The sequence below is a fragment of the Ambystoma mexicanum genome, chromosome 4p (assembly GCF_040938575.1).
Source record: "Ambystoma mexicanum isolate Mex_15411 chromosome 4p, UKY_AmexF1_1, whole genome shotgun sequence".
In the NCBI taxonomy this organism is placed as follows: Eukaryota; Metazoa; Chordata; class Amphibia; order Caudata; family Ambystomatidae; genus Ambystoma; species Ambystoma mexicanum.
The window spans coordinates 254,201,080-255,065,218 of NC_090927.1; the positions used below are offsets into that span (position 1 = coordinate 254,201,080).

Sequence of the window (864,139 nt, forward strand, 5' to 3'; positions counted from 1 at the left end):
CCCTATTTATACAGGTCCCGGTCAGTGTGCCGAAGTTGGCCAACACCTCCAACACATATGGCAAATTCGCCTCCGGGTTACTCAGGTATAGCAACATATCATCTGCGTACATTGACACATTGTGCCTCACCCCATCTATTTCTATGCCAGCATCACTGTATTCCTGTCTCAGAAAAGCCGCAATTGGTTCTGCAATTATATATAGCATCAGGGGCAGCAGGCATCCCTTTTTGTAGTTCCCATTTATCAGAAATCATGACACCCGTCTTAACCGTAGACATTGGTTGAGTATATATAAGTTTCACCCATTTGAACTATTTAACCATGGTGGCATATAACCAGTCCCAGTGGACTGAATCAAACGCCTTAGAAGCGTCCAGCAATGCTACGGCACACTGCTTAGACCTGTCTCTCATACAATGGATGACATGATGCATTCTTCTCAGATTTCCGGATATACTTCTCTCCGGGATGTATCCAGTCTGATCGTGATGGACCAGGGTTGATATTACTTTCCTGAGTCTATTTGCCCGAAGTGCAGTAAGGATCTTACCATCTTGGTTAAGTAGAGACAACGGTCTTTAAGAACTCAGGTCCGTGTCTATCTTATTTGGTTTGAGGAGCAGGATTATCACCGCCTCTCTCGCAACTCTTTCAATGTTTGCCATGTAGAAGGTCAGCAAAGAAGCACACATCCTGGCACTATTGAAAGGCAACGTTTTGAAATAGCTTAAGCCAAAATAATTGACTGTTGGGTGTGTTGTCAGAGACAATGGCAGTAACATTGTGCATGCAATAGCATATGGTCCAAAAGGTTTGCAAAGCAGGGTATGCATTAAAAGTTACCATATGTTATTGCATGCACAAGTAACACTGTGCATGCAATAACATAAGGTAACGTTTGATGCATACCCTGTTTCGCAAACTGTTTGAACTGTGCAGTACAAGACGTCCCGTCAGAAGTGACAGAGTTTGCCAAAATAATAGTCATTTGTCACTGAATTTGTGGCCATTTCAGCCATTCCCTCAAAATCCAGAAGAGGCTGAGATTATTGCAAACTGGGAATGGCCTTCTTTAGTTCAGCTTCACACAGGAGATTTACATCAATAGAATGTAACCTACATATTCTTGTATATGATGCAACAGAAAGGTGAAGCAGAGACATCCATGTTCTTGACTCGCAGCTGTGGAGATCCATCTCTTCAATTTTTGTGCCCCTTTCCCCTCCATTTCAAAAGCAGGGTTGGCCCTGCAACCCTGTTGCCTCCCAGTCCCTCTCCCCCCAGGCCAAGTAATCTACTCTCCTCCCTCCCCACACCCATCCCGCACTCCCTTTTCCGACAATTCCTTTTGGAAAATTCCTGACAGCTGTCCTGATGGCATCCATGGCTGCTGCTGATGCTACTGCTGTCTCAGCACCACCCCCAACCCCTCCACCACCACCACCTCCCCAAGGGCCTGCAGAGGGGAACAGTCGTGAGGATGCAGAGGAGGATGAAGAGGATGACGAGGATGAGGTAGTGGAAGTCCCTACTACTAGCACTCACCATGAGTCTTGGGTGTGAAGGTTGTTTGCCACTCTTGATGGAGTACCAAAGGCTTGTGCAAACAAGGTTCACCACACTCAGTGCCAGTTGGTGATGAGTCGCGGCAAACCAGGTTTGTACAGCTATGGTACTACCTCAATGAAGCGACACCTAAGGTCATTCCACGGTGGGGCTATTCGTAAGGTTGTACCTTGCGATAGACGTATTAGGTTGAGTTCCTCTGCAACATCCTCTGGTTCTGCTCCTGCCACAACAAGAGGCACTCATGTGGGGCAGCACATCCCAACAGCTACCTCGCGGGCCATACGTGATACTGTAGATCCTTACCTTTCCAAGGTCACAGTATTGTGTATGTACTGCGACGCAGTACTCTGCAGGGAGGAGTCCCTTTGAAGTGCTTTCGAGGCTGTGGTCAGGGAGCATGAGAAGGACTGCCACCTACCTGATTAAGGCCCACCCTACATCTTCCTCTCTCCACCTGCCCTTTCTTATCCCTGTGGTTAGTGCCCCTTCCTTAGCCTACCTTCCCTTCCTTTCCTTATGTGTCATGTCTGAAAACCCCCAAAAAATACAAAACAACAAAAACCAAAAAAGGCTCTTTTCAGAGCCGCCTTTCACAGTTCCAAAATAGAAGTGCCAATGAAATGCTGTAGGGCCCTATCAAAACCATTGCACTCTTCTCCGGGAGGAAGTGGTGACTCTGAAAAGAGCCTTTTTGGCGTGTTTTTTTGTGTTTCGCAAACTTCAAATGGTCAGCACCCACTGGAAAAAGGATTGCTATAATTCCAAAAAGGATCGCAATGCACTTTGTATATTTCGCCGAAAAATCTGATAGCCAGCATAAGTAAGATGTACTCCATCTCTGCGAAAAATGTGTGTACTACGAAACATAATATTTTCATTGTGAGAAGAGGACATGCCAACATCTCTCAAAAAGGCACAAACAGCCTTGTTGACATGGCACCTCACTTTCTCCATTTGTGGACCAAATAAATGAAGAAGAATGCAGCCACATTTGTCTCTGCGCAATATGAGAAAAAATTACTCAGGACTTTGGAAACATATCCATGACTTTCCCAAGTCCTTCTTTCATTGCAAATTGCAAAGAGATTCCAGAGACATGTCCTAAACTGTTCCCTCCACAATGAATAATAATAATGTCTGCATGACGCTGTCTCACCAAAGTAGCACAAACAGGTACCAAATCCAGCCACTTCATTCCACGCACTCCATGCCAGTAAACTTCCACATGATGGAATCCAAGAGGTGCAGCCACTCCACAGCGATCTCCATGCACTTTCAACCAATTTATCCATGAGTCTCCCAAAATCCAGACAATATGCCTTCTGAAAGACACAGCCATAGCTATCTGCTCTGCTCTCAGGAAAAAGTCTTTCTGACAAAGTCTCTCCTTACACATCACACCCAGTAATCCTTATTGACCAATCCCTTGCCCTGCTAAGACTCATTTGCATGCCTCTCAGCCTCAAAATCCCCATATGTAATACGCGCTGTCTGCGGACAACCGCAGTGTCTGCGGACAAGCGGTTGTCCGCGGACCAATCGTAAAATCTGAGAGTGGGGAATGAACATTTTAATTGTGTGGCCCGTTTCCCCTTTGAGGATGGCTCTGAAAAAAGCTGTTTTTTCTGTGTTCTCTTAAAGATGCTTCAGAAACACCTTTTATTTTGTACATTCTTTTGTTTTTTTTTCCTTATTGTCCTCGAAATATCTTCACATGACCTTCTCCAAAGCAATCCTTATGTTCCAAAACAGCATGGCATTTCCCATAAAAGATAAAGACATGCCATCTTATTTAAAGTAAACAACATTACCAGAATCAATGTTGTCATTATTGCAAAAGAACATGCCAGCTCTAATCATAAAAGCGAACATGCCTTGATTAATTCAACACCTAGCAGCATTTTTCTGACAGAAAACAGAACTATTGTCCCATACTGCCCTAGGTACCAAAGCAGAAAAAGATAACCTTGGCATTTTTAAGTACTTTCATGACTGCCTGAACCAGGTTTTGCAGATCTTGCAACAAAGTAGGGGCACTGACATAGCCCAAATGCAAAGCACCACAGTGCAGGACAACTACATGTGGAATATTAAACCTAGCAAACTGCTAGCATTGCCTGCAAATTAAAACCAGGCATAGTGCACCACACCACCTCCTCTCCTTTTATGTCAAAATTGTTAGCCACATTCCTAGATTTAGCATAATGCTCCAAACCATTCACAAACATATCTCCAACCACCAACACCCTGACTTTCTCCACCTCTTCCATCTTCGCTACACACAGCCTCTCTCAATACAAAGCAGAACCTCAACACCTGATAGGCTAATCCCCAAAATACACTCCCATTTCATGCTCAGAAACCCCGGATGTGGCACACCTGGTCCGCGAACAGCTGCGGTGTCTGCGTAGCGTGTAACACTGGGGCAGCCCTTCTACCCTTTCCACTTCACTCTCTGCACCATTCCCTCATTGGCTACTGCTAAGCAGTCACACAACCATCCACCAATCACATCCAGGAACTCTACATCTAACTCCGTCATCACAGTTCAGCACTTTGGATGTACTGTTGATCACCCTGAGTACAATTGGGCTGTGATTGCAAAGCACGTACAGCAACAACTACTGTGAAACTCTCCAAGATTTCTGCTTGCAGATTCATCCACATCCACATGAATGAACACAAACTACAGGTATGAATATATTCTGTACAGTACATGTACAGCTCTTGCATAAATGCATGTAAACGGGGTAACTGCCACTTACCCTGTATAACCTGTAAAAAAAAGCTTACTGTCATTCCTCCCATCTGCTATGATCAAGTGTCGCTTGCAAAGCTATCTGCTCTCCAAATTTTTATTTACCAATTTTACTAACTGTAATGTGCAAACTGTTATGCTCTTCATTCATTCTGTCATTTGTGTAACCACTTCTGCCTATTTATCCACATTTCAACTATAATAGCATTTAATGCATTATAATGCATAGGATGTACATACAGTTTCATTTCTATATAATCTGGATATTTTACACAATCTATCATTTGAACTTCCTTTAGAAATGATTGTAATAGTAATCAGACACAACACACACAGCTGTCTAACAAAGTGTTATTTCATGTTAAAAGATGTGGGAAATAACAGTATAATTGTTGAAGAAGGCTTTATAGTGTGTTATACAATGACACGCAGCCAGGATGAGTACATGCATCTTTATTCATGCGCACAGATGGCCAATATCATTTGAAAGGCTCCCAGCTGAAACAACACCACTGCCTCTACAACTGTTAGTCCAATCCAGACAACTATCTCATTCCAGCTGGTTCCCCATTCCATTCTAAAATTTACCACAGCATTCAACTATACACAGGTGCAGTCATGTCTATCACATCATGTACAACTATGTACAAAAAGTGCAGTAAACCACCACATACAACATCTGCCCCATTCCCTTCAGTCTACAACGCAAGCACCACACCCTTCATTGCAACCCTTACTTTATTTCAGACTCTCCCATCTCCAAGCACCACAGGATTATCCAGTAGTTTGCTAATCACCTGCAGTCTGGTAAACTTGCTTTGTCCCATTGCCACTTTTCCAGGTTATCTTATTTGAACCTTCTCCCCTACAACTATCCTGGAGGGTAATAAGCTGCTGAACCCATCAAATCCTTCTGCTTTATTTCCCACACCTTCACAAATGCATAAATTGCATGCTTTTCCCCCACAGTTCCTGCCATTTACCCTGTATAAATAGCAAGAAAAGCATACAGTTATTTCTCCTATCTCCTAACATCCAATAACACTGCCTTAAAAAGTCAAGTGTGCTCTGTGTACTTACTATTGTAATCATTTCTAAAGCACGTTCAATTGACAGATTCTAAGTCATATATACAGAATGCACATAGACAAAGGAAAGTGCATCTACATGCTATGCACAGTTATCAGAAAGCACTAGGTCTGCAAAAACAAAATCATGTCCACATTAACAAGAGTGCCATTAACACACATATTTACTAACTTCTTTCTTTCAAAATTGCAGTGAAGACCACTCTCCTGAAAACCAGCAGCATCTGAAGTACGAACCAGAACTCAGAAGAAACCTACTCTCTCCACCCAAAGTGCAATACTGCCATAATGTTCTAACTGTTACTCAAACACTGTAGAATTCTAATATTGTAGAACAAACAAGTGTATTAACCCTGCAGCATTATATTCAGTATTACTGCTTGCCCCTCAGCAGCTGCATACTTTGTATTGCCATCTGAACACCAGTATAGTAACACACAAATACGAGAATAGACTTCCCAACCAGAAGTAACAGCCCATTTCACAATCCCACAGCTCTACATGCATAACATCATACTCAGACACTCATGCACAAAGCACACATACACTGCACAACATCCTGACCCACACTTTCTTTTTTCTCCAACAGACCCCAAAGAATGCCAACCAAAAAGCAACTCTGTAGAAAGCAACGCAGAAGTAGACAAAATCAAAATAAAAGTGTCCAAAGTAAGCATCAACCTCTAGCAGAATTTGAACAAAAAGTTCAAGCAAAACAGCTAATACCGTCAGTAAGCGAAAGAAAAACAGCTTCCAGTAAAGAAACATTGCCTCCTCTTTCAAAATGTAAAACGAAACAGAAAGTGATTAACAAGACTGCAGCTATAACTAGTGCTAACAATGCACCTATAAATCTCAATGTAGCAGCAAGTAAGCATACCAGAAAAATTATTTTACATCAAATGTTCCGCCATAGAGTCCTTCAGAACCTTATAAAAATAGGAGAGAAATCACTCACAAACCTTAAAACCTATCGTAGAAAATTAATCCTAGAAGCTCTCATAGACAGTGCAATCCTTCTAAAAAGGAAATTATTTATTTTAGTTTTAAACAGAATGAAACCACTAACAAAACGAAGTACTACACTACAAAAAAGAATTCTCAATAAACGGAATATCAACAAACATAACTTCGCAAAAATCTGTGGAGGAGAATGGACTCACACCACCAGCACAGATCCATATTTCAGTGAAGAAGCATAAAAAACGAAAGCAAATAAACCCAATTGCCATACATAGCGTTGGATGAGGGTATGAAAAATGGAAGAATACCATATGGAACAAGAAACACTGCTAACAAAAATATCCCCAGAAAACTTAGCATCAACTCTACATTCCACTGAACCAATGCATCCAGTATACAAATGGCCGTGCACATCAATGTGTAACATAGCCAAAAAGTCTTTCAGATATTTACACCAGTTCTAGATCCTGCTACAGAATCCAATATTTTAGACCATTATACAATTCACGCATTACACTCTAAAGACACAATAGATGATGAACTGGAACTGTACCAAATGCGACAAGCCAAAGGATCTCCAATCAGCATATGGAAAAAAAGTATAGAAGCACATGCTTTTCCTCTACTCTTTCCTACTGCAAAAGGAGGAAGGTACGATGATAGACCCACATAAATAACAGCATCAGAATACTTCTCTTTACATATGTATTCTGAAGAACCCAGATTTAGACAAAACTTGGAATACATATTCCACCTTCTCTTTGAAAGTGAAATAGCAAATATATGCTACGGATCTGCGCACACATTGAAATCAGGTACCAATTTTCAAAATATGTCAGCTACGCAATTACTATTAAAAAGTGCAAGAAAAAGATGAGGTTTTACAGTCAAGCATTACAAATCTTTTAGCAAACATGCGTGGTTCAAAAGAATACTGGTTCCAACGCCACAGAGATGTACGCTGTATGATAAGAAACCTTGGCCCACCCACTTCGTTTGTGACATTTAGTTGTACAGAACATGCATGGGAAGAGTTACACAATTTCCTACATATAGCAAACAAAAGCAAAACAAATATAGATATAAAAAACACCAGGATAACTCTGCTCTCTAGATCTTGTAAATGTATCAGATATTTCCATCATAGCTTCATTGCTATGCTACACTTCATTTGTAATAAAACTGTTTGTCCTCTCAGAGAAGTGCAACACTTCTTTTGGAGAAAAGAATACCCAGCCAGAGGAGCAGCGCACATCCACATGCTTTTGTGGATTAAAGATGCTCCTAAATTTGGTCAGGACATTGATGCCACTGTTTTGCAGTTCATCCAAAAATATGTCACAATTTCAAAGACACAAATGTGGGAAGTATTGTCCTTGAAAATATAAAAACAAAGGGAAATACTACACCAAATGCTGCTTTGGTTTACCTAGACCAGTTTCACAACAGGTCAAGTAAACAACTTCATGTCTTCAGTTAGAAATATTGTCAAAGGTAAATTACCTAAGAACACATATTACATAAAAAGAACAGAAGGATCAAAATACATCAATGATTACAATGCAATCATTTCCCTCCTATGGAATGCAAATATAGATGTGCAGTACATTGCAGACAATTCCACTGCAGTTGCACGCCATGTCAGAGCCTACTTAACTAAAGCAGAAAAAAAAGAGCTTCAGGACCTCTGGGATGACATATCATCTGACAAAACACTATTACAGAAATTATACAGCTTAGACATAGAAATGATCTCCCATAGATAGAGAACGTGGTTGCTATGAAGCTGCAGACTGTTTAACCGGCACTGCCTTGTATGGAAAATCTGAAAATATAGTATGACTAAGCCATGGTCCTGCTAAATCTAGAAAAAGAGTTCTGAAATCATATGAAGACATAGAAACAATAGTCAAAAATGATCCCAACAGCCAAGACATTTTGAAAAACAATGTACTAAACACATACTAGCCAAACCGGAGTACCACTATGGAAACCATGTGTCTATACCACATAGCCCAAAACTTCACATACAAAAATAATATTAAACCAAATGAGAAGAAAGGTAGATACAAAGTGGAAAATTGTGAAGCCAGCTTAGTGAAACTTACCCAATAAAGGTTAATTAATCATATCAAATTGTCATTAAAAACTCCTCAACATAAAGAACTGTATTACATGTTCCTGCTACAACTTTTTAAACCAATGAGAAAAGAAAAGGATTCACTAGATACCTATGACTCCTATAACAACGCTTTCAAATCAAATGAAAGCACTATAACAGATGTAAACTTTACACAGTACAAAACAATGTTGCACAATGAACAGCAACAAGAAGAACTTCAGGCGCAATTAGATGTGGACACTCCTGACAGTAGTCAACCTTCTGTAACAGGAAGCCAAGAATCACTTGGACAGCCACTAATAGCAAATGAGGCATAATTAGCCATGACAGAAGTAGAAAACACCATGTGTCAGTATGAACAATCTACAGAAGACATTGGCCTACTAAGATCACAACTAAACAATGAGCAGCGTAGCATTTTCCAAGAAATAACTAAACAAATTGAACATGGTGTGCAGCATTAAAGTAAAAATTGTACCTGCCAAGACTACAAACCCATATTGCTATATGTGAGTGGTCAAGCTGGTTCAGGCAAAAAGTTCTTAATCAAAATCATCAGCAAGTTCCTCCAACTATTGACAAACAACAAACCTTCAGCTGTTGTAACTGCCCCCACAGGTCTAGCTGCCTAAAACATGGGCAGTGTCTCTTTACACTGATTACTACTCCTTCCAGTAGAACACCAAAACAAATGAGACTATTATAAACTTTCTCCAGAAGCAATGGAACTAGGCAGAGTTTTCACACAAGTGAAAATGCTGCTAATAGATGAGGTAAGCATGGTTTCCAATCTAATGTTAGCCGTCATTCCCCTCAGATTACAAGAGGTCCTGAAAACAGACTATGAAGAACTCTTTGGAGGAAAACATATTATAGTTTTCAGAGATCTTCTTCAATTAACACCAGTTAAAGTGAGGATAACAAGGGGGGGTACTGGGAGACTCTCTGCCAGACATGAGTCCTGGTTACAAGAGCCTTACCCAGCGTCTTTAGCTCACTATCTTTCACATAGAAGAAATATCCCAAACATATCAGTCTTTGTCCTGCCCTGGGGCAGTCCAGCACCGAAATGCTAGGCAATTCTCCTCTGAACAAGAGTACCAACAGCAACCCCAGACACGTGTTTTGGTCTGGTTGAACCTCATCAGTAGGGTGTAGCTGTGTGTCTCTAAGAATAGTGAGCAAGGGGTCCACGTCTGGATTCCCCTAGTAACTTAGGGTGAGACCCAAAGTTACTTGAAATATGCAGATAACAAGGGGGTACTGGGAGATTCTCTGCCAGACATGGGTCCTGGTTACAAGAGCCTTACCCAGAGTCTTTAGCTCACTATCTTTCACAGAGAAGAAATATCCCAAACATATCAGTCTTTGTACTGCCCTGGGGCAGTCCAGCACCGAAATGCTAGGCAATTCTCCTCTGAACAAGAGTACCAACAGCAACCCCAGACACGTGTTTTGGTCTGGTTGAACCTCATCAGTAGGGTGTAGCTGTGTGTCTCTAAGAATAGTGAGCAAGGGGTCCACGTCTGGATTCCCCTAGTAACTTAGGGTGAGACCCAAAGTTACTTGAAATATGCAGATAACTAGGGGGGTACTGAGAGACTCTCTGCCAGACATGAGTCCTGGTTTATTGTTAAAACCTTAGGGCACAAACTATGCTGTAAAACTCTTGGCAGCATAGGAAATGTCAACCTTTGGCAACATTTCCACTACAGAGAATTAAATGAAAAAATGTGTCAGTCTGCAGACCTCACATACACCAACATTTAGAGTTGGTGTACTATCTCAAGAAGCACAATCTATATTGAAAACCATGCACATCCATGCACTCTATGGCCAAAACTCATGTGCCACTGATGTCATGGAACAATTAGCACACACACATGTACATTGTATGTCCTTGATACCAACTCTTGCAAGCTGTTCAAAATTTAATGAAACAATGTTAAAAAAAGAAATGCAACCAATTCTTCAAATTTGCTCCACAGACAAACTGGACGTACATGGTATGACACTACCCATGTGTCAACAAACCACAACAAGACTAAATACCTTAGAAAACTCTATCTCTAACACAGCTGGTTTGGAGAAAATATTAAAATTGTCTTCAAACTGTAGAGTAATGCTTAAATGTAACCTTGATGTGGACCAAGGACTAGTTAATGGAGCACTTGGTACAGTTGTTGGCTTTCAAACATACCCACGTGACAACAACATTCAGTTTGTCAATATTCTCTTTGACAAACTATCAGAAGTTAAAAGGATAGGACCCTCAACAGCCCGCTTCCTTCATTTCAAAGACATGTATGTACGCACAGAACAACTTTCTCTAACCCTAGCATACGCATATCACAAGGTTTTACCCTAGATAAAGCATTGATAGATATTGGTAGCACAGTGTTTAAAGAAGGCTTGAGCTATGTAGCACTATCACGCTTATGTACACTTGACAGACTATTTCTAATCAACTTTGATGCAAGTAAAGTAAATGCTGATATTCCTTGCATTCTAGAATACAATAGACTGCGTTCACTCTACAACCCCCACCTAAAGACCTATCCTGATCCCAAAAAGCAAAACGTTGTAAAAGAAAACTACTTCACTCTCAAATTATGCAGGATCTCACAGCAATTCCTCCAAAGAAATTAAAAGAAGCCACTACTTCATTAACAACCACAACCAAAGAAGAATGTACTGCACAAAGTCAACTACCTCTTCAAAGAAACAACGTGCACTCCGAACAAATGACTTGGTCACAGAACTGTTAGGTCCATTCAAATTTTCAAATACAACGGTTGTAAATTGCTACACAAATGTAGCAATCAATATTCTATTCCAGTTGCCACCAATTATTGACAACATTTACCTACGCTGGACAGACCAATTGTATTTGCAAATGATAGCCCTTCATAGAAATGCAACCAACAATCCTGATAACACTTACAGTGTTTCTGGAATAAGGCCGGAATGGTCAAATTCACTATCAACACACAAGAAGATCCACAAGAATTGATAATGTTCTTACTACAAGTACTAGAAAACAAAGACATACCTATAAATTAAATCTTCCATATTTCATACATGTCGAAATATACATGCACTCTTTGCAGCCATGTCGCACAAGAAGAAGTTCCTTATGAACGCTTCGTATATGTATCCATACAGAACTGTGACACCATTCCATTTCAGCAACTTGTACAAAATGCAAACCATAGCAGATTATGTACTACCTGCAATTCAGATAATCGCTCCACCTTACAAATACAGACACATAGTAAATACGTAATTGTAATGCTTTTACTTTTCAATGCAGATGGTACGATGGTACCAAAAACAACTGCAAGCTGAATGGATTCACACATGGTCAAGTATCACTTGGTAAGAAAACCTTCACAACAATAGGTATAATCTACCAAGCAGGAGCCACAACCAATACAGGTCACTAGACTGCATATATAAAAAAGAATTGTGGCTGGTTCGAATGAAATGATACTACCATTACTCTAAAACAGAGATTACCGGCAAATCTTGTAAACGCTTACTTAATATACTTAAAACCAACATTTAATACTTAATCTGTGTATGAACATAAACAAAACTTCTACTTCAAAATTATACACAGTTAGAATACGCCAACAGGTATCTAACCGCCCCAAGATTCTTCAACAAGCAAACAGATAAATGAATACCACTAAAATGAAACAAGAAATAAACAGTTAGAATACGTCAACAGGCATCTAACTGCCCCAAGATTCTGCAACAAGCAAAGAGATAAATGAATACCACTAAAATGAAACAAGAAGTAAACAGTGGAATACGCCATTAGGTATCTAACTGCCCCGAGATTCTGCAACAAGCAAACAGATAAATGAATACCACTAAAATGATATAAGACATAAACAGTTAGAATACACCAACAGGTATCTAACTGGCCCATAAATCTGCAACAAACCAACTGATAGATGAATACCACTAAAATAGAAAAAGAAATAAACAAATAGAACACACCAACTGCTATCTAATTCCAACAATACTACCACCACTTCCAATCAAACACTGTACACCTATTCAATTCCTCCAGCTGAAATCAGTGAAAGAAATATATTGTACCACACCGTAGAAAGTTTTTTTTTTAATCCAGCATGGATTTTTCCCACAGACCCAATGATTTAATGAACAAAACCAGGAACTGAGCAAATTCACAGTACACTGCTTTGAACTATATTACTTCTAAAGTACTAACTATGAGGTTAGACAAAAATGTCTACTATGCAATGCAATGGAACGCTTGCTGCAGCGATATGTGTGTGATTTGCAGGTTGCTGGTTTGAATCCCGGCAACTCTTGTTGCAGGTGGAGCTGACTGTCGGAAGTGGCTGCAGACCTTACGCTCGTCAATCGCGTAATTTCCTGTAGTGACGGTTTGACGGTCACGTGTGTGCTGGTTGCTGGGTCCGCTACTCGAAATGCTCGAGCTCGCAGCGGACAGCGGACCAAAGGAGCTGCGAGTGGCGCGAGTGGCGCGCTGCAAGCTGTGTGACTCCTTAGAGTCGGATTACTGGAGCTGTGTGACTGTCCCTCGTGCACCTGTTCGATCCTCCTGGATCCTGTTCGACCCTGGGGCCGGAAGACTGCCTGCTACTACCCCTGCTACTACCCCTGCCTCGTCTGCCACACTTGAAGACAGGAGGCTGGGGCTGCTGCTCTCCACCGCCTAAGGTCTTATCCATACGGGCCAAACACTATCAACTTGAAAAGGAGGTGGTGGCAGTGGCTGTGCGGTGGCTGTGCGGCGTAGACAGGTATCGGGTTGGGGAGTGATTCCTTGCCCAAGGCGGGTGGTGTTATCAGACAGCGCTTGGGGAAACTAACTTGTCGGTTTCTGATACTAAGCAGGCTGTGTCTAAGGTGGCCTTTGTGAAGGCGTCTGATTTTGCTACATACTGCGCACTGTGCGAGTATGTGGACAATTGGAGTATAACCCGATTGTTTACATATTAAGTACAGCGTGCGGCTGAGTTCCCCATTATTTGTAAACCAGCTGATTGGTGGGGTCTGTTGGTGGTACCTTTGACCCACACAGCTGTGAGCTGAGCTTCCGCTACTTTGTTCTATCCTTCACCCTACTGTGGGTGTATAGCTGAGAAGTCTCTGAGTGTGTGGGCATTAATTGCAGGATATAGTCAATCCAAGAGCGTGAGTGTGAGCGCGCCACTCTCTGAAGCTGCCAAGTTGTGGGGACTGTGGGCAGTGCCTTTGACCCACACAGGAGTGTGAGCGTGCCATTGGATTTTTGTGGGGGGGACCTGGAACCCAACCCGTGCGGTGATCTATTCTCAGCCTGGGGTGTTTATTGCTAGTTCCCTGTTGAGCCCACCTCGGTCGCACCTGCACTGTATGCATAATGCGCAGATGTACTGAATGAATACGTGACTCCAATAACAGGGGAACTCACCATACTTACCCGGAGACTGTGGGCTTCAGCCTCTGAGCCGGATTTGGCAGCCCCCTGGATTACTGGACAAGGGGAGAGTAAAGATCAAGGAGGTAATCTGTCTCTGCTTGTCAGTGTAACATCGGGGGAATTATTCCTCCTCCCAATTTGTAGTCCCCTTGTATAACACTAGTGGAGACTAATTGACATCCCTGGGACTCTGAAAATCTAGTGATCCGCTACATAGCTATGCAGCGGGTAAAAGAGCCACCTATTCGATTTACAATCTACGTAAATCTAAGTGCCCCCCTACTAAGGAAATTAAAGAATGCCTGAAAAAAGGGGGTAAGACCAATAAGAATGCCAAACTCTCCCTACCAGTGACGCAAGGGGCCATCACTGAGTATTTTCAGAAGAATCTTTCCCCTCCCATCAATTCAACAGCAATTGAGGAAATGGTAACATCAAATCCTAAGGGGAATAACTCTTTAAACACCTCCAACTTCGATGATATTGACAACAATTCCCTCCTGGAACTATGTTTATCAATACAGAGAGGAATGCGGGCTCCAACTCCATTAAGACCCACAAGTAATATAATGACCTCCAAAGATATCAGCATGACCAAGGCCTAGGGGAGTTAGACACTGTGGGAAGGAGTGAACGTCTGTCTGCCTCGCCTAATTTAGCAATGGCGTCGATGGAGGATGAACCTGACAACGAGATAGAAGCCAACATTGATGAGCACTCTAGCTCTTCCAAGATAATTGAGCTGCAATCTTCTGTGGCGGCTTTACAATTCGCCATCAAGATACTCTTACAGATGTCTGGACGCATCTTGGCTAATACGAATGCCATTACCATAGCGCTAGATCAGAAAGATCTACCACGAGAAGAGGCAGAGATTAATCTATCGGAGGCATTATGTATAGGTAACGAGACTAATGATCAAGAAGTGGCGATGGAGGAAAATGAAGATCTGGAGGTATTTGACAATAATAATATACCTGAGTTACCCCAAGATGAAGTGGACGAACTGGAGCGGGAGTACAGTCCCCGGTTTCCCCTCACTCGTAAACAACGCAGATTGGCAAAAAAGGCACAGAAGAACAAAGTAGCTGCATTGGAAGTTCAGCACCCTCCAACTAGCCCTAAACTAGCGGGTGAGTCACGATCAAAAAAAGCTAGAAAGAGAATGGTAAGAGCCGCCCAAATGGCCGCTAGGACTAAGGGCCCCTTGACAGATTGGCTGATAGCCGAGGAAAAGACAATTGTAGTGGATGACAATGAAGCTCCCGTGACATATGAAGAACCTGAACTTGAATCCAGTATACAAACACAGGTGGAATACGTACCTGAGATACAGGTGTCAAAAGATCCCGATGAACCAATAGTAATGGACCAGAAAAAAGTTGGGGACGAGATAACTAACCAGCGTATATGTTTCATTAAGAACTTATACCCAAGTGGCAAAAACCCCTGGTTAGCACGTTCGGAGTTGTTAGCAAGATTTTATCATATACCTCAATTGCGTGTGTTAAAATCGGAGGATTTTTTGTTTATTGAACCACTGGGATGTCCGAATCCCAATGTATCAGCTATACACTGTATTTTTCCGACCACGGCACAATTGATCAGGAAATATAAACAAGAGTTGATAGTAGTGGACATTGAGATTGACGTGGACCCCCTGGAGAAGGATCCTACACAGGAACCCGAGGTTTTTACACCAGTAACTGTGGTAGACACTGTGTCTAAAATAAAGGGAGGGGAAAACCCGGCTCTGATGGAAATACAGCAAGTTCTGAAGTCCCTACTAGAAGCAATCCCGCAATTGATTAAGAACCATTGATGTTTATCATTACTCTCCTGGAATTGCAGAGGTTTTTCTCACCTGCTGAGGTCGGAGGGCTCTGCACATATGATAGCCCAATATAGCTGTATTTGTCTACAAGAGACGTGGTCTCTTGACCCGCTATTACTTGACGGCTTTGTGATACATCAAGCGCCCGCTAAACGGGGTAGTAAGGGGCGTCCCTTTGGAGGGCTATTAATCGGGATTGTGAATTCAATTGTGTCTCGCAAACTACAGTGTAAAGCTGAGGATCAGCTATTGGCAGTTGAGTTTGAATTAAATGGGGAGAGAGGCCTGGAAAGGTACTTATTAATTAACTTATATAATCCACCAGGAGACTTGGTGTGTGACTCTCTGCAGGTGGCGATACAGGATTTGTTATCCGACTGGTGGCTAAAAGTAGGAAATGTTGCCTTGATGATTATGGGGGATTTCAATTGCCATATGTCTGATGAATCTCACATATCTTCAAATCCAGACCTCAACACAAGATGCAAAATGATCCATGGAAAGAGAGATGTTGAGGGTCTGGGTTGGCTCAAACTATTTGGAGCTTGGGACATGGTCATGATTAATGGCAGAACTTTGGGTGATCGACCAGGGAAACACACCTGGTCTAATGGAACTGCTATTAGCACACTAGATTATATATTTATGTGCCCCGAGCTTCAGACAAGAGTAATTGATATGGTTGTGAGGCAAAATGAATGGAGTGACCATGCGTCACTGCAGTGCTCATTTAGTATCCCTTTATGCCCTCTGTTGACTTTGAACACGGGCACTATCCAAACAAACGTGGCAGGATCCAGAATTGTGTGGTCAGAGAAAAATATCAATTCGGCTACGGAGTCACTTAAAACCATTGCAACTCTGGGCTACCACGTTTTTGAACATATGACTATAAATGAAATTGAGGATTGGATATCCAGATTCACTCGTAAACATGCTTTGGCTAAGAAGGGATATATGCTAAAAACAGGGGGAGTAACGCCCTATTTTAACAGAGAAATTAGGGATGCCAAGAGAGATCTAAGAGCGGCCATTCGGAGTATAAAACGGTGGAATGCATATGGAGCCGGGTACCGCGAGAAGTTAAGAAAAATCAAAAATTGGTATAGAACAGTGGTTAAAAATATCAAGGCCTGCGAGGAAAACACTAGGTATCAAAAATGAGTGCAAACTATTTGCACTAGAAATTCTCGTGGTATCTGGTCTCTCCTTAATGAAAATAGAGAGAAGGTTAAGGGCCCCCTTATCAACCCAATAAGCAAGAAGACGTGGGAAAAATTTCTATTGGACCGAAATACAGGTGATATAGAAACTTCAAATAAAGATGGGGTAGAGGTGCCCTTTCCTTCGCCCATAGATGTTTCCCCAGAGGCAATATTGGAAACAATAATTAGCCTTAAATCATCCAGAGCCCCTGGACCCAACGGTTTGGCGAATGTAGTGATTAAGAGCCATCCCCTGTTTTGGGCTGATTTACTCTCTCTGCTTTTCAATAAAATTCTAGAGCAAGGAATAATCCCCCGCTCCTGGCAAACAGCCATTCTTATCCCTGTGTTCAAAAAAGGTAACCGTATGGAGCCTAATAACTATAGATTATTATCCATGTTAGATATTTCTGGTAAATTGTTTGCTGCACAGTTACTCAGTGAATTGCAACAATGGGTTGACAAGGCCAAAATACTCAGTAGATTCCAATGCGGTTTCAGACGAGAGTTTTCCACCTTCCATAATCTACTTGTCATGGAACTACTTCGTACACGGGCACTCAGTAAGGGGCAGCCCCCGTTGTACGCTCTGTTTATTGACTTCCAGGCTGCATTCGATTCCATCCCGCGAATGAGATTATGGGTTAAACTTGAGAAATTGGGATGTCCACCTAACCTATTATACTATCTAAAATTACTCCATCATAACACAACGGCATGCCTTAGATTGGACCAGGAAGGTAACTCAACACGTAATGTGATACAAGATAGTGGGGTTAAGCAGGGATGTGTTACGCCACCTTTAGTATACAATCTCTATGTATACGATATCCCTGCAGCCCTGGCTGAAGCGAACAACTGCCCCCCAAAAGTGGGTGAGGTGTACTGTATGGTACTAGCGTATGCGGATGATCTTGTGATCTTTGATAATACCATAAGGGGTTTGAGGCGTTCTGCTACCGCTTTGTGGGATTATGCCAGAATAAATGGACTGAAGATCAACCTAGACAAAACGAAGGTACTAAGATTCATGAGTAAAAAAGCAACTAGGGTGAATCTAATGGTACATGGAAGTATCATACCTTATGCCCCATCCTACCGCTATCTTGGAGTGGATATTGAGCCCCTAGGTGATTACTCATTGTGTAGACAGGGGCGTTCCATGAGAGCTATGCAAGTCACCTCGCTCATCGCCTCATTTACAAAAAAACAGGGTGGTTTAACCTCTGGGGAACGCGTCAGCTCTATATACAAGTAATGGCACCGATGATTATATTTGGGCTAGACTCACTACATACAATGGACCTAGGATGGTTACAAGTGTTGGAGGGTAAGTTTTGGAGACGGATCCTCGGGTTACACCAGGGGATACCGATGGCCTTGATCAGATTAGAACTGGGACTACCCTCCCTTAAAGCCATGGTCTTGAAGAAAAGAGCTGGTTTGCATCTCAAGATGGCTGATGATCCGATCAATCCCCTCCTATCGGTGATCCATCAGGAGGTGACCAAAAAATATACTACGTCACCCCTTTATAAAGATATGATAACATTCCTAATCGACATTGGATGGACACATAGAAGGGTTAACACCTCCAAGGAAATCCTATATGCCCTAGGTAAAAAAGTGGATTTATGGGATTGGCTTGAGAATTATAAGCACATGAGTAACCTCACGTCGTATCAGTTTATTAAATATCGTTTGTTTAACTTTATGAAGCCGCAAACCTATCTATCCCTCTGTCCCTCTAGTAAACTTAGACATTTCATTCTCTTATTCAGATATTAGCAATTTCCAACCCTGTACAACAGAGGGCCTTGGGAAAAAATCCCGTCCGACAAACGTATATGTTGCCTGTGTAAATCCTCTGATCACTTAGAGACAGCTCGACATCTACTTACGGAATGTCAGACATTGAGAGCTACAATCATTCGTCATTTGGGTGATTTTGTACATGATCATGCTATGATACCTGAAAGGTCTTTTTGGCTATATTGCATCAATACCAGCAATATGCATTTATTTATCGCCCTTTATAACATTTGGCAACAAGCTGAGCGGGAGTTGAAGTGTGGATTAGTACTATCCTAAAATGGAGGAAAGGTAAGGGGGTGTACGATGAATCCACTTAGAGACTGAAATGAGTGAGCTAGATAGCCCATATGCAAAGGCCTTAATTAGATCCTGGTGATAGAATGTCAATGTTTAATCCTTAGTTAGGATATTTAGTTTTTATATGACTTTTCCTTTTTTTTTTTTTTAATACAAGTGTGCATATAGCTTAATTGAGTATAATGTTTTCATATGCGATTTGTAATATGTAAAAATTATATGTGTAAAGTCTGAATTTCTTTCATACTGTATCACATTAAAGAATTTATTTATTTAATGCAATACTCATTGTAAACTACCTAGCATGTGTTTTTTTCTTTTATCAGAGTGATTGAAAAAAATGTCTCCTCCAATTACCCATGTCATGAAAAAACTGCATACAACCACAAAAAGTCAAGCAGTAAGTATATAATGATTGGACTCACAAACACCACAGTATAACACACCCATTCAAGCAAACACCTGACCATAGACCACAATCCAAAATATTTACTTCCATGGGTATCTTATGCTGCAGTGATTGTTGCCAAACACTACAATCTTGACTGCATGGCCAGGCCAGAACTCAACATACAGCCTCAACAAAGGAAACAGTAAGTATATAATAATTAGACTCACAAACACCGCAACATAACACACTCATAGAAACAAACACCTACCAAATGACCACAAACCAAAAACATAACACATCCACCTCAAAACCTATCCACTTTAATTAACATTCTAAAATAATAATTACAACCAATGCACAAACTCTTCAATAGATACCCTCTTCACCCAATGCTCTACTAACCACCCAAAACCAACATCATAGTAAAGTGAAATAGCCAGTAGTGCGCCCAGTGTTTGGCTGGTCCGTGGACAACCCCGGTGACCAAGGACACCGCAAACACATCACAGCCTTCTCCCACCTAAACAAATACGTCATTTGACCCATCTCTTACTCCCCCAACCTCTCCAAGCACTCCTACACATCAAAACACTCCCCAAAATTGGATTCACACTCACTTCCACGCCGCAGATCCAATATGGCGGGCGCATCGAAAGAATGTGACGCACCTCACGCTTCACCCCAACCAATCAGCGGACACGTGACATGTCCGCGGACATGACGCAAGCTGATTATCCAATCGGTGTCCTGTCCGCGGAGCGAACAGGGAAGTGTGTCCGCGGAGCGGACATAGATAGCACTAATTTTTTGAGACCCACTTTTTGGTTGTTTAAAAAAAAAACTACGGACGGATTTTCACCAAATTAACAAAAGCATGCTTTCAGGACCAAGCCGCTGCTCCTGCCGCAAATTCGGTGAGAATCCGTTCAGCGGTTTGGGCTGTAGGCGTGCGCTAAAAACTTTCTCCATTCAGTCTATGAGAAAAAAAGTTATATTGGAACACCCCCCTATAACTTTGTCCCCCCTTGACCAAACCTCACCACACTTTGCAACTCAATTCAGAGTGGGCCATATCCTTGTTTACAAAGTTTGGTGAGTATTCGTCCAGGGGGAGCAAAGTTATAAGCCACACAAAAAGTGCTCTTCATATGGGTTTAACAACTTAACCATAATTACATAGCCACTGCCGCAGGCCATGAAATGCATACACCACTGCCCCTCATCCAAAGTCCTACTTACCTCTCTTCCAGCTGCCTTGGAGTTCCCCTCTTCCTCTTTGCACACTGCGCAGTGAACGCATGCACAGTTCCCGACAGCCCACCTTTCGATGAAGCATCCTGTCAGTGAATTCTTTTTGTAGATTTTGACCAGTTTGGTCAGCAATAAATACACAATCATCAGCGATGATTCAGATTGAAACCATCAGGCAGGAAAAAGGGATTAAGAGGATTTTGAAGTTCAGGGTCGGGCAATGGCATTCACCAGCACTTAGAAAAGAATGCCAGCCCAACATAGACATAGTTGTCTTTGAAAAGTTCATCTTGCCATATTGTAAAACCTGTATTGCAGATTGTGTTGTCTACTTTTTCAGAGTCTAACATGGAAAGATAGACCTAATATGGGAAATATGGCAACATAAATGACATGAACCCTGGACTTTATTGCTTGACAAGCAGAGAAGCCACTTAAAGCTACCTAGGAAGCAGAGAAGCCACTTAAAGCTACCTAGGAAAGGAACAGGAGGAATGCCCTTTTCTTTAAACCCCAAACAGAATAGCCCCAATGGCACCAGCACACCCAGCATTGTCACCAAACTCCCAGGACAATGGAACTCATCAGTTGTACCAATGTCTCCTATATCTGTTACCACTGAGCCCAGCAGCACAATTGTAAATCGGTATTCTTCTACTGAAGATTCCCAAATACATCCCAAAGCAGAGAACAATATTTGCAAATGCTTAAACAAGAAACAGCCAATAAAACAATTGTTTGTATCAAGAACAAGTACCTGTTCGCTATCCCCTGCCTACAGCATGTTTGCTGGAACCTTTTGGATTCTACTGCAGTCCTGCACACAGCGCCCGACCTACCCGATCACCACCAGCCCACCAAGGTACCCCGCGCACGAACTCTTGCAACATTGCCACAGTATTAAGACTGGCAGCCACTGTCCCCGTGGTTAACAAAATGCTCATGTAAATGCCAGTGTTGGCTCAGTGGTAGATTGCTTGCCACCACTGTATGTCTGCTCAACCATTATACTATCTATTAAAGCACGCCACTCTCCTATCCCCGTCTGCTTATTTCTGCCTGCTAAACCATCCCATAGTATCATAAGAGATCCTTATTGACTGCCTGCCTATGTTCTGCTACCCTCGACTAGCACGCCTGTTATGAGCTATCCTGCACCTGTATTGCCTGCTCTCTACTTGTAATTGACTACGCAACTTGTTAGGTACATGCACGGACCCGTTGCTCACTGCTTCCTCTCCCGTTGTGATCACTATAATTCAAGATGTTGTTATATCATTTTTAACCTATTGCTTCTATCGTAATTGTGATTGTGTTCCTTCAGTAGAGCCGATTGCTTTACTTCAATCTTAAGGCTACTCATGGTGCTGCCTTACCTTGTCACCGTGGGTTCCCACTGCATTTCAGCCATCTGCCCCTAGCTTGACTGTAGATACTACCTATGTGCATTTTTTAATCAACCTGCCTCATCCCAAAACTAGTTATATTCTATCATGCCAATACAGCACTGCTAATGTGAGACCAGGCAAATGTGTAACTTCGAATATAGGTGCTACCCTGTATACCTTACATAGCTGCTTTATTTTCAAACTTAGGAGTTACCCACTGCATTTTAGCACCACCTTGTGAACCTTGCACTGCATTCCATTGCTTTGGCCTGTGACACCACCCTGTGAATTTTATTCTTTATTGCGGGTTATGGTTACTTGCTCTGCATTACCTGTGAACCCCTAACTGCAACGCATGCCCACTCGCCAGTACTGACTGATTGCCTATTATTGCCAGACTGACCCCTGCATTGTTCATCTACCATGTGCGCGCATACCTAGTAACTGTTAACTCGCGTCTTACTCTCCCGCTACTATGCATAGCCAAAGTGCAGTATACACCTCCCTTCAACTTGCATTCTGCCTGTTAATCAATCGCATAGCACATCTAGACTCAGCATTATCTTGCCTGAACACCCCCATAGCTGCACTATCACAGAACTACAAGCACATCTTCCTGTCATCCATCTGTGCATCACATCAACTACCTAACACAGACCTTCCTGAGCACGCACAAAACATCAGTAGCACCCGTGACAACGCACACCAACAATTCCATTTCTACTCAACCATGGACGCCCTACTGGCTACCCCTACCTTAACAATCCAACGCTCTGGCTACAACACTTCACCAGGAAACCCACACCTAACCAACCATGTGCTACATCAGTGAGAAACCTTAGACTATGGTCCAGACTATCACACATCGCCTACCATCGCTCTGTCAGTACCCAGTCTACCAAACCACCTATCATCAAGCTGACAGCTGCCTCCACCCCCTCCTTGGACTCATCCTCGCTTGACTCTACCCTTCATTCACATATCTTACCACCCTCAACAAGTATCAAAGCAGCACTGATCAACTCTAGGTCTCTCACTGCCCATGCCCTTGAAATGGCTGATCTTATCACCACTCATGACTTGGACCTTATAGCAATCACCGAAACCTAGCTCCATGCGGCCTCAGGACCTTTGCTTTCCCTTGCAAGCCTTGAAGGCTACACCATCATCAGAAGCGACCGCAACACTGCTCCAACTAAAGGAGGAGGTATAGCCATTATTTACAAAACAGTTATAAACCTCCGTCTTTCCACTCCTGGCCAATTCAAATCAGCAGAATCTCTCACAGCTAAGCTCGCCACCTCCCCCAAACAGACTATTACTGTACACATTATTTACAGACCTCCTGGCCCCATATCTACCTTTACTGAGGATCTCGCCCATATACTGTCTGAAAACACCAAGACTACTTCTCAAGTCATCGTATTAGGCAATTTCAATTTAGGCCTCCTCGACCTTAATGACGCGCCTGCCCATGATGTCAATAGCTTACTACTCAATCTAGGCTTCACACAACGTGTTACCGCACCTACTCACTCTAAGGGCAGAATCCTAGATTAGATTGCTGACCTTAATTGCAAAGCTAAGGTCAACTCCAACCTACCATGTGCTTGGACGGCCCATCATGTTACCACCTTCAGCATCCCCACTAAAGCTATCCATTCCACCCCTAACATAGCACATGCCACACTCACTAGGAATAAGCGCAACATAACTTGCGCCAAACTTATCCCACTCATCCTCCCTGCCCTCAATGATCTTGCCTCAGTAGGCTCTGACCCTACTGTCTTGGTAGACTCTTACAATCAGACCATGCTAAAAGCATTAGATCTCATCGCTCCAGCCAAACTACGCAAACCCAAACCCCGGGCTCACCATAATTCCTGGTTCACGCCTCAGTTGAGAACCTTACTTAAGGAAAAAAGGACCCTTGAAACTCGCTGGGGAGAAGCCACCCGACTGAATCTAATAAAATGAGCATGGCATTAGCGACGCTAAACTATAAAGAAGCCATACTGTCTGCGAAAAAAGAGACATATAATAAACGTATTGAACTTGCCCAATCTAACACCAAGAAGCTCTTCAAAATCCTAAAGGAATTGGAATCCCCCGCTCCTGTTCCAGACACCTGCTCCAAAGACAGCACTTGGTGCACTAACATCCAAGAGGCTCTCCTGGGCAAAATTACCATGCCCCAAATCAAAATGAATCAGAAAAAAACAGCCTGCGCTCACTCATATCACAGCTTGCTCCTCAGGTTAACCACAAACCTAATACTGCATCCGTGCAACCATTCTGCTTCTCACCCCTCTCCACCTCTGAAGTTGAACACATCATCAACAGCCTTAAGCCATATAATTGTCAGGGAGACTCCTGCTCTGCCACTATTATCAGGGAGGCCTCACACAACATGGCGCCTTTCATCACCACACTCATAAACTCCTCCTTCAGAACGGGGATCGTCCCGGACAACCTCAAGGATGCCTGGGTCATTCCTCTTCTGAAAAAACCAACCTTGGACGCTAACATTCCCACTAATTATAGGCCAATCACCAATGTGTTTTTCCTCTTAAAAATTCTTGATAGAGCGGCATATCTGCAAATCCAAGATTATCTCGAAACTAACAACCTCCTGGGTCTAAGGCAATCGGGCTTCCGCCCTCGCCACGGCACAGAAACTGCACTGCTAGACTTAAAAACACAAATAGCAGACTTAAAAGACAAGGGAAAATTGTCTCTCTTACTCGTATTAGACCTTTCTGCAGCATTTGACCTAGTGAACCATCAAATCCTCTGTCACCACCTCAAAACTGCAGCCAACTTCTCTGAGAAAGCTACAGCCTGGATCACCTCCTTCCTGGACAACAGATCCATGAGGGTCTTCTCCCCCACCGCCACTGCAGAACCCTCCCCTGTCACATGTGGAGTCCCCCAAGGCTCATGTGTGTCCCCGACACTTTACAATGTCTTCACAAAACCATTATTTGACATACTGGACCACATGGGCGTCACGTACACTAATTATGCTGACGACACCCAAATTCTTATTCCCATTACAGGTGATTACAAAACTGACTCCTTAGCTATCAACACCATTTATCAAGTTATCCAGGCCTGGATGGCACAGCATGAATTGTGCCTAAACAACGAGAAAACTGAGCTCCTCATCCTAGGCTCACCCCATAAACTCAGTAAACTTGACTCCTCATTCAAATCCTTTACCATCGATGGTAATTGCATCAAAGTGACCAAGGACCCTAAGACATTAGGCATGTACCTTGATTCCACCCTATCCTTAACTAGACAAACCAATGCAGTCTCCTCAGCTGCATCTTACACTTGTAAGCTCATTAAAAGCTGCCGCCCCTTTCTGTCACCAGCCAACTGTACTACCCTAGCCAGGACCTTGGTCCTATCCAAAATGGACTAATGCAATGCCCTCTACTTAGGTACCAACCAATGCAATATCAGAAAACTCCAAATTATCCAAAATAATGCTATTAGAGCGGCCCTCAACCTCCCTAGGACTTCACACATCTCAGAACACAGGCGTAACCTCCGTTGGCTCTCAGTTACCCAAAGAATCTCCTTTAAAGCTCTGACACTTACAAAAGCATCGCAAACCAAGCCACTAGCTACCTCTCCAATAGGTTCACAACTCATTCAGCTGCGAGACCCCTCAGAAGCACACACGCTAATTGCCTTGTCATCCCACGCTTCAACCTCCAAAAATCTGGCGTCGCAGCTTCCCAGTCCTTGCAGCTAAGCTGTGGAACACTCTACTTAACCCACTCAGAGCAGAACCTTTGTACCTTGCCTTCAAGCGTAAGGCCAAAGTTTGGCTGTCCACCCTCGACTAGGCCTGACCTTGAATGGATCCTTCAGCTCAGTATCTTAGGCCGCTCTCGCATCATATCTTGACCTTATATTTTGCTCAGATTGTGTATCCTGTACACCCTCCTGTATGTAACTTGTACATTCTGTATATTTTCTCAAGGTAATTATTGTGTCTGTAACCATGTATATTTTGTATATTTTTAAGTTAAATATTGTGTATGTATCCTGCCTGTAACTAAAAAAATGCGCCCGGTTGCCCTCGGGCCTTGTGCGCTATACAAATAAACAAAATACAAATACAAATATACCATATATGCCTCTACTGTACTGGGAGTGCAACATGGAGCAGTGCCCAACACTAGCCAGGTTTGCAATCATATCATAATTATAAATATTTTATAACACGCTTAATACCAGAGATTGGTTTCTAAGCGTGGGAACAGGATTTAAGCCTGTGTTGTGCTGTCTTGCTTCCGAGATAAACACGTTGCCCCTGAGCTACCCCTGCCCCCTCACTATACCTAGTATGACCTGCAGCCAGTGCAAACTCTGAACTTTTTTTAGTGCTCTGATGTGTGGTCGGAGACAAAAGGACAAGTGTGTCAGCCAAAAATGTAGGAATCCTGAAAACGATGAAGATAAATCTGCACGTCCTATCCCACATAGACAATAGTCAAGGGTTTTGATCAATCGCATCTGTTCGACTTTGATCATGTTCCTGTTACTGCTGACTCATCTGATGACTATGCAGATAATGGCACCATTACACATAGTGCTGCTTATGTCTGCTTCAGCACTCTGCACCACAACGCTGGGTATGCCAATCATGGTAGACATGATGAAGCCCAGGTGTGTGAGTTAATTGTTTCTTCCCATATATCATAGTTGTTACATGTAGATCCTTTATTTAGGAATACTTTGATTTGTGCATCATAATGTAGAGCTTAATCCGGACCCGAGACATCATTCAGCACAACAAGAGAAGGCAAGCTGCTTGAGGCTAAGTATATGTCTTCCTTCAAAAGTTGCATTGCCTTCAACTAGACATAAAATGTTCAACGTTAATAATATTAGGCAAGAATTGGTGCAGTCATAGTGTGATAGGCTACACAACACTTATCTGCTTGATATTAGGTAACCCACCTTTTGGTATAGGTCTGTACTACACAAGTTGGTAGAGTGACTGAGCAGCCAGGCCTATCTCAAGAGGGGTAAATGTGAGCTGTAGAGGTATACAATCGAAATTTGTAAATACAATTAGGCAAGTAACACTTAGACTCAAGGTTTCAGTTATAAATAGTTATTTATTTATTTATTTCACTTCAGTTTTAAATAAGCATTCTTTAAAAAGGCAAAAGGACGTAACAATACAAATAAACTTAGGAAATTACTTTTCAGAATCAAACAGGCAGGAGAATAAGCTTTGGGTATGCTTCATACACTTCTCATACACCCGGAGCAAACTTCAAACATAAGGATAGTATTTGCATTTATATATTACACTGTTATACTTTGCAGATACACAGTTGTAGAAAGGAAGGTTTAAGGGAAGCAAACAGGTTACAACAGATTCTCAGTAAATGTGATGACCATCAGTGTTGATGCCCTCAATTCTGTGTATTTTGCAATTTTGTATGTTTTTGAATCTTATGTGAATGACCAAAGTTGACACGACCATACACGAAAAACATGTCGAACATATTAAACAGTCTGTAAAAATGTATTATTTTTCTTTTTAAAGGTTTGTAATAAACTAACAAAAATTTAAACATTTTAAAAAAATAAAAAAATGACACTAAATCCTCCAATGAAGTCTATGGAAGCCTTTTCCAGCAGTACTGGTACACAACAAGCTACCACCTATGAGGCACACGAAATATCAAAGTCAGTGGATTTTAGAAGAGGGCCTTTAGGGAGCCAGAACAGTCAATGTCATTTGGAACACAGTTTATGGATCTGATGCTCTTGTTAGATCAAAGTCTTGCACAAAGTTAGAGAGTTCAGAAAGATCTCTAGTAGGGCCACAAGCTGATAAACCTGTGAGAAGGGAGTGGAAGCCAACTCGAAAAAAGGTTCGCAATGCAATTCCCAAGTGAGAAGAACATGACTAATGGCAATAAGGAAAGTACCCCAAGCCCAAACAGTACCTCTGGTTAGAAGAAGGGTGGTCCAGCTGGATTCTGTCCTGCTACAGCAGTGCAGACCCTGGTTCCTGAGCCTCAGTCGTGGGGACAAGAGGGAGGACGTCTGGAGGGCTCCTGCGGCAGTACTTGGGAGGTTGTTGGGGTTACATGTCTTTAGATCTGAAATATTTTATATTGAATGAACATATCTCAAAGATTTTCTTTGTTTTCGTGTTCTTGTCGCGCCCTGATGCTTGCGAGCTTCGGCGCGTTATAAATACATAAATAAAATAAAATTAAAATAAAATTTTATATAGCAAAGTGAATGCACTTTTTTGAGGGGTGGGGTCCGCCCAAACTCCTGTTTCCAACCACTAAAAACCACCCGACCATTTCCCAAAAATATTTAACTCTTTACTGCACCCCTAAATGCATTCACTATAAACATTTTCAATATAAAATATTCAATATATGTTCTTTCAATACAAAATATTTCAATACAAACACTGTATACCGGTCGTCGGCAGCTATGGGTCCTTTTCAGTTCAGCGGCACTTTGCGGTTTCAGCGCTTAGCAAACAGCACTGATGCCGAGCTCAGACACCAGTTGGACTCTCTTCACTCCCTCGGGCCTGCACTCTGGTGAGGAGACTCTGGATCTGGAGGTCCTGCTTCTGGAGGGTCCGTACGAGTCTCCTGGAGCTCCTAGCTGGAGCTTCTAGCCGGAATCGTTCTGCAACAGACATTGCACTCGACTACGGACACTCGACCCCAGACATTGGGCTCTCTCAGGAACGGAGAAGCACAACAAGTCGGGGAAGGTGGTCCGTCCAGAGCTTCTCTGTCAAGGTGAAAAAGGAGTTCAGCACAGCAGCAGGGCTTCACTGGGCAATTCAAAGGTCCCGGAGGTTGCAGCAAGCTTCATTCACAGTTTGCTCGTCATGTGTTTCTCCAAGTGGTCGACTCTGCATGTAGTCCCAAAACACTCATCTTTTAAGCAGGATTCTCCCACAGGCTGTCAATCACACAGCAGGGTGGCTGTACTAAAAAGAACAGCCAGCCAGCCAATCAGGACTATATAGCATTCAGGCATTCCTAGACACAAAGGACAGGGGAGTTTCGGGACCCTTCATCACATCCTGTCCTTCCAGACACACTGGAGACAGGGGCTGGATTCAGGGCTGAACCCTGCCAAAAGTAAGACAAACAAAGGGCTCAAACCTGTCTCAACGCACAGAGTAACACCAAAGAAAGACCTCACAAACAGAAAATGGTGAAAAAAGAAGACAGGGGCCATTTTGACAAAATGGTCACCCATGGGTGCTGTACTGCAGCTCAGGGTTCAGCCTGTGGTAGAAAAGCACAATGGTAGGAAAAAGTAAACCACTGTCACGAGTCATTTACAGTTGTGGGGGTAACAAAAAAATGTTCCATGAGAAAGTAGGATGAGGTGCTACTAAGTAACCCCCCAGCATTGCACATAAGATTGTGTGTGCTGAACTGACAAAGAGAAAAGGTAAGTAAAGTCAATTTCCCTTTACTCTTCTTGGGAACTGTAGTTCACCCAAGAAATATGTTGTCTTTATGATAGGGTATAATATAGTTTAGAACTCACAGTTAGTTTAGAGTGTTCACAGTTTAGAGTGTTTAGACTGCAGAGTGTTTAGAACACTTGGTAAAAGGCAATCTGGTAAATACTGTTACCAGACACGGTAAATGAACACACAGTACAATTACACCTTTATCAAATTGCATGTGGTAACAATCTTTAGCATATAGTAACAGTCTGACATCGTACCCAAATAATTGTAAATGCAGTTCTGCATCCGGTAATATTGATACCAGAACTGGATATTCTACATGTATAGAAAAGAACATGCCTCTGGGCAACCATTACAGGAAGGCAATCCACGGCAAATCTTAGCCCGTGTACACTGTCGGGACTGAATGAGCGGCAGACATGATTCTGGGGGCCCTCCAAGGAGGAAGAGAGGCGACAGTGGGCAGAAGAAGCCCTTTTTGGTGATAACCACCCCTGCCAAATGTGCAATATTTTGAGAATATGTGTGTAACAAAGTTCATGCTTTGTCTGTACATCCCCATACAACGAGGTATGTCAAGAAGAGGTGGGTGACCTTAAGTGGGAGGTCTACGCCATCATCTCAGGCAGCTAGCGAGAGTGCCTATCAACTGAGGGGTGAGGGGCTGGGTCAGACCCACCTTTACCACCACAGAAGGCAAAAGCACCCACTGTGGTGAACATCATTGGAATCAGTGGATCCAGTGACACATAGGTTGTGGCAGCCATACACAATATGTGTTACCACAATTACATGTATACATGCATATATAAAGGGCATGGAACTTTGCTAATCTACATAAAAATGTCTGCTATTCCACCATACCTGCTTGTAGCCTATATGAAAATAAGAATGCAAGTAAGTCTGCTCACCCTATCTGTATCACATATGCAAATTACACTCCCACATGCAGACTGCCTGGCAGGTATGCAAGTACAGTAGATGGCCAGGCTAGGCTAGCTAAGCACATACATGTATTTATCACAGACACACCCTTTAGCAGAGTATCTGACCACATGCCCCTTATATGTTTCTGATGGGGCACTTTTTTCAGTGACCGCTCACAACTACTCTCTGAATAATGAAGCCACTAAATCCTGCCTTGTGATCTTGCCTTGTGATCTTGCCTTGCTGTACATCTCATGATGGAAGAATGGCTGGTGCTTCTTCTTCATCATCATCCTCGTCATTGGGTTGTGAAATGATGACATTCTGAGGCAATGGCACATTATGCCATGAACACAGATTGTGGAGGATGCAGCATGCCATTACAATATGGCCAACCTTGTTGTGAGCATATATCACTGATCCACCAGTCCTCTGTAGAAAAAAAAACCCTCTCTTTCAGTACGCCGAAGGACCGCTTTATGATGTGTGCCACGTTATAGCGCCTCTCTGCACACCTCTATCCAGCATGATCTGAAAGACGTGGGTGGGCAGGGGAGTTGCTAGGTCTGAAAAAGACCCGGGGCTAAGCTGATGTTGGAACTGTTGGGACTGGGGGCTAGCTAGTCTTTTGGCTGTAGCTCCTGAGATTCTATCCGGGGCTACAACCAAAAGATCAGGGGCTATAGCCCCCTTAGCCCCCCCCCCAGCAACGCCCCTGTGGGTGGGACATTACTCAATGCATGCATTTTCTTTGTAAAACCCACCACACATAAGATGACTGGTCCATGGAGCATGGGTGTGGGAGGGTGGAGATGATAGGGTTGTAGATTTGTGGATGTGCATGGCGGCTTTAGGCCTTCTATGGACACACCACCTCTTTGGAGTAGGACATGGCACCTGTGTTGTGCTTACCTAAGAGTCATGTTCTTTTTCCCCTATGTGTGGCTATGACCACAGAGAGGGTAATGTTGCGCAGTGCCACCACGTCATATGTAGAGCCAAGAAATCTTTCATAGCAGTGTGTAATGGTGATGCTGGCATATTTATTTATTTATTTTTACATTTATGTCAGCGCACAAAGCCCGGAGGCATCTAGGCCCTAGCTAAAGAAAGTGCATGTTCACATATGGTCATTACAGGTAGGTACAATTTAGGCACAGCCCAAGGCTGGGTGGGTCAGAATATGTGATGGCAGTCAAGTACAGTTCAGGGCTGGGTGGGTAGAATTAAGTAGTTACAGTAAAGTACATTCAGGGTCACATTAGGTTGTTGCAGGAAGGCAAAATACCAGGTACAGCACAAGGCTGGGTAGGTCACATTAGGTTGTTGAAGGAAGGTACAATTCAGGTACAGCGCAAGGCTGGGTGGGTAACATTAGGTTGTTGAAGGAAGGTACAATTCAGGTACAGCGCAAGGCTGGGTAGGTCACATTAGATTGTTGCAGGAAGGCATAACATGCCATTTGCACATTCATTCTGCTGCTTCCTGTTCATGTACACTTGCTCTGTCTCATCGCGGCACAAATGGGACATGTGTGCAGTCCGTGACACCAACAATATTTGGAAATTGGGTGGCATTATAGAGGCATCCTTTCATGGTATGTATATCCCCTCCAGTTATTAGTAGGGAAATGCATTTGTGTGGAATGCATGATAGATCAGCCAACACCTAAATCCCACGGCTTCAGCTGTTACTCCTATGCTGATGACACTCAAATCCTCGTCCAGCCGGGCATAGCGTCACAGCTTAGCGGCTGCCTGTTAGCCGTGGGGGAGTGGATGGGTGACAATTGGCTAAAGCTGAATGGAGACAAGACAGGGTTCTTGGTGGTGTACCCCCTTACATTCCCAACTCTGCTTCTTCCTCTTCTGTCTCAATTTGGTCTCTGACTTTCTGGCCCACTGAGTTGGGCCGTTGCCCCACACAAGTTTCCGAGGTAAAAAACCTGGGCGTGGTATTTTCAGCCTCCCTATCTATGGCCGCTCAGGTTGGGGCCATCTGTAGGGCTGGGTTTTTTCAACTCAAAGTGCTGCGTAAAGTCTTGCCGTTTCTTCCCACCCGTCTTAGGCCTGTCCTAACAGCTGCTTTAATTATGAGTCAACTGGATTATTGCAATTCCCTTTTTTTGGCCCAACCTTTGTACTTACTTCATCGTCTGCAGCTCCTTCGGGACTACGCAGCACGCATTTGCACAGGCACGCCCTACGGTGTTCACATTTCACCTGTTCTCCGTTCACTAGATTAGCTTCCCGTTCTCCAACTGGTTGAATTTAAGTCATTACTAGTTATCGTCCACCCTGTCTTTCATGGCCTAGGAGCGGAATCTCTGCAGGACAAGTTTCGACCTTATGTTCCTTCTCGGGCATTGCGCTCTAAGGACACTTGTCTTCTCTGGATCCCCCGTTATCAATATGAGCTGGTTGGTGGCTGCTCCTTTTCAGCAGCAGCCGCTAAACCGCTAAGCTGTGGAACTCCTTGCCCTCATCACTTTGTGCAACTAATGATCTTCTTGCTTTCCGTCGCCTGTTGAAAACATTTTCTTTTTTTTTTAAATGATGTAAACTGGCCCTAATCCCTGGACTACCCTCAGCGCCAATATGCTACGCCGTACGTGCGCTTTACAAATGCTATTAACATTAACCCAAGTCAGCCTTTCTGCAAACGTGGGCTGTTCCATGTCATGCACCATGTACTGAAGCTGCCTCTCGCAAGACGACTGAGTACGGCCACTCATTTCAATAGAGGGGAGATGGCAGTTTGTATGACATTTATCTGTCAAAGTCATTCATGGAGTACATGCATTATTGATGCTCTGTCGAGCCTATAGGTTCTCAGGATTAGTGTTTCTGTTAACCCCATGCAGGCATTCTGCTTCCTCCTCTGTGTATGTTAGCTCATCTGCTGCCTGATTGCTGCATTCCTCCGGGCATCAAGTAGTAGGTACAGATCCCCTAGGCATGTTGGCAGTGCCACAATGGTTCGAATGTTGCTATTTTTATAGGGAGTGTTCTAGTGAAGACTTCTCATTTAAGGGGGGCTGATGAGATGCACCTGTGATTGATTTTGCAACACCTACCCTTCATTTCCACTTGCTTTTATTTAATTTATGTAATTTCTTATGGTATTTCATGTGTTATTTTCACCAGTAATGGCAGTTAGAATTATATGGAAAATAACGGATCCGATATTGGCAGCACCCTGCATTTCGGTATTGTGCTGGTGTTTTAAGAAATGCTCATCGCCTCTGTTATTTTCAGATGCTTTGTGTCAGCTATTTTCATATGCAGTGACTGACTCATACCTGTATGGTGTGATATTTGATGATACCGCATGTAAACCCGACAGATCCCTCCATTACCGCCAGACTTGTGTTGGGAAGGGGGTAAACCCGACAGATCCCTCCCCTATTTGCTTTAAGGTATGGAGAGCCCCATTGAAAGAGCTATGATGGACCAGGGGGAGGGGAAATCTTAAGAGTGCCCACATGATCATAACATGATATCCGATTTAGATATTGAGACGTAGTGCATGCATGCATGCGAACAAACGTTTTTTTGTAAGCCTTAATCAGAGCATAGGGCCTTCAAGGCCACGTAGCATTCATTGTGTTCGATTTGTAATGCGAAGTACAGGAAGGAATACATTATAGTCCAAACTTTGGGTGTGAATGGTGCACTAGGGAATGAATGAAGGATGTGTGGGTTAGCCTGACCTCAAGACTCCCGCTGTGCCACTCGCCGAGCCTTCCAGGTGCACTGTAAAATGATAGAGTAGCATTGATTTACAACTCTAATTAATTGCCAATCTGACTTTGGTTCCCTGGAGATGATGAGCCCAGCAGACCCCACGTGATGGAAGACGGACGGACTGGGCTGGGACCAATGACCTAGCATGCCCTATGGAGCACGCTGGCCGTGTATAGGGTCTGATCAACCAGCCACGCGGGTTTTCACTGTATGTGTTTACGTCATCTATGATGATTTTTCTCCTTGTAAAATTTTGCTTGTACCTCTTTTTGGCAGAACATTCCATAGCAGCAGAGTTCTTTGCTGACACTTTGTACAATAAATACTTGTTATCCTTGCAAGAGTTTCTTGGGCCTTTTTCCCTAGAGGGTTGTATTTATTCTAGAGTGAACATTTAGGGGTGTGCCTTCACTTGTAATCAGGCCCTAAGAGTTTAGACAGAGATAAGGGTTTCGTTTTTGGAGTTTAGAGTTAGAGTCTACTTTTTTCAATTTAGAGTTACAGATACATTTTTTGAAATAAGCTACAAGTCATGTGAGATTTAGCAATTTAATTGCTCTCAACTACTGCCCCCTTCTTCTCCCGTTGCCGGGCTGTGCTTCACAGCGACAAGTACCTGCACACCAATGCTTATTAGCAGGTCTGGTTCAAGAGTAATAAATCCAACTGATGAGGTGCCTGTTATGGGAACAATTTGACACAAGTTCTCCTATCAATCCAGGAGATCAACTTTTCACAAAATGTCATGCTTATTGGAAGATGCAATGCCTTCCCACTCCAGCATAAATAGCATGCAATGTGCCACATAGCTTATTAGGCAGGCCACCTCCATCTTGCTGAATTGTGTGCCCCTAGGGGCCCTTTTCCAACAAACACCCATTGACAGTAAACAAGACCAGTGACATTTACCAAGAGAGTGCTGTTGCCAGGCGTAACCCTAGTAATGCATGTTGTGGGTACTATTTGTTGTCAGGATGGTCACTGAGTGATCAATGAATGACCAGACATTGGATTAACTTAAAGTGCTTTTTTCTTGGATTTCCTCGGGGTCCAAATGACAACAGTTCACTCCAGGGATCTTCCCTGGATTGTACTGCCTTCATATTTTGGTGATCCCACAGTCCACTTTTTGCTGGTGCCTTCTGGAACAACAAAATGTCCCACAGCTTAGGGAACACACAACAAACCTCTGCTCCTCTGGCAATCTGTCTTCAGATGGGTGGGCAGGCCAGGTAGAGAAGACAATGAAATGACTGCTTATGTCCCTGCAACCCTTCTTAATTCATTATTGCCCCCCTTTCAGCCCTCTGTAGTCCCCCCAACTTCTAACTTCTTTCTCTTTGCCCCTGTGGGCCCCTCACTTCCTTCTTCACCATTTTAGGCCCTGACTCCCCACTCTGGTCAATTCTCCTCCTTACCTCCTTCAGTCTCCACTTCCCCAATTTACCACCTTCAACCCCTAACTGAGATTTTACCCAGAGATATGATTCCCTGCTCAACTGTGGGGTTAACGTTCTGTGCTGACTTCTAGGAATTTGGTGTTCTGCTCACCTCTAGTGATATGGTGCCCTGCTCAATGGAGTCAGTTTTCTATGTGTGGTGTTGGGACCCATTTACTTGGTCCCAACATAACACATTTGGTGTCACACCATCCCCTCATCCCTTCCCCCCATCCCTGGATACTCCAAACCTTCGCCCACTCCTGATAATAAGGCACCAGGCCCTCAGTTGTTTCTCCTCCATCACCCCCTTGTGAATTTACTACTTCCTCCACCTTTTCTGTAATCCCCTGGGTTGTTGTTAAATCTGAAACTCTTCCTCCACCAATCTGTTAAAATAACCCTCTTCCACAACGGTATCTCCTCCAACCTCTTCTGATCTTACTACTATGTCCTTTACCTTCTTCTCTACGCCTGGTCTTATGTCTCTTGGCACTCCAATACCCAAAAAGGGAGTGTGCTTTTCTATTCTTTTAGTAGGCCTGATGGATTATGGGAGATGATGCTCTGTCACTCGTGTTCCATAGGAAAATCTTGAGTGACCGGTGTGCAGAAATGATCCCTGCGGTTCTATCAACCTTTCCGAGACATGGCTGAGCATTCTCTGTGGTGGTCCCTGTCCCAAATCCCGATTTGCCCTTTTAGGATCCGGTCCGGGTTTTGACCCTGACTCAGTGAGAAATCCTGGAAGAAGAATGTGGGTCTCCTACGCTCTCTCTCATAACGACCTGACTACCTGGGAATGGGGCTCTCCCATGCAGAGCAGTTGCTGTCAAGTATGCTGCGTGACTGTGCTCTGCTATAAGAAGGTGGTAGTGCAGAGGTCACCTGTATGGTTTCAGAGTCACCCCGCTGGGCACCCCTGATTCCTAACACAGGACCTTGTCACGGTGTGAACACAACACCCGCAAATGAGCTATCTTGCATCTTGTGTTTTCTGCTTTGTTCCAGTCCTTCTTCTTGCTTGTCCCAGTTCCTCTTCCTTGTCCTCGTTATTTTCCCTTTTTCTCATTGGGGGGAAAAATGGGGCAAGACACATAGGGCCTCATTACACGGAAGGCGGTATTGATTTAACATTACTGGTAACAGAATACCGTTAACGTTAAATCCCAATGCGGATTACGACCCGGCTCACCGCCATTAGCGGCACCGTTAAGTACGGTGCCACTAATAGCGGGCAGGCCGCGTGCGCGCAACCCTCCATCCCGTAAATCATGCCATGCCGCTATTAGCACAGCATCACAAGGCTGGTGGACATGCCAATAGCGGCATGGTAAAGCCCCCCAAACCCCTTACAGCCATGGTGCTAATACCCGCATCGCGAACCACACGTTAAGTGAACTGAGCAGTGTTCCCACCTGCCACAGGTGGACACAATCAGCACAGGTGGAGGCAATGGAGACTGTGGCAGCTCAAAAGGAGCACACAACACCCCTTCCCACACCCCTTCCCACACCAAGATGGTTCCAATACTGGCAGCATTACATGGCCTGGAGGACCTGATTGCAGCAAAGCTGCTACAACAACAGGCAGCACAAAGGAGACGCAGGAGGAGGAGGAGGAAGAGGGCAAGACAGGCACAGCAAGCACCACCACGGCACTTAATCATACCACAGAGGCACCCATCAATCCCCAGGATCAGAGCCAGTCCATTTAACCTAACCCCTGAGCAGATACACACCCGGTACCGTCTGGACCCGGATACCATCACCAGCATCGTGGACGACATTGTGAGCCTCATAGACATCAGAACTGCCATCCCCCCGCTACTGAAGGTGGTGAGTGTGCTCCACTTCCTGGCCACAGGCACCTACCAGCATACAGTGGGACAGATGCATGGCATCTCACAACCAGTATTCTCCCGCACGCTGAACCAGGTACTCGATGCCCTCCTGAAGCATGCACCTGAACACATAACCATGCCACGGACTGCGCAGGAGATTGCAAACACAAAAGTTGGATTCTATTCACTGGCAGGCATACCAAGTTGCATTGGGGCCATCGACTGTACCCATTTGGAATTGGTGGTACCACATCACAATGAAGTAGTCTACCGAAACAGGAAGCAATTCCACTCCATCAATGTCCAAATGGTGTGTGACGCCAACAAGATAATCACACATTGCTGTGCCCGATTTCCCGGATCAACCCATGATTCCATGGTCCAGCGGAACTCAACTATCCCATGCTACATGGATCGACAAACCGCACAACGTTCGTGGCTACTTGGTGAGTAGCATGGCAAGCACATGGCAGTGTGATTGGGGAGGAGAGATACATACTCCAACTGGGTGTGTTTTGGGGGGGTACATACTCAAAATGGGTGTAGCTTGTCGTCCGCCGGACAAATGCACATACAGATGTACGCCAATGTCCATCTGGGAAGGCCGCAACGTACTTGAGATGAACCTTCATGCAGGTATAAGCTACACAACATAGATAACAATCCAGGTCTAGAAACATTTAACATCCATCCACATACACATTGCACAACATTCCAGGCCACAAAATATTACATTTTACACATGCCATCAAGAGAGCCATCCTGAATTAGTCCACCCCAACATCAAATATGCAATGTGCCCCATAATGCATGCAAATGGATCACCCCTAGCCATAGCATTTCACCACACACCTATACCACCACTGAAGAGATGCCTCTCTGCATGGCAACATCAATGTTGGTATGGCAGTACACCAGCAGCGCAGAACTACATCTGCCTGGCCCCAGGGACACCAGAGACCTCGCCTCCAGCAGGACATGTCAATTACTGCTGGAGGCATTGATGGGGCATGTCCACTTGCAGGGTGTAGCTCCCCCTTGCACATTGCTGTCACACAGACCATCTGCATGTATGCTGTCGATTGTGTACGTGAATCACAATGCAATGCCAATTTGTGTCATTTGAACAGGCCACTCTTGAGGTGAACAGTGACAGGACCCCGTTCCCTCCCCCATACAGGTGATGCGAGCTATCCCCTGAAGAGTTGGCTCCTCACACCTGTACGGAACCCACAGAACAGGCACGAGGAGGAATACAACCGTGCACATACCCGGACCCGCATCATGATCGAGCAGACTTTTGGCCTTTTGAAGTCATGTTTTAGGTGCATTAGCAGGTCTGGTGGCGCTCTCCTATATGGACATGAGAAGGTGTCCAAGATCACCATGGCATGTGTCATGTTGCACAATATGTGTATCAGACGGAATGTGCCACTGCCCCCTGACGTTGAAATAGAAGCACCTGATGAGGATGATGATGGTGATGAGGACGGAGGTGAAGGGGATGCAGGTCTTGCAAGGGGGGATGGGCAGGAGGGACGTGCTGTGAGACAGCATCTGATCAACCAAATATTCTGAGGAATATGTTTTCGTACTGTCACATGGATGTTGTTAGTAATGCACTGGTGTATGTTTGTGAGCACGCAATGGACCCTGTTGCCAATAAAGCACACAGACACAATGAGGATGTCCAGGCCTGTGTTTTGAACATAAACCAGTGTATTGAGTAATGAAAAGGTGCAAAAGTGCAAGTCCCCGAACATCCAAACACCCTTCCCCCACCCCCCACAACACACCCATAACACCCTTCCCCCAGTCCCCACAACACACCCATAACACCCTTCCACCCACCCCCTACGACACCCTTCCTCCCACCCCCCACGACACACCCATAACACCCTTCCCCCCACCCCTCACAACAGTTCCTCATGTGTCTGCCATGTATGCATTTGGCCATGCACGCAGTGGAATTTCCATCAACCCCCTATTTGTCATTGTCTGTGGCAGCATTTTGAGAATGGGCAGACGAGCGCCTGGTGGTGCGTGTGGAGCGCCGGAGGGGACTTGTCTGTCTTGATCCGGAAGATTATGATGGGGCAGACTGTCCTTGTTGCAAGAAGTGGCGGTCCATGGCGTCAGCCATGCGAGATAGGACCTCCCTGAGCCTTGAAATCTCAGTACCATCCTGTCAGTGGAGTGCCTCGCCGTATCTGCAATGTTTTCCCTGAGATGGGCAACCTCCTCAACATGCTGCCCAATCAGCACAGTCAATTCTAGTTGACGCTCCAGGATGGTGGTCAGTTGGAGGGCAGTGTTGGGTGATTGTGCACTGGATGCAGTGCCCTCAGAAGCATCCACTGCAGCTGGTGAAGCCACCATGGGGGACATAATGGCAGGATTGTTCTCTTCAACAGTCACATCAGACCCTGGGGTCTGGAATGGTGCAGGCTCTGGGGTACTAGGGGGGCTTGGGGTGTGCATCCCCATTGGGTCAACTATGGTGTCCTCAGGATCAGACAGGGGGGCAGTGGCAACTGCCTCACCAGCGGAGCTTTCCGCAGCTGATGGTTGGCCCTTGGTGGCTGCTATTGGTGCCTGTGGGATCTCCTCCAGTGGTGTGGCTGCAGTTTGTGGTACAGCTACTGCTGCCCTGACAGTGGCACTTCGTCAGTGTTTCATGGTCATCAGGTGTGACCTTCCCCCCTTGCCCCTGGAAGTTGTGGGGGTGTCCTCCGATTCCTGGGCCCTTGGCCTCTTACCAGTTGCTGGTGCCAGGGATGCATTAGCGGCATCCTCGCCGTCTGTGTGGGAGCCTGTCAGGGACAAGAAGGGGGATGGCATTGGTTGATTTTCAATATACTTAATGCAGTTAACATTAATGATGCAGTTGTGGCCATTGGGACTTAGTAGTTGTGGATGCAGATGATGTGCCAGTTCAGTACCTCATCCATGCATGGTTGTGTTTGGAACTTGTGACTGGTGATGTGCGCATGTGTGTGTGTTTGGGTCTGACACTGACATGGGGAGGGAGGGATGGATGCATGTGTGGATGGGTGTCCATGGATGTGAGGAGTCTGTGCTGACATATGGGTCAAACAGTACATTCACATCGCATTCTGTCATGTGTACACTCACCTGCATCCGAAGTGGTACCCACGCCGACCTCCATGCTGCCTACTCCCTCAATGGATTCAACTGCAATGAGGTTCCCACAGGTCTCCTCCCATTCTTTGAGTCGGATGGGTGAACCAGCTCCTCCTTCACTGGCAATCCAGTGGTTCTCCACAAGGATGCCCCTCACCCGCAGCCTGAGGTCGTCCCACCTTTTCCGGCACTCACGCACTGTGCGGGTGCTGGTGCCAACTGCACTGACTTTTACTGCCACTTGTTCCCAGATGGCTTTCTTCTTCAGTAGTGTGGGCCGCCGCATGTCATTAGCAAAAACGACATCAGCATTCTCAGCCAGGGTCTGTGTAAGCATATTCAATTCCTCAGGAGTGAATTTCTCTTTGCGCTGCCTGTCAGTGCTTTTTTTGAAGGCCTTGGGCATGATGCAGGTGTACAGGATGATTTCCAACTCTGAACAACTCGTAACAGGTCCAGGGGCAGAGGATGGCAATGGATTGTGTTTTTGAAGATGGCCGCCGTGCTATTTCCCGTTCCTGTGCGATGACGCTATTTCCGGTTCCGCAAAATAGCAGTCACCGCTAATAGCGGTGACCGATATTTCCATGCAGCAGGAGGGCGGAGGTGCAATCAGCACATTGGTCAAGGGCGGTAGGTGACTTTATTGGGTCTTTAACGCCATGGCGGTAGGGGGTTTACCGGCATGGCGCTATGCTCGTGTCCGCGAACTCGTAATGGTACGCTATTGCCGCCCTCTTGTGAGGGCGTACACGTTAATAACGCCATGACAGTAAATTCTGTTTTTTACCGCGTACCGTGTAATGAGGCCCATAGTCAAAGCAAAGAAAACACTGGCCATTGCCATAGGACATATCCCATGACCATCAGTCCTGCAATGGGAAAAACCCCCTGGTGTCTAGGCTCGAAACATACTGAAAACATTTAATATGACATTGGTTATATCAACAGAAAACATGTACGTTTAGCCAGTAATAATGTTCACAAATGTGGTTCTCTGCATTTATTATGTTACACTGAATGCACTTCGACAAAACGTTTAATTTGCAGACGGGCTTATGCTTCTCAATTTTTCATCACAACTTTTCTTCTGAGAACTATTTCATGCACATACATGTGTGCATTGTTTTTGTTGTTGCTGCAAACAGCATTTGACAGAAATTTAATTTGCTAAATGAAGGGTGCCAATTGCCAAACAACCTGGCCATTGCCATAGGGGGATCAAAACCAGACAAACTTCGGCGTGTCTCATAGCAGCGAAGTTTGGATCTTGGCAACTCTATGCCAGGAGGGTACAAACTTTGCACACGTATAATTTAAATCTGGCAGTGTTTCCCGCAGGCAGTTCCTTTCAACTATCAAAGGCTATAAATATTCTGGGTGTCAAAACCAGAACTATCTTGCAAATACTGCATGCTTGATTGTTGACACAGGCTGTAACGATAATGATGGGTTATTCATATAGCGCTTTAATCCAAAGCGCTTTACAGGCACATAATTACATACAATATCACCCAACTGAAATTGGTACTCATTTATCGATCCCAGAAGGATGAAAGGCTGAGTTGGCCTTGCCGGGATTCTAACATGTGACCTGCAGATCACGCTCAGATATTAGCAGCGAGCGCTCAGCCTGCTGAGCTTTCTTACCAGCACCCCTTGTTCTCACATCTCACACAGGCACTGCAACTATCCACACACATGATATGACATTTCTTTTGTAACAGTGGTGTTCTTGGTGATGTCATATCCGTATACATGAGTGGTGCATGCTGGAGGTGGAGTTAAATGGCATAGCTCCTTTAACTGTGTCTATGTATGCAGTGCCTTGCATAGGCACATGTGGGCATGAGCCAGGGCCTACTACTGCTGCCTGCACTGTTCAATGGAAAGGGAATACGGCTATTAGGCCATGCTCTAATGGTAGTGCACCTGGGTGTACACGGGGCAGAGGACCAAAGACGAATAATCTGCTCTAACCGATGGTACCCACTCATAAGGGTCTACAATTAATGTTATGCTCTCTGTGCCATGACGCTGGTCTTGTCCCGGAGGATAGCACAGCCGCAACGTGCTCGCCTTGGAAACAAGACAGCACAAAGCTACACAGGTTCGATCCCAGGGTCCGCGCTTAGAAACTTCTGGATATTAAGCACTTTATGAATACGCAACTAAGACATATTCCTGACTAACAGTGCCTTGATGTCCTGGGGTGTGTGAGGCTTTAAAAATGCAAATAAAACAAGGACTGCAGAGCACCCACATGTCTGGCAGTGCCATTTGAACAACAGCCACACACTTTTTGTCTTCCTTCCTGGCAGGCTCCAGTGAAGTGGGGGGTGTGGTAATGCATTGCCAAGGCACAGGTAAGACATAGTTAGCTCAAACATGATTCCGGGCCCTCCGGAGTAGGAACAATCTCAAAACGCGTGTTATTTTGCTCTGTCTATTCAGATAAGACTTCCCTCAAACTCTGAAATGCCTAGGGTGTCACCCTCACTAGCAACATGTGGACCCTTATCTAGATGCTTAACCTCATTTGCATCTCCCTGATGATGCATAACAATGTGAATATACTTCTTAAATCTTCATACATCCCTTTCCAAGCCACAGAGGTGTCAACTGTGCCTGAGCTGCTGCCCCAGTGCAGGAAATCTCTGCGCAAGGTAACCAAGAATGGATCTGTAGCTCACAGGACCTGCCTACTATGGGGGTTATTCTATGCCAGAATGCAATTCACCTCATGTGAAAACGTGCAATGTCATGCTTCTTTAGCAAATTCTTCAGGGCACATCACGGGACTTGAACAACTGGTTTCACAGGAATGGGTTTGTGACTTAAAGACTACCGCATTTTCAACTTTGGAAACGTACATGAGCAAACAAAAATGGATAATAAGAGGACAGGGTCCGCATCTCCATTTCAAGAGGGAACATAGCAAAAGACAGAAAGCGAAACCACTTTTCGAAAAAGGATTTCATTATTTATTTTTATTTATTTATTTATTTATTTATTTATTTGTTTATGGTTTATATAAACCTTTACAAAATAGTTCATCAAAATAGTTCGAACAAATAGAATTACATTTTGAAAAAAATTTTGATACATTATCTTCAAACACAAGTCGAACTATCATTTGAAACATATTATAGTCATGACAATTCAGAACTAATAAAACGTAAATAAACAGAAGAACATTAAGACCAAAATTAAGAACAGTTCGTATCAAGTCAATTTACAAAACGTTAAAAGATTTCATTAGCTTCTAAAACCTAAAACATCGATCGTTGGCTGCTATCGTGTATAGAGAAGAGATATCATTTCTCATACATTTTCTCCATAATGACATTTTTCTCCAAACAATAATCGATTGTAAAGATGGCAGCCCAAATTCGTATCTGATTGCCTGAATAAGCACACCTTTAGGGATGAAGAACAACACACCTTTCCACATATCTCTTTCAAGTTTTTTTGTAAAATCTGAATCTTCAAGCTCATAGAATTCTAAACCATAGGTGAGTTTAGGAATGCCAGAAGTAATATAAAAGCGTTTCAGAGGTATGGCCATGAATCTTCCATATTTGGCATCAATTTTCGACATCTGTCGCTTTATTGTTTCTGCTTTAACCTCGAGGTGTCTTTTGATTATGGCCATCAAGCTATTTGCTGTAAAGTGATATCCTAAATATCTTAGGATTATTTGACTTTTTAAGCGTTTTTCCTCGCAGCACCAGGTTAGGGATGATTGTCTTTTATTCGATTTTCCCATTTTCTTAATAATAGTTTTTGCAGCATTAATTTTTAGATGTAGATCAGCAGTAAATTTCACAAATGCATTAATTAGTTTTTGCAGACCAATTTTTGTGCGATCTAATAACAAAAACAGGCAACATTTTACAAACGAGTCGGAGTCGGAGGAGTCGGAAACGGCTGTGTGTTAATTGAGTCTGTGTCTCACAGTGCGGTTTGACTCGTTGGTCAGTAGGTCCTTTCCTCAAAAATTTGCGACGCGATGCAGTAAGCTGACCGGTGCCGATCGGAGTGAGCTGAGCTAACCTGAGTTGTCCTGAGCCCTCTTGCCCCCTTCAGGCTCGAAAATACGGTGCTAAGCTGGCAGCTAAAAACCACGAGCCGGTGCTGTATAACCCCTGAAGATTGGAAAGAATCGCGGCGTGGGCAGGGGATTTTGCTGTACAGGCTCGGGCTCGGGCATAAGGTCCAGGAGCTGCTGCTCCGATTTCTTCTCACAGGCGGTAAGCATAATAATATGCAGGCGGAAAGCGGAAGACCCCAGTTATCATGGATGTGTAGAGCACAGAGCACATAAGTAAAAAGTGCTCGAGGTGCGCTAGCTCAGGCGCTGGGGGGCCGCCTTAATATTTTTCCTGATATATATGTGGCAGCGTTGTAGTTTTCATCGTGTGTGCTGCAAGCTTTTCAGTCAGAGTTTGCTAAATCATTAAAGAGAACATTTTTCCAGCTTCGGAAGCGGCCACTCGGAGGAGACGTGTAGTGCGACTTGAGTATCACGTGAGGCGCGGCTTGAGGCTGGGTACCTTACTCTGTTAACTCGCCTTGGAAGTGGATACAGGTTGGGCGAGCGAGCCAAGCCGAGTTGTGTGGCTCCGTGGCTCTGTGGCAAGATTGATAGAGAGTGCTTGTGCGCAGTGACTCTGTGCTATTTCTCCTTCTGGCCCCCCTTTCCATCTAAGTGCTGCGGCGTGGCGAGGGGCGGGTGAGGACGGCCGCCGTGAGCCGGAGGAAGAAGAGGCGGTCCCTCGATAGCGGACTTGCTACTGGTAATGCTCACGAGCGGCTCAGTACCTGAGGGACCATTAACTACGTAATTGGATTAATTTAGCCTGTGGGCTCCAGATTAGTGTGGATGGCTCCCTCTAAAAAATCTGCCATATCCAAATACAATCTAAGGAAGAAACATCAGGAACCAGCTATGATGCCCATAATGGAAGAAGCCAAAAATAAGAGGAACAAAGGCAAGAAGGCAATTCCCACAGACCAAGGAAAGATTACAGGATTTTTTCCTTTAAATTTACCAGTCGATGTCAATTCTACAGCCCTTGAGACACCTATGGAACCAGTGATCAACACTTCTAATCTTGGTAGTTCGATTAATTTTGAAGATATCGACAATAATTCCTTATTGGACTTATGCTTAAACATACAGAGGGGCATGACTCCTCTGACAGTAGTCCCCTCGGAGAACACTGATCTTCCTGTGACAGAGAGTCAGACCAAAGTCAGTGATAAAATATTCCAGCAAGCTGGGTCACTGGAGAGACTATCTACATCACCTAACCTAGTCATAGATACATCCTTGGACAGGGAAACAGAGAAGGCCAGCAGGAATTACTCGGACTTGCCAGTAATTGCCGAATTACAAGCTTCTGTGGCATCCCTGCAGTTTGCACTAAAAATATTATTGCAGATGTCGGGACACATATTGGCAAATACAAATTCATTGATGAGTGTCAACGAGCAGAGACGGAATCTGGTTGAAGAGGCAGATGGTAACTTATCCAAAGCCATCTTAATAGCAAATGAATTGCATGAATGCCAACTCCCTGATCCCAATATTGCTATAACAGCAAATATACCATCTACTCGCAAGCAACATAGAGTTGCTAAGCAAGCAACTGGTGGGGTTAGATCAAGCAGCCACGGGTCTCCCACATCAGTGACGGATAAGCCTACTCATCGCTCTAAAAAAGCAAAAAAAAGAGCCGCCCGGGCGAAGAAACGAAGGACTATAGGAAATGGTCGCTTAACGAGTTGGCTGATTGCAGAGAACGTAGAAGTCCCCGACGGGCCAATGGAACTCGAAAATTCAATAACTGAAACCATACCTGATGACGATGTTATCACAGAGAAGGCGCTTAAGACAGCGAGTGAACATAGTAGTCCCCACAATTCAGCTATTATCGATATAGATACTATAAAAGAGAATGATGCAGTATGGGGAAATCGCACTTGCATTATCAAAAATCTATATCAAACTGACAAAAGCGCCTGGCTCTCACGTTCTGAATTCTTGAAGAGACTGTTCTCTGTTCCTCAATTGAGAGTATTGCAATCAGAAGACTTTCAATTTCTTGAGCCCTTGACAGGATCACATCCTAAGGTTTCAGCTCTGCATTGTAAATTCATATCTACTGCCCAACTATTAAGGACATATAAAAAAGAATTGAAAACAGTAGACATTGAGGTTGATGCTGAACTGAAATACAACGAGCCCTGTTGTCCAAAGTCTGAAAATGTTACAGACAGTCTAGCAAACGCCTGTCCCAATTTGCAAATTGGAAAATAGATGGATAAGATCGAGATCCAATCTGTACTGAAATGGTTGACGGAGGCTTTATCTAAGGTTGAATATGACCATTGAAAATTAACGCTGGCATCATGGAATTGCAGTGGTTTTTCCCATCTCTTAAATGAAGCGGGTTCAATTGCCCAATTATTTCGCTATAACTGTATTTGTCTACAAGAAACATTTGCAATGAACCCCTTATTTTTGGATGGGTATAAGGGATACCAGGTTTATGCTAAACGAGGTGTAAGAGGACGGCCCTTTGGGGGGCTATGGATTGGTGTTGCTAATTGGCTAGGGTCAACGAGGATTGATGGGAGGCAAGATGATCAAATGGTGGCCGTCGAGATAGTATATAAAGACAGGAAGCCTATTGCAAAGTATTTGGTTGTGTGTTTATATAATCCACCGGGGGCAGCATGTCGAGAGTCCCTTCAGGAAGCGTTACATGAGCTATTAGCCAGCTGGTCAACCATTGAAGGGAATGTAGATATCTGTGTAGTTGGAGACTTTAATACCCATATGTCGGGGGGAGAATGGAAAATGGCCAACCCAAAGCTGTATGAAAAATGTGTTATGGAACATAATAAAATAGAGGGTGAAGGTCTAGATTGGGAGACCTTTTTTATAACTGGGACTTTGCGATGTTAAACGGCCGCACTAAAGGTGATCATCCTGGCAGACATACATGGAGCAATGGCTCCGTGAGTAGTACCCTGGATTATATTTTTGTTTCATCTAGTATGATGCTCCATGTGGACGATATGATAGTAATTCCAAACAATTGGAGTGACCATGCTATTATGGCATGTTTTTTTGACTTCCATGTAACACATACTCAGTTGAGTTATATAGGTGACCTAAAAGCTAATCATGCCGGGACATGTATTCGATGGTCAGATAAGAATGTGTTACGTGCTGATGAAGCCATACATAAAAACTGCTATCCCAATCTGGAAGAACTTAAGATGATGTCCATTGATGGAGTCGAGAATTGGATCCACCTGTTCTCTGACAAGTATGCTACTACTCCGGTTAGAACTATGATTAGTGAACAGGAAAAATTGCCCACTTACGATAGATTCATCCGTGATGCTAAAAGAACTTTGAGGGCTCAATTAAGAAGTGCTAAGCTCTCTAGCTCAACCTGGAACAATTATAATATTATTTCTAAGAAATTGAAGAACAAATACAGGGCTATTATTAAGGCAAAAAAAGCTCCGACAGAAATAAATCCTGGCAAAGGTTAGTGCAGACTATCTGCGCTCGTAAAACTCGAAGCATATGGGCACTTCTTAATGAAGCCAGAGGGAACAAAACTCGGCAAATAGTTAATCCCATTTCCAGTGATGAATGGACCAGGTTCCTGGAAATTCGTAATCTAGTGCGCAAAAACGTGGAGACAATCCCACTGGGCAATATACCAACTGAGCCCACAATAGATATCTCCTATGATTCCATTCTTACTACAATTAAATTGCTGAAATCTTCCAGGGCACCTGGACCAAACGGGCTGGCTAACGTCGTAATTAACGGTAACCCGGATTTCTGGGCCACTCTAATGTACATTCTGTTCTCGAAGATTCTGAGGGAAGGGAAAGTCCCTTGCTCTTGGCAAACAGCCATCTTAATACCTATATATAAAAAAGGCAATCGAATGGACCCCAACAATTATAGATTACTTTCTATGCTGGATAGCACAAGTAAAATATTCGCCTCTCTCTTACTGAAAAAACTTCAGCTTTGGGTTGAGCGGGCTAATATCCTATGTAAATTCCAATGTGGCTTTAGGCAAGATTATTCTACTTCCCATAATCTTTTGGTTATGGACTATATGCGTACTAGAGCCCTACAAAGTGGACAACCTCCCCTATATGCATTATATATAGATTTTAAAGCAGCATTCGATTCCATTCCCCGAGAAAAACTCTGGCTGAAGCTACAAAAACTCGGTTGCCCAGATGACCTATTATACTATCTTAGACTCTTACATCAGAATACCAAGGTGAAACTAAAATTAGATCACAGAGGCCATATGTCGAATGAAGTTGAACAGAATAGCGGGGTTAAACAGGGATGTGTGACTGCCCCCTTAGTATTTAACTTATACGTACACGACATCCCTGCGACTATTGCCCTGGTAAAGAACTGTCCACCTAGTATTGGCAAAACCCCCTGCCCTGTGCTTGCATATGCTGATGATTTGGTGATCTTTGATCACACAATCAGTGGCCTACGTAGATCAGCCACAGCCCTCTGGGATTACTCTGAACAAAATGGGCTTACTATCAATGTTGAGAAAACACACGTGATGAGATACACAAGTTAGAGATCCGCTCGTGTCTCGCTCCGCATCGATAGTGTCGTAGTCTCTTATGTGCCGGAATACAAATATCTGGGGATAGAATTTGAACCCAGAGGTGACTATTATATATGTAAACGCAACCGAAAAATAAGAGCAGCACAAATTACGGCTCTATTTAAAAATTTTACAACTAAACAGGGTGGTTTTACCTTATGGGGTACTCGGCATCTTTATATACAAGTATTAGCGCCCATGATGATATATGGCCTGGAATCCCTGACTAAGATGGACTTAAACTGGCTACAAATCATCGAGGGAAAGTTTTGGAGAAAGATACTGGGACTTCCGGCATGTATCCCTATGTCTCTGCTAAGACTAGAGCTGGGACTAATATCATTAAAAGCACAGACACTAAGGAAGAGAGCCGGGATTTACCTAAAAATGATGAATGATACGGGCAATGCCCTATTAACGGCATTTGCCCTGAGTAATAATGAAGATTATACCATTAGTGAATTTAAAAAACAAATGGAACAATTGCTCAGTGAAATCTGTTGGAAACAACGTGAAGGGATCTACACGGAGGCAATGCAGGCTTGCATGGGGAGACGGGTAGAGCTTTGGGACTGGCTTGAGAACTACGAACATCTTCGTAAATTAAAAAGGTATTCATTTGTGCAAAACAGGTTATTTACGTTTAAGAAACCACAGAAATATCTGATGATCTGTCCGTCCCATAAGCTCAGAAGGTTTATATTATTACTGAGAATAGAATACCTTCCCACAATGACGACCAAGGGTGTAATAGATAAGATCCCCAGAGAACAACGCTATTGCCGTCTCTGTAAGAACCAGGAAATCCTCGAGACAGCCAAGCATGTCCTCACTGAATGCCAGGATATGAACAATGATATAAAATTTTACTTGGGAAAGTATGTGCACAATTGGGAAACCATAGGGAGCATGTTGTTTTGGAACTACTGTGTTAACACTAATAGTATATGTTTGCTAACCGCATTATACTCTATTTGGCTAAGAGTGGAAGAGAAACTGGACATATCTATATGAGGAAAGTCAGTCTTCGGCTAGACCCGGGTTCTATAGGGAAACGGAGTCTGTTTTAAGGAGGCCAGACCCTTCGATTTAATATGTTATGTTTACTGGATTGGAAAGCACATTACGTGTATCTTAAATTGCTAATAACATAAGAGTCAATGAATGAACTATACTCGAGTATAATCGTACTGTATTGACCTATTTGTAGATTCTCAAAACATTTTTTTATATTGTTTTGGATGATGTTTAATCTTTTTATTGCATTATATTGTATATTTTAGTTTGAATGTTATTAAAATGTATATGTGTAAAGTTTATTATTTAAACTAAAACACATTAAAGATATTATTATTATTATTATTATTATTATTAATAACAAAAAATTGTCGGCATATGCTATCCATTCAATTGGAGTTTCACCTAATTTCGGAGGAACCAGACCCTTACCCGATATGGCGTGAGCGGCTTTAGATACATATAAATTGAATAAAGTGGCCGCTAACTTGCAGCCTTGTCTTAGACCATTAGCGATTGAAATTTCCAAAGAAAGTCGCCCTGCTGAGTTAAGCCTTACCTTGATCTTAGTGTCAGAATATAAATTGTTAATCATCTCTAATAGATGTCTGGGTATCGAAAGATCAGTTAGGATTGACCATAAAATGTGTCTATCTACAAGATCAAATGCTTTAGAAAGGTCCATGGAGGCCACAAAGATCACATAACCAAAGTTCTTAGCTGTTTTGGATTGGAGGCTTTTTAAAATAAGGCCTCCGCAGTCCGTCCCTACGTTCTTTCTGAATCCAATTTGTTTGACATCTATTATGTTATTGGTGGTCGCCCATGCGTCTAGTTCTTCTAGTATAATGGACGTGAAAATTTTGTACTCAGGATCGGAAATTGCAATTGGTCTATAGCTTTCAGGAGCAGATCTAGGCCCGTGTTTAAAGATTGGAATTAATATTGCTAATCTCCATGAATATGGTATAAGGGTAGTTGCTAGGATATTTTTAAACAACATGTGCAGAATATCCCTCCATAGCTGTGGATTAGTTTTTAGGGTTTGGTTAGATAGTTTGTTGGGACCTGGTGCTGCCGATTTCTTAGATTTACTAATAATATTAGTGATATTTTTAGGAGAGATATCCAGTGTCCATGTGGATTTTTTTGTGATGATGGCTGCAGCTGTCAGTATCATCACCATACATTTTTGCAAAGTGAATTTTCCATTTGCGTTCGCTGATCGAAGTCAATAAAATCTTTTTTTGTGAAATCTGAGTCGCATTAATTATCTGCCAAAAGGTAGAGATATCTTTACCCTTAAGTATTGCAAGCATGTTTTCGCCGTCCGTTTGATCTCTAGCAACTCTATTAGCAATTAGCCAGTTCTTGTATTGCTGCTTAATGCTTCTTAATTTCTTTTCTCTTTCCACTCCCTTATCTGTTGTTTTTAGAATGCCTCGTAAGTCTCTTCTTAGCTGTTTTTTACGGTTTAGAATATCAATGTTAAAAGAGTGTCATGATTAGGGGGAATCTTAGTCATTTTTTTTTTACCACATGCAGAAACTATCACTTCACTAATAAAGTTCGAGAAAAATGCAGGTGTCAAATAGTATTGACATTCTTCATGAGTCATATTCTCTTGATTTTTTTGTAGAAGTGATGTAAATCTCTTAGTATTGGAGTATAGCCAGTGTATACGGGTGCCACTATGATTAGCAATCAAACCCGGCTTGTAAAAATCATCGTCTTCATGTTCATTTGTGTGTGTTATGTAGGTCGACAGGAGATTATGATCGCTGGATTTCATTTCAATTACCATTAGATTCGATATATATGCGTCTAAGCCGTAAGAAACACACACATAATCTAGAATTGCACTGCAACCTCTCGCATGCCAAGTATGGGTTTGGTTAGATAATAGTACTAGACCCATCACTTCTGCAAAGTTCAGCCAAATAGCTCCACGCAATTTAGCATTATCATTCAGGACTTTGGATTGCTTTTAGAGTATACATTAAAGAGTCCATTTCCATGATATTTATGTTTCAGTCTGCATTTAAATCACCAGCCATCATAACCAACCCATTGACCTTCACATCACGCCAGGCATCAAGTTTTGTCGTTACTTCAGCTAGTTCTTTGATTAGGTGTGACACATTATACTTCAACGGATTCCAATATATGTTAATAAGACATATGTCAACCTGGGTGCTTCCTACTTTGATTGTACATGTAACTACAAGAAAGAATTTCAGTTCAGACCATATTTCGGCGTTTCTGGCTTCAAGTGTATATTTACATGCGATTAGCAAGCCTCCCATAGGCCTCCCGTTGGGTCCTTTTTTCGCAGTTATTTGCCAGGTTTCATGATCTTCCCAGGTAAACTCCGTTATGGCCCATGTTTCTTGCAAAAAAATCAGCTTATATGATGCTAAAAGATCTGTTACTGCAGAATTATTTAGTAAATGGCCGTGGCCTCTAGAGTTCCAAGAGGCAATAGAGGTTTGAGTGGATGTGCTAAAGAGGTTTTGCCAACGCTTGCAGAGAAGTGATAGCGTCTCTAAGTGCTAAAGTGAGACCTCTCCACTCTTGCTTTACAGTACCAAAGCCTTCTGTGTCTTCTACGTGTGTTTTGGGATATAAATTACTAGTATTACTCCCTACATACTTAGATACTATGGGTATTCCTTGTTTGAGGTCGAAGTGAGAGTATGGATAGATATCAAAACCTTTACATTGCAGGGTTTCAGCTTCTTTCAACAATGTATCTCTGACCAGCGGTGACGGAATTACTAACCGCACATAGTCCAATCTTTGTTTGTGTAAAAAATCTATCAGCACTATGTCCTGCGAGGAAACCAGTGTCAAGGAGGGGATTGTGGCAAATAGAGAGAGAATGTAAGGATGATTCAGAGAAATGTGTTTACCTTCAGGAAACAGAATAGTCATTATTAGGCTAGGTATCTCACACATGGCTGGATTCTTTACCTCTTGGCTGTTTTTTACCCAGTCAACATTTTCCTCTGCTTTTTGTGTTTGCATTCTAGCATCACCATGTACTTTGTTTCCAAGAGAGAAGTGTTTGTTATTATTAAGTTGGTCATCTAGAATTATTTTTACAATCATTGCAATTTCTGCTTGTTTGTCCACACATTAATGCTCCATTTCTTTACAGTTCACATGCGTGCCCTGTGCCGCTTTATCGGACAGGGTATTAAAGCCATGTTCAGCATTTGGCACACGATCATAACACAAGCCTTCAGTCTTTTCTGCTTCACAAATAGGACCATCAGATAAGGGTGGGTGAACTTTATTACCCAGTTCATTAGAGGTATGGGAGATATCAGAATTTTTATTATTATCTTTCGATACAAATTGCATAACCTCTTCCTGAAGAGTGTTACCGGGTGGCAAGAGTTGTTTTAATTGCAAGGTAGTTGGATCACCTGCTGTTTTTACCGGGATCAGTTTGGAATTAGAGTTAGATGTTATTTCCCCAATTTTCATTTTATTTTCGTTACATATGCCTGCAGCATTTGCTTTGAAAATTTCAAATATGTCGACTAGACCAGTTTTTAATGAAGGTAATTGTGACACAATATCCACAATTTCTAATTTATTTTTCATGGTCTCTGAGATTGATTTTTCGGCTTCACTGTAGCCGTCTTGAATTGTAAATTTTACTAAAACTCTTCCATTCTCACATCTAGACACTTCATTGGGTCTGCCTTTCACCATCTCGATATTTGTCTCATTGGTATCCACCAAGTCTTGACATTCTTCATCTATTATGTTTTTAAAGTTGACATCTCTTAAATATTTCCGCGATGTTTTGTTTTGATTTTTCTTTTGATTTTGATTTTTCAATTGCATTTGTTGTTTTTTTTTCTCTTTTTTAGATAATTTTACCTTAGGTGGTAGAGTTATAGGTCTGGGCAATAAGTTTCTTGACTCGTTGTCCAGAGTGGTTTTCGCCACTGATTCAGGTTTAGAGACATTACTTTCAGTCTGTGAATCTTCTATGGTGATTGACTCTATAAATGGTGCTTTCGCTGAGTCGACAGTGTTGTCTATTTCAATAGTTTAGACTCTAGACTTGTCGTTAACATCATTGTTTGGTGTTAATGATATTTTGCAGGTATCCTTATGTATTAACGCATTAAGGTTCAAGGGGACCTGGAGTATAGACATATTTATTTGGGTCAATATTTCGGTATGTTTTCTTAGTTTGCTCAACATTAATCTATTGAAAATTCCCATTAGTGTACATAATTCAGTGTTTTTATAATTATCCATTGTGATCCCCTCAGCAGTCGAATCTTCCCCTTTCTCAGTACCATCAATATTTTCTTGAAGTTCAAATATATCCACATTCGCAGTTTTAAAAATATTAGGGGTGCCGTCAATTGACTGGTTAGCCAAGTCAGGTTCCAACTGAGTTGTTGATATTTCACCCCAAAAGGCTTTCAAGCTGTCCTTCTGTGGGTGAATTACCACGTCTTCGGCGAAAAGGGTTTGTGAGGTTTCAATAGTTTGGCAGACGTTATTTTCAGGTTCTTTGTTTGCCTTGAGCTGATTTGAGCATGCCTGTGCACATAGCAGTAGCCCGTCCTCGTCCTCGCATGGAGGAGGTAGAGGAAGAGCGGCCGCACGTGCAAGGCTGGCCCTCCGGGTTGAGACTGCAGTAAAAAATTCAGCTCGCGGGTCTTTAAACATACTGACAGACTTCATTTTTTTGCATTTCATCTTAGTATCGCTAATATTCCTAATCAACTTTTGTATCCCAGTTTAAGTTATATAGGATGTCAAGGTGTCTCAGTAATAATTCTTACCTCCCTGTGGTATGAATTTTTAGAAGACCAATGCGCTATCCGTGTGAGTGTGTCAGGTACCGCAAAACATATAAGTCGCCTGTGTCGCGCACCGTGCACTGTTCACAGTTAAGCATTTAACAGTAAACAGTGCTTGCTGGTGCTTACTGGTGCTTACTCGGTGCGGGCGCTGGTGCGCTGCAGTATGGGTAATTATAGAGAGAGGGTAGGGGCAGGAAGGGGCGGATCCAATGATGCTTACTGTAAAAGTAAGAACAATGTTTTAGGCATCAACACTTAAAGATGGATAGTAAAAAAAAAAAAAAGTGTCCGTGATATTTAAAGTCTGTGTGAACTACAAAGTCTTACAACAAAGTAAAATGAGGGAACATGCTGCAATTGTGAATGAAACCAACTTAACTGAGCAAATTCTGATATATAGGAATACTTCAACTCACAAGGACATCCCCAACTCTAACATACCGGGTGGGAGGACAGAGTTCCCTTCCTAAGCTAATTAACTCTTTCAAGCCTGCTTACTTCAGATAAAGATCATCCTGCCAACAGGAAAAACAAATCAGACTATGCTTTAAAGTTTAAGTCTTGAGTTTTATTACTTGCCCTGGGAGATGTGTCCTGGCTGTACAGTTATAAAAATATTTCAAATTCAGAGGAATTTGTGTTTCTGCTCAGTCATATCTATTAACAGCATCTCACAGGCCTTCCTGAAGGAAATCATTTAACATTTGACACTACTGCAGGTTTGGAAACTTCTCAAGAGGAGAAAGAATTAACACCATATAACCCGCAAGAATTGCAGTTTATAAAGGCTCTTTTCATCAGCCTGGCCCCGGGCCATAAAGACAATATGAGCTAGGCCTGAATTAACAAGAGCAGATTTACAGTCCTGACTCAATGGAAAATAAATACCATAGTCTTATTCTTTGTATCTAAGCAGAAGAACTGTGATTGTAAATATAAAATGCCCATTCAAATTAACTTTGAATTGTTTATGTTGTCTGTATCTCTGGAACCGGACCTCTTAGAGAACGCATTTACATGTTGAAACCATCATCTGAAAATCCTCTGTGAGATGGACCAAAAACTCTTTTTGTCAAAGTAGTTTTAATATGCAAATTAGGGGAATGTATATGTCCTTGTAACACAACAGTGCACCCCAGTAACTCAATTGTCCTAGCCATTGCAGTGATGAGCCCAGTATATTGAGATGGAAAATAATTTGAATTTAAATGTGGTAGTAAATTAAAGGGAAACATCTATACCTCAGAAATTATTAATGCTATAATGATAAGGGCTGCATCAATTGATTTGTGCCAGAGAGAGGAATCTGGTGAGCAAATTGGTTACATAGGTAGAATTATATATATTTCAGCATGTGATACATTTTAATGCAAGACACCTATGAGATGACAGCATATTAAATGGTAGGGAAACTGGGTGTAGAAGTTACCCCCATTGACTACCCCCTTCAGTAATATGCCCAATGACGACCAAGTCGAAGGTATACTGTAATGTCACTTTGGGAACAGTATCCAATCATATCCATCGACCAATTAGATTGGGGAAAACATACACACCTCAAAAAGGGGGGGGTTCTGTTCTATACAAGGTCAAACACACACACACACACAAATTGGAGGCTGAGACACTGTGAAGAATGCCAAAGCAGGCATTGTGTTGTAGGCTTGCATTTTGAAACTTGCTGCTGTGTGGTGCCACTACATTGAATCTTTTCCGACAGGGTTATTTCTGCAGGTTTGCATTTTGAAGCCTAAAGGGACTCTCTGGTACATATAGCACTCAGTCTCAATGGAACATAGTCTTATACCACTCGGGGCACAGCCACTCACCCAGATACATCTGCAGCAATTCACTACTCGACTTCATAACACTCATCACCTCTGCCATTAGAATGCAGCTGAATCCCACGACAGAACTTCAGTCCAGCTGGGCACATACTCAACCTCCTTTACTCACCTTCTCTCCTGACAGTCCTGGGCCCTTATTATTTGTTAGTACTGAGGGGTGGGAACAGATACATTAATTGTGCATCCTGTGAAGTTAGGGAACATTTCAGAAGTGTATGTACTTGTGGAAAAACATTTTAACATTGATACACTAGGTCCATGGTGCGTACATAGTGAGATCCCCTGACTGCTCTGCTGTGCATTTCGCAAGCACAGAACAGCATAGGACATCTCACTATGTGCACACCTAGACAAATAAAGCAATTAAAGTAACTTCCTGGATACACCATCGAGTAGAATACTGTTGTTAACTTGCTCATGATGAAGGGGAGAGGGTGATTATTTGCTGTCTATTGCTTTTCACTGTTCAACGTGTCCATTGAAAGGGGGAAAGGTACATTTTACACAGTAATTGAATAGAAACATCACTGATGGGAATTTTGCCAACATGTTGCTGAACATACATTTTCTTTTCTATAAGCCATTCACATGCCCCAAGGTCCAATAGTTTGTTAGAATTTAATTGAACCTCTGACCTGTCTATCGAGTAATGGGGGTGGAATTTTGAATAAAGAGGAAGTTGTGAGAAGTGGATAGGAAGGGATATTTTAACTAATGTGTTGTTTTCACAAATGAATGATTCCTCCTGGATTCTCATGCAGCCAATCCATGATGCATGCATGCTCAGGATGAATTAAAAGCATATATACCTATGGTCTCTATTTCCATCTCTGTGGCATTGAAAACTGAATTGACTAGTGTGTTCATTATTTCTTATGATTGGCTGTTTGTGAATAAACAATGTATCTGTTATCTGATTCAATTATTTCTATTTGCTAATAAATAGACCTGTTAATCCCTGTGAGTTTCTTGTCCCAAACGGGGAAGGGGGAGGAGCTATTGGAAATCAATTCTATTCAATTGTGGGCCCCAGATTCTTAAAAGAACTTTAGGTGTGTACAAATAAAAGCAGTTTAAAGGTGAAAATGTATCAATGCTAATAGAAAAATGTCAGAGGAAAAACGTAATGTGTGGGTTGACAAAAAGAAATGTGTATTAGGTTTCACATAAAAAACTCCTGTGACATTTTGAAAAACCACTTTGTGTTCATTAAATAATGTCAGGCCAAGACAAACCGTTTTGCTATGGTGGAAAACGTCACAAGAAAATCTCCCACTCCGAGCCTGGATGATACATCTCCCAACTAATTACCAACTGCAATATAGTGTCCTGCAAGAGGTGTCAAAATTCAGTGGTCTCCAGACCTGCTTGCTCTGAAAGCATTGACTGCAAGAGACGTTCCCCTTGGCTGGTGCATGACTAATATGTGTGAAAATGGGGGCAACAACTTCAAAGAGCAAGCTTCCAACACAAATGAGACTGATAAAAAAAATCTCTGGGTACAGGCTGACCCATTGAAAACAAATGGCCGGAAGGCAGGAGGAGGGCCATTTGTCCCACATGAAGATTAACAATTAATTTAAAAGGACTATCATCATTTAGGCCTTTTTCTCAGCAAACATAAGCGGTACTGATTTCATGTATGTAACATTTTTTATGTAATTTCCAGGCGATTCTGGAGATATAAAATTCATCCACCTGCAAATAATGGAACTTTAATGGCTATCTAAGATGTGTTTCTGGCTGATCTGAACAAGTTCCAAATGTGAGAGTTGGTGAACGGGTGGAGAATAAAATTAGGGATATCGGTAATAACTTACATATTCATAACTGTTATGCTTTTTATGTTAACAGCAGAAAGGTGCCATATGGCCATGCTACATGGTACGGACTTGGCGGTCGGCTTATCTAATTGCCCATGATTAGCTGAATCAGAAAGCATGTTTATTATGGCAGTGGCTAGTAAAATTATGAAGTTGTCATAGATAACTAGTTTTTGCCAAAAAGTTGAAAGGAGAACAAATGGCGATTACAAATGGGAAGTGCTGTATGTTGCTCCAGGCCCCTAAACCAATCCTGACTTGGAGGCTGGGTTTGGGAGGAGAGAGAATGGTAAATGTCCAATCCTGGTGGCAGGAATTATTGCAGGATATTTCCAAAAGATTGTAAAATGGGTGGTTTCCTCTCTGCTTTATAAGGGGGGCTGCACTAGGACACACAAACATGAACAGGAGAGAGACAGATAAAACACAGGCCATCAGGAAGGCTGCTGGAACTTACCACGTGATAGCTGTAAGGAAACACCATAGGAGATTTCTGAGAGTGCATCTGGATGGCACTGTCTATTTCTATGAAGGCCTCAAAGCTGACTGGGTCTAATGGTGAAGAGCAAAAGGCAATCTTTGAGAGTGTAGTGACCAAGACTCCTGCCCTATCGTTCCAGAGTGTCCTGAGATGGAGCTGGCTTTCCTGAACTTGTAAAGAGAGGCTTTCTATGTAAGTAGAACTGAGACCTGGGAAACTAAAAGGTGGGGGAGTCTGATGGCTTTGAATCCTTTGCTTTATAGTGGGGTTGGGGGGGTCAAAACCGTGTATGGCAGAACACTACACAGTGAATTTTGTTAAAATTCGAAATTAACAAAGCTTACTTCCCAGTGTGTGCTGAAAACTATAGCCTATAATTTAATTGGGTAATCCTTTTTGTCCTGCTGACCCCAACTTCTTCAAGGAAGAGGGGTGTCTTTGTTCAACCTTTCCCAACACAGGCCTTTCAATGTAGGAGGAGGGTCTGAAATCCCAAATTCCCCAAATCATTCCAATTTTTCTCTCCGACTTCCCAACATAGACCAAAATAAGTGGTGGGCGTCTGAAAAACAAACTGTTAAATCACCATGTGTTTATTTTTAACCAAAAGTGTGGGTCATAATTGCTGTCTGTATTTGTACCAATCCTGAAATCCTACTGCTAGCCTTTTAATCCCACAGGAAAATCAAACTCGCACCACACATTTATAATTGTTTTAATAGTGATTACTGTAATTATTTCTTGAAGAATTGTGATTGTGTTCTTTTCAACTCACTGTTTATTTATGCTGAGAGACGTTGATTGTGTTGTGCCACGGATAAAGTGGGGTTGGACATTTTCATGCTCATTTCTATTACTTTTATTGAAATAAATACCAATATATTTCCCGTACACCGGCCTGGTTCTTGGCTCATTGTTAGCTCAGGGCACAGAGATACAAGGGGCATGATATGCGTATGAAGTAGAGCTGAAGAAAAGAATCAGTTAAATAGATTGTTACGTGACACCTTGAGTGGGGAGGTAGGGAACTCCCCATATTGATGGTGGTTTCTCAATAAACTGTTACAGTAGAGAGTGAGAGGGTTAGGGTAAGGTGGGTAGTGGTTGGTGAGTATGTGGGGTTGCACAGAGCGGAGGTTGGATGGGTGGGTGATGGTAGTTAGTTTGTCCAAAAAACATGAAGAACAAAGCAGCTTTAGGAGGACTTGTCAAAAAAAGCCCAAAATAGCCCAAACAAAACACAATGAGCATATGTAATGGGGTGGGTCCAGTGGGCGGATGGGGGTAGAGAGAGTGGGAATTAGGGTATGGGTGTAGAGAGAGTGTGCGTTGCGTGGATGGGTGGATGCAGAAAGGTTGCCTCACAAGGACAAAGAAGCAGAGCTGCTGTCAAAAGTTTCTCAAAAATAGCCCACGTGCCTGCACAAATAGCCCAACATGAAATTACTGTGCAGCTGGGAAATGGACAATATTGTTAGGGAACTTCTCACTGGGTAGTATGCAGAGCAGTTTGGAAAAAGAGATTTTAGGAATTCGGCAGTTAACTGCCATGGCATTGCCGGTTGCTATGAAAACCAGATATTCTCACTTCTGAACCCCATTCCCTCTATTTCTCTTCTGTAACACTGGTTTCATCAGTTTTGTGGCACAAGCGCCACAACATTTCTCCAAAAACAAAAATGTCCCTTCTGCCTGTATGCATGGTGCGTGCATCCCACTCTGTGATAAGAATGAGAGCCGCACAAGCTTCTTGTACTTACTTTCTTTTGTCCTTGGCATGTTTGTGGTTTTTGCGAAATAAGTGTCAGCCAGAATTACATTATGTTTTGTAGTTTCTCCGCTCCCCTTTCTCCCTGGAACTGCCTGAGGCGAAGCTCAGACTTTCAATTGATTTCCAGAGAGCCACAGAAATCCACAGGGAACACAGACCATTTTTAGTATCACAACTACGGGTTGCTATAAGGATTAATCATATATTTCATGAAAGGGTTAATTTCTGAAGCGAGAATGAGAGGATAACTTTGCAATCTCTGCAAAGTACGTTTAACGTGCATCGTTTAATTGAGTCCGTCGTAGTAACCTTTTATCACGTAAGCCCCTAGGCAGGCTTGTATTTACATGTAAAAGAGATGTCTGTCTACCCGCACTCCCCCATTCGGTTTCTTTTGAATCAGCCATGTTTTAAATATTTGTTCCCGCAGACCGCCTTCCCCCGAACTGTGGTCTGTCAGGAAATAGGGCAAGTGGGAACTCCTCCTGCATGAGTCTGCAAACCCGGATGAAGTGGCAGATGTCCCGGGGTAAGGAGTCAGAAAGGAGGCGTCAGTGGTGGGAGAAGCGTTTGTGGACGGAGAGGGACGGAGTCACTGGACGCTGGTTTTACAGGAGACGGCAGAGGATGGTGGGGAGTTGGGGAGGGGGTGACGTTGCAGGAATGTCCCCCCACATAACAGAAGGCAGTGGAGGAGTTTTCATCCAGTGCCAAAGCTGTATACGCTGAAGCTCGGTTGGGCAAACATGGTTTGCGGGGAAACAACACGGTTCCCATGTCGTTGACTGATTGCCATATACCCCTTGCCCGAGGATCCTGAAGCACGCCATTTTGCAAGACGTTTACCATATAAATAATCAATAAAACAAATGCCAGTGATTTGTTTGCGATTTTATTCATCGCGGTCCCTGTCAATAGCAGTCACACATGCAATAAGCATTCTATATATACTCATCAAACCCACCCAATAACAAAACATGTTTCTACCAAACTGTACCTCTATCAGTGTGAGGTAGGGTTTCTTCGGGTTCAGAATATGCAGATTTCCGATGAGTGGCAGCGGTCTCGGCCCTGGAGGAAAGTTGCGGTACTTGCTGCTTTTCGTGCCCTTCATGACATGTAATATTGCAACAAGAGACAAGACACTCGTCAAAAGGATGGCGATCGCGAACGCAAGGTCCATGTTTCAGGCGCCGCCTCAGCTCTGTGAGTAGCAGCAGCTCAGGAGTTGCGAAATAGAATCCAGCTCTTGGACACTTGACAGGGGATCGCATGTGGAATCTGGTTTGTCGAAAAAAGGTGTCACTTTGTTTAAATATTAACCCTTACTCACTTTGCTGATGTGTGCTGCACACTCATTTGCTGGCTTTTTCGCTTGTTTATGGAAGATTTCTGGCTTTTTATTTGCCCGCTTCTTCAGACATTGTCCTGGGAAATCCGCAGTTTTGAAGCCGAGAACGGCAGCTTTAGGCTGGGAGCTTGTAACGCGCCTCACAAGCTCCCAGCCTAAAGGCGACAAGCACAGACAAAGCAAATAGTTCTGGCTTTTGCCTCGTGAAAGGTTCATTCACAAGGACACAATTAGGCAGATGTGGACTGTGTCGAGGGGAAAGCAGACAGTGCTGAAAGGGTGTGCCGGGGAATTGGATGAACGAATGCACATTTGAGAATTGACTGAATGAGAGCAAGGGATTTTGATCTAAGGGGTGATTCTGATGGTGGAGGAATGAGCAAGGGCATGTTGCTGGAGGGAGGAAGGAAAGATGTTGAAGATGTAGGAATGGATGACAGTTGTAGGCCATAGGACAGCGTGAACGTGTAGGGACAGATAAATGCACAAGTGAGATATGAATGAATGGATTCCGAAATAAACATGAAGGGGTGGATCATTGTGAGAATGACCATCTGGGCACGGGTGAATGGTTCAGTGTGAGAATGGATGCATAAGTGAATGACTTTGAGGATGGATGAGTACTGGAGAAAGAAATCAGCAGGAGACCACCCAATAGGCAAAGAGAGATCGCATGGATGGGCAAATAGCGAGCAGAAAGAAATGAGAACAGAGGGGGCTGAGAGCGCACACGCCGTGAGAGAATCCACAGAGAGAGTGGTACAAAATAGAAAGAGTAAAGAGAGAGTCACATAGCTAGAGGAAGAGTAAAGGGAGTCACACAGCTAAAGGAAGGGTGAAGAGAGGGTCACATAGATAAATGAAGTGTGAAGAGAGAGTCACATAGCTAAAGAAAGAGTAACGAGAGAGTCACATAGCTAAAGGAAGAGTAAAGAGTCACACAGCTAAACGAAAGTGAAGAGAGAGTCACATAGCTAAAGGAAGAGTTAAGGGAGAGTCCCATAGCTAAAGGAAGAGTAAAGAGAGAGTCACATAGCTAAAGGAAGAGTAAAGAGAGAGTCACATAGCTAAAGGAAGAGTAAAGAGAGAGTCACATAGCTAAAGGAAGAGTAAAGAGAGAGTTACATAGCTAAAGGAAGAGTAAAGAGAGAGTCACATAGCTAAAGGAAGAGTTAAGAGAGAGTCACATAGCTAAAGGAAGAGTAAAGAGAGAGTCACATAGCTAAAGGAAGAGTGAAAAGAGAGTCACACGGCTAAAGGAAGACTAAAGGAGGACAGAAAGAAAAAGATGATTGAAAAGATGGGAAAACATAGGTCAAAACTAAACATTAAATGCTAGGCCCTGCCAAAGGCTCTTGCTAGAAAATAGTGCCACAGACCGTTTTTTTCACAGGCAACCTGTCTTACCTATAAACAATCTGTAGGTGAGTGAGGTCCTGGTGCCACCTGCCAGAATTTTTAAGGGATCAGGGTTGACAGCCCAATTAGCCCATTGGTGTTGTCCACCTGGTGTCTCGTGTTGATGCTCTGTGTTGATGCTTCCATTGAAGGCAATGCTGTTTGGAGGCGTGGAATGAGTTCAAGCAGCAGGAAACTAAACATGTGGGGGTAAGTTAATGGGTCTTCTTGCGACCTCACACTAGGCTACACCCTTCTATGCCCCACTGTTAGGGAGAATTCTCATAAATGGTTGATTTCCCTTACCTACTGAGTCCCTCAGCAGCTTTGCTGGATTTCTAGGATTTATTTTTTTCACCTGGTAAGAGTGTGAGCCTTTTTTCCCTACTCTTACATGTGTTTTCCTATGTGTATTTCTACTTTTTGTGTGATCTTGGGCACTGGAGCCTCACCTACTCCATGGCACCATATTCTTCCATGTGTGTTACACAGCACCTTCAGTGCAGTGACACAGGGTTGTCTTTTAGACTTCCCACTGACTCCATTTTCTGGGGCTGACTACTGTCCCCCAGAAAAGATAAAGTTGCCATTAACTTTATTTAGTCACTTTTAGCACAGACCCAGTACACGCCATCTTCCATGGAGTATTGGAAAGGGTTAATTCTTATCCCTTTTTGTATGTGCCTCTTGGAACATTGTTTCACTCCCTTTACATTAAGACTTGGCTGGTGGCAGTGGTATCTACCCAACTTTTCTACTGTGATTATCTTATATAAACCGGTAATGTTTTAGGCTATTTTATTAGCCTCGAACATAAACCCGCTTGACTAAATACATTTTATTTTGAAACCGGCTGGGTATATTCACCATTTCTTTTTGTTAAAGTCTATCTCGTGTTTTACTCTGCGCGCCAAACCAGCTTTGGTCCCTTTGTTCATCGCCTTTTCACGGGCTTCAACATAGAAGCCCTCCTTTAGGCACCTGAGAGTCTGGGTAGGCAGGATGTGAGAGAGGGGTTTTAGGACCCCTGCCATGGTTTCCCTTAGTAACCCAAGTCACACTCATGTTTGATTGGCTGGGTGACTGTCCTTGCCAGGACAGCCACCCTGCTGTGTGATTGACAGCCAGGCTTTATGAATGGGGGAAAACTGCATAAAAAGCAGGTCTCTGGGACTGGAAGAGCAGAGTCGCCACTGGAACGAAAGAACCAACGAGGAACTGGCAGAAGAGGACCCCTACAACGACTGAACCGCCCGGTGAAGCCCTGCTGTAGGTCTGAATCTTCAGAATTCGACGACAGAGAAGATCCTCCAGGAAACTTCTTCCCTTGAGCTGGTGGGACCAACCAGTTCACCCAAAATGCAAGCCAGGACCCCTCCTCTGGTCGAATTCACCGTACAGAGCTACAGTGGGCCGGATAGCCAGGAAGGTCGGACCCTGCTTGGGTTTTAAGGAGTGCACCTTTTATTTGTTGCTTTGCTCTGCAGCTGGTTTCTTCCCTGGGTAGTGCAGGACCCTCCAGTCTTCCTACTTCTGATCAGTCCGACAGTCGCTTCAGGAACCGTGAGCCTGCAGTAACTACCAGGAACGTCTGCCTCAGCTACAGCACCCTCTCTGTTTTAAGGTACTGTGCAAATCCGGTTGTTCATTTCGTTCAGCTGCGGTGAAAGTGTTTGAAATCTTTCTCCAATCTGAGGGCTTGCCCTTCTCTTCTCTTTGAACTAACTTTTCTACCAGCCAACCTCATCCGGAAACCGTGCCACAAACTTTACCGCAAACTACACTGAACTGTATTATCTTGAGCAAAAGACTTTTGAACCATTGACTTTGGCCCTAAGCCTTTTCTATCTGATTTTATCATTGTAGTCTCTCTTGTTCGCTTGCCCTGGTGTGGATTCATTTCTGTTAACTTCTGTCTGTCCCTCACTTTTAAATTGCTGGAGTGCCATTTGCTCACACTTCATTTTTTAGGCTTAACTTGTCTGGAATTTAAGGGAAGTGGTGTGGTGTATTAAAAGTGTGGCTTTTAGACTGCTTATAATAGTGTAATGTTATACAACTGAAGAGTGAAATAAATGTATATTCTTTTACTTGGAAACCTTGAGTCAGTGTTTGCCTGAATCATGGTAATTGCTGTCCTTTGTGTTACTGTTTGATACTGCTCGCTTACTCTTGAGATAAGTCTGGATGCTCTGCAACTGCTACCACTTTAACTGTGTAGTACAGGCTTGTACCAAAGGTGAAATTGTACTGTCACTTGTAGTCTTAATTGTGTGTGGTGTTCCCAAAGGGTACTGCATATAATTCTGCCTAACACCCACCAGGCACTCACCCATGGTGCCGTCGGTGCCCTGTGGCTACTTTCCTCTGCCGAGTCCACCACCGAACTGACTCAGTCAACTCGGTTTGACTCCAAGTCCTGCAGCCCTGCAGATCTCCCTAAAAAATCTAGCTTTCTAGCTGTACCTTGTTGGGAAGGGGCAGCCCCCTCCTAGATGCTTTAAAGTGAGACGAGAGGCATTTGAGGCACTGTGATAAGCCAGGGGTAGGGGGTAAAGTGAAAGGAGTGCATTCCCGTCCAGCCGTACCCCATGCTAACATAATCAATTCAAGTGTATTCATATGGTGTGGCCCAAGGTGCGGGCGGCATCGCTATTTTGATGTAGACATTAATAATTATAGGTAGAAGAGAAGGCTTACGTGGTGAAGGTGGCATTGCATGCACTAGGCCCAAATCCACTAGGGAACAGAAATCTCCAGTCATGGCCGAGCTCCTATGAGGACAGTTCGCACCCCCACCCACCACACTGTTCATTGTTCTTGAAAGTGTTGCGATGATGTGTCTTTCATCCAAGAGGAATGTGCCCTACAAAGCTGCGATCAGAGGATGTCGCCTGGTGGGCATGGTATCTCACTTTTGCCAAAGCATGACCCGACCCATTCCTGTTTTATAGCCCATATAACTGACTGCACCCTAAGATCCCTGCATTCCATGACACCAAATGCCCTTTGACGATCAACCCCCAAGTAACAAGTCCTGAAATGTTCAAAGAGGATGGACAGGGTGTGTCGTTGAAGCGACAATCGTGTTATTTGTATTGCGAGGTGCTGGGAGGGATACATTATAGTTCAAAACGAGGGAAGAGACCTTGGACCCGGATGGCGCAGAGGGAGTGAGTGAAATGTGTGTATGAAGGTTAGAGTGCCTGGGAACCTCCTCTCTGTCTGTGTTGAAACCTGCCAAGTGAAAAATGTGAGTGATAAACAAGCTGTATCTAGGAGTATAAGTAATTTGTTTTCTGACCTTCGACGTGAGAAGATGAGCCCTGCAGTGCCCATGCGTGGAAGACGGACAGACTGGACTGGGACCAATAAACTGTCATCCCATATTGATAAAGGCAACACCTGTACAGAGTCCAATCAATCAGCCGCGCGGGTTGTCACCATATGTATTGCGTCATGTATGACAATGTTTTACTTTAAATGTTTCTGCTTGTACCTCTTTTTGACAGAACGTTCTTAGCAGCAGAGTTCTTTGCTTTTGCTCTCATCTGCGTATGAGATTAAACTTGTTATACTTACAAGATCAACTTGGGGCTTTCTTCCCTAGCAGGTTGCTTTCTCTCTGGTGTGAGTGTTCAAGGGCTTACTTACAATTGGTGACCCCAACGTGATCCCAGCGGCCCCGTACCTGCAGAAGCTTCCAGGCCGCTTCTCCAGAAGGAGCTGCGCCCACCTACATTGACTGGCCCTGAAAAACACGTATTCTGAGTGGGTTAGCAGGAGCCATTTGGAAAAAGTCCTCTCTGCTCTTTGAAGCGGGGCACAGCTCAGAGGAGCGTGCAGGCTGGTGTTGGACCCCTGTGACGGAGGAGTTCAGGTGAGCACCCACATGTGAGTAGACTCTTGTAAGATATAACAAGTAGGGGACGGATGTATGGTGAGGTGTGAAAGGTGTGAGTACTTGGAGAGTGAGGTCATGATTTAACATGGATGAGGTTAGGGTTATTGCTGGTGAAAATGTGTATTACTAGATGATTGGTTCGGCAAAGTATTATAAGGTAAGGCATTATAAGGTAAGGCAAAGGTAAGGCAGGGATCCCCTCCTCGGAAGGGGAGGGAAGGTGGTACCACGAGGGAGAATAATATTTAAAGGAGGTTTTTGGAAATACAAAGTAGTGGTCTCATAAAAGCAGTAGGCCTGGAACAAGTAGCAGTTGTTAGCGCAGCGCTTTGGTTTAGTTTGTGGTATTAGTGTTTTGTGGGTGAAGAAGCAGGCCCTAGAATCGGCAGTAATTGTATGATTCGCAGTGTGGTGTGGTGCTGCCCATTCTCTTGGAGCAGCGTGTGTGCCTCTGGAAGGGTGAGAGAAAAGGGTTGGGGTTGATTCTCTTGTTTCTTATCACAAGCAAGTGGCAGCGTGCAGGTGCGTTAAAGGGGATTTGCAGGGTTTGTAGCAGATAGACGTCACTAGTATGGGGGGAGGTTCACCAATAGAGCACATGTATAAGGCCCTGCCACTGTATCATGACAGGGTGGAAAAGTATCATAAGCAGTGGATCGTAGAGACAGGAGGAGGGGCGATGCCCTGCCCATGACCAGGGCAGGGCTTGCACAACAAGAGCATTTTGGAACACGTCCTCATTTTTAGTAGCAAAATATAAGGGGAAGCAGCTACAGAAGAGAAAAGAGATTCTTGGTCTTTGGCATACGTTTGAAGATACAGAGGATCAAGGGAATGGTGCGGAGGTGCAGAGACAGACAAGTGAGACATGAGGAAAGGGAGAAGGGGAAGTTGTGGCGCAGATAGGGAGTAGGGGATTATATCCCTTAACACCAAATCCTGCAGAAGGATATACCAGTCCAAGTTGTGGTAGGGCCCCCTTCTGCTGCAGTAGGGTCCCCCACAGTGTGAAAAGTACCACAGGCTACTGGTCCCCCACCCCCATATACCCATCCACCCGAAGTACTGGCATCAACAGACATGTTTGCTAGCAGAACTGGAGATGTTACAGACAACCCCAGCAACAGGGAGGGATATAAGTGTGCTGAGAGAGGGATCAGGAGATTGGAAATCTGGGGAAATATTGCTCAAGATGGATACTGAAGGTACAAGACGTGTAGGTGTTGAGAAAGAAAGGAGCCCGGGTGGATGGGTCATTCTGGGAGAGGCGACTACTGTGTTGGGAGCAAATGTGGAGGAAGGGCATGCTGATAATACCCCCCCCAAGTAGAAGGTATATGGTCAAGAGGTACGATGAGGAACAGGGGTGGCCGGATGGCATTAGTAAAGCGAAGAGGAGTTGTGAAGAAGGGTGTGGGAAGTGGAGCAAAAATGCAGATTCCCCTCATACATAAGGGGGCAGGGAGGACACAGTATGTGCCCTGGCCCTAAATGGATAAGAATACCAGGGGCGAGCAAGTGGATATACGAATTTGAAAAACAAACGGCAGAGGTGCGCCTGGCAATAGGGGATCTTAAGAGTTTATTGATTGCTGTAATCTAGGATCATGTGGAGGCGTATGGTTTAAGGCCTATTACCCAGGAGTAACCTTGGGGGACAATGCGCATGATGGAGCATTGTTTAATGGAGTTACAGCATTGATATGGGACGCACCAACTAGGGCCTTTCTGGACACTCCTGATTTGCAATGTTTGATGCAGTATACCATGGGTGATGATGAAGGCCCAGCTAGATTTATTCTTAAAATGCAGGATAAGTGGAGGGCCATGAGATCAATCAATACCATTCTTCTATTCTATCGTAAAGAGGGGTTTGCCAAAGGAAGTGCATAAGGCATTGAACATAATTGTGGGTATTGAGGCAGAGGGATGGTCGAAAATACAGAGTATAATAGAGCATCATTAAGGAGCGGGAAAGGGAAACAGTGCAAAGGCATCAGGGGGATGAAGCAAAGTTGGTAGAGATAAAATTAGCAAAAGTGACAGTTCAGGTGCCGGTGCCAATGCCAGTACAGGTGGAGGGAACAGAAAGTACACAGCAAATTGCAAGTGTCACTATTGCAGTACTCTGGGCGGAAGGAGGACAAGGACAGTGGGGCAGGGGGCAGCACATACCAAGGCCCACAGTACCAGCAAGAAGGAATGCAGCAAGGAAGAGTGGGATTTCAAGGAGCAAGAGAGGAGGGGTTGGATCCATGGGAGGTGAGTTTGGACAGTCTCAATGTTGGAATTATTTAAGGTGGGGGCATTTCGCAACAGAGTGTAGGTGCAGGTCTGTGGTGGGGTATCATTATGGGCCAGAGCAGCAGGGCCATGGGTCCCAAGGACCACAAGGACTAGGGTTCCAGTAACAGGGTTAAGGGTGCCAGAACCTGGAGTATCCTCAGGGGCAATACCAAACGTATAATCAGCAACCCCAAGCGTAAGATACACAAGTGCGATACCCGGCGCAGCAACAGAAGGGCAGTGTTGCCCTGGTAATCAGGGTGCCAGGTGGGTTGGCTGCTCCCTTTAGGGGAGCAGCAGTAGTAGGATGTAGCCCCTTCTCGTTCTCTGGAACGAGTACATATCCCGATTAGGACAGCGCACAGAGAGCACTCACATGTCCGTTCCTGTCGACGACTATCGAACCTGAAGAGGAACCATTGGTGGGGGGCGAGATAGGCAACAAGCAATACATAGTGTAGAGGTAGAGCCAAGTACCCCAACCCTAAGCTCCTCCCCCATGTTGCCTATATGTTAGGAGCCAGAATGTGAGACACGTGCCATGGCAGTGAGAATACCTATACTGAAGAGAATCCTGGAAGTAAGATTCCCATTGAGAAAGCCATATATATGTATTTGTGACAATATGATGGTCATTTGAATGAAATCCCGGAAGAAGTGTAAAAACTGAGCAAAAGAGAAGATTGGTGACATCATAAAGAACCAAGCTGATGCCCCAGAAGAGATGCAGAGATGAGAGAATATAAACACGCTATAGGCACTCTAAACGAGGAGGTGCCAAAGATGAAAAACATTTCGGGCTCGAGATGACGATGTTCATGGTACAGAAATAATGAAGAAGATATCAAGTCGGTTTACAATTGAACAAATGCAGTAACGCAAGTAGACAAAGTATTCTTAAAGGCTAGCTTTGTAGTGAATAGATTGCAGTGATGTGCCAACGTATATGCATAGGAAACATATGAACCATATATAATTCCACAACGCACTTTAGCATAGCTAGATCCAGTGAAAAGGAAGGTTTTCAGTGTGTCGCAGTTAAAAATCAGAACCATTGAGGTGAACCAAGGAAGGGCTCGACTGGCTCAACACCAAGAAGTCAAGGCCACCATGGGCCTGCATGTTCACACTGTGGTTACAGAATGTGTGAAAAGAACAAGACTCCTGCCTTAGGTGAGGAGTGAGAACATTGAAGACGTCAGAGGTTCATCATTTAATAGTATTTTAGATGCAGAAAGACTCGAAAACATGGTCTATAGTCCCGTGGTCGGATGAAAATAGACACTGGGACGAGCTGTATCGAAACCAAGAAGACAGAGTATGCCTATACACCCTCATATTCTCACGCTCAGAGAACATTTTCAAGGCTTAGTTCAAAGCTTAATTGACTGGCAGACTGCAATGGTGATGATAGAGGAGCAGGCTAATTGGTGGGAAGCTATGGTTATGGCCAGCCCACCAGCACCTGGATGTTAGCCTGCTTGCTGTTTGCATAGTTGAAATATTACAGAGGGGTACAAGGGTGCTAACCAATTATAGAGGGCCGCGTAATAGAGAGCCCTATAGTTTGTATAACCAATGGGATGTCGTGTATTTGATGATGTTCATGGAAACTTGCACTAGAGGAGGGCTTAGTTGCCCCAACTGATGTTAGAGACCCAATTACTTTCCCAACAAGTATGGAACATCTACCTATATGTTCCTGTTAAGCCTATCACCATCCCAAGTAGGTTTTTGTAGTTTGCAACGTAGGTTGACATCAATGATGACACATTTTTTGTATACATGTTTTTTCATGACATGCATTGAGAGTGAAGATCGAGCAAATTCGTTGATGTTTGTTGGAACTCCCTGTTTTAGATAATTGATATTAAAACAGTTACACTTTGCCAACTTCCTGAGTTAGTTTGATTATTGATGTTTGAGTATTTTCTGCATCTCCATCCATCTCAAAGAATTGCTACCTCGTCTTAAAGGGCTGGGTCGGACACCCCAGTTCAATATTTATGGTCGACTCTGGTGCAAGCAAATCATGGAAGGAAACTTTCCACTACCAGGAACATACCTTGACGTGCAGGGATTCTCTGGGGCTATTTCCAAGGTTCCATACACTGAGGATCTGGATGTAAAGGTGGAAGGGAGGGTAGTACGGGTGCCCCTACTATAGTCTGAGAGTTCCCCTGTGATTCTACTGGGTATGGACATGCTCAGTAAATTAAACATGACTATGGGCCTCATTCCAAGGTTGGCGGTAAGGGGTTAACAGCGCCGGTAAGGGTGCTGGTGCCGTTAACCCCTTACCGCCACATTACAAGGTCCTTTAGTGGGTCCCACTAAGGGCGGCTGGTTTTACCAGGCATCCTTAGTGGGAGCCACTAAAGGACCAGGGAGGTAACAACGGTCCTGTTATTAACGGGCCCGTTGTTAGCTCCCTCCCCATTCCCTTTGAGCCCTATGGGGGCTCGAATGGGAATGGGGATGGGTTCCCTGAATGGGGAAATACCAGGTCCTCCAAGGTTGGAATAGCTCGGTAATTCCCCATTCAGGGAACCCAGACCAGGTATGCGGTATGGGGGTAGCCATGGCGCTAATATCACCATGACTACCTCCATACTCGTAATGACCCCCTATATCTTTTACAGATCATGGGGTAGTCAGTTCTACACCTGATATGTGTGCTGTGTGGGTGATGTTTATAATCCACATGAGGGCAAGGGAGGTGGTGGTCCGTGGGATTCCCGTAGACCCTGACATGTTTATTTATGGTATCACAGTGCTTGTGAAGGTGGTGCCCCAGATTGCCAAGCAATGCTGGCGCGTGCCCACTGATTTCATTTTTCGTCCAGCTGGGTCGCCCCAGGTGGTGGCAGGTCCTGCAGGGTTTGTTAGTGTCAGACAGAAGCATTGTCCTATTAGGAATGGATAGGGAAGGGTGTGAGTGATGCACAGTGCTCTGTGTAGACCCAACAGTGCAGCTAAAGGAGGGGACAGATCATGAATTGGTTGAGGATAGCGACAAAGAGGGGGAAAGAATACTGAAGATTTCAATCCCTTGTGACATAATGATACAGTACCGAAGAGTGCAGTGTCCCTTAATGGCAGTAGTAACTCCATCCCCATTTTCTGAAGAAGACTTACGGTACGTGCCCACGCAGTTGTGGACTACAAATCCACATGATGTAGAGGTGTTGAAAGACGTAACACCAGTGCGTATAGTCCTGAAGCCATGTGCAATACTTTCCAGGTTAAGGCAATATCCACTGTCAAGAGAGGTTTGTTTGTTTGTTTGTTTTATTCACTTTTTATGCCCACCAGATCCCTGGGTAGCAAGGCGCAGCAATAAGCAAATGCAAGGCATACATGGTTACAACATATGATAAAATGCAATGTACAATAAACATCTCTAGATCACAGAAAAATACAAAATATACAGAATGTACAATATTCAGGCATGGTATCATGGAATTGCAGATATATACAGTTTAGTTTGCCAGATATGCTGCAAAGGATTAAAATGGGAAGTAGGCGACACAGGTGGGCAACACAAGTCAGCTAAGGGTCAGTGGAGGTGAGGAGTTGAATAACATTTTTTTTTCTGAAGCGAAGGTAAGGCAGATCCACTCTCAGGTCTTGTGGCAGTAAGTTCCAGGTTTTAGCAGCCTTTACAGGGAAACTATTTCCACTGATCGTGGTGAGTCTGAAGTTAGGTATTATCAAGCAGTTAGAATTGACAACTCTGGTCGGTCTGATAGAGGTTCTCCTGTGAAATTTGTCTATCAAGTATCTAGGGGCGGAATTATTGTGGGCTTTATGGGTCAGAGATAGCATCTTTAGTTGTATTTTGTTATCAGTGGACAGCCATTTGTGTTGGCGTCTGATGGAGGAGATGTGGGTTCTTTTATTTATGCCCAATGCTGCTCTCAGGGCGTTATTTTGTAATGTTTGTAGTCTTTGAATTATTGTTTTATTGGCTCTGGAATATAATGCATTACAGTAGTAAATTCTGGAGAGTATTAGAGCTCTGGCCAGGATTAAACAACTGTTATTAGAAAGGAAGGGCTTACCGGCTCTGATCAGCTTGCAGGTGTAGGCCGTGGAGGAGGCTAGGGATTTTACCTGTTTATAAAGTGATAAGGTGGAATCAAGGTAGAATCCAAGGGTTTTTACTTCCTTGGACACTTGGATGATGTTCCCATCTATGTTGAAGGAGGAGAATTCCTGGCCTAAGTTTTTAATATTGGCGTGGGTGCCCAAGATTATTAGCTCAGTCTTATCATCGTTCAGGCAGAGGCCATGAGTGGCCATCCATGCCTGGATGATAAGATATACCTTTTTCACCAATTCCGTGTCCTTCATATGATCCCCAGAAAGTGGGAGGAGGATCTGTGTATCATCTGCATAGTTAGTGTAGGTGATACCTAGATGGTCCAGATCATCGAACAAGGGCTTGGTGAAGATGTTATATAGAGTTGGGGAGACACAAGAGCCTTGGGGGACACCACACGAGATGGGGGTGGGATCTGCAGCTGCTGAGCGAGAGAACACTCTCATAGTTCTTTCGCTCAGGAATGACTCGATCCATTTGATGGCCTCGGGGGAGAAATGGGCAGAATAGTCCAGGTGACTACAGAGGACATTATGATCCACTAAATCAAAGGCTGCTGAGAGGTTCAAAAGTAGCAGGAGTACTGTCCTTCCTTTGTGTCTCAGCTCGTCAATTTGGGATTTCAAGTCAGTTAGGGCAGTTTCCATTCCATGTAAAGGACGGAAGCCTGATTGTCTCTCTCCTAAGAGGTTATGTAGTTCTAGATGCTTTTGTATCTGGTTATAAGCAGCTTTGTCCAGTATCTTAAGAAGAAACTGCACCGTGGTAATAGAGCGGTAATTGGTAGGGATGAGGGGGTCTAGGGTCTGCTTTTTGAGGAGGGGGAGCACCCAGGAATGTTTGAGGTTGGCAGGGATGGTGCCTGAGGCAAAGGAGGCATTAATTAATTTAGTGTTAAAGGGAGATAGTTCTCTGGCAGCATCTTTTATAAGTTGTGCTGGGCAGATGTCACCTTTACAATTGGAAGGTTTAAGCGAGAGGATAATTCTTTCTACTTCCAGTGTAGACATTTTGGTAAAGTGAAAGGCTATGCGCCAGAGGATTATCAGTGTGGGGCATTTTAGGCGGGTCTTTAATTTTCAGTGTTTCTTTTTTTAGCTGAATTTTATTTTGGAGTGTGATATTTTATTTGCTAGGGCCTGCTGTATATGGAAGAATGCATTCGAAAAACGATACAGTGTAAGAGGATTCAATTCAACACTACAGCTAAGTCAACGCCTAGTCTATAATACTGAATGAAAACCCTTATTGATATATCTTTATGTCCAGTTCATGCGTTCTGGATGACTACCCCTATATAACACCCCTCTCTTGGAATCCTCCTGACCCCACTGAGCCAAGAAGTAGTTCTGTTTTGCAAGTTAAAAGGTTTAATTGATAGTTTAAACAATAGGTATATATATCACACTTTAGAATAAATTAATAATTGAATAGCACACTTAATCTGATATGATAAAGATTAACAACAGAGAATCTGGCACTAGCACACTTCTTTATAATCACTAATGAGTGGTTATAGGATGGATAAGATAGCAACAATACTTTTATGGTTTCCAATGGATGCAATGTGGAATGAAATGCAGTACAGAAAATAACTTGATAGGATTTCAGCAAAGACAATGTAATCACTTTCTTGGACAATTCACCCCCCCCTTTTATGCAATGCAAGGAAATGGAAGGAAGGCACACAGTTCTCAGAAATGCAATTAAATGTGATTCAGTTAACCCCAGCAAGCTTAGACTACAGATCGGAGTTTTAAACACAGGCCCAAAATGCTTTAAATGTGCTGGCAATGTAGAAAAAATATGCTAAAATGCTTTTAATTCCCTCTAGGAGGTTCAGGGGGAGTGAAATCAAGTTAATATTAGTCCAGGCTCACTTTAGCAAGGATCTAGGAGTAATTGGTAGGTTAAACGAATTTTTGGCAAATGAAAGCAAGAAGCTTCTGTTTTCACACGTGGAGAAATTTGCAAATCGCGGCAATTTTTCACGATTACGGCAAAACTATAGGGGGTAGGAATGCGGTTCTAGGTCCGTAGGAAAGCCACGATTCTAAGCTTTCTGAGGAAAGTTACTGCAAGTCTCTATCACAAACGGTCGCGGAGATATGAGCGATTAAATAAAGGTCGTTTTTCAAATTTGAAATTTTAAAGTTCAAAAAGACAAGTGCAGCTTGCAACTAGAAAATGACAGGTGACAGCTTTACAAATGACAGGTTACAGTTAGGAGACAGTTCTACTTAGATTAAAATAGATTGAATTATATTATTTTAACTAGGAGATTGGTTCTGCACAGTCTTGCTATGTACTCACACTATATTTTTGAATGAAATGGGCCTCGCCACGGATCTGGTCAGGTTTTAGACTGGACTCTGGTCTCTGCACTTCACAGTGATCTGGGTCAGCTCTCTCTGGTTCTGCTAACAGGTCAGCTCTACTCTGCTGGTCTGGTCTGGGTCTCTGAAGGTTGATGGAGGTAAAGTATGGATTTTCCCGGCAGAGCTTCCAGCTGCAAATGGATTTGAAGCCCTATCTGTCCTGTCTCTCTGCTTTTATGTGTTTTTAAAATGGGTGTGTGTGAGCAGCATCACTAGCCAGCCCCTCTCCACTTATCATTGGCCAAGCTTTCATTTCTCCCCTGATTGGGGGAGCTAAGTTGTGTCAGAGTGATGTCATTTTACAGCCTGCAGAAAGTCCACTCCTCCTGTCAACTTGCACACAAATCTAGATTTGAACCAAATACATATTTCATAGCTACACAGTGGTTTGAAATTACATGCACCCATCACATATCACAGGAGGTATACCCTGTTCCAACTCTGCTCTTCCTGGGGGCTTGCATTCAGAAATGGCAATATTTTGCACTTTTTAACTGGTTTGCAATACCGGACATTACCCCAAAGTTACACACATGTGCGCAAGGAGTATGGACATTAGTTGATGAAGTGTCAGATTTTTCACATGCACACATTTTGAGTAATATCCTCTTTTCCGCTAAAACTCCCCTGAACATACCACCGGTTCTAAAAACCTCTTAAAATGTGGGCAGAAAAATCACAAGAATTATGGTATCATTTATAAAATTTTCACATGTCCGCTCTATGAGTTATTCATCTTTTTAGAGTTATGTTCTGGCCCCAAAGGGGTGTGGTTTTCTTCCAGCACAAGGTTGAATTTCTGGTTTTTCCAGTTCTGCCAAGCCAGCTTGCTCTCACAGGCAGTGCTCCTCCCCTTTGCTTCAGGAGGAAGCTACTTTTACAGCCCCCGTAATAAAACCTTTGCCTGAGTCAGGACAGGGCTTTGTTCAGAGCTCCTGTATTCTGTGGGGGCTCCCCTTAATTCAATTATCAGAGAGATGGCATATCCTTAGTGTGGCCAGCAAAAGGCAGATAGGCCTGGGAACACAGCTGTGACTCAAGTTTCACTCCTGATGGGGGGTAGTTGCCAGGCAGAATTCAGTTCCTTAAGCCAGGTTTCAGATAAAATGTCACTTCTGTTCCCCAGTTTAAGTCAAGACATTTTTTTACATATGCAGCTGGGATGCTGATTCTAAGTTTAAAACTATGACATTTAAACAATTGCAACCTATGTGACACTCAAAGTAGGTCACTCATTTCTTTTTAAACATTTAGATTTTTTAGTGTCTTTCAGTCCAAATTTACTTAAACTGCTGAAATCCACAGCTCAGCCAGTCTTGTTATAAACCTTCAAGTCACTTCAGAATATAACTTTACATTGGATCCACCTCTTAAAATGTCTTTCTTTGGCCTGCTTTGGGTTCATTTATTCAGTTTTCTACAAAATCTGGTGGTTTTAAAACGCCGGCTTTTGGATAGTGGTGAGTACTGGTACTGCACCCCTTTTTGGGATTTAAGAAAATGAATTCCCAACAGTTATGGGTTTGCTTTTGGCAATCAGCATTGCCACTCCCAATGGTTTCAGACTACTGTGTGGGTAGTCCAATGGTGGTTTTAGGCAGCGTCCTTCTGTGCCCATAACATCGGCAAAAATGAGTGGCAGCCTATTCTTCGTGCATTTCCCTGTGCATTTTCTGGGAAGCTCTGGCCATCATGATGTTTTCCATGTCAATACGGCACAGTTTTGAGGTAGGGCTCGGATGCATGGGTAAATACATCCCACAAGCCCCCCTCTTGCGATGGCCATTCTATTTCACGAATGGGACTCGCAAGACCTGGGATGTTTCCTCATCTTCTTCCAATAGATGGCACAGTTCAGCATCTTTTCCTCCATCCGGTCGGATCGATCGGTTCACCTCGCCGGTCCTGATGGGAATATTGGGCGGTACCCCGGGCCCATTGGATCTTCGTTCCCGGTCTCCGGATCGTCCTCCTTGTCCCGTCTCCAGGTTTTCTTTCTCCTAGGACGACAAAGGAAGAGCGGCAATACCTATTCATAGACGTTTTTTCCACCACTGTTGAGATAGTGGGGCAGCATATGCATTTCATCATAACGAAACATTACATTCTTATTTTGAAAAAAAAACAGTATAACTAAGAGACAGTTTCATGCAAATCACAATATTTTAGAGACTAGATGTGGTATGTTTTATGGTTGGAACTGAATTAGTCTGAGACAATACCCGCTAGGATTCCTCCAGTTGTTGCAGAGTGTGCCTGGGATGGCAACACTTCAACTGGTTAATGTGGACCCACTTGTCTTCCCCCGCTGCCAAAGGACCTTTGGGGATGTGGATTTTGTAGGCCACAGGGGAGATCTTGTTGATGATCTCAAAGGGTCCCTTCCATGTAGGCAAAAATTTGCGCTGCTTGGCCTGGTTCCTTTGGAAGTTGTATAGATAGACCCGGTCTCCCACCTGATATTCCTTCCTGGAAGTTTTCAGGTCATAATGGGTCTTCATGCTATCAGCTGATCTTTCTAGATTCCGCTGAGCATAAGCAAAAGCATGTTGAAGGTGTTTCCTTAAATTCTCCACATACTCGTGAGTTGTGGAGGCATTTATCAGTGTCTACTCTTGGGTCCTGTAGAGCAAATGCTGAGGAAGCACCATCTTGCGCCCAGTCATCAACTCAAATGGTGACATTTTGGTTGCAGATGAAGGGGTAGATCTGATGGCCATTAGGACCAGAGGTAATCGGATATCCCAACTTGGCCCAGAATCTGCCACAAACTTCTTCAATATGCTCACAATTGTCCGGTTATATCTCTCTACTGCCCCAGAAGAAGCTGGCCTGTAAGCAATATGTAACTTCCTTTTGACCCCCAGTATCTCCCACATCTTTGTCATTACTTCACTGGTGAAGTGGCTACCTCTGTCTAACTCAATCCTTTGAGGTAGACCAAAACGGGAAAAGATGTGGTTAATCATCAAGGCAGCTGCAGTCTCTGCCTTGCAATGTGGGGCTGGGAGACATTCCACCCACTTGGTAAACAAGCATGTCACAGTCAACATGTACTTATTCCCCCTAGCAGAGCGAATCACGGGGCCTACAAAGTCGATTTGTAAATCTGACCATGGCAGTGTCATCCCCCTCTTTTGGAGAGGCGCACAGTGCGTGAGGGATGATGGCTGAAATTGTGCACACACAAGACACCCCTTCAAATATTGGTCGAGGTCCTGCCCCATGTGTGGCCAGTATGCAACCTCTCTTAATATTTCCAGTGTTGTGTGAAACCCCCTATGACCGGCGGTGGCCGCATCATGGGCGTGACTTAACATCAGGCTTCGGAATGAGGTAGGAACCACCCACTGATCGTGGCCAGCTTTGGATTTCCTTACCAGCAAACCGTCTTGGATTCGGAACATTTTTGGACATTTCATCAACACTCTTAGGTCCTCTTTCCCAATGTAATCGGTATCCGTCAGGGGAAAGTTCTCAGGGTCCTCAATGTGCTGGTAAAATTTACCAATTATTGGATCCCCCTTCTGAGCGGTAATCAAATCAGCATCAGGGGTCTCCTTGCTCCATTGGGCAATTGAAAGGTCGTTGTGAGCATTTGTCTGGGACCTAGTGATAGCAGTGACCTGGATTTCCCCCAACAGGGACTCAATCTCTATTAGATTCCCTTGGATGGCCCCGGTTTTGGCCAGCTGATCAGCTAAGTCATTTCCAGTTTTGTCTGGTCCCTCTACTTTGGAATGACCCTTGATCTTTTTCCAATAGATGGTCATCTCATTCGAGGTGACCAGATCATCAATGTTTTGGATCAACTTCCCATGTTTCAAGGGTTTGTTGTTAGCACATAACATGCCTCTGGTTCTCCAATTAACCAGGTGCTCCACGAACCCGTTCCGCACATAATCCGAATCTGTGATTATGACCAGTTCGTGGAGTTGATGCTGGACAGCAGTGAGGATGGCCTGATGCACAGCCATCAATTCTGCCACCAGACTACTTCGGGGACCAATTTTGTATCCAGCGGAGGGTTCTGGGGACTCATTCACCCATGCATTCCCTACGCCAGCCACCAGTTCTTTCTCCCCGTTGTTGTCAACATGGTAAGAGCATCCATCCACATACACAGTGGGCATTCCCTGACACTTGTCTTCTTCAAAGACTTTGTGTGGGGAATTAAGGTATGCCTCCGTGTTGTCCTTTATTTTTAGACTTTCGTCCTCGAGACAGTTTTCTCTGGCACAATCATGCAAGTCAGCCAGACCTTGCGCGAGGGGACTCTTCTTGTTTTGGCCATATCTGACCTCCACAGGAAAGCCTTGCATTGACAGAATCCAGGAAGTAATTCGGGAATTACTCACATTTCCGGCCCGGATTCTGTCACTTTGGAGATATTGCAGAGGCTGGTGTGGAGTCTCCACTATGATGTGTTCCCCCTGGATAAACGGGCGGTAATTCTTCAATGCCCACACCGTTGCCAGGAGTGCCTTCTCACAATCGTTGAATTTTTCCTCCACAGAGGATAAAGTTTTGCTCGCATAGGAGATTACTTTATTGACCTTGTCATGCTTTTGGTATAATACTGCCGTCAAGCACGTATTAGAGAACCCTGTCTCCAGGAAGAACTCCTTGTTTCTGACAGGGTAAGCTAGGCAAGGCGCTTGTGAGAGGCTTCTCTTGATTTGTCTTACTGCCTCGGCTTGTTCTGGACCCCATTCCCACTTGACCCCCCCCTTCAGGAGATGAATCAGGGGTCTGGTGATCTCTGCGTAGCCCTCAATGAACTTTCTGCTGTAATTAGTCAGTCCAAGGAGGCTCCTTAGTTCCCGCAGAGTTGTGGGGTCTTTCAATTTTTGAAGTGCTTCCACTTTCTTTTCCTGGGGACAGAGACCCTGAGGAGTAATCTCATGCCCCAAGAAATTAACACGGGTTCTGCACCACTGTGCTTTTTGAAAGGAAAGTTTTTCTCCGGCGGCCCTCAACTGTGTCAGAACATAACGGATCTCCGCTATGTGTTCCTCCACAGATGAACTTTTGATGAGGACATCATCTACATAAGCCAGGTTACCCCTCGCACCCAGGTCGGGCATGGCCTTATGTAGGAAAATGTTGAATTCATTGCCGGAGTTGAGGTATCCGAAGGGAGTCCGGGTCCATGTGTATTGCTGGCCCCCAAAGGTAAAAGCCAGTTTGTATTGGTCCTCCCTACTGACAGGCACAGTCCAGTATCCATTGGTCAGGTCTATTGCAGTGAATACCTGTGACCCCTGAATCTGGGCCAGCCCTTGGTCAATGTAGGGCAGAGGCCATCGGGAAGTATGGACTCGTTTGTTGAGCTCCCTGAGGTCAGCACAGAGTCTCCACTGGCCGTTTGGCTTCAATATTCCCAGCACCGGATTATTGAAGGTGCTGTGGACTGGACGGATTATTCCCCTGGACTCAAGGTTCTTAATTATTTCAGTAAGGGACTCCATTGATGCGAGAGGCAAGCGATATTGCTTCACAAACACAGGAGTCATGCCAGGGTCCGTGGGGATTGTTGTTGTGTGGATGTCAGTGCGACCACAGTCATATGAGTCTACCGCAAAGAGATCTTGGAAATCCAAGAAAACTTGTTTCAACTTTTGCTTTTGTTCCAGAGTCACACAGGCGTCAGCTAGGTTGACTCTCTCTTCCACCATCTGCCTGAAGCCTGGAAAGACTTCTGGTTTGGCTATCTCAGCGGCCTCCTCCAGCTGGGTGGAGAAGTCCCTGGTCAGAGTGCTGATTTGGACTGGAGGCTTCAGGTGGGAAAGGCAGCCCTCATGGACCTGGAAAATCACCTCATCCCTCCTGAAGTCACAAGTCACATCTTCCTTACCATAAGGGCAAGAAGTGTGCACCAGGAAGTTCCCCCCATGCCGGGTAAAAATCCTGTCTGGTGTTGTATTGTCATCACTGTCACTGTCAAAGCAGTCCTTGGGGATTGGCCCTAACAGTTCATTTCCAAGATCAATGGAGAAATGTCGGTCATCAACCGCCATTCCAATAATGGTGCCTGCGGCTAGAGTAATACTCTTTAAGTCGCTGTTATCCACCTCTATTGGAATGGTGTCATGTTCTATGTTGACTAATGGTGTTGGGTTTACCCCCGACCCTTGCTGTTGGAGAGAAGCATTTAGATGTATGTAAGCATCAGGGTTTCAACTCTTGTCCCCTTTTAACTTTCACTTCCAGGGAGAATTGTCGGGTCCATTCTGGGATGCTGACTTCCTCTTTGATCTGAATTTCAACTGCATAAGGTAGCAATTGAGCTGACCTAAATGCTTTTTCTGGATCATCAAAGCCCATGGGATTATCCGCTAATCGGGACCAAGCTTTGAAGTTTATTAGGTCCAAACTAATGGCAAAGCGATTGAGAATGTCACTGCCTAAGTAAAAGGCAGCAGTGACGTCTCGCACGACCCAACAATTATGGACTATGCTCTTGTTGCCAATGGAGATTTTGAGCATACACCTGCTTGGCAGGAGATGTTTGGAATTAGGTGCTTCCAGGTCCATTTCCCATTTGTCTATCAGTTTGAATGTGGGAATGTCTGGATCTTTTGGGAGTTGGCGGAACATGGCTTCGCTGATGAAGCTCTTACCGTTGTTCACACACACTCGAGCGAGAACAGAGTCCTTCCCATCATTTAATTGGACAGGGATGAACAACTGCTCTCCAATTTGCTGAATATCAGCCAGGCTCTGAGCTGATTTCACATCTTTCTGGACTATAGGAGTGGGAGTTTCTGATTGTGGATTAGTATAGAATCTCAGAGTGTTTCCTTCCAGCGTGGAGTACCACTTTAGACTGGAAGGAAGGTTGATTTTCAGAAATAGAGAGGACCCCCCATCACCAGTCTGTTGTCCTACTGCTATTACTGTCACGTCTGGAATTTGGCTATTCTGGAAGTGAAATTCTACTTGGTCAGATTTTTGTTCAACCATGTGGCATGTGCCGTTTAAACTAACATGGTTGACACTCTGTTTTAATTTTATTGGTCGGCTAGTCTGGGTCCAGAGGACCTTGTTTACACAATCTATTAGGGGTGACAACCTTCTCAGGAGGTCATTCCCTAGTAAACAAGGGGTGCCCTCTGGAGTCACAACTATGACTGGGTGTTTCAACTTGTGTCGCCCAATTTTAATGTCCAAGTCTGCAGTCCCCTCGACGGGAATTTCCTTCCCGTCAAAGTTCTGCAGTTGTCCAGGAAGTGAGGTGAGAGGAATTTGGTAATTCTCTCCCCTTCCTGCATTCAGTTCGTCAAAGGCCCTTCTGGACAGAAGGGTAGCTTGAGATCCAGTGTCCACCAGTGCCAAAATTGTACCCTGCCCCTGTACTTGTACCGGGGCATAGTATCTTCCCTCCTTCTCAAGGGGGCACAGATAATGTACATTTTTGGACAACTGGTGGGCTAATTTTCTGGTTTTGGACATCGCTAGCGAAGAGATTTGGGCGGAATTCTGTGGAGAGCCTTGGGAATCTGAAAGAAAAAGTTGGCAACTGGAGATCAGAGCCATTGTGGGTTCCCCTGGCTCCGGTTTTAGGCCGCCCCCCCCTTTTTGGAGGCAGTCACCAGGATGGGTTTGAACCAGGGGATTTTCTTGCTGTTGGTTCTGGGATGAGATGGTGGGCGGCGGTAGCTCAGTCTCCACATCTCCCCAGTCTGGATTTGCATCCCTAGGGACCCATTTTTCTTTGGGAGGAGTTCCCCCCTCTCTGAAGGAGAAGATCCTTTTCCCAGGATCCTCTGAGGATCCCTCTCCCTCAAATTGGAATATCTATACCTCCTCCTCAAACTGAGTCTGTTTGGGTCTTTTGTTTCTCCTACCCCCCCTCTGCTCCTTAGGAGGCAGACTTTCAGGGGCAAGAGATTTTGTTTCCGGTTCCTGGGTTTCCAGGGGCTGTTTACAAGTAAGGAAGGAAGCTTCCTCCAAGGCTTTACACCCCCCTTCCCTTTGTGCCTCCTCCCTAGGAACCGGTGAGTTATCGGGGTGCGGCCCCTGTCATTGTTCTGGGGCACCAGGTCCAGAGTTGGGTGCATTCTGCGCCGGCATGCCCATCTGGGGGTTCTGCTGTGCCCTCAGTATTTGACCCAGATCCCGTGCCATATTTTGGACCTGGCGCTCTAACTGGGAAACCCGCTCAGGCTGATACGGGGCCCTGTTTTCTCCCCTGGGCTGATCCCGGGAAGGGTAGCTATCCCTTCTTTGGTAGTACCCCTGGTTGGGGAGATTTGGATACCCCTCCACCCTTGCCCTCCCCTCTCCCGGATTAGGTTGTCTGGGCTCAGGGAATTGGGGAAAGAAGGGTGGATGATTTTGGGGTTGGAAGTTGGGTGGATACCTGGGGAAGAAGTTCTGCCCAGGGTTTGGAGAATTTCTGCCCTCCGGTTGGAAGTTAGGAGGGAAGTTCCCTGGGTTAGGTGCTTGGCTGGATCCCCCCCTTGGGCTGGAGGAGTCCACACATAACCCAGGATGGGTCGATTTCCCTTGTAACGGGGACTTACATAATCAGGAGAGCGAGGGACCCCTTTTGTGGGGCTGCCTCCTTGGCTCCCTGTCTGTGACTGACCCGAGGACCTCCTGGGCCTAGCATTATTAGGTGCAGGTAGGTTTTTAGGCCCCCCCATCTCCAAATCCAAAACGGGGGTGACCTTTACCTCTGCCACCTTGGCAGCAGCAGGGGTGCTGTTGGCTTTGGGGTTTTTCTGGGCATTACTTTTGCTATCTACCGGTTTCTGCACCTCATAGATCCGGGTAGCCTGTTCAATGACCCAGTCTAAAGATCTTTTCTCGTGAAAATCCCTCACGAGCTGGGTCATTATGTATTTGGGCAAGGCATGAAAAAATGTATTAATGAATTCTCTACTGTCTGTGCGCACCCTTCTGGTGGTCTGCGCAAAAGCACGTTTCAGTTCTTGCACAAATTCTTGTGGGGCCTGATCCTCCCCACATTGCAAATTGTAGGCTGCCTTGCGAGCCTCTTGAGGATTTCTGTGAACAGAAAAATGTTTCAAGATGGCCGCCTTATAGGTGGACCATCTTAAATGATTTTGGTCCTCCAGCCCCGCAAAGAAACTGGAGTATTCCGGGGAGAAGGTCCACTTTACATATTGAATACAGCTTTGGCTGTCCTTCAAATGGAAAGTCTCCATCATTTGCTCAAACAACTCTAAGTGCTCCCAAACAGAATACTTAGCGTTCTTATGGTAAGGCGTGATGACGCTCCTGATCGCCTTAATCTGCTTTAAGGGGTCCTTAAGCAAGGCCCTTTTTGCCTTCTTGGCCTTTTTGGTTCGGGTAACCCTTGTCCATTCCTCCTCTGACTCAGAGGCACTGCTCCCAGAGGTTCCTGTCTGCTCTTCCAGGTTTTCCCGGATTCTGCGAGCCTGGGAATGGCTGGCCGAATGTGGGGACCTGGTCTCCTGTGTCCTGCGCAGTTCAGAGGAGTCTTCAGATTTCTCCTTGCTGCCAGGATTTGATGGGTACCCCCCCCACTGACCTAACTGGGCAGAGGTTTTCAGGATGCCCTTAATGGGCCTACTCTCCTGGGGTTCCCCACTGAACTGTACTGTACTTGGGTGCCCATACCCGGATGCCCACCCCTCCATTCCTGAGTGGTACTGGCCTATGAGCCCCATACTTCTGGCTGGATAGTAATCTGCCATCCCTGTGGCCCTGTGCTCACGTGCGCCAGGGGACATGGGGGTGGCAGAGTCCAGGGACTGAGAGGTATGAGGGCCTCTGGTACTAGGGCTCCTGAGGTTATGCTCCGGAGTTTACATTTCCCAGCGAACCTCATCTCTATCCGCCCCTGCTCCCTGTTGCAATGCAAGAGCCTGCATTTGTGCCTTCAGTTCCTCAGTTAAGGCCTTACTAGACTCTATCAGTCTCTCCTGCATCGCTACCTGTTGCTGGAGCCTATCATTGTGCTGGCAGAGAGCCTCATTCTCTCTCTGTGTTTCCTGATTGGTCCTGGAGCACTGGGCCAGTCTTTGCTGCAGGAGGGTTACCTCCTGAGCTGTGTCCCTATTGGCCTGCTCCTTTCTTGCTAGAGCATCCTCCACCCTCCTGGTGTGCTCTAACAAGTTCTGGTGTTCTTTTTGGAGGTCACCCAGTCCCTGGTGGGCCAGGTGATTTTCTTCCATTTTTCTTTTTAAATGGCAGACTTCCTGGCCTAAGGCGTCTCTTTCCTGACTAAGAGCCTGCATTTGTGCCGCCAGGTCGTCCCTCTGCCTTTGAAAGGCACCAGCTTTCTGGCGTTCTTCATCAAACTCTGCCTGGGTATCCAGGTCTTTCGAAATCAGCTTGTTGCTCTCTACCTTCACTCTATCTAGATGACTTTGCAGGGTGGCTACCTGCTCCGTGCATGCCCTGTTAAAGTCTAATTGTTGCTCCAGCTTTTTCTGGCTCTGCAGTAAGGAGTCCAAACTGTCTCGGTGCTCCTTCTGCAGGGCCAGAAATCTAGTTTCCTGGTCAGCCTTTTCCTGTTGCAGTATATCCATGTCCTCTTTTATTTTAATGATATACTGCCTACTGTCATTTTCTGACTCCTGGCTCCTGAGCAGCCTCTGCTCAGAAGAGTCCAGCTCAGATTGGGCCTTCTGTAATGCCAGCAGTTGCCTACTCGCCAGATCTTGGCCTTCAGCACATTTGTCCTGCATGGCTCCCATATGTAAATATAAATATGCCGCTACCCTGGCAATCTTGTTGTGCTCATCCTTGGCCTTAGAGGACATATATAGTTCACTCAGGGCCACATGTAAGGGACCCTGGTCTCTCCATGTATCTGACCCTGTTTCCGTGATTTGGGGTGTGATGGCCTGCAACCAGACTGTTTGGTCCTGGTGAGTCCACTCACCTCTCAAAAATAACTTATGTAAGAAATGCTCTCTGGCTATTTTCATGTCTACTAAGGTCGTCATTCTAGAGATTGGTCTCTGTCCTGACTTACAGAAGTTTGTATTTTATTTTTGCAAAACAGACCTTTTTCTTAGAGCGTTCCTTTGAGAAGTGCTTTACAGCGTAACACAGCGTGTGCTCCGACCGGATATGTGTATCTGGTCAGCTGGCACGCTGTATTAATCAGCACAAGTGATAGATCTAATCCAAACGTCCGGCACGAGCCCCTAATTTGTAAGAGGATTCAATTCAACACTACAGCTAAGTCAACGCCTAGTCTATAATACTGAATGAAAACCCTTATTGATATATCTTTATGTCCAGTTCATGCGTTCTGGATGACTACCCCTATATAACACCCCTCTCTTGGAATCCTCCTGACCCCACTGAGCCAAGAAGTAGTTCTGTTTTGCAAGTTAAAAGGTTCAATTGATAGTTTAAACAATAGGTATATATATCACACTTTAGAATAAATTAATAATTGAATAGCACACTTAATCTGATATGATAAAGATTAACAACAGAGAATCTGGCACTAGCACACTTCTTTATAATCACTAATGAGTGGTTATAGGATGGATAAGATAGCAACAATACTTTTATGGTTTCCAATGGATGCAATGTGGAATGAAATGCAGTACAGAAAATAACTTGATAGGATTTCAGCAAAGACAATGTAATCACTTTCTTGGACAATTCACCCCCCCCCCCTTTATGCAATGCAAGGAAATGGAAGGAAGGCACACAGTTCTCAGAAATGCAATTAAATGTGATTCAGTTAACCCCAGCAAGCTTAGACTACAGATCGGAGTTTTAAACACAGGCCCAAAATGCTTTTAAATGTGCTGGCAATGTAGAAAAAATATGCTAAAATGCTTTTAATTCCCTCTAGGAGGTTCAGGGGGAGTGAAATCAAGTTAATATTAGTCCAGGCTCACTTTAGCAAGGATCTAGGAGTAATTGGTAGGTTAAACGAATTTTTGGCAAATGAAAGCAAGAAGCTTCTGTTTTCACACGTGGAGAAATTTGCAAATCGCGGCAAAATTCGCGAGTGCATTTTTCACGATTACGGCAAAACTATAGGGGGTAGGTCCGTAGGAAAGCCACGATTCTAAGCTTTCTGAGGAAAGTTACTGCAAGTCTCTAGCACAAACGGTCGCGGAGATATGAGCGATTAAATAAAGGTCGTTTTTCAAATTTGAAATTTTAAAGTTCAAAAAGACAAGTGCAGCTTGCAACTAGAAAATGACAGGTGACAGCTTTACAAATGACAGGTTACAGTTAGGAGACAGTTCTACTTAGATTAAAATAGATTGAATTATATTATTTTAACTAGGAGATTGGTTCTGCACAGTCTTGCTATGTACTCACACTATATTTTTGAATGAAATGGGCCTCGCCACGGATCTGGTCAGGTTTTAGACTGGACTCTGGTCTCTGCACTTCACAGTGATCTGGGTCAGCTCTCTCTGGTTCTGCTAACAGGTCAGCTCTACTCTGCTGGTCTGGTCTGGGTCTCTGAAGGTTGATGGAGGTAAAGTATGGATTTTCCCGGCAGAGCTTCCAGCTGCAAATGGATTTGAAGCCCTATCTGTCCTGTCTCTCTGCTTTTATGTGTTTTTAAAATGGGTGTGTGTGAGCAGCATCACTAGCCAGCCCCTCTCCACTTATCATTGGCCAAGCTTTCATTTCTCCCCTGATTGGGGAGCTAAGTTGTGTCAGAGTGATGTCATTTTACAGCCTGCAGAAAGTCCACTCCTCCTGTCAACTTGCACACAAATCTAGATTTGAACCAAATACATATTTCATAGCTACACAGTGGTTTGAAATTACATGCACCCATCACATATCACAGGAGGTATACCCTGTTCCAACTCTGCTCTTCCTGGGGGCTTGCATTCAGAAATGGCAATATTTTGCACTTTTTAACTGGTTTGCAATACCGGACATTACCCCAAAGTTACACACATGTGCGCAAGGAGTATGGACATTAGTTGATGAAGTGTCAGATTTTTCACATGCACACATTTTGAGTAATATCCTCTTTTCCGCTAAAACTCCCCTGAACATACCACCGGTTCTAAAAACCTCTTAAAATGTGGGCAGAAAAATCACAAGAATTATGGTATCATTTATAAAATTTTCACATGTCCGCTCTATGAGTTATTCATCTTTTTAGAGTTATGTTCTGGCCCCAAAGGGGTGTGGTTTTCTTCCAGCACAAGGTTGAATTTCTGGTTTTTCCAGTTCTGCCAAGCCAGCTTGCTCTCACAGGCAGTGCTCCTCCCCTTTGCTTCAGGAGGAAGCTACTTTTACAGCCCCCGTAATAAAACCTTTGCCTGAGTCAGGACAGGGCTTTGTTCAGAGCTCCTGTATTCTGTGGGGGCTCCCCTTAATTCAATTATCAGAGAGATGGCATATCCTTAGTGTGGCCAGCAAAAGGCAGATAGGCCTGGGAACACAGCTGTGACTCAAGTTTCACTCCTGATGGGGGGTAGTTGCCAGGCAGAATTCAGTTCCTTAAGCCAGGTTTCAGATAAAATGTCACTTCTGTTCCCCAGTTTAAGTCAAGACATTTTTTTACATATGCAGCTGGGATGCTGATTCTAAGTTTAAAACTATGACATTTAAACAATTGCAACCTATGTGACACTCAAAGTAGGTCACTCATTTCTTTTTAAACATTTAGATTTTTTAGTGTCTTTCAGTCCAAATTTACTTAAACTGCTGAAATCCACAGCTCAGCCAGTCTTGTTATAAACCTTCAAGTCACTTCAGAATATAACTTTACATTGGATCCACCTCTTAAAATGTCTTTCTTTGGCCTGCTTTGGGTTCATTTATTCAGTTTTCTACAAAATCTGGTGGTTTTAAAACGCCGGCTTTTGGATAGTGGTGAGTACTGGTACTGCACCCCTTTTTGGGATTTAAGAAAATGAATTCCCAACAGTTATGGGTTTGCTTTTGGCAATCAGCATTGCCACTCCCAATGGTTTCAGACTACTGTGTGGGTAGTCCAATGGTGGTTTTAGGCAGCGTCCTTCTGTGCCCATAACATCGGCAAAAATGAGTGGCAGCCTATTCTTCGTGCATTTCCCTGTGCATTTTCTGGGAAGCTCTGGCCATCATGATGTTTTCCATGTCAATACGGCACAGTTTTGAGGTAGGGCTCGGATGCATGGGTAAATACATCCCACAAGCCCCCCTCTTGCGATGGCCATTCTATTTCACGAATGGGACTCGCAAGACCTGGGATGTTTCCTCATCTTCTTCCAATAGATGGCACAGTTCAGCATCTTTTCCTCCATCCGGTCGGATCGATCGGTTCACCTCGCCGGTCCTGATGGGAATATTGGGCGGTACCCCGGGCCCATTGGATCTTCGTTCCCGGTCTCCGGATCGTCCTCCTTGTCCCGTCTCCAGGTTTTCTTTCTCCTAGGACGACAAAGGAAGAGCGGCAATACCTATTCATAGACGTTTTTTCCACCACTGTTGAGATAGTGGGGCAGCATATGCATTTCATCATAACGAAACATTACATTCTTATTTTGAAAAAAAAACAGTATAACTAAGAGACAGTTTCATGCAAATCACAATATTTTAGAGACTAGATGTGGTATGTTTTATGGTTGGAACTGAATTAGTCTGAGACAATACCCGCTAGGATTCCTCCAGTTGTTGCAGAGTGTGCCTGGGATGGCAACACTTCAACTGGTTAATGTGGACCCACTTGTCTTCCCCCGCTGCCAAAGGACCTTTGGGGATGTGGATTTTGTAGGCCACAGGGGAGATCTTGTCGATGATCTCAAAGGGTCCCTTCCATGTAGGCAAAAATTTGCGCTGCTTGGCCTGGTTCCTTTGGAAGTTGTATAGATAGACCCGGTCTCCCACCTGATATTCCTTCCTGGAAGTTTTCAGGTCATAATGGGTCTTCATGCTATCAGCTGATCTTTCTAGATTCCGCTGAGCATAAGCAAAAGCATGTTGAAGGTGTTTCCTTAAATTCTCCACATACTCGTGAGTTGTGGAGGCATTTATCAGTGTCTACTCTTGGGTCCTGTAGAGCAAATGCTGAGGAAGCACCATCTTGCGCCCAGTCATCAACTCAAATGGTGACATTTTGGTTGCAGATGAAGGGGTAGATCTGATGGCCATTAGGACCAGAGGTAATCGGATATCCCAACTTGGCCCAGAATCTGCCACAAACTTCTTCAATATGCTCACAATTGTCCGGTTATATCTCTCTACTGCCCCAGAAGAAGCTGGCCTGTAAGCAATATGTAACTTCCTTTTGACCCCCAGTATCTCCCACATCTTTGTCATTACTTCACTGGTGAAGTGGCTACCTCTGTCTAACTCAATCCTTTGAGGTAGACCAAAACGGGAAAAGATGTGGTTAATCATCAAGGCAGCTGCAGTCTCTGCCTTGCAATGTGGGGCTGGGAGACATTCCACCCACTTGGTAAACAAGCATGTCACAGTCAACATGTACTTATTCCCCCTAGCAGAGCGAATCACGGGGCCTACAAAGTCGATTTGTAAATCTGACCATGGCAGTGTCATCCCCCTCTTTTGGAGAGGCGCACAGTGCGTGAGGGATGATGGCTGAAATTGTGCACACACAAGACACCCCTTCAAATATTGGTCGAGGTCCTGCCCCATGTGTGGCCAGTATGCAACCTCTCTTAAGATTTCCAGTGTTGTGTGAAACCCCCTATGACCGGCGGTGGCCGCATCATGGGCGTGACTTAACATCAGGCTTCGGAATGAGGTAGGAACCACCCACTGATCGTGGCCAGCTTTGGATTTCCTTACCAGCAAACCGTCTTGGATTCGGAACATTTTTGGACATTTCATCAACACTCTTAGGTCCTCTTTCCCAATGTAATCGGTATCCGTCAGGGGAAAGTTCTCAGGGTCCTCAATGTGCTGGTAAAATTTACCAATTATTGGATCCCCCTTCTGAGCGGTAATCAAATCAGCATCAGGGGTCTCCTTGCTCCATTGGGCAATTGAAAGGTCGTTGTGAGCATTTGTCTGGGACCTAGTGATAGCAGTGACCTGGATTTCCCCCAACAGGGACTCAATCTCTATTAGATTCCCTTGGATGGCCCCGGTTTTGGCCAGCTGATCAGCTAAGTCATTTCCAGTTTTGTCTGGTCCCTCTACTTTGGAATGACCCTTGATCTTTTTCCAATAGATGGTCATCTCATTCGAGGTGACCAGATCATCAATGTTTTGGATCAACTTCCCATGTTTCAAGGGTTTGTTGTTAGCACATAACATGCCTCTGGTTCTCCAATTAACCAGGTGCTCCACGAACCCGTTCCGCACATAATCCGAATCTGTGATTATGACCAGTTCGTGGAGTTGATGCTGGACAGCAGTGAGGATGGCCTGATGCACAGCCATCAATTCTGCCACCAGACTACTTCGGGGACCAATTTTGTATCCAGCGGAGGGTTCTGGGGACTCATTCACCCATGCATTCCCTACGCCAGCCACCAGTTCTTTCTCCCCGTTGTTGTCAACATGGTAAGAGCATCCATCCACATACACAGTGGGCATTCCCTGACACTTGTCTTCTTCAAAGACTTTGTGTGGGGAATTAAGGTATGCCTCCGTGTTGTCCTTTATTTTTAGACTTTCGTCCTCGAGACAGTTTTCTCTGGCACAATCATGCAAGTCAGCCAGACCTTGCGCGAGGGGACTCTTCTTGTTTTGGCCATATCTGACCTCCACAGGAAAGCCTTGCATTGACAGAATCCAGGAAGTAATTCGGGAATTACTCACATTTCCGGCCCGGATTCTGTCACTTTGGAGATATTGCAGAGGCTGGTGTGGAGTCTCCACTATGATGTGTTCCCCCTGGATAAACGGGCGGTAATTCTTCAATGCCCACACCGTTGCCAGGAGTGCCTTCTCACAATCGTTGAATTTTTCCTCCACAGAGGATAAAGTTTTGCTCGCATAGGAGATTACTTTATTGACCTTGTCATGCTTTTGGTATAATACTGCCGTCAAGCACGTATTAGAGAACCCTGTCTCCAGGAAGAACTCCTTGTTTCTGACAGGGTAAGCTAGGCAAGGCGCTTGTGAGAGGCTTCTCTTGATTTGTCTTACTGCCTCGGCTTGTTCTGGACCCCATTCCCACTTGACCCCCCCCTTCAGGAGATGAATCAGGGGTCTGGTGATCTCTGCGTAGCCCTCAATGAACTTTCTGCTGTAATTAGTCAGTCCAAGGAGGCTCCTTAGTTCCCGCAGAGTTGTGGGGTCTTTCAATTTTTGAAGTGCTTCCACTTTCTTTTCCTGGGGACAGAGACCCTGAGGAGTAATCTCATGCCCCAAGAAATTAACACAGGTTCTGCACCACTGTGCTTTTTGAAAGGAAAGTTTTTCTCCGGCGGCCCTCAACTGTGTCAGAACATAACGGATCTCCGCTATGTGTTCCTCCACAGATGAACTTTTGATGAGGACATCATCTACATAAGCCAGGTTACCCCTCGCACCCAGGTCGGGCATGGCCTTATGTAGGAAAATGTTGAATTCATTGCCGGAGTTGAGGTATCCGAAGGGAGTCCGGGTCCATGTGTATTGCTGGCCCCCAAAGGTAAAAGCCAGTTTGTATTGGTCCTCCCTACTGACAGGCACAGTCCAGTATCCATTGGTCAGGTCTATTGCAGTGAATACCTGTGACCCCTGAATCTGGGCCAGCCCTTGGTCAATGTAGGGCAGAGGCCATCGGGAAGTATGGACTCGTTTGTTGAGCTCCCTGAGGTCAGCACAGAGTCTCCACTGGCCGTTTGGCTTCAATATTCCCAGCACCGGATTATTGAAGGTGCTGTGGACTGGACGGATTATTCCCCTGGACTCAAGGTTCTTAATTATTTCAGTAAGGGACTCCATTGATGCGAGAGGCAAGCGATATTGCTTCACAAACACAGGAGTCATGCCAGGGTCCGTGGGGATTGTTGTTGTGTGGATGTCAGTGCGACCACAGTCATATGAGTCTACCGCAAAGAGATCTTGGAAATCCAAGAAAACTTGTTTCAACTTTTGCTTTTGTTCCAGAGTCACACAGGCGTCAGCTAGGTTGACTCTCTCTTCCACCATCTGCCTGAAGCCTGGAAAGACTTCTGGTTTGGCTATCTCAGCGGCCTCCTCCAGCTGGGTGGAGAAGTCCCTGGTCAGAGTGCTGATTTGGACTGGAGGCTTCAGGTGGGAAAGGCAGCCCTCATGGACCTGGAAAATCACCTCATCCCTCCTGAAGTCACAAGTCACATCTTCCTTACCATAAGGGCAAGAAGTGTGCACCAGGAAGTTCCCCCCATGCCGGGTAAAAATCCTGTCTGGTGTTGTATTGTCATCACTGTCACTGTCAAAGCAGTCCTTGGGGATTGGCCCTAACAGTTCATTTCCAAGATCAATGGAGAAATGTCGGTCATCAACCGCCATTCCAATAATGGTGCCTGCGGCTAGAGTAATACTCTTTAAGTCGCTGTTATCCACCTCTATTGGAATGGTGTCATGTTCTATGTTGACTAATGGTGTTGGGTTTACCCCCGACCCTTGCTGTTGGAGAGAAGCATTTAGATGTATGTAAGCATCAGGGTTTCAACTCTTGTCCCCTTTTAACTTTCACTTCCAGGGAGAATTGTCGGGTCCATTCTGGGATGCTGACTTCCTCTTTGATCTGAATTTCAACTGCATAAGGTAGCAATTGAGCTGACCTAAATGCTTTTTCTGGATCATCAAAGCCCATGGGATTATCCGCTAATCGGGACCAAGCTTTGAAGTTTATTAGGTCCAAACTAATGGCAAAGCGATTGAGAATGTCACTGCCTAAGTAAAAGGCAGCAGTGACGTCTCGCACGACCCAACAATTATGGACTATGCTCTTGTTGCCAATGGAGATTTTGAGCATACACCTTGCTTGGCAGGAGATGTTTGGATTTAGGTGCTTCCAGGTCCATTTCCCATTTGTCTATCAGTTTGAATGTGGGAATGTCTGGATCTTTTGGGAGTTGGCGGAACATGGCTTCGCTGATGAAGCTCTTACCGTTGTTCACACACACTCGAGCGAGAACAGAGTCCTTCCCATCATTTAATTGGACAGGGATGAACAACTGCTCTCCAATTTGCTGAATATCAGCCAGGCTCTGAGCTGACTTCACATCTTTCTGGACTATAGGAGTGGGAGTTTCTGATTGTGGATTAGTATAGAATCTCAGAGTGTTTCCTTCCAGCGTGGAGTACCACTTTAGACTGGAAGGAAGGTTGATTTTCAGAAATAGAGAGGACCCCCCATCACCAGTCTGTTGTCCTACTGCTATTACTGTCACGTCTGGAATTTGGCTATTCTGGAAGTGAAATTCTACTTGGTCAGATTTTTGTTCAACCATGTGGCATGTGCCGTTTAAACTAACATGGTTGACACTCTGTTTTAATTTTATTGGTCGGCTAGTCTGGGTCCAGAGGACCTTGTTTACACAATCTATTAGGGGTGACAACCTTCTCAGGAGGTCATTCCCTAGTAAACAAGGGGTGCCCTCTGGAGTCACAACTATGACTGGGTGTTTCAACTTGTGTCGCCCAATTTTAATGTCCAAGTCTGCAGTCCCCTCGACGGGAATTTCCTTCCCGTCAAAGTTCTGCAGTTGTCCAGGAAGTGAGGTGAGAGGAATTTGGTAATTCTCTCCCCTTCCTGCATTCAGTTCGTCAAAGGCCCTTCTGGACAGAAGGGTAGCTTGAGATCCAGTGTCCACCAGTGCCAAAATTGTACCCTGCCCCTGTACTTGTACCGGGGCATAGTATCTTCCCTCCTTCTCAAGGGGGCACAGATAATGTACATTTTTGGACAACTGGTGGGCTAATTTTCTGGTTTTGGACATCGCTAGCGAAGAGATTTGGGCGGAATTCTGTGGAGAGCCTTGGGAATCTGAAAGAAAAAGTTGGCAACTGGAGATCAGAGCCATTGTGGGTTCCCCTGGCTCCGGTTTTAGGCCGCCCCCCCCTTTTTGGAGGCAGTCACCAGGATGGGTTTGAACCAGGGGATTTTCTTGCTGTTGGTTCTGGGATGAGATGGTGGGCGGCGGTAGCTCAGTCTCCACATCTCCCCAGTCTGGATTTGCATCCCTAGGGACCCATTTTTCTTTGGGAGGAGTTCCCCCCTCTCTGAAGGAGAAGATCCTTTTCCCAGGATCCTCTGAGGATCCCTCTCCCTCAAATTGGAATATCTATACCTCCTCCTCAAACTGAGTCTGTTTGGGTCTTTTGTTTCTCCTACCCCCCCTCTGCTCCTTAGGAGGCAGACTTTCAGGGGCAAGAGATTTTGTTTCCGGTTCCTGGGTTTCCAGGGGCTGTTTACAAGTAAGGAAGGAAGCTTCCTCCAAGGCTTTACACCCCCCTTCCCTTTGTGCCTCCTCCCTAGGAACCGGTGAGTTATCGGGGTGCGGCCACTGTCATTGTTCTGGGGCACCAGGTCCAGAGTTGGGTGCATTCTGCGCCGGCATGCCCATCTGGGGGTTCTGCTGTGCCCTCAGTATTTGACCCAGATCCCGTGCCATATTTTGGACCTGGCGCTCTAACTGGGAAACCCGCTCAGGCTGATACGGGGCCCTGTTTTCTCCCCTGGGCTGATCCCGGGAAGGGTAGCTATCCCTTCTTTGGTAGTACCCCTGGTTGGGGAGATTTGGATACCCCTCCACCCTTGCCCTCCCCTCTCCCGGATTAGGTTGTCTGGGCTCAGGGAATTGGGGAAAGAAGGGTGGATGATTTTGGGGTTGGAAGTTGGGTGGATACCTGGGGAAGAAGTTCTGCCCAGGGTTTGGAGAATTTCTGCCCTCCGGTTGGAAGTTAGGAGGGAAGTTCCCTGGGTTAGGTGCTTGGCTGGATCCCCCCCCTTGGGCTGGAGGAGTCCACACATAACCCAGGATGGGTCGATTTCCCTTGTAACGGGGACTTACATAATCAGGAGAGCGAGGGACCCCTTTTGTGGGGCTGCCTCCTTGGCTCCCTGTCTGTGACTGACCCGAGGACCTCCTGGGCCTAGCATTATTAGGTGCAGGTAGGTTTTTAGGCCCCCCCATCTCCAAATCCAAAACGGGGGTGACCTTTACCTCTGCCACCTTGGCAGCAGCAGGGGTGCTGTTGGCTTTGGGGTTTTTCTGGGCATTACTTTTGCTATCTACCGGTTTCTGCACCTCATAGATCCGGGTAGCCTGTTCAATGACCCAGTCTAAAGATCTTTTCTCGTGAAAATCCCTCACGAGCTGGGTCATTATGTATTTGGGCAAGGCATGAAAAAATGTATTAATGAATTCTCTACTGTCTGTGCGCACCCTTCTGGTGGTCTGCGCAAAAGCACGTTTCAGTTCTTGCACAAATTCTTGTGGGGCCTGATCCTCCCCACATTGCAAATTGTAGGCTGCCTTGCGAGCCTCTTGAGGATTTCTGTGAACAGAAAAATGTTTCAAGATGGCCGCCTTATAGGTGGACCATCTTAAATGATTTTGGTCCTCCAGCCCCGCAAAGAAACTGGAGTATTCCGGGGAGAAGGTCCACTTTACATATTGAATACAGCTTTGGCTGTCCTTCAAATGGAAAGTCTCCATCATTTGCTCAAACAACTCTAAGTGCTCCCAAACAGAATACTTAGCGTTCTTATGGTAAGGCGTGATGACGCTCCTGATCGCCTTAATCTGCTTTAAGGGGTCCTTAAGCAAGGCCCTTTTTGCCTTATTGGCCTTTTTGGTTCGGGTAACCCTTGTCCATTCCTCCTCTGACTCAGAGGCACTGCTCCCAGAGGTTCCTGTCTGCTCTTCCAGGTTTTCCCGGATTCTGCGAGCCTGGGAATGGCTGGCCGAATGTGGGGACCTGGTCTCCTGTGTCCTGCGCAGTTCAGAGGAGTCTTCAGATTCCTCCTTGCTGCCAGGATTTGATGGGTACCCCCCCCACTGACCTAACTGGGCAGAGGTTTTCAGGATGCCCTTAATGGGCCTACTCTCCTGGGGTTCCCCACTGAACTGTACTGTACTTGGGTGCCCATACCCGGATGCCCACCCCTCCATTCCTGAGTGGTACTGGCCTATGAGCCCCATACTTCTGGCTGGATAGTAATCTGCCATCCCTGTGGCCCTGTGCTCACGTGCGCCAGGGGACATGGGGGTGGCAGAGTCCAGGGACTGAGAGGTATGAGGGCCTCTGGTACTAGGGCTCCTGAGGTTATGCTCCGGAGTTTACATTTCCCAGCGAACCTCATCTCTATCCGCCCCTGCTCCCTGTTGCAATGCAAGAGCCTGCATTTGTGCCTTCAGTTCCTCAGTTAAGGCCTTACTAGACTCTATCAGTCTCTCCTGCATCGCTACCTGTTGCTGGAGCCTATCATTGTGCTGGCAGAGAGCCTCATTCTCTCTCTGTGTTTCCTGATTGGTCCTGGAGCACTGGGCCAGTCTTTGCTGCAGGAGGGTTACCTCCTGAGCTGTGTCCCTATTGGCCTGCTCCTTTCTTGCTAGAGCATCCTCCACCCTCCTGGTGTGCTCTAACAAGTTCTGGTGTTCTTTTTGGAGGTCACCCAGTCCCTGGTGGGCCAGGTGATTTTCTTCCATTTTTCTTTTTAAATGGCAGACTTCCTGGCCTAAGGCGTCTCTTTCCTGACTAAGAGCCTGCATTTGTGCCGCCAGGTCGTCCCTCTGCCTTTGAAAGGCACCAGCTTTCTGGCGTTCTTCATCAAACTCTGCCTGGGTATCCAGGTCTTTCGAAATCAGCTTGTTGCTCTCTACCTTCACTCTATCTAGATGACTTTGCAGGGTGGCTACCTGCTCCGTGCATGCCCTGTTAAAGTCTAATTGTTGCTCCAGCTTTTTCTGGCTCTGCAGTAAGGAGTCCAAACTGTCTCGGTGCTCCTTCTGCAGGGCCAGAAATCTAGTTTCCTGGTCAGCCTTTTCCTGTTGCAGTATATCCATGTCCTCTTTTATTTTAATGATATACTGCCTACTGTCATTTTCTGACTCCTGGCTCCTGAGCAGCCTCTGCTCAGAAGAGTCCAGCTCAGATTGGGCCTTCTGTAATGCCAGCAGTTGCCTACTCGCCAGATCTTGGCCTTCAGCACATTTGTCCTGCATGGCTCCCATATGTAAATATAAATATGCCGCTACCCTGGCAATCTTGTTGTGCTCATCCTTGGCCTTAGAGGACATATATAGTTCACTCAGGGCCACATGTAAGGGACCCTGGTCTCTCCATGTATCTGACCCTGTTTCCGTGATTTGGGGTGTGATGGCCTGCAACCAGACTGTTTGGTCCTGGTGAGTCCACTCACCTCTCAAAAATAACTTATGTAAGAAATGCTCTCTGGCTATTTTCATGTCTACTAAGGTCGTCATTCTAGAGATTGGTCTCTGTCCTGACTTACAGAAGTTTGTATTTTATTTTTGCAAAACAGACCTTTTTCTTAGAGCGTTCCTTTGAGAAGTGCTTTACAGCGTAACACAGCGTGTGCTCCGACCGGATATGTGTATCTGGTCAGCTGGCACGCTGTATTAATCAGCACAAGTGATAGATCTAATCCAAACGTCCGGCACGAGCCCCTAATTTGTAAGAGGATTCAATTCAACACTACAGCTAAGTCAACGCCTAGTCTATAATACTGAATGAAAACCCTTATTGATATATCTTTATGTCCAGTTCATGCGTTCTGGATGACTACCCCTATATAACACCCCTCTCTTGGAATCCTCCTGACCCCACTGAGCCAAGAAGTAGTTCTGTTTTGCAAGTTAAAAGGTTCAATTGATAGTTTAAACAATAGGTATATATATCACACTTTAGAATAAATTAATAATTGAATAGCACACTTAATCTGATATGATAAAGATTAACAACAGAGAATCTGGCACTAGCACACTTCTTTATAATCACTAATGAGTGGTTATAGGATGGATAAGATAGCAACAATACTTTTATGGTTTCCAATGGATGCAATGTGGAATGAAATGCAGTACAGAAAATAACTTGATAGGATTTCAGCAAAGACAATGTAATCACTTTCTTGGACAATTCACCCCCCCCTTTTATGCAATGCAAGGAAATGGAAGGAAGGCACACAGTTCTCAGAAATGCAATTAAATGTGATTCAGTTAACCCCAGCAAGCTTAGACTACAGATCGGAGTTTTAAACACAGGCCCAAAATGCTTTTAAATGTGCTGGCAATGTAGAAAAAATATGCTAAAATGCTTTTAATTCCCTCTAGGAGGTTCAGGGGGAGTGAAATCAAGTTAATATTAGTCCAGGCTCACTTTAGCAAGGATCTAGGAGTAATTGGTAGGTTAAACGAATTTTTGGCAAATGAAAGCAAGAAGCTTCTGTTTTCACACGTGGAGAAATTTGCAAATCGCGGCAAAATTCGCGAGTGCGTTTTTCACGATTACGGCAAAACTATAGGGGCTAGGAATGCGGTTCTAGGTCCGTAGGAAAGCCACGATTCTAAGCTTTCTGAGGAAAGTTACTGCAAGTCTCTAGCACAAACGGTCGCGGAGATATGAGCGATTAAATAAAGGTCGTTTTTCAAATTTGAAATTTTAAAGTTCAAAAAGACAAGTGCAGCTTGCAACTAGAAAATGACAGGTGACAGCTTTACAAATGACAGGTTACAGTTAGGAGACAGTTCTACTTAGATTAAAATAGATTGAATTATATTATTTTAACTAGGAGATTGGTTCTGCACAGTCTTGCTATGTACTCACACTATATTTTTGAATGAAATGGGCCTCGCCACGGATCTGGTCAGGTTTTAGACTGGACTCTGGTCTCTGCACTTCACAGTGATCTGGGTCAGCTCTCTCTGGTTCTGCTAACAGGTCAGCTCTACTCTGCTGGTCTGGTCTGGGTCTCTGAAGGTTGATGGAGGTAAAGTATGGATTTTCCCGGCAGAGCTTCCAGCTGCAAATGGATTTGAAGCCCTATCTGTCCTGTCTCTCTGCTTTTATGTGTTTTTAAAATGGGTGTGTGTGAGCAGCATCACTAGCCAGCCCCTCTCCACTTATCATTGGCCAAGCTTTCATTTCTCCCCTGATTGGGGGAGCTAAGTTGTGTCAGAGTGATGTCATTTTACAGCCTGCAGAAAGTCCACTCCTCCTGTCAACTTGCACACAAATCTAGATTTGAACCAAATACATATTTCATAGCTACACAGTGGTTTGAAATTACATGCACCCATCACATATCACAGGAGGTATACCCTGTTCCAACTCTGCTCTTCCTGGGGGCTTGCATTCAGAAATGGCAATATTTTGCACTTTTTAACTGGTTTGCAATACCGGACATTACCCCAAAGTTACACACATGTGCGCAAGGAGTATGGACATTAGTTGGTGAAGTGTCAGATTTTTCACATGCACACATTTTGAGTAATATCCTCTTTTCCGCTAAAACTCCCCTGAACATACCACCGGTTCTAAAAACCTCTTAAAATGTGGGCAGAAAAATCACAAGAATTATGGTATCATTTATAAAATTTTCACATGCCCGCTCTATGAGTTATTCATCTTTTTAGAGTTATGTTCTGGCCCCAAAGGGGTGTGGTTTTCTTCCAGCACAAGGTTGAATTTCTGGTTTTTCCAGTTCTGCCAAGCCAGCTTGCTCTCACAGGCAGTGCTCCTCCCCTTTGCTTCAGGAGGAAGCTACTTTTACAGCCCCCGTAATAAAACCTTTGCCTGAGTCAGGACAGGGCTTTGTTCAGAGCTCCTGTATTCTGTGGGGGCTCCCCTTAATTCAATTATCAGAGAGATGGCATATCCTTAGTGTGGCCAGCAAAAGGCAGATAGGCCTGGGAACACAGCTGTGACTCAAGTTTCACTCCTGATGGGGGGTAGTTGCCAGGCAGAATTCAGTTCCTTAAGCCAGGTTTCAGATAAAATGTCACTTCTGTTCCCCAGTTTAAGTCAAGACATTTTTTTACATATGCAGCTAGGATGCTGATTCTAAGTTTAAAACTATGACATTTAAACAATTGCAACCTATGTGACACTCAAAGTAGGTCACTCATTTCTTTTTAAACATTTAGATTTTTTAGTGTCTTTCAGTCTAAATTTACTTAAACTGCTGAAATCCACAGCTCAGCCAGTCTTGTTATAAACCTTCAAGTCACTTCAGAATATAACTTTACATTGGATCCACCTCTTAAAATGTCTTTCTTTGGCCTGCTTTGGGTTCATTTATTCAGTTTTCTACAAAATCTGGTGGTTTTAAAACGCCGGCTTTTGGATAGTGGTGAGTACTGGTACTGCACCCCTTTTTGGGATTTAAGAAAATGAATTCCCAACAGTTATGGGTTTGCTTTTGGCAATCAGCATTGCCACTCCCAATGGTTTCAGACTACTGTGTGGGTAGTCCAATGGTGGTTTTAGGCAGCGTCCTTCTGTGCCCATAACATCGGCAAAAATGAGTGGCAGCCTATTCTTCGTGCATTTTCCTGTGCATTTTCTGGGAAGCTCTGGCCATCATGATGTTTTCCATGTCAATACTGCACAGTTTTGAGGTAGGGCTCGGATGCATGGGTAAATACATCCCACAACAGGCACTACTAGATTAGGGGATTATTGTGTCATATACGTCCCTGTGTAATTGCCCGGCAATATATCCAGTTAATAAATCAATGGGGGGTAATTGTAGAATGATCCGGGTCCGGGACTTGCGCCCCGTAAATGATGTGATACAGAAAGACTTTACAGTAGTTACGAATCCTGTGACAATTTTATGTCGCATTCCCAAAGAAGCCACACATTTCACTGTAGTGGATCGATCTGAAAAATGTATTCTTTTTGATTCCACTCCATCATGAGTCAAGGTATCTCACGGCATTCACACAGGACCAGATGCGGTTTGAACATACCAGGTTACCTCAGGGGTACTGCGAGAGCCTGAGTATATTTACCAGAATACTGCATGCTGAATGTGGCAATATTCAGGTGCCCCACACGATTATCCAGTACGTGGACGCTCTGCTAGTGTGTAGTGACAGTGAACAGCATTTTCAAAGAGACTTGGTTGTACTGCTACAATTACTGGCTTGTAAGAGGTACATGGTTGATAAGGCTAAATTGCAATATTGCCAGCAGGAAGTAATCTATTTGGGGCAGTTCATATCTGCAGATGGGAAAAGGATACTACCCGACAGGGCATCGTTAGTATGCACCACCCCCAGACCCACCTCAGCTAAGGAGATGCAGAAGTTTCTGGGCCTGTGGAACTACTACAAGGCCTGCATCCTCGATTACGCAGCATACACAAGCCACTTTTTCAAACCCTGAGGGAAGCACAGAAGACAAAGGACCACAAGGTTTGGTGGGCGGCAGAAATGTTCAGACAATTTGATGATTTAAAAGATAGTCATCAGATCGGGACTCGTACTGGCGACCCTGGACTAGACATGTCATGATCACTGCTTCCAAGGAGCCTGGACCAGCCCAACGTCCTTGGAAGCAGGCCCCTAACCCTAATCCTAGGCACCAGCCGGTCCCCACGGGGACCTTTTGGACCTTGTCCTGGCACCGGTGGCACCAGGCTCATCAGAATCATCGGTCCCGGCACTGGAAGCGCCGGGCTCATAATATGTGTGCAGATGTTTGGGTGGACTTACCTGCAGCAGACCATGCTGCTTACTTACCAGCCACTTAGAAGTCCTCTGTGAACAGGAACTACTTTCTTACCTGGGTGGGGCAGCTCCATTCCCTGGATTCAGCATGGGAAAGCTTCTGGAACTGGAACTCTTTTCTTACCTAGGCGGGGCCGTGGAGGAAGACGCCTCATCACTCCAAGGCTATTTAAACCACACCCGATAGACGAAACGTGCTTCGCGTTATTCTGCATCTGCAGCAGAACGCTCACCGAGTCTGTTCCAGCCTTTCTTCTTTCGATCCTGAATCTGCACGAATCATACTCACCATTCCTGTATCCAGTCGACAGCAGCACCTGCAGAGACAAGAAACAGCAGGTTAGCAAGGCAGTCTTAGCTCGCAGTGCTTACTCACCTGATCCATCGGCTGCGGTCATTTCGGCACGCTGCACTTTCGCATGTGAAGACAAAAGCATTGTCATTACTTACCGGCACTCCGTGAACTCTGGAATTCTTCACGCTGCATCGCCGCCTGCGGAGATCAAAGCAGTGTATTTACTTACGGGCATTCCGCGGACTCCGGCGCTGCAAACAAACTTCTGAAAGACAACAGAAGAGACATTAGACAGGTATTTACTTACGCCCATCGCGCTCTTCGCAATAGAATGCCTGCAAATACTCCGGTGCCTCTTCAGCACGAACTACGCTGCAAGGGAAAAGACAGCTAGAGCGCTTGCATTTACTCACGCATTTCCAGGCGCTTTATTTCATCTTCCTCAAGAGTCCTGCAAGCAAAAGGGGAGAAAAGCATCATACGAAGTCCTGTTCAATGTTAACGTGCCTTGCACCTAAAGACTATAAAGACTAAAAAGGTGTCTGGAAACTCACCGCTCGTGCGATTAACGACGGTAACGGTCCTCTGAGTCCAAGAGGCCTATGTTTCACCAGTGAAGGAACTGGCAACAGCGCCCTGCATCAGACGCAGATGGAGAGCCCAGCATTCACCTATCTAAGGTGAGCACATTGACCTGGGGGCTCTACGGAGAAGCTTGGGAGAGAGAGGAAGAGAGACATTAAACAACCCAGACCATTAACCCCTATATTCTTTCACCTGCAGAAACCTCACCCTACGAGTTCGTCACACAGTGCGAAGAGGTTCGACCCCAGAAGCCCATCGAGTCCTGCACATCACCTTTCGAGTCACAGACACCTTCCTGCCACGACCTGCGCCTCCATGGGAATCAGGTGAGCGTTACAGACACAGGAATTCTATTTGTTTTCACATTCTGATGGTCAGCTTATGACAGCAGAGTTGAGACAGAAGAGCACTATGGGGCATAAGCCATTGGCCTATTACAGTGGCACTCTGGATACAGTGATGCCAGGGTAGTTTTCGTGCGAACAAGCATTAACTGTTGCTGCCTTTGCTATAGAGAACAGCTCTACAATCGTAATGGGGTATTCAGTCACGTTGTACGCAGAACATTTTCTATTTGCCATCTTAGAATGGTCAAAGCCCACCCTGACTACGCAAAGGTCATAATCATATGAGATTATCATCTCAAAACCCCACATGCACATGGTTAGGTGTACAACGGTGAATCCTGCCACCTTTTTAACAGACATGCCTATGACGGAGGACTTGACAGCACACAATTGTGCTACATACGAGGGGGAGGACATTGATACCCCCAAAGCAAGGTATTGTGCATTGACAGAGGGTGAGGTACTTTTCGTTCATGGGTCATCCACAATTGATCAGGAGGATGGACAGAGACAGGCAGGGGCAGCAGTGATATGACTTGAAGGAGGGGAGTAAACAACGGAAGTTATAAAAGGTTGCCTACACACTATTCTGCACAAGCAGCAGAACTCGTGGTGCTTATCGAGGCACTGAGAGCGTCACAAGGGCGCCAGGTCACAATGTAGTCTAGACTCCACATATGTTATAAAAACACTACACGCCAGTCCCTCCTGTTGGAAGAGGATGGGGTTTCGGAGGGCAGACGGGTCCCAGGTGCAACACGCAGCACTATTAGAGATGCTGATAGATGTGTTATCACAGCCATCTGTTGTGGCTGTCATCAAGTGTGCTGCCCATACTCATGGGACAGGTGAAATTTCAAGGGGGAACACAGCTGCTGTTGCAGCAGCCAAAATGGCGGCATGGATCATTACTGGACTTCCTTCCGCCCATACAATATGGTAAGCGCACCACCCTCAACAATTTCTAATGGTTACCAGTGCCCTGGTTTGTAATCAACGGTAATCAATATCTACGAACTGTGAATGTATGAAAATCGACCAGAAATGATGGCCGTGCAAGTACATACCAAACTTTGTCAGTTGCGGTCCTTACGACCTCAGTGCCTAGCAGTGCCATACTGCACCATACCATGGTGTGCACATTGCACCCTGTGAAGCAGAAGACATCCAGATTTACTGCTACCAGTCATGCCATCCGCCTTGCTTACAGTCCTGGCCACCTGCTTGCGCACCGAGCGTATCTAAGATACTAGACTCCTAGGTGCCACTAATGTAGTACTATTACTCTACTGCAAGCACATCCTGATGTCACTACAACCACCTTATCCCTACCTAGAATTTATTTTATGAACATTGTAGTGCAATATGTGAACTTTCCTAGAGCCACTACTGTCCTTATTGCCTGCATGTATAACTATATGCAACCGACTAACCTACCTTATCCCCTATTGTTATGAACCATGAGCTGCTTTGTCCCTAATGTTTACTTTGCCTTACACACTGCTACTGCCTAGCATACCAAGCGTGCCGCATATTGCCTCGTGTATTGAGAAGTTATGAGTCTAATGCTTATACTTACATTTACCAACACATTACACTATATGGCCTGCCTGGAACATCAATATACCAAATACTTTGTTTCAGCTGAACGTGCCTATCGTGCATCTTATTGCCACGTGGACGCCTTCTCCCAGTGTTGTTTTCTACTACATTCTACTTTTGTACTACATTGTCTTTAACACTGTATTTTAACTGATACTGCTTCTCATTGCATCCCGCCCGGCATGCCACCTGCCACTATGGCAGCTCACATTGCCTTGTACTATATTGTTGTCAACATCACATTTAACTTGTGCTGCTTCTTGTATCTGGCCCTACTTGCTGCATCCCACATTGCCTTGGTAATTTACTACCTCTCAACTGTGAACATATTGGAGTGATTAAGTACCAAACCGTTTCAACAATGCATGTTACTTCACTGTTCCATAAATGAGGCATCTATTGACAACTTTCACTAAGATTTCTAGTATCCTACCGTACCAGCTCTGTGTCTATACCCATGTTACTGCACCCCTGACCAACCAAGAGCTCCACGCTCACCTCTGTACCTAAGTGACACTCAATACTATGTACGCCCTGCTCCCGCCCCTAGTGGGCATTCTCATCACGATCAACCAGCTTCTCATCACCACAGGCGGTGCTAGGCCAGTCTAACACATGTGGCCTACCATGGGCATATCATCTAAAGAAATCAAGGCCACACCATTCTTACCCACGCTCAATCTTAGCTTAGTGGACTCAACTATCAAGCCAACTCACTTTCTACCTAAACTAAATCTCACCAGAATACCGTCATTTTAGACCCCCAGAGTGGTGAGATCCATCCTCCAACCACCTCTACTCGGCACCCCCAATGAACCGTGTACCGTGTACTTACCCAGGCATCAGTCTCTACCTGCTACATGTGACAACAACAGCATTTATCCTAATCCTGCACCCCATACTTGCCCGTGCCCAATCTTAAATAGAAACCTCAGAATTGCCACCAGACTTAGCACCAGACTACAGTCAGTGCGGGACACACGTCCCTCCAATCTGCTGCCTAATATCACTACTAACGACATTGGACCTAGTAAAGTCTCTTCCAAAAACTTAACCAACCAGAATAAGCTACCAAACAGAATAAACCAAACCTCTCCATTAACAAAGTCTGTACACAGACCATAAAAGGTGCGCTAATAAACGCTAGATCGCTAGTAGCGCACCCAACAGACATCGCCAATCTTATCACGGCTGACAACCTAGATTTCCTGGCTATCACAGAGTCCTGGCTGTATGCGGCAGCAGGACCATCACTCCTGCTTGCCGTACCAGATAACTATACTATTTTAACGGAGCCGATGCCAGAGCTCAATCCAAACTAGATCTTAGATTAGCCATGTCACTCAAACTCTCATCCTGCAAATTATTGACAGCTAAAATACCAATTGACAACTCCCATACCATAACCATCCAACTAGTATACAGACCCTTGACACCTTTGAGGAAGATCTGATGCTGCTAATGACAGACAATATCAAAATGACCTCTCAAATACTACTACTAGGTGATTACAGTCTTGGACTGAATGACCCAAATGACCACCAAGCACTATCCATTACCAACACCATCAAAGAACAAAGCTTCAACCTACAGGCCTCCCAACCTACCCATAGCAAAGGTAGAAACCTTGACTGTGTAGCCGACCTTAACTGCGACACTAAAATGACATCCGTCACTCCCCAATCTTGGACAGATCATCACCTAGTGTCATTCACAATTTCAATAAATACCCAAAAAACGAAACAAAACTAAACAAAACCCAATAGCACCACCTTACCATATGAGGAATAAACATAACATCACGGTGGATGCCATCCTGCCACTTGTGATCCCTATACTGAACTTCCTTGAGGGAATCAAAGACCCCAACAAGTTAACTGAGACGTACAATTCTTCCATGTCTAACGCTCTCGACACCAGAGCTCCTATCAAACTGTGCAAAAGCAAACCAAAAGCTCACTTGAACTCATGGTTCACCCCAGAATTAAAAGGTTTACGTGCCGTAAAAAGAAAATTAGAATCCGTATGGAAGCACCTTGTTGGGTGACATGACCCACGTTTGGACTATTATACTGCAACACTTGGTGCTGTGGGCTTAGGAAATCCAAGAGGGCGGAAAAGCCCACATTTGTGCCAGAATCCAGGAGAACCGTGCAGTCTTTGCGCACAACAAAATGGTCGCCTGACCTACCACCCACCAGTTTGAGCATGAGGGACCGGAAGTGCCATCGGTAAAAGGTGGTGCCCAAGGAAAAACAGCAGGGCCTTTTGCCTCAAAAAGCGCTTTGAAATCACATTTGTTTCTCTGAAATGCAAGCTAAAAATGCCTATTTTAAACATTGCAAGATATTAAAAAATCTCACTGAACACCAGCAGACATTTGGCAGAATGTATTCTTGTGTGCATACTAAATCTGCAAAGAGAAAGAGCCCAAAACAATGTTTATAACAAAACTGGCTGAGCTGTGGATGTCAGCAGCTCAAGTGAAATTGGACTGAAAGACATTAAAATCTAAATGTTTAAAATAAATGAGTGACCTACTGTTGAGTGTCACATAGTTTGCAACTGTTAAATGTCATAGTTTTGAACTTAGAATCAGCGTTCTAGCTGCATGTGTAAAAATTGTAAGTTTGATTTGGATGAAGAAAAACTGGGAACCAAAGTGACATTTAGCTGAAGCCTGGCTTAAGAGAGTGAATTCTGCCCGGCAACTACCCCCGACAAGAGTTGAAACTTGATCAGCAGCTGTGTTCCCAGGCCTGGCTGCATTCTGCTGCCCCTGCCAAAAGGAGATGACACCTCTCTGATTGAATTAGGGGAGTGGCATCTGGGGACTACATGAAACTAAACAAAGCACTGTCCTTGGCCCAGGCAAATGTTAAATTAGGGGGGTCGTAAATGGATTCCTCTTGGAAGGAAACGGGGAGGGGCACTGCAACTGTGAGCAAGCTGAGCTTGGGGGAAGTGGAAAACCACACCCCTCTGGGCCAGAGCATAATTTTAAAAAGATGGATAATTCATAGTACGGACTTGTCAAAATTATATAATTAATATCATTATTCTTGTGATTTTTCTGTGCACATTTTAAGAGGTGTTAGGACTCTGTGGTATGTTCTTGGGGGTAGTAGTGGAAAATAAGGTATTACTCCAAATGTCTGTATGTTAAAAATCTGACACTTTATCATATGATGGCCATATTCCTTGTGCATGTTTGTGTAAAATCTGGAAAAGTTTAGAGGTCGTTATCTGGATGAAAAGGGCAGAATTCTGTCATAAGTGGACACGACATCTTACAAAGACAGGGATCGGATGGTTTGGGGCTACAGAAAATATGTTAACTGGACATATAATATTAAAAAAATGGTACATAGATGAATATGTATTTGGATCAGAAATAGATTTGTGTGCAATTTGACAAGGGGAGGATCCTCTGACCATAAACCTACCTCATCACTCTGACTCACAACTCAGTTCCCCCAATCAAGGGAGAGAGGAGAACTGGGCCAATGATAAGTTGAGAGGGGCAGGCTCAGTTATGCTACACACACACCCACTTTCTAAAGACATAAAAAGAGCCACTGGAAGCCAGACAGGGACATTCACTTTTACTTTCTTGTGGGACGCTTTGCCGGGAGACTCCAGACTTCAAATCCATCAATCTCCAGAGACCAGAACTTAACTCCAGAACTTGTAGCAGAGAGGCATGAATCCACAAGCTGAATCCTTTTTCAGCAGGCCTCCAAATCATTTGCAAACTATTCAACAGCCGGGCAAGCTGTTTGAATTCTTTGCCAAGAACTTTTGCCAGAACCGGTAGCAGACCCAGAAGGCAGAATTATCCAGAGAGACCAGAGATCCCGAGAGACCAGACCCAGACCAGATCGCCGAGAGCTGACCCAAATCGCTGTGCGCAGAACCAGTACCCAGTGGCGAGAGAACCGTAGCGAATCCTGACCCGATCCGTGACGAAGTCGCATTCCTATCCAAAATATAGTGTGAGTACTCAGCCAGAACTGTGCAAAACCAATCTCTTAGTTTAAAATAATCTAATTCAAACTATTTTAACCTATCTAGAACTACACCATAGCATTGTGTGTCCTTCTGTCACTTTAAAGCTGCAAAACTGCAATCTGTCATTCTGAAACTTTAAAATTTCATTTCTGAAAATCTACCTCCACAAAATCGCCCGTATCTCTTGCACCGTTTGTGATAGAAGCGAGATTTATTTTAAAGCTGAGATTCTAAGCTTTCCAACAAGCTCTAAACAAACTTGCTACTCCTTATACGTCCTCCGTAATTGCGCTCCATGCACGCGACTAAATTGCCGCGATTTGATATTTTGCTTCATTTCAGCCACGTGTAAAAATATTTGTCTTTTGTTTCCTTTGCTGAAATTCATTTGCAACCTGACAATCATTCATAGAGCATTGCTAAAGTGATCCTGAACTATTTTAAAGTAGCTATCACCCACCCTGAATCTCTTATAGGGGATTAAAATCATCTTTAGCATATTTTGCCCTTCTTTGCATACCACCTTTAAAGTACTTTGCCTGTGTTTAAAATCATCCCTGTTTCTCTAAGCTTGCTAGGGGGGGAACTGAATTCGTATTGTACTGTGATTGTATTCCTGAAGACTGTGTGTGTTACTTCCACCTCCTTACATTGCATAGAGGGGGGGTGAATTGCCAAAAGGGGAAAAGTGATTCTATTACCTTTTGCTGAAATCATATCAAGTTTATTCCTGTGTTGCTTCTTTTCCACCTTGCATTTCCTTGTACCATATAAAGCATTCTCAGCTACCTTATCCTCTATACTACTCCTACGTTATTAAACCAGTGTGCTAGTATAACATCATCCATTGTTGATCACTCACTGTCATATGTCTAAGTGTGATATCAAATATTAATTTATTATAAAAGTGTGGTATATATATATATTGTTTAATTATTCAATAAATCTTTTAAATTGCAAAACAAACCTACTTCTTGGCTCAGTGAGGTCAGGGGAATTCAAAGAGAGGGGTGTTATATAAGGGTTTATCATCCAGTGTATAACGTGTCATAAAAATATATAAATAAGGGCTTCCCCTTGAGCAATCCCAGACAAGGCACTGACTTAGTGGGAGTGCTTGATTGGAGTCATTAACAGAGTGGGAGCTCGTAGCCAGGGATTCTGGATTAGATCTACCATTTGTGCAGCTTAAATACAGTGTGCTAACTGACGGGATACATACAACCGGTCGGATCACCACGCTGTGGTACGCTGTAAAGCACTCCTCAAAGGAACGCTCTGAGGAAACGGTCTGTTTTGCAAAATAAAATACAAACATGTAAGTCAGGAAGGAAATCAATCTCCAGAATGACGACCTTGGTAGATATGAAGATAGCTAGGGAGCACCTCTTACATAAACTGTTTGTGAGAGGTGAATGGTCTGAACAGGACTAAAATGTATGGTTGCAGGCGTTCACACAACAGGTCACTACAACTGGGTCAGATATGTGGAGAGATCAGGGTCCCTTACATGTGGCCCTGAGTGAACTATATATGGCCTCTAAGGCCAAGGATGAGCACAACAAGATTGCCAGGGTAGCGGCATATTTATATTTACATATGGGAGCCATACAGGACAAATGTGCTGAAGGCCAAGATCTGGCAAATAAGCAACAGATGGTGTTAGAAAAGGCCCAATCTGACCTGGTCTCTTCTGAGCAGAGGCTGCAGAGGAGCCAGGAGTCAGAAAATGATAGTAGGCAGTATATTATTATATTATAAAATAAAGGAGGATATGGATATCCTGCAACAGGAAAAGGCTTACCAGGATACCAGATTTCTGGCCTAGCAGAAGGAGTACCAAGAAGGTTTGGACTCCCTACTGCAGAGCCAGAAAAGGCTGGAGCAACAACTAGACTTCAATAGGGCATGCGTAGAGCAGGTAGTCACCCTGCAAAGCCACCTAGATAGCGAGAAAGAGGAAAGCAATAAATTGATTTTGAAAGACCTGGATACCCAGGCAGAGTTTGATCAAGAACGCCAGAAAGCTGGTGCCTTTCAAAGGCAGAGGGACGACCTGGCGGCACAGATGCAGGCTCTTAGTCAGGAAAGGGACACCTTAGGCCAGGAAGTCTGCCAATTAAAAGGAAATCACCTGGCTGTCATGATCCCTGCTTCCAAGGGGTCAGGACTTGCCTCACATCCTTGGGAGCAGGCCCATAACCTTGATCCTGGGTACCAGCCAGTCCCTATCGGGACCTTTTGGACCTTGTCCTGGCACCAGTGGCACCAGGCTCATAAAGATGACCGGTCCCGGCGCTGGAAGCGCCGGGCTCATAATGCTTAAGAGTGCTTGGGTGGACCTACCTGCAGCAGACCATGCTGCTTACTTACCAGCTCGATGGTCTTCTGATCCTTCTCTGCCTGGAACTACTTTTCCTGTCTGGGTGGGGCAGGAGCCACTCCCTGGAATCAGAACACAGGAACTCTTTTCTTACCTGGGCGAGGCTGTGGAAGAAGACGCCTAAGCACTACAGAAGGCTATTTAAACCACACCCGATTGATAAAACGTGCTTCGCGTTATTCTGCATCTGCAGCAGGATGCTCACCGTGTCAGCTCCAGTCTTCCTGAGATTCTTCAGCTCCAGTTCCTGTGAAAACGAATTCCTTACCTGCTAGAGATCCGATCCTCAGCTGCACCTGCCAAGACAAAACAACAGGTTAGCAGAATTCAATTCGAGAGCAGTGCTCTTACTTACCAAATACGGCTGCATCTTCCAAAGCCTTCCGCCGCTTTCTTCGGCTCCCCATCGACATCTGCAAAGAAAAGGACTTGATTAAGCATTGCATTCTTGAATTGCTTACCTGCGCTTCGCATGTTCTGAACTTCAAGAAGCGCTGCATGCCGGCATCTGCAAAACAAAGGGAGACATATTAAGGCGCATTCTAAACCACCCATAAACTTTCTACTTACGCGCTCACACGTTCGCCGGCATCCATCTAGCAACGCTCTCTGCATCCACGATCTGCAAGGACAAAAGAGACATTAAGGCGTGCTTTTGAAACAAACAGCAGTCATTTTACTTACGTGCACCGCGCTTCATCTTCTTCGTACATACGCGCTTGCACGATCCTGGGCACTTATTCATCAGCGTCCATTGCGCCTAAACCTGCAGGACAAAGAGAGACATTAGAAAGGGTGACAGCAACCGGTCATCTTTCCTACTCACCTGCTCGCCGCATCATTCCTCTACAATTTCAATCTTGACACCCTGAGACTGAGCAAGGGACTAAATTAAGGGTGCTCCAATAACTATCAAGAAACCGCTCGTGCGGTAAACGGCGGTATCTTCCAGCATCAACCTCTGCAATCAAGAGGATTGTCAGTGAACCAGTGAAGTAACTGGTACTTGCGCCCCTGCAAAGACGCAGGATGGAGAGCCCGGCCTTAATATATCTAAGGTGAGCAAGCCACGCCCTTGGTTCGAATAAGAGGACTGAGGAAGAAGAAGTTCAGTCAATCCAGTTCCTAAATCCTTGCTCTTCCGTCTGCAGACACCTCACTCTACACGTCCGGTACATCGTGAGAAGGGGACCAGCCCTAGGAGAAGGCCGAGATCTACGAGTCACACTAGAAGACACGGCGACAGCTCAGTCCAGCCCAGCGCCTCCGTGGAAATCAGGTGAGCGTTACAGAACGCGAAGCCCACCACAAATCTTCCACCCAGGCGCAATGGACACCTCAGATACTGACCAACTAGCCCAGTTGCTAGGGGAATTAAGAGCAGAAGTACTAGCAGCGCGCCAGGAAACGAACGCCCTAAGGAGGGAGCTAATTGTGTCCAAAGAGCACACATATGATCTTGCTAGACAGTTGTTACAAACGCAGGCGGGGCAAACACCGCTGCCGACCCCAGGGGGGGGTAATATCCCAGCGACCTCCACTAATCCTGTACAAATTAATCTACCTGGAAATGTGCCTTTGGCTCCACCCGAACGCTTCTCAGGCGATCCCAAAAGGTTTGCAGTGTTCATCAATCAATGTCGTCTGCACTTCCTGTGTAGGCCAGCTGCATTTCCCACTGATCAGGCCAAAGTGGCCTTCGTACTTTCATATCTAAGTGGCAGTGCTGCAGACTGGTCAATTCCCCTGGTAACCCAGGATGACCCGATTCTTCGTAATTTTCAGGCCTTCCAGTCCAGTATGGAAAGACTATTTGCCAGACACTCTCAGGGACAGGCCTTAGATAACGAACTCCTCTCTTTACAACAAGGTAATCAGGATCTTCTGGCATATATTGCATCATTTAACAGACTGGTAGTTGAAGCCAGATGGCCCGAGGATAAAAGGATTACTCTGTTTTATAGGGGGTTGCGTGGAGAACTCAAAGATGTCCTGGCCCAAGTAGTAAATCCTCCGCAAGATTGTTCAGAATATATTGACCTGGTGGTTCAACTGGATCACAGGTTACAGAATAGGAAGGCTGATCGCTCCAGATTCGAAGCTCGGGTTTTTTCAAGACCACAGAGTTCCGCCAAAGGAGTCGATACCGTAGAACCCATGCAAATAGGAGTCGTGAAAGGGCCATTAACACAAAAGGAACGAGAAAGAAGAAGACAGCTGCAATTGTGCCTCTATTGTGGGAATTCAGGACATTTTCTTTGAGAATGCCCGGTGAAACCTGCTAAGAAGACCGTGGGAGCTTCAGACAAAAGCATCGAAAAGCCAGAATCGGGAAACGACCTCGCCCGACAAGTGTAGAGGTCCGCTTGCCGAGCGTTAAAACCAGTTCTTTGACCTCGCATTTCATCGTGCCCATGGTCCTAATAAGCCCCGAGAAGCCAGATTGTTTGCATGCCATCAAGGCATACATTGACAGTGGAGCATTCGGCAATTATGTGGATCACGAGATGGCATCCAGGATGAATCTACCTCTCTGTCCTAAAATGGTTAAAGACGTTATTACCACAGTGGATGGTACGGAAATAGCTTCCGGACCAGTTACCCATACCACCGAGGGAGTGACGTTAGTAAGCCAAAATGGACATCGTGAGGAGATCGTGTTTGATGTGATCAAGGCCCCTCAGTTTCAAATTATACTGGGGATCCCTTGGTTAGAAAAACACAATCCTCAAATTGATTGGCGAGCAAAGACGATTCAGTTTCCGGAATGTGCCTCCACTTGTTATCTGAAGTCCGACATTAAGCTGGCAGCAATTACATCCGTGGGTCCCCAACTGCCTCCTGAATATCTAGAGTTCCAAGATGTCTTCCAGAAAGAACAAGCCAACTCCCTACCCCCGCACAGGTCATACGACTGTCAGATAGACCTGGTACCTGGGTCCACTCCTCCAAGTAGTAGGATCTATGCTCTCACCGAACCAGAAAATCTCCACCTTAGGCAGTATTTGGACCAATACCTGGCCAATGGATTCATTCGTCCTTCTAAGTCTCCAGCCTCTTCAGCTCTGTTCTTCGTTCCGAAAAAGGAAGGGGATCTCAGAACATGTATCGATTATCGCGCCCTGAATCAGATCACAGTCAAGAACAGATATCCTTTGCCAATGATCCCTGAACTTCTAGACCAAGTCAAGAATGCTCGCATTTATACGAAGTTGGATCTCAGAGGAGCTTACCACTTGGTCCGAATAAAAGAGGGCGACGAATGGAAGACGGCCTTCCGCACCAAGTATGGATTATTTGAGTATCAAGTAATGCCCTTTGGACTATGTAACGCCCCGGCCGCCTTCCAGTACTTCATGAATGACGTCCTCAGAGAACTAATTGACGTGTGTACAGTTGTCTACATCGACGATATCCTTATATATTCGTCCTCTGAGGCCGATCACCGGAAACACGTCAGGGCAGTTCTTGAGAGGCTTCGCCAACATAAACTCTTTGCCAAGCTTGAGAAGTGCGTTTTCCATGTCACCGAGGTTGAATTTCTGGGATTCATTCTGTCACCAAATGGAGTCCACATGGATTCAAGAAAGGTAGACGCTATCATTAAGTGGCCATCACCAACGTCGGTGAAAGGAGTCCAAAGCATGTTGGGTTTCGCCAATTTCTACCGTAGATTCATTCCAGAATTCTCCCGAATAGTCCAGCCCATTACTGCCCTTCTAAGGAAAAACAAACGCTTTGTGTGGTCTACCGAGGCGGAGCAAGCCTTCCAAGAGTTAAAAGCCAAGTTTATCTCCGCTCCTGTTTTGAGACATCCCCACCCAGAGCTTCCTTACATCGTAGAAACCGATGCCTCCAGTCTTGCGATGGGTGCAGTCCTATCGCAAAGAGATCCAGAAACAAACCAGTTACACCCCGCGGCATTTTGGTCCCGCAAATTCTCGGCTCCTGAAATCAACTACACCATTACCGATAAGGAACTTCTGGCTATTAAGTCCGCCTTCAAGGCCTGGCGACACTATCTTTTGGGTGCCAGACACACAGTCACAGTGATTACAGACCATCGCAACTTACAATACCTAAAGACAGCTAAAGCTCAATCCTCCAAACAACTCCGCTGGGCACTATTTTTTGCCGAGTTTGACTTCGTCATTACCTACCGACCAGGCAACAAGAACGGTAAAGCTGATGCCCTTTCCCGGATGGGAGTGGAAGAGCACATGGTCAATCCTGAGCCCGTACCTATCATTCCCGAACAAAGAATCCTAGGTCTAATCGGCACACAATCCATCGAAGAAGTTGAAGCCAAAGTTAAACAACTTATAACTCCAGCAGACATACAGAATTGGCATCTTCAGGGAAAAGACTTCACGGTGAAGAACGACCTATTGTACTTCCAAGAACGGTTATATCTACCCTGTGCTAGTTTACAGAATCAAGTCATCTCTTGTTATCATGACTCCCTAATGGAGGGACACCCCGGTATGGCCAAGACCTCGGAAAAGATCAAGCGTCACTTCTGGTGGCCGTCTTGGAGAAAGGATATCAGAGACTTTGTAATGTCCTGTGGAGTGTGCGCTCAAAATAAAAGTCAAAAGGAGAAACCAGCAGGCCTCTTACGCCCACTTGACATCCCACCTCGTCCCTGGCATACTCTCTCCATGGATTTCATCACCGACTTACCTTCATGTTCCGGATATAATACGATCTTAGTAATCGTGGACCTATTCTTCAAGATGGCGCACTTCATCCCACTGAAAGGTCTACCGTCAGCAGCAATCCTGGCCCGGGAGTTTCTCGAAAACATCGTTCGGTTGCACGGTTTTCTTTCAGTTTTAATCTCGGATAGAGGAAGTCAATTTGTCTCCCACTTTTGGCAGAGTTGCTGTCGGTTGGCTCAAATTGATGTAAGGCTTTCAACCAGTCACCACCCCCAAACCAACGGACAGACCGAGAGGACCAATCAAACTTTGGAACAGTACTTACGCTGCATGCTGCAACAAACAGAAAGAACTTGGAAGGACATCCTTTGGATAGCCGAGTACGCTTACAATAATTCAGTCCACTCTGGAACCGGAAAAACCCTGTTTTTTCTTTTATATGGTAGCCATCCTCGAACGTCTAATCTGGATCCACCTCAGGATCTAGGGACACCAGCAGTAGACCACCTGCATTCTGCAATCACCCAAGCCTTTAAGGAAGCCACTTCTCATCTGCAAAGGGCTAAGGAACAATACAAGAAAGGAGCAGACCAACATCGGAAGGAGGCCCCTCAATATCAAGTAGGAGATCAAGTCTGGTTATCCACCAAACATTTACCCCTAAAAGGACCGCGCACCTTCAACCCAAGATACCTGGGACCCTACTCAATCACTACCATAATAAACCCAGTGGCAGTCAAGTTGGACTTGCCCCCTCATATGAAAATGCACCCAGTCTTCCATGTCTCGCTACTAAAACCTGTGCAGCCAGAGACCCGATTGACTAAATCTCCAGAACCTATCCTAGTTGATGGAGAACTCGAGTTTGAAATCAAAAACATCTTAGATTCCAAAATCTCCAAATCAAGGCTATACTACCTGATTGACTGGAAAGGTTATGGCCCCCAGGAAAGGTCTTGGGAACCTGCAGAACATGTCCACGCACCTCGTTTAGTCAAGAAGTTTCATCGAACATTTCCTAACAAACCAAGACCCCCGGAGAAGTCAAGCTTGGGAGGGGCCTTGAGGGGGGGTACTGTCATGATCCCTGCTTCCAAGGGGTCAGGACTTGCCTCACATCCTTGGGAGCAGGCCCATAACCTTGATCCTGGGTACCAGCCAGTCCCTATCGGGACCTTTTGGACCTTGTCCTGGCACCAGTGGCACCAGGCTCATAAAGATGACCGGTCCCGGCGCTGGACCATGCTGCTTACTTACCAGCTCGATGGTCTTCTGATCCTTCTCTGCCTGGAACTACTTTTCCTGTCTGGGTGGGGCAGGAGCCACTCCCTGGAATCAGAACACAGGAACTCTTTTCTTACCTGGGCGAGGCTGTGGAAGAAGACGCCTAAGCACTACAGAAGGCTATTTAAACCACACCCGATTGATGAAACGTGCTTCGCGTTATTCTGCATCTGCAGCAGGACGCTCACCGTGTCAGCTCCAGTCTTCCTGAGATTCTTCAGCTCCAGTTCCTGTGAAAACGAATTCCTTACCTGCTAGAGATCCGATCCTCAGCTGCACCTGCCAAGACAAAACAACAGGTTAGCAGAATTCAATTCGAGAGCAGCGCTCTTACTTACCAAATACGGCGGCATCTTCCAAAGCCTTCCGCCGCTTTCTTCGGCTCCCCATCGACATCTGCAAAGAAAAGGACTTGATTAAGCATTGCATTCTTGAATTGCTTACCTGCGCTTCGCACGTTCTGAACTTCAAGAAGCGCTGCATGCCGGCATCTGCAAAACAAAGGGAGACATATTAAGGCGCATTCTAAACCACCCATAAACTTTCTACTTACGCGCTCACACGTTCGCCGGCATCCATCTAGCAACGCTCTCTGCATCCACGATCTGCAAGAACAAAAGAGACATTAAGGCGTGCTTTTGAAACAAACAGCAGTCATTTTACTTACGTGCACCGCGCTTCATCTTCTTTGTACATACGCGCTTGCACGATCCTGGGCACTTATTCATCAGCGTCCATTGCACCTAAACCTGCAGGACAAAGAGAGACATTAGAAAGGGTGACAGCAACCGGTCATCTTTCCTACTCACCTGCTCGCCGCATCATTCCTCTACAATTTCAATCTTGACACCCTGAGACTGAGCAAGGGACTAAATTAAGGGTGCTCCAATAACTATCAAGAAACCGCTCGTGCGGTAAACGGCGGTATCTTCCAGCATCAACCTCTGCAATCAAGAGGATTGTCAGTGAACCAGTGAAGTAACTGGTACTTGCGCCCCTGCAAAGACGCAGGATGGAGAGCCCGGCCTTAATATATCTAAGGTGAGCAAGCCACGCCCTTGGTTCGAATAAGAGGACTGAGGAAGAAGAAGTTCAGTCAATCCAGTTCCTAAATCCTTGTTCTTCTGTCTGCAGACACCTCACTCTACACGTCCGGTACATCGTGAGAATGGGACCAGCCCTAGGAGAAGGCCGAGATCTACGAGTCACACTAGAAGACACGGCGACAGCTCAGTCCAGCCCAGCGCCTCCGTGGAAATCAGGTGAGCGTTACACTGGCCCTCCAGGGGCTGAGTGACCTCCAAAAAGAGCATCAGAACTTGTTAGAGCACACCAGGAGGGTGGAAGATGCTCTGGCAAGAAAGGAGCAGGCCAGTAGGGATGGGACTCAGGAGGTAAGCCTCCTGCAGCAAAGACTGGCCCAGTATTCCAGGACCAGACAGGAGGCACAGAGAGAGAATGAGGCTCTCTGTCAGCACAATGATAGGCTCCAGCAACAGGTAGCCATGCAGGAGAGACTGATAGAGTCTAGTAAGGCCTTAACTGAGGAACTGAAAGCGCAGGCTCTTGCATTGCAACAGGGAGCAGGGGCTGATAGAGATGAAGTTCGCTGGGAAATGGAAACACCTGAGCATAACGTCAGGAGCCCTAGTACCAGAGGCCTTCATCTCTCCCAGTCCTTGGACTCTGCCACCCCCATGTCCCCTGGCGCACATGAACACAGGGCCACAGGGAGGGCAGATTACTATCCGGCCCAAAGTATGGGGTTCATAGGCCAGTACCTCCCAGGAATGGATGGGCGGGCATCCGGGTATGGGCACCCAAACACAGTGCAATTTAGTGGGGAACCCCAGGAAAGTAGACCCACTAAGGGCATCCTAAAAATATCTGGCCATTTTGGTCAGTGGGGAGCGTACCCATCAAATCCTGGCAGCAAGGAGGGATCTGAAGACTCCTCTGAGCGGCCCAGGACACAGGAGACCAGGTCCCCACATTCTGCCAGCCATTCCCAGGCTCGCAGAATCCGGGAGAGCCTGGAAGATCAGACGGGCACCTCTGGAGCAGTGCTTCTGAGTCAGAGGAGGAATGGACCAGGGTTACCCGAACCAAAAAAGCCAATAAGGCAAAAAGGGCCTTGCTTAAGGACCCCTTAAAGCAGATCAAGGAAATAAGGAGTGTCATCACCCCTTATCACAAGAACTCCAAGTATTCTGTTTGGGAACACTTGGAGCTCTTCGAGCAAATTATGGAGACTTTCCATTTGAAGGACAGCAGTAGCTGCATTCAGTAGGTCAAATGGACATTCTCCCCAGAATACTCCAGTTTCTTTGCGGGGCTGGAGGACCAAAATCATTCAAGATGGTCCACATATAGGGCGGCCATCTTGAAACATTTTTCTGTTAATTTTTCTTGGAATCCCCAAGAGGCTCGTAAGGCGGCCTACAATTTGCAATGTGGGGAGGATCAGGCCCCACAAGAATTCATGCACGAATTGAAGCGTGCCTTTGCACAGACCACCAGAAGGGTGCGCACGGACAGCAGAGAATTCATCAACACATTTTTCCATGCACTCCCCAAATACATAATGACCCAGCTCGTGAGAGATTTTCACGAGAAAAGATCTTTAGACTGGGTCTTTGAGCAAGCCACCCGCATCTACGAGGTGCAGAAACCGGTGGAAAATAAGAATCAGCCCAAAAACCCCAAAACCAACAGCACCCTTGCTGCTGCCTGGGTGGCAGAGGTAAAGGTTGCCCCCGTTTAAGATCTGGAGATGGGGGGACCGAAAAACCTGCCTGCACCAAATAATTCACAGCCCAGAAGGCCCTCGGGCCAGTCACAGACAGGGAGTCAAGGAGGTAGTCCCACAAATGGGGTCCCCCGCTCCCCTGACTATGTAAGTCCCCGCTATAAGGGAAACAGACCAATCCTGGGTTATGTGTGGACTCCTCCAGGCCAGGGGGGGGATCCAGCCAAGCACCTGACCCAGGGAACTTCCCTCCTAACTTCCCACAGGAGGGCAGAAATTCCCCAAACACTGGGTAGAACTTTTTTCCCAGGTATCCACCCAATTTCCAACCCCAAAACCATCCATCCTTCTTTCCCCAATTCCCTGAGCCCAGACAACCTAATTTGGGAGAGGGGAGGCCAAGGGTGAAGGGGTACCCAAATCTTCCCAATCCGCGGTACTACCAGAGAAGGGATAGCTGCCCTTCCCGGGATCAGCCCAGGGGAGAAAACAGAACCCTGTATCAACCTGAGTGGGTTTCCCAACTTGAGCGCCAGGTCCAAAATATGGCACGGGATCTGGGTCACATACTGAGGGCTCAACAGAACCCTCAGATGAGCATGCTACCGCAGAATGCCCAAACTCTGGGCCCGGTGCTCCAGAACAATGACGGGGGCAGCACCCCGATAACCCACTGGTTCCCAGGGAGGAGGCACAAGAGGAAGGGGGGTGTCGAGCCTTGAAGAAAGCTGCCTTCCCCACTTGTAAACAGCCCCTGGAAGCCCAGGAACCGGAAACAAAATCTCCTGCCCCTGAAAGTCTGCCTCCCAAGGAGCAGAGGGGGGGTAGGAGAAACAAAGTACCCAAACAGACCCACTTTGTGGAGGAGGTACAGATCTTCCAATTTGAAGGAGAGGGATCCTCAGAGGATCCTGGGAAAAGGATCTTCTCCTTCAGAGATGGGGAACTCCTCCCAAGGAAAAATGGGTCCCAAGGGATTCCAACCCAGACTGGGTAGATGTGGGGATTGAGCTGTCGCTGCCCATCATTCTATCCCAGAACCAAGAAGACCGAAAACCCCTGGTTCAAACCCATCCAGGTGACTGCCTCCAAAAAGGGGGGGGGGCGGCCCAGAACCGGAACCAGGGGAACCCAAAACTGCATCAATAGACTGGGTAGATGTGGGGATTGAGCTGTCGCTGCCCATCATTCTATCCGAGAACCAACAATACCAAAAACCCCTGGTTCAAACCCATCCTGATGACTGCCTTCAAAAAGGGGGGGGGCGGGACAAAACCGGAACCAGGGGAACCCAAAACCATTTCAAGTTGCCAATTTCTTTTTGCAGATTCCCATGACTCTCCACAGAATTCTGCCCAAATCTCTTCTCACGCAATGTCCAAAACCAGAAAATTAGCCCACCAGTTGTCCAAAAATGTGCATTATCTGTGCCCCCTTGAAGAGAAGGAGGGAAGATACTATGCACCGGTACAAGTACAGGGGCATGGTACAATTTTGGCACTGGTGGACACTGGATCCCAAGCTACCCTTCTGTCCAAAAGGGCCTTTGATCAACTAAATGCAGGAAGGGGGGGAGAATCACTGTATTCCTCTCACCTCTCTTCCTGGACAACTCCAGAACTTTGACGGGAAGGAAATTCCCGTCGAGGGGACTGCGGATTTGGACATCAAAATTGGGTGACACAAGGTGAAGCGACCGGTCATAGTTGTGACTCCAGAGGGCACCCCTTGTTTACTAGGGAATGACCTCCTGAGAAGGTTGTCACCCCTAATAGATTGCGTAAACAAGGTCCTCTGGACCCAGACTAGCTGACCAATAAAATTAAAACAGAGTGTCAACCATGTTAATCTAAACGGCACCTGCCACATGGTTGAACAAAAATCTGAGAATTTCACTTCCAGAACAACCAAATTCCAGACGTGACAGTAATAGCAGTAGGACAACAGACTGGTGATGGGGGGTCCTCTCTATTTCTGAAAATCAACCTTCCTTCCCGTTTAAGGTGGCATTCCACCCTGGAGGGAAACATCCTGAAATTCTTTACTTATTCACAATCAGACATTCCCACTCCAATAGACCAGAAAGATGTGAAATCAGCTCAGAGCCTGGCTGATGTTCAGCAAATTGGAGAGCAGTTGTTCATCCAAGTTCAGTTGAATGATGGGAAGGACTCTGTTCTCGCCCGAGTGTGTGTGAACAACGGTAAGAGCTTCATCAGCGAAGCCATGTTCCGCCAACTCCCAAAAGATCCAGCCATTCCCACATTCAAACTGATAGACAAATGGGAAATGGACCTGGAAGCACCCAATTCCAAACATCTCCTGCCAAGCAGGTGTATGCTCAAAATCTCCATTGGCAACAAGAGCATAGTCCATAATTGATGGGTCGTGCGAGACGTCACTGCCGCCTTTTACTTAGGCAGTGACATTCTCAATCGCTTTGCCATTAGTTTGGACCTAATAAACTTCAAAGCTTGGTCCCGATTAGCTGATAATCCCATGGGCTTTGATGATCCAGAAAAAGCATTTAGGTCAGCTCAATTGCTACCTTATGCAGTTGAAATTCAGATTAAGGAGGAAGTCACCATTCCAGAAAGGACCCGACAATTCTCCCTGAAAGTGAATGTTAAAAGATGACAAAAATTGAAAAACCCTGATGCTTATATACATCTAAATGCTTCTCTCCAACAGCAAGGGTTGGGGGTAAACCCAACACTATTAGTCAATATAGAGCATGACACCATTCCAATAGAGGTGGATAACAGCGACTTATAGAGTATCACTCTAGCCGCAGGCACCATTATTGGAATGGCGGTTGTTGAACGACATTTCTCCATTGATCTAGGTAATGAAATGTTAGGACCGATCCGCAAGGACTGTTTTGACAGTGACAGTGATGACAATACAACACCAGACATGATCTTCACCCGGCATGGGGGGAACTTCCTGGTGTACACTTCCTGCCCTTATGATAAGGAGGATGTGACTTGTGACTTCAGAAGGGATGAGGTGATTTTCCAGGTCCATGAGGGCTGCCTTTCCCACCTGAAGCCCCCAGTCCAAATCAGCACTCTGACCAGGGACTTCTCCACCCAGCTGGTGGAGGCCGCGGAGATAGCAAAACCAGAAGTCTTTCCAGGCTTCAGGCAGATGGTGGAAGAGAGAGTCAACTTAGCTGACGCCTGCATGACTCTGGAAAAGAAGCAAAAGTTGAAACAAGTTTTCTTGGATTTCCAAGATCTCTTTGCGGTAGACTCATATGACTGTGGTCGCACCGACATCCACACAACAACAATTCCCACGGACCCTGGCATGACTCCAGGGTTTGTGAAGCAATATCGCTTGCCTCTCGCATCCATAGAGTCCCTTAATGAAATAATTAAGAACCTTGAGTCCCGGGGAATAATCTGTCCAGTACACAGCACCTTCAATAATCCGGTGCTGGGAATATTGAAGCCAAACGGCCAGTGCAGACTCTGCGCTGACCTTAGGGAGCTCAACAAACGGGTCCATACTTCCCGATGGCCTCTTCCCTACATTGACCAAGGGCTGGCCCAGATCCAGGGTTCACAGGTATTCACTGCAATAGACCTGACCAATGGACACTGGACTGTGCCTGTCAGTAGGGAGGACCAATACAAACTGGCTTTTACCTTTGGGGGCCAGCAGTACACATGGACCCGGACTCCCTTCGGATACCTCAACTCCGGCAATGAATTCAACATTTTCCTACACAAGGCCATGCCCGACCTGGGTGCGCGGGGTAACCTGGCTTATGTAGATGATGTCCTCATCAAAAGTTCATCTGTGGAGGAACACATAGCAGAGATCCGTTATGTCCTGACCCAGTTGAGGGCCGCCGGAGCAAAACTTTCCTTCCAAAAAGCACAGTGGTGTAGAACACGTGTTAATTTCTTGGGGCATGAGATTACTCCTCACGGTCTCTATCCCCAAGAAAAGAAAGTGGAAGCACTTCAGAAACTGAAGGATCCCACAACTCTGTGGGAAATAAGGAGCCTCCTTGGACTGACTTATTACAGCAGAAAGTTCATTGAGGGCTACGCAGAGATCACCAGACCCCTGATTCATCTCTTGAAGGGGGGGGTCAAGTGGGAATGGGGTCCAGAACAATCAGAGGCAGTAAGACAACTCAAAAGAAGCCTCTCACAAGCGCCTTGCCTAGATTACCCTGACAGAAACAAGGAGTTCTTCCTGGAGACAGGGTTCTCTAATACGTGCTTGACGGCAGTATTATACCAAAAGCATGACAATGTCAATAAAGTAATCTCCTATGCGAGCAAAACTTTATCCTCTGTGGAGGAAAAATTCAATGATTGTGAGAAGGCACTCCTGGCAACGGTGTGGGCCTTGAAGAATTACCGCCCGTTCATCCAGGGGGAACACATCATAGTGGAGACTCCACTCCAGCCTCTGCAATACCTCCAAAGTGACAGAATCCGGGCCAGAATGTGAGTAATTCCCGAATTACTTCCTGGATTCTGTCAATGCAAGGCTTTCCTGTGGAGGTCAGATATGACCAAAACAAGAAGAGTCCCCTCGCGCAAGGTCTGGCTGACTTGCATGATTGTGCCAGAGAAAACTGTCTCTAGGACGAAAGTCTAAAAATCAAGGACAACATGGAGGCATACCTTAATTCCCCACACAAAGTCTTTGAAGAAGACAAGTGTGAGGAAATGCCCACTGTCTATGTGGATGGATGCTCATACCATGTTGACAACAACGGGGAAAAAGAACTGGTGGCCGGCGTAGGGAATGCATGGGTGAATGAGTCCCCAGAACCCTCCCCTGGGTACAAAATTGGACCCCGAAGTAGTTAGGTAGCAGAGTTGATGGCTGTGCATCAAGCCATCCTCACTGCTGTCCAACATCAACTCCACGAACTGGTCATAATCACGTATTCGGATTATATACGGAACGGGTTCGTGGAGCACCTGGTTAATTGGAAAACCAGAAGCATGTTATGTGCTAATAACAAACCCCTGAAACATGGGAAGTTAATCCAAAATATTGATGATCTGGTCACATCGAATGGGATGACCATCTACTGGAAGAAGATCAAGGGTCATTCCAAAGTAGAGGGACCAGACAAAACTGGAAATGACTTAGCTGATCAGCTGGCCAAAACCGGGGCCATCCAAGAGGATCTAATAGAAACAGAGTCCCTGTTGGGGGAAATCCAGGTCACTGCTATCACTAGGTCCCAGACAAATGCTCACAATGATCTTTCAACTGCACAATCGAGTAAGGAGACCCCTGCTGCTGATTTAATTACAGCTCAGAAGGGGGATCCAATCATTGGTAAGTTTTACCAACCAACACCTTAAGGACCCTGAGAACTTTCCCCTGACGGATACCGATTACATTGGGAAAGAGGACCTTAGAGTGTTGATGAAATGTCCAAAGATGTTCTGAATCCAAGACGGTTTGTTGGTAAGGAAATCCCAAGCTGGCCATGATCAATGGGTGGTTCCTACCTCATTCCAAAGCCTGATGTTAAGTCACGCCCATGATGCGGCCACCGCCGGTCATAGGGGGTTTCACACAACACTGGAAATCTTAAGAGAGGTTGCTTACTGGCCACACATGGGGCAGGACCTCGACCAATACTTGAAGGGGTGTCTTGTGTGTGCACAATTTCAGCCAACATCCCTCACACACCGGGCGCCTCTCCAAAAGAGGGGGATGACACTGCCATGGTCAGATTTGCAAATCGACTTCGTAGGCCCTGTGAGTCGCTCGTATAGAGGAAACAAGTACATGCTGACGGTCACATGCTTGTTTACCAAGTGGGTGGAATGTCTCCCGGCCCCAAACTGCAAGGCAGAAACAGCAGCTGCCCTGATGATTAACCACATCTTTTCCCGTTTTGGTCTACCTCAAAGGATTGAGTCAGACAGAGGTAGCCATTTCACCAGCGAGGTAATGACAAAGATGTGGGAGATACTGGGGGTCAAAAGGAAGCTACATATTGCTTACCTACGAGCTTCTTCTGGGGCAGTAGAACACTATAACCGAACCATTGTGAGCATCTTAAAAATGTTTGTGGCAGATTCTGGGCCAAGTTGGGATATCCGATTACCTCTGGTCCTAATGGCCATCAGATCTACCCCTTCATCTGCAACCAAAATGTCACCATTTGAGTTGATGACTGGACGCAAGATGGTGCTTCCCCAGCATTTGCTCTACAGGACCCAAGAGCAGACGTTGATCAATGCCTCCACAACTCATGAGTATGTGGAGAATTTGAGGAAACACCTACAACATGCTTTTGCCTATGCTCAGCGGAATCTAGAAAGATCAGCTGATAGCATGAAGACCCATTACGATTTGAAAACTTCCAGGAAAGTATATAATGTGGGAGACCGGGTCTATCTATACAATTTCCAAAGAAACCAGGCAAACAGCGAAAATGTTTGCCTACATGGAAGGGACCGTTTGAAATTATAGACAAGATCTCCCCAGTAGCTTATAAGATCCGCATCCTCAAAGGTAGTCTGGTGGAAGGGGAAGACAAGTGGGTACATATAAATCAGCTAAAGTGTTGCCATCTCTGGCACACTCTGCAGCAACTGGAGGAATCCTTTGGAATCCCTCCCAGAGGGGGCTGCTCCAGAGTAATTCAGTTCCAACCCTAAAATGTCCCGCATATAGTCTCTAATATATCATGATTCTGGTATGAAAATGTTTCCTGTTATATCTTGTTTTTTAAAATAAGACCGAAAAATGTATCCGGATGTATAAAATGTATATGTTCCCCACACCATTAATAGTGGTGGAAAAATGTCTAGGAATGTCTATTGCCGCTTTGTTTTATCATCCTAGGAGAGATGAAACCCGGAGACTGACCACGGAAGACGACCTGGAGACCGGGAGCAAAGATCCGAGGGGCCCGGGGTACCGCCCAATATTCCCATCAGGACAGGCGAGGAGAACCGATCGATCCAACCGGATGGAGGAAAAAATGCTGAACTGTGCCATCTGCAGAATTGGAAGAAGATGATGCAGACATACTAGCGCGTGGATCAAAACATCCTTTGCACCCGACTCCCCCTCGACTCGAAATCAAAGCGCAGTCGGGCGGGGGGGCTTGTTGGGTGTCATGACCCACGTTTGGACTATTATGCTGCAACACTTGGTGCTGTGGGCTTAGGAAATCCAAGAGGGCGGAAATGCCCACATTTACGCCAGAATCCTGGAGAACCGCGCAGTCTTTGCGCACAACAAAATGGTTGCCTGACCTGCCATCCACCATTGTGAGCGTGACGTTCCGGAAGCACCATGGGTAAAAGGTGGTGCCCAAGGAAAAACAGCAGGGCCTGTTGGCTCAAAAAGCGCTTTGAAATCACCTTTGTTTCTCTGAAATGCAAGCTAAAAATGCCTATTTTAAACATTGCAAGATATTCAAAAATCTCACTGAACACCAGCAGACATTTGGCAGAATGTATTCTTGTGTGCATACTAAATCTGGAAAGAGAAAGAGCCCAAAACAATGTTTATAACAAAACTGGCTGAGCTGTGGATGTCAGCAGCTCAAGTGAAATTGGACTGAAAGACATTAAAATCTAAAGGTTTAAAATAAATGAGTGACCTACTGTTGAGTGTCACATAGTTTGCAACTGTTAAATGTCATAGTTTTGAACTTAGAATCAGCGTTCTAGCTGCATGTGTAAAAATTGTAAGTTTGATTTGGATGAAGAAAAACTGGGAACCAAAGTGACATTTAGCTGAAGCCTGGCTTAAGAGAGTGAATTCTGCCCGGCAACTACCCCCGACAGGAGTTGAAACTTGATCAGCAGCTGTGTTCAAAGGCCTGGCTGCATTCTGCTGCCCCTGCCAAAAGGAGATGACACCTCTCTGATTGAATTAGGGGAGTGGCACCTGGGGACTACAGGAAACTAAACAAAGCACTGTCCTTGGCCCAGGCAAATGTTAAATTAGGGGGGTCGTAAATGGCTTCCTCTTGGAAGGGAACGGAGAGGGGCACTGCATCTGTGAGCGAGCTGAGCTTGGGGGAAGTGGACAAACCAGAAATTCCACCATGTGCTTTGGAAAACCACACCCCTCTGGGCCAGAGCCTAATTTTAAAAAGATGGATAATTCGTAGTACGGACTTGTCAAAATTATATAATTAATATAATTATTCTTGTGATTTTTCTGTGCACATTTTAAGAGGTGTTAGGACTCTATGGTATGTTCTTGGGGGTAGTAGTGGAAAATAAGGTATTACTCCAAATGTCTGTATGTTAAAAATCTGACACTTTATCATCTGATGCCCATATTCCTTTTGCATGTTTGTGTAAAATCTGGAAAGTTTAGAGGTCGTTATCTGGATGAAAAGGGCAGAATTCTGTCATAAGTGGACACGACATCTTACAAAGACAGGGATCGGATGGTTTGGGGCTACAGAAAATATGTTAACTGGACATATAATATTAGAAAAATGGTACATAGATAAATATGTATTTGGATCAGAAATAGAGTTGTGTGCAATTTGACAAGGGGAGGATCCTCTGACCATAAACCTACCTCATCACTCTGACTCACAACTCAGTTCCCCCAATGAAGGGAGAGAGGAGAACTGGGCCAATGATAAGTTGAGAGGGGCAGGCTCAGTTATGCTACGCACACACCCACTTTCTAAAGACATAAAAAGAGCCACTGGAAGCCAGACAGGGACATTCACTTTCCACTTTCTTGCGGGACGCTTTGCCGGGAGACTCCAGACTTCAAATCCATCAATCTCCAGAGACCAGAACTTAACTCCAGAACTTGTAGCAGAGAGGCCTGAATCCACAAGCTGAATTTTTTTTCAGCAGGCCTCCAAATCATTTGCAAACTATTCAACAGCCGGGCGAGCTGTTTGAATTCTTTGCCAAGAACTTTTGCCAGAACCGGTAGCAGACCCAGAAGGCAGAATTATCCAGAGAGACCAGAGATCATGAGAGACCAGACCCAGACCAGATCGCTGAGAGCTGACCCAAATCGCTGTGCGCAGAACCAGTACCAAGTGGCGAGAGAACCACAGCCAATCCTGACCCGATCCGTGACGAAGTCGCATTCCTGTCCAAAATATAGTGTGAGTACTCAGCCAGAACTGTGCAAAACCAATCTCTTAATTTAAAATAATCTAATTCAAACTATTTTAACCTATCTAGAACTACACCATAGCATTGTGTGTCCTTCTGAGACTTTAAAGCTGCAAAACTGTAATCTGTCATTCTGAAACTTTAAAATTTCATTTCTGAAAATCTACCTCCACAAAATCGTCCGTATCTCTTGCACCGTTTGTGATAGAAGCGAGATTTATTTTAAAGCTGAGCCTCTAAACTTTCCAACAAGCTCTAAACCAACTTGCTACGCCTTATGCTTCCTCCGTAATTGCGCTCGACGCACGCGACTAAATTGCCGGGATTTGACATTTTGCTTCATTTCAGCCACGTGTAAAAATATTTGTCTTTTGTTTCCTTTGCAACCTGACAATCATTCATAGAGCATTGCTAAAGGGATCCTGAACTAATTTAAAGTAGCTATCACCCACCCTGAATCTCTTATAGGGAATTAAAATCATCTTTAGCATATTTTGCCCTTCTTTGCATACCACCTTTAAAGTACTTTGCCTGTGTTTAAAATTATCCCCGTTTCTCTAAGCTTGCTAGGGGGGGAACTGAATTCATATTGTTCTGTGATTGTATTCCTGAAGACTGTGTGTGTTACTTCCACCTCCTTACATTGCATAGAGGGGGGGTGAATTGCCAAAAGGGGAAAAGTGATTCTATTACCTTTTGCTGAAATCATATCAAGTTTATTACTGTGTTGCTTCTTTTCCACCTTGCATTTCCTTGTACCATATAAAGCATTCTCAGCTACCTTATCCTCTATACTACTCCTACGTAATTAAACCAGTGTGCTAGTATAACATCATCCATTGTTGATCACTCACTGTCATATGTCTAAGTGTGATATCAAATATTAATTTATTATAAAAGTGTGGTATATATATTGTTTAATTATTCAATAAATCGTTTAAATTGCAAAACAAACCTACTTCTTGGCTCAGTGCGGTCAGGGGAATTCAAAGAGAGGGGTGTTATATAAGGGTTTATCATCCAGAGTATAAGGTGTCATAAAAATATATAAATAAGGGCTTCCCTTGAGCAATCCCAGACAAGGCACTGACTTAGTGGTACTGCTTGATTGGAGTCATTAACAACCTTCCCTCCACAGAGAGAAAAACTGATCTAATGAATTTATCTGTGAAATATAAGGAAGAAATAATCTGCACAAAACAAGACTCCTATAATTACAGAATAAATCAAGCTAGCTCCAGCACTAAAGAGATATTTGTCATCCTCAAAGAGATGGAGACGCCTATCACCCCCACAGACCCATGTGTCAAGGACAAACTCTGGTGTACCAACATTCAGAATGCTCTTACTAATAAAATAGCCACTCTTCAAGCTAAAATTGAGGAATAATGTCTTAACCTTCAAAAGACAGGTACTCGCCACAATAACCCAAAGCCTACCATCAAACCTCCACAAGACTTAATATTCTCCAAAGTCTCTGTTCTATAGGCACAAAAAATCATAGCCTCCCTGAAACCATCAAATTGCCAAGGCGATAGCTGCCCATCACAAATAATTAAAGATGCTGCTAGAGACCTAGCTCCATTCATCTCTTAATTAATCAATGCATCATTTACAACTGGTATAGTACCCAACAATCTAAAAGAATTGTGCGTTTTACCCCTCCTTAAAAAGCAAACCCTAGATCCCACCATCCCCAAAAACTATAGGCCAATTACCACAGTCCCTTTTTTACTAAAGATACTGGACAGGGTAGCCTATTTACAAATCGAGGAATATCTTGAGACCAACCATCTCTTAGGAGCGCGGCAATCCGGATTTAGGCCCCTACATGGAACCGAAACTGCATTAATTGACCTAAAAGTTCAGATAGACCAATTTAAGGACAACAGGAACATGGCCCTGCTACTACTCTTAGACCTATCGGCGGCCTTTGATCTGGTTGACCATAAAGTATTATGCAATCACCTTGCCTCGGCAGCCCATTTCTCCCAGAATGCCATTACCTGGATACAATTGTTCCTTAACAACAGGACAATGCGGGTCATCTCTCCATCAACAGCAGCAGACCCCACTCCCCTTACATGCCGAGTCCATCAAGGCTCCTGTGTATCACCACTATGTACAACATTTTCACGAAGCCCTTATTCGATGATCTGAACCATCTGGGTGTCACCTACACTAACTATGCAGATGACACCCAGATCCTCCTTCCATTGACAGGTGTTTTTGATGATGATGTATTATTAGTGAATAAAATGTATCTAATCATTCAGGCACGGATGACCACTCAAGGACGTTGCCTGAATGAAGATAAAACTGAACTGAGCTACTGATTGTGGGTTTGTCAGCCAACCTGAAGAAACGAAATACAGACTATGCCTTCGTCAATATGGATGGAAATCAAATTACTGTAGCTAGGTTTCTACCTCGATGCTACATTAAATCTGCACAAACAAGTAAATGCCACAGCCTCGGCTACTGCACATACAGGGAAATTGATCAGGGCCTGTAAACCGCTGCTCTCCGAGGAAAGTTGCATTACCCTTGCCAGAGCACTAATACTGTCCAAGCTGGACTATTGCAACAGACTTCACCTGGGAGCAAGGAAATATGTCACCAATAAATTACAAACCCTGCAAAATAACACCCTGCGATCTGCTCTAAGCATCTCAAGAAGATCTAACATATGCGAAACAAGACAACAGCACAAATGGCTGTCGATCAATGATACCCTTAAAACCCTGTCCCTCACCCATAAGTCTCTGAACCACGCAGTTCCCCCTTACTTAACAGAAAAGTTTAACCTCAGACCCTCAACTAGAGTCACCAGATTATCCAACACTCTCAGCTTGCTAGTAGCTAGATACAAACCTTAAAAACCACCAACTCATTTGTAAGCTACAAAAGGAAGTCTATCAAATGGCTTGTTGAGAAACACTAACCTTAGGCCTCACCGAATTAGCTTGGATCCTCTAACTGACCTTTGGTCCGTATACTGCACTGTACTTAACTGTCAACTGTATGATGTATGTATGTGTAATTCAAAATCAACATCTGTAATATATGCAATTTTGTATGACATCTGTAATATATGTAATTTTTGTTTGACCTCTGTAATACGTGTAACTGTATGACATGACCCTGTATTCCAGTAACATTTTCAAATGCCTAATGCGCCCAGATAGCTCCGGTTTAAGGTGCGCTATAGAAATAATAAAACAAACAAACAAACAGACTAGTCAAATGAAGTATCCACTGAATACTTTGTGACTTTCCCACCGACAGACGTGCGTCCAGTACCTTATACCACACTGCCCATCTCCCAGATAATTGAGCTTCAAGGAGGGGCGACTGAGAGGGAAAAGGAGTTTTGGTTACGGAGAGGATATAAGCAGTCTCCGACAGATCTTTTATGGAGACAAGAGAGCTCCGAGAAGACAGTGATGCCGCAGGAATTACTAGCAGTAGCATTTGAACAATTACACTCCCTGTCTGTCATGATCACCAGTAGAATCCCAGATCACCCCATGCAAGCCATTTTTTTTTTTAATTTTTTTTTTTTTAATTTAAAGTGCATTAGCCACAATTTGACTTTTAACACATTTCATACACAATGCATTAACATAAACAATAAAAACAAACATTTGCAGTTTTTAAATAAAAACATATATCATAATAAGAAAAAGGAAAAGAGTAAAGGAAGATCTAACCAACACATTTTTTCACAGAACGAAAAATCAAGTTGTTACTAGCTTCAATTCCTTTAAAACTCTACCCACTTCAATTGATAAAGCCATCTCATTGCCGGAGGATAGTCTCGCCCAAAAATCATCAGTATTCAAATGAGACTCCTCATGAACAAATCTGCCAAAAGAACTGGCCCTGATGCTCCAAGTCCCGGAACACTTAGAAAGTAAATGCTTAGTAGTCTGAACTTCCATAGTTAAGCATCTATCACATATTGGTGCAATACCCCCTTCTTTATCCCTTTTAGCAAGCAATTCCAGGGTAGGGAGTAAATTTAAACGAAATCTCAAAAAAGCAGATCTAAACCAAAAACTAGGGGACTTCTTAAGATAAGCCGGAAGAAACGATAAACGCTTATCTAACAGTGTCAGGGAGGCTGATCTTTTAGTTCTCCGCATCTTATCAATCGTGTGAATCCAATCAGTTACTTTCAATTTTTCCTTCACTTTTAGAGGATTCTGTAAAAGGGACTCAGCATCAGAATCACAGCCAGACAATAATGCTAAACATGTTAGTTCTAGTCTACACAAAAAAACATTATTTCCTTGTTCCCGCTCTACATCAATTTCCTCAAAAAGTGAGTTCCTAGGGGGATCAAAAATTGACCTATAGAGAGTAAGCCATTTCCAGGCTAGCCATGATCTAAGTGAAGACAAGCCAAGCTCATATTGTAAGGAAACAATCGGAACACAATCGGGGATGCCCAAAGTACGTTTCCAAATCTTTGATTCAATAGCATCCCAGTCTAGTTGGAAGGATAGAGGATTGTAGTCCATGCCATATAGGATTATGGGAACTACCTTCCCGATTTAAAATCTTATAAGGGGGAGGATGGTAAATCTGCCAAACTTAGAGTGGATTTTGTTCATCTGAGCTCCCAATTTGATCAATTTTAAATCAATAGAGGCCATCAAAGTAAGCCTAGATGGGAAGGATCTTAATTCAGCTCCCAGAAAGGTTAATTCGGAGACAACCTCTACCAGGGAGAAGTCTAACTTACAGATCAAAGTGTTCACTATTTTGTTAGGCCTCCTAAATACAAGAATCCTGGATTTTGAGGGATTTATTCTTAATTTATTAGTCCTGGCATAAGATTCTAAAGCAGTTAACAAACGCTGCAACCCCACTTGTGAGTAGTCCAAGACTACTATATCATTGGCGTATGCTAGCCATTTGATTTTTACATTACCGATGGAAGGAGATATTAACCCAATATTCTGTAGCCAAGCCGCTAGATCCGCCATACAAAGGATGAAAAGCAAGGGAGCTAATAAACAACCTTGGCGTACCCCTCTAGTTATCCTGATTGGATCAGAGAGCAAACCGGACCTGCCCAGTCTGACCTGCATATAATTGTTAGAATGCAGCTCTATTAGGATAGAAAGTAATCTAGCAGGAATAACCCAGGAATCCAATTTTCCCCATAATAGATTTCTATCAACCATATCAAATGCCTGGGATAAATCAATCCAGGCTCCAAAGAGAGCAGGGCCCCCCTTGGTGAAAGACTTTGCCACAAGACAACTCAAGACTAACCCATTCAGTGAGGTAGAAAGACCCTTTCTAAAACCAGATTGCTGCTTCGGAATAATTCCCTTTGTTTTCGCCCAAGATTCCAATTCGCCTAGAACAATGCCCGAAAAGATTTTGCAATCGGCGTCTAGGAGAGAAATGGGGCGATAGTTAGAAGCCAGTAGCCTATCACCCTTCTTGTAAATAGGAATAACTATTGAATGAGTCCAAGAGTCAGGGATTCTCCTCTGGACAATAATATTGTCAAAGAGGGCTTTAAGGATCTTTGCCCACATTTCTGGATCCGATTTCAAGATCGAATTACTTAAACCATTCGGACCAGAAGCTCTGGAAGTTGAGGATTTTTTAATTAACAATTCTATATCCAGAACGTTAAACTCAAGAAACCAACTATGGATTACATCCGCAACCGAGCATATCGAGGCGTCAGAACCATAAACCTTAGAAAAATGGTCAATCCAGACCCCCTCTTGAATAATAGAATCTTGTTTCTGATGTTGAGTAACCTCATTCAGATTCACTAAAGTCCAAAAATTTCGAGAATTCCTAAGAGACAGGGCGTAAAGCATTCTCTCAGCCTCCTGTTGAACTACCAGATGATTATGTGCACAAAGCCAATTCCTATAGTTATTTTTCAGCTTTACTAACCCCTCCCCATAGGCCTTCTCACATAGGCCTGATCTCTTTAGGATAGATATCCGAGACCTCAATTCTTTTTTACGAATTATAATTTGCACATTAAAAGTATGTTTATGCAGCTTGTGTGGTTTCTGCGCGGGGGGCTCCACCGACGCCTGTACAGACAAAAAAATTCAAAAAAACACTAGGGATACAGAAATCAGACAGATACTGAGTAGATAAATGGCTCGTCCTAAAACGCAACTCGCTATTTAATAACTGACCTCCTTTTTAGCTCATGATCATATCGAAGAGTTACTGGAGTGCAATCATAAGACAGAGCCATCTTCAGCATAGCATGGTCATCAGGGTTCCCATCTCCAACTATCAAACTATTACAATGTTCAAAGATATTTCTAGAGACAAAGAAATAATCTATCGTGGAGAAAGAGGAACCTCTATGCCAGGAGGGGGAATTAGGAATATCCCCCCTAATATTTCCATTCAACATATATAGATTCCATTCCTGCATACATTTTAACCATATTTTGCCATTAATAGACTTCTGCTTATTGCCTGATCTGGGATCCACAGTGGAAATACATTGGGAGTTAATGTCTCCGGCAATAAGAATTTCATCCGCTGGGTAACGGATAGAGCAATCAAGTAAACCCTCCGAGAGAGCACACAGAAACTCACAAAGTGGAAAAATAACCGGGGTCCAATACAGGTTTGCCACAATCCAACTTGAACATTCATTGGAGTTTCTCAAAGATACTCTCACCATGAGGATCTCCTGGGTGCTATTTGAAACAATCATCGAGGATTTGAACATCTCGTTACTAGAGGCTACCAACAAACCCCCCATCGGTCTGCCCACCCCAGGAGCCAGAGCCAACTGTTGAAAAATTGAGTATCCAACAATACCCACTAGACCAGTTAGCCAAGTTCTTGAAAAAGAATTAGATCGAAAGTTTTAAAAATTTTCGATCTCCTAGGCTCCTCAGAGAAGGATGTGTAGCCTCTAGTGTTCCAAGATAAGACATTGACCTCAGTCGACCCTAAAGCTTCGGATGGGTCATCCCCAACTTAAGAAAGACTTGAGAGATCACTTCAGGTAATATGTCCCACATATTCGTTATAATAATTGGGGAAATATCCTTACTGATTGCCCCCAGACAGTGATCGTGATTGACTATCTGACGGGAGTCAGTGGGAGTAAGTACCGGGCAAGTCCGAGAGATCTTCAGTCCCCTCTGCTCCCATACCACCGCCTCACCCATAATTAAATTCAAACCCAATCTTGATTTCAATTCTATTGCCGCTATATTAGTATCAGTGTCACATGGGAAGCTCACTGCTTCAATATCGTCTAAGTACTTCAAGGCTGGGATTGACTTCATTTCCATAATAATTGCAGAGCGATTTAACGGAGAGTCAAAACGTGAAGATGCAACAAGTCTTGATAGAAAAACTCTCAAATCTAGGTTCTGTTTATACAATTCATCAGGCACCTGGGATGCTGTATCGAAGTTTCCACTTTCCGTCAAAATTCCTTAACCAGCTGGAGCATCAAATCCTAGAGCCCGTGGTTCACCATCAGACAAAAGGGAAGCCAATCTATGAGATGGACGCTTCGTTACATCAGCAGTATTCGCTTGTGGATTTTCAAAGCTAGAAGTGGCCCCCTTGGCACCATGATCTACAACCACCCTCGCTGATTTTTTCAAGAAGATAGGAGCAATTTTAACCAGAGGGTTAGGCAGCAGCTTTTTTTGTTTAGCCATTAGAAAGATCGGTGCAATTTTTTTTGGTTGGTCCACATAGTCAGTTTGACTTCCCATAGTCGATTTACCTATCGTTTCATCCATAAAATGTACTTTTTGGGCTTTTGATTTGGGAATTTTCTTCCCCTTTTTCGAGCAAGGAGTCTTAGCCAAACCCTTTTGAGATTTTTCAAGGGTTTCAGAGCCATCATTTGATTTTCGTGGATGCTGATTAATTCCAGAATTAATCTGTTTTTTCTTTCCTTTCCCCTTTTTGGTTATGGGGGTGATGGCTTCATTGGCTATTAACTTCCTATTTTTTCTCTTTTTTTGGACTTCCCATTTGATTTCTTTTTCTGAGGGACTGGTAAATCCGAGTCCGAAGAAGAGATATCTATTGGAGAACCCTCAATTGGGGCCCCAACTTGAAAGTCACTATCAACCAAAGCAGCCAATCTCAGAAACTCCTCCATCACGGATATCGAGAGGGGAGTAACAACATAAATGGCCTCAGCGTGAGGGGGAATAGAAGGACCCAACGGACCTTCCTGTGTCTGGTTATCACAGCGATCAACTTTTTCTAGTAAGATCATAGACACCTTTTTTAAATCCCCACATAAATCAGTCAAATGGGCCATTTTGCACGATTGATCCTTTACTTCTTTATGGAGCTCAGTCAAAAAGCCTCCCAATGATTCATTAACTGCTGATTTTAAGGCTACCAAGGCAATTTCATTTAATTCCAAATCCTTGTTAATCTCCATTAGTATACCCGTATGCTGATAGACCTCAGTTTTCAAATTTTCCAAAACATTAACCAAAGAAGATAAAACAAAATTTAAAGCTGTTATAGTCGGTGGCACTAGTACTTCAGGGGAATTCTGAACAAAGTCAACCGGCCTCTCATGTTCGAGTAAAGAGGTTGGCAGCTCCTGAAGGATCTCGTTAGAACTTACTTCGACCGGCCTCAAAGTCATTCCAATGTCGGGAGCCAAGGCTGCCGCTTCCAACTCCAGCATGTCCTCATCTCTAGGCTCATTAAAGTCCTCACACCGATGAGTCAAAGAATTCTCTAATTGGACTTGGCCCATCCTAGGGACTAACAAAGGAGGCATAATATTAGTCAAAGGAGGCTCACTTGAAGAGACTAGATGGTTTGAAATCACATTCTTCATGGTGGAGGTCCTCAGGGTGAAGTCAATATCACCCTGGAAAAGCGCACAACTGGGTTGATTTAAAGGCATTGACAGGTCCTCCCTGTGCGATAGAGAATCAGCCAGACCCGAGCCAGCTGGAGCCTGATCATCTGATGGATGAACACTTGGTGGGGGAAGAAAAATACCACCACCTGATTTATAAGGTTTAAAGAAGGATGCCCTCAATCTTGCCTTCTCTTTGCGTGGTGCCTTCTTTCCCAAATCCACCGGAGTAGAATGTAATGGTCTCTGAGCTTCTGAGGAAAGAGACGCACTGCGAAGATCATACATGACCCCCTAATAATTCAAAGCTACGCTTTTGCTGAAAGTAGTGCTTCTTCTAAATTGAGTCAAAAGCCTGAAGCGGGAAAAAAGAGGAGAGGAGCAGCAATGCAACGGACGGCCAGCAGACTCAATCCCTGTCCACTACCTATCTGCTACCTCCCTCCACTCCTACTTTCACCTGGTCATACCCTTGTCACTTATTATAGCCACAAAGGGTAGTAGTGGGTAAACTCGCAACACTTCGCAAAGCGGTTTAGATTAGGGTAGGGTAGGTTAAATAGGGTCAGATAGAAATAGGAGGGGGACGGGCGTAGGGCAGCTTCTTTAAAGATGCCTTTTCAGCCTCTATCAACCTTTATCAGTTATAACAGTTTTGAGGCTGTACCCAATTTCATCCAGTAACACCCCGACCCCCCCACTTTAGCCTAAACCCTTTACCCTTTACTTTTTAGCAGTTAGCAGTTAGCCGACAGCTATCGACGACCCACTGCCACACACTCTTCTCCCCGCAGCACAACTCACTCAGAGCGGGTTTAGCTGGTTCCACGGGCTCTACCCGGAAGAGACCCGTGAGAATCCAACTGGAATTTGCAGGACCGGGAAAGACTGTAGTACCGGCAGCGCTCGAGGGAAGTCCAGGAGCAGTCCAGGAGCAGCCAACACTCGGGGGCTCGGGACTCAACACTCGGCACAAGCAGCAAGCCGGTCGGCCTCAGCTGGGCTCCCGCTCCAGCGATCCGACCGCGATGACGACACCACGACTCCACTTCAGAGGAAAGGACCTAAAGTCAAAAGACGTCAGCCCGTATGCCTGTAAGCCCGTCAAGCCCCGTCAAGCCTGTCAAGCCGCACTGAATGAATGCAGAAAGCGAAACGGATCAGCCGCTTCCGACAACTTGGAAAAGTGTGGGTTTGTACTTTCTGTAGGCAGACATTCATCATGTTCCTCACGCAGCCACAAGACTACTATCCACAAGGCAACGGAGGGCTGGACCCCGTTGCTACGCTCCTGGTGCACACACCGTGGTTGCCATGATATGCATTGAGGCAGCTTTGGACACCCAACATGGCCGCCATAAAGACTGCAAATAATCTTTTGCAGGCACAATCTAGCAAGCATGGGTGTGGTTGCTATATTAACCACACCCCAGGCTTTCCACCTTGCTTTGCGTTACACTGCACTGTGCAGCACAACTCTTAATGCCGGCTCTCAGTTTCAGCTCCGGCCCCCTGCAAAAGGGGGAGACAAGTGTCCAGCGCAACCCCAGCAGCAGGACAGAACATCAGTTCTTGTCCCTCAATCCTCCGAGTCTCTGCAGAAATGGCAAGGCAAGCAGGAAACAGAGACATTGTTCTATCCTCCATGTACCATGTTTGTCCCTTAGCTGCCGTGCTCATGCCTCAGTGCTCTGGGCATCTTCACTGCAAGGGCAAGTACCTGCTACTCCCAGAAGAACAAGGCATTTCTCTATCCCCCTCACTTGCTGCGGTCATCCCTCAGCAACCGTGTTCGTCACTCAGCGCTTCAGCTCCAGACACAGATCCTCTGTGGCATGCTCAGGGACCTGTAAAGAGACACAGAAGGCAATTAAAGGCACAACAAGGCATATGCAATGCACAGCAAGTGACAAGGCATGTACAAGTCAGCGAAAAGGCTTAGAAGCAACCAAGAGTCCACTGAAACACCAAAAGGCAAGACAAAGCACAGCATAGTGAGCAGAAGGAACTAAGGAACTTTCACAGGAGAGACTTTAACACAGATACAGCCGGTCTGGGCAGCGCTAGTGAAGTAACTAGAACAGATGGAATTGGTGAGTCCAGCCCTCCAGGGGTGGGGCTGTTAGCTAGGACTCACCCACAGAAAAACAACTGAAAACATGTTTTGACCCTAGGCATCCTGTATCCCGCAAAATGCTGGCCATTCCAGGTTGCCACATCCAACATACCATTCCCACTCCTGCCACGCTACACCAGTGGTGTCTTATGGTTACACTACATGGAGGTGGGGCAGCGAGTAGTGGGAACAGTTATCAGAGGGTCCAGACGGTCCTGCAGAATCCAAGGTAAGCATTACACTGTCACATAGTTTGAAACAACACATTGCCACAGACATGCAGGATAATTGGTTCACACCAAATATTCAGGGGAGCATCACTGATATGGTCGTCTGCTGCACCAAATGTCAACATTTTAGCACAGGATGACACTATGAACGTTCCGGGGGACGTTGCCCAGCCCTACTGGGCCATTCTCGGAGTTACATATAGACTATGCCGATGTGGGGGAGTGTTGCAATTGATCTAGGTACCTAATTGTGGTGGTCTGTCCCTTCTCAAGGTGGGTGGAAGCAGGGCCATGTGAGCTTCCAGATGCCAAGTGTGCTGCAAGATTTCTAGTGTGGGAAGTTTTCGAGTGGGGTGTGTGCAAGGTTTTGAGGTCAGATAATGGCACACATTTCATCAATGCATTATTCCAACAGCACTACTTGGTATCAAGCATTGGATGTGTTCGATTTATCTCCCACAGGCCAGTGATGTTTTGGAGAGAATAAATGGCCTCCTTAAGAGTAAGTTATCCAAATTGTGCACCACATTAAATAAAAACTGGGTGCACTGTCCACCTCTGGCCCTTTTTAGTCTACAGATGCAAACAAGTAAAGACCATCATCTGTCATCTCACAAGGTGCTCACTGGTTGGCGCATGCATACCCCCATATGTCATGACCCTTACCCCTGGCCCTCACTGGCAAGTCAGCCTTCCAGTTAGGGCCAGGTCAAAGGCCTTAAAACCTCATCCAAGACTCTCTTGGAGTCAGTCCTGGCGCCTTTGGCGCCAGGCTCATAACCATCATGAAGACCAACATTAGAATGGGACTATTTACTTTGGACTATTTAACTTGGGGGGGTTCAGCCAACATGGAGGCACACATATAGCTTAGTTACAAGGAACTGAGCTATGCGGTCTAGTCTTTTGGGTGTGGCAGGCCTGGGACTACTTTACCTGGACTACTTTGGGTGTGGCAAGCCTGGGACTATTTTACCTGGACTATTTTACCTGAGACTATTTAAACTGCACCCAAACAGCAGAACATGCTTTGCGTTATTCTGCTGTGGGCAGCGTAACGCTCACCGTGTCCAGTTCTTTGATGCCAGTTTACCTGAAACCAAGGACCTGCAGAGAGAGAAAGAACACTACAAAACTTACCTGGAACAGTATCCTGTCTTCAATCCATCGCTGACTTCAGTTCCACTCACCTGAAGGTATGAACTCCATCATCCGGCACCGCATACATCCTGGAATACCATAACCTGAAAAGAGGAGAAAGAAAGACAGCATTAGTAAGTGTTTACTCACGTTTCCTCACGAATGAAGAAAGCCACACAATTCTTAACTGGGTAGTGATCTCCTGGTCAGTATCATTGCTGGAACATTAAGGTGCTCGGCGAGGAACATCGCAACCTGCAAGGAGAGAAAAGACACAGGTTAGCAATATAAAAGGTGAAACAGCGCCGCGCATTGCGCATTACTCACAGGACAGCATCGTGCACACCACGCTTTTGCCTACCGGCCCATGCTCATCTTCAAACTGCATGACAACACGAAAATACCTTTCCATACCTAAAAGGAAAGAAGCAAGACATTATTATTTGAACTAAGATGAACATAAGAACTGCATATAAAGGGCCTCATTACGACCCAGGCGGTAAGTTACCGCCTGGGTCGTACCCTACACTACATTTACACCATGGTGGATGGCAGATTTACCGCCCCATTGCAAGGTGAGTGGGGCGGTAAATCCCCATTTCCCATTTTACCCTTCCCCATTCCCATTTTTGCCCCATAGGGCATAATGGGAGTGGGGAAGGCGCTAATTACGCCACCGTAAATTACGGTGGCGTAATTAGCACCATGGTCCCTTAACGCCATGGATTTTAGCGCCTGCAAAAAGCAGGCGTTAATATCACCATGGCGCTAACGGACCTTGTAATCAGGCGTTAAGGGTCGGCGCCGTTTACGGCGCCGTTAACCCCTTAACGCCTGATTCGTAATGAGGCCCAAAGACTGTAAAGCAGCAAACCTACGGAGTCACAGCCGGCCTGGATTTCCAAAGGGGGGCTTGCACCAGTGAAGTAACTTGGTCGCTGCTCGCCCCCATATCTACCCGCCCCTGCCACGAGGAGCAGGACGGAGAATCCACCTTTTACAATATTAAGGTAAGGAGAAGGCCCAAGGGGGAGGAAGGAGTTGAGGCCAATGGAGGTGGGAAAATATAAAGACAATCTGGTATTGAATCCAGCTCTCCTATGTTGCAGACCCATCTTTAACCAGAGGCCTTACCAAGGGACCGGGAGAGGGTTTGAGAGTGCAAATCATACAACCAGGGCTGAGTGGCGTCCCCGTGGATACCAGGTGAGCGTAACACCGTATCCCCTGTGAGAAGGGGTTCTGGTGTGCATAGGACTGCAACGGTTTTAAGAGAGGAATTCAGGGAATATTTGATGACACAAACTCAGGCCATTAAATGTGTCTACTGACAAATTGCACCTCCCAGGATTGCGACTACAGAGACGCCCAATGCTGCACAGACAACAGGGACAGATCATGAGCACATAACGACTGGACCACTGCTGCCGGGGGATTATGTCTACGTTCGCAACTTTGTGCACGGTTGGAACAATCCTCGGTTTCAAGGACCATACAAAGTGGTGTTTTGTACCCCCCTCACAGTTAAAGTCAAGGAGTTCCACCTCTCTAATGTTCATAGGGCACCTCCACAAAGTACAGTGGTGCATCAGTTGTCTTGAGAACAGGGGTAACAGCACTTGCACCCCCAGCAACTTACCAACCTGTATTGAGGAGACAGGGGCGTAGTGTCACATCTGAGTGGCAGGCCAAGGATCAGCTGCTAGCGCTTTACTTTTCTTTTTTTGGGAGCGCTTTTTCTCTTTTTCCTCTCTCTCCCTCTTTCTCTCTCTCTGTTCTTTCTCACTTTCTTCCTTTTTCATCCTTTCGCTCTCTCTCGTTCTCTTTTCTCTCTCTTCCTCTCTCTCTCTCCCTTCTCTTTCTCCCTCTCTTTTCCTCTCTCTCTCATTCTCTTCTCTCTCTCTCTCTCTCATTCCCTTTCCTCTCTCTCTTGCAACCTCTTGTTCCCTCCTGTTTTCTTTTTTCCTTTTGTAAAGTGTACATCGTGTACAATTCTCCCTTTTTCAATGTCTAGTGTGTCTGTGCTTCTATTTCAGGAAAGAAGAAGATGTGCGCAACGAATGCACATAGTTTGTTAAGTAGGGACCTGAGACATATAGACACGAATGAGAGACTGTAGACATATATACATTGTTGTGTGTCAGCCATTGCTGGAGAATTGTGTGTGATATTGTTGATACTACTAGTAGTGCATGTGGGAGGGCATAATAGAGAGAGGTCCTATAAAGGGGCAAATGTAGGATTGTATATTATCCAAATGGAACGATACATATAAATGTTAATAACATGAGTGGAGTTACATATATCAGCACTAATGTGAAAACGAATAATAATAATGGAAATGCATTAACTGACTCCGATACGCAGCTTACCACTGTGAAGGAAGCAAAGAACAAGGTTATTTACAATAAGGAGGGTATTGTCTGCCACTATTGGAAGTTATAATGGCATTTCTCATGGTACTAGTAGAATGAAAAGAGAAGCAAGATGAAAGTATGACACATATCACGGGTTGGGCTTTGATGTGATTGAGGATATTCATCACCCTGAATTCTCTCATTCCTGGTACTCTGATATGAGTGGCATGGGGAGAAATGCTGTAAATGGTAGTTGTTATGTGTGTTTGCTGATTCAGCACTGATAGGGGTTCCCAAGGTGTTAGTTCCACAAGCATTCCCAATTACAGAGGCACAATGCCTGGTTCATCTTGCGCTATGCAGAAAAGAAACATTCCAGGCACACAGTGTGGAATTGCAAATGGTGGTTTCAGATTTTGTAAAATGTTCTGACGACCAAAGAAACATCAAGTTTACCTTTTCTGATGGTGCAGGACAGAAGTATGTCAATAATAACTGGGATGACAGCACACTACCTTGCCTGGTAGAAGGACTAGTGACATATACCAAGGAAAGGACAGCACAAGTGGTCAACTTCTGTGCGCAAATCTGGACAGAACATATCACAAAGTTAACAAGTATTGCAACAATGGAAAAGCTGCTGCAAGTGCACAAGGAAGAAGAGTATAAGCTCTGTTTCCACTTTGTCGGCACAAAAAAACATTGTAATAAAACTCTCTTGATCACAGACATGAAGAAAGGAACGGCAGCACTGATAGACTACTACTGGATCTGTGGTCGACAAGCTTACTTGCACCGCCCAGCTTCATGGAGGGGCTCTTGTTCGCTGGTCACATTGCATTCAGCACTATTGGTAATCCCAGAAGAACACCTGTGGGGGGAGGGCTGCCTACAGAGGGGCCAACAGGTTTCCCCACAGTGCAACCTGAAGATAAGAGTGTGCTGCCCACGCAGGCGCCCCACATCTGGCTAGGGATAGGACAGTTCAAGCAACCACAGAGGATGAAAAGATCGAATTACATTTCTAAAGACTCTTCCACAGTGGTTGCTGACATACCAGATGAATTCAGACTTTTTAGTTCAGCAGAATAATTTTTCAGCTCTTTACTGTTGCCAGGATTGCAGACTGCAGTCAATGCTAAAAGGTTGCAGATTTTGATGTGGGAACTGGTCCAGCTCGCAAACGACACAGAGAATGGGTTCAACGTGATTAAGGTTGAGTTACCAGATTTCTGACAATGGAAAATAGATACGTGCTCGATATATGTTGAAAGCAATGGAGGGCAGGGTTTGCAAAAAATATGGTGATTCCTGTTGCACGTTCCTACCTCCAGCAGACGCATAAAACATCATAATCATTATCCCATTTTATTGCAGCTGTCCATGGTCTGGGTGTTCATATGAAGAAGGAGGTAGGAATCCTGGACAGTGATTGGCTAAATATGTATTTATTTATTTATTGGTCACTTGTTAGGCACTTATACAATTAGCAAAACTGTTTCGAAGCACCCACAGGGCAAACAGGAGAAGGTAGCCAATGAATTACAGCAATGATAAATAATTTAATTAAAAGTACAAACAGATAATGAGAATAAGGGAAGGGGTGACAAACCTACTATGCCTTGTGAGTGTTCTGAAGGTGCACATGTAGAGGGGAGGGGGTGGGGGATCGGTGTTTGAAAGCTCATGGAGAAGTCCTCAGGGTAAGTGCTAAGAGGAGAAGAACGTAAGTGCAACTGCCCATGGGTAGGGTGAACCCAACTAAGTGCAGCAAAGACAGCGGCTGGGATGAGAGATATGGGGGGTCAGGGCCCCAAGGACACATCAGGGTCCTGCACATCTGTCATGCTGCTGTAAGATTAGCAGGGAAGAGAGGAGGAGAAGGAGGAAGTAAAAAATAAAGGTCTTGAGGCTTTTTTGGAACTTAAGGGGGTCATGCTCAAGAAGTAGAGGGAGAGGGAGGCTGTTCCACAGGAGGGAGCCAGCCGAGAAAAGTGATCGCCCACCAGCTCTCTTTTTAGCAAAGCACTTAACATGTAGGGAGTTTGTGCCAGAGGAACGGAGGAGTCTAGAAGGGGAGTATTTGGTCAGGAAGCGTTGAAGATTGAGTGTTTCCCGGTTCCAGATAGCCATGTGGATGAGATGAGGGATTTGAATTTGATCTGTTCTGAGACCGGGAGCCAGTGAAGGCTTTGTAGGGCAGGAGAGATGCGGGCCCTGGGCTTGAGGCCAAGGATAAGTCTTTCTGCCCTATTCGGGGTTAACTGGAGGGGACGCCGGGTGGAGGAAGGAAGATTAAGGAGGAGGCTATGGCAGTAGTCTAGCCTGGAGAGAACCAGAGCATGGGTACCATTGAGTCTCTGAGGGAAGGTGAGGAAGGGTAGAGTCCCTTTGAGAAAGAAGAGCTGAAATTGGGACTTCTTGACAATGTCCTGAATATGAGGGGTGAAGCAAAGGCAGGAGTTGAAAATGGCTCAGAGATTCCTAGCTTCAGTGGAGGGGGTGAGGGTGGCGCCCATGGAGACGGACCAGAGTGCAGGGAAGAAGTATGGTTCAGGGGACCCAATAGAGAGAACCTCAGTTTTGCTGGCATTGAGGCAGAGTTCATTAGCAGTGCACCAGGCCTGGATGGCAGTCAGTGATGAAGGAGGGTGCAAGATCGTCTGTGGGAAGTTTGAAGAAAAGTTGTGTATCGTCAGTGTAGCATTGGACATTGGTGGAGAAGGAGGAAATAAGTCTTGCCAGCAGAGAAAGGTATATGTTAAAAAGCCATGGCGAAAGAATGGAGCCCTGTGGGACACCACAGGTGGCAGAGGAAAAAGGGCAGGAGAAAGGGCTGAGAATGTTTTTTGGAACGGTTTTTTGTAATGTTTTTAGGAAGGAGGTAAGCCAGTTCAGTGCCCTTTTTATGAATATAGAATGGTTCACTGAGTCAAATGCGGAAGAGAGATCAAGAAGGATGAGTACAGCAGGGAAGTTGTAGTCAAGAGATGCAAGCAGTTCTTCACGGGTGTACAGAGAGCAATTTCCGTGCTTCTAGATGCTCGGAATCCAGACTGGTGGTCATGTAGGCTGCCAACAAGTTCGGTATGAGAGTTGAGCTGGGGGAGGGCAAGCTTCTCGAGCAGTTTTCCCAGGAAGGAGGTGATGGAAATGGGGCGGTAGTTGGCTGGACAGGTAGGGTCTGCAGAGGGTTTTTCAATGGAGGGGGCGCACAAGGGAGTGCTTAAGGGAAGATGGAAAAGAACCTGTAGCAAAGGAGTGGTTGCAGAGATCAGCCACAGCAGGGGCGAGAGAGACGATATTTTCCTTGTTGGTTCTGGAGGAGCAAGGGGCAACCTGTTTGGACAAGACCTTCATGGAGTTGACAACTCTGGTGACTTCTTCAGGGGAGACAGGCGTGAAGGAGGAGAAGGAGGAAGGAGGAGGGTGAATGATAGAGAGGGCAGGGGCGAGGGTTGGGTTGGAAGAGTGCGTGACAAGGCTGTTCAGTATGTCCTGGGTCTTGGTTCTTTGAAATTAAAATAAATAAATATTGTATTGCCACCCATCGGCCTGATTCATGGTCCATTGTGACCCGTGTTATTTGTAAAAGGGGGTGTGAGACGGGTTGGGTATCGGCTCAATTCGAATTTGTAGAAAATAAAGAAAAAGCATTCTAACCGTGTGTTACATCTAAGGCTAAGGGCGAAGGTCCTGGTCCGGTGTATGACGCCCGACTGGAATCCTTCACAAATCGGCGGCTCGTCCAGGATGTTGGGATTGTTTATTCACCTATGACAGTTTAACAGAGCAGGCTAACCTTCAAGGTAGTGATACTTTATGTGGTTGGAACACTGTGTTACGCTGTAGAAGCGCCTCCCCAAAACAAAAATCCCAAGTATTAGGCCTGTGTATAAAATTAAAGCTAAATCAACCCCAAACTAGACAAAAAGAAACAGGATACAGATTACCCTTACATAAATAAATTAATAAAGAAAGAACAATTTCCAAAATAACCACAGTAGAATGGGCTTTTTGGAGGCCCAACATACTGACAAGCCCGACGCCCTCAGTCCTATAGAATGGATCCGCCGATTTGCTGCTCCACCCACTCCTTGGAACCCATGCACATTAAAAGACAGAAACCTGAGACTCGGCTCTCGGTTCATAACCCCCAAAACACTCGCCAAAAAACACTCCTTTCATCCCGCACACATTCAAGCAAACTCCGCTCAAACCTTGAACATCACCCAATCAGCCCTCTTGAGTACATCTGAACAACCACTAATCAAGGGCGCCCTTGTCAATGCCCGCTCCCTGGTCGCCCATGCGCTAGATATCGCAGACTTCATCTCTGTCAACAATCTACACTTCCTGGCTATCACGGAAACTTGGCTGCACCAAGCAGCAGGCCCAGCCTTATCCCTCGCCATCCCAGAAGGTTATTCAATACTAAGGAAAGACCGGGACACAGGCAAAGGAGGAGGAGTAGCCTTCATCGCTAAAACATCCCTTGGACTTAGATTAATCCCGCCGCCTAGCTTCCGATCTGCAGAACTTCTGTCAGCTAAGCTCCAACTCTCTGCCACACAAACCATACTATTACACCTCCTTTACAGACCTCCAGGCCCCATCACCACATTTGAGGAAGAGATATCTGACCTCTTGACCACCAACACCAAAACAGGATCTCAAATTATCCTTCTTGGCGACCTCAACCTCGGTCTCGGCGACCCAAACGATACCAATGCACTCTCCCTGGAAAGCACCATCTCCCAACTAGGGTTCAAGCTTAGAATCACAGACCCTACCCACAACAAAGGCAGGACCCTGGACTGGCTAGCGGATCTCAACTGCTCTACGACCATTACAAAAAACGAGCAAACTGCTTGGTCTGACCACCACGCCATCTCCTTCTCCATACAAGGGAATCCACAACCAAACTCTCCAACCCCTACCATCCCCCAAACCCTCACCAGAAACAACCGCAACATTACTTTACAAAACCTCTGCCCACTTATAGACAATATCTGTACCCCTACAAACTACGCCAACCTAGATGCAGAGAAACTCGCTGACCTCTACAACAAAACGTTAGAATCAGCAATAGACACCATCGCCCCACTCAAACTCACCAAAGCCAAACCGGCAGCTCATATGAACAAATGGTTCACACCAGAGCTAAAAATCCTCCGAAACTCCAAACGAGCCGCAGAAGCCACCTGGAGAAAAATGCCCAACCTTTCCAACAAAACTCAACTCTCGATAGCAGCCACCACCTACAAAACTGCTATCCTTAAGGCCAAAAAAGAGACATATGATAACAGAATTGAGAACGCCAAATCCAAAACAAAAGAGCTCTTCAATATCCTTAGGGAACTCGAATCCCCCCCCACTCTGGCTGAAACCTGCGTGAAAGATGCAGACTGGTGTGAGAGGATTCAAAAAGCCCTTGCAGACAAAATCACCATGTTACAATCCAAAATCGAACTGAAAAAGCTCAGCCTATCCAAAAAAACAAACCACCCTCCGCCCACCACCCCCAAAACACCTACTTGCCCCCCCTTCTCCTTCTCACCAGTTTCCACTAAAGAAGTGGAAAGCATCATTAAGGGCCTCAAGCCCTCTAGATGCCAAGGGGACTCATGCCCAGCTCCCATCATCCAAGAAGGCGCCAACACTCTGGCCCCCTTCATAACAGCCCTCATCAATGCATCCTTCAAATCAAGCTCAGTGCCCAGTAGCCTCAAGGAGGCCTGGGTCATGCCACTTCTAAAAAAACCTAATCTAGACCCCAATAACCCAACTAATTACAGGCCAATCACCACCGTTCCCTACATCCTAAAGATCCTAGACAGAGTGGCCTACCTGCAAATACAGAAGCACCTGGAAGACAACAACCTCCTGGGTCTCAGACAATCCGGCTTCAGGCCAAGGCATGGAACAGAGTCAGCCCTACTGGACCTAAAAATCCAGATGGACGAGGCAAAGGACAAGGGTAATCTAGCCATTCTCCTACTGCTAGATCTATCAGCTGCCTTCGACCTCGTCGACCATCAGATCCTCACAGAACATCTGATGACCTCAGCGGCCTTCTCTAACCAGGCGACTGCCTGGATCCAGTCCTTCCTAACCAACCGAACCACCCGAGTCTTCTCCCCAGGGGCATCAGCACTCCCTGTCCCCATCACCTGCGGCGTTCCTCAAGGCTCGTGCGTCTCGCCGACCCTATACAATATCTTCACAAAGCTATTGTTTGACCGCCTAGATAATCTAGGTGTCACTTACACAAACTATGCTGACGATACCCAGGTTCTCATCACCCTATCAGGGTGCTACGACGAGGACTCCACCAAAATCAACAACCTTTATTTAGAGATCCAAGCCTGGATGGCAGAGCACGGCCTATGCCTCAACGATGAGAAAACTGAGCTCCTCATTGTCGGCTCCCAACCCCGGCTAAACAAACTAGACCCCCGTTACGCGTCCTTCAACATAGACGGTAACCTAATCACAGTAGCCAAAGAAATTAAAACCCTTGGGGTTTATCTAGACTCTACTCTCTCGCTCAAAAGACAGGTGAACGCAACTGCCTCTTCAACCGCTTACACCAATAAGCTCATCAACGCCTGCAAACCTTTCCTATCACCTTCTAGCTGCATCACACTAGCCAGAGCGTTAGTGCTCTCAAAAATTGACTACTGCAACACCCTCTTACTTGGCTCATCAGAACACAACCTGAACAAACTACAGGTACTTCAAAATAATGCCATCAGAGCAGCCCTCAGTATCCCACGAAACGCCCACATCTCCAGCTTCAGACAAGATGCTCACTGGCTCCCAGTACGAGACAGAATCTCCCTCAGATCCCTCGTCATCGTCCATAAATGCCGCTCTAACGACGCACCCAAATACCTGGCAGACAAGTTCCACAATCACACCTCAACTAGACCAACTAGAACTCCATACGCACACTGCCTCTCTGTTCCCAAATTCTCCCTAAAAAAAGCAGGCGGCGCCAGCTTCCCGGTCCTAGCTGCCAAACTATGGAATGCTTTGCCACCATACCTTAGAGCAGAACCCTCATTTTGGACTTTTAGAGCCAAAACAAAAACATGGCTTTCCAACAAAAATGCCGTTTAATGCACTTTCTCTCTGCTTGCCTTTGTTGACCACCTGTAACCCGGTCTACTAAGCCGTTGTTGTTTTTTCACAATCTGTACTGTATATTTTTGCCATGCTGTAACTGTTTTTAAGTCTCCGGCGCCCAGCTACCCCAGGGTTCGGTGCGCGGTACAAATAAATAAACTAAACTAAACTAAACTAAACTAGGGAGCACATTCTGCACAAGTTATTTGTCAGAGGGGAATGGTCAGAGCAAGATGAAAAAGTCTGGCTAGAAGAAATGATGCAACAGGTCACCGCCATGGACATGGACATGTGGCAGGACGGTGGCCCATTACATCGAGTTTTGAGCGAATTGTACATGACTCTAAAAATTACAGAGGAGCAGATTAAAATTGTCAGAATCACGGCCTACATGTATCTCCATATGGGAGTGATGCAGACAAAGCATGAAGAAAATACAACTCTTTCGCAAAAGCAATCTGAACTCATAACTAAAATGAAGACTGAACTAAAACTAGTGTAAGAAAAATTGAAAAAGAGCCAAGATTCTGAGGCAGAATCTGGAAATAACATTAAACAGCTAAAAGAGGACTTGGCCCTACAACAGCAAAATAATGCAGACCAAGAGGCCCAATTAAATACCTTAAGAGTGGAGTGTCAAGAAAGGGTTGTCTCTTTGGAACAGTGTCAACTGAAAATAAAAAAACAAGTAAGATACAATAACGCCAGCATAGAGCAAATGGCCACTTTACAGAATCAGATAAAAAAGATTGGAAGAGGAAAACAATTAATTAATTCTGAGATATCTCCACTCTCAATCAGAATTTGATGAAGAGCGCCAGAAATTAGGCGCCATAACACAGCAAAGGGATGACCTGGCTGAACAAAGGGGCACTCTGTATCAGGAGAAAGAGGCCCTATGCCAGGAAACATGCAGTTTAAAAACCAATCTGGAGAGAAGGGAGTCAGACCTTCAGATACTGACTGGCATAAAAGAAGAATGTGATAAATTAATGGGACATAGGAGACAAATGGAACTCGAGTTAGAGCAGGCCACAGAGGCTCTAAATGTGCAGAAAAGGGAGGTTTACCTTCTGCAACAGAAATTGTCTCTTTGTTCCCAAACCTTAAAGGCAGTGCAAAGAGACAATGAGGCCCTCTGTGAGGAGAAAGAGGGGCTGTACCAGCAGGTGACAGCTCAAGAGCGGGTCATAGAGGCCAGTAAAGTCCTGGTAGCTGAGCAAAAGGCTCAGATCTTTGCCTATTATCAAGAGGTAGGGGCTCAGAAGGAAAAACTAGCAAGATTGGAGAAAGAGGGTGCTAGATTTAATACAAACTGGAGGGACCCCGAACAAGTAGAGAGGGACAGGGAAACCCCTGATCATAGTATGATGACCTCAAACCCCTTTAAAACTTTTTACACTGCTGAATTCAGGTCTACTGGTTCACATGAGCCAGAAACCATGAGGTTGGCAGAATTATATAGGCCTAGCATAATGGAGCTTGACAGGTCAGCGCCCCCCAGAAATTGATGGACGGGCGTCCCTGTACAGATACAAAAATATTAAGGCTGATCTCTCTGACAAGAAAGTCTCCTATGAGGAGAAAGTCAGGGAATAAGATCTGCAGAAATACTACCACCAAAGGGACCAGTTGGTTCAATTTGCAGAAAAACAGAATGAAATGAGGCCCAAAAAGAGCATTCTGAAGACCTCGACCCAACTAGGGCAGTGGGGGGGACCCTCTGCCAACCCTGGAAGCAGGAAGGAGTCAGAAGACTACTCTCCTGTGCGCCACAGGGGAGAAGAAACTAGGCCTCACCATTCTGCGAGACCCTACCAAGCTCACAGAATCGGGGAGTGCCTAGAAGATCATGAGGGGTTCTCCAACAGTAGCGCCTCTGAGACTGAGTGCAAGTGGACCCAGGTAAAGCAGCAAATGAAGGCAAATAAACTAAAGAAAGATCTGGTGAAGACCCCATTAGGAGGATCAAGGCCATTAGGAATGTCATCACTCCGTACCACAAAAACGCGAAATACTCTGTCTGGGAACATTTGGAACGCTATGAACAAATGATGGACGCTTTTCACCTTAAAGACAGCCAGAACTGCATAGAGTATGCTAAATGGACGTACTCTCCAGAGTACTCCAGTTTCTTTGCTGGAATGGAAGACCAAAACCATTCAAGATGGTCCACTTACAAGGCAGCCATCTTGAAGCACTTTTCAGCCCACAGAAATCCCCAAGAGGCTTGCAAAGCGGCCTATAATCTGCAGTGCAGGGAAGATCAGGCCCCAGGAGAATTAGTGCAGGAGTTAAAACACGCCTTTGCACAAACCACTGGGAGGGTGCGCACGGATAGCAGAGAGTTTATAACTACCTACTTTCATGCGCTCCCAAAATATATCATGACCCAGCTGGTGATGGATTTCCATGATAAAAGATCTCTGGACTGGGTAATAGAGCAGGCTACCCGCATCCATGAGGTCCAAAAACCTGCAGAAAATAAAAACCAGATAAAAAAACCCAAACCAGCCAACACCCCTGCTGCTGCTAAGGTGGCAGAGGGGAAGGTTGCCCCCATTTTAGACCTAGAAATGGAGGGGCCTAAAAATGTACCTACCCAAAACCAGCAAAATCAGAGGACAAGAAGGACGTCGGGCCAATCAGCAACAGGGGGCAGTCAGGGAGGTAATCCCACCAATGGGGCCACTAACAACCCTGATTATGTAAATCACAGATGCAAGGGCAACCAACCTATCTTGAGGTATGTATGGACTCCCCCAGCCCAAGGAGGGGTCCCATCATGTAAGTACTCCCCCAGGAAACTTCCCTCCTAACTTCCCTCAGGAGGGCAGTAATCCCCCAAATCAAGAGTCTAGTTCCTTTCCCTGGTATCCTCAAAACCCCAACCTACAGGACAACCCTCCTTTCTTTCCCCAGTTTCAGGAGCCCAGACAACCCAATCCGGGAGAGGTGAGGCCAAGGGTGGAGGGTTACCAAAATCCCCAGTACCCAGGGTACTCCGAGAGAAGGGATAGTTACCCTTCCAGTGAACCACCTAGGTTCGAAGAAAGACTGCTTTGACAAAGACAATGACAATGACATCCCACCAGATAGGATCTTCTCCCGGCAAGGGGGGAATTTCCTGGTGTACTATTCCTGCCCTTACGGGGAGGAAGAGTTGACTTGTGAAATCAGGCAGGATGAGGTGATATTCCAGGTCCACAATGGCTGCCTCTCCTACCTGAAACCCTCTGTCTAGGTCAATACTATAACCAGAGACCTCTCCACTCAATTGGAGGAGGCTGCTGAGATAGCAAAACCCGAAGTCTTTCCAGACTTCAGGCAAATGGTTGAAGAGCAGGTCAACCTAGCAGATGCCTGTGAGACTCCGGAGCAAAAGTTGAAACAAGTGTTCTTAGAAGTTCAAGATCTCTTTGCTGTGGACTCGTATGACTCTGGTTGCACCAATATCCATACTACAAAAATTCACATGGCCCCTGGAATGACTTCTGTGCTTGTGAAGCAATGTCACTTGCCTCTCGCATCCATGGAGTCCCTGACAGAAATCATCAAAAAACGTGGGATAATGCGTCCAGTCCACAGCACCTTTAATAATCTGGTGCTGGGGATTTTAAAACCAAATGGCCAATGGAGACTTTGCGCAGACCTTAAGGAGCTAAATAAACAGGTCCACATGTCCCGATGTCCTCTCCCCTACATTGACCAGGGGCTGCCCTAGATCCAGGGGTCAAAAGGTATATACTGCTATTGACCTGACAAATGGGTACTGGACAGTGCCTCTCAGTAGGGAGGACCAATACAAGCTGGCCTTTACCTTTGGGGATAGCAGTACACGTGGACCTGGACTCCTTTGGATACATAAACTCCTGCAATGAATTCAACATCTTCCTACATAAGGCCATGCCGTACTTGGGTGAAAGGGGTAACCTGGCCTATGTGGATGATGTCCTGATAAAAAGCTCAACTGTTGAGTAACACATAGCCAAAATCTCTTATGTTCTGACCCAGTTGAGGTTTGCCGGAGCAAAACTGTCCTTCCAAAAGGCACAGTGGTGCAGGACCCATGTTAACTTCTTGGGACATGAAATAACTTCTGAGGGTCTCTGTCCCCAGGAGAAGAAAGTAAAAGCACTCCTAATACTAAAAGACCCCACAACTCTGCGTGAGCTAAGAAGCCTCCTTGGACTGACCAATTACAGTAGGAAGTTCATTGAGGATTACGCAGAGATCACAGAACCACTGATCCATCTGTTGAAGGGGGGGTCAAGTGGGAGTTGGGTCCAGAACAATCCGTGTGTGCACAATTTCAGCCAACTTCACTCACACAACGAGCTCCCCTCCAGAAGAGGGGGATAACACTGCCTTGGTCAGATTTACAAGTAGATTTCATCGGGCCCGTGATTCCCTCCTCTAGTGGGAACAAGTACATGTTGACAGTAACATGCTTGTTTTCCAAATGGGTGGAATGTCTCCCAGCCCCAAATTGCAAGGCAGAAAAAGCAACTGCCCTGATGATCAACCACATTTTCTCACGTTTTGGCCTACCCCAAAGGATTGAGTCAGACCGAGGTAGTCACTTCACCAGTGAAGTGATGACAAATATGTGGGAGCTACTTGGGGTAAAAAGGAAACTTCACGTTGCATACTGCTGTCCTCTAGTGGGGGAGTTGAGAGGTACAACAAAACCATTGTGAGCATTCTAAAAACGTGTGTGGCAGATTCTGGCCCAAGATGGGACATCTGATTACCGCTTGTCCTGATCGCCATCAGATCTACACCTTCTTCTGCAACCAAGATGCCTCCATTTGAGCTAAAGACTGGGCGAAGGATGGTGCTACCTCAGCATCTACTCTACAGAACACAAGAGCAGACACTGATAAACGCCTCCACAACTCATGCGTATGTTCAGAATCTAAGAAAACACCTTCAACATGCTTTTGAGTACGCTCAGCGGAATCTGGAAAAATCTGCAGAAGGGATAAAGACTCAATATGACTTAAAAACAACTAAAAAAGAATACCTAGTAGGAGACAGGATCTACTTGTACAATTTCCAAAGGAACCAGACCAAGGAGCGGAAATTTCTCCCCAGCTGGTGCGGTCCTTTTGAAATTGTAGATAAAATTTCACCTGTCGCCTATAGAATCTGCATCCCCAAAGAAGAGTTGACAGAAGAGAAATGGGTACATATTAATCAGTTAAAGAGTTATCACCCAAGACATACTTTGCGGCGGATTGAGGTGCCAAGAGAAAGTCAAATAGAGGAGACATCTGGAGAATAAAAACAAGAAGAAGAACCAGAAAGGAACTGGTAGGTATAGGTATAATTATTTAACAGGGAGTATTTTCTTCATTGGCTGCGGTGTCGCTCCATACCACTTAGAAGACCTAAAGGAAAGCTATGGGTGTCGCACCACACTCCAACGAAAGACAACGGGAGGATTGTGGCATACCGCTCCATGATGCAAGAAGGACTCCACCTGATGAACCCCACTTTGCCCTACTGATGAATCCCACTTTGCCCTACTCTCCCTCGACAAGAAGTTTCAGAAGAGTCGGGGGGGTTGTGGGATACATTGACCCACTCAGCAGAATTCCCCTCCATAACCAAGCTGCACTTCAGCAGTTAACAGCAAAATGGCTGCACTGGCTCCTTTGAGCACCACTGCCTCGCATCAAAACTGCGTTTTGCAGCTACAAAATGATGGCTGCACTGTTTTGCCAAGCACTATTGGGCAAGTTGGAACAGGGAGCACCCAGAGAAAGGCTGCCAGTGTGTGTTCTGGTGTGTACTATAGAAGTGGAGTGAAAAAGCAGCGCTGCTTTGCCACTAGCCCAAAGCTTCCCATTGAAAAAGGGAAATATTTTACATTTAAAATGATGCCGCTCTGATGCTCTTTTCATCTGTTCTACATTACTCTGCTTTTATCAGTGAGGCCCTGCCAAGATGCCTCCATTTGAGCTAAAGACTGGGCGAAGGATGGTGCTACCTCAGCATCTGCTCTACAGAACACAAGAGCAGACACTGACATGTTCAGATTGTGCTCCAGCTGGAGAGAGAATTATCCCTGAATAACAGGCTGTGTCAGACCAGATCCAGGAAATCAACAGAAGCTTTACTTTCAGCTGCATGGGAAAACGCTTGACTTTTGGGCTACAGCATGTCAAAAATCGTTGCTTCAAAAGAAACCCTAGCTCTAAGGGCATATGTCAATTTCAGTGCACCTGTGTCTTAAACAGATTGCTGTATAATTGAAACTGACTAGGACTGCAAAATAATGGTGGGGAGCCAGAAGGAACAGAAACCCTTTTGAAATGGTCAGCCCAGCAGACTTCACCATGTGTTACAATGCACTTTTGAAAATAAGGAAAAATGCCTGTTTTAAAGGTGTAATGTTGGAAGAAGGCCCTGTCTTGGCCTAGCAATGTAAAGGGGGTTTTGTTGGGAAACATATATGGGATTTTCTTTTCAACAGGCTTGCTGCTGATCCAGAACAAAATAAAATAAAATAAAGAAATAAAGGCATTGACTATACTGGAGAATTAGCCAAACAGGGTTCTACTATGGCTCAAGGGACAGTTGGGGGCTGGAGGCTTCCCCCAACAGGAGCCACAAGGGATTCGTGGAGACCTACATGTTAACTGTTGCCTTTTGAAACTTTGAATGACCAAGAGAAAGTAATATCACACGCTCGTCAGACTATTTGGGTTTCATCTTGAGAGAATAGATCTGGGACACATACGTGCGACTTTTGGAAGTGACAACCACAAGTCACTCAAACTGGGGAAACTCCAGGGCAGCCCTCAGCTAAACTGACATTTGGTGGCAGCCTGAAGAAATAAATGGTACCCGTGGAGTACAAAGGTCAGCCCATTTTGGCTCAAACGACTAGTCTATTAATAAAACTTTGAGACTTTTATCTCTGCAGTTGGACAACTGAGAGATGCAAAAGTTTCACAATCTAGATGCAATTTTGGTGGCTTTAATTTAAGACGTGGTAGCCTTCACTGGCATATAAGGGACAGAAATGGAAGAGAATTGTATATTCTAAGGAAATTGTATATGGTGCCACTTTGAAATTTAATATTCACATGCCTTATGACAATCTATATACATGTATAAAGTTATAGAATTGTAGGTAAAACAATTTCACTAAAAAGGATGAAAAATTACTAGACGCACGAAACAAGGTCCTACAAACTGGAGAGTTGGACTACCATGCTCTGCGTGAAATATGTAATCTGCTTATGTAATCGGCAAAAATGCCACAACTGTACAAATGTGGGATTTATGTTAAGATTGATTTATGGCAAAAGGGACTGTGGGATGGCTTTGCACCTCATAAAACATAAAACACAACCCCCTAAGCTGAGTCCCCTCTTGGGGGGGAGGACCAGCTTAGTTCTGCCCAACAATAAATTCTGAGATGTCACCCATCTTATAAATTAGAGAGTCTGACACACACTCTAGACACTCTCTCCTGAATTTCCAGCGCCTGCGTATCCAGACATTCCAGATCCACCTTTGCAAAGTTCCAGACCCTACTGCCAGGTCAAAGCATTGCTGACCCTAGAAAAGCTGTGGTACCCTTTGGGAAGGCGCCTGTGACCAGACCGGATTTTTGCCGACTACCTTCTGTCATGGTGCATACTCCCAAACATCAGGAGCCGACGGGCTCATAGTATTCTATCTGGCGGTAAACTGCATGAGACTACATACAGCCCAGCCTAATGGGGCTGAGCTATCCAGCCTACCCTGGGTGTGGCTGAGGGACTACTTTATCTGGGATTACTAGTGCAAGGTGAGGCTGGAGGGACTACTTTACCAGGAACTACTTGCAAGGCTATTTAAAGCACACCCTACAGACAGAATACGCTTCGCATTATTCTGCACTCCTGCAGCGTAACGCTCACCATGTCTGCTCAGCTCCTGTACCCGATCTTCAACATCCACACCTGTCCTGGGATCACGATCCATCGGCAACTGTGAAGAAGGAAAGGAAAAGAACAGGACTTAGGACAGCGATTGAAGCCTTACCTGAAGCAGTCCATCCGAAAGGCCGCACCTTCAGCTGCTCTCCGGATCGTCGCACCTGCAGAAAGGAAGGCATTTTCATGAAGAGCCAATACTCATCCGGAGGCTGCTTTCTTCTAGGATTCAATTGAAGCGGTTCATCCAATCGCCGCTCCGGAGCCGCACCGCACCTCCATTGCAGAAAAAGAAAATAACAGCAGGTTAGTCACGCACAGGAAAGAAACCATTCAAAAGACAATCAGCGCCACGCACTCGCGCTAATACTCACCCGCAGGAAATCTGCTCAGCATCGTAGGAAGAAAGAAATTAAGAACAAAAGTGAGAACTTGGGCAATAAGGACATTAAGCAAACTATACCAAGCATCTATTGGCATAGAAACTTACCTACTGAGTGAAGCTATTCAAGACTCCGCTACAGCCCTGCAGGATCAGTGAAGCAACTTGATCCAGGAAAAAGGCTGAATATACAGCGCCCCTGCTAGAGATTGCAGGACGGAGAGCCCACCATTAAAAAACCCAAGGTGAGGCATAAACAGAGAGGGGCACTAGGAGGTTACGGGAGGTGGGGGCCAAACTCGCTCCTTACGGCTGGCTAATATCTCGTTTCGACATTTTAGGCAAACGCTTCCTGGGAAGTGATAGTGAGGGAGAAGACACGTGCAACGCGAGTGCAGACGCCCTTTGTGCAGATTCGTGCAACGCCCCTGTGGAGACCAGGTGAGCGTGACACATGCTTGCCCACTGTATCCTTGCCATCCAGTGACCAGACTTGCCCAGCTGTTTGCTGCAAGGGGCACCCGCCTTGCTGTGACCAGAACCCTTTGAGTCCAGAACCCGGTTGGCTGTCCCAAATCCCAAAGTGTGGATTGTGAGTATTTCCCCATCCCATAGCCAAACATAGTCTACCCTATCTTGCTACTTTGTCTTTGTCCTATTTTCTAAGTAATCCTATCCATACCCTGGTAACTTGTTTAAGACTGTTCGAATTTTCTGTGCATCCTGTCCTTGAGTTTCCAGCGTTAGTGCCACTTTTCTATTGAGTTCTGTCTTACATAGATCCTTAGTGATATTTTGAATAATTGAAATTAATTCCCACATAGAGTTGAACGTGGGGTGAAAAGGTTAAGTTGCAAATTAACCTTTGAGCGTACCGTGTCTTTCTTTAACAATACAGTCTTGATAATCTAGTTTAACTAAAACTTGCTTTTCTTTCCAAACCGATTTTCTCTTTGTAACTGCTTTATTTGACCAAAAAAATGAATTTCTTCCACCTTGAAAATCTCATCCAATTCTTTAGATAGAGTCACTCTTTCACTCCTATATGGTCCCTGTGATGTGCATCTATTCCCCAGCCTAAAAACTGCATTCCAATTCTATGTATTTCACCCTTTTAAAAAAAAACTTTGACACTTAAAACTAAAAAAGGTGAAAATGCAACTTTACACATGTGATTTTGACTGCACCTGAGTTCTTACTTTCAAATTGCTTGTGAACTGTATGCCTTTTGTGATACATTGCTTTATAGGTGCTGGTGATATTACAGCCCTGATACTGTGATAAAACATATGTAACTCATTATTTAACCACACATATAATTAAATATTTTTCTAAATCCGAGTGTCATTTTAAGTTTAACCAATTGCAAAGGGTTTTGAAATCTTATTTTTTGAGGGAAGGTCGGATTTTGATTATGTTTGCTGCCTCATATCCCTGCCTCCCTGTCGCTTCTTTCTATCCACTCAGAATTTGATTAATTGGGGTTTGAGGAAATATTGCAGGGGGAAACTTAACTTGGGTGCTATCTATCCTAATTGAAAAAGTGCTCCTATTCATTTGTGCTTTGGATATGTTCTTGTAGAAGGTTGCCCAAATGTATTTCAGTGGCTTTCATTGTAATGATCACCCCATCGGTGATTGCTGCCCAATATAAAAATGGTGTGATTTTCTTTGAAATTAAAATAAATAAATAGTGTATTGCCACCCATCGGCCTGATTCTTGGTCCATTGTGACCCAGGGTATTTGTAAAAGGGGGTGTGAGATGGTGTATTGGCTCAATTCGAATTCCTAGAAAATAAAGAAAACACATTCTAACCGCGCGCAACATCTAAGGCTAAGGGCGAACTTCTTGGTCCTGTGTCTTACGCCCGATTGGAGTCCTTCACAGTGCAGCCATCTTGAATAAAGCACTGGCCATCCATACATTGGTGATAATGAGCTAAAAGCCCCAGGAAAGCACACAAGCCACCAGATTAATGTGGATGTGGGCAACAGAATGTAGTAAATTATGATAATACTATTGATGCAGGCATTTAGCCTGAGTTGCGCGCACCGCGGCAAAAACGTTAATTATGCTTTTTTGCAAAGGTCGTTTTTGCTTATTCTTTTTTTGTAAGATGTTCCTTCTTGCTTACTAGCAAGACACATGAAATTAGGGTCCAATTTGGAGAGCCACAGGGCTTACCTTGAGATAGAGGATGAATGAGGATGGTTGATGTTGGAGTGGGTACTGCTGGTTGCATGCTCATCGATGGAGGGGAAATGCGGGACAGGGCGCCACTCAAGGCCTTAGGTGTGGGCCTTTGATGGGGGCCGTCTTCCACCTGCCGGTGCTCCCAATTGGAACAAAAAGGAATGCAGGGAGCCAATGTAGGGGCCAGGCATGCTAAGAGACCCAAACCAGTGTGGCCATCTTGAATAAAGCACTGGCCAGCACACAAGCCACCAGATTAATGCAGATGCCGGCAACAGAATGTTGTAAATAAATATAATAATATTGATGCAGGCATTCAGCCCTGTGCCAAAAACATTAATTATGCTTTTTTCAAAGGTTGTTTTTCATTTTCTTTTTCCGTGAGATGTTCCTTCTTGCTTAGTAGCAAGACGCATGACATTAGGGTCCAATTTGGAGAGCCGCAGGGCTTACCTTAGGATCAAGGATGAATGAAGATTGTTGCAGTGGGAGGGGGGGCTGCTGGTTGCATGCTGACTTATCGATGCAGAGGAAATGAGGAAATATGAATTTTGACTGGGCCCCACCATGGCTAGGAGTAATCGTGAAGATGTTATTGGCCATCATTGTGTTCCTCCTGGTCATTTTCTGCATATGTCAGCTGGTTCTTCAATGCTGTGGCACTGTGGCATCTGATAGCGCAAGAATGATGGTATAAATTGGGGGTTCAAAAGCATCTTGCGAAACAAAAAACATTGAAGTACAAACCGATGTCCCACAGGGTGGCCCAAAGTATGAAATGTGTTCCATCCCGTATGGAGATGAAGTTGATCCTTTATACCACACTGTCATTTCCCCTCCCCCTGATCCAGAAAATTACACAGAGGTTTGGGTGGACCTGATGGGTGAGGTGGTTTGTATTTACATGACTTGTTCACCTGAATAGTATGTGCGTACGGTTGAAGGTTTGTGATCAGTGTGCAGGGCGTGGGTGGCAGTAAAAAGAAATAAGTCATATGTGGATGTAAAAACTGTGGAGTGGGAGAGTAGAAACAATAAAGAATTTGTTACTGTAGAAGTAACGAAATGGGGGAATGTTGGGAAGGGGGCAGCCCCGTACCCCCTAGGTGCTTTAAAGTGAGAAGGGATGCATTTGAGGCATTGTGATAAGCCTGGGATCAGGGGGGGACAGTGAAAGGGGCACTTTCCCATCCAGCAGGACCCCATGCTAACATGATCAATTATAGCATATTCACATGGTGTGGCCCAAGGTGCGAGTGGCATTGCTATTTTTGTGTACAAATTAATAATTGTATGTAGAAGAGAAGATTTGCACGGTAAAGGCGGCATTGCATGCACTAGAAACAAATCCACGAGGCAACAGATATCTCCAGCCATGCCCTAGCTCCCATGAGGACATTTCACACCCCCACCCACCACACTGTTTGTTTGTTGTTCTTCAAAGTGTTGCGAAGATGTGTCTTTCACCTAAAAGGAATGTGCCTGACAAGGCCGCGATCAGAGGCCGGCGCCAGGTATGCATGGTATATCACTTTGCCTAAAGCATGACCCAACTCATTCCTGAGTGACCATGAGTTATAGCCCATATACTGACTGAACCCTAAGATACCCAAATTCCATGACACCAGGTGCCCTTTGACCATCAACCCCCAAGTAACAAGTCCTGAAATGTTCAAAGAGGATGGACAGGGTGTGTCGTTCAAGCGACAATCATGTGATTTGTATTGTGAGGTGCTGGGAGAGATACATTATAGTTCAAAACGAGGGTGCCGACCTTGGAGCCGAATGGCACAGAGGGAGTGGGTGAAATGTGTGTGTGAGGTTAGCGTACCTGGAAACCTCCTGTGTGTCTGTTTTGAAGCCTGCCAAGTGCACAGTGTGAATGATAAACAATCTGTTCAGTAGGAGTATAATTAATTTGCTTTCTGACCTTCGACATGGGACGAAGATGAGCCCTGCAGCGCCCGCGTGGTGGAAGACGGACGGACTGGTCTGGGGCCAATAAACTGTCATCCCATATGGATAAAGGCAGCCCCTATATAGGGTCCATCCAATCAGCCACGCGAGTTGACACTGTATGTATTGCATCACCTATGACAATGTTTTATTTTAAATGTTTCTTCTTGTATCTCTTTTTGGCAGAACGTTCTCGGCAGCAGAGTTCTTTGCTGTTGTTCTCATCTGTGCATGAGATAAAACTTGTTATCCTTATAAGATCGACTTGGGCCTTTCTTCCCTAGTGGTTTGTATTCTCTCTGGTGGGAGCGTTCAGGGGCTCACTTTCAACCTCTAACCCTGAAGAATTTTGCCAATGCCCTACTTCAGATGAAACACTATGCTGATAGCCACTGAAAGGCAATGTGCATCACAGACGCTCTGAGAGCAGTTGTTAGTAGTACAGCCCTCTGAAAAGAAAGGGATGGGCATTCTAGAAAGAGCTATTTGAACGCTAATCCATGCATGCCAGATAGTCAGGTACACAACTATGAAGCAATAATATAAGACTCGCTTTCAATCAAAGAGTATTGTCACGTTTACAAGTTGCAATTTTATATGTAATGATTTTTTTAGATCTTTGGGCCTTCTCTTGTGATTGACATATTAGCTTCAGTAGCGTCCCCCCCCCCCACACACACATCTGATTGGAATCTTGACCTGTGTTTTGGTTTGTGGTTGCACCTCCATAATTGCGCCACTAAATCTGACAGCAGTGGCTGGGAGACATGGCACGTATCCCTTGATGGTGTACAGGCTCCCGTTTTCATTTTACTTTGTAAAAGCGATTTGTGCACTTTTAGGATTTGGTGGTGATGTCATCCCCTGCATCCTGGGGATTTGAAACTTGCATTGCCAGAAATGGAAACGTATTTATAGCCAAAAGGGAACTGACACCATTCAGAATCTATGTTTAGTAGCAGGGAGCACAACTGCACACGAATCAAAATGACATGTGTGTATGAAACCTGCATGAAGTAAATCTTTTCTCTGCAGCATATTTATTTTAGAGAACATATAGCTCAGTTTGTTTCCTGTGGTGATCACATAGTAATGAGATTTGCAGAAATGTCAAGTGCCCCACAGTGTGTGCAGCCCGTCAATTTCTGCATCATTATTTCTGCGGGATATCTATCCTGTCAGACTGGCGCTGTCTCAATAGAACTGAAACAAGCTACAGTGATTCCTCGCTTGAAAAAACCCTCACTGGATCCGTCTGTACCACTAACTACCGGCCTATATCTCTCTTACCTTTCTATATGAAGCTGATCAAACCATTAATCGCACCTCTTCTTTCTTCTTTTCTCGAAACATCTTTGTTTTTTATCCTTTTCAGTCAGGCTTGTGTCAGGTAGTGGGACAGAGAGTATCCTGGCCTCGGTTATGAATGACCTAGCTATGCTGGTTGATCAGTGCGGGGTAGGAGCGCTAAAATTACTAGATCTATCGGTGGCATTTGATACCATTGATCACTGCATCCTCCTCTCCCGCCTCACAGCAGCTGGCCTCTCTGGCCCTGGCCCTGTCCTGGCCTGGTTTTCATCCTTAGGGGCACTGAGAACCATCTGGCTTTCAGGTGTTCTCTAAAGACACTACTTTTCTGATTTCACTCTCCGCTGCGGTCCTCGTGCCAAGATACCTTTGGTGAACGTGCCTCCTATGCATTTCCTTAACGTAACATAACATTACATAACATTATTTACTTCCTAGGACCATTATGAACACATGACTAAAAGTCCCAGAATGCAAAGTGGAAACCAGGAATGAATGTGCCAAGTATCCAACATGGAAAACCTTATTCCAACCTTCTAAGAGCACATTCCCACTTCACCAGTACATTTTCTTGTTTATCTCTAAGTACCTGAATTCTGTTCCTAACATATCACTCTGAACATCGTTTCTCTCAGAAGCGCTGCTTCACCGAAAAAAAGATCCCATACCCATTGCTAAAATTGTTTTGACATGAGTAACGGTTTAATGAGATGTACCGGGGAAAAGGTCCATATAAACACAATTTACAGCAATTTTCTTTTTACATTGTTCTTTATGCCCTCCTTCACAGGTGCTAACAGCTATTTTAACATTACACCCTTTATCAACAAAGTCCGTGAATCTACACAGTGTAATTGTGACCCGACATTACATTGGACCAGTACAAAAGAGGGCCCCTAAATGGCCCTACGGGCATGCAGCAGGAGGTAACATCATGAGAAGGAAAGAGCGAGGCCCAAACGGAAAAGGAGTTGTAATATGCTCCCTATCTCCATCAGCAGCTTCATGGGCCCCAGAAGGTTTATCTAGGGTTAGTTACACACAGGTCGTTCCAAAGGTAAAAGGCAAAAGAGCCTATGTGCCTCTAATTGTGGGCACTTGTAATACATGTGGTCTGATGACAAAAAGTACATTTCTTACCATGAGCCTTTCTGGTAACCGTTGTTGAAGTTCCAGACGGTTTTCTGTGGGGATGTGGGCGGTCAATCTGCCAACCTATAGTCCTCCCGCTCTACCCGGAAAGCCGATAATATTCAGTAGGTGTGGGAAGAACCGCAAGTGCCCCGCGGGGAATACTGTGGAGCAAATGCAAAGCGAAGCGGTTAACGTGCTGTTGTGGGTTACTCCGTACAGCCATGCATCACTATTCAATGGAATTTCTACCTTGTTTTTACTTTATGCTTCCTCCATTATGGGCTTCTGCCGAGATGGCAATTTTTGGCTGCCACAAATATTGGGATGGTGTGTCAGCGTCACCATGTGCTGTCAAATGTTTGAGTCCGTTGTGCGGCGGCTATTGGTCAAAAGTGCTTCACAGCTCTGCGTGACGGCGTACTGGAGTGAACTAGAGGCGAGAGAGAGAGGGAGAGAGAGAGAGACACGGAATGGGAGGCAATGTAAGAGGGGAAGGAGGGAACACAATGTCCATCTCCCCAGTTTTCTCTCCCTTTCTATGCTAACTGTGACCCCGTGGCATTACAAAAAGGTCAGTCGGTAGGACTGGTAACTTAGCAGAAGAGAGTGTGTTGCTCTGTGCGTTCAGGATCCCAACACGACTGGGTCCAGAAGGTAGAGTCACATGACCCGCGAGCCTAGGTGCATATGATGGCGTGTTGTTCCATAGGTGTGCATAGGATGGCGTGTTGTTCCATAGGTGGGGGCGGTCAGCAGTGTCGTCAACGTTAGCCCGTGAGGGAGCGGAGACCACTCCCCCTCAAGGGCCGAAAAAATGTCACACAGTTATACCAACATTGTTGTGCAGCGGTACTTCCGCATAGATTGCCAGAGAGCACCACGGCAAGGGAGTGGCAAAGGACATCCCCTCCCTTTTAGAAAAAGGTGGTATACGAACGAATGTGCCAAAAAGAAGCTGGACCAGCTGAGGTATGTGCTGTAACTTGCACATTCCCTTGCACACTCCCTACCCGTGATCATAAATGCTGCGGGTGTAGTGGCTGGATGGTAAAGTTGGTAAATGAAGGGCTCAGTAGTGAACTGTTCGCGCTCGTGTAGTCCATTTAATACTGCACGTGCAGATTTGCAATCCGTTAAACATGGATCAAATCGATTTTTTCATTAAGGCAGGAGACTGCATTTTTTGTCAAAAAGATTATTTGTTGTTCCTTGCGGAGTAGAGTGTGTTTGCCTCTGTTTGTGTCCATGCTGGGCAACAGCTTATACAGGACCGTCCATTTGAGGTCGTCAGGTGAGTGTAAGATTTCTGCCCAATGGTCCACCATGGGAGCATTGGTGGTTCTGTTTTTCAGGCAGCTTCTGTGTTCCCCGATCCTTAATTTTACTCTTCTATCTGTTTTTCCAATGTAAACCTTAGAGCATGGGCACCAAATGGCATAGATCACCATGGCGGAGTTGCAATTAGTGTGTTTATTCTGTCTCCATGGTGAGGATAAGCCCAGGTCAACCTCCGTGCTTCTGCTGGTGAATTGACGGTATGTGCATTGCCCGCAGGGGAAGTGTCCTGTTACTGGAGGCATTTTCCAAATCTCTGCGATTGTCTTTTGGCTGCATTTTCCTAAGGCTATGTCATTCCGGGTTACTAGGTCTTTGATGTTTTCACTCTGTTTAAAAGCCACTGTAGGCTTAGGTAGTAGTGTCTCACTTTTGTCCAGGATTGTCCAGTTTTTTAAGATGAGTTTTTTAATGCCATTGGACATGTTGCTGTATGTGTTGACAAAAACTAGTTTGTCTTGATCTGCTTTGGAAGTGTTATGTTTCTTATATTCCAAAAGTGCCTTGCAGTGATTATTCTTAGTTCTCTTCAAGGCTTTGTTTGTCACTTCCCTTGGAAATCCTCTTCCTGTCAGTTATCCTGCATCTTTTTGGCACCCTTCACAAAATCCTTCTTATTCGAGCTATTCCGTTTCAGCCTTAAAAAGTGGCCTAATGGAAGATTGTACCTGACGTGTTTAGGATGGAAGCTCTTGTAGTGCAACATAGAGTTTCTAACGGTTGGTTTGTTATAGGGTTTGACTAACAGGGATTTTGAGACAGCATTTACTGAAACTGTACTATCCAAGAAGTTCAGATTGGTGTTGCTGAAATTTGAGGTGAAATCAAGAAATCTGTTCTGAGTGTTAATCCAGGCCAGAAAATCAATGAGCTTGTTTTCTGAGCCATGCCAGACGACAAAAATGTTGTTGCTGTATCTCCGCCATTTCCTTATGTTTTTAAAGAAGGGGTTGTTGCTGTGTAAGATCTTAGTCCGCTCAAATAATTCCATATACAGATTTGCGATACTCAGTGCCAGTGTGGCACCCATTGCAGTCCCTTGGATCTGCTGATAAAAGTCACCATTAAATTGAAAATAACTTTCCTGCAGGCTCATTTCAGCACACCATAAGATAAAGGAGCTAGGTATTTTGCCTACCGTGTGATCAGTCAATAGTTTCACTTCAAGCATTTGTATAGACGCCCTCTGGGGGATGCTGGTCTAGAGTGCCACTTCAACAAGGCCTACCAGAATCTCTAGTTCTGGGTACCGGGTGTAGGGTACCAGTGCTTCCAGTTCCCTTAGGATGGAAAATAGTTCCTTGTTGTTGGAACTTGCATTGGAGATCCTTTCATTGAAAAGGATTTTTTCGGTCAGTAGGATTTCTTTTTTGTAGTTGTTAGCTAAATGTTTAAGTTGTAGTTTGTTTTCTTCAGAAGGTGTGTGTCGCCATTGCAATTCTAATTTTCTAATTTTCTTTTTTGCATTCTCAGTTCTTTTAGGTGAGGGGGGAACCAGGCATTGAGGTGAGCTTGTTGTTTACTTTTTCGTGACTTCAGATGTGCGATAGTGTCTAGGGTTTTATTCATAGGGCCTCATTACACGGATGGCGGAGAACCATGGCGCTATTAGCGCCATGGTTCATGCCGGTAAAATACCGGCACCGCCTTGGTGGAAAGGGGAATTACTGCCCCATTCCAAGGTCGCGGGGCGGTAATTCCCCCTTCCACCATTGCCCTTCCCCATTCCCATTTTTGCCCCATAGGGCATAATGGGAATGGGGAAGGCGCTAATTACGGTACCGCAAATTGCGGTACCGTAATTAGCTCCCTGGGTCCCTTTGCGGGTTGGTTTTTAACGCCTGCAAAAAGCAGGTGTTAAATTCCCCAACCCGCAAAGGGACATCGTAGTAAGGCGGTAAGGATTTACCGGTACCGGTAAACCCTTACCGCCATCCGTGTAATGAGGCCCATAGTGTTAATGTAGCTCTCCACAAGGAGTTCAGGGTCTGAATTGTTAGGGAGAGCATTAATGGTAGGGAGTAGGAGTGGCAAGAGGTTGCCTTTTGTGATGCTTTTTTTAGATCTGGTAGGTAGGGAATGTGCCATGACTTTATCTTTGGTAATCTGTTTGTTTATAGTTAAGGAAAAGTCGATCAGGTAGTGGTCTGTCCATTGTTGAGGGGTCATTACATTAATTATGGTATCGCAGTTCAAAATGGCGACCCAGTCAAGGGTCCTTCCTTTGTCGTGCATTGGGATCAGGATTTTTTGGGTTAGGCCATGTTCAGCTAACATAGTAGCTATGGATTAGGCTGGTTTGTCTTCAGGGTCATTAAATCCTAAATTAAAATCTCCTAATAGTAGGAGTTGTGATGAGTCTTTAGTATTACTAGCTATAAGGCTGGGTAGGTCCTCCTCGTACGTGCCGATGGGACCAGGTGGCCTATATCTTAAATAGCTGGTTAAGGTGTGACAACTGGAGATGGGCAATTTGGCTGTGAGCAGTTCACGTGATTTAAGGGGAGGTTGAGTGAATAGTCTTAAAGCAAGGTTAGTTTTTGCTATAATGGCAAGACCACCTCCTCTGCTGTTAGGTCTGTCCATTCTAATTAGTTGATAATTTTCTGGGATGGCTAGGGAGAGCGCTGGGCCTGCTGCTTCGTGAGCCAGGATTCCGTGACTGCCAGAATGTCTAGGTCATCCGATGATAAGATGTCGGCTATTTCTGTGGCATGTGCCACTAGGGATCTGGCGTTGATCAGTGCTCCAGATATTATGGTTGGAATAGGCGTATTCTGGAGTTTTATAGAAATATGTTTAGGACTAGGGAGTGGCTCATGGTGTGGTGAGGTTGATGTATGCTGGATATTAGAGACCTTGTTACTGAAGGTTCATAAAGGCGGGGCAATCTAGCTCGAAGTCTAGTATTTCTGTCCATGGTGGGGCATGGTATCTGTTTGGAAAGAGACATGATTAGGCCAATTAGTGGTATGGTAAGTCACACCAGAAGCGTCGCCTGGGTCTTACTAGGGCATATAGATTTGACTGGATGAGAGGGGGTAGAAGAACAGGCTAGTTCAGCTTGGGTAAGGTATGTGAGGCAGATTCAAAATAACGTCAGTGGGCGTGGTAGTAGGCCGAATCCGTGCATTCAGGGGGAAGTCTAGTAGGCACTTGGGGGATTGCAGTCGGTATAATAAGCAAGGTAAGGTCAGAGCACTAGGCACAAATAATCAAATTCACATCGGGCAATGGGGTGTGCTTGGGGTGTGCTTGTGAGGCTGGCAGGGCAGATGCTGGTCAAAGAGGCTAGTTCCACAATAAACATTTAGAATGAATAGGCTGGTCCCACAATCAATATGTTAGCAAAAACCTCAGGTGGCTATTCAAAATGGGCTAATAGGCTAATCTCGTGGTAGATATCTATGCAGTTATACATTTAGCAAAAATGTCAAATGACTAAACTAGGAGTGCAGTATGGACCACCAATAGGGCGAGGTGGGCCACATGCAATGTTTTACCAACGCACAGGGTGGCAGGTGGATTGAATACAAGTACAATCCCCACTAGATACCAACATGCTAACACTGCACCACATAGCAAGTGGACAAAGTACAATCCTAAGTAGTTGCAAGATGTTAGTACAGCACAAAATGGCAGGTGAGCTGCTTACAGCATGCAATAACTAGAATACTGAGATGCTAACAAATACCGGAGTGGCATGCTAGCGAAATACAAGAATGACAAGTAGGTTGGATGCAAGATGCTATTCACTAAGTACAGAAAAATGCTGTCGCAGTACAAGCTGGTGAGTGGGGCCAGTGTGCAATGCAGCAGGGTGTGGTATGGCTTGATAATTTAGACCATATGGAGCACCAGTGCATGGAAGCGCGGATAAGGCATCGCCCCCGCCGCTTTAGAAGTTCGGAATATGCGGAGGGGAGGATGTGTAGCAGCAGATAGGAGAACTCGTAGCGCTAAGACCACTGTAGGCCGGAGCAGGCAGCACTAGGTAAGATCGCGGTCTGAGTCCAAGGGTTAGCAAATACAGGCAGACACTTGAGTAGGAGGTGCATCACTGTACTGTGTTGTTTCCTTTGAATGTACATCACCATGGTCTTTGATGCTGTTGCTTTAAGTCACCTTCAGCTGTCCCCCTGGCTCTTGGGGGCTCCCCCGGTACATGCATTTGATGCCCCTTAGTGGCGATTTCAAACATTTCACTGCGATTGCATGTTGGGGGATTTGGGGTTGTGTTGTATTCTGGTACCTGTAGTGTGTTGCGTTTGGTTGTCATGTTGGGTTTGAAATGGCATGGTCAATGACTGATGCATCTCTAATCATGTGCTGCTCCTGTGTGTTATGGCCTGTCATTTGAGGGCTGTGCAGGTGGGTCTTGCATGTACAGGGACCACTCTGGATATGCATTTGTGACATTGTTGCCCCCTACCCCTTTTGCCTGTCACTCATGCTGCAAAGAAGGTGAGATTTTACATGTACTCACCCAACATCCAGGTCCTTTGTCCTCTGTGAGGCTCCATGTATGCTGGCAGTGTGTCCTCTGTGAGGCTCCATGTATGCTGGCGGTGTGCTGTTCCACAGGACTATTGTGTCATTGGTTGATCCTGGGAACCAGGCACAGCAGTGGGTGATAGTGAGGTCGGCATCACAGGTGACCTGGACATTCTGGCAATGAAATTACTTCTAGTTTCTGTAGACCTCATCTAAGGCATGGGGGGCACCAGCTAGACATGCGTGCAGTCCAATGCTGCCATCACATTGAGCATGCCTGCAGTTGTGCAGAAGCAGGCCTTGGTGGCATTCAACTGTGCCCGGGTGATTTGATGTGATGCAGGCCCACAGGAGCGCAGAAGCGCCTCCAGAACCTGCACCAGCACCCTGGAGAAGGCAGGCTGGGAGATGTCATGCAGCTGACTCACACAGTGCTGGAACGTTCCAGTGGCCAGTAAGTGCAGGACCGACACCAGCTTTACCAGCGGTGGTATGGCTGTCCTAATGCCAATCCTGCTGCCAATATCCTCTTGGATGTGGGTGAGGAGGTTGAGCATTGTCTCTCTGTTGAGGTGGTACAGGGTGAGTATTTCCCTGACTGTGAGGGCCCAGGGTGTGGCCCTTGCATGGGGGATAACTGCACGCCTTCCACAGCACCTCCTCGTTGCCACCTGCATCCCCCTCATCTTCCTCCTTCTCTCCATGACCTCCTGTTGTCCCTGCTGGTACTCCAGCACCTAAAGCTATACGTTGGCAAGGAGCAGCTTGAGGTCCATGTAGGCAGTAATTTGTGGCACCATGGTTTTGTTGGGAAGTGTTTTTGGGGAAGGTGCAGCCCTTTTGTACTCTTCCTGTGGGCACTGGTTGCACCTTGGTGGATTGGGTGCACCTGTGGCCTGTGACATTACCTGTCTCCATTTACCGGCTGCTCTGAGGTGTAGGTATCTCCACCTGGGATTTGCCAGTATTACCGGCAGAAATAGGTGATATTAACGGCAAATCCGGACTCGTAGTGTGCCAGTAATACCGTTGTGCCAGTAATACCAGAGCCAGAGTCTGGAACATGTGGTATGCCATTACTGCTATTACCAGCAGTGGTCATTCTGGAGATGGAGATGGAGATTGCTGGACTCCAGCGATGTTGTTACCAGCAACAGTGTTTCCGTCAACTTGTACCTGTCTGGAATGGTAAAAGCACTGGTAAATGGAATTACCGGCACTCTTCCTGTATACCGGCAATCTCGTAATGAGCCACAATGTCTATCACACTGCACACCGGAGGGACTCTACCAATACTAGACACACAAGCACAACATGATTTTACCTGAAACAGGCACAGCACAACATTCTCACACTCATGAATTGCTGGCGTGAGGCATCTCTCCCCACCTGCATGTGTTTTCACTCTTAAAAGAACAGCAGCTCCCATGGTGATCAGTCACTCTGTCTGTGAGTCCCACTCATTGCAAAGTGGGTCTCACACTTTGTCACGCTACTAAACTCTTGGATGGCCTGATTGGTTCCATATTAACAGGACCTTTAGGACAGCAAGCTTTAAGCCACGGGATTCAGTTTAAGAAAGAAAAGTATCCTGGTAGTTGTAGTTCTTCTGGTGCCATGACGACCCAAAAGTCCAAAGGGCAGAATTCAGTGATTTGCTAAATGCAAAGCCAGGGTTAGAAGCATGCAGTATTGTAGCCATTCGGTCACTCTATCCCAAGATTTCACTGGTGCTCTGTGTAAAGACTGGAGGGGGGTATCTGTACTCCTGCCCTCTACAGGTCAGAGTAGAAGTACAGAGCACCTCAGCCAAGATTCTCTATTGAGTAGAGAAGGATGAGCTATCAAGGCTTAAGCTCTCAGGAGGTGATGCGGCTGGTTCTTAAGTACAGTGCAGTCCCCAAACCCCCCACAAAGGAATGTCCACACACTATGTTACGTAATAACACAGCTCTTTATATAAATAAGGTTCAAATCTATGTACACAATCAATAACACACTTTGTGCTTTGGTAACCCTAGTATGGTAAATATGTACAATGTCTATGTGGTACCACAGTTCACTCTTGGCTCCTTTAAAATGCACCAACTGCTGACAGTTTCAATTGCATACAAATCAAACAGTAATGTGTATCAGCATCAGACATATGAAGGAAGACAAGTTAAGTTAAACAATGGCAGAATAGTACCCCCTCTACCCAGAGGCAGCTCTGTGTGAGGATCCCCCGACCTGGGCAACCTGTAAATAAAATGTTTCAACAAGCCCAGTCTATTAATGTTTAAAATAGTCTTGTCTCCTGCCAAAATGTTCTACTATCCCAATGCACCTGCGTTTAGCAGAGTTTCTTCGACAGTTCATCGACGGATCCCTCGTGGGTGAACTCCCTTTAAAACAGGAGCCACAGGCATCGATAGTCCTCGAGGAAATGTGAACAATGCCGTTGAGATAGTAGCTTCGACATTTGCGGTGCTTGTCGACGATCGGTCGTGGACGTCCCGTGAAGGCAAGGCGTGCAGTGCACCTCAAGGACAAGAGTTTGTTGCCACAAAGATGACTCGATGAAGAATGTAGGCCCAGCAGCAGACGTTGTGTGTCAGCTTTGGCGTCGACGATCGGGACTTGACCACAGCTGGTTTTCGGATCTTCGTTGGTCTTGGTGGACTTTGGGTGGTGGGAAACCCACCAGCGGATTCTCCTCGGTTCGTCGATGACCTTGACTTTCTCTGGTGGAACAAAGTGGTCGATGGTGATGGCAAGGGAGTTCACCATTTCAAATGTCTTAGGCAAAGGTGGAGTGTTGCTGCTCCGGTCATCGGCAGTACGGCGTCAAGCTGTCCCCGCTTCTGGGGAAAGATGACTTGACGGGCTTCCAGTGGTCACAGTGGTCCTCCGGACTCTGGTTGTTGATGATGGGCTTTGATATCTGGGGGCTTCACTTCAGGATTCCTGGGGTGAACCCCATCTCCGGATGGCAGCCTTTCGGGACTGACTTACAGAGTGCCTTGGTGAAGATTAGCTGTGGCACGATGCTCCGTCGTAGCTTGGGAAGAGGTCTCCTAGCCAGGTCCTCTCTTGGATCAGTCCTTGACAGGTATGACAGCTTTTCGATTTCGACGAGGGCAAGCAGCAGCAAAACCTTCTTCTTCCAGCTGGGTTTCAAGTTTAAGCATCAAGTTTCGACTTCAGCTTCTGAACAGTTCTGGTAAGTGAGAAGTCCCCAGATATTCTGTTCTGTCTCTCATTCACACTGCTGCGTCAACCTCAGGCAGCCAATCATTCAGGAGGGCATTCATGCAGGCAGGCAGCCAATCAGGCTCTGTCATGATGCCTACCCACAGGCATCCGGACCAAGCCCCTCAGCCCCGGGAGCAGGCATCTAGACATTTAGTAAAACCTCAGCAGCCCCGGCTTGGGGCTATCTGGGTTCAGTCCTGGCGCCTTAGGCGCCAGGCTCATAGTAGGAGTCAGTCCTGGCGCCTAGGGCGCCAGGCTCATAGTCATTACTTACCTCAGGCAGACCATGCTGCAAATGACTCCAAACCAACATGAAGCCTGAAAGGGACTATTTTTCTACAGGGACAATTTTTTACCCGGCGTGGTTCTAGGGACTTCTTACCTGGGACTACTTTTGAGGCTATTTAAACCACACCCGACCAGCAACACACGCTTCGCGTTATTCTGCATCCAGCAGCGTAACACTCACCGTGCCTGCAGCCTGCATCCAGTCTTCTGCCACGCCCGCCTCAAATCCAGAGCTCCTAAAACAAAGAGGAAAGAAAGGGACAAGGTTAGAAAATGAACTTATTTCTATTCCACACCTGATTCTGGATCCATCTTGTCTCCGGACCTGTAAAGAACATCATTTCTGCACGCGCCACACCTCCAGCTGCAGCGCCGCACCATACTCACCAGTCTTCACAGCATCCAAAACAACACGTTTTCCTCGTGCAACATTTACCGGAGAGCGCCGGATAATACAGACTCTTACCTGAGCGCCACCAGCTGCCACAAGAGCATCTTTTCACGAGCCAGCTGCAAGACAAGAAAGGAAGGGGGGAACAAGATTGAACATCGGACATATTGAACTCTATGAACTTAATACTTACTGGTCCTCACCAGGGACCTCAGAGTCAATACTCTCCGGAACTCTCCCGAGCCTTCAAACCAGTGAAGTAACTAGAATCGACACGCCCCTGCAGATCCACGCAGGATGAAGAGCTCCTCTTTCAAGAATATAAGGTAAGATTGCTGTGAGGGCATTTCAGAGGTGATTAGTTGGGGAGGACTGTGGGGGTGCCATCACTTGAATCCACAAGTGGCTAAATCCATCTCTCCACTTGCAGGAGAATATTTCTACGGGTTAAGCAGACAAGATTAGGAGGGCAGATCCAGTCAGTCATCGCTGCACTACGCATCACGTGGGTGGAGACCGCAGCTGTCCGGGTCCGACCGACGCCCCTGTGGGAGCCAGGTGAGCGTAACACAACGCAAAGCCTATCTACAAATCCCCACCCGGGCGTTATGGAAACCTCAGAAACCGACCAACTAGCCCTATTGTTAGGGGAACTTAGGGCAGAAGTGCACTCCGCGCGCCAAGAGACTAATGCCCTCAGGAGAGAACTGATTGTGTCAAAGGAGCGCACTGATGATCTTGCTAGACAATTACTGCAAAACCAAGCTGGGCAAACACCATTACCTGGACTCGGGGGGAATCCAACTCCTGTTTCATCGAGCAATCCTGTGCAAGTGGTTCTACCAGGGAGCATTCCTTTAGCTCCACCCGAACGTTTTGCTGGGGACCCAAAAAAGTTTGCTGTGTTTATGAACCAATGCCGCTTGCACTTTTTATGCAGACCTGGAGCTTTTCCGAATGACCAAACCAAAGTAGCCTTTGTACTATCAATTCTTAGTGGCAGCGCAGCGGATTGGTCAATTCCATTAGTTAATCAGGATGACCCTCTTCTTCAGGATTTTCAAGGTTTTCAATTGAGCATGGAAGGACTATTTGCCAGACATTCACAGGGACAGGCCCTGGATAACGAACTTTTATCATTACGACAAGGTAACCAGGATCTACTAACCTATATCGCCAATTTCAATAGGTTAGTGGTGGAAACCGGATGGCCAGAGGTAAAACGAATTACATTATTTCATCGTGGACGTCGGGGTGAACACAAAGACGTTTTGGCCCAAGTTGTGAACCCACCTCAGGATTGTGCAGAATATATAGACTTAGTGGTCCAGTTTGACCACCGACTTCAGAATAGAAAGGCTGATCGAGCTAAGTTCGAGAATCGGGTATTGGTTAAACCCAATGTTACCCTCAAAGGAACAGATGTATCAGAACCGATGCAGATCGGGGGGTCAAGGGACCCTTAACTCAAAAGGAAAGAGAAAGAAGACGGCAGATGCAATTGTGTCTGTACTGTGGGGCCTCAGGACATATTCTATGGGATTGCCCTATAAAAACATCTAAAAAAAGTAGTCAGAGTTGCTGATAAAAATCAAACAGAGCCTGATTTGGGAAACGACCACGCCCGACAAGCATAGAGGTCCGCTTGGCGAGCTTGAAGAAGGATACTCAGACCTCGCACTTCATCATACCAATGGTCCTTATAGATCCAAGGCAGCCATCATGTATGCATGCAGTGAGGGCATACATTGATAGCGGGGCCATAGCAAACTATGTGGACCACGAGTTGGCTTCTAGGATGAATCTATCTCTCTGCAAAAAGACCACTTCGGATGTCATCACCACAGTCGATGGAACTGAAATTGCCTCTGGGCCTGTAACTCATTCCACCGCAGAGATGACACTATTGGGTCAGGATGGACATCGAGAGACTATTGTGTTTGATTTAATCAAAGCCCCGCAGTTCCAAATAATACTGGGGATACCTTGGTTGGAAACACATAATCCTTGTATTGATTGGCTAGAGAAGAGAATAACCTTCCCGGATTGTGCACATACTTGTTACCCAAAAAAAAACTTGAACCAAGGCCTGGCCACAGTCGCTACTCCAGTCGTGCAGTTACCTCAGGAATATCAAGAATTCCAGGATGTTTTCCAAAAGGAACAGGCAAACACCCTACCACCTCACAGATCATACGATTGTCAAATCGATCGCATACCCGGTGCGCAACCTCCATGTAGTAGGATCTACGCCCTTACCGAACCCGAAAACCTTCACCTACGACAATACTTGGACCAATACCTTGCTAATGGCTTCATTCGTCCATCCAAGTCCCCTGCATCTTCAGCTTTGTTCTTCGTGCCTAAAAAGGAAGGTGACCTCAGAACATGCATAGACTACCGCGCATTAAATCAGATCACGGTTAAGAACCGATACCCATTGCCTCTGATCCCCGAATTACTAGACCAAGTAAAGGACGCTTGCATCTACACTAAATTAGATCTCCGAGGGGCATATCATCTGGTACGTGTAAAGAAAGGCGACGAATGGAAGACTGCTTTTCGCACTAAGTACGGGTTATTCAAATACCAGGTGATGCCCTTTGGGTTGTGCAATGCACCAGCAGCCCTCCAGTATTTTATGAACTATGTCCTTTGTGAACTCGGTGATGTCTGTGTTGTTGTATACATAGACGATATTCTAGTGTACTCCTCTTCAGAATCAGACCATGCGAAGCACGTTTGTGCAGTCCTTGAGAAACTACGCCAGCACAAGTTATTTGCAAAATTGGAAAAATGTGTTTTTCATGCTACGGAAGTTGAATTCCTTGGATTTATCCTGACTCCAAAAGGAGTCCGAATGGACTTTCGAAAGGTGGACGCAATCCTCAAGTGGCCATCACCCAGTTCAGTTAAAGGGGTACAAAGCATGCTCGGATTTGCTAATTTCTACCGCAGATTCTTTCCGGATTTCTCACATGTTGTACACCCTATCACAGCACTTTTGCGAAAAAACAAATGCTTCTTGTGGACCGAAGAAGCTGAAAAGGCCTTCCAAGAGCTGAACGCAAAATTCACGTCTGCACCTGTCTTAAAGCATCCACGCCCTGAACTTCCATACATAGTTGAAACTGATGCATCCAGTTTAGCCATGGGAGCTGTCCTGTCCCAGAAGGATCCTGAAACCGGTCAACTTCACCCAGTAGCATTTTGGTCCAGAAAGTTCTCGGCACCCAAGTTAAACTATGCGGTTACCGATAAAGAATTATTAGCCATTAAATCCGCCTTCAAGGCTTGGCGGCATTATCTTCTCGGTGCTAGGCATACCATTACAGTAATCACCGATCACCGGAACTTGCAGTATTTCAAAACAGCCAAGGCCCAATCGTCGCGTCAACTTCGATGGGCATTGTTCTTTGCCGAGTTCGATTTCGTGATCACTTATCGACCAGGTTGTAAAAATGGCAAGGCAGATGCCTTATCCCGAATAGGGATGGGAGAAGCATATGCGAACCCGGAACCGGTGCCTATAATTTCAGAACAAAGAATTCTTGGCATAACCACTCTACAGACACTAGAGGATATTCAAGTAAAGATCCAACAACTCTTCGATCCAACAGCCCTGCAGGACTGGGTGAAGAAAGGCCCGGACTACTCAGTCATCAATGACCTACCTTATTATCAAGGGCGACTATTTCTACCACACAAGGAACTACAAGAACTAGTCATCTCCAATTATCATGACACCCTGATGGAATGACACCCAGGTATCGCAAAAACTGAAGCTAAAATTAAGAGACAATTCTGGTGGCCCACCTGGCGAAAAGACGTAAAGTCATTTGTAATGTCTTGTGGCATTTGCGCCCAAAACAAAAGTCAGAAGAAAAAACCAGCTGGCCTCTTACAACCTTTGGATATTCCACCTACACCATGGCACACCTTATCGTTAGACTTTATTACAGATCTACCTCCATGTAATGGATTTAACACCATTCTAGTTATTGTGGATCTTTTTTCCAAGATGGCCCACTTTATACCTCTAAAGGGATTACCTTCTGCTTCAATTCTGGCCAAGGAGTTCCTCGAAAACATTGTTCGAATAAACGGATTTCCTTCCGTATTGGTCTCTGACCGAGGTAGTCAATTCATTTTACATTTTTGGAAGAAATGTTGTCAACTGGTGCAAATCGACGTGAGGTTATCAACCATTCACCCCATCCCCAGACCGATGGTCAGACGGAGAGGACCAACCAGTCCCTTGAACAGTACCTACGTTGCATGCTTCGCCAGACCGAAAGTAATTGGAAAGATATTTTATGGATTTCCGAGTGTGCATACAATAACTCTGTACATTCAGGAACCGGACAAAGCCCCTTTTATACCATATATGGACATCACCCTTGAACCTCAGAACTAGATTCGCCTCAGCATTTAGAAATGCCTTCATTTAGTCATTTGCATTCTACTATTACACAAGCCTTGAAAGAGGCAACAGGACATTTGAAACAAGCAAAAGAGAAATATAAGAAAAATGCTGATCAACATAGAAGTGAAACTCCACAATACCAGATTGGGGATCAAGTTTGGCTGGCTACAAAACACATACCTCTGAAGGGAACTCTGACTTTTCACCCTAGATATTTGGGACCTTACACTATTAAGGCCATTATCAACCCGGTAGCCGTCAAATTGGAATTACCTTCTAATATGCACATTCATCCTGTCTTTCATGTTTCACTTTTAAAACCAGTTCAACCAGGAACAAGATTAACCAAACCACCCGACACCATCTTGATAGATGGAGAACCTGAATTCGAGGTAAAAAATATCCTGGACTCCAAGATGGTTAAATCAAAACTTTTTTATTTAATCGATTGGAAGGGCTACGGACCACAAGAAAGGTCATGGGAACCTAGTGACCACGTCCATGCACCTCGGTTGGTGAAAAGATTCCATCGGAACTTCCCAGACAAACCAGGGCCCAGGGGAAGAACAACTTTAGGAGGGGCCTTGGGGGGGGGGTGCTGTCATGATGCCTACCCCAAGGCATCCGGACCAAGCCCATCAGCAGGCATCTAGACATTTAGTAAAACCTCAGAAGCCCCGGCTAGGGGCTATCTGGGTTCAGTCCTGGCGCCTTAGGCGCCAGGTTCATAGTAGGAATCAGTCCTGGCGCCTAAGGCGCCAGGCTCATTGTCATTACTTACCTCAGGCAGACCATGCTGCAAATGACTCCAATCCAACATGAAGCCTGAAAGGGACTATTTTTCTACAGGGACTATTTTTTACTCGGGTGTAGTTCTAGGGACTTCTTACCTGGGACTACTTTTGAGGCTATTTAAACCACACCCGACCAGCAACACACGCTTTGCGTTATTCTGCATCCAGCAGCGTAACACTCACCGTGCCTGCAGCCTGCATCCAGTCTTCTGCCACGCCCGTCTCGAATCCGGAGCTCCTAAAACAAAGAGGAACAGAAAGGGACAAGGTTATAAAACAAACTTATTTCTATTCCACACCTGATCCATCTTGTCTCCGGACCTGTAAAGAACATAATTTCTGCACGCGCCGCACCTCCAGCTGCAGCGCCGCACCATACTCACCAGTCTTCACAGCATCCTTCGGGTCGGCGCTGCCTCCATCATTTCTTCGCCGAACTTCGGTACCTAGGAGACAAAAGAAAACCACAAGGTGAGCCGAGGGAACCAACAAATATAATTCTTACCACCATAGACTTACCTGATTTACCACCGGAGGCATCCTTTTGTGACTCTCCATATTTTCACGTGCCGCATCTGTAAAGAGAGACAAAACAACACGTTTTCCTCGTGCAACATTTACCGGACAGCGCCAGGTAATACAGACTCTTACCTGAGCGCCACCAGCTGCCACAAGAGCATCTTTTCACGAGCCAGCTGCAAGACAAGAAAGGAATGGGGGAACAAGAGTGAACATCGGACATATTGAACTCTATGAACTTAATACTTACTGGTCCTCACCAGGAACCTCAGAGTCAATACTCTCCGGAACTCTCCCGAGCCTTCAAACCAGTGAAGTAACTGGAATCGACCAGCCCCTGCAAATCCACGCAGAATGGAGAGCTCATCTTTCAAGAATATAAGGTGAGATTGCTGTGAGGGCATTTCGGAGGTGATTAGTTGGGGAGGACTGTGGGGGTGCCATCACTTGAATCCACAAGTGGCTAAATCCATCTCTCCACTTGCAGGAGAATATTTCTACAGGTTAAACAGACAAGATTAGGAGGGCAGATCCAGTCAGTCTGCACTACGCATCACGTGGGTGGAGACCGCAAAAGTCCGGGTCCGACCGATGCCCCTGTGGGAGCCAGGTGAGCGTAACAGGCTCACAGTGCATGTATGCCATTCACTTCCATCCAGACACCCATAACAAGGAATGTGGACTGGGGCAAGCACCCAGCCTTTCAGCACACCACACTGCATTCATTTCAGTTTCAGGAAGGGGTGTCTCATTCTTTGTGTCTCACATACACAGATACCAGACACCCATAACATGAAGTGCATATTGGTCACACACTCCATTCACCCAGGTCCCACCCCAAGGGTGTACCCACATCATACAGTAACTGGGAAGGCTCCAGCCAGTCTGGCCTAGACCTCCCCCACAATACCATGCATGGTTCTTCCACCGAACAGCCACTCAGGGGAAAGGACAGAGTCAGGGCTTCCAAGACTTTGGGAAAACAAGGTAACAGGAATAGAAACCAAGAGGCCACAGGTTCCATCTTGTCTCCTAACAAGAATCCCCTGATTTCAATGGCAGGGCGTGTGTGTCCAAAAGTGGAGGATACTCAGAGCACCTGTCAAATTCAGCATGGAGCTGCCATCATCCCATACCTTGCTCTGTGGGCCACACAGAGGTGCCCAAAAACATACACTAGGGGTACAGGATTGTACCCCCACCCATGTGTGCCCTAAGGGTATCCCAGGGGTCTCTGTTTACCACAACCAAAAAGAGGAAAATATGCACTGCCAGGAGTCCCACATGGACTCCTGAGCAGAAAGCCACACAGAACACACATAATAAGGGGGTACAGGACAAGGACATGGATGTCCTGTCCCTCCAATGCATTTCCAGCATCACACTCTTAAATAGCCCCATTTCAGGCCCAAGCAATTCAGCTAGTCCGGGATTTTTAGTGTACATTGCTTAGCATTCGAGAACCAGTAGTTCTGCATTTCACACCTGAACTGAATAATCTCAGCCCTTTAAGAGGAGTAGCAATTACCTTGGAGATGGATGGGGATGCAGATTGTATTCATACATCAATAATCAAAACGACTCAGTTAGTTATCAAAAAGGATAACTGTTTTATTTTCAATAGTCTAAAACAGGGACACAACGAACACCAACGAATTTGCTCGATCCTCTTCCTCAACGAAATTCATATAAAAACAAGTTTATATAGCAAAAACCTGTCATCATTGACATTGACCTGCGTTACTACCAGCGTCAACCTACGTGGCAAACTTCAAAATCTAGTGGCAACTGTGATAGTCTCTAAGTGAACATCTAAATATATGTTCTTTACCAGTATGGGATAGTGAGTGAAAGTGATAGGTTGCTTAACATCAGGTGAGGCAACTAAGCCCTCACCTCAAAATGGCCACTATGAACGTCACTAAATACACGACGTCCCATTGGCTACACAAACTATAGGACCCTTTATTGCGCAGTCCCCTACAATTGCTTGGCACTCTAACCTTCGTCAGAACTTTTCCACCTACGTCTAGCAGCACGCAGATTGGAATTCCAGGTGCTGGTGAGTTTGTCTTAACGCCAGCCAATTAACATATCAATCCATCATCACCTCAGTGGTCTGCTGGCAATTAGGCTTTGAAGCTCGGTCTTGAGTTTGTTCTGTACTGTGGAGAATCAGGAGAATGAAGGCACGCTCTGCCCTCATGCGGAGGCGTTATCATTTTGCTCATCCAACTCCATCCTTCCACGTTACTAAAGACCATGATTTTGAGCTTTTACTGTCTTTAAAATACTATTTTTTAATAAACCTCTGACGTCTTTCTTTGTTCGTGCCTTTGAACAGAAGTTTGTTCTTTCCCACGATTTGTATCCAATGCTAGTTAACTTCATCCTGATAAGACCTTGGCTTCTTGGCTTGGCTTCATGGCTCGTCTAGCCTCGCCTTTCTGAGATTCACTTTTAATTTATGTGTTTTCTTACTGTGACACACTGAAAATTGGGCCTTCTCTCTAAAGTCCAACTCTACTATAACACGTAGTGGAAACATCCATCCTTCACTCTTTATGCATATATGTATATATTGGTGCATGCCACAATCTATTCACTATAAAGCTAACCTCAAGAATACTTCATCTGCATGCATTTCTCTGTACACATGTAAACTGTCTTGATATCTTCATCCATTTTATGGCATAAGCTTTTTCACCTTGATCCCAAGATGTCACTTATCCTTGATACTTTCTTGATGCCTTATTGAATATCTGCATTCTCTAGTCTCTGTATCATTTCTAGACACGTCAGCTCTGCTCTGTATGATGTCATCATTCGTCTTGACCATTCATTTGCTCTGCTTCTTCTGGGATTTCATCCAAACGGCCATCATATTTCCTTGTAAGCAGGTACGGTTTTCTCAATGGGAACATCGCCTCTAGGATTCTCTTAGATATCTGTATTTTCACTGGTACAGCACGATTTTCACATCCAGGCTCCCAACAAATAGGTAATATGGGTGAGGTGGTTGAGGTGAGGGTACTTGGCTCCTCCTCTACACACCGGTGAAAGAAAACGACAAGTGGCATCCGGCGAAGTGATATGAGCTAAAAAGCCAAGACTGGCTAAACATCTCACACCTCACATGAGGAAAGATATAATCTTTTATAAAATCGAGTCCCACTCCCACATGTGTCAATCTGCACAGTTTTGTGAAAAGGTCATGCATTTTCTGTCCACTTAACTTCCAAACTCTACATTTCACCATTGCCTGTATGCTAAGTATTACCCTGCTGCAAGCAGGGTCGGAAATATCTTGGCTGCTAAGGGCACACTTTGAGCCATTTCTGCCTTTTCAGACACCAGCACTTGCGCTTTGGGACTTGGGGTTCTGTTTTTTTTAGTTTGGGCTATTTGGTTTTGCTTGCGACACCTATAAACCCAGTTACCTGAGGGTTTGGTGCGCAGTTCAAATAAAGAAACTAAACTAAACTAAGCTGAAGCTATTGCACTGGAGTACAGATAGGAATGGCATATGAGGAGAAACACAGAGTCTGAAGGTGTTGTTGGTTTTGGTGAATGTATTGCCAAAAACATTGTTACAGAGACGGAGAGAGGGAATGGAGTTTCTGTACTGAGAATATCTGGTTGGCATTTCCCAGGTGCGCAGTGATTTCATAATGGGCTTTTTCTGCTATTTTTCACAGACAGTTTGGCTTTTTTGGGTCTATCTTTGACAGCAATAGTTTTTGTCTGCCTGCGGCTGCCTTTCTACAAACACTCACCCAACCAACGGCCACTCTTACCACCTGCCACCCTCCTCACTACCACTCACTCTACCCCCACACCCTCTACCCCCATTACCTGGGTTGATTGGGTTTTGATTGGCCTATTTTGGACTAATGTTGACAAGTCCTCCTGAGGCTACTTTGTTCCTCAAGTTTATTGTCCCCAAACAACTACCATCACTCACCCACCCCACTCACTCTGATCACACCCATTCACCCACCTCTACCCACTCTACCTCCTGCCTCTCTACACCCACCCATCCTAACCCGACCCTCTCGACCCCAGCCACGATACCCCATGCTCTCTACCCACACCCACCTGCCCTACCCTCACCCACTCTACACCCAACCACCCATCCTTCCCCACCCTCTCAACCCCACCCAAGCTACCCCCACTCTCTCTTCAAAACCACCACTCTCTATACCTGCGCCCACCCAACCACCCTGGCCCCACTCTCTGTACAAAACACCAATCTCTCTACCCCATGTACCCACCCTGCACCCAGTCTCTCTACCCCCACCCACCCTACCGCCACTCTCCCTACCTCCACCCACCCAATCCCCACTCGCTCTAACCCCAACCATACAGCCTACCCACACTCTTTCTACCACCACACACCCGCCCTCCCCACACAACCCCCTAACCCCACTCGCTCTACCCCCAGCCACCCACCCTATCCTGCTCTTTCTACCCTCACCCACCCACCTTACCCCCACTCTGTCTACCTCCGACTCACCCTACCCCCACTCTCTCTACTCCCATCCAGCCACCCTATGTGGGGTACATTTACCCTCTCAGCAGAATTCCCCTCCATCACCAAGCTGCACTTCAGCAGTCACCAGCAGAATGGCTGTGCTGGCTCCTTTGAGCACTATATCCTAGCATCAAAACTGCGTTTTGCAGCTACCAAATGATGGCTCCACTGTTTTTCCAAGCACCTATTGGGCAAGATGGAACAGGGAGCACACCGAGAAAGGCTGTCAGTGTGTTTTCTTAGGTGCACCAAAGAAGAGAATTGAAAAGCAGTGCTGCTTTGCTGATAGCTATAAATGTACCTTTGGAAAAGGAAATATTTTACATTGGAAATGATGGCACCCTGATGCTCTTTTCATCCGTTAAACAACATACAGTTCTGATCCAGTAAGGCCCAACTATGCCCAGCCATATTCCAGTTGTGCTTTAGCAAAGGAAAGCATTTCTCACTGAATGACAGGCTGTGTCAGGCAAGATATGGGAAATCACCAGAAACTTTATTCTCAGCAGTTCAGAAAAACGCTTGATTTTATGCTACAAAATGCCAAAATGAACTCTTCCAAAGAAACCCTAACTCTCTGTGCATATGTCAATTTCAGTGGAGCTGTGCCTTGAACAGAATGCTGTGTAAGAGAAACTGACTAGGGTTGCCAACAACGTTTGGAATCCAGATGGAAGAGAAAACCGAATTTGAAAGGGACATCCCAGCAGAATTCACCACGTGTCAAAATGTGCTTTTGCAAATAAGAAAACTATCTGCTTTAAAAGTGTAATGTTGAATAAGACCCTGTCCTTGCCTAGAAATGTAAGCGGGGTTTGGTTAAAATCTGATATAATGTTTTATTCCAACAGCCTTGCCTTTTGGGCTCAGGAAAACTAAATAAATAAATAAAATGCATTTTTCTGTACTAGGGAACCAGCCAAACAGGTTTTTTATGCCCTGGCTTCAAAGGACATTGCATCCCCCCAAGGGGACCAGCATCTGGAATCTCTGAATGGACCAAGGGGGAAACAATGTCGTACAGACCTGGGAGTTGGAATACCATGCTCTGTATGAAATATATCATCTGCCTATGTAATTTGCAAAAGTGCCACAATTGTAAAAAGGAGCGATTTATGTCATAATTATTTTTTTTGAAAAAATGACTGTGGGATGGCTTTGGGGACCTGCTCTCACCTACACGCACCTTCCGCTGAGCCCGGCACCATTATTCCATCTTCATACCTTTCGGAGCGCAGAATCTTGACCTTGACACCGTAGCACGGCGCGCTCCTCATCTATGAAGACAACTCCTGCAAGGAACACGAAAGACAAGGTTAGACATTTAAAAAACATTCAGTTTAAGGTTATGCTATCATCGCACCACTCGCTCCCCTTTAAACTACCACTTACTTGTCAGATCAATGCAGATTCATTTCTCTTCCATCAGGCCTCATCTCGGGCTCTGAAGCTGCCGCTTAACCGCAACTTCTCCTATTCGAAAGAAAGCAGAAGAAAGACATTATTTAAGGAGCGGAGGACAGTTTTGAAAGCAAGATTGGAACGAACAATACAAAAACTTTAAGAAACAACAGGCAAGAAGCGCCAAGAGAAAGAACAAAGATACTTACCAACACGAAGTGGCATAGTCACAGCTGGACTGGACTACCACGTGCAAGGGGCCAGTGAAGGAACTTGGTCCCGTAGTACAAGCGCCCCGGCCGGAAGAAGCAGGACGGAGAGCTCATCATCAATAATTACCAGGAGCAGTGCTTCCACTTACCGCAGCCCACAGAATACTCGCATGGGGAGAAGCCGGACAGGGGTGATCACATTCCAGGGAGGGCTGCAACTGTGCCCCAACGTCCCCGCAGAGACCAGGTGAGCGTAACAAGTTGGAATACCATGCTCTTAATGAAATATGTCATCTGCCCATGTAATTTGCAAAAGTGACAATTGTAAAAAGGAGCGATTTATGTCATAATTGATTTTTTGCAAAAATGACTGTGGGATGGCTTTGTACCTCATAAAACCGAACCCCATAAACTGAGTCCCCTCCTGGAGGAGGCGACCAACACAGGCTGACCTACCCGGTTCTTAGGAGTAGGTCTAGCTTAGTTCTGCCCAACAATAAATCCTGTGATGTCACCCATCTTTTATAAAGGTGGGAAGCTCACAGAGACAGGACACTCTCTTCTGAATTTACCAGCGCCTGCGCATCCATATATTCCACTACACTTTGCAAGATTGCAGACTCTACTGCCAGGCCAGAGCATAGCTGACCCTATCCAGGCAGGACCATTGATTCAGAAACCCCACTGAAAATCCCAATAACTAGGTGGGAAATGCTGTGGTACCCTTTTGGGAGTATCCTGTGACCAGACCAGCTTTTTACCACACTACCTACATGCCAGCTGTACCCTTGCTATCCAGTAACCAGACAGGCCCAGCTGTTTGCTGTTAGGAGAGCCCGCCGTGCTGTGATCAGAGCCTTTGAGTCCAGAAACCCGGCTGGCTGCCCCAAATTTCAAACTCAAGTGCTGATTGTGAGTATTTCCCCATCCCATAGCCACACATAGCATACCACATCTTGATACCTTGTCTTTGTCCTACTCTATAAGTAATCCAGTCCATACCCTGGTAACTTGTTTAAAACTGTCAGAATTCTCTGTATATCCTGTCCCTGATCTCCAAGTGTTAGCATCATTCTTCTACTCATCTCTGTCTTGCATAGATCCTTAGTCATATTCTGAATAATTTAAGTAATTCCCATATAGAGCTGAACGCGGGGTGAAAAGGTTAACATTGCAAATTAACCTTGGAGCGTACTGTGTCTTTCTTTAACAATTTAGTCTTGATCAACTAGTTTAAGTAAAACTTGCCCTTTCTTTCCAAACTGACTTTCTCTGTTAACTTTGTATATTTTCCCAAAACCGAATCTCCTTCCACATTGATAATCTCATCCAGGTATTCAGCTAGAGTCACTCTTTCACTTCTATATTATCACTGTGAGGTGCATATATCACCCAGCCTAAAAACCGCATTCCGATTCTGTCTATTTTACCCGTTAAAAAAAAAAACGTTTTGACATTTAAAACTGCAAAAAGAGGACAATGCAACTTTTCAACGTGTGATTTTGGCTGCACTGTGTTCTTACTTTCAAGTTGCTTTCTGAACCGTATGCCCTTGGTTGATACCTTGCCTTGTAATTGCTAGTGATATTACATCCCTGATACTGTGATAAATCATATTTACCTCATTTATTCAATCACACGTTTAAATTATTACCAATTCCGAGTGTCATTTCATTAAATTGCAAAGGGTTTTAAAATCTATTTTGCCTCTTAATTTGTGAAGGAAGGTCAGATTTTAATTATGTTTGCTGCCTAGTATCCCTGTTACCTTGTTGCTCATTTCTATCCACTCAGAATTTGATTACTAGGGGTTTGAGGGACCATTGCAGGGGGAGATCTTAACTCAGGTGCTATCTACCCGAACAGTAAAATTGCTCCTAGTCATCTGTGCTTTGGATATGTTATAACAGAAGGTCAAACTAAGTGTATTTCATCATTTATTCTGTAACTATCACCCCTTTGGTGATTGCTGCCAAATATTAAAATTGTGTGATCTCATTTGAATTTTAAAATAAATAAATATTGTATTCCCACCTACCGGCCTGGTTCATGGTCCATAGTGACCCGGGGTATTTGTAAAAGGGGGTGTGGGATGAGTTGGGTGCCAGCTCAATCTGAATTCATAGAAAATAAAGAAAAAGTATTCTAATTGAGCGCTACATCATAGGCTAAGGGCAAGAGTCCTGGTCCGGTGTGTGACGGCCATCATAAAATTATCCTGCATTTTCTTAAGTGCTCTACGGACATTTTAAGCAAACGGAAACCGGCGCTCCTATGCGACACCAGGGTTGTGCGTGCCTCGTCCCGTCAAGCTAAACATTAGAGGAAATGATATGGAAGCGTCATCCATTTTCAATCGGTTGAACTTGGCATGGAATGTGTATCTAATCACGCTCGTCCCAGTACAGGAAAGAAATGTTAAGCATTCCTAGCTCATATTGTCAGCTGGTGATTTAATGAATTTAACGAACTGTGCCACAAGGGTATATTGGTGCAACTAAATAAAATGAGTCGAAAATGAAGGTCTCACGGCAGAGAAGAAACTACTGTTATTACATGCCCTTGGCCCAGAAGGAAAACGCAAGTATAGAGAAATATACTTGCACTAACTGATTTAGAAGCCAGAGATATTGATGCACATGAGTGTGTAATAAGACTACTCAACAATTATTATGCACCAGAGACGAATGTCACCATCAACAGGTTGAATTTTTATACAAGGGCACAAAAGGAAGAAGAAACAGTGGAGGAGTATGTGTCTTCTCTTAAGAAACTGTCCGCACGTGCACATTTGGTGCAGGAATAACAAAAGAGGAATTGATTTGTGATCAAATTACAATATGATATGATATGATATGGCATTTGTAACGCACCTATAGACAAGTCTTTCAAGGCGTGATGAGGCAAGGGAGGGGAAATATAGGGAAGACAGACAGAGACAGCGATCCTACTAGGCCAGGTGCCTTTGAGATTGCACAGGTGCAGGGGAGAGGGGAAGTGGAAAAATGCATGGGGAAGAGGAGGGGGGGCGGTGGATAACAGTAAAATAAATAATAAATAAATGAGGTGCAGCCAGCTGGTGGCAAGTGCATGGGTAAGTGCAGACATCAGGTGTCAAGTGCAAGTAGGGGCTGTAGGGATACAGAACAGTCCCTGACTGCAAGGGATGCCACGGGGGCAGTGCAGGTGTGCAGCTGGGGGGGAGGAGAACTGGGCCCGAGATCAGAGGGTAGTCAGGTAAACCAGTGCAGGTTCAGATTCAGCCAGGAGATCAGCAGGGGAGAGGAGGAGAGAAAGCAGAAGCAAAGAGGAAGGTCTTGAGGTGCTTCCGGAACCGGAGATGGTTCTCCTCAAGTTTCAGAGAGGCAAGGAGGCTGTTCCAGAGGGAGGCCCCAGCAGAGGAAAGAGATCTACCACCAACTTGCTGCTTGGAGAAGCAACTAACCCTGGTGAGTGAGTGAATAGCCCGAGAAGGAACATATTTAGGAAGAGAGAGTTGAAGGTATTGAGGCCCCAGGCCCCAGAAGGCCTTGTGGACAATGCAGAGGGTTTTGAACGTAATCCTCGCCGGTACTGGGAGCAGTGCAGAGATTTCAGTCCTGTAGAGATACAATCCCTGGGCTTCAGGCCAAGGACAAGTCTCGCAGTCCTGTTTTGGATGAGGTGCAGAGGGCGGAGAGTAGAGGCAGGCAGATTTTGAAAGAGGCTGTTGCTGTAGATTACCTTAGAGAGAACCAGAGCTCTTGAGACAGTGAGCTTCTGGGGGAAGGAGAGGAAAGGAAGAATACCTCTGAGTAGGTGCAGCTGGTAGTGTGACTTCTTAGAAACATCAGAAATGTGAGGAGAGAAGGAGAGTGTGGAGTCGAAGATGACCCCGAGGTTTTTAGCTTCACAGGTGGGAGCAGGAAGAGGGCAAAGAGAGGCCGGCCAGAGAATGACAGGAAAGGAGGGAGTAGGCGTGCCGATGAGGAGAATCTCAGTCTTACTGGTATTAAGGCCGAGATAATCATCGGCACATCACTCCTGGATATCAGACAGACAGTCAGAGATGAAAGATGGAGAATAAGTGGCGGAAGGGAGCCTGAAAATCAGTTGAGTATCATCCACATAGCACTGAAAGTCGGGGCAGAGAGCGGCAATGTGCTGGGCAAGAAGTTCCAGGTATTGGTTGAACAGCAGGGAGAGAGGCTAGACCCCTGCGGAACACCACAGGTAGAGATAGAGACAGAGGAGAGGAAGGACCCAAGTTGGACCTGGGAAGGTCGGTCAGAGAGGAAGAAGAACAGCCAAGCCATGGCCTGATCAGTGATAACCAGGTTGAGCATGGCATGGTTGACCGTGTCAAAAGAAGAAGCGAGATCAAGTAGGATGAGGACACAGCGATGTTGGAATCAAGGTTAGATAGCAGGTCTTCACGGATGTTCAGGAGAACAGTTTCCGTGCTTCTGGCAGCTCTGAAGCCAGGAGACAAGCAACAGATTCAGAGTGAGGATTGAGCTGGGAGATGGCCAGCTTTCTGGGATTTTGCCTAGGAAAGGAGCGATGGAGATCGGACGATAGTTAGCTGGGCAGGAAGGGCCGGCAGAGGGTTTTTTTAAGAAGAAGATGCATAAGGAAATTCGTCAGGGGGAGGGGAAGACTCCTGTGGCAAACGAGTGGTTGTAGATATCAGCCAGAGCAGGAGCCAGGTTGTCAATGTGGTCCTTGATGGTTTTGGAGGAACAGGGGTGAACCTGTTTTGATGAGACTTTCATAGATCGAACTTGTCTAAAAACTTTGTCTGAGGAGAACAGGGTAAAGGCAGAGAAGGAGGGAGGAGAGGTGGCCGAAGAAGGGCCAGAGGAAGAGCAGGGAGTAGAGGGAGGAGGGGGAGAGCAAGAGAGAGAGGACAGGATGTCCTAAGCCTTGGAGATGAAATGAGAAGCTAGGGCTGTGCAGAGGGCCTGGAAGGGACAGGAGAGGTAGAGACTGCAGCAGGATTGCCCACCTCCTTTCAGATTTTAAAGAGTTCGGCCGAGTTGTTAGATGCCGCAGAGATGGGGGCTTGAATGTGGGCTCTCTTCTTGATGCAGACGGAGAGCTGGTATTGCATTTGGAGCAGGAGGTAGGCCAGTTTGTCAGAGGATGTACCGGAAGCATGCCATTTCCTCTCAGCCACCCTGCACTTGTGTTTAAGGGTGACCAACATTTGAGTTGTACCAAGAGTTGCACTTGGCTTTGGGCTTCAAGCGGACCCTCATGAAAGGGGCAAGCACATCGAGAGTATCAGACATAGCAGAGTGGAGCATGGAAAGGGCTGTGTCAGAGTGTAAGTCAGCCACAGGTGGCGAGGGGGGCAAAAAAGTGGCAGTGATACAAGATAGGAAACACGCTAAAAGCCCGGCAATACAAGATAGGATATGGATGGTGGGGGACCCATCTTTACAACAAGTGCTGGCGATTGCTAAATGAATAGAATCACTTAAAGATGTTCGAAAGAGTTAAAAGATAAAAAGAAGGAAGAACAGCAATCGAGTGATAGCAAGGATGAAGAAGTAAATGATTAGGCTTGTGTGGCAGTGGTTAAAAAAAATAAAAGAAGTTCACAGTGGGAAAGAAGTGGATGGGCATGGTGAAGTGAGACCCAAGAGCAAAGATCGAGATGATAATGTGCTCAGAGAAAATATAAAAAGTTTCAAGAGAAGCACATATCGATCAGCAGAAATAAGAGTCAGAGATAGATGTTTTAGATGTGGCAGAATAGGACACTATGCATCGTCCAGAATGAAGGGTCGAAAATGCGTTTGACTAGATATTTTGGGAGCAATGTGCAATTTAAGGGTCGCACAGCTGAGATCAAACTGTATGCTGCAAAGAAGGGCGTAAATGTTTTGGGTTGGAAAGATCAGGCCAAATTGAAGATTCGCTTGGACCGATGTGAGAGCGACCCTGTGCTCTATGTGTGTGCCAATCACCAAGAAGAAAATGTGTTTCTGACAAAGTTAGGCTTCCAGAAGGTGTACGCACATAAAATTATCCTCAAATCCAGTGCGATCCCGGTCGTACACAAGAAGGCGAGAGCAGTTCCTTTTGCGTTGATGGACAAATTGAAAGCAGAATTGGACAGGTTGGAAAAGGAAAATGTGATTGAAAGGATAGAATCCCCATTATGGGTGAGTCCCATTGTAGTGCCGGTTAAGAAGAACGGGATTCTTTGAGTCTGTGTGGAATTGAGGTATTTAAATAAGACATCCAAGTGGAGAACTACCTGATGCACATCATTTCAGAAATGTTGAACTGCATCGAAGGGGCGAATGTGTCTACCACATTGGATTTGTCGAATGCCTAAAATCAGATACATTTGACAGAAGATTGTAGAGACTTGACGGCTTGTATTACACTGTTTGACATGTTTCAGTATAAAATAATGCCATTTGGACTTGCCTCAGTGGCTGCCGTGTTCCACAGGGCTATGACTCAAGAGCTCAAAGGGCTCAAGGGAACTTTGGTGTATCAAGATGATATAATTGTGTTTGGGAAAGGAGAAAAGGAGCATGATGAGAGATTGGTGATGGTTTTGTGGAAGTTAGCTGAAAAGGGGTCTAAAGTATAGAGAAGTAAATGTAAATTTAGAGAGAGGGAGGTGGAATATTTAGGGCACATAGTGTGTCGAAATGGATATCGCCCAAAAGTGGATGCTGTAAATGCCATAAGGAGCACTCCAGCCCCCACAAGTAAGGATGGTGTAAGATCATTTCTAGGTCTTTGGGAATACTACAGCAAATGTGTGCGTGATTTTGCGTGCATGATAGAACCGATCCAGAAGTTATTCAAAAGGATTCCAAGTTTGTGTGAGATGAGAGTTGTATGCAAACTTTGAATACGTTAGGACGACATCTGTAGTGCTGTGGAGTTAGGTGGATGTGTGGTCGGCAGAGAGACTAGACTCACGGTGTATGCCAATGTAGTAGGACTGGGAGCAGTGCTGTCTCAGATGGTAAAAAGGATCTATGTGATCCGACCACGGCTGATTTTGCCGCGGCCGGAAAGTTTGCATGAGAAAGGTGCGAACCACCAAATGTTTGCACCTTTCTTATGCGAACACACGTACATACCCACACCCCCACCCACACCCACAAAACACCCATGACATACCCCCCACCCACACCATCAACAGACCCCCACCCACACCCCCAACATAAACAAACCCCACTTACCTTTGTCTTCACGCTGAGTCCCTGCAGCGCCAGTTCCCTTTCACTTCTGTGATCAGGAACTGGCCCCTCAGGGTCCTTTTCTTTATTTTTTCTTTCCCTCGCAACCCCGCTCACTATACTCTAAAGTATAGTGAGACACCTCCCGTTTTAATTTTTTTTTTACTTACTTGCAATGCTACCACCAAAGGTTCGAACATTTGGTGTTTGAACCTTTGGTGGTAGCATTTTTAGAACTTTTTGTTCATGCAACCATTTAGATAAGGTCTTTTTGTAAAATACCTGGTAAAAAGGCAGGAAAAAGTGATTTGCTATGCCTCGAGGGCTGTTACAGATGTGGAAAGTAGCTACTCAGTTAGAGAAAGGGAATTGTTGGCTTGCGTGTGGGGTACAGATTCTTTCCATAAGTATATTTGGGGCAGAAAATGTATGGGGTGCACTGAGCATAAACCTTTAGGATAATTATTGATGGTGAAAGGTCTGTGCAGAGCTACCCAGAGATTAGCAAGGCTGAGTGTGAGTTTGCAAGAGTATGATCTTGCCGTGAGATATGTGCCTGGTGTGAGAAATAGAGTGGCTGATTACCTTTCCAACTTGCCTGTTGATAAAGATGATGAAGAGGAGGACCATGAAGAGGAAGTGGTGGCAGTGGTCAATGAAGTGGTCTCTAGAGATGAATGGTTGGAGGAATTGAAGGGAGATGAGGTACTAGAGAAGGTGAGAGAGTTTACGAAAAATGGTTGGCCACCTAACAATATGCTGGATGAGAGAGTCAAACCATTCTGGGAAGTTAGAGATGAGTGTTCTATGGAAGGTGGAGTACTTGTGAGAGGTGATGAGCTGGTACCACTGGAGAAATGACGTGAGGAGTTGTTGGAGAAGGCTCATCAAGGTCATGCAGGATTTACTATAACCGAGAGGAATTTGAGAGCGAAGTATTGTGGCCAAGCATGGATTTGATGGTACAGAGGTTTGTGAGGAATGGTTGGCCTTGCCAGAATGACGACAAGAGTTATAGGATTCAGAAGGTGGAGAACAGTGTGGTGGTCCAACCAGAGGTTGCGTGGGAACACTTGGGAATTGACATTGTGGGACCATACAATAGGTTGGTTAGAGAAAAGAGATTCTTGGTGGTGATGGTGGACAACTGTTCCGGATGGGTTGAAGGTAAGTGGGTCAGGAGAGATAATAAAGTTCCTTGAACAGGTTTCTAGATGAGAGGGTTATCCAAGAAGGATATAAGTGACAATGGAGCGCAGTTCAGGAGTGCTGTAATTCAGATGTATCTGCTTGAAGTAGGTATTAATTGGACGTTTTCAGCACGTTATCACCCTCAAACAAATGGAAAAGTGGAGAGGTGTAATAGAGTTATGGGGGAGGCAATGGAGCAAGCAGTAAGAAACAAGTGGAATGTGGAGACAGTAATTGAGGTGCAGTTATGGTGTAAAAGGACTTCAGTGAGAAATTATTTGGAGAAATCGCCCTTTGTGATTATGAGGAGCAGGCAGCCGAATACTTTGCTTAATCCTGCATGGGTAAATGTGAAAGGGTGTGTACGTGAAAAATCTACAACTTTGACTGATGTGTGCGAGCCAAATCCTTGCAAGATGAGGTTCAAACTAGGTGAATATGTGAGGATTAAAAAGGATGTGGTACCTGGTAAAGGTGGTTAGAAATATTCTGACCCGGTAAGAGAAGTATACGACAAGTCTGTCAGGGTTGAAGACGGGACTGTGTGGAACATGTGCAGGTTGAGTAAATGGAGGTGGAGTGGCAGAGACTTGACTGTGTACAAGGGTAAGAAAGTTGATGTGTGGATGAGTGAGGGTCAATGACCAGAGTGATAGGTTGCATGAAAGTAACCCATGTGGAGAAAGTTATGTTGATGGTGCGTTCCAGATCTCGTAGACCACCTATTTGGTATAAGGACTATTTCATGGGATGAGGTTTGTTATAGATGAAGTTTGTTCACACTTTCTCTCGCGATAATTGTATTCCTAAGGACAACTGTTGCATTCCATTCTTTGTACATCGTTTTTTTGTTTTTTAACTGTTTGGGAACCCGACATTCTTCGTTCATTCATTGTTGTTCATCTGTGGTGAGGGGGATGAGTTGTGGTTTGTATATTTGTTAAAGTTTCTCGTGATGCCACGAGAGTTTGGAATGTGGAATAGGGAGTGGAAGGTGGAATGTGGGGAGGTGGACAGTTGGGGGAAGGAGCAGAGAATGTGCAGGATGCTCTTTCGGCTCGCTTGATAATAAATAACAGTTTGATCTTACTCGCAAGCTGTGCGCGTAGTGCGCTTAGTGAATCACTTCACTACTGGTGTAATAAAAATGTCTTACCAGGCCTGCCTTCAGCCGCTCGACTTATAAGCACTATGCGTGTCCTCACTGAAGTCCTGTTAAAAACAAGCATTGGCAAAGCCACTGACAGCCTGTTTAAAACAAGCACTGACAAAGCCAACATTATTGGGTTGTGCACAAGTTTTAAGCTTTTGCCAGGCACTGCTACTAGATGCCCAGGTACTCGCAGCCGTTTGCACCTGCTACCAACAAAGCGTAGTTCATACCAGTACGGCAGTGTCTGGTAAGTGCCTTTCCCATGCCTACAGAAAAGCCCAAACTGTTGGCATTGCCAAGGCTTGTTTATTCCTTCTGTCTAGTGTACATTTTTGACATTGCTGATCACATTCATTGTATTGCCACCAGTCACATGTCTTGTGATATCACTTACTGAGATTTCATTGGGTGCATGAAGCACTTCTGCCACCCCTGGCACTGTAGAGTTTGTCATGCACTGGTATCCTGGATAGGTGAGCTATGAAGGCTAAACAAATCAAATGCATTGCAAAATCAATGCAAACATTAAGCAAAATGTAGTCTTATCTGTAGCAAGCTCCTCTTGGGTAATAACTGAGTTCTACAGATCTTAATGAAGTGTACTAAAGCATGTCATGCGAAAAAAAGGAACATTCTATGAAAGCAAAAAAAGTGCACTATTGCCAAAGAACATAAAGTTCCCTAGTTGAAAAACATGGATCTGTGCTAGACCTTATCTCATTTAATGGCACGCCCGGTGCTTTAAGTGGGCCGGGGCCAGCCGGGACGAGCCCTGGCCATCTCCAAAAGGGGGCCCTGCGGGTCCGTCCTACCACGCTGGGTGGGTCATTATCCCCCCACGGCCGCAGCCACAATGGGAGATAAGCTCTGATTGAAACAGGCAGCTGTGACTGACAGTAGTGTCAGCCAGCCACAGCATCTAACTGTGCAACGCTGTGGCTGCTTGGCACTTCTGTCAGTCACAGCAGCCGTCAGAAAAACTGCGGTATCTCCAAACTGTGACTTCCTCTCCTGACCCGCAAGAAGACGAAGTTGCAGTCCCTGTGTTCCCTGTGGGCATAATAATACCTGCGTCCTCAGCGGGTGACCTGTGAACCTGGTGGCCCATGCCCTGCATATTCGATCAAGGAGCCCACGATTGAACAGCCTTGGTTTATTTATTTATTTATTTATTTATTTATTTATGTATGGCTTGTTTGTCGGAAGTATCCGACAAACAATGCATCGATAAATAAACAAACCGGGTCGTGGTCTTTGCCCGCTCTGTACACGACGTGGTTAATTTCTTTATTTATGCAGTGTATGTTGGATACGCGTATCCGACAAACAATGCATAAATACATAAATAATCCATGTCTGTTCAGGGAGCAAAACGAAAAGTGTCGAAAAGAAGCGATAGAAAGAGGGGAACAACGGAGAGAGGAAAGGAAACTGGGAAGGAGAGAAAAGAGCAGATCGATGAAAAAGAGAGATAAGTAGGGAAAAGCTGTGGTAGAGGTGTCTGCAGGTGTACCGGATAAACAATGCATACATAAATAAGCCTGGTCCTGTGCTGAGGGGGAACAGTTCTTGGGTCACATGATGCCTCACGGCCGTAGACCGCCCGGTTTGTTTATTGATGCCGCGTGTGCTGGGTATATTTATCGATTTAGAGTGTAGCAAGCAGACTGTGTTGCACTATGCACTCAGTTCCATAGGCCAGGCCATTTGCACATGTTCGTCTTTAGGCCACGCCCATCACGTTTTAGACCACCCCATTATGCAAGGCACGCCCATGGATGAAGGCCCCTCAATTTCTTACCCCTCTTAAAGCACTGGGCACGTCCCAGTGTAAGCCGAGTGTCTGGTTTCAGAGCGCTCATTTGCATACTATCTGGAAAGAGCGTAGTCGAGCGCTCTGTCCTTTCACGCCGCTTTCCCGGCTTCAGGCGAGAGAGTCATGCCTTTCCTGGACCCTGTTGCCGCGCTCTTGCTTTGCGTTTTGTCTCTGCTTTGTGGGCTCTATATTAACCATGGCCGGAAAAGCAACAAATACAGTAACTTTCCTCCCGGTCCGAGACCACTCCCAATCATCGGGAACCTTCACATCCTGAACCTCAAGAAACCTTATCTGACCCTCAAAGAGGTAAGCACCGCGAGCACGGCTTTGTTTCCTCAGGACAACACGCGCAGAATTTTATTTATAGGCGCCGTGTTGCTTGTGAAGAAATAATTGACACCCGTGGGAGCAGCGAGAGGGGAAGAAGATGGAGCAGACACTGCCTGATACTAATTCTACTCCCAGCCAGCTCTAGGGGGCGATAGAAAGGCATACACAAGGCGCGCGCTCATGTCTGCAGACCATGCACTGATTACTTTTGGTAATCTTCATTACACCTAGGGGGTCATTATAAGTTTGTTGGTGCGGGAAAAGGGTCGGTAAAGTGGCGATAGTTCTGTCACCAGCTCTTTTACTGCACTGCAAAACTTTTGCCGGTGGGGGTCAATGGGAGGTTATTGCTAAAGGCAGGCTTGGGAGATGACGAAATCCGTCTTTTGAAGCTGGCAAACAGCACAAGTGCCCTTTGGACAGGATTTAGGGAGGAGTCCCTGAGAACCAGAGCAGCTTGCTCTACTGCACGCGACGCATGCACATTCCCCTTGCTTTGCCTGAATGCTCCTTGTGTGAGAGTAACACTTGCTTGGTTTTGAGGTGTGCCATCTCTTGACATGAGTGGAATAGTCACCCGTGGTGGAAATGGAAAACATCTGGTGGGGGATCCCACAAGGCCTGGGGTGGAGGCAGAGTTTTGGGGGTGGCCGGTGTCTGAATAGGCGGGGTTTAGAGGGGGCGGAGCTGGCAGGTGATCTCCGATCAAAGGAAATGTCTAAAATAATAGTTTAAAGCAGCACAATTACTTTCACGCTGCTTCTTTTTCAAGCTATATATCAATTCCACTTTAAACCACTTCCATGGCACTGGTGCACCCAAAATATGATGTCATTACTACTTGAAAACCGCTTGGGGTGCCATCATCTGATGAGGTGTGAAGGCAAGCAGCAAGCACTGGGGCAGGGCTTGCAGTCAGGATTAAGGACGGAGCCACACTGAGCCTCGCAAACCCATTTAAGTAAAAGAATTGAAAGGCCCTGCCACTGTACCTGTGTGAAGGATAGCCATAGACACCACCTACCTTGACCCACTGTTGCCATGTCCCGGGCTATTGGGAACATTGGTGCCAGGCAAAAAAGTAGAGGTCAACGGTTGGGGAGTTGACAACCCATGAGGGTATATGGGTCAGGCAGACACTGTTGCATGGGGAAAGTCTCTCATGCCCCTGGACAATCCCAAGGGGCTCAGAGAAGGATCACTGGGGACAAACACAAGGAGCCCGGCTGTTGGCAATTGCTTCCTTGCACTGGTAAGCAAAGTGCCCTGTTCCTACTAACTCCGGTGGAGCCAGTGCTAAGGAGTGAACAGGAGACAATCATAAGGTTGGAATACAACACTGCCTGCAATTACAAAAGCTTTATTTTTTTCTCTTTTTTTACTGCTTGGCTAATACTAGTATTGGCAGAACGTAAAAACACCCAGCAATCAGTGGTCAAAGTGTACGAAAATAAGTAGTGTATCTATGTTCCCTACTGGCCTGCACCGCTCCCCACAAACCCCACCGCCACCCCGCTCCCTCCCACGCACAATACAAACCCCAAAACACATGTGCCTGCTGTTTAGGGAAACGTTCAGTGCAGTGCACTGAAAAGTGCAAGTTTCAACTTCATCCTACACTATTTTAAAATGAAACCGTTCTGGAGCGGTTTCTTTTTAAAATAAAATCATAGGAACCCCGAATGTTGCATTAAAAGCAATGCCCTGTGAAAGCACTGAGCACAAAGAGTAATTTACTCTGTGTGCAGGGTGCTCTCACAGGGCAGATTAGATCTGCCGGGCCCACGAATGTGGGAGGCTGCTCCGAGCAGCCCAGCCCCCACCTTCGGAGGCCCGGCAGTGTAGTCTGCGTGGGTGCAGTGCCTGCTTTGAACGTACTCGTAGTGACGATGCAGGCCAGCCTGTCCAGGTGTCCTGCTGTTGTGCACTCATAGGGGGGCGGAGCCACAAGTGCGCTCATGGCAGCAGTGAGCTGCTCCGCCCCCTACGCCATTCCATTGCAGGAGTTTTTTTTTTCCTCGAAGCCCAGATGGAGAGCATGGGTTTGGTGTTTGGGCGACTGACTAAGGCTGGATCCTGAGATCCGGCTTCACATCTGGTGCCGGATCTTGGATCCGGCGAGAGTCGGCCCAGTGACCAGCACATATAGTCACACTTGCCTTATTTTGCTGGTAGGCTGCGGCAGAGAAGGCGAGTGACACAAGGTCCTGTGGTGGACAGAGAACCAAAAGAGGCCCTGGAAATAATTTTCAAAGTGGTCCCATATAAGACATTTTAGCAAGCCCAACCCTTTTCCTATCAGAAAATGTGGAAGTTCCCACTTAGAAAAGGCCCAGGGTTCAGAGGTCCCTATTGGCCAGTCCACCCCTGGATACAACCATCAGTGTCTTTCATTTCAAATGAGCAGACAAGTCACGTGCCATAGGTTGACAACTGCAAAGGGGAGTGGGAGGAGCTGGAAATCCATTATGATTGCTTTTGGGAGGGGACGCTTGATTGATTGCAATGGCAGGGAGCAGCACAGTTTTGAGAGTCTGTGACACACTGGACAGTGCCTGTCTCTTGAGGTGAGTGGACCATACATGTGCAATTAGATGGCACTTAGGATGAGGAGCAGGAGGAGCCTGGAATATTTGTTGGCTGTTTCTAGGACAGTAACGCTTGCCTGATTTTGGTGGGAGAAAGCAGAAGAAATTGATGGAGGCTGATGACACAGCAGTGAGTGTCCATCTCTTGAAGTGCGGGGATGTGACAGGTGCCATTGTCTGCCACCTGGGAGAAGGAACAGGAGGAGCAGGAAATCCCTTGGGGAGATTGTGGGAGGGTCACGCTCACCTGATTTTGCTAGGAGGGAGCAGCAGAGATTCAGGGAGACAGGGTCCCAGCAGTCAGTGTTCATCTCATGAAGTGAGCGGATGGGACATGGGCCATTGTGTGACACCTGGGTGGAGGAGTGGGATCTCCTGCAATCTCTCAGGCAAGCTTGTGGGGGAATCATACTCGGCTGATTTAGCTGAGACAGAGAAGTAGACATTGGAGGAGGTCGATGACAAAGCAATCCGTGTCAATTTCTTAAAGTGAGTGGAAAAGGCACATGACATCAAGTGACACCTAGGGGAATCCATGATGGCAGCTAGTGGAAGAGTCATGCTTATGTGCCTTTGGTTGGTGGGAGCAGAAGAGGTTCAGGGATGCTGGTGGCACAGTAGTCACTGTCTCTCACTTCAAGTGAGTGGACGAGACACATGCCACCAAGTGGCACCTGGAAGGAAGAGCAGAAGGAGCTTGGGATCCATGTGGGCAGCTTGCCAGAGAGTAATGCTCATGTAACCTTTCTGGAATGAAGCAGCAAAGATTCTCAGGGAGGCAGCTGACACACCAGCCAGTGAGTATATAACACATTTGGAACCACATTTCATAACCCAAAGGAGTGATCGGAAAGAGGAGATAGGCTACTCCAGGTCTTTTACCTTCTGCAGCAGCACCTGCTGTGTGCAGTGTGGTGCCATAATTGCACATGGTCAATTAACTCATATTCTGCACACCCTAGTCATAGGTCAGCCTGTGCAGCCCGGCAATGAACATGTGCTCTTTAGATCAACAAAGAAAGTTGAATATTCAATCCATCCACTGTTTGAGGAGCAGAAGGGAGTGGAGTGCAGATCTTATCGACCGAAGAACAGGGTATAACTGTGCATAGAGTAGTTGGATAGGGGAATGGGAAATAAATCCCAGGTCTCTTTCTCTGCCACCCCCATCCACTGACAAGTTGGATGATGGCCAAAGAAAAGATGATGAGCTATCAGAGTCGAGAAGGGAACAGGCACGGCTGCTGGAAATCAGCGATACTGAGGATGGGGAACAGACTGGCACCACAGATTTAGAGACTGTGGTATTAATAGAAGCTCACACCCACCTGTGTACAGTCTCTTTGAGAAACAGCTTTCCTGTCACAGATCAAAAAGCACATCACGTCAGAGGCGTAGCCAGGATTGTATAACAAGCAGGTTCCTGAATTTGACCTATTTGGGTCTACCCAAGTGACATTAACATCTGTAAATGTCCACACAGCGCTGCTGAGTGGGCATTACATATTGTGGGTGGGCCTTGCCTGCTCACGCCCTACCCTGTCTACGCCTCTGCATCACTTCATTACATGGCATCCAGAATACAAAAAGAGTCAGCATTACCACACCCAGATGAGCTCAGCCTGTCTGCTTCTATCCCACAATGAAAATTAAAAGTAGGGCAGCATTAAAAAAAGCATGAAGAGCAACTGAATGTTGCCAATGGCATACTCTGCCAGAAAACTGTGTGCCGAAAGACAGCAGCAGCCAACATGGCTGCCACATCTCTGCAGGCTCATAGTCACAGACGTGGGAAGAAGTACACAATTCTGAGGTGCATCCCTCTCCACACTGTCAGTCAAGCAGCATATCTCAGCATGTTTGCAGTTACCCCTGAAAATACTGCAGCTGTGCTTACATTTAGGAGTGGAACACCAAGCTGTACCCTCTGTACCCAAGCGTTGCATAGCAGTGAATCCCGATTGCATCAGGCCAGTGAGATGACAGGCAGAGTTTGCTCAATACTAACCTGGCTTTCATTTTGGAAATAGATCTCTCACCTTACAGTTTTGTAGAAAGGCCCTAATCTCCTGTGGCTTATGGAAGAATCTGCTCCCCAATGGAAAGTTCTGGACTGCTATTTCTTCTCTTGAACAGAAGCACCAGAGTTTTACAATGAGGTTATCGCTACAGTGGGAAGGGTATTGTGACCATGGGAAAACATTCACCTTCACAGTGGAAATGTAGACCAGTGGTCAGAGCATTGACTATATGACTCTCACGGAATATTGGGATGCTTTTCCTTCGTCTAACTCCCAAGAGAGGTCCTAGAGTAGTCCAAAGGGGATGCAGGTGTATGCAATTGAGAACCAGGCAACATTCTGCATGCAAGGGTGTCAAAGCAGAAGCTACAGGGGAGTTGACATTTGGAAAAAAAGTGGGGAAGGTGAAGGCACAGTGGCTAAGGGCTTCTAATTTTCATTTGCACTTTGCTGCAGCAGACGATGGATCACATGTCCATGTCACCTTATGAAGCGGCAACACAATATGCACCGCCTGCTTTGCACATGCCCTCCACACCATGATCGCATGCTGTTTCAGCAATTCGCACACTGTGAAATGAATGGTCACTGTGGCCTAGAAGTTCAGCTTCAACTTCAGCCAGGCTTACTACACCAAAAATACAATGTGCTAAATTAAGGTGGACCACAAGTTACCATTGAAAAATATGAAGATCTCAATAACCACTTGCTTTTAACTGTACTTTATACCTGTTGGGCAGGCTGCCTGATAGTGAGCAAAAGAAAACAACCCCTAGAGAGCACTAGCCAACCATTTCTGTCTACATTTTAAATGCATGCTCTTAAGAAAAAACACTTTTTTCTCTGTTCAGTTTTATGTACGTTTAATAAATACATTAATATGAGGCAACATTTTGAAACTTCATATCAATTTGAATAAATAGAAATACAGTGCATATTTTAAACCTAACACACAAGAGAAACACAAACAATGACGTTGCTACAATTGTATACATATATCTATATCCTGAGAGGGTTAGCTCAGGAGCAACATGTTTGGCTTTGAAGCAAGACAACGCAGCGCAACAAAAGTTCAAATCCTGATCCCGTGCTTAGAAACCAATCTCTGGTATTTAGCCCGCGTTATGAAAGAACACATAATTCTATACAGAATGCTTTGAGAGAAGCAGGTCAAGACAAATAGGAGCAAAGCCCCCGTTGTCAAGGTCTATACAAATCCCACAATAGATATCAAATGAACATTATAATTAATTCAGTTTATAAGTGACGGATTTGAAAAATGCATTTGGTCGGGTCTACTTAAGCACTTACATTTTGGCTACAAAGGCCATTTATTTAGGGCTCAGCCCTCCTCAGGACGCTATAGCATATCAGGTAATAAAATCGCAGCAAAAATGTCACCGGTAAAAATAATCGCAGCAAAAATGCTGTGGTTTGACCCGGTAAAGGTGTACCCCATTATACCATTTAAGGGGACCAGGGTCCAGGGGTGGTGGGGGTGTCCCCCGCATCCTTTTCATGATTGTGGCGGCAAAACCACAGCATTTTGTCGCCAAATTTTGTATACACAGCCATTTTTGCCGTGATTTTAAGACATGGAACCCGCTATAGGGCGTATTCACGGGCCCCTGGTATTAGTTGGATGAATGGGGCCTTCTACTAATGTAGGAGAAAGTAGGGGGATTTAGTTCACAGCCATTTGTTTTTAGTACGTGTCATCATCTGTAACAATGTGTGTAAAGTATTTTAATATGCGTATTTGCCCATTGTGGTTCTCCAAACGAATGCACGGACCTGTCTTCAGTAACAATGCATCCTATGTGAGCCCTTCAGTGCCATCATAGATGATTGCAACGCTCACAGCAGAGCTCTAGGCAGAGCATCATTTTTAAAACTGCCAGTGACAGCTGCTGTCTAATGTCTGCTCTGTGCTATGACCATAAAAGGAGGGCCATCACAATGAATCCCTGAGTGGGACATTTCCGACGTTGTACCTGCTTGAACTCCACCTGGCGAACATGCTGAAGGCCCATGCCTTGACAGCTGATGCCAATGAGGCACAGCAGGTGAAGGACCTGCTTTAAAACATGCATGATGATTCATGGGTAGTTGTTATCCCTTATGGTCAGTGGTGCTCTTGTATTACTTGCCGTATGGTTATTTGTTTACCCCTTTTTGCAGCATTTCACAATTTGTATCCAGCAGTAGGGTGGTCTTTACATCTGGATTGGTTACTGGACCTGTACACAATCAATGTAAATGAGACTGTGTCAGGTTCAAAGAGGGTTGTTTTAAAAAAAACAATGTATGCGTTACTATTTGCATTGTACTTTTATTTCAAAGAAGCAACCTCCATGAACTCCATCTGTTGTGTGTATTTCTTCCAACAGTCCCGTAACACTGCGCGACTCCTCAGTGGTACGCGTTGCTTTTCCAGGCCAAGCCTTATAAAGGCTAATGCCCAGCTTTTCAGCCACACATGCATGGTAGCCAGAGAACCAACACTGTAAAACTGGGCTTCCATCTTGGAAGGTATTGCCTACTATATGGATGTATGGCAAACAAGCACCTTTCAACCGTTCTCTATATACTTAGAGATCCGGAGTGCCGCCTCATATGTTTATTTTAGTTTAATCTTGTTTTTGGAGGTTGGGCTATGATTCTAGCATTAAATAAACAAGGTCTTCCAAAGTTTATAATGCCCAATTGCATATTGTAGGGTTTATTACAAATATGTAGCCCTTATTGCCTCCCATGTTAGATTTTGAGTGGAAGTAATAAGGGTTTGTGGGGCACCTACCTCACATTCTAGGCAGCCCCTCTTGTACATCTCTTGCATTCTAAGCTGCAGTGTATGCTTATATCGTCCGAGTGATGTTTATGAGGCGAATAGCACACAAAGACTTGATGTTGCCTTAGTTACTGCTGGGTATCAGCTGATGTCTGTTGTTAAACTGCAGAGACATTCTACAGAATTGTTTATATAGTTGCTAATGTTTGCCAGCTCATTTGTTCATTTAGAACAATTCTATCGGTCTGCAGGTGGTAGATCCTTAATTGCTCTCTTTTAAAGAGAATAGAATGCCCATCACTTCCCCGTCTGGGGGTGATGATCTTCTCTAGGACTGTCCAAGTGAAATCTGAGTGGCCACGTCCTTTTTCTAGAAAGTGTGCTACCATGGGGCGGTCATTTTCTGGGTCCTTATGCAGGACCTGTGTTCCTCAATGGGTGTTTTGATAGGCCCATATATCTTAAACTGCAAGGACACGTAATAATGTAAATCAAGTTGGAACTATTGCGGTTGGTGAGGAATTATTGTTGACATGAGTAATACCAGCTGATGTCGATTGATTTACTTATTTTTGTCTGTGGACACTCTACATATTGTCCACAAGGGGGATTTTCCCCCTTTGGGAATCAGGCACCTCAGACAATGTCTCATTTTAGCGTTTTGTGTATTAAAGATAATTTCAACACACAGCTGCCTCAAACATGCTAGATCCCTACCTGCACTCTATGTTCCCATCCATTGGGTATCAGGCACCTCAGACAATGTCTCATTTTAACGTTTTGTGTATTACAGATAATTTCAACACACAGCCCCCTCAAACATGCTAGATCCCTACCTGCACTGTACGTTCCCATTTGGGATTATCTGAAATAATGACCAAGCGTAGAGGCTTTTTACATTATCTGCCCGGATACAGACCACCACTTGGTGTATGTTATTTGTTTTTCCAGATCACAGGATATCTCACGTTTGAGTAGGTCTCACAATTGCCCGTCCTGATGAAGACTGATATAGTTACTGCATTTCACTTCTGGCACAAGGCCAAAACACAGACGTGTCAACAATTCCATCACCAGACAGTGCTCATCACGCAACACTGTTGATTAAGTTGATTGATTTGGCATCTGTTAAAAAAATAAAAAAACATTTAAATAAATATATACTACGCCTCAGGTAGGGCGAAATGTATTTTAATCAAGATTGGAGTCACTTTTGATGTATTAGTTTGTCTCAATCGTTTTGGTTGTTTTCCTATATAGGGAATGTATGCTTTTCTTTTACCTGTGTCAACTTTTTTTGATTCAATGGCCCTCATTCTAAGGTTGGTGCTAGTCATGGCGCTATTAGTCCATGACTAGCACCAATACCGGTACCGCCACTGACTTGGTGGTGTGGGGACTTACCGGTCCAGTCCGACCTTGTCGGGACCGGTATGTCCCCATTTGAAAAGCCATTCCCCATTCCCATTTCAGCCCCCATAGGGCTCAATGGAAGGGGGAAGGCATCAATAACGGTACTGTAACTTGCGGTACCATTATTGACCCCGGTATCCCTTTGCGGGTCCCGTCCTTAACGCCTGGTAAAACCAGGCATTATGGGAGGGGCCCGTAAAGGGACCTCGGAATAGGGCGCAAAGGGATTACCTGCACCGGTTTCATAACCGGTGCCCGGTATCCCTTTAGTCCAGGTCGTAATGACCCTCAATATGTTTCATTTGTTGTTGGTCAAGATAACAATTACAATAAAATCCGGACTCGCCCTGATCAGTTCTTTGATTTATAGAGGCATGTTTCCACCTGGACTGATCCGGGAATAGCCAGGAGCCCCTTATAGTTTTGGATATTCTATGTAATAGACATTGGTAAGATTAAAACAATGCTTTTTAACGTTTGTTCTTTTGACTACAAAATCTTTGCCATACTTCTTGTCCCTTCCTAACCACACGCTGCAAAACAAAAACCAAACCAATTAGTGGGCTGTCTAAACAACTATTGGCCCCCAACCAAAATGTACTTTTGGTTGGGGAGCACCTATGTTCGTTATGACTGTGTGGATGGTGAGCAAAATGTTCATCTGCCACTCCCTTGCATTCCATGAGAATGCAAATTTGGTGCTAACATGCACACAATGTGCACGATAATGCATGAGTAAGTTGCTTTTACACGCCATGTTTTATGAACCTGGCAATTTACACAAGTCCAGTGCATCATCTTTTCTGAAGCAAAATTCTCATTTAGCCTGGTCATATTTGCCCGGCATAATGTCAGATAATAAAACCAACTTTCGAACCACTTATAAAGTGTGGTGCCATCCGTTGGCTCCTCTGAGTAGACGGCAGCCAAAGGGAGCAGTGAAAGGTTTTATGATCATGCCTGCATTACTAGACAGCAGAGCTTTGCCATAAGTCTTCCACCACCAGCAGGAATTCTGGGAATGCAGCAATAAAGAGCATACTGGTTACACAGCACCAGCTCCCAGTAACTAAGGCCTATCGACAGCACAACGAGAAACCCACTAGGAAATGAAATACATGACACCAGATGTATATTGCATGGGTATTAAAACACAAAAGCCCTAAAAATGACAGAAGAGAGTTGAAGTCTTACCAAGACAATCAGACTCAGCAGCGTCGGAAGTATAGGCGCTGCTGCCGGTTTATAAAGGAGTCAGTAGGAACAGCTTGCAGAGTGACTGCTGCCCGGGCTGGAAGCTGGCTGCTGCTTCTGCAACCAGCTGGGCACAGTGGGAAGCAGAGCACACGTGGTGCGTGTCTCTCCGGAGCTGCGCGCTTCTCCAACGTTTGCTTACAACAGGGGTCTCGGCTGACTTATATCTCGTGCTCATAGTGAAGCAGAGTGGCTAATTGCCACAAGAAAATGTTTCTCCATGCGCCTTTATGCTGCTAGCAGAAGCAGCCCTGGAAGCATCTAGTCCACAGCCAAGGGGATGCCGGCAGCAGAGCCAGGCTGCAAATGGCTGCAGCTTGCCTCGAAAACAGATCACTCAAAGTCAGACTTTAAACATAGTCCTTCAGGAGTTCAAGTGACAAAAAGCATTGGTGCACACACATCCAAATACAACCGGCATTTTGATCCTACTTCGGAGCGCACGCAGGTCCCTGGCCACAGCAGCAGACGTGAGCAAGAAGATCAAGGGCCAATTGGTGCTTCGGTCATTTCATCCCACAGCGTCAGCAAGTTGTCATGCCAACTACATACACTGTTCCCGAACTCCCCTTGTACAGTATCTTCTCATTTACAGTAGCAATGTTTTTGGCGATATTTGTGGCTTATGCCACAAAGCCAGTGGTCGAAGTGGGTGGGAAGGGTTGGGAGCAGAGCTCCTCTACTTTTTTTTAATTAGGTTTTACTGTTCCTATTCTTTTATTTTATAAAGAAACCGTTCCGGAATGGTTTCAGCGTAGGAAGAAATTGAAACTTAAACTTTCAGTGCACTGAACGTTCCCTTAAACAGCCGGTGCATGGGTTTGGGGGTTTGTATTGCATGAAGGAGGGGGCGTGGCAATGGGGGTTTGTGGTGAATGGGTGCAGGCCAGTAGGGAACACAGTTCCACTACTTCTTTTCGAACATTTCGACCACTGCACAAAGCATCAAAAACAACAAGTTCACTATACAGAAGGTGAAACCATTGGCAGGCTGGCAGCTTTTCAAATCATATTCACTGGGTTTAATCTCCGACTTTGTCTCAACCGAGCTTCTGGAATGTGAAAGGTAAACAAACACTCCTCTTCCCTGTCCATTCTTTTGAAAACAAAATAAAAGTCAAACTGTGCACATTCCAATTAGTGATTACATTGTGGTTGCTATTGCCACTGTACTAAACATTCTATTTCCTTAAGCTTTTTTCAAAAACATTGAGGTCGGTAGCAGTGCCACTTTTCAGTATGAGGCCATAGGCTGCACCACAGGGGGTGCGAAGTTAAGGTGGGTTTAGTTGAATTTCAGAGATTTTGTAGCATTGAGTTCTCATCATAACGTCCCTGCAACCAAAGTTGTTTCCTTATTTCAAAGTTATTATCACAATGTATTACTCACCTTAACACTGAAACTATATTTACAATGTATTAATCAACTTAACGTCCCTGCAACTGAAGTCTCTTACTTGAATTTCAGTGTTTGTTATTACATACATAATTGACATGAATAACACGGACAATTGGGCTAATGAAAACGATGTATCATATGTAGAAATGAAAATAAAAAGAAAATGTACAACCACATTCCCCTCAAATAAACCTGCTCTTGAAAAATGTTGTTTGCATATTTACTTAACTTTTTAAACTGTTGATACATAGAAAGTTATAAAGTGTTACAGTAACTGTGTACAAAGACTACACTCAATAGAGCTTAAAATAAATCTTTGCAAGACTACTGCCCATATATATATATATGTAGATGTGTTTTAAAAAAACTGTTTTATAGCCGCGGCTACCAAGGATACAGGCGTGGCTAAAAGTGGCACCGACTGCATGTGTTTCCACATGGCTTACACATGGGATAGCCGCAGATATAATAAAATACGTAAGGATATGTCATTTTTTTTTTAAACACACACTGTATTGAAAGGATCAATTAAAGGTCTTTCATACATATTCACAGTATGTGTTTTTATTGTCTAGTTTTATAACTGTAAAGTTTACCCTGAAAAGGACCGTTTTGGGGTACAAGGAAAAATGAGGTAGGAACTGGGAAGGGAAAAAACTAGGATTCATACATATTACAAAAGGTTAAAAAAAAGAAAAAATTTTCCCCATTTTATATGTTGTACATTTTTGCGTTTTTTCTAAAGAATGGGGTAAAAAAATGGACACTTAAAAATGTACCTAGCTTTGTCAATTGGCTGTATATTCCGAAAGAGCCTTGCCCAAAGCATCTAGGGTGCCACCTCCCACCTCGATCAAGCTGTGACAGGTTTTGCACATCACCACAAAGCTAGAAAGATTGGTGCAGGCAGGATGAACTAAGGTAGGGTGTTAGTTGGTGGAAAATAACTAGTGATCGTATTGGAACTCTGTGGCACAGATGATACATACTGCTGTGCTGATCTTGCTCCAGGGGCTTTTACTTTATGTTTCACGTAAGCCTTCCTATATGATCCGTCCACTTCATACCAACACTGACAAGAAGTTGAATTAACATCGATGTTTCCAAGCTTTGCGGCGGCTTGTGAGGAAGGTCCCCTCTGCAAAACCTTACCACAGAAATACACATGACTTCCTCGATCTCCATTTTGGTATGTTGGTCCTTTACGCAGAACTATTGCCAACTGTCAGGTACGTTTTTTGTGCACATTGCTTCTTCCATGCCGGTAAAGCTGAAGCCACCCACACCACGTCATCATCACTGCTGCTGGTTGTCATTTTAAAATGCAAGACCTTAGAGGAAAAATGAAAACTGTGAAAATACATAATGAAAAAAAGGACTCTGCCTCTTAGGTGCCTGTATTGGGTATGAGGATTTGGGTGTCGTCAGCATAGTGAGTCTAGGTGACACCCAAGTCATCCAGATGGTCAAATAGTGGTTTCGTAAATCTATTGTAGAGTGCAGGGGAAATGCAGGATCCTTGTGGAACTCCACAGGAGACTGGGGCAGGCTCTGCTGCTGCCGTCGGGGTGAAGACCCCCTTGGTTCTACTGGATAGGAAGGATTGTATCCAATGAATAGCTTTGGTTGAGAAGTGGGCCACCAAAGCAAGATGTTTGCAGAGTATATTGTGATTGACCAGGTCAAAGGCAGCTGATAGGTCCAGAGAGAGGAAGAGAGCTAGGTTGCCATTGCCTTTAATCTCATCCATTTGTATTTTTAGATCTACAAAGGCTGATTCAGTGCCATGTCCAGGCCAAAAGCCTGATTGGCGGAGGCCAAGGAGGTTGTTGGATTCTAGGTGGTTTTGAATTTGCAGGTAAGCCGCCCGGTCCAATATTTTAAGTAGGAATGGTATTGTTGTTATGGGGCAATAGTTGGTCGGGATGGTAGCATCTAATGTGGGTTTTGTGAGTAGCAGGAGGACCCACACGCATCTTTGAGGTTAGCTGGGACAGTGCTTGATTCAAAAGAGGCATATATTAGTGATGTGATGAATGGAGTAAGTTCAGCCACAGAGTCCTTAATGAATGAGTTAGGACATATATCCCCTGGACATCCAGATGGTTTGAGGCTCATGATGATTTTTGATACTTCAGGCATGGAAACTGGAGAAAATTCGATTGAGTGTTGGATTTCAGGGGGGTATCTGTAGGCGTCTGGATGTTTGGGTAAGGTGTTAGGTTCCATCTTTTTGCTTACATTTATGATTGTTGTAAGGTGGTTCTGTCCAAGAGGGCTTTTTGAATGTTTATACACCAAGTCATGTCTTTGAGGCAGGATTCTTGTGGTGGCACTGGCGATTCTAATTCACGTACAATAGAGAAGAGCTCTTTAGTTCCAGAATTGGCTTTGATGATTCACTCATTGTAGGTGGCGCTTTAAGTTTGGAGGATATCTTGTTTATTGTTTTTGGAGGCGATAGTAAAGCTCTCTTTGTTGGATTCAGTGGGGTATTTTTTCCAGTTTGTCTCTGAAATTCTTTTGGTGCTGCGCAGGGTTTAAAGGTTAGCGGTGTACCATGTGTTGAGAAGGGCAAGTGGTTTGGCTTTGCGCATCGGACCTGGTGGTCTGTAAATGAGATGGCGGGTCAAGGCGAGGGATGCAGTGAGAGATAGTTTGATGGAGAGTAGTTCACCCGAAGGGAATGACTGATTAGGTATTTCTCTTATTCAGAGTTTGTTTTTGGCGATGAAAGGTACTCCTTTTCCCTTGGGACCTACTCTATCTTTCCTGAAGATAGTGTAGTTTTCAGGGATGGCCAAGGAGAGAACTGGTCCAGCTGCTGCGTGGAGCCAGGTTTCAGTGATTGCTAAGAAGTCTAAGTTGTCTGATATGATGAGGTCAGTGATGTCTAACGCATGTGCTTAGATCGATCTTGGGTTGATGAGTGTGCCCTTAATTGTGGATGTTTCAGGGTTCGCATTCTCTGTAGGGGGCAGATTAAAGTTAGAGTTTAAAGTGTGCGTTGATGTGGGATTCCAGCTGGTAGCATTAGGTATTATGGCTAATGTTCGTGTTTGGACTTGGGAGATGAGTGCATTACAGGTATCATTGGTGTTCGATGTGGTGTCAAGGTGGATGCTGCCAATTGCCTTTGGGCTAGGTATAGTGTAATTAGAGTTGCAATGTGTGAAAAGTAATGGAGTATGACAAGCTTTCCTGGTGTTGTGGTAGTAGGCACTTGATCTGGGATGTGTATTTTTCCATGTGGTCGCTTGTGTTGGAGTAGAGGGCTGTTGCTGGTATATGGCTAGTCGAGACCTTAGTCTGAGATTCCTGGTGCCCAGTGGGCATGGAAGATTGATGTTAGACATGCTTGCAGGGGAGGCAATCTGGTGGTCGGGAGGCTTGCGTTGGCCAGTGCTAGGTGAGTGCTTGGGTTGTTTATTAGCTATGGAGTTTTCATGCTGCGTATCGGGAAGGAAGCATGTGGGCGGGATGGTATGCAACTCTGGGAGGTTGGTAGACATTTTTAGAGTTACAATGTGATTGGGGGAGGGCCTGTCATAGTGTAGGAGGGTGATGGAGTTGATCCTTGGTTTCTGGATATCCATCTCCTGATGAATCTAGGCCAGAGTGCAACTGGCATTCAAAGTGTAGCAGTGCGTGGTGATGATAGCCTGAGATGTGGTAACCAGAAGCAGCGAGTAGGCGCTCTCTACAGTCTAGTTGTCAAATTGTGTCTGACTGTGTATTGTCTGAGGGGTATGACAGGAGATATGCATTACTGACACTTTAGATGTAAGGCAGTTATGGGTGCCAACAAGCAATGCAGTATGGGCAGTTTGAGATACAAAGGCTGTGGATCTAGGTGATGGGCATACAATCAATACATTATTATCCCTTTGTAGTGAGAGATGTGGGGGCAACAGCAGGCAGTACAGTATCGGCAGTTAGAGATACTCAATGGTGGCAATACAGTAATTTAGTACTACAGGCAGTGCAGTATAGGCAGTTTTGAAATGCTCGATGGTGGCATGGTGGCAATACAGTAATACAGGCAGTACAGTATATGCAGTTTGAAAAGCGAGGTGGTGGGTAAGAAATCAATACATTATTTGCACTTTAGATGACCGGACCTTTGGTGCGGCAAGGCACAATATTGTTGCAATTCGTGCTAAACAAGTAGGTCAATACTGGGTGGTGGACAGAGAATCAATACAATATTGGCACTTTCGATATGAGCTACATATGGGCAACAGCATGCAGTATATTTGTAGTTTTGGAAGTACGGAGGCGTAAAGGGCAGCTGGATACAGTGGGGACACTTGCGGTTCAGGTATGGGCAACAAGAGGTGATGCGGCACCTCTTAACTGAGGGGAGTCTCCCACAGGCAGACGGGACAATCCCTGCATCTAGTTTTACAACCAAGGATAACAAAAACTCCAACCCTCGCCTTAACAATATGAACATTGACACTTGACCAGCTGATGGACGTAGGGCTTGTAGTAGCGTTCCCAAAAACCCCAATGCTGTGCTTGAAACCAACATTTATAAAGGAGCCTGTTCTGAAGGTTGCGACCAGCTGGCTGACAAAAACCGTAACCACCATAACCTAAGAGTAGACTGTACTGCCCCCGCATCTTAGCCGGTGGTTTCTTCAAAGGAAAGAGTTACATCAATTACTACTTGGTTGGCCCAACTCTCACACCCCCATATTCAGCCCTCTAGCACAGAGTTGAGTGCATTACACATCATCAAAATCCATTTGGCATCCGAAGGGGCTGACATCTGACATTCTGTTTGCCAATCATAGATTTTTTTAGAGTAAATCTGCCCCAGTGGTGCCCTCTGTGCCCTTAGTCCTGTAGGAACAAGACCCCATGGATGTGGACGTGGGAGAGGCTTCCGACTGCATACTCTTAGAAATACCGAAAACCATAGACCCTGCTGTGATGGTTGGGGATGTAATCCCCGAAAACACTGTCAAGGTGATGCTAGGACACTGGCCCAGGTACTAGGGGCAGGTGTTTGTGAGGCACAGCATTCAGATGACATCGGGGTCGAACTGGGTGCACAAGATCTTCTACAATCTTGCTTTACAAGCTTTACAACTCCTTAGCAACCTTGGTGGGCCATAAAGAGAACCACACTTAATGATCACACAGGGGCAACACTTTCCCGCAGGTGCACGGACAGTCTTGTACACAAGGCAGACAAGGATGAGACTAGTTTCCCCTTGCCATGTGCAGATCAACAAAATACTGTAGAAACCAAATCAGGCGGTAGAACTTAGCCTACGCCCACGCAGGACACCTCACGTCTGAAAGGAATGGGCGTAATAAACACAGAAAGGTACGACTGCAATGAATGATCCAGAGATGTGGACGAAGCAGTAGAGATTATGACATCAAACACAGACCTGGAAGTAAGAACAACAGGCGCTCCAGCCAAGGGAGTGTTGAACGAGCCCACTCTAGATGTTCCGGACCCCTCAAAAAAGGTCAAGACCTTTGACATATTTGCAAAAAAATCTGAAACATCAAGACAGAGCCCTGGGGGAATTGCACTGCAAGTACATAACACTGAGGAGTTAAAAAATACAAGTAAGCCACAAATTAGAGAGGTGGCCCAACAAAATCTAAGAACATGAAAACACCACACAAGCTGAGATCAAATGATAGATGATCCTTCATCAAAAATCTGACACTACCAGCAAAAGCTGTAAATTTGGACAGAACATCCGCCCTGGGGTCGGCAAACAACAGAAATTTGACATTACTAGTAAAAGTTAAACCAGCTACCCTGAACAGGACATTTACCCTGGAGTTGGCAAACAACGGACCAGAGGAAAGGCAAAAAGTATCTTTTCAAGAAAAAACACAGGGGTCACTCATCACAACTATCGACATTGGAGATGACTTGATAGACCTCTCCGTTTACATGATGGGAGATGACGAGGAAAACTATTGCTCTGAAGACACTTATGGTGAACTGGACCTCCAAGAGCTCTGCTCTGGTTGGCAGGGTGACCGAGTAGCAACCGTGGAGGAGGACTTGCTAACTGAAACAGTAACGACAAAGCCAGAAAAGGCTTCAGACAATGTCAATGATTTTAAAGCAACAGACGCAGCAAGGTACCCCCTGTTGTGGGTGTGTATCCTGAACCAGGGACAGTAGAAACAGGGGAGAACATTTTAAGTTAGGAACAGACCCGCCATTTCTAACCTTGGAAGAGAAAAGAATGGCGCAGCAGCAGAGGGAGGCTGTGGTGGCACGTCAAATAACCAACCACAGGCCAGCATAAATCCCTGAACAAGGGCTCTGAGAAACAGCCTGGGGAGTACACAAAGGAGTGGCGAGCTCAGTAAGTCAAGCCAAGTGCTCTGGGGAAAACACTGATACTGTTACTGAGCGAAACACAGCGAATACCGGGGCTCGCACCGTTACTTGCCACCAGCTGAACAGCGAACACTGTACTATGATATGTATAAGTTAATTACCTGTACTATGATATGTCAACCAGGACTAGGCCACCTAAAATAAACCGTAACAGAAAAAACACCAGTGAAAAATCAGAGTCAAACCGGTCAGAGGCTTTGATCACTGATCGGGGGTTTAATGACAGCAGCTGCCCATCTCCTCTATTTAGAACCTTAGAGCAAAGACGGAAGGACAAGTTGAACAAATGCAGATTGTATCATGGCAAATTTAACCAAAATTATGAGAGTGATAGATCGAAGGACACCTCAAGAGACAGCCGCAGAGAAAGATTGGATGAAAGGCCTAATTTGCTCTTGCAACGAATTTTACACATCAATGATGGATTAATCCTGAATAGAGCAAACGTCTTGAGACTTTTCTATCACATTCCAAAATTACAGCTAATCACAACCAAATACCTGAAAATAATTGACCTTCTCAGAGAGAAAAGGCGGGACAAGGTGCTTATTTACTTGTTTTCCAATTCAGTGAAACAACTACTGCTGGATGAAGCACTATCATTACTGCCAATGGGCTTTGACCTACTAAACCCCAAGTTGAAATCAACAATGGGCACCAAAGCAATAATCGCAGACCTGAAACATCTTGTCAACACCCAATGGAAACTTGGAACAGGCCTACGGCACAGTCTGCTTATTTTAACGAACGTCAAGAAACGGGGAACCCACCAGCACGGACATCTAAAATGAAGACAGCTCAACTCGTGATTACAGTGAAGGGACATCAGGAAGCCTGTGAGAGTTATAGCAACAAGGCGAACAGGGGACACATCGAGGCAGAAGACAATTGTAATGGGTTGGCGGCCGCACTCAACATGAACAGCACAAGATCATAACTGCATAACCAGACTGTTCCAAAAGACTTCTCCATGTGCAACTGGAACACAAGAGGATTTATGCACCTATTTGGAAAGAGAGACATAATTTCCGATGCCTACAACTTGAGTTGCTTGCAAGAAATCTGGCTTAGGGAAGCCCCAGTATTAGAAGGCTATACCTGCCATCCAGTCCTGGTGCGCCTCCAATGATTTCTGCCTCAGCGCCTGTAAAACTGAGATCCATCCCATTGGGTCTCCTGCTGCCTACTTCTTCCCTTCACTCTGTCCTTCCTCTTTGGGCTCTCCCCTGGCGCCTTCAACTGAAGCCAGAAACCTTGGAGTCATCTGCTATACCTCTCTTTCCTTCCTCCCTCACACTCAATACATGGCCAAGAAATTCAACTATCAGCTCTTCCCTCTCAAAGAAATTCTACCTTTTCTCAATATCCCTCAGTAGCTCAATGTGATGTAAGCCCTAGTTCTTTCTAGACTTGACTACTGTAATATCCTCCCCCTGTACCTTCCTTCTTCCACTCTACGACCCCTCCAGCTTATCCAGAATAGGGCAGCAAGACTTATCCTTGGCCTTAAGCCCAGGGACTGCATCACTCCTGCTCTGAAAAGTCTTCACTGGCTCACGGTTGCTGTATGGATTAAATTCAAATCCCTCTGTATCATCCACAAGGCTGTCTGGGCCTAGGCACCAAACTATCTTCAGCTTTATCGCTCTAAATACTCTCCCCCTAGACCACTTTGTTCCTCTGGCACCAACTCCTTGTGTGTAAAGCGTTTTGCTAAGCAGTTTTGCTAAGCAGTTTTGCTAAGCAGTGGGCAGGGGGTCGGTCGCTCACTTTCCTCTGCCGGTTCCCTCCTTGAGCAGGATCTTCAGACTTTCCTCTTTTCCTCCTCCTTCCCTCCTTTTCTCCTCTGCTATTCTCACAGTTGCTGAATCAGTATCCTTGGCCCTTATGCATCTTCAGGGCCTTGACCTCCCACACCAATTCGTTCCAGCTTCTGTCTTTCTACAGCACTTGCATCTGCATAACCTCTGCTCTGGAGACTCACACTTACACCTTTCGCGGCACAGGCCGTGTAGCACTCCACATTCTAGCACTTCGTCCATGGCTCACCCATAGGCTCGGACTTCCCAGCACTTACCCCCTCTTCCATCTTCCTTTCTGCACTTGCACGTTCTGAATACACACAAGGCATAGTAGGTTCATCTCTCTCCCTCTTCCCCCTCTGCTCTTAAATATTGTGTTGTAATGTTGTAATGAACTTACCACCCTCCTTCCCTCCCTACCCTGTGAGCGCTTTGAAACAGTATATTGTTATTTTTCTAAGCGCCTAACAAGCCAACAATAGATAAAATACTATCCATTTTAACCCTGCAATTAAAGGCCTGAAAGGAAGACCATCATCAGTTTTGCTAATAGCTGTTAAGCATGAAGCCAATTTAAGAATACTAATGTCAGAAAACCCATACATCCAGGTCCTAATGATGGAAATGGAAAGGTCAGACTCTGACAGGCCAAGAGCACTGATTGTGCTGAATTTGCATTGGAACACAGCGGCACTGGTGTCAGGCCAATTTTCGACAACCATAATGGACGTCATAGACAATCTTGTTGAGCTATGGAATGATCCATTTATAATTCTATGCGGAGATCTCAACATTCACTGCTTCGACCGTTGTTTTTCCCTGATAAGGAACCCATCCATATCGGTGAGCCCAGCCGAAAAAGAGGCCTAGCATGGCAGGAGGAGTTGGCCCTTAGAAACATAGACATCCTGAACGGGAAAACCAGGGGCATTCCTGCTAAAAACACATGGGCGGGAAAGGCAGATCTTTCATTACATTTTCATCTGAAGAAATATGTCCTCGCAGGTGAAGACTTTAGAAATTCTACATACAGGGACGAGCGACCACAACATCTCGAAATTAACCTGCTTGGCTCTAAATAAGCTCCCCTTGCTGACTCACCCAGAAAAAATAAGGGTGTCCTCTGGAAGAAATAGATGGATTATGATATGATATGATATGGCATTTGTAACGCGCCTATACACAAGTGTTTCAAGGCGCGACGAGGCAGGGAGGGGGGAACAAGGGGAAGACAGACAACGATCTTACTAGGCCAGGTGTCATTCAGATCACGCAAGTGCAGGGGTAGGGGGGAAGGGAAAAAGGGCAAGGGGAAGGGGAGGGGGGGAGTGCTGAGCAGGGTAAGTAGAATAAAAATAAATAAATAATTAGGGCCAGCTGGTGGCAAGTGCAAGGTAAGTGCAGACAAGTGCTGGGATGGGGGAGCTGTAGGGATGAAGAGACAGTCCCGCAGTGCAGGGGTTGCCAGGGAGGCAGTGCAAGTGGAGAGTGGCTGGGCCAAGGACCGAGGTCGGTGAGAGTGGCCCAGGTGCAGGTTCAGTGCAGTTTCAGTGAAGAATTTAGCAGGGGAGAGGGAGATAGAAAGCAGAAGCAAAGAGGAAGGTTTTGAGGTGCTTCCAGAACCGATGATGGTTCTCCTCAAGTTTCAGGGAGGCAGAAAGGCTGTTCCAGAGGGAGGCCCCTGCCACAGAGAGAGATCTACCCCCAGCTCGTTGCTTCGAGAAACGGCTGACCCTGAGGGAGTTGGAGACAGATGAGCGAAGGGCTCGGGAAGGAAGATATTTAGGAAGAGAGAGTTGAAGGTATTTAGGCCCCAGAAGGCCTTGTGGACAATGCAGAGGGTTTTGAACTTAATCCTCGCAGCCACTGGGAGCCAGTGTAGAGATTTCAGTCCAGGAGAGATATGGTCCCTGGGCTTGAGGCCAAGGACAAGTCTTGCAGTCCTGTTCTGGATGAGTTGCAGAGGGCGGAGAGTGGAGGCAGGCAGCTTAAGATAGAGGCTGTTACAGTAGTCCAGCTTCGAGAGAACCAGGGCTCTGGAGACCGTGAGCTTCTGGGGGAAGGAGAGGAAGAGAAGAATACCTCTGAGGAGGTGCAGCTGGTAGTGTGACTTCTTGGAGACGTCAGATATATGAGGAGAGAAGGAGAGTGTTGAGTCGAAGATGACCCCGTGGTTTTTTGCCTTGCAAGTAGGAGCAGGAGGCGGGCCAAGAGAGGCTGGCCAGAGCGCTGCAGAGAAGGAGGGAGTGGGTGTGCCGATGAGTAGAATCTCAGTCTTACTGGCATTAAGGCAGAGGTCATTGGCGGCACAACATTCCTGATAGCAGACAGACAGTCGGAGATGAGGGAAGGAGAGGGGGAGGCCGAGGGTAGCCTGAAAATGAGATGGGTATCGTCCGCATAGCACTGACAGTTGGGGCAGAGAGTGGCGATGCAGTGGGCAAGGAGTGCCAGATACTGGTTGAACAGCCAGGGAGAGAGATTAGATCCCTGGGGGACACCACAGGTAGAGAAAAAGATGTCAGAGAGGAAAGACCCCAGTTGGACCTGGGAGGGTCGATTGGAAAGGAAAGAGGTCAGCCACGCCAGAGCCTGAACAGTGATACCCAGGTTATCACGGAGACGGTTGAGCAGTATGACATGGTTGACAGTGTCAAAGGCAGAAGAGAGATCGAGCAGAATGAGAACACACAGAGTGTTGGAGTCGAGGTTCGAGAGCAGGTCCTCACGGATGTTCAGGAGAGCAGTTTCCGTGCTTCTGGCAGCTCTGAAGCCAGATTGATGGTCATGAAGACTACCAACAGATTCAGCATGGAGGTTAAGCTGGGAGATGGACAGTTTCTCCAGGAGCTTGCCCAGGAAGGGAGTGATGGAGATTGGGCGATAGTTAGCCGGGCAGGAGGGGTCGGACGAAGGTTTCTTAAGAAGAGGTTGCACAAGGGAGTGCTTAAGGGGGGATGGGAAGACTCCAGAGGTGAAGGAGTGGTTGCAAAAGTCAGCCAGGGCGGGAGCCAGGGAGTCGATGTGGTCCTTGATAGTTTTGGAGGAGCAGGGGTGAACCTGTTTAGACGAGACTTTTATAGAGGGGAAAGAAAAAACACCATCTTCAGGGCTATGCAAACTCATTCCCAAACTCATTCCCACTGTCTGTGCCGCTATGTATTCATGTAACCCGTATGCTAGATCATACGATAGATGAAGTAACCTGCGGTGTCAGATCAACTTTCTCAGACCGGAGATATTACTGTGTAACTTCAAAATAGGAATGTGAATTAAACATCACCTACAATGTTTACAGTGACCTGGCGAAGTATATGAAAATAACAGTATCTCAGAAAAAGGAAAAGTAAAAGCAACGTTTAAAAGGATTTTAATAACACAAGATTTTTCAAGCTCCATTTTGTGAGCCACCTGAGACCGTCAGAAACGACGAGGTGGTGTCACCTTGTTTACTTTTTGTTTAGTCTTTTTTAATCCTTGTGTCATAGGATTATTTCATTTCTGATAGTTCCAGGCTAAAGATTATTTGATACACAATATTGAAATTTTGTTGCAGCAGAGAGTTAACTCTATATGTGGTGCCCACCTCTTTTCCCTTCATGGACATTACTGAAAAGCCATATTAAAATAATTATAGGTTTGGTCCATATCAATGCTGACTCCTTGGCGAGTACCAAAAATATGCCACTCAACCCAATTGAACTACAGATGGAGGCCAGGATCTAGTTATGATTTAAGTGCATTGTTGCCAGATAAGCCCCATCTGTCACAAACTGAATTACCAGCTGCAGTGTTGCCATTTCGAATGTTAGCAGTGTGATAACCTCCTTTAGATGATGCAGTCTAAGATGGGGTTCCACTCTCCATTCATCTTACAATCCGGGAAGTATCGGGAGTAGATTCCCTTCCATTGTTGGTGCTTTGGTTCTCTTTCAATGATTCCTTACTGCAGCAGATTTAGCTCTTCCTGCTGTACATGCTTTCTCTGGATGTGGTTGGACATTGCAGTGGGTGGTGCTTTAGAAGGTTTTCTGATGAAACGTTGCGTGTCAATGGCTACCACCCACTGGTCAGATGTTATTTTCTGATGTGAATGGGAATATGATGTGATCCCTTATTTTCAAACTCATTGTATGCTCACATTTGGATGATATTTGTTCCACGATGAGTTTACTGATCCCACTCAGAATTGGCAGCCAGGTACTGGGCCTCATAATGAGGTTGGAGGTAGCCTTGCGAATGGGCAATTGCCGGGCTATTCCAGCCCAGCCGGAACCAGTAATTGCCCTTTCGCGGGTGCGGTGCCCGGTACATCCCCATCCACATTGAGCCCCAATGGTTCCGGTGCATTTGACTCCCTGTGCTTGCGGGTGCCACTCTGCCCACCAGGTCAGACCTGGCGGGCTGACAAGCACCCGCGAGCACACCTCTTAGTATGACAGTACGGTAGTAACGGTGCCGGTAGCGCTGCCGGCACCGTTGTTGCCTCACTGCCATACTTATAAAGAGGACCACTGTCTTCCAGTATGCAAAGTGATGTAGCCACCCTTTCACTTAGGCTAGTAGGGCTAGGGCTCAAGTCAAGGGTACACTCGGGTGGACAGAATCCACCCACTTTTTTCAGAGGGTGGACTCAGTCCCGTCCCCCCCAGCTAAAATGAGAAATATTGCATTTATTCTTTGAATTTATGAATTAAATCCGACCTCAGGGATCGTCAGGTTTGCAGGTCGGTCACTTCTACGCTGCACTATATACCCTGAGGAAAAATAGCAAACAACTGAAATTTAAATCTTCCATTTCAGTACTGCAAGTTCCAGGGAAAAAATTTGTATTGGTTCTTGGAGTTTAAAATATGCACACCTTTTCAACGTTTTCATAAACACTACTAGAAGAAAATATCCTCTCTTGGTTTTGTGTGTGTGTGTGTTTGTGTTGATTTTATGAAAGGCAAATGCCATTCTTCCTGTGCTAGTTGGGTGGCTATGCAGAGCCAATTTAAAGAATTTGCATATTTCAACTTGATATGCTAATTCCTGGCGACATCACACCCCATTGTGTTTGTTGATGAGTTCCCCCCACCCCCACTTTTATTATTATGACTTGGCTGCTGAGTAGGGTATATGTTTGTGGTGCCAGACCAACCTGGGGCCAGATTACCATAGGTTAGCGCTCAGCAATGTGTGCTCGTTGACATTAGCGCTTGGTTGTTTTCTCCCAATTAATGATAATGATGTGTTATTTATATAGCGCCTTTATCCAAAGCGCTTTACAGAGCGCATATTTTACATACAATATCACCCAACCGATATTGGTACTCATTTATCGACCTCAGAAGGATGAAAGGCTGAGCTGGCCTTGCCAGGATTCGAACCTGCGACCTGCAGATCACGCTCAGATCGTAGCTGATTCAATTATCAAAGAGGCGCTAAAGCTGGGGGTGATTTTCATAATTCTGTCAAAGTGGGGAGGCCATATCCAGGATACCATATGCAGTGCCTGGGTTTTCGTTATAGAAAAGCTGTTTTTTTTTCTGCATGGAGCAGCAAACTTTAAAATTACAATCGCTTTCCAACGTTTGTAGTGGAAGATGTTAGCAAAACAACCAACCAAAAAGAGAATATAAGCGTCCTAGCAGAAAGCATGTCACCATCTCTATTTTTACACACACACACACACAACACACACACACACACACACACCCTTCACACACACACATCTAGACACATTAGCAGCAAATATTCACCATGCCTCTCTCACGTGTAAATGGTGTGTTCGCTGCTGCCCTTTTGTCAAACCCTCTAATTGTGTGTGCCTGAAAAATGCAGACTTTGCAGTTTCAAAGAAATTTCTTGTTCAGCTAAAGTGTGTGGTATCAGATTACTGATTTACTATTTGTTCATGACACTGCAAGGCTTTCAAGTGCTTTTTTCGTTAAGTTGCCAAGGAACCTGCACCAGCTGTTTCTAATCAGGAATTAGCCTGCTGGATTTAGTGAGCTCTACAAGTTTCACAGTTAGAGGTGAACAGGTCATGCAGCAGTGAAGGAAAGAGCATTTTCTAAGGAGCAGCCTTTCATTGAATTTACTTTAGCAAAACCGCCATTCAGGTCCTTTCAGCAACATCACGCCACCTCATAAACGGCGTAATCTAGCCCTTCAAGGACAGTCTTTGGTAATGGTTAATCCCCCTCACTAACGTGACAGGAGGTTTAGATTCTATTAAAGACAGGAGGCGAGTGTTATGCATAACAATCTTTACATATGAACCACAGCAGCAAAGAAAAAACTTTTGCAAACAAAAAGTTTAAATAACAGAACTAAATAAAGTTCACAGTCAATTAAAGGCGGGGCTCTCCAATCCAACATGGAGGACAGGCCATGCCCTGCAGATGACCAATGAGTAGGGACCCTCCTCTATATATGTCCTTTACTCTAATCCCAACTCCTCTTTCTGCATCTGTCTTGCACCAGATGCCCATCGCAACAATCCAACTGCGTAGCGCAGAGAAAAGGATACAGCGAAACTGGAGGGATCTCAACCTCTCCGCAACTTGAAACTACGACAAAACTCTTCTGGATAGGACCTCTCACACGAACGCTGAAACAATATGGAACAGAACAGAGTGGGTGGGTCGAATAAGAAACAGAAGAAAAGCGTGGGTGGGTGTGAGAATACCCGCCTCCTGTCTTTAATAGAATCTAAACCCCCTGTGACGTTAGTGAGGGGTATTAACCATTCTCTGGCATGACAGGAGGCTTCATATTATGCAAGTTTAAAGCCCTTGCATCGCATTAAACACATGATCAATACACTTGTGATAAAATAAAATGCTTTTAATGATGATTCCTTTGACCAATCAGCTGCTTTGATAATACTCCCCCCCCCCAGACCACCCCCAGGAGAACGTCCTAAATACCATTGGACCTTTAACTGAAGAACCAAAGGCGTAATTAACTCCCTCTTTTCGCATAATTTACTTTATCTGGTCAAAGGGAGGCAAGGGGCCCCTCAATAAGGTTCCCATAAGAAAAGCAGCTGAGAGGTATTAAGAGGCTAAGAGCCTCTGTACTTCAACTCAAAACCTTTTAAACACTCAATAACTCATACATTAAAATCTCTGGAAAACCTGGATAAGAGATGGAGGAAACAAACACTTACACCTCCTGGCAATAAAGAAAGTGACCCGCTAAGGAGAGAACCTTTTATTGTCCACATCTAATGCTGTGATACCAGAAAAAACATCTTAACAGGAACAAAACCCCACATGGATAACTCGGAAAACAGTTGTAGCACAGACAACCTTCATTAGAAAGGACAAAACAGACTAATCCAACACAATATGGAAGAAAAAACCCTAGCTTAGGTGGGACCCTAATGCCAATGTACTTGAATGCCCTGCGCACCAAGGACTGCCTATCCACTGACTTCACTTTTAATGACAACATGTCGTTGAGATAGTGGCAGTTAAATGAATTCATCGACATGTAATGTTGCCCTTTCTAAACAACTCCACCAGTAGTTACCTATCTCTACTGTAAGGGAGAAACAGAACCAAAAATTGAGCCACACACCAACTAACCCAGCGGTTCCGAGCTGAAGTGTACCCTGACTTATCAGAGGTTGCCCCGACGTACTTGATGACACAGATAAAGTCCTGCGCCAAAAAAACCCGGAAGCACCAGTAAGAGATTAAAAGTTCTAATAAATAAGGGAGAGGAGTCCCTGAAGCGTCAGCTTGAAAGCGAAAAACTTGTCAGGACGGAGAGAGGCCAGGGGAGGAGAGGGACTAAACTAGTACTATCCACTGTCAGTAGGGCTGGGAAAAACGTCCTCGAAAAGGCCAACACTAGCCTTGTCAACTGCCTGCGCACCCAAATCAGGACTCTTGCTATCATAGCAAAGTAGAAACACATACGAAAAGGGGGAACCCGACCAATCCAGGAGGAAAGAGTCGGAAGACAGTACACTGGGATCCATACTCTCACTGTAGAGCCGGGGAAACTTAGCATATAAGTGGCGAGGCAAAATAATCACTTAATCAGAACCCAAAGATACAAACTTTTGGCAAAGAGAAAGTCCTGACCAACATCCAGTTGCCCCTGTCCCAGAGATGTCTGGAAAAACCCATACCGTAACGTAGTTATTTACTCCTGGATAATACTCCGCTTTCAAAACAACATCCCAATCCAAACAGAGAAAAACAATTTGGCTTGTTAAATCTGCTAGGACCTTGGAACTGGTCCCCCCCAGAAGATCGATATATCGCACAGCCGAAGCATTGCCCATCCAGAAAATAATACACAAAAATGTCATTGATCCTAGAGAAGGCCCATGACTGCAAGAGAGCACGCTAACAGTTCCAGATGGCTCACGTGCAGTTGTTTAACTCAATTGACTACTCTTTCCTGTGGAAACCTGTCCTATCTTGGCACCCAGCCCAGTCTGGTGGCATCTAAATCCTGAAAGACTTCCGTAGAGGGAACTAAAAAAGTGCCCTGCCAATCTAGGCATCCATGAGCCTGAGCCACTAAAGGAGCTCCAATCTGATCTCGGGGAACAGAACCCTAAGTGCGGGGAAAACAGACTCTTGCGAAGACATTTGGTCTTGGGGTGCTATAATGCCCTATAATGGGGAGGGAAAAGATAACTTAATCGAACTGCTTAAACCCTTCGTACTTATAATAAAACGAAACCCATAACTGTAGAAGGGACACTGCTAACTCCATCCAATTTCAAAGGAACTAAGAACTGCAAACTAAAACAAGTATATATTCCAAGAAGAATTATCCAAATCCCTTGGACCTGAGGAGAAACATCACCATCGTCATTACCCTGGTGAAGTAGCAGTGGTTGATGAAAAAAGGGCCAAACTGAAGGGAAGGACATTGGCAAGTGCGAGCCCCACAGTGGAACTGAAGATAAAACTCCTGATGAGGAGGAAATATTCCAGAGACCCCCCCGGTACTCATCCTTGAGGTCCAACTAGATCAACCAATCCGCCGGGAGAAAAGGAGTAAATGAGCAGAACAAACCCTTCCATTTTGAAGTGATGATAAACTACCAAAAGATGCTAGCACTTGTAAGTTACTGATTGGGCAAAACCCCCACCCCTCAGGTAATGGGACCAGAGCTATCATGCCCAGAGAATGAGAAGGTGAGAAGGACGCTGGTACCACCTTCAAAATGAGGTCACTGACCTCCAGCACTTATCAAAACCTGCTTGCCCTTATTGGACACTAGGGGGAGAGGCAAGGAAAATGGAAAAAGAGAAAAAACCTCTAGCACATAAGACATTACTGAAGGTACCCTAGGTCTAGCAGGACCCCGGCTGGCATGACCCCTCCAATGGAGCCGAAAAAATCCTTTTAGGGTACAACTGTGTTTGTGCTCCTCGAGCAGAGGAGTAATTGTGCGTGCCTCTTGATGTGCCTTGCCGGAGATGGGTAGAGCTCTGGGAGAAACAGCCATAGGAGCGGGCTCTATTCCCATGAGGGGCAAAGCTCTGAACAATCGTAACCTTACCTAGTGGCAATTTGGGATGAAGTCACATGAAAAAGGACTTACGCCATTCTGTAGAAATGTAGGCACCAATGATGCCGAGCAGGTATACCGTTCTCAAATACAGCCCCGCAGGACGTGCACATCAACAGACAATCAGCCAGTTCCAAAAGTCTGGGTGACCGGAACCCACACCTCCAATAACCTGCCTTGACCACTCCTCCAGAACTTATCCACCCCCTTTTTTGTGGCGTGTCCCTTTGTTTGGGACCAAAAGGATACCATGAAGTGGTCGATCCCTGGAAAGATGGTCACCTTATTAAAAAAGAAAGATGAACAATGTATAACCCCCCTCTAGCAACGAGAACCATTGTGTGGAGAAAAAATGGGAGACTTAAGTTTCTCCTGCGCCTCCTTGGAGGCAAATCCCAGTCTTCTGAGTTATCAGAAGAAGAAATAGAGACTGCGGAAGCAGCTATTAGATCCAAGGAGGAACAGAGCAGGATTGTCGGAACTTGTCCAACTCACTTTTCTGACCCTTTACCCTGAGGGGGTGGGGGGCGTAAGGCTGACAGGGGGACGAGGGGAAGGTATTACTAAGGGAAGTGGATGGACTAAGTTGTCCTGTACATGATTGAATACTAATGCGCCTACAGGGAGCGTGCAAAGACATAAGGTTTTGACCAAGCAGTGTCCAATGAGGACTGTCTGTGGTACAAATGGCTGGATAGGCAGGCAGGGCTCTCATATGGGCCTATAACAACCTTCTCCTTTTATTAGAAGGAAATACATTGAAAGTTCCATTATTTACACTCAGTATAACTGCAAACTCAGCAGGTAAGGGTTAAAACTCTTTAACACACGGCTCGTATTCTCGCCGTAACAGAGGAAAGCATACTGCGCAAGTGCACCTCCAAGCTGCTCACCGTAGCAGGGTGTGGCACCAAGCAGCACACAAGGGGGTAACCTTGCACCATAATTCAGATAAAGTCTGAAGCCGAGAAGGCCACAGTACGCCTTTTACAAGGCGAACTAGCGGTGCCAAAACTTCTAAAATATAAGTCAATGTAATTTATAATGCGCTTAATACCCAGAGGTTTCTAAGCGCGGACCCAGGGATCAAACCCATGTGTTCAGTGTCATCTTGCTTCCAAGGGAAGCATGCAGCCGCTGAGCTCTCCTCCCACCATACTGATGGGAAACAACTCCCCCACCCCCTCTGAAGCAAAAGCTTCTGAAAAGCTTGCACTTGGGGCAGGGGGGAGCTACACCGGTCTCACTTGAAACCGGAGGGACCAAGAAACATTATTATAACATATATACATATATCAAAAAATATATACCCAAAGTATATTAAAATATTTCAATATAAAAGAACAATAATATAATATAGAATAATATATAATATAATAAAAATCCCCCCATGCGCGTCAGGTCTGAAGCAAATGCTTCTAACCGGCCTGTGCGCGTTGGGGAAGGAGTGGGCAGAGCCAACCGGCACAAAATAAATATGTAAACAAAAAACAGTTGCACACGTGTCATGGAGCGGGTGGGCTGACCGGCACCACCCACTCCCGAGGCAATGCGAATTACTCGCACACAGGCCCACACGCACAGAGGGCATGGAGTGGGCGGGCTGCCCGGTGCCGTCCAACTGGTCCACATGCATCGCGTCTGAAGCAAAAGCTTCCGTCAGACCCACGCGTTTAGACCTGTAGACATCAGCGCTGCTTAAGCGCATCAAACCCACGCGTGTCGGACCTGAAGCCAAAGCTTCTGACAGGCTCACGCGCGTTGGGTAAACAAACAAAAGGAAAAATACCCTGCTAATATAATAAAGCGGCAGCAGCACGTACCAAGGAAAAACATTTATGAAAGTGAAAACAGTAGTCATTTACTCTAAAACAACACTCTACACAATATAATATAACATTATATAATACAATACACAATGTGCCAACTACTGGCTAGCATGCAAAGCACAGAGGGCATGGAGTGGGCGGGCCGCCCGGTGCCGTCCAACTGGTCCACATGCGTCGGGTCTGAAGCAAAAGCTTCCATCAGAACCACGCATGTAGACCTGTAGACACCAGCGCTGCTTAAGCGCACCAAACCCTTGTGTGTCGGGCCTGAAGCCAAAGCTTCTGACAGGCTCACACGCATTGGGTAAACAAACAAAAGGAAAAAGACTCCGCTAAAAATTAAGCGGCGGCAGCACGTACCAAGGAAAAACATTTATGAAAGTGAAAACAGTAGTCACTTACTGTAAAACAACACTCTACACAATATAATATAACATTATATAATACAATACACAATGTGCCAACTACTGACTAGCATGCATAGCACAACTAGAAGGAGTGACTTAGCTGTGGTGTCAGCAGCACAGAAAGAGGAGTTGGGATTAGAGTAAAGGACATATATAGAAGAGGGTCCCTCCTCATTGGTCATCTGCAGGGCATGACCTGTCCTGCATGTTGGATTGGGAAGCCCCCCTTTCATTGACTGTGAACTTTGTTTAGTTCTGTTATTTAAACGTTTTGTTTGTAAAAGTTTTTTCTTTGCTGCTGTGGTTCAGAAGAAGTAAAGATTGTTATGCATAATATGAAGCCTCCTGTCATGCCATAGAATTGCATTGTGCAATAACCTAGGCTACCAACATAGAGGCAAGGTGAAAAGATTCATCAGGCTGCACATAATTGAATGCACACCGCGCTAACTTACATGGTGCACAGCATGGTCAAAAACCGTGCTATATACAGAGAGCACTAATCTATGATAATTACAGACTGGTGCAACTGCTGGCAGAGGAACACAAAAAGCAACGCTACCCTACAATAATCTAGCGCTTTTTAGTCATGCATTAAGTCCTGAAACAACTGAACCAATTCCTTTATTCATGTGGTCATCTAGCTTAATTCTTAATGTATCCCCTTCTATTTCTTTTGGGTTTCCATGCCTTTGCCTTAAAACTAGACATTTTAACATTTGTTGCCCGAAGATTAGGAACATTGTTTATAGATATGGCTCAGTAGACCTCAAAACTGCTTCAGTTTCCTATAAACAAAAATGATCTTTGCAAAATGAATCGTTAAAGATGAACATTGTTTAAAATTAGAGGAAGAAAACAAATATAAACCAATCTAGTTGTATCGACAGGCACATATAGCCAGATTGAAACCCGAAAGCGATGGATGGAAGGCTTGCAAATAAACTTAAGCAACGACTTGCTCTCCTGTCTGCGCACTTACAGAAGAGGAACGACGATATCTGCACGTGCCCACACACAGTAGCCCACTTTACTGTCCCTAACAACTGATCTCTTTCTGCAGTTGTGCAGATGGGTTAAAAACAATTGTATGGGGGGTTGGCAGAGTATGTCCAGTCATTAGTGTTCAGTTTTAACATGAAGTTACTGAGTAGTGCAAATGAGAGCTCCCCTGAGGCCAGATTACAGAAACCTTTCACCAGTGCAAGTGCAAGTTTGCATGGTATTAGCACAAGGGCAAAGTTTGCTCTGGTGAAAAAACACATAAACATTTTATCTTTTTTCACTATGGGGATTTTTGCTCTGGTGCTTACACAAGGCCAAACTATGCTTGTCATGGTGAAATAGTTTTCTTATATGTCCCAGTGTTTTTAGAAATCCGCCAAACTTTGCCCTAGTGCTAATACTGTGCAACTTTGCACTTGCACTGGTCCAATGTTTCTGTAATCTGGCCTAATGGCTAAAACTGCCATAGTGCAAAAATTATAACTTTTTGAAGCATTATTGCAACAGGGCAAAGTTTGTCCTAGTGCTAATACTATTCTGTATTAGCACTAGGGCAAACTTTGCCCTGATGCAAAAATGCATCAAAAATATATCTTTTTATCACTAGGACAATCTTTGCCCCAGTGCTGATACCATGCAACTTTGCAATTACACCGGTGCAAAGGTTCTGGAATCTGGCCCCCGAACTGAACTTTAGCAATCGAGGCGTTGGTATGATTACTAGGTTAGGCAATCCCGCGCATTCCATTTAAAAGCACGAAGAACTAATAATTACTTAAAAGATGAACATGCTTTCTCTAGGGTATCAACAGCAGGCAGCCAACTGGCATGCGCCATAGGGATCCGTGTGAAGGTGCCGACAAGTTGCAAAAGAAATCCATATTAACCTTTTATTTTAAAGATGTTTTGAATACTTTCATAAGTGAGTAGATATGTAAATCAAAAATTGTCTTTAAACTAAAATGAAAAATGTCACTCAATAACACTCACAGCATATTTTCAATGTGTTAATATGCCAGTAGATACCTTTAGTCTATATTATAGGGTGGCGATAGTCGCACTATAATTAAGGTGAGCCGAAGACACATAGGAACCCCTCAAAATTCTATTGTTAATAACTTTTGATTCGAGTAACGGATTTGTCAGAAATTTCGAAAGTTATTAAAGTCGTAGCTACCCCCCCCCAGACTGCAAAGTTTTGTAAAGATTTGTTAAATATCAAAATATTATTACGTTTTTTCCAAAAGTGCGGCCTACTTCCCATTCATTTTCTGGTAGACAAAAAAGGGCAAATTTTGCAAAAGCACACAGCCCAAACTGCTTGAAGGATTTGGACCAAGTGCAGGGCCAGTCTTTGCATCAGGCAGTGCAGGCAGCTGCCTGAGGTGCCAGGCTCTATGGGGCACCAGTCTGACTTCAACAACACCATTGACATCATTTTAAGGACACTTTAACACAAGCAGGAACAGCCATTTCTTTGCCATGTTCTGGGTGTAGCACAAGCACAGCAATACATAAACATCAAGTATTTCCTTTCCAAAATGACAAGTGTAAAATAACCTAAAATAGCTTCTTTTTAATATTAATACTGTGCAACCAATGTAAACACCATAGAGGAATGGGCGTTCGGAATGTAGTATTACACCACAAGGTAAGATTGGGGTTGCGGACCACAGAAGCAACAATCTATGTTTAGAAGTCCACTGTTTACTATACTGCCTTGTCATCCGTGTTGTCACTGAAATAATGCAATCAACTTGAATATTAGTGACTGTCTGCAGGCTAAAAGGGCCCTGCAGAGAAGTAATATAGCACCGACATGAGCTTATATATTTTGTGGGTCGTCCTCACTTCCTGAGCACTCTGCAATCTGTCACAAAGGTGCCCCCAGGCCAGGCTTCCCCATGTTGCTGGTGTTTTCTAAGAGACTGCACAGGGCACACACTTACACAAAGCTGTCCCCATCATTGTGTTGCACCTGGTCACATACTGAGGCGCATACAGGCACTGGAGAAGCACAATGTCAGACACATATGAGAGGTTGGGGATAGTGGGGACGGGAAAACAGGTACCGGCTATACTGCCCACCCACCGCTGCTTCCCCAACCTCCCACCTCAAGTGAATTAAGTAGAGCCCAAGCAAATACCCCTGATCAGCTTCGGTGATACAGATCTGACACCAGGAATCTTAATCAAAATACATGAAACCCAATTACCCCCTCCCCTTATCTTAGTAAGACATTTCAGACTCCAGCAATCACCCCTCTTCCGTTCATCATGTTTGCTAAGACGAACAGAGCTGTAGAAGAACAGAACACAGACAATAAACTGTGCTGGTGGCTGAGCAGTTAAAAAATGCCTGGCAATTACTAATGTAAAAATATTTATTGTTAGCACATACATTTGTATGCATACGTTTTTAGGCAATTGAAATCGGATGGGTGTTTGTACTTGCATGTCAGGTGAGTGATTGGAAGGGTAGGGGCAGGAGACTGTTTTCATTCTCACAGCACTGCTTAAGTGTGTGTTATCAGACGTGAAGGAGAGAGTTAACTGATTGTAACATTGAAGCTGCACTAGAATATTTGCATTAGAATGTGTAAAGAATTTAGCTGCCCCCACACAAGTAAGCCCCCCATATTGTCTTTAAAGTTAACACCTTTCCCAACATTTTGGGGGGGTGCCAACGATGCTTCCCGTGTGGGGTGCAATCTGGTCTAAGACCGGCCCTGACCAGGTGCAAAACAACTTGGGCACGAAGCGTTGACTCGCACCCAATGCATGGTTTGGGGTTATTTCATGCTGTTGTTATTTTAAAATTTGACAGCAAAGAGGGTGCTCCTTCCCCAAAAATTATAGTTATATTTCCCATGGTGCATTGCAGGATCATGGTTTTCTGAAATGAAATGACCGCCATCTTGTTTTTCTCTCAATGCTGTAGCCGAGTTTATGGGAAAATGAAACACAGTAGAAAGCAATTTGCAGGTCAAAAAACATACAAATTCCATCAGGGTAAAGGTGGGGGGATGGCTAGAAAGCAGTGAGTGAAATTTGGGAGTTGGAGGGGGTCCAAGGACCGACTTTGCAACACAAAGCTTTCTGTAGCCTCGGCTATAGCCGACATCTGAAAGCAAACTGTGTCACAGAAGCAGTGTGTGCTCTGGGGGGCAGGGGAGGTGAGGAGGCCGTTGTTGGGGGAGCTGTTACAGATGAGGGGGACACTTGATGATGGCCTGGGGGGCAGAGAAGCATTTTTACCCCCAGCTGTTTTGCCGATATTCACTCTTTTATCCGCGGTTACAAAGGACTACAGATAACCACAGGTATGTGTAGTTTGGTACCCATGATTACATTTCTTTAAAAGATATTTTTATAACTATGGTGACGTCGGGGGTGAAAAATCACTCGCCATGTGGTCAGTGACTCAATTGCCATCCAGGTCTCCTATTCATTCAATTACCAGAACAGACTCTGTTTAGTTTCAAAGTGAGGACAGAGCCAGCCTCCTCAGGCCATGTTGCCTAATTAATAAGACAAATTCTGGGCAGGACTATTAAAAATCCTTTTGGATAAGGTCTTAGCCAAGGGATTAATCCCTCAATCATGTCAGACTGCCTTTCTGATATCCATATTTAAGAAAAGCAATAGATTGCATGCAAGCTGCTATAGACTGCTGTCTATGCTTGATTGTTTGGGCAAACTATTTGCATCATTTTTGCTCGACTAACTTCAAGCATGGGTGGATAAGAGGGGATTCCTCTGCCGCTTCCAATCAGGGTTCCGGAGCGGATATTCGACTACACACAATCTTATAGTACTAGACACACTCCATACGAGGGCCTGTACCAAGGGCAATCCTCCGTTATACGCACTTTATGCAGTGTTCGATCTCATACCTAGAGAGAAGTTGTGGGCAAAACTTAAGTCAGTGGGTTGTCCCGAGGGATTGCTATACTATCTAAGACTACTGCACCAAAAACCAGTGTATCCCTCAAATTAGATTCCCAAGGAATTATGACAAAACAAATATTACAAAATGGAGGGGTAAAGCAGGGTTGTGTAACTGCACCCCTTCTATACAATCTATTTGTCTATGACTTACCGATTGCGGTGGCATCTGTTCATAACTGCCCTCCAGTGATTGGCTGTGCCCATTGTGCGCTCGTGGCTTATGCCGATGATTTAGTGATCCTGGACCACACATTCAGCGGCCTATTGAGATCTGCAGAAGCACTATGGGTATTTGCAGACAATAATGACTTAATCATCAATCGTGAAAAAACGCAACTGATGGTCTGCACTACTCGGAAGATAGCCCGTCCTAGGCTAATGATTAAAGATATAGAGATTCACTATACTTCCCAGTACAAGTACTTGGGAGTTGAAATAGATGCCAAGGGTGACTATACATCATGCAAACAAGTGTGCGTAATCAGAGCTGCACAGAGTACTGGGGTGCTCGATAGCTCTATAACCAAGTACTTGCATCTACGATAATTTATGGGTTGGAATCTTTAATATCGATGGACCTGGGCTGGTTATAGGTCATAGAGGGCAAATACTGGAGGAATATTTTGGGTCTTCCTGACTGCATCCCTATGGCCATAATCAGATTGGAATTAGGCCTTTTGTCATTTAAGTCAATTGTAATAAAAAAACGGGCAGAACTGTTTATTACAATGGGTAATAGCAAATGGCCTATTAATAGCTATGTATCAGGAAACCCTTAAGGAGGCTACAACCTGTCAGCTAAAAAAGAACATGGAAATGTTATTTGAAGATATATGCTGGTTGCAGAGAGGAGGAAGTGACATCATTAAAATGAAACGTGCGCTTAATTTAGCGCGTGGAGCTGTGGGACTGGCTGGAAAACTATGCCCATTAAAATAGTCTAAAAAGATACCAATCCGGATCTTATATACTGTACACATTTAAGAAGCCGCAGGCGTATCTAAATCTTTGTTCTTCTCCTAGGCTCAGGCGTTTCATCTTTTAAGACTGGACTATCTGCCCGTTTTAGCAGTTTCAGGCACAGTGAGTCATATTCCGTGGGCAGATCGCTGGTGCCGAATATGCGACAACAGAAAAACTATTGAAACTTCCAAACATCTGTTATCAGAATGTCCTAGTATGATTAAGCCTATCTTACAATTTATGGCAGGTTTGTACATAAGCCTGACTCAATAAGTGTTATGGCATTCTGGCTGCAGTGTATGGATACAAGGAACATTAAATTATATATCACTATGTATAATGTTTGGCAGAAGATAGAGGGGATACTGGGAATAACATTATAGAATCTGGTAGATAGTCAACCACTGATCACTGATTGATATGAAGTGTGTGATCCCAAGAGCAACTGTGAAAGAATGCTTTGTACGGAGGATGAGTCAACTAAAGGGATGTATACATATTTTGTGTGGCCAGGACGACATTGCTTACACACATGTATAATATTAATACAGATGTGTTGGTAAGCAGTTGATTTGTTAAGTTGCTAAATATTGTCAATTTGTATAGTTTTATATTTATTTAAATGTTGACTTATGCTGATTGTAAATATTATGTATTTATATTATATGTGAAAAGTTTATATATAAACTATAACACATTAATAAAAATAAATAGAAATAAGCCAAATTTACAAGATCACTTACAGGAATGGGCCTGACCTTTTCTTGCTTTGAAGCTAAGGGTCAGACACGCTTTAAAGCTAAGAAGCTCAGTCCCAGTTACTGCGTGGATGGGCAACCGAATGGGCCTCTGAATTATTTACTTTTTTAAAACTGTGATACTGTCAGTCCCTGAAGGGGTTGCACTCAGAGACAATGTTCTGCCTTTTGCTGAATTGCATTCTGGTATTTGTAGTCTCCCAGTCAATAATACAAAATAAAAAAATAGGTATTTTTACAGCAACAGTGGGTTTCCCATCTCTGCAGTAGCTGGGACAAACCCTGCTTAACTTTAAAATGAAAAAAAAGTCAGCGCCCTAAGGCCATGTTGCCTAATTTGTGGTGCCCCCCCCCCCAGAAGACCACTTAGGGAAATATGTCCTAAGGGGGCTGGATCCTTCCTCGCTTTGAAACTACGCAGGGTCGGTCCTGGTTACTGCATGGATGGCAGACAGTCTGTGGTCCTGAATGCCTTATGTTTTCTTAGTTTTAAATATCTCATAAAACACGGCATCCGCATTTTTAGAAAGCAGAAAACATGAAATATAAAAAAACACATTTATGCTGAACACTGCTATCAGAGAACCCTGGCCTTAAGGCATTCAAGATGCAGCACTTAACCATTGCGCTACAATGATGTTATTGTTTGGATTTTCACAAGTTTCATACCTAGCCTTTTATCATTTAACATATTAAAGTATAGGCTAAGCATGAAATGTATGCCCCATAAAGCACCAAGCCATATATGGCTTAATGGTTAAATGCTGGGCCTCGAGCTCTGGCAGACGAGGGATCAAGGCTGTATTTTTTGTTATTTGTATTTAATTAATTTACTTTAATTAAAATAAAAGCAATGCAAGTCGGCGCTGGTGAGGTTTATTGCAGTGCAGTCCAGTGATCTTACTTAGCATGAGGACATTTAGACATGGCTGTAATGTCAGCCACGTCGAAACATCCCTTGCGCCAAAATAATGACGCCGGAATGGCTTTCGCGCTGAAAAGGGTGCATCGAAATGGGCATTGCAGCTGAAAGCCGATGCCAAATTGGCCCGTGCAAAATGATGGCGCCGTAAGTGGTGTACCACTTGGAGAACGCTGCTTAACCAACTTGTGTTCTCATGGCAAATAATTTGATCTCGCTGCGCATTGCCTAAAAACATTGTGAGTTCTCAAAGTTTTAAATGTCTCATAACACACAGCATCCACATTGTTATTTTTTAAAACCGTGCTACTGTCAGTCCATGAAAGGTTTGCACTCTGAGACAATTGTTTTGCATTTTTCTGAATTGCATTCTGGTATTTGTAGTCTTACAGTCAAGATGGGTGGGAATAATGCCACAATTGTACACTTTTTGCCTAACATAGTTCTATAAGGATTTACATATTTGAGTGACACTATGGTATGAGTACTTGTCAAGTTAGCCTTATAAAGCAGAGTATTGTTGAAAGCCAGACATGGGGGTGAGGAGGGGAAATGATGAGAGGGGAAGTAAGTCATGAGTATTTGCCCACGATGTGGCAAGAGTTTGCAATCATGGACACTGGTACACTTATTTTCCCCTGATTCTGGTTGCCTTTCAGGGCACCAGCAACCACAAGCACTTCTTTCACATTGGGATTTTGTTTTCCAGGGAATATTTCACTAGAAGAATGCTGGGTCGAAAAGGTGAGCACCTTTTATAGTTTGCCAGCATATTTATTGAAGGATCTCCTCTCTCAAGTCATTTTTGTGGAGTTCAATAGTTTTTTTTTTTAAATGTCCAATTCTATTTTGTCTTGCCGGCTTTCTGCTAAGGAGAAGGTCAATTTAACTACATTTGTATATTTCACTTTAAAATATGTGGCCACTTACTGTGCGCTTATTCATGGGTGCCAACTTTTGATTTTTGCTATGGGGGCAAAAGTAGCTGGGCATATGTTATTCTTGCAGCCAATCATTTTTTACCCTTTTCTGTGTTGCTTAAATGCGGCTAGTTGGGGTTGTGCGATGTATCACAAAAGTCACCAAGAGTCCAGCCATAAAACAAGGGGCTTGGAGCACGGGACAGGACATTTAGGCATGGCCAGTTAGGTGCACACCGTTATGGCATGACCGTTTCGCTGCTGGTTCCATTGGGCGTGCCCATTTAGACGCAGCTAGTTGGGGCAGGGCCTGTGGAAAGTGCAACAAATCTACCTTTGGCCTAGCACCGCGTGGGCGACCTTGTTGTCAATCTTAGACAATCTCCTAGTGGGGTGTGGATCACTATGCACCCCCGCTCTTGTATCTCGGGGCCTTTGTGCACTGTGTTACTCCTAGATTACTCCTATCTTACTCCTATGGACACACTTACATAAGACACAAAGAAAACACATGAATCGATTAAACAATAGAAACTCTTTTATTCATACATAGCAATGCATGATGCAAACACTACTATAATGCAAATCTCGAATTTGCACCTTTTATACTTTTGGTGCAAATCTACTAGCAATGCAATAACTATAAGCCTTACAGGCTTCTAATGCAAGCTATCTAATAGCAGCTCCAATCCACACCATTCCTCTCCAATCCACACCATACTTCGCACTCTCTCTCTAAGACAAACACTGTCTGATTACCCCATCTATCATGTCAGCCAAAGCTCTGTGTGAGTGTCTGTTCTAATTTCCCATGCTCATGTCTTATTCAACAATGCTCCCTTTTGCTCTGTCTCTCCTCTCCAGCTAACTCTGCAACCAGCCAGTCAATCAGGGCCAGGTTTATCTCTGCCAGATTTCTGCCAGATCAATCTCATCAGCTCTGGTGCACCCAAACCCGCTTCCTGAAGTGCATCCAATCACTCCCAAACTCCTCTCCAAGTCATCTCTCCTCGCTCAGAGGGTCAGTGTGTCATCTACAAATCCAACTAGCATCTCGAACTACCAACTCCCTCTGTATACCAGAGAGCAGCCACCTCACATCTCATGGCCTCACCTCTCATTATACTGTTCAATGACGTATACATATCCATGGTTACACTCGTTCTCTCCAAGCTAAAATGCCTCTCTTTATGTCTGTCAGCATTTCCAAATGTGAGCAGTGCCTAAAGGTCTGTGATGCATGTACTTGTACTTTTCAATCACTGCGTGTTCTGGTCAATCACTGCGTGTTCTTGTCAATCACTGCGTGTTCTGGTCATCATGACATTTTCTACATATCTATACCATATCTTCTTCTGTCTGTCTGCGGTACAAAACACCATTTTCCCATCTCCTCATATTTCTCCATTCACTTCATTGAAATCCCTCTCTTCTTCTGCATGTCTCTGCCTGCAAAAGCTCTCCCTCCATGGTGCTGCCTGCCCCCACCTTTCTCTGTCTGCGAAGCACAACCCACGCTGATAAGGTCTCCAATGCCTTCTCCACTCGGACAAAAGTCGCGTTATCTGTCTGCCAAGCAAACTTTTTACGCATACTTTGTACACTGTAACTCATAACAACTTCCGCACTCCGCTGCGCTTCTGTGTCTCATTCAGGATGGCTTCATGCTTTCTCTATTCTGGAATGTAGTGCTTACTATCTCTCTCACAAACCCAGGCCCTATATATAATGCCTCAATGCATATTCTAAGTGCACACTCAATGTGTGGTGTCTCTACATACATACATAATACATAACATATCTACATGTGTCTACATGACTCTACAAATATAACATGTGTCTCTACATGGCACTTCAAATATAACAGGCGTCATTCTATAGCAAATACAAATGCATACAAAGTTGCAGAATAATGTGGATAGTCTAATGTCACTACTTCATGTCACTACTAATCAGAATGAATGATGGATAACTGGATCACTAAATGGGTAATGATTCTCTAACAATGGGTAATGATTCTCTAATGATAACAAACCAGGCATCTCCATACAATCAGGGTTCACAATCTCTCCTCTTATCATTATATAATCATTAGTAAAGATTTGTCTAAACATGTCTCAATGTGGCATGCTAAATCATGCAAAATTACAAAGGGAAAAAACATTCTATCTCATAATGCAAAAAAAAAACAAATGCAAGAATTTCACTCTATCAGTGGCAAGCTAAAATTCAAATGCATAGCTGCAAATGTGTCAGAATTCAGAATAGCATATTCAAGTTTCTCATAGCAAAAAGTCAAGTCAGAAGTGTAAAGCCAAAAGTGTCTACAAGCAGATTATTCAAAACGAAAATGCAATGCATAGAATCAATGCATATTTACTGTGGATATCAGGTGCATTCATTTTCAATGTGTCAAGCACAAAATGACAATATCTCTTTCACAGGTGTCAAGGTGTATCAGTGTATTGGTCATGCAGGCCATTTCAGTTACATTTCCAGTCCAAGTTATTTCCAGGTTCTCACTCATGTCAGTCTGTGATCAAATCAGTTGTAGCCAATCAGAATAGTATGTGTGTCCTCACATCTGTGCATAATTCCAATTCAGTACAAATCCAGTTCTAATGCAAATCTCTCAGCCAAGGAATGTCAACAAAGCGAGTGTTCACAAATGGGTCACAAATGTGTTCAACGAGCATGTGTTCAGCAAATATATGTATGGGCATCAAAGCATAGCCCAAAGCAAAAAGTAGTTCCAGTTGCAAACGGAACTCAAATGTGTGTCCTGCAAATGGACAATTTCAGCGACAGATTTCAGAGCCTCACTGCTGCAAGCTCTTCTCACAATAGGTGACAGATCTTTTCTTCAGTGCAATCCCTGCGCACGGCAGCACGTTTCCTTTGTTGATGTCTCAACGTTCCCTATTCCAAAGCTTTCCCTAGTCTATCCTCTTTTGATACCGATGTATCATTCACGTGGCACTCATTCAGAGTGTTGCAAAACAATGCAGATGGCAACTCTCCTTTGGCAATTCCATGCAATTTCACATAGGCCCTTCACATAGGCCAAACTCCAGATTCAAATTTACTTCTTCCTTTCCAGGTCATGCTGTTGCCAGTTGTTGCTGTGCCATGCCAGTATTCCAGTTCATGCCATGCTAGTCCCTGCTCTTCTCATGAGGGACCAGCCAACGTTGGATGCAAGGGTAGATTTCAAAGCACAATGGTGTCAGATCAATGCTCTCTCACACTCCCACAAGAGACAAAGAACTTCACTCCTTCAAACGTGGTTAGCACACATCTTCCTGCTCATTCTCATTTCTCTCCTTCTCCTCAGGCCCAAACGTGTGTCTGGTTCTGGTTCACAAGGTAAGGCATTCCAAGTGAATTATCTTCTTGCTGCAGATTACAAAACAGCCCACAAAACGATTTATCTCCTTTGCCGAACAACTTTCACTCTCTTACTCTCTCAACAGTCAGTCACGATTTTCACTTTCCATGGCTTCAGTTGTCATACCAGGAAATCAGGTAGCAAGCAGGTCTTCGCAGTACCTTCTCAGAGCACAGCCATTGACAAAGCTACACCCTAAGGCCTCAAATCACAGACATTCCCCAGAAGTGCTGCTGCAAAACATAGGTGTCAGTACCAATGTCTCATCACAAGGTCTGGTCAATCTGATCTGGTCAATCTTTCAGTCGTCATGTTGCTGCCAATCATGGTCTGGTCAATTCATGCGATGAAATCTGGTCAGTCATTAAGGCGATCTGCAATGTTTCACGGTCTGCAACTCTCGGTCTGGTCAAGGTGTCTCTCCAGATTTCATGTAAAGAAAAAAAAAGTGCAAATATAAGTTTTCTCATCAGTTTCAGATGTATTCAAAGCCAAAAACAAAACAGCATTCCTCTCTGTATGCTTCAGTCACATAGCTAGTTCTAAATTCCCCATGTCTCTTAAAAGACATCAATGCTAATTTCCACAGTGTCTGCAATATCCGTTCTAGTGTATCAGTGTGCCAGTGCATCTGTCTAACCATGCCTGTCTCTCCATACGCTTAATGCATTACTCCTGCCTCCATCTCTATCTTTCTCAAAAGAAAACAGGACAGCCCACTTCACATAGCCCAAAAAATGCAACTTCAAAAGTTGCACAACTGCATTATTCTCATTCAATTGCACTCCATGTCCTGCAAAAGCATTGCTGTCTGTGTCATTTTCATGTGTTCTAGCCACAGACTCCCCTTCCCCTTTCAACATAATGTATTCACACTGAATCACTAAATGTTGACAAAACAAATCGATTTCATTCAAATGGATACTGCTTCCCCAAATGGATACTGCTTCCCGCATGTGCAATGCAATTCAGATTCAATAAACATTCCTTCCCTTCTCTGCTTACTCCTTCTTCAAAACACTCTACTAATCCCGCGCAATGTTTCTGCATAACGTAAACAACCCTTCTCTCCATGCATTCATTCAAACTGAACATATTCAAGGAATGAAATATCTCAGAACATCCAACATTTGCACAATTCACTCCATTCACGTTCTCCTTCAATGGTATCCCAGTTTCTACGTCAATAGACAAAACAATATTTTCACTCCCTAACGTAGGCAAAGTACTGTTATTACCAATCCTGCCAAAAATGCCAATACAAATGCCATTACTATTAAAATCAAAGATTTTCACCATCTCTTCTCTTTTCACATAACTGCTTCCATGCAAAGGTGTCTCCAATGATACAGTTTCATAATGTAAATCTTCATAGGCAAACCCTCTATGCATTCTGCACGTCTGTCAAAAATGCACTCTCCATTTCCTCTATTTCCTGGCAAACATCTTGTTCAATCTGTTCAATGTGTTGCTCTGCTGTTGCTGCAATCATTGCTGCTCTATCAGTGGAATAAACTGCTGTCTGGGTCACATTATTTCTGTCATTATTCTGAGGTAACTCTTTCTCCCCATGAACAATATACACATTTTCTCCATGAACTTCTTCATGCTTCATCCCTGCCAGGTTTTCTCTAGGAACTCTGTTCCCACCCATAACTGCTGTTGTAAAAGGTTTAAATGGGTAATTCAAAGCTGCTGGGACATTTTCCGAGTTATCAGTTACATGTCTTAGACGATATATTATTGCTCGCAAGTCACTAATATAGTGTGTCATTTCTGTTCTTGCTTCTTCACTCTTCTCTTTCAACTCTTCAATCATTATGGTTGGTGCCGGCGAAACTTCCCAGGCATCAAGCATATGTCTAAGCCTATTTCTTATTGCTTTCCAGTCACTAAAAAATGAGCTCCTTCTGCAGTAGTAATTATTTCAACCCTCTGGATTTCTCTTTAACCAAACCTCACGACACTTAAGTGAGTTTAAAAAAAAACAAGATTCAAGACTTCTCTAAACATGCAGATACAGTCGTCGACTCACCAAAAATGTGCACAAATTCCAACCAATAGGAATCCAAAACAAAGGTCAGATTTCCCCAAAAAGTGTCAGTCTCCACGGAGTTCCAAACAAACAAAATACCACAAGCGTCATCAAGAAAAAACTGTTTCTCTAGCTTGGCCAAATGGATGTACATTCATTCCCAAAAATTGCCAGTCATAAAACACTGCTCTGGATCAATTCCAATTCAAATTCCGGATTCAAAGTCAGTCAGACAATTGCGTTCCCCTTCCTACGGTGAACAAAATTGCGGACAAAGCATGCTCTAATTCATAACATCTCCAAGACAGACAAAATGCATAACATAAAATATCTATTCCCACGAACTAACAGAAAACACAGCTGCACACGATGTTCAAACTTCTACTTCAGCTCTTTGATAAGTGGATCCAAAAAGCCAGCTGCAAAACTCTGCTGACTAAACCCTCTGTTCCATGTTATCAGTCAGCATCAGTGAAGTCCAGCGTTACGGGTGCCATTTTGTGGAAAGTGCAACAAATCTACCTTTGGCCTAGCCCCACGTGGGCGACCATGTTATCAATCTTAGACAATCTCCTGGGGGGGTGTGGATCACTATGCCCCCCCCTGCTCTTGTATCTCAGGGCCTTTGTGCACTGTGTTACTCCTAGATTACTCCTATCTTACTCCTATGGACACACTAACATAAGACACAAAGAAAACACATGAATCGATTAAACAATAGAAACACTTTTATTCATAAATAGCAATGCATGATGCAAACACTACTATAATGCAAATCTCGAATTTGCACATTTTATGCTTTTGGTGAAAATCTACTAGCAATGCAATAACTACAAGCATTAGAGGCTTCTGATGCAAGCAATCTAATAGCAACTCCAATCCACACCATTCCACTCCAATCCACACCATACTTCACACTCTCTCTCTAAGACAAACCCTGTCTGATTACCCCATCTATCATGTCAGCCAAAGCTCTGTGTGTCTGTTCTAATTCCCCATGCATGTGTCTTATTCAGCAATACTCCCCTTTTGCTCTGGGTTGCTCTGTCTCTCCTCTCCAGCTAACTCTGCAACCAGCCAGTCAGTCAGGGCCCGGTTTCTCTCTGCCAGATCCCTGCCAGATCAATCTCATCAGCTCTGCTGCACCCAAAACCGCTTCCCGGAGTACATGCAATAACTCCCAAACGCCTCTCCAAGTCATCTCTCCTTTCCCAGAGTGTCAGTGTGTCATCTACAGCTCCAACTAGCATATCAAACTACCAACTCCCTCGCTATCTCAGAGAGCAGACCAGCAGAGAGCAGCCACCTCAAATCTCATGGCCTCACCTCTCATTATACAGTTCAATGACGTATACATATCCATGGTTACACTTGTTCTCTCTAAGCTAAAATGCCTCTCTTTCTGTCTGTCAGCATTTCTAAATGTGAGCAATGCCTAAAAGTCTATGATGCATGTACTTGTACTTTTCAATCACTGCGTGTTCTGGTCAATCACTGCGTGTTCTGGTCATCATGACAGTTTCTACATATCTATACCATATCTTCTTCTGTCTGTCTGCGGTACAAAACACCATCTTACCATCTCCTCATATTTCTCCATTCACTCCATTGAAATCCCTCTCTTCTTCTGCATGTCTCTGCCTCCAAAAGCTCTCCCTCCATGGTGCTGCCTGCCCCCACCTTTCTCTGTCTCCGAAGCAGAACCCAGGCTGATAAGGTCCCCAATGCCTTCTCCACTCGGACTAGAGTCACGTTATCTGTCTACCAAGCAAACTGTTTACGCATACTTTGTACACTGCAACTCATAACAACTTCCGCACTCTGCCGCACTTCTGTGTCTCATTCAGGATGGCTTCATGCTTTCTCTATTCCTGAATGTAGTGCTTACTCTCTCGCAAACCCAAGCGCTATCTATAATGCCTCAATGAATATTCTAAGTGCACACTCAATGTGTGGTGTCTCTACGTGCATACATAATACATAGCATATCTCTACATGTGTGTACATGTCTCTACAAATATAACATGTGTCTCTACTTGGCACTTCAAATATAACAGGCCTCATTATATAGCAAATACAAATGCTTACAAAGTGGCAGAATAATGTGGATACTCTAATGTAACTACTTCATGTCACTACTAATCAGAATAAATGATGGATAACTGGATCCCTAAATGTGTAATGATTCTGTAATGATGGTTAATGATTCTCTAATGATAACAAACCAGGCTTCTGCATACAATCAGGTTTCACAGGCCCTCTCGGTGCAAGGATGTGTTGGCACCTGAGGTCTCAGTTGGCAATTGCCATGAACCTGCAGGCACTTTGCGTTTTGTAACATGGATTAAATGTGAAAAATATTTATTTACTGCAACATTATACAACAGGACATTACACTGTAGTTGCAGAATTGAACACGTATTTAACATGAAACACATTTATTTACTGCAACATTATAAATTGCATGCAACTATCCCTCACAAACAACTTCACAGCATGTACATACACACACGCTCACATCAAATATATACACATTGCATGCACACCTTCTCAGATGACAGGCACAACCTCACACCACACATTCCCCCTTACACTGCACATATATTCAAAAAGAGGATTACACCTTCTCTGGACAACATTATAAAACAGAAAAAATGAAATAAGACAAATCATATTTATGCTAAAAGCTGCTGTCAGAGAACCCTGGTCTTTAGGAGTTCAAGATGCAAGACTTAACCATTATGCTACGATGAAGTTATTGTATGGATTTTCACAAGTTTCATACCTAGCCTTTTATCATTGAACATATTAAAGTATAGATTAAGTATGAAATGTATGCACCATGAAGCCCAAGCCATTGTGGCCTAGGGGTTAAATGCTGTGCCTTGACCTTTGGCAGACCAGCGTTCAAGGCTCTATGCTTTTTTTTAATTTAACTAATTTAATTTAAGTAAAAGAAAGTCAACGCAAGTGTGAGGTGGCACAATTTGTTGCAGTCCAGTCCTGTTTAGGACGTGGACTAGATGTCATCATAGTGGTCATAGGCTGTGCAACAGGGGCGCACAGTTAAGGTGGCCTTAGCTGAATTTCAGGGCGTTTGTTGCATTAAGTTCTCACCTTAACGTCCCTGCAACTAAAGTTTTTTTCTTGAATATATATGTTATACGGGAGCCTGCAGGATGGATTTGGATGAAAACTTCCAACCAGAAAAATTGTTACAGGCCCCCAACCTGAACATTCTGGGAAATCTGTGAAAGATTAAAAAGTTATGAAGAAAACAAACCAAAAAAAACAATGTTTATACAGGTTTTAACTATAGGGCAGATTACATAGGAAACCATTGTAAATACTATCTGCAAAGCACGATTTTCAGGTGGTCTTTACATTTTTTCTAAAACAAAGGAGGGTAAAAATGAAGAGTAAATGCAATTTTGCATGGTTTAGTCTTCATTTTTGTAGTAGACATAACAGCAAAAAAGTGTTAATGTTGGTAACCTGTATAAGTAATTAAGATATTTAGCAAAATGACACATCTTGGACCTGATTACAGAAACTTTGCACCAGTGCAAGTACAACATTGCACAGTATTAACACTAGGTAGAAACACTGCAACACATTAGAAAACCTTCTGACAGTGCCAAGTGCAGTTTGGCATGTTATAAGCAACAGGGCAAACATTTCCTTTGTGCAAACAAATATACATTTTGAACACATTTTTGCACTAAGGCACATTTTGCCCTAGTGCTGGTATGGGTTGGTATTACCATTAGGGAAAAGCTTGCCCTGGAGCAAAAATGCATTGAAAATGTGTGGTTTTTGCACTGGGGAGATTTTTGCCCTGGGGTTTATAGCAAGCCAAACTGCACCTGCCACGTTGCAAAGGTTTTCTATGTCACATCATTTTTAAAAATAGGGCACATTTTCCCCTATTGCTAATATCGTGCAAACATGCACTTGCACCAGTGCAAAGTTTCTGTAGTCTGGCCCCTGCTAGTTTAACATATATGTTGACAGATTATTCCGAATGCCAATTGACAGATTACCATGACAACAGCTTGCATCGTTGCAGAACAAGTTTGTGTTTTTTCATTCATCAAAAGACTCAATTAATGCAATGCATCATGGGAGATATATACAAGATTATTGGAACTGGGGTTGTGACAAATTGACTCCTTCCCTTCAGGAGTACAGGGATGAGTAGAAGGCCTGCTCAGCCCTCTAACTTCTACAAACCAAGAGCATACCTAATCATAAAGTTAAAACAAGCAACAGTAAGAGATGTACCTCTTTCTCCTTTTGTTTTAACGTGGGCAGAGGGAAAGCTATACCTTCAAGAGGGGTGTGAATGTCCAACAGTAGCAACTAAATATAATCACAACTTAAACCCAACCCTGCAGAAGGAACACAGCATAGGTAAGACAACAATGTGTATCACTTAGTGTGATGAAATTAAGATAAATAAAAAACACAATGGGCCTCATTACGAGGTTGGAGGTAAGGGATTACCGGCACCGGTAAGGGTGCCAGTGCCAGTAATCCCTTATCTCCATATTCCGAGGTCCCTTCGCAGGTCCTGCAATGGGCGCCTGGTTTTACCAGGCGCCCTTAGCGGGAGCCGCTAAGGGACCAGGGAGCTAATAACGGGCCCTCTATTAGCGGGCCCGATATTAGCTCCATCCCCATTCCCATTGAGCCCTATGGGGGCTCGAATGGGAATGGGGAATGGTTCTCGGAATGGGGATTTACCGGGTCCTCCAAGGTTGGAATGACCCGGTAAGTCCCTATTTCGTGAACCCGGACCCGGAATGCAGCAAGGGGACATCCATGGTGCTGATAGCACCATGGCTACCTCCAACCTAGAAACGAGGCCCAATGTTCTTGTAAAGGATATTCTTGAAGAACAAAAGATTTAAAAGTGAACTGACCAGTCCTTAGGGCCCAAAATGGACCCAGAGGGCGAATCAGGCAATAATAACATTGCAGTGCCTTTGTGATTCAGAGAGGAGAACCAGGCTTCTCTGCACTGTGCTGTAGTTTGATTTGCTTAAAAATGCGGAAGGCCTGAGGTCCAACAGCAAGTAAATGCTGAGGTGGGTCAAACTGAAGAAGGCTGCAGGTTGAAGATATGCTCGAGCAATGTGGATCATGGAGCACACCAGGTTTGGTTTGACAGTTGAGGCCCAACAGAGGATGGGCTGATGACCGAATGGCAAGCCAGTCGGTTCCATGCTGGGCTAGAGGAATGTGATTCTGAGAGAACAGCAGGGTCAGTTTGACCGTCAACTGGATTGAAGATGACGAGATGGATGGTTCAAAAAGTGGTTTGAGTGATGCAAGGGCAGCAATGCTTCTTTGTTCATGCAGTGGCAAGTTGGTTTGAATATGTTGAAACTGTGGCTCCAAAGTTGGTGAGTGCCAAAGACAGTTATGGATGGTCCTGTTGGTTCAAAACAGTGTCAAACGAGCCTGAATAACGATTTGCATCGGTCTGAAGGCAAAAGAGGAAGTATCTTGCCTGTCTTGGCTCTCAGGAGTTGTGAGCCACGCCCAACTGTGTGAGTTGTAAAAGTAGTCCTTTCGTCAGGCTCACAAACACAGGGGAGGCTGACAAACACCTTCAGGGGTTCTACACCTTCACCTCCAACATTTCCCTTGTGCAAAATATATACATTTTGAACACATTTTTCAGGGTTTCTTCAGCACACTGATATCCTGGGGAGCAGTGTGGCTGGCAGAGGTGCAAGTCTTGCTCCAGCAGTAGGTCACCCCCAATGTGCCCCGGGGGTTATTAGGGGCCAGTTCAGAGTTGATTCAAAGAAGGACTGGGATACCCCTACCTTTAAAGGCATACAGTCTACTAGTGATTGGCAAAGCCAAACCTTCTTAAGGGCAACAAAATAGGAGCCTAGTAGTTAAAGTGGCATAGATTCCAATACCTTCCGAATTTCATGGGTTTTGTTGCATTAAATGGGCACATTAGCATCTCTTCAAATAACGTTTATTCACTGAATTTTAAGTGTTTTGTTATACCTCCCACTGTGATGACTAAGAGTAAGTTGGTAGTAGTGTGGTACTGTAACAAGGAGGAGGGATGTGGTGGTATTGAGGGACAGTGAAGATGAAGAGGCACATGGTGGTAGTGGGGGACTTTGATGAATAAGAGTGAGGTGGTGGTAGTGGGGGACTGTGACATGGACGAGTGAGTTGGTGTTATTAGGGTACTGTAACAAGGAAGAGTGACATGGTGGTAGTGGAAGACTGTGACAAGGAACAGTGAGGTGGTGGTAGTGGGGTACTGTGATGAGGAAGTGTGAGTTGGTGGCAGTAGAGTACTGTGATGAAGCAGAGTGAGTTGGTGTTAGTGGGCTACTGTGATGAGGAAGAGTGAAATGGAGGTAGTGGGAGACTGATGAGTGAGAAATTGAGTTGGTGCAAGTGGTGTGCTGTGACGAGGAAGAGTGATGTTGTGGTAGTGGGGTACACTGACAAAGAAAAGTCAGGTGCAGGTTGGTGTGGGACTGTGATGACAATGAGTGAGGGGTGGTATTCAGGTAAGATTACTAGTCAGTAATGGGAGAAGGAAGATAGATGAAGGAATTACTAATTAGTTACTCTGCCGAAGAAGACAGAGGTACGATAATGTACATATCTTCCCTGCTGACAACAGAAGTAAATCAAGGTCTTTGTGGTTAAGTCACGCGAAAAGCTTGTCCAATCAAAACAAAGGACAATGTAAACATAACAGAGCTTTCATTGCATCTCGGTGACACACTTGTTTTCATCTAATTAAGCAATTATATAATCTGTTTAAACTTTTTTAACACCAAAAGCACTAGTATGCCCCTATTGTCCCTATCCCACACATTTTAGGTTACTTTAGGAAGCAATCCATGTACAAAATGTTATATTTAAAAATGTTTGCTTCTAAATTAACTTAACATGCTCCTCTTCTCCTAACTAGCAATCACAATGATTGCCACATCTCAACATATTATAGTTTAGAAGTATTTACTCTTTGTTTTAGCCCGTCATGTCTACTCTCAATCTAGGGAAACACTTGGACAGAATTACACTTTCCCTGATCCCCAAACCTTCACAAATCATCCTTTCTTACCATGCACATGGGCTCCCTCGCCTCAGAACTGCCCTTCTTACACCCCTTATATCACTTTAGGGCAGTGTACAATATCAATTTGAGATCTTGACTCTAAAATTGCATAAAGGTGGATTTTCAGAAATCAAAAACCTTGGCACCAGCAGTTGATCACAGGAGCAATAACTAACATTTTCACTACAGGGACATCACGCTCAAAGCCAAATAAAAAAAAAGTTAATGACCAGAGGAGTTTATGCCAAACCAAAGAAGAATTTCCTCAAACTCTTTGTGCCCAACTTGTTACGTATTTGGAGCAAATCCGTCCAACGGTTTGGGTTGTGCGCTTGAGCAAAAATTTTACATTTTCCTTGCGGCAAAGTCAATGGAAAAGTGAAAAACGCACCCTTATTTGACCCATATCTTTTGAGCTGTAGCACAGATTTTCAGTAAGTTTTCCAGTTCTGGGGCTCCGGGACCCAATTTTCAAATGTCAAATGTTGTGCTGATTCCTACAGCTGAAACCTATTATTCATCAAATGTTTGCTTTTCCTATGGATGCTAGGTTTCATTTTAGCTGTCAGTGTATAATATGTATAATATATATATATATGAATAGAGTGTTGATCCAAATGAAAACAATGAGTCGGTACGTTAATTAGGCTAACAAAGTAATTTATTTTGCTAATATGTAAGCTTTCGTGGTATTTCAGCACTTCCGCAGGGAGGGATGGAGTGAAGCCTTTGAAACATTACAGCATTACAGCTTAAATAGCCTATCCGGGAAATACCCTGTTATCTGTGCCTGTCTGTGTACCTGACTTGTAGTTTTACTTAGAATGCAGTAGATGTTGAACCCCCCCACAAACATTGCATTCATGTATTATGCCGTTGGCTAGTGCAAGGCGTACTTAATGTTAAGATGAAGTCTCTATGGTGTTTCAGAAAATGAATTTTTGAAGAGGCTTCCTCTTTGAATCTCTGCTGTAGTTGCTGGTTTCATGAATGCACAAATATCTTTAATTTCAGAATTCATTTCCCCCAAAGGTATCTGATTTGATACATTCTTGAAATCTCCTTTATGAACTCCTTTAGCTCTTATCATGTACGTCAGGGTTTTGTACTATCTTTAGTGTCAGCCATTTGCCAGTGTTCCTTGGGATACTCTCCCACACTTTTCCTTTCAATTGTAGACTATTTCTCTTCTCGAGTTTAAATTTTTCTTAGGTTTCATATGAACCTATTCCAATTATGAGTTTCCCTCTCCTGGGTTCTTCATACGGTATTGTCCCTTTAACTGCCCTGCTCTCTTAACAGGCTTATTCCATCTATTCTTAGGCCCTCATTACAAGTTTAACGGTAACGCGCTGGTGCTACCGGCGGTGTCCGGTCAAAGTTTCGACTCAAAAGGGTCGAATGACAAAAGGGTCGAGTCAATTCGACCGAAAACAAAAGGATCATATTTATAGCAAAGATTAAAATGACAGCATGATCATGACGTTTTATCAGGAAACTCAATGTGTATTTCTAAAACTGACATGTCTGGAAGTGTGTCCAATTACTGTGGGGAATTAGAGAACGAATCTCGGATAACCTATAGATGGTATACAGATTTAACCCCTGGATGTTGGGTTAGAAAGGCCCTGTTAGCCCGGGTGCCAAAATTCCCCATTAAGGGCATATCATCTATAACTATTTACAAAGAAAAAGAGAGTGCGTGTTATCCATTGGCTGTAGCACAACTTCACCTTATGTAGGACAAACCTGTTAACACAGGCGCCTGTTGACAATGACTTACCGGTAATGTGGTTAGCAAACAAGGAGAAGTTAGACAGATGAAGGCACATAGCTATAACAGTGTCACCAGTGATGACTACATGTTTTGATATCCGAACAGTTAATGCATACATTCAGGGGGTAATTCATAGAATTCAGCGCACAAGTGGCGCACGCGGCTGGCGCACAGTGTGCGAGTGCGAATCCCTGCGCCAGCCGCGTGCGCTAAAATCCATTTCCGCGCAGCGTATTCATGGATTCCAGCCACCAAAACCAGCCGTGGCGCACAGTGGCGCAGCGACCCTGCAGCAGCGCCAGTTACGCCGCCAAGAACGCCTCTCGCGCAGGGAAAAGCCATCAATATACCCAATCCAGCGCAAAGGGCTGCGCTAACCCTGTACCAGCACGACAAGCGGGCTACGTGTATCACTGGGGTGCGCGGGAAGTACCTCACGCGATTGGCCCCGTGCGAGCAGGGTATGCGTATTTCAGGGGTGCGCGGGAAGTTCCACACGCGATTTCTGCAGGGTACGCGTATCTCAGGGGTGCGCGGGAAGTGCCACACGCGATTTCAGCAGGATACGTGTATTTCAGGGGTGCGCGGGTATTTCCACACGCGATTGGGCCCGTGCGAGCAGGGTACGCGTATCTCAGGGGTGTGCGGGAAGTGCCACATGCGATTTCAGCAGGGTACGTGTATTTCAGGGGTGCGCGGGAATTTCCACACGCGATTGGGGGTACGCGTATCTCAGGGGTGCGCGGGAAGTGCCACACGCGATTTCAGCAGGGTACGTGTATTTCAGGGGTGCGCGGTAAATTCCACACGTGATTTCATCATGGTACGTGTATTTTGGGGTGCGGGGGAAGTTTCACACGTGACATCAGCAGGGCACGTGTATTTCAGGGGTGCGCGGGAACTTCCACACGCGATCTCATCAGGGTACGTGTATTCCGTGGTTCGGGGGAAGTTTCACACGCGACATCAGCAGGGTACGTGTATTCCAGGGGTGCGCTGGAAGTTCCACACGCGATTCCATCAGGGTACATGTATTCCAGGGGTGCGCGGGAAGTTCCACACGCGATTGGGCCCGTGCAAGCAGGGTACGCGCATTTCAGGGGTGCGCGGGAAGTTCCACACACGATTGGGCCCGTGCGAGCAGGGTACGTGTATTACAGGTGTGCGCGGGGAGCACCACACGTGAATTGCACGTGTGGGTCCTCCCAGGTGTTCCCTCTACACCCTCCATGGCCCCTGCAGGTGGCTCACACCACAGGGGCCTACCCTGCACATGTCCTGCAGGCACACCATCCACCATGGCCATGACCCCCAGCCAACCCACATGTCAACTTGCACTACTGCCCACCAACGCATGTCCCCCTGCACCCCCAGTCACCATGGGCACCCTCCATCAGGCCCCCACCCATGTCTCCCAGCACCCCCAACCCCCAGCAGTGCAGGGGCACCCACCACCAGGCCCCCACCCATGTCTCCCACCACCCCCACACTCCCAGCCACCAGGGGCACCCACCACCAGGCCCCCACCCATGTCTCCCAGCACCCCCAGCCCCCAGCAGTGCAGGGGCAGCCTCCACCAGGCCCCCACCCATGTCCAACTCATGTCTCCCACCACCCCCACCCCCCAGCACTGTGGGGCACCTGCCAGCAGGCCCCCACCCATGTCCAACTCAGGTTCCCCACCATCCTCACCCCCCAGCACTGTGGGGCACCTGCCAGCAGGCCCCCACCCATGTCCAACTCATGTTCCCCACCACCCCCACCCCCCAGCACTGTGGGGCACCTGCCAGCAGGCCCCCACCCATGTCCAACTCATGTTCCCCACCACCCCCACCCCCCAGCACTGTGGGGCACCTGCCAGCAGGCCCCCACCCATGTCCAACTCATGTTCCCCACCACCCAGCAGTGCAGGGGCAGCCTCCACCAGGCCCCCACCCATGTCTCCCAGCACCCCCACCCTCCAGCACTGTGGGGCACCTGCCAGCAGGCCCCCACCCATGTCCAACTCATGTTCCCCACCACCCCCACCCCCCAGCACTGTGGGGCACCTGACAGCAGGCCCCCACCCATGTCCAACTCATGTTCCCCACCACCCCCACCCCCCAGCACTGTGGGGCACCTGCCAGCAGGCCCCCATCCATGTCCAACTCCTGTTCCCCACCACCCCCCAGCACTGTGGGGCACCTGCCAGCAGGCCCCCACCCATATCCAACTCATGTTCCCCACCACCCCCACCCCCCAGCAGTGCAGGGGCACCCACCACCAGGCCCCCACCCACGTCTCCCAGCACCCCCACCCCCCAGCCACCAGGGGCACCCACCAGGGGCACCCACCACCAGGCCCCCACCCATGTCTCCCACCACCCCCACCCCCCCAGTCACCATGGGCAGACTCCACCAGGCCCCCACCCATGTCTCCCAGCACCCCCAGCCACCAGGGGCAGCCTCCACCAGGCCCCCACCCATGTCTCCCAGGACCCACACCCCCCAGCCACCAGGGGTAGCCTCCACCAGGCCCCCACCCATGTCTCCCACAACCCCCACCCCCCCAGTAACCAGGGGCAGCCTCCACCAGGCCCCCACCCATGTCTTCCAGCACCCCCACCCCCCAGCACTGTGGGGCACCCACCACCAGGCCCCCACCCATGTCTCCCACCACCCCCACCCCCCAGCAGTGCAGGGGCACCCACCACCAGGCCCCCACCCATGTCTCCCACCACCCCCACCCCCCAGCAGTGCAGGGGCAGCCTCCACCAGGCCCCCACCCATGTCTCCCACCACCGCCACCCCCCAGCCACCAGGGGCAGCCTCCACCAGGCCCCCACCCATGTCTCCCACCACCCCCACCCCCCCAGCACTGTGGGGCACCCACCACCAGGCCCCCACCCATGTCTCCCAGCACCCCCACCCCCCAGCAGTGCAGGGGCACCCACCACCAGGCCCCGACCCATGTCTCCCACCACCCCCACCCCCCAGTCACCAGGGGCAGCCTCCATCAGGCCCCCACCCATGTCTCCCAGCACTCCCACCCCCCAGCCACCAGGGGCAGCCTCCACCGGGCCCCCACCCATGTCACCCACCACCCCCACCCCCCAGTCACCAGGGGCAGCCTCCACCAGGCCCCCACCCATGTCTCCCAGCACCCCCACCCCCCAGCACTGTGGGGCACCCTCCACCAGGCCCCCACCCATGTCTCCCACCACCCCCACCCCCCAGCAGTACAGGGGCACCCACCACCAGGCCCCCACCTATGTCTCCCACCACCCCCATCCCCCAGGAGGGCAGGGGCAGCCTCCATCAGGCCCCCACCCATGTCTCCCATCACCCCACCCCCCAGCCACTAGGGGCACCCACCAGGGGCACCCACCACCAGGCCCCCACCCATGTCTCCCACCACCCCCACCCCCCAGTCACCAGGGGCAGCCTCCACCAGGCCCCCACCCATGTCTCCCAGCACCCCCAGCCACCAGGGGCAGCCTCCACCAGGCCCCCACCCATGTCTCCCAGGACCCACACCCCCCAGCCACCAGGGGCAGCCTCCACCAGGCCCCCACCCATGTCTCCCACCACCCCCACCCCCCCAGTAACCAGGGGCAGCCTCCACCAGGCCCCCACCCATGTCTTCCAGCACCCCCACCCCCCAGCACTGTGGGGCACCCTCCACCAGGCCCCCACCCATGTCTCCCACCACCCCCACCACCCAGCAGTGCAGGGGCACCCACCACCAGGCCCCCACCCATGTCTCCCACCACCCCCACCCCCCAGCAGTGCAGGGGCAGCCTCCACCAGGCCCCCACCCATGTCTCCCACCACCCCCAGCCACCAGGGGCAGCCTCCACCAGGCCCCCACCCATGTCTCCCACCACCCCCACCCCCCCAGCACTGTGGGGCACCCACCACCAGGCCCCCACCCATGTCTCCCAGCACCCCCACCCCCCAACAGTGCAGGGGCACCCACCACCAGGCCCCGACCCATGTCTCCCACCACCCCCACCCCCCAGTCACCAGGGGCAGCCTCCATCAGGCCCCCACCCATGTCTCCCAGCACTCCCACCCCCCAGCCACCAGGGGCAGCCTCCACCGGGCCCCCACCCATGTCTCCCACCACCCCGACCCCCCAGTCACCAGGGGCAGCCGCCACCCATGTCTCCCAGCACCCCCACCCCCCAGCACTGTGGGGCACCCTCCACCAGGCCCCCACCCATGTCTCCCACCACCCCCACCCCCCAGCAGTGCAGGGGCACCCACCACCAGGCCCCCACCTATGTCTCCCACCACCCCCATCCCCCAGCAGTGCAGGGGCAGCCTCCACCAGGCCCCCACCCATGTCTCCCACCACCCCCACCCCCCAGCCACCAGGGGCAACCTCCACCAGGCCCCCACCCATGTCTCCCACCACCCCCACCCCCCAGTCACCAGGGGCAGCCTCCACCAGGCCCCCACCCATGTCTCTCAGCACCCCCACCCCCCAGCCACCAGGGGCAGCCTCCACCAGGCCCCCACCCATGTCTCCCACCCCCCCACCCCCCCAGCACTGTGGGGCACCCACCACCAGGCCCCCACCCATGTCTCCCAGCACCCCCACCCCCCAGCAGTGCAGGGGCAGCCTCCACCAGGCCCCCACCCATGTCTCCCACCACCCCCACCCCACAGCACTGTGGGGCACCTGCCAGCAGGCCCCCACCCATGTCGAACTCATGTTCCCCACCACCCCCACCACCCAGCACTGTGGGGCACCTGTCAGCAGGCCCCCACCCATGTCCAACTCATGTTCCCCATCACCCCCACCCCCAGCACTGTGGGGCACCTGCCAGCAGGCCCCCACCCATGTCCAACTCTTGTTCCCCACCACCCCCACCCCCCAGCACTGTGGGGCAGCTGCCAGCAGGCCCCGACCCATGTCCAACTCATGTTCCCCACCACGCCCACCCCCCAGCAGTGCAGGGGCACCCACCACCAGGCCCCCACCCATGTCTCCCAGCACCCCCACCCCCCAGCACTGTGGGGCACCTGCCAGCAGGCCCCCACCCATGTCCAACTCATGTTCCCCACCACCTCCACCCCCCAGCACTGTGGGGCACCTGCCAGCAGGCCCCCACCCATGTCCAACTCATGTTCCCCACCACCCCCACCCCCCAGCACTGTGGGGCACCTGCCAGCAGGCCCCCACCCATGTCCAACTCATGTTCCCCACCACCCCCACCCCCCAGCAGTGCAGGGGCACCCACCACCAGGCCCCCACCCATGTCTCCCAGCACCCCCAGCCACCAGGGGCACCCACCACCAGGCCCCCACCCATGTCTCCCACCACCCCCACCCCCCCAGTCACCAGGGGCAGCCTCCACCAGGCCCCCACCCATGTCTCCCAGCACCCCCACCCCCCAGCCACCAGGGGCAGCCTCCACCAGGCCCCCACCCATGTCTCCCAGCACCCACACCCCCCAGCCACCAGGGGCAGCCTCCACCAGGCCACCACCCCCACCCTCCCCAGTCACCAGGGGCAGCCTCCACCAGGCCCCCACCCATGTCTCTCAGCACCCCCACCCCCCAGCACTGTGGGGCACCCTCCACCAGGCCCCCAACCATGTCTCCCACCACCCCCACCCCCCAGCAGTGCAGGGGCACCCACTACCAGGCCCCCACCCATGTCGCCAACCACCACCACCCACCAGCAGTGCAGGGGCAGCCCCCACCAGTCCCCCAGACATGTCTCCCACCACCCCCACCCCCCAGCCACCAGGGGCAGCCTCCACCAGGCCCCCACCCATGTCTCCCACCACCCCCACCCCGCCAGCACTGTGGGGCACCCACCACCAGGCCCCCACCCATGTCTCCCAGCACCCCCACCCCCCAGCAGTGCAGGGGAAGCCTCCACCAGGCCCCCACCCATGTCTCCCACCACCCCCACCCCCCAGCACTGTGGGGCCCCTGCCAGCAGGCCCCCACCCTTGTCCAACTCATGTTCCCCACCACCCCCACCCCCCAGCACTGTGGGGCACCTGTCAGCAGGCCCCCACCCATGTCCAACTCATGTTCCCCACCACCCCCACCCCCCAGCAGTGCAGGGGCACCCACCACCAGGCCCCCACCCATGTCTCCCAGCACCCCCACCCCCCAGCACTGTGGGGCACCTGCCAGCAGGCCCCCACCCATGTCCAACTCATGTTCCCCACCACCCCCACCCCCCAGCACTGTGGGGCACCTGCCAGCAGGCCCCCACCCATGTCCAACTCATGTTCCCCACCACCCCCACCCCCCAGCACTGTGGGGCACCTGCCAGCAGGCCCCCACCCATGTCCAACTCATGTTCCCCACCACCCCCACCCCCCAGCAGTGCAGGGGCACCCACCACCAGGCCCCCACCCATGTCTCCCAGCACCCCCACCCCCCAGCACTGTGGGGCACCTGCCAGCAGGCCCCCACCCATGCCCAACTCATGTTCCCCACCACCCCCACCCCCCAGCACTGTGGGGCACCTGTCAGCAGGCCCCCACCCATGTCCAACTCATGTTCCCCACCACCCCCACCCCCAGCACTGTGGGGCACCTGCCAGCAGGCCCCCACCCATGTCCAACTCATGTTCCCCACCACCCCCACCCCCCAGCACTGTGGGGCAGCTGCCAGCAGGCCCCGACCCATGTCCAACTCATGTTCCCCACCACCCCCACCCCCCAGCAGTGCAGGGGCACCCACCACCAGGCCCCCACCCATGTCTCCCAGCACCCCCACCCCCCAGCACTGTGGGGCACCTGCCAGCAGGCCCCCACCCATGTCCAACTCATGTTCCCCACCACCTCCACCCCCCAGAACTGTGGGGCACCTGCCAGCAGGCCCCCACCCATGTCCAACTCATGTTCCCCACCACCCCCACCCCCCAGCACTGTGGGGCACCTGCCAGCAGGCCCCCACCCATGTCCAACTCATGTTCCCCACCACCCCCACCCCCCAGCAGTGCAGGGGCACCCACCACCAGGCCCCCACCCATGTCTCCCAGCACCCCCACCCCCCAGCCACCAGGGGCACCCACCGCCAGGCCCCTACCCATGTCTCCCACCACCCCCACCCCCTCAGTCACCAGGGGCAGCCTCCACCAGGCCCCCACCCATGTCTCCCAGCACCCCCACCCCCCAGCCACCAGGGGCAGCCTCCACCAGGCCCCCACCCATGTCTCCCAGCACCCACACCCCCCAGCCACCAGGGGCAGCCTCCACCAGGCCCCCACCCATGTCTCCCACCACCCCCACCCTCCCCAGTGACCAGGGGCAGCCTCCACCAGGCCCCCACCCATGTCTCCCAGTACCCCCACCCCCCAGCACTGTGGGGCACCCTCCACCAGGCCCCCACCCATGTCTCCCACCACCCCCACCCCCCAGCAGTGCAGGGGCACCCACTACCAGGCCCCCACCCATGTCTCCCACCACCCCCACCCCCCAGCAGTGCAGGGGCAGCCCCCACCAGGCCCCCACCCATGTCTCCCACCACCCCCACCCCCCAGCCACCAGGGGCAGCCTCCACCAGGCCCCCACCCATGTCTCCCACCACCCCCACCCCGCCAGCACTGTGGGGCACCCACCACCAGGCCCCCACCCATGTCTCCCAGCACCCCCACACCCCAGCAGTGCAGGGGCAGCCTCCACCAGGCCCCCACCCATGTCTCCCAGCACCCCCACCCCCCAGCACTGTGGGGCACCTGCCAGCAGGCCCCCACCCATGTCCAACTCATGTTCCCCACCACCCCCACCCCCCAGCACTGTGGGGCACCTGCCGGCAGGCCCCCACCCATGTCCAACTCATGTTCCCCACCACCCCCACCCCCCAGCACTGTGGGGCACCTGCCAGCAGGCCCCCACCCATGTCCAACTCATGTTCGCCACCACCCCCACCCCCCAGCAGTGCAGGGGCACCCACCACCAGGCCCCCACCCATGTCTCCCAGCACCCCCACCCCCCAGCCACCAGGGGCACCCACCACCAGGCCCCCACCCATGTCTCCCACCACCCCCACCCCCCCAGTCACCAGGGGCAGCCTCCACCAGGCCCCTACCCATGTCTCCCAGCACCCCCACCCCCCAGCCACCAGAGGCAGCCTCCACCAGGCCCCCACCCATGTCTCCCAGCACCCACACCCCCCAGCCACCAGGGGCAGCCTCCACCAGGCCCCCACCCATGTCTCCCACCACCCCCACCCCCCCAGTCACCAGGGGCAGCCTCTACCAGGCCCCCACCCATGTCTCCCAGCACCCCCACCCCCCAGCACTGTGGGGCACCCTCCACCAGGCCACCACCCATGTCTCCCACCACCCCCACCCCCCAGCAGTGCAGGGGCACCCACTACCAGGCCCCCACCCATGTCCCCCACCACCCCACCCCCCAGCAGTGCAGGGGCAGCCCCCATCAGGCCCCCACCCATGTCTCCCACCACCCCCACCCCCCAGCCACCAGGGGCAGCCTCCACCAGGCCCCCACCCATGTCTCCCACCACCCCCCCCCAGCACTGTGGGGCACCCACCACCAGGCCCCCACCCATGTCCAACTCATGTTCCCCACCACCCCCACCCCCCAGCACTGTGGGGCACCTGCCAGCAGGCCCCCACCCATGTCCAACTCATGTTCCCCACCACCCCCACCCCCCAGCAGTGCAGGGGCACCCACCACCAGGCCCCCACCCATGTCTCCCAGCACCCCCACCCCCCAGCACTGTGGGGCACCTGCCAGCAGGCCCCCACCCATGTCCAACCCATGTTCCCCACCACCCCCACCCCCCAGCACTGTGGGGCACCTGCCAGCAGGCCCTCACCCATGTCCAACTCATGTTCCCCACCACCCCCACCCCCCAGTACTGTGGGGCACCTGCCAGCAGGCCCCCACCCATGTCCAACTCATGTTCCCCACCACCCCCACCCCCCAGCAGTGCAGGGGCACCCACCACCAGCCCCCCACCCATGTCTCCCAGCACCCCCACCCCCAAGCCACCAGGGGCACCCACCACCAGGCCCCCACCCATGTCTCCCACCATCCCCACCCCCCCAGTCACCAGGGGCAGCCTCCACCAGGCCCCCACCCATGTCTCCCAGCACCCCACCCCCCAGCCACCAGGGGCAGCCTCCACCAGGCCCCCACCCATGTCTCCCAGCACCCACACCCCCCAGCCACCAGGGGCAGCCTCCACCAGGCCCCCACCCATGTCTCCCACCACCCCCACCCCCCAGCAGTGCAGGGGCACCCACCACCAGGCCCCCACCCATGTCTCCCACCACCCCCACCCCCCAGCAGTGCAGGGGCAGCCTCCACCAGGCCCCCACCCATGTCTCCCACCACCCCCAGCCACCAGGGGCAGCCTCCACCAGGACCCCACCCATGTCTCCCACCACCCCCACCCTCCCAGCACTGTGGGGCACCCACCACCAGGCCCCCACCCATGTCTCCCAGCACCCCCACCCCCCAGCAGTGCAGGGGCACCCACCACCAGGCCCCCACCCATGTCTCCCACCACCCCCACCCCCCCAGTCACCAGGGGCAGCCTCCACCAGGCCCCCACCCATGTCTCCCAGCACCCCCACCCCCCAGCCACCAGGGGCAGCCTCCACCAGGCCCCCACCCATGTCTCCCATCACCCCCACCCCCCAGTCACCAGGGGCAGCCTCCACCAGGCACCCACCCATGTCTCCCAGCACCCCCACCCCCCAGCCCTGTGGGGCACCCGCCACCAGGCCCCCACCCATGTCTCCCAGCACCCCCACCCCCCAGCAGTGCAGGGGCAGCCTCCACCAGGCCCCCACCCATGTCTCCCACCACCCCCACCCCCAGCACTGTGGGGCACCTGCCAGCAGGCCCCCACCCATGTCCAACTCATGTTCCCCACCACCCCCACCCCCCAGCACTGTGGGGCACCTGCCAGCAGGCCCCCGCCCATGTCCAACTCATGTTCCTCACCACCCCCACCCCCCAGCACTGTGGGGTACCTGCCAGCAGGCCCCCACCCATGTCCAACTCATGTTCCCCACCACCCCCACCCCCAGCAGTGCAGGGGCACCCACCACCAGGCCCCCACCCATGTCTCGCAGCACCCCCACCCCCCAGCCACCAGGGGCACCCTCCACCAGGCCCCCACCCATGTCCAACTCATGTTCCCCACCACCCCCACCCCCCAGCACTGTGGGGCACCTGCCAGCAGGCCCCCACCCATGTCCAACTCATGTTCCCCACCACCCCCACCCCCCAGCACTGTGGGGCACCTGTCAGCAGGCCCCCACCCATGTCCAACTCATGTTCCCCACCACCCCCACCCCCCAGCACTGTGGGGCACCTGCCAGCAGGCCCCCACCCATGTCCAACTCATGTTCCCCACCACCCCCACCCCCCAGCAGTGCAGGGGCACCCACCACCAGGCCCCCACCCATGTCTCTCAGCACCCCCACCCCCCAGCCACCAGGGGCACCCACCACCAGGCCCCCACCCATGTCTCCCACCACCCCCACCCCCCCAGTCACCAGGGGCAGCCTCCACCAGGCCCCTACCCATGTCTCCCAGCACCCCCACCCCCCAGCCACCAGAGGCAGCCTCCACCAGGCCCCCACCCATGACTCCCAGTACCCACACCCCCCAGCCACCAGGGGCAGCCTCCACCAGGCCCCCACCCATGTCTCCCACCACCCCCACCCCCCCCAGTCACCAGGAGCAGCCTCCACCAGGCCCCCACCCATGTCTCCCAGCACCCCCACCCCCCAGCACTGTGGGGCACCCTCCACCAGGCCCCCACCCATGTCTCCCACCACCCCCACCCCCCAGCAGTGCAGGGGCACCCACTACCAGGCCCCCACCCATGTCTCCCACCACCCCACCCCCCAGCAGTGCAGGGGCAGCCCCCACCAGGCCCCCACCCATGTCTCCCACCACCCCCAGCCACCAGGGGCAGCCTCCACCAGGCCCCCACCCATGTCTCCCACCACCCCCACCCACCCAGCACCCACCACCAGGCCCCCACCCATGTCCAACTCATGTTCCCCACCACCCCCACCCCCCAGCACTGTGGGGCACCTGCCAGCAGGCCCCCACCCATGTCCAACTCATGTTCCCCACCACCCCCACCCCCCAGCAGTGCAGGGGCACCCACCACCAGGCCCTCACCCATGTCTCCCAGCACCCCCACCCCCCAGCACTGTGGGGCACCTGCCAGCAGGCCCCCACCCATGTCCAACCCATGTTCCCCACCACCCCCACCCCCCAGCACTGTGGGGCACCTGCCAGCAGGCCCTCACCCATGTCCAACTCATGTTCCCCACCACCCCCACCCCCCAGCACTGTGGGGCACCTGCCAGCAGGCCCCCACCCATGTCCAACTCATGTTCCCCACCACTCCCACCCCCCAGCAGTGCAGGGGCACCCACCACCAGCCCCCCACCCATGTCTCCCAGCACCCCCACCCCCAAGCCACCAGGGGCACCCACCACCAGGCCCCCACCCATGTCTCCCACCACCCCCACCCCCCCAGTCACCAGGGGCAGCCTCCACCAGGCCCCCACCCATGTCTCCCAGCACCCCACCCCCCAGACACCAGGGGCAGCCTCCACCAGGCCCCCACCCATGTCTCCCAGCACCCACACCCCCTAGCCACCAGGGGCAGCCTCCACCAGGCCCCCACCCATGTCTCCCACCACCCCAACCCCCAGTCACCAGGGGCACCCTCCACCAGGCCCCCACCCATGTCTCCCGCCACCCCCACCCCCCAGCAGTGCAGGGGCACCCACCACCAGGCCCCCACCCATGTCTCCCACCACCCCCACCCCCCAGCAGTGCAGGGGCAGCCTCCACCAGGCCCCCACCCATGTCTCCCACCACCCCCACCCCCAGCCACCAGGGGCAGCCTCCACCAGGCCCCCACCCATGTCTCCCACCACCCCCACCCTCCCAGCACTGTGGGGCACCCACCACCAGGCCCCCACCAATGTCTCCCAGCACCCCCACCCCCAGCAGTGCAGGGGCACCCACCACCAGGCCCCCACCCATGTCTCCCACCACCCCCACCCCCCCAGTCACCAGGGGCAGCCTCCACCAGGCCCCCACCCATGTCTCCCAGCACCCCAACCCCCCAGCCACCAGGGGCAGCCTCCACCAGGCCCCCACCCATGTCTCCCACCACCCCCACCCCCCCAGTCACCAGGGGCAGCCTCCACCAGGCCCCCACCCATGTCTCCCAGCACCCCCACCCCCCAGCACTGTGGAGCACCTGCCACCAGGCCCCCACCCATGTCTCCCAGCACCCCCACCCCCCAGCAGTGCAGGGGCAGCCTCCACCAGGCCCCCACCCATGTCTCCCACCACCCCCACCCCGAGCACTGTGGGGCACCTGCCAGCAGGCCCCCACCCATGTCCAACTCATGTTCCCCACCACTCCCACCCCCCAGCACTGTGGGGCACCTGCCAGCAGGCCCCCACCCATGTCCAACTCATGTTCCCCACCACCCCCACCCCCCAGCACTGTGGGGCACCTGCCAGCAGGCCCCCACCCATGTCTAACTCATGTTCCCCACCACCCCCACCCCCCAGCAGTGCAGGGGCACCCACCACCAGGCCCCCACCCATGTCTCCCAGCACCCCCACCCCCCAGCCACCAGGGGCACCCTCCACCAGGCCCCCACCCATGTCCAACTCATGTTCCCCACCACCCCCACCCCCCAGCACTGTGGGGCACCTGCCAGCAGGCCCCCACCCATGTCCAACTCATGTTCCCCACCACCCCCACCCCCCGGCACTGTGGGGCACCTGCCAGCAGGCCCCCACCCATGTCCAACTCATGTTCCCCACCACCCCCACCCCCCAGCACTATGGGGCACCCTCCACCAGGCCCCCACCCATGTCTCCCACCACCCCCACTCCCCAGCAGTGCAGGGAGTGGGGACCACCAGGCCCCCACCCATGTCTCCCAGCACCCCCACCCCCCAGCACTGTGGGGCACCTGCCAGCAGGCCCCCACCCATGTCCAACTCATGTTCTCCACCACCCCCATCCCCCAGCACTGTGGGGCACCTGCCAGCAGGCCCCACCCATGTCCAACTAATGTTCCCCACCACCCCCACCCCCCAGCACTGTGGGGCACCTGCCAGCAGGCCCCCACCCATGTCCAACTCATGTTCCCCACCACCCCCATCCCCCAGCACTGTGGGGCACCTGCCAGCAGGCCTCACCCATGTCCAACTCATGTTCCCCACCACCCCCACCCCCCAGCACTGTGGGGCACCCTCCACCAGGCCCCCACCCATGTCTCCCACCACCCCCACTCCCCAGCAGTGCAGGGAGCGGGGACCACCAGGCCCCCACCCATGTCTCCCAGCACCCCCACCCCCCAGCACTGTGGGGCACCTGCCAGCAGGCCCCCACCCATGTCCAACTCATGTTCCCCACCACCCCCATCCCCCAGCACTGTGGGGCACCTGCCAGCAGGCCCCCACCCATGTGCAACTCATGTCTCCCACCACCCCACCCCCCAGCACTGTGGGGCACCTGCCAGCAGGCCCCCACCCATGTCCAACTCATGTTCCCCACCACCCCCACCCCCCAGCACTGTGGGGCACCCTCCACCAGGCCCCCACCCATGTCTCCCACCACCCCCACTCTCCAGCAGTGCAGGGAGCGGGGACCACCAGGCCCCCACCCATGTCTCCCAGCACCCCCACCCCCCAGCACTGTGGGGCACCTGCCAGCAGGCCCCCACCCATGTCCAACTCATGTCTCCCACCACCCCACCCCCCAGCACTGTGGGGCACCTGCCAGCAGGCCCCCACCCATGTCCAACTCATGTTCCCCACCACCCCCACCCCCGAGCACTGTGGGGCACCTGCCAGCAGGCCCCCACCCATGTCCAACTCATGTTCCCCACCACCCCCACCCCCCAGCACTGTGGGGCACCTGCCAGCAGGCCCCCACCCATGTCCAACTCATGTTCCCCACCCCCCCACCCCCCAGCACTGTGGGGCACCTGCCAGCAGGCCCCCACCCATGTGCAACTCATGTTCCCCAGCCAACATGTCATCACAATCTGGATCCCTGGTCCCTAGGGTCAGCCTCCAAATGCAAAACACCCACCCGAGTATTGCATCCACCCACTCATAATTTGCAATTACATCACAGAACACCAATTGCAAGTTCCGAAACAAACACATTTCCCTCACATACACCCAATGGGTGTCAGTGAATCTCAAAACACATATCACGAAATGCATGAAACCAATGAGATACCACACATTGAAGTTCACCAAAAAAAATATGTATTAAAGGAAACATAAATAGAATAAAAAATGAAGAAACAGAAATGTGAATGTACAAAAACTAAAAGAAGCATGTCCGTGAAAAAAAGCAAAACCAAAAATAAAATTCCAAAGTAATGTTGTCCAAAGTCAATGTCCACAAAACAAAATCCAATGGGAAATAAAAAAGAAAGCCATTGCTCCATGGTTAAAAAGTGAAAAAAAAAATACAATCCAACTGTGAACTATGTACATGGGAACAAGCCAGGGTCCATGATCCCAACAAAATAAAGGAAACCTATCTAACTACACTAACTAATAAAATAAACTATATACAAAAATGTGGCCAATGTCCGAAAGGTCCAAATAAAATCAAAACAAAAATGAAACCTAACACTACCTACATAACTATGTACAAGGGCAGCGGGCTAGTTTCACGGCTCACTTGTGGATGTCCCGGGCCAGGGCATCATCGAACTCCTCCTCAATGTCCCAGAGGCGGTCCTCCTCCATGGCCCCGAGGGTCCGCAGGGCCGTCGACGTCTCCACCTCCAAACCCCTGCGGATTGCCTCGAGGCACTCGGCCCGCCTCAGGGCCCTCCGCATGGAGTTCTCTGCCCTGACCATTGTGAGCCGTGCCTCTTCCGCCCGCTGCCGCTCCGCATCTATGGCGTGGCCCAACCGCTGCCACACGGAAGACACTCTCTGTCCTGGGTCCTCCTGCCCTCCGGCCGATGCCTGCCCCTCCGATGTTGAAGGCCCCGAGCCTTCATGGCTCCCACCACGTTGCTGCTGCTGCTGTGCCTCTGCCCGTGCACTGCCTCCTGCTGCCTGCACATCCTCCGCCGGCTGGGGTGCAGTCGTAGATGTGGCCACCCCTGCTGGACGTCCGACTCCCGACTGTGGCAGGCATGCCTCCTTCACCAGCCTGGCCGCACCGTCAGAGGCAGCTCCACAGGGCACACAGGTGACTGATGGGTGGGAAGATGGCACAGAGGACGACTGGCGCGTAGGGGGTCCAGTTGAGGAGGGGGTCGTAGCAAGCCCGATCAGACGGAGGAATCCGGCCTGGGTGACCTGTCCCAGCAGGCTGACGTGGTCAACGAGCCATTCGAGATGACGTGCAGTCTCTTCATGAAAAGATTGCAGGTCACCTCGCATGGCCCGTTGACGCAACGCCACACCAGCCAGGACAGGCTCAACCCGGACCTGGATAGCCACGTCCGCAGGCAGAGGAAGGCCAGTTGACGTGAGCTCATCCCCTGCCTGAAAACGGGTCTGGACGTAGGCATCCCTGCTGGTGCAAGATGATGCAGGGCCAGGATCAGGGACAGGATTGCACACAGGCACCTCCGCGGCGGCCTGTGCTGCCTCCTGTCCCTGGTCCTGCACTGCACCACTAGCACCAGTGGGATCCCCACCTCCAGACCCCGTCTCTGGTGCTTGCACGGCCTCCTCCTCCACCAAACCCCCCACCAACCTGGATGACTCCGTGCCATCTTCCCCTGTTGGGCCCTGTGGGGTCCCAGCTGCCCCTTCTGCTGCCGAGGAGTCCAACTCCAACCTCCGCCTCTTGGACCTCCCGCCGGCAGCTGCGGCCTGGGACGCAGCACCGGACTCCTCACTCCCCGACGAGATCACAACATGGGAGGGGAGCCGGGCCTTGCGTCTCCGGCTGACGGTGGGATCCCCACCGCTGTGCTCCACAGCACCTTCTCCGCCCTCTTCATCAGTTGACGCTGCAGACAGGGAGAAACAAAACACAGGCATCAGGGCACTGTACAATGGACACATACACACATGACAGTTGTACATGAGTGGCATTGGCAAACCTCAGACATGTCATCACAATCCCCAACACACGTCATTACAACTCGCACACATGAGCCATACCACAGCCATATCGCAACTGCCACCACCATCCATACACATACAACAGCATGAGCAGCCAAAGGTGAGCCAGACATCACATGCAACACAGGAAGTGCACCACACATGTACACACACCACCACACTTGCATGCATGTGTACACCTCTGCCAAGTGTCGCAGTGTTCAGACTGGCATCCATGTCACATCTGCCAATCAGGCTTCCACATACCGCTGTCACATGCATCCATGTTGCATCACTGTTGCACCCTTGTCAAATACACACACATGCACATGACCAGGTGCTGATACATGCAGCCAAAAACAACATACATGCGTGACATCACGGACATGTCTACTTACATACACATTCATCCAAACATGTGTGCCCACACAACTGCATTTGGCATGCAAGCCTACACACACAAGCACCATCCATGTCTCACACATTCCAGCCTTCGCATGTGTCAGCCCCACGGCCCTGTACACCCCCACCCATACTCGACCCCATACAAACAGATGTGCAACCTGCACACTACTGAATAATCACCACACGCACTGCTCACAATCAGGATGCATGTACACTCACCGCTCGACTCCAGACGGGTCTGCTTGTCAAGGACCTGGACGTGGAGCGCTGGGGATATGTGTTCCAGGACCCTCATCTGTTCTTCCGACAAGTGGCCCCGGCGCCCCTTGGCATCCGCTGCCTTCAAGAGGCGCCAGGCCTTGTTCAGGGTGCTGGACCTGAAGTCCTCCCAGCGCTTCTTGACATGTTGTAAGTCGCGGACTGCCACCCCCTCCGCGTTGATGGCAGTCACAATGTCAGTCCATATCCGAGTCCGTCCTTCCTTGTCGGCGCGGGAACCTCCGAAGAGGGCATCATACTGCCCCAGGACTTGCTCCACCAGGACACCAACTTCGGTGGCACTGAAACTGGTGCCCCTCTGCCTCTCTGGCCGGGGGTTGTCAGTGGTCCCAGATGGTGTTTGCCCCGACATGACAACCCCAGAGGCAGGAGTGGGTGGGCAACTGGGTCCTGGGGCTGGGCTGTGGAGCGATGGAATCCCAGTCGTGAGTCTTCGGTTCCAGCAGGGGTGGTCACAGCAACAGCACCCCTGGCTGATGTGCAGGCAGCAAATGGCAGGGCACGTGGGCAGCAGGCAGTCAGGCAGCAGAAGATGGCAGGTGGGAGCGTGCTCGGGGATCTGGGGGGCAGTAGTTCGGCCTTCTGGGCAGGAGCGTGGTCTTCCGTGTGCTTACGCGTGGCCAGCTTGATACGGAGTGATTTGGCACGTGAAAAATCTGCACGTCAGCGTGTAATTCGAGGAAAGGCCCTTAGCGCGTAAGCGCGTCTGCACGCATACGCATTTTCATTGGACAGAAGGCCCCTCAAGCGCAAGCGCCCCTGTGACGTGACGCGTACAGACGTGCATGGGCATTTCAGCGCACGTGAAAAACTGCACGTCCGCGTGTAATACGCGGAAAGGGCCCGTGCGCGTAAGCGCGCGTGAAAAACTGCACGTCCGCGTGTAATACGAGGAAAGGGCCCATGCGCGTAAGTGAGGTGATGCGCGCGTGCGTTTCCCTCAGCACGGGTTAAAGGTGAGCGGGCCCAGCAGTTCGCTGTATGTGCCTTTCGTGGAGACCGACGTGTGTTGCTGCTTCCTGTTGTTTCGCGCGCCATCACAACTTCACAGCTATCAAGGACGTATCTCTTCTTTTGGCGGGGGTATTGGCTATGCGTGTTTTTCTACATCGCGCTAGTCTGACGGTGAGTCGCACACACTCTTTTTCCCACTGCGGGTGTCCCTGTGTATCGCACCCATTTTCGATGTCATAGTAGCCTGCGTGTCCCACACGTACGCGTTATTTGTGTTACGGGTGCCACCGCGTACTGCGGGAGGTTGAATCCACGCACGTAGGCTGCAGGGTTGCGTGCACGGTTTTTGTGCAATTTTGGGGTGCCTGAGCGTTGCGTGACCCGTCACCACATCACCGGGGTCACATACAGCCTTGCAGGTGCAAGGGGGCTGTTAACATCTTGCTTCCCACCCCCTTCACCCCAATTGCCCAGGTCAATTGTGGTGTACACCTCCCATTGGCACCACTCCATCTGTGCCAGCACTACTACTTCTGTGCCATGGTTGGGAGGCCACCAAAGGTGAGGGGCGCCTCAGCTGGGCGTACTCCTCGTGGCAGGCGTGGTCGGGGACGTGGCCGTGGTGACCAGGGAGTAGGGGGACTCCAGGGTGTCCAGGGCAGCCACAGAGGGGGAAGAGGCAGGGGTGCGCCACTTGAGCACAATGTTGTGCCATGTGTCGGTGCAGCCATGCCACCACCCCCTGTGGTTCCGGGGGATGCAGCTCCTGCATCTGTCACTGGCACCCATATGACCCGGCAGTCCGTTCCATCGACTGCCACGGGCCCAAGGGTAGTGGTAGCTATAGGTGCAGCTGTGGACACCACCACCCAGGATCAGGGTCTGCCAGCGCAGGCTGCGTTGGCACTTGAAGAGCCCTTGGTAGATCTCCAACAGGCCAGGGGGGAAACCATAGGGGCAGGCCGGGCTGCTCAGACCAAGACATGTGTCCCTGGGGCAGTCATGTCATCTGCTGCCCCGAACAGCCGGGTGTTGGCAAGTGCAGGGGCAGATGCACCCAACAGCACCCCGGGTGTGAGTCTGCCAACCAGGACCGTTGCGGTCAATGACCCTGCCACAGCTGATGTTGCTGAGCAGGGTCCATTAGTGGGCACCCAGCTGCTACTGACACAAGTCAGGCCTTTGGTCATCCCTCCACCTGCCACTCCCTTGGCTCAATCCACCGAACCCACTGGCCATACTGGTCAGGGCGGCATTAGCCAACCAGGGTCTTCGCCACAGTCCAAGAGGAGGAAGGTTGCACCTGCAGCACAGGCTGGGACCCCACACACAGCCACGACCTCCTGCACGTTGAGGAAGAAGCCTTTCTGTAAGCAGGAACTGGACTTCCTCGTGGACTACGTGCGGGGCCACAGCCGTGACATGCTAGTGGGTGCCAATAGGCAGACTACGGCTGCCCAACGTGACACCCACTGGAAGCATGTTGCGGAACATGTCAGTTCATTCGGCCATGAGGTGCGCACGGCGCAGGAGTGCAAAAAGCGTTGGAATGACATCAAGCGCAGCACTAAGGCCAAGCGTGCCTCAAATTACAACTTGACTCTGGTGACTGGCGGTGGGCCTGCACCAGAGGAGGAAGAACTCACTCCGCATGAGGCTCTCGTTGCGGAGTTCATACCACCTGAATTGGTCGAAGGAGTGGGAGAGATGCTGGACTTTGATGCCCAGTCCAGTGAGTGTTGATGCGTGTTTGTTGAGGACGTGTGTGTTTCACTTGTGGGATGTGTTGTGCATGATTGCTGCTACATGTGACGTGTACATGGTTCTGATGTGTAAGTAATGCAATGCTACCGTCATGCATGTCTCCTCTGCCTGCATGCGGGACTCCATGTGGGCATGCTCCCTTGCCCCTCCTCCACCACTCTGCACTCCAGTTCCACCTTTGCACTGGTCTTGCCAATGTGTAGTTTCTTGTTCATGTGTCCTGTGTAGATGCTAACTTCCAGCGTAGAAACTGCCAGACATATGCCGTGTGGTACAGCCTTAGTACTCGATGGAGGGTATCTCACTTGTACTGTGCATGGGTCAGATGTCCCGCAGGGACATGAGTGCCCATTCATGCTCCATGTGCATTGCACGCATGACCCTATGTGTCCTTGACTGGATGATCACTGTAATATGAGTCCTTGGTTACATACATTGCCTGCCATCTCATCGGCCTCCCCATGTCAACTGTGGCTCAGTCCTGCGTTGCACACATGTTTAGGCCCTGACAATCTGTGTGGCTCACAGGCCTCAGCCTGTTCAATGGCCAATGACTCTGTCCAACTCTTGTGTCTTCTTCACACGTGGGCGGCCTCCGGAGTTTCCATCATGTGTCCTGCCCACTGTCCCAGCATCATTTGCAGTGTTGTAATTTGAATCACATTAAGCTGTTGATGCCAGTCAACACTGCCTGTCAATACACAGGTGTATGGTCAGCCTTTTGATACCATGCTAGGCATCCCTGCTTTGGTACTGGGGTGGAGGGGTGCTTGGCTTCTAGACATGGTACACATTGAATGCACAATGCACGTGATGTCTGAATTTGCCATTGCACTGCCTTCACATTTCCTGGCACACACCATGTAGTGCTTGTACATGTAGGTAGTGAGTGGCGTACACATTTTCTGCACTGCATAGACCCACTTCCATGGAAAATGCCACCTTTCAACAGGTCTGATCACAGAAGCTATTCAATGTAGACCCAGCATGCATGCCAGGTCATATGTTGTGTGTCACATGTCTGTCGGATGCCTTTGCTGTCGGTGTGTGTGTGTGTCGTGTGCTTCTGACATGTGTATTGACCTTTTTCTCTCTATTTTTCAGGTGATGACGCAATGGAGGCGGAGGATGGTGTTGTCATGCCAGACACAGGGTTGGTAACACCACATCAACCCGGCACTAGTGGGGGTCGTGGGGTGGTAGGCCACGAAAACCCCCAAGTGCTGCAGTCCATCTTGTCTCTGGATGCCTATGAGTCCAGCCTTGATGACGACTCTGACGTCCATGTTGAGTTGGATGAGCATCAAGTCCATGTGTCAGGGGTGAGTGATTCTGATGTGGACACTCCTCTGTCTGCGACACCTGCACTGAGGGATCAGACAGTCTTGGTTCCTCCGCCCGTGGTGGATCGGGACGCAGGGTCACCCTCCACACCAGTCACTGATGTGCCTGGGACATCGCGTCGACGGGGGCATGTAGTCGTGCAGCCGCAGGCGGTGCCAACACAGCGAGGACCCCCGGTCCTTGGGTCCCGCAGGGGTCAAGCCCGGCAACGCGGTCGCCGCGCGCAACCGCTGTATACTGAGTGGGAGCAAGACATGACTGCCAATTCCGAATGGCAGGGGGCAGCAATGGAGAACATCGCTGAGAGCATGGAGCGTGTGGCCCGATCTGTGCTCCCCCCTGCTAGGCAGGTGCTTCTCCAGCAGCAGGCGGCACGGTCCACGGCCCGCTCGCTCAGGCTGGGCATGGCGGCCTCAGACAGGGCACGCCAGGCTGAAATGTCGTCTCTGCGTCAAGCAATTGCTGCTCACGCAGAGGCGCACATGGATGCCCTGAGGGAGGAGTATGCTTCCCTCAGATCCACTCTGGGTGTCCTTATGATGTCCCAGAGGCAGCAGGCAGAGGAGAGGTTTGCACAGCTTGAGCGTACCATCTCGGCTGAGCTACAGGCTTGCCGGGAGGTGCAGCGGTTGTCCAGCCAGGCCTTGCAGGAGGAACTCTGTGTTAAACGTGCTACCATGCAAGAGGAAGCATGTGTATCACGTGAGGTTCTGCATGCAGACCTACGTCACATCGCCACATAGAACCAGGCTCACCCGTCCGGCAGACTTGCTGCCGACGAGGGGCAAGCTGCGGCTAGGCGTGGCCAGGCTACTGTGCCACATCCTCCTTTCCAGGATGAGCCAGACTCGGACGACCATCTATCTCCCACATAGGTCGTGCTGTGCCCATGGAGGATTTTTTTTTTGGCTCAGCATCATCGCATGTGGATGTTGAGCAGCACCCTGTACCTCCCCCCTCCTGGGTGCCTCCCCTCCCCCCCGGGTCGTATGTGGCCATTTTTGATTTTTCTTTTAGTTTAGTTAGTTAAGTTTCTGTTTGATAGTTAGTTTAAATAGGTAATGTAGGTTTTCCATAGTTAGTGTAATTAGTTAATAGTTGAGTTAGTTTAAAATTGCTAGTCTATTGTGCTTTCATGTGACGGTGCGGTGCTTTGTGGCTTTTGAAGGCATCCACTGTCTGTTCCAGCTGGGCCCTTCATGGTTGTCTTGTGTATGTGTTTGCTGCTTGGGGTCCTTGACTCACATATGCCACTCCTGCCTCCCTTATCCATGGGCCCGCAAGGATGGTTCGGTGTTACAGCATTTTACACAAGGGCTTTGGACTGTCATATCATATCTGTGGCATGTCTGGTGCTGTGTGACTTGTGTTGACACCCCTAGTGGGGATGATTTAGGTGTCATTGTCCACTGTTCAGCTTTTGCTAGATGAGGTGTGTCATGATTAATGTGGACATTGATTGCTATGCATTGTGTAGTATGTTTCATATCTTTCCTGTACATGTGCTTGTTGCAATTCATGCTGTAGATAGTGTTCCACACTTTGGAGGTGAAAGACGGACTGATGGTGTGATTTGTGATGTGACTCTCTGACATGGTCAAGTAATGAGATGCCTGATGAGACACACACAGATGACTTTGAAGCATTAATCATGTGTTTCATGCCCTTTCTGCAGGGGGATGAGCCTCCAGAGCACCTTTGCCAGCAGACATGGCCCATTGGACGACGGTATTCTGGACCCGTTTGTTGGTGCCCACATGCACATGTGTGCACAAGCAGAGGCACAGTGATTGCAGACCCACATCCTAGAACTGCTGACATGTTCCAAGGAACTCCAGGCAAGGTGAGCATCACAGGGGGGCCACGACACAGCAAAGCTTGCACCAGGCGAGTTGCACATGCAGGCTTAGTCACAGCACTGAGGGTGAGCTTAGACGAATATTGCTGTTGAAGCACACAATGCAGCTCAGATGTGTTTGTGGCTGATGGCTGTTGATAGTAGGGTTGTCTGGGACACATGCAGGGTGTCATGATCTCTGCTTCCAAAAGGTCAGGGTTTTCCCAACTCCCTTGGAAGCAGATCCATAACCCAGTTTCCGAGTGCCAACCAGTCCCAATTGGGACCTTTTGGACCCAGTCCTGGCGCCAGTGGCACCAGGCTCATAAATATGCCCAGTCCCAGCACTGGAAGCGCCGGGCTCATAATGCTTGGGTGGACTTACCTGCAGCAGACCATGCTGCTTACTTGCCTGCCAGTTGAGCCTCTGATCCTCTTCTGTTTGGAACTACTTTTCCTGTTGGGTGGGGCTGGAGCCACTCCCTAGATTTAGAACACTGGAACTCTTCTGGAAGGCAGGAACTCTTTTCTTACCAAGAACTCTTTTCTTACTTAGGCGTGGCTGTGGAAGGAGACACCTAAGCACTACAGGAGGCTATTTAAACCACACCCGGTGGATGAATCTTGCTTTGCGTTATTCTGCACCCTCTGCAGCAGGAAGCTCATCGTGTCTTCTGCATCCAGTCCTGGGCCTAAGGAAAAAGGCTTACCATCCTGAATCCAGTCTTCAGCAACACCTATAAAGACAAGAAAGAACAGGTTAGCATTCCGCCATCCGAAAGGCAAAGGCTTACCATCCTGAATCCAGTCTTCAGCAACACCTATAAAGACAAGAAAGAACAGGTTAGCATTCCGGCATCGGAAAGGCAAAGGCTTACCTACTCTTCGTGCGCTCCGGAGGTCTTCATACTGCATTCCGGCATCTGAAAGACAAAAGCTTACCAACTCTTTGCACGCTCCGGAGGCCTTCGGCGCTGCATCCGCATCTGAAAGACAAAACAAGGTGCGTTTAAAGACATTGGGGAACTTTAATACTCACGTGCCATTACTCCTTTCCACATCTAATCCAGTGGGTATTCCGGCACCCTGCAGCCGCTCCGAACTTGTACCTGCAAAATAAAAAGACAGTTAGAGCGCATCGTGAAGCAGGCAACAAGCGCTTACTCACGTGCTTCCAGGCGCTTCTATTCATCACACGGGCTCCATCTTCAACTCACTTCAGCCCGTCATCCGCCATCGCCGGAACCCTGCAAAACAAGAGACATCATTACTAAAGACTTTAAAAAGACATTTGAATGACTCAAAACTTACCGTTCGTGCAGTAAACGACGGACAGCAGTCCTCTGAAGTCAAGAGGCCTGCGCTACCTATCCAGTGAAGAAACTGGCTACAGCACCCTGCCCCGAGGCAGATGGAGAGCTCGGCATTCACTTACCTAAGGTGAGAGCGTTAACCTTTGGGGTCTACAGGAGAGGAGAAGAGGAAAGAGATAGGGACACCCCAATAACCCCAGTTCATTAACCCCATATTTTCTATCTGCAGACATCTTACTCTACACGTCAGGCATACAGTGCACAGAGGTCCAGCCCAAAGAGCCAACCGGGTGCTACACATCACCTTTGAAGATACGGTAGTCGCCCAGTCAAGACCGGCGCCTCTGCGAGAATCAGGTGAGCGTTACACAGGGGCAGTGGCACATACCCTCCGGTACACCAAGGTCCATTGAGGCACTTGTATCAACCATGTAGCCTTCCGAGACATGGAAAGGGGCAGCTCACAGGGACATACAGCAAGGGACATACTCGGGTGCAGTGCATGTCTTTTCCACGTACTTCATGATAAATGCACTGCCAACTTTGTTTCGGTCATGGTGGTACGCAACTTGCTCTGTAGTCATGGCTTGCTATATGGGTCTGTCTGCTTACCCAGGGAACATTGCATGTTGTGTGAATTGTGACACATTGGTGTTCCATTTGCCACGCACCCACCAGCGGCTGATTTACTGCATTGACTGTGTATGACCCGTCACAGGGGTGATGTTATATATGGGTACGAAGCATCGACCACAGATTGTCTGTTTGTAGAGTAGTTTGTTGCTATGGGGCATGTTTGGTGTTGTGTTTTTGTGTAATTGGCACGTACAGGTTGTTGACTGTGGCTCTCTTTGCAGCATTGCAGTGCTCCTGTAACCGGACCTGAGAGTGCGCAGGCAGGAGGCCAGCACTCAAAACCAGAGCTAAGTGTCTTGTTGTTTTTCTTACGAACTGCTCTGCATAGGCTTGCTGGGGAGTGTACTGATGCATGGATGTATGTTTGGTTCAATTTGGTATGTTTTTTTCTCCCTAATCACCCGTGATCCTATGCAATTTTGAAACCTGTACCCTCTACCCGGTGTTCCTGCTTCCCGTGCATATCCAAGCAACGTTCCCTGACCCTCTTTCCCCACTGGGGTTGCGGATGCCTGTGTAAGCCCCGAACTTGCAGGCGCCAAAACCCTAGAGGGGGTGGTTGGTTCGTACCACTCCTGAGCCTGGTCTACAGAAGGCCATGACAATGATGTCCAAGTTTGTTTGGATTGTGTATGTGTTCATGCAGGTTGTACATTTTCGTGCATTCCCTAGTTTCATGTGTCATTCCTCCTCCCCTCTCCTGCCACTCATTCCAGTCATCCAGTGTGTCAACACCTGTCCCGACTGCATATCCCTGAACCTCATTCCCCACCAGGGTCTCAGGGGCCTGTGTGAGGTTGACCTTGCAGGCACCCGGGACATGGTGGGGGTGGTTGTTTCGTGACACTCCCGCGCCTGTACAGGGGACCTGTGACAGTACACATCCATTCATGGTGCATCATCCTATGTCATGTACCACACATGTCTCACATCCTGTCGTGACATTGTTTTGCTGTGCTACCTTGATTGTTGCATCATTGTGGTAGTACTTGGCCTTTGTGAGGTACTGCTACGTCAAGTCATCTACTGGAGGGTTTTCGGGTTCGTTTTTATGCCTTGGATTTTGTGATTTTGGAAATGAGTGTGGATTCTGAGGGTTCAGGCATCTTTTTACACACAAGGTGGGAGATGGTGACGAAGGGTAAAGGTGATCCTGTGGCCAGGTGGAATTGAGGTTTGGAGGCTACATGACCCAGGTGCAGTTGTTCAGTGGGTCATGGTCATTTGTGAGGGAGGGGGGGGTTGTTGTTGATAGTTGCCTTGCCCTGCAGTGTGATGGGAACTCTGACATAGTAATGGTGGTATCCTATGTACATGTTGTGTTCTGCTGATCAATGCCTGTTCATGTGTTGTGTTTTCCTTTCAGGTGCGAGGGGATAGTTGTGGTTTGACATGCTGGGGTGTACACATGGTGGATGTTCACATGTGATGTGTAGGGAACACTGATGGTCACTTGAGTGCACATGCATATGTGGAGTGCATGTCCTTGCAGAACCACACACTGGCACTCTGATGCACTACATGTACTCCCACCCTTGCATAACCACGTGCACACTGTTTGCCTTCTGGTGCCCACTGTGTCCCGGCAGCACATGTTCTGTGACCGATCATGGATCCAGTACATGCCTAATTTGATGTTTGACGTGGTCTGTCACTTAGATGTGATGCTCAGGGTGTGCATCACACACAATGGCTGTTCACTGTGCTGTGCGCTGAGCAGTGTGATGCAGGAGTAGGACACTGCACACATGAGCTGCAGTGTTGATTTTGCAATGCATAATGTGCATGTAGACAGGCATTCATTGTGATGTTACGTCTACGACTGTTGTAATGCATTTGGAAATGACTTATTTTGGGTGGGAGATTTTGTTGGTCTGTCATTTCATCTGATTCCGGGTCAGGCAGCAGTGTCCGATGCCACTGTACATTTAGGACATGGCAATGTGTACCTTATCGTTACTGCGTTTGTGTATGGGTACTGCTTGCCATGTCATGTTGATGTTTGGGAGGGTTTGAGTGACATGACAGTGATGGCCATGGCCTGTTTTGCAGGTGTGTGTGATGCACACCTTGCATGTCCGGGTCATCCGCTTCTCAGAGCAACTAGCTGGGGGTAGATTTCTCTCCGCAGCAGGGCCCTCCCCCTGGAACAGACTTCCGGCCTGACTTGAACTTGAGGGGAACCATCTCCAGTTCTGGAAGCACCTCAAGACCTTCCTCTTTGCTTCTGCTTACTCTCTGCCTCTCCCTTGCAGAATTCTTCACTGGAACTGCACAGAAGCTGCAACTGGGCCACTCTCACCGACCTCAGTCCCTGGCCCAGCCACTCTCCACTTGCACTGCCTCCCTGGCAACCCCTGCACTGCAGTACTGTCTCTCTATCCCTACAGCCCTCCCTTCCCAGCACTTGTCTGCACTTACCTTTGTAGTTGCCACCAGGCGACCTATGTATTATTTTTTTGGGCTACTTCCCCTGTACTGGACTCCCCCCCACCCTTCCCCTTGCACTTTTCCCATTCCCCCTACCCCTGCACTTGCACGATCTCAATGACACCTGGCCTAGTAGTACCGTTCTCTGTGTTCCCTTGTTCCCCCCTCCCTGCCTCATTGCGCCTTGGAATACTTGTGTATGGCCCATATCATGTCATATGTCATATGTGTGCCTTTTGGTCACACAGGATAGCTTGTGTTTAAGTAGCTAGGGATGCAGACGATGTGGCACTTCCATGGCAACTATCTCAGGGTGGTAGGGTTGTGACAGTTGACTGTCTCTTTGTCATCATTGATTGTTACCTGGTATGTGCCAGGCCTTTGTGCACTCCGCAGGGGTGGGAGTTTAGGTGAAAAATGTGGCCACAAGCTGGGTCCGGGCTTCCTCGCCACGTGCCCTGTCCCCTCCCATGGGCAGCACCTGTGCCTGTGGTTGGGGATGTGGGGGCACCACCATGTCCACCGGGACGCCCTGCCGTGTTGCAACATTGTGCAGGACACATGCTGCCACAATGATCCTGCACACTACTGGTGGTGCATAGAGTAGTTGCCCACCAGAGCGGTCAAGGGAGCGGAAACCTGACTTGAGCACTCCGAATGTGTGCTCCACTATGCCCCTGGTTGCAATATGGGCAGCGTTGTATCTTACCTGGGGTGGTGTGGTGGGGTTCCGGATTGGCGTCATCATGTGGTTGCTCAGAGGGTAGGCACTGTCCCCTGGGGAGGTGATAATAGTTGAGATTATTAGGGTTTGGATATTTATCTGTGTGTGACTTGCATGCATGTGCAAGGGCATTTGTACTGACCTAGGAGCCATGTGTCGCCATGCTGCCCAGCTTCCAGGGCCCGGCTCAGGGCGGGCATTCTGTATATGAAACTGTCATAGGTGGAGCCAGGGTAGTTTGCATAGACAGGTGATGATTCCCTTTGCATCACATACCACCTGTACATTGATGGAATGCCAGTGCTTGCGGTTTCGATAGATGTGCTCAATGGCCCTAGGTGGACGTAGGGCCACATGGGTGCAATCTATGGCACCGAACACTTTGGGGAAGTGTGCCACCCTGAAAAAATCCAGGACAACGGCCTGCCTTTCTGCGGGTGTTCTGGGCATGTATATGTGCCTGCGGACTGAGGGGCGCGCTGTCAGGATTGCCAGTACCTGGTGTAGGCAGCGTGACTGCGTGGCCTGTGAGACCCCCCCCACTATGGCAGTGGTCCGCTGAAATGACCCAGTGGCCAAAAAATGCAGGACATTGAGCCGCTTCTCCAAGGGGCTCAATGCTTGGGAGCAAAGGGTGGGGGATGTGAGGTCATCTTCCCACTCCCTGACCAGGTCTAGGATGATATGGGGTGGAAACCTATACCTGCCGTAGACCTGGTCGTCAGGCATCCCAAAAAGGCTTGTCCGTGGTGTGAAAATGCGTGCCCTGGCTATTCTCCTCCTCCTGCGGTGTCCCACGATCAGTGCAGCGACAAATGGGGCATTCATCGTAGCTGTATATACGCGTTTGTTGTTTGCGCGCACTTTTATGCTGTGCGCGGGGACGGCTCCGCCTGCCTTCTTGTGGGCGGACGCGTTGACACCTGTGCACGTCTTTTGCCGTGCGCGTGTTTCCCCGTATTCGGATACGTGGTAAGACTGTAGGTCCGAGTGTCATCGCGTGTGATCGGAGGGGAGTGAGCGTACACGCGATTGGCCTGGGTACGTGTGTTTCGGGGTGCACGGGAAGTTCCACACGCGATTAGCCTGGGTACGTGTGTTCCGGGGTGCCGGGAACTTTCACACGCGATTGGTGGAAATCCACGTGTGTTCTGTCATCACGTGCAATGAGGGAAACACCCGCGCGCGTCACTTCACAGACGCGCTCACGCGCTAAGGGCCTTTGGTCCAATGAAATCGCATATGCGTGCTGCCGTGCATACGCGCTAAGGGCCTTTCCTCGTATTACACGCGGACGTGCAGTTTTCCACGCGCGCTTATGCGCATGGGCCCTTTCCTCGTATTACACGCGGACGTGCAGTTTTTCACGTGCGCTGAAATGCCCATGCACGTCTGTACGAGTCACGTCACAGGGGCGCTTGCGCTTGAGGGGCCTTCTGTCCAATGAAAATGCGTATGCGTGCAGACGCGCTTACGCACTAAGGCCCTTTCCTCCAATTAATCGCTGACGTGCACATTTTTCACGTGCCAAATCACTCCGTATCAAGCTGGCCACGCGTAAGCACACGGAAGACCACGCTCCTGCCCAGAAGGCCAAACTACTGCCCCCCAAAGCCCCGAGCACGCTCCCACCTGCCATCTGCTGCTGCCTGACTGCCTGCTGCCCACGTGCCCTGCCATTTGCTGCCTGCACATCAGCCAGGGGTGCTGTTGCTGTGACCACCCCTGCTGGAACCAAAGACTCCCGACTGGGATTCCATCGCTCCACAGCCCAGCCCCAGGACCCAGTTGCCCACCCACTCCTGCCTCTGGGGTTGTCATGTCGGGGCAAACACCATCTGGGACCACTGACAACCCCCGGCCAGAGAGGCAGAGGGGCACCAGCTTCAGTGCCACCGAAGTTGGTGTCCTGGTGGAGCAAGTCCTGGGGCAGTATGATGCCCTCTTCGGAAGTTCCCGCGCCGACAAGGAAGGACGGACTCGGATCTGGACTGACATTGTGACTGCCATCAACGCGGAGGGGGTGGCAGTCCGCGACTTACAACATGTCAAGAAGCGCTGGGAGGACTTCAGGTCCAGGACCCTGAACAAGGCCCTGCGCCTCTTGAAGGCAGCGGATGCCAAGGGGCGCCGGGGCCACTTGTCGGAAGAACAGATGAGGGTCCTGGAACGCATATCCCCAGCGCTCCACGTCCAGGTCCTTGAGAAGCAGACCCGTCTGGAGTCGAGCGGTGAGTGTACATGCATCCTGATTGTGAGCAGTGCGTGTGGTGATTATTCAGTAGTGTGCAGGTTGCACATCTGTTTGTATGGGGTCGAGTATGGGTGGGGGTGTACAGGGCCATGGGGCTGACACATGCGAGGGCTGGAATGTGTGAGACATGGATGGTGCTTGTGTGTGTAGGCTTGCATGCCAAATGCAGTTGTGTGGGCACACATGTTTGGATGAATGTGTATGTAAGTAGACATGTCCGTGATGTCACGCATGTATGTTGTTTTTGGCTGCATGTATCAGCACTGTGTACATGTGCATGTGTGTGTATTTGACAAGGGTGCAACAGTGATGCAACATGGATGCATGTGACAGCGGTATGTGGAAGCCTGATTGGCAGATGTGACATGGATGCCAGTCTGAACACTGCGACACTTGGCAGAGGTGTACACATGCATGCAAGTGTGGTGGTGTGTGTACATGTGTGGTGCACTTCCTGTGTTGCATGTGATGTCTGGCTCACCTTTGGCTGCTCATGCTGTTGTATGTGTATGGGTGGTGGTGGCAGTTGCGATATGGCTGTGGTATGGCTCATGTGTGCGAGTTGTAATGACATGTGTGTTGGGGATTGTGATGACATGTCTGAGGTTTTCCAATGCCACTCATGTACAACTGTCATGTGTGTATGTGTCCATTGTACAGTGCCCTGATGCCTGTGTTTTGTTTCTCCCTGTCTGCAGCGTCAACTGATGAAGAGGGCGGAGAAGGTGCTGTGGAGCACAGCGGCGAGGAACCCACCGCCAGCCGGAGGCGCAAGGCCCGGCTCCCCTCCCATGTTGTGATCTCGTCGGGGAGTGAGGAGTCCGGTACCGCGTCCCAGGCCGCAGCTGCCGGGGGGAGGTCCAAGAGGCGGAGGTTGGAGTTGGACTCCTCGGCAGCAGAAGGGGCAGCTGGGACCCCACAGGGCCCAACAGGGGAAGATGGCACGGAGTCATCCAGGTTGGTGGGGGGTTTGGTGGAGGAGGAGGCCGTGCAAGCACCAGAGACGGGGTCTGGAGGTGGGGATCCCACTGGTGCTAGTGGTGCAGTGCAGGACCAGAGACAGGAGGCAGCACAGGCCGCCGCGGAGGTGCCTGTGTGCAATCCTGTCCCTGATCCTGTCCCTGCATCATCTTGCACCAACGGGGATGCCTACGTCCAGACCCGTTTTCAGGCAGGGGATGAGCTCACGTCAACTGGCCTTCCTCTGCCTGCGGTCGTGGCTATCCAGGTCCGGGTTGAGCCTGTCCTGGCTGGTGTGGCGTTGCGTCAACGGGCCATGCGAGGTGACCTGCAGTCTTTTCATGAAGAGACTGCACGTCATCTCGAATGGCTCGTTGACCACGTCAGCCTGCTGGGACAGGTCACCCAGGCCGGATTCCTCCGTCTGATGGGGCTTGCTACGACCCCCTCCTCAACTGGACCCCCTACGCGCCAGTCGTCCTCTGTGCCATCTTCCCACCCATCAGTCACCTGGGTGCCCTGTGGAGCTGCCTCTGACGGTGCGGCCAGGCTGGTGGAGGAGGCATCCCTGCCACAGTCGGGAGTCGGACGTCCAGCAGGGGTGGCCACATCTACGACTGCACCCCAGCCGGCGGAGGATGTGCAGGCAGCAGGAGGCAGTACACGGGCAGAGGCACAGCAGCAGCAGCAACGTGGTGGGAGCCATGAAGGCTCGGGGCCTTCAACATCGGAGGGGCAGGCATCGGCCGGAGGGCAGGAGGACCCAGGACAGAGAGTGTCTTCTGTGTGGCAGCGGTTGGGCCACGCCATAGATGCGGAGCGGCAGCGGGCGGAAGAGGCACGGCTCACAATGGTCAGGGCGGAGAACTCCATGCGGAGGGCCCTGAGGCGGGCCGAGTGCCTCGAGGCAATCCGCAGGGGTTTGGAGGTGGAGACGTTGACGGCCCTGCGGACCCTCGGGGCCATGGAGGAGGACCGCCTCCGGGACATTGAGGAGAAGTTCGATGATACCCTGGCCCGGGACATCCACAAGTGAGCCGTGAAACTAGCCCGCTGCCCTTGTACATAGTTATGTAGGTAGTGTTAGGTTTCATTTTTGTTTTGATTTTATTTGGACCTTTCGGACATTGGCCACATTTTTGTATATAGTTTATTTTATTAGTTAGTGTAGTTAGATAGGTTTCCTTTATTTTGTTGGGATCATGGACCCTGGCTTTTTCCCATGTACATAGTTCACAGTTGGATTGTATTTTTTTTTCACTTTTTAACCATGGAGCAATGGCTTTCTTTTTTATTTCCCATTGGATTTTGTTTTGTGGACATTGACTTTGGACAAAATTACTTTGGAATTTTATTTTTGGTTTTGCTTTTTTTCACGGACATGCTTCTTTTAGTTTTTGTACATTCACATTTCTGTTTCTTCATTTTTTATTCTATTTATGTTTCCTTTAATACATATTTTTTTTTTTTTTGGTGAACTTCAATGTGTGATATCTCATTGGTTTCATGCATTTCATGATATGTGTTTTGAGATTCACTGACACCCATTGGGTGTATGTGAGGGAAATGTGTTTGTTTCGGAACTTGCAATTGGTGTTCTGTGATGTAATTGCAAATTTTGAGTGGGTGGATGCAATACTCGGGTGGGTGTTTTGCATTTGGAGGCTGACCATAGGGACCAGGGATCTAGATTGTGATGACATGTTGGCTGGGGAACATGAGTTGCACATGGGTGGGGGCCTGCTGGCAGGTGCCCCACAGTGCTGGGGGGTGGGGGTGGTGGGGAACATGAGTTGGACATGGGTGGGGGCTTGCTGGCAGGTGCCCCACAGTGCTGGGGGGTGGGGGTGGTGGGGAACATGAGTTGGACATGGGTGGGGCCCTGCTGGCAGGTGCCCCACAGTGCTGGGGGTGGGGGTGGTGGGAGACATGAGTTGGACATGGGTGGGGGCCTGCTGGCAGGTGCCCCACAGTGCTGGGGGGTGGGGGTGGTGGGGAACATGAGTTGGACATGGGTGGGGGCCTGCTGGCAGGTGCCCCACAGTGCTGAGGGGTGGGGGTGCTGGGAGACATGGGTGGGGGCCTGGTGGTGGGTGCCCCTGCACTGCTGGGGAGTGGGGGTGGTGGGAGACATGGGTGGGGGCCTGGTGGAGAGTGCCCCACAGAGCTGGGGGGTGGGGGTGGTGGGAAACATGAGTTGGACATGGGTGGGGGCCTGCTGGCAGGTGCCCCACAGTGCTGGGGGTGTCGGTGGTGGGGAACATGAGTTGGACATGGGTGGGGGCCTGCTGGCAGGTGCCCCACAGTGCTGGGGGTGTCGGTGGTGGGGAACATGAGTTGGACATGGGTGGGGGCCTGCTGGCAGGTGCCCCACAGTGCTGGGGGGTGGGGGTGGTGGGAGACATGAGTTGGACATGGGTGGGGGCCTGCTGGCAGGTGCCCCACAGTGCTGGGGGGTGGAGGTGGTGGGGAACATGAGTTGGACATGGGTGGGGCCCTGCTGGCAGGTGCCCCACAGTGCTGGGGGTGGGGGTGGTGGGAGACATGAGTTGGACATGGGTGGGGGCCTGCTGGCAGGTGCCCCACAGTGCTGGGGGTGGGGGTGGTGGGGAACATGAGTTGGACATGGGTGGGGGCCTGCTGGCAGGTGCCCCACAGTGCTGAGGGGTGGGGGTGCTGGGAGACATGGGTGGGGGCCTGGTGGTGGGTGCCCCTGCACTGCTGGGGAGTGGGGGTGGTGGGAGACATGGGTGGGGGCCTGGTGGAGAGTGCCCCACAGAGCTGGGGGGTGGGGGTGGTGGGAAACATGAGTTGGACATGGGTGGGGGCCTGCTGGCAGGTGCCCCACAGTGCTGGGGGTGTCGGTGGTGGGGAACATGAGTTGGACATGGGTGGGGGCCTGCTGGCAGGTGCCCCACAGTGCTGGGGGGTGGGGGTGGTGGGAGACATGAGTTGGACATGGGTGGGGGCCTGCTGGCAGGTGCCCCACAGTGCTGGGGGGTGGAGGTGGTGGGGAACATGAGTTGGACATGGGTGGGGGCCTGCTGGCAGGTGCCCCACAGTGCTGGGGGGTGGGGGTGCTGGGAGACATGGGTGGGGGCCTGGTGGAGGCTGCCCCTGCACTGCTGGGGGGTGGGGGTGGTGGGAGACATGGGTGGGGGCCTGGTGGAGGCTGCCCTTGCACTGCTGGGGGGTGGGGGTGGTGGGAGACATCGGTGGGGGCCTGGTGGAGGCTGCCCCTGGTGGCTGGGGGGTGGGGGTGCTGGGATACATGGGTGGGGGCCTGGTGGAGGCTGCCCCTGGTGACTGGGGGGGGGTGGGGGTGGTGGGAGACATGGGTGGGGGCCTGGTGGAGGCTGCCCCTGGTGGCTGGGGGGTGGGGGTGCTGGGAGACATGGGTGGGGGCCTGGTGGAGGCTGCCCCTGCACTGCTGGGGGGTGTGGGTGCTGGGAGACATGAGTGGAGGCCTGGTGGAGGCTGCCCCTGGTGACTGTGGGGGTGGGGGTGGTGGGAGACATGGGTGGGGGCCTGGTGGAGGCTGCCCCTGGTGACTGGGGGGGTGGGGGTGCTGGGAGACATGGGTGGGGGCCTGGTGGTGGGTGCCCCTGGTGGCTGGGGGGTGGGGGTGCTGGGAGACATGGGTGGGGGCCTGGTGGAGGCTGCCCCTGGTGACTGGGTGGGTGGGGGTGGTGGGAGATTGGGTGGGGGCCTGGTGGAGGCTGCCACTGGTGGCTGGGGGGTGGGGGTGCTGGTAGACATGGGTGGGGGCCTGGTGGAGGCTGCCCCTGGTGGCTGGGGGGTGGGGGTGCTGGGCGACATTGGTGTGGGCCTGCTGGCAGGTGCCCCACAGTGCTGGGGGGTGGGGGTGGTGTGGAACATGAGTTGGACATGGGTGGGGGCCTGCTGGCAGGTGCCCCACAGTGCTGGGGGGTGGGGGTGGTGGGGAACATGAGTTGGACATGGGTGGGGGCCTGCTGGCAGGTGCCCCACAGTGCTGGGGGTGGTGGGGAACATGAGTTGGACATGGGTGGGGGCCTGCTGGCAGGTGCCCCACAGTGCTGCGGGGTGGGGGTGGTGGGGAACATGAGCTGGACATGGGTGGGGGCCTGCTGGCAGGTGCCCCACAGTGCTGGGGGGTGGGGGTTGTGGGAGACATGGGTGGGGGCCTGGTGGAGGCTGCCCCTGCACTGCTGGGGGGTGGGGGTGGTGGGAGACATGGGTGGGGGCCTGGTCGGGGCTGCCCTTGGTGGCTGGGGGGTGGGGATGCTGGGAGACATGGGTGGGGGCCTGGTGGAGGCTGCCCCTGGTGGCTGGGGGGTGGGGGTGCTGGGAGACATGGGTGGGGGCCTGGTGGAGGCTGCCCCTGGTGACTGGGGGGGTGGGGGTGGTGGGAGACATGGGTGGGGGCCTGGTGGAGGCTGCCCCTGGTGACTGGGGGGTGGGGGTGATGGGAGACATGGGTGGGGCCTGGTGGAGGCTGCCCCTGCACTGCTGGGGGGTGGGGGTGGTGGGAGACATGGGTGGGGGCTGCCCCTGGTGGCTGGGGGGTGGGGGTGCTGGGAGACATGGGTGGGGGCCTGGTGGAGGCTGCCCCTGGTGGCTGGGGGGTGGGGGTGCTGGGAGACATGGGTGGGGGCCTGGTGGAGGCTGCCCCTGGTGGCCGGGAGGGTGGGGGTGGTGGGAGACATGGGTGGGGGCCTGGTGGAGGCTGCCCCTGCACTGCTGGGGGGTGTGGGTGCTGGGAGACATGGGTGGGGGCCTGGTGGAGGCTGCCCCTGGTGGCTGGGGGGTGGGGGTGCTGGGAGACATGAGTTGGACATGGGTGGGGGCCTGGTGGAGGCTGCCCCTGCACTGCTGGGGGGTGGGGGTGCTGGGAGACATGGGTGGGGGCCTGGTGGTGGGTGCCCCACAGTGCTGTGGGGGTGGGGGTGGTGGGAGACATGGGTGGGGGCCTTGTGGAGGCTGCCCCTGGTGACTGTGGGGGTGGTGGGAGACATGGGTGGGGGCCTGGTGGAGGCTGCCCCTGGTGGCTGGGGGTGGGGGTGCTGGGAAACATGGGTGGGGGCCTGGTGGAGGCTGCCCCTGGTGGCTGGGGGGTGGGGGTGCTGGGAGACATGGGTGGGGGCCTGGTGGCTATTCTCCTCCTCCTGCGGTGTCCCACGATCAGTGCAGCGACAAATGGGGCATTCATCGTAGCTGTATATACGCGTTTGTTGTTTGCGCGCACTTTTATGCTGTGCGCGGGGACGGCTCCGCCTGCCTTCTTGTGGGCGGACGCGTTGACACCTGTGCACGTCTTTTGCCGTGCGCGTGTTTCCCCGTATTCGGATACGTGGTAAGACTGTAGGACCGAGTGTCATCGCGTGTGATCGGAGGGGAGTGAGCGTACACGCGATTGGCCTGGGTACGTGTGTTTCGGGGTGCACGGGAAGTTCCACACGCGATTAGCCTGGGTACGTGTGTTCCGGGGTGCCGGGAACTTTCACACGCGATTGGTGGAAATCCACGTGTGTTCTGTCATCACGTGCAATGAGGGAAACACCCGCGCGCGTCACTTCACAGACGCGCTCACGCGCTAAGGGCCTTTGGTCCAATGAAATCGCATATGCGTGCTGCCGTGCATACGCGCTAAGGGCCTTTCCTCGTATTACACGCGGACGTGCAGTTTTCCACGCGCGCTTATGCGCATGGGCCCTTTCCTCGTATTACACGCGGACGTGCAGTTTTTCACGTGCGCTGAAATGCCCATGCACGTCTGTACGAGTCACGTCACAGGGGCGCTTGCGCTTGAGGGGCCTTCTGTCCAATGAAAATGCGTATGCGTGCAGACGCGCTTACGCACTAAGGCCCTTTCCTCCAATTAATCGCTGACGTGCACATTTTTCACGTGCCAAATCACTCCGTATCAAGCTGGCCACGCGTAAGCACACGGAAGACCACGCTCCTGCCCAGAAGGCCAAACTACTGCCCCCCAGAGCCCCGAGCACGCTCCCACCTGCCATCTGCTGCTGCCTGACTGCCTGCTGCCCACGTGCCCTGCCATTTGCTGCCTGCACATCAGCCAGGGGTGCTGTTGCTGTGACCACCCCTGCTGGAACCAAAGACTCCCGACTGGGATTCCATCGCTCCACAGCCCAGCCCCAGGACCCAGTTGCCCACCCACTCCTGCCTCTGGGGTTGTCATGTCGGGGCAAACACCATCTGGGACCACTGACAACCCCCGCCCAGAGAGGCAGAGGGGCACCAGCTTCAGTGCCACCGAAGTTGGTGTCCTGGTGGAGCAAGTCCTGGGGCAGTATGATGCCCTCTTCGGAAGTTCCCGCGCCGACAAGGAAGGACGGACTCGGATCTGGACTGACATTGTGACTGCCATCAACGCGGAGGGGGTGGCAGTCCGCGACTTACAACATGTCAAGAAGCGCTGGGAGGACTTCAGGTCCAGGACCCTGAACAAGGCCCTGCGCCTCTTGAAGGCAGCGGATGCCAAGGGGCGCCGGGGCCACTTGTCGGAAGAACAGATGAGGGTCCTGGAACGCATATCCCCAGCGCTCCACGTCCAGGTCCTTGAGAAGCAGACCCGTCTGGAGTCGAGCGGTGAGTGTACATGCATCCTGATTGTGAGCAGTGCGTGTGGTGATTATTCAGTAGTGTGCAGGTTGCACATCTGTTTGTATGGGGTCGAGTATGGGTGGGGGTGTACAGGGCCATGGGGCTGACACATGCGAGGGCTGGAATGTGTGAGACATGGATGGTGCTTGTGTGTGTAGGCTTGCATGCCAAATGCAGTTGTGTGGGCACACATGTTTGGATGAATGTGTATGTAAGTAGACATGTCCGTGATGTCACGCATGTATGTTGTTTTTGGCTGCATGTATCAGCACTGTGTACATGTGCATGTGTGTGTATTTGACAAGGGTGCAACAGTGATGCAACATGGATGCATGTGACAGCGGTATGTGGAAGCCTGATTGGCAGATGTGACATGGATGCCAGTCTGAACACTGCGACACTTGGCAGAGGTGTACACATGCATGCAAGTGTGGTGGTGTGTGTACATGTGTGGTGCACTTCCTGTGTTGCATGTGATGTCTGGCTCACCTTTGGCTGCTCATGCTGTTGTATGTGTATGGGTGGTGGTGGCAGTTGCGATATGGCTGTGGTATGGCTCATGTGTGCGAGTTGTAATGACATGTGTGTTGGGGATTGTGATGACATGTCTGAGGTTTGCCAATGCCACTCATGTACAACTGTCATGTGTGTATGTGTCCATTGTACAGTGCCCTGATGCCTGTGTTTTGTTTCTCCCTGTCTGCAGCGTCAACTGATGAAGAGGGCGGAGAAGGTGCTGTGGAGCACAGCGGCGAGGAACCCACCGCCAGCCGGAGGCGCAAGGCCCGGCTCCCCTCCCATGTTGTGATCTCGTCGGGGAGTGAGGAGTCCGGTGCCGCGTCCCAGGCCGCAGCTGCCGGGGGGAGGTCCAAGAGGCGGAGGTTGGAGTTGGACTCCTCGGCAGCAGAAGGGGCAGCTGGGACCCCACAGGGCCCAACAGGGGAAGATGGCACGGAGTCATCCAGGTTGGTGGGGGGTTTGGTGGAGGAGGAGGCCGTGCAAGCACCAGAGACGGGGTCTGGAGGTGGGGATCCCACTGGTGCTAGTGGTGCAGTGCAGGACCAGAGACAGGAGGCAGCACAGGCCGCCGCGGAGGTGCCTGTGTGCAATCCTGTCCCTGATCCTGTCCCTGCATCATCTTGCACCAACGGGGATGCCTACGTCCAGACCCGTTTTCAGGCAGGGGATGAGCTCACGTCAACTGGCCTTCCTCTGCCTGCGGTCGTGGCTATCCAGGTCCGGGTTGAGCCTGTCCTGGCTGGTGTGGCGTTGCGTCAACGGGCCATGCGAGGTGACCTGCAGTCTTTTCATGAAGAGACTGCACGTCATCTCGAATGGCTCGTTGACCACGTCAGCCTGCTGGGACAGGTCACCCAGGCCGGATTCCTCCGTCTGATGGGGCTTGCTACGACCCCCTCCTCAACTGGACCCCCTACGCGCCAGTCGTCCTCTGTGCCATCTTCCCACCCATCAGTCACCTGGGTGCCCTGTGGAGCTGCCTCTGACGGTGCGGCCAGGCTGGTGGAGGAGGCATCCCTGCCACAGTCGGGAGTCGGACGTCCAGTAGGGGTGGCCACATCTACGACTGCACCCCAGCCGGCGGAGGATGTGCAGGCAGCAGGAGGCAGTACACGGGCAGAGGCACAGCAGCAGCAACGTGGTGGGAGCCATGAAGGCTCGGGGCCTTCAACATCGGAGGGGCAGGCATCGGCCGGAGGGCAGGAGGACCCAGGACAGAGAGTGTCTTCTGTGTGGCAGCGGTTGGGCCACGCCATAGATGCGGAGCGGCAGCGGGCGGAAGAGGCACGGCTCACAATGGTCAGGGCGGAGAACTCCATGCGGAGGGCCCTGAGGCGGGCCGAGTGCCTCGAGGCAATCCGCAGGGGTTTGGAGGTGGAGACGTTGACGGCCCTGCGGACCCTCGGGGCCATGGAGGAGGACCGCCTCCGGGACATTGAGGAGAAGTTCGATGATACCCTGGCCCGGGACATCCACAAGTGAGCCGTGAAACTAGCCCGCTGCCCTTGTACATAGTTATGTAGGTAGTGTTAGGTTTCATTTTTGTTTTGATTTTATTTGGACCTTTCGGACATTGGCCACATTTTTGTATATAGTTTATTTTATTAGTTAGTGTAGTTAGATAGGTTTCCTTTATTTTGTTGGGATCATGGACCCTGGCTTTTTCCCATGTACATAGTTCACAGTTGGATTGTATTTTTTTTTCACTTTTTAACCATGGAGCAATGGCTTTCTTTTTTATTTCCCATTGGATTTTGTTTTGTGGACATTGACTTTGGACAAAATTACTTTGGAATTTTATTTTTGGTTTTGCTTTTTTTCACGGACATGCTTCTTTTAGTTTTTGTACATTCACATTTCTGTTTCTTCATTTTTTATTCTATTTATGTTTCCTTTAATACATATTTTTTTTTTTTTTTGGTGAACTTCAATGTGTGATATCTCATTGGTTTCATGCATTTCATGATATGTGTTTTGAGATTCACTGACACCCATTGGGTGTATGTGAGGGAAATGTGTTTGTTTCGGAACTTGCAATTGGTGTTCTGTGATGTAATTGCAAATTTTGAGTGGGTGGATGCAATACTCGGGTGGGTGTTTTGCATTTGGAGGCTGACCATAGGGACCAGGGATCTAGATTGTGATGACATGTTGGCTGGGGAACATGAGTTGCACATGGGTGGGGGCCTGCTGGCAGGTGCCCCACAGTGCTGGGGGGTGGGGGTGGTGGGGAACATGAGTTGGACATGGGTGGGGGCTTGCTGGCAGGTGCCCCACAGTGCTGGGGGGTGGGGGTGGTGGGGAACATGAGTTGGACATGGGTGGGGCCCTGCTGGCAGGTGCCCCACAGTGCTGGGGGTGGGGGTGGTGGGAGACATGAGTTGGACATGGGTGGGGGCCTGCTGGCAGGTGCCCCACAGTGCTGGGGGGTGGGGGTGGTGGGGAACATGAGTTGGACATGGGTGGGGGCCTGCTGGCAGGTGCCCCACAGTGCTGAGGGGTGGGGGTGCTGGGAGACATGGGTGGGGGCCTGGTGGTGGGTGCCCCTGCACTGCTGGGGAGTGGGGGTGGTGGGAGACATGGGTGGGGGCCTGGTGGAGAGTGCCCCACAGAGCTGGGGGGTGGGGGTGGTGGGAAACATGAGTTGGACATGGGTGGGGGCCTGCTGGCAGGTGCCCCACAGTGCTGGGGGTGTCGGTGGTGGGGAACATGAGTTGGACATGGGTGGGGGCCTGCTGGCAGGTGCCCCACAGTGCTGGGGGTGTCGGTGGTGGGGAACATGAGTTGGACATGGGTGGGGGCCTGCTGGCAGGTGCCCCACAGTGCTGGGGGGTGGGGGTGGTGGGAGACATGAGTTGGACATGGGTGGGGGCCTGCTGGCAGGTGCCCCACAGTGCTGGGGGGTGGAGGTGGTGGGGAACATGAGTTGGACATGGGTGGGGCCCTGCTGGCAGGTGCCCCACAGTGCTGGGGGTGGGGGTGGTGGGAGACATGAGTTGGACATGGGTGGGGGCCTGCTGGCAGGTGCCCCACAGTGCTGGGGGGTGGGGGTGGTGGGGAACATGAGTTGGACATGGGTGGGGGCCTGCTGGCAGGTGCCCCACAGTGCTGAGGGGTGGGGGTGCTGGGAGACATGGGTGGGGGCCTGGTGGTGGGTGCCCCTGCACTGCTGGGGAGTGGGGGTGGTGGGAGACATGGGTGGGGGCCTGGTGGAGAGTGCCCCACAGAGCTGGGGGGTGGGGGTGGTGGGAAACATGAGTTGGACATGGGTGGGGGCCTGCTGGCAGGTGCCCCACAGTGCTGGGGGTGTCGGTGGTGGGGAACATGAGTTGGACATGGGTGGGGGCCTGCTGGCAGGTGCCCCACAGTGCTGGGGGGTGGGGGTGGTGGGAGACATGAGTTGGACATGGGTGGGGGCCTGCTGGCAGGTGCCCCACAGTGCTGGGGGGTGGAGGTGGTGGGGAACATGAGTTGGACATGGGTGGTGGCCTGCTGGCAGGTGCCCCACAGTGCTGGGGGGTGGGGGTGCTGGGAGACATGGGTGGGGGCCTGGTGGAGGCTGCCCCTGCACTGCTGGGGGGTGGGGGTGGTGGGAGACATGGGTGGGGGCCTGGTGGAGGCTGCCCTTGCACTGCTGGGGGGTGGGGGTGGTGGGAGACATCGGTGGGGGCCTGGTGGAGGCTGCCCCTGGTGGCTGGGGGGTGGGGGTGCTGGGATACATGGGTGGGGGCCTGGTGGAGGCTGCCCCTGGTGACTGGGGGGGGGTGGGGGTGGTGGGAGACATGGGTGGGGGCCTGGTGGAGGCTGCCCCTGGTGGCTGGGGGGTGGGGGTGCTGGGAGACATGGGTGGGGGCCTGGTGGAGGCTGCCCCTGCACTGCTGGGGGGTGTGGGTGCTGGGAGACATGAGTGGGGGCCTGGTGGAGGCTGCCCCTGGTGACTGTGGGGGTGGGGGTGGTGGGAGACATGGGTGGGGGCCTGGTGGAGGCTGCCCCTGGTGACTGGGGGGGTGGGGGTGCTGGGAGACATGGGTGGGGGCCTGGTGGTGGGTGCCCCTGGTGGCTGGGGGGTGGGGGTGCTGGGAGACATGGGTGGGGGCCTGGTGGAGGCTGCCCCTGGTGACTGGGTGGGTGGGGGTGGTGGGAGATTGGGTGGGGGCCTGGTGGAGGCTGCCACTGGTGGCTGGGGGGTGGGGGTGCTGGTAGACATGGGTGGGGGCCTGGTGGAGGCTGCCCCTGGTGGCTGGGGGGTGGGGGTGCTGGGCGACATTGGTGTGGGCCTGCTGGCAGGTGCCCCACAGTGCTGGGGGGTGGGGGTGGTGTGGAACATGAGTTGGACATGGGTGGGGGCCTGCTGGCAGGTGCCCCACAGTGCTGGGGGGTGGGGGTGGTGGGGAACATGAGTTGGACATGGGTGGGGGCCTGCTGGCAGGTGCCCCACAGTGCTGGGGGTGGTGGGGAACATGAGTTGGACATGGGTGGGGGCCTGCTGGCAGGTGCCCCACAGTGCTGCGGGGTGGGGGTGGTGGGGAACATGAGCTGGACATGGGTGGGGGCCTGCTGGCAGGTGCCCCACAGTGCTGGGGGGTGGGGGTTGTGGGAGACATGGGTGGGGGCCTGGTGGAGGCTGCCCCTGCACTGCTGGGGGGTGGGGGTGGTGGGAGACATGGGTGGGGGCCTGGTCGGGGCTGCCCTTGGTGGCTGGGGGGTGGGGATGCTGGGAGACATGGGTGGGGGCCTGGTGGAGGCTGCCCCTGGTGGCTGGGGGGTGGGGGTGCTGGGAGACATGGGTGGGGGCCTGGTGGAGGCTGCCCCTGGTGACTGGGGGGGTGGGGGTGGTGGGAGACATGGGTGGGGGCCTGGTGGAGGCTGCCCCTGGTGACTGGGGGGTGGGGGTGATGGGAGACATGGGTGGGGCCTGGTGGAGGCTGCCCCTGCACTGCTGGGGGGTGGGGGTGGTGGGAGACATGGGTGGGGGCTGCCCCTGGTGGCTGGGGGGTGGGGGTGCTGGGAGACATGGGTGGGGGCCTGGTGGAGGCTGCCCCTGGTGGCTGGGGGGTGGGGGTGCTGGGAGACATGGGTGGGGGCCTGGTGGAGGCTGCCCCTGGTGGCCGGGAGGGTGGGGGTGGTGGGAGACATGGGTGGGGGCCTGGTGGAGGCTGCCCCTGCACTGCTGGGGGGTGTGGGTGCTGGGAGACATGGGTGGGGGCCTGGTGGAGGCTGCCCCTGGTGGCTGGGGGGTGGGGGTGCTGGGAGACATGAGTTGGACATGGGTGGGGGCCTGGTGGAGGCTGCCCCTGCACTGCTGGGGGGTGGGGGTGCTGGGAGACATGGGTGGGGGCCTGGTGGTGGGTGCCCCACAGTGCTGTGGGGGTGGGGGTGGTGGGAGACATGGGTGGGGGCCTTGTGGAGGCTGCCCCTGGTGACTGTGGGGGTGGTGGGAGACATGGGTGGGGGCCTGGTGGAGGCTGCCCCTGGTGGCTGGGGGTGGGGGTGCTGGGAAACATGGGTGGGGGCCTGGTGGAGGCTGCCCCTGGTGGCTGGGGGGTGGGGGTGCTGGGAGACATGGGTGGGGGCCTGGTGGAGGCTGCCCCTGCACTGCTGGGGGGTGGGGGTGGTGGGAGACATGGGTGGGGGCCTGGTGGTGGGTGCCCCTGGTGGCTGGGGGTGCAGGGGGACATGCGTTGGTGGGCAGTAGTGCAAGTTGACATGTGGGTTGGCTGGTGGGCATGGCCATGGTGGATGGGGTGCCTGCAGGACATGTGCTGGGTAGGCCCCTGTGGTGTGAGCCACCTGCAGGGGCCGTGGAGGGTGTAGAGGGAACACCTGGGAGGACCCACACGTGCAATTCACGTGTGCTGCTCCCGGCGCACCCCTGTAATACACGTACCCTGATGAGATTGCGTGTGGAACTTCCTGCGCACCCCTGGAATACACGTACCCTGCTGATGTTGCGTGGGATACTTCCCCCGCACCCTGAAATACACGTACCCTGATGAGATCGCGTGTGTGACTTCCCGCAAACCCCCAAAATACACGTACCCCGCTCAATCGCGTGTGTAACTTCCCGTGCACCCCCGAAATACACATACCCCGCTCAATCGCGTGTGTAACTTCCCGCGCGCCCCCGAAATACACGTACCCCGCTCAATCGCGTGTGTAACTTCCCGCGCGCCCCCGAAATACACGTGCCCCGCTCAATCGCGTGTGTAACTTCCCGCGCACCCCTGAAATACACGTACCCCGGTCAATCGCGTGTGTAACTTCCTGCGCGCCCCCGAAATACACGTACCCCGCTCGCACAGGCCCAATTGCTGTATGTTGCCACTTTTGTGATGCACTGGGACTCTACCGCCTGCCTTCGTGTGGCGGACGTGTTTCAGCTTGTGCGTGTCTTTGGCTGTGCGTGGCTTTGCCCTATTCGATTCCATGAATACGTGTGGTTCGAGTGCGTGTGGGCGTTCCGTCTGCTTCCCTGCAGTACATCCCCAGTTACGCCCTTATTTTCGCGCGTTGTTCCCCATTCCGCGCGTTACGCCCCGTGTCCCGCCCACTTTCTGGTGTATGCGCGGAGGTTGTGCGCTTTCACTGTGCGCGTCTCACACGCCTTTCGGTATGTTGCAGTGACTTGTGCGCCATGCACGGGTTTGGCGCACATCCCGAGGTGTACACGCGCAGGGACTTCCATGAATCGCACGCGTGCTCGTGCGCCTGTTTTTTTCCGCTTGCGCCTGCTTGCGCGAAGATTTTCGACGCACGTTTGTTCCATGAATCGGCCCCTCAGTGTTTTGAGTTATGTTTTTTAATTAAAGAAAAGGTTCCATTCTATAAACACATTAAGGCCTTTTTTGACTGAGTCCAAGCGATAGATTCATTTCTGTTCTATTTTCCTGAGTAGTAGATCATGTTTTTACACGTGGCTGAAATTAAGCAAAATGTCAAATCGCGGCAAATTTAGTCACGTGCGTCGAGCGCAATTACGGAGGCACTATAAGGAATAGGAAGTTTGTTAGAAAGTCTAGAATCTTAGCTTTAAGATGACAGTTACAACTCGCTCCTAGCACAAACGGTTCCGGAGATACAGCCGATTTAGTAAAGGTAGTTTTTCGGATTAGAAATTTTAAAGCTCAGAATGACAGATGACAGTTTTCAGTTTTAAAGATGACAGAATGACACGATTTTAGGAGGCAGTTCTAATAGGCTAAAATAGTTTGGATTCGATTATTTTAAAATAAGAGATTGGTTTTGGCACAGTGCTAGCTGGGTACTCACACTAGATTTTGGACAGGAATGCGACTTTGTCACTGATCGGGTCAGGATTGGCTGGACTTCTGCTAGCAGTTATTCACAGCTATCTGGTCTCTGGTTCTCTCTGGTTCCAGATACAGCACTGCTTTCTGGATACTACTACAGGTTCTTGCAAAAGTTCTTGGCAAAGAATTCAAACAGCTCATCCGGCTGTTGAATAGTTTGGTTGGTTTTGAGGCCTGCTGAAGAGGATTCAGCTTGTGGATTCAGGCCTCTCTGCTACAAATTCTGGAGTTAATTTCTGGTCTCAGGAGATTGATGGATTTGAAGTCTGGAACTCTGGATGTGAAGTCTGAAGTCTCCTGGCAAAGCGTCCCGCAAGGAAGTGGAAAGTGAATGTCTCTACCTGGGTTTCAATGTTCCTTTTATGTGTTTTGAAAATGGGTGTGTGCCTGGGCCTAGCTAAGCCTGCCCCTCTCACTTATCATTGGCCAAGATTTCCTCTCTCCCATGATTGGGGGAAAGAAATGGAGTGTCAGAGTGATCCTGTAGGTTTTATGGTCAGAGGAACCTCCCCTTGTCAAATTGCACACAAATCTATTTCTGACCCAAATACATATTTATCTATGTACCATTTTTCTAATATTATATGTCAAGTTAACATATTTTCTCTAGCACCAAACCATCCGATCCCTGTCTTTGTACGATGTTGTGTCCCCTTATGACAGAATTCTCCCCTTTTCATCCAGATAACAACCTCTAAACCTTTCCAGATTTTACACAAATGTGCACCAGGGATATGGGTTTCAGATGATAAAGTGTCAGATTTTTAACATGCATACATTTGGAGTAACAACCCTTTTTTCCGCTACTATCCCCAAGAACATACCAAAGGGTCCTAACACCTCTTAAAATGTGCACAGAAAAATCACAAAAATGATGATGTTATTTATATAATTTTGACAAGTCCGCACTGTGAATTATCCATCTGTTTAAAAGCATGCTCTGGCCCCAAAGGGGTGTGGTTTTCCAAAGCACATGGTGGAATTTCTGGTTTATCCACTTCCCCCAAGCTCAGCTGGCTCTCACAGGCACTGCCCCTCCCAGTTTCTCCCAAGAGGAAGCCACTTTACAGCCCCCCCAATATAACATTTGCCTGAGCCAGTGACGGTGCTTTGTTTAGTTTCCTGTAGTCCCCAGGTGCCACTCCCCTAATTCAATCAGAGAGGTGTCATCTCCTTTTGGCAGGGGCAGCAGAATGCAGCAGGCCTGGGAAGAGTGGCTGAGTAGGTTTCCCTCCTGTCGGGGGTAGTTGCCGGGCAGAATTCACTCTCTTCAGCCCGGCTTCAGCTAAATGTCCCTTTAGTTCCCAGTTTTCTACATTCAAATCCAACTTACAATTTTTGCACATGCAGCTAGAATGCTGATTCTCAGTTCAAAACTATGACATTTAAACAATTGCAACCTATGTGACACTCACAAGTAGGTCACTCATTTATTCTAAACATTTCGATTTTAGTGGCTTTAAACCCAAATTCACTTAAGCTGCTGACATCCCCAGCTATTTTTTATATATATATTAAATAATTACTTTCTTCAAGTCATTTCAGAATATAGTTTTACATTGTATCCACCTCTTAGCAAGTCTTTCCTTGGCCTGGTTTGGGTTCATTTGTTCAGTTTTACACAAAAGTCTGGTGGTTTTAAAACACTGGCTTTCTGATAGTGGTGAGCACCAGTACTGCATCCATTTTTGACATTAAGAAAATTAATTTCCCACAGTTCTGGGTTGCTTTTGGCAATCAGCATTGCCATTCCCAATGGTTTCAGGCTACTGTGTGTGTAGCCCAATGGTAGTTTTAGGCAGTGCCCTCCTGTGCTCACAACATAGGCAAAAATGGGTGGCAGCCTATTCTTCATGTTTTCCCTGTGCACTCTCTGGGGAGTTCCGGCCATCATGATGTTTTCAATGCCAGTAATGCACAGTTTTATGGTAGGGCTTGGATGCATGGATAAAAACATCCCACAGTATCTGGCGAGAGATAAAATAAGGACTTGTAACCAAAGAAGTGATATATTCAAAAATGTATTGCTCTAACATATCGGCACTGTTCTCAGAATCCTTCAATTCCCTTGTGGGAGGAGCCAGGGGAAGATGCATGCACCATCCTGTCACCACCTTGTGGGACGTTAAATGGTGGTCGGACCCTGGCTTGTTGCACAATTCAAACAGTGCCAAAGGCAGACAATGAAGCCAGTGTTTCTTGGTGGTCTGCTGAGTTTTGGCAATGCACTCCTTCAGGAGTCCATTCAAGCATTCACACACCCCATTTGCTTTGCGAGTGGTATGCCCAGGTAAATTTGTGTTTGATGCCTAGCAGGGTTGTGATGTGCTGAAACAGTTCATTGGCAAAGTGAGGGCCGTTGTCAGACCGCAGGACCTCACACACGCCCCATTTTGGGAAGACTTCCCAGACCAGAAATGTGGCTGCCCTAAGGGCATCAGCATGTGAACAGGGCCCAACTTCGATCCACCGTGAGAATGGGCAGACAACCACTATCATGTAGCGGTATCCCTGATAAACTTAGATCATATCCACGTAATCCATGTGGAGATGCAGAAATGGACCTACAAGTCTTTGTATGGCTCCTCTCACAACTCTCAAGGTGTGTCCTGCCGTGAACTGTTGGCAGGTCAAGCAATTGCTGTTGAAATTAGTTACATGCTCATTCAAATTTGGGCAAAACCATGCTTTTCCAATACGTGTATCAGTGACCTCCTTCCATGTGTGTGTCTCTTTGTTGGGCCAGAGCGGGTTCGAGCGGTCGCCCGTAGCCCCGTGTGGCCTGCTGCTGAGGCTGCCTTCCTAGCCCCGTTGGGCTCCAGTAAGCTTCCTTCTTTTTCATTGTTTGGCCTTTGCCTGCGCTCCGTGCGCGATTGTGCTCCCCCCTGCCTCCTCCCTCCTCCTCACTTCCTGGTCCTCCTACCCCTCTCCCTTCCCGCCTCCCTGCCCGCCCACCCCCCCCCTCTGATTGGTTGTCCTCGCAGCCGCTCTGGGACTACGGAACGACCGCTCACCACGCTCGCTTCTTTGTTGGGCCAGAGCGGGTTCGAGCGGTCGCCCGTAGCCCCGTGTGGCCTGCTGCTGAGGCTGCATTTCTAGCCCCGTTGGGCTCCAGTAAGCCTCCTTCTTTTTCATTGTTTGGCCTTTGCCTGCGCTCCGTGTGCGTTTGTGCTGCCCCCTTCCCCCTCCCTCCTCCTCACTTCCTGGTCCTCCTTCCCCTCTCCCTTCCCGCCTCCCTGCCCGCCCACCCCACCCTCTGATTGGTTGTCCTTGCAGCCGCTCTGGGACTACGGAACGACCGCTCACCACGCTTGCTTCTTTGTTGTGCCAGAGTGGTTTCGAGCGATCGCCCTAGCCCTGTGTGGCCTGCTGCTGAGGCTGCATTTCTAGCCCCGTTGGGCTCCAGTAAGCCTCCTTCTTTTTCATTGTTTGGCCTTTGCCTGCGCTCCATGCGCGTTTGTGCTGCCCCCTGCCCCCTCCCTCCTCCTCACTTCCTGGTCCTCCTTCCCCTCTCCCTTCCCGCCCACACCCCCCTCCCCTTCCTCTCCTCCTGCCTTTATCCCACCCCCCCGGGCAGCCCCCCTGCCCGGCAGCCCCCTCGGCTAAGGGCCCCTTAGGCAAAGGGCGGCTCCTACGGCTTCGGCTCCCTGTGTGTCTACAGGTGTCCGCAGGAGACGCCAGGCGCCAGTGTCGCCTTCTATCTCCAGCTTCTGCCGGCCCACCCCCACCTACTCCTGTTCACCTCATGCGCATGGTGCCTTCACCTCACTGTCTTCCACAGCTGTGGCTACTTGGTTTTTTTTTCTCCCCTCGCAGGTTTCTCAAACTTAGGTGGCCTCTCCACTGGGTGTACCTAATACGCATTACTGCTGTTCTCTAGAATGTGGTAAAACTAGAGTTTTTCTCCCCTCGCAGGTTTCTCAAACTTAGGTGGCCTCTCCACTGGGTGTACCTAATACGTATTTACTGTTGTTTTTCTGAAAAGTGGCGCTCTCTATCTCGCCTATCTTCTCTAACTGCTTCTCTATTGACTATCCTGCTCTCCTCACTAAATCTGGTAGGAAAAAGTTTAAAAAGGACATCCTGGTCTCCAACCCAGGCCTCCCTATCGCTGACACCTACACTAGTGCGTGCTCCAAGGAAACTCTTACTGACATCCTCTTTTTTGTGCCTTCGCCTGACCTATGGACCCTTCATATGGTCTCTGTGCTCTCTCCTTTCTCCTCTTCTCCCATTAATGGTGGCACCCGTTGGGATGTCCTCTTGGCCCCCTTCCGCTCCTCTAAGGCCATCATTCATGTCTACGCTAATGGGACCGTCTTGGTCCAAGGCCCTCAGGCCAACCTTCACCTCTTTGATAGACGCTTCCCACGCCTCATCAACTTCCTTTCCTCTCCGGCTGTCCCCCCTCCTCTGTCCTCGTCTACCTTGCCTCTACCCTCCCTCCCTGCCCCCTCTCTTGCTCCTTCTTCACCTCCTTCTTCTACACCTCCGCAGGGCGTACCTCTGATCTGTACCCTTCCCCGGAAGTCCTTCAAGGATGGCAACCTTCTCCACATTGCCACTCTTAGCTCTCGCTCTGCCATCAAACATTCCTCTGATATCTGTCACCTTCTTGAGGAACTGGACCTGGATGTCCTCGGTCTCACTGAGACATGGTTCACGGCCAGCTCTGTCACCAGCTTTGACACTCTCCTACCTGACGGATACAAGATCCTCTCCGTGCCCAGGCCCAACCGTGCAGGGGGGGTGGCCCTAATCTTCCCTGAGTGGATTCCTGCCACTGTCACGCAGACCTACTCCTCTTTTGAGTGTCTTGCCTGCCGACTCTCTCTCTCTCCTAGCCATTCCCTTACAGTGGCTACTATCTATCGGTCACCTGGCCAAATTTCCTCCTTCATCTCTGAGTGGGCTGACCTCTCCTCCTCACTCCTGGCCTCAACCACTCAACTCCTCTTCCTTGGTGACTTCAACATCCACCTGGATGCCTCCTGTGCCCCCTCTGGACTCTTTCGAGTCCTATGCGACTCTCTCTCACTCTCTATTCTCCCATCTGGGCCTACCCATTCTGCAGGGCACACTCTTGATGCTCTGATCTCTTCTGACCTTCCCCTCTCCGTCCCTATCTCCACTCCTCTCTCCTGGAGTGATCACTTTCTCCTATCCTCCCACCTCACCCTCCCTGCCCCACAGGCAAAGCCACTCTCATCACTGCCACCCACCTTCTCGGTCATCCGACCCATGAAGCGCGTGTCAATTGAGGCTTTCGCTGCCACCTTCTCGCCCGCCCCTCCCCTTTGGCTGACTCCCACCCTGACACAGCCCTCTCCATGCTCCACTCTGCTATATCTGATAGTCTTGATATCCTTGCCCCTCTCATGAGAATCCGCCTGAAGCCCAAAGCCAAATGCAACTCCTGGTATGACTCGGACCTCGTCACCCTAAAACGCAAGTGCAGGGTGGCAGAGAGGAAATGGCATGCTTCATGTACATCCTCTGACAAACTGGCCTGCCGCCTGCTCCAAAGGCAATACCGTCTCTCCGTTCTCACCAAGAAGAGAGCCCTTATCCAAGCCCGCATCTCTGCTGCATCTAGCAACTCGGCCGAACTCTTTAAAATCTGCAAGGAGCTTGCCAACCCTGCTGCAGTCTCTACCTCTCCTGTCCCCTCCAAGGCCCTCTGCACTGCACTGGCCTCTCACTTCATCTCTAAAACTCAGGACATCCTGTCCACACTCTCCTCCTATCACATCCCTCCATCTCTTCCTGGCTCTTCCTCTGGCCCTTCTGCAGCCACACCTCCTCCCTCCTTCTCTGCCTTTCCCCTTTTTTCTGCTGACGAAGTTTCCAGACAAGTCCGATCTATGAAAGTCTCATCTAAACAGGTTCACCCCTGCTCCTCCAAAACTATCAAGGACCACATCGACTCCCTGGCTCCTGCCCTGGCTGACTTTTGTAACCACTCCTTCGCCTCTGGAGTCTTCCCATCCCCCCTTAAGCACTCCCTTGTGCACCCTCTTCTTAAGAAACCCTCTTCCGACCCCGCCTGCCCGGGTAACTATCGCCCAATCTCCATCACTCCCTTCCTGGGCAAGCTCCTGGAGAAACTGGCCATCTCCCAGCTCAACCTCCATGCTGAATCTGTTCGTAGTCTTCATGACCATCAATCTGGCTTCAGAGCTGCCAGAAGCACGGAAACTGCTCTCCTGAACATCCGTGAGGACCTGCTCTCGAACCTCGACTCCAACACTCTGTGTGTTCTCATTCTGCTCGATCTCTCTTCTGCCTTTGACACTGTCAACCATGCCATCCTGCTCAACCGTCTCCGTGATAACCTGGGTATCACTGGTCAGGCTCTGGCTTGGCTGACCTCTTTCCTTTCCAATCGACCCTCCCAGGTCCAACTGGGGCCCTTCCTCTCCGACATCTTCTTCTCTACCTGTGGTGTCCCCCAGGGATCTAAGCTCTCTCCCTGGCTTTTCAACCAGTATCTGGCACTCCTTGCCCACCGCATCGCCACTCTCTGCCCCAACTTTCAGTGCTATGCGGACAATACCCAGCTCATTTTCAGGCTACCCTCGGCCTCCTCCTCTCCTTCCCTCATCTCCAACTGTCTGTCTGCTATCCAGGAATGGTGTGCCGCCAATGACCTCTGCCTTAATGCCAGTAAGACTGAGATTCTACTCATCGGCACACCCACTCCCTCCTTCCCTGCAGCGCTCTGGCCAGCCTCTCTTGGCCCGCTTCCTGCTCCTACTTGCAAGGCAAAAAACCTCGGGGTCATCTTCGACTCCACACTCTCCTTCTCTCCTCATATATCTGATGTCCCTAAGAAGTCACACTACCAGCTGCACCTCCTCAGAGGTATTCTTCCCTTCCTCTCCTTCCCCCAGAGGCTCACGGTCTCCAGAGCCCTGGTTCTCTCGAAGCTGGACTACTGTAACAGCCTCTATCTTAATCTGCCTGCCTCCACTCTCCGCCCTCTGCAACTCATCCAGAACAGGACTGCGAGACTTGTCCTTGGCCTCAAGCCCAGGGACCGTATCTCTCCTGGACTGGAATCTCTACACTGGCTCCCTGTGGCCGCGAGGATTAAGTTCAAAACCCTCTGCATTGTCCACAAGGCCTTCTGGGGCCTGGGACCTAAATACCTTCAACTCTCTCTTCCTAAATATCTTCCTTCCCGAGCCCTTCGCTCATCTGTCTCCAACTCCCTCAGGGTCAGCCACTTCTTGAAGCAACGAGGTGGGGGTAGATCTCTCTCTGCGGCAGGGGCCTCCCTCTGGAACAGCCTTCCTGCCTCCCTGAAACTTGAGGAGAACCATCTTCGGTTCCGGAAGCTCCTCAAAACCTTCCTCTTTGCTTCTGCTTTCTCTCTCCCTCTCCCCAGCTAAATTCCTCACTGAATCTGCACTGAACCTGCACCTGGGCCACTCTCACCGACCTCGGTCCTTGGCCCAGCCACTCTGCACTTGCACTGCCTCCCTGGCAACCCCTGCACTGCGGGACTGTCTCTGCATCCATACAGCCCCCCCTCCCAGCACTTGTCTGCACTTACCTTGCACTTGCCACCAGCTGGCCCTATTTATTTATTTTTTATTCTACTTACCCTGTTCAGCACTTCCCCCTCTCCCCTTCCCCTTGCACTTTTTCCTTTCCCCCTACCCCTGCACTTGCGCGATCTGAATGACACCTGGCCTAGTAGGATTGTTGTCTGTCTTCCCCCCTGTTCCCTCCTCCCTGCCTCGTCGCGCCTTGAAACACTTGTGTATAGGCGCGTTACAAATGCCATATCATATCATACCATATCATAGTGCAATCGTGCCAATGCTGTTTTCAACAATGCAAGTGGCATGACCACTTTCCCTGTGTTGTTCTGTCGCCATAGGCTGTCTGTTGGAGACATGGAACATCCTCTTTTACCCATAGCTTCCTCTCCTCCTGTGGTGCAGCTCCCTGAAGTTCCATAATCTGTGTTTCTGGGATTGTGTTGTAACCTTCCCTCATTAGCATGTTCCTCACCCCTCCCTGGGCTTTTGGTCTCTCTTCCAGTTCCTACAGCCTCCCAAAGTATGCTGCATACTTTGCCTCATAGTCTGCTGCTTCGATTCCCCTTAATATAGGCCCTTCTCCTTTTGTGTGCGCCTTGAACATTACCAGTGCCACCTCCAATGGATATGCAATTACTTCAATCAGTGTACCTAGCAAGAGCTCATGCTGTACTGGGTTCCCATCAGCCCTTCTGAACCCCCTCCTGAGCCATCGCACCATTCTTGAATGCGCTGTTGATGTGACATACCCACTGTCAGAATAAATTGCCACGTGCTTCTCTATGCTGCGTTCTAGTGTTTATATAAGAGCCACTAGTTCTGCTGCTTGTGCTGAGTAGTGCGATGGTAACCGTGCACTCACAATCACCTCACTTGTCCCGTCCTCTCTCAATCTTACTACTGCAGTTCCAGTCTGTCTGATCCCATAAGACTGGTCAATAGTTGATGTACCGTCAATGTACAGCACGTACCCCCTTCAAGTGTGTCTTCCTCCAACTTTCGTGTCTCACTGAAGATCTCTATGATCCTTGTGCAGTCATGTGCATAATATTCTGGTTGGAGTATGAAAAGTGCTGGATTTATTGTCCTGCTTCTTACTATCTTCAGTCCTACATTTGATAGTATAACTTCTTACCCTGATGCTCTCTGTTTAGTCAGTGTGCTCTTTAGCTTCTGCAGTATCGCAAAAAGGTTGTGGTCAACTAATGTCCTCTCATCACTGGGTCAAGCTGTCCACTGTAGTAAGCAATTGGCATATGGCTCAGGCTTGTCTTCTGAGTCAGTACCACTTTCATCACTACACCGTCAGTGTGGGAAAACTGTAGTCTGGGGTCCCTAACACTGGAGCTGTACATATTGCTTGCTTCAGCTCCTCAATTGCATCATTCATCTCTGTGGTCCACGTCAGGGTCTTTGTTCCCTTCTGGGCCTCTTTCAGTGCAGTCAGTAGTGGCCATGTTTATGTGCTGTAGTCCAAAACCCATGTTCTGCAATAGTTGCACAACCCCAGGAACTGTTGCATTTCCCTCACTGTCTTGGGCTGGGGTGTGGTGTGTATTGCCTCTGCTCTCTTTGGGGCAATGTGTCGACCGTCTTTAGATATCATCTGTCAATGTAGAGTACCTTCTTCTGACAGTACTGTAATTTGTCCATTTTGTACCCCTTGTCAGCTAACACTGTCAGCATGTGCACTGTAACTCCCCTGCATTGATCTTCTGTCTCGCTGCAGATCAAAATGTCATCTACATACTGTAGAACTGTGCTCTCTGTCTCTATGTTGTGTAGATCCATCTGGATCACTCTGTTAAAGATGGATGGTGACTCGCAGTACCCCTGTGGCAAACGAGTAGGTTTCCACTTCTGGTTGCGGTCCATAAAGCTGGTCAGGTCTTGTGAGTCTGGGTGTAGGGGCACGGAAAACAATGCGTTCTTTAAATCAATAACTGTGAAGCAGGTGGCTTCCGCTGGAATGCCACACAGAATTGTTGCAGGATTTGCTGCTACTGGACACTCTGCTTCTACAATGTGGTTCAGGGGTCTTAAATACTGAATGAAATGCCATGACCCCCCATTGGCCTTGCTCACGCGGTAAACCACTGTGATGCATGGAGATTCTGAAGGCACCAGGGCAAAATTGCTCCTGGTTTCAGTTTGATCTTCACTCCCCTTATACTCTTTATATGTGTATTATATTGAAACATCTCCGGGTCCACTGGGACCCCCCCTCTGTACTGTGTGTCCATAATAGACTTCAACATCTGTTTTACATTCATCATGTGTATGCCTGGTGTTGAGCAAACTATGCCCTTGTCTGTGAATGAGATGGTCATGTTTAGTCTGCTCATGATGTCACATCCCAATATGTTTATGTATTCTCTGAAAGACACAGGAAACCCCACGCTTTGTTATTTCTGTCAGGGAACTCGTGTAAGTATGAGTAAGCTGCAGAACCAAATATAATGAAAGCTTAACAACAGCTCACCTTGGCAATCGATGACTCCAACTGGAAAGAAAAAGCAGCGGTGAAAATTTCCCAGAGACAGCCCTGGCCACTCTACCCAGGGTAAAGTAACCCAGGAGAACGGGCAGGACTCCCAGGGAAACCCTCAATGGGAAGAAAACCCTGGACGAATCCCAGCTCGTGCAGATCAGGATACGATGAAAGATGGACGTCTACGGAATCACACCAGACTCTTTGTCTGCAGGAATGAGAGGAGAAGAGATAGGAATCAGATTAAAGGAGGGTCTGTAGAATGGAAAAGAAAAGAGCTTCGAAGAGATCTCTCTCACCCGAATAAGACTAATGGAAAGTTTGGATCTGGAATCGGACTGCTAAGGACAGCTTCGGGGAAGCCTGGAAGGATAATCGGAGATGAGAATCTGGCCAATCTCAAAGGGAATCCTAGAGAAAGGGTACTTACTCAGATGTGGGTCTGGCAAGTATAGAAGAAAAACAAGATGGGTTGGCGAAGCCGGTTGAAAAAGAAACCAGCGAGCGCAGAGCAGAGGATCTGATGAGAGAAAGCAACAGGGTAAGTAGGAATCGCTAATGGTAGAGAGAAATGTGTGCATGAAGAGGAAGGATACAGAAACGAACTCACGGAGCGTCAAAGACAGAAGCGACGCGAAGCACTGGTCGCTTCGGTTCCGTATAAAGGATCACATGACCGGTCGACCGCACGTCAAGAGAGCGTGCAACTACTAGACCGCTGCCAGCGGGTCGGAAAGATACTCTAGCTTCCATCTTGGAGATGCGCGGAATCAGGGCGCCGCACAAGCGGGTCCGTGCCCATAACGACCACTTGCCGCGATGTGTAACAGTATGCCCTCTCCTCCGGGAGGGCGCCCCTGGTTTGCCCGGATGAAGCAGGAAAAAACGCCGCACAAGTCGTTGTGCATGAACACCAGAAGCTGGCTCCCACGTTCTTTCTGCAGGAGAATAACCTTTCCAGTCAATTAGAAACTGCAATCGACCACGATGGTATCGTGAATCACAAATTGCAGCTACTTCAAATTCAGGACCACTGTCAGTGAGAATCGGAGGAGGTAGGGAATCATGATCGCGATGAAAACGATCCCGCACCACTGGCTTAATTTGAGACAGATGGAAAACCGGGTGAATCCGAGACCAGGAAGTAGGTAAGGCAAGTCGGACAGCAGCCGCTCCAATTTTGGAGAGAACCAGAAAAGGACCGAAATATCTGGGAGATAGCTTAGATGGGACCAAATGACGAGGAAGAAATCTGGAAGCAAGCCAGACCGAATCCCCGATGGTCAGTTCCTTAAATTCTCTACGATGACGATCAGCATACTTCTTTGCTCGATCCTGAGCTTTCTGTAACGACTGCTTGGCCAGTCTCTGCCCCTCATGGATATCTGCAATCAGAGAATCCACCCCCGGACAGTTGGAATCAGAGTGAGAAACACTCGGAGCAAAGGAAGGGTGATAACCATAAGTACAGAAGAAAGGAGTGGACTGGAGAGCAGAATGCCAAGAATTGTTGTATGCAAATTCTGCTAAAGGAAGCAGTTCCACCCAATTATCTTGCGCTGCAGAAATAAAGCACCGTAGGTATCCCTCGAGGGTTTGGTTCAAACGCTCAGTTTGCCCGTTCGTCTGCGGATGATATCCAGAAGAGAGGGCACGTTTGATCCCCAGAATGCGACAGATCTGCTGCCAAAAGAGGGAGATGTATTGAGGACCTCTGTCCGACACTATGGTATCCGGTAGACCATGGCGAGAAAACACTTCAGAGAGAAAAATGTTGGCCATGGAAGGAGCATTTGGTAATCTTCGCAGAGGGGTAAAGTGTGCTAACTTGGTGAAATAATCGATAGTTACCATGATAGTAGTCATATTCGATGATGGTGGTAAGTCAGAAATGAAATCAGTGGAAATGATTTGCCAAGGTCGGTCTGGTATGGGCATTCTAGCTAATAACCCTAATGGTGGTGAACGAGGGGACTTAGCAAGAGCACAGATGTTACAGGCGGCTACATAATCCCGGACATCCGATCTCATGGAAGGCCACCAGAAATGCCGTTGGATAAGTTCCAATGTGGGATATACACCCCTATGTCCTGCAGCTCGTGAGTCATGGCAAATCTTTAACACCTCCAGTTGTAAAGAAGGAACGGGAATCAACACTTGAGTACCATGAAAGTAGTATTCCTTTTCCTTGGAGAGAAGATAAGTAGATGCCAGGTCTTCACAAAGAGTTTTATTAAGAGTGGTGGCAGTTCGTACCTCTTGCAGGAAGTCAGTGAGTACAGCAATAAATCGAGCATTGGGAAACATCTTTTCTGGGCTAAACGATGAAGTTGGAAAATCTCTACGGGATAAAGCATCTGCTCTTAGATTCTGTCTGCCAGGCCAGTAAACAAATTCAATCCGAAAGGGTAAAAAGAAATAAGCCCAACGTGCTTGTCTGCTATTAGTGGTATAAGCATTTTGGAGAACCTTGAGATTTTGATGATCAGTACGCACCAAGACAGGAAAGGGTGAGCCCAACAGCAAATGTCTCCATTCCTCAAAGGCGCGTTTGATAGCCATCAGTTCCTTCTCGAGTACAGAATAATTTATCTCAGCAGGATTAAATGTCTTGGATAAGTATGCCACTGGTCTTTCTTCACCTTGTTCTGATGCCTGTAACAACACAGCTCCCAATGCATTCTGGGAAGCGTCTGTCTCAACAATGAATTGTTTGGATTGGTCAGGGTTGATCAAAACTGTGGAGGAGGTAAACATTTTCTTCAAACTGTCAAAGGCCTCTTGAGCTGAATCATTCCAGACAAATGACACCCCTTTCTTGAGAAGTCGAGTCAAGGGGAGCATGATTTCTGAGAAGGAAGGAATAAATTTACGATAGAAATTGGCGAACCCCAAAAACCTCTGTATGTCCTTTATTCCCGTAGGAACAGGCCAATCCAAAACTGCGGATATCTTTTTGGGGTCCATGGAAATGCCCAGGGAGGATAGAACAAATCCTAGGTAGGTAACTTGTTTCTGATGGAATTCACACTTGGATGCTTTGCAATAGAGATGGTTGGACTGCAGGCGTTCTAATACAATGTTAACATGATGGATATGTTCCTCTTTGTTGTTGGAGTAAACAAGGATATCGTCGAGATAGATGATGGCAAATCGGAACAATATGTCGGCAAATAGATGATCCATGAACCTCTGAAATATCGCAGGTGCATTAACTAAGCCAAATGGCATCACATGATATTCATAATGTCCAAAAGGAGTCCGAAAGGCGGTCTTCCATTCGTCTCCTGGAGCAATACGAATAAGATGGTACGCACCACGAAGGTCCAACTTGGTATACCAAGAAGCCCCTCGAACAGCTTCCACAATATCCGGGATGAGAGGCATGGGATATTTGTCAGTTGTGGTTATCTTGTTGAGTCCCCGATAATCTATACAGGGACGGAGCTCATCAGAGTCTTTTTTGGGAATAAAGAATAATGAAGCTCCTGCAGGAGACACTGACTCAGAAATTAGACCATTCCGTAAATGAGTTTGAAGGTATTCTTTTAATGCCGCTTTTTCCTTTTGCGACAGGACGTACATGCGGCCAAAGGGAATGGGCTGGTCGGGAAGCAGGTTTATGTGACAGTCATCTCTTCGATGAGGAGGGAGATTAGGAAATTCAGGGTTTTCAAACACTGATCGATAATGCTTATGACAGTCAGGAATCTCCAGTTGGCTGATGGAAGATACCGTCGGTTTGAGAGTTTCATCTGCAGGTATGCGAATCCCCACAGATTCTTGAGAAAGACAATGACGGACGCAATATTCTGACCCTAGAAAGAGAGTTCCCGCGGTCCAGTTTATGAAGGGGTTATGCAATCTCAGCCAAGGGAGCCCCAGGATAATTGGATAATGGGCTGTTCTGATTACGTCAAAAACCAGGGTTTCTTTATGGCTAGCTATTTTACAGGTGAGCGGAATGGTTTGGTCCTTAATGGGGCCTGAACTCAGAGGGGTACCATCTACTCCTTGAATAGGAGTAACCAACGTCTTTGGTACCTGAGAGATACCGTGTACTCTTGCCCACTCCACATCCACAAAATTCCCAGCTGCACCGCAGTCTATTAAGGCCGGAATACCAAGGATGACATTTTCTGGTAGTAGGATGGAAAGAGAAACCACCACCATGGCCTGGTTGTTTAGAAAGTTGTCAAGAGACATACTGGTCTGATACGGGGAAGAATGATACTGGGCACTTACCGGTCTTCCCTCAACGGTAAGGCTTTGAAGTTTCCCGACTTGGGAATAGGAGAGCGACGAGGAGGAACTAAGTGACAGTCTTTCAAAACATGATTGGAGGATCCACAGTACATACATAATTTCAAAGATCTTCTCCTATCTCTTTCAGTGACTGAGATTGGTCCTCGAATGGTCCCAACTTGCATGGGTTCTTCAGTAGGAGACAGAGATTTCTGAGGGTTTGTGGAAACATCCCACTGTGGACGTATACCTTTTCCTTTTTTCCTTTCGCATGTCCTTTCATGCATTCGGTAATCAATCTGCATGGTTAATGTAATCATATCTGCTAGATTAGCGGGACGAGGGACTTTAGAGACCTCGTCCTTTAATTCATCTGTGAGACCTCTCCGAAAAAGAGTAAGGAGACCTTCATCTGGCCAGCCTAGTTCAGAGGACAGTTGTTTAAATTGAGTGATATACCAAAGTAATTCCTTGTTTCCTTGCTTTAAATCGAGAAGCCTCTCTTGAGTGGCAACCGAAATCTCCTTTCTTCCAAACATGGATTTGAGACTATTAGTGAAAGCGGAGTAAGAATCGAGTATAACATTGTTGGAGGTGACTAAAGGAGTCGCCCAGGCTAACGCAGGACCAGAGAGGTGGGAAATGACATAGCCTACCTTATCTTTATCTGTAGGGAAGAAGCGAGGTTTAAATGTGAATTGAACGGTACAACTGTCAAGGAATTCTTTTAGTCTATAGGGATCACCGTCATACATAATGGAATGTAAGGACGACGGGGGAGTGTCTGAAAAAGCTCTGGCCACGTGATGTCGTAACTGAGCATTGTCCTGTTTCAAGGATTGTACCTCTAATGACATGGCCTGCATGGCCGTCATTAGCTGCTGCATTTGTTGTTCCATTTGAAATCCCGATTGCCAATATTCTTTTTCGGGCGTCGCTTACTGTTATTTCTGTCAGGGAACTCGTGTAAGTATGAGTAAGCTGCAGAACCAAATATAATGAAAGCTTAACAACAGCTCACCTTGGCAATCGATGACTCCAACTGGAAAGAAAAAGCAGCGGTGAAAATTTCCCAGAGACAGCCCTGGCCACTCTACCCAGGGTAAAGTAACCCAGGAGAACGGGCAGGACTCCCAGGGAAACCCTCAATGGGAAGAAAACCCTGGACGAATCCCAGCTCGTGCAGATCAGGATACGATGAAAGATGGACGTCTACGGAATCACACCAGACTCTTTGTCTGCAGGAATGAGAGGAGAAGAGATAGGAATCAGATTAAAGGAGGGTCTGTAGAATGGAAAAGAAAAGAGCTTCGAAGAGATCTCTCTCACCCGAATAAGACTAATGGAAAGTTTGGATCTGGAATCGGACTGCTAAGGACAGCTTCGGGGAAGCCTGGAAGGATAATCGGAGATGAGAATCTGGCCAATCTCAAAGGGAATCCTAGAGAAAGGGTACTTACTCAGATGTGGGTCTGGCAAGTATAGAAGAAAAACAAGATGGGTTGGCGAAGCCGGTTGAAAAAGAAACCAGCGAGCGCAGAGCAGAGGATCTGATGAGAGAAAGCAACAGGGTAAGTAGGAATCGCTAATGGTAGAGAGAAATGTGTGCATGAAGAGGAAGGATACAGAAACGAACTCACGGAGCGTCAAAGACAGAAGCGACGCGAAGCACTGGTCGCTTCGGTTCCGTATAAAGGATCACATGACCGGTCGACCGCACGTCAAGAGAGCGTGCAACTACTAGACCGCTGCCAGCGGGTCGGAAAGATACTCTAGCTTCCATCTTGGAGATGCGCGGAATCAGGGCGCCGCACAAGCGGGTCCGTGCCCATAACGACCACTTGCCGCGATGTGTAACACGCTTTGGATTGGAGTATTAATTAAGATTTAGATAGCGGAAAGACATCCAAAGGAAACAATTCAAAAATAACGGTATCAAGGATTTTATTAAACCTGATACTAATTTAATATATCAAACAAATCATGATTAAATCTGCACTTGTAATAACAATTTACATAGCAGGAAACAACTTTTATTAAAAAAGACACATCTATATAATAAAAATCATCTTATTCAATCATCCAAGCATACAACCTCATCCATCCATTTAGACAAACCATTCATACTAAACACCAATCAATGTACGACATAAAATCTATAAGAAAATTCATCATAATTAATTCATCTGAAAGATTTATAGAAAGAACATGAAATCAATTTGACGGGCCACAGCAGATGACATCAGTGGCCTAGGCAATTAAGATGGGTCCCAGAGTTTTCTAACCACGACCTCATCTTAGTCCAAACTCGACCGGTTTCGACGTATATACTTTAGTGTAGTGACGTCTTCATCAGGAGTAACAAAAGTATATTCTAACATCAAGAAAGAAAGAAAATCAAAGATAATACATATCAATGTGTGAAGCCCTTGTACTTGGACAAAAAACATATAACATCCATAATAAAAATATCTATAGTGGAACAATAGGTAATAATATACAAGAGCCTGCTACCAACCCGGGAAAAGTTCCAGGATGGACCTGAGGTGTCTGGCAGAAAGTAGTGCTACCCTCTTGTATTGGTGTCTCCGAGAGGCAGATAAGAGCCAGGCCATAGACAGAATCAATGCTACAGATATACAAATGTACACATAAATATCACAAGGTCAATATGTCGATCCTCCACTACAGCGGCCCACGGACAGGACACGAGAGTCACATACTTAAGATAAACCTAAAGAATATTAACTAACCTTCATTCATGCAATGGAAGGCTGTGCGTCTCTTCCTTAAATTGTACGCTGTGTTCACTTATATTAAACAATAGCTTCTCCGTAGAAGTTCCTGCAGATAGCGAAGTGTATGGACGCCAACGTTCTTCTCGAGAATGTCCAAACGCTCGTTCAACCAGCGGTCATAAATTTGAAGGTGACTCCCCGGATCCAGGGTTGGCTGCACCTGATGTTATATGGGCCTAAACACAACACAAGAGTTTGAGTATGTGAGAGACCGGTTGTTCTTACAATTATATTATTGGCTACACCCAAAGTGAATTACTTCCAATTGAAAATAAATTGATGAATTAATACCACAATTGTGACTAAACAAATACGGCTTGCTGAAAAGCTTACTATTTAGAGAATTTCAAAAAGGTAGGGGGGGAGGGGTTGCATTTGAAAATTGCTCAATATTTCCGACTCCAGATTACTTGACTCGGATGGGGTTTAACGGAAAGCCAAGGATGTAGGGCTCCCTTCTCTAAACAATAAAGGCAAGAAGCGATTTGGAAAACCGCCGTGATTCGAAAGGCCCCCACACGACAGAATGTTTACCTTAAGCGAAAGAACTCGCCAGTTCTCACAGTAGCTAGTCACCCGTATCCCAGCTGGGTCCGATTGAAAGTGGCGTGCAACACAGTATCACCGTTTCAAGGGTATTGATATATGCGTGAAAAACATCATGTGATCACGTAATTAACCACGTGACCACAAACTGAACTGGCCTACGTTCTAAATGGCCGTACCCTCTCAGATGAAAGACGCACGTGATTAGGCAGTATACCAGTGTACTACCCGACATATATAAAATGTTATGACAGGTAGTATTTAGTTACTCGAATTCCATGGTTCCATGGTATTAAGGCCCAATGTTAATGTTTTTAGATTAAATATCCACATTTGTTCCTTGTAATCTAAATTTTTTAATAGTTGGGGTTGGTTTTGTGCATATACTTTTTCTATGCAAAACCATTCCATCTGATCAGCCGTATGGCCCTTCTCGACAAAATGGATTACCATTGGGGCATTGAGGTTTCGAGTTCTGATCTTTGAACGATGTTCGTTAATACGGGTACTCACTTCTCTGGTTGTTTTGCCTACATAAAACAACTGGCATGGGCAACGAATGGCATAAATGACATTCTTACTTTTACAAGTGGTAAAGGTACGAAGGGTCCACTTTCTGGTCTGTGAACAGAAAAACATTAACATTGGGCCTTAATACCATGGAACCATGGAATTCGAGTAACTAAATACTACCTGTCATAACATTTTATATATGTCGGGTAGTACACTGGTATACTGCCTAATCACGTGCGTCTTTCATCTGAGAGGGTACGGCCATTTAGAACGTAGGCCAGTTCAGTTTGTGGTCACGTGGTTAATTACGTGATCACATGATGTTTTTCACGCATATATCAATACCCTTGAAACGGTGATACTGTGTTGCACGCCACTTTCAATCGGACCCAGCTGGGATACGGGTGACTAGCTACTGTGAGAACTGGCGAGTTCTTTCGCTTAAGGTAAACATTCTGTCGTGTGGGGGCCTTTCGAATCACGGCGGTTTTCCAAATCGCTTCTTGCCTTTATTGTTTAGAGAAGGGAGCCCTACATCCTTGGCTTTCCGTTAAACCCCATCCGAGTCAAGTAATCTGGAGTCGGAAATATTGAGCAATTTTCAAATGCAACCCCTCCCCCCCTACCTTTTTGAAATTCTCTAAATAGTAAGCTTTTCAGCAAGCCGTATTTGTTTAGTCACAATTGTGGTATTAATTCATCAATTTATTTTCAATTGGAAGTAATTCACTTTGGGTGTAGCCAATAATATAATTGTAAGAACAACCGGTCTCTCACATACTCAAACTCTTGTGTTGTGTTTAGGCCCATATAACATCAGGTGCAGCCAACCCTGGATCCGGGGAGTCACCTTCAAATTTATGACCGCTGGTTGAACGAGCGTTTGGACATTCTCGAGAAGAACGTTGGCGTCCATACACTTCGCTATCTGCAGGAACTTCTACGGAGAAGCTATTGTTTAATATAAGTGAACACAGCGTACAATTTAAGGAAGAGACGCACAGCCTTCCATTGCATGAATGAAGGTTAGTTAATATTCTTTAGGTTTATCTTAAGTATGTGACTCTCGTGTCCTGTCCGTGGGCCGCTGTAGTGGAGGATCGACATATTGACCTTGTGATATTTATGTGTACATTTGTATATCTGTAGCATTGATTCTGTCTATGGCCTGGCTCTTATCTGCCTCTCGGAGACACCAATACAAGAGGGTAGCACTACTTTCTGCCAGACACCTCAGGTCCATCCTGGAACTTTTCCCGGGTTGGTAGCAGGCTCTTGTATATTATTACCTATTGTTCCACTATAGATATTTTTATTATGGATGTTATATGTTTTTTGTCCAAGTACAAGGGCTTCACACATTGATATGTATTATCTTTGATTTTCTTTCTTTCTTGATGTTAGAATATACTTTTGTTACTCCTGATGAAGACGTCACTACACTAAAGTATATACGTCGAAACCGGTCGAGTTTGGACTAAGATGAGGTCGTGGTTAGAAAACTCTGGGACCCATCTTAATTGCCTAGGCCACTGATGTCATCTGCTGTGGCCCGTCAAATTGATTTCATGTTCTTTCTATAAATCTTTCAGATGAATTAATTATGATGAATTTTCTTATAGATTTTATGTCGTACATTGATTGGTGTTTAGTATGAATGGTTTGTCTAAATGGATGGATGAGGTTGTATGCTTGGATGATTGAATAAGATGATTTTTATTATATAGATGTGTCTTTTTTAATAAAAGTTGTTTCCTGCTATGTAAATTGTTATTACAAGTGCAGATTTAATCATGATTTGTTTGATATATTAAATTAGTATCAGGTTTAATAAAATCCTTGATACCGTTATTTTTGAATTGTTTCCTTTGGATGTCTTTCCGCTATCTACATCCCAATATGTTTACAGGTGTTTACAGGTGTCTGTTGAGAGTAAAGTAAAGGTAGTGATAAGTCGTGATCTCCTATAGATCTCCTATAGATAGTGAGATGTTATCAGTAAAAGGAACCACTTCCCAAGCCCCAGAGAATCCTTGAGTGTTCATGGCATCACCTGACAATGCAAATGTCCCTTCCCGGATACATGATCTAGTCACCCCAGCATCAGCAAGAAAGGAAAAAGTGTTGCCACCTATCGCCGCCCCTATGCATGGTTCCTCCGAAGGGTTAGGTGTGATCGACAGGATGGGACACATCAAGTTCCTCTGTGGGATGTCATATTGATGGTACATAGATAATCTGTTCCCTCTGAAGGGGTTGTTCCCCACCATTGTTACTCCTCCCAGTCGCCTATCTAGTACCGTCGCCACTGTGTCGTCATCCCATATTTGTCCTAAGTGTTGCGTGTTCCCCCTGATCTGTGATGCTTGCAAATATTGTGGTAATGGTGCTGCCATTTGTGGTGCCTGTGTCTGCACTTGAGGTTGTTGTGGTGCCTATGCTTGTGCTTGTGCTGGTGGCAGTTGCTGCTATATGCCCTGAATCTGACCCTGTGGTTGTTAGTTTGGTGTATAATAATCGTCATGTTCTCTTTGATAATGCTGCTGATCTTGTCCTCCCTAGTTTTGCTGTATGCCTCTAAATCGGTATGCCTGAGAAATATGCCCTGGTTATCCACAGGCCCAACATTGGTGGCTCCCTCCCTTGTCCTGGCAAACCCCCTGGGAAGTCTCCTAGTCATTGCTGCATCTGCTGTCCGTATCGCCGGAACCCCCTTGATTATGATGCGTTTGTGGCCCAAAGCCACGCCCCTTTGAAATCCTCCCCTTCCTCTGAACTCCTATGGAATCCTCCCTGCCCCATGTATCCTCACCCTGTGGGCGGTACAAACTGCTGTGGTTGCTGAAACTGCTGTTGTACTTGTGCCAGAGCTTGTGGGCTGGGGCTGGTTATAACCGCCCCCTCCATTGCGTATTTTGCTAACTTCTTCTGCACTCATTTGGCATTGTCTGCCTTCCTCTCTTCTGCCTTTTGTCTAACCTTCTCCTGCCATAATCTACAGTGGTGCACTATTTTGAGTTGTATTTCTGGCCATGTCTTTGCTTCCTTCCCCACCAATTTCCTCAAGCTCTTCTGAACTGGCTCTGGTAGTCCCTGCACCAGGATATGATAAAATATTGCTATGGTTTTGTCCGATGGCTCTTGAGTTTCAAGGTGCCAAAGCTCCTGAATGTATTGAACAGGGTCTTCTTCCCTCATCTTGCGTGGCGTTATAGCCCCAATGTCTGACGTGTCTGGGTACTGTGTTCATAATGCTTGCCATAGTGCTGTTCAGCAGTTTGCAAATGGTGCCCCGTCATGTGCTGTGTTCTTTGTCGTCATCCCTGGGAACCCTGCCCTCTTCCACACGTCATCAGCTGCGTCACACAGTATCGATACCAGTAGTCCCTTTATCTCACCCACTGCCAACCTATGACCCACTGTCAGTTTCTCCATCTCATAAATCCATTTCCCTGCACCCCCACTTAGGGATGGTAACCTGCATTTAACATTCTCCTTGTCAGAGTGCTTCTGTAGTTCCATTCTGTGGTCTTGTCTCTCCCCTCACTAATAGAGGCATTTGTGAGTATGCTGCCATTTCCTCGATGTCCGTCGATATATTCTGACTTGTCGAGGCCCTCTCTCATCCTCAATGTCTGCACAGATGTCTACTGGTTCAAATGTGGGCACTCTCTTGCTTTCGTCATAAGCTCTAGACAGTCGTCCCCTCGAGCAAGCTATCACTGTCCCCTCCCTCCCCCATCCTAGGAGATCCCTTAGTCTGTTAACACATGTATTGTGTGTCGTGCACGTGTCGTTCGTCAGTTGTGCCTGTTCTCCTGAATCGGCCCCTCCTCATCTGTGTCTGTCCGTACTGCATTCCCATGAGGCCCACCTCTCTACCCCTGTGGACTGTGATGGGTGCTGCTCCCCTTTCTTGTACCCACTATGTACATCGTCATTGTCTGATCCTGTGTCCATGTTACTAGAAAAGTCATTGACAAAACTCAGTCTCCTCGATGTCACATCTGTGTTAGGTTTTGTGCTGAAATCGATGTCAACCATATTATACCTGTTGCCTCTTGTCCAGGTCCCTATGCCTGCTTCACTGTCTCCTGCCATGCTCCTGCCTCATGAATTTGTGCTATCTGGCTCTTCTCGCCTGTCCTACTCACGTTTATTTCTCTCTCAGTCCAATGCTTCTTTACCACCCTTATTGCTTGTTCGTGTACCACCTTGTGTGCTCACTCACACACCAGCCTATTCACTGTGACTTCCTCTGTTCCCTCTCTGCCAACATGTGTTTTTCTTGCTCTGCTATCTACCTCCACCTTTGCACCTTCTCCAGCTCTCCCTCTCTCTTCTCCCTCATCTCCTGCTCTGCAATCTTGCTTTCCTTAAGATCTCTCTATCCTCTCTTCCTATTCCCTCTCCAACAGTTCCTTCTCTTCTTCCCTTCTTCGCGCCCTGTCTTCCCATTCCAATTTTTCTTCTCTCCTTCTCTCCCTGTCTTCGTGGTCTAACCTCACTTCCCTGTCCTTCTCCCTTCTGTCCCCCTCATCCATCAGTTCTGCCCAGTCTGTCGTATCCCTGTGCCTTTTCAGGTTTCTATTGCATCGGTCGCCCCTTCTGCTTCCCTAGTCGTCTTCCCTTTAAGCTTTAAGAGCACCTGCGCTGTTATCTGCTCGTCCGTGGTTATGCCCCCAAAGTCCCCCTTTGCACATTGTAGCCCTCGTCATTTGTCCCTGCACCACTAGCTGGTTGTCCTGCGCCTTTCGGTTTGTCCTCCTTAGTGCATGGTGGTGGCTTATATGTCAGATTTGAGTACCCTTCTGCTGCCCTTAGTTCCCTTATTGGGTACATTGATCCTTATTCATCGTCTGTGTCATCTGATTCTACGCTTGGAGGGGCAAGGGGAGGTGCAGAAGGGTGCATCCCTGTTAGGGCAAATTCTCCAGAATGGCTAATTTCCCTTACCTACTGAGTCCCTCAGCAGCTTTGCTGGATTTCTAGGAATTATTTTTTTCACCTGGTAAGAACTTTTTTCCCCACTCTTACATGTGTTTTGCTGTGTGTGTTTAACATTTTTGTGTTCATAGACTGTGGAGCTTCACCTACTCCATAGGCATCATCTTTTCAATATGTGTGCAGTGCAGTGACACAGGGTTGTCTTTTTCAGACTTCCCACTTTAAAATCCATTTTCTGAGACTGACTACTGTCTCCCAGAACATGTAAAGTTGCCATTGACTTTATTAGTCTTTTTAAATCCAAAGACCCAGTACAAACTATCTTACATAGAGTTCTGGAAAGGGTTGCTAGTTATCCCTTTTTGTCTTTTCCTCATGGAACATTATTTCGGTCTCTTTTCATCAAGATTTGGCTGGTGGCAAACCCGGTGGACCATATTTACTTTTATTTGGTTCCGCCTGGGTTTATTCGCCATTTCTTTTTGTAAAAGTCTTTCTCATGTTTTACTCTGCACACCAAACCAGGTTTGGTTCCTTTGTTCGCCAAACTTTGGCGGGCTTCTGCACAGAAGCCCTCCTTAGACGCCTGAATGTCTGAGGGGGACAGGATGTGAGGGATGGGTTTGAGACTCCCTGCACAGGGACTCCTTGGAGACCCATGTCGCACTCGGTGTGATTGGCTGTGGTGACTGTCCCGCCGGGACAGCCTCCCTGCTGAGTGATTGACAGCCAGGCTGTGTGAATGGGGGAAAACTGCATAAAAAGCAGGTCTCTGGGACTGAGAAGGCACAGTCGCCTCTGGATCGAGAGAACCGGAGAGAAGCTGATAGAGAAGAGGACCTCTACCATGACTGAACGGTACAACGTCCTTTCATCACGGGATGTTTCTTCGAAAAAACACATCAATTTATTTAGAAAAATGTGGGTGTTGTGGGGGGGACCCCCAAAAATAATTTTACAAAAATCACGGTAAAAAACCCTGAGAAAAAACATCCTGCGATGAAATGACATGGAACCGACTGAACCTCCCGGTGAAGCCCTGCTGCAGGTCCGAATCTCCAAACTTGAACGACAGGGAAGATCTGCAAAGAATCTTCTCCCCTGCGCTGGTGGGACCAACCAGTTTGCCAAACTGCAAGCCAGGCCTCCCTCCTCTGGTCGAATTTGCTGTGCAAAGCTACGGTGAACCGGATAGTCAGGAGGACCGGACCCTGCTTGGGTTTTAAGGAGCGCACCTTTTATTCGTTGCTTTGCTCTGCTGCTGGTTTCTTTCCTGGGCAGTGCAGGACCCTCCTGTATTCCTACTTCATGTCAGTCCGACAGTCGCTTCAGGAACCGTGAGCCTGCAGGACCCGCCAGGAACGTCTGCCTCATCTACAGCCTTCTTCTCCATTTAAGGTACTGTTCAAATCCGTTCGTTCGTTCCGTCCGACCACGGTAAAAGTGCTTGAAATCTTTTGCCAATCCGAGGGCTTGTCCATCTCTATTCTTTAAAGTAACTTTTCGTCCAACCAACTTCGTTCTGACCTCTTGGCAAAGATTTAACTGCAAACTACTCTGAACTGTGTGAGGCTCTGCAAAGACTTTGGTCCAGTGACTTTGGCCCTGGCCTCTTGATTTGGTTTTCTCACATAGTTGCCTTTTCTAGATGGCCCTGCTTACTTACTTGTTGGTGCTGCTCAACTTTTGTCTAACTTTGTCTTTCCCTCCCTTTTAAATTGCTGGAGTGCCATTTTGCTCACACTTCATTTTGAGCTTAACTTGTCCAGAATTCATTGGGTGGTGTGTAGTGTGTTAAGATTGTTATTTTCAACTGCTTGATAATAGTGGAATGTTGTATAACTGATGTGTAAATAAATGCATATTCTTTTACTCAGAAACCTTGAGTCAGTGTTTGTTTGATCCATAGTAATTGCTGTCCTTTGTGTAACTATTGATACTGCTCGCTTTACTCTTGAGATAAGTCTGGCTGCTCAGCCATCGCTACCACTTTACTGTGTAGTACAGGCTTGTACCAAAGATGAATTTGTACTGTCACTTGTAGTCTTAATTGTGTGTGGTGTTCCCAAAGGGTACTGCATATGATTCTGCCTAACAATCCCAGCTTCCATCACCTCAAGCTGGCTTAGCATCCATTGACACCTCGCTGTTTTCCCTTCCCCTTCTTGGAGCACCCTGTATGTGTGTCAATAGCGATTGGGCACGTTTTTGGAGAAACTGCCACAAGGCGGCCATGGTTTCGTTAATTTACCTTCTGTACTTTTGGACCATTCTATGCCGTATGTCCTTGTAAGGGTGTAACGTATTACATAAATGCTGAAGGGGGGTCACTCACCCACTGGTGACCTGATACATTTCAAAACCTTTTTACCTGACCACAAGTTGAGGCTTTCGACAATCCACTGTTCAGGGATAAAACAAGTCACAGTGCATTAATACATTGCAATTCCTAAAAGCCTCTCTAGCCCTGCACCTTACCAGGCGTGCACCGCACACAGCCCCTCCTTCACAAATGCTGCCACCTCAGGCACACCATCACAATCCTGCGCATGCACCTTGCACGCACTGCCACTGGTTCACCTCGTCTGCCAATCCCAAGTTGTCAACACTGGCTCCTCACCTTCCCAAGCTCTCTGTGTCCTATATGCAAAATCTAAGGGTGACGTCACCAAACTATCAACACAACATAGATACATTGATTTCCTTGCGGGTAAAACAATAGCCTGTTACTCCCAAACCCACACAAATCCCTTACAGCTATCTTCCCGCTCGCCAGGCACAGTATACCAAAATTCTCTTGCGATCGAACTGCACCTGTTGCATCGCCTAACCTGTGAAACGCCTCTCTCCCGGAGACTTAACGAGTCAATTCACCTTCTGGAATCTAGGATAGCTCCAGCTACCCCTCACCGGAATACCATCATCTTATGACGCGAGCTAAAACACCCCAACCCACAGGAATACTTTTCTGTCATCCAAGGCTTTAAGACACAAGCCCCAAGTTGTTCACCCGAACGCTTTTACCTCGAAGACCAAATGTGCCCTAAACAGAGAAAATGACTTTTACCTTTGCTCGAGTCCCTATTCACTACAACAGTTCTATGATACTACTGAACAATACTTCATCAGTACCTGACAATACCCAACGCAACCCCCTAACACTCAATACCCTCCCACACACCCACAATTTCTGTCACTCTGGACCAATATTTATGTTTGGTGTTTCACTGACACTGCTCAGCTGTTGGCTCCCCGTCAAGGTGCACGCCTCCCCGTCCTGGTCTGACTAGACAACTCACTGATCTCGGGCGGATTTGTTTCGAAATGGCTCCCGACAACCTTTGAACGGGCATGCGTATTCCCGTTTTTCTCGAAATATGCAAGGGTCCCACAGCCTCTCAGGTTCAGCAGTGAAGGATTCAGCTTAGTGCTGGGTAGGTGCCAGAAACCATCCTCTGCCTACCAACTTGTTGGGGACAAACTCCCAGGTCGGTTTGAGGCCTACTAGGAGTTTGCAGACTCAGAATCTTGGAAGGCCCAGCACCTTCCCCCAAAAGAAACACAGGCCCAGTGAGACAGCAAGTTCAAACTGTGGTTTATTGCAGCTAAAACCAACTGGGATCAGTACAAGGATCTAAGACTCTCCTGGAACGTCTCAGTGATGCCTAGCTTGCAGGCTAGTTTTATGCCATTATGACATCAGAGTGATGATACAATTCAGGCCCTTCTGCAGCAAACCTATTGCACCCCGGGATTGGGCGCTGATTGATAGTGCACCTATATTATTATATATATATTTATATATATATATTCAGTAAAAAAACGTTGTTAAAGGGACGTTATGGTTAAGTTGCGCTACTAAAAACCTATGAAATTCAGTAAAAAAACTTTGTTAAAGTGATGTTATGGTTCCAAGTAAAACCGAAAAACCCCTGAAATTCGCCAGTTATGGTAAGCTAAGCAACCATAACTCGCGCCACCACCGTGCACTGCTAAAACTAACACCCATGACATCAAAGATGACATCACAAATGTCATTGTGTGCGTGTTCAGATGGGGCGCATGTGAGCTTGGATTCATCTTATTTCTGCATGTTTTTCTTCAACGCGTTTTCCTCAACGCGTATGCGTGTTTGAATAAGGTGCACGCCCGGATTCATCTGTTAAGAGCACGCGTGTGAGTTTGAAAAAGATACACTGCTACGTGCTTCCTTCAATGCGTGTGCGCGGCCTTCTCAGCTACGTGTTATCTACAGCACGTGTGCGTGGTCTTCGCAGCTACGTGTTATCTACATCGCGTGTGTGCGGTCTTCGCAGCTACGTGTTTTCTACAACACTTGTGCATGGTCTTTGCAGCTATGTGTTATCTACACCGCGTGTGTCCGGTCTTCGCAGCTACGTGTTTTCTACAGCGCGTCTGCGCGGTCTTCACTGCTATGTGTTTTCCGTTAACTCCTGTGCGTGGTCATCATTTCTGCGTGTTTTCTTCAATGCGTGTCCGTGTTCGAGTTTGAAAAAGAAAGTGTCTGCACATTTTGACTGGCATAGTATATATCAAGAGCAGGTGAAGTAGTTGTGCGTGTGCGATTTACCACGTAAACTCTTCTATGCGTGAGCGTGGTCTGCACCGTTACATGCTTTCTTCGTGTTCAGATGTTTTTTAGTCAACATGTTTTTTTGCTTCTTGCAGCCATATTACATCCCATCCTCATCACCCTTCACCTCCTCAAAGATTTGATAAGTTTGACTCGTGCAATGTTGTGTTTTTTTATATGTTTTACCGCGAAGTCCACGGACACCGGACGCGAATCCAAGATGGCGGATGTCTCCAAAAATCTGATGCACTTCATGCTTCACCCCAGCCAAAATATGTGAGAATGAGACATCGTCTGTCTATTCCACTAACAGCGGTGAGAATATTCGCTTACGGGTGCGACGCGCCATTCCCATTGCAGGGGGTTGCGAAGGTGAAGTTCCAGCATGATGACGCTACTACTGAGGGGAAAGTGTACTTTACGGATATGAACACCGCAATTTTGCTGTGCTGTGAAACAGCTGAAGAGCTAGATTTGGTCATGTTCATGTTTGCTGTCCATACATTGCAGGCATGCACCTAATCATGTGGTGATGCGGGGAGGCGTCACCATGAAATTAAATAGAGGAAGGACTGAGCACACAGGTGCAGTTGGATCCCTCCAATGATCACAGCGCGTGGGCTCAATCATTAGTGGTGGAGCCACTGCTCTGGTGTGTGTGAGTGCTGGTGAGCACAGCATTGATATGTGTGCTGTCCCAACTGACCAAGTCCCAGATCCAGTGATAGGACCCCATAGCATGCAGGAAAAATGGCCCATTGCAACATAAAAGAAATTGGCACCAAAATGAAATTGGAATACACTTTGTGTCTGATTCACAAAAGAACTTTGTGAATCAGGTACAGTGTCTCAAAGAATCATGGAACCCTTGACTCACAGACCTGAATGAAATGCTCCAGCTACAATAAAAGCTCTCTTTAAAGTGCTCCATGGTTCTTTGGTGTTGTATCTGTTGTCACGGGGCCTTGCCCATTCTACCCTGTGCCGGGGTAAGAGCAATAGGTAAGACACAATCTCATTTAGAATTTCCCCTCATAATAGACAAACTACTTGGGTTTAAAAGGCCAAGTAGAATATAGTGTCTTGAATGAGATAAGCAATTAGATTCCTATATTGTATCCTGTGAGGATATATCAGGTTACGTTTAAGTTTAAGTAGAGACTGCAATACTTAAAGCAACGTCTGTAGTGTGTAGCACTTTAACAGTATACCCAAAGCGCTTTTGTGCTCAAATGGTTCCTAGAGGCCTACATTATCATTGTAGTGTTGAAAAACAGCTGCACAGCAAGGAACTTTACAGCAATGTCTCAGACACAAAGAGACATGTGTCTTTGTGTAGGAATTCATTAATTCAATCATTTATGTAACCATTCATCATAGCAAGATGCTTAGCAGCTTGACCGTATAATATCATACATGCATACATGCTTACATTACATAGGTACTGTAGTTGGATTGAAGAGTCCAGTACATTCATTCCTATGAAAACCTATAGTAATAATGAGAACCAGATCCACTCCATTTTTTATTTGGCAAAATAGCATCTTGCTTGGAAGCTAAGAAAAAAACCCTTGTGACGTTGAGGCCGCGAAAATCAGGGCATCTTAGATTGTAATGCTCTTGGAGCTGATGATTCGGCTTGAAGACTATACTAATAATTTGGCAGAAAGCTCAGGGGTGGTACCAGCCAATATCCTAATGAGAATGGGAGGCACTCTCCAACCAGAAACTGAAGGATTCCTCTAAAAGTGGCAACGTTTATGGAAAGGGAGAATTCCAAGTGAGAAAGCATATAAATAGGATGGTTCCATGTGAAAATCTCGCCCCGAAAAAGGCTGTTTTTACAACAAATCATGGCAAAAAGGCTGATGTGAGGTCACTGCAATCCCTGTAATGGATGCGGGGGACACCCCCTCATGTCCAGGACACCCTTGCAACCCCTGCTCCCACTGTGCGGTATAATGGAGACACTTTTACCAGGTCACACCCAGTCCTTTTTGCCGTGATTCCTTTTAAAAACGGCCATATTTTAGCGTCTTTTTTACTGGATACCAATAGGATGCTAGCCCATAGAACAGGGCTACTGCCGATGCCATGCCAGGGATTTAGAGGATGTTTCCTATGAGCCTCACCTTAAGTCTTTAATAAATACAAAAAGTCATGTTTGATTTATGGTTTGAAACACATATAATTTTACTTGATTGAATCTTGTGCAAGTTGGGTCCTGTAGCTTTGTGCTTTGCATTACATGGTTTCAATTAATTAGATGCACAGTGCTGCCTCATTGTAACAGCATCTCGGTTTGTTCTGGAAGTAAAAGGAATATGTTTGAGTACATTTGCACAATATAACTTGATTGTTATGTAGCATCTTGGTTTCCTTTAGAAGTGTAGTACCTTAGAGAACAGATGGAACGGTCTTTAGTATTCACAAAGTGTATTGATGATACCAGTTGGTTTAGTTAAAGAGAAGTGACTTGATTCTCACCTCATGTGATAATCATAACGTTGAAAATGACAAACAAACGTGTTTGACCCTTATCTTTATTTAGCGAGAAGAAACTGAGGGACTTTTGTGATTGTAAATAAAATGCTTATTTTTCATACAAAGTTGGTAGTTCTTGACATGTTATTAGTACTGTGAATATTATGGGAAAAGCTTATCAGAAGCACTGAGTTATTTGTTCTTTTACCTCTCTTCTCTACAAGTCTTTCTTCTTTTTTACCTGTGTGCGCATTAGGAAACGTCCCAAGAATTGAAATTGAAGGGTTGCAGAACCTTTGAGTAAAATATCAGTGTATGTAGGTTGTACAATGTAAATGCTGTGAGGGGGTGAACCCACCTTGAGTCCCACGAATCTAGAATATAATAATTGTGGCAAGAGCACATATCGGTTCTGTACTGGCCTGCGGGAGACATCCCTCTTGTAGTCTGTCCAGTGATCGAAGAAGGATGCTAGGTCTCCTATGAGGTAGCTGAGGGCAGAGTCCTTTCTTAGCCGCGGGGTCGCTAGATCTCCTATCTTGGCTGAGGTGAGGTAGCTGAGGGCAGAGTCCTTACGTAGCCGCTGGGTCGCTAGGTCTCCTATCTTGGCTGAGGTGAGGTAGCTGAGGGCAGAGTCCTTACTGAGCCGCTGGGTCGCTAGATCTCCTATCTTGGCTGAGGTGAGGTAGCTGAGGGCAGAGTCCTTACTTAGCCGATGGGCCGCTAGATCTCCTATCTTGGCTGAGGTGAGGTAGCTGAGGGCAGAGTCCTTAATTAGCCGCTGGGCCGCTAGATCTCCTATCTTGGCTGAGGTGAGGTAGCTGAGGGCAGAGTCCTTACTTAGCCGCTGGGCCGCTAGATCTCCTATCTTGGCTGAGGTGAGGTAGCTGAGGGCAGAGTCCTTTCTTAGCCGCGGGGTCGCTAGATCTCCTATCTTGGCTGAGGTGAGGTAGCTGAGGGCAGAGTCCTTACGTAGCCGCTGGGTCGCTAGGTCTCCTATATTGGCTGAGGTGAGGTAGCTGAGGGCAGAGTCCTTACTTAGCCGCTGGGTCGCTAGGTCTCCTATCTTGGCTGAGGTGAGGTAGCTGAGGGCAGAGTCCTTACTTAGCCGCTGGGTCGCTAGATCTCCTATCTTGGCTGAGGTGAGGTAGCTGAGGGCAGAGTCCTTACTTAGCCGATGGGCCGCTAGATCTCCTATCTTGGCTGAGGTGAGGTAGCTGAGGGCAGAGTCCTTAATTAGCCGCTGGGCCGCTAGATCTCCTATCTTGGCTGAGGTGAGGTAGCTGAGGGCAGAGTCCTTACTTAGCCGCTGGGCCGCTAGATCTCCTATCTTGGCTGAGGTGAGGTAGCTGAGGGCAGAGTCCTTAATTAGCCGCTGGGCCGCTAGATCTCCTATCTTGGCTGAGGTGAGGTAGCTGAGGGCAGAGTCCTTACCTAGCCGCTGGGTCGTTGTGACAAGAGGGGTGACACTGTGTTCTATGAACAAACAAAAAAAGCCAAGACTGTATCAATAAAAGATTACTTATTGGGAGGAGTACTCTGTTCTGCGACCTTGACCGGATCTGTATTCACTGTTTACAGATGTTCATGGCAAATAGAAGGTTAACAGAAGAGTGAAGCATTGATGTAAATGTGTGGGTAACCCGAGGTTTAGATAGCAGAGACTGTTCTTTACTACATTTGAAAATAAATAGATGATTAAATACGTACAATGCAAATCAACTCTAAAGCGGCATAGTGTGCAATCCATGAGGCCGTGCAGATGGCGTTAGAGAGCGGCCTGTGAGAACATGGAAAAGATTTTAGGAAAATGGAGTTAAAGATGGACAAAATCTTGAATGTGGAGGCACCTGAATCATAGGGTACATCTATAAGAATAGATTGTGCACATAATTAAAAAGGCAAATCACAGAATGATTGAAATGTTACTTCAAACCACTATTATACAGGGAAGATGAAATAGATCTTTAAAGAAAATAAGGTCCATGACCAAACAGGGGGTTTATGGAAACCATTTGAGCGCTCATGTCATTTACGTCTGTGTGCATGTGTTTTTTATTAAACATGCAAATAGAGAAAGGGTAATTTCCTTAAATACTCTTTCAATAAACAGCCTCTAGGGATAGGTCTGGCCACATAGCTCTCTACTTAGCATGGCTAATAAACATAGTGTAACCAAAATGGCACCTGTTAAAGTGCACTTTTCGAGCAGTAGCACACACAAACCTGTTGTGACACTGCCAAAAAAGGCTCTCTGGATTCTTTGTCACGATTCACGCGTCGGATGCGGCCAGATCACGGATGCTCTGCTTGGTGAACGTGAGCTCCGAATCGGGTGCGGCTTGACGTGCAGGAGAGGTCCCGCCTAGGACCTTTCCTCTAATCGCGCGAAGGAGAAGGCCCGGCTGTGGAACATGCTTGATGAGCCGAGCTGAGCTGAGAAAACTGCCTCGCGTGAAAGCGGCGAGTGCCGCTACCTTTGGTACGCCGGGGCCTCGTATTGTTTGGGAAGCGTGGGAGACGCAACTTTGAACATCCGCAGCCCGCCTTTCCCTGCCTTGCCCTGCCTGCCTGTTGCTGCTTACTACACACGGGCTCGTGTGCTGCCGTATCCTGAGAAAGTCATTAACTTCTAATCAGGTAATTGGCAGCTGACAACTGCCGGCTGGCAGATTGAGGGTTTAGTAGGCAGGCTGGTTCACGAAGAGGTGGGAATACAGAGGACTGCAGTATGAAAAGGGGGTAGGAGGTTTTTCCTGTCTACCTCTATTCTGAAATTGCCGTATTACCTCCACTGCTTCCATTTGTACCATTAGGTAGCAGAGTACTGTCGACCTTTGAATGAGTGCTCATTATATGTCGGCAACGGAAGCTGCCTCTGCGTAGTACGACAGCAGTCAGTCGTACGGCAGCTCCCTGAGGTGCGGCTTGATGCTAGGTCCTTTCGTTTGATTGCCGGACCTGAATGCGGAACGCGGACGCTAATTGAGCAGCGCTCCAGCTCCAGCGCGCTCGGCTACGGGTTACGGGCAGCCTTATGGTTTCTGGGGGCGTACTGGAGTAGTGGATGCAACACCTATGCCCTCTTTCCACGTGCACAGGGGGTGACGCCGCGGGATCTGAAGAGGACACCAGCGTTCCTTTAAAACATTAAGATATAATTTGACGCTGAATCCGGATGATTAGGGACAATATCTGTTGAATTAAATTATTGCCTCTCTTCTCCCGAAATTTGTCTCAACTATATCTATTGATCTTACATAGTGTCTATACCCTTGAACTGATGGCACCCTCTAAAAAACCTTCCATTTCCAAATACAATCTAAGGGAAAAGAAACAGGAGGTAGCCCTGGGATCTATAATGGAAGAAAATAAAAGTAAGAGAAATAAAGTCAAGAAGGGAATCCCTGTTGATCAGGGAAAGATCACGGGTTTCTTCCCTTTAAATGTGCCAGTGGACATTAATTCCACTGCCCTGGAGACACCTATGGAACCAGTGGTCAACATCTCTAATTTGGGCAGTTCGCTCAACTTTGAAGACATCGACAATAACGCTCTTTTAGATTTGTGTCTGAATATCCAGAGAGGTATGACTCCCCAGACAATAACCCCTCTGGAAAATGGGAACCTCTCAAAGCCTGAGAGCCTAGCTAAAGAAGATGGCAAACTGCCGCCTCATGATGGGTCATCGGTGAGATTATCAGCCTCACCTAATCTAGTTATAGACACATCATTGGCAACTGGCACAGAGAAAACCAACAGTAATTTCCTGTTAGTGCCAGAAATTGCGGAACTACAGGCATCGGTGGCATCTTTACAATTTGCATTAAAAATATTGCACCGGATGTCTGGGCGAATATTGGCAAATACAGATGCTTTGATCAGTGACCAAGAGCATAGACAGAACCTGGCTGAGGAGGCGGAAAATAACTTAACTGAAGCCATCTCAATAGCAAATGAGCTGCATGAGCCACAAACCTTAGCTCCAAGCAAAGAAACATCCGAACATCCAGAGATATTGCCAGAGACACTGCCTCCACGCAAGCAGCGTAAACAACGCAAGAGGGATAAGCTAGCATCCTGCGGAGCTAGAACCAGTAGTCAGGGTGCGTCACCTCCGGAGATGGGGAAACCCATCCATCGCTCAAAAAAAGCAAAAAAAAGAGCTGCTCGGGCAAAGAAACGGAAAGATCTAGGCAACGGCCGTCTAACGAGCTGGTTGATCGCTGGGGATACAGAAGCCCCGGACGGGGTAGACGAACTTGAAAATACAACGAACAAGTCTTTATTTGAGGACGACATCGTTCCAATAAATATCCCAAAAACAGCTAGCAAACATGGAAGTCCACATTGCTCTGTATTTTCAATATCAGATCCTATAAAAGAAAATGATGCCGTTTGGGGCAACCGTACCTGTATTATAAAAAATCTGTATCAATCTGATAAATGCACCTGGCTCTCTCGCTCTGAATTTTTGAAGAGATTGTTTTCTGTCCCTCAATTAAGAGTCTTACAATCTGAGGACTTTCAATTTTTAGAGCCTTTGACTGGTACATATCCCAAGGTATCAGCTTTACATTGTAAATTTATTTCCACTGCTCAATTATTAAGGACCTTTAAAAAAGAATTGACAATGGTGGATATCGAGATAGATGCTGAACTGATGTATAATGAGCCAGGTGGTTCTGAATCGGAAGCTGTGATCGATAGTTCGGCCGTTGCTTGTCTTAATATACCAATTGGAAAGAAGGTGGAGATGTCAGAAGTACAGTCTGTTTTGAGATGGCTGACAGAGGCTCTCCCCAAGGTCTCAGCCGGTCATTGAAAATGATTGCTGGCCTCATGGAACTGCAGGGGCTTTGCCCATCTCCTAAATGAAGATGGACCGATTGCACAACTATCTCATTACAATTGTATCTGTCTTCAAGAGACTTTGGCAATGAATCCTCTATACTTGGATGGTTACAATGGCCATCAGGTATCAGCCAAAAGAGGAGAAAGAGGACGGCCCAATGGAGGGCTATGGATTGGGGTAGCTAATTGGCTTGGTTCTAGAAAGCTGGACGTGAATCAAGATGAACAATTGCTAGCAGTTGAAATAGTATATAAAAATAAGGAGAACTCTGGTAAACTGCTAGTTGTCTGTCTGTACAACCCTCCGGGGGCAGTGTATAGAGAGTCCTTACAGGAAGCATTGCATGAGCTATTAGCCAATTGGCTAACCATTGAAGGGAATGTGGATGTTTGTGTAGTAGGAGATTTTAATACCCATATGTTAGGAGGTGAACAGAGAACGGCCAACCTAAAGATATATCCTAAATGTGCCATGGAACATCAGAAAGTAGAGAGTGAAGGATTAGATTGGGTATATTTTTTTCGCAAATGGGATCTTGAGATGATAAATGGTCGTACCAAAAGTGATCATCCGGGTAGACATACTTGGAGGAATGGAGCAATGGTTAGCATTTTGGACTATATTTTTGTCTCTCCAAGCATGCTTCTATTAGTCGAAGATATGATAGTAATCCCTAATAATTGGAGCGACCATGCAATTTTAGCATGCTCATTTGACAATATAGAAGTTTGTACCCAATTTTGTATGGTAGGGGATTTACAAATTAATCATGCAGGGACCTGCATTCGCTGGTTGGATAGGAATGTATTACTTGCTACAGAATCTCTAAATAAAAACTGCTACCCCAATACAGAAGAATTCACAAAGATGTCTATTGATGATGTAGAGAACTGGATTTACCAGTTCTCGGATAAACATGCTGCAACTTCTACCGGTGGCATGATCAGCGATCAAACGAAATATCCCATTTACGACAGATACATTCGAGATACTAAAAGAACATTAAGAGCTAATCTAAGATGAGCCAAGAAAACTAGTTTAACTTGGGAGATATATACTTTAACATCTAAGAAATTAAGGAATAAATACAGGGCAGACATCAAGGCAAAGAGAAGCCTTGATAGAAATAGGTCTTGGCAAAGGTTGGTGCAGACTATTTGCTCTCGGAAATCCAGTAGTATATGGTCACTCCTTAATGAAGCCAGGGGGAACAAGGCTCGGCAGTTAGCAAACCCAATATCTAGTGCAGAGTGGACCAGGTTTCTGGAAAAGCGTAATGTAGAATCTAAATATGATGAGATGACTGAGATAGGTAAAATTCCAACTGACCCTTCTATAGACATCTCTTATGAATCCATCTTGACTACGATTAAAGCATTGAAATCCTCCAGAGCACCTGGCCCAAATGGACTGGCCAATATTGTAATAAAGAGCAACCCAGAGTTTTGGTCTGTATTAATGAACATTCTGTTCACATAAAGTCTGAGCACAGGAAAAATTCCAAGCTCTTGGCAATCGGCCATTCTAATTACTATATTTAAAAAAGGAAACAGACTGGATCCCAACAACTATATATTACTTTCTATGTTAGACAGTACAAGCAAAATATTTGCCTCACTTTTATTGGGAAAACTCCAGAAATGGGTTGATCAGGCCAATATATTGTGTAAATTCCAATGCGGCTTTAGAACGGGGTATTCCACTACCCACAACCTTTTGGTTGTGGACTATATGCGCAGTAGGGCCCTACAAGGTGGGCAACCTCCCCTCTACGCTCTCTTTGTAGATTTCAAAGCCGCATTCGACTCTATCCCACGAGAAAAACTCTGGACGAAGCTACGAAAATTAGGTTGTCCAGTTGATCTTTTGTATTACCTTAGGCTACTACATCAGAACACTAAGGTGAAATTAAAATTAGACCAGGACGGTCATGTGTCGGAGGAAGTACTACAGAATAGAGGGGTTAAACAGGGATGCGTGACTGCTCCACTTGTTTACAATCTATATGTTCACGACATCCCTTTGAAAATAGCTACTGCAAAAAATTGCCCTCCCAGCATAGGTAAAACCCCTTGTTTGATTCTCGCATATGCGGATGATATAGTTATATTTGATCATACTATCAGTGGATTACGACGTTCGGCAATAGCCCTCTGGGAATATTCTGCACATAATGGGCTCACTATTAATGCGGAGAAGACACAAGTGATGAGATACACAAGTAAAAGATCTTCACGTGTACTACTTCGCATTGATAGTGTTGTAATCTCATATGCCCCGGTATATAAATATCTTGGGATAGAGCTAGAACCCAAAGGCGACTATTCTACATGTAAACGCCACCGAAAAACAAGAGCAGCACAAATTACTGCCCTTTTCAAAAGCTTTACAATTAAACAGGGAGGCTTCACTCTATGGGGAACCCGTCATCTTTATATCCAGGTTTTTTCCCCCATGATAGTTTATGGCCTTGAATCCCTGATTAAAATGGATCTGGATTGGCTACAAATTGTGGAGGGAAAATTTTGGCGAAGGATCCTGGGACTTCCGGCTTGTATACCCATGTCGCTACTAAGATTGGAGTTGGGGCTTATATCGTTAAAAGCGCAGGTATTGAAAAAGAGGATGGTATTTTATTTAAAAATGGTGAACGGCAAGGGTAATGCCCTACTAATGTCATTCTCTTTGAAAAGTAACAATGAGGGTCCCATTAGAGAATTTAAAGATCAAATGGAACAATTACTCAAAGACATCTGTTGGAGACATTGTGAAGGGTTATATACTGAAGCGATGCAATCTCTTATGGGGAGACGGTTAGAGCTGTGGGACTGGCTTGAACATTTTGACCATCTACGCAAGCTAAAAAGATATAGCTTTGTGCAAAATAGATTTTACACATTTAAGAAGCCGCAGACATATCTGTCGCTATGCCCATCCCTTAGGCTCAGGAGATTTATACTGCTACTAAGAATTGAATATCTTCCCATAAAGATGACTACAGGGGTGATAGATAAGCTACCCAAAGATCAACGCTACTGCCGTCTCTGTAAGAATTTGGAACATCTTGAGACAGCTAAGCATGTACTCACGGAATGTTTGGCAATGATAGATGATATAATTACTCATCTGGGAAAGCATGTACATAATATGGAAACCATAGGGGACATGCTTTTCTGGAATCATTGTATCAACACCAACAGCATAAGATTGTTAAAAGCACTTTATTCTATCTGGCTAAGGGTAGAAGTTAAGTTGGGTATATCTATATAATGCTTGTTGGGAGTTGGCCAGGTTGTGCTCCTATATGGAAACTGTGATATTGATAAGTATATCATAATGTAGGTGATTATGCCCATGACTATGAGGCAAAAATGATTAGTACCTCTGGTTTATATGGTTGATGATGAATTATAGAGACAGTGAACGAATTATAACTCTGCATTGTTTGAATTTGAATTTTTTTAATGTATATATATTGTATTGTATTGGAATTTTATTCAATGTATGGTTTTATTGTATAGATTAATATGTGTAAAGTTTATTATTTAAACTATGTCACATTAAAATTATTATTATTATTACTGCCAAAAAATCCATTGTTTGACAACAGAAATTAAATAGGCACGCTCGACGGCAGCATGAGTAATGATTGCATATTAGGGTAAAAGGACATAAATCATATAGTCCAAGGCAGGAATGCATTTTCCAGAAGTGACAAAGTAGGAAAGCCAAACAGAAATGAATAACATTCCACTTCATCCACGGATACTACCATCATGCATCGATGGAATTAGGCATGGATGGCAATACCAGAGCCTGCTTAGAAGTGTCCAGTTATACAAAACCAATCCCATGGGACAAGTGATTGGCATAGCAAAGGCTCAAAACACGGTATTTCTCCACAAATGCCATTAAAGAGAACCACCCTATTATACAGTGTAGTATTCCATTACTTATGTCTAATGGATGTGTCACTACAAAGGGGTCTGCAACCTGCGGCTCTCCACATGTTTTGGACTACAACTACCATGATCCCTCACTATTGTCTATGGTGCATATGGCTGATGGCAGTTGTAGTTAAAAAAAGAAATGGAGAGCCAAAGTTTGCAGAGCTCGGCAATACAGCAACACCTATGAGTCAACATTAATAATCCCTAAATATTTTGACCCTTGGCACATATTTGACAAGGCAAAGTTACTGGTTGCATTTCATTAGCATGGATCAAGTATTATGAGTTACTTTTTGGCAATAGCTTTCATTCTGTAGGCAGAGAGGTGTCAGGATTCATCCCTATTATCTCGCCATGATTTAACTCAGGACTATTTGAAAGTGCTCCAAAGTGTGTACGAACGCTCAATGTTAAAGGAAGTCCATGCCCATGGACTTTCCAGCAAAATACTACATTTACGGCACTGCGGTCCCAAACACACCCCATGCATCAACAAGAAAAGCTCATTCACAAAAGTGAGTGAAGGACATGTCTATTTGCCCCATGCACAGCCACAATCTCTTAACAGAGACGGTAACTATGGTGCCCACTGGAATGCCCCAGCCAATTGCACACGGCAGAAGAATGAGCAGCCACAATTGAGTACTTTGATTATAGAGAATATTGAAAAACACATTGGTACTAAAAGTTGAAGCATGCCACACATAGACTATTCAACACAAATATATTATAGAGCCTTAGAGCACATACAATATTGCAAATAGCTAAACTGTACACCAACAACGTTATTGCACACCAGCCTGCATTGGACTGCTAGGCCATCCCTATACTATGGTTACATTGAAGGTTTCATTATATTATGCCCATTCAACACCCATATGGTAAAGCACCTTAAAAACACAAAATGGTGTAACCAATTGAACGGTGTAACTGTGTGGGCATGCACAAATGTAGACACAAAGTGCACACCAGCCTATATATTGCTGCCATGCGTTAACTATAATAAGGTCACCTTAAAGCAGAGAGCCAGGAGGCCCAATGGATGTCATCATTTAGGCCTGAAATGTGAGTCTTTAGTCAAAAAATCCACTTTTGTTCCAACTTAAAGAGCTGATTAGTCGTGCTATGTTTAGCAAGATCTGGTTTGACAGAGGCTAAAACCATTCAACAGATCTCAGAATCCATATAATGGTTTTCAATGTAGTGCTGTACAAGTGACTCAGTCAAGGTCCCATTCCTAATTCTCTACAGATGTCATTCTGATGTATGCAAATGGACAAGGACAAAGAATCATATATACTGCATTAATGGCATTGCAGTTAGTATGAGTGGGTAATATGCAACGGGTATTATTATACTCTTCTGTACCTCTAAATTGGCAAGCACTACACTGTCTGCATGCGAAATGGCCCATTACCGGGTCCAAAGCTAAAATCCACATGCTCGATATAGTCTGTGCTGGTTGCTATGATTTCATCAATCTAGAATTGGACCACATAATCTTTAATGCTTTTGCCTCTTTTCAAGGTGAATAAAGGTTGCAATAAGGTGCAACCTGTACTACAGATCAAGTTCCAGTGCATTTTAATCTCTTGTTTTACCTGTGTAGTGTGTCTTGAAAAAGTGGTGACACAGACCAGTCTGACATATGGTTCCTTAATAATCCTTGATGACAACAGGGTCTTGTGATCTTGATGATATGCGCACTTGGCTGATAGCTTCAACAACTTGCGGCGATAGCCCTGATGACTTAAGTTGTCAATCAACCCCTACGCCTCAATCTCGTAATCATCCTTATAGGTACAATTTCGCCTCTGCCTCAGAAATTGACCATAAGGTAGATTATCCTGAAGCGCTCAGGGATGCTGAATTCTGTACAATAATTCTGTATTCCTGTCGGTCGGCTTTTGGTAGAGACAGGTGTATAATGTCCCCTCAAGATTTTTGATTAGGATATCTAGAAAGGGGATCTCCACCCCACTACATGCATGCGTGAACTGCAGATTTGCATTGTGAGTGTTCAACCACGCAATGAACTCAGACAAACTTTGCACAGAGCCTGTACAAATCAAAAATATGTCATCAATATACCTCCTCCATAACCGGATAGTGGTCCCCTTTCACTAAATATAGAGATCCTGGATAAAAGAAAATAGTTTTGACATAAAACTATTGTGAGAAGCCTGATGAGGAAACTTGTCAGAACCCCATGTGCAAGCGGACGGTTGTTTATTCTGGTTGTCAAAACTGCCATGGCATCTTCCTATTGGTATATAAAGATGTTATATAGCAGGTCACTAGCAGATCTTGGTCTGTGTTAAAGAATACACCTTCTAATAGTCAAATAGCGTCCATGCTGTCCTTCAAATAAGACTGAGATTCCAACACCAATGGTTGCAAAAACCTGTCAACTATTTGCCACGTGGCTCAAGAACCGAGCCGAGTTTTTATGAATTTTAGGCAATGCTTATACAATTTTCATCTTCACATCACGTAGAGTGAGAAACATGGCCTCCTTTTGTGTGACAAAACCTTCTTCAATCCCCTCCGTACATAACTCTTTAAATGCTTCCATAATGGAATTTGTAGGAGCATCCCTACCAATTGATAATGCTCATGATTAGCAGGTATATCGGCACTGAATTAGGGGAATTTGACATTGTTGACTACAACCAGCCCAACAGATAAGCAGTGCACTAGCCACTTTCACTACCATATACTAGGAAAATGCTCCCACCAAAAGAAATACAATGGGCACATAGGTGCCCACCTTCTGTTTCTACCCACACAGCTCCACCCATATGGTCGAATCAGTGTTACAGCGGAGCAGTGTTGCTGGAAGAATAATAATGCAGTGCCAAATGCAAAGCCTGGCAAAGCGAGATTATATTTGTAAAATAATATACAGAGGCCATCAACCAGCATGAGAACTTGTTTTAAATTGTTCAAATCATCATCTGACACCGACTGTTAAGCTGAGCTCAGTCCTCAAACACACGAATTGTTCAACTCCCTCTCGTCCTCCTTCAAAAGCTTTCTACTATTATTAATACCTGATTTAAAAAGGACCAATAAGGTTAAAATACATATTTTAATTACACATTTTCATGGATTACTAGGTGCACAGAATTAAGGATTACAAAAAGATATGAGTTTTGGAGTCAAAATATAGATTTACTCGACTGAAGAATATCCCTATGGGAATGGGAATTACTTTTCTACTCTAGGAAAATCATCTTTCTCTCAGCTTCCAAACAATTATAGGATTTTAAAATGAGAGTCATTTACTTATCTGCAGCCCAGACTACAGCCTGCTTCTTTAAGGGCGGGAGAATATCTAGCAAAGTCCAGAGTGGTCCATGGATGTCCGTGAGGGAGCAGAGCATGAGTAAAAGGCAACATTTTGCCACTGAAAGAGGTCAACTGTGAATTCCTTATGGATCACCTGTTACTTTCGTCCAAATGTATGAGAAACCTCTGATAAACCTGTTCAGAGGCCAATAACTGCACTTCTACACTTGCAGTGACAACAGCCAGCTTTATCTGTAGGACTCGGATGAAGTGACCACCAAATTGTCATTGAATCAGAGGGCCTGGAAGCAGTTGAATACTAGATGACCACCAGAAGTCACAATGTCAGTGATTACAAAAGAGAAATGTTTCTTCATAGCCCTAAACATCACTTTAAGAAAATATAGACAAAGCCCACATTCTTTTACTCTTGCGTTGTAATCAAGAAAAGGGTGAGCGATCAATGCCTTATTTGGGGCACTAATATGAGCCTGAAATCACCTTTCCACACTGTAGACTGGGAAGACCTCTTTCAGCTGGAGTAGATCTAAACATACTGCTGTCATCCCTGTGAGAAGCCAACCTATGATCACGGTAGCTGCCGGATCAAAACTACGTCGAGGCAACATTTCCACTGGTTAAAGCAAAATTGGCAAATTTCACTCTAACTTTTGCATTCACATTTTCATCCAAAGAACTTCACTACTTGTAAATCCAGAAACATCATCTATGATTTCCTGTCCATGCAACCTTACTTTCATCAGCATGACTACACGTACATCGCCTATTCGAATCGCAGACCATAGATCTAAGAGTCTCATTTTAACCTCTCAAGCTCCATAAGTACAGCACTTCATGGAGCAGAAACCATGGTGAAGATGACATCATATGTTTCATTAGTGACCTTGTGTTTGCTGGTTCAAACAATGTTCAGCTGTATGATTCCAAGGTTACCGTTTTTGAAAACATTGAGCTTCTTCATCACACGCAGTATCACAATGGGTTCACCATGGCATTTAATTGTAAACTAATTCCTAAGCATGTCTCTAATTCTCCCTCTGGCCCTTACTGCATGTAATGGGAGATTCATCAATCCACCCACTATGACACGGTTCCTGTGTTTGATACAGCCAATACAACGAATGGGTCTAGTCTAAACATCATCACCATCCCTTGCGTTTGCAAAGGCCCTTGTCCATTTAAACTCTCATGTCCAGACAACAATGAACTTGCAATTAAGCAGCTATTAATATTTCATTAATATAGCTATCACCGCATACGGTAATGGCCGGCCAACCGAGCCTAGGTCAAAGGTACAGGGCCATTACTGGACTTGTACACCCCATTAAGCAGGGATGATTGCTATTCACACCCCGGGGTTCATCCCGAGTGCGAATAGATTTAATTATGTTTTTTACTACAGGAGATGGGCTTGTGCATATTGTGTGAGCCCAATCTCCTGTAGAAAAACGAGATGGTTGCTGCCACAGCAAATAGAAAAGAGGCATATGGCCTTTTCTATTTCTATGGTGACAGAAGCAGGCGGGAGGAGCCCTGGAACCAGTTCAGAAAGCTCCAGTCCAACAGGTAAGTGGGATGGGGAAAGGTGCTGAATTTCTTGGAGGGTTGGGAAGGAGGGTGGGGCATCAGGACACAACAAGGAGATGCTCCTTGTTGCCTCCTCACAATCAAGATGGCGGCACCCACAAAAGGGCCTCAGGTGGCTGGAAAGCGCGGGTGGTAAACTGTGTGTTCTCGTCTGCATTTCCAACCACCTGATTGGCCAAGCGCTTTTCTCCCTAGTGTGAATGGCATTTATTCACTAAAAGTCATCAGTGATTTCCATTTTAATCCTTTGTATCAACCGCCCAACTGAGCATACGGGAGTCGCATCACCACTGGTATCTCTGCTTGGGTGTCTCTGCAGCTATAGTAAAAACTACACAGTGAGGGCAATTTGGCTGGGAAAGGGTTAGCGCCACACACCACGCAAGCTTCTGTAAGACTAGTATGACTTGGGCAATCATTGCACATTTTCCTTTTCCGATGGTGCTATTAACAAGTATGAAAGAGGCAGCACAAATCATCATAAAAAAAGAAATATGCAGCATGGTGTTTTAATTCTGTAATCATTAAAAAGTGTAACAGTTTGTGGAGAGGCAACATAAAAGCAGCTTTGGATGTAAGGGGCTCGAGCTCACAGAGGTTTGATCTCTGCCGAGACTAAACATATCACAGTACAGCATCCCCTTGGCCACCCATCAGCGGGTCAAGTTCCAGCTGCAAGCCTACATAAGCCTCAGGTCGATATTGCCTACAGTAGTAATGTTTTTGTTCCTTGGGTCGAAAAAAGCAATACAATAAAAATAAAATAGACAAGTGCCTGTTAGGGAGAATTCTCATTTATGGCTAATTTCCCTTACCTAGTGAGTCCCTCGGCAGCTTTGCTGGATTTCTGGGGTTTATTTTTTCCACCTGGTAAGAGTGTGAATCTTTTTCCCACTCTTACAGTGTATTTTTTGTATGTGTTATACTTTTTGTGCTCATGGGCTATGGAGTGTCACCAACTCCATATGCATCATCTTGTCACTTATGTGTCCCACAGCACCTTTAATGCAGTGACACAGGGATGTCTTTTAGACTTCCCTAGTGAACTCCATTTCTGGGGATGACTCTCCTGTTTTTAAGGAGCACCCCTTTTAATCATTGTTGCTTTGCTGCTGCTGGCCTCATCCCTGGGTAGTGCAGATCGCTCCAGACGTCCTCCTTCTTGTCCCCACGACTGAAGCTTCAGGAACCGTGAGTCTGCATGAACTACCAGGAACAACTGCCGTAGCACAAGCTTTCTTCATTTGAATAAGGTACTGTGTCCATTTGGTTGTTCTGTCCGTCCAACCTCGAGGAATTGGGGTGAACCCTTTTCCTTTCCTAAGGCTTACCTTTCTTCCTTCCGTCTTATAACTTTTGCTTTCCTTTGACAATATCCAAGAACTCCTGGCAACATTAATCTTGAACTGTTCTCACTGTGTGATCCTCGACAACAGAGCCCTGCTCCATTTGACAATGGAGCAGGCCTATTGACTTTTATCTGTCTCATAGAACATGTCCTCTGATTCTATTGCTTTGACAAAAGTATTGCCTATGATTTTTATCCACTATTCCCCTGTTTTAATTCTTTGTGCTAAGAGTGTTTGACTATGGTTACATTTCTTCCTGCGGGTATGCTTTTCTTTCGTAAGACCGAGCTGTCATTATTGTCAAAAAGTGATCGCGTATTAACCCACGGTAACGTCTTTGTTTCACAACACCGGTCTGTCAATTCCGATTGTACTTACCTTGAATTAACCTGAACAAGAGGAATTGGTTGTGTGTAGTATATTTAAAGTGTGGTTATATTTAATAGAAGTGAAGTGTTTTGTGAATAGATGGTTTAAAATTTTTTTATATTTTTTAACCAGAAACCTTGAGTCAGTGTTTGCTTGAGTCATAGTAATTGTAGTCCTTTTTGTAATCCCTAGTACTGCTCATTTGCTCTTGAGATAAGTCTGGCTGCTCATCCATCGCTACCACTTTACTATGTAGTACAGGCTTGTAGTCCTAATCATATGTAGTGGTCCCTAAGGGTACTGCATGTGATTCTGCCTAACAGTGCTGTTTAAAAGGCATGGGACAAGGTTGTGTTCGAACCTAGCCCTATCCATTTTTCATAATTTAGCGGCCATTGTTTTAGCAACTCCACAACCAACTATTTACCCTTTAAGCTTCTGTGGTAGCATAGAGGACTGCTAGCATATCCTTATACATCAGCTTATGTTTGCTCAGCCAGAACGTTTGGTTTCCATCTGGCGCCACCACCTGGAGAGAGTGGAGAGGTGCATTAAGTCTCTTTAACGTCCTTTCATTAATTGCAGACACAGAAACCACTAAAAGGTCACTCCCCCAGACATCATGGGCCTCATTACGACCCTGCCAGTCTGGAAAGAACGGTGGCAGTAAAACTGCCGCCACTGTTGTTTCTGGACCGGCTGATTCAGAGTCCTGCAGGCGGGAGGTGTCACTCCTGCCAGGTCTGACCTGGCGGGATTAACACCACCCGCCTGCAAACAGACATGGAAACACTGTCTCTGTCATAGACGGAACCAGTATTTCCATGGTCCCCATCCCCATGGAGTGGACTCCATGGGAATGGGGATTTACAGAATTACGCTTCTGTAATTACTGGGTCACCGGGGTTGTAATGCCCCAGTGATTCCGGCAATCACGGAGGCGGAATGGTATTACAGGTTTGGCGGCAGCCTGCTGATTTTTCCAGCACGGCTACCGCCAGACCCGTAATGAGGCCCCATGTCTCCTATCCGTCCTAGGGTTCCTTCTTTGTCGTCTAATATTACAAATGTCAATGACAAGAACAGTATAGTTATTTGCAACTCTGAAGCCACACAGAAAACCCCTCAATTTGCTGTGTGGTGAAGAAACAGATTTGTCAAGTTCTTAAACAAATTCACAAGCCAGTTCACCATTTGCAATCCATAAAAGGATCTTTGGGCCAGCCAGGTCGCCATTTAGATTGCTCAATAGCCTGCCAGCATAGCGTAGGTTAATGTAAGTGAAGTGGATTGCACGCGAGAGCCACCTGAGGCATCTCTGAAAGTACCCAAATATAAACAGTTAACATGCTGGCAGTTTTACAATGTTTCAAGCAGTGTGTGTTTTGTGTTTCAGCTATCCAAGACATATGGGCCAGTGTTCAGCGTTCAGATGGGCAGCAGGAAAGCTGTGGTGCTAGCAGGATATGAGGCAGTGAAGGATGCCCTCGTGAACCATGCAGAGGAGTTTGGGGAACGAGCCAGAATCCCAATATTTCAGCAAACAGATGGAGGCAAAGGTAAATGTGATATTCGAGTCGATGTGACGTGTAATGCAGAACCCTGTTGCCTTTTAATCTCTACTAGTGAGTGTCATAACAGATGTAATCTTACATGAAATGTTCGATATTACAAGTTTTATTTAGCTCACTTTTGCCAGTGACGTTTATGCCTCTGTATGTGCCGTTAAACATACCTTAATTCCTTTTTACGTCTTCTAGGTCTCCGGATGCCGGCATCCCTGTGTTTGCCTTCAAGGCTGCTTTTCCATTTTCTACGCCAACATGGCTTTCATGCACCTTGTATACCTTCAGACCTCTCATGCCTCCAAGTCTTCTTTATGCAGCTTTAGGTCTCTGTATGACTTCCACACCTTCCAATGCATCCCTGCTTTTTTTATTAATCCCATCTCTTTGTTTTCACCTTCTTTGCCTTTTATGCCTTGCACACCTTTAATCTCACTATGCCATGCATCTATGCCTTCTCTGTATTATAATAAACCCTATATGCCTTCCATGACTCCCATGCATACAATGGACATGTTATGCCCTTGTATCCCGTGCATGCCTTTTAATACACCCGCTCTGCCTACATATGTTTCCCTCTCCTCTCAATGCACCTTTTTACCTTGTGTATCTATGCATGCTTTTTTTAATCTGGTTTTTAGGTTCCCATGCCTTCCTTTTCCATTCACTTTATGATACAGTGTCGGATTCCATTCCACTAAAAACCCAGTGATTCTGGTAAACTGGTGCATCCAGGCTAGTCTAACGCTAAACAAATGGAAGATGAGCACATGAAACACAACAGTAACTTTTGTCAGACATACTAATTAAGGTGCAATATATTGTTGCGATGGAAATTAGCCTATCCCACTCCCCTAGGCCCTTCCAGGTAAGGCGAACACCATATGAGGTGATGTAACGTACAAGGGAGAGTAATCCGCACTATAAAACAACATGTAGAGGTAATGTAGTGCTTAGAAGTGTTAGGCAGAATTATATGCAGTACCCTTTGGGAACACCACACATAATTAAGACTACAAGTGACACAACAATTTCACCTTTGGTACAAGCCTGTACTACACAGTTAAAGTGGTAGCAGTGGCTGAGCAGCCAGACATAGCTTAAGAGTAAGTGAGCAGTATCAAATAGTTAGACAAAGGACAGCAATTACTATGATTCAGGCAAACACTGACTTAAGGTTTTCAAGTAAAGGAATATACATTTATTTCACTCTTCAGTTGTATAACATTACACTATTATAAGCAGTTTAAAAATCACACTCTTAATACAACACACCACTTCCCTTAAATTCCAGACAAGTTAAGCTCACATAAATGAAGTGGGAGCAAAATGGCACTCCATCAATTTAAAAGAGAGGGAAAGACAAAGTTAAGAGAAATTGAATCACACCAACAGGTAAGTACTCAGGGAAATTGAACAAGAGAGACTACAATGATAAAATCAGATATAAAAGGCATAGGGCTAAAGTCAATAGGTCAAAAGTCTTTTGCTCAAGATAATACAGTTCAGGGTAGTTTGCGGTAAAGTTCGTGCCACGGATTCCAGATGAGGTTGGTTGGTAGAAAAGTTAGTTCAAAGAGAAGAGAAGGAGAAGCCCTCGGATTGGAGAAAGATTTTAAACACTATCACAGCCACTGGACAAAACGAACAACCGGAGTTGCACAGTACTTTAAAACGGAGAGGGAGCTGTAGCTGAGGCAGACGTTCCTGGTAGTTCCTGCAGGCTCACGGTTCCTGAAGCGACTGTCGGACTGATCAGAAGTAGGAAGACTGGAGGGTCATGCACTACCCAGGGAAGAAACCAGCAGCAGAGCACAGCAACGAATAAAAGGTGCGCTCCTTAAAACCCAAGCAGGGTCCGACCTTCCTGGTTATCCGGCCCACTGTAGCTATGTACAGCAAATTCGACCAAAGGAGGGGTCCTGGCTTGCAGTTTGGGCAAACTAGTTGGTCCCACCAGCACAAGGGAAGAAGTTTCCTGGAGGATCTTCTCTGTCATCGGATTCTGAAGATTCGGACCTGCAGCAGGGCTTCACTGGGCGGTTCATTCATTGCAGGGGTCCTCTTCTGTCAGTTCCTCGTTGGTTCTTTCGTTCCAGTGGCGACTCTGCTCTTCCAGTCCCATAGCTTTTTATGCAATTTTCCCCCATTCATACAGCCTGGCTGTCAATCACACAGCAGGGTTGCTGTCCTGGCAAGGACAGTCACCCAGCCAATCAAAAAGGAGTGCAACTTGGGTTACCAAGGCAACCCATGGCAGGGGTCCTAAGACCCCTCCCTCACATCCTGCCTACCCAGACTTTCAAGATCCTTAAGGAGGGCTTCTGTGCAGAAGCCCACGAAAAGACGGTAAACAAAGGGACCAAACCTGGTTTGGCGCACAGAGTAAAACATGAGAAAGACATTTACAAAAAGAAATGACGAATAAAGCCATCCAGAACCGTAATAAGACATGTATTGTCAAGCAGGATTATGTTTGAGGCTGATATAATAGCCTAAAACAATACCATGGTTATTTAAGATAACCACGGTATAAAAAATAGGGTAGATACCACTGCCACCAGCCAAGTTTTAGTGTAAAGGGAGTGAAAAATAATGCTCCAAGAGACACAGACAAAAAGGGATAAGCATTAACCCTTTCCAATACTCCATGTATGATGGGGTGTACTGGGTCTGTGGTTAAAGTGACTATTATAAAGTTTAATGGTAACTTTATCTTTTCTGGGGGACAGTAGTCAGCCCCTGAAAAATGGAGTCAGTGGGAAGTCTAAAAGACAACCATGTGACACTGCATTGAAGTGCTGTGTAACACACATGAAAAATATGGTGCCCTGGAGTATGTGAGGCTCCAGTGCCCAAGATCATACAGAAACTAGAAATACACACAGCAAAACACATGTAAGAGTGGGAAAAAGGCTCACACTCTTACCAGGTGAAAAAAATAAACCCTAGAAATCCAGCAAAGCTGCTGAGGGACTCAGTAGGTAAGGGAAATTAGCCTTTTATGAGAATTCTCCCTAACAAGAAGTAGATGCGCTGCACTGAAAAACCCATAGCCCTGACTCCATATTGTATTAGGCCCAAAAGAGATACGCTGCAGGCTCGCGCTATTCATGTTCTCTGCTCACTAGGCCTAATTTCTGCAAGACCGACTGACTCCACAGAGCCTCTTCCCATGGAAGTCCACTTCCCCCTCGTGCCTCCAGTGTTGCGAAAATTTAGTATCATCCAAAGGAATGCGCCCTGCAAGTGCGTGAGACAATACTAAGCTCCCCGCTGCATCCATGCATCTCCAGTAAACTGCCATTAGCCCTCTAACCCCGACCCAGCCACACCGGAGCCAGCCCCACACCACTGACCCGACCCCAACACCTTTGCATTCCATGAAAAGCAAGCGACCCCCTTTCCTAACACAAATAAATTGTCCCCAGTAAATCTAAGCATGCACGGCTATATTTCTTTCAAGCATGAAAATATATCCCTTGTGCCACGAGGTACAGGGAGGGATAAATTAAAGATGAAATCCCCGGATGGAGACCTTGATTGCAGGAATTGCAGTATCAATGAAGCCCTGAATGTGTAGGTCAGCGTGTCTGTATTTTATCCCCCTTACCCCTGGCACCATTTCCTGTGCTGCCCAGGTGCTTGCCACAATGAATTAATAACCAGGCTTAGCATGTTTAGTTTAGGCAGAAACAATGTATTGATGTGTGCCCCGACCTTCACCGCGAGGACGAGCCCAGCTGACCCATGTGAATCTAAACCGACGGGAAAGAACTAACCAATTACTGCCCTATGGAGAAGGCTCATGTGTAGGGTGCCTCCAATCAGTGGCACCCATATGTACTGTATATCATGAGGCGTGTGTAGTTTTTAAGCCCCTGTTTGTAACTGTAATAGTTAGAGCGCTCACAAACAGCAGAGACCTTTGCTGATATTTGTATTCTGTACAATTAAAACGCTGTTATTCTTGCAACACCATCTCCTGGCCTATTTCCCTAGTGGGTTGTCTTTATGCTGGAGTGTTCGTAAAAAGGGACTTGCCTTAATTTGGTGACCCTTACAACGTGATTCCATAGCTCCCATACTTGCAGAGCTATCCAGGTGGCCTCTTCAGATGGTCCTACGGTGACCAGTCCCAAAACGCGTATGCTGAGTGGCCCTTGCGGGTGCCGTCTTTACAGAATTCCTGCCTGCTCATTGAAGTGGGGTACAGTCCCAGGGAGAGGCCCAGGCTTGTTGTGGATTCCATGTGATCCGAGGCTTTCGGAAGAATGTGAACATGTGAGTATAGCCTGCAAGGGATAACAATGTTCAATTTGGGATGTGGAGCAGTGTGAAATGGGAAGTTTTTATGGCCATTTTTGTTTATTTTATTTTTTGAGATATATTAAGGATAAGGAAAAAACAAATACAGGAGCCTCCCCGAGTGAGGGGAGAAGGTTTTGACACTGTCCCGACCAGTGCGAGAGAGAAATCCAAGAAGAAATATAAGAGCTCCATATAATTAGAGAGCTTGGGAAGAGTAGTGGTTGTTGTTTTAGCTTGTTCTTTTAGTTTATTTTGTTGGTGTACTTTTTTGTGTATACGGAAAAGGCCCAGCAGGGGTGTGTGTGATGTGTGTGTGAGCGCATCAGGGGAACATGTAGGGAGTGAATGAAGATTTTCTAGGGGGGGGAAGTGAATGCATGTTTGTGTTATGCACATTTTGACAGTATTGAGTGATAGCACAGGCATGATTATAGTACATATGTTTTAAGTGATATTGGATGTATCGCACTTCTGGGGTACAGTGGTGGCCGGTCCAAGCACAGTCCCAGCCCACCGTATGTTGCACCGCCTGAGGTGTCCACCCATACAGGGCTAAATATAACAAAAATGAGAAAACAGATTACCCCACTCTCCTCCTATAAATATAGGGTTGGATGATATTCTCTATTGCATAGTAAAGGACATCATTTGCCCCTTCATAAACAGAATACATATCATTTATGAGTGCTCCTCCCCTGATGGTCACTTCTGGGCCACGGCAACACGTCTGGCGAACAAGAGTAAGTCAGCTGTCTCTACACTTTCGCTGTCTACTTCCACGGCTACCTTTGGAGGCCGCAGCAGTATGTTGAGTGAATAATGGAAAAGCAAGGAGCTTCCTGCACTCACTAGCCATGGCGCATTCTTTGCCTGCCGGGGGACAAGATTGGATGTGGAGTATCTACACACGTTAAAACCACGCTAAAAAAAATGTAACTGTGGGTGGAATGATACATCCAACTAAGACAAGAAATTGCCTGGTTATTCGGTGACCAACAATTTTTTGGAATTATAAACAGCACAGGCTACAACTGAGCCGGTGTGCACTCACGCCTATATTTAATATATGCGCATACTTGTATATGGGGTATAAAAATGTATTAACACTATACTGAAGAAATGTATCCGTCCTGAAGAAGGCCATAAAACCAAGGGTTCAACAAGCACTAGAGATATTGCCCATCTTACCCAAGGGCCGAAACATGTCGACTATTGTATAAGACTAGAGAACAACTGAAGTCTAACATCTAACAGCTACAATCTAATATAGCTTGTTCTATTGACGACAAAGAACCCCATCACAGATAAATCTGTGTTTTAATTGTGTCTTGAAAATAGCGAATAATTATTGTTTGTTTTTATGTAGATATATTTATATTTTGTGACATTGAATAAAAATTGTTTTTTTGATAAAGTAAATAGTGGAGAGTGATTTATCAGCAATGTTAATTGTGTTGTTCGGATATGTTATGTGATAAATGATATGTAGTCTGTTTTTGAAGGAGCAAATGATGTCCTTTACTGTGCAATAGAGAATATCACCCAACCCTATATTTATAGGCGGAGAGTGGGGTAATCTGTTTTCTCATTTTTGTTATATTTAGCTCATTATTGCTCTCCCGTTTTCGAGAAACAGATCCCCCAAAAACAAAAAATAAGGTAGATTACCTTAGTTGAGTCAACACCCATACAGGGGCAAGCGCGAGAAACCTCGAGGTAGCCTTGGACACCACATGTACAGAATTGGCAAGGTTGAGGGCAGCTTGTAAAAAAACATGGTTGGCATATGTTCCAATGTTGCCCACAGGAACGCCCCCACAGCCGTCCGGGGATGAATGGAAGTCGGGTGATTTCCTGTTCAGGATTGACAGTGCACCCATAAGAGCTGTTCATGTAGAGCCGGAGGGAGAAACAGACAGCCTGGGGTATGAGAATGTGCGGTCCCGACAAGAGAACGAGGAATATTGGAGTGATTTTGATGACACAGAAGAAGAGACAGAGGGAGAGGCTGAGCAAGCGTCCGTGACTACACCAAGAGTGGAAAGCCTATGGGATGGAAGATTAAGGCAGGAAAGGAAAGGTGAAACTACAAATTCCCTTAATACATAAGGGCGCAGGGCAACCCCATTATGTCCCGTGGGCGCAAATGGACAAAAACCATCTCCTTAAGGCTCTCCCACAACTTACTGCGGGAGCGGGGAAATTGATTTATACATTTGAGAAAAACACTGCAGGGATGCCCCTAGCTATAGGGGACATTAAGAGTTTGCTAGTAGCTGCAGTGCGAGATCAGGCAGAGACAGTGTGGATTAAATTGGGATACCCAGGAGTAACACTGAGCAACAATGCCCATGATGGGACATCATTCAATAAGATTACACCGCGAGTATGGAATGCACTGCGGCGGACGTTCCCGGACAACCAAGATTTTCAATCAATAATGCAATGCACAATGAGGGATGAGGAAGACGCTGCACAGTACATTCTCAGGGTTAAGGACATGTGAAGAGCAGAAACGGGCAGCACCTGGGATCGATCAACGTCCTTGTTTTATTTTATTGTGAAAAGAGGACTACCTAAGGAAGTGCAGAAGGCGCTCAAATAGATAGCTGAGGTGGAGGCAAAGGGATGGCTCGAGATTCAAAGTATCATAGTGCACCATTGTAGGAGGATCAAAGAGCGCAAGAAAGAAACTATCCGGAGGAGGCAGGTAGACGAAGCGAAAGTAGTTCAAAATAAACTAGTGACAGTAGCTTTAGTGTCGACAGTGCCGCCCCAGAACAGATGGGAGAGGAAGGGTGTGCCTCGGTCGCAACACAAGCGAGGATGGCAGCGGAATGGGCCAACAATGGACAAGGACGGTGGTAAGGAGGCCCACAATGAGGACGTGGTGAGTCCTGAGGTCAAAGAGGAGGGGGGTTCGGTGGACAAGGACCAAGAGGTGGCGGGCCAGGGCAGTGCTGGTCATGTGGGAGGTGTGGACACTTTTCAAGAGAATTCCACAGCAAACAGGCATGGAATTATAATTACAATCAACAACCCTATGGGTCACCCCACCCTGGTAGCCCACAAGGGCCAGTTCAGAGAACGTCCTTAATCATGTATGAAATTCATCAGGCATAATTGCAGTTGCCTCCCCAAATACCCGGCCGTTACCGCTCACCACACCAGCAACAGACCATGCAGCCATACCAGCCCCTGCCCCAACCAACAAGCCACAGAAAGCAGACTCCCATTTGCTACTGTGCCTAACAGAGCAGGATTTAGATGTCAGGGGGTGCTGTTGTGTGACTTACAAAATGGCCGCTGCCTGAGATGCTGCAGCGACAGCATTGAGATCCTTGAAAAATATCCTTGCCTCTGCAGCCCTGTTCATACTCCAGAGCCGGGGAATATAAGCATGGTATATAGGGGCATCATTGTAGACATTCATCTCCTCTGACAAGACATCCTACGAGCGAAACAGGGAGCTGCACCATCACCTCATCAATCGCCTCCCAGTACGAGAGGGGGAGGGGCGGACTTGCTGCTCCATTGAGCGTGCAGAGAGCCTCGGCGCTGTCCCACGGAGACCCTCGCCCTCTCCGGTGGGTGCCTAGATTCTCGGCTGGAGAGAACACTGCGGGGTGACTCCTCGGACTGCACAGCGAGATGCTGCTGTCGCCCTAATGCCCCAGAGATGACATCGGGGTGCTTTGCACTGGTGGAGCTACTCCGGCACCTTGATCGAAGGGGTACCAGCCTACACAACCCATCCATTTGCGGAGGGCCCAGCTGCAGCTTGCAAAAAGTAAACTGCACATCTTGCCGGAACAGAATATCCCACTGACGGGGTGACTCACCTGCACCCCCCCTGCTGAGGACCACATATCTACATAAAATGTAGTCGGTAACAGAATGCCATAGCGGGGAAGCGACCCCTGGGTATACCCACGCTACGCCAGATCCCTGAGCGTGACTGCAGCCAGCCTCCCGCCCCGCAGGTTGGGACCCACCGGACAGAGTCACTTGACTCCCATGCCTCCAGACGCGCAGGCGAGTCTGCTACTTACACCGGTGCTGGCGACGACCGGTTAAGACGCCACTGCGCGCTTGCTCCCGCAGGGGAATGGCCCTGTGCATGATATGGGCAATATCCTCCACAATGTGACCAACGGTCTGGGACCGATACACAGGCGGCGCCCCGCCAGGTGCGTGTCCACAGCTGCAACCACCTGCGGGTCCCGCACAGGGTGTCTCATCCATTGGGGAGACTCTATTGTGGGTGGGCTGAGGGCGCCCACAATTATCTCAGCACTCGACCTGGTGGTACCGGAGGTGATTCCGCTCTCTGCCCGCTCCCCTCTAGGGAAGGACACGCCTCCTATGCGCAACGGAGCCGGCGCAGCCTGGCAGGCCACCATAACAGGGCCATACAGAAGGGCGAGGAAGCCTCACACGCAACCCTGCGGGCATTCGCTGCAAATCTTCCCTGGCCCACGAGTTGTCTGGTGAGGTATACTAATGGACAATGAGAGCTGGATAATGCCCCTAAGGCTGGCACCTGAAAGATCATGAGGGACCCCGTTGGTCTACAAACGCAGACGGAGACCCACCCTGGCTAACTAAACTTCCAAATCCAAATCACTGCCACAATCTCATCACCATCTTCCGAGCCCCCCAGGCAACTCCTACAGGCCCTACATAACTGAAAGTCAGTGGGACACAGATCTGGTGGGGGGTGCCCGGCGGCGGAGACTCCACGGGACCCCTCTTAAAACTTTGGCATGGTCCCCCCAGATGGGCCTGAGCAGCAGGCGAGGGGGAACCAATGAAACCACGAATACCGGGTGATGCCTGTGACCGCTTGGCACCCATTGGCTGGGTAGAGCGGACCACCATGCCTGAGACGAAGGAGCAGCCTCTCCCACCCCACCATCAGATAAACTACAGTTGCACTCAGGGAATAGACAACGTCTGCATTCTCGAGTCCCAACGAGGGACAAGTGGGACAGACGCTGTCTGCCCAAGTCATTGACACCGGCAGATTAATCCTATTTCAACTGGCCATCACCACCTGGTACCTACACGAGCATGCGACAGGGCACAGAAGCCCCAAAGGAAACACAGCCTGGGGAAGTAGCATACCAGACAGCTGCACGATGACAAGAGAACACACGACCTAAGACTCCGATCCATAGAGTATGGCTGGAAGCGACTACTCTGTATAGCTAGCGGCACTGCTATACACCACTTATATACTGAGTGCCCTGGGGAAAGAACGGCTCTATACCATGAACTGTCTAACTTGAAGATAGCGTTATCATTGCCAATCACAAGAAACAGGCCAAGATGGACCAATTTGCACGAGCTGATCAACCTCTACCAATACCACCACACCACAGCCAAATACCATCCCAGATAGACTTTGCATCTCTGAACCAAATGTTGTTAGCCCTAAAGAGCAGCACTGATAACTTGGGGCCAAAGATAGATGCCCTGACATGCAAAGTGGGCATCTCAGTTATACAAATAGACAACTTATGCGGGCACATGACAGAAGCCGAACAGCAGATAGGAGACGGCGAGGACAAGGTGGCCACTCTGCAGCGAGAAATGGCGGACCTGCAAAAGATAGTCAAAAAAGTAGTGGCTAAAAATGAGGACCTGGAAGGACGCTCCAGGTGGAAAAACATTTGGATCCAAGGTGTTCCAGAATCAACCTTGATCGACAACATGTAGAAGTTTACAGAGACATTACTGGTGGAAATTCTGGGCAACCCCCCGCTCACCTCAATGTTTATGGTGGAATGGGCACACCTATCGCTAGCCGCTAAACCACCCCCAGGGGCCCTTAAGCGCCTGATCATAGCCAAGATCTTAAGCTATAGGGACCGGGACATCATCCTTCCTGCCGCCAGAGAGAAAGATGAACTACGGTGGGGTGCCTCCACTATTCGACTGTTCAGGGACTTCAGCCCCACAGTACAGGACCAGCGTACAACGTTTCAAACCACCAAGAGCATCCTGCACAAAAAAGGCATTCAATATGCATTGCTGTACCCGGCCAAACTTCGAGCACAACACAATGGGTCTACCATCTTTTTTACCTCTCCAGAACCTGCGGAGTGCTTTGCGACGAACCTCCCCGATCCTAGGGATTCCCCGAGACACTCTCCTCGGCACTCTTAAACATCCACTACATGGAGGTGAAACCTGCTCCATGACCCCGCCTAAGGTAGGATACTGGCTCTGGAGTCCCTGAACTGGGCCCTGGAGTGACACTAAGCGGCCTCAGCCACATGGAGCGAGTTCGCCACCCTTAGCCACTGTGAGACTGTTACGTTATGTTATTTAGGGAAGTTGGGAACAAGGGGAGGGGTCGGGACGGTAGGTTACTGTTTCTGGCGTAAGTGAGTACATGGGGGGGAAGCATGACATTGGCAGTTTCGCCCAATGCCATTAGATATTAGGATTAATAGAAGGGGATTAATGACTCGAATGACATACGAAGGTCAAGCGCACATTGTCAAACTTGATTTAGTATTACATGAGCACCCACTCCGAACACCAACAACGCTCACCGAGACACCACTAGTGATATGGCTACACCCACAATAAGAGATAAAGCGTGCGGGACCCTCTTGATAATGTCCTGGAATGTGAGGGTTCTTACCAACCAGAAGAAATCCCGGCTGATAGCAAACTATAGCAGGAATCACAGAGTAATCATATTGTGTCTACAAGAAACACATGTGGCCCGAGGTGCCCAGCTTCCCAGATTGGCATGGATGGGGCATCCATAGATATGAGTCTTCCTACTCCACACACTGCAGGGGGTTGTGGTGTACATCCACGGTACTCTGCCGTATCGACTACATAAGCAGATTAAAGATGAGGGGGTTGTTACATAATATTAGTGGGGGAACTGCCCGCCACAAAATTCCTACTTGTAAACATATATGCGCCCCACACGGACTCCCAAGAGTTTTTCTACCAATGCGCTAAACACATCCATAGGTTCCCCAGCTATGAGATTATATGGGCAGGTGATTTTATTCAGGCACTCACACTGGAGCTAGATAGGTCCGTAACTTTACAGCAATCCCTCCCTCAAGCGGCTAAAGCATGGTCCTCTATCTCTAACTATCATGATCTCCATGATATATGGCACAGCGAACACCCTGACGTCCGTGAGTACACATTCTTCTCTGGGGTGCACAGTAGCTCATCGAGGATCGATTACATAATGGCCACCACCCCCATCTTTAGGAGAGTAGCGAAGGCAGTCATTCTTCCTCGAACTCTCTCTGATCATTAACCTGTATTGGTCCGTGTCACTGACCCTGTGAGCCATCCCAGACAGCTCTGTTGGCGTTTTAGAGCCACAGCCCTGGAGGACGTAGCATTCTGTGCCGAAATAGCCCAAGACATTCGGACCTACTTCCAAGCTAACGAGGGCTTGGTACCTGACCGGGGCATCATATGGGAAGCTTTTAAAGCCTACATAAGGGGTTGCTTTATCTCCAAGGAGGAGCGGGGGTTGCTGAAAGCCTTGCATAGGTCAGTGCGTGTACAGGAAGACACCATCTGGGAGCTGGAGAATAAACGGCGTTCTAGACACCCCTGGGCTCCACCGTGACCTGAGGTCATATAGAGAGCTACTACAGCTGCCGACCAGGGATGAGAGGTTTTGGGGTGACCCGATACTGGCAACTAGATACGGGGAGGGGACCGCCCTAGCAAAACTCTGGCCTGGGCTATTAAGCGGGAACAACAATCCACTTCAATAGTGCAGGTCGAAGACCAGAGGGGGACACTTATTAAAGACTTGCAGGGGATCAATGACGCCTTCCGGGAGTATTATGAGCGGCTATATACGTCACAGCCCAACCTGGGGCTCGATGATCTAACACAATACCTAGCATCCAGACGAGGGCCAATGCCAAGTGGCTCCAGATAGTTTGATGGGAAACATCCAGCTGGCAAACGATACCGAAAAACGGTTCTAAGTCATTAAAGTGGAACTAAGGGCCCTAAGACTCATGACGATGCAAAATAGGTATGTGTTGGACCTCCTGATGGCTATGGAGGGCATTGTTTGCAAAAAACATTGGGAGTTCATGTTGCACATTCGTACCTCCTGAAGATGCGGAAAACAGGACACTGTGACACGTCATCACTGCTGTACACAAGCTAGGGTTGAAAATGAAGAAAGAACCTGGGGTCAAAGAAGAGGACTGGTTGGGGGAGAAGTGCTCGAGAGTGAGTTTGCTTTTCTGTTTTTACATTTTTTGTTTTTGGGGCCTTACCTGTGGCTGGGTAATGGAGGTCTAGTGCATGGGGATTAGTTCCCCAGTGCTGGTTGGGAAGGCCCTAGTGGGCAATCACCATGCTGCTGGGCGGGATGGAGGGAGGAGGGAGCGGAGAATAAGGAAGAAGGCTGGGTCGGGGGAGAAGTGCTCGAGAGCGCATTTACTTTTCTCTTCATTTTTTTTTAAACATGGGTGCTGGGATCGCGAGATTCTGGGGCCTTACCTGTGGCTGTGGCGGGGTAATGGAGGTCTGGTGTAGGGGGACTAGTTCCCCACTGCTGGTTGGGAAGGCCCTAGTGGCCAATCACATTGCTGGTGGGCGGGATGGAGAGAGGAGGAAGGGGAGAATCAGGAAGAAGGCTGGGTCAGGGGAGAATCACTCGAGAGCACATTTGCTTTCTCTTTTAAAAATAAACAAAAGATGGGTGTTGGGAGTGCAAGGGTCTGGGGCCTTACCTGTGGCGGGGTAATAGAGGTCTGGTGAATTGAAGTTGGTTGTCAACTGGTGAGTCAGCCACTGTCTGTTCTTGATGGTCTGTCAACTGGATGGCGTAGATGTCATTGTCATCATCACAATATATGCCCTGGTCATCTTGGTCTCCTTGATCTCCCTGAGATCCAGGGTCTTGAGATCCCGAGGGGTCTATAAAGTATGGGTCTTGAGAAGATTCATGGTACTTGGAGGTGACCTGCATCCTCATAATGCAGTCAAATCTCTCTGGGGGTCCAATCAGTTGATGTGGGAAATACTGAGGGGGCAGGTGTGTCATGTAAGGGAGTCAGTACTTTATGGTGCATGATCCCTGAAAGGATGTCTACAGAGGTAAAAAGGCCACTATCTTGGGAGGTATGGTGCTTTGAAGTTAACAACGTTGAAGATTTGGTTGTTTTTGACGTATTCATATTTAGGCAGGTGGAAGGGACATGTTTCCTCATTTTTGAAGAGGGGACGGGGACGTCAAAGTGCCTTTCGATGCATGCCTTTCGGCACGTGAAAAGGGGGCTTTCCTTGCAAGCCCATGGAAAGGGGAAGCTGGAGTGGCATATGTGTCTAGACCTTAAGGCACAAACAAGGAGTGTACCAACACGAGACAAGCCTGCATGGGTCCAGCTGGAATCTATAGTGGATGCCCTCGGCTGCCACACAAAGCAACACACTGTCACATAAATGCACAATAGACAAAAAACAAGTACAAAATAAATCAAAAGTGCCCATGGAGGTCCGGGGGGGAGGCGGCACCCAGGAGGGAGGAGGTGCAGCGTGCACGTCAACACCCACATGTGTGGATGTTGAGAAGAAAAAAAAAACTCCATGGGTTAATGGGCCGCACAGCTAGCATGGATCGGGAGACCTGTTGCTGCTTTCGCCACCCTCTGGTGTAGCATCAGAATGTGGAAGTGGTAAGGGAGGATCACCACGCATAGCCCTGGCCTGGTCCTCCATGGCAGTGGCCATGCAGGACTGAGATGATTGCATCTGCAACATGATGGCTCGGAGGTCCCCATGCAACACCTCATGGGATGCACAGAGTTCCTCCGTGATGTTATGAGTCAACTATTGTATCTGCTGTTCAGACCGTCTACTGTGGGCTGCCTCGAGTGCAGCCAGTATAGTTCTGATGTACCTATACTCTAACCTCAGGGCGTCCCTGTGGGCACGACCCTCTGCAGCAATGGATGCATGCAGAGCCCTCCGTTCTGCCTGTCGGCTCCTGTTGCTGGTCATCATGTGCAGCCTGTGTGAGCAGCATGTGGACCGCAATGTCTGCTGCTGGTGCTCCACCTGTCTTGCTGGGGGTATCATGGAATTGGCCACCCTAGCCATGCTCTGAGCCAACATCTCATATGAAGCAGCCTGTTGTGCAACAGCATACATGGACTGCTCCCACACGGTATTGCCAGATAACACACGGCCACCGTGTTGGGGGACCCCACGCCTGCCTGGGCCAAGGGAACCTGGCCCTTGATGTGATGGCACTGTCTGTGGGTTCAGGACTGCATCCCTCCCTTGAGCAGCTGGCCCTGGACCAGGAGTCAATACTGTGGAGCATGACCCTCCAGCCGTAACCACCACAGACGGACGTACCAACACTGACTGGCCCTGTGAGGGGATGTCCCCCCCTTCAGACGTTTGGGATACAACAGCACCCACACTCGATGCACTCACCTGCGACAGCACAGAGGAATCAAATTCCGGTTCACCTCCAGAGCCATAGGTATCATCAGAGGCAGACCCATACTGAGTCAGGGCTGGGATGGACTGTAGCATCAGTGGTTCATCATGGGCTGCCACACCACGTCCTCCACTGGTGCTTGTTTGTGGATCAGTATCCTGTTCCTCCGCCATCTCCTCCTCTTCATCCAGTGCCTCATCACCTGTACATGGACAGAAAAATACATGAAGACCCATGTAAATGGCATAGCCCAGACACATAGGCATCAGAATGTCGTCATGCAACACATTAACATGCCATGTCAAACTCCCACGTGTGTGGAAGGGCTAAATACCACATATAGTGCATAGTGCATAGCATCTGCTTCACACATGAGCACCTGACTGTCATAGTCATTCACCAATATCACTGATGCAAATACACATATGCCACGTAGCATAGGCATGCCTGAACTGTTAAACTGCACAAGATGGAGCTTGCTGACTACTGTCCCAGAGCCATGTACAATGGATGTGACATGACATGTAATTCACAAACTTAATACACACAAGTGTCACAAGGTGCTACGATGCAAGGGTGGTGGAATAGAGTGAAGCCAGACACACCCATCCCATGAGGCAAGGTCACATTGATATCACGCGAGTGAATAGGCACGGTGAAGGTGAGACCTGGGGTTGGAAGTGGGCAGTGCATTACATGGGAACGGCATCCAAATAAAATACAACTACATAATCAATAATGAAAATGTGGCGGGCTGGTGAAAGTGTAAGTGCAGACATCAGGTGTCAATCACTGGTAGAGGGTTGCAGGGATACAGTATACAGCCACTGAGTGTGGGGGATGGCAGGGAGGTAGTGCATGGGTTCAACTGGTGGCTCCGAGGCCAGTGTCCGAGATCAGAGTGTGGGCATGTGACTAGTGCATTCCCTCAGTCATCCAGGACTCCAGCGGGGGAGAGGAGGAGAGAACGCACAACACACGATGAAGCATCAGGAGTGCCTCCAGACCCGGCGAAGGTTCACCTCCAGTTCCATTGAGGCAGGGAGGCTGTACCAGAGGAGGGCCCCAGCCGAAGATGGACATTATCAACCAACTAATTGCTATGAGAAGTAACTGACCCTGAGGGAGTCGGAAAAGGGATCATCAAAGACCATGAGAAGGAAGCGAATTTGAAAGATGGAGTTGAAGGAACTGCAGCCCCAGGACCCATAAGGGCTTGTGGACAATGCACAGGGTTTGGAAATGAACAGTTGTAACCACTGGGAGCCAGTGCCATCATCACAGTCCTAGTGAGATACAATACCTGGCCCCAAGACAAAAGGACAATTCCCACAGTCCAGTTCTGGATGAGTTGCAGAGGGAAGCGAGTAGAAGCACAGAAATCTTGGTAGAGGCCGTTGCAGTACCCCACCATAGGAATTACCAGTCCTCTGGAGACAGTGAGCTGCTGGGGGAAGAAGAGGAAGAAATAATACCTCTGAGGAGGTGCAGCTGGCAGGGTGACCTCTCAGAGGTGTCAGAGATGTGTGGAGAGAAGGCGAGTGTGGAGTGGAAGATTATCACAGGCTATCCGCCATCACAGGAAGAGGGCCAATAGAGGCTGGACAGAGAGTGACATGGAAGGAGTGAACAGGTGTGGTGATGAGGTTGTCACGGTGTGCAGCACATTGTGAGTATCCGGTCTGCAGGACATCAAGCATGTGTCAGTCCACCATGACATTGTACACCCATGGCAGTCATGTAAATGCAGGCAGAACTGCCAGACAATCGTTACACTTCATCCAAAAAACATACACATGTCCTGGACACACATGCATCAGTACTCATCAGACATTCCCTCTTAAATTGGGCAGGTCCCCACGCCTTGGATCAGCTTCACATCAATCAGATCACTAATGATCTCTTCATGTGGAGTGAGTTCTTCGTCCTCTCGTGGTGTCCTGCCTCCAGTCACCAGAGTTGAGGCGTAGTTGGTTGGCACCCAGCTTATCTTTGGCTCAGCGCCGGAGGTCATTCCAATGCTTCATTGCCTCAGCAGCTCTGGGCCTCTCAATGCCCAAGGCGTTGATACAATCGGTGACGCGCTGCCAGTGGGCCATACGCTGGACAGGCATATGTGTGCTCCCTGCCTGCACGAGCATGTCACCTTCGTGTTCCCTCACGTAGTCCTCTAGGATCTGTAGTTCCCCATCACTTAAGCTCCTCTTCCTCAACGTGTGGGTCTCCTGTGCCATGCCTTGGGTCTGAGCCTGTTTGCCTACTGCACGCTTTGCCTTCTTGCAAGGTCATGTAGACCCTAAGTGGCTGGGACCACTTGGGTCAGTAGGGGCTGGAGCACTGGTGGACTGGGCTGTGGCAACAGTGATGACGGGACTTTGGTAGCCTTGCAGGCATCTGTACCTGGGTGCTGGTGCCAGGACCCTTCTCACGTTGCTTGCCCTTGGAGACAAGGATATCCGCCCATGTGTCTCAGCAGGCCTGGACCAGGGCCACTACTGGCCTCACTCGGAGACCCTGAGCCCGGGTGTTGGTTTCTGCAGCTGCCCCGCAGCTTCCTGACCCTGCCCGGTATGGACAGCAGATGGAAATGCTGCTCCAGGACCCTGGGTGCTGGTGCCAGGACCCTTCTCTGCACGGATCTTGCACTGGGAGACAAGGATATCTGCCCCTGGGTCTCTGCAGGCCTCAGGTGGGACAACTACAGGACTGGCTGGGTGACCCTGAGCCTGGGTGGTGGTAGCTGCAGCTCCCCCTGCAGCTTCCTGACCCTGTCTGGTGTGCCTGGTGTGGACAGCAGATGGCAATGCTGCTCCTGGAACCCGGGTGCTGAGGACGTCAGCATCAGCTGCATCTCCCTGACCCTGTCGGGGGGAATGGTGCAATGGGAGGCGCAGCTATGTATTGTCCTGGGCAATTCAGTGAAGGGGCAGTGTACGTGATGTTAAACGTACCAGTGGGCTCCTGCTAGGCTCAATGTAACCGCTTGGGGAAAAAAAAACGGGCCACGTAATGCACAGGCACCCCAGAAATGAAAAGAATGTGTAGGCGACCCCTCGATAGCCCACGCGAAAAGAACAAACGTTACACAATACGCTGTGGCACCCAGCAACACAAAAAATATGTACACGAAGGACACATAAGCTACTGTGATATTAAGAAAGTGTCACGACCCTTGACAAAACCCCCTCTGGCAAACCCATTGGCCAGGTGGAGTCAGGACACGGGCCTCTAGAGCCTGGCATCCTCTTCAAAAGCCCTCATGGGGCCAGTCCTGGCGCCTATGGTGCCAGGCTCATACACCATGAACAACAATGTGCTTGGGAACTACTTTATTGTAATGTCAGCCAACATGGAGGCATCCACATAGCTTGGTTCCTATGAACCAAGCTATGTGGTCTAGTGTTTTGTTGTGTGGCAGGCCTGGAACTACTTTCCCTGGTACTACTTTACCTGGGCTATATAAACCACACCCTGACTGCAGAACATGCTTCGTGTTACTTTGCAGCTTGCAACGTGACGCTCACCGTGTCCAGCTATTCCCTCGAACCTCGGAGAAGCAGAACCTGCAAGGAGACAAAAGAAACATCATTAGCAGCAGCATCTTACCTGCAGTATTCATCTTTAAACACTCGCAGCTACTGAGAACAGCTTCCTCCAATCGGCACGCCTCCCGGACAGAACGACCTGAAAGAGGAAGATAGAGGCAACATTAAAGAAAGCTGAAGAGACATTTACAAATTACGAACTGCTCTAAAGGCTTACATGGCTGGTCGCCTCTCGGCTGGCACCACTCCGGACATTCCATTCGCGCTGAAGAACACCGCGACCTACAAGGAAGGAAACACAGGTTAGCAAAGGCAAGACTTCGCAGCGCTGCGCATAGCGCTTTCTTACCGCATAATAGCGCTCTTAATGCGCCATCATTTACCAGCGGGCTCAACCAAGCCAGTTCGCTGCGCTGAAGCTCTGCATACCTAAGGGAGAAAAAAGAGACATTTTAAACAAAGAAAGGTATGCAGGATAGCAACAAAACTAAAGAACAGCAATTAGACCTACCTGAACAATATCAAATGGGCCGGCGTCAGTGAAGTAACTGGACCGCACTCGCCCATGAAAGACAACGCGCCCCTGCAAAGAAGGCAGGATGGAGAGCACGCCTAATTCTACCACAAGGTGAGGAGAGGGCGCCAGAGGGACTGAAAGCATACGGGGGTGGAGGGAGGATACTTACCCCAGTCGGTCAGTCTTGAACACAGTCCTTCTGTATTTTCAGGCAGAACCTTCCCCGCAGACCACATCATGGCAAAGCTGAGAAGCATACCAGCGAGTAACCCAGCTGGCTGGCGTCCCTGTGGATACCAGGTGAGCGTAACAGAACACGAAGCCTACCATAACAAATCCACCTCGGCGCCATGGAGACATCAGAAATGGACCAATTGGCCCAATTACTAAGAGAGCTTCGTGCTGAGGTTCATTCGGCCCGACAAGAGACTAATGCCCTCCGGAGAGACCTAATAGTGACCAAAGAACACACTGAAGAGATTAGCAGGCAATACTTGCAATCACAGGCAGGACAGACGCCTCTACCTGGAAGCAATCCAATGATGCAAAACCCCGCCATACCACCCTATCCGGTACAGATCACGTTACCTGGAGAGTGCCCCTGGCACCACCAGAAAGGTTCTCAGGCAACCCACGGAAGTATGCAGCATTCATCAATCAGTGCCGCCTTCATTTTCTTTGTAGGCCTGGAGCATTTCCAAACGACCTAGCTCGGGTAGCTTTTGTCTTATCATACCTGAGTGGTAGTGCAGCAGATTGGTCGGAGCTGTTGGTAACCCATGACGATCCTCTATTACATGACTTTGCGGGGTTCCAGAGAGAAATGGAAAAACTTTTTGCTCGCCATACCCAGGAACAAGCAGTAGACAATGAACTCTTGTCCCTCCGACAGGGGAATCAGGACTTGTTAACGTACATTGCTACCTTCAACCGACTGGTTGGCGAAGCTAGGTGGCCAGAAAACAAAAGAACCACGTTATTCCATTGAGTCATACGAGGCGAATTAAAGGACGTCTTAGCCCAGGTGGTTGATCCACCCGGAGACTGTGCAGAATTCATAAATCTGGTCGTGCAGCTAGACCACCGGTTGCAGGACCGAAGGGCAGACCAGTCTAAGACGGACCCTCGGACCGTGTATGTTCGACCAAGGGAAAACACACCCTGTGTATCTGAAAATGCTGTAGAACCCATGCAGATTGGAGGGATACGGCCTCCATTAACAAAACAAGAGTGGGACAAAAGAAGACAACAACAGCTTTGTTTGTATTGTGGGAAACCAGGACATTTCCTGAAGGACTGTCTAGTAAAACCCCAAGAAGAACAGTCAGGGCCACAGAGAAGGATGAAGCTAAGGAATCGGGAAACTACCAAGCTCGACAAACGTAAGGGTCAGTTTGTCAAGTGAGAAGAAAGAGTTGCTGACCTCGCACTTTGCAATACCAGTGATCTTAATTAAGCACCAACAATCATCAAGAATGCATGCCGTTGAAGCATACATCGATAGCGGAGCAGTTGGAAATTATATTGATCAAGAACTGGCAGCAGAGATGGGGCTTCCTTTGTGTTCTAAGCCAACTATGGACAAGGTAACCACCGTGGATGGGACAGAAATCGCCAGGGTAACTTGGCTGTGTCAGGACGGACATCGGGAGTCTATTTCATTCAATCTCATCAAGGCACCTCAGTTGAGGCTAATACTAGGGATGCCATGGTTGGTTGCGCACAACCCTTTGATAGACTGGCGGGCACGAAAATTACCCTTCCCCGGTGACTGCTCCCCTGTCTGCTATTCCCAAGAGGAGAAACCCAACATCTGTATCCCCATGACTCCCGGAGCGACAGTATCAACCCTGGGAGCAACTAATACCTTGCCAAGTGAATACCATGATTTCCAGGATGTTTTCCGAAAGGACCAAGCCAATATATTGCCGCCGCACAGGCCTATAACTGTCAGATCAACCTTGTTCCTGGTGCACATCCCTTGTGGCAGGATCTACGCTCTCACAGAACCAGAAAACCTTCATTTGAAATCCTATTTAGACCAGTACCTTGCAAACAGATTTACCCGTCCTTCGAAGTGCCCAGCAGCCAGTCCTTTGTTCTTCGTACCGAGAAAGAAAGGAGACTTGAGAACCTGTATTGACTACCGCACATTGAACCAGATCACCGTGAAGAACCGCTACCCCTTGCCACTTATCCCTGAGATTCTAGACCAAGTTAAAAATGCCCAGATTTATACCAAATTGGACCTTCAAGGAGCGTACCACCTGGTCCGAGTCAGAAAAGGAGATGAATGGAAAACCGCCTTCCTTACTAAGTACGGCTTGTTTGAATATCAAGTCATGCCCTTCGGGTTATGCAACGCTCCTGCGGCATTCCAATATTTCATGAATGACGTCTTAAGGGAGTTAATTGATGTGTGTGCCTTAGTGTACATAGACGACATTTTAGTACACTCAGCCTCGGAACAAGATCATGTCAGGCACGTTTGTTCAGTCCTCACCAAGCTCCGTCAACATTGCTTGTTTGCAAAGCTTGAAAAATGCTTTTTTCACGTCACCGAAGTAGAATTTTTTGGTTTTATCCTTACTCCAGGAGGCATCAGAATGGACATGCGCAAGGTAGATGCCATTCTGAAATGGCCTTCACCGACGTCTCTGAAAGGGGTACAAAGCATGCTGGGCTTTGCGAACTTCTACCGCCGGTTCATCCCAGACTTGTGCACCCAATCACAGTACTATTATGAAAAAACAATAAAAAGTTTGCTTGGACTGAAGAAGCAAAAGAAGCCTTTCAGGAACTTAACCAAAGGTTTACCTCCGCTCCAATCCTGCGACATCCTCGTCCAGACCTCCCTTATGTCGTCGAAACTGATGCATCCCGTCTCGAAATGCGGGCTGTCCTTTCACAGAGAGACTCGGAAACTGGCCAGCTACATCCTGTGGCCTTCTGGTCGAAAAAGTTCTCACCTCCAGAGATTAATTATGCCATCACGGACAAGGAACTTCTGGCTATCAAATCCACCTTTAAAGCCTGGAGGCACTACCTTCTGGGGGCCAGACACACCTTTACAGTCATCACAGACCACCGAAACCTGCAATATCTCAAAACAGCCAAGGCCCAGTCCTCGTGCCAATTACGGTGGGCCCTTTTCTCCGCCCAATATGATTATGTAATCACATTTCGACCAGGAGTCAGAAACGGAAAGGTGGATGCCTTATCTCGCATGGACATAGATGAAATAGTATATACAACTCCAGACCCAGTACGCATTATACCTGAAGACAAACTCTTTTTTGTATCGCGACAGCCTTAACACAAGCAGAACTACGAAAAGAAATCCAATGGACAATGAATCTTGATGCCTACCTCGCATGGAAAACTCAAGGAGAACAATATACCATCAAGGACCACCTACCCTTTTTTAGGGATCACCTCTATGTACCCAAGAAGGAATTACAACAGCATATTATTTCAAACTATCATGATTCACTGATCAAAGGGCATCCTGGGATCGCCAAAACCCTAGCTAAGGTGAAAGAGAACTTTTGGTGGCCTACCTGGCGTAAGGACATCATTCAGTATATTCAGTCCTGCGGTGTCTGCGCACAAAATAAATCACAGAAACAAAAACCATCTGGTCTCCTACAACCATTGGACATTCCTCCTGTTCCATGGCACACTCTTTCCCTTGACTTCATCACTGATCTACCTCCAAGCCAAGGGTTCAACACCATCCTTGTAGTTATGGACTTATTCTCGAAGATGGCCCATTTTATTCCTCTCAAAGGCCTCCCAGACGCAACCAATTTAGCAAAAGTGTTCCTGGAGGGCGTGGTTAAGCTACATGGCTTCCCTTTGGTTCTGGTCTCTGATCGAGGCAGCCAGTTTGTTTCAAACTTCTGGAAAAAATGCAGTGCAATGGCGCAGATCGACGTTCAGCTATCTACCAGTCACCATCCCCAAACGGACGGCCAAACCGAGAGAACCAATCAGACACTCGAGCAATATTTACGGTGCATGCTGCACCACGAACAAAGGAATTGGAAAGACCTACTATGGATAGCCGCATATGCATATAACAATTCTTTGCATTCAATCACGGGACAAACGCCCTTCTATACCCTTCATGGCAGGCATCCACGTACCTCTGAACTAGACCTTCCAGCCAGCTTGGAAATGCCAGCGGTAAAGACTCTACACACAACCATTACTCAGGCTTTCAAAAGGGCAAAGGAACACCTTATTCATGCCAAAGAAAAACAAAAGAGATTCACCGACCAACACCGGAAAAAGGCCCCTGATTATCAAGTAGGAGACAAAGTTTGGTTAGCTGCTAAATTCATACCCATCAAGGGAACCCGGACCTTTCATCCCAGATTCTTAGGACCCTATACCATTAAGGCAATTATCAACCCAGCAGCCTTGAAACTGGATTTACCACCTAATCTACACATCTACCCGGTATTCCATGTGTCCCTCCTGAAACCAGTGCAACCCGGCACACGGATTGGGACACCACCTAAGCCCATACCTGTTGACGGAGAACCAGAATTCGAAGTCAATGATATCTTGGACTCTAAATACTCTAGGACCAAGCTATATTATCTCGTCGATTGGAACGGATTTGGACCACAAGATAGATCCTGGGAGCCCAGTGAGAATAGCCCAGTGAGAATATCCAAGCACCACGTCTAATCAGGAAATTCCATCGGAACTTCCCAAACAAACCTGGGCCAGACAGAAGGAACACCATGGGAGGGCAATTAAGGGGAAGTGCTGTCACAACCCTTGCCCAAAACCCCCTCTGGCAAACCCATTGGCCAGGTGGAGTCAGGACTCGGGCCTCTAGAGCCTGGCATCCTCTTCAAAAGCCCTCATGGGGCCAGTCCTGGCGCCTATGGCGCCAGGCTCATACACCATGAACAACAATGTGCTTGGGAACTACTTTATTGTATTGCCAGCCAACATGGAGGCATCCACATAGTTCCTAAGAACCAAGCTATGTGGTCTAGTGTTTTGGGTGTGGCAGGCCTGGAACTACTTTCCCTGGTACTACTTTACCTGGGCTATATAAACCACACCCTGACTGCAGAACATGCTTTGTGTTACTTTGCAGCTTGCAACGTGACGCTCACCGTGTCCAGCTATTCCCTCGAACCTCGAATAAGCAGAACCTGCAAGGAGACAAAAGGAACATCATTAGCAGCAGCATTTTACCTGCAGTCTTCATCTTTAAACACTTGCAGCTACTGAGAACAGCTTCCTCGAATCTGCACGCCTCCCGGACAGAACGACCTGAGAGAGGAAGATAGAGGCAACATTAAAGAAAGCTGTAGAGACATTTACAAATTACGAACTGCTCAAAAGGCTTACCTGGCTGGTCGCCTCTCGGCTGACACCACTCCGGACATTCCACTCGCGCTGAAGAACACCACGACCTACAAGGAAGGAAAACACAGGTTAGCAAAGGCAAGACTTTGCAGCGCTGCGCATAGCGCTTACTTACCGCATCATAGCGCTCTTAATGCGCCATCATTTACAAGCGGGGCTCAACCAAACCAGCTCGCTGCACTGAAGCTCTGCATACCTAAGGGAGAAAAAAGAGACATTTTAAACAAAGAAAGGCATGCAGGATAGCAACAAAACTAAAGAACAGCTACTCCTCACTGATGACGCCCAACAAGGCTGAAACATGTCTGGGGATGCTTGTGGTCTCGTGCAGAAGGGATGTGACCTAGCAGTTCGGGCTGGACTGCCCCTTTTGGGGTAGGACCAAGACGGATTTGCATATGGTTTTTCCCCTTCTGTAATGGCTTGGCAGGCTGAAAAACGATGGTCTGGAGGGTTGCCCAGAGCTTTGCCCGTGGTTATGATTAATTAAAAACCTTCCAGCCATCACCTTTCTGTTTTGTTAAAGTCACCCCGAGTGGGACGGGTATGCCCAGACGTGGGTCCCGAGTCTGCCGGGCCTAGAGACCCAAGCTACTCCTCACTGATGACGCCCAACAAGGCTGAAACATGTCTGGGGATGCTTGTGGTCTCGTGCAGAAGGGATGTGACCTAGCAGTTCGGGCTGGACTGCCCCTTTTGGGGTAGGACCAAGACTGATTTGCATATGGTTTTTCCCCTTCTGTAATGGCTTGGCAGGCTGAAAAACGATGGTCTGGAGGGTTGCCCAGAGCTTTGCCCGTGGTTATGATTAATTCAAAACCTTCCAGCCATCACCTTTCTGTTTTGTTAAAGTCACCCCGAGTGGGACGGGTATGCCCAGACGTGGGTCCCGAGTCTGCCGGGCCTAGAGACCCAAGCTACTCCTCACTGATGACGCCCAACAAGGCTGAAACATGTCTGGGGATGCTTGTGGTCTCGTGCAGAAGGGATGTGACCTAGCAGTTCGGGCTGGACTGCCCCTTTTGGGGTAGGACCAAGACTGATTTGCATATGGTTTTTCCCCTTCTGTAATGGCTTGGCAGGCTGAAAAACGATGGTCTGGAGGGTTGCCCAGAGCTTTGCCCGTGGTTATGATTAATTCAAAACCTTCCAGCCATCACCTTTCTGTTTTGTTAAAGTCACCCCGAGTGGGACGGGTATGCCCAGACGTGGGTCCCGAGTCTGCCGGCCCTAGAGACCCAAGCTACTCCTCACTGATGACGCCCAACAAGGCTGAAACATGTCTGGGGATGCTTGTGGTCTCGTGCAGAAGGGATGTGACCTAGCAGTTCGGGCTGGACTGCCCCTTTTGGGGTAGGACCAAGACTGATTTGCATATGGTTTTTCCCCTTCTGTAATGGCTTGGCAGGCTGAAAAACGATGGTCTGGAGGGTTGCCCAGAGCTTTGCCCGTGGTTATGATTAATTCAAAACCTTCCAGCCATCACCTTTCTGTTTTGTTAAAGTCACCCCGAGTGGGACGGGTATGCCCAGACGTGGGTCCCGAGTCTGCCGGGCCTAGAGACCCAAGCTACTCCTCACTGATGACGCCCAACAAGGCTGAAACATGTCTGGGGATGCTTGTGGTCTCGTGCAGAAGGGATGTGACCTAGCAGTTCGGGCTGGACTGCCCCTTTTGGGGTAGGACCAAGACTGATTTGCATATGGTTTTTCCCCTTCTGTAATGGCTTGGCAGGCTGAAAAACGATGGTCTGGAGGGTTGCCCAGAGCTTTGCCCGTGGTTATGATTAATTCAAAACCTTCCAGCCATCACCTTTCTGTTTTGTTAAAGTCACCCCGAGTGGGACGGGTATGCCCAGACGTGGGTCCCGAGTCTGCCGGGCCTAGAGACCCAAGCTACTCCTCACTGATGACGCCCAACAAGGCTGAAACATGTCTGGGGATGCTTGTGGTCTCGTGCAGAAGGGATGTGACCTAGCAGTTCGGGCTGGACTGCCCCTTTTGGGGTAGGACCAAGACTGATTTGCATATGGTTTTTCCCCTTCTGTAATGGCTTGGCAGGCTGAAAAACGATGGTCTGGAGGGTTGCCCAGAGCTTTGCCCGTGGTTATGATTAATTCAAAACCTTCCAGCCATCACCTTTCTGTTTTGTTAAAGTCACCCCGAGTGGGACGGGTATGCCCAGACGTGGGTCCCGAGTCTGCCGGGCCTAGAGACCCAAGCTACTCCTCACTGATAACGCCCAACAAGGCTGAAACATGTCTGGGGATGCTTGTGGTCTCATGCAGAAGGGATGTGACCTAGCAGTTCGGGCTGGACTGCCCCTTTTGGGGTAGGACCAAGACTGATTTGCATATGGTTTTTCCCCTTCTGTAATGGCTTGGCAGGCTGAAAAACGATGGTCTGGAGGGTTGCCCAGAGCTTTGCCCGTGGTTATGATTAATTCAAAACCTTCCAGCCATCACCTTTCTGTTTTGTTAAAGTCACCCCGAGTGGGACGGGTATGCCCAGACGTGGGTCCCGAGTCTGCCGGGCCTAGAGACCCAAGCTACTCCTCACTGATGACGCCCAACAAGGCTGAAACATGTCTGGGGATGCTTGTGGTCTCGTGCAGAAGGGATGTGACCTAGCAGTTCGGGCTGGACTGCCCCTTTTGGGGTAGGACCAAGACTGATTTGCATATGGTTTTTCCCCTTCTGTAATGGCTTGGCAGGCTGAAAAACGATGGTCTGGAGGGTTGCCCAGAGCTTTGCCCGTGGTTATGATTAATTCAAAACCTTCCAGCCATCACCTTTCTGTTTTGTTAAAGTCACCCCGAGTGGGACGGGTATGCCCAGACGTGGGTCTCGAGTCTGCCGGGCCTAGAGACCCAAGCTACTCCTCACTGATGACGCCCAACAAGGCTGAAACATGTCTGGGGATGCTTGTGGTCTCGTGCAGAAGGGATGTGACCTAGCAGTTCGGGCTGGACTGCCCCTTTTGGGGTAGGACCAAGACTGATTTGCATATGGTTTTTCCCATTCTGTAATGGCTTGGCAGGCTGAAAAACGATGGTCTGGAGGGTTGCCCAGAGCTTTGCCCGTGGTTATGATTAATTCAAAACCTTCCAGCCATCACCTTTCTGTTTTGTTACAGCAATAAGACCTGCCTGAACAATATCAAACGGGCCGGCGTCAGTGAAGTAACTGGACCGCACTCGCCCATGAAAGACAACGCGCCCCTGCAAAGAAGGCATGACGGAGAGCACGCCTAATTCTACCACAAGGTGAGGAGAGGGCGCCAGAGGGACTGAAACATACGGGGGTGGAGGGAGGATACTTACCCCAGTCGGTCAGACTTGAACACAGTCCTCCTGTATTTTCAGGCAGAACCTTCCCCGCAGACCACATCAGGGCAAAACTGAGAAGCATACCAGCGAGTAACCCAGCTGGGTGGCGTCCCTGTGGATACCAGGTGAGCGTAACAGAAAGGGGGCACGCGACACACAGGGGCACCCACAGTATGCAAAATGTGTACGCAACTCACTGTCCACCTCAGAAGTAAAAGCAAATCCCCCACTGAAAGAAAAGGCTTGCATGGTCGCAGTAGTGAAGAGATCGCGTGGAAACGAAGTCCACACGTCTGTTCACTATAACTCGCACAAGCGTGTGATGGTCTCCTACAGACTACTTTATCCTGATCCTGACACCATGCCCAACGTTCAGCGCGTGTCACGTAACTTACGCGCTTAGGCCCTTTCCTCTGATTTAACGCTAACATGTGCTTTCTGCACGTGCAGAGTGACTGTTTCCGGGTGCCCACGTGAGTAACTCGGAAGACCCATGCTCCTGTCTATCAGCCAATTTACCTGCCAATTTGGCCAAGGGAGGATAGCTCAGCAGTAATGTGCTCGCCTTGGAAGCAAGACGACACGTAGCCACACAGATTCAACCCCCGGGTCCGCCCTTAGAAACCTCTGGGTATTAAGCACGTTATAAATACCCTATCATTGGTATCATCATAATAATGCCTCCAAGTGCCCTGAGCTGCCTCCTCCAAGCCATCTGTGTGTGCCTGCTGCCCACGTGCCCTGTAATTTTTGTGACTGCTGTACAGCTCTTGTCAGTGCTCCTGTCGTCAGACATGTGACCACCTCTGCTGATCCAGAAGACTCTGATTGTGCCAGACCAATGCTCCACAGCCCGCCGCAGGACCACCTTGCCCACCCACACCTGCCTCAGGGTTGCATGTCTGAACCAACATCATCGGAGGCAAGTGGCAAACCCCCGGCAGCGAGACAGAGGGTTGTCAGCTTCAGTGCAAGAGAAGTTGACATCCTGGTGGAGCAAGTCCTGCAGCATTATTATGCCCTCTTCCACGGACCAACGCAAGTCGGCAAGGATGGACAGAAGATGATCTGGGCCGACATCGTGAATGCCATCAACGCAGAGGGGGTGGCACCCCTCGACTACCACCATGTCCACAAGCGATGGGAGGACTTCAAAGCCAGGACCCACCACAAGGCCCGGCGCTTCCTCCTGGCTGATGTGAACCAAGAGGGGCACCGGGTCTGGTTGAGCATGACAACATGTGGGTCCTGGAGGGTTCTGCCCAGCGCTGCACGCCCAGGACATGGATTTGCAGCTCTGTCTGGAGCCGACTGGTAAGTGTCAATGTGTTGGTGTCCTCCACAGTGAATGTGCATGTTGATGTGTGGTTGGTGTGTGCCCCTTGACCTTATGGCAGGTATGCCTCTTTTACAGATGTCTGTGTGCATGTCCCAGACAGTGCTGCATGTGTGTCCATTCAAGCAGGTGTGACATCAAAGGTGTTTCTGTTGCAATGTATGTGTCGGCAACATCATGGACATGCATGGTGTACATGTGCATGTGTCTGAGAAGTGAGTGTGTGACTGGCCAACACTCCTGGATTGATGTTACTGGAGCATTTGAATTTGTGCTTGCCAAAGTGACATTGAGTACACTCTGATGTGATAGCTCCGTGGCCTGCTTCATGACTGTCATGTGATGTGTGTGAATGAAATGTGTATGTCCCATGATGCATGTGAGGGGCATGCACAATTTTGCGTTGTCCAAGGATGTGATTGTCTGTTTTGAAGGAGAGACATGATTGTGCATGTGTGTTAATGGCATACCTGTGTGATGTGGAGGGTGAAGATGGTTGTGAGCTTTGCCAGTGCAACTCATGTGCAGTTGTTTTGTGCCAGACATATGTTCAGTACCCAGATGTTTGTGTTCTATGTCTCCCTATCCACAGTGACGTTGGAAGAAGAGGGTGGAGAAGGTGCTGTGGAGCAAGGCAGCAGGGATGCCTGCACCAGGCACAGACGCAAGGCCCAGTCAAGCTCCCAGGTAATTTCATCTTCCGGGAGTGAGGAGACTGGTACCACATCAAAGACAACGGCCACAGCTGCTGAGGGGAGGTGCAAGAGGGTGAAGGTGATTGTGGACTCCTTGTCAGTGGGAGGCACAGGTGAGCTTGCACAGGGGTAATCCAATGCAGAAGAAAGTGTGGAGGCATCCAGTTTGGCGGGGGAGGAGGAGGAGGACGCATCAGCCCAGTCCATGGGGCCTGGCAGGGGTGATGAGGTGGGTGTGACTGGTGCAGTCCAGACTCAGGGGCAGGAGGCAGTGCAGGTCGCTGTGGAGGTGTCTGTGCCTAATCCTGCCCCTGTGTCTGCACCTGCACCAGTATGCACCTGCGGGCATGCCCCAGGCCGGACCCATCCACAGGTGGGGGATGTTTCCACACAAACGGAAACACCAATATGTGCAGACGTCGCCATTCGAGACAGGGTGGAACCATTGCTAGCCGGTATCTCGAGGCGTACAGGCACCATTCGTGAGGATGTGCAGGCTTCAAATCTGGGGCTTGCACGTCATCACAATGAGGTCTGGCGTCTCCTGAACTGGCTAGCTCAGTTCCTGGTCTCGCAATGGGTGCATGGGCTGGCCACTTATGCAACCCCCTCCTCGTCTTCCTCCTCTGTGCGCCAGTCATCCTCCCTGCCGCCTTCGGGCGCAGATACCACCAGGACCCCCTGTGTACCTGTCCCAACCCTGGCAGCCAGTCTGGTGGAGATCTCATCCCTGCCAGAGTCAGGAGTCGAAGTTGGATAATCTGAGGTGGTCACCACACAGATCCAGCTGGCGACAGGAGCAGTACAATGGAGGGAGAGCAGGCACCTAGGAGCAGGGCATGTGCGCGACGGCCCCGGGGGTTATCATCATCCCAGAGGCTGTCCTTAAGGAGCAGGCATCGGGCTATTTGGCAGAAGCAGGCTCGGAGTAGGAGGCGACAGTACTCGGGGCATGGCATCTCAGGGAGGCAGGTATCAGCCATCTGGCAGAAGGCAAACGTGGACCTTACCCAAAGGATGTCTTCCGTGTTGGAGCATTTGGGGCAGCAGATCAGGGCAGAGCGGCAGCAGGCACGGGAGGCAAGACTCACCATGGCCAGGGCAGACATTTCACTGCGTCGGGTAGAGAGGCAGGCTGAGGTCCTTGAGGAGACTTACAGGGAGTGGAAGACGAGCATGTTGGAGTCCCTGCAAGCCCTCGAGGTCAGAGCGGAGGCCCGCCTAGGGGAATTGAACGCAGTGTTCTATGATGCCCTGGCCGAGACATTGAGGGAGCATGGTGAGAAGGACTAGCCTGCTGCCATTGTAAATAGTTGTTTAGGTATAAGTTTCCTTTTCATTTTATATTTTTTTGGAGTGTTTGGACTGTGCTCTGTACATAGTTTTTTTTGGTGTGTCATTTTGTGGAGTTTTATTTCATGGTTTGGGGTGCCTTTGGCACACTGGACATCTTTCATTTGTACAGCGTTCTCATTTTTTCCCCTACATTTGTGTTCACCATGCTGGAATGGTTTTGTTTTCATTTGGATTTGCTTTCTGGAAATCATTTATGGACATGGACTTTATTTATGACTTTTCCATCTTTTTTTTCCGTACACTGGATTTTCATTTGGGCATTCTTGCATTTGATTTGTTTGTTCATTCACATTTTTATTTTAAAAAAAATATGTATGACGTTAATACTACTTTTAAATATATTTCATTTCTTTTGCTCCCAGTCGTGTTTGATCTTTTATTTTTTCCAGGTTTGATGCTTCCTTACTCTGTTATGTGTCCCTGCTAAGGACCATTGTTGGTCATGTGTGTGCACACTTGCATGCATGTGTCATGTTTGACATCCACTTGCATGGGGAATATTCTGGTGTGCATGACCAGCGGATGGGTGTCAAGGTGGAGTTGGAGTGTGCACGGTGTAGTGGAATTTTATTTCACATATGCAGCATCAATGTGATTTGTTCATCACTGTCTTTCGGAGGGTGGTGGGTGGAGTGAGTGATGAGAGTGTAAAATGTTTTGAATTTTTGGCCAGGATTTGCTTGATTCAGTGTAACACATGTCGTGCTTTGCCCTTCACCAGCATGTCTTTGTGCTTATTTCATTGTCTCTCGTGTAGTTGGACATCTTGCTTTGCAATACCCTTTTTTCAATTGGTATGGTTTTACACATGGACAGAACAATGCTGCAGTATTGGTGGAAAGGGCACGGTATGATTGCCATGGACTCAATCATGACTTAAGTGCTCCTCTGTGCTTGGGCTTTTGGTACTTCTTTGCCCTGATGAAGTCCTGTGTGAATGTGCTATGGTCAGCTGGCTACCCTCTGAACATGGCAAAAGGTCCCCTCCAATGCCACTTGTTCACCTGCACTGGCTCCCAGGCATGCCCAATCTTTAGACTGTTTTTGACTGTTTTTATGCATGCCAACAGACACCTGCCGACAGTTTGCAGCTCCTGACTGCACTTAGGCTTGGAATTGACACCAGCTGGTCCGATTTTCTTGGTTGTGTTTTTGGGTGTTTGTTATGATGTCCTTCACATGTGCTGAACTAGCAACTGCGCAACCACATTTCATCAATCACCACTTCCCATGCACTGGCACCGTCTCAATGTCACCTGCCCTAACAATTTTCTTGTGTTTGTGTTCACTCTCTTCCCCCTCCCGTGACTCTTTGGCCATTTGGACACTTGCGTACGTGTGCATTCTGAATGACATGTCATTTGATTTTATGTCATGTCATGTCCTTCACACATGGGAGGGTCACTCGTGTGTTTATGAGGTTATCTGTTCAGGTGATGCATGCTCATTGAAGCTCATGCCGTGACACAGCAGGCCAATGTATGTTCATGTGACACAAATCAAGGGTACTTTGCATTCTGTCACTGTGATTATTTGTACATGTGGATTGTTAACATTACTTTGTCACATGGCATGCAGGCCCTCACTTTGACATACACTTTTGTGATGTGTATGTTGGGATATGGTTGCAGTAAGCAATTGCGTATGATCAGCTGGGACACTGAAGCTTGTGGGCCAGGTGTATGTTTTTTCTGGTGTTTGCAGGATATTTTATGAACAGGAGGCTAAGGGTGGTGTCTATACACAGCAAGCAAGTTCCTGAACTCGCCATCGATGGAGTTAACGTGTGTCACTATATCAGCATCCAGCATGCAGGTGATGTCCAGTCTGGAGGGGGCTGCCTGCAGGTTGCCATCACGGGTGATGGGGGCTGAGGGTGTCCCGTGTAGTGGGGGTTGCTTGCAGGCTGGGGTGATGGGGGATGGGGGTGTCCCGTGTAGTGGGGGTAGCTTGCAGGCTGGGGTGATGGGGGCTGGGGTGTCCCTTGTAGTGGGGGCTACCTGCAGGCTGGGGTGATGGTGGCTGGGGGGTCCCATGTAGTGGGGGCTGACTACAGGCTGGATTGATGGGGGCTGGGGGGGTACGATGTATTGGGGGCTGCCTGCGGGCTGGGGTGATGGGAGCTAGGGTGTCCCATGTAGTAGGGGCTGCCTGTAGGCTGGGGTGATGGGGGCTAGGGGGTCCCATGAAGTGGGGGCGGCCTGCAGGCTGGGGTGATGGGGGCTGGGGAGTCCCATGTAGTGGGGGCTGCCTGCAGGCTGGGGTGATGGGGGCTGGGGGTCCCATGTAGTAGGGGCTGCCTGCAGGCTGGGGTGATGGGGGCTAGGGGGTCCCATGTAGTGGGGGCGGCCTGAAGGCTGGGGTGATGGGGGCTGGGGGTCCCATGTAATGGGGGCTGCCTGCGGGCTGGGGTGATGGGGGTTAGGAGTCCCATGTAGTAGGGGCTGCCTGCAGGCTGGGGTGATGGGGGCTGGAGGGTCCCATGTAGTGGGGGCTACCTGCAGGCTGGGGTGATGGGGCTGGGTGGTCCCATGTAGTGGGGGCTGCCTGCAGGCACGGGTTATGGGGGCTGGGGGGGTCCAATGTAGTGGGGGCTGCCTGCAGGCTGGGGTAATGGGGGCTGGGGGATCCCATGTAGTGGGGGCTGCCTGCAGGCTGGGGGGATGGGGGCTGGGGGGTCCCATGTAGTGGAGTCTGCCTGCAGGCTGCGGTGATGGGGTCTGGGGGGTCCCATGTAGTGGGGGCTGCCTGCAGGCTGGGGTGATGGGGGCTGGGGTGTCACAGGTGTTGTGGGCTGTCTGCAGGCTGGGGTGATGGGGGTTAGGGGGTCCCATGTAGTGGGTGCTGCCTGCAGGCTGGGGTGATGAGGGCTGGGGGGTCCCATGTAGTGGGGGCTGACTGCAGGCTGGGGTGTCACAGGTGTTGTGGTCTGCCTGCAGGCTGGGGTCATGGGGGCTGGGGCGTCCCATGTCGTGGGGGCTGCCTGCAGGCTGGGGTGGTGGGGGTTAGGGGGGTCCCATGTAGTGGGGGCTGCCTGCAGGCTGTGGTGATGGGGGCTGGGGGGTCCCATGAAGTGGGGGCTGCCTGTAGGCTGGGGGGTCCCATATAGTGTAGGCTGCCTGCAGCCTGAGGTGTTGGGGGCTGGGGGTCCCATGTAGTGGGGGCTGCTTGCAGGCTGGGGTGATGGGGGCTGGAGGGTCCCATGTAGTGGGGGCTGCCTGCAGGCTGGGGTGATGGGGTCTGGGGGGTCCCATGTAGTGGGGGCTGCCTGCAGGCTGGGGTGATGGGGGCTGGGGTGTCACAGGTGTTGTGGGCTGCCTGAAGGCTGGGGTAATGGGGGCTGGGGCGTCCCATGTCGTGGGGGATGCCTGCAGGCTGGGGTGGTAGAGGTTAGGGGGTCCCATGGAGTGGGGGCTGCCTGCAGGCTGTGGTGATAGGGGCTGGGGGGGTCCCATGTAGTGGGGGCTGTCTGCCGGCTGGGGGTCCCATTTTGTGGGGGCTGCCTGCAGGCTGGGGTGATTGTGGCTGGGGTGTCACAGGTGTTGCGGGCTACCTGCAGGCTGGGGTGATGGGGGCTGGGGAGTCCCATGTAGTGGGGGCTGACTACAGGCTGGATTGATGGGGGCTGGGGGGTACGATGTATTGGGGGCTGCCTGCGGGCTGGGGTGATGGGAGCTAGGGGGTCCCATGTAGTGGGGGTGGCCTGCAGGCTGGGGTGATGGGGGCTGAGGGGTCCCATGTTGTGGGGGCTGTCTGCAGGCTGGGGTGATGGGGGCTGGGGTGTCCCGTGTAGTGGGGGCTACCTGCAGGCTGGGGTGATAGTGGCTGGGGGGTCCCATGTAGTGGGGGCTGACTACAGGCTGGATTGATGGGGCTGGGGGGGTGCAAGGTATTGGGGGCTGCCTGCGGGCTGGGGTGATGGGAGCTAGTTGGTCCCATGTAGTAGGGGCTGCCTGCAGACTGGGGTGATGGGGGCTAGGGGGTCCCATGTAGTGGGGGCGGCCTGCAGGCTGGGGTGATGGGGGGTCCCATGTAGTGGGGGCTGCCTGCAGGCTGGGGTGATGGGGGCTGGGGGTCCCATGTAGTAGGGGCTGCCTGCAGGCTGGGGTGATTGGGGGGGGGGTCCCATGTAGTGGGGGCGGCCTGCAGGCTGGGGTGATGGGGGCTGGAGGGTCCGATGTAGTGGGGGCTGCCTGCGGGCTGTGGTGATGGGGGTTAGGGGGTCCCATGTAGTAGGGGCTGCCTGCAGGCTGGGGTGATGAGGGCTGGAGGGTCCCATCTAGTGGGGGCTGCCTGCAGGCTGGGGTGATGGGGCTGGGTGGTCCCATGTAGTGGGGGCTGCCTGCAGGCACGGGTGATGGGGGCTGGGGGGGTCCAATGTAGTGGGGGCTGCCTGCAGGCTGGGGTGATGGGGGCTGGGGGATCCCATGTAGTGGGGGGAGACTGCAGGCTGGGGTGTCACATGTGTTGTGGTCTGCCTGCAGGCTGGGGTCATGGGGGCTGGGGCGTCCCATGTCGTAGGGGTTGCCTGTAGGCTGTGGTGATGGGGGCTGGGGGGTCCCATGAAGTGGGGGCTGCCTGCAGGCTGGGGGGTCCCATATAGTGTAGGCTGCCTGCAGCCTGAGGTGTTGGGGGCTGTGGGTCCCATGTAGTGGGGGCTGCTTGCAGGCTGGGGTGATGGGGGCTGGAGGGTCTCATGTAGTGGGGGCTGCCTGCAGGCTGGGGTGATGGGGCCTGGGGGGTCCCATGTAGTGGGGGCTGCCTGCAGGCTGGGGTGATGGGGGCTGGGGTGTCATAGGTGTTGTGGGCTGCCTGCAGGCTGGGGTGTTGGAGGTTAGGGGGGTCCCATGTAGTGGGGGCTGCCTGCAGGCTGTGGTGATAGGGGCTGGGGGGTCCCATTTTGTGGGGGCTGCCTGCAGGCTGGGGTGATGGTGGCTGGGGTGTCACAAGTGTTGCGGGCTGCCTGGAGGCTGGGGTGATGGGGGCTGGGGAGTCCCATGTAGTGGGGGCGGCCTGCAGGCTGGGGTGATGGGGGCTCGGGGGTCCCATGTAGTGGGGGCTGCCTGCAGGCTGGGGTGATGGGGGCTGGGGTGTCCCGTGTAGTGGGGGCTACCTGCAGGCTGGGGTGATAGTGGCTGGGGGGTCCCATGTAGTGGGGGCTGACTACAGGCTGGATTGATGGGGGCTCGGGGCGTACAATGTATTGGGGGCTGCCTGCGGGCTGGGGTGATGGGAGCTAGGGGTCCCATGTAGTAGGGGCTGCCTGCAGGCTGGGGTGATGGGGGCTAGGGGGTCCCATGTAGTGGGGGCGGCCTGCAGGCTGGGGTGATGGGGGCTGGGGTTCCCATGTAGTGGGGGCTGCCTGCAGGCTGGGGTGATGGGGGCTGGAGGTCCCATGTAGTAGGGGCTGCCTGCAGGCTGGGGTGATGGGGGCTAGGGGGTCCCATGTAGTGGGGCTGCCTGCAGGCTGGGGTGATGGTGGCTGGGGTGTCACAGGTGTTGCGGGCTGCCTGCAGGCTGGGGTGATGGGGGCTGGGGAGTCCCATGTATTGGGGCTGCCTGCAGGCTCCCGTAATGGGGACTGGTGCGTCCCATGTATTGGGGGCTGCCTGCAGGCTGGGGTGATGGGGTCTGGGGGGTCCCATGTAGTGGGGGCTGCCTGCAGCCTGGGGTGTTGAGGGCTGGGGGATCCCATGTAGTGGGGGCTGACTGCAGGCTGGGGTGATGTGGGCTGGGGTGATGTGGGCTGGGGTGTCACAGGTGTTGTGGGCTGCCTGCAGGCTCGGGTAATGGGGGCTGGGGCGTCCCATGCCGTGTGGGCTGCCTGCAGGCTGTGGTGATGGGGGCTGTGGGGTCCCATGAAGTGGGGGCTGCCTGCAGGCTGGGGGGTCCCATATAGTGGAGGCTGCCTGCAGGCTGGGGTGATGGGGGCTGGGGGTCCCATGTAGTGGGGACTGCTTGCAGTCTGGGGTGATGGGGGCTGGAGGGTCCCATGTAGTGGGGGCTGCCTGCAGGCTGGGATGATGGGGGCTGGGGGGTCCCATGTAGTGGGGGCTTCCTGCAGGCTGGGGTGATGCGGGCTGGGGGACCCATTTTGTGGGGGCTGCCTGCAGGCTGGGGTGATTTGGCTGGAGGGTCCCATATAGTGGGGGCTGCCTGCAGGCTGGGGTGATGGGAGCTGGGGGGGTCCCATGTAGTGGGGGCTGCCTGCAGGCTGGGGTGATGGGGGCAGGGGGGTCTGATGTAGTGGGGGCTGTCTGCCGGCTGGGGTGATGGGGCTGGGGGTCCCATTTTGTGGGGGCTGCCTGCAGGCTGGGGTGATTTGGCTGGAGGGTCCCATATAGTGGGGGCTGCCTGCAGGCTGGGGTGATGGGAGCTGGGGGGGTCCCATGTAGTGGGGGCTGCCTGCAGGCTGGGGTGATGGGGGCAGGGGGGTCCGATGTAGTGGGGGCTCTCTGCAGGCTGGGGTTTCACAGGTGTTGTGGGCTGCCTGCAGGCTGCCGTAATGGGGACTGGTGCGTCCCATGTATTGGGGGCTGCCTGCAGGCCTGGGTGATGGGGGCTGAGGGGTCCCATGTAGTGGGGCTACCTGCAGGCTGGGGTGTCACAGGTGTTGCGGGCTGCCTGCAGGCTGCCGTAATGGGGACTGGTGCGTCCCATGTATTGGGGGCTGCCTGCAGGCTGGGGTGATGGGGTCTGGGGAGTCCCATGTAGTGGGGGCTGCCTGCAGGCTGGCGTGATGAGGGCTGGGGGATCCCATGTAGTGGGGGCTGACTGCAGGCTGGGGTGATGTGGGCTGGGGTGATGTGGGCTGGGGTGTCACAGGTGTTGTGGGCTGCCTGCAGGCTCGGGTAATGGGGGCTGGGGTGTCCCATGCCGTGTGGGCTGCCTGCAGGCTGAGGTGATGGGGGCTGGGGTGTCACAGGTGTTGTGGGCTGCCTGCAGGCTGGGGTGATGGGGGCTGGTGTGTCCCATGTAGTGGGGGCTGTCTGCAGGCCTGGGTGATGGGGGATGGGGGGTCCCATGTAGTGGGGCTGGGGTGATGGTGGCTGGGGTGTCACAGGTGTTGCAGGCTGCCTGCAGGCTGGGGTGATGGGGGCTGGGGAGTCCCATGTATTGGGGCTGCCTGCAGGCTGCCGTAATGGGGACTGGTGCGTCCCATGTATTGGGGGCTGCCTGCAGGCTGGGGTGATGGGGTCTGGGGGGTCCCATGTAGTGGGGGCTGACTGCAGGCTGGGGTGATGTGGGCTGGGGTGATGTGGGCTGGGGTGTCACAGGTGTTGTGGGCTGCCTGCAGGCTCGGGTAATGGGGGCTGGGGCGTCCCATACCGTGTGGGCTGGCTGCAGGCTGTGGTGATGGGGGCTGGGGGGTCCCATGAAGTGGGGGCTGCCTGCAGGCTGGGGGGTCCCATATAGTGGAGGCTGCCTGCAGGCTGGGGTGATGGGGGCTGGGGGTCCCATGTAGTGGGGACTGCTTGCAGTCTGGGGTGATGGGGGCTGGAGGGTCCCATGTAGTGGGGGCTGCCTGCAGGCTGGGGTGATGGGGGCTGGGGGGGTCCCATGTAGTGGGGGCTTCCTGCAGGCTGGTGTGATGCGGGCTGGGGGTCCCATGTAGTGGGGGCTGCCTGCAGGCTGGGGTGATGGGGGCTGGGGGGGTCCCATGTAGTGGGGGCTTCCTGCAGGCTGGTGTGATGCGGGCTGGGGGTCCCATGTAGTGGGGGCTGCCTGCAAGCTGGGGTGATAGGGGCTGGGGGGTCCCATGTAGCGGGGGCTGCCTGCAGGCTGGGGTGATGCGGGCTGGGGGTCCCATGTAGTGGGGGCTGCCTGCAGGCTGGGGTGATAGGGGCTCGGGGGTCCCATGTAGTGGGGGCTGTCTGCCGGCTGGGGTGATGGGGCTGGGGGTCCCATTTTGTGGGGGCTGCCTGCAGGCTGGGGTGATTTGGCTGGAGGGTCCCATATAGTGGGGGCTGCCTGCAGGCGGGGTGATGGGAGCTGGGGGGGTCCCATGTAGTGGGGGCTGCCTGCAGGCTGGGCTGCCTGCAGGCTGGGGTGTCCCATGTAGTGGGGGCTGCCTGCAGGCTGGGGTGATGTGGGCTGGGGTGTCACAGGTGTTGCGGACTGCCTGATGGGGTGCATCGGACAAATCGCATGGAAACTCAGTGTGTACCCCGTCTGGGTGGGGGGGAGGGGCTGTATGCTGGTCCAGGGATGGCGCTGGGGCTTGCGCCGTGTTTGGCATTTTACTTGCTTTTTACTGCGCATGGGGCGTGTTGGGGGCGTTACTGGTGCTGCTTGATTTTCCTTGCGCCATGGCTAGTGATGCCTCAGGAAATCCATGAATATGTGTGCTGTGCAATTGTTTCTTTGCGCCACGGCTGGTGCAGGCTCCTCGGCACGCAGCACTTGCGCCTTTTCTGCGCTGGATTCTATGATTCGGGCCCTCAGTATAGAATTGTTAAGTTACAGCTTTCAATGCCAGAGTATTTCTCCCCACACCCTAAAAACCATCTAAATTAGAGTTATCAATTTAGAATTAGTTCAAATTATTTTCCCAAACTGGTGTGCAGGCAACAACAATTCTTTTACAGTGTACATGTCTTGCACAGGTATACAGAGTCACCTGCAAGGGCAAAGGTCACAGGTATCATTCATAGTGCATCGTTAGGGGGTCCGGTTACCGATATTCCCATTAATATTTATTTATTACTCAGGGGACTCCATAAACCCCAGTAATTCATTAAATCATACTTACTTACTATGTGCAGGGAGCAGGATGTGAAGCTGTGTTGTCTTGTAGTCAAGACAGAAGTGTTGCCAGTGAGCTATCCTGGCAGCTCTTTGAAAGAGTTGTAGTTAATGCCCTAAATGATTATGCACCATTGCCACCTTGTGGCCGAATGGTGAATTGAGTGCTTTTTTGCGAACTGCTTTTGTTTTTTTCTCTGTCAATTAGTCCCTTATTGTTGCGCTTATTTCTTTATAAGCACAACAATAAGGGCACTTCAGTTCCCCCTGCAGCTAATACCAGCCCCTCCCATCACAATGCTGGCAGGAAACTGCTAATGATGGGCCATTCGTCACTGAATGGTTTTGTGCCAGCGTTGTAATGAGAGGGGAGATGCAGTGGGATGTGGGGAGGGGGGGTGCATTGTAGGCAGCTTTGCCTCTCTGCAGGTGTGTAAGTGGCATGCCGTGACCAGAGGCAGTTACATGCCTCAGCCACGGCCTTGTTTATTTATTTATTTGGACAATGTTTGTCAGGTCCGTGAATCTGATTTATTTATTTATTTATGCAATGTTGGTCCCGACCAATATTGCGGAAATAAATAAATTAATCGGGTCCACAGACCCGAAAAACATTGTCCAAATAAATAAATAAACAAGGCCGTGGCAGAGGAGCAGGACGTGGGCTGGACAGTTACAGGCCTGAGCCACGGCCTTGTTTATTTATTTATTTGGACAATGTGTGTCGGGTCCGTAGCGCTGATTCATTTATTTATTTCTGCAATGTTGGTCCCAGCCAACATTGCGTAAATAAATAAATTAATCGGGTCCACGGACCCGAAAAACATTGTCCAAATAAATAAATAAACAAGGCTGTGGCAGAGGAGCAGGACGTGGGCAGGACTTACTGTCTCATGTGCCTCCTGCAATGAGGCACCGGAGGCAGTTACAGGCCTCAGCCACGGCCTTGTTTATTTATTTGGACAATGTTTGTTGGATCGTAGATCTGATTAATTTATTTACTTCTGCAATGTTGGTCCCGACCAAGATCGCTGAAATAAATAAATTAATCGGGTCCACGGACCTGAAAAACATTGTCCAAATAAATAAATAAACAAGGCCGTGGCAGAGTAGCAGGACGTGTGCAGGACTGTTACTGCTCCAGAGGCCGTTACTGGCCTCAGCCACGGGCTTGTTTATTTATTTATTTGGAAAATTATTTATTTGGACAATTTATTTATCGAACAACCTATGCATGTGCCTCTAAACCGATCCTACTGTGGCATGCAGGGAGGGGTAGGCTCTGGAAACACACTGCATCCATACATTGCCTTAGTGTAGCTCCTCTGAAAGAATAAACACTATTGAATGATGGGAATGCAGAAGGGAGGGAAGCATTCGATAATAAAACCTTCAGCTCAATTATGATTGCGAGGAATCGGCTCCAACGCTCCAGCTGTACCCTAAGCAACATATATGGTGTTTGTGCCGGATTATGAACTGATCCGAAAGTAGAACAAACACCAGTCATGTGCCATTCGTGTTACCCTGTGATGTCCCTTCATTACAACATGAACTATGACATTGGCAAAGAGGCATTTATGAAACGTGATATTCTGTATTATGCACAACACTTTCCTGAAGACATTAAATAATGGTAAAATGTGGTTGCCTTACTTCTGAGCACGGGCATTGTGATGTCATGCCTTCCATTATCGGTTTGACTCATTCCTTCTTATCGTCGAACAATTATCCCACGTCCTACTGCTGTTGCTGCTGTTTCTGCCGTTGCCATGCCAACAGGTGAAACTCTCCTATGTTGCTGGTGTACCTTTTCCATGAACATATGTGCAAGGTAAGTTTATTCCCATTCCTGCTCACAATAAATGTGTCAAATGCAGACATATGGGTGTGCTTTGTAAGGTAACATATTAACTCTCTGCCTTTGAAAAGTGAAATGCGCACATCCGTTTCCTCCCCGCGTATACGAGCTAACATAAAACAATGTTATTTATTTATTAATATTTATATACTGCGCAGCAGCTGGGAGGCATTGTGGCACTGTTACATATAGAGTCAAAGCTGGTTACAGAAGAAGGCATACTTGGTTACTTGACAGTGTGTTAGGAAACACAGCTCCTACATATGCGCGCAATGAAGCAATAAAAGAACATTTCTGTGTTTACACCTGGAAAAACAGTCGTCCGTGATTTTTTGAAAGGGGCAAACAGGAAAACGCTGATAAATACAGATTCTGAAATGTTTTGAAAACACTGGAAAAACACCCCCGGAAGTAAACATAAATAAATCCCTAAAACAGGAACCCTATGCATTGTGTATGTGTGTAGATGGACACTCTGTGAATGCATTTTCCATGTGTTGTCATACACCATGGTTGTCCATCCCAGTTATTGGATGCAGAGCCATTCACTATGGGGCAACCTATGCATTGTTGTGTTATAAATGCACACAGTTTACAACCAGCAATCATCACTATCATGGTCTGTGAATGGCATTGCAGAGGAAAGATAAAGGTGATTTGCTGTCCTTGTGCATGTTTGCATTGTCTGATTCCTTCCATCATAGCTTCACATACCTGGTTACCAGACTACATGGCATTACTGTCTGCCAGTGCTGCATTGTCTTTGTGCAGTGTAGAGCTGTGACATTCGATGTCTAGGTATGTGCCCCCTTGCTTTGTGGTACCTGCAGTCATCTGTGTGTGTATTGCTTGCTTGTTGGGGCCATGTGCATCACTGACATACTACTGCATTGTCCTGCACGTCCCAGTCCTGCAGGTTGGTGGCTGTCTTGTGTAGTGTGGGAGGACAGGTCCTGCATGTACAGGGCATTGACAGGGCATGCATTGATCAGTTGTGCCAATGTCAGTCCCCCTTTCACATCACATTTCAATGGTGCCGGGAGATCTGTTTGTGTGATGGCACTTGTACCATCCAGTACCCATGTCCGTTGGCCTCTGTGGTTATCCATGTCTGCTGGCAGTATGCTGTTCCACACGACCATAGCTTTGAGTGCGCAACCAGTGATGCGGCCACAGCAGTGTGTGATCCTGTGCTCAGCACCAACGCCACATGGGAGCAGTCCAGAGTGGCAATTACATTGGGCCGGTAGGCTTCTGCGTAGAAATGTGCATTTGTGGCATTAATCTGTGGGTAGCGAGATGTCCCATGAGGCATGGTGCAGGAGTGCTTTCAGCACCTGCACAAGTACAAATGAAAATGTGGGATGGGACATGCCATGCAGCATGCCCCCAGTGTGCTGGTAGGTGCCAGTTGCAAGGAAATGAAGAACCGACACAAGCTTCAACGCCGGTGTAAAGGCAGTTCTTAAGTTAATCCTGCTCTGTATGTCGTCATGGATCAGGGAAAGTAACTCTACAAAGGTCTCCCTGTTCAGCCGGTCCATGGTAATCAACTGGATATCAGTTAATGTCTAGGGTGAGGGCCTGACCCGGGGAATATGCCCTTGTATGGAATCTCCTCCTCCTCTTCCTCCTCTCTACACCCTCTGCTGCTCTGACCGGCTCTGTAGCTCAATGTGGTGCAGGAGGAACTGCATGTCTCAGTTAGCAGCAGTTAGTGGCAGCATGGTGGTGGACAGTTGGTTTTGGTCAGGTGCAGGACTTTTGTAGTCTTTCAGAGTCGATGGGGTGCAGCTGTGACTTGTTTTCCATCACCTGTATGAATTTACCTCGACTTTTTAGGTGGAAGTAACTGCACTGTGTCTTACTGCCCGTTTTCAGAGGTATTTCAGTGGTATTTTGACTGATATGGCAGAAATACAATTTTTTATCTTGGCGGTAATTTCGCTGGGGCAATTAGTACCGGGTCTTATTCCACCACATGTTGGCAGTAATTCTGCCGTGGCTTATTCCACCGTTAGAATTAGCACCAACTCCTTATTCGGCAGTGTGGTAAAAGTGGTCGTAATTCTGTTCGAACACTTTTATCATGTACTGCCAAACTCCAGTTTTCTGGTTCCCTTACTCTGATGCTCTTTTCCCTTACCCGTGTATTTATGAGGTCCCTTGGTGCATGGGCCTATGGTTGGGATGGGAATGGGGCCTCAAACGGTGAAGAGGGTTACAAAACAGCAGTGGCGGTTTTTACCGGCTTCTCTAAATGGTCTTCAATTATTACGACCATATTCCTCAAATTATGCCTGGTCGTAACTTCCCACCATACCATTTACTACTGATTGGGGTGCCGAAATCTGTATTTTATAAAAACTTTTTTAGAGAGCTTACCTTTCTTCCTTTATTTGCCTTATTTCCGCTCGATCTTCTTCACGTTTCTTGCTAGCGCCCATGACTGTCAGTCAGCTGCATAGCATTTAGTTTATACTGCTTCCTCTGTACCTTTACTTAAGCAATGTCTTCTAACACCTGGGCACAATCCTTCGAAACCGTCAATATCTCCTGTATCAGCCACTTTATACCCTTCCATAGTGCTACTAATATTATTAGTGCACCCGCTACATTTTGTTATCCTTTGGGTTTTCTGTGTACAAAATGTTAACCAATGTTTGACCGTATGTGTCTGGTATGTCTGATACTATAGCTGTATCCCTACAAGAGGCAGGGCCAGACATCTTGGTGACCTACTTGGCAAAGTTCTCCTCATTTTCTGCTCATCTTCTCTGATGGATGAAGTTGCAACACATTCTGCCCTTTCAGCGGTACACTGAAGATGCATTGGCTCTAAGCCAGTCTCTCCACTCCTGACACCCAATCCCATCCTATCAAGGCCACTAGAAATAAGGTATGACAGGCTTACTGTTATCTTCTCTTTCTCACCTCTTCCTCATAGGCAGGGCCGGTGTTACACCAGACTGCACCCCAGGTGGGAAGCATTGCTGGCGCCGTCCCACCCAAAAACTTACAACATAAATTGTATGTGACAAAGGAGGTGCATTATGCATACATTACAATGGTAACAAAGATAAGGTTAATAGCCGCTGATTATCATGAGATGACAAGCTGCCAAGGACCGTAAACACAAAATGCCCACTGAAGAGCTCTAAACCCTTCTTTGTCAGCAAATGGCTGATGTGGAGGAGCCAGTTTTAGAAGGCAATGAAGTGATAACACTTCTGTATATCCTTTGGGGAGAGAACACAGCTTGTAATTCAAGCTCTGCAAAGCGCACATTTAAAGCCCCAGAACGAAAATAGAGAAATTAATATATTGTGAGACTGATGTGTTAGAGTTGATGTACCCAATAGGTCCTTTTCTCGTGTGTTATTAATCATAATTATACATAAATAGCCAATTTATGTATAGCGCTTCATGTCAGATTTCTGCCTGCCAAGCACTGGAAAAACAGGCGATACTACACATGTTGCTACTACTCAATATTTTGACCCCTGAAGTATGAAACGTTGAGTGATGACCTGAAACTAGCATCTCCTCACCTGCCGGCTGCCTGTTCCTCATAGCCCAAGTTTCCTGCTTTGCAATGTTGCCTGCCTCACATCTGTTGCCATTTGCTTTCCCCAATGCTGCTGCTTTTGTTTTAAACATCCTGAGTTCTGTTAGCCCTCAGATGGGGTCTGTGTTGCCCGAAACGTTTGTGCTAATTTTGTTTACCTCAGAAGGATGCAATCTGCTTTTTCCAGGATTGAAATCCTGAAACTACAAGTTGCACACAGAAGTATGCAGCATGAGCTTAAACCAATGTGCTATCATCCGAGGATCATTTTTGCGGATCAGTTTTGCAAACAACTGAAGGAAAGAAAACAAGTTATCTAAATCTATGATAAATTGGCATTTTGTACGCTTTTTTAATACTGCCGAATGGTCGTTTGATTCATGTTTGCAAGTTAAGATGTGCATAGTGCTTCAACCCAAAGATATTAAAGAGCTTTGACATTCAAAGAAAGACCCATTTTGGAGAAACATGTTCTAGTGTACACTTCATGAGAAATGTTCCAAAAGGAATACAAACACCGAATAAGTTACTAGCAGTGGCTTGAAGGAAGCAGTATGGAGTGTGCTTCCGTCCGAGATCGTGGAACCAGCAAACCTTCACACCATATCTCAACCTGCACAGGCACGTAATGGCAATGCCCTAGTCCTTCAATAGCTAATAAATAAGCGCTGCTATTTGCATGGCTGCAAAACATATTGGCTGCTGAAGCAAGCATAAGGCACACAAAGCGACAAGGAGGCCACTCTTGCTGCCACTGCAAACTCTTATACGGTTTCAAACGGCAGGCATTTCTAGGACAATAAAACAAACACATCTGCAAAAAAGTCCCATGTCGCATTCAACACAGCTACTCCTACAGGCACGTGTTTAACTTCATACGCACAGTGAGGGGTTCCACAGGAAACTGACATACATTTGCTTGGAAAGAGTTCCATATGTACCCTATACCGACCCCTATATATATTTACTGTGAGCTCCCATCATAGAACATAAATGAGCAGTGGTCTAGGTGGGGATTCCACGTGTGTCTGTCAGATAGAGAATCTTACTTGCCAATAACATGGTTAACATTGCGTTATGTCAATCTTGTTGGCAAGGACACGTGTGGCTTCTGGTCTAGTACTGCCCTGGCCTCCTGCCTGAGTCCTCGCCCTCCTATGCGTGGGCCGCTGGAATTCGGCAAAAATGGGCAATTATGCAACGTGTACGCCAACTGAACACGCTGACACAGCCCAGCCACTGACAGCCCAATATTGTGGCGTGTCCCGTGTGTGTTCTGTAAGGTGGGGGGCTCACGGTGGTCATGGAGGAAACCGTGAACACGCAACAGTGGCGACGAGGCAGGGAACCGACCCAGGCGGTTAGGAAAGCAGAGCATTTTTTTATTTTCTCCGTCTTCTCATGCCGCAGAGCCGGCAGTGACCACACGGTTTTGGCCGCCATCTTGTGAACAACGTTGCTCGGGTGGCGGCTCCTATCAGGAGTGCTTGTGCCCCTTCTGACAGAGTCATGGAAGAGCTTCTTGCAGTGAGGCATTCTGAATTAAAGATGCACTCCTTTAAATAGTTGCTTTACTCTGAATGACTACTTCTTACAGAGTCATGGAAGAGCTTCTTGTAGTGAGGCATTGCAAATTATAGATGCACTCCTATACATAGACGCTTTGCTTTTCATTACTCATTTCTGACAGAGCTATGGAAGAGCTTGTTAAAGTAAGGTGTTCTAAATTAAAGATGCACTTCTTTAATTATGCGAGAAGAGAAGTAAGCACCCAGATGTTCATAGATCTTATATTGAGACCCCTTCATGCTCTTCATTCCCACCAGTAGCCTCTTCACCACCTATCACTGCCATGGCCACTCCCCATAACTCTACAGCAAGCTTCCCCAGTACCACTCAGATCACGCAAATTTCTCCAGAGCATTCAAAGCAAGTTCAGGCCTATGTGGAATTAGAGAATCCACGAAAGCGAAGAAGAACAAGGAGTGAGGAAGAGCAGGAACGAGGAGGAGGAGAGATTAACGATAGGAAAAGAAGGGGAGGAGAAGGAAGGACTGAGAAAGAAGGAAAGAGACTGTTCTCCGCTAACGCCACAAGTTTTGCAAATGAACTTTGAGCAAAAGAAATGTGAAAACATTAATATAAACATTAACTTGTATTTGAATTGTGTATGACTGTGTGAATATGCTGCAACCAGATTTGTTGTATCATAATCTGAAAAAAACTTTTTGGAATAAAAGAAAGGCAGGTCCGGTGCACGTGCAAATAAAAAGCTGCTGCTTCCCAATGCTTGCGCCAGTTAAGCAAGGCAAGAGTTGATATGCATTTCTCTCTGTGACTGCAGTATTTGTCATGTGCCCTTGTGCAGAATGGAAGTTTCCTTTTCAGAAGGAAAACGTCCCTAACTGCAGCATTTCCAATTTGAAAACATTAAAAGTAATATCTAGAGCAGGAGCTAAAAATGCATTGGTGTGCAGTAGACACGATATTTTAGGGGTAAGAGCAGTGGTGTTGTCAAAGATAGCCAAAGTCGGAGAGCTCCGCCTGTTAAGCCTGGGTCTTTCCATAACGTTTACTGGCAGCAGCAAGACTGTCTCTGCGAGACTTTTTTCAAAGGTTAGAAAAGCAGTACACAACTTAGAAGTGTTAGCAAAGGAAATACATGTGATATGAACTCTTATGGTAGCGGCCTGCATTAACAAAATACATTTCTTCCATACCAGGAGAGGATGAGAACATTAAACTGCAGTTGCTGCCTGTTTCCTCTTCTCTTGTGCACATCGGTGTGGCTGCTCTCGTGAAGTGCCTGACAGGCACATTTGAAACATTTGTTGCCATCTGCAAGAGTGCCTCACGTAGCTCAAATACTGGTGACTCATCTTGCAGGGTGAGGCAAACGTTTAGCTTTAAGATGAAATACGAGGGATACACGACCATGAAATCCATCCGTGCTGGCCGGCCCTGGAAGCACCAGCACTACCAGCCTGGGGGGAAAATGCCCTCCTGCCCCCTGGCCCAGTCGGCCCCTGCCTGAGGACTCGGACTTCCGGAGCTGTTGCATTTTCCCTTACTACAGATATCTGGCTGGGTTCCTCTGAGAAAATGGGACCTTTCTGGTTAGCAACCTGAGTCTTCTCCGATCCTCATTTGCCCCCCTCCACCAGTCTAGACTCTTCCTCCAACTCTGTGGTGCCCCTTAGCCATCTGGAACAGGATCATCTCAGTGAGTGGGTCGACTTCCACTCGGTCTTCTGGCTCTTATCCAACTTCATTATCCCTCCCATTGTCTGCCTGAAGGAGTACCTCACTGCTACCACCATATTTCAGCAACAGTGCTGAATTTGGAAAAGCATCTGCTCCAATGCGTCCAACAGGGAAAAGCTGGGCATCTGGCCTCTCATCATGTTCTGTTGTTCTGACTTCTCTGCACTGCCTCTGTGCTTTCCTTTGGAATCAGCGTTGACCCCACTATAGCCCTCTAGCTTCCCACCTCGCTCTGCATGCTTAGCCTTTCTCCTCTGACTCAGATCACAAGTTCTTTCTGAGGTTCTTGATCTTCAGAGTTTGCCAAAAACCTAACATCTGAAATGTCTACTCTGGGGAAAGTGGCAAAGCAACCCAAAAGATGTGCAAGAAGCCTTTGGGGCCAGGGTGGTTGGGTTGGCCAAAGGAATTGCAGCTCTTCTTGGTATGGATCAACTGCCTCAATCTGATGGTCATGGTCTTCAGCACAACTCCCACTCCTTTTGGAAGTGAAAGCACAAAAGGAACAAGCGGGGCATCTCAAGAAGTGAGTTGGGTGGGGCCCAGGAGCTCTCATAGTTCATCAACAGCATTGCTTCACAGGAGATAGAATAAAACCAATTATTTCCCTCCTCTGGGTGTACTGGTCCCATCCCTCCTGCTAATCCACTTGTGTTGCTAGTGAGTGGTGGGGGAAGCGCCTCCTCGCAGACTGACAGTGTCAGCACCTAATAGAGGCACTTTTTTAAATTATCACAAAAAGATGTCCTGTCTACATATGTCTAGGTGTTGTGGATAGGGTCCCACAGTGGAGCGCTGCAAGGCCTGTTTCCATGGTTGTTGGCCTCTCCTTTTCCCTGTTCTGGGCTAATGATGGGTTGACAGTTCTCTGAGCACCATTCTCTCTCCACTGGCAAGCATTGGACTTGAGCAGTGAAACCTGAGCACTGCTGATCCTTGGTCATCCAAAGGGCTGGCCCCCAACCTTAACCATCACAATGGCAGCGGAGGAACCTCACAGACATAGTTTAGGTTGTGGGGCAACTCTAGAGATGCGAGGATACAGGGTCATGGTGAGGGTGTGGGAGAATGCAGGTTTCAAAACTGGGAAGCTGTTGGTGATGTTGACCACTGGCACAGGATTTAGAGGACACAAAACTGCTGCTGTCTCGGAAAATGTGGGAAAAAGGGGGAGTAGGAAACCACATCAAAACTGTTATTTACCTCTAAAGAAAGATTTCGATGTAGCAAAAATATGGAGATATCATAATATCATTCTTATTAAAATTGCCCTCCTTAATAAAACACAACACAACCACAGCATTGTGTCCCACTACTTGTTCAAATGATAATAATGGGTAAAAACATCCATCATGTAAAAGAATCATTTTGAAAAAAAAATCTTCGGAAAAAAACCAATCAATTGAGTTTTGACTGGAAGCATTAAATTGCTTACTCGGTAGAAACAACATTTAACTATTCATCATTTTGTCATTATAAGGACAAGGACATTCCTGCCAACTCCCCTTCATTTAGAGATTGACAAAGGCCTTGGGATGAATTAATTCTCCAAATTAGCTCAATCTTCTGTATTGTTGTGCTATGTTAAGTCCAATAAAAATGAGAATACAAATTAGCACAATCTTTTCTAGACATTGTTAAAATAACCCTCCAGAATTATTACCCTTCTTAAACAATGCTTTCTCACTTATTCTCCTTTTTATTTTGTATTTCTAAAATATTTTACTTAGAGTCAAAAATACTCAGCTTTTAAATATTGTTTTTCATTACAATTCTATGCAGGTATGATTTTATCGCATGGAGAGAACTGGAAAGTGATGAGAAGGTTTACAATATCAACTTTACGAGACTTTGGCATGGGAAAGTCTACAATAGAAGACAAAGTGATTGAAGAATGTGGTTATTTGGCCCAGCATATTGAGTCCCTGAAAGGTAAGTATTAAATACTAAGTAATATTGATAGGTTAGCTGGAAAAGTATTGAGGTCAACAAAAATAATGGGAAAAAGAGAGGAAAATAGATTGGTGTATTACATTTTTAAAATTTTTCTTACTACCATTCATAATCAATTATACTTGAGAGCAACGACATTTGGGCATATTGAATGAAATGGCCATTTCGTTGACACATCACACTACTACTTTGGTTACCGAAATATCCCAGATACAATGAGATGCTGTCTTTTGTCTTGCCGTTAGATGTCTCCATGACATTCAAGAGAAATTGAATCCCCCCCTGTTAGGGAGGATTCTCAAAATGTGCTAATTTTCCTTACCTTTTGAGACCCCCAAGCAACTTTGTTGGATTTCTAGGATTTGATTTTTTTACCTGGAAAGAGTGTACGCCTTCTTTCCCACTCTTTCATGTATTTTGATGTGTGTTTTACTTTTGTGTTCTTTGGTTATGGAGTTTTTAAACAACTCCATAGGCATCATCTTTTTCTGTGTATCACACTGCACCTTCAGTGCAGTGGCACAGGGTTGTCTTTCAGACTTCCCAAGGTTTAAATACCTTCTCTGGGACTAACTACTGTCTTCCAGAGCATGTAAAGTTAAATTGACTTTACTAGTCTCTTTAAATTTACTCACCCAGCACATACTATCTTCCTATAGAGTGTTGTAGGGGTTGCCTTGCTTCCCCTGAGTCAAAACACTCAGATAACAGTAAAATGTTACCCTTTCCTACTTTAAACGGCTGGTGGCAGTGGTTTAGATATAACTACCATGATTGCTAACTACAGTAGCTAAAAATCGGGTCAGCCATGTTTTTCAATATGGCGCCCAAGACCTATCTGTAAAAACAGACTCCGGTCATCTCTTTTCACCATTTCTTGTAGGAAAGTTCCTTCTTGTGTTTGTCTCTGCGCGCCAAACCATGTTTGGTCCCTTTGTTCGTTGGCCTTTGGCGCGTTCCGTGCTGAAGCCCTCCTCTGGCGCCAGGGTGTCTGGGGTGGACAGGATGTGCGGGAGGTGCCCGAAACTCCCTGTGCTTAGTCTCCTAGGAGACCTGAATGCACTTTGGCGTGATTGGCCGGCTGGCTGTCCGGCAAGGACAGCCACCCTGCTGTGTGAGTGACAGCCAGGCTGGAATGAATGGAGCAAAACTCTTTAAAAGCAGGTCTCTGGGACTTGGAAAGCAGAGTCGACCACTGGAACGAAAGAACCGAAGACGAGCTGAAGGAAGAGGACTGCTGCAACTCCTGGACGACCGGTAAAGCCATGCTGCAGGTCCAAATTGCCTGAAACTCCATTGACAGAGAAGCCCTTCAAGGTTAACTTCTTCCCTTAGTTTGGTTGGAACAACCATTTCACAAGCCACCTGGACACCGTCCCCATCTGGTCGAATTTTCATCACAGTGCTGTTGATAACCAGATAGCTAGAGGGAAGGAAACCAGCTTTTGGACTTTAACGCACTCACACCTTAAACCGACGTCTTGCTAAAGCTTTTGGCCTCATCTCTGGGCAGTGCAGGAGCCTCCCGATGTTCTCCTTCTTGTCCCCACAACTGAAGCACAGGAACAGTGAGATCTGCTCGAACTGCCAGGAACAATTGCCTCAGCTACAGATCTTCTTCATTATCAAGGTACTGTGCAAATGAGGTCCAGAAATCTTTTCGGCCATTGAGAAAGTGCGTGAAACTTTCCTCAACTATGAAGGCTTGTACTTCCCTTAACATTCGTCAAACTTTTCGCCTAGCCAAATTTTTCTAATCTCCGTGGCAAAGACTTAATTGTTATCTGCCAGAAGTGTTGTATCCTATACAAAAGACTTTGAACCATTGACTTTAGCCCAGGCATATTGAGAAGAATTGCCGGTTGTATTTAACTGAACCCCTTTGCCCTGTATATAAATGTATTTGGGCTGTCTATTCTTACAACTTTGTCTTTTTACCACTTTATTAAGTATCTGAAGTGCCATTTTGCTCCCACTTTAGGGGAGCTAAACTTGTCCATTTACTTACCGGTTGTGTAATTTTGGTTTATTAGTGTGTGATATTGAGCTGCTTATGCTAGTGTAATGTTTTCTAACTGACTGAGTAAATAAATAAATATTCTTTTACAAAGAAACCTTGAGTAGGTGTGTATTTGAATTACTGTATTTGTTGGTCCTTTGTGTAACTTATTCTACTGCTCACTTAACTCTTGAGATAAGTCTGGCTGCTCAGCCATTGCTACCACTTTACTGTGTAGTACAGGCTTGTACCAAAGGTGAAATTGTGCTTTCACTTATAGTCCTAATTGCCTGTAGTGGTCCCAAAGGTTACTGCAGGTGATTCTGCCTAACACTCCCAAATGCATTTCAAGCCCAAAAGGCACAGAGCCACATTTCTCCTGTAACATAAGCATTCTGGTGCACGTCATTGCCAGTGCATTGGTGGACAAACATTGGCATCACATTCCGGGGGGAGTGAGCATCCAAAAGTGCCAGCTTCAAGCCTCATCCCTGATGCTCTGTTTTTAAAAAAAAAGTTCCTCAATTTCAAAAAGGCATCATCTAAACACTGATGACAGGACTATATGCATACAGAACCAATTCATTGACCAGGCTAAAAAAGAATAATTCAAGGGGAGCATTATCCATGCAGAATTTGATCCTTGGAAAGAACATCACAAAGAAGGATCTTTCCACTGAGCAAAGGCTAGGCCCGGGAGTACATCAGAGTTTTCCTCTTGGATGGCTAAGGTTTGGGTAGAGCTAGATTTGGAATCAGCTTCTCCAAAGCCTAAAGCCCCTCTTTCAGTAAGATCTTTCTGGGTTTCTTCCCTAGCTATAGGCACCATTATTCTCTCCAATATTGCCTGGGCAACTTGGTCTCCCGCCAGAGTCTGAAATGACGCCTCCACATGGTTTTGGAGCAGTCCCTTTATGTCCCCTCTAAAATCAGGATTGATCACCCCAGCCAGGACATCAATGCCAAATTTCGATGTCAGTTCTGATTTAGGTACCAGCCTCATGTATGTGCCGGGAGGTAAAATAAGAACAAGATCAGTAGGGATAAGACGCCTTTCTTTTAGTGGGATGGTTTCTGTCTGGATACTACACAGATCAAACTCAACAGACCCTTTTGTTCCTACTGTGGGGTCAGAAGCCCTTTCACTTAATTTCTCATATTTCCGGGTCACCCAACTTGTTTCAGTTAAGTTGCATCCCACCCTGACACCATATGTGAGACAGGCACGGTATCAAGAGAGACACAGGCTCAAAAGGGTTGCTGTAATGCCTACCTGGCCCTAACTCTAAAGGGATAATTCCCTCAACTGATGTTTCCAATGGCCATCATTGTCTAGTAGCCCAAAACAAAAGTATTTCTGTGTCTGAACCTATGGTTGCCCTCACTCTGTACATAAATGTGATAGGCGGTCTTTACAAAAAAAAGGAAAATAGTGGTTCAACAAAAAAGGGGAACCGGGGTTGGTGCCAGGTGCTACTTAGTCAATGTTGCACAAATTGGTTCAAGCAACAGAGCTGTTCATGCAGTTATCAAACTCCCTTCCCCATGCTTCAGTTTAGTCAATTTCCAAAAACACCATGAATGGTTATAACACATTTCCTTTTGTATGATATGTTGGGGTTCCCTTCTCCATGCTTCAAAACTTTTTATTGAAAAACAAAATTCAAAGTCTTCAACTTATTCAGACCACTCGAGGTTCCCTTCCCCAAGTTCAGGCCCCTTTCAATGTTCAAACACAAAAACACTTTTCTTCAGGATGCACTTTGATTTCTTAGGTTTTCAATTTATAAGCACAAAACCATTTGTACGATATATTCTCCTTAACAGTTCCTTTTCATACACTGCTTTCTTGGGGTAGGATCAGGGGCTTTCGAAAAAACGCCAGGCTCTTAGCTTTTTCTAGGCGCGACCACTCTGACCCTGTTGCCCCTCTCTTGGTTTCTCGATTGCTATGCACCTTTCAAGCCTTTTCCATACACACTTTCTAGGCTTTCATTCTCTTCACCTTATTATGCACTCTTGCACGGTTTGTTTCCCCTTTTCCTGTTTCGTGCCTCTTGCACCTTCTTACTTTGTTGTGCATCTGCACCTTTTGATTTCTTTCACTTCTTTACTCCTGAGCCACTTGCTCTCTCATGACTCACTTGCGCACTTTCCTTTCTTTCCACTTTGCTTTTTACACTTTATTTTTATTTGTTTCGCTCCTCACGGGCTACTTGCTCCACTTCTATTTTCTGTCCACTTCTGACTTTACTTTCAGACCACTTGCCCACTTTCAAATTACCTTGCTTTCTGTTCTTTTTGCTTCTGCACCACTTGCGCACACCTTTTACTTTTACAGTGCTTTCTGCCGCTTTCATCGATCTGGCTTTCTTTCTTTTCCCTGCTCCAGCCACTCACATGCTCCTGAGTTTATCTCACTCATGCAAAACTCACTGGGAAGAGCAGCACTGAGAAGCGGTTTCTGCGGGGTGCTGTGGGTTGAGGTCAGGGTATCACCGCCTGCCCCTCTGATAGCCCTGGGACCAGCACACAGCCCAAGGGAATGAGCACTTGCAGGGTCCCAGCTGCCTTGCTCTAGCTCGCAGGAGGCATGGCTCCTCGACGTGCTGCAACCCCCTCTGCATACAGGGCCAGAAATCTAGCACATTGCTCTCATTCGGATTCTCCTTCCTGCAGCTCCCAGCTTCTTGGCTTCATAGGTCCACCTTGCTTCCTCTGCTCGCTGATTCACCCGTGCCTGACAATACCTTTTATAATGAACCAGGTTGTCAAGTGGAGTCAGGTGCAAGTAGTCCCTATTAAGTGCCTGACTCTGCCTGACCCTATTAGTGGGACAGCATATGCTCTTTCTACAGTTGGTTGCCCTTACATTCACCATATTATTCCTATGGGTATTCTTGGTGGATCTTTATAGCCTTCTCCTCCTCTCAGTATTCGTCAAACATGGGGAGGGGGGATGAGGTGTGATTGTAAACACCCTACAAATGTGGGTGTAGGGTATCTTTAGGACTGAGGAAATACCACTTCTCACCTTCAGGTATTCTCCTCCCAATTCCCTGTGACCCTCCACTCAGGAGATCCACTCTCGCCTGGCCGCCCCCAGGGTTGGGATCCAAAAACGATGGCCCTTCCCTTGTCTCCTGAATGGAGGATCCTAAGGGAGTTTTGGGAGAACACTGGCAGGTTTCTCACAATCCGTAAAGACAAAATTGGGCCTCATTACGAATTGGGCGGCGTGGATTAAATGCAGCGGTTTTACCATATACTGCTGCATGAACGCACTGCCCGACTATGAGGCGGGCAGAAAGTTGGAGGGTTCGCCTCCCGCTATGGGGGTATATCTGCCAACTTTTTGTCCATTTTAGTAGAATTACTGTTGGTGGAATTACAGCAGCAGCAATTCTGTTGAAAATGCCCCATTGAGTCATATGGACTCAAACAAAATGGGGACTTACACCACCACTGCCATTTGCAATCCAGCGGTTATACTGCTGGACCAAGTGGCAGTAACGGTAATACAGTTTGGTGGTATCTGGGCAGATTTTAAGTCCAGATACCACCAAGCTCACAATGAGCCCTAATGTATTTTTCATCTGTGATTTTCTCAACTAACATACTATTTGCTTTTAAATGCAGCACAGATTATTGATATGTGGACTGCACCCTGCAATGCATTACATTCAAATCATGTAGCATAATGTTGAATGTTAAAAAATGATAATTATAAATGAAGAAAGAGACAAGCAATTGTTCAATTGGTTTAAATAACACTTGCATTCAATATCCCTATATTGTGCTAACTTCAGAAAATGTTGCAAACATTCTAGGAATATGAAATGTATGGGCTTTAGAGAAGGTCCATATCTAGTGTGCTGATGGAATATTTTACAACCTATCCTCAAAGGCAAATTCATTTACTAAAAGTGACACTTTTGAGCTTTGGCTAACACTACAATAAAGCTATACATACAGGATAACCAAATGGACACTAGAACATACTGCAAAAGCACAGAGGTTAATTCAGTACGACACGGCACGAGCTGTCATTGCAGATCCAACATAAAAAACATCCATATGGGAAAGTTCATTAGAGCACAGAAGTATTGTAGCATGACACGGGACAGAGAGCGAGAACACCAACTAATTGAAGAAAGATTTCTTGCCAGAGGATATGAGCATGACTACATTAAGAAATCAAATGTTAAGGTCCTTAATAAAACAAGACAATAATTACTTGTCCCCAAACGGGCGTTATGATTCTCCTTTATTACGAGAGGTAAAATGTATTACCCAGTACAACGGCAACAACACTTTTCTATACAGGATACTCAGAAAACACTGGCATGTATTGTTTCTTGATAAATGTCTGGGAAATTATCTTAATGACTGACCCAACATTATTTTCACCAAAGTCCCTACATTACAACCAAACGCTAAGTCCAAGCTACATGAAACCTGTCAGAGTACAGAGCTCGACGTGGCTACATAACAGCAGTAATAACACAGGTTTTCCTAAATGTGGACAATGTACCATGTGTAAACATGCTCTAAACAACCCACAAACACTGGTAACAGGGCAATGACCAAACATTAAATATGTGGTTTATGTCATCATATGTAAATTCAGTAAGTATTACTTAGGCAGCACCTTTTCTGAACTTCGGATAAGAATCAGGGATCAGCTAGGCGTTGTAGGAAACCAGGATCCGAAGATGCCCCTTGCACAGCATTGGCAAAAACACCATCAAGTGGAAAACAAGGAAGACATCGGCCCAGATTCCAAGGTTGGTTCTAGTCATGGTGCTATTAGCGCCATGACTAGCACCAATACCAGTACCACCACCGACGTGGTGGTATGGGTACTTACCGGTCCATTCTGCCCTTTGTAAATCCCCATTTAAATGCCATTCCCCATTCCCATTTGAGCACCCATGGGGCTCAATGGGAAGGTGGCAATAACGGTACTGCAAATTGCGGTACCGTTATTGACCCCGGTATCCCTTTGCGGGTCCCGTCCTTAACGCCTGCTATAACCAGGCGTTAAGGAAGGACCCGCAAAGGGACCTCGGAATTGGGCGCAAAGGGATTACCGGCACCAGTGTCATTACTGGTGCCCGGTATCCCTTTGCGCCCGGGTCGTAATGACCCCCATCAAGTTTTTGGCCATTGAACAAGTAAATCTAACATCGAGAGGCTGAAACAGAGAAGCGCTATTGCGCCGATGGAAGCTGGATGTATTTGCGAGCAATGCTCAGAACATACTGAACTCAATATGGATGAGGAAATGCATGTAATTTAGGGTCTTACTGATCCAAACTGGATGATCTATTGCATATTTGCTTATTACGTATGTTTTGGAAGATTTATCCTGGACTACACCATGAGGGTCTTCTCAGACCAGGCCTCAGCCTCTCCATCCCCCATTGAATGCGGAGTACCACAAGGATCATGTACCTCCCCCACTCTCTATAACCTATTCACCCTTCCCTTGTTCAGCGACTTAGAAGAATTCGGCATAGCTTTTACTAACTATGCCGATGACACGCAGATTCTTCTCCCTCTAACAGGAAACTATGAACAAGACCTCAACACCCTCCAGAAGGCATATGCACACATCCGGGCCTGGATGGCAGCCAATGGTCTCTGTTTAAATGGGGAAAAGACAGAAATCCTACTGGTAGGCCCAAAAGAATCCCTACAAAAATGAAACGATAAATACAGTTCCTTCAGTATTGAGAACCATCACAGCCCCCACTGCAGTAAAAACTCTTGGTGTATATCTCGACTCCACCTTATCAATTGACAGATGGTCAGTGCTATTGCAACATCCACTGCCTTTCAACAAAAATCATGAATGCAGTAAAACCCCACCTATCACCAAATAACTGCCATTGCTAGAGCAACAACTAGCGCAAAACTCGACTATTGTAACATTCTACTCCTAGGCACATCTGCAAATAACATTAACAGACTACAAATGGCACAAAACAGCGGCCTTAGAGCAGCCCTAAGCATCCCCAGGAGAGAGCACATCTCCCAGACAAGAAAAGACGCCCACTGGCTCCCTATCAAAGAACGCATAACTTTCAAGGCCCTCATGATCACACACAAATGCCTCGCACAGACAGCCCCTGCATACCTAGCAGAAAGAATTCACCAGGCCCCGGCCCTCAGACCAAAACGTGACCAATATGCTCACTTACTCTCAGTCCCAGCCTTCAACAGAGCTATAGCGGGCGGCACCAGCTTTGAAGTCTTAGCCCCAAAAGCCTGGAATGCGCTCCCACTCAGCCTAAGAAAGGAACAATCCCTCACAATATTCAGAAAGGCGCTAAAAACAAAGCTATTTATTTGCCAAATGTACTGCCCCTAATACTGTTCTGCTGTGTTCTTCTGTAACCTTGGAACTCCATCAGCATTGTCATGTGTAACCTGTACATAACCTGTAATGAACTGCTACAACTTGTTTTACTATGTATTAAGTGAATATCCTGTAACAGTGCCACAATGCCTCTCGGCCGCTGGGCGCTTTATAAATCCAAATAAATAAATAAATACATAAATAAATGAATAATGTCAGAGGATTATGATCTAGTCCCTAGATTGCTTTATAAGAGCATAGAAACAACTTAAATGAGTGACACACTACTATTTTTCAGTTGACAATGTTGAGAGAAGGAAGCCCAGACACAGCATGAGCCTATAAGAATATATTTACGTATGATTAAAGCGCAAGCATTGCATGTTAATTTGTTCTGTTTTTCTGATAATAATCATGTAATGCATAAACATCTGGCTATGAATATGCAGCGGGGCAACGGACACCAATATGATATATATAACTTATTTAACATAACTTCACAGGCCAAACAAAATGTAAGGTTGCTCATTTATTAACAAAGTGTGTAACCAGCACGATATTTGCCCTTTACAAAGGCAAATGATGTATAAGGATAACAATGTCGCAACACGATTGTAACATTAGCTATTTACACATTATTTATGTGCACTAGCAGCGCAGCAACTGTTTACAATTAAGAAAAAAGTTAGCCACCATATAACCCATTCAAGGTATCGACCTAGGAGAAATCCAGCCATACAGGAATATCTAAACAGCAGAAGCCGCAAAAGAACGCTGACATAGCAGCCATGCTACAGCATCAAGATAAAGGGAAGAAGGCTGAGTCAGCAAAAACACAGGTCCAGTCCCCAGACCATCCCTCAACACAACTGCATGAAGGAAATTTCCACAACAAATGGCCATTTGGATCAACGGGTCCAAGAGAAAGAGCAATGGCTCGGGGAGGTAGACAGTCAGTCGGCAGAGCAATCATCCAAGATAGCGGAGCTGCAGCACAGGATTCAGCTCAGGAAAAGCAATGCCGTGGAAAACAAACATGAGGATATGGAAAATAGAGCCTGCCGAACAAACCTGCAAATCAAAGGGGGTGCTCTCCTCAGTCTCAGATCAAGCATTGGCCGCATACATAGGGGATCACTTCCAGATGCTCCTGCTACAACCAAATAAGCCAATGCTGCTTTGGATCGCACACACAGGCTGCACACTCGCAGGGGCTTGTTCTCAGACAATTTGCCAGATGTCATCAAGAGGGTTCACTTCTTCAGGGTCAAGCAAGAGATAATGTTGGCGAGTCGCACACTAGGGGACTTAACATTCCAAAGGACTTCCCTGCATATATTCCAAGACCCGGCAACAACAACAGTACAGAAAAGGTGGTCACTTAGACCTCTGACTATATTCTTGCAAGATCTGTACCGGTGGCTGTTCCCCTCGACCCTGCAGTCTACGCTTGAAGGGACAACTCGGATCGTTAGCTCCCTGGAAGAAGCAGAGGAGATTCTGGGAGGGGCCCCCCTAGACAAGGAGTGTGGCTCCCCTGCAAAACCGCACATGCCACTGAGAAGGACACCCCTAAACCAAGACGCAACACATGGGCAAAGGTGACCAAAGAGTGGTACCCAGAACGTACCTGCAGCACACCTGAATTATGCATTGTAGACCCTGGGCGAAGATCTCCTTCTTCACCACCCTCCCATGAGGAACTGGCACCATGCAGCACAGAAAACTCACTGAAACACTGGCTTCACACATACTATGCCCGGCCGCAAGTGCAATGGCACTTGGAGGCCAATGGGGCACATTGCCTAATTTTTGGTTTATTATACAGTTGTTGTTTATAGGTTGGGTTAATTAGTTTAAAACCTGGTTGCTAGTTGAAGCCAAAATTCCCTTCAATGGCGAGTGAGGCTCACCTGACCCCCGCCCCTTCTCCTCCACAACAGTCCAGGACCCTTGGGTGATGCTCCCACCTCACCAGAAGTTGAATTTTCGTATCCCTTAATGTAAAAGGCCTCAACTCTCTGATGAAGCATAAATAAACATTGCTGTGCTTGAAAGACCTCAATAGCTCAGTGATATTTTTACAAGAGACTCACCTGGTCCCATCTGATTTATGCTGCCTACAGAGTTGAAACACTCCAGAGCAATTCCATGCCACTAGTGGATATAAACGGGGGGCACAGCAATTCTTTTAGCAAGAGGGACTCTGTTCACAAAACTGGAGACTCTTTATGAGCTGGAGGGATGCTACACATCGATCAAGGGTTTGTTATATGGGCAGCTTTACACTCTGATTTCTGAATACGCCCCCAAAAAGGGGCAAGAGCCCTTTCTGCAAGACCTGGATTCCACAATTCTCCCCTTTCTTGGGGGCCATGTAATCATTGGAGAGACTTTAATGAGGTCCATGATCCCTTGATGGATAGAACTCATGAGCCCACGTCAAGGGACTTTAAAATCGTATTGGGCATGGTCCATTTCATTAGGGCCTTGCAGGTGGTTGAAACCTGGAGGGTGCTACATCCGGGTGAAAGGGAATTTCCCTTTTTTTCTCACGTGCATTGCACTTCTTCCCAAATTGACCTGCTCCTGACTGCTCCCCATCTTATGTTGTATATATTGATGAGGTGACTATCGAACCTAGAGTATTATCTGACCATGCCCCGTTTCTCTTAACTGCACGTATCTGTGACCCCGCACTCCACCATACCTCAATGACGGTTATGCGACCCAATTTTGAATGACATGGGGCTTAGGGATGGGATAGCAAAAGCCATTCAGAATTTTTTCTGAGAGAACCCCGCCGATCTCACATCGACAGCAACCACATGGGAAGCTATGAAAGCAGTATTTACGGGGGAACTTACATCCCATGCAGCTGCTTATCAGAAACATAAATTGGAGACGCAGATCCAACTGGAAAAGGAAATAGCAGAGTCAGAAGGCAAACATAAAAAAGGTTGGTCCCCTAAAATCCAGCAGTCCCTGCAGGTAGCCTGAAAGAAACTGGAAGCTCTTTATGCTGAAGAAACAGCGCCGTCCCTGATAATAACGAAGCAAGGACATTATGCCAAGGGCAATAACGCCAACAATATTATGGTCAGGAAATTGGCAAAATCTAAATGATGAAACATAATACTAGGCCTACGTGATCTGTAAGGCAAAGTACAATAGGTATGGGATTCAAAGCTTTGGTTGGCAGCTGTCCTCCTGACTGAAACTATGTAAGCGCCCCCACACATCTGGGCAGAGCAAACACAATACAGAAGAAGCCACCCTCCTGCAGCTCTCTGGAGCTGAGAGCAAAGCTCTAGAACACCAATCACTTTAGAAGAGGTAGATGCAGTGATTATGTCACTGAAGGCTAGAACCCCTGGCCCTGATGGGTTTTCAATTAGGTTTTATAAAATCTTTCGGCCCCAACTTGTGACCCCATTTACGGCTCTCTTTAATTCCTTCCGCCAATCTGGCTCCATGATGCCCTCCATGCAGATCTCCTCAACAATCTTGTTGCTAAAACCAGAAATGAACCCCAAAGATTGTGCCTCTTACAGGGCAATCTCGTTACTTCACATAGATGTGAACATTTATGGGAACAAACTGGATTCATCATTGGTAGGACGACAGGGGACAATGTTCACTGGGCCCTCGACCTGGTAGAGGTGGTGACTTCGGAGCACCGTGAGTTGGCACTAATAACCTTAGACGCAACAAAAGCATTTGACAAGTTTGATTGGGCCTTCATGCAGGCTACCCTTGAAGCCTTTCAGTTTGGACCCCTATATTTTAAGCTGATCCTAGCCAACTACAGTGCAGTGAGGACTTCATGGCGGGTTAACCTAGGGCATACAGCGCAATCCCAGTACTTGCAGAACAAGAGAGGGATACCCCCTGTCCTTGCCACTATGATAATGGAGCCCCTCGCCAAGCAGAGACAGAATAATCCCTCTATTGAAGGGGTTACAATAGGCTGCATGCAACACAAATTAACCCTCTATGCGCCGGATGTGCAGCTTACCCTAACACCCAGTCTCCCTTACAACAAACCCTCCTAGAACTAAATTCCTTCGGAAAAGGTGCCTGGTTTTGAAATCAATTATAATAAGTCCTCAGCCTTGGGGGTGGGACTAACCACAAAAGATGTACACTCTCTACAACCGCATATACGGGGCATATTACGGCCTGTAAAATGAATCTCCTCCCTCGTTTGCTCTACTTTTGCTGAACCCTACCAGTCGAGATTCCGCCAAGACCCCTCTCCCGTCTGCAACAAAAGGTTTCCAGTTCACTTCACTTAAACCAATACATAACACAAATAAAACAAACAAACCAGTTAAATTACAGACAGTGTTATACAATCAATATTATAAAGCTCAGGTTTCCGGTTCATATGGCAGGGAGAAAAAGCTAGAATACCCAATAAAGTAATGATGCGCAGTGCCCGTTTAGGCGATCTGGTAGTTCCAAATCTACACAAATATTATGCTGCAGCACAGATTGAGCGGTTCCTAGCCTGGCATACCCTTTCTGTCCCACCAAGATGGGTTGACATGGAACAGTCTCGACTCCCACTCCCCCTCCATTCCCTACCGTACATGCCATTCTCTGCATGGAAACATTGGCCTAAGCTGCTATCTAACATGATGAAACAAAAAGGATCCCAAGAGGTATAGGCCCACTAGGCCCACACAATCCCACCTTTATCCCAGGTCTGTAACCCAGACACTTTGGAAACTGGATGCGGGGGGGAGGGGGTCTACTAACCCTGTCACAATTATTTGACAATGTCCAGCCCCGTACTTTTGTCAATTGCAAGGAGGCATTTCAATTGGCTGAGTCAGACAGATTTGCGTATGCCCAGCTTTGCCACTGGATCATGCAGCCATTGATCAGACAAGGGGCTACATGCACCCTCAGTCCCATTGAACTAGCCTTACACAGGGGTTCACAAGGAGGAAACATCTCCAGGTTATACAGACTCCTACAAAATGACCTACTATCCAGCCGTCCCAAATACATGTCTTGAAGAGGGATGGGGAACGCAACCACCGCCTTCGCTTCCCACAAAATTCATGACATGGAAGAAGGCCAGGAAACACTGCAACCACCCATTCTATTTCAGACCGATTCCCAGTATGTCGAGAGATACCCCCTCGCCAGCCATATGCCCTTAGCCAGTCCTACAGACCAAGAGCGGCACAAATTTACCCCATAGTGGATTAAAAGCCCCAGGTTATAACTAAAGACACCTCGATTGACAGTCTTGATTAAAGCACAAAGAATCCACGTTCATTAGAGACACCATGACTTAACAGCGTTAGGCATGAAGCACACATGCCATCCACACTCCGGGACATAAATACACACTCGAATACATGAAGAACACGAAGTTAGAGGACAGATCCATATACATACTGTCATTGCTTTTATTATTTCTTCCATTAGCCAAACGCAGCAATGCAGAAACCGCAAGGAGCAAGAGATCCTGAGCAAAGCTTGCAGATGCTTACATGTGAATACCCCTATGGAACTGCAGGAGCACCTATGGGACCTGACAGAACCAAGTGTTACTAACCTATGGAGAATGTAGTATAGCACGAACATTGTAGAAACCACATTATAATGGTTTAGGAAAATGACCGCAAGCCACAGGCCTCTCGGCAAGAGCCGATCTGACCTGAATTCAGGCTGGACAGAGAGCAAGACTTGTGAGACAGGACCCGCTGCCAAGGCCACAAGATATGGATGACATTCTATTCCCTAAACGACAAAGGCACCAGCTGTAGTATATATGAATAATTCCTCATAATTCAGAGCTATGGAGCTCAAATTTGTGGTCTCGGAACATGTGACCCAGCCAAAGAAGACAATGGACTGCGACCAGCTCTGGGAAAGAGAGCCGATCTCAGGCTACCAGACAGAAGACTGAAACACATATGCTGCAATGTGAGACACGTGTTGCATTGAGCAAAAGAGCACTCTCATAGACCAAGGTGGTACACAAAAGTTACAATGCAGGCACATAATGATTCTTATTAGCTTGGGGAGGTACACCAAGAGCTGAGCACCTTGCAGATCCCAGGCCTGGGGGATGTCAGCTCTAGCCAACCACAGTTCAGTATCCTAGGTGTGGGTAGCAATGGGTCAGAAACAATGGTAAGCCCACCACACTGCCACATTGTTATAGATAGTGACGCATGGATGGACCAGGCCAGCCACTTGACATGCAAGGGCCAGTAGAATAACATGTATAGTGTCCATTATAGGTAGTAGACTACTCATCACCCAATTAGGAGGGCCAATATGTTTTGAGAGAAAGGCCCAAGTAATGATGGAGCAGTGATGTCATTTTGCATCAAAACTGGCCTGCGAACCAGGGAAAGGTGTGAAGTGCATGGATTTCTCCTGTTCCTGTGCTGATCCCTGTTGGTTTTGTCTGCAATAAACCGCAGTTTGAACTTGCCGTTGACTGAGTCCTCCGTCTATCCTGAGGAAGGTGTTGGGCCTTCCGTGAGTCCGCAAACTCCTAGTGGCTCTCAGGCATACCTAGGAGTTTGTCCCAGCAAGTTGGTAGCAGAGGCATGCTTGGCTGTGCCAGCCCGGCACCAGGTCATCTCTTTCGCTGTCGAACCTGAGAGGCTGCAGGACCCTCGCATATTTGCAGAAGACGGGAAAACGTGCCCATGTACAGGTTGTCAGGAGCCACTTGTGAATCATCCTGCCCGAAGTCAACAAGTTGTCCAGGCAGACCAAAATGGGGAGGCGAGTGCCTTGACAAGGTGCCGGCAGCCAAGCAGCGCTAGTAGCAAACTGTTAGGCAGAAACCTGTGTAGTTCCCTTAGGGACCACTGCAAAAGGCTTAAGACTACAGGTGTTGGCAGTAAACCCAATTGGTAGCAGTCTGTACCACCCAGATTTACCTGGTAGCTGTGGCTGAGCAGCCAGACTTCTCTCAAGAAGAGTTAGACACTGACCAGAGCTTTGATATCAAGTATATCATTATTTATTTAAACACACACTTAGAAACACTCTAGCACTATTATTATAAGTAAGTTCAAAAACACAGTCACTATTATCATATGTACATCCCTTATTCCTTATTAGACAAGTCTTAGTTAACAACACTTATTTCCAGACAGAGGTGAGCGCTTAACTAAAGATGGCACTCCAATAAGTTTAAGAAAAAGGGAGGGAAAAGGCAGAAATTAGGAACAGCACACAACACAATCTTTCAGAAGTCCTCAGCAAGGCAGGAAAGTCAAAGTCTACTTGTGAGCAAAATGTTCAGAGGCCAGGCTCCCTCTTGGAGAGAGTAGAACACCAATGCGCCCAAGATCATACAGTTTAAAAGGCTTGGAGAGTCTTGCAGAGAGTTCAGAAAGGAATCAGTTCAGTTTAGAAAAGTTCAGTTAGCCAGCCTAGGGCCAACCCAAGTGGTAAATTGAGGCTTTAAGAGTCACACCACACAGACCGTTGCGTTGGAGGCCAGGCGGACACAGTACCTTTAAAGTGGAGAGGATCCTCCAGCGGGGGCAGTTGTTCATGGCAGCGGGTGCAAGTCGCGGCATCGTCCAGAAGAAGAGATGATCTCGACGTGGAGGAAGGCTGAAGGTCGTTGCACTGCCAGGGAAGAAACCAGACGCGGAGTTCTCCGGTTAAAAGGTACTACCCTTTTATTCGCGGTAGTGGAGAAAACGTGGTATCCCGGTTGCCGGGGTGCTTGGCACAGGCAAGGCGGCCACGAGAGGATCCGGGAAGGCGAAAAGGCGGGCAAACTTGTTATCCCCACCAGTCAAAGGAAGAAGACTCTTCGGGATGAAGATCTCCTCTGTCGTCGGGAAAAGTGGTGAGACGGTTCAGCAGGGCTCCACCGATGGTGTCGTCGTTGCAGGTCGGCTCAGCTTCTCCCTCTTCGGATTCTTTGGTCCGGTGGCGACGTCTGAAGTCCCAGTCCCCAAAGCCCTGCTTTTATGCAGAAAAACCCCATTCATCAGTCCTAGCTGTCACACAAACATGCTAAGTGGTGAGCCGGGCGGCACACCACTGGGCCAATCACACAAGAGTGCGACGCTGAGGCAACTCAGTCCAGGGTGCCTAAACCCCCTCCTACACCCCCTGTGGTACCCAGACAGAGTGGCACCACTTTTGGAGGCTTCTGTGAAGAAGCCCGCCAAAAAGTGGAACAAAGGGCTCGACTTGGGTTGGAGTCACAGAAGCGAACACAAATACGATTTTGGAACCGAGTTTCCGCAAAAAATACCAACCAGTGAATTTATATTAATTTAATAAACCGGTCGGTATGTTCGAGGCTATATTAAAAAGTGGTAGCCTCGAACAATGGGAAAATCCCATAGGAATATATTCGCGGTCGAATATAAAAAGTAGTATCCACTGCCACCAGCCAAAACTCGGTCGGGGGGACTGGACAGTGCCCCCTCGAACAACAGACCCCAGGGCAATCGAATTGCCCCGACCAGTACGTCCACAATATGATGGTTTGTACTGGTTCTTTTCACAATTTAAGACTAGTAATGCCAATGGTGACTTTACATGCCCTGGGAGACAGTAGTCAGTCCCAGGGTATGGAGTCTATGTTTGGGGGTCGCTACGACACCCCTGGGTTACTCCACGGAGGGTGCTGTGTAACCCACATACCAAAAACACATGAAGCCCTATGGGGTAAAGGACCCCATAGCCCATAAAACACAAAGTCAAAGGAACACCTCAAATCATGTCTAAGAGTGGGAGAAAAAGAGTCTCACTCTTAGCAGGAGAAAAAAATAAACCCCAAAAATCCAGCAAAGCTGCTGGGGGACTCACAAGGTTTGGGAAAATAGCCTTAACAGAGAATTCTCCCTAACACAAACCACATAGTGTAAATATTGAAAGTCTAACGGCAACTGTGGGTGTGAGGGCGGGTGTTGAGCATTGTGGAGTGTTGTTTGGTATCATCGAGTATTGTCAAAGGATTGTCTAGCATTGTCAAAGTGAGTAATGGACGGGAGCGGAAGTAGATGTCCCTTTTCTATGTTTAGGGCACATTCGGTCTAAGAGGTACAAGGTTCTGGTGAATAACCTAGACTATTGACTTAAGGGCTTGATATGTAAATAGCGGTATTCCTGTGGGTTGGGCATTTTGACTTGGGTCATAGATGATAGTATCCCTATAAGGGTTAGCAAGGAAGCTGGCCTAGATTCTGGAAGGTGAGTTGACTGCTAAGTCTCCTGGAGTGAGACGTTTCACATGCTAGACGACACAATGGGTGCAGTTCAACCACAAGAGAATATTGGTATACTCCGCTTGGAGTATAGGGAGACAGCTGTGGTGTTTTAGTGTGGTTTGGGAGCAAAAGGCTATTACAGTGTGCGCATGACATTTGATTTCTTCTATATTATTCTGTTAGCTCGGTGATGTCACTCTTAGGTTTGCACATAGGACACGAAGAGCTTGAGACAGTGAGGATCTAGTATTGGAAACTTGGGATTGGTAGACGAGGTGAACCAGCGGTGATGCGCGGAAGGCGCATGCGCAAGATTGTGGATGAGCCTGATGAAGCAGCGGTTGTGAAGGTGGGGTGCTGCGCTGATCACACCTGATAAGTTGTGGAGCTTGAGAGGTTCATAGAAATTGAAAAGTATTATTATTGTTTGTACATTTCTCCCAAAACAGTGGATTATCGAAACCCTCGACTTGAGGTCAGGTAAAGGTACTAAAATGCACCAGGGAAAATGCGGGTGGACACGCCCCATCAGCACTTGTGTAAGATGTTATCACCTTATAGGAAAAACATCAGAAAATATAGCATAGAATGATCCCAGGGTACTGAGGGGAAATTTACTAAACTATGGCCACCATGCAGAAGTTTCTCCAAAGATGTGCAGCAATTACTATTGACACATACAAGGTACCTGCAAGGGGAAGAAACTGACAAAGCACATGGCTATATTTGAGTTATGGCGCATGTTCCAGGAGGGAGAGGGGGATGCTGCGAGGTGTCAGTGTATGTTCAGCCAGCAGGAGGTGAAGGACCCAGAGACCCATCCCTTTGCACCTCTCTCTGCCCCTCCGAGTGTAGCATCCAATGATACAGATAATGAAAAGGGAATGTATCCAATGAGGGGAATAAGGGCTGCAGAGGGGTACTCTAATCTGACTTGTAAACTGCCACCATATACAAAAGAGGAGAAGCCGAAAGGTGCAGGGCAGCCTGCTAGCGATCTAGAGGCGAGCAGTGAGGTGCAGCAGGGAGCAAAGGAGGGGCTCGAGGGCATAAGTACGAACAAATGGATAGCAGCACAGTTACTCTTGAAGCTTCAAGGGAAGACAAATGTAGAGGCAGAAGAGGTGATCAAGGTGATAGAAGGCCTGAAGAGGAGCAGCGACAGAACAGACTGAGCAGAAATAATGGACAAGGAAGATAGGTGGGAGAATGATAGAGAGGTGAGATTAGAGCGCGAGGATAGGGAGAGAAGGAGAGAGGAGAAGTTGGAAAGGGAGGATAGGGAATGAAGAAGGGAGGAAGAGAAGGAACGCATGGAGAGGGAGTGGGAAGAAAGGATCGAGAGAGATCTCAAGGAGAGGAAGAGAACGTAAAGGGAGATGAGAGAGACAAGGGAAAAGGGTCTGGAGAAGGTAGAAAGACGGAGAGAGATAGCAGAGCAAGAAAAATGCAAGTTAGCTGAAAGGGGCCAGAAGAAGTTACAGTTGGACAGACTGGCAAGTGAACGAGCACTAAGAGCAGTAGAGATACAACTAGCACTCTATAAGGAGTGTTTGGGCATGACGAGAACAGACGGACAGCCTGACAGCACCAACTTTTGGGACAGGAGCGCACTGAGGGAGGAGGAGCAGGCCTAAGGGCCTGGACAGGAGGTGGAAAATATGATTTGAGAGACATCAATCTCAGTATGAAACCCATCACAGACTTGACATCGAGGAGACTGAGTTTTGCCGATTACTTTTGTAGCAAAATGGACACATGATTTGACAATGAGGACAAGTACAGTGGGGATTAGAGGGGGGAGCAGTCTCAATCACAGTCCACAGAGACGGGACATATGGAGAGCGAGAGAGGGGACAAACAAGTGAGGCTGATCAGAAGGACACACGAGGAGGAGGCAGCATTTACACAGATGCCCTTATTGGAGAGAGGAGGGGTAAGACCTCAGTATGTGCCATGGAAGCACACAGACAAGGAGAATGTGAAGTGTAGGCTACCATCATTGAGTGCAGAGGCTGGGAAGTGGATTTATGAGATGGAGAAAATGACAGCCAGCCATAGGCTAGCAGCGGGTGATGTAAAGCGACTGTTGTCATCGATTCTAGGAGGTGCAGCAGATGACAAATATAAAGGGTGTGGTTCTCAGGGGTGACGACACAGAATACAGCACACAGCGGGTCGCCATTTGCAAACTGCAGGGCAACAGCATGGCAAGCATTGAGAACACAATACCCAGACATGTCAGACATAGGGGCGATTACATCACGCAAAATGAGGGAAGATAAAGATCCTGTGCAGTACATTCAGGAGATTCAAGAGCTTTGGCGCCTCAAAACTCGAGAGCCTTGCGACAAAACAGTAGCAATACTCTGCCACATATTAGTACAGGGAATACCGGAGCAAGTTCAGAACATTTTGAAGAAATAAGTAGGGATGGAAGCAAAAGGATGGCCCGACATACAGCTCATAATGGTGCATCATTGTAGACTATGGCAGGAGAAGGTTAAGCAAAACGCAGAAGACATGAAGGCAGATGCAGAGAAAGCTATCAAAGTATGCCATGGAAGGGGCGGCTATAACCAGCCCCACCCAACAGGCACAGCAGCAGCCACAGCATTAGCAGCCACAGCAGTTCGCACCACCCATAGGAGGAGGGTTTATGGGGCGGGGCGGACCACAGCAAGGGTTCCAAGTGAGGGGTGGCATACAGAAGGAGCGTGGCTTCGGGCCACAGATGCAGCACAACCAGGGGGCATATCCAGGAGAGTTTTGAGGATATAGTCAACCGGTGCAGCAGAACCCAAGGGACTTTCCGGGGGGCTTCCAAGGGCAAGGGAGAGAGCCACCACAGTGTTGGACCTGCAGGCAGATGGGACACATCTCAAGAGTATGTCAGTTCAGAGGGATTCAACAGAATTGGGGAGGGCGGGCCATATCAAGAGGATCAGGATGATTATTATGCGCAGGGAATGGGTTGTCCCTGTACCCACAATAGGACAGCCCACAGATGATCTTGATGTGTCCCATCCTGTCAATCACACCCAACCCTGCGGAGGAACCTCACATAGGGGTGGCTATAGGTGACAAAACGTTTTCCTATCTTGTTGATACAGGTACAACCAGTTCATGCATTAGGGAAGGAGCATTTACATTGTCAGACGATGCCTCAACAGACACCTGTAAACATACTGGGATGAGACATCATGAGCTGACTAAATGTGACCATCTCATTCACAGACAAGGGCATAGTGTGCTCAACACCAGGCATACACGTGAACCGTAAAACAGATTGTTCAAGCATATTGTGGATGTACCGTACAGAGGGGAGTGCCAGTGGACCCAGAAATGTTCCAGTATGAATCTGACATTGCCATTGCATGGCTTCCAGGCATTGCAGGGAAAGTGTGGCGGGTTCCAAAAGAGTACCTGTTGAGGCCAGAAACACCATTAGTTGACCCAGAAGGAACAATAGCGCCCATAGGAATAAAGGCAGTGGTAGCAAGAGAGGAATGGATTGCAGTGCATGTGATGGATGACACAGGGCGGGCATGGAGAGCAATAATTGCAGTTGCAGAAGGGTGCAGGCTGACCACAGTGACAGGTGATGAACTATTCAAGGAAGAGAGACAGTAACTGGAGATGGTGTTCGAAATTAGATTAACCTACTGGTTACAGATACACTACAGAGAGGTGGCAGAGATAGTGGCGATGGCGCTGGAGGCACCGCCCCCATTCTGGGAGGCGGGCATTGCCAAGGTACCCGGCAGTTTATGAACCAAAAGTCCCTATGAAGTGGGTTGAACAAAGAACAAAGGGGGAGTGAAGATAAAATTGAAAGCCAGGAGCGTTTTTTGCCAAGAGTAAAACAGTACCCCTTAACTCAGGAAGCAGATGAAGGCATTTATGAGACAATCACTAATTGTGGGAGGCATCCTGGCACCATCAAAATTCCCATGTAACACAGCAGTGTACCCCATGCGCAAGTCAAACGGAGGATAACAGTGTTTCATATAGGATTTAAGACCTCTTAACCATATTGTAGAAGCAGAGTATCCTCTAGTTGCAAATCCAGCAATAATTTTGTGCAGCATTCCAGCAGAAGCTGCCTGTTTCAGGGTCATTGACTTGAAGAATGCGTTCTTCTCAGTGCCACTTCATCCAGACTCACAACACAAGGCTTGACCAGCTTTATGTATAGAAATCAGAAGTGGAAACATACTCCTCTCCCACAAGGGTACTGCAAGTCACTATCTATCTTTAACAGAGTAATCCAGATGAACCTGAGCATCATACAGATGGAAAGCACAGTTTTACAGTATGTAGATGACATTTTGATTTGCAGTGAGACAGAAGACCACTGTAGGAGGGACTCAGTACACATGCTGACTGTGTTAGCTGACAAAGAGTACAAGGTGGACAAGGCCAAGTTACAGTACTGTCAGAAGGAGGTGCTGTACATTGGACAGACAATGTCCCAGAATGGCTGACAGATCACCACACAGAGAGCAGAGACAATACACAAAACACCTATTGTGCAACCTGAAAGAGACACAGAAGGGAACAAGGACACTGACATGGACCACAGAGATGACAGAGGCTTTTGAGGAGCTGAAGGAAGCAATAAGCACTGCCCCAGTGTTAAGGATTCCAGACTATGAGAATGAATTGTTCCTATTCTCACACACTGACGTTACTGTGATGAAGGTAGTGCTGACACAAAAAACAAGCATTGGCCGCAAGCCAATTGCTTACTACAGTGGACAACTTGACCCGGTGATGAGAGGGCATTATCTGTGCGAACAAGCTTTGGCAGCTGCCGCATTTGCGGTGGAGAAGTCAGCAGTGGTAACAAGGGGGTGTACAACCACTCTTTACGTGGAGCACGCCCTCTTTGTGATACTGCAGAAGCCAAGGAGCACACTGGCACCACAGAGAGCATCAAGTTACGATGTGATACTTTTAAATGTAGGCTTGAAGATAGTAAGATGCAAGACTGTAAACCCAGCAAAATCTTTGTCAGATGTTCTCCAGGCAGGAGACTATACACATGACTGCACAAAGAACATAAAAGATGTTCAGCGGGATAGGCGAGGTAGAGGAGGAGGAGGGAGATGTGCTGTATATTGACGGTTCTTCAACCATTGATCAAACTGATGGGGTCAGACATACTAGAACTGCAGTGGTGAGACTAAAGGAGGACAGGATGAGTGAGGTAGTTGTGAGTGTGTGGCTTTATTCAGCACAAGCAGCAGAACTAGTGGCCCTCATATTAGCACTGGAAAGCAGCAGAGAGAGGGAGGTGATGATGTATTCTGACTCTGCCTATGTGACCTGCAAAGTACACTCCGGATTACAGCTGGCTTGGAGAGGGTTCAGAAGAGCTGACGGGACCCCTGTGCAGTATGCACATTTACTGGGCAGATTGATTGAGGTAATTGCTTATCCAACAAAGGTAGCAACAGTGAAGTGCCAAGCCCACACAAAAGGGGAATATGCTATCTCAAGATGGAATGAAGCAGCAGACTTTGAGGCAAAATGTGCAGCGTATTTATGGGAATTGTGAGAACTGAGAGAAAAACAAAATGCACAAGGAGAGACGAGAACCATGGTATTGAAGTAGGGTTACAATGTATTACCAGAGGCACAGATCATGGAACTGCAGGGAGCTGCACCCAAGGAGGAGAAGAATCTATGGGTGAGGAGAGGGTGCTCAATGTCTCCAATAGATGCCCTATGGTGACAGAACAATACAGGGAAAATGGTCATGCCACTAGCATTATTAAAGACATCATTAGCACAATTGCACTATCCGACACACACAAGGGAAGTTGGTCATTGCTACATGCATTGGAGAAACGTGGTTCTGCCCCAATTTAAATGAACATGTGGTTGAGTTTGTGAGTAACTGCTTGAAATGTCAGCAGTTTACAGCAGGGAATACCTTGTGAATTGTGAGGGGAGCCATAGCAAAACCAGTAGGCCCATTCCTGCATATGCACATGGATTACATGGATATGATCCAAGTCTGCCAAGGATACTGCTACATGATAGTGGTTGACTGCCCATTATACAGGTGGCTTGACACAGGTCCATGTTCACATGCTGACACCCTTAGAGCACCAAGTTGTTGGTTAGCGAGATTTTCTCGAGATGGGGCTTGTGTGAGGTCCTGCAGTCTGACAACGGCCCTCACTTCGCCAACTAAATGTTTCAGCACATCACAACCATGCTCTGCATTCAGCATAAGTTCACCTGTGTGCACCACCCACAAGCAAATGGTGTATGAATGCCTGAATGGACTCCTAAAGGAGTACATATCCAAGACACAGCAAGGCACCAAGAAAGATTTGTTGTGCTGTTTCCCCCTTGCACTGTGTGCACTGCGCAATAAGCCAGGGTCTGACCACCATTAAACCATTTAACGCCCCATGAGGTGGTGACAGGATGGCGCATTAATATCCCCTTGGCTCCTCCCACCAGGGCACTGAAGGACTGTGAGAGTAGCGCAGATGTGTTAGGGCAGAAAATGTATGAGTACATTATTTCTCTGGTGGCTAGCGCTTCTCTTATCTCTCGCCAGATATAGCGAATCCAAGGGACCCCAGAAGACAGCAAAGAGATTGACTGTGATGACGCACCAGAAGACTGAACTAAAACACCCTGTGAAAGTGGGTGACATCGTGCTCTTGAGAAACATCATACGGCACTGGAATGCGCCTAGGTATACCGGAACTCATGTGGTAGAGCAGGTGGTTGACCGTGCTGTCAAGTTAGCTGGTAAGGTGGTCTAGAACCACCTGCAGGACATCAAGCATTAGAAAGCAGTGGCCTCACCTGGCAACAAAGTCTCTGTGACTGACAGGGCCAACGTTCAGCACCTAGAAGAGCTACAAGTACGTTCTGAACTTACACGACTAGGGAGACACGGACACCCCACGGTTACGCAATCCCAATCAGCAGCGATTGGAACACTTGTAGAAATTGACTAAAGATGCACTATCTGTTATTTTCATTTTCCGCCCACACAGAGCCTACATGAACGCCGTGGGGAGTGTACTGTTTGTCTTCACCCATGTTAACTTTCACCCGTCACTGAGACACCTTTTCTATCCAGCTTGTCCACGCTCTAAGGAGACCGGATCGATTCAGAGCATGATCCACTGGAGTATAATATCTTGACATTGTAGAGTACTTGGCCCAAACATACCCACAACTTGATCATGGTGAGCCTCCAGTGCTGGCCAAGAGACACATCAGTAAGAAAGCTCTGGGAGGAGGTGTTTGCCTTCAGCATTAGTGATTGTTGGTTTGTGGGGCTTAAGGGCACTCACAATGCTAACAGAATAATGTACTTCTTTGCACATTTCAGGCGGGCACTGTATCACAAGCTACAAGGATCAAGCAGCATAAATGGCAATGAAGGGAACAATAAAGAACATTATCATTATGTCGTGTCTATTAATTCCCAGTGGGTTGATGGGATTTATATTTTGGCAATTATAAGTTGTTTGTACTGCTACTGCTGTACCCTCTACTAACATTCCCCTGACCCAAGCAGGTGGAACGACCATGTCAGGTGGACAAGAGAACACTGCTCATAAGATAAGGAGAGGTAAGCGCAGTGTTGACACAGACATGACGGGAGTAGACATGTATCTCACCGACACTGCTCGAGTGTCTAACAACATGTGGTGCAAAGAAATGGCAAAGGTAGGTAAGGAAACCACGGTAAGAGCTGTTATGTCTGCTATTTAATCCCCTATGCAATGAGTGCCTCTAGAACATGCATAGAAACTGAAATACCAGCAGCAAGAGCACAATGCCTGATGTATCTTGCGATGGTGCAAACGCGAGGAAGATTTCAAGGGAAGTCAGCAACATTGAGATGGATGTCCAAAGGAACATTCCCATATGAAGATAACTACATAAAGACATTAGACATGACGAACAACTACTGGCAGCTAGACAAAGCTATACAGTACATAACTGAAAGACCTGAGAAGGGAGAAACAAAGACTATCACATTGAAGGAATTGCCATGTCCCTGGACAAGAGTGAAGGAGATAGGAGGAGAGCCTGGCTGCTGTTTTAATCTTTTATGTTGTAGCATACATGCACACTCCCCTCCAACATGGCTGCCCCTGTCCCCTTGAAACTGGTAATAGCCATTGCCATTGACATAGTTGAAGGACCACTATTGAAAATGTATTTACACTGTCCAACCTTCTCCCCCGTACGTGATCAAGCGCTTAGTATAGCGCGAAACGCGTTGTTTGCAGGCTGCTGCCCCTAGGCGTCCTGTTGTTGTCCTGTCTTCTATGTGCTGCTATGTATCGTGTACTTGCTTTTTGCACGATGCGTTTTGTTTTTACCTTATGAAAACATTAAAGACATCAGTAATTCTTACACTGTGTCTGTTTGTTTTTTTCCGAACCTTTTGAACCTGGCATTCATGTTTGTGCCTGCGGGAGTGCGATTCGCCTTCTCCTCCTCTCTTTCCATTTTGTCCAACACGGAGCGTTCCGTGTTTGAATCAGCACCAGGGCCGTTATATTGTGCGCATCCTGCTTTCATGCTTCGTGTTCTGAAGAGGATTGCTGCCACTGGAGGCAGATGATACTGCCGTTAAGACTGGGAGCCAATACACAAACGGGAAAACTACAGCTGAGACCACCTTGCCGGCTGGCGCTTTCATGTGCGCCGGAGGACGCACAGGAGATCGCTGCAAGGTAAGCGTGTGTTTTCAGTTTGTTTTCATTTCCCCGTTGCTGTTTACACATTCATGAAAGTTGGCTCCTTGCTCACTCCAGTTATTAGGTCTTTTTTGTTACCGTTTCTTATCACTAATAGACGGTACTCCGCCCCCTTTTTTTTGGGTTCGTGTTTGGATACGAGTTATTTTTGAATACATTTATGATTTTTGCAGCCATAGTATGACGAGCACACAGGACGCCTGGGTAGCAGCCCGGTTACTTCAAGCCAAGGATCTATTCTGTGAAGAGCAGGAATCTATCCCCATACCATCAGCCAGTGGGGTAAACAGAAAAACCAGCAGTAATGCCAGCAAGGAAGTGCTCCTGCTTAGGGAATATGAGAGACTTCGACGAAGAGAAATTTCTAAATGGTGGGAAGAGCACTCTCTTCAGAATTATTTAGATGTTGAGAGAATACCACGAGGCCTACGCATTATGACTACTCCGTCCTTTGAGGACCAAAATCCATTAATGCTTGAGGAATGGGGTGAAGCAAGCAAAGGTTGTTCTGGCAAGTTTTTGATAATCTTAGTAAAGTATGCCAAATTGGATCGTGAACAAGCACTGAAAGAATTGGACATTGTAGAGCTCGATCTTACCAAAGTCCATATAACAGAGGAAGGCAAATCTTTACGCAAAAAAATTGATGAAGGTTTAATCGCATATGAAGATGAAATCAAACAGCGCAAACATAGGAAATTTCTACGAGATAAAACAGACTATGAGATGGGCCGTGTTTTTACTTTTGCTAAACGTTTTGATTCTCTTCGTAAAACCAATGCTATACAGTCGATGTCTGTTCCATCAGTGGACTTGGCCGCGACCACCTCTGAATCAGATATCTCTGCATCTGAGACTGATGAACCTATTCTCAAAATGAATTTTCTAGATGAAATGAGACTTTTATGTCAAGATGGAAAAAATCTAAAAAGAGGTAGAGGTCGAGGCAAGTCTAAAGGACGAGGAAGAGGACAAAAATCGCAGGCAAAAAAGTTATTCGCCGAGGCCGACGTGGGAACCGGTCAAAAGGCGCAGCTACAGGGTAGAGCAACACGCTCTGGGGCCAGAAACCAACCATAGATAATATGAAGACTCATCAAATTACCAACTTGTCGTCTCATGTTCTCACAAAATCTCAGACCTCGTTATTATCATTGGGTCTTAATTTTTGTCCCACTGCTAACTATGATTACGCCCAAATACGCATAGACTTTGATAAGTTTTTACGCAAAATCAAGCTAAAAAAATTCTTTGCCAACTTGGATACCCCCATGAAACGTCCAATACCTCGTACGGGTGGCACTGACCTTTTAATTTCAGACATTCCTTCACTTATTGATTTGGCTTGTCTTGATGATGATCAATTTGATCCATCTAACATTGATTTTTCTGATTTCGACATCAATCCCAATTGGGATATACGTACCAAGCTAAAAAGTAAATCCAGATTTAATCCTCAATTTTCTGTGGGCGGATGTATTGAGGCTTTCCATGATTTATGCATCGAGGATTTCAGAAAACTCCGTCACAAGGCTGGTACTAGTAAACACAATCTCACTATTGTTCAACGCCAGGCCCTGAATGAACTCCAGCGGCTATCCAATATTGTCATCAAGCCAGCCGACAAGGGCTCAAATGTGGTCATTCAGGATAGAACCAAATATGTCATTGAAGCCAACCGACAATTACATGACCGCCAATGCTATGCTAAATTGTTGAAAGATCCCTCAGAAGAAATCAGGACAGAATTGATTGCCCTTTGTACCAGGTGGATGAATGAAGGTCTACTTGAAGATGATTTGGTTAATTTTCTCACCCCTACATGCTACACCATTCCTACCATCTATTTCCTCCCTAAAACGCACAAATCGCTTATTAATCCCCCAGGTAGACCTATTGTGACTCTTTGCGGCTCATTATTGGAACATCTAGCCCAATTCATTGATGAAACACTAATCCAATTTGTCACGGGATTACCTTCCTACCTGAGGGATACTAAGGATTTTTTGCAACACGTTACTAATATACCTTGGGAGGAAGGCTTACTTTTAGCCACCTTAGATGTAGTTTCACTGTACACATCTATCAGCCACACTGTTGGTATATCTGCATGTAAACACTTCTTGGACACTCGTTCTTTAAATCACCTTGGACACAGCACTATGATTTTGGACATGCTTTCATTCTGTTTACACAACAATGTTTTTCTTTTTGAGGGCCATTTTTATCGGCAAGTAAGGGGGACTGCGATGGGCAGTACCTTCGCACCATCCTATGCTAATCTCACAATGGGATGGTGGGAGGCTACTTTCCTTTCTGACCTATTACTATCCTTCTTTCCGACACAGATTATCTCTTGGTGGCGGTTTATTGACGATGTTTTTGTCATTTGGAAGGGCACCGAAACTGACTGGCTCTCATTTGTTAAAGGCATTAATAATAACCAGGTCAATCTCAGTTTTACTGAATGCCACAGTCGTTCCAAAATTGTTTATCTGGATGTAACTGTCATGATGGATGACTCAGGTATCAGTACGGCATTACACAAGAAATCCAGCAACACTGGCTTGCCACTTCATGCCAATAGCTGTCATCCGACACCTTGCAAAAAATCAATCCCTTATGGGGAATTTATTCGATATCGTCGCAATTGCTCTAACATCGCATGTTTTGATCATTATTGTGCACAAGCAGCTATGGACTTTTTGAAGCAAGGTTACCAAAAACGAACAATAGAAATGGCATATCTCCGAGCTCGTGGCATGTCTAGAGATACCTTGATTTACAATACTGGTTCCAAAACTGCTTCAAATGATGATCCTAGACTCATCATTACATTTGACACTTCGTCCAATGACATTCGCAAAATCGTATCAAGACATTGGCATGTTCTTACCCTTGATGCTGACTTGAAACCCATTTTGGGCAAGCGTCCAACTGTAACTTACAAACGTGCTCCTTCTCTAAGGGACAAACTTGTGTCTAGTTTTCTACCTCCTATGGGCAAGATCCAGCGATCTAACACCTGGCTTCCAGCCTCTGATACTGGATTCACCAAATGTATGAAATGTAAAGCATGTGCCCATGCTATTGTTAAGAAATCCTTCCTGCATCCCATTACACAGGTTCAGCAGATGATATGTCATTTTATTAACTGTGATACAAATTTTGTTGTTTATGTGCTTTCGTGCCCTTGTGGGCGCTGGTATGTGGGCAGTACCACTTGTAAACTCAAACTCAGAATTCTTCAACATTTGAGGGCCATCAAGAACTCTGATCCGACATATCCTATGGCCAAGCATTTTAAATCTGCACACAACAATGATGCTAACTTACTAACATTTTTCGCTGTGGCACATGTACCCCCTCATCCAAGGGGTGGTGATCGTACTTTGAGGCTGAGACAACTCGAAACCAGATTCATTTTGGATCTTGACACAAAATTTCCCAGAGGTCACAATGTTGATGAGGAATTGCATACATTTCTGGGAACCTAATTTTGTTTCTATACATAATTTGTATTTTCATTATTTCTTATTCTTTGCCATTTATGCGATGTTTTCCATGGTGGGGTTATCTTGTCTTTCAGGTTTATTGCTTATGTATTTTTGTATTCCTGCTCTATTTCTGTTGGTTCAGTCGCAGGTATTGACTGATCTTTTTCTGTTTTTGCACTTATGCTCATTATTTGGTTTCACCTGTCTGTTTTAGCTGATTATTTTGCAACTGGGGGAGTGTTGTCTCAACTATCCCTTGCTTATCTTGGGGATTTACATGTGGTCCTTTGTTTTAGTTATATTGTTCATTCCCTTCATTTTCTGACATTACTTTTTATTATCCTTCAATGCTTCGAAATGTTTGTTCTAGTCTACTGTATGCTCTGGATCTGTTATACCACCTTTGTGCCTTCAGTTTTAGATATTTTAACATCAAGTTTTGCATTTGCACTTTGCTGATTCAGCTGCTAATTTTTGCAATTTTTGCACAGTTCATCAGATGGATGCACCAGCACTTTATAATATCCACCAATTGGAGGCTGGATGGGCGTATTGGTGCCTTGCTGCTTTATCTTGCTCTTTTGCATTTTATAATTGATATTTGATGTTTTAGCTACTATCTCTGCTGTTCGCACCAAAAAATATCTTGCCAGTTTTAGATATTTTGACATCAAGTTTTGCACTTGCACTTTGATGACTCAGCTGCTAATTTTTGCAATTTTTGCACAGTTCATCAGATTGATGCACCAGCACTTTATTATATCCACCATTTGGAGGCTGGATAGGCATATTGGTGCCTTGCTGCTTTATCTTGCTCTTTTGCACTTTATAATTGATATTTGATGTTTTAGCTACTATCTCTGCTGTTTGCACTAAAAAAAATATCTTGCCGGTTATATTATTCTGCTGCTAATTTTTAACATTCAGGTCCAGTCCGACTGCTTTTAACCTGATTTTACATCTAATTGTGGTTGACTAGTTTCATTTGTCATTGCATTGCATTGTCTATTTTTAGTGTTGGGAATAACCTTTGTCACTGGACTAACTATGCATTTATATGGGAGACCTTTTAATACTTCGAGTGTGGCTTATTACATCTTTTATGCTATGCGATTATCACACTAATAATTTATACATTTTGTATTGATATGTTGTCAAGTCCCCTCATATGTATTTTTACATGTTTGAGGTCCTTCTTGCTGGATAAAAGCATTTGCAAAGCACTGTGCTCTAATCTTTTATGTTGTAGCATACATGCACACTCCCCTCCAACATGGCTGCCCCTGTCCCCTTGAAACTGGTAATAGCCATTGCCATTGACATAGTTGAAGGACCACTATTGAAAATGTATTTACACTGTCCAACCTTCTCCCCCGTACGTGATCAAGCGCTTAGTATAGCGCGAAACGCGTTGTTTGCAGGCTGCTGCCCCTAGGCGTCCTGTTGTTGTCCTGTCTTCTATGTGCTGCTATGTATCGTGTACTTGCTTTTTGCACGATGCGTTTTGTTTTTACCTTATGAAAACATTAAAGACATCAGTAATTCTTACACTGTGTCTGTTTGTTTTTTTCCGAACCTTTTGAACCTGGCATTCATGTTTGTGCCTGCGGGAGTGCGATTCGCCTTCTCCTCCTCTCTTTCCACAGATACTAGTGTATGGACAAGTGTACACTAACGAGGGATGGCAAGATGGAGTGGTGGGAAACAAAGCACTGACACTAGCCGAGTCATCAGTGAACAAGGTGCAGGAAGGAAATGACAAGTGCCTGAAGAAATGGGGCGTGAGTGCAAAGTTACTGACATGGGTGGAAATGAAGCAGGACCAATGCCGATAATCCCTCTGAAGACACCAGCACTGTGCTATCAGAACAATGGTAAAGTTGAAGTTGGCGAGAATGTTGGGTACAAGAACATCGAACAACTTGCAGCTATGAAGGTGGGAACAGCAGTACTGATGGATTACTACTGGGCTTGCGGATCAAAAGCATGTGAGAAGTTTCCACCTGAGTGAGGAGGAGTTTGCTCATTGGTACACTTCAGTGTGAAGAGAGGAGGGAATTACTTCTTAGATACATCAGAAACAAAAGGCACTGTGTAGACATACACGAACACCAAGTGGTTACAAATCACTCGCTGGATGCTGATGGTAACAATTAACTCTTCTGTGAGTGGGTTCAACACCATAAAAGAAGAGCTCAGAGTGATAAGGTTGGTGGCCCTCCAGAAAAGATATGTTCTGGATCTCCTCACGGCTATGGGATGAGGAGTTTGAGCAAAGATAGGGAGTTCCTGTTGCACATTCAGACCTGCCAACTATGAAGATAACGGCACTCTATCAGATGCAATGGCACAACTGGCATAGATGCATGCCAAAATGGAAGATGAAACATGAGGAACAGGGAAGGACAAGAGCTGGCTAGCGTGCATATGGTAATGGATGCCATCCTGGCTGTCAGACGGACTGAAGGTGATAGCGGGAGCTCTCGTGTTGGCAGCCACATTACTGTGTGGGATCACAATATTTATGGCAAGGTGCAAGAAAACAGCTGAAGAGGCTATCGGAATGCAGATCCTGATGGAGGACAACATTGTTGCAGAAAGGGACAAGCTCAGAGAGAAAATCTCACAGTGCCTACTATTCCCCACTGAATCCATAAAGCTGGACAATTTGCACGATCCAAAATACTATGAAGGGAATTGGCTTTAGTGCAACCCCAAAAGAGTGTGCTGTTTCATGCACTGGTCATTCGACGACCACACCAACTACTATGGACACCTCAGAGGAATAGCAAAGATATGGCAGCCAAGAGCAAAAGGACTGTCATGTAAGGATGTGGTCGACAGGTCGACCAGAGGGGGGACTGAAGAGGGATGGGGAATGCTACCACCCCGTCCCCCTCTCACGAAATTCATGAAACAGAAGAAGGACAGGAAACTGTGCAATCACCCATTCAAGTTCTGACTGATTCCCAGTGGTCCAATGATTGACAAGTATGTCGAAAGACACCCCCTCAGCCAGCCATATGCTCTTAACTAGCCCTACAGACCAGGTGTGGTATAAAGAGCCGAGCTGAGCTGAATTCAGGCTGGGCAGAGAGCAAGACGTGTGAGACAGGACCAGCTGACAGGGCCACAGGATACGGATGACATTCCATTCCCTAAATGACAAAGGCACCAGCTGCAGTAAATACAAATAATTCCTCATAATTCATAGCTGCACATCTCAAATTCGTGGTCTCGGAACACGTGACCCAGCCGTAGCAGACAATGGACAGCAACCGGTGCTGGGAAAAAGAGCCGATCTTAGGCTACAAGACAGAAGACTGCAACAAACAAGTGTTGCATCAAGCAAAAGAACACTTTCATAGACGAAGGTGGTAAACATAAGTTACAATGCGGACACATAGCGCCTCTTTATGAGTGTGCCGGTCCAGTAACAATGGTGCTGGTAAGCCTACCGGCACCGTTGTTAACGGACCGGCACACTATTGGTTTGTTCGCCGGATCCACTGTGCCTAACAGGGCTGATCCTGCCGGACACATTGGCCACGTAAGCAAGCCATAACGGAAGCACTGGCACCGTTATTAACAGTGCTGGTGCTTCTGTGTTCCTCATTCCCATTGAGTCCTAATGGAATCAATGGGAATGTGGAATTACAAAATTACCAGTGCCTGACTTCCCGGCCACTAGCCCGGTTGCACCGGGAAGTCAGGCGCTGGTAATTAATTATGGGTCTGGCAGCAACCTGCCAGTTTTACCGGCATGGTTACCGCCAGACCTTTAATGAGGCCCATAGTCATTCTTATTACCTTGGTGAGGTAAACCGAGAACTGAAAACCTTGCAGATCCTAGGCCTGGGGGACATCAGTTCTAGCCAACCACAGTTCAGTGACCTAGGGGTGGGTAGCAACAGGTCAGAACCAATGGTTTTTTCGATGTCTAACCTTGTCTTCTGTTTTTCCTTGCAGGCGCTGCTGTCGCCGATGGAGCGTGTTGTGATGTGGTGCCAAGATGAAGATTTTGGCCTTCCAGAAAGTGTAAAGATGAATACCTGGTTTGCCGAAGAGATGTGTAGGTAAGAACAGCTTTCCCCAGTTGGTAAGTATGATGGCAGGAAGCAGGATGTCCAGGAAGCAGGATCTTCAAAGGTAAGTCTGACCTCAGGCGATGGTGAGCGTTACGCTGCTTGCAAGTGCAGAATAACGCGAAGCGTCTGTCTTGAGGATCGGGGCAGCTTATATAGCTGAGATCATGGGCACGCCCATTAGGGCCGGTTTACCAGCCACACCCTGCCACTCCTAGAGAGTGAGCACGTGCGAAGGCAATCCATTAGCAGCCACACCCAAGAATATACTTGGGGCTGCTTAATGGATGGAATGTTCAAGGTTAATGCATCTGAAGTGCTATGTCCATAATAAAAGCTTTTTGGTGTTAAATGGATGTTCTTGTTTACTTTTGTTCATGAGCCTGCCGCCAAAGGCGCCAGGACAGTGTCCACCCAGGTCTCCTGTGCATGTGAACCCTGCATGCCTGCGCCCCTGACTTCATGACCATGACCATGACACCTGGGACAACATCATGAAAGCGGCTACTTGGGCCTCCCCATCAGCTTTTTATAGCATTGCTGTCTGGACCTGAGCTCCAGGGCTGATGCTCATTTCTGTCAAGCTTAGCTTAAGAACCTGTTTCAGTAAGGAGTTTAAATCCACCTGTAATTCCTGTGTAGAGTGCTTGGGAATCTCCCATAAGTATGGAGGAAAGGGGACGGGACGTAGGAGTATAATAAAGTTACTCACCGTAGTGACTACCTTACTCCTAATCCATAGTCCCCTTTCCTCTACATGCCCGCCCGCCGTCCCGGCTAAAAAGGTTTCTCTGTTCTTGCTTAAAGGTCATAGACCTGGGGATAGAAAAGGACTGATGGGCGATTCACTGGGCGGAGCTAAGGAGGACGGGGTTACGGCCGCAGGCGGTACCATGCATAAATAGAGGACACATTTTTGAAAAATGTGATGCTTTTTACAAAGTGCTCCGGTCCCCTCCCACAGGACGGAGGAATGTCCCATAAATTTGTACGAAAGGGGGCTATGGACTAGGAGTAAGGTTGTCACTATGGTGAGTAACTTTATTATAATCAAAGAACACAAGTAAAACGCACATCAAAATACATGAGAGAGCGGGAAAAAAGGCTCGCACTCTCTCCAATAAAAAAAATCAAGTCCTCAAAATCCAGCAAAGTTGCTGGGGGCCTCTAAGGTGAAGGGAATTGGCACATTTATGAGAATTCTCCCTAACATGGGGCCGCCCTCAGGTAGACAGATTGGCCACCAGGAGATGCCGCCAGTTTGCTTCATGGATGGGACAAGGCAGGGGATCTCTGGGGGACACGTTATAGATTCCGTGGAACGACATGAATGCATATGCTTGTCGTCTCCCCTTACCCCTCTCTCTGCGCTAATTCACAGGGAGTCACGGAGCCTTCGACTCATCTTGATTGCACCATGGTGGCCAGCCAGACCTTGGTTCTCAGAACTCCCCCAACTGTCAGAGCAGCCTCCGGTTGGGTCCAGCACACCTGTTCTCCCAGCAGGGGGGCACAGTCGTTTACCCCGCTCTGCAGAAGTTAGCCCTGGCAGCGTGGTTCCTGAACAGGTCACCCTGAAGCATCTTCAATTGTCACAGGACAACCTTGCTATCATCTAGGGGGCAAGAAGCGACTTTACCAGGAGTCTGTACAAGAGCGAGTGGATGAGGTTCTGTCACTGGGCAAAAACAAACAAGATGATCTGCTGACATGCTCACTGGACGATTTGGTATCCTTCTCTGTGTATCTGGCTCACTCAGGTGTGCAGGTAGACACCTGCTGTTTGTATCGAGTGGCCATAGGGGCCTACAAGAACCCTGGGGACATCTTCTCTGGTCAAGCATCCACATCCGGTCTGGGACCTTAACTTGGTGCTGGGCGCCCTAGCCCGCAAGCACTTCAAACCCATGGCATCAGCAGATATCGGGCTGGTTACTATAAAGCCTGCCCTACTCTAGTTTGCCTTACCTCAGCACTCCAGATAAGTGAAATTGAGGCGCTGGGGGCTTCAGAGCCCTATACCACATTTCACTGCGACAAGGTGGTGCTTAGGACGCACCCTGCATTTCTCCCAAAGGTGGTGTCATCCTTTAACTTTAACGAGGAGAACTTCCAACATTCTTTGCAGATCCAAAGGATGAGGCTCAGAAGGTATTGCACTGTCTGGATGTCAGGCGTGCTTTAAGATTTTACCTGGACCGGACAAAGAGCTTCCAGAAGTCGGATAAGCATATGCCGCTCTTAGTTGGAATCCTCAACGTAGCTTTCCTTGCATCTAGATAGAATTGTGAATGTTAGCATGTGCACACATAGAGGGAACTCTTAAGCTTAGCATGCGCCACATCTAGATAGAATTGCAAATGTCAGCATATGCTGCACTTAGTTGGAATCCTCAACGTAGCCTGCGTCGCATCTAGATAGATGTTATTCAATGATTGATATACGACTCTCCTGCCAAGCCTAGACCAAGCGTGCAATCATGAATCAATAACCAACCCACTAACAATTTCACTCCTCTGCATACACCACTCAAACCAAACACAACCACAAGCCTTAAATGCAGCAAACCGCACAAACTTCACTACACTGCAACAACAAAACAAACCACACATAGGCTTGCACAACAGCACACGACGACTACCAACCGAAAAACACCCCAAGCCAAGCCAACGGACACACCGGGCTGAGGCTGCCAACAGCACATCACTGCTATCTTGCACTTTTCCAGCTCATTCCCACTAACTCACCCACCCCCTACCTTTTTCAGAGCTGCCAGAGCGCCAGGGGACCACTCCGGTAGTGATAGTGCGTGGTACAAATATCCTTTAACATGAACATTAACATGCAAGGGCCAGTAGAACAACACGTATAGTTTCCACTATAGGTAGTAGATTACTCAACACCCAATTAGGAGGTTTTTGGAGAAAGGCCCAAATTATGACAGAGCAGTGATGTAATTTTGCATCAGTAAAAGCTGGCCTCGGAGCCAAGGAAAGTTGAGACATGCATGGATTTCTCCTTTTCCTGTGCTGATCCCTGTTGGTTTTTGTCTGTAATAAACCACAATTTGAACTTGCCGTTGACTGAGTTCTCTGTCTATCCTGAGGAAGGTGTGGGGCCTTTTGGGAGTCCGCGAACTCCAATAGCTCTCTGTCATACCTGGGAGTTTGTCCCAACAGTCTCAATGGGAGAAAGATCTTGGCTAGCCGGTGGACAACCAGATGTGGCGGGACATTTGGGCAAGGTACTATTCTTCTTCCACGTCTGTGACAAATAATGAACGTGCCCTGAAACTTCTGCTTCATTGGTATTATTCCCCAACGTGATTACATCACATGTAGAATTCCCTGGATCCAGCGTATTGGCGGAAATGCACAGTGCAGGGTACATATTTCCACATGTGGTGGGACTGCTGCCTAATTGGTGTTTTTTGGGAAAAGGAACTTGCCTCAATCGAGGCCATCACTCAAACTAAGTTCCCATTGCAGCCTGAGGTTCTCTTGTTAGGTTCACCAATTCAGGGGGTTCATCCTACATCTTGGATAACTGCCAACCCAGCTCCTCCCGGCTGGTAAGATCACAATTGCTCAATCCTGTAAATCCCCTGAGGGCCCAGTTCTAGCTCTATCATGGACTATTATCTTGGATATTGTGGGGGACGAAAAAATTACTGCAGCCAAAGAGGATAGGTTACATCGGTTCCTGGACATATGGTCCCCATTCCTGGATTAGGACTGGGACTTTCCAGCGCTGACAAAAAAGCCACATCTACTGAGACTGTTCTTACAGGCATACTAGAATGATCGTTGTGTCCACACTACTGGGAGGTCACGGTGGGAGGAGGGGTGTATTGCTTCGAAGATATTGTGTTTTCATGTACAAAGTTAGTTTTATGAGCTCCACACTTGTAATGTTACGTCATGTCTGCAACCGATTGAAATAAAGTTGGGGAAATAAAGAAACAAGTTAACAACAGGGATACATATCAATAATCACGTGAACCACGGACTGCACGCATAGACGTAACACTTTAATACGTCACACACCACACCCTACATGTCACTATAACATGATGTCACAGCATAAATAGATATATGGATGCCATTAAGAGCAAGGCACGGACTCAGATAGCTAGGAACAGGAGCAACACACTCCATTATCCAAGTGAGTACAAGCACAGCTCGGCTCTCATACTCTGTTCTCGAATTTATCATGCATGCCACACCACGACTTTTCTCATATTTCAGAATAAACACGCTTCAGGGAATACTCCAGGCATTTTGAAAGGTTTTTTCTTCAGTATTTCACTTCAACTAACCAAAGTAAGTGCATAAGAAGATCACTGAGTACACGTTATACCCTAATCTTTAATACTTACGCCAACACTATTATTGGTTTCATAACCAGCTTACTCCATACACATGACGTTACAAACTCTGGCATTTAGTACACCACTATTATTGGCTCTACTTACAGAAGTAACACCTATTATGAAGTGGGACCTTAACGCAGGCTATTATCTATGACAAGCATCTAACACCAACCAGTTTGGTAAGCAAATACACACCCAGGGGACACAAGCCCCTTAAGAGGAATCAGCACAATTTCTCTTAACAAGAGCAGTTGTTCCTTATCACTATTATACAGAACTACAAGCCCAAGGGACAGGGACAGGACAGAAAGAAATTGGTTGTGTACTTCAGAGACGTTATCTATGTGGACTATGGTTAAGAGGAATTATATCACACTCAGGATAAGGAGCAGTCAGACGCCCAAAAACCACAGCCTCATGATTGCGAATCTAGTTAAATAATTCTATGACAAGACTGGAGGCGAGCATTATGCTTCAACTTCTTTAATTTACTACTCCTCAGTAGTTTCAACAAACCAATAAACAAACAACAAACTGAAAGCAAATCTGATAGGCTTTCTTCTTTTGAACTACAATCCCCATGGTCTCTGTAGTCCATCTCCTTCCATGCTCAGCTATGACCACTTCCTGTCCCTGAGCTCCTCCTCTTCTTTTACTGCTCTTCAAGCAGATAAGTACTATTCCTAATCATCTCCTTATATGATGTGAAAGGATAGGGATTTGTTGGGTAGAATTGAGTTATTGATGTCAGCGCAGCGCAGGAACAAAGCGAATTTCCTTAGGGACACTGATCATTAGATTTTATTTGTTGCGCTACAAGGCAGCGCGGCTTTAGGCACACGCGTGCGGTTCAGTGGCGAGCTGGTGAGTAAACTTATGAGAGTAGTAGCCTGCTCCTGCGGGCCCCACCCCCTGGCGCGACCACCCCGTGCCGCATGCCCGGCACTGCAGGGGTTGTAGTCCCTTGCAGAGGTGGAGCCCGCGATAGCGAGCAAGCGTTGTGATCCTCCGGCCCCCTCCTTTGGGGAGGCGGAGGCAGCCAGCGGCGTGCAAACGCCAAGCACCTAGCCCCCTCTTTTGTGGAGGCAGTCCAGGGCGCAGTGCTGGTTTCCGCGTCGCATTGTTTCAGGCGACGCGGAACGAAGCTCTTCATCGAAGCCGGGCTCGGCAGTGATCAAGCAATCCCGTAACTGGAACTATCCAGTAAATAAAAGAATACCGGAGTGGAGCAACTTGACACGCTCACTTACAAGGCTGGGGAACAGCTGAGCTTCAGTACGACGAAGTAGACGGTGAGAGGCTTCCAGCCTTACATATCGAGACACTGAGCCCTCCATCAGTGGGCAGATGAAAGAAAGAATCCTACCAGCCTATTAAGATAACACCGTCCGGTGCAGCCACATCCATTAAAAAAAAAATAATAAAAAAAAAAAAATAACCAGTAGAGAGAAGAACAGAGATTTAACAAGGATCTCCCTCTCTAGAGAATCCAAATAGTGAAGGGGTGTGCTCAGACACCTTGACAGGTATACCAGGCACACAGCATCCTTCCAGAATGTCGGAATTTGAATGGAGCAAAGAGGAGCATTCATTAGACTTGGCTGCCAGCTTCAAGGAGGTGCTGGGAAGCTCACTAATAGATGCTGTGGTGCAAGGGGTCAAACCCCTACAAGACAGGCTGGAGTCCCTGGAAGAAATGCTTCACTAGCCCTCAGATAACACCTTAAGGACAGAACGCACGCCTACAGAACCCTCAGAAGCAGGGTCTAAGGGGAGTACTAAGGCCCAAAAGCGGAAAGCCTCTTGCGACCCCCACTGCCCTTCGGATGGGGCAAAGGAAAAGGCCCCGGAGGTAGCCGACGCCTTTGCAAAACTAAGAGAAGCTTATTTGCAGCGTCAGGCAGTGCCGAACCTCACGACCCCCGCTCCAGGGGAAGAAGATGATGGAGAGGAGAACCCTGGCTCAGATGAGGAGCCGATAGAGGGGGACCTCCCCTCCCAAGACGAGGAAGAGATAGCGGCGGAGGAGGAAGTGAAACCCAGTGGGGGTAAGAGAGCCTGCAAAGAGAAACACCTGGAGGAGGTGGAACAAGACATGTTCGATCCGGACAGCATATGAAATCTGAGGTAATCCGACTGGCAACCATCCCCAAGGGTGGCCCAGTACATGACCATGAGACTCAGAAAAGTGCTGGACAAAGAGGTCCGACAGCACCTTCGAGCAGAATGCCCAAGACCAGACCTTCCGGGCAAGGTGGTCGAGACCCCAGAGCTAGACCCCAAGATGCTCACATTCATATCTAAGATGAGCAAGGATCCCCGTAAGTGTATCGATAGATCTTGGAGGAGCTGCCAAGAGAAAGTACTCGACCTGGCCGGCCCACTCGCAAAAATTATGGACCTGGCGGAAAGAGCCAGAGATACGGGGGAAGAAGTAGACCCTGACGCCCTAGCAGGCTGGGTTCAGAGAGCAGTATGCCTCCTAGGCAATGCTAACTGTGCCATCGCCTCAGAATGAAGGAGGGGACTGCTACTGAAGATCGATGCCAAACTCAGCGACCTCGCCTAATACGAAGCAGGAGAGGCAGCCCAAGGACTCCTCTTCGGAGAAACTTTCGGAAAGGAGATGGGACGTTTTGTAGGGACCTACATTTCCCTGGAGAAGGCGCAGGCCTCCATCTGAAAGATATTCCCCAACCGGGTTTTTGCTGGGCCAGCCGACACAGGGGTCGCTCAGCTGGCCAGAACCAAGGAGGTAGAAGACCCTCGAATCCCTGAGCTCAATACTGGGAGAACAGACAGCAGGATTCCTTCTTCCCGACCAGAGGGCGCTTCCTGAGAGGACGCAGAGGAAGAGGATCCGGCCAAGGACAAGGATTCACCCAAGGTGAGAGCAGCGCAGTACCCTCTAGTAGGGGGGAGAACTGGTATGTTCTGGAGAAACTGGCGCGCGCTTTCCAGCCATGCCTGTGTGTCGCAAACAGTCCTTGGTATGCACCTAGAGTTTGTGGAGCCACCCATCCAAGTGTGCAGACCACACCAGCAGCGATTAGAGCACAAAGAACAGAGACTGTTAGACATCGAGCTATATCAGTTAGCAAAAAAAGAATGCCATAGAGAGGTGTCCGGGAGACCCCAGCTTCATAAGCATGTTTTTGGTACACAGGAAAGAGAAAGTGCGCCCAGTTATAAACTTGAAAGAGTTGAACGGTTGGGTAGTCTACCATCATTTCAAGATGGAGGGAATCCACCAGCTCCGAGACTCTCTCAGAGAGGGAGATTGATTGAACAGACTAGATCTGAAGGATGCCTACCTAACGGTACCAGTAGCAGAGGAATTCAGGACCTTCCTAGCTTTTCACTGGAGGGGACGGTTCTGGAGATTCAAGACCATGCCCTTCGGGCTTGCATCGGCTCCTTGGGCCTTCAGCAAGCTGATGAAGCCAGTAGCGACAGCAATAAGAGAGAAGGGTATAAGGCTGATCATTTATCTAGACAACCTCCTGCTGTTAGGCGGACAAAATGGGTTCAAAACCTGCTGTCGTCTCTAGGATTCCTAGTCAAAGTAGAGAAGTCGGACACCGAACCAGCGCAAAGGCTGAACTTCCTAGGTTTCGTCCTGGACACCAGGAAAGCCACGCTGGAGCTTCCAGCGCGAAAGATACGCGACATCAAGAGAGAAATAAGAGGGTGTCTACAGAAACAAGTAGTCCCGATCAGGACTTTGGCGAGGATAGTGGGGCTGCTAGCAGCTTCCATTCAAGCCATATTTCCCGGGCCGTTACACTATCGCGCACTACAGAGATTAAAGATAAGACAAGGCTTGAGGTATCATCAGTCGGTACCTTTAGATCAAGAGTCCGTAACGGAGCTCGAATGGTGGTTGAAGAATATGGACGCCTGGAATGGGCAGGTAATTTTCGGAGACCGTCCAGACCCGATTATAGAGTCTGACGCCATCCGGTTGGGCTGGGGAGCACAGTGCAGGAACCTGCAGACAGGGGGGAAATGGAGTGAAGAGGAACTCCGTCTCCACATAAACTGTCTAGAGCTACTAGCAGGGTCTTTTGCGATCAGAGCCTTCTGTGTGTCTTACTGATGATGGACAACATATCAGCAGTCCGATACATACACCATCTAGGCGGCACCAGGTCCAAGATGCTAACGGAACTAGCGAAAGATTTAATCAGACAGAGACATCAGTAACGGCGGAATACCTCCCCGGGACATTGAACGTAGTGGCACATTGAAATTCGCGTTATCTCACGCACTCCAGCGACTGGAAGCTGGATCCGGCAGTGTTTCAGAGGTTGAACCAGACATGGGGACTGCTACACATAGACCTCTTCGCATCCAGGCTGAACACCCAGACAGCCGTATATTTCAGCTGGAGACATGATCTGGGTGCTCAGGGCATGGATGCATTCCTGCAAGAATGGAGCGACGGACCTCACTATGCTTTTCCCCCATTCATGATGCTGAACAGAGTTCTGGCAACGTGTCGGAGGGAGTAAGCAGAGCTGCTGTTAGTGGCACCACTGTGGAAGTCACAAGTGTGGTTTCCAACTCTTATGGGGCTAGCAGTGGATTATCCGAGAATACTACCAGAGGGAGAACACCTACTCACAGACCCAGTTGGGTCGTATCATCCTCTGAGAGTGAAGGGGGCACTCCCGCTCATCTCGTGCAGGATATCAGGCGACGCTGGGCACTGCAGGCATTTCAACGCAGGCTGCTCAGCTCATCGTGGAATCCTGGGCTCCGTCTACTAGAAGGAGCTACAACGCGTCTTGGGCCAAATGGACCAGCTGGTGCGAAAGGAGAAGTGTTCATCCCGTTTCTGCACCTGTAGTAACAATACTGAATTTCCTAGCACAGTTGCTACAAGACGGTCAAGCGTTCTGCACTATAGGAGTGTACAGATCCACGATTTGCGCAGCTCATATACCAATCGAGGGAGTGCCAACAGGAGAACACCCAGCGATGGCTAGACTCATCCGCGGGACCAGATTTAGAATACCTCCGGAACCTCGATATAAGACAGTCTGGGACATATCAGCGGTCCTTAAACTACTAGAAAGTTGGCCGGGGAATAGATACTTGTCCCTTAAGCAATTGTCAGGTAAACTGGCGATGCTTTTGTGTCTAGTTTCCTGCAAGCGCGTATCAGACGTGAGAGCCCTAGAAGTGGATGAAGGCCCTTCGGCCAGAAGGCGTAACCTTCGCAATAGTGAACAGAACTAGGACAGGTACTTCTTCAGTACACTATCCATACTCCCTGAGCAGACCTAAATGGTGTGTGGCGAGTTGCGTCAAGGAATATGAAAGCAGGACAGCGGACTACAGAGCAGCTTGTACCACACAATTGCTTATAGCACATAGGAAGGGGTATCTACAGCTAACATTGCTAGATGGGTTAAGGAAGTTATGCAAGTGGCAGGCATTGATGTAGGGAAGTATGGAGCACACTCAGTGCGAGGAGCTATGGCATCTAAAGCATTTACGCCAGGTGTGTCGCTGAAGAGATTATGTTAGCAGCAGACTGGTCGAATGATTGCATGTTTAAAGAGTTTTATTTTGAGCCGACCGAGAGTTTAGCGGTCGCAGTGTTGGGAAGCTTTGAACAAGCATAATGCTCGCCTCCAGTCTTGTCAAAGAATGAAGATTACCCCTAGATAAAATTAATACTCCCTGCGCAGTTAGCAGGGGTAATCTTCATTATTGAATTACTTTTTTAGGCACTGCCTAATATATTATCAAGGATGTTTGCTAATCAAAAGTAAAATGAAAGATATAATATCTACTACTATGAAAATACTACTAATAAAACTCTTTCTCGGACCTTATGTTTTTTTTCTGTTTCTTTCCCCCTTATTTCCTCTACGATTATGATTCTTATTTAAATATATGTTTATTATGAACGTTGAATAATATATATTATTTGTAATAACTTGCTCAAAACTAATGATTTATCATAATTGGTCATAATTCAAATGCAAACACGTGAGGCAGCCTTAAAAATGCTGGCATGACAAATGAAGAATATGTAATGGGATCTATGTGATTTTATCAAAAAATAAATCCAGCAGCCGAAAATACTGATTGTTTTTCTTCGTACATTTCAATGTATTTATATGCGGGGGAGACCACTCGCAGCCACCCCCATACTCTCCTTACAATATTTATTACCCTAACACACCCCCACATATGAATGCATTGAAATGCGCATTTTGAAATTCTGCATTTTCGGCCATGGGATTTTCAGCCGCAAAATAATGGGGTGATACCTATGTAATGTTCTGGAGAAAATATTTCTACTAGAAGTGGCTATATACATACATCATTATATGTTTTGGAAATAAATCGTCATCCAGACAGAGAATCATAACAATTTATTTATTGGCTATTTTTAAGACGCTTATACAGCAAGACAGTGTTTCAAAGATCCACAAGGTACAAGGGAAGGGAACAAGGGAGCAAATAAACAAGGAATTGACAATGAATACATAGAAAACGGAAGCAGTCCTTGTGACATTCAGAGCATGCAAGTGCAGTGAAATAAAATGAAAAAAAAGGGGAGGTGGGTTTGGGGCAAATGCTATTAGGGTCCCCTAGGAGAGGAAGTGCCCATTGGAGAGGCATCAGGTAAGTGTATGGTGAAGGCAAAGAGGGAGGTCTACCACCCAACAGGTAAGTGCAAAGCAGAGGCAAACCACCCGACAGGCGGCTGTGGGTCCAGAGGGCAGTGCAGGGGGGAGGAGCTGGGGGCGACTGGGAGGAAGCCCAGGACACTATTGGAATCTTGAGGGACCAGGCCACCAATGTCGGCGAGAGAGGGTATGGTTAAAATGAAACTGCCCATCTGGAGACTTATGTAATGAGAAAAATGGGGCTTGTCGAAATGCCAATTAATCATAAATGAAGGCCTCACAAGGAGCTGTTTACATATAACTCTTGTGCGGTGCACGCGGGCACGAAGTTGAATTACATGGAATTTCCATTCATATATATTTCCATTGGTAAACAGCACATGTTATTTGCCATTGACACTATGGGCCTCATTACAAGTCAGGCGGAATGGGTTAACGGGGTCCGCTAATGGGTGCGGACCCGTTATTCCCATTCCGCCTGATTACGAGGTCCCCTCGCGGGTCCCGGTAAGGATGCCTGGCAATACCAGGTGTCCTTACCGGGTCCCGTGAGGGGACCAGGGAGCTAACAACGGACCGGTCATAATCGGCCCGTTTTTAGCTCCCTCTCCCATTCCCATTGAGCCCTATGGGGCTCGAATGGGAATGGGGAAGGTCCGGGCCCGGGTTCCCTGAGGGAGGAATTACCGGGCACTCCGAACTTGGAATGGCCCGGTAATTCCCCATTCAGGGAACCCGGACTCGGTTTTGGAGGCAGCCATGCCACCAATAGCGGCATGGCTACCGCCTAAACCGTAATGAGGCCCAATATGTGAAAGTGAATATTACTCATAATTCTAGAATAAGACTTAGGGAAATGAGAATGGGTGTGTTTCAGATATCAGATCCCCCTTGTTAATTTGATTCTAAATTAACCGAAAATTATTAAAATGAGAAAAATGCATAACTTTATGAAGTCATATTCCAAATAGTCATGTCACATATACAGGAGTGTCAAAAAACTAAAAAAGCGATAAGAGTTATAATTTTACTCTAATGCGCCAACCACTTGTATTGAGTTTGTTTCGGTGAGTATTGATGAAAATAAAGAGTAAGGTTCAACAGAGAATTTTATGTAGTCAAACTGATCGCTTATTTACTTATAAGGTTGTCAGCATGAGTAAAACTCTAATCCATGTGTGGTTGCTACACAGAAGCAATCAAAAAACTAAAAAAGCGATAAGAGTTATAATTTTACTCTAATGCGCCAACCACTTGTATTGAGTTTGTTTCGGTGAGTATTGGTGAAAAGCTTTTTTTGGTTGGTTGCAAACTCTCTATATCCAGGAGTGTGTCTGCAAGAATAGATTCCAGAAATATGCATTTAATTAAATGAGCATATTGTTGCCATAAATTATGGAACAAAAACACATCTGCTGTAAAAATTTGTAGGAGTCGTTTTTTTGGCCCACACTTTTTTTTATCACCAATATAGAAATATGACCATAATAACTAATTTTGGGTATGAAGTAGGGATTGATTTGGCTCTGGTTAGAAAAAACATTCTTGAGATAATATATGTTATCTTTAAGGTGGCGCCAGTAGCATGGGATAGAGGGTGATATTCATACACTACATGACAATATAATAACAGAAAATGTGATTTTCTTGCACCCCGGTGAGCAGGACTCTCTAGGTCACAATGATATTTAATTTAGTGAAGGGTTTCTTTATGCAAAAATCTGTAAAGAACATATAAGGCCTAAATGCGTTTCCCCCAAATAGTTTCTTCAGTGCCTTAGACACAAATATTGTACTGTGTTATCAACAATGGTAAATTAAATGAAAGCCATCAGTTGAATAATACAGAACATGGATGAAAAGATGGAAAGATGGAAAGGGGACATGCAACGAATAGGGTGTCTAGGCCCCAGCCCTCCAGTAGATACCTCGATAATGATAAGTCTGAGGCACTGTTGGAAGCGGCCAGGAACCTCTGCTCTTGGTGCAGCTTGATGATCTTGTGTGCTCTGCTACGTCCTTTCTTTGGATAATTTGACAGTGTGTGCTGTAGACAACAGACGGCAGTGCTGTGAAGCTGCTCTGTGAAGCGGATGGCAATTAGGTTACAGAAAGTGGGAGCAGTAGCATCTCACTGTACCGGGCCATCCTGTCTGCCCTTGATCCTCCCTCTGGTGGCAGCCTGTTCCCAGTGGTCCAGGCAGTGTTTGTCGAGCTTGCCAGGCTCACACCAATCGAGTAAAGGTTGTGGGTACATTGCTAATGCGTCACATAGCATTGCTTTTTCTTTGTTTTTGTTGTGCTAAGAGTTCATCAATTAATGTGCAAATTGTTTGACCTCCTTGCTGCTATTTCTGCTGTGAAGTAAGGTGCCACACACAGTGACGGCCAGGGCATTGTTACCAATTTTGCTTCCCTCCCCTATGCTCCTGCATTTTGGGAGGACAGACTTTCTGCTTACACAGAATATGAAAATGACTTCATCTTTTCCAACAACGGCATCGCATTCTTCTCAAAAGTGCAGCTCATTGTTCTAACCCAAAAGTTGCTCCTGTGGATATTATATCTGACAATGAGATGTTATCATGTTTACAACCACAAGAAATTCTGGTCACGGATCCTACTGGGTATACGAATTCTAATACATCAGTGAGAGAAGTCCCAAGAGGGTATCTAGTTGTACCAGAGGAAATCATTGCTGAGACGGATGCAAATACAAATGAACATTCTATTAAGAATGTGATTCCATGTGCACAAGTAGAGGTTACAGTTATGACGTCTTTATCATCTGGGTCGGAAGAAGTGGGTGAACTTGGTGTAGGCATGATGCAAGAGGATATTTTGATTAAAAGAACTGGGCTCTCTGGTGAGATTACAATACAGCAAATGAACCTTTTATTGGAATCTCGAGACCCACTTCCAACTTTGTTGACTACATCTTGGTTCTTTATAATTCCTCTTCTCGAAGTTTGGATTCTTCTGGTAGTTCTCCTTGTTCCCCGATGCCGATTCGTCGACTTCCTCGACTACTGGAGCCTAGTACCTTGGGCCGACCATTAAATGCCACAAGACTAACAGCACTATTGTAAGAAGATACCAGGGAACTTTGTGTTAAGTTCCCTGGTATCTTCTTACAATAATATGAATGCTAGTTTAATAGATCAGACCTCAGAACTGAATACGTTAATATCAAAAGTGTCCTTTTTAGAAGGTTATGTAATGGCAAAGAATGCTGAAAAACATTTGCTTTCAGCATAGTCTCGTCTGAGATATACTCAAAGTGAAAATGTACAAGAAGAATCACTCTTGGTTTCTGACCAGTTCACTGCTGGAGGTACAGATATAATGACACAGAAAAGGAAAGGAATAGGGAAAGTGTGGGTTCAGTGGATCACAGTATGGTTGAACATAACAGGATGGATACCCCAGATCAGTGGTGGTAGTGGCCTAACAAGATCACCAGGCGATTGCACCTGTGCTAAATGAAGGTGAAACAGGAAGAGGCCCCTTTGAGTTATTCTATTTTTATCAAAGGAAGAAAATAAAGCAAGAGAGGAAAATGAGTCAAAATAAGACAAAGACATCTAAACATTTGAAAGCATCTACTCCTTTTTCAAATTGTGGTTCATGAAAATTTTTGAGCTCTCTGAACCATCCTGTTAAAAATATGGAGAATAAGTCTAAAAAATCAAGGATGTAGACAAATGGGAAAAAGGTTGACATTGTTTCAGAATTAAGTCAGAGATGTTGAAAATCCTAAAGAGAATGCAGAGGGTCTTTTGAATGACCAAGAATGTGACGATTTATTGGTATCACAATATATTCTGAAAATGACTCCCCAATCATTGATTCAAATTCCAGACAAGTAAGGAAGCAAGTTACTACAGAAGAGAGATGATTCTATCCGCTCCCGCAAGCCTGCGTTTATCTAGAGAAATACCTAGTACTCCCTTCCTCACATTAGAGCAGAACAGTAATCGGATAAGTCACGTGGAATCTGACAAAATATCTTGTTGAATCAAGGGGCAAAAGGAGGAGAAGTTAAAACATTTGGAATTATCGATTTCTCAGAGGTCAATTGTTTATTGCTAGAACATATTCTTAGATCATAGTGAGAAAATTATTTTGAACAGATCTAATGTTTTAGCTATATTTCACTCCATACCAAGCCTCTAAGCAATTGTTTCAAAGATATAGATTTGGTGGAATTTGTAGATGATGTAACTTTGGACCGAGTATGTCTTCATATATATTGTAGGCTGATAAAGCAAGTGTTACTGGAGGTTGCCCCTCAATTTCTCCCATTTGGATACATTCTCATAGAGGTATATTATCGAGATCTTATGCAAATAAATATAGATAATTCTCAAAGTAGTACAGTGGATAAAGTGAATGTAACAAATCTATGTACTGTCAGGGTTATATGCTCACTGGCTGACGGAAACCCTAGAAAGGTGATAATAAATATGTCAAAGAACATGTCACTCAATACTTGATAGGAGAATTGGTCTTGGTTGGCGGGGCTCTGCAAATGAATAAACAATAACAGGAGCAAAGGAATGACTATGAAAAGTGAGTGGTCACCTCCTGGAACACTCACTGTTTTACTCATTTGTTTCAATTGGAAAATTCAAGTTTTAAGTTTAATGAGTACAATATTTATATGTTTCAAGAGACATTGTTGCAAACCCTTCCACTATACTAGATGGCTATCGTGTTTTTATAAATCCAGCTACCAAAGGCCTTAAAGGACTTGCAGCAGGTTTATTATTTGAAGTTCGTAATAATATAGGAATGTATGCAAGATGTTGAAAACAACCTAATCCCTTCATCCAAGCTATTAAACTATCTTGGGGTCCAAAATGTTTTCCAGGACAAGGGTCTACATTAGTAATTAACACCTATCGGAACCCTGTTAGTATCTGTACACAAGGTTACATGGATATGATAGAAAGTTTGCTGGATGAATGGTTGATAGAATATAACTTCTGTGATATTTTGATAGGTGGCAATTTAAATGCCTCCTGCATTTGGAGATAAAATCTCAGATGTAAACAAAAACACTCCATCGAGAAGGCCGGGGGAAGCTTGGTCATCTTTAATGTGTAATTGGGGAATGCATATGTTGAACAGTAAAGTGCATGGTGATATCCCTACCCTATGCACTTGGCCTAGTGGTCCCCGAACAGCACTGATTGACTATATTTTTTCATCTAAATTCATTTTTAAGAATTTCATATCTCTTAAAATTATCCATAATGATTTTAGTGACTGTCATGTGTTACGCATAGAGTGGAAACCTTTACAATAATAGGTTAAGAAATGTGTCGATGAATAATGCTTCAATGGATAACTTATGTTTCACGACAAAGTATGCTATGGTTTTAATGGGTAATTATGAATCTATTAATTGTCCTGGGAAGGCAAATTTTAAGCATAAACATATTTTTTATGTAGAGATACAAAGGCTTAAGCAATAAGGTCTGGGGATTCAGTAGAAAAGGTTGCAAAAATTAAAAAAGCAAAATGAAAATACCATAATTGGTTAAAAGAATATAAAACGTTAATCTTGCAGAAATGTGCCAAAGCTATGTTACTTTCTTTGACCGCCAAAAATTTCATCAGGGTTTTGGAAGCTTGTGAAAAGTTCTGTAAATTCACAATTAGCTATGCAACGGAATCCAATCCAAGAATCTGAGTGAGTCACACATTTTGTTTAAATGTATTCAGCAAACTCTAACAAGATATCTTTTATTTGCACTAGTACGGTGGACCCTTTGCCTCTAAGTTTTGGCATGGAGGACATTTTTCAGATAATTTTAAAGAGTGAAAATTCACAAGGGCTCCAGGACTGGATGGACTTTCCAACATAACTCCTAAAAATTCCCCTGAACTATGGTCGGAATTTTTTGATTGGGTCTTTACGCAAAATGTACTTTTTATTTTATTGTTTAAAGCGCAGACATGACTCTAGAGCAGCATAGCACTGTACAGAGTGTGTGGCATTTGGGCTATCATCTTTTAACAGTAGCGCAGTACTGTGAGGTATATGCGTCAGTATGTACATCCATTGGAATTAATCCTTGGTCAGTTGTTGTTGAAAGACCCATGTTTTGAGAGATTTGCAAAATTGGAATATTTTGGGGGCATTTCGAGCCAACGCTGGTATCGCGCTCCAGAGGGTGGGTGCACAACAAGGGAAGGATTGTTTGTGGGTCCTCTCTTTGCAGGCGATTTGTGATTCAAGTCGGTCGATCGATATATTGCACAAGGAGCGCTTGCCACCAGATATGTGGAGCTTAGTTGCCAGGTACGCTGGTCTGCTACTTGTGGCTAATTTGTAAATGATACATGCAGTCTTGAACAGTATCCTGACTTGGAGTGGAAGCCAATGTAGTGAGCGTAGGATGCAGGTAATTCGGTCAAATTGCTGTGCTCCCGTAATAAGACTTGCTGCAGCGTGGTGGACTGCTTTTAGGGGAGCCAAGTGAGAAGCTTGGAGCCAAGTCAGGAGAGCATTTTCCCCATCGATATGTTAGACTCAAGGACCTGCACTATGATCTGGAAGTCCTGCGGCGGAATGAAGCGTTTGATTTTTTGAAGGGTAAAGATTCTGGGCCAGGCTATTTGGGCCTTCTTGGCTGTGTGTGTCTGGAAGGACAGATTGCTGTAAATGGTGAAGCCTAAGGATTTTTCTGAGACTGAGAGTTGTGGATCAAATGCTTCTAGGCACATATCATTGAGCCATTGTTGGACAAGTTGCTTTTAAGCAGGTGGACTGATCAGGACAAATGCAGTCTTGGATAGGTTTAGTCTGAGATAGGCAGTGAACATCCAGGACAGGATGATGGGTAGGTAATCGTAGAGATGAATGATATCCTGCAAGTTATTTACTCTCATGTACAACTGAATATCGTCTGCGTATTGCTGAATGACTATGTTGGGATCTTTGAGGAGAGTGCCCAGAGGCTCCATATAAAGTTAAAAAAGGGTTGCTGAGAGGATGGAGGCTTGACTGACTCTGCAGCAGACCTGGAGTCTGTTAGAATGCAACTATTTCATCTGGGCAGCCTGGTGTCTGACTAAGCGGTCAGAAGTAAACCAATTCATAACAGTGCCAGAGTATCCCATCATTTCAGCAAAGAGGGAGAGAAGGATGTGGTGGTGGACAGTGTCGAATGAAGCCAAGAAGTCAAGTAGCATGATGAGGCATGAGTCACCCTTATACATGATTTGAAGTGCATCATTCACCACCTGGATTGTGACTGTCTTGATGCTACACTTTGGCCGGTACCCTGACTGATAGTCATTTAGGAGGTGGAGTGTTCGATTCTGGCGAGTAGTTGTGTAGCAACTACTTTTTCCAAGATGTTGCCAATAAACAGGAGGATCATAATGGCCCTCTGGTTGGCGAGGTCATCTGGATCTAGGGTTGGTTTTCCAAAAGAGGTTTTATGAGACCAGTCTTGAGGGTGTCTGGGAATGATCCTTCTGTGAGGGAGGCATTTATGATGCTGAGGAGTGCACTGAGCGTGGGGCCCATCAATAGATAAAAAAGTTCTGTCATCCTGGAAATCATCAATAATTGTACCCATTTTCAAGAAGGGAAATTGGTTAGAACCGAAGAATTATAGACCAATTGCACTGCTGTATATTCCAAGGCTTTTTTTTCTTCCCTAGCATTTCAATAAATGGGCATTCTCAAGCAATAAAATTGATCTCTTTTTTTAAGCAGGGTTTGTAAAGGGTTCTGACACTTCACTAAATGGTTTTTATACAAAATGATATTAAATACAGATCACTTTTAAAGAATTTGGATACATACCTGACTTTTGTCGATTTTGCCATAGCATTTGACAGTGTGGATAGATCGAAGCTATTGGCAGAATTGCAGAAATGGTCTTGTCCTGCTTATTTACTAGAAATCCTTATGGATCTCCCTAAAGCTACGTATATTTGTATCACAGCAGATACCAACAAGAGGGGGTCTTCAACAAGGATGCAATTTAGCCCCCTTGTTGTTAATCAGCCTGGCAACATTTTAGATAGAGCAAGTGCAAGTAACAATAAGGGAGGAGGGGAGGGGGGATGAGACAAAACATGTGGTTACATTACTATGCCTGATGACAATGTATGTAGTGCCAGAAAAATAACAAGAGGAGGGGGTTGGGGGGGATGGAGGTTATGGAGTGAGGGAGAAGGAGAGGAACAACAAACAAGCATCTAACATACTAGGTCTGACGACGATTCAGAATAGTGTGGGAGGGGAAAACAAGGAGGGAAGGGGGAGAGACAAACAAGCTAAGCTCACAAGACAAATGATAGACTAAGTGCTAAAGAACATAGGGAGGGGGGGGGAAAGGGCAGGTGGATGAGAACGACAAGCAGCTACAATTACTATGCCTGAACGGAAATTGAGATAGTGTATGAATTTAACAAAAGGATCTTCCATCTCCCAGGGTCTTTTCAACTGTCTGTGGCACCCAATCCTCTTATTTACCTGGAAAGGGGAATCATATGCTTGATCTGGTCCTCTTTCTCCTCTAGTAGGTTATTTAATTGCAGTGATGTTCAGTTATATTGTGAACAAGTGGTTGGGTCCTATACTCCAATTTCAAGTTGTTGTAAATCTGTAGAGGTATTGGGCAGTATGTCTTTAATTTCACATCAATAGGTCCGTTGGATAGTGTGCAGTTTTGGTGACCCACACCTCAGATACATAAAGACCCGAGCTGAGACAATAAATGAACACACACCCATAATTGGAGTTATAGATGGGCCAGACTATGATCAGTTGCATTTAAGCATTACTTTAAAGGAAGTATGTGTCTTGTTACTTTGTTCATTTAATGTCTTCTCCATTTATTGTTACAAACAAAATTCTGCCATTGAAGCTTTATTGTAACATGTGAAAAGCCCAACTATCACTTAAGTTGTTGGGTCCTTCCTATCATCTATCTTCCACTCTACCTGTGGAGTTCCCCAGGGGTCTAACCTCTCACCCTGGCTTTTCAAACAAAACCTGGCAACTGTCGCCCACTGTATTGCCATTTTTTGCTCAAATTTCCAGTGCTACGCTGTCAACGCTCAACTCATTTGCAGGCTGCCCTTGGCCACCTCCTCTCCCTCTCTCATCTCTGATTGCCTAACTGCCATTCAAGATTGGTGTGCCGCCAATGATCTTTGTCTGATTGCCAGCAAGATGGAGAATCCTCCTCATCGGCATACCTTCACCATCCTTTCCCCTCACTCTCTGGCCGGCCTCCCTTGGCCCTCCTCCTACCCCCACCTGTGAGGCTAAGAACCTCAGTGTCATCTTTGACTCCACACTTTCCTTCTCCGCCACATCTCTGATGTCTCTAAAAAGTCAAACTTCCTACTGCACCTCCTCAGAGGTACTCTGTCTTTCCTCTCCTTCCCCAAGAAGCTCATGGTCTCCCAAGCTCTGGTTCTCTCTAGGTTGGACTATTGTAACAGCTTCTTTCTAAATCTACCTGCCTCTACTCTTCGCCCTCTGCAACTAATCCAGAACAAGACTGCGAGACTTGTCCTTGGCCTCAAGCCCTGGGATCGTATCTCTCCTGCTCTGAAATCTCTCCATTGGCTCCCAGTGGATGCAAGGGTTAAATTCAAAACCCTCTGCATTGTCCACAAGGCTTTCTGGGGCCTGGGTCCAAAATCCCTTCAGCTATCCCTCCGCAAATACCTTCCCTCTCGAGCTCTTCGCTCCTCTACCTCCAACTCCCTCAGGGTCAGTCGTTTTTCAAAGAAACGAGCTGGGGGTAGATCTCTGTCTTCGGGTGGGGCCTCCCTTTGGGACAGCCTCCCTGCCACACTAAAACTTGAGGAGAACCATCTCTGGTTCCGGAAGCACCTCAAGACCATCCTCTTTGCTTCTGCCTTCGCCCCCCCTCTCACCTGGCCACCCACTGTCCTCCGGGCCCAGGTACCGGCTCACCCTGCCACCCTCCTGCACTGCCTCCAGGCCACCCCTTGCACTGGGGTCTGTATCTGTACCCATACAGCCCCCCCCCTTTTTTTCCTGCACTTATCAGACCTACCCTGTCTGCTGCCTTAAACCCAGCACTTGCCAATTGCTGGCTGCACTACGACTGTTTTTTGCCTTTGTTATTTATGTATTTATTATTATTTATATGTTTCTCCTCTGCTCCGCACTTTCCACTTCTCCCCCCTTCCATGCACTTCCCCCTCCCCATCTCCCATGCACTTGCGCGTTCTCAATGTCACTGGGCCCAGTAAGATCATTGTTTTGTTCTCCCCTGTTCCCCTCCCTTGCCTTGTCGCGTTCTGAAACACTTGTGTACGAGCGCGATCGAAATAAAATATCAATATCAAATGGTTTCTTCTATCCAGTTTGAGCGTGTTTTGGTACATCCACTCTTCAACTGCCATAGGAATGAAGGATAGCACAGGGGCAAGGAGCTAGTCTTGAAAACAAGACCACGCGGAGCAGTAGAGGTTCGAGCCCGGATTCGTGCTTAGAGACCGAACTCGGGTATGGTATTAGGCACGCTATAAAAAAACAAATAAACAATCAGGCCTTGAAGTTTTTTGCTGTAGCATTCTAACTCCCATCATGTCAGAGCACAATTTGTGTCTTGTCGGCTTAAGTGCAGAACCTGAATCTATACGTATTAATCAGGCGGCCAATGGAACATTATGAAGCCTCAAAAGATAACCAAGAAAGATCTGAGCCCTGCACCACGCCACAGCTCAGACATCTAGCATGAGATTCAAAAGGCAGTTGGGTCACAGTCTGAAACATATTTGTTTAAGTTACCCCTGAAAACACTCTAGGGTCATATCTTGGATGCACATACCTAGTTACCTATAAAATCCTAAGGTACCCGCTATGGAATGCTGCACCATATCAACTTTCTCTATTGTGTCATCAAATAACTGCCCAACACTGATTCTGTCCTCATCAGTAAGTGGAAACTGGTTTGAAAACCATCCAGATTTCTTATATGTTGCCAAGAGAGGGTTTCTTGAAGAGTTCTGCTATTTTCAGTTCCATGGGAACAATAACAGTCAATATCAAAGCATTCAGCAGATCACTGCTGGCCTTAATCCTTATAAGACCCTGGCGCTTCGGTTCTGTTCACGAACTGAGTACATTTTGAATTATGTCGGACATATGGCTGTAGTTGCACAGATGTGCATGGAACAGGTGTTTCTTGATCAGTTGAGGGTGTTAGTGTTTGCTCGTAAGTGATAATTTCTGCCCATTAGATATCAAATATTTTCAAAGAAACAAGAAGAGAGATTCTCACATAAGTCATCTGAAAGCCAAATACTCACAATGCAGGACATTGGAGAAGAGAGTTATTGTCCTGTTTCGTATGTTTCTTTCACGGTCTTGGCTATGCTGCTGTTGTAACCCGTTTGGACAGCTATTACAAATCTATCAATGAATTAAGTTATCATCAAAGATTTTTAGATCTACACTTCCATTATGGTTTGGTGTGAGCGTTAGCAGGAAGTTTCAAGTAAAACTCGAACAAGTAGAATTTCTAGAGGTACAACCAGTCAAACTTTAGTCGTTTTCCACGAGGTTCTAGATATGCGGTTCTACTAGGTTTGTCCTTGCGTTTCTGTGAAGGCAAGCACATACAAAAACTGGACAGTCGATGGTTGGCATTTGAAGAGTCAGGAGCAGCTCAGGCTTATTAGGAAAACGTATATACACAGGATAAGGAAAGTTAGAGTAGACTTAACTGGATAATAGGGCCTAGGTTGAGCCAAACAACGCACGTGATTTTGCAATTTCGTAGATAAAGGATAGAGCTGAAGCACTCAGACTGCCATGCATATTTTCTAGGTGTAGGAAAATGCCAAAGCACTGAGAACCCCACATACATTTAGTGTTCAGATCAAAAGGGTGGTGCACTGAGAATCTCTTGTACATTTAAAATAATACTATTTTTTGAAAAAGCAGGTATGTCTTGATGCTTAATGATCATATCAAAGAGGTTGGCCAATACTCTGGTACCTTATTTGAAGATTTTATTCTTAGACACCTGTGTTTACTGCCGTAGACTTCTTCACCCCCATTATTAGGTTTCTTTTTAGGCTTGTGAGTACTGCAGTGGTATAGGGGGGTTCAGTCAGTTATTTAATATATATAGTTTGAAATTACAGCTGATTGGTCGAAGTGCAGTTCTATAAATAATTCCCAGACTGATCCAGTGAATGCTGCCTCGCCTAGGTCTTAGTTAACTATTTGTAATTGTAATTGTTTATGTATACAGCGCTTATATACAGGTGGAGTGCTTCTCAGGTTCAAGCAGTTCAGGCTCATCTGGGAATAGCTCGAATTACGACTTTCAACCCTACCAACCATATCAGTTTGGACGACCACAATTCCAGGGCCCCCCACCTCCACCATTCCCTTTTTAGGCAGAGGAGAACAAGGAGGGGGATGGGGGCCCCCATTCTGGAATATACCATACCAAGGGCAATGCAGACACCCCAGACGGCGGAGGTGCTAGAGTTTATACCTGATACTAATCAATTGCCCATTTTCAACTTGGCTAACTTTAATCTTTCACCATGCCAAATTTCCCTTTTGGCCAAAGGAATTTCCTTTGTGCCAACTATTGACACAGATTGGTATGGGACGGAAACAGAGATACGCCGTTTCTTCCACAATCTAAGACTCTGAATGTTCTTTCAAGATCATAATGAACAAGAAACTGACCCCGACACAGGCTTACAACCACAGTCGTCCTTTACACCTTCGGACAACCAGATACCTGATGACCTACTTACCTTCGAGAGATGTGTTCTCAGAGATATCAGACAGATGAAGATAAGTAAGAGCAAACTACATCAAAATGTAACTAAATGTGAAAGGAAAGCCCTGAAGGATCTGTCTGATAACCGTGATTTGGTGATCAAACCGGCCGACAAAGGGGGCGGCATCGTTATAATGACGAATGATCAATACATCCATATGATCATGTCTTTACTTAATGACAGTGTTAGCTATCGCACCTTGAAGAAGGATTCAACCAAAGAAATGAAACTAGAAATCTCTGAAATGGTTGCCTTTGCCCGGAAAGGAACTGGATCACTGAGAAGGAAGCTGCCTTTCTGACAACATCACAAAACCGCACACCGTGCCTATATGCTCTCCCCAAGATTCATAAAAATCCACAGGACCCACCAGGGAGACTGATTGTTTCAGGATGCGGTTCAATCTTAGAACTCATAGGTCGCTTCATTGATTATTTTCTCAAACCTTTAAGTGTAAAAACTAAATCATACCTCAGGGACACGATGCATACCATTCAGATATTTGAGAATCTACCTTTTGACTGTAAACAGCAGTTCTTAGTAACTATGGACATCAAATCATTATATACATCAATCCCACAGGATGCAGCAATAGACTGTATATACGAACACTTGACCCGCGAATATGCCCAGCCGGAATCGCGCCGGGTACCGCCGGAATTCATTATTGAATTAGCCACCTTAGCTTTGTGCAAAAATGTCTTCACATTTAACAACCAGTTCTATTTGCAAGTCAAGGGAACAGCGATGGGTGCAACGTTCGCCCCAAGTCTAGCAATCCTCTTCATGGCTACATTTGAAGATCACTTCATATACAGTCAAATTAACCAAATCCTTCAATGGCATCATTACATTGCCGATATTATCTTCATTTGGGCAGGTGATGAGGCGTCCCTTATACATTTTTTTGGATTGGCTCAACACATGTAACAATAACATTCAATTTACGATGGAGTACAGCAATGCACAGATACACTTTCTGGACCTTCAAATTTTGTGTCTGGAAAACAAACTTACCTGTAATCTGTTTAGAAAGACTACTGATCGAAATACACTCTTACACTATCAGAGTGACCACGCCCAGCACATCAAGCAGAATCTTCCGTATGGCCAATTTTTGAGGGTCAGAAGAAACTGCACTTCGTTGGAAGATTTTTACAAGAATGCAAATGCGTTGGGTACACGATTACGGGCACGTGGGTACCCGAAAAGATTGGTGACCAACGCAAACAAAAGAGCCAGATTCACCAATAAGGATCTATCTACTTTTGACACAACCCGGAAGGACTCCGACCAACACAAAGAAGAAAGATTGACCTGCGTTATCACACATGGCCCCAATACCTTGAACCTTAAAAAAGTGATTAGCAAATATTGGCCTATAGTCAGGCTACAATTTACAGACGAACCAATACCAAGGTTCGCCTTCAAAAGAGCGAGGAACATAAAGGAACATCTGGTTCACTCTTCATTCACCCATGACCCACCATGCATGGGACTTTGGAATCTACGGAAACTGACAGGGCACTACCCATGTGGCTCCTGCTATGTCTGCAAATTTACCAAGAAAATACAAACATTTGGAATTGGTGACAAACAATGGTTTCTTAAAAACCAATCTAACTGTAAAAGCAGTCAGGTTATATACTGCATCGAGTGCCCATGCGGCCTCCGCTACGTGGCCAAACAATGCGGAATGTTGGTACGTGGATTTCAGAGCACCGGTCCAGGATCCATTGCAAGAACATCACAGCACCCTTAGTCACACATTTTTTGGCTAATCACCATATACCAGACAACATTCTCTGGTGGGTCCTGGAGAAAATCCAAACGGGCCAAAATATATAGAACAGACTTATTAGCTTGAAAAAGAGATGGATCCATAGATTGGATTCCTTTGAAAATGGGTTGAACGAACAGGTTCCCCCCAAAAATGTATTATGCAAATTTGGATTTTCTCTGACATCCCATGGCACACCTCCATGGTCCATGGACCAGTTACATATGTGGCATTACGAGCATCACCTCCCCCTAGTTAGGAACATATGACCCTTATCCACAGAGGGCATTAGTAATGGGCACACTCAGGGATGGATCCCCATAAGGACTTCTCTCTATTACTCCTCGGTTCCAGTTGTGTCGGGGATCCCATTGCTCTCCCACACTCACTCATACCTCATTAAGCAAGCACCACTCACGCACGATCACAGCCCTTACATGGGCGGTATTTATTTCCCCCTCTGCTGCACGATGCAGCACATCATTTCTCCTGTTACAAACACTACTCGCTGTGATACTCTATATGTGGCTGCATGCCAGCACATGATGATGTGTGATCCCGACAATTATGCACCAATAGGATTAGCCGTTTCATGTTTTATACAGGAACCGGGGTCGGATTACTCACATTTGGCAGTCTTGAGTAGTGCTGTGACTGTATGATATGGAGCCACAGCACTCGCTCTTCCTCGTTGTTCCCCCTCCCACCGGGGTCACGTCACGATGATGCCTCATCCCCGGTACCTCCCACTCATGATATGCACCAATCAGGTAACACGGCACGTTCCCGGCCCCCACACGGGACGCCATAACTATATTGACATGCAGTGTCCTTCCGCATTCCGCGACAAACTGACGTGCTGCAGCACTCGGCGCTTCAGAGCTCCTGCAGCCCCGACTCCCGGGCACACCAAGGAGAGTGCTTCATTCATTTCTCTGTTTCACCAGGTACGGCTCCCCCCGCCACACGTACACGGGCAACTTGTCTTAGATCCCCCGTCTTCCACCCTCCCAGCGGACCCCCACTGGCTTTTGCATATGTATCTACACGCCAGACGAAGAGAGTCACGCTGTCTCATTTTGACCTTTCTCTCTCCCCAATTCAGACATACCACGCCACAATTTGGATGAACTACGTGGATGCTGAATTGGAGGATGACACAATAGGTTGGGCACCTCTTCCGAACGCCCGCTACACGGCGAATTATACAAGCTGCGGTCTCTACCTCACGACACACCAGACAGCGCACAGCTGGCCCGTTACAGGTACCTTTCTATACCTTTTTTAGTATGTCTGCTGGCGGACACGGTGTGCGTCATTTGTGACCTTCGATCCACATGAATAAAGAATGGGCGATGCACCTACATCTTCACCATCCTTACCCCACATATACGATTAAAGCATCGCATTTTTATTTTTATTTTTTCTGCATACTTTTCAGGTGCACTACACGTGACGGCCTACTTGCAGACGCCAGACATCTGTGGCTTCTCCCACTTGCAGGAGCAACAAATTGCTACTCCAATCGGGAATACAGTGTTTGCGTGCTGGTTTCGACTTTTATAGGTGAGTTTGTCATCTCCTATGGTGTACCACACCTAGTTGCCAATTAGGATCCCCACCCCACTGCCCCTCTTCCTGGCTTTTCCTGCATGGGAATATTTTCCTGGTCATTTAAACTTGGGATCCATGTGTAGTTCTAGAAGGGGCCACTGAACTATGATTCTATCTCCCCCGGGGACTTTAGCTGTATGCAGTTGGAGTATCCCTGTAATTGGGACCGTATACATAGTTTGGAGCCCGCCATAAGCATGTTTATGCTAACTGTGATACAATTATTCAACTATGTAATTTTACATTCCATACACATTGAACCCTACACCATAGTAGATATAACCCCCCTTCCTACCCCGCTGTCTTTCCTTTAACATTTCTTCACTACCTTTTTTTCACTTTCTCTTCTTTTTCTTGAACCACAGGGTCCTGTTACCCACTGCCCTGATGAAGGCGGATCATTTTCTTCTGTTTTGAACAAATGAATTTACCTGTTTATAACCGCCGAAACGCACTGCTACAAGAGGGAATTAAAGGTCCTTTACAGATTACATCATCCACCTGGACCTTGGACTGTTGAGAGTCCACCTTTTGAAGGAACATCTCTCTAGGTTCCTCCTAAGCTCCCCCTTCTGCGTTGGCAGACCCAACCCCAGATTAGAATTATCTCCAATTCTGGGATTTCCTCACAATCTGAGAAGAGGATCCACTTTCCTCTCGTATCTCAAACAAAGGGTCCTTTTTTGAGTTAGTAATATAGTCAGAAACATAATTTGGTTTAAAAAAATAAGCCTTATTTCTGATTAAACGGACAAACTGACATGTAATCTACACATGCCCTTTTCCATGTTCGACTTGTCTTTGTTTTAATTTTATGTACCTTATGTCTATGTTCAAGAATGTGTATTTGTTGATGCAAATGTTATTTCAATGTGCTCCTTTATGTTGGGCTTCACTGTATTTGTTCTGTTCTTTCTGCAATTCTAACATGTAAAATTTTATTTATTAATTTTCTTTTTCTGATATAATTATGTTTTCAATGATTACATTTTGATTTTTTATAGACTTGGGGCTGATAAGGTGTCCTTTGTTCTGTAGGATTGAATGTAGAAGGAAAACTTTTGTTGTTAAACAGGATTGGACCAGGTAATTGCATTCAAATGATTTAAACCAAATAGGGCCAATCCACGACGTAACAGTACCTTTTTGTCTTGATACCAGGTATTTATGCCCCAGACTGTTACGTCTCCCAAGGGGCAGACCGTTGCCACTGTAGAGTGGCCCCTCTTTTTGTATATATCAAGGCAGGAAGGGAACAAGGGAATACAGTAATCATTTTTAGGCCTTGAAGTTTCTGAATGATCTAAACAGAAAAACTAGCATACAAGGCCTAACAGCATTTCTCCAAATGCAAGTGCACGAAGTGTTAGAGATTCGATCAGCTAGGGAGGGGGGACAGACAAGAAAGGTGGGGAGGGTGGGGACAGACAGACACACTTATTAGTCTTAGTACATTACGTTAATGCATGTGTACAGACAGAGGTGCGAGGAAAGGGGGTGGGGGAACAAACGCGTCCAGTCCAACAGGGCCCTGGGTTAAGTTCAGAGAGGTTGCCTCGCTCATAAAGCATAAGCAGAAAGAGCAGTAGTGCTGAACATAGTGCAGTTGCCCGGAGGCAATTCCAAAGACTGGCGGTGGGCCTGGGACCTATAAGGCTCTGGAGGTGAACCAGGCAACCAGTCAGCAAAAACTATGCAGAGTTAGGGAGGTGAAGGAGGAAGGAGGGTGGGGAAAAAAAGAATGGAGGTTATCAGGGTAGATAGAGAGAGGAGGAGGAAGAGAAGAGGAAGGTCTTGAGGAGTTTCTGGAACTTAAGGTGCTCCGGCTCAAGACAGAGAGAGGCAGGGAGGCTGTTCCAAAGGAAGGCTCCTGTAGAGGATAAAGAACTATACCCAAATCTCTGTTTGTGAAAGCAACTCACCAACAGAGAGTTGGAGGACAGGTGGAGGACTCTAGAGGGAGAGTATTTAGGAAGAGAGCATTGTAGACAGAAACCCTTGTGGATTATGCAGAGGGTCTTGAACTTGAACCTTGTAGCCACGGGGAGACAGTGGAGGGATTTCAGCGCCCGATAGATGGGTGTAGAGATGGGCCGACACAGAAGGTGAGTTCATAAGTTTATTATGGCGAGCCCGCAAGAAGGACACATGGCCTTCCCTGCAGCCTCCCATCTGCCTCTGCTGTCACGCGATGCCACTAGTTCCAATCATCACAGGGCTCGCGTGACAGCACGAGACACAGCACTAGGCTGAAGGCAACGCAAGTCTACACATATCTTCCCCCTTAGGAGAAACAATAAAACAACAACTAAAATACACTAAAACATCATTACAAAACAAACTAAGAACACAAGTAATGAATTAGTGGAAACAGTTATGGTGAGACCACACGTCAAAATAATAGGCAAGGAATTAACAATCTATGAAAAAACAATATGAACAGTAACATAGTTATCTCTACAATCACTCAAAATGAATCTTAATACACATAGTCAGCCATCCATACAGGCCTTGACCTTTGGGAACTGACCACTCTGTCTCCTGCACTCGTTTCCATACTGCCATTTTCCACTAAAGAGCTTCCCTTCTCCTTGTTCTCATTCGGATCAACCACTCTTGCAATCATCCCTTTTGACCACACTTCTCCTTCCAAAATCACCACACTGTTTTTCACCGCACATATCTTCTTTGGACCCAAAAACCTACTCTCCACACACTTATTCACCAACCTGGGATTTTTCACATAAACAAACTCTCCAACCTTCCAGTCTCTCGCTTTCACTCTTTCTCTGACATCAAACCACTCTTTATTCTTCTCCTGACTCAGGGTGATGAGTTTCATAATCTGATCCCTATCTACTTGAGCAACTCTGACCATCCCTAGCCATCCTGGACAAAGTCTGGTCCCCGGTTCCCTGCCTTTCATAGACACAAACGGAGAGACTCCTGTCACTGAATGTGGTGTAGTTACATAGTTCCAAGTTAACAGATTTAAAACTTATCTCCACAGCTGTTTCAATCTCATAGCCATTTGCAAACCACCTTTAAAATACCTTTTGCCTCTTTCGACAAGGCCAATAGCCCCGGTGTGGTACAACGCAGTTCTAATGTGTTTTATTCCATAATTGCTCAGAAACTTTGTCGTTGCCTCTGAAAAAAAATTGTACCCCGTTATCTGACACTAATTCTGTGGGCACACCTTCTTTAAGAAACACCTTCTCTAGAAATACAATCAACTATTTCGCCGTGACCTTCCTAACAGCGTCCCATTCAATCCATTTTGAATGATAATCTACTATCACAAACAGAAACCGTAAACCTCCTCCTAATCCCACAATGGGATCCATGATGTCCACTGCTAACTTGGACCATGGTTGGTCAGGTATGACATTTGGAACTAGAGAAGTTTCAGTTATGATTTTGCTCTTATCACTAGTTTGGCAGGCCATACAAGCTTTTACCCATCTCTCCGCCATCTTGTCAATGCCTGGCCACCAATAGCTCTGCCTGAGTTTCCTTTTCATGGCCCCTTCCCCTGGGTGCCCCTGATACGCAAGTTCCACTAAACTCGGTCTAAGTGTCTCTGGAGGAACCACACACCGTCCCCTCCTTAGCCTGTCGTTACAAATGTTCAAATCCTCCTTAATCTCCCACCAGACATCAAACTTCATATCTAGACTCTTCTTTTGTGGCCATTCCCTTACTGCCCACTCTTTGATCATTCTAAGTTCATCATCAGAATCCTCTTCTCGCAACCACCTTTCCTGACCAACGGCACCTACCACTTCTGCTACCACCTCTGCCACAACCGACTCACTCACATCCATATCTGTAAATCTTCTCTCTTCTTCAACCGGGAGTCTGGAAAGGCAGTCCGCCACCACGTTCCTTTTACCTGGAAGATAGCTCACATCACAATTGCAACCTTGGAGCCCCATACCCCACCTACTTATCCTAGGTGATCCCAAGGCCCATCTTCCACTCTCAAATAACTGGACCATAGGTTTATGATCAGACCTAACAATGAACCGCCTCCCCCACAAAAAATATTTAAAGTGGAGAATGGCCCAATACATTGCTAATGTTTCTCTCTCAATAACTGAGTATTTACATTCCGCCCCTCTCAGCGCCCTTGATGCAAACGCGATTACTCTCTCTGTGTTATCCTTATCGTATTGTACCAGAGTTGCTCCCAATCCCAACACACTAGCATCCACCACCAACACGCTCTTGTCTTTGGGGTCAAACCTCCCAATCGAAGGTGCCTTGCTCACAGCATCCTTGATACTATCAAAAGCTACCGCACATTCTGGAGACCACACAAACTTTGATACTTTCTTGAGTATCATTCTCAGAGGAGTGGACACCATAGCAAAGTTCTTTACAAATCTATGATAATATTTGGATAAACCTAAAAAGGATCTTACTTGGTCTTTGTATGTCGGCATCGGAGCACACTTAACTGCTTCCTCCCAAAAAATGTTGGCCTCACCTTATGCACCTTTGGTATAGCCCCAGTCGTTAAGTGTATTTCGTGTTCAAATCCTTTCAACATCCCCAAGTCTTCTTGGGACACCATCGGAAAATCCTTTTCCCATTTGTCCTTGATTTCCGCAACCGTGACTAGTTCTTCAGCACTCGCTTGCATCCTAATTCCCAGCTTCCGCTGTTCGCCCCATCCTACAAGAGACAAGCCTTGCTGTGTCACATACACTTCCGACTCACAACGTCTGCCTTTGTACTTTATGGCTGCTGGAAATTTTCCCAAAATTTCTATTCTCACATTACCTGGTAAGCCGTCGTAAACGCTACTTCCCTCTGTACCTCTGTACCTAGATTGTGGAGTAAAATTGCCTCCTTTCTTGCAGGAGCAAACTTTTCCCCACCTATTGCAACCAAATAGGTATTCCATCTGTCCCACCTTATGGGCGGAGTGCCTGGTTCAGATAGGAAGGGTGGAGGTGGTGACATACTTGCTGCAGCCATGATTGCTATGAATAGAGCTTCTGCTCCTTGTTCCAAATTAGCTCCACTGGTGTGGTGTGATTTTATTTTTATTTACTCTTGTGTCAGACCAGACATTTACACTGGCCCAATCCACCTCTGTACCACTTGTGAGTGTATATACTTTGTTACTCTTGTGCCACTGCTGAGTCTTTGTATAAACCCTTTGTTCCTGTGTCCTTGTTACTTGTACTCAGCATTCAATTCTGAGTGGCAATTGGGCTTGTTTTCTCCAAAACCAAAGCTGAATCCTATGCCCAATAAGCTTCAGAGATACGTTTCGTTATGGGCTGTAGATTGGCATTCAGCTACTCAAAAATGAGTGGACCGCCCCCATTGGATGTGCCCTGTGTCACCTCCCCGTTTCCTCCTCACCTTTGATGCTGGCAGCCAATGGAGATTAGGGGAAGGCGGGTCCAAGGCACGATCCAGAGGCTGTGGAAATGCAGCTTCCTACGGTACCCTGTACCGGGATGGGGAGACTGTCCCCCTGCAGAGCCGCTCCGCGCACTTCACAGTGTATCCTGTAATACTCGCCGCCGTTCACAGCCGTGAGAAGGGAAGGCCCTTGGGGTGCTCCAGCTGCTACACAGCACTGATAGCTGATTGCGCTCCGGGATCGCGGTCAGCTCGCTGTGCGGTTCTCCTCCATGGCGGGCTCACAAATCACCTCGTTGCCACTGTAGAGATGGGCCGACACAGAAGGTGAGTTCATCAGTTTATTATGGTGAGCCCGCAAGAAGGACACACAGCCTTCCCTGCAGCCTCCCAACCACCTCTGCTGTCATGCGATGCTACTAGTTGCAATCATCACAGGGCTCGCGTGACAACACGAGACACAGCACGAGGCTGAAGGCAACGCAAGTCTCCACAATGGGGTCCCTGGGCTTGAGGCCAAGGATAAGTCTTGCGGTTCTGCTCTGGATGAGTTGTAGAGGACGTAGAGTAGAAGTAGGAAGGTTGAGAAAGAGGCTGTTGCAGTAGTCCAGCCTAGAGAGAACCAGGGATCTCGAGGTATTGAGCCTCTAGGGGAAAGTGAGAAAAGGTAGAATACCTTTGAGGAGGTGCAGTTGGTTGTGGGACTTTTGGGAGAGGTCTGAGATGTGCGAAAAGAAGCAGAGAGTGGAGTCGAAGATGTCTCCAAGATTTTTTGCCTCATTGGTAGGTGAGGGCGCAAGGCCAATGGAGGCAGGCCAGTGTGAAAAAAATTACAACGTGGTTTTAAATCTCTGTTTGCCAACAATGATTGCATGTTAATACATGTCTGTGTATGTATTAGCTAGACTGCGCAAAGCCCGTATTCATCTATATGTTGTAAAGTGATGGGTGGGCCATCCGAAGGTCGCTGCATGCCTCAAGTAGTGTCTTAAGTTATTTGTTTTTTTCTACTCTGCCATCACACCACCCAGTCGATAATGCCTCCCTTGGATGAAGAGAAACTTTGCTCATACATTAAGGTACATTTCTAATCATAGTTTCCATTTCTTTACTATATTTCTTAATTGTGGCGTTTGAGCTGCAGGTCCAGGAAATCTAGGGTTTCCTGATATATGATATGACATGACATTTATAACGCGCCTATATACAAGTGTTTCAATCTAGAGGTTGCCCAACAATGCCTCACTGTGTCCCAGTGTGACGATGTGAGATGAACATAATGCTCGACACAACTGCAATGAACTACAGCGCCTTTAACGTTCTCAATGAGCCAGGGCTGCGGTTAGTCATTACGCCTAATATTTCCATGAGTTTTAACTCTAAAACGAGAGGCAGCAACAGAACCAAAGTGTCAGTATGGTGAATTAAAAAGGTGATAGGACGTGTCTGAGTGGACTTTTCCTTGCCGGGTTTTCCTATTTAACTATGAACCGTCTCAGGGCTATAATACAATGAATATTGTACCCGGTGCGCTTCTTGGCTGACTTCTGGACTCTTGCCGGTGCAGATATTGACAACTGGCCGTTGGACACCTACCCAGACTCCTTCTTACAATGTCTGAACATTCCCACCATCAAGTCCCGGGAGGATAGCTCAGCGGCAGCTTGCGCGTCTTAGAAGCAAGACGACACGAAGCAACAACAGGTTCGATCCCCGGGTCCGCGCTTAGAAACCTCTGGGTCTTTAAACGCGTTATAAATACGTAACTAAGACAAAAAAAGCACAATTACACAACTAAAAAGAGCAAACAATTCCAGTAACAGCGCAGCCTGCGGGCTGTGTGAGCGCTTTATAAATGTTAAATAAATAAAGTACTTCTTACCTTACACACAAAAAATGTGTCCGCCCCCCCCTTCATTTGCCATATTGAATGTAACGCCCTGTTATTAACATTCGCCGGTTTGGGTCCAACCTCCAGATCTTTATGACCTTCTCCTTCTAATGACTGACCTCTGCTAGTGACTGGCATAGACCATGCAGTAGGGCAGTGGTATTCAAACTGTGGGTCGCGACCCCCTAGGGGTCCGCGGGTGCATCCCAGGGGGGCCCTGAGAGCTCAGCATGAAAAAAGATTTTTTTTTTTTTTTCTTTTTTTTAGATTGGAAGAAATGGGCAGGGGTGGCCCACATGGGCGGGCTGAAGCATGAAACTGTCTCAGGCAACAATGAAAAAGTGGCCCACAGTTGTAAATGGATATTCATTCCTTTAGTCACAGACTGGGCCTCATTACTACTATGGCGGACCAGTAACAACGGTGCTGGTAAGCTACCGGCACCGTTGCTACCGTTCCGCCATAGTAAGAGTTGTGCTCGTGGGTGCTTGACAGCCCCCGCCAGGTCTGACCTCAGCTCGTCGGATGCACCAGCACCGTTATTAACGGTGCCGGTGCATCCGAGCTCCCCATTCCCATTTGAGCCATATGGGGCTCAAATGGGAATGGGGATCTACCGGCACCTTCGAAATGGCAATTATCATGTCCGCCTAACTCGGCATGACCTAGTAATTGCCCATTCGTGGGTGCCAGACCCGGATGCAACTCCAGTGGCAGCCGTGCCGGTTTTACCGGCACAGCTACCGCCAGAGTAGTTATGCTGGCTGCACTACCACTGTTTGTTGCCTTTATTATTTATTTATTGTTATTTATCTGTTTCTCCTCTGCTTCGCACTTTCCACTTCTCCCCCCTTCCATGCACTTTTCCCCTCACACTTGCGCGTTCTCAATGTCACTGGGCCTAGTAAGATCGCTGTTTTATTCTCCTCTGTTCCCCTCCCTTGCCTTGTCACGCTCTGAAACACTTGTGTACGAGCGCGATAGAAATAAAATATCAATGCCTGCCCCCTGGACTCCCAGCAACAATTGCAAACTGTTTGGCTATTTACCCATTTTTTGTTAAAAGTATGCTCTACAATGCAACATTTTAACCTATTATTTAAAAAGAAATTCCCCGAACCTCCCCTTAATGCCCCTCCACTTAAAAAAGATTCACCAGCCGCCACTGGCCCTCAGACTGTGTTGGGAACGGGATGGGGGAACCGAGGGACTATGGTGGGAGCACAATGGGCGGGAACCATGGGATAGTGATGGGAGCAGAGTGGGGAGAGCCCTGGGTGTGTGATGGGGTGGGGAGAGACCAGCGACTGGGTAGGAGTGGGATGAGGGAGCCCAGCGACTTTGATGGGAGCAGGTGACGGCGCGCAATATATACTGTCCATTTGGCATTTCTGGGGGGTCCCGACCTGCCCAAATTTTGCTCAGGGGGGCCCTGGCCAAAAAAGTTTGAAGACCACTGCAGTAGGGTAACCCCCGGAGGCTATCGCAGCCTCGGTCTCCATTCTCTCTTCACTTTGTCAATTCTGTTTTACTTCCTTACTTGGGTGTACCTCTTTCCAGAAACCGATTCACAACCCACGGGAGGGTCAGGGCTCTCACCTCTCTCACTTTTCTGATGGCGCCTTTTCCAGTCTGGCTCATCATCTTGGCAGTGGTAATTCCTGCTTGAGCCTCGTTTCCTTCATAGGCCTTTGAATGGCTCTGATTGCCCGACATGTTTCAGGGCTGGTTCTCACTTCCTATTTTTCCAGGGGACTCGGGATTGTCTCTGTTCTGTCTCCCCTCTTTTGGCTCAGGTGTTTTTCGCCCTCTTTCAGATCCAGAGGTGTTGTCTATACTCTCTCCCCATAGCCTTATAATTCAGCCGATTGAATTCCCAGGCGTGGAGCACACGGTTGTCGCTTAACACATGTGGATGTTACTATATGGTGGTTATAGTAAATTCTGGTGGATTTTTTGTGGTGCTGACTTTCAGACACGGTTAGCAAACGTATGTAGAAAGAAGTAAAGTTCTGGTATAACTTATTAGTAAACTACAAAGTGACTCTATGGCAGGTTTTCATTGACTTTACCAAAACATTCTTATGTGAACAAAAATAAATATGCATACAAAACTACACATACACCTATATAGATACACAATTGCATGACCACCCTGATACATACTTCCACATATAAGTTCTCAGTCAAAAATACCCTCATGGATGCATAGTAACACAGAGCAAAACACTCATTCTAATCACCAGCTCCCTGTGGACTCCCCACACACTCTCCTCTGCCTCCATGCATTGAAATGTGTAGCAGACTGTCAAAGAAAGTGCAACATGGGAGCACACTAAAATCCAAGCCCCAATGGCGTCTTTACCCATGTGTTGTCCAAGTGCAGAGCACACAGTGCTCTAATTATCAGCAAGTTCACGACCACAGTTTCTTGTCGTCCCTGTCAGAGGCTGACTAGCAAACCAATCTGGTCTACCTTTTACGTGTGAGCCAGAACAAAGGACGTCGGCAAGGGACAAGAAATGAGCTTGATTGGATGTGTAATTCAAGGAACGTGTGGTAATTGGCGGCTGGGCAATGTGGCTAAGGGAAAGGTGTGAGTGTTATCAGCGAAGGGAAGTAAGTTAACGGTTAAAAGATGGAATAGAAGGAGAGAAGAGTTCTGAATGATAATTGTAAAGGAAAAGGGATTGCAAATGAGATGCACGGGAAGGACACTGAATTGTGATTGGAAGAAAAGGAGGATAAATGAGACAAAAGCTAACTAGATGGAAAGGATTGAGTATTGCTGAGATTTACGCCTAACCTGAAAGCTAAAGCACCTGATTGCGGGGCTGAATCAGCGCATTTATGTCTCTGTGTACTTGTTTTTATACGTGCATTTCCTTTAAGAAGTCTCTTATATCCTGTAAGGTTGTTTTATCATGTGACTTGGTGTTTTGAAAGCCAGATTTATTGAACATTGTCAAAGTTAGATTTATCGTGCAAAGTACTAGTTTATGCCTTGAATAACAACTTTGCAGAAAGCATTGTGTTGGTTCTAAAACTGGAGATGGAATATGAGCATATGGATTCTCATCTGCTGACGAAATTGTAAACTGTGAAACGAGGAAACCAGAGCTCAGATCCTGTCTTTCACACTTGATAGATTATCTGATTCTAAGCAAATCACTTTACGTATTTTATTTAAGTATCAAAATTAGGATGTTACAGCAGTGGTGTTGTTCTGTGTGTTCTGTGTGTGCTACAGAGAAAGTATCACTCATACAGATATTTAATATACAGTGGTACTTCAAAAATAATGATAATATTAACCATTAATAAGGTGGGAAGTCAGGATACCAGGTTTGGGTCATGTGTTGTCTGGAGGCTGGGTGCCAAGTGAGCACCTTGTGTTGTTGGGGGCAGGAGGGTAGACAGTGTAGCAGCTATGGGTTTGTGTTGTGGGATGTGGATGTAGAGGGCCAGGAACTAATCACTTTTGTGCCAGCTTGTGTTTAACTCTAGGAGTTCGGACAGACCCCCTGGCTTGGCTCTGTCTTGATTCTAACAATGAATGTTCTAGCTTCCCCACCTCTTTATATTGGTTAAAAGGAAATATTTAATTGGATGGTAAGAGATGTAGCCTGCTGTCAAACTGCAAACGATGACACCAGGAAACATGAACGCAAGCACCAGTTGGCTTATTGCAACACATTATAGTATCCTGGTCAAATCATTTAGTTATGTTTGGTATGTGAGAGCGATTACCCGAGACAGCTGCATTGTGGGCTTGGGCTTCTACACCATGGGCCATTCAGTTATACTTGGCCTGCAGGCCAATTTGCCAGTTCTCCTCTGAATACCTTAAACATTTACTACTTGACAATAGTATCTCTATTTCTATTAACATAAAACATGAAAACAATATTTGCAGATCGCAATTTCATGTGTTCTTATTTTTCTTTTTAGGGAAGCCATGTGATAATACTATGATAATGAATGCATCCATTGCTAACATTATTGTGGCAATCCTTCTCGGACACCGTTTTGACTACCAAGAACCTGCATTCTTGCGACTCATGAGCTTGATCAATGAAGGAATAAGGATTTTGGGCACCCCCACGATTGCGGTAATTCCTTTTTTAACTCACTTACTATTTAGGACATATTTCAATATATGAAGAAAGTGCTTTATTGTGCAGTGAGCCTTCATTTAGAAAACAGGCATATGCAGGCGAAAGGTCTGCTACACTTCACTTGACTGACCGAGTTGTAGATTTGGTTGGGCAATCAAAGTCAAGCTCTATGGAAGAGAGCGAGGGAACAAGTACAGATATTTATGCATTCACACTTTCAATAAAGGAATGTACACACTGAGTGGTATATTTAATAACCTTTACAGCCCTTTGTGGGTGGGTAATCATTATGCAGAGGTACAGGAACCTCGCGCATAGGCACTGCCATGGTGTATGAGTTATCCTCTAGCCAACAGGGTTAGGATCACCTGCTGACTCGCCCAGAGTTTAGGCTCACCTGGGCTGAGCATGGTCCCTGCTCGGAACGTTTCCCAGGGGGACCTCTGGACCAGTCCTCCCTCTTTGTTTTGGCTCTCTGTTAGGAGGAATTTTCAAAATCAACATTGTTGTGGGGTTTTGAAAGGTGAACCTGATATGAATGATTGGTTATTTATAAGGCGCTTAACGCCCAGCGATTTCTAAGCGCAGACCCGGGGATCGAACCTGCGTTGCTGTGTGTTGTCTTGCTTCCAAGGCGAGCACGTTGCCCCTGAGCTATCCTCTGGAGACAAACCTGGTGGTTAAGCAAAAGTCTCTTTCGCTCGGCCTACCCAAACTCTCTCTGGATATCCTAGGCAGAGCAGTAAGGCTTGGATATGGGAGGGCTGATAAATCAGTACAATGACTAACACTTAAAAATAGTCAAGAAGGAGATGTCCACAGAGATGAATAAACATATACTATTTAGTCACAACCACACCCCCCAATTACACATATGTATTTCCGATCCTGGTTTTGATCATATGTAACACAGATCATAAAAAAGGTCACACCATTGAACAATTGTCACATCATTCTACAATTAGGCAGAAATGAAGGATTGGTAGTGCAGAGGGTTGGTTAGGGGAAATAAAAAATAACATTCAACATTAAGTATCGGTTTTGTTGTATATTTCAAGACATCATCACAACGATGTTCAAATTGGTAATATATCAATTAATTACCCCCAATATTGGATTGTCAATCTATTTGTTATTCTGATTGGCAGATGAATATCTGCTATTTGTTAATAATACCTTGACTTTTGCTCCCCCATCCCAGAGACACCATGCTTCCACTAATAATCGGATGTATTATTATTATTGTCCCAGTTATTGTTTGTTAGACATCACCGACTCATCCAATGTGTTATTACACTCCTTGTGTTCCTTGTTTTAGGTCGTCCCAAATCCCTTGTACCTGTGAGGAAAATGTATTTGTTCACATTCATGTTTATGTTAACTCATTTAGGTTATAGAATTACTCATTTGAATTGCGAAACTCAAATTTGCTTCTGTGTCTTTGACCGTCAAATATTCAAGCTTAACCTTTCACTCCTCAGATTTACTTTTGAGGAGATATTTTATGATAATACAAGCTAGCTCCTCATCCTGGTAACAAAGCTCTTCTGATAACCGTCTGCCCTTTTGGATGCTTATAGGTAGCAAAGCCTAATTAGTGATGTCACGCACTATGATGCAGCGCATCATCACCTTAAACCAAAGCATTCCCTCCCTCACCAGGTAAGTAAGGTGTCATGAAACCTAGCAGAACACCAATCATCCACCCCCATGGTCACCAGAGATATTTAGGCACTGTGGGTGGGCATTGGATGCAGTATTTTGACTGAAATGCCCTTGCCAAACTGGCCGCCGAGTTGGGACTCAACCTGAAATCCAAGATGGCCCCCAAGCTGTTCATTATACAATGATTCCTGGTCAGGGCTGCATTGGTCGGGGCCGGTCCACAGGGGGCCCTGGTGGCATCTGGGCCGGAAGACGGCAAGGAGAACGACCGGTGGATAGCCTGCACAGAGGAGGAGAGGGCAGTCAGATTGGCCAACACATGCAGGAAACCCCCGAACATGGCCGATCCCAATTGGGCCACGTCGGCACGGTGCACTTCGTGATGACGTGCGTGCTCCTCCCGGGAAGCACGCACGTCATCACGAATCACAGCCGTGCGCATCGCGACCCCAATCAGGACCTTCTCCACGCGGCCAGGGGTTACCACGTCCGCAGGTGGAGGGGAGTCAGGTGACATGGACATCCCCTCTACCTGCGGACGGGCCTGGGACGGGGCATCCCTGCTGGTGCATGGTGGTGCACTCACAGGGTCAGGGACAGTGACATGCACAGGCCCCTCCACGGTGACCTGTGCTGCCTCCTGCCCCTGGCCCTGGACTGCACCACTTGCACCAGCAGGGATGCTCCCACCAGGCCCCATGTGTGCACCAGTGTCGGCCTCCTCCTCCTCTGTGCAAACCACCAACCTGGATGGCTCCTCACCCTCTCCCGCCGTAGCAGGCCCCTGTGGGGGCTCACCCACCCCTTCCGCTGCAGCCGTGGGGGCATCCCCGCCGCCTTGCTCCACAGCGCCGTCTCCGCCCTCTTCTTCACTAGCCGCTGCGTAGAGGGAGACAAAGGACACAAGCATCAGGCTACTGTACAATGGTCCCCTAGACAGGAAGCAATAGCAGATGAGCACCACTGTCAAAGTACACTTCCATCATGTCCCTCCACAACACATGGGTCAGTCCAGGCAAAACACACACAGTAACAGGCATGGTGCATGCCATGGACATTTCCATGCATGTCCAATGGACTCTAGAAACATTCAATGATATGTAACTCACATGCATCATGGCTCATGCATATCACATGCACACACTTCACCTCAGTCACATCCATCTGGCCCCAAACACACCGAACACAGGCGAAACAAGGGTAAGTTGGGTGCGTCACTGAATCTGTGCATTGTCACACACATGTGTCATGCATCCATGGCATGCACAAGTCACAGACACGCAGGTCAGGCACACAGACATGGCTACCATATATGTACCTGGCATCAGCACCCATCCTTCACCCCCATCCATGTCCAGGTACAGAGACTGGCATGCTCTCATGTCCAAAATCTGCATAGGGCTCCCCATGCCGCATTTCAACACATGCAACAACCATGTGGGTCACACATCACTGGTCGCACATGCATTACCATGATGTCCCTGCACACATACATGCATACATGGCCCATGGCACACATACAGGCAAGTATCATAGAACCAGCACACTGCAACATGCCCTGTCTCACACAGTAATGCTTGGACACATACCGCTCAACTCCAGACGGGCCTCCCTCTCAAGGACCTGGGCGTGGAGCGCTGGGCGTACGCGTTCCAGGACCCTCTTCTGGATGGAACTCATGCGGCCCCGGCCCCCCTCCACGAGGCGCCGGGCCTTCACAAGGGTCCTGGACCTCAAGTCCTCCCAGCGCTTCTTGATCTTCTGGACGTTGCGGGTTGCCACCCCCTCCGCGTTGATGGCAACCACACAGTCGGCCCAGATCCTCTCCCGTCCTTCCTTGCTGGCGCGGGACGATCCAAAGAGGGCATCATACTGCCCCAGGACATGCTCCACCAGGACGCCAACTTCGGTGGCAGTGAAGCTGGTGCCCCTCTGCCCCTCTGGCCTGGGGTTGCCACTGGTGCCAGATGTGGAAGTGCCCGACATGGCAACCCCAGAGGCAGGTGTGGGTGGGCAACTGGGTCCTGGGGCTGGGCTGTGGAGCGATGTAATCCCAGTTGGGAGTCTTCAGTTCCAGCAGGGGTGGACACAGCAACTGGACCCCTGCAGATGGCTGATGTGCAGGCACCAAATGGCAGGGCACGGTGGCAGCAGGCAGGCAGGCAGGCAGCAGCAGATAGCACGTGGGAGGCTGCTCGGGGCACTGGGGGGCAGTAACTCGGCCTTCTGGGCAGGAGCGTGGTGTTCCGTGTGTTTTCGGGTGGCCAGCTTGATACGGAGTGATTTGGCACGGGAAAATCCTGCACGTCAGCGTGAAATCCGAGGAAAGGCCCTTAGCGCGTAAGCGCGTCAGCACGCATACGCGATTCAATTGGACCAGAGTCCCTCAGCGCGTAAGCCCGTCCGACGTGACCCGCACGGGCGTTCCCCACTCAGCACGTGATGACGGAACACACGTGGAAATACTGCACGTCAGAGTGTCATCGCGTGATTGGCCTATGTACGTGTATTTCATTGCGTGTAATTGGACAAAAGTGCGCGTACACGCGATTGGCCTATGTACGTGTATTTCAGGGGTGCGCGGGCACTTACACACGCAAGTACGTCAGCGCACCTGTATGGCTGCTGCGTGGGAATTTCCACACGCTATTGGAGTGGGAACTAGATTCCAGGGGCACGCTCGCCTAGAACACGCGCAAAGCATTAATTTGCGCACTTTTCAAATAACAAGCCAGATGCCAGGATGAACATACCGTTCCTAGCAGCAGTGGCAGTGGGCTACCAAAGGAGGAGGAGGAGGAGAGTCAGGGCCAGAATATTCACACCCAGAACCAGCCTTTTCGGGATGCCTGATGACCAGGTGTATGGAAGGTACAGGTTTCCACCACACATAATACTGGACCTGGTGAGTGAGTGGGAGGATGACCTCACATCACCCACCCTGTGCTCTCAAGCACTCAGCCCCCTGGAGAAGGTCCTCAATGTACTGCACTTCTTAGCCACTGGATCATTTCAGCGGACAAGTGCCATAGTGGGTGGGGTGTCACAGGCCACCCAGTCACGCTGCCTACACCAGGTCTTGGACATCATCACTGCACGCCCATCAGTCCGCAGGCACAGTACACCTGCTGAAAGGCATGCTGCCACCCTGGATTTTTACGGAGTGGCACGATTCCCCAAAGTGCTAGGTGCCATCGACTGCACCCATGTGGCTCTACGTCCCCCCAGGGCATCAGAGCACATCTATAGGAACCGCAAGCACTGGCATTCCATCAACGTGCAGGTAGTATGTAATGCCAAGGGAATCATCACCTCAGTATATGCCAACTATCCCGGGTCCACCCACGACAGCTTCATTTACCGAATGTCCACCCTATGCCGGGACATAGATGCTGGGCGGCATGGCGATACATGGCTTCTCGGTGAGTATGTATGCCACTGCACATGCATGCATGTTGGATACTGAGCAAGGTCACAACCCCACCAATGATACCAATCACCACCTCCACAGGGGACAGTGCCTACCCTCTCAGCCCCCACATGATGACGCCAATTCGGAACCCCACCACGCCACCCGAGGTAAGATATAACACAGCCCACATTACAACCCGGGGCATAGTGGAGCGCACATTCGGAGTGCTAAAGTCACGCTTTTGCTCCCTTGACCGTTCTGGCGGGCAGCTGTTATACGCTCCCCCAGTAGTGTGCTGGATCATAGTGGCAGCATGTGTCCTGCACAACGTTGCAACACGCCGGGGCCTGCCCGTGGACATGGTGGTGGCCCCACATCCCCAACCACATGCACAGCCGCTGCGCATGGGAGGGGAAAGGGCACGAGGGGAGGCAGCCCGTACACAGCTAGTGGCTAATTACTTCACATAGTATTCACTCCCCTGTGGAGTGCACACTGGCCTGGCACATTCCATCTGACAATCAATGATGACTCAACCTGACACTGATCCTGAATGTCTGGAGATTCAACCGTGAAAAGCATATCAGCCTGAGATTGTTCACCTGGAAGTGTTACAATGTGTGCATCCCTACCCACACACAACACCAATGCAGTTTTGTGAAGGAACACATTCAAGCAGCCAAAATTAATACCCACTTGCTAAATGCAACAAGAGGACAGTGCCATGTCACCCAACCCATCCCCAGCACCGCCACACAACACACCGTGCCATGTCATGCTATGTGCAGGTAAACAAAGTAATCCCCACAACGTGACAAGTGTTGCGATGTACAGTGTCCCCAATTGAAACTTCCTACACCTGAAATGCTCACTGTAATGCAGGACAAACAACATACTTGAGCACGTACTACCATAAACATGACTTCAGTAATGTAATAAATCAGTTGTCTCACCACCTGGATATGCCTGCACTCCCACCACTTCCAACTGAACAGTGTTGGTGCCATGTAGAGTTGTAGGTGCACTGCTGCCAACAAGGACCCCATCTCCAGACTAGAGGGCCTTGTGTAGACATGAGGAAGGGACCTGCAAATTGGGAGGCAGACACAGATGATGAGTTACACATCAATGCAACATGCAGTGTACAACACAACAGCAATATGCACTAGGAATGTATACACAGTATTGACTAGACTACCCACACATGTAGTGGGAGTCCAATGTCACCATGTACTTCAATGTCACTTGGGCACACCCTTTGCAAGCCCATGGAAACGGGAAGCTGGAGGGGTGTGTGTGACTCAAACCCAGGCATCTGAACCTAATACATGACAAGCCTGCATGTGCCCAGCCACAATGCAGCGTATGCCCACAGGAACCACAGAAGCCAACAATGTGTCCCCAAAAAATTTGGAAAAATATAAAATTAAAAATAAAAATTTAAAAAACATAAAAATAAAAAGAAAATCAAAAATGGCCATTAAAGGGCCCGGGGGGGGTTGGGGAGGCCACCCAGGAGGTCCGAGGTCAGGGTGCACACCAGAAACCACCTGTGTGGATCCTGGGAAAAAAAAACACCTCCATGGGCTCATGGCCCACACGGCTACCCTATTGTGGGAGTATCACTGCTGTCGCTATTATCACCCTGTGCAGCTGCATCCGGAGGTGGTTGCACTATGGGAGGTAGCCCACGCAAGGCCCTACTCTGTTCCTCCATGGCTGCAAGCATGCGGGTGTGGTAGGTCTCGTTCTGGAGGATGAGGGTGCGGAGGTCCCCATGCAACAACTCACGGGATGCCCGGACCTCCGCCCTCGTTGCTTGCATCTCAGCTGAGAGCGTACGGGTGAGACGCTCCAGCTGCTGTTCTGTCCTTTGGTGTGTTGAAGCCTCTAGCTCAACAAGAGTCGTCCTGAGTTGATGTAGCTCCTGCCTCAGGGCTTCCCTGTGGCCCTGGGACTCTATGGAGATGGCCTCCTGCAGAGTCGCCAGTGCCGCCCGCCTGTCCCTGTTGGACGCCAACATGTCCTCCCTGTGTGACTGGCAGATGGAGTCGGTTGCCTGCTCTAGTCGCTCCATCAGCCTTTCAGGGGGGACAATGGAAGTGGCCACCCTATCCATGGCCTGAGCCATCATCTCGGATGATGCTGCCTGTTGGGTAGCCATACCGTAAATGGATTGCTCCCATACGGTATTGCCAGGTGGCGTACGGCCACCACGTCGGCGGGCACCACACCTGTCTGGGGCAAGGCGGACTGCGCCTTGCTGTGCCGGCACTGCCTGAGGCTGCAGGACTGCATTCCCCCTCTGATCTGCTGGCCCAGGAACAGGATCAGATGTCGCGGAGTGTGACCCTGCATCCGTAACCACCAAAGGCCTAGCTGCCAACACTGACATCCCCATTGAGGGTTCTGACCCTGGTGCAGGTGGGTGGGACAGAACAGATTCCCTCCCTGGAACACTCACCTGCGACGGCACGTAGGTCTCATCATCCGAGTCAACAGCTGAGTACAGCTCGGGGGAGGTGCAGCCAGAGACACCCCTTGAGAGCACGACCTGCAGCACTTGTGGGTTTTCACCCACCAGCACACCACGTCCCTCACTGGTGGTTGGTCGGCCCTCGGACCCCTCCTGGCTCTGCACCATCTCCACAACCCCAGCAGTATCAGGTGCGTCTTCCCCTGCAATGACATAATGACAAATAAATGGAAACCCGCATTAGCACCATGGCACACAATGAGGGCTGTGAAACAAGAGAACCAGTACTTGATTGACACATGTCCCACATGACTAAGACCCTCCCATGCATGCACCCTCACTGCGTATGAAGGGCAGGCAAATGGCACACACTCATTACACAAAGATGGAAGATGAACACATTTCATGCATGCTGCCTGGCAGTGGCATCACACATTGCCCTGTGATTGCCAGGTGACACACACATGCCATCACACAGATGGCATGTGCCATTGCTATTGAGTGTAGATGGAGAGGAGGGCAGCACTTATTCATTCTGTCCAGTTCCCACATGCAATAGCTTTTCTAATTCTGACAGGTCTGCTTTATCACCTGGAGCTGCCAGTCCAATATGGTCCAATTGCACAGGGACATGTGTGAACATATGATATCCAGGTAACAAAGTAACTCCACTTTACCATGGCCATGCCATACATGTGACTAGAGGACTGAGGAATGCCTAGTATAAGTGGTGGAATGCATACAATCTGTCTGATTGAACATAGGAAAATAATCAACAATGTAGTGGCAAGGTGACACTTCAAGGCCAACTTGGGTGCTGTTGGGCTAGATGTCTACTGTTGGCAGAAGGGATACTGCAATGGCGAAATGCAGCTGCCCAGGATGTCTTGCATGAAGCACATGGCTGACCCATTCGACTCAGGTGCACACACTCTCACCTGGCACACAAACAGATGCCCTCACACACACACCATGCACATGGATGACACACACATGCATGTGCACTCACCGGACAATGCCTCGTAATCAGGCAGATCTCCCACGCCTTGGATCTGTTCCTCCGTGACGTAGGTCCCAGCGACTGACTCATGTGGAGTGAGTTCCATGTCTTCTACTGGAGACCCACCTCCAGTCACTAGAGTTGCGGAATGACTTGAGGCCAGCTTCTTCTTTGCCCTGCGCTTTAGGTCATTCCAGCGCTTGTAGCAATCATTGGCTGTGCGCCTCACGATTCCAAGGGCACTTACGATGTCCGCAATGGTCTGCCAGTGTGCCTGGCGTTGTGCAGGTGTGGTCTTGGATCCTGCAACAATGACCATCTCGTTATCATGTCCGGACACATACTCGACAAGTGCATTCAGTTCCACATCCGTGAAGCTGGGCTTCCTCGACGGACCGGACTGTGTAGCCGTGTCGGGGGCATCAGCCTGTGCCGGACGAGCACTCTTCCTCTTCCGCTTGGAAGGTGGTGGTGATCCTGAGTGTCCTGCGCTGCTCTGGACACTAGGGGCAGGAGCCCTGGTGGGCTCTGTATCAGGTGTGTGGGATTGCACACTCAGCATGGGAGTTGGTGCAGGCATTGGCTCAAGTGTAATGGTGTCATGGGGAATGTCAGCAGAATGGACTAGGACGGACACTGTCCTGGCTGGGTGTGTGAGAGCTGGGGTGGATGGAGCTGCAGCTGCCCCTGCAGCCTCTCCGCCCTGCCTACTTGGGGCAGCAGATGACCTTGCTGCCCCAGATCCACGTGGCATGATAGCATCAACGTGCACCAGCGCACGTGTCGTAGCCCTGCTGACCTGGAAGTCAGCCATGGAGTCAGCCAGGTCTGGTGCCACAATGGGCTGGTCCAACAAGGGCTGAGCATGGATGGTGTCAGCCACTTCAGCCTCAACGGGAGGGGGGGAGGTGGGGAGGGGGGGGTGATGGGTGCCCTTGACTGGTCCTCCACACATGGGGGGACAGGCTCACCCTGCAAGTTACGACCACGTCCCCTACCGGATCCACCACGGCCACCACTTGTGGCTCTTCCACCTTTGCCACCCTTACGGAATCCTCGCCTCCCAGCCATGGCACTGATATTAATGTGCGTATGGGAGTGGCTGTAGACAATTGTCCTGGGCAATTGGGGGTCAAAGGGGTTGGGTACCAGATGGTAATTGTACCCTAGTGCTCTAGCACGGCTGATTGTAACCCCTGGGGAAAGATGACGGGTCACGCAACGCACAGGAGGCCCAAAAAAGGGAGATGACGTGCACGCAACCCCTCCTAGACCACGTGTGCAGAAAGAAAAACCTGCACTACGCTGTGGCACCCAGTAACACAAGAATGAATGTATGCGTGTCACACGCAGCCTAGAATGACCTCTGAAGGGGTAGGCTACACACGGGGCAAGCACAGAAGTTGGATACGTGCGTGACTCACCGTCTGCCAGGTAAAAGAGCGTGAAAAATGAGCGCGTTTGGCTGGCTAAACCCCCGCCAAAAGAAGATGTGTACGCTGTCTGAGAAGACAGGACAACAGTAGAAGGGGACACTGTTTGAGGGAACAGGCCCAGGTAAACCAGTACAAGAGGAAAAATAGAGAAAAAGCTGTCAGAGGTAACAGGGAGTACGAACTGGAAACGCCGTGAAGTAAATCGCGTGTGAAACGACAAGAAGTACAGAATTCACCCACTCGCTCTCCACGAAAAGCACGTACAAGGAAATGGTGTTCTACATGTACCTTATATACAGGCCCACACGTACAGCGTCACTTACGCGGCGTGTACGTTCACCAATCACACGCTTTGTCACTCCTGCGTGTAGATCCATTTTCACCAATCACACGCTTTGACACTGGGACGTGTCACGCAACAATTTCCTGCACGTGCAGGTGACTATAGGCGCGCATATGCTGTTGACGGGTTTACGCGCTAAGGGCCTTTCCTCGATTCACACGCTGACGTGTGGGATTTCACTCCCTATCAGGCTGTCCACGCGTTCACACACGAGAGACCACGCTCCTGGCCAGGAGGCCAAATTACTGCCCCCCAGAGCCCTGAGCACGCTCCCACCTGCCATCTGCTGCTGCCTGACTGCCTGCTGGCCACGTGCCCCACAGTGCTGGTGGGTGGGGGTGTTGGGAGACATGGGTGGGGGCCTGGTGGAGGCTGCCCCTGGTGGCGGGGGGGTGGGGGTGGTGGGAGGCATGGGTGGGGGCCTGGTGGAGGCTGCCCCTGCACTGCTGGGGGTTGGGGGTGGTGGGAGGCATGGGTGGGGGCCTGGTGGAGGCTGCCCCTGGTGGCGGGAGGGTGGGGGTGGTGGGAGACATGAGTGGGGGCCTGGTGGAGGCTGCCCCTGGTGGCGGGGGGGTGGGGGTGGTGGGGGGCATGGGTGGTGGCCTGGTGGAGGCTGCCCCTGGTGGCGGGGGGGGTGCGGGTGGTGGGAGACATGGGAGGGGGCCTGATGGAGGGTGCCCCTGGTGGCGGGTGGGGTGGGGGTGGTGGGAGACATGGGTGGGGGCCTGGTGGAGGCTGCCCCTGCACTGCTGGGGGTTGGGGTGGTGGGAGGCATGGGTGGGGGCCTGGTGGAGGCTGCCCCTGGTGGCGGGGGGGTGGGGGTGGTGGGAGACATGGGTGGGGGCCTGGTGGAGGCTGCCCCTGCACTGCTGGGGGTTGGGGGTGGTGGGAGGCATGGGTGGGGGCCTGGTGGAGGCTGCCCCTGCACTGCTGGGGGTTGGGGGTGGTGGGAGGCATGGGTGGGGGCCTGGTGGAGGCTGCCCCTGCACTGCTGGTGGTTGGGGGTGGTGGGAGGCATGGGTGGGGGCCTGGTGGAGGCTGCCCCTGGTGGCGGGAGGGTGGGGGTGGTGGGAGACATGAGTGGGGGCCTGGTGGAGGCTGCCCCTGGTGGCGGGGGGGGTGGGGGTGGTGGGGGGCATGGGTGGGGGCCTGGTGGAGGCTGCCCCTGGTGGCGGGGGGGTGGGGGTGGTGGGAGACATGGGTGGGGGCCTGGTGGAGGGTGCCCCTGGTGGCGGGGGGGTGGGGGTGGTGGGAGACATGGGTGGGGGCCTGGTGGAGGCTGCCCCTGCACTGCTGGGGGTTGGGGGTGGTGGGAGGCATGGGTGGGGTCCTGGTGGAGGCTGCCCCTGGTGGCGGGGGGGTGGGGGTGGTGGGAGACATGGGTGGGGGCCTGGTGGAGGCTGCCCCTGCACTGCTGGGGGTTGGGGGTGGTGGGAGGCATGGGTGGGGGCCTGGTGGAGGCTGCCCCTGGTGGCGGGGGGGTGGGGGTGGTGGGAGACATGGGTGGGGGCCTGGTGGAGGCTGCCCCTGCACTGCTGGGGGTTGGGGGTGGTGGGAGGCATGGGTGGGGGCCTGGTGGAGGCTGCCCATGCACTGCTGGGGGTTGGGGGTGGTGGGAGGCATGGGTGGGGGCCTGGTGGAGGCTGCCCCTGCACTGCTGGGGGTTGGGGGTGGTGGGAGGCATGGGTGGGGGCCTGGTGGAGGCTGCCCCTGGTGGCGGGGGGTGGGGGTGGTGGTTTAGACATGGGTGGGGGCCTGGTGGAGGCTGCCCCTGGTGGCGGGAGGGTGGGGGTGGTGGGAGACATGGGTGGGGGCCTGGTGGAGGCTGCCCCTGCACTGCTGGGGGTTGGGGGTGGTGGGAGGCATGGGTGGGGGCCTGGTGGAGGCTGCCCCTGCACTGCTGGGGGTTGGGGGTGGTGGGAGGCATGGGTGGGGGCCTGGTGGAGGCTGCCCCTGCACTGCTGGGGGTTGGGGGTGGTGGGAGGCATGGGTGGGGGCCTGGTGGAGGCTGCCCCTGGTGGCGGGGGGGTGGGGGTGGTGGGAGACATGGGTGGGGGCCTGGTGGAGGCTGCCCCTGCACTGCTGGGGGTTGGGGGTGGTGGGAGGCATGGGTGGGGGCCTGGTGGAGGCTGCCCCTGCACTGCTGGGGGTTGGGGGTGGTGGGAGGCATGGGTGGGGGCCTGGTGGAGGCTGCCCCTGCACTGCTGGGGGTTGGGGGTGGTGGGAGGCATGGGTGGGGGCCTGGTGGAGGCTGCCCCTGGTGGCGGGGGGGTGGGGGTGGTGGGAGACATGGGTGGGGGCCTGGTGGAGGCTGCCCCTGCACTGCTGGGGGGTGGGGGTGCAGGGGGACATGAGCAGGTGTGCAGGGTAGTCCCCTGTTTTGTAGGCTGCCTGCAGGGGCCGTGGAGGGTGTACAGGGAACACCTGTGAGGACCCACCCAGCCTAATCGCGTGTGACTTCCCACGCACCCCTGTAATACACGTACCCAGCCAAATCGCGTGTGATGATTCCCACGCACCCCTGTAATACACGTACCCAGCCAAATCGCGTGTGATAATTCCTGCGCACCCCTGTAATACACGTACCTGGCCAAATCGCATCCCTGTAATACACGTACCCAGCCGAATCGCGTGTAAAACTTCCCGTGTACCCCTGTAATACACGTACACAGCCAAATCGCATGTGATAATTCCCGCGTACCCCTGTGATACACGTGCCCTGGCTAATCGCATGTAAAACTTCCCGCCTACCCCTGTAATACACGTACCCTGGCCAATCGCGTGTTAAACTTCCCGCGTACCCCTGTAATACACGTACCCTGGCTAATCGCATGTAAAACTTCCCGCATACCCCTGTAATACACGTACCCTGGCCAATCGCGTGTTAAACTTCCCGCGTACCCCTGTAATACACGTACCCTGGCTAATCGCGTGTATAACTTCCCGCCTACCCCTGTAATACACGTACCCGGGCAAATCGCGTGTTACACTTCCCGCGTACCCCTGTAATACACGTACCCTGGCTAATCGCGTGTATAACTTCACGCGTACCCCTGATATGCACGTTACCCGCTTTGCGTTCCTTGTTTGGCAGCCCTGTAAACTGGTCCCGGGTTAGCGCAGCCCTTTGCGATGATTTTGCGATTTTGATGGCTTTTCCTTGCGCGAGGGCGTTCTTGGGGGCGTTACTGGCGCTGCTGCTGGGTCGCTGCGATACTCTGCCCCACGGCTGGTTTGGGAGCCTGAAATCCATGAATACGCTGTGCGCGGAAATCGGTTTTAGCGCACGTGCCTGGCGCAGTCAATCGCACGCGGACACTCTGCGCCAGCCGCTTGCGACACTTTTCTGCGAAATTCTATGAATTACCCTGTTAGTATGACTGGGAAGATTCACTGCAATTACACAGTGAATGAACTGGGGCACTACAACAAAGCAAATCAATTGCACTGACTTGATCTCAATAAATAAAATGTATTAGTTCTTCAATGATTAGAGTAATTCAAGCAATATAGTGTGGACTTTCAATTTCACAGTTTATATAAAAAACATATATGTGTATTTTTCCAACATACACAAATTCAATTCATTCCGCAGATTGTGTCAATAATAAACAATACAAGTTCTTCTTTCACAAAACTCAATATACATTAAGACTATGTCTTTCAATAATTCATTGCAAATTTCAAAAAATGAGTCCCAATATTAGAGTTGACATAAATTGTTTGGTGTTAATTTGACCGTTGTCCCCTCTTCTCAACTACACGTTTCGGGCGTTAAACGCCCTTCTTCAGGTTATAAATATTGGGTAACAGTTCTTTCTATCTCTCCTGAAATTAATCAAAAACAAAATTCAGTAAGTACGTTATTTATAAGTGTTTAAAGAATCACTATTGTGTGACTTAAAGGTACATAATGGCACTAACCTTACTTATGGACCTGGAGTGTGGTCCAAATGTTTACATGCTGCTAGATTGCGTGGTCACTGAAAAATATGGATATAATAGTGTCAAACCACGGTAATACATAGTGTGGCTCAGGGGGAGCAGGCGCCATATCATAGCGCTGGGTCCCCCTGTCGCCACACAGAATTCAATTTAAATAGCAAATGTTATACAGAAATCAGCCTGATGCTTACCTAAAATTATGTGACTGTAATCGATCTGTCTAAATCAGTAGTGGATGTCCAGTGGATTCACACTTTGTTCAGTTATTATATGTATCACCTCCTGTAACGTATATTGTATGTAACATTAGGGGTTACATTGATACTTCATTCTTAGTTTAATAAGGCATAGATAGTTAGTTAAGTACCCACCTACCTGTCTTATGAACAGCGTACCCCATACGTTCTGATTAGGTGTGTGACCGCTCTCTTGCTTCGATCGCTTGTAAGCGTGTATTTCGAAGATTCTCTGTTAAAAATAACCAAACAGAGTATGATATAAATGCACTCTGTATATGCCCCAAAAGTTGTGTTAAATATATACAGCCTATCACGTATCTGTACCTCGATAACTCTCCTGTGATCGATGTATATCCCACTCGAACGCCTCCTCTGTCTGCTTCTCTCTGCCGTCGCGTTACGAACAAGGCAGTTTTATTACATCCAATGTTTTATTACACTCCTTGTGTTCCTTGTTTTAGGTCGTCCCAAATCCCTTGTACCTGTGAGGAAAATGTATTTGTTCACATTCATGTTTATGTTAACTCATTTAGGTTATAGAATTACTCATTTGAATTGCGAAACTCAAATTTGCTTCTGTGTCTTTGACCGTCAAATATTCAAGCTTAACCTTTCACTCCTCAGATTTACTTTTGAGGAGATATTTTATAATAATACAAGCTAGCTCCTCATCCTGGTAACAAAGCTCTTCTGATAACCGTCTGCCCTTTTGGATGCTTATAGGTAGCAAAGCCCAATTAGTGATGTCACGCACTATGATGCAGCGCATCATCACCTTAAACCAAGGCATTCCCTCCCTCACCAGGTAAGTAAGGTGTCATGAAACCTAGCAGAACACCAATCATCCACCCCCATGGTTACCAGAGATATTTAGGCACTGTGGGTGGGCATTGGATGCAGAAGGTAGCTGTTTGGCGTGAGCACCAGTATTTTGACTGAAATGCCCTTGCCAAACTGGCCGCAGGTTGGGACTCAACCTGAAATCCAAGATGGCCCCCAAGCTGTTCATTATACAATGATTCCTGGTCAGGGCCATCTTAACAGTTTTGGGGGCCCGGGGCACAGACAGCCTTGGGCCCCCCCCGAAACCCATGTTGCCCCCGATACCCATGTCCTACTCCCACCCCCCTCCAAACCCATGTCGTCCCCCGCAATACGACACCCATGCCCCCTCCATATCTCGAGTCTAATTTAACAGATACTCCTCTAATCTCGAAATGGATTATCTAGTTGTTAATAAAATATAAACATTATACATCTGTGATCTGTTTCCCCAAGAGGATGCTATATTAAGGACATTTCACTTTATTTTTGTTTCGAGTAATATATTTTGTAAGAAAATAAAGGAAAAGGATTTTAAGCAAGCATTTAAACATTATTTCCAAGGCCTCTTTGGCTTCCAGTCCACCCCTGACAGCATCATAAAGCAGCAAACCCTGTGTTCGGCTTCAAGGGGCCTCATTACGAGGTAGGCGGTAGCCATGGTGCTGTTAGCACCATGGCTACCCCTTTACCGCATTCTGGGTCTGGGTTCTCGAAATATGGACTTACCAGGTTATTCCAACCTTGGAGGACCCGGTAAATCCCCATTCCGAGAACCATTCCCCATTCCCATTCGAGCCTCCATAGGGCTCAATGGGAATGGGGATGGGGCTGATAACGGGCCCGCTAATAGCGGGCCCGTAATTAGCTCCCTGGTCCCTTAGCGGCTCCCGCTAAGGGCGCCATAGTGGGACCTGCTAAGGGACCTCGGAATAGGGCGGTAAGGGTTTACCGGCACCGGTCTCCTTACCGGTGCCCGTTAACCCTTAGCGCCCACCTCGTAATGAGGCCCAAGGTGTCACAAACCCTTCCGCATATCCAAGCAAAGCAGCGAGAGGCCTTCCACATCCACTTCAATTCAGCGGCAAGCAGGCCCCCCCAAAGCCCCCTGGTGGCATTGACAAAATAAGAAGTACTGGCGAGATCTGGAGAGGTGGATTCCCCGCCTGTTCACTGACTATTAGAAGGCTTGTCTAACCACAGGAGGTGGCTCTCCACCATGACCACTGGAGCTGTGTCCATGGGAAGGAAACCCATTAATGTCATCGATAAGGCAGGCATTGAGGGACTTGGAGACGTGAAAGCAGGGAGTGAGGGTCAGTGCTTTACAGAACACCCACATCACTGAAAGACATATGGGCGCCTGCCTGCATATATTGTCAGACATGATAGAAACCCCACATTGTTTCCATGGGTTTCCCGTCCCCTGTATATTAGCAATTGTTTGAATGTCTGAACAATTGTCCTGCTGAAACTTACATCTAACCTGTTTGTGCTGTAACTGTTTAGAAAACGTTATTTTCATGAGAAAATCAAATAGAAAACTTATCGAACAGTCCACAAGTGTGTACACATTAACATGACTAGCACCTACACCTCAGCTGCTCCTACCAGCGGTGGGCATAGTGCTGCAGCATGCATTCCGACTGCACTACAGCATATAGTGGGAGAAAGCTCAGGGGCCACAATAACTTGCCTGTGAGGCTGTGACCCCAGTGAAAGGGTAAATATGCAATGCTGGAAAGGCCAGTGGATTGCACCGTGGAGTGGGGCAAGGAGCTGCAGCCAGAATTTGACTCTGATGTTGACGCTTATCTTCAGCACATGCTTGAATGCCATTTAAACGAAGGAGGACATTTGTGTGGCCACAAAAAAAAGCCAGCCACATGCACTTCAGAATACAGAGGAATGCCTCAGACCTGCGGAGCCAGAAGTGGCAATTGTGCCTCATAAGAAACAGTGTGTGCCTGTTAATGGCCGGGTTGGTTCACAATGAGCCTGGGATGCTGCAGAACAGGGCCAGCTACAATATTGGTCTCTATCGTGTGAAAGATTTATAATATATCATCAAGGAACAACATGAGCTTAAAGAGCAAAAGATATGCGCCATAGCATTCCATCAATTGTATCCCAGCATCTTCAGCTTGCACTCCCTGTGCTCTTGGTATTGCCACCCCTTACACACTTCTCCATCATCCCAAGTGCTGCCTATACTGTCCTTGAAACCCACTGGCATGCCTGTTGCTCTTTTCATGTTCCCCTTCATGTCCCCCTCCATGCCACCTATCCTTGATTGACAGGTCCACCAGTGGCAGTTCCCACGCACTGTCACAACCCTGTGTCCTGGATATCTACAAATCAGTAAACCCCACATCTCTTTTCAACCTCTTGTCCTGGTTAATCTCTGCGGCAGCACAAATCCATTGCACCCACCTCATAGTGCACCAATGCCAATTTGCCAATGTGAGATATTACCCCCAGAGAATGAGCAGTACATTGTTAGCCGTTTCAAATGTACCACCCCGGGTGAGATGATCAGTGATGCGTTCAAGTACCTGAACAGTTTTACATTATTTGGTATAACATTGATGCGCTGCAAATGTTAATATGAGGACCACAATACTGTGCATTTGCATGCATGATTTACTGGGGATCACACGCCGAACTCATTCTTGCCAATGCACCACCAAAATGAATGGTAACTTCTGTGGCCCAACTGCCCTGCTTCCTCCCCCACCGCATTTAGTAAAATAAGTATCTCTCACATCCTCATCAAGCCAACACCTAATGGTGCTACCCTACAAACCAAAAGACTACCCACCTTATTTAGAAGCGCCCCCTGATGAATACAGATTAATTTATTCATGCATTCCTTTATATTTCTTTATATACTTATTTAATTATGCATTCCTGTTGAATTAATATCTGCAAACAAAGATGCCAAAAACTAGCTGCTCTTTACAGGGGGGGACAAACCTGCAGAACATAAAATAAAAGTCACATCATTGAACATTGCTAATCTTCAGGGAGTGAGTTGCTAGTTTATGCTGACGTAACCATACCAACAGAAATGAGGGCATGGTTTGCATCCGGCGGCACACAATATTTTTCAGAGTTCAGACTACAACTCCCATAATCCTACACATTGACTGTGCTGGGTAGTGATTTGGGAGATTTTGTCTAACCAATTAGAAAACTAACAGCTTTTTTGATACTTTAGAGACTTCCATGAAAAGACCCCTCGCCCTACTCCGTAACCTATGGCTGTGTCAGGGACAGAATAAAGGATTAATTTTGAAAGAATATTGGCTGCTCTGTGTTCATTTATCAATTAGAAAGGTGATTGGAAATGTGCACACGATTCGAAATGAACGGAAGAACAAATGCATCTTTTTCAAAGCAACTGAAAGGTGTGAGCCCCTGTTTCCGGGCATGTACACAAGTATGCGATGGATAAAGACAAATTGACTATAACATGGGTTATTTTCCCAGATAAGCCGCATGTGAGAAACCTTCTGTGGAGCAGATGCGTTTGACAACTGCCTGCATTTGCTGCATCCCCTGATGCTTTACTCTGCCTTTCCCCTGTTCAAAAGGCAGGTTTTGCATGTATGAAATCAGAGGTACGTTTTCAGTGTCGGTGCATGAAGCGGCTCCTGCCTCACTGCCACAGCTGACAACAGAGAAGATCCTCAAGAGGTCCCACACACAGGACCTCGTGGCACAACGGTAGCGCGTCTGACTCCAGATCAGAAGGTTGCGTGTTCAAATCACATCGGGGTCAAGTGAGTCTCGAATTTTTGAGCGATTAAAAGTAACATTATTTTAAATCCTGTGGTTGTTTTGCCAAATACTGCGCAGAGAAGATGCAGAGTTCACCCAGAGAAGGACCTCCCAGTGTGGGACAGTTGATGCTTTTTGTTGTGCACTTGGGGCAATCCTGCTGCACACAGTGGCGGCGGAAAGGAGTGAGTTCACAGCGCCGCTAACAGCCCTGTTACATGTTGAGGGAACTTGCTGTGATGTCAGGGCACATTGTGGCCCGCACCGAAAACAGCCCCACCACAGTCATGCTAACAGGGGCATGTTCACCCGGATACCTTTAGGGCGAGCACTGAGTGTACAGAAATACACTGTACAAATAAGACACTTTTAGCTGCTCCCACCGCCTTTGTGGGCCATCTCTGTTCTTGGCATCTGAGGTGGCTGTATAATGGGGTGAAGAGCCAACATCAAACAAAATGGAAGATGAAGAAAACAAAGGCGTTCCTGGGTGGGCTTGAACCAGCAACATTGCGCCACAGAGATGGCTGATAACATCATCTTCTATGAGGACATGTCACAGTCTAATGGCAGAGTCCTGGTCAACACTGCACCATTGCCAACCTACCTGAGACAGAGAGAGCTGAGCAGCAGACCATCAGTCTTCTTCTAGTCTCTCAACGTCCTTCGTCACCGTCACGAGCCTCCACAGCACACGTTGCTGCCTGCTGGCTTGGCTTCGGAAGATGAGGGAGGCTGGCAAGCTGCGCAGAAGTGCACTGCGCACTCCAGCCCAGCCTGCAGTGGCACGTGCCGTATTCCCTGGGGGTGGGGGAGGAGGGGACCGCACGAGAAAGAGGTGTTGTCAACAACTCTTGCACATGGTCCTGCGTCGTCCTCTTCCCCCTCTCCCACTGTTGTTGTACAGTCAATCAATCATGCCATGGCATGGGGAATCGAAACCACAGCTTCGGCCCGCGCCTGGTGCGTGCAAACTTCAGATAGAGTCTGAAGTTTGCAAGCATCAGTGCACAGACATGATGGACACAGGACACACAAACTGAAGGGGGTAAAGGGCATTGTATCCCCCCACTTAAGATTGTGGGGGGCTTTGTTCCCCCTTCCCCCCATGTCCTACACCCATGGGGAGCCCCGTTTGCCCCCACCCATAGAGTCATCCCTGTTCCTGGTTGTCTAGTGGAAAGGTGTGGCCCAGGGCTATAAAAACCCCACCCTGGGCCACACCCAGTGCTTAGCGTTTTTCCACAAGCAGATGCACAGATGGAACGCTTGCTGCTTCCTCCAGCTGTACGATTTCTGTCCATCTGTATCCTGCATTACTCTCCCGATCAAGATCACAGTATGCTGCTAGCTTCCTAAGCGCCTGCTTGCATCTTGGCTTACCTGGAGCAGTTTCAGCTTCTGTTCACACGCGTCTAAGGCACGGGATTGCTCAGCAGCGTTCCAGGCACTTAGCAGAGAAAACAACAACACAGTAAGTCAGCGGATTGGCTTCTACACTCCCTCGCTTCCCCCCAGGACTTTTCAGAGCAACCTACCTGACATTCGCCGAAGCGCTTGCACAGCTGACAGTCAGCATTTCATTCCAAAGCGGCAGAATATCCTTTTCACTCTGGAATAGCTGACTGCATTCTCCCGCAGTCTCCACTTTCTCTGCTGCTGAAAGATAAAAGCATTTGTAAATACAGAGTGCAACAGCTGCACACTACTTTCTACGTTCTTAACGTTCACGGACAATAACGGGATTACAAACATCCAGAGAACATTGAGGGAACTCTGCATTTGTTATTGCAGAGCAACGCTTTCAAAGACATAACAACACAAGACAAAACTCTGCATGCATTATTGCAGAGCAAAGCTGCAAAGGACATCACAACACAAGAACTTACCTTCAGTAGCATCTAGTGTGCTGCAGCCGGCCTGGGCCACTACTGTCCAGTGGAGCAACTGGACCAGATGATCTCTAGGTCTTTTGGGAACGCTCATCCGACTTAGTCATGTAAGACTAGGTTCTGGGTCCCATTTCAAGCATCCTAAAACAAGGAAGGACTGGGGAGAAGTTAGTTGGCAGGAATTAACATCTTGCAATTATCTGTTCTCCTTAGGCTCACCCAGAAGTCCATTCATCATTCCTTACATCATTTAGAGGGTCCCACCAAACCACTCCCAACCACACTGCTGGCTGGGTATTAGTCTTTCAGCGCCAACATTAGGGAAGGAGTGGTTTGGGTCAGCATCCAGTTCCAGAACCCGTCATCCCAAGATCCCCGCCAACCCTGACCTGGTACTCCTGCAGGGAACCAGCGGTAAGTGTTACATAAGGTCCCAATGTTCTAAAGAGTTAACTTCACATTAAGTAACTGGGTAGGGGTTTAGGAAGTTACAAAGTCCCCTTTTAACAAGACTTTGCCAAAGCCAACAGGTAAGTTATTTTAAAAGTAAAGTACACTTTTTGGGAAAATCCGTTTCTCCAAAAGGAAGGTGGCCAGTCCCAATTCCTACAGAATGAAGAGTAACCAGGAAGATATTCCTGACCAGAACTCCACCCCCCCACGGTCAGGTAAGGGTAGTCTTAGGGACTTGTCTTTGCACCCATTCAATCTCTATGGTATGATGGGGCACCAAGAGTGAAATGTAAACTAAAGCCCTAAACTCTGATTTCCCAAACTAGCACCAACATGTAATTAAAGACTTCTGGGGCAAACTAATCACACCATTGATCCTTTTGCAGATCCTCCAGTGTTTGAAGGTGTTGTCCTTGTCAAGTGGAGGCAAGTCCCTGTGTACACTCACACCAGAAAGAATATAAGGCCAAGAAATTGCATACAGGGATAACAAGGTTTAATCGTACAAAATACAAAAAGTATCAGCAAAGAACTCTGCTGCTCGACAGCGTTCTGGTTAATCTTAGTACAAGCAGAAGCTTAAACAGCCAGGTGGCGTCATCACATACAGTAAAATGTCACGCCATTGATTGGCAAGACCATATACATGGGCCTGCTCCATATTGGATGCCAGGCTACAATTGGTTCACATTTCTGCTGTCTGTCAGTTACGTGAGTCAGCTGGGCCCATCTCTCTGTGTAGTGAAGGTCCCATAAGTTACAATATCAAAACTGCTATGATACACTAAACCTACTACTATATCACTATGGCATGCACCTGGGAGGCTCAGGGGCTGGTGCCAGGGGGAAGATGGGAAGAAATACAGTCATGCTGACCCACACATTCTGCACTTTGTTGATATCACACTCCTCGCAACCAAGGCCTCCACCATCATTATTAATTTATTCTTCCCTGTACCTCGTCTTACAAAGGACATATTTATGTGGAGAGGTGAAACAGTGGCACATGCTGAGATCTTTTATGGCCATTTGGTTTATGATTGGGACTGGGGTCACTCACTATCATAGATATTGTCTCACGGCCTTGCATGGCGCATTCCTCTCAGTGATACTGAGTAATTGCAACAATGGAGGAACAAGGGAAGCTTCCGTGAGAACTGGCAGCACAGACTCATCCCATCTGAATCTTGGCCTAGTTGATTTCTTCCATGGAGCTTAAGTTATACCCTGGGGCCATGCAGGACTGTTTGTCTACCATAACTACAAAATGACGTTCCTTTCTATGCGCACACTGGTTCTATGCATCTATCGTTCCTGCTATATCATATCTGTGCCATGTTTTGGAGCACGGTCCTCTTCCCCCCTTGCACACTACATGACTTCATACGGAATTCACCTCACCTTAAAGCGCCAATGGTGTGGGTTAGTGTACATGTCACATAAATACAGCCCCCATCCCCCGCCAGCCCACACTTCCTTGTAATTTTCAGGGTCATGTGGAGGAACAATGCTCTGTGATGCAGTTTATCAACTACATCTCCACAGGAATTAGGGACCATGTGAGGAATGGGATGATCAGTCACCACCTCTACTTCCTTTGTATCATGAGGTACTTTTGGAGCACCAATAGAGACCATCATCAGTGCGCTTTGGCACACCACTGGAGACCCAATTGGCACTTGGAGAAGATGACCAAAACAAGCACGATGATGGGCACCAACATGTATACCAATGTTCCAAGCAAGAATGGGGCCCAACTGAATGCAAGTGAGAACCAATCTTCTTCTTGGATGCCAGCTTCCTTTTTCATTCTTGTCCCCAGATCATGCACTACAGCGATAACGTGTGACAATGTCCCATTTTCAGCATCTTAAGAAGGTACAAATGTACAACATGAACTTTCATTTCAACTTTCATTGCTGTCAGCAGGTGGAGCACGTGGAGGTTCTGCATCGTCATTAGCCTAATGGCGCACAGCTCAACTCGTATGACATTGAACCCTTGCTTGGCATTCGCCAACTGGATCAGTTCCCAATGCACAATCTGGAGCCATTAAGCATTGGCTTGTGTTTGCACACTGGGTAGTAATAAGGACGCGAAAAATGTATCTGCTGATATAAATATCTTGTACTTGTCAGGTATGTGTGCAAGCAGTTCTGATAAGTCTTTCGATAGTTAATTCAATGCTCTCTTCTTCTTTCGCAGTTCGCCATATGGTTCTATCTCTGGGAGAATACAAAGGTCTGGTGGTGGCAGCGTGCGCTGCGATGGTGGCGAACACTGTGGGTGCATCATCAGACAGTAGCTACCCTTTCAGATGTTCTTCTGGGACTTATAACAGCGCTGAGTGTAGCATAGCTAGCGAAAAATAGCCCCGTCATGAGGGTGGGAGGTGCAAGTATGCTTGTTGGCCACACACCCAGTAGTAGCCCATAGTGCTGTGGTTCCCTTCTTGAGGTCTGGAATCAGCACAATTCTATTACACTTCCTTTTGAGCCGACAGAAATAGTTCCTTCACTGAAAAAGCACAGTTCTTAAGTCTTTTCTTGGTGTACTTTCACTGGTTTCTCTATGGCTGCAATCCATGTCAGTTTTGTGACATGCTCTGTCCAGGCGTGCGTGCAAGTCTGCTCCACGAATGCCATATTTTTCTAATAACCTGTGATGTCATCTGGTATGCAATTCACATTACTGTGCCCTATGTATGAACTTAGCATTAGTATGTAAATGAGTTCTGATCAAGCTATGAATTACGATCTCGAGAATATGTGACTTGAGACCTAATACACAGTGTTATGTGTATTTCTCTCGTGTAACGACTTATAACATACACTATTAGCTAGTCATTTGAAATTTTACCTATTTCAGTACCTCATGAAGTATGAGAACAACCATGTAGATTGGGGAACTCCATACACCGATTAAGCATTGTAGACAATTCTAAGATGGCCCCCGAATTTGAACCACCATGGAAACAATAGATGGACTTTTAGAGACACTCCGTCTCGTTCAAACTGCCTTGTTCGTAACGCGATGGCAGAGAGAAGCAGACAGAGGAGGCGTTCGAGTGGGATATACATCGATCACAGGAGAGTTATCGAGGTACAGATATGTGATAGGCTGTATATATTCAACACAACTTTTGGGGCATATACAGAGTGCATTTATATCAGATACTCTGATTGGTTATTTTTAACAGAGAATCTTCGAAATACACGCTTAAGAGCAATCGAAGCAAGAGAGCGGTCACACACCTAATCAGAACGTATGGGGTACGCTGTTCATAAGACAGGTAGGCAGGTACTTAACTAACTATCTATGCCTTATTAAACTAAGAATGAAGTATCAATGCAACCCCTAATGTTACATACAGTATACGTTACAGGAGGTGATACATATAATTACTGAACAAAGTGTGAATCCACCAGACATCCACTACTGATTTAGACAGATCGATTACAGTAACGTAATTTTAGGTAAGCATCAGGCTGATTTCTGTATAACATTTGCTATTTAAATTGAATTCTGTGTGGCGACAGGGGGACCCAGCGCTATGATATGGCTCCTGCTCCCCCTGAGCCACACTATGTATTACCGTGGTTTGACACTATTATATCCATATTTTTCAGTGACCACGCAATCTAGCAGCATGTAAACATTTGGACCACATTTCAGGTCCATAACTAAGGTTAGTGCCATTATGTACTTTAAGTCACACAATAGTGATTCTTTAAACACTTATAAATAACGTACTTACTGAATTTTGTTTTTGATTAATTTCAGGACAGATAGAAAGAACGGTTACCCAATATTTATAACCTGAAGAAGGGCATTTAACGCCAAAAACGCGTAGTTGAATAGAGGGGACAACGGTCACATTAACACCAAACAATTTATGTCAACTCTAATATTGGGACTCATTTTTTGGAATTTGCAATGAATTATTGAAAGACATAGTCTTAATGTATATTGAGTTTGGGAAAGAAGAACTTGTATTGTTTATTAGTGACACAATCTGCGGAATTAATTGAATTTGTGTATGTTGGAAAAATATACATATATGTTTTTATATAAACTGTGAAATTGAAAGTCCACACTATATTGCTTGAATTACTTTAATCATTGAATAACTAATACATTTTATTTATTGAGATCAAGTCAGTGCAATTGATTTGCTTTGTTGTAGCGCCCCAGTTCATTCACCATGTAATTGCAGTGAATCTTCTCAGTCATATTATTTCCTAGTAAAGGTAGCACTTTACTCTCTGGGAGCACCTAAAGTTGTGTAAGAAGTAGATTAAGTATATTGGGAATTAATTTATAAGTTGAAACTTGGTAACCGTATTAGGTGTGCATCTCTACTTCACTCATCTACACAGACATTTAGAACAGGTTACAGAATAGAAAAGATGCATAGTGGAATTACATTACATTGTGAATTTACATGGTTATTTTACAGATATTTACAGACAGTCAAGGTAATATGGATAAGAACATGAGTCGCAGGAAAATACAGCTTATATATTTTACAGATAGATACATACAAACAGTCATAGTAATATGGATAAGAACATGCGTCGCAGGAAAGTGCAGCTTATAAATCATGAGAAAAGAGCCAACCTTTGGCCTTTTATCTGAAGCTGTAGAAAGACGGGTCGCAGGCAAGGAGTTCCAGAGCTGAGGGGCCATCACAGGAAAGCTACTTTCACCTGCTTTTTTAAGCTTATATCCGGGGACATTGAGGTAGTTTGAGTGGAAGGTTCTGGTGGGGCATTCAGGTATCTTTTTTGAGAATGTATCAATTAAGTATTTAGGTGCCGAATTGGAGAGGCATTTATGGGTGAGGGTTATTAATTTAAATGTGATTCTATCCATGAATGATAGCCATTTAGTGTCACGTCTGGCAACCAAGATGTGCTGCATTCTAGGAATGCTTAGCGCAGTTCTTAGAGCATTATTTTGTAATATTTGCAGTTTATGACATTGTATTTACTTGACCCAAGAAATAGTGCATTAAAGTAGTCTAATTTCGAGAGGATAGGAGCTCTGGCCAGGGTAGTGCAACTTGCTGTAGAAACAAACGGTTTACAGGTATTGTTATTTGACATGTTTAAACTGTAGCCGAAGCTGTTGTCTGTTCAAATTCAAAGCTGAGTCAAGGTAAAAGTCCACAGTTTTTACCTCCTTGGATACTTTGATATTGATACAGTCAATGTTGAAAGATTTAAACTGGTTGCTACGTTTATTTAGTTTCACTGACTAACCAATGAGAAGGACTTCTGTCTTTTTGTAGTTAAGACAGAGGCCATGGGTGGCCATCCACGCTTGGATAGAGAGATACTTTGGGTGACATCAAGGACTCAGACGCAGAAATAAGATAATTCCAGCTGAAGATATGTAAAACAGCAATCACAAGGTTACTTTACGCTGACAACCAAGTCCTACTAGACCATGCACCGATTGGGCTACAACACCAATTAAATAACCTACAAAGATATATTCAGGAAAACAACCTAGACATTAATGAAAGGAAAACAAAGTTCATGACCCTTGAACCAACTTGTAGGAAGAGAGAGAAAACTCGCCTCATCCTTGAATGAACTCCTATTGAAAAAGTACAGGATTTCAAATACTTGGGGGTACTAGACAGCACAAAGCAAGACTGCAATGCAAGAGTCACTAAGAGCTAAAGTCAAGGAAGAGCGATTGATAAGAAATTTGGCAGGTACTCAATGGTCCTAGTGTGGGAGTTCTATAAAAAAAAGTGGTGCCATCATTAACATATGGAAGTGATGCCATGCCAAACTTACCGCCGAACATCTGGCCGAAACTAGAAGCATCATTTTGGAGGCAAGTTCTGTGTCTGCCAAACTCCACCCTGGTTGCTTCCATCCGCCGAGAACTAAGTCTGCCTTCTCTGAAAGGGATAGTAAAACAGTCCAGACTGATGCTGTATAGGAAATGCCAGATGGCAGATCCCCTGTCAGTCTACAATTTAATAAATCAAGAAATTGAGTCAAATAGAAGTTAAAGGTTATCTTTGTGGAAGAGGGGAAACATTGAAGCGCTTGGATCAATAGAATGTGATGAAGAAACTCTTGATTGGTAACCCCAGACAAATCCTAAAAAAAACTGAAAGAGTAAGACTGGATAGCTACGTTGGAAGAAGCAGGAAAAAACTATTTGGCAACACACCTTCCACCTAATACAAAGAAATTAAACAAGCTCCAGTCTTATATCAATACGTTCCCAAGTAAAACGGGGAGAGACCTGCTTTTGCGTGCTCGGTTGAACCTGCTCCCAACAAATGAGATTTTGGCCATCAGAGGCAAGTCCCCTTCGAACGTATGCTGTTTTTGCAAAAAACTAAAAAAGAAACCATTCGACATTTACTTTTACAATGCTCCAGTAATCAACAGATTAGAGAATGATACTTAAAGCATATCTTCTAAGACTTTGTTCTGTTGGACGAACCCACATGTTGGGCACGATTGATCGATGGCGATGAGACGCAGTGGTTACTAGCAACTTATAAAATTCTCCAAATCATCAACCTTTCGATGAACCAGCAAACCACGAAGGACCTAAATAATCTAGAGAGATAAATAATGCAAACAAGAACTGAATAGAAAACATTTTACTGCTCTTTCGTTTTGAAAAAATCTAATTATGAGGGATACATTTTATTCAACAGTGTTGAGTCAGTGTCATAATCACCAGAGATAGGAATGGGAATCTGAGTGTCATCTGCATAGTTAGTGTAGGTGACACCGATATTGTCAAGGTCGTCAAAGAGTGGCTTGGTGAAAATGTTGTACATTATGGGAGAGACACATGAGCCCTGAAGTACTCCGCAAGTTATAGGTGCTGGCTCCGCTGATGCAGTGAGTGAGAAGACTCTCATGGAGCAATTATCCAAGAAGGATTGAATCCAGGCCATAGTTTCGGAGGAAAAGTTGGCAGCTGAGAACAGGTGCTTGCAGAGCACTTTGTGATCTACTAAATCAAAAGTGGCAGACAGGTCCAATAGGAGGAGGAGGTCTAATTTCCCTTTATCCTTTATCTCATCCATTTGGTCGATAATAGCAGATTCTGTGTAGTGTTTAGGTCTAACGCCTGACTGACGGAGTCCCAGGAGATTGTTAGCCTCAAGGTAGGTCTTTATCTGTTGGTAGGCCGCCTTATCTATAATTTTCAAGAGAAATGGGACAGTTGCTATCGGTCTGTAGTTCGTTGGAATGTTAGGGTCGAGATCGTTTTTTTTTAAGAGAGGAAGGAAGCGTCCTTTACGTTAGTTGTGACGATGCAGGAGTCAAATGAGGAGTTGATTCATCTGGTGATAAGAGGTCTTAAGTCCCTAGCTGCTTCTTTGATTATTGTTGCTGGGCAAGTGTCTCCCTGGAATCTGGAAGGTTTGAGGGAGGCTATTATATCCTCCACTTCGTGGATGGATAGCGGGGTAAATTTATGATTCCTACAAAAGTAATTATTTACTTTAGTAGGAATCATCTGACAATTCGTTTTTTGGCTTCAATTTTATCTTGTAGCAGGGATATTATGTTAGACAGCGCGGTTTGAATATTTGTGCACCAAGTCTTATCATTATACGTGTCACGTTTGGCTTGAAGGATCTCAGATTTATATCTAGAGGTGATTTTGGTAAGATTATACTTGATTGACGCTCTAGGGTTGTTTCTCCCAAGGGATTCTGAATTGCTTGTTTCGTTGCGTGTGGTTTTAAGATTAGGGGTGAACCAGGCATTAAGGTGAGCACGTGGTTTACTTTTGCACATTTTTAAAGGTGCTATTTTATCAATGGCTTGATTGAGCGTAAAGTTGTATGAATATACAAGAGCTGCCGGGTCTGAGCAGGTAATTGTGTGGTTGGTATTGGGATGGAGTTGGGGCAGTAAGTTATCCACTGTAATGTTGCGTTTATTTCTGGTGTGTAATGGTGGGGCTTGGAGGTTCGTCAGATTAAGCTGTAAACTGTCTTGAAGTGTGAAGGATAGAAGGTGAGGATCTGTCCAGCTGTATGGTTGGTTTGACATTATTTTAATCTCGCAATTGAGGTTGGCAACCCAGCCTAGGGTTCTCCCTTTGGTATGTGTTGGTGAGTTAATCCTGTGAGTGAAGCCTACTTCAGTAATGGTGTTAGCGAGTGCAGAGGCATTCTCGCCGTTCAAGTAGTTGAGACCCAGATTAAAGTCTCCAAGGACTATGATTTCAGAGATGGGTTTGGTGTTTGTAGCAAGTAGTGAAGTGATATATTCCTCAATTGTTGAAATAGGGCAAGGTGGTCTGTATATAAGGTGCATGGTTATGGTTCCTGATGCTATGAGTGGCAATTTGACTGTCAAGAATTCTCCTAAGGTAAATGGAGGATGTGTTGAGACCCTTAATCCCAATTTGGTTTTGGCAATGAATGCAATTCCGCCTCCTCTAAATGTTTCTCTATCTTAACTTAGTATAGTATAATTCTCAGGTATCGCAAGTGAGAGGGTTGGTCCTACTGCTGCATGGAGCCAGGTCTCTGTTATAGCTAGAAAGTCTAGTTGCTAGGAGATTATAATGTCGGTAATGTCCAGTGCATGAGCAACCATCGATCTGGCATTGATAAGTGCACCTTTGATATGCAGTGAATTATTATCAGGTTTGTTAGGCGGATAAAGAGAAGTTTTCTGACCGGTGGGGTTGTTAGTGTCTAGGTTTGGTTTGTGTTAAAATTTCTTCTTGGATCAGTTTTGAGTATTCAGTTTATCACTCAGATTGGAAGACCATATGTAGGTCTTATTCAGTTTGGATCCAAGCCTATAGTTTCTGAGTTTAGTGGGGCAAGGTTAGAAGGGAGTTCACTTAGTGGCATAATATTGAATCCATTGGTTAGGCGTCAATGAGTAAGTTGGGCTAGAGATTATATTGCCGGTTGGCATGAGAGTATCAGCACATGGGTTTAGTGGAGGCCAGAAATGTGGCTGTCTTATAAATTCTGACTGAGGTAGTGGCATTAGGTTATCCACACCTGGATTTAGTGGTGGCAAAAATGTTGTCTGTCTGATATGTTTCGACTGTGGTGGTAGTACAGTCATGGTGGGAGTTAGCATGAGCATAGTCTTGGTTAAGTCCCATAAGGTATATGTCTAGGAATTGTCCCTAGGGTTGACAGTATGTGGGGTTGGGGCAGGCATACTAATACAACTGATTAGAACCACTGGACCTAGAAAAGTTATAGTGATGGAGTGCATGACTCAGAATACCAGTGTAATGCACATGTGTGAAGGAGGTTTTATGTATAGAGGATAATGGTCCTGTCTACGTTCAGAACGTGAGGCAAGGAGCAGATTTAGTAAATCCTGTTATGCATTAGTCGTCATTGGGAACTGGGTGTGGGAAGAAGCAGCTTAGTGTAGTGTTTCCTGCTGGCATTCCATAGGCACGCACTAGATGGTGGCAAAGTACATATTTGATAAGGTCTGAGACTACCACCGTCACTTGCAGCTCGCATATGGCCAAATAAATTAAGGTATGGGAATAGCATGGGCAGCAGTGTTGTTTCGCGCCTTGAGTGGGAGGCTGCGAAAAAGCGCGAAACATAGGGCTGTTGCAATTAGCCAATGGCAGGATGCCAATAATAATGGTAGTAGCTAGAACAGATTAGTGAATGGCAATATAAATGGGAGACAGTGGTGGGTAGCACACAGGATTGGAAACCCAGCGAATTTCGCAGGCCAATAGACAACAGCCGATATTATCAATAGTGAATGGCAAAATGCTAATCTGGCGTAACAAAGCGGCTGCCGTATTCCCTAGCACATAAGTGTCGAGAAGCAGGTTTAGCATAGTGTAGGATCACAGTATTTGCTAACACAGAGAAAGGTAGGAAGCTGAATGTGAATGTCCTAGGCCAGCACAGTTCTAGGCGTTTAGACAGTTGAAGAATACACATAATGACAATAGTAACTAAAACGTTAGTGACCAGCAAGATAGTATAATAATATCACCACAGCAGAGGTAATACACACGTTGCGTAGACACAGTGCGAAATTACGGATGATGGAGACAACAGCCGTTAATAACAATTGTAAATTAGCAAGTGCAAGTGCCATGTCTCATGCAGACTGCAATAATTATTAACATATGGGGAGACTTGATTCGAGATCACAGCAAAGAGGTTAGCGTATTAAACAAGACATTAAGAATAGCGGTTGTTTGAGAACTTACTGCAGACAACGCTTACTAAGACAGCAAGTGTTTGAATATGACAAAGTTGGCTTCAACCATGAAAAGGTACGTGTGAAGCTGTTCGAGGCAGTGGAGTAACCATACTCTCGGAAGTTAAGAGAGGGGCGATGCAGCAAGCCGTGCCCTATAGCCCTACCAGCCCAGACTGGCACATACAGGCCCTTACGGTGCGGCCCTTGAGCTGTGCGGCTTCCGCCTGTCGGCGATGGTCATTGGCTAAATGCAGACTGAAGCCATTCAGCACACAGTACCCTGGAAAACAAAGGACTCTCAGCGAGGCAACATGGATGTGTCAGCCATTACCGAAATGCTGCTTGCCATGCAGATGAATGAAGAACAAAGTCGAATCTGGCAATCCAATGGAATGCAGTCAGCAGCCGTTCTTGGAGCAAGTGCCCCTGATATAATTTAAAATATAAGGCTTTTAGGAGAAAAAAGCACAAAGAAGTGCAGGAGATGTGAGCGCTCTCAATATCTCACCCAGTGGCTGTTAGTTGAAGTTACAAGGTCCTTTTTCCTAGGATGCGGTGTGGGACCTGGGCGATAGGACTCTTGCCCTCTCCGGATACTAAGATAGTCAAATGAATGGAAATGGGGCACAGACAGGCCCTTATGGTGCAGCCCTTGAGCTGTGCAGCCTCCTCCTATCGGTAATGGTCATTGGCTAAATGCAGACCGAAGCCAATCAGCACACAGAAGGCCGGAAAGCGAAGGGCTCTCAGCAAGGCAATGTGAATGCGGCGGCCGTTGCCTAAATGCAGCTTGCCTTGCAGGTGAATGAAGAACAAAGTTGAATCCGGCAATCCGATGCAATACGGTCAGCTGCCATTCTTGAAGCAAGTGCCCCTGATATAATATAAAAATATGAGGCTTTTTTAAGAAAAAAGCACAAAGAAGCGCAGGAGATATGAGCGCTCTCAATATCTCACCCAGTGGCTGGTAGGTGGAGTTAGAGGGTCCTTCTTCCTAGGATGCAGTGCGGGACCTGGTCGAAAGGGCTCCTGCCCTCTCCGGATGCTAAGAAGGGCGAATGAATGGAATGAGGGCTGTTTCAGACAGTTGGTATTGGTCAGACTCGTTTTGCATTTCTGGGCATCCGAATCAACAAGTTCTAGATGGATGCTGTGTCCCTGGAAAGTGCCTCTGATCCTACATAGCGCAAGATGAATTAGGCATCATGCCTCTATGACTGGTAGTTCTTGTGGTACTAGAACCTTGAGTGCCCCAGATGCGTGCGGTATTAAGGAGCACACATAGCAACTGCTATTAGTTGTTCACCTTCTCACTGTACTCATGTGAGAATGCCAACTGTTGGAGGGCTCAGGATGACGAATATCTTCAACTGCATCTAGGCCTAGGCCATGGTATGCGTCATATAGGTTTACGTACTTGTCATTTTATTCTATAATGGCGTGATATGTGTCTTTTTGTCAATCTGCTTCTACTGTTCGTGGTAGTTACACTGCTATTTGTGCTACACAAAAGGTTTTTGACATTTGGAAGTAATACTTCAAACATTTTACTCATACACACAGTCATGCGGGTATTGCTGTCACTTGCGGGGGTCATATCATACAAGGATGTGGGTATATTTTCTTGTTCAGTTAATTTAACGGATGCTCTTTCATACAGGTTTTCATTCAGGTTCCGGCTTGGGGGAAATTCGGTTACGTTAAAGGGTGTACTTTTGTTCAGATTCAGGTTCCATGTGTTCCTTCCGCCTACTTTGTTTTGATGGCATGCACAGATAAAAGAAGCCCCCCAATACATTCTTAACAAAAACATGAGCAAGGTAAAGAAAATGACTGTGAAGTGGAGGCTGCACTTATAAGAGTACATTCCAGTGCTGCTAATTAAATGCCTATCATTAGGCCATGAACAATTTGACGTTGACCTCTTCATTTTTTCAACACTTGTAGTGGGAATACAAATTGGTAAAATAAAGGAATTGGAGGGTATGGTGATGAGGGTAAATGAGGTACAAACTGAGGAGGTGCAAGGAGGAAGGGGGAGTGAGAGAGATTTTTAATTTTAAGTAGCGTATGCAATTAGCAGCAATGCATGTTTGTATAGCTCTTGTACATGCACTTATATAGATAGCATTAATCTACATGAGATGAGGTAGATTTGTTGCATTCATTTTGAGTAGCTGGGGTGGAATCGGGTGGGGCCCTGCGAATGTCTGAGATGTGTATCCAATATCGGAGCCCTTTCACTTTCACTGCGATAGGGGTGGAAAACACAACCTCGTAGGGCCCATGGAACCTGGAATTGTTCAATTCTCTCACAAAACTCCTTAATTATACCACCTCCACTAGCAACAATGGTTGGCCAGGTGTTGGGCCAGCCAGCAGCACCAAAGCTAAAGCTAACTCCTTCAACACAAGGATAGCTAACGCCAAATCTGGCACTAAGGAAATCTTCACCATTTTTAGGGAGCTAGAAACACCACCCTCCCCTCCACCCACCCTCTTGAAGGATGGAAAATGGTGTAATGACATCCAATCCGCCATGCTCAACAAACTCAATACCCTGCAAACGAAAATCCTTGCTCACCAAAAAGCGCTAACCCTCCTGATTGCTTCCCAAAATAGTCATCAGAACAAGGAGACTACAACTAACTCCTCTGCGTTATTCAACTTCAAGGACGTCAGCGAATCCAAAGTCATCTCCCTCCTAAAAACTATTAAACCGTCCAACTGCAAGGGCGACTGTCCTGCTCAGCTCATTAAGGACTGCAGTACCACCCTCGCCCCCTTCCTGACAGCCTTTATCAATGCCTCCTTCCAATCAGGCCTTGTCCCGTCCGACCTCATAGAAGCCTGGGTTCGACCATTCCTTAAAAAACCATCCCTTGACCCCTCAGTACCAGGTAACTACAGGCCTATTACCACGGTCCCCTTCCTGCTTAAAATTCTGGATAAAGCAGCTTACCTGCAAGTCCAAAAATTCCTTGAGGACCACCGCCTTCTGGGCCTTAAGCAGTCTGGTTTCAGGCCACGACATGGGACTGAAACGGCCTTACTCGACCTGAAAAATCAAATGGACGATATCAGAGACTCAGGGAAACCTGCGCTCCTTCTGCTTCTTGACCTATCCGCCGCATTCGACCTTGTTGACCACAATACACTCTGCCACCACCTCTCCATTTCAGCCAACGTCTCCCCTAAAGCGTGTGCGTGGATCACTTTGTTTCTGCAGGAACGGGCCTAGAAAGTCTTTTCCGACTCGGCATGTGCCTCTCCCAGCAACATTAAATGTGGAGTACCCCAGGGGTCCTGCATCGCTCCCACCCTCTACAACTTATTTACGAGGCCCCTCTTCAACCTTCTCGACACCTTGCGCATCTCATACACCAACTACGCTGATGACACGCAGGTGCTCATCCCTCTCACAGGTGACTACGAGGCAGACAGGATCACCCTTAACTCCATTTACTGCACCATCCAAGCCTGGATGGCAGAAAATTGGCTGTGCCTCAACAGCGACAAAACCGAGCTCCTACTCATTGGGTCACCAACCATCATGGGTAACCTTGACAAGAAATATTGCTCCTTAACCATCGATAACATACCCATCGAAGTGTCCCACACAGTTAAAACTCTCGGAGTCTACCTTGACTCAAACCTCACCATGAACATGCAGGTCAACGCCATTGCATCCTCATCGGCCTACTACTCTAAACTGCTCAACGCAGTAAGACCCTTCCTAACCACGCAGAACTGCCTTACTATTGCCAGGGCCACCATCGGTTCAAGAATGGACTATTGTAACGCTCTCCTCGGAGGCACATCCAGCAAAAACATTGCCAAACTCCAGCTTGTCCAAAATAATGCACTTAGGGCCGCCACTGGACTTCCGAAAAAGGATCACATATCGGACCTTAGGAGACAGGTGCACTGGCTTCCCATTAAACAGAGAGTTATCTTCAAAATCCTCTCCATTACCCACAAATGCCTCCATGATCTAGCCCCCCCCACCTCTCCCAGTGCATTTCCATGCCCACCTCCACCAGGCCGCCTAGGCTAGCCTACACCAACCTGATTACCAAGCCGAAAACATGCAGAGTGTGTGCTGGAGGCTCTAGTTTCCCAGCTATCGCTTCCGACCACTGAACGCACTCCCCACTCACATCAGGGCTATCAACTCCCACTTGGCGTTCCGCAAAGCCATCAAAACCAGTCTGTTCGTCTGAAATGTTCGTGCCTAGCATTTGCTTGGTACTCAACTGAAATCTATGTCTGCTTAATATACTTACAACTGACCGCCTTATGATGTAACTAAGTAATGGCATGTTCCAAAGTCGTATTCTTGCCTACTTACACCTTCTTGAAAAAGCGCCTCAATGCCCGTGGGCTGTAGTGCGCTATACAAATGTAAAAAAATAAAAATAAAAAAGAAAATACTGTCACGTTTTGTGGATTTTCTGGGTGCGGTGGTGCCATCTGTTGTGACACGCACTTGATTGCACGTGTAAGGTGCGTCAAAGATTGTTACAATTCTTTCGCCAGGATTGCTGTTGCTCTTTGTGCATCTGATGCCCTCCTTACAGTGGAGATGGGCGTTTGCAGGTGTCTGCCAGTCACTATTTCATGGGGGGAGAAGTGGTGGTCTTTGCTGCGTTGAGTGCGTAAATTGAACAGGGCCAGGGGTTTTCAGGGTGTTGCATAGTTTGGAGAGCCTGCTGATGATCCGTTCTACCACCCCATTTGCTTGTAGGTGGTAAATTGAACACATGCAGTGTTTGATGCCCAGTAGTGTTGTGATCTCTTTAACGAGTTCATTGAAAAAATGGGTGCTGTTGTCAGATCTCAAAACATCACACACCCCCCATTGGGGGAAACCCACATGTATGAGGAATTTGGCGGCACACTTGGCATCTGGGTGGGTGCATGGAACAGCCTCAACCCACTTTGGGAACAGACACACCACCACAATCGGGTATCAAGCCCCATTGCATCTCTCCCCCATGTTTGCATAGCCAATGTACAGCTCAGGAAATGGCCCAATGGGGCGGGGCAGGGTGCCTCGAAACGTACTGAGTGTCATCCCTGTACTAAACACTTGGCAGGTAGTGCAGTGGATGGCCATTGTTGAGAGGTGGTCCTGGAGATTAGGTATAAACTAGTCTTCCTGGACGTCTGCTGCAATGCGTTGTTTGGAGCTGCGAGAAGGGTAATGCAAATGCTCAAATGCCATGCATAGCAGTTCTACAGGTATCACTACTTTCCCAGTGCATTGCTCTCTCCATAAGAGGTCATTAGGAGACTGTACACACCCATGCTTCAGCCAAATGTCTTGCTCTTCCTGCAGTGCCCTAAACTGAAGCTCAATTCTCTGGGCTATGGACAGGGCTGTGTATGGGTCTGTTTCTGGTCTTGTGGTAACTGCTGTGATGACATATTCAGCAGGTGTGGGCACTGGGAGATATGCTGCAGCCTTGACCACTGCGTTGGCGGCCACATTTCCCAATGAAAATCCATCACTATTGTTGGTGAGGACTGCGCATTTAATGATTGCCACTACAGATGGTTCTGCTATTGAGCAGGGCGGCATGTTGCACTGGTGAGCCGTCTACCCACCTAAAGCCCCTCCTTCTCCAGCGCGAAAGACATGCATGCACAGTTTTTGTGACATATGCATAGTCCAAGTCGATGGTGGCATAACAGCTCTTTGACGTCTGAAGGGCCTCAATAAGTGCTACGAGTTCCACTGCTTGGTCTGAGTAGGTCATGGGCAACCTTTTCATTACCAGTGCTTCATAGCCATCACCCTCTAATCACACTGCTGTTGCCCCAACATGTCTCTGCACTGTGTCCTGATCAATTTTCACTGATCTGTCAACAAAAATTACTTCCCCTTCCTCTAAAGTGCAAAAAGGGTAGCAGGTGCCCCTCTCTCGAAAGAACATGGCATGATAACCTGTTCTGTGGTTTTTACCCACTGTGAGAGTCCTCAGCCATCGGTTTTAGCTCACTGTTCTTTTCAGAAAGTAGGAATATCCATTTGCATATCAGTCTTTGTCCTGCCCACAAGGGCAGTCCAGCATCGAAATGCCAGGCAAACCTCCTTTGAACAAGAGTACCAACAGCAACCCCATACACGTGTTTCAGCCTTGTTGGGTCTCATCAGTGAGGTGGAGCTGTGCCTCTCTGAGCACAGTGAGCAAGGGGCCCACGTCTGGGTTCCCCCAGGTAACTTAGGGTGACCAACCCCAAGTTCCTTACAAAAATGCAAAAAGGGTAGCTGGCGCCCCTCTCTCAAAAGAACATGGCATGATAGCCTGTTTTGTGGTTTTCCCCACTGTGAGAGTCTGCAGACATCGCTCTTAGCTCACTGTACTTTTCACAAAGGAGGAATATCCATTTGCTTATCAGTCTTTGTCCTGCCCACAAGGGCAGTCCAGCACCGAAATGCCAGGCAAACCTCCTTTGAACAAGAGTTCCAACAGGTACCCCATACACGTGTTTCAGCCCTAATGGGCATCATCAGTGAGGTGGAGCTGTGCCTCTCTCAGCCCAGTGAGCAAGGGGCCCACGTCTGTGTTCCCCCAGGTAACTTAGGGTGACCAACTCCAAGTTCCTTACAAAATTGCAAAAAGGGCTGTCTTTGACTTTGGGGATCCCATCTTCCTCACCCTCATAAGTTGCACAGTCATGCTGTTGCAAGTCTACAGCAGTGCACGGTTCGGTGACGAGCATGGCTTGGTTCACTGTTTTACACCTCAGAACGTGGATGTGTGGGCTTGAGAGAATTACTTCATACGCAGATGCCTGCTTGGTGATAACGGTGGATTTTGAGCGGTCTAGGATGGCAAACAATGAGTGTTCTACATACAAAGTTACTGAGCACCCCATCACAATTGTGGAGCTTTTTTCGATTGCGAAAGCTGCAGTAGCGAGAGCTTGTTTGCATGCATCACTGGGTCTAGTGTGCTGCTGTAATAGGACAGTGGCTTATGGGCCATTGAGCTCTTTTGTGTGAGTACCACTGTCATGAGTTTGCCATTCCAATGTGAGAATATGTAAAACTGCTGTGTGTAATCTGGGGTGGCAAGGACGGGGGGCTATTGAGATCACTTCCTTTAGATCATTGAAACTCCTGATCATATCTGCAGTCCAGTCTATCTTGCTGTTCACTTTTTGTGCTTCCTTGAGGCCCTGTAAGAGTGGCCGCATGTATGCTGCATAGTCAAGAATCCATGCCCTGCAGTAATTGCATTATCCCAAGAATGTGTGCATGTCTTTCACTGTAAGTGTCTTAGGAGAGGCACGCACTGTTGCTGCCATATCGGGATAATTCTTTTCATGTTTTCAGAGATAAGTTGTCCCGGTAGAGTACTCCCTGTTGGCAGTACTGGATCTTTGCCTTGTCTACCTTGTACCCCTTATGCATTATCAATTTCAACAGGGCAATGGAGTCTATGCAACATTTCTGTTTACTGTCACTGCATACCAGTAAATCCTCTACATACTGAATTATTGTGTGCGGCACCTGGATGTTGCCTAGCTCTTTGTGCAGTATCCTATTGAATATACTAGGGTTTTCGCAGTACCCTAGGGGCAAACAAGTGTGTTCATATCGCTTTCCGCCAATGGTAAATGCTTGAGGTACTGCGATTCTGAGTGCAGGGGTACCGAAAAGAAGGCGTTATTCAAGTCAACTACCATAAAGTGGGTCACTTGTTTGGGGATACTGCACAAAAGGGATCCCGGGTTGAGGACAAGTTAACATTCTTTCTGCACTACGTCATTGAGGAGGCAGAGATCCTGGATCATCCTCCAACTTCCCCTGTTGTCTTTTTATTTGGGTATATGGCCCTGTTGCATGGTGAGGTGGCAGGTACTATAATCCCCTGGTGTAATAAGGCCTTCACATCTACCTGATCCCCTCTTCTGCTTCCCTCGACAATGGGTATTGCTTTGCCCGGGTTACCACTGCCCTGCTTTTAGGGTTATTGTCACTGGGATTACTTCATTCATCATCCCTGCATCATGTGGATTGGTTGTCCATAAATGTGTGGGAACCTGCTGTAAGTCTGCTTGGCTGAATGGGGGTGGTGTGACAACAGCCATGAGGGGGTTTTGTACCCTCCGATACTGGACCATAATCTCACAGGGTATGCACATTTCAAGTATGATTTCCCCATAATTGTTGCTGTCCTCAAAGAGTTCAGCATCAGTCAATTCTTTAAGAGGTAAGGTAAGGGCGATAAATAATAAGGTGCGCCACTGACATCCATGGGGGTCTACACCTAGTACTACAATTCTTTTGGCTGACACCAGTAGACCCTCTAGGTCCAGGGAGAGTATCGTGCCTGCAACTAACTCTGGGGACACCACGGGCTGAAAAATGAAATCAGTGAGCATTGTCCAGCAAGTTCTGGTAATCTGGCCTGTGCAAGCACTGTAATGCAGTAAATTAACATGTCGGGGTTGACAGGGATTCCTCGTAACACTACATCACATACTATACCATGTATGACGAGCATTGTCATCATTGAACACATGCCAGGTGTGGCACAGACAATACTGCTGGAAGTGAACGAGATTGTCATTTCCAGCTTGCTTAGCAGATCCCTACTGAGCAAGTTGACAGGAGAACTCTCAGAGTAAAAGAGGGGGGGCCTTACAACCTTCCCACCCAGCTTTATATCTAAGTCTTTTTTGTACTTTTTTGTATGGAACCATTAAAACAGCTCCAGAGAATCCCTGTGTCAAGAGTTTTTCCTGATAGTGAATAGTCACCTTCTGTAATGGATGACTTATCAGCTCCTGAGTCCACCATAAAGATGAATTGTTTGTTCCCTATCTCTGTCCCCACCAAAGGTTCCTCCTCTGGATTTAGGGTCATTGACTGGACAGGACACACAAGTGCTCTCTGTGGGCTGTCCTAGTCGGGATATGTGTCTCTTCCCGGGAATGAAAAAGGGTTCTCCTCTACTACTGTGACTCCTTGAAGCAGGGTGACTGTAGTATTAGGGGCGCTGCTCAAGGCATTCCTGTTTTCTGCTTTTTGCATGTTAGTGCAGGGTTGGTAATGCTGAACTATTTGCTCTGGGTGTTGTGGTTGGCAGGGGCCTGGAACCTGTGGTTTTATGGTTGGTGGAACACATAGGGCATTGATGTCATACTGGGAGGTGGCTCCTGGGGATTCCTGTGAGGTGGAGGGCATTAATTATGCTGGTTGTAGTTATACCCCATAGCCTGCCTTCCTCGACATTCTCTTGAAAAATGCCCCCACCTCTTGCATGTCCAGCACTGCCCTGGTCCCACTCCTTTTGGTCCTGGACCCCCAAACCCACCTCTCCTAGACCCTCAGGACCCACCTCATGATCATTGCCGTCCCCCTTGCCACTGTGGCCCTGAGAATTGTGGGTTGCTGTCCCACTGTCATTGTCTTCTTTCAGTCCATACTGCTGCTATTCTTGCATTTGCCGCGTTAGGGGCATTCCCTACCTCTTCTGCCGATTTTTGCGTTGGCCCTGTCACTACCACAGCTACTTTCACTAACTTATTTTGGAACAATTTTGCTTCCTCAGCCTATCGCTTTTGAATCATTTCTTTCTCACGCTCTTTTATCCATCTACAATGGTGAACTATAATGCTTTGAATTTTGGGCCATCCTTTTGCTTCTATCGCCGCTATCTTGTCAAGCGCTTTCTGCACTTCTTTGGGTAGACCCTTTTTCACTATAAAATAGAAAAGCGCTGTTGATTGGTCCCAGACGTTGCGCGTTTCTGCCCCTCACATCTCTTGGACCCTGAGAATCAACTGGGCAGCGTCTTCATCATCCTCCATTGTACACTGAATGATGGATTGAAGATCTGGAGTGTCTGGGAATGTCAGCCGTAATACATCCCACAGTTTAGCCCTAACCTTGTTAAATGAGACCCCATCATGGGCATCATTGCTCAGGGTTACTCCTGGGTGTCCCGCTTTCACCCAAATATTTTCAACTTGGTCCCCAACTGCGGCCACTAACAGGTTCTTAATATCTCCTATTTTTAAAGGCCCCCCCTGCTGTGTTCTTCTCAAAAGCATATATCTACTTCCCCACCCACGCCATGAGTGGCGGGAGTGACTTAAGGAGGTTATTCTTGTCCATCTGTGCCCAGGAAATTTGCCTCCCTGCTCCCTTGTGTTTCAGTGGCATTTGCATTTTCATATTGCCTTTTCCGCCTTTAGTTCTCGCTAATGCTATCCTGCCAAAATCTTTCCCTCAGCACTTGCTCTGCACCCCCTCACAATCTTCCTCAGTCTCATCAAAATCACTCTAGTATTCCTCATACTCTCTCTGCGACCCTACATTTGCATAGCCCAAGCTGTCTGTCTCCTTTTTTCCACTCTACGTGAACAGTTTTTATGGGTGCATTGTCTATTCTGAATAAGAAATCTGCTGGCTGTGCCGGTGACCCCATAGGTGGCACGAGTGTGTCTGCCTTGGTTACATTGCATGCTGCCCTTAGCCTGGCTAACTCTGTCTGTGTAGATGCCAATGCTACTTCTAGGTCTCTTGAACTCACCCCGGTGTGGGCAGTAACCTCCGGAGGTAGATATAAGGGGAAGGTGGGGCTGTGTCCAGTACTGGTGCCATCGGGCCGGCCGAAACATAAGTTGAATTGATGTACCCTTCCGCTGAGTGAGTTGCTAACAGATGTATCTTTTTTCATCTCCACGTTCTTCCCATTTTCTCCTGAGCCTGTGTTGTGTCTCCCCTCCCACTTTCGTATCCTCTGTGTCTTCACAAATGTTCCAGAGATTCAATACGTCTCTTCTGTTCTGCTATGGTCCCCTCTTGTATTTTGGTGTCAGGAAGGTGAACATATGCTCTAACATGCTTCTGTCAAAAAAGCCCTGATCTGGCCAGGAGTGGGGCATTTCCACTCCTCTACTCTCAGTCACCCACTGATTGCAATGCTTTTTGATTTTTTCACAATACAATGGCAGGGCCTTACATATGTGATCTATGGGCGTTTTTACCCCGATAGCCGTGTCTCCTACGGGTTTGGTGGAAGGGCTAAGCCAGATCTGCTGCGCCACAGTTCAACAATAGTCCGTTCAGAAAATAGGCAGTTTGCTTTTGTCAACAATGCAGCTTAATGTTGTCAATAAATCTCCCAATATATAATCTTCCCAATATATAATCATCTGTCCAATAGCCCCACTAGTCTATTCTCAAATAGAGCTTTTATAACCACATCCACACCTCATGCTCTCCTCACACGCCCACAGTCAACACATATGCACCTCTGCTGGGCCTCCAATAAAACAAACTAAAACAAGTTAAAACAACAACAACTACTATTCCCGAGCTCTCTAATTATACAGAGCCCCTGTATTTATCATTATGTTTTCTCCTGCACTGGGCAATACAGTGCACGAGACACAACCTTTCCCCCTTATTCAGGGAGGTGCCCTCTGTTCCGTTTTCTTTTTCCTCAATGTACTTAAAAAATGTAATAAAAAATAAAACAAAAAATCAACGCACACTCCACAAATATGTCACTCTTTCAATTTCTGTCAACACATGTTCACACTGTTTTAACCCTTACTTTGTTAGCCCTTGTAGGCTATACTCACATGCGTGTGTTCACCTGAACTCCTCTGTTCACAGGGTTCCATCATCGGCCTGCACCTCTAATTGGGGCCGCACCCCGCTCCAAAGAGCAGGTGGGATTGTGCAAAGACAGCTACCAAAGGGCCACTCAGGAGTCTGCGTTTTGGGACTGGTCACTATAGGTGGGCGCGGCCCTTCCAAAGAGGCCGCCTGTATACCTCCGCAGGTACAGGGGATGATGGGATCACGTTGGGGTCACCAAATTAAGGCAAGTCCCTGTTTATGCTCACACCAGAAAGAATTCAACCATCTAGGAAAAAGGCCAAGAGATTGCTTGCAAAGATAACAAGGTTTAATTGTACAAAGTACAAAAGGTATCTGGAAAGAACTCTGCTGCACGAGAACCTTCTGGTTAATCTTAGTACACGCAGAAGCTTACAAAGCCTGGTGGAATCCTCACATACAGTAAAAAGTTGCACCAATGATTGGCAAGAACATATACAGGGGCCTGCTCCATAGGGGATGCCAGGCTACAATTGGTTCGCATTTCCGCAGTTTGTCAGTTCCCACGTGGATCAGCTGGGCTTATCTCTCCGTGGAGTGAAGGTCAGGTCTCTGATAAATTACAATATCAAAACTGCTATGATACACTAAGCCTACTACTATATCACTATGGCATTCACCTGGGAGGCGGCTCAGGGCCTGGTGCCAGGGGAAAGGGAGGAAGAAATACATTCACGCTGACCCAAACATTCTGCACCCTGTTGATATCACACTCCTCGCACACAAAGCCTCCCCGACCGTTTGTATTTATAATGTATTCTTCCCTGTACCTCGTGTTACAAAGTATGTATTTATGTGGAGAGGTGAAACAGTTGTACATGATTAGATCTTTTATGGCCATTTGGTTTATGATTGAGTCTGAGGGTCACTCAATATCATAGAATGCAAGGGTGGGGGGGTCGGGTCATTCATGTGGGCCATGGCTCTGGGTAGGCTGAGTTGTGGTTAGAGGTCTGCTGGCAGTTCGGCTGTGATGAATGGGCACTGCAAGGAACCTGGTGTTGTCTCACGGCTGTGCCGGGCGCATTCCTCTCAGTGATACTGAGTAATTGCAACAATGGAGGGACAAGGTGAGGCTTCTGTGAGAACTGGCCGTGCGGGCTCATACCGTCTGAATGATCTGGGCCTAATCAAGTTCTTCCATGGAGCTAAAGTTATTCTGCGTGGCCATGCAGGACTGTGCGTCTGCATAACTACAAAATGATGTTGCTTCCTATACACGCACTGGGTCTATGCATCTATCGTTCCTGCTATATTATATCTGTGCTGAGTTTCGGAGCACAGTCCTCTCCCCCCTTGCACACTACACAACCTCATACGGGATTCACCTCACCTTACAGTGCCTAGGGGGGTGGGATAGACTACTTTCATCCCAACACAAGTTTGGGTCGGGAAAGGCCTATCTTCGATGTCCTGAAGCAGACGTCATTCCAGAAGTCCACCAGATAGACAGGACAGATCACATGGGACAATGAAAACTGTTACTCTCATGAAGATGGAAGCCACCAAGGACACTGACTGCAGGTGTGATGAGACAGCAAAGAAATCCTGTGCAGGGTCAGACTAATTTAGATCTTGGCAGAGATGTGATATAGGCACGTGAAAGGCCCCTTTTCACAGTAGAGAACAGCTGCTGCTGATGGTGATGAGGGTTAGGTACCACAAGCGGAGGATCTGGCATTCTCAGGTCAATGAGAGTTGTGATTAAGTCTCTTCAATAGATGGCCAGCCCCCCGGATACTCGAGGAACACCTCCAAAGTCCACCAACAGCGCCATTAGGCTCCTCAGACTAGAGGGGAAAGTCACAGATGAAGGTCTTACTTGGTCACTGAAGGTAGAACAGTGGATTTGACAGTGATGTTCCCTCAGCAGCAGTATTTTAATGCTTTTTTGCATTTTATTTTCTAGTCAGAATCTTGTCTCTGTTAGAAGACTTCCTTACCCTCTCTTCTTATCCAAAATCTGGGATGGGGGTTGCATCAGCTCACCAATTGTAAGGATATGAACCATACACATACAAACAGGTAGTGGCTGTCCAATCATGTATGGAAAACTGTTTCACATCCTCTCAGACATACATTCCTTGCTGAAGTTTGCATTGGGCCAGACAATCCAAATCACAGTTCCACCCAGTTCCAAACACACAAAGCACTGGCCAGGAATACAAGAATGTATCTCACCTAAGTGCATGCTGATATGTGGGGATTACTAACCTCAGAGGGCAGGAAGATGGCCAAAAAAGCAAGATGGCAAAAGGATAGGATTTAAAAAATGTGGAGCTGCCATTTTGAGCATGTGTTCCACAAAATGGCATTATTATGGTACAAAAGACGGTGAATAACCAGAGGGCTCACTCACAACTATGGGAAAAAGTGTAAACACAGTGCACTGCCACCAACCTATACAATGCAAACCACAAAGGCATAACAAATCTTGGCAAACAAAAACGGAAAGTATACCTCGCAATTGAAGGTGTATTGAAGGTGTCTTATGTTACAAAGAAAAACATAGGGAAAAGAAAATGGGAGAAAAATGCTCCTTGCACTGCTAGCCTCTGGGACTGACTAGTGCACCCAAAACATTTCGGTGGTGCGCATGAGTGAGGGTAAAAATATGTTGCAAACCCCAAAAATTGATAGATGTGCTAAGGTGTCCATAGTAATCAATGGACGGAAAGGTGCCAAAAGGAAATCTTTCTGTTGTGCCAATGACACCCGAACGTGTGTTGTATCTTCTTAGGCTTTATTAAGATAAATATAACACTAAAAAACAGCAATGCAGACACAGCACCAACCAATGTTGCTGACCATCAACTGCCCAATATGGAATTCCCATTGAAAATAAACAAGCAACATCACAGAAGTAGAACTGTGACATTACCTGATGACATAATGGCATTCCAGCAAAAGCTGGAACTCACAGATAAACAAGGCTAAACTAACACTATAACACATCTCCATCTGTTTATTTTGTCAAACTTCCATCAACCTCTCCTCACAACTGCTACCCTATCCTTGTTCCACACCTGACCACCAACCACTCGTACCACACCACGCAAAACAGCCACGACCCTCACAGGATCAGAGTACAATGACTCCCCTTTGCGCCTTATCACCCCATTTCCTGATTCTCACTATGTCGCCACATTCAACCCTCAGTTCTTTCTTACCTCTCCTCACATTCTCTCAGGCTACCCATTCTCCCTTCGTCTTCTTTAATGCTCTTCTCACATCGTCCACCACATAGTCACTCTCCCTGCTTCTGGCCAACCATGGTGGACTAACCGCGGTGTTGGGTTTTTGGCCCCTCATCAATTCAGACGGGCTAATACTCGTGGTAGTTTTGGGGTGATACAGGGCCGTTCTCTTATGCCTCACCCCACACTTTTTTAAATACCTTCCAAAACAGCCAGCTGTAAATTGAGGTCCATTGTCTGTTAACATGGTTTCGGGAACTCCTTCCCTAGCAAGCACTTCCTGGATCTCCTTAACCATAGCTTTCCCCGAAATCTCCCTCATGATGCTGAATTTGCACCATCTGGAAAATAAATCAACAATGACACCCACAAATTTTCCTCGCCCCTATCCCAGATCCACTGACCCAAAATATCCATGGCTAGATCTTTCCAGACCCCCATTGGCACTTCAACTTCCACTAGGGTCTGTTTTCTTGCTTCCTCTCCCTTCCCAATCTTGATGCACAATTGACAATCCAATAACATCCTCTCTATATCTTTGTCAAACCCATGCTACCTGTAGTCGTTCCACAGAACACCATTGGTTTTTGCAATCCAAATGTGCCTTCCATGAGCTAAGTCAATGGGCCTCATTACGACCTGTGGGGAATGCGTTTAACGGTGCCGAAAATGGTGCTGGCGCCGTTAAACACATTCCGCACTATTACGAGGTTCCCTCGCGGGACCCGATGTGAATGTCTGGTTTTACCAGACGTCCCGCGAGGGGACCAGGGAGCTAACAACGGGCCGGTCGTAATCGGCCCGTTGTTAGCTCCCGCACCTTTTCCCATTGAGCCTTATGTGGGCTCAAATGGGAATGGGGAAGGTCCGGGCCCGGGTTCCCTGAAGGAGGAATTACCGGGCCCTCCAAACTCAGAATGGCCCGGTAATTCCCCATTCAGGGAACCCGGACCCGATTTTGGAGGCAGCCATGCCCCTATTAAGGGTCTGGCTACCTCCAAAGTAGTAATGAGGCCCAATGACTCTATTGCGTATTCCTTTGGGAACAACAGCCCGCTCCCATCTGAATAGCACTCCACCCATCACACTTAACTCATTCCTCACCTCCCAAAAGGGTACCACCTCATGCTGAATATCCACCTTTCTTGGTCACGTGCCAGACTCCACATACAATATAACTCGTACCAAGGTATCATCCTTACTGACTTCCTCCATCCACTATTCGTTAGATACGATACCCTCTGTGTTAACAAATACCATTTTCATATTCTCACATTCCAACTCCACATCGCACCTCCCTCTCATTCTCGACAAAATATAAGATAAAATATTTTTCTATCCAGTAATAACTTCAACAACAAATCTATGGCACTTCATGTGAGTGAGCCATCCAGCCACCCTCCTTGATACCTTGTCTAAGCCTCTATTCTCCAATATTTCCTTCAGGGGCTTATGATCCGTACAAATAACAAAATCTGTCCCCCAAATGAAATTCCTAAACTTTTCCATGGCCCAATAGCATGCCAGAGCTTACTTTTCCAAAACAGAATAGCGTGATTCAGCACCCCTCCAACCCCAAGAAGCATGTGCAGTAATAATTTCTGCTCCCCATCCTCCCTCTATCCGCGACAAAACTGCACCAATACCTCTTTCCGATGCATCAACCGTAATCTTGCTCCTGCGCCTGGTATCAAAATACCCTAGAGGATGCACAAGATCTATCTCGTTCTTCAATCTCACAAATTCCTCTTTGGATTTCTGGGACCATACAAATTCACATCCGTTCTTCAACAATATTCTTAATTCATCTACTTTACTCGCATAGTTGCAAACAAATGTTTTATAAGATTCTGTCATTCCTAAAAACAACCTTAACTGCACCCTGTCCTCAGGACTCTTGATCTCTTTGATAGCATTATCTAAACTATCCTTAGGTCTCACTCCATTTACAGATATCTCATGACCTCAGTATTCCACCTTGGTAACGCCCAATTTGCATTTCTCCTCCCTCAGTACAATGCCACTCTTCTCAAATATTTCCAATACCTTACCAATTATGACATCATGCTCTTCTTCAGATCTCCCATCTCAGTGTCATACTTGTCATACCATGCCTCCCCTAGACCCCCTTCTCAGAAACCCTCTCTGGACCCCTCGATCTCTGCTAATTTCTGACCTATGTCTCTTCTCTCTTTCCCCATGAAACTTCTGGAGCCTTTAATTTCTCCTTTACTCAGACAGTTCCTGGAAGACTCTTGTTTCTTTAGTTCTTTTCAGTCTGGCTTTCGTTCAGGCCGTGGGACAGAGAGTGTTCTTATTTCAGCTCTGGATGACCGGGTGCAGCTGTCCGATCAGGGTGGAATGGGGGCGCTGGTTTTATTCGATCTATCAGCAGCGTTCAATATGGTTGACCACCCAACCCTAGTGGACCGCCTCGGCCAAGCTAGTATCTCCAGCAGATGTTGGCATGGTTTTCTTCCTTTTTGTCAGAAAGGGGACAAACTCTCTTTTCTTTTCGCTCAGCTTCTGTTCCTCTGTCTTGTTGTATTCCCCAGGGCTCGGCTTTGTCCCCCATTCTCTTGAATGTATATATGCAACCGCTGGTGGACCTCATTCACTCCAATGACTTCCATTGCTACTCATATGCAGACGATACACAGATTCTGGTCCAGCTGAATTTCTGTATACTGACACTGTATGTCAATTTAGGATTTGCTTGGAGGCTTTGGGGCAGTGGATGGACTCCAACTGGCTTAGACTGAATGGGGACAAGATGGAGGTCCTTGTGGCTAGCCCACCGTCTGCCACTGCCCTATGGACCCCATCATTATGGCCTTCCCTGCTTGGACCTTTCCCCACACCAGTGTTGGTTGCTAGGGATTTGGGAGTGAACCTGTCTTCCTCACACTTAATGGAGGCCCAAATTGATGCCACCTGCCAGGGAGGATATCTCCAGCTGAAGATACTGCAGAAAGTCCTTCCTTTACTACCTAAGCATTTTCATGCCCCAGTAGTAGCTTTGCTGATCATGACCCACCTTGACTACTGTAACTCATTGTACCTCACACAGCCCTTGTATCTAATTAAGCCCTTCAGAGACACCAAAATCTGGCTGCTCGAGTGGCTACTGCTTCCCATTATGGTATGCGTATTACACCCAGCTTGCAGAATATTCATTGACTTCCGGTGATGAAACACATTGAGTTTAAATCGCTGTGTCATCCATCGTGCCGTATATGGTCAGAGAGCAGAATATCTTTGGGCCAAATTTCAGATCTACGTTCTGCCCAGGCACTTCACTCTCAAGATGGCTATCTCCTCATCATTCCACACTACAAGGTTTAGGTGTGTCTTAAAATCCCTCCTATTCTAGCGGTCTGGTGGCACTGCCTGCTTCAGTTGGATTATTAGCGCCAAGATGCCTCTGGCGAATGCCCGCTTTAGAAATTCAATAACATAACATAAAATAAAATAATGTATATGAATGTACCTGGACTAAGGTTACCATCCATTTTCAGGCACCCATTAGGTCACCATGATCTATTGCCTTTGGAAATAAAGTTTTACACAGCATGGAGAACATGTAATTGAAAAGAGCAAAATGGCATCCCAATTGTACCAGAAGGGAAAGGAATGATATGATATGATATAGCATTTATAACGCGCCTGTACACAAGTGTTTCTTGGAAAGCATTGAAACTTTGGGAGGTAAATGACAATATTGTCATTAAGAAGGCAGGTTGTGCAATTATTGTCATTAAGAAGGCAGATAAAGGTTGTGCAATTGCAATCATGGACATGGACAGATACATCAATGAATGTCAATGATTACTTAGCAACACCAATAGTTTTACAAGCATTACTGCAGACCCTCACGACACGACTCCTTGCAACCATTAAGGACAAAACAGATTGGGCCTTCAATAAAAGCTGGATCAATAGAAAGGAGAATGATTTGCTGACCTAACCTTAATCTAGTGTTCTAATTTTCTATATATTACATACGATTCTCAAAAGCTTGGACTCCTCTCCTTATAGACTGATAGAATCTGGGATAGGTTCAGTTCTAGAACCACTATCAAAATATGTGGGTTTGTCCTTAAACCTTTTATCCCCAAAATGAGATATTGTGTGAAGGCTACTGCACACTTGATGAATTTAGTTGAGAGCTGGGACCTCAATACAGATCATATTTACTGGTAACCATGTATATTGAATACCTCTATACAAACATGCCCCAACAGTAGTCAGTACATATAGTAGCTTAGCTCTTGGAACAAGAACCACCAAGAGATGCCTCTACAGAATTCATTGTTTAGTTCACTAAAACAGTGCAGTGTGAAAAGGATTTTCAATTCAACAACCAATGTTGCCATCAAATTGGTGGCACAGCCATGGGAGCAATCATGGCCCAAAGCACTGCAAATGTATATGTTAAAAGGATTCAAACTATATTCATTTTCATTGATGACAACCCTTTTTAAGGATATTTATACACCTGGAAAAAATACATCACATTTTTATTCTATGGACAGGTTCTGCAGAGATTTACTGATTTTATTGAATGGGTCAATAATCTTGACTGTAATATCACATTGCGATGCTGAAGAAATTAATTTCTTTAACATAACTATATACAAAAGGCCACTATGGTTTGGGGTTAAACCTTACCATAAACCCATGGATAGGAACTCTCTCCTTAAATTTGATTCACTCCATCCCCAACGCCTTAGGAACAATTTACTTCATGGTCAATTTCTGCACTTGTACAGAAACAGCAACAACAGAATAGATTATAAATAGAAGTGCAGCTCCTTACCGATACACTGCTCCATCATGTTACCCAGACTAACTTATTAGAAATTCTAGCGAAAGAGCCGAAAATAACAAGAGAGGCTTTACCAGAAGACAAGAAGAGCAATAAAAAGAAAGAGGCACTTGTGTGTGTCAATACCTATAGTATTAGGTCCTGGTAAATCAAAAGAATCATCAATAATCATTGGTACATACTTAATATTGGTAATAGTGCACTTGAACTGCCAGTTTTTGCATTTAAACAAAAAACCTGCAACGGGGCCAGCATCGTCAAAACAGACATTATTAAGAGTAAATATAAAGAACATGAACATCAAAAAATTGTGCAACCTACCACCGTTAACTGGTCCTTATCCATGCAGTAGTTGAACAGTATGCAAGTTCAATTTTCAAATTGCAATTCAACAATGGTGATCTATGCCATGATGTTCCCCATGATGTTCCTCTGCAAATTGCTGTACGTTGGGAAAACTAAGACGAAGATAAGGACACAAATCTGTGAGCATTACAGTTGCATATGCAACAATATTTTGACGACATCTTTAGTATGCCATTTTTGTGAGACGACCCATACGGAGGATGAGATCAAATGGACGTTAAGCAAAAAATACTGTACACCAGGACACTGCTACAGACAAACAATTCTATCAAAACTAATTTATATTACTAAAAGTAGTTTTAAAGGCCTCACTACAGCTATTGAGTGGAACACAATCTGACCAACTCTTTAACAAAGGTATTTCAATACAGGGTCACAACAGTATCCTTTATACAGCATAAATTGATATAGGAAAGCAAAAGTAAAGACTTGTCTCTGTACTCTTCTTTGTAGGGTTTCAGAAAGTCTACAAACCCAGTTGTGTGGAAACATGTTTAAGTGGACATAGCATGTACTGACACCTCCACGATCCATAAGAAGGATCTGTGAGGCAATATTCTTAATAGACATCTTTGTGTAATTTATGCATGTATGGGAATTATAAAGTGTGAATCTAGCTGGGGAGAGATGGAGTGCTGTGCAAAGGGGATTACAGGTAAAGTGCAGGCATAGGAGAGGTGGCAGAGATGGGTTGTGAGAGAAGTGGAGGCTCTGGAAGGAGAGAAGTAAGGTTGAATGGAGCAAAAAACAACTGTTGTGCATAGGGTCCTCAGAAACTTGCTTAAGTGTTGGAAGGAGAGCGTCCACCTTATCTGCACTGGTAACCTGTTTCAGAGTCAAAGTGCATAGCAGGAAAAGGCCTGTTTCCAACTGTTTTCCCTCTTAACAGTCTGTCACGCTCACCTGGTGTCCACGGGGGCTTGCTCGTGTGCGAAGATGATGTCTGCACTGGTGTTGTTCTTCTTAAAGAGGGCCTGCTTGCGTCTTCCCTTCTGTCTTTCCTCAAGAGATGTTTGTCTGCAAGTTGAAACAAGATATTAGCCAACTGTGTGGAGCTGGTTTGGGTTTTCACCTCCTTCCGTGTTATCCTTCTCTTTCCCTGGCTCACCTTGTTTATTGTATGGGTGAGCTCTCCGTCCTGCACACTCTCTGGCAGGGGCGCGGTTACTCTGTAGTTCCAGGATCGAGTTAGTTCACTGATCCGATGGAGGTTGCTGAAGTGGATGGACCGGAGTTAGCAGGTACGTCTCTATTCCAATAACTCCTTGAAATAGCTGCCTTAGGTACTTGCATGCAAGATATCTAATGTTTGTTTTTTGTCTTTCAGGTGCGGCACAAAGCGGTTTTCGGATGATGGATGACTCTCCTGACAATGATGTGCAGGATTCTTGCCGGTAAGTAGAGCGCTGTGCGAGATGCACTAATAGTTCGCTTTATTTTAGCCTTCTTGTCGTGTGCGGCTAATCTGCTTTTCCAGGAAGAAGATGGAAGGTCCGACTGACGGTGTCGAGATGCGGCGCGATGCATAATGATGGAGAATTGCTCAATGGAGTTCCTGGAGGAGGCCGAGTCAGGTGCGTCGCTACCCGAGAGGGTACCTTCTGTTCTGATCTTCTACAGATGCGGCGGCCCTTGGATAAGCGTGAAGGCGAGGTCTGGATGTTCTGCAGGTAAGGCCTTCAATGCGTGAATAATTCTTGTTCTTCTATTTTCACAGGTGCCGATGGATAGAAGACTCTGGACGGGCGTGGCAGAAAGGAAGCACACGGTGAGCATTACGCTGCATGAGTGCAGATTAACGCGAAGCGTGTTCAGTTTGCAAGGTGCGGTTTAAATAGCCTTGCGAGTAGTGCCAGGAAAATAGTCCCCTTCAATGTATCCTGTCTCTCAGAAAAAGTAGTCCCAAGCCACACCCTGTACTGAATGGTTCAGCATCTCAGAGCCAAATAAATGGACCATGTATTTAACACCATGAGCCTGGCGCCAGCGGCGCCAGGTCTGAGCCCAGGAGAGCCTAGCTGGGGCCTGGGAAGTCCCAAAGGAAGCCAGGGTCTGGGCTGAACTCGCGGGTTTCAGGGTTTTGGGGGCATGCACCATGACACATTCGTTGTAACCAGTCTGGTGATGACATGACTTCTGGTGGTGCATTTGTCTCTGGAGAAGGTATGTTTCTTGGTCAGATAGAGTAATGTTTTGGTTGTGACTTCTTTGTAGATGATGCATGTATCTTGAACATGATGAGTGCTTGATGGAGTAGCGAGTACATCTCCTGGAGGACGGGGTAATTTCTTTCCGTCTCTCCCAAATTGCTGTCCAGACAGATGCATGACGTCCATGCTTGGATGAGGGACATACAGTGATAAGTTGATGGTTGTCTTTGACAAAGTTGATCTTTTGGTAACGGTATGCATCACCTGCATACTCGGGAATCCTGATTTTGGTGTGGTGAGGCACTCTGTTGGTTTTACATTTCTTAAACTTAGCAATGTGAAGATTATTAAAGGATACTGGTGTACTGAATTTAAAGTAGAAACACACTTTTAGTATTCTTCTTCAAGGTTAGAGACACAGTTCTGACCATGCTTCAATTTGAGGGATGGTGAAGTTTTATTAGCGGAATTTAAAACTTTATTTACTTAGAGCATTCAAAATCTGCTCATATATATTTCAGAATATTTATTTATTTGTATTTATTTATTACATTTGTGAAGCGCCCAAGACCAGGAGGTATCACATCGCTGATACCAAGGTAGATAAAGAAAGCAATGTCGCATTAAATAGGAGAGGTATGCATACACCGGATAATTGATCTGTTTGTCATGAATAGGGTATCACTCAGACTTGTCAAAGATACACGTTTTTAGGAGTTTTCTGAAGGTCAGATAAGATGCTTCATCTTTGACGAATAGTGGGAGTAGGTTCTAGAAGGTGGGGCGGTGACCATAAAACTGGATCCACCAGCGTGTTTGTTGTTGAACCTGGGGGTGAGAAGAAAGAGAGGCAAGAAGATGAGCGGAGACCGCACGGATGTTGGCCTTCTGTGTTGACGGCTGCTGAGGTAGGCGGGGCGACCTTAAGAATACAGCAGTGGGCGATCGTAAGGATATTGAATTCAATCCAAGCTTTAATTGGGAGCAAGTGGGCTTCTCTTCTGGCCTGCGAGGTGTGGTCAGTGTGTTTTATGCCCCAGGCAGCTCTGAGGGTGTTGTTTGGAAGCAATTGAAGTTTTGATACAGTCTTGACAGAAGTGCCCATGAGAAGTGCATTGCTATAGCCCAATTTACTGTCTGTGATGTCCCTAGCGAGTGTTAGGCAGTTGTATGGTGACAAGAACATTCTGCTGAGGATAATAAGTTTAGTAGTGTAGGAAGTAGAGAAGGCAAGGGCATTGATATGCTTGTGCATTTTATGTTCAGTGTCTGGATAGACGCCAAGGGTTTTTACATGGCTCGATATTGGGATGGGGTTGCCATCATGTTGAGGACAGAGTATGCAGGTTTGAGGTTATTCAGGCGGTGAGGAGATCCGACGATGACTATTTCGGTTTTGTCATTGTTGAGGCAGAGGCGGTGATTTGCCATCCAGTTCTGGATGGTGCCATAGACTTGATTAATCATGGTGAAGTTTTAGGAATAGTTGCCCATGATATATAGGAGAACCTGGGTGTCATCAGCAAATTTGGTTTACAGGATGCTGAGATTGTCTAAATGGTCAAACAAGCTTTTGGAGTAAGTTTTATAGAGGTTGGGGGAGAACCCTGAGGAACGCCAAAGAGGCCAGGATGGAAATGGTGCCTCATTGCCGATGAAGACTCGAGATGAGCGATCGCTCAAGAAGTATTTTATCCATGCGGTTGCCTCTGGAGTGAAGGGGAATTTTGTTTTGAGAGGTTCCCATAGGATGTCATGGTCAACAAGACTGAATCCAGCCAAGAGGTCAAGGAGGAGCAGAAGGGCAAGGTTACCTGAGTCACAGATGTTATCAATCAGAATTTTGAGATTGAGGAGAGCTCTTTCTGTGCTGTGGTTGGGTATGAAGCCGGATTTGTGAGCCCTGAGCAGGCTGTGGTGTTCGAGGTAGGATTGGATGTATGACTGTATGCTGCACATTCTAATATTTCGAGGACGAAATGGACTGTTGTGATGGGGAGGTAATTGGTCGGGAGGGTAGGGTTGAGTGATGGTTTTTTGAGAAGTGGGGTAACTCAAGCATCTTTGATATTTGTCAGAATGACATTTGAGGCAAAAGAGGCATTGAAGTCGACAATGAAGGGAGAGAACAAAATTAAATTAGCCACTCTCGCCAAACAGTATAAAAAGGAAATCATAAACACTAAAAGAAATACCTTTAACAACAGAATATCTAAGGCCAAATCAGATACCAAGGAGCTATTCTCCATCCTCCGTGAAATGGAATCACCCATACCCCCGACTGATAACACTCCTAAAAATAAGCTCTGGTGCACTAATATACAAAATGCCCTGGCGGGCAAAATTAGCTTGCTCCAAACCAAAATTGCCAATAAAAAAGCCTCCCTGCTCCTGCCAACGGAGCCTACACCTCAGCCACAGCTCCTCCCAAACCAGCCTAACACCCCTCATCCATTTAGCTTCAGACAAATATCTATATTGGAGACAGAAAAAATCATACTATCTCTAAAGCCCTCCAACTGCAAAGGTGACAATTGCCCCGCCCAAATTATAAAAGATGCAGCTAGAGACCTAGCCCCCTTCATCTCTAAACTTATCAATGCATCCTTTAAGTCTAACCTAGTGCCCAATAACTTCAAGCAATCTTGGGTGCTTCCCTTGCTAAAAAACAAACACTTGACCCCGCAATACTGACAAATTACAGACCTATCACCACTGTCCCATTTCTGCTTAAAATTATTGACAGTGTAGCGTACCTGCAAATTCAGGACTACTTAGAAACTAACAATCTACTAGGCTCACGGCAATCTGGCTTCCGTCCCCTTCATGGCACTGAAACAGCCCTGATTGACCTCAAGACCCAAATTGACGAGTTGAAGGACAATGGCAAATCAGCTATGCTACTCCTCCTTGACCTATCCGCGGCCTTTGACTTGGTAGATCACGCAGTCTTATGCAATCACCTCAGCTCCGCTGCTCATTTTTCAAGTGATGCCATAACCTGGGTACAATCCTTCCTTGCAAACCGGACAATGAGAGTCTTCTCCCCCCTAGCTGCTGCTGATCCCACACAAGTTTCATGCGGTGTCCCTCAAGGATCATGTGTATCTCCGACGATGTATAACATCTTTACTAAGCCCTTGTTTGACAAGTTGGACAGATTGGGTATTATCTACACTAATTACGCAGATGACACTCAAATCCTTATCCCCCTTTCGGGAAACTTCTTGGAAGACACGGCCTTAGTAAATAAGATATATCTCCTCATTGAGGCATGGATGGCATCTCACAGCCTCTGCTTGAATGACGACAAAACTGAGTTACTGATCCTCGGCTCAGAGCTGGCCATCAAAAAACTTGACCCTAACTATTCCTCATTCAACATCGACAATAATATCATCAAAGTGATGCCTGCAGTAAAAACCCTCAGGGTCTATCTCGACTCAGCGCTCACCTTCAAGAAACAAACTAACTCACTAGCATCTTCCACTGCATATCCTTGTAAATTGATCCGAGCATGCAGACCATTTCTAACTGAGACTAGTTGCATTACATTAGCTAATGCACTCATCATATCCAAGTTGGATTACTGTAATGCCCTATATGCAGGATCTAACAAGTATATCCTTGATAAACTCCAAACTCTCCAAAACAATGCTATTAGAGTAGCTTTAAATATTCCTAATAGAGCTCATATCTCCACCTCTAGGAAAAATATCCACTGGCTAAAAAAGACAGGATTGCCCTCAAAACACTCTCCCTTACCTCCAAATGTCTTAACAATATAGCTCCTCTTTACCTGGTGAACAGAGTCAACAAGAGATCCTCTAACCGCCCTACTAGAATGACTAACGCCTATATGTTAGTGGTGCCTAGATATAAAAAGAGTACAGCTGGCGGCTCCAGTTTTCCGGTCAAAGCTGCGCAAACTTGGAACAAACTTCCTCTGGATCTTAGAATGGACCAACCTTACCATAGCTTCAGGCGGAAAGTCCTCACCTGGATACGTTCCAACGACACTTAGCTTACCGTTCCACTGCCACCTCCTCTAGAGACCCAGATGACTGTAACTATATGATCTGATATCTGATTAACCAACCTGAACTGTTGTTTTGGCATTTTCTTGTACATGAAACTTTGTTAGTAATATAAACTGTATAACTGTATTTTTTCTGTAACCAAGTTCTCAAGTATCCTTGTACTGTCTGCGCCCAGCTACCCCTTCGGGTTTGGTTTTGCGCTGTACCAAATAAACAAACAAACAAACAAGTGTTTCTGTGCAGATGTTTGATGATGTGCCTGTGCAACCATTCACTTTACAGTCGAAGGGTTTGAGGGATTTGATCATTTTGAGGATATCAGCTGCGGTGACTGTGGAAAAGTGAAAGGGGGCTGTGAGCGTACGGGTGGTGGGGATGGAAGGGGCATGGCAGGAGGGGCTTTGGAGATAAGTGAGGCTTTTTTGGTAATGTTTCTGGTCTGTCCACTTGTGAATGTCATCATAGAGTGCTGACTGGATAGTAGTGCACCAAGCCTTATTTTTTGTGAAGTGGGAGATGGGGGGAGCAGGAGTTTTGAGTTGTTTGACAATTTTGAAGAGCTCTCTCTCATTGGAGCTCACTTCAATGATCCTAGTGTTGTAGGAGTTGGATTTGGTGGAGATTAGAGCGTCTTTGTAAGTTTTCGCAGAAGAGGTGAAAACAGCGTTGTTGGCTGCGGAGGAGTACTTTCTCCAGAGATGCTCGAAGGCACGTTTATATCTGCAGAGGGATTAGAATTCCTCAGAAAACCAGTTATTGTGGCGTGATGGTTTTTTAGGAATCATGGTTTTGTATGGGCCTCTAAGTCTAGTGCTTTGATGCCTACAACTCCGCCCTGCTTAATTTGATACTGCAGGTCACCAGGGTTAATTTGTGTTGTGAACCAACTTGAGATAGTGGGGGCTGGTACTGCATTAGTGAGCTTACAGGTGTTATGGGCTGTGATGAGCAAGGGTGCAGGGGTCTGGATGGAGGGCATCTGATCTTGCACGATGCTGTATTCAATCAATAAGACATCAGACCAGGGATGGGGTTGGAGGCAGTGATAGAAAGATTAATGTTAACTCTGATGATCCAGTCAATGATGCAGCATTTGGCATGAGTGGGCGAGTTAACCATTTGGCATAGGTTCATTTTGGTAAAGGTGATGGCAAGGGCGGTAGATCTATTGTCATCAGGGTCATTGAATTTGAGGTTGAAGTCTCGTAGGAGGATAGGTTTGGTTGTGGGTTTGATAATGGTGGTAATTAAGAGGGGTATATCAGACTCAGGGGAACTCATAATATTGGGGTGTTGGTAAAGCAGAATGAGTTTGAGAGTGGTTTGTTAATTTTTGGTAATGTTCATTTTATATTGCTCATGGCTGGGTATATTGAAATCTGTCTGACTAGCTGAACGCTAAACCTGGTCAAATTAAATACAGTAGCATGTACACTATCTCTGGGGCATAGTTACGCTACATTTTTCTACTTTAGATTATTAAAATCAGTGCATTTCTGTGTGTGCCTAAGTGTAAATGCATAATGTACATTTTTTTAATGTTTGTTCATTTGATGTTCTTTGTCTTTTTCCAGCTCTTTAATGCATTCCCTTACCTTGGATTCCTATTGGGAGAAAAAAAGACCCTTATTAGGAACGTTGAGGAAATTGATTCATTTACAAAAACGGTGTTCATGGAAAGTCTTGGGCAATTAGATGCAAATAATCAAAGAAATTTCATTGATGCATTTCTTGTCAGACAGAAGGAGGTAATGTAATGCACTCATGTTGTCAAAAATTATAAATTGGCTTTATAATCATTACCTTTGACCTCTGTGACCTCTGTGACATATTTGGTTGAAATGGTGCTAGTCGTTCCCACAAACATGTCTGGCATCTGGTCCTTTAGCCCCTGGACTCTGCAAAGTGGAAATATTGGAGAAAATGTGTTACATTGTTTAAAAGTTATTAAGAAAGGGAAACAGGTTTTGTCATGTGGCAGGCAAATATTCAGGTGACACCTATTGCCCCACATTAGATGTGTATGGAAGTACCGTTTTCCGTCCCTGCCCCTCCGCAGTATCGTCCAGGTGAAAAAATGTTACAAGCTGAGACAGCCCTACCTCCCCAAGAGTCATGGGGTAGAAGATGAAACAAACTAAGACCATGAAGGTGACATTAAGAATACAGAATAGATGTTGGGAGACATAAACAGGTAGTTGTTGCTATATACATAGATAAGAGAATGACTAGGTGGATAAACAAGTACACATAAAGTACACGTAGCAAATACAAGTACAGGTAGACATGAAGAATGCATAGGCACAAAACATATTTGCCCATAGACATGACAGACACATGCACGTAGACATGAAGCATGCTCTCATGCAGACACTAAGAACCTATATACATACATATAGTCACTGAAAACACTTTGTTAAAGGGTAGTTATGGTTAAGTTGCACTAAAAAAAACCCATGAAATTCAGTGAAAAAACTTTGGCAACGGGACGTTATTGTTACAAGTAAAACCGGAAAACCTTTGAAATTCACCAGTTATAGTACACTAAGCAACCAAAACTCGTGCCATCTCGGTGCACTGCTTAGACTAACAGCAAGGACATCAAAGATGACATCACACATCATTGATGACATCACAGATGGCATCACATATCTGGCCCACTTCTTTTTGTTCACTGACATATGTAGGCCATATGATTTTGTTCACTGATAGAGACAATCTTACCAATTAAAAGGTGTATGTACAAAATAATCTTCTTGTATGTTATTAAGGCAGTTTCCTTAGGATTCGGCCTCAATTCATGGTACACATACATGGCGAAATAAGCAAGCCTAAAACACACATATCATGGGTGTACTTCATGATAAAGTCTAATGTTACATTCCTTTTTTGGTGGTGTTCTTTCTTTCCTCCTTACTTATGTTTCCTTGTATGTGCCTCAGATGTGTATGCATTGTACGTCTTGATATGATATGGAATTTGTAATGCACCTATACACAAGTGTTTCAAGACGTGAGGAGACAAGGAAGGGGGAGCAGAGGGAGGACAGAGACAACGAACTTACTAGGCCAAGTGACATTGAGATTGCACAAGTTCAGGGGAGGAGGAGGGGAAAAGTGCCAGGGGAAAGGGGAGGGGGTAGTGCTGCCCATGGGATCAAAATAATAACACAAAGGGCCTCATTACAACTCAGGCATTAAGGGTTAACGCCGTTGTTAACCCTTAACGCCTGATTTTAATTTTAACGGCTGCTTTTAGCAGGCGTTAAAATCCATGGCGCTAAACCGCCTTGGTGCTAATTACGGCACTGTAATTTACGGTGCCGTAATTAGCGCCTTCCCCACTCCCATTATGCCCTATGGGGCAAAAATGGGAATGGCGAAGGGTAAATGGGAAATGGGGATTTACCGCCCCACTCACCTTGGAATGGGGCGGTAAATCCGCCATCCACCATGGTGTAAACATAGTTTACACCATGGTGGTAAAGTTGGTGTACTTACCGCCTGGGTCGTAATGACCCCAAAAGTGTGGCCAGCAGGTGGCAGATGCAAGGGTAATTTCAGACAGCAGGTGTCAAAAAGTGCAGGTAGGGGACTGTAGGGTAACGGGTACAGAGTCAAGTGCAAGGGTTGCCAGGCAGCAGTGATGGTGTGCAACTGAGCGGGTAGGGACCTGGGCCCGAAAACAGCAGGGGAGAGGAAGAGAGAAGGCAGAAGCAAAGAGGAAGGTCCAGAGGTGTTTCCGGAACTGGAGATGGATCTCCTCGAGTTTCAGAGAGGCAGGGAGGCTGTTCCAGAGGAAGGCCCCAGTCGAAGAAAGTGATCTACCACCAACTGAGGTATGTGGAGGTGTAGAAGTGAAGACCTTGAGCAGGAATGTATTTACGAAGAGAGAGTTGGAGGTATTGAGTACCCATGCCCCAGAAGGCCTTGTGGACAATGCAGAGGGTCTTGAACTTAATCCTTGCAGCCACTGGGAGCCAATGCAGAGATTTCAGTGCTGGAGAGATACGATCCCTGGGCTTGAGGCCAAAGACAAGTCTCGCAGTCCTGTTCTGGATGAGTTACAGAGGGCGGAGAAGCGAAGCAGGCAGATTTAGGAAGAGGCTGTTGCAGTAGTCAAGCCTAGAGAGAACCAGTGCTATGGAGACAGTGAGCTTTTGGGAGAAGGAGAGGAAATGAAGAATACCTCTGAGGAGGTGCAGTTGGTAGTTTGCCTTCTTACAGACGTCAGAGATGTGAGGAGAAAAGGAGAGTGTGGAGTTGAAGATTACCCAGAGGTGCTTAGCCTCAAAGGTGGGAGCAGGAAGAGGGCCAAGGGAGGCTGGCCAGAGAGTGACAGGAAAGGAGGTTGCAGGTGTGCCGATGAGAAGAATCTCCATCTTAATGGCATTAAAGCAGAGATCGTTGGCGGCACACCACTCCTGGATAGCAGACAGACAGTCAGAGATGAGAGAAGGAGAAGATGTGGCAGAGGGGAGCTGATAACGAGCTGAGGGTCATCCGCATACCATTGAAAGTTGGAGCAGAGAGCGGCAACGCGGTGGCCAAGAGGTATTGGTTGAACAGCCAGGGGGTAAGGTTAGACCCCTGGGTAACACCACAGGTAGAGAGTGAGATAGAGGAAAGGAAAGACCAAAGTTGGACCTGGGAGGGTCGATCAGAGAGGAATGAGGTCAGCCAGGCCAAGGCCTCATCGGTGATACCCAAGTCATCACGGAGATTATTGAGCAGGATGGCATGGTTGACTGTGTCAAAGGCAGAAGAGAGTTACAGTAAGATGAGGACAGAGGGGAGATTAGAATCAAGGTTAGAGAGCAGGTCTTCATGGATGTTCAGGAGAGCAGTTTCCATACTTCTTGTTGCTCTGAAGCCAGGCTGATGGTTATGGAGACAACCAGCAGACTCAGTGTGAAGATTAAGATTGGAGATGGCCAGTCTTTCCAGGAGTTTCCCCAGGAAAGGAGTGATGGATATCGGGCAATATTTAGCCGGGCAGGAGGGGTCAGCTGAGGGTTTCTTGAGAAGAGGGTGCACAAGATTGTGCTTCAGGGGGGTAGGGAAGGCTCCAGTGGCGAAGAGGTGGTTGCAGAAGTCTGCCAGGGCAGGAGTGGGTGTGTCAATGTGGTCCTTGATGGTTTTGGAAGAACAGGGAAGAACCCGTTTTGACGAGACTTTCATAGATTGAACTTGTCTGGAAACCTCATCAGGGTAGAACATAGGAAAGGAAGAGAAAGAGGGAGGAGAGGTGGCCACAGGGGGGACGGAGGTAGAGGCGAGAGTAGAGGGAGGATGAGAGGACTAGAGGGTGGACAGGATATCCTGGGTTTTAGAGATGAAATGAGAAGCCAGGGCTGTGCAGAGGGCCTGGGAGGGGACAGGAGATGTAGAGACTGTAGCAGGATTGGCCAGCTCCTTGCAGATTTTAAAGAGTTTGGCTGAGTTGTTAGATGATGCAGAGACGCAGGCATGAATGTTGGCTCTCTTCTTAGTGCGGACAGAGAGCCCATATTGCCTGTGGAGCAGGGGGCAGGCCAGTTTGTCAGAGGATGCGCAAGAAGCTAGCCATTTCCTCTCAGCCACCCTGCAATTGCGTTTGAGGGTGATGATGTCTGTGTCCTACCATGAATTGCACTTGGCTTTGGGCTTCAAGCGGATCCTTGTGACAGGGGCAAGAACATCAAGAGTATCAGATATAGCAGAGTGGCATATGGAAAGGGCTGTAGAAGAAAGCAGCTCAGTGGCACTTCCACTGAGCTTTGGAGACGCCTGTTTATGTAGTAAATACTACTTCATTTATATTATAATTGTAGATTTGATTTTAATTGAATGTTGTTTCTTTGGTGGTCTTTCATCAATGTGAGGACCTCCGTTGTTCACTTGCTAATAAATCACTAATGCATTGTTGTTTCACACTTTTTCTTTTTATTGTATTTATTATGGAAGAAGCCCTTGCCGATGCATTTCGGACAACAGTCCTTCCTCAGGGCGAGTTTCTAAAAAAAGAGACATTCACAATTCGGGGCTAACCTCACCCCTGATGCAATCAAATTAAACAAAATAATCAAATCTGTATAGTATCAACGTTCGTAATAGTAATATAGGGTAGCATGCCAACAAAACAACACATACCTGCCAATTGCAATGTACATTTCTCTGTGGTTTATAATAAAGATTCACACTCTGCGGTAACCGTGAGCTTATTCTTAGAGAAAGCCTTTGTATCGTGTCACTTATATCTCAGTCAAATTGTATTAAGATGAGGGTTGGTTTAAGTAGGGACTCTTTGACGTGGAAGCATTCATAAAGTTCTGGAATGAAAATAGGCAGTGATGCGTTTGACTCATACTTAAAGGTCTATTCTCATTAACATGAAACGTAAAAACGTTTACACACTAATGTGTATGAGAAGATAGAAAAATACACAAATGCTCTTACCCCATCCGGTGAGGTATACCAATAATAAGATCTCCCAAACGAGTATCAGGGCTGTGTGTTCCGTCCGACTCAGTCTGTCAAGACGAACGACACGTAATTAGGTTGGTAATACGTTCATTTCTATAGTGTCTGTCTGTTAGCAAACGAGCATGTTGGCCAAGCTTACCTATTTCTTCTTCCTTCATTCGGGGTCGCGCGCAGCGTCGTGGTGTCTGGGGCAACGGATGTTTCCCCTGGCAACAGAATGCAGCGCGTCGTCATGTGCGCTTAAGAATACCACGTCATCACGTAGAATACGTGACGATGCGTAATGGTAGTTCTAACGACCTTGGGAAATGTCGTTCTTTATGGACAAGGTTTGTAGATGTGTGTGGTCGTGTCCACAGTCAAGCTAGCTATTTAAAGCCAATGGGTACATCGTTGTAATATGGTAATCATACAGGCATCTATAACCCAATGTCATGAAAAAATGTTTAACATTGTGGCGATGAGTCAGAACATATTATTTTAAATGCAAGAAGATTAATTCTAATCACAAGTTAAACTAGAATATCTCCGCTTGACAGATATATATATTTCTGATGTTTGTTAATCTGCTTAGAATCACATGCTGTGCATAGGTCCGACATCCAGTGGTCACTGCGGAGTATTGCATTTTGTTTTTCGTAGTCGAAAAGGGGACGTCGACAAGGCGTGTCTGTAACACTATCCCTATAGTGACGTGCGTTGTACCCACAATCCCTCACGCGTCGAGGTCCCTCAGATTGTTTTTTTCCGCCCATCTTATGGTCGCCTTACGCGGAGCTCCTAGAGAGACATTGCTAAACAATTACTACGGACCTCGGTCCTTAATATATACTTATTGTTAAAGATCCCTCCCCTCGACGTTAGCTGTGAAGCTGTTTCTCCGCCGAGCAAGTTTTCGACGGAGGAGAAGAGACGGAGGAGATCCTTCGGCGCTGCCGAACACGTGGCCAGGCCTCGCCGGCCAACATACAGTAGGGAGAGTGGGGGTTTCGAACTTTTACCTTCTCGTCGAGAATGTCTTTCTTTCTCCCCTATCTTTCCCTTGGGGTTGTTATCACCAGTTTTTATTGCCTCAGCTATAGAGAGGACACCTTTTAAGTTTTGCCCACGCTGTAGGGGCAAATACACTTGGAAGGACAAACACAAGCTCTGCAATCGTTGCTTGCCCCTCGATCATAAAGAGGACAGCTGCGCGGCCTGTAAGCTCTTGAAACCAAGAACTCTTAAAGAACGGAAAGTTAAGAGGTGGGCGGACTACGCAATGTCGAAGTCAGTTTCCTCACCCGCCGCCGCTGTTACAGAAAGTGACGAGGAGGGTGATAACTCGACGTCCGTTACGGAAGTCATTAACCCCCAGAAGGAGCGCTCGCGCTCCTTGACGTCCGTCCCCGGCCCCGACGGGCTCGGCTCACGCCCTGCTTATGGGGATGAACACCCCGGCGACAAGGACGCACACAGACCCCATAGGCCTAAGCACACAACCCACGGCTCTTCTTCGTCCAGGACGAAGGATCCACCAGCGCCGAAGGGGACGCAGGGCACTCCGGCGTCGACCTCAGACCGCAAGGGTCTCAAGCCCCACCCGCAAACGCAGCCGCGACCAGCGATTGGGCTTTTATCTAATATGGGCGCTACCCCAAAAACATCCGACGTAACGCTCCATAGAGCGGCCGTCGAAAAACAACGCGCAACGCAGGCAACGCCGACTCCTGAACCCTCAACTGACGAACTCGTCGTCGAGAGTCTGGCGAGAATTGTTTCCGAGGACAAACGCAAGCGGACGACGAAACAGACGTCGAATACCGCACCCAAGGATATAGAAACGCCGAAAAAGCACAAGAGTAGCCAGGAACTGCCCCATCCATCTAAAGGCACTTCTGAACTACCGGAGGGCTTTTCTGAGGGCGACGGAAACCTTTCGTCGATGTTGTGGGAGCGTTTGAAGCGTTTTGAAGCCGAAAACACTGATTTCCCCCCTCTAGACTATTCAGGGGTTCCCCATGAGACCCTGGAAAGACTCCATTCTTGTATGGAAAAGATGGAGAGGTTTTTGGGTAGCCAAAACCCACCCACACCCAAAAGACCAAGAGAATGGACCCAGGATGACCCTAGAGTCAAGATTCCTAGGCTGTTTAGCCCTTCTACAGATGCATATGACCTCACTGAAGAGGAGCAATACCTCCAGGAAGATGAGGAGTGTTTAGGTGGAGAGGAAGAACTTGAGGAGGAGAGGTTTGAGGAAGACCCTTACACTAGCGCAGGAGCTTTTGAAGAAGATACAGCTACCTCACAGCCCTGGCACTCCCGATCAGTGCAGCCTTGGCAATCCCCATCAGTGCACTTAGACCCTGATGTCTTTCATCCTTCTCCTCCCAAGGACTCACCTATTGGGAACACCTCCCCCATAGATGACCAGCCTTCACTTAATGCACTATTGCGCAAGGCAGCAGCGCATTTTGAAATAGACACAGGGGAGGCCCTTCCGGACATAGACTTTGTAGAAAAGGTTATTAAAGAAAAAGCCCCGGTCAGCCAGACCATTCCGCTCCTGGCTTCTAAAAAGAGAAGAATAACTCCTTCCCTTTCCAATCCGGCCTTAGTCAGAGGGGTCAACCCTCGGATAGAAAAGCTCTTCAGCCCTTCCTCTTCTGACCCTTTGTACATCAGGGGACATTCTATCCCGGACTCTCTGGTAGTGACTAACACAAGAAAGAGAGCGGGGGTACCACTATCTACTAGTGAGGCACCACCTGACAAAGAGGGCAAGAAGCTCTATGCACTTGGGAAGAGAATCACGACATCCGCCGCCTTCTCAACCAGGATCGCGAATAACAATTCCCTACTAGCTAGCTACGCAGATGCACAGTGGAGCAAGCTGCCCAGCGAAGCAGAGGACGCACCAGAACCCCTGCGCTCACGCCTGTTGGCTACTATATCAGAGGGAACTCTTGTAAACCAGGGCATCGTAAAGAACTCCTTAGATGCCGCAGAGACAGCTGGCCGCTCCCTGGTTCAGGAAATACTTCTCAAACGCCATGTCTGGCTGCGCAATTCGGGATTTAAGCCAGAAACCCAGGCTTCCCTAATAAATAAGCCCATAGAGCAAACACATCTGTTTGGGAAAGCAGTTGATGAGGCCCTAGAACATGCGAAGAAGGAGTTTGATACCATCAAGACTCTTGACCAAATTTCTAGGCCACCTAACAGACGCAGCTATGGCAATAGACACTCCTTTCGTGGCCAACGCCAGCAGCAAAGCCAACAACAATTTTACTCTGCTATCAACTGGCCCTCGAACCAAAGCACCCAGTTCAGTCAAAGAGGCCAACGTCGTGGCAAGGGAAGAGGGCGCGGCTCCAGTCCCAAAGGCCCCGCGCCCAATACCAACAAATGACCCAAAGATTCGGGTCCCCTCCCATGCATCACCAGTCGGGGGCCTGCTAACATCGTTCCTTTCAGCATGGGAGGGAATAACGTCAGACCGCTGGGTATTATCCACCATAGCCCACGGATACTGCATCGAATTCAACGGTTCCCCGAAATACAGACCCCCACGGAACCGACGCATGACACCGGAACACCTCACTATTCTTCTTCAAGAAGTAGAAGAGCTACTGAAAAAAGAAGCTATAGAGGCTGTCCCCCTATCTCAGGTAACAGAAGGTATTTATTCAGTGTACTTCCTTGTACCCAAAAAGGACTTAACCATGCGCCCTGTATTAGATCTGCGCCCAGCGAACAACTTTGTCAAACCCCAAAAGTTTCGTATGGTGACCTTGCAGGAAGTAATCCCACTGTTATCACAGGGGGATTACATGACAACACTAGACATGAAAGATGCATACTTTCATATTTTAATGTTGCCAGCGCACAGAAAATACCTCGGGTTCAAGATAGAGAACAAACACTATCAGTTCAGAGTACTACCCTTCGGGATAGCATCTGCACCAAGGGTATTTATGAAAGTACTGGCAGTGGCAGCGGCCCACCTGCGCAGATTATCCATCCCGGTTTACCCGTACCTCGCCGACTGGCTCATAACAGGGGATTCTTACGAAACATGCTTCTCCAATACCCAAAGGACCGTAGACCTTTTGTCCCAACTGGCCTTCTCCATCAACGAAAAGAAGTCCAGCTTAGACCCCAGCCAAATCAAACAATTCCTAGGGGCTCTAATTCGAACAAAGGATGGCCTCGTCTTCCCCTCCAACGAGAGGGTCCAAAACATGCTGTTTCAGATCCCCCAATATGTGGCAGGTCGAGAGGTGACGGTACGCAAAGCAATGCGCTTGCTAGGGATGATGGCGTCATGTATTTATTTGGTACCTCACGCGCGCCTGCGCATGCGCCCAATGCAAGAGTGGCTCTACAGCCAGTGGTGTCAGGCCAGCGGACAATGGGACGATCTGGTGGTAGTCTCGCAGGCCTTGGTTCTCTCGCTACGGTGGTGGACAAAGGAAAACCTGTTTTAGGGAAAACTTTTGCCACACCCGCAGTGGAAGCCACTCTAACCACAGACGCATCCCTTACAGGATGGGGGGCTCACCTATCCCATCAGACTGCTCACGGAGTGTGGACTCCGAGCTTAGCATCCAAGCATATAAACCTGCTGGAACTATTAGCAGTGTTCAAAGCACTGAAAGCCTTTCAGGAACACTTACAAGGAAAGACAGTGATGGTCCTCACAGACAGCACCACAGCCATGCAATATCTCAACAAACAAGGGGGCACTCACTCTCCAGGACTGTCCAAACTGTCCCAGAATATATGGAAGTGGGCTCTCAAACACAACATGTTCCTACTGTCACAACATGTACCAGGGGAACTCAATCTGCTAGCAGACAAACTTCCCCCTACCCAAAGAGTACGAATGGCAATTACACGAAAACATCGTCTTAGACGTCTTCACGCAATGGGGTTTCCCGGAAATAGACCTGTTCGCAACCCTGGAGAACTCACAATGCCAAAGTTACGCCTCCAGGTACCCCCAGAACCAGTCCAAGGGGAACGGTCTGTTGATTCAATGGTCAGGGAAATTTGTTTACGCCTTTCCCCCGACTCCCCTCCTCAACAAAGTGGTGCACAAAATGCACCAAGAGCAGGTTACCATGATACTAGTAGCCCCAATGTGGGCCCGGCAGCCATGGTTCGCTCACTTGATGGAGATGTCCCTATCTCCCCCAATGAAACTTCCCTGCCCGTACAACATGCTGTCACAAGACAAGGGCAGGACACTGCATCCATGCCCTCAGACCATGAACTTAGCAGCCTGGCTCCTGAGATCATAGAATTTGGACATTTACATCTCCCTCAGAGATGTATGGACATCCTCAGGGAAGCCAGAAAACCTAATACTCGCCACTGCTATTCTAGCAAGTGGAAAAGATTTGTCATCTGGTGTAGAAGTAAAAACATCAACCCGGTTGACTGCTCTGCCACTAACATTATTCTGTACTTGACCCATTTACTGGATTCAGGTCTAGTGTTTAATTCCATTAAAGTCCACCTAGCGGCACTTTCTGCATACACCACTTCCCAACTTAAAGTGTCGTGGTGGAAGATACCAGTTATCAAGGCCTTTATGGAAGGGGTAAAAAGAATACACCCCCCGATAGCTAACCCAGCTCCCGGATGGGACTTAAACGTGGTACTTTCTAGACTCCTGGGCACTCCTTTCGAACCCATGCACAAGGCAACTCTTAAATACCTCACTCTTAAGACTGCTTTCCTAATAGCTATCACCTCCATTAGGAGAGTAAGTGAACTACAGGCTTTTTCTGTACTAGACCCCTTCGTATCAGTTCACAAGGATAAGGTGGTTCTTCGCACACACCCAAGGTTTGCACCAAAATTCATCTCAAAATTTCATGTAAACCAATCTATAGAACTACCAACGTTCTTTCAAAACCCTTCCAGTTTGGGAGAAAAAAGTCTGCATACACTAGATGTACGCAGAGCTGTCATGTTCTACATGGAAAGAACCAGATCACTGAGAAAGACTAATCAGTTCTTTGTCTCGGTGGCAGCAGGAAGAGAAGGAGATGCAGTCTCTAAGTCCACTATATCTAGATGGATTGTACAATGCATCACTCTCTGTTACACTCTTGCTAAGAGAGAACTACCCTTCAAGCCAAGAGCACATTCCACTCGAGGCACTGGGGCTTCCATAGCATTCATTGCAAATGTTCCCCTTGAGTCCATCTGCAAAGCGGCTACCTGGAGTTCTGTGCACACCTTTACAAAACACTACTGTCTAGATGCACACTCTAGATCTGACTCCCAGGTGGGACAGGCAGTATTAAGACATCTTTTCTCTACTGTTCCTTCTCATAACCCACCGCCAACTCCGGGTACTGCTCGCTAGTCTATGCACAGCATGTGATTCTAAGCAGATTAACAAACATCAGAAGACAATGCATTACTTACCGTAAAAGCATTTCTGATGGTTGTATCTGCTTAGATTCACATGCGCCCGCCCTTCCTCCCCGCTCGGATGGAAGGAACATAGACATCCTCTACTATATTTCTCTCTTTTCTGTACTCACTCACGTCTAGAAGGCTCCCTCAGGGCAGAAAAATACAAACAGAGGGACCTCGACGCGTGAGGGATTGTGGGTACAACGCACGTCACTATAGGGATAGTGTTACAGACACGCCTTGTCGACGTCCCCTTTTCGACTACGAAAAACAAAATGCAATACTCCGCAGTGACCACTGGATGTCGGACCTATGCACAGCATGTGAATCTAAGCAGATACAACCATCAGAAATGCTTTTACGGTAAGTAATGCATTGTCATATGTATATACATTTTTTCGCCCTCTACTTAGATACTGGTAATTATAAGGGATGAAAGAGTCAAACTCCTTAAATCCATATTTCCCAAATTAATACGCATCAACCTCGCTTATCTACTGCAATCACTAATATTCCAGATTGCATCTATGCACGTTGTACTTGCCTGAAATAACAGATCAGTGCAATTGTACATTAACAACAGTTATGATGTAAGCAGAACTCATCTAGGTCCCTATGCAACTACCCCAGATACTGTTAGTGACTTATGCATATGGTTGAACTATCATAGCTCAGTTACTCATTGACTCCTCTTACCGTCTGTCATACATTTGAATTACATTTCTAAACATGCACATATTATGGCACGGTATGGTTGTTCATTGCATCCGTTCAGCTTGTACCAACTGGTAGCTCCACATTTTTTTACCCATACAACTTAGGGACTACTTATATAGAAAATTAAACAGTTTTTCATCAGTATTTCCAGTCTTTTGCCCTAAGGTAATATGATTTGAGTACCTCACTGTTGATATTGCCTATGTACAATTGTATCAAGATCACAGAAAACAAAACAAGTCAAGTTCTTCATTCAAACCTGTCGGAGCAACAGTTCCAAGCTTGTCGATCCAAAATGCTTCCCGTTGTTCAAGTCTCTTATTGATGTTCATGCGCAGGTCTTTTGTCCTGATGACCTCTAAAATCTGAAATCTCATCTGTGATAACTTTTGCTGATGCGCTTGGAAATGCCTTGCCAAAGGAGAGTGACGATTGTTCATTCTAATGTTAGATTTATGTTCATTCCAGCGTATGCGTGCTTAACGGCTGGTTTGTCCAATGTATATAAGACCACATGGGCATTTGATTGCATATATTACATTTGGTGTTTCGCAGGTTGCATAATCTTTTAAGGGGAGGGCTGTGTCAGGGTGTGAGTCAGCCAAAGGGGTAAAGGGGTGTGAGGCAGTGGCGACGAAAGCCTCAACTGACATGCGCTTCATGGATCGGATAACCGAGAAAGTGGATAGCAGTGCCGTCAGCACCATCAAGGGGTACATTTAAGCGGGGGCACAACACGGCTATCACCGGGTGTTGGTTTTTGCGTAGCCTCAAAATGAACTGCCTAACTTCAGGGGCAGAGCTGTAAGTAGGGTTGAATCTTACGATAGCAGTGCGCAACATGTGCTAGCACCTCTTAGTCCTTTAGCTTTGTCAGATGTCTATAGTTCTTGCACCAATCCCACCCATTAAATTTATGCTCAAAAGATTTTTTTAAGTGGACAAAACGACAGCCTCTCTTTTTAGCGAAAGGCCAATCGATCTTCATGAATAGGGCTTCATTTAAGGTCTTAAAGCTGGAACCCTGCCGGGTCCTCTCCGAGTCATAACTGTCCCCAACCATGGCCAGTAACTTGCAGGTGGGATCAGAACACTACTTAAGGTAAAAGGTCCCCCTAGCATGCAGAGCCATGCCTCATAAAGATGTTAAGCCTAATTCTTGGCAGAGATATTCCATGGGGCATGTCGGATTCAATCCTAACACCATACGCCAGTAATGGCCCTCAAGTTTATTTAGCCATGTCAAATCCTGGATGGCCAATGCTTCAAGACCATAAAGAATGGCTTGGGCAAAGCATTGATAGTAGAGCTTGACGAACCCGGCCATACTATTCCCCGATGTACCTCTAGTAAACTTACAAGGTTTGAGCATGAGTGTTTTAGCTTGTCATTTTTTGTTGCTGATAATCAGGTCGTAACTAGGGCGAGCCTCAAACTCCAAGCCCAAATAAGGGTAAGACTGAGTGTATTCTATGGTGCGCAGAGAAGTGTCAATTCCAGTCCGAGCTATCTTGTTGCCTGCAATCACCAGAATATTGGTTTTATCCAGGTTGATGGTTAGACCCAGCTGAGACGCGTAGCAGGCCAACTCATCGAGCATCAATTTTATCCCTGACATGGTTCTGTCAAACAGGGTCAGGTCATCTGCATAGAGCATGCCCACAATAGGATGTTTCTCTATTTTAGGGGGACAATTAGATTTTAAATCCATGAGTGGGAGGAGATCCGATATATATAGAGATTATAAGGCATGGGGGCCGCCACACACCCCTGCTTCACCCCCAGATGAATCAGAAACCTCCCCCTCATTATTCAGATTTACCCTAGCCGTGGTATCAAAGTACATGAGGTTCCGGATATGTAGGAGCCAGCTGGGGCAATTCAAGGTTCTAAATTTTGCCCACAGCGTCTCCCTATTCACCAAGCAATATACATGGTTGCATCCTTCCTACTATGAATGGTAGTAATCAGCTGATTGAGCACTCTAAGATTATGAGTGGCGCCCAATCCAGGTCTAAAACCTGTTTGGGCAAAATTAAGGACATGATTGGTCGTAGCCCACTTTTCCAGCTGTCATGAAAATCTTACTGGTAACATCCAACATGGACAACAGTCGGTAATTAGTAACAATACCCCGGTCACCTCTTTTGTGGACAGGTATAAGAACCGACTGTCGCTATGCTACCTTTAGTGCGGCCATTTAATATTGTATAGTTCCATTCTTTCAAATAGTCCAGCCACATCCTCCCTTTGTTGTTGGATTTACCCATACCGGAGGAACAGTGATCAAACACATTACCATATGTCCCACAACCCATTTGATCGATACATTTGGCATTCCAGTCTCCACACAGCATTACATGGTTCCCCACGTCCCCCAAGTGTGTGAGGCCAGAATAATATCCAACTGATTATTTATCGACTCAGTTAGAGCAATACCGGTGGGGTCATATATGTTAACTATTAGGATATCCTTAAGGCCACTACATCCCCCAGGAGGGGATATTTCTATGGCTAGTGTATGGCCTCCAGGGTCACATTGGTGCATTAATTTAGGGTTAAGGGACGTCTTGGCTGCAATCAACAGACCCCCAGCAGGGCGTCCACACTCGCCTTTGGAGGCCATTGTCTGGAATATGCTTTAGCCATCAAACGTGATATCAAAAGTTACCCAAGTTTCTTGGAGGACAAAAACTTTGCTTGCAGTTAATACTTCATAAGAGCCTCCCTCATTAAGTCTATGATTGAATCCCCTCGTATTCCAGTTTAGGATAGATGCATTTTATTTTGCAGGCTGGCTCATGGGGGTCTTTTGTTCAACCACTCCCATCCTTTATTATCACTAAGTTTGGCAAAGGAAGTGCTTGTGTTGGGGGCCAGGATGTCTGGCAGTTACACTTGGTACAGACCTCATGGCTGGTCTTCGCTGGTAGACAGACATCCAAGGAGAAGCCCAGATGTACCAGGGAAGCCTGATTTTGGCGAATTAGTGATGCTGTTTCTGGTAGGCCACAATGGATTTTTGTAATTTTGGTGTCCAATGGTCATATTGGTTCAATGAAGTCAAAATCTAATGAATTCAAAATCCGTAAAGATGGGATCTTGTGGAACCATGCTAACAGTGATGCATGGTTCAGTGGATGATTAAATCTGCTTCCCTCCGGGGGATGAATGGTGATCATTTAGAGGCTGTGCCACCTTTAGGGTGGCGTCAAGTAGTGGGGCATTTGGAGCAGCTTCCGGTTGAACCCTCACTGGGGACACCAGTGGTGGTGAGGCAGATGGCCATATATTGGGCCTATTCTAGTCGACCATCAAAGGTTGGTCATTCGCCAGTGTATCTTCCATCAACCAGCTAGTTAGAGTGCCAACCGTGTGCGAAGACCATCTTTTACGGCGGGCCACTCTCTTCCGCTGCTTCTTAAATAGATTGTTACTGCCCAGTCGTAGAGTGGAATTCAGAGGCTGTGTGTGGACTGGAATATTATCCTCCAAGCAAGGTAGCACTGGGTTCAGCTGTTTAGTGGCCTTTGCTTGTGTTCTCTTGGCAAGTCTCTGCAGTCTTCGGGATAGGCGGCCCATGGCTGGGGGCATCCGCACATTAACTCCAGTTATAATAGGTGTTTTCACTGGCACATGACTCACTTCTTGGGTCGCCTCTTCGCGTAAGTCAATTGTGGGTAGTGGGTCACTACGTTTTGGAGCATTCAAGATTTTAAATATGGAGGCTATGGTTGTGCCCTTGCATTTTAAATCTTCATGCATCGCCCCATACAACTTCAAAAGCATTTTGACTGCATGGCTCTCAGCCATACTCGTCTCGAGGTATCGTGAGTGAAGGAGTCTTCCTGTGCTGCTCCTGATAGGGCTGTTACGACTCATAAAGCATGTTAGGAGTGGCAGAGAGTCGAGCACCTGGGGGGTGCAGAGGGGAATGTCGGCCCTCCAACGGGAGCTCCTCAACACATACCACAGATGCCAACACAGGCATCCTCAGTTCCATAATAGGTGGTGGCAGTGGGTCCGATAGGACCCGGGATAAATTCAAATTGGAGTTCCCATCCTCGCTCTCCACCACTATCTCACCCAGGGAGTCCACGATATTAGAGTCTTCCCTCATTCACACCCCAGTAGAGTGGGATGCATTATCCTGTAAGGCATAGCATAGTTGTAATGAACTTTGACAGGCGCTTTGTTTTTTACTCTGATCTCAGCTGGGCGGTCTGGAGCAGCTGTTGGGAGTTTCCCAAAACGTAGCTCGTAAGGTTTCTTCGTACGAGCAGCCACAATTTTACTGCAGCTTTGAGCTTTCCCTGGCATGCTGTTATATAGGGGATGGAAGAGCTCCACCAGGGAATGACTAAATCCAAGTTGAATGTTCTAGCCAGTAGGTCTTGATCTTACTTAACAGGTGAAGGGCTATGGTAGAGTTAACTATCACACTCCCGAAAACCAGCAATTAACGGGCCAATATATGCTTAACGGCAAGGAATACTTGGCAAGTTGCACATAAAAATGACATAAAAAGCCACTTTCCAGGTTGCAGGTAGTACAGAGCATCAAAGCAGAGTATAAATGATTGTAGATCTTATGTTACCTGGGAGGGCTGACTTGAACTCCACGAGCGGCACGGGCACAGCAGGAACACCGGAACACACTACAACATTGCATTCTCCGCCTTGAGAGGGGTTTTTAAGTCCAGACCCCCTCGTCAGGATAGTAGTCACTGTAGACAGACTGCTTTGGCAAATACAAACTCCTCTGGCAGAACACCGGAACACACTACGCACCTTTCTTACACTTATGGGAAACATAGACTAATACCAAATTCCCACAGAAACATGGAAACGAACATTGAACCACTGAACACAGAGAGAGAGTAAGTCCTGCAGGAAAAGGGAAGTAATGAAGAAACTGCAATCATGCAAAGAAAGGCTAATCAAAAAGCATCCCAGAAAAAGGGAAACTGGCACTTAAGCACTGTACTAGAGAGCGCAGAAGAGCTTAGCACAATGATGGACGCCTCAGTGCTTTCCTAAGCCTGTGCGTCCCAAACGATTCTGTGAAGACTGGTCAACAGGCAAGCCTGCCTAGGAAAGTGCTGCAGGATTGATCCCCTAGTGTGGAATCCAGGGACTTCATTTGGGGGTCATCAGGGGTTGCAACTGTGACCCTCGAGGTCTCCCATATTATATATATATATATATATATATATATATATATATATATATATATATGCATATTACATGGCCGCGGTAGCAGCCAGGCAGTTATGGTTTAGTTGGTGTTTCCATAGGAAGAGCACTTTTTGGGCAGCTTATAACTTCGCTCCCCCTAGATGAATCCTCACCAAACTTTGCAAAAAAGTATATGGCCCACTCTGAATTATTTTGCAAAGTTTGGTGAGGATTCGTCCAGGGGGGGGAAAGTTATAGGGGGGGTCCCAAAACTTTTTTTTTCCCATAGACTGAATGGGAAAAAACTTTGCGCACGGCTACAGCCCAAACCGCTGGACGGATTTACACCAAATTTGCGGCAGGAGCGGCGGCCTGGTCCCAAAAGTGTGCTTTTGCAAATTTGGTGTAAATCCGTTCAGTAGTTTTTCAAAAAATGACCAAAATGTAAGGCAAAAAAATTAGTGATATCTGTGTTCGCTTCGCGGACGGACTTCCCTGTTCACTCTGCGGACAGCACCCCTATTGGCCCAGCGGCTTGCATCATGTCCGCGGACATGCGACGTGCTGATTGGGCAGCGCGGTGCGTGATGCGCGTCTGATTTTCTGTCGCATCGCCATCTTGCATTTGCGGTCGTCCGCGGACAGCGCGGTGAAAGTTTGTTCAAAATGTATCTTTAGTAGAGTGTGTTGGTGTGTAGAAGTCTTTGGGGAGGATGGGGGAGTATGAGATAGGTTCAAAGTTGTATTTTATTTATGTGCTAGACGCTTTTGTTGTGTTCGATTTGTCTGCGAACAACACGGCTGTTCTGGAATGTTCGTAAATAAACAGAATGGATTCGGTGTCAACTTGAAAGTGTTCTAAGAACACTCGTGGGGTCTTGGAATGTTTGCAGGGAGTGTCCTGGAGACGTTGTCTGTATTGTTCGTTGGCAAGGTGAAAAGGTTTTAAGAACAATCGCAGTGTCCAGAAATGTTCGTACATAAAGAAAATAGGGGTGTCCTGAGGACGCTGTTTGTATTGTCCTCTGACAAGTTGAATGTGTCCTAGGACCTTCCCCCTTTCCGCGGACATAAAAATGGTTGCAATGCTTGCATCTATGGGTGTGATATGCTGCGGTGGTTGTGGCCAGGGTATAGAATGTTGGGTGCATGGCCATTTGGCCATGCACCCAAGAGTGTATGCCCTGGCCACAACCACCGCAGCATATCACACCCATAGTGCCTTTTAACTTTGGGTCAAAAACTAATTTATAAGGAACACTGTTATAAGCTTGTATGGGTGTGATATGCTGCGATGGTTGTATTTATCTTGTTATACGTACTATTTGGTTTAGTAACGGGAGTCCATGTTTTTCTTGTTCATTTCTGTAATAAAAGAAAATAGCATGTCAGTATTAGCATTTTATAATGACTTATTACATTGTACAATCAACATTTTCTTCTTTTTATTGACCCTCATATTTAGAAGATTACAAACCAGAGTACTGTGCAATGTGCAAAGTTTCTGTGTTTGTTGCTAAAATCATTGGGTCTGTGGGAGAAAACAAATCCATGTTGGATTAAAAAAAAAAACCTTTTTCTGTTATGCTACAGTTTATTTATTTGTTTGTTTTCCGCGTTTACTTGTTCTTTCTGCCTAATGCTTTATGCATTGGATTGTTTCAGTTTTTGTGAGCAGTAAGATATTAGGTATTTGTTTGGATTTTGTAAAATTTTGGCCCAGTTAGATATCAGTAGGCGTATCCTAACTGTCTATTTATTGCTCTATTTGAGTGGTATTGATTTATCTGATTAGTTGTTGTAGAATCTTTGGGCAGTTAGATAGGTTTTGAAATATTGTGACAGTTTATATTTTTTTACTACAAGTGTACTTAAGGTTTAAGTACAGTTCAGTTATCAAATTTTGGTTTGAAGAACATTAAATACGCGTTTGTAAGATTAGCTGGTAATCTCTGCTTTAGAGTAACGGTACTATCATTACATTCAAACCATCCACATTTTTTTTTATATATGCATTGTAGTGCCCTGAGTTGGTTGTGGCTCCTGCGTGGTAGATTATACCTATTGTTGTGAAGGTTATCCTACCAAGTGATATTTGACCATGTGTGAATCCGGTCAGCTTGCAGTTGTTTTTCGTACCATCTGCATTGTAACGTAGAAGGATTAGTATTACGTATTTACTATGTGTTTGTATTAGTAATGTGGATTGATTATCCGAATTGCAGGTAGAACATAATCTACCGTGGTTTGCATTTTGTACAAGTTGCTGAAATGGAACGGATTCACAATTAGGTATTGATTTATAGACAAAGCGCTCATTGGGGATTTGTTCTTGTGTCACATTGTTGCAGAGAGTGCATGTATGTTTCCATATGTATGAAATCTGGAAGATTTCATTTATAGGTATGTTTTTGTTTTCCAGTACTAATAGCAAGTACATTAGAAATGATTGTGGATCTTCCTGTGAGTTTATAGTGAATTTCACCATTCCAGCACAGTAGTCCAATTGTTGTCTTATTCCGAAAACACTATACGTGTTGCCAGGATTGTTTGCTGCATTTCTGTGAAGTACTAACATTTGCAAACACAATGGGTCTGTACTGTGTAAGTAAATGTTGTCAACAATTGGTGGTAATTGAAATAGAATATTCATTGCTACATTTGCGTAGCAACTTACACCAACTATATTTGAGAATTTAAATGGTCCAGGTAGTTCTGTATCTAACTGCTTTTTTTGGAGTTTGTCTCCCTTCTTTAAAGAAGTACCTGGTTTACTTTCCCTAATTGATTCTTTTTTGCTTGTGGTACTTGATGAAGTTTTAGTTTCTTTTAGTCTCTTTGGAGGATTTGCAGTGACATCCTGTTGCATTTCTGTTTGATTTAGTTTTCTTTTAGAACATTTTCCTTTTTGTGGAACAGGATATGTTTGTAGATGGGGGGTGTATAGTGAACGAAGTCTATTGTATTCTAAAATGCAAGGAATATCAGCGTTTACTTTACTTGCATCAAAGTTTATTGGAAATAGACCATCAATTGTACGTAGGTGTGACAGTGCTACGTAGCTCATGCCTTCTTTAAAGACTTTGTTACCAATGTCTATCATTGCTTTGTCTAGAGTAAGACCTTGTGATTTATGAATGGTGACTGCGTATGCAAGAGTTAGAGAAAATTGTTCTCTGCGTACATACATGTCTTTGAAGAGAAGGAATCGAGCTGTTGAGCGTCCTATTCTTTTTACTTCTGAAAGTTTGTCAAAGAGAATATTGACAAACTGAATTTTGTTGTCACGTGGGTATGTTTGAAAGCCAACAACTGTACCCAGTGCTCCATTAACTAGTCCTTGGTCCACGTCAAGGTTATGTTTAAGCATTACTCTTGAATTTAAGGATAATTTTAATATCTTTTCCAAGCCTGCTGTGTTTGAGATTGATTTTTCTAAACTATTTAGCCTTGTTGTGGCTTGGTCACACATGGGTAGTGTCATTCCATGTACATCTAGTTTGTCTGTGGCGCTAATTTCCATAATTGATTGCATTTCTTTGCTTAACATTATTTCATTGAATTTGAAACAGCTTGCAAGAGTTGGCATTAAGGCCATACAATTGACATTTTTGTGGGCTAATTGTTCCATAATATCTGTAGCACATGCATTATCATCATAAAGTGCATGAATGTGCCGGGTTTTCAATATTGCTTCTGCTTCTCTAGAAAGTATACCAACTCTGATACTTTTTAAGATTTTGCCATAAGTGAGATTTGCAGATTGGCGCATGTTTTCTGTTAATTCTCTGTATTGGAAATGTTGCCAAAGGTTGACATTTCCTATGCTGCCAACAGTTTTACGGCAGAGTTTGTGTCCTAGTGTTTTTAAAAAATAGGCTCACCTTTTACAGGTGTCAATTGAAGAAGATCTCCGAAAACGATGATGTGTTTTCCTGCAAAGAGCTCTTCATAGTTTGTTTTGAGTACTTCTTGTAATCTGAGGTGAATCAAAGCTAACATTAGGTTGGACACCATGCTCACTTCATCTATTAGTAGTATTTTCATTTCTTTCAATACTCTGCGTAGTTCCATTGCAGCTTCTGCAGAAAGCTTGTAATAATCTAACTTGTTTTGGTGTTCTACTGGCAGGAGTAGTAATCGGTGTAAAGTGACACCACCTATGTTGTAAGCTGCTAAACCTGTGGGGGCAGTGACAACAGCTGACAGTTTGTTGTTTGTCAATTGTTGAAGGAACTTACTGATGATTTTGATTAGGAATGTTTTGCCAGAACCAGCTTCACCACTGACTTACAATAGTATAGGTTTGTAATTTTGGCAGGTGCATTCTTTGTTTTCATGTTGCACACCATGTGCAATTTCTTTTGTTATTTCTTGAAAACTGCTACGTTGCTCTTTGTTTAGTTTTGATTGTAGTGTAGTTAAGTCTTCTTTATCTTCATAGTGACACATGGTGTTTTCTACTTCTATCATAGCTAATTCTGCCTCATTTGTTATTAGTGGTTCTCCCAGTGGTTCTTGGCTTCCTGTGACAGAAGGTTGACTACTGTCAGGAGTGTCCTTATCCAGTTGGGCCTGGAGTTCCTCTTCGTGTTGCTGTTCATTGTGCAACATTGTTTTGTACTGTGCAAAGTTTACATCAGTTATAGTGCTTTCATTGGCTTTGAAAGCGTCTTCATATAAGTCATAAGTATCTAGTATTTCTTCTTCTTTTCTCCATGGTTTGAAGAGTTGTAGCAGAGACATGTAATATATTTCTTTATGTTGAGGAGTCTTTAATGACAATTTGATATGATTAATTAAATTTGGTTTGGTGAGTTTTACTAAGCTGCCATCACAGTTTGTCACTTTGTGTTTACGGTTTTGCTCATCAGGTTTTATATTATTTTTGTATGTAGTTTTGGGCTATGTGGTATAGACACATGGTTTCCAATTGTTTTTTAAAATGTCTTGGCTGTTGGGATCATGTTTGGCTATTGTTGCTACTGTTTTATCTGATGACAGGTCATTTCAGAGGTCTTGGAGCTCTGTCTTTTCTGATTTGGTTAAGTATGCTGTGACATATCGTGCAACTGCAGTAGAATTGTCTGCAATGTACTGCACATCTATGTTTGCATTCCACAAGTGGGCAATTTATTTATTTTATTTTTTTTTACATTATAAAGCGCTCACACAGCCCGTGGGCATCGAGGCGCTGTTACAGGAATTGTGTTTTTTTTTTCTTCTTAGTTGCGTAATTGTTTTTTTTTGTCTTTGTTATGTATTTATAACGCGTTAAAACACAGAGAGGTTTCTAAGCGCGGACCCGGGGATCGAACCTGTGTTGCTTCGTGTCATCTTGCTTGGAAGACGCGCACGCTGCCGCTGAGCTATCCTCCCGGGACAAATGTTGCATTGTAATCATTGATATATTTTTCTTCTTCTTTTCTTTTTATGCAATATGTATTTTTAGGTGACTTACCTTTAACACTATGTCTAACTGAAGACATGAGGTTGTTCACTTGACCTGTATTTGTAACTGGTCTAGGGAAACCAAATCGGCATTTGGTGTAGTATTTCCCTTTGTTTTTGTATTTGCGACGACAATATTTGTCACATTTGTGTCTTTGGAATTGTAAGATTTTTGCATGAAGATCACTATTTGTGGATTCTGACGGAATTTCACAAGTGACATATTTTTCAATAAACTGTAAAACAGTGGCATCACTGTCTTGACGAAATTTAGGAGCATCTTTAATCCATAAAAGCATGTGGACATGTGGCGCTCCTCTGGCTTGGTATTCTTTTCTCCAAAAGAAGTGTTGCACTTCTCCAAGGGGAGGAACAGTTTTATTACAAATAAAATGTAGCATAGCAATGAAGCGATGGTGAAAATATCTAGAAACATTAACAGGATCCTGAGAACAAAGTTCTTCAGGTGTTAGTATATCTATGTTTGTTTTGTTTTCGTTTGATATGCGTAGGAAAGCATGTAAATCTTCCTATGCATATTCTGCGCAACTTAATGTAACAAACCAAGTGGGTGGGCCAAGGTTTCTGATCATACAACATACATCTCCATGGCGTCGAAACCAGTACTCTTTAGTACCTCGCATATTTGCTAATAGATTTGTAAGATTTGCCTGTAAAACCTCATCTTTTTGTTGAACTTTTTGTAATAATTGTGTGGCTGTCATATTTTGAAAGTGTGATCTTGATTTTAATATGTGTGCAACTCCGTGACATAAAGTTGCTAGTTCACTTTCAAAGAGTAGGTGGAATATGTATTCCACATTTTGTCAAAATCTGGGATCTTCAGAATACATTCGTAATGAGCGATATTTGTATCTTCCTCCTTTGCCAGTGGTAAAGAGTAGAGGAAAAGCACGTGCTGCTATACTTTTTTCCCATATGCTGATTGGTGATCCTTTTGTTTGACGCATTTGGTACGTTTCCAGTGCATCTTCTATAGTGTCATTAGAGTGCAATGGGTGAATTGTATAATGGTCTAAAGTGTTTGCTATTGTAGCAGGATCTAGGAGCTCAAATTGACCAGTTTCTTGTGTCTCTTGAATTATTTCAGTTGTATCTTTCAAGTTTTCTTCGATATTAATGTCTTTGTAATAATCATTATTCTCTTTGAGATTTTGCAGGGCTTCTCTAACTTTATGTAAATCTACCAGTTGTTGCCAATTTTTTTTGTCTTTTGTAGGTACTCCATTTACCAAGATAATTAAAGATTGTTGCATTGGACGTTGCACTCCTAGAGTGTTCCCATTTTCTTTTAGATCTTATGGTAAATATACTACTTTTCCACGAATACCTTTCACTAATTCAGAGGGAGGTAATTTTGCAGTTTTTGGTTGAAGGCGTATTATTGCTTGAAATGGATGAACTGTTTGAATTATGATGCTCTCATATAAATTAAGTTGTTGAAGGAGTTTTGGTAGTGGATGTAATTCCAAGTTATTTGAGATAGCACGTGAAGGAGTTTGGTTGTTGTCAAGTTTGGTAGTGCAGTAACTGCAAAGTATTATGGGATCAGTTATTTCGTATTTGTTTTCTGCTATAAGGTAGAGAGCTAATTCAAACCATTTAGAATCTTCATTGTCTTCTATTTTGTATGAAAGGTCTATAGTTTTTGTGTTACTTTTATAACACGTTCTGCGGCAACATACACACACGTGGTTTGGTACTTCAGCTGAAGTGCTTTGAAACTTTAGTATTTCTTTTTTGTATGTGTGTAGTGAAAGGTTGCCATGTGCAGATTTGTTACGAAGTTGGTTGGCAGCTAATTCATCTTGTAAGTGGGTTTCATTTCCAAAATATTTTTTCTGTATATACTCGATTTCTTCTAGTAGGTCTTTTGGTGTACCATGTAGAAGATTGTTATTTAAATTGGCTAGTGCTAAAGCAGGACTTTTTGCATAATACAGTTTATAAACTAGATTTCCTATACTTGCATGATGTGTTGATATCCTTTTGATATCATGGAAGGTTGTTTTGCAAGTCGCTCCTGATATGCAGGCCAACGAATGTCCTTGCAGTCCTGTGTGCTTGCGTACTGGAAAAGCATCCATACTTTGCAGTATTTTAATTTTGATTTTGTCTTTGCTTTTCACATATTGATTGAGGAATAGGCGTAAAGATTTGAACATTTTTTTGGGAATGTTACACATTGACGTGCATGGCCATGTGTAAATTAGATGTTCTGATTCAGTCGAATGGAGGGGTAAATCTAAGTTTTCAGGGCATATTTCTGTAAGGAGTACTTCTTGTTCCATTATGGTATTATTAACTTTTTCATAACCTCAACCACTGCTATGTATGGCAATTGTATTTGTTTGCTTTTGTTTGTACGCTTCTTCATTAAAGTATGGTTCTGTGGTTGTAGTGTGACTCCATTCACCTTCACAGATTTTTAAGAAGTTATTTCTGTTCACATTTCGTTTATTGAGAAGTCTTTTTTGAAATGTAGTTATTAGTTTTGTTAGTGGTTTAATTCTGTTTAACACAACAATAAATAAGTTTCTTTTGAGAAGAATTGCACTGTCTATCAACGCTTCTAAGATACCTTTCCTACAATAGGTTTGAAGTGTTGAACCTGGTTTCTCTCCTGTTTTTATCAGATTTTGAAGGCCTTTGTGACGGAACATTTTGGCTATTATACTTTTCTTGGTATGCTTACTTTGTACTATATCAAGATTTATAGAAGACGTTTTATTTGTAGTGATAGTTGATTTTCTGTTAATAGTTTTTTGGGTCGTTTTACTTTGTGATAGAGGAGGCAAAGTTTTTGCACTAGAAACTTCATCTGTTTCACAACATGACTGTATTAGCTGTTGTGTTTCAACGTTTTTTACAAATTCTGCTATAGATGGGTGTTTATGTTGGAGACTTTTCTTTTCATTTGCTCTACTTCTGCGTCCCTTTCTACGGAGTTGCTTTTTGGTGGGCATTCTTTAGCGTCTGTTGAAAAAAATACAGAAGGTATGGGTTGGGGTTTTCTGCAATGCATGTGTGTTGTGTGCATGATTGTTTGAGTAAGATGATAAAGATGTATGTAATGGTGTGTGATTGTGAATTGGGAAGTTGAACTACTAGGGATGGGTATTCTTCAATTAATGTGTTACTAAACTGGGGTTCAGATGACAGAAAAAAGTAAGCCGGTGGTGTGGAGAAGAATAAATAATATAGGTAAAGCTATACAATTAAGACAGTTGTTTGTTCTACAACATCTACATTCTAGCGGGTGAGTTGGGTAAGTTGTGTGCCGAAAAATAGGAATTTGAGGGCCATTCTGACAGGAGATCACTGTTTAAGACGGGGGGGGATTTTTGGTCAGAATGATGCAGAATCTCTATTTTTAGGCACAGAAATACCATGAATGCACCGTACAATGTGTGTGAGTTATAAATGAAATATTATGGTAACAATCTACTTACTTTATTTTCAAAAATTAGTAGTTTGCTTCTTAGTTGTTCTTTGTAAATCAAAATCGGCTGCTTCTATTCAGGAGAATGGGCTTCACTGCAATTGTAAAAGAAAGAAATTAGTAATTTGGTTGCTATATAGCACTGTTTTCATTTTAGACATAGATTTTTTTAAATTGAAATACTCAGCGCCTTCCTGAAAACCGTTAAAACTATATTATGACTAAGAGTAGGAAAGAAAATATCTTTACTATGGTTTGTGGAATTCATAATCTACCAACGTATACCACTATTCTTGTAACTAAGCTTTTCCACGTAATAGTGAGTCATTGTCATCATAGCTCTCAACCATGTGTGTCGCAAAGGCAGGTGAAATCACCTGATTTTGTTTTTGGCGGGTGAGACGCCCATTGGAATGAATGGGCGTGCAGGAGGCTTGGCGGGTGAGTCAGTCCTTTACAAGGTGGGTGACACCCGCCAAAAGCATGTGAGTTGAGAGCTATGTGTCATAGCCTGCTTTTGCACGTAACAGTGAGTGAATGTCATAGTCTGCTTGTCCCATATAAATGTATGTAAGTACTTATATGTACAAAACAAATTAAAACCAATTATGTGTTTGTACAAATATTATTGTTTGAGATTTGATCATAGAGTGTGTATGTTATTTTGTGTGATTATATGTTGTGTATATATTTTATTTCAAAAATGTTAGTTTAATAGTATTTGCATGTGTGTGTGTGTATATGAAGAAATTAAACAATATAAAGGTTTGTAAGTGACAGGTCATTTTAGGACAATGAAACAATGGGCCTCATTACGACCCAGGCGGTAAGTTACCGCCTGGATCGTACCCTTACCACCATGGTGTAAACTATGTTTACACCATGGTCGATGGCGGATTTACCGCCCCATTCCAAGGTGAGTGGGGCGGTAAATCCCCATTTCCCATTTTACCCTTCCCCATTCCCATTTTTGCCCCATAGGGCATAATGGGAGTGGGGAAGGCGCTAATTACGCCACCGTAAATTACGGTGGCGTAATTAGCACCATGGTCCCTTAGCACCATGGATTTTAACGCCTGCAAAAAGCAGGCGTTAAAATCACCATGGCGCTAAGGGACCTTGTAATCAGGTGTTAAGGGTCGGCGCCGTTTACGGCGCCGTTAACCCCTTAACGCCTGACTCGTAATGAGGTCCAATGATCGTCCATTCATTTTTCAGATTATAGAAGGTAAAAGTCAGTTAGAAAATGTGTTCATGTACTGTGTAGAAAATATGCATACCTGTACTTTCTGTTCATGTATATGGATATGGACCAAGCTGCAAGTAGAAATATTGGAGATTTGTATAGTATTTCTCGTAGATCGTGTTTGTCAATGGTATGAGACTTGTACTCCGATAGATACACCGTACATTTGTAGTGCTGCTCTATGATGATGCAGTTACATGTAGAGTTATTGGATTTGATTGGTGGATGGTCATGTGATTGCTTAGCTACATCCAATGAGGGAATGGCACAGAGAGTGAAATCGAAATGGTAGAAGGGCTGTACATGTTACGATACGTTCGCGGACATGGCGGTAGTTCTAGGACACCGCGTATTACATCCGGGGAATTTGGGGAGGGGAGGTATGGAAATGAGATTGGATGAAGCAAGGGATTGGTCAGTAAAGTTTAGTGAGAGTGTTGTGCTAGGAGAGGTTTTCTCAGATATTGTTTTTGCAGAGAGAAGAACAGATAGCTATGGCTGAGTGTTTCAAAACACAGATTGTATGGATTTTGGGAGACTCGTGGATTCATTGGTTGAAGGTGCATGTAGAAAACTGTGGAGTATCTATAGATCTTGGATTCCCACATGTGGAAGTGCACTGGCATGGAGTGCGTGGAATGAAGTGGTTGGACTTACTACCTCTCTGTGCAACTTTGAAGATAGAGGAACATCCAGACATAATTGTAATTCATTGTGGAGGGAACAGTTTAGGACATGTGTCTGGAATTTCTTTGCAATTGCATCAGTGATGTCATCAATGACATTTGTGATGTCATCTTTGATGTCCTGGGTGCTAGTGTTAGCAGTGCACGGTGGCGGCGCGAGTTATGGTTGCTTATCTTACCATAACTGCCAAATTTCAGGGGTTTTTCGGTTTTACTTTGAACCATAACGTCCCTTTAACAACATTTTTTCACTGAATTTCATAGGTTTTTAGTAGCGCAACTAACGTCCCTTTAACAAAGTTTATTTACTGAAAATATATTTACATATTCATTGAAAAAAACTTCATATATATATATATATATATATATTCAGTAAAAAACTTTGTTAAAGGGACGTTAGGGTTAAGTTGCGCTACTAAAAACCTATGAAATTCAGTGAAAAAACGTTGTTAAAGGGACGTTATGGTTCAAAGTAAAACCGAAAAACCCCAGAAATTCACAAGTTATGGTAAGCTAAGCAACCATAACTCGTCCACCACCGTGCACTGCTAATACTAACACCCAGGACATAAAAGATTACATTACAAATGTCATTGATGGCATCACTGATGACATCACATGTCTGGCTCACTCTTTTTTGCTTTACTGATATATCGAGGCCAGTAACAGTCAGGAACTAAAAAGTCAAAAAGTACTATATTTGTAGACTTATACTTCAAAAATGTTCTTAGAGTAATTCACTTAGGGTCTACTCACAGCATATGAAACATATTCATAGGGGAAAACACAGATTTTGAAGACAGAAATGCTTTCTATGTATTAAGATGATTAGTAAGGCTAACAACACTTTTTTATAGGTCTGCTGTTTTTTTATTACTGTACTTTCCCTGGATATGCTCATATTTGTACACATTGCACTTACACTACTTTCCTTAGGGTCTAGTCACAATATGTGATAGTTATACATAGGGAAGTAGTAGCTTTGAAGCAGAGCAATCATTTCTGTGCATGAAGGTAATCAGTTAGGTTGTGAAGATTGTTGGGTAATACTGCTGTTTATTTTGTTTACTTCACTTTCCCTGTATATGCTCATATTTCTGTGTGTTCTTGTTTGTTTCTGTTTTGTTTGCAAAATTGCAGTTATGTAGTAACTGGGTTTTGTTAGCTACTTATTAAATGTTTCACAGTACACAAAACTCTAATACGAAAGCATTTATCATTTTACTATTCAGCATGGCAAGATTATTATTGCAACACCATCAAGTATGTTCCACACAATGCCTATGTTTCTACATGAGTATCTTAGTATACTAAAGAACTTCATAATAGAATGCTATTTGTAACACTGCATTGCTTAATGCACTACATACCTCATGATATTTATTCCAATGACCCTTGACACTTTTATATCAACATTTCAATGAGAACCCCTTGTACAGACTTTTCATGAAAAGTAAATACACATGTGATGTCATCAGTGATGTCATCAATGACATTTGTGATGTCATCTTTGATGTCCTAGGTGTTAATCTTAGCAGTGCACAGTGGTGGCACGAGTTATGGTTGCTTAGCGTACCATAAGTGGTGAATTTCTGGGGTTTTTCAGTTTTACTTGGAGCCATAATGTCCATTTAACAAAGTTTTTTTCACTGAATTTCATAGATTTTTAGTAGCGCAACTTAACCATAACGTCCCTTTAATAAAGTTTTTTCACTGAATTTCATAGATTTTTAGTAGTGCAACTTAACCATAACGTCCCTTTAACAAAGTTTTTTTCACTGAATTTCATAGGTTTTTAGTAGCGCAACTTAACCATAATGTCCCTTTAACAAAGTGTTTTTCACTCAATATAGATATAGATAATGGAAATGTGATAAATGTTTACTAAGACTCCCTTACCTTACATTTATATAACATAGAAAATACTAATCCCCCTGTCCTGCTAGTGATTTTGTTGTCCGCGGACGGTGCGCATGTCCACGGGCGGACACGGTCACCATTAGCACTATCCAAAATCTCAGGGGGTATCTTACATTATTGTATCATACAATAAAAATACTGAAAATGTTCAAAAAGCACCACATAGATACATTACATTTAATGATAAATAAGAAGTGGAAACTGTATATGTAAGACACCAACCAGCCACTGAAGTAGCATTTGCAGTATAATGGAATATACCAAAACAAAATAAATATGCCTCCAACTGAATTACCTCACAGAAACTGCACAGCAAGAAGCAAGAGCATACTTACACAGCAGTAACAGCAAAAGTTTGTAAAAAACTAGTAAGTACACTACATTTATTTCATATAATTATACATTTTCTGTATTAGGTACACTAAAACTAATATTTAATTGTTTTAACACAGAAATGTCCAGTACTTAGGAATGGCTGGAAGAAAATTTCCCACGAGATGAAATAAGTGAAGAGAATGATTATAACGGTAGACACAACATTTCTATATATAAGCCAATTAATAACCATTACTTTATGTGTACTTAACACATTCCTTTTAACAGACCAGACAACCAATAAATATAATATTCCAAAAGAGATAATAGAAGATCCTCTGAAACGAATGGAACTAAAAATTGATTTGTTAATGCAACACTTTAATCAACTAAAAGAGTGTGCGTGGACCACATTAAAGAAAACATTAAATACTACTGTCCCACATGTACCTCTTCCCCCTCTCCATGTCCCAGCCAACTATCCCAAAACCTCCCCACCAAGAAAAACGGTATGATGAAACTTCTATCCCTTTCCCCCCTCCCATACATCATGTCCAAACGCCTAATTCCCCTGTATTTGTTTCAGTTTCTGTTTCCCCCTCTCTTTCCTAATTTTTCTACTGTTAAACAATAATAACATTTTAAGTGTGTTTTTAGTATATACCGGTGTCTTCTTTTTTTTTTAAAAGGCAGTTAAGGTGTCCATGAACAGCACGACTATCTGGGATGTCTTCAGTTAACCAAAATGGGCGTGTCCTAAGGAAACCTATACTTGCACATACTGTCTGTAATTAAAAAGGAGGTGTCCTTAGAACCCACAAGATGTCCGCCTGTCTGTAATTAACCAAAATGGAGGTGTCCTATGGACAATATACCTGGTCGTAATTGAGATGGTGATGTCCTCAGAACACACAAGATGTCCGCGTTTCTGCAATTAACCCAAATGGGGGTGTCCTAAGGACAATATACCTGTTCGTACTGTTCATAATTAAAATGAAGGTGTCCTTAGAACACACAAGATGTCTGCCTGTCTACAATCACCCAAAATGGGGGTGCCCTAAGAACACACCCCCTGTTCATAATCTCTGCAACCAGAATGAATATATGTGTAGAACACATATCCCATCTGCCTGTCTGCAAAGTTTTGATGCACATTTTTTTTATTCGGGGACTTCAACACTGTTCGTAGAACACCTGTTCACATGCACATCACACACTTGGGTCCTACGAACATTGTGCCTCTCTGCAACTGTCCGCTGCACATGTGTTGCACTTTTAATTAGTTTGGGGACCTGAACACTATCCGTAGAAAACCCGCGCGTATGCGCACATCCATCCCTGCACATTTGGTATCCTGCGGACAGCCGTCCCATTTGCAAACGTGTCAGCAATGTCATCATGTGACCTCACCCACGCTGAGCGTGTGTCCTTATTTTCAGACACTGTCCGGGCCCCCGAACATTTAAAAAGTGCTTTTTTGAGCAATCCAAGGTATTTTACAGTAAAAGTTCACCATTGCACATGTCCCAGACAATGTCCCTGCAGATCTACATACTTTTTGGAACTTTTTGAGCCCTTTCTTGGTGTTCAAAGTGTGCGTGGATGGCGCAGGTGTCTGTGAAGCGGCCCCAGCACCCCTATAAAAGGCCACACCCCAGAGCTGTTCCTCATTCTGCTTTTGGATTTCCAAGATTTACAACAGGACAATTGTGCAGGTTGCTGTTCTTGGTTCTTGGTTCCTAGTTCCTGGTTATTAACCTTCCAGATGGCATCCCAAATTGCTTCTGCTGCTACTGCCTCTGCATCAGCACCCTCACCCCCTCCACCACCATCACGTCCCCAAGCGCATGCAGAGGGGAACAGGCGTGAGGATGCAGAGGAGATGGATGAGCTAGTAGAAGTCCCTACTACTAGCACTCATCGTGAGTCTTGGGTGTGGTGGTTATTTTCCACAGTGGATGGAAAGTCAAAAGCTCATGTGAAAAAGGTGATCTGCACTCAGTGCCGCATGGTGCTGAGTGATGGCAAGCCTGGTTCATATAGCTTTGGTACTACATCAATGAAGCAACACCTAAAGTCATTCCAAGGTGGGGCTATTCGTAAGGTTGTACCTTGCAATAAACGTAGGTTGAGTTCCTCTGCAGCATCCTCTGTTTCTGCTCCTGTCACCACAAAAGACACTCCTGTGGGACAGTGCATTCCTCCAGCTGCCTCACAGGCCATTCATGATGCTGTTGGCCCTTACCTTTTGAGGGTCACAATATTGTGCATGTACTGTGACGCAGTACTCTGCAGGGGGAAAACCTTGTGACTGCTTTCGAGACTGCGGTCAAGGAGCATGAGAAGGTCTGTGACCTACCTGAATAAGGCCCACCCTACATCTTCCTCTCTCCACCTGCCCTTTCTTATCCCCTTGGTTGGTGTCCCTTCCTTACCCCTCCTTTCCTTGTGTGTCGTGTTTAAAAAATAAATAATAATAATAATATAAAGCAACAAAACCCCCCAAAAAAGACTCTTTTCAGAGCCGCCTTTCACAGTTTAAAAATAGAAGTGACAAATAAATAGTGCAGAGCCCTGTGCATTTTTAGAAGTCTGCGGACATTTATTTTTTGGGGGCACTGCCCTATCAGAACCATTGCACCTTTCTGTTGGAGAAAGTGGTGGCTCTGAAAAGAGCCTTTTTTGTGGGGTTTTTTGTGTTTCAAAAACTTGAAATGGTCAACACCTACTGCAAAATGGATTGCTGTAATTCCAAAAAGGTCACAATGCATTTTGTATATTTCGCTGAAAAATCTGATTGCCAGCATAAGTAAGGAGGACTCCATCTCTGCGAAAAAGTGTGTGGAGAAAACATAATGTTTTCATTCTGAAAAGAGGACATACCGACATCTCTCAAAACAACACAAACAGCCTTGTTGACATTGCGACTTGCTTTCTCCATTTGTGGACCAAATGAAAAAGAATGAAACCACATTTGTCTCTGCGCAATACGGGAAAAAATTACTCTGGAGTTTGGACACATGGCCATGACTTTCCCAAGTTCTTCTTGCAAAGAGATTCCAGACACATGTCCTAAACTGTTCCCTCCAGAATGAATAATAATAATATCTGGATGACCCTGTGTGCCCAAAGAAGCACAGAGAGGTACCAAACCCACCCACTTCATTCCATGCACTCCATGCCAGTGCACTTCCACATGAGAGAATCCAAGATGTGCAGCCAATCCACAGCGATCTGCATGAACCTCCAACCAATTTAACCATGAATCTCCAAAAATCCAAACAATCTGCTTTCTGAAACACACAGCCATAGCTATCTACTCTTCTCTCAGGAAAAACACCTACTGACAAACTCTCTCCTTACACAACACACCCAGTAAACCTTATTGACCAATCATTTGCTCTGCTCATTCTCATTTGCATGCCTCTCCACCCCAAAATCCCTGCATTTAATACACGCTATCCGCGCGTGGGGAATGAACATTTAAATGGTGTGCCCCATTTCCCCTTTGAGGTTGGCTCTGAGAAGAGGCATTTTTTGTTTTTTTTTGCGGATGCTCCAGAAACACCTTTTATTTTGTATTTTTTGTGTTTTTTTCTTATTTTCCTCCAAAAATCTTCACATTAGCTTCTCCAGAGCAACCCTTATGTTCCAAAACAGCATGGCATTTCCCATAAAAGATAAAGAAATGCCATCTTCTTTAAAATAAACAACATTACTAGAATCAATGTTCTCAATATTACAAAAGAACATACCAGCTCTTAGCATGAAAGCAAACATGCCTCGGTGGATTGCACACCTACCAATATTTTGCTGAGGACAAAAAACAGAACTATTGTCCCATACTGCTCTAGGTAACAAAGCAGAAAAAATAACCTTGGCATTTCGAAGGACTGTCATGATTGTCTGAACCAAGTTTTGCAGATCTTTTAACAAAGTAGGGGCACTGACATAGCCCAAATGCACAGCACCACAGTGTAGGACTACTACATGTGGACTATGAAACCTAGCCATATCCTGACAAACTACTAGAATTGCCTGTAAATTCAAATCAGGCATAGTGCTCCACACCACATCCACTCCCTTTGTGTCAAAATGGTTAGCCACATTCCTAGATTTAGCATACTGCTCCAAACCATTCACAAACATATCTCCAACCACCAACACCCTGACTTTCTGCACCTCCTCCATCTTCACCACACACAGCCTCTCTCAATACGAAGCAGAACCTCAACACCTGATTGGCTAATCCTCAAAATACACTCCCACTTCATGCTCGGAAACTCCGGATGTGGCATGTCCTGTCTGCGAACAGCCGCGCTGTCCACGGAGCAAGTAAGTAACACTGGGGCAGTCCTTCTACCCTTTCCACTGCACTCTCTGCACCATTTCCACATTGGCTAGGCAGTCACAAAATCATCCACCAATCACATCCAAGAACTCTACATCTAACTCTGTCATCACAGATCAGTACTATAGATGTACTATTGATCACTCTCAGTACAATTTGGCTGTGACTGCAAAGGACCTACAGCAACAACTACTATAACACTCCCCAAGATTTCTACTTGCAGATTCATGCACATCCGCATGCATGAACACAGACTACAGGTATGAATATTTTGTACACAGTACATGTATACCTCTTCTAGGAATACAATACATCCCGGGAGCATAGCTGAGCAGCAACGTGCGCGCCTTGTAAGCAAGACGACACGAAGCAACACAGGTTCAATCCCTGGGTCCGCACTTAGAAACCTCTGGGTGTTTAAACACGTTATAAATACGCAACTAAGACAAAATAATTATGCAACTAAAAAACAAACAATTCCTGTAACAGCGCCTTGATGCCAGCCGCTGTGTAAGTGCTTTAAATATATAAAATAAATAAAAATATTAACAGAGTAACTGCCACTTAACCTGTATAAACTGTAAAATGAACTTACTGTCATTTCTCCCATCTGCTATGATGAAGTGTCAATTGAAAACCTTTCAGCTCTCCAAATGTTTGTTTACACACACACACCTATCTAAAAATCTAAAAAAATATTGTTTCATATTATAAGATGGGAGAAATAACAGTATAATTATGAAAAAGACTGTCCAGTGTGTTATAAAATTACACGCAGCCAGGATGAGTACATACATCTTCATTCAAGCACACACACAGACAATATCATTAGAAAGGCTCCCAGATCAAACAGCACCACTGCCTCTATATTAAACCCTTCGGCTTTATTTCCCACACCTTCACAAAGGCATACATTTCATGCTTTATGTACAATCTGTGCCATTTACTCTGTAAAAATAGCAAACAATGCATATGATTATTTCTCTTATCTCTTAACATCCATTAACATAACATTAAAAAAATAAGTGTGCTCTATATGTTTACTATTATACTCATTTGTAAAACATATTCAACTAACAGATTATAAATAAAATATACAGGATGCAAATAGGCAAAGGAAAGTGCATGTGCATACTATGCTCAGTTGTAAGAAAACACTACTATTACAAAAAAAGTACAAAACAATGTCTACATTAATAAAAGTGCTATAAACACACATATTAATTAACTTCTTTCTTTTACAATTGCAGTGAAGACCACTCTCCTGAAAAGTAGCAGCGTCTGAAGTACAAACAAGGACTTAGAAGAAGCCTACTCTTTCCATATAAAAAAGTAAGTATAAAACTAACATAATGTTCTAACTGTTACTCAAACACACTAGCATTTTAGTATTGTAGAAGAAACAAGTATATTAACCCTTTACTATTAGATGTAGTATTACTGCTTCCCCTTACCAGGTGCATACTTTATATTGTCATCCGAAGCCCAGTATAGTAACACACAAATACAAGAATAGCCTTCCCAACTTGATGTAGCAGCCCATTGCACAATCACACACCTCCACAATCATACTTACCATCATGCTCAGACACTCATGCACAATGAATGCATACACTGCACAACAGCCCAACCCACACTTTCTTTTTTTCTCCAACAGACCCCAAAGAATGCCTACCAAAAAGCAACTCCATAGAAAGCAACATAGAAGAAGAGCAAATCAAAATATAAGTGTCCAAAATAAGCATCCATCTCAGGCAGATTTTGTACCAAAAGTTCAAACAAAACAGCTAATACGTCATTAAGCGAAACAAAACAAGCTTCCAGTACAGAAACTTTCCATCCTCTATCGAAATGTAAAAGGAAACAGAAAGTGATTAACAAGACTTCAGCTACCACTACTGCTAACACTGCACCTATAAATCTTGATGTAGTGGCAAGTAAGCATACCCCAAAACATTTTTGCCAAAAAATGTTCCACCACAGAGTTCTTCAGAACCATTTAAAAACAGGAGAGAAATCATGCCAAACCCTTAAAACCTACCGTAGAAAATGAATCCTAGAAGCTCTCATAGACAGTGCAATCCTTCTCAAAAGGATGTTATTTATTTTAGTTTTAAACCGGATGAAACCACTAACAAAACTAACTACTAAACTACAAAAAAGAATTCCCAATAAATGGAATATCAACAAAAATAGCTTCATAAATATCTATGGACGTGGATGGAGTCACACCACGACCACAGAATCATATTTTAATGAAGAAGCATATAAACAAAAGGAAACAAACCCAATTGCCATACATAGCAGTGAACGAGGGTATGAAAATACCTTAATAACTTAATAACACAATTATGGAACAAGAAACTCTGCTCACAAAAATATCCCCACAAAACTCAGTATCACCTCCCCATTCTACTGAGCAAAAAAGTCCAGTCTACAAATGGCTGTGCACATCAATGTGTAACATTGCCAAAAAATCTTTCAAATCTTTACACCAGTTCCTCATCAGTATGTTGTTAGGCAGAAACCTGTGCAGTTCCCTCTGGGACCACTGCAAAAGATTTAGGACTACAGGTGTTTGGCAGTAAACCCACTTGTTAGCAGTCCATACCACACAGATTCACTTGGTAGCTGTGGCTGAGCAGTCAGACTTCCCTCAAGAAGAGTTAGGCAGTATACAGAGTATTCACAATAGGTCAAGAGAACACAGTAGAACAAGTAAACGCTGACCAGGGCTTGGTGTAAAAGAGATATAATTATTTATTTAAAACCACATCTAGAAAAACACACAGGCACTAATAGTAAGCAATTCAAAAACACGGTCACTAAAAGATATACACTCCCTTAAAAGAATATTAAACAAGTCTTAAGTAAAGCCCCACTTATTTTCAGACAGCGGTGAGTGCTTAACGTAGATGGCACTCTAATAACTTGTTTTAAAAAGGGAGAGAAAAACAGAGAATAAACTGAAACAGATCCCAACACTTTTCCACGAACACACAAGAGAGGAAGGCAAAGTAACACCGTGAATTCAGAGTCAGTAGGCCGGATCCGCGTTAAGTGGATCAAACAAAATGTGTCCAAGGTCACATGGTTGCAGTGCACAAGAGTCTTGTAAAGGTTCAAAAAGGAGTTGTAACAAAGAAAGGGACCAGTTAGAGGGTCAAGGCGGCCAGCCCAGTCCAGAAGGTTAAGGAGTTATTATTACCTTGTAGCAATCTTTAGAAAGGGAGGCCTGGCGGACACGGTACCTTAAAGTGGTGAGCATACTCCAGCGGGGGCAGTTGTTCCTGGCAGCGGATGCAAGTCGGTGCTTCATCCGGGGGAAGAGAGGATCTCGTTGTGGAGGAAGACAGGAGTCTGTTGCACTGCCAGGGAAGAAACCAGCCGTGTAGTTTCTCAGGTACAAGGAGCGGTCCGGTGATTCGCGGTTCAGTGGTGAGTGGCTATCCAGCCACCGGGGTGCTTGGCACGGGCAGTTCGACCACAAACCGGGCTGGGGTGCGAAGAAAGAAAGGAAAACTGGTTGCGCCCACCAGTCAGGGGAAGAAGCCTCTCCAGCCGGGAGATCTTATCTGTCATCGGGAAGTGGTGAGTCGGTTCTGCAGGGCTCCACCAGTGGTGTCATCGTGGTAGGTCGGTGCAGCTTCTCCCTCGTCGGATTCTCAGGTCCTGTGGCTACTTCTGAAGTTCCAGTCCCCAAAGCCCTGCTTTTATGCAGAAAACCCCCATTCACTCAGCCTAGCTGTCACTCAAACATGCTAAGTGGTGAGCAGGCCGGCTCACCACTTGGGCCAATCACACAAGAGTGCGACCTGAGTTGCCAAGGTAACTCGGTCCAGGGTGCCTAAACCCCTCCCACACCCTCTGTGGTACCCAGACAGAGTGGCACCACTTTTGGAGGCTTCTGTGGAGAAGCCCGCCAAAAAAGTGGAACAAAGTGCTCGACTTGGTTTGGAGTCACAGAAGAGAACACAAACGCCATTTTAGAATCGAGTCTTGGCAAAAAATACCAACCAGAGAATTAATATTAATTAAATAAACCGGCGGTATGTTCGAGGCTATGAGATTTAAATAATTAAAGTTGGTAGCCTCGAACAATGGGAAAATCCCATAGGAAAATATTTGCGGTCGAATATAAAAAGTAGTTTCCAATGCCAGCAGCCAAAACTCGATCAGGGGGGATGGAGACGTGCCCCCTCGACTAACAGACCCGGGGGCAATCGAAATGCCCCGACCAGTACATCCACAATATGATGGTTTGTACTGGTTTCTTTTAATAATTTGGGACTATTAAAGCCAATGGTGACTTTACATGCCCTGGGAGACAGTAGTCAGTCGCAGGGTATGGAGTCTATGGTGGGGTGTCACTATGACACCCCGGTGTTACTGCACAGAGGGTGCTGTGTAACACACATAGGAAAAACACATGAGACCCTATGGAGTAAAGGACCCCATAGCCCATAAAACACACTACCAGTCAAAGGAATACCATTAATCATATCTAAGAGTGGGAGGAAAAGAGTCTCACTCTTGGCAGGAGGAACAAAACAAACTCCAGAAATCCAGCAAAGCTGCTGGGGGACTAACTGGGTTAGAAAATTCAGCCTAAAGAGAGAATTTTCCCTAACATATGTAAACAGCAAAGACAAATTCAAAATTAAACTACTACAAAATATGGATGCCTGTCCAATGCGCAAATACACAGGACTACAAGGACATTCATTAGCCTGCATTTTAGGACCTATTTGCAAAAGCACCTTCCATCATATCAAAATGATATCAACACATCATACAACTATAAGAAATTTGGTCCAAAAACTCTACTATGCTAAGAGTCCTGCTTTAGCACTAGCCAATATAAATAACAATCTTCTACATGGTACAGCCAAACAATTACTCGAAGAAATAGAGCATAGCCAGAGAAAATGTTTTGGAATTGAAAGCCACTTACAAAATGCAATAGATGTACAACAAACTGGCAACTACTGTACAAATGGCAACCTTCTATTAAACACGTACAAAAAAGAAATACTAAAGTTTAAAAGTACCTCTGCTGATGTACCAAACCATGTGTATGTGTGTTGCCACAGCACTTCTTATAAAAGTAGCACAAAAACTGTGGATATAATGTACAAAATAGAAAACAATGAAGATTCCAAATGGTTCCAATTAGCTTTCTACCTTATAGCAGAAATCAAATACGACATTACTGACCCCTTAATACTTTGCAATTACTGCACTGCAAAACTTGACAACAACCAAACACCTTCACGTGCTATCACAAATAACTTGGAATTATTCCCACTACAAAATCCCCTACAACAACTAAATTTATATGAGAACATTATAATTCAAACAGTGTAGCCATTTCAAGCAATAATACGCCTCTAACCAAAAACAGCAAAATTACCTCGCTCTGATTTAGTGAAAGGCATTTGTGGCAAAGTAGTTTATTTACCATTAGATCTCAAAGACAATGTACACACTCTAGGAGTGCAATGGCCAATAGATCAATATTTAATTGTCTTAGTAAATGGTGTACCTACAAAAGACAAAAAATTTGACAACAACTCGTTGACTTACATAAAGTTAGACAAGCCCTGCAATATCTAAGAAACAACAATGAATACTACAAAGAAATTAATATTGAACAAAACCTGAGAATAACCATTGAAATAATTCAAGAGTCATCAGAATCTGGTCAATTACAACTTCTAAATCCTGCTACAGAATCCAATATTTTAGACCATTATACAATTCATCCTTTACCCTCTAAAGACACTATAGAAGATGCACTAGAAATGTACCAAATGCGACAAGCCAAAGGATCACCAATCAGCATATGGGAAAAAAGTATTGAAGCACCCGCCTTTCCTCTACTCTTTCCTACTGCAAAAGGAGGAAGGTACGATGATAGACCCACACAGATAACAGCATTAGAATATCGCTCTCTACGAATGTATTCTGACGACCCCAGATTCAGACAAAACGTGGAATACATATTCTACCTTCTCTTTGAAAATGAACTAGTAACTCTATGCTACGGAGTTGCACACACATTAAAATCAGGTACCCATTTTCAAAATATGTCAGTTACGCAATTATTACAAAAAGTGCACGAAAAAGATGAAGTTTTACAGTCAAGTATTACAAATCTTTTAGCAAACATACGTGGTTCAAAAGAATACTGGTTCCGACGTCACGGAGATGTACGCTGTATGATAAGAAACCTTGGCCCACCCACTTGGTTTGTTACATTAAGTTGTACAGAATATGCATGGGAAGATTTCCTACGCATAGCAAACAAAAATAAAACAAACCTAGATATAAAAACACCAGGAGAAGACTGCTCTCTAGATACTGTAAATGTATCAAGATATTTCCATCATCGCTTCATTGCTATGCTACACTTTATTTGTAATTAGACTGTTCCTTCCCTCTGAGAAATTCAACGCTTCCTTTGGAGAAGAGAATACCAAACTGGAGGAGCACCAGACATCCACATGCTATTATGGATTAAAGTTGCTCCTAAATTTGGTCAGGACAGTGATGCCACTGTTTTGCAGTTCATCCAAAAAAATCCCTTCACAAACAACACAGCCTCATTGCACGTTATGTGGTAAACCATGGTGCTATTAGCACCATGGTTGCTGCTGGTACCATACCGGTACCACCATGGAGAAAAGGGGAATTACCACCCCATTCCAAGATTGGCGGGGCAGTAATTCCCACTTTCTCCATGGCCCTTCCCCATTCCCATTTTTGCCCCATAGGGCGGTACCGTAATTAGCACCAAGGTCCCTTTGCGGGTCCCAACTTTAACGACTGGTCTACACCAGCCGTTAAGGTCGGGTCCCGCAAAGGGACCTTGTAGTAAGGCGGTAAGGGTTTACCGGTACTGGTGCCCTTACCGGTACCGGTAAACCCTTACCGCCTACCGTGTAATGAGGCCCATAGTGACCTTCATGCACACATTTTACAATTTCAAAGACACAAATGTGGGAAATATTGTTGTTGCAAATATATAAAAAAAGGGAAATACTCTACCAAATGCTGCTTTGGATTCCCTAGACCAGTTTCAGTCAGACATAGTGCCAAAAGTAAATCACTTAAGAACACATATTACATAAAAAGAACAGAAGAATCAAAATACATCAATGATTACAATGGAGTCATTGCCCTCCTGTGGAATGCAAACATAGATGTGCAGTACATTGCAGACAATCCCACTGCAGTTGCACGATATGTCACAGACTACTTAACCAAAGCAGAAAAAACAGAGCTTTAGGACCTCTGAGATGACATATCATCTGACAAAACACCATCACAGAAATTGTACATCTTAGGCATAAAAATGCTCTCTCATAGAGAATGTGGCTGCTGTGAAGCTGCAGACTGTTTAACTGGGACTGCCCTGTATGGAAAATCTGTCAATATAGTATGGCTAAGTCTTGGTCCTGCTAAATCTAGAAAAATAGTCCTCAAATCATATGAGGACATAGAAACAATGGCCAAAAATGATCCCAACAGCCAAGGCATTTTGAAAAACAATTTACTAGACACATACTACCCAAACAGGAGTACCACTTTGGAAATCATATGTCTCTAGCAAGTAGCACAAAACTTCACATACAAAAATAATGTTAAACCAGATGAAAAGAAAGGCAGATACAGAGTGTTAAATTGTGAAGGCAGCTTAGTGAAACCTACCAAACTCAGCTTAATGAATCATATCAAATTGTCATTAAAAACTCCTCAACATAAAGAACTGTATTACATGTCCCTGCTGCAACTTTTTAAACCATGGAGATAAGGAGAAGAGTTACTGGATACATATGACTCCTATGAAGACGCTTTCAAAGCGAATGAAAGCACTGTAACAGATGTAAACTTTACACAGTACCAAACAATGTTGCACAATGAACAGCAACACGAAGAAGAACACGAAGAAGAACTCCAGGCCCAACTACAAGTGGACACTCCCGCCAGTAGTCAACCTTCTGTAACAGGATGCCAAGAACCACTTGGACAGGCACTAATAGCAAATGAGGCAGAATTAGCTATGATAGAAGTAGAAAACACCATGTGTCAGTATGAACAAGCTACAGAAGACTTTGCTGTACTGAAATCACAACTGAACAATGAGCAGCGTAGCATTTTCCAAGAAATAACAAAACAAATTGAACATGATGTGGAACATGGAAATAAAAACTGTACCTGCCAAGATTACAAACCTATACTGCTATGCATGTTTCAGGCAAAACATTCTTAATCAAAATCATCAGCAAGTTCCTTCAACAAATGACAAACAACAAACTGTCAGCTGTTGTAACTGCCCCCACAGGTTTAACTGCCTACAACATATTACTACTCCTTCCAGTAGAACACCACAACAAATGAGACTATTACAAACTGTCCACAGAAGCTGCAATGGAACTACGCAGAGTTTTCAAACAAATGAAAATGCTGCTCATAGATGAGGTGAGCATGGTCTCCAACCTAATGTTGGCTTTGATTCAAGTCAGATTACAAGAGGTCCTCGAAACAGACTACGAATAGCTCTTTGGAGGAAAACACATTATTGTTTTCAGAGATCGTCTTCAATTGACACCAGTGAAAGCTGAACCTATTTTTAAAACCTCAGGGCAGAAACTGTGCCGTAAAACTCTTGGTAGCATAGGAAATGGCAACCGTTGTCAACATTTCCAATACAGAGAATCAATAGAAAACCTCACATACACCAACATTTTAAAAAGTATTAGGGTTGGTGTACTATCTCAAGAAGCACAAGCAATATTAAAAACCAGTCACATACATCCACTCTATGGCCATAACTCATGTGCTACTGATGTCATGGAACAATTAGCACACATAAATGTCAATTGTATGTCCTTGATGCCAACTCTTGCAAGCTGTTCAAAATTCAATGAAACAATGTTGAAAAAAGAAATGCAACTAATAATTGAAATTTTCTCCACAGATAAACTGGACAGACATGGAATGACACTACCCATGTGTCAACAAGCCGCAGCAAGACTAAATACCCTAGAAAACTCTATCTCTAACACAGCTTTTTTTGAGAAAATATTAAAATTATCTTTAAACTGTAGAGTTATGCATTCTTGTAATGTAACCTTGACGTGGAGCAAGAAATAGTTAATGGAGCACTTGGTACAGTTTTTGGCTTTCAAACATACCCACGTGACAACAACATTCAATTTGTCAATATTCTCTTTGACAAACTATGAGAATTTAAAAGGATAGGACGCTGAACAGCCCGCTTCCTTCTTTTCAAAGACATGTATGTACGCAGAGAACAATTCTCACTAAATCTACCGTACGTAGTTACCATTCACAAATCACTAGGTCTTACCTTAGATAAAGCATTAATAGATATTTGTAGCACAGTCTTTAAAGAAGGCATGAGCTATGTAGCACTATCATGCTTGCGTACACTTGACAGGCTATTTCTAATCAACTTTGATGTAAGTAAAAGCAGATATTCCTTGCATTCTGGAATACAATAGGGTGTGTTCACTCCACACCCCCATCTAAAAACCTATCCTGTTCCACAAAAAGCAAAATGTTATAAAAGAAAACTACTTCAAACTAAAGCGATACAGGATATCACTACAATTCCTCCAAAAAGAATAAACTAATACTTCATAAAGTACCACAACCAAAGAAGAATCTACTGGTCAAAGTAACTCAAAGAAGCAACACACATACTCCGAACAAATGAATTCGACACAGAACTGTCAGGTAATTCAAATTTTCATATATAACTACTGTAAATATGCAAATGTAGCAATACATATTCTATAACAATTGCCACCAATTATTGAGAACATGTACTTACACAGTACAGACCAATTGAGTTTGCAAATTTTAGTCCTTCATAGAAATGCAACCAGCAATCCTGACAACACTTACAGTGTTTATGGAATAAGACAAGAATTGGACTACTGTGCTTGAATTGTCAAATTCACTATAAACTCACAAGAAGATCCACAAGAATTTCTAATGTACTTACTACAAATACTGGAGAACAAAAACATACTTTCAGATTTCATACATGTGGAATCATACATGCACTCTCTGCAACCGTGTGGCACAGGAACAAGTCCCTAATGAACGCATCGTGTATGTATTCATAGCGAACTGTGAATCCATTCCATTTCAGCAACTTGTACAAAATGCAAACCATGGCAGATTATGTACTACCTGCAATTCAGATAATCGCTCCACCTTACAAATAGAGACACATAGTAAATACGTAATAGTAAGGCTTTTACGTTACAATGCAGATTGTACCAAAAACAACTGTAAGCTGACTGGATTCACACATGGTCAAGTATCACTTGGTAAGGAAACCTTCACAACAATAGGTATAATCTACCACGCAGGAGCCACAACCAATACAGGTCACTACACTGCATATATAAAAAAGAATTGTGGATGGTTCGAATGTAATGATAGTACCATTACTCTAAAGCAAAGATTGCCAGCAAATCTTGTAAACGCTTACTTAATATTCATAAAACCAACATTTTATATGTAATCTGTCTATGAACATAAGCAAAACTTCAACTTCAAAACTGTGCACAGTTAGAGTACACCAACATGTATCTAACTGCCCCAAGATTCTGCACCAAGCAAACAGATAAATTAATACCACTAAAATGTAACAAGAAATATACAGTTAGAATACGCCAGCAAGTATCTAACTGCCTAAAAAAAATCTGCAGCAAGCAAACAGATAAACAAATACCACTAAAATCAAACAAAAAATATACAGTTAGAATAGGCCAACAGGTCTCTAACTGCCCCAAAAAATCTGTAACAACCCAACAGATAGATGAATAGCATAAAAGTAGAAATAAACAATTAGAATCCGCCAACAGGTATCTAATTGCCCCAAAAATCTTCAACTAGCCAACAGTTAGAAGATTAGCAAGAAACAAGAAATAAACAGTAAACAATGAAAGAAATGTATTGTACCACAACAAAGAAGTTTCTTTTTTAATCCAGCATGGATTTTTTTTTCCCACAGAACCAATGATTTAGAAAACAAACACAGAAACTGATCAAATTGCGCAGTACAATGGTTTCAACTATAGTACTAAATAAAAGGGTAAACAAAATACAGAAATGTCTATTATGCAATGCAATAACTCATTATGAACTACCTACTCCAACATATGATATTTTCTTTTATCACAGAGATCGAAAAAGTATTTCTCGTCCAGTTACCCATGTCATGAAAAAAAACTGCATACAACCACAAAAAACTCAACCAGTAAGTATAAAATAAATAGACTCACAAACTGCAATCCTTGTTACAAAATCTACAATCTTAACTGCATAGCCTAGCCAAAAATTTCAAAAAAGGTAGCAGGCGCTCCTCTCCGGAAAGAACATGGCATGGTAACCTGTTCTGAGATGAGAGTTTGTAGCACATGCTTTTTGCTCACTGTGCCTTTCACAGATGGGAAATATCCATTTTCATATCAGTCTTTGTCCTGCCCACATGGGCAGTCCAGCATCAAAATGCTATGGCAATTCCTCTCTGAACAAGAATACCAACAGCAACCCCATACACGTGTTTCAGCCTTGTTAGGCCTCATCAGTGAGGTGAAGCTGTGCCTCTCTGAGCACAGTGAGCAGGGAGTCCATGTTTGGTCGCCCCCAGGTAACTCATGGTGACCAACCCCAAGTTCCTTGCAAATATTTCAAAAAAGGTAGCAGGCACTCGTCTCCAGAAAGAACAAGGCATAGTAACCTGTTCTGAGATGAGAGTTTGCAGCACATGCTTTTTGCTCACTGTGCCTTTCACAGATGGGAAATATTCATTTGCATATCAGGCTTTGTCCCGCCCACATGGGCAGTCCATCACCGAAATGCTATGGCAATTCCTCTCTGAACAAGAGTACCAACAGCAACCCCATACACATACACATACATGATGACCTATTCTGAGATGTTACCTGCTAGACTGCCCATGTGGGCAGGACAAAGACTGATATGCAAATGGGAATTTCCCATCTGTGAAAGTGGGGGCTAAGTTATATGACTAGTGTATGTACATACATTTTGGAAAAAATAAAACATTGGCGGATTTCAAGCAAATTCGTGTAAGGAGCATTGGCAAGGACCTTAAAGCATGGTTCTGCAAATGTGCTCCTGTTTTATTTTTTGACAAGTGTCATAATGTAGGTACAAAAAATAGTGATATACCTTTGGTATAGCTTGTGGCCATTAGCAGTAGCCAGATTGTCCGGGTCATGGTATAAGGTCACGACCCCGACAATCTGGCTGCTGGCCAAGACCACAAGGGACAAAAAATGGTTTTAAAGTGGCCATGTCCACCTGGGACCGGCTATGTGGTAAAGTTATTCGAAAGTAAGATAGGTTTGAAAGGGAAAAAAATGTGCTTGTGGTAATATGGTCAGAGTGTTCTGACTCCACCTTCTACAGGCTGCCATGGAAAGGGAAGAGGCGCTCTGTATGGAGCCCCGCCTTTTCTTTACATGGTACCCATCACGGAAAAGGATTTTCAGGTGTCCGGCTGTTGGAAGAAAAATCTATTTTTTAGCACCCCGGGTTCCCGCTTTCGGTACCATCGGTGCTAATGGCCTTTATCCCCCATTGCAGGGGCTGCAATGGAGGATAATGGTCCGGAGCTCTCGTTATTTATTTATAATGCGCCGAAGCTCGCATGCATCAGGGCGCACACAGACACACTTCACTTGGGCCGAGAACTTGGGCGGCCGTTATCCCCCATTCCGGTCCCTGCAACGGGGGATGAACGTCACATTATTTCCATTAGCATGACACAAAATGTGGAGGAAGACCTGCCTACTACTTGCTAAGAAAGGAACAATCTTTCTGAGGGCATTGAGGTAGTTAGATTTGGTGTGGCGTTGCATGGAGGTGGTCCCATAGGAGTAATGTGCAGGTAGTCTGCGACTGAGTACAAAGTTGCACTCAGCGCATTTCACTTTTGTAGCTTTAGCCTTTGATGCATTCCCAACAGTGGTAAAGAACTGCCACACCCATGATTCTCTCTGGATTCTATAGGTAGTCACTTCTTCTATCTCATCCTCATGGTCCTCTTCATTGTCTTTGGAAATATTGCCCTTTTTGTTGTTGTGTGGGTCCTCCAGCTGGTGGTGGTGGCTCTTGGGGAGGAGGGATGGCAATAGCTGATGCCATGTATAAGTTAAATAGCAGTTGTTCCAACTATGTGCTTTGTACTAGATTGCTAATGGATTATGAGTAAAAATAGGTTTAGGGGGTGCGCATGGGTACATTTTTAGCTTGAAAGTTGCTAGATCAGTAGAAAATGCAGTTCCGAGCTGTCCTTGAAGCAAGGACTCGAACGTGAAGTGCAAACGTGTTCATGGATACATCATCATGCCGCGCGCAAGCGCATCGTCACGTGTCACTGTCCGGACAGATGTTCGCAGACGTTGACGAAGCAAAAACAGTGGAGAAAGTATAGAAGTGTTCAAAAGTATGCTAGAAAGTGGGAAATGGCACAGTTTTAAGGTGAAACATTGTAAATTGGACAAAAACGTTGCTATTGGGGTAAGTATGATATTAGTAAGCTGTAGGAAAATAGCATGCACTGGTAAAAACCCATGGAATTCACTGAAAAAAACTTTGTTAAAGAGACGTTATGGTTAAGTTGCACCAGTAAAAACCTATGAAATTCACTGAAAAAAACTTTGTTAAACGGACGTTATAGTTAAGTTGCACTAATTAAAAACCTATGAAATTCAATGAAAAAGCTTTCTTAAAAGGGCATCATGGTTAAGTTGCACTAATAAAAACCTATGAAATTCAATGATCATGGGTAAATGCGACAAAAAAAATCCCTCAAAACGCATTAGAAAGGATTGAGCGAACCAACGCTTCTGTTCAATGAATTATTATTATTATTAAGTATTTATAAAGCATGCATCAGCCCGGGGGCATCGTGGCGCTGTTACAGACATTGAGCTTAGTTGCATGATACATACATATTTACATGTGATGGTACATACTTACCTGGTACAGCCATGGTTTACAGGCTGAGGGGCAGGGTTAAATGAATAGTGTAGTTTTGAGTGATTTGCGTAATGCTGGGAGGGAGGTCTCACTCTGAGTGTGTTGGGTAGGGGATTCCATAGTTTGGGAGCAATGTGTGGGAAACCAATACCTCCCGCTTTGTCTCTCTTGGGGCGACACGATGTATCTCTAATCATGATTTCTGAGAGGTAAGGTGGGGCTGAGAGGTTAAGGCATTTTTGCGTCAGGGTGAGGGTCTTGAATGTGATCCTTTCTCTAACGGGAAGCCAGTGGACATCTTGCCTGGCCTGTAAGATGTAGTCTCTTTTGGGGATTCTGAGGGCTGCTCTAAGTGCGTTGTTTTGGACAGTTTGGAGACAGTTGAGGTTTTTGATGGAGGTACCTGCTAAGAGGACGTTGCAGTAGTCTAGTCTGGCCCCTATTGTGGCTCTAGCTATGGTTAGGCAGTGTTGGTTGGATAGGAAAGGTGAGACTGTGTTTATGAGTTTGGTTGTTTCAGCTGATGCAGAGGCTATGGCGTTAACTTGCCTTGTCATGGATAGAATAGAGTGTAAGTAGACCCCTAATGTTTTAACTGAGGAGAAGACAGGGATGGTGGTGTTATCAATGGAAACATTGCAATATTGTTGGTTGAGTTTAGCCAGTGTTTCTTTTGGGCCCTTGATGATGATTTCCATTTTATCCCCGTTCAGGCATAGTCCATTGGCTGCCATCCAGGCTTGGATGATAGAGTAGATCCTTGTAAGGGCTGCGGCGTCCTGCTCATATGAGCCTGAGAGGGGCAGAAGTACCTGTCTATCATCGGTATAGTTTGTGTAAGCTATGCCGAAGGAGTCTAGTTTATCAAAAAGGGGTTTATTAAATAGGTTATACAGGGTGGGGACGGTGCAGGAGCCTTGTGGGACGCCACAGTGGATGGTGAAATGGTCCGCATTGGCTTGATCTGAGAAGACCTTCATGGCTCTGCCCTCCAAGAAGGATGTGATCCAAGTGGAGGCGTTGTTAGAAAAGTGGGCTGCCTGGGTGAAATGTGTGGTCAGGGTTTTGTGATCCATGAGATCGAAGGTGGCCGAGAGGTCTCCGAGAGGTCTCGGAGTAGGAGGAGGTCAGGTTTGCCCTTATCCATGATTGAGGTTATTTCATTTTTGAGGTCCAGGAGTGTGGTTTCTGTACTGTGGCCTTTACGGAAACCAGATTGCCTTTTTCCCAGAATGGTGCTTGTCTCCAGGAAATGCTGAATTTGGTTGTGGGCTGCTTTGTCCAGGATTTTGAGGAGGAAGGGGACAGTGGTGATGGGTTGGTAGTTGGTGGGAGATGATGGGTCAAGGGTGGTTTTTTTAGAAGCGGGCGTAGCCAGGCTTCTTTAAGGCTGGAGGGGACAATGCCTGTTGAGAAGGAAGCATTAATGAATGCAGTTAGTAGAGGAGCTAGGGAATCGGCATAGTCTTTAATAATGGCTGGGGGACAGATGTCTGCTTTGCATGTGGTTGGCTTGAGGTGAAGGAGAAGATCACAGACTTCCTTTTCTGTAACGTCACGGAATGAGAAGGTATGTTCAGCCTGGGAGTGAGGGGCTAGGCTGAGACAGTAGGTTGGGCATCGGCAGAGCCAAGAATTGCGCTTGTATTTTTTGTTGGATGAGTTTCATTTTACTGAGTAGGGCAACCTGGATGCTAGAGCACCATTTTTTGTCTTTGATAATCTCATCTGGGCTGCTGCGGGGAGTAATGAGGTCACTGAAGATAGTAAACATTTCTTTGGGTTGAGAATTGGCCTTGGTGATTCGTGAGATAAACAAATTAGATTAGGCCATAAATATGGCGTGTTTGTATTGGTTGGAGATGTTGGGCAGTATGTTTGCTAGAGCGTAGGGCCTGTAGTTCGTCCGTGAACCAGGAGTTGGTGTGCATGGACTTTTTTTCCTTTTTGTTTTCAATTGGGGCTATGGTGTTCACAACTCTGGTGAGAGTTTTGACGTAAATATTGGCGAGAGTTATGGGGTCACTGGAGAATGGGGGTCTGAGTTCAGGGATTTCAAGGAAGGGTCTGAGGTTTTCTTTAGTTTGTTTTTTCGAAATTCTGACTTGGTCTGGGGGAGAATAAGTGAGGGTTTTGGGAGTATGCGTGGTTGCGATGGTGAATTGGATGCAGTTGTGGTCAGTCCAGGGGTAGGCCGAGTTGGATGTGATGGAGATGGAGCAATTGTGGTCAGCCACCCAGTCGAGAGTGCAGACTTTGCAGTGTGTTGGGTCTGTGACTTTTTGTGTGAAACCAAGGTCTTTTAGTTCCTTTGCTAAGGTAGCGGCTGCTTTATCTTTGGGGTCGCCCAGACCTAAGTTGAGGTCGCCTAACAGGAGAGTTTTGGTAGAACTTTTAAGGTTGTTACTAAATACGTGGAGGAGGTGTCCTTGGAAATCGGGTGGTGGAACTGGTGGCCTATATGTGAGGTGTATGTTGATGGTGCAGTTGGGAGATAAGGCAAGTGCGGCTGAGAGAAGGTCAGTGTTTCCCTTCCAAGGGTGGTGGCATTGTCTAATGGAGAGGGAGTCTCTTGTGATGAGGGCTACACCACCTCCTTTAGAAAGGAGTCTGTCAGAACGGAGAATGGAGAATACGTGGGGGTGAGCTAAGGAAATGACAGGGCCAGATGCTTCATGGAGCCATGTCTCCGTGATGGCGAGTACTTCTAGGTTGTGTGTGGAGATGAGGTTGTTGATTTGTAGTGCGTGGGCTGAGAGGGATCCAGCATTTATCAGGGCGCATTTGAGTGTGGGTGTGGGGGGTGCTTTTTACGTGGAGCAGGGAGGGCGATGTTACTGCAGGGTGGGTGGTGTTGGGAGGGGATGGCAGGTGGATAGGTATTTTAATGATTACATTGCGCTTGTGGAGTGATATGGTACCACATTGTGGGGTGATAGGAGAGGTTTCATGTAGGAGATGGAGGTGTATAGTCGCAGTGGTGTGGGGGGGTGCGTGAGCCTAGTCTGAGGTTTCTTGTAGACGTGGGTAGGCTGAGAAGGTGTGTGGATGTCATGCGTGATCTGAGTCTGGTCAGTCTAGAGATCATGTCGGCAGAGGGGGAGTGTGTGGGTGAGGGAGAGGGAGTACTGGGGATGTTGCTTGAGAGGGAGGGCAAAGAGTGAGCAAGGGGAGAGTTGGTTGGGTAGGAGGTATGCACGTGAGGGTACGTACAGAAGGGAGGAAGGGATGCCCAGAGTATTAGAGAGAGTGCTATGAGGTTGGAAAGGGTTGTGCAGTGAATGTGTTGTAGTGAGGGCATGGGCATGGTGGTGTGCATAGTGGGAGACATTTGCAGGTGGTGGGAGGGTGTGTTGCACAGAGTGTGGTAGCAGGAGGTGTCAAATGGCAGCAATACAGTAGTAGGCAACCAATGGGTCTCAGGAGAGTATCAGAACACAATGGCAAGCGACCGAGGGGTCTCATGTGAGTATCAAAACACAATGGCAAGCGAACAAGGGGTCTCAGGTGAGTATCGAAACACAATGGCAAGCGACCAAGGGGTCTCAGATGAGTATCAAAACACAATGGGAAGCGACCAGAGGTCTCAGGTGAGTATCACAATACAATGGCAAGCGACCAAGGGGTCTCAGGTGAGTATAAAAACACAATGGCAAGCGACTAAGGGGTCTCAGGTCAGTATCAAAACACAATGGCTAGCAACCAAGGGGTCTCAAGTGAGTATGAAAACACAATGCCAAGCGACCGAGGGGTCTCAGGTGAGTATCAAAACGCAATGGCTAGTGACCAAAGGGTCTTAGGTGAGTATCAAAACACAATGGCAAGTGACCAAGGGGTCTCAGGTGAGTATCAAAACACAATGGCAAGCGACCAAGGGGTCTCAGGTGAGTATCAAAACACAAAGGCAAGTGACCAAGGGGTCTCAGGTGCGTATCAGAACACAATGGCAGTAGTATAGTTTTTACATACAGTGGCTGAGCCTCAATGTGAGGGGTGAGTAACACTGACGTACATATTTGGAGCTGGTTGGTGTTAACTGGATATAGTCTTGATTGCTGCTGTGTTTGCGGGAGGTTAACCGGCAGCAATCAGTGTGTGTGTGAGTGGCACAACAACATGAATAATGTGGCCTTAATACTTGGGTCTGAGCGCAGTGAAGGCATTAGTGACAGTGCATGTGCGAGCACTTCACAGCGCTGGGGGAAGCTTAGGCAAAACAGTGTCGGTAGAACAGGAGGCGGACATGTAAACCTCTAGGTGTGCTAGGGAGAGGTGGACACGTTGGTTAAGCACCCTCGTTATATTGCGATAATGTGGGGTGATAGGGTTCTGTTCAGTAGGGTGCACGTGAGTGTGGGCAAATGCCATCAGATCAAGAGAGTGCACTTACAGGAGAGTCCAGGTAGATCCTCGAAAGTATGGAATACGAGATGGTGTGTATCAACGAGTCTGGGTGACGGCCGACAAACCGCTGCAGACAGGGCCTTATCCACAGCCCTTGCGAAACGGCTGTCTTCCGCCTACCGGTGAGGATGGTGGGCGGAAGTAGAGAGCTCTAGCCAATCCGAGGCTGGAAGTCAGAATTTTCCTTATTTTTCAAAACACCTTCAATGCATGGGCGAAGCAGTGCACGGCCATTGCCCACTTTGCTGGCAATGGATCCAAGTGGGTTATGTGAATACAGCAGCAGCTGTGAGCCCGGATAATAGTGTAAAACTGCTGAACTCACAAAAGCGCACTTTGGTGCAGTACTCCAGAGATAATGGGGAAATTAAATTATTATTTTGTTACTCCTTGTCGGAGCAAGATTATCTCACTGTCGGTGGCATCCTTAGCAGCAGTGTCTCTCACTCTGTGATGCGAGCTGCAGGAAGGGGAGAGAAGGCTCCTGCCCTCTCCTCCCAGAGATCGAAGACTGTAAATTTTCTAGGGCACAGACAGGCCCTTGTCCACAGCCCTTGCAAAATGGCAGCCTTCCGCCTACCGGTGAGGATGGTGGGTGGAAGTAGAGAGCTCTAGCCAATCCGAGGCTGGAACTCAGAATGTTCCTTATTTTTCTAAACACCTTCAATACATGGGTGAAGCGTTGCGCGGCCATTGACCACCTTGCTGTCAATGGATGCAAGTGGGCTATACTAACACAGCAGCCGCTATATTGGAAAACTATCAACTTTTTTACTTTGAGACACACAGATCCACAATCTTCACTTTGTAAAAATCGATAATGCGATTCAAACAAGTAATAAAAAATAAAAAATAAAAAAACCTACGAAATTCAATGAAAAAACGTTAAAGGGAAGTTATCGTTACAAGTAAAACAGAAAAAACCTCAGAAATTCGCCAATTATGGTAAGCTAGGCAACCATAACTCACGTCACCACCGTGCACTGCTAAGACTAACACCCAGACATCAAAGATGACATCACAAATGGCATTGATGACATCACTGATGACATCACATATCTGGCTCACTCTTTTTTGCTTTACTGATATATCTAGGCCAGTAACAGTCAGGAACTAAAAAGTCAAAAAGTATTATATTTGTAGACTTATACTTCAAATATGTTCTTACCGTAATTACATCAGCTAGACACACAGCAAGGCTAACAGGCCAGAGCCGGAATTACACTCAGCATGGACCGGAACCACCTATACTCAGATCACTCTACCATGACCAACTACTAAGATCTGAATCCATATATATTACAGCACACTGTGCAACTGGCTAACAACAAATATCCATGATACAAGGGCCACTGGGACCCCTTAGTTTTGGCCACTCTATGAATACACCTGATTACTTCTGCTACCTACCCCTTCTAAACAAAAAACCCTCCTGAGGAACCAGACCACCCAATCTGGAGAAACACGTGTCGAGGGTGTTAACAAATAGGGCTCCAATTAAGAACTTTAATTAACCTCTATCAACAATATAGGTGCAGCAACATATATGGAAGGCACGGTCTTTAAACCTTTACCCTGTTACAATCCACACAAATGGAACAATGTGTAATTTGACAAGTCAAAACTTCAAAAACAAATTGGAGCAACAACCGTAAGATCAGTGAACTCACTACAAAACACGCACTAACCAATAAGATAATGCTTTCTATTCTTTGAAATCTGTGGACTAATCAACAACATAGCTCTTTGTAAACTTGTGAAACCAACAAGTTTGTGTTTTCTATTTTTTGAAATCTGTGGACTCACCTACAACATTGCTTTTTGTAAACTTGTGAAACCAACAAGACATCTATTTTTGTTAAAACATATTTTTTGTGAAACTGATGAGTTTTCTACTTGGCTCTACAATTTGTGCAATTACAATAATTGAAACAATAAATGGCTTTACTTTTAACTTTTTGGATCCTTTCACAATTAAGGGCGCGGGTAACTACTAGGTGTTCATACTGTTTTGATGTAGTAGCTATCAACACTGGGCAGCCTCAGTGCCAACACCATAGACCGCAGCCCCTAGTACCAATCAGCACACAAAAACCACAAGATCCCTGCTCCTCGTAGCTCCCCTGTGCTGGCCCTATTTGTTGGGTTCGATACGTTGAGCAATGATTGGGATTGTTTCCAAGACAAGCACCCCTTGTGCAATAATTTTAACAAAAATGTATGAAAATAGGTGTTTTTAGTAATTATATCTTATTACTTCACAAGATATAAATTTGTTCATTCACAAGATATATCTGAATGTTTATAATTTTAACACATTGTTGTGTACATTACAAAAGGCCTAATTTATTTGTTCTAATAATTTCACATTGGGCGCTTGTCTTGGAAACACTCTGAATCATTGTTCATATTTACATAGCATAGGGTTGAATGCTAGAGTTTTCTTTAATCAGCTGTAGAGGAGCAGCCGAATGCCTCTGCAGGAAGTCCTGCCCCCTTACTGCCTATATGTTGGAACACTTCTGAAACTGCACCATGTTTGACACCAGTAGTTGTGATCATACCACAAAGAGTGTTCGAGAAAAGATACCCATTAAGAAAGCCGTACCTGATGTACCCCCGTAGAGATGACAATCTCTTGGAGGAGATTCCTGAAGGAATATGAAGACAAAAGAAAGAGAAGCTGGTGACATCACAAGAAATGAGTGACACACTGAGAAGAGTGGCTGAAGACAAGGATGTATGGCCCTTATAGCAACTTATGACGCAATAAGGAATCGAGTGAACATCATTATGCATAATGAAGATTGCACGTGTAAAGACCACTGCAAAAAATACAAGACGTTTAATAATTGTACAGATGCAGCAACGCAAGTAGATCAAGCAATCTTAGAAGCTAGCTGTACGTAGTGAATAGACTGCAGGCGAAGCCGCCATTATATAGTGTATGGACATCACTGTCACACTTCTAGTAAGTTCAAATCCACGGAGAAAGAAGGATCGAGAGCTGTGTGTATCGCAGCAAACAATTAGCTGTAGATCGCGGACTTGAAGGGTGAAGCTGTTTGGCCTGATGTCGAAGCTGAAGCAGCCAAGAACTGGTTATCTATCCATGAAGAACAGAAACCATGAGATGTTGAATCATCTCATCTTAAGGTGTAAAGAAGGAACACCATGAGTGCCAAGTTTATTAATTAAAGACAATTAAATGCTGCAAAACAGGCTCAAATATGGTCTCCCATCATGTGAACCGAGGATGAAAATAGGAGTTGGTCAGACAGACCAGAACTGTGATAAGCATGTGCCTTTACTCCCTTTTATTCCCAAGAGAAGAGAATCTACTGCAAGGCCAAGTTCAAAGATAGTCTGCCTGGCAGAAGGCATGGGCAATGAGAGATTAGGGGCTAATTGGGTGGGAAGCAAAAGTCATGCCCACCTTCCGGCACCTGGGTATGAGCTTGCGTGCTGCTAAGGAGCCGAATGTTTCAGACATAGCATGAGCGTGCCAACCAGTTATAGAAGGCCATATAATGAAGAGCCTTACAGTTTAAGAGCCAGTAGTATTCTGTGTACTTAATAAGTGTTGAAGATGACTTGCACTAGGGGTAGGCATTCTTTATCCACCTGACTGTAGAGACCCAATCACAACCCATTCCTATATAAAAAGTATACTTATGTGTTCCCCTTGATCTGTCCACCACATCCCATAGGTTTCTCTTATTTGCCACGTAGGATGACTTCACCTATGTCGAATTTCTAGTACTTAAGTGTAATTTTTTATGAAATACGTTGAAAGCTCGAGCAAACGTCTGCTGATGTCTGTGTTGTAACTCCCTGTTTTAGTCACTTGATAATAAAACAGTCGGATGAGACTTTGCCAACTTCCTGAGTCAGTCTGATTATTCGGTGTAAGAGTTATTCTGCATCCCATCCATGCATGACATGTTACTGATTAAGGAACTTATGTTTGCAGCTGCTCCGTACAATACATAATTGTAAATTGAAGCTAGTGGCGTGGACACATAGGTCTGACTAACCAACTTTATTTTCGGTCAATGCATTGGGGTGTGGGTTCCTTTGAAAACGTTGTGTGTCATGGGAGCATGAGTGGGTATGATATGCTAGAAGACATTGCATTATGGGAAACAGACTGTTGCATTGCTGTTGCATTGCAGAAAAAGGAGAGAGCTACCAAAGCTGAGAAAGATATTATCAATTAATCAAATAATTGTATTATTTAGCAATAGGTAATTATAAGAATCATTTGTTTAGTTCCTTCTTGCTGAATTTCTCCCACTTCTAGGAACTGCAATAAAAGGTGTTATCACTAAGCCATTTAACAGTAGTCAATTTATCACATTTTGGAAAGAAGTAAAGGTGAGTCGGTGTTGCAACAAGATTCATAGTTGCCAAGAGTGGCCAGCACTTTACCCATGAGCAATTCACTGGAGTGAGAAATATTTAACACAATGTATCATTGGTACAAACAAGTACAGAGTAGCTTAAGGTGTATTTCCTTACCCCTCAACAATCAACCCTGTGGCCTTAGTCCAATGAGTTGCCGCAATCGGATTCTGCTACCCTTTGGCCTTGCTCACTCCTGAACCACTCTTTGAGCTCTAGAATACATCATCTGGATCGGATACAGACCACTCACCTTATTATTTGTAATGTGTTGTTACTATGTACTATACGTCACACTCCCCACCCCATGCATTGTAGCACTTCCTGCTCTCCCTGTGCACTTCCTCCTCCCCTCTCCTTTCTTGCTTATCTTGTTTTGATATCGCTAGGCTGTGAAGATCTCCTCACCCCTTCCGCTTGGGGCAGTATGATTTGCCTGCATTCACAGCTGGTGCCATAGAAGTAAATGTGTGAATACACTGTCATAAAAATGGCAGAAGTGAATAAAGTATGGTCCGACCACTTTATAAATACTACATCTGTACTGGGCCTTAAATACTGCTCATCTCTGAACCCCTGGGGCCGCAATAATGGTCTGATCAATCTGGTGCTATGTTTTTGATAGCATTGACTAAGGCAGAGTAGTCAATGAACTTTTGACATGTCATGTCATAATGCTGCAGACACTGCAAACTATTCCAGGATGTTAGAAAATGCATTAGCTCCCGGGAAAGGCAGTTTGACCAATCACAATCTGCCTTTCCCGGGTGCAATTGTGAATTCACCACCCGAGGTGAAGAAAAAACAATACTTCTAACTATCTCCTATACTCTTAGATTTATTTAGTAAAGCACATACATGCCTTTGGGTCAGCAGTGCTCTATGATATAATTTGACTATGAAACTCCTGCAGTACACCTGCCTAAACTTCAAGCACAGTACGCTCTTATCTGTATTTACCATCAATGTAATACACGTTCCCTTTCCAAGAACTGGTTTTATGCAAAATATCATGGCAACTGAAAATTGGTGTGCACCCTGTCAAGGCTACCTTCTTCCACAGACACCACTAATGCCCGCAAAATCGTTCCTTTCAACTGACCTGCTGGATACAGTCTAGGAAATAGCACCCAGTTCACGCATGGAGGTTTTGTGCACCTGCTAATCTGATTATCTCAGTAATCTCACCTTCTGGCTTCTCAATAAGTGTCAAAGGCTCAGATGAGTCATATTGGCTCTTTCCTGTTCTGTACAAAGGACTGTATCATCTACAAACAGAAGCAGTGGATATCTTTAGGGTATATCTTTGGGGTATCAGCCTTAGCCACTCCTTAGCATCACTCAGGAAGATGAACAAAGCCATTGCCTGGCTGCACTGGTGACTGACTCTTGTGCTCATCATGGGAGAGAAAAGAAAATTTGCTGATGCATCCCATATGTGAGAAAAGACTTTCAAACACTGATCCCATCCAGAAAAGTATACTTTTCTCTGCTACATTTTTGGGTATTAATTTGAGTTGGTTGAATTGTTTGGGACACAGCATTACTGCTGTTTTCTAACTCATCAAAGGCTTCTGTCACTTCACCTGTCCAGGCTATATCACTGCCATCCTTCTGAGCTTCCTTGAGTCCTTTTAAAAGGGATTTGGCATATATACTGTAATCAAAGACCCATGCTCTGCAGTAATTGCACAGGTCCAAACATGGTTGCATCTCCCTTACTGTCTTTTGTTTGGCTGTTTTTATAATCTCTTCTGCTCTCTCAGGGGTCGCTCTGCTCCCCCGTTGGGATATCAATTGTCCTATGTACAAGACTTCTTCCTGGCAATATTGTAATTTCTCCTTGTCTAGTTTGTATCTCTTCTCTTCCAAGACTGCCATTAACTGTATTAAATCGTATCTACACTGTTCTTCTGGCTCGCATAACACAAACATGTAATCTACATACTGTATCACTATACTGTCAAGGTGTACATTTCCCATGTCCATCTCAGTTGAATATTGAGGGAGACTCACAGTACCATTGCGGTACTCTTGTATGTTTCCACTTATTGACTCTATAGGAAAACAAAGTCAAGTCTTGTTACTCCTCATGAACGGGAATTGAAAAGAATGCATTCTTTAAATCATTCAATGTAAAATATTAGGCTTTGGATGGAATGGTGCACAATATGGTGGCTGGATTTAGGACCAATGGGAATTCTGCTTCAACTATATTGTTTAGGGGGCGTAAATCCTGAATAAATCCTCACAAGCCCCCGATGATTTTTCCCTCAGTACACCAATGTGTTGCATGGGGACTCTGATGGCACTAATATTCCTTGTTGCACTAGAACAGCAATGGTGTCATAAATGCCTTCATCTGCTTCTCTTGACATTGTCTTACCTTTGAAAAATGGCTCCTGGTTGCAATTATATTTTGGCTCCACCTACTCCTCTTAATAGGCCAACATCAGATACACTATTGGTCCATAATATTCTTGCACCCGTGCCAAATCTTCCTGGAAATAGATGACATCCTCTGTGGTACTTCCCTGCTCTCAATTTTCAACCAATAGGTGAGGCTTTTAAAAATAAAACACTACGTCATCATCTGAATCATCATCTGCGAAACAATTGTCAGATTAGTCAGTCTGTGTCTTTCGTCAAGAGCTATCATTGTTCTCCATGCTTGTCCCTCATCAACAGTCCTATGAATAATCACCCTGTCCTCTCTCTCTATGACTGCTTCTATATCTTTTGGAATCGTTTGCCCTTCTTCCTCATCCATAGGTAATTCTAGTCTGAACACACATTCTGCAGGTAGTCTCAATGTTTTGCCTCTAATTTCGGGAAGCCATGCAACCACTAAGTGTACTCAATAAAGGAATACCTCTGGGTCTACTGGAATGCCCCTCAGTGCTTTATGGCCATAGAATGCTGATGCAAACTCTTGTGAATTTACATAATGAATCCCTGGAGTGGAACATGTTATTCCCTGATCAGTGAAAGATATTGCCATGTTAAATTTAATCATTAGATCTCTCTCTCATATGTTGACTGGTGTCTTGCGGGAGTACAATAGTGGCATGGAATGGTTGTGTTCTCCTATGGTGATAGATAAGTCATCGGTAAAAGGAACCATACTTGTAGCCCCAGACAAACTCTGCGCTTTCAAGGCAATGCATGACATTTGGTACTTCCCCTCCCTAACACAGGACCTTTTGGAATGATTGCTGAGTGGTTGAAGTTGGGAAACGTCGCACAGCTCTCTGGCATTTGTAGACTCTAAAGACTGACAAATTAGTAAGACAAATGGCCTCGCAGAATGAATACCAAATGCTCAAGCATGTGCAAAATAGGATACAGTGGCCAATTTTACTACTTACACAGACATTTCTGAGGGATCGCAGTCCAGCTATGCCACTGCTGGCCAAGGGAGGCCATGTGGACCTCCCTCCACCATGTGCGGGCATGTGCAGATCCCAGTTCCTCTAACCCTCGCTGCCGGTAGCTTAGGGGGCCCACTAACTCACCCCATATGCAACATGAAGACCCACAAGTTCCCCCCACAAAATCCACTCAATTGTAGACCAGCTATGAACTTCTATGCAATTTGGCAGATTTGCTCTCTTCGCTGTTGGTTCAATTATACGGAACAGGCATTCAGAGACTGAAGGCTTGTGGGGTTGGGCTGGGCATGGGTCATTAACCATTTCAAATACAGAACCACCCACTTCACTCATTCCGGCATTACAAGGTGAAGGTTCCCGCCAGTGTTTTTTTGCTTCTGGCTAGAATAGTGCCTTGGACTGACAGGGTAATGTAAGGTGATGTAATGTACCGTAGCACTTGGCCTACTCCCCAGCACTTCTTCTTTTCCCTGCACTTGGAGCTTCAGGACTGCAGTACATGGGCTTGCTAGATTGCGTACCTCCCCACCTGACCTTCTATCCTCCTCTTCTGATCCTCATCTCCCCTTCGGGACCACCGCTTCTCCCCGAGCGTTCTGAGGCAGTTTTATGTACACACAGCCCTGAACAGAGCACTAAATAAATACATAGATATATACCATTTGCACTGTACTAAAATTGCATCCGTTTGAGTATACATTGATGACCAACAGAACCTTTGGTCAAGATGAATATTTTTAATGCAAGACAGAGACATTCTCATGCAATATTAGCAAAACCATTTGCACATTTTGTTCTTAATGCTGCGCATGGAGATTACTTTGAAAATGTCTTAATGAAAATGCACAATTTGCATTGTCTCTTTTTCATATCAATGTTTTCAGTCCAATTCTTTTCACTAAGAAGCAATTGGCAAGTAAAGATCTTGAAAGGGTGATAGAGGAATGTGTTTTATGCTAAAATGTATCCACTTTTTTAAATTGCTGTTGAGATTATTCTGGTTTTATTCTAAAACCTGAGGGTAGCAGATTTCTGTATTTTGGTACTGTGTTCACCTTAGTCTCACAGGATTATGGAGGGTGTTATGTGTGTCCCGGCCTCTCTCAGGCCCCTGTGAGCATCCCCTGTCAATAAGCACACACACAGTCGTGTGTACAGTCTGAGCTCCACAGTCGCTCTGCCGTGGCCGTGGAACACCCCTTTTATTTAAAGCACATGCAGCAAAATTGCATCACTCTGCAGCTTGTGTATGCCCTTAAAGGGGCAGCCATCACACTCCTCCTTTTTCATAACAAAACAGCAAAAGAGGTAAACTACACACAACTCACAACAATACACTGCACCCAAAATCAACACCCCTTTAATTATATAGCACCCCAGCCCCATCAGTCACTTGGGCTGGGGCCAACAGTTCAGGGGTCCAAAACATAGGCATTGAGATGGGCAGGCTTCCCCCTCCCGACCCTTTGGAGCTACCTCCTGCCTGCCTCTCGAATTGTGCCCTCCACACCTGTGTCCCCCTGACCTGGGGAACTCGGTGGATGGGCCTCACCACCGCGCTCATCCTGTACATCACCATGGTCCCATCTTTGAATCACCTCCGGCCTGGTCTCGCCAATCTTCTTGAAGAAGCTGGCATTGCGGGTGATAGTGGCAGTCACGTCAGACACAGTCACCATCAATCCGCGAACCACCACCACGTCCTTTCGACCAGGCTTATATGTTAGCGATAGCGTGCCTTGAGGGTGCTGGTTCTTTACAAGCACTTCATCTCCTGGAGCTAGCTAGTGGTACCAGAGTCCTCTCCTGATGTTCTCTCCCTCTGTCCTGAGACTCTTCTCCTGTTCCACCTGAGCATTGTCAATGACTGCTGGTTCTCTCTCTCTCACTTTCAGAATCAGACCCCTCGGACATTGCCGAAACATGGCTTCTTCTGTGGCCACTCACGTGGACGCATGCAGGGTGGCCCTGTACTCCCTTAAAAACTGATACCGAGCTCTCTGCAGGTAATGACCTTGGCTTTGGGCGATGCAAAACACCTTATTAAACGTCCTCATGAATCTTTCTGCTTCGCCATTTGCTCGAGGCCAGACAGGGGTGATCTTGCAATGTATCCTGTATTCCTCCGTCAGCTGAGCGAAACTGTCCCCCTTGAACGGTAGTCTGTTGTCAGAACACAAGGTCTGAAGCAGGCAGTGGGTGGCAAATATCTTCTCTATGGGCCACAGCCACCTTGTCAAATGATACTGAGTCAATAAACTAGACCTCCGGATATCGGGACCATTCGTCAATGACCACCAGGAAATGAGTGTGGATTCAAAGTTGATTTCCCAGGGCCTCGTTTCTCTGGGCATGGTTTCAATCAGAGGCTCCTTCTGCGCTGGGTAGGCCACCTGGCACCACACAAAGGCAGCGACAAACTCCTCAACCCGTCTCTGAAGGTTCCGGGAACCATGCCTTCTGTTGCAGTAGGTTCTTGGTTTTGGCAATGCCATGGTGTGCCAACTCCATGACCTGAGAGACCTTGCACCATGGTATGACTATGTGGTCTCCCCGGAGTAACAATCCCGACTCAAAAGCCACAAATGCCAGTTCATCCTTGGCCCTCCACAGCTGTTCCAGCACCGATCTTGCCTCTTGGGTTCTCTGAGCCAGTGTGTCCACGACCTATCTCCATGAACCCTGTTGAAGGGCCAACTTCAAGATGTTGAAACACTCATCATCGGCTCCCGCCTTTTCCAGTTCGTGGATGGGCATCAAGTTTGGGGTTGCCACCTCCACTACCAGCCTCACATGTTCATCAGTTTCATCTGCACTGATGTTTCCGTGTCCATCTGGCTTGCAACTGGGTAGTCTGGACAAGTAGACAGCCACGTTATTGCTGCCGGGCTGGTACACCAATGAGACCCCATATTCAAGTAGCGCCAGCATCCACCTCTCGATCTGGGCTGGAGGCTTGGACGACGAAGCTGCCATGATAGGCTGCAGGGGCTTGTGGTCCATTACCCCGGTCACCGGCCATCCCAACACATGTGGGTAAAAATGTGACATCTCCACAGGACCGCCAGTGCCTCTCTCTCAATTTGGGAATATCTCTGTTCCGTCTGCAAGAGTGCCTTGCTCGCATATTCGATTGGCCAGACCTCACCAATTGCGTCTCTCTAGGTAAGAACTTCCCGCAGACCAAACAGGCAAGCATCCACCACAATTTCTGAGGACAAGGCCAGGTCGAAGAAGGTCATCATGTCCTCTGCTGTCAGTGCCCCTTTCATGTCCTCAAATGCAGCCTGCTCAAGGGGTCCCCACTGCCACGTAACGTCTTTCCTTGTTAAAGTCTGGTGGGGTTACGACCGCGATGCAAGATTTCGGATGAAACGGCCACAGTACGTGACCATCCCCAAGAAGCTTCAGACCTCGGACACATTCTCCGGGGGCCGTGCCTCCATGATGTCCTTGACCTTACGAGGATCTGGTGACACACCCGCTTCTTTGAACACAAATCCCAAGAATTCAATGGTCTCTTGAGGTGCTTGCACTTGTCCTTATGCAGAGTTAACCCGAATTCCTGCAGCCGTTCCAAAGTCTTCACCAGTCTGTCCAGGTGCTCCGCCTCAATTCTCGCAAACACCAGGATGTCGTCAATAATATTTAGGACGCCATCCAAGTCAGCCAGGGCCCCATGGATAATATTCTGAAATGCTTCCACCGCAGATGACAAACTCAGGCGTTTGTACCTGCATAGACATGACGTGATTCCAGTGCGCAGAGAATCTGTATGTAACACCACTTGATGGTACCCGGCCCGAAGATCCAGTTTCAAGAAGAAACGTACCCCCTACAGTTCTGCAATGATATCATCAATCAGGGGGCGGGGGGTGATATGTCTTTCGCGCTTAATCACCTTGTTTGGGAGCCTCATGTCCACACAGATCCATACAGAGTCAGGTTGTTTGGGCTTCCTGCCAATGACATTCGGAGACCCCCACGGGATCAGGCCATAAACTTTAACGATTATTGCTAACTCCACCAGAGTGTCCATTTCTTTATCCACGAGGACCCTCAGATGAAACGGGACTAAGTTGTGTTTCAGCACAATGGGGTGTATCGATCCCGCTGGCTGGGGCGTTTGTAGCCAATGTAGAGCACGGAGGGTTGTCCATCAAGGCCCGGTTCTATGTAACAACCATCAGCAGCAACACCCTCCTGAGTTGTGCAGCAGCTAAGGCATTCGGAATCGTGAATTTTGCATACTCATTGTATGTGGCGGATGTTCATGGGCTGCTGGTGAAATACAGCCACATATTCAAAGGAATTGGCTGCATGGTGGGGAACCCGGCCCCGTGAGCTCCCCTGTCAATAATCACACACACAGAGTCGTGCGTACAGTCCGGGCTCCACAGTCGCTCTGACACAGCCGTGGAAAGCCCCCTTTATTTAAAGCTCCCGCAGCAGAGTTGCGTCACTCCGCCATGTGTGTACGCCCTTAAAGGGGGTCAGCCTATAGGCAGGACCGACGAGGTGGGTAGGGGGCCCTTGGGTGACACAAGACTACAAGTAGACTACTGGTTAAAGGAGTGGGCACAAGCCACATTTCCTCATTGTCTGCCTTTCTGAACTGAAGACCTGTGTGGTCTTTCCAGAAACAGCTGTTGATAGTTTGAAGTGTAAAAGGCATGGTTAAGGGCTTCATTTCTTTAAATCCTTCTATGCTGAATCTGATTCCCACTGTACAAGTGTGCTTGAATTTGTGTAACAAGGAGCTGTCTACTTGGCTGCAGTTGTGCTGGATAATATGTAAGTTACTGGATGTTATTAAAACACTTGTAAAAGCACAAAACCTAGCAATATACCCATGTTATCAATAAATGTAAAAGAATTTGAAAATACGGATGCTGAATCTGGAGGAAAACAATTTTTACATTGTGCTTGAACTCAGGTAAGCAGAGGAGCCCAGTACCGATGAATCTTGGGTTTCTGGGTGGTTCATACATCTTTAGTTCCTTGGTAAAATAAGTAGGGGAGTTGTTGGGGTGCAGGTGCAACATCCCAGGAAGGCAGAGAGATGTAGGACCTGAAGCATGGAATTTTTAGCATGGTGCAAAGTCACTTTGCTTTGCCAACAAACACCCTGATTCACAGAGTGGTTCAATGTGTAATTTTGCAGTGCAACGTGACTTTCCACTGGTGCAAGTCATTAACTTTAACATGTAATTGGAAGAAAAGTTTCAAGATATTGTTAAAGTAAATGGCAGGTTAAAAAGGTGGCTTTGGCAACTGCAAAGACAATCATATACAAAATCTAAACAGTTGGTTCTAGAAGATGTCCCCATTGGGGTCCCTTAAAGCAACCTCATATGAAACCAGAACTAGGTAAGAGAAATACACTAATTTGTAGGGAGCTACATAGACTTTCATGGCACAGAATAATATCTTGAGATGGATGTTGCAGTCTTTATTTAGGAAACTTTATATTCAATCCTAGATTCAATATTAAATGACCCAACATGTATCCTCCTCTGATCCACCATTCTATGCCCCTTAGTGTCTAACCTAAACCAAGAATTCTTGGCAATGTGAGTCACTTGTTACAGGTTACAATGTGAAGTATTTGTACCTTACTTGTGATAAAATCAAGAAAATAAATCACAACACGTTTGTGATATGTTTTCTCTGTGTATGTGTTTTATGAACTAATCTTCATTTAATGATGATGAATTACACAAATATAGAAATAAATCAGTGTAAAATCCTATGTCTTTTATTTGATGGATTGATTGATTGAATTCTTGATTTGGGATCCATATTTGAGGGCTATATCGAACATTTTATTTTACACAAATGCACATGTCACAAAGAAATGTATTTGATGGTACATTTAAAAATATTTTTCGACAATGACTTGATTGAATAGAATGGCACTTTCACTTGTAATCAACCACACAGCATCATTATGCCATAAAGAGCTCAGATGGAAAATAGGTTGACATATGCCTTTCGTTTTCTAGGAGAAATCGAATCCAGAAACATATTTTGATGACAAGAATCTTATATGTATTGTAAGAAACCTCTTTTCTGCTGGAATGGAGACTACTGCGACTACTCTTCGTTGGGGGCTTTTGCTCATGAACAAATACCCAGATGTGCAACGTAAGGAATGATCAAATGTGGCCAGTGTCTGTGTGTTCGTGTGTGCTTGTCTTTGTCTTAAAATGGCCACCAGTGTTCTTGCTGTCTTTGTTGGACATATTCAAGCAGTGAGCCTCTTTGATACTCCATCAGACGAGACAGGTAAGACTGTTTGTGAAAGCTGCCTTGATCTATAAATGTTAGATAACTAACGTTCACTACATGGTCTACTAAAATAATTGTGTACTCTCAATATGTGTTGTTGCTATTTGTAAGGCACAGGTTGCATCGATGACCCACATGGGCATGTAACATCTCTCATTGGATAGCATCCAGGAGCAGCGTGACTGAGTCATAGTTAAGATTTATTTATACCTTAGGTTTCCACAAAAAAATCTTTGGGGACCTAGTAGTAGGTTGTTTGTCATTCAGTGCATTTAAGGGAGTGTGGGGATTTCATAAAAAGGAAAGAAGACAGCTTTATTAGCACATCAGGTGGAGACAAGTAGATACCACCGACAGTAACCAGTTCCAAACATAAGAGAGCTCATTTCCAATGGCAATAAATTATAGGGTCAAATAGAAAGAGGCTGCATTTCATTGGTACCTACATGAAGGAGTAATCCATGTTCTGTTATGCTGGACAAAAATCAGTGGCCAAGTTTACAAGTGGTTTATAAGCTATATAATTTAGATTGAGGTTCATTGCTATCTTCCTGGCAGACTCTACGAATCACAGTGAATGGATGTTAAATGTATATGATCAGACATTCAAATAAATCAACTACATCAGTCATCAACTGAAGCTCAAGATGATCAACTGACCATACAGTGAGCTCGCCACATTGATTGAGACAATACATTTTGAAATCTCCGCTGTTGGCCAAGTCTTAATGTAGCCTAAGGTTATATACAGCTTTTCTCACAATACCAAACCTACTGACCATTGATGATGATCTGTCTGTACCTCATTCCTAAGATTGCATCTGTAATTCAAGGATGGGCATCATCCGATTATTGAAAGCATTGCATGCCCCCGCCCTATTTTACTATCACTTAATTTACTTACAGATTCCCTAGACTTCATTTCATTTGTTCTTCTTTGTCTTTCCAAGCTACAAATATAGCCCGGTATCCTAGGATGTAGAGTATATTTCTCTAATACACATGTGTTGGGAAGGGGACAGCCCCACCCCTTTCCCCCAAGTTGCTTTAAAGTGAGGTGAGATGCATTTATGGGACTGTGATGGGTCAGGGGGGGGGGAGGAACAGTGAGAGGGACGCTTTCCCGTTTAACAGGACCTCATTTTTACATTAACAATTATAGTTTAACTACATGGTGTCACAAGCCGTGAATTTCATCTCTATTTTTTGCGCAGATATTAGTAATCCTAGGTAGACGGGAAAGACTGCACGGTAAAGGCGGCATTGCATGCACTAGGCCCAAATCCACGACGCCACAGAAATCTCCAGTCATCCTCGAGCTCTCATGAGGACAGTTCCCCACAACGTCTCTTCAGTGTACCAAAAGTATTGCAAAGATGTGTTTTTCAACCAAGAGTAATGTGCCCTACAAGGCCGTGATCAGAGACCGGCCCCTAGTGTGCATGTTACCTCACACTGGCCAAAGCAAGACCCAGCTCACTCCCGAATGACCACAAATTATAGCTCATATAATTGACGAAATCCGAAGACCCTTGAATTCCATGTTGCCAGGTGCCTTTTGGCCACCAACCCCAAAGTAACAAGTCCTAAAATATTCAAAGAGGATGGACAGGGCATATCATTGAAGCGACAATCGTGTGATTTGTATTGTGAGGTGCTAGGAGGGATACATTATAGTTCAAAACAAGGATGGAGACCTTGGAGCCGGATGGCGCAGAGGGAGTGAGTGAAATGTGTGTGTGAAGGTAAGAGTGCCCCCAAACCTCCTGCATGTCCGTCTTAAGGCCTGCCAAATGCACAGTATAAGTGATAAAACATGCTGAATAGTAAGAGTATAATTAATTTGTTTTCTGACCTTCGATGTGAGAAGAAGCTGAGCCCCTCAGCACCCACGTGATGGAAGACGGACAGACAGGGCTGGGACCAATGCACAGCAATCCCTTATGGATAAAAGTAGTACATGTGTAGGGTCCATCCAAACAGTTGTGTAGGTTTTTACTGTATGTATTGCGTCTTCTGTGACAATGTTTTCTTTTATCATGAGATTAAAACTTGTAATCCTTAAAGGATCGACTTGGGCCTTTCTTCCCTAGTGGGTTCTATTCGCTCTGGTTTGAGCGGCGAGGGGCTTGCCTTCAATTTGTGACCTTGACGTGATTCCAGTGCCCCCCATACCTGCAGAGGCTTCCAGGACGCTTCTCCAGAATGAAGCGTGCCCAACAACAGCGACCGGTCCCGAAAAAGCACATGTTCCGAGTGGTTTAGCAGAAGCCATTTTAGGAAAAAAGTCCTCTCTGCTCTTTGAAGTAGGGTGCGACTCCGAGGAGAGTGCAGGCCGGTGTTCGCACCTCGTGAAGGAGGCGTTTGGGTGAGCACACACATGTGAGTAGACTCTTGTAACCGATAACAACTAGGGGACAAATGCATGGAGAAGTGTGAATGGTGTGAGTATTTAGAGAGTGAGCTCATCAATGTAACGTGGATGAGGTCAGGGTTATTTGTTGTTAAAATAAGTACTATAAATGGAGTTTCTGATGTTTGTTAATCTGCTTAGAATCACATGCTGTGCATAGGTCCGACATCCAGTGGTCACTGCGGAGTATTGCATTTTGTTTTCGTAGTCGAAAAGGGGACGTCGACAAGGCGTGTCTGTAACACTATCCCTATAGTGACGTGTGTTGTACCCACAATCCCTCACGTGTCGAGGTCCCTCAGATTGTTTTTTTCCGCCCAGCTACTGGTCGCCTTTACGCGGAGCTCCTCGAGAGACATTGCAGATTTCATCTCCTCGACCTTTGGTCGTTTTCCTATATTAATATAGAACATATCGATCCCCCCCTCGACGCTGTTGTGAAGCTGTCTCCGCCGAGCAAGATCTTCGACGGAGGGGACGAGAGGAGGAGATCCTTCGGCGTTGCCGAACACGTGGCCTGGCCTCGCAGGCCAAATACAGTAGGGAGAGTGGGGGTCGTGGGACATCTCTAGTTCCTTTCTGAGAATGCCTTTCCTTTTCCCCTTCCTTTCCCTTGGGGTGGTTATCACGTTTTATTGCCTCGGCTATGGAGAGGACACCCTTTAGGTTTTGCCCGCTTTGCAAGGGCAAGTTTACTTGGAAGGACAAGCATTCACGGTGTAACCGCTGCTTGCCCCTCGATCACAAGGAGGAAGGTTGCACGGCTTGTCGGCTTCTTAAGCCGTAGACTCTAAAAGACCGTAGGGTCAAGAGGTGGGCGGCCTACGCTATGTCGAAGGCCGACGCTCCACCCACCGTCGCTACCTCCGACAGTGACGAGGAACGTGATACCACGACCTCCGCTACGGAAGTCGAAAACCCCCCTAGAGAGCGCACACGCGCTTCGTCGTCTGTCCCCGGCCCCGACGGGCTCGGCTCACGCCCTGCTTATGGGGATGAACACCCCGGCGACATTGACGCACACAAGACCACACATAAGCACACAACCCATGGCTCTTCTTTGCCAAAGGCAAAGAGAGCATCAGCGCCCAAGGAGACGCAGGTTTCACCGACGGCCTCCTCGGACCATTCGGGTTCGAAGCCCCTCTCGCAACCGCAGCCGCGACCAGCGACTGGGCTTTCGGCAAATAAGGGCGCCGCCCCCAAATCATCGGCCGGAGCGCATCAGCAGAAAGCGCATGCCGCCGTAGAGCGTTCGACACCCATAACGTCGAAACCACAGCTCTCCGCTGACAAACGAGTCGCTGAGAGCTTGGCGAGGATCGTGGTAGCCGACGCCCACAAGCGTACGCCGAAAGACTCGTCGAGCGCTACGCAAAGGTCGAAAGACACGCCGAAAATGCCCGAAGAAAGACAGGGACGATCTCCTTCAGTCGAAGGGATTCCCAGCACACCTGAAGGCTTTCGGAGGGCGACGGGACACTTTCCTCGACATTGTGGGAGAGGTCGAGCCGTTTTCAGCTACAAGATACCAATTTTCCCCCGCTAGACCGCTCAGGGGTACCCCATGAAACCATGGAAAGGCTCCATCTCTGCATGGAAAGAATGGAGAGGTTTATGAATGCCCAAAACCCTCCCACTCCAAAGAGAATAAGAGAAGGGCCTCAGGAGGACCCCAGGGCCAAGATTCCAAGATTAGTCAATCCCCACCAGGACACAGCCTCAGACTTCCATAGTGTGTATGACCTCACTGGGGAAGAACATTATTTTGAGGAAGAGGATGATTTTATGGACGAGGAAGAGGGACGGAACCAGGAGGAAGGTCTGGAAGACAGCCCGGACTTGGTAGGAGAAGGCTTTGGAGAAAATCCAGAAGAAGGACCTTCTCACCCCTGGCAATCCCCATCAATATATTCCGACACTGATGTCCTGAACCTAAATCCTCCTGACAATTCACCTGTTAGAAACACGTCTCCCATTGACGATCAACCCACATTTAATGCCCTGTTGCGCAGAGCAGCAGCACACTTTGAACTGGACACTGGGGAGCTCTCCCCTGAATTAGACTTTGTAGAAAGGGTAATTAAGGAGAAACCCCCGGTCAGTCAGACAATTCCCCTCCTCGCTTCGGTGAAGAGAAGAATCATCCCTTCGCTGTCCACACCCGCACTAATCAGAGGGGTCAATCCTAGAATTGAAAAACTTTTCACTCCTTCACCCTCAGACCCGCTATACATCAGGGGACATTCCATTCCGGATTCCCTGGTAGTAACCAACACAAGAAAGAGGGCAGGGGTACCACTTTCCACCAGTGTGGCACCACCTGACAAGGAGGGCAAGCGGTTATATGCCCTTGCAAAAAGAGTTACATTCTCGGCCGCATTTTCGGCAAGAATTGCCAACAACAATTCTTTGCTCGCTAGCTATGCGGATCCGCAGTGGGCCAAACTGCGCAAAGACGCCGAAGAAGCGCCGGAACCATTACGTACACGCCTGCTTTCAACTATTGGCGAAGGAACCCAGGTCAACCAGAGTATTGTAAAGAGCTCTCTGGATGCGGCAGAAACTGCGGGACGTTCCCTAGTTCAGGGAATAGTCCTAAAACGACACGTATGGCTGCGCAACTCAGGGTTCAAACCGGAGACACAGGCGTCTTTAATAAATAAACCTGTTGAAGACTCAAACCTCTTCGGGAAAGCGGCGGATGAGGCTCTGGAGATGGCTAAAAAAGAGTTTGATACTATCAAAACTCTTGACCAAATCTCTAAGCCCTCTACCAGGCGCGGCTATGGCAACAAACGCTTTTTTCGTGGCCAACGCCAACAACAAAACCAGCAGCAACAGTACCCTGCCACCAATTTCCAGACCAATAGTGGCCAATACAGCCAAAGAGGACAGCGCCGGGGCAAAGGAAGAGGGCGAGGGTCCACCCCCAGAAGTTCCCAAGCCCCTAACAACACCAAGTGACGTGAAGATTCGCGTCCCCTCCCATGCAACACCGGTCGGGGGCCGGATAACATCCTTTCTGCCAGCGTGGGAGGGTATAACGTCAGACCGCTGGGTACTTTCCACCGTAGCCCACGGATACTGCATCGAATTCAACAGTTCCCCAACATACAAACCCCCGAGGGGACGACGCATGTCACCGGAACATCTTGCCATCCTTCTACAAGAAGTACAACAACTGCTGGAAAAAGGAGCCATAGAGGTCGTGCCTCTATCTCAGGTAACGGAAGGTATTTATTCAGTGTACTTCCTTGTACCCAAAAAGGATCTAACCATGCGCCCTGTATTAGATCTGCGCCCAGCGAACAAGTTCATCAAACCCCAAAAGTTTCGTATGGTGACCCTACAGGAAGTGATCCCACTGCTATCACAGGGAGATTACATGACAACATTGGACATGAAAGATGCATACTTTCATATTTTAATGTTGTCAGCACACAGAAAATACCTCCGGTTCATGATAGAGGGCAAACACTACCAGTTCAGAGTGCTACCCTTCGGCATAGCATCAGCACCGAGGGTATTCACGAAGGTACTGGCAGTGGCAGCGGCCCACCTACGCAGGTTGTCCATCCCAGTTTACCCTTACCTCGACGACTGGCTCATAACAGGGGATTCTTACGAAACATGCTTCTCCAATACCCAAAAGACTGTAGACCTTTTCTTCCAGTTGGGCTTCTCCATCAACGAAAAGAAGTCCAGCCTAGACCCCAGCCAGATCAAACAATTCCTAGGGGCTCTAATTCAAACAAAGGACGGCCTCGTCTTCCCCTCCAAAGAGAGGGTCCAAAACATGCTGTTTCAGATCCCTCAATATGTGACCGGTCGAGAGGTGACGGTACGCAAAGCAATGCGCTTGCTAGGCATGATGGCGTCGTGTATTTATTTGGTACCTCACGCGCGCCTGCGCATGCGCCCAATGCAGGAGTGGCTCAACAGCCAGTGGTGTCAGGCCAGCGGACTATGGGACGACCTAGTGGTGGTCTCGCAGGCCTTAGTTCTCTCGCTACGGTGGTGGACAAAAGAAAACCTAGAAAAAGGGAAACCCTTTGCCACACCCGCGGCGGAAGCCACTCTAACCACAGACGCATCCCTCACAGGATGGGGGGCTCACCTATCCCATCAAACTGCTCACGGAGAGTGGACTCCGAACGTAGCATCCAAACACATCAATCTTCTGGAGCTACTAGCGGTGTTCAAGGCGCTAAAAGCCTTCGAAGAACACCTACAAGGCAGGACAGTGATGGTCCTTACAGACAGCACCACAGCCATGTATTACATCAACAAGCAGGGGGGAACCCACTCTCCAGGACTGTCCAAACTGGCCCAAAACATATGGAAGTGGGCTCTCAAACAGAATATGTTCCTTCTGTCACAACACGTACCAGGGGAACTCAATCTGCTGGCAGACAAACTCAGCAGAGATTTCCCCCTGCCCGAAGAGTACGAATGGCGACTGCACGAAGACATCGTCTTCGACGTCTTCACGCAATGGGGGTTCCCAGAAATAGACCTGTTCGCAACCCTGGAGAACTCACAATGCCAAAGTTACGCCTCCAGGTACCCCCAGAACCAATCCAAGGGGAACGGTCTGTCGATTCAATGGTCAGGGAGATTTGTTTACGCTTTTCCCCCGACTCCCCTTCTCAACAAAGTAGTGCACAAGATGCACCAGGAACAAGTAACCATGATACTTGTGGCCCCAATGTGGGCCCGACAGCCATGGTTCGCTCACTTGATGGAGATGTCTCTATCTCCCCCAGTGAAACTCCCCTGCCCGTACAACATGCTGTCACAAGACAGGGGCAGGACTCTGCATCCATGCCCCCAGAACATGAACTTAGCAGCCTGGCTCCTGAGATCATAGAATTTGGACATCTACAGCTCCCACAGAGATGCATGGACATCCTCAGGGAAGCCAGAAAACCTAACACTCGCCACTGCTATTCTAGCAAATGGAAGAGATTTGTCATTTGGTGCAGAGGAAAGAGCATCAACCCAATTGACTGCTCTCCCACACATATTATTCTATACCTAACCCATTTATTGGATTCAGGTCTAGTGTTCAATTGCATTAAAGTCCACCTAGCTGCACTTTCTGCATACACCACTTCCCAACTCAAAGTGTCATGGTGGAAGATCCCTGTTATAAAGGCCTTCATGGAGGGAGTAAAGAGAATACACCCCCCGATAGCTGACCCAGCTCCCGGATGGGACCTTAACGTGGTACTTACCAGACTCATGGGCTCACCATTTGAACCCATGCACAAAGCATCTCTTAAAGACCTCACTCTTAAGACTGCTTTTCTAATAGCTATCACCTCCATCAGGAGAGTAAGTGAACTACAGGCTCTTTCTGTCCTAGACCCCTTTGTTACAGTTCACAAAGATAAAGTGGTTCTACGCACTCACCCAAGGTTTGCTCCGAAATTCATCTCAAAATTCCACGTAAACCAGTCTATAGAACTACCAGCGTTCTTTCAAAATCCTTCCAACTTTGGAGAAAGGACTCTGCACACACTAGATGTCCGCAGGGTGGTCATGTTCTACATGGAAAGAACCAGACCACTGAGGAAGACTAATCAGTTCTTCGTCTCGGTGGCAGCAGGAAGAGAAGGGGATGCAGTTTCAAAGTCCACTATTTCTAGATGGATAGTTCAATGCATCACTCTCTGCTATACTCTTGCTAAGAGAGAACTGCCCTTTAGGCCAAGAGCAAATTCTACTCGAGGCACGGGGGCGTCCATAGCATTCATTGCAAATGTTCCCCTTGAGTCCATCTGCAAAGCGGCTACCTGGAGTTCTGTGCACACCTTTACAAAACACTACTGTCTAGATGCACACTCTAGATCTGACTCCCAGGTGGGACAGGCAGTATTAAGACATCTTTTCTCTACTGTTCCTTCTCATAACCCACCGCCAACTCGGGGTACTGCTCGCTAGTCTATGCACAGCATGTGATTCTAAGCAGATTAACAAACATCAGAAGACAATGCATTACTTACCGTAAAAGCATTTCTGTTGGTTGTATCTGCTTAGATTCACATGCGCCCACACTTCCTCCCCGCTTGGATGGAAGGAACATAGACATCCTTTTTCTATATTTCTCTCTTTTCTGTACTCACTCACGTCTAGAAGGCTCCCTCAGGGCAGAAAAATACAAACAGAGGGACCTCGACACGTGAGGGATTGTGTGTACAACACACGTCACTATAGGGATAGTGTTACAGGCACGCCTTGTCGACGTCCCCTTTTCGACTACGAAAACAAAATGCAATACTCCGCAGTGACCACTGGATGTCGGACCTATGCACAGCATGTAAATCTAAGCAGATACAACCATCAGAAATGCTTTTATGGTAAGTAATGCATTGTCATTTTGGTAGGGCATTATAAGGTAAGGCAATGGTAAAGCAGGGATCCCCTCCCTGGAAGGGGTGGGAAGGTGGTACCACAAGGCAGTATTTTATTTAAAGGTGGTATATGGAAATAAAAAGTAGGGGTCTCTTTTAAGTAGCAGGCCTACAGCAAGTAGTGTTAGTTTAGCATGCTGTTGTAATATATTTTGTTTGTGTTTTTTTGGGGTGAAGAACATACCCTAAAAAGGGGCGGTAATTGTGTATGTCGCAGTGTGGTGTTGGATGACTTTGTGGAATGGTGCGTGTGCAAAAGGAAGGCTGATAGAGAAGGGCGGGGGTGATTTACTGTGGATTCTATTGTCATAAGCAAGCGGCAGCATGCACAGCACATTAGAGAGGCTTTGCGGGGTCAGTAAGAGATAGACATTACTACCATGAGCAGAGGAACACCAATAGAGCACATGTTCATGGCCCTGCAACTGTATCATGACAAGGTGGAGAAATATCATAAGAAGTGGATCGTGGAGATAGGAGGGTGGAGGATGCCCTGCTCATGGCTAGGGCAGGGCTCACATAATAAGAGCACTCTGGATCACATGTCCACATTTGTAGTAGCAAAATGCAAGGGAAAGCAGCTACAGAAGAGAAAAGAAATTCTAGATCTCTGGCGTATGTTCAAAGAGGTGCAGAGTAGAGGTGCAGAGACAGAAAGATGGGAAGTGCTGAAAGGGAGAAGGAGAGGGCAGTGTGTCTGTGGAGCATGGGGGATTGTATCCCTTGACAACATATCCCACAGAAGGGTATACTAATCCAAACTGTGTACCTGTCGTGATAGGGACCCCATCTGCTGCGGTAGGGTCTTCCTCAGTGCCATTAACACCACAGGCTACTGCGCGACCTCCGTATCCGCACCCGCCTCAAGTACCGGCATCGATGGCTGATATGTCTATGGAGTTCCAGAGCAGGTTGACAGGATTACTACCAGAACTTAGAAGGATAGAGACATCCCCAAGATCGGTAAGCGATGTTAGGGCATCACAAGAAGTGTCAGGAGAATAGAAATTGGGGGAAGTGCTGCTTAAAATGGATACTGAAGGAATAAGACATGTAGGTTTTGAGAAAGAAAGAGGCCGGGATGGTGGATCATCCTGGGAGAGGAGAATATGGTGATGGTGGAGAATGTGGAGGAAGAGGATGCTGATACGTTTACTGAGGATAAGAGTGAAGGACAAAGGAGGGGTGAAGAGGAGGCTGAAAATACCACCCATGTAGAAAGTCTATGGGTGGGGGTCAGGTTGAGTAACAGGGCCGGCCGGATGGCAATGGTAAAGAGAAGGGGAGTTATGAAGAAGGGTGTGGGAAGTAGGGCATAGATGCAGATTCCTCTCATACATAAGGCAGATGGGAGGATGCAGTATGTAATCAAGGCACTCCTGCAGCTCACAGCAGGGTTGAGTAAGTGGATATACAAATAGAAAACAGCAGGGGTCTCCCTGGGGATAGGGGTTCTTAATTGGGGAACAGGCTGGGGACGTGTGGGTTGAGACCAGATACCTAGGAGTAACCCTGGGGGATGATGCACATGATGGAGCACCATTTAATGGAGTTAGGGCAATGGTACTGGATACACCATGGCGGGCCTTTCCAGATACCCCTGATTTACATCTTTGATGCAGTAGACCATGGGTGATGATGAGGACCAAGCTAGATGCAAGAGAAGTAGAGCGCTGAGATGGGAGGGCAGTGGGATCAATCAATACCATTCTTCTATTATATTGTAAAGAGGGTTTTGCCGAAGGAAGTGCAGAAAGCACTGGATAAAATTGTGGGTATTGAGGCGAAGGGGTGGCCGGAAATACAAAGTCTGATAGTGCATCATTGTAAAAGGATCAAGGAGCAGGAGAGGGAAACCACCCAAATGCTCCAGGGTGGTGAATCAAAATTGGTGGAGAACAAATTGGCAAAGGTAGAGTTCAGGTGCCTATATCGACGAAGGTACAGGTAGAAGGAACAGAGAGCACCAAGCAAGTCGTGAAGCCACTATTGCGGCGCTCTGGGCAAAAGGAGGACAAGGACAGTGGGGTGGGGGCAACCTGAAGGTGTCTTACTTACTAGTGCCCGAGGATCTGTCATCCAGGTGGCCAGGACATGGACATCGCTATTGGATCCAGCTCCTGCTGGTGGACCATTGAGGGAGGATCACCTAGAAGGGGTGTCCCATTGGAGTGCAAGTAGGACACCTATTGGTGAGACGCGGTATCCTCCTTCTTCCAACATCTTTTCCCCGTTCTAGCACGTAGACATTCAGAAATACTAACCCCCTTTTCGACACAAACACTTTCGCACACCACGAAAGACAAGGGAAGGGGAGTTATGGAGAAGGGTGTGGGAAGTATGGCAAAGATGCAGATTCTCATCATACATAAGGGGTCTGGGAGGATGCAGTATGTAATTAAGGCACTCCTGCAGCTCACAGCAGGAGCTGCAGCTGTTTACCTAACATGTTCCAACACAAGGGTCAGGCGGAGTCAGGCAATTGACCAGAATCACGCACACCATATGGCCCTTTCTCTCCCCCACAGGCATAAAAGGTGGAGCACAAGAGCACAGAACGAGCAAGGCAGACTGCATGACGAGAGAGGTATCCAAGCACAGCAGTTCAAGAGGAGGAGAAAGGTGGCGAGGATCGAAGGGACGACAAGGAGAGTTGCGACCTTGCCCCTTCAGGCCCAAATCTTCGATTCCTTCACAGAAGAAAACATAAGACTGCAAACAATAGCCCAAGTGTGTTGCAGCAGATGTCAATGGTACATGGAGTGTACCAAAGCTGATAAGCAGGACAGAGGGGGACGCCTGCTACCATGGTAACGGCCTTGACTCCAGATAGAATGAAAAGCCTTGCGGTTCATCACAGCTGGTGAGTCGAAGGGGAACCGATAAAGAAATGGAACTGTGTTGAAATGTTAACACCTCTTTCTTTCTTGTGAACCTTATCCCATGCTCTTTTTGCTTTTAGCGTAAGGATTTGCAACAGGTTTTTCTTAGTATAGACTCTTTTATTTGACACAGCGCCACTAGGACTGCCTTATTATTATTTAATGGTCGTAGCTTGCTCCCATCTTCGATTTAGGTTTAGATTAAGCGTTTTTCCAACCTACCTATACAGTTTAATAAACACCCTTGAACTGTGATCACTTATGTCTGCCTATTATTGATACCATGTCATCCTATCAGGAAAATAATACTTGCCCTACTGGACCTGGGGATTATTTTTCCATCTACGTCCCTGTGTAAAATGGCAATATTTCCTGTTAAAAAATCAATGGAGGGGCAATAGGAGAATGATTCAGGACTTGCGCTCCCTAAATGATGTGGTGCAGAAAGAATTTCCGAATCCTGCAACAATTTTATGCAGCATCCCCTAAGAAGCTAGGTATTTGACTACAATTGAGTTGAAAAATGAAGTCTTCTCGATTCCACTCTATCTGGAGGCGAGGTACCTCATGACATTTACACAGGGCAAGATGCGGTTCAAAGATGCTAGATTAGCTCAGGGGTACTGCGAGAGCCCGAGCATATTTAACAAAATACTGGGAATATTCAGATGCATAAAATGATTAGCAGGTACGTGGACGATCTGCTAGTATGTAGTGACAGTGAACAGCACTGCTGAAAGGGACTCCATTGCACTCCTACAATTGCTGGCCTGTAAGGGGTACAAGGTCAATAAGGCCAAATTGCAATATTGTCAACAGGAACTAATTTATTTGGGGCAGTTCATATCAGCGAATATAATAATAATAGAGAATATTACCCGACAGGGCAGCATCAGTATGCACCACCCCCAGGCATTGCCTCAGTTAAAGAGATGCAGAAGTTTCTGGGCCTATGTAATTATTGCAGAGCCTGGATTCTAGAATATGCAGTGTACACAAGACCACTTTTACAGGCCCTTAAAGGAGCACAAAAGACAAAGGACCACAAGTTACAGTGGACGACTAAAATGATCACACAGTTTGACAACTTAAAATAAGTGATTAGTTTGGCACCCGTACTGGCCATCCCAGATTCTACACAGGAATTTTATTGGATACAGTGATACACGGGCAGTTTGCATGTGAATAAGCTTGAGCAGCTGCTACCTTTGCAATAGAGAAAAGTTCTAGGATCATAATGGGGTGTTCAGTAATGTATGTGGAACATTCTTTGTTTGCTATTCTAGAAAGGTCAAAATCTACCCTGACTACGCAAACATCATCGGCATATGAGGTCATCATTTCTAAACCCCATATTCATGTGGTAGGTGTAAAACAGTGAATCCTGGCACCTTTTGAACAGACATGCCTACTACAGAGGGCCCAACGGCACACAACTCTGCCATTTACGAGGGGGAGAAGGATAACACTCCCAAAGCAAGGCACTGTGCATTGACTGAGGGTGAGATGCTTTTCGTTGATGGGTCATCCACAATTGATCAGGAGGGTAGGCAAAGATGGACAGGGGCAGCAGTGATATGACTTGAAGGAGGGGAGTACAAGACGGTGGTCATGAAATGGTTGCCTATGCATTGTTTTGCACAAGCGACAGAGCTTGTGGTGCTAATCGAAGCACTGAGAGCATCAAAAGGGTGCCATGTCACAATATATTCTGACTCTCTGTATGTTATAACAATGGCACATGCTGGTCTCTCCCACTGGAAAGGGAGGGGTTTTTGGAGGGCAGATGGATCCCCGGTGCAGAATGTGGCACTTCTAGAACTACTGACAGAAGAGTTATCATAGCCATTTGTTGTGGTGGTCACTAAGTGCGCTGCCCACACTCATGGGACAGATGACATATGGATGGGGAACACAGCCGCTAATGTGGCAGCCAAAATGGTGGCATATCTGCCAAATGAAATACCCACTGAGTATGTTGTGACTGCCCCACTGGCAAGCGAGCATCCAGTACCTTAAACAGCATTGCCCATCTCCCAGATTATCAAACAAGAAAGGGCACCCGAAAGAGTTGTGGTTACGGAGAGGTTGTAAGCAATCTCTGATAGATCTGTTATGGAGGCAGGAGAGCTCTGGGAAGACCGTAATGCCCCAGGAGCTGCTAGCCACAGTCTTTGAACAATTATACTACCCATCTCACAGTTCAAAACAGCACATAGCCGCAGACATACAGGAGGACTGATTCATATCGAACATCCAGGAAAGCATTACAGAAATGGTCATACATTGCACCACATGTCAAAGTTTCTGTAAAGTGATGACACTACGAACGTTATAGGACACCTTGCCCCACCCTACTGGGCCATTCCGTGAATTACACATAGACTACACTGATCTGGGTGAGCATTCTAATGGATCTAGGTAACTCATTGTGGTGGCCTGTCCTTTCTCAAGGTGGGTGGAAGCAGGACCATGTGCGCACTGGGATGTCAAGTGTGCTGCAAGGTTTTTAGTGTGGGACGTTTTCCCACGCTGGGGTGTGTGCAAGGTTTTAAGGTCAGATAATGGCACACCTTCTTCAATGCGTTATTCCAACACGTTGCAGCACTACTTGGCATGGAGCATTGGATGTGCTCGATTTATCACTCACATGCCAAGAGCGTTGTGGAGAGAACAAATGGGCTCCTTAAAAGCAAGTTATCCAAACTGTGTACCATGTTGAAGAAAAACTGGGTGCATTGTTTGCCACTGGCCCTTTTCAGTCTATGCACACAGCCAAGCAAAGACCACCATCTGTCACCTCATGAAGTGGCTACTGGCCAGCATATGTATACTCCCCATATCCCCTGTAAGAAGGGCTTCTGATGCACATAGGGTTGCAACAGTGTTAGGAGAGGAAATCAAAGAATATTTGACTACACTAACTTGGGCCATTAAATGTGTCTCCCGACAGATTGCACCTCCCAGGATTGTGACGACAGAGATGCCAGATGCTAAACTTACTATGGTGACAGATCCTGAGCATATAACCACACGACCACTGCTGCCATGGGGACTCTATTTATGTCTGCAATTTTGTACGCAGATGGAATAACCCTCGGTTCCAAGGTCCTTATGTGGTGGTGTTTTGTACTGAATTGAATTGATTGTTTTTGTATAGCGCCTATACATAATGTGTTTCAAAGCGCTTTAAGGAGGGAGGGAACATGGGAGAATACAATTACATTCTTAGAAGTCCTTGATGCAATTCCGAATGTGAGAAAAAACTATCATAATCAGCCAGTCGACATTTCAGATAGTACAAGTGCAAGGAAAAATTAAGGAGAAACGGGGAAGGGAAAAATGAGACAAAACAAGCAGTAGAATTACTATGCCTAGTGACAATTGATGTGCATGAGTAACAAGAGGAGTGGGAGGGGGAGAAGAGAAGGAGAGGAACAAAACAAGTGACTACAATAATAGGTCAGACGACGATTCAGAATAGTGCTGGGGGTGGGAGGAAGACAAGGGGGAAGTGGGGAGACAGACAAGCTACTATCAAAGGTCAAGGGACAAATGATAAGAGTAAGTGCTAAGGATGTAATAAGGGAAGGGCAGAGGAGGAGAGGGCTGGTGGCTGCGATAGGCAGGCGGATACGATTACTATGCCTGACGGCAATTGGGGTAGTGCCAGACTATAACAACAACAAGAGGAGGGAAAGGAGGAGAGGACAGGTGGATAGGAAAGACGGGCAGCTATGATTACAATGCCTATCAGCAATTGGGGTAGTGTCCATCTTAACAGGAAGGGGACGGGGGAGAAGGCAAGTGGCTGTGAAAGACAGGCGGCTATGATTACTATGCCTGATGGCAATTGAGGTAGTGCCAGAGATTAGCAGGGGGAGAGAAGAGGAGGGGAGGAGGGAACAGAGTAGAAAAGGAGGGGGTGTGGGGGTGGGTGGGGGTACAAGAGACACTCACAGGGACTTGTGGGTGGGGGTACACAGCAACACTCACTGGGGTAGGGGATGGGTGGGGGGACAAAGCAACACGCCCTGGGGAAGGGGGTGGGTGGGGGGGACACAAAGACTGTCTAGGGGGCGTGGGGATGGGTGGGGTCACACAGCAATACTCACATGGGCATGGGAGTGGGTGGGGGACACAGAGACAGTACAGTAACAGGGGTATGGGGTGGATGGGCTACACTGGGACACTCAAGAGGGCATGGGGAGGGTGGGGAGACACAGCGACAATCCAGGGGGTAAGGGGTGGGTAGGGGAACACAGGGAACACAGAAATACAGGGAACAAAGAGACAGGACAGGGGGCCAGGGTTGGGTGGGGGACAAACAGCAACACTAACTGGGGGTATGGGGGTGGGTGGAGGGCAAACAGGGACAGTCACGGGCATGTGGGTGGGTGGGAGGACACCGAGATACACAAGGGGCATGCAGGTAGGTGGGGACAAACAGTGACAATCATGGGGGCAAGTGGGTGAGGGGACAAGACAATAAAGGGGGCATGAGGGTGGGTGGGGGACACAGCGACAGTCACAGGGGCAGGTGGAGGGACACCGCAACAATCATGGGTGCATGGGGGTGGGGGTGGGGGTGGGGACACAGTGACAAACACGGGGCAAGGGAGTGGGTGGGGGGACACAGTGACAATCACAGGGGCAAGGGATTGGGTGAGGGGACACAGCGACAGTTAAAGGGGTGGGTGGGGCACACAGCAACAATCACGGGGCAAGGGGGTTGGTGGGGGGACACAGTGACACTCGAAGGGGCAAGAGGGTGGGTGGAGGGACACAGCGACAATCACGGTGGCAAGGGGTGACTGGGTGGACACAGCAACAATCAAGGGTGCAAGAGGTAGGTGGGGGGACAGTGACACTCAGAGTGGCATGGGGGTGGGTGGGGGGACACAGTGACAATCATTGGGGCAAGAGGGTGGGCGGGGAGGACACAGCGACAGTAAAGGGGCAAACGGGTGGGTGGGGACACACAGTGACACTAGGAGGGGCATGTGGGTGGGTGGGGGACACTGCGACACTCGGAGGGACATGTGGGTGGGGGGACACAGCAGCAATCACAGGAGAAAGGGGGAGGGTTGGGGGACACAGCAACAATCACAGGCGCAAGGGGGTCAGTGGAGGCACACAGTGACAATCACAGGGGCAAGGGGGTTGGTGGAGTGACACAGCGACAATCAAGGGTGCAAGAGGGGGTGGGGACACACAGTGACACTCGGAGGGGCAAGGGTGTGGGTGGGGTTTCACAGCAACACTTGGAGGGGCAAAGGGGAGGGTGGGGTAACATAGCAACAATAGGAGGTGCATGGGGGTCAGGTGGACAGTGACACTCGGAGGGGCAAAGGGGTGTGGGGGACATAGCGACAATCACAGGGGCCTGGGTGTCGGTAGGGGGGACAGAAATGTGACACTCAGGGGGCGGCAATGTGAATGTGGCGTACCATGGTGGACAGGGGTAGACAGGGCCTTCGTTCCAGGCCTTAGTACTACGGGCCGGCTCCAACCTCCCAGATGCTGGTATTGGCTAGAAGAACGCCAAGCCAGGTAATCGGAGGGGGGCAGGCCAAAGATGGAAGGCAGTGCTTCGGCTCAATGCGAGGATGCCATGGTGGAAGGCCTTGCTATAAATGCAATGTAGTATGAAGAAGTCGAATCCGGAGCCCAACGGAGCCCAACCAGAAAAAACAGCCAAAGGAAGTCCTGGAAGGTGCTTCTCGCATTGTGGTAGAACACACAGGGGAATTAGCCCAGGAAATGGAAAATGCACATTATTTTACAAAAGCGCCATGGTGCGCATCCACAAAAGCCCAGAATGGCAACAGGCTTACCCCAGGTGTAGCTCGTGTGGGGAGGTGTAAGACTGGAGTTAGGGCTGCCCAACACAGCAGATGCAAAGCAGGAAGAAAGAAGGAGCCCCCTTTGCAGTAAAAGTGAAGGACCTGTACTACTGGGACCACCTCTCTGCCGTTCATAGGGCAACTACAGAGGACACAATGGTGCGTCAGTTATCTTGAAGTGAGTGGTAACAGTACATGTACTCCAACCGACTATCTCAACAGCCTGTCCAGGGGCGATACGGGTGTGGTGGCACACTCGAGTTGCAGGCCGGAGCCCAGCTGCTAGCTCTGTATCCTTTTTTCTGTGAGCGTTTTCTTCTCTTTCTTCTCTTTCTCTTTCTCTCTCTCTTCTGTCTCACTTTATTTCTTCTCTCTTTCTTGTTAGTTCTTACGTTGTGCTCCCACTTCCCTCTCTCTCTCTCTTTCTTTCTCGCTTTCTTTCTTCTCCCTCTCTCTTGTTAGTTCTTACTTTGTGTAAAAAGTATGTCTTGTACATCTATCCCTTTTCGTTGTCTTGTGTGCCTGTGCTTCTATTTCAGGAAAGAAGAAAATGGACGTAATCAATGTAAGAAATGTGTTAAGTAAGGACCCGAGGAGTAGACACACGAATGAGGAAAAGTGGACATATATCTATTATTGTGGGAGGACTGTGTGTGATATTGCTAATACTACTGGAAGTGTATTGGGGAGGGCATTACAGGGAGGGGTCCTATAGAATGGGGAAAATAGGATTGCATATTATCCAAATGGAATGATACATATAAATGTTAATAATATGAGTGGATTTACATATATTAGCATTAATGTGAACACTAATAATAATAATGGGAATGCCTTTAATGACTCTAATATGCAGGATACGCCAGTGGGGGAAGCAGAGAATATGTTGTTTACAACAAGTAGGGGATTGTCTACCACTATGAAACTGTATAATGATATTTTTGACACTACTGCTAAAATTCATGGTACTCTGATATGAGTGGAGTGGGGAGAAATGCTGTGAATGTGAGTTGTTATGTGTGCTCACTCATCCCACACGCGTCAGAGGCTGCCACGGTATTAGTAACGCAAGCAGTCCCAATTATAGAGGAACAATGCCTGGTTCATCTTGCACTATGCAAAATTAAAGGAACGTTCCAGACACAACGTGTGCAACTGCAAATGGTGGGCCCAAATTTGATAAAATGCACTGAAGACCTAAAAAACATCAAGTGTTTGGAGCTACCCTATCTGATGGTGAACGGGCGGAAACATGTCAACAACAACTGGCAGGACATCACACTACCTTGCTTGGCAGAGGAGCTGGTAACATATAGCAAGGAAAAGATAGCACAAGTGGTCACTTTCTGTATGCAAATCTGGACAGAGCATTTCAGAAAGCTGTCGTGGATTGCAACGATGGAAAATCTGGTGCAAGCACATAAGGAAGAACAATATAGACTGTGTTTTCGCAGCAAAGGTACAGTCTTTGTCAGCACAAACTAACACTGTAGTAAAACTCTCTCGATCACAGGCATGAAGAAAGGAATAGTGGCACTGATGGATTACTAATGGATCTGTGGCCAACAAGTTTACTTGCACCTCCCACCATCATAGAGGGGCTGTTGTTCGCTGGCCACATTGCACTCAGAGCTATTAGTAATCCCAGAAGAGCACCTGAAGAGCACCTGAAGGGGGGACTACTGCCTGCAGAGGGGCCAACAAGCTTTCTGACAGCTAAAAATCAAGATAAGAGTGTGGGACCCACACAAGAGCCCCACATCAGGCTAGGAAAAGGACAGTTCCAACAACCACAGAGGATTAAAAAAACGAATTACATATCCAAAGACTCTTCCACCTTGCATGCTGAAATACCCGAAGAATACAAGCTTTTCAGGTTAGCAGAATCCACTTTCGCATCTTTCCTATTACTGGAGTGCAGGCTAAAGCCAATGCCAAATGGTTGCAAATAATAAGGTGGGAACTGGTCAAGCTCGCTAACGATACAGAGAATGAGTTCAACGTGATCAAGGTCGATTTGTAGGCATTGAGACTTATGACAAGGCAAAATCGCTACGTGCTGCACATGTTAACAAGAATGGAGGGTGGGGTTTGCACATCATTGCAGCTGTCCATGGCCTGGGTGTTCGCATGAAGGAGGAGGGAGGAATTCAGGACAGGGATTGGCTGACTATGACATTTAACTGGGCCCCATCATGGCTAGGAGCGATTGTGAAGATGTTAACGGCCATCATTGTGTTCATCCTGGTCATTTTCTGCACTTGTCCGCTGGTTCTTCGCTTCTGTGCAACTGTGGCAACTAATAGCGCAAGAATGATGGTATCAATTGGGGGTCCAAAAGCACCTCGCGAAACAAAGTATTTGAAGTACAGACTGATGTCCCACAGGGTGGCTTGTATGAAATGTTCCCTATCCCATATGGAGAAGAAATTGATCCTCTATACCACACTATCATTTCCCAACCCAACCCCGAAAATTACCCAGAGGTTTGGGTGGACTGGGCGGGGGAGGAGGGATGCATTTTTATGACTTGTTCACCTGAAGAGTACACGCATAGGGGGTAGTATTTTATTTTTTTAATATTTTTTATTTTATTTTAAAACCAAACAAAACACACACTACAACCGTTTCAATACGTAGACCATCACATTTCCATTGAAACTCCCCAACTTCCCCCTCCCCCCTTGAACTAGAGCCGGTTCTTACATGTCGTTTGCAGGAGCATTATCGGGTAGCACAATACTTAAGCGCTCTTCATCCGAGTCCTCTGTTCCGTTGTTACCCTGGTGAGGGTTTGCCATAGAGGCCACCAATTGCTGCCAGGCCAGCAGGGGCCCTACTTCCTCCTCGCCCCCCCTAGTGACCGCTTCAAACCAGACCACTGATTCAGCTTCGGCCATTTTAGGAGGTCCGCCCACCATAGCTCCACCTTAGGCCTGTGGGCCGCCTTCCAGCCCATGGCGATTCTGCGCTTGGCCAAAACGTAAGCCAAGTCCTTCATTTTGCTTATATGTTTTGAGTGTCGGGGTCTAGGGAAGAACCCGAGCATGCATGACCAGGCTGATTCCACGTCCAGCCCCACTCCCCCTCCAGCCATTTTCAGTATAGCCTCATCCCAGAACCTGTACACCTCCGGGCAAGCCCAAAACATGTGTAACAGCCCCGCATCCACCTCCCCACACCTGGGGCATTGCTGCGTGGCCGGTCCCCCAAACTTCGCAATTTTCCCGGGAGTCAGGTAAGCCCTGTGGGTAACGTACAATTGAAGTTGTTGGAACCTTGCGTTCCGGGACACCTTTTTATGGTACCTCTGGGCCCACTCCCATTGACCATCTGTCATGGGTCCCCCCACCTCCTCTTCCCAATCTTGTCTCAGTTGGAGCAACTCCTTCCCTGCCCTTGCTCGCAGGAGCTTGTATATCCTCGATATTTCGTGCCCGCCCTCCGATACATCATACATAGTTTCCAAGGAGGCGTCAGGATCCTCCGCTAGCACCGTCTCGGACCATCTTTCTCTAGTCTTTTTCACCAGCCTAGCGTAGGTTATATACTGGCCACCATGCACCCCCGTCTCTTCTTGCAATCTCTGAAAGTCCAATGCCTCCCCTTCCTGCCATATGTCCCCGAGAGTGGCCAGACCCACCTGTTCCCAGTATCTACGGACCGATTCAAGTAGTTGAGAGTCGCTCCCACACAGCGCCGCCAAAGGGGCCTGCTGGGAGTACGGCTCTGAGTCCCCCCCAATCTTCCATGTACACGCATAGGGGGTAGTGTTTGCGATCAGTGTGCAAGGGTTGGGTGCCAATAAAGGGAACTCAATCATATATGGATGCAGAAACAGGGGAGATGGAGCGCAGAAGCATTGCAGAGTGTGTTACTGTACAATTAATGAAAGGGGGAATGTTGTGAATGGGACAGTCCCCCAGGTGCTTTAAAGTGAGTTGAGATGCATTTGAGAAACAGTGGTGGGCCAGGGGGTTGGGGGGGAACAGTGAGAGGGATTGTTTCCCATTTAACAGGACCCCATTTTTTTAAAGCCAATTATAGTTTAACTACATGGTGTGGCCCAAGGCACGAAAAGCATTGCTATTTTGCATAGATATTAGTAATCCTAGGTAGAAGTGAAGGCCTGCGTGGTAAATGCGGCATTGCATGCACTAGACCCAAATCCATGAGGCAACAGAAATTTCCAGTCATCTCTGAGCTCTCATGAAGACAGTTTGCACCCCCACTCGCCACAACATCTATTCATTGTTCCAAAAGTGTTGCAAAGATGTGTTTTTCACCAAAGAGGAATGTGCCCTACAAGGCTGTGATCAGCTACCAGTGCCTGGTGTGCATGTCATCTCACACTGGCCAAAGCATGAACCGTCTCACTCCTGGGTGACCACGAATTATAGCCCATATAACTGACTATACACTAGGACCCCTGAATTCCATGGCACCAGGTGCCTTTTGACTACCAACCCCAAAATAACATGTTCAAAGAGGATTGGCAGGGCATATTGTTGAAGCGACAATCGTGTGAGTTGCATTGCGAAGTGTAGGGAGGGATAAATGATAGTTCAAAACGAGGGTGGAGACCTTGGAGCCGGATGGCACGGAGGGTGTGAGTGAAATGTGTGTGAAGGTTTGAGTGCCCCCAACTTCCTGTGTCTCCATCTTAAGGCCTGCCAAGGGCACACTATGAGTGATAAAACAAGCTGTATAGTAGGAGTATAATTCATTTGTTTTCTGATCTTTGACGTGAGAAGATGAGCCCCTCAAAACCCGTGTGATAGAAGACGGACCGACTGGGCTGGGATCAATAAACTGCCATCCCTTATGGAAAAAGGTGGTACATTTGTTCCAACAAGAATGTGCACTTCTCAGATCTAGATTCCTTGCAAACGGCTATACAGAAGAATGTGTCAAACGTGCATATAATAAGACAAAAGAGCTAACACAAGAACAGACACTTGAACCTAGCAGTAGAAAGAAATCAACAGAAGAGCATGTTAAAGTCGGTTTTGCCACTAAATATAGTTGTGACCACAAGGTTATCAATAAAATCCTTACAAAACATTGGCACCTTTTGAAGTTAGACCTGAAACCCAGAATAATTTTCAGAAGAGCAGAGACACTTAAGAACAAATTGAGCCCATCGCTTTTACCAGACATTGAAAGACCAACCAATACTCCATGGTTGCAATCATCCAATATTGGATTTAGGAAGTGTGGCACTTGTACCAACAAATGTATAGACCACCAGGGTAATGAAACAGAGATTAAGCAAGGAATAAATTGTAAGACTAAGTTTGTGGTTTATGGTATTGTGTGTATTTGCAACAAGATATATATAGGCAGTACTATCAGAGAGCTAAGGATCTGAATTAGAGAGCACTTGGCAAAAATAGGGAGCCAAGATCCATGTCTCCCCTTGGCCCTGCATTGTCAAGATAAACACCAAACATCAGATGTATTGGTCTCTGTTACATTACAATGGGCAAAAGAGGAGGAAACAGAGAGAAAGCTCTTCGTCAGGCTGAAGCAAGACTGATTTGCCAATTTGATACTACAGCTACCGGTCTCAATTCGGACAGTGAAATGGTGTCCTTCTTATAACTAATACATTTTTGAACAACATTGATTTCCTACTTGAGATAGATTAATGTGGTCCATATCTAGTGATTATCGCTAGACATCTATTGTGGAAATTTCTCTAAAAAATACTTTATTACGTTTGGAACATGTACCTCAATGATTCAAGTTTATCATAGTCATGACAAAAGTGTCTACAATGTCCAACATTAATCTATACGAAATCAGTGTCTCAGTGAGAACGCATGCGTAATTTAAATTTCTTTTGCACCTTAGGTGTAACTGAAGTATGCCAATAATAATGATTTTGGAAATACAACGTAATACTGTACATGCAGCAATGCGTATTTCACGCTTTGAAGATGACTAGTTCATTGTAAATCATGGTGGACTCATTGAGACATACAAAGTAATCGTGTGCATCCTAATACAATCAACAAATATTTATTTAGCTAATGTAGCTAATTAGTAGCAGTCAAGTAATTTGATTGGGTAATATACTCTTTAATAATTAATACAAATAGAGGACAAAACAACACGAAACAGGAGTATTAGCATTTGTACGGTCCAATTTGCCCAAAACATGGCACTCGCCTTACGAGTGAATGTTCACAGAAAGAGACGAAGGACCTCTAGAGGAAGCATGGTCATGCCAATGCACCAATAAACTAAATACACTAACGAGACGCCATTCCGGCATCTTTGACAACCAGCCAACGTGTGCGATTGATCGGTTAAGCAAGGCAGAAGGTAAGAGACCGTCTGCCATTTACAAGCTCAGTTTCAGAGATGTTCGTGCGCACGAGAAGGAACATTATTAAAATGTGAGGCGCGCAGCCGTGGTGACGGCACCAGTCAAAGACACAAATTCTTTATGCAATTCATTAATGTATCTTAAATGCTATGATGTATTACCGAGATGTTCGCACGTACCCTTTTAATTAACAAAAATAGTGTGTGAAGCGCTGCCGTGTTAAATATATGTACACAGCATTTGACTGTAGTGAAACGCACTATTACAAGACCTCGCCACTCTGAATTAGCAGCATGTACGTCTGCTATTTGATATATATTCATCTAGAGTTGCACAAAATGTGGGCAACTAGATAACATCAGGAGGAATGATTTTAAGAAAGAGACAGGCTGATAGATTAATAACTCAAATCAATATTAAAATAGGTACAATGGATTTCTGATACGAACGGAAATTCCGTTTGTGAATCGAAATAGCTTAGGACAGTATATATTTACAATCCGCATTCAATTTGTTCACAGGGATTTAACCCATTGAATCTGTTAAAGACCCAAGATTATTTAGAAACAATACCTGAACAACAAGGTAAACTACCTTTTTCCATTACTTTGGCAAAGGTGCTGTAATAGTGTGTAACAACAGAATATTCTGAACAGACTATTAAATAAGTCTCAAGCTATCTGGAACTAATTAATGCATTTTTCTTTTCTTTTTATCCTTGTTTTTTCTTTTATTTGTTTCCTTTATCTGATGTTTTTCCAAAACTACACAATCCTCCCCTTTACCAACCCCTTTTCTATGTGTGTTTGTACAACAAATGTTTTTACAAACAATTTGTGATCATTTAACAAATCCTAATTTAATGTATAAACTAAAATTGTTGATACTTATCTGATTGGTACCTTACCACAAAACTTTCTATTTGTGTGAATTTGTATTAACATGAACAACTATTCTTTATATGTATATAAAAAAGAAAGAAAATACAAGCCCTGATTTGAGAAAGGCTGCTAAAGCCGAAACACGTGTTATCATAAAGGGCAACTTATCACCAATCAATTTATAATAAATAATTATCTGCACAAGAAACTGGCGCAGTCCAATGTCTGAGTTTTTGGTAAAATAATATAATAAACCTATGTTTAGTCTCTATTGCAGATGCATTGATGGTTTGAAAATTGGGCTCATCATGTATAGACACATATAATCAAGAGACTTGCGAACTGAACTTCTCAAGTGTGGCTCATCATAGATAAATTCTATGAAAATGGCTGGTTATGAGTTCCCTAAAACCTTGGTCATCATGGATAGTGGCTTGAAGCTGTGAAAATAACAGGCTTTCAATTTCTCTCATGGTTGTGTACTTTTCCAGTATTCAGCATGTGTTAGCTGTCCCACTTGGATCCATCTGAAAAGTAAATTCATTGTCCTATCAAAGGTACTGCAGGCTTGGTGAGCCACTCCGGTCCTTTCTCTTAAACAATAAGAAAGGCATCACTTACAATATAACAGTGAATGGCTGCTTAAAATTGACACTTTACAAGCTTACCAAGTCAAAATTGAATTTTGGCTGACTGGTGGCGATCCACATTTTGTAATCTATTGTTATGAACATGTAGAGGCTTGTGGAACATGCAGGTTCATCTGATATATTCCAACTATTCACAGTATATGTTTTCCTAAACCTGCTAGTAGTGCTTTAGAAAAGTACGCACACTGCAACCATGCTATGTAGATGCTGATGACAGTGGTAGAGCAGGGCAGGCATGCCCATCTCCCACTTAAAGAAGGAGGGAAGAATAGTGGTTGTGCTCTTCACTTCCCTGCCACTACATTCCCTGGAATGTGCCTCTCACCCTGGCCCATTTATCAGCTTTGCTTTGATGCCTTGGAGCTCAGGGAGTCATGGGGAGTACAGAGATGCCACACTCTAGCTTTCATGCTCTCCCTCTTCACTTCCATTTACAGATGGCTGGGGAAGGAAGCGGGTAAGGGGAGACAGTGTGGCACTCCACCATCCCTGCTCTCGCCTCTACTCAGCCTGCCTTCTCAGGCCCCATTGTATTGTAAGAGTCTGGCAAAGGGCACATGAAGCATTGGACTCCCCTCTCCAGTATCCCTCCCCCACTCGCAGACAAAGGAAGTGAGAAGAACCATGGACTCGGCAGGGCCAGAGGAATGGATAGGTACAGCATTCCTCTCCTGCAATCAGCTCCCTTACTGTGCTGATACACAGTACAAGAATGTATTATAGCTACTTTCGCTGCCACATAGGCCGCATGCCTGGGAGATAATATGGCATAATGGAATTGAGTATTGCTGTCCTACCTTGGCATAATGAAATACATCCTTATAGTAACTAGGCATCATTGAATGCAGCCTTGCATTTCTATATGGCCATTGCATAATTAGGCACTATGCTTACTGGCAAACTGGAATTGGGTTTGCATTGCTGACTGTGCATAATGGAATAAGGCCATGCAGAGAAAACCGTTCATGATATAATTTGCCTTTGCAGTGTTATCTGGTTTTAGTGGAATTATACATTTCGTGGCTAACTGGGTATAATGGAGTTGGCCCTCATATTTTTAACTGGACATAACCGAATTAGGTATTTTGCTACCAATTTGGTAGAACTGAATCTGGGCTTGCAGTTGTAACTAAGCATAATGTAATTTCCCCTTGCAATTGTAACTGGTCACAATGAAATAAGGTCTTGTAGTAAATTAGCATAATTAAATCAAGAATCACACATTTCAATGATAACTAGGCATAATGTTATCTGACCTTGCAGTGCTAAGTTTGTGTAATGAAATCAGGCATTACTTTACAAGTTGCTGTAATACAATCTAGTCTTATGATTTTAACTAGTATATTGCAATACTAACTGGTGATGATGGAAACCGGCCTTGCATCGCAAAGTGGTCATAACGGGATCCCTCATTAAGAATATGTTTATCAAGAATACTATAAAATGATTATTCATGCGTTCATCAACTTTTTATCTGTTTCATTAGGGTTTGCAATTTTATTTTGAGAGAACATCTACTCATCAGAAATCAGCATTTTAAATGTTTCCAATCAAATTGTACGCATGAAGGTTTGTTTTATGAATACAATAGGGTTCCCATTAATTGCTAAACAATAAACAAAAATAAAAATAAAAGCCCCTTAGTAGTATTTATTTTAAGAAAATAGTCCAAACCTTTTCAAAATAAATAAAAATACAGCTCAGAGGGTGGCAGCCATTTACGGATACAAGAAAAAAGCTTAAGAAATGTCAGAAAATTTTCCAGAAATTACTAGCAGTATTAGTCTAACTCTTTGAGTACAACATGTATTGTATAAATGAGGACTTGTTTTAGAACCAAGCATCTGTATATATTCTAATTGTGGTGGGATTCACAAAAGCCTATGGCACTGGAAATACCAGGGCCACTGACCATCCTTGCTACTATCCTTCACTTGGATTCAATATAGAGGAGTGTCAAGTTGCATGCCAATGCTGTGTTGTCAGAGCAAAGGACACATGACAGGGTGCGTATCATGGTGCAGGTGATATTCACCTAAAATATAGAAAGCTTTGAACTGGACTTGAAAGGTGATACCAATGTAGCATTTTCTCCCTTGCCAGTATCCAGGTCTATGAAATTTAGAGCACGGCCTTCTAAACTAAAAAGACTGTCCTCCAGGAGCTTGCAGTCCTTGTTTGTATGAAAGGGATAGATAAAGATGGCAGGTTTTTGGGGGATTGACTAGGGAAACAAGCATTATGTCTGGATTTGCAAATGGACTCTTCAAAAGCTTGTTTTCTTAAACAAATTCGCAACATTATTGATCAAACATGACTTAAATTGCTCCCTTTGGCTACAGGGTGTGTGTGTGTGTGTGGATAGATAAGCCAGTGCAAATCTCCACTTTTCAGAATTGTATTTGAATAAAACATACATCTTATCTGTACCAAACTTCCTCCTTTGTTAAATTCCTTACATTGTCAATGTAGGAGCATAAGGGTCCAGATAAGATGGTTAGGGGCTTATAACCCCCACTTTCCAGAGTGGGGGGCTAAACAAGAGCATATGCCTCTCACTTTCCTTAGTGGAGGATGCAGGGCAACAGTGCTCACAGGTTTCTATATTGAACTGCTGTCTCAAAAACAAGGGCAAGTCACAACAGTTGAAATCAACTCCTGCAGCCATTAAAATGCAAAGGATGTCCCCCTGAGACTTGCCAATCAGCAGATATCCAATTATCAGTGTGACAGACAGATGACGGGTCTTTAGATAATACAACAAGACACATCCACAATTTCCTGTTAGGTTTCTATATTCAAACTTGGCAGGTAAGAATCTAACTGCAGTAAACCACATGCTGGTTATTTTCTATGGGGCTGAGGATGGTGTTAATATACATGATGTACACTGATGTCTTAGAATGGTGACTTTTCTGTCATGAGTAAAGAAAACATTACTAGACGGAAACAAACATTTGTTCAAAATTGTCATTACGGATTGTGCATTATGTGCATAAAGAGCAATTTGAAGCGTTGTTATGTGTGTAATACTGCATACTTTTTTTCCCCACAAAAACATACTAATACATGTGAGCCTTGAGGGGACACAGAAATACTGCAATTTGGTTTAGGTTAATATGGTACGTGTCAGAAGCAAATCCCCTGGTTTGCACTTGCAACCTTGCTCCCACATGTATGTACCTCCTATACTCTGTCTTTGTGGCTATCATTGCTAGAGTCATGTATATGCAGAAACACTTGAGTGTCAAGAAAGATGTGTGAATAGTAAGAAATGAAAGGTGAAATATGCATTCATTATCAAATACACAAATCGTATACAAATGTGGGTGTGCTTCCCAAAACTGGTTTATACAGCAAATGAAAGAGGATGTCAGTCCTACAACTGGTCAATTAATAAAAACTGCAACCTGGCGAGTGCTTTTGCTTTTTGCAATTACCAAATAAGGAAACCACGAGTCACAAACTAGTGTTTCGCGTGCCAAATACAAATAACAGGTGCAGGTTTAGTTTGGCTGCACTTCCAATACTTATGCCAGATGGCACAGTGCCACCTATTAGCAGATTGTGATCGTTTGAACAAATTGCGTTTTGGAAAGAGTGTGGAAGCTTTACCTTTTTGGGATTTTTATTCATGATAAAATGATGTGGGTAATTCCTTCTCAGAAGGGTTGGTCTGTCATTCGGACTCCACTTTCAGAAAGCTTCAGCCAAAACAATAGTGTACACGTGTTCCGTCAGTATAACTGATCTTCTTCTCCTGCTCTGGTTCAAAGGTCACAGGAGCCCAGTTTGGCAGCTGCTGTGACAACAAAGTCACTTCAATGCAGAAGTTGCATTTAAGTCTGCAATTCAGTTCCACAATCATAATATTAATGATAAACTACTGCCTGGTGGCAGAGTAATCTTTAAATATAACCCATACATGGGTTTTGGTATGGTATGGTGAGTGGTAGTTGACATAATTATTGAAGACGCAGAGCAGCTGAATCATACAAATGCCAACACTGTAAACCCATGCCAGCAGTAGAAGGCCCATGAGTATTCTAGTCAGATAGCCACCGCTGTTCAGGCAGCCAAACCATAGGCAGGAAGACAGTACCTTTCTTTGATCCCTTGTTAGGGCAGGTAACACCTCCCTTTAGCCCAGGCACCACCTAGCAGGGGATACCTGGGAACTGGGTATCAAAGGGCACAGCCTAAATGAAAAAAGTGGCCTGACACCAGAGTGTTGCATACCAAAGAGTCCCTGAAGCTGTAAACTTGAGATGGGGATGGGATTAGACAATCAGACAGAGTAGGAATGTATCGATGAAGGGCTCCATCATAGTTTTCTGTGGGCTTCTCTTTCTTTCCTGTCCTCCTCCCTTCTTGCACGACAAAAGCCCTTTGGGTAGGATGCAAGAAGTCAAGAGTCACTTGTCACCTCAACAGGGTTCGGACCACTTAAAGAATACTTGCTTTTATTCCATACCATGCAGCTTGTTGCCTTTATAAGGATGGGCTCTCCAACTCCTTCTTTGATTCACTTTTTGACCTTGAAGGACATCAGGAAGAGTTCATCTAGACCTAGTTGAGTTGGGAGAGCAGTCCTCTTCAAAGCCCTCTGCCAGAGGTGAGAACCGGTGCTCCAAGGCAAAGGGAAGCCCTGCGTCCAATCCCTCTACAGGGCAAATTGGTGGTGAACTGCTTTTGAACCAGGCCTCTGCCAGGTTCACTGGTACCCAGTCCCCCCACTGGAGATTAAGGACCCCTGCAGGTGCTATTTAGCCTCCCCCACCAATTGGAAGTGTAGAGAAACAGTACTATTGTTGTACCTGAGCCATTGGATTTGCACTCACAGCATCAGAATAAGCAAAGCATTTCTTCGCCTGCATTTTAGAGCTTCCAACCATCATCGAACCATGTTCTAGCACCTTTGCACCACCACAACCCGCAGTGCTGCATTTGGCACTTGTTCAAACCTTCTTTGAACTGCTGTTTCTGCTGTGTTAATGCTCCAAAAACCAGTCCAATAACAAGAAATAAGAGAGAGCCCCCAAGTGCAAGAAAAGCCAGCGTTATTCACCTTATTAAAGGTAAAGTGTTGGTCAGGAGTCAAAGAGTCAAATATAAATATAAAAAGCTCAAGGGTTATAAGGTAAAATCCACATGATTTGCATAGTTACAATAAATAGTACATTTGACATTTTTTAACATAATAATTGGCTACACTAATCAAAACCCTATAGATCCCTGTACATTGGAGTGTACCATTGGCTAATCCATTATCTATAACCCCACCTAGGACCAACCCCTCAACAAAGTCATCATTCCAATAACCTTACTACTACACAATCGGGTTGGTTGGCGAACCACATACTAATAGTGATAGGAACACTTTCCTGACATTGGATGGCACCTTTTAAGGTGGCCTTGAATGTTGCAACCATCCTAGACAATCCAATACTATTTTGGTTTACTGTGGCTGTGAATAGAGAGATCAAACCTCTATTCCAAGAACAAACAAATACTCCCATCTCATCTGCCATGCCAAGGCACCATTTGTACAGATATTTTCCCTATCCTTAAATATGCTAGTTCACAACTCTTGTCTCAGTACTCGCTGCTGATGCAGGTGCATAATCTTTTAATTGGGTCATGGGATAAATAACAGTCTTTATGAGGCGCTGTTCTACTATTTTACTGTATTTTATTTAATACATCGTGTAGTGGCACTACTTGGCTTTAGGGGCACTGTGTATACAACTTAGTTTAAGGTCTTTAGCAATATTTCTTCTCAGAGCACCATGGACCTGGCCATCACAGCTTCTTCATGTTTATTCAAGTAACACTTGGGTCAAAAATAATTGTTACATATCGTACACTTCTGTCATGGGAACAACATCTCTTTGCCACTCCTTTAAGCACTATCTTGTACTCCATTCCACTGGGACCTTAGCTGTGTCATACTTTCAGCCAAGAATGGGCTTTTCATAAAGTTGAGTTGATTTAAGCACTGTGGTGCGGCAGCTCTATAATAACATGCTGTGCAACTTCTAATGGGGCCTTTACTTAAAAATGGCGGGACCTTTGCTCACGGCTACATTTATAGTTCATCAGGAATACTGTTTCTTCATGTATGTATCTTCTTAGTAATCTTCTCAGTGCATTCAGCATCCCACACTCCTCAGTGATCTTCTCAGTGTAGGCTGCAACCTAACTCCCTCAGTGAGGCACAACTACCTATAGTGTTGCAAACTATTTCTATTCGACTTGTGTTTATATTTTCCATTTGTCCCTGTTTCACCTGTGTTAGTGTGGTGCTTGTATTCAGGCTTCTTGCGAACAGTCTGGGTGCATAAAAGGCCTAAAACTATTAATTTAAATAGGCTCAATTATCTTATATTTACGTCCACATTTTGGGGGTGTGGAGTGGTGTATGCTGTGATGTTTGCCCTATTTGTGCCATTACATTCCCCCCTCTGGTTAGTTTACTAACCAATAAATCTGCATCCATCATTCTATCATAGGCATCTTTTAGTATTAATGTGCTATAAACTCCCTTTAAACTTCCTCCGTGTGCTGCATATTCTTCTGGGGGGGCAGGTCATGAAACCGCATTCTCCATCTCTGTCGCAAACTACCCTGTGTTGGGTTTAGTTTTCAGGGTCTGGGGGACAGGTAACATGTGTGAAAGGTGGGACAATGGGTCTATCTATTGCAACCATATGTATTTCTTTCTCCCTGTTACACAGGTCAGTTTGTACATGAGCATGTATCAAGAGGACAGTGGCATCATAAGGGCCTAATGTAAATGACAATGTTTGCGCTTATGGTTTCTTCTTCCCAACTTCACCTTTAAATACCCTAAAACCACTTGTAGAATGCAGAGGCTTACAAGTAGGACAATAGGATAGGAACTAGCACTTTAAACATTTTGCTCAGCCAAGAAGGCACCTACAAAAAAAATTGCATGATACCAGTTTTCATCAACAACTGGACCACTTTACTTCCTTCTGGTTGTGTGCAACATAGGCAGGGCAGCAATGTCATCTCTTAAGCTGACATTTTGTGCATAATTTGCTGATACGAATGTACAGCAGCTTGTGCCAATTTTTCTGCATGCAGCTCTTTCCATAGTGGTAAGGAGGTCAAGAACTTATCTGTTTTGGAGAGTGGTTAATCTGACAACACTGAGCTCTTCTTTTATTGGATTCAGCCCTTTTTCCATGGTGTTAGCAAGCTCGAGCAGATCACCAGATGAGTGCTGCTCGAGCTTGTATGGAAGTTGTACTCGTTGACAAATGGATCCACAAATATGCGATTACTACGCTTCCATACAAACTCGAGCAGCACTCATCTGGTGATCTGCACCCACTTCGCATTTGCTGCTGCTTGAATTCCAGGTGCTAAAAGTGATGTAAAGAAGACAGTGGCCTTGGTGAAAAGCCTGAGTTTAGGAGGAATTGCTGGAAAACCTTTAGAAGAGGTTTGTGAAAAATAATTTTCCCTCATACTCCTTTTTAATGTCAAAGAGCTGTTACCTTTTTACGATAGTTAAAATCAGTTAGGGCGTGGTGGTTGGTGCAATAATGTGAGTTCCTTGGAGACAGCGGGTAAGATTCATAAACTCCTTTTTTATAGTTACAGAAGTAAACAGGTGTCTTCAGTTAAATGTTCCTTAGGATTAGGAGCTACAACTGGGAGAAGAGCCCACTGCCTCCCACCACCCAGGCTATATAGTTCCAACTGCATGGGGTGGAACATTTTGTCAAGTACAAACATTCCACACATTTCAAACATTTTCTCATGACATCAGGCTACTTAAAAAGGGAGGGAGACAAGATACAACAGTCAGCAATTGAAACAACATGGCTTTGTGGCACCACCAGTGCCAGTGAATGAAGAGCTGTTAACGTGCAAGACCCACACCAATTAGGTGGGAGCTGTGTGTAGGCCTTGGTGCTGCAGGACCAGTAATGGTCCATGAGGGCTGCTGTCCCCAATTTAAATGCTGGCATGTCCATTGTCCTTTTACACCCAGTATTCGATCCCACTCTGATAGTTCCGTTATATCTGAAAAATGAAGAAGGGTGTATGAGACGTTTGATCCATTCAGCAAGACCTATATTGTTCAAGAGCATAACTGTTTCTTTTGCTAATCCAACAATTGCCTCTGCTCTGCATCCCTTTATCCCTTCTTCCCTTTTCCCTCTAGTTTTCTTTTTAAACATATTTTATTGGCATTTGTATTGGATGCATACAAATACAAGAAAATTAACTAAAACAATAAACATAAACAACAACAGTCTTCATGGGAAACAGTTCCTCTTACTTAGGTGGGCATGGGTGCAAATGGGGGTCTGACGTCTCGGGGAGTGGGAGGGATCTCGGTCAAGAAGATCACCATATCCAGGCGAGTGTGAGGGATCAGTTATGGCAAAGTAGTGGGGTTTATCAGGGGGGGTTGTGGTCTGCACTGAAGTGTAGATCTCTCAGGAGGGCCTTCCAAGGGTCCAGAGTGCCACTCGCAATGTCTCCTTTAGAGGTGATTCCATCTTGCCAGGCTCTGGTTTCAGCTGCAGTCCATCTCTCTAGTTCTTTCATCCAACGTTCATGTCTAGGGCCCCCTGGTGTCTTCCATGCCATGGCTATAGTTTTCGCAAGGATACCTGAAAAGTCCATCAACTTAACAACATGTTTGTATTTGCTTGGTCTGGGGTAGACCCCTAATAAGCATTCTCCGGGTGTCCATTCATATCTGCTTATCCCGGCATCAGTACAGGTTTGTTTGACTTTGGACCACCGCGCCATTGTCCTGGTGCAAGTCCAGAACATGTGGATCAGATCAGCTTTGTCGTTCCCAAACCATGGGCAAGCCGGGGAGGCCTGTTTGTTGAAGGAAGCCACCCTGTGTGGGGTCATATATGTCCGATACAGGACGTTTAGTTGTATCTGACCGAATCTGGAGTTTCTCGACACCTTCTTGGGGTATAGTAGCGTTCTTTCCCATTCCTTGTCTGTAAGCGTAGTTTCAAGATCCGTTTCCCATTTTGCCTTCAGTGTTGCGCTTTTGGGGTTGGGTTTGTCGATGAGCCTCTTATAGAGTCGAGAGACCGGTTTCCAGCCATCCGTGAGGTCGTGCATCTCTTGTAACAGTGGGTCTGGGGTGGGTTCCTCCGGCCAGCTGCACCAGATCTTCTTGGCGGTTTGTTTGAGCCAATGATACCAGAGGAACTGACCGCTTGATAGCCCTTCATTAGCCTGTAGCGATTCAAAATCCCTGAATTCGCCCTCCTCAAACATATCCCCCCATGTGTAAATTCCGGAGTCCTCCCACCTCCCAGCTGTGGAGAGATCCGATTCTGTTCTGCATACGTCAACCTGGAAGAGGTTGTCTGGAGAGTAAGGTTGTTTCACCTGCCTGATGTAGCGGGTTCTGGTCCAAATCTGCCTGCCAAGTTCGATGATCAAGGGGGCATCTGGGGATTGTCGTAGGGGGTTCCAAAGAGTTTCCCTGGGGAATATTCTGGAGGAAGATTGTCTCAATAGCCCCAGCTCGGCTGATGGTTCGTCCGAGAGCCACTTCGTCACGTGGCTAAGCTGTGCCGCAAGATAATACAACTGGAGGTCTAGGAGTTGTATTCCCCCTTCCTTGTATGGGAGGGATAGAGTGGCCAAAGTCAATTTATGCCTGGTAGGTCCCCATAGGAAGTCCTTGATAAGTGCCTCTAATTTCTTAAAGAAGGGTGGTCTGACGTAGTGGCATATGTTGACGAAGAAATAAAGAAATCGGGGTAGGACTATCATCTTAACGATTGCTGCTCTGCCCACCATTGCAAGTGGGAGTCTAGACAAAATTTCATGGATCTGCGAAGGCTGGTTATTGCTACTTCCTTGTTGTGCTCGTGTGTGAGCATCGTGGTGTGACTGACATTAATTCCTAGGTACTGTAACGTGTCGAGTTGCCCCTTTATCCCAATGTTCGGGAGGTCAGTTTCTTCTAAGCCTCTCAGGCTAGCCAAGGGAAAGGCAGAGGATTTCAGTCTACTGAATTTGATCCCAGAGTATTTCGCATAGTTGTCTAGTACATCCAATGTGATTGGTGCGTTGACCTGGGGATCTTTCAAGTATAAAAGGACATCATCCGCGTATAGGGATATTATGTTATGTTCATTGCCCACTTTGATGCCAGCGTCAAAGAACTGATTCCTAAAATATATGGCAATCGGCTCCAGGCCCAATATGTATAGCATGGGCGACAGTGGGCACCCTTGTCTGGTGCCCCTTTGTATTTTCCAGGAATCAGACAGTTCTGCCGGTTTTTACTAGAATTATAGAGCAGTGTGATCCATCTGACAAAGCCCTCGCCAATCCAGAACCCCCTCAGCACCTCGAAGAGCCACTCCCAGAAGATACAATCAAAGGCCTTGATGGCATCGAATGATAGTACTGCTAGGTCTTCTTCATTCTCATAGGTTTCGGCCATAATGTGTTGGAGCTTCCTCAGGTTGGCTGTGGTGTTGGGTCCTGGGCCAAAGCCATTCTGGTCTTTGTGGATTAGGGACCCTACCACCCTAGCAAGTCTGCTGGCCAGTATAGTGGTGAGAATCTTACTGTCATAATTTAACATGGCCAGAGGGCGATAAGAATCACAGTCAGTGGGTGGTTTGTTTGGTTTGAGCATGGGAATAATTATTGTCTCTTTCATAGTGTTAGGTAAGACCCTGTTTTCGTAGGCCTCTAGGTAGACCTCGTGGAGGATTGGGGTGAGGATGGATTTGTATGTTTTGTAAAATTCAGGCGGGAGGCCGTCACTTCCGGGAGCCTTACAGGTGGCCAGAGATCTAATTGCACCCGTCACGTCTTCTGCTGTGATTTCCATCTCCAGTGCCTCTCTCTGTTCGCTGGATATTTTGGGGAGGCCTATCTCATCTAGTGTTTCTTTGATTTCGTCTCTGTCTACTTGTGTTTCGTGGGAGTACAATCTGGAGTAGAATTTGGCAAACGCTTCATTAATTCCTAGTTGTGTCTTGTGACGTGTCCCGTTTTCGTCCAGTATCTCTGTTGGGAGGTGCCTGCAGCGTTCACGCTTACATAGCCAGGCCAGCAGTCTGCCTGGTTTGACGGATTCCTTATAAGACTTGGTAGTGTATGTCACGAAGTCAAACTTCTCCAATCTGTCCCAGGAAGATTGGCATTTCTCGCGGGCTTCCTCCAACTTCGTTTCAACCTCTGGAGTAATGTTTGAGCTGGATTCTAGGCGGGAGATCTCTTTTTCTTGTGCTTCGAGTTCAGACCTCAACTGCTTACGAGTGCCTCCAGCTTTTGATATTATTTCTCCTCTAGCCACCACCTTCATGGCTTCCCACAATGTGCTCCAGGTAGATACTGAGCCTTTATTAATGTCGATGTATTCTTCTAGTTTTTCAGCGAGGTCCTCCCTGAACTCCGGGTCGGCGAGGGCCACTGTGGGCATCCTCCACATGGGGATTGGTGGTCTAGGCCCCGTTAATTTAGCCGTATCCGTAGGAAGGTGCTTCTCAAAGTTTTATTTTGAAACTTCTTCATATAGTTTGGTAGTTAATTTACTCCCCTTGTCGCTGGGGGCAGATGACTTAACAGTTTACTTCTGGTGGCCAGTGAAGTAGTCTGTATCCAGTCCCACTCTATAAATTTTTGATAGAGGGTTTTGGATAAGTTCTTCTTCCGAACTGTTTATTTCTTCAAGAATCTTCTTATTGCTTTGTGCCCAGCTCTTCAATAGGTTGCTTCTTTTTCCCTAAATGTTTGTGTTAATAATACCCAGGACGTTTGTACGTTTGCTGGTGATTGTTTTCTATACAACATCACTGCGTTCCTATTTAACATGGATTGCAATGATTGAAGACAGAGTTTATGGTGTATTGATGTCACTGGTGTTGATGTTGGTAATTTTAACAAAGTTTGCCAGAAAAGGCCTTCCAAACGTGACCAGCAGTCATTTTGAAGCGCCGGCAAAGCATCTGAACAATATGTCAATGACGGAACAACCTTTCCTTTATAGAATTGTATGACCGGAATCATAGTGAAGCGGCCATATTTTCTATCAATCGCTCTGGCTTGTGATGCAAGTCACTTAGTTTTTTCCATTAAGTTACTTTGCATAGGAACTTCACCTTTGCTGTTGCTTAACATCACCCCCAAGTATGTAAATTCTTGCACCTGTTCGATTTTCTGTCCTTCAAAGTTCCAACGGAAGGTCTCCTTTCTCTTGGTTTTTCCATAACCATAAACTTGGTTTTTGTTCTATTCATTTCCGAATTGTTTTCCCTGATGTAATCAGTCAGGTCATTTAATTGATGCTGCAATCCAATTGGTGTATAATCCAATAGTATTAAGTCGTCTGCGCAGAGAAGGCGACAAACCTTTACCTTCCCTACTTTGGAGGGAGCAATCTGGTGTTGGATTCTGAGTCTTTGATGTCCCATAAGTACAAGTAGAACAGGATAGGTGCTAAGGGACACCCTTGTTTAACCACTCTAGCTGTTTTGAGATTTCTTTCGATAGCCTACCTCCCCTGTTCAGATGTACCCTCATTGATGTGTTTTGATGTAGGGCTTTGATTAGCTCCAAGATGTTGTCACAGCAATTCCAGGTGTTAATATTTCCCACAAAATGTCTTGGTTGACCTGGCAAATGCTTGGACCAGGTCAACAAAAGCAAAATCAATTTTGGGGCTACCTTCTAGGATCTTTCCCTTTAGAGTACTCAACAGAAGAATTTTTGGTGATGTTCCTGTGTCTTTCACAAACCCTTATTGAAAAGGGTCTGCATTTCCAGATGTTCTTGCCCAGGTTTGGAAATTGTCAATAACGTCCAATAACGCTATGGTACGATAGTTTTTTGCTAGTTCTCCTGGACCTCTTTTATAGACGGGCACTACTATTGATGTTGGCCATTAAGATGGAATTGTTCTAGTTTCCATACAGTTCTTGATCACTTCATGAATAAAGGCATACCATTCTTGTTGATGTTCTTTTAAGTCCGCGTTGGTGATCCCATCAGGGCCAGGAGCCCTAGAGGTGTTCAGGCTTAGCAATTTCTTCTTGATATCTGACATTTCCCAGGTGACACTCCAGGGCTCGTTGTTCTTATTCTGTCTTGGTATCAGATGGTCCACTGGTTTTTGGAATCGGGAGGTGAAATGATCGATCCAAGCCTTTTCTCCAACGTTATTATCCAGAGCGTTATTTCTGTCTTTTGATGTTGTTTTGATTAGCGTCCAAAATTCTCTGGATTTTCGGCTGAACACTGTTTTTAGCATTTCAGTGGCGTCCGCTTCGTGTAAGGTTACCCCTTGAGACCTCAAACAGTTATTATACAGCTTTTTAGCTGCAGTTGCCCTGTTAAGGTGTTCGCGAGAATTTGTCTTCTTCACTAAACGCTTTATCTTTCTTAGTTTTTTTCTTTCTATCACACGTTGTTTGTTAAAATTGTGTTGGTGATCTGTTTGTTTACTGTTCGTCCACCTTTTTTTCTTCATTTGACAAACAATTAGAAGTGGTTGGCATTCGATGGAGCCTATCAAACCTCCATCTTGACGATTTCCGCAAGTATCATTATAGGTGTCTGTTAGCCCTACAACTGATTTCGCCGTCAATCTGAGGCATGTACCCTCGTTGCAAGCCTCCACTTCAGTCTGCATTCTCAGTCTGGACTCACGGATTGAGGTCCACCTTACCTTCAAGAGGTTATGATCACTTTTATTTGTCTGATTGTCTCAAACGCGCTCATTTTCAGAAGCATTTCTTATGATACAAATATATGATCCAGGTTGGCACTTTGTTTGTTTCTTTCCCAGGTTGGAATTATGACACTGTTTACTGTTTTTAGTTATTAGCGTTTGCAGATTGTGTAGGTCTTGGGAAGGCCATCAGAGACAACCACAAATGACCTCTCACCATATTTAGCGAGACATTTATAAAATGTTACTTTGTTTCTTTTATTGTCAGACAGACGGCATTCAGGTCCCCACAAATTATAATGAATTTTGGGTGGCAGGTTGCATAAACTTCTTCTAAGATGTTCTTAGCCATTTCTAGAAATTATTCATTTGTATGTCTACACTATTACTACATACTATTATGTCTGTTCCATTGGTGTGGGTGGTGCATTTTGCCACCCCTACTGCCGTTGGGCCTGACAATGCTTCAATTAACATGGATAATAATTGAGCAAGTTGTATTGGCGCCCCATCAGAATCTTTGAAACCTCTTCTTTTCCATCAGGACAATCCGAAATATACTGTGGAGCTGACGTATGCCAAATCACTATAAATTGTTACAAGTGTATCTGGATATATTTCTAATGGCAAAAACAAAGCTGTTAATTCAGCAGCTTGCACAGCAGAATAATATGCAGGCAATCTTGTTTGATCCACTATTTCAAATTCCCCATCTTCCCAATTTACCACTGCTGCACCTGTGTGCCTTAAACTAGCATTCTAGATTTATCGTTGATGGCCCGTCAATAAACAATATCTCTCCCCCTCAAGGACATCTTCCTCAATATGTGGTAAATTGACATAGACATCAGTCTATGTTGAACAATCATGTACATAATCTACTTTTTCCACAGGTTCTGCAAGGAACATAGCCAGGTTGACAATGTGGCATCTCACAATCTTAATCAAGGAATTTGAAAAAATGACCTTGTAGCCTGAGTCATGTGGTGTTCTGAGTGTTGATTTTGATTTTTGCAATATCGCATTCTCTACATAAAGAGTCACTGTGCAACCCATAGTTATAGTTGCTGATTATTTGATTGCAAAGGCAGCTGCTGCCACTGCTTTTTCACATGGTAAATGCTATTGTATTACTGGGTCTAAATGACCACTGTAGAATGCCAGAGGTATATGGCCAAACGTAGTTACCTGGGCAAGGTTAGCCGTTATCACATAACCATTAGAATGGGAAAATAAGAATAACTATTTTTTGTAATCTGATGTTGCTAACACTGGGATGGTGCTAATCACACGTTTCAGTTTGTTAAAAGCTTCTGTCATCTCCACTGTTCCGAAAATCACTTTCCACTCTTTTTGTGCTTCTTTCACTCCTTGTAAAAGGGACTGTGTATGAGGTGTAATCTAATATCTAGGAACGGCAATAATTACACAGCCCTGGAAACTGTTGTATTTCTTTTACTGTGGCTGACTGTAGTGTGTTGTGTATTGCTTCAGTCCTCTCTGGTATCACTCGTCTTCCTTCTGATGATATTATTTGGCCCAAATATATCACTTAAATTTGACAATATTGCAGGTTGTCTTTGTCTACTGTGAGGGGTCTGAAAGGTGAGGCAGCCAACTTTTAGATCATTATGCAATTCTTTTAAATTATAAGTTTCAGCAAATGCCTCACTTTTCCTACCCTGACACCGATTTCCCTATCTATCCAAAACTAAAGGAAACACAACGGATATCTGGCGGTAAGGGATACCGGGCACCGGTAAGGAGACCGGTGCTGGTAATCCCTTACCGCCCTACTACGAGTTCCCTTAGCGAGTCCCTCCTTCAACGCCTGGTTTCACCAGGCGTTATGGACGGGACCCGTTAAGGGAAATCAGAGCCAATAACAGTACCGCAAATTGCGGTACTGTTATTAGCTACTTCTCCCTTCCCATTGAGCCCTACGGTGGCTCAAATGGGAATGGGGAATGGTTTTTTCAATGGGGACTTACCGGTCCCGCAAAGGTCGGACTACACCGGCAAGTCCCCATTGAACGAGACCGGTGCTGGTACCGTTATTGGAGGCAGTCATGGTGCAAATAGCACCATGACTACCTCCAATCTCGGAATGAGGCCCAATGTCAGTAATTGTTTTTCTAATATATCCAGTTGCTTTTGGTAACCTGGGTGAGATCCCTTTACCCAGGTTTCCAGTTAGTTTTAGTTACAGTCTTCAACAAAAAGAAAAAAGGAACCAAGGAAATCCAGGTTCACATAAAGTTTCAGTTTAGTTCTTGGCTTTTTCACTGAGTCAAAAGAAAATTCTGTAAAAAAATGTTCAACCAAAAGAAAAGTTTCTCCTCTCCCTCGAACAATGATTTTCCACTTCGGTAAATAGCATCAGGGTTTTTCATGGTCAAGATGCTTTGCCACAATGTATACATGTCAAAAAAGAACTACAGTTCTGTGTCAGATTTAATGAAACACAATTTCCGGTGAGGTAATAGAACCACAGCTTCTGCCAGTACTTCTTAAGCTTCTCTATAATGGTCAGTCACAGTTTATTTCTTTGTCAGGATGACTTCCCAACACTTCTTCTTTTACCTGAATAACTCTCATATCAGGTTAACTTCTGTAAAATTCACTTTGTGAGTATACTCGCCTGCTTCACAGTGTTCCACTTTCAACTGTGCTTCTGAAATTAGTTTTAAATCTACTGACAACACAATGTATCACCACAACTTCAGCAATTTGAATCTTTGTGACTTTGAACAACTTTTCAGAAAAGACAAAATTCACTTCAGTGCACCACAACACCTTCAAGGAAGCAAGTAACGCTTCTTCTGACCATTCAATTTCCAGAAGGGCAGCCTCACTGCCAGTCTTGTCTTTCTGCATAAAACAACCAAAAAGCTCTTAAGGATGTCATTTTACCTTTCCTCTTCTTGGCTTTGGTATTGTGAGTTTTAACAACTTCCAGAGAGCAGTCCCAACCAACAAGCTTCCCTTTTCCCAACCTTGCATTGGTCTCTTTACTTCCTGTCAACTAGGATAGTTTCACCATAGACCTTGTTATCAGTCGCTTTTGGCTTTCGGCAATGCTTGCACAATTTTGGTTTGGGCAATGTGTGTTTCCTTTTTGGTCTAGGACAACATTTGCACTACTCTTTGAATTGGGTAAGGTTTGATTCAATCTTGGCTTGGGTAGCACTTGTTTCACTATTTGCTTGGGTAATGCTTGCTCTTCATAACTCATAAAAGTTGATGTTCAGTCATTTAAGTTCAGTGTTACTTTGTTCTTCGACTGATTTGTAATTGATCCTTAAGTTCACTTTCACCTTATAATCATTTTTAGGTATACAAGACCCATCCTTCATTTGTTTTCAAAGGTATGAATATTTAATTAACATGTTTCAAGACTTTCACTCATTCGTGAGTGCTTCTTTTCATACTTCACATTGTCCATCAATCAGCTGTCATGTTAAGATAGCTTTCACTCCTGTGGGTGTGATTCAACTGGACACAGTGACCTGTCTTTGTGCGCGCAAGGGTAAAATTCACCGGCTTCTGTCTTGCTCCTTTCGCATTCCGCAGGGCTTGGACTGCTTCTGGCTTCTTTTGGACACACACCCCTCTTCGGTAACAGTGTCTTCAGTCCTGCCACGCTGTTAAAGAGCTCATCTCACTGCAGGGACCCTCAGCTGCATAACACATTTCAGCTGAGGTCTCTGGCACGTTTCCTGCTGTGCAATCTTTGAAATTAGGTTCACATAGGGAAAAGCAGTCTTCCTTCACGCCCTCTGCGGCGCATCGTCTGCACTTCAGAATTTGGGGGAACAGGACCCTCTCAGAAACAGGCAGTTGGAATCTGCTTGGTTAAAGTCCCAGCGTCCTTTTGGTTCACCCACTTCTTCTTGGATTGCCAACACCATTCTCTATTTCTACTGCTTCTACTACTGTGACAATTGTCCAATTGTCTTCACAGCTCCATCTCCATCTAATGGCCTGCACCTGAGGGGGCCTTTTAAGCCTCTCTACTTCCCTCAGTTGTGGGTCATTAAGCTTAACAGGCTGACCACTACTGCAACATTGTTCTTCAGTCCTCTTTCTCATCCCAGTATTTAGGGGATTAAGGGAGTGGTAGTCCCACAAAACAAAATTAGGTTTTCTTTTTAATTTCTGATTTTTGAAAGCATAGTTATTTTTTGTAAATGCATTTAAAGAGGAATCATTAAAGTACTTGAAAAGAAGTAGGCAGTTCCCTTAAGCTAATATTTATAGATTCCTTTTCATTGTACCTTTGGGCGTAAGGAGGATTTTTAATCTTGGAAGTCTCAAACGATCTTTCTTTCCTTGGGGTAGGTAAAGATGCCATACCAGATATACCCACATCCACAGGTTTACTATGTGGTTCTGATACATCATAACAACAATAAGCCATTACATGTTTTGATACCAGTAAAAGGTTATTTCCTTTCAAGGAAAAATACTTTGTCTCATCCCACTGGATCTCCTCACTTCCCTGGGCCTTGTCTCTCCCCAGGTGATGTTGGCACAGTACATCACCCACAAGGTCTGGATCAGGAAGCGTCTGCCTTTCCCTGGCCACCTGGAAGGAGACTTTATGCAGGGTTTTAATAAGGGATCCATAGGATTTATCACACTACTTTGCACCCATTTTCCGTTAATAGGGTCAAGAGCATCACTGAATCTTTCCTACATTCATCTTCTGTGGTGCTGCACACCAGGATGTCATCAACATATTGTATCAATTCACTGTCTGTCTGTATATTCCTTAAATTCATTTGTAGCACTCTGTTGAACACGCTGGACAATTCACAATACCCCTGATGTAAATGGGTATGTTGAGGTCACTAACCATGGTAAGTAAACAATGTTAAATACTGTGAGTATGGGTGCAATGGTATTGAAAAAAGCATTCTTGAGATCTATTACTGTAAAATACATTGCAATTGTGGGCATGTTGCATAGGATTGTTACTGGATTTAATACTATCATAAATTCTGCTTCACTATATTATTTAGAGGGTGTAAATCTTGTATAAATCTCAAAGCCCCTCCTTTTGCTTTTTTCAGAGGGTACACAGTCATGTTGCGTAGAGATTCTGATGTTACTATAATACCTTGTTGCATCAATGCCACAGTGGTATCATATATTCCCGCATTTGCTTCTCTAGACATTGGGTACTGTCTCACTTGGGGTAATAAAGCTCCTTTTTTCAATGTTAGTCTTACAGCCCCTGCTCTTTTTAAAAGACCCACATCATGGGGGTCGCTGGTCCATAATTCTTTAGGTACTGTGTCCAAATCTTCCTGAAAATATGGGGAAAGCCTTTTTGCCAACATTCCCTGTGCTCCACTATTAACTGGCATGGTACACACACTTCAAACACTGCCTCTCCGTCCTCATCATCAACTTGAAAAAGTTGTTATTCAGTTAAATCAGTCAAATGTAATATTTGATCAATTTACAAAACCTTGCTCCATTCAATACCCTATTCATCAACTCTGTGTAATATTAATGATGCCTCCTTTATTATCACTCCTTCTAGATACACTGTAATAATTGTCCCATGAGCAATTTATCTAGGAATTGCTGGTCTGAAAAAGAATCCTGCAGATAAGCATAGTACTTTGTCTTCTATTCTAGTCACCCTTTACCATATTATCCTTTTACGGTCCCGTTCCTGGGCTGTGGTGCATGACTGGGTATAACATTTTATTCTGTTTGGGTCATTCACCTTCTGCAGTCTGTCTTCCCTGGTCATCCGCTTGGGCCGCAGGGGGTTGGCTAGTGTCTGACTCTTAGGAAGTTAGTCCTGGCTTGGCGAGCACCTAGCAGGTACAGTGTTGAGTCGCCTCTGCCCCCCGCAATTGCATTAAGTGAACGCTGTGCTTAATAGCAATTTTACTGTGTTGAATTTATTGTTAGGTTTCTTTCCTTTTATGGTCCTGTTCCAATGACACGGCGCGTGACTGGACACTACATTTTATTCTGTTTAGTTTATAGTTTGCTAACTAAACTTTTATTTATACTTCCCTCTCGTTATTTCATTTCCTTGTAAACTGCATGTGCGGCGAGAGGTTGCCTGGTCTCTGCTTGCTCTGCAATCTTCTCTGGCCATCCACTTGGGCTGCAGGGGATTGGCCTCTGCGATAGCATGTGTCCCTTTAGCTCAGAACTCGCTAGGAGGCGCAGTGGACGGGACTGACACGGCCAGCACGGTAGGCACTGTTCCCTGGTCAAACACAAAGACGGTAAGTCCTGTATTGTATTCACGCAGCCAGATACTTTTGTTTGCATCGCCCACCACAGTGTGGCCAAAAGGCTGCAGGGCATTAGGGTGAGTAAGACCATGGGTGCTCTCTTCCACCATTCCACTTAAAGGCCTGCTTTTCAATTCCCATTCTCTCATGGCCCATACTGCCCACTGCCAGGACCTTCTTTGCCTGATGTGCCTGCATTTCGGAAACATGGCTGGGGGAAACCTCTGGCCCCACGGTGGTCCAACTGTTACCACCCAATTACTAGATACTTAATATTGACCGCCCCCCCAGAATTGGTGGAGGGATTATGGTTGTTTTAGCTCTCTCTTCACAAGCATCTTATTGACTATTAGTCATCAAATCAAAATGGAAGCCATGCTAGTGTGCCTTCTTGGCTCCAATTCTTGCTTGCATTTGCTGATTGTCTACCGACCTCCTGGTAATGACCCACTATTTAGTACTGGTTTCTTAGACTTTGTGGCTGATATTAAGCTTAGGCACTCCCATCTTCTTATCCTAGGGGATTTCCACCTTCCACCTTAAAGTAAATGATGTGGGTAACTCTAAAATCCAGAACTGCCTGTCCAATAGGAAGGAAATCGCCTTCCTGCAACAAGTGTCTGGCCCCACGCATAGGCTAGGACATACACTTGACCTCATTTTCTCCTCTTAGGCTGGGGCTTTGGTGTATCCTGCCTTTCCAGTGACTTGGACCAACCACTTTATTGTCTTTTATGTGGACCTCAGGGCCCATAAAGTGGCCCCATACACCTGCGCCATTTACTGCTGTGGTTGGCGATCTGTTCAGCTGGATGCTATTTCCGTTCAAATCCTTGCCTGCCATTCTGATACCTCATATGGTGATTTCGGCTTGCTATCCAACAGTTTTGTGGCAGCGGCCGATCTCCTTGCCCCCGTAAGAGGTTGAGGCCGCCAGCACGGCCTATGCAACCATGGTTCTCGGAGGTGCTTCGGGCTATACTCTTGAAGTGCAAACAACTTCAGCACCAATGAAGGCTTTCTTATGCCTTGTCAGCAAAGCTTGTGCTGTCCTAGGCCATGCTGCAATATCATCGTGCCTTTTCTAATACCAAGCAGTTGTTCTTTGCTTCACTGATTGAGGACTTCTCTCAACCAGCCTAAAGAGCTACTTAAGGTTGTACGTGGCCTCTCTTCTGTGATACCCAATCCTGTTCATCCTTTCCCAGGAGCTCTGCGGCTCTCTATCTTCATTTTCTGTTGACTGAATTAAAACTATTAGGCATAATATCAGTTCAGGGCTGCCTTATTCATCTGCCCTGCCACCGCTCTCTGTAGGGCTGCCTGCTATGGCATTCTGATCTGTCTCTCCTTCCTTTTCCTCCACCTATATTGTGGCTGCTTCCTATTAACTTAAGTCTTCCTCCCCTCAAGATCCAATACCACTTAGCATTAATAAAACCATTGCCCCATCTTGTTCACCTTCTGACTATGGGGATGAACACCTTGCTGTCTACTGTACCGATTCTAGCCTTTCTCAAACATGCTGCAGTCATTCCATTACTGAAAAAAACCCTCACTCGATCCTTCAATCCCAGCTTATTTCTCTAGTCTTCTTTTTCAGGAAGATTTTGGAGTCTTTAGTCTGTCCTTTGCTCACTACCTTTCTAGAAGAATCCATCCTTCTAAATCTGTTTTTTTCCCAGGGCACGAAACTAAGAGTGTCCTAGTCTCCATTATGAATGACCTAGCACGGACCCATGACAAGGGCAGCATTAGCACACTTTTGCTGCTTGATCGAACAGCTGCCTTTTACATCATCGATCGTGGAATCACGCTGGGTCGCCTAACAGGAGTCTCTCAGGCCCCGTCCTGGCTTGGTACACCTCTTTTCTCATGGACAGCCATCAAACCCTCACACTTCCCCCTTTTCTCTCTGTGGCAGTTGACCTTTCTTGCGGTGTCCCTCAAGGGTCTGCTACCTCCCTGGTCTTTTTCAATGTCTACATGTAATCGCTGACCAAATTGATCTTTTCCCACTGCTTCCTCTGCTGTTCATATGCAGACGACTACCAGATCTTGGTCCGCCTTGACCTGTCCATCCCGGAGTCAGCAGCCAGTGCCTTGAGGCTGTGGGAGAATGGATGCAGAACTACTGGCTCAAGGGGAAAAGACGGAGGTGTTGGTAGTAGTCCCTTCCACGGCCTCTTCTATTTGGACCCCTGATTTCTGGCCCCCTTCTCTTGGTCCTTTTCCGAAACCTGTCTCTATTGTTAAAGACCTCAGATTGAAACTCTCTTCCTCCCTATCTATGGAACCCCAGGTATGTGTTGTTTGTCAACAGGGTCATTTTCAACTCAACTTCCGCCTACTCCGTAGGGACCCGACCATAATATTCTACCCCTCCGCTTCTACATGGTTGTGCATAATGTCCTATTTTCCCACATATCCAACATTGTGCTCCAAATCTTTCAAACCCTTCAAATCTATGCTCTGTTCCATCACCTCTACCATTAAATCGTCTCCCATTTCCAAATCCACCTCTAAATCTGCTTCCAAATCCTGCTCTCCCCCTCTGAAAACCTCCTTTTCCTCTGAGGTAATATAACCTGGTGGAACTGTTTGCAGCCAATCCTGTCCAAAATGACCCTTTTCCTCTGGGGTAATATAGCCTGGTGGAACTGTTTGCAACCAATCCTGTCCAAAATGATCTTCCACAGGGTTAGTCATCTTCATCAAGTTTATTCGAATTTGCATGCAGAAAACAATCCATAAAAACATTAGAAACATACGTACAATTATAACACCATAAAAACATATCATCTTAAAACGACAACAGAAACAACAAACAAGAAGGATTACAGATTAAATTCAATATATCAAAAGAAACTCATTGTCAGGGTGCTATATCAAACAGGCATTTCCTGTGGCAAAGGGCTTTTTTTAAGTTCAAAAGTAATGACCAGCCCACCTGTGGTGAGTTTGCCCATAACAGATAGGTCAGAGCAGGCCTATATTGTACAACACCCAATTCCCTTAGCAGTGGTCATATGACCAGTTTTCTCACGCATAACATATGCAGGACAAAAAATAGAATCAGATGTACCAGGTCTGTGTATGAAGCTTTGCAAATTGGGCCTGATTTATCTTCACGCCCCCGGCCCATGCTGCCACCACAGCCTTTAAGGGGATACAGTTAAACCTCACCCAAGACACAATGACACAGTCTTTAGGGAATTCTGCCCATAGTAGATAGCGCTGAACACCCCGAGACATGATAGTCATAAGGCCTCGATTTTTTTGCTTCATAATTTCTCTGTTTTCTCTATCCAGGTACACAGACTCATAAAAGAAAGCAATACATTGATTATTCCTCCTCTGGTGAGCACACTACTGGGTGGATACAAATGTGTGCAATTTATCCCCTTCAGCTTTTTCCTGATGTAAGCCAAACACGTGATCTTAGCACCCGGGCCTTGACTCAAGAATGTTCATGGGTGAGGGTTTCTCTACCATTACCCATAGCCTAAGCCAGTGTAATGCTGGCTTCAGCGAGATCATATCACTGATTGGTGTACAGCCCAATTCCATCAGAGCTCCAAAATTAGGAGCAGAAGTTGGCACCCCCAACAGGTTTTTCATGAATTGGTTCTTCATGGTCTGAATTGCACTAACATTTTAATGACCCCACAACTCCATGCCAAATTTGGCGACCGTAGCTGCTTTACCCTTGTACAACTGGAGCAAAGGGGCTATCGGCTTTGCTTTGAGCAAGGGGATTGCCCTAGAGACCCCACCCAGAGCCTGCTTAAACTGCAGGATGAGTTTATTAACATGTGCCATAGCACCCATGTTGGCGGAAAATGATCGAAGTGGCCCACCCTGGGGATAACAATGGTCATACAATACATAGCCCTGAAATTGATTCTTCGTCTCCCCTTCCAGCAATGCATCACTATTGACTTGGCTGCGTTAACCACCAAGTCCAGGCCCTCCATGAAGGCGGCATATTCTGTACTGAGAGTTTGCAGTGCATTTGGAGTACGGCAATCGGAACAGAATCATCTGCATATACCAGAACATGTAGGTGCCGACCACCCAGCTTTGGGACATCAGGCAAAGACCGTAGTACGTGCTTGTAAAAAATCTTTATGGATAAGCAGAATAGGAGAGGTGCCAGCACACATCCCTGGCGCATCCCCAATTCAACTTTAAAGGAGCTTGTACAGCGCCCACCAGCTCCATTCCTCACACAGGCTCAAGTATTACCATGCAGCCTTGTCATAAGGTCCACCAGGCAATTAATCGAACTGAGCATGTCCCACAGCTTTACACGATTGACTTTATCAAATGCCATGCTCAGGTCCATGAATGCCAGATATATTCGCTACTCCCTCAGATAAAGGGAGTGTGCCGGTACCAGGTAGACGTTAAGTGTCTGTTCTGCTGTTCAATATTTTGAAGATTGAATCCAGGATTGAGATAGGTCTGTATGAAGCAGGGGAAGCCCTGGATCCCTTCTTGTAAATGGGCTGCATTACAGCCATGTACCATGAAGGTGGTATTACCCCTCTCCCCTGTACATATATATCATAAAACTCTTGTGTGAGCCCTGGTGCTAGAGATCTGGCTCCATAACAAATAGGACTGCTGGAATATTATCCGGACCCAGAGCTCGATTACATCGTTGGAAACCAATGGCCTTCTTTATTTCTTCCACTGAGAACACAATGCTATCCTCAAAGCCCATCTCATCACTGTATTCTGGTCTACCTCTTTCAACTTGTGCATCTCCCACCACCCTGCTCCCCACATTATAAAGTGAGGAAAAAATGTCGAACCAGTCCTTGTCTGTGGCATTATTAGTCAGGGTCTCCGTAATGGATTTATAATAAGGGCCCTTCTGGGCCATTTCCCAAAATAATTTCAAATCATTATCCCTTGCGGCTATCACCCAGGCTTCTTCCTCTATTTTTCTTATCCCTGTAGTCAGAGCTTTAACATGATCTGGCACTTTTAATGGTGATTTTGGATGCACCATTACTGCTCATAACCTCCAATAAGTTCTTCCTGACTCTGGAGCAAACTGAGTCAAACCAGACCCCTCTTCTCTTTCCTCCTTGTTTGCCAGGATGGCAGGAAAACACCTGAGTGAGCTCCATTAACATACTAACAAACTCCTCCAGTATGTCCCTGCTCTCAAGGTTCCCAGACAGCAGAGTGTCAAGTTCACACAAAAAAATAAACAAAATAAACTGTGAGGACTCTTCACTTGGCAAGGATTTTCCTTCCTTAGTGTGAGCGCAGGTGCAGGCTTCAAGTGTTCCAATAGGTCTGGGTCCCCAAATCCCTAGACCACATGGATTAACACTGGGCAACCTGATTCAGAAGCTACTGCGTTGCTTACTGCCAGGCCCCTGTGAGGGAGAGCACACTCACAGCCCTCAAGTGACCCACTGGTGAGATGAGCATATCAATGATCTTTTCACAGTATGAGGCTACAAGAACAAGACACCACAAGAGAGGAAACCCACCAAATGCACTACAACACTTTACAACCTCTTGAAGCACACCTTAATCCTGAGCATAAATTCAGATCATTTTTGTAGGCAGGGAATGCCTGACAGCTTGAGGAGCTGCCTTAGCCCATCTCTCCCTCCTGCCATGCCCGGAAATCTGCTTATTGAGTGCCATCCCAATTTAGCAGTACTGTCCCACTATGTGGGTAGACACAACTAATCTAGGTTCAAAACCAAAATCCAAACAGACCGTGATTTTTGGCCCCCTTGGTATCAGCCCAGCCCAGTACTACAAATGTTCCAGGCTAACAGGTTTCAGAGTAAGCAATAAACAGTAAACAATGTCTAGGTTAATTGTATGTATTGTCGGGTTTAGGCTTTATTACCTTTGTTGCCTCATCACGTAAGGTACTGGGGGCTTAAACAGGGGAAAGAGTGAACAGCCCGTGGCACGAAAGGCACAAGCAGCCACCGCCCTTTACCGCCACCAGGCTTCCATAAACAGTTCTCCACAGGACTCTGCAGAGTTCTCCTGAGCCATCCGGCCTCAACCCGACCCACGCTAACTCGGGTTGAGTCGAGTTAATTTGGGTTGATTCTCTCATCCAACTCAGTGAGCACTCCCTCGCTTGCTGCGGCTCGCATCAGCTCCAGAGCAACAAAGCAACACAATCTCCCCCTCTGACCACAGAGACCAGCGGGAACAGCAGGAAACAGCCCACCTCACTGCCTGTTTTGCCTTAGGAGTGGTTTAATAAGCGGCAGCCGGTGTGGTGTAAGGGACTCCGCCTCCTCAACTCTTCAGCACAGCAGGAAACAGCCTGCCTAGTGGCCTGCTTATGGTTTGTAATCACTGCTGCTTCCATTGTAACCTTTGATCATTTCTTTTGTACCAATTTTTCCTCATCCCTCTCTCTTTGTCCCATTGTTTTCTTTTCCGTTTCTTCCCTCAATCTGCAAAAATGAACTATTATTGCTTATATTTTGGCCCGCGATTTAATTTCTATACCCACTATTTTCCTCAATTCCGATTTAACCTAATTTGGGAAGCCCCTACTCAAAAAGTGATAAAATATTGGGATGTTTTTATTCCATTGGTCCCTCGTTTCTAAAAGTCATTCCTCTTGTAGTTACTGTATGTATTGTGTGGCATCTTCATCTGCTTTCATCGTTCGTGTCATGTACGACGTGTCTGGGTTTTATACCCTTAATGCACTCCAAACCTGTATTCAACAATTATGAAAAGGTGATACATCATGTGCATTGTTATTTGATGTCACTCCTGGATACCCTGCTTTCTTCCAGAGATCATCTACTTGCGTTCTCAATAGTGAGGCAAATAAACTCTGTCACCTACAGCTAAAGTAACTCCTGCCGTTGGTTTTCCTAGTTCATATATCCATTTATCCGCTCCCGCTGTGAGTGACAGTAAAGTATACATAAAATTGTCCTCATCAATGTTTGTTTGTTTGTTTGTTTTATTATTTGTATTGCAAGCAAGACCCGTGGTTATCAGGGCACAGAGCATAAGATAACTTACAGCTTGGTTACATAAGGAGGTAATACAGTACAATATCAGGCAATTCATGCGGTTTACAAACAGGCTGCAGAAAAATATGCCATACATAGGGGAATGATTATATACAAAAGCTAGCCATAGGTACATATAGAATAACAAGTCGATACCTAAATTATATACAGTTATATACAGGGTAGCAGAGGTAAGATCAATTAAGTTATGTCATATGCAGGCTTTATTTATCAGAGTCTTTGAACCATGTTATAAGGTTATGGCGGAAGGTCAGGTAAGGTTGGTCTGCTCTTAATGGTGGAGGCAAGGCCTTGACTGTGAAGCTATTGCCTCTGACTCTGGATAACTTGTATCTTGGGACTTGAAGGCAGTTGGTATTAGAAAGCCTGGTTGTTCTAGTGGAGGATTTTCTAATGAGTCTTTCAGTCAGATAGCAAGGTGCAGCTTTATTCAAACATTCGTGTGTAAGTGAAGCTGTTTTTAAATTGATTTTGTCCTGGTTGAAGAGCCAGTTATTAGCCCTTTTAATCTGGGAGATATGTTCTCTCCTAGCAATTCCTAGTGCTACTCTCAAGGCATTATTCTGGAGGAATTGGATTTTCTTTATGGTTTGTTTGTTTGTTAGCTCCTATGTACAACGCATTACAGAAGTCGAGATTGGATAGAATAAGCACTCTAGCCAAGGTTAAACAACTATTGTTGGATAAGAAGGGTTTACCTGCTCTGATCAATTTTCAAGTATAAGCTGTGGCCGAGGCCATGACGTTTACTTGCTTGCTGAAGGACATGGTGGAGTCGAGGTAAAATCCTGAGGTTTTTACCTCCTTAGCGACAGTAATGATATTATTATCAATGTTGAAAGCTGTGTAGTTCGGGCCCAGTTTTTTGAGGGAGGAGGTTGTGCCCAAGATGATGACCTCAGTCTTGTCATCATTCAGTCATAGTCCATGGGTAGCCATCCATCCCTGGATGATGAGATACATCCTATTGACTAAAGCCAAATCCTTATCATAATCTCCAGTAAGTGGTAGGAGGATCTGAGTATCATCTGCATAGTTAGTGTAGGTGATAACAAGATGATCCAGATCATCGAAAAGGGGCTTAGTGAAAATGTTGGAAGGTTTGAGAGATAGAATCGTTTTTTCTGTTTCAAGTATGGTCACCTTAGAAAACTTGAAATGTAATGGGTCGGCTGTGTTATTGAGGGGCTCAAGGATAGCAATGGGTGTTGAGGTTGTAAAACCAGATATTATATGAAGAGGCCTGGTATGTTATCATTAGAAATCCATTACTCATTTAGTGAGTAGTTATCCATCATTTCATTCTGATTAGTTATTCATTAGTTATCCATTATATTCAGCCATTTGGTTTGCTATAGAATGAGGCCTTTTATATTAAGTTTGTTTGTTTGTTTATTTTATTTAGAACACGCACCTGACCCAAGGGTATCTGGGCACTTGGTTACATGGTACAATATATACATTTTTATATAGGAGAAATGCAATTCATACAGTCAGGATATAATTACATGCACATTTTTATAGAGTGGTTAGTATACAAGGAGAATAGGTAGGTCATAACAGTAAGAACAGAGGACTGTGACGTTTAGGTTTTGTTGAGTATCCACGTGATAACGTGGCATCTGAAGTTGTCAAATACTTGAATAGTTTTGATGTCCTGTGGCAAAGTATTACATAAGTGCCTTGTAGAGACATGTTTAGATAGACATATGTTATTATGTATTATGTATGCATTATAGAGACACTCATGAGTGTGCACTTAGAGTATACATTGAGCATGGTATAACGCTTGGTTGGTTTGTGAGATAATGCATTAGGCACTATATAGAATGCATGTAGCTGGCTCCTAAGCCATTCTGAAGTGACACTGGAAGCTGGTCTGCAGAATAATGTTTTGAGTTAAACTGTGAGCGATGGAATGTAAACAGTTTCTTGGCAGACAGGAAGATAAGATGTGACTTTTGCCTTAGTAGAAACGAGGAAGGGCATGGCGTCAGCAGGCTCTGGCTGGCTTGCTCGCAGACAGAAAAGGTGGGGGCTATGCAGGGAGTGAGTGCTTTAGACAGAGATACACGGATAGAGGGATTTCAGTGAATGGAGAAATATGGGAGATGGGAGGATGGTGTTTTGTAACACTGATAACATGTACAATGTCACGATGACAAACACACAGTGACTGGGAACTAGAACAAGTCATGCGTAAACAGACCAACAGGCGCTGTCTGGATTTAGAAATGCTGGTTTGAGAGAAGAGAGTTTGACATGTAACCATGGAGAAAGAGTGACGTGAATTTGACACTATAACTGGAAGCCTGAAATTGACATTAGGTTAGAGAGGTATGAGAGAGAGAGCCGTTTGGGAATTAAAGAATGCAGTGCTATTGAGGGAGACGTTTGGCGGTGGCAATGAGGAAGGCATTGAGAGGTGTTTTGGCATGCAGCCTTGACAGACCAGCTTGGGAGAGTTCGATGAGCACTGCAGAGGCTTGAGGGAGGCCGTTCAAGTGAGCAGCTCTGGCAAAGGGAGCTGGAGAGGAGAGAGAGAGGCTCAAATCGTGCTGGGAGAAGACCTGCCTAGCAGAGACAGGACGACACATTCAGGGAGGCAGTGAGGTTGCCTGGGAAGATTGTCCACACATACAGGGGAGTAAAGGCCTGTTGAGTGGGAAGCTGTGTTGTTGAACTTTGCACACACTAGAGATGGGGTGTTGACATATTGGTAGAAGGGGAGGTAGGCACACACATAGAGAGTGTGATATTTGGTGGTGTGGATTGGAGAGGAACACTGAATGCTGATGCTTGCAAATTGTTATTAGGTTGCATTAGCATTATAGATCCAGCTAATTAGATTGCTTGAATTATAAGCCTGTAAGGCTTACATTCATTGTAGTTTATACCCAAGTATAAGGAGTACAGAATTGGGTTTTGCTAGAAGTGTTTATTATGCCTTGCTGTACATGAATAAATGTATTTCATTGTTATAATTGAGACTGACTTGTGTGTTTTCTTTGTGCCTTATGTTATTTCGTTTTGTGTCTATTCTTAGAATTAGAGGGTATGTTTGTGTGTCCATAGCATAGCAATTTGGCAGTAACACAGTGCACAATCGCCCTGGAATATACTTGCAGGAGGGTCATAGTGGTCCACAGCCCCCTGAGGTAGTTTTGGAAACTAACAAATGGTCGCCCATGTGGAGCTATGCCAAAGGTGGATTTGTTGCAGTTCCACATGATCAATTTGCAAGTACAAGCCGTGGCCGAGGCCATGACGTTTACTTGCTTGCTGAAGAACATGGTGGAGTCGAGGTAAAATCCTAAGGTTTTTACCTCCTTAGCGACAGTGATGATGTCATTATCAATATTGAAAGCCGTGTAGTTCGGGCCCAGTTTTTTGAGGGAGGAGGTTGTGCCCAAGATGATGATCTCAGTCGTGTCATCATTCAGGCATAGTCCATGGGTAGCCATCCATGCCTGGATGATGAGATACACCCTATTCAATAAGTCCAAATCCTTGTCATAATCTCCAGTAAGTGGTGGAGGATCTGAGTATCATCTGCATAGTTAGTGTAGGTGATACCAAGATGATCCAGATCATCGAAAAGGGCTTAGTGAAAATGTTGAATAAGGTGGGTGAGACACAAGAACCCTGGGGCACTCCGCAGGTGATGGGGATGAGATATTCAGCAGGTGCTGTAGGAGAGAAGACTCTCATAGGCCGATTGCTTAGAAAAGATTGGATCCATGCAATAGCTTCTGCCGAGAAGAGTGTGTCAGAGTCCAAATGGCTGCATAGGTCCCTGTGGTCCACAAGGTCAACTGCAGCCGAGAGGTCCAGAAGGAGAAGGGCTGATGTTCTGTTGTCCCTGAGTTCGTCTATCCAAGCTTTCAAATCTATTAAGGCTGTTTCTGTCCCATGCTGGGGCCGGAAACCTGACTGTCGTGCTCTTAGTAGTAAGTTAGATTCAAGGTGTTTTTGTATTTGTAAGTAGGCCATCTTGTCAATGTTTTTGAAAAGAAAAGGCACTGTCGTAATCGGTCAGTAATTAGTGGGTATGGCTGGATCAAGGGTCTGTTTTTTTAGTAGTGGTATAACTCATGATTCTTTGAGGTTAGTTGAGATCATGTCTGAATAGTAATGAAAGGGGTCAGGTCCCTGATTGCATCCTTTATAAGTTGTGCAGGGCATTGATCACCCTGGCAGTTGGAAGGTTTGAGAGATAGAATCGTTTTTTCTGTTTCAAGTATGTTCACTTTAGAAAACGTGAAACCTAATGGGTCGGCTGTGTTATTGAGAGGCTAAAGGTTAGCAATGAGTGGTGAGTTACCAGTTAAAGTGGCTTTTTTCTTGGCAATTTTAGACTGAAGGGTAGTAACTTTATTGCCGAGTGCTTGCTGTATGTTAGAGCACCATACTTTGGGCCTCATTACACGGAAGGTGGTAAGGGTTAACGGTCACCGGAAATGCTACCGGTGACCGCTAACCCTTACCGCCTTACTACGAGTTCCCTTTGCGGGACCCAACTTTAACGGCTGGTTTTACCAGCCGTTAAAGTAGGGTGCCGCAAAGGAACCTTGGTGCTAATTACGATACCGCAATTTGCGGTACCGTAATTAGCGCCTTCCCCATTCCCATTATGCCCTATGGGGGCAAAAATGGGAATGGGGAAGGGCCTTGGTGAATGGGGAATTACCGCCCCCGCTCACCTTGGAGTAGGGCGGTAATTCCGCCATCCACCAAGGCGGACATGGTAAAATACCGGCGGCAACCGTTACCGCCTGCCGTGTAATGAGGCCCTTTGTCTTTTACGCAGTTGTCCGCCACTGGGATGGGAGCTTCTAACTCTTTCAAGATAACAAAAAGCTCTTTCGTGTTTGATTTGGCCTGTGATATTCTGGCGTTGTAAGTTTCCCGTTTGGCCAGAATTATCTCATTTTTGTAAAGAGCCGTTATGGTCCTGAGGTTGGTCTTGTTTTAATCGGATGGTGATAGTCTCCAGGAGACCTCACATTGTCTTTTTTTTTTATTCTTAGTGTTTTCAGGTGAGTAGTATACCATGTGTTGAGATGGGCTTTCGGCTTGCTTTTTCTCATTTTAAGAGGCTCTATTAAGTGAAGGGATGGGGACATAATTTTATTATACTCTTTAACTAATGTGTCAGGCCTCATATTATCAAGGAGTGCATTGAGTGTAGGGAGGATGTGGGGGAGTAAGTTCTCACAGGTGATATTCTTTTTATTCCTTGTGGGTACAGGTGGTGCTAACACTGTCGACATGGAAATTGGATTTTTAGTTGCTAAGGAAAAGGTTACAAGGTGGTGATCTGTCCAGATCTGATCTATGGATAAAATGGTGGCATTGTAGTTGTAATCTGCTACCCAGTCCAGTATTCTCCCTTTGTTATGAGTCGGGAGGAGCACTCTCTGGGTAAGGCCTAATTTGGTTGGTATATTGGAAACTCTTATTGCATGTGTATCTTTTAAGTCGTTAAAATCTAAGTTCGTGTGCCCTAATAGGAGGGTTTGAGAGGATTTTTTTAGATTATTGGAGAGTATATTGGAGATGTCTTCTTCAAAGGTTCTGATGTGGCCTGGGGTTCTATATATAAGGTGGATAGTGAGCGTCTGGGTATTATTGATGGTGAGTTTAGCTGTGAGGTTTTCGCATGATTTAATATGGGCAGGAGCAAGTCTGATGGGTAATGTTGATTTAGCAATGAGTGCTAAACCTCCTCCTCACGCTTCATTTCTATCTGATCTAAAGATAGTATAGCCTTTGGGAATGGCTAGTGATAGTGCTGGGCCTGCAGCGGCATGTAGCCACGATTCGGTCACTGCTAGGACGTCAAGGTTTTCTGATTGTATGATCTCAGAGATCTCAGTTGCGTCCGCGACTAGAGATCTAGCGTTTAGCAATGTGCCCTTGAGAGATGTATTGGAAGGTGTAGTAGTGCATCCTTCCATACTTTGGGTTTTAGAGGTGACGTGGTGATGTTTCGCTTGGGTACGAAGGGGGGGCTGAGGAGGCAGATCTTTTTATTGTTCGTTTTCCATAAGTCTGTTAATACTCCTTTTTTAGGAATGGTAAGAGTTTTTACTGGGGGTTCAAAAAGATTATCAAGCCTAGAGCAGAGCCTTTAATTTCTTATGAGAGTGTTGCAGGGTTGGTAATTATATGTGGGCAATTGATGCCCAAGATTATTGAGGTTATCTAGATTATCTAGCGTTGATGGTAGATTCAAGTTGATTGATTGAGGCGAGTATTGCGCCATAATAGAGGTTGAGGCAATGAGAGTGTTTGGAGCTGCAAGTATACTATGACTGTAGGATAGTGTTATGCCTTGGGCTATGAGTAATATAAGAGGAGCTGAACCTTTGTTTGCGAGTAAATTTTAGGAGACATCAGTAGTTAAAGTAGAAGTACAATTTCAACACAGCACATAAACAAGTACAGTTTCAACACAGAGCGAAAACAGCGGTGTAAGTAGAAGTACAGTTTCAACACAACGCATAAACAACAGTGTAAGCCACAAGGTGGGATACGCATATAGTCATACCAACGGCAGAGGCACCCGGAGAGGTGAGCTATTTCATCAAACCAGTAACCTAGATACACATGTATGCTGAAAAGATGGTCGACACTTAAAGCTATATAGGTTTGGTTTGACATATAAGGGAGCAGCTACAGCAAGATGCACAATGACAGCATGGACGACATGGGCAGTTCCACATAAGTGGAACTAGAAAGTGAACAATGGAGGTTAGATAAGATAGGGTATGGTGCAAAACTAATACAGCAGCGATTCTGACAATTACCTAGGAGGGTAACAGCACTAAAGTCGGGCGTAAGTTATAAAGGTAGCTATGTAGCAATTTGGCATATCTGTCGCCATTAGGGGGCTAGCATATGAGCACAGCAGTCGAGAACTGTGTACATAATGTGGCATATGGCATATATGACATACATTACAATAGGTGCACTCTTGTGGTCATTGTGATACAATCAGCGGTTGATACTCACCGGAAGGTCCAATAAGGATGTGTGTTAGGTACAATCAGAAGAAAGGGCCTAATATCATGGGTAAATACAACCAGATGATACTAAGCTAACATAATAGGCTATTCTGACGATAGCAACGATAAGTACAATCAGCCGGTATAGGCCTTGGATAGTCCTGTGTAACATAATATGGTTGTATGCATAATAGGCTAGTCTGACGATATCATTGGTAAGTGCAATCATAGGAGTGGGCCTGAAGTAGTTCTAGGCATCAGTAGGCTGCCAGACTTCAGCATAGGCAAGTGTGAACAATAGTAGTAGCAGACAGTATAGTGTAACAGCAGAATACACAGATCGGTGGTTTTATGAGTCAATATAGACTTATCATGCCGGTAATAATCTACAATGGATGACACGTATTTGCAGTTCATGGAGGCAGGGACATGGGCGTTTAAGTTCAGAGATGGCGGTAGTTGGTCACAATGTGATAATCATGTAATGTGATAATCTGCTACTTTGTTGGAAGGGCTGACGAGTAGTAGCTGCAAGACAAAGTTAGTGGATCAGCAAATGTACTTACGAATGTGGGCAGCCGACGTCCAGCTACGGACAGGCACAGACAGGCCCTTTTGCCTAGCCCTTTGGCAGCGCACTTCCGCTTACTTCTGTGCAGCCATGGAACATACTGTGATACTCCTGGACATTTCTGTAATGAAGGAAATTGTTTACCACTTTTCTTCTGTACCGATATATTCACCTTTCTCTTTCCTTTTCCTACAAATACCCGTCCTGCTATTCTTCAAAGCCTTTCCCTATAAAGAGACTCTCTGCATTCCTGCCTCTGGGGCTCCTCAAGTTCTGCCTCACCCATTGCACTGTCGCTACCCAAATCGCCACCCTCCCAACTTTATCCAATATCCCCATCCACTAAATCATAGTCAACGCTCTCATTGCGCAATTGTTCATTTGACCACTCCCCCATTCCTCTGCCATCTGTTCATTTACGCAAGAATCCTTAATTATTTTGCTATTTTAAACAAAGTCTGTCCTGCCCTCCATTTATCCGTAGTTATTGCTGCCTTATGTCCACCACCTTGCCATTGTCTTGCTCTTGACATTTTGACCTGCTTTTTCCTTTAACTGTGCTTCTAAATCTCACTGCGCATTGTTTTCAACCTGCAAAACAAGTGGGCCTCTCGCTGCATGTTTAGGTGGGTCGCGCTCAGTTTTTTTCTCCTCACCCTGGGGTACAAATTTGGGGTTTGTGTAACCTGTTGCAGCTGCAAGGGATAGTGTCTGCATACTGTCTGTGCATGCAGACCCCCATACAGAGGAGGGGCAGTGTGCTGTGTGCATAAGTCTGTTTTCACCTCCTTTTAATTTCCACTTTTATCGCCCTCTTCTTCCTCAAATATTTTTCACAACTCTACAATACTTAATATATTTTTGTATGTGTTCACTTTATATTTAGCTGTTAAATGCGCATATATATATTGTAACATATTGTTATTATGTGTGCCTTTCGCAGGCCACCATTAAACCATCTGCCCTGTTGTTTCGTGTACCCATTCTTTATGATATTTCATTATTTTGTCCCTACATTAGGGAAATGATTTACACATGTGCACTAAGGGGGGGTCCATTTTATTCATATAAAACACATTGTAATCGTTATTTCAAAAAGCACTTGTTGATATACACACCACACCCAAATCTTTCACTCCAAACACTTTTAAAAAATCACCAATAAACCACAGCCTACGATAAATGTTCACAAAAAACACATAATACTTAACACACTCAATAATAACACAATTCAAAACCACACCTCCTTGGCTTCAAAATGCGAGGGTATCTACGCTTCCTCAGCATCTAGAATGTGAGTGTATCCACACGTCCTCTCACCCCTAACCCGGGATGGAAGGAAAACCATACCTCCTCAACATTATACTGTGAGGGTATCCACACATCCTCTCACCCCCTCACTCAGGATGAAGGGAAAGCCACACCTCCTTGCCTCTATAATGCAAGGATATCTACACTTCAACAGCTTCTAAAATGCGAGGGTATCCCCACGTCCTCTCGCCCCCTTATCTGGGACGGAGGGAAAACCACATCTCCTTCACAATACACCCTATAATCTACACAGCGCCTCTTTTCCTCATATAGAGGAGTATTAATTTCCTTACACAAACATAATATAACTACACCACGTGGTCTTTCCCATACACTGGGAGTATTCTTTTCAACACAAACCCTTCCGCCCGAATAAACTTAACCACCATTTTCTATGCTGTTGCTTTTTTCATGCACGGGCACACTCACATTCTATGTTTCTCCGAGGTCCACAATGCCGAGCCTCCTCTCGCAATTGCCTGCCTCTCCCTGCTCAGCGGGCCACCAGCGGTATCATGAGGACCATCGCAGTACTTGGTGCCCACTTGCCTCCTCGTTTGCACATGGAAATCAATCTCGCCAGGCCAATGTCACTGGCCAAGGTGTGCAGAGAAGACCTCTCGGTCTTCCGAGGACGCCGGAGTCCCTTCATGGTCACCAACTGTATTAATGCTGCAAGAAATGTTCTAATAACAAGAAGTAAGAGAGAGCGTCAAGTGCAAGAAAAAACAGTTTTATTCACTATTAAAGGTAAAGTGCCGGATGGGATTCAAACAAAAATACCAAAAACGTGAAGAGCCCACATCAGGTTAAAGATTAAATGTTTCAAAACCCCGCCATTTTCATAGTTACAAAAATAGTACATGTGACATTTTCTATAACATAGTAATTGTCATTAATTGAAACCCTATAGATCCCTGTACATTGGAGTCTATGGCTAATACTATCTATAACACCACCCAGGTCCATCCCCTCAACATAGTCATCATTACAATAACATCACTACTACACGATGTGGTTGGTTGGAGCACAGCATACTAATAGTGATAAGAATACTTTCCTGCCATTGGATGGTGCCTCTTAAGGTGGCCTCGAATGTGGCAACCATCCTAGACCGTCCAATTATTATTTGATTTACTGTGGCTGTGGCTAGAGGGCTCAAACCCTGCATCCAAGAAAAAAGACACCCCCATCTCACCCCCCATCCCAAGGCACTATTTGTCCAGAAATGTTCCCTAACCTTGAATATTCAAGTTAGCAACTGTTGTCTCTATACTCACTGCCAACGCATGTGCGTAATCTTTTAATTGGGCCATGGGATAAATAACAGTCTTTATGAAGAGCTGTCTGCCATGGATGAGTTGTACTATTTTACTGTATTTAATCCATGGTGCAGTGGCACTACTTAGCCATAGGGGGCACTGTGTATACAACTTAGTTTAAGGTGTTTGGCAATATTTCTTCTCAGAACACCATGCATCTGGCGATAAAAACCTCTGTGTGTTTATTTAATTATTTTTGGGGTCAAAAATAATTGCTACATTTCTTAGACTTGTGTCATGGGAACAACATCATTTCACTGCTCCATCAAGCACTATCTTGTACTCTCTTGGACTGTGACCATGGCTGTGCCATACTTTCAGAGGCGAATGGGCTTTTAATAATCAGCTTCTAATGTTAATGTTAATGTTAATGTTAATGTTAAAGGTCATTTGTACCGCGCACTATCACCACCGGAGTGGTCCCCTGGCGCTCTGGCGGCTCTGAAAGAGGGGGGGGATGGTGGGTTAGTGGGTGGAGGCTGGAAAAGTGCAAGATTGCAGTGATGTGCTGTTGGCAGCCTCAGCCCGGTGGTTCCGTCGGCTGGGCCTGGGGTGTATGCGGCCGGTAGTCGTCGTGTGCTGATGTGCGAGTCTATGTGTTTTTTTTTGTTTTGTTGTTGCAGTGTAGTGAAGTTCGTGCGGTTTGCTGCGCTAGAGGTTTGTGGTTGTGTTTGGTTTGGAGTTTGAGAGGTGTATGCAGAGAAGGAAATTGTTAGTGGTATTCGTTAGTCATCTCTATCCTGGACTGAACCGTGTAATCTTACCCGACGGGATGCTTGTACACCCTGAGCCTCAGGAGGTATGTGCCCGATTTTCCATTCGAGGCCGTTTGAGGATCTAGCTGCCCCCTCCGCCCGCTCCCTTAATAACCTTGCATGCTCCTCCCCCCCTCCACATGACTAGCGCCGCTGCTAGTGTCCATACACCCGGTTGTGTGGTGATTGGTGGTATATTGTCTGTTCCACAGCCTCGTGGGACCTAGTTGTGGCTGTAAGGGCGGTGGGGGATGGTAAGGGTTGGCTGGAGTAGTTGTAGTTCTAATGGTGCCCTTACTACAAAATGGCAGAACCCTTGCTCACTGCTATATTCATAGTTCATCAGGAATACTGTTTCTTGTGTATGCATCTTCTTAGTAATCTTCTTAGTGCATTTAGCATCCCACACTCCTCAGAGATCTTTGCAGTATACGCTGCAATCTAACACCCTCAGTGAGGCTCAGCTACCTATAGTGTTGCAAACTAATTCTATTCTACTTGTGTTTATATTTTAACAGGAAATGCTTGTCCCTATTCTACTTGTGCTAGTGTGTTGCTTGTGTTAAGTCTTCTTGAGAACAGTCTGGGTGCATACAATGCCTAAAACCATTAATTTAAATGGGCTCCCTTATCTTATATTCACGTCCTCATTTTGGGAGTGTGGGGCGGGGGTGGTGATGCATGACTTGACATTTGCCCAATTGCACCATTACATTGCCTTGGTCAAACCAGTTTAACCATCCCACACCACCTGTTCAGATTAAACACCAGCCTGCTGTGGCAGATGACTTTGAGCCACCCCCTCGTCGAACCTCACATTTGGCCATCAGGATCACAGCTTTGAAACACTTGGAAAGTGACTCAAACCACTGGAATCATTACGTGACTGATAGACCCGAACAAGCTGCTACCAAAATGTGAGCTATCTGAACTTCATTCTTGAAGGTTGCCTTCGAAACAACTCAACGCCTGTCATGCCAGTATGACTCGCCACATTCAATCCTGGATTGGCCCACATCTACAGCTTCCAGAAAACTGGTTTGACGCTTTTGAACCACCAAGAAATAAGAAATATACTGTTGAGAGGCCCTTGCACACTTGGTCCATGTTTGGGACTCTAAAGACTGCTGATCCACCCATTTGATATTTTTTCAACCAACGCATATCGATGGCACATTTTTGGGTGATTCATTGCCTTTTACCGCTGGTATCTTAGCATAGTTCTTGAATCATTTACATCCTGCATGATCTGTGTTCTTTCCACGGCATGGATGTTTCTAAATATTTTTATAGTGCTGTATTGGGGTGTTTTAATTTAAGTATATTTATTTTGTATAGAACTTGGATTGTACATTCCTTTTTTTGGACTGTTGTGTCATTGCTGTTTGGGCTGCTATTTTGATGACATTCACACCTCTCTTAAGCGTATAGACTGCCCTCTGCCTTCGTTACCATAAAAGGCAAGGTAGGTAAATCTCCTGACCGTGCCTGTTTCATCTTTATGATGGAAATCACTGCTCATCCTCGTTCTCCTGCAGGGTAGTAGTCATTTCATCACAGTAGTGCATTCCCATACATCCATTGCTGGTGACCAAGTGCACAATGCTGCCTACTAGCGGCCTGCAGTAGTGGACTAACTTGGTTGGTTCAAAAAGACTGTGGGCCTCATCACGACTTCGGCGTTAACCCTTAAATCTGGCGGTAGCGCTATTACCACCGGATTTAAGGGTCCGACGAATCAGGGCTTCGGCGGATTTCGCCCCAGCTCTGAGCTGGGGGAAATCCGCCAAAAATTCACGCTATTACCGCCGGCGGGAAATCTGCCGGCGGTATTACCGCGAAGATTCCCCATTGAGCCCAATGGGGAATGGGGCATTCCTGAATGGGCTCAGTGGGGAATGGGGACTTACATTACCGCCAAACTCGTGATCCGGCGCTATTAGCGCCGGGGAGTTCGGCGGTAGGGCTAATACCGCCCGCGCTAATAGCGTTACCGTTACCGCCCAAGTCGGGATGAGGCCCTGTGACATTGAGTGAAGGCCAGATTTATATAGCCCTATCTTTGAAGTGGAAAAAAGTGACAAAGTGAGAGCTTGCATGCAGGATTGTTACTTGTGCGAGACTCCACATCCCACCCATTAACCATGTGTGGTGCTCAACTGCTGAAGACATGATTTAGTGCCGGTTAGTGTAGCTCAACCAATTAATGGCCTACAGTACTCCAAGCTTGTGCAACCAATGTTGATGCACAACGTTGCATGTTAGGTCCTGAGAAAGAGCACTACTGTGCGCCAATTGTGTGTGTCTGTCTCCAAAGTGCTGCACAAAGCCTTGGTAGGTGGGTTAAAATGATGGATTACCTATGCACATCAGAATAGCACCGTTGCCAAATATGTGTCAGTGTTTCGCCATCCATCATGGAACAGCCGACTACAGAAAGTAGAATAAATAGGAATTCAGCAAATAGGTGGAAGAGAAATCAACTAACGAGGCAAGACAGACTAAATTATCTCTTACAGGTTTCATTCTAAAACCCAAACCCCAACTAACACATAACTGTGCTACTGTACCTTAACCATGTCCATGCAAAACATATAACTGGGCTCTCCTACCATAACTGTCTATTTAGCTTGCACACAGCTGGACTATTTTACCATAATTCTCTGCATACCTAGCACGTAGCTAGACTGTTTTACCAGATGGGTCTACATGCCTAGCATATGGCTAGGCTGTTTTACTATAACTGTCTCAATCCCTAGTGCTTAGCTGACCCAATAGGCATTTGCATTCCTAGCACCTATCTGGCCTACTCTAACTTAACTGCAGAACAACTAGCACATGTCTCTGCTAGGCATCCTCATCTGTGTCAATACCAAGCACATAACCGGGCTCTCCTATCATAACTATCTGTATACCAAGCACGTGTGTAAGCTATTTTACCATAACTGTCTAAATAGCTAGCACATAGCTAGGCTGCTCTACCATAACTGTCGGTATACCTAACACTTAGGTGGGTTAGCATAATTGCCTGCATAACCAGCACATAGCTGGGCTACTTTACCTAAACTGTCTGCATACCTAACACATAGCACGGCTGTTTATCCATAATTGTCTGAGTTCCCAGCACATAGCCAGGCTACCTTACTACAAACATAGCATACCTAGCACATAGCTTGGCTGTTTTTACCACATTACTGAAAGAGCCTCTCGCAGCTACATATTTTAGATACCAAACAGTATCCTACGTTCTCAAATCAGGAAAACTGCCTAAAACAGAGAGGAATGCAATTCTTCACCCCAACTATGCTGCCCTTTTACCACGTAACAACAGACTGGGCGACAAAACTGCCAAACAAAAATACAGGTACTCCAAAGAACCTAAGACAGTGCCTCAATACTAGAAATATAAACGAACAAGGAGGGACAACAGAGCAAGAAAATAATGAAACACAAGGCAGTCATGAACCACAACAATCTCCTTCTGCGTCTCACAAAACCATCATCAACGCACATTGAATGAGAAAAATCAATTTGTGAAAATGAGAACTAAGCCCTCCTACATCTCACAATATCTTTTCACCTAATAACTTGCCGGATCAGTGATGCAAGGGCCCACAAGAGGAGGGGCACCAGCAGACGACCACAGCACAAACTTCAACAGATCCTGCTCACCAAATAGAGTACTCCCTGACAGAACACCTCCCCACTGCAAACACACCCTAGAAAATGCAATTGCAAGACAGTGAACTGTAAGAGAATGGAAATACCACACCATAGACACCACAGACAAGGATCAAGAATAGACCCACATGCAACCTGTTGGAAATTGAAATGAAAATGAATATGGATAACTCCTCTCCACTCTCTCCAGAAATGCTCAATCTGCAGTTTGACAACCCAAGAACTCAAACTCACCCATGCCCCCAGATAACAAACACCTATTAACCATCCAAAAAGAAGACAGCAAACTGCAGTCTAATCATCATATGTTCAATGGATAAGCACAAAGCAGAAATCTATGACTTCAAAGTGAAGGTGGCACAGGTGTCATTTTCCAATGGGAAGCTTGACTGTTGGACGAGTGCAAAGTAACAGCCCATGAAACCCTCCCAAACAACTTCTACAAGCAAACAGAGAAGCAGAAGTGGACTGGCTGTGGCCCACAAAAATCACATTATCACCTCATTGCTACCATCAACTGACTTGATTGTGAAGCTCTCCATGTCATTTGCAAACTTAGCGCCCAAGTAAACCTACTGTTTCTAGTCATATACAGACCACACACATAAAATCCAAACTTTGCTGTAAAACGTACATATAGCATACCCTAGCAGTGAAACACAACAACAGTGTTGTACTAGGATACTTTATTATCTGACTTGAGAAACAAAACAAAACATCATCAAACTTCCTCTGTGATCACCTTGCAAGCCCTCATCTGAAACAAATGAGCAAAGGAGCCACCCACCTGTCTGACCTCGAAGTAGATCCTCTACAGGCATGGACTTAGCACAACTGCACCTTCATTCCAGTCCTCTGGAGCGACCACCATATAATCCCTTTCACTATCAATGTCTCAATGTGTGCACCAGCCACAAACACAAAGCAAGCACTCACATCCAAAAGAAACTGGAAAAACCTTAATCTTAAAATGTATCACAATTGATGAAACACAGCAAAGCAGACATACACCGGCAAACCACATGTTGCCAGATATTTAAAAAAATATGCATAATTTATGGATGACATACTTCCTACATAGACTGACGCCTCTGAAAACTTTCCATCCATCACAAAGAAATATCAAGATGGTTGACACCAAAATTAAGAGCACTCGAGAAAACCAACCAGAAATTAGAGAAAACATGGAGAAAGAACTACAATCAACTCAGCAAAATCAAATATCAACAGCACATCCATCTACATAAAGAAGCCATATTAAAGACCAAGAAATCTCACTATGCTGAAGCATCACCGTCAAACCCACTTAAGGAAATGTACGAACTCATAAATTAAATTAAAAAGCCTACCCCAGTCAGCAATATGCCCCTACCTTCATAAACACTATGCAACATTGCAGATCTCTTCAGAATCCAAGTAAACCAAATCCAAGAGGCAATTGTCGCAGTTACCTCCAGCACAACCAACAAATTACCAGACACCGGAAACAAAATAACAATAACAGAACTTAACTACTTCAGACCAATTTCAGAAGCAACCATAAGCAAACTAGTAAAAGAGATTAATAAGGCTGGTTAATCCAATGACCTTGCCCACCAGATGTATACAAAAAGATACTCATCCAGCCATCTACTTTCAAAAATTGATGTAAATTTTCCCAGAAACTGGAATTATATCAAAGGCTAACAAAGACAATCCAACTAACAAGAGCCCCATATACAACCTATCCCACCTTGCAAAAATCCTGGAGAGTTACATTTACACAGAAATCCTTGCCATGTGGATTCAACTGGACAAATGAAGTAATCGCAGGTGGGTTTCAGACCAATAAGAGGAACAAAATCAGCACTACTTTCTATATGAAACACCTAAAGATGAATGCTGACATAAACAAACCATCCGTTCTTAGTCTACTGTATATATCAGCAGCCTCCGACAGCATCAGGCACACTACTTTAATGAAGAGACTACAAGCAGTATGCAGTTCAAGAAGAGCTCTGTTGACTGAAAAAGAAGCATGCCTCATACGGCATCGTCATCTGTTTGCCACAAGTCTCGTCGCACCAGTAAAAACAAGCATTGGCAAAGCCACAAGTTTGGGCTTTTATGTAGGCAGAGACATTTTCAAGGCACTACCGTGATTGTACTGTCTGGCCATAACATGCAACAGCTGGCAAATGGGTATATTATGATAATGCCTGCCAAAAGCTTATCTAATGCCTGCATGATAGCCAAAACTATTGACTTTACCAGTTCTTGTTTTTTACAGGAATTCAATGCAAGGAACAGATGCAAAGGCGCACATATTGATCATGAATCAAGTGCCTGAAGGCACACTTGGTTGGGATATTTTTATTACACCAGGATCTGGTTTATAGTTACAAATACGCCATCACCTTAAAGAAGACTGCATTGAAAGAAAAAAGGCTTTCCCCTAAAACCACAGCGCTAGCTCCAAGAGATTCTTGAGGTAGGATGTTTTAGATGGCGTTGGGTGGGTAGTAGTTGAGAATTGTCATAGGGATTAGCATGGCTATGAGTGGTCATTGGGTAGACAAATATCCAAACAATAACCACAGCACACCCAAAGTGTGTCCCTCCGTCCCACTTCCCATCTCTCTCCTAGCTTCACTTCCCATGCCAATAGTTACGGATTATAGGCATTAAGAAATGTGTATTGCACTAGTAGTATATTATACAGCTGCAATGAAGTCATTGGCGGTCATTGCAAGTTTTCCGGTCTGAGAACTACAGTACTGGTAAGCTTGCCGGTACCGTAGTTCCCGGACCGGCAAACTAAAAGTTCTGCTCGTGGGTGCCATTACAGCCGCCAGGTCTGACCTGGCTGCCATACTGGTACCCGCGAGCAGACCTTGACGGTAGCACCGGCACTGTTATTATCGGTGCTGGTGCTACTGTGCTCCCCATTCCCATTGAGCCCTATAGGGATCAAATGGGAATGTGGACTGACAATTACCGGCACCCAGCAATGGGTAATTACCGGGTCCGGAGGGTCGGAATACCTGAGTAATTGGCCATTGCTGGTTGCTGGTATTTTCACGAGTTTGGCAACCGCCGTGCCGGTTTTACAGGCGCGGCTAACAACAAACTCGTAATGAGGTCCGTAACTGTCAACAATCAACTTAGAAACAATCATGGCAGGCCAAAGTGTAATGTTACTGTTTCATAAAGATAGCTCAAAAAGATCACAGGGGGATGTGTTTTGGGAGGGAGGGGCTGTTACGGGGCCGAAATGGCCATCGGAAATAGCATGGTCAAGGGCAGTCAATGGGTGGGTAGATAACCAAACGACAGCTACACGCTGTGTGTCGCTACACATATGCCATCTCCCTCCGAGCTGGATTCCAGTGCAATAGTTTCATCTTACAACTGTTTTAGCAACAGGCTGCACTCGAAATAAAATCATATTCTCATCATGGTCCTATATCAATACCAACATATATTTTTTTTAAAACACTTGAAAAGGATATACTTGTTTCCCAAGACTAAACAAACAGTGACAGATATCAAATAATCTGCGTGACAATGTATATGATACTACTCAGCAATAATGTATAACATTCAAACGACAAAATAAATACATATAACATATTGTCAAATACATATAAAAGATTGTCAAAGGTATGCGGGGCTTTTCAGTAGTGAAAGTGTGTCATAAAATGTACTGATTCTATGTCGTCTATGCATACCTCCAATTCAAAGAACGGAAGTAAAACATGGAGATTGTGAAGTAATGGAATAAACCCCTTCCTCTGAAATTGCCTGAGTTTTTGGTGACCATTCACTTCAGACAAAGTGGTTTTGACCCATCATTTTGACAGTAGTTTGACCTGTATTGCCCATTGTTTACCATCCCACAGGTGTCCCACGCACATTTGAAAAAAGGTTCTAGAAACGTAGGGTGCTTTTCCAGTTTGCACCCACACTTGCTAAATGTTGTAATGTCACCTCCTAATTAATCTTAAATGTTTTCATGCTCTGCATTTCTTCTTTCAGAAAAAGTTCAGGGAGAGATAGAAAGGGTGCTGGGATCTGCTCAGGCAAAATATGAGGACCGAAAGAAAATGCCGTACACCAATGCAGTCATCCACGAAATTCAGCGCTTTGCCAATATCGTGCCAATGAGCATCGCTCACGAGACCGCAGTTGATGTGACCTTCAAGGGCTATTTCATTCCACAGGTGTGTAGGCTTCATACATGCACTTTCTTGCCCATTATTTAGTGATTGTCTACTATGCGATGTGTGTTCAGTCACGGGATCAAAAGCAACAAACCTAATGCTCACGAAGAGGACGTTTTATATCGTGCCAACGGCGCCTGAGAAAATAAATGGGGCTGATCACTTGGGAAGGTTGGCTGGGAGGTGGAGGGCAGGCTGGGGAGAAGTCAGGAGATATATGGAGGGAAGAGCCCCCTTAAAATGGGGAAGAGGATATGAAAAGGAGAAGCTAGGATTGGATCAGCTTCATGAGAAATGGATGGTGGGCCCTTGATGGGCGAGGATGTAGTGTGCAGCGATGTAAGTTGCTTTATATAGGGCCAGGAGTAGATCTGAAGTGATCACTGTGCAGTCCTCAATCAACAATTTATGCACAGGCTGGTTGTGATGGGATGTTAAAGAGAAGTGGGCACCACCTTAATTAATAAACTGTATAGAAAAACATACTACATGTATTGATGCTGATCAGTTGCTACAATACACTCTGTGGGAAACTAATACAGGAGTTAAGGTGAGGAGCTCTTCCACAGACCTGACCGCACACTGAAGCGCACAGAGGTTGCTGAAAATGAATACACTCGTATGGTCATCTCACCTACACCATATATTTAATGATCCTTCTTTATAAGATACACCTTGAAAAGTCACAGAGACACAGATGACTATGTGGCCAATGCGGTTCGGGCCCTGGGTCCTTCATCAGGGCAGATGCTAGAGAAAACACATACAAGAGGATTATACTATATATACAAGGTATATATACAAGGGTTATACTATCACTGTACATAAATCCTTATCCAAGTGCAAACCACATCTAGTCATAGTAGAAATAGAGATCAACAAACCTGTATCTGTAATCAATAACATACAGAAATGATAATAATTGGAAAAATCATGTCTGTCAAAAAGGTGTCAAGCAACTTCAAATCGAAGTAAAAAGGGGCGGAAATCTGAGACAAAAATGTCAAAAACATTCCTTGCATGTTCATATAACTGCTAAAGTGGGAACCATTCTCTTAACCATGTAATGTATCAGCTTCTAACAAGCTTACTGCTGAAAACAACATAAAAAGATATAGTGCATGTAGTACAGAACAAGGTAACTAACGCTATAAAACATGAATAAAGTGCCTATAATCACAATTGTATCGCGCTTACCCAGTGCAGGAGGTGGTGCACCTGCTCATACAATAAGTCTTTTAATTTGCAAGAACAATTGTGAATATTTGCATAAATTACAAAGTTTAGAAGATGTTGTCATTTGCACTCTGCCACTGTAACATGATGGTATCCCGTGGACGCCATGACGTCATGGACCGCAATGCGAGGAGAAATATAATATCTAAAAAAATACTCAAGACAAGGTACACCTAAATTGTTCTATTCTAATACAAGAAATAGCTCTCTGTTTGTTTGATTCCTCACGAGATAGCACATCAAATAGCATTTGCATTATTGTTCGTGGGCACAAAACCAAACCGGCTCCTCTTCATGACATGCGTATTACGTCAGGGTAAACAGTAGTATCATATGTGTCAGAAGTATTCTGTTGTTCTGCTATAATATATTCCTTATCTCACAGAAGCAACCATATAGGAAAGAACAAAAAGGGTTCTGACGATAATATCCATCAAGCATGTAATCATGACATCATACAATTAGTCATCAAAGTGAACCTTGTAATTTAATGTAAACGGAATTTATAGAGCAAAACTAAGGGCCAAGGTCATCTAGGCGCTAAAGCTCCAGGCGGACACTAGGGATCCCAAGGGAGACCTGTCAATGCAAACCAAAACAGATTAGAAAAGATACGTTTTAAGTGCCTTCCGAAAGGGAAGCTACTCCTCTATTAATTGCAACGATAGCGGGAGCTGGTTCCCTAAAATCTGGGCTATTACAGAGAAGGACCGGCCACCTGCCCATGCGCACTGTTACCTAGGCACTCTGAGAAGACCCAGAGCAGATGAGCGAAGCCCACTACCTAGTAGGGTAGTGGGCCTCATTACGACCCAGGCGGTAAGTTACCGCCTGGGTCGTACCTTTACCACCATGGCGTAAACTATGTTTACGCCATGGTGGTTGGCGGACTTACCGCCCCATTCCGAGGTCGGCGGGGCGGTAAGTCCCCAATCCCCATTTACCCTTCCCCATTCCGATTTTTGCCCCATAGGGCATAATGGGAGTGGGGAAGGCGTTAATTACGCCACCGTAAATTACGGTGGCGTAATTAACGACAAGGTCCCTTAGCGCCATGGATCTTAACGGCTGCAAAAAGCAGCCGTTAAGATCTCCATGGCGCTAAGGGACCTCGGAATCCGGCGTTAAGGGTCGGCGCCGTTTACGGCGCCGTAAAGCCCTTAACGCCGGGGTTGTAATGAGGCCCAGTACCTCTCAATCTTGCTTTTTAGGTAGCTCGCCCCCGCATATGAAGGGCCCGATGAGTAACACAGAGAGTCTTAAACTCGAGTATGGGGGCAAACAGCAGCCAGTGAAGTCGCCGCAGCAGACCTGCACAAGGGGTCAGCCTAGGTGCGTTCACGGCATCCAGACTACCCCATTCTGAAGTATTTGTAGCCGCTGTATATGGCGTTTAGGCTGTCCCAAATAAATTCCTTTGCCAACATGCGGACAGGTGCGGTGTTCTGCGGGGACACCTCCATTTTGATTTCAAACATTGCATACAGATGCAGTGTCCCTAGGACACCTCTATTTTGATTAATTATGGATATTCCGGACAGTCGCGCGGTCCGCTGACTCCTAATGGGGTTTTAAAAAAATAAAACGCAGACACATACAGCAACAGTATATGTATAACTTTATTTACACACATAAATATAAAAATTATGAAAGAGAAGGGGAAGCAGAAATGGAGACATAGACAGGGTAATTGGAGTTTTCTAGAGGTTTGGCATTAGGGGAGGAAGGGATTGCAGTCTCATCGTAACGTCTTTGGTGATGGGGAATTTGTGGGGATGGTTGGCTGGGACAGGGAGAAGGGGTGCAGGTGGGGCAGTGATATTTAATATTCTCCATGATATGTCTTTGTACAAAGTCTTTTAATTTAGCAAAAGTGTTCATTAATTGATAATTTCTTTCTTCTAATCTGAGTGAGTGATTTTGTACACTGTTACTTTGCTGTTCCATGTGCTCATCGACTTGTGTATGATGTACTGTTTCTGGGGCATTCACTTTATTTTCTGTATGTACTGTTAAAGAAAAAACAATTTGTCAGGTACATGTGCAGCAATGTATATTAATTGGCTTACTTTTCAAACTGCACTGTGTACCAATAGTATAACCGTCTTCACTCATTTCATCCCGAGGAAAGTTTTCTTCAAGCCACTCCAGGGTGCTAGTCATTTCTGTGTAAAAAAAGAGAAATTATTTTTTAGTGCAGCACACTGAACAAACTGTGCAGTTATAGGAAACAATGTAGTGCACTTAGCAGTTTGTAGTTCAGTTGAGCTGTCAATGCTTTGCAGCTGTGCTGTTGACAGTTGCTTTCCAGTTTCTGTGTAAAGCAGCAGTGAGGTAATTCTGCTGGAGGCACAGTTTATTTTTCTTCTTGGTGCATTACATTATGTTACATACCCTATGGAATTGCACTGTTGCTTTCTTAAGTATAGAGTTTGTAGACCAACTTTATTTTTCTTTGTAATTTACTATGTGCTGCTTTTTCGACATGCTGAGTGTCTTTATTGCACGCTACAAAAATGTAAGAGAACCCCTGAGCTTTTGGGAAATGTGGATATTACCCGAGGTCTGCGGACAGTCGCACAGTCCGCGGACTCTGTGGCTACAATCACACTGGGTAGGAGGGTCAGTATGCTGTATGGTACATGTATACAAATTAAGAGTATCCAGGTAAAAACCTGTGAAATTCAGTGAAAAAACTTTGTTAAAGGGACGTTATGGTTAGGTTGCGCTAATACAAAACTATCAAATTCAGTGAAAATCGTTTTTAAAGGGACATTATAGTTACTTTGCATTGATAACAACCTATACATATTATGGTTACAAGTAAAACCGAAAAACCCCAGAGAATCGGCAGATGTGGTAAGCTAAGCAACCATAACTCGCACTGTGCACTGCTACAAATACTGCTTTGCAGTATTTGTTGCTAGCGCTTTTTTGGCCAGCCGTATTAGGAGCCCCGTAGCAGGGTCTGTGCTACCATTCTGTGGTGTGCTAGTTTTGGCACCTGTTTCTGCTGTGCCTATTCTGAAATTTTGCTCACCTTGGTCCAGCCGTTCGGTCTTGACTCGTGTGAGTTCGCCATCATGTTGTGAGTATGTCCCAGCATTCCTCGGTATTTCTGTCATCTTCGATTCTGCTACTGGCTTCAGTTTGCGAAAATTGGCCCACGGGAAGCGAGACAAAGCATCTGAAATGTTATTTTCAGTGCCCACTATGTGTTTAGCTCTTACATCAATATTGTTCTTCAGAGTTAATAAGGTCATTGCCCTCAGAATTTTTAAAACTGACTGACATGAGGTTGCTCTTCTATTTATGATTCCAAACACTGCCATGTTGTCTGTCCATGCCGTTAGCTCTGAATTGGCCAAACGCTCCCCCCATATCTGGAGTGCCAGCCATATCGGTATGAGCTTGAGTAAAGTTATGTTCTTGGTCACCCCTTGTGTGTGCCAATGTTCTGGCCATGGTCCTGCAAAGCAAGCTTTCTCTAATATAGCTCCAAAGCCTTTGCTTCCCACAGAATCCATAAACAGAACCCGTTTATTGCTGGTGTTCAATGGCGTACGCCATATTCTTTTTCCGTTGAAATCTTTCAGAAATGTTTCCCATACTTCTAAATCCTTCCTCATCTCTTCACCTAGCTGTATGTCTAGATGAGGTTTCTGTATACCCCTCGTCTTTATTTCCACACTTTCTTGCAAATGCCTTTCCCTGCGGTATTATCTTGGCAGCAAAATTTAAACTGCCCGCTAATGACTGTAATTCCCTAACCGTACCTTTGTTTCTTGCCTTCAGGGTTGAAATGTTTTTGAGTAGCTCGTCTGTTTTTGCTGCTGGGATCCTGCATTTCCCTGCCCTTGACTCTATTTTGATTCCCAGAAAAATGATGTATGTATTGGGATGTGATGTTTTTCTCTCTGCTAGAGGCATGCCCCAGTGTTTTGCCATTGCTACCATTTTTTCTAGTGCTTTTCTAGTGCTTGCTCACATTCATTTGTTCCTGGGTGTCCTAGTAGTAGGAAATCATCTAGGTAATGGGTTGCCTGTGCACTTGGGTTCTGTTTTATATAGACCCATTGAAAAAATGAACTGAACTGTTCAAAAAGTGTGCATGATATAGCGCACCCCATGGGTAAGCAGTTGTCTGCATAAAATGTTCCACCAAATGAAAAACCAGGGGCGTAGGAGCCACATAAAATCTGGGGGGGGGGCAAGGGGCACCTTGAGGACTTTGCTACAGACACAAACCACAGAGTAAAATCTGCCAATTTATTTGTAGTGATTGATGATCATGCATATTTGTTCAAAAAACCAAATATTTTTTGTGGCGGTCAGTATGCATGACAAATTCTGTTACTATTGTTTGTATGTCAACTAGATCCATTATATCTTTGTGTATATTGCACACACACACATGATTGAGTCTTTTCTGAGTCATATTTGTACGTTGCCACGTTTCCGGTCATCGCAAAGCACTAAAGCTCCTGTCAGCCTCACAGGAAGATACTGGAACAGTTAGGAGGATCTGCAGTAGCTTCTCCGCCTGTGCAAATAAAGCTCTTTCTGTGGGAGACATCCTTTGATGTCTACCAATTCTGAGATGGAAGAATATTTATGGATGCTCGATAATGTTGTTAATTGTGCAAAGAGGAGGAAATAATCGATATCTGGGTAGTTAACAATATTTTCAGCACTTTTGCCTGTTAGAAGCAGCTGTGCCACGTGAGATGGTGTAATGCTTCCTGCAGGACATTATTTTACATATAGCACTCAATTGACTTCAGTACACAGGTGTTGGAAAATGATCAAGAGTGTTCAATTTGATTTGTACGTCCTGTAGTATGCGGCTAAGGCCTTCCCATGCCGCTGCACTAGTTCCATGCTTAACCAGTAAGTTAACACACCTTCTAGCAAACCGAGTCTCTGAGCAATGCTTTGCTTTGCAGCGAATTAGTAATATGCGCTAATGATTTCATTTGTTTAACATACAGACCCAGAGCACGACCCTGGATTAGAAACTCGGTAGCTGCCAGTCCAAAATCACCCCATATTAATTCCAAACAGGTGCTCTATGGTAATCCCAACAAAGGTCTCCAGCACTTTCCCTCAATTTGTTTAGTGTCAAAAAGGCCTCTTAAGGCCCACACTGCACACCCACATATTATTGTATGCATTATTTTAGAATTGTATATGTTATTATGGCTGGCCTTAAATTATAGCCACAGTATGTAATATAATAGAGCTGCCTGACCTGCATGTACTGGATAAATTTTTCAGAGGAATACTACCCAATGCTATTTTTATATAGCGCTTAGTGCCACCTCGCAACCACTTCATGGCACTGTACAGGCATTTCTCGGAAGAGCTTCAATATATTAAAATCAGAAAAAACAGCGTTATACTTGACATGACTGCTCCTTTCAGCAGAGCTGATAAGCATTTGATCAGACAGAAGCATTTTTTTAATGCTCTTTTCATGGCTCTATAGAACACCTTTCAGACTGGCTGCTATTAATTGTATTAGACAGCATGGCATTGGATGCTGTGTTTTTAATGGAACTGTGCATCACTTGCCAGTAAGGTAACTAAACTATCAATGGGACAGTATTGACAACTCTCTCAACACGATTGGTACAGTTTACAGTTTTAATAAGACGGTGTGACACTCCACATTGAGCAGAGCCTTTGCTGCTAATCTTTGCAATGGCACCTTAACAGCACATCTGGGTTGTTGTTTTTTCAATGCTGTAGCACTTGCCTCATGTCTCAGAAGTGAGCTTGTGATTGAAGTGCAAAGACTCTGAACTTTACATGCCACACCACACAGTACCCTCATTACATAAACTAATTACAGAACTATGTATTATTACGCAGCATAAGGCTGTATTTTCATTTTTAGCCTTGCAGGGTTGCATTAAGAATGAGTGATATATGTTTCGCCCACTATGCTAGATAAAGAATCTGGGCTTATTTTCATTTTTGTGTGATCGGCCTATGCTTTTTTAGCACGGAACATAAGGAGTAATGATGTATGGCTTTTAAACCTGTGCCTCCCACAGATATCCCATTCCTGTAACACACACAGTGTTGCACGGAGCTGCACTACTTAAGGGAACGACACAAATGAAGCTCCAATTATAGTGCACTACCATCAGGGCTAAACATTATAAGTTCCAAGCTATTAGCCAGGAATTAATAGTCACTCACCCCCTCAATTCTTCACATACACACAGCACTCCATTTCGTGCTCACCAAGAGTCCATTATCACTAGTCAATGGCTACTGAAAATCCTGAGGCCTGCTAACATATTTGTTGACTGACGTCATATACTTGTAAGAATACAACCTTATGCAATGGTGTCATTTGTTTCTCATTTCGGCCAGAACAAAGAAACATTTCATAGTTTCCTGGTACCAACAAGAGTGGTGGTCTATCAAACATTTCCTCTAGCAGACTTCCTGACACACATGCTGCAGTTGAAAGCATTCACTTATAAGCTACACTCGCACCATGATTGCTAGCAAACGCTATTTGTTTGGCCAGGTGATGCCAGCACACCCCACTCTGAAGATTATTCCACAAACGCTGATGCCAGGCAACTACATTAATTGCCAAGTGCTCACATCCGAAGCCAGGTATTCCAGTAATTCCCATCATCTAGCAGGCATGCCAATGAAATGTAAGCGGCCTTAGATATTGCACTCATATGCTCAAGTAAGCAAATCATATTCCAGGTAGTGCCATCAAATGCCAGCTTCTCAGATCATATAGCAGGTATCATCATCAAATGATCAGTGTGTGCTTGGCATTTCCATTAAAGGGTAAGTATTTTCCCCATATGCCAACCACTGTCAGCAGATACCCAGGCGCTCACACGACACACAGGGTATTGCCAAATGCTAGGTGCTCTTATCCTATCCCAGGCAGGCAGTGCTACCCCACCACTCAAAACTAAAACACCACAGGAGCAAAGCTCTTCCTCATGCTTTGGGAGATGCTGTAAACAGGAGATAGAAGCAACATCTATGTATTTATTGTTTGCTCGTTCGGCGCTTATACAATAAGAATATACTTTTTCAAAGCACCCACAGGGCAGGGAGGGAGGGAGAGTGGGAAGTACATTACAACAATTACAACACAATATTTAAGAGCAGTGGGGGAAGAGGGAGGGGGATGAACCTACTATGCCTTGTGAGTATTCAGAACATGTGTCTGTCGCAAGAAAACAGAGACAAGAACACCAAACTCGGGCTTGCCTGAAGTGCTGGCCTGACAGACTAGTGTGCACTGGTTTTGTGGGCCAACGTGAGTGAGTTTTGTGACTTGGTACACCTGGTGGTCTACATCTGGTAATTTTAATCATAATGCTGGCCCAATGGTATTTAAAGATCTTCATTCACCACACATTTTTCAGAACAAAATACACCCACATCCAAGCACTAGTTTGTTGCAATAAATCACAATTTGTGTTTACTTGCCATATTTTTGGTACCTGGTCCTTTTTTGCCACAGTCCTATCCATGGAGAGACAGGGAAATAAATCTGCTTTACACATGAAAATGCACGAGAAGCTAATGTGGTGCTGTTTGCACCCCTTGAACTCATTTGGTCAATACCTGCCTTTTTAGCATATGAATAAAGTGCTTTGTAGATGCATTTAACAGGCAATCCCAGCACGGGACTTTTTCCTGAGTTGAACACGGTGCACACACTGAATGCAGCTTTAACAATTCATGCGTGATCCCACAGAAATACTGCACTGGTAGCCACTGTCCTAACGGTCGGATCCTGTTCTTGGAACATGTTCCAGCCCTGCATAGTGGAATACCGAGGTGAATAGAGAGGCCCTTGGGAGGGGCTGTGTCTTAGGCAGGTCCTTTTTTGGGAGGGGCAGGCGGGGATGTGTATGTGGTGGACCAGCAGCCTATCCCACTCCCTGTTCTCATCTTTTTGTCTGTTCAGTTCTGCATGATGACAGCCATGGAGGACACAGGGATCCTGCTCAGCCCTGACAGACACGGAGCGGACAACAACAAAAGTTGCATGACAACATTATTTTAAAATGTGATTTTCCAAGCAAAATAGGAAAACACAGATTGGCCCCAAGGCATTCGCACAGCACTGCACGGACCAGTCCTGGCATCACCTGAAATCAATGTCAACTATCCGGAAATATCAGCAGAGGCTTTCGTCTTGCTGGTGAAACACAGCAAGAAAGCAGGGTCACCCATGGATCCCTGCCCACCAGACATCTACAAATCAATCCTTGCACGAGGAACGCCTTCAGAATACTACAGAAACCTCCTAAATCTCTCACTAGCAACAGGAACCGTACCAAGAACCTTGAAATCAGCATATATCAAACCACTTTTAAAAAACACAAGTGGCGAAGTAGAAGACCTCTCCAACTACAGGCTGATACAGTGCTCCAGATAATATTTTGAGGTGGGAGTATTTTACACATGATTTTTCAAATTAGAGAGTAATTGCTATTTCAAGAGAGTAAAAATGAGTTTTCTCCTCTGCAAGAGAGTAAAACTTATCCAACACATACACCCAATGCAAACGTAAAATTAGACCCACAGACCAAAAGCGTTGTAGATCAAAGTCCTTCACTCCACATGCAAACAGCACATCCCGTCTGGGCTTATAGTAAGAGCACATCACTCCACTTGATAATGACATATATCCTCCCTGAACATGCTAGCTACACATCTCCTCTTGACACCTACTAACGAGTATGCCACGTACTCTGTGCACATGGTAAAGGCACATCTACTTTCAGCATTTTCAGAGATGTGCTGTTACCATTTGAAGAGCAAATTTGTGTCATTTGCATGTGTAAATTGCACCTTTACACTGTGCGCATGCTAACAGCACATCTCTATGCATATGCTAATGGCAGACATTGTTTTCACATATTGATAGAACATGTTCTGTTTAGCAAGCCTGATATTTGTACATGTTAACAGGACATATACCCATAGTGACCTCCAATCTCTTCTCTGTGCATGCTATTGGCACATCTCTTCTCTTCTGCTAATGGTGCATCTTCTCTGCGCACATACTAATGGGACAACTCTATGTACATGTGTGATAGCTGCGCCCCTGTGCACAGAGATGTGCATGCTAACGACATGCCTTCTATGCACATGCTAATGGGACGTATCCTCTCTGCACATGCTAACTGTACATCCCATGCCTGCACGTACTAAATGCACATCCTGTGCAGCGACGGGATGTGCAGTTAGCACGTGCAAACTCCACATCCGGTCTATGCAGATGCTAACAGCACATCTCGGCTCTGCATGCTAACAGCACATCTCGGCTCTGCATGCTAATTGCCCTTCTGTTCCATGGCACGTGCAAATGACACATCTTTACTAAGTACGTACTATGAGGACATTTCTTCACTGTGAGTGCTAACGTAGCATCTCCTGTGCCCATGCTATAACAGCACATCTCCTCTCTGCCAGTCTTAACGGCAGGGCTCCCTTCTGCACAGGCTAAAACGTTGCATCCAAAGAAAGGGTGGAAAGCTACTGGGCAGGAGGGCGGCCTGCACTTCCCAAGTTCCAATTATGTGACGCAGCCTTGATGGGTCTAGTGCAGAGGGAAGACCGCAGAGGAGTCGCTTCTTTCTTACAAGAAATGCAATAATGAAGAACGACCGTTCACACAAGTTACTATCAGTGCTGGAAATTGACTAAATGTACTGGTGCCAAATGTACCCGATTTTCCCCCTCCCCTTTCTTTATTCAGCCTGACTCGAACATGTCCTCGCCAGCCCCCACCACAATGCCCAACAGTGCTCCCCTGGCATTCTGCTGTGTTTTGCTATAATAAATTAAGTACCATTTGAAATGGGATAATAAACGTTAACACAGTGCTTAAAAGCAGAAGGAATTTGGCTAAAAGCGCTATGTAAAATAACATACTCCCTTTCGACCTGTTATTGGGATAGCTTCCTTACACATGCAGCAGCACATCTCCTCTCTGCACATGCTAACTGAGCATCTCTTTTCTGCATGCACCAGTGGCACATGGCCTCCCTGCATGTGCTATTGGCAAATATATTCAGTTCAGGCTAATGGAACCGTTCATCCCTGCATGGGGTAATGGCCCATCCCTCATGGTATAGCCCAACAGCAAGCGCACGTCTTACTACAGCCAGCATAACTTTATAAATTATACATTACAGAGCAGGTGTACAACAGGCAGAAAGTAAAGGAATAATTGCAGATATGTTGGCTCACGCCCCTTTATTTCAGCACTTTGAGGGGAGAGGTGGGGGTGGCTGGTGGCTTGTGAGAGTAAGCCGACCTACCCGACCTCTCTCCCATGCAGGGGCACAACAGAACCTACATGTCGGGTGGCAGGAGGGGAGAATTAAGTCGTGATGGGAAGGGCCACTTCAGAAAATAGGCAGGGCAAACTTGGAGGCTCTGCCCCCACTGTTCTACCCAACTCCTCCCATGGTCTGGTGTGGGGAAGAACTATTGCATAGTATATTTTAAAGCGCAATATGCAGAGGTGATGGAAGACTTTCCTGAAAGTAACAGGTTTAAAGTTTTACTGCATTTGTTCAAGTACATTTTTGAGAGCACACACTGTAAAACTTTAACACCGTCAGTTTGGGGAAAAGACTTCCCTCACCTCCCTGCCTATCAAAATGCAAGTGTGCACATCTAGGGGTGCACCTAGGCTAAAATGTAGGCTGGGGCTAACCCTTCAAATGTTGGGAGAGGCACTAACTTCAGAGACTGTGGAGGAATGGCAAACTTATTTGTGTAGGGGCATTAACTTCATTACTCATTGTAATAAGAATATTGTAGTGCAGCTTCAATGTTACAATCAGTTAACTGCTATCTCCTTTGAGTTTGAAACACCCACTTCTTGCAGAACCTGAAGGTCCTAGAAAGTGTGTAAATGGCAGATGGTGTGCATAACGGGGCATTGCAGAGTGTGGGTCAGTACTCTGGATGGCCCAAGCACCTTTAGTGGCTAGGAGCAACAGGGGAGAAAATGTAATGTTGGTTCTACCACAGTCCGCTATACTAGAATCTCTGGTGCACTGACTGGCTGGTGACACTATGTCTGCCTGTCAAAATCCAGTGTTACAAGAATGGGGGAGGGCCGGTGCAGCAATAATGCAATTCTATGCAGCAGTATTGGAGCCACTAGCAGAGGAGCACCAGTATACACCAATGTGTCCCTACACTTATTAAAACTGTCCTTTTGTAAGGGTGTAAACTTATATGCACTCCAATTTGTGCAATTGAAGTCAGGATGAGATTACATTATTTGCCCAGCATCACACACATATGCTAAACAGCGAAGCTGGGATTTTAAACTGCTCTTTCAATTTGGGCATGGCCAACTTCTTCCGCGCTTTACTTGGAACAAAACTTTACATTTTGGGTGTCAAGACCTACAATAATAATGTCCTATAGAGTTAACTTGCATTGTAAAGCATTATAACAGGTTAATCCTTATAGCAGCATTTTGTGCCAAAATAATATCACTGTACCTTTTACTTTCCACATCCTGCATGGGAAACTAGAAGATGCAAAAGGCAAAACATCCTGGATTTACCCACTTCATTTTCAGCGCTTTAATAACTGCCCAAAAAATAAGTTGTGCCATAAACTCACTTAGGTTTGGCGATTCGTCACAAACTTCCAGCGTGTTATGTATGGTTATTAAAGAATATTCAACTTAGAACATCAAAGCAAACTTTACTTTTTAGCATATCAAGCTATTAGATGTTATGGGTATGCACACATTTTAAAAGAGTGCATGCTTTATTGTGTTGGTTGCTTGCTGTCACAGATTTGGTCTTTCAGTTGGAAATTCACCATCATGTGTAAGAAAGGCTATGCTGCTGACAAAAAGAAATGCTACAGTGGGAAAGTATGTTTTTTAATGAATAAATCAAAGCGTACACGGTACACAGTACAAAATGAAATCATGTGTATTTGTCATAATTTCATGCGTAAAAAGGCTTGATATGCACGTTATCTGCAGGGCTGGGCTGATATCAAACATTCCCTACCCAGGAAAACCTTCTGGAAACCTATGTATATAAATTAACCCAAGAACAGGTAGAAAAACACCTTCTGCTAGACCAAGCACAAGTCGGTTTCAGACCCGCAAGAGGAACCGAAACAGCACTACTATCCATCTGGGACGACCTAAAAACAAACGCGGACTCCGACACAACCTCAGGCCTGATTCTGCTCGACCTCTGCGCAACCTTCGGCACAGTCAGCCATGACACCCTAACCAAAAAAACTAGAAGACATAGGCATATCGGACATAGCACTACTCTGGATTAAATCATTCCTGGCAGACAGAACAGAAACCGTATGGATAAAGCCCTTCAAATCCACCCCATGAGTTAACGACTGTGGAGTACCACAAGGGTCCTCACTATCACCACTGTATTTCAACATCTACCAAACTACAGTAATCAGAATCTTCAAGAAAATACAAAATTACATGCTACAACTACGCAGATTACACTGAAATCATCTACAAAATCGAAGACACTCAAGCCGATCACTCAACCCTAATCGAGTGTCTAAAAGAAGTCTTTAACTGGATGAATTCCAACAACTTGAAAATCAGCCCAGGAAAGACAGAAATCCTGATTATATCCAAAAACCAAGAGAACAGCACCTATATTCCATGGCCTACAGAAATGGGAGCTGCACCAACGCCATCTAAGGTAGTAAAAAATCTGGGAGTCCTGATGGACAACACCCTAACTTTAGAACCACAAACAAATGCTATAATCAAGAAATGCTTCTTCCTCCTTCACATGGCAAGAAGAATCTGACCTTTCCTCTCCTTCACCCACAAAACACTCACAATCGTTGCCCTCATCATGTCAAGAATCGACTATGCAAACAGCCTCTATCTCGGGATACCAGAATACCTCCTGAAGAAACTACAACGGATCCAAAACACAGCAGAAAGACTGCTCCTCAAACTATCCAGAAGAGACCACATCACTCCAGCCCTAAAAACACTGCATTGGCTCCCAGTCAAACATCGCATCACCTTCAAAACAATGTGCATAACACAAAGGGCAATCAGCCGACAAGGAGCTGAATTCCTACAAAAGAAATTAACAATCTACAAACCAACGAGACTCCTCAGATCAAGCAACAAAATCCATCTGGAACAAAAACCATACCTTAAGAAAAAACTTGGGGGCTCTTCCTTCTCCCACTTAGCTGCAAAACCTGGAACAACATCCCAAAAGAAATAAGAAACACCAAAGAGCACCTACAATTTAGAAAATTACTAAAAACCTGGCTCTTCAACATCACAGATTCAAACTGAAAAAAGCTAAACTACCGAACAGGAAACACAAAGAAAAGGATGAAAAATCTAAGACGACACTGACAACATCTAGAACTGAATAAAGAAACGCTTACTACAACAAGAGAGACGACACTAAGTCGTATAGTACACAAGCAACACCCATACGGATAGAAATCAGCATCCCTAAACAACTTCCAGCGAACATCCTCACCCGGCCCATAATTGCTACTGGAGATCATACTTGTATAGAGTTGTGTGAACGTTAGCACTTGCCACACCCAAAATAAATCGTGGATACTGCCAGGGGCATTGACGGAAGGGAGTTGTGAATGAAGGCAGATAACGCCCCTGGACATAATTGCAAGAGTTGGCATTGCCACATTTCGAAGGGGCTGGGAGAGGTAGCACGCATGAGCAACTGAATAAGATGATGAATGCTGAGCAGCCACCACATATGAAGGGAGTAACCCTGGCTGACTGATGCCATGCACTGACTAGATTGGGAACACTGTCCAGACCAGACTTGAAGGGACGCACAAACGCCTGCCTGCCCCGCATACAAACAGGTGCTACGTAGGCGGCTGGTGCCCAATTTAGGCAAGGTTATGAATGTGAGTGGATGCCATGTGGGAAAGGGACTGTGAGTGTCAGAGAGCCCCAGCTCGGGACGGAGACGCAGAGAATTTCATGCACCCCACCTGAAGAGAATATGGAAGTTTAGCACCTCGCTTCCAGACAGCCACGCCAACTGACCAACCCACTAACAATTTCGCCCTCTGCATACACCTTTCAATCTCTAACCAAACACAACAACATGCCTACAACACAACAATCTGCACAGACTTCCGGGCCGAGGCCGCCAACAAAACATCACTGCTTTCTTGCACTTTTCCAGCTTATTCCCACTAATCCACCTCCCACCCCACAATTTTTGAGAGCCGCCAGAGCGCCAGGAGACCACTCCACTGGTGCAAGTGCATGGTACAAATATCCTTTAACATTAACATTAAATTGTGAAGCACATAATCAATTTTAGTTTGGCAGCACATCACACGCGTGCCAGCCTGAGCATATGTTGCTGCCTGCCTGCTCCACTTGCCGCCTCCTCAACACGCAGGAGACTCAGCACTGGTAGCACCTGCCCTTCCCCTCACCCCTTCACCGGCTGAGCTTGCACTGTCTGTAATGCACTGCGTATCATGTGATGTGAGCGCTGGGGGAGAGAGCAGCAATCACTCAGGAGCAGAGGGCACCTGTGGTTTACTTCCCATCCTGGGCAGTGTTGTGCCCGTCAAATGCGCACGCAGAAAATAAATACCTGGGCGCCAGATTACAGAAACATTGCACTGGTGCAAGTGCAAAGTTGCATGGTATTAGCACTAGGGCAAAGTTTGCCCTATTTTTTTTTTTTAAACAAAGGGACATATTAGAAAACTATTGCACCATAACAAGTACAGTTTGGCATGTCATAAGCACCAGGGGAAAAAATGCCCTTGGGCAAAAAAGATACATTTTGACTGCATTATTGCAACTGGGCAAAGCTTGCCCTAGTGCTAATACGGAATGGTATTAGCACTAGGGCAAACTTTGCCCTGGTAAAAAAACACATTGAAAATGCATCTTTTTTGCACTATGGCAATTTTTGCCGAGGTGCATATACCATGCCAAATTGCAATTGTCATCATGCAATAGTTTTCTAATATATCCCTGAGTTTTTAAAAAATAGGGCAAACGTCGCCCTTGTGCTAATACCGTGCAATTTTTGCACTTATTGTACAGTTTCTGTAATCTGGCCCCAGGCAGCGCAGCACTTGCACAGGGGAAGCCTTCCCACTAGAAATTAAAAATAACCCCGCCCTTTCCCTCACCTCGCTTCTCATTGTGGGGGGGATAAATAACATTGGGCCTCATTACACGGTAGGCGGATTAGCGCCATGGCTCATGCCGGTAAAATACCGGCACCGCCTTGGTGGAAAGGGGATTTACCGCCCCATTCCAAGGTTGGAGGGGCGGTAAATCCCCCTTCCACCATTGCCCTTCCCCATTCCCTTTTCTGCCCCATAGGCTCTATGGGAATGGGGAAGGCGCTAATTACGGCACCGCAATTTTGCGGTGCCGTAATTAGCTCCGAGGTCCCTTTGCGGGTTGGATCTTAACGCCTGCAAAAAGCAGGCGTTAAATTTCCCAACCCGCAAAGGGACCTCGTAGTAAGGCGGTAAGGATTTACCGGTACCGGTATTTTACCGGTACCGGTAAATCCTTACCGCCATCCGTGTAATGAGGCCCATTATATTCCTCCCACTTAAAATTGTGGGGGGGATTTGTCCCCTCTCTCCCCCCCACCCCTGTTTCCTACGCCCATGTGAAAAACCCAGCCAAGGCTGTGATCCGGGATGTACTGGTAATCATCTGAATGCTGATTCAATATCTAATTTTGCCATTAATGCATTTTATCCTGCTTTAATCACTATTCTGAGGGCTTCCTGGAAGTGTGTGTAAGACACTGCTGTCTCTGTGGTGGGTATTCCGTTACTGACTTGCCCTTTGGGTATGATATTTGATGTATCATTCTGTACTGCACTGGTTCTTTTTTGGGCACTAGCCCCAGAGGTGAACCTATGTAATGTTTAAAAGGCATTTCTTCCCAGGGACCCCCGATTCGTCTCAATTTTAGTTCTTTTTGTATTTTCTGTTCTACTAGTGTGGGGTTTTCTCTGGCAGATTTTAGATTAGGTGGTATTATACTGGACCCCTGCGTTTCGAAAGGGATGCTAAACCCTTCATTAAATCCTACTTCTATGGACTGGCTTACTTTCTTGCCAGTGTAAGCTTCCAAAAAGGTCTTAAAATTGTTTACTCTTATGGGTGTTTTACCTGGGGCCATTTGTATTCTGTCTGATTGGCATGGTATTGCCTCCTCCTTGCAAACCCTGTTTGCCCCTCTAGATATTTTAAGGTTCCTCTCTCTTTGGGTTCTTACTGGGTAGTTTAGTGCAGCCATTGCTTCTATGTTCACCCCCACATTTGGTACATGCATGTTTGTACCTCCATTCTTTGCCCCATGAGCAGTAGCCTTTTTCAAATTTCCATCATGTAATATTGCTGTTATTGGTGTTACAAGGTTTGCTACTGCTCTGATTACGGGTATTTGACCTACCCTGCATGGCTGCTTTTTACGAAAGGGCTGTTCTCCCTTGCTCTTTTGCTCTGTGTCGGTAGCATTCACACTGATGTTTTGTGTGTTCTTGGCCTGCGCCAAGCTTTTTGTCGGCACAGCATTGTGATTTGTTTTTTTGTTTTTTATATATATATATATATGCCTCCACCTGATCCCATTATATCTCTGGGTGAGTTGCCATGTTCCTTCTGAACCCGTAATCATGAATGTGCCATGCATCTCCTTCAGGCGATTCTCTACCTGTTTAATCTTGTCCTGGTAGGCGAAGAGCATCATGCCTGCATTTGGGAACTTTTCTAATATGACAGATGCCATAATGTTAAACGCTTTACACCAATTATCATAATTATGTGCCACCTGGGCTTTACGTGGTACGTTTTTCTCCTCTATCTTTTTGGGGTCCCTGTATACGTCTTACCCTTTTTGTTTTACTTCTAGCAATACAAATATTTCTATGAATTCCTTTCTCCAGATTTTCTTCTTGGCTACCTGATCAATGTTCCAAGCTAGCGATCTCTTGAATTTGTCCTGCATTGACTTCTCTATTGGCTTAATTATTGAAGGTATTAATGCCTGGATCCCTGCGCTCACTTCTAAAGTGTGCAGTTGCCAATGGTGATAGCAGGTGGCCCATTCTTTTCTGGCTGTTCTATCACCTTCCACTTTTCCCCCAGTTCTGTCATTAGTTTTTCAATTTTCTCGAATTTTGCATTTACCATCACTTCTTGCTGAGCCATATATTTGCTAGCAAACATTTCCATAAATGCATTCATATCAGTCACATTGTTACCTTCTTTCGCATTCTTCATTGTCGGCTCGTCTTTGTCCAGCTCTACAATGTCATCCTCGACTTCGGAATCTTCATTCAACCTCTTGCGCACCCATGGGCAACCATGTATTTTTTCTGCTTCTACTGCCCCCTCTACCAGCTGTTTTTCCCATTTCTCAGCTTCTGTAGGTGTTTTGCCTGCTGCTGTGTTCTTTTTGCTTACGTTTGCCATTCTGCTGCCCTTTTTCTATAATTTATATGTTCTTGCTGTATATCAACGTGTCTTTTCCATTTCCTGCCCGTAAATAGCTTCCTTTGTTTGTGTTGCACCCTTAATTCGTGCCGTCTCTTTTAATATTGTTCCTTTTCCGTTTCGCTGCGCGCCTGTGGCTGTTTATTTTATGCAGGAGCCACTCGCCCTGCCCCGTCTTTTTAGTCCTGCATGATCGCGGCTGTTGCAATTTATTTGTTTGGTTTCCCTTGTGCCGCCCGCTTCGTGTGTTGCTAAGTGATGCTGGCCCGGGATCGCTATCTCCCAAAACTGCGTTCCTTCATGATGCAGCTCTGTTTTCCTCCACCGGCTGCCTGTTAGGTTTGCCGCTCGTTTCCTTCTGATGCCGGTCTCCACCTGCTGCTTCCCGTCAGCCTGCATTCCCGTTGTTCAGCGCTCACTTGCCTCGATCTCTGGTAACTGTTCTCTGACACCAACCTTCTTCTGTTGTTTTTTGCTATTGTTGCCCAATGCTGTGGCCCCTTAAGAAAGAAAGGGCCACCGTCGTCAACACAGTAGCTGTTCGGTACTACTACAACGTTTTTGGGTGCAATCTGGCTGTGCGCTTAGGCTGGAGCAAGGCAAAGCTCACAGCGTGGGTTTTCGGCCAGATGATCTGATACCGCCCATACTTGCTGAATGCCGAGGCCCGGGTAGAGCAAGGTTTCCTGTGCGGATTAATCATTTGCAACCTTGGCAAAGTAGCACTACTCGGAGCAAGGCAAAGCTCATGAGCGGGCAAACTGATCCTGTAATGACCAGAGCAAGGCAAATTTCACGGTGCAAGTTTGGCAGGGCAATGCCAAGAAGAGAGTCTTCTGCGTTCGCAGATGACTGTTGGTACTTAGTGCAGAGTACCAAGGAGAACTGTCTTTCCCTCAGCCTGTCCTCCGCTTATATTCTCTTTTTGCACTGCCCGAAGGCATATATGACACTAGAGGCTTCCTGCCCCTATGGCCAGCTGTTGCCAACAGCCATTCACACCTAGTTGTGTGGCCAGCTACCTCCCTTCCTGTCTTGCACCTTGGACCTCATGTTCCCCTTTTGTTGCATACCCCTCCCTGTAGTGTAGCAAGTGTTTTGGAAGGGGGGTGATAGGCGAGTCAGCGCTGGCTGCCTCCCCCAACCTGTTACTTGCAAGGGCTGCTGAGCAACCCTTGCCTGGTGTCCTGTTCCCTTGCCCTGCTCCCCCCTATTTATTCCCCCGTGCTCTTGAGCTCCCTTGGTGCCCAAGCTCGCGGCACCTGGACAGGACTGCCAGGTGTCAGGAAGGCATTCTGAGAAATGTGAAATGCATTTCAGATTATGCTTTTTTAAATACTGAAATTACTCAGATTTAAAAAATCTGACAAAAGGGAAAACACAGACCCGCTACCACTTTCTAAATGTAAATGCCAAACATTGATGATGACATTTTGCAAGCCTGCTAACCCTACAGAGAATGAGAAAACCTTCCCGTGGCTGTTATGTCCAGGCCAGGCAGACCAAGGCTGGGTGCACCCAGCCGACATGCTGGGGGCACCCAGCTGACATCAATTGGCAGGGGGCACCCCGTTAGCCAGTGAGCACACATACTCTTCCATGGCCTGGGGGCACCCAGGCCAACTCCGAAGACGATGATGGCGTTGCCCAGCAGGGGCACCGGCGCCTGCATTCAGGGATGCCCAGCAGGAACTCTGCAGCAGCACACATGTACAGTTGCCCGGCAGGGGATTTACTGACAATGGAGGGCGGCATCAGGGACAGTGTTGCCCCAGAGGGGCACTGTCCGGGTAAAGGGTCCTGCAGCAGCAGGCCCTCCCCCTGCTACGCAGCGCCAGCATCACGCTGCTGCAAAGTCGCACACAGCAGTCAAGTCTCCATAGTATCAACCGACTAGCGGGAAGTGGATGTCCCTTTTATTATGTAGGTCACATGGTCACCACCATGTGACCATAGCAGGAGCCCTGGGAGATACCATGCTCCCAGAAAGGGGCGACACACCATAGTGGCCTCGTACAAAAGGAAAAAGTCTTTTTTTTTCCTCAAATTTCTGTCATAGTTTATAGACAACATCACGTTATATGTTACGTTACATATGGTTCAAATGATATATGTATACAGAAAACCTGAGACTCTGGCCTGGGGGCATACTACAAATGCAGTACACGGGTCCCAATTGAGCAAGCCATAAGGCGTCCATTTTACTGCTGTGTGAATGCATTGCATTAGAAAAGAGAAAGCACAGGGTGACACAACCACTTACTATTTCCATGGCACCCAATGCTGCACGCTGCCATGGAGTGGAGGTTCACTCAGAGGCAGTTTATAAAGGGGTCCTCTCATGAGCTTTGGAGGAATGATACCCGTGGATACCCACACTTTTGTGAGCACAATCCGGAGCAATGAGCGGTAGGTACACCGCTGTAAAACCTATCAAATACGCATGCGCTGAGCACTTCTAGGAGCTCGTCCAATAATAACTGCGTCCTATCATCTCCCTGAAAGAAGGAAAACTCTTGCACTGCAATTGAACACTGCTAATAACGCAGGTAACAGGGCAACATTTAAACTTCACAGGCTTTTAGCCCTCAAAGTAGTAAATACAGTTCAGTTGGGAGTGGTAGCAAAGTGCTTACATCTTTGTCAATAACATGCCTATATACTTACCTTAAATTTACAGAAGTGCTATTTCGTAATCGTGTTTCTCTATCTGTTGCTCCCCACCTGCCACTTGATTAAGTTGTCTTTTATTTCCTCGTTAACTATAATTTTGCAGCCATGACAACTTTATGTGGTTTGCATCCCGTGTGGAGAAACGTATCTAAACTTAGGAATGGGCCTCCAAGTTTGAAAGAGCTGAGCTTCTCTGACACTCACATTGGGGCTCATTGCCAGTCGGCGGTAACCGTGCCGTTACTACCGGCGGGTTGCTGCCAGACCTGTAATGTTTTACCGGTGCCGGACTTGCCGGAAACAACGAGGTATTTCAACCCCAGAGTTCCGGAAAGTCAGGCGCTGTTAAATTGTAAGTCCCCATTCCCATGGAGTCCGATAGGAATGGGGACCACAGAAGCACCGGCACCATTATTAACGGTGCTGGTGCTTCCGCGACGGTCTGCCTACCGTGGCTGCTGTGTCCGGCAGGGTCTGCCCTGCCGGCTCCGGCAGGCAGACTCATAGTTTGCCGGTCTGTAAACAATGGTACCGGTAAGCTTACCAGCACTGTTGTTTCCACACCGGAAAACTTGTAATAAGGACCATTGTCTTTCCGCACAGATTTAGACCTGCGCGTTTATGTGCGCAAATGGGGAATATAGATTTCCTCTTTATTTCCCCCAAGGTTTGTCACAAAGCAATTCACATAACACAAGCGTGTTACTGTGTAAAAGGTGCAATGTGACAGTACTTCCCCCACCCCTGGGCCAACCACCTACCTTCACCACGTACTCATCTCCTTAAGTTCCCAGGTGGTTCTGGCAGACCAGGAAGCAGCATGCTGACTCTGGCAATGAGGGTCAGCTTGCTGCAACAATGCATTTTAAGCAAAGAGGTCAAATATGGGGAACTGTAATCCTGCCGGTGACTTTTATGGACAACAAAACTGCTGCACGTGCCATCCTGAGGTGGCGGGGCCAAACCTGCCCCCCACCCTCTGCCAGCCACTCAAGCCAAAGCTGTACACAATTTCCTTTCAGCCAAGGCTCTATGAACAAAAAAATAAAAGGAAAGCCACGTGGTTCCGGACGCACCCTGGCACTACACTGACTCAGTGGGCCTGATTCATTGTAATGTGTGCAGAAATCCTGCAAGGGCTGTGCGCCAAGAAGGACACTGTGTGCAGAAAGAAAAATTCATGCCCCACGTATTCATGGAATTGTCCACGCAAAGTAATCGTATTTGCAAGTCGCAACCGGAACGCCCCGGACACTCCCACATGCAAAGCATAAACAGCCAGAAAAGCTACCTTTGCGCACTCCCCCGGGTGCAAATACATGCACCCTTCAAACAGTGAGTGGGGTCCCACATAAGCAGGCCTGCGACTCGGGGTCCCTGCGTGGGGTCCCCCATAACTGTATCCGGCACCCCAACAACATGCGTATGAAAAATCGTAACTCGGCAATAACTCAGGAAATCTGCCTGCGAACCCCCGTAAAACATTCCTGCACCCCGTTACACTGCTTACGTGCACCCCAAAGTTACATCAGAACCCTGATTGCATACATGCACCGCGAAATCCAACTTGCGACCCCACCTGAAAATCCAAGTGTACTTACGCAAGTGTACTTACGCCTGCCTTCGGGTAGCGAATCATATGTAGGACTTGTGTGGCCATTTCCCAGTTGAGACATTGCGCAATCAATTCCATGAATGCGTCTCGTGTCGCGCAATGGTTTGCGTGCTAGGGACTGCCTGCAGGCCGTCCCTCAAAATGCCTATTTTTTCGCAAGTTCTTCCCCATTTTTGGTGTTCTGCCCCCTTCCCAGCCCTCTGCACAGTCTCTCGCAAGGCCCTCGATGGCTCGCACAAACGTGTGCGAGCCAGCGCAAACTCCACACATGTCCAGGAAAAGTACTGCGCATTTGGTTCCATTTATCGACGAAGGCGGATTTGCGCACAGTTGCGCGCGCAAGTACACTATTTTCCACGTAGACAATTCCATGAATTTGACCCCGTGTATCAGGCTCTCTCAAGCCAACCCGCAAACGCACATGTTGCACAGCAGGGGCACGCGCTGCATTATCCACTAGGTGAAAGATGTAACACTTTTTAACCCAAACTTACATCTTTCACCTTGTGCACAAAAAAGGGGGCAGCGCCCTAGTGCCCTGACATTCTACCCGCCACTGCAACCATAGTGCGTTAAGTATTACATAAATGCAATGCACATGCAAGTCTCAAATTGCACTCTTTACTAACCACAGTGGACGCTAAAGATACTAAGAACCCACTTCTGCATCGGAAAAGCACATATTGAAAATAGGTAGACTGGAAGGCTGCGGTTTGCAATGCAGGAGGGACGTCAAGAACAGGTCCTTATTAGAAAAAGGGAATGACACCCAAATATAGTCTTTTAAGAAATCTTCTTTTTTGATTCAACCCAATTATAAAGAACTAAGTCTGTGAGAGGTTGTCAGTTTACCATGTCGGCCTGGGAACTGCACCTAGTGCACAAGTTACATACTTTCGTCTTTTGTGGCCTCACAGTGTGGAGAAAGTCTTTATGGTGCTTTGAAGTTTCACGTTCACCAACACCGTTGTCTCTTCCATCCTATTTACTCACATAGGCTATTAAATGGTGAACTCCAAACCCTCTGTATGGTCTAAAGCGGTCATCCAGCTTATGGGGGATGCTACCTCTATGGCAGCAAATCACAGGTTGCCTTGATTCTGCTAGCATTTCTGGGTGTGAGATGATGAGCATGCTGGGACGTTAAAAGTGTGCAAGGGCATCTGACTGCCACTGATCTGCCAGTCTGCCTGAGGCGCAACCATGTCCTGCCTCCTCGAGAAGTGAGGTGCCTGGCCACATTGACTAACCCCCTCTCACAATCGCCTCCCGCTGCCTGATGTGGCCTCTGCTCAAACCTTAGAACACTGCTCCACGTGTATGAAAAGAAGGCGTGGGAATATGTTCCCTGCTGGCCTGCCCCTGCTCCCCACAAACCCCACGCCCCCTCCCAGGTGCAACCCAAACCCCCAAATCCACCTGCTGTTCAAAGGAATGTTCAGGGCAGTGTGCTGAAGTGCAAGTTTCAATTTCGTCCTACACTTTTATTTTAAAACTAAAACATTCCAGAACGGTTTCTTTTAAAATAAAAGCATAGGAACAGTAAAACTTTTTTTTTTAAGTAGATGTGCACGGCTCCCGCCCACTGCGACCACTGCCTTTTGAAGTTATCCCTTCACACTGAGATGAGATATGAATGTTGACACTTCGGTTGACAAAGGGCCTTCCTGAGTTGTGACCTAAACTAGCAGGGTTCTGTACTCAGAGCGGGGCGGGCGGTGGGGGGAGGGGAGGGAGGAGGTGTCTTCCTTGTATCCTCGTCCTCTTCACTATCTCCTATCACCAATCCGCGAAGGGCGAGTTAAGCCGAGGTTAAAAGTACCATGAACATCATTTTTTTTTTAGAAACCACCACCACGTATTTCTTTGGAAATCTGCTGTTCTGTATGTAGACACATAGGGCCTGATTCAGGGGTGTTGCTAAGTCTGGAAAAGACCCGGGGCTACGCTAATTTCGGAACTGTCAGGACTGGGGGCTAGCTAGCCTTTTCAGCTGTAGCTCCTGAGATTCTATCTGGGGCTACAACCAAAAGACCAGGGGCTATAGCCCCCTTAGCCCCCCCCCAACAACGCCTCTGGCCTGATTCATGGAATTTTTTGCGTGGTGCAAAGTGACGTTGCACTGGTGCGAAGGGACATGCACTACCAACAAACACCCTTTTTCACAGAGCGGTCAAAAGTATATTTTTGCACTGCAGAAACGCACTTTGTACCGCTCTGTGAATCGGGGTGTTTGTTGGCAGTGCAAAGGTACTTTGCAACACGCTACAAATTCCATGAGTCAGGCCTATAGAGTCCAGTTTCTAAGTTGGCTGTGCACAGTAGGCCTGACGGAACACCGGGCATACTAATGGAGTTTTCCCACAGCTTCTGGCCTTTATTGAATAATATCATACTTTATCTAACCAAAATTGTTTGGTACTGATAAGGTCGGATATGGCAATACACATCTTTATAATAATAATTAATTTCCTATTGAGAACGCTTACTTATTCACTTAAGTTGATAGTGGGGGGAACCTACAATGATTTCTTTTGGGAATTCAGGACAAACACACACGCCCTTAGGGAATATGTATTTGTATTTTATTTTATTTTTTGTTTGTGTTTGTCTTTGATTTATAAGGCAATACAAGTTGCTACATGATACCTCATGAGCACTTTTCAGGATGCTTGCAACTTTGTTTGCGCAAGACTGCAATTTCATCTTCCAGCAGCAGGTTTCGTCTTGGACTGTGCGGCGCAAACGTTTACATTTATGTGATTGAACTACTCCCAGTAGGTGGCAGCGGGAAGCAGTAGGTCTGCTGTGCTCCCACGCGTACTCCCACTGCTCCCTGGGAGCCTGTGTCAGGGAGCCTGGGTCAGTGCTAGATCAGGTCATGTGATTCATGTCTTATGTCAATATGGGAAAACATGTTTTCAACTCCACTGTCTTTGGATATTAATATTTGTATTTCTTATAACAAAAACGTATTTCCAATACATATGCATATCTGTATCATCACATAACTGTAAGACTTAAAACATACTAATATAACTTATCAATATGTTAAGAATGAACTACCATGAATTATCATAACAATCTTAAGCAATCTAGTCTTAACATAACAGTGGAAGTTACACATTATATACATAAAAGAAAAAAGGAACCAATTGACACATACAATCCTCACAGCACACACCAACAAAAACAAACAAACACAAATCACTCATATAATGTATTGATGTCTTTGAATATGGAATATTGATTTCAATCAATACAGTTTTTGCATTTCATTGTACACCAAGATGTATTGAACCAGCAGAAGCATACAATTCGTACAAATTGACACAAGGAATTCAGTATGAAGAACATAACTGTAAGTGTACAGCATAACATAGTAAACATATATAATATTATTTGCAATAGTGAGCATTAATATCTCAGCATATAAAAAATATTGATTTCACACAGTGGTATCATTTGTTTCATTATACAAAATGTGTTTCTTGAAAGGATATACTTATTTCATTCTACTGTATGATATATGTAATCCCCAATGTTATATCTGCTTTGCTCCATATCATAAATATTTACAATATGAGATGATCCTGGTTCTGCAATTAGAAATCTGTGTTAACAAAGTGCTATAGCTGCCCCTCATGGGAAATTGTGCAATGTAAGCACTGATAATGTATTCCTTATGTGTCTGTTACAATGTCTACAAGTCTTACTATAGGGAGTGGAAGGTCATTTCAGTCACTTGTACTTGCACCACTGATAAAGTATGTCCCCGTGTGACGACTAACACACATGCAAGTAAATGTACATAGGGAAGCATGGGTATTGGAAAGTCATTTCAGGCTTAGGAATGCCACCCTTCCCTAATGTAATAGCAACGGTACAAACACATATGTTTATTTATGATGCAGGGGTTTGCCACCGAATGAACAATCATTCTCCCAGACTTTCTCAATCAGAAAATGGCAACTCCTAAGAAGGATAAAGTTACATTTGATAGTGCCAGATGCAGACCATCCCGGGCAGCATTGTCTATGCTAGAGATGCAGGATGTATGTTGTTTGCCTAAGAAACACAACAAAGTAAATGGTAATTTTGCTCACAAAAACACAACATATGTTCACATTTCTTTCAACGTCTTCTGCCTAGAAACAAATGGTGGCACGGGGTTATGCATGCATCAATAATTATCCCAGGTTATGCAACATTGGGATTGTTTGTCTAGTTGCACAACAAGCCATAGAAGATCAGGGTGTTATGACATTGGGCCGCATTACGACCCTGGCGGAAGACCATGGTGCTGTTAGCACCATGGTCCATGCCGATAACTTACCGACTCCGCCATGGAGAAAGGGGGAATCACCACCCCATTACAAGGTTGGCGGGGCGGTAATTCCCCCTTCCTCCACGGCCTTTCCTCATTCCCATTTTTGCCCCATAGAGCTCAATGGGAATGGGGAAAGCGCTAAGTACGGTGCCGCAAATTGCGGTACCGTACTTAGCACCAAGGTCCCTTTGCGGGTCCCTACTTTAACGGCTGGTGTAGACCAGCTGTTAAGGTCGGGTCCCACAAAGGGACCTCGTAATTAGGCGCTAATGGGTTAACGGCGCCGCAGCCTTTTACGGCGCTGTTAACCCATTAGCGCCAGGGTCGTAATGAGGCCCATTGACTTTTTGTCAGCCACTGCCAGACTGGGAAACTACCGGCCAGCAGATATTTGACAGTCCAAAGATCATGTTACAAACTGTGATGAACTCAAAATCGTCCTCCTCCATTGCTCTGCTATGTCGTCTGGCTGCTTTTAGCCCTCACGCTCCTTACATCAAAAAGCCTCCAGGTGTAGGAGCAATCTATGTGTACGTAGGATAACATACCTTGCCATTAACTTTGGTATGCCCTGTGTTTTTGAACAGCCAATATGCCACTCCCGGGATCAAAATGCAGAGCTATTTTGCCTTCCAAATGGTTCTCTGTCATTTTAACAAAGTACATTACTTCTGGGTTATTTATTTCCCGAAATGTCTTGTTCATTTCTTTTAATGGCGGTGATCCCCAATTCACTACAACCCCTACTCCCTACCTTACCTATACCCTCTAACACTTAATTACATCTAAAGAATGACTGCCCCATGAAGTTATTCAAGATAAGTTAAACAAAGTAAATTACCTCAAAGTAATTTACTGCATTAAAAAAAACGGCATGCGCTAAACAACAGCTGCGTCCAGTGTAACATCTCCTTCTGGCAGCAGGCTATTGTTAAGGAAATGCAGAGATGGCAGGATCTCTTCCTGCCCTGCTCTTAGTTGTGTCCTACCTTTGTGTCTTTGCAAAGCTGTATGAAGTGGATATATGTGTGCCCTCTAAATGTGTGGAACTCCCACCCGCAGATCCATGACATTTTCAGATCTTACACATTTGACTCCAGTTATTTGACTATGTTTATTACAAGTGGCCAAGAGTTGGCAGGTGCATTTGGGTGCTGATGACTGGATATACATCATCACTGGCTGGGTGTTGATGTAGAGGAAGTATTCCTCCCCCCACCTTGAACCCAAAGATGCAGGGTCTACTGATGAGCCTAGAGGAGCTAATGGGGGAAGATGAGGCCACTGGGGAGGAAAGGGGCTGGTTGGAGTGATTGGTTTGGTGATGACAGTGGTGGAGGTTAAACAATTTGAGGGGTGGGCTTAATAATCAGCAGGCACTTACACTACAGTAGAGTACAGGTGGTCATGAGGCTATGGAAAGTGTCCAGGGTCGCTGCAGAAGTTTCCGGAAGGCATTCACCCTCGTGTTATTGCCCGGGGAGCTTCATCCTCTTGGCTATTGTCATATTTTATTGCCCGAGGAGATTCTAGCAGAAAAGGTTAAAATAGTTCGCAATAAAGAGGGGCTAAAGTATCCTGTTTTCTGATATATGTTTGCTGAGACCCTTTACAACGTGTTATGGGTATACAGGGTTAACGTGCATGGTTCCTTTGGCCCCACCACCCCAAAGGTGTGAGTGGCAGCACAGCAAAGAGTACGTTTCTGGACCCCTCCGGTAGTCAGGATATCCGAGTTATCCATGTGTCCATCACCACATTTCCGGCCTCTTGTCGTTTTCATGGACTGATGGTGCCAATCGAAGACACAAGGCTCTCGGGAGGAAATCTCAGGCTCAGGAGCAACGTGCTCGACTTGGAAGCAAGACAACACAGTGCAACACAGGTTCGATCCCCAGGTCGCGCTTAGAAACCTCTGGGTATTAAGCTTGTTATAAATAACCAATTACAATTACACTATGTTAAAACCAAAGACCGGCAAAATCCCTGCCTTCCAAATGGAACATTGCACTCAGGTTGCACTTTCACACAGAGCTCGCATTAGCAATGCTGCCATCAGTGCCGGCTTATGCAATGCACTCCTTTTCTAATGTCAAGATAGACGCCCAAAATGACTCCCTCACTCAGGTCAGTGGCTGTTTGTGTCGCAGCGTTGGCAGCCCCCCAGCGCGGCCTTTTGCAAAAGAAGCATCACTTTACAGGTAAAAGCACCAGGCAATTGGTGATTGTGGGTTGTGGAACTGTTGTTGTGCATTGGGACTATGTCAGTAAGGTTTTTTTAGGAGTTCCCAAGGCCTCTCAGAGGCAGTTTACACACACTGCACATACAGATAGCAGATGTAATACAGCTTCTGACATCTAAACTAGTAACGAATACACAATACATTGAGTAAATGCAGCAGGGACGGGTCTGCTTCCTTGAATATAAACATAATCAACATCCCAAAGAAACAGATGTGGTTCCAGTGATCGCTTGGTTGCTGCCAATGGTGGAGTGCACCAAAGGAGCTTTCCTAAAGGCTTTGTAATAAGATCCACAACAACCTGGGGCTTTACCTCTAAAAACTTTCTTTAGAATTGTCAGTGATTTGTAAGGAAAAGGCTGTGGCTGAATAAAGGTGGCATTGATATGTGTGACTGTGATAAACGGACTGTGTGCTGGACGTTGAACAGTATTCAATTGGATATTTGAAGCAATGCCATGGATTGAGGTAAGAAGCTGACGTGCCCCCCTAGGAGGCCTGTCTAATTAGTGTCTGTCTGATCCTCGTCCAGGTGTAGTTTGCAAATCTATGTAAAGCAAAACATCCCTTTTCAAGGTTTGTTGAGGCCAGTGTTGGAGATTAGATTTCTAGCGAGGCTGTGTTCTGGACCGATACTAGCATAACTGATCCAGGCTCTGCGAGATATTGCTCCCAGCTGCTGATACATTGAGAACTGTGTATCCCATATCATATGCAAGTTCTGTAGCTGAGTAATCAGTTGGGTGGGCCTTGGCCTAGTCCTCAATCAACCATTGTTTGAATGCCGCCCTGAGAACCTTGCCATCGGCAAGCGAGACTAACAAGACTGACTTCTGTGCAGGCTCAGTGAGGACCGCCCTGAAAGTTCTGTCTCAACAGGAAGAGTCGACGCGATTGGCCCGGGTGACCTGGTCCTAAGACACTGTTCCAGCAAAGTCTTGAGGCTTGGAGCCGTTGCTCCACAAGAAGGAGTTTAAAAGGCAGGCCAAACCTGCAGCTGAGAAGCCATTATCAGGTGCCTTTGATTGGCCTTCACCAGTAGGACAGGGCCCCAAGCTGGAACATGGGGCCCAGATATTAAAAGGAAGGACCGTACGGACAGAGTGTAGGTCAGATGGGCTCCATGCTCAGGTAGACTACTACCAGGCACTAGGGGAATGTGCCTCCCATGACAGGTTAGCAGGAGACCTCTGGTCTGGATGAGGTGTCCAGGCTGCCTGGGTACCTAGATCCTGAGGCTGTGGACTCCCAATCAAAGGACACTTAAAAGTCTTGAGTTGCTTCAAGGGAACCCCAAGCTTACCGACCTGGGGACAGGATAGAACCCGTGCATAGCAGAGTGTGTACTGATGGCTGCAGCAGCCTTAGGCTGAGCTCTAAGATATGAAGCTTGACTACCCAACGCCTGGGTGGGAGCTCTGCACCGTGGCCTCTTAACAGTGAGCACAGTCAATGATCCTGTCTGACTATTATGGGACCATCTGAGGGACAGAGCCTGCTAATTACTAATGCCTCACACAAAGATGTCCATCTGAACCAGAAGGCTGAGATCAGGACAAAAGTGGCAAGTGTCCACGATATGGGCAGTAGGGCACTGTGAGCGCTCTCTCCGTTAGCGCCTTATGTGATGATAGTTGGAAAGTGTCCACACTGAGGGCAATAAGGCCCTATACTCTCTCAGCTATGGCCTTATATGATGAAAGCTGAAATGCTGGGAGATGGACATTATAGCTTGGATGATGCACACTGTAAAACAGGCTCTTAACACCTTATAGATAGTGTGGATCAAAAGGAGTTATTTATTTATTTGCAGGTTGATATAGCGCTGTTATGCACAGCACTTCACAAAAAAGACGAATAGTAAAAAAATAAGAGCAAAAATGATGGTGAGATCAAATATGAATCAAAGATTCGGTTCCAGGAACATTACTCAGGCAAGGAAAGCTGGCATTATGTTTTGAGCTGGAAAGAGTAGGACAAGAACAACTATTAAATGTCAAAGCATTAAACAGTTTAGTGAAGTGGGAAAGACCGAAAGCGGGAGGCAGTACAGGGAAGATGAGGGACACACAAATGAACTGAGAAGCAGATCATAAATTACGAGCAGGACGAGAAAGAGCAATAAAAGAGCAGTAATGGGGCAGGGCAAGAGCACGTACACATTTAAAGGCTAAACAACAAAGGTGCAATTCACAGCGCCGTTGAACCGGAAGCCATTTAAGACGAGCAAGAAATGCAGAAATATGAAGAAAAGAATCCTAGTGGTAGAATGCAGAATGGAATATAAACGAAGAAAAGCATAATTTGGTCAACCAACATAAAGTGAGCAATAACAATATAGCCGGGACAGAACCCAAGAAAGAAGTAATGTTTTAGCAGAAGAGAAAGTAGGTAGAGGAGGAATTTTCTTGATATTGAATAAATGGAAACGCCAGGAGCGTAGCACTGAAGCAATTGGAATCTGGAATGAAAGCGAGGGGTCAAACAAAACTCCTAAATTGCGTAAATGGGAGGATGCAGCGGTAGATAAAGGAGGAGAGATCTTAGCAAAAGGTGAAAGTTCAGACGGAGGAAGCGAGAAGACATCCAAGCAGAAATAGCTGAAAGACAAGTATAAAGACGAAGATGGATGAATCATTAAAGGAAGGAAATGACATGGGATTCTGGGTGTCCTCAGCGTACAGATGAACCTGGAAACCAAGAGAAGAAATATAGAGCACAAATAATACAGGCCCCTGAACTGACCCCTGAGGAACACTGTGCTGTAATGGGAAAAGATGAGACGTGTGGCCCTTCCAGGAAACAGTAAAAGAGCGATTAGACAGGCATGTAGAAAGCCATTTTAAAGCAGTGACAAAAAACCCATGAGATGATAGAGTCAAGAGTAGACTAGAATGATCATCAGTGTCAAATGCGGCACTGAGGTCAAGAGTAGACTAGAATGATCATCAGTGTCAAATGCGGCACCGAGTTCAAGCAGAATCAACGAAGAAGAGAGTTTGCGATGACGAGCATGAAGAATATGGTTCGACACAGACAGGAGAGCTGTTACGGTAGAGTAACCAGATCTGAACCCAGATAGGTGAGAGGTCTGTTAATGATGGCTGCCCAGATGTTGTTTTGAGGATTGACTTGTTGAGGGAGTAAAGACCCGTAGAGACAGACCATCAATCCTTTGTTTGGCTTATGCAAATGAAAGGAGGGAATACGAAGCTTAGAATTGCTTCAAATCTCTCTAAGGCTAAAATGCCACTGTAGAACACAAGTGAGGGAATCCGCATTATACTGCAGAAATGCTTTCCTGCCCAGTATTTCCAGCAGAAGGGAGAAGGTTGCCAGGAGATTGGTCAGTTCTACCTCTATCCTTCTACTGGATTCTACCTCTAGCCTTCAACTGGGATTGGGATGCGTGAGAAATTCAATAAGCCTCTGAGAATCCCACATTGTTTTACTTTTTAGATGGTCTTATGCACTCTTGTTTTACCCCAATGGGTGCCTGAGGCTTAAACTTACATTATGGTGTGGCCTGCATCCAAATAGGGTCAATATGCACCGAGAACTGTACTTGATTAAATTGCACTTGTAGGTTTCCTGCATGCACTTGTGCCTACTGGACGCAGTGTAAAGAATACTAATTTAAAACTGGCATGCAGCGAGAAACACATTTCTACTAGCTTATATGTATATTGTAGCAGTGATGTTGCGTTGAAAACTACACCAGAAAAGCATGTAGGACATTACTGTCCATAGTTCTAAAAGCTCAAAATGGATATTAATATTAGTGTATTGTGTTACTATCCCCTGGTTGCATTAAAGTACATTTTGTATGGTTCATATAATTCTGGGTTAAAGGAGAAAATCTACAACCAAATTAAATCTAATTTGACTCACATGGTTTTGATAAGGCTTAAGCACATTGTCTAAGATTCAGCCAACAGTATTGTAAATCTTATAAATGATTGTGGTGGAGCTAGGCTGGAGGGAGGTTTGCACCTTTTCATGTGGCCAAGTGGGCCACCAACATGCCAATAGAACAAAAGCCGTTCTGAGGGAAAAGGTCTGGTTCCCAGACATGGTGGCGAAAGTGGACTAAGCATTGAGACAGCATTGAGGAGGCTACTGGTTGCTGTAGCAGGCACTGCCATTTAGTTACTCTGCCCACCACTGTCACGATCTGCTTCCTTCGCTCCCATTCCCACCACATGGGGGCATGATTTGGGGTTTATTCCCTACTGGACTTTCCTTCCGAACCTTATGCTACAGTGCTGTGATGAATTGGGAGCGCTAAATCCTTATTTGCCAAACTACTTCCCTTCCGGATCCATTCCAGGTTTTTGCCAGCCAGTATGCTGCTTTGATCAAATGACTATGCTTCCCAGAATGCCTGGCCCACTGCTTCATCTCCACCCTTGCAGGACAAGGCTGGGTGGAGGATAGGCAACAACTGTGGCTGCAGGTGCAGCAAGCAGCACACCTGCGGCATGTGCTCGTTAAGCAGGTTTAAAAGCCTCAGTTTGCTTCAGTCCAGCGCTGGTCATTGTTACAGTGTTCCTGTTGTGACTGGCCCCTTGTTCCTGGTTCTTAGCCTTGTGCCTAGTTCCAATTTTCCATTGCTTGTTCCTTATCCTTGGATTTCGAATTTATCTGCTTAATTGATTTCTGCTTCCCAGATTTCCCTTCTGTCTTTCCCTGTTTGCAGGCAGCATTTCTCAGTGCTTTCCCTTTTGGTGCAGCCCAGTTTGCCTGTGTTCTATATTTCTCTGACTTGTCCTTTGCTGCTGTATACCTTGATGGCTTAGTCTTTCCTCCTTTTTAGATTAGCTTCTGCCTTTTTTCCTTGGATCGGTGGGGAAAGTTTGCCCTTGTAATTTCGTTTCCCTGTTTCTGTTCCTTTACTTTTCTTGGAATCCATTCCATGTTTTCACTTGCACCTCTGCATTTACTTTCCATTGATCATTAGGTGTGGTGTGCGGTTGTAGCTAGCTCCTGTGTGAATGCCTGTTTTCCTCACTATTCTGTAATCACTATTGCTACGTGCCCCTTGTCTTGAGTCTTATGTATTTACTTATCCTCCCATTGCTGTTACAGCATTTCAGGGTCCCTGTTTGATCAACAGGGTTCGTGGGCTCGCTGACAATCAAGTGGTATTTCGCGTCCTCGTGAGTACTGTTTTTAAGTTTCCTTATTTAATACCATGAAGAGTGTTAGATCACAGATCCTGTCGTTGCTTGCCCTCTACGTGGGCTTAGCGCTGTCAGTACCTGTAATAGCAATTGTGGGTAGGAGCTTGCTGACTTTCCTTACAGTCATAAGGAGTATTCTAAGTGCTTACCCCACATCCCTTTTCATATATTGGTATTGTTGTCACACTTTGTTTGCACTCCTGGGTTTTAGTATACCTGAGTCTTGGTTCCTGTATGTATGTTGTTAGACTCAAACCATTCAGTGTGTGATAGTGTGCACATTTCCCTTGCCATATTCACTGCCTTTGTCCTTACTTGACAGATTCCTGACAACCACCAGTTTCTGTGCCTTCCCGGCCGCTACTTAAGGACTCCATGCAGTTCCCAGCAGACAGCATTGAGGAGGCTCCTGGTCACGTGACCAGGCCCGGCCACTCTGTTGCTCCACCCACCACTATTTCTCACGCCTTCCAGACAGCCTCTTTTCCTTGCAGTTGGTGAGCAGGTGCAAGTGGATCACCTTCCTAGTCTTGTCCATTCCTTTCCTTTCTTAAGTCTTAGAGCAGTGGTATTCAAACTGTGGGGCGTGACCCTCTGGGGGTCGCGGCCTCGTGTCCAGGGGGTTGCACATCCACAGTCTGAAGAAACAAAGAATACAAAAATACAAATGCTTGGAACCTAAATGCTGTAGCATCACGCCTCCTACTTTTCCTGACAAAAGCCCAGACGTTTACACGTGCCTCCTTGACACAGCTCCAGCAGTGTCACTGCACAATGAGCTAGAAGCACACAGTTGAGCCAGCCAGCGAGAAGCGTTTAGTACCACAATTCACTTAGTCACACTTGCTTGACAAATGTAGGGATAGTGAGGAAGCTCGTATCAGAACCCATTGTAGGAAAGGAAATGAGCAGACCTCCAAATAAAAGGAGGTGGCATTGTTTTGTTAATGCTACTTTGTGAAGATAAAATGTATTTGGAAAGGACTAGCCAGCGTGACTTTGTGCCTCAGAATTCTATATTAAAAAAGAATGACATAGTCTGAAGATGGTTCGCCGTTTCTTGATGCCTTAATACTGGAAACCAGAAAACATGCTTCCGAACATTCAGGGAACCTGGCTGGCACAGCATCCTTTCAAGCCCACAAAAGTAACAAGTATTGGCAAAGCCAAAGTCACGAACCTTTGTCTTTTGAAGGATTTATCCTCTCCTATTTAATTGGCCGGTAGAGCTTCGAAAGGAACCTTTTCACACAGCTGTTTGTAATATTTGCATCCAGGTAACACCCTGGCTGCCATTCCATTGCCTCTGCTTGTTTTAGCCCCAGAGGAGACAACCCTTTAATGATATGATGTGATGCAAACTTTTTGTTGTGTCTATTAGTTGGCACTTAAGTACCCTTTGAAAGCCAAAACTAGTGAGAGAAGTTAGGAGGGAGATGTGAGACAGGATGTATAGCTTGTGAGTCTTATGCATGATATTTGATTAAATAACCGCCTTTTACTGCACACAGAGAGGCGAATTAATCCACATGGCCATCCCCCCATCTACCTGCCCAAAACATAACTCCCAGGGATCTCTTTGAGCTGACTCTATCAAGCAGTACAATCAAATGGTGTGCGGTACAGGGCTGTAATTTCAAAGCAGTGTTCTCAGAGTTACTGTCCTAATTGCACTTGGCAGGGACTTTGGTGGGAGCACGGTGGGGAGAGCTCAGGGTCAGCAGTGGGGTGGGGAGAGCCCAGGGACTAGGCCAGGAGTAGGATAAGGGATGCCCCAGCACCAATTGCAAACTGTTTGGCTTTTTTACCCAATTTATTTTTTAAAGTATGTGCTAAAATGCAGCATTTTAACCCATTATTTTAAAAAAAATGACTGGGGGGAGAACACCACCAAACCCCTCTTGATTGGTTTGGGCTCCCTCGCTATGCTCGGTCACTATGGCATAACTGGGGGAAATATTTATGCCCCTCCACTTAAAGAATTCACCAGCCGCCAATGGCCCTGGCACTATGGTGAGAGCAGGGTAGGGGAGACCAGGGACTGTGGTGGGAGCCTGAAACAGAGGAGGCATGGGAGAGTGTTAGGCAGAATCATGTGCAGTGCCCTTTGGGACCACTACACAAAATTAGGACTACAAGTAGTAATACAAGTTCACCTTTGGTACAGGCCTGTACTACTATGTTAAAGTGGTAGCAGTAGTGGAGCAGCCAGGCCTATATCAAGAGTATATGAGCAGTAGCAGAGATTACACAAAGGGACCACAATTACTGTGACTCAAGCAAACACTGACTCAACGTTTCAGGTAGAAAAATATATGTGCATTTATTTTTAAACCATTTGTTATGAAACACAACACTTCTATGAATTCAAAACCACACATAAAATACACTGCAACCAACCAATTCTCTTGGCACAGAACAGCTCAAGGTAAGTACCCTATGTTTAGGCGGTCCGGTGTTGTGAAACAAAAGAAGTTACCGGGAATACTTATGCGATCACTTTTTGACAGTTCGGTCTTATTAAAGATACGCGTATCCGCGGCAAGAGATGTGACCGGGGCAAAACACACTTAGCACCTGGGCTATCCAGAGAGAGTTGGGGGCAAAAATCATAGGCAATACTTTTGTCAAGGAAGACAGAATCAGGGAACACTCGCTGACAGAAATACAAAAGTCAATAGGCCGGAGCCAGTGTCAAGTGGAACCAGGTTCCTATTGTCGAGGATCACACAGTCAGACAGTTCAAGATTCAATGTTGCCAGGAGTACTTGGATATTGTCAACAGAGGAAGCAAAAGTTATAAGAGGGAAGGAAGACAAGGGCAAGCCTTAGAGGAGGAGAAAAAGGATTCACCTTAGTTCCTTGAAGCAGAAACAGTACCTTATTCAATGAAGAAGCTGGTGCCACGGCAGTTGTTCCTGGTAGTTTCCTGCAGACCCACTGTTCCTGGAGCTTTGTTTGTGGAGACAAGAAGGACGACGTCTGGAGGGGTCTGCACCACTCAGGGATGAGGCCAGCAGCAGCGACGGTGAATAAAAGGTGCGCTCCTTTAAAACAGGAGAGGCTCTTCAGATGGCTATCCGGACCACTACAGCAGGGTGCAGTGATTTCGACCACAAAGAGGATCCTCTGGCTATGGAAGAAGAGCTGGTTGACCCCACTAGGCTCAAGGGAAGAAGACTCCGGACTGGATGTTCTCTGGTCGTCGAAGGGTAGATAGCTCAGGACTGCAGCAGGGCTTCACCCGGACGGGGTAGTTGCAGCAGTCATCGTCTTCTTTGGTTCCTTGCAGGTCCAGTGACAACTCTGACTTCCAGCCCAAGCGGCCTGCCTTTTATGCCAGAATCCCCATTCACACAGCCTGGCTGTCAATTGCTCAGCAGGGGGGTTGTCCAGCCCGGACAACCACCTCAGCCAATCAATACAAATTGCGACTTGGGTCTCCAAGGAGACCCTGTGGATGGGGTGACTACACCCCTGTCTCACATTCAGCCCACCTAGACACCCAGGTGCCAGAGGAGGGCTTCCGGTCAGAAGCCTGTCAAAGGTCAGCGAACAAAGGAGGCACACCTGGTTTGCCGTGCAAAGAAAGACCCAAGAAGGATGTTAACAAAAAGAAATGGCTATTAAACCCAACCGGAGCTGAAATAAAAAGTATTTGGACTAGCGGGTTTAAAGTTCGAGGCTACTAAAATAGCCTAAAACAATACCACGTTATGTAATATAATCGCAATAGGAAAATTAGGGTAGATACCACTGCCACCAGCCAAGTCTTAGGGCCTCATTACACGGATGGCGGTAAGGATTTACCGGTACCGGTAAAATACCGGTACCGGTAAATCCTTACCACCTTACTACGAGGTCCCTTTGCGGGTTGGGGGATTTAACGCCTGCTTTTTGCAGGCGTTAAAAGCCAACCCGCAAAGGGACCCAGGGAGCTAATTACGGTACCGCAATTTGCGGTACCGTAATTAGCGACTTCCCCATTCCCATTGAGCCCTATGGGCCAAAAATGGGAATGCGGAAGGGCAATGGTGGAAGGGGGAATTACCGCCCCAGCAACCTTGGAATGGGGCGGTAATTCCACTTTCCACCAAGGCGGTGCCGGTATTTTACCGGCATGAACCATGGCGCTAATAGCGCCATGGTTCTCGGCCATCCGTGTAATGAGGCCCTTAATGTTAAGGGAGCGAAACAATGCTCCAAGAGGTACAGATACAAATGGCTAAGAATTAACCCTTTCCAATACTCCATATAAGATGGGGTGTACTGGATCTGTGGTTAAAAGACTATGGGCCTCATTAAACGGTAGGCGGTGGACCAAGGTGCTACTAGCACCTTGGTCCATGCCGGTAAAATACCGGCACCGCCTTGGAGGAAAGGGGAATTACCGCCCTATTCCAAGGTTGGCGGGGCAGTAATTCCCCCTTCCCCATTCCCATTTTTGCCCCATAGGGCATAATGGGAATGGGGAAGGTGCTAATTACGGTACCGCAAATTGCGGTACCTTAATTAGCAACCTGGTCCCTTTGCAGGTTGGTTTTTAATGCCTGCTAAAAAGCAGGCGTTAAAGTACCAACCCGCAAAGGGACCTCGCAGTAAAGCGATAAGGGTTAACGGTCACCGGTACCATTACTGGTGACCGTTAACCCTTACCGCCTTCCGTGTAATGAGGCCCTATGTAAAGTTAATGGCAACTTTACCCTTTTCTGGGGGACAGGAGTCAGCCTTAGAAATGGATCAGTGGGAAGTTGAAACGACAATCCCTGTGTTACTGCACTTAAGGTGCTGTCTAACACACAAAAGAGTGGGGCTACTCAAGTGGTGTACTCCAGAGTCCACAATCACAAAAACAGCTGAAATACACATGGCAAAACACAGGTAAGAGTGGGGGAAAAGATCACACTCTTACCAAGTGTAAAAAATAAACTCCAGAAATCCAGAAAAGCTGCTGGGGGACTCACTCGGTGAGGGAAATTAGCCATAGAAAGAGAATTCTGCCTAACAGAGAGTGATGGGAGCAGGGTGGGGAGAGGCCAAGGTCTGTGGTGGGGTGAGAAGAGCCCAGGTACTGGGATAGGAGTGGAATGAGCAGGGGCGTAGGAGACCCATAAAATAGCAGTACGTATTAAATCTCATATATCATCACTGTATAAAACAAGAGAAAAGAAAAAAGAAGAAAATTAAGAAAAAGAAAAGCAGTTCAGTCAAGAGTACAAAATTATTTTATTTGGCGTCTCACTTCAGAAGGCTCAGCGCACGTAAAAATCTTACCACTTCCCAGGTCAAAAAGCTTTCATGGCCTGCGCATAGCTCGTCCCAAAAAGATTGGGTGTCCACCCACCATTCCTGGCTTGTCCACAAATCTCACAAACTGTACAACCCTCTTAACAGGGGCTTTACTGCAGACACAAACCACAGAGTAAAATGATCTGTCAATTATTTTGTAGTAAGTGATGATCATGAGCATTTGTCCAAAAAACCAAATATTTTTTTCCGGCGTTCGGTACGCATGACTAATTGATTTGCAATTGTTTGTATGTGTCATGATCTCTGCTTCCAAAAGGTCAGGGTTTTCCCAACTCCCTTGGAAGCAGATCCATAACCCAGGTTCCGAGTGCCAACCAGTCCCAATTGGGACCTTTTGGACCCAGTCCTGGCGCCAGTGGCACCAGGCTCATAAATATGCCCAGTCCCAGCGCTGGAAGCGCCGGGCTCATAATGCTTGGGTGGACTTACCTTCAGCAGACCATGCTGCTTACTTGCCTGCCAGTTGAGCCTCTGATCCTCTTCATTTTGGAACTACTTTTCCTGTTGGTTGGGGCTGGAGCCACTCCCTAGATTCAGAACACTGGAACTCTTCTGGAAGGCAGGAACTCTTTTCTTACCAGGAACTCTTTTCTTACTTAGGCGTGGCTGTGGAAGGAGACACCTAAGCACTACAGGAGGCTATTTAAACCACACCCGGTGGATGAATCTTGCTTTGCGTTATTCTGCAACCTCTGCAGCAGAACGCTCATCGTGTCTTCTGCATCCGGTCCTGGGCCTAAGGAAAAAGGCTTACCATCCTGAATCCAGTCTTCAGCAACACCTATAAAGACAAGAAAGAACAGGTTAGCATTCCGGCATCTGAAAGGCAAAGGCTTACCATCCTGAATCCAGTCTTCAGCAACACCTATAAAGACAAGAAAGAACAGGTTAGCATTCCGGCATCTGAAAGGCAAAGGCTTACCTACTCTTCGTGCGCTCCGGAGGTCTTCACACTGCATTCCGGCATCTGAAAGACAAAAGTTTACCAACTCTTCGCACGCTCCGGAGGCCTTCGGCGCTGCATCCCGCATCTGAAAGACAAAACAAGGTGCGTTTAAAGACATTGGGGAACTTTAATACTCACGTGCCATTACTCCTTTCCACATCTAATCCAGTGGGTATTCCGGCACCCTGCAGCCGCTCCGAACTCGTACCTGCAAAATAAAAAGACAGTTAGAGCGCATAGTGAAGCAGGCAACAAGCGCTTACTTACGTGCTTCCAGGCGCTTCTATTCATCACACGGGCTCCATCTTCAACTCACTTCAGCCCGTCATCCGCCATCGCCGGAACCCTGCAAAACAAAAGACATCATTACTAAAGACTTTAAAGACATTTGAATGACTCGAAACTTACCGTTCGTGCAGTAAACGACGGACAGCAGTCCTCTGAAGTCAAGAGGCCTGCGCTACCTATCCAGTGAAGAAACTGGTTACAGCACCCTGCCCCGAGGCAGATGGAGAGCTCGGCATTCACTTACCTAAGGTGAGAGCATTAACCTTTGGGGGTCTACAGGAGAGGAGAAGAGGAAAGAGATAGGGACACCCCAATAACCCCAGTTCATTAACCCCATATTTTCTATCTGCAGACATCTTACTCCACACGTCAGGCATACAGTGCACAGAGGTCCAGCCCAAAGAGCCAACCGGGTGCTACACATCACCTTTGAAGATACGGTAGTCGCCCAGTCAAGACCGGCGCCTCTGCGAGAATCAGGTGAGCGTTACAGTATGTCCACCAGATCCATTATATCTTTGTGTATATTGCACACACAAACATGATTGAGTCTTTTCTGAGTCATTGTTGTGCGCAGCCAGGTTTTCAGTCGTCGTAAAGCACTAAAGCTCCTCTCAGCCTCACAGGAAGATACTGGAACAGTTAGGAGGATCCGCAGTAGCTTCTCAACCTGTGCAAATAAAGCTCTTTCTGTGGGAGGCATCCGTCGAAAGAGCTCTACCAATGCAGAGATGGAAGAATATTTATGGACGCTTGATAATGTTGTTAATTGTGCTGAGAAGAGGGGATATTCAATTTCTGGATACTTAACAATATTTTCTGCGCTTCTGCCCGTTAGAAGCAGCTGTTCAATGTGTTCATACATTTGGATGCCATCCTGGTCAGAACGCTGCTTAAGTTGAACAGAAACGGTATCTAAAAGTTCAAAATACTGTGGTCTGTAGTAGTCCTTTATGTTTCTTGGATGAATATTTTCAGCTAATCCTTCATCAATACGTTTTGGAATGTGGCGTCGTCTGGGCAGTTCTATCTCCTTCAGTTCATATTTTGTCACCATATTGTTATTGTACATCAGTAGACTGTCAAACGATTGTTCGTTGCGAAGTATTTAGGATGGCACTGTGTGTGTGATTCAAAGATGCAAGTAATCCAGATACTGTTTGTTGGTTTCCTTTATGGCAATATTCAAGCACTCAAGGAGCTGCATGACTTGAAAAACAATCTGCAGGCCTAAACAAGTTATTCCCTCTTGAAATTGTTTTAATAGGCCACGAGCAGACACATCACCACTATTCTTGGAACCTGCCATTTCATCTAATGTTTCCAGAATAGCCTCATAATTATCCATTACTTTTTGTACAGCTTTTACCCGACCCGTCCAGCGCGTGGGACACAATGGCTTGATTTTGGCAACCTTGGCTGGACCTTCAGTTGATTGCTGGACAATATCTGCACATTTTGTGCGGCATGTCATAGATTGCCCAAACAGATTACCAAGCTCTTGAACATACAGTATTGCATCTTCCATTATGGGACCTGTTGTGCTGCAGCCTGAATGACTACATTTGTACAGTGAGCTCCACAATGGACATACAATGCAAGTGGTTGTTGTTGCCGTATTATTGCTTGTGCACCATGGTACTTCCCTGCCATATTTGCTGCACCATCATAGGTTTGTGCTCTAAGCATTGCCAAAGACAGACCCTGACGACATAAAACATCCTTTACAATGTTAGCAATTGATGCTCCGCTGGTATCCTCTGCTTGGTACAGTCCAATAAACTCTTCATGTGGCCAAAGATCTTGGTCAACATAGCGGATACAAAAACATTCTTGTTCTTGACCAGATATATCTTGTGTGCCATCAACTATAACAGCAAAGGGATTGTCTCCAATACTATTATGGATTACATGCAAAATTGCATGAGACAATAACTGCAGAACTTCATTTTGGATGTCTGGACGCAAGTATTCGGCTCTGCTTGATGTGATCCATTGTTTCAGACAAGGCACATCATCTGCTCGTGCCTCGAGAACTTGCCTAAAATTCCCATCTTTGTCATCATGCCCACGCAGGGCAAGACCTTGTTTGGCCAGAAGAACAATCGTGTGAATTATCTTGTTAAGACACAACCAAGAATTTTGTTGTTGCTTTTTTACTTGTTGCCAAAATTGTGAATCAATTGGTTTACTTGCTTTATGGTGTGCCAATTGCTTTACAGAGTATGCATGAGCAGAACTATTTTGATGCTTGTTGAACTTTTCTAGAGCCTTTTACCAATTGTTGAAACCAATAGTAACAAACGCTTGCTCAGCGTTCTTTGAGAGATCAACCAGTTTCAATGCAGCAGACTTTGCACATGGGAAGCAAATAACTCCTTCCAGTTTGGTACTGTAGTGCAACCATGGAAAATCTTTGAACCAGCTTTCCTGAAAATGCAATACATGCTTCTTCTGATTTTGGGACTGCACTACAATGGTTTGAACTGGTATACATTTCACAGATGGGTGATTTGGGCCGATTGCACTTAGAAGAGCTCCCTCGTCCTCGCTATCTGAAAGGCTGTTTGATTTTTGTTCAACAAAGATTTCACAGTTGTCCTGGTCATCTTCCGCATTACCAGTTGTTGCCCCAAGGATATGTTCTGCTCCATAGATCCTTTCGCCATATTCATTTGTGGGTGTTGCTGGGATACCGTCATGTGAAGTCATTGCAATGCATTCAATTGGAACCTCATCAGTACATTCAACTTCTCATCCGACCTGTTGGTCAGGGGACTGCAAAACAGGCATGTTCTCTGCTTCACTGGACTGTTTTGGAAAAAAGAATTTATGAATGTCCATTCTGAAAAAGAAAAAAAGAAGACTACATTCGGAAAGAGAAAAAAAGGAGACTATACAGCTATAGCAATTCGTCCAGACATGGAATTGGTAATGCAATGTTACCATTTATAAAGAAAAGTATTTGTTGTGTACAGTACATTGTACCTATACAAGATGCCCACTCCTGTGACTTTTTCACAGATATGTTGATGCCCAGGGTAGATGGGTGAGGGAGTGGGGGTAAAAAGGCACACTGAATGCCACAGTGAAAGCTGATATAGAAATGCAATAAAAACATCCACTCGCCAATAAACAGTGAGGGGTTGATCAATTTCTTTTAGGGCCATAAACCTATATAGAGAGAGAGTGTGTGTGTGTGTGTGTGCGTGTGCATGTGCGTGTGCGTGTGTGTGTGTGTGTGTGTGTGTGGCTTGCCAGAAATATATTCTGTGTCTCGCTCTCCACGCAGGGCCATTCCAAGGACTTGTGGAGCTAAGTTCTGCAATTCAAGTGTGGGAGTGGGACCAATGTAATGTGTGTAGGGTGACCACAGGAAATGAAATCATGGAGAATTACATCACTAGAAAAATAAATTACTTACCTCTATAAACATAGTTTCTCAAACAAAGCAAGGTGCCCGGGCAACATGCATCCCCAACCCATTTCATCCTATTACCATGCTGGGAGGGAAGGGCAGCAGGGCACACAGATGAAAGGCATTCTTAATTGGGCATTGCCAATGCCAACAGTTTTGGCTTTTGTGTAGGTATGGGAAAGGCATTTACCAGGCACTGTCATAGTGGTCTTAACTGGATTCTAGCAGCTGCAAGGTGGTGAGAGTACCTTGGCATTATGGACATATAATAGCACTGCTTGGTGAATGCCTGATATTGATAAACAAGCTGAAATTTTAACAGAACTTCAGTGAAGGACATGCATGGTGCTTATACATCGATTGGCTGAAGGTAGACCTGGGTACATCATTTTTGTTACACGAGTAGCGGGTTTGCAGCTGCTTTCAAAAAACACTGACAGGCACTTGAGTGCAAAGTTTGATGGTAAGGTTTGAATAAAGCGAGCACAAACAGTTCCCATGAGAAGGTGGTGTCGGCAGCGCAGGAAATAAAAACAGTAATACTTCCAACAAAAAAGGTCAGTACACACAGGATCGGACAAAAGAGGATTGCAACATATTCTGTTAATCAACTTTACTCACTTATTATGCTGTGTACGTTGTCCCCTTTCCTCTGTGAGGTTCGGCTGCTTCAAGTAATCGAAAATCAGCTCTGGAACATGCGCTTCACTGCTTCAGGTCTTCAAAGTTCTTTTTTGAACCAAGGACATATGAAGCACAATGTTAGATGCGCACAACACAACATATTTATTTATGAAGTTTTGGAACATGCACATTGCTAGCTTTCCAACACCAGACACTTTCCTAACACTGCACATCTCTCAGGCTTATCAAAAATCTCTTCCCTCTCCATACATCCTCTCCTCCTATTCTCTGTTCCACTAATCTGCAGACTGGAGAACCAGGCCACAGAAAACATATTCCACACTTCAGACACGTGGAAGCACAGTATTCAGTTATATACTACAGAGTCAACTACTGTAGTATATAACTGAATAACAAATTACATTGACTCACCAAACCGATCACACATGGAAATTGAGTACCGGCGTGGTCTACCTTCCCGTTACACACTATCTGAACACAACACTACTTCCTGCGTTTGTTGGCTGTGCTATAGTGCATGTTTTTTTCTGATGGCCAGGCCTTCCAGTATAACCTCCCTAGTCTGGCCTGGCAGGTGCTGCCACACTCTTTCAGAGGCATACTTCAAAATCCCCCCGGATTGGCAGAGTAACGCCCAGCCTCGTCGCCCTCGGGGATCTTCCCAGTGCTAATATCTTCAGTCAGAATCAGATCCCAGTGAATCTGCCTGGTGAAATTTTGGGAATCTGGACCTGGAATGTTGCTTTGCTCGCCTCACACCTACATTCATACGGTTCAGTGGAACAGTGGGAGAGGCAGATGTATGCAAAACCTGTGTGTTGTTGATGGGTGCAGGTCAGAAGTACCTGGTTCCTGTCTGCCAATCTGCTTTCTTTGGGGTTGGCAGAGAGACTTGGGAGTAAGTAATCCATAAGGATGAGCCCAAGATCAGATAGGCTATAGGGCTTTGGGTCTGATTAGCCACTGGTGTGGGAGAGTGCGACAGGACTAAGGAGGAGAGTGTAGTCATGGCTCGGTTAGTGTTGATGTGTTCATGGCTAGGCCAGTTATGGCCATCTTTGTGGGGTTTGTGTGTGTAGTGTAAGGTGTTAGAAGACATTAGAGGAGAGACGGTTAGTCAGGGAAAGGTGAGAGTGGGCCTTACAAGGCAAAACAACCTGCAACCCTACCCTCCTATCTGCCATTTGCAGATAGGTACCATATCTCTAGCTCACAATTTCATCTGTCAATCCCTCGCTCTCTTTTGCATGCACATTCTTTCTCTCTCCTCTCCATCTCTCTGCCTCTCACTCCTTTCTCTCTGACTTTCTTTTGCTCATCCACGCTTTTCGTTTCTCTTGCTTTATCCCTTTCTTTCTCTCTCTCTCTCTCTCTCTCTCTCCCTTTCTCATTCTCTCTCTCAAAGAGATACTTAGCATCCCATGTGCAAAATATAATATGTGAGTTGGCAGATGAGAGAAAGGGGGCAGTCAGGAGGACACTCCACTTAATCCACTTAATCCCCATGAGCTTCCTGCTAAGGGTTAATGGAGGCAAGAACCTTTGGTTCAGAGAAAGTGCTGCAGTAGCCCATTTTGTCTTCCTTGGCATGCTGGTTGGCAGGTTGAGAGATGAATCAATACTCACTCTAGTATGCTCATGTATTTTTATTTATCTATTTATTTATTTATTGTTTGCTTGTTGGGCGCTTATACAACAAGTAAATTGTGTTTCAAAGCGCCCACAGGGCAACAGGAAGGGAACATGGGAAAATTAAATATAACACTATAAGATAGAGGCAGACCTGCTAGGCCTTGTGAGCATTCAGAATGTGCAAGCGCAGAGAGAGAGAAGGGGTGGGGGATTAGGGTGTAGGTTCTAGGTGTATAACGTGGGAAGCGCTAGGGGGTGAGCTCAGTGGAGTGCTGGGTATTTTGCCCGTCAAGGATAGGGCCCATTTTGGACAGGGAAAGAAGTTGTTCGTCAGGCAGTCGGGCAGTGGCCAGAATCACTGTTGTCTCCCAAGAGCTCTAAAACTCTTCTCACACAGGCCAAAATTACATTTTTCCCATCTCAACTCACCAGGGTTTCGGGCAGCACCTGGGTTTCCATAGTGCAGGCCCAACTTTTTAGTGTGGGTCAGTTTTCGGCCAAAGTGGGCATGTGAGATGAGTTACTTCACTGTGCGGCTAGTAGTTTTGATCGGTGGTAAACTCACTGTGCAGCTAGTAGTTCTGATCAGTGGTAACTTCACTGTGTGGCTAGTCGTTTTGATCAATAGCAACTCCACTGTGCAGCTAGTAGTTCTGATCAGTGGTAACCTCATTGTGCAGCTAGTAGTTCTGATCAGTGGTAACTTCACTGTGTGGCTAGTCGTTTTGATCAATAGCAACTCCACTGTGCAGCTAGTAGTTCTGATCAGTGGTAACCTCATTGTGCAGCTAGTAGTTCTGATCAGTGGTAACCTCACTGTGCAGCTAGTAGTTTTGATCAGTGGGACATCCTCCGTTATAAGGAACTGTCCCATTTCCTTGCATGCCCATTTCATCAACACCCATTTCCCAAAAATGTTTTACCACAAAACTTGATGGGGGGGGGTTGTGTTTAGGCATTTAGAAAGGTAGGTGTGGTGTAGGGGTATTTGGAGGAGTTTCAGGGGTAGTATTTCATATGTATTTGAAGGGAGAGTAGAGTTTCGACAAAAACTCTGTACATCAGCACGTTACGGCTGTAACAGTCATAGCAAAAGTGGGTGCCTCACAACAATATTCAAGATGCCGTGCTTCCCCTTTTCTGCCATTTTAATTTCTGATCCTGTCATAGCCACTTATTTGTCTGAGAGTGCACAAGGCCAGAGGTGGCATGCAGCAAATGAAGGGAAACAAATGTATATGCCAAAAGTGTGCCCTCATATTATTCCTCCTACAGCAGTAACCATATGTATGCCGTTCTCTAAGCGCTTCTAAGAGAAGATCTGTGCATGATCTCAGCTGAGCATTCTCAGTGCAATCTTCAACTTAACTAATAGGCACTACATGGCAAAATGATGCTCTCGCTTCAAGCAGGCCCTTATTGCAGGATATTTAACCCTCTGAAACATGGCCTGCGCAGTGCAGTCAGTGGATGCCATATCGGGATTCTCAGTCCACTAGTGAACTCATCAGGTTGCCATGCAGATGGGCTTTTTTTCTATAGGTCCTGTCTATCGCCTTACCATTAAGTGTGTCTTAGATTTCTGTAAAAGGTCACATTCAAGCAACAAATGTAGTAGCAAGACTGAGAGGCTGTTTCCCAGCGCGATTGATGGGTACTGTACACACACACAAGCCCAGCACTACGACGCAAAAACTGAGCAATGCATCCGGCCTTTCCATGCTGCAAATGCAATTCAAAAAGATGGACACTTCAATTCAACCGCCACTATGTATAATGCCCCCCTGCTACGAGTAAAACAAATACTATGACTTGTATTTTTATTGGTCTTTCAGAGGGCATTTCTAATTTAATTATTAAGTTTCATATGCAGGTTTTTAAAAGCTACTAAAACGTCACGGCATCTTTCATAAATGAAACTTTTATTTGTACGACTCATATTTTTGTTCAGAATCACCATCCTTTAAAACCAAATAGGTCCCGGGCTGGGTGGGTGCAATACCTGTATGAAAGCATGAATATTAGACACAACTCTGCTGCTAGCGAAATAAGTTTACCTTGTGCCCTGTAGACGCTACTGCTCCAGAGGCACACGGAGGGACCATTACCCATGACTTTTTAAAGTTATGAGTTAAATCTTTAAATTAATGTTTCCGTTTTTACCTGCATGAAGGGCCTTTGTGTGGGTCACGGGCACTCTCGCAGAGGCTGGAAGCACACAGTCTCACACTGTAGTCACGTTCGTCACAGAGCCTCGGGAAGCCAACAGCATGCGTTGCTGCCTGCTGCCTTGGCTTCTGAAGATGAGGGAGGCTGGCAAGGTGTGCAGTAGTGTACTGCGCAGTCCAGCCAGGCCTGGCACATGCCATATTCCCTGGGGGTGGGGGAGGAGGGGAACGCACAAATCATCATCTGCAGTGCCAGCCAGGCCCATGGGAATGGAATCCACGGCCTGCGCTGCGTGCAAACTGGACACACAAACTGGGGGAAAACTGGGGGGGATAAAGGCCATTGTATCCCCCCACTTAAAATTGTGGGGGGGGATTTATCTCCCCCCGTTCCCCCCATGTCCTACGCACATGAGGGAGTCCAGAGACTGTGATGGCAGCAGATGGAGGAGCCCATGGACAATACTGGGATCAGGCTGCGGTGATGGTGCACAATAGTTCATAGCCATTTGGACTTACTGTCCATTTGGCATTTTTGGAGGGGCCCAGCCTGTCCACAATTTGCTCAGGGGCTGGACAGGCCAAAAAAGTTTGAAGACCACTTTCTTAGATCAAGGGTGTCTCTTGCCCAGGGGTCCAAAGCTAAGGGCAGATGAAGAAAATTATAACACATGTGTAACAGAAGGCTAAGTAATTACAAAAGTTATTCCTGACGCTGAGTCCCTAGCACAAAGTTAAATGACCCTACATGTAAAAAATCTCGTATCGATTGTTAGATGGCCCCAGTGAGTGCTGCTGAGCCGACTACAAATGATGTTGAGATCCTGACCCTATCCTCTCTATAACACTTTCCTAGTGTCTACAAGTGCACACAAAATGGAGGTCGGTATTTCGTTTTTAATCTTTCCGCCCCCACACCGCGTGTCTTATCGTTAAAACAACAAAGGTCCTCACTGACAGTTAGTCACTAGAGGAATTTAAAAAACACTCTATTTCCTCACCACTATGCTATAGTGTAGATAGAGTATGTAGTGATAACTTCAACAATTTCTTTTTGCAACCCCTTTCTCTATATAGAAGGGTATTGGAGTCTGGGTTATCAACCAGTACTCTTAAACCAACAGTCAACCGGTTTCAGCGGGATTCTTGGGTGGCCGCTTTCTTCAGGACGAATACTTTTCTGATTTTAGTATTCTCAAAATGTCTTCAATGTTTTGAAGAGTTTAGGGGTGTCTTCCGTTGTCCAGAATGGGTATAATGGAAAAATCCCTGGTCCTATAAGGACAAAGACAAGAAAAAACAAGGGGGACCGTTGTCAGTCTCGAAATACTTTTAAAACCTTTTATAACTATAGGCTAGGTGGTGTTTTCCTTACCTCTATCTGTCGAGGTACTAGATCATGTATTAGTCCCGATCTCTGTCTTCGACTTTCTGTTCGGGGAGGTAGGTGCTAAATCCTCTCTTCTCTCTCACTAGAATGAGAACATCGGTATCAGATCATTTGTGTAAAATTCTACAGTCTACTTTTAAGCATGTTTAATGCCACCAATATTCAACAGCTTCACCCTGGCTTGATAAAGTTAGCCTGGTGCTCCTTCTATGTGTTCTGAGTTAAAGTGTTACCTAGCTTCTGTTGGTTGTACAAGAGATAACCTGTGCATTATTTTCATCACAGTTCCCATGCATTATTGTTGGCAGTGCGGTCACTCTCAGTAGCGCTTCCCCTATTCACTGCATTTTGTTAGTTTAATTATCAGACGGTTTGGCTTAATCTATCTGAGGGAGCGTTTTGTAATTACTTAGCCTTCTGTTACACATGTGTTATAATACCGAGGTATAAACAGGAGGCAACTGCCTCCAAACTCCAATTTGTAATTACCAGATGAAGAAAATACCAAATCCTTTTTGGACCTGTTTAGACAGGGAGCACCTAGAACCCCTGCTCCTCTTACATCAGGTAAGCTCTCTTGAATATGTGTTTCACGCCTCTCTCCCAATAACCCATCCCTACCTTCATCACTCGATCCCATCCACGCTGATCACCAGCATGATTATGGATACTACATTGCAGCAATCTCACCTGTGTCACCATAGACCACATCAGCACTCCATCATCCATCCCTACACGGAAACCGATGCTCACGAATGTCCGCTTAGCAACCAACATGTAGCATCGGTGCGGGGTGCTACATCAAAATATGCAGGTGCAGATAGGTAAGATGCAACATAATTTAAGTTCAAATTTTGGAAAGCCTCACCTCATGGAACAGGGTGCTACATCGAAATATGCAGATACAGATAGGTAAGATGTGACATAATTTCAGTTGACATTTTGGAAAGCCTCACCTCATGGGACAGGGTGGTACGTCGAAATGTGTAGTTGCAGAAGGCAAGGGGACATGTGGGAAGCATGCTGGGGACAGCTGGTGGTAGGGCGTTACAGTGCGGTATTGGGCAGGCAGCACAGTAGGGCGATGGTAGATGGGAGGTGTGGTTAGCGAGGGTTAAGTGGCAGGGAGTCAGAGCTATGAAGAGAAAAAAGAGTTTTCTTGTATCAGACAGGCAAAAGTTAAGGTTCATTATATCTCACATACGCATGGAGCTATACCTCAGGTTACAATGCAGTGCTGCAGAGGAGTGAGCGAAGGTCCCAAGCGGTGTGGTCGGAAGGGGCAATGCCACCGGAAGTGTGTTTTTTTTGCTAAAGACAATTGGTAAGTCTCAAAGATAAGGGGTCGAGGCTGGTGATGTCAGTGCAATCAGCTGAGTGGCAAGTGTATTCTTTTTTTTTTTCAAATCTGCTAACAAAATTGCTACACAGCTTCAAGTAGGTACATCCTCCTACCTCGATGCAGGAGTGAAGAGGTGGGCAGGCATAACATCCAGATTGCCAGCGAAGGAGAGAAATCATGTTGCTGGTGTCCTCGAACTCCGTTGCATGCTAGCAACATCTTCCTCTGCAACTTCTACATCCCTGTCAACTCTATTGAAACTCTGAACCACACACATCACATAAGAGACCTTACTCACGGAAAAGGTAATATCCTCAATGTCATCATCACCGCCCCATCCACCATCCATCAACGCTTTCCAAACCCGCTCGACTGGTCAGATCAACTGGCAGTTCCCTTTGACATAAGTCACACAACACAAGTCAAGCAAACCCATCAGAAACCCAGCAAACAAGCCTTCATACCATTCAAGAACTTACCAGTGAATGCTCCACGGAGGACCTCACCAAACTCCACTTCAAATGGGCTGATCTACCTCTGGTGAACCAGGACTGCAACTCGATTCTCCAAGAACTAACAACCACCCCCCCTAACAACCAACATCAACCACTATGTCCCAGTGGAACAACACACCCTCAAGCCTAAACCTTCCACACCCTGGTAATCTCAAGAACTGACCTTCAACAAATGAACCATCAGAAACAAATAAAAGACTTGCTGAAAATCCTGCAGCGCATCCAACCCTACACTCCTCAAGGAACTCTGAGCTACACGCAGACAACCGATCATCACTGCCAAGGCCAACTACTACCAAGACACCATAGCAAAGGCCAACAATGAAGGCAGAGCCATCTTCAAAGCTATCAAGCACTGCATCAACCCACCGCCCGACCCCCCACCCATACTGCACTCCATTGAAAAATGTGCTGCCAACAACTCTTTCTTCATCAACAATATCAGCAAGATCTACCAACACATAGACACCAATACTGCAACTGGCAGCACACTACATATCATACTTCACAAAACCACAACTACCTGGACACCTTTTAAGACACTCACTATGGAAGACCTCACTACCAACCTAGCATCCCTCAATGCCACATAGTACACAAACAACATCCTCCCTGCCTCCATACTCAAGGCCCTTCCAACTGAAGCACTCCTCCGTTACATGACAATTATCAACAGCTCCCTAACTCAAGGCACCTTCCCCTCGACCCTCAAGACCAGACAAATCCTCCCGCTTCTTGAGAAACCAACACTGTACCATGACAAGGTGAGATACTTAAGAAAGCAGTATCCATGCAACTCCTCCAACACATCAAAGCCAACAACACCCTAAATCCTACCAATCTGGATTCAGTCCCAGATGTAGCATAGAAATGGCTACCATCAAGGTGATCGATGATGCCCTTAAAATCCTTGTTGATGGCTATCCCATCCTCCTGGTTCTCCTTGACCTCTCATCAGCATTTGACACAGTAGGCCACCAGACAATCACCAACAATCTACATTGCCACATGGGGATCAGCAAGATCATCCTAAGCAGGTTCAAATCATACCTTGTTAATAAGCACCAGTTTGAACAAACAGATTCCTCCAGATCACCAACTCTACCCATCACCTGTGGAGTGCTGCAAGGATCCATCCTCTCCCCCCATGATTTTCAATCTTTATTTGAAACTGCTTGAACCCTCTTTGTTTCCCACAACATCTACATCCACCAATACGCAGATTACACGCAGCTCTACCTCAAGATATCCACCATCAAAGACATCCACAGGCTCAACACCTGCCTCTCTTTGATCTACTTGTGGATGTCTAGTGCCTACCTGAAGCTCAACCCCTCCAAGACTGAATTCCTACTGCTGCCCAACAATACCGAACACCCTGACATCCAGAACTGACTCTCTGCTATGCACCCCAAGGACTTCACACCCCAGTTGCCCACCTGCACAAAGTCCTTTGGGTTCAACGTAGATAAACTCCTCTCCTTCAAACAGCACATGGCAAGGAAACGGTTTGGTACCAAACTTTCTCTCCTTTGAAAAATCAAGCCCTTTATCCCAGAAAACATCAGATCTGGTGTCCAAGCCTTGGTCCTCAGCTACCTGGATGGTGCCAAGGCCTTCCAGTGACTACCTCGGCACCCGTGGGATGTGTCCTGCATGCTGCAGAACGACTCATCAAAGGACTTCAAAAATTTGAACACATCACCCAGACCCTCATTCAGGGATGTCCTTTCACCAAAATGTCAGGGGTAGCGGAAGTGACATCACATGGCCCTTGACCCCCTTGGTGACATCACAGGAAGTGATGTAATTTGACCTCGCCCCCATGTGACATCACAGATTGTTTAGATGCATCTAGCACCCGTGTTTTGTAGGTGCTCTCATTTGAGCTAGATCTAAGAACCGAGGCACAGAGGGAGGCATGATTTGTCCACAATAACACATTTGGGGAATGCCCTTTTCCAGATTCGACGTGGGGTCTATATGTAAAACAAACAATATGCAGTATTTCTAACAGTGTAACCAAAATCTGCAATGGAGGCTACAACTAGTGTATGAAACATCTATAGATCAATGGACACAGAAGTATATGTTATCTGTGGCATTGCCGTGTTAAAAAAGCCAAAAAATCACTGAGCTGGGTAGGCATGCGCTACTGTTTAACCGGGAGAAAAATGCTGCATGAGCAAGGCCTGAAACTGAAATCATTGACCAGGGTTTAGTATCAACAAAATACCCTGGTTATAAATGTACATATGATTCAGCTACCACTACGATAGAAGAAACCTATTAGACTGGTCTGTGTGCACAGAGGGGAGGGCACCTGATAATGTTATTTTTGCTAGAGTATAATACCTGCGAAAGTTTCTTTCAATATACCCAAGATCCAACCCCCCATAGTTTTTATTATCTAAGCGTAATACTGGGTGCCAGAGGACTTAAAAAAAAACATTTAATGTAATATCATAGCTGCAAATATAAATTCATAGCATCACACAGTTATTTAACATTGAAAACACCCACAAGTTGCTTCTCATCCGGGGACTCACTGGCAGACTTCAAGGCGCGCACTGCACACTACCCCTTTGTCAGACCCAGTGGTGCCCAATGGCGTAGCGCAAAATTTGCTACTTCCCCTGCGAGCCATGCTGTGGGCCCCCGCCCAAGCTCCTTAACAAAGCACAGGCCACGCCACACGCCGGGCTGGTTCCGACCACCAAGTGTGCGGAATGTCTATGAGGATTATCCCACTGCAGGGGCATGCACTACTGTAAGTGAAAGAAGTAAATATGTTTTTCAATCATAGCCTACATCTTTAACGTAACATAGACAGAAGGGGATGGTGTCTGGTCCACATATTTACCAGGTTGTAAATAGTTGTCACAATTATGCAATCGTGACTGAGCATAGCGAGTGAAAACAAACTAACAGAAATGGGTTGGAGTGGGGGCCTGTCAGAATTCTTGTCCCTCCCCAGAGTAAATGTTTTGAATAATGGGATATAATGGTGCATTACAAAGCACAATGGCATAACACAAGCTCTGGGGGCCCCCCTGCAAGCCATGCTGAGGGGGCCCCCCACGCAACTCTGCAAAAAATCACGAGTCGAACCAGACTCGCCTGCTCCTCCAGAACCATTCAGGACCACATTGACACCCTTGATCCAGCCTTGGCCGATTTCTGTAATCATTCTTTGGCCACTGGAACTTTCCCCTCTCCCAAATTCTTCGAAAAGCTGACCAACTGTCAGCTTACTCTCCACACTGAATTTGTTGGTTGTCTCCATGACCATCAATCTGGCATAAGAGCTGCCAGAGGCATGGAAACTGCTCTCCTGAACACCTGTGAAGATCTTATCTCTAACCTTGATTCCAGTATTCCTTCTGTCCTCTTCATCCTGGAACTTTCCTCTGCTTTCGACACGGTCAACCACACCATCCTGATCAATTGACTCTGTGAGAACCTGGGCATCATGGATGAGGCCCTGGAGTGGCTGACCTCCTTCCTCTTGGACAGCCCCTCTCAGGTCCAACTTTGTCCCTTTCACTCTGCCACCTCTCTCTACATGTGGCGTGCTCCAGGGCTCTATCCTCTCACCCTAGTTTTTCAACCTCTACTTGGCCCCTTTGACTGATCTCTACCTTCTCCCCTAACTTACAGTGTTATGCGGATGACACTCAGCTTTCCTTCAGGCTCCCCTACGCTCCTCTCTCGCTCATTCCTGGTGTCATCTTCAACTCCACTCTCTCTTTCTCTCCTCACATCTCCGACGTCGCCAAGAAGTCCCACTACCAGCTGCACCTCCTCAAAGGGACTCTTCCATTTCTCACTTTCCCCCAGAAGCTCACTGTCTGCAGAGCTCTGGTTCTCTCTCTAGGTTGGACTACTGCAACAGCCACTTTCTCAATCTGCCTTCCTCTACTCTCCACCCTCTGCAACTAATCCAGAACAGGACTGCGAGACTTATCCTTGGCCTCAAGCCCAGGGACTGTATCTCTCCAGCCATGAAATCTCTCCACTGGCTCTCGGTGGCTGCAAGGATCAAGTTTAAGACCCTTTTCATTGTCCACAAGGCTTTTTGGGGCTGGGATCCGCACTACATCCAACGCTATCTTCCAAAATACCTTCCTTCTAGAGCCCTAAGGGTTATATGCTTATCCAGGCAGACAGTGGGTGGGTAGATCCTTCTACCCTGCAGGTGCCTCTCTCTGAAATGGCCTCCCTGACCCTCCCAAACCTCAGCCGGACCACCTGAAGTTCCGGAAGCAGCTCAAAACGTTCCTCTTCTCCTCTGCTTTCTCTCTCTCCCTCCCCTGCTGAACTACCTGACCTACCTGTCCGCTGTACCACCTGGTTGCTTGGCTACCCTCTGTCTCACTGAGTTCAGGCTCTTTCTTGATCAGTCACCCTTGCACTGCCTCCAGGCTTATCACACAGTTGGGGGCTGTAACTGTAACCCTACAGTTCCTTGTTCTCCTTGCACTACCCAGAGCGGCTCTGCCCTGGCGGCACTTACTCAGAGCATTGCTGCCCTGTTTTCCACTCCCCTCTCCCTTCCACTTCCCCCTCCCTTTCCCCTTGAATGACACAAGGCTTAGTAAGATCATTTGTCTTGTCCTCCCTCAGTTTTCCTTATCTTGTCTTGTCGTGCCTAAAAACACTTGTGTACAGCTGAAATTGTGGGCTATGTTGTCTTGACCTGGCTGACCTACAGAGAAGTTTCCGGACAGAAAAGGACACAGATGGTAAACGGCACCTGGGTTTTGCCGTTAACAAGGGCTCGGCCCAGCAATTACTAATGTGCAGCATTTCACTGTTTGTACCTGCATTCGAATGCCAAATGTTTTAAGAAACTGAAATTGTCATGTGGGTTTAGTACTTGCATGGCATGGGAGTGATTGGAAGGATAGAGTGGAAACAGGAGACCAGTCATTCTCACAGCAGCCCATAAGTGGGTGCTTTCAGACCTAAAGGAGAGAGTTAACTGCTTGTAACATTGAAGCTGCACTAGAATAGTTTCATTAAAATGCGTAAAGAAGTTAGATGCCCCCACACAAATAAGTTTGCTCCTCCCCACCACACATGAAGTTAGCACCTCTCCCAACATTTGAAAAGTTAGCCCCCCTGAAATGTATGTTTAGTTGCGCCCCTGAACACAAGCACACACACCATTCACCATATTTACACACGCACACCTAGCAATGCATATATTTAAGAGTGCACTCTTTCACCACGCAGGCACAACCAGGTAGCCACCCATACATTTAAGTGTGCACCCTTTCACCATAAAGGCACACCCAGGAAGCCACCTATACATTTATGTGCACCCTTTCACCATATACTCACACAGGCAGCCACCTATACATTTAAGTGTGCACCCTTTCACCATTCCCTCACACAGACAGTCACCTATACATTTAAGTGTAGACACTTTCACCATACAGACACACCCAAGCAGCCACCCATACATTTAATTGTGCATCCTTTCACCGTACACACACACATGCATACCCAGCCACCCATACATTCACCATACACTTACACACGCACACGTCATGGGTTGATGGGAGCCATAATACTTAAAAAATACATTGGGCCTCATTAGGACCCTGGCGGTGAAGGTATGAATGGTGCCGTTAAGGCACCAGCACCATTCATACCGTCCCGCCGCATTACAAGTTCTGCTCGCGGGTTCCTGACAGCCCGCTAGGTCTTACCTGGTGGGTGGTGCAGCACCCGCAAGCATAACTCATAATTGCGCCGGCACCGTTATCAACGGTGCCGGCGCAACCATGCTCCCCACCCCTATTCTGCCCTATTGGGGCACCACCCGCGAATGTGCAATTATCGGCCCATTCATCTCGTAATGGGCCGGTATTGTCCAATCGCGGGAGGCGGTGCCGGTAGCAAGCATGGCTACCGCCATGCTCGTAATGAGGCCCGTTGTTTCTTTTTGAAGTCACTCTGACTTCCTAAAGAAATTATTTCCGTTAAGGACTGAACCATAACGGAAAAAATTTCTTTATGAAGGCAGAGTGATTTCAAAAATAAAATATTTATTTTTGAAGTCATAGGGCTTCCCCCACCCCATGACATGGAGGCCTCCAGCCTAGGGTCATCATGTCATGGGGTGGGGTAGCCACCGGACTTTTTGTATTCACTCTGCCTTCATAAAGAAATTATTTCTGTTACAGAAATCATTTCTTTAGAAATGCAAAGTGAATTCAAAAAGAAAATGTAAAAAAATAAAGAAATTTGAAGAAAAAAAAATCTTTTTTTTTTACTCCAAGTGGGGGCCCCGTCCAGAACATGTGGTTGCGGGGCCCCCCGCACCGTGGAGGGTGCGGGGGCTCCTGTTACCCCAGTGACAAAGCACACTTTCTGGGAACATTTGGGTAAAAGTCCAACAATGTGGGTAAAAGGCCAACAATTGGTTTTGTAGGGTGTAGGGTAAATCATGAAAAAAGTACAATATATGCAAGTCATCAAAAGTGCACACAGCATTTCCCAATGCATTATCATGCCGGTCCCTGCATTATATGCCAGTATAAAAAACATTTGCATGCTGGCTACACCAACAAATGCTAGTATTCCCATATAAAACCATGCGTATGTTCGCTTTAAGATGTTTTTCTATAGTATCATTACTGGACCTGGGCACAAAACTGGCTCTGCCAATATATGCCAGTACCCCTATTTAAGTACATACTCCTGTTGGTTTGCCCATTAAAAGTGACATGTCACAATAGGAAACCTGTCCAAAGCTGATCTAGACCCATAAGAACACTTATCTTGCTTGCTTCATCATAGATGCTCAGTTAATAAAAAAGTCATGCTACAGTGAAGAATATACAGGCTGCTACACCAAAACATCAGTCTAGCGAGGTAACACTACTTATCATGCTTGCTTTTTTTTCAAAGATGCAGAGTAATAAATGGCATGCCACAGTAAGCAATGGCTAGACTGACTGCACCAAAATGCCAGTATAGTCAGGGAATGGTATATAAAACAAAGCTTACTTTGGGTTAAATCGTTAACCCAAATGGGCGCTGTATTTTCCTTGCAATTGTTGGTGCCTCATCTCTTTTTAATGGACTAAGAGAGGATACAGAAAATGTTGACTTCAGTTCCTAGCCCACTGCCCCTGAGCACGTGCTGTGCTGCAGTGCCATGCACAAGGGAGGAGACCCATGCCTGTACTAAATAAGTAGCTCACTATCAGCAAAAAAGTTAAAGCTCCCATCTGAAGCAGCAGCTCGGTATCTGGTGCCACAGCTGCACCCTTACTTTGATGCTGAGCAAAGTAAAGAAAACAACAAGCTGAAAACCAAGCCAACATCCCTCCCGAGATAAGGAAGAGGAGCCTCTACAGTGTTCCCACAACGTGCGCAGATCGGTGAGAAAGATAACAAAAGGACTCCTGTCCAGCCGCTCTGCAGCCAATAGGTGCTTAATTTATGGGGGTGTTTGCCAGGTTGCAGCCCTGGCACTTATTTCTGAGCCCCAGCACTCATTGTCTCAGACTCAGTTTTATTATGGGCCGGGAGGATAGCTGAGGGGCAACGCAGCCACCTTGGAAGCAAGGAAAGGGTGAGCAACGCAGGTTCAACCCCTGGGTCTGGGCTTAGAAACCTGTGGGTATTGAGTGCGTTATAATTAACCAATTAAAATTAAATTATGATGTGGTGTTTTGGCAACTTTATTATTTTAACTGCCAATTGCATAACAACTTTTGCCTCATGTCAAGACACAATAAGTATGTTATTTTATGTGTATGTTGATTGGTATTTGTAAATCACACCTCTGGGGTAGTCAGTATATTGGTCAACCAAACTAATGCAGCGGGAGTTGCAGCCCCAGATATGTTGCCAGAATGGGGAGCAGCCGTGGGTGGTGCCAACAGTGGGCGGGGAGCTGCCCACCCTGACATGTCATGGGCGTGTTAGAAAATATTTGAGCCCTGGCACTTATTTATTTGGACAAATTATGCACTGCAGCCAAAGCCATTTTGTAAAATAGAAAATAAAACAGCAATGAGAGAGGATAGCGCTAAGGCCCCCCACCAGTGAAATGTAAAGCAAGGGTCTGCTCTCCCTGGGCTCCACACGCCCCCCTGTACCCTTCCAGCAGAAGCAGAAAGTAAAGAAACTGCCCATCCCTGCCAGCCTCCCACCAGTGCAGCGCTTCATCCAGAAGCAGGTATTGAGGACAGATACTAAGCCTGCTCACAGTGTTGTTTCCTCATTCTTTTTGCAGGAGTGAGGGAGTCCCTAAAGTATTTTTGTTACTGTTGTTTTGTGCATGTATACCTTAGTCAGACCGCAGCTATCTCTGAGTTAGGGAAGCGCTCTAGGTTTAGGGAGTTTAATATTGCACCCACAGCAGTCTTCACTCCTGCCCTGTGGGCTAGGTTCCGAGATCATTGTATGTCTGAGGCTGGGACACTAGAAGCAGGGTCATCTATTGGAACTTAAACATAGACAGAAATCTAAGACTCCCAGTAGAAAAGGGGATGTTTCAATTCATATCTACTATTTTCTGTACACTGCCGCTGATCCAAATAGAATTTATTTGAATGTATAACTTTTTTGCATATTGTTCCAAGAAACCTTAACATTTCAAATGTATGTATTATTAAGTTTGCATTTATTTTCACCATCTTGTTCCATATTTTGTAATACGTGTTTAAGCCAGCTAAATGGTGCATTTCTTGTCAACTCTGCTCAGCAAGACATGTTACATATGGCGTGTGGAGGGGTTTTCATTCACATTTGCAGTGTTTGTGTGTGTATTCACTGACGAAACTGCATGTTAATGTATCTGCTCATCACACAGTACAGTTATTGTGTTCGTTTTGATTGCACGTTGGGAGTGATATGAGAAAGGGTAGCCTGCAGATGGCGCCTTTGAGCCATTCTTGTGCAGGCGTCCGTCCTTGCTTGGCCTGCACAAGTGCACGCCCAAGTTGCCCTCCATTCCTTATCGTAGACTCAGGGACTTCTTACAGGTTGGTGTAGCCATCGTTTGTGTACATATCTCTACAGGTTGCTTACAAGATGCTTCCTTTACAGCTGCAGCTGTTTTATTTTCTTCACAGATTCTCATTTAGTACTTTGTCACCCACATAGCACCTAGAAGCCTGCATCCCCTTATCTTATTGTACCCAGGGACTACACATACTCTTCAGTTCTTCTGCATCAGCCCCTCCTGCAGCACACGCTCCTACCTCTGTGCTTAAGCAGTCACGGCACAAGGTCTCTGTGTATGTGTTCCCTGCTGCAATGGCTCTCTACAATTCCCACACTGGGCGCCACCTGGGCTCCCTCGCATCATGACTTAAACGACAGACACGGGACTTGTGTGTCAGACTCCCATGGGTGCAGACACGCTTTGCTTCTTCGCTCTCTCTGCCAGGCTCCAATTGCCAGTAGACAGCTCCACGACTTCCTAGCACGCAGATGCCACTCGGTTGATTCTGAACATGGTTGTTGGCTCTGCCCGTCAACAATAACTAAACTTGCCACTCCAAAGAAAGACTAAACTTCATGTATTACAAGTAAAGTACAACTTAACTTCCCAAACGGAGCTGCACCTCTGCCCACGATGTTACCCATCGACTGCCATTCCGAGAACTTTGGGCTTCACTGTTTCCATTATACAGCCTCATTCCAGATTCCACCACCCATCCAATATGTTATACTCACTTTCTTGCATGTCCCAATGTTGCCACAGGAACACACTGAAAGTGGCATGTCAAGGCAAGTCAGCATCATAGGAACAGAACATGTGTGCTGCGCATAGACTTCTGGAATGCAAACACTCTCTTACAATACACTGAACAAACACTAAAATAAAGGGGCACAAAAAATGCCAACTCAAATTACAGACCAACAAAATAGATACAAAGCCAACACCAAACTGCTAGAACTCCACAATACTCATCAAACCCCTGCTGCTCAAATGATCCAAAGGCACTCCAAACATTGTCCAAGTATGAGCCTGCCCGCCAACCTTCTTCCCTCACAGAAAAGGAACAAGAGAGCTGCGCTTTATACGGACAGTTGAACTTCATTTAGCAGAATCAATGCTCTGATTGGTTGAACCAACTGAATGCATCTGGCCAGGAGGGATCTGATTGGACAAACCTGACAAATAAACCTGAAATGTAACCTGTGATCCAATGTTCCTGATTGGATGGTGAATCATTGCAATAGACTCGGAGGTCGCCCACAAGTTCATCCAGGCATTTCATCAAACCAAAACCCATCCTCTACTGGAGATAGAAAATAAATCATGCCTAAAAGATGGGTGGGGCCAATGTGCCGTTTTTTAAATGTGTGTCCAAGCCTAACGTGAACTTTACTATTTTCCTTAGATCATGCTATTTTAGCTGAGGTGACTGTAATTCCCACTAAAAATGTATCACTCTGTCCAATTCAGTATGGGTAGTGTGAAGGGTCAGAAATGTGAGGCAGACAACTTGCTAAATGTTTTTCACAAGAAGCCATTTTAGTAATAAATGCCTTGCGTTTCCTAACCTAACAAGGTTTTCCCTACCTGTGAAACTAATACTAAAAGAAAACTCTCTAAAAAGGTATCTCACATTTATGCATGCAACAACACATCTCAGGTAGTTATATGGCTATTCAGAAAATAACCAGAGCTGGCTTCCCTTCCCCAGGATCAAGGTAACATTTTCAAACAAATGTTTCCAGTTGTTAAAGTTCCCTCCAATACAAATGTAACACACAAAAGTTTCTTTCAATAGCCAACTTCTGTTTCCAACACAAAGTTCCTTCACTCCTGGGGGGTTTCACTTGTCATCATGATTCTTTTGTAATCCAAAAAAGGTTCATCACAAAGTTTCCACAGGCTTTTGTTTATCAAACCAAAAGTCTTTGTTTTCACTCTTCCAGTTAATATTTCAATATGATGTTCTCTTCTCTTGAGAAAGACAACTACTACACACTTCTTCTTTATACACAACAATGTTTTCGTCATGATGGTTTTGCCAAAGTTCACAAACACTTGCCTCTTTCTTTCCAGCACACGCTTTCACCAGAATGCAGTACTTCAATGTCTTCTTCCTGGTTCATTACCCTGCCAGGACTACCACTAACAATCCCTTTCCTGTTGTACTTGCCTGCCAGGATTAATCTCCTAACACTACAAGTACTCTGAGGTGTGGTTCACTTCCAAAAATCAGTAAAGTCTTTGACTTTCAATAACAGTAAGATTCACAACTTGTTCCACCAGGACACAACACTCATTGATGCTGTTTGCTCCACTCTTTAATTGTCCACATGCAATGAAGGTTATATTCTCACCACTGCCACTCTCCACAAGGAGGGCAACTTTCCTGCCACCTTTGTGTTTTCAGTAACACACCAGACAATTGTTGGAAATGTCTTTTATTTAAGTTTCTCTTTGCAAGAAAGCTGTTTCCCTTGTTCTTCTTATTACATTTCTTTGGCTTAAGCAATGCTGATTGTTCTCTGTATCACAAATTGCCCTCTCTTTACTTTGGCAATGCTGGTTATTCTTTTGGTTTAATATTGCCCCGGCTTTGCATTGCCGTTGCTGGTTATACTGTGGGTTCACTACTGCTCCCTCTTTGCTTTAGCAATGGTAGTCACAGCCTTTCTTAAATATTGTTCTTCTTTTATTAGAGTAGTGACAGTTAAGCAATGTCTCCTTTCATTTCTTCTTCACATAGGTTTTGGGCCAAAAACCCTTCTTTTCATTAAGTCGATATTCAAAAGATTTTCAAGTGGTTAGCGGTATACAACTGAGCGCCCTGGGGTCACCTGTCAGAGGCAAACTCACTGGACTTTCTGTGCGCATCCACTTATCAGCGCTTCCTCTGCATGACCTCTGCCACTTGGGCTTCTCCTTCTCACAACTCTCTCAGCACCATCACCCGCCACAGACAGAGCGGTGGTCCCGGTGTCCTCGACTCTCTGACCCTGCTGCGTATACGATCGCTGGTAACTTCTCCTACTACTTCTACTGCCACTTCCCTGATTCTGCACCTGAGGGGGATTTAAATAATCGAAATTCCCACATAGGTGTAGGTGTTAAGGAAGACTAGACTGTGCACTGAAGTTCTTTGCCTCTGAACTGATCTTCCTCATCCCAGTACCTATGGCATTATGGGACTTGAAGGCCCCAACATTCTTATTCACCTTTTGAACACATAGTTCTGTTTTGAAATAAGCCAGTAAGACGTAGGGTTAGTAGGGAAGTTGTTAACAGGGTCCTCCCAATTCTCCTGAGCTGAGCCCCCTTTCATGTAATCCTCCCACAGAACACCACCCCCAGGGTCAGGATCAGGAAGTGTCTGCCTTTCCCTGGCCACATGAGAAGGGTCCCAGGCCAAGGTTTTTGGGGTGATCAACTCTGATTCATCACAGTATCTTGCCTGTTCTTTATGTACAGGTGCATTCTGGGACTTTCAGTACTTAACATCCAATGGGTTTGCATTTGACACCTCTATGCCAGCCTTTTATGAATGTACTTGTACTCCTGTATTAGCCTACTAGTAGGGGGATTTTCATTCCACGTATGCTATTTTTACTTCCAAACAGTGTTCAAGCCATGGCTTATTTTATGCTCCCTATGAGAGTTGATTTTATGAATGTTCGAGGCTGTTTCTGGATAAGTGTTGACCTTGACACAAGCTAGTAGTGAGGTCCAGAGCTAAGGATGTAACGTAGAAACACAGTCTATATATTTTTGAGCATATCCTGTTGTGGCACACTTGTGCAGTTGTCTGCTGTTCATGCTCTACTTATCTACTGATAGATTGTATTAATGGCACAGCGCATGGGGTGAGGCCGACGTGTTTATCTGGCGCAGCACACACACATGGATGCCAATGGCAGAGGGCACACATCAATGGAAACATTCTGTTCCCTGGTAATGCACTCCCGTTGATGCTTGAGGACCACATTGACGGGGACAGAGCACACACGCTAATGTCAACTTGTGTTCTATAGCTAGTGGGCCAACATGCCTCTAGGGGATGTTTCTGAGGTACAATATGTTTCTGACGTTCATTTTGAAGCACAGAACACAGCGCGTAACTGGCTAGCAGAGCACAGCGGCTGATGCCAATGTTTGACTATGCTGAGAAGCATACCGTGACCTAGAAGAGGGACACGTTCAGTAAGTGGCAAAACATTATGGACTGCATCACAAAAAAAGGGTAGCAGTAGGGCATCCATTATCTTAGTGCAAAAAGCATTATTTTAAGAAATGTCTTCATCAGGGAATTTTTTGCTAACTCCTAGTCATTTGCTCTGGAGCAAAAATGCATTAAAAGAATATGGGGTTAATTGCGAGTTGTCATGAATTGTGCGGTAGGTACCATTTATATTTGCACTTAGATGCTAACAGGACCCCTCCTTTCAATTTTGATCATTTGCACAACAAAAAGTAGGCGGAAAAAGCAGACAAATCCCCGTTATGCCTTCTTTTTGCACTTCACAGTGTAATCAGGATAAATGCTGCCTGTCATTTGCGCATGGCGGGAATCATTTAAAATGGATTCCTATGGGATGTGGCACAACAAGCTTGTAGATTCCCCAGGAAACCCTTTGATTCACGCAAGAATAAAAATGCCATGCTGGCTTAAAACCAAGTGGTTTTTGGAGGCTGGGTGGAAATGCGAGGCAGGAACATTCGGTGCCCCCTCTCCACCTCTAAAAATCACGAGCATCCGTCAGAGAATGGGAAAAGGTGTTTAGACAAGCACAACACCTGTATGCCTACTATAAGCACCTTTCTTCCGTTCTGGAGACTTGGAAAATAAGCCCCACAGTCTTCCTGTTCATTGTATTCATACCGGTGGTTATGGGAGGTTCTCGTGCCACTCTAAAGGAATTTAATAATACATTAAATACATAAATACACAAATAAATAAATAAAGCCAATTGAACTGGCTAGTTCTTCAAAAAGCCAGGATCGGTGAGACAGGGGTGGAAGGTAGTATACTACATTTTGAAAACCATCAGTGCAGTAGCAATTCCTACAAGACAAGCATACAATAACAACTATATCCGCTGGCGGTCATGTTGGTGTGGGCTTACGAGCAGTGCATACAATGCATGCAAAAAACACTGTGCCGTTTTGCAAGATTCATAATGCGGAGCAGATTTGACTATTGCACCACCACCCCAAAAGAATTCAACCACATCCCTGCCTGAATCTGATTTTAATGCTGGCAAAGAAGCTTTGCAGTTTGCAGGTGCACAGGAATCCACCTACATTCTCTGATTACTTAGTGGTAATCTACATTACTCCTAGTTCCAGTCCCACTTGCCCCATGATCCTGGCAACCAATAACACCAAGCCGGGAGACAAAGTCCCCCGCCAAAATCCTGGCCTAGCAGGGACTAAGGGGAAAAAACAAACAGCATTCAAGACCCACAAAGCCCATAAGTTTGGAATGTGGAGACCACCCCAGAAGGCCACTGCGTGGGAACACAGAAAGCAAATCAGGAGGTTTCTTGGACTGGCCATGTGCTAGAAGGAAATGAAGGAGGGTTGTTTGTGTAAAGGGTTTTATCAGAAGGCAGAAGGCAGTTCTCCTTCATGGAAGCACTGGGATGAAGAGAAGGTGTGTGGAACGAATCCCTTCTGCCATGCACAGACATGGCAAGCAGCACGTATGATTGTTATCATGCTGAGGTGCAAACGTGAATGAAACCCGGACTGTTTGAATTTCTGTTTATTTCTTACACCTCAGCATGAAGCATCCATGTACGTACAATTGCAAGCAGTGCCTCCCACATTAATTACGGTCCATTTAAATTCAGTGCTCAGTTTATTTATTTATTTTTTATTTTATTTATTTGCATTTGTTAAGCGCACTTGCAGCCCATGAGGCATCGAGGCGCTGTTACAGAGGAAACACAGATTTAAGATTACATTCGGAGGCTCTTAGTTACAAGTTAGCAGGCATAAAGGCAGAAACAGGTTAAAGTCACACAAAGAGTCTGGTTTTGATAGCCTTACGAAAGGCAAGGTGGGACTCGATGAGTCTGAGGTGAGGTGGCAGGGCGTTCCAGTGCGTGGCTGCAAGGGTGGGGAAACTGGAGCCACCAGCACGCACTTTCCGAGAGGTAGGCCTGACAATGGTGTTGGCGTAGAAAGATCTAAGCGGTCTTGTGGCGGAGTGCCTGGTGATTCTGTTCGTCAGGTAGGGGGGGCAAGCTCGTGAATGCATTTGTGGGTAATGGCAAGAGTTTTAAAGACAATTCTTTCTTTAACAGGGAGCCAATGCACTTGCCTTCTGATTTCGGAGATGTGGTCTCTCCTTGCGGTGCCGGTGGCTGCCCTTAGAGCATTGTTCTGGGCTAGCTGAAGTTTGGCGATGTTTTTGTTGGAGGTCCCGACGAGAAGGGCATTACAGTAGTCAAGTCTTGACCCGATGATGGCCCTGGCAATCGTGAGGCTGCTTTGACGGGCCAGGAAGGGCCTTGTTGCGTTGATGACTTTGGTGTAGTAGGCTGAGGAGGCGGCGATGGCATTGACCTGTCTGTCCATCGACAGGTCGGAGTCAAGGTAGACTCCGAGTGTCTTAACATGGTTAGAGACTTTAATTGGAATATTATCAATGGTGAAGGAGGCGTACTGTTTTCCAAGATTGCCGAGGGTGAAAGGTGAGCCAATAAGGAGGAGTTCGGTTTTTTCACCATTGAGGCAAAGCCAATTCTCCGCCATCCAGGATTGGATGGTAGAGTAGATAGAGGAGAGGGTGTTGGAGTCCGCTAGGTAGTCGCCCGTGAGTGGGATGAGTACCTGCGTATCGTCCGCATAATTGGTATATGAGATACCCAGGGAGTCCAAGATGCTAAACAGTGGCCTCGTGAAGAGGTTGTAGAGAGTAGGTGCGATACAGGAACCCTGGGGGACACCGCAGGTGAGGAGGCTGGGGGTGGCAGCAGCAACTTCAGAAAAGACTTTCATGGCCCTATCTTTGAGATAGGAGGTGATCCATTGGCAGGCTTTAGGGGAGAAGTTGGCTTGTGTGGCTAGGTGGTGACACAGGGTATTGTGGTCGACAAGATCGAACGCTGCAGAGAGGTCAAGGAGCAGTAGAAGGGCAGGTTTGCCTGCGTCTCTGAGATCGTCCATTTGGTTTTTCAGGTCTAGGAGGGCCGTTTCAGTGCCATGGCGAGGGCGGAACCCAGATTGCCGTAGACCGAGCAGGCGGTTGTCCTCTAGGAACTTCTGGACTTGCAGGTAAGCTGCTTTGTCCAAGATTTTGAGCAGGAACGGTACAGTCGTAATGGGCCTGTAGTTCCCCGGGACGGTTGGGTCGAGAGAGGGTTTCTTGAGAAGTGGGCGGACCCAAGCTTCCTTAAGTCCTGATGGGACATGGCCTGATTGGAAGGATGAGTTGATAAAGGCCGTGAGGAAGGGGGCTAGGCTAGGTGCGGAATCCTTGATGAGGCTGGCGGGGCATGCATCCCCTTTGCAATTGGAAGGTTTAATGGAGTTGAGCAGGGTAATGACCTCTTGCTCTGTGATATCTTTAAATTCGAACAACGGGGAGGACGTGGTCTTGGTGGGTGGCTTAGCATGCATGTTCGCTATAATGTCGGAGAGGGCTTTTTGGTGGCCACGAATTTTACTTTGGAGAGTGTTAAGCTTCTCAAGCATGGCAGATTGAATGCTGTTACACCATTTGTCATCTTTGATGATAGAGGAGGGGGGGGCAGATGGTTTTTCGAGTTCCCTGAAGATGGTGAATAGTTCCTTGGAGCCTGATTTAGCGTCAGCGATCCTGGTGTTAAAGGAGGCAGCCTTTGTTCGAGTGATGTTGGTCTTATATAATTTGGAGATGGCTTTGAATTTCTGTTTAGTGGCTTCAGACGGGTTTGCTTTCCATGTGGAAAGAGCAACCCTCTCCTGCGCACGTTGATCAAGGAGTTCTTTGGAGAACCAGGAGTTGGCATGTTTGGCTTTTTTGGCTTTTTTGAGAGTTAGGGGGGCAATGGTATCCACAGCTGATGTGATGATATCCTTAAAGGTGATAGCTAAGGTATCGGGGTTGTTCGAAGAGGGGGTTAGAAGGGCTGGGTTAAGGAGGTAGGGTGCAAGGTTTTCAGCTGTGAGAAGGCGTGAACTTCTGGAGTACGTGTCGGGGCAGGGTGGTGGCGGGGAGAAAGCAGCTTTGTTAGTTCCGAGGTTGAATTGGATGTAGTGGTGGTCGGACCAAGGAATAGGGTTGTTGTCCTTGATGAGAAGGGTGCAGTTGTGATGGCTGACCCAGTCAAGGGTGCGTCCTTTGATGTGTGTGGGCTGGGAGATGGAGTGCGTGAAGCCTAGGTTGGAGAGTGCCTTCTTGAGGAGTTTTGCAGGGGAGTCCTTAGGGTCGTTCAACCCTAGGTTAAGGTCACCGAGGAGTAGGACCTGTGAGGTCTTTTTGATGTTATGAGAGAGTGCAGATATGAGTGTGTCGTGGAAGTCGGTGCACGGTCCTGGGGGTCTGTAGACAATGTGCATGGATATGGTGCAGTTAGCTGATACGTTGATTTTTAGAGGGAGGTAGTCGCTATTGCTGTCAAGGATGCCTTCTACTTCTCTAATGGAGAGGGTGTCTTTGGCGATGTGGGCAACGCCTCCACCTCTCTGAGAGGTGCAGTCTTTCCTGTAGATGGAGTAACCAGGTGGGATGGCCAATGATAAGGCTGGGCCCGAACTTTCATTGAGCCAGGTTTCAGTGAGGATGAGGAGGTCTAGTTCGTCTTTTATGAGCAGGTCATTGATGTCGAGGGCGTGGGCTGGTACAGAGCGGGCATTGAGCAGGGCGCACATGAGCGTGCGGCTGGGGGGAGGCAGGGGGAGTGGGAGGCTGGTAGCTGAAGGAAGATCAGAGGAACTAGGTGGGGTGGTCACGGGGGTGTCAGCGGTAAGATTAGGGGGCAGAAAGGTGTCATTGGGCCGCAAACAATCAAGGGGGGGCGCCAGCAGTAGGACCAGCAGACATATGAACGTCATTGGGCAGCACACAGTCAATGGAGGCACCAGCAGTGGGACCAGCAAACATATGAACATCATTGGGCAGCACACAGTCAATGGAGACACCAGCAGTGGGACCAGCAAACATATGACCATCATTGGGCAGCACACAGTCAATGGAGACACCAGCAGTGGGACCAGCAAACATATGACCATCATTGGGCAGCACACAGTCAATGGAGGCACCAGCAGTGGGACCAGAAAACATATGAACATCATTGGGCCGCACACACTCCAGAGTGGCAGAGTGGGGGATAGCGGTAGTTACATTGGGGCCAAGGGGCGGAAGTAGAGATAGAGAGTTAGTGTTAATGGAGGGGTAGTGATTGTAAGTACAACACTTGAAGACTTGTTGCGTCGTGGCAGGGGACTGCGAGGTGACCCTGGGGCCCAGGGTGCATTTGGTGGCTGCGCACAAGAGTGCTGGCAGCTGGCTTCTTGTGGCCAACCTGGCGTTGCGGTAGCCGATGGTAGGAGTATAGCTGTTGGGGTTGGTAAGCAGGGTGCGGGACCGTAGGCGCGCATTCCTACTGTTGTGCAGCGGAGGGCATGCAGATAAAGCGTGAAACAAGGGGGCATAGGGGATGTTGGCCTTACCTTGACCTGGACTGGCAGAGTTTTTGTGCAGTAATTAGTCTATTGTGGTGACTAATCAAAAGCTGTTTTATTTTTGTGAAACTTAGGAAGTTGGGTATGGTGTGTGTGTATACATATACACGACTGTACACACTACTGCTCCCAATACAGTGACTGATATATTCTACAATACAGTGTTTCTTTCAGAACCCAAACAATGGCTTCAGTTATTGCTGGTAATCAATTAAGCGTTAACACCCGAGTCAGCGGGCCAGATCGGGTGTTATCAGCCCGGGGTCTGAGCTAAAGGCCCCAGCCAAGTAAGAGTGTTTAACAAGGGTCCCTGGCTGATAATAGCCGATCTGGTCGGCCATAGAGGGTGTTAACGCTATTAGCACCCCAGGGCCAATCCAGTAAGTCAGGATGCTCAGAGCATTTATTCAAACAAAATACTAAGATGGCCAACAGAGAAAGAAGGCGGGCCTCCTAACAGAGCCCCTCTTCCATTTCTGTGGTGGACTGGAGGGAGAGCGGTGGCAGCAGCAGGGGCCGCCGCCAAAACAAACGGTAAGTGGGGGGGGGACTATAATTTAAGGGAAGGAGGGCGGGGACCAGATGGCGGGGCAGGGGAAGCAGCCAGCAGACTGTTCGGAATGCACGCTGAGATTAGCATTATCAGCCTGCGTTCCGAGCAACCTGATTCGTTGTCTCCCCTGCCCCAGGTGCTAATAGATAATGTGGCATTTGCGTCATAGTTGACCTGAAGTGACTTGAGTCAGAGTTGCTTTTTATTCAGGTGTTGACAAGGAGATGCTACTTCATCCTTCCTGTGCTTTGTTAACTCGTTTATCGCAAGTTGTATGACCATTTAAAAAACGTTTGTCTCACTTTAGGGAACACTCGTCATCCCTCTATTGACATCTGTCCTGCAAGATGAGGCTCATTTTGAAAAACCGATGGAGTTTTATCCACAGCACTTTCTTGATTCAGAGGGACAGTTTGTGAAGAAAGAAGCATTCATGCCCTTCTCAGCAGGTAAATCACACACGTCTACTAGTGTGTCATGCACATTTGATCCGGTAGAACATTCAGCCAGTTAAATACGACTTTGAGCAGCTCTGTTGAACCTGCAAGACACAGGTTTGAATGCTGCAGAGACAAACTCAGTCTTTCATCCCTCCGAGGTCTGTAAAATGAGCACCATTAAGTTAGGTTAAAATTACATTTATTTTTACAACACGTAGAACTGTGAGAAATCACTCCTATGTATAAACATGTTATTAAGTTGAAATAAGTCTCAGTGGAAGAAAATATAATTGGAAATCATGTTTTCCTCAAATTGAAGGCTATGTTTATATGTTTGTTTATGTTATGTTTGTTTCTGTTTATTCAAACTGGTGCTACTTCCAAGAGTTCACAGCAGGGACGTCATTTCACCAAAAGGCCAAGGGTTGCAGAAATGACATCACACGACCCTTGACCTCTGATCATATCACAGAAAGTGATGTCATTTGGCCCCACGCCGAAGTGACATTACAGGAAGCGATGGAACACGACTGTTTACCCCTTGACAAAACAGGAACTGGCATCACATAGCATTATTTCTAAGTACAGTTGGTTCTTGGCTCGGAGAGGATATTGTAGCCATCAGGGAGGAGAGTGTCAAAACGTGTGACTGAGCTGGCCATGAACTACGTCTCGGTGAGAACGAGGACATCAAGGTCAAGTTCTTCCAGGAGGTAGCAGAGCGAGAGTTGAGAGTAGCGATGTGGAGCAGGTTGCCACATTTGAAAGGTGGGGTACAGGCTTCAGGTACACCCAGTGGAGGTGGTAGAGGGGCCCTAGAGTGGGCAGAGGTGGTAGCAGGCGGTGGCTTAGTAGCCAGAGTGGAGGAGAAAGGTTCCAGAGAGGCGGCAGAGGAACGAGGTGGCGGAGGAGCCCTAGAGGTGCTAGTAGGAGTAACGGGTGAAGGAAGTTAATAAGGCACAGGAGACACCTATTGAAAAGGAGGAAATTGGCCTGGGCCCTGGACCATGATGGTGCCATTCAGATAGACATTAATGATGGTCTTGAAGGAGGCCACGAGGACCTCCCCCCAAGTGCCGCCATTAATGGGAGAGGAAGTGATAGAGAGAGCCGAGACCATATGAGAGGTCCATGTGTCTGGTGAGGGAACGAGAAAGAGGATGTAGGTGAGAGTCTGCCTGGAGGAAGCACTGATGTAGGTATAGCGATGGGGAGGCCTGGGTTGGAGACCAGGATGTCCCTCTTGAACTTCTGACCACATTTAGTGAGAGGGATAGGATAGCGGATAGAGTAGCAGTTAAAGAAGATGGGCAGCATAGAGAATGCAAAGAGGAGGGTAGGAGGAGGAAGCGAAAGAGAGAGGGAGAGATGCACAGCTCTGCGCTGCACAACACAGGTTGCACAGAGGAGGGAGTGGGGGGCAGGGGTCACACAATAGGAAGTACACAGGGGGGGGCAGACAGGTGACACACAACAGTGCAACAGTAACCACAATAGAGGGGACCTAGAGATTGGGAGAGAGCCTAGTGGGACACAGATAACAGCACAACCATAAACACAGAGGGGGGACCTAGATAGTGGGAGATAGCCTAGTGGAACAAAGATAACATTACAACAGAAACCACAGTGGGGGGGGCAAGGAAGGGACACAAAAACACAAAGTACGGCTAACTGCTAGACGGGGGGGGCCTAAGATTACACAGAGACATAGTACGTTATGTCAGACGGTTAGGTGGAAGTACGTGCAAAGGCCGGGTAGTTTAGTAGGGAGCAGTAGTGGCTGCTCCCCTTCCCGCACTTTTCTTACCTTTCGGACGCTTATGGTCGACGGCTGTGCAGCATACTCGCATCTTGTGCTGCACGCCTTCATTGCCAGACACCAGCATCGCACAACACTGCGTCCTTGGCCTGTGCATGCTTTGCCGCAGAGGGTCCGATCCTTAGCTCTTAAAGGATCTGAAGCATGGACATAGCGCAACATGCTACTTTTCACACCGCCAGCGTCTCCTAGGGCCCTCAGTTGCACGACACTGCACCACTGGCCAGCGGGGCCTTTGCCTCAGAGGATCCGATCCTCAGCTCTTAAAGGATCCAAAGCATGGACGTAGCACAATGTGCTACGTATCAAATGGCCAGTGTCTCCTGCGACAGCTTTTTAATTTTAATGTTTATTCATTATGTAAAATCTGTTTTCTTCTATAGCACACACTTAATTGAAAGAAAAAGAGGTTTAGAGTTATTTTGCATCCTGCCCCCGCATCCCCCTGCCCATATCCTATGACACTTCACTGAATTCCATGGACAGTTCTATGACAGAGAATTTCAGTTATTAATCTTAAGGTTTTTCATTATAGACAAACAGAATTACTCCAAACCATTTTCAACCAAACAAGTGGAAATGTCTGAAATGTTGGTACTGCCATACATCTGATGCTCCCCACACTTGAGGGGGTGGAACGTTTGTGCTGTGTTTTGTTGCTGGGTCTAGAATGGCATCCTGGTGGATTGGGTCCTACAAGACAAAATGTGGGCTGGTTGGTTCAGTGATATAAAAATGTGCTTTTAGATCCTCTGTGCAAGGCAGGACAAGTGTTATCATTTTTTGTCTATGTTATGCTCTGGGGGTTTGGTGTACTAACCAGAGCCAGTTGTTTGCTTGCAAGTGTGTGATGATGAGGCAAGGGTGTGCTTAATTTATGTGATGCTTGCATGTCTTGTAGGTAGAGAGGGAGACAGGTGGAGGGTGCCATCATAGACGAGGGTCAGTGAGTCGCGGAGGGCATTCAGCGTTTGCTGCTAGTAACATATTAGATTTGCAAAGGCTTGGAAAGGCTTGGAGGATGCCTCCATTCAAATCCTGATACTGAGAATTCCGTCCAACATTCTTCACATCATTGCTGTGGTTGCGCTGGTACTATCAGAACTACTTTCCAAATGATATCAGTTCTTCGTGTACATACTAAAACCATGGGGGTGGTGGCGGTGGCTGTTTATTACAGAGACGTAGTTTACGACCTATGTGTAGGACCCAACTATATCAACCTTTTTGGATTAAAGGGTGGTTCCTCAGGATATCCTGGCTCCCTATTTGGTAGAATGGCTGAGGAGTCAAGACACGCTTTTAGGAAGCATCCTGAAAAACATGCAAGTTGATGCGTGTGGCTCGTACACAGTGCCTATGATCACAGTAACATCTGCAGACAGCAGTGGGATCAGATCGGAAAGGGAGAAATTCGGCTCCTGTTTCTCTTGGAACCTTGACGGCAAAGGTCTACTCTTACAATGGCCAGAGAGAAATGACCAGAGGTATAGCTACTATTGTTTAATAAGTGGGTTTGAAGCTAATGTAGTTGTACCCAGACCAACGGAAGCCCATGGAGGGAAGGAGAGTTTGTCATCAGGCAAAAATGTGAGAGTGGTTGAGCATAGCGAGAGAGCTTGAACCACATAGGGGGAGGGAGGGTTGAGCGTTTCTCCCCCTGAGAAATGTTTTTAAAAAAGGATTCAAATGTTGTATTCTACAGCACAATTTTACAGTAAAATTGGGTAAAAAGCTACGCTGTCTATAATAAGTTTTGTAGGGTTAGACGTGATGAAATCCATTGTATTCCAAGTCACCAACACTACACAGAAGCATTTTCATGATGCTTTTTCAGACTATATGCCAGTATAAAAAAACGATCATGGTGACTGTGTCCATAAATGTCCATGCTGGCTGCACCAATATATGTGAGTATTCCCATATAAGAACCTACTTATGTTTGCTTTGCCATAATACCCATAATACCGATATTCATACAATAAGAAAACATGTTTCATGCTGGCCTTGCCAACATATACTAGAATCCTTATGTAAGGCACTTTTATTGGCTTTGCCCTTACTGCCAGGAAAGATCTCATGCCACAGTAAGGCAACATGTTCTTGCTAGCTCCACAAATGCCTCCCCATCACCATGTAAAAATACACACACATCATGTTGATTTTTCTTTTAACACCCGTTAAAAATGCAATACCACAGTAAGGAAACATGTCCTTGCTTCATACACAAATGCCTTCTGTCCCCAAAATGTAAGAACACTTTGCTCTTAATGCAAATAAAAAACAACATGCTACAGTAAGAAAATACCTAGGCCCCCTAGCCCCCACCTCTCCTCTGTGAAATAACACTCGTCTAGTTGGCTTTGCTCAAAACGTCCAGTAGAAAATTGCTGTAAGAATATGCCCATTGTCCACTCCTCCCTGGGTGCCAGTCTCGGAAGCACACACACATTCATACCTATCCACTCACCAGTCACTCACCCATACATGATCTCTCTCAATCATTCATGCACTCAGACAGTTCACAGGGCATTCTCATTTAGAAGCGCACTCACACTCTTACACACCATTCACGCTGCACTCTCATGCATATGTGCACTTAAATAGACAAGTGTTTTCATGCAGGCATGCATACATGCACAACCAACAACCTCACACGCATATACACAGCCACAATCCCACAACCTGCTGATATTGGTGAATGGATTTACCGCTGCATTTAAGGGTCCACCAAATCACAGGTTTGGCTGCATTTACCCCCAGCTGGGGGATCTAAAACACCTTGCCATACAATAAACAGCAAACCTCAAACTAATATTTCTGGGGTTGTAGATATTTCGGGTGGGGATGAGTTTGTTACTGTGGAAGTAAAGAAAGGGGGGAATGTTGGGAAGGAGCCTAGTGCTTTCCTTCATTCCCAAGTTTCCCAAGCACTTTTGAATTAGGCAAGACTTCTGTTAACTGTTTTCTAAGCACTACAAGAGTCCAGGGGGGAGGAGGGTCACTAAATAAAGATAGGTAGGATTTAAATATAAAGGCACAAATAATTATTTAGCTGAATGACTAAACTCCATACTGGAATGTGTTGCCTGTTTCAGCTTGGGGTGTGTGTGTGTGTTTTTCTAGTTAGGGTAAGGGTGTAAGGTCAAACACAAATGACTTAGAGTAGGCGATAACCGAGTACAAAGGCATTTCTTTGGTAGAGGGCCTTTACCCAAGAGCATTGCTACACTGAATACCGGTTACTGGGTAGTGAAGGGGTAAGAGTAGGAACATAAACCAGGGATAGGGCCTGTAGAACATTATAACACTGTTAACACTAAATGCCTAGAGTCAGTATTTATATATCTTGAAATTACATAGAGTAATTCTGGGAGCAGAATGCAGGGGAGTTAGGTTAGACAGTTAATCTGGATAGGAGTGTGGATAGACAGATTTGTTTTGGGGAGGGTGCATTCCATTGCTAGCAGGTGCAGTATGGGCCTCATTTTGAAACATTCCACTGAAGATATGGCTTTTTGAGATCATCCAGTGGAGTGGGACACACATGGAAAGGCGGCAAAAGCAGGAGGAGGCATGGGGTGAGGCGGGGGACTGATAGGTTGTGAAGCGATAAAGAGTGGCGATTTTGAGAGGAAGAGTGCAGTGAGATGCATTCAGCAAGGTAGTGTGGGAAGGGACCCTCAATGGACTTAAAGAAAAGTAACAGGCTTTTTGAAAAAACAGCCATCCAGTGTGGTGACATTAGGTAGAGGCAGGTGAGGATTTTGGGAGGCTGAAAACAGTGTGTGTCACAATGTTGAGGACTTTCTTAAGGGAAACAAAAGAGTAGAGGGGCAGTCTAGAGGTAGGCTCACACAGTATTCCAGTGTGCTGAGCACAAGTGTAGAGTTACGCCGTTAACTTGAGTGGTGTGTAAGGTGTGAGCAGATCTTTCTAATGTTTTGGAGGTTCAGTCAGGCTGCAGTGGCAGTTACTGTGATGAGCTTGTAGAGCTTCAGGTCATTGTCAAAGAGAACCCCAAGGCTGCGAACCATGGCCTGGGTGATGAGGTCAGAGGCAAAAGAGATGGGAGAGGGGACAGGGGAGAGTGGGGATGGTGTTGGAGGCAGAGAGAAAGATGACCACTGTGAAGGATGGCAGATAGATGTGTTCGGAGATTGCAGGGGAATGAGCAGAACATCTGGGTATTGTCAGCAAAGAGGTGATAGGTAAAGTCAAAGGAGGAATTGAACAGGCTCCCTTGCATGCTGTGCCTTCCTCCTCCTCCGCACATGCTCCCTTGTCTTTTTTGCCTTCCTCCTCTGCACAGGCTCCCTTGTCTTTTGTACCTTCCTCCTCTGCACATGCTCCCTTGTCTTTTGTGCCTTCCTCCTCTGCACAGGCTCCCTTGCCTGATGTGCCTTCCTCTTCCTCTGCACAGGCTCCCTTGCCTACTGTGCCCTCTTCCTCCTCTGCACAGGCTCCCTCACCTTTCCTCAATGTCCCGGCTCCCTTGTCGGCCTTGGCTCCTCCGCCACCCTTCACTATCCCTCTGTCTCTTCTGCCACCCGCGGGGGGGGGGGGTCCACCGTAGCCTGCGCCCCCCGTGGAAGACCTTCAAAGATAGCAAGCTGCTCCATATTGCCACGCTTAAATCTCGCTTTGCTGTCAAACACGGTATCAGGACTTTCCATCTAAAACGCATTAAACAAATACCTTCCCATCGGAAATTATTAATTGAATTGCCTTTCCATCGAATAATTTCTGATGGTTCATTTCGATGGATAATTAGGGTTAGGTTAGGGCTCAGGGTTAGATTTAGGGTTAGATTAAGGGTTAGATTAGGGTTAGGGTTAGGGTGTTCCATGTGTTAATTCTGCCGCAAAAATATCGCAATGCAAAAATATCGCCATATTTCTGTGGCGAAATTCACACATGGACCCTGCGGGGGACACCCCCACCTAATTTATTAATGTGCAGGGGACACCCCCGCAATCCGTGCTCCCACATAATATCCCTAATAAAAATATCGCCTATGGCGAACCAAACGGCCAAATCTACGGTGATATTTTTGTTGGGGATATTATGTAGTGATACCGGTTAGGGGTTAGGGTTGGGTCTAGGGTTAGATTTAAGGTTAGATTAAGGGTTAGGGTTAGGGCTAGGGTTAGGGGTTAGGGTTGGGGCTAGGGTTAGATTTAGGGTTAGATTTAGGGTTAGATTTAGGGTTAGGGTTAAGGGTTAGGGTTGGGGTTAGGGTTAGACCAAGGGCTAGATTAGGGTTAGGGTTAGGTGCGTGGAGGTTGGGGGGGCTGGTAGGCTGGAACCCCTTCAATATACAATGAACTTTAAAACCTTATAAGGAGCTGGCCAGTTCCGAAGTTTCAGCACTGGACAGCTACATGTAACATTTGAAAGTTACAAACAAATGCATCAAAATCCTATTTTTTACATTTTAAAGTGCATATACATCTATATATATATTCGATGGACTGGTTTCGATGGAAATGCACTTTACATTTTGATGCAATGGCATTTGACGGATTTCCATCAATGGATTTGCATTTCCATGTATTTCAATCAATGGAAAGACCATACACCGTCAAACACTCATCTGACATCTGTAACCTACTTGAACTTGTGGATCTTGATGTGCCCGCCATCACAGAGACATGGTTCAAGGACAGCTCAGTCACGAGCATTGACATACTCCTCCCTGAAGGATACATGATCCTCTCTGTGCCCAGGCCCAAGGGGACAGGAGGGGGGAGTGGCCCTGATATTCCCAGAATGGATACCTGTGTCCATCATCTCTACTCAGGCCTTCTCCTCCTTCGAGTGCCTAGCCTGCAGGCATTCGCGCTCTCCTGAATCCTCTCTCCTTCTGGCCACCATCTATCAGCCACCAGGACAGTCCGCTCTCTTCCTCTCGGAATGGGCTGACCTGGCCTCCTCTCTACTTTCCTCCTCCTCTCAACTCCTCCTGCTGGGTGATCTCAACATCCGCCTGGTCTCGCCTGACTACTCAGGACCTTTCCGCAACCTATGTGATTGTCTCTCCCTCTCTATCATACCCTTTGGCTCCACGCACACAGCGAGCCACACTTTGGATGCTTTCATCTCTACAGACATCCCTCTATCCATCCCTCTCACTACCTCTCTCTCTGGGACGGACCATCCTCTTCTCTCATCACACTTGAAGCTCTCCTCTCCTCTTGCATCGGCACACCCGGTGTGGCCACTCAGTCTCAAAGTCACCAGTCCCATGAAAAGAGTGACTGTGGCTGCCTTTGACTCCACATACTCTCCGCCTCCTACTCCTGCGACTGACTCCCACACTGACACAGCCCTCACTAACTTCAATCTCTCTATCTCTAACATCCTTGATACTCTTGCACCTGTCATGGGGGTCCGACTGAAGCCTTCCAAAAAGTGCAACTCTTGGAACAACTCCGATCTGGTTGCCCTTAAACGCAAGTGTAGGGCAGCTGAGTGGAAATGGAATTCGTCGGGTGGACCCTCTGACAAACTGGCCTGCCGCCTCCTTCAAAGGCAATATCGACTCATCCACACCAAGAAAAAAATCTTTATTCAAGCCTGCATCTCTGCGGCATCAAACAACATGGACAAACTTTTCAAAGTCTGTAAGGTACTGCCTAATCCTGCAGCAGCCTCCTCTTCTGTCACACCCACCCAGGACCTTTGCTCGGCCCTGGCTGCACACTTCACTGCAAAAACCCAAGACATCCTTTTCTCCACACCACCTCATTCACCAACACCTGTGGAACCTCCCTTGGCCCCTCCACTACTTCTCCTCTATTCTCTCACTCACGTCACACCCAATGAGGTTGCCATACAAGTCCGCTCTATGAAGGCTTCACCCATGCCCCTCCAAAACCATTAAGGACAACATTGACTCTCTTGCTCCAGCCTTGGCTGTTCTCTGCAATCTCTCTTTTGCTACTGGAGTTTTCCCAACTTCTCTTACGCACTCCCTTGTGCATCCTCTAATTAAGAAACTCTCTGTTGACCCCTCTATTCCAGCAAACTACCGCCCTATCTCTATCACTCCTTTCCTGGGCAAACACCTGGAGAAGCTGGCTATCTCTCTGCTCACCCTCCACACTGAAACTGCTGGTTGCTTCTGCAATCATCAGTCTGGTTTTAGAGCATCCAGAGGCACAGAAACTGCTCTTCTGAATACCCATGAAGATCTGCTCTCAAATCTCAACACTAACACTCCATCAGTCCTCATTCTTCTTGACCTCTCCTCTTCCTTTGACACAGTAAAGCACAACATCCTGATCGCATGTCTGCATGACACCCTGGGAATCACAGGTCAGGCTCTGGCACGGTTAACCTCCTACCTTACTGACTGCCCATCCCAGGTGGAACGTGGGTCCTTTCTCTCTACTACCATTCTTTCAACCTGTGGCATTCCCCAGGGCTCTAACCTATCCCCCTGGTTCTTCACTGGCCGCCTCCATGGCCGTCCTTGCACTTGTGATTGCCACTTTCATCTCTAACTTCCAGTGTTATGCGGATGACACACAACTCTCCTTCAGGCTACTCTCAGCCACCTCCTCTACCTAGCTCATATCTGACTGTCTGTCCGCAATTCAGTCATGGTGTACTGCAAATGACCTCTGCCTCAATGCCAGTAAGACTGAGATTGTTCACATTGGGACACCTGCCCCGCTTTCCAGCTCTCACTCTGGCCAGCCTCCCTTGGCCCTGCGCCCGCACCCACCTGCGAGGCAAAAAACCTTGGGGTCATCTTCGACACCACTCTCTCTTTCTCCACTCACATTTTGGACATCTCTAAAAAGTCCAACTACCAGCTGCACCTCCTCAGAGGTACTCTTCCTTTTCTCACCTTCCCCCATTATCTCACTGTGTCCAGAGCCCTGGTTTTGTCAAGGCTGGACTACTGCAAGAGCCTCTTTCTCAACCATGCTGCCTCTGCTCTGCACCATCTGCAACTCATCCAGAACAGAACCGCAAGACTTATCCATGGCTTCAAGCCCAGGGACCGCATCTCTCTGGCACTAAAATCCCTCCACTGACTCCCTGTGTCTGCAAGGTTCAAGTTCAAGGCCCTCTGAATTGTCCACAAGGTTTTCTGCAACATTGCCTACTTAAATACTGCCCTTCCCAAGCCCTCCTCTCATCTACCTCCAACCTTCTGCGAGTGAGCCGGATCTCCACGCAAAGATTTGGAGGGAGATCTTTAACCTCTGCAGGTGCCTCCCTCTGAAATAGCCTCCCTGCCACACTCCGTCTTGAGCATGATGTCCTTAAGTTTCTGAAACTCCTTAAGACATTCTCCTCTTCCTTCTCTCTCCCTCTGCCCTCCTAACCTTTCTCTCCGCTCTATCCCTCTCTCCCTCCTTTTTCGTGCAGCCTGCTGACTGGCCGCCTGGTGTACCTCACAGGTCCCTGGCACCCTCGCCAGTCCTCTCGCACTTGCCTCATCTGGTTGGAGTGTGTGAACAGGAATCCAGTTTGCAGTGAGATCAGCAACTGAGTGCACCTCAAGATAGTTAACTATACCACTAAAGACAACACTCTAGAGAATGGAATTAATAGACTTAGGTCCTGGTTAATCATTAACAGCGCACAGAAAAATATTTTCATATTGCTTGGAGTTTATTTAAACTCTAAATTCTCACCTGTTATGTTTCCATAGGTGACCTCACATCATATATTCCAGCAGGATGTTTCCTTTGTTTAGTGTGTAGATCTAAATTATAATTCCTTGTAGACAAGGTGAATGTGCCTTCATAGAGACAAAAGTGGAGAAATGCTGTGGGGTGATATATTCCGCTTTTTATATATTGCTTCAACATCCATGTTGGTACTGGAATAGTTATCTATTTTGTTTTGTGGTTCCTTTTTTTTCAAATGCTGGGTTTTAGGTGGCTTATATGGGGCATCCAACTGGTTTTGTAGTGTTCATCATATCTAAAAACCTGCATAGGCCACGCCTATTCTCTTATATATAGAGAGCGCTGGACCCTGATTCCCTGCTCACGAATCTGTATGTAAATAGAGAGAGCAGGGGATAGAACAGACTCCGGGATCAGTGTTGCCCGTGGACAACTATGCCACCCCTTTTGTCTGCTCTTTTTATTATGATTTATTGGTAAGCAGCTAAGGAATTTATCACCAATTTCTCTTCCTTGTTTAGATTTTGAAAGATCTGGTTAGTTTCAGGTTAAAAATGTTCAACTTCTTTTAAGACCTTTTTTCGAAAATAAGTGTTTCAGGAGAATGAGTATGGCTGGGGGCATGAATGTTGAAGGTTTGCTGAAACCGGTAGCATTTGTGGAAGGCAGACTTTCTTTTTGAGAAAGTTTTCTTTCATGTGTATTTTCCTCTTGAAGATTTTAAATTAATTTCGGAATTCAAAGGAATGATGCTCTTTTGTAAGAACAAAGCCTAAACCTTTGTATAGTACTTGTTCTTCCATCTCTGATGTGGCCACAGAATGTTTTGACTGGCTCAATATTTTGAATCGCCATTTAAAATTTACCATGACCAAAATACAAACTCGATTTTCTTGACATGACCTTATACCATCAAGATGCTAAGTTATTAGTTCAACTCTTTCATAAGCGCACTGACTAGAACTTGCTTCTTGAATACACAAGCTACCATGTCCAACATTTAAGAGACAGCCGCCCTTTGGCCAATGTTTACGCTTAAACAGAAATAGCAGCACCAAAATCTAATTTGAAGAAGAAGCAAACATCATAAATAAAAATTGCAAAATAGGGTATACACAAAACATCTTGTTAGAAAAGCATCAAAAAGAGCCTACAATAATCATAAGGAGGGCCTTTTAGAAAATAATCCAAGAACCAGGAATACCAACAACCTGGTATGTTTGTCAACATTTACCTACCTTAGCCTAATACTCAAAGGCATCATTTGCAAACAATGAACATTTTCCAACAGGCTGAGAAAAAAGTTGACAGACCCATCTTTGCTTACAAAAAGAGCCAGTCTACAGGCAATAATGTTAAGTAAAAGTATGATACACATGAATTAAAGGAAAATACTCTAACTATGTGAAAAATGGGGCATAGACCCCATCACAGGACACCAACAATGTGGTAAATGTGCCATCTGTAAATTGACAAATAAAACTAAAGAAATAGACATTGGATTGCCGAAATTATGGACACAACATGCTTTTACCACATGTAATATGCATGCTTGTCTGTCCCTGCGGCTGTAGATACATCGGTAAAACAAATAGTAAAATCAAAAAATTAATATTCGAACATCGAAGCTGCATACAAAATAAAGTGGCACATGCCCCAATGGGAAGATTTCACCTGGACGATCATACAACAAATCCACAATGCCAATAAAAGAGAAAAAGATGAAAAACTATTTAGAAGAGAACAGGAACTCATTTATCAAACAAAAAAAGATTCTCTAGGTTTGAATGAGAATGTGGAGTGGCATAAACTAAAATAAAACATTTCTCTACTGCTTAAACAGCCATGTCAATCCCCTTTTTATATATAAGGGAAACTACCAATAATATCAAATATGTCAACGATTAATTTGAACTATAAATACAGGCCCTATGAGAATGAGATGCTAAGTATAAATATATTTTCCATTCCAAGTTGGCCACCACAATTAAGAAGCTGCATTGATAGAATGCATAGCAGACTTCCATCTGCCTCGACTGTGTATGCTGGATATTTACTATCCTTATATGTACTTGTGAGAACAATACAATCTAGACAAACTAAATATTTTACTGATGCCAACATTTTTTTCCAAACAAGAACCGTAATAAATACAAATAACGAAACTAATCCCGTATATGTATAAGAGACACACCTTTTGGGTATTTCACACTGATTTAACTGTATATCTCTATACATGACTAAGCATATCACAGTGATATTCATCACTAGATTCCCTGTTCCAAAATGGACACCGGAATTTAGAAGTGGCCTCGTTAAAAAAGCGCGAAGTCACATGACAACAAAAGGAGACACATGACTCAGAAGAGAATAGATATACATTGACTAGACGCGCAAAGGGTCTAAAGTGCTGGTGTAAGCAGAACCCTTTTAACACAATAATGGAGGTGGGGGGGCAACATTACATATTATCCTGCTGCACAAGCAACATACCCCAAGATAGGTAAAAACCTATAACGCAACACACAGAGTGCTTGTGATCAGTACTCAAATTCAGAGGGGAACACTATTCCTTCCAATATTCAGGAATCACAGAACAAGCACAACCTTATGTAGTGCATAACTCTGATAGCATATAGTAGAATTCAACCAACTATCAGACAAAAGGATTTATCAAAAATATACAGTTTATTTAATAAACATCAATTTAAAAAATCAAAGACAAAAGCAATCAATGATTCGTCATACAGTGCATAGGTGTGCAAACTGCCAAACAAAACAGACAAAAAGGAGTACAAAGGGAAAAACTTGTAGAAGTAAACAGCTACTTCTGCTGTACATCAAGGCTAGAGAGTAGAGCAAGTAAAGCCTTGTGGTCAAAATTAAATTTCAATCATTGAACACGTATGTGCAAAATACAATTGATCCACTCACTATCTCACTATACATTCCCATTCAACCCAACATGTTTCATTCCTCACACACTTCTCATGCAATAAAATCAAGGGAAATTCATCAGGGGCACTTCTTTGTCTGCAAATAATGTGCAATGTACAGTATAAGTAAAGTCACAATAATCAATGACTTTAACTGCAACTAGAATGACGGGATCAATGGCTTAATCATCTGATTCGAAGTCATCTAGTCTCAACTCCACTGAGTAAATTAGCTTGGTCGAGAGAGAAGGAATGGTGTTCTTCCTTGAAAAAGAGATAGGACATCGGTATAAGTAAAACCTTATGTCCATGGGAACTAACCATTGTTAGTGTATCAATGGTGAACTGTTACAATACTCCAAAAAAAGAGGAGGCTTGCTTAGGGCAACGGACAGTGTAAACTGTCACACATGGCTTGTTTAGGTTAACAATTCGACAGCATCAAACTACAAACAACATGACTAATGTTGCTCGTTGACCTGTTTTGGCCCACATCAAAGTGGACAACAACTACCACCGTACATTGCTGGTACTGCAGAAGATTATGGAAAAACAGTTGTATGGCTAACTCAACGATAACCGGGCAAACAGCGCCCCTTAGGGAACACTCACCAAACTCGTTTGTGGGTCTACTTCAGGTGTGGTTACATATGTGGCCCTCGGGAACAGTGTCGTTGGATGTTGACTCTCCCAATGGATGAACCAAACACTAAGGGCTCGAAGTCTAAGCCTTTCTACAAAACGGAAGACAAAGCAAAGTGCACTCGGTTTTAACACTCAATTTTAATCAGGGCAAAGCACTATTTCTAATTGAATTAGGGCAAACAAGTGTCTGTTCTGTATTTACCTCAACTCGTTCCGAAAGTAAGTGATTCGAACTCAGCAACAGGTGTGTACAAATCGGCACCCATGCAGCAGCTTGTCATCTGGCTTGTTGTCTGGCTGTTAAAGACATGACCAGACACAGAGCCAAGTGTCAAAACGGGCTACAATAATAACAGGAACATATAGGCAGCACTGGTCGCGTGCTAATTACCTGCAGATGGTAGAAGACGGTTACTCAAAAGTAGTGAGCGTGCGAGTGGGTTGAAGGTTCACAGCTCGTTATAGTTAAATCCATGCTTGATGTTCCGTGTCAACGACCTCTCACGTGGTGTGGGCTGTAAGTAAATTCAAAGCCCACAGATAATTCACCTACGGGTGTTAAAGGTAAAATGAAGTTATCACCCGGGTTCTATTGTGAACAACAGGGTGCAATCAGATCTAGGGGATGTGCTCTGTGAAGCGTGTGTGAAGTGAACTTGACTTACCATCTGAAAATGATGGCGCTACGCGAAAAACGCTGTCCTTCGGTCCCAGCTCTACCGGTCAGCACCAGGGACAACTGGGAAATGGCCTGTTCTTTGCTCTCGTCGCCAACGTAGCAAATGATTGAGCTACAATTGAGTTAAAAACGCCCCACACACAGTTGCATCGGCTGCGTTGCTGAGCAAAGTGTTTTGCGGGAGGAGTAACCAGCTAGCATTCTAACTCGATCGGCTCGAAAAGCCGTCTGGTACTTGTAGTGCCTGAGCTTTATTATGTACTCCCAAAGGAGTGCAGTAACGCCTTGACCTTGCGTGCAACCAGGGCCAGGCTGCGCGTCAGTTGGCTGTTGGGTGTGTTGCCTGGTGTTTTTGTCTGTTCCGTTATGCATAAAAAACTTGAACGAAAAAAGGTTGGGTGAAGGCAGACTTATCGCGGACAAGGATGCCATTATCCGTTATGCTTATGCAGAGTAAGCATCTGAGTAAATAGCCAGGTAAATGGGAGGGATTTCTAGTAGTCAGAGGCCAGTTGTGAGTAAACTTAAGCTACTCAACTCGTCTGTGTCTGAAGGACGGAACAGAGGAACTCGCTTGGGGAGGTGGAATGGGGAAATTAAAAAAACCCTGAAAAGCGCCTCTGAGTAGACTGACTCTGCTTGTGCACATGGTCAAAATAAGTGGGATCAGACTGTCCAGTCCAATTTGTCGTCCATAACACGTTGGCATCGGATGTACTTTTCCAATTTTAAATGATTGATGTGTCTTACTGAAGAGCAGCCATTGAAGATTGGCACGAATGCGCCCATGCAGCTTTTCAGTTCATTGTGGGTCTGCCATGATAGTATAGTGCCATTTTCTGTTACAAAGTTTGATGTTAGGAGTTCTCAAAACTACTGTGATTGCAATTCTTCTAGTGTTTCTCTTTTTTTTTTAAAGAGTCTACATTTTAATAACTCTCTTAAATGTGGGGCATGCATATTCTTCAGCCGGGCACGTGCTACTTGGAAAGGAGGAATGTGGGGGCACACAGAAAAATGTGACATTGTTTTCAGCATTTTAATACTACAGTTTGCCATGTGTAAGCAAACTTCACATAAAATGTTGAAGTATATTTTCTTAACTCCACTAATATTTGAAGAACATTTCTATGTATAATATAGAAACAGTGACTGCTATTCTGTGATCCTTGATTATGTTGTTGTTGCATGGTGTTTGGCACTCTTAACACATCTCCAATAACGTCTTCCATTCTAGGTCGGCGGGTCTGCGCCGGAGAGACGCTTGCTAGAATGGAACTCTTTGTTTTTTTCACAAGCCTGCTGCAGAAGTTCACCTTCCTCCCTCCTCCCGGTGTAACCGACGTGGACCTCACAGCTGCAGTGGGGTTCACCACCCCACCGATGCCCCACATGATCTGTGCCGTGGCACGCTCCTAAGCACCTCCTACCAACCAACAAAGAGAAGGCATGTCGGCCTAGGAGGTTTTCAAAATGATTGTTCTGAGAGATAGTATGTAGGTTAACTCCCAGATAATGTTGGAGAAACACACAGTTCCAGAATGTACCCTGCATTGCTGTGAATTACTAGATATTACGAATTAAAATGGCATTGTGTTTTGTTATTCACATGTTATTGATGTGGCTTAATCATGTTCTACAACTTGAGCACTCCTGCACTCCAGTTTGGTTGAAAAACAGAATTTCCGAAATAGTGTGAACTTTTAATCCTAAATAACCATTGAAACTAGAAACAGTGGGTACAAATGGTAATTTCTATGGGACAGTTGTTGGAAAATAAGATACGTATAATACCATATGAAAATAACATTTTGATGACCATGAACGTTTGGAAGATAGAGCTCTCTCAGCATGTTACCTTTCAAACGTTCAAGCATAATGAAGCAACACAAATTAACAAGGGTGGGTCCTAAGGCATAATGAAGCAACACGACTAATCTCACAGCCCCCGAATTACACTTAAATGTATAGCTCGATTGAAATACAAAGTCAATATTGTTTTGTAAAGTCTAGTTTGATGTATCCAAAGAGCCAACGAATCCAATAAAACATATCAAGAGGACTTTCATGAGAACAGGGTACATTTCTGTTTTGCAAATATTCGTTTACAAACAAGTTGGAATAGCCTTCTTTTTTACTTACATTGTGTTCTGCATAAGCATTGTCAATTGTAATAAGGTCTCCCAGCTTTCTGTTTTTACTAATTTTTACACGTACACAAAGACGAAAATCACACACTTTTTTTTCAGTATTCATTTGTAAAAACCGGAAAAAAGCTAACAAATCATATGTCCTGAGGGTGTCAATTGTGTGTTGCAGGATAGTTGCTGTGCACAGTAACACATCAGCATAAGGAGCATGTGTTAGTTTTTAGGGTGAACATTGATTTTGGCTTGATGTGCAAGAATTGAGCTTTCCATTATGGTCATCATAGCGCTACGTTTTAAAAATGATGAATGTAACCTATTTTTTATAAAGCTAATATAAACATGGGTAAATACAGATAAAGTGACAAAAGAAGAAATATGTATAATACAGATGGAAATGTTGAAAAAATAAATACCATAAAACCGAGGGCATTCATTGTAATCAATGTTCATAATGCATAGTGGGACTCATTTACTGTTCAGAGTAATTGTTGTGGTTTTTCCACAGATGTAATTGGAAAAATACACAGAAGAAAAAAAAGTCAGGGATGGGGAAAAACATACTTATTTATTAAGTTATACATGTATAGGAACCTTTTCCAAACATTCTATTGTTGATAAATTTGGCTGTTACAAAATAATTGTCATGCCTGTGGCCCCCGAAACTGAACATTTTGGGGCAAATTCGCCAAACGGTCCAAAAGTTGAAAAGATTGGAAATAATTGTAGGCCATTCATTTTCCCAATAGACAAAAAACAGTGCTTCCTTTCAACATCAAAAACTGCTGGACAGATATGTGGCAAAGAAGAAGCAGACACTTTTGCAGATATTTGTTTTTTGATTTGATGTTAATCCATTCAGTAGTTTTAAAAAATCTTCCCATAGTATGGAGTGCCCCAGTCCCATAAATGTCTACACATCCCTGAAGCTGCAGTGCAGCATTTCAGAACTCAGGCTGAACAGAAAGGTAAAGTGGGTTGTTGTTTTTTTTTTTCCTCGATGCAAGCGATTTCCGCGATAATTCCTGGGGAACGTAAAAAGGAAGTGCTCAAAAAGACAGTTGGTGGAGGGAAAGGTGGAGATTTTGCATTGGTGAAGAGGTGAGGAGTGTGAACGAGCACCAAATGGTGAGATGGACGTTTAGGGAGGGGGGGTGGCTGGAGACCCTTTTTTGAGACAGATGACTGTCATTTTACCGTTGGACTCTCCTGTGATTAAAGCAGGGAAAAAGGTGCAATACACCAACATGCGGGGGGATGAGTCAAGAAGGATTTTCACAGTTGGGGGGGATTTGAGGGGACCTAAAAAGGAGGACAGGCCAACGAACATGTAGAGAGGCAGTGGGAAGACCTTAATTTTTGGGCATTAGAGAATTACTCAGTCATCGGAAAATGCAGCGTTTCTGTGGGAACCATTCTCATGGCAATAGAAGGCAGCACAACAGTGATCGTGGTTATGTTTCCACTGGAGCTTTCCAGGGTAAAATACTGTGGGAACGAAATAAGGCGGATTCATATGGGGATTGGTCACTGGGCCATAGTTTTTAAGCGTGTTTGGGAAGGAGATATGGGCCACAGCTGCTAGCCACGGCTGAAAGGCATCGCCAGTGGGCCGTGGTCTTTTGGCCTAATTATTGCAATGGGGCCACTGCACAACATTGCATGCCATGTCTACTGGGACTTGGTGCCTTACTAGGGAGGGGATATGTATCTTTTATCCTTTAGTGACGACACAGTTAAGATAAAGCAATGTGTTGCAATGAAACCCAATACATTCGACAGGTTTCAGTAGTGATAACAATCTTAACTTGGAATCCCCTCCCTATTGCTCAGCCCATCAGCACATACATGAAATCATAGCAGAGATCCGCAATTAGATCAAAAATGGCATTGTGGGTGACATCTATGGGAGGGCACTCCAAGTTAAGATTGTAGTCAGTGACCAACAAATATCGTGAGTTTTATTGTGATAAAGTGGTTTATTGTAACTGTCTCTTAAGAAAAGTTTTTAATTTATCTCTCTTTATATAAGACTCCTGGCCGACAGATGAAATTCGTTTTTCTCACTTAAAATATTTTCCAGCTAAAATGATAGCCTACCAGAGCCTTGAAAGCAGAGCTCTTTTTATTCTGTTTAGTATATTGTAATGCAGGGTTTGAAATTCCCAGGCACTGAGCGATAAACAGCTCCAGGTTTGGGTGATTCAGTGTCTGGTCATTAATGCCCCTCTGAAAGCTTTGTAAGAGGGACAACAACTCCTTCAACAATTGCAATGCACCAGGAAACTTGAAAGAAGCATGAATGCTCCCATTGCTGAAAAAAACTACCTTAGACCCAAATATCCCAACTAATTACTGACCATTCACGACAGTGCCGTTTCTTTTGAAAATTCTCAACAGAGTTGCGTACTTACAAATTAAAAAATACCTAGAAACCCATAACCTCTTAGGCCTCCGTCAATCAGGCTTCCACCCAGGTGAAGGGACAGAAATTGCCCTCCTGGACTTTAAAAACCCATGGATCAGATCAAGGATAAAGTAGACCTGGCAATTCTCCTCCTCCTAGACCTGTCCGCTGCATTCAACCTTGTCAACCACAATATCCTATGTCAACATTTGGAACATGCAGCCCATTTCTCAACCAATGCCATAAAATTGATAAAATCATTCCTGGCAGACTGCACCACAAGAGTCTCCTCATCCATGGCAGCAGCACGTCCGGTACCAGTCACATGCGGAGTACCGTAAAGATCTTGTGTCTCTTCAACTCTCTACAATGTATTTACCAAGCCGCTCTTTGACCTCCATGACAAACTGGGAGTCACATTCACTAACTATGCGGACGATACCCACATTCTCGTACTTATTTCAAGGAAACTTTGACATTGAAACTATTAAATGATATTTACCTCACGATTCAAGCCTGGATAGCACAACACAAGCTTTGTCTGAATGACGAAAAAAACAAACTACTCATCATCGACAACCCCTCGAGACTAAACTACTTACTGCAAGCCTACAAATCCTTCAATATCGATGGCAACATCATCACAGTGGCTAAGGAAGTAAAAACTTTAGGAGTCTATTCGGCCTCATCTTTGTCTCTTACGAGACAAGCCAATGCCATTGTCTCATTAGCGACCTACTCGGCCAAACTGATCACAGCTAGCAGATCGTTCCTAACGACAAACAACTGCATCACTCTAGCCAGAGCTCTCATCTTAACGAGAATTGACTATTGCAACTCCCTCTTTGCTTGCTCCAACTCTCGAAATATCAATAAGTTGCAAATAACTCAAAACAATGCAATCAGAGCTGCCCGCAATGTCCCCAAAAAAGATCAAATATCCACAGCCAGGCGCAACCTCCACTGGTTACCAGTATGTGATTGCATCAAATTTAAAGTCCTATCACTAACCCTCAAATGCCTGTTCAAAAGCACCCTAGTCTATCTTGCCAACCAATTCGCTAAAGCCCAGACTAACAAACCTACCTGATCAGCCTAAACACACCTTCTTTCAGATTCAAACTGCAAAAAGGTGGAGGCTGCAGCTTCCCAGTAATCGCAGCTAAACAGTGGAACTCTATCACCATCGCTCAGAGCAGATGTGCCGTTCAGGTCATTCTGCAAAGATCTTAAAACTTGGCTCTTTGTCCAAGAAGCACCACTAACCTCCTTGGGATTAACTTGCCACCACTGCTAAACTGCACATGCAATCAATCTTGCAATGTGCGTGCCTACTCTTTGCCAAACTGTTTGTAACTCCTATGCAAGTCACGTGGTATGCCTGTAACCCACGTCCACAGCTAACAAACATATAACCGTATAATCTTGCAATCAGTGTATTCATCCCATGTCAAACTGTGTAACCTAACCATTTTGCAAGCTCTGTGGTACGACTGTAACCTACGTCCACAGCAAACAAACATGTAACCATATTCTTACGTTTAAGCGCCTAGATGCCTCAGGGCTTGGTGCGCTATATAAAGGTACAAATAAATAAATAGCTATTTATTATCAGGGCCTGCTTTAATATGGGTGGGTTTGTTGTAATTGCCTACACCCGCCACTAGGATACAGCAGAGCATAACAGTAGCTGAGATCTGTCCGCGAATTAAGAAATAGCATACATTGTTATATACACATTTGTTACAATGTGCATTTGTCACTGGCTCCTCCAATGAATTAAGACAGCACCATTTATTTTATAAAGGATACATTATATTTCCTCAGTTTCACGAGGAAATCTGAGTTATTAGTTGAAGTTCATGTGGTGTTGCGTTAATGCTGTCATTGCAGGCATGTAAAACATTGTGTAGTGTACAATTTTATCATGATGGTTCTAAAGTGAAGGGAACTAGGGCTTTCTGGTGCCTCAGAAATGTAAAATGAGCCCTGCAGGCAAAGAGTACCGGCCATTTGAAGAACACTCCTCTAAGAGTGCCCCAGGGTGGGCTGCATGTCACCCTCATCCCCTGACATTCTCGGATTATAGCAAAACATGTGTAATGCTCATCTGTGTTCTCAGAAGCTGCCATTTCCTATCAAGTCGCAGCTCTTATTTGTTACTAATTAGACCATTAGCCATCAGATGGACTATCTGCACGTCAAAGCCCCCCATCGCTCGTCAATCTCTGCTTACCTTTAAGTAGATTAAATGACCAAGTGCATTTGTTTTAATACTCTGTAAAAGGTGATGGACCCTGAGAAATGCTTTATGTGCAAAAGTTCTTTCTTGTGAAATTTAATATTGTATATCCACTATGCATAAGAGTTTGCATATTTATTTCTAGTTGTCTCGAGTCGGCTATTAAATAATTACTCCTGGCTTTTATGTTCACATCAGTTTGTATTTTGGTCGCTGTAGTCCTGCACTAATGTGTAAGGGAATTTAGGAAAAAATGCTCTCAAAATTGAATATTTTTGTGAAATAACTGTTTAGTTTAGTTTGTTTATTTATAGAGCGCAACCCAGCCCGGAGGCATCTGGGCTCTATTTGTACATGTTACAGATCAAACATACAGAGGGGATACAGCATAATAGTTACAATACAGAGTAGTATTACGTATAGGACATTACAGTTGTGCAACAGACAGTATGCATCAAAGTGATGGCTACATTACAACAGTACCCCAATGAGAATGCACAGGGTTATATATCTACAAGTTACATATAGACATCAGGTAGTAATTACAATGCAAGGTGCTAGTTGCGTACGGGAATTTACATTTGTACGTCAGGCCGTAATAAGTTATATCAGAGTGATGGTGACATTACATCAGTATACCACAGAGCATAAACAGAGTTATAAATCTACAACTTACATATATCAACTTACATATATACATCAGGTAGTGATTGCATGCCTATTTATTATGCGGCCCGGATGAGGTCTTGATCCTGCAACAGGGTTTTAACCTTTTTCCGGAATAGGAGGACTGAAGGTTCCTCTCTCAGGGAGACTGGTAGTGCATTCCATTTCTTGGCGGCGAGGACTGGGAAGTTAGCCCCTCCTGCCCGTAGTTGTTTGAAGCGAGGAATGGTGACACAGTGCGATTTGGCTGTACTGGTGGGCCATGTAGACGATTGTCAGACAATTGTGTTAGTCAGGTAGATGGGTGCTTTATTAGCTAAACACTTATGTGTAAGAGACAGTGTTTTAAAGTCAATTCTATGTTTAATGTTAAGCCAATTGATAGCTTGTCTGGTTGCGGAAATGTGTTGATTGCTGGGAATGTTTAAGGCTGCTCTTATGGCATTATTTTCCATAACTTGCTTTTTATTGAGATTATATTGTGAAGTACCTAGATACAGTGCATTGCAATAATCAAGCTTAGATAACACTAGTCCTCTGGTTATTGTGATACAGTTGGATGTTGTCAAGTAGGGGCGGCAAGCCGTGATGAGCTTGCAGGTATGTGCTGTGGACGAAGCCAAGGCATTAGTTTGTCTTTTTAAGGTGAGTGCAGAATCAATGTTGAAGGAGTTGAAAATTGTCCCTAGTTTGTTCAGGTTGGCTGGGGAACCTAGTAGAAGCAAATCAGTCTTTTGATCGTTGAGGCAGAGACCATGCTTCGCCATCCATGCTTGTACGATGAGGTAAATGTCATTGAGGGTCTTACTATCTATAATGTGATCGCCAGTGATAGGGATGAGTATCTGGGTATCATCCACATTATTTGTGTATGTAACTCCCATATAGTGATGTTTATCAAAGAGGGGCTTGGTGAACACATTATAGAGAGTAGGTGACACACAAGACCCTTGTGGAACCCCGCATGTAACTGGAATTGGGTATTGCAGAAGCTGACGGTGCAACGACCCTCATGGATCTATTATTTATTAAGGAAAGACTTGATCCACGCATTTGCTTGGTCCGAGAAGTGTGCAGCAGATGAGAGATGTTTACATAAGATGTTATGGTCCACCAGGCCGATTGAAAGCCGCTGATATGTCAAGTAATTTACCCTTGTCTTTCAGTGTCTGGATTTGGGTCTTGAGGTCGCTGATATGTCAAGTAATTTACCCTTGTCTTTCAGTGTCTGGATTTGGGTCTTGAGGTCGATGAGCGCTGTTTCTTTCCCATGTTTGGGACGGAAACCAGATTGTCTCAGCCCTAACAGATTATTAGTTTCAAGATATCGCTGTATTAGCAGATAGGCTGCGCTGTCCAGATTTTTTAACAAAAAGGGAACCGTTGTGATCGATCTGTAGTTATACAGGTTATTAGGGTCTAGTGATGGTTTCTTTAGCAATCGGGGTACCCACGCGTATTTTAGGTTGGTTGGTACTGTGCCTGATTTGAAAGAAGCGTTAATGACGGAGGTAATGAAAGGGGCTAGTTCTTTCGCAGCCTCCTTGATCAGTGGGGCTGGACAGGTGTCTCCCTTACAATTGGAGGGTTTGAGGTTCAGAATGATAGTGTCAACCTCTTTGGTAGAGAGGGGAGTGAAGTTAAATTGAGGCAAGTCATTCCTGGTGAGTGAATGTTCTTCCGGGATGGGATCAGTGTCAGAGATGAGGTTCTTTTTAGTTTCTATTTTCTTTTGGAGTAAGGATATTTTGTCTTGTAGTGCGTTCTGTCTGTTGGTGCACCATAGGGCGTCTTTAGTACAAGTATCGGGAGGTGGGGCAGGTGATTCCTGCTCTTTCAGGATGTTGAATAGTTCCCATGTACTAGACTTGGCATTAGATATGCGTTCGTTGAAGTTATCTTTTTTGGCTTGGACAATGGCTATCTTATAATTGAATGAGTCTGCAATAAAGTTGTCCTTATCAGCTGCTGATGGGGTGTTCTTCCATAATGTTTCAGATGTTCTTTTCAATTTCCTAAGATTTTTTAAGTGATGAGTATACCAATTATTGAGGTGAGCTCGGGGTTTAGATTTGCAAAGTTTAAGGGGCGCTATAGTATTAATAGCCTTGTGTATCATTTCATTTTACAGGTCAACTAGTACTGATGGGTGTGATTGCGTTGCGGTGGGGTGAGTGATGGGTTTTAATAGCGGTAGGAGATTCTCTAGAGTTAGATTGCATTTGTTTCTGGTCATCATAGCCGATGCAAGGGTTTGGGGAGTCTGTAGTGCAGATGCTTTGATGGTGAACGAAATTAGATGGTGGTTGGTCCAGGCACAAGGTGTAATAGAAAGTATGCCAATATCACATTTTAGGTCCGCTAGCCAATCTAATGTTCTTCCTTTAATATGAGTGGGTTCAGATATCCTGTGTGCGTATCCTAATTTAGTGATAGTATCCTTAAGGGCCCATGCTTTAGGATCTTGGAAGCTCAGGTTAAAGTCACTCATGATGACGTGAGAGTTGCTTTTAGTATTAGAAGATAGCAGGTTAGAAATATCATTTTCAAAGGTGGATGTTGGGCCAGGTGGGTGGCACATCAGGTGGATCGTGATGGTAGTGGTGGGAGATGTGGATAATTTAATAGATAGTAATTATGCTGATGGTATAGAATGGTTATTGACATTTCTTAGGCCTAGAGCGGTTTTGTAGATGAAGGCAGTACCTCCTCCTTTAGTGGAGTTGTCCTCTCTATCTGATCGGATGATGGAATAATTATCCGGGATGGCAAGGGCGAGTGAGGGGCCTGATGCTGAGTGAAGCCAAGTCTCCGTAATGGCAATGAAGTCGAGGTCACGGAGTGATATAAAGTCAGCTATATATAATGCGTGAGCAGGTAATGATCTGGCGTTAAAGAGGCCAGCTTCGATAATGGGTTTGGGATTACTTTGTTTAATAGTGGGAGGCCTATTTTAGGGTGTAAAGGGAGACGTGGGTAAGTTGGCTGTAGTGGTGGGTACTACGATACTGTTTTTACTGATCGGGGTGTGGTGTTGTTGTGTGATTCTAGAACTAAGTCTATGATTTCTGAGTGGTAGTGGGCAAGGGGTGGTAGTCAAAGGTGTGGATGTCAATAGTTGGAGTGGTTGTTGCACGGTAATGCCTGGGGGCAAGATTGCAGGTGATTGGGTTAGAGCGGCAGGGGAAGACGTCATGGTTTGAGCCTGGGCCATGTGTTCAGTGAGTAAGCTTAGCGGTGGTAACCTCTGTGGGTGTTGAGGTTCAGGGTAAAGGCCAGGTTGTAGAAAAGTTGATGGGGGTAAGAATGCTGAAGGTGGGAGTCTAGATGCCATTGTTAGACGAGTGACAGGAGCCCTGAGGTTCATTGGGGTGTCCATGGGTGTCAGGAGAGGATGGGTAAAGGTGTTTCCTAATACGGACAGGTCACAATATGTGAGACAGTTTAAGATGTGGACTAGCATTTGGTAAAATAGCAGTATGGCTGGATAGTTCTAACTGATAGCGCCACTATCTAGGTGCGTTACGACAGTATCGTATTGGTCTAAACAACGAGAGGGTGACTAGAGTTTCAGATGTGGGAGGATAGGTTATGCAAAATCCTAATACATGACATGTGCCAAGATTGCTGGTACAAAGTCCTAATACAAGACAAGTGCCGTAATTACATTCATGACAGGCCCAGTAATTGCATAGGACAGGTAAAAAGCATGAGGATACAAGTTGTAGTGAGTGGTTGGTCGTGGCTTGCTAGACAAATCATGTGGTTAGTTTGCCGGTAGTCATGCACAGTTGCAATGTTGCAGCGGTTCCCAGCAATACAGTAGTTTAAATATCGTACTCCTTTATCAGGCTAATTGGGCTCGCTGTGTGATTAAAGTAGTGATGCTAAGTATAAAAAAAAGTGTACAGTGATGTGTCCACTTTTTTGGCTTTCGTGGGATGTACAATGTTCTTATTCAACTGTTACTGCGGGTGTGGGGTTATTGTAGTGGGGCATGGAAAAAACGGAACTTCTGACAGTTAATTCGGTCATCCCATGGAGACACATACACATATATGTGAATCTCCAGACATATTGGTGCAACCTCCATGCATATGATTAAAATCTAGCAGGGCTGTCTCTTCTTTTTATTCTTAATCTGTCAATAAAAGGAGTCCCATTTACGCAGGTAATATTAACATCTATTATTTGCAATGCTGTGCAGCTCCTGGCTTTTACTTTGATGGAGCGAACTTTACTAACTGCACAAGGTAGCAGAAGTTATAGTGATATTGTTGGCATCAGAAGTGGGGGCCAATGAGATCAATGCTAGTGCACTCACTTGGGCTACACATTGGGATAACCAGATTCACATAAAAAATAACGTGTATTTCAAAGCTGTTCCAACCCTCAAAGCCCTCTCTACCCCAATCATACCCCAAAGTCCATTACTGCCAAGAAGGTCCATTAAATACAACCACTGGGATTTTCATATACAAGAGCAAGGAGTTTTAAGATACTACCCTGCATTTTCTGCAACAGTAGAGCATGAGAACAAGCTGATATAAAAGAAGAATAGGCAGCAGCAGAGAAAATGGGCCTCATTACAAGTGTGCCGGTCTGGAAAAATGCAGTAAAAAATGCTGGTAATTCCGCTCCAGTATTTGTAACGGACCAGCATGCTTCAAATGTGCCAGTGGGGCCACAGATCTCCCAGCAGGCCTGACCTGGTAGTAGATCAGGCTCTTACAGGCCAAGAAATGCCAAAATTACCGACACTGGTAATACCAGTGCTAGTAATTGCGTCAATCCCATCCCATGGAGTCCTGAATGGGAACTTACCGCAGCTCCACCACCCGTAATATCCCAGTAATACCGGGATATCAGGCGGTGGAGATGTTAATGGCAGTTTTCCAGTATCTCGCCAGAATTACTGGCGAGATACCGGGAACCTCATCATGAGGCTCAGGTCATGGTAGTGTGGGGATCGCAAGAGATTGCTGCAGGCACATAGTTGCGGCTACAAAGTGATGGATGCAGCAGCAGACAGATTAGTTAATAACCAAGTAAAATGCAGCAACAGAGAGAGCCACTGGCCCATGACAAAGGCAGTTAAAGAGAAATAAATGTGAAGCATGCTGTGAGGAGCCTAAAGAAACAGGCAGCAATAGCATGAAGGAACTAGCTGAAAAGGGGAGGTTTAGTGTATTTAGTTACTGGTGTGTGCCACTTCCATAAATAACTTCTAGGTACTCTGTGGTGAATAATCTGACATGAGTGCATGCCTCTATGGTTACTTCCTAGATACATTCTAGCTATGGTTCTTGCTTTAGTTTATCTTGTCTATTAAACATACATCATGAGGTATTACCCAAATTGACCTTTTACAATTGATATTTTGACCGAATTGACCTAATAATAGTGGTCCTAATTGATCTTCTGTACAATTGACCTTTACCTTTATTTTACGTCTATATATATATGTGTGTTGTGGCTTTGGGGTAATAATAATATAATGGTATTGGGTAGGGGATTGCAGGGGGTTTTGGATTGAGTGGGCAGTTGGGGAGGGGGGTGTTTACCCCGCATATATGTCCTAATTGACCTTCATTTCACGATCAATTGTGAAAAGGTCAATTCTCCCACAATCAAGTGTGAAAAGGTCAATTCATATACATCCCATCATGACAAGAAGAAATGTACAAGATTTTGCCTAAATAGCTCCTGGGTCATGGGAGTAGCTCCTGGTCGGAAGAAAACCCCAACACCAAGGTGCTGCTTTCAGGTTCTGCTCCATTAATCTGTTTCGACTCCTGTAATCTATTTGTCGCCTTGAGGAATTTCTCAGTTCTATTTCATCGCACATGCATAGAAATATTGCTGTCACAACTACACCAGCCCTGCTCCCGTAGAAGCGATCAGGAATTGTTTTGGGCAGCGTTGCTACTTGCAGTCCATATGTGGAGATGACGAATCTTGCCCGCTGTCTGCAGTCTTTGACTGCAATGCCCATCTCCCCTAACCAGCAATGTTAATGGTGGGAGAATATGGGTGTCATAGTCCAAAACATCAGCCTCAGGTTGCAGACCTTTGATCTATATTGTCAGTTCAAAAGAGCTGTGCTTTCTGTGATATCCTAATTAGAAATGAACTAGACAAAATATCACAAAAAGAAAGTTAATGTGGGGTGCACTACACGGAAACAGTTGCTGGCCCAAATGATGAAATTTAGAGACACAGCGGCAGAACAGGTAGCAAGAAACACTTGATATAGCACAAGAAGCAAAAATATAAATAAAATTGAATTGAACAAAAAACCAAAAAAAAAGTACGAGCACTATTAATCCGCAAAACAAGTGTTGCCTCATTGACACAGTGATTGTTTACAAGCCAGACATTTGGAAAATGCTCTTTGAGCAATAACAGTATGTGGGAGCTCTGCGGATGGCCGTCCAAGGACTTTGCTATAATTGTCTCTGTACCAGCAATAATTAAACAAAAATCAAAAAGTACATAGCATATTGCTTGGGATCAGGGTGGTCTGTGTTCCTCCTTTATTGAATGAATACATGGTGAATGACAAGAAGGAAGGTAGTGTAACAGTGGACTAGCTTACAGGGAACTCTGAAGATTTCTCAGTGGTCCTCTACCCCATGGTCCTCTTTTGTAAAGGGACCCTTTTTTGCTGAGACTCTTTTTCTCTCTACTTTTCACCCCGCTCCCTTCCCTCCATCTGTCCACATTTCTCACATCCCATTTGAAGGAAAGGATTCAGCATGTAGTTCTTCATTAATGCTATAGGTTTGCTTTTTTGTTATGTGGCTACTTTTCAACCCTCTCCAACAATTGTGCTTTAACATGTACTAGTTGGGCTCATTTATTTCAATGTGTTTGGCGGAGATACCCACAAACACTAGTTAGATGGGTTGGGCTTGCTTTCATGGTATGATATGGGGCTACTTTAAAAACATATCCAGAGCCACTTTTGGTTCTCAGTCCACCCCAAAGCTAGACTTAGGCATTGCCAGACAAAGAACGAGTGGGACAGATGGATACACATTAATTGGTTCATGAATTAAGGAGATATAGTCACCCCTCCTTTTTTAGTTTTGGCTATTAGGTGGTGCTGAAAGCGCTCCCTATAAAGCTGAAACTATTGTCATTACGTAGGAGTTTTAACATAAGAACTTGAAATAGGGGCTTTGTATGTAGGTCTGTAATGCTTTTCAATTCAGGTGACATATGAGGATGGATTTATGTAGTTTGGCTATGTGTCCCACCCATTTAACGCCTATTGCTAAGTGAAATCTATAGGATTTTCCTCCCATTTCCACCCATTTCACCTCAAACCACACCTTTTTTTGCTCTCTTTGGCTGAATTTCTACTGTGTGTTAAACTTATCAGCCATTTTTACTTCCAAAATGGCAACCACCATCTTTTTATGTTATTCAAAAGTGATTTGACTTGATTGATGCTTTAAAATATATTTATTGCAGCTTTCGATGTTAGGATATGATGTGGCATTTATAAAGTGCCTGTACACAAGTGTTTCTAAGTGTGACAAGACAAGGTGGGGGAAAGAAATGGAGGGCAAAATAATCTTACTAGGCCTTGTGTCATTCAGATTGTGCAAGTGCGGGGAAGAGGGAAGAGGAGAAGTGCCAGGGGGGAGCAGAAGGAGGAAGTTCAGATAACTCACAAGTGCAACCAGTGCTTGGCTCATAAGTGCAGAGAGAAGGGACTGTAGGGTTGCACATACAGACCCTTAAGTGCTGGGGAGCCCGGAGTCAGTGTGAGGGCAACTGGACATGCAGGAGCCTAGGCCCGAGTTCAGAAGGTGGCCAGTGCGCGGAGCAGTCAGGTGCATCAGCAGGGGAGAGGAAGAGAGAATGCGGAAACGAAAAGGAAGGTCTTGAGTTGCTTCCGAAACCGGAGGTGGTTCTGCTGTAGTTTCAGAGAGGCAGGGAGGCTGTTCCAGATGGAGCCCCCAGCTGAGGAGATAGATCTGCCCGGAACTCTCTGCTTGGAGAAGCGTCTGACCCTGAGAGAGTTGGAGGTGGATGATTGGAGAGCAAGAGAAGACGAGAAGGAAGATGTTTTAGAAGAGAACGTTGGAGGTAGAGCGGTCCCATGCCACAGAATGCCTTGTGGACAATGCAGTGGGTCTTGAACTTGATCCTTGCAGACACGGGGAGCCAGTAAAGAGATTTCAGAGCTGGAGAGATACAATCCCTCGGCATGAGGACAAGGACAAGTCCTGCAGTCCTGTTCTGGATAAGTTGTAAAGGTCGAAGAGTAGAGGTAGGAACATTTAGAAAGAGGTTGTTGCAATAGTCCAGCCTAGGGAGGACCAGAGCTCTGGAGACAGTGAGCTTCTGGGGGAGGTGAGAAAAGGATGAATACCTCTGAGAGGGTGCAGCTGATAGTTTGACTTCTTACAGACGTCAGAGATGTGAGGAGAGAAGGAACAGGTGGAGGCGAAGATGACACCAAGGTTCTTAGCCTCAAAGGAAGTAGCAGGAAGAGGACCCAGAGTGGGCAGCCAGAGAGAGAGTAGAAAGGGGGGAGTTGGTGTCCCAATGAGGAGGATCTCAGTCTTACTGGCATTAAGGTAGAGATCTTTGGCGGCACCCCATTCCTGAATTGTGGCCAGACAGTCTGGTATGAGAGAAGAAGCAGAGGTGGCTTAGGTGAGCCTGAAAGAGAGCTGAGTGTCATCTGCATACTATTGACAACTGGAGCAGAAAGTAGCGATGTGGTGGGCAAGAGGTGCCAGGTAGAGGGAGAGAGGTTAGACCCCTGGGGAACACCAAAAATAGAGAGAGAGATAGAAGAGAGGAAGGAGGTCAACCAGGCCAGAGCCTGATCAGTAATACAAAGGTAGTTACACAGGCTATTGAGCAGGATGGCATGCTTGACTGTGTCAAAAGCCAAGGATCAATCAAGGAGAATGAGGACAGAAGAGAGATTAGAGTAAAGATTGGAGAGAAAGTCTTCACAGGTGTTCAGTGAACAGTTTCCCAGCTCTGGCAGCTATGTGGCCAGACTGACGGTCATAGAGGCAACCAACAGATTAAGTATGTAGATTAAGCTGGGAGATGGCCAGCTTTTCCAAGAGTTTGCCCACGAAAGGAGTGATGGAGAATGGACAATAGTTAGCCGGAGAGGAAGGGTCGGCCGAGGGCTTCTTTGAAGGGGGTGCAAAAGAGAGTGCTTATGGGGGAGGGGAAAGTTCCAGTGGCAAATAAGTGATCACAGTAATCGGCCAAGGTTGGAGCAAAGGTGCAAATGTGGTCCTTGATGGTTGTGGATGAGCAGGGGAGAATCTGCTTTGACAAGAATTTCATAGATCATAATTGTCTAGAAACATCATCAGGGGTGAACAGGGGAAAGGGGGAGAAAGGAGAAGGAGAGATGGCCACAGTGGTAGAAGAGGAGGTAGAGGAAGAGAGGGTGGACAGGATGTCTTCCGTTTTAGTAGTGAAATGAGATACCAAGGCCATGCAGCGGGCCTGGGAGGGAACAGGAGAGGTAAAGACTGCAGTAGAATTGTACAGCTCCTTGCAAATTTTGAAAGGTTTGGTGAGTTGTTAGATGCCGCAGAGATGCGGGCTTGGAGGTAGACTCTTTTTAGAGAGAACAGAGAGACTGTACTGCCTTTGGAGCAGGCGGCAGGCAAGTTTGTCAGGGGGTGCACCCTCCACTTCCTATCCTCTACCGTACACTTGCATTTTAGGGTGGCGAGGTTGGAATTGTACCAAGAGTTGCACCTGGATTTGGGCTTCAAGCAGATCCTCATGACAGGGGCAAGGAGATCCAGAGTGTTAGAGATGGAGCGATGAAGGTTAGAGATGGCTGTGTCTGGGTGTGAGTCAGCCAATGTTTCAGGAGGAGGAGAGAAAGTAGCAGTGAAAGCCTCAACTGATGCATGCTCATGGGTCGGGTGAACGAGAAGGTACGTGGCAGTGCTGGAGTGGGCTTGACCTGCAGGGAAGAGAGAGAGAGAGGTGGGAAGAAAGGAGAAAGTGATCACTCTAAGAGATAGGAGTGGTGAGAGGGTTATAGAAGGGGAGGTCTGAGGAGATCAGAACATCCAGGGTGTGCCCTGCAGAGTGGGTCAGGCCAGAGAGAAGAATAGAGAGAGAGAATTGCAGAAGTTGCTAAACAGTCCTGAAGAAGGGCTGGTAGCATCCAGGTGGATGTTCAAGTCTCTGAGGAAAAGAAGTTGAGAGGTAGAGGCAAGGAGCGAGGAGGAGAGGTCAGCCCACTCAGAGAGGAAGAGGGCGAACTTTTACAATATTAAAAAAAATAAACAAGATAGTATAATAGTATTTGTTGGTTTAAAATGGCACTGAAAATGTACATCTAGTGACTTGTGGGGGATTTGTCAAGTGTTTTTGATGTAAGGAGCACCTGATTGGCTGTGCAGTGTGTATTTGCTTCTCTAAGTAAGCCATTTTGTTTCCTGCGTTTTCCAGTTCCAGCCATGCAAGTGCGTTTATTTGCCAGATGGAGCCGAGTGATGGAAATGTTTAGTCTGGGAGAAAAGAGAATTCCTCGCAGAACACCTCTGGATTGTGCCCGAGCTCTGTGGCCCATACCATTTTTAGCTGCCAAAACGGCCAGGATTCAGCAAGTGTCTCTGTGGAGAAAACGCTATGTGGCATGCTTTCATCTGCTTACCACACGTGGTAGCTGGCTCGGTCCAGTCATGGGGGTCTGTGTCACGACTGGCTGGCACCGGCGTTCCCTGTGGCGACGCTGGAGATTGCGTGCACTCGCCGTTTTCCCCTCTTCCAAGATGGCTTCTCATCCTCTGGGTTACGGTGCAGTGTTTTACGTTCACAAGTCAGATGTCCTCTGACGTCATCTCGTTCTCTCACGGATTCCGGATATGGTCCAGCAGAGCCGAAGCCCAGAGCGTCGCTACTCTCTACAGACGCTACGTGAGTTCGCAACTAGGGGGTTTACTATTCTATCCCTCCTACCTATGCTTACCTTTCCTTTTCTACTCTTTCTTACAGCCGTACCATCCTGCCTAGCCTTCCCGTTCCGCAGTCCACAGATAGTCCCCCCTTTCAGACAAATTAGGTACTTACCCAATCATTATATTGATTCCTCTCGTACCTAGTTCCTTCTCTCATCTCTCGTTTACTTATTTCAAATCAGGACTTTGCCGAGGTACAGTGACCCGATCCAGTGATTCCTGTAAAACTTGAGGAGCTGCAGCCAGCGGAGACGCGACCGATCCAGCTTCTCATCCACTCCAGCAGGGTTTTTTCCCCAAGGAGGGTTTCTCTGGGATCCCTTGCACACCCCATCGGTTCCCTCCTAGGGAGGAGGGAGGTGTTAGGGGCCTCAGGGGACTCCCCAATTGCCTCGTAGACTGCTGCACGAGACAGGTTAGTGTCACAACATTACAGCTAGCGACGCCAGATTAATGGGAAGAAGGCTTAGATACACATCATGACTACTTTGCAGGCAGCCTTAGATCAAGTGCAGCAGTTGACGACCGCAGTACAAGGATTGTCCCACGAGGTACAAGCCTTAAAGCATGAAAATGCAATCCTTAAACAGCAAATGTTCAATAAGGCCCCCACTAGTTCAGAAATTCCTCCTGACCCTCTACCAGGCGGGAAATATGACGGAAACCCGCATTCTTTAAGGGAATTTTTGGATGCTTGTACGGTGCAATTTGCTTTTAAGACATCATTCTTTCCCTCAGACAGAGATAGAGTGGGATATATGATTACTCATCTCACGGGCCCCGCGCTAGCCTGGGCCACGCCTATTGTCACTTCCAATAATGCCATATTGGATTCTGTGCCTGCTTTTACGGCGAGTCTAAAAGCTATGTTTTCTCGGAGAGAATACAATGTCTCCTCTCAAGAGAAACTCCTAGACTTCAAGCAAGGTTCTTTAGGAATCTTAGAATTTATTACCCGCTTTAAACAAATGGCCTTAGGCACATCCTGGGCTGATGATGCACTTATCACATTGTTTAGGAGAGGGGTGAGTGAGGAGTTGAAGGATGAATTGGCTCGAGTTCCGAGACCAAACACCTTAGCTGAACTAATCTCATTAACCATGCAGCTGGACTTTCGACTGCAAGAAAGGCATGCAGAGAAGAGGAAAGGGAGAAGTCATCGCTCTGCGCCAGAATTAGTATCCTTCTCTAAATCAGCCACTGCAGACGAACCTATGCAGTTAGGCACTACACGGGGTCCTCTGACTCAAGAGGAACGCGCCCGTAGAAGAAGCCAGGGACTATGCATGTATTGTGGCTCTTCTGATCATACCGTGCACGAGTGCCCAGTCGCTCCTCTCAGAAAACCTTTTCGTTCGGGAAACGCCAGACCTCAACCGTAAGGGGACCTACGGTCGGGGTAACTGATACAGGTTCCCAATCTCCTACAAGGTTGTCTTCCTCGCTGGACATGGTAGTCTTGCGCGTTACTTTTTCTTTGCCAGATGAAAACATCGTTTCTGTCCCAGCATTGGTTGACTGTGGAGCAGCTGGTTGGTTCATGGACGATTTTTGGGCGAGAAAACTGAATATTCCCCGATCTCCCAAAGCTATCGCAATACCAGTTGAAGGCGTAGACGGAACCCCACTAATATCGGGACCTATCCGAGAACAGACTCACACTTTGACAATGCTCATTGGTTCACATAGGGAGGAAGCCGTATTTGATATAATAAAAGCAGCTCACTACCCTGTCATTCTGGGCTTGCCCTGGTTAAAACTACATAACCCATACATAAATTGGGCAGCCGGTTCCATTTTTTTGGGATCTGAATATTGTACCCAACACTGTCTTACTGAAGGATCAGTTGGATTTTGTGCTCCTTCATCTAACCCTGTGGCCTCTCAAAGGATAGTAGACCTGATTAGTCCTGTTCCTCCTGAGTATGAAGAGTTTCAGGACATTTTCTCCTCTTCCCAATTTTCTGAACTTCCGCCTCATCGGAGAGATGATTGTTGCATCCGTTTAGACTCCTCTCAGCCACTTCCCTTTGGAAAGATGTACATCCTTTCCGAGAAGGAAAAATTAGTCCTACGGCAGTATTGGATACCCACCTCAGAAACGGTTTGATTACGGAATCGACTTCCCCTGCAGGTGCATCATTATTCTTCATAGCTAAGAAGGACACGGACGAATTACGTCCCTGCATTGATTATAGGGGTCTTAATAAGATCACGATTCCTGATCGATACCCAATGCCCTTAATACCGGACATCCTAGAAGCAGTAAAAGGGGCAACTATTTACACAAAGTTGGACCTCAGAGGGGCATATCACCTCATTAGAATCAAGGAAGGGGATGAGTGGAAGACCGCGTTTCGTACCCCTTTTGGACATTTTGAATACCGAGTAATGCCCTTCGGACTCGCGAATGCCCCGGCAGTTTTTCAAAGGTTCATTGACCATATATTCTCAGACCTCCTTCTTCATACGGTAGTGGTGTATCTTGACGACATATTGGTATTCTCCAGGAATCCTAAAGAACATCACCGACACGTATGTCAGGTGTTACACCGATTACGAAGTAATCACCTCTATTGCAAGCCTGAAAAATGTATATTCCATCAGACTACAGTCACGTACCTGGGGTTCGTTTTGTCCCCTACTGGAATTTCCATGGATCCTCGCAAGGTGACCGCTATTCTGGAATGGTCCTCTCCTAGTTCTGTCAAGGAACTACAGAGATTTCTGGGGTTTTCGAATTTCTATAGGAAATTTATAGCAGGATTTTCATCAATCGTTCTGCCCCTTACAAGACTACTCAAGAAGGGAAAGCCTTTTTATTGGACGGAAGACGCCCAGTCAGCCTTTGATACTTTGAAGACTCTCTTTACTTCTGCTCCTCTCTTACGAATCCCAGATCAAAGCTTACCGTTTATAGTGGAAACTGATGCCTCCCATTTTGCGTTGGGTGCGGTACTTAAACAAGCCTTTACTCACGGACCAGAACACCCTGTGGCCTTTCTGTCCAAGACTTTTTCTTCCTGTGAGATCAATTACACGGTGTTAGAGAAAAAGTTGCTGGCGATAAAACGGGCCTTTCAGGAATGGAGACATCTCCTGTTGGGTTCCCAACATCCCATTGAGGTCCGCACCGACCATCAGAATCTCAAGAGTTTACAATACGCTGAAACTCGTAACAGCAGGCAAGCAAGATGGGCCCATTTTTTCTCTCCCTACAACATCACTTTCACTATAATTCCAGGTAAAACCAATCTTCAAGCTGACGCTCTATCTCGCAGAGATCCTGATTGCAAATCTGGTTTTCAGACCGAGAGATTGTTTCCTCATGCTACGTTCATATCTATGGTCCAGGACTTCCTCCACTCTGTAGCAGCCCAAACTCTAGTCTTAATGGACTCCATTAGAGGTCAGGCAGACAAATGGGGACTAAGTCTCGAAGACGGATGTTTCTACCGGGGTCATCAGGTGTACATTCCCTCACTCCTGCTCCGAACGGAAGTCATGCACATGTGTCACGATTCTATGGTTGCTGGACATCGTGGAATAGCCAGTACCCAAGAACTCATACTGAGACATTTCTGGTGGGAAACCTTAAGAAGGGACGTGACTGATTACGTCTCTTCTTGTGTGATATGTTTGCAAGTCAAGGTTCCTCGCAGTAAACCGTTGGGAAAGCTGGCTCTAGCCCAAATACCTACTCGTCCTTGGCAATTGATTTCCACAGATTTTATCGTTGACTTACATGTGTCTAAAGATCATACAACCATTATGGTAACAGTGGATTATTTCACCAAAATGGCTCATTTCCAGGCTCTACCCTCAGTACCAACAGCTCCACAGATGGCAAGACAGTTCATAGACTCCATCTTTTCCCGGCATGGTCTTCCTGACAGCATAGTGTCAGATCGAGGTTCCCAATATATTTCTCGATATTGGCAACAAGTCTGCTCTGCTTTAGGCATAAAGAGAGCCTTGAGTTCGGGATACCATCCTCAAACTAATGGGCAGACTGAATGTTTAAATCAGACTCTGGAAACGTATCTGCGCTGTTTTGTATCAGCGGCACAGGTTTTGTATCACCTTGGCAGAGTTTGCCTACAATAATGCTCCTCATGCTTCTATCAAAACTAGTCCCTTTCATTGTACCTATGGGTACGATCCTTCCTGCTATCCCTCATCTCTTCTCAGAGCTTCGGCCTTTCCAGATGTGGACGCCCTAATGGGCGAGATTCAACAGGGACATCTTTTGGCCAGAACCGCATTACTGGAAGCTCAAGAGCATTCTAAACGTTATGCTGACTTGCATCGTTCATCGACTCCAGTGATTGTCCCGGGGGATTTGGTCTGGCTATCAGCAAAGTTTCTGCCCAGACATCTGGTTCCCTCTAAATTGTCTCCAAAATATTTTGGTCCTTTTACAGTATTGAGAGCAAAAGGTTCTTTGGCTTTTGAGTTACAGCTCCCACCTTCTTGGTCTAGGATCTACCCAGTTTTTCATGTTTCGCAACTCAAACTTCACAAATCGGATCGTTTTGATCGATCTATAAGGGCCTACCCGCCTCCAGTGGCTACTATGGAAGGTCCGGAGTTCGCAGTCTCGGGCATTTGTGATTCCCGTTATCATCGCGGTCGACTGCAGTATTTGATCCACTGGAAGGGTTACTCGGTGGCTGACCGTACGTGGGAACCGGCTTCAGCAGTTCACGCCCCCTTACTGGTTCGCCGTTTCCACAGGTGTCATCCGGGCAAACCAGGAGGTGTTACCCTCGGAAGGGGGAATACTGTCACGACTGGCTGGCACCGGCGTTCCCTGTGGCGACGCTGGAGATTGCAGGCACTCGCCGTTTTCCCCTCTTCCAAGATGGCTTCTCATCCTCTGGGTTACGGTGCAGTGTTTTCACGTTCACAAGTCAGATGTCCCCTGACGTCATCTCGTTCTCTCACGGATTCCGGATATGGTCCAGCAGAGCCGAAGCCCAGAGCGTCGCTACTCTCTACAGACGCTACGTGAGTTCGCAACTAGGGGGTTTACTATTCTATCCCTCCTACCTATGCTTACCTTTCCTTTTCTACTCTTTCTTACAGCCGTACCATCCTGCCTAGCCTTCCCGTTCCGCAGTCCACAGATAGTCCCCCCTTTCAGACAAATTAGGTACTTACCCAATCATTATATTGATTCCTCTCGTATCTAGTTCCTTCTCTCATCTCTCGTTTACTTATTTCAAATCAGGACTTCGCCGCGGTACAGTGACCCGATCCAGTGATTCCTGTAAAACTTGAGGAGCTGCAGCCAGCGGAGACGCGACCGATCCAGCTTCTCATCCACTCCAGCAGGGTTTTTTCCCCCAGGAGAGTTTCCCTGGGATCCCTTACACACCCCTTCGGTTCCCTCTTAGGGAGGAGGGAGGTGTTAGGGGCCTCAGGGGACTCCCCAATTGCCTCGTAGACTGCTGCACGAGACAGGTTAGTGTCACAACATTACAGTCTGTGCCTCTGCAGCCAGGCAACCCGTCACAGTTTTGTCCCCTGCTCTGTTCACCTGTGATCAGAGAGGGACGTTGCTCTGGAATGGCACATGGATTCAGTGGAAGGCAAGCCGTGGAAGAAAGTCAGCTCTTTTCTGGGAGCACATATACGTACATGCCAAGAAACCTCCTGGGCATTGTCACAGTTTTATAACAATGCACACTCCCGCCAGGGACTCCTTCCCCTGACAATGAATGTGGCGCACAATAAAAACGCTTTTTATCTTTATTTAACCACAGGTTCTTTATTTGAGTAGGTCCTAACCCATCTCGAACCCAACCTTCAAAAACACCCGGTGTCACAATGGACTAGGAACCAGGCCGGTGGGTATTAATAAGATATTTATTAATTTCTGGTTTAATGAAAAAGAAAAATCAAACAATTTTATAACAGCAACCAATGTTGGGGCAACACGAATGCAATGATTCCTACAGAACAATTGGTTCAAAATCCTAATAGTTCACATGGATCTTTAATGGCAAACAGGAAAAACTGTTTTAAAACACAAGGGATAGCACAAAGGTTAAGCACTCCCCCTGCAACACTCACCCCAAGCATCAGCTAACCTAATTCCTTTGGATGGAAGGCAGTGTCAAGGAGTAAGGATAGAGAGACAAAAGTCGGATTTGGATTAAAGCCCACCACTCCAAGATGGGAAGACAGAAAAGAAAATGAAAACCCGTTTTAGAAGCAAAACGGCAGATTCGGATTTTGCTTATTACTCGCATGGCTGCTCCCAACCACGGTGGACAGAATGAAAGGAAAATTGTGTTGCTACACTTGAGGAGATAGGGAAGCTTAGAGACTACTAATCAGTACACAGAACAATGTGGAAATGATGTAAGGAAATCGATTTAGGGGAGAACGAAAATGCAAAAGAAAAATACAAATGGCAAGTGGAAATTAGTTTTACACAGGATTTGCGATGACAGGCAGTGAAGCTAAGGGGTTTAGCTTTCGAAATCGGAAATCAGTTTTCACGAACAAGGACAGAGGTACATGACAGATGGGATTCTAGGCAAAAGGGATTGCCCTCAATGGGACTACGGTTTGGGGTTTTCAATGCGACAGATGGAATTTAGGAGTTCATGGGATAATGCACACAATACACAGGCAAATTTGAGTTTTCAGTTACACAGAGACTAATTCTGTTGAGGCTATACTTTAATGATTGTAGTTATTAAAGAAAGACACTGTGCACAAGGGGGTTAATTTTTAATTTTAACCAACTTGTACCATGAATTTCGATGGGGAATTAATTGATTTACTTCAAAATAATGCTAAGGACTTATACAGATAACTGAAAGATTTATCAAAGGAATACGCTAACATACACAGGCTAATACAGAGTCTGCTATGGAAAGGTACATGAATTATACTGGCAATTTTGGTCTTTCAATGGGATTTTCAATGGGGTTTTCTATGGGATCTATTTTACAAAAGGAGAGGTTTATGCAATTTGGGTCTTGGGTTATTTGCTACTTACAAAGTAAGCCTTGGTTTGGGATTCTGGAATGTCAGCTGGATCTCAGGACCCTCTGGACAGCTAGGCCATGGGTCTGGTCTCTGAACTCTCCATGATGGGATTCTGGACAGCCACACTGAATCTCAGGACTCTCTGGACAGCTAGGCAAGGTTCTGGTCTCTGCACTCTCTTGGATGGGATCAGCTAAACAAGAGTCTAGTCTCTGCAGTCTCTTTGATTGGATCAGCTTCCTCCTCTCCATCCTCTTTCTCCTGTTTCCCGGGATTCTTGTGTCTCCCTCTGTCTAGTACAGTCCTCCCTTATATAGGCCAAATTACATCATTTATTTTACAATCTGGGGGAAGTACCCTAGAATTATTCCTACGCTGGGATAGGACAGCCTACCATTCCTCCCTCTGCCCCCTGCCGTCATTGGTTCAAGGGGAGCGAGCATCATCAGTCTGTTTGTCATTTATGACCGTTTTGTTTCTGGTCAACTTTTTAGCAAAACTGAGTTATGTATCATAACTCCCAACTCATACTAGACACCGCCATAAGAAATAGATAGGCGGTTTCAGGGGGTCATGGGGAATTGGACAAGCCGATCTCCAACTCTGTGCACGGTAGCATGGCCCCTTGGTACCTTTTTGGTCCTTTTCATGAAATGCTTAATAGTTATCTCTCGGAAAATGATTAAGCATGTTCATGATGTACATCTCCATCTTTTCACCAACTGTCATATTTGTTGCATTCAGCAAATCAGCCAGAAATGAGTCTTGACTGGCAATTTCAGTTCACAAGGTCCTAGAAACATGCACTTAGTCTCTAAAAATCTGCCTGGAAATCACATGGAAAAATATCATAACGCTAATTTATTTCTTATCCTGAGTGCTGGGGAAAAATGCCTAAAATACATAAATCCTTTAATGTCAATCTGGAAGATCTGTCACATATGGGAGGGTGGTGCTTCCTCCCCCACAGACAAATGTCTCCCCTTGGCTCAGCTTTCAACAAAATACTTTTATTATGCCCTTTGAAGCTTGTCAGTTTGTCCTTGGGAGTGGGTGCTGGAGGAACTCGCACTTCTTGGTCAAGTAATAGCCACACTTTTTTTTCTTTGTCTTTCCTGCCAGTACTGCCTTCTAGCCTGGCAGAGCTGAGGATCATCACGCCCTCCGCCATATCACATGTCATTGCAGAATGGTTCACTTCTTGGTGTGACTTCCAGTAAGAGGCCAGGCTTTCAATTGAGTTTTGTGCCTTAGCCAAAAACTGGTTTTACTAGTATTCTGAGTCTTTTTCCAAGGTGACTGCAATCTTGTGGGGACAAACATAATGTACATTATGTAGCCAACCCCACACCCACATATATTCACTGACATTTCTGTCCATGCAAAAGCTACTGTTTCACATTGGCTTTTAAACATAATTTTTCCTTATTTTCCTTCAAACGTGTTTTTCATCTGGTGTTAGAAATGTGCGCCTGTTGGTCATGGGATTAATTTGATTTGTCCTTTTGAATGGGTCTGCATTTGCAGTTGATCCATTGACACAGAGGGTTAGTGCACATGGTTCTTTGATAAGACATGAAATGAATAGGAAAAAAGCGAAGCTGTTTTTTTTCCATTTGCAGTGTTTTGAGCCCTGCGGTTTCCATGAAAGGGAAAACAAAAGCTGCGTCGGATTGCATTTTGATGGAATCATTGCCCCTCCTGTGAATTAGCAGTCAGACAAGGCTGTTTTGGATGTAGTGCATACTTTTTGACATTCAGAGGGAAGCAAACGCAGTGCCATTCTTCAATGCAGTGCATACTTCTTATTTCTTGTTATGCAGATGAACAAGAAGCAAACATTCAGATGAAATAAAGCAAATGCAGGGCCATTCTTCAATGAGTGCATCACTTCTGGTGATGCAGATGAAAGTGAAGCAAACACAGGGTTCAAATGCTTGCCACACATGTGCCAGGGAACAAAGCACAGCTGTTTTTGGTGGCAATGTTTAATGTTGTTTTTCAGGTGACTGGGACTTCTGTTAGGGCCTGTAAATGCACCCCACAGCATCAGGGCCCTGCCCTGGAACCTTGCTGCACATCTCTGCCTGCAGAGCCAATCTCTGAATGCAGGAGCTTACGAGCTGCCACAGGGATATAAGTGTCCAGCAGAGCCCTGCCCTCCACTGTGCCTGGAGTAACTACTGCCGGTCGATCTAGTCCTTCAGAAGTGAGGTCAGCGCAGGCATCTGAGGAACAGCTCAACTGAGGGGGCAACCAGAAAAACTACCCACATGGTAAGTAGCCTCCATGTCTCATGTACTCTTTGATCCTTCAAAAATATTATGCATAGGAGAAACAGTTCATGTGTTTAATCTGTGTGCTCACTTGCCTCTAAGGTGCCCTGGCCTCCTTCAGTAAGCCTTTACCTACTGATCCCCAGGTTCTTGGCAAGCTGTTTAAAATCAGTGATGCTGCTGGCAGCTTTCGGCTAGTCCAAGCCAGTCCGTAAGGCACCCTAAATTGCCCATTGTTGAATAGCATGCTTGGAAACAGGAAGGCCGGCTTCTGAAGTGGGTTAGCATTCTTTCCTAGAGAGAGCACCTTCCTTGGCGGAGGGCAACTGTCACACTGAGACCGAAACCCCTCCCTTTCCGGTAGCCTCACCTCCAGCCTGTAGAGGCAAGGAGTTATGTAATCTGACAAGCATAAAAGAGAGGTTAAGTATTTCATACAGTACTAATTTCCCCAGTATGATCGACGTGCAAATTGACACCACAACAACGAGTTATACCTTACATTTCATGGCATCACAATTTTGAACCTGACAATCACTCTTGGTAACTCCCTATTAAGTAGAAGTTGTTCTACTCCCTGTAAATGTGTGATATTCTCCATCCCGGTTCCCATTCTTTCCTTTTATTCTTCAGATGGTTCCTGGCTCTACCCTCACTGGGTTCTTCAATCAGTTGCAAGTTTTTTCTGGGATGACAGCTTTCCAACTGATTGCTATGGACCCATTTCTCTTCCATCTCTTCACTGTGCTGGCAGGGGAGGAACTTCTACTCTTTGGTCTGGTTCCTTTGGAAATTCTTTTGGACTTCCTTTGGAAGTCTCCTACTTCATACTGTTCTCGGTGGTCTTTAAGTCATAGTGGGTTTTCATCCCCTCTGCCGACTTTTCTAAATTTCACTGAGTGCAAGCAAAAGCGTGCTGAAGGTGTATTACTAAATTTTCAATGTACTCATGGGTCGTGGATGCATTGATCAGGGTCTGCTCTTGAGTTCTGTAGAGCAGATGCTGAGTTAGCACCGTTTTTCATCCAGTCATGAGCTCGAATGGAGACATTTTTGTCGCAGAAGATGGTGTAGACCTGATGGTCATCAGGACAGCCGGTAATCGGACGTCCCAACTAGGTCCAGAGTCTGCCACAAACTTCTTCAAGATGCCCACAATTATTTTATTACACCTCTGAACTCCCCCACTTGAGGCTAGGTGGTAGGCAATGTGGAGTTTTCTCTTTACCCCTAGTATCTCCCACATCTTTGTCATCACCTCACTGGTAAAATGACTTCCTCGGTCCATCTCAATTCTTTAGGGAAGGCCAAAACGAGAGAAGATGTGATTGATCATTGGGTGGCAGCTGTCTATGCCTTGCAATTTGGGGCCTGACCATTCCACCCACTTGGTAAACAAGCCTGTCACAGTCAACATGTACTTGTTTCCTCTAGAGGAGTGAATCACTGGCCCGATGAAATTGACTTGCAGGTCTGACCAAGGCAGTGTCATTCCCCTTTTCTGTAGGGAAGCTCGGTGTGTGAGGGAACTTGGCTGAAACTGAGCACACACAAGACACCCCTTTAACTGTAGGTCGAGGTCCTGACACATGTGTGGCCAGTATGCAACCTTTTGCAATATTTCTAAAGTTGTACGAAACCCCCTATGACCGGCAGTGGCTGCGTCATGGGCATGACTTAATATCAAGCTTTGGAATGAGATACGTACCACCCACTGGTCACATTCAGATATGGATCTCTGAGCCAACAAACCGTCTTGAATTCGGAACATTTTAGAAAACTTCAACACCCGGAGATCCTCTTTCCCGATATAATCAGATTCTGCCAGAGGAAAATTCACGGGGTCTTCAATATGTTTAAAACATTTCTCAATAATCAGGTCCCCTTTTTGTGCTGTAATCAAATAAGCAGCTGGGGTTTCTTTACTACACTGTGCAGTTGAGAGTTCATTTTGGGCATGTGTTTGGGACCTGGTGACAGCAGCGACCTGGATTTCCCCCAACAGGAATTCAGTTTCTATGAGATCCCCGTGGATGGCTCTGGTTTTGGCCAACTGGTCAGCCAAGTCATTTCCAGTTTTGTCTGATCCCTCTATTCTGCAGTGACCTCTGATCTTTTTCCAGTAGATGGTCATCCCATTAGAGGTGACCAGATCATCAATTGCTTGGATTAATTTCCCATGCGTGAGCGTTCTCACACAGCATGCCTTGATTTTTCCAATTAATTAGGTGCTCCACAAACACATTCCTGACATAATCCGAATCCGTCATTATGACCAGTTCTTTGAGTTGGCTTTGCATGGCAGTGAGGATGGCTTGATGTAGCGCCATCAAATCTGACACATGACTACTCCGGGGACCTATATTGTACCCAGCAGAGGGCTGTGGGCCATCATTCACCCAGGCATTCCCAATGCCAGCCACTAGTCCTTTTCCCTGTCATTATCAACCTGGTAGGAGCACCCATCCACATAAATTGTGGGTATCCCCTGGCACGTGTTCCTCATAGAGTTTGTGCGGGGAAGTAAGGTACACCTCTATGTTGACTTGGGTCTTTAGACTTTCGTCCTCGAGTCAGTTTTCTTGAGCACAGTCATGCAAGTCAGCCAAATCTTGCGCTAGGGGACTCTTCTTGTTTTGACCATATCTGAACTCCACAGGAAAGCCTTGCATGGACAAAATCCAGGAAGTAATTTTGGATTTACTCACGTTCTCTGTTCAGATTCGGTCACTTGGGAGATATTGAAAGGGCTGGTGAGGAGTGTCAACAATGATGTGCTCCCGCTTGATGAACGGGTTGTAATTCTTCAATGCCCACACTGTTGTCAGGAGTACCTTCAATCATTGAACAGAGGACAAAGTCTTGCTCGCGTATAAGATTATTTTGTTGACCATGTCATGCTTTTGGTATAAAACCGCTGTTAAGCAAGTATTTGAGAACCCTGTCTCCAAGAAGAATTCCTTGTTCTTCATGGGGTAAGCCAAACAAGGCGCTTGGGAAAGGCTTCCCTTTAGTTGTTTTACTGCCTTGGATTGTTCTGGACCCCACTCCCACTTCGCCCCGGCCTTTAGTAAATGGACCAAGGGTTGTGTGACCGCTGCATAGTCCTCTATGAACTTTGTGTTATAATTAGTGAGTCCAAGAAGGCTTTGTAGTTTCTGCAGAGTAGTAGGGTCTTTCAATTTCAATAATGCTTCCACCTTTTTTGCCTGGGGACTGTGTCCCCGACGGGTGATTTCATGCCCTAAGAAGTTCACGCAGGTCTTACACTACTGTGCCTTCTGAAAGGACAGTATTGCTCCGGCTTTCTGCAACTGGGTCAGAACATAGCATATTTCAGCTATGTGTTCCTCCCCCGTTGAGTTTTTGATTAAGACATCATCTACATAGGCTAGGTTTCCCCTTTTGTCCAAGTCGGCAATGGCCTTATGTAGGAAAATGTTAAATTTGTTGCCAGAGTTTATGTATCCAAATGGGGTTCAGGTTCATGTGTATTGCTGCCCCCTGAAGGTAAAGGCAAGCTTGTACTGGTCTCCCCTACTCATGGGTACAGTCCAGAAACCGCTGGTCAGATCAATGTCGGTATACACCTTTGACCATTGGAGCAGGGCCAGTCCCTGATCGATGTAGGGAAGAGGCCATCTTGACATGTGGACCCATTTATTTAACTCCCTATGGTCTGCGTAAAGTCTCCCTTGGCCATTGGGTTTGAGTATCCCCAGTACCGAGTTATTAAAGGTACGGTGGACTGGACAAATTATCCCATGGGATTCTACTTTTTTAATAATCTCAGTGAGTGACTCCATAGATGCGAGAGGCAACCGGTATTGCTTCAGAAATACGAGAGCCATCTCAGGGTCCGTAGTTATGGAGGTTGAATGTATCTCTGTGTGACCACAGTCGTACGAATCCACAGCAAAGATATCCAGAAAATCCCAAAACCCTTGTTCAGCTTCTGCTTTTGTCTCACAGACATCAGCGAGATTGATTCATTCCATCTGCTTAAAGCCTGGAAAGACCTTGGGATTGGCAATGTCGGCAGTATCATCCAGTTGGGTTGAGAGATCTCTTGTTATGGTGTTAGCCTGGACATGAAGTTTCAAGGATGGGAGGTAGTCGCTGTTGACTTGAAATACCACCGCATGCTTCCTGATGTCGCAGGTTACCTCTTCATCACCATAAGGGCAGGAGGAGTACACCAAGAATTTCCCCCCTTGCCGGGGGAAAATCTTTTCCAGAGGTATATCGTCATCAAAATTGTAAGTCATTTGGAATTGGTTCCATGATCTCATTACCCAAGTCAATAGAATAATGTTGGGCATCAGCCGCCATTCCAATAAAGGTGTCTGCACCCAAAGTGATACTTCTAGGGTCGCTGTTATCCACCAATATTCGAATTGTGTCATGTTCTGGATCAACTAGGGGAGTCAGATGTAAATACAAATCTTGCTGTTGGAGGTGCTAATTTAAATTTATATATGCATCCTTGTTTTTGAGCTTCTGTCCTTGCTTAATTTTTAAATTGTAAATTGTCATAACTGTCCTGGGATGGTGACCTCTTCTCCCATTTGAACTTCACCGGCATACGGCAGCATTTGAGCTGACTGAAATGCTTTCTCAGTGTTGGAAAAGCCCCTGGGGTTACCCCCCAGTCGGGACTAGTCTTTGTAATTAATCAGGTCCAAATTAATTGCGAATCGATTGAGAATGTCACCACCTAAGTAAAAGGCAGAGGGGAAATCTCTCGCAACCCAAAAATTCTGTTCTATGCTTTTGTCGCCAATGGACATTTTTAACATACACCTGTTATACAGGAGATGTTCGTAATTTGGAGTTTCCAGGCCCATTTCCCAGTTATCAATCAACTTAAACGTGGGAATGGTCTGATCTTTTGGGAGTCCTGAATAATGGTTTGCTGATGAAGCTTCTTCTGTTATTCAGGCATACTCTTGTGAGAACAGCCCCCCCCCTCATTTACCTGAATGGGGAAAAACAGCTGTTCACCCTTTTTCTGAAAGTTGGTCAAACTTTGAGTTGGTATTTCCTTCCAGTGTGGAATGTCACTTAAAACTGGGAGGAAGGTTAATTTCCAAAAATGGAGAAGGATTCCCATCACCTGTTTGTTCTCCTACAGAGATGACAGTGATGTCTGGGACTTGATTGTTCCTAAAGTGAAATTCTATTTGGTCGGACCGTTGTTCAATCATGTAGCCTGTCCATTTAAACTCACATAATTTATACTTTGTTTTAATTTGATTGGCCGGTTAGTCTGAGTCCAGAGGACCTTGTTCACGCTGTCAATCAGGGGTGATAACCTACAAAGGAGGTGATTGTCCAGTAGACAAGGCGTGCCCTCTGGAGTGACGACTATCACCGGGTGTTTCACCCTATGTCACCCAATTTTGATCTCCAGATCCACAGTCCCTTCGACGGAAATATAATTTCCATCAATGTTTTGGAGTTGTCCAGGAAGAGGTGCGAGAAGAATTTGGTGACTCTCCCCCTTCCTGAATTAATTTGGTCAAAGGCCTGTTTGGACAGGATGGTGGCTTCAGATCCAGTATCCACCATCGCTGATAGTGCACATTGACCCTCTACCTTGACTGAGGCATAAAATCATCCTTCTCTCTCTTCAAGGGGGCAAAGTAAAATTGCATTTTGTGCCAGCTTTGCAGTTTATCTTTTTATATTGAACTCCAACACTGTTTGATCTTGGACAGTTTTCTGTGTCAGAGTCCGGGAATCTGTAAAGATAATTTTGCACCCAGATATCCGGGGGATTGGGAAGTCCCCTTTTCCCCCTGATTCTTTGCTGTTCCCCTTTTCCTGGAGACATTTACCCGAACCTGTTTGGGGGGAGAATCTCTCATTGCTTTCAGGGTCATCTGGGTGACATTGTTGGGGTTTAAGAAATTGTGGCTCTAGGTAAAACACAATCTAAGTCAGGGTCTTTTGGGACCCATTTTTCCTTGGTATCACTCCATCCCTGAAAGAGAAGATTTTCTTCCCTGGAACCTCCAGGGATTCTTCCCCTTCCAACAGGATGATGCAGTCTTCCTCCACAAAATGGGTTCTCTTTGGCTCTTGATTTCTCCTACCGTCTGTTCCCTAGGTTCCAGCTTTTCGGGGGTAGAAGATTTGTGTTCATGTTCAGGGTTTTGAGGGGTCTGCTCTGATGAGAAAGGACTGGACCTGTTGGTTGTCAGGGTTTTCTTCCCGTCATTGCTCCGAGGCACCAGACCCGGGCGTTGAGCTCTTCTGGGCAGCGATTTACATTTGAGGGCTCTGCTGAGCCCTCAACATGCGAACCAGGTCTTGTGTCAAATGTTGGACCTGGCGCTCCAGTTGAGACATCCTTTCTGGTTGGTAGGGGGGGGTCTAGATTCATACCTTTGCTGCTCCCGGAAAGGGTAGCTGTCCCTCTCCCAGAGTAGCTCAGGTATTGAGAGTTTCCCTGATAACCCTCCATCCTTGGTCTCCCTTCTCCATGATTTGGGAATCCATTGCCCTGAAAGCGGGGAGAGAGAGGAGGATCGTTCGGGAAATTGGGGTTTGAAGGGTAGCTGGGAAAGAAACTTAGGTTGGGGGTGGAGTATTTCTATGACCGTTGTGGCACCTACGGTACACTTTTTATGCAATAATATGTGTTTATCCATTCACTTAAACTGCAGTTTTTTTTTTCTTTATTCACGCTCAGTTCAATTTTCCCTTAAGCATCTGACTAGCCAGAGCCTGGCTCATGTTTATGTGTGCTTCCCCTTTGCAGGCCTTGATAGCAACTCTTAATGGACACTTTTATGGGAATTGTGACCTCAAGGTCACGTCTGCTGAGAGAACAGACGGGACTTTATCAGTCCTTACTGTGGTTTACAGCTAAGTAGCGTATTTCTTTCTGATATTTTTAAGTAATGGCCCTGATTGATGATGACTCCAGACCCCTGTCTTCACAGAAGCAGGGGAAGCTCTTGGAGGTTAGTTTCATGTTTGGAGAAATGACCGGCTCATGTCCCCTGCAAGCTATAGCCCTTTAAACGTACACATAATGCATTTGCCATAACATCTTATAAGGCTTCCACAGTTTCACAATACATGAGTAGCACTTCTGGATTGTCCATATCTATAAGGCAGTTATATGAGAAAACCATTTTCTCTGCATACTGTCATTTGGATGAGGGAAAAACAAACTAGAAAATCTTTTATTTCTTGTAATTGCAAGGAGCTTGATTTCAATTTCAATGACTGGAGCACAATCTGGTATTCCATTGAAGATAATGTACGCACTGCCGTTTCTTTATGTATCAGTGCAGCTTTCCATGGATTGAAAAACATGGCATTATCAGCCACGTCTTTCGTTTTCCATGCTAAAATGCATTGCGCATATATCTTCGCACTTTTGATTTAGACCCACTGTCTTTCCTTTAGATTGTAGGCCTGTTTTTTTTGGTTCAATAGGCCTTGTGACTGACATTACCATTTCGGTGCTGGCCTTATGCAATGGACATTTGCAAATCACTCTGGCCTCTTGATTTCTAGCAACCCTACAAAACATGCACATCGTTTAACGTTTTCAAAAGCACTGTTAGAAGAGAAAATCCTCTCTGGGTTTTGTGTGTGTGTTGTTTTTATGAAAGGCAAATGTCATTTGTCCTGTGCAATTTGGGTGGCGAGGCAAAGTCAATTTAATGAAATGTGCATATTTCACCTTGATATGCTAATTTCTGGTGACGTCACTTCCCATTGCATTTGTTGATGAGTCCCCCACTTTCATTTTTAGGACTTGACCCCTGTATTTAGCACAGTGCACTGCGCATTGCCATACTATAGGAACTAGATCTGAAATTAAGAATGCCATGAAGCAATGTATCCGTTTTATGTTATCAGTGGCACGTGGGGAGCTTGTCAAGATGGGCAAGCACTCTGTGTTTCTGTGTGTGTCCGACTCCAGAAGCACACTGTTTTCCTCTAAGACACACATACAGCTTAATGTGAATGCACCATTCCGAGAGAAAACTGTACCTGTTAAGCTTTTGGGATTCTCGAGGCACACTGTACGCACTGATTCCGAAGCAGAATGGTGTTTATTGAGAAAGGAATATACTCAAAGTATTGAGCATGTGTGTTTTGGAGCTGATTCCAAAAGTTTACAACACTTTGGGCCTAATTCACAGAAGCATTTTATAATGGCAAAACCCCATTGGAAAACGCTCGGTGAATAATGGCCTCTGTGTTCAGGATGACAGATCCCAAAGGCAAACTTCTCAGGATGCCACATCCTGAAGGTACACAGCATGTGATTAGTAGGCTAGATTGCACAGGCATATTATATATGTTGGCCTTGCAACATCCCAAAATCACACTGTGTGTGTGTTGACCATTCAATATTTCCAAACCATACTGTTAGTGTTCAGGATTTCACATCTCAAAGACGTACTTTGTGTGCTCACAATGCAACATCCCAAAGATATTCTGTATTTATGAAACATCTCCAAAGGCATTCTGTATGTTCACAGGATGCCATATCCCAAGGCATATGGTATGTGCTCAGGATGCGACATACTGAAGGTACACTGCATGTGATGAGCATGCCAGATCGCACAGGGATACTGTTTGGGTAGACCACGCAAGATCCAAAATGCACACTGTGTCCGTGTTGACCTTGCAAGATCTTCAAATCGTACTGTATGTGTTCAGAATGCCACATCTCAAAGGCATACTTTATGTGCTCAGAGTTCCACACCCCAAAGGTATTGTGTATGTGTTAAGCAACACAAATTCAAAAGGCAAACACAAGGCTAACACAGGTGGCCGTACTGCCTATCTGCACTTAAAAATGTTTAATTCTGGTGGAGCTCAATCTATGTGTATGTCCTCCCATGTATTTTCACCAGTGACCATTCCATTTACCATCCCTGCACAACCTGCTCGGAATGTCACTCAAATTCACCCCATTGTAAGAAGCTCACTGCTTGTCGTCAAATCTGATTTATTATCTATTGTACGTTCTTTTGTGATCAAAGGAACATTGTACCTTCCTGTACATAGATAAATATATATATGTCTAGGGTGCCATATTCCAAGTGTGTACTGTATGAATAGATCATAACCGATCCAAAGTGTTCCATGTAATAATGTCCCTGCAAAAATGTCCCCTGACAAAAAAGTCAACGTTTTTTACAGAGAAATTATTTTATTGAACATGCAGGGGACACCCCGCAACCCCGTTTTCTTTTCTTTTTATGGGAGCAGGGGACATCCCTGTAACCCGTCCCAATACATAATGTCACTATGTATAATGCCACCAATGGTTTTTCCTGGCAACATTATGTATGGGGACTTTATGTGTGGGGACATTATTACCTGATACCATCCAAAGGCATAATGTACGTGCTTGGGATGCCGAAGGTATACTGTTTGTGCTCAGGATGTCACATGCTATACAGTATGTGGTGAGGGTGCATACTGTGTGTGCTCGGCACGCCACATTCTTAAATTTGCTAGATTGAAAGTCAAGTCATACTGCATGCGTTCAGGATGACTGAGTTTAAACAGATAGTGCACGTGTAGAACATGACAAATTCTAAAGTGTGCTGTATTCCAAAACCATAGTGTATGTGTTCATGATGCCATATTCCGAAGGCATACTTTACGTGTTGTGCATTTTAGATTCCCCCAGCATGCCAGATGTTCAAGTGTAACAGATTCCAAAGCCATACTCTGTCTTCAGTATGCCAGATACCAAAGAGATACGGTTTGTGTCGAAAACGAATAGTACTTACTGTTGCTATATTTCTAAGGCCTACCGTGTGTTTAAGATGCTAGACTCCAAATGTCAAAATGTATATATTTGCCCAACATGCCAGATTCCTATGGAACAAAGTTATTGTCCAAAAAACCTCATACTGAAGGCATTCTGTGCCTGCCAAATGTGCTGGATTGACAAGCTGTTTTACACTATTCCGAAGGCACACTGTACATTTTCAGCATGCAGATTTCTGAAGGTCCACTGGATGTGGGAAGCATGCCCAATTTTAAAGGACATGTGTGTTGCATGGTATGTTCTCTTGACATGCTATATGTTGTCATTATGTCAGATTCTCAAGACATACTGTATGTCTACAATTTTCCAGATTCCAAAGACACAGGCCCTCATTACGAGTTTGCTGGTAAGCAGTGTCTGGAAAATGCCTAATACTTATTCACAAGCCAAATGTTGTGTTTTTATTTATATATTTATAATGTTCCGGCAGCCCACAGGCAACGGGGCACAACAAAGACACATGAGGAATAAGATAAGGAAGAGACAAAAATCATTAGAAAATCAGGTATTGCAGAGTGACGTATCTATCAATGTCCAAGAAATGACCTGAACAAATGAGTTTTCAAGGTGTTCCTAAAAAGCATCAGGTTAGGCATGGACCAAAAGGTAGGTGGCAAAGCATTCCAGAAAGACGACGCAGTGACCATGAAGGATCTTCCAAGACCCCTAGATCGAGTGTTTCTAGGTCCCTGCAACTCGGTCAGAGAGGAGGATGGCAGAACTCTGGTAGAGTAGTACAAAGGTACCAAGGCTTTGGGATATTCAGGAGCATTGTCATAAAGGCAATGGTGCACCAATACGACTATTTTAAAATGGATTCGCCCCTGCAGTGGGAGCCAATGAAGACCTCTCCTGAAATTGGAAATATGAGATCTTCTGGGGACGTTCAAGCCCAAGCAAACCGCATAATTTTGGATGGTTTGACAGGCCTGGATGTTGGACTTGGAGGCTCCACCTAACAAGGCATTGCAGTAGACCAGTCTTGTTAAAATTGTGGCACGAGCCATAATCGCTGCGTTTTATTCACACTGATAAGGCCGAATGCTCCGGAGAAGCCTTAGATAGTAATTACAATTACGGCAAAGGTGGCACACTTGCTCATCAGAGTTAAGAGAGGCCTCTAGGTAAACACTTAAGGTTTTAACTTTTTATGGGTCACAATTTTGTTATCTTGAAGGAGAAAGTTGTCATATCAGGGGCTAAGTTTAGAGTGCGCCTGGGGAGAACCAAAGATAAGGAGCTCGGTTTTACGGCCATTAAGGCACAGCCAATTCTCGGACATCAACCCTTGATGGGCTTGTAGATTTTGTTAAGGACCGTGGAGTCCTGACGATGGTCCCCGCTCAGTTCGATGACCAGCTGTGTGTCATCATCATAGTTGGTAAAAAATACACCCAATTCCTCCAAGAGCGAGCAAGAAGATTGCAGATCAAGATTGAAAAGCAAGGGCGAGATGGAAGCACCCTCAGGGACACCACAGATAATGGGTGAGGCAGGAGAAAAAGCCAAACCCCCTTGTCGATTCCCGGTTGGACAGGAAGGACTGTACCCAGTCCACTGCGTCTTTGGAGCAGTTGCTGTGATTCTGCACCCACCGAAGGAGGCGCTCGTGGTCGACAAGGTCGAAAGCCGCAGACAGATCTAATAATATCAACATCCCGGCTTTCCCTTTCTTTGTGATTTTTTAGAAGATGGGACTGGAGGTCGACCAGAGCAGTCTCTGTGCTAAAAGAGGGGCGGAAACCTGACTGCCGATGGTGATGGTTGTGGTTATCTTCAGTGAAAGCTTGCAATTGGGAAGTCGCCACTTTGTCTACAATTTTCAAAAGGAATTGGCTGTTGGTAATGGGCCTTAAGTTACTGGGGTCTTTGCGATCAATATTCGTTTTGTATGGGTGAGATAGTTACTTTCTTGATTTCAAAGGGGACTTGGCAATCTCTGAACGAGGCATTTACAAAGTGGGTAAGAAAAGGGGCAAAAGGCTCTTTATGCTCCAAGATAAGTTTAGGAGGCAGAAGATTATAATGACATGAAGTTGCATGCATTGATGAGAGCATAGTAGACATATCTAAGAGGGATATCTGAGAGAAGGAGAAGCTACGGAATGTCGAGCTTTTCGCTGTCAGATGGTTTAACTTGCCAGTCGAAGCGTAGAGGCCCTGTGCTAGTCTTATCCTGTTATGGGCGCTGGAAATGTTTTCACCAAAGGCGACTGACATCTGAGTGCAATCAAGATTAGTAGGTGTAAAGAGAGACTCAGAGGCTTTAGGTTTTTCCAAAGACTTCATTATTTCAAAGAGCTTTGCCATAGAGCTTAAAGATTGTTGTATCTGGGAATTGAAGAAGTTTTTTTCGTGTCTAATATTAAGGCTTTATACGATTTATCCACTTGTTTCAACTGAAACCTGGAGGCATCTGAATGGTGTTGTGTCCAGTAAAGTTCAAGGGCACGCTTTTTCTTCTTCAAGACCTTTAACTAAGCTGTAAAGCAATTTTGGTGTCTTGGGTTATCTCTAACTAAATTCGTTTTGATGAGGGCAATGGTGTCTAGCATTTTAGTAAAGATGTTGGCGAAAGTGTACAATAAGAGTTCCGCTTGGTCATTGGGTGTAGAGTTAAGCATAATAGACTCTAAGCAGAGCTGGAGTTCAAGGGGACGCACCTTTTTAAAATTCTGACCTGTGACTAGTTTTGTGGTGTTGGAAGTCCTAGGCAGTGGTCCTGGGAGTTTGCCAATGCTTGTCTAATGTTAGTCAATGGATTCCAGTATGCATGAAAAAAAGGAATAGCTGGCATGGCAGAGGGAAAACATCCTTAAACAATAGTGCATGATCAGATTAGTATGAACCTGGCTTGTGTTTTCTTTTTGTTCTGTTTTAATAACATTTCAGATTATAAATGTCATTTGTAAACAGTTTATGGGAACACTGCTCGCTAAGCCCACATGAGAAACTCGGCAACATGAGAAGATTAATTTAATTATCAATAATGTGTATACTTTAAAAACTTCTTATCAATCGAACTTGAACGAATCAAATACAAAGCGGAAGATAACGTGGCTGGCTTTTACAATTTAAACAGAAGAAATTCGGCCCCATTACGAGATAAGCGGTAACCTGCCATTGTGACCAGCGGGTTGCCTCCAACTCCATAACACCGAATCTGGCCCCTGATTTCCCGGTGCCACTGGGACATTACAAGTCCCGGATGCATGGGAAATCAAGCGACGGATTTTGTAACTCTTCATTCCCATAGAGTCACATAGGTATCTATGGGTGTGGGGAGACGGAAGCACCGGCACTGTTGCTAACGGTACCGGTGCTTCGTGAAAATTCTGCCTACTTCCCCAGAAATCTAAAGGTGATCAGAAACCTCAGGATTCTTATGGACAATGGAATCACAAATCAATGCATTTGAAAATAAATGTTTCTACCATCTGGGCTTGATAAGGTGGGTAGTGCTCTTCTCCACCTTGCCAAGCAGAAAACTCAACATCATATATTTGGTACTGTCCAGAATTGACAATGCAAACAGAATATACTTCAGCTTGACAGTTTGTCTCACCAAGAAACTTCAATGCATCCAGAACACAGTGGCAAGACTGGATATAAGTAAACACATTAAGCCTCTAAAATTACTTTACATACTACCGGTCAGGAAAAGGATTTATTTCAAAACAGCTTGGATTGCTATGGAGCCCTTAAGTGCCACTGAGAGGAGTTCATGCAAGGAAAGATTGATTGATTGATTGATTGATTGATTGATGATTGATTGATAGGTTATTTATAATGTGCCTATACACAAGTGTTTCAAGGCGCAACCAGGCATGGAGGGGAAAATCAGGGGAGAACAAGACAAACGATCTCACCAGGCCCAGTGTCATTTTGATTGTGCAATTGCGCAGACATGAAGTGCAGGCAAGCGGGAGAGGGAGAAGTGCACCCAGTGCAACCGTGCCCTGGGTTAAGTGCAAGGAAGGCAGGGCCTGCAAGGGGAACATGTCCAGGAAGTGCAAGGAAGGCCAGGTGGCAGTGCAGGAGGGCCCGAAGGCAAGTGCTAGGGACGGGGGCGTGCAGGTGTCCTATATGACTCAGAGGAGCACCAGGCAGCCAGTCAACGTAGCTGAGTAGGATGAGGGCAAGGATAGCAGAGGGAAGGCATTGGAAAAAGGAGGCCTGGAAAGGTTAGCAGGGGAGAGACGGAGAGAAAGCAGAGGAGAAAAGGAAAGTCTTGAGGTGTTTCCAGAATTTAAGGAGGTATGGCTCAAGGCGGAGAGTGGCAATGAGGCCATTCCAGAGGGAGGCACCTGCAGAGGAAAGAGATCTACCACTCAGTCTCTGCTTGGAGAAGCTACTCACCCGCAGAGAATTGGAAGTAGATGAGTGGAGGGCTCTGGAAGGAAAGTATTTAGGAAGAGAGCGTTGGAGATAGTACAGGCCCCAGCCACAGAAAGCCTTGTGGACGATGCAGAGGGTCTTGAACTTGATCCTTGCAGCCACCGGGAGCCAGTGGAGGGATTTCAGCACCAGAGCGATGCAGTGCCTGGACTTGAAGCCAAGGATAATTCTTGTGGTCCTGTTTTGGATGAGTTGCAGAGGGTGGAGAGTAGAGTTAGGTAGATTGAGACAGAGGATGGTGCATTAGTCAAGCATAGAAAGAACCAGGGCTCTGGAGCCAGTGAGCTTCTGGGGGAAGGTGAGAAACGGTAGAATACCTCTGAGGAGATGTATTTGGAAAGGGCACTTTTTGGAGATGTTAGTGATGTGTGGAGAGAAGGAGAGAGTTGAGTCAAAGATGACCCTGAGGTTTTTTGCCTCACAAGACGGTAAGGGCACAGGGCAAAGGGCAAAGGGCAAAGGGAGGCCCGCCAGAGTGAAAGGGGAAAAGCAGGAGCTGGGGACCCAATGAGAAGTAGCTCTGTCTTACTGGCATTAAGGCAGAGATCATTAGAGTCGCACCATGCCTGACTAGCGGAAAGACAGTCATGGATGAGCGAGGAGGAGGAGAAGGTCGGGGGTAGCCTGAAAGAGAGATGCGTGTCATCTGCATAACACTGAAAGTTAAAGGAAAAGGTACAGATCAAGCAGGCCAAGGGGGCCAGATAAACATTGAAGAACCAGGGTAAGGAAAGATCCCTGGGGAAGACCACATGTTGAGAGTGTAATGGAGGAGAGGTAAGACCCAAGTTCAACCCAGGAGGATCGGTCTAAGAGGAAAAATGATAGCCATGCCAGAGCCTGATCCATGATGCCAGGGTATCTCGGAGATGAGTTATCAGGAGGTTGTGTTTCACCGTGACAAAAGCAGAAGAAAGGTTGAGGCAGATGAGGACAGAGGGAGAGTTAAAGTCAAGGTTAGAGAGCAAATCTTCACAGGTGTTCAGGAGAGCAGTTTTGCATGGAGACAAACAACAGATTCAGTGTGGAGGGTTAGCTGGGAGATTTCGCCAGGATTTCTCCCAGGAAAGGAGTGATAGAAATCAGATGGTAGTTTGCCAGGATGGCAGAAAGGCCTTTTGAGCAGGGGGTGCACAAGGGAGTGCTTGTGAGGAGAGGGGAAAACTCCAGTGGCAAAGGAGTGGTTTCAGAGATCGGCCAAGGCTGGAGTGAGAGAGTCAATGTTGTCCTTAATGGTTTTGGAGGGGCAGGGAGACACTTTTTTGGATGAGACTTTCATAGACCGGACTTGTCTGGAAACCTCATCAGGTGTGACAGGAGAGAAGAAGGAGAGGAGGAAGGAAGAAGGGTTGGCCAAGGAGGGCCTGAGAGTGGTAGAGGGAGGGAGGGGAGCAGATGAGAGTGAGGACAGGATGTCCTGAGCTTTTGTGGTAATATGAGAGGCCAGAGCCGAGCAGAGGGCCTGGGTGGGTGTGGTAGAGGAAGATATTGCAGTAGGATTGACCAGCTCCTTGCAGATTTTAAAATGTTTGGCCCAAAGATATACGAACTTCCATGTAGAATCATTTTTTTAGAAAGGATGGAGAGTCTATATTGCCTTTGAAGTAGGCGGCAGGCCAGTTTGTCAGAGGGTGAACCTGAAACTCCCCATTTCCGTTCATCTGCTCTGGACTTGTGTTTCAGGGCAGCCAGGTCGGAGTTGTACCAAGAATTGCACTTTTTGGCAAGTTTTAGGTGGATCCTGTTGACAGGGGCAAGGATGTCATGAGTGTTAGAGATGGAAAGGTGGAAGTTGGAAAGGGCTGTGTCAGGATGGGAGTCACCCACAGGAGTAGGTGGAGGAGAGTAGGTGAAGACAAATGTTGCCTCTGACACTCTCTTCATGGGTTGGATGACCGTGAAGGAGGGTGGTAGTGCCGATTGGGTCATTGCCAGAGGAAAAGGAAGCTTCAAGTGAGAAGAGACAAGAAAGTGGTCAATCCATGAGAGAGGAGTAGTTAGAGGGTCGACGACCTCCCTCTTGTCCCCACGACTGAGGCTCAGGAACAGTGAGATCTGCAGGAACTGACAGGAAACCACGACTTCAGCAGCATTTGTTTCTTCATAATAAGGTACTGTGCCCATTCGATTGAGAAAACCTCCCTCTCACGGTGAAAGTTCGTGAAACTTTCCCAACTTGCAGGCCTAATCAGCTTGTGACCCGACATATGATTCTTTTTCGCCAAAACTACTTCTAAGAACTTTTGCAAAGACTTTACCGTTTGGTACCAGAACTGCTATTTCCTCCAGAACACTAGCCCATTGACTTTAGCCTGGCCTATTGACTTGAATTGAACTATTCTGGTGAACTGAAACTATTCGCACTGTCTACCAAGTATATGTGATCTATTTTACTACTTTATCCCTTTTTACTTCATTTGAAAGTTACTGAAGTGCCATTTTGCTCCCACTTCAGGGGAGCCTAACTTGTTCAGAAACCTATTGGTCTAGTACTGGAGTATATCTGTGTATATTATTAAGTTGCTTAACACTAGTGAATGTTTTATAAATGATTGTGTAAATAAATTAATAAGTGGTTTACCAAGAAACCTTGAGTATAAGTGTCTACTTGAACCACTGTGATTGTAAGTCATCTGTGTAATATATTGTACTGCAAACATTCCCTCTTGAGATAAGCCTGACTGCTCAGCCCTCTACCACTAAACTGTGCAGTACAGACTCAAAGGTTGATTTTGCTTACACCTGTAGCCCTAATTGTATGTGGTGGTCCCAGAGAGAACTGCATGCAATTCTATCTAACACTGTGTACAGCGGTGAGGATAAAGTATAGATATTACATTGAGAGTGCTGCTCTTACATTTGCTCAAATAACCTTCACAAGGCCAAACATCACTAGATAAGCAATTGTTTTATAATGCCAGAAATGGATAGCTTCAGACAGGAAGCCCTGATCATTCGTACAGTAGATCAACTGAAAGATATGTGTAAAGTCTAGTCTCTCTCTGTTAAAGGCAAGAAAACTGAATTGATTGAGAAACTGTTGAATCATCAAATTCTGAGTGGTAGAGTTGTAACCCCTACCCCCTCACCAAATGTGGATAGTGTTGATGAGGATGATAATGATTCAGAGTCTAACTCTTATTGATGAGCTTGAAGAGTCAGAGGGGTCTCAAGATGTGAGGCCCACTGCCCCTCTACCTGCTTTAGGCCCTCAACCTGTAGCCACAGGGACCCTGCCAGATCCAGTACTGAGTCCAGGATGTGTCTTTCTTGAAATAATGAGACTTGAGTTAGAGTTCTAAAGGCTCCAAATGCAAACTGAAAGCAAACATCAAGAGCTCAGGCTCAGAGAAATGGAGTTGAATCATGTCTTTGAAATGAACAAAATGTCTCTTGAAAATGGTTCTATCCCAGGGTCTTCTAGGTCTCCCAGTCCCAAGAGGTCTTGCATGACTAAAGAAGATGTGAGTATGTATGAGGTGAGACTTGATATTTTGGACTGGTTGGCTGCTTTTGAATATAACTATGGGATTCATGGTTTCACAGGGAATCCGTTAATGCCTTGGCTTTTGTCTAGGCTACCCCAGGTTGCAACTGATGCTGTAATGGAGGTGAGGGAACTTGAAAGATTGGTGTATGAAACTGTGAAGCTAGCTTTGATAGCTAGATTTGGAAACTCCTTCCCAGTACCTTAAGAGGTGTAGGGCCCTCAAAAAGCATGATGGCACCCCTTGGGCTACCTGGGTGTGTGAATGTTTGAAGAACTTAGATGGTTGGGAAAAGCGTTAAATAGTTAACACCTTTGAAAGAATGAGAAATCTATTTTTGTTAGAATCTATTTTTGATGCCTGCTCTCCTGAGCTGAGACAGCACTTGGCTGACTCTAAGGAACTTGATCCAAAGAAGTTAGCAAAGGCTGCTGACTTGTGGGTTGCCAACAGGGCTACTCACAAGGATTCTGGGGCAACTCAGAAGAAGGATGGTGGGAAGCAGCAAAAGAAAGATGGCAAAGAGAATTCTAATACCTCCAATCCAAAAGAGGATCCCAAACATAAGAAGGGTAAGCCACAAGGGAAACCAAATCAGGCTAGTGAAACCTCTGGTGCTAAACCAGAGGGAGGTCAGCAGAAGCACCCATTTGTCAAAACATTTGGAAAATGTTATGCTTGTGGGTCAACTGACCATGTGAAAGGGGATCCCAGATGTAAGGGTAAACCTTCAGGGATCCACACTGACTCCTTAGCCTTCTCCCAGAGGAAGAAGTACATATGGCAAGTGGAAACTTTCAAGTATTGACTGAAGACCCCATTGGAGTGTCTGCCAGTGTTGCTTTAGTGTCCCTGGGTCTGTGGGAACAGCAGAATTTAGATGTCTATAATTCTATTCCAGATAACACAAAAGACTATTACATGGACAGTGTACTTGTGCATGGTCAGGAGACCCCTGCCATTAGAGACACTGGGGCCAGCATTACTGTAGTGGATGAAACATTTTTCAAGGCTGGGGATGTTGCTAAGGCACCCAAAGCCTCACTAAGCTTGCTGGAGGCCCTGTCCAAATGCTTCTCAGACTACCAGCTCTCATCCAGTGCAACAACATGACTGTCAAGACACCTGTTATTGTGCAAAGTGAGATGCCTGGGAGAGTCCTGCTGGGGTATGACTTAAAAACTCTTGGAGTTGTATCAAGCACCCCCAGGCCTCCCAGTAAAAGGAAACAGGAGCAGACATGAAAGGCCAGAGTGAGTACCTTAAAAGGCTCTCTAGGGGATGTTACAGAATAATCTATAGCACCTAGTCCACAGGTATTACTGACTGCTGTTTCCAAGAAGACAGAGTAAACGGGGAAACCCAAGGCCTCAAAGAAAATGCCAAAAGGTCTTGAACTTGAACTAAAAAGAACATCCCGAAGAGGACTGTCCAAAGTCACACCTGTGACTACTCCACCAGCTGAGGCTGAGTGTGAGGAACAACCAGGAAAGGTTGAATCAGCTGCCGATGATTCAGAGCTGAAAGAAGACCTTCCCCCTGTTGGAGATATGGATCCTGCAGACCATCCTGAGCTGCAGTCTTTACTGGCAGAAGGTGGGCTCTGTAGGGCAGACTTCAACAGAGGTCAAAGAGAGTTTCCTACTCTTGAAGGCCTTCGCCAACAAACAGCTTCCCCGCTGGAGGGGCAAGAGCCAGGGAAGCACAGGTTATACTGGAAAGCTGGCCTATTCTACAGTGAACCAACTGAGTCTATCCCAGGGGACTGCAGAAGACGTCTCGTGCCTCTAGAGACAAGTCACCAGTTCCTACAGTTAGCCCATGAGATTCCTTTGGCTGCTCACTTGAGCTTCAAGAAGACCAAGGAAAGGCTTCCTCTATATTTCTACTGGCCTAAGTTGGGGTCTGATATAGATACATTCTTAGGAGCTGCCACACTTGTCAGACATCTGGCAAGAGTGGAGCCAAGAATGTGGCACCTTTGGTGCCCCTCCCAGTGGTGGGAGTCCCTTTTGAGAGGGTAGGAATCAACATTATTGGTCCCTTATACCCTCCAACCTCTTCAGGCAATCGATTTATATTGGTTGTAGTAGACCATGCTACTAGGTATCCTGAAGCTATACCCATGAGGACTGTTACATCTCAGGCTGTTGCTAAGGCCCTACTTGGTATTTTTACCAGGGTAGGTTTTTGTTACGCTCACCTGGTATCCACGGGGGCGCCACACTCTACTGGATGGAGGTCTAAGCGCTATCCCGGACCCCTCTCTGCTTTCATATGTGCCAGACTTTGGGTAGCGCCTATAATAGGAGAATGGAGTGTTAAGATACTGGTTCTGTGATGGGTGGACTCCCACCTCCCACTTGTCCAAATCCCCTCCCTTGGGGTTATTGCTCACCTTAGGTTTTTGTGTGTTGAACTCTCTGTCCTGCAACCTCTGTGCAGGGCGTGTGGTTGGTGCGGGCGTTCCGTGCACCTAGTTGCTTCACTGGTCCGTGTGCCCTTATGTCAAGTCCAGACCGGCTGTGACTCCGACTCTACTTGCTGTCTTGCAGATGAGTTATAATGTCTTTTCCGTCTTTATTCTGTCTCTTTCTTTCCTTCTGTTTTGTCTGTCTTCTCAGCGTCTTGCTCCAGTACGCTGTTCCCTAACAATGTCTCTTTTTGTTTTCACGGATGGTTGTGATCTCGGAGTAGCCGCACCGATGGCGATGGCCACGGTGAGTTATTGATGCGCGGAGCGCTGCACTGTTTATTGGTGTTAATTGCTAACCTGTGTTATCTTCACTTCCTTGTACAGGTTGCAGTGATGTTCCGGAATGAAGAGCGATCAAAGTGCCGCTTGCCCTGGTAAGTGCTTTGTTAATGCTGACCTTGTTCCTTCTCCCTTGCAGGTTGCGGTGAAACTCGGAGATGGGCGAGCTAAGAGAAGCGCAGGGTGCTGCCAGGACACGCTGCTTGCCCAGGTAAGAATTGTTATTAATGCTGTCCTTGTTTCTTTACCTTTGCAGGTTGCAGCGAACTCCGGAGATGGGCGAGGTAAGCGAGGCGCAGGATGGAATCAAGACCGGTTACTTCACAGGTAAGTGTTCTTGCTCGCTAATGCTGTTCTTGTTCTTCCAGGTTATTAATGGAATCCAGGTCTAGGGCTTCAGGATCGTGCCGCCAGAGAAGCAGATGAACAGGAGCTGGACATAGTAAGCATTACCCTGCAGGAGTGCAGAATAACTCGAAGCGTGTTCTGCTGTTTGGGTGTGGTTTAAATAGCCCAGGTAAAGTAGTTCCAGGCCAAGTAGTTCCAGGCCCAGCCACACCCAAGATAATAGACTGCATGGCTTAGTTCTAAAGAACTGAGCTGTGTAATAGGCCTCCATGTTGGATTAAGGTCCAAAACTGGTATTGCTTTATTCCTGATAATGAGCCTGGCGCCAAAGGCGCCAGGACTGACTCCATGTATGTTTCTGATGGAGTTTTAAGGCCCTTCGGGCCAGTGTGAAGGGCTTTAGCCCCACTGCTGCCATGGGGCTGTTATACCTGAGGGGGTCAAGGGCATGGATCGTGATAGTTTTCCTAAGGAAGTCATCTCTGACAGGGGATCAAACTTTATGTCCCACTACATGCAGGCCATGTGGAAGAACTGTGGAGTGACTTACATGTTCTCAACTGCCTACCATCCCCAGATGAATGGGTTGATAGAGAGGTTTAACAGGACAATGAAGAGCCTGATAGGTGCTTTAGAGGAACCCCTTAGAAAAAAGTGGGACCTTCTACTGTCATGCCTTCTATTTGCTTATAGAGAAGTCCCTCAGGAGGGAGGTGGATTTAGTCCCTTTTAACTTCTCTATGGTCATCTAGTTAGAGGTCCATTTGCCCTAATTAAGGAGGGGTTGGAGAGTGCTCCTTCTCCCAAGCCAGTGAGAGTCACTGACTATGTGTTAGGTCTCCAGAGGAGAATGACACACATGCTGACAGAAGCATCTGATAACTTAAAAGCAGGCCAGGCTCTGGTGAAGCATTGGCATGACCAGAAGGCCAACATGGTTGAGTTTACTCAAGACCAGCAAGTTCTAGTTATGGTAGCTACAAAGCAGAGGGCCGTACAGGACAAATGGATAGGACCCTTCAAAGTTGTGGGAACACTTGGAGAGGTTAACTATCTGGTGGACTTAGGCAATCCGAAAGAGGCCCCCAGAGTCTTTCACGCCAACTGTGTAAAAGCTTATGTCACCAGACCAGAAGTGGGAGCTTTGCTTATAGCTTCAGCTCAAGAGGAGGAAGAGAGTGAACCTCTACCTGATCTCCTCAGGGGACAACCTTTAGATGAGAAAATAGAAGGAGTTAATCTCTCTTCTAATCTGACACTGGAACAACAGGAGGAGTGCAAGTTTGTGTTACATCAGTTTTCCTCCCTCTTTTCACTATCACCAAGCTTGACCCCTTGGGGCTGCATGAGATTCTCACTGGTGACTGTTTGCCTGTTCAAATCAGAGGTGACAGGGTGTCAGATAATGTCAGAACCCACATAAAGGAAGAGGTCAACAAGATGCTTGATCTCGGGGTAATAGAACCCTCTACCAGTGCATGGTCTAGTCCAGTTGTGCTAGTCCAAAGCAGGATCCAAGGAGTTGAGATTATGTGTGGACTATAGAGCTCTAACTGCAGTCACTAAAACTGATGCCCATAATTTACCTAGGACAGATTATCTGTTGGACAAACTTGTTTCAGCCAAGTACCTCAGTACATTTGACCTAACGTCAGGCTATTGTCAAATGGCCCTGACAGACCATGCCAAAGAGAAAACTGCATTTTCAACCCCAGCAGGCTTCTACCAATTTAAGGTAATGCCTCTTGGATTAAGGAATGCACCTGCAACATTCTAAAGGATGGTTAGTCAGGTTCTGAATGGGGTGGAAAACCTCTGCATGGCATACCTGGATGACATTGCAGTGTTCAGCCCTACTTGTAAAGAACATGTTGACCACTTAGGATATGTTTTGCAGGCTCTTGAGCAGGCCCGTCTGACCATAAAGGCAAGTAAATGTAACATTGGTCAGAGCAAAGTGGTCTACCTTGGAGATGAGGTAGGAGGAGGTACAATAAGGCCATTTCCTAGCAAAGTACAAGCTGTACAAGACTGGGCCACCCCTACTACTCAAATCCAAATGAGAGCCTTCCTAGGCCTCACTGGTTATTATAGGAACTTCATTGAGAACAATGGGTCCATAGCTTCTCCCTTGAATTTAGTCTCCTCGCCCAAATTTCCTAAAATGGTCAGATGGAATGAGCAATGCACCAAGGCCTTTGAAGGACTTAAGGAAGCCCTTTGTCAAGCTCCAGTCCTAAGAGCTCCTGACTACAACCAAACCATTGTGCAAACAGATTCTTCCAATACAGGTATAGGTGCTGTTCTGAGTCAGCTGGATGTGAATGGTAGGGAGCACCCCATCTGCTTCATGAGCAGGAAACTGAAAGAACCAGAAACAAAGTGGGCAACCATTGAAGAAGAATGTTTTGCTATTGTGTGGTCACTGAAGAAGTTTAGGCCATACTTGTATGGATCTACGTTTGTGATTCAGACTGACCACCAAGCCCTGAGATGGTTAATGCAGATGAAGGGGGAGAATCCTTGCCTTATGGTTTGCCGTTCTAATCCCTCCACAATCTCAAAAGTTGTTTCTTGTCTCTCATAGTCGTTGAGATAATCTATGTGGTGATCAAGTTGCTTCTTTAGTTGGGGGACCTTTCTTGTGAGACATTATGTATTCTTCCAACTGGGAGATTTTACCACAATCCTCCTAAAAGAGTTTCACAATGGCGCCCAATGTCCTTTGTAGCTCCATTACATAATGTCTTATTGAAGCTCTATCTGTAACATTTATCTGCATCAAGACAAGTGTCTACATGGGTGTGAGGTCTCGATCTTCCATAGTGGACTCCAGGGATTTCTCAGAGAATGTGTCATCTGAAGCGTGATGTTCACTGTTCTTTTAAAGTTGCTACTTGAGTCTGTTGTTTTGTACCATAGGTTTTTTACCAAGTGTGATGCCCCCGTAACAATCAATTGTTAAAATGGTCAATCCGCCTACAGGGGTTTGATTTTACCATTGAACACAGGTCAGGATGTAATCACCAAAATACTGATGTTCTTTCCAGAATGTTTGACCAACTGGAGTAAGGAGATTCATCCAGGGGTGGATTAAATCCTCCTGTTCCTTAGACTTGGGGGACGAGTGTTAGGGAGAAATCTCATAAATGTGCTAATTCCCTTCGCCTTAGAGACCCCCAACAACTTTGCTGGATTTTGAGGACTTGATTTTTTTTACCTGGAAAGAGTGTGAGCCTTTTTTCCCACTCTTTCATGTGTTTTGATGTGTGTTTTACACTTGTGTTCTTTGATTATGGAGTTTTAGAGAAATCCATAGGCATCATCTTTTCATGTGTGTTATACAGCACCCTCAGTGCAGTGACACATGGATGTTTTTTAGACTCCCCAAAGGTTTAAATACCTTCTCTAGGGTAAACTACTGTTTCCCAGAGAATGTAAAGGGAAATTTACTTTACTAGTCTTTCCAAATTCCTAGTCCCAGAACACACCATCTTACAATGGAGTGCTCAAGGGGTTACATAGTATCCCCTGTGTCTAAATACTCATGTAGTAGTCAAATGCTACCCATTCCTATTGAAAAGGCTGGTGGCAGTGGTTTTACAACAAACTACCATGAATTTTCCCGACCGCGAACACCGGTAGCTAAATATCCCAGGAGCCATATTTTTCAAGATGGCGCCTTAAGCCCCTTTGTTTAAACCGGTCCAGGTCTTCTTTTTTTGCCGTTATCTTGTGGAAAGGTCCTTCTAGAGTTGGTCTCTGCATGCCAAACCAGTTTTGGTCCCTTTGTTCATTTGCCTTTGGCGGGCTTCAGGACTGAAGACCGCCACTGGCGTCTGAGTGTCTGGGGTGGGCAGGAAGTGAGGGAGGTGACCGAAACTCCCTGTGCTTAGTCTCCTAGGGGACCCAAATGCACTCTGGCATGATTGGCTGGCTGACTGTCCGGCAAGAACAGCCACCCTGCTGGGTGAGTGACAGCTAGGCTGGAATGAATTGGAGAAAACTGTTTAAAAGGTGAGTCTCCTGGACTGGAAGGCAGAGTCGACCACTGGAATGAAAGGACCGAAGACGAGCTGGAAAAGGACGGCTGCTGCAACTCCTGGGCCATTGGTTTGCCTGGTGAAGCCCTGCTGCAGGTTCGAATTGCCAAAGCTCCATTCGACAGAGAAGCTCCTTCAAGGATGGCATCTTCCTTTGAGTTGGTGGGACCAATCAACTCGTACGACACCTGGATACCATTCTCAAGGCTGGTTAGGATTAACCAGGGAGAGGGACGCCAGCTTTGTTCTTGAAGCTACAGCTACTGGAAACTGAAGTGACTCCATCTTGTTTGCTTTCTTCGATGATCCCATGCAGTGCAGGAGTACCCTAAGTCCTCCCTCTTGTCCCCACAACTGAGGCTCAGGAACAGTGAGATCTGCAGAAACTGACAGGAAACCACAACTTCAGCAGCATTTGTTTCTTCATAATAAGGTACTGTGCCCCATTCGATTGAGAAAACCTCTCTCTCGCGGTGAAAGTTCAACTACTTTCCCAACTTGCAGGCCTAATCAGCTTGTGACCCAACATATGATTCTTTTTCTCCAAAACTAGTTCTGAGAACGTTTGCAAAAACGTTACCGTTTGATACCAGAACTGCTCTTTCCTATCCAGAACACTAGTCCATTGACTTTGGCATGGCCTATTGACTTGAATTGAAGTATTCTGTTGAACCGAAACTATTTGCACTGTCTACCAAGTATATGTGATATATTTTACTGCTTTATGCCTTTTTACTCCTTTTGAAAGTTACTGAAGTGCCATTTTGCTCCCACTTCAGGGGAGCCAAACTTGTTCAGAAACGTATTGGTTTAGTACTGAAGTAAATCTGTGTATATTATTAAGTTGCCTAACACTACTGAATGTTTTATACATGATTGTGTAAATAAATTAATAAGTGTTTTACCAAGAAAGCTTGAGTATAAGTGTCTACTTGAACCACTGTGATTGTAAGTCCTCTGTGTATTATCTTGTACTGCTCACATTCCCTCTTTAGATAAGCCTGACTGCTCAGCCCTACTACCACTAAACTGTGTAGTACAGACTTATACCAAAGGTTGGTTTTGCTTACACCTGTAGCCCTAATTGTATATGCTGGTCCCAGAAGGAACTGCATGCAATTCTGTCTAACAGTGAACCCAGGGAGTGGTTTCCTAATTGGTCTCTATAGTCCTTCAGAATCCGGTTTATGCAGGTTGATCTATGTGGAGCTTCATGTATCTAGCTGCAGGGTGGCTACTTAAATTCCCATCATAAAATGCTTTATGGTTTGCCGTTCTAATCCCTCCACAACCTCAAAAGTTGTTTCTTGTCTCCCATAGTCGTTGAGATAATCTATGTGGTGATCAAGTTGCTTCTTTAGTTGGGGGGACCTTTCTTGTGAGACATTATGCAATCTCCAACTGGGAGATTTTACCACAATCCTCCTTAAAGTGTTTTACAATGGCGCCCAATGTCCTATGGAGCTCCATTGCATAATGTCTAATTGAAGCTCTATCTGTAACATTTGTCTGCATCAAGACAAGTGTCTACATGGGTGTGAGGTCTCGATCTTCCATAGTGGACTCCAAGGATTTCTCAGAGAATGTGTCATCTGAAGCATGATGTTCACTGTTCTTTTAAAGTTGCTACTTGAGTCTGTTGTTTTGTACCATAGGCTTCTCACCAAGTGTGATGCCCCTGTGTTATCACAGGTAATCTCCATCTAACGTTAAGATCCACAAGGTTCTCTTCCAATGGTTTCTGTGATTTGGAGTTTTCTTTTTCCTTTCCCCCCCAACTCCTCTTTTTGATTAGAGCCTATCTACCACCATCAAAGTCCTGGAAATGGTGTGGCATTCCTGAGTTCACCAAAGGGTGTCTTTCTGAAAATTAGACTTGTGCTGGTCAAGCAAGTGGGCCTAGATGTTACGCTACATGTCAATGAAAAGTGTTACATTGGTGGGGTTATTACCAGAGGGGAAGCCTTCATAATTAATTTCAATATGGGCTATCCCGTGGCCCTGCAATCATCAGGGGCAACGTGCTCGCCTTGCAAACAAGACAGCATGGAGCAACACATGTTCGATACCCGTCCGCTTAGAAACCTCTGGGTGTTAAGTGCGTTATAAATAACTTATCATATCTATTAGAGCTCTCAAGTAAAGGAAAAGTGAAAATCCTTTCGGAAAAATTCAGACTAGGCTCGAGGTACCATTGAGACTTTCACAAGGGGCTCGTCACCTGTTTAATGAGAATAATATACCCCAATGAGGCACTCAAAACTGTATTAATGTTTTTTTTTAATAACTTGCTTGATACCGAAGAGGTTTCTAAGCACGGACCCGGGATTCAAAACTGCGTTGCTCTGCGTCGACTACCATGTTGCCACTGACATATACTACCAGTGACACATATATGGAAAAGGATTGCCAAATAGAGTATTGGCAATCATATATAAGTAAACATTGTATTGCCTTGCACTCCGGGATTTTGTCTAAGGTTTGTGTGCGAACTAGCGCAAAAGCCTGGTTCATGCAAATAGGTGCCGTGAGCAATGTTAGGTGTAGTCCCCTGTTCAATTCACCTTGTAGTTGGCTGACCCCTCCCCGCCTGCCCCCCCCCCCCCAAATAACATGGCCTCTGCCCATCTGAATCTGGTTGCGCTGATCATTGGTGCGCTTTGGGCGACTTAGGGCCCGATTCTCAAGTTGGTGTTAATTACAGAGAATTTCATAAAAAGTGCTGATGACATTTTCGGTAATTACAACCTATTCTGAAGGTGGCACACTCTTCCGAAGTCTGACTGATTGCGCCACTCTTGGAATATGGGTGCCGGTTGCTAGGAAGGGCTGAAAACCGACCTAGCAACCGGCACTTTCGTTATCTCTCCTTTTGCATGGGTATTCTTGTGGCACTCCTCCAATTTCGGAACTGCCTGAAATTGGCGCCGAAGTACGGTACCAAATTGGTGTCATACAGGAGGAGTGCCACAAGAAGCACATGCACAGGAGTAGTGCCACAAGAAGCACACGGCTGTTTGGGTGTTCAGATGGTGACAGGTGGGTCCTGCACTGCATCTTTGTTTGCAGAAGAGTGCATACTGCCATCCACGGTTCTACTATGGATGGCAGTATGCACTTGTCTGCAAATAAAGATAAAGAAATGCAGTGCAGGTCCCACCTGTCACGTTCTGCACACCCAAACAGCACGTGCTTTTTTGTTTTCATCTCGGGGCCCGATTCTCAACTGGGTGGTAATTGCCGAAAATGTTGTTAAAAGGGCTAACGACATTTCCGGTAATTACACCCTATTCTAAAGGTGGTGCAATATTCCAAAGTCGGAATCATTGCGCCACTTTTGGAATAAGGGTGCCGGTTGCTAGGAAGGGCTGGAAACCGACCTAGCAACCGGCACTCTTGTTAATCATGCCTTTGCATGGTTATTCTTGTGGCACTCCTCCAATATTGCAAGCGTTCGAAATTGGCACAGAAGTACGGCACACAATTGGTGCGTACGGAGGAGTGCCACAAGAAGCAGTTTGTTTGGTGTGTGAAGTGGGTGTGAAATGCCCAAGTATGTAGCCTGCTCTCTATATACTTGCCAACATTCTGTGACCATAAAGATGTAGGTTTTTCAAGTTTCATAAATAATACCTAGCATAACAATGACATCACAGGAAATTACAAAACATACATTGTTGGCACCACTCGACCATTCTAAAATGCACAACCCATCAAACAGCACAACATAGAAGGATGCTCAAATGTTTAAAATGTAAAATTGTGCACGGTAAATTAACATCAAATTCAATGCCTAACTTCACAGAAAAAAAAATCAGACAGCGCTGGTAGGCAACGTTTGTCTCTGCTCTGTAGAAGCAGCCGGGGCAGTACATATTTATTCCTGCAGTCCAGGCTGAACACTGAACAACATGATTCTGTGTGATGGTGGTACGCTCTGCTAATTGCCTTCACTGATGCACTGAAAACAAAAGCACGTGCTTTTGTTTTCATTCTCGGCAGCAGTTTTGTTAAACAACGATTTCCTCCTTATTTTGTGTAACTGCTGCCGAGATCTTCATCCTCCTGTTTCCAAAGGAAACAGGCTGATAATAACAAAAGCACTGTCGTGCTTTCCGATGACGCCCAGGCCCACTTCAGAATAGCAGTGGTGCCTGGGCGTCATGAAATGGCGTAGTGAATCATTTAGCCCGTTCACTGTGCCATGTTAAGAATCAGGGTCCTCGGCAGCATTTTCATGAAATAACGATTTCCTCATTATTTAACGAAAATGCTGCCGAGATTCTGCAATCCGCCTGTTTCCACTAGAAACAGGCGGGTTTCAGGGAAAGCACTGTCGTGTTTTTGAAAGACGCCCAGGCCCACATGAGAATAGCAGTGGTGCCTGGGCTTCAAGAAATGGTGCAGTGAGTCGTGCTATTTAGCACCCTCACTGCGCCATGATGAGAATCGGGCCCTTAGTTGCTAAATGCAACCTGACTACACAACAGTGCACCGCCCAGGTGAATGTCTCCATATTGCGGTAAGCCACAGTCTGTCACACTGCTAGGGGCCAATAATTGGGCAATCCGGAGCATCCTGCCTTAACATTTCGAATCTACATTATATCATATCAGACATCTCGTCCTCTCTCGTGGCCAGTCCATGGTGAATACTCTATGGATGTCAGGATGGCAAAAAAGACGCCCTTCTGCTGGTTTCTTTATGTGGATACAAAACTGCCAACACACACACACCAAACTGCACGGATTTATCAGTGCAAACACTTCAGAATTACAGTTGATGAAGACCTAATGCTACCAGCTTTTAACAGAAGTGCTGAAAATTATTGAAGTCAAATTAACGTATGAGGTAATTGGCAGAAGTATGAAAAGCACCTGGTTTGTCTGTGAAAGCGCTGTGGGAGCTCCACTCTTTTCTTCTATCCATGGCACTCTTTTCCTTGTTGCTCACGTTCAGCTTTTTGTGAGTGTGAATATTTGTATTGTTTTGCTTGCTTCTAGCACAATCCTGGCGTGAGAGCAGTGGGGCAGTTTGCAGTGGCATGGATGGTGCCAGCATTGGGCTTGGCATGTTGTACAGTAACGCAGTATTGTTGGGGATGGGAGCCAGGGATGTGGGTTCCTCCGGCAGGTGTTGTTGAAAGAGCCACAGTTTTCGAGTCGTTCGCGGAAATGGCGGGTGGTGCTGGCATTTGGAGCCTTTGCAAGCCGGTGTTGTATGGTATCCTGCATCCCCATGGTAGCTTGTGGGAGGCAGTGTTCTGCAATTTTGGAGCCATGCTCACTTGGAGAATATGGAAATACAATCTGATACCCCGCCCTCCAACAGCTCTGTTCCTGGGATTGGCCAGGGATGTCTTTGCTGCTCCGCCCCTCATTTGTGGGGGATGCACATGGAAGGGAGGAGTGCAACATGCTTCTTGGTGCATTTTGTTTCTTCCAGGAAATTGTACTATATGCTCCGCTCATCAAGCACTACATGTTTCCCCCCCTGACTCACAGCCCCCCTGGGACACACAGGCTGCAATGAACTTGACAACTCGTTTCCTTTGTCATCAGCAACTTAGCCTTTACAGTCACCCTGCAAATATGCAACAGTAAAAGCGAGCAACACAATAAAGTACCCATTGAAAATCTGTTTTGATGTCCTTATTTGAATGTTCTAAAAACCATACATAACAACACACCTCCAAATCTAAGTGAGTTTTTTACACCTCTTTTATTGTGTTTCTTAAAGTGCTGAAAATAGTTGGTACATTGACATTTTGCCTTTTGCATCTTATATTTTTCCATTCAGAATGTGGAAAATAAAGGTACACTGATATTATTTTGGCCCAACATGCTGCGGCTATGAGTAGTTACATGTTGTCATGATGCTTTATTATGCAATTTGTGGATTTTGCAAGTAAACGCTATTGGACACCCAAAACATAAATATTTGTTCCAAGTAAAAAAAAGGGTGGAGGAAGGTGGCTATGCCCAAATTGCAGAGTGGGTTAAAATCCCTGCTTCGCTGTGTAGCGCAAGTGTGTGATCCTGGACAAATAATGTAATCTCACCCTGACTTCAATTGGAAAAATTGGAGTGCTTATAAGTGATTACGTTTACACCCTTACAATGGGACAGTTTTTATAATTGTAGGGCCAAATTAGTGTACGCTGGTGCTCCTCTGCCAGTGGCTCCAATACTCTCACATAGAATAGCATTATTGCTGGACTGGTCCTGCGCCAGTCTCGTAACACTTGATTTGACAGGGAGACATAGGGCCTCATTACGAGTTTGGAGGGAGCCATGGTGCTATTAGCACCATGGCTGCCTCCTAACCAGGCTCCATTACCGGGTTCCTGCAATGGGGACTTACCGGGTCATTCCGACATAGGAGGACCCGGTAATTCCTCCTTGCAGGTACTATTCCCCATTCCCATCTGAGCCCCCATAGGGCTCAATGGGAATGGGGAGGGAGGTAACAACGGGCACATTACAAGTGTCCCATTATTACCTCCCTCTTCCCCTCGCGGGACCCGGAAAAGACGTCTGGTTTTACCAGACGTCTGATCCAGGTCCCGCAAAGGGAACCTCGTAATCGGTGCTCCCGTAATGAAGGGGGCCGGTCCCGTACCGGCCCCGTTTATTATGGGAGCGCCAGGGTTATAATGAGGACCATAGTCTCACCATCCAGTCAGTGCACCAGAGATTCTAGTATAGCGCACTAACTGGGGTAGAACGAACATTACATTTTCTCCCCTGTTGCTCCCAGCCACTGAAGTTGCTTGGGCCATCCAGAGTACTGCCCCACACTCTGCTATGTCATGTTATGGTATGATATTGAGTCTTTCATTGCACACCATTGCCATTTTCACACTTTCTACGACCTTCAGGATCTGCAAAAAGTGGGTGTTTTCAGACTTAAAGGAGAGAGTGTAACATTGAAGCTGCACTAGAATAGTCTCATTACAATGAGTAATGAAGTTAGATGCCCCTACACAAGTATGTTTGTCACTCCTCCACCGTCTCTGAAGTTAGCCAGACCTTCCAGGATTCTGCGGCATGAAATGGCAAATTTTGCAGCACAAACCTTTATTTATTGCGGCATTTTTGCGGGACACTTTGTATTAACTGGAGGGTGTAAGATTGCCACATTGCAGGAAATAGGCAGAGTGCAAGGCGACAAGAGAGCCAGGGTATCATTATTATGTATCTTTTGTATCAATTTAATAGGAAGAGTCCCAGATGTCTCTGGCTTGGCAGAACAGTGTTTGATTTGGCTACATTTCTGGTTTAATGTTCATGCCTATTTAATAGTATTAACTAAATTGATCATTATCAATTGTAATGCTGAACATATTCCCCTTCTATGTTCTCCAATCCCCCAAACACCCACACACCCCTCTCACCAACACACATCTAACCAACTCTCCAGCACAACTCACATTCCTTAACCTCTCACTCTGTCATACAAATACTCATGTGCTATGTCACACTGTCAAGTCACAATTTGCACTGCCCAGCCCCTGCCACACTCCAAATCATACTCCCAACTCACACCTTACACTCTACAATTCCTCCCGCAATATACAGTCCTTCATTATTTTGTGCTGCTTCTGCATCTTGCACCCATTATCCCATTCTATCGCACTCTTCCCTCATCCTTTTTCCCAATCTGCAGCTCACTGCCTCTTTCTGGCCAACCGCTTCCTCTCTGCTTTCTGGCTCACTGACCACTGGCTCACTGACCACACGCTCCCTCTACTTTCTGTACCTCTGCTCACTCTCAGATTTCTCACACACCGCATCACTGCTTCCTCTGCTCTCTTGTGCAGCGCCTCCTCCTCTGACCCACTGCTCGCCCTCTGCTTTCTTGCCTATCACTTCACATCTCACCCATCACAAGTTTTTTTTTTATAAAGCTGCTGCTTTTGCACAAAACGGCCATTTTTGCGGCATTTTGCGCAAAACGGCCGTTTTCGCTGCATTTTGCGGGATCGCAAAATCGCTATAAACTGGAGGGTCTGGTTAGCGACTCTCCCAACAATTGAAGGGTTAGCACCAGCCCAAATTTTAGCCTAGGTGCACCCCTGGATGTGCGCACTTGCATTTTGTTAGGCAGCGAGGTGAGGGAAGCCTTTCCCGAAAGTGACAGTGTTAAAGTTTTACTGTATTTGTTCAGAAAAATGTACTTGAACAAACGCAGTAAAACTTTAAAGCTGACACTTTGAAGAACGACTTCCATCACCTCTCTGCATATTGCGCTTTAAAATATATTATTTGATAGTTGGTCCCCACACCAGACCATGGGGAATGTGGGGGTAGCACATTGGGGACGGAGCCTCCAAGTTTGCCCCGCCTATTTTCTGAAGTGGCCCCTCCCATCACCACTTAACCCACCCCGAAATGTAGGTTTCATAGCGCCCCTGTACAACACCGCTGTTCGAAGGACTCAAATATGGGGACTGCACAGCTTACTTGTGGTTCTCACCCCCACGGGAATCCGGTTTCCATAATTTTAAAATGTATTCTACGCATGTAACAGAGCACACACATATCATGTGCTCTTTACTAGCCACATGCAGCAAGTTTAAGCACAGTGCAACATATATCATATCATATCATGTCAATCCCGTGTGCCTTTTTAACAAGATTTCATTTAGAGGCTTCTTGCCTAAGGGTTAAACCTTGCCCGTGGCGAACTTCTTTCCCAAAAAGTGGTTGGGATCCAAAGAAAACTCCCTTTAATGCGCAGCCCTAGATGATAGTGTGACAGTGAAAGTAGCTTGCAAGCAGCCAGACGGAAGTTCACATTGGAAAAAGAAATCCTGCTGTGCGAACAAGTCTGACTTGCAGCGAATGGCATCCAAAGCTCTAGGCTCGCCTGCTCTACCCAACCTTCGCTCCCAAACTACAGCTGGCAGAGGAGCACATTCCACCATGACTGGAATCCCGCGGTTCTGCAATTCGCCTTCCGTACAATGTTAAATGGTAAACCACTTTCTGCTGCAGGCAGGGACCAGGCTCGGACTGGCCTATAGGGTAATAGGGTAGCCCCACCCAACCACAGATGCTTAGAGCCATAAATACAGCATGAAAATGAAAATACAGCATGGCCACGCGGATAGACCTCTGGACTCTTTCGCGACCTCTGTGACTCTCTCTCACTCTCTATTCTCCCCTCTGGCCTGACTCCCTCTGCAGGGCACACTTTGGATGCTGTGATCTCTTCTGACCTTCTTCTTTCTATCTCTCTCACCACCCCTCTCTCCTGGAGTGATCACTTTCTCCTTTCCTCCCAGCTCACCCTCTCTACCCGTCAGGCCAAGCCACCTCCAGCACTGCCGCCTATCTTCTCAGTTATCCGACCCATGAAGCGTGTTTCAGTTGAGGCTTTTGCCGTCACTTTCTCACCCCTTCCCCCCTTTGTCTGACTCACATCTTGACACAGCCCTCTCTATGCTCCACTCTGCTGTATCTGATACTCTTGATGTTCTTATCCCTGTCATGAGGATCCGCTTGAAGCCCAAAGCCAAGTGCAACTTCTGGTATGTCTCTGACCTCGTCACCCTCAAACCCAAGTGCAGGGTGGCTGAGAGGAAATGGCATGCTTCCTCTGACAAACTGGCCTGCCGCCTGCGCCAAAGGCAATACCGGCTCCCTGTTCGCACTAAGAAGAGAGCTCACATCCAAGCCCGCGTCTCTGCGGCATCTAATAACTCGACTGAACTCTTTAGGATCTGCAAGGAACTGGCCAGTCCTACTGCAGTCTCTACCTCTCTTGTCCCCTCCCAGGCCCTCTGCACAGCTCTGGCTTCTCATTTCATCTCTAAAACCAGGACATCCTGTCCTCTCTCTCTTCCTCTGCCTTTGCTCCCTCTACTCTTTGCTCTTCCTCTGGCCCTTCTTCGGCCACTTCTCCTCCCTCCTTCTCTGCCTTTCCCCTGTTCTCCCCAGATGAGGTTTCTAGACAAGTCTGATCTATGAAAGTTTCATCAAAACAGGTTCACCCCTGTTCCTCCAAAACCATCAAAGACGACATTGACACCATGGCTCCTGCGCTGACTGACTTCTGCAACCACTCTTTGCCACTGGAGTCTTCCCTTCCCCCCTGAAGCACTCCTTTGTGCATCCTCTTCTTAAGAACCCCTCTGCTGACCCGTCCTGCCCGGCTAACTATCGCACAATCTCCATCACTCCTTTCCTGGGAAAACTCCTGGAAAAGCTGGCCATCTCCCAGCTTAATCTTCACACTGAATCTTTTGGTTGTCTCTATAAGCATCTGTCTGGCTTCAGAGCCGCCAGAAGCATGGAATCTGCTCTCCTCAACATCTGTGAAGACCTGCTCTCTAATCTGGACTCCAACACTCCCTGTCTCCTCATCTTACTTGATCTCTCTTCTGCCTTTGACATGGTCAACCATACCATCCTGCTCAACCATCTCTGTAATAACCTGGGTATCACCGACCAGGCCCTGGCATGGTTGACTTCTTTCCCCTCTGATCGACCCTCCCAGGTCCAACCTGGGTCCTTCCTCTCCTCTATTTCCATCTCTACCTGCAGTGTTGCCCCAGGGGTCTAACCTCTCTCCCTAGCTGTTCAACCAATACCTGGCACTTCTTGCCTACTGCATTGCCGCTCTCAGCCCTATTTGTCAGTGCTATGCGGATGACACTCAGTTCATTTTCAGGTTCCCTTCAGCCACCTCTTCTCCTTCTCTCATCTCTGACTGTCTGTCTGTTATCCAGGAGGCGTGTGCCGCCAATGATCTCTGCCTTAATGCCAGTAAGACTGAGCTTTTCCTCATCGGCACACCCGCTCCCTCCTTTTCTGTCACTCTCTGGCCGGCCCCTCTTGGCCCTCTTCCTGCTCCCACCTCTGGGGTTAAAACCCTTGGGGTCATCTTCGACTCCTCACTCTCCTTCTCTCCTCACATCTCTGATGTCTATAAGAAGTCACACTACCAGCTGCACCTCCTCAGAACTATTCTTCCTTTGCTCTCCTTCCCCCAGAAGCTCACTGTCTCCAGAGCTCTGGTTCTTTCTAGGCTGGACTACTGCAATAGCCTCTTTCTAAATCTGCCTGCCTCTACTCTCTGCAACTCATCGAAAACAGGACTGCGAGACTTGTCCTTGGCCTCAAGCCCAGGGATCGTATCTCTACAGGACTGAAATCTCTGTACTGGCTCCCAGTGGCTGTGAGGATTAAGTTCAAGACCCTTTGCATTGTCCACAATGCCTTTTGGGGCCTAGGGCCTCAATACCTTCAACTCTCTCTTCCTAAATATCTCTCTTGTCGAGCGTTTCGCTCATCTGCCCCCAACTCACTCAGGGTCAGTCGCTTCTCCAAGCAACGTGTTGGTGGTAGATCTCTTTCTTCGGCTGGGGCCTCCCTTTGGAACAACCTCCGTGCCTTTCTGAAGATTGAGGAGAACCATCTCTGGTTCTGGAAGAACCTCAAGACTTTCCTCTTTGCTTCTGTTTTCTCTCCTCCTCTCCCCTGCTGAATTCCTGGCTAAAACTGCACTGGTCACCTGGCTACCCTCTGTTTGCGGGCCCAGGTCCCCTCCCGTCCTGTTGCACACCTTCTTTGCCCCCCCTGGCAACCCATGCACTCTCGGGCTGATACTGTAGCCCTACAGTCCCTACCAGCACTTGACACCTAATTTCTTCTCCTACCCCTGCCACAAGCTGCTGCAGTTCTTATATTTCTTATTTATTGTTTTTATTTATTTACTATTTATCCTATGTACCTCACTTCCCCCTTCCCCCTTTTCCCCTCGCACTCTTCCCTCCCCCCCTGCACTTGCGAGATCCATATGTCACCTGGCCTAGTAAGATTATTGTCTCTGTCCTCCCTCTGTTCCCCTCCCTTGCCTCGTCGCACCTTGAAACACTTGTGTATAGGCGTGTTATAAATGCCATATCATAGCATATCATATATCATATCATATGAAGTAACAAGTCTAAATTGAAACCGCTCGAGAGGCCTTTTGGCGAGCAGCACTATACAAAAAATCCTTAGATGATAGATAGATAGATAGATAGATAGATAGATAGATAGATAGATAGATAGATAGATAGATAGATAGATAGATAGATAGATAGATAGATAGATAATTATTTCAACTTCAGTTCTAGAAAATGTGGGTTAGGATTCTGGAACCCTGTAGGTAGAAAATATGAATCCCAGTGGTGTGGGTGGATTTTTCAGAAAATACGTAGGTCTGTGATTGCATAGCTTTACCTGCTGTCATTACCTACCCTCAGAGGCTGGCGGACAGCTGCAGTGACCTATCAGAGCACATTATTTTACAGGTTTGTTCTGTCAGGGCTTGTTTCAGTGCAGAAGTGAGCAGAAGGCTCATGTAGAAGTTGTTCTGGAAAGAGGCCCCATACCTATATTCTTGCACAAGCCATTGTTTTATTTCTAAATTTCAGGGGACGCACCACATTTAAGTATGGTAGAGGGAGGCTCCTTACATACCACTATTGGTGCCAATATGCAATGTTTGTATGGCTCATTGATTCATGAGGAAAGTCTTTGAAGAGGTGGAGTGTTTCTGCATCCGGGATAGCATAGACCCTGGTGAGCTTTAGACACAAATGGCCAGTGAGTGGACAGACTTAACATAACAGAAATTACCACTGAGGGGTTGGGGTAGAAACAAATTGGTCTCTGGAACTGCCCTTCGGATAGTTTAACCAAACCCTGCTGCGCTAACGACAGACTATTTATGGTGTCAATAGGGTGAACTGCCCCTCGAGTTAGGTAAATAGTCCCATGGAGGGTTTAAGAACGCCAGTCCCGGCATTGCTTTATATGCCTTTGGGTTCTGTTAAGTTATGCCTCCTCATAGACACACACTACAGTCTACAGGACAAGGAAATGCCAAAGCACAGACCCATGGGATGATACTGGGAAATAAAAACAAGCGTAGGCTGAGGAATGAAATTGCTAAGGTCAAAGATTGAGGACATTAAACAAAAACAATTCACTTTTACCAATGACTGCTAGAGTAGACCAGCTGCTGTGGTGGGGGACTGTGGATGTTGTGGAGAAAAACTTAAGCCCCAGGAGTTGTGTGTACTTAGTCTGAATGCACAGATACTCTTCTTAAGCTTTGTAAAATCACCCAAGAGTCTACTAAAACGACAAGCTGGTACCTGATTTTCAATGTGTATTGGAACTCTAAGCCGTTGCTTCAGATGTCTTGGTGGACTCTTTGACGGACATTATTGATACTTTTACTATCAGATTTAATAACTTATTCATGATTATTTGTGGGGACTTGAACATTTCTTGTAACGATAAAAATGGTATGTTCACTAATGATGCTGGTAGCTTGGTGAACAAGGGACACAAGAGATTGGAAACAAGAGATTAAATGGTGTAATGAAATGAACACTAGGGATCTTTACAAGCGTAATGCCCAAACGGCTGGTGACATTCCAAATAAGCCCACTTGGACCAATGGGAATCACTCAAGAGTTTTGGATTATTCATTTATTTCAAGGAATGGGGTAAATACCATAAAAACCTTTGAGGTGACATCCATGGCCAAAGTGACCATGCATTGCTGGAAATGAATTGGGCTACAGGTTTTAAAGAAACAAATATAACATGGTGTCCAAATGTGGACATCTCTCTGGGAAGGAATCACCTATGTATGAAACCGTAGGAGGTCGACGATCTCCTGACAAAATGTACTAGGCAATTACAAAGTAACCCAAGGGAGATAAATTATACTCCACTCCTCTGGGATTTAAGGGTAAGTGACAAGAGAGGAACTAGATTGTATTTTTTGCCCAAACACTGTTATGACAAGCTGATAGTCCTAGAAAAAAGGCAGTTGCATAAGGGCCTTTGGATGATCCATCTTTATGAAAGACTTGAATGGCTTAGAAAGAGAAAGCAATAGTATAAGAACTGACTGTCACTTCACAATGCTCAAATGTTACAGTCTGGCTCTGAGACGATGTGAAAAGCCATCAGGGACAAAGACTGGCGACAAACATAGCAGATGATTTATAACCAGACCTCTACTCAGGTAGCCGTCTTAACAAATGTAGTCACTGAGGAAGATAGCGTTTCATTTTGTGTTAATGTTAAAGATCATTTGTACCGTGCACTATTACCAGCGAGGTGGTCCCCTGGTGCTCTGGCGCATCTGAAAGTTAAGAGTGGGGGGTTTGCGGGCGGGTTAGTAGAGTATATATGGAAAGGGTTGGGCTAGGGTTATGATGTCCTGTTGACAGCTTCAGTTTGGTTTGCACTGCTAGCTGAACTTGGGTGCAATTAATAGCGCAGTAGGTTCCTGTGTGCTGTTGTGCAGGGCTATGTGAGGTTTGTTTGTTGTTGCAGTGTGGTGAAGTGCATGCGGATTGCTATGCAGAGAGGTGGTTGTGTTTGTTTTGTGTTTGAAGAGTGTATGCCGAGCTTGAGGTTTTTAGGGTTGGGTTAGTCAGGGTTATTCTTGCCTTGTTGCTTTGGACTTCTGTGCTCATCGTCTCTGTCCATGCTGTATGTTGGGTGATTTGTAGGAGTTTGTTCGCCATGTATTGTACGTGGTGGTGGCTTTCCTCTGTAATTGTCTAATAGTTTGTGGGCATGAGGTTGTGCAGGCCTCCCACCAGCCGGGTTGGAGATGGCTAAGGGATGGTGATCCTTTGTATTGTGTATGTCTTTTGGGGGCTGTTCCACATTTTTGCTGCTGGGTGGGTGAAATACGACCACCCAAGTTCTTTTTTTTCGTATGGATTTGGTTCTAGGCGAGTGTTGTTGCTTGATCTGAGCGGTATTGCCGGTCAGTAGATGGTTATTTTCTTTTGTAGGAATTCTGCTCCTTGGCCATGTGTTCATCCATTCATAGAGTTCTTGTAGACAGCCATCCATCACTGTGTTTTCGTCTGCAGAGTTGTAGCATGTAAATCCGTGTTCTTTAATGAGCTTGATTTGTGGAGTCAGGTAGATATTGAAGAGCAGTGGGGATAGGGATGATCCTTGTGGTACTGCACGGTTGGTGTCTCTTGAAGTGGATTTGAAAGACTTCATCTAGATGGTTTCCTTTCTGTCTGTTAGGAATGATTTAATCCAGAGTATGGCCAGGTCTGTGATTCCTATTTCTTCTAGTCTCTTGATGAGGATGTCATGGTTGACTGTGTCGAACGCTGCAGAAAGGTCCAGAAGTGTCAGAGATAAACTTGTGTTGGAGACTGCATTTGCATTTAGATCCCCCCAGATTGAGAGGAGTGTCATTTCAGTTCTTCTCTTAGGTCTAAACCCGACTTGTGCCTGGTCCAGCAGTTATTGTTTTTCTAGATGTTCCTGTGTTACTCCATAGAGGTAGGTTTCAAGTAGTTTTGCTGGGTACGGGATGTTCAAGATAAGTCTGTAGTTGGAGAGGTCTTCCACATTGCCTGCCATGTTCTTGAGCAGTGGTTTGATGTACACTGATCTGAAAGATCGCAGCACTTTCTCTGGTGCAAGGGATTCGTTGAAGAGGTTTCTGTAACATTCCAAGGGTGTTACCTGTGTGAGGATTGATATGTCTGTAGGGCAGAGGTACATGGGGGAGCCTGCCTTTTTTCTATTTCTTACCAGCTTGATGAAAGTCTCTACTGATATTTGGGGGAAGCTTTGGAGTTTGTTTTGGGGATCCTCGGTTGGGGGGTGTTTTGTGTATTTTGGTTGCCTGGATTGCTTTGTATGATTTGGTTAATGACACTGATTTTGTTTTTGAAGTGGTCTGCATGGTTGTTGCATAGTTTCACTGAGAGCACCAGGGTGTTGTTGCTTCCAATTGGGCTTCATCATTTTATTTATGATGTTGAACAGTTCTTTTTGGATGTTTGTGACTTTGGTGATTCAGTTGTCGTAGTATTTCTTTTTCCCTTGTGGATTTCCTTTTTATATGAGCGGATTTGTCGTTGAAATTGTGATTTTTCTGCCCAGTTGTTTTTTATTTTTCCTTTTCATGGCAGCAAGGAGGGGAGTAAACCATTTTGCCATTGTTCTCCTGTGTGATGGGGTGAAGAGTTTCTCCTTGTAGATATTGGCGATTGTTTCGATGATCCATTTATGACGTTTTTCTGTCTGTCTATCGAGGTTGATTTAGTCCTGGTTCATGGTTTTATGAGTTTGAGTTGTTCTACTAAGTTATTATCTTTTATGGTTTCTGTTCATGAAAGTCGGACATTTATTGGGTTGTTTGGCTGCTTTAACAGGTAGCCTGATCACAAATAGAATGATGAGGTGGTCGCTCCAGAGTATTTGTATTGGCGGTGCCTTGGTGAAAAGGTTTCTGTTAGAGACGATTGTGTCAAGTGTGCGTCCCGCTGCATGTGTTGCTCCTTTAACCAGCTGATGTAATCTCATTGTCTTGCGTTGCATGAGTAGCGAATTTTGCGAGTTTGCATTTTCTTCTTAAAACCAGATGTTAATCCCCATGGATTATCAGGTGTTCATGTTCGATTGCCAGGTTGGTGATGGCTTCTGTGAAGCTGTCCACAAATGCTGCGTTGTATGTTGGTGGTCTTTAAACCAGAACGAACTTGAGATTTGTTTTGAGGTCCATTGTCAGGTGAAAGGTTAGGTATTCACAGTTTATGATGTTTAGTGTTTCATCTGTTTTTTTTTAGATGCTCTTTGTATGCCATTGCAAGTCCTCCACCTCTTTTGTCTTTCCCGTTCATCTGTGAGCACTTGCAGTTGTCAGGGAGGCAGCTGTGTAGTGTGATTTTGTAGTTGTCATCTAGCCATGTTTCTGTAATGAATAGGATGTCGATACCTCAGTCGCACAGTAGGTTGTATATCTCAGTGGCATGTTTGGACATCGATTTTGCGTTGATAAGTTTGCAGCGGATCATGTCGATGCAGTTTAATTTAGTTTTTGATATTGGCTTTGAGTCGTGGTTGTTATGTCGGTATGCTTCCATGTTGCTCTCCGGATGTGGTGGGTGCTCAGTGTGAACTGTGTCTTCCTTGAATTGGTCTGTTAGATTAATTATTGGGTTGCTGATTTCTTCCGCTTCCACTTCTATATTTTGTTGTAGTTGGTGGAGGTGTCCTTCTTTTTTTTGTAATATGTGAGGTGAGGGCGTCGGTTTCATTCATTTCTCTTCTTGGTGTGTCTCTTCTTTTTGTGTGTGGCTCCCGTGTGTTTTCAGCGTGCCTAGCCAGGTCGTATGTATTGGGATGTTCTGGTGCCTGGTTAGATGCGAGGTAAGTTGCTAAATATAGGGACTTTTCTCTTCTCATGATGTCCGTTCTGTTGCCCACAGTGTTTTCTGGGGTGTGTTCTGCAATCATGGCAGTGTCTACTGGAAGATGGTGTGGTCCCATTTGGTTTGTTTCTTGTTCTATTTTTCTTTGGCAACATCCTGTTCTGTGGCATGGCATGTTGTGGTCCTAAGTGGTAGGTTGGTTTGACGGTGCGAGGGTTCCCTGGGGTGGACCAGTGTGGGAGGATCACCTGGGTGAGGAAGTCTTCGGGGAGTGGGACACTTGGTGGTGCAACATCGTATCTCCTTCCCTGTAACACCTTTACTCCATCCTACCAGGTACAATATTTAGGAACTCTACTACCACCCTTTTACAACACAAACACTTTCTCAAGGACAGCCCGCTATGAGAAAAAGCAGACTTACACCCAAGCAGTGTACCTGACATGTCCCAATACAATGGTCAGGCAAGATCAGGCAATTGCTGACCATCACACACACCTGACTTCCATTAATCTTCCCCACACGGATAAAAGGCGGAGCACGAGAGCACACTCAGAGTGAGACACACAAGGAAACAGCAGTTTCGAGATGTCAGCTGAAAGAGAGAGGAAATATGGAAAAACAGAAGGGGATCTCAATAAGGGAAGTTTCCTTGAGTTTTTTGACAAGGAACCATTACTTTCTAGGAACCTCGAGAATAGAAAGCGTAAGACCAGGAAACCAGGCTGATGAATCCTGCACTGTGTGTTAGAGATACCCAGGGCCCTACTGCATCAATAGCCAAGGCGGGGAGAATCACAGGCCTCTGTGGTACCGTCCTTGGCTCCAAGAACAAAGCAGTGTCAGTGAAATCACCACAGCCGGTGAGTTGGGGAGACTGATATAAGACCAGTCTGTGTGGAAGGCAAAGTTGCAAGCAGCAACATTTTATGGCGAGCACTGGAACAAACATTGTTAAAACATGTGTGATAAGAAGAGTAAAGTTGAATTGCTGATGAGTGACTGAACTTTAAAAACAAGATTAATACCTTTCAAAGAGTGGTCCGGTGCCATGTGGGTGCTCAATCGAAGGTCTCTTTAAGGTATTCAGCTGAGGAGTGACAAAAGTGAAAGTTAAAATGAGAAAAATGTTATATCAAGAAGAGAACAAGTAATTGTGAATCGAAGTGGTCCTGCAACGGGTCAAGCAAAATCCTGTGCACAGTCGAAACTCTTCGATTCTAAAGAAATGGGGAAGTTGTATATGTGAAATATTTTGTCAAGACCCTGTGGAGGGAGACCAATTAAAGATCTTGTATCAAAGTGGGTCTGAGCGCAGCAGAGAAAGACCCGGGGTGAACAGTAAATCGCCCGAGAAGTTGTATACGTGAAATCCTAAGAGGTAGGGAACTTTAATATTTGTCGTGTTGCATCAGGCCCTCTGAAATAAGAAACTTTGAATGGCAAAGAGACTTTGGCACAGAAGGCCCGGATGTTGAAGGTTTGAACTGCATCCTCATGCTTGAGAAGCCAGAGTGTGTGGTATGCTCCAGTGTGACGCCTTGTCCCGTGCTGAAAACGTGTGGAAGGGAAGCTAGCGGCTTGAATATCCTGACATATAATTTCCTGAACACTTCTCGTTTGCATAACATTGTTTCCCACACTATTTGTATTTAGAGGTAAGGATTGGCAATAGGTTTATTAGTATAGGCCCTTTTATTTTGACAGACTCGACTAGGACTGTGTTATTATTATTTGATGGTCATAGCTTGCTCCAATGTTTAGATTTTGGCTAAGATAGGCATTTTTTCAAACCCAATTAAAATTTAATAAACACCCTTGAACTGTGAGCACTTGTGTCAGTCTTACTGTTTGATACCATGCCTTCCTTACACAGCCGCACAGACATATTTATAAACCTTGTTAGGTTCTGATCAGATTGACTCCAAGGTGCCCCGTTGGATGGTATGGGGTATGGTATTGGCATGTCTGCACATAGCAGTCAGGCTCAATGCCTTGTGATAGATCTGTGCATAACATGCAAGGAGCACAGCAGACAGACTCGCTCATGGCTCTGTGTGTGATAAGTACACCGCAGATTCACTGGCATGGCTCTGTGTGTGTCAAATACACATTAGATTTACTAATGTAATGGCTCTGTGCATCATCCACTATAGGCACAGACTCATAGACCTGACAGCTCTGCATTTCATGTGAAAGGGGCACAGCAGACCGACTCACTGACATATGAGGAGTCTGTACATCACATGTCATAAGCCCACTAATGACAGTGTAGTTCAAATGTGAGGGCTTGGATTCCAAGATGGCCGCCGGCGTGTGAGGACGTACCTCACAGTCGTCTGCCTGGGCCTGATATAGCAAGCATCCGGGCTGTCACCAACACAGCGATCCTGAATTATTTTGCATAAGGGTCACTTCAGGGAACCGAAGCCTGAGCATTTAAGTCCATCGGGCACCTGCATGTTAGCTGCGCAGGCACCCGACATCCAGTACGGACAGTGTGGCTGGAGGCAGTGACTATCTCCTCCTGAGAAGCAGATGGCCCCTCTTGGCCCCAGCAAGCACCAAAGCCCTGGAAAGTGTGTAAAGGCCCCAGAGGGGAGCGCACAGCTGAGGGAGAGTGGAGGAGTGAACCTGGTAAGGCCGACATCCACCACAAATGAGGTGGAGCTGGAAGCAGTGATTGTCTTCCCCCTGAGGAACAGAAGGACCTCTAGGACCCAGCAAGCCCCAGAGCCCGGTGAACAGTGAGAGATCCCATAGAAAGGAGTGTGCAGCTGAGAAAATGGAGGACAAACAGAGCGGCCCCCATAAGGCACTGTGAGTCACCTGCAGGGATGACAGCGCAGTCGTCGGTGGAAAGGACCCTAACCGGACCAGAGAGTACACTCCTGACATTGGAAACAGTGGCTGGACCAGAGAGGGCAACCCTGGTGCTGGAACAAACACACGCTGGGTCAGCTGAACCCACGCAACTGCTGAAAGAGCGGTGAGTGGTGAAGGGGTTGCGAGTCTCTGAAAATACAAAGCATTGGCCACAGAGGATATACTGCTTCCCCCCTCCCTCTCAACAAGGCACTTATTTAGCAAAGCGAGGAAGCCTTCCTCACTGGGGAAGGCCTGCAACACCACTGGATAAACGGAACTGCGGGGGAGAACGTGAGCGCCGGAACGAAAGGCCCATAAACCTGAAGCAGGCAAGGGCATAAACCTGAAGGATGCATAAACCTGAAGGGCCTGCAGCTCACTGACCTGTCTGGCTGATGTGATGGCCAGCAAAAAAGCAGTCTTCAGAGTAACCAAGCAAATGGAGCAAGAATGCAAAGGCTCAAACGGAACCGCCATGAGGAAAGTGAGAACTAAGTTAAGGTCCCAGTCTGTGACAACAAAAGGAACAGGCAGAAACTTATTTACAAGGCCTTTCAAGAATTGGGCCGGGATCGTAAAGAAAAACCCTTGATCCGGAGACCTTTTGAAAACAGACAAAGCCACCAAGTATCCTTTGACTGTTGCAAACTTAAGGCCTGACAAGACCAGTGACAGAAGGAACTCCAACACTGCAGTGGTGGGGCAAGAGATAGGATCCATCCCGTGTTCCCTGCACCACGCCTCAAATCTTCTCCATCCGCATGCATACAGCAATCTTGTGGAAGGTCTGTTTGCAGCAAGCAGCACCTTAAGAACCTCCTCCAAGAGGACCTAGCCATCATATCTCATTACCTCAAGGGCCACACATGTAGATTGAGGGATTCCGGGTTTGGGTGTAGTACCCGCCCTTCTGACTGGGAGAGGAAGCCTGGCCAGCGAGACACCCGGAGAGGAGTGCAGATGGTAAAATCCAGAAGGTCCGCGTTCTCCTCACCCATTCTGGGGCCATCAAGGTCATAGTTGCTTGAAACCTTCTCAACCTCTTGAGGAGCAACAGAATTACGGGAATCGGAGGAAAGGCATAGTGGAGGTCGAAGTCCCACTCCACTAGGACCGCATCCCCCAGTGCGCCTCTTGCCAGGAATTCCATCAAGCAAAACTGTTTGCCCTTCTTGTTGGACTCCCTGGTAAACAAGTCCGAGTCCACCTTCGGGGTACCCCGCTGAGCAAAGATCTCCTCTAAGACCTCCTGGCACACTTTCCACTTGTGTGAGACTGTGCTCTGCCTTCTGAGAGCATCTGCCAATCCATTCTGCATCCCAGCCAGATGCACTGCAGAGACCGAGATCAGATTCTTCAACAGCCAGAAGCACAGCTGCATCACCTCCCTGCAAAGGGGGATTGAGCACTGTGAGACAGGCATGGTATCTTGAGATGACACAGACAACAGATTGTGAATTCAACAATAGAATCTTTATTAAGTATCAGGATGTGTGTAAATCATAACTTGCCCTATAGCTATGGGTGGGGATTTCCCTATGTAAAGAAACTAAGGAAAGTCTATGTCCGTAAGTCCAAATCAAAAGTCTCCCTGTGTCAAAACCTATGCTTGCCCTGATGTCTTATACAAAAATGTAGTGTAGGGTAATTCTAACTCAGTAGTGTTCAACACAAGGTCTGGAGCAGCCTTTAGCTCCCTTCCCCAAGTTCAGGATACAGTTCCAATAATTATGGGTTTCAAATGTTCTGTCAGGACTTGGGTTTCTCTTATTTCAAGAACACTTGGTTTCAGTATACAAAGTTCAAAAGGAGCTCAGGGTTCCCTTCCCTAAGCTATAGTATTGGTTTGCAAAACAATCTTCTAAAGGAGCTCAGAGTTCCCTTCCCCAAGCTTCAAGCACTGTTTCACAAAATGTTAAAAAGGAGCTCAGGGTTCCCTTCCCCAAGCTTCAAGCACTGATTCACAAAACAATCTCACAATGTTCAGCTTTATCTCGTTTCAGTGTTGTGTTCACAATTGCCCTAACTCCTGGACTTGGTGGGGCTTCCTAGTCTAGGCGCAGTTGACAGGCCGCACGGCCCATTAGCGGTCATGCAACCAGTTACCCTTGCCCCAGCTTTCTGACACCTTTGCTTAGATTGATTTGGCGGTTCACGACCAACTAAGAAGCTGACAAGTTCATAGATTAATGATTTCTCTTTCTTGGCACTTCCTTGGCTCTCTTTTCCAAATTCCACGTTATTGGCTTTCATTTGCAGCCTTCATTTCCACTTGTTCAGCTTACTTTTGCTTGTTCAGCATTTGGCTCACACTTCACTGGCTCCCCTCAGCTGTTCGTTCACAGCTTTCATTCTTGTTTTCATAGCATTAACAATTCATATTACTTTCTTAGTATCCTTGATTGATCACAGACTTTTGAACGCATATAATTCCTTCAGAAGTGATTGTTCTGATATATTGTTTCTACAAAATACACTTCTAATATTGCATTAATTTTGTTTCCTTTTTCTGCTTTGATCAGAGAAGTTTCGAGAATGTGCAGATCGCATGCGACCACTCGAAACAATGTGACTCAGCAACTTTCATACACGCACCGGGTTTCTCGCATTCTCTGAAACTCTCCGGTCGCAGCGCTCTTTTCTTTAGGTTCCTCGTTGAGATGATTTCTTGTGTTTGAGGTCAGGGTCTCACTGCCTGCCCCTCAGGCAGCCCTTGACTGGTGCTTCCATTCAGGGGAACAGGCACTGTTTGGCCACAGTCATGGGGCCGAATCTCGACGGTTCCCTTCCCCTGCCTTCACCAGCTCCTTGGAGACACGGCTCTCTCGCCACGCATTTCCACTCTGTTTCACCATGCAGTCCTTCAGTGTCTCAGCATTCCATTCTCCTTAGGCTTCTTGCGGGTTGGACTGGCCTTCCTGCTGCTCCCTGATGCTCTCTAAGTTCACTGGGGCTCCACCTTTTATACACCTAAGACCTATTAAAGGGTTTCAGGTTTTATTCACTCGCCTGGTTTGCTTGATTCCAACCAGGCCAATTACTGGGACCTTCAGCCATGTAGTCATCAGGATCCCTCTTCTTTGCCCCAGTACTATAGTGGTATTTTCTATAAGTACTTTGTATTACTCTCTGAGGCATCTTCTTCTTCTCAGTACTTTGTGTCATTTCCGGGAACAACCTGAATATGGACAGCAAGATCCTACAAACGCTGCGGAAGGGTAGGGTAAGCCAATGTCAGGAAATGGGGGAGACCGTGTCTCGGCCCTCTGGCACCCTCTCTCCAATCCCCAAGGATCCTCCGCTCAGGTGATCCTCCCCCGCTAGTCCATCCCCAGGGTCATGATCTAAAAGCGATGGCCCTTCCCTGGCCACCTGAACAGAAGAACCCTAGGGAGTAATTGTGAGAGTGCTTTCACGGTTCTCACAGTGCACAGCTCCCTGCTTGTCCCCGTTAGTGCATGGCCACGGTATTGTACTTTATGATGAGGATGTGCTTCCCTTTGAGAGAAGGCGCAAAAGCTTTCAGGGCTAATCTGATTGCTTGCACCTCCAGCCTGTTGATGTGGCAGTGGGCTTCCGTTGTGGACCAAAGGCCACTCACCTGCAACTCCTTGCAGTGAGCACCCCAAACATTCAGAAATACATCCATGACCACCCTGGTCTGGGGTCATTGAGGGCAGGAGTGTTCCCCACTAACATGTTCTTGCTGCTGGACCACCAAGAGAGATTGTTGGCCACCGACCTGGACATCTTTAGAATGTCCTTTAAGGTGCTGAAGTACTGGGACCATTGTTCCTGTAAAAGCCACTACAGAGACTGCATACGCAGTCTGGCCTCTGGGACTAAAAAAATGCAGGAGGCCATGAGGCTCTGGAACGGGTCCATAGATCTATGAGATACTATCATGCTTTATAAATTGTACCCTGGTGGACTTATGGACCTGAGAAAATTGTTTAGGTCTTGTTAGAAAAAGTCAATATTGTTGAATCACTTTATTCATATGCCTTTTTCCTTATTCCCTTTGTAATTTGTCTCGACCAATATCTATTGCTGCATTATCTTTCTGCTCCTTTGATTTGTTTAAAAAATAAATGTTTGGGTTGGTTTGAATGAAGTATGTGGTATGTATGGAATGGGTCATCTGTTTGTGTGAGTTTGCACAGCTTTTTTAATGTGTTAGAGGCTTCCGGCTTCTGGCTTAAAGATTAGCTTGTTGATATGATAACATTTTATCAGTTTTCTATTTTATATGTGCAAATAAATGTTCTATCTCAAATAAACCCTGGTGGGTCCTTTACTTCTGTTCACCTCTGGAACAGTCAAACCATCCGTCTGACACTGGTGACCCTCTCCTCGGGGTAGAAGCCCTTCCCACCCTAGTGTCCAGGACCACTCTGATGAACTGGAGCTTTTGTGTTGGTGTTGTGTGGGATTTCTGTAAGTTCAGGGAGAAACCCAGCCTGTGGAATAGTGAGCAAGTGTCCCCGAAGTGGGACAAAATCTTCTCTGCCGACCTTCCTCGGATCAAACAATCGTCCAGGTATGGGAACACATGAACGCCGGATCAACCCAAAGGGGAGCACCTTGAACGTGTAGTGCTTGTCCCCTATGAGGAATCTAAGGACTGTCCTGTTCTTTTGGTGGATCGGCACATGGAAATATGCATCCTGGCGATCTAACGACAGCAGCCAATCCAGAAGTCTGAGAGCGTGGAGAATTTCGCTCAACGTCACCATCTTGAAGTTGTCCTTCCGCTGGAACTTTTCCAAAGCCCTGAGGTCCAAGATGGGATGAAGTCCTCTGCCTTTCTTGGTTACCAGCAAATATCGGGAATACCAGCCCAATTCTCTCTGCTCAGGAAGTACCTCTTCCAAGGCATCTTTTAAAAGCAGAGCTCGCAGTTCTTCCTGGAGCACCTGTTTAGTTGTTGAGGTGGTGGAGGTGGTCTGTCCGAAGGGCTCTTTAGAAAAGGCAGACAGTACCCCCATTGGACAAGCTGAAGGACCAAGGCATCATAGGTAATTTCCCACCATTAGAACCAATGCTTGCCTATCTGTACCTCAACCGGAGAAGCATGGGGAGAGAACTCAAAGCAACGTCCAGGCCCGTTGGCAAGGACTGCCGGGCCAGCTCTTTACCATTGTCCACCATCCTCAAAAAGCCTTCCGGCCTCTCAGCATCTCCCCTTTGGGAATGTACTGCGAAGCTTCCCTGGTGGTTTGCCAAAGCCCACAGCTTTATTTTGCAAATACGCAGAATGCATTGATCGCCTTTAGGGCCCTACTGCCCAACGAAAATACTTTTTTGCCAGGGTATCTATTTTCTAAACTTCCCTGTCCGTAGGGAGAATGAGGTTGATGTGGATGGTCTAGTATTAATGGTGGCTGCTTATACGACCAGCCCCTTGGCCTTAGAATTAGAGGGGAGGTATATTGGGTCCCCTCTTGCCAGCTTATACTTCTTCATGAAGAAATAATTCACAGGTGCTGTGGTACAAGACTCCTGCCACAAGGTGGTGGTGGGGTCAGCAATGGCCATATTGAAAGGCATGTAGGCTGCTCCCTCATCCAAAATGTCAATCAGATCATATCCTGACAGAGGTCTGGCTGGAGCACTGCAACCTAGGGCATCCACTCCCCTGTCCACTGTGGAATGATACTTTGCACTTGCACGACCATAAGGGTGGGCTTGCTGAGTACCCATCAGAGGATGTGTCCAAGCCACTTTCACCTCAAATCCCCTCTGCCACGGCCATCAAATCAGCCACATCTGAGAAAAGATCTGTGCCTCCATTGCCCGAATATGTGAGATCAACGTCAAATGGCCTGTGGAGATCATTGCCACTGAAAATTGACACCATAGTGCCGAACAAATCAGATCGGCACTGAGGCTTGCACAATCAGTCGGACATAAACACTGACATATCCACACAAGATGGCACCAGATGTCACTGATAGCTGCGCCAATGCCTTGCCAGCAGTTGGCGCCAAGCCCAAGGGATCAGGTGCCGACACGGTTTCCTTGAGCCTGGGCACCAGTGGAGCCGATGGAGCGTACTGCTTCGAGGAGTCACCTGTACCTGCAGATGCTTTCTTAAACATGTCGAGCATTTGCTCTTTAAAAACCTCCCACTTGGTCCTAAATGTAGGCCCTCAAGCCGATTTAATGCATACGTCAGACGAACCAGCAATGTACATGCGTTGATGACGCCATTTCTTTTTGCGTTGATGACGCCATTTCTTTTTATGGGAAGAGGAGAATGAGGAATGACTGCACAAATGTGATCGCCTTTTGGTCTCTTTATGGTGCCCAACATCCTTTGATGGAGTGGCCCCCTGCGTCTTGCGCTCCGACGACCGGCCGGTCAAGCAGGCCAGAGATTTTGATGGGGGTCAACCTAAAGTGAGTTTAATGGCCCTTTTCCGTTGTGATTTCGGTTTCATCTTAATGCAAGAACCACAGTCCTCCTTGACGTGACCGATGCAGAGGCACCACACGCAGACACTATGTCAGTCGGTAATGGACATCTTGGAACGACAGTCCTTGCACCTCTTGATGCCTGACAGCTTGGGAGCCGACATAATGTTGAAACCGCGTTGAATAAGATGAAAATTCATAGGTTGAAAAGAATATTTCTCTGAGAGAAAGTGAGTTGTACCGATGAGCAGCGTGCTGAGCGTGTGGGAAAAAAAAACAGAGGAACTGAGGGACAGGGGCATAGTGATTCAGTATATGTAGGGCGACCGATGTCACATCTGTAGTTGACGACTGCTGCATCGAGTCAAGAGGGATCGACGGCCGAGTCGAAGTGCACTAGCGCCCCATGTTGAAAGGTTTGCAAGCAGCTGACACTGGAATGGATATCTATCTGATAAAGAATCTGCAGGAGAAAAGCAATCCATTGAAATGTATTTTGCATAAAAATAGAACTGGTTAGCCATACTCCCTAGCTCTCACTCTTTCACTCTGCTCCATGATCTTATACTTCCTTACTCTTCTGCCATTCTCAAGTCTTACTCCCCCTACTCTCCCACCTTCTCTTACTATCCAAACTTTCCATTCTATCCTCCTCCTCTCTCCCTTTCCCCTATCTCATTCCACATCTTTCCTCCTCTGTCCATTCCATTTTCTCACACTCCTCGCTCTTTTATCTCTCACACTCCCTTCCTTCACCTATGACAGTCTCCGCCCCTTTATATGCCCCACTACAACTCCTGCCTATGCTTTGTCCTCTCTACCATTCACTACTTCCTCTTTCTACCACTCACCTCTCATTTCCACTTTAACCCTCTCTACTCCTTCGACATATACACTCTTCGACTACCCCTCTTCTACCTCCTGCTCACCACACTACCACTCAATCTCACATACACTCACAATAACAGCTCCCTCTGGAGTCACTGTTTACCACTCGCACACAGAGTGCACCCAAGTCATTAACAGTTTATTCAGCACTTGGGTCCACCTTCTGTGCTCATCACTGATCAAAAGGTTTCAGGGCATCTAGGAAGGGGCTAGAGGATGCATATACATTGCTTAAGGGGAACCAGAGTAAATCTAAAACAGGATGGCCATTTGTTTTAGTATGAATTACCCTGAGAGCAATAGGGAATGCAAATTACTATAGGTGCAATCAGGCTATGATATCTTCCACCCCACCCCCAAAATCAAAAGGTATGGGGGTGTCCCGGGAGGGGCTAAATGGTGCATCAGGATTGGTTGGGGCCAGATTAAACATAAAACAGGATGACCACTTGTGTTAGTGTGAGTTAACGCCAGGGAGGCAGGGGATGCAAATTACCATAGGTGCATTCAGGCCATGATGTATTGCACCCCCCACATTCAAAAGCTATGGGGGTGTCCAGGGAGGGGTTAGATGGTGCCTCTACATTGGTTGGGACCAGATTAATCATAAAAAAGGATGACCACTTATGCTATTGTGAATTAATCCCATGGAGGCAGGGGATGCAAATTACTGTAGGTGTGTCCAGGCCATGATATCTTGACCCCCCACGATCAAATGGTATGGAGGTATCCAGGGACTGGCTAGGTGGTCCCTCTACATTGGTTGGGACCAGATTAATCATAAAACAGAATTACCACTTGTGCTATTGTGAACTAAACCCAGGGAGGCAGGGGATGCAAATTACCATAGGTGCAATCAGGCCATGATATCTTGCACCCCCCACAATCAAAAGGCATTGGGGTGTTCTGAGAGGGTCTAGATGGTGCCTCTGCAATGGTTGGGGCCAGATTAAACATAAAACAGGATGGCCACATACACTAGTGTAAATTAACCACAGGAAGGCAGGGGATGCGAATTACCATAGGTGTGTTCAGGCCATGATATCTTGCACCCCCACACAATCAAAAGGTATGGGGGTGTGCAGGGAGGAGTTAGATCGTGCATCTACATTGGTTGGCACCAGATTAAACATAAAACAGGATGACCACGTGCACTGGTGTGAGTTAATCCCAGGGAGGTAGGGGATGCAAATTACCATAGATGTGTTCAGACCATGATATCTTGACCTTCCACAATAAAAAGGTATGGGGGTGTTCCAGAGGGGCTAGATGGTGCCTGTACATTGGTTAGGACCAGAGTAAACAAAAAACAGGATGACCACCTGTGTCAGTTTAAATTAACCACAGGAAGGCAGGGGATGTGAATTACCATAGGTGTGTTCAGACCATGATATCTTGCACCCCCCCACAATCAAAAGGTATGGGCGTGTCCAGGTAGGGGTTAGATGGTGCATCTACATTGGTTGGGACCAGAGTAAACACAAAACAGGATGATCACTTGTGTCAGTGTAAATTAACCAAGGAAGGTAGGAGATGCGAATTACCATAGGTGTGTTCAGACCATGATATCTTGCACCCCCCCACAATCAAAAGGTATGGAGGTGTCCAGGGAGGGGCTAGATGGTGCCCTTACATCGGTTGAGACCAGAGTAAACATGAAACAGAATGACCACTTGTGTCAGTGTGCGCTAAGCCCAGAAGAACAGGGTATGTGAATTAGCATAGCTATGTTCAGGCCATGATATCATGCACCCCCACAATGAAAATGTATGGGGGTGTCCAGGGAGGAGATGGATGGTCCCGATACATTGGTAGGGACCTGAGTAGATATAAGACAGGAAGACCACTTGTGTTAGTGTGAATTACCCCAAGAGAAATAGGGGATGAAAATTACCATAGGTGCAATGAGGCCATGATATATTGCGCCCCCAACAATCAAAAGGTATGGGAGTGTTCTGGGAGGGGCTTGATGGTGCCTCTACATTGGTTAGGACCAGAGGAAAGACAAAACAGGATGACCACTTGTGTTAGTGTAAATTAACCACAGGAAGGCAGGGGGTGCGAATTACTGTAGGTGTGTTCAGAGCATGATATATTGCATCCCCCACTCAAAAGGTATGGGGTGTCCAGGGAGCGGTTAGATGGTGCATCTAAATTGTTTGGGACCAGATTAAACATAAAACAAGATGAACACTTGCGTTAGTGTGAGTTAACCCTGGGGAGGTAGGGGATGCAAATTACCATAGGTGCATCCAGGCCATGATATCTTGCACCCCCCACAATCAAAAGGTATGGGGGTGTTCTGTGAGGGACTAGATGGTGCCTCTACATTGGTAGGGACCAGATTAAACGTAAAACAGGATGACCACTTGTGTCATTGTGAGTTAACCCCAGGGAGACAGGGGATGTGAATTACCATAATACATGTAGGGGGACTGCTGGTGTCTCTCCCTGCATTTATATGGGGTGAAAATGGGGTTGAATTAAACATTTACAGGGTCACAGTAATTGGGGCACAGTAATCACATAGATCCGTCTTGGAAGAAGACACAGAATTGATAGTTGCAGCTGTAAGGGGAAGGGGGGATTTCAGTTGGAAATGTCCCATTGTAGTGTGTGATGGCTGAATGCGTGCCGAAGAACAGCGCCGCTGAGGACAAAAGGAAAGGAATTACACAGACTCTCACTAGTCTGCATTTCATCCCCATGCGAACAGCCCAAATCTTCAGGGAGGGGGCTGGAGCCTCATTAACCCAATGGTGTTGTATCCATGACATACGGCATTTCATACCAGTCACTTGCAGCAGTGTGTGATCATGTGTACAGTTTACCGAGTTTGGGGTGACCAGGGAGTTTAACAAAAAATGTGTAAAATACTGTTAACTGCCCTTCCCAATAGCACATGCTGAATGGAGACCCTACCGTGCACCCCCTGCATTATGACAGAGTGGTGTGACTAACTGAGCCCTGTGACATACAGCGATGCTACAGCCACCTCCCCCTTTATCCATAAGAGAGGCTCCTGCAGCACAGCGATGCTACAGCCCACCTCCCCCTTTATCCATAAGAGAGGCTCCTGCAGCACAGCGATGCTACAGCCCACCTCCCCCTTTATCCTTAAGAGAGGCTCCTGCAGTGCATACAGCGATGCTACAGCCCACCTCCCCCTTTATCCTTAAGAGAGGCACCTGCAGTGCATACAGCGATGCTACAGCCCACCTCCCCCTTTATCCATAAGAGAGGCTCCTGCAGCACAGCGATGCTACAGCCCACCTCCCCCTTTATCCTTAAGAGAGGCTCCTGCAGTGCATACAGCAATGCTACAGCCCACCTCCCCCTTTATCCTTAAGAGAGGCTCCTGCAGTGCATACAGCAATGCTACAGCCCACCTCCCCCTTTATCCACAAGAGAGGCTCCTGCAGCACAGCGATGCTACAGCCCACCTCCCCCTTTATCCTTAAGAGAGGCTCCTGCAGTGCAAACAGCGATGCTACAGCCACCTCCCCCTTTATCCTTAAGAGAGGCTCCTGCAGCACAGCAATGCTACAGCCCACCTCCCCCTTTATCCATAAGAGAGGCTCCTGCAGCACAGTGATGCTACAGCCCACCTCCCCCTTTATCCTTAAGATAAGCTCCTGCAGTGCATACAGCGATGCTACAGCCCACCTCCCCCTTTATCCTTAAGAGAGGCTCCTACAGCAAAGCGATGCTACAGCCCACCTCCCCCTTTATCCTTAGGAGAGGCTCCTGCAGCACAGCGATGCTACAGCCCACCTCCCCCTTTATCCTTAAGAGAGGCTCCTGCAGTGCATACAGCAATGCTACAGCCCACCTCCCCCTTTATCCATAAGAGAGGCTCCTGCAGTGCATGCAGCGATGCTACAGCCACCTCCCCCTTTATCCATAAGAGAGGCGCTCCTGCAGTGCATGCAGCGATGCTACAGCCACCTCCCCCTTTATCCTTAAGAGAGGCTCCTGCAGTGCATACAGCGATGCTACAGCCCACCTCCCCCTTTATCCTTAAGAGAGGCTCCTACAGCAAAGCGATGCTACAGCCCACCTCCCCCTTTATCCTTAAGAGAGGCTCCTGCAGCACAGCGATGCTACAGGCCACCTCCCACTTTATCCTTAAGAGAGGCTCCTGCAGTGCATACAGCAATGCTACAGCCCACCTCCCCCTTTATCCATAAGAGAGGCTCCTGCAGTGCATGCAGCGATGCTACAGCCACCTCTCCCTTTATCCATAAGAGAGGCGCTCCTGCAGTGCATGCAGCGATGCTACAGCCACCTCCCCTTTTATCCATAAGAGAGGCTCCCGAAGTGCTTGCTCGTGTTTTGATGCTGGAATCAGATATAGAAAGGTTAATTATGCCATAAAAAAATGTTTAAGCGCCCCCTCTGCTGTCACAGTACAACTTTCCTTATTTTGACTGTAGTCTTTATACCATTTAAAATAATAACATGCTGACGAGTCTATGTGCAAATGTACAACTGAGCGAATGCTAGGTAGTTCCCAGATCCTGCTTTGGGGAAAGCCGTGTTGGTGCACACTCCATATCACTCTCCCATTGTAGTGTGCAATATGTAACTTTGCACAGTATTAAAATTGGGGGTATACCAGGAGCTTTACACAACTTGCGCCGCATACTGTTGCGTGCCCTTCTCTAAGACACAGGGTGGGAACCCTCAACATGGGAAGCCGTACATTATACCATACAGTGTGATATTCAGCTTCCCGTGACAGAGTGAAGGCCCTGAAACAACGCCCACCTGGTAGCTCACGCCACCTGGTATCTCCGAGGGCAGGCTACTGGGTGAGCGTGGCTCCGAAGATTGCCGAACACTGCCTCCCACAAGCTGCATCATGACAACATGTAACTAGTTACAGCAGCAGCATGTTGGGCCAAAATAATATCAGTGTACCTTTATTTTCCACATTCTGAATGGAAAAATATAAGATGCTAAAGGCAAAATATCAATGTATCAACTATTTTCAGCACTTTAAGACACACAATAAAAGAGGTGTAAAAAAACTCTCTTAGGTTTGGAGGTGTGTTGTTATGTGTGGTTTTTAGAACATTCAACTAATAACATCAAAGCACATTTTCAATGGGTGCTTTATTGTGTTGCTCGCTTTTACTGTTGCATATTTGCAGGGTGACTGGAAAGGCTATGCTGCTGATGACAAAGGAAACGAGTTGTCAAGTTATGTGTGTCCCAGGGGGGCTGTGACTCGGGAAGGGAAACGTGTGGTGCTTGATGAGCCAAGCATATAGTAGGATTACCTGGAAGAAGCAAAATGTGCCAAGAAGCATGTTGCACTACTCCCTCCCACGATATTCTGCATCCTCCACAAACGAGGGGCGGGGCTACAAAGACATCACTGGCCAATCCCAGGAACAGAGCTGTTGGAGGGCGGCTGTCGCCTGTATTTCCATATTCTTATTTTTACGCTGTTTGTATAGCTGCAGCCATCTGTGGGTGGGCGTGGAATCCAAGTGAGCGTGGCTCCAAAGATTGCCGAACACTGCCTCCCAGAAGCTACCATGGGGATGCACGATGCCATACAACACCGGCTGCTGCTTTTGCAGGCTGTGATTTACTAAACGTGCATACATTGAAAACAAGAATAGCGAGATCTTGTAAAACACTCAAAAGTTGGTTGACAAGTCGAAGGCGGTTGGGAGGGCGGAGTTGTGGGGGAGTTCGAACAGACTTCTTTTTTTCTCTAGGTTAATATAGATTGATTTATGCAAAAAAAGTAGATTTAAAAAGTGAATTCCTAAATTGATTGCAGTCAAGATGGTGTCCTCGAAAAATGCACAGTACATTTCTTGAGAAAATGTCACTCATGTGACTCCCAATTTACTCTAGGAATCACTGCATGGACAGACGTGCATTGATTTAGTTTGCTATAGAGGGAACGGTGTAAAACCCGGAACAGGCCGGAACGGGCCGGAACGGTACCCTAATATATAAAATGGCAGCAAAATTCACCTGAAAATGATGCAAACACACATGAAGAACATTTTGAAATGAGAAAGGTGCACCAATATGCTGTCATTAACCCATTACAGCCCAAAATCTACATTTTCACATGAAAAAGTACCCGGAACGGGCCGGAACGGTACCCTAATATATAAAACGCCAGCAAAAATCACCTGAAAATTATGCAAACACACATGAAGAACATTTTGGAAATGGGATAGGTTGAACAATGTGCTGTCATTAACCCATTACTGCCCATAATCTATATTTTCACACGAAAAAAAACCCGGAATGGGCCGGAACGGTACCCTAACATATAAAATGGCAGCAAAAATCACCTGAAAATTATGCAAACACACATGAAGTACATTTTGAAATGAGAAAGGTGCTCCAATATGCTGTCATTAACCCATTACTGCCCAAAATCTACATTTTCACACAAAAAAGTACCCAGAACGTGCCGGAACGGTACCCTAACATATAAAAAGGCAGCAAAAATCACCTGAAAATTATGCAAACACACATGAAGAACATTTTGAAATGAGAAAGGTGCACCAATATGCTGTCATTAACCCATTACAGCCCAAAATCTACATTTTAACACGAAAAAGTACCCGGAACAGGCCGGAACGGTTCCCTAACATATAAAATGGCAGCAAAAATCACCTGAAAATTATGCAAACACACATGAAGTACATTTTGAAATGAGAAAGGTGCTCCAATATGCTGTCATTAACCCATTACTGCCCAAAATCTACATTTTAACACGAAAAAGTACCCGGAACGGGCCGGAACGGTACCCTAATATATAAAACGGCAGCAAAACTCACCTGAAAATTATGCAAACACACGTGAAGAACATTTTGGAAATGGGGAAGGTTGACCAATGTGCTTTCATTAACCCATTACTGCCCAAAATTCAGTAAAAAGGCAGCTAATAAGTAAACGCAAAGAGGGACTTTGTGATGACATCTATATTGTACTAGAAAATCCTCATCTACCTAAATATACTCTAGTCAGATAAAGGTAGAATGGTAACACTTTTGATTTGATTGACATGAAGGGAAATTATATATTTCAAAATATTACTGGAGGGTGACTACACCTTACTGAACACTAGAGGGAGCAGTAACTGTTTAGTTGTGTTCATAGTCAGGTTTTCCTTTATCACTTCCATATCCTTGTTTCAGGAAGTGGTAACATTTCACATGTTTCTTCTTCACTTAAATGTTGCAGCTTCATCTTGTCTGTGCTGATCACCTTGAGTTTAGATACAGGTCAGATTTATGTTTTTTTTCTCTCTGCAAGCCTTGAGCATAAGAGTGCAACAATGGATTGTTTCATGCTGAGCAGATCATTTCTTATAGAAAAGCTCTGCTGCAGCAACTTTGACAAATGTAGGACCACCCTGCCTTTTCACTACTTGGTTGGAAAGAGGTCTTCAAGTGGACAGGGCCCAGCCTCGTATGTGACACAGCAAGGATCATAAAAGGTCTTCAAGGTGGCTCAGCAGCTTATAAACACATTTCATGCAAACAAGGAAGCTTGAATCCCTAAGAAGGGGCCCTTAAAAATCAGACACATCATCTCTTCCTAGGAGAAACCTAGATGTGCATCATGAAGAAAGCTGTTTCATTGTTTTCTCTGTGTAATGTGTTATGTCTTGCTTTCTTCCCTGTTCCTGTGTTGTGAGCCTGGGTGCTGTGGAATGCTGGATGCTCTGATCTCTTCAGACCTCCCCCTCTCTATCCCTCTGACCACTCCTCTCTCCTGGAGTGATCACTCTCTCATTTCCTCCCATCTCTCCCTCTCTACCCATCAGGCCAAGCCAACTCCAACACTGCCATGTACCTTCTCGGTCATCCGACCCATGAAGTGTGTCAGTTGAGGCTTCCACTTCCACTTTCTCTCCCCCTCCTCCTCCTCTGGCTGACTCACATCCTGACACAGCCCTTTCCATGCTCTACTGTTCTATCTCTGATACTCTTGATGTTCTTGCCCCTGTCATGAACATCCGCTTGAAGCCCAAAACCAAGTGCAACTCTTGGTATGACTCTGACCTAGTTACCCTTGAACGCAAGTGTAGGGTGGCTGAGAGGAAATGGCGGGCTTCTTGTGCATCCTCTGACAAACTGGCCTGCGCCTGCTACAAAGGCAATACCAGCTCCTTGTCCGCACTAAGAAGGGAGCCCACATCCAAGCCTGCATCTTTGTGGCATCTAACAACTTGGCCATACTCTTTAAAATCTGCAAAGAGCTGGCCAACCCTGCTGCAGTCTTTACCTCTCCTGTCGCCTCCGAGGCCATCTGCATGGCCTTTGCCTTTCATTTCATCTCAAAACCCAGGACATCCTGTCCACCCTCTTGTCCTCTCCTCCTCCTCCCGCTTCTCTCTCTGCTACCTTTGGCCCCCCTGCAGCCGCCTCTCCTCCTTCTTTCTCATTTTTTCCTCTGTTCTCCCTTGAAGAGATTTCCAGAAAGTCCAATCTATGAAAGTATCGTCAAAACAGGTTATTTCCTGTTCATCCAAAACCATCAAGGACCACATCGACACCCTTGCTCCTGCTCTGGCCGACTTCTGCAACCACTCCTTCGCCTCTGTAGCCTTCCCCTCCCCTCTGAAGCACTCTCTTGTGCACCCTTTTCTCAAGAAACCCATAGCCGACCCCTATTACCCGGCTAACTATCACCCGATCTCTATCACTCCTTTCCTGGGCAAACTCCTGGAAAAGCTGGCCATCTCCCAGCTTAATCTTCACTCCGATTCTGTTGGTTGTCTCCATGACCATCAGTCTGGCTTCAGAGCTGCCAGAAGCATGGAAAGTGCTCTCCTGAACATCCGTGAAGACCTGCTCTCCACCCTTCATTCTAATATCCCATCTGTCCTCATCCTACTCGATCTTTCTGCCTTTCACCTGGTCAACCATGTCATCCTGCTCAATCGCCTCCGTGATAAGCTTGGTATCACTGATCAGGCCCTGGCCTGGCTGACACCCTTTCTCTCCAACCGACCCTCCTAGGTCCAACTTGGGTCCTTCCTTTCCTCTATCTCACTTTCTACCTGTGGCGTTCCCCAGGGGTCTAACCTCTCTCCTTGGCTTTTCAACCAATACCTGGCACCGCTAGCCCACTGCATTTCTGCTCTCTGTTGAAACTTTCAGTGCTATGTGGATGACAACCAACTTGTTTTCAGGCTCCCCTCTGCCACCTCTTCTCCCTCTCTCATCTCTGACTGTGTGTCTGCAATCCAGGTGTGGTGCGCCGCCAACAACCTCTTCCTTAATGCCAGTAAGACAGAGATCCTCCTCATCGGCACACCTGCACCTTCCTTTCCTGTCACTCTCTGGCCGGCCTCCCTTGGCCCTCTCCCTGCTCCCACTTGCGAGGCTAAGAACCTCTGGGTCATCTTCGACTCCACGCTTTCCTTTTCTCCACACATCTCTGACATCTCAAAAAAAGTCTAACTACCAACTGCACCTCCTCAGAGGTATTCTTCTTTGCCTCTCCTTCCCCCATTAGCTCACTGTTTCCAGAGCTCTGGTTCTCTCTAGGCTGGACTATTGCAACAGCCTCTTTGTCAATCTGCCTGCAACCATCTCTGCCCTCTGCAGCTCATCCAGAACAGGACTGTGAGACTTGTCCTTGGCCTCAAGCCCTGCGATCGTATCTCTCCAGCCCTGAAATCCCTTCATTGGCTCCCAGCGTCTGCAAGGATTAAATTCAAGACCCTTTGCACTGTCCACAAGGCTTTCTGGTGCCTGGTTCCGCAATACCTTGAACTCTCCCTCTGTAAATACCTTCCTACTTGAGCTCTTCGCTCCTTCACCTCCAACTCCCTCAGGATCAGTCGCTTCTCCAAGCAACAAATTGGGGGTAGATCCCTTTCCTCTGCTGGGGCATACATCTGGAACAGCCTCCCTGCCTCTCTGAAACTTGAGGAGAACCATCTCCGGTTCCGAAAGCACCTCAAGACCTTCCTCTTTGCTTCTGCCTTCGCTCTTCCTCTCCCCTGCTAAACTGTCTGCTTTGGCACCGGGCACCTGGTTACCCTCTGATATTGGGCCCAGATCCCTGCCCTCCCAGCCACACACCCGCACTGCCTCCTGACAACCCTTGCACTTGGGTCTGTATCTGCTACCCTACAGTCCCCTTCGAGCGCTTATAATACACCTGTTGTTTACACCTTATTTTCGCACTTACCACCTACTGGGCACACTACCTGTTGTTCTATCACGTGTTCAGCACTTTCCACTCTTCCCCTGCCCCTCGCACTTCCCCCTTCCCTCTCCCCTGCACTCGCACGTTCTTAATGTCACTGGGCCTAGTAAGATCGTTGTTCTGTCCTCCCTTGTTGCCCCTCCCTTGCCTCGTTGCGCTCTGAAACAATTGTGTATTGGCGCAATACAAATAAAATATCATATCATGTAAATATCAACCTCAGAAGGAAGGTGAGTAACAGCAATATTCGATTGAATAGAAATGATTTCATCCATAAAACATGTGGACAAGGAATTACAGAGGGCCTGAGAGGAGGGAAGAGGAACCGGTAAGCTAGTAGAGAGATTACGAACCACTTTGAACAACTCCCTGGGGTGATTCACAGAAGTTTCAATAATAGATGCAACATAGACACGTTTGGCACATGAAATGGCTAGGTGATACTGGGAGGTGACCAGAGACAAGGCAAACTTTTTCCTGGGGGTATAAGAGTGCCTCCACTTTTGCTCCATCTGCCTGCATTGTAGGCGAAGGGCACGCAGCTTGTCCATGAACCACTGCTGAGAGGGGCGTGAAGATAGCCTAGATGTCTTGAGCTGAGCAAGGCTGACTGCAACTGCGGTCAGAGTACTAGTTAAAGAATTCATGTCCACAGGGGACAGCCCTGAAAGTCGGGCAAGTATCAAAGAGGTCATATCAGATTTAGATACTGAGCGCCATCCACGCCGCTGGACTAATTTGGCTGGTGGAGCAGATGGCGGGCCCTTAATGCCCCAGGGGAAGGGAACAAAGAAATGATCAGACCACAGGATTTGAAAGGCCACAAAAAGAGTGATCTCAGCATCTGCTGAGAAAATCAGGTCCAAGGTGTTACTTAAGGAATGGGTCTGTTCATGAACCTGCTGGGGGAGGGAGAGTTCTTTCATAGAGGACAGAAAGCTTTGAATCTTAAAGTTCTCCACCTCATTGACCTTAAGATTAAAGTCACCCACAATTGTAATTGTTTATTTATAACATGCTTAATACCCAGAGATTTCTAAGCGCGGACCCGGGCATCGAACCTGTGTTGCTCCGCGTCGTCTTGCTACCAAGGCGAGCACGTTGCCCCAGAGCTATCCTCCTGACACAATGGCATATCATCCTGACAAAGACAGTGTTTGTTTACTTGAAGGAGATGAATTTAAATCCTGTTCTTACTCCAGGAGAAGTTGGAACCTATCACTTCTTTTCGTACATTGTTGATACAACTGAACTTTTTATTATCAAGTTTTGAATCCGAAAGAACTGTGTTGGAACTTTGTGGCAAAACAGAATTTCCTGATTTCTTTTGAACTGTGGAGCAAATCCTTGCTCAAACCTGGGGAAGGGGAATTAACCCAGGTTATGAGAAGAGGCAGTGGCCACATTGTGATGTGGTTTTATGTTATATATAATTGTTGGATTAAACTGCCATACATTTCCTTATTGATTTATTGAGTATACAAGTGTGAGGGACAGATATCCTTTTGTAAGAGTATTTTCTTTAGTTTATTCTAGACAGGAAAATCCTTGTCAGGGTAGGGATAGAGTGGCGTTTATCCTACCTTTTTATTTAATAAAATGCTAAAGTTGAAAACTCTTTACAAAGTTGTCGGCCTCACATTTCTTACCCCTCACAATAGGTTCTGAGATGCTGGATGGTTGGGGAAATCCAAGGTTCAATGCACAGGCAAGAGGGATAATGGTACTCAACGAGAGCACTAGTGCTAGGTTAAAATCTGGGAAGGCCTTCTCACTGGAGTTGGTAACAGATGGAAAGAGCACCTAAAGGAAGGGCCTGACTTTATTCAGATGAGGAGTTATTTAGTCCAGTGAGTTTCAGAAAAATTGGGCCGACTGATTGTGGAGGGTGACCAGAAAATGGTCAGAGTATGAGGAGTCAAGGTGAAGACAGTGGCTGTAGTCATGTTTACGGCAGGTTGAATTGACAGGTGTTCAGTGTCAGAGATTTGATTAAGAGGTCTAAGTCATTGGAAAAGAGAGATTGAAGACTCAAAGAGGTCAATAGATGGAAATTATGCAAGAGGAGGTGGAGCAAGGAGCTGAATACAAACATACTCAAAAGAAAATGAGATTAAGTAATTGGGGAGAGAGGTGGATGGCGTGTCTTTACTGATCATAAGACCTTCCATCCTGCCATCCTGCTACCCATTCTGCCATCCTTTTAGGATAATCAGTAAGAGTAGGGAAAGTTAGAGGAATCAGTGTGAAGGGCTTCTAGTGAGGCTGATGAAGATATGGGGCCTCATTACGACCCTGGCGCTAAGTGTTTAACGGCGCCGTAAAAGGCTGCGGCGCCGTTAAACACTTAGCGCCTAATTACGAGGTCCCTTTGCGGGACCCGACCTTAACGGCTGGTTTTTCCAGCCGTTAAAGTAGGCACCCGCAAAGGGACCTTGGTGCTAATTACGGTACCGCAATTTGCGGTACTGTAATTAGCGCCTTCCCCATTCCCATTGAGCCCTATGGGTCAAAAATGGGAATGGGGAAGGGCCATGGCAGCATGGGGAATTACCGCCCCACCAACCTCGGAATGGGGTGGTAATTCCCCATTCCGCCATGGCGGACACCGGCATGGACCATGGTGCTAATAGCACCATGGTCCTCCGCCTAGGTCGTAATGAGGCCCATGGTGTTTACCCCATTGATACACACAGGTTACTGGTTATCAGCACATAGAGACCCATTTTATGATATAGTGTGGAATTTAGGGCCCAATTCTGCTAGAGGCGTAACACATCCATGGCCCTTAGGGCCATATTCTGCCTGGGTTGTAATTCATGAGTGAATTCCTGATTCGGAATGTACATTTGCTTTTTACACCAGTTTTCTATCTTTATAATGGGACCTATTCTGCTAGAGGTGGAACAACCCCATGGGGATATTACACCTCTAGCAGAATAGGCCCATTATAAAGATAGGAAACAGGTGTAAAAAACAGGTGTACATTCCGAATGGGGAATTCACCCATGAATTACACCTCTAGCATAATTACACCTCCATCAGAATAGGCCACTAAGTCCAGACATGCTTCCTTTATCACTATGTCCCGACATAATCCCTTATCACTGTGTCCCTTCTTGAGTAACAAACCCACTGCCTGCGTATTTGTAATGATCTTAGGGTGTGAGGGAAACAGTGTTCATTTTTAATTTAATTCATATTTTTACTTTATCCACCAGAATGTGCAGCATAGTTTATATGAACAAACAAACGCTGCTTTCACCACAATAAGTATTCAACATTTTAAGGCATCACCTAAAAGGCAATATTTCCACACTTCCGGCAACTAATCCAGAAAATGGTCAGGTGTTCCTATACAGTTATGAAGGACAAAAGCATAGAAAAGATGATTGGAGATGTGATCAGTATAAATGGATTCAGAAAGGAAGGCATGCTCTTACCGAGGGCCAGTCCTCTGGTGTGGAAGACCTACTTCCAAAGATTAATTGGTAGAGAGGAAGTTACATTTTACAGATATGGCTATGAAGTTCTTGATAGAAGTGTTGAAAAAGTGATTGTCCATTATCTAGGTGAAGACAAAATACCTGAGCCATGCATGCCTCATGGAAATATGAGAAAATACCCCTTAAGAGCTCGTGTTCGCACAATGCCATCTGTGGTGATAGAAATTGCTGAAAATAAAGATTTAGGTCCAACTTCAATTTACCAGAAAATAATTGCAGAATGCGATGCTTCCCCTACCCACATGAGAGTTACAGTGCCGAAAAATACAGAGCAAATAAAAAATAAACTTAAGTATGGGAAACAGAAATGTAGTATCAGTCATGATGATTTATATAACATCTTTGAGCTTCACTATGCACTGGAAGGGTTTGTATGCCATTACTCTCTGGTTCCCGAACTTATTGTAACTTTGGCTCTTCCAGACATTATCAATATTTTTGAGGAAGTGATGAAGTTGAATTCAAGAACCCTAATTTCATATGACACAGCATTTCAATTAGGTGATTTTTACCTCTCTCCACTAATATTTCAATGTTCATTGTTTGAGGAAAATCCTGCAATCCCTGCCTTTGTACTGATTCATGATAAACGCACGATTGTCCATGAAACATTTTTTTCTTTTGTAGCAAAGCGTATGCCTCAAATTAACCAGAGTTCCATTACTATAGTAACAGACAGAGAAGCTGCTATTGTGAAATCTGTAGAGAATATTATTCCAAGATGCAAGCATGTGGTTTGTTGGAACCACATACTGAAAGACGTGGAATTCTGGGTTTCAGGTCATGAAGGAGGAAAAGCAGACAGAAAAGTGTACACCAATAATATTCTACAGCTCTTAGACTGCAAAACTGAAGAAGACTTTCTAACATTGTTGGAAAAACTAAGGGCCACATGGAGTGCTTCTTTTGTGAAATATTTTGAGGAAAAACTGAGCAAAGACATCTTGACAAAGGCAGGCAGATGGGTCTTGGAAACAGTTGGCATTAATAGGAAAACCAGTGGAGTTACGACTAATGTGTCAGAAAGCATGAATGCAGTGATGAAAAGACTGACTAAGCACAAAGAGGTTCACATGGATGAAATGGTATTGGCAATCTACTTTTTGCAAACATTTTATCTAATGGAAGTGTTGAGAGGACAGTGTGGTATGGGGAATTATCACCTGTCAAACAGGCATGCTGGCAAAAAACTTAATTCTGGTGATATTGAATTCCCATTTGATTACATACCTGTGGAAAAGATAGTGGACTTTATAAAGAAGGGTCACTATGATGAAGAACCTGTAACAATATCAAAAGGTGATGAGCGCAAATCAAATGCAATGGAAGGCCTAGCAGACTTGATAGTTAAGCAAAACCGAGTATTTCTTCAGGCACAGTCTGGATGTTTCATAGTTACCGGATTACGAGACAAAAAGTATGTGGTAAAGTTATTCCCAGTTGAAACATGCTCTTGCAACAGTTCACGAACATGCTACCACATTCTGGCTGCACAGAAGTCAATTGGTAAGAGTTCAAGTAAGAAAAGAATAGTGTATTCTCTGAAAAAGCTCAGGATGAATGTCAGAAAAGGCAAATCTGGAAGGAAAAGAATTAAACAGAAAGATGAGCTGCAGACTGTAGCCGCAATGGATTCTATTCTGACGAGTGAAACTAAATTTGATGACACTCAGGAAGACATTAAAGCAAAAAATAAACATACTAAACAATTGAACCCATATGAGAATGTTCCCAAGAAAGAACATTTTACCTCTTTTCTGGTAGACGAGTATGATCTGGGTGTACCGCAGCGGTCAAGCTCACCTAAACAAACAAATAAAACGGTGCCCCTTCCATGGGACTTAATACCAGATTATCCATGCATGCAGAGTGTCCTAGTTCAAAATATTCACATCAATGTTGAAGACATGAAATCTCTCTTAGGTGATAACTGGCTGGTTGACACAGTCATTGAAGGCTTCTTGCTTACTAGAGCTTCTCTAAAACATGTCACTGAATGTGATGTACGTGTGAGTGTTTTCAGTCCATTCATAATTCATTCCATTGACTTACGTGGATACTCTTCAAGTGTTCACAAGTTTGGCATCAAATCAGATATTATGGCAAAGGACATCTGGATCATCCCCACAAATGTGCAAAATACTCACTGGGTACTTATGCTGGTGTTCATGAAGTGGAAGATTATTCTATATTTAGACTCCAATAAAACCCTCTACACAAAGTACATAAACATACTACAAACATTCATGGACATGCAGGTGGCATCCACAATTGACTGGTCTAAGTGGACAATCCATGCTCCTCATGATGTACCAGCTCAGCATGATTCATCCAGTTGTGGACTATTTCTCTGCTTATTTGCACATACATTGTGTAGTGGGTCACTTGTACCATTCCCTGCAGACATGACTGCTGTGCGGCAGTGGATAGCTATGGAATTAATTAGTGGAAAATCCTTTCTCCCAAAATCACAGTTGAAGAAACAAAAATATTGCAGAGCAAAAAAAGAGATTAAGCAGAATATTAAGAAAGATTTTAATACACCTTTTTCAAGGAATCCTCCAAAAGAGGCAACATCCACTGTTGAATTCTTATCTACAGCATTAGATGACTATTACACAGCAACTTGGTTCCTCTGTTTCATGGGTACACTCTGTAAAAAACCAACAAAATCAAAAATGATACTCTGCCAGGGACTATGCCAGGACTGGTATCATTTGTCTTGCCTTGATCTAGCTCATTTCCCTAGTGGTCTGTGCAAATGTCCGAAGTGCATTTAAGGAAGCACTATGTATTTGAAAAAACAGAATAAATCTCTTCAAATACACACAGATGTCTACCAAAAGACCAATAAAATATGACACTCACACTGCATCAAAGTTTATGGACAACCTTTGAAAGACATTTTATGCTAAGTTTTATGTGACTTGTTAGCACAACATTTGCCAGATACAGCTGGTTCAGGCAACACAATCTGCTTGTCTCGTGTGCTAGATTAACAGGAATAGAAGGCAGGTTTTACTGACATCCTACAAGTGAGATGATCTCCCAAGGCTCTTAGGTGGCTTGGTCAAGAGTTTGAAGAAAGGGATGGCATATATTGTGAAAGAGAGCTCATCCATAAATGTCTTATTGGTAGCTTGAAACCATGTTATAGTATCTCATTTACAATGTTATTTCATGTATTTACATTTGGTTAAATGTTATAAAATCTATGCTAACATACAAGTACTAATGTCTCTCGCCTTTGCTGATTTATTACACTGAGGGTGGTAAGTGACACTGGTGAATTGTACTTAGTGCCATTGCTGAATTTGGGTATTCATTGCAGTCATACCCAATGCCCCATCTTACAAACTTGTCACACAAAGTTGCACTCCTCTGCCTGTGCCTTCCACTTGTGCAGTGGAATGCATATAAACATAAGCATATCCACAGCACTAGCCAAGTTATACTGAGCGAGTCACTTGTCCCAACAGGTAGCGAAGAGCGGAGAGTCTTCTCCTTTGCATGTGCTCCCCTCACCCACTTGATTCCACTTGCGCAGCCCTACCAGACACTGCTGGTGAGTGCCCCTGCTCTTGTGTTTCCTCTTACTGTCCCCCATCCCTCCACTTTCATTTCGTCTTAATGTTTTTTTGCTTGTTTGGTCCTTCCCCAGTCCCTCCCTGACCTTCACCCCTGCACACCCTGGTCCGCCTGCAACTCCTGGATTGGGCCATGAGCGAATCACGTGTCCCTCATCCTGAAGAACTCCTGGGCAGCCTTGCCTGAACAGCCATCGGCTAATGCTTCTGTGATAAGACTGTGCTCTTCTACCATACAGCATACCCTCATACCTTTAACTGACAAGTTCTACTCCATATATCCAGGTACTGGCAGACAAATCACTATAGACCATGTTTGTGAGTAATGGGTTAATGACAGCATATTGGTGCACCGTTCTCATTTCAAAATGTTCTCCATGTGTGTTTGCATCATTTTCAGGTGAGTTTCGCTGCCATTTTATATATTAGGGTAGCGTTCCGGCCCGTTGCGGGTACTTTTTCGTGATAAAATGTAGATTTTGGGCAGTAATGGGTTAATGACAGCATATTGGTGCACCTTTCTCATTTCAAAATGTTCTTCATGTGTGTTTGCATCATTTTCAGGTGAGTTTCGCTGCCATTTTATATTTTAGGGTAGCGTTCCGGCCCGTTCCGGGTACTTTTTCGTGATAAAATGTAGATTTTGGGCAGTAATGGGTTAATGACAGCATATTGGTGCACCTTTCTCATTTCAAAATGTTCTCCATGTGTGTTTGCATCATTTTCAGGTGAGTTTCGCTGCCGTTTTATATTTTAGGGTAGCGTTCCGGCCCGTTCCGGGTACTTTTTCGTGATAAAATGTAGATTTTGGGCAGTAATGTGTTAATGACAGCATATTGGTGCACCTTTCTCATTTCAAAATGTTCTTCATGTGTGCTTGCATCCTTTTCAGGTGAGTTTCGCTGCCGTTTTATATATTAGGGTAGCGGTCCGGCCCGTTCCGGGTACTTTTTTGTGATAAAATGTAGATTTCGGGCAGTAATGGGTTAATGACAGCATATTGGTGTACCTTTCTCATTTCAAAATGTTCTTCATGTGTGTTTGCATCATTTTCAGGTGAGTTTCGCTGCCGTTTTATATTTTAGGGTAGCGTTCCGGTCCGTTCGGGTACTTTTTCGTGATAAAATGTAGATTTTGGCCAGTAATGGGTTAATGACAGCATATTGGTGCACCTTTCTCATTTCAAAATGTTCTCCATGTGTGTTTGCATCATTTTCAGGTGAGTTTCGCTGCCATTTTATATTTTAGGGTAGCGTTCCGGCCCGTTCCGGGTACTTTTTCGTGATAAAATGTAGATTTTGGGCAGTAATGGGTTAATGACAGCATATTGGTGCACCTTTCTCATTTCAAAATGTTCTCCATGTGTGTTTGCATCATTTTCAGGTGAGTTTCGCTGCCGTTTTATATTTTAGGGTAGCGTTCCGGCCCGTTCCGGGTACTTTTTCGTGATAAAATGTAGATTTTGGGCAGTAATGGGTTAATGACAGCATATTGGTGCACCTTTCTCATTTCAAAATGTTCTTCATGTGTGTTTGCATCATTTTCAGGTGAGTTTCGCTGCCGTTTTATATTTTAGGGTAGCGTTCCGGCCCGTTCCGGGTACTTTTTCGTGATAGAATGTAGATTTTGGGCAGTAATGGGTTAATGACAGCATATTGGTGCACCTTTCTCATTTCAAAATGTTCTTCATGTGTGCTTGCATCCTTTTCAGGTGAGTTTCGCTGCTGTTTTATATATTAGGGTAGCGTTCCGGCCCGTTCCGGGTACTTTTTTGTGATAAAATGTAGATTTTGGGCAGTAATGGGTTAATGACAGCATATTGGTGTACCTTTCTCATTTCAAAATGTTCTTCATGTGTGTTTGCATCATTTTCAGGTGAGTTTCGCTGCCGTTTTATATTTTAGGGTAGCGTTCCGGCCCGTTCCGGGTACTTTTTCGTGATAAAATGTAGATTTTGGGCAGTAATGGGTTAATGACAGCATATTGGTGCACCTTTCTCATTTCAAAATGTTCTCCATGTGTGTTTGCATCATTTTCAGGTGAATTTTGCTGCCATTTTATATTTTAGGGTAGCGTTCCGGCCCGTTCCGGGTACTTTTTCGTGATAAAATGTCGATTTTGGGCAGTAATGGGTTAATGACAGCATATTGGTGCACCTTTCTCATTTCAAAATGTTCTCCATGTGTGTTTGCATCATTTTCAGGTGAGTTTCGCTGCCGTTTTATATTTTAGGGTAGCGTTCCGGCCCGTTCCGGGTACTTTTTCGTGATAAAATGTAGATTTTGGGCAGTAATGGGTTAATGACAGCATATTGGTGCACCTTTCTCATTTCAAAATGTTCTTCATGTGTGTTTGCATCATTTTCAGGTGAGTTTCGCTGCCGTTTTATATTTTAGGGTAGCGTTCCGGCCCGTTCCGGGTACTTTTTCGTGATAAAATGTAGATTTTGGGCAGTAATGGGTTAATGACAGCATATTGGTGCACCTTTCTCATTTCAAAATGTTCTCCATGTGTGTTTGCATCATTTTCAGGTGAGTTTCCCTGCCATTTTATATTTTAGGGTAGCGTTCCGGCCCGTTCCGGGTACTTTTTCGTGATAAAATGTAGATTTCGGGCAGTAATGGGTTAATGACAGCATATTGGTGTACCTTTCTCATTTCAAAATGTTCTTCATGTGTGTTTGCATCATTTTCAGGTGAGTTTCGCTGCCTTTTTATATTTTAGGGTAGCGTTCCGGCCCGTTCCGGGTACTTTTTCGTGATAAAATGTAGATTTCGGGCAGTAATGGGTTAATGACAGCATATTGGTGCACCTTTCTCATTTCAAAATGTTCTTCATGTGTGTTTGCATCATTTTCAGGTGAGTTTCGCTGCCTTTTTATATTTTAGGGCAGCGTTCCGGCCTGTTCCGGGTACTTTTTCGTGATAAAATGTAGATTTTGGGCAGTATTGGGTTAATGACAGCATATTGGTGCACCTTTCTCATTTCAAAATGTTCTTCATGTGTGCTTGCATCCTTTTCAGGTGAGTTTCGCTGCCGTTTTATATATTAGGGTAGCGTTCCGACCTGTTCCGGGTACTTTTTCGTGATAAAATGTAGGTTTTGGGCAGTAATGGGTTAATGACAGTATATTGGTGCATCTTTCTCATTTCAAAATGTTCTCCATGTGTGTTTGCATCATTTTCAGGTGAGTTTCGCTGCCATTTTATATTTTAGGGTAGAGTTCCGGCCCGTTCCGGGTACTTTTTCGTGATAAAATGTAGATTTTGGGCAGTAATGGGTTAATGACAGCATATTGGTGCCCCTTTCTCATTTCAAAATGTTCTTCATGTGTGTTTGCATCATTTTCAGGTGAGTTTCGCTGCCGTTTTATATTTCAGGGCAGCGTTCCGGCCCGTTGCGGGTACTTTTTCGTGATAAAATGTAGATTTTGGGCAGTATTGGGTTAATGACAGCATATTGGTGCACCTTTCTCATTTCAAAATGTTCTTCATGTGTGCTTGCATCCTTTTCAGGTGAGTTTCGCTGCCGTTTTATATATTAGGGTAGCGTTCCGGCCCGTTCCGGGTACTTTTTCGTGATAAAATGTAGATTTTGGGCAGTAATGGGTTAATGACAGCATATTGGTGCACCTTTCTCATTTCAAAATATTTCTCATTTCAAAATGTTCTTCATGTGTGCTTGCATCCTTTTCAGGTGAGTTTCGCTGCCGTTTAATATATTAGGGTAGCGTTCCGGCCCGTTCCGGGTACTTTTTCGTGATAAAATGTAGATTTTGGGCAGTAATGGGTTAATGACAGCATATTGGTGCACCTTTCTCATTTCAAAATGTTCTCCATGTGTGTTTGCATCATTTTCAGGTGAGTTTTGCTGCCGTTTTATATTTTAGGGTAGCGTTCCGGCCCGTTCCGGGTACTTTTTCGTGATAAAATGTAGATTTTGGGCAGTAATGGGTTAATGACAGCATATTGGTGCACCTTTCTCATTTCAAAATGTTCTTCATGTGTTTTTGCATCATTTTCAGGTGAGTTTCGCTGCCGTTTTATATTTTAGGGTAGCGTTCCGGCCCGTTCCGGGTACTTTTTCGTGATAAAATGTAGATTTTGGGCAGTAATGGGTTAATGACAACATATTGGTGAACCTTTCTCATTTCAAAATGTTCTTCATGTGTGCTTGCATCATTTTCAGGTGAGTTTCGCTGCCGTTTTATATATTAGGGTAGCGTTCCGGCCCGTTGCGGGTACTTTTTCGTGATAAAATGTAGATTTTGGGCAGTAATGGGTTAATGACAGCATATTGGTGCACCTTTCTCATTTCAAAATGTTCTCCATGTGTGTTTGCATCATTTTCAGGTGAGTTTCCCTGCCATTTTATATTTTAGGGTAGCGTTCCGGCCCGTTCCGGGTACTTTTTCGTGATAAAATGTAGATTTTGGGCAGTAATGGGTTAATGACAGCATATTCGTCCACCTTTCTCATTTCAAAATGTTCTTCATGTGTGTTTGCATCATTTTCAGGTGAGTTTCGCTGCCTTTTTATATTTTAGGGCAGCGTTCCGGCCCGTTCCGGGTACTTTTTCGTGATAAAATGTAGATTTTGGGCAGTATTGGGTTAATGACAGCATATTGGTGCACCTTTCTCATTTCAAAATGTTCTTCATGTGTGCTTGCATCCTTTTCAGGTGAGTTTCGCTGCCGTTTTATATATTAGGGTAGCGTTCAGGCCCGTTCCGGGTACTTTTTTTTTCGTGATAAAATGTAGATTTTGGGCAGTAATGGGTTAATGACAGCATATTCGTCCACATTTCTCATTTCAAAATGTTCTGCATGTGTGCTTGCATCCTTTTCAGGTGAGTTTCGCTGCCGTTTTATATATTAGGGTAGCGTTCCGACCCGTTCCGGGTACTTTTTCGTGATAAAATGTAGGTTTTGGGCAGTAATGGGTTAATGACAGCATATTGGTGCATCTTTCTCATTTCAAAATGTTCTCCATGTGTGTTTGCATCATTTTCAGGTGAGTTTCACTGCCATTTTATATTTTAGGGTAGCGTTCCGGCCCGTTCCGGGTACTTTTTCGTGATAAAATGTAGATTTTGGGCAGTAATGGGTTAATGACAGCATATTGGTGCACCTTTCTCATTTCAAAATGTTCTTCATGTGTGTTTGCATCATTTTCAGGTGAGTTTCGCTGCCGTTTTATATTTTAGGGCAGCGTTCCGGCCCGTTGCGGGTACTTTTTCGTGATAAAATGTAGATTTTGGGCAGTATTGGGTTAATGACAGCATATTGGTGCACCTTTCTCATTTCAAAATGTTCTTCATGTGTGCTTGCATCCTTTTCAGGTGAGTTTCGCTGCCGTTTTATATATTAGGGTAGCGTTCCGGCCCGTTCCGGGTACTTTTTCGTGATAAAATGTAGATTTTGGGCAGTAATGGGTTAATGACAGCATATTGGTGCACCTTTCTCATTTCAAAATGTTCTTCATGTGTGCTTGCATCATTTTCAGGTGAGTTTCGCTGCCGTTTTATATATTAGGGTAGCGTTCCGACCCGTTCCGGGTACTTTTTCGTGATAAAATGTAGGTTTTGGGCAGTAATGGGTTAATGACAGCATATTGGTGCACCTTTCTCATTTCAAAATATTTCTCATTTCAAAATGTTCTTCATGTGTGCTTGCATCCTTTTCAGATGAGTTTCGCTGCCGTTTTATATATTAGGGTAGCGTTCCGACCCGTTCCGGGTACTTTTTCGTGATAAAATGTAGGTTTTGGGCAGTAATGGGTTAATGACAGCATATTGGTGCACCTTTCTCATTTCAAAATGTTCTCCATGTGTGTTTGCATCATTTTCAGGTGTGTTTCGCTGCCATTTTATATTTTAGGGCAGCGTTCCGGCCCGTTCCGGGTACTTTTTCGTGATAAAATGTAGATTTTGGGCAGTATTGGGTTAATGACAGCATATTCGTCCACCTTTCTCATTTCAAAATGTTCTTCATGTGTGTTTGCATCATTTTCAGGTGAGTTTCGCTGCCGTTTTATATTTTAGGGCAGCGTTCCGGCCCGTTCCGGGTACTTTTTCGTGATAAAATGTAGATTTTGGGCAGTATTGGGTTAATGACAGCATATTGGTGCACCTTTCTCATTTCAAAATGTTCTTCATGTGTGCTTGCATCCTTTTCAGGTGAGTTTCGCTGCCGTTTTATATATTAGGGTAGCGTTCCGGCCCGTTCCGGGTACTTTTTCGTGATAAAATGTAGATTTTGGGCAGTAATGGGTTAATGACAGCATATTCGTCCACATTTCTCATTTCAAAATGTTCTTCATGTGTGCTTGCATCCTTTTCAGGTGAGTTTCGCTGCCGTTTTATATATTAGGGTAGCGTTCCGACCCGTTCCGGGTACTTTTTCGTGATAAAATGTAGGTTTTGGGCAGTAATGGGTTAATGACAGCATATTGGTGCACCTTTCTCATTTCAAAATGTTCTCCATGTGTGTTTGCATCATTTTCAGGTGAGTTTCGCTGCCTTTTTATATTTTAGGGCAGCGTTCCGGCCCGTTCCGGGTACTTTTTCGTGATAAAATGTAGATTTTGGGCAGTATTGGGTTAATGACAGCATATTGGTGCACCTTTCTCATTTCAAAATGTTCTTCATGTGTGCTTGCATCCTTTTCAGGTGAGTTTCGCTGCCGTTTTATATATTAGGGTAGCGTTCAGGCCCGTTCCGGGTACTTTTTCGTGATAAAATGTAGATTTTGGGCAGTAATGGGTTAATGACAGCATATTGGTGCACCTTTCTCATTTCAAAATGTTCTCCATGTGTGTTTGCATCATTTTCAGGTGAGTTTCGCTGCCATTTTATATTTTAGGGTAGCGTTCCGGCCCGTTCCGGGTACTTTTTCGTGATAAAATGTAGATTTTGGGCAGTAATGGGTTAATGACAGCATATTGGTGCACCTTTCTCATTTCAAAATGTTCTTCATGTGTGCTTGCATCCTTTTCTGGTGAGTTTCGCTGCCGTTTTATATATTAGGGTAGCGTTCCGGCCCGTTCCGGGTACTTTTTCGTGATAAAATGTAGATTTTGGGCAGTAATGGGTTAATGACAGCATATTGGTGCACCATTCTCATTTCAAAATATTTCTCATTTCAAAATGTTCTTCATGTGTGCTTGCATCCTTTTCAGGTGAGTTTCGCTGCCGTTTTATATATTAGGGTAGCGTTCCGACCCGTTCCGGGTACTTTTTCGTGATAAAATGTAGGTTTTGGGCAGTAATGGGTTAATGACAGCATATTGGTGCACCTTTCTCATTTCAAAATGTTCTTCATGTGTGCTTGCATCATTTTCAGGTGAGTTTCGCTGCCGTTTTATATATTAGGGTAGCGTTCCGACCGGTTCCGGGTACTTTTTCGTGATAAAATGTAGGTTTTGGGCAGTAATGGGTTAATGACAGCATATTGGTGCACCTTTCTAATTTCAAAATATTTCTCATTTCAAAATGTTCTTCATGTGTGCTTGCATCCTTTTCAGATGAGTTTCGCTGCCGTTTTATATATTAGGGTAGCGTTCCGACCCGTTCCGGGTACTTTTTCGTGATAAAATGTAGGTTTTGGGCAGTAATGGGTTAATGACAGCATATTGGTGCACCTTTCTCATTTCAAAATGTTCTCCATGTGTGTTTGCATCATTTTCAGGTGTGTTTCGCTGCCATTTTATATTTTAGGGCAGCGTTCCGGCCCGTTCCGGGTACTTTTTCGTGATAAAATGTAGATTTTGGGCAGTATTGGGTTAATGACAGCATATTCGTCCACCTTTCTCATTTCAAAATGTTCTTCATGTGTGTTTGCATCATTTTCAGGTGAGTTTCGCTGCCGTTTTATATTTTAGGGCAGCGTTCCGGCCCGTTCCGGGTACTTTTTCGTGATAAAATGTAGATTTTGGGCAGTATTGGGTTAATGACAGCATATTGGTGCACCTTTCTCATTTCAAAATGTTCTTCATGTGTGCTTGCATCCTTTTCAGGTGAGTTTCGCTGCCGTTTTATATATTAGGGTAGCGTTCCGGCCCGTTCCGGGTACTTTTTCGTGATAAAATGTAGATTTTGGGCAGTAATGGGTTAATGACAGCATATTCGTCCACATTTCTCATTTCAAAATGTTCTTCATGTGTGCTTGCATCCTTTTCAGGTGAGTTTCGCTGCCGTTTTATATATTAGGGTAGCGTTCCGACCCGTTCCGGGTACTTTTTCGTGATAAAATGTAGGTTTTGGGCAGTAATGGGTTAATGACAGCATATTGGTGCACCTTTCTCATTTCAAAATGTTCTCCATGTGTGTTTGCATCATTTTCAGGTGAGTTTCGCTGCCTTTTTATATTTTAGGGCAGCGTTCCGGCCCGTTCCGGGTACTTTTTCGTGATAAAATGTAGATTTTGGGCAGTATTGGGTTAATGACAGCATATTGGTGCACCTTTCTCATTTCAAAATGTTCTTCATGTGTGCTTGCATCCTTTTCAGGTGAGTTTCGCTGCCGTTTTATATATTAGGGTAGCGTTCAGGCCCGTTCCGGGTACTTTTTCGTGATAAAATGTAGATTTTGGGCAGTAATGGGTTAATGACAGCATATTGGTGCACCTTTCTCATTTCAAAATGTTCTCCATGTGTGTTTGCATCATTTTCAGGTGAGTTTCGCTGCCATTTTATATTTTAGGGTAGCGTTCCGGCCCGTTCCGGGTACTTTTTCGTGATAAAATGTAGATTTTGGGCAGTAATGGGTTAATGACAGCATATTGGTGCACCTTTCTCATTTCAAAATGTTCTTCATGTGTGTTTGCATCATTTTCAGGTGAGTTTCGCTGCCGTTTTATATTTTAGGGCAGCGTTCCGGCCCTTTGCGGGTACTTTTTCGTGATAAAATGTAGATTTTGGGCAGTATTGGGTTAATGACAGCATATTGGTGCACCTTTCTCATTTCAAAATGTTCTTCATGTGTGCTTGCATCCTTTTCTGGTGAGTTTCGCTGCCGTTTTATATAATAGGGTAGCGTTCCGGCCCGTTCCGGGTACTTTTTCGTGATAAAATGTAGATTTTGGGCAGTAATGGGTTAATGACAGCATATTGGTGCACCATTCTCATTTCAAAATATTTCTCATTTCAAAATGTTCTTCATGTGTGCTTGCATCCTTTTCAGGTGAGTTTCGCTGCCGTTTTATATATTAGGGTAGCGTTCCGACCCGTTCCGGGTACTTTTTCGTGATAAAATGTAGGTTTTGGGCAGTAATGGGTTAATGACAGCATATTGGTGCACCTTTCTCATTTCAAAATGTTCTTCATGTGTGCTTGCATCATTTTCAGGTGAGTTTCGCTGCCGTTTTATATATTAGGGTAGCGTTCCGACCGGTTCCGGGTACTTTTTCGTGATAAAATGTAGGTTTTGGGCAGTAATGGGTTAATGACAGCATATTGGTGCACCTTTCTCATTTCAAAATGTTCTCCATGTGTGTTTGCATAATTTTCAGGTGAGTTTCGCTGCCATTTTATATTTTAGGGCAGCGTTCCGGCCCGTTCCGGGTACTTTTTCGTGATAAAATGTAGATTTTGGGCAGTATTGGGTTAATGACAGCATATTCGTCCACCTTTCTCATTTCAAAATGTTCTTCATGTGTGTTTGCATCATTTTCAGGTGAGTTTCGCTGCCGTTTTATATTTTAGGGCAGCGTTCCGGCCCGTTCCGGGTACTTTTTCGTGATAAAATGTAGATTTTGGGCAGTATTGGGTTAATGACAGCATATTGGTGCACCTTTCTCATTTCAAAATGTTCTTCATGTGTGCTTGCATCCTTTTCAGGTGAGTTTCGCTGCCGTTTTATATATTAGGGTAGCGTTCCGGCCCGTTCCGTGTACTTTTTCGTGATAAAATGTAGATTTTGGGCAGTAATGGGTTAATGACAGCATATTGGTGCACCATTCTCATTTCAAAATATTTCTCATTTCAAAATGTTCTTCATGTGTGCTTGCATCCTTTTCAGGTGAGTTTCGCTGCCGTTTTATATATTAGGGTAGCGTTCCGACCCGTTCCGGGTACTTTTTCGTGATAAAATGTAGGTTTTGGGCAGTAATGGGTTAATGACAGCATATTGGTGCACCTTTCTCATTTCAAAATGTTCTTCATGTGTGCTTGCATCATTTTCAGGTGAGTTTCGCTGCCGTTTTATATATTAGGGTAGCGTTCCGACCGGTTCCGGGTACTTTTTCGTGATAAAATGTAGGTTTTGGGCAGTAATGGGTTAATGACAGCATATTGGTGCACCTTTCTCATTTCAAAATGTTCTCCATGTGTGTTTGCATAATTTTCAGGTGAGTTTTGCTGCCATTTTATATTTTAGGGCAGCGTTCTGGCCCGTTCCGGGTACTTTTTCGTGATAAAATGTAGATTTTGGGCAGTATTGGGTTAATGACAGCATATTCGTCCACCTTTCTCATTTCAAAATGTTCTTCATGTGTGTTTGCATCATTTTCAGGTGAGTTTCGCTGCCGTTTTATATTTTAGGGCAGCGTTCCGGCCCGTTCCGGGTACTTTTTCGTGATAAAATGTAGATTTTGGGCAGTATTGGGTTAATGACAGCATATTGGTGCACCTTTCTCATTTCAAAATGTTCTTCATGTGTGCTTGCATCCTTTTCAGGTGAGTTTTGCTGCCGTTTTATATATTAGGGTAGCGTTCCGGCCCGTTCCGGGTACTTTTTCGTGATAAAATGTAGATTTTGGGCAGTAATGGGTTAATGACAGCATATTGGTGCACCTTTCTCATTTCCAAATGTTCTTTATGTGTGCTTGCATCATTTTCAGGTGAGTTTTGCTGCCGTTTTAAATATTAGGGCAGCGTTCCGGCCCGTTCCGTGTACTTTTTCGTGATAAAATGTACATTTTGGGCAGTAATGGGTTAATGTCAGCATATTGGTGCACCTTTCTCATTTCAAAATGTTCTTCATGTGTGCTTGCATCCTTTTCAGGTGAGTTTCGCTGCCGTTTTATATATTAGGGTAGCGTTCCGGCCCGTTCCGGCGCGTTCCGGGTTTTACACACACCCGCTATAGAGCATCATTGGGGCATTT

The 864,139-nt window shown here is 46.2% G+C and overlaps 2 protein-coding genes across 4 annotated transcripts in view; one reads left to right on the top strand and one right to left on the bottom strand.

Annotated features, from left to right (window-relative positions):
• Positions 1-62,652, bottom strand: part of LOC138453177 (cytochrome P450 2K6-like) — an 825,478-nt gene extending 762,826 nt beyond the window's left edge. Inside the window, exon 1 of one of the 3 annotated variants that reach the window (XM_069605776.1) lies at positions 62,207-62,648. In XM_069605776.1, the coding sequence (XP_069461877.1) occupies positions 62,207-62,392 (186 nt within the window). In that variant the 5' untranslated portion in view covers positions 62,393-62,648. Of the gene's footprint in view, positions 1-62,206 lie in introns of all 3 variants that reach the window. The other 2 variants (XM_069605774.1, XM_069605775.1) reach the window with 2 other exon arrangements.
• A 138,335-nt stretch (positions 62,653-200,987) lies between these two features.
• LOC138453178 (cytochrome P450 2K4-like) lies at positions 200,988-758,364 on the top strand. Its single transcript, XM_069605777.1, has 9 exons — positions 200,988-201,272; positions 347,943-348,105; positions 398,281-398,430; positions 470,830-470,990; positions 530,482-530,655; positions 597,375-597,516; positions 668,776-668,960; positions 740,928-741,069; positions 757,028-758,364. Exons 1-9 carry the CDS (start codon positions 201,087-201,089, stop codon positions 757,207-757,209), a joined length of 1,485 nt encoding a protein of 494 aa, XP_069461878.1. The 5' UTR covers positions 200,988-201,086; the 3' UTR covers positions 757,210-758,364.
• The last annotated feature ends 105,775 nt before the right edge of the window (positions 758,365-864,139 follow it).

Bases quoted from the DNA above. Each gene is read 5' to 3' on its own strand.
- LOC138453178 (XM_069605777.1), top strand. From the start codon at position 201,087: ATGCCTTTCCTGGACCCTGTTGCCGCGCTCTTGCTTTGCGTTTTGTCT. The intron at 530,656-597,374 runs GTAATGTAATGC...TTCGTTTTCTAG, and splicing joins TTCTTGTCAGACAGAAGGAG to GAGAAATCGAATCCAGAAAC. The intron at 741,070-757,027 runs GTAAATCACACA...CTTCCATTCTAG, and splicing joins ATTCATGCCCTTCTCAGCAG to GTCGGCGGGTCTGCGCCGGA.